The sequence below is a fragment of the Pleurodeles waltl genome, chromosome 9 (genome assembly GCF_031143425.1).
Source record: "Pleurodeles waltl isolate 20211129_DDA chromosome 9, aPleWal1.hap1.20221129, whole genome shotgun sequence".
NCBI lineage: Eukaryota > Metazoa > Chordata > Amphibia > Caudata > Salamandridae > Pleurodeles > Pleurodeles waltl.
In genome coordinates this window covers 981320899-982297402 of record NC_090448.1, presented here as the reverse complement: position 1 = coordinate 982297402, position 976504 = coordinate 981320899, and the positions used below count along the sequence as shown (strand labels likewise).

The 976504-nt window shown below is 45.5% G+C and overlaps 2 protein-coding genes and 1 long non-coding RNA gene across 7 annotated transcripts; 1 reads left to right on the top strand and 2 right to left on the bottom strand.

Annotated features, from left to right (window-relative positions):
- Positions 1-29316: 29316 nt before the first annotated feature.
- On the bottom strand, positions 29317-75367 carry ERG28 (ergosterol biosynthesis 28 homolog). The gene is made up of 5 exons (XM_069208449.1): positions 75176-75367; positions 58017-58185; positions 57213-57303; positions 39999-40117; positions 29317-34873 (listed from the first exon to the last, which is right to left on the bottom strand). The coding sequence occupies exons 2-5, from the start codon at positions 58147-58149 to the stop codon at positions 34785-34787; spliced, it is 432 nt and encodes a 143-aa protein (XP_069064550.1). The 5' UTR covers positions 58150-58185; positions 75176-75367; the 3' UTR covers positions 29317-34784.
- A 985-nt stretch (positions 75368-76352) lies between these two features.
- Positions 76353-975926, top strand: TTLL5 (tubulin tyrosine ligase like 5). Of its 5 annotated transcripts, none has more exons than XM_069208448.1 (36): positions 76353-77752; positions 105037-105076; positions 110105-110283; positions 115337-115443; positions 122766-122848; positions 124752-124858; positions 126715-126845; positions 148686-148768; positions 151714-151783; positions 161587-161671; positions 172429-172530; positions 173231-173322; positions 178177-178284; positions 238006-238087; positions 257114-257175; positions 258269-258351; positions 274508-274549; positions 275449-275559; positions 308312-308403; positions 329952-330014; positions 334086-334124; positions 354000-354157; positions 368454-368730; positions 390863-390983; positions 429301-429447; positions 444108-444211; positions 497241-497374; positions 500568-500675; positions 503153-503338; positions 539926-540116; positions 668809-668957; positions 779776-779971; positions 884566-884780; positions 935978-936054; positions 969414-969537; positions 974177-974312. In XM_069208448.1, exons 3-36 carry the CDS (start codon positions 110207-110209, stop codon positions 974181-974183), a joined length of 3813 nt encoding a protein of 1270 aa, XP_069064549.1. In that variant the 5' UTR covers positions 76353-77752; positions 105037-105076; positions 110105-110206; the 3' UTR covers positions 974184-974312. The 5 variants fall into 5 exon arrangements, with proteins under 5 accessions (XP_069064549.1, XP_069064545.1, XP_069064547.1 ...); XM_069208444.1 differs by having other exon boundaries at positions 503153-503569; XM_069208446.1 differs by lacking the exon at positions 969414-969537 and having other exon boundaries at positions 503153-503569; positions 974177-975926.
- Positions 127589-459040, bottom strand: LOC138260193 (uncharacterized). The gene is made up of 4 exons (XR_011198832.1): positions 458945-459040; positions 392629-392696; positions 277828-277929; positions 127589-127725 (listed from the first exon to the last, which is right to left on the bottom strand). It is a non-coding gene; the product is annotated as an uncharacterized lncRNA (long non-coding RNA).
- Positions 975927-976504: the final 578 nt, after the last annotated feature.

The following is a 976504-nucleotide window of genomic DNA, read 5'->3' as shown; positions in this document are numbered from 1 at the left end:
ATGAATTCAGCAAGGGGCCATTTGTGTAGATCATTCAAGGTTTTCCTACAGAAAGTAACAGCTAAAATAAATAAAAAATTGAAATTGATGTGAAAAAAAGAGCCATTTCTGTCCACGTTTTCTTCTACAACTTTTTCCAGCTGTGGCAGATTTTTGAAAGCAATATACTGTTAAGTCTGCTGGACTCTTTGGGTTGCGGGGATATATAGGGCTTGTAGGTTCATCAAGAACCCTGGGTACCCAGAAAAAATAAATGAGCTGCACCTTGGGTTTTCATTGTATACTGGTTATACAGCAGTTAATTTGGTGAAATATAAAGAGTGAACAATATGCATCAAGGAAACCTTTGTATTTCCAAAATGGGCACAAGTTAAGGTGTTGAGAAGCTGTGGTTATTTGCACATCTCTGAATTCCGGGGTCCCCATACTAGCATGTGAATTACAGGGCATTGCTCAAATAGACTTCTTCTTTTTTCACATTCTTACATTTGGAAGGAAAAAATGTAGAGGAAGACAAGGGACAATAACACTTAATCTTCTATTCTGTGTTCACCCAAGTCTCCCGATAAAAATGGTACCTCACTAGTGTGGGTTGGCCTTGTGCCCACAACAGGAAACGCAAATTGGACACATCACATTTTTACATTGAAATCTGACGTGTTTTTTTGGACAGTGCCTAGCTGTGGATTTTGGCCTCTAGCTCAGCAGGCACCTAGGTAAACCTACCAAACCTGTCAATTTTTTTAAACTAGACACCTAGGGGAATTTATAATGGGGTGACTTGAGGGGCTCTCTCCAGGTTCTGTTACCCAGAATCCTATGCAAACCTCAAAATGTGGCAAAAGAAAACCTCACTTTTTCCCTACATTTCGGTGATAGAAAGTTTTGGAATTTGAGAGTAGCCACAAATGGTTTTCCAGCCAGCATTCCCCTAAGTCTCCTGATTAAAAATGGTACCTCACTTGTGTTGGTAGGCCTAGTGCCCACGACAGGAAATGCCCAAAATGTAACATGGGCACATCAAATTTTTACAGTGAAAACCGATGTGTTTTTTGGAAAGTGTCTAGCTGTGGATTTTGGTCTCTAGCTTAGTCGTCATCTAGGAAAACCTACCAAACCTGTGCATTGTTTAAAACTAAACACCTAGGGGAACCCAGGGTTGGGTAACTTGTGGGGCTCTCACCAGGTTCTAATACCCAGAATCCTTAACAAACCTCAAAATTTGGCAAAAAAAACCCCACACTTTTTCCTCACATTTCGGTGCTGCAAAGTTCTGGAATCTGAGGGGAGCCACAAATGTCCTTCTACCCAGCATTCCCCTACATCTCCCGATTAAAAAATGGAACCAGAATTTTTATCGCTATAGATGTGACAAGGCTGGGTGGTAGGAATTTTGTGGTTTTCTACAGATTCTGCAAGGTTCCATCACAAAAATGTGGATAAAATGTGTGATTTCAAGCAAAGGTGGAGATTTGCATTGCATTATGGGTAAGAAAATGAGGTGGGGTGCATGTGAAGCACACCACCCTGGATGTGTCTAGGTCTTGTAGATTTTTCTACATGGCAGCATCCCAAAGTCCAAAAAGTGCAGCCCTCACCATTCCAAGTGGGGCTATTTTGAGAGTTAGCCAAGCTCTCCTGGCCCGAATGCAAAACCAAAACCTCAAATAATCAAATGTCCTCTTGCTTGATGTTAGGATAAGATATTTTAGTGTGCTGGGGAGCTGAAAGACTGTTACCCCCTTCAGTTGAGGGTGGGGGCATAACCATGCCCATACTGGTTGGTAGCCACCAATGCACTTTTTTTTGTAATTCCCTGGCATCTATGAGGCTTTCTGTCGCTAACCCGCCCCCCCCCCCCCAACCCAAGTGGATCGGGGGTAATTGCCCCCCCATCTGCCCACAGGTGGGCAGAAAAGCTTTGTCCCCATTTATTTAGGGTGGGGGTATGGCCCAGCATCTTTTATTGAAAAATAAATCTTCCCTGGTGTCTAGTAGGCTTTCTGCCTCCCCTTGAGGGCCGATAGGTCTTACAAATTGCCCCTTCCATCCCTGCCCTGGGGGAGGCCCATGGGGGGAGCGCTAGTGCTTCGTCCATGGGCGGGTGCAAGGACGTAATGGTCACGTCCGTGGCACCCCAGCGCTGCGCCCCCGACGTAACCATCACGTCCAAGGCGCCAGAGGGGTTAACAAAATCGTGCGGTACACCCCATTCCATATCAATCCACCTCACTCCAAACCAATCCACTCTAATCCACCACACCAAAAAGCTCAAACCTGCTCCACTTCAATCCACCCCACTCCATCCCAATCCTCCCCACTCTAATCAACCACAAACCCACCCCACACCAATCCAGTCCACCCCAATGCAACTACACCAATCTACCTCACCACAATCCACCCAATAAAAATTCAAAACAATCTGCTCCACTCCAATCTGCACCCTTACCCACCACAAACCTACCCTCCACAAACCTCCCCACCTCACCCCAATCCATCCCACTTCATCCCACCCAAATTGACCACAATCCACCCCCACCATTCCAATCCACTCCACCTCACCCCAATCCACCACATTCCAATTCAAAACAACCTTTCCCACTCCAAAACAATCTGTACCACTCTAATCCAACACAATCTGCCCCATTCCAATCAAAAACAAACTGCCCACTTCACAGTGCCCCACTCTAATCCAAAACAATCCTACCCAAGCCCTTCCACAACATTCTGCCCCACTCCAAACCCGCCTGCCACACTCAAACTCTCTGCCCCTCTCCAATCAGATGCAATCTGCTCCACTCCAATCTGCCCCTGTCCACCTCACCCAAATCCAATCCACTCCTTTCCAATTCACTTCACTCCATTCAACCACACCAATCCAAATCTCTCCACACCAATCAAATCCACCCCAATTCAGCCTAATACAATCTACACCACTCCAATCCAAAACAATTTGCCTGAATCACTTCCACAACAATCTACCACACTCTAATCCAAAACAATCTGCCCAACTCCAATCCGCCCCACTACAATCCACCCCATCCCAATTCCTCCCACTCCAATCAACCACAATCCACATCAATCCAGTCCTCCCCAAACCAGTCTGATCCACTGAAATCCAGCCCAATGCAGCCTACCCCACTCCAGTCCAATTCACCTCACCCCAATCCATTCCACCCCAAAACATTCTGCCCCAATCCAATCCAATCCAAAACGTTCTGCCCCACTCTGAGCCCCACTTCTATCCAAAACAGTCAGCTCCCCTTGTCTGCCCCACTGCTATCCAAAACACTTTGCCCCACTACAATCCAAAATAATCTGCCCCACTCTAGTCTGTCCCACTACAGTCTGACCCACCCCCATCCAAAACAATCTGCCCCATTCCAATCCAACTCACCCCACCTCATCTCATTCAGTCCACTCCAAACCACCTTAATCCAACCCACCGTCACCCAATTCACCCACCCCTTTCCAATCCAGTCCACTCCAATCCAACACACTACAGTCCAATAAACACCACTAAAATCCAATCCACCTCACTCAAATTCACCCACTCCAAAAAAACCTCAATCCAATCTACCCAACTCCAATCCACCTCACCCCAATCCTATCCGCCCCAACCCACCTCAATCCAATCCACACCATCCCACCCCACTCAGTCCAGTTCACCCCACCTCAGTGCAATCCACTACACTCCAATCCACTACTTTTCAACCCAACCTCACTCAGTCCACCCCAATCTACTCCAGTCCATTCTATCCCACTCCAGTCCATCTCAAGCCAGTCCAACCTAACTAAACCACCCTACAAACCACCCCACTCGACCCACCCCAATCTAATCCACTCCATATCAGTCCACACCTAGCCCATCCTCTCCAATCCACCCCTCTCAATTCACTCCAATCCCTCAAGCTACTCCAACTCTCCACCCCATTCCACGACACTGTTTGCGACTGAACCCCTGCTCAACTGTACGACACTCTACTCCCCCTAATCCTATCTACGACACTCTGCTCCAACAAATCCACTGTATGACACTCTACTCCCCCCATTCCATGCCACTAACTTTTAGCTATGTTGAACAGCAGCCACACTGGAGTGCAACAAAAGAAAAACTCATTGTCAAAGCCAATAGCTCTTGTGTAGGCAAAACTTGTTGGCTTTGCCAATGCTTGTTTTACATATTGCACAGTTGAACTGCTGTGCAACATGACAAACAAGAAAACACAAGCTCCATGACGCAGTCAATGCTACCAGTGTCCTAGGGCCAGATGTAGCAAGCTGTTTTGCCCATTCTGTGTCTATGGGAAAATGTGTTCGTACATATGGCCCTTAGTCCTTTTTTTAAAAAACTTTGTTGCAACATGTAAAAACAAGCATTTGCAATGCATTGGGTCCCGCATTTGCTCGAGTTAGAGCTATTAGTGTTGTAAACGCCTAAACGAACTTTTCTTGCCACATAAATTGAAAATGAAAAGTAATACAGTTTCACATAAGTGAGCCAATTCAAAGTGCCACCCCATCAGTGTGAAGCAGCACACAAAAAGAAACAAGACTTTCGCTCGCAATCAAACGTATCTGCAAAAGTGCAATTAGACGTGTAACAGGGGCGATGTCCAAGGCAGCCCGAGGAGGGACAAACATAAAGCATTTACCAACAGAAAAAAGGATTTTTGAAGGACAAGTCCATGAATGAGTGATAATGATGAGCGTGTGGTGGGTGTGGTTAAAAGCCCAGATACATACTGACAAGTCAGAAAAGCAGCACTTGCACCCTGCTACGCTCGACCTAAAAAACATTGACAAAGCCAACAGATTTCGCATAGGTGAAACCAATTAGCTTTCCCAATGCTTGTGTTGGGGAGGAAGAGGAGGTAAAGGAAGAGGAAGGAAATAAGCCAGGGGAAGGAAGGGGATGGACAAATGTGAGAGGAAAGAAAGAAAGAAGGGTGGTGGGACAGTAGAGGGAAGCAAAGAAATGTGTCAGGGAAAAAGAGATAACGTTATGTTCTAAGCATGCAGTTGGACTCCATCTGAGTGGTGCCACCTGCATGCTTTGTCTCCGTAAACGTCAACAATAACAACTGAACTCATCACAATGGAAAATACAAGAAAATATGATAACAAGTGCAGAATCTGTGCTTCAGCCCTCATTATGCCACCTGAATATTTCCAGGATGGGTGCAGTTTTCAGATAGTGCTGGCACTGCACATCCTGCAAGAACTTAAGTCAAAGATGTCGCCAGACATAGTCACCAGTGCCCCAGGATACTGCAGCTGTCATTGCCGCATCGAGTAGATACAAGAAAGTGGAAAGCTATTTATTTAAAAGATCTAACTGCAGCCAGATAAAGTCTGAAGATCCATTTTCCTCACTCTAGTAAGGTGCCATCACTCACAAGAAGGCCATGCGACGATTGAGATCTTACTGTGTGGCCACAAGGTGTGATCTGTGCTGGTATGTTAATCCCAGGATCAGTGTGCTGGCCATAATGTGCTAGGAATGTGGCTTAAAAACACAGCTTTACTATGTTTTTGTATCGATGGAACGATGTGGGAAGAGCACCGGGGAGGAGAGAAAATAGCCTGCAGATGCACTTAAATGGAGGGCTAGATGGCACACAAAGTACCTTCAGAAGTGAGTAGCCAGTGGAAGGACACTGGCCAGTGACTAGAAGCTGTACTTGGGCCATGTTCCATGCCACCGCATGGACAGGCAAAGCAAAGCAGGAAGCTGTGCAAAGTGAAAGCAGACAACATGCTGACCAATCGGAAGCAGGTAAATTAGAGAGACATTGTAATCAATGAATAGTTAGTACTGGATGAGTTTTAAACCCTTTTTAAGATTTTTCTTATTTTTCTTTTGGAATAAAAACGATTTCATAAGTGCTGTGCAGGTGATACCTAAAAATGGGTACTGAGACATTTTCCCTAGATCATGTCTTAGAAAGATGCTGATATGTTATTGCTAAACAACAATGGGAAATGTGGCTTGTGATTGTGCATCATCTTTGAGAGATGCTGATCTGGGATTGCTATATATCTTTAAGAGATGCCACTGTGATCTTTAACCAGGGTGAAGGAGGTGGCCTTGTGATGGCCAACTATATAGCTTTGGTGCATTTTTAACATGAGGTGTTCCTCATTACTACAATCCATGACTGTATGTGAACTCAGGCACAAGAGGGCTACACAGAAGTCTTCTGTTAATCCAGCAAGAGTCACCGCTAAGCACTGCGGTTGCATCTCTATACCTGAAAATAAGTGAGAGATGAGACGAGACCAGTGCAGAAAGGGTGATGCAGACTGTAAGAGCACTATGAGGCCACACAAACAGGAAGGTATGGAAAATAATGACCTGAGCAAGTCTAAGACCGTGTGGCGTGGCTATTATTTCTGATGAGTAGCTTCAAGAAACTGATCTCTTTCCAATTGAAACTACAATGTGTTGTCAAGAAGAACAAGAGTCTGTGTGAATCATGTAGTTGTGGCTGAACTGATAAAGCACATAATAAATCATACAGTGTCTTTCCGTGAGGTGTGTGAAACTGTAAACTCTTCATTCATACTGCCATAGAAAACAAGATTGAGGGAAAGCCCATTGAATCCGGGACAGCTGAAGTAATAACGTTGTGGAGTCTACCAGTGAATGGTGTTCAAAACTGACCCATTCGATCCCATTTGTGGCATAGGACACAGCTGCCATTGGAAACGATGGACTGGAACACAATGAAATTGGGGATTGTCACATGTGACAATCCAAGGGAGCCACAAACCTTGGAGGTCTTGCAGACATGAGACTGCCCTGGTGTTTGGTCTCCTCCCTCCACGAAGGCCAGGGCAAAAGTAGCTTTGACAAAGAAACACACAGGTGAAGAAGACCTGCAGGAACCTGTAACAGAACAAGACTGGAGTTGAGTATGTGCACAAGTATGAGATGTATCTGGCAGTGCTGTTCAAGCTTGTACATTTCTAAATAGTGCCCACAGCTATCTCACTCTCACAAAACTGCACAAAATCTATCCAAGTAGTCTTGATATTTATCCTCAATGTGGGTATAAGGTGGTGGATTTCTCCATGATATCATGTTTTGATCCTCTTGAAGGGAAATAGTTCGACGACTGAGGGAGCCATCGGGCACCAGAATAGAAAAGTCAATCAGGCACTGTTTCTTGGGTGTCATTCCCTTTCTCAAGAACAAGAAAATAAATCATCAACTTGGAGCACTGGTCTTCCAACGGGTGAAAAGGAACATTGCTCTACAGTAGCTGTCCAGTAACGGACCTGCTGTACAGGCGTGGATTAAGGACATGTCAAAAACGGAATCAGCAGAGGAGACACATGCAAGAGGTAAGGACCGATGAAAGGGCTAATGATGGCCGAATGACCTGGTAGAAAATGCTACAAGAGTTGATAAGCCCCACAAGCCTGAGTGCAAACAGGCCAAAAAAGCAGAAATGCTGAACAGCTATGAAGGATCCTGAATTGTGAGGGGATGCATATCCAAACTATAATGTGGTAGAAGAATAGCTTTATATGTTGACCATGAATGTACCCAGATTCAGAGGGAAAGGAAATTGATGTAAGGTTGCTGCAACTACAGACTCAGCTATTTGTATTCTAGCCATAAGCAGAACTGAAATCTCAGTGTATGCACCCTGCTGCTGTTTTTATGTTTTATGGGTAATTCACTACGCCTAGTCTGTACCGGTTATCTAAAAAATGAACTAAAGACTATTTAAAAAATAATAAGAACAACAACCTTGGCGTCTATCAATAATGGTATTCAAGTGGGAACCCTTTATGCCCCCTCTGATGTCAAATACAGGGGGGGGGGGGGGAGAGAGGGAGAGAGAGAGAGAGAGAGAGAGAAAGTATATATATATATATATATAAAACTGGTGTGAAGATATATAAGTCAAGAATGCGGCACTCACAGGATTACAGCAATATGCTTTTATTCCATAACAGGACCCCAAACATACTAACACCAATGCGTTTCGACCTTCCCGGTCTTGGTCACGGTAATTACCCAATCCATTACAAGCACTATTTATACTAATCCTTTAAGCCATGCCCTTAAGTGGCATTCTGGGATATGTAGTCTATACAATGTGTACTATTCCTAAAGCCAAACACAAAGCCTTTTACACCCTAATCAGTGTTCCACATACAAATAATAATAATAATAAAAATGTTAATGCACATATACAATATTGTTAAAACAATGTACAGCGACCATAACAACAGCTACTCTCTTCATCATTCCAGATTGTTAATGTGTACCATTTTTCTCTTTGCTTGCATTCCCACGTCAACAATGTCCAAAGACTATTAACAGTTTTCTCATTCCAAACAATTTTTCTTTCCCCATTACTGTATTGGGATCCAATTCCCAATTGCCTTTTCACTTGTTTCAATTAATGTACTTCATTACATTTTTGCACTGACAGTGGGAATTAATCCATATTATACAATCAAGTTTAGAGATGACAATACAGTTCCTCGTCGTAATTAATCCCAAATGGCATCTTCGTCTTTAACGACATTAACAATGTTGACGTGGGAATGCAAGCAAAGAGAAAAATGGTACACATTAACAATCTGGAATGATGGAGAGTAGCTGTTGTTATGGTCGCTGTACATTGTTTTAACAATATTGTATATGTGCACTAAGTTTTTTCTTTATTTATTTTTTAGTTTTATTTGTATGTGGAACACACTTTAGGGTGTAAAAGGCTTTGTGTTTGGCTTTAGGAATAGTACACATTGTATAGACTACATATCCCAGAATGCCACTTAAGGGCATGGCTTAGAGGATCAGTATAAATAGTGCTTGTAATGGATTGGGTAATTACCGTGACCGGGAAGGTCGAAAAGCGTTGGTGTTAGTTTGTTTGGGGGTCCTGTTATGGAATAAAAGCAAATTGCTGTAATCCTGTGAGTGCCGCATTCTTGAGTTAATTGTCAAACCGGTGTGAAGATTATTGATGGGAATAGGTCCTTCCCACATGCAGGCACCAACATGAGAAGAGCGCACCTCTTTGGAGCTGACACTCAGAGTCTCTCTCTCTCTCTCTCCCTCTTTCTCCCCCCCCCGCGTAGACTATGCAAACAATTTATGGTCCTGAGCAATTGCCACTGACTCTGTGGGGGAACTATACAAGGCAAGAAGCATGTTGACCTATTTTCCAGACCTCTGGAAAAATTAACTCCTTTAAGATTAAGTGTTTTTAATCTTAGCAAAGGTTCTATTATCAAAGAATTCTCTTAGGGGAGCTTTATTTAATTTACATTTCTTTATTCTTCCCTACAGTTTTTGCCAAGCTACTTCGCAGCAATACTGAGTTGAACAAATCCAGCACATTGACTATTTAGAAAATCCAGGAGCCCCCTTAAGGGGCCAGTCGGGCTTTGTAGCACTATCACCCCGACAAGGAGCACAGCGCAGTGATGAAACATGCCATCACTGGGTGAGTGAGGGCTTCTGCTCAGCACTTGAGTTGCCTCTCATTACTGTAATAAGAAAACTACTTTCTCAACAACAACAAAAAAACAACCCTTTTCTGATAGGTTGTTCCCCCCCCCCCTTTTTTTTTTTTAGGAACTGCGCACGGTTATGTTGCTAATGAGATACTCCATCCGCTAAAAGAGACTTAAAGCAGGAACAGACAACACGCAAGCCTGTTGTTCCTCTCGAATGAGAATAATTCCTCTATTTCTGATGGATACTTCTAACCACAGATTATTCACCTTTAGAGTATTCTTAGGCACCAGACTGGATCCAGTGCATTTAAACAGCGCTGCTCCCATGTGCCAGTAGGTGGCACCATGTGCCTCCTCATCCACTTGTCCAACCCTAGAAGTGAGAATGGAGAGGCATAGAAGCGCCACCCCTACGCGTTGACATCAGTTCCTTTCTTTCTGCATCTTCATATGTGGATCCATGACTCGCTTCCAACGTTTTCCTCAATACAGATAAGTATTTTCTTGCAAACTTTTTTCTAGTGTACATGGAAACTATGTCCCCTCCTAAAACTACAGGATTTAAATCTTGTAGGGACTGTTGAAAACAAATGTATGTGATAGACCCCCACAAGGTGTGCTTCTGGTGTCTGGGTTCGGCTCACAACTACAAGGAGTGCACCCTGATGAACCCAAAGGGGATCCAGGAATGCAAAGCTGTACATCAATCAACACCCAGCATCTGATAGGTAGGTCCTGCAGATCATACAACAGGGCTATGCCACACCACCTGCCCACATCCGAGCATCTTTTAGAGGGCCATCTGCCTTTCTCGCTCCAAAAAGTGCAGACTTCTTTGGTTGAAGCAGCTATAAAGAGGGTCCCATTCCAGAAATAGGGACTGGCTGTTACCCCCACTATTTCCCTGTGCCAAGGAAGGACAGAGGCCATTGTCCTATTTAGGTCTCTGCCCGCTAAACACTTTCTTGCAGAAGGACAAGTTAAAGATGCTGACAATGGCCCAGGTTTTGTCTAACCTGGATCCAGGCAACTGAATGGTGGTTTTGGGCCTGCAGGGTTTCTGCTTTCATGTACCCATCTTGGAGTCCCACAGACGCAATTTGCAGTTCAAGGTGATCCAGGAGCATTTGTCATACTCTCCTTTGGCCTCACCAGTGCCACTTGGGTGTTCTCGAAAGTGATGACGGTGGTCACAGCACACCTTCAAAGGTTAGGCATTCCAGGTTTCCCCAGCCTTAAAAACTAGCTGCTGAAGGCAGGCTTGCACCAGCCAGTCGTAGACCACCTCCAGACAATGGCAAACTTCCTATCGCCGTGGCACACTATCGTCACACCAGACTCTTTGGCAGAGGCTCCCTTTCATTGAATCTATCCTGTATATGGTGTAATTTCAGGTCTTCTACCCACGAGTCCAAGACATTTGGGCTATGATCCTGACATTTCAGCCTCAGATCTGGGTCTCAGGGAGGGTGGCTTTGAGGCTTCTGGTCTCTTGGTTTCCTGCTTGTCAACTGTGCCAGGTAGCATGTGGGCTTGACAGTGAAACCTGAATTCACGTGGGGTCAGTACCAGTGGAAACCTATCTGATTACATCCAGGTTGTGGAGACTGTAAAAGACTTGCAGTGGTGGCTAAACCGAAATCAGACTGGCAGCAGGCCCCTCTCCCTCCCCTAGCTGACAGGGGTGATAGACTTGTGACTGCTGGGATGTAGAGGTCATCCATGATAGGGGAAGATCAGAGGACTCGGTCACTGGTGGAGACCTGTCTCCACATCAGTCTAATTGGAGTAACAGGCTATCAGCATGGGGCTAAAAGCCTTCCTAGTGGCCATCAAAAGGAGGCTGGTTCAGGTTCTCACAGACCACACCACTGCCATGTGAGATCTTTCAGCAATGCAGGGTACCCTGGCTGGATTTTTTTTCACCCATTGTAGGAAAGTACCATCTTGCCTGGCATGTTACCCCCATATTTCACTGTATATATGTTGTTTTAGTGTATGTGTCACTGGGACCCTGCCAGCCATTACACGCCTGCACTATACATAGGTCACTACCTATGTATAGCGCCACAATGGTAACTCCGAACATGGCCATGTAACATGTCTAAGATAATGGAATTGTCACCCCAATGACATTCTGGCATTGGGGAGACAATTCCATGATCCCCCGGAGTCTCTAGCACAGACCTGGGTACTGCCAAACTGCCTTTCCCGGGGTTTCACTGCAGCTGCTGCTGCTGCTGCTGCTGCCAACCCCTCACACAGGTTTCTGCCCTCCTGGGGTCCAGCCAGGCTTGGCCCAGGAAGGCAGAACAAAGGACTTCCTCAGAGAGAGGGTGTTAGACCCTCTTCCTTTGGAAAAAGGTGTCAGGGCTGGGGAGGAGTAGCCTCCCCCAGCCTCTGGAAATGCTTTGATGGGCACAGATGGTGCCCATCTCTGCATAAGCCAGTCTACACCGGTTCAGGGATCCCTCAGCCCTGCTCTGGCGCGAAACTGGACAAAGGAAAGGGGAGTGACCACTCCCCTGACCTGCACCTCCCAGGGAAGGTGCCCAGAGCTCCTCCAGTGTGCTCCAGACCTCTGCCATCTTGGAAACAGAGGTGCTGCTGGCACACTGGACTGCTCTGAGTGGCCAGTGCCAGCAGGTGACGTCAGAGACTCCTTCTGATAGGCTCTTACCTGTGTTGCTAGCCTATCCTCCTTCCTAGGTAGCCAAACCTCCTTTTCTGGCTATTTAGGGTCTCTGCTTTGGGGAATTCTTTAGATAACGAATGCAAGAGCTCATCAGAATTCCTCTGCATCTCTCTCTTCACCTTCTGGCAAAGGATCGACCGCTGACTGCTCAGGACGCCTGCAAAACTGCAACAAAGTAGCAAAGACGACTACAGCAACCTTGTATCGCTGATCCTGCCGCCTTCTCGCCTGTTTCCTGGTGGTGCATGCTCTGGGGGTAGCCTGCCTCCTTCTTGCACCAGGAGCTCTGAAGAAATCTCCCGTGGGACAATGGAATCCTCCCCCTGCAACCGCAGGCAACAAAACACTGCATCACCGGTCCTCTGGGTCCCCTCTCAGCACGACAAGCGTGGTCCCTGGAACTCAGCAACTCTGTCCAAGTGACTCCCACAGTCCAGTGACTCTTCAGTCCAAGTTTGGTGGAGGTAAGTCCTTGCCTCCCCACGCTAGACTGCATTGCTGGGTACCGTATGATTTGCAGCTGCTCCGGCTCCTGTGCACTCTTCCAGGATTTCCTTCGTGCACAGCCAAGCCTGGGTCCCCGACACTCTAACCTGCAGTGCACAACCTCCTGAGTTGTCCTCCGGCATTGTGTGACTCCCTTTTGTGTTTTTGGGTGAGCTCCGGTTCACTCCTCTTCCAAGTGCCTGTTCCAGTACTTCTGCGGGTGCTGCCTGCTTCTGTGAGGGCTCCCTGACTTGCTGGGCACCCCCTCTGTCTCCTCATCCAAGCGGCGACATCCTGGTCCCTCCTGGGCCACAGCAGCATCCAAAAACCCTAACCGTGACCCTTGCAGCTAGCAAGGCTTGTTTGCGGTCTTTCTGCGTGGGAACACCTCTGCAAGCTTCTTCACGACGTGGGACATCCATCCTCCAAAGGGGAAGTTCCCAGTCCTCCTCGTTCTTGCAGAATCCACAGCTTCTACCATCCGGTGGCAGCTTCTTTGCACCCTCAGCTGGCCTTTCCTGGGCATCTGCCCAATCTCGACTTTGTCGCGACTCTTGGACTTGGTCCCCTTGTTCCACAGGTACTCTCGTCCGGAAATCCACTTTGGTTGCATTGCTGGTGTTGGTCTTCCTTGCAGAATTCCCCTATCACGACTTCTGTGCTCTCTGGGGAATATAGGTGCACTTTACACCTACTTTTCAGGGTCTTGGTGTGGGCTATTTTTCTAACCCTCACTGTTTTCTTTAAGCCCCAGCGACCCTCTACAAGCTCACATAGGTTTGGGGTCCATTCGTGGTTCGCATTCCACTTTTGGAGTATATGGTTTGTGTTGCCCCTATACCTATGTGCTCCTATTGCAATCTACTGTAATTTTACATTGCTTGCATTACTTCCTTTTGCTATTACTGCATATTTTTGGTATTGTGTACATATATCTTGTGTATATTTGGCATCCTCATACTGAGGGTACTCACTGAGATACTTTTGTCATATTGTCATAAAAATAAAGTACCATTATTTTTAGTATATCTGTGTATTGTGTTTTCTTATGATATTGTGCATATGACACCAGTGGTATAGTAGGAGCTTTGCATGTCTCCTAGTTCAGCCTAAGCTGCTCTGCTATAGCTACCTTCTATCAGCCTAAGCTGCTAGAAACACCTCTTCTACACTAATAAGTGATAACTGGACCTGGTACAGAGTGTAAGTACCCCTTGGTACCCACTACAAGCCAGGCTAGCCTCCTACACCCATGTCAAGGACGTGCAATGTCAAAACGTTTGGGCAGGAGTATTCGCTGGGCAAAGCAGTGCAGAAATGACTGTCACGTGGGTACTCCTCTGCATTCAGATCTGCTATGCACCTGCCAAGCAGCAGCCTCTGTAGGGATTACGGGTCTACCAGGGTCAAGGCTGTTACCACTGCATTGGCATGCAAATTACCTGTCTTTAGCATCTGTCACGCTGCAATGTGTGAATCGGTGCACATGCTCATGAAGCATTGTTGCTTTGGAAGCCTGATTTGAAGGATTTGGCATTTCAGCTGTTCAGTTTTGTAGGACTTAATTATTATTATTATTTTTTTTATAATCTGAGCCATTCCACAGGTTCTCGACTTTGTGAGGTACTGCTTTGGTATTTATTCTACAAATAAGGAATCTGTGATCAGAAATACCTATCAGAAGAACAAGTTACTTACCTTCAGTAATGTGGTCTCTGGTAAAAGATCTTACTGCAGATTCCTCACCAATCACTTTTGCCCCAATTCTGCAGAAGGGTTTCTCTTCCATATAAATGGTCCCAGGTTAGAAATCTTGCACTGGTACCTCTGTTTATTGTTGGCCTTGTGTCCGGGGGTGTGGACACAGTCAAGAAAGACAGTGATGTCAATGCACAAGGGAGATGCCCATATGCAGCTCCATTATCGCAAAGTTGAGGTTCTCCACTTACCAGCACACAGGAACATTGCTGTTTAAAAAAAAATATATATATATATATATCTCTTCTGGCTCTAGTGCATTGCCCAGGGATTTTCAAACGTTGCGAAATCTGCTAATAGAGTATGAACCAGACAGAGCAAGCCACCAGATGTAACTTGTTCATTTGTATCAATCAGAAATTATTTATCCTGCCACCACCCCAGATAGGTAGACATCTCATGGCACATTTCCAATAAATTGTCACAGATATAGGAAAGGGATTGCAGAGAATGGCTGGCAAACTTGTGGCCTCTACTTTTTTAGGTCTGCAGCAGTACATTGCTTAATCAATTCATAATATGTATTGGAATTGTTCAACAGTAAAAAATAAAATAACTGAATTGCTCTTCTTTAGGAGGTAGCTCCTACAACTGGTTATTGGTCATAAGCTGCTGTAGTGTCCAGAGGCCTTGTTTCAATGCTGCTATCGATTTTCATTTTACACCCTTTTAACATCTATTTTGGATAAAGCCATCAGCTTGGGATGCTATCCACGTTTATGGAAAAAGGCCACCACCAAAAAAAAAAAAATATAAACACCCAGTTTAGATCCCAATGACCTAAAAAAAAATGACCACCCTATCTCCTTACTTCCAACTCCGGACAAGATTTTGGAGAACCACTAAAGCCATCATCTCATGGCTTATGCGGAGGAACAGGGATTGTTGGATGTTTCACAATTTGGCTTTAGAAGCAACTATAGGACTTAAACAGCTCTAGTATCAGCAACTGCTAATAATAGATGTCGGGTTTGTGCAGGGGGCAGGCTGCGGCTCTGATCCTTTTGGATCTGTCTGTAGCATTTGATACCTTCTCCCCAACTATGCTCACAGAACCACAGGTACTGGGATTAGAAGATGTAGCACTAAAATTGCTCGCTCCTTTCTCAAGGACAGATCCCAAACAGTGATTGTAGATCACTTTAAATCTGATTTGTTCACCTTGCCATGTTCGGTTCCTCAGGGTTCGTTGCTCAGGCCAACACTATTTAAGTTGTAAGTCTCCCCACTGTCCAAGTTAATACGCTCCTTTGGAGGCCGTCTTATACGCTGACAACACACAAATAATTGTGCTATCACAAAAGACACACAGGCCATTGCAGCTAACTTTTAACAATTGCATGAAGGCAGTGGCCACTTGGATGGGAAAGAACTGTTTGAAGCTTAACAGTGGAAAGACGGAGGTTCTGATCTTTGGGAGCAAGCAACTATATGGAATCACAACTGATGGCTGGAAATGTTGGGTATAGTACCCCCTGCCACTGAATCAGCGAACAAAATCTAGGAGTAATCCTGGATAGTAACCGGTCACTAGACCCTGGGGTCAACAGCACAGTTGTAACCTGTTTCTTGATTATTAAAATGTTGTGGAAAGTTTTTCCTTTTATTCCTCTACCAGTGCACAAACAAACAAACAGGCCTGGCATTAAATTTGTCAAGACTCGATTTTTGCAATGCACTTTATCTTGATATTAACAAGACAGCACACATGAAGCTGCAAATGGTACAAAATACAGTAGCATGATTAACCCTAGAATACCCTAAACACCAGTCAGTCTTGAGATGTTTACTTAAACTTCACTGGCTACTGGTGAAAAAGTATATAGTGCTTAAAGCCCTATACAATGCAGGTCCTGGAGGTATTAAAACCATGTTTCAATGGTACGTCCCCGTCAGAAAACTCCACGCGGCAGACCATAACCAGGTTGTGGTCCCCAGGTTTCGTAAAACAAAATGGGGAGGTAAAGCCTTGTGGGTGGCTGCAGCCAAGCTCTAGAACTCTCTTTCCCATCACCTAACCTGCCTGAAGATGCATACCCTCTTCAGAAACACCTTAAAAACTTGGCTTTGTACCCCCTGAGGAGGCCCAGAATTATTTGCAGAGCATAGAACCAGTTATTTGCAGAGTTTCCTACCAGGACTAACAACTAGTACCTTGACGCCTCTGCACATGTCGGCACTCTTATAAATCCATCTCATTTAATTTCCCAGTTTGCCTTTTCTTTTAGAACTGTGTTTGAATCAATTCCTATAACATATGTCAGACTAAAGGCAGCCAATTTCATACTCAAACGGGGAGATAGATTGTAAAGAAATGGCTCCCTGTTGCAGTTACCCCCCACTTTTTGCCTGATACTGATGCTGACTTGACTGAGAAGTGTGCTGGGACCCTGCTAACCAGGCCCCAGCACCAGTGTTCCTTCACCTAAAATGTACCATTGTATCCACAATTGGCACACCCTGGCATTCAGATAAGTCCCTTGTAACTGGTACTTCTAGTACCAAGGGCCCTGATGCCAAGGAAGGTCTCTAAGGGCTGCAGCATGTCTTATGCCACCCTAGAGACCCCTCACTCAGCACAGACACACTGCTTACAAGCCTGTGTGTGCTGGTGAGAACAAAATGAGTAAGTCGACATGGCACTCCCCTCAGGGTGCCATGCCAGCCTCTCACTGCCTATGCAGTATAGGTAAGACACCCCTCTAGCAGGCCTTACAGCCCTAAGGCAGGGTGCACTATACCATAGGTGAGGGTACCAGTGCATGAGCACTGTGCCCCTACAGTGTCTAAGCAAAACCTTAGACATTGTAAGTGCAGGGTAGCCATAAGAGTATATGGTCTGGGAGTCTGTTTTACACGAACTCCACAGCACCATAATGGCTACACTGAAAGCTGGGAAGTTTGGTATCAAACTTCTCAGCACAATAAATGCACACTGATGCCAGTGTACATTTTATTGCAAAATACACCCCAGAGGGCACCTTAGAGGTGCCCCCTGAAACTTAACCAACTAGCTGTGTAGGCTGACTGGTTCCAGCAGCCTGCCACACTAGAGACATGTTGCTGGCCCCATGGGGAGAGTGCCTTTGTCACTCTGAGGCCAGTAACAAAGCCTGCACTGGGTGGAGATGCTAACACCTCCCCCAGGCAGGAGCTGTGACACCTGGCGGTGAGCCTCAAAGGCTCACCCCTTTGTCACAGCCCAGCAGGGCACTCCAGCTTAGTGGAGTTGCCCGCCCCCTCCGGCCACGGCCCCCACTTTTGGCGGCAAGGCTGGAGGGAACAAAGAAAGCAACAAGGAGGAGTCACTGGCCAGTCAGGACAGCCCCTAAGGTGTCCTGAGCTGAAGTGACTCTAACTTTTAGAAATCCTCCATCTTGCAGATGGAGGATTCCCCCAATAGGGTTAGGATTGTGACCCCCTCCCCTTGGGAGGAGGCACAAAGAGGGTGTACCCACCCTCAGGGCTAGTAGCCATTGGCTACTAACCCCCCAGACCTAAACACGCCCTTAAATTTAGTATTTAAGGGCTACCCCGAACCCTAGAAAATTAGATTCCTGCAACTACAAGAAGAAGGACTGCCCAGCTGAAAACCCCTGCAGCGGAAGACCAGAAGACGACAACTGCCTTGGCTCCAGAAACTCACCGGCCTGTCTCCTGCCTTCCAAAGATCCTGCTCCAGCGACGCCTTCCAAAGGGACCAGCGACCTCGACATCCTCTGAGGACTGCCCCTGCTTCGAAAAGACAAGAAACTCCCGAGGACAGCGGACCTGCTCCAAGAAAAGCTGCAACTTTGTTTCCAGCAGCTTTAAAGAACCCTGCAAGCTCCCCGCAAGAAGCGTGAGACTTGCAACACTGCACCCGGCGACCCCGACTCGGCTGGTGGCGATCCAACACCTCAGGAGGGACCCCAGGACTACTCTGATACTGTGAGTACCAAAACCTGTCCCCCCTGAGCCCCCACAGCGCCGCCTGCAGAGGGAATCCCGAGGCTTCCCCTGACCGCGACTCTTTGAACCTAAAGTCCCGACGCCTGGGAGAGACCCTGCACCCGCAGCCCCCAGGACCTGAAGGACCGGACTTTCACTGGAGAAGTGACCCCCAGGAGTCCCTCTCCCTTGCCCAAGTGGAGGTTTCCCCGAGGAACCCCCCCCTTGCCTGCCTGCAGCGCTGAAGAGATCCCTAGATCTCCCATTGACTTCCATTACAAACCCGACGCTTGTTTCTACACTGCACCCGGCCGCCCCCGCGCTGCTGAGGGTGAAATTTCTGTGTGGGCTTGTGCCCCCCCCCCGGTGCCCTACAAAACCCCCCTGGTCTGCCCTCCGAAGACGCGGGTACTTACCTGCAAGCAGACCGGAACCGGGGCACCCCCTTCTCTCCATTCTAGCCTATGTGTTTTGGGCACCACTTTGAACTCTGCACCTGACCGGCCCTGAGCTGCTGGTGTGGTGACTTTGGGGTTGCTCTGAACCCCCAACGGTGGGCTACCTTGGACCAAGAACTAAGCCCTGTAAGTGTCTTACTTACCTGGTAAAACTAACAAATACTTACCTCCCCCAGGAACTGTGAAAATTGCACTAAGTGTCCACTTTTAAAACAGCTATTTGTCAATAACTTGAAAAGTATACATGCAATTTTGATGATTTGAAGTTCCTAAAGTACTTACCTGCAATACCTTTCGAATGAGATATTACATGTAGAATTTGAACCTGTGGTTCTAAAAATAAACTAAGAAAAGATATTTTTCCATATAAAAACCTATTGGCTGGATTTGTCTCTGAGTGTGTGTACCTCATTTATTGTCTTGTGTATGTACAACAAATGCTTAACACTACTCCTTGGATAAGCCTACTGCTCGACCACACTACCACAAAATAGAGCATTAGTATTATCTATTTTTACCACTATTTTACCTCTAAGGGGAACCCTTGGACTCTGTGCATGCTATTCCTTACTTTGAAATAGCACATACAGAGCCAACTTCCTACATTGGTGGATCAGCGGTGGGGTACAAGACTTTGCATTTGCTGGACTACTCAGCCAATACCTGATCACACGACAAATTCCAAAATTGTCATTAGAAATTGATTTTTGCAATTTGAAAAGTTTTCTAAATTCTTAAAAGACCTGCTAGGGCCTTGTGTTAGATCCTGTTTAGCATTTCTTTTAGAGTTTAAAAGTTTGTAAAAGTTTGAATTAGATTCTAGAACCAGTTGTAGATTCTTAAAAAGTATTCCAACTTTTAGAAGCAAAATGTCTAGCACAGATGTGACTGTGGTGGAACTCGACACCACACCTTACCTCCATCTTAAGATGAGGGAGCTAAGGTCACTCTGTAAAATAAAGAAAATAACAATGGGCCCCAAACCTACCAAAATACAGCTCCAGGAGCTTTTGGCAGAGTTTGAAAAGGCCAACCCCTCTGAGGGTGGCAACTCAGAGGAAGAGGATAGTGACCAGGAGGAAAATTCCCCCCTACCAGTCCTATCTAGGGAGAACAGGGTCCCTCAAACCCTGACTCCAAAAATAATAGTCAGAGATGCTGGTTCCCTCACAGGAGAGACCAACACCTCTGAAATCACTGAGGATAACTCCAGTGAAGATGACCCCCTGTTAGCCAGGATGGTCAAAAGATTGGCTTTGGAAAAGCAGCTCCTAGCCATAGAAAGGGAAAGAAAAGAGATGGGCCTAGGTCCCATCGATGGTGGCAGCAACTTAAATAGGGTCAGAGATTCTCCTGACATCCTAAAAATCCCCAAAGGGATTGTAACAAAATATGAAGATGGTGATGACATCACCAAATGGTTCACAGCTTTTGAGAGGGCTTGTGTAACCAGAAAAGTAAACAGATCTCACTGGGGTGCTCTCCTTTGGGAAATGTTCACTGGAAAGTGTAGGGATAGACTCCTCACACTCTCTGGAAAAGATGCAGAATCTTATGACCTCATGAAGGGTACCCTGATTGAGGGCTTTGGATTCTCCACTGAGGAGTATAGAATTAGATTCAGGGGGGCTCAAAAATCCTCGAGCCAGACCTGGGTTGATTTTGTAGACTACTCAGTAAAAACACTAGATGGTTGGTTAACTGGAAATGAAGTGTGTGACTATGTTGGGCTTTATAATTTGTTTATGAAAGAACACATTTTAAGTAACTGCTTCAATGAAAAGTTGCATCAGTATCTGGTAGACCTAGGTCCAATTTCTCCCCAAGAATTGGGAAAGAAGGCAGACCACTGGGTCAAGACTAGGGTAACCAAAACTTCCACTGGGGGTGACCAAAAGAAAGGGGTTACAAAAACTCCCCAGGAGAAAGTGGGTGACACTAGAAACAAAGAAAAAGAGTTCTCTGTAGGCCCCCAAAAACCAGAACAGGTGGGTGGGCCCCAAGACACAACCCAAAACAAAGGTGGGTACCAGGGTAAGAACTGGGATGCCACTAAGGCATGGTGCCACAACTGTAAACAGTCTGGGCACCACACCAAGGACACTTCTTGTCCCAAAAACAAACCCCAGAACAAAATTCCAGGGGTAGCCAGTGTAGCCATGGGAGATGACTCCTCAGATGAGGAGGTCTTCCTAGCCTTCAACTGGAAACAGGGCCCAACAGGTGAGTTGGAGATTCCAGAGGGAAGTAGACACTTCCACCACCTACTGGTGAATGGAATCCCAACCACTGCCCTGAGAGACACTTGTGCCAGTCACACTATTGTGCATGACAGGCTGGTGCTCTCAAACCAGTACATCCCAGGTGAGACTGCCAGGGTAAGAGTTAGCCTAGACAGGGTCACTAAGAGGCCTGTGGCTTTAGTACCCATAGAAGTGGGTGGCACTCTTAGCTGGAGAAGGGTAGTAGTCAGTACAGACCTCCCCCTTGATTGTCTCCTTGGAAATGACTACCCAGAGGTTAGTCAGAGCCCAAGAGAGGGACTGGTCCAGTGCCAGTCCTCTCCCAAGGATTCTGGAGTGCCTGCCTCTGCAGTAAATGCAAGTAGGCCCCAGAGGAAAAAGAAAAGGAAACAGAGTAGGAAAGGTGGACAACCTTTAGCCAAGGTTCCAGCAAGCCAAGGAGATTCTGCTCCAGTAGGGGAGAACTCCAAAAATGGCTCTGATAAAGTCCAACCTGACCCACAAGAAGTCCTGGCTAGTCAGGCAACTGTTAAGCCTGAGTGGGTGGCTCCTCAGCTAAGAGAAGAAAGAGTGGAAGAAGGGTGTTTACTACAAGATGTGGTAACCCCCCACTCTAATACAGCAGACAGGCACCCTGAACCCAAAGAAGCCTGTAACTTAGCCCCTTCCCTTGTAGGTGAAGAGCTAAAGGTGTGGTTCTGGGCACTGACAGCTGTCAGTGGCCTCTGCTGGGTGTTAGCCTTTATGGCTGCACTATCCTTGGCATGGTGGTCTGACCCCATGCCAAATAACAAGTTAGGCCCCCTGACCCTGTTGGTCATGGTGGGGTTACTCCAGCTCTGGGTAACCTCTTTGGGTAAGCTAGGGGTGACCCTGGCTAAGATAAGATTAGCAGAGGTGGATACCTCTGACCTCAAAACAGAGAGAATGGGTGAAGACATAAAAAGCACAGACAAGGGGCAGTTCAGACTAGGTCCTATCACTGTGGAAGTGGGTCAGTTCCCCAGAGGGAATGACCTGAACAGGAGGATGTAAGGCAGAGTAGGCCCTGCAACAAACCAGCCGTTTCCTCTACTCTTCCTCGCCTGACAGACTAGGAAGACTCTTCCAGCGTTGGCTGAGTCTCCTGGCCTGTGGGCTGGGGGGGGCTTGTGTAAAGAAATGGCTCCCTGTTGCAGTTACCCCCCACTTTTTGCCTGATACTGATGCTGACTTGACTGAGAAGTGTGCTGGGACCCTGCTAACCAGGCCCCAGCACCAGTGTTCCTTCACCTAAAATGTACCATTGTATCCACAATTGGCACACCCTGGCATTCAGATAAGTCCCTTGTAACTGGTACTTCTAGTACCAAGGGCCCTGATGCCAAGGAAGGTCTCTAAGGGCTGCAGCATGTCTTATGCCACCCTAGAGACCCCTCACTCAGCACAGACACACTGCTTACAAGCCTGTGTGTGCTGGTGAGAACAAAATGAGTAAGTCGACATGGCACTCCCCTCAGGGTGCCATGCCAGCCTCTCACTGCCTATGCAGTATAGGTAAGACACCCCTCTAGCAGGCCTTACAGCCCTAAGGCAGGGTGCACTATACCATAGGTGAGGGTACCAGTGCATGAGCACTGTGCCCCTACAATGTCTAAGCAAAACCTTAGACATTGTAAGTGCAGGGTAGCCATAAGAGTATATGGTCTGGGAGTCTGTTTTACACGAACTCCACAGCACCATAATGGCTACACTGAAAGCTGGGAAGTTTGGTATCAAACTTCTCAGCACAATAAATGCACACTGATGCCAGTGTACATTTTATTGCAAAATACACCCCAGAGGGCACCTTAGAGGTGCCCCCTGAAACTTAACCAACTAGCTGTGTAGGCTGACTGGTTCCAGCAGCCTGCCACACTAGAGACATGTTGCTGGCCCCATGGGGAGAGTGCCTTTGTCACTCTGAGGCCAGTAACAAAGCCTGCACTGGGTGGAGATGCTAACACCTCCCCCAGGCAGGAGCTGTGACACCTGGCGGTGAGCCTCAAAGGCTCACCCCTTTGTCACAGCCCAGCACGGCACTCCAGCTTAGTGGAGTTGCCCGCCCCCTCCGGCCACGGCCCCCACTTTTGGCGGCAAGGCTGGAGGGAACAAAGAAAGCAACAAGGAGGAGTCACTGGCCAGTCAGGACAGCCCCTAAGGTGTCCTGAGCTGAAGTGACTCTAACTTTTAGAAATCCTCCATCTTGCAGATGGAGGATTCCCCCAATAGGGTTAGGATTGTGACCCCCTCCCCTTGGGAGGAGGCACAAAGAGGGTGTACCCACCCTCAGGGCTAGTAGCCATTGGCTACTAACCCCCCAGACCTAAACACGCCCTTAAATTTAGTATTTAAGGGCTACCCCGAACCCTAGAAAATTAGATTCCTGCAACTACAAGAAGAAGGACTGCCCAGCTGAAAACCCCTGCAGCGGAAGACCAGAAGACGACAACTGCCTTGGCTCCAGAAACTCACCGGCCTGTCTCCTGCCTTCCAAAGATCCTGCTCCAGCGACGCCTTCCAAAGGGACCAGCGACCTCGACATCCTCTGAGGACTGCCCCTGCTTCGAAAAGACAAGAAACTCCCGAGGACAGCGGACCTGCTCCAAGAAAAGCTGCAACTTTGTTTCCAGCAGCTTTAAAGAACCCTGCAAGCTCCCCGCAAGAAGCGTGAGACTTGCAACACTGCACCCGGCGACCCCGACTCGGCTGGTGGCGATCCAACACCTCAGGAGGGACCCCAGGACTACTCTGATACTGTGAGTACCAAAACCTGTCCCCCCTGAGCCCCCACAGCGCCGCCTGCAGAGGGAATCCCGAGGCTTCCCCTGACCGCGACTCTTTGAACCTAAAGTCCCGACGCCTGGGAGAGACCCTGCACCCGCAGCCCCCAGGACCTGAAGGACCGGACTTTCACTGGAGAAGTGACCCCCAGGAGTCCCTCTCCCTTGCCCAAGTGGAGGTTTCCCCGAGGAACCCCCCCCTTGCCTGCCTGCAGCGCTGAAGAGATCCCTAGATCTCCCATTGACTTCCATTACAAACCCGACGCTTGTTTCTACACTGCACCCGGCCGCCCCCGCGCTGCTGAGGGTGAAATTTCTGTGTGGGCTTGTGCCCCCCCCCGGTGCCCTACAAAACCCCCCTGGTCTGCCCTCCGAAGACGCGGGTACTTACCTGCAAGCAGACCGGAACCGGGGCACCCCCTTCTCTCCATTCTAGCCTATGTGTTTTGGGCACCACTTTGAACTCTGCACCTGACCGGCCCTGAGCTGCTGGTGTGGTGACTTTGGGGTTGCTCTGAACCCCCAACGGTGGGCTACCTTGGACCAAGAACTAAGCCCTGTAAGTGTCTTACTTACCTGGTAAAACTAACAAATACTTACCTCCCCCAGGAACTGTGAAAATTGCACTAAGTGTCCACTTTTAAAACAGCTATTTGTCAATAACTTGAAAAGTATACATGCAATTTTGATGATTTGAAGTTCCTAAAGTACTTACCTGCAATACCTTTCGAATGAGATATTACATGTAGAATTTGAACCTGTGGTTCTAAAAATAAACTAAGAAAAGATATTTTTCCATATAAAAACCTATTGGCTGGATTTGTCTCTGAGTGTGTGTACCTCATTTATTGTCTTGTGTATGTACAACAAATGCTTAACACTACTCCTTGGATAAGCCTACTGCTCGACCACACTACCACAAAATAGAGCATTAGTATTATCTATTTTTACCACTATTTTACCTCTAAGGGGAACCCTTGGACTCTGTGCATGCTATTCCTTACTTTGAAATAGCACATACAGAGCCAACTTCCTACATAGATCCTTTAGGAAAATGCACTCATTTCAACAGAGCTGATCTTCCCTGAAAGATTATAAGCATACTCAAAGGTTAGTATAAGTACAGACAGCTCTGTTCGGATAAATAGTTGCTATAGATATTGAATTCTTAATTATATATATTTCTTTAATCACATCTGTCCAAAAATGGCACCTGGTGCTTCTGTGACAATCAGACATCACTAAACTCACACACAAAAGCATAATTGACTTTATCCATACCTACATTTTGGTGACAGTGATTGTCACAGAGGCCCTTTGAAGGAGTAGCTGCACTTCCAGACTGTGTCCAAGTTGTCTAAACAAGCAAGTGCCACATGAATTTAAAGTGGAATCGAAAGGAGTCACTACCCACATCAGTAAAGGCCTCAATTTGATGATAACCATTGACAGAGCCAGTAGATCTCGCCTTTGAGATACACTGGCTCTGCCAGTGCCTCTTGTTCCTGCTCCATAGCAGCACTTCCCAAACTTTCAGAACAACTGACAGTTTTTGGAATGACAGACTTTTGCAACACACCTAGCTTTAATGGCCATGAGGTGGGAGATTTTTATGAATTTAATTAATTCATTGTGTGGTAGCACACTGTCATTTATGGACAGCACATTTTCCATTGAAATCCTCACTAAATTTGCACAGACCTACAGTTTTTCTGATGAAACTATATAGCACACAAGTGATAATGTGTGAAAATCTGGGTTCAGTGAGTATTTTTTGTGCATCGGCAAGTAAAGTGCCTTGATTCTAATAAAATCTGTTTCTGTCACACTTCAGAATTACAAAAATATGCACTTAATTGTTGCTTTCCCAACTGCTAAATTCTAGTCATATACATTTTGTTACCAAACAATAACACCCTACAGCGTTTCCTTTCACAATCCCTGTACACCAGCAAAATTGTCACACAATTCACTTTTCTTTCTGACTATAAAGTAAGAGGAGTTTGTAAACCCTGAAGGCAATCCCCATAAGAAACAAAAAAAAAAAAAAAAAAATACAGCAATTTGTCAGAAGACATCTGACCTAGGGCTTTGAAGTGCAGCAAATGTGACAAAATAAATACAGAATTTAAAAGGCATCTTTCTTTATTGCTTGGACTTTTGCGATCCCACCCATCACAAATGGGCTGTGACCCAGAGTTTAGGAAATGGTGGTGGATAGCAAAGGCAAAAGTACTGGTGCTGTAAAGCATAAACAAAAGGAAGAGCAAAAGAGGTGCAATACTGCGACCAACTCATTTTGTAGAGATGGATTGGTATATAAAAGGTGTTAATACGTGGAATATACAATTAAAGGAAACTGAAGAGGACCTGCAACAGAGAAAGTCTGCAGGTGCTGGGGAAAAAATTCTGGAAGGACTTTGCGAACTTTGTTTGGGTGGAGGGAACCATCCAACAATTCCAGTTAAGAGGACTGGGTCACTAGGAACCAGGGCCCCAATTTATCAAAGGATTGTGCTGTCCTTATGTCACTCTGGATGACTCACGGACAACGCTGTCTTCAAGTCAGATTTACCAAGCTGCACAAGGCCAACTTGTGAGGCCCTGCGTGGCTTGGTAAATCTGGAGTAACGCAAGTCTCTCTCTCTTGCCTTACTCTGCACCACAAAGGTGTCACATGAGTGGAGAGTGGGCGTTTCCACGCATCCACCCACATATTTTGCCACAATCCCAGATTTACCAAGACAAGTAAACCTAAATATGCATCAAAATTTTGCACCTTTGTGATATAGGCGCAACAAGGAGCAATAGCTTTATTTCTCTTGTCTAAGCATGCTGCAGAATGCAGCACAATAAGAAAAAAAGAAACTTCTAAGGATTGTTTTGGTGTGGTAAGGTGTTCCTTTCTTCACAAAATCAGTCCTGCCTGCATTCGCACTAGGCAGCACTTAGTGTGCCAGCAGAGTGAGAGAGAAGGAATACACCATTAATTAGTAAATATGGTGCTTTCCTGTCCTCTCCATTTTGATACAGCACAGCAAGTTGTCTTGCTGCATTGCACTGAGCCAAATATTGATGAATCTGGCCCCAGACCTCAAGGTCCGAAATCCACACCACTGCAGTGCTAGCTTGCACTTGAAAGTCACCAGTTACTCTGATAACGGACTTCACACTGGCTTCTTTTAGGTTGATTCACTAAAGTAAATAAAATTTGCCCATTGCCCCAACTAGTGGGCATTGCTGCTAACACAATGGAGCTCATTTAGTTTTAAATTGTTTTTCAAAGAAACTGAACATGTATAAAAAAAAAAAAAGAAACTCTACCAAGGCCCAGATTCACTGGATTCAAGCTAGCCTGGCTGATTATGGGTGATACCCTGAAACCAGCCCCAGGATGCTTGCTTCCGGTCCAGGGAGAACCTGGCCTGGCAGTTTGGGCTGGACTGTTCCCATGAGGTACAGGGTCAAGACTGATTTGCATATGGCTGGGTCCAAACTGGGGTGGCATGGTGAGCAAAAGAACGATGGATTACACCCAGATCTGTGACTGGGGGTGAGTGAGTGCATTGTTCAGCACTCTGTCCATCATCCTTTTGTGTGGATATAAAAGGAAGTGCCAAATTGTAACAAAGTTACAAACTGCTTTAATATTCCACTCCATTTGTTTGGTGCTGTAACATTCCAAAACAAATAGAGGCAACAAACTAACCTGTAAGATGGAAAGTTAAAAGCAGCCCAATGGTGTAGCATGGAATTGGAAATGGTGAACAGAATTTTTTTTTTTTTTTAAAAAAAACGTTTCCTGAATCACAGTGTGAGCAACTGAAGGACACTAATCAAATGAAATCAATTAGTACTTGGTATGTGCTCTGGTGAAATAAAAGGAAGTGATGTGAGGCACATGTTCAATTAGGAGGCAGCTAAAAAGTATAACAAGTCAGCAAATGGTAAGTAATGACGGGCTCCAAGCCCTTTACTGTATACAATACCCCTCACAGTGACAGCGCTTGTGCACTTTTAGGCGTGACCTAAATAAGCAACACCTATTTCTTGGAACAATGTCGCCCTTTCAAGGAGGGCTTCCACAATCGTTTTAAATTTAAGGAGAGTTAAAGACTCTCGCCTCTAAAGAATACTACACTACAAAAGTAGTACTAGTCCACAATCCTGTGTCACCCTGTCATACGGTGACACTGTCTTTGAATCTGTACCGTGCTCTGCAGGGTTTGTACTATGAAAGTAGCCTTTCGCAGGTCATAAAAAATACCTCAACAAGCAAGGCTTGGTGAAAGAGGGTTCAAGTCATTACCTCTTGATTTAATAATAAATCAAATCATTGCCATTTCAAAATGCATTTTTTGTTTGTATCTCAAGTTCTTTTAATCTCAGCAGAAGGCAGTGGCTCAAAATGAAGTGTGAAACGCCTTGGGGTTGCTGGACGGCAAATGGTGTGCCTAAAGCCTATTTACAGATGGTGATGAGTTTTTCCATAGGTCAGTTGCCCTTGGTCATTCATGACTGTGCTATGCTGCATGCCCAAAGCCACTGGTCATGGGTTAGCTGGAGGTATGCGGGGTGCCCAGAGGACAACTGTGCCTGGTTAAGGGGGTAACTGAGTTAAATAGCAGCAGAGACTAAGCCCTATCTGTTTAGGAAGCAGCCTGGGAGTCCGAATCCAGAAACTTGCACTTCTCGATGGAGTTCACCGGTACAGCAGTGCCCTCTGGTCCTTGCAGCCCCCCACTTGTACCCTAAACATACATAAGGAAGACCCCGTAAGTGCAGTGGGAACCCGTGCACCAAGGTCCCCTTTACCTCTCAGCCATTTCCCCCTGGTTTGTAGTGCCATGGCCTATAGTCAGATTATGGGAGAGCAGGTTTTCTTGATATACCCCGTGGCTCCTGAGCACAATATAATCAAGGAAGGGTGGAGGGACCCCTGGAATACCTCCAGATGATTCCAAATTTAGAGAGACTGAATGGTTACAGCGAAAGGAAAAGCCCCATTGTTGCATAAACTGTGTGCTTTGGAACATTTTATTTTGAAGTGTTAGCAATTTTAGCTGACTATTTTCTATTCTAATAAAATCGTTTTTACTTTGAAATGGCGTCTCCCACTCGCTCTATGTCCTAAGTGATCCCATCACGCGCCACTAGCACAATCAACAGGGATGGGGGCAGCCTATCGTTTGAATGAGCACTCATTTCCTGGACCCGAAACCTCATTCTATTATCGGCAACCACTTCAATGAGCAGTCAGTTAAAGATAGGCATACCTTCTTAACGAAGATGAAGCAAAAAGCCTAAGACTGGTCATTTATAAAGCCTAAACAACGATATTAAAGAAATGTAGGTGGCTTTTAAGGAGAACGGACAGTAGGTTTCCAAGGACATTTAAATATACAAAGGCTTACAGGTGGTTAGAGCACAGATCCCAGGCGAAAAACACACTACACCGCTAAGCTTTATACATAATTTATTACAAAACACAAATATATTTCCAGCAGAAACAGACATTTTCCTCCCTAGCGCAAAGAAGCGAAGCTGTAACTGTAGTGTCCTTTAATCTATGACACTTTCTTGGTACTCGGGCACAGTCTGAGCTGGGCATTTGTGCATCTTGCGTTAGGGAGCTGCACAATGGACAGCACGGTGAGGTATTTATGTCTATGGCAAGAACTATTTACACTCACAGTTAAAATTGTACCGGCATCAATAAATCAAAACTCACAATGGCACAGTGTGGTCCATAGGTAGAACTTAAGAAGAAAAACAATACCACAGTCCCTGGAATGGTGGAATTGAGGCAGCCAATTGGGTTTCTCAGAATGCAGCCATGGTTGCTGGTAGTGGACAGTTCTGGGATCTCTACCACAACTCACCTGAGGCTCTCACAGTGAATACTGGGGTAACTGTTAAGGAAGGATAGAGGAATGAGGCAACAGTGTAAAAAATCTCCTGTACTAGTGGCATTACTGAACTTGGGATCCTGATTGCATTTCATAGGGGCCCGTGAAGTGAGGACCAATAACTTGTTACTGACCAAGTCTGCAGTCAGTATTGGTTCATTATTAGCCAAATGGTTAAGGTACATTCGTGAAGGTAAAAAAAGGAAGGAGCTCAGCAAGCGTAAACAGCAAGTATGTTGTTATGAGGGACAGAGCTGCACTAGAGAACACAGGAGTATAAGGGGGCTATGTACGAGAATGTAGGATAAGGAAGCTGAACTTTGAGAGGAGGATAAAGGAGCTCTATAAGACGAAAAACAGCTTGGCTGGCTATGCAAAATAAAAAGTGAATGATTCCATTAAAATAGGGGCAGAGTAAATGTGAGCTCTGGGCAGGAACAAAGAGCCAGCCAGACAGACTCACTGATTCTCGGACTGCACCCTTATGTTCTACTGAATGTACTTCCCTGTTAATGGTAACAGAGGCATGTACTGTAGCAACCCCCAACTTAAAAAAATATATATATGTATATGTTCATCACTTGCACCACAGCCTTCCCAGAGCACTGGCCTGTACTCTGCCCGCCCTGCCTTAATAAACATTCTCTAAATGAGCAGACGGACTCAAGTTGTCTGGTCTCCCCAAACAACACTCTAGAGCAGCAGTTATAAGCCTGGGGTCTGGGACGATTTACAAAATAAAGTACTATTAGAAAATCTACATATCTGTACATCTACACACAAAGTAAAATGTACTCTAACCATGAAGGGATTTAAAAATCAGAGGCAGAAATAAAGTTAACTTTAGCTTGATTCAAAGGAGCAGCACAAGTACAGCAAACAGAATCTACAATGGATGATTGGTGGCCTCAATTGAAGCACTGGTAAGCACCAACAAAAAGCATGAATTAGGAGCAAAGGAGAAAGTGATATGCTATGTTACAGCATATCACTTTGTCAATGAGAAATAAAGTTTTGATTTTTATAAATGTGGTTGTTAATTAAATAAAATTTCATAATTTTGTGTATTTCATGTATACTTATTTCAGTATTTGGTGTATTGTTGTGATTCAAATAGTAGAAATTGCTTAGGCCAGTGTTCTCGGCTTCCAGTAGTGAGTCATCTGGGGCCCACCGAAGTCAAGTTTGAGAACCGCTTCTCTAGAGTGCACGCCTTAGATTTTATTTCCTGTAGCAGCCGTTAGCTGCAAAAATTCTGATCTTTCCAATTGAACCTGCATCAGATTAGATCATGTACCATTGAGAAATTTTAATTATGAAAGTCGTAAGTGTTTCCTTTCAAGTACCGACTGTCTTGTAACTAAAACAACTGTTAACACAGTAATATGCCCATCAGAGAAATCTACCCTCTTCTAGGTTCCATGGCCTCTGCTTTTTCATAGAATCGAACACCAGTCTGCAATTTCATCCTTAGACTGCCTGAAAGATGAATGGTCTCAAAAACCAGAAGACAGGGAAAGTACAGATTTTCGTAAATGAAAGGGCTCCTCAATCCCTAGCATGGTGGTGCATGAGTAGAAACTTGATTCAGGCAGGCTGACTGCTGATAGCAATTCGAATTCATACAACTGTGTCAGATTAATCTCTGGAGGGCTAGATAGACAAAAAGTGTAACCTTTTGCAATAGACAAACAGTCTTAAAAAGAAGAAGATCAGAAGTGTCAACCTCAGAGGATTTCTCAATTGACCCTCAATTCCTTCTTCGAGCCATCTGTACACCCCCTTTTTAGGGTCCAGCCTGCGTTGCATGCGCTTGCGCATGCGTATCGCAGCGAGACGCTTTAGTATTTAGAAAAGAGCTCGGAGCCCTGTCAACTTCACGTCAGTGTTTTTTTATTGGTTCGTGGGCTTGCCTAATAAGCTTGCTTTCATTAGTCGAAGGCACGCATAAGTCATGCCTTTTCCGGTGGTTAGCCCTCCTCGAGCGCAGCGACCAAGTACAGAAAACATGCAAGGCTCGCTGTTTTCCCATCAGGCTCGTGGACTTCTTTTTCTCTAATTTACGAGTGCGATCTAGCTTGGCAGAAGTCGAGTGCTTTACATAGTTAATTTCACTTTTTCGGGTTATGTACATAAATGCACTTTTGCCCGATAGGTGAAAAGTATGAGTTTACAACGCGATCAGCTCTAACATGAGCAAACAAGAGACCCGTTGCATTGTAAATGCTTGTTGTTAGTGCAGACAAACATGACCGAGATAAATTACTTCAACAAATGGAGATGCAATCAACAAATCAAACTCCACCGAAGTCCTCTTACAGGCTTTCTGAATTGAGAAGCAGGCCAGCTCACCAGATATCTATTAGAACAGTGGTTCCCAAACTTTTGACTTCTGTGGACCCCCACTTCATTACTGGAACACAGAGACCCCCTCTAAATCATTATTCAAACCTGGAGATCCCCCCCACTGAGTCATCACTAAAAGCTGTGGACCTAATCTGTTAATATCATTTAATTGTCTAAGCAGTCGCCGACCCCAAGGAGTCCTTGAACCAGAAGTTAGGAACCACTGTATTAGAATAGTTGCTTTCTGGTATCTTGAAAGTATAGGGCTTTCCAGATATCGACTTGTTTGCTACCAAGGCAAATACGACATGCCGAGACTACACATTCATTGTCCCACAGCCTGCTTCAGCCTAACTTTCCTCCAGTACTGAAAGTGAATGCCAAACTCAGACAATGCAAACCAAACATGATTTTCACTGTTTAGCATCAACGGTGGTTCTGGATCTCATTCATTTGTTCATCCCACCACAGAGGAAGTTTCTGTGCAGGACTGAACATCTCTCCAGGATGTAAGGAAAACAACCTTCAATCGGTGAGCTAGGTTACATCACTCCCAAGTAAAGTACAGCCACTGAATTTGCAAAGTAACTGCATGAACATCTTTAAGAATGTAACTTCTTATGCTTTCAAGTGGAAGAGATTTTTCATATGGTGACTGGCTATGCAACTGTTTTTTCACGATGCTCCTGATGATTTCTCAGACAAACTTAAGAAAGTCTATCCCTCTCAGACTAGGGCTTTTTCTCCCTGGGAGGCAAACATGGCAAATTCCATGACAGCAGGCAATCCTTTGTACAAGTGAGATCGTCATAATTTGTCATGTAAAGCGGCTTATTGGTAGCAATTACCTCAGCAAGAAGGGAGAAGGGAAGTCAAGCTCTTTGTGCAGGTGACCATTGTGCACTGTTTCACAGAAATAAAGCATTGCTTAGGATTTGCCCTTCTTTTCTACTCAAGGCCATTTCAGTCTTGCATATTAAATCAGAAGATTTTGTTACCATCCTTCTCCCTCAATTCATCTATTCGGAGAGAAAGCTCTCTCTACACTTAAGATAGTAGGAAAGCCCTCAGGCATAGTAGGCAAAGGACATTTATACATCAAAATAGCTTTTTGTAAATTTCAGAGCCGTTTGCCTTCATTCAAAAAAAAATATTTCTCTGCAGACAGCCCATTACATAATCATATAGGTCTTTTAGAGGCAAGCCAGAGGCACATTTTACCAGACAAAAGGCATTATTTGCTTCTCTGAAGAAAAGTCCCCATTTGCTAGTTAGTGAAGTATTACTTTTTGGATTAAGACTCAGATTCCCTAGTGGTTCAGGGTTTCCCCACAGAATTATTTTAAACTTATTTTATCTAGAGTTCAGTAGACTACTGGTTTCCTTCAACAGAGGTTGTGGTTAAGCTTGTAGCTACATTAAAATATGTATAGATATCAAAAAGAATGACATGAAGGAGAAGGAAAAGTTCTCACTGGTAACCTTTCTTATGTTAGATGAAAATCATCCCAAGTCTACTGATATTATTAGTGTTGTAACAGTGATCATGCCTGACAAAATTACATTAGGGGCCACCCCAAGCAAGATTACCAGCTGCGATCACCTCACTGCATCAGGTATGCTTGTCACCAGTGATGTAAAAAAGGGTTTATGAATTTGGAATGTCTATGGGTAATACATGACAGCCAATGCCCCTGGCACCAATGTAATGATATTAGTAGTAAGTCTCCCAAGTGAATCATGATTGAACAATCAAGTATCACCTTTTCATTTTTTGGCTACATACATTAAATAAATCAAGCACATGCTTCTAATTTATTAGGCTAGGCAGCACACCAGAGAACTGCTTACAAGTAGCTTGATAGCTACCAGTAGCCCATGAGCTACTTGTTGGAGAAGCCTGCTCTAAACAAAAGGGCATATCCTTCAGAGGAAAGCGTTGGTGCCTCCTATAGACATGTACTCTGTTTAAATTAGGAAAACCTTTTTTCTTTTTAAACCGCTGGGCTCCAGGATGAAGAACATGTGCAGATATTCTACCCTTTAGAAATTCTGAGAGAATACTAATGATGAAATACGATTAAAGGTAAGTAACAGCTTCTACTACAGTGAATAATTCACATTCACAGAGAAGCTGGACCCAAAATTCCTTTAAGCGCTGTAGACTTTAGCCTGTTTGCTACGTTAGAGGCACACTTGAAGAGCTATCTTAAAGTAACAAAGATAAGCTTTTGAAAGGGCAGGGAGCTCATTAGAAGAATAAAAAAAGAAAATCTATAGAAAATAAGGGTTATGTTGGAGGAATAAAGGCTAGGAGTACAGTGAAAAAGTACATGTGAGAGGAGCATTGTGGACTAAAAACAAGGGTTTAGTTTGAGCTGAAGAACTATCAGTATTTTTTTTTTTATATATATACACAGGAGAGACCAGCTCTGTCAAGAACAGGAGTATATGTATCAGAGGACTGCTATCAGGGGAGATAGAAACAGCCTCACAGAAGATGAGAAGGGATTTGTGTTGAAGAGAAACAAACATTCTATTTCAAATAGAGGAGAGTGGATAACAGGTGCACCATCAGAGGAAAGAAGAGTCCACTCGGATGAAAAAGGTGTTCTGCTAAACACAGCCAACAGGAAGAACATTGGTTTACGGCAAGTGGGAAATTAACAACTTCAGTTTGTCTTCTTGTTGCGAGATACAGCCTGCTCCTGCAGCACCTCCAGATACTGAAAACCAATCAGCATCCCCAAGACTGAAAAACCTGCAGGAAAGAAGGAGTAAAGAATAAGCATTAAGTACACCATCCCCCGGCACACCCATCACCCCCTCCCTCCCGAACACCCAAAGAATGCACTATTAAAAAGCAACAGTGTAGGTTCACAGTCAGGCGGAAGGCTGCAAAATTGAAAATCCTCATGTCCATACTTGGACAGGATTTGGCGACAGGCCTTGGCTGACAGCCAAGTTGAAAGGGCCTAATCCACATTTAAAAAGGCAAGGCAACAGAAGGGCCACATTTACACTACAGAAGACGAAGGATCATAAATTAAGACAGGTGAGCAAGCAGCTCTCATTTAAGGCAGATTAGTTCAGCAGGTGCGGCCCATATTTCAACAGGTTCAGTGACAGGACAAGCTTATCTAGACCTCCACAAACAGGCAAGATGGCAAGGCAGGAAGGAAAAAGTGTGTCCTACAGCTGGGAGTGTTTCCCTGTTGTATAGCAGAGGCCTGCTCTGTGGAGAGTACACTGTGTACTAAAAGGCCAACTCAATCACTTTGCCTCAGATGGTGCTCACATTATGCCTTGATATGCTCCTTCCTTCCAGACAGGCTGGAAAACTGTTCTGAAATATGCTGTACTGTAGAAGGAACTGTCGACTTGCCACTCTTACAGGCACCGCAACGTACCAGGCCACCTGCTCATTCATTTCCACCAACCTATTGGCTCTCGAACTGCAGTGAACTACTTTCTTCTCTTGGAGAAAATTTCACTTTGCCTTGAATTCAGTGCCCACTACCTATTTACTGAGGAACCTTTTTGCTGCGTACTGTAAGCTGTTTCTTTATTCAATTGAGACATACCGTTGCAGTTGGTCTCCAGTAAATCCCTAAGTCCCAGGCTTCAAAGGCTGCCTCTAAACCACAATTATCCTCCGCCTACTTGTACACAACTTATAACACCTGGAAACCTCCATTGTGTTGATCCTGCACTGAATACACCGGCGTTCTGATATTCATCTCGATCATACATTGATGAAAGGAGGAAGTCCAGCAACACATGAATTAATTTCCTGACAGGTCTCACAGTCACAACTCAATTTTAGAATCTTCAGTCACCCATTCTGAAAGGGGTTCCTTCAGGCTTACAAAACTCACAAATTCCATATGAAGAAAAAGCAGTCGGGCAGTTGAGAGTCTTATTGTACATGAGCTCATTTTGACAGTAATGTGGAAGAAATCCTACACCTTTGTACAATGAAATCTTGGTGCAGAGAGCACTGTAGTTGACGGCAAAACGAAATCTACCCAACAGATCGGTGTAGGTTGTGCTTGGTTCACCTCAGGAGTCCCACCGTGTCACTCGTTTCAGTGTTTTATTTTTCCAAAGTTCAATGGATTCCTCTGAACCTATGAAAGTCCAACAGTATCTCTTTCGCAAAAACTTCAAAGTAATGGGTTCTGGTAGTTTCTCATGGTCCAGCACAGAGACCAACGTAGGACAATCTCACTGGCCATCACAAAAAGCATAGAAGGGTACGTGTCAGTAAGAGGTAAAAGTTAAGGCGTTTTCTCGTTCTTGATCTCCAGTACTACCTCTGATACAAAGTCCCTTTGGGCAAGTGCCGCATTTGCCCCAGGTAGCTTTTTTTTTTAGTTTACCCAGCAGTTGAACACAGCTGCACTAGTATTGAACTATTCAAAGCGCATTTCCATTTCTGAGCTGGTTTAAAAGTGACTCCCCCCCCCCCCCAATTCAAAAGCTTTTTATATATATATATATATTATATTTTTTAATTTGCTCACTCAGCAGGAGGATAATAGGATCCTAAAACTTACCACAGCACAAGCGCATCACCCCATACAAGCAGCCTAATCCAAAAACAAAGCTACCTACTTCCTCATCTAGGCACCCAGAACGCTTCTCTCCCTAACAGAGTTTCTCCTCCACTTAACAGAGTTACGAAATGTTGCAGAAATACAACTTTCTATTACATTGCAATATACTGTCATTTATTTTTTAACCAAAAATCCTACATAGTAACGAGGAAGCACATACTTACTTAATAAATATCCTAAACTTTTGTCTAAAACCTTTTTGTTGATGCTGTAGCACCTCCAAGTTTTGAAAGACAGTAATCGGACAAATCACGACTCGATGCTGCTCCCAAGAACAACCCTACTTCATATCAAAGTAAAATTACAGGCCCGGTCTCAATCAGCCATCCTCCTGAGACTATGACAGCATTGGATACTTTTCAATCTACAAAAGGTCTGGTTAATTAGACATGGTTGTTTGGTTAGGTTGTTAGGTACGACTTCTCCACAGAAGAATGCAAACAAAAGACCCTTAACACTGTTCTTAAGCCAAAAAAGTAGTTTCTAGTCTTTTGTACAAGATTCAGTAATTGATTCATACTCTTAATTTCTTCGGATTTAGGCTTCAGTCCATCCACTGGATACAGATACTTGGAATACATGTCACTCTCGCATGGACAGTCCGTTCCATTCAACCTTTGTTGGCAATACGCTTTGCGCTCCACCTACAATGTTCTCTTTATATGCGATACAAGTGTTTTTGTGGACAGGCACGGACTGAAAATGTCTTCCACCACAGGGCTCTTCTAAAAAGAAAGGTTAGCATGTGTTTTGGTGTGGAACAGGGGAGATGGTAGTCCTCTAGTCTGAAGGAGTAAACATCCTTTATAGGGTAAGAAGGTTCCTCTCCTTTTATTCGAGCAGTACTATTACGCAACATCCTTGGGTCTTCATCATCAAAGGCGGCACGGCTTTTCTGTGGGTCTTGAAATACACCAGTCCCGCACACCCGCTCCAGTTTATCAGCGCATTCCAGACTGCCATAGTACACATGTGGTTCCTCCATAAAGGATAGCGTGGATCATTTCCCAAGAAAGAAAACACTAGGGCCTGTGGGGTGGTTCAGAGGCTTCTAGTGTAGGTGACTTCCTGCAATCTGGTAGTTCCATTCACCAGATTACCAATATAGCACCTGTCGCCCCCACCCCCCTCCCCCCCCTTCATGGAATCTATCCACCAACGGACTAATCCCAACCACTCCAGTATTACAGGTTCTGTTTTTCAGACTTTCTTCTGTCAAGAAGAAATTTTTGGGTTCCCCATAATTCCCTCCTCCTATTACAAAAGCAGATACTAATTCTAGATCCTCTCATTCCGATTCAAAACTGGACAGCTTGCTTCAGGAATTTTAGTCAACTAGATATGCAGACAACCAAGGAAATGAAAACAAAAACATGTGCGTTGCCAGAAAAATGGAAACAAACAACTAATATTCTGCAACTAGCTTTCACAGAAAAACACTTAGGCCCTCATTTCAACCTCGTACCGCCGTGCTGAAGACCGCCAGTACAGGCGGTTTTCCGCGCAGCGTATTATGACTGCTGGTAACCCTCTGTCCTTTTTCGGACGGAGAGCCGCCAGAAGCCATACTGGCGGTCGGTGGGGAAGTGGAGGCTGCTCCACCTCCCGTCATCAGAACACCGCCCCCCAAATCACGTCCCCTCCCAGAGGATCAACGGACAAGGTAAGTTGATTGTCCGTTAGGGGAGAGGGGGTGAGGGGGCGTTGTGTGCGTGCGAGTATGTAGAGGTGGTGTGTGAGTGCATGTATGCATGCGGGGGGGGGTGTTGTGTGTATGGGAAATGTGTGCGGGTCGGTCTGTGTGCATGTTGGTTTGTATGTGTGCATGTGCATGTTGGAAGTGGGGGTGGGGAGGGAGGACTCTGGGGTGGGGGAGGGGGATGGGGAAGACCCCTATCAGTGCCAGGGAATTCCCTGGCACTGATAGTGCCTACCACCATGGATTTCATGGTGATTTCAAACCACCCGAAATCCATGGCGGTCTGCAGGGTCCTGATACAGAGGGCGGTCGGGTGACAGCCGCCGGGCTGGAGACCGAAGTCTCCAGCCCAGCGGTCGTCACCGCCCTGGCAGTTGGAGTGGAGAAGTGGGGGATGACCATGGCGGTAACCGCATGGTCATTATTCCATATTTTTCCCCGCCGGCCTGTTGGTGGTTTTACCGCCATTTCTCCCCCGTCCGCCAGGGTCGTAATCCTCTTGAAATATCTATTGAAGAGGTCATGTTTTCCGATTTCATATCTGGCAAGTACATCAAATCCTGAAAATGCTAGATTTCCCATATTTCAGCTTCTCTTAATTGATTGACTCAAAACGTATTGACAAATGTTGTCACAAGACATTGAGAACTTCTCTACACTTCCATCCTCTAAATAACGGTTTTGCAACTCAGTAGGATTTTAGCTTTGTCTTGAGAATGTACAAACTATTTAAACCTAGGACTTCTTGTGATGTTAGCCCTTTCAAAACAGGTTTCCAAGTGGTCCTTGACCTCACCCAGACAGATTAACAAAATGCAAACTGTTTCATGTAACCGTATACCAATTTTAGGGAGGTTTATACCAATACTGTCTTTATTTCTATATGAACATATGGCAGCAGTATTTCTAGATCTATGAACTTTTGCAAAATTCTTAAACTAAAGAGGCTTTGGACACAGTGGTGGCCTTTAAAAGGTATGTCCGAACCTCATTTATTTGCTGAGCAATCAAGTGAGCCTCTCCACATGTCTGTAGCAGACATTCCTCTGATGGCTTCCAACTAATGGAACCTTCAGTCACCCAAAAGATTTCACAAACTATTTTCACTTAGAACCTGGTTCTCAACATACCGCCTCAACCTCCAAAATAATCTAGTCTGTCCCAACCAAGCTTGGAAGAAAAAGATATAAGATGGAAAATACATACCTGAAAGCTAATAAGGTTGTCTTAGTCATTCCTCTCCCTTTCCCAAAACCTTACCTTTAACACTACATATACCTTGTTGCTACCTCTTTTGGCTTTAAGACATTTGGGGACTGGTGCAATGCTTGTTGGTAATAGTTAAGACAAAGGAGCCTAGTTCCTGGCACATGAAAGGAGATGTGCACAAAGAAACCTCAGTTCCCCAATCAAGCTGTAAGGAGGAAGCACAAAGAATCACAATCGCCATAAGAGTATTATTTTTTTCCTTTTGCCAAGCAGCCCATCCTATAATGGATCATTTCATTATGGTATTTCTGAACAGGGGAGGAAAACAAAATACTCATTTTAGTGCTTTAGGTACTTACTTCCAACCATCAAGGGGGCCATGACACCGATTGTCATAGGGGCTGTCTTATAAATGAAGACCTCCGAGAGGAAGTGAGCCACTGCCAAGATGAAGGACCAGAGGGTGATATGGTACAGCCTGCACAGTTGTGGGAAAGACAGAAGCAAGGTGTGTTAAGGCACAGTGTTAACACTTTGTGGACAGAGTATGGAGTTACTTATCTAAATTGCATTTAAGGTCCCTTCTGGGGAAAGTGAATAAGACTACATAACATAGGACATGGAAGTAAGAGAAGTCTGGGTGTCACTTGCTGAAATGTCATTGTATGATTATTCATAGAAGTAAAGGTGGTAGTGCCACCAATGCCACTATAGTTACTTTAACACTATTTTAGCACTCAAATAGTAAACATCTTAGTAATTTGATTGCTTGCAGCAGCAGCATCTTTGCAAAGTACCGCTAACAGCCGGACAAGAAGTAATAAACAATCAGAAAAGCAGTTCCAGTGTTTGTGCCAACAGCATTACCCGTAGCAGTACTATAAATAATAGGGCCTGGTGTGATGTTACCAACAGAAGTACTAACATTTGTGGTCAGAGGGGATGCCAGTACTACTGCTACATCAACTACTTGAATCAGGCTCTGTATGTCTGGTAGTACTATTAACACTGCTAGGCAAAACTGATTATTATCATCACATTGAAAATGCAGTTGTGGTGCTAGTTGCTGAACTAATGTCAGCACTTGCAGAAGGGATTTAAGACTCATTTATGGCAAGAAAATATTCTTGTGGGCTACAAGGCCTATATAGGAGTGATTTACTAATATTTGAAAGGAGGTTTTTACCTCTCAAAAGGTTTTATTTTAAAAGATTGCCTTGCAAGCTTTTCATTGCGACGGTCAGGCTACTATGGTAGACCTAAAGCCATTTTGTTCTTGTCACATTGGTAGAGGGCACAATATGTGCTGCAGTCCACATGTGACATTTAACTTTGCATTCCATGGGTGCAGTTTCTACATCATATATTATGTCCTTATAGGAGTGTTAAACATACCAATAAGCGATTAGTTAATTTCTAGTTTTTAGGGGTCAGAGCACGTACACTGGGCACTGGACAGCAGTGTCCCAGTGTGCATAATTTAAAAATCAGCAATAGATTTATGCATTTGCAATTCCAAAAGTGTGGCAAGCCCTTCTAAAGATTAATTTGTTAGGAGGGTACAAATCAAGATTTAGGCTACAGCTATGTACTGGTGCCAGGACCATCCACTGCTTTAGATAGGTTTGCGTGCAAGGAGGGCTGATATTTCTTTACATTAGATCTCTCAAATAAACATGCTGTAGAAAGAGGACATGGTAGCAGATAATGAATCTGAAAGAAATTACGATTTGGGGGGCAGGGGGGATTATAGGCTGTAGTAGGAGGGGTTCAGAGTCTAACAGCTAGGATCACAGAACCATTACTGCATGTAAAGACGTCCCTGTAACCTTTGTGGTTTTTTTTCACTGAAAAAAATGTATACATTTCTATAGTTCTTTTCCTATAGTTGATAGGGATTTTAAGCCATGCAAAGAATAGAGAAAGAGGCCAAACAGTAAGGAAGGCCAGGTTTGATATTTTTCTCTAGTAAGGGCTTTTTTGAGCGATTCTACCCATATATTGTCCTCCTTTGCTTCAAAACACTTATTTCCTTCATATATAATGCTGAGGACAGTTACATGCTAGCTTTGTTTACGTAAACCCAGAGTCTGATCTGCAAGTGAGTGATGACACTACCACATGCCCTGGCATCAACTGACCACCTACAACATTTGGGAGTAAGCACCTATGACAAGAAACCCATGAGACAGTAACTTAAGGTATCTGTGGTGCCTAACGTTGATCCCATCAGCTAGGATCACAGAACCATTACTGCATGTAAAGACAGGTTAGTTTGTAGGCGCAAGAGCTTCACTTCCGATACGAAGTAGCCCAAAGCCCTCCATGCCTTTTGGGATGCATAACAGCATTTACAAAGGAAAAGGAAACTACAAAAATGGTGCTAGTGTACAGAACTGGTTACATTATTTTACCTGTGTGTCTAAGCTTGTACTAACGTGGGCATGCAAAATAGGGATTGGTAAAAATATTTCCAGGTTCCGAGAGTGTCCTCACATGCTAATGCATGATTATATATAGCAGGTTGAAATGAATAGGGTCGGGCTTCGGGGACAAATGTGCATTGGAGGATTTTATTTTAGGTTTAAAGGGGTCTTCTTTAGGAAGGCTGGCCAGAACCAGGAGAACTAAAAGGCTTGAGGTGGTAATAGTGGTAGAGAAAAAGGCAAGGTTTTCTCTCCAGTTATAAGGCTGGCACAGAAAACATTTCTGCTTTCCGATAAATTTAACAGGAACCTCATTCAGACAAAAGGGGAGGGGGGTCGTCCCAAAACGCCTTTTCCCTAAGCAATTTTCCATAGGGATTCAGACATGACTACAATCCAAATCGCTGAAAGGCACTATACCACATTTGGCAAAAATGTAGATCTTGGTCAAGAAAGATCACTTTTTGTTATTTGGTGTAAATCTGTTCAGCATTTTTGGAGTTATTAAAGAAAAAAGATGTATGTATATCTAGAGATTCGGATCCGACAGATCATATGCGGAGATCTGATTGGCTGACACCACTTCGACTAGAAGGGGTGGCAGCCATCCTTGGTCCGAATCCCAAGAAAAAAGCAAAAATATAGAAACTCAAACCCAAGCCCCCCAAACACAAACAACGGGCAGGGTAGGAGGGCCAATTTCTTTTTTTGGTACATTTTTGCCGCCAATTAAAAATATAAAAATAAACAACACCACACACACACACACACACAAGTGCGGTCTCCTGCAATGTTTTCTTTTTTTTTTAGGCCCCACCTTCCCAAAGCCCAGCCTTCCACATAAATTGTAGGGGGGATTGGGTGAGGGGTGGCACAAGCTAGAACCCATTCCTGTGGCCCAGCCGTATTGGTAATGGGCCCGATTTAAGCCTCAGTAACCCCATTTCCCCCCAGGGTCCGGCTGCAGTTTCAAAAGAAGGAGCAGTGCGGCCTCATTTCCCCAAGCCATTAACCCCTTCTGTGCCCAGGACGTAATGGTTACGTCCTGAGGCACAGTGCTGCTGTGCCCAGGACGTAACCATTACGTCCTGTGCACAGAGCCCAGAGGGAGCGCTCTCGCTCCCTCTGTGGGGTTCCCCCCCAACCCCCCAAGTCAGGGATGGAAGGGGAAGCCCTTCCCCTCCCACCCCCAACCCCCCCTGTGACGTCAGCGCGCGAGCGCGCACTGATTAGTCACAGGGTCTCCCCCATCGCGCTGGAAGCAGAGCTTCCAGCGCGATTGAAAAAGAAATGCTTTTGCATTTCTTTTTCAATCCCATGGGGGAGGCCCCGAGAGGCTTCAAAGGGAAGGAAATGTATTTCCTTCCCTTTGAAGTCTCTCACAGGTTTCAAAAGCCGGATTGCTTGCAATCCGGCTTTTGAAACCCCACTAGACACCAGGGATTTTTTTTTTTCTTGAAATTGCCAAAAGGGAGCGACCCCTAGGGCAAGGGTCGCTCCCAGGGGGGCATTTTTTTAGGAAGGCCTTTTCTGCCCCCCCCTGGGGGCAGATTGGCCTATTATTAGGCCGATCTGCCCCCAGGGGGGGAAGAAACCTCTAGGCGCCAGGGCCAATTTTTTTTTTTGTGTTTTTTTTTTTGTTCCTTTTTTTTTTTTTTTTTTTTAAGAGATGGGGAGCGACCCATCAGGCAAGGGTCGCTCCCCTGGGGGGGCAAATTGTATTTAGACCATTTCTGCCCCCCTGGGGGCAGATTGGCCAATTTTAGGTCAATCTGCCCCCAAGGGGGCAGAAATCACTAGGCACCGGGGATTTGTTTTTTGGCGCCAATGTCACGCAGGGGGAGCGACCCCGTAGGCAAGGGTCGCTCCCGGGGGGGGGGGGGGGGGGCAAATTTATTTTAGGCCATTTCTGCCCCCCCGGGGGACAGATCGGCCTATTATTAGGCCGAACTGCCCCCCGGGGGGGGGGGGGCAGAACACTCTAGGCGCCAGGGCAATTTTTTTTTGTGTTTTTTTTTGTTGTTGTTTCTTTTTTTTTTTAGAGATGGGGAGCGACCCATCAGGCAAGGGTCGCTCCCCTGGGGGGGCAAATTGTATTTAGACCATTTCTGCCCCCCTGGGGGCAGATTGGCCAATTTTAGGTCAATCTGCCCCCAAGGGGGCAGAAACCACTAGGCACTGGGGATTTGTTTTTTGGCACCAATGTCACGCAGGGGGAGCGACCCCGTAGGCAAGGGTCGCTCCCGGGGGGGGGGGGGGGGGGGGGCAAATTTATTTTAGGCCATTTCTGCCCCCCCGGGGGACAGATCGGCCTATTATTAGGCCGAACTGCCCCCCGGGGGGGGGGGGGGGGGGGGCAGAACACTCTAGACGCCAGGGCAATTTTTTTTTGTGTTTTTTTTTGTTGTTGTTTCTTTTTTTAGAGATGGGGAGCGACCCATCAGGCAAGGGTCGCTCCCCTGGGGGGGGCAAATTGTATTTCTGTATGCCCCCCTGAGGGCAGATTGGCCAATTTTAGGTCAATCTGCCCCCAAGGGGGCAGAAACCACTAGGCACCGGGGATTTGTTTTTTGGCGCCAATGTCACGCAGGGGGAGCGACCCCGTAGGCAAGGGTCGCTCCCGGGGGGGGGGGGGGGGGATATGGGGGGCAAATTTATTTTAGGCCATTTTTATCGGGAGACGTGGGGGAACGCTGGGTGGAAGGAAATTTGTGGCTCCTCTCAGATTCCAGAACTTTCTGTCACCGAAATGAGAGGAAAAAGTGTTTTTTGGGCCAAATTTTGATGTTTGCAAAGGATTCTGGGTAACATAACCTGGTCAGAGCCCCGCAAGTCACCCCATCTTGGATTCCCCTGGGTTTCTAGTTTTCAAAAATGCACTGGTTTGCTAGGTTTCCTCAGGTGTCGGCTGAGCTAGAGGCCAAAATCTACAGGTAGTCACTTTGCTAAAAACAGCTCTGTTTTCTGTGATGTGTCCACGTTGTGTTTTGGGGCATATCCTGTCGCGGGCGCTAGGCCTACCCACACAAGTGAGGTATCATTTTTATCGGGAGACGTGGGGGAACGCTGGGTGGAAGGAAATTTGTGGCTCCTCTCAGATTCCAGAACTTTCTGCCACAGAAATGTGAGGAACATGTGTTTTTTTAGCCAAATTTTGAGATTTGCAAAGGATTCTGGGTAACAGAACCTGGTCCGAGCCCCGCAAGTCACCCCTCCTTGGATTCCCCTAGGTCTCTACAGGGAGTGCAGAATTATTAGGTAAATTAGTATTTTGACCACATCATCCTCTTTATGCATGTTGTCTTACTCCAAGCTTTATAGGCTCGAAAGCCTACTACCAATTAAGCATATTAGGTGATGTGCATCTCTGTAATGAGAAGGGGTGTGGTCTAATGACATCAACACCCTATATCAGGTGTGCATAATTATTAGGCAACTTCCTTTCCTTTGGCAAAATGGGTCAAAAGAAGGACTTGACAGGCTCAGAAAAGTCAAAAATAGTGAGATATCTTGCAGAGGGATGCAGCACTCTTAAAATTGCAAAGCTTCTGAAGCGTGATCATCGAACAATCAAGCGTTTCATTCAAAATAGTCAACAGGGTCGCAAGAAGCGTGTGGAAAAACCAAGGCGCAAAATAACTGCCCATGAACTGAGAAAAGTCAAGCGTGCAGCTGCTACGATGCCACTTGCCACCAGTTTGGCCATATTTCAGAGCTGCAACATCACTGGAGTGCCCAAAAGCACAAGGTGTGCAATACTCAGAGACATGGCCAAGGTAAGAAAGGCTGAAAGACGACCACCACTGAACAAGACACACAAGCTGAAACGTCAAGACTGGGCCAAGAAATATCTCAAGACTGATTTTTCTAAGGTTTTATGGACTGATGAAATGAGAGTGAGTCTTGATGGGCCAGATGGATGGGCCCGTGGCTGGATTGGTAAAGGGCAGAGAGCTCCAGTCCGACTCAGACGCCAGCAAGGTGGAGGTGGAGTACTGGTTTGGGCTGGTATCATCAAAGATGAGCTTGTGGGGCCTTTTCGGGTTGAGGATGGAGTGAAGCTCAACTCCCAGTCCTACTGCCAGTTCCTGGAAGACACCTTCTTCAAGCAGTGGTACAGGAAGAAGTCTGCATCCTTCAAGAAAAACATGATTTTCATGCAGGACAATGCTCCATCACACGCGTCCAAGTACTCCACAGCGTGGCTGGCAAAAAAGGGTATAAAAGAAGGAAATCTAATGACATGGCCTCCTTGTTCACCTGATCTGAACCCCATTGAGAACCTGTGGTCCATCATCAAATGTGAGATTTACAAGGAGGGAAAACAGTACACCTCTCTGAACAGTGTCTGGGAGGCTGTGGTTGCTGCTGCACGCAATGTTGATGGTGAACAGATCAAAACACTGACAGAATCCATGGATGGCAGGCTTTTGAGTGTCCTTGCAAAGAAAGGTGGCTATATTGGTCACTGATTTGTTTTTGTTTTGTTTTTGAATGTCAGAAATGTATATTTGTGAATGTTGAGATGTTATATTGGTTTCACTGGTAATAATAAATAATTGAAATGGGTATATATTTTTTTTGGTTAAGTTGCCTAATAATTATGCACAGTAATAGTCACCTGCACACACAGATATCCCCCTAACATAGCTAAAACTAAAAACAAACTAAAAACTACTTCCAAAAATAGTCAGCTTTGATATTAATGAGTTTTTTGGGTTCATTGAGAACATGGTTGTTGTTCAATAATAAAATTAATCCTCAAAAATACAACTTGCCTAATAATTCTGCACTCCCTGTAGTTTTCAGAAATGCACAGGTTTGGTAGGTTTCCCTAGGTGGCGGCTGAGCTAGAGGCCAAAATCTACAGGTAGTCACTTTGCTAAAAACAGCTCTGTTTTCTGTGATATGTCCACGTTGTGTTTTGGGGCATATCCTGTCGCGGGCGCTAGGCCTACCCACACAAGTGAGGTATCATTTTTATCGGGAGACGTGGGGGAACGCTGGGTGGAAGGAAATTTGTGGCTCCTCTCAGATTCCAGAACTTTCTGCCACAGAAATGTGAGGAACATGTGTTTTTTTAGCCAAATTTTGAGGTTTGCAAAGGATTCTGGGTAACAGAACCTGGTCCGAGCCACACAAGTCACCCCTCCTTGGATTCCCCTAGGTCTCTAGTTTTCAGAAATGCACAGGTTTGGTAGGTTTCCCTAGGTGGCGGCTGAGCTAGAGGCCAAAATCTACAGGTAGTCACTTTGCTAAAAACAGCTCTGTTTTCTGTGATGTGTCCACGTTGTGTTTTGGGGCATATCCTGTCGCGGGTGCTAGGCCTACCCACACAAGTGAGGTACCATTTTTATCGGGAGACTTGGGGGAACATAGATTAGCAAAACAAGTACTATTGCCCCTTGTCTTTCTCTACATTTTTTCCTTCCAAATATAGGAGTGTGTGTAAAAAAGACATCTATTTGAGAAATTCCCTGTAATTCACGTGCTACTATGGTCACACCGGAATTCAGAGATGTGCAAATAACCACTGCTCCTCAACACCTTATCTTGTGCCTTTTTTGGAAATGCAAAGGTTTTCTTGATAGCAATTTTTTACTCCTTATATTTCAGCAAATGAATTGCTGTATACCCGGTATAGAATGAAAACGCACTGCAGGGTGCAGCTCATTTATTGGCTCTGGGTTCCTCGGGTTCTTGATGAACCTACAAACCCTATATATCCCCGCAACCAGAGGAGTCCAGCAGACGTAACGGTATATTGCTTTCGATAATCTGACATTGCAGGGAAAAGTTACAGAGTAAAACGTAGAGAAAAATTGATGGTTTTTTCACCTCAAATTTCAATATTTTTCTTTTTCAGCTGTTATTTTCTGTAGGAAACCCTTGTAGGATCTACACAAATGACCCCTTGCTGAATTCAGAATTTTGTCTACTTTTCAGAAATGTTTAGGTTTCTGGGATCCAGCATTGGTTTCATGACCATTCCTGTCACTGACTGGAAGGAGGCTGAAAGCACAAAAAATTGCACAAATGGGGTATGCCCCAGTAAAATGCCAAAATTGTGTTGAAAAATTGGGTTTTCTGATTCAAGTCTGCCTGTTCCTGAAAGCTGGGAAGCTGCTGAGTTTAGCACCGCAAACCCTTTGTTGATGCCATTTTCAGGGGAAAAACCACAAGCCTTCTTCTGCAGCCACTTTTTCCAATTTTTTTGAAAAAAACGAAATTTTCACTGTATTTTGGCCAATTTCTTGGCCTCCTTCAGGGGAACCCACAAAGTCTGGGTACCTCTAGAATCCCTAGGATGTTGGAAAAAAGGACGCAAATTTGGCTTGGTTAGCTTATGTGGACAAAAAGTTATGAGGGCCTAAGCGCGAACTGCCCCAAATAGGCAAAAAAAGGCCTGGCACAGGAGGGGGAAAAGGCCTGGCAGCGAAGGGGTTAATGGTCCTGGCTAGCTGGGCCCAATGGCGGGCTGAAATCAGCCTGTGCTTGGAGCTTTGTGCCCAGGGAGATGGGGTCCCCCAAGGCCGAAAGCAGCCCAGGGAGGGGGGCTGCAAGCCCCCTAATTATTATGTAACACCAGGACCTGTGGGATGGGGTCCCCTGGGGTGGAAATTAGGAAGGGTGGCCACCAGCCCCTTCCCCCTGAAATATGTTGCCAGTCCCCAGGGCCAGAAGCAGCCTGGGAAGGGGGCCTGCAGTTTGGCTGCCTTTAGGAAGTTGGTGACAGGGTCTGGCCGAAGATCGTGCATGGCGTGGGGTTGGCTGCATGTGGGGAGCTGACCGAGGCTGGATTAACATATCACAGTTAAATATTACTTTATGTTATTAAAAAAAAAAAAATATATATATAGAAATGTACTGAAAAAAAATAAAAAAACAAAGGTTACAGGGTCCATACAGTTTAAAAAACCCTAGAAATGCACTGAAAAACCCCAAAGGTTATAGGTACATTAAAGTTAGGTTCAGAATTTACACACACACAAAGCCACAGAAATCCAGCAGTTGAAATCATCTGCAGTAACTATAAAAATTGTGTCCTAGGGTAACTAGAACTTGCGCCCTTGATATCCACTGCTAATTACCCCACATATTACATTACTCATGCCATGTTCTATGACATCATTGACATTATCACTGCAAAATTATTGATGAGGAAACTTCATGGTGGGGGAGTGAGTTATAGTTACCTTAGAGCACGAGTTATAGATACTTGGGATAACTAAAACTGCTGAATTTGTATGGTTTTGTGTGTGTAAAATCTGACCCCAACTACAACACCCAGTAACCTTTTTTGTTTTGTGAATTTCTTAGTTTTTTTTTTCCTGATTTGACGTCCCTGTGACCTTTGTGTTTTTTTTTCACTGAAAAAAATGTATACATTTCTATAGTTCTTTTCCTATAGTTGATAGGGATTTTAAGCCATGCAAAGAATAGAGAAAGAGGCCAAACAGTAAGGAAGGCCAGGTTTGATACTTTTCTCTAGTAAGGACTTTTTTTAGCGATTCTACCCATATATTGTACTCCTTTGCTTCAAAACACTTATTTCCTTCATATATAATGCTGAGGACAGTTACATGCAAGCTTTGTTTACGTAAACCCAGAGTCTGATCTGCAAGTGAGTGATGACACTACCACATGCCCTGGCATCAACTGACCTCCTACAACATTTGGGAGTAAGCACCTATGACAAGAAACCCATGAGACAGTAACTTAAGGTATCTGTGGTGCCTAACGTTGATCCCATGAGATGTCTACTCATACATTTATTTTAGACTCAAATGGTTTCCCTCTTTTAGGACACGAGTTTTTGCAGTCATGCACACTAAGTTTTCCCTGATCAATGTCCAACTGTCGCACAGTTTACGAATACTGTGCCTCATCCTCCAAACAATTCCTTGAATATTTCTAGTGGTGTTGTCTAGCTGAAAATTCACCACTTTTCACAGCATAGTAACAGGCAACTGGATGGCTAGTAGGGGGCTGAATGGCGGGTACCATGCGGCCATGAAATATGATGCACAACGGAGCCAGCATCTACTTTACTCAAACCCTGCTTGGATATGCGATTCTCAGCTTTTCACTGGGATGGGTCCCATAACAGGGGCAAGTGAGCTCTCACAAAGGTAGCAAGGAGTGGGTCAGCAAGGAAGTAACAGGGAATTTCCACAGACCACGATGCCGCTTCTAGCTAAACTTGATTAAAGTTGTCAATGTCACAACAATAAAGCATGTGACCATCCTCTTCCCCATTTCTGCAACCTCAGTGCACTTGCCTGGTACAACACTTTGTTTAGCCCAGTTGGTTTCATGTTATACTGAGGTTCTCAACATCAGAGACATACTGATGCAGATCAATATTTGATGGAGTGGCTTTCTAAAAGTCACTTAAATGTGTGGGCTACAGGCTGAAATAGTCTTGAATTACAATGGACAGACTTTAAAGGGGCAGGATGCATGTGGTGCAGGAGACCGACGACTGAACAGAAATGAGCAGGGTGTGGAGACACAAGACCAGAGCACCACCGTCCACACCACTGTCACCACCAGCATCAAAAACCCCACCTATTTACAGCCAGCTTCAGCGCCTCTAATACAATAACCCATCACCCGCTTTGCCACCCTCCACTGGATACATTTTCACCCTTCACACATGGATAGGTACTCCCTCTGTTGCTTCAGACAGAGCATGTTTTGGAGGTAGAGGACACACCCTATACTCCTCTCTCTCTCTCTCTTTTGGTCTCAAGCCTTTCCACTGTTGCTCAGCACTGCTTGGCCTCACCTTGCTGTACCCCACCAAGCAGGTTGAAAACCACACTGGACTGATGTATTACAGGAGGATTTAGGTGGGTATCAGTGAATCATGCTCCTCTCTTCATCCATCTGTTCCCCTCACCCCCTCCAGGAGACGACAGTTAAGTTTAACATTGACCTTTACACACAACACCAGTGGGACTGCCATGCTACATCTCAGCTGCAACCAACAAGGAACCAATAGGCTGGAGCAAGCAGACACTGCATCACTGGCTGCCTCTGTAACCTGTCCCTTCATGCACTCAGTCGCAAAATGAACATACATCCAAGCAACAGCAGAGTTACAGGATGGGTTAAGACTGCTAATAAACATAGTTATGGCTGCATTATCATTGGGTTAAAAATTCTTGAGGAGCCCCAGTGCCATCATAAGAGAAGTTAAGACTACTATAGTGAATACCAGCTACATTACACAATGGGGTCAGTATTGACTGCACTAGAAGACAGGTCCAAACAGAAAAGGAACATTACTCTTTGTTAACACACGAGTCACAGACAAATATTCATTGCAAACTAAGTGACTACAATCTTAAATAGAGGAGCTGGACAATTTTAAATTGAGCCAGAAATGCAGGGAGACTCAATCTGGATAACAGTGTTTCTTAGAAGAAATAGTTAAAGTTACTTTGTCATGTGCGAACAAGATTACAAAACATTTGAAACAGTTATCCAGACTCCAAAAGGGCTAGTGTATTGGTCAGTTTAAGGTTTATCTACTTAGTATTCAGATTTGAATGACCTCTATTTTTTTTTTTTTTTTTTTTTTAACTTAATAGATCTTTCTTATTGGGAAACAAGGAATGGGCTGATGGGAGTACAGGTAAGGTTCCTATCGTTCGACAAGTAGACTTGTGCCCACTTCCTACTTCTGCAAAAAATTCAGGCATTCTATTAATCGAAAACTGTTCTTTAGCCTCCAAATGCAAAAGATGTGTCTCTACCTTCTTGCAGCTTAAACTTTGAAGAAGACTTTGCTTTTCATTTCACCTGCTAAATATCCTTCTGCTGTCGGCACATTTTCTTTCTCGTCATGACTATTGCAATGCAGTCATTTCAGGCCTGAATACGCCAGATATGGAAAAGAATGTGTCTTCCCATGATAACACCTGTACTTAGTATGCTTCTTAACCGGTTTCATATGTAATTTTCTTAAATTTCCTGGGTGCTGCATATAGGAGGGCGGTCCCAGAGGGCCTCTCATGGTGGGGGTCGGGGTATTTCTTTAAAGGACCTTCAGCCAGCGGGGCTGGCCACGTCACCCGAAGGACTTTGGAGAACATGGTGGTAAGCAGTACACATAGATGGGTGGGGGTGCAACAGGCGCCTCGGGTAGTTAGGGGCGTTAGGTAGTTAGGTGCTGCATCGCGGGTCACTGCAATGGAGACCTGGCGGCAGATGAGAAGTGGGAGAGTGGCACAGGACAAATATAGGCATTGGTGGAGATGGGTTCTTCACACATAGCAGGGGGTGCTTTTTCCCTTAGATTCAGTTCCTGGAACGTGAACAGGCTTGGCAACAAGCTGAAACGGAGTGGTGCAGCGGTACTTGGCGCACAAGGCCCCGGACCTAGCACTATTGCAGTATACACATCTGAAGGGCTCCCAGTGTAGTTTTTTTGGCAACGAGTAGGTTCATGTGGATTAGTCAGCGGGGGCTCGGTATTCTGGTCTGTAGGTCAACACCTTTCCAGGTAATGCACACATGGGCTGATTCTTCAGGTTGCTGGGCAGCAGTGGACGGCTTATGGAGAACGTTTGTTGGTAGCTTTATGGTGTTGGGGTTTGGGTTAGCTCCAGGAAGATTATAGGAGGCATGTTCAGAATGCAACACGGACCCTGTTACCGGTACGACAGAGCAGGCTGTGCTAAGCGGGGAACAAGGTGGGAGAAGATGCCGACATGGTTGGCCAAGATATAGGAGGGCCAGTGATGGGTTACAGTGTTACGTATGCAAACTGGGGCGAGGACAGAGGCTCCCACGGAGATTGCCCAGGCTTTTGCTGGGTATCTTTGTGGACTCTATGCTTCCAGTGTGAAAAGCAAAGGGTTGAAGACCCTGCTCGCCCTGTTCGGTGCAGCCCGGTCAGAGGGGGTGCTGCCAAGGGATCTCCAACAGGCACAGGTCTTACTAATCCACAAACCAGGGAAGCCCCCTGGAGTAATGTGCCTCAAGCCAGCCGATTTTGCTACTGAATGTGGAGACCAAGTTGCTTACTAAGTACTTAGTGAACCGCCCTAGATAGGTTATAGAGGATGTAGTGGCACCGGACCAGTCTGGATTCATGCTGCATAGGTCCATGCGTCATAACCTTTGGCGGCTCTTTGGTTGCCTGGCCCATCAGTTGCACACTAGGGAACCAGCCCTTCTTCTAAAGCTGGGATTCTGTAGAGTGGTCGTACCGGTGGGCTCTTGAGCGTATGGGCTTTGGCCTGGGATTTTGTGCATGGGTGCAACTCCTATACAGAGGGCTAATGGCAGGTGCGAGGCTGAACTGGGTGCTGTCAGAGGAGTTTGAGCTTCACCAAGGTGCAGGCAAGGGTGCCCCCTCTTCTCATTACATTTTGCAGTTGCAATGGAGCTGTTGGCAGCCTGGATCTGCCGGGACACGCAGCTGCAGCACCTCTGAAGGGACGATGATTAGCAGGACAATCTCCCTTTACGCGGATGACGTTCTGCTGTATTTGGCAGATCCAGACAGTTCGTTGCCAAGGGTTATGGAAACACTGCACACTTTTGGTCTTCTCCAGGATCACAGTCAATTTGGGCAAATCCCTTGCATACCCATTGTTCAGCTGGATGCCGCGGGGTGGAAAAGGGCAACGGGGGGGGGGGGGGGTTAGTGGAGGAGAGAAATGGTCCCGACATTTGGTTTGGTCTGACCCAGGTTTATGTATCTAGGATTTTAAGTGATCACAACTGGTTTTATGAGAGGAGCATTGGGCGGTTGTCGTAGAATTTCAGGAGAGACTTGAAGCATTGGCAGCAGCTGACCATGTCCCTACTGGGCAGCGCAGCCCTTTACAAAGGGTTTCTCTCACCAAGTTTCTTTATGTGGTGCAGAACTCAGTGTCTGAGATACCAGACCACTTTTTTTGTGCAGTAGAAGCTGAGGCACTTAGAATTCTATGGGGATGGGGGTGACACGAGGATCGCGCTTGGGATGTTGTTGCAATGCCCGGAGGATGGAGGCATTGCCATCCCAGACCTGCATCTGAATTACTGGGCGACACAGCTGTTGCTGGTTAATGATGGGTCATTTGTGGATTGGGGAAGCTGGCCTTGAAGTCGGACTGGCAGGCATTGGAGCCATTTGGCTTTGAGCCTTGGCTCTAGAGGGTGGGATGGGTGCAGACACTTCCAGAGCCAACTGCCACGGTGGTGCGCACCTGGCGGACAACGATGTGCTAGATGGGCGAGACGTGTGATGTTGGAAACACTGGTGTGGGACTCTGAGCACTGGTGAGGCTCCATAAGGTGGCTGGGTACACGGGCTGGGACTTGATTGGTATATTCATAGTGGGGGACCTCTGGGGTAGTGAGGATTGGCTGGACATTGCAGACGTGCAAGACCAGTATTAGATACTGAGGGGCCAGTTTCTGTGCTATCAGCAGATTAGGGTGATTTTGTGGCAGATGATCCCCTCCCCGCGAGACCTGGTGGAAGAGAGCCCATTGGAAGATCAAGCTTTGGCAGCTCCACTTCGTCAGCACACAGTCTCACAGCTTTATTCTACATTGCTCAGTAACACACAGGCCTTCCTGCAGCAGTTGCATGATTGTTGGGAGGGGGATTTGGGGTGAATGGAGTACGATGACTAGGGAGTGGCGTGCAGGTTCCTAGAAGAGGTAGTCATCCAGACGGGACTGTGTCTTATTCAGATGAAGCTGCTGCACATGATCTAATTTACGCATATGAGGCTCCGGCCAATAGGGTGGTTTGATTCAGATCGCTGCCTGCCGGGGGTGGACAGCAGGGTACTTTGATTCACATTCTATGTGGGTGCCCGTGGTTCTAGTCGTTATGGGATGAGGTTCAGGAAAGGCTTTAGTGGGTTCTGGAGGTGGCCCTAGTGCTCATCCCCACCTTCCCCCAGTTGGTCAACAAGGGCATCTAGGGTGAGGTGACGATGAACAGATACACCCTTCTGTTTTGTAACGTAATGTTAGCAGTGTCTAGAAGGGACGTGGTGTGGTGCTGGGACTGTGCGATCCTGCAGATGGTGCGGGCAAGGGAAGACAATATGGAGTAGTGCAGGGCGTGATGTTTGGCAAGATATGGGACAGAAGGACCACGGAGGAAGATGCCTAATGAGGGATGGTTGCAGTGTGGGGTGGGGGTTGTGTCCAAGGGAACTGTAAGGGCATGTTGAAGACCCTGTTGACTGTGGATTGTGTGTTCCTTTCTGTTGCGCACAGGCTGTTGTGATCAGACACTGTCACACTGAGGATTGCTAGTATATGTGATGAGACACCCAGGGGGCGGGGTGGTTTGGTTGGGGGTATGCGTCATCTTACATATGTTTTAGGATAAAACTTCAATAAAAATATGTTTTTAAAAAAAAGAAAGGGACACAGAGGTGAAGAAGGCCAAACTGGTTTAAAACATTGATGCAACAGACTACCAAAGGTTTGAGGTGTGGCTGGGGGAATGTAGTTCTGGAAGGGATAGCCAGGCGAGGGGCTCATAAGACTTGAACACCAACCATTACTGCTGCAAATAGCTATGGCCATAAAAGCTTTAAAAAAATTTAAAAAATCTGAGCCAAAAAAACCTTTCTACGTCCAGGCTGATTGGTATGACAAAAGCTTTAGGGGTGAAGTACAGGTTGGGAGGATGACACAGGAGTGAGGATTGAGAATCGTAAGCAGTAGACTGGAGACAGTGTGGTTGTTGGATAAAGCGGGAAGCTTAAGACAAAGAAAGAGGCAGGTATACTATGCGTCAGCAACAAAGTGGAGAATGAGTGTAAAATATAGTGTTACCCACCTGCAATTCGACCCACCCCCAACTCAACTTTTAAACCTCCCACCCCACTTGTAATCAGATATTACCAGCCTGCTGAACTATTGAGATTGATGCTATACTTCAGGCTGCTGGGCAATTTGGGCCCATCCGTCTCAAAAAACAAGTTTAAGTTTTAATTATATTGGACTTTATTTAAGCTTTTCAAATATCAAGTAAATAATTTGAGCAAAGAGAAAACATTCAACTTTGAGATGCTGCTTTAACTAAATGTTGTTCCCTGTAAGACAGATTAAACATGGATAAGTGTCTTTTCTTCATTCAACCAGAGATGGCATGGAGGTGTTGAGTGAAAGATCAGGCTATTTCCTCTGGAGGCTGCGGTAATAGGAAACGGAACCAGTGGAATTAGTTCCATGCTTGAATGCCAAATAAAGCATTTCGTACAAATAAACCCAAGTGGGGCAGGTACCTGCAGCGCAATGCTTGAGCAACACATCTCTGCCACCTGAATAAAGCCGTCTAAGTGTAACCTCTTCTCTGTCACAGATTTAGGAAAAGTCTGAAAAAAAATATAGGTCACTGGTAATGTTATCCTATATTTAAAAGGCCTCTGGCATCCGGGATTTAGAATATGAATATGACCTATTTAAACATGGAGCAAAAGAGTAAAAAAGCAGAACTATCACCAGAGGAAATAAAAGGCAAAGAAAGTACTCACATGGACTGTGAATGGATCGAGCTCCTCTCCCATTTACTAAATACTGGTGTCGTATGCGCACTCAACTTGAAAGTTATGGCTCTAGGTGCTACCAGGCATAAAGGAACTCTGCGTTGGTGGGAGGACCACTTGGGCTGGAAAGAGCTTTTTTTTTTTTTTTTTGAGTGGTTTGGGCTTGACTTCAGCTCTGGTACTTACTGACCTTCTCAACTGGCCTGTGTGAATGCATCATCAATAGGGTGAGCTAGCTGGTAACAGTACTTTGCTTCTGGAAGGAGAGGAACCCTCCAGTGTTCTCCTCCGGGTTTAACACTAAGAATTGCATGGACTCGAATACTCAAAATAAAAAAAACTTCTGATGGATTTATTTAACTATTTCCATGTTGGTCCTATTTAGCAAAACCTCTTCCGTTTTACTAAACATGATTTAGGAATTTTACTAACCATTTTTCCTCTTGACTCAAGTGCTGTTTTGTACTTCTGGAATCATGTACTCACATACAGGGGAAACACATAAACCCCTGTACCAGCAGGTGTTCTTTTTGCCCAATTAACACAAGTTCCACCACACAGATGGAAAATTCCAACCATGTCCCAATTATACACCCCACCAAAAATGCCAGTGACAAGCTTCACATACGTCTTGTTTTGGATGTCGATAGCACATGCACAGCGGATGATTGAAGACAGAAGAGTCCAGATCCCAAAGGTGCGAGCTTGGAGGCCATTCACTGTCAGAAAGAAGACATTCTTGTGAGTGAAAATGACCCTCGTAGCATTTGATGCATCAGGAATCAAACTAATGCCCAACAGAAAAGATAGGAACTAGGGAACAATAGAATTTTTCTCTTGCAATATCCAACTACATGCAGTGCTCAATAAATAGGAAGGATTTATTCTGCACAGGAGTGTAGGGTAGCTCTCATACAAGTGGTACAAATACCGATCAAATGTCCATGCTGCAGACCAATTATTAGGACGTCAAATTCCACCCTCTATATTGTCAAAAATTACTTGAGTTCGTCTAGGTAAGATATCCAACCATTATTTCAAAGCATTCTATAAAAGGGAAGCAGACTTGCTCTTCTACACAGAGCTAGTTCAACATAATGAGATTTTAAAAAGTCTAAGAACCACTCCACTGTAGCAGGCTTAAGAGGAGGGACAAAGGGGGCTGGGAGAGCAGGGGGCTTGGATGATGATAGGGAGTTGTTCAAGAGGCACCAGTTGACTTCTGGAAAATGTGTACCCTGCACGTCAACAAATGTTTCATACATTTTGGCTCTAACTCCCACCAGACTCATCCAAGTACCCACAAGCACACCCACATGCCTCTGACCAGTATACCACTCATTCAAAGATCCTAAAACCATATTTGCTTGAATACCCTCCCATAGTGCTTGTCACTGTGTTCTCTACCCACCAACCAATAACCTGTCCTTACCCAGATTTGGTTTGCCAGTATAGAGTTTATCAGAGAGGAAGCTGTGGTCACGGAAGCTCTGCACTGTGTTCCCCACTGCGATGATGGATACCATGAGCAGCCAGCTTCGAAGCACATTCAGGAAGCGACTCATCTTTCTCTGGAGATGGAAGGGAGTGCAAGAAAGGATCTGATAGGAAAGAAAAAGGGATAAGATATCCAAAAGTGTGGCGTGGCAAGTCACAACAAGGGTGCAAGTGTCATGCCGCAAAGCAAATCAAATGTACAAAATTCACTACACTTCTCACAACACCATTGAAGCTGCTATTGCTTAACGTATTCACTTATACCCTGCCCAGATCTTTGTTCAAAGCATGCTACAGTATCTAAAAACTTTACAAATCATTTGCAGGAGAACAACTAACACTCAGATTGTGATGCACCGGGTCCAAACGGATCAGCACAGTCAAACGCAACTGAGTAGACTACTAAAACAGTGGGGGCATGTGAATAAGTAGAAACTAAACTTAAAAAGGTGGGTAAAGGTGGTCTGCACTATAATTAATGAGCACTGGCAAAGCAAATATGTCTTGCTTTATTCAGCTTCAGCCTTTGATAATGATTTTTGATGATGCTCTGTAGCATCAGCAAAACGGTTGGAAAAAAAAATCGGAGGGAAAGGAGGAACGTTGATGTTGCTTTTTTTATCAGCTGCGTCATTCCCTAAGCGTGTGCATGCATGAACACATATACCTTTGCCCAAGGAATGACATGGCTGCCATATTGTTTTTGTTTGTTTACAGATCCAAGATGGCTGGTACCGCTTGGCATGGTGGGTGGGGAGGGTTGTGGGGAGTCTGTGTTAAAACAGTTATTTTAGTGGAATAACCACACTTTAGGATCATGGAGTGTCCAAGCACCAAATGGCAGCTTTAGGGCCCTCCAAATAGCTTTCCTAGTGTTACGTGTAAAAAATATACATATGGACTACAAAGGGTTCGGAAAGCTGGACAGGGTTAAGGAAAGCAATGAATGTGCTTGGGGAGAGTGATGAGCGAGCAACACGGAGCGTGGTGAGCAGTGCTTGGTGGGAGAAGCAGTACACAAGGGAGAGAGCTAGACAACATGTGAACTCTCAAGTGCTGAAAGAAAAAAAGACAAAAAAAATAAGCTCCCTGTATGGAGTGACTGGATGGGTACAAGTCTGTCAACCAAAATAATGGTAAAGAGGCTCTGTTCCAGGGGAAGGACAAAACAAGAATAGGAAGCAAAGCCCTTTAATAAGAAGAGAATGAAAAAAAAAGTCAAACAATAGATGGGCTCCAAGTCTCTCCCCTCCCCCCCATAACGTATTTATTCAGTATAACAGACTAAAGAATATAACACTTAAGCAGTTTGATTAAACGTGGGAACAGCAAGAATTATATACAATTCCCATTGTGCATTGCCAACCATTACATTTCTCCCCAGTCAACGCACAGTTCCGTTATATTGAAGGTCCAGGGAGGCGTAGCTACGAGACCAGCAACAAATTGTACAGAATCATTTGGGATCTACAACATCTAAGTGTCAAAATCTACATCCTCCTCACTTAAGTCTACCCTCTCGGAGGCCATAAACCGTTCACATAGTGTCACCATGTCAACCTTGGAGTTTTTTGTTGGATCTACTACTCTTCATATGTAGCTCCTCCGCCAGTGACCACACTGCCAAATCCTTGTCCCAGTGGTCCACTGACAGTGCCCTTTGCCCCAGCCAAACTATAGCAACTTGCCTTCTAGCCAACACCTGCACTAATTGTAGGCACTCATAAGCCATTTTCTTCCCCATGGGCCTCACTAAGTGCCCCAGCAGGCAATATAAGGGCACCCTGTTGCGCTGCGGTTTATACAAATCTGTCCACACCCAGTATCCAATAAGCATGCACCAGCGGGCTGCCACAAGTGCATGAAGTCAGCCCCCCACAAAACTACGGCGTGGACATGTAGGTGCTCTATCCGGGTATGTACATCCTAATGCCAAGGGCATCATGTACGTGCAATGAATGAAGTGACAATGGACTGGCTTAAAGCACGCATTGCTAAAAACCGTCCTTGGTGAGGTTCACACTTGCGCCCAGTTCTCGCCTGCCATGGGCTACCCCAAGTCTGACTCCCAAGCCTCTCAGACCCCCAAGGGTTCTTAGACTGCATCAGCAGTCATGGCCTTATATAGTAGTGATGCCAAGTACCTCTTCCTTCCACAGGACAACATGACCACCAAGGTGGCCGAAAGAGGAGGGGCCAATGGGAATGTCCCTCGGGACTGTCAGGCTAACTCAGCCAATCCCACATAATGTAAAAAGTGTCTTGGTCCCACTCCAAATGCAATCAGTGCATCCTCAAAGGAGATAAAGGTCTCATCCTGGTATGTCGCCCGAATGTCACAATTGCCCTCCCGCCACCTGGAACAACATGTTGGCCTCCAAGCATCGAAGTGGAGTCAACATCCATATTGGTATTTCCAATGAAAGGGCATCCTCAGAAGCACCACGTGTACCAGCCTCTGCCACAGAGGGGCTGTCTGTTGATCACCCGACCCCTTGATCAGTAGTACAGGTAGCCTCCCCGCAAGATTCTGCCAACAAACGTTTTACCCGATATTTTCCTTCAGCCATCTATCTGACCGCATGCTGCATTATGGCTGCAAAACAATAATACTCCAATCTTGATACCTCCAGTCAGTCTTCATAGCTCCTCGTTAATGTACCCATGGCCACTGTGCTGTGCCTACCCATCCACCCATAGAAGTGTCTAAAAACCCAGTAGGGCAGGGGGCAAAGGGAGTTCTGTATCGTATAAAACCAACGCTGGAGGAGCACCATCTTGGAGACATCTATCCCACCCATAAGCGACAGTGGCAGGATGATACAAAATTTGATCAAGTACTGTATTAAATCCAAGACCCTGTCCATGTTATACTGTGTCTGAGCCTTCTTTGAGTGAGCAACCATAATTCCAAGATAGCGAAAACTATCCAGCTCCCACTTAAGTCCCAAATCCGGAAGGTCACCTGTGGGGTTCCTCACTAACGCTGCCAACGGAAACAGTGATTTCCTTCAATTCAAACGAAGCCCAGATACTGTCCCAAATTCATCCAAAGTATGTAGCAGCTCTCCAAGCGACTCCCTATGCGCCCCTGATGCATACAGCAACACAAGGTGCCACGTCGCGCCCAGCTCTATGCCCCATCAAGACAAGTCCAAGCAAACCTTGATCGCAAAAGGCTCCAAAGCCAGCACAAATAAGGGTGACAATGGACAACACTGCCAAGGACCCTTACTCAGTTCCCAACAATCTGAGCATTGGTTCCCTCACACTAACCTCATGCTGGGGCACGTATACAGCAAACGGATCTAGGCTCGAAATTTCAGGCCAAATCCTAAAACCCTCAAGAACTCCAGCAGGTATACCCAGTCAACCGTATCAAACACTTTTCTATGTCCACTGCGACAAGAGGCATTTCTTCAGCCACCCCTCCACTTCATGCATACCATGTGCGAGTCTCCTCAGGTTCATGCCACTGTTCTGGCCTGGGATGAACCCACACTGGTCTTCATGCACCAATTCGCCCATAAGAAGGCTCAAACATCTTGCTAACATGTTATAAAGCATATTCACATCTGTGTTTAGCATAGTGAGCAGGTGGTACGCCGGTGGGTCTGGCTTTCCTCCAGGTGTACGCAACATACACAATTCCAGCTCTCGCATGGTTAGGGTCAACACCCCAGTGTCTCATGATACACATCCAGCAGACCCTGTGTGACTGTAATTTTAAAAAACAAACAAACAAAAAAAAAACAAAAAAAAAAACTTGGTATAACTCTGCCGGGAACCAGTCTCCTCCAGGAGCTTTATGTCTGGGCAGTAACTTTAGTGCCATCCTGAACTCATCCAGCGTGAGATCCGATTCCAATTCAAGACTCGTCTCTGCCCCCCACCCCCTTTCGGGAGCATGTGGTGCCCAAGGAAGGACTGGATCCTCATCTGGATGATCTCCAGGTTCTTCCAGTAAACCCCCTCTAGGTGCTGCCAAAATGTATCCACAAGCACTGCCCGAAAGGCCTCCAAACCACGTCTGCTGCCCTCAAACGTATAACAGGGCCAACAACCGCCTCGCTGCAGGATAGCCACGCCAAAGACATCCTCTGCTAGTCTCCCTCCCTGTGTAGGCATTGCCGATACTGCTTCAGGGTAAACCTATCCAACCAGTCCCATGCAACCGCAATACAGAGGAGCACGGCTGACCCCCGCTCCTCTCTCTGCCGCCCTTGTGCTACCAAGTCCCTAGCCTGCAGATAACCAAGCTCTGCTTCTCCCTCCTGGAGCAATCGTCTCAGCACCCCTACTCAACATTTCCATACACTGGCCCCACAGCACTGCCTTCATGGCCTCCCACTCAGTGGCCCTGCAGAATGTACTAACCCATCTGTGGTCCATGTATTCCGTCAGTGCCTGAGCCAGCGCCTCCCTACCTTCTGCATCTGAGAGTATGTACTCTGGGGATCTACACAGCATTAGCAGCACCCCAACGCAATTCACAGCAAACAGGGGTATGGTCAGACAAAAACCTAGCGAGGTAGGACGCAGTTACTCTATTGTCCAAGTGGAGTCCAGCCATTAACATTCAATCGAATCTGCTATGTGTGTTATGAGTGGCAAGTATAAACTTGACATTTCTGTAATTGCGAACTCCACACATCACAACCCTCAATGCAGCAGTCATTCGGGGCTTCGCACCCTGTCGGGGGTGGAGAAAGAGGAAGCCTGTTCAAGTCACCGTCTAAGACACAGCTGAAATTACCCATCCACCGCAGAGGCACTTCCATATCCTGACCAAGTCTTGAATGCCATAAAAGAAATCCAGGTCTTCCATATTGGGTGCATAGGTATTTAAGAGGGACATATTCCACCCATCTAATGAGCCTTGTATAAGCATGTATCGGCACCCCACATCCATCTCAGAATATGTCAGCGAGAACGGAGACCCAGGGGCACCACCAATCAGGACTCCCCTAGTATACGGGGAGTAAGAGGTGTGATAAATTTGACACATCCACTCCGTAGCTATTTTTTCGCCTCTGTATCGCTCATATGGGTCTTCTGATCTTATGACATTTCAGGAACCCCAACAATGAATTACACCCCACCCACAGACTAGTATAGTATAGTAAAACATAGTGCGGTCATGCATCCACCCAAATAATGTGCCAAGACAACACTGGTACCAACGCCCTGTCTATTCGGGACAGGGCCCCAATCCACTCACCCAGCATAAAAACAGAAAAAGAAAAGAGAAAAAAAATAATAATAATAATAATAAATAAATAAATAGGGAGGGAGGGAGTGTCGGGAGAAGGATGGGAACACCTGGGCGCCCCCTCAGTGGGGACGGATCATCACCCCAATCAACATGGGCCCTCGGCACCACCCATTGCGCGCACCCCCTAACACTATCAAACCTATTAAGGATGCCCAATAATAGGTGCTGATGCCCCCCCCCCCCCACACACCTAGGAAAGCACTGTAAACATGCACGCTACAGGAGCGCCCAGCTCCCTGCCATGAGCCAAATATTGCATTTGAGCACATTTCACAGCAGGATGATTCTCTGAACTATCCGGAGCAGTCTACAGTGTTGCAGGGGCATTGACAGTCACGGCCCCTATGCTATCATCTGCTGGGCCTGTCAGCAAGGGACAGGGCTCCCGGTCAGACCCCTGTGTGTCCACCACTTCTATCATCTGCATGGTTCCATCCTCCTAAATCGTAATTCTGTTAGCGTCCTGGCACCAAGCTGCTGTCTCGACCAAACACCCATCTGCCAGGTAATCTGCTGAGATGGCTGCCATGGTGTGATATATTGAGTCATAGTGGTGTATGAGTGAGCAGCCTTGCCCTTTCCCATGGTGCTCTGAGCCCAGGAGCTGCAAGCACGCCTCTACAGACCTACGATTCTTGTCCAAAAAGAATAGGTCCCAAAGAATCTCTGGCTTCAGCCAGTTTCGTTAATTTCTAAGAGACACCCGCCATGGCTGTGCTAGGACACACTCCCAATCCAGGAACTCCTCTGGAGCCCCCCAAATGTCAAATCAAACAAAAGGCTCAGAGTTCTGTAATTCTCTGGGCCCTCTCAGCCTACTCATTCACCAGGGACCACCTCAGACCGCCACCTTACCAACTTCAGCTCCTGCACAGCCCCTGTTTCCTGTAGGCACCCCACAGGTTCAGACCAGACCACCCCTTGCAGACCGTGAACCTGGGGCACCTCCGTTCCTATCACCCAAAGGCCTTACCTGCAAGGTGCTAGAAGCGTGCCAGGCCCGGTTGTTTTCCTTTCACTTGAGGGGTGGCTCCTTCATTCAGCAGTCCCCTGCAGCAGATATCTAAGGCTTGCCAAAGTTCACCCAGCCCCTGTGCCCCATAAGTCTGACGCTTCCCCAGGTCACATCAGTGGTGGAAGCATGTTGCATTCATGTAGCACCAGCTCAGAAACACCCCCCCGCCCCTTCAACGGCAGCCGTAAAGTCCTTCACCATGTGTGAGGATGGCGGCGTGGTCCACCCGCACAATATTGTCTTCAAGCCCGCATGGGCAAGTGGCAACACAGAGGGTCCAGTGTCCCAGTCATGGACCGTCCCAGCCAGCAAGAGAAAGGGCCTGCATGCAGCCTCACCGACCCTCCACCAATAGCCTCGCCCCCAATAGGCCCAGCAGCCGCCGACACCGCAGGAGAGTTCTCCCCAGCGGCAGCTCATGGGAGCAAAAGTCTGTTGGCCCCCAGAACCAGCTTGGGGACACAGCACTGCCACAGCAGCCTCATCAGTCCTATGTAAATACATATACATCCCTGTGTTATAATCAGTCTACAAGAGTTACAGAGAGAGAACAAATACATTTTTGACGGGCAGTCAGAGATTGTTTCACCCACTAGTGGCACATAGGCCTGGGCTTTTTTCAATGCTAGAATAGAGAATGTGTATGGCAATGCACACAGAGTAGGTTCCTAGCAAAATTATGGTGAATATTTGATTTAATTTCTTATTTTTACTCACTTCAGAATGTGATCACTCAAGGTGAAGTCCACCATGAGACATACCAAGCATGCAAAAATGCCAAAACTGTGTGAAGGATGGGGACAATCACTACTACCCGCTAGGGTTTGAATACTGTGGTGGTATGTACATAATAAATTGGTTCAATGCCTTGTGGTAATGTTATTATGCGGGGATCTTTAAACTCTGGTCAGAGGAGGTGGCACAAGTAGATATGGTCAGATACTGAGAGTTGGAGTTGGAGTTGGGTTTCATTTGGTAGTTGTTGAAGGAGTCTTCGATACTGCATGCTAATGTCTGTGTGAGAATGAAAGTATAGCCATGTGAAGCACTTGATGTACTATGGAAGCCAGGAAAACGACTGGCGTGTAGTGGTTGAGTATCAGGTGAATGCTTTAGGTTGTATTAACAGAAACTAAGGGTAGTGAATTTCTAATATAGATTGTTGGGGGTTGAACATGGGGCCAAGGCAGCCATTTTAAGTGGAGTATTCAGTAAGGCAAAAAGGCTCTTATTATCAGCTGGTATAGGGTAAACTGATTCCTTAGAGGAGGGGGACTAATCACACATAATGTAAAGGCAGGAGGAATTGAGGGCACATGTGAGGCACCTTGAGGCTAAGGCTTTAGTCATTGCGGATAAAGGTAAGGCCAAGGAATAGGAAGACAATGTAGCACCAGAGCAGTGCCATAAAGAAGTAACATGGTCAAAATCTCTTAAAGTAGGGTCAGAATTAAGGGATATTACTAGAAAGAGATGGGAGACATGACTGCATCAAAAAAGTGATGGGAGTCATGGCCACAAAGGAGGGAAGGTAAAAAATAAAATAAAAAAGCAAGAGGCAAACATACCTTTAGTAAAGCTAAACCGGTCATTGGGAGTTCATTGGGCATAAGTGCCTGTAAATTAGGAGAGAGGGGGTTACTTGAAAGCTACTCTTCCTCCCTGGGGAGGGGGCGGAGTGAGAGAAATAGTGCCTGATTGACTGTAGAGGTAAAGCAGATTAGGATACATACCTGAAAGGGGTGACAGAACCTGTGTCTCAAGTGTGGTCAGGAAAGTTGTCTCTGCGGTCCGCAACGTTGCGGAGGGCTATGCAGCTATAAGCATGTATGGAATGGAAACTTTGGCCACAGATGGCGATGGCGTCATATTTAAAAGGTGCTGCTTAGAACTGGCCCTGAGATACAGTTTGCCCCCGTTAGACAGTCGCCATATTGGATTGGACAAAAGGTGTGGGGAAAAAGCTCATTCTGCAAGTGAAATCTGTAGCTACAAAGGCTAGGACTAGCATTTGTTTGTGTAAGATAGAGTAGATAAGTGCATGGCATTGGCCTGAACAGGATATGTTGCATAGTGGAGGTGCAATAAGGAATTGGATTGTGGTTTGGCTAATGAGTTGGTCGTTAACCCAAGCTATTTATTACAGTGGCTATACAGAGTGGCAGTCATTTTAGAATGGTGTAGCTTTTGTCATAAAGAAATGTATATTTGAAACAAAATGTGATTGATTCACAGAAGGATTTTGATATACAGTATCTTGTAGGGGTGTGACCTATATTTTAGATAGTGAATCAAGTTATTTCCCAGGGTAATTCCAGTATATAGTACCATTAGTAGGTTACCCAAGATATACTTTCAAAAGGCTGTGCAATCTAAAGCCTTATCGCTTTATGTCTTAATAAATATACCACATAGAAAGAATCCCCTGTCCTACTGCTCTCCTCAGACTTCTCTCTTCCCTATTGTGTCTGTTTGTGTTCTCAGTAACTCTTGAATACTGGTTTTAATACAAGAATATATGTTTATTTATGCTGACACTTCCAAACCTTTACAAACAGATAAACAGCGTGCTGCCCTGAAGTTCAAAGATAGGCTGAAGGGGTGGAGAAGATATTACTGTGAATCATATAAGATTAATGCAACAAAAAGAAGACGCCTGACTTGTCTGCATGGACAAAGCGAAGAAGGGCAAGAAGATGAACGAAAACTCAGGAGACAATCTAGCAGAAACTAAAAATGGTGAAAAATCATCAGGAGGTAGTTGAAGCATGCTTAGAAAGAATGGAGATGATAAAGGCAGGGATGGAAGCGATTGTAATATCTGTTGAATCAAAAGCAGAAGTGCTGGCTCCAGGATGTGCCATTTAGCTAAGAATGAGCATAGGCACAGGAATTGTCAGGGCAGGGCAAATGGGGTGTTGTTGCCATTGGACTCTAGTCAACATGTTTGAAAATGTTCAATAAGCAGAAAATAAGAGAGTCTTGGAAACTAAAATGTTCAAAGTCAGACAATATGTTTTGGAAAAACACCTGAAAGTGTTGTTGTATAAGACTTGTAGAGAAGATCATACAAGCTACCAATATTAGCCCTTGCCCAGTGAATGTGTAAAGCAGTGGTGCCATTGTTTTAACTCTCTGCAGCCCAGGCTATCGGGCCCAATTTTGATGAAAGCATAACTTGCAGATTCAGGCCCATCAATCTTTTTTTTCCCGGATCTCTGTGCTGAAACTCTGGTGAGGAAAGAGTCCGAGATTTAAAGGAAGAGTTATTGAACTTGGGTGTCCGGCCCACACAAATTTCCTATAAGAAGATAAAGCTTACATGTTCACCCAGCAGCCAGGTCCTGACTGAGGCACATCAAGTTGGAAGGTGTACATTCATCTGTAGAGGGTTAATATGCTTGAAGCTACTGCCTGATCCTCATGAATGGAATTGTTGGTCTTGTGGGTGTAATGAGAGCTATTCACTTTAATGGACTCCCAGTGTGCCACTGTTTGAGTATATGCATTTCTCACCTTTAGTATTCAGAATTCTTAACCCTTCTTTGCCACGCCACTGATTCTCTGGAGCATGACACCTATCCACTCCCTCTCTCTCATTTTACTGTATGAGATGCTCAATACTGGGGTGTCAGGATTTTGGAGAATAGTGAAGTATTAATGTAAGTGGGAATGCTATGTTATATTGTAATCTAATGTTAGATGAACAGACAATATGTAATGTACAGAATGGCAACAAATGGCAGTTATACTGCAAGGGAATAAAGGCAGGAGGTGATGTATTATAATATATTTTGAGACATTTGTCTCAAAAGGGATTTTTTTTAAAGCTAGGAGCATATTTATTTATTTTAGTTTTTTTAAAATTTTACATACATGGTTTTAAAATGGTGCTCCATTGCCAACTCCCTATGAAACCATGATCCAAACAGTAAGAAGTAAAATATACATAAATTGAAAGTATTACCTGAACTCTGCTCATACCCTTAATGTCCTCCTTTGCATAAGCAACACTGGATTTTGGGAGCCAGGTGATAAATGCCACGGGTGAATTGAAAGCACTGCAGTAGAAGGGTCTGTGGCTTCTCTGAACTACTTATTCACCATGTATTGGATACAAGGTTTTGGATTAAAAACATTTTCAGTATTTATGTTGCAGATTGTTGATTTGCTCTAGCAGCAGACATGGGCGCACCAATTTCACTCACAGTCTCAGACTGGAGGGTATCAAACATTCTTGCCCTTACCAGAAGCCTACACTGTCCCGTGTCAGGTTGTGGGACTGATACCCCAACATTTTAAACTGGAGTGTTATATACATTTTTTTTTTTTTTTTAATTCTCAGACAACCACTTCTGTTAAGGGTTCCTCTAGACCAGTGTTACTCAAAGTACGGCCCGGGGGCCGCATGCGGCCCTTTTGACCTTTACATGCGGCCCCCAGAACACCAGTAGGGCCAGGATGCTGTTTACTCAACTGAGCACTAATGTTAAGAGGATGTTAAATTAACAGGCAATCCTTTAGTTAAACATTATTTGAAGTAAGGAAGTTGCCCTGCACTGCTTAAATGCAGGAACACTTTCATTCTTTAACAAATCTTGCAGCAAATGTCTACAACTATGATAAGGGTTCTTAAAAATTCAAAAAGTGCATTTCATTAACACAGAACCATTTCATCATAGTACATCGGATAATATTAGTGCATGGAGAAGTATTTTTTTTTTAAAGTGATAGATTTCAAACATAAATTCAGCAACATTAATTCTTCCCCCACCTTCATAACAATGCCAATAGCGAAATAAGAGGCAAGTCAGTTGTTATCTGCACTCTTTGATTGGCCTGATTTCCTATTATACATGAACAATTTCATCATTTATTAAAATAAACACAAGAGAAAGGTTTGCTCAGCGCACATCCCAAAGCCATGCATTGTGAGGTCCTCTTGCATACAATAATGAAGAAAATGAAGGGAACATGAAATAAAACTGCCTAGGATCACAAAATTAGGTAAAGAGGGGAAGCTGGTATTAATGCCAGGTTTTCTGGTTTCACATTGTGCGATTCAGCTACTAGATCTATATGCTTTCCTGCCCCCTAAGCCCACCATAAGCCCTCCCCACCCAGAGCCCCCTTCTGCCTTTCATCGCCACTCTGCTAGCATCAATGCGGCCCTCGGTCATACAACAGACCAAACGTTGTGGCCCCTGAGAAAATGTTTGCGAGTACCTATGCTCTAGACGGTGGGAGAGCTCAAGATTTAGGAGCATTTAAGCCAGAGACCAAAGATATCAGACAATGGGTGGCAGTTTCCAAGTTAAAGCCATAGACGAACATACAAGAACATCACTGGAGGCTAAGGTGCATGCAGTGGCCCTGGACTCGAAACAAGCACAAACTGATCTGCAGAATTGTCACAGACCAAGTTATGCGGGTAGAATTGGTAACTAATTTGTCGAGAGAAAAAAAAAAAAAAAAACACATGCACGCACACACACACACTGGATGGTCTTGCACACAGGACCAGTATACTGGAGGAAAGAGGACAAGATGCAGAAACAGACTAAGATTGTATAGCATCGGGCAAGTTAGTCTCCTCAAACAGACAGAGTGAGTGTGCTGTACTGTTCTTTGAAAAAGGTAAAAATTAGCAGACTGACAAAATTAATTTTGATTAAAGGGCACTCTGAGCCCCCAGTGTTGCCGTCAAGGCTCTGCCACAAGCTGCTGTAATTCACCTCTTCAACTTAAGGGGCATAGATGTGCTCTTACAGGCGGCAAGATATAAAGGCAAAGTGCAGATAGATGGTCCATATATAATGCTGTTGCCGGTTTACACAGAGCAAGTTCAAGAGAGACACAGGCATTTTGAGATGATGAAAAGTGGATGCAGACAAGAATGTGAAGCATATGATCTCCTCATGAAACTGAAGATCATAAACAAGGATCAAGCACACTTCTTTAAATGTACAGAGCAAGTGTGTGACTGACCGAAGTCTGGCAAAATAGAAAGGGAAGGGCATAGAACTGATCCCAATTACAAGTAAGAGAAGAAGGGGAACACGAGGAACCACAACTCTCAAAGACCATCTCTAGTTGTGGGTGGCGACATGCACCTGTGAATTGGGTACTAGCTGCGAAGATCCACAGACCTGAGATAGCAATCAAGAAAGCCCAGTGGTATCCAGTTTGCGATTACTGCTAAACAGAAAAGAAAACAACATCAAAAGCAACTGCCTAACCAACCACCCCCTACAACTGCTCTACCCCTGGTCTGTCCCAGTGCAATTGGTTTGGCCTAACACCCTAGATGTACCGTCACTCCTTTAATGGTTCTGGGTCTGTGAAAGCACATTTAAGTGCATCTAGGTATATTTGTTATCAAATATCTAAGTTCAGTTTAATTAATAGATCCACAATCTGATCCAATGTGTGGTAGAATAACCTTCACAGAAGACACCTCATATGACTGCATCAGCCTGATCATTTTGACCCCACTGTTAACACTACATGCAGTGTGTCCCAAACTGTGGGTTTTAGAGCTAGATGGGTCGCGAGAATGTCGTACTAAAAAGTGGGTCATGGTTCTAAGAGGTTTGGGAAGCACTGCTCCACATTGTTATGAACTACTGTGGTCTAGAAAGAGATGGATGGAAGGTACAGAGAAGTGTTTGTGGAAGTCAAAGGTAGGACAATTGGAGAGTACATTTTCCTTCCGGACATGGAAAGACGGAGGATTGATCAACTCTGTTAAGCATAGGTGGATGGGAGGATATATTCAGAAATATAAGATTGAAACCACTGTCAAGAGGAGACCTACCTGCTGCCAGAGGAACCAGGTAAGATAAAAAAATAAATAAATAAAAAAAAAAGGAAATGGATGGCTCACTTTTACCGTGCTGGCTACAGCTTACATTCAAGAGGGGTGGAAATATAGGTGGCCCAGATGTGCCTTTCACAGCCACGAAACACCCACTGAAACAGAAAGTCGGTATGCATTGCCAAGTGGGCTGACAACGGTAGAGAAATAATTGTTGCAACCTTTGCCTCATATACAGGTGTCCTGGCCCAGTTTTAAGCAGTGTCTACGGGTTACCCAATGTTGTGGATGAAACGTTTGAACTGTGTGCTCCAAGGTTACTGGGACAGGAAAGGCTGATGTGTGCAGGGTACAGAATCCATGAATTCAAGAGTACTTATAGCATACAGCGGTACATAACACAAATACTCCAAGCTAAATATTTTGCCGATAGACAGGCATAGTATGCAGTATATCTCTGAAGTCCAGGATTTTGGGCAGAGAACTGTCAATTCATTTGCCGTTTGAATTTGTGCTGTGATATGGTGGTAATTGTCACACCCCGGTCTGCCTGTTATGTATGTTCCCTGTTTTCATAGCTATTTCCCAATTAGGCAGGGTGCATGTATTCTGGTGTGTACTTTATTTTGCTTGCACTGCTGAATGATTTATATACACACACACTTCTATTATTTTTACCTCTTTGGGGAAATTCTTAAAGATTTTTTTTTTGTGAAAAAAATAAACAAAAACCAAAGACTCATGTTTGGCAGTTTTACTGTGTTTGGCAGTTTCATAGTGGAAACTCAAACAGTCTTTACTACTGAAATAGTCTTGTCTAAGATGGATAATTTGACAAAGCTTTATCAGCAACACTCAAGAATGAGTATATTGACATCTATGACATCTTACTACAGCTTGAGCAATATGAACTTAGCATTAATACCTTCTCTTTCCCGGTCTTTAGATCACTGGCTCCTACTGACAGAAGTTTGTCATCCTGTGTTCCTATTGTAGTTGATAACACTGTGAATCTTGCGGCGTTTCTATAGGACACACGGGCGAATTCCTATTTGTGTCAGTTTAAAAATTTGCACTGTTTTGGCAGTCTCTGTTATACATCCAACAAAAAGAAAGTAGCCTTAGTGTCAGTTCATCATTTATTGACCGCTAATGTTAGATACAGACAGGGAGGCTGGAATCCAGTTTTTCTGTGGCTGCTGCGTTACAAAATTATGGATTTGCTACCAAATCCACCATCTCTGGCATAATTTGCAGATGTCAACAAACAAACAAACAGCTTCCAGTCCAAATGGATTACATGTTACTAAAGCACAACCAGTGGTTCAACACATTGGCAACCCTTTGCAAAGGTTAGCTGGTCAACTTTAAGTTGCTAACTGCAGTACTCAGGTTTTAAACCAGTAATGAGGTGCAACTTCTCACAGACAACATTGATGATGGTCAAGGGTAAGTATCTAATGCATCCCCTTGGCTCCTAAGAAATACCAAGTAACTATTTCCAAATACCTAAAAAGGGATCAAAGCGTCTAGGTAACAGAACAACGCCTGGAAGATGAATCAGCACCCAAAAGGCCCCAGAGCCAGTCGTCAACGGGGAATCATTATATACAGGAGTGTCATAAAGGGACCCTATCTCAGCAGCAATACAAAGGTGGCAAAGTACAAGACTCACAACTGCTTGAGGAAAGCACACTTAAAACATGGAGAACCCGCTCTCGAATGAATATAACCCCTTTCAAAATAACAAATGCATTTAAGTACAACATGAAGCATTTAAGAAAAACATGCCTCCCCTCCCCCCCCCCCATACCACGAAAAGATCAGAGCTCAGTTCCTTATAGGAACAGACAACCCTCGGGAGCACCCAACTGATGCACGGCCAGTCTGGAAACTAATAAGCCTAGCAAAAATGCACAAACTAGTGTCCCACCCTTCCGTATGGAGGCTGCAACTAGAATCGGTTCATGGGAGAATGGTGAGGTCACTGTAACCCATCTGAAAAGTATGCAGTGATCTAGCAATCCAGATACAACAGATGTCAAAGTAAATTCCACACTTTCCCGGAACCTCCTGACAACATACAAAGACTGTCTGCTGGTCACCATGGAACCTGGGGGAAGGCGAATAGGAAAAGAGAGAAACAGTGACACTGGATTATCTTCACTATGCCTGACCTTACAGCTAAGCTTAACCTACATTACAGAAGCAGTGGTATCTAAAACAAGAAATAACTCTTATAGTCCTTAATCATTTGAATTCCAAGTAACTATTGCCAATTAGTGATCTATACAATAATACACATTTCCATACAAACAATTGTGTTCAGTGATTCGTAAATTAAGGCTGAGATCTATGATTCTCACTCAGTTTCATCAGCTGTAACATAATAAATACATACAAGTATTGTACTTTTTCTCCTGACTATTGGCAATCACTTCCCCACCCCTCTCAACACCTCAAAACCACATGCATCTAAAAAAAAATATATATATATATATATATATATATATATATATAAATAAAGTCTGTTCAACTTTAAGATCCTCATGCTTTTCATGTGGCACTCTTCTTGTGAAAGAATATGTAAACATTTTGAGTTTATAGTCCTGGGAAAGATGACTTCTGGAATACCTTGTAAACAACAAAGCCTAAATGTTTACTCTTTCGCATTATCTCAAAATACTCCGCTGTACCAAATACATCTATTTGCAACCTCTGCCAATAAGGACCTGGCTGCAGAAAATGTGCATTTTAACTTTTTAGCAAAGAACACTCTGAAACAAGAGTAATCCGTGGATCCACGGCAACTGTAGGGGCCATATGTACAAACACTTTCTCCCATAGACACAGAATGGGGAAAACCCTTTGCTACATCTGGCCCTAAGTGTCCTGCGGCGCTCCAGGACATATAGTCTGCCTTAACTCCACTTGTGCCTTTCACAGAGTGGGAGCATCGTATATTTACTGTCCATGAGAAGGTTTATGCAATGCGCAAACTAAGCCATCGAAAAGGGGTGGCCGGGAGTTGTACAAAATGATGAAAAATTAATCTCGGCACAAGGAACACGCAAAAAATAAAGAGCAATGTATTTTTTTTTTTTTTGGGAGAAGCACAGCTTCGCACTCATTGTAGTAGTAACTGGTTGACAAACGTAAACGTATTCATTTGAGCGACTAACCAGGTATTTGTTACTCATGAAAAAAGTTGAGCGTTCTCTTCCATCAATAACGGCTTCTCATTTGGGGGATCTTATGCTCCTTTTAGGGATCTCTGTTTCTTTAAATATGAGCTTCAACTCACCCTGCAGGGCAACTTTTTCTTTAAGGAAGGGCTGTGTTCTAACACAGTAGACTTTATTTTATTTAGTTGGGGTCTGTTCAAAATACCTGGTTAGGGTCGGTCAGGCCATTCTGCCACTCGGACATGTCATAGATAGGCTGTAGGCTAGGGACTGATTTCAGAGCAGGGTGGTGTGATGATCCATGGCTTGCACTCAGTTGAATATACTGGGCATGCATGAGAATGCTCTCCTCAACACTTTTTAGATACTTCAGTTTCTGTAGTAGAGGTCAGCGGTGCACGCTGAGTGTGGGTGCTGCTTGGTGGGATGATTAGCTTGAAATACGCGTAAAGCTGGTTCCATTCAGTCAGGTGACTGGAATATAAATCATTTCAGGAGTGTGGCTCACAATCCCCAGAATGCCCTGATTCAAACATATTAAAGCATTTTTCTTAATTGAATATGATTAAAAGAGAATGGCGCCTTCCCAATGATAGTGAAGGGCACGATATATGCTTCTACTTTCAAGCAAACAACGCACTTCTCTTGAACCGCATTCCATTTGGGATATATATCTTCGTCATGTAACAAAAGAACCAACTCCGCCCTCATTTCAAAAGAAAAAGACATCAGCTAGCAATACAACGCCCAATCCCAATAGGTTTGTGATAACGGTCTCGCTACTACCACCGTAAATACTCACCTGGCTCTGGTGCCACACGTCTAAACCCCAGGCTGTGTAACGGGAGCACCACCTGAACACGCTCTTACACCCTCATTACACGCCCCGCCCACTATATTGTATTCCGGTAACCATTGGTGCTTTCCGTCGTAAAAAGAGCTCAACCAAGGACACGTGAATCACGGCAGCTCGTTTATTGCTTCAGCAAATGAAGAGTGCCATTTCTTGGCTCCACCCATGGGGCGTTCTACGCGTGACAGCGGGTACCGCCCACCGTTTTTTTTTGTTGCCCTGTTTCGTTTTGCACGAACGTAGTGCGATCGTCGCCAATAGTTGACGAGCTTCTTCAGCGCCATGTTGAATGGAGATTTCTGTCCTTTACCATCCCGCCCAGCCATGTTAAATGCACCCCCCCACCCTATGGCATCCGCTGTATATTGCGAAAGCTTTAGATTGGTGGGCTGCTTCGTACACAGTTTTGACATACAACTAGAGTGCCAAAGTGTGTGTGTGTGTTGACAACAAAAAGGGAGATAGAAACATTCATCACATCTTTCAATTCAGAACATCTTCTTTTGTGTAATGAAGCGCCACTGGCCACAAGTCGTAAAACACAACGAGTCTTTGTTTTTCTACAGACCAACGATAACTTAATTGTTTATTACTAAACTACAGAAATAATAAATATGTATTTATATATTCTTGGACTCATCCTTACTTGTACAGAGGAGAAGGGGCCTAATTGTCACAGCTGCCGACTGAGGAACGAGGCCCGAGTTCTGGCATTGCCACAACATCATATTATAATGGGCAAATCACTCGCTAAAAATGCGCTTATTGTAGCATGTCATGCCACAGACTAGGCGTCGACGTGCCTAAAAAATACATCTGCCCTTGTTTAAATTAACCTGGTGTTTATGTGCTGTGATCCAGTGTCCTCGGCTACATAAAACCGCAAAAAAAAGAAAACAGTAGCACAAGCAAGTATCGTTCCTGCCATCGAAGTCCGCTTCGTCTGTAGTGAAATTAGGTATTCCGCACTAAAGCGGACATACCCACAGCACAGCTGGCGCCCAGTCCCGCTGCGTTAATACTGAGTTGGCGTTCTAGTAGTATTTCAAACTCTATGCCATTTACTGGCCGCAGAGAGGTTCTTTCGACCGGATGTGAAGTTGATAGGTGTTACGCGACCGGAACCGACAGTAAATGGCGCACGCGCACTGAGGTACTGCTTGTTGGTTGCTTTGGTAACTAAAGAAGCGGCGGGACTCAGGTGAACAAGAGTCAATTAGAGCCTGTCAAAAAAAGTTGAGCGCGAACAGCAGAAAATCTGAATCTGCTAACTTCGTCTGACCAAGAACTACTGAAAAAGGACACAAAAACAGAAAACCGGTGCCAGAACCAAACAACTTTGGTAAAGTGCCTGAATCCAAGAACCAAAGCCGGTGCCGCAACTTCAGAATTGGAACATTTTGGATGTGAGAAGGTAAGGATCGATCATGTCATCTGCTTCCATTGTAACCCGGTAACCGTGGCAGGAGCCGCACCTAGAATCAGAGGCAGAAGGAATATAAGGAAAAAGACCTGGACAGCTGGATCCACTACGAAAACATGACCCTTTGACTTCTAACTGAGAACAGAACTGTTGTCGCTTTTCCATGCAGAACCTGACTTAGAAACCGAGTACCGTAATTAGCACTTAAGAATCGGAGAAAAAACTCGTTGAACAACGCAAACAAGAGAGCTGAGCTAGATATTTGAATCTGAGACCTAACGTCAAAACCTCAAAACTCTCCATGGGTTTATATACTCAGAGAAGTTGACGAAGAGCCTACGACTAGGACGTAATGTCCCAGGAATTCATTTCTACCGTGAGGGAAGGGCACTGGTAGATCGCATGAGAACTGGAGCCAACGATTCCAGACGTACCTAGAACTTGACCCAGATCTTTAGACCTAGAAAAACAAGGAACCAAGAACCCGAAAACGGAACTCGGGGACGGCCCAAAACTTCAGCTTTGATATCTTCAAAAGAGTGGATGCAATGGCCTATTTTCCCACTATATAGGCAATACAAGTCAGTAAACTCTGCAACGTAATTTTCTGAGTCTCGAAAAAAGAATACAAAACCCGAATGAACCAAAAGCTCGGCTACGTAATTTGAGGAATAAAATACATACATATTTAAGTATCAGAGTCCCTCTAAGTGTATGTCTAAAACCAGAGATTTGAGTCCGCTGACACTCAAGGGTCAGGGTGAGTCAGGCTCCTAGAAGAGGGATGAAGGCTTAGCATGAGACTTGGGACTCCCGAAGCATGAAACACCTATCGACACCAAACGCACCAGGCCTCTGTGCTCCCTGCATACCGTGCTTGACCCAGGCTGTGATGTACTGCAGGACAGGACTCTCACGGTGTCCCGAGGAAGAGAAAGTATCTGCAGATTGAGGTGAACCCAGTTCTGCAGCAGGAAGTCGACAACCTCTTGTTTCGGCACCTACCTCCTGCCCCTGTGTATTTTGACCCGAAAATCATTTCTGTTGCACCCCCTCCACGAACAATGTCCCGAGACTGAGCCTGGCAACACCCCACTGATAAGGTAAGAATATTGTGTGGTAATGTGGTTAAAAAGTTTATTTGATGGTTGCTGATTTTGCCAGAATATGTAATGGGAGGTTCTTTATCACACGCCATTACTGGGATTAATTTGAGTAGCTCCACTTTCAGGAAGGACACATTGCACCGTAAACTGTTTACATTTTTAGAAATATTACATCAAATAGGATTCAAACACGACTACGCCCGAGTCCCATTTCAATTCGTTCTTTAAATCTCGGTCATAGATCTATACAACCATAATCTCAATTTTCTTGCCCCAAAATTGGGAACTCGTTTGATCAGCCATTTAGCATATTGCGATGATCCCTCCATTTGTTCAGAAACCCTCATAGGCCTCCAAACCCCTCCCATTTGTGCAAGGACTCCCACCCAACCAACGACCAACATGTTTTCCTAGCAAGTTCCCCGAACCTTTTCCACAAATCACTAGTGAGCCATTGTTGGGATTAAATTGGACGCAGTTTATTACACACATTAAAGAGGCAATACATGGTACATTAACATCACTCTAATGGTCGTCCAATGCCCCATGCAACCCCTTTACCATCAAGAACCTCTTGCGCTACTCTGTCTGTTGATCTGATCCTGGTATTGTTCAATCACTGCCTCCTTTCATCAGTGGATGGTACCTTCGACCTTCTGGGCTGCAAGTGGTGTGGCCACCTGCTGCTGACCCCTTGTGGCATCTTTGCCTGCTCTCTCCTGTCCCTGCCGTGAGGCATCCCAAGGACTTTGCCTGCACCCCATGTCCCTGCCATAAGGCGTCCCAAGGATCAGGTTGGGGCAAGCATCTTTTAGGCTTTTGTGCTTCAGACCAATCTGGGTTTATCTCCGCCTCGCTGCCTGTGGTCTCCCGACCAAAGGCAGCTCCACCTATTTGGACTAATTAAAACCATATAGTTCCAGGGCTCCTACTATGTTTAACAGAGACATATCTGTGCCAACAGCAGACAAGTGCACCCTGTCTGGCCCGTAGTAGCCTGCTGTTTTGAGATTAATGAAACTCTGCCTCACCAGACCCCATGAATTTGCCCTGCACTTTTGACATGGATATGTTGAATTTGCGCCTGGACCTTTCCAAGGCTCCGTGGTTGTGAGACGCCTCCACTGCGACCTTGCTTTTATTTCTGACCGCAAAATACCCGCCGGACGAAGCAGGCACAAAATTGCTGTCAATCCTGTTATCAAGGCTGCTAAGTGATCCTTCCGACCAAGGTCCACTAGGTCATTGCATCCCAGGTGGACCACCACCGCGCCCGCCTTTCTCCATGTTTCAGGGCCCGTTCCACCTCTGGGATAAGCTGGGCACATTTCATGCCTGGCCTACCTAGCTGGGTCACGTATGGTTCTTTAACCAGATTACACCAAAGATCTTCTGTGTCGCCCCCCACTGGTGTGCCTGCACGACATATGAGTGTCCAACAAGCCAGACAATGCGCTTGCTGTTGGCCAAGTTATAACGTTCTGCTGTTTTGCCAGCTAGGGCATTGTCCACCAATTTGGTCAAGTCGCATTAACCCCTTCGCTACCAGGCCTTTTCGCCCTCCTGTGCCAGGCCTTTTTTTGCCTATTTGGGGCAGTTCGCGCTTAGGCCCTCATATCTTTTTGTCCACATAACCTAACCAAGCCAAATTTGCGTCCTTTTTTTCCAACATCCTAGGGATTCTAGAGGTACCCAGACTTTGTGGGTTCCCATGAAGGAGGCCAAGAAATTAGCCAAAATACAATGAAAATCTCGTTTTTTTCAAACAATTTGGAAAAAGTGGCTGCAGAAGACTGCTTGTGGTTTTTCCCCTGAAAATGGCATCAACAAAGGGTTTGCGGTGCCAAACTCAGCAGCTTCCCAGCTTTCAGGAACAGGCAGACTTGAATCAGAAAACCCAATTTTTCAACACAATTTTGGCATTTTACTGGGACATACCCCATTTTTGCAATTTTGTGTGCTTTCAGCCTCCTTCCAGTCAGTGACAGAAATGGGCATGAAACCAATGCTGGATCCCAGAAACCTAAACATTTCTGAAAAGTAGACAAAATTCTGAATTCAGCAAGGGGTCATTTGTGTAGATCCTACATGGGTTTCCTACAGAAAATAACAACTGAAAAAGAAAAATATTGAAATTGAGGTGAAATAAACATCAATTTTTCTCTACGTTTTACTCTGTAACTTTTCCCTGCAATGTCAGATTATCGACAGCAATATACCGTTACGTCTGCTGGACTCCTCTGGCTGCGGGGATATATAGGGCTTGTAGGTTCATCAAGAACCCTAGGTACCCAGAGACAATAAATGAGCTGCACCCTGCAGTGCGTTTTCATTCTATACCGGGTATACAGCAATTCATTTGCTGAAATATAAAGAGTAAAAAATAGCTATCAAGAAAACCTTTGTATTTCCAAAAAGGGCACAAGATAAGGCGTTGAGGAGCAGTGGTTATTTGCACATCTCTGAATTCCGGGGTGACCATACTAGCATGTGAATTACAGGGCATTTCTCAAATAGATGTCTTTTTTACACACTCTCCTATATTTGGAAGGAAAAAATGTAGAGAAAGACAAGGCGCAATAACACTTGTTTTGCTAATCTATGTTCCCCCAAGTCTCCCGATAAAAATGATACCTCACTTGTGTGAGTAGGCCTAGCGCCCGCGACAGGAAACGCCCCAAAACGCAACGTGGACACATCCCATTTTTTTGTAAGAAAACAGAGGTGTTTTTTGCAAAGTGCCTACCTGTAGGTTTTGGCCTCTAGCTCAGCCGGCACCTAGGGAAACCTACCAAACCTGTGCATTTCTGAAAACTAGAGACCTAGGGGAATCCAAGATGGGCTGACTTGTGGGGCTCTGACCAGGTTCTGTTACCCAGAATCCTTTGCAAACCTCAAAATTTGGCTAAAAAAACACATGTTCCTCACATTTCTGTGTCAGAAAGTTCTGGAATCTGAGAGGAGCCACAAATTTCCTTCCACCCAGCGTTCCCCCAAGTCTCCCGATAAAAATGATACCTCACTTGTGTGGGTAGGCCTAGCGCCCGCAACAGGAAATGCCCCAAAGCGCAACGTGGACACATCCAATTTTTTTTAAGAAAACAGAGGTGTTTTTTGCAAAGTGCCTACCTGTAGATTTTGGCCTCTAGCTCAGCCGGCACCTGGGGAAACCTAGCAAACCAGCGCATTTTTGAAAACTAGAAACCCAGGGGAATCCAAGATGGGGTGACTTGTGGGGCTCTGACCAGGTTCTGTTACCCAGAATCCTTTGCAAACCTCAAAATTTGGCTAAAAAAACACATGTTCCTCACATTTCTGTGACAGAAAGTTCTGGAATCTGAGAGGATCCACAAATTTCCTTCCACCCAGCGTTCCCCTAAGTCTCTCGATAAAAATGGTACCTCACTTCTGTGGGTAGGCCTAGCGCCCACGAAAGGAAATGGCCCAAAACACAACGTGGACACAACATATTTTTTCACAGAAAACAGGTGTTTTTTGCAAAGTGTCTACCTGTGGAGTTTGGCCTCTAGCTCAGCCGGCCCCAGGGGGGAGGGCAGAAATGCCCTAAAATAAATTTGCCCCCCCACCCCTCCCAAACCCCCCCTGCCCGGGAGCGACCCTTGCCTACGGGGTCGCTCCCCCTACGTGACATTGGCGCCAAAAAACAAATCCCCAGTGCCTAGTGGTTTCCACCCCCTTGGGGGCAGATTGACCTAAAATCGACCAATCTGCCCTCAAGGGGGGCAGAAATGGTCTAAATACAATTTGCCCCCCAGGGGAGCAACCCTTGCCTGATGGGACGCTCCCCATCTCTAAAAAAAAAAAACACCCCCAAAAAATTTGCCCTGGCGCCTAGAGGTTTCTGCCCCCCGGGGGCAGAAATGGCCTAAAATAACCCCCCCCCCCCGGAACGACCCTTGCCTACCGGGTCACTCCCCCTGCGTGACATTGGCGCCAAAAAACAAATCCCCGGTGCCTAGTGGTTTCTGCCCCCTTGGGGGCAGATTGACCTAAAATCGACCAATCTGCCCCCAAGGGGGGCAGAAATGGTCTAAATACAATTTGCCCCCCAGGGGAGCGACCCTTGCCTGATGGGTCGCTCCCCATCTCTAAAAAAACAAACAAACAAAAAAAAAACACACACAAAAAAAAATTGCCCTGGTGCCTAGAGGTTACTGTCCCCGGTGGGGGGGGCAGAAATGGCCTAAAATAAATTTGCCCCCCCCCTTCACCCCCCGGGAGCGACCCTTGCCTACGGGGTCGCTCCCCCTGCGTGACATTGTCGCCAAAAAACAAATCCCCGGTGCCTAGTGGTTCTTGCACCCTTGGGGGCAGATTGACCTAAAATCGACCAATCTTCCCCCAAGGGGGGCAGAAATGGTCTAAATACAATTTGCCCCCCAGGGGAGCGACCCTTGCCTGATGGGTCGCTCCCCATCTCTAAAAAAACAAACAAACAAACAAAAAAAAAACACAAAAAAAAAATTGCCCTGGCGCCTAGAGGTTTCTGCCCCCAGGAGGGGCAGAAATGGCCTAAAATAAATTTGCCACCCCCAACCCTCCCCCCCCCCCCTCCTGGAGCGACCCTTGCCTACGGGGTCGCTCCCCCTGCATGACATTGGCGCCAAAAAACAAATCCCCGGTGCTTAGTGGTTTCTGCCCCCTTGGGGGCAGAGTGACCTAAAATCGACCAATCTGACCCCAAGGGGGGCAGAAATGGTCTAAATAAAATTTGCCCCCAGGGGAGCGACCCTTGCCTGATGGGACGCTCCCCATCTCTAAAAAACAAACACACAAAAAAAAAAAACAAAACAAAACAAAAAAAAAATTGCCCTGGTGCCTAGAGGTTTCTGCCTCCGGGGGGGGGCAGAAATGGCCTAAAATAAATTCCTCCTCCCAACCCCCCCCCCGGGAACGACCCTTGCCTTCGGGGTCGCTCCCCCTGCGTGACATTGGCACCAAAAAACAAATCCCCGGTGCCTAGTGGTTTCTGCCCCCTTGGGGGCAGATTGACCTAAAATCGGCCAATCTGCCCCCAAGGGGGGCAGAAATGGTCTAAATACAATTTGCCCCCCAGGGGAGCGACCCTTGCCTGATGGGACGCTCCCCATGTCAATAAAAAAAAGAAACAAAAAAAAAAAAAACACCCCCAAAAAATTTGCCCTGGCGCCTAGAGGTTTCTGCCCCCCAGGGGCAGAAATGGCCTAAAATAAATTTGCCCCCCCCGGAGCGACCCTTGCCTACGGGGTCACTCCCCCTGCGTGACATTGGCACCAAAAAACAAATCCCCGGTGCCTAGTGGTTTCTGCCCCCTTGGGGGCCGATTGACCTCAAATCGACCAATCTGCCCCCAAGGGGGGCAGAAATGGTCTAAATACAATTTGCCCCCCAGGGGAGCGACCCTTGCCTGATGGGTCGCTCCCCATCTCTAAAAAACCAAACAAACAAAAAAAATTTGCCCTGGCGCCTAGAGGTTTCTGCCCCCCCCCCCCCCCCCCCGGGGCAGATCGGCCTAATAACAGGCCGATCTGCCCCCAGGGGGGGCAGAAATGGCCTAAAATAAATTTGCCCCCCCCAACCTTCCCCCTCTCCTGGAGTGACCCTTGCCTACGGGGTCGCTCCCCCTGCGTGACATTGGCGCCAAAAAACAAATCCCCAGTGCCTAGTGGTTTCTGCCCCCTTGGGGGCAGATTGACCTAAAATCGAACAATCTGCCCCCAAGGGGGGCAGAAATGGTCTAAATACAATTTGCCCCCCAGGGGAGCGACCCTTGCCTGATGGGTCGCTCCCCATCTCTAAAAAACAAACAAACAAAAAAAACACACAAAAAAAAATTGCCCTGGCGCCTAGAGGTTTCTTCCCCCCCAAGGGGGGGCAGATTGGCCTCATCAAAATAGGCCAATCATCCCCCAAGGGGGGCAGAAACGGCCTAATTATAATTTGCCCCCTAGGGGAGCGACCCTTGCCTGATTGGGTCGCTCCCCATCTCTAAAAAAACAAACAAATAAAAAAAAAACACACAAAAAAAATTTGCCCTGGCGCCTAGAGGTTTCTGCCCCCCCTGGGGGCAGATCGGCCTAATAATAGGCCGATCTGCTCCCGGGGGGGCAGAAATGGCCTAAAATAAATTTGCCCCCCCCCCCCCCAGGGAGCGACCCTTGCCTAAGGGGTCGCTCCCCTTGCGTGAAATTCACGCAAAGAAAAAACTCCCTGGTGTCTAGTGGTTTCTGCCCCCCTTGGGGGCAGATTGGCCTCATCAAAATAGGCCAATCATCCCCCAAGGGGGGCAGAAACGGCCTAATTATAATTTGCCCCCTAGGGGAGCGACCCTTGCCTAAGGGGTCGCTCCCCACCTAAAAAAAAAAAAAAAAAAATGATCCCTGGTGCCTAGAGGTTTCTGCCCCCCCCCCCCCTGGGGGCAGAAAAGGCCGTCCTGAAAAATGGCCCCCCCTGGGAGCGACCCTTGCCCAAGGGGTCGCTCCCTTATGTCACTTTGTAAAAAAAAAAAAAAAAAAATCCCTGGTGTCTAGTGGGGTTTCAAAAGCCGGATTGCAAGCAATCCGGCTTTTGAAACCCTGGGAGAGACTTCAAAGGGAAGGAAATACATTTCCTTCCCTTTGAAGCCCCTCCGGGCCTCCCCCAGTGATTGAAAGAGAAATGCTTTGCATTTCTCTTTCAATCGCACTGGAAGCTCTGGCCCTGTGACTAATCAGCGCGCGCTTGCGCGCTGACGTCACAGGGGGGGGGGGTGTCGGGGGTGGAAGGGGAAGGTCTTCCCCTTCCATCCCCGCCTTGGGGGGGAGGGGGGTGCACGGGGGGCGCGCTAGCGCTCCCCCAAGTTCCCCTGTGCCTTGGACGAGGTGACCTCGTCCACGGCACAGGGGAACTGTAGCCTTGGACGAGGTCACCTCGTCCAAGGCACAGAAGCGGTTAACCAGCTCCCACTGTGATTCAGGTATCGCGATCCTGGTGGGGCCTGCATGCGGTGCCAGTTCCTTGAAACGCTGCATCTGAAAACGAGACAGTGTCAGCCACAGCGCTCTCGCATCCCAGTATGTGCCTTCCCCTCACTGCAATGTTGCCCTTGAGTTGACACCCCACAGGGAAACGTAGCAGGCGTACCACCGCTGGGCAACGCACTGTGCCCCTGTTCACCTCCTGCACCACCCCGTAATTGTCCGACCAGAGTGTAATCTGTTTGTTGTTTAGTCTTTCTTCCCATATGGAGAAGGCCACTATAATGGGAAACAGCTCTATGAGGGTCATATTGTTTGTGTATCCATTCTGTACCCATGTTGCCAGCCAGCGGACTGGGCCCATGCAGTGCCCAAGATTGCCCTAAAAACCTCCCCCTCAGGCTACATCAGTAAATAGCTCTAATTGCTCAGCTGTTACCCACGGGTTGCGCCAAAGAACAGTTCAGTTGATGTCGTGAGCCACTGTTTAAGGTCCTGTTACTCCTTGCGTAATCCTCACTCTGTGATGCTTTTCTGTGAGACCCCTGCACAACAAAGCTAACCTCCTAGCAAATGGTCTGCCTACTGGTATGACCCTGCCTGCAAAGTTTAGCCGCCAGATGAGTTGTTGTACCACACCCAGCGTTGCTTTTTTCTTCAGGGACAGCACTTCTATTGCTTCCATCAGCTGATGTACCTTAGTTTGTGGCAATCTGCAAACCACATCCACGGTGTCTAATATCCCTAGGAAGGACAGGTGTGTTTTTGGCCCTCTGTTTTTACCCTGGCCTGTAGCACCCCTAGGTGTCTCGCTGGGGCCTGAAAACATGTGAGAAGCTCCTGGCAATCTGCTGAGCCTTGTGCTCCGATGAACAAGAAGTCGTCTAGGTAATGGGTGACCCAACCCTTCCTGCAAGTTGTGCTCACTGCCCATTCCAAGAACGTACTGAATGTCTCAAAGTAAGCACAATAGATAGCACAACCCATTGGCATACATTTGTCGTAATAGAATTCCCCGTCTATCTGAAAGCCCATCAGGTGGTGGCTGTCTGGTTGTACCGGTAATAAGCAGAAGGCAGATTCTATGACAGGTTTAGCTAACAAGGCTCCTTTTTCTGCTGCCCTGGTGCTATCTAGTGCATCATCCACTGTGGCATAAGACACTGAGCAGCTGTCCAGGCCCAGGCCGTCGTTCACTGACTTGCCTGGTGGGTATGATATGCGATGTATAAGCCTGAATTTGCCCTCCTCCTTTTTGGGGCCCACCCCTAGTGGTGACATGATGAATGTTACCATTTGGGGTTAAGAATAGGGGCCTGCCACTCTGCCCAGCACTAGCTCCTTTGTTATCTTTTGCTGGCAACAGTTGGGTTGTCGTTCATGGACTTCAAATTTTTGCACGGGTGTTTGTCTCACTCGATGACTGTCCAAATCTACATTTTCTCACTGAAGCCCTCGTCATACCACAGCCAAGCATCACCCTGGTATTTTTGCTGGGCAGCGTGTACCTGCTGTTCATGTAGGAACAAAGCTGCTGCGCTATCTGGGAATTTCTCCCCAAACATACTGGCTAGTGTGCGGAAGGCCTTCAGCCACTTTTCTATTGACCTTTCAACTGGAAACTCGATCAGCAGTCCGGTGAAACCGCAGATAGCTATGATTACTTGAGTTTTACTTTAGAAGCAAAGCCGTCTGCATTGCACCACTTGGAAAAATCAAAGTCAAAATCTACCATGGTAACCAATGCCCTGAAATGATTTGCCCTATTATACAACAGCTGTGCTTTCAGCCCAACAATCTATGCTTAAAATGCCAAACATGTTCGAGTCCTGTCTTATTGATCGTAAGCACTCAGTGTGATGAACATAGACAAACTCAACATTATTTTTGTCCAAAATGTAAGATTGCTAGTCAATTGTGATCTGCCCCCAGTTAAATCTTTCATCTAGGTATCTCAAAAAATGAATTATTTTTTGCGAATATGCTTCTTCAAGCCACAACTCAATGAAGGGCTTGATTTATCAAGAGAGAACGGAGAGCCCTTCTACTTCCTCTCCTTTCTTACGGAAAGGCATTGCTGCCTTACTAAAAGAACATAGTTTGCCACCTATTGAAGAGTAACTGAAAATGGTGAAATCTAATCACAAATATGTCATTAGAAAAGCTTTGTAAGAGTTGCTTTATATGAGAGATCCAATTAACGAGATATACATCGGCAGGGTACCTTATGGAACGTTACTTTTTGCCCTGGCAGCTCTACATTGACTCAAACATGGAAGCTGTAATCACACGTACATTTTTAAGATTTCATCTCCTGGATATCCCCGTTATGAGTTTTAGGGTTCTTGGAATATCATCTAGACTGGTCCTGCCTACAGGCTCTGTAATAATGTTCACAAAACCCTAAAGCACATTCAGATGTCTATGACCAGGCCTGATGGACGTTAGAAGGAAATACTTTTTACCAACCTTTAGGAAGCTTTGACTTCGAGCAATAAAATAAGTCACAAGGGTGTGTTTCTCTCTACAAACAAATGGTCATATTGTGAAACTGACTAAGTTTTTGGGCATAGCTCTAACAGATTTAAATATGTGGATGGTCGCACCAGGGAAGCACACTAGCACCTAACCTGATGCCCAGATCTATATGTTGAAGTATTCATACCTAGGGTAGCACGTTTATTTATTTACTTGTAGGCTTTTAGTTTCAGATTAGTGATAGCCATCTCCAGTACAGTTGCTGATCATATGATTTTGTTTACTGTAATTAAGTAAAAAATACACAATAAAGTACTACCATACCGTAAGCAAATAGCTCGGTTCCTCTTCCTGGTGACTCTCCTGTGTGATTACATTTGTAAAGGCATTTTTCAGATGAATTGTGCTCCGGTCAATATCAGATATTTCCAAAGTAGCTTTGTGTCAGATTTTATTAATTAGTATCTTCTTCCTTGCCTTTTCATTACTGAAACATGATTGAGGGATAATTGAGATTTTCCTAGCCTTGGTGTCTGAAAGGATCCCTTTATGATGTGATATTGTAATTTTTTCTTCCCAGGGTTTCTGGGTGTTGTTTTTTTGGCTGCTGTTGAATTAAAGCAGGAAAAGTAAGCACAATAGGAGCCTCCGGTCTTGACCTAAAATTGTATCTGTCATTTGGATGTTTAGCTTCTTGAGTGTTATTCTATAACAGTACTTAACTGGTAAGGATCAAAAAGAGGTGGGGGCACCAACTAAATCATAAATCCAAGCTGGCGTTCATAAATCCAAGCTAACGGTGATGATGGGGATGTTGGTAACAGGCTCAGTCACCAAAGAATCTGAAGAGGCAGATTTCTTGCTCACGTTTACGGTAATGACCCTGCAGCCATTAAGGGATTGCTTTGCTATAGCCCCTTTGTCCTAGTGCTTGTTTTCCTTAATCTGTTTTCAGAGGTGATTTCAGGGTGGACGTGAGACCCAGCTCAATGTCTATTGGAAGGGAGCATAAACATCTGGTGAGATTATCTCTCTGTTCTTCATACTGCTTCCTATAATGTGATCTAAGCACTTGCATCAGATGCTGTCACCTCTGCTGCTTCTTGTCTAGATCTAGTTCTAAGCAAGAACGTGAGTACTCAGTTTTTTCAGCTATGTCCAGTGCCTTGGACCATTTCTCCTGCTTCGCTGATATGCTGTTTTATTCTATGAAGAACATTCCACCCAGGGCTGATAAAATAACACTAGAAGCATCCTTACAATGTTTGCAGTTGATTGATGCTTATATGCTGATCTTTTCAACTAAACTATCCTCACTGTCCGGGGAGGATTGTATAGCATTGCCCGTATTCATTATATGGAACAAAAACATACCTGTAATCTCTGGATCCATGGAGATTGTAATGCACAGTTAAAAATCCTGGCACAGAACAAATTTTGACGATAATGTAGTATCGAAGCTAAGAGAAACATATCTCAGGAGAGATTCCATCAACTGCAGACAAGAACTGAATCTGAGGCCGACACATGTTTCATATCTTAATAATTAATGTTGTCACTTAATCAGGACAAGTAAATCATATTTTTGCCTTAACCAAGCTCCTGCACTTTGCCACTTGATGTTTACCTTTGCCTGGTTTATTCATGCCTCAAGGTAATGGCAACTGCATTTTAATCTTCACATTGTACCTAAAACTAGACAACCTGTGCTTTAACGTCTCACAGAATAACGAGTGACCTCACATTGCATGTCAATTTTATCACATCCTGCTAAGATTGTTTTTATCTTGCCCTGATTAAACAACAGCATTAATTATTAAGTTGCAAAATGTGTTGGCTTCAGGTTCAGTTTTCGCTTTCATTGACTTAAATCACTAAATAGCTCTTTGTGAGCATAGAAGAATTACTATTTACATTAAGTTCTTGGTCTAAGAATCTACTTTACTCAAACTATTTAACAATTTAGTTCCCCTGAATCTGTCACTCCTTGATACTGTTAATGTCTGGGAGGAGCCTTAAACTTTCAGAGATTTTGCAGAAGGTCCAATATCTGGGTTGCTTTTCAGTTACAACCGTTTTAGCCTATTCCCTCCACTATTTAGAGACCCTGCAAGTTATTTCAAGTGTTACAAATTTTCATTTCTCTCCCCTTAGCTAAATGTGACGTTCATGCACCTTTTTTAATCACAGAGGTCAAGAAGGTCCATTCCCGCCTCCCGCAATGACTCTCATTGGCCTCCAGGAGCAGTACTCAGCCTTGTTCCTGGAATTTACATTTCCAGTAGCCTCAACCTCTATTTCCTTAATTGTTTTACATCTAATAAGCAGGCAACCTGCAATCAAGAAGATTCTCCTTCTAGCTTTAACAGGAAAGTTTATGCTGAGACTCTAGGCAGATGGTTCTTTGGCTACTAAATAGCTCTTTAATACCCATGTTATTCTGGTAGATCTGCAGAGGGCTATGATTACATCACTTATTAAGAAGGGTGCTATATAATCAATGGAAGTTATTAGCAAAGTTTTCAAGTTTAAACTTTGATACATACCCATTAATTATCCATGCAAAAAAATTTAATCGCAGTTTAACAGTTTGATTATTTAAGCATGCATTAAAATCTCACAAGTTATTTCATTATTCATCAGCTCAGAGAATATTTTTAAATATTGTCATTTTCTTCTGTGAAATACGTGGTCTCTGCTTCTTGTTATGTAACATAATTTCTAGCACAGTACACATTTGAGGTTTTTTGAACAGTGAGAACACCAGTGATGGACAACAGTTTGTAAAATGTTGGCGTAACAAGAATAGATGACATAGTAACTTGTTACTCCACTTTTGTTTGACATCTTCAGCCCTTCTGGTTACACCCTCCTTCATATGAACAGGTCTGACGAAATGGGAACTAACCTAATATTACTATACAAAACCTCATGGAAATTCAACAAATCAGATTCCCCTTTCAACCCTCCTTTGAACTTATGCCAGTCGCAAATCAGCCTTACAATTATGAAAATGTTGCTTGTACATCATGTACTGTCACTCGGGTTACACCCCTGCTTCTTATAGCTTTTCAATGACCTTTTCACTTCTGTGACATCACACTACTCCACCAGATATCTTAGGATCATTTAACATCCCCGGAACATTCTGAAAAATACTCTATTCTAAATACTCTTTAGGACCTCCTCAGCAAACCTATGTGATTGAATCTCTTAAAAATAGGTAAGGCCATCAAACCTCACTGGACTGACCATCATGCCCTTCCTTTCCATATAACTTCTGCAAAATGAGAAAAGCAAAACCACAGCTCTCTGAAAAACTACAATCTATGGCGAGAGATAACAGCTTTGGACAGGAAACATTGACCATTACTAAAACTAAACAACCATAAAGATCAATTATGTAGCCAGGGCATTGTAGACAAATCATTCAAAGATACAAAATCAGCCCACAAACTGAAATACAGCAAAAGGACCTCCATAAAACTTAGAAGGATCTTGCCTGAACATCAAACCCTGAAATCCTAAAGGCCATGAAATCTCAGAGATAAGACATACTGTTGTAGAAACCAGTTCTGTGAGTAAGCAAATCATCCAAAACTCCTTTCCCAAATTATCAAGCACTGCACTATTTTATCCCAAAGCTAAGCATCTGTTACTCAACCCCACCATCAGCTAATGTTATTGCCAGCCTCTTCCACAACAAGATCGTAAAAATATACACAGGTATCCCTGAAAGAAGTATCACAGAATGGTCCTCATTCGAAAATCTTGACATCAAAGTGAAACTCTTCATTATAGCTTGGACCAATCTCACATCATATGTAGATAAACCAGTCCCAGTGAAGCCTGTAAAATGCTGTGCTAAAAACACTGCCCACTTATTCTTGGAATGGTAACTAGGCCAAGGCTATATAGCACGTCAATACATCTATAAAAATAGCCCACCTAACCGTATTTTAGGTATCCAGCACCTGGTGTCACGTGACAATATTTATCAAGTCTTGCTGATCCCTAATTGTTTTGGTCATATTAGCAAACTGGATAAGCACACCAGGGTGTAAACCAACATACTCGTCTGCGTTTTAGTGGCACTGAGATTTCTTTTGTCGTTTGCACCAGTACACACACATTTCACTTCCTAGATTACATGAAATACCAGTCTGTTTTATGAATATACAGCCATATTGTGGAGTTAAGCACATGCACATCAACAGCAAGCATCCAGCCATTTGTGTGGAGTTGAATATACATAAAAGTAACATTAAGAGTACCGCTGCCACACATTTTACGGATACTCCAATTTCTTCAAAACTGCCTGAGTAATAGAGATAACAAATTGTGCCAAAAAAAGAGAAAACGATAATTATTAGTGAACAACTCTCTAATGAACTCATGTAGAAAAATGAGCAAATAGATACAGGAAATAGAAAAGCATCCTGAATTAAATGGATAAGAGTAATAAAACATTCTTCTGGGAAACGTCATATTTAAATATTTTATAGTCAATTAAAGATGCTAAGTCACTGTGCATTTGATGTAATTCTGGGTAGACCTTTTGCAAAGCAAGAATTGAGACATCTCAGTAAGAATACACACGGGTAACACTGATTTATCTGATATAGTTAAATTGCTTATAACCTAATATAAAACATTTAAAACTATATTGTTCTAGGACCATGTATAGATTTTCAAAAGAACTAACACCCTTGCATGTTTTTATCAGGAAAAAAAACAAGTATTCTGTCAGACTTTGATGGTTAAGACAAATATAATCTAGAGTGAAATGTATCACATAGTCAGTTCCAAGAATTCACTAATATCCTTCTTACGCCCGATATGTAAATCTAGGATTCTTACCTTGTATATGACTCTTAATTAAATCTTAGCTGTAGTCATAATAATGTAAAATAAAGAATACTTTTGGCTTTGTTTCACTTTTATTTTTGAACTGTTTTATGAAAGATTATAAATCTTGCTTAATGCACATAAAGGATGTGTCCATGTAGTCCTCCTCCAGTCTGTGCCATTGTGTGCGCAGAGAAGAACTGGCAGTGAGACGCTTGAGTACTTCTTATTAAATTTGATGGTGTGAGAGAGTATGAACGGCGCCAGAGCTGACATGAGAGGCAAGATGAGAATTGGGCAATCCTTGAAGAGTCCCAAGGCATAACCACAGCTGTCAGAGTAGAACGTCACATGCTCTGGGATGCAGTAACGGGTGTAAAAAAGTGCATAGAAAGACCTTGAACCTTCCCAGGACTGAACTCCATGCAACCAGCCTCATACTGCATATGGCTTGGAGTTGCCTTTATGCAGTGGCCCCATGTGGGGTTTGTAGCTACGCAATTAGTCCTTTCCAGGGATTAACTGAAGCAACACACAAGTTATAAAATAAAATTGGACACCGAGATGGTATTGTTTGAGAATTTTAGGAGAGTTAACCAATTGATTAACTCCCTCTGGTACAGTAAGCCTACGGAAGAAATGTTGCTTGTGATATAGAAGTATGTTTGCATTGAAGGAAAGATTACCAATGAGGTAACTACGAGGAAGAAATTATTTTGGTGATTGCCTGAGTCCTATTTTTCCAATTTTGAGTTTTGAGATCCTAGCATACAACCAGGGAATGGGTGATCTGTTGTCAAGTAATCAGCTGAAATAAAGTGCTTTATATATAAACACCATTCTCTTTGTAGATAATTATGATCTGGTTTTGTGTGCATGAGCTTGGGGTATGTTTATGCTGGGTTTTGTTGGGCTGGATCTAAAACGTATGTTTGTGTGGTAGGTGACTGTGCGGTTGATTTGACAGTACATTGCCAACTATACAGATTTGGTGTTGTGTTGTACTCCTAAGGGTGGAGGATATAAGGGTTCTTTATAGTTTTGCTGTTTAAAATGACTATTTGAAGAGGCGTCTGAAATGATGGTATGTGATTGTGTTGCTGAGTGTAGAGTGCTGTGGGTTATACAGTAAGACAAATTCTGGTATATTGAAAGTGTGTTAGCTTTTTACTATTTGGGGGTTGGTATGGTGTGTATTATGTTTTGGTGATATGTGCACCTTAATAGTAGTTATTCTGTAAAATATAGCAGCTGAATACATATGTGTATTGTTAATTTAGACCCCTTGAAGAGTAAGTAATGAGGTCCGCATTACAGAAACCAGGTAAGCAGATTTATAATCTACACTACCTACCTAGAAGAAGTTAAGCAACCAGTCTGAATGATGCATGTAGAAATTATATTCCTTTGTCTAATGTGTATTGTTCGTGTAACTGAGGTGTTTTTGTCTACTGGAATCTGCCGGTGTCAGGGCTTTCCTTTGTGAGAGAAGTGTAAGCACAGAGAATGGGAACTTTACGTTTGCAGATACATAGATCCAACAGCAGTTGTTAGTTAAGGTCAAGGCTTTATAAAAATTGAATATGTAGACTTCTTGGCATTGTTTGTCCTGCTAAGATGCCTGCATGAGAAACCCTTACTTACCTGCCTATGAGAACTTTGAAGGAAGCAGAATCGGTCTTATTCTCCAAGTGGAGTGCCTTGACACCTTTTGAAGGTTTTTTCTAATAACATTTTTATTGTTTTTTTAAGAATACAGTCAGAATAGCAGAAGTATGTTGACCTAACTTTTGATTGCTTTGTGATGTGTTCAGAGGGTCTTGTAATTTATTCTCCCAATTTCCCTGTACCCGATTTGGTCTCTAACTGTAAGTTCTTCTCTGAATGAGGCAGCCCAATGTGTTGTTTTTTTAAACCTATATTTAACTTTTGGGGCAGTCACGTGAACTTAATCCTGGCACATTTGCCTAAGGACAACTGCTGGTCATTATGAGCAATGTTTTCCAGTTTGTCCTCAAGCTGCAAACCCTCTTTCTGTTTCATTTGTCAGTTAGGTTCTTTAGACTCTGTCCTCTAATGTATGGGTTAGTATTTGAAATAGAAGAGTATGTTTCAGTGATCTGTTTAAACCAAAGACCAGTTTGTCATGGTGTTATTGAAACATTCTTAACGAAAGGTATTTCATAAACATTAAAACAATGTTTCTTGCGGAGAAATGTATATATTTTTAAGTTTTCACCTGGATGTTTTAACTGTGTACAAGCATCAGAAATGTGACCAATAAAGGCAGATTCTCAAATAAGCTACTCAGGCAGAGTGAGGCTATGTGCATCAATTGAGTGATTTTCAAAGGCTTGTGCAATAAGTCAATTAGATAATTCAAAACCAAGGGTCCAAATATTTAAACATATTGGCCGAAAGTTCATTTGGCACATTGTTTGATGCTGAAGTGCTGTGTGATAGTTAGACATATTTATATAGTGGATAAGACATTAGGTTCGGAGTGGGGAAAGATCCATCCACAAAGTAAGGTGGCTAACACGCTTGGTAGCTCTTGTGCGGTTCAATTTTTAGGGCTAGAACAGACAGACAGGCAGATGATTCAGCAATAGTGAGTTCCAGGTGGCCTGTCCACTCCATTGGATGTGGCCCAAGGTAGACCTTGGATATGAGCATGTTGGTACCTCCCATCCCATACATTGACCCAATGGCCCCTCCTCCTCCCTGGTGTCATAGATCAGAAAAGTAGCATGGCTGTAGTGTTGGCCTCTTTTAAACTCAAGATTAACTTGTGAGAGGGAACACAGGGACCTTTAGTGAAGCAGGTCTGTGAGAGGGTCCTTATGCCAGACGTAGCCGTGTTTACTGAGAGAATGGGTGAAGAGCTCCATGAGGTGGAAAGAGAGCCCTCCACACAAAGGTGATGGACTTGCAAATCGAGAAGGATGTGCACTCTTTTGACAGAAGCCTGTATCCTCTATCCTGCTTTCATAACCAGCTTTGATCTGCTAAGAGGGAAAAGGACCCACAGTGCTTTCCACATAACTCCTAAAGAATAAAATATACACATGATTAGAGAGTCTAACTTGTTTTGAGGGGAGCAAGCAGTTAAGGTTCCAGGATTATGGCTTTGAGGTATCCAACCATACATTTTTGATGATTACAGATAAGCCAGGATAGGTAAGGCCAATTTTCTCAGCTGCCACAATAATGAAGTATGTAACTCGCTCTGGCAGTTAATTTCTAAATCTCCAGTCTCTCCCTAGTGCTGTTCCTGTCTACCATTGTTTCTGTGATGAAATAGCTACTTTTTCATCAACAAAGTGAAATGCAAACAGCATCCTCACCTCCCTCGTAGTGTTCTAGTTTAGTGATGCTCCTCTGTTATAGTGCCTAGGGTACAGAAAGACTTAAGTAAATGGCCATCAGGGGAATCATTTACCAAAACAAAGAAATGCTGTAAATAAATATTTATGCATTTAGAAACCTGTAACATACTGAACGAAATTCACAAGAACTATTCAGATATCAGATGTTACAGATTCATACAACAAAAACAAATGAAGAAGCGGCCATACCAGCAATATAATGACAATCGGTTGGTATGTATTTGAACAAGAGGTTTCAAGGGATTCGTATTTTAACAACAAAACAAAATATGCACATCTATTCAGCGTATTGGTTGTACATATTTCATATATATAGTTTCACAGAGATAGAAGTGTGTGAAACACTCCTAATACAAGAGACACTCCTGGAGAGAGTATCCCTGTGGTGAAGGAAATAGCCCAATATTGACAAATCTGTGTGAAAGTAGTGGAATGTACATCGACTTTTAAGTCTCCTATTGTACAAATATTTCAATATTGTCCACAGGACTAATCATAGTAGGTAGGTAATGATGAGGACCCCTGAAAAACAGTTCTTCGAAAATTAGAAAAGGAATAAGCTTAATTATTCTTAAGGAAAGTTCTTCAATTTCTCCAGTTGGAAACCAATGCAAAAGTTTCATTATGTCTCATCACTGGGTCTTCCAGCCTCCCATCTTGCAAGACTGTGTGTACACAATGTAAATTTAGGCACTATCTCTAGAATGAAAATGCTTGATCAATTGCCGCGAAGAAACTTTAAAGTTGCTTCCTGGGTTATTAATCTTTTTATGGACTGAGGTTTTGGGTTTGTGCAGCACATGCAGCAGTATCACACTCAGGGGTATCTTATGTCTCGAAATCTTCATCATGTACACTGTCCGGAAATCAAACAGGTTTACTGTAGTGGTACAGAACGTGATAGCCAGGAACCATTTGGTGCCTGTATGTGATACGTAAGCCTACTGGAATATTTAAAATATTAAGAGGAAACACTTCCCCCACCAAATGGTGGCATGCTTTATCAGTATTGTTTCCTCTCATCCTGGTAGGACATTGCCACCTGTGTGGGCTCAACTGAGCCTGGGAGATCTCAAATATACAATTTCATCTGCAATTAGGGGGATTTCAGTTTAGTGTTATAAAATGGTCATGGGTATGCCCTAAATGTCTTTTTTATGGGGACCCATACCTTGATTAAAACATGTAACTTGGGTGCCAATTGGGAATCTAATGGTCCTAGCATCCTTGTCTTGCCAATATGTGTGAGCCGATTTTAAAATGCTTTAACGGTCACTCGGCTTGAGTCGGGTCTCCTTGGCCTTCCTGCTGACCCTTATCAGCTTCTGAAGGGGAATGTGAAAAAAGGAAGCATACGGCACTCCTACCTGAATGGTGCAAAAGACCTCTTTTAGGTTTTTAAGTATACTTCGTCGGCTCTGAGGGAGTGGACACTTCCTCCAAGGGACTAGGGTCTCTGGTCATTGCCTATATGACTCTCCTCGGCTGTGTGGTCCGAATTTTAGGGCCTAGCCATAATCATGTTTAACTCTAAACTGGACCCCCTGTAATTGGGAAGCAAATTGTATATTTGAGGGTTCCCAATCCTGGTGAGCCTACTCAGTTGGCAATATCCTACTGTGGTAAGAGGAAACACCGGTGATGAAGCATGAATCATTTAGTGGGTGAGGTGTTTCCTCTTAATATTTTAAATATTCCTGTAGGATTAGTGATCACACACAGGCATCAAGTGGTTCCTTGAATTTCACTTTCTGTGGTGAAGTCACTTATGACAAAGGGGAGGATATATGAAAAACATATATAAGCTCTCTCTCTTGACAATAAACTTACTGTAGTGGTGCACCTTCCACTTCCTGGGCTGTGAGTTATGGAACAGCCTCCCAGTAGCATTATGCAAATGAAAAACTTGAATTGGCAATGCCAGTAGACCTGACATTAATGTGCTAAATCGCGACACAGGGAAATAGACAGTGTCCCGGGGGTAGGGCACCACCACTGAGCCGGGCCTGAGAGATGGGGTCCTCAGGGCCATTGTAGGGCTCAGAGAGGGGGTTGGGGTTGTGTGCCCCCAACCCCCTTTATTTAAATCATGGCTCTGGGGTTGCGATTCTCAGGGCCTCTTCTGGGTTGGGCTCTGGGGTTGCGATTCTCAGGGCCTCTTCTGGGTTGGGAAGCGGGCCACACAACCTCCCTCCCCTTTATTTAAATTATTAGCTCCAGGGATGGATTCCCCAGAGCCTCTTGGGAGGGGGCGGGGGGGCACACGCCTCCTACCCCCCAAAAATATATGCCACTCCTTTGCCCTGGGCCCTGGCCCACCCAGGGTTTTTAATCTAAAAACAGGTGGGAGCCCTACCCTACCCCCTTATGCCTTTTTTCTTTTGTGTTTTTTTCGTTGTACTTGGCACTGAGTCCCGAATCATAAGAAGGATGCAATCACTTAATGGTTGATGTGATGGCAGCCAATTAGATTGCAGGATGAAATATGTCGGCTCCCCAGATACTCCTCGGCGTGATATATACAATTCTTTGAACCTTGACTTTTCCAAAGGTACTGAACAGATTAACACCAAAAAGCACTTCTGGACCAAGTTCTAGCTTTCTGCCAAATTTGGTGTAAATTAGTTCAATGGTTTTGGGCTGTAGCTATGTCTGAATTTCAAATGAAAAAATTAATGGAACAACGTGTTTAGGGACCACTGCCCCACCTTATCTTGGCCCTGGCTAGGGTGCATGATGCCCTCGCATTGCACTGCTAATTACTCCAAAAATTAGGGCTTTCATGATATTTTTGATAACATCATCGATAATATCAATGTAACATCTATATTAAAAATGTTGACGAAAAAATCTGTGCATTGCGGGGGCGCGAGCTATAATTATCTTAGGGCACAAGTTATAGGGCCAGATGTACCAAGAAGGCCTTTTACGAGTCGGAAATAGCGATTTTTAAAGAAATTCTGATTCGCAAAATGCAATGTATCACATTTGCGATTCGGTAATAGCGATTTCTTAAAAATCCCAAATGCTATTACCGAATCGCAAATTACGATACTAGCCCATTCGCGCCTATGGGCCTGTAGGCCCATATTTGCAAATTCTTTGCATTTCCAAAATTGCGATTTCTTAACTGGAAATCACAATTTTGGAAATGCAAAACCCCTGGGTGCTGGGGGCCAAAGGCCCCCTCTGCTGCACCCCAAAAAGTTTTTTAGGACATGTAAGGTGCACACATGCCAAAAGGGCATGTGTGCTTTACATGTAAATTTTTAAAATGCATTTTAAATGTATTTTTAAAATTTGCACTTGGTTACCAAATAGCAATTCCTAAATGCCCAATTCGCATATAGGAATTGCTTCTTACATGTGCTTTAGAAATCGCAAATAAGGAATCCTTATTTGCGATTTCTTATTTAGAGAGTCGCAATTTGCGACTGTCTAAACAGGGTCGCAATTTTAAGGAATCGCTATTTTAGCGATTCCTTAAAATTGCTTACAATATGCCTTTGATACATTCTGAAATGGCTTTTTGCTTTCACACCGTTTGCGAATGCAAAAAGCTTTTATAAATCTGTCCCATAGTTACTTGAGAAAACTAACTATAACTGGTGAATTTCTATGTTTTTATACATTTAAAAACTGAGCCTAACTATAACGTTCCTGTAACCTTTGGGATTTTTAAAGTGAATTTCTATGTTTTTTCTAATTCTATTTCCTAACTATAACGTCCCTGTAACCTTTGTTGTTTTCAGTGAAATATAATGTGTGTAACCTACTGGCTACAGTAGGTAGTTATAGTTAGGACCAAATTTTTCAATAGACAGTGCCTTTTTTGTTTTGCCAATAACTGTGGCACTGTTTGACGACTCTTCATGAAATTTTCAACACTATTACGAAAGTCAGTTCAGCTGCTGTGTTGAAATTTTCAGTGTGATTCGTCAAGCAGGGGCAGAGAAAAAGGGGGTTCCCAAAACACTTTTCTCCATTTTATGCCTATGGGATATTTTTAACACGACTACAGCCCGAAATGCTTAATAAAGGTAGATCTTGGTCCAGAAAGCGTGCTTTTTATAACTTGGTGTAAATCTGTTAAGTATTTTTGGAGTTTTTGAAGATTAAAAAATATAGATGCATAACAACGCGGATCCTTTGCAAATCCACCCACTGAGGATTCGCAGATCTGGGGAAAAGCAATGCCCTGATTGGCTAGCTGCAACCTAAAAGGAAAGTTGCATCCACCTTTTTGTTTCTCGCATTGGTCCTGGGGAGGTAAAAGTATCATGTCTAAACATAAGAGGTCAGGATAGAGGTATCCTGACCACATAGGACAGATTTAAAATTTGCCCAATTTCTTTTTTTGTCCATTCTGCGGATCCACCGTGGAGCTCAGGCCAGCCCCTTGTGTAAACACACAAAGGATGTGCAGGACCAGGGTCAAAGGATGGGGAAAAAATACACCCACTGCACCCAGCTCCATGCTGTGCACGGCCAAAGGGTTTGGGTGCATGTAGGAGGGTTGGCCCCTGGGCCTAGCCATAGGCCAGGCCCTGTGGCTAATTCCCACCACAGTGCAAGGCAGAGGTTGTATCAATGCGCGGTAAGTAGATATTACTTCACATTATAGAAAAAATAGACATTTACTGAACAAAATGAAGGCTATATGGACGTTATAGTTAGGTTGATGTTTTACTCGTACAAAACCATAGAAATTCAGCATCACCTTTTCGAAGCTTGCATCTAATTAAATGAGGGGTGTCGGGTGGCAGGACTCCCCTCCCCACCCGCAGCCCCTGTGACCGCCCCCTCCCTGAGGCAGAATATATAATGAAATGCAGGTGGGAGTAACCGCCCCACCCCCCCCCCATCAGCCCCTGTAACCACCACCTCTCGGGCACCCTCACCATGCAATGCTAATTACCCCACAAATTATGGCACTAATGACATATTTGAAAACATCAATGAAAATACAAGTGTAATATTTGCAGTAAAATTCTTGACGAGAAAACTGTGCATGGCGGCGCCTCGAGTTATAGTTACCATAGAGTAAAGTCACAGTTACTTGAGGTAACTCTAACGACACTGTAACTTTTTTTTTTTTTTTGTTTTAAGTGAATTTCTAGGTTTTTAAAATTCCATTTCCAAACTACAACGTCCGTGTAACCTTTGTTTTTTTCCAGTGTGTATGTATTTATGTGTGTGTGTGTGTGTGTGTGTGTGTGTGTGTGTGTGTATATATATATATATATATATATATATATATATATATATATATATTTTTTTTTTTTAATATATTTTTTTAAAAAATCTTTTTTTTTTACCCAGTGACAGTTGCCACTAGGTAGTTATAGTTAGAACCTAGTTTCTATAGAAAAAGCATTTTTTTTACTTGCCTATATCTTTGGCACTGGTTCCTGATTCTTCACAAAATGTTCCCCCCCAAAAAAAAAAAATACTACACTCACGTCAGCTGCTGTCTGGAAAGTTTCATGGTGATCCGTCAAGCGGGGGTCGAGAGAAAGGGAAGGGCCCCAAATGTGTTTTCTCAATGTTAATTTCCATAGGGACTTTGAACAGGAATAGTGGCCAAACCGCTGGAAAGATTTACACCAAGTTTGGCAGAAAGCTAGCTCTGGCGCCAGAAAGAGACCTTTTTGTGATTTGGTGCAAATCCATTCAGTGGTTTTTGAGATAATAAAGAAAAATCAAATGTGCATCTATAGGCATGTGGATCCTCTGCGGATTTGCGAATCCACGCACCAATAGCAAAGTCATGATTGGCTGGCTGCACCCTGAAAGGAAAGTTGCGGCTGACATTTTGTTCATCTGTACTCGGTTCCCAGAAGAGAAAGTAGAGATAAAAAGTGGCAGGAGTTAAAGAAGAGGTACCCTCACCCCATGGGACCTACGGGGGGGGGGGGGAGTCTGTGAGGGACCCCTCATGGGCACTACATTGCCTAAAACCACTTGAGAAGCCGAGGATCCAACCTGGAACCTCACGGATTTGGGTGGATTCAGGTAGGATTCGGGGATCCAGACCCCAATTTAAAATAAAACATACACTCACTCAGAGATCCATACACCTACTCACACACTTATTCACACACCGACCTACACAGCCACTCACACACCCACTCACAGACCCTCAAAACCACTCACACACCCACTCACAGACTTACACAACCAGTCACACACCCACTAAGACACTCATACAACCACACACACCCACTCGCACACACATGCAGCCACTTACACACACACACACACACACACACACTCACACCCTTACAGCTTTCACACACCCACTCACAAATCCTCAAAACCACCCACACACCCACTCAGAGCCACACAGCTTTCACACACCCACTTGCATGCCCACACAGTCACTCACAACGCCACTTACACACCCATACAACTGCTCACACACCCACTCACTTCTAATGTTTCATTGATATTTTTATTGAAGTTATAAAAGTTGTCATGAGTGCTGTAATATCTGGAGTAATTAGCAGTGCATGGTAAGGGCATGAGCTATAATTACCTTAGGCCGCGAGTTATAGTTACTTGAAAAATTATAACTATAATTATTCGTGCCACCTGCCTCGTATTTTCACCTGCTCACAGAATAATGAAGTTCACAGCTGTGGGATATGAAGGTATAAATCCCACAATGCCTCTGTGCACTAGAAAGACAGGTGTTTTAAACCAGCATGGAAAAAGACTTTAAACCATTTGATAAAGACAAGATGTCGAAACGCGTCATGGCGCTTGATTTATGCTGCTTAAGTAACTCTGCCTGTCATTAAATCAACTTGCTAAAGAATTCCCCTGGAGTGGGGTGTTTTTCTCTTGTGTGATTCTATATTAAGGGTTGTGGTCTTGACCCTTACACCAGCAGCGAAAATATATATATATATAATAGCCTTTAAAATTAATGGTTGAAAGGTCTTGGCAAAATGTTTTCAGACGCACTGAGTATTAGAGATAATGTGACCAAAGCAATCATTCACTGTGAGTCAGTGGTGAAGAGGCAGAGTGAAGGAGCTATGAAGCCAGGTTCTAGACACAAATTGCTGTGCATAGCTATTAAATTGAGAGTAGAATACAAACTTGATTTAGAATTACTTAAATACCTAGAGAAATTAATTTAGGGGAGGCTAAAAAATGAGTCACAGTTATGTCAGCACATTATTTATTTGGTCAAAACTTATAAGAAACAGAAAAAATACTGTGTTTTATAATCAAGACGTATGCATCCACAGACCCGACCTCCTTCTGAGTAACTAAGCTTATTGTAGTATCTGCTCTTATTTTCTTAGTATGGATCATACACAACGACAAATAATTGGTTAAAACTCTAAATGCGTCCACAGGGAACATTGCTTGTTTCTGACTCATAACAAAGATGTGAGATTAAGGGCCTGATTTGGATCCTGGCGGCAGGATTATCTATCACAAACATGACAGAAATCCTGTCTGCCGTATTATGATCTTCAGAGGATATTGTGGGTTCGCAAAACATCAGGTGGGATATCCGTCTCGTTTGTGACAGAGAAATCCCCTCTGCCATGATCTGAATCAGGGTTTAGTTCTTGTTTTGAGTTAGCTATATCTAGGCAGCAGCATGCAACAAGGATTTGAAGAGCAACAGACAAAGAGCTGTTGGGAAATGGGCAGTCTGTAGTTCCCAGTGTCTCTCAAGTTGTTTTTATGACTGTGAAATCTTAGCTGACCCAGGTAGGACTGAATACAGACAAGGCCTACATTATAGCAGAGTTCTGTCACATCCTCACTTGAGAGTTGACGTTAAAGTGCAAAAATCAGGCCTGGGGCACTCGACGCCTATAAGCACAAAATGGGCTAGTCCACTGTGGAAAATGTACCTTTGCCGCACTGCTAACACAACCACAAGATCCGTTTGGAAAAGGTCCTCCTCCACCTGCTCCGTCCTCCCCATCCCGCCACCCCACCACACTCCCCCCACATGCAGTTAAAGAGAAAATCAGCATCAAAGGCCACACCCACCACTTGGGTAACAAGTGGAATGGGGACACGCTAAACTATAAAATGTTACTCACTCTGTCTGCCAGGCCTTCCTTAAAGTTAGAAAGAGTCTTCAAGAGACTGGTACTAGAGACGGTCAGAGAAGGCCATGACTGGATGCACAACATCTTGGTTACTTCATATTGTCTTGTAAATCCTTTTTCCCCTCCTACAGGATCCCTGACATCTGTAGACCATGGCCCAAAGCTCCCTTTCCTCCACAGAGTTTCCATGGAGCGTGTGCCCATTACATGCCTATGCCACCCCATGGTCTGCCTCCTCCCAAATGTAGCCTCACTTATCTTTAATAAACATACTAAACTTCAGGATGCTTCTAGGATTGATTCTTTGGAGTTTTACGGTGAGGGGTACTTATGTACGACTGCTGTAGAGGAGCCTGACTTGTTATGACATCACACTAGAAATTGTAATCCAAACATTTAACTAATTTGTAAATCATGTAATCTAAGTTTAATTCTTTCTTTATGAATTAGAACTCTTCTTCCAAAATGCTTTCCAAATTTAGGGATATAGCGAAGTTACATGAATGGAGAGAGTTCTTTTTTCCATTAGTGGTTGTTTCACATACTAAATACACCATCTTACTGTGTTCCGGGTGGTTAAATAGATTTAGTTGCGTTTATGTACCCAATAAAGGTGGTTATCAGAAGTGTGGTATAGAAAAGCAGATTAACATATAAACTAATTTCTGTTCGTGTTCCTTAAGAGATTTTAATTGTGACTGACTCTCAAGATCACCCTAACTTTTTTCCTGAAGTTTTTGTTTTCATCTTTTCACATCCTTTTTTTGTTTAAAAATAGTTCTGGAGGGTTTGTTAATTGCATACTGCTGTTTCTAATCTGTATGTAATAGCAGAAACAAATAATATAATGTTTATTCACCAATGACCATTTGATTTTATATTTCCCTCCCTATTCTAATACTGCATATGAAAAAATATGTTCCTTGTTTGCCATTGACAGTTTGTTGGCATTTTGCTTCTTCTGCCATAATCATAGTTTAACAACCTGAAAGTTTCCATCAAAAGATTATCGAAAGGGCATCTGGCTTCTCTCTTAATCTGAACCCAAATAAGACTGAATTCATAGTTCTCCATTCCCGAAATCCTCTTGCCAGTGCAGATGTGACTGAACGCATTAATTTCCCCAAAGGTCAGCTACTCTGGCCACCAGTAACCAACTCTCTAGGTTTGTCATTTGAGTTCATTAAAATTCAATGTGTATATCAATACTATAACAAAATCAGCAATTTACCAATTGCACCTCCTTAGGAAAATTAAAGATTTCATCCATTTCAAGGACTTAAGATCTTCAGTATTAGTAATCACATATATGGACAGCTGTAAAGCCATCTTGGAAAGTCTCCCTGTAGCGAATTTTCTGGTTAGTAATCACGTAGGAATCGGTTGGTAGGTGTATGTGTTATTTTATTCTATATAAAGTGGAATAGTGGCTCTTGTGGTTAGGGTGTTCTCCTCTTTGTTTCTTCAGGATTGTGTTCTATGGGACTTGCTTCTCACTTTTCTTCTTGTTTCTCTTCGTCTCATAGGTGTCGGGAAGCGAATGCAAAGAGAAATAGAGAGATAACAGTAAGTGTCTTTTGCTACACTTTATCTTTCCCTGTTCTATCGCCTCCTGATTTTTCCTCTTTTGCTTCGTTCTTTTCCTTTCCTTTCTCCCTTTTCTTGGTTTGCAGTGTTGTCCTCTTCTCTTCCCTTATTGTCACTGTATCTGCTTCAATTTCTCCTGTCTTTCCTTTCTCTACTCTCTTTTCCTCCTTCCTTGCTCTGTCTTCTTAGTGTGGGTTTTCCCTATTACCCTTTCGTGACCTGGTCACTACTCCGCTTCCTATCTATCTGCTTTTTTAGGTTTCGGCTGGTTCTTGCTTTTCTAGTATGTGCTCATGTCTGTGCGCGGTGTCTTGCTGATCCTCTTATATACTGTTGTGATTTTTTATACACCCCGTGTTTTCCCAGTGCACAGTTGGTGACCCCGTTAATTTTACTCTCCCTCCTCCTGTCCTCCTGATCCTTGGGCCAGTCACCCCACACACCTGCTAGAAGCGTGGCGAGATCCAGTGTTCCGTCTTCCCGGGCTACTGTGGTGCTGGGCCTCCGTCTGGCACTGGGTCGCTCTCTTCCCGTTGGTTGGGAAGGAACCACGCCTCCTTCCTCCACATCCTTGTCGCCTTCGCGTCTGCTCCTGTCTCTGCTCCTTTTGACCTTCCCACGTCCCGCCACGGACCCGAAGTATGCCACCCATTGGCAGGAACGCCGGGTGGCGTCGGATCAACCCCGGCAGTCCGTCACACTCCCTAACCCCACAATCTCAGTCCTTCAAGCCACAGTACACCCTGCAGTCTGGGTAGACCTTCATACCTTAGTGGCTATATTAACATATTCCACTTTGTTGAAATTCAATGTAGATTCCATTATTATTTTAGATGTCAACTGATTATTTATTTTGCCCTTAAAGCTAAGATAATCCATGCAGTACCTCAATTTGTGAGTGGAAAAACTGCTCTTTCTATCATCCCTTTATATTTATTTAAGGAAATATCAATATCCTGTTTCACTCTTTTATATTTAATAAGTTATTTAATATAGCATAGGAAAAAAAGCACAAAAACAACACTTGGAAGAAAGTAAGAATTTGTGTTACCGTCTTGTCGACTTATGTCACCCTTAAACTGCTTTATGGTGAACTGTGAACAGAAATGAGAAAACATATGAGGGAATAAGAGAGACTTAATGAATAAAAAAAGATGTGTCCAGGGTTGATCCACATAGGGGAAAACAGATGCAATTCACTTAATTAATATCTGAGAAGTTAACAAATTAGTGGAGTAGAATACAGCTTTATAAAGTTAACATCATTAAAAGATTGTTGGGTCTGTTTCTAGAAGCTGGCCTTCAGAACAGTTGAGTCAGGCTCATGAGACTCTTGAAGGCACAGTTGGTGAACCGCAGTTGCATCTATTTTTCCTGCCATTACATCCGACCTCTTGCAGGATGCTAGTTTTTTCTCTACCTTTTATGTATCTGTGAAATCTGATTGTTGAATATTTTCAGCACCTTTTTATGTATCCAAGAAATCTGATAGTTGAACAGTGAATTCCCCTTATCATAAATTTGTGAATGAATGAGGTAGCAAATTCTCTCCACTATTCAGAGCTTCGAAATTAATGGATTGGTTGGTAGGAAATTTGAATTATTCTACTCCGTTTTCTCTGTCAGAGTGCATGAATATTTGTGCATTTGTTTTTTCATGTGTCCCTGGGTGACTGTGGGTATTTTTCAGATGGCTGTTACCTCTTAGTATTTCATCTGGACAGAGATGTCCAAGTAGTATTGTAATTTTATAATAAATTAAGTGTTGCTGCAGACGTGTCTGGCAGTTGCTATTTTGGTAGCAATTGAGCCTGTAACGTACTCAGAACAACTCCTTTTTTTTGTATAAAATTATCAGTGAGAGTAAAAGGGAATACTAATTTAGCTTTATTTGCATTTAGTTACATTTTGACAGGGCTAGAACTGAGTAAGAAAAAAGTGAAAAGACAATGAAAAGTTACACAATAAAAATGATTAGTATTGTTAAGTTAGGCAAAGCAACAAAACAAAAGCATCTTAGTAAGGAAACAAGTGGCTACATATTCCGGAGTTGTACATTTAGCTATGTGTAATAAAGTTAATGTCACTGGGTTATTACGACTAAAGAATATGAATACATAATTAAATCGTGCACATGGAGTTTGTGCGTATTTATAATCCAATACAATGAAGCGGCAGACATTCATCAATTTTATGCTTATACAAGTTGGTTTGAAGAAAGTAATTTTGTGGCCAATTACTGTTAATGGTGAACATACTATGGAAATTGGTGCCCTCATCCTAGGACAGCAGTTTTCTGTTTATATGCCAAGAGTGTGGAATTTAATAAAATAACTACTTGTCCATGGGAAAGGTAGCTTCATAAATCTTTTTCTCCTATAAAAAAAATCGACTTGTCCCTTTAGTGCCATGTAGTGCAGTGATAAATTATGGAAGCAATCTCATTATATAAGAGCTTTGATAATAGTCTCTTTGATTATGCCAGGGCTCATACTATGGTAGGGTTTGAATTCTAGGAATTTCTGAATTTTGCCTCCTTTACACAGATCTACGTACCAAGACTGGAGGTAGAGTTAAGCAGCAGTTCCAGGGTTGGAATGCACCTTGGAGTCTGTGCAAACCTGCTAACTTTCATATTTTAAGGGTTTTCACCAGCTCTTCTGTGATCATTTCCAGTGTTGAGAAAGGTTGGAAATTTACTTCTGACAAGGATCAGAAGTAAAACTTCTTTCAGGGGAAGAAAGTAGCTGGAGGGAAAGTGAACTTGTAAAACACTCAACAGATTTTCCCATGAGCAAATCTACATATGCATATTTTCTCCTACTAAAATGCAGTTCACAAAAACTTTATAGGAGTATGATTTCCTGGCCTATTTCTGTAACTTATTGTGAATTCATGAAAGCTGTAAATCTGCACTAAATCAAGGGTATATATCATAGATGCAGTTTTTTTACTTTAAGAATTGGGCCCCTAATTAGGTTTTGAGTTACCCAAGACATTTTGGGCGTCATTACATGTTTGGGGACAGGAAGGCCTGTCTGTCAAACTTCTGATGGGGAGGTTGCAGCCTTACTGGCGACCTCCCCGCTGGATCTATTATGATTTTCCCGCTGGGCTGAAGGGCGGCACCTTTCAGCCCAGCGGGAAAGTGGCTGCAGCATTGTCTGCAGCTCGTAGTTGAGCCAGCGGCAATGCTTCCGCCCACAGGGGACCCCAGCACCCTTGTAATGGGCACTGTCTGCACAGCAGACTGGGCATTACGAGGGTGCTGGGCAGGGGGGCCCCTGTTCTGGGCAGTGCGGGGCTCCACCTCTACCCACCTGCACCTGTTCTCCGCCAGCCTTTTCATGGTGGTGAAGCTACCATGAAAAGGCTGGCAGTGAACCAGGTCATAATCAGCAGCCACCCTGGCTGATTGTGACCTGCACCGTGGTCAGCCCGTCGGGATCACTGATCCAGGCGGAGACAGCGATACACTGGCGGTCGGACCGCCAATGTCGTAATGTGGCTGTCAGACCGCCACAGCAGTGACGGTCCTGACTGTCTATTGTTATTGAGTCTGGCGGTCTAGTGATCGCCAGACTCGTAATGAGGCTCTTTGTTTTTATTAAAATTCTGTCTGTCTGTCTATAGACTGGCTTCACTGTGAGCAGCAGCATTCTGCTCTTTCTTAAGGGGCATATCAGCATACAAAATTGTTTTGTTCAGTGCCAGAGACTACTCTGACAGTGTGCTTTTTGAGGCCAAAAAATATTATTGCTTGGTGCCAATCTTTGTTACAATGGTGAGGGCCTGGCAGCTCCCACAACATTAGAGTTTTACAAAAACCATGTCAAAACTAGACACGGATTGATAAAACCAAAAGTCTGACCACCAATGTTAGACCTATTGGCTTTGCCAATGATTGTTTATTTTCATGTTTGTCATCATCTTGTTGAGACCGGTTGCACTTATTTTTCCATTATAAATATTTTTTGGGAATGCTAGCTTGTATCAACACATTTTAGTAGCTGATGCTTCAAAGAAGTGGTACCTAAAACTTCACAGCAGTTTAGCAAAACATTTTTTACTTAATTTCATTTATTGTGGACATTTAACCTTAAAGCAAAGACTCATTAATCTTGCTTTCAAGCTTCTGCAAACGTGCATCTTATCAGAGCTTTCTGGGAGCATTATACATAGCCTCATATTGTTAAACTTTTCAAACGTGTGTACACATTTTTATACTGGGACCACTGCATGCAGTGCAGTCCAAGCTTACAATAATTCCTTATAGCACTCCCCCCTAACAATAAAGGCTTTGTATTAATAAACCATAAATACAAGCATCATTAACCCATGGACACAAATATTACTTTAACTGCAGGCGGTGCCCTTCCCTGAATCATACTGTGGTACTCTAAACTGGCAGTCAAATGGTTTGTGCTGTAGTGGTTTGGCTCTTCTTGTCCCATACACAAAATAAGTATGAAAACTTGTTGTCCTTGACGCCAAACAATATGTCCTGGGAATCGGGCTATAAGAATTACACATCCCTGTATGCAGTTGGCATTTACTTGTGCTGTATTCACTGGGCCTTCATTTAGGGTACACTAGTTGCTGGGCAAGACAGTGTTCCTTAGTCTCTCGGCAGGTTAAAATCATTTCTAACCAGGCCTTGTATCTTGATTCCACTATTTTATTGTAGGTGCTTCTGGGCATTGCTTTTTTGTGGGTTATTTGTTGTATTGCATGGGCTTAGTATTGTCAATGTAAGAGTAAGTAACAGTTTCTGTATGAGGTATGTGATGGACGTGCAGGAATTTCAGGGGTATATTTTGGTCTGCAGCATCCCAGGGACTCATCAGATTGTCAGGGTTGCCGTGTGTAGTACCTGTTCATGGTTGAGTGTTCACTTGCTCTCCATACAGCACAAACCAGGGGTTGGGTTTCCACTGAAAGCCTTTAACTTGTTATTGTTTGTCAATTGCTATTTTAAATTTAATGTCTCCTTCGCTGTGCATTAAGGTCTATCCTGGCCGTCTGACTTTTCAAACACCTCTGGTGAAGGGTCTGGACCTGCAGTACTCAGAAAAGTTTCTGCTGACTTTATGAGCCATTCTGCTAACAATGCCTGCAGGCATGACCCGGGAGCTGGAGGACTCTGCACCTGCTTCAAGCGAGGAAGAAGACGAAAAGAATGCAGAGTAAGTAAATGAGATGAAACAATTGGGCTGCCTTTGTTAAAAGGAAAACCATTTTTCAGCTGTTGATAACTTTTATTTCCTAAATGGAGCACTGTGTTGTCGATGAAAGGTTCTTTCACAAATTCACATTCTTCCGGCTGCTTATAAACTCGCCAAATGTTTCAACCTTTTGTTCGAGAAATACAGTAGGTGGTAGGTTACATCCTGTCAGAGAGAAGTGCCTATGCTTATCATAATGTGCTGGTAATAATGTGCATATCCACCAATATATATCATACACTGCCAGTAGGACAGTCACTTTAGTATGATACAGGGTGACTCGATGTCCATAATTGCAGATGTCGGACTCTGGGGCTACTTTCATCGGGTATGTTTCTTGCTATGAATCTTTTCTGAAGCTGTGGACTGCCCATACATTTAGGCCCTCATTATGAACCCGGCAGGAAAACCCTCCGAGTTCGGCTCTAGCGGTCTACAAAAGATGGCCAACCCATTGAAGACCCCGCCGGCCACATTACTAACATTCCGCTGGGCAGCAGCACCCGTCGCGCATATCACTGCCCTGCACTGCCAAGTGCATGGGCAGTGCAGGGGCCCCCAGGGGGGCTCCGAGGCACCCATTCTGCCAGCCTTTCCCTGGTGGGGTAAACCGCCAGGGAAATGCTGGAGGAAAAAAGGTACATTATCCGTCCGACAGCGCTGCCCTGACGGATATGTAACTCCGCCATCGCCAGGCTACCTGGCGCCGGTAGCGGAGTTATGCCTGTGGCGGTTCTGCTATGAACATAATATGGTGGTCCGGACTGCTATGCCGTAGGCGGTAATTACCGCCCTTGCCGGCATGGCAGTCCAGACCGCCATGTTCATAATGACCGCCTAAATCTCTACATAAATTGCAGTATCTCTACGCAAGTAAAACACTATGAAATTAGATTAATAAGTTTAAAGTAATTCGCCTTGGAGTTGTAGAAATTGTCTATTGGGTCTATTTGGAAGCCCCTATTCGTTAGATGGTCCTTTTTTGTACACATATGTAGTCCTGAGGATGGTCTCATGAATGTTTATTGTTTAAAGACCGAAACATCAACAGCTTACACATCACCCCATATAAAGTAGAACTATTTGTATTACAATCCTTTGTATTCCTATTCTGGTTGCGAGGCTGAATTGTATTGTTCACCACATGGGACCTCCTATGAATTCAAATATATCAGAAATGTGTAAGTCTTATTTGGTGGCTTGTTTTATACTTGTGACCTTTTATTTGTTTGTTCTTCCTAGTTTTGTATAGAATGTATCCAAATGTTTTCGTGGCATTATTAAAACTATTGATTTTCATACTTTAACACAGAATACTTGCCTAATGTTTTTTCAATGCCTTCAATAATTCTTTCTATATAAATTATAGTCATCTATTGATTTGGTTTGATTGAACCCTCAATGACGAATTAAAAAAGTGATAGAAATTAATTTAAATAATTCCTTCAGGAGTTTCTTGTTAATCAGATAATTTAGAAAACTGTAGCATCGAGTCACTAATCGGTAGCATGTACAAGTGGTTACAAATAACAGTAGATGAAAGCAGGCTTAGTGGATACCTTTGTAGAACACTCACATAATAGGTGAGAAAATTCAACATCATGTTTTATAAACTAGGTTTGCCAATGTGGTATTAGGAATCCTTGTTGATGGATAAAGACGATGATACATAAGATTGGAGGTCAGTTATTACTTAAAAAAGACCCCCATTAAGACTGAAGCAACTCTGATACACAAATTACTTAGATAGAAGGGTTTCCTGAGGAGAGGCAAATTTGTCACCCAGTAGCTGCCCCCTCATTGCCAGTAGGTGGGAGGATGAGAAATTGTTAATCTGAAGCAGAAACTGGAAGGAATGGATAGCCTACCCAAGCCTGGAAAACTGATATACTACATAAAGACTCCTGCACCCAGATGTAAAGACCAATTGAACAGGATAAGAAATTTCAAATCGGAAATCTGAAACCTTTTGAGGTGAAACTGTATGCAATGTGTTCCATTGTGCTCTTACGCAAAGTGCTTTGGGAGCATGATAGACACTGAAATGGAGGGCTGGAATTCCCTGATAAAACACAAGGGAAGAGTAACTGGTCAGGGGAATAGCATCTGTTTGTTCAGTAATTAAGTAGACCATTACACTTTAATAAACACAGATAGGCCTTACTGGTCAAAATGACAAGAAACTCAGCAGTAATCTTTGTGATGTGCTAAAGATTATACTGAGAGAATACTACTAGGAATGGAAAAATAAGTTTGAAACTCTGGTGCATGAACATAACTGACTGGACCTATAGCTGTATCTGTGAGGATCTGGACCAATTGGAACGAGACTTGGTGCATGAAAAGATGTTGTAGAGCAGATGGGCAAAAAAGTACTGCAGGGAAACTACTGCAAAACAACAAACCTCAGAATGTACTGAAAGATGTGGAAATGGAGTCAGCAGAAACAATATGAAGGAAGGAGTGGGTGCGCTTATAGGTTTTATTTGATCTTGGGAGTAATCAATTTGACATTGATGAGCTCAAAGCGAATAGGCTCATTTCTATCCTGACAGAAGCAAGAGATATTATGGTGAAAATAATCTTGTCTCAAGAAAGAGCCAATCCCAATGAGAGCACATTACCAATGAATGTTTCACTTTCAGAAAAACACAGACATTACTGCACAACGTACCCCCTTGCTGCTGAGAAAGTGAAAGACCCTGACACCAATTGCTTACATCCTGAAAAGCGGGAAAATACACTTTTGTCAAACATTTGCATGTGAACCTAAGTAGGAGAAAAGAGCCACAGCGTACTACAGTGAAGGGGGGAATGTGGATTATTGAAATAACATCTCATATTACTTTGAGGGCCCAGAGATGAAAATGGAAAACATGAGAGAGTAAACCTCCACGAGTGCAGTGTTAAGGATATGGGATTTTCCTAATTGGTACAATATGAGTCTTGGGCTCGTGAATAAGAAATGTGGGTTTCAGCTGGACTGTTTCAAGACTTTGCATTGTACAATATGAACATTGGCCATAGTAGAATGTGAGAAAGAGGGCGCTCAAGAGGTTTGACATGCAAATTCATCACTGCGCTGAAGTGATTGACCATACATTAGGTAGCAAGATCGCAAAAAAAGCCCTTGGCCTACATGCCTCAGGTGGATTCCAAGAATGTAAATCAGAAGAATCAATATTTCAGTATCAGTGAATGGGAGTGTTTCAGAGATGAGGGTTCACCTAGGTTGCTGATGAATGGTGATGATAGATACAGTCCCTTGGGGGAAAAGAAGAGGTAAACCACAATAGAAGATGAGGTAGTGAACTAAGCATGAATTAGTAGGAGAGCTGCAAAGCGAGTTGAGTTTTGTACAGAGTGATCTTATGGTTGGGGAAGATTTCCAGTGCCTAGTTACACCAGTAGAGAATGATGACTGGGAAAGTTTGATGGGATAGTGCAATCTTTTCAAATACTTTAAGTAAATTTGAAATAACTGAGCCTGCCCGCCTAGAGGTGTAGGATTCTGGCCTCCTTGAGAGACAGTTAGGCAGAGAAAATAATCCAGTCACCTTCTTGTACAGGGTTATATATCAGCTCCTACCAGGACTCTATGCCTTATTGCAGTATGACAACCATTTATGGTGGATAACAGAATTTGAGATAAGAGGGAGCTCTATGACTCTCAAATGTTAAAGAGGGAAGAAGTGATGTACCTCCTTGTAAGTCATTCATTTTTGTTATTTTTTTCATGTAGAATGCAGTCTGCAACCTCGATGCCTCCTTCGAGCTATATAAGAATATCAATACTGCTAAAAACAACGATGATCATTTTTAAATCAAAAGTCTCGTGGCACTGCACCAGAGCAGTGTATAAAAAGAAAGAATACAATCTGTAGAAGCTCCAAAGTTAAGGGAGAGGTAGTTCTGCAGTCGGGATGTACAGTTGCTTTTGTATTAGATGGTTAGTAACACAATGATAAGGCACCTTATGTGCAAGGGTTTTTCTCTGAATCTTGTGGCAGTCTGATTTTACTATTCACTACCTGGGTTTGATAGTACATAGCACTGTTGTTACAAGGCCTCAATAACTACTGCATCCAAATTGTAAAGTCAAGTTAACCACTTTGTACACTTGGTCCTTTGCTGGGGAACATCAGAAAAATATGGACCGTTTAAAGAACAACAACAGGTTGTCAAATCCATTGTCCAAATGTGAAGGAAATCATATGCAAAAGCAAGAAGTATCAAGATAGAACATCAACACATACATTACTACCAGGTGCAACAGTACCAAGTTTGAATTGTTCTAATTGCAGCACAGTTATTAAAAGAAACAGCATACAAATTTCACATACTCTTCAAACGTTCAAACCTAACAACACCAACAACTGTATCTACCTTCTGAAATGCCCTTGTAGAGAAATCTATCTGGGGAAACCTGAACACAAAATCCGAAATAGATTATGTGAACAAAGATGCAACATACGGTCCTCCCTGGACCGGAAACGAGCATCCTGGGACCGATTTCGGGGTATTACCCCTCATCAGCCAGTGACACAGTGAGCAAGGAACCCACTTCTGGGCATACCCTGGCCACACAGGGTGAACATCGCAACACAACAAGATGATTAAGTTTTTGATTATGCAGCCAAAATTATAATCTTCATTATGCAGCCAACTCCCTTCATTGTCGTTTTTATGCACTTTAAAATCTACAATGGGTGTGACTGAAATGACAGGTCATCTGGTTCAAGGTTGTATGTAGATGGACCTCAGTCCTGGAATTGGAAGGGGCTTGTGTACTAGATCATTTTAGACGGGGTATTATGAAATATCGATGTGGGCCTCTGTATAAGATTGTTGGTGGATGGCACAGGTGTGTGTGTGTGTGTGTGTGTGTGTGTGTGTGTGTGTGTGTGTGTGTGTGTGTGTGTGTGTCCGTGTCCGTGTCCATACTGAATTGCCAGAGTGTTGGGTAACTTTCAAATTGACTCAGCTAAGCTTTTCAACCTGTTTGTTTCTTCAGTTCTAATGCATGCATCCTCTGGACTGGCGGCTCCAGAAAGATTCCCATCATGGTTTTTCATGCAGAAGCCATTCTTATGAAGGAAAGCTCCACACGGCACACTGGAGGTAGGTAATTCTGGGATTCGACTTGGTTGGTGGTAGCTAATGTTGATTCTACTGCTGCAGGCTTAGGAAGTTGCTTGGAAGAGAGTGATGCTTCTACCGCAGTGGAACGATTAGGATTATGTAGCTGGATGGTGGTGAGGGCAGTGCTAGCCAAAAGGGGTGGATGGAAGTGATGGTTCTGTCCTGGTGGGATGGCTTAAGGTTCTGTTATTTCATTGTAGTGAGTTGATGCTGCTTGCTTGGGTTGCTGTTTGCCAGTGAGCAATTCTGCTATTCCAAAGTGCTAATATGCATGAGTAATGGTGCTAGCCCACTCTACCAGTCCGAGGTGGTTGATGACACTATCGTTTTTGCATGGCTGAATTTGAGTAATGCTGCTATCGTAGCAGAAGATTATGATGATGCACACGTACACTGGTTACGGCCTTCCCCCTATGTTAATTTTTCTTGATGACTGATCTCTAACTCTAAGAAACATCAGTCTGAAGGGACAAAAACACAAACTACTAAGAGCAACATGTACAACATTTAGAAATTTTGATTTCTTATTTGCGGTTCTAACCTAATCACCATTAGGAAACCTAAATTTGTAATGTAAGAAAAGTTACAAGTTTTCAATAGTGATTCCTAATGGGTCGCAAATTGACCTACCTCATGAATATTAATGAGGTCGCAATTTGCGACCCAATAGGAATGATACCCATCGCAGGAATGGTGGCCTTCTGGGGTCAGCAGACCACCATGTCTGAGATTGCTTTTTAATAAAGTTTAAATGCAGCCTGTTTTCCTTAAAGGGAAAGAGGATGCATTTAAAAAAGGAAAATTAAACTTTGAAGTTAATTTTTTTAAGAGTAGGCAGTGGTTCATGGGACCACTGCCTGCTTTTAAAAAAAAAAATTCCATTCTCAAAAGGGAAAGTGCCCCTTGGGGACCCCCTTCCCATTTGCAAATGGATTACCACCTCCTTCAATCACTCGGTAAAATATGAATGTTTTGCGACCGTAATTTGATCCCAAACATTCTAAATTCCATTCAGATTTGGTATTTGGAAGGGATGCCCTAAACATGCCTATTCCAAATACTGAATCAAAACACAAATTGCAATTTGGTAAAGTGTTACTGAATCGCAGTTTGTGTTTTGCACATATGTAAAACTATTTTTGCGGTCGTAAACAGTCCGATCGAGAATCAGTTAGTCAATCAAGAATTAATCAAATAAGAGAAGAAAAGTTAGCAGAAGGGAGCCACCACGTGATCTTGATCCTGAATAAACACTGACATGTCACTGCACAGCAAACTCCCACCATGGATGAGTAGCTTGTGTATTCTGCAGTCGAGTAGAAGCTCAAAGGAGATGGCCTTTTACCTGCCAGGCACGCTACACAATCAAGTTGACTGCACTGCAGCATGCTGGCTTCAATGTAAATAGTGCCCAGTAATCTTGGTTTACAAAACTACTGTATCCCAGCTGACATTGTTACAATGCAAGTAAGTCATGGCCAGAGTTGCCGAAGCATGGCTGTGAACAATGCTGCCAACAGCTGTTACTTTCTCCTGAAAAACCCTCATACAGGAAAACATCAGTGCAGTCCTTGGTAGAATATTTAGCAATCATCCCTGAAACACTCTTGGCCATTCTCTGTTGGGGATATATCATCCCATCTCTCTGACTAAAGCTTTAATACCATCATTATCATTCTATCCTCTGGTGTCACTTCCAAAGGCAATTTTTATAGCATGCTTCTTGAGAGGTGTTTGAAGATGATAATGTTGCTAACCCATGGGCTTGATGGTTTATACTACTGCTAGCGATGTGATGGTCTGGAAGTGAATGTTGCTGCTAGTCAGGTGGGCTAGCTGATGTTTCATCAATATTTATTTTTGAACACTTGTGGTTTATATTAATCTTTAGTGCACAGAAAATTATGACACAATGACAAAATCTGTGGGAAAGGTATCAAGCTTTCAAAGTACAGGTTTTCTTGAAACAAATGCTAGTACCACTTGAACATGTATGCGTATCACATGCAAAAAGCAGACTACAAAAATGTATAGTGAAAATCTAGACAATGTAGAGTATCTTAAGGATTTGGAAGCAAAATCTAAACACATTTTTTTTTCAGTTTCTTCTGTCACACAATCTATTTTGTCACTTTAGCTTTTACTACACGGCCCATTTTTGGTCAGACTTTGTGACTCCATCTTACACTGTGTTTCTAGACACACAAGTGGCAATGGCACTCGGAGGTTGCTTAGACATTGATATTTAAACTATATAGATCAATACAACACAATATACACATAAAAGCAAAACACTTCCTGACGTGCTTTTTGCAATAATCTTCCCCACCCATCACTTTACTCTCATTTTCTGCATCTTTCAACATCTTGTGTGAGGATAGATATTTGTCTTTCATGGCTTGGATTAATGCAGGAGCAAATTGTCTGATTTCATGAACTGTAGTTCGTGACAAACTTATCGTTTGGTTGTGATTTTTATTTAATTGGCTTGTCAGTCCTCCTCTTTGTTTCCAGCTTTCACTCAAATATGTTGCAATGACAGTTGTAAGATCAGAATTATTGTCTGAAAAAATGTATATCAATAGTTACTTGCCCTTGGAGGACCTCATTTTCCTTGGGTCAGATTGTGCTGAGTATTTTTTGTCCATCTTCACCTGAAGTTAAAGTGCTGTCTAGGTTGGTTGAATGTGATGCTTCCAGCTCAGTGAGCTTGTTTCGTACAGGTGGTACTTTTAAGGGTGATTGGATTTATGTGTATTGCTAGCTGGGTGATATGATGCTACTCACTTAGAGAACTGGCTTCTGGTGAGTGTTTCTGAAAACCACCTGATCTAGTTGGAGGGAAATGAGGTGGAACATAAGGAATTGAAGCAACATTGGAATACCTGGAGGTGGGCTTTGCTGCTCACACAGTGGGGTGCTGGGTGGGGCTGCTTGCACGGTTAGTTATTTTGAGATTTGTGATGCTGCCAGCATTGTGGACTGATTGGAGATAGATACTTCTACCTAAGGTATTGATTGGAGGCGGTTGATGCATTTAGTCAGCTGAACTGTTCGATGATGGATTGTGCCAGTCAGACAGGGAACTTGTAGGACTTGGTGATAGCTCAGTATTCCTTTTGAATGTGGGTGGTTCACTTCATCCAGTGAAATGACTGGAAATGAATGGCACTGATCACCCAGTGGGCTTCTTGTTAGTTGATGATGCTTTTAGCCAAGTGTACTGGTTGTTGCATGGCGTGAATGCCCATTTTTAGGTCTTGGTTAGAGAGTGCTTGCTCTCTCTCTCTTCGAGACATGTTGTATATATTTTGTGGGCTTCAGCCCACCTATAGGCTTCCCATTTCCTGGCTCCATCGTCACTCTCCTATTATTTCTCCCCGAGTTGTCCATGGCATGCATTTGTTTTGCCTCTTCCTGTGTTTAGCCGTCCCAGAGAGCAGGGACCAAGTACTATATCAGTCCACTGGTCACCATTTTAGCTTCTGTTATAGGAACTACTTTTTTCTTTGTTGAAAAGCAATTCACACGTTCTTTCCTGTTTTCACTCCCTTTGAGCTCCGGTTCGTTTCTGTAAAGAGGCCTGTAAATCTTGTTCTTATCTCGTCACATTTGCTGTGCATTCAAAGACCAAAATCAAATGTCAGATGCTGTTTTCCGAGGTCACCTGTTCCGTCTCCCAAGCCCCCTCCTGCTTCAATGCTTGTTTTTCTTTGCTTTTGCCCTAACTCACTGCTCGCCATACCTTTTGGATTGTCACAAGCTTCGATCATAATATTGATTCTGTTATTTTAATCAATAGTGTGTCTTTATGCACAGCTTTTCATCTGCATGCGGCGCCATATTTGTAGGGGAAGGCGCACCTGTGGGTATGCACAGGAACGGTGCTCTCTTATTTGTTCTCCCCACCGCTGTTGGTGCAGGCCAGTGATGTGTGACATACTCGGAGTGCACTTTGCGTTCACATCATATACTTGTGGTGCAGGATGCCTGGTGGTTTGTGCACACAGTCTGCGAGCTACGGAATGTGTTCCCATCATAACTAGTGGTGCAGGATGCACCATGGAGGCATGCAAAAAATTCTGTGCACGCTCTGGTGTCTTCACATCACATTTACTAGTGCAGCAAGGGTGTGCAAAAACCGTGTGCAATCTTTCCAGTTTGGGAGCCACAAGACATCAGAGGGTATTTTGTGAAATTATACTTGCTCATGCTTATACTGGCCAAAGACAACAGGTGTATGACAGTGTCACGCATACAAATTCTGCACGTACCAAATGGTAATACATGTACACTGAGCGGAATACACACCTTTCCACTACACTGTTGAGTTCTACATTATAATAAACTTCCAGCCATTATAGTGAGCTGGGCCTGTGTGAAACTTAGTCACCCTGCCTCCACCCGCTTGGGCATGTAATGCCTTACTCAAAGCCCAAGATGACAGGCTCCTTCACCCTTTGTAAAAGCAGAGAAATTTACATCATCCCCATCTTCCTGTTAGAGTACCTGGTACAAAGCTTCAAATGGAGATGCACTCTAGGGTGATAACACATAGCAGATGGGCAGGATCCATCTAGCTGCTCAAGTCACACTTCTGCCTGCCTCCAGGTTTCCCACAGACCCCCAGCCAGCCAGTATCTCCCCACAGGCATCTTTGGGCCATGTGCCCCTGCCCAGATACATCTGTCAGACATGACAGGGTAATTCTCGCAGATAGGCGCATAATCCGTGTTTTCCAGTCAGGCTGGAGACAAGAGTACTCATTTTTAGAAATGTTGTTACGAAGAGCCAGAGATCCGGGGGTATGTATTGCTTAAATTAAACAGATGCATGCCTTCTTTGGCCCAGCCTCAGCAACGTAACTTTCAGGAAGTGCTGCAGATGCTTCCTAAATACAAAAGTCCCTCATATTTTGAGGAGTATGTGGGCTGCTCTGCTATCTGAGAAGCAGCCATGCATACCAGAGGCTTCTTGTAATCCAGGCAGTAGTTATCATGTGTGTTTAATATCTCCACGTTGATGTTGCTGTTATTTTGCTCGTCAATACAAGCCTCCGCTCTGTGTCCCATGGTCTCGGCTCCACTGTGACCAACACACTTCGCACCTCATGCCTGGTTTCCTGCAGGGAGGGGCACGAAGCGGGCACCTGATAATTAAGTTGCCATTTCCAGGAAAGCACCTCTAGGGTAGTCATTGTTGAGTTGCTGCGCATTTGTTTTTGTCCAGCATTCCTTTTTTATTCTTATTGTTATTTTTATTTATTTATTTGTTTTGGAGTTTTTTTAATAGCTCAGACTTAGCCTGAAGGTAATGTTACACTTTATATGAGCTGATGAGCACCTGTTATTATAAAAGGGCGCATTCATTTTTTCTGTTTTGCAGGCACCAGAAGATTAAGTGATTTTCCCTGAATCACAGGATGTTTCTTTTGTGTCAGTAGCTATAAATAACCCACGCAGGAGCCATGCCGCTCTCAGGTCAAAGAAGAACATTGTATGGGAGGCACATAAACTAAACAACTGCACAGTGCTGAGTTTGCCAAAAAATGGATTTGAGAAATATTACAATACTAGTAAACTAGGCAAGCTAATAAAATAAAGGACACAAAACCAATACTTGCCAGTGCTCATCCTTTTTTGCATTTTTTGCAGCGTTTCCTGTCAAGTGTCCTAAACTGTGAATAAATGAGTGTTTTGCTATGATTATCTTCCCTATTTGGGTATTATATATTATTCAGCGACTCAACATGTGCAGTGAGCACACAAGGTGGTCATTCCTGAAATTTGATGGGCTAACCAATGTTTGTGCATGCCTATATTAAATGGCAGACAATCCCACAAACATATCTCCAACACAGGATTACTTGTTTATTGCCATGCACAACTATCTATATATATATATATATATATATATATATATATATATATATATATATATATATATGTCCCAGAAGAAACCGTGTTCCGATAAACAGACACTCACACGTCACACTTCCGTCTTTGTCAAAGCCAATGTGTGACAAAGACAGAAGTCAAAACTTGTCAGCTTTGTGAATAAACTTTCTGGTACTATTGTCCCTGGCCAGGAGTGCGAGCGTCTGTGTTTATGGGAACACAGTTTCTTCTGGGATTTATGAGCGGATCCTGGTCAACGCGGCCAGCACTGTCCGCATTATAGCATTGTTTTTCTTCCGGCATGCTGCATAGAAGCCACTCTGCTGTACAACATGGCTAAAACACATTGAGAAATCAATATCTCTTGCATAGGCAAGACTTATTGACTTTGCCAATGCTTGTTCTTGCAATGCAGTTATGGAGGCTTCAGAAAGTCACTGTGAAAAAAGCTGAAATTCATAGAGGACAATATGTGCTGATGATATTGGTCATTTCAAGGCTGCTGCAATATCTGTCTAGGATCTTGGCTCCACTTCATACTGCATCACATTTGATGCACATCCTTTTAATTGTTTTGTGCGAATCTAAGGTGTCACTTTAATGATATTTCATCTCTTTACTGTAGGAGTGCTAGTGGACAGCTACTATTTGACATGTGGATTTTAGAGCACATAGCACCCCCTAGTCTCCCACGCCTGTTTACAGTTAACTTGTGTTTCTGCCTTTTATAATTGACTTTTTTTTATTTGTTTTTTTTTATGCAAATGTATTTTTTTATTCCAGAAACAATAAGACTTATGTTGTTGTTTTAATTAGGTCTCCCCACTGAGTCAGTATGTGAAAAATAGTTGCTAGAAGGTTGGCTGCTTTAAACCAGCCTCCCTTTGATCTTGATTAATAATCTCCCTCTGCTTTCAGTACTGTCAGATCAGTGATGGATTATAACAGCAATTAATCTATTAGAAAGCTATACTTTAAGCAGCAAGCAAAAGATCAGCATGACTCAGTTCGCACCTAGAAAAATACTGGAACATATCTGCATTTTAACTCACCATTTCTTCGGTGATATAATTTCCACTTTCTTTGCTTTCTTACTTTGTCCAATACCATCACTAATGTCACTGTATTAACTATTTGTTTTCAGTAAGCAGAGGGTAGGAACATTTTTCACTAGTACTTTGAACTTTGGGGCTTCCCGGCAGTGATGGATAAAGCTGATGAGTCTTTTGTGTACTTCATGTTGCCGAAGTATTTACTCAGTTCCGCATTGCCTCATGTGTGTTCCTCTGAAGAAGTGCAGCTGTTAACCAGTCTCATCTCTGAAAAGGACAGGGAGTATAGCCTCTTATCTGATTCTTCTACCTTACTCTAATATTTAATATTTGTATGTTTTGTTCTTTGCAGAGCGCTATCACCTAGGCTATAAGATCGTTCGCACTGATAGTCGGTTGGTCCGCAGCATTTTGGACGCCCATGGTTTTCAAGAGGTATGTAGCTTTGAGGTTTTTTTACTGTGGTGTATGGCATATCAGAAGTCTGTCCACCCAATGATGCTATGCATTCCACTTCCAGTCAAGTGATTCGCTCAAATTTAGTTTGTGGGTCCCCTTCTTCTCAGAGGGTTGTTCAGTCCTAGAGGATTGTTCAGTCCTAAAGTGTGCCACCATTCATCTGGATGTGAAGTGGGAGGCAACTAGACAATTTGTGCAGCATTTAGAGATGCAGCTGGAAGAATAAGAGATCTACTTGAAGAGGGCCCATAGGTTAGTGTTACTGTTTTGTCTTCGCTCCTTGCAATTCTATTTCATGGTTTGATGAGCATATCTAGAGATGACAAGGTTTTCAGTTATGTTCAGATAAGTTGTAGATAAGATAATGAACTGCTGGATGCTTGAAGAACATGTCCCATCAGGTTATACATTACAGGTAAATTACAGATATGAAGGATAAGTTATCTTGCTTTTATCTCAAAGTGGGAAAGACTGTGAGGGGTAGGTTTGAGGGTCGCATACGCAAAATGTATTGCTTGTCTGAGAGTTAGTTGGTCCTGATTTTGGGATAAAACAGGGCTTTATTGTTTGCCTGAAAATTGGCAGTCCTTTTTCTTTAGGAAAGTGTCCCAGACCTTGCATGTACAGGCAAATGGCTTCAGTAATTTTAAAGGGGGGGGATTAACAAGAAAGGAGTCATTGTATTGTTCTCACCGTATAAAAAGCTTCTCTGATCATTTTGTTGACTACGGTTCGGAGTGTGACCTCTGAATCCATGATCATGGCAAGGTGCTTTACCTCCTGTGGATGTGTTTGATTAGCGAAGCAGGAGGGTGCCATCTCATATACCAGTAAGAAGGAAGTCCTTTGAATTGTTCGTCTGAAATTCCTTATTTCTTCTCGGCGATTTGGGTATAGAGTAAATGAGAGCTAAGGACCTCAAATAAACCCAGGTTTCTATTTGACTGCCCCTCAGAAATGCAGCATTTAGTCTGTAGTGTGTGATTGCTACCTGCTTATTTAACCTGTGACTAAATCCTGGATTCTGTTGAAAGAGACACAGTGGTTAAGCTGATAAGAACAAACAGTTTGAGGGAAGGAATACCAGTACTGATTTTAATTTTGTAGTGACTTTGGAGACACATAGCTTACATTGTGGTAAGAACCTATCAATTTGTAATGGCATGTTGACCGCACAGCAGCAATAGGTGATTTCCTGATGGTAAGCTCTTTGTTTGGGATGATATGGGTTTTTCAATTGGTGGTCTTAAGTGTGTCATAGGTGCATACATTAATATTAAGTACAGGATAGCAGATTGCTTTTAGTGCCTCTTTTTAAGATTGAGCTGCTGACATAGGTAATGGACCTAATGGAATCCTATGGCTCAAGGTGCCACTGAGTAATCAACCTGAGTCAGGTGGCACCCAGAATGAACTAAAGCATGCCAACATTGTTGATGGTCATGGTAAATGCTTCATTGGTGGTTATAAAGACTAGCCACGAAGAAGTATGATACCTTCCAATCATAGTAGGTATTGTTCATAGCAGAGGCTACTTGTGGTGGTAATGTTGCTGTTAGTCGAGGGGCTTTGGAATTCCACTGTATGGGACACCCATTGCTTAGTCTTGGGGACACGTCCTTGGCAGATTTGCTCACTTAGTCTTCCCTTACATTATGTGTTTTATTATCACCTTCTACGTAGGATAATTCATCCTATTGCCTCTTTTACGGGGCATATTTAGGCAACAGTGCCATTTTTCTTGCTTGGTGTGGTGTAATCGAACAGCTACCATGCATTCAGAGTAAAATAGTCTCATGTCCCGGAGCAGCATCCAATTTGGAGGAACAGTGCATGCATGGTCAGTCGACTGATTCCTCAACCTCTTATGTTCCATCAGGTACCTCAAAACAGCAATGATTTCAATCTCATGTGGACTGGATCCCACCTTAAGCCCTATCTTATGCGTAGTCTCTTGGAGTTCCAGAAGGTCAACCACTTCCCCAGGTAAGTGCTGTAGTGCCTGAAAAACACATGTACCAATGTTCTTGCATCCCAGGAAAAAAATGGTGAGAGTAGGAAGCAACAGAAAAAGAGAATGAAAACAAATGGAAGTGAAAAGGGAAGAAAACAAGAACAGGGAAACATTGAAAGTGTGTGAAATGAAAGAAAGTGAACAAGAATATGTGTGAAATGAGAGGAGTAAAGAACAAAATGAGCTGAAGGAAAACAAGGTAGTAAAAAGGAACAGAAATGTGATCAGAGTGGGATATGAGAGAAAATAAGGATATAATTTGAAATGCAACATATAAGAATGAATGAGAACAAAAAGCGGCTGAGTCGTGAGCAGAAGAGAATATGGTCAACGGTGTCAAGCTAGAGAAGTAGAACAGGGTAAGAAATGAGAGAATGAGAAAAAAGTGAGATGTGTGAAAAAGAAAAGAACAGACTGGGAAGTGAACGAAAAATAGAATGGTAAGTGGAGGAGGACAGAACAAAGTGTAATGCAAGAAAGGGAGAGAGCAAGTCAATAATGAGAAGTGGGTGAGGAGAAGGACGTAAATTGGATTAGAAATGATGGAAGTATATAACAAAGAAGTAAGAGATGAATGGAATAAGCTCAGAGTAGAAAGGTGAGAAGTAGGGGAACAAAGTGAAAAAGAACAGAGTTGTAAGTGTGGTATGATGAGATTAGGTTAGGAGCATAAAACATGCTGAGACGTCAGAGAGAAAGGAAAAATTTAAATAGGCTTGAAGAAAGAATACGAGAACCTGGTGGCTAGTGTATGATTGTAGGGAAGAAGGGAGAGATTGGGTGTGTATGTGTGTGCATGTGTGTGTTTTTGTTGTTTTTTTCTGTTGCCCTGGTGGGGCTTTACATCAGTGGGAGTGTCCACTTTGTGGAATGTCATCTGGATTTTTTGAATGTCACTATGGAGCTGCATACCTTTGTTCATATTTTTGAACTGTTTCTGTGCATTATGACCAGAAGCTAGTGTTTATCAATACTATTCATGTGCTGTTTTGTGTGCTTTGTAACCATGTGCTTTTCGCGATAGTGTTCTGTGCCTTCTCTGTTATGGGTAATTGTGCCTCTGTATCTGGTAGTTTCATAGCTGTGTATGTTGTATGGGTTCTGTATCATTCACTGGTTCCCGTAACTTTGTTGTGTGGGTTGTTGGGTCTCTTCTATAGTAGCTTTGGATGTGGATTTGGGACTCTGTCTGTTGCTGGGAGCTGTTGTCTAACGGCTTTTTCATGGAATGCTTTTTGTTTGTAGTCTTTGTTCTGTAGCTGACTTTATCTCCATTTTGCTGCCATAAGCATGTGTGGTGTTGGATTTTGTGTTATTAGTGAACAAATGAGTTTTCGTTTTGTGCCTTATACATGTGCTAGTAATGTAGCTCTGTAAGATTTCCACTGGCCGTAGCTTTGTATTTTGCGAGTTTGGTCTGTTGCAAGTGGGTTTAGCTTACTGCATGGTGTGGACCTGTGCCTTTTGCTGATGGCTCTAAATTGTGGGGTTCCATGAGTGTAATGTGGCTCTTTGAGGTGAAGTTGTGGCTCTATGTTGATTGCTTGTAGTGTAGTGTATTTCTGGTGCTCATGGGGTGCTCATCGCTAGTGAGTATGGCTGTTATTTTCAGTGTATTGCAGTATATTGTGTTTTGGTTGTGGGATGTTTTTGCTGAGACCTGCAGCTCATTGTGTGACCTGCTTTTATGATTGGAAGCGCCATGTTTGTTTCTCAGGTTCGTGTGTTGAACGTGCCTTTGTCTGGATTATACACTGTTGTTTGTGTCTTCTTCTCAGTCTGTCAGCAATATTCATCTGCAGCTACATCTGTATTTGTGTACCTGCAGGTCCTACGAGCTGACCCGGAAGGACAGACTGTACAAGAATGTCCATCGGATGCAACAGGCCTATGGGTTCAAGAACTTCAATTTTCTGCCTCAAACATTCATGCTTCCGACAGAGTACCAGGATTTTTGCAGTGAGTGAACAGACAGCAGTAACAAACCCCTCTGCATGATTTTGTTTAGGGAGTGGAGTGTTTCACGTAAAGCCAGATCAATTATGTAAATGTCTGTATTTCAGAGGAAGCTAGGGCTAGAGGAAGGTAATTATAGAGCCTGTAATGTACTTTTGTTTTCATGGCTGTACATTTAAAGCACTAAAATCAAATTGAGGCCTGATGGCATGAAATAATTATTTTGTTCTGACATGTTTGTGAATGTTGAAATGTAAGTGAGTGGGATTATCGCTTCACATCATATTAAGACCGTTTACAACAGACTTATTTTCTTTAACTACTTCCGTGAAGCAATACAAACCTGAAGGTATGGCTTTCTGACTCCTTAAAAATGGGGGCCGTGGCAGTGTGGTGCCTCAGTTCAAATGCTTATTATCATAGGAAAGGCAACAATGGGCCAATGTCATGCACATCCCGTTTGTCTTCCAAAATTTTATTTTTAATTATTGGTGCTCTTACGTTACAACACACCTGTTGCCCTGATGTGAAAAGTCTAACCAGAAAATCTGTTTATATTGCTAATACCAACATAAGGTAATGGAGCACTCCAAAAACAATATATAAATAGTCAAAAATCAAAAGTTTGGAAAAATATTTTGCTGTATTTTAATTTAACATGTTCATTGAATAAGAAGACCACACTCATAGAATCCAGTGAAATGGCATCAATTTACATAGACTCACATTTTTCCTATATCAATTTTACACATAGTATGATTCTTGCGATGAATTATGATTTTATCATAATATGAGTGATGGTTGTGATCTTTATACGTCTTCTTAGTCAAGTTGGAGAATCAGCCGACACGTGTTTCGTCCCAAATAAGACACTTCTTCAGGGCTGATAATAAAAAGGAACAATATATTTGCAAACACAAATGATCACAAGTCAAACAATCTTGTTGTGTCTGACCACTTAGTATTACATACATTGTGATCATTAAATCACCATTAGTAGAATCTACAGCATCAAGAATTATTGACCAGATATTACATATGTTTTAATCACCAAATCACCATTAATGGAATCCATAAAGTTAAGAATCGTTGAACTAGTACTAAAAGTATTATCATACTGAAAAAAGTGCCAAATAAGTGCCGAAAGAAAGGGGAAGAAGGAGACAAAATAAGATACTCTAAAACATGAATCTAGTCCAACCTTCTTAACGGTGAGAAAGTATGTCACATGCTCCCAACTACTGGGTTTGAGCATATCATTAGTGAATTGATAGTCACGCAACCAGAAGGAGGTCCACATCAGAAGATGTAAAAAAGTAAAAGAGTTAAAATAGCCCAAAGCGTCCTAAAGTGACTCAATATGAATAAAAAACAAACCTTACCAATAGCCTGTACACAAATGTGTAACTCAAAAGGTTTAAAAAGTAAATATAAATCCTGATAACCTGTATGATAACATGAAAAGAAAGGGAAAAGTATACATTCTTTCCTAAAAATGCCATAATTAATTTTGCCAATATGTGTAAAAAGGCTAACCTCCAAATTCCGAAATATATAAGTCAAAAAGCCTTCATAGCAAAAAGTGAGACAGACCTTCTTAAAATATTGAAGGTCACCCTTATTCACGTTTCAAATAAGTACTTTTCAGTCAAGTCAAATGCCCACATTTCTGAGTAGCGACCAATGGAGAATCTTGGTAATCCTCCTCTTTAACATTTCTTTGTAAACATGGAAGAAAAAACACAAAGTCTAAATCAGCCAGAAATCTCAGGACCAAATAAATCAAACCCAAGAGCAAACTACTAGAGTGAAAATTAATGGAATGAACAGTTAATCCACTTTCCATAAATTTATTTTAGAGACTTCCATAAATCTATCTTATTAACAATCCAATTCGCTTCTTATATGAGGAGTATTGTGCTACTTGATACGTTCATAGACTGCAAAGAATCATTCAAGCAAGTACACCATATGTATAATGAGGGAGCAACAAGAAAAAAGGAGTGTTTCTCATTCGACCTTTAATACTTTCACTGCTCTCATTTCTAGATTCACAGCTTTTTTAATCATATATAAACAATTCCATTTCAAAAGTGTAACTTACATAAAGAGCCGGCATGTCCCTCGGCCGGAGAACAGTGCCTACTGGGTGTTCTGTCCTCGGAGTGCGCTACAAAATCGTAAGTGGCCTCCCGGTTGTACGTGTGTTGCATACGTTCTGTACGTCATGTGTCACCAAACTCCTAGGCAACGACCCAATGCGTGCTTACGACATTACAAATGCTTCACATTTTGATAAACATACGTTCCTGTTGTTGTGTGTGTTTTGGTGTTGGATTATTTTGACCGCCCAGTAGGAATGAAGCCCTGCTCAGCTGTTAACATAGCAGTCCGAGGTGCACTAATCCCACAACCTCTGAATCCCTTCTTCTCATGTTAGTTGACAAGTCAGCCGTGCACTAGTGTTGGGACAAAAGAGGTTTAGGGTCCTTGCATGTTTTACAGGGATCTGTCCATGAACATCGCATAGAGGTTTAATCGTAAAGTGGCAGCTTTTCTTTTCTTGGCTTTAAAAAGACCCTGAGTAGTCCGATATGATATAGTGACATAGAAGTGTCTCAGCTGCAGTAGAGCACTAAAATAGATGAAGCTGCAGCAGCCAGGCTAAGAAACAGTGTCAACCACCTCCTTATATAGGAGCTCAGACAGACTGAAACCAGTGCTTTCTTTCACAAACCTGTAGGAATGTCGCAGCTGGGGCACTTACCTGTTATAGAAATGCCTACTGGCTGCTACGAACACCCAGAACAATCTTTTACAGAGCGATTTTCACACTCATATATTATACTTACCTGTGGGTAATGAGCATTTGAGGACAAGTGATCTCCTTTTCAGAAATACTTATTTTTTCCCCTTAAGAATTGGAGACCCCTTCCTCAAATTACCATTGCAGGGACTCCACCTGAGAAACGTGAGTGGGTCATGAGCCATGTGCTTGACTGTCTTTTGACAGGGACCCTTCATCCAATATAAATGTTATGCAGGCTTGAAGGCCAGATATATTATTAGCCAAATCTTTCCCTACTATAATCTGAAAGTATTTCTCATAAAGCAAGAAGCCTACTGTAAGCTGATATGCCTATCTCGATTGTAGAATGGGCTACCAATAAGGGTAGTTACAGGACTCTGGTGTTATCTCCCACTCCCATACTTGTCCAGTAAAACATCTGCTCCATATGTGTTACTTGATCACAGATGTTCCATGAACGGGACATTGTGGGATTTCTTGAGAGCTGTCACACCTTGATCTGCAATTGTTTGGCCTGACTGATTGCCTTGCAACTTTTTTACTTGTTTAATCCACTATTGTTGTTGCTTCTCCACCTATTGTGCTTTAAAAGTAAGTTTCTCTCTTTGCAGCTTCTTCTGTTTTTTTGCTTCTGTAGTTCTAATTTCTTGAGCCTGATATTTATCTTTGAATCACAACAGTCTGAACCAGCAAATGTCTGCACAGCTGCCTTTGAGATTCGTTCTACTTCTCAAACTTCCATCGCTTCCTTTGGGGCTTTGTGCCGTCACTGTACTCAGATGTCCCCTTTGTGCTTGTCTGCCTCATGAATCTTGTCCTAAAGGGTATACATTCATACTGACCTTAATACAGGACTATCAATAATCCAGAGCAGTAATAAATTCAACAGTGCAGCCATTTTCTGCCTCTAATCTAGAACAGGAATTATGAGGTTGCCTGGATGATTTCACTTTCAGCAGTAGTACCTCAGGGACCTGGCTCAGATAATACAGAAAAACGTATACAGATCTACCACTTCACTAGAAAGTGGCAAACGTGCTAGCTTATCACCAGGCACCAAATATGAGGAAAATTCTGGAGGAGTGACAAATGTGCACATGGAACAAGAGCACTATAGTTGACTGGCCCTTAAGGGCTAAGAGCTGTAAGAGATAGAAATGCTTTGTAAGAAGAACATGATGGAATTGGCATATGATTGCAGACAGACTTGTGTTTTGCAGTACACAAAAAAGAGTCTTGGGTATGGAATCTGTAAAAAGGAACACACCATCCTGGGAGCATGCAGGAGTAAATCGCCCAAGTCATTCAGTGCAGTTAGGTGAACTTGGCTACCGATACAACATAGGTAACCATCATAGAAAAGATCTACCATAGTTCCTCTCTTGTAGCGGTATTGTCATGTACACTGAAACACACAACTCAACATACTGTCCAGTTCTGATCTGCCGGAGGGTTTGAATTGACAGGTTTCCCTGTCAATATAAAACTAAAGTGCTCAGTACTCTTTAAAAGCTTGTCTTTTTTATATTTTCAAAGGTCCACATGTGCAGTTATGGAACTTCTATACAACCAGTTATGCCCAGAAGTATAGTATAGTATTGTTTTCATGAATGGCAAGTTCAATTTATGGGTTAGTTTGTTGTTCCTAGGGGCTCTACTAAATGAGGAAAAAAATCAGCCTGTAATTGCTGGAAGTATAGTTGCCACTTGTTGCTTTAGAGTTATACAAGAGAGCTCATGGAGGTGCTCGCAGTGCTGTAGTTAGATCAAACTCAAACACATATGGGGGTTGTCAGAGCCCTGTTCAGAGGGCCATGGGACAAGAAGGGGCAACTCGATCCAACCGTGGGGGTTGAGGCCTTTTACTTATGATGTCCCGGGGTCCAACCTACTGTGGATCCTCAGCAAGTGAGACAAGTACCCCTTTAGTACTTGACTCTTAGTGGTAGCATGGGTCGAGCAGGTCAAGGCTTCTTGGGGAGGAGGTAGACACCAGGGTGAACACAGGCTCACCCCTCAAAGTATGCGAAGCAGCAGAAATAAATGATTGTCCAGCCAAGTACTCCCTTTTGTGACAAAAATATATATCTATGACTACAAAATAGAATACAGCATTCACAAACAATTCACAGTCCTCTGAGGTGGGGGCTTTGGTGTTTCACAGGGGGATCGTTGAGTCCCACTTCACTCTAGCTAGGGTAGTGGTTATTCCCCATTCACTATTGGTGACCTTCAGATGACGCCTCACTAAAAGTCAGAGTCTCAGGAGTCCCATTCTGACCCTGTATTAAAGTCAAAAGTGTTCCAGCGTTGGAGTGCTATCTGACAAGCAAGTTCCCCCTGGGCTGATTGGCCCGAAATCAGTCTTACCTTCACCAGCAGGATCAGAGAGATTGGAGTCTCTGAGCACGCCCCCACTACGGTCGCTAGAGCTGCAGCGGCTGTCTACGGTACTTTGCAGCGGACCCAGCCACAATGCAATCGGCGGTCCTCGAGTTCCTCACACACAGATGTACAGCGGCTAGGGGGTTCTTGTTGCTCTTCCAAGCTGGGTAAGTTCTTCAGCTCTACCCGCTGATGATTGAGTGTGCGAAGGTCCTGGCACTGGTCTTTAGTTATGGTGCAGGCCCGCAATGGTCACCACAGCGGCCTCTCTCTTATGATGATCTTGACTAAGTCCCACTTCTTACTTGCTCGGTGTGGGCTCCCCCCTGCATTCGGGTCACTGTCCCTCCTCTGCACACAGGCTCCAACCCGATTGGCTCAACGGGTTTCTTCACAGTGACCTCCAATCAAATGGGGTCACCAGCTTACCACCACACAGGGGCTATGGCCCGCGATGCATGGCAATCTCTTCTCGACTGCCCTACCTGGGATACGGGTCCGTCGGCGTCTCGCACACATGAAGCCGATGGTGACCAGTTCAGTACAGCACGGCTCTCTTCACGGCAGCCCTGGTCTGGCATACAAGGGTTGCTCACTTTCCCTGCACATGGGCTTGGACCTGATCGGTGGAGCAGCCGTCTCTTCACACCTTGCTAAGGGTATCCACTCGCCAGGATTCTCCACCGTACCTTGCTACCTCCAAAGCTCCCCTCTTCCTCACAGTTACACCTGTCTTGAGAAGCTGGCAGATGTTATTGCCCCAGGCTCTAGGGCAGGTGGTCTTAGCTTGCTTGGGTGATGTCCCCTCACCCAGCTCGGAGAGTAGCAGGCCTTGTCCCTTAGTCTCAGGCAGACGTCTTGCAAAGCTTCTCCTACTCGCATAGCCCGACTGGCTGCTTGACAGCTAACAATTGTGGGGGTTTCAAGATCCCCCTTCCTATAGTCCTTTTCCATACACCAAAGGTGATTTAGAGTCTGAGTCTTTAAAGTTTATATTAGGGTCCACACCCATCATATGGCTTATAACATACACACACTGCACCGCACTACATCCTTTATGTATTGTACCATTTGCAAGCTCACATACGCTCGGCTCATGCATATAACATGCACTGCACAGCACTGCATAATCCCTGTGTTGTACCATTCACAGACACACATATACCCAGCACATCATGTACGCCACAAATGCACACCAAACCTATGTAGGCCAAGGGTGAGATAAGCACATAGCAGAAGAACTGTAAATGAGTGAGCCTGAAGGCCTCACTTCAGTGGCACAGATTAAAAGGAGCTGTTCACTCCTACTGATCACTATATGGTATGCTGCCACCGCCATGCTCATGCTGCTTAAATTCTGGTAAAGGCAGGAGCCTTTCACCACTATGAGAGTAAAATGTTAAAGTATACCACTTTTTACTAAAATTACAAAAAATGCCTGGTTACTTAGTAATACTTTTCTAATGAAACCATTTTTTTAATGAAAACACATCATCCTTTCTTTCTCCACGTGTGTGTGTGTGTGTGTGTGTGTATATATGTATGTGTGTGTGTGTGTATGTATATACATATATATATATATATATATATATATATATATATATATATATATATATAATATCTTTCTGATGGATATATCTAGCTGTGGATTCCTCACCTTTTGATTATCCCTAATGTGCCAGCATGCCACAGAAACCTTTCTTTATAGCTCTGCACGTCGATGAGGATGTCATAATGCCTCAGCTGTGCACATGTCTCCTTCTGACGTTATCAGAGCCATAAGAAGCCCTCATCGGCCTGCTGGCGTCATTTCCATGTTTTTCAAGCCTTCGATGCGTAACAATTTTCTTGTAGCTCTCTGATACATTGTAGGTTTTCCTCAATACTTTTTCTCCAGTGTTGCAACTTTGTTACTGGAAGAAAACTGTCTCCTCAGAAGAAGGTGGGATTTAAGCCGTGTAGGGAATGCAAAGGTGAGATGTCCATTACTGGCCCTCACAATGATTGCCTTTGGTGTTTGAGTTTGGATCCTGATATAGAGACCTGTTTGTCGTGTCAAAAAAGAATCCAAAGGCGTTAAATGAACAGGAGGTGAAGCTGTTTACGGCCAAGGCCAAACCAGAAAAAAGAGGCCGGCGGAAGTCTCTGTGTCAGTCGACGTCGCCAACACCCCACTCTTTGAAGTCACCGAAGAGAAAACACAAGAAGAAGCATCATTCCTCTCTACGCCGCTCGTCGAGGGAAGATTCTCCGACATTGGGATCTCCAAAGTAACAGATAGTAGAAAGATGTGGGGTGTCTCCTTCTTCATCTCTGTGGCCCACTCCGGCATCGCCTGCAAGCCCGGCTCAAACTCCTACTTTACCTGGGTGTCCTAATGCGTAGCCTGAGGAAGAGCCTGAGCCTGCTTTGGTGCCTACTCCTCCACACAGGAGCAGGGATAACCACCATTTTCAACTCCAGGGACGGATGAGTAAAGTTTTCTAAATGCTATGTATGGCATTTTTTCAATGCAATGACTCCAATTGGTGCGCCTGTGGGCCCCATGGGTCTCCTGTTATATTCACTGGGTGGATTCCCAACGCTGCACCAGCAAGGTCCCTTTGTGCCTTTTCTACCTATGTTTCAGGTGTTCTGGCCTCATTCAGTGCTGAGGCAGTCAACTTTGCCAATCAAACAAAGGTTGACAACACCTGCACCAGTTAGGCCTTGTCTGGCATTGGTTGAAGTAGCTGTGATATCGTGTCATTCAACTCCAGAATCTTCGGCCTAAGGTTCTAAATCACTGCCGCCATTGTTGGAATTGCAGACACCGTACTGATACCATTACTGACGTCACCTATGCCGATGATGAAATCAAGACAGAGATCTAGAAGAGAGGCCCAGAAACGTCTACAGGAAGAACAGTATGCCTTGGATAGAGGCAATCTTGAAGAGGGGAAGATAATTCACAGGGATCCTGATTTTTGAGAGGTTGGACATAGCAAGTGGACTGGACACTTCATCTGAATGGGAGTTATCTCCAAAGGGTATCCCTCCACCTTAAGTCATGTCGTATAACTCTGTTATAAATAAGGCAGCTGAGCTGTTGGATATGCCTTTATCCTCGACTGCACTTAAGTCAAATTTATTGACAGAGGTGTTACATTCATCCTCTTCTTTGGAACCTTTGTTACCTTTTAATGACGTATTGATGGAGCCAATCCTGGAAATCTGGCTGAAGACGATGACTTGCGGTGCAGTGTCTTGGTCTTGGATGATTGCAAGGAGGTACAAGCCGGCTCCAGGACACCCTTTGTTTTTGACTTCACACCCCACGCCTGAGAGTTTGGTCGTACAGGCATTGTGTTCTTCTAGGTTGTCTCCTGGGTCGTTTGCTACTTACCCTGCTGACAGAGAGTCAAAAAGAATGTAACAGTCAGAAAAGAAGGTTTTTTTCTTCATGTAGGATGGCCTTAAAATCTATTAACGCAACATGTTTGTTAGGTCCTTAACTGCATGCTCTGATGGACTCTGCTAAAGCTGTAGTTCCAAAAGTGCCAGAAAATGTCCAAGGTCAGTTTGCTCAACTTCTGAACGATGGTCAAGCTGCTGCACGACAGGTCATACAGTCAGGTCTGGACCCTGCTGACTCTGTGGCTAGGGCAATGGGGACTTCAGTTGTTTCCCGGAGGCACGCATGGTTAAGGGGGGTCTGGTTTTTCTTCTGACGTACAAACAACCCTGTTAGACCTTCCATTTGCTGGGTCTAATTTGAATGGTGCTAAGGCTGATTCGGCTTTGTAAAGGTTCAAAGAGAGTAAAGCAACTGCAAGATCTTTGGGCTTGCAAATGCAACTGAAGGATTATAGACAGTTTTGGACGTTTCAAGGATTTGGATGATCCTTTTCCTTTCGAGGAAGGCAACAATATCAACAGCAGTAACATCAGCAGTCAAATCCCCTCTATAGAAGCTACAGGGGGCGGAGCCGTGTTAGGCAGCGTGGAGTAGCCCATCAGCATTCCCCCTCCTCCTCCTCCCCCTCCCCAGCCAATGTCTCGAGAAAGCAGTCCTAGTTCTGTCATTTTGGAGCATGCTTTACCCATTAGAGGGCAGTTGATTTATTTTCTACAACAGTGAAGGTCTAAAACATCAGACAATTGGGTGTTGAGTATTGTAGAACATGGATATGCCCTACTCTTCCAGGAGTATCAGGGTTTTGAATTGGTTTCTGAAGCAGGAAATGTTCAAAATGCTGACCCTGGCACAGGTGCTTCTTGCACTAGACAAAGAAGACTAGATGGTTTCAGTCGATTTGCAGGATGCATATTTTTACATCCCCATTCTGCAATCCCACAGGAAGTATCGCAGCTTCACGGTGGGGTCACAACATTACCAGTTTGCAGTCGTGCAGTTTGGTCTTCTTTCTGCACCTCGAGTCTTCATGAAGGTAATGACTTTTGTTGTAGCACATCTCAGAAGGTGGGGAATACCAGTATTCCCTTACCTGGATGATTGGCTGCTCAAAGCCAAGTCTCCAGAGTTGGTGCTGCATCACTTGCAGTTGTCAACTCATTTGTCAACCTGGGCTTTTACATAAACGCACGCAAGTCTCACCTGGAGCCCTCTCAGCGCACCCTGCTCAAATGGACAGAATTGGACACTACAGTGAATCGTGCCTACCCTCCTCGACAGAGGATTCAAGACATTCAGGCTATGATTCTGATGTTTCAGAATGGAGCGATGGTTCCAGTCCTGAAGGTCTCACGCTTGCTCAATCTTATTGCTTCCTTCATTCTGTTGGTTGTTGGTTCATGAGTGCCCTTCAGTAGTGCCTCCGCAGGCAGTGGTTTCAACACAGCGGAGAACTCAGAGAGTCAGTCAGAGTCTCAAGAGATGCAGCAGCGGATCTTCGATGGTGGGAGTATGGACGGCAATCTATCACAAGGGAAGCCATTTGGTCCTCCTCCTCCGGTGGCCACGTGATAACGGATATCCCCACTCTAGGGTGGGAAGCACATCTGGGGGATCTGGAGATCAAGGGACTTTGGTCTCCAGAGGAATCTGTTGGAATTGCAGGCCATATGTTTGGCTCTCAATGTATTCCATCTTTCCATTTGCGGTCAATCAGTGCAGGTCTTGACAGACAATATTACTGCAATGTGGTACATAAACAAACAGTGTTGTATCTTCTCTGCAGAGAGGCTCTACAACTCCTGGGCTGAAGACCATCGGATTTGCATCATAGCAAATCACTTGGCCGGAGTTCTGAATGTACATGCAGACAATCTCAGTCAGCATTTTTCAGCCGATCACAATTGTCATCTCCATCCGGAGCTGGTGCTTCACATCTTCTGGCTATGGGGGACCCCTCAGATAGACACGTTTGCCACTTATAAGAACGCGCACTGCCCGTCATTCTGCAGCCTCCAGTATCCAGTGCAGAGGGCATTGGGGGACGTGTTTCAATTGGACTGGGGTTCCGAGCTGCTTTACGCGTTTTCCCCCATACTCTTGCTTCTTCAGTTTCTGAGGAAGATTCTCCAAAACTGGGTCCAAGTCATGTTAACAGCACAGGATTGGCAACAAAGGGTGTGTTCCCCAGACCTTCTTCACCTCTCTCTGTGCCCTCTGCTCCATCAACCTCACAGGGAAGACCTCCTCTATCAGTTGCAGGGGCAGGTCTACACCCTCACCGCCAGAACCTGCACCTACATGCCTGAAAATTGAACAGGGCAACCTGAGTTCTTTTTCCCTCCCCTTGAAGTGGTGGGTGTTATTTTATCTGCCAGGGGACACTCTACAAGTCAGTGTATGCTGCAGATGGGCTAAATTTGAAAAGTGGTGCAAATAAAATTCTACTGACCCCTTAAAAGCCCATTTATCTGACATTTTATGTTTTGCGCTTTTCCTGGCGCAGCAAGGTTGTGCAGTTGCAACACTCCATTTATTATGCCTTAATGGGATCTTAATTTGGTACTCACTTACCTTATGGGTACGGCATTTGAACCCCTATGTAGTTGTCCTTTAAGATTGCGTACTTTCAAACTGTTTTTCTAGTTGCCATAACGTCAGCTATTAACTGTAAGTGAACTAAGTTGGAAGCCCCCTTTCACGACTTTCTATGCAGATATGTTGGTGTTGAGAACCAGGGCTGCTCTTCTACTGAAGATGGTTACTCCCTTCCACTTGGACCAGTCTATCACCCTTCCTATTTTCTGTCGTCCTCCCCGTCCATCCAAGGAGGAGGAAAGACTTCCTCGCTTGGACCCTAAAAGTGCTGTTAGCTTTGATATAGACAGGACACATGATCTCCGGCTGGATGATCAGCTGTTTGTTGGCTACGTAGGCAAAGGAAAAAATGTGCATAAAAGGACATTGTCTAGATGGATTGTCCTGTGCATAAAGATCTGCTAAGCCATGGCTATCAAAGAACCGCCAGAAGGTATTAGAGCTCATTCCACTAGAGCTAAGTCTACTACTTCTATTTCTGCTTTAGCTAGAGGTGTCCCTGTGGTTGTCATCTGTAAAGCGGTAACCTGGATCTCAGCTCCACACCTTTGTGAACCACTATTGCTTAGACTCCGAAGTGAGGAGGGACGGTTATTTTGCCCATTCTGTTTTGCAAGATTTTTTGGTATAAGCAGACAAGCACCCACCTCCGAGTGCAAACTGGTTTAGGATTCTACTCGAAAGGTGATGAATCCACAGGTAGATTAATCCATCAGAAGAACAAGTTACTTTGCTTCGGTAATTTTTTTTTTCTGGTGGATACAAAAACTGTCTCATCTGCCTCCCAATTGCCAGTCTGTATATACCAAGAAGAAACATATTTGAATGTTATTTATTTATTTTGCATTGCATATATAATGTGTGTATGTGTATGTGTGTGTGTGTATGTATGTATGTATATATATATATATATATATATATGTGTGTGTGTGTGTGTGTGTGTGTGTATATATATATATATATATATATATATATATATATATATATATATAAATGTATGTATGTGTAAATCCTTGATTTAAGTTTGCAACATTATGTTGAACTTCTGATGTTGATTTCACCCATTTGACTCGAAGACATGAAAAAAGTGGGGGGAAACTGACGACAGCACGCTGACAAGGGCTTTTTATGGCTCTGGTGACATCAGACAGAGTTGCATGTACGGAATCCCGAGGCTCAATATGGTGGCGGTCCGAGCTTGGACCCAGCAATACACATATGTATTACAGCAGCTCCTCCACAATAAAAGAACGTGCCTCCACACAGCGCGTTTCAGCCATAGCCTTGATCAAGGCTACGGATGAAACGTGCTGTGTGGAGGCATTGTTTTATTAAACAAATGCAATTGTGTCAAGTGTCCAAGCACGTTCTTTTATTGCGGAGGAGCTGCTGTAATATATATATATATATATATATATATATATATATATATATATATATTTATTTATTTATACACAACATTGCAATATGTGTATAAATATATATTAATAAAAAATGAACCAGTTTATCATCCCCTCCTCGGCGTTGGCACATGTTTGTATCTATGCCTCTCATTAAAAGGAAGTCCCAAGTGTAACATAACTTCACAAAAATGTAGGTACTTGGGAGTTATAGATAGGGGTTATTAGGATCTATATGAACCTTGCAGAAAAACAAGAAAGCAAACTGTTTTCTATGATTATTGTTTCCATTCCTTCAAAAACAAATTTGTGAAAGTCAATTTCGAAAAAAACAGGCTCTCTGTGAATTGGTTGGTATGAAATGGTAAATGACATTCCTCTTGCAAACGTCTATTATTCAGTCTAGGTGACATGGTTTCTCAGTGATAGTATTTCATGCAATTGTTTTTCTGTGAAACTATAATCCTCCTATAGCACATTTCAGAGAGGGGCAGCATATCTGAAAGGACAGTTTAAAAATGCTCCATTTAATTGTACTCTGTGACTTGCCTTTTCACTCCAGGAGAATATAGGTGACTCTTTCAAGGAAAGCTCAATGCATCTGCCCTTAGTTGATTACTCAACAATAGCAGTCACCAATCTTCTACGAGTACACAGCAGAAGCAGTCTCTTTGAGGAATCTCTTGAAGCTGTTCTACAGAGCAAAATCATGAATTGAACAGCCCGTTACCATATATCCTGTTTCAGCAGTACTTCTTCAGTATGCCTATTTTTAATGGCAGAGAACCTAAAATGCTGTACCTAGCGTCCTGATTTAATTTAGTGCAGTTGAAGTGTAGCGCCATGTGGATCAACTGGTCAAAGTTTCTTTACACTTTTTCTTCTATATTATTAACTCTAAAATTCATTATCAAACTGTTGCAATTGAGAATGAGAATCATTTTGGTCACTTCAGACCCTCCTCACAGTTGGTTGTTCTTGGACCTCCTCCCCTTTCTAAGAAGCCACATATCAAACTGTTGGTCATAGCTCTCCATGCTGTAAGTCCGAATACACTGTGATATCCTTGAGTCATTGAGCTTGGTGACCTGACTCCAGAATCCCTTTATTATGACAATCAGATTCAAACTACATGAATCTTCTAAAAGAGGTAAAACTCTCATTTGGTGCATCAAAGAAATAATAAATAAATGCCCCGATGTGTCACAAATAGATGGCACTTACCTATCTTCTTTTTTTGTTCCAGTCTGGTTTGAAAATGTCATCTAAATTGTGCTTAGCTCCATCACAGCTTTCTGGAAAAAGTCCTTTTAAGGTTTCCCTTTTCAGAATCCCTGTGGCAACGATTTCCTACAGGCCTTTAAAAAGTATTTCCTCCAACTGTGTTAAATACCGTACATCATTCTAGTTCCTGAGATCTGTCGTTAAAAATTACTTTATTTTAGGTATATGTTCATCCAGTAGACTCATTCAAATATAGACATATGTTCTCACAAACTGTGGTCATTTTTATAGGAAGACAGTGACACTGAAAGCACGTCTTTCTTTGTTCCTGCTGTAGCATTAAATGTGCTTAATAAAGAGACATACATTTGACCACAGAAGAGCTCAATCTTTTTTTTATTACCTTGACACTGCTTGACACTTGAGAGAACCTATGTTGTTGTTTGTTAGTTACACTGTTATCTGCACAGGCAACATCTAAGATGTCTGTAGTTCTGTGGATAGTTTTAATAACATTTTATTAAAAAGCTGACAAACCCCCCCCTTGGGTAGAGCTAAAACCCATTCTACAAGAAAAAAGGCTATAACGGTCAACCCTGGAAGCATAATGAATGTTCACTTCAACAAAATGTTCCTATTGACTACCTGGAAAATAAGTGTCTATGTTTAGAAGGTACTCGATCTCAGTAGTAAAAATTTAAATTCTACTTTTTATCCAGTATATTTTTTAGCTTTGATTAGTATCTTACTTTGCAAGTAGATGTACTCAGCCTTTTTTTTCATTGTAACTCTTTATTTCCCAGAATTGGATCTTTCGTAGATACACATGCTTGAATTATTTTCCAGCGCCAGGGCAGGAACTCATATTAACAGAGTATATATGGCCTTAACAATGTTAAAAGAGCCATAAGCTACATGTAATCTAGCTACCTCATTTATGACTCTAACTTCTGCCACTCAGGTCACATCAGGTGAATGATGAGACTCCTAATCACTTTCCTCCAGAAGTATTTTATCTGTCAAATTTGAATTTGTGTCTTTAGTTTGCATCATTAGTCAGCCCTTGTGCAGAAGGTGAGTCTCAAGTGTCATTTTGCAGTTGGGAGGCTGGCTTAAGGTAACTCTACTTTCGCCATGTCAGATACTCCTTCAGCAAGGAAAAGCATGTTAAATCCTTGTGACGTCTTTGGGGCAGAAGGATGGTTCCATGTGTTTTAATTCAGGGTAATTACTTTGGGATTCATTTCCCACTTAGGACATCCCTGCAGGAGCTGAGGTGGTCAGAAATGGTAGAAAATTAAAAAAACGGAAAGTTAAAAACCTAATGTAAGTAGGCATAGTCATTGGGTTTATTACAAAAAAAAGCCAGGCTTTAGGCTGCTTCCTATTTGTTATCTGATTAGACAGTTAAGTTAATTCCAAGCCATGGCCATGCATATTTAAAATGCTGTACATCTTGCACAAACTTAAAGTAAATGCTGATTGCAATCTAAGCATACAGAAGGACAGTCTTTCTCATTTTTTGTAGATAAGTCAGCCTTTGATATAATAAGCTTTACATGGTAAATACAAGCATTTAAACCAAATGTGTTTCTGTTGTTGTAACCAGTGAAGGATTGTCAGGTCATGTATGGCCAATAGCTTCACTGGATAAGTGGACAGTCATCATTCTACAGAGATCAGAAGATGATCAACCTTTAGTTGTAATACTTTAACTACTGTAAAGGGCACAACCAGAATAAAAAATGCAAGTGTACAGTCTTGTAACTTGTAGAGGCGGAGAGCTGTAGACAGTTCATATGTTTTACATCTGAAAGACTCAAGTCAAAAGTAGTCTTGATTCTTTACATTTTGTCTCAAAAACTGATAGTTGATCACAAAACTCCTAGACAAACCATTGTACAGTTCACAGGGTAAAAGGGCTAATTATTTTACTGTGCCAGGGATTTCTTTGGTAAGGCAGTGTGTTTGTAAATCTTTGAGGATAGAAATTAGATCTCTTAATTTTACTAGCAGTTTTGTATGTTTTTAAAGCTTTTTTTCTAGAAAACCTTGTCAGAAGTTTGAAGCTCCTTTCCTCCAAGCTCTTTCAGCTTTAGTACAGGCATTTTGTTAACTGAGTGGAACAGTCTGTCAACCATGGTTTATTACGTCTTGTTTATCATAGCTTATTTATTTTCTGTCTGGCAAACCTTTCTAAAGTAGATAGTATGCAGTTATTAAAATTTGCAGTTATTAAAATTTGCAGTTGCTTTATTGATATCACCATTTAACGGGAAAGCATTGTCAGATAAGGCTGTTTTTGAAGTCTGAACTTTGGCCCAGGCTTGACGTACATAGGAAGATCTTGCAGTGACCTTTTTGAGTTAGTGCTGTCAAGTTGAACAGTTGTAATGATCAGAGCATGAAACGTTCGGTCTACAATTACCTGAATGGAAGCACGATTAGATTAAGAGAGTGACTAGCTTTGTGAGTAGGTCTTTTTACCATTTGTTGTAGCCCATGTGCCATGCATGTCTCTACAAATGTTCTTGCTTTAGTTAAATCTTTGTCCTCAATCCATAAATTGTCATATTCTAATAATAAAAATCTAGCCACCGGCAAAGCAAGAAAAGAAATGGGTATGATCATTGAAGGATTAAAAAAAGAAGTTGCCACAGGTTACTGAGTCGGTATTGGAAATATGAAACAGGCATTAAATTGCTATTAACAAGGCTGATAGAGGAGATTTTATATTTATTTTTAATAATATTATCCACCCCACTTCTCATCCTAGGTTCACCATCTACTTGCACTATTTTGTGATCGCTAAGAACCATGATTGCCAAATCCGGTCCTGAGCTATCTTTGAGTCCGGTTTCTGTTTATATTTTAAAAAAAAATTAAAAATCCTGTTCACTGACTAAACCTCTGGCAGCTAGTTTGTTTTCAAACAGGTAGCATATGTTTAACTGCATGGTTTTAATTGAATCCCCTCACCCATTAGGACAATTTATCCATGATGATACAGAGGAGAAAGAAGGTTGTTATCAGCAACAAGACGAAAGGCCATGCTTCAGGGACCAGTCAACTTTCCCTACCTCACTGATGGCCTAGGTTGCTGCGGACATGTTGGGTTTATTGAAGAATATGCTTCAAGACTGGACTTCTATGGCCACAGTTACTGGTTCCTCCTTGACCTCCGCTGCCTCTTGCTATACTGCCTTCAGATGTTCACACAGCTCCTTCTCAACCTTTTGTTCCTCAACAGAATCCTGCCTTTCCTGGGCCATCGCACATATAATAGCAAAACATCAATGATGAGTCAGTCCTCAGATCCTGATGAAAACAGAAGTCATGATCAAGGGTATTTTTCGAACGATGACCAAGGAGAAGACTTACACTATTTGCTCCTTGGATAATCAAACACCTGAATTGTGACCCGAATGAACCTTTTGAGGGACTGGATCAGGACCTGTTCCACAAGATTCTCAACTTGAAGTTCTCTGGAATTTTACAGTCTGATAGATTGTGCCCTTTGTTTGATGGCCTCATTCACCATCATCTCAAATGTTTTGATTGGATACCACTTCTGTGCTTATCCACAGGAGCATTCATTCATCTGAATAAAATGGAGAGCATGTGGGTGCATCAGAATAAATCAGCACTTAGTGGCTCAATAGCGGGACCTTTACTGTTCTAGACAAGCTTATGTCACAAGAGATAACAAGGCAGATGTTTTAGTTCTCTAATTAGACCCCAAGTCACAGATGCTGTCTCCTTCTACAGACTTTAGCCTGCCTTACAAAGCAAGTGGATTAGTTTCCAGCCAGTACAAACATATCTCCCTTCTTGCAAGAAACATTAGGTAGAAAACAAGTCTCTTTTGATGTTCTGCGATGCCTGTATTAAACTCTGCATCCGTACTGAAGATCGGAAAAAAGCTTAGCTTAATTTTTTAAGACATCATTTCTGACTGCATTACCTACGCCCATCCAGAACATTGAGAGTTGAACAGGTTGCAAACATATGGTCAAAGTTGCCATTCTCCATTCCACATCTTTTGCAGCTTGATGCACCATTGGTCAACTTCGCCAGCTTATTCAGGGTCATTTAGATTCTGTGGTGCGTTTATAAGCGGTTTCTTTTTAATGTGGCAGGTGACCATAGCATAAAGAAGAGTTAGTGATACTTGCTACAAATCCGGCTGACCGGGTGAACGCAAATGCCCTTGCCATAGGTTTTCTGGAGGCCTCAGGTCCTTGTCTTCTGCATCAATTAACTCCCAGTACCAAATTGATACCTCATTTGTTAACTGCTATGGATCTTCTACTTAATCTTCACATTTCCACCTCTCCGCCTTACCCATTTCTGTTCTGGCCACCATGATGTTAATTGAAGATACTTGAATTTTAAAATTCTACCGTTGGTGGCCCCAATTAGTTCTTCCCATGAAATTAGATCGGGACCCTGTTGCAGCTCCCCCCAATATTTAAAGCTTGCCTTCATCAATGGGAGACTAAGTTGATTTTCCTGAAATTTGTGGGCACCAAGTGAGTTCCCTTTTAGAGCATTTGCTGCTGTTCGTCAAACTATACCATGCCTCCAGAAAGAGGATTTGAGCACTTTTACTTTTTATCTTTTTAAAGAATTTCGGGGAAGCAAAACATATGAAGAAAATTATCCTGGCCTAAATTGGCAAGCATAACGAAAAATAGTTGTCGTAATACATAAATCAGCGGGTCACACTAGTAACATCCTACAGTTCTTAAACTGAAATACATACCAGAACCTCAGAACATTCAGAAGTACCAGGCCTCCTTTTCCTTGCTTTCTTCGCAGCTTTTTCCATGCAGCTATACTTCCTTTAGAGGCCCTAATAAAACTGCCTATCTTAGATTGCAGTTTTGCAATCAGGTCTTTCGGAAAAGAGAGAGAAATGTTATCCAATAAAAAGGTAAACGTGGAGAGGAGTCACATTTTGATTAAGTTTAACTGTGGCATATATGGTTAGGTGCAGATTCTCCAATTTATAAAAAAAAATATATAAATTTGCTCTTTCATCACCCATATAAAGTTATCTTTAGGTGGATCTACTAATTTTGGCATGCTTGTGATGCACAGGTAGCTTGGCTTGGCTTCTACAGGTAGTGTTTCTCACATATTCTCTGTTTGAGAGAGGGAGAGAGAAGGAGACAGAGAGAGAGAGATATAGAGAAAAAAAGCTGGTGTAGAGGATAAGGCTAGGTGGTTCATCCCAATTCTGAATCATCTTTAGGAGGACGGTCTATTTTGTAGGAAGATCGAAGCCTCTACATCATGGTCTTCTGAGGAGCATATGTATAAGGCTGAGAATACTTTATCTACTTGTCCGGGAATCAAATAAAAACTGACTGTCATCTTTGTGGATGTACAGTGCCTCTCATACAGCCCTACAGTTCCTTCTACTGTACCCATAGTCAGGAAAGTCAACTGGCTGGATATGATGGGCAAACATGTAAGCGTTTTTGCAACATCTTAGGTGAAGGCTGCCAGTCCCTCAGCTGTTCAGCCACACTAAGACAGACAACTGTGATACAAAAACATCTTTAGATAAATTACTGAATGACTGCCATTCGCAAGCAATAGCTAATGTGAAGGAGGGAAAAACTCACATCCTTGGCCCTTATTGATGCCTCGTTGGATGCATTTAACATTGCCTTTCTCCATATGTCAAGAGGAGCACTGCCAAGAGGGTATTGATGGCTCCACAGCACATCTTTTAGATCCAAGGTGCAGTCTAAAGTCTTGGGTGTGCCATTTGGTAGTAAATACCCTTTGCAAACATGTAGATGATACTCTACAAGCCATCAAAACATACACTGTTAATTTCCATTTATTGGGTACTCTCCAGGCGCGAACAAACCCTATCCAGCAATACTACAGGCAAAGAAGTGGTTAATAGCATTCCTCTAATTTTTGTTAATACATGCAAGAACTACTACCAAGAGGCAAGTCTTAGTTCAAATATGGAAAACACTGTCAGTCATCAAACAGACAATGAAAGGGACTAGTGACCGCATCCAGTAGAGGTCAAGACCAACCATACCAAACTTGACTAATGGTCAGTGTCTTTCCCTTCTGATATCCATGGTACTGGGGGAAAAATCTAGCGTTCTTTCCGGCACAACATCTACTAAGATTGTTGGTGTAGGGACATTACTTGGTGTCGACAATCAGTAGAATTCATCTCTAGCCCACTTCCTCTACCTCCTAAAACGTCCTTCTCATCTGGGAACCTTGCACAAAGAAATTCTAGAGCTCTTCCAAAGTATGCAGTAGCCTTTACAGGATGCCCCCAAAAAATGAAGGGATTTATTCAGAGTTCTTCCTCTTCTAGGAAAAATCGGGATAATTCTGTTTTATTTTGAACCTGAGGGCTGTCAACATATTTATCAAAACAAGGCTTCAAAATTGTGAACTAGAACATCACTGGAGGCAATTACTTGTTGTCCATGGGCGTAGATAATGCATGTTTATATTCAGTACCAGAAATACTTGACATTTCTGGTGTTAGACCTAAAATAAATTCCACTCCTATTATTAAACTGCTTAGACTGGAGTTGGGAGAGCATGTTACATCTTTCTTAGGATTCACTTTTCTCCGCCAAGCTTGCCCCAGTCAGTGCTGTTTTGCACTGTATTTGCTCTTAATTCATAGCCACCATTGATGGAAAACATAGTTATGTTACTGACTTATGCATGAAAGGCCTTTCTTCTTCACAGTTGGAGTGCATTTTGGATAGTACACCTGTTTTGTATCATACTTTTAAAGACATATTAAGAAAGACTGCCTCTACAAGCTCTGTTGAGTCTGACTTAAAGTCTCTGACAGCTAAATCATTTTGCAAGTTGTTTTCTGACTTTAGTATTGGGAAGTAATATCTCTATACTTCTGACCTATTTACGTGCCAGTCACAAATTCTCAAATGTATGCAGATAAATGTTGTCTTTCGCCGATCGATGGAACCATAGGGTCTGATCATGATGTCCCTTAGGAGCACGGATAATGCCAACTTCTAAATTTCACCTTTCTAAATTGGTTTTGTTTACCTTCTCACTGTGTGCTGATGTGATTAGGGGAGACTTTCGTTTTCCGGTTGTTTCTATGTCTCTCGAAGTAAGTTCTTACTAGTAATTATTGAGGCGTTTTGTAGTAATTGCTAGAGCTGATGTATTTTGAGATGTTGGGAATAGATTGGATTGGTTATTTTTTTATATGGTTAACTGCAGCTTCGGATAAACTTTTAAATAGATAAATAAACACATGCCAATGAAGAGCGTATAAAAGGGGATCATTTGCGATTCTACTTTTCAATTGTAGGCATTTTGAGGGTGTAGAGGGTTTACAGAGGTTACTGCCTAGCACAGTGGTTTCCAACCTGTGGTCTGGGGACCCCTGAGGGTCCGTGAAGCCTCCTCAGTGGCTCCACAACTGCTTAGAAAATTAAATAATATTAATAGATTAGGTTCCCAGCTTGCAGTAATGACTCAATAGGGGGTCCCCGGATTCCAATAATGATTCAGTGGGGGTGCCTGGGTTCCGGTATTGATGAAGTGGGGGTCCACAGATGTCTAAAGGTTGGGAACCACTGGCCCAGCAGGCCTCTTTTCCTACACTGATTCCCTTTTTTATGAATTATAAGAACTGTCACTGCCATGATTTGCTAAAGTTGTTTTTGTAATGCAACTTTAGTTTAAAAATAAAAACAGATTCTTCTAACATTTCCCTTCCTATAGATAAATCTTTTCGTTTTTTCTTGAAAGAGTATTTTTGGGAAAATGTAATATTCTCTGTAAAATGTGTTAAGGGATTCTTCCCTTACGCAAGCAATTATTTTTTGTGAATTCAATTAAGATAATGTCGAACAGCTGACATTACAGCAAGGACATGTTTTGAGGATTCTCTAACCAGTTCCAAAACTTTCACCACATTGTTTACCTAGTTTATTTTTTTGTATGCAAAACTATTTTTTACTCTCTGCTTAATGCTAACTTTATTTCTTTTTGGTTAGATGCTTTTGCAAAGGACCGGGGTCCCTGGATCGTGAAGCCAGTGGCATCCTCTCGAGGGAGGGGCGTGTACCTGATTAACTCAGTAAGTGTGACATAACATAATAATAATTAGGCACGTTGCAATTTGTGACCCCTTGTGATTGGCTGCAATCACCAGGATTTTGGTCATTAAGGGACGGCAGACCACTATCCCTATGATAGCATTCCAAAACGAAGTACTTTTGTTAGGTGAGCATAGTAGTGCGCAAGCGCTGCTTTTCTGACATGTTAGTCGGTATCTGGACTTTTAACTACGCCCACCGCACGCCCATCACTATCACTCGTTCATGGGCTTGCCGTTCAAAAATGCTTTATTTTTGTTGGTAAATGCTCTACGTTTCTTTCTCCTTGGGGCGGTTTAGATATCGCCTTGGACATCGCCCATTACATGGCTAATTGCACTTTTGCTGATAACTTTGACTGTGAGCGAACTTCTTTTTCCATTTGTGTGCTGCTTCACGCTGATGTCGTGGCGCTTTGAATCTGCTCGCTTATGTGAAACTGTATTACTTTTCATTTTCAATCTATGTGGCAAGAAAAGTCCGGTTAGGAATTTACAACGCCAATAGCTCTAACTCTAGCAAATGCGAGACCCATTGCATTACAAATGCTTGTTTTTTAAAGCAACCAGGAGCGGCTTACGGGGCTTTGTTGGGGCGAGCTAGTGCAGAGTGTGGAGGGGGCACGGGGGGACACAAATTAATTTAAAAAACATTTTCAAAGAATCACTTACCTGCTTTTCTGTCGCGCTGCTTCTCTCCCGTCACTGCAGGCACAGGCTCCCAGCCTGCCCTCCAGCCAATCCTGATGCTGCTCAAAGCAGCGCTAGGATTGGCTGGGAGCACCCAGCCAAGGTGCTCCCAGGCATACTGGGAACCTGTGTCTGCTCTCTAGCCTACTGCACATGTATGTTTGGCCGGCCCGAGTGCACAGTGCACTCCCCTCATCGTCATCATCCCCAGTGCCCCGCCCCTTTAACAAACAAAAATAAATATGGTTTATTATCGTTTCATTTGTTAAAGCATGTGCAGCGGCTGCTGCTGGTGGGGTTGCGACGCTCCTCCGCCCTAATGGAGGAGCCGCGACTGAAAGCAACTTGTTTTTCTTAAAGGAATTGCTTTAAAAAGTCAGTTTTGGAAAACTTCGGAGGTGCAGGTTTTGTTCTTTGAATCACTGCCAGGGCTGACAACACGATTTCCCAAGAGCAAGGGGACCTCTTGCCATTTTCAAATCAATTAAATTACCAACCCGACTTCGAGTTCGGTAACTCATCAATGGTTTGTGATTGCGGCTGTGATCATAAACAATTGATACATTCCTTTCTGAACTAGAAATAGGATGGAGACTCTCCTTTCACGCCCGCTCCTGTTGGTGGTTCGGAAAGGATTGCAGAAGTCTTTCTGTGAGTTGGAAAGAATTTTACAACTAGTGAAATAGCTTTTGCACTTTAAAAAGTCCTTTTGCGGTTGCAGACCATGTCATTCTGTGATTGTAAAAGGGCGTGGTGACGTCAGGTCCCTCTAGTCTTTCTAGGTCTAGCTAAAGGTTGGACTAAGAGTGCACAAGTTTGTTTCCTGTATACGACTGACTCCGCGTTCACTTTTGGGGCCTGACTACAATTGGCTAGTAATATGATCCGTTTGCAAACATGTATTTGTGCAGGCATCATAATTAATATGGGGCGAAAATATCACACTTGGTAATTAACGGGTACGATTGCTTTTGCACCCTCTGTTAATTTTGGCAGGTCGTACTTGCCAGAATCTAAGGGGGGGGGAAAGGGCCAGCATTTACCAGCACATGCCGAATTTGGTGTGTTCACATTAGGTCTGATTCAAAGGTCATGTGTAGTCTCTGTTCTCAGCAGGGCTGTCTCAAAGCTCACCCACCGTTTATGTTCACTATTGGTCTGGCTCAGAACTTATTGTCATTTTATGTACTTATTACTTATATTCTTTGTTGGTCTGCCACTGAGTTCACATATAGTTTGCATTACCTGGGTATCTTCCCCCCTCCCCGCCCCACAGTGCTTAATTTGTGCAGGTGGTGGCCAACAACACCCACTTTTGTAGCTTGAGACTTACTTTTCGTCCTCAGTATTTTGTTTGAGTAGAAAAAAGAGAAAAGCAGGAAGGAGCGAAACGAGGAGGAAGAAAAATATAGGAAAAACAGTGTCAAAGAGAGAAAACAGGAAAAGGACCCTGCAAGAGAGACAGAGATGGGGGGCTGTAGGGTGCTGCAGGAAAGAGGTTTGGGTTGGAATCCGAACTGAACTACAGCTTGCACATTCGGCAGCACCACCAAAGCTTTCAACACTTCTCGTGTGCAGGTCGGGCTCAGAAATCGAACAAATAATATATACAGCCTAATTGTCAGGTTTTACAAAGAGTACGTTCACGCTATGTCTGGTTTACGTAGTTTGTATTCACTGTGTTTTGGACTCGCATGTTTTAACTTCATTGCAGTTCTGGCTCAGACCTGCTGGATCTGAACTGGAAGGGATTATATTGTGTCTCAATATGGCTCAGCAGCCACAGTCCATATCAAGCGTTGTTGTGTTAGCTCTCACTAAGTTTATATTTTAGGTAAATGTCCTTCAGGAATCAGTGTTTGTTCTCCGTTTTGCACAGAGCTCACACATTCTATTCTATTGAGTCTGTCTCAATTAAATTTAACTTGGGGAACTCACACGGCTTCTTTTAAGTATATGTTTCAAAGCTCAAAGTAAGCAAATGGAGTGTTTCCAAACAAGAATGCCCATTATAGAGATTTACAGATAACATGAACTGTTATACCCTTCATTCTGAATTTGTGCTTTCATTTTCAGTGCATAAACTCACTAGGCCAGGCTCGGGGATCACACAGGTCATGTTGTTATCTGTAAAACTGTATAATGGGCATTCTTGTTTCTAAACCTTCCATTTGCTTACTTTCACCATGTTCGAAGTACTTGGAGTTTACTTATATTTCTTACATTTTTTTTCACAGCCAAACCAGATTGCTTCGGAAGATAATATTTTGGTGTCTCGTTATATCAGCCATCCTTTGCTCATCGATGGTAAGCCTATTTTTCTCTCTACTGTTTTCGCCCTACCACCCCTATGATCTGGGTATGTATTTGTCAGGGCCGTGAAAGATCTAGTCACTGAGACCATCACTCCCCCAGTGCGGATTCGCTTCCCTAGTCTTCTTCTGCTTCCCCTACTGTACCATCAGTCCCCTGGTGTACCTTCATTTCCTAGCAGGCGACCACTTCAATCAATCAGGTGGTTCTTGTAGAGCGTGAGCTTGTCACCCTGGGGGTCTCCAGGCACTGGTTTGATGCTGTGAGTCTCACCCTTCTGGCGGAGGTGGGAGTCGAAGAGCCAAGTTTTGAGCTGCTTTCTGAAGTCATTTAGTGATGGTGGTGTGCGCAGATGGCGGGCGGTCGTTCCAGGCCTTGGCAGCGATATGGAAGGAGGAGCGTCCTCCGAGGCATTCACGATACATGCAGGGGATGTGAGCTAGGGTGGCAGAGAGGAGTTCTCTGGTCGGACGGTGAAAGGTGAGGTGGTTGTGGATGTAGGTGGGTCCAGCGTTGTGGAGGGCCTTGTAAGCGTGGGTGAGGAGCTTGAAATGGCACCGTTGGTGGCCACTGGAGAGTTCTGAGGTGAGGAGGGATGCTGCCCCATCTAGGGAGTTCGAGGACGAGTCTCGATGCGGCGTTCTGGATGATCTGGAGACATTTTAGGAGTTGTTTGGAGGTTCTGCCGTAGAGAGTGTTGCAGTAGTGGAGGCGGCTGGCGATGAGGGCCTGAGTGACAGCCTTCCTGGTGGCGATGGATGTTCAACGGAAGATCCTAGGGAGCACGCAGAGGATATTGAAGCAGGCTGAGGAGACCACTTTCCCAACTTACGTTCAACCACCCCCCATGCCATCGCTTCACCAGCATACCTCACCCAACGTACTTTCTCTTGTGCATTGTACCTTCCACTCCCCCTCCCCTTGCATGCCATCACTACCTTAGTATGCCTACACTCACGCCTACACCCTCATGTGATCACTCATCAGCATGCCCTTACTCTCCTTCCACTGTACCTTCACTCCCAAGTTGCACTTTCACCCCCGAAGCATGTTTGCAGTGGCCTAACTCTCCTTGCATCACTCAGCGCGCCCTACTTCAACATCTCATCGTTCAACAGTCACTCTGTCACCCAGTATCCCCATGCACCCCCCACCCACCAAAACGGGGTGTTATTTTGAAAGGTATCGCACACATCACACACCAAAGCTTGTGAAATAAATCCCCAGCAGTGTAAAACGAGCGTTTATGTGCTATAAAATGTGTTGCTGCATTCTAATGGAGGACTTTTTGAGGAACTGAAGCGCTGTATATGTGCTGTGGCTGTAAGTGTGAGTTTGTTGAATCTCCTCTGGCACAAGCAGAGTAATGCTGTTTGTGTCCCAGATCCACATGTGGGAGGTTCTTAAGTTGTGCCGGTGGTTGTAGGTGATGGGTATGATAGCAAGAGAGAGCAAAAAAGGCGGGAGAGAGATAGAAACAGATGTATTAAACAGAGCAAGCAGAGATGAAATCGAACCTGAAAGAGTGAAATCTAGAGACAGGAAGTGTAGGGTGGCCTATGAATGTGGCACGAGGTGGACATAAGCTCGTGCAGGCAGGCATGGCATTCAACATCCCCGGCGTTCGGGGGCTGTTACGAAATACCTTAGGCCCTACTTTTCGCAAATTGGCCACTGACACGCAGAATCCAAAATTCCATTGGGGTTTGAGCTACGTGCTCACCCTTGGGAAGTGTGGTACATTTAGTGCACCCCTGATGACCGATGCTAAAGAGGAAGGAGGGCCCAAATGTCTGTCATCTATAAATGACCCCACGAGGGGTTTCAGTCACTGACTGGGACTGCTGTTTGTATAACCATCTGAGGTAGGTCTCAGGGGGCTCCCAAGGGGGTTGTTACATTTGTCAAACACAGTGTACGGTTTCCATTCTGCACTGCCTTCGGCGCGCTTTCTAGCTCCGTGTCAGCAGCACACACCTACCAAGGAGTACATCTTTTCTTAAACCTACTTCACACGTCCATAGACAAAAGTGAAAACTGTAGTGTAGACATTCACTCAGCAGAGTATGTACTCTGGTGCCAGGACGATAAGTGGTAATTCAGTGACTGAAGGAATGCAGATGTCCACAGCAACCTTTAGAATACACACATTTCAGACTTCACAAGAATGTTAAGCTTTCTGCAACATGCAAAATAATCCTTCCAGTTGACTTAAGATAGTACTAATGAACACATTCTGCGATGTTGAGCAGTGGCGGCTGCCATTGAACGGGGGTGACGGGGCATGGGGGGGAATTAATTAACAAAAAAAACACCTGCTCCGAACGGAGATGGGTTTCTCTCCTCCGTCCTCGTCCAGAAGCACACATGCTCCCAGACTCTCCTCGGCCAATCACGACGCTGCTGTCACCAGCATGACAGCAGCCTCGTGATTGGTGTGAGTGGCCTGCTTCGGCACTCACACAGGGACTTGGACCCTGTGCACTTTCCCGTCCCGGCTGTGCCATACAGCTGGGAGGAGAAATTCAAAGTGCACGTGTCTGTGTGGCCGACCAAACAGACGTGCACTTATGGTGCGCTCGCCACCCCCTCCCACCCTAACCTGCCCCAGCTAAAAATAAAATAATAATAAAGCTCCGTTATTATCATTGTATTTTTCCTTCCGCTGCAAGGAGTGGGACGACACTTCTCCGCCTTAGCGGAGGAGTCACTGCTGATGGTGAAGAAGGCCTGCTTGGACTGCAGACAAGCTTCCAGTGGCACCACGGCCTAGGAATGCGCTGCCACAGTTAAAGTGTACTGCACAGGCGTGAGGTGGGCGGCATCATCGGCGAGTGTTGCCTGTGAAACTACAGTTGCAACACTGCAAACCTAGATACTCTCGCCCTTGCTAAGATCTGGAAAGCAATGCCCTAAAACATATTTCAACGCCTGTAAAGATGGTTCTGTGGAGTCCTACCATAGGTTGTTTTGTGATTCAGCAGGTCACAAGCTTGAAGCCTGGCAGGGTTAACTCGGCTCTCCTATCTTTTCAGAATAAATATTGCAGTCCTATTGTGTCGAGTATCATCTGTTGCTGTAGTTCAGAGTAGCTGAAGAGAATCTTGCATGAAGTGCTGCATTCGGGCAGATGCTTAAACCATTGATTGTACCCTCAGATGTCGTTGAGATTCCTACATGTTCCTCTGGAGCTTCCTCACTTTGGAGGTCCACTGATTGTCCTTTTTTGAGCAAGTCAGATACCCACCATAGAGAAGTATTATTACATGCCGATAATGTTCCCTTTCCAAGAGGCATCTATGAATTCTCTTCGGTCATAGGGTGTATAACGAGGATGAGGCAGAGAGCATGAAACTGCTCATTAAATCTACCCAGATATGATGCAAAAGGAAGGTCAGTGTTAGACTTACCAGGCTGGGTGGCAGTACACAAGGGATAAGAGGAGGTGAAAGCCGCGGTTCAAGTTCACTGCAGGGGTCTGGTCACAGAGACAGTCAGAATCACATCTGTAGGTGAATGGTCATAGACCAACCTTGGGAATCACAGTAGGTCTCCTGGCATGCTCAGGGTGAAAGGCACAGCTAAGACCTAATGCAGCAGAAATTGGTGAGTCAGATGATGAGGTAGAGGGATACAGCAGAATTCAGGGGGTCGCTTTAAGAGGTATTAGGGGACACTGCAGTGGATAGGGATACTCGGGTTAAGGCTACAGTTCACTGCAGGGGTCAGGACGGTCACAACAGAGGTGGGGTGTCCTGGCCATGTACTTATTTATTTCATTTGAAAGTTTCTTATAAGCACAAACAGAGCCTAAAAGGGCAACAGAGCACCTCCCATTTATACAGTTTTATCAACAATATAAATAAGCAATGCAGTATCTCATTTAGTTAAACCATAGTTTAGTACAGTGCATGCTTGCATTGTCAAAACATCAACCAACATAGTAAGCTAACTGACATAAAATGCAGGTAAAAAAATATTGACTCTTTATGAAAGGGAGTACCTTGATTTAGAGTGATTTGCTTCGATAATCACTAGTAAATCAAATTACAAATATTCAGTGTCATCTTTTTAAAAACATTGCTTTAGGACCAGATGTGTTTGCCTAGAAAAGGACATTAAGCAAGTTAGACCATGGGGTAGTAGCAAGTATTGGGGTATCTGTCAAGTAAGTAGCCTAGGGAACACCTAAAATTAATGGGCACTAGAAGGGAGTTCATATATTGGGTGGATGAGAAGAAACGGACTGTTGATGTGTTTTCTTAAAGCAGTGGTTCCCAACCTTTTGACTTCTGTGAACCCCCACTTTATCATTACTGGAGCCCGGGGACCCCCCCCCCCCCCCACACTGAGTCATTACTGAAACCTGGGTCCCTAATCTGTTAATATTATTTAATTTTCTAAGCAGTCGCTTACCCCCTGGGAAGGCTTCGCAGACCCCCCCCCCCCCCCCCCCCCCGGGATCCCCAGACCACAGGTTGGGAACCACTGTCTTAAAGCATTTGCTCTGAAGATGAAGGTCTGTTTAGTTTTTCACCATATGGGAACCCAAAGAGGTGGTCAGTTTCTGCGAGGTACTCGTGGGTATTCTGGGATACTGTCTTGTGGAATAAACAGGCACTTTAGAAAAAAATTGTTTCGTCAATTGGAGATAGGCCTGGCATGCAAGGTCAAGGCTTTTCATTGGTAGCCTAGTGAGGGGAGCATTTCCAAAATCAAGGCAGGAAATGGTGACATGTCTCAAAACAGTTTTTAAGTCATTTTATGGTATGAAAGGTTTGCAGCTTCCGACAAGTCTGACATGGACAAAAGCTACTTTGGCCAGATTTTCGACGCAGACGCCAAGGTTTAGTTTCTTTTTTAATTATAATACCTTTTTCAACAATTTGCTACTAAAGGCCCAAATTCTTTTCAAATGTATCTAAGTTTCATTCAGCTGGTGGTCGGGTATTAAAGAGAGTAACATGGATTGTGTTTTTAGTTTATTCAGGTTTAGGTGTCGATCCTTTAGCCATAGAGGAATGTTGGCTAGGCAGGAAAATAGCACTGTGTGATAAGAATCTGCTCGGAGTCTAAGGTTCTGTGGATCATCAGTGTGGAGATGATACCAAATCCTTATATAAGTGATTATTCATCCAAGGGCGTTCAACATAAATATTGAAAAGTAAGAGTGCTGGTAATGGACCCTGGGTTACACGAGGTCACATGCATTTTCAGAGGGAGACTCACCAGTTTTAACACATTGGGGGTTATTACAACTTTGGAGGAGGTGTTAATCCGTCCCAAAAGTGACGGTAAAGTGACGGATATTCCACCAGCCGTATTACGAGTCCATTATATCCTATGGAACTCGTAATACGGCTGGTGGTATATCCGTCACATTTGGGACAGATTAACACCTCCTCCAAAGTTGTAATAACCCCCATTGTCTGTAAAACAGGATTCAGACCATTTTAGAAGTGTGCCATCTAGTCATTTATTCTGAGCCTTTCTCTTATAGTGCAACAGTGGATCTGTTGTGGTTCACCACATAGAGGCCGAGGACCAGTCCAACACAATCAGTAGGCAGCTGTCTGTTGTCCAAAGTTTTTTCTAATAATACCAATCATTCCACTATTGATTTTTCGGTTATACGCGCCACATGGGAACCTGATTGACAACAGCTGCTGAATTTGTTTCCTTTCAGATAGTTATTGAGCTGGGATGCAGCCCAGTTCCCTGTGATGTTCACAGAAAGGTTAATCCTGTTGTAGGGTGAAAATTCTTAAGGCAGAGTGGGTCAGCAGAACTTTTTTTTCAGTACGTCTAGCACAAAGCTATCTTCTAATAATAAATTGAGAATGTCAAGGCTGTTTAGAAAATGATTTTGACTGATTGATGTATCTGGTCAGATTAGATGGTGTTCTGTCAGCCGCATAGTTTGGGGTATTAGTTTGCTTATAGTTGAGGAGGCTCCCCCATAAATAGGTTGAAATAAGACCATAATGTATTTATATTCTTGGTGACACGTATGTCATTGGTAAATAAGCTGTAACAAGAATCCAATTCTGCCCTGATACAGGTTAATTTTTTTATCGAAGAATTTGTGAAATTCATCAAATTGCACTACCTCGGGTTAAGCCTTGGTTGCTGTGGTGCAAAGTTCTTTTACCATATGAAATAGTTTTCTCAGTCTGTTTTTAGCCCCAGTTAGCTGGTTGCTGAAGTAGGTAGCACTTGTCAGGATGATAATTTGGATTTTAAGGTTTGTCTGTTGAAGGCCGCTGTGATTTTTATCCACTTTCTTTCAATACCTCACAAGTTCCTTCCTTCATTGGTAAGCTTAGCGGTGCACCAGGTTGCACATTTTTGTAATCCTCTTAACTTTTAGAGCTACAGGAGTTGGCTTCTCAAGAGAGGAAGCTGACAGATCATTATACTGAGAGAGGAGTAAAGTGCTGGGAGCAACTTAAGAAAAGTCCCCTTAGATGTAAAGGCAATGATTTCATGTTGTATTCTAATCGTCTCCTTCAGGTTGTCAACAGTTAGGTTTTGCAATTCTCTGATCCAGGTTTGTGCTCTTAAGGGTTGAGATGTAGACTCACATCTCTGGGTGTTAGACAATGTGAAGATGAAAGCCTTTTTGAGTTTGGACACCTATTTGTAGGCTCTGAAAAAGTGGAAACAAAGGGATATTTATTTTTCAGCATTTCATAGAAGACACAAATATTAAGACGGCGACTCTTCCAGCTTTTCCTACTCTGCTAAGCCTTATGATTTCATATCACGGAGAAGTGAGTATGTCCATATGTAGTTTTGAGCAGCCTGAGTACCTTGTCCCAGTAAGAACCATAAAGCCAAGTTTACTTTCCAAGATATAAGTCACTAAATTAGTGTTGTAGGCAATCGCTGATCTACAGTAGTGGAGATAAAAAAAATTCTTTTGGTACGCATACTCACATGACTCACTTGCTTGTTTTTTTATATGAATTAGATTAAATCTTTTAATTTGCATGTTTGCTCCCTACAGTGTCAGTCCACTTTCTAGTGCCCTGAGGCTCTTTAAATTGCCCTTTTCAGAAGCCTTGATTGGCCCTTTTGAAAGTCACAGGCACTCACCCCTGCTGGTGGCTTTCACGATGTTCTTGTTGCCTCCTCAGTGGTGGGCTTCTTGGTGCTCTTTAATCCTCTCTTGCTGTCTCGTCTTAGTCTCTCCCACTTTAGGTGTTGGAGAGGGGTGAGGCACAGACACCATATCATACACTCTTTTAAAAAAACTAAAAAAACTTTATTTAGTACATTTCAGCTTAACATCGTAACATCATTGACCTTCTGGAGAAAGAGAACAGAAAACAAGGTGCATCTATGAGCATCATAATGTTGGTGCGAGTAGGTACAGCGCTTCTTAGTAGAGACACAAACGGGGCATATCAGATTTAGAAATAGATCATAAATGAAGTAAACTGAAGTTACAATACTGTAAGCAGTGCAGATAGATTTTCAAGGGGAGGACGCACTGGGGAGAGAGGAATGGGGGAGTGTTGAGTTTGGGGATTGAGTAGGGCATCCCACCATTAATAGATACCTACAGAGGGGGCTGCCAAATGTTCTTAGGCCGTGAGGTAGGGGGTTGGCGCGTGGCATATAATTCACTAGTGGTATCACAAAAGACCAGGCCTTGGTGGTGGGGGACGTCTGGTGCCCCGGTGCAGAGCAGTTTCTCGTTTAACTAACAATAGCGCAATGCTGGTGGATTAGGGGTGAGAACAAAATCTATCATTTGGGGCAACAGGCCACAAACAGCCTGCCAATAGAGGGCAGTGTGGGTGCATGTCTATGAAAGATGAGGGACGTCCGCCTCTGGGCTGTGACATCTGGGACAGGCAGAAGATTCTGTAGGGTTAAGGCGTGCCAGAAAACTAGGGGTGACATATGCTATGTGCAAACATTTGTAGTGTACTAGTTTGTCAGTGATTGGTTGAGACAAGGCATTTGAGTGCAACAGGTCCACCATACTTTTTCAGCGATTGAGTGTCCCTTATCGGCCTGCCAGGAGCCACGGAGCCTCATCATTTGTGGGAAGTAGGATAGTGCAGGTATGATAGAGTTTCGAGACCAACCGTCACCCACCATCATCTGTATCAAAAAGTCAGTCGGGGTAGGTCGGTATAACGGCCCGAAGCGCACTCCGGATCTGCCGTATAAAAACGCCGTCCATTTGAATGGCCCGGGGATGTGAGCCTCATCAGTTACGTCAACCACGTGGGCTGTGGGAAAGAGATCGCCAAAGGTGTGACGCACATGTTGTGTGAGAGTGCGCTGTGGGAGCATTTCACCAGTAATGGCAGCCAGGGGTTGGACACTAAGTCTAACAATGGTGAATAAAGGAGAGTACCCCCGTAGAGTCGTAAGAGTTTCTTCCATGCCCAGCTGGTGGTGGACATTGGTCGAATCTTTGTGGGGTCCGAGGGGAGGAGGGAAGCAGGTGGGGGTTGGAGCGGCCAAATCAACTTCAGGCTTGGTGTATGAGAGATGGGCATCAGGATGAAACCAGTAGTGGGGGCAAATTGGCATTGTGCCACCAAATATTATAATTGCTTGTGGGGGACACCAAAACCACCCCACTAGCACTGCAATACCAGTGTGGCCCAGCTAATACGAAGACGCCTACCGGCCCAAATGAGTTTCAGGAGAAGGCTCTGCAGTGTGGCAAACAACGAGTTACTCAGCAGAATGAGTATGTTAAGAAATAAGTACAAAAAATGGGGTAGAGTGGCCCTTTTTCTTATAGCGATGTGGCCGGTCATTGAAAAGAGGGCCAAATCCAGGAGTCTGTTTGAGAGGTTATCTTGTCTGGGACTGGGCCATAGTTGAGTCGTGTTACCTGCCCTTTGTCCTGGTGGCGCCTGACGCCAGATATCTGACGGGTCCCGGGCACCAGGTAAAGGGGAGTTCACTGTGGAGTCAGGGAGAGGGAAACAGGGTCGATGTAGACCAATTAATATTGAGGCCGGAGAGCGACCCAAAGTGGGTTATTCGCGAAGAATGGGCAGGAGATTGGCAGAGGGGATGGCGCACAAATAGCAGAATGTCATTGGCATATAATGAGAGCAATAGCGGGCCAGATTTAAATAGCAGTCTGCTGTGCACGTGCTTCTCCTGAAGATGTCGGACCAGGGGGTCCATGATGATGATGGTGATGATGAAGAGAAGAGGGCGTCAGAGGGCAGCGCTGTCTAGTGCCTCTTATCACTGCAAAAGGAGCGTCAGGGCGCCATTGGCTCTAATCCGAGCCATGGGGTGGGAATTTAGCATCAATATTATACAGTCCTGTGCATCATTGGCCACCCTGTGACCTCAGTCAGGTAACCATTTCGGCCCATCATGTCCCCTGATTAGAGCAGGGCGTTGCCAGAATTGGAGGGGGTCACACACCAGATATAGGGGTCACACCAGGCTAAAAGGATTTTCAGCTGCAGGAATCGGGATGACCACAGAACAGAGACAGTGGGCCACAGCTGGGAGCCTGACGCCGAGATTAGGCGATCACTGTAGGAGGCCGGTGGTCACAGGACAGTGCTCAAGGCCGGAGTGCAGGAGGTTACAGCGAGAGGTAAGGGCGATCACAGCAGAAGGCTGGAGGTCAAAGGGGCAGGCAAATGGGTTTGGCAGGATTCGGGGAGGGGTGGCCTGGATTAAAGTGGTTCCAGCAGGATGTGGGCAGATGTTACAGTTTGGGGGTTGAAAAGCGAGGTGGAACTTAGAGAAGACCTCTTTATAGATGGTTCTTAATCATACTTGATGTTTTTCTCTTTCAGACTTCAAGTTTGATGTGCGCCTTTATGTGCTAGTGACCTCCTATGACCCCCTGGTTATCTACCTGTATGAAGAAGGCCTTGCAAGGTAGGAAACTGTCGTTCTGAGGGATCAGGGGGACCAGGGTGGGTCTTAGAAATGGAACAAACAGTCTGCCCTCATCTTGATGAAATGATTCTGACCCAGACTCTTCCCTTCACCATTGTTCTACTCCCGTCTACATCCCCCGCCCTCTCCTACGGGGACACGTGCATCCTCCTCATGCCTCCATCTGCAGTGAGTGCAGTGTCTGCTATGTCCTGCAACACTGTCTCTCTGTGAAGCGTTTAATCACCCCATGCCCGCTTGTGTGCTGGCGGAAAGAATACTGAACTGATGTTTTGTGCACTCTGCTGAACAGTGGCGGCCCGTCCTTTAGGGCGGAGGGGCCACGCCCCCCCCCCCACCCCATGAACAGTGTCTGTCAGGCTGAACAAAGGTCAGCCTGACAGACACTCTTCACGTTCAGGTCAGGCAGCCAGGAGTGAGCCATGCGCGATTTGCGCAGACTCCTGACTGCCTGAGCTGAACTTTGCTGGGCTGAGGAGATCACAGCTCCTATGGGCGTGACCTCCTTGGCCCAGCAAAGGTGCCTCGAGGCCCTCCCCTGGGTGACGAGGAATGCGTCACCCATTGACACTCTCCCGGGGCGCTTCAGGTTTAAGCCCTGAAGTGCCTAGGGCGAGTGTCAATCAGTGACACTTCGTCACAGAGTGGGGTGGGGTCAGCAGTCTCACTGACCCCATCCCACTCTGTGACGAGCCTGGGACTGCTGCCTGCCCTCATTGGCTGACCTAAGGTCAGCCATTGAGGGAAGGCAGCAGTCCCAACCCTCCTGGGACCTGGAGGCTAAAGGTATGTGTGTGTGTGTGTGGATGTATGTGTGTTATGTTTTACATTGAATGTTTGGTGCGCGCGTGCATGTTTGAGTGTTATGAGTGTTATTAATGGATGTGAGTGCGTGCGTGTGTGTGTGTGTGAAAGAATGTGTGTGATCTTGTAAAATGAATGTTTGGTGCGTGCGTGCATGTTTGAATGGAATGAGTGTTGTTAATGGATGAGCGTGCGTGCGTGTCTGTGTGTGAAAGAATGAGTGTGTGTGTGTGTGTGTGCCCCGCCCGCCCCCCTCCCTCCCTCCCAAAGCTGCCGGCCGCCACTGCTGCTGAATGCGCTCCTGAACACACTAAGAAAGGTTCAATGCTGATATGCCTCTTCGTGAATTGTTCATTTGTGTAGTTAAACACTGTTCCCATGTATTTGTAGAAGCCAGGAGCCCGTGGACATTTACCCCACCTGCGTGACGAGTAGAGAGGTGGATGACCTGCCTCCGGCTGCTTCTCAGAGCCAGGCACCTCTCACCCCGAATGCCTTGGGAGCATTGATGTCCTCTCTCCTGCGGGCAGAGGGATTGAAAGGCATTTTATCGGGGGGCCACTAGATGGCAGTATCGGAACAGAATAGTTACCTCTAACGCTTATTTCAGTTTCGAATTTCGAAGTCGTTTATTAGGTCGAAGCCGGTCAGACAGTTTGTTAAATACATCTTGGGACATTCTGAACGCTTCCCCGGGAGCTCTTATCTTGTCACATTTACTGTGCTTTAAAGACAGAGATCAAATGTCAGGCTCTATCTTCCAAGAGAGTTTAGTGTTTACTTTTTCTGACTTCAAAGAGAGAGTATTTATGTGACAGTCTTGCTGAATACTGGGGGGGCAGGAAGTAAGCATTTCAGAATATATTAGAATTACGAAAGCACAAATGAAGAACATTTTTAGTAAATCCTGAAGTGTGGTGGAAACAAATACTTTAACATGATCTAAACAAATCAGTTGCATTTCCCACACATGCATTCCACACATGCATTCTGCAATGCTGCTTTGCACGCACTGAATTCTATGCTGCTGCACTCTACACCGCAAATTCTGCAGCACTCTGTGCCAAAGCACTCTTCACCATTCCAATCTATGCCACTCCACTGTACAAAACTCCACTCTATGCCACTCCAGTACACAACACTCTACTACACTCTTCACCATTTCACTCTACAACACTCCACGCAACTCTCTACAATTCCCCTAACTTTTAGCCATGCTGAACAGCAGCTACTCTGGTGTTCACCATGGCTAAAACACATTGCCAGACCCAATAACTCTTACAGCTGCTAGACCTATTGACTTTGCCAATACTTGTAAAGTGTGGCACCCCTCCTTGGATCTTGATGCTCGATGTTTGACAACTTTGTGTTCCAAAAAAAAAAAAGAAGTATTTTTAAAAACGTGCCAATTTGCAAATACCGGCTTCTCGTTTTATTACATTGAGCTGGCTTTAACGTAACCTTGACATTACAGAAAATGACCTCACAGCACATGTGACCTAAATAAGATCAAAAATATTTGTGGTCCTTGATAGAGAGACATTGCCATAAGATGGAGAAAATGTACTAAACAGGCATAGTTATCTTACTGTGTCACATAGAAACAAGACAACAGATGAAGACTGCCTGCTTCACCCACTTGTGCCATTTATTAACAGTTCTTTATTCACTGTCATGTGCCCTCTAGGTTTAGCCTTGCCTTTTCCTCTCTGGTACCTCAGGGTCATCCAGTGTGTACATTTTTCGCTGACTGCTTGTTCTTTTAAGAGTACACAGGAGTGAGAGAATTTTATTTCGCCCTTCGCGATCTCTGAGCAAAGACCATGTACAGGTAACGTGGGAAGAAATTGAGGGAAGCGAGAGAAGTGGGTGGAAGGCCAGAGTCAGCACGAGGAAGCAGAAGGGTTCAGGGAGAGGATGGAGTAGAAGAAAGGAGGGCACAGAAGAGGAGTGGGAGATGATCAGGGAAGGGAAAGGAGGGGATGGCTCTGGAGAAAGGACGAGAATGCGAAACAAAGGAGGTGTGAGCTAGAAAGATGAAAAGGGGAAAGAAAGAAAGAAAGAAAGGAAGGAAGGCAGAGCGATGGGGGTTTTGAGAATTAACCAAAAAGGTGTAGGCAAGAGCATGTAGCGAAAGGACAAGTAAGGGACAGAAGAGTGATGGGGACTTTGGAAAAACAAAGGCGAAAAGGGTGTGGAGAGAAATGGGTGGGGAGCGAAGGGAGATGGAGATGGAACTAGACGCAACATAAATTGGACGCTCTATATGAGAGTGAATAAGAGGTGGTGGATCGGCGTCAGAAAACAAGGGTGTCAGAGTGAGAGAGATAGGGGCCCGATTCACAAAGGTAAACTTAGACCAAAAGTCCAAGTTTAGACCAGAAGTCCAAACTTGAACCTAAAGTCTAACTTTACTACGAGTAAATTTACACTTTATGGTTTAAGTTTAGGCTTTTGGTCTAAATTTAGACAAAGTCTAACTTTACTACGAGTAAACTTAGACTTTAGGCCTAAACTTAGACTTTTTGTCTAAATTTACCTTTGTGAATCAGGCCCAGGAAGATTAAGGCAGAGGATTAAAAAAGTGAGAAAGGACGAAAGGAAAGATGGACGATCAAAAGGAGTCAACAAACGAGGGCAGTAAATAAGAAATGTATGATCAGATAAAGAAAGAAGTGGTAAAGCGACACAGGAAATGCAGGTGACGTTCACCAGGTCAGCAGGAGATTCTCCTTATGTGTCCTCTGCAATCTGTGCTATTACAGCACCCACTGAGCTGCAATCTCTCCAGCAAGTGGTGTCCGGCCTGTCAGGAGAGGGTTAGTACTGAAATGTTGAATGGAGAGTAAGTTTAAACAGTGGTAACCTCCATGCCACCTCTGCACAGGAGTGGACCACTCTCAGCCTCCACAATGCACCCCCCCCCCCCCCCCCAACACACTTTTTGGCTCCTATGTGTCCAACAGCACTTTTATAGATGTTACACTTTACTTTCCATTATGCTTGTATTTCGGATTGGCTTATAAAGAATGATTCTTTCACTGTAAACTGCTGCAGGGGAGACTGCTGTGGCCCAGAACTGAGAAAAACGTTCACCAGCCAAAAGCGCTAGAACCCTCCCTGGTACTGCAAAATTTGAGCTCAGAACAAATAGCACACAGCCCCACAAACAATACACACGGGGGCCTCAGAAACCGAAGAAACAATCATTTAAAATAAACAGCCTCCTTATTTTATGACAGTATCTGAGACATGCTTGAGGAGGCAGTGTTACATGTGCTCCTTAAAAAACTCTTTCCCCAAAATTTAAAATGATAATTCTAGCCTTGTTTTTTTAATTGCATTTCTTTCTTGATTTTCCGATAACAATGTATTTCCAAAAATATGCAGGCTGTGCAGTGCAGATGCAGGAATCTGATACTCCTAACAAAGAGTGCCCCTGAGGAGCAGAAGATGCATTCAAGAGAGAGAACCCTATCTAAAATAAGAATGATTTAACATGAACATTTGTAGTCACAGTGATTCCATCTAGTTTCTTCCTTAGCCCCAGTTAACAGAGAGTACCACTTCCATTGGAATTGACAATTACAGTAGATTAACCCATCATGGTGTGGACGTTCAAGGATAATGAAGATGTCCTTGCAGTTCCCACTACAACGATCACTGTTATACCAAGCATCTCCGCCCATATGTTAATATTCATCTCTACACTGCAGTTACTTCACTATAAAAATGAAACGGACAATTGGCCACTAACCACTTCCAAACGTCAGTGTGCTGTCGCACCTGTGGTTGCATGGAAGTTCTTTTTTTTTGGGGGGGTCGAGTAGAGAATGTTTACCGGATCGTGCGCCCCTCTGCCTTCCACATTTAGTTGGGAATCTGAAAAGAATGACTTGTTAAGCGAGTTCCAACATTTTGCTGCGGCTGCCGCAAAGGCTTTATCTCCCCATTTTACTTTGTTAGTACAGGGGCCTGAATTCTACAGGCTCCTGATGAACGAAGAGACCGTTTGGGAGTATACCAGCAAAGTTTAGAAACCAGATAATTGGAATTGATTCAGTGAACTAATTTGAGTCAGGCAAAGAGTTTTGAAAATAATACGCTGGGCCACTGGAAGCCAGTGTAGTTGTTTTAAACTGTCACTGGCCGAAGCTGAGCGAGGGAGGTTTAGGATAGCTCTAGCCGCCGTATTCTTGATCAGCTGTATACTAATTCTGACCAGGCAATGGCCTTCATTGAGAGTGATTATGTGTGTTGCACTGTTACTTAGTACCAACATTCACACCTCCTTTCTTGAGTTTGACCTTGATTGTTCACCCACTGCCACCACTTGAGAGTCGCAGGAACTAGAGTTGTGTGTAGCTATTCCAGACGTACTGTTTAGAGTCCTGGGCCTTAAGAAAGAGCGTGCAGTATCACCTTTGGAACAGCTAGGTGCTCCCTACACTAGCTTGTAGCCTCACAAACATTCTCTGCCTTCCCCTCACTCCCCTGCTGTTCTTTACTTGCGCCTTACTTGTAGCTCTGGTTCCGGTGCAGCTGTACTTACACGTGTATTACCGGATGCATATACAAGGGCGTCAGATATGTTCTGTCACCTCTGACTGTCCCATCAAGGAGAGAATCCTGTCCCCTGTTTTATTATGGTTAACAGTGCGTAAGAGGTGTACATACCACACTCTGCCCACACCCCACTCCCCTCTTTAGTATGGACACAGGGGTGTTTTTGTCATTTTAAACATAATTTCCCAAATGATAGATGCACAACAAATATATTGAAGTGTTTATGTTCACACATTGGGCTCTTGTGGGCTGAAATTGAGCACGTGTGATGATGCTTTTAACCTTGATTTTTAATAACATAACCTCTGTCTTCCTAAAAAAAAAAAAAAAAAACACTGAAGAGTGCCAAGGAATCCTAACGAGCACCATGCACATATTAATGGAAAGAGAGGAACCCTGCAGCTTCCTCGGATATGTAACCAGCCCTTATCTCTTGCCAGAGGAGAAGCAGTTTTTGTGCCCCTGGGGCCATGCCCTTACACATGACGTGACACATCACACAAATAGCCATTGATCTCTGAGGAACTGCAGCATGCACTTTTCCTTCCGGTCCCCATGATCCAAGAGTCTGTCTCCAAGGAAAAATTCTCCATCTCCTACTGGTCACAGAGAACGTGGCACAGGAAAAAATCCATGTACCCCAATTATCACAGAGAACCTGGCACAGGAAGAATTCCCCATATTTCAGTGATCACTGCAATCCTGTCACAGGAAGATGTCCCCATCTTCGAGTGATCCCAAAGATTCTGCCACATGCATTGGGGAAATATCAACTAGGGTTATCCCAGGTACTACGCTCGAGGGTTTTCCCACCCCCAGTGATTGTAGCGACTCCCCCCACTTACTGATCCCATATGCACTGGCTGAGGAAATCTTTTGAGTAACCGCTCTGTGACTTCTTTGGGTGGAGACCAGCAGTCAGGTTGCGGATGAATTCCTTGCCGTGTTTTATGATCCAGTAGTAGTTCTCACTGCTGGCTTCCTTGCTGTAGTTATGCTCTGTTTGACAGATTCCTGTGGTTTTAAATAAAATTCTGGTGCTCTTGTGGTGCCAAGGAATGTGGGTTACCTCACTGACTGTATGTCAGCCAGCATCAAACAGGCTGTATGAAAATGCAGACAGAAAACATTAAAATACAAGGCTGTTCCAAACCCTGGACCCCTCTCTCTTATGTCAAAATACAAGCATTTAAATTCCTCTCTTGTGCCACCTTGAACACATTTAGAGTTCTCTCTGTCTCCTGAGACCTCTGTTGGCTTCCAGGCCTCCACTGTTCAAACTTCTCTCACCTTTCATCTCACCAATGTTCATACCTCTCTCTCTCTCTCTCTCTCTCTCTCTCTCTCTCGCTCTCTCTCTCTCTCTCGCTCTCTCTCGCTCTCTCTCGCTCTCTCTCTCGCTCTCTCGCTCTCTCGCTCTCTCGCTCTCTCTCTCTCTCTCTCTCTCTTTATGGCTCTCTCTGGAACCTCATCAGCACATAGTCCTTTTTCTGTTGCTGCCTTACCACTGTTCAAGCCCCTCTGTTCTGCCACCTCACCAGTGTTCAGACCAGACTTCTCTCTTCTGACATTTCAACAGATCGTTCCTTCTCATGCTGCTTTATCATTCTTCATACCCATCTCACTTCCCATCTAACAATCGTTTTGCTCTCTTTCTCCTGACACCATATTTGCCCTTACACCTATTTTTCATGGCACCTATCTACAGCTGAGGCCCCCTTTTTATTTCACCATAACAGTGTCCAGACCTCTCTTCTGCTGTTTCACTGGAAGTCAGACAGCGATTGCCTGCCACTTTACCAGCATTTAGATCACTTTCTGAGGTCATTTTGAGTTTGAGACCTCTCTCTTGCCAACTTATCACGGTTCAAGCCCCTCTCTTCCACCACTGCACCAGCATCCACACCTCTTTGATGCTGCCTCCACAGCCTGCAATCCTGACCAATCTTGCTTCTACTTCACAAGAGGTTAGAACTTTCTCCGCTGCTACATTATCAAAATTCAGATCTTGCTTTCCAGACCCTCTCCAGCGTGCAGGCCTCCCTCTCATTCCATTCCAACATTCAGACCACTATACCCTATCTTCTCTGAACACTCAAAGCCCAATTCTTAATCTCAGACATCTTAGTGCAGTTAGATCCCAGTCTGTCATCTGCCATATTGCCAACTTTCTGACCTGTCTCTTTTTCTGCCACGTCAGCATTTACATTTCTTTCATCCGTATTCAGACCTCTCTCGCTCTTGTGCCACCTCACCATTCGCCTTCTGGTTGTCTCCGACCATCTTACCGCATTTGAGACCATCACTCTACACAGGTCACCAGACTTCAAAACTCTATTCTGCCGCTTTGGCAACATTCAAACCCCTTCCCTGCCACCTCTCCAGCATTCGGATGTCTTGCACTCACAGTACATCTCCTTGCCACTAGATCAACCAAACCATTCTGTCAACACACACGGGCATGTCCTTGACATTCTCAGTTTCCCACATTGCTAGAAGTTGAGTCAGGTGAGGATATCTTCCAGGTCTAGATCCTGGCCGTTACAGACAATACCTTTGTTGCTGTAAAGGTCATGTTGGTGTAGTAGCCGTCAAACTAATGACAGATAACCACATGCTACTCTCTTCCATTCCCGCACTACCAGTCAGTCAGACATATTTGCCTTCTCTAGGGTTAGCCATCTTTTACTTAGCATCTGGATATATTTTTTGCCATCTTAATAATATTCACACCTTTTATTTTCATACCATCTCTCCAGTAGCGGCCCCTTCTTTCCCTCCCACTCTTCAGGCATTGCTGCGTTGTTGCTGGGAACATGGGGCTTGTAAGGGCCACATGATTGGATTCGTTAATGCCTGGAAGCTTTTCAGTCCGCAATATCGATGTTCCCTTGCCACAGCTTAGATAAATATTCTACCTTTTCCATTGCGCAGCTGAAGATGTTGTCCATGACAATCCAGTCGTTGAGCTTGGGCACCAGTCGGCATTCCCATTTGCACATCTTAGGTAACAGTCTTTGGAGATCTGTTCTTGTAAGAGGATGTTCAGGTTTGTGCTTGACATCCTAATGTGAATGAGTGATAGGCATGTCCTTATGTTATATACCGAAGATACATTCAAGTAAAATTGTTATCTGAGGTGTACTAATAAATGAATATTCTGTAGTCGTCAGGAGGGACCTGCATAGGTTCTCTTTACAGATTGGAAATCCCTGGGGGTGAATGAAGCTGTTTTTGGAATATTACCAAGTGATGGGAAAAAGTGAGAAAGGGGGAGGGGTTATTTGGATCAATAGGTGTTGGTTGTCAAGCAATTATGAAAATAAGCTGAAGTGTGATTCAAGTGCCTAGTGGTCAATGGTATGGAAAGTCTGTAAGGCGTCGAGGAGCACTGGAATGTCATGGATTTAGGGTATTACCATCTACCTTTGATGCAGCTCTTTCCTGTGCTTCAGCTTGGCCTGAAGCCTGATAGGACTGCGGGACATTTTATCTGTCAGTGTGACTTTGCAGTTGTAAGGCAACTTCTCTGTCAAGGACTTTCCCAAGTAAGGAAAGCTTTATGATGGCATCATAATTACAGCAATACTTTGGGTTAAGTGCATTTTCTTTGAAGGGGAGAGGTTAGCTGATGATGACTTCCTAGGTGGAAATGATATTTATGATTATCAGGAAATGTGTGAGGGTTTTGTTTATGAGTTTCATCATAGTAACAGATTGGAGTACGGCATCCAAGTTGGTGATTGTTCTCAGTGATTCATGAACGTTGGTGAGGTCAGTGGCTCTTATGTGCTGGAAGGTAATCCGTTTAGATATGGATTAGGGCCAGAGGTTGTTAGGATGTTGAGGTCTCGGATAAGAGAATTCTTATGTGATGTTAAGAGGTGCTCGATTTCACAGAAGGCTTGGTTTCCTAGTGTGGGGATTGTGAGTGAGATGACCAGGTGACTGATCTGCCCATTCAAGGAATACTGGAAGCAGGGTAGAGGATAAGATATTGAATGTTGCCTTTGTAGGACCAGTGGAAAGTGCTAAAAATAAAAACACAACACATTTGAAATCTCAGAGTCTGACTAGCGTTTAATGCAGAGTAGCACGCAGCACAGCCAAATAATTAAGACAATTGTAATTTCAGCTGACCAAGGCTCTTGCTAGAAAAACGTCAGTTGGAGCATAATGCTAAATTATACATAAAATGTATACCAGTACATATATGTTTTCTCTCAGTGCAAGTCTATGGAAGCTAATCACATGATAGAAACGTGTTGCTTGCAGAAAAAACGATCTAATGAGCAGGCGTCAGGATCTTCTCCTCGAGGAAGTGCAAGATGGCAGACGTGAAAGCGAGGTTACACTTCTCAGACATTTGCAAGTGTGCATTCTTGAATAACACGGCTCACGCGCCTGCTTGAAGCATGACAGCAAGTATACTCAAAGCTAATGGATGTTTCAAGCCAATGGGAAACAACATCTAGATTTGCTTATGAAATATTGATACGTTCTTGGGCATATATGTAGGTATCTCTAAATACCGTAATACTGTAATGCATAGGAATATATGAGTATAACACAATAGAATACATGATTACGTTTCCTCCAATATGCGAGCTCTGATCAGTTTTGTGGATCCTCCTCCTTGGTGCTTATGGTTGGACCATACAGGATGCTAACGCCTCTGAGAAAGATATCTTAATATGCATGAGGACAGTGTGGTTGTGAGGCTAGCAATGTCATCAGTGTATGCTTATTGAAGCTTCTGTGTCTGTAGATGTGATGAAAGGCAACAGTCTGTGAGCGCTGGTGCTGGTTACCTCCAGGCTGGTGAAAAGCCATGTCAGTTTCTGAAGGGCGGACAGTCTGCCACCAGCTTTCCGTACAGCTGAGATCTTCTGTATTGTCCTAATTGGGGTTGACTACATCAAGGATGTACGATGATGTGTGTATGTATGTGAGGATAGTACCTTCAAGGTATCCTGCTTCTTTGCTCCAGTAAGGCCTTACTGGTATCAGTCTGTACACTCTTAATGTGCAGCATCAGCTCAATTCATTCCATTTAGGACACCAAACTCTCACACATCTCCCTGTAGAGTGAAAACAGCAGGACTATGTAATTCTGTAAAGACACCCTAAGCCTACATAACATTGGAAAGACACTTCGGCCCAAAGTGTCTCATTCCAGAAGGTCTGGTGCACATGTATCATCATAGGGCTACTGTGGCTTAACATGTCTCCCTGTGAAACTACTGCAGCCCTCCGATCTCATAGTAGGCAACAATCCAGGTCCCCATCGCTCTTAACGGGGACAGTGCCCGCCCACTCATATATGATTGTATGTGCACTGAACTGAACACGTGTTTTTCCCACAGGTTTGCGACTGTCCGATATGATAAAGCTGCGAAAAACATCAAGAATCAGTTCATGCATTTGACCAACTACAGTGTTAACAAGAAGAGTGGCGATTACGTCAGGTATTGTCCATTAGTTGTGCAGTGTACAGCTTTGCCAGGCAGTGTTACTCTAAGTCTGTCCTAGACTTCTCTGCTGTTCTCTGTACCTTTCAACCATATTTATTTGTGACCGTGGAAATTATCTTCTTACTCCCTACCATTTGTTACTCTTTACCCCACTGATAAACCGCGTTTTGGTTATTCCATGATTGCGCAGTACTCTGAGGGTCCCAGGTTGACATAGCATCATATGCCTCACCCGGGCTCCCATGTTAGTCTCTGCAAGGGTGCTAGATTGTCCTGTGATTTTTCAAAGTTGATGTGCATGCCCTGCTCTTGCACCATGCAGTTTTTCCATTATTATTTTGTTGTGTACCAGGTTGTAGTACTCCTCGGTGACAATTCAGCACTACTTTTCTACACTGTCGGGTGGATTTATTGCTCTTTGACTGTGCTATACTCTGCAGGATGCTGTATTTCTTTTTACGTGCTAGACTCCTGCTCTCCGACGGGTAGCCATGTTACACCGTGTTTTTGTTTCGCTGCCATGTTAGTGTGGCGCATTCCTGTGACTCTTAGGTGCTTGGAGAACGGGAGGCTTAGTTATGTGTCCAGCACCTCAAAGATGATATTGTAGGCAAAGTAATAGGAGTGGTTGTTAATGAAACACACTGCACCACCTCAATAAATAAAGTGCGATTCTCGACATCTTTTTTTCTAGTTGTGATGATCCAGAAGTAGAGGATTATGGCAATAAGTGGAGCATGAGTGCTATGCTAAGGTACTTGAAGCAGGAAGGCAAAGATACTGCAGGTAAGGAAGAGCACTGGCCCCCTCACACACTCTACCACACTTCAAGACGCTCTTAACGTGAAATGTATGATGCAAATTTTACTCTGGAAGGTGTAGATTTCCTAGAGCCATGCCGAATTTGAACATTTTAGAAATGTCTTACAAATTATGCGCCAAGAGAGAAAAGTTTACATAGCTTCAAAAACTATGGGGGCAATTAAGTGGGGTTTACACGCAGGACTGCAGGTTCTCTTTAAAGATGATGGGAGCTCAGTTGAGTTGCCGGTTGGGCTTAGCTGTGATCATCTACATCAGTGGTTCCCAACCTTTTGACTTCTGTGGACCCCCATTTTATCTATTCTGGAGCCTGGGGACCCCCACTGAATCATTATTGGAATCCGGGGACCCCCACTGAGTCCTTACTGATAGTTGGAACCTAATATTATTAAATTTTCTAAGCAGTCACGGACCCCCTGAGGAGGCTTCGCGGACCCCCAGGCGTCCCCGGCCCACAGGTTGGGAACCACTGATCTACATAGTAAGGCCTGATTCACAAAGTTACACTTTTGTGTAAGGTTACTTGTTTTGTATTCACAAACTACAAGTTACTGTTAAGATTACAACTGCGGAGACTCTTAGTCGGGGCGAGAGCTTTACACATAAAAATATAGATCAAGACGATATTTGTATGTGTCGAGTTCTCGGCCCCGACTGCGGACTCTCCGCAGTCATAAACTTACAATTAACTCGTAGTTCATGAGTACAAAACAACATAAACTGAGTCAGAAGTGTAAGTTAACATTTGTGAATTAGGCAAGAAGGCTTTAAATCAAAGAACCCTAATCGCTCAGTCATCCAATTGATGGTGTCCCCTATCCTGTAAATTTGAAAGTGTCAAACTCGTGTGTGGCCCAAGGGGGTTGTAAACTCTGTATACATGACAATTAGTGAAGATCCCATAGCGGGGCAATTTTTTTCCAGGGTTGAGTTTACATCTCCACACAATCCCGTAGCTGTGTGAATTTTCTGATCACTTTCCCAGTTTTGGTGGGCGGGTCCTCTTTGGAGAGTTTTCCACCAGCATCCCGTGCTCCGGCTTTGCAGCAAGATTTTACTGCCTAAGCCTTCCTACAATTCATTACAATCTCTCTTTTGCCAGTTTCGCCATATAAGTTTTAATGGTGCCATACCGGCTTCAGTTGCTAGGAAGCGAAGTTGTTTGGGAGAGTATATTTTAGGACCATAATGACCTCTTCACATACCATATATATCCGCTGAATGTTCCCTCAGAAAGGCAGTTAGTGGGAGCTCAGGTGGGAGCTACTGGAGATTTTCAAGCTTGAAGGGTTCCCTGAAAGCGAGAGCTCAACTTCCAGGGATAACAAGTGGGCAATCTATTAGTGTTGAGTGAGCAAAGTTCAGCAAAGCAGAAATGTTCTAGGTGTGGTCTCGATCAAACAGGGCATGGCCCCCAGTGATGGTGATTGCCCAGGCTTTCGCCAGACAGGCTGGATTCCCAGAGCTTCAGCCAGTGCAGTTTCCAGCCTGCCATGGTTTCCCCAGTCTGTTTCAGACATCTCCTCCGTTCTGAAGCGCAAGGTCAACCTCTGGTTCTGGGTCCTTAAAGTCTGGTATTGAGGCCGCTGCAGTTTCAGGTGACTTTCTGAAGATCACCCCTAATGCAAGAAAGCCTCAACGAGACAGACATATGATTTCAAACAGAAAGTGTGGGCGGAATGATTTACATCTCCCTTAACGTTTTACATTTTTTCAGTTCACAAGCATTCCCAGAAGTATATTCTTGGAAAGCTGTGTCAGGAGCAGTTTACCAAGCTTACTTCTGGGAAACTCATGTAACATCTCCCGCGGGCTCCTACTCACCCTGTCCGGAAACCTGCATGTATGTTTCTTTTTTATCCATGGGTAAAACATTCTTCCCTGTAGGCAAAGGCCTTCCCCCACATCCTAACCAAATGTGGGAGTGATCTGTTCCACTGTCCGAGGAGGGACTTACTCGAGCCCTTGGGTAATGTGAGTGACCTTTCGACCGTTTCCGGGATCGGATCTGATTGGTGTTACATGTTTGTGGGAGTCTATAAACTTTCAAAGCAATACACGCCTTGTGGCGCCCACTTCGCTCCCCTTGCTTGGGATTTACTACTAAGGATTTAATTCTCTGCACTCGTAGCAGTGAAACATGCAGTACTAAATAATTACACCTCCCTACCAGGAGTGCTTTTTGGAATTCCCGACGAGGCGTAATTGCAGTATTTTCGGCAGTAAACCCCTTTCGGAATAGGGTCCAATGACTTTCCTGTTGATGTCAGCAGAAATCTGTAGTCTTACGACATAACAAAATCCTGCTACCCTTCTGCTCCCATCGGATTGCTATGTGCTTCTGCAGCTGAGGCCAAGTTCCGTTGCGTTGCTGTGGGTGTACAGTAGTGGGCGCTGTCGTACCATTAGTCCACTGACACAATTTGCCTCAATATCTCGGATATTCAAAGAGCAGCACCTTACCTGTTAGTTACCCGTTCACCTTCATAACGGAAGAAGAGAAACCCTGCAACACGTGCAGAACTGTGACAGATGAAGGCGTAGCGAAATAAACTTTGGCGCAAGTTAATTCACCCCATCACTGACATGGGGTCGCACATCATAATCTAACAAGTTCATGAACGGTGTCTTTGATCCAGTGGACGCAGGTTTATGGCTGCACATTGCCATAGATCTAAGTAGGGTTGTAGCATACTGGCACAAGTTCAAGCACACTGTCATAGCTCCACTGACACGCTCATGCACAATCTCCTAGATCCACTTTAGCATACTGTACTAGATCCACTGACGTGCTCGTGCACATACAGTCATAGATCGACTGACACATGCATGTACACTGCTAGAGATCGGCTGATGCCCTCATTCACTCTGTCATAGATCCACAAAGTCGCTCACACACTGACCTAGATATACTGCTGTGCCTACCCACACACTGTGGTAGATCCATTGTCATACACTCATGCACTGTTAGGTCCTCTGGAACACACTGGCATAGATCAACTGACACACTGCAGCACACACTACCATAGATCTTTGGTAAGTTCTTGCACACTGTCCTAGATCAGCTCCACGGACACCTGCTCATGCATACTATCATAGGTCCACTGACGAGCACATGCGCACACTCATGGATCCATTAACGCACTCACATGCACTGTCATAGATACGCTGACATGCCCTCATGCTGCACATTGTCATAGACCCACTGGCACACTCATGCACACACACTGTCATAGGTGCATTGACATGCACTAATGCACAAGTCATGCACCCTGCCTTAAATGCACACAGTCATAGATCTGCGGATGTGTTTATGCACACAATCCCAGATCAGCTCCTCTGAGGCATGCTCATGTACACTGTCCTAGATCCATTGGCACGCTCATGCAAACACTATCATAGATCCACTGGCACCATCATGCATACTGGTATTGATCAACTGACACAATCATGCACACACACTATCATAGATTCCCTGCCATAATCATGCAATCTACCATAAATCTATAGACGCGCTCATGCACACGGTCCTAAACCAACTGAGCATGCCTTTGCATACTGTTTTAGATCCACTGGCATGAACTCATTCACACTGTCTTAGATCCGCTGACATACTCATGAACACTGTCCTAGATACACTGATGTGCTGAAGAACACACACACTGTCAGATCCAGTGACATACACTTATACACACTCATAGATACACGGGCGTGCGCTCATGCGCAATGCCATAGATAAGTGGTTCCCAACCTTTTGGTTTCTGTGGACCCCCACTTTAACATTAATGGAACCCAGGGACCCCCACGGAATCATCATGGGAATCCGGGGACCCCCGCCTGAGTCATTACTGGAAGCTGGGGACCTAATTTTTCAATATTTGTTAATATTTTTTAATTTTCTAGGCTCTCGCGGACCCCCTGAGAAGGCTTCGCAGACTCCCAGGGGCCCCCGGACCACAGGTTGGGAACCACTGCCATAGATCCACTGATGCACACTTCTGTACACTGACTGGCGTGGTCAGGCACACACGCTGTCAAAGATCCACTAATGCGCTTGTGCACATTGTCCTAGATCTACTGACCTGCTCTCATACACATACACTGCCATAGATCCACTGGCCTGCTCACATACCCTGCCATAGATCCACTGACATGCACTCTTCTATAGATCCATTGTTGTGCTCATGTACACCCAGTCGGGGATCCACCAACGTGCTCATGCATACAGTCGCAGATCAACTGACCTGCTCATGCACTGTCGTAGATTCGCTGATACGCGCTCCTACACACTGCCATAGATCTACTGACACGTGCCTCATGCACACCGTCATAGATCAGCTCCACTGACACACACACAGGTGCACACTGTCTCACACCCACTGTTGCGGTCAGGCACACACACTGCGATTGATCCACTGACCAGCTTGTGCACATTGTCCTCGATCCACTGACATGCTCACATACAATGTCATAAATCTACTGACACGTGCTCATGCACACTGTCATAGGGATCTTATAAGCACTCATACACACTGTCTTAGATCCACTGAGACGCTCCCGTGTCCATTGCAATAGTTCCACTGAAATGCATGCACTGTCTTAGATATGTTGACGCACACGCTGTTATAAATCCACTGACACACTCATGCACACTCTCACAGATACACCGATACACAGCCTTGCACATTGTCGTAGATCCACTGACACATGCACACACACCATTATTTGCAAAGAAGGTTCACGAGCCACACTTGTCCTCGATTGCTGCTGAGTGTCCTCCGTGTAACACCCCTGCCTGACACCTTCTTTGTCTTCCAGCTCTGATGGCTCACGTGGAAGATCTGATCACCAAGGCTGTTATTTCCGGAGAGTCTGCCATTGCTGCTGCCTGTAAAACCTTCGTCCCTCACCGTGGTGTCTGTTTTGGTAAGGATCTTACTAACGTTGTGTTATTGATGACTGGTTCTGAGCTGGCGTGGCACAGTCCTTTCCTGCTCACAAAACCCCTCCCTTCGATGCCAATGCTGAATACGGCTGTGAAATGAGCGGGTTCTGTTTAAGAAAGTGTTTTCAAGGCAAAGGGTCTCTGATATACACTCTTTGTAGCTGATGTCTAGATATGTGCGTCCTCCTTTGAAACGTCTCTTTCATGACCTGCTTTTAGCATCTTTATGATGGTAGTGCTGTGGGCCTTAGAGTCAGTTTCGTGTCCCTAAGTTAGCTGTGTGTCGTCTGGCCTTTGGTCTATTGCCCACGGGCCGTTTGTATCAGTCTTTTGTCCCAGGCCTTGGTGTCAGTATCATGTCCCTTGGTGTCAGTATCATGTCCCTTGGTGTCACCTCATGTCCCTTGGTGTCCGCTTCATGTCTCTTGGTGTCAGCTTCATGTCTCAGTTTCGTGTCCCCAAGTCCTTGGTGTTAGCTGTGTGTCCTCTGGCCTTTGGTCTATTGCCCACAGGCCGTCTGTATCAGTCTTTTGTCCCAGGACTTGGTGTCTTTCTCTTGTCCCTTGGTGTCAGTCTCTTGTCCCTTGGTGTCAGTCTCTTGTCCCTTGGTGTCAGTCTCATGTCTCTTGATGTCAGTCTCTTTTTCTGTGGTATTGGTCTCTTTTTCCTTGGTGTCTGCATCTTGATCTGTGGTGTTGTATCTTGTCCCCAGGCCTCCGGTGTTCCCCTTCTTTCCCTAGGCCCTTGCGGGCAGAAGCATAAGCCACCTTCATCATGTTACTGTATTTCTTTAGGAGGGTCCTTTGGGATACTACACCCCATGTCTCCATCCTCAGTGGGCTATGTATGGGACACACAGGTCCCCTGATCCTGCCTGTGGAGTGTGGCATAGCTGCTGCCGACAGTGTTCTCAAGCTGTTTCCTATGCTCAGTTGAGCATAGAGGGGGTTTGCCTAAAATTCGGTCCCAATTGGATTCTCGCCCCTTTCCTCTGTTAACTGTTTTCCTCTTGGTCTCAGTATTTTACCTCTTGATCTTATTCCATTATCCCTTGTTGAGTGTCTCGTTCCCCCAGAGTATTGGAGTTAGTTTCTGGTCCCTTGCCAACAATCTCTTGTTACTTGGGCAGTCTCGCTACTGCAGGTTATAGGTCTTCGCTTATTGTCCCTTGGTCAAAGCTTCTTGTTCCTTTATCACTGTCTTGCTGCCCCAAGTTCTGGGTGTCTATCTCTTGTTCCCTTGCCCTGGCTGTCTTTTCCTTGACCCTTGGTTTTATCCTGGTGTCAGTAGCCTGTCCTTAGATGTGAGTCTCTTTTTCCATGATCATGATGTCTCTACCGGAAGTTCTGGAGAATTTTTCTTGCCCCTTGGTGTCATTCTCATGTATTTAGATGCAATCTCACTGCCCGAGTTGTGGGGGTCTATCTTTTGCCCCAAGCTCTGACTGTTGATTGTTGATTGTGTGTCCATTGCACGCAGTCTCACTGCCCCAAATTCAGAGTGTCCGTCTCTTCTCCCCATGCTGTGTGTCAGTTACTTGTCCCTTGGTCTCAGTCTTTTGACCCTTGATGCAAGTCACTCGGTCATTGTCTCTTTTTCTCTTGGTCAGAGTCTCACTGCCCCAAGCTTTTGATTTCTGTCGCGTGTCCCCATGTTCTGCTGCTCAGTTTAGTCTCCCGTGGTCTCAGTCTCACAGCCCCAAGCTGTTGGTGTCAGTGTCTTGTCCCTCTGTCACAGTCTTTTGTCCCTTTGCACTTTCCTACTACCTAAGTTCTGGTTGACTGTCTCATCCCCATGCTCGGGTTCTAGTTGATTGTCCCTTGGTTTCAGTCTCATGGCCACAGGCTCTTAAACTCAGTGTCTTGTCCCTTGGTCACAATCTGTTGTCCATTGCTCAGAGCCTCTTTAATTCATGCCTTTGCCCCCACCCCCCCGCCCGCTTGTCCCTTAGTGACAGTGTATGACGAAAATCTTTTGGACAGAGATTGATACCCTGGCTGCATCATCTCTGCATGGTGCAAGTAACTATTGTAGTACATAACCCGTGGCCGTGTATAGCGTGCATTGCCTGCCTCCTGCAGTAGGTTTGATTGTGATCATTGGTACTTCTCACCAGAAGTAGGGTACTTCTGGATGCTGGTGCTTCCCAGAAACCGCTTGGCAGCCCTACGGAGGTGAGCGACGCCTTCTTAAGAAAGGCACCTCATTTGGGGAACATTTAACTAGTGTTACCACTGAACAAACCACAGGAACTAGCTGGATGCCCCTTCCCTTCATGCCCACCTCGACACAATAAGAGAGAAACAAGTCAACACGGATGCAGACTTCTGCCTCGGGGATGCACATCCATTCCTTGCCTCTGTTTATTGTCCTGTCTTAGAATTCTCATCTTTACCTCCCTCCCTAAGCACACTTAACAAAATATTTACGTGGCGAAGAACAGAATTATCAGTTCGGTCACTAAAGTGTGCACTTACCCAGAATGCCCTGGTGATCTGTGTGCGTGGAGTAGCCGCGTCCGCCATTGTTCGGGTGTGGTAATTAGAGGCAGTCGACAGAACAAAATTACAGGGAAATGAAAGCCAAGAGTGTGACTAGGCTCTAAGAGCCCGTACACGAGTCGAGCCCTGAAAATGATTGACTTGTAAATCATGCAAGCTACGTCAGTTAAAATGATTAAAAATTCAAAAGTGTATTTCTTCTACCTGTGGAAATGTACACCTTGGTACAATGGATTATCTCAGTGAATTGAGCGGTAATTATTAAAATTGATAGCTTTTTTAACATGAACCTAAAAAAACATTCGTGCCCTGACGATAATGCCAAAAGTGTATTTACCAATGAGGCAGGGGATTTTTCATCTGTACCCAGGGCCACTTGAAATATGCAATGCCTCGGCGTTTTCTGCATAATTTTGCATTTGCCACATAACCTATCATCTACTGCATAATTTATAGATTTTAACAACAAAAAGTTTCTAGTTCAATTGTACGAAAGTTTATAAAATTAGAGCCGTGGAAAATATTGCCTAGGATCACACAGTTTGGTCAAGTGGGGAAGCCAGGAATGATCCCAGGTTTTCTGGTTTCACATTATGTAATTCAGCCACTCAATAGGTATTTCGTTCTCCCCTTCTCAATATCAAAGTTTTAAACTTTGTCTTCAATTCTTGGCACATGAGTTTACAGTGTTGGTGGCAGATGAAAACTTGGCTTGTTTTGGGGTTGAGGGTGTAGGAGTACCTTGAGCTGAGCCAGAGCCTGGCATTTGGCTTGAACTTTCTGTGACTCACCCACTACTATTAGTAATTGTGCAGCTTAGAATTCCTTCCCAGCAGCATGTGCTCGCCTCACTCCAAGTGGATTCAGAGATCACATGTCTCACTCACACATTTGGAGATCTGGTTGAGCTCTCACTCACACCATGCTAAAAGTCATAATAGTAAGACGGGGCTAGAATGTGAACTCTAAATACAAGTCTTCCTAAAGCTGTTCTGTGTGCAGGGCAGATCATGGGAGATTTAAAGACTTTAGAAAGCAATTCCATCACCATAGAAGCCCTTACAAACTGCTTTAGTTAATATGACAAGTAATTTTGGACACAATGCAAAATGTTGTTCCACTACTTTTGGAATCCTTGTTTCTATTTTAGTAAAGTGTTGCTGTCATATTTATCATTGTATGGATATCCCTTCTTCTGGTATCGCAGAAGTTAAAGTTTGTTTGACATCAATTCCTGTGATGTCATGAAGTATGCTAATTAGTTCTCACACATCAGACTTTTGAAAACTCGAGTGCACTGTACCGTAATGTGCATTACTCATTATCCTGTTCTCGTGTCCATAATTGTGGGATCATCCTGTTCTCCTGTCCAGAAGTGTCGGAGTCCCGTTGTAAAGCAGGCCAACACAGTGACATTTCTTTTAGTTCTTGCATCAAGCTCAGTAGATTTAAGTTTTAAAAGTACCTCAGTGGTAACACCTCCTTCAGTTGTTAACTCACTCTCTCTTCTATTGCCAGCTTTTCTTTGCGGGCTTCTGTTGTCCTCCTTAACTCTTTTTTTGTGTTTCCTCTTTCTACATTATGACCTAGTGACCTCTTTGGCTCCACTAAGGGAAACCTATGTGAGTGGTATCACAAGAAACATACTCTGCGGCAGGAAGAACTAATCGCTTATCCTTGCTTCCCCAATTGAGTGCTTTATTGATCTGCATGCCGGGTAAAGCACCTATTCGGAGTATTGGTGGCCTGTTAATCCAACTATCTTGTTGCAGATTTCTGCTTCTCCATTTTGGAATAGGAGGAGCTGAATTGCCTAACACAGGAATTGTATTCCTTATACTCTTTCCGGGACTGTAGCCTGTTATGCCTCACTAAGGACCATGGGTAGAATTTGCTCTTGTTTGATTCTGCATTGACATGTGTCCCCTTCAGAGGAAGCCTTGGGACAAGAAATGTGAAAGGCACTAGGGAGGAGCTTGACTAAACATGGGGCTGCTGTGCTTTCTATATTTTTTTAAAACACCTTCCTCGGAAAGTCAACGTTTGAGGACCTTTCAAGATGCTACTTTCTTCAATTAGCCAAATGTATGCTTATTGAGTTATGTCATGTTGCGGCCTGCAGACCTCGGACAACTCAGAAGCAGAAATTGCAAAAAAAGTTCCTAGGTTAGGAACGCTAAACGCCACATGGAGCCTTGGCCACTCTGCGGCAAGACCTATCTGTTTTGTACAAATTTTGAAACTCATAGTGTGGGGGAAAGGTAGGAAATATTTGGGTTTGTGACCATCACCAGTGTTAGAATTATGTGGATGTTCACCTGGCCCCTCCAAAACTCCTGCTGGGTAAAAACCTTCTTGATAGATTGATGGCCTTTATCTAGGTTTGTCTATGGATGAAAAGGTGTTTAATAAACATGACTATGGAATTCATTACCTCCAAATATAAGATCCACGGATAACTTTCTTGCCTTCAGAAGACTACTCAAGAGTTGGCTCTTTCCTTCATAACCACCATATTCAAACAGCAATGGACTGCATATGCCTGTGTTGATAAATATTTATAATTTGAGTATGGATATATTCTAGATATGTATGTTCTTTAAGAAATATGTATTGTTACTATTTCATATTAATAAATTATTTAAAAAATAGGCCCTATAGGAAAGTGACACTGTTGGCATGGTTACCCCCACTTTTTTGCCTAGTGTTGATGCCAACCTTAATTGAAAGTAGGCTGGGGCCCTGCTAACCAGGCCCCTGCCCCAGTGTTCTTTCCGTAAAACTGTACCTTTGTTTCCACAATTGGCACAATCCTGGCACACAGTTAAGTCCCTTGTAAAAGGTACCCATGGTACCAAGGGCCCTGTGACCAGGGAAGGTCTCTAAGGGCTGTAGCATGTATAATGCCACCCTAGGGGACCCCTCACCAAGCACATACACACTGTCTTTTTCTCCTCACCAGCACCTCATCAAAGTCGACATGGCACACCTCTCAGGGTGCCATGCCCACAAATCACTACCTGTGGCATAAGTAAGTCACCCCTCTAGCAGGCCTTACAGCCCTAGGGCAGGGTGCACTATACCACAGGTAAGCCTATTTATCAAATGTATATTTATTCATGGTATATTTACTCACAGATATGTGTGTGTGTGTGTGTGTGTGTGTATGTATATATATATATATATATATGTATACATATATATATATATATATACATACATACACACATATATGTGTGTGTATACATATTAACATGTTCATTGCATAGCTCCTAGATCAGTTGTTTTATTAGATTCTTAGGCATCCCTGCTTTCTTTTTTTGTATCACAGTGAGCAATTGTTATCTTAACTATTTAACAGCAAGCATTTTGCTATTGAAAAATTGAGGAAAGATAAAGGAATGTTAGAAAACTACACTTATTAATTAACTTCAAATATTAAAAACTTTGAAAGTCTGTGTTTATACAATACTACTTTTCTTCTCATAATATACCCATTGTTCTATTCCTTGCATATACATTCCCTTACTATGTATTTACATAGCTATTTATTTATCACTCTATTCTTACTATACTAGAGATCAAATAAATCAAATTAAATAAAATTAAATCTATAAATAACATTCAAAATATACATAATAAAAATAAATAAAACAAATTAAATATATATATGTAAAATAATAATATAATCTTTACTCTCTCATATGCTTTACTCTATCTCCATATTACCCTATGTCTCTCTTAATCAATCCTTCATCCCAAACCCATTCTACTACTTTCATCTCCAAAATAACTCTGCCAAAACTCTTTCCTCCTCTACCTCACTCCAAACCTCAGTTTACTACCCTGATCTCCCAAACAACCCTACTAAATTCTCCCTCATTTATCTCACCTTTGACTCATCCAAACCAAACCCCTCCTGCTACTATGATCTTCCTAACCCCTTTCCAAAGACTCTTCCACCCTCAATCTCTCCTTTACTCATCCCAAGCCTCAACCAATTACTATAAAATCCCAACTAACACTTTGGGATTCTTCACTCCTCTATCCCTCCATTATGGTATTCAATCCAACTAACAGTCTTGCATAGCTTCTGTTCAAATTAACTCATAATAATACTAATACTGTACTCTTATTTCTCTGTAGTGATCCACCACTAATTCCTCTCGGGTTCCTGAGTAGCGTGATACTCGCCAAAAAGTTCTCCAACTGTAGCAAGTGCTATACAAATACTAATACAATTAATATTACATGTGCCATTCCCACACTCCAAATGCTTCACTATGTACACCACCCTTTCCTCTGCCAATAATCCATTACTGCTTACCCACAACAGTAGATCAATAACTCGAATCAGAGGGTCATTAAAATAGTTTGACTTAGTATACCGAATGTCTCTGCAGGAGGTGCATTAATCAATTGCAGTATCTAAGAATGTGCTTGATTTCTGTGTCTGGTCGTTGGACTGCGACACTGAGGTACTCTTATAACGTGCTTTATTTTACTACGTTCGTTGCCCCGAGGCACTGATATTCACGTTCTTTGGCTGTGCCCGTGTTATCACTGGCATGAATGATGCACACCATTCCCTGACTTGGTGGTCATCATAATTATGTTTTACCCTAAGCTAGTGATTGAGGCAGTTTTATACTAATGCCCTGTCACTTTGTGACTTCGTCTTGGGCGATCTTACAATGTGTGCACGTTTTTTAAACTGCCTTGTGGCATTTGGCATTCATGTTTAAACACAATACAACATTGTCGGATTTAATTTTACTACAAACAGTTCAACAACCATCGTGTTGCTGTGCTCCCTTCGTGAACACTCATTGAATGAAGGCTCTGTTTACAAAGGGTGTCCCTGTTAATTAGACTGCTCCCTTACTTAGGTAGTTGGTCCACGTCCCCTTACTTACACATCCTAAAACACACCCCAAACAAACACTGAAGGATTAGGGCTAGACACATTGCCCAGCCCGCAACCCTTTCAAAGCTTCCCCTACTTTTGTGGCGCACGCCTCTCCTTCACAGCACATACCCCCCACACACGGCACATCTCCAGTTTGCTACAAAGTAGCACCAAACCTCCCTCTCCCTAAGTCGAGAGAAGGTTATCAAGCATCCGTCCCTCCGAGAGACGTCCAAAGATTAAATTATTCCCCAGTTCACGTTTCTTCTGGGAGGGAGACTAGCCCCCTCTACCCTCCCCCCTCCCCGGACACAGAGGAAGGGGTGACGCGGTCACGCGATTAGATTGAACGTTATGCTCAGCAGCGGAAGGATACAGCAGACACTTGCCCTACAGTGAGGGCTGCGCGCAGCCCCTCGCTGGTTTCGGGCATCTTAACCCCCGCAGAAGCACGTCCTGTGCCTTCACTCAAGTCCACTCAACGTTACACACATGCTAGAACAGGGCGAGGCACGTTATGAGCTTTTAACGCGGAGGGTGTTTAGCGAGCCGCTATCTCTCATTGCTGAGATTCCGTGCTCTTGGTGCCATGTGGAAGGGCTCCCTGTGTTTATTACCGAGACCACCAGCACGGCCCACCTGCTGATAATAACTCGGCTGCTCAGTCGGCTGGCTCCCCTCCAGAGCCCCTGGCGCCGGGAAACCCCCGAGGCACTGCACGACTAGGAGCCGGTGCCTTACGCAGGATTCACGGGCGTCCCCCGGGGACTGCAAGCGTGCCCAGTATGCGGGCCCGCACCTGACCGGGCAGGAGCAGCTCCTCGAGGTCTATATAAAGCGACTGCTCGTTTGCCTCCCTCATACCGGCTGCCTTACCGGCTTATCCGGGCCTCTGGCATGTTGCCACTGCTGCTGCTGTCACTTAGGAAGCCCTCAGAGCTGGAGCTGTGGAGGGGTTAAAAATAGACCCCGGAGTGCTGCACACTCGCGGCCTCTTAAAAACGGCGCCCGTTCTAGCTGCCGCGGAGGAACGGAGCCTTGCAGGCACAGGTGAACGCTTGATTCCCCTTAGCACACGAGAGCCTATGTGAAGCCTGAAGTGAGGTGCCGACCTCCTGAGCAACAGGCGTTTTCTAGCCCTGGTTTCCCCCAACAAGTGGTGCTGAGCGTGGAGTCTTGATGAGCTTCTGTCCTCTTGTCACAAGAGAGCGCCGCTAATCTCCCTTGACGCGAGGACAAGCCTGAAGCGCATTACTGACCCCAGGAGCAGCTGGCCTCCCCTGGTCGCCCTCAATACATGGCTTGGAAGAGGAAGCCTCAAAGTACTACCCTGAACCTGGGGCAACACAGACTTTTCACGATCACTTTTATAAAACACTGAGGGGCTGCAGCATGGCCACATGATTCTTCCTTAGATGACCTTTAACATAACACATGAGTTTGGATGCATCTCTTGGCCGCCGAAGAAACAAGCCAGCCTTTTACTCTCTATGTGCATGGATAAGAGTGTGTATTTTAGCTGTAGAAGTGGAGTGGGTTTTGAGAAGGTTCAGGGATTGTCTTTCTCATTTCCTTCCTTAATCTAATGTTGATAGCCTTAAGTGTGCTTCTGACCTCAGGAGACCAAGGGTGGAAGGAATGGGAGTTATTGATCTTGCTCAGTACATAGTGGGGAAATTGAAGGCCCGAAACAGTAATTTGAATCAATAAATCAATATCTTCACCATTCCTCCCTCTAAAAAGGTCCAGTACTATGAAGTGATTAACCCCTGTTTGCGCAGACCTCTGTACTCTGTTGTCTGTTCTACCAGGCAGGCTCTATAGAACAGGATGGGACTGTTAAGACACCCCCCTCATGACTACTCATCCTTGAGTAACCTATGTGCCTTACTGGTTGAATGATACAATATCAATGTTCCAGGGGAGTTTTGCAGCCCAGTACTAGAAACTGGAACCTGTCCCATTGTGTCATTACAGACTCATACATGCATGCTTTCTAGATGCCAGCTCAGCTAAAGTGTGGACACTGACCCCAGATGCTAAAGAAGTCGCACCTAGTTGTCGCTGTGAGACTTCCAACACCAGGGAATTCTGTACTGCATTTCTGACAGGGGTTTCACAAGCAGAAGCTCTTTCCCAGTCTGTTTTGCGTCATGAACCCAAAAGTCCTAGGAAGGCAAGATTGGTACCTCCAGAGGGATGCTACTGGCCATTTTCCAGATTTAATGGGAGCTTAGCGGCTTAGTGGGCTAGATCCCTTTTTCATACACCATGCATATAGTGACCTATCCCCTCTCAGATTTCCTAAAGTTCACCCTTTATGGAGTTTCAATATGGCAACACTTGGTACAAAGAAGTTCATAAGAATTACTCATTTCATCTTTGTCAAATGATTGTGAGTGAAGTTCTGTCTAGTTGCTGCAGCTTAATGTGGATTGAGGTTTCACATTTCCAAGAATCTCTTATTTCACTTCTGCCACACTGCTGTAATGGAGAATAAGCAGACATCTTTGTTTTTGATGAGTTGCACAGATGGTTGTTAAGTTCAGTGGTGAGAGGGATGAGCCTTGATGTGTCTGTGCATAGTAAGGCCTGCACTTGTATCTGACGACTGAGGGCAAGGAGAAGGTTTAGCATTTGCTCTTTTATAACAAACCCTTTTTGTGCACCCTCCAATTATGAGATCCTTATCTGCTTTAAGGCAGCTGTTTTGTTGTATTTGTTCATTTCCAGTAATCCTCCACTAAAATACCCCAGTCTTAAAATGTGAAACTGAACAAAACAGGTGAAGGGACTACTATGTATATAATTACTTCACAAACCATAGAAATAGATGTGACAGGCCTAACAGCTCGCTGACCAAGAATACGGACCAGAAATAATCCAGGCCATTCTACTTCTCCTATAGCCATGCATAAAAAGATGCAGGCCTGGCTTAATTCCACCTACAAACAGAGACCATATTTCCACATCTTGGGGGGAGAGTGGGGAGAATAATGCATGGAGAGTTGACAAAAACTATCGTTTTCCAAGATTGAGAGGAGAACGCACAGGAAGTTGTCTCCAGCTCACAGTCACACCATAAAGAAATGCAGGAAGGTAAAGATATTATGCCAACCCTTATCATGCTATGTTCTTAGGATCTGGAATACCTTGCCCATCCAGGCACCCTGCCCTCTCCATTTACCCCTTTCTTCAAGAAGTGATTGAAGGCCCTCAAGCAACATCTTAGCCACATGTAAATCTCTGTATGATGCACCCTATCTTTTCATACCATTCGTCTCGCCTGCATCCCTTCCCTCATCCCCCACCTGTGCTCCTGCCTTTTGCTCCCTGCGTTAAATGTTCCATTGCTTTTTAGCTAGATTTACAGTATATAAATCCCTATACATTTATAAATTGCTGCACAAAAAATAAACACCTGGAACCAAATGCCATTGAACCATCCACAATAAATGAGGTTAATATTGTTTTACAGTTTTTTGCATTGGACATACAACATGAGGTTACTCTACCCATCATTAATCTCCTCAGTTAAACCTTCCCAAATTCTCAAAGAGTGAAAAACAGGGGGGCTAATTCTGCCATATAATTTAAGAAGGACAACTTCTATCTGAAAGCTTAGCAAAAGGCCCAGGCGGCTCCATAACGCTACTGCATGTTTATTCTCTGTGCTTTACCAAGGTTCTGGTTGCAAAGCAGGCATTGGTTCACATCTGTTCTAATTACTGGTTATTATGATCATCCTCTCGTCAGCATGCTGGTCTCTGTTGTCACCCTCAGTTGATTATAGTTTCTCCTTTACAGTTTGAGCTTATTATTTGATTAATCTGTAACTTCTCGAACCCCTTCTAATAGCCTCCATTTTCACATGGGGGGGGGGCGAGCTTCACTGCAAGTCAGTATTATGAAATATCGTAGCCCCCCCTCACTATTATTCATGCAAAGAACATACTCCAGATTTTTTGATTTTAGATGACTATGGGCGTAAAGGCTTCTTTGAGGTCTGTTTTGATACTCTTAGAATGAAACTATCCTGCTTCATCAATACCTGCTATAGATTCGTGCTACAACCACACACTTGCTGCATGCTCCTATCTCTCATCTGATTAAAGAAGACCCTGCAAACGAATCATCTAGTGGTGGTTCCTTTTATCTTTCAGGATGTAGAAGTCCTCGTCGCCACACATTTCTCAGACTAGTCAATGTGCACGACCCTGTGAAACTCTGTAACAGGACCTTTAGTCTAATCCCTATAGCACTTGCTTCGGTCTGCTTGAGTAAAAAGTTATATTCTTGTTGCTTAAGGCCTCTGATCTTTTGATTTGAAACAACTGGGCTCCATTTTACATAGTCAATACCCCAGCAATGTTTTACCTCAACAAGAATGATGGTACACTTTTGCCCATGCCAGCTTGCGTTATTGGGTGTTAAAATATGAAAGTGAATATGCTGATAGCATCATCAGACTGTTTCCTCCCTCGAAGGTGAGAACTACATAATACGTGTCTCCTTTTTTCTTCATTCTTAGAGAACTACTATCCTTCAAATTCTTTCCATCAAGTATGAACGTGAAGTGGTACCTAGTTGTGTCTTGGATGGGAAAGGATTCCTCCTCCAAAGAGCTGTGTATCATAATTGGGATAACAATTTTCAGGATTTCTGTGATCCCAGAAGGTTTACTCGATTCGGGTATGCTGACCTTTTCAGTTTAACTAAGGAGCACATGTAGATGTTGTCTGACCTTAAGGGAGCATGTGCTGCTTTAGTAGAACAGCCATGTTGTTCTCCTTGACTTTTCCCCGCCACTGATCTTGATCATCTGGCTTTATGACCTTTGGTAATTTGGGTCTCTCTTGAGAGAACATGACATGGTGAGAACATTTCAGACTGTGTAGAAGTAAATGGCTGACTGCTAGAAAAGAGTAATCCTCATTTGTTATCAGATTTTGTCTTGCATTTCAATGTTATTGATCCCTGGAATTCAGGTCAAATGTTGCAGGTCCTACTTGGGAGTGACTAGTGTTTCTTGAGACTACAAGATGTCAAGACATTTTAATGAGCTACCACATGCTTCAAATCCCGAGTTTGTTCAGATTTTAAATAGGCCAGGCAAAATATAAATTAAGTCAGCGTAATTAATATTATTTTGCATAATGCTTCTTCCACAAAATTCCCCAAATTGCACCATTACGTCACGTTGTGTAACTATGCATTTTCAAAGACACATTTCACATTAAAATATAATGCTAAATGACAGATTTTCTTCTTATGTAATTCCACATAATTGTGCGTGAGTTATCAGAACATTTGCATAATTATGCAAAACCATATTATACAAAGTTCACACTCCTCTAGTTTTAAACTGTTTTATTTGTCTTCTGGCTTATATATATTTTTTGACCTAGGGTGAGGTTAAACTGGTGACGTGGAAAATGTTTTTTTCTGATTACAGTATTGTCAGCAAGAACCAGTACGCTTTAGTCCATCTCCTTTGGGGAGCGTCCCACCTTTATTTTGTGCTCATCCTTCCTTTCCTCTGAACATTTTGCTTGAATTTCACTAAAACCAGGAAATGTTCCTTTTTTCTGCTTCCCTCTTCTGAACAGGAAAGTGCCCTTCTTAAACTAAATGATAGTAGAACAACAAAATATTATTTGGATCACTTACAGGCCTACAGATCACATGAGGGTCCTTTTGTAATGGACCATGATCCTTCCATAATAAAAATACTTACAAGGCCTCGGTTGCTGCTTGAGCTGACTTCAGCATAGCCAATATATCTATGGCAAGCACAATGAGTACTCCAAAACCCTGCTATAAATATTATGCTTTGTTTGCAGTCGTAGACACTACTTCCAGTTTGGCCAGGCCCTGCTCAAGAACTTTTTAAAGTGTTATTCATATTGCACTCCTGAGTTAGTCTTCTAGATCTAGCAAACCCATCTGTCTGGAGATTGGTGGACTGTATAACATACTGAATGTGAGTCGCTAGTTCTTATGCTCAAGGGGTCATTCCAGCTCCAGTGCAAATCCTGGTTCAAGTACAAACCATTTTTTGAGGCACAGTCAAGATTACAGATCTGGCACAAATAGTTCACCCTACAGATGTTTGCCCACATAACTTGTGGCAGGTAAAACCTGGCACAAGTCACGTGAGAGTGAGTGCACACTAATGGAGCGTTAACCTCATCCTGATGCCCGCAACTTGGATTAGTGTAGTAATTGCACACCCTGTTAATACAGCATCTCGGGGTATCAGCACGTCTGTCATATACAGCACACATTTAGTTTAGTTTGAGAAAGTGAACCAAGGTATAGGGAAGGGGAATTGGCATGTTTAGTGTTGGGCGTGATTGGAGAATCATCTTCACTTCCAAGTTACATTTCTGTTTTGTTGTGTACAACGGTCTCTGGTCTTCTCCTTCAATACTGTGAATGTCCCATCAGTCTGTAGGAAAGGAGAGTCGTGTACAAGGGTCACTTGTGTTAATTAGTCTATTCTCTTGCATAGGCTTCATATTTTAATTTGGAAAACATACAATATAATTTTGGTGGAATAAGGGATTTTTATTTTAATAATAAAAGTTATCTCCCTCCTGGATGGAGCTGTTAACAGTATTTAAAAGCAAATGTGAATGAAAGACTGCCCTCAAAGAGACCTTCTCCAGATGGAATTCCAATTCTACTGTTTTTTTGGGCCAAAGATCTGTAAGGGATCCTCTTTCACCAGCACCAAATTAGCAACCATAGTTTCAATCAAGTACTTTGCTTGAATGAACATGTGTAAACTTGCTACAGGGTCCAATGTATACACCAAACAGTACCATCTGTTTCTTACTCTGTGTGTTTTCACTTGTGTGACCTGCGAGCACTCTTTATGTTTACTTGCTCACCTGAGGCCAGCACGAATGTCAGTTTGGAAGAGCGCTTCTGCAGGTCTTATTTTTATTGTGTTTGACATGTATGCCACTTGCACCATTCTTGATGAACATATTGAATGCTTTGGGTCAGTCTCTTTTGCCTTCAAACAATTAAGCATTCTGGAAAAGCGCACTGTGAGCCAGGCTGCCATCATAGATTGTCAGATCACCTTACAATAAGAAATCTGTAGGAGGCTCTGCTTTCTTAGTACAAGCCGGTAAGCTCTGGAACTTATTGCCAGCCAAGATTCAAACCATCCAGGACCATTTAAATTTCAGAAGTGAAAACACAGTCATTCCCTAGATAAATACCTCAGCTGATCACCCTGTGATAGGACCCATTAGGATAACGCTTTTTCCAGTATAAGGAGGGTCCTCAGCTGTTTAACAGTCCCAACCACCCATTGGCTTGTAACATTGTCAGTCACATCATTGAATCAGCCGTTTGCTTCTTTTGCATTGGAACCATCAGCCATTGGTTCGCAAAACTGTCAAATACGTTTTGTGTCAGCCCACAAGTGTATTTATTTTGGTGTCAATGTTTTCCTATTGGCTGTTTAGGGTTTGTCCTTCCACCCCCTTTGGAATGCAGGAAGGAGGGGCTTGTTTCACAGCCTTTGAGAGTCTTAGTAGCAGCACGGACAACAGAGTTGACTAAAGCATCTGAAAAATGGATGTTGCAGAAAAAAGGGTCGCTTTCTTTTCTGTAGCGTCCCTTTTTCGCATGTTTTTGCTACCATTCACTCCGCAAGGCTGCTGCTTCGCTCGTTGACCAATAACGAACATGGTTGTCGTCTTGTCACAGTATTCTTTGTACTTTTTTTTTTTCTTCCATTCCGAGATAATCGCCGTCTATAAAACTGCTCAGCACAGCAGCCCTGGGCCGTGAGCGCCTACCAAAGGCATCGGAAAAATGGATGCTACAATAGATAAAACAACCTTTTTATTTGTAGCTTCTATTTTCAGAGACTTTGGCCAGTACACAAACAAACATGATACAGCTAATAATATGCTGCACAAATGACAAGCCTCCGGGCTTTCCCAGTATATGTATGTGTGTTACACACCCCTGTATGAGTCTTTTGTGCGCATATGTATCTTGGAGAGCTGGGTATCTGTGTAAATGAATGGCAGTAGTAGAGTCATTTGGATGTGGCTAGATACATGTGTTGCAAGGTTAAAAAGTCCCCAAGAAGGATGTGTGGTAAGATAGAACCGTTTTTGTGCGCATGTGACAGTTGCAAAAAGGTGCATATGAGGACTGTGCATGCGTGATTTGGAGAACGTATCTGTAAAAGAACGAGAATAGTTTCTGGTGGTGTTGAGATTGTGTGTGTGTGTGTGCACGTGTTGTGTTTGGCTTATGTGCACTCTGTTTAGGAGAATCCTAAAGAGCCGTATGTGTGGCAGTGTAGACGTCTGTGTATATGCATGCAAGAGGGTGACTGGAAAGATGTGTGTATCAAAGTGTATGCGCATATGAGCTGATACAGAGAGGCGTATGCTGTGTGTGTGTGTGTGTGTGTGTGTGTGTGTGAGCGACTGCAGCGTTTGTAGGGGGTGCCTATGAAGGGGATCTCTGAGCAGGATGAGGAGGAGGTGATGGGAGATTCTGACAGATTCGATATGGTACAAGGCCCCCGTGGTCACACTCCTGGCATACACTACTGCCATGGCTCTAGCTTCCTGCTCTCTACCTTGTTTTTATACCATTCACTCTGGGAGTTCCCAACGATCCATAAGTTTTTAAAGGTCCCTTATGAAAGGAAAGCAACCTGTTGTTAATACCCACCCCTGCCTCACAAAGTTGCCTCTTTGTCACAAAAAATACTGACCATTTTTAGTGTTTTGGGCTTCAGAAATGACCCAGAGCTGGTGCCTGAACAACAGTTTGTAGCTAAAATAGTAAAATCTTCTGTATTCATATTTAAAGGCCGCATTTCTGCCAACATTTTCTTTAAAATTATTTAGGAATAGTCTAAAGCTGATTTGACATGTTTATATTTTGCATGTGTTGCTTTAAGTTCATGCTAAACATGGAGGAAATAGTGGATTGTAATGATTTAGTTATTTTATTTTTGTATACTTGTCTTGCTTGAGTTTGGTAAACTACTGGTCAGGTGGCAACCTTACTCACTAAAAATTGTATTGTATTAGCACAGTTGTATAGCACTTACTAATGCTATGTGGGGTGCTCAGCGCATATTCATTTAGTTAAAATACTACAGGTGGGGTTGGAAGAGTGTTGTCTTTGCTTTCAACCTATGTGGGAAGTGTTACCATATCATGCTCGATAACCACTGAGCTTTGGTGAACGTCTTAGCCTCATGATAGATGAAGAAGTATGTAAAATAGATGCACATTTTTTATAATTTGTAATTATGCTGGCAGCTCTGATTGGTCCCTTCATTGGTAGGTTATCTTTTATTTTCTCAATCCGATTTCCTTTGCTGGTTGTGGCAGGAGCAAAAAGAACAAGGTGATGGATAGAATGCTTGAATTAATCTCAGCCGCTGGCAATCACTTGTGGTCGCATCCTAATCCATAGTTTTTTGCACACCATGCCACCTCAGTTCGGACCCAGCCATATGCAAATCAGTCTTGACCCTGCTCCCCATGGGAACAGCCCAGCCCGATATGCCAGGCTATGTTCTCCCTGAACCAGAACAAAGCAACCCGGATCTGATTTTGCCATAGTTAGGGCTCGTCAGCCAAGTATAGCTTGGGTCTAGTGAGCCTGGGACCCCCATATCTGGGCATACCCGGCGCACCTTGGGCGGCAAATGCAAAAAGAACAAGGTGATGGATGGAATGCTTGAATTAATCTCAGCCTCTGGCAATTGCTCTGGGCCGTATCCCAATCCATATTTTTTTGCCAACCATGCCACCTCAGTTTGGATCCAGTCGTATGCAAATCAGTTTTGATCCTGCTCCTTATGGGAACAATCCAGCCTGAAACGCCAGGATAGGTCCTCCCTGAACCCCAAAACATGTGCAACCTAGGACTGGTTTCACCCTAGTTAGGACTCCTCAGCCAGATATACCTTGGCTCCAGTGGCATAGTGAGCCCAGAGCCCATGCCTGACGCACTTAGGGCGGCAGATGCAAAAAGAACAAGGTGATTGATGAAATGCTTGAATTAATCTCAGCCACTGGCAATCACTCAGACCGCATCCCAATCCATCACTGTTTACCCACCATGCCACATCAGGCGGTCATATTGATACAGCAAAGGTATCAGGTGTAAAGAGTGAGGGGGGGGGGTCAGTGATATGCCTCAGTACATACCTTCTTTATTTATTTATTCATCATTCCTTTACTATGCACAACTCGTACACACAATTTACAATCTTTAAAATATGCCTGATGTACATTTGAAGTCAGGGAAAAAGTTAATCTCAACCCAAGTGATTTGAGTTAGAATTATAAAGTTGAACAAATCCTAAATTTCAATTTGGAAAGCAATTAGATAGACCCAGTCACTTTTTCAACTGCAATATCAATAGAGGAATCGAGCCAATAAATAGACCCATTCAATTTCTAATTTAAATATCAATAGATGAGCCCAGCTAGCCAACCAATTTGCAATTGAAATATCAATAGGTGAGCCGAGCCAACACATGTTTTGTGTGTCCTGTGACTTCATTGGGCTCCGTCCCTTGGTGAAATTTCAAACAAAACAAAAAAAGGGTGTGGAAGAAGTAAAATATAAACAATTAATATTTACATGAATTAATTATATAGTCAACAGAAAAGTTTTATATAATTTTTTTCTTATACTTTTCTATTAGTTTTTAGAAAGTTTTTTGCACAACTATCATATGATAACATAATTTCCAGAATCATGACATATAGAGAGTCTCTTCCTCTGAAAGAAAATGTAGTCATCAGTACCCACGTGCTGGGAGTCAGGTGACATAATACAGAATGACAGCCGAACAAATTAATACTTATCTACAAAAAAGTATCCTATTTGCGAGCCATAATCTTAATTTCAACATTAATCACAATTCACCAGAATATTTCTATTATCTTCTACAATTGTTAAAAAGACCATTCATTCTCAACATTTTTACTTATGTCAAAATTTCATCTACATTGTTAAATTGTTAATTCAGTTCCATTGTGCAAACATACGTCTGCTGGTTCTTTCACAATTTCTGCAAAAGGGAAAGGGGAAAAAATGAAGATACGAAAGAAAAGAAGAAAATAAATCAAGAAAATAACTAAAGACAATCTTCCCTCTAACCCCTAACTACAAAATATGTGCAAAGAATATGCAATTAGCTGCTCTACACTTACCTAGTAATAAATCATTTCTAGTTGAACTCGCAAGTTCTAAATCTTTTTCACATGCAAATCACCTCCACAGTATAATGGTTATAAGACCCCAAATCGAGTCTAGATACAAAAGTATCAGAAAGGGGAGAAACAAAGATCCAAAACAAAAGGAATTGTCATAAACTTCTCTCTCAAAATCATGTTGAACTCATTTATTCATTCACTATTTGTTCTGTGTAATTTAAGTATAATGATATCACTGGCTCAATAATAATGTATTGATAAATCTCATAATACAAATAATAAAATGCCTTATTGCTTAGCTCATCCAACAACACCCTTGTAAAGTTATTCAGTCTGTCACCTAACTTCCCGTTTCTGCAAGGTACTTAATTCGTCCCATGATTTTACCGCTGCTTCGCTTCACCTTCTTCCATCAAATCTCCAAACCTCACCTTTCATGCTTATCACCTTAAATAGCCTCTGTGCTATTTTTGGCATCCAACCTCACTTCCTACTTGTCTCCCGCTGGATTCTAATATTCAAATTTCAACCGCATTGCATCTCTATTAATCAATGTAAAATTGCCATTGTTAACATTTCTCTGTGACCTACACTATATTGCAAACACAAATATTGAGCCTCAACTATCATCCCTTTATGAAGAGTTACCACAATTATCTTCAAAGCCTCACAAAAAAATTATCACAGATCAAACCTTCAATCAATAACTAATACAGTCAGTCTCAAACTCCTAACTCACCTCATCAAAGTTAACTTTTCTAAGCAATTGTGCTTCTCAATAATCCTTTAAAGATCTTGTATCTAGAGATTGCTCTAGCAGAACTATCCACTATCCCCTTTCCCTATTGGGCTAAATATCTATCTTCAAACACTTCCAGAACTACACAATTAATACAGACATGACTGCCCATTCATAAAAATAAAAGAAGAGAAACAAATAATAGAAAAGATGGATTTTTCACATCTCTGAATTAGAACACTTCAGAAATGGATATAAATAGACCATATTTTCTTTTCCTTGTATCACAACATAAATATTGGCGTCATCAATGACTATATTTCTATTCTGACACTCTGCAATGGTTTTGTTTAAACATTGTACATTAATTCACTTTTAATCAATTTACCAACCAAATTAAGAATGTTCTTTAAATACGTTCCCAGGAGTCTTGAACTCATTCCCCATGAAGCACTATGACTCTCCTCATTATGCCCTATCTCCATCTCTTCCTTTTAAAGAAAGAGAGGAAATGACAGTAAAAACGTTCTTCCATACCTATGAATTAGATTATTCATAAAAGGATTTTCACAGGTGGTGATAACCTATTTTAAGTAGATGATACTTTATATAAAGTATTCCCTATCTGTAGTCATGCCTGTTTTTAAAGATTGCTTGTTACCCATCCACTGAGTTTCTGAGCCATATTTTATGTGTTATGGTCTCCTCCTCTTCAACGGTTCTGCACATGTTCAATAATAATCTTTATCAGTTTACTGTGTTTATTCAGCACATTAAATATCTTGCCACTTTCCACACAGTCATTGGTTATGAATCAACCCTGATTCAGCCTTCTACTGTTACAAGTTTGTTTATTATTTACTTCTACTAAGGGATGTTGTCTCTTAAGATATCTAACTTTATCTACAGAACTTTATATTGTTTTCCTAGGATAAACTGAATGTAATAGACGTTTGACCACATTTTGATCTTCCTTGTTATACTTGTCGGTTTCACCACAGTTTCTCTTATGTCAACATTTCCCCATACGGAATGTCTCTTTTCTGTACTACAGGATGCCCAGATCTATAATGAAGAATGCTATTGTTCACAGTTTTCTTCCTAAACGAACAACTCAACAGTTTCCATCTTTAACATACAACTCCAAATGCAAGAACTGTATAGTTTCCTCATGATATTTAATTGTTAATTGTACATTTTTATCATTTTTGTTTAAGAACTGATGGTATTGAATAAGTGCTTCTTCAGATCCATTGCTGTAGGAAAGTGTCCCTTTGCGTATGGTCAACCCCCCACTTTTTGCCCCCAATGCTGATAGTATGACTCTGTTAGTGCACTGGAGCATGCTAACCATGCCCAGTGCACGTGCTCCCTCCTAAAACTGATTTGTCAACTTGGTGATTCTCTAATTGGCGAAGAATTTACCCCCTTGTAAGTCCCCAGTAAAGGGTGCATAGGGTACCCAGGACATAGGTGGTAAAGGGGTCCCCAGGGCAGTAGCACAAGTTTGTGCCACCCTGGACGACCCAAACAAACTACTGATAGTAGCTCTGCCATTGGACTGCTCGAGTTTGACTGTGCCCTCACACCATGGAAGGCCTCTGCAGTCCAAGATGCGGGATGCATTATATTTAAGGTGCAGGCATGTAAGCACATTCTTATGTCATTATAGTGTCCTTCCCATTAAAGTACACTATAAGTGATAACCTGTCCATAGGATAACATGGGACTTGCACCCGGGAGGACCAGAGTTGCTTGCTCCTTGATGGTACTGTCTAGATATGTTCAGTTTGGTGTCAAACAACATGCCTTCTCTTCCCTGACACAAATCTGGTCTCAAGAGGCGGATACCCTGGTGGAACCATGGAGGTTACCCACCTGTTTGCCCCAATGTCTTTGTGCTCTGTCAGGTCAGCCAGCGCTTTCCTGTGCTTGCTGATGCCAAGACAGGTTTCTGACCTCGTGCCAGACAGCATTGAAGCTCTCAGGATTCAGAGACAAAGGTTGAGGCAGGAAGGAGGTCACACTGCCTGCCTCCGAGCCGTGCTAGTGAATAGTCAGTTCAGGGCAGTGAGCTTCAAAGGCTTCACCACCCCAGATAGCCATCTGTGCTGTCCCCCAGTGGAGGAAACAGCCCTCCCCTTGTTCCCAGGCACATGTGCTTGTGGACAGGTGGGAAATTAGATAGGCAGGGCAGGGCACAGCCTCAGCATCCTCACCACACCTCTAGGGTGAGCAGCCTGGTCTGTGCACTAAATTCCGATTCCTGCCATCCTAGAAATGGCAGAATAGAGGGTTCCAGATAGCATCAGATTGATGACCTACCCCACCCGGTATGGTCAACTCAAGGGCTGATTAGCTGTAGGGGCAAGCTGCCCATTGGCCACTAGCCTCCATACCCCATAACACCTGTAAATCCAGAATATAAGGGATACCCCTGACACCAGAATCTCAGATCTAAAGAACTGACTTGGAAGAAGGACCAAGAGGAGCTCTGTGTCACCAACAACTTGACTTTTCCCACCGCATCAAACCAAAGAGGGATAGCAAACTGGGAATTGCATGAGCCACCCTCATCCTTGGCTCAAACTCGACACACCCGATCAGAGGGCCCCTTCTGGACACCAGAAGCACCCTCAGTCTCCCATGGACTAGTGGCACTAGTCCCCTGTAAACTGGAGGTAAAAACACTCACAGGATCCGAAGATTCACCGGCCATCCGGCCCCCCATAGGATCGCCAAAATCCAGGTGGTCCAGTGTCTTCTGGCAGTTGTAGTCTCACCTGCCCTAAAGTTTCAGACCGCGTTGTCACTCCCTCGGACGCCATGAAGTTCCTAAAGCTTTTCGTCTCCTTTACCATTGCTGAGGCTTGTTGGTTGCCAGTCTGGTAACCAACCCCCACGCTTGACGCTGCAACTACAGAGCACATTGTAAAGCCTGCATCTCACATTTTCAACCCAGCCCCAACTAAGTTTGTGTATCTTGTTTGCTGCATCACCATGTAGGCAGTAAAATCAGCCCAGCACGAGTACCATTCAGCACCACGGACAGCCAGGACAACTCTGCACCCAGACGGCACGGACCAGGTTAAACTGAACTGAATGTTGTGGCCTGATCCCAGGACCCGCACAACCTTAACCCTGCAAGGGTTCCCCACAACTCGACCTCCAAGTGGTCTTTTGTCACTGGTGACTTTCCCCCATTGACTTAATGCGAGTTCCCGCTTGTACCACAGACAGCCAGACCTACTCCGCATCCAGCCGCCATTGGGCCAGGTAAAATTGAACTGACTGTAGTGACCTGGTCTTAGGACCTGCACAAACTTAATTCTGCAAGGGTTCCATGTAACTCTACCTCTAAGTGGTCTTTTGTCACTAGTATTTTTTCTCAAATGACTTCAACGTCATGTTTAAATGCCAGTTCTGCTGTGATTTAATTTTACTTGTAAAATCTATAAGTCCAGGTATACTTATTCAATTCTCTTTGTTTTGGTGTCTAAATTAAGATAAAAATAAGCTCTATTTTTATAAATTGGTATTGGATTTCTTTCGAGTCGTGTCAGTTAATTATCGTCCATATTGGTGCTCTGAAATGCTTAGCACGTGTCCCTCTAGTAAAGCCTGACTGTTCTTTGCCACTCTATCAGGCCTGAGCCAAGTATTTATTAGTGTAAATCCAAAGATCATCTCTGGGGTATTGAAAGAGTATTACATGGTGGGGACTAGCCCCCCCAACAACACATAATACTCCACTTTCCTACATTGATGTTACAGCAGTGGGATCCTGAACTTGTGTTTTGAAGTACCACTTGGTCATAAGTATCTTTTGCACAAGAAATCCACTAAATTGACTTTAGCATCAAAAACTATTTTTGTGTTTTAGATGTTTCTAATTGGATTGAAGGGCTGTGTGTAGACACCCATTCCATTAGCCATTTAAAAAGGCTTAGTGAATTAGGAATTTTTGAAAAAAGTTTTTCCAGATTTTTAATAAGGTCCCAGCTCCGAGGTTAAAAAGGACAATGGATGCTGACAAGAGTCTCGACTTGCTCATCCTGCCAGCCCTTAGGATCAGTGAACTAAGAGCTTTGTGCAAAGCTGGAGGCATTGACTATAGAGCTACAGCCAAAAATGAGCCCACTGAGAAGGCCCTCAGCCTCTATGAAAAAGAGAGGGTAGAAAAGGAGGGCACTTTCTCAAAGAGTGACCCTGTAGAGGTCAAGGAAGATGCCCTAGCCCAAGTGCAAGAAGGTGAAGACCATGACTCTCCACACTTCCCCAGACCCCCTTCACCAGTGGGAAGTGACAGATGCCACTCTAGCAGACCCCCATTGGTAAGGCGATAGGACTCATAGAGGAAGAGTTCAATTTAATCTCCCTGGAGGAGAGAAAGCTTGAGGAGAGGAGACTAGCCCTAGACTAGAGTAGGGATAAACTGGGCCTTAGGCCCAAGGATGGTGGCATCAACCAAAATGACAGGGAGGAGGAATCCTTTGACCCTAAAATCCCTAAGGGGATTGTCCCTAAGTATAGCGATGGAGATGATATTGACAAACAGTTTGGAGCCTTTGAGAGGGCTTGCGAAATGAGGGAGGTACCATCCAGACACTGGTGCTTTCTACTTTGGGAGTTACTCTTAGAAAAAGGCAAAGATAGACTTGTGACCCTTAGTGAGGAAGTAGCTGAGGGTTATCAACATATGAAGGATTTGGGCTCACTACAAAAGATTACAGGGTAAAGCTCAGAGACACCAAGAAAGGCCAGAACCAGACCTGGGTGGACTTTGTAGGCTGCTCTGGCAAACCACTAGAAGGCTAGATCAAAGGCAATAAGTTGGACACTTATGATGGGCTGTATAATTTATTTATGAAAGATCACATTTTAACTAATAGTACCACAGAGAAATTGTGTCAGCATCTAGTGGACTCTGAGTTATCTGCTCCTAGAGAGCTGGGGAAGATAACAGACAAATGGGTCAGATCCAGGGTGTTCAAAAAGACCCATAGTGGCGGTGACCAGAAGAAGTGTTTACGGGCTTCCCAGCAGGGGAAAGAGGTGAGCAACAAGGAGGATAAAAAATAGTTCTCTAAAGAGCCCTATAAGGGGCCCCAAAAGACTTCTCAGGAAGAAGGGTACTGAGATATCACACAATCCAAAGGAAAAGGGTCACAGAGTCAGAACTGGGACCCAAAGAAGGTGTCTGGGCTGTGCCATGACTGTCATCAAGCAGTTCATAAGAAAGGAGATGCAGCGTGCTCCAAAAAGTCCCCCAGTGATGGACAATCCCAAGGGTTGGCTAGCATAGGAGTGGGAATGGAGGTGTACTTTGGAGGGGCCAGAGGTTACACAGAAGCTACCTTAATGTCCGTGGGTGGGGTGGATATTGAAACCCTGCCTGTCTTGCCTCCAAGCATGGAGAATTATAGACAATGGCCAAAGATCAGTGGGGCCGAGGTAGAGGCTCTGAGGGATACATGTGCCAGTGTCACTATGGTGGCTGGTAGACTGGTTTCCCCAGACCAAATGTTGCCTGGTTTTAGTCATAAGATCACCAATGATGACAGTGAGACTTAAGCTCCATTCAATGGCCTTGGTAAGTGTAGAATGGAGAGGGGTTACTGGCCGAAAGAAGGTGGTTGTGTCCCTGCCAACCCAGTGTAGTGTCTGTTGGGAAATTATCTTGAGATTTCTGCATGGGCAGAAGCGGAGAGGGAGGCTCATGCAGAAATCCTGGTCTCCCTGAGCGGGGGTGTGCTTCCACAAGAGCACTGATGTGCTATCAGTGAAGACAAGGGGACTTGGATTCCGAAACAGTGGACCAAGTAGCCCCCAACAAGTGAAAGGGCAAGATGTCTGCTAAAGCGGCTTCTAAGAGGTCACAGGACCAGGGGAGACTTCTCCAGAGAGAGCTGCCCTGGTGCCTGAGGAGGGAGGGAACTGCAGCTGAGGGAGCCTGGCCTGACCTTCCAGCTTCTAAGTGCATGGGGGACCCTACAGAGAGGACCTATGCCGAGGGTAAAGGGAATACCCCACTCTTGAAGGCCTTAGGCAGTGGGCTGCAAGGCAAGAAGAGGGAGATGTCAGTGGTACCCACAGGGTCTACTAGGAGGATGGGGCTCTGTGCACTGAGTCCAAGACCCCACACCAGGGGCACCAAGGAGAGTGGTGGTGTTCCCCCCAAACATAACGAAAGTTCATCCTCACTTTGGCCTATGACATCTTCCTAGGTGGACATCTGGGACAGGTTAGTTGCCCATTTTTTGGGCCCCAGATGTCTGAGAAAGTGAATGAGTTTTGTCGCTCCTGTATGATCTGCCAGGCCAGTGGCAAGACGCACACACAGCCAAAGGTTCCCTTAATTCCACTACCCGTGGTTGAGACTCCCTTTGAGAGGGTAGGGATTGACACTGTTGGTCCCCCAGACCCTCAAACTGCTACTGGGAGTAGATGTATCATATGGTAGTGGATCATGCCACTAGATGCCCAGAGACAGTTCCACTCAGAACTGTGACTGCTTCTGCAATAGCAAAGGTCCTCTTTGGCATCCTTACCAGAGTTGGGTTTCCTAAAGAGGTGGTATCAAATAAATTGACTAATTTCATGTCTGCATACTAAAAGCTATGTGGGATGATTGTGGAGTGATCTATAAGTTCACCACCCCCTATCACCCTCAAACAAATGGTTTAGTGGAGAGATTCAACAAAACCATGAAAAGGCATGATATAATGAGCCCCCCTGACACACTCATAAGCAGGTGGGATGTCCTATTATCTTGCCTATTGTTTGTATACAGAGAGGTACCACAAAAGGGGGTTGGGTTCAGCCCCTTTGAACTCTTGTTTGATCATCCTGTAAGGGGTCCATTGAGTCTTGTAAGGGAAAGATGAGAGAGGCCTATCAAAGAGCCCACGCAGGACATAGTGGATTAAGTGCTAGGCCTGGGTTCACACATGGCAGAGTACATGAAAAGGGCAAACAGAAACCTAGAGGCCAGCCAATAGCTTACCAAACTTACCAGGCACCAAAGGTCAGCCTTGGTGGAGTACCAACCAGGTCAACTGGTGTGGGTGTTAGTGCCCTCCAGGACAAGAGGACTGGGCCCTATCCAAGCCTGGAGAAGAACAGGGATGTCACCTGCTTGGTTGGCTTAGGCACCCCAAGGAATCCTCACAGAGTTCCGCATGTAACTCTCCTAAACCCTTACTAGGACAGAGCTGACATAACCATGCTCATGGTCACTGATGAAGGCCATGAGAAGGAAAGTGAACCCCTCCCTGACCTTCTGTCAATCAACCCCCGGGATGGATCAGTAGAAGTGTAGTCTTTTCTGACAGCCTCACTGTCAACAGCAGACTGATTGTAGGCAAGTCCTAGGGCAGTTTGCGCAGCTCTTTTCCTTAACCCTTGGTCAGACAACATGGGTGTACCCATGATGTGAACATCAGTGACCGACCCCCTGTCAAGAACAAAATATGCAGACTTGCAGACCATTTAAGGCTCGTATAAAGACTGAGGTCAGCAATATGTTAGAGCTCGGGTCATTGAGCCTTCTGACAGCCCCTGGGCTAGCCCAGTGGTGGTGGTCTCCCAAACCTCACTCAAAAAGTGGAAAACCTGAGATGAGGTTATATGTGGATTACAGGTGCCTCAATGAAGTTACAAAAACGGATGCTCATCGAATCCCTAGGGCAGATGACCTAATTGACAGATTGACTGTAGCCAAGTTCTTGAGTACCTTTGACTTAACCTCAGGGTACTGGCAGATTGAACTCACCCAAGGAGCAAAGGAGAGATCTGCATTTTCAACTCCAGAGGGCCACTACAAGTTCACTGTGACATTTCTTTGGACTGAAAAATGCAACTACCACCTTCCAAAGGTTAGTGAATAGAGTTCTTTCAGGCCTCAAAGACTTTAGTGCAGCATATCTAGATGATATTTCAGTTTTTAGCTCCACCTGGGAGGGTCACCTGTCCCACCTGTAGGAACTGCTTCAGGCCCTGCAGCAAGCAGGTTTAACTATCAAGGCCATTAAGTGCCAGATATGGCAGAGGTCTGTTGTGTACCTTGGCCGCCATGTAGGTGGAGGTCAAATACAGCCTCTCCAACCAAAGATTCAGACCAATCTGTTCTGGGAGCATCCCAAAACTCAGACTCAAGTCAGGATTTTCCTTGGCTTGACTTGGTACTTTAGGAGGTTTGTAAAGAATTATGGGACCATTGTGTCCCCACTTACTGAACTTATCTCCAAGAAGCAGCCTAAAAAGGTCATCTGGACTACAGGATGCCAAAAGGCTTTGATACCTTAAGAGGCTATGTCCGCACCTGTACTCAAAGCACCTGACTATACCAAAGAGTACATTGTCCAAACAGACACTTCTGAACATGGTATTGCTGCAGTTGTAGCACAAACAAATGATGAGGGTCAGGATCAACCTGTTGCCTATATCAGCAGGCGGCTCCTTCCTAGAGAGCAGCTTTAGGGTACCAGTGAGAGGGAAGCTTTTGCTGTGGCTTGGTCCCTGAAGAAGCTGAGACCATACTTGTTTGGGACTCCCTTCAAAGTTCAGACTGACCACAGGCCTCTCAGATGGCTGATGCAGATGAGAGGAGAAAACCCCAATCTGTTGAGGTGGTCGATTTCCCTATAAGATATGGATTTTACAGTGGAGGCCATGGACTTACCATGCCAATGCAGATGGCCTTTCCAGGTTTTTCCAATTCGACGGTGAGAACTATCAGGGTGTAGGTTAGTTGCTCATCCCCTTTTGTCCTGGGGAGGGGGGGGGGGTCATTTGGGAAAGCACCCCTTTGTGTATGGTCAACTCTACTTTTTGCCTCAATACTGATGGTTATGCCTTTGTTAGTGCACTGGAGCCTGCTAACCAGGTCCCAGGACTCAATCTCCCTCCTAAAACTGATTTGCCGACTTGATAAGTCTCTGATAGGCAAAGACTTTAACCCCCTTATAAGTCCTTAGTAAATGATACCCTGGGTACCCAGGGCATAGGTGGTTAAGAGATCCCCAGGACAGCAACACAAGTTTGTGCCATCCTGGGCGACCAAAACAAATTACTGATAGCAGGCTTGCTATTACAGACTGCAGGAGCAGTGCAAACTCATCAAGATCGACTATGCCACCACCATGTGTGGCACAGCCCCATGTACTACCTAACATATAAGTCAGACACCCCTATGGAAGGCCTCTGCAGCTCAGGAGGCATGGTGCATTATATTTAAGATGCAGGCATGTAAGCACAAGCTTATATGTCTCTATAGTACCCTTTCCATTAAAGTACACTAAAAGTGATAGCCGGTCCATAGAATAAGAGGGGACGTAAACCCAGGCAGACCTGAGTTGCTAGCTCTGTGATAATATCGTCTAGATATGTCGAGTTTGGTGTCAAACAACGTGCCTTCTCTCCCCTGACACAAATCTGGTATCAAGAGATGGCTGGCATGAACCCAGGTGGCATCCTAGAGGTTACCCACCTGTTTACCCCAGCTTCTTTGTGCTCTGATGAGTCAGCCCACGCTTTCCTGTGCTTGCTGCCACCAATAGGCACTTCAGGGCAGTGAGTTTCAAAGGCTCTACTGCTCCTGATAGCCGTCTCTGCTGTCCCCCAGTGGAGGAAATATCCCTCCCCGCTGCAAGGCACATTTGCTCATGGACAGGTGGGAAACTGGATATGCATGGCAGTGCACATCCCCAGCAGGCTGACCAAACCTCTGGGGTAAGCAGCCTGGTCTGTGCACTACATTACGATTTCTGCCATCTTAGCGAGTTCTGTGTAGCAAAATAGAGGGTTCTGTGTAACAAACAGTGCTCTACCCCACCGGATGTGGTCACCTCAGGGGCAGATTAGCTGTAGGAGCTTGCTGCCCATTGGCCACTAGCCTTCACACCCTTAACTCCCTATATCCAGGATTCAAGGGACACCAATGACACCAGAACCTCGTATCTGAAGAACTGGCTTTGAAGACGGACCAAGGGGAGCCCTGTGTCACCGTCAACCGGACTTTGCCCACCACATCAAAGCAAAAGAGGGATACTCTGCCCCTGGGGCAACAGATAGGGAAGTACATGAACAACCCTCGTCCTTGGCTCAAACTCTCCACTCCCGACCACAAGAACCCCTGTGGATTCCAGAAGCACCGTCAGTCTCCCTTAGACTAGTGACACTAGTCCCCAACATAAAAACGCTTGCATGATCTGAAGATTCACGGCCATCAGGCTCTCTATGGGATCATCAAAATCCAGGTGGTCCAGTGTCTTCTGGGAGTTGGTCTCCCCTGCCCCAAAATTTCAGTCTGCTACATCACTCCCTCAGACCCTGTGAAGTTTCTAAAGCTTTTCGTCACCTTTACCACTCCCAAGGCTTGTTGGTTGTCAGTCCTGTAACTGACCCCCACACTCATCGCTGCAACTAAAGGGCACAGCCTGCATCGGACATCATCAACCCAGACCCAGCTGAGTTTTTGCATCTTGTTTGCTGCATCCTCGTGTAAGGGTAAAATCAGCACCAGCGCGAGTCCCATTCAGTACAAAGTAGAACCAGGACCACTGTGCACCCGGACACGGGGGCCAGGTAAAACTGAATTGACTGTTGTGGCCTGGTTCTGGGACCTGCACAGCTTGAACTGTGCGAGGGTTCCCCGCAACTCGATTTCCGAGTGGTCTTTTGTTCCTGGTGGCTTTCCCCCATTGAGTCCCGTTCAGCACCACCACTGGCAGCCAGGACAACTCTGCACCTAAAAGCCATGAGTCAGGTAGAATTCAACTGGCTGTTGTGACCTGCAAGGGTTCCACAAAACTTGTGGACTTTTGTCACTGGTGGTTGTTCTCCATTGACTTCAACATAACGTTTAAATGCTAGTACTACTGTGATTTAATTTTCCTTCTAAAATCTGTGTCTCCAGTTATACTGATTAAATTATTTTTGTGTCTGATTTCTTTCAAGTCGTGTTAGTAACTTATCATCCGTGTTGGTGCTATGAAATGCTTAACACATGTTCCTCTAGTAAAGCCTGACTGCTCTTTGCCACCATACTAGGACAGAGCTAAGGGTTTATTAGTGTGAATCCCAGGATCATATCTGAGGTATTGTGAGAGTATTACAAAGTGAGGACTAACCCCCACATCACATAATACTCCACTTTCCTACAATTCCACTTCATAAATATATCATCTATGAACCTGACCCATAATATCCCCTGACTACAGCCCTTATATCCCACCTGACTCCCAGCACATGGGTAATGTTGACTGCATTCTCTTGGAAGAAGTGATTCTTGAAATGTCATGGTGTTGGAAGTTGTGTTACCATATCATTGTGCAAAAACTCTGAAAAAAATATATATATATATAAAAAAAGATATAAAAGTATAAGATAAGAAAAAAATGATACACATTTCTGTTGACTAGATAATTAATGTAAATATTAATTGTTTGTTTTCCTTCACCCCCCCCCCCTCCTTTTTTGTTTTGTTTTGTTTAAAATTCACCAGAGGACAGAGTCCGAATTTAGCAGCAGAATGCCACGAAACATGTTGGCTGGGCTAGCCTGTTGATATTTCAGTTGTACATTGAGTGGCTAGGCTCACTTTTGGTATTTCAATTGGAAAATTACTAGATCTATTTATTGTCTCGGCTCATTAATTTCAGTTGAGAAAGTGACTGTGTATCTATTTGCATTCCAAAGAGAAATGTAGAATTTGTTCAACTTTATATTTTAACTCGTATCACTTTGGTTGAAATCAGCTTTTTCTCAGATTTCAAATAAACATCAGGCGTATTTTACAGAATTTTCATTGTTTGCATAGTTTGCGTATAATAAAGGAATTATTTCTTTTATTTGAAGAGATGTTCATTTTTTCTTTTCCTTTATTACCTTTCTCTTGGTTTTTTTCTTTTCTTTCAGTAGTCAACATAAATAAGTGGCACATTATATATTTGAAAATTTGCTCCCCTTTTATTATGAATTTTGTTAATATGAAGGTCAGAAAGGTAACTGACCATAAAGGATTTTGAAACTAAGCTTAGGCCCAGAGAATCGATTTATCCTTGAATTATTAAATAGAGCTCCTTATATTATTGACATTATGGGACATCAAATGAAATGATTTGCCAAGATGTGCTCCGTAATCATCATCATCCTCTTGTCATTTTAGGATGTCAGTGCTCAGAGAATTTGACTATTTGGGACCTGCAAGGTGGACTATATTACAGTTATCTGGCTACAAGCTATTTGTGGCAGACCTCTTAGGTCTCGGCAGGGCTGTCTGGTGATCAATTAGTGATTAGTTAAGTGGGCTTGTATCTGTGCCATCCAGTTGCTAGCAACGTTCAACAGGACATTTCATACATTATACATCTGCCCTGTTAACTATAAATCCAGGTGATGACTTGGTATGTGATGTAGTATGGTAACATGGATTGTACCAAACTGATACTTCCGAGGAGAATCATGAAGACTAATATTACTGGCTTCTGTCTTGCGATTAGAAGTAAGAGGGTATGGTAGACCTTGTTTACTATGTCCCTCAAGTGTGGGAGCAACTATGATGGAGCCCTATATAGTATTAGGAAGGTTGTTGGTCTTCAGGTGCAGCATAACACCAGGTATGTCTAGTGCTGATTGAAGTATATCATATAGTTGAGATGGTGTAGTTATTATATGGTAACCGAGTGCAAGGTCATTGTAACATTAATATGGGTGGAGCTTTCCAGTTTAAGGTGAGTTTAGAAGAGTCTGTGATCTTGGCATGGTGTGCTTGTTGGGACTTTTCTATACCTCTGGACCCTGCTCGTACTGCTAAGAGGGGTATGGTTGTGCATTCCATCCCAGCCAAAATGAGCAGTTGATGTAATTATCTTAAAACAACGTTTCCACCTCTCTTCTGAACTTTAAAGGCTACTGGACGCTTTGAATCTTATCTGACAAATAATTCTAGGGTGGCAGCTTGTAGCGAGAAAGCAAAGCCTCCTATGGATTTCTTATTGTAAGGAGGTATGAAGATGTAGCCTGCAGCACAGTGGCCCTTTATTCGAATGTCTATTTGTTTGGAGGTGTCTGGTTGTGGTTGTGACTTATTTTACTAGAAGGCTCCTGTAATTAGATTCCCATCCTGTGACAATCTGGACGTCGGGCAGTAGGTTTCAATATGTGGTGAATTTCGAGTCAATTTTAACATCCATAGTGATTTGCATTTTGCTTAAAAAAGCTGTGCCTACCATTAATGTAGTCCTGAAAGAGTGCCTCAGGTACACTTGCTGGAAAGGTGAAGAGAGAGCTAATTCCTCTTGTCAAAGACCTTTGTCTGACATTCTACTGCCCCTCCACTGGACTCAGCCTCCTCTACAGGGTGTAGCTGTTATGTGAGCAAGGCCATGGCACAAAGAAGTGCCAAAGCCTTACAGCTGGGTGCTCTCCTGGGCACTCAAGAGATGGACTTTTCAAAGCCTTGATGTAAGGTGTTGACATAATGACACAGACATCATAGGCAAGTTCACACTTGCATATTTTATTTGCCCACTCTTTCAGTCAGCACAGAAGGAAAGTGTTGACCACCTCCTGCCATTAGAAGAGCATGAGGCTCACAACTCGTTTTGACAGGGTGGCACCACCTGATATTTTGATGGATGGTAGTTCCCATTGTCGGTTTCCAGCTGAGGTCTTTTCTCAGGATAAGGGTGAAGTGATGGTCTGTAGTATATCAGCACACAAATTATAGAGCCCAATTCGACTGGATAAAACTAACAATTCTCCCGTTGACCTAAGGAGAAAAGAATCATTTTGCTTAAAAGAACTGTCACCCACCATGGGTTCCTCTTGCTTCATCACAGAGTTCCTTCCTGTTCCGTTGCGGAACAGGGTGTGTTACAACCTGTGAGATGCATAGGCTCACTTTGTTGGTAAGGGAATAGGGTAGTAAGTGGGGATAGTGTTACTCTTTAAAAATTCCTGCCTGGTAGCCATAACGTTTTCATCTGGTCGCCCGCCTGTATGATTAAGCTGCAAAGTGCTTCTGTGCATCTCACAGGTTGTAGCATGCCCTGTTGTGTTGGGAAGGAACTCAATGATGAAGCATGACATTAAGGGGTACCCTGGTGAGTGAGACTTCTTTAAAGCAAAATGATTCTCTTCTTTGACGCCTACAGGGAAATTTCCATAATGATATAATAGGTAGCCCGTCCCTGTTGGTTCTCCTTGTTGCTTCTCATAAGAGCATTTGGATATTTTAGCTTGTTTGATAACTCTTTCAAATATTCACCTATATGAACTTTAAAAGTGAGTGCAGTCTTTCAATTCCTGCAAGCATGTTAAATCTTTATTTTATAATGAAGTGTATAATATATAATTTAATTGCAGTAATATGAATAAGAATGTATTGTTTCTTGTTGTGGATTGTAGATGAGCAGAGGGAGAGTCACTGAGCGTAAGTGCAAACCTCACGCACCCCATGCTATCACAGCTACTGCTGCCTAGAATCCATTATCAGAAAAATCAGCTATGTCAATGCCAGTAGGTCTTTAAAACTAGTGCGATAGTTCGTTTATTTTTATTGCAAGCATACATCAGAAAAAGAAAAAGAAGCAAATGGCACGCCCAAATGTGGCATCCATATGCTTCCAATAAAAATCTGAAGTTAAAAAAAAGTAAATATCGTATTGAAATGTAACAAAACAGTACAGTGTTGAATGTGAATAACAGTTGGACAGACCACTGGATGAAAAGGAATGATCCACAGGTCCTCTGTATGTATATTTAATTTATGAATAATTATGAGGCTTCTGAGACAGCTTACGCTATATCTCTAGCTAGGCCAGACCTAATTTACTCTGACTTGACCTTCTTACTGTCCAGAAAGACCATGTCTCAGGTCAGTTAGCTTTGCCTTGGGATCCTTCTGGTTAGTAAGCATGTTTTAGAGGGACTTTGAATGTTCTCTATTCTCAGATGTTTGGCTGGGCAGACTCAGTGTCCAAGGTCACTTGGCTTTGTTTGTGGTTGCTGCTGCTGTCCGGGAAACCTCTATGTGGAGTAAGAATCTTCTTCTTGGAGATCCTGTATCACAGGCACACCATCCATTGTCCAGGGTTCAGAGTTTCCGGCCTTGTGTAAACTGACTGACTGATTGATTGATTGACTGATTGTGCCACCTAGGGTTTTGAGGAGTTTACAAAACAAAGAGCTTATGAGTGGAATGAAAGGGGAGGCTGAGTCCAAAGAATTGTAGTTTGTGCTGAGAATGCATGCCCAATTATACGAGTACTGTAACATTTTGATACAGCATCAAGCGCAGGAGAAGAGTAGTGAAGAGTGTGCAGAGGGTCATAAGGATCAAATTGGGACCTCTTAGAGAGTGGGCCTGATTAATAGACAATCCTTTTTGCTACTTGAAAAGATGAGTAGAAATAAAGCAAAGGCAAGGGAGACCAGAAGTCATGCTATAGAGCTTTGAATAATCTGCAAGCGATAGATAGACTTTGCCACTGGCCTCTCGCACTAATTCCACTAGTCCAAAGAGCTTGTATCTCAGTTAAACACACCTCTGACTGTCTGGTTGCTGCTGGCCAAAGAGTTCTTGCATCAGATGCCTCTGTAAAGACGAGGAGATTACGGTGAGTTTCAATAAAATGTATTATGTATACAAAGTAAAACCCCAAGGACTGCATTCATTCACCAATCCACCGCTGCTTCAACTGTCCGCCCAGTGAATCACTTCAGCTCACCTTATAGAATCACCTTGTAGAATCACATCATAACCTCATGCACAGCAAGCGTGAGTACACAAATCCTCACGCTTAACAAGTGTATAAGTATCTAAATCCCCACGTGCACCAAGCAGAAGTACACAAATCTCCACATGCAACTAGCGTGAGTGCACAATACTCCACATGCAACAAATGCAAATACACTCTTATCCACGAGAAACAAGTACACAAATCCTCACACGCAACAGTTACCAACACTGCAGCCTGTGTCTTAGTTTTCTGCTTCTGTGGAGACTGTCTGAGGTTTCTGCAGCTTCATGTGAATTATTCTATACACCAAATAACCCAAGAAGGGTGTTGCAGAACCTTTCCTCAAAAAGGGAAAAGAGACTTAAGTGTAAGGGTAGGGGAATACACTCTCCTTACTTAAACTGACACAATATAGAAAGTATCCCGCACCCGGCTATATCATGTGAGAAATCTAACGTCTCCTCTAGATATCACCCTGCTGTGAATGGAAATTGGTGTTTTTCTTTGTTAGACTGTTTCCTACTCTTTTAGTGGCATGCTTCATCATCGGGTCTCATCATGGTAGAGTTTTTTAGGGAAACCCTGATGGGCTCAACTGTATTTCAGTGAGCACTTTGGATATTACTTAAGACAGGTTCTTCAGAGTATATTAAAAATAACCTAAACAAGGGGGCGTGGCCAGCGTCCGCACAAGGTGGTGACTACCTTCTGAGCTCTGTGTAGCTTGCTGCTTCGAAAAGAGTTTTTTCCATCCCTGGACAGCGAACTGCCAAATCTACTATGAGCAGAACCCTGATGTGAAAAAGCACACATTTTTTAGGACATCCATCTTTTCGAGGCCCCGACGTGCACCTGACAACCGGTGTGACCGCTAAGTTAGGAGCATATAACATTAGTGGAGAACATAGAGGACCTACCAACATCGTGGGGCCAGCATGGTGAGTCTTTTACTCTCCATTTTATGAGCGTGCACACGGTCCAGCCTCTCAGCCCTCGCCACATGCACCAGAGACCAACCTTGAAGAGGTGGCATGCGAACAGTATTACTACTGAGCGCCACGCCGTTCCCATCATCACCACAATATAGAGGACTATAATAAAGTCAACTGTTACTCTGGAGCCTGGCGGGGGTGATCTCCCCAACACATCTGTCAACCAGCACGACCGCTAAATAGCAACGTCGGCTTCTTGGACGCCTGCAGATGTTTACGATTGATTACTCACAAATGCTCCTTTTATCCACTGAGACCAGTTAACAACATGGAGACCACAGAAAACCAATCAACAACGCAGGACAAATGTGGTAAGCCTTTTACCTTCCATTGCACGCACGCTCAAGTAGATCAGCCTCTGCATCCTTCGCTGCATGTAAAAGGGTCCTGCCTTGAGGAGGTGCCAAGCAACCTGTACCACTCCTGATCTTGAGCCGCTCTCCCCAGCATCAGTACGGCCCAGGTGTAAAATCAGCATCTCCCTCCTATGCACTTTAATGGTGAGTTCAGACAACATCCTCCCATGCGTTGATGCAACACCCAGCCCCCCCTCCCCCATGACAATCATTGCGTAATTTAGCCCTCTGCAGCATCTTAGAGCTCAGTGAACGGATGGTGCACATACAAAGTCTGCCAGCATACACATATCCCATGTAAATCCAGCCAGTACCCTTAATAGAGTCTCTAGTAGAAGACCACCGAGATCCTACTCTCCAACAAATGTATCATAGACCTTCTAGCTACTGTACAACCCTGATGATTAAGTCTTAAGCTCCTCATACACGCCTACAAGGCCCTCCACAGCATCCGACCTGCATACCTCAACCACTGCCTCACCTTCCACAATCCCACCAGACAACTCCATTCCACTCACCAGCCCTGGTCACCATCCCACAGATCTGTAAGACCACAGCCGGAGGAAGATCCTTCTCCTACCTCATCGCTAAGACCTGAAACTCTCTTCCTCTTCATCTCAGGCAATCTCCCTCTCTGCCTTAGTTCAGGACGAACCTCAAGACCTGGCTCTTCGACTGAACCGGCCATCCAGTGCTTCAACTGAGCCGCAGAGACCCAAAACGTGATGAGCAGCGCTCTGTAAGAACCCTGATTGATTGATTGAAGCTTTGTGAGTTCGGTCTCTATTTGCAACCTTCACTCTGCATAATGAACCTGGGATTGGTCTCTCTGCAACCATTGCAGACCCAAGAGACTACAAGTCAACCAAAAAGAAAGAAACCAAAATTGATCTCAAACGCTCAAATCATGGTTCTCTGAATCCTGACTCTCCTATTGAAGAGAAACATGATAATCAATCTACCCTTGAAATGATTCTCAAAACTTCGAACAATGTCCATGACATTGCCCAGAGCAGGATGACCAGCACTAACATGCTAAAACAGAAGTCGCAGCAATCAGTAAAGACCTCAAAGAACTCAATCTTTGAGTTACAAATGCTGGAAGTTGCATACGCTTGTCTGAGGACCGACTACCAGTGCAATCAAAACACTGCTTTAAGACTGATGATATCATCACTAATCTCAAATGTGATCTAACTGAACTACAAGACCGCAGTAGGAGGGGAATCTCATAATCTTTGGTCTCCCAGAAAGATCCGAACACAACGCCTTTTCTACAATCACATTTCTAGAAACATGGATTGCATCAACTCTAGGCATAACTTTTAATAAAGACTTTGAAATTGAGTGTGCACATAGGGTACCATCATTCAAACCAAAAACTCTGTCCACCCCGCGTGCAGTGATATTTTGACCATTGCACTTCCAGCATGCTGAACTCATCCTATCTCACCTGATGAAGACCAAGTAACTTCTCTGGCAAGGCTCAAAGATCGGCATTTCTCAAGACTACGCCAGGGACACAGTCATCAGGTGGAAAAGATTCCTAGCCCTTAAACGACTACTACTAGACAGAGTGATCCAACACTTCCTCAATGGCCCAGCCAAATTCAAGATTGTTTATCAAGGAAAAACTCATGTACTCTCTGATCCCAGTGACCTACGTATGTTCCTTGACAACACTACATAGACCCACATGGAACAATCCCTAAGTAACTGGGCTAAGATGAGGAACTTTACATTTTTCACTTAATCGATCAGTTATGCACCCTGTACTGTTCCTTACAATGTTATATATTCTAATGCTATTACATTGTGTCTGAGTGCACCAGTGCGCTACAATTTGTTTCATCACTTCTAACAAATGGTGTCTTACCCTACAAATCTAATATGCCTACACACACCTAAGCAAGAAGCACACACAACTCGTTTGACACCATCATAATCCTCATATACTCCCACACCAGCACTCTGTAGGAAAGTACCATCTTGCCTGGCATGTTACCCCCATATTTCACTGTATATATGTTGTTTTAGTTGTATGTGTCACTGGGACCCTGCCAGCCAGGGCCCCAGTGCTCATAAGTGTGCCCTGTATGTGTTACCTGTGTTATGACTAACTGTCTCACTGAGGCTCTGCTAATCAGAACCTCAGTGGTTATGCTCTCTCATTTCTTTCAAATTGTCACTAACAGGCTAGTGACCAATTTTACCAATTTACATTGGCATACTGGAACACCCTTATAATTCCCTAGTATATGGTACTGAGGTACCCAGGGTATTGGGGTTCCAGGAGATCCCTATGGGCTGCAGCATTTCTTTTGCCACCTATAGGGAGCTCTGACAATTCTTACACAGGCCTGCCACTGCAGCCTGAGTGAAATAACGTCCACGTTATTTCACAGCCATTTTACACTGCACTTAAGTAACTTATAAGTCACCTATATGTCTAACCTTTACCTGGTAAAGGTTGGGTGCTAAGTTACTTAGTGTGTGGGCACCCTGGCACTAGCCAAGGTGCCCCCACATTGTTCAAGGTCAATTCCCCAGACTTTGTGAGTGCGGGGACACCATTACACGCGTGCACTACATATAGGTCACTACCTATGTGTAGCTTCACAATGGTAACTCCGAATATGGCCATGTAACATGTCTAAGATCATGGAATTGCCCCCTCTATGCCATCCTGGCATTGTTGGTACAATCCCATGATCCCACGGGTCTGTAGCACAGACCCGGGTACTGCCAAACTGCCTTTTCAGGGGTTTCACTGAAGCTGCTGCTGCTGCCAACCCCTCAGACAGGTTTCTGCCCTCCTGGGGTCCAGCCAGGCTTGGCCCAGGAAGGCAGAACAAAGGACTTCCTCAGAGAGAGGGTGTTACACCCTCTCCTTTTGGAAAAAGGTGTTCAGGCAGGGGAGGGGTAGCCTCCCCCAGCCTCTGGAAATGCTTTCATGGGCACAGATGGTGCCCATTTCTGCATAAGCCAGTCTACACCGGTTCAGGGACCCCTCAGCCCTGCTCTGGCGCGAAACTGGACAAAGGAAAGGGGAGTGACCACTCCCCTGACCTGCACCTCCCCTGGGAGGTGCCCAGAGCTCCTCCAGTGTGCTCCAGACCTCTGCCATCTTGGAAACAGAGGTGCTGCTGGCACACTGGACTGCTCTGAGTGGCCAGGGCCAGCAGGTGACGTCAGAGACTCCTTCTGATAGGCTCCTTCAGGTGTTGCTAGCCTATCCTCTCTCCTAAGTAGCCAAACCCTCTTTTCTGGCTATTTAGGGTCTCTGCTTTGGGGAATTCCTTAGATAACGAATGCAAGAGCTCATCAGAGTTCCTCTGCATCTCTCTCTTCACCTTCTGCCAAGGAATCGACTGCTGACCGCGCTGGAAGCCTGCAAAACTGCAACAAAGTAGCGAAGACGACTACTGCAACTCTGTAACGCTGATCCTGCCGCCTTCTCGACTGTTTTCCTGGTGGTGCATGCTGTGGGGGTAGTCTGCCTCCTCTCTGCACTAGAAGCTCCGAAGAAATCTCCTGTGGGTCGACGGAATCTTCCCCCTGCTACCGCAGGCACCAAAGAACTGCATCACCGGTCTCCTGGGTCTCCTCTCAGCACGACGAGCGAGGTCCCTTGAATCCAGCAACTCTGTCCAAGTGACTCCCACAGTCCAGTGACTCTTCAGTCCAAGTTTGGTGGAGGTAAGTCCTTGCCTCCCCACGCCAGCTGCATTGCTGGGAACCGCGTCTTTTGCAGCTACTCCGGCCTCTGTGCACTTCCGGCGGAAATCCTTTGTGCACAGCCAAGCCTGGGTCCACGGCACTCTAACCTGCATTGCACGACCTCCTGAGTTGTCCTCTGGCGCCGTGGGACTCCTTTGTGCAACTTCGGGTGAGCACCGTTTCACTCCTCTTCGTAGTGCCTGTTCCGGCACTTCTGCGGGTGCTGCCTGCTTCTGAGAGGGCTCCTCGTCCTGCTGGGCGCTCCCTCTGTCCCCTGACGCAATTGGCGACATCCTGGTCCCTCCTGGGCCACAGCAGCATCCAAAAACCCTAACCGCACGACTTGCAGCTAGCAAGGATTGTTTGCGGTCTTTCTTCAGGAAAACACTTCTGCACGACTCTCCACGGCGTGGGACATCCATCCTCCAAAGGGGAAGTTTCTAGCCCTTGTCGTTCCTGCAGAATCCTCAGCTTCTACTGTCCAGTAGCAGCTTCTTTGCTCCCACAGCTGGCATTTCCTGGGCATCTGCCCACTCTCGACTTGGTCGTGACTTTTGGACTTGGTCTCCTTGTTCCACAGGTACCCTCGTCTGGAAATCCATCGTTGTTGCATTGCTGGTTTTGGTCTTTCCTGCAGAATTCCCCTATCACGACTTCTGTGGTCTTTGGGGAACTTTAGTGCACTTTGCACTCACTTTTCAGGGTCTTGGGGTGGGCTATTTTTCTAACCCTCACTGTTTTCTTACAGTCCCAGCGACCCTCTACAAGGTCACATAGGTTTGGGGTCCATTCGTGGTTCGCATTCCACTTTTGGAGTATATGGTTTGTGTTGCCCCTATCCCTATGTGTCCCCATTGCATCCTATTGTAACTATACATTGTTTGCACTGTTTTCTAATACTATACTGCATATTTTTGGTATTGTGTACATATATCTTGTGTATATTTGCTATCCTCATACTGAGGGTACTCACTGAGATACTTTGGCATATTGTCATAAAAATAAAGTACCTTTATTTTTAGTATATCTGTGTATTGTGTTTTCTTATGATATTGTGCATATGACACTAGTGGTACTGTAGGAGCTTCACTCGTCTCCTAGTTCAGCCTAAGCTGCTCTGCTAAACTACCATTATCTATCAGCCTAAGCTGCTAGACACCCTATACACTAATAAGGGATACCTGGGCCTGGTGCAAGGTGTAAGTACCCCTTGGTACTCACTACAAACCAGTCCAGCCTCCTACACACTCACAATACACAACTCCACCACGTCATCACCATGCAACCCAGATAGTCATATAACCAATGTTTACCTAACACACGTTAGTCTTTAAGGATCCAAGATACCTTATAACGCTCCAGCTTGTTCTCTCACAATTATGTGAAATTATGCTCTGATATAATCTTGTCTCTGGTACTATTTTAGAATATTGCTGTTATTTCTATGGTAAGTTGCAATAGAACTTTTATATTCCTTGTTCAAATTTATTACCCATCAGGACCAAACTCCCTTACATGCTCCCTTGCAACTACGAATATAAATGTTAGAACGTAGCCAAGTTATTATGGTTGTTCTAAGATATCACCAATGCTTCAGAAAATCACCAATGAAGAGTTGCATTAAGATTTATGTGTTGCTCATGTTCTGCCATGACCTTGCATTAAATGGAATGTTATTTTATACTCGTTGCAGCAGACTAGTGCCCTCCTTTTCTGCTCTCTTAGTTATACTAATCATTTGTGTCTTGCAAGTGACTCACACTGTCCCTCACCTTTAACCTCGTCTTGTTGGACTACTCTCCCACTGGGAGAGCACTTACCCTACCCATGATCCCCACTGCTTTTGTGTCACTAGTGATCTCAGTTCACTAGCTCCCAGCCTAAGTTATGTGACTCAAATGTTCCCTCAATGCTCATACTACAGTCTGTGGCCATCCGTAACAACAACCTCCACCCATCCCCAATACATGACGACGGTTAACTCTAACACCACCATACTCAATGTGATTTCTCTCAATGTCAAAGGACTCAACCACCCCACAAAGCAGAAAAAAATCTATGATTACTGCCTCCCACTCAAGGGTGACGTTTTTTTGTTGTTGCCGGAAACCAAAATTGGCAATAAAGAAGCACTCTCTGCACTCACTGGTTGGGTGTTGGATATTGCCTGCCCTCCCCCCCCAGTCTCCCAAAATAAATGGGGTCCTCTCGCTGATCTCCCAAAATTTCGGCCTGTCAGATATCTCCTCTGAACCAGATAATGATGGTAGGTAATTACATGGCTACATACCCCGTCCACAGACATTTATGCAGTAAATATATGCGCCCCCACCACAGGTGACCCTAGGTTTTGGGATGCCCCTTCTGCCAAAATAGCACTTTTCCCCCAGAGGCCCGAATCATTCTTGGTGGTGATTTTAACCTTCCATTTGATCCTATCCTGGACAGGCAATCAGCCTTCACGTACAGAATACCCAGATCCCTTAAAGCACTTTGCACCTTATGTTCGGCTCACAAACTAGCCAACATATGAAGACTTCACAACCCCACTTGTAGAGATTTCACCTTTTTTCTCATCCCCATACAACACATTCTCCAGAATCGACTACCTCCTAGTGGACTCCTCACTCCTTTCACACATCACATCAACCTCTATCGAACCGATCATCATTTCAGATCATGCAGCCATCTCTATACACCTATAAGACCTTCCAACTATCCAAAAATCCAAAGACCTGGCGTATGAACCTAGCAATCCTGGATGATTTAACTGCAGTCCAAGAACTTCTGAATGAACTAAACCAATATATTCAGACTAACAAACACTCTCTCTGAGATTCCATGAAATGCTTTTGTAGAGGTCAAATCATAAGCCTCATGTCACAGGAAAATAAACTCATTAAATATCCTTTGACTGACTAACGATGGAAATAACAACTAAAGAAAAGAGCTATTGACAAACCAATGACCCTGCTACACTGATGCTGCTAAAGCGACTTGCGTAGGAATTCAATCCTATAATCAGTAAATGCACATATCTTTGGGTCCATGCTCAAAAAGGTAAAAAAACTATTTTACCTTACCAAAGCTGGAAAGTCCCTAGCGGCTTATATAAAATTCAAATGCTACTCCAGTTTGACCCAGTTAATCAAAGATGACTATAACAAAATACAAGCTTCAACTGAAATGATACTTAAGGTCTTCCAATGCTTTTATACCAATCTTTGCCCCCCTCCCTCAGATGACACACCTACTGACTCCTGTTTAACCTTCCTGGAATCTATTCCAATCAATCAAATATTCAAATCTGATAGAACTACTTTAGCCCAACCAATCACCAGTGAGGAACTCTATCAGGCTATCAGAAGTTTCCCATCTGGCGAAGCACCAGGCCCAGACAGTTTTAGCCCCTCATTTATAGCCATGCTAGAGTCGATTTTCTCCCACTTTGCTATCTCTGTCTCGGGATCAGCCTCCGAAGCCCCCATGATAGTTATCCACAAAGATGGGAAGGATCACTTCGACCCCAACAATTTTTGACCTTTTTCTTCTTATTAACACAGAAGCTAAAATGTATGCAGAAATTATTGCCAAGCACCTTACACTGCTAATTCCAAAACTAGTCCACTCTACCCAATCAGGTTTTATCAAGGGACGCTTAGCTAGTGACAATAGCCTCCAGTACGCTTTCTCCCCTGGCAGTGGCTATTGCCGTGGGCGCAGAGAAAGCTTTTGATAAAGTTTCCTGGCCATATCTTGAAGCCATTCTCTCAAGACACCCCTTGGTGACAAAATTCATCAACGTGACCATGGCCTTATAATCCAATCCCACAGCTAGAATCAGAATCAATGGAGCCCTATTGCAAACTTTTATACTCAATCAAGCGACCCGACAAGGGTGCCCACTCTCCCTGTTATTGCTTCTACTCTCCATCGACCCATTGCTCCTGATGCTAAATGAATCTCCAGACATCTCAGGCATTTCCTCTGCAAGCTTCCCATACAAAACAGACACATCCGCGGGCGACATCCTAATATTCACAGAATACCCAGAACGTGCGATTAATTCAGTCTTACTCATAGATTGTTTTTCCAAATTCTCGGGATACTCCCTGAGTAAAGACAAGACTGAAATTCTCCCTCTGAACATCCACTGTCACCCTTCTGTGTGGCTCATCTAATTTCCATTGGAAATCTACTATCAAATACCCGGGTTCTGGTTTTGTAAAGACCTTGCTGAATCTATCTCCATTAACAAAAATAAAATCAAAAATAAAATAAAGGATTTTCTAGCGATATGGTCACCAAAACACGTATCCTGGTGGGATAGATTCAAGACCATCAAAATGATGATTTCACCACTAATAAACTTTGTCTCAAGCATGTTACGTATTCGACTCTCCCTAGATTTCTTTCTTAAGGTTGATAAAATCATTACAGAGTTCCTATGGAAGAACAAAAAAAAACAGAATTAGTATCCAAAAACTACAAAGGCCTGCGAAAGAAGGAGGTTGCAATTTTTCTAACTGGACCATCTACCAAACTGCCTACCTAGCAGATCAGGGTTTATGTTGGTTTGAAATAAGCCCTTTAAAAAACCTGTCTGGATTTACAGCGAACGCATCATGTGCCACCCATTCCCACTTCTACCCACACTGACGATGAAGCAATATCCTTATACCCAATCCACTAGAATCTTTAAAACCACCATATCCTCCATAGTTTCTAGAGACACTAAACTAGAAACTAGAAACTAATATCCATATATCGTTCCTTATGTCATTATGGTACAACAGATATATTCCGATCTCGCCAACCATTAGCCCGATCTGGACAAATAAAGGTATTGCAATGATCTTAGACCTCTACGACTATACTGAACCATTTTCATTAGCTTTCCTACAGCACAAATTTGGTCTGTCTGACATAAACCTCTACAGCTTCCTCCAAATTAAGGCCAAGAACTCTAAGGTAGAGGAATGGGGCCAATCAACCTTGATACAGAAACTCCAGCGAATTTCGAAGAGTGGTCACAGATCTTATTTCTATAACATACTCTCCACTCTTAAAAGCTCTCAACAGTCTCTCTTAGAACAGAAGTGGGCCTCCTACTTCTCCTCAAGAAATGCCACCCCACCTTCTAAGGACACCTGGGAGAAAATTGGATCACACCTACTTCACCATAAACTGATCCCTTCCCTAACTCAAGCAAAACTCTTTGCTACACATCTTGCGTACTGGACCCCTGCGTAACTGTTCCCAGTACACTTCAAGAATGCCAACACATACTGGGCATGTAACTCATCCCCCGGCGATGAAGAACATATGTTCTTCTCCTGCCCTCTCTTACAACTCTTCTGGTGAGACATCTCCTTACAACTACACAAAATATTCAAAAAGATGATTCCACTGTACTTTCCACTTATCCGCCTTGGATCCTACCTGGCAGACCCCCAATTGATCTTTCCGACACAAATCTTTCCCTCCTTGACCTTTTACTTACCATTGCCATCAAAGTAATATTGATTGATTGGAAATCTTATAACAGTATACCTTACCACATATGGTGGGTATGGGTTACCTACTTGAGAAGCACTCGTGTAGCCCAAGCTGGCTACAAAGGTTGCCCAGTCACATTCCAACGCATATGAGACACACTAGATCCCTTCATTCACAATATGCCTTCTTAATGGGAAATCCCTGTCTCTTCTGCCAAGCCAAAGGCTCCCCCTAGGATATCACCACCAAGACATTATCCACCACCTCACATGATTCTATCTATCCGCCGCTTCCTATCCCCTCATCCAATGGGCTTTAAATGGTACATCAAAACACTTAGGCGAAGCACAGTATGTTCTTCTGAATCTCATGTCTCTACCAAACATCTTTTTATGCCTTATCACCTAACACTTATACCTTTTTCATGCATCCATGAACCGCTCTCCCTCTACAACACCTTAGTATACCTGACAACCATGATACTTTATGCAATTAAATAGTACATGCATTGATGTAAAAAGAAATACTTTAACAACCAGCTTAACCCTTTAATCACGATTGTTTAAGTTTGGTTAAAACGTATTCAGGGGTATTGATATCATGATCCTGTTATCCTAATAACTGGTTGACATATTTTAGTCCCAAAATAAAAAGCCTCTTGGGTCCAGGGCTTTCATTAGGACACATACACTGCCCTGGGGTTATTCTCCAGATCAGTCATACGGTTCAGAAAAGACAACATGCAACACCCTCCTGCATCAACAGGATTTACTTGCCTAGGTTGCTGTGAAAAAGTCTGGATTCCTATATTGGAGGCAAAACATCCATCTTACTAATGGTAGCAGCAACAATACCTTTGACAAATAGCACCAAAAACTTGTGGCACAGTGGATCACACTCTGTGTTGAGCAAACAACTCTAGTCAAAACATTCCATGCTCCATGCAAAATCCTTCTCACCACATCATTAAATCTGGGTTCAACACAGCTGTTTCATCACCCGTGCTATAAGGATTTCTATTTCCCTTTGGCGCAGCGCCTGACTATGAATGTTCAACTTCTTCTCTGACATACAGTCCCATCTGATGTACCTTCCCTTTGATGGGGTGCACCTCCTTCGGCGATAAGACAGATTCTGCGTTGGAGAGATTTAAGACATCCAAAGCTATGGCACACTCATTAAGTCTTCAGCTTCCACCACCATTCAAGGACTTCTGATTCTTTTGCTGTTTCTATGGGTTTGGAATAGGTTTCTCCATTCATTCCAGACAGTACCAGCCCCTTCAGGAGCAACCTAATCCCTAAATCTGCCAGTACAGGTGTCATTCCAGAGGACGGGGCTGTGGATCTACATTGCAAACGTATTCCTCCTTCTCTTCCTTCTCCCCCATATGCCTCCAGGAATGCAGGCCTAGTTTGTTTCTCCAACAGCACACAGAGTCTGTAGGAGGGCAGCTGTCCCATTTTCTTCTGGCCTGGAGGGCCATTATTTCGGACCAGTGCGTCCTTCAGATCATAAAAAAGGGCACCCCCTTCCCTGCCGATCACATGTCTGTTTTACAGCAGGAGATAGCAGCACTTCTTCTGAAATGGACAGTGGAGTTGGTGCCAGACAAGGAAATAGGTAAAGATTGCTACACATGTTACTTCCTAGTGCTCAAGATGATGGCAGTGGTAGCAGGCATCTCCGCAAGTCTGGCATCCCTGTTTTCCTGTACCTGCCAACTGGATCATCAAAGACACCTCGCCGGAGTAGGTGTTGCGTCGTTTCTAGTTGATAGCATCTCTGCTCTTCGACCTGTGCTTTTCGATCATTGAGCCCAAATCTCACCTGCGGCCCTCCCTGTAGCTCCAGTTCATAGGGTTGATACTGGACATCACACTCCTCCGCACCTTTCCTTGTCCAGAGAATTGCAGACATCCAGGAGATAATTTTGTTGTTTCAACCAGGCACAAGTGTTTCTTTCCTGAGAGTCTTATGATTCTGGATCTGCTAGCTTCCTGCAGTCTCCTTGTCCCACAAGCACGTTGGCACATGAGGACCCTGCAGTGTGATGCTTCTGTAGGCAGTGGCTCCATTACATGGAAGGCCGATCAGTCTCCATCATGATCATCTCCAGTGCTACAGCAAAAGTGGCTTGGTGGGGAAATGAGGCAAACCTGACATACGGGATGACCTTCACTTCTCCTCCAGCAGTCCCAACAGTAGTGACTGATGCCTCCACTCTTGGGTGGGTAGCTCACCTCGAGAATCTGGAGATCAGAGGCCTCTGGTCTCTGTAGGAGCAGGCTCGTCACAAGAAGCTGTTGGAACTGAGAGTGATTCGGCTGGCGCTCAAGGCCTTCCTCCCCTCCCTGCTATTGTGGGTTGTTCCGTTCAGATTTACACACACAACATGACTGCGATGTGGTACGCGCACAAGCAAGGGGGAGTGGGGTCTCACCTCCTTCGGAAACGTTGAGACTGTGGTCTTGGGCACACCGCCAAGGGATCTGGCTCACCGCCAATCACCTAGCAGGGTCTCTGAATGCCAGAGTCAGCGTTATCTTGCCAATCGCCAGTGGCGTGTTCTACTGGAGGTAGTCCAGGACATCTCACTCAGCAGGGGACTCCACATGGGGACCTTTTTCACCTCCTCTGAAACTGCTTAGTGCCAGCAGCTCTCTGCCCTCCAATATCTGAGTGGAGCCTCTGAGGACATGTTTCAATTGAGGAGGAACTTTCAGCTCCACTACTCTTTCCATACCCTTGATTGCTCAGGTTCTGTGGAAGATTCGCCAGAACTGGGCTGAATTCATTCTCAAAATACCAGATTGGTCGGGAAGGGTGCGGTTTGCAAATCTCCATGGGTCCTCCATTCTGCCTGCCGTTCAGACCGGATCTTCTCTCCCAATTGGGGGGAATGGTTCTGCATACCAATCTCTGGGCCTCCACCTAAATGCTTGGAGATTAAGCAGGGACCACTGACTTCCTTTCAGCTGCTACCAGAGGTGGTAGATGTTATTCTATCTGCACATCGTCCTTTCACTAAGTCGCCCTATTCTGTCAGATGGAAACATTTTTGTGTGGTGTGCAAACAATGGTGTGGATCCTTTGCAGGCCAGATTCTCTCATGTGTTTCAATTTGCTCTTTCACTTGCTCAGACGGGATGTGCCAGTGGCACTGTGAAGAGATATTTAGCTGCCTTGTTTCCTTTCCAGTGTCTGCCAGATTAGCCATCCCTGTTTTAGTCCTCTGTTGTCATGTCTGCCAGATTAGCCATCCCTGTTTTAGTCCTCTGTTGTCATGTGTTTTTACTAAAGGGCCTGACTAGTCCTTTCCCTCTCACTCCCTTTGTGGTGCCTCAGTGGGTTTTGAATTTTGTTCTTATGTTTTTTATGGGGACTCCATTTGAGCACCTGCACAGTTGTACCCTTCATATGTTGATCCTCATAACAGTGTTTCTGGTTGCTATAACATCTGCTAGAAGGATCAGTGAGTTGCAGGCCCTTAGCTGTCGCCCCTGTTCTCTACTTTCTTCCTGCACAAGTTGGTTTTGCAAAGCAGGCCCGCTTTCCTTCCCAAGGTGGCAACTCCCTTCCACCTTGCCAGATTCATTACCCTTCCAACCTTTTACCCTTCACCTCATCCAAAGGAGTAGGTGGAATGGTTGCATCAGTTGAATCCTAGGGGTGGTGGTTAATTAGTACTTGGACTGCACCAAGGAATATCTGTCAAACGATCAGCTCTTCTTGGGCTATGGTGGAGCCAAGAATGGGAAGGCAGTCCAGAACTCTATCCCATTGGATCATCATCTGCATAAAGACCTGCCATGCCCTAGAAAGAAGATGCTGCCTGATGGGATCAGGGCCCATTCCACCAGGGCCAAGTCCACCACCTCTGCTGTAGCTTGTGATATCCCGATTGCAAAGATTTGCAAGGTGGCAACTTGGGCCTCCTTGCATACTTTTGCTAAGCATTATTGTCTTGATGCGGATGTGCACAGGGACGGACACTTCCAGGATTTCTTGGTATACCATTAGCCATAAACCTTCCTGCTGGGCAGGGTATTGCTGTGACATTTGTTCTACAGGTGAGGAATTTGCAGATGGAGGAATCCATTAGAATAAAAAGCCACTTTCCTGCACTAACAATCTTTCTGGTGAATACTTGATCTATTTGCAGATTCCTCACTAATATGCGGGTCTCCCTGTTTGATGGATGATTTATAGGGAAAGTGCAATTTTCCTTGATCGCCTTGATGGCGTAGAAAAAATGAAGGGAAACTGATATTGATGCACCTGGGTTGGTGAATTATGGCCTCTGAGGCATCGCCTGATGTCACTTCTGGTGCCTACTGATTCCAGCGTCCTCTACCTGCGTTATCATGTATTTAAGGTTTTCCTGATCCAGTCTGACCCCTGATAATTGTTCTGTATCTGAAGAATCTACAGGTAGTTAGAGTATCCACCAGAAAGACTGTTACTGCAGGTAAGTAACATTTACTTATTTGCTTCAGCTCAGGTTTGAGTCAACTCAGTGTGCCATACCTCACAGGCAAAAGAAACATCAAGAGGTGAGCTGCAGCACAATGGAGAAAGAGAGAGCTTGAGTGCTGCACTTCACAGTGCAGAATTAAACAGGTACTTTATGCTCCAATCCCGGGCTAAACAGATGGCACACCGTATGTAACAGCACAGAAACTAGCCTCTATGTGTCTGCCTTGACATCGAGGCTAAAAGCATGGAGCGTGACGCTGCACTTAAGCCCACAAGTCAGTACTGAGTCAATATAACACTATTAACAAGAAAACCTATCATTAACAACATTAATGTCATTGTTTAGCTTTGTATTTTATATTTCTAGTAAAAACATTCAAATTTCAGTCTTTGGAGGTGAGCACATAATGAACCAAATCTTTGCAACAGCCACCTGGCCACTTCCGATCATTAGAAAGCTAGATGCCTGGGCTTGTCCCGTGTGCTAGAATTCAATGTTTGTGAAAGTCAAGAGCTGATTAGATCGCACCAGCTTGTTTTTTTATCCTACATTTTTACTTCGCTCTAGGATGCACTTGTACATTAGTTGGTTAATCTCCATCCACTGATAAATATGAGGCGTACAAAATGCTAGGTAGAAAGGTGGCAGGTCTGTGTAAAGAAAAGTATCTGGAGTATATAACCTTTGGTGCGCTTCTTGTATCTTTAAAGGGGAACCAATCAGGATATTGTCAGGAGTATAAATTAAAAAGAAGAGGAGGGTACAACTGAACTCTGGAGAACACCATCATTTATTTTCATAGCAGAAATCGGAAAAGGAGAAAGGGATTGAGAGCTTTGCAAGAGAGGCTAGCTTATAGAGGACACTCTGAGAAATGCACTAGGCTATCTTTGGAGAGCTGATGGTAGACTGTATGAAATACTACAAACACGTTAATCAACATACTGTTGCTGTAGCCATTTACTACCTATAGACCAACAAGACCTGATTCATTGCATCTAAGTGGGCAGAAATCCATCTGAGTGCAGTGAAGGAGATCATAGTTCTCAAGAAAAGATTTGTGTAAAAAAATATTTCCTCAACAAGTATTGCTGCTTGGGTAAGGTTTGAAATTGTTGTCAGTTTGTTACTAAGTAGGTTTCCTCAGCAAAGTAGTTATTCAAATATTTTCAGTTTCTGTGACAAAATTCCAGAAACTGGATGAATTGTGTGCAATAATCAGGATATAGGAGCATGGCTAGGGAAATTTTTTGAGCAGGATAGAGGTTCAAAGATCCACATGTCAGTATATCGTAGAAGAAAGAAAACAGACTAGGAAGCTGTGCATTCCTTACCTTATAATTATTCCCCATGTGTCAGGCTGGTTAAGGAAACTTTTCAGCAGTACCACTGCGTTCCTTTAGGTGGTGTTGTACGACCCTGCACTGACTCCGTTCTCATTGAGAAATGATGTGCGCATCCCAATAATGCGCCACTTCCAATCGCTGAAGCAAGTTTGTTTCTTTCTGTGCTACCAGATGCGGCTCTGTAGGTACTGCTAGATTCAGCTCTGAAGCTACTACTAGTCTCTTTGAAACCCTTACTTTGATCGCATAATATGACCGGCTCCACTCTCTACTCCACCTCTGGCGTCATGGTCTGCGCCATTCCCCAGCACATCAGAGCAGATGCCAACTCAGTCAGTGCCTGAAGACAAGACCTCAATTTTCCTCTCTGATTTCAAGTCAACACTGGGTCGCTCTCTATCGTGGTTGTACCTGGCACAGTTAAGGCTGCCATTCCTCCACTAGATCTGCCTCCACAACAACAAATGCAGCCCCTGCATTCCCATTCAGCACAGATTCAGGTAATGATTACGATGTGGGTGATGAAACTTGGCCAACCTTACCACTAGGAGAATTGGTTTGACAACCTGCAGGAGGCTAGTAGCCTAGATAGTTCCCCTGAGTCCAGTCTTCTCTTGCCCCCTGACCTTTCCACTGACGTGAGTGCTTCTTACGCATGGTTATGCGTACGGCTTCTGAAGTCCTTGACTTCCAGCTCCCCCGTCGAGATCAAGACCAAAGTGCTTACAGACGACTGACATCTACAGATCCCCTCTTAGTATTTAAGGAGGCCCTTATGGATACTTTAGTGGGGGCTTGGGACACACCTTGCTCTGTTATCCCAGTTAGCTGCCAGATTGCACTGCACCACCACTTGGAGGCTGGCGACCATGCATTTTTTTAATCTGTAAGCTTTGTGGTGCAAGCCTCTGCTGCAAGACTAATCCCATTAATTTCCTGACAACTCCCCTTGATAGGGAGTCAAAACAGGTGGAGACCCTCGTCAAGAGGGTTTCCTCATCTACCAGCTGAATGCCAGCTGTCTGCTGGAGCACTATTCTCACGCCATTTTGAACTCTGTGGTTTAAGTCCTCCTAGGTGTCCCTGATGATCTCTGATTGGTTCTCACCCAGGCCATACAGGATGGTCATGACACAGAAAGGTTGTGGCTTGTATGCTACCGATTCCATGGGGTGGGCCATTGGCATCAGTGTCACCATTCGCTGCCACAGTTCACCGAGGTTCATAGTTTTTTCAGGCGAAGTCCATCTGTCCCTCTTCGACATGCCGTTCGATGGGATTTGTCTGCTTGGACACAAGGCAGACTCTGCTCTTGAGCATTTCAAGGAGAGTAGGGCCATAGCACGCTACCTAAGCTTATCTGTCCCAACTTGTTAGCCCTTATGTCCCTTTTGTTTCTTCAACAGAAGTACTCCATACCATCAGCTTATCCATCCCCAGCATGGGACCCAGTATTTTTGTGCCCACAGCCCTCGTGATCAAGGTTAATGGGCCGCCTAGCCCACTTCCGCCCCTGCAGCCCCACCAGCCAAGCACATTTACCTGGAGCGAGGCTCCCACGATTCTTGCCAGGTTGGGAGGCCATTTCATCACACAATTTAGTCCTGCAAACTGTACAGACAGGCTACACCATACCTTTCCTTTCTGCACCTTCCACCTGCCCCATTCCCCCCCCTGCCTCCCTCATGATGGAGGACCATCTTTCTATTTTTCTACAAGAAATTCAAGCCCTTTTGGCCAAAGGAACTATCGAGACAGTTGCAGCTCCAGAAGTAGGAAAAAGGTGCTATTCCCCGTGCTTTCTTGTGTCACAAAATAGGACGAGGATGAAGCCCTTCATCCGATTTTAGACCTGGGCCCTCTCAATGTCTTTGTCCGGAATGAAAAATTCAAAACGTTCCCACTGGCCCAAGTCTTGTCTGCCTTTGGCCCTCGAGACAGGATGGTGGCATTGGACCTGCAGGCTGCCTATTTTCTTATACCCATCTTACGAGCTCATCGGTGCTACCTTCGGTTTATTAATGGTCACAAGCATTTTCAGTTTGCAGTGCTCCCCTTTGGTCTCACCAGTGCGTTACTAGTGTTTATGGACGTGATGGCAGTAGTGGCAGCACACCTTTGGCAATCAGGGATTCCAGTCTTTCTCTACCTCAACAACTGGGTGTTGAAGGTGTATTTGCCTCAGGCAGTCATTATCCACCTTCAGGCCATGGTGAACCCCCATCATCTTTGGAGTTCATTATCAATGTGCCAAAGTCACACCTGACTCCTTCTCAGATGCTCCCTTTCCTCAAAGCAGTTCTTGACACAGCTTGGTTTCATGCATCCATCCACCACCCTCCCCCTCCCACCCCAAATAGGAAAAAGGGTCTAGGACATTCATGCTATGATACCGAAGTTTCACTCTCAGTCCTGGATTTCAGTGAGATTGACTCAGGCTGCTGGTAATAATGGCCTCCTGCATCCTGTTGGCTGAGCACGGGCAGGTGGCATACGTGTGTTCTGCAGTGGGATCTAAAGTCTCAGTTGATCCAACAAACAGCTCTCATACCATGTTCAGATTTCAGAAGAGACTGTGAAAGTTCTGCAGTTGTGGTTACTGGACCGCGATGAGATCAGCAGCAGACTCCTTTCCCTTTCCCAAACAGAGTTGATAGTTGTAACTGATGCATCGCTTCTGTGTTGGGAAGGCCATCCGGGAGATGAGGAGCACAGAGGCCTCTGGTCTCCAGTAGAGTTACGGCTCCATATCAACCTCCTGAAGCTGAGGGCCAGCCTCTAGGTGCTGAAAGCCTTCATATCACAACACTCCTCACGGAATTTCACTGGATCCCAATACACAAACGTGCTAATTTCAAACTCCTCACACACACATTCATGGCATCACACAACTTAAGCCCCCCACCTACCTGATCAGCTGCATCTCCTTCCACCAATCACCCAGACACCTCTGCTCTGCAGGACTCCTACTCGCTCACATCCAATGCATACACAGACCCAGACCAGGAGGACAGGTGTTTGCTTACATCGCTTCAAAGTATGGAACAGCCTCACACTCCACATTAGCTCCTCGTCCTCACTTGAATTCCGCAGAAAGCTGAAGACCTGACTTTTTGATTAATTAGCCTACCGTAGGTAGGGCTTGGCACACACTCCTGCTTAGTGCCAGGATACGTTCACAGGTGATAGTTCGCTTTACAAATATAACATACAATAACCTATAACATACAACACATAACATAACATATACCGCAGGGGTGTGGAATTTATTAAAATATCTACTTGTCCAGGGGACAGGTTGCTTCTCAACTCTACTTGTCCTGTAAAAAGATCTACTTGTCCCTTTGGTGCCATGTAGTGTGGCGCCAAATTATGGCAGCAATCTCATAATGTAAGAGCTCTGATAATAGCCTCTCTGATTATGCCAGGGCTACTACCACAGTAGGGCTTGAATACTTGCAGTTTCAATCCCTGCTGTAGCAATTTCCTTATTTTGCCACCTTTCTGCAGATCTGCATACTGGGGCTGGAGGAAGCAGTAAGCAATAGTTCCAGGGCTGGAATGCCTTTGAGTCTGCAAACCTACTAACCTGCATGTTTTAAAGATTTTCACCAGCTTCTCTCTAATATTTTCCCATAATAAGAAAGGTTGGACATTTACTCCTGACAATAGCAGAATTAGAACTTCTTCCAGGGTTGGGAAGAAAGTGGCTGGAGGGAAAATGAACTTGCAAATGCTCAATAGATTTTCACATGAGCAAATCTACACATGCGTATTTACCCATGCTAAAATTCACAAATATTTTATAGGGGTACGACATATACCATGGGTGCACTTTTGTGACTTTCTTTAAGAATTTGGGGCTGAATGTAGGTAGGTTCAGATTTGCGACCGGCAAATTGCGAGTCAGAGCGACTCGCAAATCTGAATGTAGGATGGTGTCCCTGACACCATCTCTGATTCGCAAGGGCTTCGCAAATGCCCACCTCATGAATAATCATGAGGTGGGTCGCAATTTGCGACCCCCTTGCGAATGGCAGCCCTCACAGGGATGGTGGCCTGCTGGAGACAGCAGACCACCATGTCTGTTACTGCTTTTCAATAAAGCAGTTTTTTTGTTTTTTTTTTGTAATGCAGCCCATTTTCCTAAAAAGAAAACGAGATGCATTACAAAAACGAAAAATGAAACGTTTTCGTTTCATTTTTTCAGAGCAGACAGTGGTCCACAGGACCACTGCCTGCTCTGAATTTTTTTTTACAGTGACATTCACAATGGGGAAGGGGTCCCATTGGGACCCCCTCCCTTTTGCGAAAGTGTTAGCACCCATTTGAAATGGGTGCAAACTGCGATTGGTTTGCCCCCGCGTTCGCAAAACAATCCTACGTTGCACTGCGAGTCGCAATTAGGAAGGGAACATCCCTTCCTAATTGCGAGTCGCAAACCCGTTTTGCGATTCGGTAACCAGGTTACCGAATCGCAAAACTGGGTTTGTGCATCGCAATGTGCTTTTTGCACGTCGCAAACAGCCACGCAAAAAGCTACCTACATGTGGGTCTTGGTCCTTAATTAGGTCTGGTGTTAACAAAGACATTTTGTTTTTATTAAACTTCTATTTCTCTCTCTTTCGGCTGGCTTTACTGTGAGTGATCGAATTCTGCTCTTCAACAAGGAGCATATTGGCACACAAAGTAGTTTTGTTCAGTGTCAGGAACTACAGTGGCAATCAGTGACGTAACGAAACTGGAGGGTGCCCCTTTGCAAAGAACATGGAGGAGCCCCCTCTCCAGACTCACTCAGGGCAGGAGCTGTGCTGAAGGGGCCCCCTGGAGGGCGGCTGCGGGGCCTTTGTTATGCCACTGGTGGCAACGTGTGCTTTTAGAGTTCAAAAACGTTTTGGGGGGGTTTTGCCAGTGTTTGTTACAATGTTGAGGGCCTGGTAGCTCCTACAACAATAAAGTGTTACAAAAGCCATGTCAAAACAAGACACGCATTGATGAAACTAAAAGACTTATAAAAATATGTCAGATCAGTTGGCTTTGTCAGTGTTTGTTTATTTTCATGCTTCCCATAATCGTGTTGAAAATGGTTACACTGATTTTCCATTGGAAATATTTTTGGGAAATACTAGCATGCTTCAAAACATTTTACTAAATGACACTTCATTTGCATCTAATCAGAGAGCATTCTGGGAGCATTATACTTAGCCTCATAGCCTAAACTTTTCAAACATGTGTATACATGTTTTTTTTTTTTGTACTGGAACCAACGTCAGTAGTGAAGTGTGACCTTAAAACATTTATTTACAGCACTCACCCTAATAATGAAGGCTTTCAAATAATGAACCATAAATACAAGTTCGAACAGCATTATCTTTTGGAAACACATTACCTCAACTGCAGAGAGTTCCACTCTCTGTAAACAAGCAGCCAAAGGGTTTGTGCTGAAGAGGGTTGGGCCTACTTGTCCAAAGGACAAAGTAAACATAAAAACTTGTTGCCCTTGACCCCAAACAAGATGTCCCAGGCGTCGACGGACGGTGATGAGTGCCCGGGTGGCGTGCAGTTACACCTGGAGGTGGGGGCAATGTATCTTCCGCGAATGGGGAAAACTTTGGCTCAGTATGTTTACCACTGCCAAGAATGCATAATGTCAGCACTTTTGTGCTTTAGAGTTTCAAAGGTGTATGCATAATGTCAGCACTTTTGTGCTTTAGAGTTTCCAAGGTGTCTCTCTCTCCGAGCGCGTTTCACATAGAGTGGGACTTGGGACTCCTGTTTGCCTTTCCGTTGATGATACTCCTTTCCCGAATTCTCAAAAAGATTACGTCTGACCGGGCCCAAGTCACCCTAGTGGCTCCAGATTGGGCATGACCTTCCTTTTCAGGTGGTTGATGTTATCTTGGCTGCAAGTGTCCCTACACAAAAACTGTATACACCTCTCATTACACCTTTGGGTGATACTCAGCATATATATCCCCTTCAGGCAAGGCTATCAGATGTTTTGGTATTTGTTTTATTTCTAGCTACCAAGGATTTGCTTTGGGCACAGTTAAAGGGTACCTTTTGTCTCTTTAAGCTTTTTTGCGGTTGCCGGATTAGCACTCAGTGTTTTAAGTCTCCAGTTATGCACTTTTTGAAAGGCTTACAACTTTGGTTTCCTCCCTCTCCCTTTGTCCTGCCACAGTGGGGCCTTAACTTGGTCCTTATATTTCTGATATGTGCTATCTTGGAGTTGCTTCACAGCTGCACCTTGCAGCTTCTCACCCTCAAGAAAGTGTTGCTCGTCACCATAACTTCTTTGTAGCATGTGAGTAAGCTTCAAGCTCTTTGTGTCAACCAACCATATAACACCTTCTTTCCAGACACACTGGTTTTGTGGACACAGACAACTTTCTTGCCTATAGTTATGACACCGTTTCACGTCAGTCAGAACATCACCTGGTCGGCATTCGGTTCTCCACCTCACCCTTTTAAGGAGGAGGAGAGACTCCATTCCTTGGACACTAAGAGGACACTGAGCTTTTTTTTATAGATCATACCACAGCACATCAGGTGGACAGTTAGCTCTTTGTGTCACTCTCTGGAGAGAACCATCTTCGGCTTGATCGTGCTCTGCATTAAGATCTGCTAAGCACTGGCTAAAAAGCAACTTCCCAAAGGAATGTATGTTCCTTCTACCAGGTCCAAAGCTGCTAACACTGTGTTACCATGCATAATCCCTGTCCTGTTTATTTGCCAGGTGGCTATGGCTACATGGGCATCCCTCCATACATTCACACAGCACAATTGTCTGAATAGTCAGATTCATCGAGAGTGGCGTTTTACCCGCTGAGTCCTGCAGAACTTTCTGGTTTTAGTCCATCCACAGATCTACCTCCAAATAGATACTGTTTTGGTATCTATTCAGAAGGGGAGGAAACTGTGGCTAGAAGTCTGTATCAGACACACAGGTTGCTTTCTTTTGGTAATGCTCTTTCTGGTAGAAACTGTTTCTAGCCACAGGTTCCTCACGGAACATCCCATCCTCTCCGGTCTGTGATTCCACTCTATCTGTTAATAAGATCCCAAGTCCAGGAATATGTACAGTGGTCACAACCAATTTGCTAATGGGGCTCTGTGCCTGGGGGTGTCGACATCCTCCAAAGTAACTGAGGTCAGTGCGCTGTAGTGGCTCCTACATGGGGTCCGCTTGTCGTTTCTAAAGCGGACCAGCGTTAGTGCGGAGCCGCACGCTGCCACCTACTAGCACACAGAGGTATTGCTGAAAAGGTTCCGGATCCAGTCTGAATATTCAAAGGTGAGAAATCTGTGGCTAGATAGAGTTTCTACCTGAAACAGTATTACCAAAGGTAAGAAACGTGTTCTTTCTGTTCTTTGATCAGCACCCTACCACTGCATCCCCTTAACTGGCCTCCTGCTGCCGCAAGATAAAGATCTTGTATGGCCAAAACACCCACTATTTGAACTATGTTTGATCACTATAAAGGGTTATTCACCCAAAGTGAGCAGTTTTGCGGAGAGACCCACAAGTACGGCTCTACCTAGTGTGTACACCAATGGCAACATTTGTTGAAAAGCACCAGTTACTTCATTCATTGCCCTTCCTCTTCAGCAGTCACACATAGATTTTCCCAGTTCTGCTTCACATTTTTTATTTTCGATTATCTGTGAAGTGTAATGCACCTTACCTCAAAGCATGTCTGTGTTTTATGGCATATCACCCTCCACTGCATCAGTCAGCAGGGTCAACTACAGGTGAAATGAATTCGACCATATCATCAAATGCTCTTATAATTATGTATAAACGCTGGCCACTGTGGCTACTCTGCTGATTTAGTAGGTGCGACTCAACTGGTTGTGGAAATGGACACTCAACACAGATGTCTGCCTAAACTTCTGTGTTCCTCTTGTAGTTAAATACAAATGTACTGTTGGCAAGTCAAGGTCACATCCATCCTGTGTTGAAATGGATGGCAAGGAGGATTCAAAACTGTAATGCTAATAATGCTTTTTGTTCTGTAAACTGCTACTGCAGAAGGTAAAAAGCAATTTTCTGTATTGTAGTTTTATTGTAGTCTTCATGACTGGGTAGAGGAGCAACCATTTTCGGAGCGTTTAAGGTAATTGAAACATCCTAAAAAGTATAAGTCTTTGTACTTTTAAAGTCTCATGTTTTGTACTTGCAGAACTGTATGGTTTTGATGTTCTCATTGATGCTAACCTGAAACCTTGGCTCTTGGAGGTGAACCTTTCTCCATCTCTGGCCTGGTAAGTAAGCTGAGACACTTTTTTTCCATATACATAGAGGGGTCGCATTCATAGCACCGTCCTGAGAGTGAGATTGTAGCTGAACATATCCCTCTCCTTTGTTTCTTTCTTGGTTTCCTCTATAGTTTTAGATGAAATGTCTTTCTGAGGCTTGTACACATAATTATTACTAATATAAGACCCGAAGAAGACCTCTGTTGTAAGGAAGGGATGCAATGAGGACATGAATATATTGCTGTCAGACTGTTTTGGTATATCACTCAAAACTGATAATGTTGACCAAGATCTGCATATATTTCCAGCTGGCTTCCTTGGTACTTTGTGTAGATGCTGCCAGCCTTATCTGGTATAATGAAAAATGTCCTAGCTATTGTAACGGAAAGTTTCAATTCTATTAAGGACATGGGGGGATTATGCGGGTCTTACTTTATTTACCAGCAGTCATTAAAGATCCACAATGTCCATGATAAACAAAACTTAATTTCCAATGAGGCTTATGGAAAGGAAGAAAACACCATCAACAGGGGTCCATCCAATCAGGCTCCAGCATATTCCCTCAAGAACCTGCGTACATGCCATTGAAGGTACACGTCGGTCTTGTTTAGAAGACTCTGTCCGTAGAGCAAAACGTAAACTTGTGACTACCATTGTATCCCGATCTCCAGAGGAGTACACATTGTTTTAAATACAAACTTTCTCAAGAGTAAACAGAGCATGATCAACTACAACAAAAGTTTGTGAAGCTACTTTCATGTAGAGAGTTCGCAATCAAACATGACAATATGAATTGGCAGGGCAGGTAAGGGTGGGATAATCCTCGCCTCCCTGTCCTTAATAGAATTGAAACTTTCCATTGCAATAACTCAGACATTCTATGTCGGGACTGGAGGCAAGCATTATACTAGTTTATAGCTTTTCCACCACAAGCAACACTATATTAGGAATTGGTTTAAAGTAAAACCTTTTAAAGCTGGAATCTGAAGACCAGTCTGCTGCATTAAGAAGGTCTTCAAGGCGTGCTTCTGGGGTAAAAGCTTTGAGGGCCATAGCTCCTCTTGCTGAATGTTCCCCAAACATGCAAGTGTCAATACCTTGGGGCGTTCAGATTCCAGGCAGCGGCTTCAAGCTTTGGCAATAGTTGCTGATTAACTGACAGCACCCGCAGGGAGGATAATGCCTGGCCGCGCTTCTTGCTTGAATGACAGCGATGTGCGCCGGTCACAGGAGGAAACAAGACTCACTGAGCGCAAGGAGCATTAGCATGCCACCCTCATGGGGTCACAAGGCCAATCCACGCAGGAGCCAGAGCGCGCCTCCCTTGGAGGCTAGATTCCTAGCAGAAACGCCAGGATTAAAGAGTTACGGCCACGAAGGAGTGTCTGCGCATTCCCGCGGCTGTGCTAAACGGGAGGAAGAAAAGTTAGGCACAATTGAAACAAGGCAAAATACACACTGCTGTAACCAATGCAATTGCGTTTTAGATACAGGCAACAAAACAATTAACGGCAATTATCCTTTCTCAAAGCCAACAAATTCAGTAGGATAGGCACAGTTATGAATAGAGATCAGAAATACTGAACTGTCAACTGCTGGAGCAGCAAAGAAAGAGGAGGAAAGAAGGTCTACAGAGGTTCTTGAGGGAATATGCTGGACCCTAATTGTATGGGCTGTTTGTTAATGCTGTTTTCTTCCTTTCCGTAGGCCTCATAGGAAATGAAATGTGTTTATTATGGTCATTGTGGTTCTTTAATAGCTGCTGGTAAATAAAGTAAAGAAATATCAGAATAATCCTCGCCTCTGATTCTGACATAGAATTATCATTTTAATTCCCCAGACTAGCTAGAGTATTTCCAGAAATTCACAGAATGTGGGGCATTAGTGCCCATTCTTTGGAAAGAGATGTCTAAGGGTTTCTTTCCCAATAGTGAAGGTAATGTCTATCTCAGATTAGAATATTGACATGTAAAATAAAGCGCCCCCCACAACAAAGTTGTGACAGCGGTGTCTACAATCCCAACAGCATCTTGCGCTCCTGTGTCTTCAGAAGCAAATGATGGGGCCTAAGCAGACTGACCAAACACCACAAAAAGTGGCCAATATAAGGTCAAAAAGCATAGACGAGAGAGACTCACTGATTCAACATGTGTGCTTATGTGGCTTTCCCCATTTATTTCTGCTGTCTGCTTTGCGGGGTGCTGCAGAGACACAGCCAGCTTTAGATTTAGCATTTCTTTCCTTGATGGACTGCAACCTTGGTCTTCATCTCATGGTCACCAGGTAATAATCCTGGGAACACCAAAATCTTTCAAGTGTAAGCGGAGGACAGATTCTTCTTGCTGGCATCTTTTAAAAGTAGTTCATAGCATTGTCAGCTGGTCTGTTCACTACATGCCTGTTTTCCGGGGCCTCTTTCCAGGGGCCTCTTTCACTTTGCTTTTCAGTAATTTATATCATTTATACTACGGTTGTAGGCAAGGAATCAGACAGCATAACCTTCTAAAAACAGTTTGTATTATATGAGGGGGCCTCCTTTGCAGATTTGGCCGGAACCTCCCAGTACATTAACATTGAGAAATGTTCTGGAATCCTCTAGATTCTCAATTTGGAACTATGCATAAACCACCTCAGTACAGCCTTACGGTCTCCACCTTTAAACTCTCAGCCCACTACGGCTGGTACACTCACCTAGCAAAGTTAGGTCTTTTCACTCTACTGTCAATTTAACACCACAGATCTGTTCATTATTTGCACTACGATGGAGACCCCAAACACGCTGCAGTGTGCAGCATGTTAAAATGAGCTTCTTTGTAGTCACACAATCAGTTGCCCGCAGGGTGCATATTGTCAATAACAGCATAATGGATTTCAAAGCTGTTTCTAGATCTATAGGCCTCTCTGCCCTTATCCCAATAGAGAGATTTATTTTCACAGCCTATGCAAAGGTGTTTCAAATCCAGAAGTAAAATCGTTGAAAATCAGAATAACCTCAAACTGAACTCACATTTATAAGAAGCATGCTAAAATCTGTTGGGGATATCTGCCTGCAAGTCAGGACGTTTGTTAGATGGGTGGCTGTTAGTGAGATAGACCCGCTCGGCAGGTAAACCAACAATGCTAGAAGAACTACTTGAAAGGAGTGAGCATCAGACTGTCTATAGATATTTCTGTCATATTCTCAGCAAAGAAACGCTGGCCATGCTTCAAAACTATGATTTACTGAAAATTATCACAGGGGACAATCGAGCAGGTTCCAGGCCTCGTTCTGATGGGGCTTTCTAGCGTACCTGGCTGTGGTCCTCGCTCTCATCAGAGCCTCCCCCAACATTTGGCAAGATCTCCTGGTCCCCAGTGCGAGGGTACTTTTGCACCCTTCCTTTCCGGACTAATATGTACCTGGGGTTTCTAAGCAGCAGACTTGAACTGTTTGGGGGGACCGAATCCATCATCTGTGGAGCACGAAGGCAGCACAGCAGGCACCAGTATAAGAGCATATGGCTTTGGTTTCTGCCATTTACCTCTTTACTTTTAACAAAACTCTCTGTAATGTACCCTGGAAAGAGATGCTGGTCTTTTTAGTTAGTGTACCTGGCGAATGGCAGTGTTGAGATGGACCCTTTCAGTTAATTCGTATCCACTTCTGGTGGCTCCTGAAACTCTGAAAAAGGAGAGATAGACGACCTCTTTCAAGTTTGGGAATATTACCTTTTTTCTGTGCTAACCTGCAAGCCTGTCTGAACTAATGGTGCTAGTGAGAGTAAACTAGTGTCAAGAAAGTCTGGTTTTTGGCAACAATTAGTAAAAATAAAAAAACGTGGCAATAGTATAGAGTTGTTTTGCGCAGTCTGGGTACTAGCAGAGCTAGTTTGTAACACCTGAATGCTTGAGGAATTGAGACTAGCTCTTTGTCATCTATGGTGACTTAACACCAGCATGCTACTTTTACGATACCTATTTTTTGCTGTTTTTTATTTTCCCTCTTTTTTTTAATAGTGCCTAATGCGTGCCATTGCCCATCAAGTACTCCACAGTACCTGTATAGCAGTTTGTCGGTCCTGACCTCTTTAATGTGCGTGCAATGTGTACTCGTACAACATCCTACCTATCAGCCTGACATGTTGACAGCATTTTCTGCAGCCCAAGGCAGGGGCGCCAGAGTTTATGCAATAGGTGGAAGCTGATGTCCAATGGCAATTTTGTCAGGCCATGCTGAAGAATGCATTAGTCTTGTGAGGGATGGAAGAACTTACTTCCTTGTTTATTTTGTGAAGTGTGTAATTCAATGTTGAATTAAAAACATTTCATGAAATTGGCGTACATTGTTTAACGAAAATATGTTGCATTGCAGAAAAAACACATTTACTTTGTGCAGTTGCAGATTTTATAATTAGAGAAAGCAAATGGAAAGGTGTTAGTAGTTTTCACAAATTTTGCTGGTGGAGAACGCAGATAAATAGACTTTTTGCAGGTACATTTTCATGCAGAAACAGAAGAAGTTATCCAAAAATGTAAGTTGCCAAAAGTTCAACATTTTGTAATTTTATTAAATCACAAAATTATTAATTATGCCCATTTGTGATGACACGCCTATGATTTTGCACACCTCTGGCTTTAAGCTAAATGTGCTAGAACAGCAATTGAGTTTGGTAGTAATACCTTGATTTCTATCTCTGCTATTTAAGAAATACATGATACAAGAACACTTTATTTATGAGAGTTTAAACATTGTCCTTGCTTTGGCGTCTTGGCAGAGAACTTGTGGGTTCCTGTACCAAGTGAAAAGAGAATGTCAGCTCTACAAAAAAAAAAAAAACAGCTTAATTTCGAGGCATTGTTTTTATTATTGTGTATTCTCTCTTTAAAAAAAATGAAACATATGAAACCAAGGCACATTTTAACTAATTTCCCAAAATGTGTTGTCTAAAAAGGCTCTGACATCAGGTAAAGTTAGAGGGAACTTAATAATTTTATCCTGCTTTACATTTTCCACTCGAACCAGATTTTTTCCAGTATGTCAGCAGATGCAATTACTACTTTGATTATGAAATATAGTTTTTTTAAGCATGAATGTCGTAAAATGTTTTTTTCCCATGGAACACCCGCTTTTCTCAGAGTTGACCTCGTTTTTCTCTGCCACCTTCTGGTGGTATTTTCGCTCTGCACATTGAGAAGTCTCAAACTGGGTTCTTATTGGATGTCCTGGGTTAAAACGCGAACATCGAGATTGTAGTGCTCCTCAGAGGAGGTGCACAACATTCCTATGTTTTTCACAGAGGAAGTAAAGATGAGCATTACAGACAGAGGTTCAAGAATGATGACTGTTGTAGCACAAAGGTAGAGAGGAAATAACAAAGGAACATTTGGCAAGGGGACTGGGTCAGCACTGCAGTTTAGATTCAAAGGATAATCGCATGAGATGATGGAGGCGATGCAATATATAGTTCAGTCCTATTTTTCTAGGTAGCCTGGGGTCATAGGTGTTCAAACTAGGTGTGGATGATAATGGGAGGATGGAACAAATGTAAATCATGGGGGCATCCCATTTTAACATGTAAATGTGCTGACAAGCCGGACATTCACTTTGCAGAGTTTCAGTCATATGTGTGTACTCTGTAGTAAGTCCAGTGTCTGGGGGTGATTATTAAGAGTAAGAGCATCCCACCCTCACCACATATAGGATTACTATATCTGATGGTGTGGTGATTGATTTTGAGGGACGCCTGCACTCTTTACGTGACACAAATAGGAGCAGGTGAGTGCAGAGGTCCTGAGAATGGGTCACAATGGTGGAGATTGCCGCATGAGGAGGGAGGTCCTTCACTATGGCAAAGATTTCCTAGGCCCGGTTGGTGTTGCTTTCGATGTGGCTGGTGAACTTTTGGTGGCTCTAATTTGCTGATCAAAGCATCTTTGGGCAGATTTGTAGGGTATTCTTATCTGTATCTTTCTGACTTTGAGTCCATTTGCATTCAACATGGATGTGGAATTCCTATGCCCTACTACCGGGACATATTGTTTGGGGTCAAGGGCAACAAGTTTTCATGTTTATTTTGTCCTTGAGACAAGTAGGCCCAACCCCCTGCAGCACAAACCCTTTGACTGCTAGTTTACAGAGAAGGGAACTGTCTGCAACTGAGGTAATGTGTCTCCAAATGTTAATGCTGTTTGAACTCATATTTATGGTTCTATAATGAAAAGCCTTCATTATTAGGATGAGCGCTGTAAATTAACATTTTGAGGTCACACTGCACTACTGACAGTGTGGTTCCAGTAAAAAAAAAAAAGGGAAGAAAAGTGTATACACGTTTGGAAAAGTTTAACAATATGACGTCAAGTATAAGGCTCCCAGAATTCTCTCTGATTAGATGCAAATGTTTGCAGAAGCTTGTAAACAAAAGTGATTCTTCTTTGCCTTCAAAATTAAATTTCAGAAAAAAGTGCAATAGTGAAAACATTGTTTCGCTACTCTGAAAATGTAGGTGCTATTTCTTTGAAGCATCATTTAGTAAAATGTTTTGATGCATGCTAGTATTTCCCAAAAATATTCCTAATGGAAAATCACTGTAACCATTTTCAACAAGTTTATGGGAAACAAGAAAATAAACAAGCACTGGCAAAGACAATCAATACAAATCTTATTTTGTGGGTTTTTGATTTTGTCAATGCCTGTCTTGTTTTGACATGGCTTCTTGTAGAACTTTATTGTTGTGGGAGCTGCCAGACCCTCACCATTGTAACAAACACTGGCAAAAAGGAAAAAAATGTTTTTGGTCTTAAAAAGTTACACTTTGCCACCAGTGGTGTAACAAAGGCCCCATAGCCCCCCTCCAGGGGGCCCCCTTTGCACAGCACATATCCTGAGTGAGTCCGAAGGGTGATGCCCTCCATGTTTTTTGCAGGGGTGCCCCCTCTAGTTTTGTTACGCCATGGATTACGACAACAGTTCCTGGCACAACAAAACTGTGTGCCAATATGCTCCTTGTGGAAGAGCAGAATGTGATCACTCACTGTAAAGCTAGCCGATAGACAGAGAGCAAAATAGAAGTTTAATAAAAACAAAATGTCTTTGTTAATGCCAAACCTAATTAGGGGCCAAATTCTTAAAGAAAGTCACAAAAGTGCATCCATGATAAATGTCTTTGAATTTGTGGCTTTCATGAATTCACAAGAACTTACAGAAATAGACCATGAAATCTCACTCCTAGAAAATATTTGTGAACTGTATTTTAGCACGAACAAATGTATGTGTAGATTGACTCGTGAAAATCTATTGAACGTTTAGAAGTTCACCTTGACTCCAACCACTTTTTTCCCCAACCATGAAAGAACTTCTACTTCTGCTATTGTCAGGAGCAAATTTCCCATCTTTCTCATTTTGGGAAAAGATTAGGGAAGAGCTGGTGAAGATCCTTAAAACATGCAAGTTAGTAGGTTTGCAGATTCAAAGGCATTCCAGCCCTGGAACTACTGCTTACTGCTTCTGTCAGCTCCAGTAGGTAGATCTGCGGAAAAGTGACAAAATAAGGAAATTGCTAAAGTAGGGATTGTAATTGCAAACTTTCAAGCCCTACTGTAGTAGTAGCCCTGGCATAATCAGATAGGCTATTATCTGAGCTCTCACATATTGAGATTGCCGCCATAATTTATCGCCACACTAAAAGGCACCAAAGGGACAAGTAGATTTGTTTTACAGGACAAGTAGATTTAAGAAGCAACATGTCCCATGGACAAGTAGATATTTAATTAAATTCCACACCCCTGATTCAAGTTGCTTGCAGTGGCATTTGGTAAGCCTGGGCTCTTCCGTAGACCAGTTTTTTTGCTGTTGTATTCTTGTGGCTTTGTTGGCTTTGGGGGGCAGCTGAGGTATCTGTGCAGGTGTTGATCCCAGTGTTGAAGTTGGGATGGACTGGGAGAGGTTGTTGGAGTGTCAAGACCAGTGGTGTAGGAGTTTGGAAAACCAGGCTACTTATGAGATCTTGATCCAGTTGCATCTTCAAGATTTGGTGATGGTGTTTCTGCTGTGGTATAGGGTGGGTATGCTGGAGGTGATGAGTTTGTGGGCGGATGAGGCGATCGGTGTGTGACTGCATACAATGTTGCTGAAGCTGATGAAGATGGGGTCCAGTATGTGTCTGACGGCGTGTGTGGGGCCTTTGACTTGCTGGGTGAGTCTGAGGTTGGGCTGGGACTCTAGGATGTTGGTTGTGTTGGGTTTGGTGAGGTCCTCCAGGTGGTAGTTGAGGTCACAGAGGAGAATGAAGGCACTGAATTCGAGGACTGAGGGCAGCAGTCTGTGGTGGTGCTTCCAAAGTTGGAGTGTGATCCAGGAGGATGGTAGATGAGGGTTACACATAAGGTGTAGTGAGCAGTGATGAGGAGCTTAAAGTTTAAGTGTTCCATGTTCCAGGTGATGGAGCATTGGATGAATTCTTTGAAGATGATAGTGTTTCTGCCTCTGGGTCTGTTTAACCTGTGCTGCCTTGCAGTCTTGTATCAGGGGTGGGGGATTGTTATGGCAATGACTGAGGCCTCGGAGGGAATTAGCCAGGTTTTGGTCAGGAAGAGTAGTCCAACGAGCAGTCGTGTAGCAGAGCCCAAATATTTGATAGAGACTTCTAGCTGCAGATTCCTTACCTTAGAATTCCCTGGCGTCAGCTTAGAATCAGGAATTTTTCTACTGAGCAGTACCCTGCGTGAGTCATTCGGATCTGCGTGCGTCATCCGGCTCCGCGTGGCATCGTCAGCGTCGTTGGAGCTGTCTGTGAAGTCACGGTCGTCTATATAGGCACCATCACGGCACACGTACGTCAGTTCTTTTCCTTCCGCACCAGTTAAGCACAGATCCAGAAAGAGCTTCCCTTTTTTTTCGAACGTTTTGTTGAAGCTTTTCGATTGTCGAAACAATGTCTTCGAGGAAGACGGGATTCAAACCATGTGGTGCATGTCATCGCACCAGTGTTGGTTACGGATCCACACCAGGTGTGTCTTTGGTGCCTGGAAAAGGACCATGATTCGAAGTCCTGTTCTGACTGTCGAGCCATAGCTCCGAAGGCCTTGAGAGAGAGATCTTTCAAGCTTCCAGCGGCCCGGCAGCCGTCTTCGGTTAGTGCGACTCCGAGAAGGTCACGGTCCCGCTCTAGGAGGAGGTTGCGGCACCGCTCCAGGAGCCCCAAGTCATCTTCCTCACGTTGGAGGTCTTCGGGGCATTCAGGTAAGAGGCACAAGAAGAAGAATTCTAAGCGGACTTCGACTTTGACACGCCCGTCGGCCGACGAGGTGTCCAGGGAAAGTCGACGTTCCGAGAAGGGATCCGCGGAGCCATTGCCAGGGCCGACTTCGCGTCTTCCCCCTTTTCCGGGGACCGGAGCGACCCCCACTCAAATGAAAGAACTTTACGAGGCTATGCGCCTTGTTTTTGAGCGGGCTGCACCTTTGGGTGGGTCTTTGGGTCCCGCTGGGTCAGCAAGGGCCCCATTGGATTCAACGTCAGCGGCTTCAGCCTTGGTGCTGTTGGGGACCCCGGGATCCGATAGCGGATCTGGACCGGTGCGGTCTCTCACAGTAGTCCTCCTCCGGCACCGGGCCCGACGTCAATGCTCCCTCCACCACCGGCGCCCACTGGTGGTGGTAGCCCCATCCTCATTCCGGATGATCCGGAGCCGGAACAACGTCATACGAATCCGATTCTGACTTCCACGGTGCCGATTAGGCCCAGATCAGTGCCTGAGGCTTTTTCAGAACAGCCAGGCACAGGAGAAGAATGGGAGGGGTCTGATGACCCTTTAGAGTATGGATTTGAGCACGAACAGGACTGATATGAGGATCTAGGAGAAGCCAGTGGACTGGGTACTTCTCCAGATGCTGGCATGCTCTCTCTCCTGCTGTGGCTACGGAGGAAGGTGCATCTTATGCCATGGGGGTGTGTAGGGCAGCTGAGGTTTTGGACCTAGATTTGCCTATGGTGCAGTCAGGACTAATGTCCTGACTGAGGTGCTTCAGCCAGGGGGTTGCTACATCGGAGCCGATGTTATGCTTCAATGAGGCCCTCACAGATGTCCTTCTGGGAACATGGTCCAAACCCAGCACAGGGGCTCCTGTGAATAGGACAATTGGCCGCCGCCATAGACCTGCTCCAAATGACCCTACTTTTCTCACCTAACACCCCACCCCAGAGAGCTTAGTGGTCCACGCCTCCACTTCCAGTGGAGCCTTCCCTTCCGCCCCTCCGGATAGGGAATCCAAGAAGCTGGACCAACTTGGAAGGAAGTTGTTTTCTTCCTCCAGCCTGGCTTTGAGGTCAGTAGATACCTCTTGCCAGTTGGGCCAGTTTTCCCATACTTTATGAGATACGGTGGCCCAGGTGCTGTCCCAGGCCCGCAGGGTGCACAGGACACTCTCACCCAGGCTGTCAAGGATGGGAGAGATGCAGGCAATTCTTCGACAGTGGCCCTCCGTCACCTTGCCTGGCTCCATTCTACTGGCTTTTCAGGGGTGTCCAGTCGAGTTTGATGGATATGCCCTTTGATGGCTCTCGCCTTTTTGGTGAGAAGGCAGACTCTGCGCTTGAGAGGATCAAGGATTCTCGAGCTACGGCCAGATCCTTGGGCCTTTCAGCACCGGCTCGTCAGCAGTCTGTCTTTCGTCCCTTTCGAGGCTTCGGAAGGGGCACAGTACCACGCCAGCCACAAGTTAGCCCCCGTCCTCCGGCTTCCCAGCACCCATAGCGAGGGCGAGGTTGTGGTACCGTCAGACCCAGAGGGTCTAGCCAGAGGTCAGCCACCACATACCCCTCCTCTTCCACAGTGCCCAGGCCCTCCTAGTATGGTTCTGCAGGACCACCTCCCTCCAGTTGGAGGGAGGATTCAATTTCATTTCCCTCACTGGCAGTCCAACACATTGGACAAATGGGTCTTGCAGATCATACAGAAGGGCTATTCCCTCCCCTTCCAATCTTTCCCTCCCTCTATCCCTCCAGTAAAAGAATGGCTGATGGGGGATCATTTGGTTTTGCTTTGCGAGGAAGTTACGACCCTTGGCCAAGGGAGCCATAGAAAGGGTCCCGATGTCAGAAGAATGCAGTGGTTGTTATTCCTTCTACTTTCTGATTCCCAAAAAGAACAAGGCACTTCACCCTATTCTGGATTTAAGGGATGTCAGTCTCTTCCTCAAGAAGAAGAAATTCAAGATGCTCACTCTTGCTCAGGTCTTGCCTGCCCTAGACCAAGAAGACTGGATGTTAACGTTGGACTTACAGGATGCGTATTTTCAAATCCCCACCCTCCCCGCCCGCAGGCGTTACTTGCGGTTCAAGGTGCGCCACGAGCACTTTCAGTTTACCGTGCTCCCTTTCGGTCTCCCCAGTGCCCCTCGGGTGTTCACGAAGGTGATGGCGGTGGTGGCAGTTCATCTGCGCAGGTCAGGGATTTCGGTCTTCCCCTACCTGGACAATTGGCTGTTGAAGGCTCCGACGCCCCAGGCTCTCGTCACCCACCTCCAGACGACGGCAAACCTCTTGCACTCGCTGGGGTTCACCATAAACGTGCGAAAGTCACACTTGACACCCTCTCAGAAGCTCACTTTCATTTGAGCTGTTCTGGACACAGTGCAGTATTAGGCCTATCCTCCCGAGCAGCGAGTCCAGGATATTCAGGTTATGATAACAATGTTTCGGCCTCTATCTTGGATTTCATGAGAGACTCTGAGGCTGTTGGGACTCATGGCTTCCTGCATCCCATTGGTCAAGCATCCAGATGGCATATGAGGGCTCTGCAGTGGGACCTGAAGTTCCAATAGGCACAGCATCAGGGAAATCTTACCGACGTGGTTCACATCTCAGAGGGAACTGCAAAGGATCAGCAGTGGTGGTTAGTGAACTGCGATTGGGTCAAGGGCAGACCCCGCTCCCTTCCCCAACCAGATCTCACAGTATTGACAGATGTGTCACTTCTGGGATGGGGCGGCCATCTGGGAGAGGTGGAGATCAGGGGTCTCTGGTCTCCGGCGGAATCCGGGCTCCATATCAACTTGTTAGCTAGCATTAAAGGCATTTCTTCCTGTTGTGAAAGGGAAGGTAGTGCAGGTGTTCACGGACAACACTACCTCAATGTGATATTGCAACAAGCAGGGCGATGTGGGCTCGTGGACCCTTTGTCAAGAGGCTCTACGTCTCTGGACATGGCTGGAACATCAGGGCATAAGCCTGGTGGTTCAACACCTGGCAGGTTCTCTGAACACCAGAGCAGACTAATTCAGCCGGCGATGCTTAGGGGATCACAAATGGTGTCTCCATTCGGAGGTGGCGCAAGGACTCTTTCAACAGTGGGGAGAGCCTTGGTTAAATCTGTTCGCTTCCAAAGAGAACACGCAATGACAGCAGTATTGCATGTTAGAGTTTCCAAGGTGGCTATCGCTAGGCGCCGCTTTTCGTTGCGAGTGGAGTTCAGGCCTCCTGTACGCCTTTCCGCCCATACCACTTCTGCCCAGAGTTCTCAAGAAAATCACGAACGATTGGGCCCAAGTAATCCTAGTGGCTGTGGATTTGGCACGAAGTCTGTATCCAGAGCTTCTCAAAATGAGCATCAGTCCTCCAATCAGGTTGCCTCTTAGGAGGATCTTCTGTTGCAGCAGCAGGGGAAGTTTCTCCACCCGAACTTGTCAACTCTGCAGCTTCATGTGTGGAGTTTGAGTGGCCCGGGACATCTTGTTTGGGGTCAAGGGCAACAAGTTTTTATGTTTACTTTGTCCTTGGGACAAGTAGGCCCAACCCTCTGCAGCACAAACCCTTTGGCTGCCTGTTTACAGAGAGTAGAAATCTCTGCAGTTAGGTAATGTGTTTATAAAAAATAATGCTGTTCGAACTTGTATTTATGGTTCATTATTTGAAAGCCTCCATTATTAGGGTGAGTGCTGTAAATAATTGTTTTAAGGTCACACTTCACTACTTACATTGGTTCCAGTACAAAAAAAACAAAACGTGTATACACATGTTTGAAAAGTTTAGGCTATGAGGCTAAGTATAATGCTCCCAGAATGCTCTCTGATTAGATGCAAATGAAGTGTTATTTAGTAAAATGTGTTGATGCATGCTAGTATTTCCCAAAAATATTTCTAATGGAAAATCAGTGTAACCATTTTCAACAAAAATATGGGAAGCATGAAAATAAACAAACACTGACAAAGCCAACTGATCTGACATATTTTTATAAGTCTTTTAGTTTCATCAATGCGTGTATTGTTTTGACATGGCTTTTGTAACACTTTATTGTTGTGGGAGCTACCATGCCCTCAACATTGTAACAAACACTGGCAAAATCCCCCCCAAAAGTTTTTGAACTCTAAAAGCACATGTTGCCACCAGTGGCATAACAAAGGCCCCGCAGCCGCCCTCCAGGGGGCCCCTTCAGCAGAGCACCTGTCCTGAATGAGTCTAGAGAGGGGGCTCCTCCATGTTCTTTGCAAAGGGGCACCCTCCAGTTTCGTTACGTCACTGATTGCCACTGTAGTTCCTGACACTGAACAAAACTACTTTGTGTGCCAATATGCTCCTTGTGGAAGAGCAGAATGCGATCACTCACAGTAAAGCCAGCCGAAAGAGAGAGAAATAGAAGTTTAATAAAACAAAATGTCTTTGTTAACACCAGACCTAATTAGGGACCAAGACCCACATGTAGGTAGCTTTTTGCATGTCGCAAACAGCGACTTTCGCTGTTTGTGACGTGCAAAAAGCACATTGCAATGCACAAACCCAGTTTTGCGATTCGCAAATAGGAAGGGGTGTTCCCTTCCTAATTGCGACTCGCAGTGCAATGTAGGATTGTTTTGTGACCGCGAACGCGGGCGCAAACCAATTGCAGTTTGAACCCATTTCAAATGGGTGCTAACACTTTCGCAAAAGCGAAGGGGTCCCCTTGGGACCCCTTCCCCATTGTGAATGACACTGTACACATTTTTTCATTTTTGTAATGCATCTCGTTTTCCTTTAAGGAAAACGGGCTGCATTACAAAGAAAAAAAAATGCTTTATTGAAAAGCAGTCACAGACGTGGTGGTCTGCTGTCTCCAGCAGGCCACCATCCCTGTGAGGGCTGCTATTCGCAAAGGGGTCGCAAATTGTGACCCACCTCATGATTATTCATTAGGTGGGCATTTGCGAAGCCCTTGCGAATCACAGATGGTGTCAGGGACACCGTCCTACATTCGGATTTGCGACTCGCAAATTGCGAGTCGCTCTGACTTGCAATTTGCGGGTCGCAAATCTGAACCTACCTACATGTGGCTATAAATTCTTAAAGAAAGTCACAAAAGTGCACCCATGGTATATGTCGTACCCCTATAAAATATTTGTGAACTGTATTTTAGCATGGGTAAATACGCATGTGCAGATTTGCTCATGTGAAAATCTATTGAGCATTTGCAAGTTCATTTTCCCTCCGCCCACTTTCTTCCCAACCCTGGAAGAACTTCTAATTCTGCCATTGTCAGGAATAAATGTCCAACCTTTCTTATTATGGGAAAATATTAGAGAGAAGCTGGTGAAAATCTTTAAAACATGCAGGTTAGTAGGTTTGCAGGCTCAAAGGCATTCCAGCCCTGGAACTATTGCTTACTGCTTCCTCCAGCCCCAGTATGCAGATCTGCAGAAAGGTGGCAAAATAAGGAAATTGCTACAGTAGGGATTGAAACTGCAAGTATTCAAGACCTACTATGGTAGTAGCCCTGGCATAATCAGAGAGGCTATTATCAGAGCTCTTACATAATGAGTTTGCTGCCATAATTTGTCGCCACACTACATGGCACCAAAGGGACAAGTAGATCTTTTTACAGGACAAGTAGATTTGAGAAGCAACCTGTCCCCTGGACAAGTAGATATTTTAATAAATTCCACACCCCTGTTTATGACCTCCCGCCCGACGTCTGTGATGTCATTTTGGCAGCCAGGCGTCCCTCTACTAAGTCGATTTATGCCTGACATTGGAAACATTTTGTATCATATTGTACAAAGAGGTCTATTGATCCTCTTTCTTCTTCTCTTTTTAATATCCTTCTGTTTATTCTGTCACTAGCCCAACAGGGTTCCTCCTTAGGGACTCCTAAGGGCTATCTTTCTGCCTTTTTCAGCTTTCCTTTGTTTGCCTGATCAACAGTCTTTGTTTAAGTCTCCTATTGTACAGAGATTCTTAAAAGGGCTTGTACATATGTTTCCACCTACGCCTTTTGTAATGCCCCAGTGGAACCTTAATCTAGTGCTTACTTTTCTAATGTGTGCTCCTTTTGAGCCCTTACATAATTGTCCTTTCGGGCTGCTCACTATCAAAACAGCCTTCTTAGTTGCGATCACATCTGCCAGAAGAGTGAGTGAGGTGCAGGTTTTATCATGGAAACTGCCATATCTCACGATATATATCCTGATAAGGTAGTCCTCAGAACTCGTGCCTCTTTCCTCCCCAAGGTGTTGAGCCCTTTCCATCTGGGTCAAAATATCACCCTGCCCACCTTCTTTGCTCCACTGCATCCCTCTAAAGAAGAGAAGCGTCTCCACTGGCTGGACCCAAAAAGAGCGTAATCATTCTACCTTGACCGCACAAAAGAGTTCCGCGTGGACGACCAACTCTTTGTGGGGTACGTTGGTGCAAAGAAGGGGCGGGCAGTCCAGAAACTAAGCATTTTGCGATGGGTCTGCATTAAAATGTGCTATGCTTTGGCTAAGAAGCAGCCTCCTGAGGCCTTGAGAGCTCACTCTACCAGAGGGAAAGCTGCTACCACGGCATTAGCTCAAGACGTGCCGGTGCTGGACATCTGCCAGACGGCAACGTGGGCTTTCCTGCACACTTTTGCAAAACACTACTCCCTGGATAGCCAGGTTAGAAGAGAGGGGCATTTTGCTTGCTCAGTCCTGCAGGACTTCCTTGTGTGAAGTATATCTTTGCAACCCACCACCAGCAGTTATAGCTTGGGTATATATTCTAAGGTAAGGAATCTGCAGTTCGAAGTCTCTGTCAGATGAACAAGTTACTTACCTTCAGTAATTAATTATCTGGTAGAGACTCTATCTAGCTGCAGATTCCTTACACCCACCCAAGCCCCCTCACTCTCCGGATATATATTATTCAGATTTTTACCCTTTCTCCAGGGCATGACTTTTTGTTCAGACAATCAGAAAGGAAAAAAAAAAAAGCTTAACGTTGGTTCTTCAGGACTGCACTTCTGGCGTAGGAAGTTGTGGAAAAGAACTGACGTTTGCACGCGGGGAAGGTGCCTATATAGAAGACCGTGACATCACAGACCGCTCCAAACGACGCTGACAACGCCACGCGGAGCCGGACAGCGCATGCGGATCCGAGCGATGCCACCCGCCGGCACGCGCAGGGTACAGCTCAGCAGAACATTTTTGGTTTTGAAGCTGACGCCAGGGAATTCTAAGGTAAGGAACCTGCAGCTAGATAGAGTCTCTACCAGATAATTTGTTACCGAAGGTAAGTAACTTGTTCTTTAGTGGCAAGTTTAGTGTGGAAGCAAGTGTTGAGTAGCATGCAGAACACGGAGAGGTGTTGTGTAATGGGGTCGGATTTGTCTGGTTGAAGTGCATGGAGAAAGTGAGGTGGGTGCGGGAGAGTGAAGGTGAAGTGGCAGGTGGCGCAGGAGAATGCACCTTCATTGTTGGGTGGCATTGTATGGCAACAGCGCTGGGAAATGAGACTGGGGATGAGGGCTTGAAGGGTCGCAGAGTGCTGATGGTTGGAAAGGCGTGCTAGGGATCCTGGACAGGCACAGATGGGCTTGCTTTGGCATGCTTTGCACGTCCACGCTGCAGCCTCCATTGAGTGAAGACAGTTTTGACAGGACTAGTGAGCCTCATTTAAAAGGACGAAGAGACTGCACCCACTGATTTGCGACACTCTTAATCATAGGCCCCCCTCCTCACATACATTGACAACGTCCAACTTATGCAGGCACAACTCCACCACGGGAAAGCCCTTGCTACTGTCATCATTTTTGCTGATTGGGTGAGTGGGCAAACAGAAAAGGTACAAATTGTTAACCTGCCTTCTGGCTGACACAAGCACTTTATTCCTATTTCTAGATGGTAGTGTTAAAATAACATGGAGGGTAATTAGACCCTTCTGGGATGTCAACATGTTTCAACCTGCTCAAAATACTCTCAACTAAAGGTCCAGGGCTTCCACCCTCTGTATACAGGTTACAGAGGTCAGTATGAGCAAGAAGTATTGTGAAGTCCTCCGAAAAAGAATGTCAGTATACTGAACCAGACAAATTAAGGTCAGGATTTTTGCCATCATTTTGTGGAAGCCTATCCTACTAAGTATTTATCCTTCATGAGGACGAGAAAGAAGGCGGTCTGGCTATACTAAGCAAAGGTTGTACAGATCCACCCTGTGCACATCTGTGTCACCACTCTAACTCCTTGAAGCCACAGGATCCACAATGTGTGTGCTTCTTAAAAGGAAGAACACAGCAATAAATATGAATTTATCAGTCAGCCAGACTACAAATGTACGTGGCATGGTGCTTGAAAGCAAGAGAGTGACTGCAGTAACTTTGGCAAAGGGCTGTGGCAGCCCAGGCCAAGGGCTGTGTGTGTTTCTAAGAGAGGATCAGAGTGAGCTGCCATCATGACGGCCCCCAGAGATTCAAAAATGGTACCTAAAGGACTTATTTTGTGAAGCAGAATAGTTGACCAAGTTGCAACAAATGTTGCCTTCGCCTTTGTGAAGATTCTTTGTTGGAATTTGAAAGTGAGCAATAAAGCAAACTTCCGGTTACTGTGAGCTGGTACCTGGCATTAGAAGTCTCCAGTAGAAAGCGAGGACTCTCCTGTCAGCACCAGAAGCCGGATATGCAAAACTTGCAACGGTGGAGGCACAGCTCACTGGCTTAGAAAGATACAAAGAAAATGGAAATGTTTCTACCTGGTCTGTAGACTGACTTTTGAGACACCCAAAACAAACTGGAGCATTAAGAAACTGTGAATTAGGCCTGCTTGCACAAGGTGACAAGGATATTAGCATTTTCCAGTGTGGGAACCATGTCTGTTGTATCACAGCCTGGTACTAACCTTTGGCAGCAACATTTGTTGGTTAGGTTTTGTATGAAGTTTTAACTCTGGAATAGGTACATTTAGGATCTGTTTTAGCAGTGTATTCATGTTGGTGTTTATGACTTTTCAGTTTGCCAGGTGATTGCAAACAGATTATCTTAATATTTTCTGTAAAAGGACGGATGTCCTACACATATTTGCACAATATGTCATGAAATCCGATGATAAATTCAGTATCTAAACCACAGGGTTAAGGAAAAAATCCATGCTAGCACACTTTGGGCCATATGTACGAACACTTTTTCCCCATAGACAGAATGGGTAAAAACCTTTGATACATCTGGCCCTTAATCTCTCCATACAGTCCTAAGAGATTAAATGATCGTCTTTGTGAACTGAGTTTGGCATCTTCCTTTACTTCCTTTAGAAATGGCCTCGAAGCTCACCTGCTCCTCCAGTATCTACAAATTACCTAATCAACCCTCTCATTTCAGTTATCTCAAAGACAACTCTCCCCTGCTGAATTAATTCCTTAACTGGCCAACATAATATCTGCCTACACTAATACCAGTAGTCACATGTTTCTCTTCCTGTAAAATGTCCAGAGTTTACAAATGCTAACTAAAATAATAAAATATTATTCACTGAAAACCAGCATGGCCCAAACTGTTATTCCAGTGACATATTTGACAAATAAAATAGTGCTCTGCAATCTCAACGTGCTTGTTTTGAAATTGTAATGTTCAGCAGAAGAGCATCAACAATGACTTTAACACTCCATCATACAGACCTCTTGCTTGTTATTTTTTCAAAATGAATCACCGTGTATATCATATCATGTTCTAAACCCTGCTTATATTATGATAGATACTGAACTAGTTCGTGAATTTTGTAAATTCTTTTGTGCTATAGAAAACAATTCAAGCAGATAATAATAAAATCATCCAATTTCTTCTTCTTGCATGTGGACAGTGATGCTCCTTTGGATATGAAGGTGAAAGCTAGTATGCTCTCTGACATGTTTACACTTGTGGGTAAGTTCACATATTGCGGTACGTACTAAGCAGTACAACCTTCTGTTGTGGGGAGTCAAAGTTAAACATGTATGTACAACTATAGTTTGGGAGATTTCTTTCCAGTCTTGAAGCACAGTGTACATTTTAAGCTTGTGTGTATTTTCCCTCAGTATGACTGTTATAAAACTACACAGGAGCTGCTCCTTCATTTAAATTAGCAAAATATCCTTTACTTCACATCTAAATCATTCAAAGCAAGGATCCATCATGAATACCTGAGACATGACCTTGGAGGAGGACGTTTTAGAAGACAATTGTGTTGGCACTGTAGTTTGAAAGCTCATCTAATACTGAGGCCAGATTTGGTTAGGCCCACTTTGAACTTCTTGTTGCTATGAATCTTGTTACCATTCCTTCATGTGTTCCCAGCCCGCACCACTACTGCCCAGCTCCATCATTACCCAGATCCACTGCCAGACCAGCTCCACTCCCATCAGCATCGGCTGTTACACCACTACCCCCTCCTCCACCGCAACTCAGCATCTGCACCTCGACCAGCTGCCACATCACCTCCCAGGTGCTCCACTGGCACACATGGTCACCACAACCACACAGCTCCACCTGGCGCCACTCAACAGTTCACAAAGAGAATTTAGCTTTGGATGTAAAGCATTCGATCATAAGTATATGCTAATTTCTATTTTTCTCCTCACTTTTTCAGTATGGAGACCTAGTCAAAGGCATTCTGATGGATCCAGTTCCTTATTCACTGTCTAATTCTGTTTAGAATTAGTGTTATTGACGCCCAGTAGTTTGTGCAGTTACCAGTGATTACATGTAGCCTACATGCCATTGTATCTCTTTCTTAAATTGCCTAATCTGCAGGCCACAGTATAACAAGGAGTGTAAGGTCGAGTTTGAGAAGAGAGAATTAACCGGGCCCGTAGTATCACTGACAGTGGGATTGGGTTTGATGAATGGTCTCCGCTCCTCCTTGTGACATGAAAGTAAGAGGGGGGCTAACTGTTCTCCTCATTTCGTGTGATCTACCCCTTTCAATTGTGTATTGTGTATTGTGATGGTGACAGTTTTCTTTTCTGTGCCACTCCAGGCGTAGTCTGCCAGGATCCCACACAGCGTCCTGGCCGTAACGCCCCACTTGAGCCTAAGCGGAGCCATCTCCTGAAGCAACAGGTATGCATCCTTAGGGCCCTTCGCCACTAAACGAACACTTGTGCATCTGGCAAGAGGGAAACAGTGGGGGTGAAAGGCACAGCTTGAATAACCTGACAGAGCGAGAAAAAGGGAGAAACAAAAAGACACATTTTCCTTCTGAAGTGCCTCTGTTTTTGGTTTCAGCTTTATTTCAATTATATTGCAGGTACAAGAGGAAGAAGAAGGCAATTGTGTCTGAAAGATGACATTGTACTAATCTTTGGGATTTGTGCTTTGTGAGATCACAAGAAGGAAAGCGGTTTAAATGCTTGCCCATCAGTATGATATTTCTTTGTCATTTGCACATTATTTTAAAGTTGTTGTTTTGGATCATAGCTGGATGAAAGAGTGGTGTATGCTTTTCTTTTCCGATTCAACTTTTCTCCTCAGTTTTGTTACTCTGACTGTTATCTGTCTTTTCACATAAAAAATATATGTAGCTTGTTTTGTTGCTTGAAGTTCTCAAAACAGGGTTAACTTTAGAAGCTTGAAGAGATTCAAAAGAAAAGAGTTAATTCTGATAACTGACTGTCAAGTTGTCCTGAGCAGTGTCACAACCCTCAATGCTGCAAATCGATATATAACAAATAGACTGGATGAGGGCAATTTTTAAAAACGATTTCCCTATAGCAAAGTTTCTATAAATATTGGACTGTTTTATTTAATGTGTTCGGAAAATTGCCAACATGTATTTCACAACTTGAACAACCGAACGTTGCTTCTTCCGGGGGAGTGTATTTTACATTTGATTCCAAAATCTAGCAAAATGACATTGTTTTTGGTTGAGCAATTCTGAAGCATTATTTTGTTTTCTTGAAAACCAAGGTACTTTTCAAACTCCGGTGCTGTTTGGTTCTTGGCCAGTAGTAGTTCCATGCGTAAGATAACTCTCCCAGATAGCATGCACCTCTGCCCAGGTGCATGTTCTGCCTGCTGTTGTTATCCTAATTTTTGTAGCTCCTCTTTCGGCACAGAATGCCTTGTCTTTTGTTTGAGAAATGGCACCAAAACAGATGTTGCCTATCACGCCAGTTCTATTTTCATAATTGACAATAGACAGGGCAGTTTCAGATGCAGTAGAATGCATTTGGATGGCCAACTTTGAACCTTCTATAGACCTTATTAAGGCTTCAGTTAAGAACATTCTGATGGGTACATCTACCTTTGGATCCCTACCTTTTGAATATACCAAAGCACCAGAATTCTACAGAAACTTTTCTTGACAGCCCTCTCATGTCGACGAGGACATTACGATGCCCATGGCTCCACTCATGACTCCGCGTGACATCAGTGGAGCAATAAGAAGCCCTCTTCGGGGTGCTGACGTCAGTGTCCTTTTTTCTGCACCTTTGCCACGGACTCTTGAGACATTTTTTCAAAGAAATTGTAACTTTGTTGCAGAAAAAAAAAAGTCTACTCCAAGGAAGTCTGGGTTCAAGCCCTGCAGGGAATGTGAGGGTCAGATTTCTGATCACTGATCCTCATGAAGATTGTCTTTGGTGTCCTAGTTCGGACCACAACGTCCGTGCCTCTTCATCATGCCAGAAGATGAATCCCAAGGCTTTGATGGAGAGAGAGGCGTAGCTCTTCATTGCCAAGGCAAGAAAGGAGAAAAGAGGACGTCGGAAGTCTTATCCTCGTTTGGAGTCACCATCTCCCCATTCCTTGAACTCATCAAAGAGGAAACATAAGAAGTGGCGTCATAGCTCCCAGCATCAATCTTTGAGATAAGAGTCACTGAGGTTGGTGTCTCCGCATCCGAAGTCACCTGAAGATAGAGGTGAGGTTGCTCCAGCCTCGTCTCCTGTAGCCCTTTCGATGTCACCGTTGAGTCCCAAGCAGCTTCCGACTTCGCCTGGATGTCCTGAGGAAGCTCTGTGAGTGATTTTGTCGTGAAATACCACTGGTGTCGTTCCTGCAGTTTATTCAGGTATCCTGGCCTCCTCCAGCTCCGAGGAAGGAGAGCCCTTTGCCAGTCGAAGTTCAGCAGGAGTCAGTGACGCTGATTGGGACCTCTCTGATGTCAGTTGGATCTGCTCCGGCATCACGCAATTCAACACCAATACAGTTATCCACTTCTACACTGGTATCAAACTCTGTCGCGCTGTTTTCTATGTTGCCGATGCATGTACTGGCTTCTCCGACACCATTGTTGAAGTTGAAACATAGGTCTTGGAGGGAGGCGTAAAGCCTTCTGGAATAGGAGCAGTATTTTTTTGCAGAAAGAGACCCTGATATGGAGGAGGGTGAACTTGTTTCTTTTGATCCAGCGTTTGGAGGTTCAGAGGTAGCGAGTGGATTGGAGCTGGTGTTGCCGAAAGGCATTCATCCTCCTGAGGTGACTTTGTACCACTCAGTTATTAGGAAGGGGGCTGATATGTTGGAATTGCTGCTTCCTTCAACTGAACTCAAGTTTAATGTGCTGACTGAGGTACTGCATTCTCCTGCCTCTTCATCAGAGCCTTTATTACCTTTTAATGAAACGCTGACTGAGCCTATTTTGGAGATATGGCAGAAACCTATGTCTTCCACTGCAGTATGTAGACCCATTGTAAGCAGATATAAGCCTGCTCCGGAGGATCCTCTGTTTTTATCCACTCATCCTGCGCCTGAGAGTTTGGTGGTACCTTCAAAGTTAACTCCTGGGTCTTTTCTGGCAACTTCTGCAGACAGTAAATCAAAGAAAATGGAACAGTCTGCAAAGAAAGTTGTTTCCTTTGGTAGTATGGCTTTAAAGTCAACCAATGCAACTTGTTTGTTAGGACGATACGTTCATGCTCTGATGGAGTGAGCCAAAACAGTTGTTAGAAATTGCCTGAGAATGTTCACAGGCACTTTACAGAACTGTTGAACGACAGTCAGGCAGCTGCACAACACGTCATTCAGTTGAGCCTGGATAGGGCTGATTCGGTGGCTAGAGCGATGGGGACTTCAGTCGTTATAAAGATGCATGCATGGCTGATAGGATCTGGTTTCTCGCCAGATGTGCAGGCTATCCTTGCGGATTTGCAGTTTGATGGGTCAAGACTTTTTGGCACCAAAGCTGATTCCGCCTTGGAGAGATTCAAATGCAAAGATAGATGCGGAGCTGTCCATCAGCCATCATCCTCCTCCTCTTTTTCCACCCTGGTTAATGTCACAGGAAAGCAGCCTTAGTTTTGCCATCTTGGAGCATGCTTTGCTGGTTGGAAGACAGGTGTCCCATTTTCTACCACAATGGAGATCCATTACATCGGATCAGTAGGTTTTGGATGTAGTATGAAATGGGTACTCCCTACCCTTCCAGGAATTTCCCACACCCTTTCCTCCCCAACAAGGTTTTTGTTCTGAAGAACATCTTTTACTCCATCAACAGAAGGTCCAATCCCTACTTCAAAGGGGCGCAGTAGAGTTGTTTCCAGAGCAGGAACAGCGTCAAGGATGCTATTTCTGGTACTTCTTGAGTCCCATAAAGGCCGGTCGTTTACATCCGGTCCTGGACCTCAGGATTTTGAACTGGTTCCTCAAGCAGGAAAAGTTGAAAATGCTTACTCTTGCACAAGTGCTTTTTGTGCTTGAAAAGGAAGACTGGATGATCCGGATCGATCTGCAGGATGCGTATTTGTCCCATTCCCATTTTGCAATCTCACAGGAAGTAGCTTGGCTTTATGGTGGCTTTCAGCATTACCAGTTTGATCTAACTTCCTCACCTCGAGCCTTCACGAAGGTGATGGCAGTGGTCGCAGCCCATCTCAGAAGTTGGGGAATACCAGTATGCTCTTACCCAGACGATTGACTGATCAAAGCTGCTGCATCACTTGTAGTGGACAACTCAGTTGTACAACCTGGGGTTGTCTATCAACGCGCCCAAGTCCCACCTAGAGCCTTCTCAGTACAACCTGTTCATAAAGGCAATACTGAACACTATAGTGAATGAGGCCTAGAGGATTCTGGACGTTCTGGCTATGATTCAGATGTTTCTAAGAAGCTATGGTTCCAGGTCTGAAGGTTCTGTGACATAGGTCTGATAGCCCCTTGCATTCTGTTGGTCACCCATGCACGCTGACACATGAGGGCCCTCCAGTGGTGCCTCCGCTGGCAGTGGTTTTAACACAACTAGGATCACAAGGAGTTGGTCAGTATCTCCAGAGACACTGCAGCGGATCTTCGATGGCGAGGTGTGTTCGACAATCTGTCTCAAGGGAAGCTGTTTTCCCCTCCTATTTGGTGGCCACGGTGATAACAGATGTTTCCACTCTAGGGCATGGAGCTCATCTGGGGGATCTGAAGAGCAAAGGACTTTGGTCTCCAGATGAAAGACTGTTTCATATCAGTCTATTGGATTTGTCGGCAGTATATCTGCCAGTCAAGGACTTTCTCCCATTTGAGGTCAGTCGGTGCAGGTCTACACAGACTTTGTGGTACTGTAGGAAAGTAGCCTCCTTTCTAGCATGGTTACCCCCACATTTTGGCCCGTTTGTCAGTGTGTTTGACTGTATTCACTGGGATACTGCTAACCAGGACCGCAGTGATTATGCTCTCTCCTTCAAACTTGGTTGTTGGAACCTTTTTCGACCCACATTGACATGCTGGTGCCCCCATGTAAGTCCCTAGTATATGGTATCTAGGTATCCAGGGCATTGGGGATACCAGGGGATACCCATGGGCTGCAGCATGTATTATGCCATCCATGGGGAGCCCATGCAAAGTGCTCTCCAGGCCTGCCATTGCAGCCTGCATGAAAGGGTGTGTGCACCCTTTCTCTACCAGGTCACTGCACCAGGTCACTGTAAGTCACCCCTATGGTAGGCCCTCTCAGCCCAGAGGCCAGGGTGTAGGCACTAGCAGAGGTGGCCCCACAAAGTCCAATTCCATTTTCCTGGACTTCGTGAGTGCGGGGACGCCATTTTACACTTGTACTTGACATAGGTCACTACCTGTGTCCGGCTACATAATTGTAACTCCGAACCTGGGCATGTTTGGTATCAAACATGTTGGATTCATACCCCAATACTGTTGCAAGTATTGGAAGTATGATCCCATGCACTCTCGGGGCTCCTTAGAGGACCGCCTGCATTGCTGCCACCAGTCTTACAGGGTTTTCCAGGCAGCCCAAGCTGCTGCCATCCCTCAGAGAGGTTTCTGCCCTCCTGCTGCTTGATCTGATCAAGCTCAGGAAGGCAACAGAAAGGATTTCCTTTGGGAGAGGGAGGTAACACCTGGAAATAGGTGTGACTGGCTTGGGAGGGGTAGCCTCCCCAGGCCACTGGTGTGCTTTGAAGGACACATTTGGTGCCATCCGTGCATAAACCAGTCCACACCGGTTCAGGGACCCCCAGTTCCTCCTCTGGCCCAAAAGTGACACTTCCCTTTCCATCACTTCCTCAGCGGCGGTGCCCAGACCTCCTCCAGAGGGTCCTGGGGTTCTGCCATCTTGTTTCCAAGATTGGCAGGGAACTCTGGGAGCATCTGAGTGGCCAGACCAGGCAGGTGATGTCAGAGCTGCCTCCTGATAGGTGCTTACATGGCTAGGTGACCAGTCCCCCTATTTAGGGTCTCTCTCTTGGGTGAGTCCTCAGATTCGGCTTGCAACATTTGGGCAGTACGCCTCTGCAACCTCCACGTTGACTTCTGGCCTCTGGAACTATGACTGGAACCTCCAGGACCCGACAAGCTGCCTCCAAGAAGAATAACTCTTCTGCAACATTGTTTCCAGGGCTCGTGCCAGCAATTGCAACATTTCCACCAACTGTGCATCCACTGAGGGAGGTGTGTCTTCAGTCTGCACTAGAAGAAAGAAAGAATCTCCCTTGGAGTGAAGAAGTCACTCCCTTGCATCCGCAGGCACCTGCTGCAATGACTACCGGCTGAGTGGATCTCCTCTCATCCTGAGCTGCGTGGATCCTGCATCATGGGTGGTGGTCCACAGTAGTCCTCCTGGTCCTCTCTGCCAGCTGTTCAACGTGGGTGAGGTAAGCCCTTGCCTTCCCACACAGCACAGTAGCCCCATGCACTGCATCCCTTGCAGCTGCCAAGGCTTGTTTGCATCTCCTCCAAGGGATCTTCTAGTAACGTGTAGCTCCAGTCCCCAGCACTCCTTCCTGCATCGCACAGCCATCTGCGTGTTTGTCCTGCGGTGAGGAATCCCCTTTCTGTAGTACTGCGTGGGCTCCTTCTGCAACTTCTGTGTTCCCATCCTTTGGAACGCCTGTGGGTGCTGCATCCGCACACCCACGAGGGCTTCTTATGACTCCATCCATAGCCGCATGCGGAGCCATGGGCGTTGTGACGCCCTCGTCGAAGTGGGAAAGCTGCCAAGAGATGTTTCAGTGGAATGCTGGCGTATTGGAATATGATGGGGAGTCTTCGGGTTCCCACTTAGTAGCCTTACATTCAGATGACACTGTGCATCCCTTGTGTGTGAAGTGGTTGTTAATGTTTTTTTTTCTCTAGTTCATATATTTTTTCCTGGAGAGCTGACAATTGTGCTGGAATCTTTGAGGGTGTGCTGTGGGTGCTTAAGGAAAGGTTCTGTTGGCCCATTGTGTAAACGAAATCAGGAATGGCTGATTCACTCCATATCATAATCTGTACCTGCCTCTGGAGGAGTTCCGTTTTTATAATTCACTGGGCTTCCGTCTGGTGGTTTCGCAGCAGGTTCGTCAGTGTGCCTCCCCACTGTTCTGTTACTGGATTTTTGTGAGAATTTTCCTTTGGGTTTAACTTTGATCTGATTGCATCACTTCTACCTTTCTTCCTTATATGGTGGAGAGGCACTCTTGTTAGAACAGGGCATGTGATTTTACTTAGAGGAATTCAACTGGAAAAAGGGCAACATGTAGATCTATCAGTTTTATATTTGTTTTCGTGCCTTCTACGTCCCATGCTTTGGATCGTCTCTCATTAGGTTCTCCACTCCATACAAACCTTAATACCTAATTGTGTTACTGTGTATAACTGAGCCTAGGTGAAGCCACTTGGTGTTGATATGCTTAACTCCTAACGTGTTGATAGGTGTCTTAGTTGCAGACTTCCCAATTGTCAAGACTGCACGTAATTGTAATGAATTACATATTTTAGGGGGAGGTATTTTTTTCCCCAGGGAAACTACTGTATGTAGTACACTGTGCGTTTTCTTTGATCTGGCTAGCTTGGTGGAGACTTTCCTTGTGGAGCTTGGCTGATGTGTTTTATCTTTGCTGTTTTCAGCTCTCAGGGAGACCTGATTTGGTCATAGTTTCTGATGTATTTGTTGTTTGGGGCATACACAGTTGCATTATTTCTGTTCTATTTTTTATCTATATTTTAGTTTGGTCTGTGTTCTACCTTACTATCATTCTGCCAGACGTAGTAGTGCTGCACTGTAGGCTTTTGCCTCGCTCTCTATCCTTTCATATTTAATTTTTTTCCTTACGAAATAAGAAAGTAGGAGGGCTTCTGTCTGGCTTTGTGTGTTACATTGTTAATTTTGCCAATTTCCTTGCTGTGCAATTCTCGACGGATACTCTGGCCCACAGAAGGCCGAGACGGCACTGTAGCTAAGCTATATATATATCTATAGATATATATATCCTTCCTTCCTAGTGGCAGTTTCTTTAGAAAAATCTTTTGAATTTTTTTTTTTTTTTTTTTTTACTTGCCTACATTTTTGCCTCCGGTTGACAAATAATTTCTAAAATTTTACAAAACAATTTGCCGCTCACGTGAGCTGCTGTCTGGAATGTTTCACATTGATCTGTCAAGTGGGGGCTGACAAAAAGGGGGGGGGGGTGTTCCTAAACTCTTTTCCCCATTCATTTTTCCATAGGGATTTTGAACAGGGAGAGCTCCCGAACAACGGGACGGAATAAAACCAAAATTGGCAGGAAGGTAGCTCTTGGTCCAGAAAGCGACCTTTTTGTTAATTGGTGTTGATCTGTTCAGCAGTTTTTGAGTAATTAAAGAAAATCCAAATGTGTATATATAGGGACACAAAGGCTTTGCAAACCTTGTGCTGAGATCTGATTGGCTGCCCACACTTCAACAAGGAAGAGTTGTCAGCCATCTTGGGACTCAGAAATTCAGGCAGGGAAACAGAGGAAACATTGCTCCCACAGAGAGGAAACCGCCTAGCAGCTCCTTCTCTGTGAGAGCAATGCTGGCTCCCACAGAAGATGGGGAGCCAGCTGGGACCGCTGGTGCCTTCACGCTCCCCCGCTGTACTCAACATTGTCACAGGGTACCGTGTGGGGACACCCAGGTCACATGTCCAGGCCTTGGGGGATGGGGTCACCCCCTCCCCCCAAAAAATTTAAATAATTAGGCTATGCCCAGGAGATTGGGCCCACGGGGTTGAGATCAGCCAACCTCCCCTGCCAAAAATGTAAATGTTTAGGCTGGGCTCCGTGGGGATGGGAACCCTGGGACCGAGATCAGCCTGGGGAGGGGAAGGGCATGAGGGATTGGATGGTATGAGGTTGGCTGCAGGGGCTTGGCCACAGGCCAGGCCCTGCAGCCAACCCGCACAGCCAGGTTTTTATAGGGGTTGACACAGGGCCTGGCCACAGGCCAGGCTCTGCGGCCAGGTGCCACCACTCACCGCTGAAGGCCGTGCGCGGTGGTGGTTGGATTAACGTATAGTAATTAAATTTACTTTACGTTTAAAAAAAAAAAAAAGTAGAAATTCACTAAAACAAAAAAAGGTTACAGGGACATTTTAGTTCGGAAATAGAATTAAAAAAACACAGAAATTCACTTAAAAAAAACAAAAGTTACAGGGACGTTATATTTAGGCTCCCATTTTAAACATACCACACTATAAAAATTCACCTGCTATACTTAGAGGTACCTCAAGTAACTACAACTCGTGCTGTAAGGTAACTATAACTCGTGCCCTCGCCATGCACTGCTAATTACCCCACAAATTACAGCAGTCATGATGTCTTTGATAACATCATTGCTAATGTTGCAGTAACATCTGCAGTAAAATTATTGATAAGATAATTGTGCATGGCGGGGTGCGATTTATAGTTAGCTTAGGGCAAAAATTATAGTTACTTGAGAAAACTGTAACTATAAGAGGTGAATTTCTATGGTTTAGTACGCTTAAAATTTGAGCCTAATTATAACGCCCCTGGAACCTTTGTTTTTTAAGTGAATATATATATATGTATATATATATCTGTCTCGCTCCAAGAGCCATATCTTTTTTGCTCTCCAGGAGTGTCATTAGGCATTATTATATCCACCCTGAGGTTGCATGAAGAGAGGCTTTTGTGGGACCCTTGTTGAGTTTCCTCCTTCAATACATCTCCACAGCAGTAATGCTTTGTATTGATCCATTAAGTGAGGAATTTCAGGTAGACATGTTAATCAGAAGATTTAATTACCATTGGTGACAATATTTCTGCTACATACTCCACCGGCAGGTGGCTCATCTCGTCCACTTTCCTGTTCTGAAGAGTGTTGTATGTCAGTTTTTTGCACTGCATTTGTTTCACCTCCACAAAGCCAGCTCTGATGTTATGTGGTGGGGAGAAGCAATCAAATGTGGACGGTTGTGCTTATTCTCTCATATTATAAAAGGGTTGAATTCCAGAGCACAGAAAACAAAGGCAAACCAGCCTCAATTTTTTTTTTCTGCTGCGTCTTGGGCTTTGTGCATAATGCTACCAAGGACATTTATCTAGGAGTTGGTATGTAGTACTAAGTCTGGTTGTACACCACCTACTTATCTCAAGATCTTCAGTAGATGGTCCTGCACTGCCATTTGGTCACAGAACATTTTTCACTGTATCTGTGGATGAGCAACTCACCAGATGTTAATCCTTGGCCATTACTGCTAAGTCACTGGGTTTCCTCAGCAAATCTGTATCTCAGTCATTTCAAAGACCTGCTTCTGTGAACCCAGGACACATAACCAGGACCCTACAGCAGTTTCCTGGTTTTATTAAATACAGAAACCACCAGGCCTGAATAGAAAGCAGAAGGGATTTCTTCTCCCCTGATTCCCAGACCTGACTCTGTCAGAGATTTTAGAGTATCCACTGGGATGAGGTGAAAGTCTTCATTTCCACCTTTCTATATGGAAATCCGTTATGTGGGACCGGTGGACCCTCATGTCATGTCACTTCAGGATTCCTGTTCAGACCCACCAGCTCTCCATCATTCCCCTCCAGACTCAAAAGATTCTGCCGTAAGTGCAGAGGTTATAAGATTTGCGAGCTGTAGCATTTGTTCCCCATTGGGGTTCTACTCCTGGTTATTTATGGTAGACAAGAGGACTAGGACTCTTCATAAGATCTTGGACTGCCACCTCTCCAGCCCTATCCTTCTCATGTATTCCTTTGAAAAGGGCACAGAGGCACATTTTTTTCAGAGGCACAAATGGGTCATGGCCCTATGTCACAGATGCCAAGAATTACACCTTTTGTGATCCAACGGGGTCTCATGCATTGGGGATTAGAGATTTGTTGTTTGGGGGTGGCAATACTAGTTCCAAATGCAACGCTTTTGGCTAAGGTCAGTCCTACAGGGCTTCCCTATGGTAAGTGCTGTGGTTGCAGCCTTCCATTGCCAGCTGCATTCCATACCTTCCCTTATCCCGATCACTAGTAAATACTCCACCAAAGAAGACGTCCAACTCTCTTGACTTGTTTCCTTTCCTTGCTTTATAGTATTGGTCTTTCAGTCGAAGTGAGGAACTAATCGCAGGTTCTCAGCCAGTTCCATTTTTTTATTTGGGCTGTGCTAGGTAGCAGCTACAATACTGAAGAATGTTAAATAAAATAAAATAAAAATGGGGTGATGTCTCAAAGGAAAGTGCGGGTGATAGCATCCTGTATCGAAGTAGCTTTGTTTTAATAGCCTACAATGTACTGAACGTACTGGAAGCAACTCTGTCTTGGATTCACCTGGAGGCCGAAATTGGACCTGAAAAATCTATATATCAAGAGATCTGATATTACCCACTTCAGCCAAGAATACAATTTGGTACATCAGCATGTTTCTTCTATGGACTTGGCTGGGTAGTCCAAGAATCAAACTAATTAAATTGGCTGTCTCTTTAGTTGTGTCTTTTTGGTTGGTGAGCTGACTTGGATAGTACACTTTTGCATTTGTCCCCTCTGACAACTGCTGTTAAATATTACCCAACTCTGAATGGTACTCATGTTATCGACCTCAGAAGGATGAAAAGCTCAGTGGACCTGAAAGAATATGAACATATGACCTTCTGGCTACACACAAGCCTTTTTAACAAATGCATCAGTCAACTGAGCTGTATTATGGGCTATATTTGTTTGTATCTAGACAAAACTACAACAGCACTCTTGTTGGTTCCTGGATTGGTAGAAATCCCAAATCTATTAGATATCTTCATCTTAGGTTAGAAGGGCCTGTACTTTTATGCATGCCCCTCCCATGGCTCTGCTTTCCAGGGACAGTTTGAAACTCAAGACTCTGTACTGGATGTTCCATGATTTAGATGGGGCCTTTTATGACAGGTACTGATAGTAGGAAGTCATACATCTGGCATCAGACCCCTGCTTTAGGAGAATGGCTGTATTAGCAGCTGCACCTAGATCGTAATTGTTTCTTAAGAATTTTATCTTCAGCAACTTGGGCCTGTCATAGCACTGTCTGAATGTTCTATATTCACCCAGAAGTATGTGCCAAGGGATTAGTAGAAAAGTAGAAGGCTATTTTACCAGTAGGGCATAGTCAAGATTATCCTATCCACTTCTTTCTCCCAGGAATCGTGCGTAGTTTTAGAAGTAGTCTACAAAAAATGGGACAGAACATGTTTCGCCTTCTAAAACTATGTATTCATTCACCACTTCCAGGGTTATTAAATACATTTCCACCACTTCAGTCTCTCAGCTGCACGGAGTTACAGAGTCTCAATTTTGTTCACAAACCTTTTGAACATTTCACCACCAGAGACATTAGACTTAGGTAAATACTGATTTCCTTGTTGCTATAAACTCAGATAAAAAGATCCGCCAGTAGCATTCTCTGTCACGTGCTTGCCTTAATATTCTTTCCACTGGGATAGGGAAGATCTTGTTGCACACAAAATGTGGGGTTAACGAAGAAATGCTGAGCTTCGTTTTCAACAAATTATTTGCCTGAGTCAGTAAGAGCTCTGCAATGTGTAAATCCCCAGAAATGTCTGAGTCCAACTCTAGAGAGTACTGCTCATTTGTTTCCAAGACATTGTATTACTAAAGAGATTTCACACCTGGCAATCAGGATACCACAGCTTCTGTTAATGGTTGGGTGGTCTGTTCAGTGCATACATTTATCTGATTAGTGTCCCCTCCCATCATGGCAGGAATTTTCACACACCTTTTGGCAAGGTTCTCCTTCTATACAGTCAATAAAACATTTGCCTCTCACATTTCCCTTTATGTATTTCTGCTGTTAAACCTTCATATGAACCTGAAAACAATGACACAGAAAATGACACCACTGTCTTTCCCATCATCCATTTTGACAGGAAGTGACACCACTGCCTTTCCCAACATCACTTCCTGCTTTTCCCTATTTCATCAGCTCTTCCGGGCGTCCTGTCACCTAGACGTCCCTACCAAAGTGCAGATGCAGACAAGCCCAGGGTCAGGTATGGCCTTGAGACAGAACCCCTGTTCAAGTGAAACTTACAAGGTAAGATAAAATCACGTGCACCACCCACCACCCCAAACTGTCAGTCCCCACAATCACACCCAGATGTCGACGACCCAGTCATTCATGTATCATTATCACAACATTAAGACCCAACCTTGCACATATTTCACTAACTACCACACATTTCAACCCCTGCTCATTATGCTTGCTCCACAGTACAGCACCCAACATGGCAGACCTCAGCACCTATCGCAAGTTTGACACCCTTTTCATTATAAAAACATGTCTCACGCCCACATCTTTGTACATCCTAGATGTCCCTTTACCCATAGACTACAGCATCCATTGTGTGGCCTGCACATATAAGAGGGGAGGAAGTCTTGCTGTCATTCATAAGTCTTCCTGGCCACACCCCAGACAATACAAGCTAAAAAAAAACAAGAGACACCCTCTTCTACCTCATCATTACACTGTATGTGGTAGAGCATGTCACACAACCAACACATTTTAAAGGCCACATCCTCGATCTTGTCTTCTCAACATCACCAAAAATCTAGTCAAAACCACCCATACCCCTGGACAGTACCAACCACTTTACCATGACTATCTCCCTGCTCACCATCTTTCCAGAAAACCAAGGTCAACACAAAAGAGAATTCCAAACCTTCAGAGCTTTCAAGGACAGCTCCATTGACAACTTAATACCTGAACTACTCTTTTATCCTATCAATTCCACGTCTGATACCAACATACTTCTAAACAACTCCCACAATTTTTGGAAAGCTATGCGAACGTACATGCCCCAATTAGAACATGCAAGTGCAAGGAAAAGCCTTCAGCAATCTTTTATTCCAAACACCTTTGCTCACAGTTAATGATCCATCTGAAGAAAGAAAAGAAAGTGGAAGAAAAACAGATCTCCCGAGGACCTCTTCTTACTGAAGTCCCTCCGTAGAACACGCAGACAGCTCATGACATAAGCTAAACCAGAGCACTATACCAACACCATTAATGAACACATCAAGAGAAACAGAACACTGTTCAGTACCATCAAGCATTGCATCAAACCCCACTGACTTCACCTATCCCTCACTCCCCAGAAAAGTGCTATGCCATCAACTTCTTCTTCAATGAAAAATATAGAAGATTCAACCTCACATTTAAGACACCAAACCTGCTTCCTTTCCTACATCCACCCTTCTTCTAGAAGCCTGCAGTGGTCAGCCTTCAAAGCCCTCTCTCCCATATCTTGGTGACATACTGAACTTTCTCAAAGCTGCTTCTTATGAAGTTGTCAGCCAATATGGAACACCATCCCCGTATCCATCAGTGCCTCCCCAGCACCTGGAACAGCATTCTGATTTCTATAAGGACTGCTCCAACGCTACGTCTGTTTAATAAAGAGTTGAAGACTCGCCTCATTGAAGAACTGTAAATCATAATGTATTACCCATCCACAACCCTGCTTTGTCTCCTAATACTCGTTGACTTTATTCTTGTCTTTTACCATGTACAACGTGCTGTTACCTTTTGGCTACGTTTGTGCTATAGAAGTACTGTATGCCTACGTACATACATACATACATGTGTTGGCGCCTAATAGTTACTCAACATAGTGACTCTTGTCCAAGTTAGGCTTAGTCTTAACTTGCTCGAGACGTTCTTGCCCATCACACCTCAGCTGTTTGTATCAACTGTGAGAAAAGGACTAAGATGTGAGTCATGAGGCAGATCATATTTGTAGAGCTGCATACTGATTTCCACCAACTTAGCAACTGATGATTAAGAGATACGCGGAGCCCTGGCCTGCAATCAGGACATGTCAGGAGGAGGGGACATCTACTTCTCATGTTTGCTATTTGAGTGTACCCACCACTACTCCCTTAGCTATAATTTACATTTTGATTGCACCAGAGCTTTTAATTATTTTTTTCCATTTCTTTTGGTGTGTCTGACCTGATAAAACCTTAAGTCTTTCATTTCCCTTAGCTTTAGTGCCTTGACTGCTGACAGAATCCTCTTGTCTTTTCCGTCTGAGACCAAGACCTTGAACATGAGATTAGCGACTTGCTTCTGGGTTCTTTTCAACTCTATATGTACATTTTAACCCCATAACATCTGTCAATGTATAAGGTACTGTCATCAACCTTAAACATTAAATACTGTTGGGGGAGATATGATTTAATAAACCCCACCTTCCACTGCTGCTCCTGGTGATACCCAAGACGTTTCTTAGGACTATGCTGACTGCCCTCTTAGATGCTCTTTTCGAGTCGATAATATTGATATCTTATAACTGTATCGTTCCCTTCCTTTAATTTTGACATCCTTGGCTTTACTTTGCACTTCTTGTTTTCACTCTCCGTTATTTTACTCAACATGGTATGTGATTTGTGCCTCAGTGTTGAGTTTGTCGATTTTTCTTTTTTTCACCACACACTGCGCAGTTGCTTTTCTCTTTTCATCCAAGCGTATCCATCAGTAGATCTTGCTCTGGCAGTGTCTGATTCGGGAAGCAACGTTTGACTGTCATTTTTTAGTGACAAACAAACCTGTCTTAACCTTTTTCCCTTTTCCATTTACCAATGATCCATTAGCCATCTTGTAAAGGCTCCCCAACAACAACGAGGACTTTTACCACCCCTCCAGAGATGGTAGCACCATCTTAAAAACTGACCACAAACTCTGCTGCTAAACGTATGCAAACTAAACTATACTCCGAGTAGACGAGTTGTATGGAAAACGCATGCACAAAGAAACGGCCACGAATGACAAAACATTCTGAGGTGTAAAACTGTCACTTTGTCGTCTTGAAAAAAACGATTTCAGTTATCTTTTCTTGCGACTTAAACAAAGCTGAAGAAATACCCCAACCTATAGAAAGTGGGGGGAGTATTAGTCTCTTAGAGTAAGCAGTCATTCTGCTGTAGAGGTGCATCTCTTAAATGCTGTGTCTTGAGTTATTTGTGAATTGGTGAACTTTGAAGCTGATGCCTTGGTCTTCATCATTCAGGGTGTTTTATCGTTTTGTGGCAGTGAGTGGCTGTTTGGAGAGATGCACTTTACTCTCAAGAGTGTTGTGTACCGTGGAGAGAGCAATGTTGATTGGCCAATTTAAACACAGCACCAATCACATTCTCAATGGGAAACTGGGAGCTTCTCAAATCCCCACCCATCTTGGCTCTCTGCTGCCTGGCGCCAACCTACCACCGCCCTTCACGTTCTTGACGTTTGTTTTAGATTTTGCTTTTCCTGGCACGTGGTCATATTGCTACAGAGTGTGTGTTTATATAAAAAAAATAAACCATGTAAGCTGCTTTTTTGCTGTTGAACGGAAGGAACTAGCCGCAGGGATTTGTCCCCTATCTGAACCTAACAATACTTGGGAACATCTGACTCACAACAGCTGTTCTAATCTCTTCTAGCCTCTTCCAGTTCAAAAACTTTTTTTTTTACTCTTAGTCTCACCGCTCTTCTTTTATTACCCAGTTATCTGGCTCTTATTCCCTTCTCCCATCTCAGTGCTCCTTTTTATGTTATTTTGTTCCAGCGGCCATCCTCCGCACAGACTCGAACCGTGAGCTCCAGGGTGGTAAGTGATGTTAATTTGTCACCACTCTTGGGTGGCAATTTTTAATCCACTACGTTCAGCTGCTGGGGCTTTTTCATTGAAGAGAAGTGCTTCCAAGAGCCCTAATTCTAAAAGACACCCCTAATCAGCTCTTGCAAGCACCACTTTTTTTAAGGAAGGCCACTGCAGCTGTGAATAAGCACTATGCTCTGTTTAATTTGCACATTCTTATTTCACCCTACAATGGGAAATAGCAATTTCCTTTTTCTCAGAATCATATAAGAATGCTGGTCTACAACAAATGAAGCAATGCTATCTTTCAACAGTATTCTCTTCTGTGGTGTATTGGGACAATCATGTGGGCACTTTGTGGCAAGAGAACACCTCTAAAATAAATACGTAAACACACATTTTGGCACACTTAAATGTCCAGCGGTGCCCACATGCATTCGCTTCACTTTGCTTTTTTTTCTTCAGTCCTCTATTTCTCACCCATCCCTGCTTGTGCTTGGGAATTCTTCTTTGCATGTGGTCAGTTTGGGTATTTTCTGCTCCGTCTTTCTTGGTCTAATGCACAAAAGCTATCTGTGGTAATTTCTGCAGAGCGAAGGAGTGAATCAGTGCATAAATGTCCTTGTGGAAGGATTATAGATTCACATGGCTGGTCTGTGAATTGATACTCTCAAGCTACGGACACTAGATGCCACTACTAGTAACATGTTCGTGAATCCTGACACTAATTTTTAGTGGTGATTATATCCTAGCATTAATACAGAGGGGTGGAGAGTTCAAGTTACCAGCAGAGTATGTTGGGGATGCTGAGGATGTTATCATTGCACTATTTTGGTGCTGACTCTCTGCTAGGTAGAGAAGAGTTCAGATAATTAAGTTAGCCATAATTGTCTGTAATGTTTTTGCAGCGTCAACGCCCTATGTCTGCTAGTGATGCTGATGCCAACACCGTGATAACATCTACAAAGGAGAAGATGGGAAAGCAAGCCAACTCAGTGATAGGCCTGTCAATGGATGAGGTGAGAAACTGACCTTTTTAACTAGTGCTAATAACAGACTAAGTTATCTCTGTTCACTGTGAAGTATCTGTGGGATACTAGGGCTGACAAGTTACAATAACTTTAGTTATATTGTGCTATGTTGTTTTGGATTTGTGGTACCCCTGCCTAGGCTCCAAAGTGCCTTCATGGTGCAGTAGAGAACTGCACCGTTGGAGTTGCGTAATAAACAGTAATTGCTGATTGCTGATTGCTATTTTGTAGACATAGTGTGTGTATACACACATATCCTACTGGTAGACTCCAGAAAGCAGTTATAGTTAGGTCTGCTTTTCCATAAATGGAGCTCTTCTGGGTTTGCTAATAACTTTGGCCCCGTTTAATGAATCTTCACAAAGCTTCCCCCCCCCCCCCCGCCCCCACCCCTCCCCTAAAAAAGTCATCCATTTCAGTTTCTTCCTGTTAAGTTTCAGAGTCATTCCGCAAGTGGGAGCCGTGAAAAAAGGGGGGTGCCAAAACATAAAATACCCATGACTTTTCCATAGACTTACTTAGACATGGCTGCAGCAAAAACTGCTCAACTGATTTACACCAAATTCAGCAGGAATCTAGATCTTGGTCTACAGATTGTGCTTTATGTGAGTTGGTGTAAATTCGTTCAGTAGTTTTTGATAAACTAAGGGTAAAGAATAATTGTATATGAGGACGGTTGGGCTCGCGATAGTCTTGCAGGAGGCCCACAAGAGTAGGAATTTAAAAATGGATGCATGTGATTGGTCAATAGGCCTGTTTTTCCTGTGAGCCTTCACTCACTCTCGGGAGTGGGATACTCTTGTGAGTCTTGCGAGAGCGAGCACTCTGATTGGCTCGCTGTTATGTTGGAAATGAAATGGCTCCCATTACTGCTCACAATGAAAAATTTTAGGTTTTGTGGAAATTAAGTAAAAAATCTATATAAGAGGGCAGTAGAAGGGCATGCTGCCCCCCCCCCCCTAGATTTAGAGAGGCGGTGCCTAAGGGATAACTTCTGTGAAGATTGTAAATGTATATTGTTTTTAACTAATTGTTTACGATACCGCAGGACTCTCTAGCCGGATTCTGAATAGTAATAATGAATAAATGAGTTCCCAACACATTCTGTTAGAACAAATGGATATTGTGGTGCTTGTGTCCGAGAGAAAGTGTGTAAGAGACACGTACGGTGATGAGTAGATGGTTAATTTTTTTTTTTTTTTTTTTTTTTAAATGTTACAATCTTCTGAGACTCTCGTGAGAGCTGTCAGAAATATATGGGCTAGAGCAAGCGTTTAGGTGCTCCCGCTATCTCGAGAGTTTGTAAGATGAAAAAGGGAAACAGTACAAACAACATAGATTATGGGACTACAGCAGAGCTCTGAAAAGAGCTGATATATATATATATATATATATATATATATATATATATATATATATATATATATATATATATTGTGTTGTGAAACATTTTTTAATGTTTTGGGTATTTTAAATTGTCCATTGTCAAGTCATCCAACTTGAGATGTGAAAGAAAAACTACCTGCACTCCTTCAAAACAGGAGAAATATAAACATAAAACTGTTTAAAAAAAATACTGCCTAAGGGGCCACGCTTGCTCTTGGATAAACTTGTCCTGGGCAGACCTGCTTGCAGCAAAGCAGCTCTTTATTCAAAAAGCACGGTTATTGTTTGCCTGTGCACTTAGAATCTGTGCTGGCACAGTATCTCCTGGAGCAAATGATGTTGAAGCCCCGGTAGAGTTTCCTTGCTCCGCAGCACGAGCCAACTCTGCCTGTGCAAGCTTTTGCGGATGCATAGTACTCAGGTGTCTCCACACACCTGTGTACTCATGCTGTATTGTTCATTTCTACACCCCCAGCTAAACTCTTTGCTGCAAAGTTTATAGGTGACATACTTTGCCCAATCCTTCTTGGCAGCTGGCCTCATTTAAAAAAAAATTGCCACAGCAAGGATTCCTTGGGTGGCTGAGTTGGTAATGAAGCCCTGGTTATTGATCTGAATCAGATTAAGCCATCATTCTCTTCAAAGCCAAACAGGAAAGGAGAGCAAGACAAATATATCTGCCCTCACCGAAGTCCAATAGTGAAATAAACCAAAAAGGTTGGAATCTACTTTTTCTAAATAAAGACATCCATATAAACCAGAATCCTTCCCTAGGGTGTGCTTCCTCTCACCGACCTTTCCTGAGAGTGTCTTCTGAGACCGCACACAAATACTTCCTTTATATCTTCTATAGAACAATACTTAACTTACTTGTAAATGTACGATCTCATGAGTGGTCCAGGATATCCGAACAAGAAGTACAGCCCCCTTGGAGTTCATGCAGGGAATTGTGTGTCCGGCTCCCACAAGTGTCTCAGGACCACCATAATTTCAGAAAAACAAAGAAAAAAATAAACAAATAAACATCCATCCACCTCTTATAAACTCTTTTATGGATTAGCATTAAGTAATCACTGAAGACAAAATAAAGAACCATATACAAAAGATGACAATGCTAAATTTCTGTGTTTTTTTTTTTTTAATGTTCAAAATGTTGTCACTGAGAAATTTACCTAACTATAACACTGCTTTAACCATTAGTTTTTTCAGTGAATATATATAGATAGATGTATTTCTGTTGTTAAATCATGGTGCCTTCAATCTGTGCAGCATGGAAGAATACAAATAAAATAAGTGATAAAAAGAGTATTTTTGATATGGTGTATATTTAAATATGTTACTGCTAGAGCTTTACCACTCTTGAAAGGAGTGACACAATTAGGAAATCGAGCATCAAAACATATACTTATATATTTTTTCTAAATACCTTACTTCTTTTCTGGTGCGTAAAAAGGATATTTGATGACTAAGATTAGTGACCCACTCGAAACCACCACACCATCACCAAAACACTCAAGCCCATCAGCAAAGCTCTTGCACATATCCTCAATGTTGTCCCACTGCTGAAGAAGCCCTCTGCAGACCCGTTGATGCTCTCAAGATACAGACCTATTTCCCTGCTATCATACCCAGCCAAAGTATTAGAGAAACTCATCAATATATGCTTCACTGACCACCTCATAGCCACCAACATCTCAGTGCCATGCAGTCTGAATTCAGGTGCAGCCACAGCATAGAAAAAACAGTCATTGCTGCCAGATGATATCTTCATGAATCTGGAAAGAGGAGAAATAGTGGCCATCATCCTCCTATACCTCTCTCTATAGCATCTGACGTGCTCTTCCACCCCATTCTTATCCGACTTCTAAATGAGATTGGCATCCAAGTACCAGTTCTCCGCTGGATCTGCTCCTTCTTGACCAATGTCTGCCACTGGATCTGCTACTTCTTGAAGGATGGAATACAGGCTGTCAGCATGCCCCATACTCCTTGGCAGCCCACATGTTCATCTGTGGAGTGCCACAAGGCTCATCCCTCATCCCAACCTTCTTCAATGTCTGCATGACCTCTCTGGCCAATGTTATCTGAGCACATAAGATCAACATCCTCTCCTGCGCCAACAAATTCACCTCCTGCATGTCCAAAGTGTGCAGTTGGATGAATTCGAAGTGCCTTAAGATCAACACCGACAAAATAAAAGATTTGATTTTTGACAAGAATATCTCTCCATGGTATTCCACCTGGTGGCTGACTGACCTCTTAACCACACCCATCCACAGGAACCAATTTGCTCCCAAACAAAACCAGGGAGATCGTCACTTTCAACACAAGCTGGACTACAGAAAAACATCCTAAACAATGGCATCAGCAAGCTACTCATCAAAAAGTCATCCAGAAGGTTCTCGTCCCAACTTCCCCTGTGACAGTCTCCTGTCCAGCTTGCCCATTGCCACTCTCTGCCCCCTGGTTTCTGCTGGTTTGTCTGCTCCTTTTTTCCCTCTTTTCTGCTCGTTTTCTGCACCATTTTCCCCCTCTTTTCTGTTCATTTTCTGCTCCTTTTCACCTCTTTGCTTCTCGTTTTCAGCACCATTTTCTCTACACCTTTTTCAGCAAATTTTCTGCTCCTTTTCCCCCTCTTTTCTATTCATTTTCTGCTCCGTTTTCACTCTTTTCTGCTTGTTTTTGCCCTGCTTGCCTTTTCTGCTCCTTCTCCTCTCTTTCCTCCCTCCTTCTGCTCTTACCCTCCTCCCGCCTCCCAGCGCCCCACCCTCCCCCAGGACCTACTTACTAGAGGCTCCAGCACGACAGCACCAAAGGCATGCCAAAGGCCAGCCCATCTGAACCCATCCACTCCCCTCTGTGCCTAGACCGTGCCCTGCGCCAGGAACCCTGGCCCTCCAGCCACCCACGACTACTCCACCGAGGAGCTCAGAGCCATGAATCCTAGGACCACAAAAACAACTGCTGCACTACATTCCCTCATGCTACCAAATGACCCTTCACCTGTTGAAACAGCAGCTTTTCCTACAGCACAAAGCTGCTAGCCCACACAGGATCCCATGCCACTCCCACCTGGAAGGCCACTGTCAATCCGGAATCTCTCTGATGTATCCTGCTCAACACCCGATCCATCAGCAAACACACCACAGAAATTTGGGACACCATCTCCTCCCTGTCACCCTTAATCACAAAACTTGGCTAAAACCCTTTCTTGAACCCTGACATTGCCACCGCAACTCCTGATGGCTACAAGATCATACACTGAGGCCGCACCAACAAACACAGCAGGGGCATCACCATCATATTCAAGAACACCATTTGATGCATCGCCACCAATGACTAGACCTCACCCCTCATGGAATACCTCAATTTCCAACTAAAAAAACAATGCCAAAACTACCTTAAGAGGCACCCTCGTCCACCAAGACCCCCACCACGACCATCCTTCTGCGATGATGTTGCAGTGCCGTCCCCAACATCATCGCATCACTAGCCATCGACTCCCACCACTACATTCTACTTGGCAACCTCAGATTTCCACATTGACGACCCCAATGACACCAACTCCATCACCCTCCTCGAGAACTTGAGCAACATAGGCCTCACATAACTGGTCAGTGTACCCACACACAAGGCAGGACACACTTGCGTCCCACTCTTTACCTCTAGCGACCGAGTCAGATTCAGCCACATTACAGAACTCTCCTGCTCCGACCACATCATCGTCCACTTCGCCATCTCCGAAGCCCAACACACCACCACCAAGAACCAAATAGCTGACTACTGCACCTGGAACAGAGTTACTGAATTGCAGTGGATGCAGGCCCTCAGCTCATCCAAACCCACGGCCTCACCCGACCTCGACCAGGCCATCCTGAACTTTTCCTCCTGGATCACGAATGCACAGACTCAGTTGCCTCACTAAAACCAGCCAGAACCAACAAAACCTCTACAAATGCCAGTTGGTACACTCCGTAGCTCAGAGCCACCAAGCGCAGCTGCTACAAATTTGAGTAATAATGGCAATCCACCAGGAATCCCTCTGATAGAGCAGCTGTAGGAGGCTGGCCTGGCTTGTAGTGAGTACCAAGGGGTACTTACACCTTGCACCAGGTCCAGGTATCCCTTATTAGTGTAGAGGGGTGTCTAGCAGCTTAGGCTGATAGAAAAGGTAGCTTACCAGAGCAGCTTAGGCTGAACTAGGAGGCGTGTAAAGCTCCTACTATACCACTGGTGTCATATGCACAATATCATAAGAAAACACAATACACAGATATACTAAAAATAAAGGTACTTTATTTTTATGACAATATGCCAAAGTATCTCAGTGAGTACCCGCAGTATGAGGATAGCAAATATACACAAGATACATGTACACAATACCAAAAATATGCAGTAATAGCAATAGAAAACAGTGCAAGCAATGTATAGTCACAATAGGTTGCAATGAGAGCACATAGGTACAGGGGCAACACAAACCATATACTCTAGAAGTGGAATGCGAACCACGAATGGACCCCAAACCTATGTGACCTTGTGTAGGGTCGCTGGGAATGTAAGGAAACAGTGAGGGTTAGAAAAATAGCCCACCCCAAGACCCTGAAAAGTGGGTGCAAAGTGCACCTAAGTTCCCCAAAGAGCACAGAAGTAGTGATAGGGGAATTCTGCAAGGAAGACCAACACCAGCAATGCAACAACAATGGATTTCCTGACAAGAGTATCTGTGGAACAAGGGGACCAAGTCCAAGAGTCACGATCAAGTCGGGAGTGGGCAGATGCCCAGGAAATGCCAGCTGTGGGTGCAAAGAAGCTGCCACCGGATGATAGAAGCTGTGGATTCTGCAAGAACAACAAGGGCTAGAAACTTCCCCTTTGGAGGATGGATGTCCCACGTCGTGAAGAAGCTTGCAGGGGTGTTTCCGTGCAGAAAGACCGCAAACAAGCCTTGCTAGCTGCAAGGGTCGCAGTTAGGGTTTTTGGATGCTGCTGTGGCCCAGGAGGGACCAGGATGTCGCCAACTGCGTGAGGAGACAGAGGGGGCGTCCAGCAAGAAAAAGAGCCCACTCAGAAGCAAGCAGCACCTGCAGAAGTGCCGGAACAGGCACTACGAAGTGGAGTGAACCAGAGCTCACCCGAAGTCACAAAGGAAGGTCCCACGACGCCGGAGGACAACTCAGGAGGTCGTGCACTGCAGGTTAGAGTGTCGGGGACCCAGGCTTGGCTGTGCACAAAGGAAATCCTGGAAGAGTGCACAGGAGCCGGAGCAGCTGCAAATCACGCGGTACCCAACAATGCAGTCTAGCGTGGGGAGGCAAGGACTTACCTCCACCAAACTTGGACTGAAGTGTCACTGGACTGTGGGAGTCACTTGGACAGAGTTGCTGAGTTCAAGGGACCTCGCTCGTCGTGCTGAGAGGAGACCCAGAGGACCGGTGATGCAGTCTTTTGGTGCCTGCGGTTGCAGGGGGAAGATTCCATCGACCCACAGGAGATTTCTTCGGAGCTTCTAGTGCAGAGAGGAGGCAGACTACCCCCACAGCATGCACCACCAGGAAAACAGTCGAGAAGGCGGCCGGATTAGCGTTACAAGGTCGCAGTAGTCGTCTTTGCTACTTTGTTGCAGTTTTGCAGGCTTCCAGAGCAGTCAGCGGTCGATTCCTTGGCAGAAGGTGAAGAGAGAGATGCAGAGGAACTCTGATGAGCTCTTGCATTCGTTATCTAGAGAATTCCCCAAAGCAGAGACCCTAAATAGCCAGAAAAGGAGGTTTGGCTACTTAGGAGAGAGGATAGGCTAGCAACACCTGGAGGAGCCTATCAGAAGGAGTCTCTGGCGTCACCTGCTGGCACTGGCCACTCAGAGCAGTCCAGTGTGCCAGCAGCACCTCTGTTTCCAAGATGGCAGAGGTCTGGAGCACACTGGAGGAGCTCTGGGCACCTCCCAGGGGAGGTGCAGGTCAGGGCAGTGGTCACCCCCCTTTCCTTTGTCCAGTTTCGCGCCAGAGCAGAGTTGGGGGATCCCTGAACCGGTGTAGACTGGCTTATGCAGAAATGGGCACCATTTGTGCCCATGAAAGCATTTCCAGAGGCTGGGGGAGGCTACTCCTCCCCAGCCCTAACACCTTTTTCCAAAGGGAGAGGGTGTAACACCCTCTCTCTGAGGAAGTCCTTTGTTCTGCCTTCCTGGGCCAAGCCTGGCTGGACCCCAGGAGGGCAGAAACCTGTCTGAGGGGTTGGCAGCAGCAGTAGCTGCAGTGAAACCCCAGGAAAGGCAGTTTGGCAGTACCCGGGTCTGTGCTAGAGACTCGGGGGATCAATGAATTGTCTGGCATTGGGGTGCCAATTCCATGATCATAGACATGTTACATGGCCATGTTCGGAGTTACCATTGTGACGCTATACATATGTTGTGACATATGTATAGTGCACGCGTGTAATGGTGTCCCCGCACTCACATAGTCCGGGGAATTTGCCCTGAACAATGTGGGAGCACCTTGGCTAGTGCCAGGGTGCCCACACACTAAGTAACTTAGCACCCAACCTTTACCAGGTAAAGGTTAGACATATAGGTGACTTATAAGTTACTTAAGTGCAGTGGTAAATGGCTGTGAAATAACGTGGACGTTATTTTACTCAGGCTGCAATGGCAGGCCTGTGTAAGAATTGTCAGAGCTCCCTATGGGTGGCACAAGAAATGCTGCAGCCCATAGGGATTTCCTGGAACCCCAATACCCTGGGTACCTTAGTACCATATACTAGGGAATTATAATGGTGTTCCAGTATGCCAATGTAAATTGGTGAAATTGGTCACTGGCCTGTTAGTGACAATCTGGAAAGAAATGAGAGAGCAATGAGAGAGCATAACCACTGAGGTTCTGGTTAGCAGAGCCTCAGTGAGACAGTTAGTCATAACACAGGTAATACATACAGGGCACACTTATGAGCACTGGGGCCCTGGCTGGCAGGGTCCCAGTGACACATACAACTAAAACAACATATATACAGTGAAATATGGGTGTAACATGCCAGGCAAGATGGTACTTTCCTACAGCAGCGCTCAACACCTACCACTAGCAACTCAAGGAAGCCAAGAGAGCGGCCATCACTGCCCGCATCGACTCAGCATCCAACGCACAAAAGAAGTTTTCAAAACAGTCAAGGAATACTCCAACCCAGCAGCAACATAGAACACCATCCACCCCTCCCAAGAACTCTGCAACACCCTCTCAGACTACTTCCACACCAAGATCACCACCATCAACATCTTTGAATCCCCCCCCCCCCAACCCACGATCTCTAATCTCAGCTCTCTCGCACACCATGAGCACTATCTCTATGTGGGTACTGCTCACCACTCAGTCCACCTCAGCCATCATTTCATCTGTTCTCTCTGGGGCATCCACCGACCCATGCCCCGACCACCTGTTCAACCTCGGATCCAACCTCAACAGCACGGAACTGGCCAGCATCCTCAGCATCTCCTGCACAACAGCAGTTTTTCAGGACAAATGGAAACCTGTAGAAATCAAACCCCTCCTTAAAAAAAAAAACTCCACCGACCCCAACAAACTCAAGAATTACCGACCTATCTCTCTACTCCCTTACTCGGGCAAAGTACTAGAGAAGGCCATTAATCAGCAGCTATCTGGAAGAAAACAACCTACTGGACACCTCCCAATCAGGTTTTCATTCCAACCACAGCACCGAAACTGCACACATTGCTGCCACTGGCGACATCAGAGCACTCCTCTGGGAAAGTGCCACCCTGTTCCTCCTCGACCTATCAGTCACGTTTCACACCTTCTCCCATAAGACCCTCATCAACAGACTCCGCAGCATCGTAATACAAAGCGATTCCCTCAAATAGATCACCTGGTTCCTGACAGGACGCACTCAGAGCGTCAAACTACCCCGTTTCACCACCACACCCAAGAGCCTCATTTGCGGCTTACCCCAAGGTTCATCCCTCAGCCCTATTTTGTTTAATACCTACATGACCCACCTGGCTGTCATCGTTGGATCCCACTGACTCAACATCATCCCATATGCAAACAATACTCATCTGATCCTCTTGCTTACTTGGTGCCTTCACCACCAGAACCAACTTCTGCAACGCCATGACCACCATAGCCGAGTGGATGAAAACTAACTGCCTGAATCTCAACTCTGACAAGACACAAGTCCTGACCTTCGGCAAAAACTCCTCCATATGGGACAATACATGGTGGCCAGCTGAACTTGGACACACTCCCACGCCTACAGACCATGTCCACAACCTTGGCATCATCTTCAACAGTGTGCTGACCGTGAAGCAGCAGATCAACGCACTCGCCTCCTCCTGCTTCCACACCATCCACATGCCCTGCAGAATCTGCAGATAGATCCCAGTCAACACCAGGAAAACTGTCACCCAGGCCCTCATCACCAGCCACTTGGCTACAGTAACTCTCTTTATGCAGCATGTGTTCCAAGCTCCTAAGGAAACTCCAGACAATACAGAACATCGCCACCAGACTCATCCTGGACCTTCCCAGCTGCACCCACATCACTCCCACCTCAGAAACCTCAACTAGCTCCTCGTCCAGAAGAGATGTAATTTCAAACTCCTCATTCATGTCTACAAAGCCCTACATGATTAAAGACCAGACCACATCAATCACCGTCCACACTTCCACCAACCCACCAGACACCTGTGCTATTTCTCTCTGGCCCTCGAACACATACCCAGAAGTCAAAGCAGCAGCAGCTGCTCTTTTTCCTCAATTGCAGCCAAAGCCTGGAACAACATCCCTCTCCCCCTCCGAACTGCACCCTTACTGGCAGACTTCAGGAAGAGACTCAAGACCTGGCTCTAGGACAGAGACATCACACACCAGCGCCCAGATACCCCCAGGGGTGACAGCAATGTTCTCTACAAATGACTGATTAGTTGATTGTTTGAAAATTCTGCAGCCAGATTCGCTCTCTTTCTCCCACATAGAATGCACGTCACTCCTGATCTCAGAGAGGCCCACTGGCTCCTGATACACAGAAGCGCATAGTTCAAACTCCTCACTCATACGTTCAAGGCTCTACTGTCTGAACAATTGCATCTCCTTCCAAAATCCACCGACGCATCACTGGGCCAGACTCTTGCTCGAATGCACCACATCCATACACAAAAACCATTTGGGAGGTTGGGCCTACTCGTACATCGCTCCTAAATTATGGAACCGGCTCCCACTACACATCAGAGCATCCTCCTCCCTTCTTGAGTTCTGCAAGAAGCTGAAGCCCTGGCTCTTCAAATACTCCCCTTCCCCAACAGCCCGAGAGGAGGTAAGCACCCCTAGTTAGTGCCAGAATACTCTCTTGGGTGATACTATGCCTTACAAATACTCCTAACATAACATAAGCTTCTTCTCCTCCATGACCAGAAGAGAGTACTGGAATGCATTCTACTATCTCCTGGGAAGTAACACTGTAAGGGAGTTCTAGTACATGCCATGAATGTGGGTAGGGCTGAGTCCTGAAAAGTAAATACATTTTCTCAGCCCTTTAAAGTCGTGTCTGTACCAAAAATCAAAATGGGGAGCCAGAGCTGTATAAGGCAGGTCAGAAAGGTAAAAAGAAATCAACAAATCAGGAATCTGCCCTAAAAGGAAAGAGGGTGAGAGAGAGAGAACCAAACAGACCTATTGACTAAGCACTAGGTGACTTGTCATCCCAGAAGTCCTTGAAAGGTGCAAGCACTAGTTTTGGTGCCTTTCAGCTAGAATCCTTTTCTGAAAAGAAACAATCTTTCTATTTAATGGTTACCACCAAACACATGCTTAACAATATTACTTAGATCATTCTAGACCAAACATTTGCCTTTGGTTTAGGAAAGGCTCCAAGGTGTAGCTCTTAAACAAAATTAATCTTACAACCAGGCAGTAGACACTTTCTAAAGTCTCTCTGACCCATTCCAAAATGTTAAACCTCTCCCAGGTTAAGATATTACTTCTGATAGAGGATTATATTTCAGAGTCACAAATTGTACTTATTGTTGGCAAGTTGATACTTTCCGTCCTAGTCCTGTCAACTCTGCAGCTTGTCATTGCCATCTAGCTGCCCAGCCTTGGCTGATGTAATGTTTACTCCATTTTTCCACATCCCTAAACTAATTCTAACTACTGTAACCTACCAGGCGAATTCTGCCCCCTGGCGTTCCCTCCTATGTGCCTTTCTCACAGGTCTTATTTGCCATGTGCATTTGCCAGTAATCCTACTATGATAAAGTTTAAGATACATAAATGAACAGTTTGACTGAGCAGTGTACTCCAACCCCTAGCGACATTCTGATGGTTTCTAAATGTAAAGCACAGTTCATTTGTGTAGAATGGATTACTGACAGTTGCACTACTCTACATGACATATTATTGCATTTTATAATATAATATATTTTTCCCTTCAGTACTTCAATATCAATTAATCTTTATTCGATTTCAAAGAAATCATAAAAGGAAGCAGTACAGCACCTACTTAAAATTCAAAAGCTAAAAAATAAATAAAAAATCAATAAAAAGGTATAAACATTTACACTTTTAGCATCGTTAGTATCTCACACCTAAAACTATAAACATCTGGCTGTTCCCCTCCATAGATTTCTGTGAGCTAACTGACGCCTTTAAAAAGTAGCCTACAAGCAAACAGAAATTGGGGTCCTCTAAGAGCAGTAAATAATGAAGGGTGTTCCTATACGTTTGAATTGACAATTTCTTCAGGGTGGGCTTTAACAACAAAAAGTATGGTTTATAGAATATTTAAAGGGGTGGGCCAAAGACGCTCTGACCTTCCTAAAAAAAATAATAATAATAATCGGAGCCTCCATACCAGGCCATTTCTGAACCAAAAGAGAAGTGATCTTTCCCACTGGAACAGATCAGTGTTAATGTCTAGCAGACTGTCTTGGAGCCAGGAGCCTAATATAATCCAGTATAGAGTTTTTGGCATATTCCCAATCTAACCTCTGCAATTTACAAAATTCCTGAAATTGACACTTAACCACCTGTTTATCACTTTTAACCAAAATGGAGGGGGAGTCAAACATGCTGATAGGTCTAGTGCCTTTAAGGTGCTTTGAACAAAACGCAGCCAAGAGATAGACAAACCTTCTCCAGATTAAGACAATCCTATTAAGACTGCATTCCTTATTAGCACCACCTTAACCCACAACAAAAGTGGGGTCAGTCTCACTCACTCTGTGATGCATTATAAACCAAGATCCCCATGAATAACATAATGTGAGCTTGGGGGGAGGTTTAGCGGTGGCAGGGGTGCAGTCTACACATCCGGTTTTCTGCAGTTTCTAATGCATAGATTCATTTGCGGAATAATAGTTGCTTGTAGTTCAAAGGACAGCCCAAATAGCATAACTTCATTACCCACTTTATGCTGTAGTAAGGAAAGTGGGTGTGTCCTAGCCTGGCATCTGTCGAAGTACAGCCCTTGTAGGTCCTCCCACTATACTGAATTCTAGAGATGAGTGTAGATATTTTCCATCCATTTCAGATGGACATTGTAAGTTCTTGCATCTCAGTGCTCACAGAACTCCACAAACATATTAAGTATTGCGTAGTTCAAAGTCTGCTAAATTGTTCCTGGTATGATATGGTTACAGCAATTGTAATGGCTACCCCATCAGCAGCATCTGATAGAGACTTCTAGCTGCAGATTGCTTACCTTTAAATTTTCCAGGCGTCAGGCTGGATCCGGAAACTTGCTTGAGCAGTACCCCTGTGCGTGCCATATGGTGGCTCTGTTCGGTTCCGCCTGGTGTCGTTGGTGCTGGATTTGACATCGAGGTCAACTATTAACACAACACAGTTGGGCGGACTTCACTTCTTTTCTTTCCGTGCCAGTTAGTGGAGATCCAGAGAGAGCTACCCCCCCATCGTTTTTTGACAGGCTTTTTTCTACGTTTTGTCAATGATTTTTTGTGAAGTGTGTTGAGATGACATCTAGAAAGGTAGGGTTTAAGCCATGTGATGCCTGTCACTGTGCCATGTAGGTTACCAACCATAACCTAATCTGCCTATGGTGTCTCAAGCACGACCACGACTCAAAGTAGTGCTCAGACTGCTACGCCATGGCGCCGAAAGCTTTGAGGGAACGTTCCCTAAAGCTGCTTGCAGCCTGGGATTCAATGCCATTCGACGCAACTCTTAGGAAGTCGTTGTCAAGAAGAAGGTCATGGGACTGCTCTAGGAGCCCCATTGTTCCCACTCAAGGTCCTCAGGGCACCCTGGGGAAGAGGCCCAAGAAGAAGAAGTCTAAGCGAACTTCGACTTCAATTCGTCCGTCGGCCGATGCAACGAGATCGGAACATCAGTATTCCAGGCTCGGTTCTGCGGAATCGATGCCAGGTCTGACTCTGCGCAACCCTCCATTTCTGGGAGCAGGAGCGTTCCTCCCCTCAGGTTAAACACTTCTTTGAGGCCATGCACTGCGTATTCTAGTTGATTGACCCCTCCGGACCGCCTTTAGCCCAGTGAGGTCAGAGGAGGCTCCATCAGTTTTCGTGCTGGTGGCTTTGGTTTTGGCTCTGATGGGGTTTCACGGTTCCGATTCCATATCCGCACCAGCACTGGTCGTACCCACACGACCTTCTCCTGCGCCCGTCACTATGCTGATGCTCCCGGCCCTGCCGGTGCCCACCCACCCCATTCTGATTCCAGGCGATCCGAAGCCAGAACTGTATCGCACAAAGCCGATGACGGCACCCACAGGTGTCAGATCATTGCCTAAGCCTTATTTTCAGCAGCCAGACATTGAAGACGATTGGGAGGGGTCACTGGACCTTTTAAAACACGAGTTGCAAAGGTCTGTGGACTGGTATGAGGAATTAGGAGAGGCCGGTGAACTGGACACCTCTCCAGATACTGGCTTACTCTCTCCCCTTACTATGATTATGGAGGAGGGAGCTTCATATGCAATGGTGGTGCATAGGGCAGCGAAGGTCCTACAACTCCCCTCAGTGTGGCTGCCAAGACAAACATCTTAACTGAAGTGCTTCAACCTGGGGCTTCCACTGTCCTTTAATGAGACACTTATTTAAGCCCTGCTGGGAACTTGGTCCAAGCCCAGCACAGGGGCTCCTGTAAATAGGACAATTGCCCTCCAACATTGTCCTGCACCGGGTTACCCTAGATACCTCAGCCAACCCCCCCCCCCCACCCCCGAGATCTTGGTGGTTCAGGCCTCAACTTACCATGGTGCATTCCTTTCTGCTCCCTGGGCAGGGAATCCAAGAGGCTGGACCAGCTTGGGAAGATGTTTTCTTCCACCTGCCAGGCAGTGAGGTTGGTGAACACCTCATGGTTATTGGCCCATTTCTCGCACATCTTTTGGGATACGTTTGTGCAAGTGATGCCACTGGTCCCGGAGCAGGCTCGGGCCGTTCTCTCCCAAGTGATGAAAGACTGGAGGGAAGCAGCGGAGTTCACCATTTGGTGTGGCCTGGATAATACTGACTCGCTGGGCAGAGCTGTTTTGCCGACGGTGGCCTTACGGAAGTCCAAGGACTTGGCCGTAGCCCGAGTGGGCCTGGTTGAGAACATCTGGCTTTTCGGGGGATGTCCAGGCAAACCTTATGGACATGCCCTTAGAGGGTACTTGCTTGTTTGGTGAGAAGACCGACTCGGCGCTGGATCATTTTAAGGACTCTCGGGCTACAGCCATGTCCTTTGGCCTCTCAGTGACCCCTCGTCCACTTTTTTCCTTTTGTGGCCACCGAAGGAGCGCACCACCACGCACCAGCCCTATATCAGCCAACGTCCGGCGCACAATCCCCAAGCTATGGGAGGATGTGGGTGTGGTGTTTTCAGACCTAGAGGGTCTGGATGCCAGAAGTTGTCTGCCACCCAGCCCCCAGCAGCTGCAGCCTCTAAGCCCTTCTAGTTTGGTTCTGCTGCACCATGCTTGCCCAGTTGGAAGGCAAATTCAACATCAGCTGAGGAGCCCATGGCAGTTCATAACACCGGATGCTTGGGTACTGCAGATCATTGGGAAGGACGGTGGCCTGCCTTTCCAATCCTTTCCTCCCCAATAACGCCAACATTTGAACAGCTGGCGGAGGATCATTTGTCTCTGCTCCGAGAGGAAGTTAATGTTCTCATGGCCTAGGGAGCCATAGAAAGGGTTCCAATATCAAAATTAGGCAGTCGATTGAATTCCCGCTACTTTCTAATATCCCAAAAAAATAAGGGTCATCGCCCTATTTTAGACCTATGGACCATCAATCTCTTCCTCAAAAAGGAGAAGTTCAAGATGCTCACGTTGGCTCAAGTCTTGTCTGCCCTAGAGTTGGAAGACTGGTTGGTAGCGCTGGACTTACAGGGTGCATGTTTTCACAATCCCACCCTGCTTGCCCCCAACCGTTACCTGCGGTTCAAGGTAGGCCACGAGTTCTTTCAGTTTACCGTCCTACCATTTGGCCTTATCAGCGCTCCTCTGGTGTTCACCAAGATGATGGCGGCAGTTGCAGCTCACCTGCACAGTTTAGGGTTTTCAGTTTTCCCTTAGCTCAAAGACTGGCTGTTGAATGCGGACTTGCCCCACGCTGTCGTTGCTCACCTCCAGACTACGGTGAGCCTTCTGCATTCACTGGGGTTCTCCATAAATGTGCTGAAGTCACATCTGAGTCTCTCTTTCATAGGAGCTGTTCTAGACAGTGCAGTTTTGGGCTTATTCTCCTTAGCAGCGAGTCCATGATATTGAGGTTATTATACTGATGTTTTGGCCTCTATCCTGGGTTTTGGTGAGGCTGACTATGAGGCTGCTGGGCCTTTTGGCCTCCTGCTGGTAGATCATGCCAGATTGCATATGTGGGCTCTGAGTTGGGACCTGAAGTTCCAGTGGGCGCAGTGTCAAGGAAATCTCTCCACATGGTCCAGATCTGAGAGGGAACTGCAAAAGACCTGCAGCAGTGGATTATGAACTGCAATTGGGTCAAAGGCAGACTCCTCTCCCTTCCCCAACCAGACCTCACACTTGTAACAGATACGTCTCTTCTGGGATGGGGCGGGCACCTGGGAGAGGTGGAGCTCTCAGAGGACTCTGGGCTCCGGCAGAATCCGGACTCTACATTAATGCTGAAGCTTCAAGCAACCCAGCTGGCATTGAAGGCATTTCTTCCCTCTGTCAAGGGGAAGTGAGTGCAGGTGTTCATGGACAACACCACCGCCATGTGGTAGTGCAACAAGCAGGGCGGGCGGAGCTAGGGTTCCTTTGTCAACAGGACCTGCGTCTCTGGACATGGCTGGAATAGCAGGGTATAACCCTGGTGGTTCAACACCTGGTAGGTTTTCCGAATGGTAGGGCAGACAAACTCAGCTGTCGAAGAGTAGCGGAGCACAAGTGGTGTCTCCACTCAGCGGTGGCACAAGGACTCTTTCAGCAGTTGGGAGAGGCTTGGTTAGATCTGTTCACCTCTGAAGAGAAAGCGCAATGTTAGCAGTATTGGGTGTTGGAGTTTCCAAGGCATCAATTGCTTGGCAATGCCTTTCAATGAGAATGGAGCTCAGGCCTGCTGTTCGATTTTCCACCCATACCACTCCTGTCCAGAGTTCTCAAGAAGAGCAAGAACAACCGGGCCCAAGTAATCCTTGTGGCTCTGGACAGGACACAGAGATTCTGGTATGCCGAGCTTCTCAAAATGAGCTTCAATCCTTTGATCAGGCTGCCCCTTTAATATAATCTTCTGTCGCAGCAGGGGAGGGTTCTCCACCCAAACTTGTCAACTCTGAACCTTTGTGCATGGAGATTGAGCGGCAACAGTTGCCAGCCTTCGACCTTCCTCGGAAAGTCTATTATTTTGGCAGCCAGGCGTTTCTCTACGAAAACGGTATACACCTGCTGTTGGCAAAGATTTGCTAGATTTAGTACAGAGAAATCTCTAGATCCTCTTTCTGATTATCCCTCTGATGTTCTTCTTTTCATTCTGTCTCTTACCCAGCAGGGTTCTGCTCAGGACACTCTTAAGGGCTACCTGTCTATTTTATCCTCTTTTCTGCAGCTGCCTGACCAACCCTCATTGTTTAAGTCCCCTATTGTAAATAGTTTTCTAAAAGAGCTTGTACATTTGTTTTCCCTTTCTCCCTTTATTATGCCTCAGTGGGACCTGAACCTGGTTCTCACGTATCTCATGTGTGCTCCGTTTGAGCCACTTCATAACTGTCCCCTCAAGCTGCTCACCATCAAAACAGCCTTTCTTGTGGCCATATCATCTGCCCGGAGGGTGAGTGAGCTGCAGGTCTTGTCATACAAGCCTCCATATCTCACAGTATTTCCTGATTAAGTGGTGCTTTGCACCCATGCCTCTTTTCTGCCAAAGGTGGTGACTCCATTTCATTTGTGACAAACTGTAACCCTGTCCACCTTTTTTGCTCCCTGCATCCCTCTAAGAAAGACGAGTGACTCAACCGGCTGGACCCAAAAAGAGCATTTTCATTCTACCTTGACCGCACAAAAGAGTTCCGGGTGGACAACCAACTCTTTGTGGGATATGTGTGAGCAAAGAAATGTCGTGCAGTACAGAAACAAACAATATCATGCTGGGTCATTCTTTATATTAAGATCTGCTACGCCCTGGCTAAAAGCAGCCTCCTGATGGCTTATGAGCCCATGCTTCCAGAGAGAAAGCTGCAACCATGGTGTTGGCTCATGGAGTCCCAGTCTTGGACATTTGTCAGGCACACGTTTGCCAAGCACTACTGCCTGGACAGTCAGGTCCGCAGGGACGGAAATTTTGTCTGTTTGGTCCTGCAGGACTTTCTAGTTTACAAAATGTGTCCACAGCCCCCCACCAGGAGGATATGGCATGGGTATTTATTAAAAGGTAAGGAATCTGCAGCTAGAAGTCTCTGTCAGATGAAGATGTTACTTACCTTCGGGAACACATTATTCGGTAGAGACTATATCTAGCTGCAGATACTTCACACTCACCATTGCCTACCCTCTCTGTGGACTCATTTGATAGGGTTAAGGATGATCCGTTTCAGGTCCCTAGTTTGGACACACGCATTTGTCAGTTTGATTTGTGGCTCTGTGCTCCTGACATTGAAAGTTGTGAAGAATGTAACTGACATCCCCCTGCCTGGGTGGCACCTATATAGGTGCATGCAACGTTACATCCCGCGCCGACAATGCCACACGGGACCGAACGAGCCACCCAATGGCGCGAGCTGGGGTACTGCTCGAACAACAGTTTCCAGATCCAGCCGGACACCTGGAAAATTGAAAGATAAGGAATCTGCAACTAGAAAAAGTCTCTGCCAGATAACGTGTTACCGAAGGTAAGTAACCTGTTCTTTACATCAAGTTAGTCCTACACATCCACTCCTACCTTGTCAAAGTCCAGTAGCACACTTATGATCTCTGTTTTGTATCCTTGCCTGTCATGCAGTGTGGTCATGAAGAATTACTAACTCATCAAATTCTGCTGTTTCCTTTGTTGTTCTGTCTAGTATATGTAAAACAATTAAATGCATTACCGTCCAGGTATGCTACCTCTTTGTTCGAACGTTCTTTAAACGTGTTGCTTCTCTTTGGTCTGCATAATACTAAGATTTAAACAGCGACTGTGAGTTGGGTTGCATAGTTGCCTGTAGAGAGCGCTTGCAGTTCCAGAAGGGAATGCATGTGTTTGACAAAAGGATTTACTGTTCTGCATCGCTCTGGGCTGCCAGACTTTCTATTATTGCTCCGCAGTAAATCTAAGAAGCCATATTGTAAGTGAAACCTTGCTAAGGGAGGCACCAATGTGGCCAAATCAAGACTCTTAATTATCCATATCCATTCCGCCATGGAAACATCGTACAGGGATTTCCATTAGGTAGCTTATCTCTGTTATTTTTGTGGGAAAATCCGATTGCTTTATGTCTCTTTCTCCTTTTAAAAAATAGAGATTGCAAAGTGTTTGGGAGTGGGGCATTCCTCAGCAAAGGGGCCGATGCGTCGGGGTGTAATAAATCACACGCATTAACTTATGCGCCTGCAAGTGATCCCTCAATGCTTGTTGGAGCGGAAAAGAGAACAATGCGAGTGCGTTCATCATCTATCTTCAAAAAGCGTTAATCGACACATTTAAATTGGATGCCCTAAATTCTTATGGGCAATATGCATGATGCTGTTTAGAAGAACAGGTACGCATCTGACACGGTTATTGCCAGCCTTGCAGACGGCCCTAGGAAAGTACCAGCTGTTTGAACTCACGGTTTCTTAGCTTAAGAGACCGCTTCCTTTGTTGTAACTAGACTAAGAATCCTCCGATAGTTGAAGAGATATTGTCAGCGGTTAAGTGGTCTGCGGTCGACCCAGAACACCCAAGTTCTCATTCCCACTTCCTCACTCACTGTGTGATCACTGGAAAGACACTTGTTTTCTCCGTTGACTCTACTACTGTCCCCACTGTTCCATTAAGGATTAAACCCGAAGAGTGTGTTACTTAAAGATTTTGGTCAGGCTTTTTCAGATTTTGTGAGTGAAGTTAGTTTTTTGTATAGTGCCTAATAGACTTATGTATATGCCAAGAATTAGCAGTGCACTCCATCAAGGGGAAAATAAATCTTGTTTTTATTTCATTTCAAGACTGGAAACAAAAAAGAGCAATGTGTTTCGACCGTATGGTCTTCCTCGAGTTCAAACATCCTGTTACTATTACGGATTCTATTTAGTAACACTAATTACCAATTACAATGCATACTGGGAATTGTAGTTCTGAAATAACAAATCTCACATAACAAAGCAAAATTAAACAATCTAATGAATTTATAATTATAGGCAGCCTCGCTGAGTTTGGCTATTTGCCAATTAGAGAAGCTTCCCACTGGGACTGCAGTTTTTTTCTATCATTCACTTTTTAGGGCAAATAATATTGATTATCTGCGAAGACTGGTCTAGTGCAACACTGCACACCAAGTGGCCTGGATATCCTCCAAGGGCATGCATACCTGTGGGTTATTTCGAAAAAACAGGATCCACATTCTCTTTACTCTCTTATAGGCCCACAACCCCATGAATGGGGTGTTATCCCTGAAGGTAAAGTTGGAGCAGTACACTAGAGAGGGGCGACTACTGTCTCTTCTCCTGTTGGGACCAGGGATTCCAACAATAACGGATAGCTCGAGATAATGCAGTTCCGACAAGGATTTGCTGCATGGGGGATTAGGGCACAGATATAAATATATGTGAGTGATAAACTCCTTTTTACCAAAACCTTCTACAACAGCAACCTGTTGATCATTTCGGAGGTATCTGCATTTTGGCACATCTCTGGCCTGTAGAACAACTGAAGTGAAACTGTTTTGCTGATTCCGCTATACTAGTGGGTGGGCTTGGACATGCACTTTACTTTATTTTTAATAGTTTTGCATAGCATGACTTATTAGTGCATTTTACGGAAAACATAGTTAACGGTTATGTCAGATGCAACACAATGCCATTGCTGAGTGTGGGAATAGGTGAAAAATTTTTTTTGTATTGTTTCCTGACAGAGAGGCAAGAAGCCTAAGGTCTCAAATCCGAAGGTAAAGAGTTCTAGAGTGATATTGCCGAACCTGTGAAGGTTTGATTTTGTGCTTGGAAATATTTTGAATTTGGTCCTTCAGGGTAAAATATTTTTTTGCTTCTCAGTTCTCCTTTTCTGCCCCTAATGGTGAGCAGTTTGTCTGTATGTCTGTTTTTTTTAGTGGCTTTGTACGCTGGGTAACAAATCTTGAATTTGATCTTGGTTTAAATGGGAAGCCAATGAAAATATGTTAATTTTGATAAAATATGATCACTTTTTAGGTCTCAGCTCTTGTCGGCATGCATGCAGTGTCTCGAACCGAGACAAATGCTGTATCTAGATCGTGGGCTTCAGCCTTTCCATAGCCTTCCCATTTGCTGGCATCATAAGTGCTCCATTTTGCAGTATCCCCATTTGACAAGGGCAGGCATACGTCATGCCTTTTCCGCTGTTTAGCCCTCCCCGAGAGCACCAGTGAACTACAGTTTACTTACACAGCAGCCATTTTATTAGCCATTGTTTCTGGACTACTTTTTTATTTACTTTCAATTGGTGACTGGTCCCACCACACATTAGGAGCGCTATTGTTCCTATCACTCGGTTTGTTTCATGTGGCTGCTTTCTTTTCCACTAGGCTTGGATGTTTAACATTGCTGTTTGTGTTGTATGAGCTGTGCCATTGAGTGTGAAATTGGAAACATGTTAAAGCAGCAGTGTCTGCTGAAGGAAAGTTCTACGCTATTGTTCCTGTCGCTCGGTTTGTTTCATATGCTGCTTTTTTTTCCATGTAGGCTTACATGTTTAACATTGCCATTTGTGTTATATGAGCTGTACCATTGAGTCTGCCCTCTGTGTGTGCCTCTATGCCTGTTTTCTGATAATTTCATGCCTTCTGTTGGTGACTTTCTGCTTGTTTCTAACCCCCAGTTTATGCCTCTCTGCCCATTTCTTGCCCATGGTTTTCCTTTCTGTCCATTTTGTGCCTTCAGTTTGTGAATTTCTGCATGTTTGTCGCCCTCTGTTTGTGCCTCTCTGACCGTTTTCTGCTTGTTTCTTGCCCTCTGTTTGTGCCTCTGCCCGTTTCTCATCCTATGTTTGTGCCCCTCTGGCTGTTTCCGCTTGTTTCTTGCCCCTGTTTCTGCCTCTCTGCTTGTTTCTTGTCCTCTGTTTGTGCCTTTTGGCCCGTTTCTTGCCCTCTGTGCCTCCCTGCCCATTTTCTGCTCATTTCTTGCCCTCTAGTTGTGCTTTTCTGCTAGTTTCTTGCCCTCTCTTTGTGCCTTTCTGCCCATTTCTTGTCCTCTGTTTGTGCCTCTGCCCGTTTCTCATCCTATGTTTGTGCCCCTCTGGCTGTTTCCGCTTGTTTTCTTGCCCCTGTTTCTGCCTTTCTGCTTGTTTCTTGTCCTCTGTTTATGCCTCTCTGCCCATTTCTTGCCCTCTGTTTGTGCCTTTCTGCTTGTTTCTTGCACTCTGTTTGTGGGCTGCTGGTTTCTCATACAACCACCTGGCCTCCCTTTGACCCCCACTCCTGTTAACCACCCGCCCCTCCCGTTCACCTCAACACCCCCACCACATTGCCAAAGGCAATAGGTCACCCATTGGCAAGACCTGTTGGCTTTGCCAATGATTATTTAGGTCTGACAGTAGCCAAGGCCATCACATTTTACTAAAATTATAAATATAACATATATTCACTTATAAGGGCTTTCAGTCAGTTATCTTCATTTATTGTTCTGTAACGTCATCCACATTCTATTTATTCACATACAGCACACAACCATGGGCAGAGGGCCAGCCAACTTCACTCACAGGCTAACCTCACAGTGATTGATGGCATTCTTGTTTTGAACCGGGTGCACATCCACATAAAACATTTTCCCAGTCAATGGAATAACTGCTCCGGCTTTTTGATCTTAATAAAAAACAAAACTGGCTTATAGCAAGAGTTTGCTTCGTTTTTGTATTACAAGCCAAAAATGTAAAATGGCTGCCTGTACATGCTCATACATTGAGAAGCATGGGCACCCACCTTTTGATATATTTTACTTTAAAACAAAACCAATCGGAGATTGGTTTCTCTCAGAATGCATGTATGCACATGCATGGGCTACCACCTTTCACTAAGTTTTTAATGATGGCTTTTGCATGTGCACCTGTGCATCCGTGCACACATCTACCTCTAATACAGCTGAGAAATTACATGGGCATGAGCTGCTGTTCTTGGGTTGGCAAGAGTAACTATTAATTGTTTTAAGTATATGAAGCTGATACTTAGTTGGCACGTTGGGATAGGTGATAGGGTGAAATTGAGAATAAAACCTAAACATCGTACTGAGTGAGAGATGGGTGGAAAACAATCACATATATTTAATTAGTAAATTGATGTTCAAGTTTGCTTTTGCCCTAGGTGTGATTGCTACCCAGATAGACTAGGGTTTCTTGAAATCCTAGTTAGGAGAAAGGTAGATGTGATCTACAATATCGGTCACACCTGAGTCCCTACCTGTCTAAGAGAAATGCACAATTATATATGTGCTGGTTCCTCTGGGTCAAGGAGACTGCCTGTGAAATTATTGCTTTGCTAACTAGATTATACTATTAAGGTCACTCACTTGAGTCTGCAGCACTTGACCTTATTAGTACTCAAAATTATGTATTGTATCGTACAGGTTGACTTACCACTATCCTATGAGATAACACATAGGCTGCATACTCCATATCCCTGCATATGGTTTTGTATGCGCCCTATGAGAGGTGTTGACCAGTTCTGATAGAGACTTCTAATTGCAGATTCCTCAACTTTTGAACATTCCTCAGGCGTCATACTGAATCCGGAAATGTTTACAGCTATACCTCTTCGCACCGGTGGGGGTGGATGTTGTTCGGCTTCGCACTGCTGTTCTGCTCAGGAAACGATGTGTGGAGTCTATACAGGTGCCACTACTGCATGCTGATGTCGGTTCCTTTCTTTCTGTGCCACCAGACATGGATCCAGAGCTACCCTTCATCTCTGAGTCCTTTTTTTATCTCACAAATTTGAGCGTGCAAGGGAATACCTCTCAAGACATGAGGTTTTAAACCCTCAAAGGATTGTAGCAAGCTAATGTCTGTGAGAAGTCCTCATCTGGTTTGCATGTAGAACCTTGGGTTGAGCCATAACTTTAAAGCCTGTAATGACCGAACATCAATGAACCCAAAGTACTCTTTTACTCATGAGAACCCAAAGTACGCTTGTACTTGTGAGAAGGAGCAATGGCGCCCCCATTTTTCCCAATCTCTCTCTCAAATATAGTTGATTTTGGAGCCTATCCCTCAAATTGTCCTGACACAACCTGAGTTTCCAGTGCCTTCTGTGACACTGAATCAGTTCTAAGAGTTCTGTAAGGCCATGCTTTGACTTTTCGAAATCCCTCTGACTCACTCTAACCTGCCTGTAAGACCTAAGGACCAGAGAGGGCCTTCATCTGAGCTAGCACAAGCAGGTTCATCCTTGGTGCCAGTTGAACAGTCTGACACCCACACCAGGCCTTTCTCAGCTCCTGTACCGATTCTACCTTCAGCTCCGCAATCCGCGCCAGTTCCCAAAGCATCAACGTTGATGCAGACTCCATCACTGCTGGCATACAAGATGCCCAGTGTGCTCTCCACCTCCCGGTCAGCGCCACTATGATCTCAACTGAGGGCACGTCAGGTTTTCATCAAAGCACAACCTGCATTTGACATTCCACCGCCAGAAGGAAGATCCCACATATTACCTTCTTTGTTTTGGCAAAGATTCTGACAATGATTAGTATACAGGTGATTAATTTGGCCGGCCCTACCATGTACAGAATGGGTATGATGATCTCCGAGAGGCCAGTGGCCTTTACAACTCTCTTGATTCTGGCCTTTTCACACACTCCAGCCCTGTCACAGAAAAGAGTGTGTCCCTAGCAGTGGTAATGTGAGGGTACTCGAAGTTCTTGACCCCCAGCTCCACCATCTTGAAAGTCAAAACCAATGTCTTGACTGAGGTTCTTCAGCTGCGGCAAACCTCTACGTAGTCCCTACTATCTTTTAACAAGACTTTTACTGATACTCTTCTAGGGTCCTGGGCGACACCTTGCTCTGCCCCCCCTGGAAATCGCCAATCGCAAGACGCCATCGACCTTTTCAGGGTGACCCTGCTTTTTTGTGTCTTGGGCTCCCTCTCTGGAGAGCATAATGGTTCAGGCGTTTACTAGCTGGACAAACCAGCACCCCGCAGAAGCACTCTGTAACGTTTGGCCAAAGGGGCTGTTGCGAGACTTGCGCCCTCTCACTGTCTTCCTCTGGAAGGACAAATTCATAATGTTCACCCTCGCCCAAGTTTTGTCTGCCCTCTCCCTTGGAGACTGAATGGTGGCATTGGTTATGCAGGATGCCTATTTACTTATTTCCTTTCTGCAAGCCCATTGCACTACCTGCGGTTCACAGGGGGAAAGGAGCATTTCCATTAAGTAGTTCTCCTCTGTTGCTCACAAAAGTGATGGCATGGTAGCAGCAATCCTTTGGAAGTTGGGGGTTCCAGTCTTCCCCCTACATGGATGACTGGCTGCTGAAGGTGGGCTTGCCCAGGCAGTTGTCAACCCCCTCCAGACTACGGCAAACCTCCTGTCATTTGGGATTCATTATCAGCGTCCCAAAGTCACATCTGACTCTTTCTTCTCACTTTTGTCCCATTCTGGAAACTGTTCAGTTTTGTACCTTTTCCCCAGAAAAGAGAGTTTGGAACATTCAAGCTATGATCCTGATCTTTCAACCTATGTCCTGGATTTCAGTGAAGTCAGCTCTTAAGGTGCCAGGCCCCCTCGTCAAAAACTGTGTACGCCTGTTGCTGGACAAAGTTGTGGCTTGGTGCAGCATGGGCCAGATAGACTGCAACGCATCCAAAACGCCTCGGCCCGCCTCATCCTCGACGTACCCCGCAACAGCCACATCTCCGCACACCTGAGACACCTGCATTGGCTCCCAGTCAGCAAAAGGATCACCTTCCGTCTTCTCACCCACGCACACAAAGCCCTCCACAACAAGGGACCGGAATACCTCAACAGACGCCTCAGCTTCTACGTCCCCACCCGCCCCCTCCGCTCCGCTGGCCTCGCACTTGCTGCCGTCCCTCGCACCCGCCGCTCCACGGCGGGTGGGAGATCTTTCTCCTTCCTGGCGGCCAAGACCTGGAACTCCCTCCCCACCAGCCTCAGGACCACCCAGGACCACTCCGCTTTCCGGAGACTCCTAAAGACTTGGCTGTTCGAGCAGCGATAACCCCCCCTTTCCCCCCTAGCGCCTTGAGACCCGCACGGGTGAGTAGCGCGCTTTATAAATGTTAATGATTTGATTTGATTTGATTTGCTGTAAAGACGGAGACCGGCAGTAACAGGTAATCATTTTATTCTTAGATAATGCGGGTACATTACTGGAGCAATGTCGGAACCGCTCCGTTCATCCTAACTACTTTCATTCCAACCGCCACCTCCCGAACCCCCGTCCCGTAGATCGAATGTCAACCTTCCACATTCGATCTACGCACCACACATCTTCCCCTCTTATCAACAACAACAAAAACAAATAACATACTTAATATCGGAAAATACATATAAGAGAAAATACATAATACATGTACCTCTAAAGAATTTTTTTTTTTTTACATTGAATTGGAAGCATTCCCATTTAGTTAACTTCCCATCACGAATTCATTGAAATGCCTTGGTAATTTCCTTTCTCTCAAACTTTTACGAATAGGTATCACGTCATCCTCCCGATTCCTGGATTCAAGACCACGGGATTCACCACCTCCTTCACCTCTGTCTGACCGCGCATCCTCGTATCCCCACAAATATCCACTCTCTTCATCAAAATCTTCACACACAGATTCCTGGGAAAATTTACTTGCTTTAAACAAACTCACATGCCGCAAATTACGTACTCTTCCATCCTCAAGCTGAACTGCACCATTCAATACCTTCACCACTTTCATAGGACGTGACCATCTCGCATTCCCTTTATTTATTAGCCCAAAATATTTCACACGTACGTACTGTCCAACTGCCAAGTTTGGCATAGTTTTTCCACTATTGATTTTGCTTAAAACTTTGTTTTGATACTCCTGCATCCGATTTCTCACAGAGCTAAAGTCTACCCCACCAAAACTTCCTTGCCTTCTGTTCATCAACCACCAAGGAATTAGTTTAGAAGATGGTTTCCGACCCCTCAATAACTCAAAAGGTGTTTTTCCAGTGACTGAATGTGGCGTAATTCTGTATGATAACAACATATTTTGGATGGCCTCCTTCCAAGACAAATTAGATTCTAAAGCTAATTGTATAGTGTCCTTGATAACCTTGTTGAACCTTTCAACCTGACCATTACCTTCAGGATAGTATAATGACACCCTCACATGATTTTACCCCACAGCTCTTCAAAAAGGAACTCATCTTAACAGAAGTAAGTTGTACACCATTGTCTGAAACAATAGTTTCAGGAATTCCTTCCCTCGCAAATACATCTTTTAAGAATTGGATCACAGTATCAGTAGTTATATTGCCAACCATATGAACCTCTGGCCATTTGGAAAAATAATCAACTAGGACAATCGCATACCCTTCCTTAGCATGTAAGTTAACAAACTGACCTATAAAATCAATTGCAACTTTGCGCCACGGGCCATCTGGCAACTCCACCAACTGTAATGGTACCACTAATGGTTTCACAGACTTGTCACTCAATACACACTTACCACACTCTCTTACCCAACGATCTACCATACCATCTAACCCCGGCCACCAAAAAACTTCTTTGATCTTCCTCCTGGTACTTGCCATGCCACCATGACCTTCATGTCCCAACTTAACAATGGTATCACGCATACCATAGGGAGGCACAATTTTATCACCTCTTAATATAATGTCATTCGGCACAGACAATTCCTCTTTAATCTTCCAAAATGTGCTGCTCTCGCCTCGTAAACTACGTTCTGATGGCCATCCTTTCAAAATAAACTCCTTCACTTTCAACAAAACCTCATCCTTCTGCATTTCTCTCATCCACACACATTCAGATAAATTGTCATGCACATTCCCATTTTGCAGAAACATAACATCCTTATAAGTGAACGCAACATCGCACTCTCCATCATCAATTTCCTCGGCACTACTATGCGATAGTGGTAACCGAGACAACCCATCTGCCACACAATTACTTTTCCCTGGAAGATGCAAAATCTCAAAGTGATACATTTGTAATTTCGAAGCCAACCTTGCCAACCTAGGAGTGAGGTTCCTTCCCCCTCCCAGGCTCAAAATATTAATCAGAGGTTTGTGATCTGTACAAATTTTAAATTTGCGCCCCCATATGTACATCCTAAATCGTTGCACAGCCCACGTAGCGGCCAATAACTCCTTCTCAATTACAGAATAGTTCCTCTCTGCTTGAGACAGAGTACGAGAAGCATATGCGACCACCCATGTGTCTCCTTTCTTCTTCTGAGACAAAACTGCACCAATACCATATGCTGAAGCATCTACTGCTATAGTACATTCAGCAGTTTCATCAAACGATTTGAGACAAGATGCATTGACAATTTCTTCCTTTATAGTCTAAAACTCCTTGGAATGTATCTCTGTCCAGCAGAACGTCGCATTTTTCCTCAGCAAGGCACGGAGGTTCTCCACCTTGGATGCAAAGTTTTCCACAAAGCGAGAATAAAACTCTGCTAGGCCTAAAAATGATAACAATTGTTCCTTGCACCTTGGTTCTGGAGCCTCACTAATAGCTTTGATGTGACTAACCTAAGGTCGAATACCATCCTTAGAAATGAGATGACCTAAATATTCCACGTGGCTCTCTCCAAATTTGCACTTTTGATCCTTAGCAGTTAATCCATAGTCACTCAGTGCTTGCAATACTGCTTTTAAGTTCCGGTCATGCTCAATTCTGTCGCGACCATATACTAAAATGTCATCCTGGAATACCTTTGCCCCCTTAACATTCAAAAGTATTTTGGACAATTCCCTCTGGAAAACTGCAGATGCACTAGCCAATCCAAACGGCATCCTTTTGTACTGGAACATCCATTCCGGTGTAATAAAAGCTGTACAATGTTTAGACTCAGGACTTAAATGTATTTGGTGATACGCACTCGCCAAGTCGATGGTTGAAAATACAGTAGCATCTCCAATAGACGACATCAATTCCTGCAAATTTGGTAACGGAAATGCATCTATCCAAATTGCATCATTGAGTGCCCGCAGGTCAACACACAACCTGAGGTCCCCACTGGATTTTTTTTTTTAAGAACAGAGTCCAGTCACAATAAATTCCGGCACATCCAACAAGTCAAATGTATAGACAAAGGTTCTTTTTGTAATTATAAGCACAAGGTGTGCCTATCACCGTATTCCAAATTAAACGTGCCAAATTCCTTGTAATTGTATTTATTGCACACTAAGCGTGCCTATTTTCTTGTAATTTTAGACAATATTTGCATGCACGAGGTCTACTCCTTAAAGATGGCTGCTAATTTGCTATTTGTAGGCACACAGGTGTGCCTATCACCGTGTTCCTCAATAAAGATTAAAAAAATCTCCAAACCACTTCAAAATGGCTGCCTCAACGGTGTTGTTCACTCTCTAGAGTAATTTGGGCACACGCCAACCCATAATTCCTGGCGTAGTTGCAGATATTTTTCCCGAAACAGGAATCTTGCCAATACAGGACATCAAGAGGTACTTAATGCACCGCCCCTCAAGTTATGGAAACTCCAGCAGCCAGAAAATCGCCATTGGACATCAAAAGGTACTTAATGCGCCGCCCCTCAAGTTATGAAAGCACCAGCAGCCAGAAAATCGCCGAAAATAAAAGCACGATCCTCACCTCCGACATCGCTCCTGCCCGCCTCGTCGCCACTGTAAAGACGGAGACCGGCAGTAACAGGTAATCATTTTATTCTTAGATAATGCGGGTACATTGCAGGAGCAATGTCGGAACCGCTCCATTCATCCCGACTACTTTCATTCCAACCGCCACCTCCGGAACCCCCGTCACGTAGATCGAATGTCAACCTTCCACATTCGATCTACGCACCACAACTGCCTCCAGGCTAAGTTGTCTCACATTTTTTAGGCTTTTTTTTCTGTCTCTCGCCCAGCAAGGTTTTGCTCTGCTAAATGGTATGTTACGGATCTCTCAGCTTTTTGATGGCTGCTGGATCAGCCTTTATTATTTAAAATACCAGCTGTGATACGTTTTTTTCAAATGCCTGCAAAATCTGTTTCCTCAATTTCCCTTTGTCATGCAAGAGTGGCACCTTAACTTGGTTGTCGCATTTTTCATATGTACTCCCTTGGTTCCACTTCCCAGCTGTCCCTTGCAGCATCTCACTCTAACGATGGTGATTCTCGTTGCTATAACATTGGTGCGGTGTGTGTAAGTGAGCATCAGGCTCTCTGTGTCAGCATGCTGTACGTCATCTTCTTCCTGGGCAAACTGGTTCTGCGATCATCCTTCTTGCTGAAAGTTGTGACGGTGTTCCATCGCTGATTACATCACAAACACTGCTGGCTGTGTTGAAGTGTCATAACTCTACTTTGGAATGGATGAGGGAAGCAAAAGGAGGAATCCATCCCGTGAGCAAGTGATGCCAGATGTAAATTATTCCCTGGACCATAAATTTACATCAGTGCTTCATACTCCCTAGTAAAGTCACTAAAAGAATGCCTCTTAACTAAATTGTACACCTGTTGGAATGTATAAATAAGACTTTCTCAACCATGAGGCATTCTGTAAATGTGTCCCCACCGAATGCCAGCAGGATTCATCTACCTCTCCTTATGCTAGCACCCGGTCCTTTCTTTCTAAGACTTTGCCTAAAATAATCTCTGCCACATCGAGGCCCATCGGTAGTTTTTTTAGTGGGCTACATCAACACACCTTTCCTGGAATATTCCAAATTTCTGAGACTAACTATCCTAATTGCCTATGGGAAGTTTTTTCTTTGTCGGATGATCTCTATTGTCCCTTGAATAGCAGAAAGTATGTTTGATATGATTTGCTATAACAGTAACGAAGACGCCTGTTGTGAACAGTGTGAAGCACGCTCATGTGAGGTCAGTATGTTTGTAAAGAATTTACACTAAGAAGTGGGTGTTGGTTACAGTGTGGAACATGCTGATTGATGTCTTGAAACTGTTCTCTTCCCGACCTATGACATTAGATGTAGAAGTGTCAGTGTCCATAGCTTTGGATTGTTGGTTAATGTAACAATGTTTTGAAAGTCACTTACACTTCTTTAAGTGTTAGCCAAAGTGCCATGCCATTCGATATTGATCGGGTCATTCCTGATCTTTTTTTATTGAAAATAACAAAGGCTGAAGATATACATGCATTTAAAAAAGAGTTGCTTCAGGACTTTGCAGGTTTTACATCCAGGGGTAAGGTTGTCTCTGGGAATACCTACAGACAAAACTGCAAAGCAGGACAACTGGTTATGATTAGTCTGTATTCCTCAGCCCGACTCTTTTCACAAAGGGGGTGAATGTGGATTCCCAAAAACCCTCCCAGACCAGATACATGGCTCTGCAATTGGAAGCTACGTGCAGGATACTTTGTGTGCACAAGCAACATGCAGAGAACCTCCATTATCTGTTGCAGGACCTGTGTTCTTAGCAAGGACGCAACCCACACAGAACATATTCTCGAGCATCTAATACAACCTATGCAACCGAATTGTCACATGTCGCTACTCACCACATACATGCATTGTGAAGTTTAGGACCCGAGTAAAGGGGACATTAACTTGATTTAGCATGGAGAGGCTTAGTGGAATCATTTCTAAAGAGTGCAGGTAAAATGCATGTGCCTAGCACTAAAATCACCGACTGTTAGCCTTCCCACCCTGTATCATCAGTCACGCGCATTTTGCCTGCTTCCCCTGGGCAGCAGAACCTTGTGCTTTACAATACAAAAATCCACCTCAAGTTCCCTGTAGGAAAAACACACGGTCAGCTAGAAAGTGAAACCTAAGGGCAGGCACAGCAGCCTGCAATGCGTGAAGACATTCGTCCATACAGCAGATGAGTATGTCTACTAAATCATTTTTCTTTGAAGTCAACCGGCTGGGATGTATAACCCTCCTATATCCTGAAACCCTGTCTGCCCTTTGTGAGTGTGGCCATCTCCAAAGATGGATTGACAACTCTATCAGCCCCGAAGAAGGGCTGCGCATGGCAGTGGGCAGCAGACTGTAAAAAGCGACTATGAGGGCTATCAGTTGGATCAAGGAGAAGACACCGTATCTCCTTCTATCTCTTGTGCATACACAGGTCATCACTTCACTTATGTTTAACATTAAAGGTTGGATACGTGAAGTGTTATGCAGAGAGTCTCTTGATGACTAAAGAAAGCACTCTTGCAAAACCTGCGCTTTAACAGCTTGGTGTTTGTGGAGGGTTCCAGGCTCAAGAGGGGCCACCTTTGGCAAAACGGCTTTGTTATCCTAAATCTGCCCCTTCCCCTCTTTTGTGCAACAGCTTCCTTCAGTCACCGAGTAGTGAACTGGATTACCTGACACTTTGGATAAAATGAAGAATAATTTTGAGTAATTTTGACTGTAGTATCCTGGTTACAGTGTTTCTTTCCTCCTCATTAACACTTTGCGTCCATCCTTAATCCTCTGTAACTGTGTGCTTCATACAGATGTATGTATATTTGGCTAGTCTCTGAGACGTCATAATAGCTGCGCCAGCCTTTGACATGCAGGTGCTGGCTTGGGGTGCTGCTACGTTTTACATCTCATTTCTGTCCTTTTACTTCCAGATAAAAATGTTGCGAAGAGTGAAAGAGGAGTTTGAGCGGAGAGGCGGCTTCATTCGCATCTTCCCCCGGGCTGACACATGGGAACTATATGGGTGAGTCATGTCCTCCTAACAGCATATATTCTTTATAAATTCTACCAAATTGTGCATCTGAATGTGGCAAAAGGGGTTCTGGAACCCACGGTGCCACTGGTTGCAGTGCGCATGCTGAATTTGACTGCTGCCTTGTGATAATTAGATCAAGGGTGTAAGGGTTCTTGGAGCCCAAGAGAAAATATTCGATATATTGCTATTCAGGCGCTCCTTCCTCCCTCACTAAGGACTTTTTAAAGACAATTTGTCTGGCATGCTCATTCGTAGTAGCAGGTACGCCCTTCAGTGACCTTAGTGCAGCATGTGGCATGTTGGATTACGCAGCGGCTGTGTACATAATGCTCACACCCGGATCCATCATTGCCATGGAGGAGGCGGATATCACAAGTTGTGGAACCCAGAGTCTGGAGCTCAGAATGTATTCTGCTGATGTCTAGACTGTAACTCATCCCCTGGATGTTGAAACCTTGCTTGTTCCCTGCAGCTTATGGCATGGACACTGAACTCTGACATTGCCCTGCAGTTTTTTACCTGGATTCTGAATTCCAGACTGTGTTCTGAAGTTCATTTCCTGGAAGCTGTAGACCAGAGAGGATGGCAGCTCTTGCTATGGATGCTTAACCCATACTGTTAAGCAGCTCATATTCTGGACATTGAAGCACATGTTATCCTGCAGCTCTTGCCCTGGATGCCGAAGCCAAGCCTTTGTTCCAATGCTCGTGTCCTGGATCCTTAGTCCCAGGTTGTTCTGCAGCTTATGCCGTGTTCGCTAAAGACATACTTTGTGTAGTATATGTCCTAGTCATTGAAACATAGCTAGTCCTGCATCGAAGGCACTGAATGCCGAAGCCAAAGTGTGTCCTGCAGCTCATCCCTTGATGCCAAAGCCCGGGCTGCTCTGCAACTTGTGCGGAAGCTGAAGATATGGATTTACTGCAGATGATACCCAAATTCTGAGGACAGGACTCAGCTGTACAGTAAATGCCCTCAAATTCCTGGTTGTTCTGCAGATCATGCCAGGTGTGCTGAGGCCAAACTGTGTACTGCTTATGTGTTAGACATTGAAGCAAAGTTGTCCTACAGCTCATGCCTTAGATATCAACACATATTGAGCTCTGCAACTCCTCCTTAAGCACCAAAGCTCAAAATGTTCTGCACCCCATGACTTGATGTTTTCCAAATGACTGACAGTGTTATCCAGATTATGATGGTCCGTGCATTCACTACATCAACAAGCACCTCAGAACACCTTTATTTGCAAATTAAAATATGTTAATTTCTTAATGTCAGTGAACTTCTCTCCAGTCATTCTAATGATCTTGCAGAGTGTTGAAAAGTGCCTGTCCACTGGGGGTCACAGTTTATGTTACATCACAAGACCGGTTGATTTAATTGAGTTTCCTATTTGCTATTTATCACTCATTTCGTAATCTTTCTCGGAGCAGTTTGTGAGTGTGATGTGTTTCCCAACTCATCCAGGGCGAATGCATTTTTTTCATAGAATATCTGATTCACAAACTGCCTTTTGTAGTACTTTAAGTAGTACTACAGTAATACTACCTACTAAAAATGCAATTCAAAAACCTTTGAGTGTAAATCTACACATTCACCTCTCCTGTCTTTTCTATGATGAGATCCTTGCACATGTAAGTTTACTACATAGTAGTAAATGTGGGAGGGACTGGGGGAGTGTCTGCAAAAGGGAGCATACTTACTATTAAGGATCAAATATAGGTTTAGGAAGAAACGTGCACCCATCAACAAAAGAGTAAGTCACTCCTATTTACAAACTGCACTCTAAAGTTAAAAGGAACCAAAACAGTAGTCAATGTACTCCAGCTGAGAGCTGGAATAAGTCCAGCACCACGCATGGCCAACTACTGGTACTGCAACACCCAAAGTAATGAAGATATGGACATAAAATAAAACCAAATAAGCTACAATGTAAAATTATACAAAACAATTTAAACTAGTTAAAAATGTAAACACATTTCATATAATGGTAAGAAAACTTTCTAAAAATACATTTATTATATTATTTTAAAATATCTTAATGTTGGATTTGGAAATTAATGTAACATTATTTTTTGTTTTAAAATAATTGTACTTTTAAATTACTTTTAATTATTTTTATTCAGCACTTTTAATATTTAATTGTGTATATTTGGTTGTTTTTTTTTTTACTTTAGGTGGGATTTTTTTCATTTTAAACTCAGAAAAATACTTTTAATTTTAAAGATTCAAAATAGTTCACATTTAAATGGAGTTATTAGTGCTTAAGAGATTCTGTGTTCTAAATGTATAAGCTTCATTTAGATTAATATTGAACATAAAAATATGTTTACACATGTTTTTAAAGCTGAATAAACATTTTACTTTTCCCTATAATTTACCATAGGGGAACATTTCCCCTGGGGTGAAGCCCCTCTAGGGTAAAGTATAGGGACAGTTTAAAATATTTAAACTTTACAAAAATTAGTAAATATTTTTATGGTAGATATTAATGTAAATTACTTTTATATATTCTAAATATAGAGGAAAATATGAAATACTACTGTATCATTAACTTTATTTTGAATTATTTAAATATTAAATTAACCTCTTTTTCAAAGATATATATAAAAAAAAACTACTTAAAGTAACATCTTTATGTTTATTATAAATGAAAAATTACAAAATGTTAGGTATTCAATTATTGTAATTGTTTTTTAGAAAAATATTATTTTGAATTATTTGCAATCACATGGACAGAGGCCTGCTTTGGTCAGAAGACCACACATTTCTGTGATTGTTTTTTAATAAAGCAAACTTTTTTAAAATGCAGCTCATTTACCTTAAAGGAAAACAGGATGTGTTTAAAAGAAATACGTTTGGAAACTTTTTAGGAGCAGACAGTGGCCCCATGGACCACTGGATACTCCTAAAAATGTTTTTGACTATTCACAAATAAAAAATTGCCTCTTGGGGACCTCAACCTGTTTACAAATGGGTTACTAATACCTTTCATTTGTTGGTTAAATATTAATGTTTCGCAACTGTATTTTATTTGCAAAACATTAATACATAATAGGAATCAGTATGTGACAGGGACACCCTAAACACACTCCTTCCAAATACCAATTTGGCATGGTTTCTTAAAGCCATTTAGCAATTTGATAATTTGTTACCGACTCGCTAAATGGGTTTAGTGCATTCCATATACACATTTACTGTTTGCAAACTTTGCAATTCACCAAATTGCAATGCATGCCACAGTAAATGTGTTCATATATATGCCCCTTAGTTATTAATGTTACACTCATTGCAAGCCTAAAAATCTCTCTGTGCATCATAAGACATCTTTTACATTCATACTAGCTATAGCCTAGTCAGAAGGGTTTTCCACCCTTGGGCATCAATCAATGTTTTCCAACAGCATAAAAGCACTTTTCTCATGTTGTCAACTTTTCTGCTACTTTATTTTTGATCTTCCTCAGTATAAACTTGAACCATAACAAATGTTTCTTTCTTTAATTTCCCTCAGTGAGCTTGATAATCATGGGATTCCCCCTTGGGCTATTCTTGTCTTATGTCTTGAGGTCCCAGAAACGTGCTGTAAAGTCAAGATGGGACCAAAAGTGCACTCGTCTTACAAAGAATAGTTACAACCCCATCTACCTGGGACTTTTGAGTCTGATGGTGGTGGTAGTTTGACTTATAGTGAACAGACAGGTCCTTTGGAGGAAGAAAACTACCAGCTTCCCCCAAGTCTCTTAACTTGAGCCCTTTATCTCCATTAGTGTGAACTACGTATTTAGTTTGAAACTATACTTCTGTGTAAGTTATGGTTGTGTAACATGTCCATGTGCTAGTCTGGCTGAGTGTATGGGGCAGTCTATTTCAGCTGTGGAGCCAAAATGGCCACCACCATGTACATGTATGTGGATCTGTATGGCAACCCTAAATGGTGTAAGACTTTGTGCAAGGTGCCCAGGTCTCTGCCGACCATTGGGCTCTTTTGCATTCCTATCTCTATTCCCCTAGCACTGTTGCTCTTGGAGCTACCAGGATATCAGCCCTATGAAGATGCCACCCTCTCTTCCTGCCTGGATCTATGTCTCGTATTCTACCTGGGTCAGTCAGAACCATCCCAGGAGAGACTCCTGTTGTCCATGGTCTCTGTATCCACTGATCATTCAGAGTCCGTACACCATGTGATTGAAGGAGCCCCTTTGAATTCAACAGTGCAGGGCAGCTGAATGCCTAGCTTTCAATTTAAGCACTGGCAATTTAGACCAATACATTGTTCCACAATATCAAATCACATCAACCAGTGATGAAAGTGCACACCAGTGCAGTTCAGATACACAGTCTTTCCTAACTCCTACCTTCCTATTGTACTCAGTATAAGTCTAACCTGCGACCTGATTGATGTGCTGCTGGCTAGCCCTACAAGAAGCAAGCCATGCCTGCTAAGGAGGAGGAAGCTGGACTGTTACAGAAAAGAGCCTGCGTGCTAGTAAAGAAGCCCGGCTGCTTATGAAGACACTTGTGAGTCAGTTTTAAAACTGCGCTACTCCAGAACATGAAGTCGCCCAGCTGCAGGTCAGAAGGTTACCACAAAATTGTTCATAGTCTGCATCTGCTTAATTGTCACCAACCAATTCTTTTGATGGATCTGCTTCAGCCCTTGCCCCTTTCTGCACTCCAGGAAATCAAGAGCCTCATTACAAGGCTGGCGGTCTTGAGACTGCTGCTGTGGCAGTCCGACTGCCACATTGACACTGGTGGTCAGACCGATAGGGTTCCGCTATCTCTGACAGGTTGATGAGTCCAGAGACTCTGAAGATTACAGCAGCTTGGGCCTTTGGCCTCAGGAGCCAGAGGTAGCTAGAGGAGGGTACCCTGTGTCTGGAATTCTTAACTGGAAATCCTTCAACTGGTTTTGGAGATGTTTGTATACTGATCCCCACTTGCAATTCCCTAAGGCACCTTGGGCCCAACTTTGTCCTTCCATGCTCGGTGCATGTGGTAGGTACCTCCAGGCTTCTGAGCAAACTTAATATTGAAATTTTCCAACTGTGACTGGCCGTTTTCAACATACAAGTGTTTAATTTTTTGTCGCCATCTATAGTAGGCATTTCGGTGTATGGGTACTGGAATAAGCCAGTGCTCCATCTTACTTGCTGGTGCCTAGTAGTACTTTTGCAGATGGCCGCTCATTGTCCCTGCATGCCTCAAAATCGCTGTTGGTGTTCGCTGGGCTTGGGTGGGCACAGTGGGAGAAGAATTTGCACATAATCATTTAGATATGGAGGCGATTTGTGACTGGTGCACTGAAACTTCATTCAAAGTGCAGTGTCCATAACAGGAACCCTCAGATCACTGTAGTTCACATTGACAGACTTTTGAACGTTTGCACAGAACACTGCAATTTGCACTCATGTTTTGAGGTTAGACAATAATTTTAAAATGATCTTGTGCTCACTCACAGTATCAAATCACAAGCATCTTTGGAATAACATTGGCTTTGACCCCCATTGTAAAGCTTCTAGCACTTAGAGCTTAAGCACAATAATAACATTTGGAGTCCTATCTCTGGCTACAAAGGAGCTAGAGGACTTTGTGTCTTTAGTGTCGATCATTATTTAACTGTAAATCTTTTGTGTCGCATGTACTAAAGTACTCTTCGTTTTTAAAAGTAAGGCACTCATTTGACATTTAATAAATATGGGGTAAAATGTGTTCTGAGTGTCCAACTCTCATCACCTCCTTGAGTAAGCCTTGGATTGCTCTTGGTAATCCAGTTTAGGGTCGAATAGCACTGTGGCCCAAGGACACTAGTGATAAACCGCTCCAGCGATCGCATGTGGAAACCAATAACCTCAGACTGACACGGAGTACCTGAAACTTGCTCTTACAAAGGCTGCCACTCCTCTATCACCATTGAACCTAGGCCACCACCAACTCATGGATCCCCTAAGTGGTATTGAACAGTTTTGCTGTATAGTTTCCACAACTCTCCTGGGCACATCTGCCCCATTTGCTTTCTTGGTATCTTTTGCAGGTCTTTAGGCTACAGATTTTTTGTTAAATATGTCATTTTTGGAGTTATGATCATGCCTGATACCAGGAGTCCTGATACATAAGAACACATTTATAATAATCAGACCCTCCCCACCCACCCATCCCTTTCACTCCATTAGTACACACTGGGTACAATAAGCCACTTGCTGCTTGTCTATTGCAGCATCTTCTGCACATCAAGGGGGCCCATGGCTGCTCGAGCAGCCTCACCTACCCGATACAGACCACCTCATTAACTTTCGCAGCTGGTCTGTACCATTAGCCGACAGCTCCTATATTCCCTTCTGGTTCCAGCAATGTATTCAACATTTCTTTCCACGTCTGCAAGTTATCTTCCACTCTTTTGTCAGTGTGCACCTCCGTCATCCCACTTTCTTTCGCTAGCACCCATTTCCCTATTTCAATGCGCCAAGCAGCATGCGTGGGGACTCTAGGTACAAACAGTGTATTGCCAGTCTGTGCCTGCTTAACACTAGACCAAGAGAGAGAAAGTAATACCTAATTTTTTCGTGTTTCATCTGCGAGTTAGCCCCAGCAGACAATGACGTACTGTGGTGTCTATCGAAATGACAGTTGTCGTGACAAGATTTGTGACCACCTTTTTCCAATATTCCTGAACTGTGCCACATACCAATGTCATATGCAAAAACACAACCCTGGAGACACCACACCCAGCACAAGCTGGTGATTTTTGTAGGTATATTGTGTGCATTTACTCTGGTGTGATATATGGGCGAAGTATAAAATGAAAGTGAATCAGCTTAAAGCAAGCATTGCTTACCATATTTGACACCAGGGCGCATGTGTGCTTTCAGTCTTGACTCCACCTAATCCTCCTCCCACTGTTTTCTGGCCACTAGCAGGGCTTACAGCCGATCCACCTTAAGGGCTTTGTATAGATAGGATATCAGATGTCTGGTGTGAGTGCCGCACAAGGGCTTCCAAGTTATTGCTTACCCAAGGTCTTTCCAGGAAATATGGCCACACCTCCCTTGCCATATTGGTCAGCTTAACAAATTGCAAGAATTGGCCCGCTCCTGTACCAGACGTCTCCCTGGCCTCTACAAAGGTGAGGAGTTAGTCCCCATGATACAGGTCCTGCAACTTATTACCTCCCTCCTTCTCCTAACCCCACATGGACATATATTGAGCTAGCCATTAAAACGGCTGTAACCACTTTAAAGGCACCTCCCCAACGAATGGTGCCCATCTCAAGACTTTCTTAACCATTGTCTCCCACGCGTTTGCCATGCTCCTCACAATGTACGGGGTTCCTTAATTTCTGTCACCCCCTTCATCAGACAGGCAGGCAATGAGTTACGCTCTATCAGTTTCCCCTAACAGCTTTGTCTCACAATTTTCAGCATTTCCGTGCCACATCGCTGCATAGTAAAGTTGGGCAGCCAAGTAATAGAACTCGATATTCTGTGAACTCAGTCCACCCCCTCTTTGTCTCTCTTTAGTACCGCAAGCTGTACTCTGCTTCTCTTCCCAGCCCACACTAGGGAGACCAATAAGCTGTCCAGATCCTGAAAAGTAGCCTTCAAGACTGACCCCAGTGAGTTCTTCAAGGTATAGAGACATCGCAGGAGAAACACCATGGTCGCCACCACTACCCTGTCAATCACCGAAAGAAGCAGGATGTTCCAAAATGGACTCTGGACTGAACTACCCAGCTCTTGGACTCCCCTCCCCATATTATACACACAACACCGGTGTTCTGTATTTGCCAACCTGATCCCTAGGTAGGGGAAACAATCCAGCTCCCATCTCAGCTGTAGCTCTGGGAGATTTTCTCACATATGCTGTGCCAGCGAGGCTAGTGGAAACACCATGGACTTCTCCCGGTTGATCAGTAGACCAGACACCCTGCTGAAGCTCTGCATCTCCGCCAGCAACTGGGGAACTGCCGCCTTTGTGTGCGGCAGGCCCACCAGAGTGTCATCGGTGTACATTGACGCCACATGGTTGGGTGTCCCCAGCTGAAAACGTCAAGGTCCCCAACATGTCTCACTGTTGGGCTGCCAGCGGCTCAACTGCCAGCGCGAACAACAGTGGTAACAAAGGACACTCCTGCCTTATACTTCTTTCCACTTCCCAGCTGCTTGAGGTTAGGCTCCCAGATCGTACTCTGGCCACCAGGTCCATATCCCACCTAGCCTCGAAACTGTGGACCAATGTCCATCCTCTCCAGTACTGCCATCATAAAGGCCCAGTCCAAGGTATCAAAGGCCTTTTGATGTCCAAGGCTACTAGCGCCCCCTCCACATCTCTGCCCTCCATTTCATGCAGCACGTGAGTGAGCGGTTGCAGGTTCATGTGTGTACTGCATCCCAGGATAAACTTGCACTGGTCCCCATGAACCAACGTCACCACCACCCAGAACAGCCGGTTCGCAAGAACGTTAGCAAGTATTTATAATGGACAGGGGTCGGTAAGAACCTAAAACTTCTGGGTCCCGGTCCGGCTTTGGCACCATTATGATGGTGGATTTTCTCATAGAGGCAGGCGGTCGGCCGGCCGGCCTTGCCTTGTTGTCAACATCCAGCAGTCGATCCACAAGTCAGCCCCCAAGCAGTGAATAAAAGTCTGCGGGGAACCCATCAATCCCCGGCATCTCACCCTGAGATAAGCCTTTTATAGCCTCTGATAGCTCCTCCTGATAAAGTTCACTAGCCAGGTCCTGTGCTTGGCGCCAAGAGACTCTTGGCATGACCACCTGCTAGATGGCAATATAACACAAGCAGTGACCTCTTTAAAGACTCAAATGTCCTTCTAGAAGACCTCCTGCTCTCTGTAGCGGGCAGGGTCGCACTGATAAAAATGGTCGCATTACTGCTTTACGAATCTCCCAATATATATCCCAGCATCATATTTTTGTTCAATAGAACATATACTTTGGGGATTCCTATGGCATGATTCACATTGCCGAATAGCGCTCTCTAAACTTCACACGTCTACTGACCAGGGTGGTTTGGCGCTTCTTAACTATGACCTTTATTACCATGCGGCACAAATACAGTGTATTTCGCACTAGTTTGCCTGCCGTAAATCTGGTGGACACAGCAACCCTAGCCCGTCATGGACACTTCCTGATTTGCTTCACTTACTCCAACCATGTGCAAAACACCCTACACCAGAGGCCCCTCTCCTGCGGACATTGTATCGCTGTTATCACCGGAGTTTATACCTTACTAAAGGAGTGATCCCCTATACACAGGCGATGGCACTGGTGGGAACACCATGAGGAGTGCACACCATGTCAACATCAGAACTAGCCGAATAGAGTGCAGCTGGAATACAGACACTTGGAGATCTATATGATAACCGTGTTCTCCTCACATATACCGCATTACAAGAAGACACTAATATACCTCCCGGTGGCTTCCTCCTACACTGCTCCCTCACTGGAGCACTGTGACAGGCCTGGGGGGACATAACTCAGGAAACTCCCACACACCTGACATTACAATATTTACATGTACTTGGTGCCTGAACCCACCTGGTGCACTGGCTAGCGGAATCCCTGAGATAGCCCACCTCCCCTCCGCTCACGCGGATACAGAAGTTTTGGGAGGCCCATAAAGGTTCACCATGCACAGATAAACAATGGTCTCAAATACTGGAGAGCCCACTGAAAATATTGCGTAATGCTATGTTCTGCCTCATCCAAATCTATATCATTCACTGAGCTTATCTGACATCACAGCAAATTAATTGCTTTTTTCACAGAACCGATGAGAGCTGTCCACAATGTCACTGGCTGGATGCAGACATTTTACACATGCTATGGTTTTGTTCCACCCTGCAGGGCTATTGGAGAGCAGTGGTGGTCCAGCTGTGGCATCATACAGGCCACGCTATCACTAATACCTGGGAAATATGTATATTAGGGACTTTTCCACTGAATTAAACATAATCGCGCCACCTCCATTGCATTCCAATGGGACACAGTATTAGCAGATCTACACACTCCTCTCAGCGACAATACAAGGGAGGACCAGATGCCTCAATAAACGAAATATTGGGTCTGGGAGAGGCTTCACCTATCCTTGCACAGCTGAACACAAAACGCTAATGTATGTGGTTTCGGTTAATATATGATAGCACTGCATCAACCTGCACACCAGACAATATACTATCCCATCAGAACGGGATTCGTAAGACCTCCCTCTACTCACACTATGGAAGTATCTGAAAATCTATTACCTAATGGTAAAAGTGGTTGTATACCCTCATAACTGATAGAAATTAGTTTAATCCAGAGCGGGCTTTCTACTTTTTTCTTAGTTATTATGTTAAAATGTAAAAGATTGATCTGTTAACTGAAGTTACATGCAACGAGTGGTCGCTAACTAGAGCATTACGACCTGCACCTGCCATATAAACCATTATTCCTGTCGAGGGTGATATAGTATATTTTACTTATGGGGATGTGCATAATGTAAAACAGGTACCATAATGAAAATATCATTAGTCAAAATGCCCCCTTGTGTGCATTCCTTTTTTTTTACTGTAAAGTCAACCACAAACTTCAAAATCAATAAAACGGATTCAAACAAAAAAGAGACTCTTGGCACCATGCAGTCCTCTAATAAGTCTTCTATTGCCTCAGCTGCGGCTCCTGCTGCCCTTTATACACCTGTCCCAGGTAGTCTCCCACAGCAGCATTGATGGCTTGCTGAGTCGATAACCGTGTTCCGTCTGCCCGCCTCAGAGTGAGCGATGTGAACAAAGGTTTTTCCTGCTTCAGCAGCCAGGTAACCATGCGGCCCGATTTGTCCCTCTGTGCATGCAAACGTTGTCTATAATCCATGCTGCCGAATATATCACAACCATTCCAAGTCTTGGCCACTTCCTGTTGGGCTTATAGGAGGTCCGCAGCTGCGGTCACGCTGTTCACCCTTTGTAAGTCAGTCAGCCTTGCCTCCCCTCTCAGTGCATTGTGTTGTAGTTACCTGTGGATCCCATATACTTTTCCCATCCACTCCCCACGCAGGACCACCTTCAGGGCCTCCTACTCCATCCCCCCATGTTCCATCGACTCAAATTTAGTATCCATGTAGAAGTCTATAACCTTCCCTACTTCCTGCAGGGCGGCAGGGTCGCCTTGTTTCTCTGGAGCCAGACGCCATGTGGGAACCCAAGCCCGCCACACCCCCTGAGCGCATGTAAGAACAAAAGGTGAGTGGTTCGAGAGGAATCTGCCCAAATATTGTGCCTCCTGCTCTCGCAGTATCGGGCTGGGAGACAGGAAATCAGTCCAAACAACTAGATGTACCATATACTACTGAGTGATAGGAAAACTCTTTGGTGTGTGGCTTTAGAGCCTACCAAACATCTCTACAGCCTATATCCTCCATAGTCTGTATAAGTGCACCGTCATACCTGGCATTGTACGGTCTCTTGGGGGGGTGTTTATTGTAGGAAAGTCACACTTTTTGGCATGGTTACCCCCACTTTTTGCCTGATATCAGTATGATCAGACTGTTTTCACTGGGATCCTGCTAACCAAGACCCCATTGATTGTGCTCTCTCCCTCTAAATTCGGTTGCCTAAGACTTTGCACACCCCGTAATTGGTATACTGGTGCCCCATTATAAGTCCCTAGTATATTGTATTCAGATACCCAGGGCATTGGGGCTCCAGAGGTTCCCGATGGGCTGCAGCATGCATTGTGCTACCCATGGGAGCCGTGCAAAATGAGTCTGCAGGCCTGCCATTGCAGCCTGCGTGAAGAGGTGCATGCACATTTTCACCACAGGTCACTGCACCAGGTCACTGTAAGTAGGCCCTCCTAGCCCAGAGGGCAGGGTGCAGGTCCTTGTGTGTGAGGGCACCCCCGCATGAGCAGAGGTGCCCCTACGAACTCCAGTCCCATTACACTGGACTTCGTAAGTGCGGGGAAGCCATTTTACCCGTGTTCTGGACACTGTGTCCAGAGACATAATGGTAACTCGGAACCTGGGCATGTTTGGTATCAAACATGTCGGAATCATACCCCAATACTGTTGCCAGTATTGGTTGAATGATTCCATGCCCTCTGGGGGCTCCTTAGAGGACCCCAGTATTACTCCCACTAGTCTTCTGGCGTTTTCTGGGCAGCCTGCGCTGCTGCCACTCCTCAGACTGATTTCTGCCCTACTGCTGCTTGACCAACTCAGGCAGGGGAAGGCAGAACAAAGGATTTCCTGTGGGAGAGGGAGGTAACACCGGTTTGCTTTGAAGGGCTCATTTGGTGCCCTCCTTGCATAAACCAGTTTACGCCAGTCTGGGGACCCCCCAGTCCCTGCACTGGCACAAAACTGGACAGAGGAAAGGGGAACACTCCACTCTGTCCATCATCACCCCAGGGGTAATTCCCAGAGCTCCTCCAGGTGGTGACTTGATTCTGTTATCTTGAAACCAAGATGTGCAGAGGCAACTGGGAGCATCTAAGTGGCCAGGTCAGGCAGGTGACGTCACAGACCCTTCCTAATAGGTGGTCACCTTACTAGGTGACCAAGCCCTCTTTTAGGGCTATTTAGGGACTCCCTTGAGGGTGGGTCCCCAGATTCAACATGCAAGACTCCACAAGGACTCCTCTGCATCGTTTACTTCATCTTCTGGCCACTGGAACCGTAACTGGCCTCTTCAGGAACCGACAATCTGCAACTTCAGTGATGACTCCGCTTTGCAACATTGTTTCTTCGGCTTCATCCAGCAACTGCAACATTTCCCCGGCTGTGCATCCTCTGAGGTCGACGAGACTTAGACCTGCACCAAGAAGCAAGAAGGAATAAGCAAGAAGCAATCTTGCACTTTTAAAGGAGCTATTTATGCACTCGGAAAGAATCTATTACTTACTAGAAAGAAAAAAAGGGTAGAGCGCTCTGTCCCATTCCGGATCCCTATTAGCACATCTGGTTCATTCTCCCTTGGATTCTAAAGAAAATGAAATTAACAGAGGTCTTGGAAGTTAGCAGCTGGATGGTAATCCCAAATATGTGCCTTTATCTTAGTCTCTAACTGTAAGGTGGTGGATCTGTGCACCAAACGCCGTTGTGAGATGTCCTCATCACCTACCGTGGCTTCTGACTTTTCAGAGTTGGTGGGGGACTCACTGGATTGATCTCTTCATCAGTGGTATATCAGATTTGATCTACACCATCAACATGTTGGAGCTGAAAGTGTTATTTTTGGCACAATACACCTTTCCCTAGTGGTCACACCCAGACGGGTGTGAATCCACATGAACACCGCCACCATTTAGTATTGTACAAGGAACGATGAAGAAACATTCCCTATACCTCTGCCGGACTGGTCACCCACAGCATGTTCCTGAGAGTCTCCCACATTGTGTGGTCGACAACCAGCGACTGAACAGCATGGATAGGTGATTTCACTCCCTCAAATGTTGTATCTTCATCAAGAAATTTTCTAGTCCATCTTTTAGGCTTATGTAACCACCCATGTGTGACTCAGAAGAACTCCAGAGGTCTCTTGGTGGCGTTTCCTTTGGTGTTCGGTTTAATGCTAGATGATTTATTTAACTCCTCTGTATTCAAGAGTGCTCCATGAGATTGAGTACATCCCAACTATCTTTTTATGCTGGTAGCTGCAACTTGTATGTGCAGGGTCTGGTATTGAACATTCTGCATCATATAAAGGGGAAACAAATTAGTTTCCACAGAGGAGGCTCCTAGTGTGCATGGAGGAAATTATTCAGCTACTTTGAGGAGCCAAAGTTTTGGCTAGCTTGGCCTCTTCTCAGAGAAGTTGAACAACTTGGCAGTTCCTATGAAGATCTCTACTAGAGCACAATGGCCCTCATTATGACTTTGGCGGTCTCTGGGCGAGACCAGCAAAGCCACAGGCACCAGGAGACCAGCAGTGCTGGCGGTCTCCCGCCCGCCATATTATGGTTACTGCCGCATTTCCGCCACACTTTGGGCGGATATCTTGCAGTAGCCATGCTGGCGCACGGCGGTGCACTGGCATTGCTACCACCTTCACCGCGCTGCCAGAAGGATGCCGCCAGCCGTATTATGACCATAAATATGGCCTGGCGGTGCCCGGCAGTAGCAACATCCCTTCCTGTTCCCTTCCGGACAACCTCCTCACCGGACAAGGTAAGTCGGGCGTCCGACAGGGGAGAGGGGTCGGAGGGTGAGGGGTGTTGTGTGTGTGTGTGTGGTGTCTTGGAGTGTGTATGAATGTGTGTGTGAATGTGTCTGTGAGTGTTGTGGTTATGCATGTGAGTGAATGTGTGTATGAATGTTACAGTGAGTGCATGTCTGCATGTCAGTGTGTATGCTTGTGAGCATGTTAGTGTGTATGCATGCCTGAATGCGTGTGAGTGAAGGCCTGTATGGATGTGTTTGAGTGGATTCGTGTATGGAAGTGGAGGTGAATGGGTGTATGCATGGTGTGTGTTGGTGTGTGCATGTATGGGGGAGGGGGACGCTATGACTGTAGGGGGGTGCTGTGACTGTAGGATAGTGGGGGGTAAGGTAATTGCTGGGGGGGTGGGGGTGCCGTCTACCGGTGACAGGGAAGGAATTCCCTGTCACCAGTAGCCCTACTGCCATGGTTTTCATGGCGGTGCTACTGCTGCGTAAACCATGGCGGTAGGCCAGTTCATTATGCCACCGGCGGTCTTCTGTGGACCACCATACTGACATGGCAGTATGAGTGGAGATGTGGCAGGTTGGCAGCGGCCAACCCGCCACACTCCTAATGTGACGCTATACACCGCCAGCCTGTTGGCAGTGATACCACCATATTAACCCTGGCGGTCAAAAGATTGCCAGGGTCATAATGAGGGACTATATTTGAACAAATAATTATGGTCCTGCTGCTGGGCCTAGAACATGAACCTCTTTTCTTCCTCATTAGACTCTATTTTGTTCTTTAACAAACATTTGCAGGTGTCCTAGTGAATGCTGCAAGATCTACCTGATTGTGGTCACTGGGCCTAGGACACAAGTTAAAGAAATCCTTGACCACCAGTGAGGCCATAAATGATTTATGAAGGGCATATGAAGGGGGCACAGATCTATTGGAATTTAAAACTGGTCCTGCCAAATTGATGAAAAGTTTCGATCCATTAGGCTCCGCGACATCAAGATCCATTCTTGGAAGATTCAATTTCTAGTCGCAATATTATCAGCCAGATGCATGAAGAAGTTTCAAGTACTTTGCCCCTTTGAATCGTATAGTGTCCCAAATGGAAGAAGATGGTTCTGAGGATGTATCTGACTTTCGTTTCCAGGGTTTTTCACTTAAACAATATCTTTCTTCCAAAATTGTTTCTACACCAGCATGTTACCTCTGATCTCTGCCTTGCTGCTGATAGCTACATCCCTTGCTTCAAGATCTGTTTTCCAAGCCTGATCACTGAGGTTTGAAACTCTCCTATAAGGTGTTCCATTCCATCAACAGGGACACTTCATTACAAAGGTTATAGATGCTATTTTAAAGGATTGGAGTGCACATGCATGCAATTTCATTGTGGAGGGTTTATGCCAAGACTTACAGACATTATTTCAGCTTTTGAATGGCAAAACTCCCACATGTGTATTACTTATAATAGCAAAGCAGAATTAACCATAAGTCGTATGCAAGTCCTTATTCTGTACAAATAGGCACCAAAAAAACAGCATTTTCTCAGCCAGAGAACTACAAACACACTGAGCAGGTGCCCTCAGCAGAAGAGGCAAAATGCCCACCAAACAGAACCTTAATGATTATAGGCCTGATTACAACTTTGGAGGAAGGTGTTAATCCGTCCCAAATGTGACGGATATACCATCAGCCATATTACGAGTCCATTATATCCTATGGAACTCGTAATACGGCTGGTGGTATATCCGTCACATTTGGGACGGATTAACACCTCCTCCAAAGTTGTAATCAGGCCCTATGTTCTGAAGAACATGTTCAATTTTCCAATGGATACTTTTAGTGCTGAACCCCCATCTTTTGAAGTCCCATTCACGCATCACAGTGGAATGTGCTGAAAACAGTCTACCTTCATTCTACTCTACAGAAAATAGATAGCTCACTCTTTGGAGCGAACGTGCATACAGAAGTCATCACTGTAGAAGAAAATACAAAATTCTGAAACTTTCCCTAAACACTAGTGTTGGAGTCTATTCAGGAGGTACAGGGTAAGTAGGGGCTACTGAGCCACAACTGTGGTGGTTGGGGGTAAATTCTCTGTAGTGTCCTGGGGGTCATCCTACTTTACCTCTACAAAATGGCTCAAGTTCACCATTTCTGCAGTTGACTGTAAGGGTAGCGAGGGTGAGTAGACAATGGCTTCTTATTGGGGGGTAGAGGTACAGACTCAGAATTTAAAGTGCAATACCTTATTGTCCAGCTCAGGGTCTTTCTTTTAGTGAAAATAGACATACTCCAACCTCACCAAAACAAGATACTACACACAAGACATGTTAATCACCTCATGGGTGCGTTTACAGCTGCCACAAGGTTATCTACATGAAACGCAGGAATTTAGAAAAGCGCAGGTGTGGGCAAACTACAGATGTAGGTGTGTACCTTCCCTGGTTTCTGTGACCTGCAGGTCAGTCCATATTTCCTTTATCACACTGTTCTATTTAAGTGGGTTTGTTGGTAATTCAATTATCCCACGTAAATCTTTAGTAAAGTTCACAATCAATGTTTAGTTCAGATGATGGTTCTACCTGAAATTTCATCTACTTGTGAGGTCTAAGTGTGCAGGCTACAGATGGACAGATGCACTTTTGAGTGAAGTTAATGGCCAGTTGGTCCCACCTCCTTCACTTCATGCAGAGCTTGGTGCAGAGGCAACGGCTTAGTTGGAGTCTTTTTCCAATCTGATAAGTCCCTGCAGTCTCGGTTGTTGGCTTCTTTGCTTTGGTCTGTGGTGCGAGTCCACAGCCTCAGGGCGCAGAATGTAGGGTAAGCACAAGTTCATTATCCTCCTCTGGTGGCAGCTGCTGGAGTGGCCAAAGGGAGACGGTCTCTGAGTTGGTGCGTTTGTGTTGCTTAAAAATTGAAACAGTCAGGAAGTTTGAGAGACTTTCAGGCAGACTCTAGTTACTCTGCCACAAATTTTCTGCACTTCTGGACTGCCTCTCTTCTAAATTTGGCAGCTGGGCATCTCGGGTCACAAGTGGACCCACAGTTCTTCCGGAATTTGTACAGAAATCAGATGATGGTCTCATCTATGGGACACTGGCTGTGAAACGGATATTAGCCCTGGATAATAGCAGTTTTTTGAGTACTCAGTGGGGCATGTCCTTCCTTGGTCTCTAAGAACCTGGAACTAGACCAAATGGAATAGTTTGGGTACCACTTATGTTCCAGGTTCCCAGACAGGGGATGTTGATCCCGCTTACAATAGTTTGGGGTGGTTCTTTTTCAGATTTCATGCTTTCCTTAAGTGCAGGCACAGCCATTGTTAAAAGTGATGGCTTTCACAGCAGATAGTGAAGATGGTGACTTTAGGCATGAGTACTTAACACATGAGCACAATCACATATGAATCCTCTGCATTGGACCGCCATTAGCCTTGCTGCAGTATCCCTCAGGAACAGACAAAAGTCACATGCCCTATCCAGACGTTTTCCTAACTCTAACAGTAGAATGTTATGCCTTACTCTCATTCCCCCACCATTAACCCAAACAGAAGGGCTCAAGAAGGACCAACCAACAATCCCCTTCTAAAAAGATGACCATGGAATTTCTAAAGGCAGCCCTGTCTATCTTCCCATACTCCAGTGTCTAGGGTTACATGCTTCAGCTCAGGGAAGCAGGCAGTACACTTCCAGTATCTGGAGAGGCTGTGTTACAACCTTCATTGTGTGCCATGGAAAACTGGGGCAATCCAAAATGGATGCTTCTAGTTTCAGCATTCTCACATTTGCATTTATGCTGACTCCTTCTACCAACAAACACAGAGAGTGCCAGGATCTGGGTGTCTCATAAAAGCGGAATTTGGGAAGAGCGGGCCCACTATGTGCCACACTCCTTCTGAATCCGAGACAAAAGTCTGTTAAGTGCTAGAATTATAAGACCAGTATTCTGCCACCACCACTTTGTCAATAACCATTGTCATGGACAGTAATATGTCAGCTAGAGGGCCCACTTTATGCCCCTTCAGCATCTCAAAAGCAGGATTTGGACCTCAGAGTAAAAGAGCATGCCAAAGCTTATTAGAGCAGCACATTTGATTAGCCTAGCTGGGCCACAAAAAAGTCAGAGTACCAGATATCGCATGCAGCTATGCAGCTCGTTAATTCAGGGGTACATGCACATTTGCCATGCAGTTGACATTCCTGTCCCGCCAACTTGCTTTTTAAGACCTGATGAGTAGGCTCTGTCTCTAGTTTGGTATAATAAATGTTTTGGTACTTTCCTGTCTTTTGCCCTGAGAGTCGTGGCTAAGTACGTGCTTTCAAAATTAAAAAGGTTTTTCTTTGCACCAACCGAGGCTTGGCAGATTTGGCACCGATTTGTCCCCTTTCATGTATTCACAAATATGCTTACTTGATCTACCTTTTGCTGCAAGAATTGCTGAACGATCCTTTATTGAGAGTAATGTCCCTGGTGTATTGGCTGCATTGCTGACATTTTGTTTTTTTATGAGTTCAGTCTTCCCAGGGACCAATGTACATTTGAATAAAGAATGAGAGTTCTCATGGTCTAGCATAAGAGATCCTGGTCTTGTAATTGTCAGGACCCAGTCACATTGCCAGTACAATTAATTGCTGTTTTACCCTTGCTTCTGGCTGAATCATCGCTTAACTTTTCATTAATTACCATAATCTTGTCATTGATGAAAGGCACGAAAGAAAGCAAGGTTTCTGTTCCTTTTTTTTAAGTGTTAGTCATTAAGTGCTGATTCTTTTTTTTAATCTGTACTGACTTTTGAGTACATCTTTCTTTCTTAAGGTTTGCTTTTTTAATGCTCCAACCTACTCAAAGAAGTTTGGTGAGCTGCAAGCTTTCTGTTTTTACAAAGCTTTGCAATTTTTATTTGATTTGGGTAGGTGTGCAAGCATAACTGACTTCACACATCTTAGTTTCAGTTTTCTTCATGAGATCCGGTCAGGATTTTAGTGCAGATTTTGGGGGTCATTATGACCCCGGCGGTCTGTGATAATGTGGTGGTAGTACCGCCAACAGGCTGGCGGTACATACCACCACATTATGACATTGGCGGGTTGGCTACATTCCGACCACCATGGCGGTAGCAGCCGCCAGGCCGGAGATAAGAATCTCCCGCCCAGCGGGCGCTATCGTATCGCCGGCAGCATCATGACCCTGCCTACCGCCATGGTTTTTGTGGTTTTCGCAACACCACAAAAACCATGGCGGTAGGCCCTACCAGTGACAGGGAATTCCTTCCCTGTCACTGGTAGGAGGCTCTCCTCCCCCCCCCCCCCTAAAACACTCCTCAGACGCCCCCCAACTCCCTCCATCCACACCCCCTCCCTTCCGGTCCCCCCCATTCCTGCACACTCGCAGACACGCACCATGCATACACACACTCGCACTTACACAGGCATACACACATTAATTCACGCATGCATCCATTCATTCTCGCACACATCCGTAAACAAATTCACACTGACACACATTCACATTTCCATTCATACACGCATTCTCACACATGCATAACCCACTCAAACAATACTACACACACATTCACATTCACGCGCACACTCACACATTCCTTCACACAACCCCCCCCCCCACACACACACACACACACCACCCCTCCCCCTGTTGGAAACCCAACTTATCTGCATCCAGGGGGCCTTCCGGCACGGAACGGGATGGGGTGCTGCTACCGCCAGCAGCGCCCACCATCAGAACACCGCCAGGCCGTATTATTTCTCATAATACAGCTGGTGGCGATCTTCTGGCGTGGCACCGCTGGTAGTAGCAGCGCTACCTTAACACCATCCGCCAGTATGGCCACAGCTGGATTTCCTCCCTTCTTGTGGCAGATATCCAGCTGTGGTCATAATTTGGCAGATGGATGTTAGCCGCGGCAACTGTCTTTTAGCGGCCGTTGCCACAGCGGTAGACGGCATTTACCGCCATTGTTTTAAAAAGGGCCTTTGTTTTCTATTTCTCATACACCAACTGATCAAACAGTCCATATTCTGGATGCCAGGGAAAAAAAGGTAAATGTAATGCTGGCAGATCTAAAAATATGATACCTACTGAGTGTATTCCAGCTAACTTCCATTACAGATCACTGTAAACCTGTTTACCCAAGTGGCGTGTCTGCCAAAGTAGAACTGTTCACCAACCTATCTCTGGCAGAGGTTGTGAAGATCAAATACCTTTTCCTACAGGCATTTTTGCCTTTTTTTTCCTCAAACTGCATAGCTTCTTCTCAACTGGCTGAAGTACATTCTAGAAACATTGTTTTAGAGTACAATAGTGTGCAGCATTGGATCCTCAGCACCTTCCTTGGATTTAGATGTAATTTTCTTTTTTCCTACTTACTGTGGTCTAAGCATCATCTTCTCTAAGTCTCCATCAAAAGGGACTGTTAAGATACTTCCAGGAGAATATTTTAGTGTAGTCGAACTCATTGGGATAGTTAAAATTTCAAACATACTGATGTGGAGTTTTACCTTTCAGTAAAAGTGTTTAGAGATTCTCGCTAACTCTCATCAGAATTATTTACATTTAAATCTATGGACAGTGTCAGCAATGATAAAAAGTGTCAGTGATCAATAACGTTTTATTGATTTTCAGCCTTTTTTATGAATGTTGTATTTCAGGATGCATTCTTTCTTGCCTACCCAACATGGACATGTTGCCTGGGGCTCTCCTGTTTAAGAAGAGTACATTGTGCATGTTATCTCACTTTGACTTATGAAAAGGTCATAAGGAGTATTGTCTATCATTTGTCTTTTTTCTCCCTTTGCGTACTACTTCTTCTCTATCTCAGTCCTCTCTCTTGCTTTAGCCCTCCAACCACCATACCAATGTCAATTCCTTCTTCTGTTCTATTATTTCTACCCTAGTCATATTAGATAATTTTCAGTCTTCCAACTGTTTCTCTACTCTATTCCCCTGGTTCCCCATCAGTAATTTGGTGTCTGCATCAGACGTTTTGCGTGCCTGCAATGACAAACTCCCTTACAGCTCTCCCACTATTTAACAGCCTCAATTATATTAAATTTTCAATCCATATCTATCAGTATACATTGGAACTAGTTTTGTGACCCTTCCTGAGATTTCTTACTGAGTCTGTATTGGCTTTATTGGCTATTCCTCAAACTTTTTGCTTTGGCTTTCAGTTTGATATTTTGTTTATTTTGGAGGACTGACCGTGGCTATGGTCCTGCTCCTGCTTGTCTTCTAATTAGCTCTTCTTCAAGATGTCTGGAATGTCTGCTTCTTTCCCCTTTTCATGTGTTTCGTCAGATTAAATGAGTGTATTCAGTGCTACGTCTGGTTCTTCCCCTGATTTTACCTTTGTTTTTCAGGCCCTACCTGGAGTTCAAGACCACCATGAACTATGTGCTGTCGACACACCTCTTCAAAGACGGGTGAGTGCTGTCAGAGCCACAAATATATGCAGATAGAATGAAATGCATGTTTAGAGGAGGGTGTGAATGCTCAGAGGAATTAGTACATGGTCAAAAAAGAAATAATAGGCTCAAAGAAAGTCTTGCAGAGTCAAAGTGGAGTTGAGTGGGGTGGGTCCAAAGAATAATATCCTAAATTGTGAGAATGGCATGCATCATGATTAAAGTGTGATATATGTGGGCAGAAGGTGGAGGGTGTTGTCAATGAAGTAACAGCACTATTAGAGATGGTGGGACATGGTTGATGGAGTGCTTTCATCCACAATAGGGAGTGGATTCTTAACAAAGTGTGTATACTGTCAGACTATGGCATGTCTGTTGAGGTGAGGGATTATGTTGTCAAAGGTAGGACTTAACAATTATAAAAAGCACTGGGCATGCTTCTAGTGCTTGAAAAAGCTTCCAGGTATTGTACAATAGAAGGTGTTAACACAGGGTGAATAGACTGTCAAATAATTACAGGAAGGAGAAGCAAGCTTGTCGAAAGGGATTAGCAAGTGAGAGAAGACACTTAGGGATAGTAGGGTAAGGGAGAATTGATGATGCCGTCCTAGGAATTCGCAGCACAAGTGAGTAAGCCCCTTGGGAGGGGTCTCTTTGTCCTGGAGGAATCTCCAAGAGAGAGTACAGTTTGAGAGAGGAAGGCCTTTGATGGGTTAGAGGGTAAGGAGGTAAGCCTATATTGTAATTTCAAAAGGGGTTACACATATTTTGTATGATACACAATGTGAGACAGGATAAGGAAACCCCAGGAAAAATAACAGGAAGCTCACTTTGGAATTATAATTTCAGTCAGGATTTTTCCTCGCTTCTTAGAGCGGGAGAGACTAAGGGCCTTATTATGACATTGGCGGGTGGCAGAGGTCACCCGCCAATACCATACCGCTATCAGTCCACACTTACAGCCTGAACCCCGCCGGCCCAATTATGGGTTCCCCGCCTGGTCGGCGGGCAGAAACAGTGTTTCTGCCTGCCAGCCCAGCGGGGAACAGGGCCTTAACGTTGCAGCTGGCTCCTGATGGAGCTAGCTGAAATGTGGCGTTGCAGCAGGTGCAGCAGCTCCCGTCGCGCATTCCACTGCCTGTAATTCTGGAAGTGGAATGCGCGATGGGGCTGTGCATGGGGGCCCCTGCACTGCCCAAGCCAAGTGCATGGGCAGTACAGGGGCCCCCCTAGTTCCCCATTCCGGCAGCCTTTCCATTGTGGTGCCTACTGACATGGACAGGCTGGCGGATGGGGCTCGAAATCCCCAGGGCAGCGCTGCTTGCAGATCTGCCCTGGCGGATTTCAGCCGCCAGGCTGCAGGCTGGCGGTGTCGGCGATTGGACCGTGGCCGATCCACCACGGTCATAATGTGGTGATACGACCGCGTTGGTCCGACCGCCACCATGACCGCCAGGGTCAAAATGACCCCCTTAGTCTTTTAGGTATAAAAAACAGGAGTGAGGAATCTTCCTTGGTGCATATAAGTGGACTGGAGAAAGGCATAGATGAATTACAGAGGCATGTATAAGCCATTTTATAGATGAAGAGGATACACCTTTCAGATTTTCTGGGAGAGTGAAGATTATCCTTAAGCATTACTGCGAGAAATGGGGTCTCTAGTTGGCAGTCAGTTTACACCCTGTCCAGGTAGGGACCCTCACTCTAGTCCGGGTAAGGGATACAAAGTTCAGATAAACCTGCTCACTCTCTTGGCAGCTTGGCACAAGCTGTCAGGCTTATCTCGGAGGTAATGGTGTAAAGTATTTGCACAAATACATATAGTAACACAGTGAAAACGCCACAAAAGGACTCCACACCAGTTTAGGAAAATAGCCAATATTTATCTAAATCAAACAAAACCAAAAGGACAAAAATCCAACTTATACAAGCAAAGATATGAATTTTTAAAGTAAAAAGAGTCTTACCCCATAGAAACCAATGGTTGCGTTGTTTTAGCACAAATTACCTGGTATACTTCAAACAAAAATAAAGCTGCAGGGGCAAGTGTGCGTCAGAAAAGCAAGGAATGCATTTACTCCTTGCTCTCAAGTGAAGCTGTGCATCGATTCTTTCTCCGCCGGGTAAGCGATGCATCAATTTCCAGACAAGCAGCCTCGGGTTCATGCAGTGATGGTAAAGATTTTGATTTCCAGGGATGATGCATGGAAAATCCAGGCGCACGGCAGCGATGAATCCGCGCTGAGCTGGCAATGCATTCTTTTTTACTGCCACTGCCTCAGTCCTTCTGCCGCTCAGCTCTGATGTGTGGATTTTCACTCTGGTTCTGCCAGCTTCTCCTTCCAGGGGTCAGGGGACTGGATGTGGCACCACTTGGCAAGCCAGAGGGTCTCAGCAAGAGAGCCCAAGTGTTGGTAGATGAAATTGTTGATGTCCCTGAGACTTCCTAACAGGGGGCAATCTCAATCAAAGCCTTTCGAGAATCTTCACAAGCAAGATATACAGCAAAGTCCAGTCTTTGTCCACTCAGAAGCAGCAACTGCATGCCAACCCAGCACAGCACACACAGCAAAGGGGCAGTATTTCTCCTCACAGTTCTTCTCCTTGGCACAGTTTGCTCTTAGTCTAGAAGTGTTCTAAAGATGTGGGGCCAGGAGTTCAATACTTATACTCATTTCTGACTTTGAAGTAGGCAAGCTTCAAAGGTAAGTCTTTGTAGTGCACAAGACTATGCCTCCTCCTTGCTGTGCCCCAGACACACACCAGGAGGGTGGAGACTGTCTTGTGTGAGGACAGGCACAGCTCTTTCAAGTGCAGGTGACCGCTCCTCCCTCCTACTGTAGCCCAGGAACACTCATCAGGACTTACAGGACACACCTCAGCTCTCTTTGTGTCACTGTCTAGAGTGAATTCACAAGCAGCCCAACTGTCATTCTGACCCAGACATGGATTCAGCAGCCAAGCAGAGGCATAGAATGGTTAAGCAAGAAAATGTCCACTTTCTAAAAGTGGCATTTTGAAACAGACAATTTAAAAACCAACCTCACAAAAAGATGTATTTTTAAATTGTGAGTTCAGAGACTCCAAACTCCACATTCCTTTCTGCTCCCAATGGGAAACTGCACTCAAAAGATATTTAAAGGCAAACCCCCATGTTAACCTATGGGAGAGATAGGCCTTACAATAGTGAAACCGAATTTGGCAGCATTTCACTATCAGGACATGTAAAACACATCAGTACACGTCCTACCTTTTAAATACACTGCCCCTGCCCATGGGGCTACCTAGCGCCTATCTTAGGGGTGACTTGCATGTAGGAAAGGTGAACGTTTGGACCTGGCAAGTTGGTGCACTTGCTGTGTCGAATTGGCAGTGCAAAACTGCACACGCACACACACACACACACACACACACACACATGGGTGGCACAATCAGTGCCGCAGGCCCACTAGTAATATTTGGTTTACAGACTTTGGGCACCTCTAGGGTACTTTACTGGGGACTTACTAGTAAATCAAATATGCCAATCAGGGATAACCAATCATAATCACCATTTACACAGGGAACACTTGTACTTTAGCACTAGTCAGCAGTAGTAAAGTGCTCCGAGTACCAAAAACCAGCAAATACGAAATCCAGCACATAGTCAAAAATACAGGAAGCAGAAGCAAAAAGACAGGGGAAACCACACCAAGGATGCCAGGTCTAACAATTACAGATAAAAGACGTCTCTTTGGGATTACAGCTGGAGAAGGGCATATAAAGGTTTTTAACAGGGAGCATGTATGCCGCCTTTGGCATTACAGAGAAAGCATGAATGCTTGTTTTGGGATCACCATTAGACTGTGGAAGCCTTGTGGTTGTTACAGAGACAGTGGGAAAGCTCATTTATGGATGAAAAGGAGTCAGTAGGTCCCCTGAGAGATCACAGTGTAACTGAGAAGGTCTCCTGGAGGACTTTAATTGTACAATGTAGATCGGGGTATCCCAGGAAAAGCTGTACCTGCTGTAGAGGAGGTCGATTGACTCAATGAATACTTGTAGGGAGGTTTGTACATGGCTTACCATGGTCCCTTTGTTTTTCTACAGGGCAATCAAGGGGGCTACTGTTGGAATCAGCAAAGTTCGGTATGTGGTTCTTCACAGTGATAACATGAAATGTTGATGCTTTTTGAAGTATGGTCTCAGTTTCTCTGGGTCCAACTTTCCCTCTCACAATGGATCAATCTTGTTATGAGGATTGCAGTGATCCAACGGCCTGCTCCCTCATCGTCTGGAAGGAGACAGCTTCCTCTTGGTTGATCATCCTCATGTTTAGAAGGAGTTGGTTCAGTACCTTTTTGTTTTTTGTATCTTTCATTTTTTTCAAGAGATCTCATTTTGTTTTGGGAAATTTGATGCAATACAATTTAAAATTAGTTGTGTAAGTTCTATGAGTTAAAAATCATAGCAATATGCATATATGACTGCATAAACATTAATTATAACAATTTATAGAAGAGTGAAGTTTTATAAATACATCAGCTAGTTACAAATTCACCAAATAAAGTACTATATAAAAATAAATTATTTAAGTATCTAAGAATAAAGGATATTAGAAAATCGTAAATGTATATTACATTGTGCAGAACTGCTGCCCACAGCATCAGCTAAAAATTGCTAGACCCTTCTGTTAAGTGTGTTTTCAATTGAGTAATCTGTGAGTTATTTGTGGGTTTAGTTTGAGCTTAGGGCACCTACTAAATCACTCCAGGGGCTTGAATCTGCCCTGGATTTGGAGGTTGTCAAAATGTGGTGGACTATGAGCACTACAGCCTATACTCCTCCATAGCAGTGCCAGTGTCTCACTCGACCCACCAGTGAAAGAGTTTCAGACATCCAGTCAACATGAACTTCTCACCAAGGCATGCTTCTCAAAATACCCTCCAGCACAAGCTTTTCATGGTGCCTACTGGTGTGTCTTCTACTTACCTGGTGAATGGTCAGGGCAGTAAGCCCACAAGGTAGGTCAATGTGCAGAAACAGGTAGACAGGCAAACTGAAAGAGGCCAAGACCTTTGTAAACGAAACAAAATGGAGTCCCTTATACAGCTGCTCTGAAAAACTCTCAGATGGAACATTTTCTTGTTGGTGTGAGAGATTCTGTTGTAAAGATATGTCCTATGGTGGGGTAGAAGGACCTGCTGGGTGCTCTTTCTTCTACCATTGGAGTATAGTAAAGGAGTGATCCTGTCATGGCAGCCCCCACTGTGCCGGTAGATCATTGTTTTTAAGGGGGTCACAATCTGCTAGTGGTGATCATGTTACCCCACTTGAGTGGAAATGGGATCTTGCACCAGCACCCCTGTATAACAGGAGAGGGTCTGGTGAAGATTAAACCTTTTTCTGTCTTGTTCCTGCTGGCTTTAGTGGTCCCTTCACACTGCATCTCATATTTCCCAGCACAGCACATTTTACCATCTTTCATTCTGAAATGGAAATCTTGCACAAAGGATGTTCTGAAAATGTTCAAATATTTTGCAGATCTCCTCTATTCTGCAGTTGGTATCTCAGAGAGACGGTTTGAAAGCTGTTCTGCAATTATAGACTGACGTTTGGGGGGGGCACTGGTTTTGTCTCCATGGCCGTCTCAGTAGGTGTTAGGCCTTGCTTAGGTACACATACCTGGGCCCTGCTCCCACTTTCTCCATATTTCATTGTAACCCAGTTCCTTTTTCCCACCCACCAAACTCCGGTCATGTCTCGCTGCCCTTCTGATTTGTAATTTGCTGGTAGGCCAGTGTTTTTGGGTCAAGCGTAGCAGCGCGCAAACTCTGCTTTTCCGACCTGTTGAAATCTATTTGTGGGCTTTAACCAGACCCACCTCACGCCCATCACTTTCATTCATTCCTGGGCTTGCCTTTCAAAAATACCTTGATGTCATTGGTAAATGCTTTACGTTTGTCCCCCCTTAAGGCTGGTTTGCTACGGGTTGCAGTCTGACCCTGTTACATGATAATTACACGTTTCCTGATATACTTCAGCGTGGGCAACCTTCTTTTTAGGGTTGAGCACGCAAATGCTCTGGCCTGTTGTAATCTCTCTGTGGGCTTTTAACTGCGCCCAGTAGTGTTATTCATTCTTTGTTGTGCTTGTCTTAAATGCTTCATTTTTAATGGTGCATTTTGTGAACTGTCCCTCCTTTGTGTGCTGAGTTCCCTCCCAGGCGATGTAACTAATTGAGCGTATTTTTTTCACCATCACACTACATCACGCTATCTCCTTCGGTTTCGGTCGCCTTTCATCCCATCCGCGATCCTTTCTAGATATTCACGCAGGGAGCCAGTAACTCTTGCGCTCACACTCATGGTGGCCGTTGTGATTCTAATTGACTTGCTTATGTCAACTGTTTTACTTTTAATTTTCAATTTATGTGGCAAGAAAAGTTCAGTTAGGAATTTACAACGCTAATAGCTCTAACTCGAGCAAACGTGAGACCCACTGCATTACAAATGCTTGCTCCTTTTGTCACTCCCCTTTGCACTCCATGGCAGCCATGGCGCTCACAGCGCAAACTCGATCAGCGGTATTGGAGCACTCATCACATTGTTTTCTTTTGTCTCTCCCCTTTGCGCTCCATGTGCTTTGAGGACCCCAAAGAAATAACCCTTCCTGCCATTCAGTGTCTTTTTAAGCGCTCTCATGGCTGAAACTTTTGTTATACAGCTGGGAGTAGTTTGTGTTTTAAGGGTAATGTTTGTAATATCATTGCAGTAGCTCTGCCAGCCCTACACTTACTCCCACTAGGGGTAAATATATGGTTCTCTTCCAGGGGATCCTCATCAATAGTCATAAACACTGAATATTCCCGCCCACGTGTGGGGACCCCGGAGCACATACAAACACACATGTATATGCATGAAATATCTATGAAAAAATAACATTTACGCCGAGAATTTCAATACAAACATAATATATACATGTGCAACAGTCAATGCAGCCTATTTAGAGAAGCAGGCTAAAAATGCTTTATTTCTTGGAGTTTTTTTAATTTTTTTAAACATATTGAAAACTTCAATTAAAGGTGAAAACTTATTGCAGTCAAAATAGAAGACGTAGAAAATGTAAGCACTCTATTTTAAAAGAGAAAAAACTACATTGGAAATAAAGGAGCATTATTAGCCAAAAGGATGCATGCAGGTTGACACAGCAGAACTAAAAATTTGGCACCGTGCCTTTAAGACCCTGAGCGCCTCCAGTATCCCACCATGGCCCAGGGGTGAGACTGAGGTGACAGTTGGTTCACAGTTAGGTCAGTTCTTTTTTCCGGCTTCTTCTTCTGTGAGGATCCTGGAGCATTGAGCTCTCATTTTTCTGGTTATTTGGCAAGAAAAATTACCTAGACTGTGTTTTTCTCTGATTTACTCGGCGGTTCTTCATAATTCCTGATTGGTAGGACAATTTTTTTCTCACAAATATTCCTTCACTGTTTGTGAAATATCCTTGTTGTGGGAAGAAGGCGGCCCAGTCAGACCCACACTCTGTGTGCGTAGTCTGTTTGCCTCAGAGCCACTGTCCTGACACATGCAGACATTGCAAGAATCTGTCCAAAAGGACTCTCAAGAACAGAGAAAGGATTCGACTACATGGTCTGCATGAGAGGGAGAAGATTTCTAAAGACTCTTCTGCACAACGGCGAGCCAGATTGACGTTGGCCGGTAGGAAGGTTCCTGTCTGTTCACCGTCGACGTCATCCCTTCCATCGTCGCATCACCGGGTGTCGAAGAGCACACAGCCGTCGACGGCGACTCAAGCAACGTCAAAAGAAAAGACGATGAGGCTTCAATTCCCTCATTGGGGTAGTTCTCCGTCGACGATTGCACACCGATCGATGTCGAGCAGGTACATCAGTACTCACACGCCGTCAAAGGCTAATCGTCATCTGACGACGTCAGGGAATCCCCCGTCGAAGTCGACCTCAAAAGCCAGGTCGAGGTCCCCTCATCATGCGACGTCAAGGCACTCGTCTCCGTCTGCACACCGCTCGACGTCAAGACATTCAACGTCGAGGTATATTCCTGCTGCGGACCACCGCTCATCGAAGCATTCGACTTCGAGACCTGATAAGACGGGAAGGTCTCGCTCAACGGCAGGAACTCATGGATCCCCGTCGACGGCAGCACAACGTCGATCGACGTCCAGACAAACTTCACCTGTAACATCTGTCTCGCAAAGTGTTTCTCTGCATACGAGCCCCCATCAAAAATCACCTGCAAATCCTGAGACTGGCCTTATCCACCAAGACCCGGTAGTCACTGTTCAGAGTGAATCTTCAGGGGCATCTAGAGCTTCATCAGTAGGACACGTATCACCTATAAACCTGTCTCCAAGGTAATTGGAAAGCCTGAATAAAACATTGGCTTCTCCAGATTCTCAATACTTGAGACTTTACTCACCATCAGCTTCTTTGCCACGTACGCCCTCGTCAACAACACTCTCTGAACGCGCAAGACCAACTACTGACCAGTCCATCCTAGACGTCATCGCAGCCAGTCAAGGGCATCCACAAGAAGTAGGTCACGATCCAGGAGAAGGTCTAGATCTAGATCATGGCAAAGGCGGCGCAGATCTCCTTCATGGTCTACGGCATCGGAGTCTTCCATCAGAGACTACGCACCTACCTTGACTAACTCCCCTCCAGCAAGAGTATTGCCAATTGACGATATTACAACCTTCAACGAGGTTTTGGTCAGAGGGGCCCAGAAACTTAACATAGAAATTCCAGAGCCGACTACGTCATCGTCTGTGATTTTTGAGACCCTACATCAGTATGCCTCTTCCAGGCAGTTATTGCCTCTGGTTCCTGGTCTTTTACAACCGGCTATGGACACATTTCTCACTCCGGCTAGCACACGCTCAGCCCAGCTCGGATACTAAAGAAATATAAAGCCCCAGACCAGGATCCTTTGTTCCTTAGAGTCAACCCATCTCCGGGCTCTGTGATTTTAGCTGCTGCCCGTAAAACTCATTCTGTGGTGTCATCATCTATGGTCCCTCCAGATAAGGAGAGTAAACATTTGGATTCATTGGGCAGGAAAATGTGTGGAACTTCAGCAGCGTACATGAAGGTCTCCAGTGCTTCTGCACTTTTGGGAAGGTACGACCGTTCTTTGTGGGACTCTCTGAACAGGTTCATTGATAAATTGCCTAGAGAAGATAGGCAAGATTTTCAGGAGATCCTGCAGGAGGGGAGTTTAGTATCCAACCAAGTTATTAGTGCTGCTGCAAACGGAGCAGATTTGGCGGCCCATGGCTACAAACACAGTGTTTGTGCAAGGAGGTCCTCGTGGCTTCGTTTCACAGGGTTGAGGCAGGAGGCACAGCACCGCATCTTGAACCTGCTGTTTAATGGAAACTCATTATTTGGATCTCACACTGACGGTGAGATGGCAAGGATGAAATCGGAGGTAGACACTACGAAAGCGGTGGGCCTAGATATGCAAAGAGAATATAGAAGGAGGTACAGGCCTTATGACAAGCGCCCTTTTCAGCAGAGGATTCAAGCCCCTCATTAGTCCCAGAGGCCTCAACAGAAACAAGGGCGACCTTTCTTTCAATCATGCAAAACTGCGCGAGACCGCTCTCCAAGTAGACCACATCAGTCTACCCCCAAAACAGTGGGAAAACAATGAGGATTCGCTTTCCCTAACCCTGTATACCACTCCAGTGGGGGGAAGTAGTACAAATTACGCTCATGAGTGGCACACTGTTACAAAAGACAAATGGGTGCTAAACATTGTAGAGAATGGTTACTCTCTTCGGTTCAAATATCCTCCACCTCCTCTGCCACTAACGAGGTCAGCGCCTTCTCACTACTCACTACTACAAAAAGAAGTTTGCATCCTGTTGCAGAAAAGAGCGATAGAAAAGGTTCCATCCGCTCAACGAGGAAAAGGAGTGTATTCCTGATATTTTCTGGTAAAAAAGAAAGGCCAAGAAGGGGTCTTCAGACCCATTCTAGACCTGAGGCATCTGAACAGATACATCCGAAAAGAAAAATTCAGAATGCTGGCCCTTCATCAGATTTTCCCTCAGCTACATCGAGGAGACTGGATGTGCTCCATAGATCTACAGGATGCATACTTTCACATTCCAATCGTAACAAAACATCGAAAATTTCTTAGGTTCATAGTGACATCACAACACTACCAGTTCAAGGTGCTGCCATTCGGGTTAAAATCAGCCCCTCGGACATTCTCCAAATGTGTGACGACAATAGCGGCATACTTGAGAACAAGAAATATCTTTATTTATCCATACCGAAACGACTGGCTGCTCAAAGCCACCACCGCAAAGCAGACTGTAAACCATCCCAACCCGGTTCTGAACACTTTCAGCTCTCTGGGTCTGCAGATCAATTTCCAGAAGTCCACTCTCATTCCAACTCAGACTCTCCATTATCTGTGGGCAATACTAGACACAAAGCTAGAAAGAGTTTATCCTTTGGAGGAGCAACTGTCATCAATAACGAAGAAGTGCCACACTCTCCTCCACATTCTGAGGCCTACGGTCCGTCAAGTAGCATCTCTGTTGGGCTCCATGGCCTCCTGCATTTTCATTGTCCCGAACGCCAGGCTGCATATGAGACCTCTTCAGGAAACTCATGAGGATCAGTAGATTCAACACACAGCCAAATGGGAGGACAGAATAACTCAACTGGGGCTCTAGCATCATTGCAGTGGTGGATGCGCAGACATCACCTGTTGGTGGGGGCTCCTTTTCACCTGACCACTCCTTCTGACACCCTGGTATTGGATGCATCACTACAGGGCTGGGGAGCTCATCTGGGTCCCCTCCAAGCTCAGTGCCTATGGTCCAGCAAGGAACAGAGTTACCACATCAATCTACTGGAACTGAGAGCAGTCCATCTTGCTTTTAAGTCGTTTGCCCCATCTCTCAAAGGAAAGTCCCTTCTGGTCCCGACGGACAATACAACCTTGATGAATTATCTGAACAGGCAGGGGGGCACGAGATCTCATTCTCTCGTCTCGAGAGTCTCAAACCATCTGGCACTGGCTAATAGCGAGGGGAATGTCTCTCACGGCGGTCCATCTTTCGGGACAGCAAAACGCAGAAGCAGAATTTCTAAGATGAAGTCAAATAGACTCCCACGACTGGGTCCTTCACGACGATGTAGTAGTAGACATCTTCCAACGGTGGGGTCAGCCTCAATTAGATCTGTTTGCAGACGATGTCAACAAAAAATGCCCAAACTTCACATCCAAGTTCTGCAATCCGGGGACGCAAGGGAATGCCCTGTTGATAGACTGGACAGGGATATTACTCTATGTCTTTCCACCGACTCCCCTGATACCTGCTGTAATCAATAAGTTCTACAGGTCCAAAACCAGGATGATACTCATAGCCCCACAATGGCCTCGACAATACTGGTACACAGATGTCCTCCAGTTGTCAGAGAAACCTCACAAGAGGCTGCCGTGCAGACCGGATCTCCTCCACAGATTGGGGGGGGAAATTCTACACCCCAACCTTCCCTCTCTGAGCTTGACAGCATGGCTCCTGAATTCCTGCAATATGGACATCTAGGACTCTCGCAGGAATATATGAATATTTTAAAGGAGTCTAAAAGACCATCTACACTACGCTCTTATGCGTTCAAGTGGAAAAGGTTTTACATGTGGTGCCGGCAGCACGATTACAATCCTATTTTGGCCCAGGAGGAGGTTATCTTCCCTTACCTGTTACATCTTGCGAAGTTAAGACTGCAGTTTTTCTCTACTAAGGTACATTTATCTGCCATTACAGCTTATCGTACGTCACCCTCTCAAAAATCTTTCTTTACTAGGCCAGTAGTTAAGGATTTCTTAGAGGGCTTGAAAAAAGTCCTTCCACCGATTCGGAAACCCTCACCTCCATGGGAATTGAATGTGGTCTTGTCTAGACTTATGGCCTCTCCTTTTAAGCCCATCCACAAAGCTTCTTTACAACACTTACGTGGAATACAGCTTTTCTGGTAGCCCATACCTCTGCTAGAAGGGTCAGCGAGATTCAGGCTCTATGTTCGAGGGAACTCTTCACGGTTTTCCATGATAACAGGGTGGTTCTGAGAACCTATCCATCATTCTTGCCTAAGGTGGTGTCGGACTTCCACATTAACCAGACGATATCTCTTCCAGCGTTTTTGCCCTAAACCTGTTACTCCAGTGGATAAAGCCTTGCACTCCCTGGACCTTAAGAGAGTGCTCAAATTTTACCTTGATAAAACTAAGTCAATCAGACAATCTGATCGTCTGTTTGTTAACTATGGACAAATGAGGACAGGGGAAGCTGCTTCAAAACAAACTATTTCTAGATGGATAGTTTCATGTATTTTGACTGCTCACCAATTGGCTAACAAGCAATTATCAGCTAAACCTAAGGCTCACTCCACGAGAGGGGAAGCGACGACTGCAGCCCTTCTTAAGAATGTACCCATCTCCGAGATTTGCAAGGCTGCCACATGGAGATCAGTACATACTTTTACCAGGCACTACTGTATAGATTCAGATGCCAAAGCAGACACTCAAGTGGGTCAAGCTTCTCTAAGAAATGTATTTGCATAGCATATAGTTTTTTTCTGCACTTCTATTGTTCCGTCCACAGGAGTTTGGGATGGGCTTGCTAATCTATTCAGTGTTTATGACTATTGATGAGGATCCCCTGGAAGCGAAGGATAAGTTACTTACCTGTAAATCCTAGTTCTCTTCCAGGGGTATCCTCATAAAAGTCATAAACAACCCACCCTCCTCCCCGGATGTGATTTTTAGAAGTGCAAGACTACTTACTGGTCTATTCTATTTCTCCTATCCACCGAAAAAAGTACTGACCTAACTGTGAACCAACTGTCACCTCACTGGTGAAATACTGGAGGTGCTCAGGGTCTTAAAGGCACTGTGCCAAATTTTTAGGTCTGCTGTGTTAACCTGCATACATCCTATTGGCTAATAATGCTCCTTTATTTCCAGTGTAGTTTTTTCTCTTTAAAATAGAGTGCCTCCATGTTCTATATCTTCTATTTTAACTGCAAGAAGTTTTCACCTTTAATTGAAGTTTTCAATATATGTTTTTAAAAAAAACTCCAAGAAATAAAGTATTTTTAGCCTGCTTCTCTAAATAGGCTGCATTGACTGTTGCAAATGTATATATTATGTTTGTATTGACATTCTCGGCGTAAATGTTATTTTTTCATAGATATTTCATACATATACATGTGCGTTTGTATGTGCTCCTGGGTACCCGCACGTGGGCAGGAATATTCAGTGTTTATTACTTTGATGAGGATACCCCTGGAAGAGAACTAGGATTTACAGGTAAGTAACTTATCCTTACACTGCATTACTTTCGGTCATTTTTGTTTCATATAGTTATTACCTCTAGGGGCTAACCCTTATAACCACCCAACCCTGCATGCCCCCCACCCCAGACCGATCTTGGCCCTGGGAACTCCATCCCCCAGGGCCCGGCCTAATTATTTACATTTTTTGGTGAGGGGGGGGGACTGCCTGGCCACCCTGCTCAGGGTAAATCTCAGCGCCATGCACTCCATCCCCTGGGGCCCGGCCATGTGATCTGGTACCCCCAGGGTACCCAGTGACACTGTTGGGGACCACAGGATGCCTGAAGACCCCTGCGGTCTCAGCCTGCTCCCCACCTCCTGTGGGAGCCAGCACTGCTGTCACTGAGGGGGAGCTGCTAAAGCTGCTTCCTTTCTGTGAGAGCAATGTTTCCTCTGTTTCCCTGCCTGCATATCTGCAGGCAGGTAAACAGAGAAAACTTCCCCTCACATTAAGTGAGAGCTGTTTGACAGCTCTCACTTCATCCAAGTGAAGTGTTTGCTGTGACTTGGTGGGAGCAGTCAGTAAACCGCTATATCCCAGGTGATGGGCAATCTGGGACATAGCAGGAGCCGGCCCTAGGGGGTGGCGGTCCCCGGGGCCTTTGTTGGCTCCTTCAGGGAGACCGCAATACCCCTCTAACTAAAATACCCCGAGGGAGGCGGGCGATCCCCCAGGGTGGGTGGGCAGTCCCCTGCTGTAGTTTTCATTAGGTCCCCAGGGAGGTGGCAGTCCCTGGGGCGCGGCCCCTCCACATTAAAATGGCAATGCCCTGAGGACTTGGGCCACAGGGGGCCGCAGCATTATCAAGCGCTGGAGCTCGCACTTTTTCATTATTTTTTTTCACATTTTCGGCAGTTCCACGCATCTGCTGCAACTTCCGATTTTTTTTTTTTTTTTTTCCAAATGCTTTTGTGCCCTGGGTGGGCCCCAGCACCAGAGCGAAGGGGTCAGATTATCCCTACCCTGGCCCCTTATCTGTTTTTTTAATGTTTTTTTCTGGAACTCGGCTGAAGCTGAGTCCCAATACAGCTGCCAACACTTCCTTGTTGAAGTGTTGGCAGCCAATCGGATCTCAGCACGAGATGGGGAGGGTTTGCGATGCCATACATAAACAAACTTGGATTATCTTTAATATCTCAAAAAGTACTGAATGGATTTACACTAAGTAACAAAAATGTCTCTTTCTGGACCAAGAGCTACCTTTCTGCCAAATTTGGTGTAATTTCGTCTAGTGGTTCGGGTGCTATCACTGTTCAAAATCCCATTGGAAAAATGAATGGGGAAAAGCTTTTTGGGGACCCCCCTTTTTTCTCAGCCCTCACTTGACAGATCACCCCAAAACTTTCCAGACAGACACTGAAGTGAGCGTCCTATTTTCTTGGAATATTTTGTGAAGATTCATCAAACAACGCCAAAGTTATTAGGGGGAAAACACGCTTTTTCTACAGAAAGTACGTTCTAACTATAACTATCTACTGGCGACTGCCATTAGTTAACATATATATGTTGGTTGTCACCAGTAATATGAAAAAGGGTTTGTGAATGTGGAATGTCTATCTATGGTTAACACATGACAGCCATAGCTACAATGCCCCTGGCACCAATGTAATAATATTAGTAATAAGTATCCTCAATGACGCATGATTAACAGTCATCACCTTTACAGTTTTGAGATTCATACATTAAATGAACCAAGAAAAAGCTTTTAATTTTCACTTATCAGAAGTTGAACTTTGTAAACATACATAATACTGAGATAGAGTAACATTAAAATTGTTTGTGCAGGATCACACATTTTGGCACCTTGTGGCAGCCACAGTCACTATGAGAGATGACCTTAGTTGTAAATAATAAATAGTATGGTTGTGAGAACTGCTGGGCCTTGTACTCCTTTAATTTCCCATGTATTGGCGAGAGTTACTTCTGCAGTTGTAAACATAGGCAGTGCTTAATTTGTGGCAGTGGTTGCAGGTGGTGGGAACCAGCTCTAGGTTTGAGGTACCAAGACATATTTTTCATCAGACTTTGACTTAGAGCAAGAGAAATGCAGAAGAGGGTAAAAGAAGAAGGAAAAGAAAATGAAAAACTGCGGTAAAGAGAGAAAGTGGGAATAAAAAGAAAACCTGCAGGAGTGAGACAGACAGTAAATGGAAGGTGTTTGAATAGGTACTAGGCAGCCTGGTGGGGGGGGGGGGTGCAATTCGAGCATTAAGGGGCGTCAGTGGGGCTCCTAAGAAACTTGCGGACCGCTGCATTTATTTTACTAATTAAACAAATGCATTAACTCTGCTCAAATCAAGCATCCACCTACGGACTTTTTGGAAAATACGTTGAATACGCGTGCAGGCAGGCGATCCTAGTCTCGCTGTTGCCTCTGATCACATTTTGAGCGCAAACACTTAAAAAAAAAGTTTAAAGCAATAATAACCTAAGGCTCGAAAAAAAATATCATTATTATTTTTACGATAACGTCTTTCTACGTCTGTTAAAACGGCCTTTTTGGAAAATATAAATCGTGTCAGAATTTACAACGTTTGGTCCAATCCTCTCTCCCTCGCTCTTTAAAAAGATCACACGTCCTTCCTTCCTCTCTTCTCGCGCGCAAACCCGCGGCTCGACGCCTCGTTTCCTTCCCCTGGTCTTCTTTGTCCCGTTCACCAGTAGCTACGAGCTGGCCCTGCACAAATTACCAAAGATTGGTACACGTAACGAATCACCCTGTACAATTTGATTCATAGCTACTAAAACACGATAGTTATCGAGTGGAATTTGCGACAGGACACAGCTAGCTACGTCACGTGGATAGAGTAGTTCCCATACGCTGACTTCCAGTCGGGAAGAGTGATTGATTAGCAAAAGTTTCAGCAGTTTAAACGAGGATAGCTGGACAGGAGGAACAGCGGTAAAGGAGTGAAAGGCAACAGCCCACTAGGATTCGCCCTTCCGCGTCTCTATCGGGCCGCTGGAGGCTGGGAGCAGGGAGTCTCGAGCCGGCCGCTGGCCCTGTGGTATTTTCGCCTCTCCGGTGAAGGTCAAGGCCGCGGTGCTCGTTTAACACACTGTCTTGCCGCCTCCCAGGAGGATTTATGTCCCGGCGGGAGGTGAAGTGCCAGGGAGTGGGAGGGGAGTGCCTTTCCCCATTCATCAGTCTCCATATACACATCTTCTGGGTGGCAGCGCTGCAGCAGCTGGGAAAGCTCCAGGCGGCCGCCCATCGCCTTTCATAGGCAGCAGCCTGCCACAGATTCTGGCTAGGGGATGCTCGGATGAGCCAACACACTGGGCCCTCCTCCGTCGAGTGTGGGAAAGTGGAGGAGTGATGGAGACCAAAGCCTCCCACGAAACCTGCCTTTTCCTGCCGCCGTGCGCAGGCATCGTGTGTGAGAAGGGCTATTCATCATTCTTCGCTCTCAGGAAGCCGCTGCCGCGCGGAGGCACCCCCTACCAGCCTGGCACACTTTATCACTTGGGCACGGGCCTTTGTGGACCATTCGTCAGACCTCCCAAATGCCCTTTTATCACGCCCGTTCCCATGACAAGAGAGGGAGTTGCAGGGGCGCTTTTTGCCAGGGCAAGCCTAGTTGACAAAGGCATCGCTACCAGGGTGCAGCGATAGTATCAGATGGATTATCCTCCGCCTTTACTCAAAGATCTGCATAAACATGCCTCCCCTTTTTTAAGTCGCAGCCTAAAGACATCTTGGGGACTTTCAGAAAGTTGACCCGCATTCCGCTCCTTGATTATTACTGTTGACTTTGTGATTTGTAACTCATACTTTCTGGCTTTTCATTTGCTGGCTTTATTTGCTTTAGACTATTCAGGTACAAATCGACTCTCCTGTTCACTAAACCGTGGTTTCTCTCTCCTTCCACAAACTCGCTTTCTGTTAACAGGCCTTTAAATCTTAGTCTTATATTGGCACGTTTGCTATGAATTCAAAGACCAATGTCAAAAACGAGGCACTGTCTTCCAAGAGCGCTTGTTTACTTTTCTTTCTCTATCTTAAAATTGAGAGGATTTATGTGACAATTTTGCTGGATACTGGGGATAGGAAAGAGTTTTTTTCTAACACAAGACAGTGTTTAAATGAACTGTTTAAGTATTTCAGAATGTATCAGAATTATGAACAAACAAATGAAGCACATTTTCTGTGTGAATTGTGTTGGAAATAAATACTTTAATATGATCAAAGCCAATCAATATAGTAGGTGATGCTATTTCTACACATTTTCATCTGTGAATTCTATAGTTTTATTAGTAAAACTGTTTGTGCAAATGTAATGGTCATTTCAATAGAAAATGTGTTGTATGTAATGGCAGTGTGTTACCACACCATGCATACTCAACACCACTCCACTCTACACCATACCATTCTACACCATACCATTCCACACCACTGCACTCTACTTTGCACCGCTCCACTTTACACTACTCCACACCACTGCACTCTGCACCACTCCACTGTACGCCACAACACCGTACGCCACTTCACACTATGCCTCTCTACCCTGCACTACTCTACTCTATGCCAGTGCACTCTTCACCACTCTACTCTACACCATTCCAATCTAGGCTACACTAATCTACTATGCACAAATGCAGTCTATGCCATTGCACTCTATGCCACTCTGCAACACTGCACTCTGTGCCACTGCACTCTACGCCAATCCACTGTACGCCACTCTATAATCTACTCTGCACCACTGCACGCTACATCACTTTGCACCATTACATTCTATGCCACTCTACACAACTGCACTCTGCCCTGCACATTCCACTCTATGGCACTTCGCTCTACTCTAAAACAATCTAGTCTGTGCCACTGCACTGTACGCCACTCTATTCTGTGCCACTCAACTCTATGCCCCTGCACACTACGTCACTCTACTTTTAACAGCTGCACTTTATTCCAGTGCACTCTACCTAGCTGCACTTTGTTACTGCACTCTACTTTGCATCACTGTACTCTACGCCACTCCACTCTACACCACTGCACTCTGACACTCTACTCTGCAACACTGCACTCTATGCCACTGAATTCTGTACCACTCTACTCTGCACTACACCACTCTATTCAACTGCAGTCTATGCCACTGCACTCTGTGGCACTATAATCTACACCACTTTGTGCTATTCTACACCACTCTATGGTATTGCACTATATGCCACTCTGCTCTGCACTCTACACTACTGCACTGTGCCACTCACCTCTACTCTGCACCACTGCCCTTTGCATCAGTCATCTCTACGCCACTCCACGTCACTTCATTCTACTCTGCGCCACTGTACTCTACGCCACTCTACCCTGCGTCAATCTACAACACTACCCCCTGATCTACTACACTACTGTGCACCACTCTAATTTACGTCACTGCATTGTACAGTGCTGCATTGTGCGCTGCTGAGCTCAATGCCACTGCACTCTACAGCACTACAACACTCTACATCTGTGCACTTTACACCAGTTCACGCTACTCTATGGCAGGCCAGTGTAGAACACTCTGCGTGACTCGACACTATGCCACTCTGATACGCGTCACTGTCTGCCACTCCACTCCACAACACTCTACTCCATTCTTCGCCATTCCACTATACGACACTCCACACAACTCTCCTCTATGCCACTCACTTACAGGCAGGCTGAACAACATCCAGGCTGGTGAATAATGGGGCTAAAACACATTGGCAAAGCCAGTAGATCTTGCATAGGTGACACCTTTTGGCTTTGCGAATGCTTGTTGAGCCTTCAGACGTCACAAGACCCAGCATACTAGCTGCTCACCCTGTGTACAGTCATGTTCTCCTTCCTCATATTCTTTCCTTTGCCAAAGAGGAGTCTGTTTTGTACAGCAAACCAACAGAATTATTCCCAGAGCCAAGAAGGTGGAGGCTGCAGTCCCACCAAAAAAGATATCGACCCAATACATTGTGCCATCGACTAGTTGAACAACCACTGCTGGAATGTGTGCACCTTTCACATAGTAGTTTTCAGTATCGGCTAGGATAACTCCAATTTTCATTCTTCTGAAATTGCTAAAATGAGTACCATTTAGTTTGTGAATAATTCCTTTTATGAACATAAAAAGGGTGTGCATGCTGTATACGTAATGGCCATTGTCATCTTCAGGGAGTTCTTCTAATAGTGTCCTGTCTAGTCCTGTCCCTTCCATTCCTCCCTTAGTACAGCACATTCTGCATCAACCCACAACCCAAAGGAACCCCACACTGCGCCCAACCAGGTCAACAAATGCATCCTGATTGTTCGGTCCAGTAGTGCTGGATTGAACTGTCTACTGCGGCACAGCTGTCAGTGGGGTGTTTTTCTGTGGACTCTTCACCCAACTACACCTCGAAACAAGCATTCTGCCCTTGATGTGGTTCCATTGAAGGGGTGAAGTGCAGCTAATGTGGGTGTGCAACAAGATGCCTGGCATGGGCATCCTAGCTGACCTTCCTGGGCAGTAAGGCCCATCCAGAAATTCAAGTGACGTTTCAGCCTAATGAAGGCCACCGTGCAGTAATCAGTTTGTGTGCATGTAAGATCCATTCTGATTTGCTGGTTATTCGAATATGCTGTTTTTTGCATTTAGTGCCAACATGGCTCAAGGGCATAGTAGTGCTTCACATTAGAACCACACTATGTTGCACATTTTTAGAAAGGGGTATATTAAGCGATTTAATTAATAGATCCGTCTGGGCACTCAAAAGTGCAGGTCAGTTTTCTCTGTCTTAGGCTGAGAAGCATGTATATCTTAATTATTTCAAATGTATATTAAACAACATTAGTAAAAGTGAAAGGCTTCTGCGTGGATATACCACTACAATTTGGGGACCACAATTTCGCCCTACCTTTATTTTGTGGGCCCATGATTCTGAAGTTACACTGACCTCGGAGAAGCATCGGAAGTCCAATAAATAAATAAATAAATAAACAAACCGGTAACTACAGTAGGTGAGGGTAATCAGAAAAATAAATTATGGAATCCAAAATATTGATAGAAGAAATAGTGACATACATCCTCCGCATGTCTAATGTTTAAGGTTTAATTGGCTATTTAAAAAAAACCTGCTTTGTATAAATATCGTAGAGGCGTATGCACGCAACTGTAGTTAAGGTTGATACTTGGGTACTTAGGAAATCCCATTTTTGCTTTTTTCACTATATATGAGGGAAATTGCTTGCAGAATTTATACATTCAGTATATCAGATTTGATGCAGCTAGGTCAGTGACTTCTAGGGCTATAACAGGGAAGTGGAGGTGTTCACACAATATACCAGTCTTCCTCTACTTCAAAGACTGGCTGTTGAAGGCAGGCTCGCTTCAGTCAGTTGTGGACCACCTCTTGAGTATTACCTTTCATGTCTCCAGAGGACGGCGGCCTGCATGACATTATTGAAGTTCACTATCAATGTGCTGAAATCACACCTCACTACTTTGCAGGGGCTCCTTTTCAGTGGAGCTACCCTGGGTGTGGTGTGTTATTGTTATTTCCCTATGGAGCAGCAAGCCCAGAACTATAATTTCTATTGTTCAGCTTTGGTCTCAGGTCCCACTGATGGTGGCTTTGAGATCTTCTTCAGAACTTGAGGCAGGGGAGGCAGAGGTGGGGAGGCATTCAGGAGTCCTGTGCTCCACTCTAGATAGATAAAGAGCCTTCGTGGGAACTCCAGTGTGCAAAAATGCTGATATTGCGTGTTCTCCTCAGTGGCAAACAAAAGACCCAAGTCAGCCTAATGCCTAGGACTAGGAGAGTGTGGTACCTGGAACTTCTGGGCATGAGCATTTGTTCTTCGATAAGGCTCCCGCTTCTGTTGATCTTCTGTAGCAGCATCAGAACATGGTCATGCACACTGGTCAGCACATCTACACCATCATGCATGGAGACTGAGCAGTGGCAGTTGACCACATTTGATCTTACTTCTGAAGTAGTGGATGTCATTATTGCAGCTAAGCATCCTTCGGCAAAGTCTATCTAGGCTGGACGTTGGGACAAGTTTGTGGCTTAGTGTGGTACCCTTAATATGGACCCATTACAGACCAAACTGTCATTGTAATTCTGTTTGTTTTATCTTTGGCCCTGTAAGGGCTTGCAGTGGGCACTGCTAAAAGTTATTTGTCTGCCCTTTTGGCATCTTTTCATTTACTGGACCAACTCTCCTTTTTTTAAATCACCAGTTAGCATGTGATTTGTCAAAGGCTTAGTTCATAAGTTTCCTCCTAAACATTTTGTGATGCCTCAGTGGAATCTTAATTTGGTCCTTACTTGTTGTATGTGCAACCCAGGAAACAGCCTTAACAACGTGGCTCAAACCACGCTATGCCTTTAAAGCGAGGCACGAACCACGAGTATGTCTTTACAATGCATTCCTTAACCACGCAAGTCATTACAACGACTTGCCTTAGGGAAAGTGTTGTTGCACTGATGTTGGACTTTAAGTCCAACACTTTCCCTACTGTGGCGCAGACTGGAGTTGGAATAGTAAATTATACTATTCCAAACTCCAGCACTTTCCTCAAGGCAAGTCGTTGTAATGACTTGCGTGGTAAAGAAATGAATTGTAGGTACGCATTCGTGGTTTGGGCCACGTTCTTAAGGCAGGCGTTGTCAATGCCTGTGTTGTCCCGACACACAACTGTGCAACCCGTTTGAGCCAATGTACAGCTGCCTTTTACATCTCCAGACTCTGAAGAAGGTCTTTCTTGTCACAATAACTTCAGCTCTTCCCATGAGTGAGCTTTAGGCTCTTTCATTCAAGCTGCCTTACACCTCCATCTTTCAGGATAAGCTTGTGCTGAGGACTACAGTAGGAAAGTGAGAGACAGCCTTTGATAAAGAGGCTGCTTTAGGCCTCCATTTCAGATAGTCCTTTACACTTGCAACATTCTTTGCTTCACCTCACTTCTTGAAGGAAGAGGAGAGACTCCATTATTTGGACCCCAAAAGAACTCTGAGCTTTTAAATTGATTGTAAGAAAGGTCACCAGGTGGACGATCAGCTGTTTGTGGGGAAAGGCAAGGCATTGCAGAAAAGGACTTGGTCCATATGGAGAGTCCTGAGCGTTAAGATCTGCTACACACTGGCAAGGAAGGGGTTAAGGACAGTGGGCCCATTCCACTCCACTGGCATGCAAAGGTCCCTCCCATAGATATTTGTCAGGCCTCATTTTTAGCATTAGTGCATATGTTCACCAAGTATTACTGCCTTGACAGCCATGTCAGACGGGAAGGGATTTTTGACCATTCAGTTCTGCAGGATGTATTGATCGGAGTCATTCCACAAACACCTCCACCTGGGAATGTACTGCTTTGGTATCTATTCTAAAGGTGAGGAATCTGTTGTTTGAAGTATTCATCAAGATCCCTACGTTTAGTAATGCTCTTTCTGGTGGACACTTTAACCACAGATTCCTTATTGCCCTCCTGCCTCCTCGTTCTGTGGAATGGCCTCCTTTCCATCTAAACACGTCCCAAATAAGAGAGCTGCACTATGGCACAAAGCATTGTTTTTTTGGGCTCCACGTCCAAGGGCTCAGACAGTATCAGAACAAAACTGAGGTCAGTGCCATTGGGTGGCACTTATATGCTGCTGCAGATGTCACTTTGAGGCGGAACGGGGTCAATGTAGAGCCGCACCATGCCACCTACCAGCGCACAGGGACTATGGTGAAAAATCTTGTGGATCAGGTCTGGCACATTGGGATATTCTAAAGATGAGGAAACAACGGATAAAGGTATCCCCCTTAAAGAGGGTTGTCAGATTTTTCCTCAAATTATAGGATTATGTCTTACTGTGCTGCATTATCTTTTACTTTTTGGAAGCAAGGAATTGTGTTACGATTTGTATGGGGCTGTCACTCCTTTTTTAGGATCATTCCTTAGTTTTCTAAATCCTTCAGGTTGTATGATTTTCCCTTACTTTGTACAACTGGTATTCTATACGATTAGCTTTCTGTTTGTAGGACTGCCCCTCGTTTTATAAGATTGACCATCAGTTTGCAGGATCAAGCCCTTGGTTTGTAGAATTTGACCCTTAGTTTGCAGGATGGGGCCTAGGTCTGTAATTGTTCCTCGGTTTCTCAGTTTGTAGGATCTTTCTCCTGTTGTTTTAAATGGTTTCTCAGTTTGTGTGATGCTTCCTCACATTGTAGCACTCCTCCTGCGGGTGTGGGGAGGTCCATAAGTTTGTTAAATACTTCCCTATTTTATAGGATGATGTCATTTGACCGACAGCTCTTTCTAGTTTGTAAGATGGTTTCCCAGTGTGTAAGTTGGTTCCTCAGTTTGTAGGATGAGTCCCTAGGTTGGAAGGTGATTTCTCAGTTTGTAAGATGCACCTCACATGGTGGGACTGTGATTCAATTTGGTATAATCAGGACTCCAATAGGCACGTTTGTGACTTGGTTTACAATAAGCACCGAGTCATTTAAAACAGAATAACTTACTTTATCCAAGGACTGTCAAAATTGAGTGCAAAAGTTATTCAAGGATCTTGAACTCTGCTGGTGATACAGATGTATGTCATATGCTTACAGAGCTATAGAGTAGAGGAAGCAGATGGAGCCGTCTATAGCACCATGAGTACTCACATAATGCAATAAACTTTGACCTTTGCTTTGCATTTCTAGATCTCTGCGAGATGGTGGAATGGAGTTTGGAATCTCTTCATCCTATTCAGAGATCAAATTGCATGCAGCACTTTATGAACGGAAACTCCTATCCCTTGAAGTGCGCAAGCGTCGCCGGCGTCATGGCAAGCCTAGGCCAGGACTGGTGCAACGCAAAGGTGTGAAAAGGCCTCTCAGTGGCATTTTTATTCCATGGAGAAAAGTATTTTAATTGTTTATTTTATTGTTTAAGAGCAGCACCTACCCTGGAACAGAAAGATTCTGGCCCTTGTTCAGATGAATTAGTGTTCATGAACCTGTTGTGCTGGTAGCACTTTACAAATGACGTTTTTCTGTGAGTACAGCTGGGGGGCTGTTTTAGGCTTCAGAGCAGGGTTTTAGGATCAAGAGTATGTTTGGGGGGTTCGGCCAGGATAGGACTGTGAGAGAGGGCGGTTTTTAGGGCTGAGGGCTAGGGAAGGGAGTATTATGGCTCAGGGCTAGGAGAAAGGAGTGTTCTTAGGGCTCAGGGCTGGGAGAGAGAATTGCTCTTAGGTGGGAGGCTACGGAAGTGGTGGGTTGAGTATATATGGTAGGGAAGATGGTTGAGGCCTGGATATCAGTTTGCCATGGTGTGGTTTTAGGACTCGGGACTAGAAGAACGGGGTTTATAGCTCAGGGCCAGACAGGGGGTTGCGGCAGGGGTCAGTTTTAGGGCTCAGGGCTGGGAAAAGAGGGCTGGAGTGGAGTCGATAGGGTTACTATGTCTGATGGGTGTGAGTTGAGAGAGATTTGGGATATGTATGTTTGGATGGGATGTTAAGGTACAGTGTTAGGATTGGTGTGTGTTATAAGGTTGGGATGCTAATTGTTCCTTTTGCTGACATATTAGAATACCAATCCACCAATTTATACGTTCTCGTATGTATGCCGGGCCTCACTCACAAGCAGTCTCATACTCTGAAAACTTCCCATTATTACACCTTGGGGAACTGAGAGTGGTTTGCGTACACCTTAAAGGAAGACTTTTGAAGGAAACGTCATGCTTCCATCCTTGTGTTGGTGCATGATGTATATGCAGGATCTGACATTGGTATGTGATCATATAGAAAAGGTAGCATTAGGGAATTTACGTTGTCATGTTTTTTTTTTTTTAGAATTTGCCTTACATGCTGTTCACTTGGGATTAATATCTACACTGTTTTTTGCCTAAACTCAAACAATAAAATGTTTAAATTAAAGCAATTGTTACCTTTCTAAAGTATTTGATGGGACGACCAATGGCACATTAAGGGACTTAAAAGACGGGACGTATTGCATAGCAAGCCAGACATACTTTTGCCTCGGAATGACGGTGTAGTTTCTTCTATCCGCAGATTCCGTACCTTTGAATTTCCCCAAGCGCGCAGGGGTAGTGCTCATGAAAAATCTTCCAGATCCAGTCGGAAGCCCAGGGAAATTCAAAAGTAGGGTGTAGGATGCTGCTTCTCTATATAGTGCACTAAAATGAAGTACACTGCAGAGAGTCCAGTGGATCCCAAATTGGTATTGCAGAGGCAAAAGTAGATAGGACTAATGCTCTATTTGTGGTAGTGTGGGCTAACAGTTAGGCTTATCAGAGGTTAGTGCTAAGCATTTGCTGTACTCACAGAGGCAATAAATGAGACGCACACTCAAAGAATAAATCCGAGACCAATTTAGAAAAATAAAATTCCTTTTTATATGTATTACAAACCCAAGAACTTCGCAATCAGGTAAGTAGATTTTTAAGCATATATACTTTGCAGTTGCAAAAATCAACACTTAGTGACATTTTTCAGTTCAGCACAGTTAACCTGTGGGAGGAAAACAAGAATGCAGTTCTTCAGGGTTTCAGGTAAACACCAGGCAAGGTTCAAATCAATACCAAGAGTGCACCCACAGTGGTACAGGGGTGGCTGAGTGCAGAGGTCAAATTCGGGGGTGGGTGCCCACTGTTAACCAATGGAGACTGGGGGTGAACGAAGATGCACTGCTCACAGGTGAGTAAAGCGGTGTCAGGGGCCGATCTCCTGGGGTTGAGGTAAACAGAAAGGGGACCACAAGGCAGCACCAGACTTGCATCCTCAGAGGCACAGGAACGGCCGGGTTCAGAGTGCCAACACAGCATTGGGCGCCCAATGTAAATCAATCGGAGAGATCAGTTTTGGAGAAAGGCTGCAGGCTTGGGCCAGGAGGCTGAACGAAGAAAACCCACAGCTGCCCAGATAAGTTCCAATGCTGTGGGACGTAGGGACACCGTTGGTCCAGCTCCCCAAAGCCCAGGAGCTTCGGGTGCAGGGGAGTTCCTTGGCATCGTGAACAGCTTATCAGGCAGGTTGAAGTCAAGGGGGAGTCTTCAGTTTGTGATTCTAGACATTGAGGTAGAGACCAGCAGGGGTCAGCTCATGGTGGACTCTAGCTCAGGATTGCTGGGGAACCTTCACAGGACCGGTGGGACACTTTGACTCGATCCGTGGGCGTCGGGTGCCGATGTGGGCCCAGAGGCGGCGTCACAGTTCCTCAGGGTAGAGTTTGTTTCTTGTTGAACAGGTCTTGATCTTTGTCAAAGGCAAGCAGTCCTCTCAAAGCTTTGGAGGTCGCTGGTCTGCAGTATGGGTCGTCTTTTCATGCAGGATCACCAAGGGCTGCAGGCAGATCGGCAGAGGTGGGGCCAAGTCAGTTGGTGTCTGCAGTCGTCTCTGCTTGTGTGATCTTTTAGTGTCCAGCTCTTCTTAGGTCATCAATCTGATGCCACCTAAATACTCAATTTAGGGGCGGTACAGGGTGTGCCAGGTGATAGCCAATAGCTTCAGGGTGACTACACCCTTTTTATGAACACTGTTTATCGGAGGTGGGCATAGCCCTAACCCTAGTGGCCTAATTCCTTCTAAACCAAGATGGAGGAATTTGCAAGGTAGTGTCCACTTCAGCTCCTCCACCTTATGGGTGGGACTGGCATGAAGTGGGCACACCCCCTAAATTTCCCACCTGTGCTGCCGCCAAAAGTGGGGTCATGACAGGGGGTCGATCATTTCCACATTTGGAGAGGCCTGGGTCGCATTTCAAAGGCAGCAAGGTCTTTGAAGCTCCACGCCCTGGAATGTCCATATTGCCTGGGAGAGGCGGGTAACACTTCTGCCCAGTGCAGGCTTTTGTCTCCTGGCCTCGAGAGCACTGACTCTCACCTGGGGGAGGGTGGAAATGCGTCTGTGGTGGCTGAACTGGTCAGGACCAGACAGTCAACACACCAGTAGCTCGTAGGTTTTCAGGGAGAACCTCTAAGGTGCCCTCTGGGTGCATTTGTAATGTGAATCCATCACTGGGATCAGTGTGGGTTTATTATTCTAGGATGCTTGATCCCAAACATCCTAGGATGCAGTGAAGCCATAATGTTGCTGGGGACAGTGGTAGCTAAACAGTTTGCCAATTGTGCAAAACAACTGTGCCATTTTGGAAGAGAGATCTGGCGCTGAGGGCCTGGTTAGCAGGGACCCAGTGCACTAGCAGTCTAAATTACGTCAGGTACCAGGCAAAAAGTGAGGGCTAACTATGCCAAAAAGGGTGCTTTCCTATATAAGGAATCTGCAGCTAGCTATTGTCTCTACCAGATAAGGCATTACTAAAGGTAAGTAAGTTGTTCGATAAGACATTAAATTATATCCTTTGACAAAAGGAAGAAAACGTACATGGGTAGAAGAGTGTTTGTGTAATGCTTTGTTACATAAAAAATAAATATATTTCTGACTTGATGCAAAGAACAGACTGCCTAAACTTTGTGAAGGCGCTAAGCTAGAGTAATTTTATTATGAGTGGAATTAGAACTTTGACTCAAGTAGTTGTATAGTCCTTTTATCTGGATCTTAGGCAAAAATAATTTCTAGCCCTTTTCTTAAAGCTGGTTCTGTTGTGACTTAATGCAATGTCTAATTTTAATAAAGGAAATGGATAACAGTGGAATCACACTTGTACCATATATGACCACTGGTAACAAAACTCCCTAAAACTTTATACATATTCATATGGATAGAAAACATTTTTAGTATACTGAGCATTTTTGTAGGAGCCTACTTCATTTTCAGTTTGGTGCATTTTAGCCACACTCTCCATCAGCTTTTCTCAAAAGGAGAACGTGTATATGTACTAAAGTACTGTTTTTAAAATAGAAATCAATAATGTTGTGTAGGGAGCTGGCTCTGTATATAGTGGACCAAAATGAGGTACACTATGCAAAGAGTCCACGCAATCCCCAGAGGTATCACAGATGCACAAATTACATCCCAAATGCTCTCTTTGTAGGTAGTGTGGTCGAGCAGGTAGGTATATCAGAGGGTAGTGCTACAAATGTAAGTCACACACTCCGGTAGTAAGTGATAGACACTCAAAAAGAAATCTGACACCAATTTATATAAATAACATGTACTTTTATATAAACTTTGATGCCAAGATCACCAGAACCAGGTGAGTACTTTTCCAGTTATAGATTTTTGGAGTTTTTAAAAGTTGACAGTGCAATTTGTGATTGCCGTAATGTTATCCTATGGGGGAAAACATATACTGCATTCAGATACTTCACAGTAACTTATGGGACTGTTCTCCGAGACTTAAGGTGAGTAAGAGACAAGGTCCAAGTCCACACCACACCACAGGTCACCTCAGGAGGATCTGGGGTGTTCGGGTGCAGAGGTGTGTTACAGCATCGGGTGTCCTATTCACTTCAATGGGAAATGGTCCGGTCACAAAGTTGCTGCACGGATGGACTTGAACAGTCAGTCCACTCCACCTCGGGCTGTCTGGTGCGGGTGCAGCTGTGCCTTTTAGTGTCGGGTCCGTTGCTAGGATTTCTCATGGTTGCAGGGGGGGCCAGCAGAAACAGTCTGCAGGCGTAGACTGGGCATCCATTCTGACCAAGCCAACCAGTGGAGTGAGGTCTCACAAGGCTGGGAGATGTGGGGACACCCTTGGTTCTCTCCTCTACGGTCCAGGGAGGGCGGGTGCAGAGGTGTCCTGAGACATCAGGTCTTTGTCTCCTGTTCACTCGCGATTGAGGGGGTCTGCAGAAACACGTTGCAGATGCTGTCTTGAAGTCCACAGTGGGCAAACTCAGGTTGGGCTTAGTTTCTGGGGGGCCTGGGGACCACGCTGACACCACTGGCCCCTTGAGCTCCGGCTAGGTGGTTCAGGTGCAGTGGTGATGCCTGGCATCGGGTTTTTGACCATCTTTGTCCTCACAGGTTTTGCTTGAGTGCCTGCGGTTGCAGGGGAGCAACTCCTCTACTCCAAGGGAGTTCTTCCTGACAATTTGCAAAGCACTGGCCCCTTTCCCAGTGTCTTGGAGGCTGCAGCGGCAGGACAGGTCAGTTGTTCCTTGAGGGTCAGGTGCAACAGGCAGGCGTGGGGAGTGGACATCACCCTGTCCAGAGTTCCTAAATTCCACCACACACAAGATGGTGGAATTCCCTAAGTCATGTCCACCTCAGGCTGATCACCCTAAAGGTGTTCCTAGTCTGAAAATTTACACGCTCAGAGCTAGTTGGACCCTCTGAGCCTGTCTTCCCTCCAGCACTTGTCCTGACGCAACTTCCGGCACCTTGACCCACGCCGCCATTGGCACATCTATGCAATGCCAACTTCACCAATGCCAGAAGAGGCGGCCCGATTGTTCCATTCAACACCGGTACGACCCCAGTTGAGTTGCCACAGGGAAGACAGCACTCACTGCACTCTTTTTTTGGGTCCAATTCGGATAATGACTCTGGCCTAGATGATGGGTTTGCTCCGCCCTACCAGGATGACAACTGGTACGAGGACTTACAGGAGGTGAGGGGCCTCTATACTTCACCGGAGACCAGTCTCTTTCCTCCCCCTGGACTAGGCACAGAGGAATTCTCTTCCCACACCATGGTGATGCATAGAGCAGCTAAAACTCTTGACCTACAGGGCTCCACTTTGGAGTTTAAGACAGATGTTTTCACTGAGGTCATTCTGCTGGGGCAGACAACCCTGGAGCCCCTTCTTTCTTTCTGCGAGGTACGGATGGATACCTTATTGGTCATTTTTTTGTTATTTTAATCAAATTGTAAATTGCACATAGACAGTTTCAGCCATTGGAGCCACTGCCCATGCTAGCTCTTTAATTGAACATAATCTGCTAACCAGATGCATGTTTTACGCGCGAGCGCTAGTCTGCCGCACCCATTCATGGTGACAAAATGTCTGCTGTTGCTCTATACCCCATATTGTGCGCAGTTTCACTCCAGTCTCTGGTTAAGCATTCCACATACTCCTCTGCTACTACTTGTGCTGGTCTCTGGTGTGAATTTTAGGTGGGTCTCTGTGTCGCCGTTTGCCTTTCTTGAGCACGGCTTAAGTTGCCTATGAGTCTCTGCTACTATTCTTTGATCCTGCACCTTGCACTTTATCTTAGTCAATGAGTTTAGTGAAGTTGCCTGTGCTCGTTAACCCTAAATATGACCCATGTTTAGGGGTAAGCATCAGACTGCTGGTGCCACACCGATTGACAATAGCTGTATGCTGCACTTTGATTCTGTTAGGCACTGGAACAACTGTCTGCACTAAGGCTTTTACAATTGCCACAAACTTCCAGAGCCACCTCTGATGGCAGCCCAAGTTAACTTGTGTGTTTTGTTTGTTTTGGCATTTTACTAATTGTAAAAACGTTTGTACCTTTTTTGATTTAGAAACTTAACACTGTATAAGTTATTGCTGTGGTTTTAATTATTCACACAATAAAATAAATGAGTAAAAACATACCCTGTTGAGAGCTTAGACCAATCTATGCACTGGCCCACTGGTCAGTCGCTATCGCTCTACTCCAGGGGACCTGACTTTTCTTTTCGCAGCACCCCTCACCAAAAAGTGTTGTAGTGCAGGTTTCTTGCCACTGCTCTAATCCCAACACATTTCTTTTCACTTCCCTGATAGGGAATCTGAACAAATGGAAACATTCAGCAAACGTGTCTTTTCCTCTACAAGCTTGGCCCTTCACTTTGTTAATGGCAGGTGTTTTCTGGTTGCTACTCTCATGTCCTTTGGATTGGGGGGCAAAGGCCCCCCAGTATGGCCCAGTCAACTCACCCACCTCCACCCCTGCAGGCCCAACTGCCAAACTTCTTAAGGGTACCTTCCAGGGACAGAGCAACCCAGTGGGAGGCAGAATTCACAATTCTTACTGGGTTGGCAGGCAATCCTGTCAGAAAGGTGGGTACTACAGATTGTTCGCAGGTGATATGACTTAACATTCCTTTCTCTTCCACCCCTGTGACATACTAAACTCCATAACCATGTGGCACACTCATCAACTTTGTAGCACACCACAATAAAGTACCTTGCAGCATGAAGCACTCAAGAATTCTGTGGCACATGATATTTACAAAACCATTGGAGCACAATACTAAAGGATTCTGTGGTGCACCACACTGATGAATCCTTATTCAAGATAAGAGTACTGTGGCACTCCACATTAAATATAGCTATGTGGCACTCAAAAGCCACTTGTCATGCTACAAAGCAAAATCCTAGCACGCCCAACTCCAAAACTCCTAGGCACACCACACAAGAACCCCTTGCAGATCATACTAAAGTAGTGCTCTGGCTAAAATCACCAAAATCTTAACTCCTCCTTATTACACCACACAGAAAACGTCCTTTCTCCAGTATTGGGGTATCTTTCATAGATTCACATGCTTGAATCATTCCCCGTTGTCAAAGTGGGAGTCCCACGGTACATAGAAAGAAGTAGCAAAAATCTCTTTTTTTTTTTTTTTTCCCAATGTAGTCAATGGCAAAAATACATTCACTTTCATAGCTTATTAGCTTTATTAGAAAAGGCCAAAAGTTCAGCCAACTAGGTGAGACCACCCCTTTAGAACCCTCAGCACAGAGGCTCAGTCTCTCAGATTTTCTACCGCACGTCATGTGTAAGGGAGTCTCCCTGAGCTCTGCTCAGTTTACCTTCTCTTCCGGAGATATTATCCAGATATTTTATTCCTAACTTTTAGCTGTACTCATCATGTCCACAGCTAAGAAAGGTTTATTTAGACCAAGTAACACCTTTGGAAAGCTAAGGCTTCATTGTGAGGACCCTCACAAGGACTGTATCTACTGTATTCATCCAGAAAATAAGGTGAAGGACTGCAAGATCTGTAGAACATTTCCCAGCAAGACTCTCAGAGATAGAGAAGCCAGACTCCTCCTTTGGCTCAAAAAATGTAAGCCCAGAGAGACTCTTTCTGATGAGGAAGACAGTGATACTTCAGTTGCCTCAAAGAAGATGAAGAGGTCTGTGGAGAGTTCTTCTCCCGAAACCAGAAAGTCAGCCAAGAGGCTACATGCGTTCAAGGAAAGAGCTGATGAGTATCCCTCAACTTCTAGGGAACATGGTGGGTAAGGTTTGCTCTGAGCCATCTATTCCAGCTACCACCTCAAAGAAGATAAAGAAATCATCAAGCTCCCTGCCACCTTCGGCATCTAAAATCTACACATCGTCAATGGAACCATCAATGAGCTCATCGTCGACGGAAGGCTTTGCTTCATTGATGACTACAGCGACGGCAGCATTTACAGCTCCATCGTCGCCTATGATTATGACTTCATCACCGCTGTCTTCAACAACTATAACGCCGGTGAGTCTAAAGTATGGTCCCTCAGCTGCTCAAACGATAAAGATTTCAGAGAGACCGTAGACTGAGAAAAAAGTGTGGTCTCTATCGTCGACACGCGCACCGTCTACATCAGCGTCTGTGGGTAAGCTGCAAAGAGCATCATCGACGGCAGTTCCACTGACGGCAGTGTAGGCAGCACGAAAATCTACTTCGCTGTCAAAGAGGTTTTCACTGTCGACAGGACCATTGACGAGATCACCGACGACGACCACACACCTTCGACAGCTACGCCATCGACGGCACCACCGTCAACGACAACACCATCGACCACTGCACCGTCGATGGGTCAAATTTCTGAGTCCACTACCAAAGAATCTAGAGAATCTTCTTTTTTGCCTTTCAGGATTCTGACAATAAGACTGAAATCCAGTCACCAAACTCTTTTGCCCTCTCATACGTCACCTAGTAAGGTGTCGCCAGCAGCTCCACAGCATTTGTTTGATGACAACGATGAGGAGGAGGAAGACATTTACTTGGACGATGGTCTGTTCCCGATGGCACGTACCCCTTCAGACTAGTGTATAAAATGTCAGGAGGAAGAAAGATGATGAGGCAGAGACCGAACAGCTGGATCTAGACACTCCTTACAGGAACAGAGGCAACCAGGAGCTCAAGAGGTGCAACAGGAGCAAAGGATCCAAATGCCAATGTCATTGATTGCCAACCTTCAGCACATGATGCAGGAGTATTATGCTAGATTTCCTCCACCTGGCTCAGCCACTCCGGTGCAACCTCCACCCATGCCACTGAGCCCTCCCAATCAACCATCAGAGTCTATAGGGCCTATCCCAGTCCCGTCATCACGTCAGGATAACGATCTGCCTTCGTCGGATGACGAACAAGAAGAGGGCGAGATAAAGGACTCTGAATCGTTTCTCCAGGAATGGGATGATTATCAAACTTGAACGCCATCCCCTTCTACACCACCACCGATTAATTCTCCACTGCAAGACATTGGTGGCTTCCATAGTGTGATGGAGAGAGCAGCAAAGAGATTTCAACTGCCCATAACATCCAACTTGTCGGATTGTTTCCTCCGATTTCAAGGAGGACATTAGAAAATCGGTTAGAGCAATACCGATTGTTGACTTTATTTGGGAAAAGGGTCTTAAGGTCATGCAACCCAGTTTTCAATCACAGCGGTGCTGCCAAGGCAGGAACAGACGTACAAGGCACCAGACAGTTCACCAGCCTGCTTAGTTGGTCATCCTAAACTATACTCTGTGATATCTCAGGCAGCCCAGCGTAGGTCCAGGAATCCGTCTTACCCCCTTACTGCGCCCCCGGATAGAGAAGGGCGGCGGTTAGATTCAACTGGGAAAACGTTTTCAACTATGGCAGCCACCACGGTCAGGGCAGCGAACTCCCTGGCAATCTTGGAAAGATACGACTGTGAGATGTGGTCACACATATCCCAGTTTATCGACCTCCTGCCTGAGGATAGTCGAGCGGAAGCACGTAAGATATTACAGGAAGGTGAGAAGATCTCTGCAGAGATTATAGACTGTGTCATCGATGTCTCATCTACGGGTTTCCGCCAGTTAGCTGGGGCTGCTGTACTAAGACGTCAGCGGTGGCTGAAAGCTACATCTTTTCGCCCAGAGGTGCAACTGAGGATCCTAGACATTCTTTACAATGGAGAACTATTGTTTGGCAAGCACATTGATGACGCCCTGCAGTCCATAAAGGCAGACACGGAAACAGCTAGATCCCTGGGTACACTATAATTTAAAAGGCATACTTCCACATCCCTGTTCATCCCAGTCACAGAAAATTCTTACGGTTCAAGGTTGCAGGCACCCATCATCAGTTCAGAGTGTTATCTTTTGGACTCAGATCTGCCCACAAGTTTTCACCCAGGTCCTGGCATCAGTTGCAGCCTACCTACCTCACGCAGTTGGGAATTCAGGTGTTCCCGTAATTAGACGACTGGCTAATAAAGGCACGAACAGCGGCCAAAGACACAAAGACATGCTGATCCCTCTTCAAGGCATTGGGTCTAACAGTCAACTACCCAAAGTCTCGCCTGGACCCGTCGAACAACATCACCTTTCTGCGGGCTGTTTTGGACACAGAGTGAGCAAGAGCTTTTGCTTCTCACGACAGACAGAAAAAACTTCAAAATCTAGCGAGCCACCTCAGCAGAAGAAGGTCCACTTCTCTCCGGACTTACAAGTCTTTTCTGGGGATGCTCTCTTCGTGCATTCCGTTGATAGCAAACTGTCGCCTCCACATGAGAACACTTCAACAATTGGATTTTAGTGGAAACAAATAAACGGATCTTTCGACGATATTGTCCAAATAACCTTACCAGCGAGTCAAGCCATAAAGTGGTGGAAAAATACCCCTCTTATCTCAAAGGGTCTCTCCTTCCTGAAAGGCAAACCAGTACACATTCTAACAACGGATGCGTCTTTAGAGGGATGGGGCGCACACTTACAGGACCAATCAGTGAGAGGAAGATGGTCCACACAGGAATAAGCTCTCCACATCAACATATTAGAATTAAAGGCAGTTTTCCTTATGCTCAAGGCCTTCCTCGCCAAAATCAGGGGTTCCTCTGTGTTGATAAGACCCGACAACACCACAGTCATGCATTACATCAACAAGCAGGGGGGGTACAAGATCGCAGGCGCTGTCTCTTCAGGCACTGGAACTGTGGTATTGGGTTCTTCACCATCATATAACAATCAGAGCGGAACATCTCCCAGGGGTTTCCAACACTTTGGCAGATGCGCTAAGCAGAACTCGGCCAACCTGTCACAAATGGGAGCTCAACCAGGCAACTCTCGACCGCCTCTTTCGTCGTTGGGGAAAACCCAGTCTAGATCTGTTTGCAACAAGGGAGAACAAAAAATTCCAACACTTCGCAAGCTGGCAACCGCAGAGAGGGTCTAAGGGGAATGCGTTTTTGATCAAACGGTCAGGGATCTATGCCTATGCTTTTCCCCCGCTCCCACTCATCCCGAGACTTCTTCAGAAGACGAAGAGAGAACCGTACCAACTTCTCTTGATCTCTCCCAGGTGGCCGTGCCAGTTTTGGTTCACTGAGCTTCTACTCCTCTCGGAACAGCCTCACATGCGACTGAGACCAACACCAGACTTGCTAACAATGAATCGGGGGCAGTTCCGTCATCCCAACCCGACTTCACTTAGATTATCGGCCTGGCTCCTGAATTCTATGAGTTTGACGATTTAGATATCCCGTCAGACTGTCGAGAGGTGCTTGCGTGTGCCAGAGCCCAGTCTACGAATAAGAGGTACAGACTTGAGAGGAGGAGATTCTGCATATGGTGCAAAACCTTTAATGTTCCCCCTCGAAAGTCTGCTCCAGAGCAGATCCTTCCATATCTTTTACACTTGCCAAAATCAGTTCTCTCCCATTCGTCTATCAAAGTTCACCTAGCAGCCATCTCTCGTTTCTGCCGTACGGCAGTATTACCATCTTTATGGTCATCCAGGATAATAAAGCAATTTCTAAAAGGCTTGTTTATGATGTTTCCTCCGATTCAGCGCCCTCCTCCTTCCTGGCAAATGAATATTGTGCTGTCCCAAATAATGAGGCATCTATTTGAGCCTATTCACAAAGCCGACCTGAAATACATCTCTTGAAAGAAGGAGCTCCTTCTGGCCCTTACTTCCGCAAAGAGGGTTAGTGACATTCAAGCATTCATAGTCTCACCACCTTTTCTGCAGTTTAAATCAGATATGGTCATTCTGAGGACTAACCCAAAATTCATTCCTAAAGTTCCTTCGAACTTTCATTTGAATGAGCCAGTGGTTTTTAAATCTTTCTTCCAGAACCCTCGAACTCCAGAAGAGCGAGCATTACATTACCTAGACCTTAAGAGGTGTCTGAAATTCTACATACAGAGGACTAGCACCTTTCAAAAAGTTGATCAGTTGTTTATTAGCTATGGCCAACTCACTAAGGGGAATGCGGTTTCCAAACAAGCCATAGCACGGTGGATCTCCTCTGCCATACAGTTCTGTCATCAGCTAGCGGGAAGACTGCTATCAACCAATGTCAAGGCACACTCTACTAGAGCGGTGTCTACGTTAGCAGCTCTCTTCGCAGGAGTGCCTCTAAACCAGATCTGCAGAGCGGCAACATGGACTCGCAGCCACACCTTTACTCAACACTACTGCCTGGATGCTGCTGACAGGATGGATGCAGCGGTAGGACAAGCAGTTTTGCATAATTTATTTGCATTAGGTGAGCCAATAATCTTCTTTACCCGCCATCCTCGAATGTTATTTCCACACTGATGTTTATCTTATATATAGATAAAGCATATATACGTTTATAGATATTGATAAGGATATCTAACTATAGCTGTAGGTTACTATGTATGCATATGTATGTATAGATATATATTTATATAAAGATATGTAAAGAATGATGTTTTCTTATAGATACAGATGTTAACATCTTCTTGTACTGCTGACTATTCTGATTCAAGCATGTGAATCCATGAAAGATACCCCAATACTGGAGAAGAGGACAAGTTAGTTACCTGTAACTGTGGTTCTCCAGTATTGGTATCTTTCATAGATTCACATGCGGCCCATCCTCCTCCCTGTGGAGGCTCACCTCTTTCGTCTCTCTCTTGAATTCACTAGTGCTGGAAAATCTGAGAGACTGAGCCTCTGTGCTGAGGGTTCTAAACGGGTGGTCTCGCCTGATTGGCTGAACCTTTGGCCTTTTCTAATTAAGCTAATAAGCTATGAAATTGAATGTATTTTTGCCATTGACTACAATAAAAAAAAAAAAGAGAGAGATTTTTTCTACTGCTTTCTATGTACTGTGGGACTCCCACTTCGACGACGGGGAATGATTCAAGCATGTGAATCTATGAAAGATACCAATACTGGAGAACCACAGTTACAGGTAAGTAACTTATCTTCTTCTTTACCCCTCATTAAAGAACCCTCTCTACAACTCATCATGTAGCTGTGGTGGGAACCACATGCAGAACCTGGTACTCTGACTGCCCTGAAGAATCCACTTTCAGAACACTGGTGAATCCATCCCATACCTTTGAGAAATGCCTGGTGTGCCATATTTAAACACACTTTGCCAAACAATACTCCCAGTCATGCCTTTCTATTTCAAGCTGCACTCCAGCTAAGATGTGTAAGTGAGATTTATACCTCATTCCTAGACCCTGTGGTCATATATACATTTAATACAATTTTAGGTTTTATTAGATTTAAACGGACTCTTGAAATGTTAAACTTTCTCTGAGGCATAGATACTTTGGAGGCAATAGTGCAGGCAATTACTGGTTTAAAGGTTCAAATTATAGTTGTTGGGTAGAGACAACGGTGCAACTAGCCCTGCACCAATGCAGGGGTGACATCAACAGGCATTGATTGTAGATTACACTCTTGCATTGATCGCTTTAAACTGCTCAGAACCCCTATAACTTTTTGCACCATCAGAACTACTGTGTGAACTACTGCGTCTCAGCAGCATCATCTCTCTAGGTATCCATCACCAAGACCTATGGTAAGTAATAGAGGGTGGACGTCTGTTATTTGATAAAAATGCTCAAACAGAGGCAGGTAAACAGCTGTCTTCTTTGAAGACATCCAGCACCACGTTTCTGGTTTCTTTAATTTAATTTCGCAATATAATTTCAAGTGCACACAGTATGAATACTAAGGTAAACAATAGCATTAATTCTCTAAAAGGCGTGTATCATCGCCCAAACTGCTCTGCCTAGGGACAGGTTCCCCCAAATGCTTCATCTGTGCTTTTCCTTTCCAGGCACTTCAAAATCCACTGCTGCCGCCCACAAAGTTGAGCTGCATATGGAGGAAGAAGAGGACATAGCAGAAGATGATAGTGAAGAAACAGAGGTGACTTCTTGCATTCCCAGCATCCCAGGAGAACTTGGAAGGCCAGCACAACATACACAAGAAGCATCTTCACAAGATAAATCCCACAGTTTGCTGACAGAGAAACAAGACCAGAGTGAATGCTTACTGCAAGGCGCATTGCCAGTCAACCTAATAAAGGTCCTACAGGAAAATGGAAATCTAAGGTCAGCTTTGTGCAAATAGGTGCTATGTTTTCTAACGCTTCTTAAAATGACCAGAGCTGGGAGGGTATATTGGAATCAATGTCAATCTTCTACCCCTACGAAAGCTGGTCACTACCTAAAAACACATTTTCCTGTCACTTTTAGAAGAGAACCCAACAAGGGAGAATTTGGTGCTCAAAATAATTACAGCCCTCCTTGTCTTCACAATGAGGAACCAAGCACTGGTTGATTTGTCTTGACAAGCCTTGACGTTTCTATAAATACCATGCCCCTGTATGTCTCCCCAAAGCTGTAGCATCCCAGTTCTTCTTAAGTGTGCATGTAGATTCTGAGCATTAAGGGCGAGTACTTTGATCATACAGTTGTCTTATTACCCTCTCATAGTATATTGTTGGTTGGCACATGACAGTGCTGTCTGAAAATTCTCCTTAACAGCTCTGGTTGACGTATAATCATGGGATGGTCTGTGTACCTTCTAGCTTATGGACCTATTCAGTAAGAATATTTTAACATTGTGAACCTACTTTTGTTCACACAATTTGCGTCATCATATCTATTTTTATTTTTCTCACAGAACATGAGTGTTTTTAGTTTAATCTAGTTCTCTGTAATACGTGATTGTCTTTTCTGAAAACAACTATTGTTTATTAGGCTGGATTTATTGCTTCAGATTGGCATAACTTGCTGGAATCTATTACTCCTGTCTTCAGAATGTGCTCAAAGAAGTACATGATGCATTTTTTTATGTATTCTCTACCATCATTTTCCTTTCCCCATTTTTGTCCATTTAATTTTGATCAAGTAGCACATCATGTTAATTGTGAAACAAGTGGTTTATTTGAGTGTGGCATATTGTATTAACACATGCAAAGAATTCTTAGATTTTTGTCTGATGCTTGTCAGCGCTACTCAGCCATGATGGATTCACCCTTACCTTCTTCTAATTCCAATAGTTTATAAAATCCTAGTGTTCTTTCCTTGTTGGGTCAGTGCATGTTACTGTACCTTCCATAGGTACCATTGCTATTTTATAGTTATTTTATTCATCTCATCAATTGTGTGCACATAACAATAGTAATTAAGGCCATTTCATCTTATGTTAAATTATTATTATTGTTATAAGTAAAGGTCAAACAAATCAGCCCGAGAGGGTCTCTCGGTGCTGTTAAACTATAAACAGGACAGCAGTCATCAACAGGAGTTAGAAGAACCAAGTTTTAAGAAAGTTTTTAAATAGGGCCAAGTCAGGACAGGATTGCCTGCTCCAGTGATGGGATACCAGATATGAAAATTATTTACCCCCGTATCTGACAATACGTATACAGCAGGGGCGAATAATTGATTGCCCAGTGGATTTAAGGTTTCACTTAGGTGTATAGGATTGTAATTTGTTGCGCCGATAAAGTGGACTGTTTCCAAAAAGGGATGTGGGTACTAACTAGACAAAGGAGTTTGAAGAGGGAACGTTTTTTTTATCAGAAGCCAATGCAAAGATTTGATCTTAGGGTCTGATGAGCAGCGGATTGGCAAATTACAAATCGGCTGTGTTTTGTATCACCTGGAGTTTGGCTAATAGATCTTCATTTGCAGAAACCATAAGGGCATTGCCATAATCTATGGATTTTCTGCTCTGCAGAGACAGCCATTGGAAAGCTCTCCTGAGAAGGTGCATAGTTCTGAAACAGGACGGAACAATGGAATTTACCTGTTCTTTCATAGAGAAGGTATAGTCTGTCAGTATGCCCTAATTTTTAACTACTTTTTTAGGGGTAGTAGCTAGCCCCAATTCTGGAGGCAACCAGTCTTCAGACTAAAAAAAGGGGAGCTTTTCCAAAGAGCAGGATCTCAGTCTTTCCGTTGTCAAAATGAAGGCAATTGGACGACATCCAGAGGGCTATTATTTTCATGCATTCCCTGAAACTGATCTTAGTAGATTCGGGATTTTCCCCATGGTTATTGCGTGTTGTCTACATATGAAATAGCTTTGGACCTGCATGATCTCATTACTTAAGCCGGGGAGAACATGTAAAAATTGAAAAGGGTGGGGCTTAAGAATGAACCCTGCAGTACCTGCCTGTCAAGGACAATAGTTTGAGAGTTAAAGAGGTCTAGCTGGACCATTTGGGTCCGATCCCTCTAAACATTTTTAAGCCAACGCAGGACTTTTCTGCTGCCACCAATCTGCCAGTCAGTCTTTGGACTAGAATTGAATGTAAAATATATTAAATGCTGCAAATAGATCTAGTAGTGCCAACATTGCTAGGTGTCCTTCATCCAGGGAGGGTCTGATGGTGACCAGAACATCCACTGATGCTGTTTCTGTAGTGGCAGAGAGTGGCTTTCTAAGAAAGACGTGGGTTGTTTGTTGGCTACAGTCATCATAATTTCTCTGGGAGAAGGGATCAGCGATATTGGTCTATAATTTACAAGTTTTAGCGGATCTGCCATGGGTTTCTTTAATATAGGTCTAACCTGAGCTGCTTTCCATTTTATAAGAATAGTATCAGTATTTAGGGACTGGTTAAACAGAGCCATAATTGTGGGAAGAAGTGCTAGGACCAAGATCGCCAATATATAGAGAGAAGCAGGATCCTCTGGTGAGCCCGATTTGATCTTATTTATCAAGACTACGATTTGCGCAGGGTGACTGCGTCAAAAGATTCCCAAGAGGGTGAGATGGTTAGAGGATGAAGAGATAGGTGAGGCCAGCCCTATCTGTGTGAGATGAGTTGACAGAGTGCTATACATTTTAGAAAGTATTTCTTCAAAATGGTTTGCAAGGTCATCACAAAGAAACTGAGATGCTGGAATAGAAGAGGCACAATTCTTTTGTATTTCCTGCATTGCTGATTCTGTCCACTATATGGGTCTTTCTAGCTATTATGAGGTTTATTTGGTAGATGCCTAATGCTGCTTTATTAGTATTTTTTCTGCAGGAGTTTTAGTGGTTTGCCACAGCGTTCCAACTTTCTGCTGGCTGCTTTTTTTTCCTTTAAGGGACTCTGAAAACCAGGGAGAAGTAACTTTCTTTTTTTTGGGGTGGCTGGAGTTTTCGGAGGCAGTGGTATCTAGTGCCTGGATGAAAGCTTCCACAAAATCTTCCAGAGCAAGATTAATATCTGAGTGGGCGGTAGAGAAGGGAGAGGAAAACTGTGGTGTAAAAAGATTGAAGAGGCACCATAGTCTTACCTTTCTAGGTGCTACTTGTAGGAAAGTACCCTCTTTTTGGTATGGTTACTCCCACTTTTTGCCTGCTATCAGAGTGCTTAGACTGTTTTCACTGGGATTCTGCTAACCAGGACCCCAGTGATTGTGCTTTCTCCCTGTAAATTTGGTTGCCTAGGACCTTTATACACTCCACAATTGGCATACTGACGCCCCTTTATAAGTCCCTAGTATATGGTACTTATGTGTCCAGGGCATTGGGGCACCAGAGGTTCCCTGTGGGCTTCAGCATGCATTGTGCTACCCATGGGAGCCCATGCAAAATGTGTCAGTAGGCCTGCCATTTGCAGCCTGCGTGAAAAGGTGCCAGCACCTTTTCACCACAGGTCACAGCAGCAGGTCACTGTAAGTCACCCCTATGGTAGGCCCTCCAAGCCCAGAGGGCAGGGGACAGGCCCCTGTGTGTGAGGACACCCTTGCTCAAACAGAGGTGTCCCTGGGAACACCAGTTCCGTTGCACAGGACTTTGTAAGTGCAGGGAAGCCATTTTACCCGTGTACTGGACACAGGTCATGACCTGTGTCCAGCGACATAATGGTAACTCTGAACCTGGGCATGTTTGGTATCAAACATGTCGGAATCATACGCCAATACTGTTGCCAGTATTGGTTGTATGATTCCATGCACTCTGGGGGCTCCTTAGAGGACCCCCCAGTATTGCTCTTACCAGTCTTCTAGGGTTTTCCGGGCAGCCCGCGCTGCTGCCAACCCTCTGACAGGTTTCAGCCCTCCTGTTGCTTGATCAACTCAAGCTGGGGAATGCATAACAAAGGATTTCCTGTGGGAGAGGTAGAAAACACCCACTCCCTTGGAAATAGGTGTTACAAGGCTTAGGAGGGGTAGCCTCCCCAAGCCATCAGTTTGTTTTGAAGGGTACATCTGGTGCCCTCCTTGCATTAACCGGTTTGCACCAGTCCAGGGATCCCCGGTCCCTGCTCTGGCACAACACTGGACAAAGGAAAGGGGGATGACCACTCCCTTGTCCATCACCATCCCAGGATTGGTGCCCAGAGCTCCTCCAGGTGGCCACTCAATTCTGCCATCTTAAAACCAAGAGGTGCAGATGCCCCTGGGACCATCTGAGCGACCAGGTCAGGCAGGTGGCATCACAGACCCCGCCTGATAGCTGGTTACCTTGCTGGGTGACCAATCCTTCTTTTAGGGCTAATTAGGGAGTCACTTGTGGGTGGGTCCCCAGATTCAACATGCAAGACTCCACCTGGACTCCTCTGCATCGTTTACTTCCACCTCTGGCCACCGGAACCACAACTGGACTCTTCAGGAACCTACAAGACTGCAACTCCGGCGATGACTTCGCTTTGGAACATTGTTTCTCCGGCTCCTTCCAGCAACTGCAACATTTCCCCAGCTGTGCATCCTCTGAGGTAGACAAGACCTCAGCCTGGACCAAGAAGCAAGAAGGAATGTCCCTTGGAGTGAAGGAGTCACTCAACTGCAACTGCAGACATCTACAGAAAAGACGCCTGTCTGCGTGGATCTGCTCTCCTTTGGAACTGCGTGGTTCCTGCATAACAGGTGGTGGTCTGGAGTGGTCCCCTTGGTTCCCTCTGCCAGCTCTCCAACTTGAGAGGCGGTGAGCCCTTGCCTCTCCTTGCAGGGCAGTACCCCTGTTCACTGTCACTCTTGCAGCTACCAAGGCTTGTTTTCTCCTACTCTAAGGGATCTTCAGGCTCTGAGTAGCACCGGCCCCAGCACTTCTTCCTGCCGAGCACAGTCTCCTCTCTGCTGCTCCAGCAATGTGGGACTCCTCCTCAGGTGTGCTGACTGGGCCTCACTGTGACTTACTAGGCCTGCTGACAGTGAGTTGCCTGTGGGGGCTGTGACTGCTTCTGTTGGCTCTCCCGACTGCTGAGGGTCACCCCAGACTCCCCTCAAAAGGTCGAGTCCCCTGGGCCTTGCGGGTCCTCTACAGACTTGCTTCTCTTCTTTAGTGTCTCTTGCATTTGCCAAGGCTTGTTGGCAGTTCTCCTACACCACTGACCAACTGCAGCCTGACAACCGACATGGGACACCATCTGCACTGCTCCGAGGACTCCCCTTCAGCTCCTGGGCTCCACAGCTAGTCTTCTTCTTCCCCCGTCGCGCTGGTTCTTCATCCACAGAAGGGTGGGTAGTAGCTCCTGCCCCCGTTGGATCCTCCATCGTGGACTACACTCTGTACCCTTCTTTTGCAGGTCCTCTTCTTTGAGAATCCACCATTGGTTTAGTCTAGACTGGTCCTGTTCTTGGACCATCCCTTTCTAAGTACTCCTGTTAGTCCTTGGAAAAACCAGGTACTTAACTATGCTCTCCTGGTCTCTGGGGGTCACTCAGGTACTCACCTCTTGGGGTTCCTAGTTCTTCCAGCTCCCCTCTGATAACTCCATATCCTTGGATGGAGGACTTCACTTCGCATTCAACTGTCTTAGTATATGGTTTGGCCCTCCCCTAGGGCCCTTACTATTTTCACTAATTATTGAATTATTGCCAGTGCTTGTTGTTTCTAGTCTGATTTTTGGTTACTGTTGTGTGTGTTTGTGTGTGTGTGTGTATATATATATATATATATATATATATATATATATATATATATATATATATATATATATATATATATATAGATAGATAGATAGATAGATATATAGTGTGTGTGCGCTCTTACCTCCAGTTGGGGGGGGGGTGGAGAGAAGCCTTTAAGTAATCTAGTGTTGTGTTACTATAGTAAAGTACCTTTATTTTTGTAACACTGTGTGGTTCTTTCAGGTGTGATAAGGTGTGGTGTGACTACCGTGGTATTGCATAAGATTGTATGTCTCCTAGATAGGTCTTGGCTGCTCATCCACAGCTACCTCTAGAGAGCCCTGGCTTCCTCAACACTGCCTACACATCACTAATAGGGGTTGCCTGGACCTGTTATAAGGCGCCAACGGGAAGCATCCTGAATACAACTCCGGTAGAACGAAGTTGTGAACAACGGAAGCAGAACAGCGCTTTCGTTAACTACGACTTTGTTCTTTTGTGCATTATCCACGCATGTGCTGCACAACCCACATGCGTGGTTAAGGCACAGAAGAAGGGAGTCTGCTTCTGAGGAGGACGCATTTGAGTAAGTGGGCTTGGGGCCATTTTAGGGGTGGGTGGGGGTAGGGGTATTTTTTGTTTTTGAGGGGCGGGGGGGGTCGGGTAGTTTAGGCTTTAGGGGAGTCGGGTAGTTTTAGGGGAAAGGTGGGGGGGATCGGGTATTTTTATTTTGAAGGGGCGGTGGGTCGGGGTAGTTTAGGTTTTAGGGGGTTGGGAGTCCGTAGTAGTTTTAGGGGTGGGGATGGGATGGGAGGGTCTGGGGTATTTTTAGTTTTTAGGGGTAGGGGGTCGGGTTATTTTAGGTTTTAAGTGGGTGGGGGTCGCTGTAGTTTTAGGGGTGGGGTGTTTTTAGTGGCAGGGGTGGGGGATCAGGGTATTTTTAGTTTTTAGGGGTGGGGTGGGGGCCCTGGGTAGTTTAGGTTTTGGGGGGTGGGGAATCACTGTAGTTTTAGGGGCAGAGGTGTGGGGGGTCGGTTATTTTTATTTTTTAGGGGTACTTTTAGAGGCGGGGTGGGGGTAGGGGTAGTTTAGGTTTTAGGGTGGTGGGGGGTTGCGGTAGTTTTAGGGTCAGGTGGGGGGGTCGAGTATTTTTAGTTTTTAGGGGTGGGGGTCAGGTAGTTTAGGTTTATGGGGGGCTGGGGGTTACAGTAATTATAGGGGCAAGGGTGGTGGGTTGGGTATTTTTCATTTTTAGAGGTAGATTTTGGGGCGGGGCGGGGTAGTTTAGGTTTTAGGTGTGGTTGGGGTCGCTGTCGTTTTAGGGGTGGGGAAGTTGGGGTGTTTTTAGGGGTGGGGTCAGGGTAGTTTAGGTTTTAGGGGGGGGTTGCAATAGTTTTAGGGGCAGGGTCGGGGTATTTTTAGTTTTTGGGGAGGTGGAGGGTTGCAGTAGTTTTAGGGTCGGGGTAGTGGGGTAGGGGTAGAATTGTTTTTAGGGGCGGAATGGTGGGGTTGGGGTATGATTGTTTTAGGAGTGTGGAGTGTCGCATGCTGGAACCACGCATGCCTTTACCAGGAATGCTTTTACAATGAAAAATCATTAAGGCATTCGTGGTAAAGGCATTCGTGGTAACAACGCGGTCGTTGTTCCGACCACGTTGTTTAGGCATGCGTGGTTCCAGCATTCGTGGTTCCCACTTATATTTGCTGCCAACAACATAGGTATCCACCACACACCAGGCCAGCTTCCTACACAACTGCCTTGAGGCCCAAGAATTCTCCCACGTGGAGATAAAAATGAATAGAAAAATGGTCTATCCAAACCTGTGGTGTGGGTTGATCCACCTGTATGTTAGAAGAGTTTGTGAATATAAGATCCAATGTGTAGTCAGCTATATGTGTTCAGCCTAAGACTTTTTTGATAAAGGCCTAACGATTCCAGGTCAGAAAGCTGATGTGGGAAGTATCGGGATAAAAATCAAATTCTGCATGGTAGTTAAAATTCCCAGCCAACATAAAATGATTGATGCCAGAACGTGTGGTTCCACTTTTTTTTTTAAAGAACCTGGAGGGTGGTAAACCCGGGCACCCCTTCCAGATTGCCTTTGATTATGTTTCCATTTTGAAGACACAGTGGTCCACACAAGGGAGAAGTTAGTCCAAAAGAGTAACTTTTAACGATTTACGAAAGGAAGTGGCTTCTCCACCACAAATTTTGGTCTTTCTATCTTGTCTAATTAGACTGTGTTCAGAGGTGAAAGCTATTGAGATACAGGGAAGCGCCATAGGATCGAGACATGTTTCTGAAATAACGCAGATACCTGCTTTGTCAGTAGCAAGAAGACCCCAATGTTCCAGTGCATGTTTGGGAATAGAGCAGACGTTGCAAAAGCGACTACGTAGCTGGGTTTTTGCCGGGTTCTGCGATATCAGTACTTCTATTTCAGCGACCTCAAGGGAGCTGCTTATTTTATGCTCTAACTGACAGGTGTTCTTGTTAATAGGAGGCCTGTATCTTTCCTGGGGGCGTAGAGAGCGAGCACACAAAATTACAGGTTATTCAGTTGTAAGGACCATTGTGTTCTAAAGAGAGAACTGAAGTACATAGAATACTGGGAGTCCGAGAAAGAATTGACTTTTCCCTAAACCTTTTGAGACTTGTAATGGAATGGAATATTGTCGGCAATGTCTTACTATTTTGTAGAAAAGGAGAGGGGTTTCTGGCAGCTGGTAGCGTTCGGGCGTGGATGAGCGCAGATGGGCTTGCTTTTGTTGCGCCGGCGGTGCAGGTCTGCACCAGGGTGCCTCTTAAGTAGCCCTCAGCAACCAGGGAAACTAGGGACGACTTCGGAAGACTAGACTGCCAATCGCATTATAAAATGGTGGTCGCAGTAGTTTTACCGAGCCTCAAAGTGTATGGACTGTTTCCCTCCGTTCAGTCGCCACACACCATGACGGGCCAGGGAGACCACAAAGTGCAAAATCACAGTAAAAATAAGTGTGGTCAGGGAAACGTGATAGCAGCAATCGACACGATGAGTCAGAAAAAGTGCCTTAGTACTAGTTGAATACAAACATAAATTGTGCAGATCAAAAACAGATTAAACATTTCAGCGGTCAGTAAAGAACAACCTGTATGGTCTTTCTTATCAGTCATTCTGTGTCCCGACAAATAATTATGTACAACAGAACAATTTGGATTCCAAAGCGGCACACTTAACCCACCTTAAAACAAATGTGATGCCAGGGAGAGCCTCATGTGCTTTGATTATAGCTGGAGTAGCACGCGTTTTCATATCCCATACAATGTTTTGACATAGCCTTCTCCTACTTTAAGTAGGGTTTAGTTTATTGACAATGGGGCGGATTTTATCTGGTGTTGGGCCTGAAAGTTGCACATTGTTTTTCGTCAAAGAAGTTAGATTCACAAAACCTGTTATCACTCCTATCTTGTTCCAGAATGTATCATCTGTACGGCTCCATCTTAGATTGTTTTATTCTGTCATCAGGCTGGACACTTCTCCAGAACTGGTTTTAACGCTTTGGTTGCCAAAGCTTTCGGTTGTGGTCATCTTCGGCATCAGCAGCCCCAGACGATGAACAATTATTTGCATTAGATTTACTTTGGTTTTCAAAATAATTTCGACGATCCCTGATTGACTCAAAGTTTACTTTCCAATAACACTCGAGCCAAGACTTGAGAATGCATTGGAAAGCCCTTGTAGCCAAACAGTTCTAAGGGAGTTCCAAACATCTGCTACCTAGCCAGTGCTTTGTAGAGGGACTGCTTTACAATATGGACAGAGCATGTGTATCTACTGCCACACATGCTACCAACGGAAAATTCTACTTATCCTGTAACATCTGTTTATAGTATATAGTGCTGTAGATTGACATGCACCCTCCCTGCGTCCCAGAAGATAGCAACCAACTCACATTTGTTTACACATAATTGTAATGATACCAAATCACCAGAACACGCTTTCTTGATCAAGTTGCTCCTCCCATGCTACGTGCCTTGTCAGCGGAAAAGCAATCTATGGTGGAGCCATTGTGCTGATGCATTCTGGAACAAAGGAGGTGTCACAAGAGGTTTTGTGACTTAAAGTATTTTGGGAAAAAAACGACTTGTAACATCTGGGCCAACCACTAGATGGCACGAGTATGCAGATGGCTTTTAAAGCTTTTTATTGAATATTCAACAATTACATACAGTCTTTGCATGCATAGCCAGGGTAAATGTAGTCATCATAAAAATTATTACAAGATTGTCAGAGGGCATTAGCTGATGGACAACAAAACTGCAACTTAGAAGGTAAGCATTTCCTTCTGAAGGCTCAATCTACAGCAGAGGTAGGATCAGTAAACACAGCATTGGTTATAAGCATCTCAATACAGTCAATATCTATAAGAAATAAAGGTACAGCACGCATCATGGCAGTGACCAAAGAAGGTGACCCTAGTGCCACTCATTTGGATCATATTCTCCCAACATGCCCCTCAAATGTCTATGACATTCAGCTATGACGTAACCGACTTGGCCTTCTCTGCTCTCCCGTTGCCAGGTTCCGTGTTGGTGTGGCTATAGAGATAGGTTCTGTATGATCCCCAAATGTCACATGGCATTCATCAGCTGGGAAGGAACGTCTGAGTGTGTGCTGCAATACCCCATGTCTGCGAACCGTTCCTTTAAGAGTAGCTAGGGGCCACGGGCCCAACGAATGCCAACTCTGCATTTCGCTAGCAGACCCATGACCAACGGCTGTCTGTCTGGTTTAGGGACATCCCTGTCGTATCCCAGCAGGGCCAGCAATGGATCTCTGGATAGGGAAAACCCAGAAATGGCATTGAGGGTCAGAAAGTCCTCCTCCCAGAATTTCTGGACTCCCGTGCTGTACCAAGTGAGGTGCGCAAAGCCTGCGTCATCCACCGTGCATTGCAGACATTGTGCATTGTCTTGCAGGTGGTACATGGCTAATCTAGCCTGGGTGTAGTACACTCTGTTTATGTACTTGATGTGAATAAGTCTATGTCTACTATTTAGGGTGACCGAGCAACAATATTGCCAATGAGTGTATGTTATGGTGAGTTGTGGGTCCCTTTGCCAATCTAATCTAGTTTTGGTCAGGCCAGGCCTGCAAGCCTCCTGTGCATAGATATAGAGTCTAGCAACAAGACAGGCTGGAATAGGTGTTTGTAAAACGGTTGTCAAGGCTAACAGCTCTAGGGGTTCCTGCAAGTCCACACCAAGCACCCCTCGCAGGGCATGTTGTGCTCTGTGATGGTGAAATTGCATTAGTCCGGTGGGTGCCACCACATGGGCTTTGATCTGGTCCCAACTGCACATCACCCCTCTATCGAAGAAATCTCCTATAGTGTCTATACCTAGTAAACTGAAAGCCCACGCCACACCTCTCTCCAAGTCCAAGAAACAAGTGGAGAGTACACTAGCTCCCCAGCTTGTCAGTTCACTAGATTTCACCAGGAGCAAATTGTGACATTTAAGGAGTCAGACTCTATACCGGCTTGCGGAAAAGTACCTGTGGCAGGGATAAAGGAGCTGCCAAGAAGTGCTCCAAGGAAAAATGAGGAAGGTCCTGCAGGCCGTGTCCCGTGGTGTATGTATAGTTTTATAGTTTTTACACGTTTTATTGTCAATCTGTCATATCAAAGAATCAGTTTACACTCATGTGGTTGCAAATCGAATATTCATGAGCTGAACATTATATTCCTGATCATCAAATGCAATATTATTACAGAATACACCAATAATATTGAAACTTTACCATACAATACCCTAAAATTAATATATGTTGCATTCATAAATTCAGTACAATTCAAACACTTGAAATTATGTTCCACAAACAATTGTATTTATCTCCTTTTGCCCATTGTGCTGTTTTCTCTGGACAAATAGCCTACATCTATTTGTTCAGTGTCAAGAGGACGTCTGTATGCCTTTGCCATTTGCCTAGACGCTACGTTTAATATAGTAAACGTTTTATCTATTATCATCTTACCTTTATTCATTACAAACAGCGTACACGTTGAATGCATTGCTGATAACTACTCGAAATAACTTTTTGAACTGCTACACTGATTAGTAATAAGTTGTTTACTGTCTTTATTAAATGAATTTAATTTGATGAATGGTGTGATTTTCTCATCACTAACTCTCTCTGATTTTTATTATACAAAGTAACATTAGCAGTCTACTGATATCTTCTAGAGCTCTTTGGCCTACTTGAGTACTTTCCTCTTCCACTCAGTATCTTAAATAATAATTATCGATAATTTGTCTTGGTTATTGCCAGTTTGAGGTTGATTGGTATGGATGTCTGCAAAGTCTCTGAAACTCATTATCAGTATCTACTCCTTCCTGCTTTTCCGACAAGACCTTTCTTTGGTGGTGGTCCAGTACGAAATTGATCACCAGTCTTCCTGTTACAGCTGACTCGGGAATGTTTCTAAAGACTAATTTTTTTTGCAGAGGCAATTTTGACACATTATTCTTCAGAATATCTTTATTGAATGGCTTTTTCACTTTTTATTGTGGAGATTTTTAATTGTCTCCTAATTTGTTGCAGTGGTTGTTTTATACAACATGAAGTGGGGATACTTGGGAGCATATCATAACTGATGCCTCTTCTAATCACTTATCTTATGTTTTATATGCTGCTGTGCTTTTTGCTATGCAAACTTGCCCCCTTCTAGCACACTTTTTATTAACAATGTCTTGACTCCTTCAGGTTTAACTGTGTTTATTTGATGTTCAAACTACACATACATTTGCCTACAACCAGACTGGCCAGCAAAGGTAACAGAAAAGAACTGGAATTTTCACCACATCATACCTTTTTGTATTTATCTCTAAGGCCTAGACTGAACATTATATTGGTGTGATCTTCGCAATTCCTCATTTCTTCATGTTACCCAGTTGTCATAGGGCTTAAAATATTTTAGTAATTTCTGGTGGTATGATTCGAAGTACCTGTAGGTGCCTGGTGCAAGTCACATCCCTGCACTTAGTAGACTGGTAAGTCTAGGTGTGAGACAAATCCAGATCGAAAGTATTAAGCCTGTGATCTACAGTCCAAGTTATATTTTCCATAGCCAGGCACTCCCATCAGTTTGATAGCCAACCCCTCCAATAAGGTATCTCTATTTTAGCTCTTACAGCTAATGTTAAGTGGAGGGCTGCTCCCAATGCCATGTGCAATTGTTTGCCCCTTTGTATCCTTGTAGAGGTGCCCTCTATAAATTGAATACCCAGGAGAACCCCCTTTGCATCTTTTGATAGTTGTACATCAAACATGCTTTTAGTTGTTCACCTAAAGGAGCCTCTGTGTGATTCTAGTCGACTTTCCCATCCCCCTGACAAACTTGTCAAGACTTTTTTAAAACAGTTTTAGCAGCTTTGAAGGGCAAGTCAGGGGAATGGTTTATGTTTAGGCAGCACAGTAGGTTTAGGTACCACGCTAGATTGTTCAGTTCACACACTAATTTTGTGCCAATGTCTATCCTTGCTTTGTTAAAGGGAGCCGCCACTGCATTACAGTACCTTTATAAGCACCACCAGTAATGTGCCCTATATCACTGCCAACAAGACATTCGTATCATAAAATTCTTTATAGTCTTCTGTATCTCTCCTTTATCGTTTCAGTTATGTAATAAATTGTCAGTAAGTCTTTACAGACTTAGGCCCTCATTTGGACCTCGGCTGTCTTTTTTGAAGAACGCTGAGGTACCGCCGTGCTGAAGACCACCAGCAGCCATACTGGCGGTCGGCGGAGAAGTGGAGGCTCCTCCACCTTCACCGCCACGTCATGAGAACACCGCCCACCGAATCACAACCCATGATTCGGTGTGACGGTGTTCTGGTGACGGGGAGCTGGCGGCAGAGCAGCCCCCATGGATCCCGTTCCCTCCTGAAGGATCACCGGAACAGGTAAGGTGATCGTCCGTTAGGGGTGGGAGGGGTGGTGGGGGGTTTGTTGTGTGTTGTGTTAGTGCTTGGGTCTGTGTGAGTGTGTAGAGGGGGTGTGTGAGTGCGTGTATGCATGCGGGGTGTGTGTTGTGTGTATGGGAAATGTGTGCGCATATGTCTGTGTGTATGTCAGCTTGTTTGTGTAGTTGCTGTGTGAGTGTGTGTGAAGGGGGTGGGGGCTGTGCATGTCAATGTGGGGGGAGTGGGGAGGGGGGGGTCCTGACACCTTTGGGGGCTGATAGGGGAGTCTTGGGTGTGGGGGGGGGGACTCGGGGGAGGAGGGTGGGGGAGACCCCTTTCAGTGCCAGGGAACAAATTCCCTGGCACTGATAGTGCCTACCGCCATGGATTTCATGGGGGTTCCAAACCCAAAGAAATCCATGGCGTTATGCAGGGTCCTGATACCACCGGCGGTCTTGTGATGGCTGCCGGGCTGGAGACCAAAGTCTCCAGCCCAACAGTCGTCACCATCCTGGCGGTCAGAGTGGAGAAGTGGCGGTTGTCCATGCCGGTAACCGCCATGGACATAATTCCATTGTTTTGTCCGCCGGCCTGTTGGAGGTATTACCGCCATTTCTCCACCGACCGCCAGGGTCGTAATGAGGGCCTTAGTTTCTAATCTTGGTCTGATGTGGCCACCATCGGGGATATCAGTGCATGGTCCAGAATAATGATGTGGCCTATTTTAGATGGCACCTTTCTTGTGACTAAGCTTATGCTCCCCATGAAGCAGTGCTTGTTTTATGTGCTGCAGAGTAAAACGTGTATTCTGAATAACGTTTGTGTATGCCCTCCAGAAAGCAGTATAACCCACTGAGTAAAGGCCTCTGTCACTGCTCCTGCCCCCTCAAGCCTTTGTTGCATTCTATCTGTGGTTCTGTCCATCACTGTGTTAAAGTCACCTTCAACAAAGGGTAAACCAGAATATATCTGAAAGAGAATACTTAAGATAGTTTCTTGATGGTCGTTGAGAATATATACTATGGAAATCATATATGGACTTTGGCTTGCTTCGGTATTGCACTGTCTCCGTTGTCTGCGGCTACTTTGTCAGTGCAGCCTAGGTGATCTCAGAATGGCGAGCTTGTTCACTTACATGGGCTGAAAGAGAAATTTGAACTAGGAACTACTTCAGCTGTAGCCTCTGCCAGGCTTAAAGTACCAATTGTATTAAGTGCAGGACACAAATGTCTGTTTAATTACTCTTGATTAATGACCGCAAGTCTCTTAGCCAGGGCATTAAATCATATTATATTACAGTTGATGTTTTTCAGTTTGGCAGTCTGCAAGTGAACCCACTTTGTCAGTTGCATACCTTGTCCTATGACCCAGCTGCACATATTTACAGCACAGAGTCTAGAATAATACCAGTTTTCCTGTGATGAAAGTGAAAACACCACTGTCGTTCCCCAGTCTTTCGTAGAAATAACATTAAATACTGTAACAGGCCCAAATAACCTTCTTTTCTTAAGCACTGCAGCCAGCAAGTCCAGAAACAGGTGTCCTCTGTGGTCACCAAAGCTAGGTACCTCTTTTGTCTGCTATGACCGTGAGGTCTTTCTTTTTGTCAGAAAAGTATATTCAAGCCAGAACGTCCGGTGAATTATCTTTTTGTGGGCTCAAGTTTACAACCATCTGTACTCTACCCATTAAAATGGGTGGAGCGTCCAACTTATTTCTAATTGAAAGGAATAGGTATTGTGTGTAGGCTACAATACCATCTTCGTTTACTCCTGAAAGTTGTAGGTATTGTGTGTAGGCTACAGTGCCATCTTCATTTACTCTCCTTATGGACATATTTTCTAGATTCTCCAGTTTCACCAATAGCTTGTGCCATGTTTTTCAAGCTTGAACAGCCTTTTTCCCATGTGGTGCAGTTCCTCTGAATTGTCATCAGCAGTCCTTTTGAAAATTCCAAATCATCTACTCGATTTCCAAGGGCACATAATTGTTTCTGAGATCTTGAGACATGATTTCAGGTCTGTCTTAATGCTGCAATTCCCGTATTGACCTCAGCCAGACATTGCTGGAAGAAATCCTTTGTGATGACAGGCTGTGTGGACAGGTCTGATTGTCTCTCAGTGGAAAGCTGTGATATGTCTGCAGTTTGTTTTGCTTCTTCCATTTTTAATTCTTTAGACACCAGCAGCTCTTTGATTGAGGCCTCCCTTTTGCCTTTGTTTCCACCGCTATGTTGGCAGCATAATGGGTTGATTTGCTTGGGGGGGGCACCAAGTGCTCAACTCCTGTGGTCTCCCACCTCAAGAGCAGCATGTGGCACTGATGGTATTGAAAATGCCCACGCAGTTGCAGTTTGTCTTGTCACGCATAGAAGCCTTGGTAATACCCTGATGGGACTCGCAGGCTGCTAAGCTAGTCTATCTATGGTCAGTCTAGTCACTCTCTCTTGTGCTGCCTCAAAGTGGTTCTGATGGCTTCAGTTGGTGTTTTGACATTCTGCTCACTACTGCACGCTTCAGTCGCTGTATAGAGGACTCACACCCAGCGAGCTCTGTGAGATTCTGCCCCCATGGTAGAGGGTGGCCTCAAGCACCTGCCCTCCTTCACTCATCTGGGCTCCTTTGCTTCTCTGGCCTACTCACTGCAAGCATGAAGAAACTTGTCATTAATCCAACAGCCGCTGTCCTTTGCCACATGAAAGGCATCATTTGTCGATTCTCTGTCGCTCTCGTTGGTGGGATTCCCTCTCTGCAGTTTGCACAGCCCTGCAACAGTTAGAGCCTCACTTCTCCACCTGTGGTCAACTGTTGCTGAGTACAGATTCTTCTGCTGCATCCAGCGTTGCCGACTCACCAGTCAAGATGGTGCCCAGTGACTGCTCTCACTCTTCTCTTTCAGCAGTGAACCTCTTTAACTATCATCTCAAGTTGCGACTGGTGTCATCCTGTTTTTGCTGTTGCTGCGGCTCTTGACAGTGCGACCAGAATAGGTCTGCTGTCTCTCATTGTAAGGTATTTTGGATAGCTGTGCACTCTTTAGCAGCGCATATACTGAAATTGGAACGATACAAAGAAGATAGCATGGCCTGCGCCTGGATCACTGATGTTAGTGGAGGAAGGATTGTGGTGCTGCCAGAGCATGTCTTCTTCAATCCCCCATCAGGTTACACTTTCTGCTTGCTTTTGTAATGTGGTGTCAGTGTGCTTACTTAAATGGCTTGCTTCTTGATGGTGTTCTTAAGAAGCTTGATAGTTTTTTTGTTTAAATCATTTGGTAACTTGTGGTTGTCTTGCTTCTATTTCTGCTACAGGCTGTGGGGTGTAATTGTTAACGACATCTCCTCGTTTGGATCTTTCTCTTTGTATTTTAGTGACTAAGGTGATGTAACTCTTTTGGGAAAAAAAATGCACAACCTGATTTTGTTTTGTTATGTGCTAGGTTAATTTGGCTACCCTTTCCTACCCCTTGGAGTAATATCAGTGGGATTGTTTTTCTGATGGATTCTCCCAGCCACAGACTCCTCATCTTGTAATTTCCCCATGTGCCAGACTTGTCACAGAAAATTGAACCTGGTGCCATTTAACAAACTCTGTGATGACTCTATCCCTTTCTCTAGATGTGACAACTCAGAACCGCATATAGATGCTTCTCTTGTTCTGCTTTAGTAAATCCCAAGAACACTGGTTGTGGTGCTGTTTTTTTCTGCAGGACACAATGACATCTTGAGGGAGAATACTATTTTTTTTGCACACCCAAATGCCACTGGCATCACACTCCTACTCTCAACAGGGGAGTAGCTTGTATTGGTGCCGCAGGTGTAGTACACCAGTGCCCAGAGGCGTGGGGGGAGGTGATGAACCCTGATATTGCTATATTTTAGAGTTAAAACAGCAGCCATGGAGCCATTTCCTTTGTTGCACTACGGCCCATGAAACTCTGGCTGTGCCACTATCTCTCAATAACACACATGGGCAGTTCCAAATTCTTGCACTCCCTGCAAATTTGCAAGTATTCTTGGCCTGGTTGTAGCATACCACTTTGTCCCTCTTTTCTTGCTTGTCAAACTCTTCAAGGCACCACTCATATAAAAACATATGGGTGGTAACAGAGGACTGCACTGCACCCTCAGCAGTACAGGAGCGGCCAGGTGCAGTGTGCCAACACAGCATTGGGCGCCCAATGCTAACAATGGAGAAATGGGTATCTGCTGCAGCGCTGCTTACAGGTGAGTAGAGCGGGGCCAGGGGTGGATCTCCTGAGGATGAAGCAAAGACAAGGGGGCCACAAGGCAGCCGGATGCAGAGTGCAACACAGCATCAGGCTCCCAGTGTTAGTCAATGCAGGAGATCACTTTCAGAAACGGGCTGCAGACTCTTGCCAGGAGGCTGGGAGAGGTCAACCCACAGCTGCCCAGGTAAGTTAAGATGCCAGGGGTTGTAGGGAAACCAATGGTGTAGCTCCCCAAGGCCCATGGGCTTCGGATGCAGGGGTGTCTTTTAGCATCGGAAACAACTTACCTGGCAGGTAGAGGTCAGAGGGAGCCCTTGGATTTAGGCTGCAGGCATTGCTGTGGCGCCCAGCAGGAGTCTGCCCACAATGGACTCTGGGTCAGAAGCGCAGGGAAACCTTCACTGAACTGGTGGGCCACTTGGGCTCGAGCCGTGGGCGTTAGGTGCAGAGGTGGTTTTGCGGTTCCTCAGGCAGACTTCTTTCTTCTTTGGAGTTGTTTCTTTTGGACAAGTCCACAGGACTTCTTGTTCTTTATTGAAAACAGGCAGTCCTCCCAAGGATTTGGAGGTCGCTGGGCTGTAGGACAGTTGTCTTTTGGGTGCTCTTTTTAGGTTGACAGGAATCTTAATTCTAGGATTCAGGGGTGCCCCTAAAAACGGAATTTAGGGGTGTTACAGGGAGTGCCAGATGGTGGCCAATGGGCTGACCACCTTTAGGGTGACTACACTCTTCCTATGACCACTTCCTTTGGGAAGTGGCATAGCACTAACTCTATTGGCCTAATTCCTTCCATGCAAGATTGAGGAATTTAAAAAATAATGTCCACTTCAGCTCATCTACCCGAGGGGAGGGACTTGCATGAAGTGGGCACTCCTCCTAATTTATTTAATTTTCCCGCCAGTCCTGGCGCCAAAAGTGGGGTCAGGAACTGGGGGTCGACCTCCTCCCCCATTTGGAGAGGCCTGGGTCGCATTTCAAAGGCAGCAAGGCCTTTGAAGCTCCCTACCCTGGAATGTCCATCCTGCCTGGAAGAGGAGGTCACACCTCTGCCCAGAGCCGGCCCTTGTTCTAAGCCCTCAAGAGCATTGGCTCTCACCTCAAGGGGGCCAGAACTCTGTCTGAACTGGCTGCACTGGTTTTGACCAGCCAGTGCCCACTCTAGGAGTTGATAGGTTTCGAGGGGGCAGCTCTAAGGTGCCCTCTGAGTGCATGTATTAATAAATCCATCACTATATTCAGTGAGGGTTTATTAATATGAGATAATTGATACCAAACACCCCTATTGTCAGTGAAGCCATGGTGTAGCAGGGGTACTCGTAATGACCAGTGTCCACTACATGTACTTAAAATGGCTCCACTGTTCACTCACTATGTCTGAGAATTGACAAAGACATATCAGGGGCATATCTGCTCATGCAGGTATGCCCTCACTTGTAATATAATGCACCCTGCCTTTAGGGCTGGAAGGTCTGCCAGAGGGGTGGCTTACATATATTGCATGCAGTGTGCCGGGGATAGGGCACACAGGCTGGGTGCCATGTTGTGTTTTCATTTTAGGTCTGCACCAAGACACAGCTTGTGAAGGCAGGACTGTGTGCACAATCTGTGCTGCAGCCCTCAGGGGCCTTCCTTTAGTACCCCATGCACTAGGTACCAGGGGTACCACGTACTAGGGACTTACAATGGCAACTAAAACAATCGTGCAGTTTTAGGGAAAGAGATCTGGTACTGGGGACTTGCTCAGCAGGGACCCAGTGCACTTTCCATCAAAATTGTACCAGAAACCAGGCAAAAAGTGTGTGTGTGGAGGGGTGTGTGTCCATGTCAAAATAGGCACTTTCCAGCACCTTATTTTTATGCTCTTCACATAGCAATGTACAACGTGGGTTTTGCAAACACACATTGTGACAGGACCATGTTTTGTAACCCATGGGCTTCACTTCCACTGCAGAGCAGAAAGTCTTACCAGATCTAAATGGATTCTCAGGGATCTGGCCTTCCAAAGTTATGTCATCAAGGAAAGATGCTAAAAAAAACCTGTATGTAGACCTCAGTCTTGTCATGTACCCTGTATGTAATCCTCTGATAAGAGGCAGTCGCTGCTATTTAAAGGGGTGGGTGTGGCGCACGGCAGGGGAGGGGGGGACATTTAATTAAAATAAAGAAAGAAAAATGAAAGAAAGGGAAAAAAAAAAGCACCAGGATTGTCTGGGAGCACCCTGGCTGGGTGCTCCCAGGCAGACTGGGAGTCTGTAGAGAGCCTACTGCACACGTGTGTTTGGCCGGCCCAAGATGGCCTGCCAAACACACACGAGCTGTGAGGGGAGTGCTCTGTGCACTCCCCTGCGTGGCTGTCATCCCCAATGCCCCGCTGCTTTCCCCCACAAAGGGATAATAAAGCTAGTTTATTATCCCTTTGTGGTGAATGGGTTGCAGCTTCTGCTGCTGGCAGGGGGAGCAACGCTCCTCCACCCTAATGGAGGAGCCGCCCCGATAAGAGGTGATCTTGTCCATTTCAGTCAACCATTCAATATGTATGGGTGGCTGCTGGAACACCGTTGTCTAAGGATACCTAGTTTGGCTGCCATTAGCACTGTGGACAGGAGTTGTGTTTTAATTGTTTGTTGGGTCTGGGTTGTCAGTGAAGCATTATCAAATGCTATGGAAAAGGAATAGGTAGGTTTAAGGATGTGTTAAGAGTGGCCCCTATTTCATCCCATAATGCGACCACGCCTGGACAATCGTATAGAACATGCACAATGTCACAATGCGATTGATCACATCATTCAAAGTATTGAATGGTGCAGTAAACCCATCCTCCGTGGCTACCCAGTGGTCTAATACCAATCATGAATTGATTTAAAGACACAGAATTTCATTCAGGATTCTCTTAATCCCCGATCAAGGTTCTGAAGTACCCCTTTCCAATCCTGTTACATGTACACTATTTATAGCTGTTCTTGCTACCTATTGCATAGCTTGGCTATTAGGGGTACGGAATGATGTTACTGTAATATTGGATTATATATGCCTGACCTTCCTCCCTTGTGCTATCCCCAACAAGATATGATACTATTGACCAGCGAAGTAATTCCCATGGTGGCACACCTAGCCTACAGTGTAGGCAGTGGCAGAGTATTTCCAGTACTTATGGATGTGTAGATGTTACTGCTATTTGAGCATTTCACATGTCTTAAAGTTCCCCTGTCTAAGATGCCGGTCAATAGTAAGGATACCCACCTGTTCCCACAACTCCCAGTGAAGTGTTTGTCCTCCAAATCTAATGTGTGCATTATGCCATAGGGAGCCCCTTTATGTATGTGGGTGTTCATTTTAAACAGTCTGTGAGCCTGGGCCTAAATCATTTTCATTACTTGAATGGCAATGTTTTGGGTCAAAGTGCCCCCTTAAAATGATTGGGATAGTGCATATATATTTGTAATCACACATCCTCAGTTGTTCAGGATTATTTGTATTCATAAATGTTATGTGTCACCATTTTCTCATATTTTGACATTGCCTATTCTTTGTGAAGCGCATTATTGTTAGTTTACAAATTCCCCATCCCCCCCGTCTCCCCCATCCCCTTCACAATATTTTATGGTATAAATTATTGGATCTTAGATGCAGTATTTGTAAGTGCCACAAATTGTACAGTGAATTATTTTTCCTGTAAACATGATTGCAAGTTGTGATTAAATGAATATAAATGAAAAAGGAAAACATGTTGTGACCCATCGAAAGCTATTAACAAAGTAGGATGTCTCTCCTAAATAGGATGTATGGCTGATTTGAGATACTGCTCTTTCCATGATTCCCATTACCGGCCATTTCTATTCCGACTCGAGTCCCTTTGAATTTGCTTCTAATTGAGACTTGTTGCCTTGTGTCATACAATCGAGGAGAAAAGTTTTGCTTCCCTTGTAAGTCTCTGGCTTTGTACTCGCATCCATACACAATTCAGGCAAAAAAAATAGAGCTTTGCCTGCGTTGTGCAGGCATTGCATATTCTGAATTGTGCAGGCAATCGCTGTTAATTAGTTTGTCTGGGTTCACAGTGGTGCAGCAGGTAGTTTGCCCAGCTTTGGTATTGTACAACTGGTATTAACCAAGTTTTAAACTCATGGGCCTAGTGACATCATGGAGCCCCTTGACCTGCACGTCCTGTGGCAATTTGGAGATGTATAAAGCTTTTCCTTTTTATTTTTGCAGCAAAGTACAGGCCCGGTTAGCATTCTCAGCCTATTTGCAAAGAGTTCGTCAGCGCCTGAACACAGAAAGTGTGGATCAGAGTCAAAACTACACCTGGGCTGCCAAGGAGGATGAGCAGATGGTAAGAGCAGATTTAAACCTAACTATCTCTTTCAGTGTTTTGTCCACACCTGTGAATAGGTCTTGGAGTTTCCCACACTGGTAAACAGTTCCTGGAAGGTTTATTCACAGTTGAGGATTACCTCTATTGTGTTACATTAGATTGCCATTGTGCCCTGGGTAAACTATCCCTAATGTGGGTCTGCCCTGAAGAGTTTGTACATGGTTAGTATTATGCCATGGAAACCTAATTGATATGTAAAAATCTTCTGCAGCTATAATTGTTTGACTTTGTAAGCTGATTTTTCCCAACATTGACTCTTTCATATATTCACATGCTTAAATCATTCCCTGTCGTCAGGCTCAGAATCCCTGGTACCTTTAAATAGCAGTAAACAGTGTTAAAATGGCCACAGTACCGAACAAAGGTGTTTGTTTAGTACCATATCCACGTCATTTGAAGCAACCTGGACTTTAGCCTGTGAGATGGAAGTGTCAGCTCTCCTGCCCCCCGTACTCCTAGAGGCCATCATAGCTCAGGTTTCTACTGGACACCATGTGTGAGGTAGTCCCCAGGTAGAGCTCACTACCAACCTCCCAGTGAACTCAAAATTGTTGCTTTCTTCGTCTACGCTAGAACTGATCCAGCACTGTCTCCAGATTTGACAGTACTGTGAGTTGTGTTAGGAAAATTAACTATATCTGGGTGAGAGGACCCTATGGTATTGTCATCAACTGTCTCCATGGATGACAGAAAAAAACATCTCTCTTCAAATCCTGTTAATCTTGTGGACACAAAAAAGATTTACATAGATGATCTACATTCCCAATGTGTATATTGCCTTTATCCTAGTCATAAAGCTTCTCACTGTGACATATGTATAATCTTTACTATTAAAACTTCCAAGGACAGAGAGAGGAGGATGGCACTATATTTACTGGATAAAGAGAATTTACCCCTGTTCAGGAAAGGGTTCTTTGAAAAGTGCCCTGTAACAGAGTCACTAGAACCCTTGAGACTCCCGCGCGATTGGGGCCGATGGAGAAGTGCCCAGGGGCACTATAGAGAGCATCGCACTGCTACGGCCAAAGGTCAGGACAAAACAGAAAGAGAGAGAACGTCTCGTCGGAAGGAAAGGGGTGGAGAAAAGGACGCAGATGAGTGGAGTGAGGGTAACAAACACCGGTCTCCGGAGGAGGAGATCAACGATCGTAAAGAGATGGAGAAGAGACCTCGGAGAGCCGCAGACCGACAGAAACAAAGGCAGACGGCAGCGGCAGAATTCAATTTTGGAACCCGACAACCTGCCACGTCCCCAGAGGGACGTGGCTGGAGCAGGTACGTGCCCGTATACAGGGCTCCAGTGCCTTTTGGCTGCATAAGGCATACCAAGGCGGGACAGGGAAAGAGGAGAACGGAAATGGGGGGCGGGGAGGGAATAGAATATAAATCTTAGTGAAAAGCCAGGAGAGTATCTTCAGTCAAGCACGTTGGAACACTAACTCTTGAACTGTTTGGTATCATTAGAAGCACTTACTCAAATTCACCGGGAACGAACCACCAATCGACATAAAAAGACCTATCACAGAGAGTGCAAGCTTATTTCACTTCCCCTCACGTACCCTAACCCTAATACGTATAAAAAGAGAATAAAACCCAGACTTACCTCCTGTTTCTGTTTGCTTTATTTCCTCCTCACGCTCCCGGGTGATGCCCAAGGGACCCGAGCGGTATCTAAAGGAAAACAAATCAGAGACCATTAGGAGAGAGAAATAAAAGAGAAAAGAGACAGTGTATTACAGAAGAAGGAATAAAATAACAAAGAAAGAAAAACCGAAAAGGACTGGAAGATCGGAGATACAAAAAGGATTTTTGGACACACGTGACTGAGTAACCAAAGGAGGGAAACCTATAAATAATAATAAAGAAAAAGTGTTATAATATATATCGAACCCAGTACTCTTTATCTTGTGAGACCTTGGGAAGGGACTGAAGTAGAGGGGATGGTTTTCCGTAGACTAGCAAACTACATGCCCTTCGAAGCACTTCCACAAAGGCAACACAGAAAAGGAGACTTTCCAGAATGAGATTTGTTTGGTACAGCACTTGCAGCCACCTCCTCACACACTAAAACTGGAGCTGGTAAACACTCCAGAAAGGAAAGATTCTCAGTCTTTGCAAAAGTCTGTGAAAAAATGTAATTCGATTGATGGCTAACCTTCTACAAAGATTAATAAACGCTCAGAAAGCATTCTGTTTTTGACTACCACAAAAAAGACCTAATTGGCGACTAAACCGTTGACAACACCACCATATAAGTCTTTCTTACAACCGTCTTCTATGCTGGTGGCGTTGATGGAGAAGCCTTCAACATCAAAACCCATCGACAACGCCATTGATGACGACATTGGCCAAAACACTGTCAACGACTTGAACATTGACTACAACACTGTCAATGTCAGTCCCGCGCCGTCAACCCTTAAAGAAGATAATACCATTGGCAACAATGACACTGTCAATGGCACTATATGCTGAACCTGCTTCTTCACTATTAGGGGTGATGACGTCTGCTGTCCCAAGTTTTGTAGTCAGAATAAGAGGAACATGCCAGTGAACTTGCGTCACAAACTGCATACTGCCTAAAAACAACTGAATGTATATAATGTTCCAGATTTTGAGGCTAAGATGAACGAGAACGAACCTTAGTACAGATATGAATATCAGCAGAATTATGTTCCTCATAATTCATGCTCGTATGTTCCTCCGTGGTACACTAGAGAACCATGGCTTGTCCAAATTCCTGTGGCATGTATGTCTACATTTTAACAGATGATGGGAATTGTCCAAGGATTCCTACCATAGCACCAAGCTGGTCAGCATCCACAAATTGCAATTGCTACTGTATCGTCCTACTGCTTCCTCCACTTGCCCTTTTCCATCTCCACTTACTCATTTATCTTCACTTCCATTGCCCCCTTCTCCACCTCGTAGGGAACTATCTTCCCAACTAGTCAGTGGACCTCTTATCCCTCCAAATCATTAGGATATGGAGGATAACGGAGATATGGGTAAGCCTGTATATTTGCACTTAGACATGGAGGAAGGGGAACTTGCACAAGGAGATGATGAAGGAAATTACTACATCTCTCCAAGGAAGAAAATAACCTGTCAGCTGGATTCATCAGAGTATATGTATCCAGCTTTCACAACTTTATGGAAAGGGCTGACAAAAAGTTCAACCTCCCTATAACATCAGTAGGGCAGCAATGTTTCCTTTATGACTTCCAGGAACAACTTTGAAAATCTATAATATCCATACTAATCTTAAAATTTGCCTGGTCCTGAGGGCTAAAACTAATAAAGATACCTGCTAACCTTGTTACCACGTCTGGAGACAAGTACAGGGCCCCAGAATCAGCACCAGTTTGTCTAACTGGTCCTCCGAAACAGTATTCAGTGATAACATCTGCTCTTAGAAGAGGTCTGAGAACCCAATTACTCCATCCTCTGGACAAGCCTAGTAGATGTATTTATAATCTGCCACAAAGAATTAGTTCAGTGGCAGCAACTTCTATTAAGGCACCCACACTTCTGGCAAATTTGGGATGTTACGATGAACATCCCAAATTTTCCAGAAGTTCCAGATGTGGCATGACATTGTTCTATCCCTGAAGATAAAACAAGAGATTGCTACGGCTATACTCAGAGGGAAGAACTTACTTCAGCAGCCATCCTTGATACATCAGTGGACACCTCAAATTCAGGTTGTTGCCAGCTTGCAAGAGAAGCTGTTTTGAGAGGGCAAGGCTGGCTAAGATCTACAGCCTTCCATCTTGAATTGTCAGTCAACAATCTTAAATGTCTTTTGATGGCCTTGCCCTGTTTGCAAAACATGTGGATGAGGCTCTAAAAAGTCTCAAAACAGACGCTGATATACCAAAAGCCCTAGGCCTTTTACTGTACTGTAGATCTTGGTTGTCCATTTTTCATGACTCATGTAGGTCCCAAACGTTTAGAGGAGATTCAGCCAGTTTGGAGATCAAAGCCGACCACACTACCCCCAAAGACAATCTGTATATGACCAGGGATATTCCCCAATGCCAATCTGAGGCATGGATATGGAAGGCCATCAGGCTAAAAAACGTTCCAGTGAAGACCAAAAAAGAGCTTGACTTACTGCCTTTGCTATAGCCCTTCATCTTGAACACAGAAGATATGAGAGAGAATTTTCCTCCCCCCACCCCCCCCCCCCCCCCCCCCCCCCATCATCCCCTCAACAAGGCGATATAGTCTCCAAATCCCAGCGAAACCACAGATTTTACTCCTGGTACTTTTTTTATGAGGAAGAAGATTGGACAATGTAGACCCATACTGGATCTCACATAACTGAAAATGTTTCTAAAGAAACAGTCTTTCTGCATGATCACACTTCCAGAGGTCCTCCTGATGACCCAGGAATGGAATTTCCTATCTTCCCTGGATCTTTAGGATACACACTTCCACATACCTATCTACTGGAAGCATAGACAATTCCCCTGTTTTACAGTAGCAGGACAGCATTATTAGTTCAAGGCACTCCCTTTTGGGCTCAATTCAGAGCTTCAGATTTTACCAAGAGCCTTTCAGCAGTCGTTGCTTTCCTTAGGCATCAGGATCACGAGTTATACCCATACCTAGATGAATTGGCTCGTCAAAGCTCCATCAAAGGAAGAGACAAATTCCTGCATTAGTCTGTTTCATAAATCGGATCTCCCGCTATACAGGGAAAAAGCATTGTTAGAGCCCCACAAGAAGATCCAGGTATTGGGTGCAGTACTCAATACTCAGTTAGGAAAAGCGTTTCCATCTACGGAAAGAGCAATGAAGCACCAAGCCATGGCAAAGAGTCTGTCTGCAAAACATTCAGTCAGGGTTAGACAGAACAAGTCTCTGTTCGGCCTAATGTCATCATGCATAGGCCTACTTCCCTTTTGAGACACTGGATGAGACCCGTTGTAGAAAGCTGGCTCTTTATATGGTATACCAAAATGAGGTTAACTGTGCAAAGAGACCAGGGGTTCCCTTATAAGTGGACATGGACTTGCTCTAGCAATCCCAAGGTGTTCTCTTAGAGGGTAATGTGGTCGAGCAGCCTTAGGCTCATCAGCTGCATGCACACAGTCAATAAATGATAAACACATCTCAATAAGGAGATCCACACCAATTTATAAACATAACACTTATCTTTAAATAATTTTAGGCACCAAGATCATCATGATCAGGTTAGTATATTTTAAGTTATGATTTTTTTCAGGTTTGAAAAATCAAGCAGTAATGTTATCCTATGGAGGAAAGGCATATACTGCATACAGGTACTTTACAACAGTTTAAAGGACCAATCTTCCGGCTTAAGGTGTGTATGGAGCAGGGAGAGAGGCAGCACCAACAGGTCACCTTGGGAGGCACTGGGGCGTCTGGGTGCAGAGGTGCTTTTCACCATTGGGTGTCCTAATGTTATCCTATAAGAAAAGAAAAGTAAAGTATACTGATTTGGGCACTTAGCAGTGACTTACAGGCCTGATCTTCTGGAATTAAAGTAATTATGGGGCAAGGTCCACGGCAGCACTAACAGGTCACTTCGGGAGCCTCTGCTGTGTCTGGATGTAGAGGTGTTTTTCATTATCGGGTGTCTTAATGTTATCCTATGTGGAACAGTCTGGTTATAAAGATGCTGCAAACTGGGACTGGGGGACCAGATTTCCTAAGTTCTGGGGACCAGTCCGGCAGAACCAACAAGGGGGCTCAGGTCTCAAAGTGCTCAGGGACGTAGGGACACCTTTGGTCCTCTTCTGCCCGGGCCAGGGCGGCCGGGTGCATAGGTGTTCTGTTCTTGCACTTGTACCTCTTCATGGTCCGTCTTCTTCTTTACGGTCGGCAGGATCTGATTTTCTGGTGGGCTCCTCTAAATACTGAATTTGGAGGTGTTAGGTGTTAGGGGAGTGTAGGGTAGTAGCCAATGGGAAACCTACCCCTGGATCTCTTCACCTCCTATATCACCACTTCCTGTGGTAAGTGGGCATAACCCTGGACCACAGTTCCTAGCTCTGCCATAACCAAGATGGCAGATATAGACATTTCAGGTAGCTCACTTTAGGGGTGGAACTGGTCTGAATGTGGACACGCCTCTCTGGTTACTCATTTTCCCACCAGTCTAGGCACCAAATGGGCCCTGGGTCATTCCTGCCATTAGTGGAAACTGCTCCAGGACCAAGTTGATTTTTTTTAACCGAAAATGGGACCAATGACTGATCAATCTCTTCACGGCAGTGGAGAAACAAACAACGCCTACACGTTGGAAGCAGATTTTGACAGGCAGAGACCATTGGCAAAGCCCTTTCACTCAGTTGGCCAAAAAATGTTTGCTTCTTCCTTTCCTCTGTTTCCCCTAAACCCCAGGGGGTTGAAGGTTATGAAGATGGATTATTGCACTCTGATCCTCATTACTTCAGTGTGGCCATTCCAGTATTGGCACAGCAAACTCCTGTGGATGTCGGCAAGTTCCGCCATTTCTCTGAAACTGCTCGTCCAAGCTGCTCTCTAGACAGCATGGGGCGATACTTCACCATGACTCCAAGATGCTAAACCTGGAGCATCATCTTTGACCACTTAGAGTCCAGCTACTTGGATATGCAGTAGGACTACAGAAACTCATGTACACCTGCAACAATAAACACCTGCAATGCTAAGAGGAAGCGTTTCAGTGCCTGGTATAAAGAGAAGGGCTTTCATCTGCTCATCAGATATTGCCACACTTATTGGATCTGGCCAGGATTGGTATCACATTTTCATCAGAGGTTGTCCCCCTATCCAAACATAGCATATTAGCACTCAGCCTGCCTTACATTTTACCACTGTAAGGCTTAATATCCACTCCAGGAAAGAGTTAGGGTGCATTCCTGAGGAGCATGCCGACAACTGGTAAACTCTAGGTTGGTGTATGCCTCGCAGCCACCTGGAGGAGCAGGCACACATTCACAAAGCACTGCTGCCTTGGCATGGACGGCATGTATCAGTGGGACACGCAGTGCTCAGTAGTCTGTTTTGGTAAATGTGAGCTTCTTTCTACTTTTGCTATATATTGTACACTACTTACTATTCTGAATTAATCATGCGACTACGTTAAAAATCCAATGTTGTAGAATAAATTAGTTACATACCTATAACCCCAGTTATCCAACATTGTAATTGTTCATATATTCACATAGGGCCTGCCCTCGTCCCCAGTCTGAGGCTCACATATTGTATACTCTTCTCACACTTTGTTATGGAATTGGAGGTATGGTGACCTCTAGTGGGAGTAGCAGAGTAGACTCTTGCACCTCATTGGCTGAAATTTGGGTTGCGTCAAATGAGGTGGATGTGTAACTAAATATACACCGTTGTTCAGGGCTGTGGGCATTTTAACACTGTTTATTGCTATTTAAATGAACCAGGGAATACCAGCCTAATGTCAGGGAATTATTCAAGCATCATTTTGACTCTTCACTGGCTATTTAGCATTTTTACCTTCCCTATCCCTCTTATACCCTAATACAAATGGACACTTTCTCACTTCAATGTCATATACTTGCCGAGAGCAGCTATTGAGCTCTGTAAATCTTGGAATGCAGGCCAACAAGTCATCAATGTCAATTATTTTAACACTACTTCTGATTGGTCAAGCTAATTTCAGCATTGTATAGAGCAGTGACCTTCCAAATGTAGGGCAGCCGTTGCCCAACACTCCACCCCTTTTCCCCATCCCCATTCTAGATAGGCACATTATGTGCTACTTAAGCATGGCTGCACATTGTTAGTACTCAGGAATTATTAATTATTGATATTTTCACAGTTGGGAACTTTTCCAAGTGGTTTGCCTATGGCTAAGGTTCTGCACTAGACAACTTATCTAGAATTCAGAGCTAATAGATAGATACATTACGTAATCATATAGTAAGCCACTGCCTGTGAAATAACACTCTTAGCCATGCTCATAACTAAATTGTTTATCCTTCCAGTATAATCAGTACCATCCAAGCAAAGAAATACAACACTGTCACTTGAATATAAGGTAATTATTTTCCATACAGCATGGTAGCAAAACTCAAGGGTGCATCCTATCCAGGGGGTAGAGTAGCTTCTGCTGGAATCCTTGGCAAACATAAACTGCTGCTCTTTCATCCATCATGTGTCATGCATATTCTCAGCAGTGCCTCGTTCTTAGACATCAATTAGTCAGTTCTTTAGTAAGGAGACTTCTGCACTCATCTTTTTTTATGGAAAATCTCTGTTTGGCTAAAACTAACAGCAGAGCACCGCTGTTTCTCAGTGTCACGTAGTGTGGAAAAGAGGAAAGGCCTAGAATGGTGGCCCTGGGAGAGTTTTGAATGTGTAGACTAATAGTTGTTGCAAACTTGTATGTTATCTGGTTGTAGAATGAGTATTATTAAGGCAATCTTACACCATTTGATAGAAAGTGGCTGCAGGTGCTCAACCTTAGGGCATCTATACCTTCTGTATTTTTTTTATGATTTTGTTTGGCATTCTTCTTTGTCAAAACTGATCATGGACCTCATGCAAGTTACAAGATGTTTTGCATATCTAGGACAACGTGGTTGTATAACAGAGTAATGTACAATACCTTGAACTGTAAAGGCCTAGGGTATGCATAAGGACAATAATCAGAATTTCTCAGAAAACAGTTGTGGGTACCACAGGAAATATATTTGGGTACAGGCAATGACAATCCGTTGCAAATAAGTGCCATATATTAAGACTGCTTACAATTACAATTAACAAAACAAGAAGAAAGAGATCCTGCACTTGCTCAATGTGACGGAGGAATTGGTTTGAGGGTTGCAATCACCAGGGGCCTCACCAGGGATCTACAGTTTGTCTGTATACATTGGTATGGTCTCGACCTCCGTCAGGGGCGTGCCACATCATAGGGGACGGGGATGGCATGGGCGGTGTCTCAGAGGTTTAGTCCACGCTCTAGGCACCATCACAAAGCTTTTCCAGGAGTACATCCCAGGAATCAGAAATTTTGTGGAGACCCTTCACCTCCTCCTTATGCAGCGCCGCACTTTCCGCCTTCTCCCAGGCCATCATAGATAACACCCATAATGAAGTGGTGGGGGGGAGTTTGCTGCCTTCCATTTACGTGTAATCAGTCGCTTCGCCAAGATAAGGGCCAGATCCGAAAATCGTGTTGTCGCCCTGTTTTTCGTAGTGCAATGACTGACACTAGGCAGACATACCTCTAAGATGTAGTCCACTGTGGTACCGCTGCATCGTGCCAGGTGTGTAGTGACACCTTCCTAATATTCTGACTGCAGTGGGCAGGACCACAGCATATGCAGGAGCTCCATGTAAGGGGATAAGTTAGCAAGGACAGACAGCATCTGTACGGTCGAAATATCAGTTAATTTTATAGGGAGTTAAATAGGCTGTATTAAATATATAAAATTGCATAAACTTAAAACGGGCATTGCAAGACACTAGAGCAGGATAAGATAAAATCGCTTACCATTCTTTGTCTGTGCAGTTGTGTTCCAGGTCTGTGTCATTGTCGGCGCAGTGAGGAGGGAAGGTGTCTGCGTGTGCAGAGAGCTAGCCAATCACCGAATCAGGTGTTTATCCCTACCTAGTACGTGCAAGTATTGCATAGTAAGATGCTGCAGGCGCTCCTGCTGTATGTCTCCCCATGACAGACCCAACACTCGAAAAAGGCAGCGTGCAAGATAAACTGACCCAACAGAAGCTCAGAATCAGCCATTATATCCTCGTCGGGTAGGAGGGCCCGTCTCGATATTGCTCTCCTACACAGTGCAGTCCCGCCTCTTGCCAGGGCCCCAGTTCCCGGAGGGAGGTCAATGTGTGTCCCTGCAGCGTACCGAGTAGTAGAAGTGCAGGGGTGTAAGGCATTACTGAACGGGTAAGGAATAAGGTCCTGCGTAAGCATTGACATGCAACCCGAATGAGAAGTGGGCCCGGCAGTGGTACTGTGGTTAGGGGATGAAAATTGTTAAGCAGCTGTTCATAATCCCATTGGGGGAGGAGTGTCGCTATGTCCCCTAAATTACAACCAGCAAACCAGCACGCCACCCACTGCAGCTACAAGGCCAGGTAACATTGTTTGAAGTTAGGTACACTGAGCCCACCTCAGTTTACCGGGAGATAAAGCTGGATAAGTGCTACTATGCAGCGCGTATTTTGCCATATAAGGTCGCCCAAGAAGCATTCTAAGGAGTGAAAGAAGGGCCTATGTGTACATAGGGGAAAATTGGCAAAGTAATACAGTAGTCTTGGTAGTACAACCATTTTTGCTAGGGCAACTCTTCCCGCAACCAATATCGGCAGTGTTTGCCAGAATGATATCTGCGCACATAAGGCAGTGATAGCACTAACTAGGTTGCCACCCAGAAGATCTTCAGGTGCATGATGAATCCTTATCCCCAGATATCGGAATGTGGATTGTCAGGTTAGAGGGACGCCATTCACATAAAACATGTCAGGCACGCTAATGTTAAAGGGGAAGAGGCAAGACTTACTCCAATTTACTCTATGGCCTGACTTAGTGGCAAATTTGGCTAGCAGTTGATCAGTGGTGGGTGGTATGGTCTGGATATTGTTGAGGTAAAGTAACATCATCTGGGTAAAGGGAGACAGAGTGTGTACCATCTCCAAGAAGAATACCCGACTGTTGGCCCTGGGCACGCAGAAGGTGTGCTATGGGCTCCAGTGGCAAAGAAAATAGTAGCGGGGCCAGCAGAAAGCCCTTTTGGGTGCCCCCCTGTATCTTGATAGGGTCTTATTTATGACTTCCTATTTTAACCCTGGCTGTAGGGGTTAGTGTATAACAATTTAATCAATCGGAGGATGTGGGGCCCCAGATGATTATCGTGTGAGGACCTCGAAAAAGAAGGGCCATTCGAAGCAATGAAACGCCTTGTGTAGGTCTAGAACCAGGCAACCAGAGAGTGGTTGCATCTGCAGGGCATGAGCCATTACCCGGAAGAATTGGCATAGGTTTAGAGAGGTGTTTCTAGCAACACAAACACCATTTTGGTTGGGGTGTACCAACTGTAGAACCAATAAGGCCAGTTTGTCTGCTAGAATCTTCACCAAGATTTTGTAGTCCGTATTTAACAAAGCCTAGAAGTCACTAATCTCCGGTGTCACTGCAGTTGTGGATGTGTACATCTGTGTGTAGTGCCGTACGAAGGCAGTGTATATTTCCAATTGTGTAGGCAGGAACAACCCCTCACCTGACCCTACAGGACGTCATGCCGATTCCTGCTCTATCAACCATGCCAGTAATGACCCCGTCTTGTTGACTTCAGCCTCCGACTATTTTAGTATGAGCGGCATAATTAAGGCAGCGCAGTCTTTCCAGCAGCGCTATGCAGTCATGTCTGGCCTTATGTAATAATGCCTGGATGGTGTTTGAGGACCTGGCCAGTTCCCCAAGTCTGAGCAAGTGTCCTTCTAGATGGGAGATTTCTTTGATTAGGTGCCTGTTTAGGGTATTACTCCGACAGTGTCCCCTGATATACGTCCCACTCTTTTAGTGGGGAGGTGGCAGAGTCTGTCTTGATATCGAAGTATTCTGTTATATTGATGCTAATAGAAGCACACAACGGGGGTCCTCTAATGTTGATGCCTGCAACTTCTAAGTGGGTGTTGGGAGGCGGGCACGTTTACAGTGCAGCTGTATTTGGAGTGGTTTGTGATCAGAGTGTGTTCTACCGAGATAGTACAGGTGTGTGACATATGAAAACAAGTTACTTACCTGTAACTACGTTATCCAGTATTGGTATCTTTCATAAATTCACATGCTTGAATCTCTCGTTGAAGTGGGAGTCCCACGGTATACCATAAAACCAGTAAGTAAAAATTTCCATAGGCTATAATGCTAGCAAACTCACACATATAGCCTGTCCCTGTCCTTTTGTAAAAAGAACCAAACTTGACTCATTACCAATCAGGCTGCAGCACCCTCTAGAATATTCCCCAAAGAGGCTCATTCCTTCAGAATTTCCAGCACTAGAGTGAAGAGTATGTAATGGAAAGGAAATGTGAGCCTCAAAGGGGAGGATGGTGGGTCGCATGTGAATTTATGGAAGATACCAATACTGGATAACTGTAGTTACAGGTAAGTAACTTGTTTTCTTATCCAGTATTGGATCTTTCATAAATTCACATGCTTGAATCTGAATAGCCAGTAGTACTCACAATAACCGTTATGCCCGCAGTGGATGGTGGGTGCGAGCATTGTAATCCTTTGTAAATATAGAATTATATAACATATCTATATCAATATATATATATATATATATATATATATATATATATATATATATATATATTTACATATATATATGTACCTATATATATCTACGCATATAAAGTAAAACATGTCAAACAATAATTGCATAGGAATTCTAAACTTATTGCATGTACAATTAGGCATACTCATTTAAGGAAAAAAACTCACCTCAATGAAAAAGATGAGGTAGGATCACTAAAGTATTAGTAATATTATTTTCAAATATGTGATTTGTCCTAACATTACATGAGGTTTTATTGTAAATGTTCAACAATATAAACTAGGCATCGAGTATCAGATATTGTGTAACAACATACAGTTTCTCCGGTGGTTTATTGTGAATTATTATATTTACGTTTATTTATATAAATTCTTATTAATTTATATTTATTTACACTAATTTATTAGAGATTTATATGTATTTTGATTTAAATGTCATCATTTGATTTGATTTGTGTTATTTTTGGTGGAGGGGGTTGCTTTAAGTGAATTTGAGCACAAAAGATATATAAAGCGGGCCAAAATGGCGGCCTGTAGGTTGACAAAGGCGGCATCGCCGAAACGCGTTCCTGTTCTGTTTAATAAATCTTCTGTTTAACCTTCGTGGAGTGCTGGAAACCTTAATGACATTTTAAGGAGTTGTGTTTGATATATAGACGTGGCGGCGCGCGTCCGATTCAAGCACCATTGGCGTTCAGGTGCAGGGAGAGAAACGCCTAAAGAAGTGTTCGTATATATATATATATATATATATATATATATATATATATATATATATATATGTGTATGTGTATATATATATATATATATATATTTACATATATATATGTACCTATATATATATCTACGCATATAAAGTAAAACATGTCAAACAATAATTGCATAGGAATTCTAAACTTATTGCATGTACAATTAGGCATACTCATTTAAGGAAAAAAACTCACCTCAATGAAAAAGATGAGGTAGGATCACCTGTTCAACAAAAGAATCAGCTCTTTGTGTTGATTCCAGACAGTAATGCTGCGAGAAAGAGTGCGTAGTCTTCCACGTTGCAGTCTGACATATCTTGTCAAAGGCGATCCCTTGAAATAGAGCAGCCAATGTGGAAATCGCCCTTGAGGAATGTGCTTTCGGGTGGTTAGTTAATGGTTTTCCCGCCTTTGCGTGGCAAAACTGGATGGCGGATGCAATCCAACGAGCTATCGAGCCTTAGTGACTCCTGTACCCCGACGGCCTTGGGCATATGAGACTAAGAGCTGGTCTGTCTTCCGGAGCTGTTTAGTACTCTGAAGGTAGAACTTCAAGCATCTTTTGATTTCCAGTGTGTGGAGAGTCCTCTCCGTCACCGTTGATGGGTTCGGAAAGAAGGTTCTTAATATCACTGGTTCATTCAAATGAAACGATGAAGGCACCTTAGGGATGTATCTCAGGTTTGTTCGAAGAAGACAAAGTCGTCTGAAAACATAAGATAGGGCTCTTTAATGGTAAAGGCCTGTATATCACTGACTCTTCTCGTGAACGTCAGAGCCAGTAGAATTGCTACCTTCCAGGTCATGTATTTCAGCTCTACTCTGTGAATAGTTTCAAACGGGGCTTTCATTAATTGTGAAAGAACTACGTTTAAATGCCATTGGGGTGGAGGTGGTCGCACCAGAGGGAAAGTGCGAAACAGACCCTTCATAAACTGTTTGATTAATCTGGATGAACCAAGAGCGGGCGTATCCGCAGAGCGTCTATAAGATGATATAGCAGCCAAATGGACTTTAACAGATGCATGACGAAGCCCAGCCTTTGACAGAGTGAGAAGGTATGATATAATTTGCTCTGGCAAGACTTTTAACGGATGCAAATTGTTTTGATGGCACCAGATACAAAACCTTTTCCATTTGAGCCCGTAAGTCCTGTTTGTACTGTCAGCTCGTCCCTAGACAAAATTACTTTGCATTCTTCATCGATGCTCATGCCCTGAAATTCATGAAATTCAGGAGTCAAGCATGCAATTAGAGAGATGCTGGATGGAATATCTGACCTTGACTCTTCGCTAGAAGGTCTGCTTGCTGGGAAGACGTAAGGGATTGGCCACTGATAGGCGAAGGAGTTCCGTGTACCAATACTGTCTGGGACACTTTGGTGCTATGAGTATGAGCTTGCAACCCTCTGATTTCATTTTCTTCAGAAGCCTGGGAATCAATGGGAAGGAGGGAAAAGCGTATGCAAAGATCCCGAACCATCGCATCAAAAGGGCATCCCCCCCCACGACCCTGGGAGCGGGTACAGACTGGCGTAAAATTGGCATTTGGTGTTTTGATTGGTGGCAAAAAGATCTAGGGTTAGCCGTCCTCAGCACAGAAAGATGTTGTCTAGCTCCCTCTGATAGTTCCCATTCGTGGCAGTTGTCATCCATCCTGCTGAGAGAATCTGCAAGGGCGTTGTTGACACCTGGCAGGTGTTCCACTCTCAGACAAATCTTGTGACGCGTGAGCCATTCCCAAAGAGATTGAGCTTCTCTTGAGAGGGAAAGAGATCTTGCTCCTCCCTGTTTATTTACGGAGAACATGCTTGTAGTGTTGTCTGTGCAGACCAACACAGAGGATCCTGCAATCCGTAGAAGGAACGCTTTGAGTATAAGAAAAATTGCTTTTAATTATAACAGATTTATATGCAGTTTTCTCTGCGCAGTCAACCGTTTCCCTTGAATGCACATGTCTTGTAGATGACCGCCACAGCCCTCCAATGAAGCGTCCGTTGTGATAATGAAATCTGTCATTGGAGTCAGAAAGGTCAATCCCTGAGAGAGATGATCGGTCTGGGACCACCACCGCACAGTCTCCACCATTCTTGGTGTCATATTGATTGAATCATCGAAGGATCCTTGAGATTGAGTCCACTGTAGCTGAAATTCCTCCTGTAATGGTCTCATTTTCGACCTTGCTAGGTGGACTAGGGTGATCGATGAGGAAATCATGCCTATGAGTGACTTGAATGTCCGAACTGAAACGGACCTTCTTTTTGAGACCTTGATAGCCATGTTGGCCAGTTTTTGTTGTTGCGCCCTTGAGAGATAAGCCTTGCTCTTGATGGTGTTGAGTTCCGCACCTAAAAAGACTATCTTGCGTGTCGTTGAACGGTTTTTGGAAGTTTACTGTCAGACCTAGATTGTGAAATAGACCTAGGCAGGCAGGTAGCTTTGGACACCAGCTGTGATGTAGGAGCTTTTATTAGCTAGTCGTCCAGATATGGTAAGACTTGAAAACCCTTGTTGCGGAGGAAAGCTGCTATCGGAGCAAGACATTTCCCGAAGATTCTTGGCGCTGACTTTAAGCCGAATGGGACGACTTTGAATTGATAATGGGCACTGGCCATAGTGAAGCAGAGATATTTGCTATGCTTTACATCTATCGGTATGTGGAAATAGGCATCCTGGAGATCTAACGATGTCATGTAATCTCCAGTGTTCAGCAGGTGCAGGATATCCGACAGTGTGATCATACGAATGGATTGTTGCTTTAGAAACTTGTTCAATTTTCTGAGGTCTAGGATTGGTCTCCATTCCCCCGACTTTTTTCTTATTAGAAAGAACCGGGAATAGAATCTGAGTCCCCTGTAGTGCACAGGGCCCTCCTCTATCGCCCCTTTGGAGAGCATTAAGAAAACCTCTTGCTGCAGCAAGTGAAGATGAAGTGGATGCGATTTTCCTGGCGGATCGTGTGGTGCTTTTTGTATAAATTCTAGCGTCTGACCTTGAGCCACTATATCCAGCACCCATCTGTCCGATGTTATGTGTTTCCAATTCTGAAGGTAGTTCGAGATGTTCGCTTCCACCTGATGGAACTGTGGAAAATGTGGAAGCGTAGCCGGTGCCTGACAAGGATCATTGTTTGCGGGGTTGATCCTGGGTTTGAGAGCTCTTTTTTCTTCTCCCACCTTGTTTGGTGTAGGAGGCCGTAGATGGTTGCCTGTAAGTCTGTTGATAGGCCAGTCTATGTTGGGGCTGCTGGTCCTGCCTATGGTAGGAGCCACGAAACGTAGAGAAACCCCTACCCCTGGATCCCCGAAAGGGCTGTTTCCTGTACTGCCAGGTACCCAGAGACCAAGCAGTGTCCTTGCCAGTCTTGATGCCTGTAGGAGCTCATCTATATGCTTGCTGAAGAGAGACTCTCTGTCATAGGGTATATCTAATATCCTAGACTTGACTTTTGGCCTGAAAGATGTTGCTTTCATCCATCCCTGGCGGCACAATACCGCTGCTCCTGCCAGCTGACGAAAGCCTGTGGGGTCTATGTCTAGAGCGCAGTCACTGATCTCTTCTGAGATACGTTCTCCTTCCTACAGAATTTTTCGTGCCTCAGGTTGCTTGTTCTCAGGAATGAGCTCTAAGAAAACGTTCATGTCAGACCACATCTGGCGATCAGAGCAACCCAAAACTGCGAAAGAGTTGGCTGCATGGACAGTTATAGCTGACTTGGCCGAGAATCTCTTGCCCACGTTCTCTAGGCGCCTGCCTTCCTTGCCTGGAGGAGTTGATATAGGCGTTGACGGATTCTTAGAACGCCGTTGGGCGGCTTGGTAAATTACCGAATCTGGTTTAGGATGCCCTGTTAAACACGCTGAAGAGTCCTGTGTAGCCTTGTATTTCTTATACAGCTTTTGTGGAACTGGTGGAGCAGTAGCTGGATTCTCCATAATCTTAATGCCTTCACTCCAAATAAAGTCTATGATTGAAATTGCTCTCACCGACTTTCTTGCCTGTTCTTTGAAGTCATGGAGGAAGCATTCCGACTGCGAGACAGAGTTTGGTAAATGAAACCATGTGGCCACCCTATCCATTAAGTTATGAAAACCTCCTATATCCTACGGTGGAGAATCTGATGGACGAGGAAGTGGTGGCGATGGAGTAGGAGCTAAGTAATCACCCCTTTCATCATTAGGATGCTGGGGTGTTGCTATCTCTCCTTCTCTTTCATCCTCCAACGAGGAGATGTCATCTCTATGAGGGGCAGCTATTGTATACTGTTGTGTAAGCCTGTGAGTTGCGGGAGGGGGAGATATACTTTTTGGTGTAGCAGGAGAGGAAGGGAGAGGCGGCTGTGTCTCAGTTGCGGTTGGGAACCTCCTCTCATAGTCCTGCAACATAGACTGCAAATCTTGAATCAGAGAAGCAGGCATTTGGACAGTGTCTCTCAGCTGCTGTAAAGGCTCATAATATAATCTCTGATGAGAATAATAAGATTGGTACTGTTGCTCGTACTCATCCTCATCTTCCTCTTCCTGATACTTGACATGCAACTGGGATGGACTATGCGCATCACCAAAAGGCCCTTCATCTGACTCTTCCCAGTCTAGCAGATGACTAGGAAGTACGGTTGTTACCTTACTAGGTGATGTAAACAGTAGATTTAGACATCGTGGTCATTTTCACTGAGGCCTGAAGGGTGGGAGATCCAGAGGAAATCGGGATCACGCTGCCCTGACTCATAGGAACAAGTGGCATCGTTGATGATGTCGACGATGATGGTCCTGTCGGAATTGGCTTTGTCGACGATTTTTCCATCAGCAACGATCTAGTCGGTGGTGTTGTTGACGGTGATGTCGTTGACGGTACTCTCGTCTACAATGGCGTCGACGACGATGCTCTTGTCGATGATGGTGTTGATGACGGTGCCTTTGCCGTCGATGTTCTCGTAGATGTACCTTTCAACGAGGAGGTCTTTTCTAGAGCCGCTTTCGTCGACGGCTCCAACAACGGATGCAACTTATCCGTGACTCTAACAGAAGGAATCAGAGCCTTTATTACAGACATCGATGTGGTCACAGTCAACGACGGTGTAGATGGTAGCTGTGGCAGCCGTTGTCGTCGACGGTAGTGTCATCGTCGCTGTCGTCGACAGTATTGTTGTCGTCAGCTTGAATTTAAGAGAAACCTTTCTAGAAGTGGAAGGTTCTGATGAAGGAGAACGGTGACAGGACTCCTTTTTGCGACAAGGAGGGGATTGTTCAGATGAAATTGAGCTTTGAATGTCTTTGCAAGCCTCCTTATGGTGTTTCTTGTGGTATTTTCTGGATCTTTCAGCCTGCTCCAGGTCTGCAGATCTGGACCTTTTATGAGGACTTTTTGATTTACTCTCTTTACCAGAAGTACAGGATTTAGCCTGTAACCAGATTAACAGTCTTCCCTCTCAGTCTCTAAGGGTCTTAGCAGAGAAGGTGTGGCATATCTTACAATCTTTTACCTGATACACAGGATGTAAGCAATATAAATAGTCCTTATGTGGATCATCCACATGCAGCGTTTTCTTGCCACAGGTCTTACAAGGGCGGAAAAGGCCTTTTCTGGAAGAATCAGACATATTTCTGAAGAAAAATCTTTCTTGAGAGGAAAAAACTCAGCAGACCTCAGGGAGACTCCCTTCACATGACGTGCAGTAGAAAATCTGAGGGAATGAGCCTCTTTGGGGAATATTCTATAGGGTGCTGGAGCCTGATTGGTCATGAGTCAAGTTTGGTTCTTTTTACAAAAGGACATGGATAGGCTATATGTGTGAGTTTGCTAGCATTATATAGCCTATGGAAATTTTTACTTAATGCTTTTATGGTATACTGTGGGACTCCCACTTCAACGACGAGAGATTCAAGCATGTGAATTTATGAAAGATCCAATACTGGATAAAGAACAATACTGTGGTTGCAGACAAATCTACCTGTAAGGACATGGGGTCCGTGCGCATAAGAGTAAAACGTGTTTCTCTTCCAGGGGATCCTCATCAATTCAATTTGGAAAACCTCAGAAAACCTTCTTATTTGTCAGTATTGTTTCGATTGCGTTTCCCATCTAGCATCGAACCGGTAGTACCGTTGGAACCTTAATTTTTGCACGTGCGCCCTGTTCGGGCCTACCACGTGGGAAGCCTGATGGGTCAGACTCCAATACGATTCTGCACTCAGTGCCACACGAAGTATCCCTATACAGACCAACACTTGGTTTGTAATTTGTGCCTTTCTCCAGACCATTGGGAGGAAGATTGTGAGGCCTGTCGATCATTTTGATCAAAGAAGACCCTCAGAGATCGCAGAGCCCGAAGACTCCAAATGGCGTTGAAAAGCAGCGAACATCTCGACGTCATGGAGGAAGAGCAGGTGCAGACAGCAGTCTCCATCCGAGACACAGACTCCGAACAGGAATCTGAAGACAACAGACCCATCACAGCTGGCCAGCATCTGAGTACGTCTGCCCTACACCCCTGCACAAAAAACATTCAAAGGCCCCGGGTACACCACTGCCGGAAGGCCATGGTTCGGCCCGAAAAAAGACTGCTGGCGACCTTACTTCGGGATCGGCGCTGAAAAAGGCCACTCCTCCGTCCACTTCGGAGTCGAGCAAATCTGTTAAAAGCACAGTTTCAGACTCCAGTAAAATACCCCATTCCTCGGAGTTGAAAATTCAGCTATCGGCTTGGAGCTGAGACCTCCGACTACTTTTTCGGGACCGAAAAAACTACACACCTCGAAGCCGAAAAATACCTCATATACAGAGGAACAAGGACTTTCCAAAAAATTAAGACAAATTACAAGGCCAATCATGGAATCTCATAAGACTTCTGAGGAAGAGCCTGAGATTGAACCAATATTACAGGTTATGGATGAGAGACAATCCAGAATCCGTATTCATAAGGAGACGGGAATAATCATCACTGCACCTCTTTTAAAAACCAAAAGAAAGCTGGCTTTCCAGGAGGAGCTAGACTCTGTGCAACCACCAGCGAAGGTGCAAAAACAAAAGGAGAAGCCACTTCTTCTCAGTACTTCTCCTCCTCAATCTCCACAGCTCTTTCTCACCTCAGAATAGCCCACCACCACTGCCTTCTCCTTCATGTTCTTTATACTCACATGGAGATACAGCAGACCCATTGGACCTCTAGGACCCTGCTCCCATCCCAGACAATGATCTAGACATTTATCCATCAAAACCTTCTCCTCCAGAAGACACCACTGCATACACCCAAGTAATATCTAGGGCAGCAGCTTATCATGGAGTAACCATGCATTCTGAGGCATTATAAGAAGGATTTTTATTTAACACACTGTCTTCTCCTCATTCCAGGTACCAGTGTCTCCCAATGTTACCAGGAATGGTTAAACATGCAGACCAAATTTGTAATGAACCGGTAAAAGCTAGGATTATCACCCCTAGAATTGATAAGAAGTATAAGCCTGCCTCTACTGACCCAGATTATATAACTCATTAGGTCCCTCCAGACTCAGTAGTTGTCAGTGCGGCAAAAAAGAGGGCAAACAGCCAGTCATCAGGAGACGCACCGCCTCCTGATAAGGAGGGTAGAAAATTTGATGCAGATGGGAAAAGGGTTGCTACACAAGAAGCAAATCAGTGGAGAATTGCAAATTCTCAGTTACTTCTAGCCAGGTATGACAGGGCCCATTGGGACGAAATGCAAGATATTATACAGCATCTCCCAAAGAAGCATAAAAAAAGAGCACAATAAGTGGTGGAGGAGGGACAAGCTATCAGCAGTAATCAAATAAGATCTGCCCTTGATGCTGCCAATACAGCTGCAAGGAGTGTAAATACTGCCATCACAATTAGAAGACATGAATGGCTGCAATCCTCTGGTTTTAAACCAGAAATTCAACAGGCAGTACTTAATATGTCTTTCGACAAAAAGCACCTCTTTGGCCCAGAAGTAGACACCACTATTGAGAAACTGAGGAAGGACTAAGATACTGCGAAAGCAATGGGCGCTTTATATAACACCCCATATAGAGGATCCTTTCGGAGACCACAGTTTAGAGGAGGCTTCAAGCCACAATCCTCAGATGCTTCCACCTCCCAAACAAAGCAGGGACAACAAACCCAATATCAACGAGGTGGGTTTAGAGGATACTATAGAGGTCAATATTTCAGGAATAGAGGTAAATTCCAAACCTCTATACAGACAGCAACACAACCTAAACAGTGACTTCCTTTCCTCCCTTCCACTCCACACATCTCCTGTGGGGGGAAGGCTACAGCAATAGCGATTCCACCCTTATTGGCAAAATATCACCACAGACAATTGGGTATTATCAATTATCCGCAATTGCTGTTGCCTATAATTAATCTCCACCCCTCCAAACATTGCACCACAATATCACAATTTGTCCCCAGAACATACTGTTCTGTTACAACAAGAGGTACAATCTCTACTATTAAAACAAGCCATAGAATTAGTTCCACATTCTCAACAAGGAACAGGAATATACTCACTATACTTCCTGATTTACCAAAAAGACGGCACCCTCAAGCCCATCTTGGACCTCAGGCCCCTCAATCTACAGATCCTGTCAGAGCATTTCCACATGGTAACTCTGCAAGATGTTATTCCACTAATACAAAAACAAGATTACATGACTGCTCTAGATCTCAAGGATGCGTATTTCCACATACCCATCCATCCAGCTCACAGAAAATACCTCAGGCTTGTCATAGCAGGAAAACACTACCAGTTCAAGGTGTTGCCATTTGGCATAAAAACAGCTCCAAGAGTGTTCACAAAGTGTCTAGCAGTAGTAGCAGCCTACTTAAGAAGATAACACATCCATGTCTTTCCATATCTAGACGATTGGCTAATAAAATCAAGCAATCTTACACAATGCCAACAACACACTCGTTACGTGATAGAAACCTTGCACACCCACTATAAACTACCAAAGGTCACACCTTCAACCAGTACAAGTACAACCTTACCTAGGTGCTCTCCTAAATACTCAACTAGCCCTAGCTTGTCCAAATATACAAAGGATACAAGCTTTCCAAAATCTCATACCACTCATACAGCCACATCAACAATACTCTGTGAGATTTATCATGAAGATTCTACGAATGATGGCATCTTGTATAGCGATAGTCCCACATGCAAGACTAAACATGAGGCCCTTACAACAGTGCCTTTCACAATAATGGTCACAAGCACAAGGTCAAGTTCAAGATCTAGTGTTGATGGACCACCAAACATATATGTCCCTTCAATGGTGGAATCGCAGCAATCTAATGAAGGAGCGGTCATTTCAAGACCCTGTGCCTCAGACCATAATCATAACAAATGCATCAATGATCGGTTGGGGAGCTCAACTCAACAATCAGACCATTCAAGGGCAATGGTATGTCAAACAGAAACAGATACACATAAACCAATTAGAATTACTAGCTGTGTTTCTTGCCCTAAAAGCGTTTCAACCTCTTCTCAAACAGACATTTTTTCTCATAAAAACAGACAACATGACAACCATGTATTACCTCAACCAACAGGGCGGGACACATTCATCTCAGCTGTGCCTTCTAGACCAAACAATTTGGAAATTGGCAATTCACAATCAAATTCATTTACTAGCACAATATATTCCAGGGATAGACAATCAGCTGGCAGATGTCCTAAGCAGAAAGCACCAACAAACACACGAACAGGAGATTCACTCCCAAGTACTTCAAAAGTACTTTCAAAGGTGGGGAACACCAGACATAGATCTATTTGCAACAAGCAAAAACGCAAAATACCAAAACTTTGCATCCAGATACCCACATCCCCTATCCGAGGTCAATGCTCTATGGATCAATTGGTCAGGGATATTTGCTTACGATTTTCCCCCTCTCCTTCCCTTTCTAGTCAGCAAACTACGTCAAACGTCACTCACCATGATACTCATAGCACCAACATGGGCACCACAGCATTGGTACACAATACTCCTAGATCTGTCTGTAGTACCTCATTCCAAACTCCCAAACAGACCAGATTTGTTAACACAAAACAAAGGCCAAATAAGGCATCCAAACCCAATGGTCTCAATCTAGCGATTTGGCTCCTGAAGTCATAGAATTTGGTTACCTAAAACTTCCACCAGAATGTATGGAAGTAATTAAACAAGCATGTAATCCTACTACTAGACAATGCTATGCAAACAAGTGGAAAATATTTGTCTACTACTGTCAGTCTAAAAACACTGATCCACTTACAGCATCTATACAAGATTTTGTATGCTATTTACTTCATCTGCAAAAATCAAATTTGGCTTTCTCATCCATCAAGAAACACCTTTTGCAATATCTGCATACTTTCAGACTATTCAACATACTTCTCTAGTTCTTGGTATTAAAGCCTTCATGGAAGGATTAAAACGCACTATTCCACCTAGAACACCACCTGTTCCATCGTGGAATTTAAATATTGTACTTACCAGACTCATGGGACTACCTTTGGAACCCATGCACTCTTGTCAAATTAAATTTTTAACATGGAAGGTCGCCTTCCTTGTAGCTATTACTTCTTTAAGAAGAGTTAGTGAAATACAAGCACTCACTCTTGAAGAACCTTTTTTCCAAGTGCACAAACATAAAGTTGTACAGTAACAAAGTAACAAATCCAAAATTTCTACCAAAAGTAGTATCTCCATTTCACATCAACCAAACAGTGGAATTGCCAGTCTTCTTTCCACAGCCAGACTCTGTGGCAGAAAGAGCTTTTCATACACTAGATCTCAAAGAGCTCTTAGGTACTACATAGACAGAACTAAAGATTTTAGGAAAACAAAGCAACTTTTCGTTGCTTTCCAACAATCACATACAGGCAATCCTATATCAAAACAAGGTTTAGCAAGATGGATTGTTAGATGCATACAGACATGCTATATCAAAGCAAAAAGACAACTTTTGGTCACTCCTAAAGCACATTCTACATGAAAGAAAGGTGCGTTAATGCCATTTTTAGGAAACATACCAATGGTTGATATATGTAAAGCAGCCACATGGTCAACTCCCCATCCATTTACAAAACACTGCTATGTTGATGTTTTCTCACAGCAACAAGCCACTGTAGGCGAGGCTGTCTTAAGAACATTATTTCAAACAACTTCAACTCCTACAGGCTAGTCACCGCTTTTTGGAAGGACTAACTGCTTTTTAGTCTATGCATAGCATGTGTATCTGCAGCTACACATGCCATTGAACGGAAAATGTCACTTACCCAGTGTACATCTGTTCGCGGCATATAGTGCTGCAGATTCACATGCACCCTCCCTCCTCCCCGGAAGCCTGTAGTCGTTTAAGTTTTACATTTGTACATATGTATATACATTTGCATGGACATCTCTTTGTATTTCTATTATCTATCATTCCTTCAATCACCCTCTACTGGAAAACAATGGAGTCGATGCCCATGCGCACTGGAACCGAGAGGAGGAGTCACTCAATCCCGCAACTCTGAAAAGACTTCTTCGAAGAAAAACAACATGTAACACTCCGAGCCCAACACTAGATGTCGGAAGAGCTATGCGTAGCATGTGCATCTGCAGCACTACATGCCACAAACAGATGTACACTGGGTAAGTGACACTTTATATATATATATATATATATATATATATATATATATATATATATATAAAATATATGAATGTGTGTGTGTGTTTACAAACATGTACACAGCCTATATTAAAGGCTAAAAATGCCCAATTTACATTGAGTCTTTCTTTAATAAACATCTCACCAGACTCAAGCATATCTGTACATCAGAAAAGAGAGAGCATAAAATGCAAACACAGTCTTTATTGAAGAGAAAACGACAAGGAAATGCACAGACATTGTTAGCCAACAGGCTAAATTAAAAACATAACAAGAGAATACTGGTATCGTGCCTTTAAGAACCCCAGGACCTCCTGTATGCCATCAAGCCCCAAAGGTGACAGTTAGGTCAGTTCTTTTTTCCGTCTCTTTCAGTGAAGATCCTGGAGTACTGAGCTCTACAGTTTAACAACTTTTTCAAAAATTCTCTTCAGAAGTAAAACATTTTCACTTAATACATTTTTAAGTGCTTTACGAACTTAAAAACAAAGTATTTTTATCAGTCACATTATGCCAACTCTCTTCATCAAATGCCCTTCATATGGCAAAAAGATGGTGCTATCCGATCCACACTCAGTATGCATTGTTTGTCTTCCGTCTTCTCATTGTCCAGAAACATGTTACCACTGTTGGAGGTTTTCTAAAAGTACTTTGAAGGACAGGGGGAAGATTAAGCTGCATGCCCTTCAGGAGAGAGGGAAGGTAGGACCCTCAAGTGGCCTTTAGAAGTCGCAGGCTTCCTCCAAAGAGCTCTCCTCTTGAGAAAAATCATCACACAGAGAAAAAATAGAGAAACTACAAGAAAAACGATGTTCCCCATCGCCGTTGGCAGGTAAGTAATCGACTTCAAGGGAAATACCTGTGTGTTCTCCGTCAGCAGCAGTATCCCTGTTGATATCGAACCACACAGCGTAGGAAAGATCACCGTTGAGACACACGCCAACAGCCCCATCAAGATCAAAGTCAAGACATTTGCCGTCCACTCATTTGGCGTCGCGCAGATTGTCGACGTTGAGACACCAACCTTCGCTGTCCGGCAGATCAACGTTGGACCAAAGATAGATGTCAAAGCACACATCAAAGTCTCTGCATTCAAAGTCAAGGCATTCACCGAAACCTGGGGCGATGTCAACACAACATGCGCCTCCAGTAGAACTACCACGAACGTTGCTGTTGAGACATTCGTCAACAGTGTGGAATATAGAGCATGCTGCCTGTCAAACAGAAAGATCTAGATTGACGTTGAAAGATAGAAGATCAACTTTGAGAAGTCACTCTCACTCCGCAGAACTTACTTTCAATTTTGCAGCTTTAAGGCAGTCATGACTCCCCAGTTGGGGGACAGACTACAGTCACTAACCTATCTCCATGTGGGCTTGGATCCCTCAGAAAAAGTGGCGAACCTCAACAGAGTCCATGTTTGGACTATTCACCAACATAATCAATATCTAGGGTCTCTCATCGTACACCGACACCAAAACGTACTCCTCCGGCTACACTATCTCCAAATACTCTTCCTCAGACACAGGCAAGATCTTCAAGAAGATCTAAGAGTCCGCAGAGATATAGATCACAGTCTCGGACTCCTCAGAGACGAAGGTTGAGATCTAGAACACCTAACAGAAGCACATCTTCCAGATCTCGTAGGTCTCATCGGTCCAGGTCTGACAAAGAGCTTAGAACACCTTCTTGTTCAACTACATCTCAGTCATCGGTGAGAGACTACTCTCCAGCATTGTCAGTCTCATCTCCTGCAGGGTTTCCCTGGTGGACGACCTCATTACTTTCAATGATGTTCTCATTAAAGGAGCTGCATAGCTGAACATTGACATACCTGCACATGTCTCGTCAGCATCTGTCATATTTGAGACGCTTCATCACAGAACTGCAGTGAGACCTAGCCTTCCTCTGGTCCCAGGTCTATTGGAGTCTGGGATGCAAATGTTTCTGACTCCAGCTTCTCTACGAGCTGTGCCATCATGTGTACTTAAAAAATACAAGGCTACTGACCAAGACCCACTTTTCTTGAAATCTGAACCTCCACTAGATTCTGTAATCATCGCCGCCGCAAGAAAAGCACATCTGGTAGCATCATCGTCAACAGTTCCTCCGGACAAGGATGGCAAACAAATGAACTCTTTAGGCAAAAAGATGTGTGGTGTATCTGCATCCTTTATTAAGGTGGCCAATGCATCCGTAGTATTAGTAAGACATGAAAGATCACTTTGGGACTCTGTCGAGGTTTATGGCAAAGTTGCCGAAAGAGGATAGACAAGATTTTGAGGAAATCCTACATGAAGATGGTCTGGTTGCAAACCAGGTGATTAGTGCAGCTGTGGACACTTCTGACCTTGCGGGTCATATTACTCGATTTGTTCCCGGCGCGCCTCATGGCTTTGACTTACAGGCCTAAAACCTGAGGCCCAACAAGGAATACTGAACCTGCCATTCACAGGTAATTCGCTGTTCGGCACACATGCAGATGACGAAATGGCCAGGCTGAAATCTGAGCTGGATACGCTTAAGGTGGTTGGGCGAGACAAAAGAAAGGAATTCCATTGCAAGTTCAGGCTTTACGATCAGTGACCTTACTATCAGAGGGTTCAAACCCCTCACTGGCTACCACAACAACAGCAAGCTAGATCACATTACCATCCATGCTTGAGGAAAAGGATCTTCTTGTCCATCAACATCCTCTTCCAAAACACCTGCAATGCAATCGATTCTCACTTCCCCTTTCTCCGTTCCCCAGTCTGGTGGGGGGGGGGGGAAGTATTGTCAAACACCTGAACGAGTGGCGAAAGATAACAGACAAAAAGTGGGTCTTGAATATTGTTCAAAATGATTACTCAAATCCAAGTCCCCTCCCCCTGTCGTACCACTGGAGAAAACATCATATAGTCAACAAGCCTTGTTGCAAAACAAAGTAACCATTCTACTCCAAAAGGAAGCCATAGAAGAAGGGCTAGGAATATACTATTGTTATTTACTGGTAATGAAAAAAGGCTCAAATTGAGAATACAGGCCCATCTTTGACTTAAGACTTCTCAACAAGTTTATACGCAAAGAGAAGTTCAGGATGTTAGTGCTTAACCAGATCTACCCCCAACTTCATCAGGGGGACTGGATGTGTACCAGCGATCTCCAAGATGCCTACTTCCACATTTCGATAATCAGGAAACAATGGAAATTTCTCCGCCTCAAAGTAGCATCTAAGCACTTCAGGCTCAAGTCAGCACCTTGCACATTCCTGCAGTGCATGGCAGTAGTTGCAGCATTCCATCTTATGAAGAAAATATTTGTCTACCCATACTAAGACGACTGGCTGATCAAAAGCTCCTACTCAGCGCTTGCACAAGAGCATTATCAGATCTGCCACAAAATCTTGCAAAACCTAGACTTACAAATCAAAAAAGTCCACAAAAATACTGACTCAAAAACTACACCACCTGGTAGTGATTCTGGACACAAAACACGCAAGAGTGTATCCTTCGGAGGAGACGTTATCCTCAATCAACACGAAATGTTGCACTCTCCTCCACACTCCTTGTCTATTGGCCAGGCAAGCAGTGTCACTGCTGGGGTCGATGACCTCTTGCATATTCATTGTCCCCAATACCACATTACACATGAGGCCGCTGCAACAAGCGCTAGAAGATCAATGGTCTCAGTATTTGAACCTGTGGGACGACACATTGGTCATACCAAAAGATGCCAGACAGTTGCTCAAGTAGTGGATGAACAATCAATACCTTCTGCTAGGAGTCCCATTTCACCTGGAACTTCTCACACATATTCTTCTCATGGATGCTTCCCTCCAGGGTTGGGAAGCTCATTCGAGATTTCTCCCAATTCAGGGCCTATGGTCAGACAAGGAGCAGCTGTATCACATAAAAATGCTGGAACTCACAACATTCCATCCAGCTCTGAAGTCCTTTTATCCATCCATAAAAACAAATTCTCTCCTCATACAAAGATACTATAAAAACCACAATGCATTATCTAAATAAACATGGAGGAACTCACTCCAGTCCTCTATCACTGGAAGCACAAGACTTCTGGAAGTGGCTACTGGCCAAGGGCCTAACAATATCTGCCATTCACCTGTGAGGTGCACAAAACACCCAAGTCGGAACTTTGCAGAAACTAACAACTGGATTCCAAACAAGGACGTTGCTCAAGACATCTTTCGGGAATGGGGGCAACACAAAATGCCCAGACTTCGCATCCAGATTCTACTGACCAGGAACAAAGGGGAATGCCCTTTTGATAGACCAATCCAGGCCGTTTCTTTATGCCTTTCCACCCATTCCATTGATCCCAGCAGACATCAACAAACTGTACAGAGCAGGACCAGAATGATCCGAATAGCCCCAAATGGCTCTGTCAGTTGTGGTACCCAGATTTCCTCCAACTGTCGGAAACACCACACAGGAGGTTGTCGTGCAGACCAGATCTCCTCTACAAATTCGTAGAGAAGATTCTCCATCCCAATTTTCCCTCGCTGAGTTCCTCCAGTATAGACATTAAGATCTCTCGCAGGTGTGCATGAATATTCTTAGAGAGTCCAGAAGACCATCATCCAGGCATTCTTACGCTTTTAAATGGAAAAGGTTTCATGTGGGGTGTTCAGGATGGTTTCCATCCCATCCTAGGTGAGGAAAAAGCAATATTACCTTATCTCCTCCATTTAGCGAAATCTGGGCTATGATTTACCTCAATTAGGGTACACCTAGCAGCGATGACTGCTTACAGAAAGTCCCTTACACAGAGATCATTCTTCCAGATACCTATAGTAAAGGATTTTTATAGGGTCTGAAAAAAGGTGTTTCCACCCATCTGCAACCCTTCTCCTTGGGAATTGAATTATGGTGCTTTCAGAACTTGTGGATCCACCTTTCGAACCAATACACAAAGCATTCTTGCAACACCTTATCTGGGAAACTGCTTCCCTGGCAGCTATCATTTTGGCACGAAGAGTGAACGAGATTCAAGTTCTCTGTTCCAAAGAGCCTTACACCGTGTTCATGCCAACAGGGTGGTGATGAGAACTCATCTGAGTTTTCTTCCCATGGTGGTGCTGATTTCCACATTAACCAGACAATTTCACTTCCTACACTTTTTTCATATTCCTCCACAGCAGCAGGAAAGAGTGTTCCCCAAACTTTTGGCCTTTCTCCTCCTATTTTCTTCGGACCCTTTTTGTTGACTTTATGTCTCTGGGTACTTTACCACTGCTGATCAGTGCTAAAGCGCATGAGCGCTCCCTTCTAAACTTGGTATGATTGGCTTACACCTGATTGACACATTTAATTTACCTGTAGGTCCCTTGTAGAATGGTATCTCTATACCCAGGGCCTGTAAATTAAATGCTACTAGTGGGCCTGCAGCGCAGCTTGCGCTACCCACAGAAGTAGCCTTTCAAATCTGTCTCAGGCCTGCTACCGCAGAGCCTGAGTGGGCAGTTTACTGCCACAGGGGCTGGTATCTAAATTCACTTGCCAGGCCTGGAACTTCCCTTTTACTAAATGTCGGTCACCCCTAAGGTAGGCTTAAGCTAGCCCTATGAGCAAGGTGCTGTGTATGTAAAAGGTAGGGCATGTGTCTTTATGTACTACATGTCCTAGTAGTGACAAATAGCCTATTTGATTTCTCACTACTGCGAGTGCTGCCTCTCTCTTAGCACTGCATTTGAAATGCCCTAACATATGTCTAAGTGGTATTGTCCGATCTATGAGGGGTGGCATAAGCGTGCTTGGTATGGTTGTAACAGTAGTGAGAAATGATGCTTACTGGTGTAGGTGGATTGTTTATTACCATTATAGTATTACCACTTTTAGAAAGTGAGCATTTCTCTGTGCTTATGAATCTGGTATTTTGCAACTTGACTCCAATCCACATCTGGGGCAGAGTGACAGCTGGGCTTTGTGCAGACTTCTCAGGCAGCCTATACTCAGGGAGGGTAGAGGTGTCATAAGAGTGCATCTGCATAGTGAAAGGTCTTTCCGAGTTGGGAGAGGGAGAGTCGGGCACACCTGCATCTGTAAAGGCTGTGCCCTGGCCTCACGCAAAGGGCTTGTTTACACCGCGCTGATGTCTGGAGCCGGTGCTGGAGGAGAAAGGGGACATCCCTGGAACCGGCTAGTTGGAACACCTTCTCCCTCTTAATGAAGGCTGCGCAAAATGAGTATAATTACAGGGGATTGTCCCCCACATGGGTAGAGCACTTTTGGACTTGGGACCGAACCTCTGCCAGAGGGACTGCCTGACTGCACAAAAGACTCCTCTGCACTGTTCTTCTGTTTGTTGCCCTGCTGCCTGGTGTCTGCTGGGTGGCCCAAAATGACTCATCAGGATTGCTTTTCTGCATGTTGCCCTGCTGCCAGACTGTTCCCTGACTCTGGACTCCCAAGGCACTGTGGCCCTACAAGGAGGGACCACCACCAGACCTTGTCTTGTGTGCTGGCTTTTCTTTTAGGCCTTGTTTGCCCCCACCCCAACACAAGCCCAACCCACAAGTGTTCTCCCAGGAGCCAGTGTGAGACTATTGGTGTGCCCTTGCTGCCCCCTGGTCCAGCCAAAAATACATACAGCGCCTGGGGAGGGCTATACAGTCATAGCACGTGGAAAGCGTTGTACGCTGCCTTTAGGGTCTCCCCTCGTATATGAGGAATGCTGCATGAGGCCCCATATATATATATATATTTTTTTTTTAATGAAAAGAGCGCAGTGAGCGTGTTGTGGGCTACAGAGTCTGGCACTTGGTGGGCACTTCTCTGAGCTCCTCTCTGTGAAATACACCCACTGCGTGATCAGCATGTAGAAGGGCACGTTGTTAGTGTCCATGAGCCAGGGTGGGTGCGGTGACCCTGTGTGACTCCAGCCCCGCTGCAAATGAGCACGGGGGAGCCTGTGATTGCCCCCGGAGCCATCTGATGCACACAGACGAGGCGCTTGCTAACTAGTGCCCCCAGGGCACAAGCTGGCACCAACGCTGGTGCATTCCCACTGTGACCCAGCTCAGCCAGGGCAGGAGGAGGTACACAGAGGCCTTCCAGCACGTGCTGGGGAGACTGCCTGTTACCGCCAAAAGGAGCTACGCGGAATCGTCCCCTGGGTCAGGCTGCACCAAAGGAGGAGAGCAGGGATTGGGGGAAGGCCAGGATTGCCCCAGTGGCTCTATATTTAAACACGGATGGCTGCCGTGTGGATCACTGTTGTGCCTTGAGCGAGAGAGAGTCAGCAGGTGCCTCCTGTCCCCGGGCAGTTGAGCCGCATCTCTGCTGCCAGTGGATCCCCTTTAGATCTTTGTACGGGGAAGTCCACGAAGGGCTTCCCCCGTCACTGCCTTGCTAGGGACAGCCCCAGCCAATGAGGCCACCTCCCTCTGAAGACCGCCGTATTTACTCTAGGAGGAGCATGGGAGCTCCTTGGGTGACTTGGTGAGGTTTGCTCACCACCCGATATCTCGTACAGGACGTGCAGATGTGGTGTGGCTGACCTGAAAAAGGGAGGGGAATGTGTGCTTTACCTGAGTGACGGGGGAAGGGATCTCAACGGAGGTCCCAATCACTTGGCAAGCCCCTCAGTCCTCACGAAGGTGCTGCAGGAAATTACCGTGTAATAGGCAGGCTGGTGTTCCTGTGGCCAAGCTGCAGTCGGATTACCATATTACATGTTATCTAACGCGCACTGTGATGTCACCGTAAGGAACATATGTGATGTGCCTTGTTTAGGAACACTTGTATGGCATGCCCAGCTGATGATGATATATACTGTTTTGTTTTGGTGCCTGACACAGGCTCTCTTGGGAATGTTTCATTTCAGGTGCATTCATGATGATGTCTTGGCATTTCTGATTATAGGTTTATTCTGACGTGTGCTCTTGGTGATAATGACAAACTGACTACTGTTTGTGTTGCAGAGTATTACTAGTAACCTATGTGTTTACCTGACTACTGCTTATTTTCGCAGAATACCAGTAACCTGTGTAATGTTCTGACAACTGCTCGTGCAGCAGGGTATTATCGATACATGTCATCTTTTGTGTAATGATGCTTTATGCAATACAGTCTATTTTTATGTATCTTGTTGTTTTGTTTCCTTTGTGGTGTATGTATTGTGTCACGTGTGTTGTGTTTGTTGTGCATACGCTTAAGTACTGACCTAATGGTCAACTCTGAGGCATGATGGGATATAGGAGGTCCTCGAGTTCTTAAAGGCACAGTGTCAGTTTTCTCTTGTTATACTTTTAATGCAACCTATTGGCTAACAATGCCTGTGCATTTCCTTGCAGTGTTCTCTTCGATAAAAGCTGTGTTTGCATTTTATGCTCTCTCTCTTTTCTGATTTCCAGAATTGCTTGAGTCTGGTAAGATGTTTATCAAAGAAAAACTCTATGTAAATTGGGCATTTTTAGCCTTCAATATAGGCTGTGTAGATAAGTGTAAATAAATGGGTATATATATATATATTTATATATATATAAAATGTAGGTACAATTTTTATGCAATACTTATATATATATAATAATATATATTTAATATGTACTCCGGGGTCCTTGCATGCTGTCTGGAATATTCAGTGCTTATGACTTTGATGAGGATTCCCCTGGAAGAGAACTAGGATTACAGCCAAGTAACTTATCCATACCCAGGCACTGATATTACGCTGACCCCATTTGTCTAACAGCTCCCAGTGTTGTAGCCATGTGCTCAAGGGTTGCGAATTAGAGGTGGCTGATGCGAGGCAAGAGCGGGAAGGAGCGGCCCAACTCTACACTTTTAAAATCCCTGCTCAGTAACCAGGGTATTCCACTCTACTGTGGTAGTGTTGTAGACAAAGCGTTAAGGAACGGAACCTGCTCCACGTTGGGGATGTAAATTGCTTCAAGGTACACACTGCAGCCATCTAGCCGGCCCAGCACCAGGACGTAGCGTCCTACTGGCTCTATGATCCTGCTAGTGGTAACGAAAGGGACCCCTACCCTGATCCATATCAATACTCCCCCCTCCCTTGCACCCCCCCAGGCATAGGTGGAATTGGTGGAAAATGCTTGCCCCCTCCATCTCCTCTGCAGTCTGGATTCCTCCAGCTCAGTAATATGGGATTCTTGCAAGTATGCTATGTGTGCCTGACTCCAGCATAGCATATGAATACACCCCATATTTGCTGGGAGTGGTTGTGAATACCTAGAACATTCTATGCGACGATATTATTGGCAGTCATAATGCAAGGTCCTAAGTTGGGGGATCCCAGCCTGACCATAGTGAGCTGCTGTGTAGTTTGGGTAAACACCTCAGAGTGTACATTAAAATTGGAAACTGAAACAGTGATATTATGTGTGTAGATCAAATCAACAGCCAAATTAGATGATGTCACTTGATGTTTGAGGAATCACTGTGGGCATCACATCAGAGCCCGGGGTTAAAGTTCCAATGTGGTAAAGTCCTTATCCCCCGAAGTTTTGGATTTGTCACCATCTGCATTGAAATGCAGAACGGGGTCCCGAAAATCTGCTGCTGCCTGCAGTGCCCTTTGTCACTCCTGGGTGAGCTCCTGGCGATTCAGGAAGCCAAGCATATGAGATGGGCACCACTGATGGTCGCTTCACACTTCACCATTGGGTCGGGTGGGACACCCAAAGGGGGCCGCTGCATCGGAACTCTGTGGGCCTGTTCCATCGAGAAAAAAGCTGACAGTGCTTCCGCAGATACAAAGCCAGGTATCCACTTTTCGCGGTATGCCCCTGCATCAAAGCCCTCTATATTTTCATCGTCTCTACATTTTGTATCAAGCGAATGTTGTTCCACCGTGATCTGCCTTCGGCACCATCTGCATGGTCTTCAAGCATGTGGATCTTTTCCTGTTTTAAGTGGAGGTGGGATTTCACCTCTGTTACCTGTGGTTGGATAATTGCCAGCAATTGTTCAGTTAAATGTAAATGTACCCTGCCCGATAATTTCTAATGGTCATCTCAGTAATGAAAGATCTGTAGCAACTGCATCTGTCTTTGATTCTAATGATACTCTGGATCGTAATGTAGCTGCTAGCACCACATTCAGTTTATCTGTGACTGGGTCTGATTCAGAAGAACAACCAGTAGGTTTCCACAGTCTGCTGGGAGCCAAGCGGCAGTGTTATCTGGCATGGGTGTGTAGGGTTGGTACCAGATCATAGGTGCCCCATTATAAAGACCGTTGGAGTGCATCATCCAGCAGGGGCAGAGGTGTACCTAGAGTGTGGGCTCGCTTGTGTCAGGTCAACCCGTGACACCTCACAGTACGAGCAGGCCAATGCAGAAACCCACCATTATGTAGCAGCAGATGATCAGGTATTAGTGGGCTGTTGTGGAAATCTGGTCATGTGTTGTAAGTGCAAGGATCAGTGCTGACCCGTGCTTCTCTGTTACTGTGCATACAGTTTCCGTGCAGTGGCTAAGTAGGGCCCAAGAGAGGCCTAACCACATAACACATATATTACTTAATGTGTCTCCATGACCTTCCACAAGGGTGTTGGGCCAGGAGGGGACTTTTAAACATGGAGATCAAGCCAAAGGGTGTTAGGCCCGCAGGCAGTGTATATGCAAAGAAAGTCACTTGGGAAGAATGATGCACCTTGAGTGCAGGCGGTTGGGAGTGTCAGATTGAACTGCAACACCTCACTGCATGTGCAGTCCAACACAGAAATCCACTTTTTTGTAGTAGTGACTGAGTAGGCTTCAGCTGGCTGTTGTATCAGTCTGGTCAGTCATTGTGCATGCAGGTTACAGTTGTAACTGCCTCTGTCCTGTCTCCTCCCCATCGTCTTCCCCCTACCTCTTGTCCCCCCAGTCACTGAGCACAGTGTCTGCACAATGGCTTACGAAGGGCCCAAGAGAGGCCTAATTACACAGGACTTATGTTCCTCAATATGTCCCAAGCACGCTCCCTCAGAGGAGTTAGACCAGGAGCCCCTAGACGTAGGGGACAAGTCGGCAGGGAATAGGCGTGGCTGCCACTTAACATGCGGGGGGAAAGCCACTTGGTTCGGTAATTCTCCTTTCCCCACTGGGCGCACAATATTAGAATTCCATTGCTTTTGGTTGTAGGACCTACGTGCCTCCATTCCTGGTGCCAGTGCATTTGCAAGTCAGGCACAGGGAAATACAGTATTTTGCAGGCACTCACCTGGAGCCACAAAAAGAGAGCTGCAAGTCGGAATATTTGCCCCTGCTCTACCCGTGATCAGGAGGTGCATCGCGGCCTCAATGGGCAGAAGGCCCCGCCACCAATCGGGCACAACGCGGCAGACCACTGCAGTCGATCATCCAGTGATCACTGATCCTGAGACAGGATCGACAGCAGGAATACAACTGAGCAAAGGCGTATATTCGCAGGAGCAGCAAGCAGAGCCTGAGGCACCTCCCTCTGGGCGGCGTGCTCTTCCATGCGGGTAATGGGCAGTGTGGCCCGAAACAGTTCGCCATCAAAAGTTCTCTCCCATGGGCCCGAAACGGTCCATAAAAGTGGCCCAGTCGACTCCCCAGTGTCAACTACGATGAGCAACTGAGGAATCAGATGGCCGCCCAGTTAAGGATAATCATCCAGGGATCACTGCGCAGAGCTCCCTCAAACCGCATCTGCCATCTTGGCCTCCTTAGCCATGCCCCTCTGCATCTATAACTTCTGTTATGGTCTATATTGTGCTGCATCACAAGAGTACCTTACATGTGATGCAATACATTAAATTGGGCCAATTAACCTGGCATTACTAAATATCTTCAAGACGTGTTTACAGGGCCTAGATCATTCCACATATTTTATATTAGCTCCATAATCAACCTCCTATTGTGCCTTACCAGTCAACAGAGTCTAGGGCAGGTCACACCAAATTGCCTGATTTGAGAAATCAGCCTTCCTAATACTCCAAACCTTTTAACTGCAGATAATGAAACATAAAGTACACATGCTTCAGGGAAACTGTCTAAATAAAATCAAGTTACTTTATTTTGACAAATCTCTTGGATCCTAATTTCAAAAATTATAAAGCAATAAGCCTAAAAGAAATGTCTGGAGTTTGCCATAATTTAATATACTACAGGGTTCCTAACTACCTTTGACATCGATGCCTTTAAGGTCCTCACCCTGATCCACAGAATTCCCGGTGGGATTACCCAAATATGCATCACAGAGAAATATCGAGCTGTTAGACAATGGCTAGTGTGGAGAATTTCAGACACCAATGGAGCAGTGCCCTCACCTACATGAAGGGCATACTAGCAAAACCGAATGAAGAATTGTCAACGTCAATGCTTAAAGCTTCAAATGTATTTGCTTTATGTTCTGTGTTTTGAAAGTGCAGGATTAGGAAGCACAGTTAGTGCAAGTGCTCATTCAGCAGCCCGGACTAGGGAAGAACCATGGTGAAGTAGTAAAGTAGTGAATCATGGAGGACCCTTATTGAATGGAACGCAGGGATTGAATGTGGGAAGGGGGTACATTCATTGAACTAACACGTTTGTGGACGAGTGGAAAGGAGCAATCTCATTGAAGTTAGCGCAGCTGTGGAGTGTGGAAATGAGGATCATTCATCGAAGGACCCGAGCTAGTAAGTGCTGGGAATGGGGAATTCTTAGTGAAAGGAGGACAGCTATGAAGTGTGGAAAAGGTGAGTCACTCAATGAAGAGTGTTTTGCAGAATTTTAAAGGGGGAGCACATCAGAAGAGGAGAGCACAAGTTATGATGGGCATACCCATTAAACAGGAGAAGAGGAGTACTCGGTGAAAGAGCACACATATGAAGCAAGTGCAGTAAGTGAATGTCCCCACCTTTGGAATGCTGGAAGACTTGTAGTAAGTATAGAAGACAGCCATGAAATATGGGAAAGGGTAGTACATCAATTGAATGAAGGAGTGCCACCATGAAATAATGGCTGTTTGGGCATACTAAATTGAATACATGACATGTATTAGCAGAATTGCTCTGTGAAGTATAACAGCCATAATATTGGAAAGGGCAAATGTTGATTGTGAAAGATAGGGCCTTAAAATGTGGTACATGAGATCTATCAGAATGGAGCAGAGCCATTGAATATTAATGAAAGTGTTCACAGGGAAAGGCGTTTTCAACCGAAGGAGATTAGTGGATGTGACAGTGAATTAAGGAACATAGCCATTAAACATAACAAGATGGAAGGTGGGAAGGATAACATATTAGGCAAAGTAGCACAGCCAATTCATACACTATAAACTGAATTGAGGAAGAGAAGCAATGATCCACGTCTTAGAAAGATCTGAATCCATGCTTTTCAAAAACGCCTTTACTCTACAAATCTCACAAAGACTGTGTGGGGACTTACCAAAATGGCAAAATATCACACATTCTCAACAATAAACCAGCATGTTCAAAAGCCTGGTCTAGAGCACTGAACTGGGTGCAAAGCAATATGAACCTCTCAAAAAGCAGCCCCGATAAATGAATACACATGTATCCAAGACCACAAAGTACATTAACATTGATCTTGTCACTTTGCTCCAATGAGAATGGTATTTGCTAATTAGTATGCTTATTTGTTTGGGCCCTATAATCAGTTCCTGGTGACAGTGCCTCTACATTACTTGCAGGAGCTGGTTGTGCGTTTTCTGAAAAGAGCTGCTGCTAATCTCCAGCAGTCCCTGAGAATGGTTCTTCCGGGTCGGCGTCTCCCACTTATGGACCGGCGGCGAATTCTAGCCTATCAACTTGGCGAGTTTCTTCACTACTATAACCAGGTGAGTCTGGTGCAGTGGTGCCTTTTGCATATGATGGACCAGAAAACACATCAGCCTGTGAACCCCAAAGAATATTAGATCCCGTTTTATGGAAATCTGTGGGTTTATTAAACTTTATTTGAAAATAGACAGTGACTTTGCAGTGCTTAATTTGAGCCAGTGGGTGCACTCATTTTAGGGGATAAGTACTTATTGTTCTGCATGAGGCTTATTTTTCTGCATGAGACATTTACTGAGAGCAAGAGAGGGGAAAAACAAACAAAAGGCAAAGACGGGTGAAGAGAAAGATGGAAAAACCACCATAAATAGAGAAAGCAGCAACCTGCAACAGAGAGATAAATGGGCAGAGAGCATCTGGTAGTGGATGGAAGAGAGAAGTAAATTCAGGACTACGCTGTCTCGTTGTTGGGCGAACCATCATTTTATTGCAGCAGCTGTTGGCTTCTGAGCAGAGCTTTGGTCATCAGCTCTTATTCTTTCACAAATTAAGCACTGCTCATGACTCCTTATTGTGATCCTTTTGTCTAATGGTTCACCATCAGAACATTGCATTTAGGAAACGCTGATTATCTATGCATAACATTGCATTTAGGAAAATCCTATCTATTCATGAGTAGGCTCCCCAAATAAATTGTTGTGCAGATTGTTTAAGAGATCTGATGCTTCTTTCTTTTCAGATTTTGTGAAGCTCTATGTTCTGAAGTGGGTCTTTCCTTATCTCTGAGTTTTGTCAGTGGGTACTGTAATTGCATCCTGTAAACACTATGTATTGGCTGTTAATCTATGGATTCATTTGAACAGAACTTGATAAAAAGTATTTGTAGAGATGAAATGTTGACCAGTTTGCTGTTATCTCCACCACTGAAAATTATGTTTGGAAATCTACCTTTAAGAAGAACTGAAGAGACTAAAACATGAGAGGAAGTGAGTATTCCTCTGTATTGGATCTTATATAAATTAACATCTGTTTATAAGATTTCCAGAAGTCAGGCTGTCAGTCTTACTTAAACAAAAGTTAATATGTGCATATTAATGCATATCGGGAAACCCCCTCAGCAAATAGTTTGCTCTAAGTAACAAATGTATCTTTAGATATGATCCTTTCACATGTAAGAATTCAGGGTTTCTTGCAAACCTTGTGCTGGGAATGATGCATTTTTGACAAACATATACAATATTGCTATGTAAAATAAAAGGTCTTTCCAAATCCTGGAAGCCATGTAGGTAGAGAATTATCACTGAACAAGATACCCATGTTGACAGCGTTTATTACCGGTGCCCAGAGCAAGAAAGAAAAGGGCATTGTGACTGGCTTTGGGAAATGGGACAAGAATGTGTTGGTAATGCCAGCAAAAAAAATCAAAACCTTTGGTTCTGAAGAAGTTGAAATCAAAAGCCATTCTGAAACCGTTTCTTTAGCTCCAGATCCCAAGCAGTGCACTGGAAAGGATTCTGTTGAAACTTCATAATTGGAGTGTAGGAAAATGCTGTCTTTCTGCCATAGTTACCCCCACTTTTTTGCCTGATGTCGGTGTGCTTGGATTGTAGTTCACTGGGGGTCCTGGGTGACCGTGCTCTCTCCCCTAAATTTAGTTGTCTGTTACGTTTCACATTCACAGTAGGCATACTGGGGCACCCATGTAACTCCCTTTTATATGGTACCGAGCTCCCCAGGGCATTGGTACACCAGGGGTCCCATATGGCCCCTGCAAACTGTTACTGCAGGTCTGTCATTGCAGCCTGCGTGAAAGGGTGCATGCACCCTTTCACTGCCAAACCTAACCACTGTACTTAGACATTATAAGTCCCCCCTCTGGTAGGCCCTTCAGCCCACAAGCAAGGTGCATGTCTCTAAATGTGAGGGTACCCCTACAGACCCCAGGCCAATTCCTGGGCTCTCTAAGTGTGGAGAAGCCATCTTAAGGTATGCAGAGGACACTGGTTCGCACAAGTGGTCCAACTACATAATGTCTACTCCGAGCCTAGGTATGTTTGGTTTCAAACATGCTGGAATCCTGCAACTACACGATTCCAGTGTTAGTTACATGATACCATGTACTCTGGGGTTTCCCTAGGGTATCCCCCAGTTCTGCCTGTGCAGCCTTACGGGGTCTAGCTGCCACCCCACACCGCTGCTGACCCCAACACTGTTCTGCCTTCCTGCTGGTGAACCAGACTCAGGCTGAAGGAGCAGAACAAAAGATTTCCTGCAAGGGAGAGGTGTGACCACCATTCCCTGTGTATTAGGTGTCTAAGGACTGGGGTTGGGTGGTGTGGCGTCTAAGTGCCACCTGACTGCTTTAAAGGGCACATTTGGTGCCCTTGCATAATCCGGTTTGCACCAATTCAGGAACCCCCAGTTCCTGCTCTGGCGTGAAACTACACAAAGGACAGGGGATTGACAACCCCCCCCGTCCAGCTTCCAGGTGCACAGAGCTCTGCCAGGTGGCCACTTCACTCTGCCATCTTAAAAGATGTGCAGAGGACCCTGGGAGCATCTGACTGATTAGGCCAGGTAGATGACATCCCTGACCCCTCTGATAGGTGGGTCACTGCAGAGAGTGACCAACCCCCTTTTAGAGGTATTTAAGGGGCTCCCTTGGGGATGGGTCCTCGGATTCGTCAACCAAGACACTTCAAGGAACTCTCTGCAAAACATCTTCTGCTCCTGGCCTCTAGAATCTCTGCTGGTCTTCGCTGGAACCGAACACGTTGCCTCTGGTGGGAAGGCTCCCATCGCAACATTGTTTCTCCAGATCCTGCAAGAATTCTGCAACATCCAAGGCTGTGTATCCTCCAGGGTCACAAGGACTCTGCACCAGGAAGCACAAAGGAATCTTCCTTGGCGTGAAGGAGTCACTCCCTGCATCCGTAAGCACCTCAAGACAATGTCGACAGACTGGTGGGGTCTGCTGTCAATGGGCATCTGAAGATCCTGCTACACAGGTAGTGAGTCTGTGACCTCCTCTAGGTCCTGCTATTTTTCTATCCAAGCTGAGAGAATGCAGGCCCTTGCTCCTGCCACTGGACTGGCACCCCTGTGCACTGAGACTGTTGCACTTGCCAAGGCCTATTGACTCTTCCTCTGGGAGATTTTCTTCTCCAAGAAGCCCATGCCTTCAGCGTTCTGCAAACCGAAGATCGGCTCCTGCCCTGCAACTCCTGTGACATGGGAGTTCTGTTTTGCTGGGCTGGTAAGGCCTTCTTGTGACTCCCTGTGTCTGGCACCTGTGAGTCACTTGTGGGGCCTCCACCAACTTCTGTTGGCCTTCCTGTGTGCAGAGGGCCAGCTCTGACTCCCCCTCCTGGGTAGAGTCTCCTGGATCTTGCTGGTCCCCAAAACTTTGCAAACTCTTCTTCAACTCCTATTTGCACTTGCCAGTGCTTGTTGGAGACCTGGCTGGTCACTAACCCTCCTGTAATCCGGCGACTGTGGAGGAACAGCCTGTATGTGACTCCTGGGATCTTCTACAGCTCCTGGGCCCCGCAGCTGGACTTCTTCTTCCACAAACTTGCAGGAACTTCATCTTCAGGAAGGTGGGGATTGCCACCTCCACCACCTGGGCACCTCCAAGTGTGCTGGACTCTGTCCCCGACCTTTGCAGATCCTCCACATCTGGAATCCATTCCTGGGTTCTACTGACCTGGTCCGTGGGCCTTGACAACAGCTGGCCAATCCGAGGCCTTCACAGTCTTCAGAGAAAGTCCCTTCTCCCCTCTATATCCAGGTCCCTTTTGTAGGTACTCCTGTCTTCTAGGTATCTGGGATAGAGGTACTCTCCATCCACTCTCTTGCCTGCTGGTTTCCTCGGGGTCCACTGGGAAGGGTTTTGAATTCCACAAACTCCAACCACTACTCTCTGTGTTAGCCTATGGGACAACTGGGTGGGTAACTACCTTACTCCTGGTTGCTGCGGTCACTTACTGTACTTACTTCTGGTGTTCCTAACTGTCCCAAGCCCCTAGCTAACTACCTCACTTATCTTGGCTGGAGTCACTATTTCACATTCCACTTTTTTTAGTATATGGTTTGGCCCTCCCCTAGGACCCCCTATATGTCTATGCTATTTCTGATGGTTGTTCTGTGTACATATTGTGTATAATATCTCCAAAGGAATATATACCAGTGCCAGTTTAGTAGTAGTGCTGTGTTAAAGTATCCTTTATTTTTGCAACATTGTATGGTTCTTTCTTGTGACTACGTTTTTGTCTGACTACTATGGTATTGCAAGTGCTTTACATTCCTCTTGGATAAGGTTTAGCTGCTCACCTCAGATACCCCTAGAAAGCTTCTGCTATCTGGACACCTATTTATTATCACTAAGGGTTGCCGGACTCAGTATAGGGTGCCACACCATAGATGTACACCATAAACTGAGCCAGCCTCCTACATGGAGTGTCATCATTGCTTCCCCTTCCCAGGAACATCAGGCTCTGAATGCCCACTGTCTAAGTGACATCTTCAGCACCAACTACCATAGCTGCATCTCAGATGCCAGTGCATATTATGTGTGCATTGACAGAGTCCCTACCAGTACTCCCAGGGTGAAAAACCATGCCCCAGTCCTAGACAGCCTTGGGAGTAATGCTTAATAACAGCAGTTAGCTGCTTCAGAGTTTATGAAATGTAAGTTGTTAAATATGGCTGTAGTGTTGACATTTTGTTCTTGTGAAGATAACCTCTTGGACCATCTTCTGGTTTATAACGCATTCAGAACAGAAGAAAAATAAATTACCTACCTGCAAATGTAGTTTGTCTGCCTTGTTAACTCTCATAGATTTGTACACTAGCTAACCCACCTACCTTAAATGCTGATAACTATTGCATGTACATGCTCAAATTCTCATTGAAAATATGTTTAGGAGTGTACTACTTCAAAGAACTGGCTATCATGTGACAATCACAGTCCTTGTTCCTTAATTGGGTGAACACATCACCTCACACCATTTAAAGTGTCTTGTTTGCTTTTACTTTAATTTATAGCCTAGTAAAGACCTGATTCTGTATCAGGACCGGAGGAAAGGATTAAATGATGCTCTACTTTCTTCCTTTATTTATATTCCAGCAGGCTTCAACTGATGTATCAAACTGCCTTTCCCATCAAGCAATGGGAAAGGACACTACAAAATGTTCAACCAGTGAACAGTCTCTCTCGTCCCTCTTAACAAGCGTCCCCTTGTATAGCTTCATCTTTCTGTCTTTCTCCAGCAGGCAGATGAGTGCTTTTCTTTTTTCTCACATTGTGTGTACAACATGTATTTTTGTTGTTTAGGGTGATTAATACGTTTTTTTCCCATAGCGATCTGCCACTGCTGGAGCCCATGGCTGCGCTCCTTTTGCAGCCGGCTTCATTTTCTGTAATACAGGGACCACGTGAGTAAGGTGCTGGTGGAACCGATCAGATGTATATCTTCTCTATGCTTTTCGGTGAGGAGGCTCCTTATCGGGAAACTTATGACGAGCCATCTGCCCCGCGGAGCCATGCCTTGTATTATTCCCTGGGACGCCTGGAAGCCAGCATGCCCTGTGAGATCTGTATTTTTCATAGTTGTATTGCAGCTCTGTAATGCCTGTGTACCTGGGTTATTATTCTATTGCAGCTGAGGCTGAAATATAGCTGCTAGGGGCAGGATCTTGGTGGATCAGTTAACCCTTCCGATACCAAACGATGAAATGCCCCAGGGGTCGACCCATTGCACGTTATTTACTGCACCCATAGTCTCTGGCCTTGCCCAGAACCACAACATAGCCTGGTCTGGCACCTCAGCACGGTGGTTGGGGAGTACGATGTGGGAGTTCCTTCACAGAATGAAAATGGTCCACAGCCGAACAGCGACTCCACATAAATTGTTTGGAACTCATGGCAGGATCCTTCGTCATCCAATGTTGGACCACAGAGAAGGCGAGTTGCTGTATCCTCTTAAAATTGGATGTCGGGGTTTGATACATCAGTCACCTGGGGGGCCCCAGGCCGAAACTCCTGGTGGACTTGGCCAAGGAATTGTGGATGTTCTACCGATCCATCAATGCATCAGTCACGGCTGAGTACCTACCCGGAGGGTCCAACAAAGTGGTAGATTGATGCTTGATGGAATGGTCTGATATGAGCTTGTAGTAATTGAACCCACAGATCTCTGGCAACAGCAACGGATGCCTTTCGTCAGGATTGGTCGAAGGAAAATGGGTGCGGTTTTCCCCCTTTCCCATGCAATTGGCAGGTGTGGCGACAGTAGCCTTCATCACACCTTTTTGGAGGTCGTAAGTGTGGTTTCCAGTTCTTCTGAAACTTTTTGGAGATTTTCCAATCCTTCTACCCCATGCTCCACATCTCCTTCAGGATCCACTAGGAAATTCTCACCTGCTCCTACTTTAAGGACGACTGCCTCTCGTGGCATTGGAGGATTACACGGAACATTGGCGGGTACTTAGGCTTTCACAAGAAGCTGAGTGATTGCTGACCACAGCATGAGCTGATGGTACCACCAAACAATGTAAATCAGCAAGGTCTAGATTGGTTTGTTGGTGTGTACAAAAAAGTGATGATCCCTTAGGGTTCGACATTGTCCAGGTCATTAATTTTTGGGCTTCGCTGGCATCGCAGGGCCTAGCATATAGGGTGGTGAACACCTTTAGGTCGGCTTTTTCCCTTGGGCGTGTCCTAATACAAGGTTACCAAGTAGGTGAGCATGCACTGGTAAGTAAGCTGATGAGGGGTGTATGTCTGGTGTTACCCCCAGAACCCAGATATTCATCCTCATGGGATGTTAATAAAATTCAGCATCTTTTTTGGTCTTGTCAAAGGAATTACATTTTATCTCGCAAGGAGATTTCGGGTAAACTTGCCATGTGTCTATGCCTGGTCTCCTGAAGCAGAGTCTTGGATGTCTGGGCTCTTGATGGTACGAGCAGGGTTTCTACCTCTAAAGGTGTGACCTTCCACATTTCCCGTAGAACGAAATCCAATTCACGGGTGGTCTTTTACCTGGTGTTTGATAAATACCCAAAATTGAGTATGGTAGGATCTCTTAAGGCATTTGAGAATATGATGGCCCCCAGGTGGGAGACAGTTACTGATATCCCTTCAGAAGCTTTTGAAAGCTATTTCTCCTTCAACCATTGCTCGATGGGTCCAATGGGCCATGCAAGAAGCTGGCATTGATGGGCAACACTTTGGCGCTCACTTGGGGAGAGGAGACATGGCCTTTAAAGCCCTCAAGCTGGGTGGCCAGTTGGAAGACATCTTGAATGCTGTAGACTGGTCTTTGAACTCCATGTTTAAGAGGTTTTACTTTAAGCCTGTCTTGGATGTGGCATGTTTGGTGGCCAACAAGCTTTGAAGGAGCATAATCATTGCCTCCAGTCCTGACACAGAATGAAGTTTCCTAGCATTTGTAATGAAAATGTTCAATTCTATTAAGGTAATAGCGGGCCTCAATCAACAGAATTATGTCTTGGTCCAAGTTGAGCAACTTTCTGATAACAAAGGTGCCAGTCTCACATCAGTATGGAGTTGAAGAAGCAAACAGTGCTTCTCAACAAGTTAGAGGTTATTTCATTCTCTAATAAGTTGAGGTATAAAGCTACTCTTCAGGTTACATAAATTCAAACTTCTTTATTTTCCATTTTTCCTCGGGTCAGTGGGAGAAAGTTCCACTCAGTCATTTCCATTTCATTTTTCTTCATGATTTTATTGATGGTCTAATACTCTGAACCGTGCAAGATGACCAAGGCACACAAAGGTGCAAAGTCCAGCAAAGTTTGTAGGAAAAGGTATCCCTGGTAGTGTGAATCCGGAAGCGGAGAAATAAGCGCTGATTCCAAGTTGGTGTTGAACAGTGTCGTTTATTCACAGACAGAGTTTGTCGTAGGTAAGATTCGTCTTGCAGAAAAACAGCCAACGCGTGTTTCGTCACACAAGTGACTTTATCAAGGCTGGGCCCGTCCGGCCAAGGAAAATGTAACAGTAACCGGTATGCAGGTAAGTAGTAGTTTCTTCGGACGGACCGGTGTGCCTCGTTGCTCTAACCAGGACCAATTTTGGAGGCTTATCAGGGCCTTCCCGTCTCTACCTTTGACCACTGGACCATTAATTACTGTCCTTGCCAAACTCAGTACACAACTACTACTTACCTGCATACCGGTTACTGTTACATTTTCCTTGGCCGGACGGGCCCAGCCTTGATAAAGTCACTTGTGTGACGAAACACGTGTTGACTGTTTTTCTGCAAGACTAATCTTACCTACGACAAACTCTGTCTGTGAATAAACGACACTGTTCAACACCAACTTGGAATCAGCGCTTATTTCTCCGCTTCCGGATTCACACTACCAGGGATACCTTTTCCTACAAACTTTGCTGGACTTTGCACCTTTGTGTGCCTTGGTCATCTTGCACTATTTGCTATTGTGTATCTCGGTACACAATTCTTAGTGCCCACAGGGTAGTTGGGCACTCGACCATCTTGGCACCAGTTTCTTAAACTCCTTGACTTTGTTGCTGAATACGAATTGTTACATTACGGAGGTGCAGCACCTTCACCGCCACTACCCTTGTACGCTTTGTTAATACTCTGAACCCTTCTAGTCATATAGGTGATGTAATAGTACGTTTACAAAGATAAATGTTTTCTAAAAAAACATTTAAATATATGCCTGTCTATTGGCACAAAACTAAATGAATACATTTTTCTTTAATATTGGATCTTTGATAGATTCACATGCTTGAATCATCCCTTTTCTGGAGCTGGAAGTCCTATGGTACTCCTAGTGAGCAGAGTAATGTTAATCATAGCCTGAAGGGTTTAACATGGTCATGTTGGTAGCTTGTTCACATCAATTCAAAACACTCGAACTTAAACCACAACATTCATCCCTCTCCACACAGGCCACCATAGCTCATATTTGTATGTTTCGTTGTGTGTGAAGGGAGTGTCGTTGACGTTGTGTTGTGCTGTCAACGATGCTGCTGCCTTCATTGTGACCAGACGACGCCACATGGAGCCGTGCCCCATCTCCCACCACACCTCTGGTCTCACCAAAGCTGCCACCTGAAGTTGTCTGCAAGCTGCTGCATGCACCTTGACCTGTGGGCCCTGCACTCCACATCGCCTTGCTCACACCACAGCCTTGGCATCCCTGATGCCGATTCTCCATGCTGACACTGGTGCCGCTGCCTGCACCGTGGCCTGTGGACACCGCTTGTGAGGTACACAAAGCACCGTCCCATCCCGCACTGCAGCCCCAGTCCACCAACGCCAGCACCATCGACTCTAGTGTTGTCAACAGACTCCCCAGTCTGCACTACAACCAGAGGCGCCGCACAGAGCTCGCCCCACACCGCACCACCACCTTGGGCCTACCGACAACAGCGCTTCAACAGTGACGATGCTGCTGCCTGCACCGTGACCTGGAGACACCGCACGTCACACCGCACCACAGCCCTGGTCTCACTGACGCCGCAGGGTGCCGTCACTGAGCCGCTGCCTGCACCGTGACCTGTGGGCACCGCATGTCACATCGCAATCCCAACACCATCCACACCCGCGCTCCTGACTTCATCATCAGCCTGGAGTTCGATCTGCAATGTGTGTGACTTCAAGGTCCATACGACCCCCCCCACGACCTCCAGAACAGACGCCTGCAATGCCAGTGACGCCGCACTCCGGATCTCATCGCAAGGATCACAAAGCCCTCCATTTCCAAGGTACTGTTTGGGGGTCTTCCCGACACAGTAGCTGGACCGCGATGCAGCGGCAGGCCTGAACTGTTGGATTTGTTGTTAACAACGCAGTGATAGCCCCAGACGGAGCTATCAACTTCAAGGGACTGTATTTTTAAGTGAATTCTTTCAAAATTCATATCTTTATTATTGTATGTTGGATTTTTCTCATTTTGGTCTTGTTTTGCACAGATACATATTGGCCATTTGTCTAAAACTGGTGTGGTGTCTTTTTGTAGTGTTTTCACTGTATTACTGTGTGTAATGTGCAAATGCTTTACACATTGCTTCTGAGATAAGCCCGACTGCTCGTGCCAAGGGGGTGAGCAGGGTTTATCTGAGCTGAGTATCTCTCTTATCCTGACTAGCGTGAGGGTCCCTACTTGGACTGGGTGCAACCGACCGCCAACTAGAAACCCCATTTCTAACACTTCCTATATGATTTCAAACAGCCAACATGAAAAAACATTACATTCATACCTTTTACACACCATATGTGGTCAGAGGGCCTGAAAGTAATGAAGAACCCAGCCACTGTAGCAGCAGTGATTCTCAGGCTTGATTAAAAACAATGGGGGTCATTACAACCCTGGCGGATGGCAGAGAACCGGCGGTAAGACCGCCAACAGGCTGGCGGTCTTACCATGGTGAATTATGACCATGGCGGTTACCGCCATGGTCATCCGTCGGTTCTCCGTCCCGTCCGCCAGGGCGGAGACCTGGGTCTCCAGCCCGGCAGCCGTCAGTATACCGCCGGCGGTATTTGGACCCGGCTTACCGCCGTGGATTTTCCAACGGTTTCAACCGCCATGAAATCCATGGCGGTAAGCACTACCAGTGCCAGGGAATTCCTTCCCTGGCACTGATAGGGGTCTCCCCCACCCTCCACCCCACCCCGACTCCCTCCCCTCCACACCCCACCACCCCCCAAAGGTGGCAGGGCCCCCTCTCCACCCGACCCCCAACATAACATTACTCAAACACACCCGACACGCATGCAGGCACCACCAACACACACACACACACACGCACCCCGACATACATGCCTACATCCACACACACAGTCAGACACGCACACCCACATTCAAACATGCACGCACACATCCATACACGCACTCATTCCCATACACACAACACCCCCGCAAGCATACACGCACCCACACACCCCCTCTACATACGCACACAACACCTCCCCCCCCCCCCCCCCACCCTCCTCCCCTAACAGACGATCGACTTACCTGGTCCGTCGATCCTCCGGGAGGGGACGGGAGCCATGGGGGCAGCTCCGCCAACAGAACACCGCCACGGCGAATCACAGGAAGTGATTCGCTGGGCGGTGTTCTGTTGGTGTGGCGGTGGAGGTGGAGCAACCTCCACTTCCCCGCCGCCCGCAAGTATGGCTGTTGGCGGCTCTCTGTTGGAATAACGACGGAGAGCAGCCAACAGTCATAATACGCCGAGCGGCAAACCGCCTGCACAGGCGGTCTTCCACATGGCGGACTTGCAAAAAGACCACTGAGGTCGTAATGACCCCCAATATGTCTCTTGACAATACCCCTACTTGGCTGATTGGACACCCCCTTGCAGATTCGGTGGTTATGCCGACGGCCCAGGGGCGTTCTAGAAATCTGACATAGACATGTACTGTACCACCTGACAGAGAGGGTAGAAGGCTGTATAATATTGGAAAATGATTTTCAGAAACAGTTGCTTTAGCTGTTGGGGCGTCCAATGCACTGGCAATTTTTGCCCAATATGACAGGCAGATGTGGTCAGATATTGACTCATATTTAAATCTGCTGCTAGACAAGAGAGCTGAGGCGAAGGATTATCTTTGTGAAAGCGAACATAAATCTTCTGCACTAACCATGGACATTGCCTCTATTAGTCTCAGACAGCTTGTGGGGGCAGCTGATTTTTCACAGGCAAATTTGACTATGGTTAGCTTTAGACTGAAGGTACAACTAGGAGTTTTGAAATGCCATGTGACTATGAATCCTTATTTGTTGGCATGTGAATGAGGCTCTTTGGTCCATAGTCCGATACAAACAGGGCAAGATCTTTGAGAGTTCTCCAGCACAGAAATCACTAGCCCTTTCTGGGAGGCTGAAGAGAGAGGCAATATGCATGCAGGTGTGTCTATCAAACCTACATGTACCAACTGTATCAAATACAGCAACAATCCTACCACCGGATTTATACACAATATAATGCATTTCCTCCAGTATCCTAGGACAGATGGGTCCCTTGCAAGAAAATTGCAAAACAAATCCCATTACCAGAAATATTCAAAACAGTGATGACACATGCAATAGTCACATTGAATCCCTGTATTGACTTACTATATTTAGTGGGCCAAAATAATATTGGGCTGTTGGATTTGGATCTAGTACAGTTTGGCCACATGTTGTAGTTCATCCAGAAACCCCCACCTCCACCCAAAAGTCATTTTCCTCTGTTACAAACTGGGACCCTCACAGTGTTGAGGAAAGATGTGTTAGAGCACAATCCCAGCAAGACGGATGTTTTTACTCATGTTTTTCTAATGCTGCAAAAAAAAGTGGGTGAGTGGAGACCAATTTTAGATCTATGGAACTTAATAAAGTTTCTCAAAAAACAAACATTTTGCTTGATAACTTCACAGGACGTCCTTCAATTTATACAGAAAGAGGATAACGTGACATCCGTAAACCAAAAGGATGCATATTTTTATGTTCAGATTCATCACAGGCTTCGAAAATACCTGAGATTTGAAGTGGCCAATCACTATTATCAATTCAAAGGCATCCCATTTGGCCTCATATTTGCCTCAACCTTGTTCACAAACTGGTCCAAGCTTCTGCACAAATTAGAAAACAAGGTCATCATATTGTTTCCTATTCATACGACTGGCTGGCCAAAGGAAGTACCTTCAAAACCACATCTGCCTCCACGACAGCTGTCTGCAGCTCTTCGATGAGCTGGACCTTACACCAAATTAGCGGTCCTTAACCTGTAGTCTAGGGTCCCTTGGGGTCCGCAAACCCTACTCAGGGTGTCCACAACTACTTAGGAAAATAATATTAGCAGATTAATAAAGTGTATGTAAATAAAAAATAAAAATATGAACTTTTAAATTAATCTGTAAATGTAAAGAAATTTGAAATTGAAAGCTGCACATTAATTTGGCAGCCTAAGATTGTTTTGTGGGAGGAGTGCAAATGCAACAAACAGAATGTAGTAGGAACGATGAGTGGCCCCAGTTGAATTTAGAAAAGCCCCATCCTTCCTTTTGAAATTTTATTTTTTTATGTTTGTTTGTGAATTAAATGAAATACTTCATCATGTGTCTTTTTATGTATTTGTTTGATGAATGCTTCTTTCTGTATTTTTGTGTATTATTTTGAAGTTCAAGTCATCGAAATGTTTTAAGCCGCGGTGCATGGCTTCTTCTTATGACCCAATAGGTGTCCCAGGATTCCAATAATGATTTAGTGGGGACCCTGGTACCAGTAATGATTAAGTGGGGCCCACAGAAATCAAAAGATTAACCGTTTCGCTGCTAGGACTTTTTGCCCTAGAATGCTAAGCACTTTTTGACTATTTGGGCTAGTTAGCGCATAGGCCTCCTTAACGTTTTTTTTCCACATGAGATATCCATGCCAAATTTGCGTCCCTTCTTTCCAACATCCTTAGGATTCTAAAGGGTACCCATTGTTTATGGACTACGCTGGAGGGGACTGAGAAAATAGCCAGAATATAACCAAATTTTGGGTTTTTGGGAAAAATAGGAAAGAACGACTTTACATAAAAGTGTCTATTTTTTTTTTCCTGAACATTATATAAGCTAAAAGTTTGCTGTTAGTCACCATCTTCCCAGTTTTCAGGAAAATGCAGAGCTGAATTAAAAAAAAAAAGCTTTTTTTTAACCACAGTTTTTTGATTTTTCAAAGCAGTAGCCTGTTTTCTAATTTTTGTGCTTTCAACCTATTCACACAAAAAGAACGCACTTGCAACTAGTGAGGGTTCCTCACACAAGGATGAGGACTTGGTTCCTCCCACGTCACCTACTAAGGAGGGGTCCAAAAAGTCACCTTCTAAGTGCACAGAAAAACTTAAACACACTAATGTAAGACCCACTAAATTGGTGATATCTCATATTTTGGACACAGACGATGACTTGGCAAACAATGACATGGACGATGATCAGGATTCTCCTGATATTTCAGAATTTTTCCCTCCGGTTAAAATATCAAAGATAGATATCCAAGATTCTCCTGCTGAAAATATTATTTTCGATTCTATGGGTCTATGTTTGACCCCACTTTATTACATCGTCCATATTCCAAAAAAAATTCCCCTTTGGACCATGTAGCGGGGTACATTGCTACCAGGTTAAGGTCTCCTATAGACAAGCAGACCAGGGCAACACTGAAATCCGAATGCCCTAGACCCCTTATCCCTTCTAATGTCACTGCCATTTCCAACATTGACCCTACATTACTTACCTTTTTCACAAAGTTTGGTTTGGACCCTAGGAAAGGGGTAGATAAAGCCTGGTCCACAAGTCGGGATAAATTACTAGACATTGTTATTGCCCTTGCCAGTATTTTTGACATGGTTGAATCAGCTAAATCTGAGAACGAGGCATTGAATTCAGATGAACTTTCACTCCGGATTCAGAGAACTTTTTGTCTCCTTGGAAATGCAAATGCTGCATTAACCCGCGAACGCAGGAAAGGTCTTCTTTTAAAACTTGACCCAAAACTAGCAAGTTTGTGTCTGATGATTAAACTTCACTAACAGTATGTTTTGTTGTAATTATGTGGCCAGCACCTGATGTGGCTGAAGACCCACATCCATGTGTGGGGTAGTAGCATGAATGGAGGGTTTGGCTCAAGAGAGTACCTGGCTGTTCTGAAATACTGGCCATGCAATGATTTTCTTAAACTTTCCACCTAGGAAACCGATGAAATGATTCAGAAGAAGCATGATATGGCAACAAATGAAGTCTTAGAAGAGGAAGTGAATCCACAGCATTTCCAAGCATTTGTCAAGTTGGCCAGGTAAGAATGGCAGAGCAGTCATAGATATTTCCTAATGATCCCACCTCAAGTGGAAAATGTGGGTCACTTCCCTCTCTACCGGATGGGCACTGACACAATAGAGAGTGTTATCAGTCTTCTCCATATCCTATAATTGCCTGTACTCATAACTGCTGCACATGTAGCTGATGCTTGTGCATTCGTTTGTCAAGCATCAACTTGTTTTGTAAACATAAGCACCTGCGCTCCTCTGTTGTTTCTCAGTCATGATCACTTTGAAGCTGCCATTGGTAGTCTATACCAAATCACTTTTTCCCTTTACATACCTGATCAGGATTGCATCGCCCTCTGCTGTGAGCCCATTCGTAGAGATCTCTGCTGAGCCATTATTCCTTCTGCTTTGACCCTACGCTGCTCAACTGCATTTGCATGGACTCAATTCTTTTTTTACTGACACCCTAAGTTATATAGCAGCCTGCAACAGGCTTTTTGTAAACCTGAGAGCAGCTTTGGGGATAGAAGTTATTACAGCATTCTATGACAATTGCATTTTTTTTCTTATGGCATATGCATGGCTAAATTAAGCATATTTACAGCAGTGTGAATAGAGGGGTGCTAGCTACTCTAATCTTTCAAATTGTGATGTATAAAATGTCAGTGCTTTGTTGAACCCTTGGAGATTGAGACCTATTTGAGTTTCTGTTGATAGGGAGTTCCAGTGCAGGTGGCTTTGTAGGTAGAACAGACAGAGCTTGGAGAGGACACAGGACAGCTAAGGTGTTTGTTAGAAGGTTTTGGTTAATGGATCTGAGGTTCTTAGTTGGTGTGTATCAAGATAAAGGATCAGAAAGTTAGTTTGCTGCTAAGCCTCTTACTGATTTGAATATGTGTTGGTATTTTATGTATGACCCTATTTTGGGTGTATAGCCAGACAGTTTGATAAACATATGCTGAGATAGAAGTATGCCTAGGTGGACTAGACTACGTAAAGTTACTGTAGCAAAGTGTTGATAGGTGTGAAGAAGTAAAAAGGGGAATTCCACCAATAAACTGTTACAGTAGTCCAGTGTACTAAGTGCTACTGAATTCATGAGCATTTTGGCTATATGAATGGCATGTGTGGGGGTTTGTTGAGGAATTGCTTTTGTACTACTGCAGCTGTGTTGGTTATAGAGGATCATGTTTTCATGAATGGCCTAAAAACAAAACCAAGGTTCTGCATTGTTGGATTCTAAAACCTTAAAGTTCCACAGCCTAGTGATACCCTCTTGATTAGCATGATAGGGTAGTGTTTACTGTATTTTTCATATGTAAGAAACTTCTTCCTGTGTAGCAGAAATCCCACTTTGCAGCATCCAGCTGAAACAAATGTGCTACATTATCCAAAATAACCTGTTAACATCAGGTGTGAGTCAAGTCAGAAGTGCACTAGCTGCAAATAACATACACTTCCTTTCAAACGCCATCAGTTTCCCTCTCCTAGCATGCATTGTATTGGCGGTTTACCTCAGAGCCTCAATTCTCTCTCCGCCTCAATTCTCTTTCCGGTTCATGCTGAGAAAGCCCTGCAAAACTGTGTGGGCATTTTCCTCAGAGGAAAGCAGGGAACCTCAAGTTACAGGAAGAAAGAAGAAAGCAGAGGAAACAAACCACAGGGGAATGTGGGGGGGGGGGGGGGGGGTGTCCATCTACTCAGCCTGTGCACTCTCCCCCACAGAAGGAGATCTAGAGAGAGGTAATGCAGAAGACACATCATCTTAATTCTAGACAATCCCAACCTGCCATTGAACACCAGTTGACATTGAGACCGGGATTGGTTCTGACCTGTTCACTATTGAGGAGGTCAGTAGCACCACTGATGTCAACAACAACACTGCAGGTACCAAACACTATAATTTTGGCTCCACTCCAACCAACATCAACTCCTGCGACATAGAGGCCTTCAACGACCTGTCAACCTTTGGCATCAAGGCACTAGTCAGCAGAACTCTTGATGCCTAGAAGACACCATTGATCACCATGGAGAAGGCCAATTTCAATGTTGGTGGTGTCCAGATTGCCGTCAAGAAGGTATTCCTCGCCCTCTGTTTCACAAAATTGGAAGGTGATATCATTGTAATTTTCCAAGGTGTTCTCATAAGGGGTGCAGCAAAGTTGAACATCCAGATGGAAGCCCTCTGTACAACAGTCTCAGTCATAATGGAGAGTTTGCAGCCAGGAGACTACCCCAGACCAGTTTTACCAATGGTTTTGGAATTCGCAAAGTTTGCTTAGGAGAAGTTCCTAGCACCAGCCCACCATAAATTTGGCTTGCCAAAGGCTTGTTAAAAAAATATAACTCTTCTACTTGAGACAATACGTTTGACGAAATTCCATGATAATTTCAGCTTAAAGAAAGAGACATGCAAAGAATGTGTGCTGTGGAAATGAAGGTGTGTGAATCTGCAGTCTAAGCTTTTAAAATTGCAAACTGTACAGCGTTGTTAGGTCAGTTTGATACAGCATAATGGGAGTTACTCACTTCCTTTCCCGATGACCTGCGGCAAGGCAGAACGCAAGATTTTTTGGAGATGGTGCAAGAAGGCTGAATAGTCTCCAGCTTTATCCAGATTCTCAACATAAAATAGTGAATTTGTCATTTACTGGAATATTCCTCTATGGACCCCATTCTGATGAAGAAATGTAGAGGATGAAACAGGAAGTAGAAGTTCAGAAGTCAATAGGGTTAAAGAAGAGAAAGATGTTATATCACTCCTACTGCTGTTGCAGAAACACAAGGTACCATTAAAAGCAGATGAGTCTGTCCCCTCAATTGTCCTTCTACTCGCAATCACAAGGAGAGCAACAGACCCAGTACGATCTTGCTAGGGAAAAGGGTAATAACAACAGCACCAACAGCAGAGGTCTTTTTCATCACGAAAATCCCAAATCGAAACCTTGAAAGCTTCCCTGCTTCTGTTTTATTCTATTATCTACTGGGAGATAGTATAACAAACCACTTGGCTGAGTGGAGATCAATAACTACAGACAAGCAGAGAAAAGAGTGTGTGCAGATCGTTCTAAGGAGCCACGCCCTTCAGTTCAGATCTTCTCCCCTCAAAATCAGCACCAAAACTTCTACTGCATCTCATAAGAAAGGAGGTAAAATCTCTGCTTCTAAAACAAGCAATAGAACCACTTCCTCTATTTTAAAAAGGAAAATTAATCTATTCTAGATATTTTTGATTCCCAAGAAAAGCCCCAAAGGGGAGTACATATTTCTGATGTTTAAGTAGGCAGACTCAAGCTCGATAAATTGGTACCTCAAGAACACAACATCTGTCGCTACCTTGTCTCCATTTCACCAGCCTCCAGGGAAGCAGAAGTCACTTTCCTGCAATTTTCAGTGTACGTGTCAACCCCAGTGTTCAAAGTGTATTTTCAGCACTCTTAAAGCCTGAATCTTCCAGTATATTTAGGAATGCCACCTTTGAAAATCTGTATGGAGATATGCCTGCGAACTCAAGGGATGTTCCCTGTATAGAGATCCTTATTATCAGGTAAACTTGCAAACTGTATTCTCAGAGAGTGTCATACAAACCTATTTCCCCCTTTAAATATGTCATTATATCTAGATGTGGTATCCCTGCAAGTAAGCCAATGAGGAAGTTTACTTGTCTTGTCTTCCTGTTTATTGAGTTTACTTGTGCTGCCATCCACGTTTTGTAAGCAGTATCTTCGCTAGCCTGCTAAAGATGTTTTTTTGTAGTTTTTTTTTTTTTTTTTTGCAATAGTAAGCCTGTGTAGGGTGTTTGACACGGTGGCTCTATATGTTCTCACAGCATCTATGGCCACATTCAACAATTGATAATGCTTGTCCTGTCTTTCTTTCTTTTGATGAAACACTAAACGAATAGTCCTATCTCGTATGACTGCCTTATAGGCCTCCCTCGCCACCAGAGGACATTCTATTGAATTCTGGTTAGTCTCAAAGTAATGCAATGTATCTTCTATGAAAGAGTCTAGGATTTCCTGATTTTTGAGCCACCAAGGGTTCAAGTTCCATGTATGTAGTTTCATTGGGAGAATACCCTGGAACAGAAGCTCGATCCTAATATAAGAAAGCCCTCTCACATGGAGGGGCACTGATTTAATTAAATTCAGATCTGATCTAAGTGTAAGGAAGTAGTCAACGCGTGAGAATCATCAGTGAGCTCCAGAGAAGATACAACCTCACTCCATTGAATTATACAGTCTCGATTTATATATTGCCATGGGTTCAAGGAAGCCTGCTAATGGAGATGACCGAGAGGGTCATCACCAAATAGGGCCCTAACATATTTCCCACCTAATTGACCAGTCCATTGAAATCCAAACACATCAAAGTGAATCAATCAGGTGCCTCTAGGATGATGAACCAATGTGAGACAAGAAGCTTTTGAATATATGGGTGGAGTTGGAGGTGGGGGGTACATAAACTGAGAAGATCTTGATAGTTCGTCCATCGAGCTTACCAGAGATTATAACATATTGTCCCCCTACGCCCCTCCAAGTCCCGGATACAACCATGGGGTGCTGTTATGTACCAATATGGCAACTCCATAGGATCCCCTCCCACATAATCAACTTGACCTTTGTAGCCCCCACTTATTCTAGTGAATCCATCAGGTGGCTCAAGGATAATGGAACCAATTTGAGCCAGGAAACTTTTGGATATTGGGGGTGGGCTACACAAACCGAACACATTGTGATAGTTTGCTCAACAGTTGGGGAGTTGGTACATGCCATTAGGGCAATAAAAAAATCCCCCAGGAGGAACAGTATATCAGCCCCATGAGGTTCAGCAGTGCTTAACACTATCTTGAGCTAATTGAGAAGCCCATTCACATTGGAAGAGATGCATCTTACCTGGATCTGTGGTCTTGATCCCTTCAGATTATCAGCCATAAAGTGTGGATGTCTGAGCATATAGAACCAAATGGGCTTATGTTAACCTTGAAAATGTAAACACTAAAACTTACTAACTCTGGCTAGAACTGCCCTCCCCTCAATTGGCACCCTCAGCCCATGATGTTATATGTTGTCCCTGGGGGATTCCCAGGTTAGCCATGAGGACTCCTCAGCCCAACACTCTGTCTCCAGGCAGGGCACCCCTTTTTTCTCTGCAGTCACTGTGCAGTCCATTGAAAGCTGTGAAAGGGTGAAACCCCCACATGGCTACCCCTAGGAGAGTCACATTCTAGGAGACAACGCCTCTCAGTATTCAATCCTGGCAAGGGGACCTGTGGTTCAGGTAATGAACCCCCCTTCACCTGCTACAATAGGTACAGACCTCACCCAGGGCGTAACTGTGAAGACAAACAGAAACCACCTCTCTCTTTCTCACGCTCTCTCTCTCTGGTGATAAAGGCCCCTCCAGCCAGAGCCTCCATTGACCCGGATCCCTGCCGAGGCACCACTCTCTATTTCCTCCCTGATATCAGCACCTTCCCCTAAGTTGCCTTTGTTAGGTAGTTGCGCCATCAGTTGAACAGGATGAAACAGATATTCTACAACTCCATAATGAGTTATTAAAACTTACAACCGCCCTCTTGTCCTGCTTGGCTACACACCTGATGAACCATCACTGATAGAATACAGTTTTCTCTCATAATTTTTCATGGGACCTATGGTTTGTGCTCCTTAAACTACAATAAAGGCACAGGTTGATAAATTCAAACAGCTTCCTTGTCCTTGTGCCAAAAGCTGTCTGACCAGCTGAATACAATATGTGTTTCCAACAGCAACAACCCGTCAGTTGATTTCCCAGTGTTCTTCACCACAAACGTTTAATTAAGAACTACAGTGGTAACATTCTATGTTTACGACAAAAGTGAAACGCTCTTGAACGCCATGTTGCAGGTTTAATAACTGTAGAATTTTAACCATTTTCTACGGCAGAGCCTGCAGAAAATGTGCAAAATTATGGACTTTTGTCATAGGAATTATAATTTGTGATCCAAAAAGGTAGCAGATACAGGCCCTTAACATTTTCAAACAGCTTCATCACTCTTGTCAGATAAAAGTAAAACGTACTTCAAAAGCAGTCTAATCTACCTTTACCACAGAGTTCTAAAGAATAGCTTGAGCGTTAAAATTCTATTCCTTACTACTGTGCATTGTTGCTGGAATAAGAATTGCTAAATTTAAAATCTTCACTATGGAGCATGTTTAAGTAAATGGGCATTGTGGAGTTTTTTCACCGTCTTTTGTAGTGTGAACTTGGCCCAATTGCATTAGAGTGTTTTATGACAGAATCAGACTATGTTACACATTTTTGTCGCCTTTTTAGACACAGGAACATTAAGGACCCGATGTACTGTTTGCCGGAGAGGGTAGTCTCTGCCAAACTCTTGGCTACCCGCTGGGTTTTGAGTTGGGGAGACCACCAGGTTTATGCCGATGGAGTAAAGTTTACTTCGTCAGTGCAAACCTTAGCTTTTTTTTTAAAACAAACTGGCTTTGGAAGCTTGTTTTTGGGAAATAAAAACCTTCGGAAACACTGGAAGGTCAGCTTCATGTTGAACGGTGCCTTCGATTAGGATTTTAAAATTTTTCCAACATTGACAGGAACCACCATGACTGTAGTTCCTGCAATGAATATAATGTGTAGAGATGTCCTCTGGCCCAGGAGACATCTATCAGTTTGGCAGGCGTAGCGTAGGCGTAGCAAAGGCAGGGTAGTGGATTTATAAACTGTCTGCCTTTACCCCAATATCTACACTGTAAATAGGGCCCTAAGTGACTTGCCCAAAATCACAGAATGTTGAGCTGAGGCTGGGATTGGGATCTGGATTCCCATGGTTCCGCATGTTCCAGAGCTGGCAACACAAACCTTTTGGCCACGTCGCAACCCCAGGAGTTAATATGGAACCAGCTGAGAGGAGTTGTCATTTGTGGTAAATGTATTTTGACAGAGCAAAAAGTATTTAATGAGAAAGTTCCCAGTCTATTCCAGCATCCCCTTTTCACCTTAAGTGCCTCGGATTAATAATTTAATACTGCGTTAATTTTAAAATAATATTTTAAAAAATAACATTTTTATGGACTCTGGGCCTGATTCACAAAAGTTAACTTACACTTTTATGTAAGTTTATGACTGTTTGCAAAGGAATTTTACAAGTAGTACCTTTACAACTGCAGAATCTCCGCACATAAAAAGATAGGAGAGACCTATCTTGTTATGTACCCTAAGTTTACAATGAAAGTGGAAGTGATTAAACAATCTTAATGTGGCGGATATTTGGTTTGCTTTACTATGGTTACTTTAAACTAGGGATCACCTATCTACTCCTCCTAGGGCAGAGTGCAAGCCAGATTATCTGCATAGCTATACAAGATAAATTAACATGCAATTAATTTAAATTCAATGTATTTGCTAATCATTAGTTTTACCCTGAAACCTGACATGGGAACCATCCTCTAGAATTTGTTTTGGACACCCATAATATAAATTCATGCACAAATATTTTAGCTAATGTGACTTTTATATAGCGCTCCATTACAAATTTGCATGGTTTCATAGTGCAGTTCAATGTCAAAGCGAGCCAGTTGACTGATTATGTCACTGGAATGTGCTACAGTTGAGAGGACAGTATCTCGGCTTTCCTTTACACTTACTATAAGTGTGTTCCTACCCTTGGTCTCTTGGTGCTCAGAGACTGTAAGACAATGCTGATGCTTTGGCTAAACTTATTTCAGATACTTTAAGGCTGGAAACATCACATAATAGGAGTATGGTATATAGAAGTGTGGAACTGTGGAAGTGCATAAGAGATTAATTACAAGGTCTAGTGATTTGCCTTAAAAACAAAAATCTTAATTTTACTACAGAATAATTTAAAACAGATGCAGACAGCAGCCATTTTGTATATGTGCACATTTTCCATCTATCACAAACAATCAAGAACTGCAAGTAGAAGAATGTCTAAATTAGCAGGCGTATGTAACTCTCCATCACTTCAACTTCATTGATTGTCTTTCAGTAGTTGGGCTACTATGCTGGATATTGGAACAATAAAATGAAAGGCCTGATGTACATATAGGCAGGTCGCAAGCAGTGGGAGCAAGTGGCGCACAATATTTTACGATCTGCTTGCTATTTTGCGGTGTAGCCTGTGTACATTTGAGTAATTCCTATTCACAGACGGTGGCAAAATGACCTGTGTATTGAATATTGATTAGAGAGGGTGCAGTTTACGACCCATTGTAATTAGCTGCAAAGGCCAGAATAGAGGGCTGCAAGGGACAGCAGACCTCTATCTCTTCATTTGCATTTCCCAAGGGAAAACATTTTTTTTTTATTATAAACATCGTGTGTACGTTAAAGGGTATACACTGCTTAACAAGCATTTTCAATGCAACGGGTCTCGCATTTGTTCGAGTTAGAGCTATTAGCGTTGTAAAGCAAAAAAAAACGCAGCGCCATCGCGCTATGTAAAATGCAGCTCGATCGCGCTGCGTGTCAAATAAACAGATAAAGTAGGCCGGACTCCAGGCTAAAAACATCGAGCTTCGTATGTTTTTGGTACTTTACCGATGATGTGTAGGTGGGCTAAACACCGGAAAAGGCATGACGTATGCATGCCTTTCACAAATGAAAGCAAGCGGATTTTAAAAGGCAAGCCCACAAACCAATGTGAGTGACTGACGTAGCATGGGCGTGGTTTCAAGCCTAAAGAGAGATTACAGAATGGACGGAGCACATTCTGCTCGCCCATAAAAAAGATGTTAACCATTTTAGAGCATATACTCCCAACAAGGGCCCTGACATGATTCCCAAAGGGGTTGTGAATCAGTTGCTACCCCTACTCAGCGGTCGCTATCTGATCAGTGATTTACAACCACAGTTGCAGTCACTAACCACTGTTTTATACCTTTCTAGCTAATAAATAGGAGCAAGGTGTGCATTTCACACCAACCCCCTCTGTTTGCATTTGTAAGGGGACATTTGAGCCTTGTAAAAAGACCGTTTGAGAGTACCAATATCATAGAGTTTGCGACATCTGAGTTAAAACACAAAAGGGCTTTGCGCATCAGGCTCAAAATCTCCTGAAAACAAAAAAAATAATAAGTTGTAAGCGCTCATCTGCAGGCTACAATAATAGAACTGTACTTCTATGCAGCAGTACTTTTCAGTTTTGTAATGCTAGTGTCTATTTAGCCACAATTATTTCGATTTCTGTAATGGTTTCTATTTTTAAGAAAAAAGTTCTAACTGTTGGATCAGCACACTGATACCAATTCATAAAAAAACATTGCTTTTCATTGTACCTTGCTTCTTTTAAAACAATACAATAAATTATAACAATAAACAATTCTGTTAATGTAGCCTGTTGGCAGGCACTTTAATGTGTGTCTGTGTTTGAGAAGAGTTACAAATTGGACACTGGAAACAGCAACCAGAAAACTTCAAATACATTCAGTTCCATTTTAAATTGAAACTTGAACTTTATGGGATTAGCATGCGGAATTAAGGTATTCAGTAACAAATAAGCGTTCACATTGTCAAATAATTAAAACCATTTCTCTGACATGGGAATGGAAACAGCAAGTTTTTTTTACAGAAAGGAGCTCATTGTGTAAATGCCTCCAGTATGGCGGTTTCCAAAGGAATGGGTCAATTTCAGGATGTTATGTCTTGATTGAGAATATGTGTCTGTGTAACTATTTATGCATGATTCATATATACTGTAATAGAAGGTATTATTTGGATTTCCTTTTACTTTTTATATGATTTTAAGATGTATTTTGATTTCTTGGATTTCAACTCACTATTGATGGTCTTGATTTATTTTTATTTGTTTAATGATTTTGAACCACAACAAGAGGTATTGAAAGATAAATCGTGAGAACAGAATTTACTTTGAATGTCTTTAGTAAGAGAAACCATGAACTAAGAGTCTGAATATACAGCTTCACCACTAAGCTGGTTTTAATTTTCTTAAGATTCCTAATGGGATTGAGGAGAGCGCACTCTGCAGATGATTTTAAAATATTGGGTTATAAAAGTCTGTTTGAAAGAGAGAAATTTGATACACCACAAATAATTGGATATTTTAAAAATATTTAAAAAAAATATATTTTAATTAATGAATGTTCCATCAATCTCAACCTTACATAACTGCAAGAGAGAACATACAGGAACTTGAATTTGGTATTTCGCTGAGTGTCATCATGGCCATAGATGTAATCTGTATGCTGCACTGTCATTGATTTCAGTTGCCAGACCCATTGCCCCATTAACAAGTTATTTCTGTTGAATAACAGTTGCAAACCAGCCTCCATTTGCATCAGACAGTTTCAAACATAATCCGACTCCTTTTACAAAAGGCTGCTCTTGTCTGTTCTTCAATGACCGACAGTGGGTGTCTGCTTTGTCCTCATCTTATTTGCCATGTCTCACTTCACTTCCAAAAAACCTAATACTAAAACAAATTTGTCATAACCTACCACCACCACATCTGATCAGATTCCTAAAAATTTCAAAATTGGGTATGAATCTACTGTCACTTTATCACTACTTAAATAGCTCCCGGTATCTTTTCAGAATATTCTCTCATTCTAGAACAGGTCCAGGCCATGTGGCCAAAATCATTTGTGTCTGTGTTACATTGTGGGCAAAGTGTCTGTGCCTTTTCATTTAATGCAGCTGAACCTTTTGGTAGTATACCCTCTGCAGGTAATTCAGCTGAATGACTCTGAAAAAGGCACTCCCTCCGTAAAGCTTTTTTCCAGACCTTCTCATCCAGCATCTTTGGACCCGTCTCATCTATCTCTCAGATACTCCAGGGGCGTTATAGTGAATGTAGCAATTTCTTTTTATAAGGGAAATGTGGATTTGCCTTGGATGTAAGTTTTGAGTACCTTTACCTTCTATGACAAGTATTTTCACACGAGAATTGCCAGCTACCTCAACTATGAAAGCAATCTTCAGATACAAAAGCCATGAATATATCTTGCTTATTCATATGAAAATCCAAATTTGAGGCTGCTCCCCACCCATCCAAAGTTTCTCCTCACACTCTGATCCTGTTCTCCTCCCATTCCTTGAAGCTGATCAACCTTTTAACACTTGGCATACAGGTGCCTACTCGCTTCGGTTCAAAAACGTTATTTCGGCAAGGTTATAAACTGCCATAAAAATGCAAGCAATAAAATACTTACAAAAATATATACATAATATATACAAAGAATCAGACATCACATAGAGGCAAAAATCATCCCTTGTAACCATCCCCTAGCACGTAATACTTTTCCTTTGACACACAACCTTCAGTATGTAAAGGGCTACATTAAAACACACTCGGTGATCCCCAAGTTCATACAGAAATTCCAGTGCTGTATTATACTCCCTGATATTGTGCTTCAGAAAAAGGGTCTTCAGAGGAAAAACACCTAAGGCTTTTATAAAAGCCACAAAAGAGCACAAAGTGCATAGTGCACTGTTTAGGTCCCGCCACAAGGGCATGACAACATGCCAGGAGGGCAGCTCTTCTTTTTTGGGAATGCAACCAAATGGTGATCCGAGCCTAACCTAAATCTTGACAACACATAGCGATGCTGAAAATTGTTGACATAAGTTGAATAATACTGGCAACCCTCCATAGAATAACAGGACACATAAAAGGCAACCGTTGATTTATTCACCTCATTACTCAATCTATGATCGGACCTAAATTTAAGAAAGGTTTCTTTGACATGGCTCTTGGTCAGGGATGTAACCTTTAGCTGGCTCATGCCATATAGTCATGTTAAAAATAGAGCTAAAAGTTGTATTTACATACAAGAACCAGGGAATAGAAGAGGCATGATCCAGTGTTAAACAGTCTAGAATAATCAATTTTGTAAAATGTCTCTTCTTTCGACCATATGAAATGCCAAAGTAACAGGCTTTAAAAATAGCAAATCCTCCCTGTACCGCATACCAAGATCCTTATGGACTGTCTTAGATGATGCTGAGGTGGGTAAACATAAAATGTGCTTTAACATATTTTTGGAGAGGGTTACATTGATTATTGCCCCACAAACCAGCCCCAAATGTGGTGGTGGACACTCCTTTAGCCTCACAGATCGAAACCATTTCCTTAAAAGGGCATGTACTGAGTTTATCTGAGAACCTAAACACCTCATGGCAGCATCTGCTCATGTTAGATTTAGCGTTAAACATCTGATGTTCCCATACATCATTGCCAGCAAATAAAATTCCTAGATAGCATAAGGAATTTATATTAGAGATAGGGGAATTTCAGAAATGATACACAGTTTTTAGGTTTAGCACCACAGAATCAGTTTTAGATGTATTAGTAATTACCATTTTTTTTGGGTTGCCATGAACTCTCCAAATGCATTAATCAACTTCTAGAGGCCGATTGGGGTCCTAGACAACAGCACAGCGTTGTCAGCATGTAATAATACCGGTATAGCACGGCTGACGACGCTAGAGGCATCAGCTGACAGGGCCTGTAAAGTGTCATCCACTCCATTAATAAAGCGCGAAAACAAAAATGGAGCTAATACACAGCCCTGTCAAATACCTTTACTGACCCTAAAAAGGGTGACCATTCACCTTGAGGGCCAAAACATACACAAGAAGATTAATTCTCATATGAGCGTGACAGAAAACAAACAATCTCCCTCTGAGCACCGAGGGTGATCAGAGTTGACCAAAGAATGGAGTGATTGACCAAGTCAAATGCACTTCCTAAATCAACAAAACAAAGATATAAGGAACCCGGCTTAGCCCTGGTACATTTCCCAATCAGTAAATCCAGGTTAACACATTGTTCAACTGTAGCTAGGCCCTTCCTGAAACCAGACTGGGCATCTGATAAAATCGAATTGTCCTGTGCTCATTTCTCTAGCCTCATTAAAAGAATCCTGCTCATCAGCTTTATGGAGGAGTCCAGGAGGGAAATAGGTACCAGAGGGCTCCCATGGGCTGCAGCATGTATTGTGCCACCCATAGGAGCCCATGCAAACTGTGTCTGCAGGCCCACCCTTGCAGCCTGTGTGAAATGCTGCATGCACTATTTCACCACCGAAAATGGTCACTACACTTAGACATTATAAGTCACCCCTCTGGTAGGCCCTTCAGCCCAAGGGCAGTGTTCATGTCTTTAATTGTGAGGGTACTACTGCATGAACACACCTCTCCCTTGCAGGAAGTCCTTTGTTCTGCTTCTCTGGCCTGAGTCTGGCTCACCAGCAGGAGGGCAGAACAGTGTCTGGGATCAGCAGCAGCGTGAGCAGACAGCTAGACCCCGCAAGGCTGCACGGGCAGAACTGGAGGATTCTCTAAGGAACCCCCAGAGTACATGGTATCATGCAACTAGCACTGAAAGCGGTGTAGTTGCATGATTCCAACATGTTTGATGCCAAACATTCCTAGGTTCGGAGAAACCATTATGTATTTGGACCATTTGTGTTGACCAGTCTCCACTACATACCTTAAGGTGACTTCCCCACTTACAGAGTCCAGGAATGGGCCTAGGGACTTTAGGGGGGTGCCTTGCACATGCAGGGGTACCCTCACACTTAAAAAAAGCAATTGGGGGCTCCCCTACCCTTTCTCCATCGCTTATGAGGAGAAACCCCCCACTTTGTGCTGATCAATTGTTATCCTGCAAAGAACTCAATGCCTGAAACCTATTCAACATAGTTAAGGGTAAAGCACACAAGATTTTACATTGTGGTTGTGATCGGTTACCAATCACACTATGGCTGACAGTTAGTTTCTTTGTAAATGGCGATAACTGAAGTCCATGGGAAGTAATACTCTATCCCTTGCTGTTGGAATAGTTACCTTTGATCTTGCTAGGGCTTCACCAGCCAATCTGGGATACTTAGTTAATAATAAAACAATCCGCAGAAACGTTTTTCGTTAGAGGGCGAATCCGTCCAACTCTTCTCACCATCAGTATTTGGGTGGGTCTATAAGTAGGGATGACAGAATCCGCACTAAGTCAGTGAACCACTTTGTTCTTTAACGCCAATGAACTGAATCCAAGGATTCAGGGAAGGGACATTGGCCAAAATTGCAACATAGGGGCAACAGGATGAATGCAAATAGACGATCACAGAATCCCCCACTACCTCAACATTATCAACCCCTGGGCACATCGGTGGAGAAATAATTGGATGCTGACCAGGCTCAGAATGTTGACGATGTAGCCCCAAATGTTCTTTACCCGTGGTCGTAGACAAACGCAGCAGCAGTGCACCATCAGCAGAATTTACATACGAAGCATACAGAACAGCTGATTGTACAAGAGCTGCTCCACGAATATGTGGTTTAGCTATAAGAGGCCCAGTTCAAGTTTCCGGTATGTGAGGACCCACCAGGGTCTGACAATTTTGACTCTTTACAGGTAAAACCTGAGGTAAAGGAACCTTCCCAGCCCCCAACCCAGCTGGCCAATTACTATGCGAGACATCCTCGATGTCAGCCATTATCGGACTCAACAGCTCATGCATTAACCCACTGAGTTTACCGAGCAAATAATTTTGAAAGACAGTCAAAGACTCTGGAGAAAAGAGAATGCTACAAATGGCACTGGGTGCTAGGGAATGTATTCAGGCGTGCCACCCGACCCCACAAACAGTCTCACGCAGCGGGTCGCCTCTCAGGTATTTGTGCGCCTCCTGGCTCATTCAGGGCAGCGTGGGCGACTCCTACCAGACTGGGTGCTGGGGAATGTGGTCAGGCGGGCCACAGTCTATCGCACTTCAGGTTACCTCTCTAGCATTTGTGCGCCTCCTGGCGTGTTCACGACAGCATGGGTGGCTCCTGCTGCACTGGGTGTTGGGAAATGTAGTCAGGCATGCCCCTGGCCCACAAACACCCTCCCGTGCAGCTGGTCACCTCTCCAGTATTTGTGCACCTCCTGGCGCGTTCAGGGCTGCATGAGTGTCTCCTATCACACTGGGAGCTGGGAAATGTAGTCGGTTATGCCCCCCGGCCCCACAAACAGTCTCAGGTGCAGCGGATCGCCTGTCCGATATTTGTGCGCCTGCTGGCGCGTGCAGGGCAGCGTGGGCGGCTTCTACTGCACTGGGTGCTGGGGATATGTAGTCAGGCGTGCACACCGGCCCCACAAACAGTCTCCCCTATTCAGAATTGGGTCTTAAATGTGAACGTGTGCTTTTTAGGTACACTACACAGTACATCCTGTTGAACATGCTAAATGTGCCAAAAAATGTAATCTTGTAATAGATATACACAACAATTTAGTGGACAGACCCACCCAGTACTTAAAACACAGCAGTACTATTTCCATGTTAAGCCTGAGGAATTTCTCTCTCAAATTGGCGTGATGACTCACTCATAAATGTCACCCTAATCCGGGTTGGTATTGATTTATTACTTGTTCACAGCCTGTTGTGATTTCCATATTTTATATCTTATTTCTTGTACTTCATTGTACAAACTTCATTGGGCATAATAAATAATAGAGCAGTTCAGGGGGTATCTGAAGACTTTTTGTATTAGATATTTATTTTGGGGAAAACTGCATTTGTAAATACTAATAAAAACTGTAATGTATTGTGGGCTAAAAAAATAGAAGGAATGAACACAGATAGACAGCAGTAATGGTAATCTGAAATGTCACACTTCTTCATTAAGTAGCCAGCTGCCTCCTTCATGCTTTGGACTGGCAGTTGTTTATGATAGGGGACTAAGGGACCCCCATCTGGTACAACTTTTATTTACCATCCTACAGGTATTGCCAGAGAGGAGTGTGGGTTGTGTATGACTTCGGTAAAGGTTCTACCATCGACTACTAAGCTTACAGTCAAGTAAATTATCATTTTTCATTGCTTTTCTTATAGTCATACGTACCAGAATAGAATTACAAGCCTATCCCCGCAGATTGTGGCAAAATATAGAGAATTAACAAAAACATTCAGTGACAGTGAGAAAGTCCTACTCAAATCATTTTTCATTTTGGCTGGGCCCACTTGGGAAGCAGCTTTGGATAGTGCCTAGCGAAGGTATGCAGGACGTCTACATAGCCGCTCAGCAGATTTCAGAGACACTAGCATTTCTCTGTACATCTGCAGGTGTTGTGTTCCATCTTGGTGAATAAGCTTTTGGCTTGCGTTTCAGTGAGTTTCTTACTATTATACGAGACAAACAAAAACATCTGGAGGTGGAAGTTTTGGAAACTGGACTATAATAAATAAAGCGTTGTTGACTCGCTAACATGTTTTCTTTTGTCCAGCTAGGCTCCGACAATTTTCCTGACATCCAGAGTATGCATGGCATATCTGATGGAGAGACAGGGCTGTTCCAAAAGATGAGCAAATAAATAGTCGGGGTCACATGGAGTTCCAAGTCTACTTTTGGTAGGAAAGTGGATGAGTTCTCATGGCTACTTAAGAGGAAACTGTGTATGGTTCTAGGAAACATAGGGCTTGGGTCTCACTTACTATACAGATTGAAGTTATTACCATTATAATCTGTCTTCTAGGTGAGATGCTCTAGCATTGATTTGTGAATCTGTTCAGTAGATTGATATATTAGTTTCATTAAGACCACATTACACATCAAGCGGGAATTGAAAATGTTCTTAGCCTTGCTGATGCAAAGGCCACTTTAGCCTTTGGCTTGGTGTGATATTGGTTCTCTGACCTGGCAGGCTGCCATTTGTGGTCGAAAGAAATTTGATCTTTTCAGGCTCTTTCCTGAACAGAGACATATTTAGTCTTCACCAAGGACAAGGTTGACCTTTGAACAGTTTGTTTATTCATTCCAAAAGTCTCGACGGGATAACACCTAAATCACTGAATACATATTCTTGTTCTCCAACCAATTCTCAATCTTCTTTTGCTGAAAAAACATACATTTTCACATTTTCAGTGGTTCAAGGTTATGCTTGGAAAGAACAGATCTTTTTAAAAATTCAGATCATCTGTTCGTAACGTTCGACGGCCATTTTTGCACTGTCCATTTTGGGTTTTTTTAATCTCAAAATCACATGACAGAGGATTTCCGATTTTTCAGAGGTCTCATGATCATTCTGCTAAAGAACAAACACCGTTTGTGCCTTTTAGAGAAATTATATTTGTGACAGACTTTTGGAAGATAGTATTGAAAGCACTCTAAAGACACCACTTCAAAAAGTTGTGATATCTGGTGCCACGCTCAACGTCCTTCCAGGTACCCCGGGTTAACCATTCCAAAAGTCCATAATTTATGAAACAGAATACACAAAAAATGAGAGAGGCATCTCCTAAAGTGTAGTGTACACTCAAATTGTCTAAATAAACGTATGTCTGTATAGTTTTATCTCATGTGTTCAAAAGATGCATAATTGGCGTCCATGGATGGAATGACAAACTCTATTTCATTCTTTTGATGAAAGAAAGACTGACTGCCAATGCATTTCTTCATAGGAAAAACTAGACTTCTCCAGTATTGAATCTTTCATAGATTCACATGCTTGAATCATTTCCCGTCGTCGAGATTGGAGTGTCCGGCACCATAATAAGTAGCGTACAATATGATAACAGGCTTAAAAGGAATGTACAATTCAATTTTACAGCCTACCCATATTTTTTCTTAAGAAAAGAACCAAAGTTATGCATTGACCAATCAGGCGACAGCACCCTCTAGAACCCTCACCACAGTGGCTCCAGTTCCTCAGATTTTCTCCTGCATGTCAGGTGATAGGAATGTCCCTAAGCTCTGCTAATTTTTTCTCTTCAGAATACAACTTCTACTGGATACTTGTCAGGTCAGCTTTAAGATTTATTCTTATTACTACTTGGAACACTCTGACCATGTCAGGATCTCTAAAAAAAAAAAAAAGGTCTTTTTAAGCAATGTAACTAAAACCTTCCCAAAAGGTTGTGGACTGCAAAATCTTTAGAACTTTCTCACAAAAAACACTTAAAGACAGAAAAGGAAGACTCTCCTTGTGGCTACAAAAACGTAAATCTAAGGATGCATTCTCTGATGAAGAGAGTGATGACTCTTCAAAAACTGAAAAATCCCACAAGAGAGGAAGATAGTTGGAAGTGGAGCCTTCAGAGTCCCATAAAAAAGCACTTAAAAAATCTAATGGAAAAGAGGTGGTGCCACATAAGAAATCCTCCTCAAAAGTCTTTTCTGAGCCTTCAACACCGGCTACCAGAGAAAGTTCTGTCAAGAGAATTTCAAAATCGCTTACTTCTACATCAAAAATGGTTTTGGAGGAAAAAAATCAAATATTTCAAAAATCTCCTCACCATCAACGACGATATCGTTGATGACATCTACCATGACTCCAACTTTCACAACGGCAGCGTCGCCTATGATAATGTCCTTGTCTCCATTATCGTAGACGACCATTGTTTCCTGCAGGATCACAACGAAGCCTTTGTTACAAGAAAACTAAGGCGGTACCATCGACGAACTCACCAACGAGACCTATAGATACAGGGATATCCTTACCGTTGATGGTTTTACCGTTGACAAAGGTTCTAAAAAAAGACATCTTCGTCGGCGACGCTACCATAGACAACGTCATCGTCGACAAGACCACCGTCAACGACACCATAGTTGACGAGACCACCGTCGATGACACCATCGTCGACGAGACCAGCGTTGACGACAACACTATTGCCTACACCATCTCAACAATCTTTGAAACCTGTTACTGGCATGTCTCCTACAGACCAGCTGCTCCTTCCAGAGCACACCTCACCGAGTAAAGTCACACCATTTCCACCTCAACATCTGTTAGACAACGGATCGCAGGAGGAGGGACTTTTTGGAGTAGCACATAGCCCCCCGAATTGCACGTTAAATGCCAGGATGACAACCAATATTACCACTCCAGCATTTATGAACCAGAAAACGTGCAGCACAACTACCAGCCCAGTCCATCACATAATATTCAGGATCAGACAATCCAAATGTCGCAAGATTTTATTTTTAGCTTGCAAGCAATGCTGCAGGACTACTATAAACGCTTTCCAGAACCTGCTCAATCAGCACCTTCATCACAGCCCCAAACACCGGCGAGATCACCTCACCAAATTCCTTCTACTCGTCCCACTTCACTATCCTTTTCAGGGGTTCCGCTAGCTACACTACCATTAGCAGATCCACCATCAGATGACCAACATACATTGCAAGATGAACAGGAGGAAGAAGGAGAATTAAGAGACCAGGCCTCCACATCTTCAGAGTGGGACAATTATGTCATACAACCGCCATCACCACCAGATGACATTGGTGGTTTTCATAGTATAATGGAGCGTGCAGCAAAAAGGTTTCAATTACCTCTTACCTCTAAGCAGACAGACTGTTTCCTATATGATTTTAAGGAACCCAGAGAGAAATCGATGAAAGCAATGCCCATAATAGATTTCATCTGGAAGGAGGGTATTCGTACCATTAAAAATCCAGCCACCATTTCCGCAATTATGCCAAGACTGGATAAAAAGTATATAGTACCAGACAATGCACCAGCTTGTTTGATCGGAGAGCCGAGGCCAGACTCTGTTATAAGTGAAGCTGCGCAGATGCATTCCAAGAACCCATCAGCACCCATCACAACACCTCATGTTAGAGATGGGTGTCGTCTTGATTCCATTGGGAAAAGATTCTCAAGTATGGCAGGGCTTATAGTTCGTGCAGCAAATTCTCTTGTGATTCTAGCAAGGGTTGACAGACAACTGTGGTCGGAGTTGTCGTAATTTATAGATCTTCTTCCAGACGATTTGAGAGACAAAGCATAAAAGATTCTCCTAGAAGGTCAGAAAGCTTCCTCAGAAATAATAGATTGTGTAATTGACATCTCCACAACTGGGTTTCAGCAGCTAGCAGGAGCAGCTGTACTCAGAAGACAGGCCTGGCTAAGCTGTACTCAGAAGACAGGCCTGGCTAAAGGCCACGTCCTTTAGGCCTGAGGTGTAGAGTAAGATTTTGAACATGCCTTATGATGGCAAATCATTATTTGGTAAGCATATAGATTACACCTTAAAGGCTATCAAGACTGATACCGACACAGCCAGATCTCTGGGTACATTACAAACAAAACAACCACCTTTTTGAGGAGCCAGAGGTAGGGGTACCTTTTCCTTTCGGAGAGGGTTTCAGACTTATAGGCAACAATATCTACCCTATCCTTGGACAGTTCCATCCTCAATACTCTCAGCAGTATAGACAACCACCTGCTGCACCCTACAATCAACCGGCTAGGGGGATACACCCCACCAGAGGTAGAGATTCTTCCAGGAAGCACGACCTAACACCAGCGCAGGCTTAACCACAGACCAAATTACCACATACATTGGGAGGTCGAATCTCCCAATTTGTAGACCAATGGGCTACTCTAACACCGGACATATGGTACTAAATGTCATATCTCAAGGGCCCACCCTCGAATTTATCAACAAGCCGCTAAATCGCCCACCCAAGTGTCCACCCCCTCCACGGCTAAAACAACTACTAAAACAAATCTCCCTCATGTTATCAAAAGGACCAATAGAAAGAGTACTGTATACTCAGAAGGGACTGGGGTTTTACTCCTATTTCTTTTTAATAATGAAGAAATCAGGAGATTGGCGTCCGATATTGGACCTGCGCAAACTAAACAAATATCTGAAAAAACACTCTTTTTGGGTGCTTACTTTACAAGACATTTTGCTACTCCTTTACCATGCAGACTATATGACATCAATCGACCTCAAAGATGCATATTTCCATATACCCATTCTTCCAAATCATCAAAAATATTTAAGATTCCAGGTAGCCGGCGCTCACTTTCAATTCAAAGTGCTCCCCTTTGGTTTAAAAACAGCCCCTCGCATTTTTACAAAGATTCTAGCCCCAGTGGCGGCACATCTCAGGAAAAAGGAGTTCAGGTATTCCCAGACTTAGACGACTGGCTGATCAAAGCACCATCACCACAGTCAAACACAGAGCACACAAAAGTATGCCTCAAATTGTTCAACAAGTTGGGTCTCACTACAAACCTTCAGAAGTCTTCCCTCATTCCGAAAATGGAGATCACTTTTCTGGGAGAAGTTATCAACACCAGCACAGACAAGGCAACTGTCTCGTTAGACGGACAGATGAAGATGCAGCAATTCGCCCACAAACTAATCAAAAGACAGTCTGTTTCAGTTCGAACATACAAATCATTCCTAGGAATGCTCTCTTCTTCCATCCCTCTGATTCCAAACTGCAGACTTCACATGAGACCGTTGCAAGAGGAGTTAGACAAGCAGTGGGAACAATCTCTGGGCTCCATCGACGACATCATACAAATAACAGACATGAAGTCCTCCATACATTAGTGGGCACAAAGGAAGAACTTGGCAGAAGGTCTAACTAATCTGTCCCCAATAACAGACTACGTAGTAACAACAGATGCATCCCTACAGGGTTAGGGTGCGCACTTAAAGGACCTTTCCATCAGCAGAAAATGGGACAATCCCGACTAAGAAAAAGCCCATCAATTACCTTGAGTTCAAAGCCATAGCTCTAGCACTATGTTTGCTCCTTCCCAGAATTGCAAACTCTTCCGTGCTCATCAGAACAGACAGCACTACGTGCATGCACTACTTAAACAAACAAGGGAGAACGAGATCACCAGCATTGTCGCATCAAGCACAAGAGATTTGGCAGTGGGCAATTCTCAACAAGATATCTCTCAGAGCGGAACATCTACCAGGAGCATCAAATGTGATAACGGACACACTGAGCAGATTGTCCTCAACCTGCCACGAATGGGAAATCGACCATCAGTTACGGCAGAACATATTCAGCCAATGGGGCACGCCGAAATTAGACCTCTTTGCTACCAGGAACGACCGCAAATACCAGTAATACGCAAGTTAGCGTCACCAAAAAGATTTGTGGGGAGATGCATTTTCGATCAGATGGTCGAAGATATTTGCCTATGCTTTTCCCCCAATTTTCTTTAATCCCATGAGTAATTTGCAAACTCAAAAGGGAACCATGCAGGATCATTCTCATAGCCCCCAACTGGCCCAGACAGTTCTGGTACACAGAACTTCTCCTCCTATCGGAACGTCCACACATATAGCTGAGGCCCAGTCATACATTACTAACAATGCACAGCGGCCAGATCCTACATCCCAATCCAGCGCATCTACATTTGACAGCTTGGCTCCTGAATACCATGAGTTTCGAAACCTAGACATCCCATCTGATTGTTGAGACATTTTGGCTAAAGCAAGGGCAGATTCCACAAATAAATCATATAATTAAAATGAAAACGTTTTTGCTATTGGTGCCATCAAAATAGCTTGAATCCAATTTCTTCAAATCCGAACAGATTTTACCGTAGCTTTTACAACTAGCAAGGTCTGGACTCTCGCACTCATCCCTAAGAGTTCATCTAGCAGCAATATGCTGATTTAGAAGAGAGGACAGCATACCATCTCTCTGGTCCTCAAGGATTATTAAACAGTTTATGAAAGGGCTTTTTAGAGTTTTTCCCCCAGTAAAGACACCACCAACTAAAGTGGCATCTTAACATAGTCTTGACCCAGCTCATGAAAGCACCTTTTGAGCATATTCATAAAGCAGAACTAAAATACCTTACAGGAAAAACTGCACTATTACTAACTCTTACATCGGCCAGAAGACTGAGTGAGATACAAGCTATTACTGTAAAGGAAACCTTCATGCAGTTCAAAAAGGACAGTGTTCTCCTTAGAACAAATCCTAAATTCATACCTAAAATCCCATCGGATTTTCATTTAAACAAACCCATTATTCTAAGAACATTTTTTCCAAATTCTCAATCACCTGCTGAACAGGGACTTCATACCTTAGATGTTAGAAGGTGTTTACGATTCTACTTGCGTAGAACGCAGCAATTTCATAAATCAACCCAGTTATTTGTCACTTACAGGAACCTTCGAAAATGCTTTCCAGCAACCAAAGCCACTATAGGAAGATGGATCGCAAAGACCATTCAGTTATGCCATGCGAAAGGAGGAACACCATTTACAGATAGGGTAAAACCGCACTCTATGAATGCTGTATCCACATCAACAGCTCTATTTGTGGGTGGGTCGATACAACAGATCTGCAGAGTAGCAACACGGTCTAACAGACACACCTTCACACAGCACTACTGCCTGGAAGAAGCTGAAAACTCCGATGCAGCGGTAGGGCAAGCAGTTTTACTCCATCTATTCCAATAAGTTGAGCCATCCTATATTTTATTTACCCGCCTTCCACTGTAAATATATAAGCATGGATTTGGTATTGTAACTGGTAACTACTCTGATTCAAGCATGTGAATCTATGAAAGATTCAATACTGGAGAAGAAAATAAGTTACTTACCTGTAACTGTAGTTCTTCAGTATTGTAATCTTTCATAGATTCACATGAGACCCATCCTCCTCCCAATAGAGGCTCCCCCTTATTGTTGAAAAGGCAGTGCTAAGAGATCTCTTTGGTATCTTTGTGTGCTGAACCACCCATCTCTCTAGGGAGGCCTATTCCGTGGGTATATATGTTTACCTTTAAGCTATACCTTTCACAAACCTATACATCAAAGAGTTGAAAATGAAGAAGAGGCTGCTCCTTTTGGAGCTTTTTATCTATGGCCACAAATATGAAAATGTTTATGTAAAGTCTGGGGACCTTTAAAGTATCCCAATGTATTAATCATGCTAGTGTGTTAGACCTAGGTAGAGGAAAATAATTTTTCTCACACTGTACCTAAATCCAGAATTAGTCATCCTTGATGTCCAGTGAGCCGGGGGGTATGGGGGTGTGATTAACAAATTAAAAAATAAAAACACATACCTTTCTTATGGAGACACGTGTCCTCCTCCCGGCAGCACAGAGCAATCACGATGCTGCTGTCACCAGCATGACAGAAGTGTTGTGATTAATGTGAGTACACGGCCGGGCAAACAGACATGCGCACTTATTGTGCACTCCACTCCTCCCGCCAACACTGCTCCGGCCCCCTCCAGCCCAGCACCGCCCCTCCCTAATCCATCTCCCAGGAAAAATAAAATGATAATAACACTTTATTACCATTTTATTTTTCCTTCCCCTTCTGCTTAAAAGCATCAGGGAATGCTCCTCTGTTTTAACTGAGAAAGCTGTCCCTGCTGATGTCACATCAAACCTAGAGCTTAAATCCATACTCGGTGAAAGGAGCATCATGACACTAATTAGTATGTTTCCTACTCAGACCCCTACCAGTGTGAGCTGGCCTCCAAAACCTGCTGTGTGTGAGATTCTCACCAAAATGTATCTTCAATGTTCCTGCCACCCAAACTCAACATTTGTGAGCATGCCAGCCTGATTCTACATTTGGTAACTTAGCACACAGAAACTGCATCGGTGAGCCTGACGCCAAAAACTGCTACCTGAAAACAGACATCATAACCTGGCTGAGCGCATGACCCAAAACCAGCATCAGAAAGTCTGAGATCCTAATTCTGCTTTGCTGAGTCCAGCACCCAAACAAGCATCAGTGGGCTTTCCATATAAAAATTATATTACTGAGGCTTTCACCCAAAACTAACAGCAGGTGAATTTGCACACAAAGCTAGCATTAGGAAGTCTCCCACCCAAAAATCTATCATAGGTGATCTATGCTCTCAACCAGACATCAGCATGTGCAGTAGACCTACAAAGCACTGGTGACCTTTTCTATTTAAATGTTACTCCTAAATATTCAATTTTAAAATAAGGCAGGAAGCCCAGGGTGAGGAAAACTGCTTGGTTCCAAAAGGAAAGAATCACTTTATAATGGACACCCCTCTGACATCACTTGTTGTACTGTAATTCTGGAGCTGGCAGCTGTTCTCTTCTTTCTGCCCTGGGCACTAGTAGGTCTTGAGCAGAGCTATGGATGAGTTCACTTCTCATCAGTGACTCCCTATTGAAAATGTCAGATCGGGATTACGTCTCCGGATGTCGTGAAAATAGCTTGGCAGAATGGATAGGCGGAAAGTTCCCTCCTGCGGGACACTCAATACCCATGGGGAAACTGAGAATCGTTCTTGGTGGGCTCCTGACGGCTCCCTTTAAGTTGTGTGACATTTCATATTTGTCTGAGGAAATAACGTTAAGTGGGGCACTTCTGTCAGGAGAGCTGGTGCCATTAGCTCAAGACATTTATTTGTCAGGCAAACTATCACCCAGACTCCCAGTGAAAAATACTTTATTTAATTACGCCACTTTACACATCCTAAAATACTTTCAAGCCTTTGTTTAAAAATGGATTTAGCAAAGTAGACTGGGAGCCAGAAATGTCTCCTTTTCCTCTTCTCCTAATGCTTTACATAAATAAAGCGCCGTTGAATATACAATCCTCTAATCCACTGACCTCCATAATATTTCACTTGCAAATCGTCCAACCAGGATGGGCTTGTCATATTTACACGTGTAGAATATTTTCCTCTAACAGCAGGCAGTGGTCCTAGATTCGTAAATTCTGAAAAAGATACACACATAGGAGAAATGAGCACCTTAAAGTCTTTGTTAATTAGGCTGGTTAATCTTGATACAACATGAAACTATTGCTCATAGGTGACCATTTCGAATATGCAGTGGCAGATACTCGATGCTTCTTCTGCCACATCCCCACAAAACAGCTATAGATAGACGAGGGCCTTTGGGGCACCGCAGTTTTTTCTTTTTTTTTTTAATAACCAATTTTATTTCTTTTGTGAGTAAGACAAGACAGTGAGCCCATAACAGTAGAAACAGATCAATATAGTTGATGACCACTCCCTTCCCCCACATAAACAGTAATTCCACTCAGAGGGGCAACCCATGATGAGTCCGCCATTTCCCCCCCATTTTCTCATATTTCTAAGGGAAACCACGTGCTTCATATATCAGATTTTCTAATTGAGAGCACCAGTCAATTCCCGCCCGCCATTTAGACACAGATGGTGCCACCGGGCTTCTCCATAGTTCTGCAATGTCTCTTTTGGCCACCAGGCATGCAACCCCTACAAAGGTTCGATCAGCCCCCCACAACAACTCCAGAAGCCCCAGCAGCGCCACCTTATCAGTCAGCTCAATTGGTCGCCCCAGAACCTCAGAAATCTCCTGCTCCACCATTTCCCAGAAGGGACACACCTCCCAGCATTCCCATGCTATGTGCAGAGGGTGTGGCTCCAGATGACCACATCTCAAACAGCCAGGAGGTGTAACCAGACGTATCCGTTGCAGGCGCAATGGGGACAAATGTGTCATGTGGAAGTAACTGATCTGTATTATCCGTAGGCGCGCAGTGGCCAGTTCTCTGAGTGCAAGGTACACCTCTCTTAAGTCGTCCTCACCCAGCTCCCCCACCGAGGTCGTTCACCTGTCTCGCAGTCTGGCAAGACTTTCAGGGGCATTGGTAAGCGCTGAACGGTAAATTTGAGTAATGGCTCCATTCCCTATGTGGCCCGTAATAAGTTTTGCCTCAAGAGGGCTATGATCCAGAAGGGACATATCGGATGGCAGGTGGGCCCGTAGGGCGTGGCACAGCCGGAGGAAGCGAAAGAACTGGGTATTGGCCAGGGCATAGTGGGCCTTCAGCTGATGGAAAGATATCAGTGGTCACTGCAGGAAACTGGCTTTGTATATACTATATCAAAATGAGATATAGTGTGCACAGAGTCCAGGGGTTCCCTAGAGGCTTAACACAGTCTAACATAGCTAATACTAAAGCTCTCTTTTGTGGTAATGTGTGCGAGCAGTTAGGCCAGTGGTTTTCAACCTTTTGGCTTCTGTGGACCCCCAATTCATCAGTACTGGAACCCAGGGACCCCCACTGAATCATTATTGTAATCCAGGGATCCCCCAATGAGTCATTACTAAAAAGCTGGGGACCTAAACTGTTAACATTATTACATTTTCTAAGCAGTCATGGACCCTTTGAGGAGGCGTCGCTGACCCCCAGGGGTCCTCGGACCACCGGTTGGGATCCACTGAGTTAGGCTCATCAGAGGGTAGTGGAAAGCATTTGTTGTACACACACAGGCAATAAAGTGAAGCACACACTTAAGTACTAACTCCAGGTCAATGTTTTTTAAATAGCAAAAATATGTTTTGTTATTTTATTTCTAGAACCACAAGATTCAAGTTTCAGGTAAGTACATCTGCAAGTAAGTATACAATATATGTATAAATACCACTTTGTTTAGAATTGGCAAGTTATACGTTTCTTAAATAAAGCACAGGTCAGCACCAAACAGAGACCCTCAGCGGCAGGGGGTGGCTGGGGGCAGGGTGAAAACACAGCATCAGGCTCTCAATGTTTTCCTATAGAGGGACCCCAGGGGCCACAAAGATGCTGCAGGTGAAGTCCAGGCAGTTGGTTACAGGAAACCAAAGGCTGGACACGGAGAAGGGCCGCCTACTGGACGTTGCTGCACGGAAGGGCAGATTCCCCCAGGCCAGGGGGCTGCGGGTGCAGGGGTACCTTTTGGTGTCAGGAATCTTCATCTGGTTCTGTCGCGGTCAGGGGGGTCCTCCGTATTCAGGCTGCAGGTGTCATTGTGGTGGTCAGGAGGGGTCTCATGCTCAGAATCACCTGGGGACCAGCTCTAGTTGGTTGGGCCACCTGGACATGGGCCATGGGCGTTGGATGCAGAGTGGACAGGACTCGCGGATGCGGGGAGGCTCAGGAGTCCTTGGATGGAGTTTCTTCCTAGACAGGGTTGCTATCCACAGGAGTTCTTGGTCCTCTGGGGTGCAGGCAGTCCTCTGGAGGCTTTTCAGAGGTTGCTGGTCCTGCAGGATGCGTCGCCTTCTTTTTACAGGGCTTTTGAAGCTGGAGACAGGCCAGGCTGGGGCCAAGTCAGTTTGCGTGTTCAGTCTTCTGGGGGTCAGCTTAGCAGTCCTTCTTTCTGAGGGCGCCAGGAATCTGACCCCTGTAATGCCCTTAAATCCAGGATTTAAGGGCTCCCCTGAACCTAGCTCATCAAAGGGCAGAAGCCAATGGCTACTGTCCCTGAGGGTGGCTACACCCTTCCTGTGTCCACTCTCTTTGGGAGGGGGACATAGACATAACCCTATTGGTCCCTGTCCTCCAAGCTAAGATAGACGATTTTGCAAGGAGGGGGTTACCTCAGCTCTGGACACCTTAGGGGTGGTCCCAGCTGAATTTGTCACTCCTCCTTGTTTTCCCTCATTTTCCCACTGGACTTGCCGCCAAAAGTGAGGCTTTGTCCACGGGGCGGTTATCTCCACTAGCTGGAATGCCCTGGGGGAATTGTAACAAGAGGCCTGAGCCTTTGAGGCTCACCGCCAGGTGTTACAGTTCGTGCAGGGGGGAGATGTGAAGCACCTCCACCCAGTGGAGGCTTTGTTTATGGCCACAAAGAGCACAAAGGCTCTCACCACATGGGGCCAGAAACTCATCTGGAAGTGGCAGGCTGGCACAGACCAGTCAGTCCTGCACTAGCAGATTGGCTAACATACCGGGGACATCTCTAAGATGCCCTCTGGGTGCATTTTTCAGTAAATCCATCACTGGCATCAGTGTGGGTTTATTGTGCTGAGAAGTTTGATACCAAGCTTCCCAGTATTCAAAGCAGCTATTATGGAGCTGTGGAGTTCGTAATGACAAACTCTCAGCCCATATATCCAATATGGCCACACTGCACTTACAATGTCTAAGAATGGACTGTAGGGGCATATTGCTCATGCAGCTGTGGCCTCACCTGTGTTATAGTGCACCCTTCCTTAGGGCTGTAATGTCTGCTAGAGAGGTGACTGACCTATGCCACTGGCAGTGGTTGGTGGGCATGGCACCCTGACAGGGGTGCCATGTCGACTTTGATTTATTTTCTCCCCACCAGCATACACAAGCTGCAAAGGCAGTGTGCATCTGCTTGGTGGTGGATCCGGCAGGGTGGAATAATATATGCAGCAGCCCTTGTGGTTCTTCCCTGGCCACAGGGCTCTTGGTACCATGGGTACCTTTTACAAGGGACTTAACTGTGTGCCAGGGGTATGCCAATTGTGGGAACAATGGTACAGTTTTTGGGAAAGAACACTGGTGCTGGGTCCTGGTTTGCAGGATCCCAGCACACTCTCAGTCAAGTTGGCGTCAGTATCAGGCAAAAAGTGTATGTGTGTGGGGGGGGTAAACATGCCAACAAGGGCACAGTCACCATCATACACATGCCTCAGGTATCCCAGTGTTGTTCCACTGCCTAAAGCCCCTCAAGTGGGACACCTGTCTAAACCATGTGCCCTGCCATAGGGGTGTCAGCTTAGTAAAGCACCGGTCCCACCCCATTAGTCGTGGGGCCACCTTCCAACACCACACCCCCACCCGCATGGAGTTAGGGGTGGCCTGCGGGACCGGACCACTGTACAAGAACCCAGTAGGCCATCGAATCTCATGTGGTAGAGCTCCATACGATAAGTTGGATGATCCTACCCACTGGTGAACCATTCATTGATCGGTACCGATTGAGAAGCCAGATAATATATATAGATGTTTGGTATCCATAGTCCACCCTCATAGGGAGATTTCCTTGCAGAGCAAAAAGCCACTCTACGTCGCCCTCCCGCCCATATGAAGGAGGTAAGTTTGAAGGTGAGGGACTGGAACCAGGTATGAGGCACTGAATATGGGAACTTTGTCAGGACATACAGATAGCTAGGGAGACTGATCATCTTGAAGAGGGCATTGCAGCCTAATGGGTTCAGCGGCAGGCAATGTCAGTGGGTCAGGTACCCATCTAAAGCCCGGGATAGGGGATGAAAGTTTAGTTGCCAAGCTAGTTCTGGAAGCAGGGATAGATGAATTCCCAAGTATTTAAATGCATTCTGCCTTTCTGGAATATCGGGACACCAGACACTGCCCCCGCACTTCCTCGTACTTACACCAGTAGGGACTTCCTTTGATTCAGCCGTAGCCACTAGGCCTCGCGGTATAGCGTAAAGAGCTCTAAACAATGGGTTCCAGAGCTCTGGGGCTCCACCAGGAACACCAGGATGTCGTCAGCGTATAGGAACAAACGATCTTGATGACTGATCCCTCATCTCCAGCCGCTGATAAGCAGGTCACATCGTAGGCAAGTGAGTGGCTCAGTGGCCAGGGCAAATAGAAGGGAGAGGGGCATACCTGACGCGTCTCACGTCAAATCGGAAGGAGGTCTGACATAATGCCACTAACCTGCGCCAATGGGTCGTGGTTGTGGAGGTGGACCATTTTTTAAAATATCAGGCCAAAGCCCATTCGCACCAGGACACCTTCAAGGAAGTTCCAGGCCAGGGTATCAAAAGCCTTGTAGAAGTCTACCAGGAGTGCCAACCCGCCCTCCAGTCTCTCCTTATGCGAAAGTGCCACCTGGAACCGTCGTATACAATGACGCATGCTCCTGGCAGGCATAAACCCTCACTGATCGGAAAGGATCAAATAGGGCAACGTGCGGGCCATTTGGGTCACCAGAATCTTCGCATATATTTTTTAATCTGCATTGTTCAATGAAACAGGGCGATCAGATGAACATTGAGCATTGGGTATTACCACGATTGTGGTGCAGTCGAAATCTGGGGAGAAGGAACCACATTGAAGCACCTCCTCATACGCATTCAGCATATGGGGCACCAGGTGTGAGCGAAACCTCTTCTAGTATTTAATGGGGTACCCATCAGGGTCTGAGGTTTTCCCGGACTGAGGGCCTGAAATGAGACTTCCACCTCCTCGCTGTCGGAGGTAAATCTAGTTATTTAGCTTGTGAAGCTGGAACAGACGGCTGTGGAGTATTCCCCAGAATGGGGTTTTCTTGTTCCTTTGGGGGTTGAGGGACCTGCGCATAGATATCCTTGTAATAGGAGGCAAAAGTGTGGGCGATCACCTGCTGCTCCTCCTGTACAGAGTCCCTGATGAGCGCTACCACCTGGGCCTCGACTTTGTGGGTTGCAAACCAGTATAGCAGCTTCCCGGTCTTGTCACTTAGCTCATATACCCTCTGCGTCGAGCGCCAGCTGTCTCTCCATCTCTCCCCCTTCTGACCGCAGATCCTGATGCTCCAGGTCCGCTATCTTGCTCTCTAACTCAGTTATCAGCTGGGCTTGCTGGGCTTCTCGCCACTTGACATATCCTTTACTGATTACCCTCAGGAAGTGTTTGCTGGCCGCCCAGAGAGTCCTTGCAACGCCACTGACCCAGAGTTTTCCCCGAAATAATACCTTAGCTCTTGGTCTATGAAGTCAACACACAGGGTCTTTCAGGTACCATGTGCTGAAGCGACACATTGGGTGCTGTGTTTGTCAGGGGCACCCAACCCATTAGAATAGGAGTGTGATCAGAGATACAGGGGGAGAGAATCTGGACCGAAGTCAAGGCCAGGATATCCACTGCTGGGAGCCATATCAGGTTTGTTCATGCCTCTGCGTGGTGGGCCGTGTATTGATGGGTGAACACTCGTAGTTGCGGGTGCCAGAATCGCCATGCATTGCATAGGCCCAGGGAGTTCGCCCCATCGACAAGTATGTCGATCTAGACCACCGACCTGGGCAAGGATCAGCGGAAGTGTCTTGGATGGGATCTGGAACCATGTTGAAGTCGCCTCCTACGATCATAGTACCCTGTGGAACGGTCAGCAGGAGGCTCTGCAACTCAGTCAGATTGGGGCATAGCAACTGTGGAGGGACATAACAGGAAACCAGGTTAACCTGTTTGCCAGCCAACCGTCTCTCTATGCCAGCATACCTCCTATGAGGGTCAGCGTGGCTCTTGGCCACCGACATGGGCAATGACTTATGGGGCATGAGGTTTACCCCCCCCCCAGAGCCTCTGGAGAATCCAGCATAGTACACCTGGTCATAGACAAAATGACCTAGAAATGCACACTGGGTACTCACCAGGTGGGTCTCCTGTAGGAGAACAACCAAAGGCAATACCTTTTGATATATCGCAAAACAGCTGATCTCTTAATGCGGTCTAGCAGACCGTTAACATTCCAAGAGAGTATCATGAGCATGGCATTAGAATGTATGTTTGTGGTGTGCTCCGCCAAACTTCCTCATAAGACCAAAGCCGCAGAGTGCGTGGGCTGCCACAGGCAGAGAGAGTCAACATGTTGTGAAATAGGACTCTCACTGAGTACACAGCTAACCTAGAGAACAAGCAATTAACAAAAACATAGCAACACAACTCCCTGTGAACCTCCCCAACAACACCACCCCTAATACTGAAGCATCTGTTGCCCCTTCCCAATACATCCTGCAAACCAGCAAGCTAAACAACTCAGTTTTGGGGGTCCTAGCGGCTAAACAATGCCTCAGATACAGATGTGTCAACTGATAACAGCAGATTAAGCAATAAGAAGCAGTTCCTGTCACGAGGCTGTGACAGCTCCTCCCCACCTCCCCTTCCCAGATCCATCAGTTCCCGCGGCTGCCGTATAGTCCAGGCCAGTTCACTGGGACATTCACCCCTGGCCCAGCCCACAGCACCCGCAGTCAATCCGAAGGAATTGTCATCTCCTCCCCCCAAGCCAGAAAGGCCAGGAGTGGCCACCAGGGCAGCATCCAGGCTAGTCTCCGTCCGCACCTCACACAGCGGCAAGGCCTCTGGGCCTCCATTCTGCTCCCCGCCCCCATCTTGCGACTTCTGCGAACTGGAGCACTTCTTCCTTGATCAGGCCAGCAAAGAGGCCCCCCCAGGATCTCCAGAACCTCTTACCTCTTACCAGCCCCTCTTTCAACTCTAGGGCCCGCATGGTGCGCTTCTCTGCCGCCCATTTCCAGGCCTGATCCAGAGTCTAAAAAAAAAGACATATTGGATTGAAAAATTACTTTCAGGCGGGCTGGGAAGAGCAGCATGTATCAGAGATACAGGGCTCACAGTTTCTGTTTAACGGCCTCAAAGGAGCTGAACTTTTGCTACACTGCCCTAGAGTAATCTGGAAAGATCAAGATTTTAGAGTTCTAGTAGCGGAGATCCGGTTGGGCTCTGGCCTCTCGTAAGATCGCATACCGGTCCCTAAAGTTCAGGATTCTAAGGATTACTGGGCAGGACGGAGCGCCTACAGGCGGCCGAAGTGCCAGGAAGCGGTGCGCCCATTCTATAATGAATGTGGAGGATAGTGTCTCTGCAGTCACCCAGGTATGGAAACATCTCTCAAGGGCCACGGCTAGATCAGGGTCGTCCAAGTTCTCTGGTAGTCCCACTATCTGCAGATTATTGCGCTGCTCCCAGTTCTCCATATCTTCCGCTTGATCTTGGAGTACTGTCACCAAAGACATAAGTTTTTAGACCTGGTTTTTGAGTGTGGCCAGCTTGTCCGTTGTGGAAATGTGCTTTTCAGCCTCGGTGACCCTTCCAGCCACCCTTCGCAAGTCCTGCCGGATCAGTAAGAGGTGTATACAGAGTGCATTAACTTTGTGTTCCACAGCTTCCCTTGAGTTGCAGATTGCCTTAAGGATGGCATTGAGGTCCAGCTGTGGCACGGAGGGCCCCAGGGAGGAACCAGACGCTCCAGCAGTATTATCTGCAGCAGGGTTGGGAATCATGTATTGATCCATCTTAGTCTGTGCCTATGCGGGCAGCGATGGCCTGGTCTGGCCCATGGCGAGGCGGCCCCGTCTCCCCAGATCACAGGGCAGAGGAAAAAGGCCCAAACAGCGCCAGTCAAACACCAGCAGCAACCAGCACCAGTCCGAAGCCAGCCCAGGGGACCTCCACCAGCCGGCCTGTCTTCACCTCAGGTGTCCTCCCGGCAGCCCGCCCCAACACCACAGTCCCAACCAGTGGTGGACGGCCATCAGGACACACACCCCAATGTTCTCCAGGCCTTCAGCACTCTTCAGTCCCTTCAGGCTGCCTAGAGAGTTCGCCTCCCCGTAGCAGGTCCCAGGCAGTAGAGGGACTGGCTGGCCACCACCCAGCAGGCACTTCAAGTATAAGGTGGGGGAGCACGACTTCTGTCCCTCCGGGGGCTCAGTGCCACTGGAACAGAGTCTTGGCCTGGGGCCACCCAGCCCAAGGCCCCAGGAGAAGGGCTCATTGCCGTGGGCTCAGGTCAGTTTCAAGCGGGGCCCGCCATCTTAGAGTCAGGTAGGCACTGCGAATGGCCGCACTGTGCCGGTCCAGCAACTCTTCGGCCCAATGCAGCCGTGCCCGTTCCTTCCCCCCAGTCACCACAGGCAGATTAGCAGCCCCAGGGGCCACTTCGTCAGGCAGGATATTGGTGGATTTTCGGTGGGCTACAGAGCTTGCCCAAAACCCAACCGTCCTGTTGGCCTACGTGGCCACGCCCTCGGGCACTGCAGTCTTATAGGTTGACCAGCATAGACCTAGCTGCTTTAGTTTTGCAAGGTATCTGTGGATATATTGGAGTCACTGGGTCTTCCTGTACTGACTGGCAGTATGCTGAAGGGCAGTTTGGTTATTCACCATTCTTTACCCATCAAGCTAAAAATAACATGGCACCTTCAACTTCCCCCTCAACTGAGTGTGAAAAGAGTAATTTTCATACATCTTCCACTTTAAATGCTGCACTTGTTTAATTACAGATACATTTTGCCACTCTCTTGTGTTCTTACCTCACAAAAAGCACTCAGAGGCTGCCACTGGGTGGTTTTATGGTCACTATTCCAAAAGGCAAATTAATACAAAAAGGGTAATCGCATGTGGTACCTCTGTATAACAGTTTATTGGATTTCACTTTTTCCCATTCAAAATAACATGTATTTGAAAAGCACCCATCCTGCCTCGAGGGTACATCTTAGGGACTTGTTACACAGCTGATGGTGCCCATCAATCATTTATCAATATCAGAGGGATAGAAGTCTGAATGGACCAGTCAGATAAACATTAGTCCACTGAGCTGCCAGAAATACCTATAAGGAATGGACCACTTTGCATAATTGTTTGACATAGAAACCATATCCTGCTTAGTATATCGACCTCAATGGCCATTTTCACAACTCCAACCTTTTTTTAGTCCCTGTAATTTGAGATTGTTCATCGACCACAGCCCTGCCAATTTCTTAACATCTCTGAATGCATTCGCCCCAGAAGTGTGATTACTGTGTTTATCAGCTAGGAGAAATATATTTGAAAATTCACTATTTTGACACAATTTGTTCATATTCTCGTGGGGAGAACTCCCTGAAGTCACCCTCTCACCCAACTCACTTCCAAAGATCACTGCTGGGAATCAAACCTCTGTAAACCTTTTGCTAACATCAAGGCTCTGTGGTTCCATTAAAAAAGTCTTGTTATGTAAGTTGTATACAAACGTAGTTCAACTCATTTACTTGCTTAGTCCCCCATTACAAGTGGAGCATACTAGGTAAGAAATGAAACACACATGGTAAATACCATTACCACAGGGTGATGCATTTAATTTACCACCTGTGGTAAATACTTCCCACTCCTAGTTTTTAACTACTAAATTAGTTTTAACGTGCAGAATCGGTTTTAAGCACAATTCTGCATAGTTCACCTTTTTACAGGCCTTTTCCTCCCAACAAATTTTGGCAAGTTTAACTTACCTGGATCTATCAGTGGAAAACTGGGAAGGTGTGACAATTATTACCCAGCTCTTAATTCGGAATTAAGCCTGTAGCTTATGATGAGGGGCTGTGTCTATTTATATTATTTATATATGTGTGTACTTTTTAAAATATATATATATGTATATGTGTATATATATATATATATATATATATATATATATACAAAAAACAAAGGAGAACTCTGGGAAGTTCCCAATTTTAGGTGGAGAGCTGCTCAAGTAGGGAGCACTCTGCAACACCAGCGACACTCTAGATTTGCTCACCTCAAATGTCTGCTTATCTAGCAAAGGTTTTAAGCATAGGATCAGCACAGTGCTATCCTCGCCGAGCTAGATAGTGACAAAGTCTTTTGCCATTTGTACAACAAAATCTTTAAGCATAGGATTGACATAGTGTCATCATCGCCGAGCTGTAAAATGACAAAAGCCATTTACCACTCCAGGCACAGTATTACAGCTTTGAACTGGTCAAATACCGTTCAAGCCAACCTGGAATGAGTAAATCAACCCCTGACACGTGTTTCGCTCTCATTAGAGCTCTTCAGAGGGGTATACCTTTGTCCAGACACAAGGGAGTACCCAGTATAAGTCAAACCAAGGCCCTTTCAGGGTTACAGTGATGCATAAATTATGCAAAAAACAAAGGAGAACTCTGGGAAGTTCCCAATTTTAGGTGGAGAGCTGCTCTAGTAAGGAGCACCCTGCAACACCAGCAACACTCTGGAGTTGCTCACCTCAAATGTCTGCTTATCTAGCAAAGTTTTTAAGCATAGGATCAGCACAGTGCTATCCTCGCCGAGCTAGATAGTGACAAAGTCTTTTGCCATTTGTACAGCAAAATCTTTAAGCATTGGATTGACATAGTGGCATCCTCGCTGAGCTGTAAAATGACAAAAGCCATTTACCACTCCAGGCACAGTATTACAGCATTGGACTGGTCAAATACCGTCCAAGCCAACCTGGAATGAGTTGCTCTCGTGGATGCCATTCTCTATCGACGTCAGGAGGTAGGTTTTGATGCAAGCGTGTAGTCACGAAAGGTACCGACTTCTCTGCATACGGCCTCCCATGAAATGATGTCGGAGTCTACCCCATGTCTCCCTCACTTTTCATGGGATGGGGTGACTCTTGACCATTTGTGTGAATAATACACTTCCTTTCACACTGTCTTTGGTGAATCACCTCTCTCTGGAGCACCTGTGTGTCTCAAGGAGGTACCAAGTGCTTTGTCTGTGTTCACGCCAGCGGGTTCTTCCCTTGGATAAAATTAGGCCTTCAGGGTCTGATTCTAAAGTAAGGAATCTGTGCCTAGATGTCAGATGAACAAGTTACTTACCTTTGGTAGCGCCTTCTCTGGTAGAGACAGGATCTAGCCACAGATTCCTTAACAATCATCCCATCCTCCCTGCTCTGCAAATTGGTCTCAGAAGATTTTGCTATGGAAATCAAGACCTTGAATTAAGAATGTAGTGATTATTCGACAAAGGGGTGTCTTTTGTGCTAGCACACTTTTTCAATAGGCAGTTTCTATATGTGGCTCCACGATTTGAGACTGGAAAATGGTCACGGAAGATACTGATGTCGGAGCTGTAGGAAAGTACCCTCTTTTTATCCCCACTTTTTGTCTGCTGTCAGTGTGGTTTGACTGCTAACAAGGACCTCCGTGATTGTGCTGTCTCCCTCTAAATTTGGTTACTTAGGACTTTGCACACACCACAATTGGCATACTGGTGCCCCCATATGAGTCCCTAGTATATAGTAAATAGGTACCCGGGGCACAGGGGTTCCCCATGGGCTGCAGCATGTATTGTGCCACCAATGGGAGCCCTTGCAAAATATGTCTGCAGGCCGTTCATTGCAGCCTGCATGAAAAGGTGCACGCACCCTTTCACTACAGGTCACTGCACCAGGTCACTGTACGTCACCCTTATGGTAGGCCCTCCTAGCCCAAAGGGCAGGGTGCAGGTACCTGTGTGTGAGGGCACCCCTGCATGAGCAGAGGTGCCCCTATGAACTCTAGCTCCATTACACTGGACTTCGTAAGTGAGGGGAAGCCATTTAAACCGTGTACTGGACACACTACTTGTGGTCCAGCCACATAATGGTAACTCCGAACCTGGGCATGTTTGGTATCAAAGATGTCGGAATCATACCCCAATACTGTTGTCAGTATTGTTTGTATGATTCCATGCACTTTGGGGGCTCCTTAGAGAACCGCCAGCATTGCTCCTACTAGTCTTCTGGGGTTTTCCGGGCAGCCCAATCTGCTGCCACCCCTCAGACAGATTTCTGCCCTGCTGCTTGACCAGCTCAGGCAGAGGAAGGCAGAAAAAAAGATTTCCTGTGGGAGAGGGAGATAACACCCTCTCCCTTGGAGAAGGGTGTTACAGGACTTCTGAGTGGTTAGCCTCCCCAAGCCACCGGTATGCTTTGAAGAGTACATTTAGTGCCCTCCTTCCATGAATCGGTTTGTAGCAGTCCAGGGACCCCCGGTCCTTGCTCTGGCACAAAGTTGGACCAAGGAAAGGGGAGTGACCAATCCCCTGTCCATCACCACCCCAGGGGTGGTGCCCACAGCTCCTCCAGTTGGCCATTTAATTGTGCCATCTTGAATCCAAGGTGGGCAGAGGCCCCTGAAAGCATCTGAGTGGTCAAGTCAGGTTGGTGATGTCACAGCCCCCTTCCTGATAGGTGGTCACCCTGCTAGGTGACAAATCCCCCTTCCAAGGCTATTTAGGGTTTCCTTTTCAGGTGGGTCCTCAGATTTGATGTACAAGATTCCAAAAGGACTCCTCTGTATCGTTTACTTCATCTTCTGGCCTCTGTGACTGCAACTCAACACTCCAGGAACCGACAGTCTGCAACTTCAGTGGCGACTCCGCTCTGTAACATTGTTTCGCCGGCTCCTTCCAGCAACCGCAAGATTTCCCCATCTGTACATCTTCTGAGGGCGACAAATCGTTAGCCTGCACTAGAAGTAAGAAAGAATCTCCCTTGGAGTGAAGGAGTCACTCCCCTGCATCTGCAGGCACCAACTGCAATGACGACCGGCTGTGTGGATATTCTCTCATCCGGAGCTGTGTGGACCCTGCATCACAGGTGTTGGTCTGGAGTGGTCTCCTTGATCCTCTCTACCGGCTGTCCAACTTCGGAGACGGTAGCCCTTGTCTCTCCTTGCAGGACAGTACCCCTGTGTAACATGCCTCTTGCAGCTACCAAGGCTTGTTTGTTCCTCCTCCAAGGGATCTTCAGGCTCTGTGTAGCCCCGGTCTCCAGCACTCCTTCCTGCAAAGCACAGTTGTAGGAAAATGGCTCCTTGTTGCAGTTATAACCTCCCCCCCCCCCCCCCACGCTTTTTGCCTGATATTGATGCTGACTTGACTGAGAAGTGTGCTGGGATCCTGCTAGCCAGGCCCCAGCACCAGTGTTCTTTCACTCAAAAATGTACCATTGTTTCCACAATTGGCACACCCCTGGCACACAGATAAGTCTCTTGTAAAAGGTACCAGTGGTGCCAAGGGCCCTATGACCAGGGAAGGTCCCTAAGGGCTGCAGCATGTATTGTGCAACCCTAAGGGATCCCTCACCTAACACATGCACACTGCCATTGCAGATTGTGTGTGTTGGTGGGGAGAAAAAGGCAAAGTCGACATGGCATCCCCTTCAGGGTGCCATGCACACAAAATACTGCCTGTGGCATAGATAAGTCACTCCTCTAGCAGGCCTTGAAGCATTGAGGCAGGGTGCACTATACCACAGGTGAGGGCATAGCTGAATGAGCAATATGCCACTACAGGCTCTAAGTCCATTCTTTGACATTGTAAGTACAGTGTGGCCATATTAAGTATATGGTCTGGGAGTTTGTCAAAACAAACTCCACAGTTCCATAATGGCTACTCTGAATACTGGGAAGTTCAGTATCAAACTTCTCAGAATAATAAACCCACACTGATTCCAGTGATGGGTTTACTAAAAAAGAAAATGCACACAGAGGGCATCTTAGAGATTCCCCCTGTAGTTTACCCAATCCTTCAGTACAGGACTGACTGGTCTGTGCCAGCCTGCCACTGAAGAGACGAGTTTCTGGCCCCCTGGGGTTAGAGTCTTTGTGCTCTCTGAGGCCAGAAACAAAGCATGCACTGGGTGGAGGTGCTCCACACCTCCCCCTGCAGGAACTGTAACACCTAGCAGTAAGCCTCAAAGGCAAAGGCTTTGTGTTACAATGCCCCAGGGCATTCAAGCTGGTGGAGATGCCCGCCCCCTGGACACAGCCCCCACTTTTGGCGGCAAGTCCGGAGAGATAATGGGAAAAAACAAGGAGACCAGAGCTGAAGTGACCCCCTCCTTGGAAAATCCTCCATCTTGTTTTGGAGGATTTAGCCCAATAGGGATAGGGATGTGCTCACCTCCCCAGAGGGAGTGGGCACAAGGATGGTGTAGCCACCCTGAGGGACAGTAGCCATTGGCTACTACCCTCTAACCCTAAAAACACCCCTAAACGTTGAATTTAAGGGCTTCCTGAACCAAGAGATTTAGATTCCTGACGACCTGAAACAAGAAGAAGGACTGCTGACCTGAAAGTCCTGTATAGACGACGGAGACAACAACTGACTTGGCCCCAGCCCTACCGGCCTGTCTCCAGACTCAAAGAACCTGCAACAGCGACGCATCCAGCGGGACCAGCGACCTCTGCCGACTCAGAGGACTGCCCTGCAACCCACAGGACCAAGAAACTCCAGAGGACAGCAGCTCTGTCCAAACAACAAAGAAGAAACCAATTTTAAAGGGACTCTAGCCTCACTCCGGAAGTGTGAGTCCCCAACACTCTGCACCCGACACCCCAAGCTCATGTCCAGAAAAAACAATGCAGAGAGGACCCCCAGGCGACTCCAACAACGTGGACACCCTGAGACGACCTCCCTGCACCCCCACGGCGATTCCTGCAGAGAGAATCCAGAGGCTCTCCCTGATCATGACTGCCCTGTAACAAAGAACCCGACTCCTGGAAGAAGCACTGCACCCGCAGTCCCCAGGCCTGAGAGGAACCAACTACCGGTGCAGGAGTGACCAGCAGGCGTCTCATCTTTGCCCAGTCAGTGGCTGGCCCGAGAAGCCCCCCCTGTGCCCTGCCTGCATCGTCAGAGTGACCCCTGGGTCCCTCCATTGATTTCAACACAAAACCCGCTGCCTTGTTCACACACTGCACCCGGCTGCCCCTGTGCCGCTGAGGGTGTATTTTGTGTGCCTGTTTGGGACCCCCTCTCTCCCCCATTGCTCTACAAAACCCCCCTGATCTGCTCCACGAAGACGCAGGTACTTACCTGCTAGCAGACCGGAACCGGAGGACCCCTAGCCTCCATAGGCGCCTATGTTATTTGGGCCCCTCTTTGACCTCTGCACCTGACCGGCCCTGTGTTGCTGGTGCTGGGTGTTTGGGGTTGACTTGAACCCCCAGCGGTGGGCTGCCTATGCCCCGGAGACTGAACATGTACGTGCTTACTTACCTGCTAAACTAACTTGTACTTACCTCCCCCAGGAACTGTTGGATTTTTCAGTGTCCACTTTTAAAATAGCATATTGCCATTTTCTGCTAAACTGTGTACATTACTGTTTTGATTCAAAGTTCTATATTTACCTATGCCAAGTACCTTACAATTTATATATTTACTTGAAATCTGAATCTTGTGGTTCTACAATAAATTAAGAAAATAATATTTTTCTATATAAAAACCTATTGGCCTGGAGTTAAGTCTTTGAGTGTGTGTTCCCATGTATTGTCTGTGTGTGTACAACAAATTCTTAACATTACCCTCCAATAAGCCTACTGCTCGACCACACTACCACAAATAGAGCAATAGTATTATCTATTATTGCCACTATCAACCTCTAAGGGGAACCCTTGGACTCTGTGCACAATATCTCTCACTTTGAGATAGTATATACAGAGCCAGCTTCCTACAACAGTGTCCTTACTATTGCTCCAGTGACATGGGACTCCTCCTCAAGTGTGCTGAGTGGGCCTCACGGCGACTCCTGTGCCTGCTGCCAGTGGGTTGCCTGTGGGGGCTGCCTCCTCTTCTTGTGACCCCTCCAGCTGCTGAGGGTCGCCCCGGACTCCTCTCATTGGGTTGAGTCCCCTGGACCGCAGTGGTTCTCTTGAGCCTTGCAAAACCTTCTTCTCTGACTCTTGCATTTGCCAAGCTTGTTGGTGGATTTCCAGCACCTCTGACTGACTGCATTACGACTGCCGATGTGGGACATCAGGTGCATCACTTCTGTGACTCCTCTTCAGCTCCCGTGCTTTACTGCTGACCTTCTTCGTCCACCTTTGACCTGGTCCTGCATCCACAGAAGGGTGGGTAGTGGCTCCTGCACTCTGGTACTCACCTCTTGGGGTTCCTAGTCCCTCCATCTCCCCTCCACTGATTCCACTTCCTTGGATGGGAGACTGCCTTGCACATTCCACTTTTTAGTATATGGTTCGACCCTCCCCTAGGGCACTCACTATTTAGTATTTTTTACCAATGCTTATTGCTTTCTATGATATTTACTGATTGCTAATGTTTATGTAATAATGTGTTTACTTACCTCCAGTTGGGGGACTGCCTATTCAGTATTCTAGTATTTGTGTTACTATAATAAAGTACCTTTATTCTTGTAACACTGTGTGGTTCTTTCATGTGTGTAAGTGCTGTGTGAAAATAGTGGTATTGGATAAGATTTGCATGTCTCCTAGATAAGTCTTGGCTCCTCATCCACAGCTACCTCTAGAGACCCCTGACTTCCTAGACAGTGCCTACACTTCACTAATGAGGGATACCTTGACCTGGTATAGGTGATAACACCATAGGTGCTCAGCACACACCAGGCCAACTTCCTACAGCACGTCGGCAAGGGTTTATATCGACGATGACGACGATATGGAGTCACACATCGCCCTCTTCCAGAGGTGCTAGGGAATCTGGATCCAGGCTCGCACCTCGGGTATATCCTAAACTAAGGAAGCTGTAACTAGATCCTGTCTCTACCAGATAATGCGTTACCAAAGGTAAGTAAGGTGTGTGTGTGTGTGTGTAAGTGTGTGTGAGTAGTTCAATATATTCCTGTGTTTCTTTTCAAGTTGTTAGGATTTACTATTTATAATAAGTTTTGACATGTCATTTGTTGTTTCCATTGGCTTTGGCCAATTAATGTAATTTGGTAACTTTTGCAAGAAATAAGGCATGCACACTACTGCATACACCAGGGGAGAAATATTGAGAAGAGATAAATCTCGTCTTCTTTTTGCCATATCTAACACAAGAATGCAAGATGGCAAAACAGGCTATCTCTTTTTTAGCCCCAGACTTTGTACCCAGATACCTGAAATCAGTAGACTGAATCCAAATTGCTCAAAGAGCGAAGTTTATGTGGCCTACTTCTCTCTTCCTATAGAATGCCCATTTGTATTCCATACTGGGGGTTGTCAAAAGGGGTTGTGGGCCAGTTTGCCCCAAAACAAAACACATGCGATAATAAAAAGGTTGAAAACCCACTTTCCTATAGGATTTCAAACTTGCAAAGAAAATTTGGAAAGTTTCAATTCTATTAAGGACACGTAGGCGAGTATTAGGCTTTTCTTTCTTCACTTTATTCAGAACAGCAGCGTTAACCAAGTGTTTACTTCATGATTAAAACTATGTTTCCCAGCCAACTTCGGGAAAGAACAGTGACAAAGGACTTCCATTTGCATTCAATCAACAGCCATCCAGCGTCTAAAGAGCCTGATTCCATAGCTTCCCCTTCCCTTTCTTCCTGCGACCTCCATTTAGTATGAGTCTTGTTATTCTTGCTTCGAGACATCCGTTCCTACTAAGGTATAGAGTGAATGACTCCAAGCCTCTTAATAAAATATGGCCCAAACATGCCAAACAAGATTTCACCAAGGTTTCAAGATTGATGAATTCGTACAGAAGAACCATGCGGTAATATAAGACTACAAATCTTTTCAAGTTTCCCATCAGATCTGGAAATTGAAAATACATTTCAGATTACCCACCTGTTAGACAGGGTGGGATCCCGGATCTAAATAAGTGTGTGTGTGGGGGGGGGGGAGGAGTAATCCTCGCCTATGTGTCCTTAATAGAATTGAAACTTTCCATTACGACAGCTAGGACATTTTTCATTCTATGTCAGGACCAGAGGCGAGGAGTAGGCTATTTTAAAGCTGTTCGGCCACTAGCGAGGCCATGGTTTGGATGGATCTAAAATAGAAGGTTTTGCACGTGGAAACAGAGGACCAGTCGGCTGCATTAAGAATAACCACCAAGCGAGTCCCCAAGGCGAAAGCCTTGGATGCCATCGTGCCTCTCTCGGAATGGGCCAAAAAATAGAAATGTCTATTCCTACCTCACTCATAGCCCACTTAAACCCATCTGGCAATTCTAGGAGATGAAACAGCTTTATGGGGGTTTTGTTAGAATGATAAGGAGTTAATCTTCCCCATGTGGTCTGAGGTTACTAGTCATGGCTTTGTAGACCTTAATCACTCACACTACGCACAATTTAGGAATGTGTGGGAGTTGGGGATAAGAAATTGTACGAGAGTTAGATTTTGTACACCAGTGAATGTGAAATAAGACACCCTCCGGAGTAAACACTCAGGCCCTCATTACAACCTTGGCGGTTGGACGAGGCCGACCGCCAAGGTTGTACCGCCAGTCGGCCGGCCCAGCAGGGATGTCGGCTGTAACATTGCAGCCGGCTCCTAATGAGCCGGCGGCAATGTGGCGGTTCGGCGGATGCAGCAGCACCCGTCGCGCTTTTCACTGTCTGCCAGGCAGACAGTGAAAATCACGACAGGGCTGTGCCTGGGGGGCTGTGCCTGGGGGCCTGTGCACTGCCCATGCCAAGTGCATGGGCAGTGCAGGGGCCCCTAAGGGCCCCGCAACTCCCCTTCCTGCCAGCCTTTCCATGGCGGTGTCTACCGCCATGGACAGGCTGGCGGGAAGGTGAGTCAAAATCCCCAGGGCAGCACTGCAAGCAACGCTGCCCTGGCGGATTCTGACCGCTGGGGTAACCATGGCGGAAAACCGCCGGTCCCAGCGGTGTGACCACAACGCTACCGCCGCAGTCAAAATATGTCGATTTGTACTGCCAGCCTGTTGGCGGCACGATCGCCACTTCATCCCTGGCAGTCGTTGACCCCCAGCTTTGTAATGAGGGCCTCTATCTGTTAAATCCAAGGCTCTGACATCTGAAACCCTGCAACAGGATATAAGGCATAGAAGGGTTGCTAACTTGGCTAACATATGTTTTCTGGAGAGATATTTATGAGACAGACAATTCTGGAAGGGAGTCAAAACCTTAGTGACGTCCCAAAGGGAAAAATAGCAGGGTTGGGGAGGCAGAGACAGTCTAATGCCTCTTAAAAGTTTGCATACAATAGAATGCTGTCCTGCGGGAGAACTTTCAATCGGACAGTGACCTGCGGAAATAGCAGAGCTGAAGGTATTAACTGATCTATATGCCATCCGAAGGGAGAGATGCCCAAAAATTAATTATACGGACAACTCCTGCCCCCATGGGATCCAGATACCTTTGAAAGCACCAACCCATACAGCGTTTCCATGCAGAATTTTACCTTCTGTTAGTACTCTGACCAGGCTCTGGCAAGGAGGGCAGCACCCTCTTGCGAAATTCCTGGGATCTTCCAACATTCCCGGTAATCCTCCACACCATCAGATTGAGACTCCCCTTCTCTATAAGGGGTTGAGGGCGACCTGAAGGATTGTGCAGAAGATCTGGGAGAGGGGGGTAGACGGATTGGAAAATCCCAAGAAAGTTCCATTAGAACCAGAAACCAGGCTTGAGATTTCCAGGTCAGTGTGATCAGCACCAGATCCGCCTTCTGAGATAGAATGACATCCTCCTTATCATCGTGAATGGGGGAAACGCATATCCCTGTTCCTGGGACCAGTCCTGGAGGAAAGCATCTGTGCCGATCGCTCTGCGATCCGATCTCCAGCTGTAGTACCTGTCGAGTTGGTGATCCAGGTGTGAGGCAAAAGGGTCTATGGAAAAGAGACCCCAACTGGCTTTGATTGCTTGAAAGACTGTTGTGTGGAGCTTCCATAAGCTTGCGTCGTGCCAGTCTGCCACCTGATTGGAGGTTCCCGGCAGATGTTCTGCCACCACCGATATCTGATTGTCGAGGCAGTATTCCCAGAAGGATTTCGCTAGATCGCAAAGAGCCTTTGAACGCGTGCCCCACCATGTGGTTGATATAACGCCCTGCCGCCGCATTGTCCATTTTCAACAGGACGCAGCATTGAGGTTTGTCCCTCATCCAGCAACGCAGTGCAAAAGAGCCCGCCATGAGCTCTAGGCGATTGATACGGAGGAAACGGTCTTCGAAAGACCACACTCCACCTGTGGTAAATTCCCCACATCGCACTCCCCAGCCGGAAGCGCTGGCATCGGATTCGATGACCTGATACGGTTGTGAACCGAAGATGGCGCAGCTGTTCCATGCTTCCATGTGAGCGATCCACCATTGGATTTCCTTCTTGGCCTCGTCTGAGAGGGGAGCCATTTGAGGGTAAGTGAGGCCCCTTCGTACATGGGAAATTTTCAGCCGTTGGAGTCCTCATAGTGGAGGGGGCCCGGAAAGATCGCTTGAATGGAAGATGAGAGGAGGCCCACAATACAAGCAAGATGGTGAAGGGAAATCGTACCCTTGACAAGGGTACGTCTGAGTTTGTGGCGAATTTTGAATAATTTGCAGGATGGGAGGCTGAGGGTGGCTTTGACGGACTCCACCACGAAACCCAAGAATTGGAGGGACTGGGTTGGAATTAGAATTGACTTCACCTCGTTGATGATGAAGCCTAGAGATTCCAGAAGATGAATGGAAAATTGAAGATGGAGAGAGAGACGATGGGGACATTGATCCATCAGAAGAAGGTTGTCCAGATAAATTATGAGCCTGATGCCTCTGGAACATGAGAACTCTACCACGGGACATAAGAGCTTAGTGAAGCACCAAGGAGTGGAAGAAAGGCCGAAAGGTAGAGAGGTAAACTCAAACGTCTGTCCCCTCCATTGAAACTGGAGGAAATTACGATGAGGCGGAAAGATGGGTACTGTTAGATAAGCATCCTTCAGGTCGAGACACACTAGCTAGTTGTTTGCCTGGAGAATATTTTGTAGGATGTGGATGCCCTCCATTTTGAAGTGTCCGAATATCACCCATTTGTTGAATTTTCTCAGATTGATCACTGGGCGGTGACCCCCGTCTCTTTTCTCCACCAGAAAGAGGTTGCTGACAAAGCCTGAGGGGTGGGGGAAAGGTTGGAGTGATAGCCTGATTCTCCAATAGATCAGAGATCTCTGTGTCTATGAGAACCATCTGGGATGGTGAGAAACTCAGCGGTCGGTGTCTCGTTATCTTTATAGGGGAGCCATAAAACTCTATGTGAATCCCTTTGACAGTCTGCAGAACCCAGGCATCTGCGGTGATATCTCCCCAATTGTGAGAGAACTGTGCCAACCTGCCCCCCAGAGCACACCCCATAGTGTGAGAAATAATCACCTTGTTGGGTATTGGAGGTATTGAAGGTGCCTCTGAAATCGACGGGTCGGATAAAAGGATCCAAAGCAAGACGTTTCCTGCCACTGTCTTCTTTCCCTGGAGGCGTTTTGAGGTGGACGGCCAGTTGAGCGTCCCCTTCCTCGATTGGCCAAGGCAAAAACCCGGGAGGAGAAGACCTGTTTGATGGATGTCTGGGCCTTATCTAGTGACGTGAAGGTGGAAACGAACTTGCTGAGCTCACGGATGCGTGGCTTTCCAAAAAGGCCACCCTAGGCAACTGGACCTGCCTCCGACGTCGCCAACTCCCTCAATTTGGGGTCTTCCTTGAACAGAAGAGACCTGTGCCTTTCCATGGAAAGTGAGCAATTGGCATTGCCCAGAAGGATAATTGCCAGTTGCGCCCATCATGACAATACGTCCGGGGATATGAGGGATCCGGAGGCCTTCGCGTCTTCCGCCATGTCCAGGATCTTGGTGCGCGGGCCAACAACGTCCAGGAGTTTTTCCTAGCAGGCCCGCCAGGACCGGTCGATCCCCTTCTTGGGGTCTTTAATGAATTTACCCAGGAATGTCACCATATTGGTTTCAGTCTTGGGGGTGAATGCCACTTTGTCCTGGAGGGAGGGGCAACGGCATTCCACTTTGAGGTGATTCCAGACCTCCTTATCCAGTGGTTTGCGAAGGCGCCCGGCCACGTAGTTGGCTACTTTGGGTGATGGCAGCCATGCCGTCGAGCGAGGACGAACTAGGTCATCAGGATTGAGCATATCGTCCGGAGGGACGTCCCCTGTTCCTTGGGCAGTGAGTGAGAGGGGCACAGGCCCTTCTGGGTCAATGGCCGCATCTGAAGAGCACGGGGACTCATCAGGTTTGTCAGGCATAGGATCAGCATCCTGGGGGTGATCCATAAAGGCTTTTTTTGAGCCGTGTAAAGGTCTCTAGGGCGTCATCTTCCCCTGCGTGTTTCCGTGTAGGGTCCGGACTTTTCGCCTGACCTACAGCTGAGAGTCCAGAGCGTCCAGCTTGATCATCCTTTGAAAGAGGTAGGGGGCATTGGGATGCCATCAGATCTGTTTTCTTCTCTAGGGGAGCCATGAGCTGGGTGACGACCTTATATATGGAGGCGTCCATAATGTGGCAGAAATTTCTATCAATGGAGTGGTAGGAGATCTGCTCCTCCTCCATATAGACCCCAGAGGTATCTTCAGTATGGAGCTTCTCAGTCATATTATCACACTGTGGCCTGTGACCAACACTCTGCACAGCACTTGCTGCTCTGAGGGCAATATAGTTGCTGGCAAGCTTAGTAGTGCCGTGAAGTATGTTTAATTCTGCCACTAGGGCAAAGCGGGACGCTAATTCTCCCCTGTAGTATTACGTGGGGAGTGGGGGCGGCTGGTAGCCCCGATGTTATAGACCTGGGCCGCATCCATGATATGTAATTGAGCCTTACCCTGCAGGTGTCAGGCACCAGGCCTGCTACGTAATCAAACTGGACAGCTCCCATCAAGCGTGGGGAATTAAAAACTTCCTGGAGACTGCAAGCTGTGGGTGCATGTCAGTTATCGCTGTTCAGTCTAATGATACTGATGCGCGTCTGCCCCCCGGGTAAGAGGCGCAAAGCATGGAATGCCAGGAATGCACGGGGCCCTGTGGTGGTCGGAAGACCGCACTGCGCTCGGAGCCTTGCTGTGAATGCCGCAAAGGAGATGGGAAGCGTTCCCGCGGCCGTAGGGAGTATTCTGTAACTCGTAGCAACAAGGGCAGGAGTCAATCACTGCAAGAGAGTATATAAGACATGCCACATATATCGCTACACAGGAAAAAGGATCAACAGTACTTAGCTCACTGCGGGAGCAGTGAAGAAAGAGGAGGGGAAGCTGTGGAATCAGGTTCTTCGGACGTTGGATGGCTGTTGATTGAATGCAAATGGAAGTCCTTCGTCGCTGTTGTTCTTTCCCAATGTTGGCTGGGAAATGTTGTTTTAATGATCACGTAACCACTTGATTAACGCTGCTGCTCTGAATAAAGTGAAGAAAGAAAAGCCTAATGCTTGCCTCCAGTCCTGACATAGTATTTTGTTACGATGTGTCATTAATACTCCGAGTCAAATTGATAAATCCTAGTGTGTTGGATATCTAGGACACTTGTTGGTGTCTTTTTTGGATGAAGACTTATAGGCTTTTGACCAGACAGCCGACACGTGTTTTGCCCGCTAGTGGTGGATTCACCTCAGTCTTTTTAAAGGCTAGCAGTATTTATCAATAGGAGTCCATTATTTGGGTCAGTCAAAGTGATCAAATGTGTGGCTGCTAAGTGTAACGGGCTAAATCCCTTGTTGCTGTGCACATACCTGGATTCATCAATTTGACTCGGAGTATTAATCTCACTTCATAACGAAATTTGCAAGTTCTAAATCCTATATGAAAGTAGGTTCTCAACCTTTTTGTTATCGCATGAATCCAAATTGCCTCTCCTTCAGGAAAAAATGTAAGACCCACTTGTCTAACTTCATCGACCAGACTTCTAACTGACACCTTTTTCTCTCACTACTAAGTTTTATTGTTCCCATGTTATTTTCTTTGTAAAAGCCTGCACTGCCACTGAAGCTAAGTCTGTGTTCTTTAACCACTATACTATTATAGTAGGCACTTTGATCAAAACTAGGACCTATTAATGACACTTTCTTTCAAGTTACAATTTCTAAATGAAACCACAAGTGATGGTTACTGTTAGTTGAAACTGTGGTGCTATGTCCAAATGCCCAATAGGTTATCAAGTCTAGCTGTCTCTTTGTCAATTCCTTTGTAGGGTCATCATACTCCAAGCTGAATTCCAATAGCCTTTTTATGTAAAATAAGTGACATTTTTTCCTTATAAATAATATAGGTCCCCATCACTACCCTCACCAATCATTTTTATGTTTAAGCTGTTGTTATCATGCTCCTTCTGATGGAGCAGATCTCCTGTCTGCAGATAATGTAGAATAATTGTGGACTGTGCTGTGAAAGTTATTGTCAGCGTGCAGAGTCTAATATTTTGCAAATACTTAAGTTAAGCAGCTTTTATAAGTCACTATCAAAGCTAGTTTGGGGCTTTAGAATGCATGGTAAAGTGAAAATAGATGCCTTCTCTCCTGCACTCAACGGGAGCAGTGAACCAAAAAACATTAACCTTACCAGTGATTGACTGAGCTTTCAGGAAAAAAGCTGACCAGATAATCTTCACTAAAGTTGTTTTTATGTGTTAGTATTTGACCTAGTCTTTGCTTTACACTCAACTATAATGAATGATTAGAGTAGTGATGCCATTTCATATTACATGTGACAAATGGAATCAGAAGAAGACGGTAATAAGGAAATTAGACAGGTTTTTAATAGAGGAATTGCAGGTGTCTATGCAATCATATAATATATGGATGCCTGTAAACCCTTACAGTTGCCTCTAAATATTTAATTACAGTCTAGTTTGGCATTGCTAGTCACCCTGCTCTCAGACAAGACAGCAGTTCTCTTCCATCATGGTATTGCTGCCAGCTATCTAATCATATCAACAGGGCTATGTATCTCCTGGTGTTCTTTCATAATTGTTCTGTTTTGGCAGTCTCACCCAAAATACCATTGGTGCTCACCTGCTCTTTGTATGCTCTTTAGTTAGGACCAGGAGGAACGTCGCCCTGCTGAAACAATGCCCCAGAGCAGCAGAAAAATGAATTGGGAGTAAAGTTTTTTTATTACCAATTTATTTTTCAGCAACCCATCCTGAACCAAGTGTCAGGGCCGGGCAATTGCTTCTGAGTGCCAGCAGGCCAGATATGCACATTTTAAACTTCTGTAACCTGTAGAGGAAGCACAGGCCTCCAGTGCTCTTAAGAGCGCTGAGAGAAGCCCTCCCTCCAAACCTGATGCTTTTCTTATGCTGTTTAACAAGATGAGAGCAGCTCCAGGATTGGGTAGTGCAGTTTCCTGGGTCCGGAGCTTCAAGGAGAGAAGACATTGGAGCGAAGAGGACATTGACAAGTCTACCACTCTAAATAAATGGCAGCCGCTACTGCATGTAACTCTTTGTGACTTGAAAGAGTTATTCAGAAAGCTGCCATCAAACCAGTTGTCTCAAGTTGGATATTATGTGCATTAGAATGCTATTTTATAACACTGCTTGCCCCCTACCAGCAGGACCAATACTCATTGCAAGATTTGAAAGGAGTCTGACTGATCCTCTGCCATAAGCAGTGATAGTCCAACAGCGAATTCCACTAAGGACGAGTCTTCCTCTTGAAATTAAGGATAATTTAGATTTGTATAAAAGAACAAATTGTTCATTCAGGACACATGAGGCAGTTATTCAGAGTGTAAAGTGTTTTGCCTCCATCTCTGATAAAGCAGAGGCAAAATTTCACCAGTCTGCTACTGATATCAAAGGGCATTAGATGGAGACTCCGGTGTGACCTTCTGTTAGCAGAACTGACGGACATCGGCATCTCTTGCACAGTTATCTTTGACAAAGCTTTCAACAAATAATGGACCAATGCAGGTGACAATGCAAGAGTTTCCATTGTAGAGAAGTTTATGTATGTGGTTTGATGCAAATGACAAGACATAATACAACTCTGCACCATATTCACAGTTCAGTATAAACCCGCTCTGGAGCCGACGAAGCAGTACCGGGAGGAGGTGGACGACTCCGAAGAAGATGACAGTTCCGAGGAAGAGGACGTAGATTCAGACGAAGAAATAAACGAGGAAGTAAATGTTGAGTTTGAAGCACATGAAATTACTGACAGTGACCACAGTGGGATAAAGAAACTGCTACAGCAGAAAAGGATTATTACAATTTGCTACTAATACATGTCTGCCTCATTTCGCGAGCCTAGAGAAAGCCCCGGTCTATATATAGCCAGAGGGGGCGAAACACGTGTTGGCTGATCTTCTATTCATCCTATGTTTATCATATTTGGATTTTGGACTTTGTTCTCTGTCCTACTAACCAGTGACTGACTGTGAAACTGGAACTTTAATGTTTGCACAACAATAAAATCAAGAACTCTCTGAGTGGGACTTCACCCTTTTTGTTTACTGTCTTGCCTTAGAGGACGTGGGTCCCTGTCCTCTGGTCAAGTCCCCCAATCTATAAAACAGGCATTCATACAGGAGTCTAGTGGTTCTTGGGCCCTTCCGTTTTTGGATCTGTTTGTTTACAGTTCAGTATCAAGCTTTTGAGCAAAGAAAATGTTACAAAATATGCCAGATTTGAAGTGGACATCATCAATGGTATCACCATTGCAGAAGTTAAATTAGTTATTTACTGGTTATTTTATGAAGAAGCTGGACAGGCAGTAATACAATGTCAGACTTAAATGTGCTGCTTATACTCTCTGTATAGAATACTGGTGAGCTTTCACTCCAGTATTTTCTGGAAATGGAGATTCTTCATGGCCAAGATGAGTTCCAAGAAAGAAGAATAGAATGGTGCTGTCTCTTTTCTCATAACTTGTTGAGGACCTTAAATCTTGAGCAAGATGATAGATGCTTTCCTACATCATAAATAAGGACCATTCAGCATTCAGTGGCTGTATTGCCATGGTGTTATGAAGATGACTCACCCTTTGAAAGTCTTTCCTTCATACCTCTACATAGTAGTCTGAGAAATCACCTCTGTTATACAATGATACTTTGCATTTACAAAGTGATAGTAGGCTGGCCTCAAGAGCGATCTCACCTTTGGTGTTCACATGTCATTTGATGTAGAAAAGACTTTGGCTGGTAAATCCTAAGTTGCTTCATACTGAATTTATATTGCCATGCACTGTGGCACCAAGCTTGAAAGGCAAGGTGGTGCATAACAATTATAACTCTTAATCTTACATTCTCATGAAGTTTTGTAATAATGTTCTTAAGGATTTATGTAGAACTGGTCCTGATTTGACTATGGCACTTCTATTACTCTTACTTTATCATTTGCTTCTCTTTGGAATTTAGTGAGAGTGAACTGGAAGAAGTTCTGACATTCTACACACAAAAAAACAAATCTGCCAGTGTCTTCTTGGGAACAAACTCCAGAATCTCTAAGACGGGCAAGATCAGTGATGATAATAGCAGTAAAGCTCATGATGGTAAGTAGAGGTCAAGGGGAAAGTATATCAAGATAGAAAAGACCAAAAATATTTGCGGGCCTATTCTCCTACTATATTTTGTAATACGTTTTCTGGTTTCACATTAGTACTACTCGCACACTACAAAATTCTGTTCACAAAGCTATATGTGGAGGTCTATGCCTCACCTCTGCTACCTTTTATGTGCAGAAATCTCCATTCAGTGCAGAGATATATGTTCATTGATTCCTATGTTTTTAATAGTAAATGTTGATGGAACGAGTGTCTGGCTGTTAAATGGGAAATGCTTACTGCCAGATGGGGGAAATTAGAGAGGAGTAAGGAAGGGTTTAGGGATGGATGCACTCCTACAAACACCCACCCAGCCACAAAAGGGTAAGCCCACTGCTAGTCACAAACTGCACTTCTAAAGCTACTGTAGCCAAAAAGGTTCCAAATCAGTTGCACACGTATTACAGCTCAACCTTGGAGGAAGTTCATCACCACATGTGGCCAACCACTGGAACTGCAGCAACCTCCCATAGAAAATAATGGAGTCAGAGACCTAAAATATAACCCCAAAGAAAGTAGTATTAAGTTATATTAACTCAATTAGACATTTTAAATATATATATATATAATATATTTTAATGTTAATAAGATATATTTATAAATGATAATTAGTAATTTATTATAACAGTTTTAATTACGTAAGTTTAAAAATATATATAACTTTGGAAATACATTAATTTAACAAAATTCTAAACCTTTTAGTAGATAATAAATATGAACTTAATACTGTAGGTTGAAATTTATTTAATATAGCTTCAAAATAATTTTATTTTAATATATTGGAATTATTTAATTGAAAAATAAAAGTGCAGTAGCTTTTTTTTTTTTTTTTACATGTTCTACATATTGAAAATAATTTTCAAAAGCTACAAAAAAATTTTATTTGGTGTTCACATGTCATTTGATGTAGAAAAGACTTTGGCTGGTAAATCCTAAATTGCTTCATACTGAATTTATATTGCCATGCACTGTGGCACCAAGCTTGAAAGGCAATGTGGTGCATAACAATTATAACTCTTAATCTTACATTCTCATGAAGTTTTGTAAAAATGTTCTCAGGGATTTATGTAGAACTGGTCCTGATTTGACTATGGCACTTTTATTACTCTTTACTTTTTTTTTTTTTTTTTTTTTTTTTTTTTACATGTTCTACATATTGAAAATAATTTTAAAAAGCTACAATTTTTTTTTTTTTTTTTACATCCTCGATAAACTGTTTATGTTTAACTTTTCCCTGTACTTTTCCATAGGGAAATCTCAGACTCTATTGTGGTCATCTCTGCATATGAAAAGTTACAAGTAGCTCATTTATACTAATAAATTTACTCTTAGATTTCTTTTCCCACTAGTTTTGGGGTGGATGTGCGTAAGTCCACACTTTTGGGTAAAACTCGGAAATGGGGACTTGCTAAAAGTTGTAAAGTTACTCAGAATTGTAAGATTACATTTCCTTGTAGTAAAGTAGTAAATCTACACGTGTACATTTGCCTCAGCAAATAGACCAGCCCCCTTTTTCCATTAATGGTTAAAAGACAGCGCTAATTATGCCCCATATCCATATCAAGCAAACAAGAGTGAGGCAGTAAATCATGTGGCCCCAACACTAATCCGAATGTGGCAAACCAAGATAAGTGTGTAAATGACTTAATACATATTGCTATTTACTGCCTGTGCTCTGTAGGTCTATAAGCTTATTGTGCTTGTTGCTTATTCTCTCACAAAACAAAGCAAGTAAACCAACACAGAAGATTGAGCAACTTTTATTGTCAAAATACTATTTTAACCTACGTGTGCAGAGTATTTGTTTTCTTAATAGTCGCACCATTTATCTGTCCACTACAAAGTAAACACTATGTTGCCAATGAATTGGCAGATGCCAACTCAACATTTAAGTCCTATGTTAGGTTGTGCCACTAGCAGCCAAGCCCCATATCATGGACTGTCAGCACAAATGGAAGTCAAGACCACTCAGAGCTTAAAGGAAGTACCACCAACAGTGGAGCAGTCAGAAGCTGAACTACCCACACTGAAAGGAGTCTGTGAAAACGATACCTCATACTCCAGTGGACAAATGAAGTCAAACACTACACTGTATACAGTACCAAACAAGTGCCACATTACTAGTTTCCAGTAGCAACTGAGCAGCATTTTACTTGGACTAACTTGAAATAAGCAGCACAAGACATGGAACATAAACGGTTTATGAAAACAACATTAAATAATATCTGGAAGCAATAGCAATCTCATACTGCACTGCATGCTTGCTACTTGCAATTAAACCATTCTGCATGTTGCACCTGCAGTCAGATACAGCACATTACTTTGCCCTGGGTAGACAGCCAGCACTATTCATGGACGCAGCGGCAATAAAAAATTAAACAACATGTCACTAACTATCCCTGATCACCAGTGCTTCATGTAACAGTAACCAAACCCCAGTGTGCAGAGAACCAACAGCCACCAAACGTTTCCTGTGTGAAACATAATGCTAAGCTACTGACTTTCTGCTTGAACCCAATATCAAGCAAATGCCAAATTTCACAGAACCAGCAATACACTTCATGCAGGTAAAAGCAGCAAAGCTAAGCAAATACCACACTGCACGCTATCAACAGTAATCAAACACCACTGTACATAGAACCAATAACAACCATGGCCCACCAGCAGTTAATCAACATACACTATGGAAAATGTAACCAAATTTGTATATTCATATGTAAACACGGATAGCCATTTGTGACATTGTAAAAATGAAAATGAAACCGAAGGCCCAGCATTTCCAGCTGCAACTCTTATGAAGTAAATGAAAAAGTAATTGTTGGAAATACATCACTTAACATGTTATAATGAAAGCCTCTGTCACTCTTGGTAATTTAGGCTGCATAAATATTTTAATGTTATACAGAACAGTAGTTGGGCCTTCTTCTGAAATTTGGGTTAGGAGCTCTCTTTTTCAGAGCTAGGTTATATGAAATCTGGGTTTGTATTCCTTGCATTACAGATTTCCTCTTAAGCATCCTTCTTTGACCAAGAGCAAGAAGGAAGTCACACAGTTTTTCCTTCTCTGGCAGTGTCTTCCTAAATGTATCTACACTAAGATTTGAGATTGACCTAGTGATGTGTACCTATGATATGATTTTAGATCATCGAGACAAATTGGAAACAATCAAAGAAGTTCAAGTGCGAGACCTACCACAGGCTCCAGCAAACAGCCTTTATGCAGAACTACTCAAGCCTGCCAAATCCAACAGTAAGTAGTACTTGGCTGGAATATGTATAATATTATAGTAATTGTCTCTTTTGAATTACTCTTCATGTTATTCGAATGCGGATTATTAAAAGTTCAAAAGCTTCACACTGCCAAAAAGCAGTCTATTCACATTGCTAACCTATAGAATTGCTGCTCTCGCGTGCCCCTGACATTTGTCATGGACCCAAAGAATGCCCGTATTTACTACTTCCATCATGTCTAGCTCCCGCTTACTGAATTTTTGTATCATTGTGACACCTTGATTTGGGGCCTAAAACTCCTGGAGCTTTTATAGACATTAAAGTATGAAGGTTTGTTGATACAGTGTCGCTCCTGTGTCCTGCTAGTTTGACCCTTTATTCTTCACTTTTACCTCTAACTTTCATGTTCCTAAAACTCTGACAAACAGCAGGGTCTTCATTTGTCTTTGTGGGTTGCCATGCTTTGTTTTACTAATTGGTGACAGGAAATGCAGTGTTTTTCTTTTCCTCCACTTCAAGTTGCTGCTTTTGCTGTAGACGTTGGCCTTCAAGGATTAAGTATTTATCAGAACAAGATGTCAGTGTCTGATTCTCCATGGGCTAGTGTCTGCTTTCTAGGATTTTGGTAGCTGCTCTTCAGTTACTGCCACTTTCTTTTGCAGATACAGGAATTATTTTTTAAGGGTTTCCCGTTGATGAGAAACAGCTTTAGAAAGGATTATTGGAAGGCTTTCTTGAGGATATTAGGTAGTAGATTTTAATTAATGAAGGCAGGAGTGTAGGTGCCCCACTCTGAGAGCATAGCATTGAGGGAAGGGCAGGAAAGCATCTGGGGCTAAATGTACTAAGATATTTGTGCAAAAAGTGGTTGCAAATTATGACTAAATTTTTTGCGACTAGTATCTAATTTAGCAGACCAACCTATATATAAGGTATCAAAGAGGGTTGCAGAATTACCTGCCTAATGTATATTAAAAAGGCAGTCTACAATCTCAGGGTCCAGTAGCTTTAAAGGAACAGCAGACCACCATTCCTGTGACTGCATTTCAAAATGGTTTTGGTGGTTTTTTTGGGGGGTTTTTGTTAAAAGCTGCCCGATTTTGTTAAGGGAAACAGGACTGTTTTAAAACAAAGCAGTTTAAAAAAAACTTAAGCGAGAGTTGTCATTAGTCTCCTGGGCCGTTGCCTACTTCACCCAAAGGTGCCCCTGGCGCTAATTCCCAAAGAGGAAGGAGACCAGTGGGGATTCAATATGGATTTAATACCCCAACTTTGGAGTCAGTAACTGTTCTTGGTTTGCGACCACAATTACAGTTGTAAACCATTGATACACATGGTACAATTCACAGTTTGAAAGAAACATCCCTTCCTGATTGTAAACTGGTAACCATTTCTACTGACGTGTAAAATTGGTTTAATAAATGAGAAAAGGGTATTTTGGAGTCTGAAACCCTATGAGTTTGTGAATCATACGGTTTGCGACTGCAAAACCTTCTAGTAGTTCTGGCCCCTAGTTCACAATATGAGTTAAGGTGTCATACTCTGAGTTAGGCATAGAAGGGCTATAAAAGAATGAGACTTTTAACAGAATCAGACTTAGGAGGATCAGAGAGAGAAAGCACCCCACTTCCATTGTTGAGTGTGGAAGGGTGTGAGGGAAAAGACTGTGCTGCTTGACTTATCCATGAAAGACTGAAAGAGAAATTGATCTGCTTGCTGATGGAATTGAGGTGTGGGAGACATGAACCAACCTCTGCTCTGAGTCTGGCAGGAAATGTGCATGGGAAAGATGCCTGACGCAGTCAGATGGACTTAAGCAACTGTGAGTTAAGATGCTTTGCTGTTGGAGTTTGTTACGAAAAATAGTGAAGAAAAGGAAACTATGAAGACTTTGGAGGGTGTGAGCAATGAAGTACAGCTGCCAGTGTTGGGCTAGAGAGTGTATGAGGGAAGGTGTGCAGTTCTCAGAATTAGACATGATCCGAGGATGAGGGAGAAAACCCTACACACCTAAACATTGGTGTGAGAAGGATGAAAGTGAAGGTTCTTTGCTCTCAGAGTGAAACATTAGAAGGATGTGAGGGGAGGTCTTCTCATCTAAGAGTTGGGAACAGAAGGAGTAAGGGAAATGACCCTGCTTGAGAATTGGCACTATCAGTGCAGGTATCTGGAAACTGTGAAGTGATGATTGGAAAGTGTGGATGAAGGTGTGTGTCCCAATCCCAGAGTTTGGCACTAAAATAGTGTGAAGGAAGGCATTAGGGGAAGGTATGGTGCAAAGGCCTGGCCCATGCTCTTAAGACTGAGTGAAATAAGGATTGTGGTATTAGTGTGTCTGAACGGAGATATCTGGGTTGATTGGGTGATGGTAACAAAAGCTCCCTGTAACACTTACAACACCTCCCAAGCTTCTGCTTCCCTCGGATGCAAAATGTCCTTAATACTTGTGCCTCAGTTTGTGTTTCCTGAATCCACCTACCATTTTCTCCCTTGCAGAAACAGCTGCAGTGGATGAAGAGCCACGAATATCCCACTCTCGCCCATCTTCTTCTGGTATCACAGTCCAAAGAGCGGGAAGCTCTCCACCTTTTTCCCACTCATCCATCAAAGACTCCTCAGTGCCTACAGGGCAGCCGTTCCCTCTGGCCTCAGACCTTCCACCAGGATCAGGCCCTCACACAGGTAACCCCCTGGTTCGGATGTCTACTTCGACCTCCTCCTCATCCCCAGGCCAGACTGCTGCTACTGAAAACTGGGCCTACCCCACGTCCATTTCATCCTCACAGACATCCCACCCCGAGCGGCTTCAACGTTCCCGGTCTGGCATCATGACAGCTACATCTGTGTCCTCTTTGCAAACTGCTGCGCAGATCTACAGTCAGAGGCTCTCCCGTCCTTCCTCTGCCAAAGCTGGTGAGTGTGGCATAATATACCAGAGGGCAAGGTCTGGGAGATGATCCCAGGCAGAATTCAAAGCATGAAGCTCTGATCAAGCACAGTGTAGAGATACACTAGTGAACTCTGTTTCTAGAATAAGTTTTAGCTGATCAGTTTTGGATTACAGACACAGCATTTTGACAGGTAAATCGAACTTCATTCATATTTTCCTTCCAGAAGCTTCTTTCAGCAGTCCACATACATGAGCTCTCTCTGTCTCCACATTTCTGATTGCATCTGTTCCAGTTCACTGCTAATAGGTCTGCTTATTGAAGATTTTTCTTTCTATGGCCAGCTAACAATAGCACTGACTCAGTGAGAGTAATGGGCCTGATAAACATGCTAAATATGGAACCCTAGCCTGCCTTTAAAATGTAAGAGAGGGAAGTGAGCTTCTCCAGTATTGGATCTTTTATAGATTCACATGCTTGACTCCCTGTCGTCGAAGGGGGAGTCCCACGGTATCATAGAAAGCAGTAGTCAATGACATTCAGGCCAGTTAATGTTAAAACACATTCACTTTCATAGCTTATCCCCATCATTTAATAAGAACCAAAGTCAAGCCAATCAGGCGATAGCACCCTATAGAACATTCACCACAAAAGCTTCATTCTCTCAAATGTTCTACTACACCTCATATGATGGAAGTCTACCTGAGCTCTACTCAGTTTAATACAGTTTTTTCTCCAGATTTGAAGAATACTTCACTTCAGGACAAGACTAAAATCTGCTTATTCTTATTCTGACCGAACAACCACATCAGACCCAGCTAAGAAAGGTCTGTTAAGACCATGTGGGGCTTGTGGAAAAAAGAGGCTGCACTCAAAGGATCCACACAGGGAGTGCATCTACTGTCTACACCCTGAACACATGGTAAAAGGCTGTAAGATATGCCACACTTTTTCCCAAAAGGCTTTGAAGGACAGAGAGAAAGATTTTTAATTTGGCTCCAAAAATTAAAATCCAAACGAAACCCTTTGTCCGAGGAGGACAGTGATGATTCCGCAAACCCTGCAAAAGAATAGGTGTAGTGAGGTAAGAAGATATTCACGAAGACCCACCATGGCTCATCAGGGCCCTTAAGGAGATCTGAGGAACTTCCACATACATCAAAAAAGGAAATAATCTCCTCAGAAAAGGTTTCAACTGAACCTCCTACTCCTTCTCTAAAGGAGGCACACTGGAAGATACCCTCCAAGTCTCTGCTGGCGACAACAAAACCTTTTAAAATGGTTTTACATCAAAATTTGAGTTCTTGTCGACGTTAATACCATTGACAGTTACCACTACTACACACACATCGACATTTTACTCTGTGGCATCGCATATGATTCTCTCATCATCTGAGATAGCTTTCACGATGGTAATAACCACAAAAGCCCTCTAAACCAAAAAGACAGCGAAGACACAGTCTTCGTCGATGACACTGTCGATGAGAACAACGCCAACGAGAGTCCTGTTGACGATGGTTACACTGACGAAAGCCCCGTTGAAGACAACACCTCCAATGAAGACCTGGTCGATGACGGTTCCAAGTAAAGCATCATCAACTAAAGTACTTTTCATGATGTTGTCCTTATTTCCAGTGGGGCCAAAATACCCACAGTGGCACTACTACCTGCTCATATACACCTAGCATGGTTTTACCTTTTCCACCAGCGAATCTACTAGATGATGATGAATCAGAGGACAAAGGTCCTTTTTGGGCAACACACAGTACTTCTAAACCACATGTGAAATGCTGGGAGGATGATGAAGAAGAAGGACAGTATTATGGGAAACAGAATTATGCCTCACAGGAGCAACCCTATACATATGAAGAGGAATATTCTGGCTATGGTCGACATGAACCACAGGGTGAGTCAATACAAATGCCGTTGACTTTAGTCAATAATCTTCAGCATATGTTCCAAAACTAGTACAGTTCCAGAGCCTGCAACTGCGGATCACATGCCGAAACCACAACCAATGCGATCGCATCCAATACAAACCCCATGACCAATGAGGTCGCCTCAGGTCCACACACCTGTTATGCGCCCACCACGTATTTCAGCTGTTCCGCAAGTCTCATTACCCACACTGACCAGTACTTTAGTTGAGCCACCACCAGATGGCACACCTCGCACAGACGAGGAGGGGGAGATCAGAGACACTAATGCAGTTCTCAATACGTTGGATAGCTACCTGATACCAACACCATCCCTAGTAGTACTACCACCAGGGGATTGCCCACCAGATGACATCAGTGGCTTGCACATCCTTATGGAAAGGTCAGCAAAAAGGTTCCAACTGCCCCTTGCATCTAAACAATTAGCTTATTTCCTATATGATTTCAAGGAGCCAATGACAAAATCAATCCAAGCTATTGCCACTGTTGATTTTATCTGGGAAGAAAGTATCAAGACTATGAACAATCCAGCCACAGCCTCTGCAGTGCAGCCTAGACTGGATAGAAAATACAAAGCATCGGACGATTCACTGGCTTGTTTAATTGGACTCTGTAATATCACAAGAGGCCCAGTGATGCTCAAACAATCAAAATGCCCCTATTACCACACCACGGGATAGAGACGGGTGTAGGCTGGATAATATTGGAAAACAGTTCTCGTCCATGGCATCCACTACTGTCAGATAAGCTAATTCTCTACAGATATTGGGTTGCTACAACAGGCAGATGTTGTCTGACATCACTCCATACATGTGATCTCTTGCCAGAAGAGGCAAAGGGTGAAGCCAGAAAACAATCTGCAAGAAGGGGTGAGAATCTCAGCTGAAGGCATAGATTGTGGGATTGACATGTCGTCAACTGCTTTTAAACAGCAGGCAGTGGAAGCTGTTCTTAGAGGGCAAGTCCACATCATTCAGGCAAGAAATACAGAGCAGGATCCTCAATATGACATATGATGGCGAAGCACTTTTCGGCAAACATTTAAGCTATAAAGGCCGATACTGACATGGCCAAGTCCTTGGGAATATTACACTTCAGAAAACAACCCTTTCAAGAAGCCACGGGTTGAGGATCTTATCCCTGCAGAGGAGTTTATCAGCCGTACAAGCAATAATACCAGTCCTTTCAAAGCCAATATCGACCTCAATATTAACAGCAGCGGTATAGAAAGCCGCCAACACTGACATGCAGAGAAGCTCACAGGCATAAGCAACCTCCCCAAAGGAGAGAGACTGCTAGAAAGCAGTAACCCCTTTACGGTGTTGGCTATCTCCCGCAACTCATAGAAGCAACATGGGGGTCAAATCTCAAACGATATTCCACAGTGGTCCCTCATAAAAACAGATGGGTCCTGGAAGTAATATCTCACACCCTAGACTTCATGAATAAACCACCAAATACTCCTCCAAAAGGAGTGCCTCATTTGCACCTAAAGCTGCTTTTGCAGGAGATGTCCACCATGCTAAAGAAAGGAGCAATAGAAGAAGTTCTGAAGACTCCGGGAGGAATCGGTTTTTACTTTTTTTCTTTCTGGTAAGGAAAAAATCAGGAGATTGGCACCCCATCTTAGACCTTTGGAAACTCAACACTTTTTCAAGAAAACAATACTTTTGCATGGTCACCCTTCAAGATATCCCGCACCTCCTCAATCATGGGGACAATATCACAGAACTAGATTTCCAGGATGGATACTTCCATTGCCCAATCCACCCAAAGCATCACAAATTCCTATGATTTGACATATCTGGCACCCACTACCAATTCAGAGTTCTCCCATTTGGGCTAAAATCAGTGCCCGTATCTGACTCAGTTGACAGCTCAATTGAGGTAAAAAGGAGTGCAGGTATTCCCATACCTGGACAATTGGTTGGTAAAGGCACCACGTCCCAACAAGAGATACAAGATATGACAACCTGTCTAAGACTCTTTGACAATCTGGGCCTCACTATAAACAAGCAAAAATCCTCTCTCACACAGTCCACAATGTTAACCTTTTTTTTTTTTTTTTTTTTTGGTATACCATTGAGGACAAGGCGTTCATCTCACAAGAAGACAATTGAGAATTCAGCAGTTAGCAAGGAATCTATCCCGAAAAAAGTCTGTTTCAGTTCAAGTATACAAATCATTCCTTGGGATCATATCATCTTGCATTCCCCTAATTTCAAATTGCCACCTTCTCATGCAACCATTACAGGAAGAGTTAGACAAGCAAGAGGTACAAACCCAAATGTCATTCAATGGCATCATTCGCATTACGTAAACCATGATAACATCAATGGAGTGGTGGGCTCAGACTGTAAACCTATCCAATAGGCTACCATTCCTTCCCCAGATCCCCTACTTTGTAATAACTACAGATGCGTCCTTGGAGGGATGGGGTGCTCATCTACAGGATTGAACATTCTACAGGAAGTGGAACATTCTCCAGAAGAAAATTTGCATAATCTTGTGGAACTCAGAGCTATAGCACTAGACCTAATCTCTTTTCTCCCCAGGATAGCAAAGTCACCAGTGCTGATTCGCATGGACAACACCACCAGCATGCATGATATAAAAAAACAGGGAGGCACAAGATCATGAGCTCTGGCTCAACAAGAGCAGGAATTTTGACAATGGTCTCTACAACCCCAAATTACACTCAAGGTGGAGCATGTGCCCGGAGCAACCAATATCCTAGCAGAAAACTTGAGCAGGACAAACACCAGTTGTCTCAAATGGGAGCTCAACCAACAAATGCGGGAAGATATTTTCGATCACTGGGGCACACCAAACCTAGACCTGTTTACAACAAGGGACAATCGGAAATACTAGTTCTTCGCAAACTGGCAGCCACAGGAGGGATTGTAAGGGAAGGCATTTTTGATCAGATAGTCAGGGATATTTGAAAACGCTTTTCCTGGATCCCGTTAATCTCGAAGTTCCTCAAGAAACTGAAAAGGGAACCCTGACAGGTAATCCTAATTGATCCCAGGTGGCCCAGACAATTCTGGTTCATGGAAATCCTACTGCTTTCGGAACAGACTCACATTCAATTGAAACCCATGCCAGCGTTGCTAACAATGAATAACAGCCAGGTATTTTATCTGAATCCAACATCACTACATTTATTGGCCTGGCTCCTGAATTCAGCAAATTTGCAGCACTAAATATTCCTACAGACTGTAGAGAAATTCTTGCAAATGCCAGGGCTGAAACCATGAACAAATCCTACAAGCTTAGATGGAAGCATTTCTGCTTGTGATGTGCGGAAGCTGGTGTTCATCCTCTCATCATCACCTATAGCTCACTCTTCTATTAAGGTTAACCTAGCAGCGATTTCAAAGTTTAGGAGATCTAGTACATCACCTTCACTGTGGTCTAGCAAAATATTCAAACAGTTCCTCAGTGGCCTTTTCAGAGCACTTCCTCTTGTCAAAACACCTCCTCCGTTTAGGTGCCTTAATATAATGCTCGGAGAATTTGTGAAGGCCTCGTTTGGGCCGATTCACAAAGCAGACCTAAAATACCTGACTTGGAAGGCAGCTCTTCTTATAGCTCTCACGTCAGCAAGAAGGGTCAGTTATATTCAAGCATTCACAATTAAAGAGCCATTCCTACAATTCAAGCAAGACATAGTGCTGAGGACCAATCCTAAGTTTATTCCAAATGTTTTTTAGGATTTACATTTGAATTAACCCATAGTACCTAGGACTTTTTTTGCCAATCCCAAAAAATTGCAGAAAGAGCCTGACATACATTGGACATCAAGAGATGTACCAAATTCTACTTTACACAGAACACAACTGTAGAAGCCTAATTATTCAGCACCCATCCAGGATACAAACGACCGTTAGCCAGCTCTTCTAGGTAAACATAAAGAATTTATTAGAGATAGAAAGACATGTACATGGAGGATGCTCGGTACTAGTGGTACACAAACAGCCTGATTAAAGGAAGTAATACACAATATTTTATAGCATTAAACCACAAACATAATTTGACGTTCTATTGGTTCTTAAAAATTGACGTATGATTATTTCTACATTATGGCGGAAGGTGGTTCTTCCTACCACACCATATATAGCAATGTAAAGCATAGACAAGGATTTTACACAAGGTGGCCTACGTGCCTAATATCACATGGTCCATCTTGTGACAGAACTTGAGAACATCACGTACTCAGACTGGTACTTTCCAGAAGGGAGATTGCTTCAGTTAGCATGCAATGACGATGATATTTCATGGTGGCTGTTCAGAGAGCAAGCCTTGCAACATAATGCGTTCCTAGCAGAAGCAAATTACATTTGTAGGCCTCTTTCCTTAATGAAAGGCCTGTGCAGAGATTGTCATTGTGTATCACAGGGGCCACTAGGCATAGCATACCTAAGAACTGTAAAATGCGTTTTCACACAACAATTCTGCAAGACAGATCAGTTATTCATTGCTTATGGAAACCTCTGTTAGGGTTTCCCAGTTTTCAAACAAAGCATTGCTATACGGAATGCAACAGCTATCCAGTTCTGCCACAGTCAAGCCGGAAGGCCATTGACAAGCAAGGTCAATGCTCATTCAACCAGGGCTGTATGCACTACCACAGCTCTCATCACATGTGTACCTATCCAACAAATATTTTGTCATGGGACATAGACGAGCAGACACACTTTCACACAACATTATTGCCTGGATTCCTCTGACAAGAGTGATGTGGCTGTGGAACAAGCAGTGTTGCGCCATAGATTTCAATAAGGTGAGATGTGTATAAATGTATTTTCCACCATCTGCAATATTCTGATTATATTACTAATTGTAAGTGATGTAACTGGTAACTACTCTAATTAAAGCATGTGAATCTATGAAAGATCCAATACTGGAGAAGAAAATAAGTTACTTACCTGTAACTGTATTTCTCCAGTATTGGTAGCTTTCATAGATTCACAAGTGACTCCCCTTCCCCGCATAGAGGCTCTCCTTTTGATCTGGGTTCTAATCCATTTGTGCTAGAATATCTGAGGGAATGAAGCGTCTGGTGAGTGTTCTAGAGGGTGCTGCCCTCTGATTGGCTGGACTTTGGTTCTTGTTAAATAATGAGGATAAGTTATGAAAGTGAAAGTTTTTTAACAGTAACTATTCTGAATGTCATTGACTACTGCTTTCTATTCTTCCATGGGACTCCCACTTCGACTACGGGGAATGAAGCATGTGAATCTATGAAATATACCAATACTGGAGAGCTACAGTTACAGATAAGCAACTTATTTCCCTATCCAGTGAGATGAGATCAATAATCTGCTTTGTAAGTTTGCGCCAACTTCTGTATTTCCTCCTGTGCACTGTAGCCTTCCTTTGTTGTGTGGGCTAGCACACATCTGTATGCTGGGTAACTTCATCCATGCCTTCCTCTTTTAAGTAGTTCAACAAATTGTTTTTTTGGTTTGCCCTATTGTGCACCTGTTTTCACCAGCTGTTGGGTTAAGAAGAAAGCAGAAAAAGCAAGCAGGCAGTATTTGTTGCTACGGTTAAATCCTTGATGACACGATAAGTAAAATGCACCACTGTTAATCTCTGTTGGCTGAAGTGTGGACCCAAACAAGAAATAAGACTGGTCAAATCTAAACACAATGTATTTGAAACAATAGACAAAGGCCTCTCCTAAAAGATAAATGCTGAACATACATCTGAGTCCTGCATTTAGAAAATGTGACAGGACCTAGAACATGCTTTGGATTTCAGCTGCAGGCAGCTGCAAGAGAAAGCATTATGGTCGCCTAAGTACTATCCCAAACGCAAATTTACTTGGCGGATCCAGTCCACTTTAAAACATGAACATATGACAGCTTTTCTCAGTTAGTCACATTTAGTTTTGTTGCACTAGACTATAATAAAGGAAGCATTCTGATTCTCATCAAGTTGAAGAAATGTATAACCTGGAAACTTGTGTTCAGATTTAAAATCATGATATGAGCCAAAGCCTAATCAACTTTTGGTTTATGATTGCTGTGCTACACAGACTTTGTGAGACTTGAAGCTGTTCAATTTGTGTGGGGTTGTGTGATAAGCTGACTGTATTGAAGCCCCGGCCCCTGTTGGCATTATTAGCTCACCTTATGGGATAACAAACATTGGGAAAGGCTGATGGTGGACGAAGTGGCATACAGTGTCCTAAAGTCATTTTGGCCTTTACCTGAATTTGTCAGGAATCCACTCAACACATTTTCTCTCTCACACATTCAAGATGGCGTACAAGTGCTCCATTCCCATTGGAATTAGTATACCAGAGTTTCTGCAGTAGAGCTCTAAAAGTGAGTCAATATATTTCAGATTCCCTGTATGGCACAGGTCTGCAAAGGAAAGCCATAGATGTTTGCCCACATGCTGCAGATTTGTATAGAACACTGTCCAAGCATTGCAACTAAGCGGGCTCCCTAAAGAGACCTCTTAGTAGTTTATATAGTTTTTCCTTGTGGCTGATTCCTCAATCTTATTCTTGTTCCTCTGTTGTTTATAGGATACAGACATTTTTAACAACATCAGTTCACTGATGCCAGTTAACATTGGGTCTGATTTAGATCTTGGTGGAGGGGTTACTCCATCGTAATGGTGACAGATATCCCATTCACCAAAATCTAAATACTATTGTTTTCTATGGTATCTGAATTTCAGTGGCTGGGATATCCATCACAGTTGCAACTTAGTAACCCCTCTGCCGAGATCTAAATCACGCCCATATTGTTTTCTTATAGCTGATTCCTCAATATTATTCTTGTTCCTTGACTGTTTACTGGATCCTGAACTATTCAACAATATCAGTTTACTGGTACCAGTTGACGCTTTTGTGGCTAATTCCTCATTATAATTATTTTTCCATGGTTGGCTACCGGATCCAGAACTTTTCAACAATATCAGCTCACTGTGCCAGTTGGCCAGCTCATGCTGTTGCAGTAATAACTTGCAGAAGACTGGATACTGAGAAGGTCTCAAAATTGCTCAAGGAAAGGGCGACTCAGCCAAGGACACCCTTGTACAGATTAGTATATGCGAAAGGTGGCAAGTGTCTCCTTAAGAGAGACCCACTTAAGAGGCAAAAAGGATTGCAGGTATTTCCATACCGGGACGACTGGTTCGTAAAGGCAGCCACGTCCCAACAAGCGATCCAAGATATGACAACCTGTCTCAGACTCTTCGACAATCTGGGTCTCACAGTAAACAAGCAGTTAGACAGAGGGTAAAACAAAATCTCCTTGGCAACCTTGTTTGAAGATGATGATTAATACTGGTCCATAATAATTTCAACAATATTAGCTTATTGGCAGCCAGTCAAGATCTAGATATTGAGAAGGTCTGTTGTGTCCCCTTCTTGATTATCTCAGGGAAAGGCAAGCTTTCCAAGTAGCCAGGGAGCTGCCTTGTACAAAATAGTAAATGTATAAGGTGACAAGTGTTTCCTTAGCAGGGTCCCACTTAGAAGTCAAAGAAAATCCCACAAAAGGAAAATAAAACCTTTATGGTGAGCCTGTAAATCTTTACTGAAGATTAAGAGTAATACTGTAGGGATTAGCACGGCACCTAGATGAAAGTTCTAGCTGCAAGGAGCAAAAGTCTGGAACAAAATGGTAGCAAAGGAGCGATGAATGAAACGAAAAATATTGGAACATTTGTGTTCCAGGCCACCCTTCGCTTTGAAATGCATCCTTATAGATGGCACTAACAGGAACTGACATCATTGTAAAAGACTGGCTCTTCTTAGATTTGCAACCTCTGTTAAAATGCTATGAGAAAATCAACATCTTGGAGCTGGCAGGTTCTGCCTTGTAGGGTCTTCTTTGATAGCGTTACGGAGATTTACGCACTCAGCAGAGGTATTATTGTAGAATTATAACTCTGCTGCGTGCCTGGACCCCAGAACACTTTTTACCAATTTAAATGTCCTAATATCATCTAAATGCAACATGTCCAGATTTGTGGACCACCCTCCAACAGACTATAACAAACAATATTTTCTGAACTTAACACAGTTAGTTAGAAACCTTTTCTCAAAGCTACATTGCAGAACATGTAATATCTGCCCTCTACATTTCTAAGTTATGAGGAAAAATGCAGCCTGATATGCTTACATTATAAGAGTTATAACATACTCAGTCCCTTTAAGACAAGAGCTTCCGCTATCTATGAAGCCTTGTAATGACAGTTGCCTTGGGGAGTCAGTTCTTTTTGAATCAGAATAGTGTAGATTAGGATTAAGTTTCAGATTTTTTGTACTACATACCTAAGAGAAGATGCAGGGCCTATGGCTTCAATGAGAAGGCAAAGAACGTAAATCCATGACCACAGTAAGATTGTTCTTCTGCCAGATGCCCAAGAGAAGATACAGGTTCTATGACTTCAATGAATAGGTAATGAATGCAAAACCAGGACTACAGTAAGTAAGTAGGATCCTCATTAATAGTAAAAATATTAGAATGGAATAGCAGCACAAAAAATGTCCTTACTCCAGTATTGGAACTTTCATAGATTCACATGATTGAATCATTCCCCGTCGTCAAGATGGGAGTCCCCGGTACCTTAAAAAAGACCATGTCCACAGGAATAACCTACAGCTCTAATCTTTAGTAAACTATCCAAGTCCTTATGTTAAAAAAAATGACCAAACTGCAGCATTAACCAATCAGATAACTCCACCCTCTAGAACCCTCCTGAGAGAAGCTCCAGTACCTCAGACACAGATTTTCTACCACACGTCGTGCTAGGGAGTCTCCTCTGAGTTACTGTTGAAGTAGATTTTACCACTATATATGGATTTCTTCTTTATTATTGAGTGTTTCTTGTTCACACTCAGAATTTCTGGAGCCTGACATTATCAGCATAATGTCTGACAGAGAGAGGAAAAGTCTCTTCAGAGCCTGCAGTACACGTGGAAAGAAAAGGCTCTACTCTGAGGATCCACATAGAGATTGTATATATTGCCTCTATCCTGAAAATTCTGCTGCTGAATGCAAGGTATGTTGTACCTTTTCCTCAAAAACTTTAAAGGATAGCGAGGGAAGACTGCTTGTATGGCTCCAAAAGCTTAAAGCAAGGAAGAACCCTGGCAGTGAGGAATCTTCCTGGTCTTCTAAGAAGTCCCAAAAGAGACAAAGATCGCCTCACTCTGGAAAGGGTTCAGGACAACCGTCAAAAACTTTTAAAAAGACCCGACATGGGTCTGGGGAAGGCCGCAGTCTATCAACATAACCTCATGCAAGGAAATCTACCTCAAAGTCTAAACACCAGCCTTCAACTTCAAAGGAGGTGTCTAAACCTTCTTCAGAGCCTTCCACAGCTCCACCAAAAGTTCTTACAACTTTCAGAAAGCCTTCTTCAGCCCCAGATGACAGGCCGTTGTCGACAACTCTACCGTCGACGAAGTCATCGTCGTCGACACTGTCATCGTCGAACATATACGGCGGCGGCATCAGCGACTACGGTTACCAGCCTCTCGACTGTTGCTTCCTGCTCATCGACGACGTCTACGGTAACTAAATCCAGACCATCGACGATGAAGATAAGGATGTCATTGATGTCATCAATGATTCCGACGACGACACCGAAGAGTCCGATGACGACAGCATTGTTGGCAACACCGTCGACGGAGACCAGAGGCGGACCCTCGCAGATGGATACGACTTCATCGACGACCTCGTCGACGGCACTGTCATTGAAACCGTCAACAAGGAGAAAAATTCAGGCCTTGACTGGAAAAGGGGATATAACTCCCCATGCCACATCTCCAAGTAGTGTCACACCTTTACTTCCGGCCCGTCTACTGGATGCGGATTCTGATGATGATGGGCCATTTGAGGCAGCCCATAGTCTTTCCCAGCTCCACGTTAAGTGTCAGGAAAATGAAGAGGTATATTACCAGCAGTATTATTCTCCTTAAAGAGACCAACCAGGTGTGCCAGAGGATATGGTCTGTATCCCAAGTTCCCTTATCTCTGATCTGCAGCTTAAGTTGTCAGACTACAAGAAAAGGTTTCCGTCTGCACCACAGTCAGAGAAAATCCCAGTGGAACCTCCACGTCGGTACCTGCCACCCCAGTACCACAACCTATGTTGTTGCTTAGATCGGCAAGGAGTAACCCGCAGACAACCTTCATGCAGATTACAGACTCCTTGGACGAGGAGAGAGAGGAAGGGGAGCTTCACTGCGCGTATTCTGATTGAGACAACTGTATATTGCCAACCCCTTCATCTACATTGCCTACTCCGGTGGACTCACCCCCAGGAGACATTGGGGGTTTCCATAATCTGCTTGAAAGAGCAGCAAAGAGATTTGCACTGCCTATGCCATCTAAGCAGATGGACTACTTTCTATACGATTTCAAGGAGCCCTTTCAAAAGAGTATATGCTCCATACCCATAGTAGGTAACACCTGGGAGTAAGTTCTAAAAGTAATCAAAAGCCCAGCTACTGTGACAGCGTGACGGGTTAGACAAAAAGTATAAGGCTCCAGAAGACGCTCCAACTTGTCTCATTGGTCACCCGAAGACAGATTCGGTCATAACCCAGGCAGCGCAGAGGCGTTCAAAAAATCCATCAATGCCAATTACAGCGCCCCCAGACAAGGAAGGTAGAAGGATGGACAACATTGGGAAGTATTTCTCCTCTATGTCAGGGCTTATAGTGAGAGCAGTGAACTCTTTGGCAATTTTGGGCAGATTCAACAGGCAACCATGGGCTGATATTGCTCTGTATCTGGACCACCTCACCGAAGATTAAAAATTGAAGAAAATCCTTTTGGAAGGGGAGCACACCTCTGCTGAGGTTATCGATTGCGCAATGGATATTGGTACCACTGCTTTTCGTCAGTTAGCAAGTGGGGCGGCGCTCCGATGGAAAGGCTGGCTTTAGGCAACTTCCTTTCGACCAGAAGTACAAAATAAAGTATTGGACCTCCTGTTTGATGGGGAGGCTATTTTCGGCGAACACGTGGATGAAGCCTTGCAAGCGATAAAAACTAATACAGACACCGCCAGATCATTGGGGACCCTACAATTCATAATGTTGCCTTTTCGAGCTTCCATGGGTCGAGGAATCCCATCATATAGAGGGAGTTTACAAAGCGTTTGTATCCCTCCTATGTGACTTAGCAGTTCCGATCGCAATATTCACAGACAGCCACCCTAGGCTTCCTATTCTAAGCTTCCTCCTAGGGGTAGAGCGCGTCAGAGCAAGGACGCTGTTCGACACCATTGACAGCTTTTAGGCTCCGGCTGCATCCCCACCACCAATTAACAGAATAGGGGAAAGAGTATCCCACTTTTTTCGGAAATGGCAAGAAATAACGTCGGACCAGTAGGTATTAAAGATAGTTTAATTTGGCCACACTTTGGAATTCATCCAAATCCCACCTTCACGCCGTCCACATAACTTCCTTCAAAAGCATCTAAAACAACTCCGGCTGGAGGTCGTGACCATGCTAAAGAAGGGGGCTATAGAGAGAGTCCCTTCTTCAGAAAAGAGCAGAGGTTTTTACTCCTGTTTCTTTCTAGTAAGCAAAAATTGGGAGAGATGGCATCCCATTCTCGATCTCAGGGACTTAAATACCTCAAACATCAAACCTTTTGCATGGTCACGTTGCAGGACATTTTCCTCTGCATGAATCACAGAAAATTTATGGCAACCTTGGATCTGCAGGAAGGTATACATTCATATCCCGATTTCACCTGCTCACAGAACATTTCTGCATTTCACAGTAGTTGCCAGCCATTTGCAGTTCAGAGTTCTTCCATTTGGCTTAAAATCTGACCCAGAATATTTACAAAGTGTCTAGCTCCGGTAGCAGCTTGGCTGAGAAGGAAAAAATATCAGATTTTTCCATAGTTAGACGATTGGCTAATAAAAGCACAGTTGTATCAAGAGTCTCACGGCTCAACGAAGGTTTGCATGGAATTATTTGACGAATTGGGTCTCACTCTGAATTGGAACAAGTCAAAGATCTTACCAACAAGAGTAACGACCTTTTTAGGGGCAATAATAGACACGATCAGGGAAAAGGCCTTCCCTTCAGTGGGGAGACAAAGCAAGCTCATATCTCTTACAGAGTTCAAAGAAGAAAGTCTTTCAGTACGCAACTACAAATTGCTTCTGGGGATGATGTCATCTTGCATTCAGCTAGTTCCTTTTTGTCGCCTGAGAATGCGCCCCTGCAAGAGGAGCTTGATCTCCAATGGATTCAAAAACAGGGCTCATTCAACTATTCCATCACAGTGACTCCTCGTATGATTGAAGCGCTCCACTGTTCAGATCAATTGAACATCGCAGTAGGTCTTTCTTTTCTGCCTCATCGACCCCTGTTGGTAATTACCACGGATGGCACGCTGGAAGGTTGGTGGGTGTACCTTCAAGATCTACAGGTCAGCGGAAGGTGGAGCAGCCCTTTTCAGAAATACCACATCAATTTCCTAGAGTTGAGAGCAGGTTTTCTGGCCCTGCAGGCTTTCCTCCCCAGAACAAAACACTCTGCGGTTCTCATAAGAATGGAAAATACGACAACGATGCATTACCTGAACAAGCAGGGAGGAACAAAGGGGGTTATTCTAACTTTGGAGGAGTGTTAATCCGTCCCAAAAGTGACGGTAAAGTGACGGATATACCACCAGCCGTATTACGAGTTCCATAGGATATAATGGACTCGTAATACGGCTGGTGGTAAATCCGTCACTTTTCCGTCATTTTTGGGACGGATTAACACCTCCTCCAAAGTTAGAATAACCCCCAAAGTCTCTTCTCCTATCTCGAGAATCTCAAAATATTTGGAATCGGGCTATTCGAAACGGGATCAGTTTACGAGAAGAACACCTGCCAGGAAGGCAGAACGAGACGGCAGACACCCTCAGCAGACTAACATCCTCCTGTCACGAATGGGAGCTGAACCAGGAGGTGCTCGACCAAATCTTCAAGAGGTGGGGAAAGCCCAACCTAGATCTCTTGGCAACTCCACAGAACACCAAATGCCGCTTTTATGCAAGTTGGGTGCACTATCCGGGCTCGTGGGGGGAATGCCTTTTCAATGGCATGGTACGGAATATTTGCCTACGCTTTTCCACCCATTCCCCTGATTTCAAGAGTGCTCACAAAAATCAAGACTGATCCTGATAGCTCCGTATTGGCCTCGCCAACATTGGTTTTCAGAGTTGCTCCTGTTCTCAGAGACAGACCGCAGTCCACTGACAGTCTCACCGCAGCTCCTGACAAGGAACGAGGTTCAAGTTTTGCCTCCGGACCCCAAATCACTAAAGTTATCAGCTTGGCTCTTGAACACAATGAGTTTGCCCATTTAAACATTCACCCCGAATGTAGGAAAATACTTTCAAAGGCCAGAGCGGATAGCACAAATAAATCATACTCTCTGAAATGGAAAATGTTTTGTTTATGGTGTCAGAAAGAACAGATTAATCCACTATTGTCGCCTGCAGAGCAGATATTGCCCTATCTCCTCCATCTAGCATCAACGGGGTTGGCTCATGCGTCCATCAGAGTGCACTTGGCGGCCATATCTCGTTTCAGACGTTCATCGACATCTTTATGGTCCTCTAGGTTGGTAGAACAGTTTCTAAAAGGACTCTTTCGAGTTTTTCCGCTAGTAAAACCTCCTCCACTCTCCTGGCAGCTCAACACGGTTCTATCTCAGCTTATGAGACATCCCTTTGAACCCATTCACAGAGCGGAATTGAAGTACTTATCATGGAAAGTAGCTCTTCTGGTGGCCCTTACGTCTACCAGACGCATCAGCGAAATCCAGGCTCTAACCATTCAAGAGCCTTTCCTTCAATTTAGGTATGATAGAGGGAAGCTCACCTTTTTGCTTTCTGGATCAACTTTTAGGGTACTAACTAGGGCTTCGAAAATCTGAGGTACTGGAGCTTCTCTCGGGAGGGTTCAGGAGGGTGGAGTTATCTGATTGGTTAATGCTGCAGTTTGGTCCTTTTTTACATAAGGACTTGGATACGATACTTAAGATTAGAGCTGTAGGTTATTGCTGTTATGTCTTTGGGAGCATGGTCTTTTTTAAGGTAGCGGGGACTCCCATCTCGACGACGGGGAATGATTTAAGCATTTGAATCTATGAAAGATTCCAATACTGGAGAACTATAGTTACAGGTAAGTAACTTATTTTCTTCCTCTTCTTCAGCCTGTTTAGGGCCTTCAGTGAGCTCTTGGTTAAATCCCTAGTACAGACAAGACACAACCTTGGATATATGTTAGGTTTTTCATGAACGTGGCAAAATGTGTCCATGAAAAAACTATCCGTGCTACTAATACATACATACATACTTTGCTCATGCTCAGTGCACCAATACCCTTAATCCTTCTTGGGATTCGTTTGATCTCATACTTTTTTTTTTTTGCTCAATCCTTGAGCTTGTGTTACATAGGGCACAAGGCTGAGGCTTTGCTCAGTGCACATTGTGCCATGCATCATTTGCATATGCTGATCCCCATAAACATTGCTTGTCATACGGCATACACTCAACATGTGCTGTATTGGTAGACTGATCCTCTGAAAATCTCCACCTACATCCATTGTGGGGTTGCACCGATCCCGCTGGAGATGTTGGATTTAATGTATAGAAGAAGAGTCAGTGGGTAACTAAAGGATTACACAAGTGGTGAAAGTAACACTTGAAACTACTAGGATATAAGCTGTATGCTGTAAGGTATGTACATGAGCACCATCGTAGTATTCCTTCTTATATTGCACATAGGGAGAATTGGGAGCACATACAAGCATATACACACCAGCAAAGTATATCAGGCAAGCGCTGCTGGGCTTCAGCTGAAATTACTCTGTTGTCTGACTGCTGGTTCCAAGTGTCACCAGTATAAAGAAAACAGTGTATTTTTGAGAAAAAGGATAGCCTACCACTGATAGCACCTCACAGCTGTCTGTTTTTGCTCCCCTCCTATGACAATCAAATACTTACTGACAATGTCCTCTTCTTCCAGAGCTCCCTTGCACTGAAGTCCCTCTTTTGTCACGTTATTGCCTCTTGTTACCAGCTCCCATCCTCCAGCAGCTTGTTTGCTTGTTCATTAGCAGTTCTGCATATATAAATCGTGCAGTCATGCCACTCCATGACAGTCTTGGAGTACTCAGTTAACAAACTGAGACTATACCTCTTTATAGCAGAGTAACAAGGGTCATAGTTTCATAAAATAGCATTAGGACTTTTGTGTCCTGATGGGGGTTGGGCTGCTTTATAATTCTTTTTCTTGTTGCCCTAAATGGTTAGCCTCCCAAGGGCCATGTGGTACAAGAAATGCCTCCTTTGTTTGCCATTAGGCGCTGCTTACCTTTTGCTAGTCGCTAGTGTGACCATCTCTGACAATTAAAGAGGAAATAAAGTGGGATAAAAAGGTGTTCATTCTGATATAGACTTCTAGCCACTGATTTCCCAACTTTTGAATACTTCTTAGACATCAGACTGGATCTGGAAACTTTTCAGCAGTACCTCTGCATGCTGGAAGGTGGCACCTTGTGGCACTGCACCGACTCCGTTCCTGCTCTGGAAATGACATGTGGGGCCTATATTGACGTGACTCCTACACTCTGATGTTAGGTCCTTTCTTTCCACTCCACCAGACGCTGATCCTGAGCTCCCTCTCATTTCTCTGAGACTCTTAAATGTCAAAATCTCACAAATATTCTACACTGTGCAAGGAGTGCCACCCCTTAAAATCACTGGTTTCAAGCCTATAAGGACTGTTGCAAACTCATGTCTGTCTCCGGTCAGTGCTACTTTGGAGGTCGACATAAATGCAGCAGACCATGTCCAAGGACTTGAGGTGTAGGAATCTGTAATCTTTCATTAGAATCAACAGACTAGAGAGCAAATGTGCACTATTTAGATCATCTTGCGACGGTGGCAAAAACAAAATTTTGCATGAAGTTGATCCGACTAAACCTCCATCAGGAGAACCTTGTACAGTGAAAGACAGCTTTCTGATCAACCTTTTTTATGTTCTATTTTGAGTGGCTGGTTAATTTGTGTTGTTACAAGTTCTAATTGGGTTGCTGGATTGGATTAAGATCTACAAGTTGTGATTAATGGGAAAAAAAGAATTTGGATTCTGGCCCACTTTTGATAGACATCTGCAACTAATGAAAGATAGGAGCCATCATTTTTGGTAGGGGAAGGCAGTAATAAGGGTTACAGGTTCTATGTTGTGGATGCCTCCTCTCTTTAGATGCTCCAGTGCTTCCTATGGAGGAGTCAGGTGCCACCCGAGTGTGTGAAAATATTCCCATTAAACTGGATGCTGCATCTGAGTATTAAGAGTAAGATTTTGCGCTCTACAGTGATCAATGAGCATGCACATTTAGTCAGAGAACATCTTACTTTATTTCAGATCTTGTAATATTCCATTACACATGGCTGATGGAGAAACCTATATTTAAAGGTCTTTCCATGAACATCCATCCTGTTCCCACTGCCTCCCCTTCTATATACCCTCACGTCACCTCTAGGAATTCTACAGAAGATGCAAAAGCTTCTTCTTCTGGGAGTCAGTGAGTTGATGCTAGATTAAGGGAACTACCTGGACTCTACTGCATGCACTTCATTGTGCCCCAATTAACCTGGGGCATAAAGATTATCCTAAACCTGTGCCTTCAAAACATGTTTCACAGTGTAACTCAGGCACATATTCTGGAGGTGTTGCTCTGGAGGAATTGACTGGCATCTATGGTTCTCCAAGATGCATAATTTTGCAATCTTCTCTGTAAAAAAAACATTGGACGTACCTCAGATTTGCCTTTAGATATCATCATTGTGAGAGTGTATGGTAAATTGTTAATATCACACATGCCTTGCCCCAGCCTGTGAGTGATTGTACATAGACAGCGCTCACCCAGTCACTAGGTGTCAATAGAGGTGGATATTGCTCCAGAGTCCCTTACTTGAGTTGTTTTCAAGCTATGAACTCCATCTGGCAGAATGTGCTCTATGAAGATTTCATCTGCAGGATCTAGGTTGAACTCTCACTGGACTTCAGACATTGACAGAAAGGGTCACTCAGGTTTAACCTGTGATTCTCACTGGCACAGCCTGAGCACCTTGACTCTACATTGACCAGAAGCGTTGTAGTGATAATAGGCTTCTGTGTCTAAGAAATTTTTATTCATATCTCTTAAAACAAGAACTAATAGCAGCACAAGCAAACTGCTGGTTCTCGATCCAGGGTTGCTGAGTGTTGGCTCAGAAAGGTTCTCAAAGGGGGGCATTTTTTTGAAGCCTTGTTGGTCTTCCTCTGCAGTTAAAAGGGAAAGACTTGTGCAGTGTGTGAAATGAGTGATCCTCTGAGATTTGGAGATTATAGCATGGATCCTGGACTTTTATGGATCGGTTGGTTCCTACAGCTGGTGCAAATCCGCCTCTGGAACACAAATTTGAATTTTTCCTAACTGGATCATTCATCTGTGGAAGGAGGGGGCGGAAGTTATACTCTGAAAGATGCCCTCAATGCCATGCATTGTAATTTCTGGTTCAAAACTCATGCCTTTTTTCTAGTGAAAGGTTTCTTGACGGAAGAATGCAATTCTAAGAATAATGTTACCTCTCAAAACTAACAGAACAAATGCTAAAGCAAGGGTATTTGCAGAAATTAGTTTGTTACTTTTGAGGAGTGCAGGTACACATGTTGGTCTGTACTACAGTTTAATCTTTCTTGCCAGAGGGAACAATGTTTTTTTGTGAGGCAGTAAGCTCAAGGAGAATGAATTATATCTGCTGCACATCACAGAGGGCCAGTGTAGCTGGTGCACAATGAAACGCAACTATTAGGTTCTTGGCGGAACAGTAGCTGTGGACTGCACTCTTCATGGGAGTTAGTTTTTCTAGACTCCGCTGAGATCATCATTTGATCCTCCTATCCAAACAGTGAACTGTTGGGAGGGTGTGAGATTACAGTCATCCCGGTAAGTGGCAAACACAGACTTGCACTCTTATGCCACTGGCTTCTCAAGATGCAGCTGTTTGCCAAATAAGGGAGATAAATGGATAAGAATAAGCTTTAAAAAGCTAGACTGCCACTTGTCAAAATAACCAGTTTGTGTCCTTGAAAACATTACACTGAAACATTGCAGGAGCCTGGCCATCTTTTTAATATGTCTGAGCATATTGTGGTTTGAAGTATTCAGCAGAAAAGGTGGAAAGCCAAGTAAACGATTGATTAATTTATTTGTGTTTTTATTGAACAAGGGCCAAACCAAATCCGGTTTGACACACTGTACATTCATTTTGACTAAAGAGGGCTGCTTGTATGCAGTACTTGGTAATTTACTTTATTACATTAAGGCCCTCATTACAACCCTGGCGGTCGGTGATAAAGTGGCGGTAATACCGCCAACAGGCCGGCGGTAAAAATTTTGTAATCATGACCACAGTGGAAACCCGGCAACACAGACAGCCACCTTAACGCTCCGACCACCACAGCAGTAGCAACAAACACCGTGGCGGTAACCGCCAACAGCCAGGCGGAAGACAATGTACCGTCCACTGCATTACAACATGCCTATCCGCCAGCTTTTCCGGGGTGGTACCAAAGCCATCAAAAGCACGGCGGAAACACTACTCTGAAGGGAAACGACTAACCTCTCGACTCTCAAGGAAGAACCAGGACGCCATGGAGCCCGAACTGCAGATCTTCCCCATGCTGGTGTACCTTATCATACACTAGGAACATGAACGCCGACAAAGGCGACCACGGTGAGTACTGCACCTAGCACACAGGGGAGGGGGGAGGAAAAAGAGAGCCCCACTGGGGCTGCTGCTGCTGGCAGTGGTGCTGCTGGCGGCGGTGCAGGTGGCGGTGCAGGCAGTGGTGGTGTTATCCTCCAGGCCTTCATCTGCAGTCTCGGACAGCTGAAGTGACAAAGCAAAAACAACAAGTGATGGACGGAATGCTGAACATTGTCAAACACTCACCCCCAGTCACAGATCTGGGTTTAATCCATCGTTCTTTTGCTCACCATGCCACCCCAGTTTGGACCCAGCCATATGCAAATCAGTCTTGACCCTGTTCCTCATGGGAACAGTCCAGCCCGAACTGCCAAGCCAGGTCCTCACTGGACCGGAAACAAGCATCCTGGGACCGGTTTCGGGGTTTCACCCCTCATCAGCCAGGCTAGCTTGAATCCAGTGGCATGGGAAGCACGGGACCCACGTCTGGGCATACCCTTCCCACTTAGGGCGACAAAGCAAAAACAACAAGTGATGGACGGAATGCTGAACATTGTCAAACACTCACCCCCAGTCACAGATCTGGGTTTAATCCATCGTTCTTTTGCTCACCATGCCACCCCAGTTTGGACCCAGCCATATGCAAATCAGTCTTGACCCTGTTCCTCATGGGAACAGTCCAGCCCGAACTGCCAAGCCAGGTCCTCACTGGACCGGAAACAAGCATCCTGGGACCGGTTTCGGGGTTTCACCCCTCATCAGCCAGGCTAGCTTGAATCCAGTGGCATGGGAAGCACGGGACCCACGTCTGGGCATACCCTTCCCACTTAGGGCGACAAAGCAAAAACAACAAGTGATGGACGGAATGCTGAACATTGTCAAACACTCACCCCCAGTCACAGATCTGGGTTTAATCCATCGTTCTTTTGCTCACCATGCCACCCCAGTTTGGACCCAGCCATATGCAAATCAGTCTTGACCCTGTTCCTCATGGGAACAGTCCAGCCCGAACTGCCAAGCCAGGTCCTCACTGGACCGGAAACAAGCATCCTGGGACCGGTTTCGGGGTTTCACCCCTCATCAGCCAGGCTAGCTTGAATCCAGTGGCATGGGAAGCACGGGACCCACGTCTGGGCATACCCTTCCCACTTAGGGCGACAAAGCAAAAACAACAAGTGATGGACGGAATGCTGAACATTGTCAAACACTCACCCCCAGTCACAGATCTGGGTTTAATCCATCGTTCTTTTGCTCACCATGCCACCCCAGTTTGGACCCAGCCATATGCAAATCAGTCTTGACCCTGTTCCTCATGGGAACAGTCCAGCCCGAACTGCCAAGCCAGGTCCTCACTGGACCGGAAACAAGCATCCTGGGACCGGTTTCGGGGTTTCACCCCTCATCAGTCAGGCTAGCTTGAATCCAGTGGCATGGGAAGCATGAAGTGCCATGACTGGTGTACTGTGCCCTTCCTGCCCTTGGCAGACGGTGGTGCCTCCTTGCTTCTGCCAGCTGGAGTCTTTGACTTGCCCTTGCTGGCTGGTTCTACCTCCTTCCCCTTGCTGGCTGCTGTCCCCTTCTTGCCCTTGCCAGGTGGCGGACCCTTCTTGGCCTTGGCAGGTGTTGCTGGCACAGTGGCTGGGCAGATGGGTGCCTAAAAAGTTTTTTAGGGACACTGGGGCGGGAAGAGGGTGAAGGTTTGGGAGTGGAGGAAGAGGGAGTGGTTGTAGGAGGTGTCAGTCTGCTGTGCTTAGGTGCAGGTGCATGGGCTGGATGCTGTTGTGAGGTGGATGGCTGTTGGGGGTGTGTGTGTGTGTGTGTGTGCGTTTGTGTACTTTGGGAGGAGGGGGTCACAGACACAATGGGAGAGGACATAGGGGATGTGTGCATGGATGTGGGGGTGGTGACTGCCAGTGAGGGGCGTGTAGTGATAGGCGTGCTGGTGATGGAGGCAGTGGATGAGAATGTAGTGCATGCAGGTGTGAGTGGAGACGCTACTGGGAAGGGGGTGGATGACTAGGAGGAGGGGGGACGCAGTGGATGTTGGTGTGTCTGCATGGGGATGTGCATGTGTGTTTGCCTGTGAGATGAAGTGTGGTGCTTGTGTTTGCCTGAACCACTTCTGTGTGTTGATTTGGGTGATTGCTGGTCTGAAGGTGTGCTTGGGATAGGCTGGGGTTGAGGGGATTGGGACTGAGTAGAGGAAGTTGGAGGGGGGAGGCTGGAGACGGGGACAATGGCTGCCATCAGTGCGGAAGCCAGAGCCTGGAATGCTCTCTGTTGGGCCACCATGCCAGAGTGAATGCCGTCCAGGGATGCATTTGTTTGTTGCAAATGCCCTGCTACAACCTGGATGGCATTCAGTATGGTTGACTGACCAACAGAGAGGGATCTCAGGAGGTCAATAGCCTCTTCACTGAGGGCAGCAGGGCTGACTGGGGCAGGGCCTGAGGTGTCTGGGGCAAAGGAGATGCCCACACTCCTGGGTGAGCGGGCACGGGAAACACGCTGAAGGGCTGCTGGGAGGGTGGTGCTGGTGTGGCGGCTGTACCTGTTGTTGGGGTGGGCACAGAGGTGTCTGCCACTGCCAGGGAGCTTCCATCGGAGGAGGAGTCGCTGTCGGTAGTATCACCTCCTGTCTCCGTCGTGGTGCTCCCCTCGCCCTCCGGCCCACTGGTGCCCTCACCGTTGGTGGATTCAGCCTCCAGGCCCATGTGGGATGCAGCTCCCTCCGTCGCCGGTGCCTCTGCTCCTCTGTCAGATGATGCTAATGCACACAAGGACAGGGTGACAAAAAGGGGGGGGAGAGACAGAGGATAAACTTGGTCAATGCCAGCAACAACACTACCGTTGGCGTACACAACACACAGGGAACAGCCCTATGCACTGGGCCATGCACTACCAGTTACAATGCTAGTCACCAGCCCATGGGATACAATGCCTAATGCCATTAGCTGCACACCTGAAACCCACAGGACCCTGCCCAGTAGTAGATGCCCACTAATACTATTGTGGTTAGAGTGCATCTGATCTTGCCCATCATTGAACATATCCTGCCATGTTCGCCCTGGCCTAGGGGCACCCACAGCCAACATCCCCCACCCAGGTAAAACCTTACCGCTTGCAAAGTCATGATTCTTAATCTGTACTCACCCCCTTGTGGCTGCTGCGATGCCTTCAAGCGCTCATCCAACTCCGGATAGGCCACCACCAGGATGTGGAACATCAGGGGGGGTCAGGGTACGACTGGCACCCCTTCCTCGTTGGGAGGCCAGCCCCAGCTGGGCCTCTGCCGTCTTCCTTGCCCAGCGGTGAAGGTCCTGTCACCGTTTGCAGCAGTGGGTGCTCTGCCTGTCAAAGACCCCCAGGGTCCGTACCCCCTTGGCGATGGCACGCCAAATACCCTTTTTCTGGTGGGTGCTGACCTGCTGGAAAAATACAGCAGAAAAGGGATTAGTCATACCGTCCGGACTGTCATACTCCTGGCCCACTATTTCTCTCCCATCCCCTTACGCACATACATTCCCCACCATATATGCAGCACTCTGCCCAGGACCCCTCAGCCCCCCCCTACACAGGGCTTACACACACACAGCAATCCATACATTCATGGCCCAAGCATCATGCTCACAGTGTACTCACCCGTTTGTCTGGAAGACCATAGAGTAAAGTGTACTGGGGTAGGACCCCATCCACCAGTCCCTCCAACTCCCCTAAAGTGATGGCAAGGTCCTTTACCCAGACACTCGAGCTATTGTCGCTTCCAGACAGAGGTCACAGCAGTACTTGCAGTGTAGGTCCTCTCCTGTTGAAGGTCAGGTAGCAAGTGAGTAAACAGATAGACAATGGCGGTCACGTCCGCGGCGATTCATACCGTCACCGCCTGTGTACATCGCCATTGGCTCCTGGAACCCATAGGGCCCAATGATAACCAATGCGATGTTGCGCGGCGGTCATTGACTGCCGACCGCAACAGCACACAACGCCAGCGGAATTACCTAATTTCCACTTGTCTCTCCTCACAGGTCAGGCAGCCGCCATTTCAGGTGGGCACAGGCCAGGGCACCTAACTGCGTCACAGCAGACATTGGCACATCAACTGACTCTCTAGTTCACATACTGTTTCTGTAAAGGAAGAAATGCATATTTATTTTAACATATGTGTGAATCTGAACCTCTGCTCACTGTTTTTCACCCTAGAGTTCAACCGCTGAGGATGAATAGGAGATGGAGACATCCCCCTGTGTACTGACCCCTGGTGGACCTGGCGACAATGGAGGACAGGCACATTATCCTGACCTACAGACTTAATAGGGCCACAATCCAAGAACTGTGTGTCCAATTGGAGCCAGGCCTGATTTCAGCTATCCGCCACCCCACAGGTATCCCCCATCTAGTGCAGGTCCTGTCAGTGCTCCATTTCCTGGCAAGTGGTTCCTTCCAAGCGACAGTGGCCATGACATCAGGGATGTCTCAGCCAATGTTCTCAAACATGCTGACCAAAGTGTTGTCTGCCCTGCTGAAACACATGCGCATCTACATCGTATTCCCCCAGGTGGAGGATTTGGCCACAGTGAAGGCTGACTTTTATGCCCTGGGACATATCCCTAACATCATTGGTGCCATTGATGGTACACATATTGCATGATGGCTTTATCTGGAGGAATAGCAGCATTCCATATGTGATGTCTCAACTCCAGAGGCACCGGGTGTGGCTAATAGGTGAGCCCATGGTCCCCACCCAGTTGATGTAGGTATATGGGTGTGGGTTTGGCCCTAAGGGTGAGTATGTGGCTAACAGGTATCCCTCGAATATTTGCAGGTAACTCTGGTTAGCCCAACCTCTCGTGGCTACTGACCCCAGTGAGGAATGCCAGGACAAGGGCAGAGGAATGTTACAAAGAGGCACATGGGTGAACAAGGAGGATAATTGAGAGAACCTTTGGCCTCCTGAAAGCCAGATTCCGGTGCCTCTATCTGACAGGTGGATCCCTGTACTACTCACCCAAGAAGGTGTGCCAGATCATTATTGCATGTTGCACAACCTGGCCTTGAGAGGCCAGGTGTCTTTTCTGCAGGCGGATGAACCTGGAGATGGTCGTGTGGCAGCGGTGGAGCCTGTGGACAGTGACGAAGAGGAGGCAGAGGAAGAAGATGTGGACAACAGAAGTACACTCATTCAACAGTACTTCCAGTGACACACAGGTAAGACACTGTAACTTCACCTTCCATTGCAGTATTGTGTTTGACATTGAACATGACAGCCTGATTTCCCTATTTCTATGGCCACTTACTGTACCCTTTGGCATCTCTATTTTCAGATCTCTGTGCCCCACTCTGGCTCTTGGTCTGTTTACTGCTGCCCACTACAGGTCATACCTATGTTAATATTACAGTACATTTGAATTGCAATGTTTACAGTTTGTGAAACTAATACATTTGTCATAGAATTCACAGACTCCATACTTGAATTTGTTCAAAGGGTGTTTATTTATGTGCTAATAGGTGGTCGGGGTATTGCAATGGGCTGGGTTGCTGATGGAGGAAAGTCCAGGGTAGAGTCCATTCTATTTGTATCACAGGTGCATTGTCCGAAGGGGCATAGGAAGTGGAGCAATGGCAGTTCAAGGTGGACACGGTGACAGAGTGAGACAGAAGGGTGACAATCAGGAGAGTCCTATTTCCTGGCGGGGGTCTTGGCAATGTTCTCTGGCTTCTGCCTGGATTGCAGGGACCTTTTGCGGGGTGGGTCTCCTTCTGCAGGGGGTTGGGTGCTGGTGGCCTTTTGGTCTTGTGGCGGGACCTCCTGTCCATTAGCGCCGGCAGAGGTGGAGGGCTGTTCTTCGGTTTGGCTAATGTCAGGGGGCTGTTGGTGTGCCACTGCCTCCCTCATGGTGACCAGGGTGGTGTGGATGTCTTTCAGGTCCTCCCTGATCCCCAGGTACTGTCCCTCCCGCAGCCGCTGGGTCTCCTACAACTTGGACAGTATCTGGCCCATGGTGTCCTGGGAATGATGGTATGCTCCCAGGATGTTGGTGAGTGCCTCCTGGAGAGTCAGTTCCCTGGGCCTGTCCTCCCCATGTCGCACAGCAGTCCTTCCAGCTTCCCTGTTGTCCTGTGCCTCTGTCCCCTGAACCGTGTGCCCGCTGCCACTGACCCCAGGTCCCTAATCGTCCTGTGTTTGTGGGGTTGCCTGGGTTCCCTGTAGTGGTGGACACACTACTGATTGACGTGTCCTAGGGACAGAGGTATGGGCCCGCTGGGTGGGTGCTGTGGTAGTGTTTCCTGAAGGGGGAGGCTCTGTGGTGGTTTGGGACTGTGGCTGTGTCACTGACTGTCCAGAGGTCCCTGGTGGGCCAGGTTGGTCATCGTGATCCAGGCGTGCAGAGCTGCTGTCATCACTGTGGGCCTCTTCAGGGGGGGACTGGATGTGGCTGGCACCTCCTCTCCGGTGACGTTGAGTGGTGGTCCTGTGGGGATGTAAATGCAATGTTATTGTATCTGCGTGTGCCATCTTATGCATGGATATGTTTACCTCTATGGTTGTTAGTAGCAAGGCAGCTGTGGCTTGTGTGAGTTGTGCTTAGTTTGGCAAAGTGATTGCCACTAGTGTGCATGCTGTGGTGATGGGTGTCCATGCAGGTCTGTGATGGGGGTCCATGCATGTGTGTTGCATGCATGGCATGGTATTGGGATGGGTGGGTTGTGATGGTGGGGTATATGTGAGGTGGTGGGGTGATGGGGATGAGGGTAGGGGTTGTTGTTTGTGCTGGCATGCAGGTAGGGTGGGGGATAAAGTAGTAAAGATTTGAATTACCAGAGTCCAGTCCTCCTGCTACTCCTGCAAGGCCCTCAGGATGCATAATCGACAAGATTTGCTCCTCCCATGTTGTTAGTTGTGGGGCAGGAGGTGGGGGCCCACCACCAGTCCTCTGTACAGCTACCTGGTGTCTTGCTACCAGGGAGCGCACCTTTCCCCGTAGGTCGTCCCACCTCTTCCTGATGTCATCCCTTATTCTTAGGTGCTGTCCCACTGAGTTGACCCTGTCCACGACTCTCCGCCATAGCTCCATCTTCCTAGCAATGGACATCTGCTGCACCTGTGATCCGAATAGCTGTGGCTCTACCCGGATGATTTCCTCCATCATGACCCTTAGCTCCTCCTCTGAGAACCTGGGGTGTCTTTGTGGTGCCATGGGTGTAGTGTGAGTGGTATATGTTGAGGTGTGTGCTGTGAGGTGTGTGGATGGTGTATGGGTGATGGTGTTATGTGGCTCGGATTCAGTGGGTGCTCCTGGCTTGTCTCTCTCTCTCTCTGTTGGCAATATTTTTTTTCGTTGTAAGGAGTTGTGGGTAATGTGTGTGTGTGTGTTTTATATTGGATTGGGTGTGTGGGTGTGGTGTGTGTATGTGTGTCAGATGTGTTTAAGTTGAATTGTCCATTGTGGTTTAGTTTTGTTAGTGTGTGTGTATTTTTAGTGCGGCAGTCTGTACCGCCCGCCAATGGTTTACCGCGGTTGAATGTCCACCGCAGTGATTTGTGGGTCATGATGCTGTGGGCGTATTTCTGTTGGCGTAACGGTATGGGTTTTGCTACTGCCAGTTTATCACTGACCGTTGGTCTAGCTGACTTGTGTGGATGTTTGTATAGTGGCGGATTTCTCTGTGTGGGTCATAATACCCGTAGCAGTATACCGCTGCGGTCACGGCACGTTGGCGCCCGTCAGCACAGCGGTAAGCGGCATTTACCACCAATGTTGTAATGAGGGCCTAAGTGTCAGTCCCTCAGGGTCTGTGAGTGGAAGTCCTCTGATAGAACACCACTCAGAAATCAGGTGTACTTTTACTGACAATATCCAGGAAAATGTGCTGCTAGAACATTCAAAAAGTGCAGTTCCAACCTCGTTCCCAGGCTCTGTACTTTGTTACGCAGGGCTGTGATTTGAAGTTGGTGGAATTTTGCAGTAGGTTTATCATTTGTTTCTCCCACTCTCCTTTTTCATAAGGATCAATACAGGTACAGGATTTAAATTAAAGCCTTTTATTAGATATAACTCTGTAGGCACCCTCCATAGTTTTTAGGTCTTTAGGGATTATTTTTCCAGTTTAATCTGGGCTTTTGATACCAGCTTTCGTCACATGAACCTTATCATGGCCCAATGTATTCTTTGCCTCCCCTTTTCTGAGAGTGTGGTTACTTTACCTTCACTCTTTGATTATGGTACTGGTGGAAACATAAACGTTTTTACGCCCTTTCAGTATCCATATTGAATGGCTGTATCTGCCTCCACCTAAAATTGTAAGGCAAAAAGGTAGCATTATCACAGCATTCTACTCATAGTCTATTCACTACCGTTCTGATATTAATTCCTCTTTTGTAGCAGATGAGACTCCTGTCCCTCCTTGCTTCTTTTTCCTTATGGCATTGGTGGAATATCTTTGAGATCTGGAGCTTCTTCTCTACTTGTCTTTTGGACTGCACAGTCTACCCATTATCTGCTCTCCGCCATTGCATTAAAGTCACTCCAGCTTATTTCCAAAGACTTCTGAGTGGCTTAACTTCAGAAATTGACTATTCATTTTCCCCGTGACCGCTGACTCCTTTTATCTTCACCTATCAATGAGAGCAGAAACCAATGAACTGTTTCTCTATTTGGTCCCTGCAACTTTAGTCCAGTTGGTCTCCTTCAACACCGACTCCATTCCCTCACAAAGTGAGATGAGGAACTGGTGGTTGAGCCAGCAACATTCTTAGAAAATATTTTGATGGTAGATTATTTTTTTAAAAGCAGACACCAAGCTTAAGGTCCAAGTAGTCTTCTAAGGAGGCGTGTCACGATTCACCCTGGGCTTACCGTCGGTACTGGAGAGGGATGGTGAGCGGCCCCGGTTCCTGCAAGTCCTGCTCTGACCGAGGTAGGGGTGACCCCTTCCGGTAGCCACGGTGCTGTTGACAATAATAAGCCACCACAGTCCGTCCCCTCCAGAAAGAGTCCCAGAGGAAAAACCCCAAGGGGGAAAAAACCTCCAACAGGAACTCCCTGAAACAGAAGGAGGACACGAGGATTAGAACTCAAGATCCTGGAAATCTGGAAGACTGAAGACTTAAGACAGAACAAGAACGACTGGCGTCCCAAACGAAGACCAGCCGGAGCGTGACCACCACCGTTGAAGTGTTGCAACGCAATGAGAAGAAGAAATGATTCCCCTTATATACCCCTAGACAGGAAGTGATAAACAGGAAGTAGTAACACCACCATCTTGGCTTGGGAAGGAGCTATAGCTAGAGATAGAAATATACCCTTGTACAAGAGGAACAGATGCATGCAGGGAAGAAGGGAAGTGCCTGGCATGCTGGGAAGGAGAAGGCATGCCTTAAAACCATGCATGAGGAAGAAGAAGGCCCTGAAGGCGTGTGGCAGGTAAGTAAATGCTAGGGGGGAGGGCCCAAACACCCCACAACAATGTCCGCGTTGCGCGCCGTTCGCGGCGAGGACTGTGACCCAATTCTGGGCCTCCGCCCTCGCTGCGTCCTCACAACAGCGCGCGGCCGGATAAAAGGGCCGCCGCGGGCGCCGCTACCCTTGTCACGGGCCGCGGCTTTCCCCGCGGCCAGGCCGGGAGACATCGTGGCTCCTCCCACGGTTCGGCCGGGAGGTGCCGCAGTGCCCGCAGCGAATAGTAGGTACCCCCCCCCGAGACCCCAGGTTTGTGAGGGAAAAGACGGAAAAAACTACGGATCAAAAGAGGGGCATGCACCGAAGGTGCGTCTTCCCAGGAGCATTCACTCACAGGGTAGCCCTTCCAATGAATGAGGTATTGGAGACGACCACGGAAGACCCGAGAGTCACAGACTTCCTGGAACTCGTATTCAGGCACATTATCAATCAATTGAGGAGGAGGACAGGTGAATTGTCTGCGAAAAGGATCAGGGATGTAGGGTTTGAGTTGTGATACATGGAATACAGGATGTATTTTCCAAGTCAGCGGCAAGCGAAGACGAACAGACACAGGATTGACTTCTGAAGAATCAGGAATGGGCCATAATATTGAGGTTTAAATTTATTTTGGGTTAGTCGGAGTGGTAAGAATTTAGAGGAAAGCGAGACCTTATTGTGTATCTGATAACGCGGGGCCTCACAACGTTTCTTATCAGCCATTCTTTTCATGAGTGTTTTAGTGGCTAAAAGATTTGAATGTATGACACGTTGGATACCCCGTAGTTGCCGGACATATGAGGTAATGGCAGGAAGATTAGAGGTTTCTTTCAGAGGAATAGGAAAGGCCTTTGGATGGAATCCATAAGAACAATAGAAAGGGGAGACTTTTGAAGCACTGTGTACTGAATTGTTGTATGAGAATTCTGCAAGTGGTAGGTACGTAGACCAATTGCTCTGCGTAGCATTACAAAAACTACGTAAATATTGTTCAAGGCCTTGATTCAGCCGTTCTGTCTGTCCATTCGTTTGGGGATGGAAACCTGATGATAAGGCCACCTCTATTCTTGGTGTCTAACAAAATTGTCTCCAAAATCGGGGGATGTATTGGGGACCCCGATCTGAGATAATGACTTGTGGCAGGCCATGAAGCTGAAAGATCTCCTGAATAAAGATTTGACTTAGTTCCTTAGCCGTAGGTAGTTTCTTTAATGCCGTGAAATGTGCCATTTTTGTGAAGGAATCAATTGTTACCATTATTACCCGATTTCCAACCGAAGGGGGCAAAGAGCACATAAAATCAGTGGAGATAGTGTGCCATGGACCTGGTGGAACAGGTAACGGACGGAGTACTCCTACTGGTATATTGCGAGGTGTCTTGGCTTGTGCACAGATGAGACAAGAAGTCACATAGTCCTCAGTATCTGCTTCGATTGTGGGCCACCAAAAAGGGCAAAGCAGGAGCTCTTGGTAGCCTTCATTCCGCGATGACCTGCGATGGGAGAATCGTGGCACATACGTAGGTCTTCTGTTTGGACTATCTTAGTAGGTAGAAACAAGGCCTTTTTGTAATAATAGTATTCCTGGTCTTTATGAAGCTGCGGTCGTAATTTGTTCATTTCAGTTATTTCAAGGTTGGAATATTCAGTCTTAACCTTGTCTAAGAATGTCTGTACTAGGACAATGATCTTATGATTTTCAAATAGGTTTTGTACAGGAGAATCGCTACACTCAGGGTAGCGACAGGATAGGGCATCTGCCAAAATATTCTGAGAACCAGGGATATACGTGATGTAAAAATCATATTGACTAAATAAAAAAGCCCATCGAGCCTGCCGACTATTTTGGCACTGAAAGTTTCTCAAACACTGTAAATTCCGGTGATCTGTCCGTGCCTCAAAAGGTTATTTCGATCCCATAAGAAAGTGTCTCCATTCCGTGCAAGCTGTCTTCAAGGCGAGTAGTTCTCGTTCTAACACCGGAAAGTTACTTTCGGAGTCGGATAGTATGTGTGAGAGATAGAATACAGGGTGCTGTAGCCCATCATCATCTTGTTTTTGTAGCAAGGCAGCCCCGATTGCTCTTTCTGAGGCGTCCGTGACGACGATGAACTATTTGGTGGTGTCTGGATGCCGTAGAATGGGAGCTTGAATGAAGGCCTTCTTTAACTCTTGAAAGGCGAATTCGGCGTCTTGGGTCCAACAAAAACCCTTCCTTAGATTGTCTTTCTTAAGGGTTTGTGTAATATAACTGGTTCTCTGGGCAAAGTCAGCTATAAACTGTCGATAAAAATTGGCTAATCCCAAAAAACACTGAGTTTCCTTGATGGAAGAGGGGGATGGCCAATCCAGAATGGCTTGAATCTTGTCTGAATCCATGGCAACACCTACTTGGTTAATGCAATACCCCAAGTATTTTACCTCAGTTTGGTCGAATTCGCATTTTTCAGGTTTGCAAAATAGATGATGTTGTCTAAGCCTTTCCAATACTTGGAGTACATGTTTAGTGTGTTGTTCTGGGTGAACAGAGAATATTAGAATGTCATCCAGATAGACGACCACTGTCTGGTGTAGATGATCAGAAAAAATAGCGTCCATGAATCTTTGAAAGATTGAGGGAGCATTGGTAAGTCCAAAAGGCATCACCCGATATTCAAAATGGCCGAAAGGTGTTCTGAAGGCGGTCTTCCATTCATCACCTTCCTTTATCCTTAAAAGATGGTATGCTCCTCTAAGATCTAACTTGGTGAATTTCTTAGCCCCTCTGACGGCTTCTAAGATGTCTTTAATAAGAGGCAGAGGGTAACGATCCTTAGTAGTAATCTTATTTAATCCTCGAAAGTCTATGCAAGGACGTAAGTCTTTTGTCTTTTTTGGCACGAAAAAGAGAGGAGCCCCTGCAGGTGAAGAGGAAGGGGCAATCAAACCACTTTGTACATTTTCCTCTAGATATTCCTTGAGGATCTTTTTCTCAGGCTCGGTTAGAGAATACATTCGCCCAAAAGGAACCACGGCATCTGATTACAAGGGAATGGCGCAATCGTATTCTCTATGGGGTGACAGTTCTGGCCTTTCTGGTTTCTGGAATACATCGGCATATTCTAGATAATGTCTGGGTACTCCTTGTAGGACACTGATGGAACATCCCACCTTAGGTGGTGTTAGTAAGACACTCTTCGGGGACCAATAGGTTCCTGCTAAATAACAATGCTGTTGGCAAAAGTGGGAGGAAAGAGAAATGGTCTGGTTTCCCAATTAATGTAGGGATTATGCTGAGTTAGCCATGGAATCCCCAGAATCATTACGTGATGCGGTGAGGATATTAAGTCGAAGGAAATATTTTCTTGAGGTTTCCCGAACTGCAGACATAAGGTAGGAGTAGTATGCCGGACAGGTCCCGAGGCTAGGAGTGAACCATCCACCATGTGGACTTGCTCTGGTACTTCCTTGGGTATTTGCAGAATCTGTTTTTCCATGGCCCAGGTTTCTTCTAAATAGATACCACTGGCTCCACAATCCAGCAAGGCCAGTGCTCTTTCTTCACGGCCATCTGTTAAGTGTAATGTGACGGGTAAGAGGAAAAGAGCAGTTATTTCTTCCCTAGAGGAACATATGGCAGGTATCTCGGAATATCCCGTCCTCACCCTTCTCACGGAGGATGGGAGCTGGCGTTTCCCAAGGGCTTGGCTGGATGGACGGGACAGGTACGAAGTAGATGACCAGCAGCACCACAGTAAAGGCAAAATCCCTTTCTTCGCCTGTTTTCCTGCTCACTAGTTGATAATGGCCCTCGTGCCATGTCAATTTGCATAGGCTCTTCATCCGTAGTACCTTTAGGTTCAGAGCGAGTCTCCTCGGAGCGATGAGGAAGGACTCGGGAGGTCATCGAGTGTGATGGTATACGACTCTTTTTCTTCTCCACCCTTCGCTCATTTAGACGGTATTCTATCGCAAGGGTCAGATCCATTAAACCCTTGAGGTTATCCACTCTGGCGGAGTGCACTAGTTCATATTTGATGTCATCCCTAAGACCCCTGCGAAACAGGGTCACCAAAGTACGCTCCACCCAAGAAGTTTCAGCTGCCAACTGTCTGAATCGTGTGATGTATTGTAGAACGTCCTGACTTCCTTGTTGAATATCGCATAGAGCTTCTTCTGCTGAAGACTCAAGTCCAGGACGTTCAAACATTTGTTTAAAGGCAGCAACAAAGTTTGAATAATTAGACAGGCTGGGATCATTGCCTGTCACCAAAGGGGTTGCCCAGACCAAGGCTGGGCCAGATAGAGCGCTGATCAAATATCCAACCTTAGTCTTGTCTTGCATGAACTGTGAAGGACGGAATGCGAAATAGACTGTCAAGGCATCTAGAAACTCTCGCAATTTGTTAGGATCCCCAGAGAAGCGAGGTGTGGTTGCAGAGACAGTAGGAACATCAGTGGCTCCAGAGGCTAAGGCTTGTCGGAAAGCCGTATTTTCGGTTCGTAGCTGTTGGAGTTCTTGGGCCTGTTGTTGGATAGTCAGGAGCAAGGTTTGACTTGTTGGTTCCATACTCATCACGGGATTCTCCATGGTTCCGGTCAGTGACTGAAGTTTTGGTCGTTGCAATCTGACACGATTCACCCTGGGCTTACTGTCGGTACTGGAGAGGAATGGTGAGCGGCCCCGGTTCCTGCAAGTCCTGCTCTGACCGAGGTAGGGGCGACCCCTTCCGGTAGCCACGGTGCTGTTGACAATAATAAGCCACCGCAGTCCGTGCCCTCCAGAAGGAGTCCCAGAGGAAAAACCCAAAGGGGGAAAAAAAACCTCCAACAGGAACTCCCTGAAACAGAAGGAGGACACGAGGATTAGAACTCAGGATCCTGGAAATCTGGAAGACTGAAGACAGAACAAGAACGACTGGCGTCCCAAACGAAGACCAGCCGGAGCGTGACCAACACTGTTGAAGTGTTGCAACGCAATGAGAAGAAGAAATGATTCCCCTTATATACCCCTAGACAGGAAGTGATAAACAGGAAGTAGTAACACCACCATCTTGGCTTGGGAAGGAGCTATAGCTAGAGATAGAAAATATACCCTTGTACAAGAGGAACAGATGCATGCAGGGAAGAAGGGAAGTGCACGGCATGCTGGGAAGGAGAAGGCATGCCTTAAAACCATGCATGAGGAAGAAGAAGGCCCTGAAGGCGTGTGGCAGGTAAGTAAATGCTAGGGGGGAGGGCCCAAACACACCACAACAATGTCTGCGTCGCGTGCCGAGGACTGTGACCCAATTCTGGGCCTCCGGCCTCGCCGCATCCTCACAACAGCGCGTGGCCGGAGAAAAGGGCCGCCGCGACCCTTGACACGGGCCGCGGCTTCCGCCGCGACCCGGCCGGGAGACGCCGCGGCTCCTCCTGCGGTTCGGCCGGGAGGTGCGCAGCGGCCTGCGGCGCAACAAGGCGTGCCCTGTTGTATCAATCCTACTAATGACCTTAAACAAGACTGTTTTAGCAACATTTTCATTTAAAAGCCTTTTCTAATTTTAACATCTGTTATTTCAACATTTCATGTATTCCCATCTATGTTGCCCTAAATGTCCTGGGGCTCATGAGTTCCTGTAGGAATGTTTTCCAACCCATTTACCCTAATCCTATTGACTCATAGGTCCCATGGGTCCCTGCCCATTTGGTTCCTGGTGATTTGGATTCCAGTACGTTGCTGATCCTATCTTCGATATACTCCACTAACTGCAGCCATGGGACACAGAAACTGTGAGCCGTGTGCGCAGCCCACTGACTGTAACTATGCATGCAGGAGATCCAAGTAATGTACAGCTTTCAGTTTTCAGGTGTGTAGATATAAGACATGAGCAATTTGTAGCTTAGGGTCAGCAGCCTTGGAATGGCTGCGATTGGCACTGTGCAGCCCACTCATTTTAGCCACGGTGACAAATTGCATCAGTAGCCAGTCACACATCATCTACAGCTACAATGAGGTATAAAAAGTTGCACACACTAGCCACGGTAACAGATGTTATGAGAAGCATATTACACACTGACTGTAGCCTTGGAGCACAAGTTGATAAGTTGTAAGTTCGCCAATGACCGCTGCTGTGGAGTGGAGCAGCTGCAGTAATCATGGATGTACTGGGAAACATGCAACACCCTTATTACAGCTGTCTGTGTATAGTGCAGCTCCCTGACCATTGTCATGGGGCATAACTCCTACGTAGTATACAACTCATTAATTAAGTTTCTTTTTATTCACAGTCAGTTGCCAGCAGAGTCCCAGTCGCCATCGCTCAGCGGCAGTAGGGGGATTGAAGGATCAAGAGGACAGCATCACTCAGAGTAGTGCATCCAACCATCATGCTATGGCCACAGCCTTGCAACGACTGGTGGAGAAGCAAGCAAACCGGCAATACTCCACCTCCAGCCACCTGGGGCTTCTCACTCAGCAGGTTTGTATTTCCAGTAACTCATGGAGTATTTGGGGAACTAGCCTGGTCTGCATGGCAGTAGTCATCTAGAAAGAGACAGGATTTTGTGTTAGCAAAGGGCATCAGGCGGTAGTGCTATTTTGGCAGACCCTGTATCAAGAGAGCTGGAGCCTCTCGTGAGTGGAGTATCGTTAGAGAAGTTTGTGTGAGCAGAGCATGGGTGGTCTCTTGTGGGCAGAATGAATGTGGCAGAGAATATATTGGAGAGCTCCCGTGGACATAAAGCAGGGAGATGAAGTGTGTGAAAAGAGCAGGATGGCTTTTGTGGGTAGAACACGGTGGGTGGGGACTCTGTTAAAGTAGATGTTGAATTACTACTCTTTTAACAGAATATTGGAGGAGGAGAATATGTGAATGGAGCTCAGAGGAGAGCTAAGGAATTCTTTATTTTTACATTTTAGGGACAACCAAAAAAGCACTTCAATTACTCTTTGTGCTCAATACTAGTTTTAATTGATAATAACACTGCATAGAATGAGTGTGAAACAGGTGATGATTACAGTTAGGTAGTGAGATATAGTTAGTATAGTACAAAAAGTCAATCGTACTGAATAAAACGTTTTATATGCTCTGCTATGTAAAGATTGTTCTCACAGCTGTACTCCGACTACTCACCAATGCACAAACAGAGGATATAATACTAACATAGAGTACGCTGATCTCCTCACTTACCATCTATGATCCTGTCTCTGACCATACCATATTTTCCATATTCTGGTCTATATTTCTTCTGCTATTTTCTCCATCAATGCTACCACTCTAATTAAAGGGAAGTACTTGCTTGATTCACTCCAACCATTTTGTAACCAAATCCTCAAAGACTGCCTACCTTTCAGCAAACTACATAATTGAGCTGGTACAATGACACCCTAAAACATGTTTTTATTCACACTGGTCCCCTTCATGGTTTGTCCACTTGTTGCCCATAGCAACAGCCCTGTATTTTGTCTGATGTTTGAGTTTTGAAAACCAATGTGCAAGAACGCCTTCAGCAAAGGATTCAAAAATGAGATTATCAAAAATGTGTAGCCATACATACAAGCCATGGTTGTATTATCATCAGCACTAGATAACATCAAATCCTCACACTTTCCAAAGCTTAAGACTTCAATTTTTCCTAACCCACAAAGACTGCACATAGGATTAATCTACTCTTTCCACCTTGCACATCTGCCACATGCACTTTACTGTCAGCTAATGGCTCAAAATGCTATTTCAAATCTAAAACTGCTACCCAAAAAGATACTTACATCACTACTAACAAAGCTTATACAAGTAATCAAATCTGCAAACCCATCCTGTACTCTGATCCATTCAGTCTACAGACAATTCTACATGCTTTCTCCCATGAAGTTCTTCTTGGTCTAATATATCAATGTAATGCCTGTTTTTGTCCAGCTCCTACTAGACATGCTTTATATTCTCCAGTATTGGATCTTTCATAGATTCACATGCTTGAATCATTCCCCGTCGTCAAAATGGGAGTCCCCGGTAATTTAATAAATCAGTATATATATCACTATCACAGGCTATAATGGCAATGAAAAAGTCAGTTTAATAGCCTATCCACGTCCTTTTTCAGAAAAGGACCAAACTTTAACTATAACCAATCCGGCGACAGCACCCTCTAGAACACGCCCAACAGAGGCTGAGTCCCTCAGATTTTCTACTGCATGTCGTGTGAAGAGAGTCTCCCTGAGCTCTGCTCAGTTCTTCAGGTTTTACTTCAGCTTTTAGCTTTTTCCAAGATTATAATTCCTATTTCCTTTCTCTAAGTAAATAAGGTAAAAGACTACATAAATATGTCTAACCTTTTCCTCAAAAACTCTCACATTCTGAGAGATGAGGCTATTACTGGCTGGGATTAAATTTTTTTAGATCTGTCACTAATATTGAGGACAGTGAGGATTCCTTCACCTCACAGGAGAAGTCAGAGGGGGACGTTGAGCCAGGCTCTCCAGAAGGCACACAGAAAAGCCATAAAAAGGCTTACCATTAGTCTTCATCAGGCACTTCTAACAGAGATAAAGAAAAAGAAAAAATGGAAAAAGACCCTCAACTCTCTCTTCAACTCTGACAATACATCTGAGAGACCATCATTACCTTACAATGACGCATCTGAAAACCTTCTGTAAAATCATCATTCACGGAATTACTTTGAGGTGGTTGATGACAATGTTGACTGTTATTACCTCTTCTACGAAGAGCCTCGTCTATGAAGGGGCTCGTCTATGATGGCCTCATCTACGAATGGCCTCATCTACGCTGGTCATCTATGACTGCCTCATCTAGAACGGTCATCTACGACAGTCATCTACAGTGATCGTCTATGACAGTCATCTACAGTCGTCTATGATGGCCTCATCTATGAAGGGCCTCATCTACGATCGGCATGTACTAAGGCCTCATCTATGACGGTCTTCTACGACGGTCATCTACAGTAGTCGTCTATGACGGTCATCTACAGTCATCGTCTACGACGGTCATCAACATTCGTCGTCTACAACTGTCATCTACAGTCGTCGTCTACGGCAGTCATCTACAGTCGTCGTCTACCACAGTCATCTACAGTGGTCTATGATGGCCTCATCTACGGAGGGCCACATCTACGGTGGCCTCATCTACGATGGTCATCTACTGTGGCCTCATCTGTGACGGTCGTCTACAACAGTCATCTACAGTGGTCATCTACGATGGTCATCTACAATGGTCGTCAGCGATGCTCGTCTACTGTGGTCGCGGTCGACGCTTATCTACGGTCGACGACGCTCGTCGACGATGGTTGTCTGCAGTGGTCATCTACAGTGGTCGTCAAAGACTGTTGTCTACGGTGGTTGTCGACAAAGGCCACATCTACGATGGTCGCCTATGACGGCCTCCTCTACGATGCTCATCTATGACGGCCTCATCTATGACAGTCATCCGCGACAGCCTAATCTTTGAAGGTTGTCTATGACATCCTCATCTATGTCTATGACATCCTCATCTATGTCTATGACATCCTCATCTATGACGGTTGTCTACGACATCCTCATCTATGACGGTTGTCTACGACATCCTCATCTATGATGGTTGTCTATGACAGCCTCCTCTATTACGGTTGTCTATGACAGCCTCATCTATGATGGCAGTATCATCTACGACGATCATCTATGACGGTCATATACGACGGCCTCTTCTATGATAGTCATCCGTGACAGTCTCATCTACGAAATTCATCTGCAACACCCTCTTCTGATGGTTGTCTACTACTCCGGGCATGCCTACATTGACCTAGTCTATGGAACCACATCTTTGATGGCCTTGTCTCTGTATGCTTTGTCTACGTTGGCCTGGTCTATAACTGCATCCTCTACAAAGGCCTTGACTGCGGCGAAGGCCTCGTCAACAACAAACATTGTCTATATGAACCTAGTCGTTTACATCCGCTTCATTGAACTTGATCACAATACAAATTAAGACAAAAACACGTAATTGTCAACAAGAGCAAAACACATATAATGCAGAATAATTTAGTGTCAAGCATTGAGGTACCAATATGAGCATGTCTTCAACAGTCAATATATTGAGGGGCAATATATGGAGCAATTACACCACTCCGCCTCCAACTGCAGAGCATGGGTCAGGTCCATGTATCTCATACTAGAGATTCAGAGCATATTACAGCCGCAAATGGTGGATTTCCCCGCCAGATTTATTTTGGGGGTTTCCATACCCTTTGGAGCAAGCGACCAAACACTTCCAGTTTCCTATAGCAAACAACAAATTAGTTTTTTTTTTTTTCTTTATGAATTTAAATAGGAAAGCTGTAAAACCTATTCCAATTGTTCATATATCCAGGAGGAATTACAATCATGGAAAACCCTATCATTCATAATTCCGCCTAACCAGCAAGGACACATTCTCATCTAGGTCCAGACTACTGTACGGCCTGCCAATTCACTGGTAGTACGGGGCAGGTATAGCCACCAGATGTGGTCAGACATGGCCACATAAATAAAATGTTTGCCGGAAGATGGAAAAAAATGCTGCTGTAGTGGAGTGAGATGTCATCATAGTCTGTGCTATAGATAAAGCTTCAATAGTATTCTGACAACTGGCAGGGTCAATGGTCCTTGGATATTATGGATCAAGGCCACAGCATTTAAAAGTTTGAGGTACAAATATATATAGAATATTTTATAGTACCATGCCGATGCTCTGCATGCATGCTGACGACTACTTGGAAGCAGTCAACCGAGACTCTTCAAACTGCATGATCTTTTGGAGCATTATAATTTCAAATTAAACAATCTTTAGAGGGACCCAAAAAAGACAATTATCCATTGAAAAGTATCTGACTTAGCAACCTTCTCAGTAGCACTTAGGCTAGCTTACCTACAGTGACAACGTTCTGGCGCTGATTACACCATCCAGTGGGGAAAAAACATTCCAAAAATGTCCTCTATGGCAGAAAATAGTATCAGACAAATAAGTCCTGGATCTCGTCACATATACATATATGTTGCAGTTCACCTAGATTCCGCCATCTACCTTCGGAAGGAAGTGCTAGCTACTCTGACCAAAGGGTCTATAGAGAAAAACCCACATTCTCAGCAAGAAAGAGGCTTCTATTCTTGGTTTTGCCTCATAAACCAGAAAACAGCATAGTGTCCATCCAGCGTACACCTCCAGAAATTAACAAGTATTTCCGGAAACAATTCTTTTATATGTATTCCATCAGCAACAAGATATATATTTTTGTTTTTGCATTGCCAGTCATCAGAGTTCTTCCATTTCGTTTCAGATCAGCTTTTCCAGGAAGGGTTTCTTCAACTTCAACAACTCGTTGATAAAAGCACCAATGGCATTTCAAGCATCCAAGGCCACAGAGGCTTGCCTAAAGTTGTTCCACAGGCTGTCTCCTTGTGAATTATCAGAGATAATCAACTCCTCCATCAAAAAATATACTTTCTGTTCAATTAGCTTTTGGGCGTCAGGTCCTCTGCGATCAATAGAATCCCTCTTGTATGCCTGAAAATAAATGCCTTAAAGGAGCAGCTACAAAAACAATAGATTCAAACAAATCATTTCAGGGCCTGATGAACTTTCACATAGGTGATGGAAGCTCTAGTCTGGTAGTCTCAGACTACAAATACTTCTCTGGAACGCTGAGGCAGTCATTTACAGAACCTCTAATTCGGGGAAAGTGATCTCTGCTCCAGAGCATACATATCACTCACCTAGATTTCAAAGTCAGCTGTTCGGTCTCCAAGTTTTCCGGCCAATGTAGCAGAGTCTTTGGTGTTAGTTCGCAAGGACAGTACAACCAGCATGCAATACGTGAATAAATGAAGCGGCACAAGATCCTTGGCGCTGGCCAAGAAAGACCAAGAAATTTGGTGTTAGCTAGTGACGCACAGGAGAACTCTTCGGGCTGAACATAGTCCCTGGACTAGAAATCTCATAGCAGACATGCTAAAGAAAACTGGAAACAGCCTCCAAGAATGAGCGTTTGATCATTCGGCTCTAAGCATGATCTTCTTGTTCTGGGGAAACTGGCTCTACATCCCTTTGCAACATACAAAACTGGCAAATGCCAGTTCAATGCAAGTTGGCATCCACAGCCAGGATTTTGGTAGAATGCCTTTCAACAGATACTCCGGGATCTATATCTACCTTTTTCCCCAATACCTTTAATACCAAAGATTCTCACCAAGAGGAAACAAAGCAGTGTTCTCTTGTCCTGATAGCCCCCAGGTGGCTAGTTCAGCATTGGTTCACTGAGCGTCTCCTGCTATCAGAATACAACCACAATCACCTACCAACATTCAGTAAACCTTTGATAATAAATTAAGGCCACGCCCTTCATCCTGACCTGACTTCTCTCCTAAATTCCATCAACCCAAAGATCCCAATATTCCTCAGAACTGCACGTGTATTCTCTCCAAGTCAAGGAGGAGGCCACGATAAGGACACGTAAACATTAATGGGAAAGTTTCTGCCTGTGGCACCAGAAAATCAAACCTGCATCCTCTACTAGCATAATCGGGCAAATTACTATCCTATCTCTTATCACTAGCTCAGTCACAGTTGGTACATGCGTCCGTTAAGGTACAGCTTACAGCATTATCAAGATATGGCTGTTCATCCCATTTTTACTGTCTACTCTTGCAGAATCATCAATCAAGTCATAAAAAATGTATTCAGTGTTTTCCTACAGAAAGGGCTGCGTCCTCAGACTGGCACCTGAACATACTTCTATTTCAACTCATGATGAGTTAATATGAACCCATTCTCAGAGCACACCTCATATTTCCTGCATGGAAGGTTGTCTTGTTACTGGCGCTCACCTCAAAGTAGGGCGGAAAGGATGCAGGTTTTCTCAACACAAGAGCCTTTTTGCGTCTCACAGGCAATTTAGTTCTTCTCTGAACCAATCCACAGATTTATTCCCAAGGTTCCTTCAGATTTTGCCTCAATGAGCCTATAATATTTCAGACTTTTCTCCTGAATTCAACATCACCAGCTGAGAGGTCTATTCATACTCTAGGCATCAAGTGATATCTAAAATTTCTACTTACATCACACTAAACAATTCATGTGAACTGACCAACTGTTGGGCTCAGATCTTCACACTCCTAAGGATGCTCCAGTCACAATGGCAACCACTGCAGAATGAATTTCAGCTACAATCCAGTTCTACCACTCAGACTAGCAATCCCCTCACACAGAAAAGTAGGGTGCATTCAACTGGGGCAATTCCACTTCAACTACTTTGTTTCCGTAAGTACCTCTGGAGATGTGTTGTGTATTATATTCCATAGGAATGTTATATATCTATTTTCTACCCACCATCCACTATTTGCACTAATACTATAAGATATACAAATACAGTAACTGCTTGCTATTCTGATTCAAGCATGTGAATCCATGAAAGATCCAATACTGGAGAAGAAAATAAGTTGCTTACATGTAACTGCAGTTCTCCAGTATTGGTATCTTTCATAGATTCACATGCGACCCACCCTCCTCCCCAGAGAAGCTCCCCTTATAGTTCCCACTTGTGCTTGAAAATCTGAGGGACTCAGCCTCTGTTGGGAGTGTTCTAGACAGTGCTGTCGCCTGATTGGTTATAGTTCAAGTTTAGTCTTTTTTTTTTTTTTTTGTAAAGGACATGGATAGGCTATTAAACGGCCCTTTTCATTGCCATTACAGCCTATAATGGTTATTAAATTACCAGGGACTCCCATCTCGACGACTGGGAATGATTCAAGCATGTGAATCTATGAAAGATACCAATACTGGAGAACTGCAGCTACAGGTAAGTAACTTATTTTCTTCTCAGTGGTCATGCCTCTACAAGCAAAGCAACCGTCTACTACACTGTATCTCAGTTCCATTTTGTTCTCCAAAATACTGGAACATCTTTTCTTCTACCACCTTCCCTTATATCTTTCTCCTGATTACCTGATGAATTTCCTTCCAGTCAGCAGACACCACTCTTTTTCTTTTAGCCATTACATTAACTTCTGTCTTTTCTCATACTTCTTGATTTATCTGTCAAACTTGAGTCTCTTGAGTGTCCTACTGTCCTTTCCTTCCTTAATAAACTTTGTGCTACCAGTTTGTATTAAACTATTTTTCCTTTTAAATATGATCTCTTTCTCAATAGTTTGGAATACCAAGCTATTCTCACCTACTTTGCTACCCGTTTGTTTCCCTCAGAGTGGGTCTTTAACTCTCCTTTTTTCTCTCTTTACCGTCTCACTCACCAACACTATGTCCTCATTAGGGTTTCTTTGTCATCTAGACACCCACATGTCCTTCTCATTTCCTTACATCTTTTCCTTTCCCTAATAATGCTTAACTGCGTAGCTGCTGTTCTTCATTGGATCGCTTTGTGGTACCTCATTTTGAACTCATCTAGGATGCGGAGTCCTGTGTTTTTCTCTTTTGACTACATGTATTCCTTAACCAAAATCCTCTCCTAATGCCTTCACCTTTTGTCCTCTAGTAGACGCCTTAGTGTTGTGTTAAGTTCCTCTGCAACATGCAACATGATAGCAGATGCTAAATATAAAACAATCTGACCATAGCACTGGCCAAAGCACTTGTTAACTCTATGGTTCTTGGCAATATCACCAGAGTATTTTACTAGTGATCCTGGATTAGTATTAATTCTCCCCGTTAGTCTATGGGTATTACCTGTAGTTCACACTTCTATTAGGACTGATAACTGCTTCACATGTCTTTACTAAAGTGATGGCATCAATGCAAGTCAGGAGTCCATGTATTGCCATAGTTGGGCGACTTGCTGGTGAAAGTGAGTCCCCAGCACTGGTCGAAGTACACCTTCAGCACACAATGACTCTCCTCCACAACTTGGTTTCACAGTCAATGCCCAGAAATCTCACTTCTCACATGTAGAAGCTAACCTTCATTGGAGTCATGCTGGTCATGGCCTGTATGAAGTCGTTCTCTTTCACAGAAGCTTGCTGATTTTCAAGAGGTAATTCCACTGACCCTGACTCAGATCCAAGTTCTGCATTTTTGTATGTCTACTTAGCCTCATGGCCTAATGTATACTGTCAGTGCCACACACCAAATGGCGGATGAAAGTCCTTCAGTGGTGCCTGGCTCCAGCATAAGGAAACTCTAAGAAGATCTTAGAGTCTGCCTATTTGGATATCCACTGGTCGATGGATCCATCTAAACTCCTGGTGTGTCACCCCTTCAGCCCTCTGCATGCACAGTGTTACCTTGGTCACACCTCATCTAAGCCACCTGATGGCGTAAGGTCTTTGGTCAGCTTCTCAGCCCTCTCTACACATGAACCTTGCGGAGGTGTGGGCAGTCTGCCTTGCCCACTGACAGCTGTTCTGGTGTACAATTCCAAGGTAATATGCATCTCACTGTTACCACAGAGTGGAATCCATGGACAGTGTGCAATTTGTTACCTGCAACCATATGGTGGAAGCAGCAGGTAACTACAGTCTCTGTCTGTGGCATATTAAAAGTGATGGATAATATGAGATGCATGTTGCTGCCTGAATGCAGTGCAGTAATCATGGATGCAATGGGATGCATCTTTGGGAGCACCATTCATTATGTCTGACAACCAACACTACCTCTGTCCATTGTATCAGCAGAGAGGGTGGTGTGGGCCATGGACCCTTTAGTAAGTGGGGATATGCCTGTGGCATTGAGCACGGTAATGAGGATTTCTTTTATTGTTGTAGCCCACCTTGCAGGTTCCCTTAATTTGAGAGGTGATGCTCTGAGTCGACTCTCCCTAGAAGACCAGGAGCAAGTACTACCTCCCAAAGTGACCGAGTTGATCTCCAGATTGAAGTGTGGTGTCCATACATGGAACTCATGGCCATGGAAAAGAGTAGGAAGCATATTCAGTTGTGTGCCATACATTTGCCTTTGAATGTTTCCCTAGGGACTGCATCAGAATTCGTTTGGTCTCAGGGTTTCTTGTACATATTTCAACTGAATATGCTCCAGACAAAAGTCCTGTGGAATATAAGTTAGTAGTGAGCACAGCTGATCCTCGCTGCTCTACCAGGCTAAGAGGAACTCGTACGCCCGTCTATTGGCATTCACCATTTTGCCACCTTTTATTCCCCCGCTCTGGATGAATCAACTGTTGTAGCTGGATCTTCAGGTACTCAGGTCCTGAATCCTTTGCCTTGTCTTTCCATCATTGTGCTATTCACACTAAGTCCCAATAAGTCTACCAGTGGCTACAGTTATAAACTATTTGGCTGATCTGTCTGCCTTCATGTGTCTTCCTGAACAGTCATCCTAGATTAGATTTCTGCTAGAGATGTGTTTCCTAATAGGCTTTATTTATTCCATTCATGGTTGTTCAGTCAGATTGAAATATTATGATGACTTTCGTCGTGGCCTCCCCATTTGAGCTGATGCACAGTTGTCCGACTTCACTTCTCACACTGAAGACAGTACTATTGGTGGCATAACCTCAGCCCATATTGTGGAAGAACTTCAGGCCCTCTCAGTTCCTCTGTCTTTCACCATTTTCTACCCAGATTAGCCTTTCTTTCATACCTGTCCATCTTCCCTACCCAAGCTGATATTTACGTTTCTTTGGGGCCGTCCTGTTACTTTTTAATATTTCTTTCCTCCACACTCCACCAAAGAGCACCTGCATAGACTCAACCCTAAGGTTGTGATTTCCTACTAAGTCGACAGCACCCAATAGGATATGTGATGATCTGCTTTTGGTTGGCTTTGCCATAGTTAAGCGGGACAACAAAGTTACCAACCACACCATTTATCATTAGAATCAACCTCTGTATCAAGACTCTCAGGAGGGTGTTTATGGTCACTCCACTGGGGTCAGTGCTGTTTCAACAGCTCACTCCAGAGTTGTGCCTGTGGCTGACATTTGCTGGGTGGCATATGGTCATCTTTGCATATATTTGCTAAAGATTACTGCCTTAAAGTTCAGGCACACATTGACGGATACTTTGCCAGAGCTATGCTGCATGACTTCCTTGGTTAATGGGGACTGTTAATCACCAGGTCCCAGGAGGTTATTCCTTTAGGACTCATTCTTAAGGTGATTTAAAGTGAGGAATCAGCAGAAGATGTATCTATCGGAAGTAAAAGTTACTTAACTTTGGTAACAATATTTCTGGTAAATATATAGGCCCTTATTATGATATTGGTGCCAGATGCCGCCTACCGCCATGGTGACAGCCACCAATATACCGTCACTGTGGCTACCGACCGTCCACGGCATTATGCCCGTAGACGGAATTCCGCCAGAAGACTGGTGGAATTCCGCCTACGGTCATGGCGGCAGACGACAGTAAGGTGGTGCTGCTGCCAGTAGCAGCGCCACACCAACAAAACACCGCCTACTGTATCATGTTCCATAATACCGTAGGCGGTGTTTTGCTGGCAGATGTTGCTGCTGGCAGCAGCTCTGCGTCCCGTCTCCTGCCGGAGGACCCCCTTTATTATTGTCATCCAGTCCCTCTCTTTTGGAGAAAGTGATTTGGTATGGAAGCATATGGATGAAGGAGAAGAGTTTGCGAACCTCTGGTGTATATCTTTGTGCAAAATCTCATGTACATTTCTCTGTATGCTTCATTGTCCATTGTACGGTGTATTGACTGTCTCCTTGGTTGCTATGCCCTTCATGTTTTGTGTCGTTCCTGGGTGACACCTGGATACTTTAAAAAAGTAAGTACAAACATAGGAGGTTTCTGTAGACATGGCTGAATCATCATGCCAATGTCTCTAGTGAAATGAAACACATGAGGATTGAGTAAGCAGAGTTTCAAAAAAATGCTTAATAATAAATAGTCTGGAGGTACAGATAAAGAGCAGATAGGTCCCCCGGGTAGGTTGCAAGATGATGCCATGTGCTAATCATAATGATGATGACATTTGATTTATTAGTTAATTAAAACCATAAACATACACAGATCAATAATCTCAAAATCATATGTCTAGTAAAAGACTAAAAATCTTGCATGATTAGGCTTAAGTGTTCAGCAATCATATCTTGTTGTTCTCGTTTAGGGCCATATGTACCAACGCATTTTTCCCATAGCGCAGAATGGGGTTAAAACCCTTTGATACATCTGGCCCTTAATGACTAAAGGAAAGGAGACAGTGAGGTTTAACAGAACTTTTGAGCCCTGACATAATGATTCAACGATAGATTCATACGATCTTTTAAGTATTTCAACTGGTTGACTGAACCATCGTCCATCCTGCTCTTGCCTATTCACTTGTGCAACAGGAGCTATTTAAAGTGCAAAAATAAGTGAGCCAAGCCTCTCACGGCCTGTCTGAACACACAACCCAAATAGAAAGTGCATTGTGCAAACTTTATTCTTTGCACGCTTAGCTGTGCTCTGCTTTGCCCTTACATTATGTAAACATGAAGGCTGGACTACTTTACTGCAAGAACCTGTATCTTCCATGAGCTTGTGGGCCATAGAACAGGTTCTATTGCACAGGGCTAGCAGCCAGACTATAAATATAGTTCAGAATAAAGTAGGTGACTATGCAAAACTACACATTCCGGCTAGTGGGGAATTTCGTTTGGTGACAATAGGGAGGGGAAAGGTCTTTCTAATTCGTCTCATAACAGCCCTTAATGAAGGTAAAAAAGAACACTTCGATTTCTAGTACCCTGTTCTGGCGCCCGATATTAATTTTAATGATTGTTAAAAATTGCTGAAAACTGCTTCAGCCGAACGTTCAACATAAGGTTTTGTGGATTTAGGGCCTCTATCGCCGCCGGCCTTCAGGTTCTTACTCCAAAGGCTAGGAATTCTTCATGCAGCAGGGCCCTTCGAACTGCTAATACCTTTGGGCATAGACATAGTGTATGCGTTAATGTTTCATTCAACTGATGGCATAGGCTGCACAGTTTGTCCTCCAATTGCCTCTTAGTCTGCCATTTAAGTATAAAGTTTAGTGTTGGGAGGAGGCCGAATTGCATTTTCATGAATTCCCTTTTGATGGTTAAAGAAAGGGCTGAGTCAAAGTACGGTTGTTCATTGCAATTTTCATATGAATTTATCTCCAACCACCCTTGGGCTCTTCTTTCCAATAGCGCTTTGTGTTCCAAACGTTTTTTCTGCAGGATACATTTATTCAAAGTTTTCTTAAAAATGGAGTTGCTTACATTCAGTTGTCACAAGTCTGAAAGACCAAGTTTCTCTATACTATTCTGTAGTTATGTGGCAAAGTGTCTTTTTCTCCCGTTTGAGATCGATTTAATCTCAGGCAAGGAGTGTCTTCCGGGGGCATTTTTCAAACAATGACACTATCCCACAAAAGCCCCTTGCCTTGCCAATATATTTTTTTGACAGAGAGAACTCGAATCTTACTTGGGCGGGAGAAACAGACCTTGGCAGCTGTAACACCAGTCTTTACGTTTGTATTATGAGCTTCTCCAGAACGACAGCATCCCCCTCGGGCATTATTTCTCCTTCATACGATAGGGTGGGGATCAGCTTAGATTTTATCACCATGATTAATTCATTTAGAATGTGTCCCCACAAGTTTTTCCTTTAGTTGGAAAAGGCAAAGTTTAGCATATCCGCTTTGTCTGTAACAACCTTTTTTGTGCTGCAGAAGACCCCCTTGAGTCCTGTTTGAAACCTAGGTTAGTGTATGTTGATGTTTCCTTGATCATTGACCCATTGAGGTACCATTTCCCATGTTTTTAAATTTGGCGGTTTAAAGGTATGACTGGTCTTTTTCAGATTGATTTCCAGCTGGTTTTCAGCTGAATACTCTGTTAGCCTGTTGATTAGACTTTTGCAATCCTACTCTGGTGTTGCTTAGCAATAGCAGGCCATTGACATAGGATATTGCACAGCTCTTGGCCACCAAGGCTTGGTGCATGCAACACCACTTCAGCAAGGATTAGAGATAGAGCTGAGATAAACAGATTAAACAGCAGTGAGGCTAAAACGCATCCTTGCTTTAACCCTAGAGATGTTCTTACGTCTTTGGGACAAATACTGGCCATCCCCTACCTCGATCCTTACCCAAATTCCTGAGTATAGCAGCTGGATTGCTCTTAAAAGTTTTGGCAGAATGTCCCAGCTTTGTAACTCTTCCCAGAGCAGCCCCCAGAGGACGCAATTAAACCCCGCCTTGACGTCAACGGAGCACATGAACAGTGGGGTGCAGGTCCCACCCGCTGTTTTCAGTATAAGGCCTACCACCATTAAATCAGAAAGTGTCCCCTGTTTTTTAGAGAACTTGCAAAAGTAGACTTGAAAAGTATTTGAGGTCCACATCTAGCAGAGCTACCAAACAATAGTTGTTTGTGATGCAACTCTCCTGCCTTTAAAAATGGGATATATGACAGACCCTCTCCAATTTTTAGGGATGTTTCCAGCCAACAATACATGGTTGAGCATTGAGATCCAGTGGCATGCCCAGATCATGATATTTTCCCTCAGGAGGGCTGGTGGTATTCCACTGGGGCCTGGTGCGCAGTTGGCACATGAGTTCTCTGTGATTTTTTCCAACATCACAGTAGTGTATTCTAAGGTGTCTGGGGCTCTATCACTATTGTTGTCAGTATACGCCATGCCAAGGGGGCTGGGACAAGGTCCCGGGGCAGAGATGGGATCCATGCTTTCTTGTAGTGGTCTCTTAGGAAGTTCACCCATTCTTTCTCGCTTATGTTAGCTTTGCTTGCTGCCCTGGGACCCTTGTCGAGGTCTTTTATTAGCTTCCAAAATTTCCTATGGTCGTTTTGCTTTGAAGAATAGAGGAGAATGGCCCATAACACTTCAGGTCTCCCCTTATTATACAGTCTGACCTCTCTGTTCAATCTTCTGCAATCATGTTGAAGGAACTTTAACAATGCATGGTTCTGCAGTGCTCGGCGCAGCTGTCAGAGAGTTTTGTTGATCCGTAATCTAATACGGCAGATTGGTTTCGGGCAAATAACGTTCCTTTTTTGCATGATCCTTGTGCCTTTTAGCAAGGAGGTTTCCGGTCCCTTGCCACTAAACGTTGTGAGAGGTGTTCTCAGGCCTCTACTGGATCTTGCTGGTTGGTTGAGGCTTCTTTCAGTATATCCACTGCATCAATTGCCAGGTCTTGAGTTTCTTTTTAACTCCATTTGAGGTGTTTTAAGTTTTTAGTATAAGCTTCCGCCTGCACGGTCCTGGTGCTGCCCAAAGCTGTTGTGTTGGCACAGAGCCCAATGTTTTGTGGCTGGTGATCATTCTCTGCTCAATCTTGCATTTGGCTATCCTACTGAACAGACTGGCGCTTACTATGGCGTAGTCAAGATAGAAGGTCGTATCAGAGCACCTTGTCCAGGGTGGTGGGGTATACCCCGGGAGGCGGCCATTTAACATTATCAGCTAGGGTGGTTCACAGACCATTGCAAGTTTTTTTCCCATGTTTTTCTTGCCTTCTGTTTTGGGGGGGGTGGCTTAAGTTAGACAAGACATGTAAAATGTCTTTGTCGTTCCTGTTTGTATTTTGGAAGAGGTTATAGTTAAAGTCATTGGTGCATACCAGCTTTGCCATCCGAGGGTCTCCTTTCCACTCCAAGAGCAGATTGATCAGTTTATCGACTGTTGCTGTTATTTCCTTGGCATTAATATAGATGTTGCCTAAAACCAGCAGGCTTGTCTGCTGCTTGTCCCATTCTTCCAAACGAATTGCCAGCAAACTTGGTTCGTTAATATCTAGCACCGTGACTTTTGCAGTGAGTTTGGAATTTGCATAGGTAATAAACCCCCCTTTAGCTCTTCCATGAGTACTGCTCTTGCTGCCAACCAGTTGTATTCAATAAACCCAATTAGGGGGGCTACTGGATAGTGCCCATGTCTCTTGTACAGCTATGATGTCGAATTTATTAAGGTATTCCGACAATGAGGGTTATTCAGTTTTCTGTGCAAGGCCCCCAAGTTCCAGGCACACATACTCAGGGTGCCTCGCTTTGCCATGTGATAACCCAAGGATTCCTCGTTTCAATCCACGTGGTGGTCAGGTTGGTGTGCGGCTGATAGAGCAAAGGGTAGCCAGCTCCAGAAGTCTGTTTTGTCTGTTTTGGTTCCTATTCTTGTTATTGAGCCTTCTGCCGACAGGGCCTTAGTTGTTTGGATCATCAGCCCAGAATTTCCACTTGTTGGATGATCAACCCACTGCACTTTTCAAAACTGAAAATGGCTGTTGCCCTACTTTTTGCTTTGAGGTGACTGAGGAGTTGTGACCACTGTCGCCAGCACTCTTGCCCACTGGTTGCTTTTGGACAGTGAATAATGGTCTTCCTGAAAGTGAGCTATTTGCTTAACCCCAACATTTCAGCAGCTTCTTACAAGAAAATATTTTAGCTGGGATGTTAGATGAGTTGAACGTGACCAGAGTAGGCTCTGATACTTGCTTGCATCCCGGTGCAAGGAATTTAATGGAGTAAATATCCTGAGACTACTCCCACAAGGCCTGGAGGCCCTTAATTAACTTTAAAATGTTTGTGCGGTTTAAGATATTGAGGCTTCCCCTAGATCGGAACTCTGGCATCCACAATACGCTTACCTTTGGGGCACCATGATCGGAGGGGGCATTGGTATTTCCCACTGGCTTTCCTAGGGGGCACTCTACATTGAGGATTCTTTCTCTTACTTCAGTAGAAGGGAAGGCTTTGTTTGCTGCACCGACTTCTTCTGTGTGTGGATACTGCACAGGCTTCTGCACACCAAAGCAGTACCCAGTTAGGGTTTTACACTCTCCTCCCTTGGCTCCTAGCACTATTGTTTGCTTGGCACTAGATGACATTAAATTGCACTCCATTGTTTCATCTTCATTAATTTCTCTCTATCCACCAGCTGTCCAGGCATCTTGACAGGTCAATGATGGAATATTTCCTCCACGTAACTGCCCCCCCCAACCCTTCGAGCTGTACAGGGGGATGCCCTGGCTGGGCCAGCTGTCCAGGCATCTTGACAGGTCAATGATGGAATATTTCCTCCACCTAACTGCCCCCCTCCCTTCGAGCTGTATAGGGGGGCGCCCTAGCTGGGCCCTGCAGACAGATGGCATCCCCGAGGCTTGCTCCTACTTGTACCTGTGAGGGAGGGATCTTTACCCTGGTCTCTTCCCTGCTTACTTGTTGTTTTGTGAGGCTTCCCATGGTGCTGGGTCCACCACACCTCCGATTATGGGTGTAGGTTGCGGAATTGATGGCAGATCCTTGTGCAGTGGTGGTAGCAACTGTATCAGCGTTAGTGTTGCTGAATGCTTCATCCTTATTCCCGGGCTGGCCTACTCCCCCCCCCCGCCCCCCCCCCCCCCATTCCGAACAGTGAGTCCTGTTCATTGTCCTGGGTCTCGCCGGGGCCGTGGTGCTCCAAATCCTCTTTGGTTTGCATAGTGCCTGTCGAAGTGGGGCTTTTGCCCCCTTTGTGGGCTAGCACTTTGGGCATTCTCACCAGATTGATATGGTTTCTGCCTTTTCTTACACATTTTCCTTCCCACTTTGTCATATGTGGGGGGAGGGGTGCTGGAACATTAGATAATAGGTGCAGTGGGGCTGTAGGGTCTTGCCTGAGCTTTTGGCAAGTCAGGCCCATGGTGATCTGGGTATCCCCTTACGTACCTCCCTCTGCTTGAGGTGTCATTCTATTTACCTCATGTGTAGATGATCTAGTCAGTGCCTCCTCCTCCAGTGCCCTCCCTACATAATATGCAGCCTTCACTTTCACAGCTGACCCTTCTTGGGCTCTCAACCCCTGCCTTGGGTGATTGGTCCTTGCTAGTTTTTAGTTTGTGTGTCAGATTCCTTATTTCCCCAACCAGTTCCTCTAGAAGTGCAGGTAGTCGCACCAAATTATCAATCACCTCCTTGCATGAACACACTGTAAAGTCACTGTCGTCGTCATTGCTAGCTTGAACTCTTTTGATTAAGGCATTTACCTTCTCCAGCTTTCCATCACTTCCTGACATGAAGATGTCAAGTGTATTGAGCAAGTCGACTTGAATATTCATATGCTTAGCGTGATGATTTAATGCTTCCACTTTGGCTTCCATTGTGTTTAGTACGGCACTCTAGAACCCTACGGGGGCCTTTAAAGGTCTTTCATAACTTTTGCTCTCCAAGCTTGGATTTTCTGCTTTTGGGGAGCCCAATGGGGGTGATTCTTTCAGGTAGGCACGCCCCCATCAGAGTTGTATGCTTCAGGCTGTCAGTCAGACAACCACCCTAAAAGGCAGTTGATTGGGCGGGTAAGGTGCAGGAGCATCTGTGTAACCTGGAAACCGATTAGATTAAATATTGAGTTAACGTTTGAGCAGCAGCTTACATCATCAACTTTGGTCATGATCTCAGTTGGGGGAGGTGGGGGTCGATCCCATGTGTTGTAGCACAACATTTAGCAGATTGGAAACTGTGACCACTTGGGGCAATGGTAGAAGTGATATTTGTGGGAATGACTGTGAGGGTGGTAGTTGCAGCAATGGCTTCTGCTCCCCACCCATGACCTTATCAGCCCCCCGCATCTGTCAAATTGTATGCGTAATGCGATATGAGAAGACAGGTGTAATGGTTTTTGAGATGACAGATGTAATGACCTGCAAGGTGATCAGTATAATGGTGTCACAGATGATGGATGTAATGAAACGTGACATGACCTCTGTAATGAATTTCAAAGCATCAGGCGTAATGGGAGGTGTGAAGAAAAGTGTAATCCAATACAAAATGACATGCGTAGTGAGGTGTGAGACAATCACTATAATTAGGTGTGATAATATCACAGATAGAGAGAGATTGGAAATGTATGCAGTTGTTTAATGTCAGTTACGGCTAGATAGCTGCTCTAAACTAATGCAAAATGATTGTTGTAATCAGCTGTGAGATTACACTTTTCATTAGATATGAAAACTGAACTCTAATATGATGCAAAATGACAACTAATGAGATGAGAGATGAACTACTTTAGCAGAAACTGATTCAGTCAAATGAGAGATGCATGTCTCATGACATGAGATTATTGGAGTGAGGTGTAAGGTATTGTAAAATGAGAGATGATGGATTTATTAACATGATCCTATTAGTTACTTGTGAGAGATTACTTGATTTATATAGAGACACACCATTAAAGATGCAATAAGGTGTGAGATGAGAGATACTATTAAATGTAAGATCACATATTTAATGAGACAAAATGTTTAGCAAGATAGAAGATAATGAATGGCATATATCAGGATAATCGGTGTAATAAGATAAAAGATGTCAGATGTAACAAAATGTGTGATGAAAGTAAGTTGAGAAAAACATAAAAAGACGTTTGTGATAATTGGTGTAAAAACAGGTTCTCCATTAAGGCTTAGAATGTGTCTGCCTGTTTATGGTATCCCAGAACAAATTTTGATGAAGAGATAGAGACTTTCTAAATATAAAAAATGCCTTTCTAAAGACAAAATTTATTTTCATTTTTTGTAGTTTAATAAAAACATATGTGAAAATTAAATATTATTTTTAAAAGTACGCGGAGCAAAATTGTTGGCCTAAACGTTTTCATGTTTTTCTTTTTTGAAGGAAGCATGTAAGAAAAGTCCGTTGGTGGAAAAGCTGCACAGTCCCTTTAAATCAGCCACCAAACTCTATAGTCCCAGAACAGAGCACAGTAGAAGTGGGCAAACAGTCAATTTTTACTGTGTTTTAAAGATGGATCTCTAACCACAGAACTCTGCCTTAGTCTGTTGTTTTCAATACTTTTGTAAGCAATTATTCTCATTGATAATCATAATCACTGACTAATCCCTCACACCTGCTGGATTCTGGAGCACTTTTAACATACACAGAGATATAATATGTAAAACACATTCTTTAGAGAGGAAAAAAAACAACTAAAAAATAAGAAGCATATTCTGAGGCTGTATTGGGCGACACTTGCTTATTTTCATTCAAAAATAGCCGCCAACCCTTAACAAAAATGTTATTACTTATGGAGTAGAGGCCACAAAAACTTTCAGAAATCTTAAAAAACGAAATAAAGAAAAGAGAGAGTGTAGATTGCATCCTCTAAAGGCTTGAAAACTGACATGAGTCCTTATATGAAGCACATTCTTCCACTATACAATCATGCTTCTCAACTGCAGGTAGGTCAGTTCAAATTTCAGAGATACTTGGGATCCTGGGTAGAAATAATCACTTTCTCATTATTTTGCCCTGGGTAAGAGAGTAGATTGCTTATAAGTTAAATAAAGATTCCACTGGTTGTGAACTAGGACTGTTAGTAAGTCTGTTTCCTTCTCCTTCATGTGGTCTTGTTTAATAGTCATGTGTATTGAATAAAATTGCAAGCTTACCCCTAAGACCTCAGGAGAAAAATCAAGTGAAATTGCCCTCTACCAAAATAATTTCTCAAGGAACCCTTCCCTACCCAGGTATCCCCTCTGGAGCCCCACTTAAGACAATAGTGTCTCTCAAGTGAGAGCTTACTTTCTGCTGGTTGCTTGCATGTCTCCATAATGTTCTTAAGCAGAGCAGAAGTAGCAATTTTACTCCTTGTAGAATTAGCCTTGGGCCTATCCAAAAACATGTTTTGTTAGCTTTCATGTAATGACAAATAAAATAAATAATCCATCTTGAAATGGTTTGTTTTCTCATAGCTCAACCTTTATCAGGTGAATAGTTGACAAAGGTTTTTAATTGTCTACGTGTCTTCAGTGTTGCCTCGGAAAAATCTTAACACTCTTCTAATATCCAAAGTGTAGCAAGATCACTCTGCAAGAGCCAAAACATTTTAAAAGAAAGTAGGTAAAGGAATGGTCTGATTTGTATGAAAGTCTGTCACCACCCTGGGAGGAAAAAACATGCCATCTTTGCTCTTGTGAATAGCTGCATAAAGGTTATGACAGAAGAAAGATTTGATTTTGCTAATCCTATGTGGAGAAGTAAACACTTTCAGAAAAGCTTTTTCCTAAGTTAAATACTGGAAAGGGGCTTTATGAATACGCTCAAAGAGAGGTGCTTAGGACTTTTGTGAAGATTCCCTTGGAGGATAATCAGTATTACAAGTAGGAAACTTTCCTTTTGATGCTTCATCTTTTGTACCTTTTGCTTTATAGTAATGCAGTTTCACTCTGTGTTGCCTATTTTTGTTCTCCTAGCATTGAAGGTCCTATATTTCTGACAGGAATATGGCATGATGTTTATATTTTCTCAAGGGTTCTTTTCACTTCTTTGGTTTGAAAACAGGTGTTTTCTTTATAAGGATCAGCACCTTGAATGGACATTGTATCAGTTGGTAAGCAATAGTCCAAATATCTGTCAGAGTAGGACTGATTTTGCACCAGCAGCAACGGGGTAATTGAGGAGCTGCTATCTGATCTATATCGTACTAGTCTCTCCTTGGAAATTTCAAAGAAGCCATGCAGAGGCATTCTGCCAATGTATGGATCCCTTGATTTGGAGAAAACAATGTGACATCAAGCGTGCTAATTGGCTTAATTCTCATTTATAGAGAATTACTTTCTGTCAGGCAGGTTACGTTCAATGTTGAGCCATGGTATTGCCTTTAAGGTTCCACATTGTGACGCACAACAGTACCCCTCAACAATTAAGAAGGCACATGATGTTGGGTAGGCCATCCATGGGGTTTGGAGACAATATTGATGTGGTAGTTATTATTGAAGAAGTTAGCAGAAAATGTCACTGTTCCTGGAGGCCAGAATCAGCAGGCACTGTGACAAAGATGATGCCAGAGCGTCCAAGAACAAAGACCATAATGCAAGAAAGTATCATTCTTCCAGAGGGACTTCATCCCAGAGGGCGATACTGACAGATGCTGGCCAGTGCCACAATCATGCAACTGGAGGCTCATAATGCCAGAATCACAGGCTTTCAAATACCTGTGATGCTACATAACCATGATGCCAAAGTAGATTGTGTTACCTTAGAGCCCATGGCATCACAGGGACCCATGAGGTCAAGCTTGCCTGTGGAGTCCGGTGTTCCCTAAAGGGAAGAGTGCCCTCCTATGTTACTGTCAAAAAGGCTTGCAAAGTCCTGGGAGATCTTAAAGTGACAAAGTCCTGTAACAGCCTGGGCTTAAGGGCCTGATTTAGATATTGGCAGATGGGTTACTTCGTCACAATGATGATGTGTATCCCATCTGCTGAAATCTAAATCCCATAGGAAATACTTGGATTTAGATTTTGGCGGATAGGGCATCTGTCACCGTTGTGACCGAGTAATTAATCCTCAGATATCTAAATAAGGCCCGAAGTGTTTGAGGTGAGCCTCCAAAAGATGTTATGGAATCGGATCCAATTACATGTCAGTTGACGGGGCCAGGTTGTTGGCAGACCTCATAATTATGAAATTGTCCACTGAAATAGAGTCCGTTTCGTGAAGAGCCACCAAGCAAGAGAATATATTAGTAAGATACTTCTTGGTATCAGGAAAACGATGGTGTTGAGGGCACCGATTATATCATGAAAGCCAAGACACAACGTTATTGCAATAAATCCTCCTCCAGAAACACGTTCCAGTTTGAGCAGTGCTCAAGATCCTATAACGTTTACCCCACACCTTGGCAGAAAGTAATTCATAGAAATTTAATCAGACATAATCATCAGGTCTCTTACAGTCCCAGATGCTTTTCAAATGCTATTCGCTAAGTTTACACTTTTAAGTAAATTTACTACTTTTCGGTATTCACAAACTGCCTTTTGTAGAAACTTACACTTTTGTAACAAGTCCAGCATTACCTATGGCAAACCACTGGTACTGTAACTCTCTCTCATAGAAAATAATAAAAGTAGGGACTTAAATCCTATAGGAAATAATATAAAATTACATCATTTCAAATAGTTAACAATATAAATATAAATTAATGGAAAAAATGCATAAAAATAATACATATTTATTAATAAAATATTTAATTACCTCTTTCATAGCGTGTTCTGAATTTAAAAATAATGTTACTAGAACTGTTATTAAAACATTAATACATTCTTTGTTCTGACTCCAGTGTGTTAGCCTTGGCTGTTAAATATATGGAAGCTGATGAATCTGAGGCTGACATTCTCCTACCACATTTTTCCTCTGATAGTGGACTTTATCTTGGACTTTATCTTGGCCTACATAATGTAAGAGGTCTAGATACTGCTTTAAATGGAACACCATTTACCCCTATTGTCACCCAACAGAAAACGTATCTTCTTTTCCCACATTGATACATAAAGCTGCAGATACTCTGCAGCTGACCTTGCCCTCTAAAGAATTAAAGTCATAACATTTTGACTGCAATCTTGCAAATTCTTCAATTGCAGAGCACTGCCTCCCATTTCAGAGGTGCTATTGAACCCTGTCATGGCTGCGTGGGACAAGCCCTTGTTGAGCCTAGCAGTGCACCGACAAATTGTCAGAAACCATAGGCCAGCTCCAGGTGACTCAAAAATATTTTCCTCACATTTGTTGCTGGAGTGCTTGGTGGGTCAAGCTTCATCTTCTAAACTAAATCCTAATGCTTTGCCAAAAGCCCTTCGGTACAGGGTTTCTAAGTGACTGCTCAAAATGGGCCAAAATGTTTTTGTGTCTGGCAGATTAATTCTCCAAATGATGAATCCAAATGCTTACTGGGCTGATATGCCCATACTTTGTGGGGATGTCCAAACTAGTAGTTGCACACCTATTGGACACATGAGGAAGCCATTTTTTTATTTAGTTATTGATAGCTTGGACACTTCAAAGCAGATCCTGAAGTTTGGTCTGGTTTATGCGAATTCATAGGCCAGGTCCACGGACACCTCGCTACTATGCTTGAATGTGTTCCCATGGCTTCTCTGTAGATGTCTAGGCCACTCTAATGCACATGCCCTTCAACGGTTTTTAAAAGGAAGAAGGCAGACTATTCCCTGGAACATTTCAAGAATAGCAGAGCCAAGGTTCATCTGCTGGACCTGTTCTAACGAGTAAGACAGTTCCATCAGCAGTAGAGGATATTTGTGCTATGGTCTAGCCCTGCAGTCCTGGCAGAGGCCACCCTCTCACCAAGTCCAGATGCTTTTGTAAATGCACTGCTCATTTCAGGGCACATATAGATCTAAGGGATGTCATCACCAGCAGAAGATCCAGTCCCCTCTATCTGCTGAAGGTTCTACAGTATTAAAACCTCTCTTCACCCCATCCACCCACTTAGACCACCACCACCATCTTCTGATGAGGGCAGTACTTCCCATTTTTAAATGTACTGGGTGTAATTTTTAACGGTTCCCTGGGTCATATAGTGAATCCACAATGGATATGCCCTTTGTTTCCAGTCCCTCCCTCTGGATCACCCACTTCTACCTGGGCATACTCTGTGACACACGCCTCTACTGTGGAGGCAGAGGTTTTTGCCCTCCTGAACTACAAGGCCATGTCAGTGGTGAATCTAGAAGAAAGGGACACGTGGTTATGTTCTCATTATTTCTTAGTCCCTGAGAATAAAAACATCTGAGACAGGATCTCCACCTTCTGGACAACTTCAACAGCCTGTCCGTGAGCCTAGTTTTATTGGCTCTGAATACGGGGAATTGACTGAATCGTCAGGATGCCTACAACTGTCCTTGTATGCAGGCATTACCTGGGTGTCGCAGTGGGGTCCCAGCGCTTTCAGTTCACGGTCTTGATGTTTTGGGATGACAGTTCGTGCCCCATGGTTGCCTGACTGGTGGAGGCAGAGTCCAGTGCGCAGGTCAAGGAACTGCTTCGAAGCACAATAACTTTTGTGCACGACATGGGCTGTACCATCAATGCCCAGAAGTCCCTGCTTACTCCAAAGCAGAGGTTGACCCTTCATAGGTGCAGTGATGGTCCTAACCCATATAAGGGCCTTCTTCCTTTCCTGAGGATCATGGATATTATGTATATGTTTTTGACATTTCTCACTGTTATTCATCTTTCAGTCCAACACGTTTTATGTCTTCTTGGTCTCATTGCCTTTTGCATTCTGCTGGTTCTGCATACCAGATGCAGATACCAGATGCAGATAAAGGCTCCCCAGTAATGCCTCTCAACTGAGGTGCAGATATTCCAGTCAGTCCACATGAACGGGCAATTGTCAATGGACCTCTTCTATCTGGATATTTGTTGTCTATTTAGTACTTTACTGGTGAAGGTTAGCATGTTCACGAATGTCTTGTCACTGGGCTGAGGCACCTGTCTGGGATAAATGATTGGGTGGCTGGTTTGGTCTGTGTCGGAACTGAGTTTGCATGGTGCTGGAGCTGAGCTGCCAGCAGTCTGCCTTCCCAAGAAGACATTTCTCCCATCTATTTCAGGGAGCGCCATTCAGATCCTGTCGGACAACACCACCACTGACCATTACATTGTTAGGCAGGGTGGTGTGGGGTCATGAACACATGTTGGAATGTGAGTGGACACTGCAATTGTGGGATTTTCTTGTTGGCTGCCATCTGGCATGTTACCTCAACATGAGAGAGGGCACGTTCAGTCTCATCTCATTTGAGGACAATTGGGGAAACTACTCCTCAAGGTGGCTGAGGTGATCTTCTGCAGATTGGGTTATCCAACCATGGACCTCTTCACCACGGTCCAGTACAGGAAGTGTTTTAAATTTTGAGCCACACACTTCCCTCTGGGTGATTTACTGGGATGCGCCTTCAGGTTCAGCTGGCTCAGAGCCTGCAGTACAAATTCACGCTGATGCCCCTTCTGCCAAAGACCTGTAGGAGGATCAGCTGGAGCACATTGGGCAGAAAGGACCTGGAATGTAAATGTGTTAGTCTACAGCATTCAGTAGCTTATCGCCTGTTCAGGCTGCCTCTGCACTGGTGGCGATTGAGGTGTCACCAGCATCTCCCAAGTGTTCACACAAGTGATACTGGGGTTTATAGCTCGACTTTGGAGGTCGGATTACAGCCTTACACTACCTCAGTACATGGCTGATAAAAGCAGGCTCACCTGAGTCAGTCATAACCTACCTCCAGACTACTGCGAACCTCCTGACATTGTTGAGGGTCGCTATAAAAGTGCCAAATTCACACATTACTCCTTTGCAAACGGTCCCTCTCTCATTTCAGCCATTCCGGACACAATGCAGTTTCACACACCCTTCCCCCCTCCCTCCGGTCTGGATTTCAGTGAGGCTGACACTGAGGCTGCTGACTATGATTGCCTGTTGGTCAAGCACACAAGGTAATATATGCTGGCTTTGTAGAGAGATCGAAGTCCCAGTGGGCACATTACCAGGAGTAGACATCTTGATCAAATGCATGCTTCAAGGAGACTGTGAAACATCTGCAGTGGTGGCTACTGGACTGCACTTGGGTCAGTGGCTGACCCCTCTCCCTACCCCACCTACAACTGACAGTGGTGACCGATGCATCACTTTGGAAAGGTGGAGATCATAGGCTTCTGGTCTCTGGTGGAGGCCTGTTTCCACATCAACCTGCTGGAGCTCCGAGCCATCTCTTGGTGTTAACACTCTTTCTGCTATCCAACAAGGGAAGGTTGGTTCATATGATTACAGACAACATCACTGCAGTGTGGTACTACAACAAGGTGGGCTAGGTGGGGTCGTGGACACTGTGCCAGGAAGCCATTCGCCTCTGGATGTGGCTGGAACCCCAGGGAATTTTCCTGGTGTTGCAGCACTTGGTGTGATCTTTGAGCACCAGGGCAGATGAGCTCAGCCGCTAACGCATTGTGATTCACAAATGAGGTTTACACCTGGAGGTGGTGCAAGGTCTCTTCCATGAATGGAGATAACCTTGGGTCAGTCTGTTCAACACCGCCAAGAACACTCAATGTCAACATTTCTGCACATTGGAGTTTTCAAAGCGTCTCTTGGGACTCCTATATGCCTTTCCGCTGATATCTCTTCTGCCCCAGGTTTTGAAGAAGATCCGAGCTGAATAGGCCCAAGTGATCCTAGTGGCTTTGAATAGAGCATGGAGAGTTTGGTTTCCTAAACTCCTGGACATGAGCATCTGTGCACCGATCAAGCTGCTCCTTCGGGAGGATCTCCTATTGCAGCAGGAGTGCAGTGCCCTGCTCCTGAACCTGCACAACCTTTACCTCCATACTTGGAGATTTAACAGTGGCAGTTGAGCGCTTTTGACCCTCCTAATGAATGTTAACTTGATAGTCAGGAGTCCCTCCACCAAGTTACTGTACACCTGCCATAGGAACAGGTTTTTGGCCCGGTACCAAATAGGCTGGCCCACTTCACACCACATTGTCTGAGGTTTTGCTATTTGTTCTGTCCATAGCCCAGCATAAGCCATAGCCTGGCAAGATCTTGTTTGGGTACTATTAAAAGGTACCTGTCAGCTGTCTCAGCCTTTTTATGGTTGCAGAATCAGCCTTTGTTGTTTACTCACCAGTTGTGATGCACTTTCTCAAAAGTGTACAGCATTAGTTTCCTCCTTCTCCTTTCCCCAGTGGGACCTAAATCTAGTTTTGACTTCTCTTGTGTGTTCTCTCCTTGAACCTCTGCAAAGCTGTCCTGTTAGGTTGCTTACCTTTAAGACAGTCTTTTTGTTAGCTATAACCTCAGCAGAGAAGGTGACCAAGCTACAAACCCTCTCTATTAACCTTCCTTACACCACATTCTACAGAAACAAGCTGGTCCTTAGGACACATACCTCCTTTTTACCAAAGGTGGTAACTCCTTTTCACTTTGGGCAAACTTTCACCTTCCCAGCGTTATTTGCTCCACCTCATCCCTCCAAGGAGGAGGAGAGATTACATAACCTGGCTGTTAAAAGAGCCCTGAACTTTGACATAGATTGTACCAGACAACATCCGGTGGACATTAAGCTCTTTATTGCATTCATGAGAGTGAAGAAGGGCAAGGCAGTGCAGGAAAAAAAAACATTTGCCGCTGGATCATCCCGTGTATTAAGATCTGTTACAGTGGCTAAAAATAATCCTTCTTTGGGTTCATTCCAGCAGAACGAAGGCTGCTACCACTGCATTGGCACGTGGAGTACCTGTTCTGGACATTTGACTGGCTGGTACATGGGCATCTTTAGATACACTCACAAAGCACTAATGTGTGGACAGCCAGGTCCATTGAGAAGGGCATTTTGCCCGCTCTGTACTGCAGGACTTTGTTTGACCCAGTTCAGACCCAGTTCACACACCCATCACCTGAGAGGTATTGCTGCCGTATCTATTCTTAAGATGAGCAATTTGTTGTTAGAAGTCTCTATCGGAACAACAAGTTTGATTTCTGAAAATTGGTCTGTGGGCGTGAACAAGTCAGAAATCAGGTGTCAGCGCAAATGGGTGGCTCCCATAAAGGCCCACGCAGGTCACTTCTGGCACGGAACCACGTTGACACAAGTACTGGTGCCACATGTAAGTGCCAAGTGGTACTGCGTAAGAATTCGACAGATCGAGTCTGACGCCTGCGAGAATATTCAAAACTTGAGGAGTTTGTGGTTAGGTAGATTCTGTACCAGAAGGAGCATTATCGAAGGTAAATAACTTGTTCTACAGTTCATTGTTAAAAATATGTACAAGATAACAAAAGAATATGTTGGACCAGGTGGTACAACAATAGTAAATGCAGTCAGTCCTCTGCGAAATACAAACAAGGTAGAGGTTTGAATCTACATGCTTGTTGATTGCAATGGTATATCCCTTGCCCATCTCCAGATTAGGTAATATTGTTTATCATTTGTATTTGACTGAGAAGCATTCCAACATGCTATAAAAATCCAAGGGGTGAATGATTTTTTTTTATTTTTTATTAACTCTCTCTAACAACCCCCTGTAGTTCCCCCCACCCCAATCTTCCCCCAGTATTCCTGCAGTACCGGGCAATCCTATATGGTATGGAACAAAGTGCCTATCTGCCCCTGACATCGTACACAGTTCAGGTGTTGCGCCTGCCCCATAGTATGTAGACACTGCCTATCATAATAGATTCTATGAAGGATCTTAAACTGGATAAGTTGCAGCCTCGACCTGATGGCAACTTCTAGGGGGAAACATCAGCACGGCCTCCCAATCAATATCCTCCATGTCCCCTAAGTCAGCCTCCCATTGGTGGCATAGTTCACTAAGGGCCTGATTCTAACTTTGGAGGACGGTGTTAAACCGTCCCAAAAGTGGCGGATATACCACCTACCGTATTACGAGTCCATTATATCCTATGGAACTCGTAATACGGTAGGTGGTATATCCGCCACTTTTGGGACGGTTTAACACCGTCCTCCAAAGTTAGAATCAGGCCCTAAGTGTGTCCGCCATGTTATTGTTAATTGTCCTATAAACCATAGAGACAGCTTTCACCGTTAACTGTTCAGTCAACAGTCTACCCTCCAGCGGGGCATATTCTGGTATTTCCATCTCGGGGAGGCCCTACGCTCTCCATGCATGCCTCAGTCGAGCACAGTAGAGGAACTGCATCTCGCTGAGCTCATAAGCGTGCCTCAGTGCAGCTAAGGGGATAAAATTCGCCCCTTCCAGCTCATCTCCCAGATTAGAAATTCCAATGTGATCCACGTCTCAAATCCTGACAATTTTCCGATTTCTGACAACCAGCCACCCTCCCACAGTGGGACATCCTAGTGGGTCTGCGCATCCAACCCAGCACCTTGGTTGCTCTAGTCCAGGCTCTGAGAGCCACCTGCATAGCGGGCAGTAGCCATCACTCTCTCCTTCCACCATATAAATAACGGAAACAAGACCCCCCTTCTCACTGCAATCTCTCCAGCCTACATCCTGTAATTAATGTTGATCAGGTGCGCAGCCCAATAATATGCTTCCACGTCCGGCAGGGACAGGCCCCAACTGTACTGATTACGTTGCATGGTTTTGAGCACAAGGCACAGGTGTTTATTTTACCATAAAAAGGCCCACACATCCCGCTCCAGGACAGGAAAAAACCCCGGTAGGATCCGGTGTTTTGTAGGACATTTAATAACTTTGGAAGGGAGATCATTTTAAACAGGGCCACCCTACCCATCAGGGTGAGTGGGAGGCCCCCCCAATGCTCCATATCAGCCTTGCACATTTCAGTCACCCTCCCTAGATTTCAGACATGACAAAGATCCGCCATGTGCGTCATGCAGATGCCAAGGTATTTGAAACCCTCATTGAAATATTTGAGTTGACTCGGAAGGGAGTGGGGGGGCCCTCCTGTGGTGCATATAGCACTGACTTATCCCAGTTAATCTGATACCCAGAATAACTCCTGTACTCCACAAAAATCTGGAAGAGGCGTGGCAGAGAATCTAGGGGTTTTGCTACGTAGAGGAGGATATTGGCGTATAAAGAGATACGTTCTTCCTTTCTTCCCCCTTCCGTCAGCCTGAACCCAAATATCTGCGAGTCAGTACGGATCTTGCATGCTTGGGATTCTATGGTGAGTGCGAATAGCAAGGGGGACAAGGGACAGCCCTGTCTGGTGCCTCTTGCAATAGGGAATTCGGACGAGAGAGTCCTGTTCACCCTGACCGCCACCACCGGGTTACCATAAAGCAGCTGCACCCATTCCCGGTATCTGGGGCCCACCCGAAACCTCTCCAGAGTGCCTACAAGGACGGGCCAGTGAACCGTATCAAATGCTTTTTCAGCATCCAGGGATAAAAATATGTGGAAGTCCGAGCAGCACAAGAAGGTCTGTATCCAGTTATGTGTACGCCTCCGGTTATATCTTGTGAACTGTCCCGGCATGAAGCCGGATTGGTCGCTGTGAACTAAAGGGGTAATAACTCCTTGAAGGTGTGTGGCTAGTACCATGGCCAGCACTTTCACCTCTATATAGAGGAAAGAAATCGGCCTATATGATGTACAGGATGTTCCAGGTCGGCCCTCTTTATGAATAACCACTGTTTCCGCAGTCCTCAAATCCTGGGGGAATGTGCCCTGGTTTCTTGCTTCCAACAACATCTCCAGGAGATGGGGGGCTACTAGATCGCTCAGCTTTTTAAAATGCTCCGCTGGGAACCCATTAGGGCCTAGAGTTTTCCCTTCACGCAGCCCTGGCATGACCTTTTTGACCTCTTCTAGGTTAATATCTCCTTCTAAGGCTTCCCGATCCTCAGCGTCCAAGGTGGGGACCACAATTCTTTGCAGGTACTCCCTTATATGATGTGGCTCTTGCAGCTGGCAGGCCCGGTACAAAGACCGATAGTATTCGGCAAAGGCTCCCGCAGTTTCTATAGTCATGGAAACCTGCACCCCCCCTTGGGTATTCATCTCATCCACCCACCCCTCCTCCATTTCTTTCCTACTGAGCCGGGCCAGGAGCATCCCTGCCTTGTCACCCGTTTCATAGAGCCTATACTGGACATTGCAAAGTTGAGCTCTGCTTTCTGACTCTGCCACTGATCTATATTCTTCTCTTGTTAGCTCCAGGCGACGAAGGACGGGAGGAGCCGGCACCTGTGCCAGGGCCCTTTCCATCTCTAGAAGTTGCTGCTCATATTTTTCCAGCTTTTCCGACGCCTTCTTCCTCTTCCGCGCCACTACTTTCTAAGCAGTGTCCCTTATCACTGTCTTATACGCCTCCCAAAGTATCACTGAGGACTCAACTGACCCCTGATTTTCCCAGAAGTATAGTTCTGTGTCTGCACGGAACCCATGCGCTACCTCACAGTCTTCTAGGTCCCAAGCCCTGCGCTTCCATTTTTGGGGTCTCCCTTCTGACTTCCCAATCCGTAGCTTAAGGGGGAATGGTCCAATAAACCCCAGGCCAGATAGTCCACCTGGACCACCACCTCCACGTCCCCACGGGGGTAAAAATGTAATCCAACCTAGAAAATACTTTATGTGCCCCCGAAAAATAGGAGTATTTTCTCTCCGTGGAGTGGGCGCGTCTCCAAAGACCCGACAGGCCTTACGTTGCTGCAAATTGGTACAATGGTGTATGTGAGCCCCTACCCGCAGACACCCCTGAGCCATCTAGCTTCATGTCCATTACAGCATTAAAATCACCTCCCAACACATGGATCGAGGCGTCCCCTGCCAATAAAATCTCTGCAAGTTTATCCAGGACAGGAGCCTGAAGTCTAGGCGGGGCATATACACTTAGGAACAGTACTTTCTGTCTACCCCAGAGTCTCTGTACCCCCACATACCTTCCGGCTGGGTCCACCCACTGTCTCGAGATATGAAAGGGCAGGGATTTACGGATTAAAATCGTCACCCCCCTAGAGCCAGATGTGTAACCTGCGTGTGCCAGAGTGACATAGGGTCTTCTCCCCAAAACCCCCAAAATTTACTCCTGGTGCCCTTGAGATGTGTCTCCTGTAGAAGCACAATGTCTGGGTGTATTTCCCCAGACCTCATTTAACGCTATCTCCAAGTCTATTTACATTCCAAGATAGCACAGAAAAGGCCCTCATATTGACTCGGTGGGGGGGCATATCACTTGTTGGAGCCGTTATACTTGAGGAGGGATCTCGATGTGAGAGGGTTCCTTATCGCATACTCCCAGGCCTGTGGGCGGGCAACCAATTGCCAGCTGTGCGTACTGCGGGACCTAGTATCCTTACATGTCTGTGGTGTATCCGACGTCTACAAAAACAGGCAAAATATAACCCCCAACAAGACCTGCGTCCCGCCCATCCCATCTCCTGTGTGCCCCTGAAAGTAAGAAACTCCATGCTACCACCCACCAGGAGTCGAGAGGTCTGTAGCCCCTCTACCCCCACCCTACCTCTTCAACACAAAACTACAACTCACAGGTTGCCTCCACACGGGAAGACTACCTGCCACATCCCTCAACACGTGGGAACTTGCCCAATGTCTAGATTACGGTCCAGCACCAGCTACTGCTCCACTTCGTTCTTTCACAGGTTGGTGCAATCGCGTTCAGCTCCTACTCCTTTGGCCCCACCTTATTGCGTTGTCTCCGCAGTCTGGACCCCTACTTCCGCCCCGAAAACCACCACCTCCTTTTCTAGTCGGGTGATGGCCGCCACCAACGGATGCAAAGACCCTGCTGTTGACCCTGTGGTCGCACTCGGGCCATCACTCCCATGTCCGGCACCAAGTCCACCCCCGCCTCTCCTCCGGATCACCAGGACCCGACTGTCCTCCGATTCGGATGATGCTGCTCTGCTCTTTGGTGATCGACTCACTCGCCAATGCGTGTCTCCATCTCCCCTCTGCCCCTTCTCCTGGGTCGTGACAGATCACGCCACCCCATGGGCCGAGAAGGCTCGGGTCATCCGCTTGACTCATTGCCACCTCTCCCAGACAGTTGAGGGCGCTCCCCCAGCCACTCCTATGCGTCCTCCAGGCAGTGAAAGAAGAGCGCCCTCCCCTGGAAGATGACTTTTAGTTTCACAGGGAAGAGGAGCATGTATTGTAGCTGGAGGCTGCGGAGTTTAGCCTTCACTGAGTCAAAACTGCGCCGCTGCCTGTGAACCTCCCTTGTGTAATCAGGAAAGATGAGGATTTTAGAGTTTTCGTGCCACACCTCACCCATCTTATGGACCTCTGTGAGGATCATGTCTCTGTCCTTGTAATTTAGGAAACAGGCGATCATAGGCATTGGGGGCGCCCCAGAGACAGGCGGCCCCTAGCGCACGGTGGGCACGTTCAATCACGAAGCAAGATGAGAATTTCTCTGTCGGCAAGACACTTTTCAGCCATGTTTCCAGGAACTGGCCCACGTTTTTCCCTTCCATTCCTTCTGGGAAACCCATGAATCTCAGATTGTTCCTGCGGGCTCAGTTTTCCGCATCCTCCAGCCGACACATGATATCTTTGTTGAGGACCCCAGTTTTGGCCATAATCTTAATGAGATTCTGGACTGCGTCTTCCAAATCCAACATCCGCACTCACAGTATTATTGTCCTTAACGTGGCAGCATTGGACCCTGCTGCCCCAGTTGATCTCACCTCCTTCTTTCTAGTCGGGGGGGGGAGAGAGGGCCGCCGGGGCAGACGGAGACAAAAGCTGAGGGCCGAGCAGCACCTGGGGACCCGCCCGGTGACTCCCGGGCTGAGTGGGGCGCCCCCGGACCAGCCCCGTCATCAGGGCAGATCAGACTTCACCAGCTGGCTGCCGGCAGGATGGCCGATGGGGCCTCTTCAAATCCAGTGCCCCACGGACACCAGGGCAGATGGGGAGGAAGGCGGGGGCTGATCAGAGACCCCGCCGCCTGGGAGGCCCACTCTGCAACTCCCGGGCCGATCTGGGCTCTCTCTCGCACTGGCGCAGGCCTCGTCAGCGGCTGCGCCGGGAGCGAATCAGGAGGCCGCCACACCGTCTCCCCAGACGTACAGATTTCTATCTGTCTCAAAGCCTTTCAAATTAGATTGTGTTGATTTGCCTTGCCTGATTTCCTGAATCTGACTTTCTCATTAAGGTGCTTTTGATTTCAAGAACAGTAGAGTTAAAGTAAACCTTCATTTTTTTATTGATTTGTTAGGTGATAGCCGACTGTGCTTTTTTAATAAAATAAAAAAGCTGTTATTACTGAAACAACTTGACGCTCTACTGTTGCTACTCTTCACTGATGGTTGTTTACAACATACATGTGTCTAATCTGTATGAGTAGTCCTGTGGGGTATTGTAGTTGCTAGACTTTCCTTTGGTGAGTAGAAGTTCGGACATTTTATAAAGTTCATGCTCCATTAGTCAGGAATTAAATCAGGATTGTGCATGGCCCTTTCTCCTTTGCTATTCTGTAGCTCTACCTTATCTTGAAATGCGTTATTTTTTTGTTCTTTTTTCTTTGTCCGTTATTCCACATCGGAACTTGTTTTCTGTCATGTACAATGGGAAAGTAAGCTTGACTTTTGAGTGAGGTAAAGTATAAACCTGCAGAAACAACTGGTAATGAGTTATACACGTGCTTAGCAGCCGCCTTAGATGATTACTGTTAGCCTACCTGTACTGGGTCCCATGTGCAAGAAAACCCTTGGCCAGGGCATCCTACCCAGTTACCTCTGAATTCTTTGACATATTTCTGGTGTTGATGTCACGTAGATCTATTCATCGTATTTGTATTTACAGTGCTGGTCGTCTGTTCTTCATGCTTCCATTTCTTCTGCCTTTCTTGCCTTCTTGGGAAAGAAATGAGCTTGCTGTTCTATTCAATGTTTATGAACTGTGATGGAGAAGTAAACGTGATTTGTATGAAGAAGCAGTGCTTTATCATGGCATCTTGTAAATTTATAAAAATCCGTCCCTAGGCCCAGATAATCTCAATGGGATGTAAGTAAAGTTCTTAGTGTAAATATCCTAATTTCTTAGGTAGATGGTCAGAATTGACTGAGATTGATATTTTGGAGGGTGGGGCTTTTGGGTTCTCTTAAAGTGGCAATGCTTTTAACCTCTGTGTGGCTGTTTTTCTATAGAAACAATGTCCCATCATTCTTTCTCTTTTCAAAAGGTGAAAATGTTTTCGTCTGTGGGTGTCGGTTTTAAGCCCATTTTTAGTTTTTCAGTCGGTTTTTGATATGTATATATGCAGGAATTCATCCCCTCATCTCTCTCTCCGCTCCTCACTGTGCCCTTTTTTCTTTTGTCTTCTTTGATTTCTCTCTCTAACCCTTTTCTCTTCTGAGCTCTTCCCCTTCCATTATTTTGTTCTTTCTATGTGCCCTCTCGTTGCTTTACTTTTCCTTTGCCCTCTGTGTTCTCCCACCCCTCTATTTAATCTCTTTTTTATTGCCTTCCTCCTGCCTTTCTGCTCTCTTTCCTTTTGTCCTTTTCATCCTTTTCGTCTTTGCATTCCTGCTTCGTCCCCGCACTTTTTGCTGTTACTCTGTCCCATCTCTGTTTGCTGTTTCTCTCTCTTCTACCTATCGTATTCTCATAATCTGTTCTTCCTCAGCATTTCCACCAGGTCTCGATCATTATTGTAACCCAATCCTTGTTTTGAATGCAACACAAAGTAGACCATAGAGTGTTTTGGTTGGAAGAAACTGTCACAAGTTGGTTAATCTTAGTGACATACAGGTAGGGTTAACTAATGGGCGAGGTGAGTGTTCAGCGCAGTGTTAAAATCAAATTACTGAAACCCCATCCTAAAAACCAAGCCAGCGCAACTGGGAATGCAATACTTCCCATAGTACATCAACATCCGGTGCTCACTTTTTCAAGTGGGGCTGCGGCCTCTTTTCAATTCAGAGTTGCTGCACATGTGAGACACGGAGCAGTTAAATGCAAACCCACAACTGTCTGGACACCTACTGTCCTTTAATAGATAAAGAGGTTGCTGTCCGTTTCTCCTCATTCCCACCTACGCCCTCAGGACATCAAGTTTGCAGGCCCATCTCCTTTTTTGGGGGTGTTTTGTTCTTCTTGCATTAGGATTGCACTCTATCTCTGCTTACAATACTGAAAAATAGAAACTTTACTTAATAACTTATTGCTGTCAAAAGTGGGCGGAGGGTGGTTTTTACTGTTTCTGTACAGGAGCAAAGAGGGTGAACAGCAGCTGAGAGCCCTAAAAAAAAAAAAAAAAATAACATTCCAGATCTCTTAGAGCCACCAAGGTGTGATTGGCGCACTGTTCCTGTGGGCAGCTGTTTCCGCACCAGCAGAGATTGCTTTTTGGTGTCCACAGAAGACCTACTTCGACTGATGGCAGACACTAAGAGGCTGTCCACGCTATTGTCATCCTGCGAATGGAGAAGCCACTGCCGCATGATGATTACTTTACCCCTAACCATTTCTCGCCTCCCATTGCCGGTTCTAGGATTTGTGAGGCCTCGGGCAGAATAGGTACATGCAAGGACCCTATAATTTGCACATGATGTAACCTCACAAGAAGTGACATCATAGGAAAGGACATTAATTGACTATATTTTCTCTGGCATTGCTGAAGCCACTTTGCAAGTGACCACTTACATAGTTTTGATATCCGTAAAATGGCTAAAAAAATATAGTTAATTATCTTAATAAAATAAGTAAACATCTTTTACATTTCTATTAAGTGAAAATATATTAAATTAGTGAAAGTAGGTGGAAAGGATAGGCCTTTATCTCTTCAAAACTCATATAATTATTTTCCAGAATAGTGCATGATTTGGGACAGTGTAACTAGTAGTTAGAACCCTTTGTGAAGGAAGACACTCAAATCTCAAAACTAAGCCAAAAAATAATTTTCAATGTTTTACATGGAAAATAATGAGATGCGGAATTGCAACCTTTGGCAGGAGTATCAAAGGACTTAGTTGCACAGGCGGTTCAAATACATTTTTTAAGTCTCCTCCGGGCTCTTACATTTTTGCTATTTCTGCCCACTTACATTCACCTTTCCCGTCCTTGCTCTACTTTCCACCTCATCTATTGACCCGCCTATTACCTACTCTTGTTGGTTCAGCCTCCCCTTACATTTACCTCACCCCTGCATGCTCTCCACTTATCATCTCATCCACCTTCTTACCTTCTCTATCTGGATCTGCCCCTTTTGCATCCATCTTTCCCCTACTTGTTCTACTCTTTACTTCTCTTCTTTCCACTCAGCCTCTCACCTTCTCTTGCTGGTCCCTCCCTTCTTACATCGACCTCTGCCTCTCTGATCGACTCATCTATCACTTAGCCTTTAACTTTCTCTTGCTGGTTTTGCTCATTTAACTTCCACCTCTCCCCTGCCGTCTCTCTCCCCCAACCTCTTACCATCTTTTGGCAGTTCCTCCGTCTTCTATCCACCTCCCACTACTGCTTCTTTCCTCACTCTGTTTATGTTCTTTTGCACGTTGTGCCTCTCTTATATTCACGCCTTTTATCTATACACTACCCTTTACCATGCATCTCTTCCCTAGACTCATAACTTCTTTCTTGGTGCCTCTCAATGTACATCCACCTCTCCCTGTCCATCCTCACGAAACAGCTTATCTGCCTCTTTTTTAAATCCACCTCTCCTCTGCAGGCTCTGCTCTTCTCATCTTTACCCCAGACTCTTACCTTATCTTTGTATTCTGCCCCTCTTACCACTCTCTCCCCTCACCTCCAGCTTTGTCCCTTCTCTTACTAGTTCTGTCCCTTTTATATCCACCGCTCTACTCCAAATTCTACACTTCACTTCATCTCTCTGCTCGACTCTTACAGATATCATGAATTCTTCCCCTTTCACTTACATGCTATGCCCTTCACTCCATTTCTCTCCCAACATCTTCCCACTGATTCTGCCCATAACATCCACCTATCCTCCTGCCCCACCTCCCTTTCCCCCTGCCAGTTAACTCTTTTCTTGCTGGTTCTACTCATCTGTGTGCTCCTCTTGTCTCACTGCCCTACTCTCAGCTATCTGCTTTCTCCTCTCCCTGCCATTTCCTGTCTTTCTCCTTTTTCCTTAAACCTAGGCGATCAGCGGCCATTGTGATTCGACATGATTAAATTCATATTTCTTGTAAGCCCTATAGGACAGCCTGCTTTTCATGCAGACGGGAGGTGGGGGGTGGGGGTGTTTCAGGGCTCACTGGACACCTAAAAGCACTTTAAGTAGCCGTCTAATCGCCGTTATCATGCAGATGCAGCCGTTAAGCCCAGTGAGAGGGGCCAGCAGGAAAAGCTGATAAAAATTAAAAATACAAACTTGAAGCCTGTAATGTCGCTGGCCAGTGACGTAACTGGCCAGCACAATTGGTGTACCGATGTAGGGGTGGTCAGCTAAGTGGGTGAAATACCCGGATGTGTTCGGGGCATTTCCCCTGGTTATTATTGTTGTTTGGTTTGCTCCTCGGCCGGCGGCCGGGAGCTACATAATAAAGAAGGGCGTGGCTGGGTGCGGCAGATGCGCACAGAGACACGCCAGTGAAGCAAGCCCCGTGCGGACGGGCTCGAAACAAAACGCGCACGCACTCGGCCGCGCCTCTGCAAAACGAAGGCCGGTTTTGTTTGTTTTATTACCGCGCTTCGCGCGCCGAACGTCCCAGCCCTTATAAGGGCGGAGGACATAACAATTGGCGACGAGGGGAGAAGCACCCCGCCTCGAGGGTCGAACCCTGCTGCGGCCGCGTGTCTACTGCGGTGCTCGTGCAGCAGGGCAGGCACCCAGGAAGGATGTTGGACACTCGTGGTCAGAAACAAGAAAGAGAAAAGTGCCTGCAGGAAGCTTCTAATGCACGAAGGCAATTCTGAAATAGTGCATCATTGCCAAGACGTGGAAGAAAGAGAAATAGCAGGACACAGTGAGTGGAAAAACAATATATACTCTCAGTGCGAGCATAAGAGCAAGTACCCGGCTCATTACCACCCCAACCACAATGTCAGCAATACCCCCAGTAGAGCCTTTTGTGGTGGAAGGGGCTCCCTCGACACAAGTGCCCAAGTGGAGAGAATGGGTGGAAAGAGTGTTGGTGTTCTTTGAAGCCACAAAAGTAGCGAATGACCAGAAACGTGCCCTACTCATTCATATAGGAGGCAAGGACATATACAAGATTGTGAAAAATATCGTGGAAAATACACCCAAGACACATAAGACACTCATAGCTGCCCTCAACCGCCATTTTGAGCCAATGGTCAATACTGATTATGAAAGGTTCATATTTAGACAGGCGAGACAACGGACGGATGAGTCGCTGGATGCTTTTCACCTACGATTAAGAGAGCTAGCGAGCACGTGTAGATTTAATGATGAAACTGAGGAAGTCCGAGGACAATTAATACAAGGGTGTGCTTCCCTTCCCCTCAGGGAACGCATCCTAGAAGAATCAGGGAAATTACTACCGGACATTCTACAATTAGGTCGAACGAAGGAGCTCTCGAAAGCCAGGGCTTCCCACATGGAGGCAGCTCTACAACTCCCTATAAAAGAAGAGGTCATCAATGCAGTGGTGACACCCCGGAAGAAAACTCCACAAAAAGTGAGTAGTCCGCGACCCAGACAATGTGGGTACTGTGGGGGATTGCCACACCGAGCCTCTGAGTGCCCAGCGAGGGGAAAGATTTGTGCGAGCTGCGGAAAGATGAATCATTTCGCAAAGGTGTGCAGGTCCAAAGACGCCCGAAAGGCGACTGTGAATGTGGCGCTTGAAGACGCCCCTCGTGAAAAATCAGAGCGAGGGAGTGACATGGATGATGATGATGATGAGACAGTCATTCATGTCATTCACTCCTTATTTGCGACCACACCTACCAATTATCGCCAAGCACAACTTCCGAAGTGTCAGATACAGATGGGTCATCATGAGGTGGTAGCTGTCGTGGATACGGGAGCATCCATAAATTTACTAGCGGCTGATGAACATCGCCAGATGTCCCCGACCCCACCTTTAACCACGACAAATGTTAGGGTATATGCCTATGGACAAAACACCCCCCTCTCCCTAAGGGGTATGTTCCACACTACGATTACTCATGGACAAAACTCGATATCAGCAAAGGTCTATGTGACCGAAGGAGGGACTGGCATGCTGTTAGGTTGTCAGGCGGCGGAGGAGTTACAAATAGTGACATTCGCGCTCAGCATTCATCAGGAATCGGTGACGGAATTGGTTGCCAGGTATGAGGGAGTCTTTAATGGCATAGGTTGTCTACGGGGACATATTGATCCATATTGATCACACCATCCAACCGATAGCTCTCCGCCATAGGCGAGTGGCGTTCCATCTCAGGCCCCAGGTGGAGAAAAAGTTAGACAATCTGGAAAAAGCTGGGATCATTGAGAAGGTGTCTGGGCCCACTCCCTGGGTGTCGCCCATTGTGGTAGCTCGGAAGCCTAAACAACCAGGCGAGGTGAGAATCTGTGTGGACATGCGTCTCCCAAATGCGGCTATCAAAAGAGAAAGACATTTGACGCCTACGATAGATGACATTCTGGGAGAGCTCAGTGATTCGAGGTGGTTCTCGAAGCTGGACCTCCGGTCGGGGTACCACCAGCTGGTATTGGCACAGGAGTCCCGCTACATAACAACGTTCTCGACTCATGTTGGACTCCGGAGGTACAAGCGTCTATGTTTTGGGATATCGATTGCGGCGGAAGTATTCCAAAACGTGATTCAGGAGCTTTTGGTGGGTTTGCCAGGAACCATAAACGTCAGTGATGATATCCTGGTACATGCTCCCACCGTGGCGGAACACAACGCCAGGTTACAAAAGGTCCTACAACGCATCCAGGATTCTGGACTAACCTTGCACCGACAAAAGTGTGAGTTTCTGAGAGACCGGATACAGTTTTTTGGGTACATGTTCTCAGCGAAAGGAGTGGCCCCTGATCCTGCGAAAGTCAATGATATTAAGGAGGCCTCACCGCCCACAATTGTCACGGAAGTCAGAAGCTTCTTAGGAATGGTTAATTACTGTGGTCGATTCATAAAAGATCTATCTATTCTGATGGATACAACTACCTGTGGATTCCTCACCTCATGAATACTCCCATGGCGCCAGCATTCGACGGAAATCTTCTTACTAGTCTCTGCACGTCGACGAGGACGTCACTCTAGCCCACGCGACGCCGTCTGACGTCATACAGGCAATAAGAGGTCCTCGACGACGTGCGGACGTCAGTTCCCTTTTTTCCGTGCATTCGAAACTGTTATCTTCGAGGGAGCAACTGTTACTCTTGCGGTTACAGTGTATATCTTGCTGCGTAGTCTTTCGCTGTGGAAATAATGTCGCAGAGGAAGTCTGGATTTAAGCCTTGTCGTGAGTGTGGAGGCAAGATGTCGGTGACGGATCCTCATTCCGATTGCCTTTGGTGTTTGAGCTCCGACCACGACGTCTCGACTTGTGATTCATGTCAGCACATGAATCCAAAGGCCCTCAAGGAACGTGAGGCGAAGCTGTTTATGGCCAAGTCAAAGGGGAAACATCACAAGAAGTCTTCTTCCCCAAGACATCGGCGTCATCGAGACTCCCGGCGCCGTAGAGAATCTCGGCGTCATTCAAAGGAGACTCGTTCCAGGTCTCCGGATCGGCGCCGAAGGACATGGGAGGTCAGTCCCACGGTTACGCCGCATCCTTCGACGCCGTTGCCCTCTCCGGCGTCTCCAGCTTCACCTGGACAGGCGTCGGGGATTGAGGTATTGGAGCCTCAAGTGTTTTCTCCGGCGCAGACGCCGAGGCCGGCGTCGGGGTCGCCTCCGAGACAGGCACCCCAGTATCCGGCTTTTCCCACCCCTGGAGCCGATAGTTCCGCATTCTTGAATGCGATGTATGCCATCTTCCAACAGATGGCTCCAGGGGGTGCTCCGGCTGGGCCTTTGGCCTTTTCTTTGGGTGATCCTGCGCCTCTTCGGCCGGCACCCTTTATGCCCTTTCTCCCGTTTGGGAACGTGGGCTCGGCGCCACTGTCGGCGCCGGTGGCCGCTCCGGTGGCTTCAGAAGGATTGGCCCCGGGGATTTCCATCCCGTCGACGTCGGGATTTCGGCCTGTGACTCCGGTGGGTCCATCTGCGGCAGTTGCTCTTCCGTCGGTGCCGAAGTTACCTGTGGCGCCGGATGCGGCGTCGGTAGCTTCTGAAGATCGGCGCCGATCTTCGACTTCGGCGGAGGCATTGTCGACTCCGCGTATTGAGCAACGACTTCATTCAAGGAGACGTGCTCTCCGTGTATTGGAAGAGCAGGAGTACCAACGAGCCCTAGAGGAAGGAGAGCTAGAGGACTCGGGTGATGGGCTGCGTGGACTGGAGTCGGCCAGTGGGCTGGACACTTCCCCTGAGTGGGACCTTTCGTCCCTGGGGGAATATACTGAGGAGGCTGCTTCCTTTCATGCAGTGGTACGGAAGGCAGCTAGTTTTTTGGACCTGCCTTTGCCGGTGGTGGAGGCAAAACAAAACCTTTTGACAGAGGTGTTACATCCGGCCTCAGCCGCGGCGGAGCCTCTGTTACCATTTAATGACGCTCTGCTGGATCCGGTGTTAGAGGTGTGGAAGAGGCCGGCATCTTCCCCAGCAGTTCACAGAGCCGTGGCCAGGAGGTATCGGACGGCTCCGACTGACCCTGGTTTCCTATCTAGGCACCCTACGCCGGAGAGCTTGGTGGTGCAGGCCTCCTGTTCGTCCAAGTCAGCGCCTGGTTCTTTTCCGACGGTGCCTGGGGACAGAGATTCAAAGAAGCTAGAGGCGCAGTCGAAGAAGATTTTTTCATCCTGCAGTCTGGCGTTAAAAGCCACCAATGCAACCTGTATCCTGGGGAGGTATATTCATGCTCTGATGGATGACATTTCCTCTTCGTTTACAGAGCTTCCCCAGGGTCTTTTGGATCTTGTCTCAAATGCCCAGGCTGCTGCGACCCAAATTATCCAGACGGGACTGGATACCACCGACTCGGTAGCCAGGGCAATGGGCACAACTGTGGTGGCAAGGAGACAGGCCTGGCTCCGTAACTCGGGCTTTTCGGCAGATGTACAGTCCACATTGTTGGATCTCCCGTTTGATGGGGACAAACTGTTTGGGGCTAAGGCTGATTCGGCCTTGGAACGTTTTAAAGAAAGCAGGGCCACGGCTAAGTCGTTAGGGCTCCAAGCTCCTTCTTCCACGGCCTCTTCCAGATTCTTCAGGAGGTTTCGTGGATTTGGGCGTGGCTCTTCCTCATCTTCCTTTCGGGGGAGATATCAGCAACCTGCTTCTTCCCATCCCTATAGATCTTTCAGGGGGAGAGGTAGGGTCCGCACCAGAGGAGCCTCTCAGCAGCACTCTGCCTCTTCCTCATCCTCTGGCGGGGTGCAGCAGGGGAAGCAGCCTTAGGCTTCCACCATTTCCCACTCACTCCTCTCCTGTAGGGGGAAGATTACAGCATTTTCTCACCAAATGGAAGACTGTTACATCGGACACTTGGGTTCTCAGTGTTGTGGGAAAAGGCTACACCCTTCCCTTTCGGGAGTTCCCGCCCCTCATCCCGCCCCGCCCTTCGTATTGTTCAGAAGAACACCTCCTGTTGCTAGAACAGGAGGTGCAAGTCCTCCTTTCAAAGGGCGCGGTGGAGTTGGTCCCGGAGCAGGAAAGGGGTCGAGGAGTTTACTCAAGGTATTTCCTGATTCCCAAGAAGGATGGTCGTTTGAGACCAATTCTGGACCTGAGGATCTTGAATTGGTTCCTCAAGCAGGAAAAGTTCAAGATGCTGACCCTAGCACAGGTGCTTTTGGCGTTGAACATGGAAGACTGGATGGTGTCTGTCGACTTGCAGGATGCTTACTTTCATATCCCGATACTCAAGTCACACAGGAAGTATCTCCGGTTTGTGGTGGGATCGCAACACTATCAGTTTGCGGTCCTTCCGTTTGGTCTTACTTCAGCACCTCGAGTCTTCACGAAGGTGATGTCGGTGGTTGCGGCAGAACTCAGAAGGAAGGGGATAGCAGTATTCCCTTACTTGGACGACTGGTTGATCAAAGCCAAGTCCCCGGAGCTTGTGTCGCATCATCTGCAGTCAACAACCCAGTTGTTGTTCGACCTGGGTTTTTCGGTGAACGAGCCCAAATCTCACCTAGAGCCCTCTCAGCGCCTCCTGTTCATAGGGGCAGTACTGGATACAACATTGGGTCGGGCCTTTCCTCCGCCTCAGCGGATTCAAGATATTCAGGATTTGGTTCCAATGTTTCGAAATGGAGCGGTAGTTCCAGTCCTCAAGGTCCTTCGTCTGCTCGGTCTTTTTGCCTCCTGCATTCTGTTGGTCACGCATGCTCGCTGGCACATGAGGGCTCTTCAGTGGTGCCTCCGAAGGCAGTGGTCTCAACACAGAGGGGATCTAGAGGGTACTGTCAAGATCTCCAGAGATGCTGCTGTGGATTTGAAGTGGTGGATTGCAAGCAACAATCTTTCACAAGGAAAGCCGTTCCAGCAGTCGCCACCAGTGACCACAGTCATAACGGATGCTTCCACTCTAGGGTGGGGAGCTCATCTGGGGGATCTGGAGATCAAAGGTCTTTGGTCTCCAGAGGAACAGATGTTTCACATCAATCTGTTAGAGTTACGGGCTGTACGTCTGGCTCTCAAGGCCTTCCTCCCTTCCCTTCGTGGTCAGTCGGTACAGGTCCTAACGGACAATACTACCACGATGTGGTACATAAACAAGCAGGGAGGAGTGGGGTCGTACCTTCTCTGCAGAGAAGCTCTTCGACTATGGTCCTGGGCAAAGGACCATCGGATTTGCTTGATAGCAAACCATCTGGCCGGAGTTTTGAACGTGCGTGCGGACAGTCTCAGTCGCCACTTCTCGGCAGACCACGAGTGGCGTCTCCATCCAGATCAAGTCCGTTTAATCTTCCAGAGGTGGGGGTTTCCTCGGGTAGATCTGTTCGCCACTCGAGAGAACGCGCATTGTCCGTTGTTCTGCAGCCTTCAGTATCCGATGCAGGGAGCGTTGGGGGACGCGTTTCAAATAACCTGGTGCGGCCAGTTGCTTTACGCGTTTCCTCCCATACCCTTGATTCCTCGAGTATTGAGGAAGATTCGCCAAGACCGGGCTCTAGTAATCTTAATAGCTCCGGATTGGCCAAGGAGGGTGTGGTACTCCGACCTTCTCCAACTCTCAATGTGCCCGCCGCTCCGTCTCCCTTTCAGGGCAGACCTCCTCTCGCAGTCGCAGGGGCAGGTTCTACTCCCCAACCTCCAGAGTCTGCACCTACATGCCTGGAGATTGAACGGGGCAACCTGAGTTCCTTCTCTCTCCCGCCTGAGGTAGTGGATGTTATATTAGCGGCCAGGCGACACTCCACTAAATCTATCTACGCTAATAGGTGGTCTAAATTTGTTGCGTGGTGTGGAGAGAGGCAGATTGATCCTTTGCATGCTCATCTATCGGACGTTTTGTCTTTTGCTCTATCTCTGGCGCAGAAAGGTTGTGCAGTGGCTACCATTAAGGGTTATTTATCGGCCTTGTCAGCCTTCATATGTCTTCCAGACCAACCATCTTTATTTAAATCCCCTATTGTTATCAGATTCTTGAAAGGTCTTCTAAATCAATATCCTCCAAAGCCATTCGTTATGCCGCAATGGGATTTGTCTTTGGTCCTGACTTTCCTTATGGGGTCCCCTTTTGAACCTATGCATTCTTGCCCCTTGAGGTATTTGGTTTTAAAAACAGTCTTCCTGATAGCTATAACATCAGCAAGGAGAGTGAGTGAGTTGCAGGCCTTATCAGTAAAGCCCCCTTATACAACTTTTTATGGGGATAAGGTGGTGTTGAGGACCAAGGCTGCTTTCCTCCCGAAGGTTGTTTCACCCTTCCATTTGGCTCAGGCAATTACTTTGTCCACGTTCTATCCTCCGCCTCATCCTTCCAAAGAGGAAGAAAGACTGCACCGTCTGGATCCAAAGAGAGCGTTGAGCTTCTTTATTGATAGAACAAAGGATTTCAGGCTGGAGGATCAGCTGTTTATTGGATACGTGGGCAAGAGGAGAGGAAAGGCAGTCCACAAGAGAACACTATCCAGGTGGGTTGTTCTTTTCATTAAAATATGTTACTCTTTGGCAAAGAAGGATCCTCCTGAGGGCATTAGAGCTCATTCCACCAGAGCTAAGTCGGCCACTTCGGCCTTGGCCAGGGGTGTTCCTGTGGTCGACATCTGCAAGGCCGCAACTTGGTCGTCCCTTCACACTTTTGCAAAACATTACTGTTTGGATTCTGAGGTTAGAAGGGACGGCCATTTTGCACGGTCAGTGCTGCAGGATTTCTTGGTTTGACCATTTAGGCACCCACCGCCGGGCGTGGTACTGCTTTGGGACTCTATTCATGAGGTGAGGAATCCACAGGTAGTTGTATCCATCAGAAGAACGAGTTACTTACCTTCGGTAACGACTTTTCTGGTGGATACATTAGCTACCTGTGGATTCCTCACGGTCCCACCCGCCTCCCCGTTGCCTTTCTGGTCTTGCCAAGTAATCCTTGAGTGCGCTCCTCTTGGTCTTTGAGGGTGCAATGGATGTGTATATAATATATATTTATATATATGTATATATGTATATATCTTTGTGTATATACTTGGTGTGTGTATATATTTTAAAAGAGAAAGTTTTATATATATATTTATATAAAAAGATTTACAGTTATTCATACAATGTTGTGTGTTTTTGCAATATAATGGGATGTTGCCTTGCTCTTTCATTGCATTGCCTGGTTGTTCTCATGCACGTAAAAAATGATTGGTACTGACGTCCGCACGTCGTCGAGGACCTCTTATTGCCTGTATGACGTCAGACGGCGTCGCGTGGGCTAGAGTGACGTCCCCGTCGACGTGCAGAGACTAGTAAGAAGATTTCCGTCGAATGCTGGCGCCATGGGAGTATTCATGAGGTGAGGAATCCACAGGTAGCTAATGTATCCACCAGAAAAGTCGTTACCGAAGGTAAGTAACTCGTTCATCTGACCCAACCCCTGAGGAATCTTCTCAAAACGTCTGAATCGTGGCAGTGGGGGTCTGCTGAACAGACAGCGTTTGAAAAAATCAAAGAGGCATTATCCAGTGACACTGTACTGAAATACTTTGACCCGAGAAGAAGCACCAAAATTGCCGTTGATACGGGACCCAAAGGTCTAGGAGCTGTACTGTTGCAGGAACAACGCGAAGGAATGTGGGCTCCTGTCGCATATGCCAGCAGGTCGCTGACTGACACTGAACAGCGTTACTCGCAGATTTAGAAGGAAGCCATTGCGGTCCATTGGGGGTGCAAGCATTTCCACATTTATGTATATGGCCGCCCGTTTGTGGTTACTACTGACCACAAGCCTCTGCTTCCATTGTTCAACAGAACTGCTTCTAAACCCCCACCAAGAATAGAGAAGTGGATGCTACAATTGCAAGATTATAGATGCCAGTTGGAGTATCGCCCGGGATCCGAGAATCCGGCTGACTATCTATCTAGGCATCCCAGGAGTGCCTCAGAAGTAGAAGTCGAAGAAGCCAGAGAGACTGAAGAATATGTCCGATACGTGGCTGATCGTTCCCGACCCTTACCTATGACCATGGGGGAAATCCTACAAGCGACCAAATCGGATGAGTGTCTGCAGAAAGTTATGGAGGCTGTCCAGACCGGTCAGTGGTACCAAATTAAGAGTCAGTTATCATTGTTGAACTCTGAAGCTCAACGCATTATTGAAAGCCTTTCTGGCGTAAAGGGTGAGCTGACCATTGACTCTCAAGGCTGTTTGTTAAGGGGAAGTCGTCTGGTCATCCCTTCCTCTCTTACCAACAAAGCGGTGGAATTGGCACACAATGGCCATCAGGATATGGTCAAGACCAAGAGCCGACTAAGATCCAAGGTGTGGTTTCCTCTCATGGATGAAAAGGTTGAGCAGGTGGTCAGGTCATGCCGTTGGTGTCAGGCAACTGGTGAATCAGCGAGGCCCGTTCCTATTGAAACTGAACCAACCCCTACCGGTCCATGGGCATCGGCGAGTATGGATTTTGGTAGTCTACCCGATGGTCGCCACACCATGGTGGTAATCGATGACTTTTCAAAGTATCCTGAGGTTGAAATCATTCCGTCCCTCACCGCTGCTGTGGTAATCGCTAGATTGGAAAAGATGATGGCTACTCATGGTCTTATTGCTGAGATAAAAACTGACAATGGACCACCGTTTCAGAGCAGTGAATTTGCGGAGTACCTGAAGATTACTGGCACCCGTCATCGCCGAATCACTCCGCGCTGGCCTCAGGCCAATGGTGAGGTGGAACGTTTCATGCGGACTTTAAATAAGGTAATCAAAATTGCGGTGGCTGGTGGCCAGTCTGTAGAGTATGCGATTTTTTCATTTTTACGGAATTATCGCCAAACACCTCACTCCACCACTAGTTTGGCTCCAGGTCATGTTGCGTTTGGAAGGGCGTCTGTTGACGCGATTCCCCATCATCATTCATGGTGTCCTCCTGAAATGGCTCGGAGCGTGGTCCAAGAGAAGAGGCGGATGTCAAATCAAAGGGTCAGCCGTGCAAGGAAAGCCGCGAATTCTGATTTGAAGGTTGGTGATCAGGTATTACTCAAGCAGACTCTGCCTGGTAGCAAGTTTCGTACACCTTTTTCGACAGTCCCGTGGAGAGTTGTTCAACGACATGGATCCGCTGTGCTTGCGCAGCGTGGAAATGACACCGTGACACGAAATGTGTCATTGTTTAAAAAATTTCATGGTGAGAGTGACATTCGAGAGGAAGTTGGAAAAGATGCTGAGGCCTGTAGTCCTGTGTGTGAGGGGCCCGAGGCTGGCATCCCAATAAGAGGATCGCTGGTTGGTGTTGGAGATGGTCAAATGTCGATCCCTTTTGAATCCGAGACTGATGGTTCCTCCACCGAACTAGTTTCTCAGCGAGATGGGTGTGCCAGATATGGTTTTTTGGGGGTCAATCCTTGTCCTTCATCCCGTCTCCGGGATTATGTGTGTGATTATTGATTTACGTTTCATGATGGTAACTTGCCGGTGTGTGGTTGTTTTTGCATTTTGGGGAGGAATGTAATGTCGCTGGCCAGTGACGTAACTGGCCAGCACAATTGGTGTACCGATGTAGGGGTGGTCAGCTAAGTGGGTGAAATACCCAGATGTGTTCGGGGCATTTCCCCTGGTTATTATTGTTGTTTGGTTTGCTCCTCGGCCGGCGGCCGGGAGCTACATAATAAAGAAGGGTGTGGCTGGGTGCGGCAGATGCGCACAGACACACGCCAGTGAAGCAAGCCCCGTGCGGACGGGCTTGAAAGAAAACGCGCACGCACTCGGCCGCGCCTCTGCAAAACGAAGGCCGGTTTTGTTTGTTTTATTACCGCGCTTCGCGCGCTACGCTCGCCGAACGTCCCAGCCCTTATAAGGGCTGAGGACATAACAAAGCCAACCCACACCCCTCAAGTGTTTCAAAAGGTGATGCACTGGTGCGAGGCCCCATTGATGTGAGCTGCTCATGCCTCGCGTCTGCCGTGCCTCTTCCCGCCCTTTTCTGTCACTTTTCTCATTTTCTCTCAGCCTTCTTGACACTCTTTCTTTGCTCTCTATCCTGCCCGTGCACTTCGTCCTCTTTGTTGTTCTCTCCTTGTAGTGTACTGGAATTGTATTTATATATCGATTATTAACCGCAGACGACGAGGCGGTGAAGCACTTCGGGAGCCCCTCTGGAGCCTGTGCAATCTTGTTTTTTCTCTCAGCCGGTCCAGTGCGCCCTCTCTGCTCTCTCAGCTGCCTGGCTCCCGCCCTTCCTTGGCATGGATCCCCTTTACCGAGCGTGTCTGCGTGCGGTCCCCGATGGTGGGAGCGAGGGCGGAGGCCCGCTTGATAACTCACAGGCCGCAGCAGTGACTGATAATGGATGATAGTGAAGTGAGGAATGCGCTGGACTGGCTCTGCTTTGTGGTGGTTTATATTGGCGTGGTGGGTCAGGTCTGAGGCGCAGACGTGGTCCGGCCACGGACATGCAGCTTCAGGCGGTGTCTGAGAAGTCCGAGCTGTCTTTGCTTCGGGGGAGTCGACCACCCAGGCGGGGGCCTCGGCCTCGCGCCGCAGCCATCAATCCGTGGTGCTGCCTTTCACACACTGACTGGGTAAGCTACATAATGGAAGAGCGACATCCATCTTTCATCTGTCTCACTGAATTACGTGATGCCCTCCATCATTCAACAGCGAACGCTCTTGGACGCTTTTGCCACTCTCTGTGGTGGGGAGGGGTATTTCCGTGGATGCCCTTCACTTTGTGTCTGCAGCCCACACCCTGTGATGAAGTTCAACCAGTGCATTAATTATTTAAAAAAGGGGAAGTCCTGGTGCTTCAATCTATAGTACCTGTCCTCTCCTGAAAAATGACATTACTCTCAAGTTAACATATTGCAGAAGTGATAAGAAGTGGATGTACTCTACTTTTCAAATTAGAAAAGTCCAGGTACTCAGTACCAGACTGTACCTTCTGATTTGAAGCACCGAGTTTAACGAGAGTGGCACTCATCATAGCCCATAAAAGTGCCGCGGAGCTGGCACCCACTCTCTTGCCGTCTAGAGCCAGCCAAGCCTCGGCCGGCTCCGACTCTGGCAGTGCTGTCGATCGGGCACCGACACTCTAGGGTACCCAGAAGGCCGGGTTTCTGCTGGAGCACAGACCCATCCCTGACTGGCGTGCTTCTGATATTATACATATGCAGCCAGGCACGGCTCACAGCTGATATTTTTAGCTCGGGCAAGTTGCCAAAGAAGATAAGGAGCAGTCAGTGATTAAAAACCACGTGGTGCACTTCTCCTCGTGATATGCCTTCAGCACTAGCGTAAATATTCTTCCTTCCCCCAGCGAGTGTTTATTATCTAGGATGTAGTTGGTGCCCAAGCTCAAGAGCTTTATGGAAAGGCGCAAGCTCGTCTCTAGTGGGTGTACCAGGCCCTCTCAAAGAAGACCTATGCTGCCTCCCCCCATAGTCCTTCACAACTGGGCAGTCACCCATTGTTCTCGTTTGTAATGCTTCACGTGAAGCCTGCAGTCAGCTTCCTCTGTATAATTACTTAACTTTCATGCTAGCTAGCAGTGACTGAGCCTTGTTGAAGGTGGGAATTCACGGCGATGGAAGCTGCTGATTTTATGCACAAATGGACATCAGTGGTAGACAGCAGGATGTTCTCACAAGGTACTTCAAGGTAAAAACCATGAAAGACTATATAGGTCTTTGTAATAGCGCTAGCTCCGAGCTTTTGGCCTTTGAGAACTCTGAGGCGTTTGATGCAAGTACAGCACTCGCTACTCCGCTGTGCATCAGAATGGAAATGGTAACCCAACCCTCCGAAGGACATGTAGCCCACCATCATCCCCACAATGTGTGTTGCTTAGAACTGCTACCCTCTCCCACAACAGCTATCTGTACCCTCCCTACACCAGACACTATGTTTGACAAAGTCCACGGGGAACAGGGCCTGCTCTCAAAACAATAATGGGGAATTGAGTGCAAGGCCTAGCTCTCCTCCTCTATCAGAACACGAAAAGAGTCACAGAGGTGCACAGAAGCCGGTGGCCACTAGTAAGAACGGTGAAGACTGATGAAACTGGGCCAATATGAAGATCATGAGAGCTCCATGTGGAGTGTATGGCCAAAGAAAGAAGCAAACTTTATAAACAGAACATGACACACACAGCAGTGGGATACAAAGGCTGACCTGATTGTAGGAAGCTGGTTCTCCATATAGTGCACTAAAATGAAGTACACCGTGCAGAGAGTCCAATAGATCCCCGATTGGTTTTCCAGAGGCAAAAGTAGATAGGACTAATGCTCTATTTTGTGGTAGTGTGGGTGTGCAGTTAGGTTTATCAGAGGGTAGGGCTGAGCATTTGTTGTCCTCACAGAGGCAATAAATGAGGCACACACTCAAAGAATAAATCCGACACCAATTTAGAAAAATAACAATTCTTTTTATATATGTTTCAAACCCAAGAACTTCGTGATCACGTAAGTAGACTTTTAAGCAAAAATACTTTGAAATTTCAGAAATCAACACTTAGTGCAATTTTCTGAGTTCTCTCAATGTTATCCAATGGACAAAAACAATGTTCAGCAAACACAGGGTTAACAACGACTTACGAGGTCGAGCTCAGGGAGCAAAGGTAAGTACTGGGCACTGATTATAACCACACCAATAGGTCACACCGGACAGCACTGGGGCGGTCAGGTGCAGGGGTACAGTAAGGCATCGGGTGTGCAATGGTTCTCTATGGGAGTTGGACCTCGTGACAAACAGGCTGCAGGCTCTGGCTAAGAAGCCAATCAGGGACAAGCAGGTAGGTAGTAGACCTGGGGTGCTCAGCGACGTAGGTACACCTTTAGTTCTCTTCTCCAGTGTCCAGGGGTGATGGATAAACGGGAGTGTCTTTAGACAATGGATTTTCTTGTCTGGGGGCATTCGCAGTCAGGGGGTCCTGTGTGTTGAGGCTGCATGTGTCGTTGGAGAGTTCGGCAGGGGTGGACCAATGGTGGACTCAAGTTCAGAGGAGCCAGAGGACGTTGTGCCACCACTGATCCACCTAAGATGGGGTCAGGATCGACGGGTACAGTGGTTGCTGGAGGGCCTCCCTCCTCAGAAGGCTGCAGGAGGGACGACCTGCATGCAGAGGCTGCAGGCAACTTGGGGGGAGTCCAATGGGGGTGAAACCTGAGTGGACTCTGACTCTACAGGGAGTGCAGAATTATTAGGCAAGTTGTATTTTTGAGGATTCATTTTATTATTGAACAACAATCATGTTCTCAATGAACCCAAAAAACTCATTAATATCAAAACTGAATATTTTTGGAAGTAGTTTTTAGTTTGTTTTTAGTTTTAGCTATGTTAGGGGGATAGCTGTGTGTGCAGGTGACTATCACTGTGCATAATTATTAGGCAACTTAACAAAAAAAAATATATACCCATTTCAATTATTTATTACCAGTGAAACCAATATAACATCTCAACATTCACAAATATACATTTCTGACATTCAAAAACAAAACAAAAACAAATCAGTGACCAATATAGCCACCTTTCTTTGCAAGGACACTCAAAAGCCTGCCATCCATGGATTCTGTCAGTGTTTTGATCTGTTCACCATCAACATTGCGTGCAGCAGCAACCACAGCCTCCCAGACACTGTTCAGAGAGGTGTACTGTTTTCCCTCCTTGTAAATCTCACATTTGATGATGGACCACAGGTTCTCAATGGGGTTCAGATCAGGTGAACAAGGAGGCCATGTCATTAGATTTCCTTCTTTTATACCCTTTCTTGCCAGCCACGCTGTGGAGTACTTGGACGCGTGTGATGGAGCATTGTCCTGCATGAAAATCATGTTTTTCTTGAAGGATGCAGACTTCTTCCTGTACCACTGCTTGAAGAAAGTGTCTTCCAGGAACTGGCAGTAGGACTGGGAGTTGAGCTTGACTCCATCCTCAACCCGAAAAGGCCCCACAAGCTCATCTTTAATGATACCAGCCCAAACCAGTACTCCACCTCCACCTTGCTGGCGTCTGAGTCGGACTGGAGCTCTCTGCCCTTTACCAATCCAGCCACGGGCCCATCCATCTGGCCCATCAAGACTCACTCTCATTTCATCAGTCCATAAAACCTTAGAAAAATCAGTCTTGAGATATTTCTTGGCCCAGTCTTGACGTTTCAGCTTGTGTGTCTTGTTCAGTGGTGGTCGTCTTTCAGCCTTTCTTACCTTGGCCATGTCTCTGAGTATTGCACACCTTGTGCTTTTGGGCACTCCAGTGATGTTGCAGCTCTGAAATATGGCCAAACTGGTGGCAAGTGGCATCGTGGCAGCTGCACGCTTGACTTTTCTCAGTTCATGGGCAGTTATTTTGCGCCTTGGTTTTTCCACACGCTTCTTGCGACCCTGTTGACTATTTTGAATGAAACGCTTGATTGTTCGATGATCACGCTTCAGAAGCTTTGCAATTTTAAGAGTGCTGCATCCCTCTGCAAGATATCTCACTATTTTTGACTTTTCTGAGCCTGTCAAGTCCTTCTTTTGACCCATTTTGCCAAAGGAAAGGAAGTTGCCTAATAATTATGCACACCTGATATAGGGTGTTGATGTCATTAGACCACACCCCTTCTCATTACAGAGATGCACATCACCTAATATGCTTAATTGGTAGTAGGCTTTCGAGCCTATACAGCTTGGAGTAAGACAACATGCATAAAGAGGATGATGTGGTCAAAATACTCATTTGCCTAATAATTCTGCACTCCCTGTAGACAGCTGGGGAACTGGGCTGGCACTTTTGGTTGGCTTCATCTCTGCTCGTGGTCGTTGGGTGCATAGGTCACTTCGGGTGTCAGGTCCTTGCTGTTCCAGGGGCTGCAGAGTCTTCTCTTGAAACTTTGTTGCAGAGCAGTTCCGCTGCTTACGGGACTCTGAGTCTTTGTAAAAGGTAGGTTGTCCACCTGGTTTTTTTGGAGGCTCAGCTACAGGATGAATTGTCTTTTGTGCAGAGTTCGTTGAGGTAAGGAGGCAGGCCGGAGGGGCTGGTTCCAAGTCAGCTGCTGCTTCTTTTCCTCTTTTGCAGGTGTGACTCTACTTTGTTCTTTATTTCGTAAGTAGTCAGGATCTGAGTTCTAGGGTTCACGGGTCCCACCTAAATACTCAATTTAGGAGCTTTTCTGGGAGTGCCAGGTGGTAGCCAATGGGTTGTCCACCTGTAAGGTGACTACACACTTCTTATGACCACTTGCGTTGGGAGCAAGCAAAATAGAGGAATTTGAGAAGTGGTGTCCACTTCAGCTCATCCACCTTAGGGGTGGGACTAGCATAAAGTGGGCACACCTCCTCATCTGCCTAATAAATGGGGTCCTGACAGGGGGGTTGGTTATCTTCCATTTGGAGAAACCTAGGTCGCATTACAAAGGTGGCAAGGCCTTTGGAGCTTCCCAACCCTGGATTGTCCATCCCGCCTGGGTGAGGTGGTAACACCTCTACCCAGTACAGGCTTTTGTCTCTGGTCCTCGAAAGTGCTCGCTCTCACCTTGTGGTGGGGGGTCTGTGGTGGCTGAACCAGTCAGGCAGCACACGAGTAGCTGGTAGGTTTTAAGGGGGCACCTCTAAGCTGCTTCCTGCATGCTTTATTAAAAAATCCATCACTGGGGTCAGTGAAGGTTTATTATTCTGAAATGTTTGATACCAAACACCCCAAGATTCAGAGAAGCCATCATGTAGTGGGGGGGGGGGGTGGCTGAACCAGTCAGTCAGCACACTAGTAGCTGGTAGGTTTTCAGGGGACACCTCTAAGGTGCTCCCTGTGTGCTTTTAATAATAAATCCATAAGTGGGGGTCAGTGCAGGTTTATTATTCTGAGATGTTTGATACCAAACACCCCAGGATTCAGAGAAGCCATCATGTCGCGGGGCTGATGGACATGCCTTTAGATGTCTTTTTTATTGAGAAGGCAGACTCTGTGCTTGAGAGATTCAAGGTTTCTCGAGCTACGGACAGATCCTTGGGCCTCTCAGCGCCGGCTTGCCAGCAGTCTGCCTATCGCCCCTTTCGAGGCTTCGGAAGGGGCGCAGTACCATGCCAACCACAGGTAAGCCACCTTCCTCCGGCTTCACAGCATCCCGTGCGAGGACGAGGTCGTGGTACCGTCAGACCCAGAGGGTCTGGCCAGAGGTCGGCCACCACCCAGCCCCCTCTTCCGCAGCGCCCAAGCCCTCCTAATAGGGTTCTGCAAAACCATGTCCGTCCATTTGAAGGGAGGATTCAATTTCATCTCCCTCACTGGCGGTCCATAACATCGGACAAAAGGGTCTTGCAGATCATAGAGAAGGGCTATTCCCTCCCCTTCCAGTCTTTCCCTTCCTCTATCCCTCTGGTAAAAGAACGGCTGATGGAGGATCATTTGATCTTTCTCCGTGAGGAAGTTACTGCTCCCTTGGCAAAGGGAGCATTAGAAAGGGTCCTGATGTCAGGAGTAGGCAGTGGTTGTTATTCCTGCTACTTTCTGATTCCCAAAAAGAACAAGTGCCTTTGCCCTATCTTGGATTTAAGGGATGTCAATCTCTTCCTTAAAAAGGAGAAATTCAAGATGCTCACTCTTGCTCAGGTCTTGTCTGCTCTAGACCAAGGAGACTGGATGGTATCGTTGGACTTGCAGGATGCATATTTTCACATCCCCATTCTGCCCGCCTACAGGCATTACTTGCGGTTCAAGGTTGGCCATGAGCACCTTCAGTTTACCGTGCTCCCCTTCGGCCTCACCAGTGACCATCGGGTGTTCACCAAAGTGATGGCGGTGGTGGCAGCTCATCTGCGCAGGCTAGGGATTTCAGTCTTCCCCTGCCTAGACAACTGGCTGTTGACGGCTCTGATGCCCCAGGCTCTCGTCACCCATCTTCAGACTACGGTGGACCCTCTGCATTCGCTGGGAATCACTATAAACGTGCCGAAGTCACACCTGACTCCCTCTCAGAAGCTCCGTTTCATCTGAGCTGTTCTGGACACATTGCAGTTTCAGGCCAGTCCTTCCGAGCAGCCAGTCAATGGATATTCAGGTTATGACACCGATGTTTGGGCCTCTATCCTGGATTTCGGTGAGACATACGTGGAGGCTGTTGGGACTCATGGGTTCCTGCATCCTATTAGTCAAACATGCCAGATGGCATATGAGGGCTCTGCAGTGGAACCTGAAGTTCCAATGGGCACAGCATCAGGGAAATCTTACCGACATGGTCCAGATCTCGGAGGGAACTGCAAAGGATCTGCAGTGGTGGTTAGTGAACTCTGATTGGTTCAAGGGCAGACTCCTCTCCCTTCCCCAACCAGATCTTACAGTAGTGACAGGTGCGTCACTTCTGGGAGGGGGCGGCCATCTGGGAGAGGTGGAGATCAGGGGCGTCTGGTCTCCGGCAGAATCCGGGCTCCATATCAACTTATTGGAGCTCTGGTTGATCCGGCTAGCATTAAAGGCATTTCTTCTTGTTGTGAAAGGAAAGATAGTGCAGGTGTTCACGGACAACACTACTGCGATGTGGTATTGCAACAAGTAGGGCGGTGTGGGGTTGTGGACCCTTTTTCAAAAGGCTCTACGTCTCTGGGCGTGGCTGGAACACCAGGGCATAATCCTGGTGGTTCAATACCTGGCAGGTTCTCTGAACACCAGAGCGGACAAACTCAGCCGGTGATGCTTAGGGGATCACGAATTGTGTGTCCATTCGGAGGTGGCGCAAGGACTCTTTCAGCAGGTGGGAGAGCCTTGGTTAGATCTGTTTGCCTCCGAAGAGAACGCGCAATGTCAGCATTATTGCGCATTGGAGTTTCCAAGGCGGCTATAGCTAAGTGACGATTTTCGTCATGAGTGGAGTTCAGGCCTTCTGTACGCTTTTCCACCCACACCACTTCTGCCCAGAGTTCTCAAGAAAATCAAGAATGACTGGGCCCAAGTAATCCTAGTGGCTCAGAATTGGGCACGAAGAGTCTGGTATCTAGAGCTTTTTAAAATGAGCACCAATTCTTCAATTAGGTTGCCTCTTCGGGAGGATCTTCCGTCGTAGCAGCAGGGGAAGGTTCTCCACCCGAACCTGTCAACTCTGCGGCTACATGCATGGAGATTGAGCGGCGGCAGTTGATGGTTTAAGACCTCCCTCCCGAAGTCTGTAATGTCATTCTGGCAGGCAGGCGTCCCTCTACTAAGACGGTTTACGCCCGTCGTTGGAAACATTTTGTATTATATTGTACAGCGAGGTCTATTGATCCCCTTTCTTCTTCTCTTTCTAATATCCTTCTTTTCATTCTGACACTCGCCCAACAGGGTTCCACCTTAGGGACTCCTAAAGGCTATCTTTCTGCCTTATCGGCTTTTCTTTGATTGCTTGATCAGCAGTCTTTGTTTAAGTCCCGTATTTTACAGAGATTCTTAAAAGGGCTTGTAAATATGTTTCCACCTACACCTTTTGTTATGCCCCAGTGGGACCTTAATCTGGTGCTCACTTTTCTTATGTGTGCTCCTTTTGAGCCTTTACATAATTGTCCTCTCCGGCTGCTCACTATCAAAACAGCCTTCTTAGTGGTTATCACATCTGCCAGGAGAGTAAGTGAGATGCAGGCTTTATCATCGAAACCGCTGAATCTCTCGATATATCCTGATAAGGTAGTTCTCCGAACTTGTGCCTCTTTTCTCCCCAAGGTGGTCACCTCTTTCCTTCTGGGTGAAAACATCACCCTGCCCACCTTCTTTGCTCCACGGTACCACTCTAAAGAAGAGGAGCATCTCCACCGTCTGGACCCAAAAAGAGCGTTGTCGTTCTACCTTGACCGCACAGAAGAGTTGCGGGTGGATGACCAACTCTTTGTGGGGTACCTTGGTGCAAAGAAGGGTCGGGCAGTCCAGAAATGAACCATTTCACACAGTGTCATTCTCTTTATTAAAATCTGCTATGCATTGGCTAAGAAGCAGCCTCCTGAGGGCTTGAGAGTTCACTCTACAAGGGGGAAAGCTGCTACCATGGCGTTAGCTCGATGCATGCCAGTTCTAAACATTTGCCAGGCGGCAACATGGGCTTCCTTGCACACGTTTGCAAGACACTACTGCCTGGATAGCCAGGTGAGAAGAGAGGCACATTTTGCTCGCTTGGTCCTACAGGACTTCCTTGTATAAAGTATGTCTACAGTCCACCGCCAGGAGGTTATGGCTTGGGTATCTATTCTAAGGTAAGGAATCTGCAGCTAGAAGTCCCTATCAGATGAACAAGTTACTTACCTTCGGTAATGAATTATCTGGTAGAGACTCAACATATGCAGATCCCTTACACCCACCCACGCCTCCCCGCTCTGTGGATATATACTAGGTATTTTCAGATTTTTAGCCTTTTTCCAGGGAATGTCATTTTGCACAGACAATCAGAAAAAAGTTGGTTCTTCCATGACTCTGCGCTTCTGGGGTGGGAGGTTGTGGAAAAGAACTGACGTACGCGCGTCGGGGTGGTACCAATATAGAAGATCTTGACTTCACAGATGGCTCCAACGACGCCAGGCGGAGCCGGGCGACGTACACAGATCTGAACGACGCCACCCAACGGCGCGCGCAGGTTACTGATCAGCAGAAAAATTCCGGAATTGAAGCTGACGGCAGGGAATTCTAAGGTAAGGGATCTGCAGCTAGAGTCTCTACCAGATAATTCGTTATTGAAGGAAAGTAACTTGTTCTTTTTTTGGAGAGCTTTGAAGTCTTTAATTAAAAACTGACATATCGACTGTAGCGTCATTAGCCATACAAGCTAGTTTGAAACTATCTAACTCATCCATTCCTGAGGAAACTCCAACTATATTATCTAGGAGGGCTGCCGGATGATAAGTCTGAAAATGAGGCAGGGCGATTTGTTGTTGAGATTTGTCTAGTTGAAGGACTGCAAACCTGACCCTTGGATGTTTATTTCCCCATATGAACTTTTTACAAAGGATATCTAGTTCTTTACAATATGATGAACTGATCTTGATGGGGAGATTCACAAAAAGAAATAAAACTAATGGGTAATCATCATTTTGCTTAATGCCACCCTTCCAATCAGAGATAAAGGAAGAATAGTCCACATGCCCAAAAATGCTTTAAACTTAAATATATTTTTATACTTGTGAGTCATTGTTAGTCACATAAATGCCTAAATAATGAATAGGGCATTGTGGTGCAAACTGATGTAGCACTGGAGGGAGATCCACGGAGGAGGAGTTAAACAAAATTTCCGTTTTGTTTGGATTTACTTTGTAGCCTCCCATCCCAATATACTCTGAAATCTTGTTCAATGCCCCTTGAATATTATCCCTATCAGCTTTTAACTAAAGTATAATATCATCCGCAAAGAGTTTAATTTTGGATCCCTTCTACCGGTGGAACTATTGATTCATTGTTACGGAGTCTCGCCACTTAGAGCTCTATAAAGTATTAAAAAGAACTGGAGACATCGGGAACCTTGATGGGTACCCCTGTTGATTGTCACCACGTCTGATTCCTTAGAATTGGTTATGAGTATTGCTTCCGCATTTCGGTTAAGATTCTTTAACATGCTAAGAAGTTGCTCCAGAAGGGCAAATTTGCTAAGAATAAAAAACAGGGCCTCCCAGTTCATCACATCGAAGATCTTCTCAGCGTACAGCATTAAAATAGATGCTTTTTCTTGGCTGCTAGAGAAATAGTCAATAACATGAATCAGGAAACATGTTTTTGAGGTAATTTGCATATTAGTCAAAAAAGCCACTCTGGTTCCTTTGTGCCATGGTTTGAGCTATAGGAATAATTAGTGAAACCCTGTTTTGATAATCAATTTGTAGTCAGAATTTGGGAGACTGACAGGCCTGTAAGAATTGACATTTGTAGGTGATTTGTCTTTTTAGAGAAAGCTGACTATGATTGACTCTTTAGATGATTTGGGAATATGTGTACCCTTCCAAATATGATTGAACAAATCGGCTAGAAAAGGGAGCAGCACTTTTGCAAAATACTCGTACACCTCCGTGGGAATACCAGCATTACCACAAGCTTTCACACTAGGCATATTTTTAAGAGCCTCTGCTACCTAAAGTAGAGAGGTATGGCCTGCAGCGTGGAAGACGGAGCAAGGTTGCACAGCAGCTAGCACCGGCCTCCCGGCATTACTTCCGGCCCACTGTACGCATCTGCTTTGTCAAATGTGACACCTCTTTCCAGCGCCTCTCTCTGAGCATCTGGCAGAATGAGTAGAGGAGGCACTCCCCTGCTCTTCAGCACTCCGTGGAGGCGGAGTACATCTGAGGGGGAGTGAGTCGCTATGGCTCTCGAGACAGCAATTCTGCAGAACGCTTACTCCTCCCCACCCCCCGCTCTTCGCTCCTACTCTGTATTTCGATGTAAACAATAGCTGAGTGTATGCAGTACTAAGATACCATCCCTCCTACCCCCCTTCTTCTTCACCGCTCTTAGCAGTACCCCTGTGTGTTAGTCCCTTTTTTTAGCACGGTGTATGCAGGAAGTGGCTTAACCCACTTCGGCGACATACTGCAAGGCGAGAGGAGCCTTAAACTGGATAAATAGGTTTATTTACTTTTCTTTATGCATTCAGCTGTATTCCGGAAGGTTTCAGAGGACTATACATTGGCCAGAAGGGTTGCCACTCCTCAAATTCACAGAACACAAAATAAAAGCCTGGGGGGGTCGCACAAAGAGGATGGTGGTTAAATCTAGACAGGAGCCAGTGCCCCTAAGGGTCTGAAGGGGGGGGGGGGGGGGAGACAAGAGTAGGGCCAGCAACCTAAGCAGGATCAATTTTTAGAGGAAGATGGAGAGGGGAGCTGGACCCATCTACTATGAGGCTGATGAGCCGGAACTCCGTCTCCCCTTAACTAACAGTTTGGAAAGGGGGCTCAACCTCATAGTCAGACCCCTTTGGACAAGGAGAAAATGGCTGTTAAAACCATATGTATTGTGTCTAGAGAGACCAGGGAAATTACCTGGATAACCTGATGCGGCAGCACTATGGAGAACCCCCCTCACCCGAGACCCCTGGACCTGTCATAGGGTTGGTAGATGAGTCTATAGCTCATAAGCAAGGAGGTTGAGGGAGAAGGAAACCAACATAGGACTTCGCAAGAAAGGAGAACCTGCAGGTCGGCAGGCTCAGATCTGTTGACAGCAGGCAAACACGCTCTTCCCAACTTCTAGGTTAGGGAGGGCGACATAATGGCCCAAACAATATCAGTCATTCAAAAGAATAAGGAAAATGGGTCAAACCCAGCTAGGAGAAGCAGCTGGAGTATGTGCAGTACACTTTGAAGATCTGCAAGGGAGGTGGCCTTAATTAAAAACCAATTCTGCTTCCCAATAGATATGCTGCTTTGATTGAGCTCAGAGTAGACAGTAGAGGCGTGGGTCAGGGCCCAAAGGAGCCAGCTGGCCGAGCAAGAGAGAGGCTGGGTATCCTTGAGAGGACTCCTGCGGCCACAGGCATCGGGAGCCTGGACTCAGCTGATTTAGATAGTTCAATCACCTTGCTGTCCTCAGGCCGGTCCTCTAGACTATAAGGGTATCCTGTTGGGAATTTGGACAGTAAGGAAGATACAAATAGAGCAAGCCCCTCACCTGGTGAAATTAAAAGAAGGTGGAAGTCCTTGATGAAAATATAACATCTTTTCTGACGAAGCAGCAAGAGATTGAAAAACGTATACTGACTCTGGTAGAATACGCACAGTCTAGTATTACTAACACTACCAGTATAACCCAACAAATTAGACCGTTGGTGAGAAGGTGTGAGGACTTGGAGAATCGGTTTAGACGGTCCAGTATACGAGTAGTAGTGGACCCAGAGGGCTCCAATTAGTTGCAGCCAGGCATGGAAAGATGGTTGACACCGTTATTAATGAAATCATTAGGTAGGGAGATAGCTAAGTTGCCCACCTGAGATCTGTCAATAGCAAGGGCCCATTGGCTCCCAGCCAGCACCCCAGCGCCGAGCACAATGGAGAATTACTGCCTACTTTGAGCAAGAAAACACACCTCCTCAGACAGAAGTTTCACTTTTTAAATTTTTCCATACTTAGCCTGGGAGACACCTAGGAGGCCCCATTTCCTGAATGTAAGGTCTTAGCCTCCCTACTTCTATCTGAGGAGCATCCCAAAGGGTCAGTTGTAGAGGAAATTTCCAAGACATTCTGGACTCAAATGAAGCTCGAGCCTTTCTCTCCACCTGTAAAGCTTCTCTGGCATGGAAGTGGGGCCTTGAAACGCGGGGAGAAGGGCAGAGGTTTCGGTTACTGTGCTCGGGGAATATTTAATATACATTTGTGGAGGCAGGGTGCAGGCCTAATAGTGAATAGTCATATTGATATTGAGGTGTCTTAGATAACTGGATACTGCTACAAAATAATTATTTTTTCTTTTTTTTACCCTTTTTTTCTTTCACACCATTGCTGGTTGGGTATGAGGAGGAGGGAGGGCTCCACCTGTGGTTGGATAAAGTTGCTTTATTGCACATCCATGAGGTTACGGTGGGGATGGTCTTACTCGCAAACATGTGAGCTCAAGAGGGTGGTGGATGGAGGGAGGGAGATATGTGGCAGGGTTGTGCTGTGAAGGGGCCTGAAAGAGGGTTACGAGCAAGGAAAAAAAGCAGATTTGATGTGCCATTAGTTTTATGCAGTCAAAGGGTAGGAATCAAAGTCGAGACGAGTTGTGGGACTGAGCTATTAAGATAAAAGGACTGTGAGCCTACTGCCTCAAAATATTAAAATAATTAGTTATAATGCTAACAAATTGATAAGTAGGTGTAAATACTGGTGCCATGATGAATTGGTTATCGTCTTTTAAGCCAGAAGTGATTTTTTCAGGAAACTAATTTTAAGGCTAATGAACCAAAACTATTTTTTCCTAGAAGGTATTCATGCATATTTCGCATCGGCGGGAGCTTCCGTGATGGGGGGTCGGAATCATGAGCTTCCGTGATGGGGGGTCGGAATCCATTTGGCAAATACTGTAAATTGGCATGTGAAGGACGTCATTAAAGACGTTAAAGGGAGGTGGCTGTGGGTTAAGGTCTGTTTTAAATTTGATAAATTATTGTCCGATTACTGATTATGTGGTCCACTGAAGCAATTGCACAATCTAGGCATGGCTACAGAAGGACATTTACTATGTGGAGGCGATTTCAGTTTTATTCAGGATTTTAAACTGGATACCTCCAGTATAGCTAAAAAAACATAAAACAGCTCAAGCCCCAATCATCAAATGCCTCACAGCTATTAAACAGGACCTCTCTTTGATCGAACCCTGGCGCATACATCTTTTAGATCTTTCTACCTGTTTTTTGCAACAATGTCATGCCGTTTTATGTTTAAACTTTTTGTTGCTCACATGTACTATTAAGTGGGGCTCAGTCGACATCTGGGCAAAAGTTTTCTCTGACCTTTCGCTTGTCACACTTCAGTTCGAGTTGGATATTCCGCAGAATGAAAGGACTGAGATAGCAATTCGATAACAGCTTAGTGACCGTCCAAATCTGGTTAGATAATACAAGGGTATTCTTAAAACATTTTATGAGATTAATTGTAATATTGCCCCTGATTTTTTTATGTAGGAGACCTTTAAGGCCATTTTTCACTTTCATCTTAAAGCGTATCAGGCCAATAAGAACAAGGAACGAAGTAGTAAAATTTGTGTACCTGCATCGGAGGTGGACCGTGTTATGACTGCATAGGCATTATCAGAGAGTAGGTGCTCTCAAAACTCTCAGTTCAGTAGGTCAAAACATGAGGTGCAAGATTTTGTTCTTCAAGAGATTAGTAGTCACCATGCCTATCAGCAGAAAATGTATGCAGGAAGTCAGCATATAGGAACATTTCTGTCATAGTCCACCAACTCAGGCGATAAAAGCAGGGAATCAGTGTGATTGAGAACCCCCGACACTCGTGTGGTTACTGAAGAGAATAACGAGATCGTGAAGGTCTTCTTGCATCACTACAGGAACCTGTCTGAGAAAACTGACTCAGTCCAGGGATCCAGGCTGGACCAGTATTTTAGCTTACTTTCTTTACCGCTGGTGTCAAAGGAGCAAAAAGACAAAGTCCTGGTTAAATCAAGGTAGCGGAGGTAACCAGTGTTACTATTGCCCAATTTATGCCATTCCATTTACCCACTTTAGATGGATGAATAGACAATGAAAAAATAAATTATGGTTCTGACATGAAGTACTAGTCAACATTATAATGAGAATGCTGCTTAAATCACATAGGCCCTCATTACAACCCTCGCAGTTGGTGTAAAAGTGGCGGTAATACCGCCAAAAGGCTGGCGGTAATTACTGCCAAATTATGATCATGGTGGATAGATCTCAGATAGACAGCCACTTTACCACACCAACTGCAAGGGCGGAAACAACAGCCACCATGGCGGTAGACGCCTACAGCCAGGCAGAAGTCAATGTTCCGCCCACCATATTAAGACACAGGAAACCGCCACCTTTTCTGGGGCGGTACCAATGACATCAAAAGCCCGGCGGAAACACTGCATAGAAGTGAAAGGACTCACCATTGGAGACACAGGGAACAACCATGTCGCCATGGAGCCCGAGCTGCATGTCTTCCCCATGCTCTTCTATGTGCTGCTTCACCACGAACACCAACGACGATGACGGTGAGTACAGATGCCTAGCACACAAAGGAGAGACGAGGAAAAAGAGAGTGACACACACACACGCACAACCCCCTCCCCTACCCTCCCCCCACAATACATACACCTTATAACTGCATTACTAAAACATATTTACCCTGTAACTCAGATGAATAATGCACGGACACAATCCATTTACTAAAGTGAGTGTAATAAGCACAACACAGTATAAATAAAGTTTAGCCAATGTAACAGATAATTACAATTGTACAGTTCAAGGGGCACTGCCCAGTCCTCAGTTTGTGTGGGCCACATGGCCACAGGCCAAAGTCCAAGGCCCCACTCGTCACCTGCATCAACAGGGGTATCAGTTGGTAAATAGACAGGCACCTCAGGGGGACGGTGGACGGGGGGGCACCTCAGCCAGGAGATGAAACAAGACCACTGGTTCTGGAGGGGGCATCATGCCCTGTGCTTGGTCCTGGGGAGTGCAAGGCCACAGTCTCTCAAGTGGGTGACTTGCCCACATGCTCTGGACAGGGCAACATGCCCTGTGCTTGGTCCTGGGGAGTGCAAGGCCACAGTCTCTCAAGTGGGTGACTTGCCCACATGCTCTGGAGAGGGCAACATGCCCTGTGCTTGGTCCTGGGGAGTGCAAGGCAACAGTCTCTCAAGTGGGTGACTTGGCCACATGCTCTGGAGGGAGCAATATGCCCTGTGCTTGGTCCTGGGGAGTGCAAGGCCACAGTCTCAAGTCGGTGACTTGGCCACATGCTCTGGAGGGAGCAACATGCCCTGTGCTTGGTCCTGGGGAGGGCAAGGCCACAGTCTCTCGAGTGGGTGACTTTCCCACTGGTTCTGGAGGGGGCATCGTGCCCTGTGCTCTTGATCCTTGGGAGGCTGGGGTTGGTGGGTGTCTTACCCACTGGTTCTGAAGGGGCATTGTGCCCTGTACTCTTGTTCCTCGGGAGGCTGGGGTTGGTGGGTGTCTTACCCACTGGTTCTGGAGGGGGCACGTGCCCTGTGCTCTCGATCCTGGGGAGGCTGGGGTCGGTGGGTGCCTTACACACTGGTTCTGGAGGGGGCATCGTGCCCTGTGCTCTCGATCCTGGGGAGGCTGGGGTCTGGTGGGTGTCTTACACACTGGTTCTGTCGGAGGCATCGTGCCCTGTGCTCTCGATCCTGGAGAGTGCAAGGTCACAGTCTCTCAGATGGGTGTCATACCCACCAGATTTGCAGGGGGCAGCCCGAACAGCAGCCAATGGAGGCAGGACTACATACCGTCCACCTGCTGTGACGGCTACTCTGTGGTGGTAGTGGTGCTCCTGCTGCAGCCGCTGGTGGGGGGAAGCTTCAGCCCATCCCCTGCAGCCTCGGATGGCCGCCCACTGGTGGTGGTGGTGGTGCTGCTGCTGGGGGGAAGCTCCAGCCCATCCCTTGCATCCTCGGATGGCTGCCCACTAGTGGTGGTGGGGGTGCTGCTGCTGGTGGGAAGAAGCTCCAGCCCATCCCCTGCAGCCTCGGATGGCCGCACAACCATGGTTGGTGATGGGGACTTCGTCTGAGTTCCTGCCCCAGGCCCCTTGCCCTTCCTACCTGCTGGTGCTGGCACCTTGGTCTTCTTGGCAGCAGCTGGGGCAGGATCATTGGTCTTCTTGGCAGCAGCTGGGGTAGGCCCCTTGGGCTTCCTGGCAGCAGCTGGTTCAGGCTTTTTACCCTTGAGGCTGCCTGTTGTAGGCCCCTTCACCCTCAGGACACGTGCCCTGGATCCTTTTACACCACAAGTGGGTGTGATGACTACTGGGCCCGTGGACTGGGTGGCTGAAATGCTTGGCTGGGTTTTTGCCACCCTGGCCAGACGTGCAGGATGGGGGGGTAGGGGTAGGGAGGAGGTAAATGGTGGATAGGAAAAGCTTTTTAGGGACTTTGGAGCGGGAAGAGGGAGAAGGTTTGGGAGTGGAGGAAGAGGGAGTGGTTGTAGGAGGTGTCTGTCTGCTGATTTTGGGTGCAGGTCCATGGGCTGGATGCTGTTGTGAGGTGGATGGCTGTTGGGTGTCTGAATGCTTGCGTTTGTGTACTTGAGGAGGGGGGGACAGAAACAGTGGGAGAGGCCACAGGGGATGTGTACATGGCTGTTGTGGAGGTGTCTGCCAATGAGGTGTGTGTTCTGCTAGGTGTTGTGGTGATGCTGGTAGTGGATGATGGTGTAGTGCATGCAGGTGTGAGTGTTCACGGAACTGAGTGGGAGGCAGAGGAGGAGGAGGAGGAGGAGGGGGGCACAGTGGAAATTGTGGATGTTGGTATGTCTGCATCTGGATGGTGTTTGTGTGAGTGCCTGTGGGATGAAGTGTGGTGCTTGTGTTTGCCTGTGCCACTCTTGTTTGTTGTCTTGTGTGCATGCTTGTCTGCATGTGTGTTTGGGATAGGTTGAGGTCGAGGGGAATAGGTTTGTGAAGAGGAAGTTGGAGGGGGAAGGGTGGAAACAGGGACAATGGCTGCCATCAGAGAGGAGGCCAGAGCCTGGATTGATCTCTGTTGGGCCGCCAATCCAGTGTGAATGCCCTCCAGGAATGCAATAGTCTGTTGCATCTGGGCTGCCAGCCCCTGGATGGCATTCACAATGGTTGACTGCTCTACAGAGATGGAACTCAGGAGGTCAATAGCCTCCTCACTCAGGGCAGCTGGGCTAACTGGGGCAGGGCCTGAGGTGCCTCAGGCGAAGGAGATGCCCATCCTCCTGGGTGAGCGAGCACGGGCAACTCACTGAGGGGCTGCTAGGAGGGCGGTGCTGGTACGGGGGTGGCGGCTGTACCTGTAGCTGGGGTGGTCACAGAGGGGTCCGGCACCACCAGGGAGCTTCCATCGGAGGAGGTATCTGTGTTTGAACTGTCCTCTCCAGTCTCCGCCGTGGTGCTCCTCTAGCCCTCCATCCAAATGGTGCCCTCAGCGTTGGTGGACTCCGCCTCCTGGGTCCTGTGGGATGCAGCTCCCTCCGTTGCTGGTGCCTTTGCTTCTCCACCGGATGATGCTATTGCACATAAGGTCAGGGTGACAAAACAAAAAGGGGGTGAAATAGACAAAGTATACACTTGGTCAATGGCTGCACCAACACCACCGTTGGCGTACACAGCACACTCACACACAGGGTACAGGCCTACACACTATGCATTGCACTACCAGTGATATTGCTAGCCCCCAAGGCATGGGGAGGAGAACACACCGGCAAATCCAGCACACCTGGGACCCATGCAGCCTTGACAAGTAGTGGATGCCTACAAGCTAGGTAGCAGGATTATCCTTTCTGGACCCTTGCCACCAGGGGACCTATACTGCAATGTCAGGCCTGGCCTAGGGGCACCTACTGACACACATCCCCCACCCGGATACCACCCTACTATGAGTAAGGTGTAATGATGGGCACTGTACTCATCCCCTTGTGGCTGCTGTGATGCCCTCAAGCGCCCATCCATCTCAGGATAGGCCACTGCCAGTATACGGGCCATCAGGGGGGTTAGGGTTCGACGGGCACCCCTTCCTCGTTGGGAGGCCATACCCAGCTGGGCCTCCGTGGTTTTTTGTGCCCAGCGTCTCGGGTCCTCCTACCATTTCCGTCAGTGGGTGCTCCGCCTGCCGTAGACGCCCTGGGTCTGCACGTCCTTGGCGATGGCACACCATATACCCTTCTTTTGATGGGCGCTGACCTGCAGAGGCAATACACACAGGAAAATGGAAAACAGTCCTGCTTCTTACACTTATGTCCCACCATACCCCTTCACATCACCATTTACACACACATGGCCCAGCACACAACCTGTACGCCGCCCAGGGGACATCCACCCACCCACCTTACACAAGGCCTTCACACACCACTCCATGAATTGATGCCACATGCATCGTGCCGACAGTGTACTCACCTGTTGGTCTGGAGGCCCATACAGCAGTTCATACTGGGGTAGGACCCCATCCACCAGTTTCTCCAACTCCATCAAAGTGAAGCAGGGGCCCTTTTCCCAGTCACACGGGCCATGGTAGGTTCCAGACACAGGTCACAGCAGCTCATGCTGTGTAGGTCCTCTCCTGTTGAAGGTCGAGTAGCAAGTGAGGAATCAGATAGAAAATGGTGGTCACGTCCATGGGGATGCATACCGTCACCCCTGGCGTAGATCACCATTGGCCACTGTACCCCATAGGGCCCAATGTTAACCAATGAGGAGTTGCACAGCGGTTCCTGACACACAACGTCAGCGAAATTACCTCACTTCCACTGTCCCTCCACACAGGACAGGCGGATGCCGTGTTGGTGGATGGGGGTGCAGGCCCTGTTTAAATTTAGATATACAGGACAATTTTCACTGACCCATTACAATTTGTCAGCTTGCATTGTACTGCCCCATTGTTCAGTTTGTGACCGGCTCCTCACTCTTTTGCCCCTTAGATTGCTACCGCTGCGGATGAATAGGAGATGGAGATGGAGACATACCCCCGTGTACAGACCCCTAGTGGAATTGGTTACACTGGAGGACAGGCACATCATCCTCACCTATAGACTTGACAGGGCCACAATCAAAGAGCTGTGTGCCCAATTGGAGCCTGACCTAATATCTGCTATCCGTCTCTCCACTGAGATCCCCCCTCTTGTGCAAATTCTATCAGTGCTCCATTTCCTGGCAACTGGTTCTTTTCAAGTGACAGTGGGCTTGGCAGCAGGAAAGCAGGAATGTCACAGCCAATGTTCTCAATAGTGCTGACCAGAGTGTTGTCTGCCCTGATTAAACACGTGCAGCTACATTGTATTTCCCCAGGTGGAAGATTTGGCCACAGTGAAAGCTGACTTCTATGCAATGGGACATATCCCCAACATTATTAGGGCGATTGATGGAACACATTTTGCTTTTGTCCCCCCACGTCAAAATAAACAGGTGTACAGAAATCGAAAGAGTTTCCACTCAATGAATGTACAGATGGTGTGCTTGGCGGACCAGTACATCTCCCATGTCAATGCTAAGTATCCTGGGTCAGTGCATGATGCCTTTCTCCTGAGGAATACCATCATCCCAAATGTGATGGGCCAACTACAGAGGCTCAGGGTGTGGCTAATAGGTGAGCCCTGGTCCCCACCCAGTATATGATGGTGTATGGGTATGGTGTGGGCCATATGGGATAGTGTGTGGCTAAATGTTGTCCCTCAGTATTTGCAGGTGACTCTGGTTACCCGAACCTATCATGGCTACTGACCCCTGTGAGGAATGCCAGGACAAGGGCAGAAGAACGTTACAATGAGGCACATGAGCAAACCAGAAGGATCATAGAAATAACCTTTGGCCTCCTGAAAGCCAGGTTTAGGTGCCTCCAGTTAACAGGTGGATCCCTGTGCTACTCACCCAGGAAGGTCTGCCAGATAATAGTGGCATGCTGCATGTTGAACAACCTTATCCTGAGATGCCATGTCCCTTTTCTGCAGGCTGGAGATGGCCGGGTGGCAGCAGTGGACCCTGTGGACAGTGAGGATGAGGAGGCAGAGGATGAGGATCAGGACAACAGAACAGCAGTGATGAGACAATATTTCCTTTGACACACAGGTAAGACAGTGTTACTTCACATTTCATTGTCATTATTTTGTAATTCTTTGGCACTGGCATGCTGTTATTTCCCAATTCTATGCCCACTTATTGTACCCTTTGGCAATTCATTTTTCAGGTGTTGGTGCCTCACAATAGCTCCTGGTGTGATCACTGCAGCCTACTACAGGTCTTTCATATGTGCTTATTTTTTGTATAGTTGATTTGCAATGTTTGTACCTGTTACAATGAATACATATTTGATATGCATGACATACTCCAAAATGTTTTTTTTCAAAGGGTGTTTATTGAAGTGCTAATATATGGAGGGGCAAGTGAAATGGGATGGGGTGATAATGGAGGAAATTCCAGGGTATAGTTCCAGCATGTAGCACAGGTGCATTGTCCATGGGGACATAGGAAGGGGAGCAATGGCAGTTCAAGGTGGACAGGGTGACAGAGTGGGACACAAGGGTGACATTCAGGAGAGTCTCATTTCCTTGCGGGGTCTTGGCAATAGTCTCTGGCTCCTGCCTGGATCACAGGGAACGTTTGCGGGGTGGTTCTTCTTCTGCAGGGGGAGGGGTGCTGGTCGTCTGTGAGTCCTGTGGCGGGGCCTCCTGTCCACTAGCAGCAGCGGAGGTGGAAGGTAGTTCAGATGTCTGGCTAGTGGCAGGGGCCCGCTGTTGTGAGACTGCCTCCCTCATTATATTGGTCATGTCTGCCAGCACCCCTGCTATGGAGACCAGGGTGGTGTTGATGGCCTGCAAGTCCTCCCTGATCCCCTGGTACTGGCCGTCCTGCAGCAGCCTGTTCTCCCGCACATTGTCCAGGATCTGGCCCATCGTGTCCTGGGAATGTTGGTATGCTCCCAGGATCTCTGCAAGTGCCTCCTAGAGAGTCTGTTCTCTGGGCCTGTCCTCCCCCTGGTGCACAGCACTCCTCCCAGTTTCCCTGTTGTCCTGTGCCTCTGTCCCCTGAACCGTGTGCCCACTGCTGCTGACTCCAGGTCCCTGATTGTCATGGGTATGAGGTGTGGCCTGCGGTGCCTGTAGAGGTGGACACACTGCTGATTGACATGTCCTGGGGACAGAGGTGTGGATATGCTGGGTGGGTGCTGTAGTGGTATTTCCAGATGGGGGAGGCTCTGTGGTTGTCTATGACTTGGCGTGGGTAACCGACTGTCCAGAGGTCCCTGATGGGCCAGGTTGGTCATCCAGATCCAGGCGACCAGAGTTGCTGTCATCACTGTGGGCCTCTTCCGTCGGGGGTCTGGATATTGCTGGCACCTCCTTTACAGTGACATTGGCTGGGATACCTGTGGGGATGTAAATGATGTGTTATTTCTTCTGTGTGTGACATATTGTGCATCGGTGGCTTGCCCTCTTTGGTTGTATTTGCCCTGGCAGCTTCCACTTGTGTAAGCTGGTATGTGGTGGGCTAGCTGATTCTCTCAAGTGTGCATGCTTTACTGATATGTGTCCATGCAGGGCTGTGAGTGGTGTCCATGCATTGGTATGGCATGCAGGGCTTGGCATTGGGATGAGTGAGATGTGATGGTGGGGGTGTGGGACGTGGTGGAGTGATTGGAGTGGGGGTATGTGATGGCATGCAGGTAGGGGGGTGATGGTAGTAAAGTGTTGACTTACCAGAGTCCAGTCCTCCTCCTATTCCGGCCAGGCCCTCAGGATGCATGATTGCCAAGACTTGCTACTTCCATGCTGTTAGTTGTGGGGAGGAGGTGAGGGTCCACCGCCTGTCCTCTGTACAGCGAGTTAGTGTCTTGCTGCAATGGAACGTACCTTACCCCGTAGGTCGTTCCACCTCTTCCTAATGTCATCCCTAGTTCTTGGGTGCTGTCCCATGGCGTTGGCCCTGTCCACGATCCTCCGCCATAGCTCCATCTTCCTTGCAATGGATATCTGCTACACCTGTGCTCCAAATAGCTGAGGCTTTACCCTGATGATTTCCTCCACGATGACCCTTAGCTCCTCCTCTGAGAATCAGGGGTGTCTTTGCGATGCCATGGGTGTTGTGTGTAGGTGAGGATGTGTAGGGTAATGTGCTGGGGTGTGTGATGTGGGGTACGTGAGTGGTGCATAGGTGTGAGTGGTGTGTGGCTCTGGTTGTGTCAGTTGTCTTGCTGTCTCTCTCTGGTGGCAATTGTTTGTAATCGTAAAGGGTTATGGGTAATGTGGGTAGGGTGTTTTATAGTGGTGTGGGTGTGGTGTGTGTATCAGTGTCAGATGTGTGTTGTTTGAATTGTCCTATGTGGTGGTGTTTCGTTTGTGTATGTGTATTTTGAGCAAGGCGGTACCGCCAATGGTTTACCACCATTGAATGTCCATGTGGTGATTTGTTGGTCATAATGTGGTGGGCGTTGTTCTGTTGGTGTAACGGTGTGGGTTTTGATACCGCCAGTTTATTACAGACATTTGGCCTGGCGGATTTGTGTCTGTGGCAGTATTCTGTGTGTCACAATATGGTGAACGGGTATCTGCCGTGACGGCGGTATGCTGGCGGCAGTCAGCGTGGTGGTAAGTGGGATTTACCGCCAATGTCATAATGAGGGCCATAATCTCTCTGTTTGTACATGGGTATATGTACATGCTTGCAATTGCCAACCTTGTGCTGGCTACTGTGATATGTAACTTGCAGGACTCTAGTTCTAATCCCAGCAGTGGTATTTCAGAATTTCATCCTTTTGTGCTCAATAAGATAGGATTCACTGGACTGGATGGGCAGTAGCTTCCTAAAGATTAATGCCAAAACGACCGAAATAGTCATCTTGAATAACAAAATTAACGCATGGCATCCCACTCCCAGGCCTTCTGAAATGGGGGGACCCCTTACTCCTAAAACAGCAGCAAAAAGTTTGGGACTCATCAATGACAGTGACCTTAAACCTCGGGTTAGTTCTGTGATTCCAGACTATTTCCTGACTCTTAAAAAAATCAAAAGTATTTCTAATTATACCGCTCATGATGCCTTCATGTTGGTGTTCATGGCATTAATTCAAATCCAAATTGCAGACTCCCGTAATAAACCAGTAAAATTGTTTTAAAAATCTACCCACCCTGATGCTTTGCATCAGCCACTAGTTGCTTCCCCTAAGTTGTGTACTCAGCTACCGGACTTCTTCGATGCACAAATCAAAGGCTTTGTGGTCTCATTGTGGACTCATTGCGCTCTAGCATCTTGGGCCCTCCAGCTGGTAGTAGGGGGGGGGGAGGTTCTCTTAATGTTATCCTATGGAGGAAAACAATGTTTAGGAAACACAGGGTTAACAACAACTTACAAAGTCAATCTCAGGCAGGTAAGTACAGGGCACTGATTAGAACAACACCACCAGGTCGCTACGGGCAACACTGGAGTGGCCGGGTGCAGAGGTGCAGTAAGTCATCTGGTACCTAATGGTTTCCTATGGAAGTTTGGTCGTTGTGAAGAAGAGGCTGCAGACTCTGGCTAGGAAGTCAGTCAGAGACAACAAACAGGTCGGTAGTAGACTTGAGGTGCTTGGGGATGTAGGGGCACCTTTGATCCTCTTCTCCTGGGCCCAGGGGCAACAGATACAGGAGTGTCCTTAGATGTCCGGTTTGTACGCCCCGGACCACTTGAGATCAGGTAGTCTTCTATGTTGAGTCTGCAGGTGTTGTGGGGCAGTCTGGCAAGGGAGGACCCAGAGTAGACTCGAGCTCCTAGGAACCGGGGAATGTCATTGGCACTGTTGACCGACCTCAGCTGGGGTCAGGGGTCACAGGTGCAGTGGTTTCTGTAGCTGTCAGATTTTCTCTCTCTCCACAAGACTGTGGGAGAGGGGGCCTACGTGCAGAGGCGGAAGGTGTCTTGGGGGAGTCCGAGACGGGTGAGACCCCACTAGTCTCAGTCTGTGGGCATCTGTGGACCCTCATTGGCACTGTTGGTTGGCTTCACTTCGGGTCATAAATGTCATGTGCAGTGATCACTTCTGGGGTAGGGTTTCCGGGATCCAGCAGCTGCAGAGACATTTCTTTGGACTATTCTCTTTGCAGGACAAGTCCGCTGCCTACGGGAGACTGGAGCCTTTAGTAAAGGCTGGACGAGTTGGCATTTTTGTTTGCAGGATTCTTCAAGTTCAGCAGGCAGGCTGGAGGGGCTGGGTCCAAGTCAGCTGCTTCCTCTTTTCCTCTTTTATGGGTGCAACTCTACTTTGTCAGGGTCTTCTTAGGTTGTCGAAATCTGAGTTCTAGGGTTCAGGGGTGCCACCTAAATACTCATTTTAGGGGTGTTACAGGGAGTTCCAGGAGGTAGCCAACGGGCTGACCACCTATAGGGTGACTACACCCTTCTTATGAACACGTTCGCCGGGAAGAGGGCATAATCCTAACCCTAAACCTAGTGGCCTAATTCCTTCCAAGCAAGATGGAGAAATTTGAAAAGTATTGTCCATTTCGCTCGACCACCCTAGGTGTGGGAATGGCACGCAGTAGGCACTCCTCCTACGTTAACTTATTTTCCCACCTGTGCTGCCACCAAAAGTAGTGGGGTTGATCATCTCTGCCATCTGGAGAGACCTAGGTTGCATTACAAAGGCGACAAGGCCAAACATCTTGGGATTCAGAGTAGCCATCATGTAGCTGAAAACTCGTAATGGCCAGTGTCTAGCACATGCATTTAAAATGGCTTCCCTGTTCACTTACTATCCCTGAGAATCGACAAGACATAGCAGGGGCATATGTGCTCATGAAGATATGACTCACATGTAATATAATCCACCCTGCCTTAGCGCTGTAAGGCCTGCTAGAGGGGTGACTTACAAATGTTGCATGAGGTACTAGGGACTTACTGGGGGCTGAAGGGGATCAAGTGACCAGGTGTCTTGTTTTAGGAAAGGAACACTGACACTGGGGAGATGGTTTGCAGGAACCAAGTGCACTTCAGTCAAAGTTGCCCCTAAAAACCAGGCAAAACGTGGGGTGGGGGTACTGCAACCAGAGCCCAGCTCCCTACCAATGTACACTTGTTTATCCAAATTAACATTCATTAAAGCAATTGTTCATTGCTTAAGGTCATGTGCTCCAGACAGTTATTGAAGGTCATTTTATTTTGTTCCGATATTTAAGGTAGGATTTGCCATTGTTTCTCTCTAGCAATTTCCCAGTGGGCTACAGGCTTTGGGGCAAGAGTCTGCTTTTAGGCAGATATCGAAGTCCCATGGCCTCCTTCCAGTGGTTGTCTCCTGAAATGTGGGGCTCATTGGATCATTTCTGCCAGGGATGATTTTAGTGTCCGATTCAGCCCTGGGATTGCAAGTGAACTTGCAGAATTTGAATTAGTAATGGGCAGTGCTTTAAATGGGCCGGTACTGTCCGGTACAGTGTACCGGCACATTTTTATTTTTAGAGGGAGAGTACCTGCACTTCAAGAAAAACGTATTACTTTTAATTGAAGAGTACTGGAACTTCTCAGAAATAAGCAGGTGCACTGACACAGAGTACCTGCCTTTCTATTTTTCCATTTCAAGCACTGGTAATAGGGCTGTAGAATAATGGTCACATAGCGTTTTATAACAGAACAGAATAGACAACCACCTAACGAAGGTCATCTGAAATGCGGAACATTCGGATATGCCTAATAGCAGACCTAAGAGTAAATGGTGGTATAAGAGAAAATTCTTCTGAAGATCCTTTGGACTAGCTACATAGATGGATTTGCAAATAATTCATAAATTACAAAATAGATTATTCTAACTAGGAGCCAATGCTTCTTTGCAAAAGGGGCTGATGTTGATTCAGTAATTTTCAGGCCCAATAATAGTTGGTTAGTGCTGTTTTTAGACTAAATAAAGTTTATTGTGAGGATATTTATGTACCAACTAACAGACCGGACTCAAAGAAGACCGTTGTGGTGCTTCACACTTCAGGAAAGTAAAGTACAACTGCTGTGGTATCTACAAAGAAACCCATGTAAGAATAGTGCTCCCACAAATCTGTGTGAGATAGTGCTCTAAAGGAACCTATGTAAGAATAGTGATTTAAAGAAAGACATGCAAGAATAATGCTTTCAAATGGGCTTAAAAAATCCTCTTTCAAATTATGAACTATTTTCTCCACATTCACCAAATGTAAAATGTGTTGCCATACTTGCATCCAAGAAGGCTACCCATTTTTTTAACTGTAGTCAAAGAATGTAAAAGTTCAACAAAAATGGATTTTAATTACCCTAGGAAAGGCTAACTTAATATTAAGTATAGTGTCACTACTGCACCATTCTCCAACTTCCATATCTACATGTCTGTTGTGTATAAGATAAGAAAAATGGGCAATTCTGTATTAAGTTTTAATATAGTGGAGTGTGAAGTTGTAAAACCTGGTACTTTGCATATTTTTGTAATCTTTAATCTTCAGATTGTAAAGGTTTAAACAAATGTCAGGAACAAAAAAGGGTGCACCTGCAGAAGTGGTAACATTTTCCACTGCTGTGCAGAGTCAGAAGCATGAGATGTGCAAGCCTTTCCTTTTCAGATGTGAGTAGCAGTGTACCTCCTATTTTTCATATGCTGATAGCCACAGGGCAGGACTTTTGGAAGTTGCAAATTGCAACTCTTATATTGCCTTGTAGTGACTATTTTGTATCCCTTCTGACACTCATCCTTGAATGTGAGCAAAGTATAGTTTTCAACAGCTGAATGTGCAGTGGGATACTACACAAGCAAAGTTTATAATTTGCACACCACTAGTTATAAAATGCCAATGTGGGGTTCTTGTGACATGACTATCAACCATGAGGCAGAATGGTTTGCTGTTGTCCGCAGAACTCAAGAACACTGTATCTGGTATGTTTTTTTTATATTAAATTGTATAAAATACGAAAATGGCCATTTAAAACACTACTACAGCCTATTGGTCTATGTTGGAGTATACTGTTCTTGCTGTATCATTGACTGAAATCTGTAATTGACAGGGCTAGTGTAATTTCCACAATTTATTGAAAATACATAACTCACAGGTTTGGCATAACTCTTGTGTAATGGGTGTTTTGAAACCATTGCAGTGGCGATATGATTAAAATTGGAAAACAACACTGACTTTCAACATTTATGGTTCAGCTTGGTATGATGGCACTCCACAATCACATCTCATACCTTGTGATAATAGCGGGACATACCTATCCCACATGTAGTAACCTTCACCCAACCTGTGCTCAGTACCCTGCTTCAGAACCCTTTAGGCATGGCCTGCAACGGAGTCCTGGGCATGATTTGCACCAATGGCCTGTGGCAAATATCCCTCCTGGCAGTGCAAATTAAGCACTGGGCACAGAACGTGGTTAAGGGCCATATACATAAAACTACTATGATATGTAACCTAGACACTTCAAAGTTTGACAGATGTCTATGCCTAAAACAGCAGATGTATACCCCCCTCTTCTCTTTTTGCCCATTCCCTCTTGCAGCTTCATTGCCAACAAGGTCCTTCATGGCCCTCCCAGATTGAGAAGTCAGGAGTCCCGCCTGGACTGGCGCAACACTGCGTAAATAACATGATTAATTAAGGGTAAGTGCCAAGCTGGGGTGTGCGGCCTAGCTGGCGAGTCCTCAGTCTTGTGCCCCCACATTATCATGAAGTATCCTTCTCAAATCTAGCCCAGGGGCACCTGAGGCTGAGTGAGTGAGCCTTGGCAGAGGGACGTTGTTGTGGGGAGGTGTCTGACGATCTCTGTAGCCATCTACTTCCATCACACATGAGCAGCAGCCTTTGATCCCGGACTGCGACGACAGCTAAGCTGCCCCCTTCCCTACAGGAGCACACTGCGTGGGGCCCGAGTGTAAGAGGCTGCTGCTGGATCGCCCTTGCCAGATTACCAGCACAAGGGCTCTCATCCCGCTGCCTGTTGCCTCCTGCCTGCCTGCTGTGAGTTGTTGCAGGCGAGGCCTGGGCTGCAGCGGCACATGAGACAACAGACTCACAGGGAACCACCTGCATCGTTGCTTGTGAGTGCCGGCCTCCCTCGCGGTCCCCATTGTGATCTGCTAAGGAGGCTTGATTTTGCTGCTGGGCACCCGCATTACTGGGGAGTGGGGGAAAGGTACATCTCTGCTGCCTCCCACCACTGCACACCTCGTCCCCTGCACCTCCTGAGGCCGTCTACACAGGGCTTCCATGTTCGTTAGCCTGCAGGCGGCGGCCCGTGGAGGGAACCGTTACTGCAAAAGCCTGATTTGGTCATGGGGTGGCCGAATGGTGCATGAGGAGGACACCCCTGCTAACTCTCACTGCCACCAACCTCATGTCCTGCATGTTCTGCAGCCAGCTACGAGCGTGTCCCTTGTGGGCTTCCTTCTCTGGAGGCCTACATGTGGGGTCCCTGGAGGGAGCGACCACCATGATGGGGACAGAACTCCCCTACTGATTGCCTGTGTAAGGCCACATTGCTGAAGGAGCTGTGACAGCCCTCTGTGCTACTCTGCTGCTGAGACCCCTCTCCACGTATACTTATTCTGGATTTGCTCTGCCGCTGTCGACCTGCTGGGTGGAGTGCCAGCAGGATCGCATTAGGGGAGACTACTGTGACCTGCGGGCCGGGACTGGGCATGATTTGCACCAGTGGCCTGTGGCAACTATCCCTCCTTGCAGTGCAGATGAAGCACTGGGCACAGGATGTGGTAAAGGGCCATATACATAAAACTACTTTGACATGTAACTTTCTAGACATGTCAAAATTCGACAGATGTCCATGACTAAATCAGCAGATGTAACATAATCCCCACTTCTCTTTTTGCCCATTCCCTCTTGCATCTTCAGCCCAACAAGGTTCTTTATGGCCCTCCCAGATCGAGAAGTCTGGAGCCTAGCCTGGACGTGCGCAACGCTGCATAAAAGACACGATTAAGTAAGGGTAGGTGCCAAGCTGGGGGGGCGTGGCCTTGATGGTGAGTCTTCCGACTTGGGCCTGCACATTATCCTGAAGTATTGCGTGCTAATTTGGCCCAGGGGCACCAAAGACTGAGTGGGTGAGTCTCGGCAAAGGGGTGCTGTTACGGGGATGTGTCTGATGATCGCTTCTCTGTCGCCATCAACCATAAACAGCGGCCTGTGAACCTGGACTTCGCCGACAGCCAAGCAGCCCCCTTCCCTATGGCAGTGCACTGCCTGGGGCCTGGGTGTGAGGCTGCTGGTGGATCACCCTGGACAGATTACTGGCACAAGAGCTCTCGTCTTCCTGCCTGTTACCTCCTGCCTCCCTGAAGTGAGTTGCTACGGGCGAGACCTGGGCCTCTGTGGCCCATGAGACAACAGACTTCCAAGGAACCACCCGCATTGTTGCTGGTGAGTGCCGACCTCACCCTCCTGGGCTCCATTGTGATCTGCTAAGGAGGGCTGACTGCAGGGCAGCTGCATTGGTAGTGGGAGACATCTCTGCTGCCTTCCACCGCTGCACACCTCACCCCCCACCCCCTGCTCCTCCTTCATCCCTCTACACTGGCATTACATTTTTGGGAGCCTGCAGGCAAACGCCCATGGAGGTAACGGTCATCGTGAAAGCCTGATTTGGTCATGGCGTGGCAATACATTACATGAGGAAGCTCCTTGCTGACTCTCACTACCTCCAGCCTCATTTCCCGCATTTCCTTCAGCCAACTACGAGCGGGTCCCTAGTGGGCCTCCATCTCTGGGCTGCCTGGAGGGAGCTGTTGGAAGCTGGCCTGGTGTGTGGTGAGTACCAATGGTGTTATCACCTTATACCAGGTCCAGATATCCCTTAATAGTGAAGTGTAGTTAGTGTCTAGGAAGCCAGGGCTCTCTAGAGGTAGCTGTGGATGAGCAGCCAAGACCTATTTAGGAGACATGCAAAGTTTATGCAATAACACTGTAGTCACACAGCACTTAGACACATGAAAAAAACACACAGTGTTACAAAAATAAAGGTACTTTATTACGGTAGCACTGATACTAAAATACTGTATAGGCAATACCCCAACTGAGGTAAGTAAACACACTATTATGTACACATTAGGAGTCAGTGATTGGCATAAAAGGCAATAGAAAACTGAAAACATTAGTAAGTACTTAAGGACCTGGGGGGACCAAACCATATACTAAGTAAGTGGAATGCGAAAGTCGGGCCTCCACCCAAGGAAGTGGAATCGGTAGAGGGGAGCTGGAGAAACTAGGAACCTCAATAGGTAAGTACCAGAGTGACCCTCAGCAACCAGGAGAAAAGAGGTAAGTACCTGGTTCTCCCCAAACCCACCAAAAGGACTTCAAAAGAGGGTTTTGCAAGACCGCAAGAAACAAAAGGTGGATCCTGGGAGAGGAAAACGTCTAAAGGAAGGGAACCAAGTCCACTTCACGTTGAAATGTCCAATTGTGGCATGTCCTTTCTGTGGATGCAGGACCAGGTCGATGATGGACGACGGCGGTCAGCAGGGCAGCACTGGAGCAGCTGAAGAGTACCTGAAGTGATGCAGTTGACGTCCCATGCCAGAAGAAGGATTGCAGTCGGTCAGTGGTGTGGAAAAACCACCAACAAGCCTTGGCAAAGGCAAATGTCCTGAAAGAAGAAATGCAGAGCTGCCGGAGACCCACAAGGTCCAGGGGGACTCAACCCACAGAGGGGAGTCCCAGGTGACCCTCAGCATTGAGGAGAGTCATAGGAAGAGGCATCCCCTACAGGCAACCCACAGGCAGCAAGCACAGGAGTTGTGGTGAGGCCCACGCAGCACACCCAGAAAGGAATCCTGTGTTGCTGGAGAGGCACCCAGAGGGCTGTGTGTCACAGGGAAGAGTGCTGGGGGCTGGGGCTACACGGACCCTGAAGATCCCATGGAGGAGATGCTAACAAGCTTTGGTAGCTGTAAGAGATGCAGTGCACAGGGTACTGTCCTGTGTGGAGAGGCAAGGGCTTATCGTCTCCCAAGTTGGACAGCTGGTAGAGAGGACCAAGAGGACCACTCCAGGACACCCCTCATGATGCAGGATCCACGCAGCTCTGGAGAAGAGGAGATCCACACAGCCGGTCATGATTGCAGTTACTGCCTGCGGATCCAGGGGAGTGACTCCTTCAATCCAAGGGAGATTCTTGCTTCTTGTGCAGACTGAAGACTCATCGCTCATGGAGGATGCACAGCTGGGGAAATGTTGCAGTTGCTGGAAGGTGCCAGATAAACAATGTTGCAGAGCAGAGTCGTCGCTATAGTTTCAGATTGTTGGTTCCTGGAGGGTCCAGTTGCAGTTCCAGTGGCCAGAAGATGAAGTAAATGATACAGAGGAGCCCTGCTGGAATCTTGCACGTCGAATAGCCCAGGAAGGGGGATTGGTCACCTAGCAGGGCGACCACCTATCAGGAGTGGCTGTGATTTCACCTACCTGACCTGGCCACTTGGATGCTCCCAGAAGCCTCTGCACAACTTGGTTCAAGATGACAGAATCAGGTGGCCACCTGGAGGAGCTCTGGGCACCACCCCTGGGGTGGTGATGGGCAGGGATTGGGTACTCCCCTTTCTATTGTCCAGTTTCGTGCCAGAGCAGGAGCTGGGGGTCCCCGGACTGGTGCAAACCAGTTTATGCAAGGAGGGCACCAAATGTGCCCTTCAAAGCATACCAGTGGCTTTGGGAGGCTTCCCCTACCAAGCCATGTAACACCTATTTCGAAAGGGAGAGTGTGTTGCCTCCCTCTCCCAAAGGAACATTTTTGTTCTGCCTTCCTGGGCTTGAGCTGGTCAAACAGCAGGAGGGCAGAAACCTGTCTGTAGGATGACAACAGCGGGAGAAAACCCTGCAAACTGGTAGGAGCAAAGCTGGGGCCCTCTAAGGAGCCCCCAGAGTGCATGGAATCATGCAACCAATACTGGCAACAGTATTGGAGTGTGATTTCGACATGTTTAATAACAAACATGTCCAGGTTTGGGGTTACCATTATGTAGCTGGACACAGATAGTGCACGGGTAAAATGGCTTCCTTGCACTTACGAAGTCCAGGAAAATGGAGCTGGAGTTTGTAGGGGCACCTCTGCTCATGCAGGAGTGCTTTCACATAGGTGCCTGCACCCTGCCCTCTGGGCTAGCTGGGCCTACCATAGGGGTGACTTACAGTGACCTGGTGCAATGACCTGAAGTGAAAGGGTGCATGCACCTTTTCATGCATTATGCAATACCAGGCCTGCAGACACATTTTACATGGGCTCCCATGGGTGGCATAATACATGCTGCAGCCCATGGGGAACCCTTAGTGCCCCAATACACTGGGTACCTGGATACCTTTTGACTTTCCAGGCGTCAGGCTGGATCCAGAAACTTTTTCTGAGCAATACCTATTGCACACACTGTTGGGTCGTTCCGCCCTCTGCGTGGCGTCGTTGGCTCCTGAAGGTGCCACGCAGGCGAGCGGGCATCAGTTATTTTCTTTCTGCACCAGTTTGCGCAGATCCAGAGAGGGCTACCTCTCTAGATCTGCGCAAACTGGTGCAGAAAGAAAAGACAGGCCTTTTTTCAACCTTTTGTTGAGTTTTTTGTTTGTGTTTTGAGATGTCTTTGAGGAAGGCTGGGTTTAAACCGTGTGCGCCTGTCACCTTGCCATGTCAATCACTGACCCCCCCCCCCATCTTGTTTGGCTCTGGTGCCTCAAGTACGATCATGACTCCAAGTCATGCTTGGACTGTCAGACCATGGTACCAAAGGCTTTGAGGGAGCAGTCCCTAAAGCTGTTTGCAGCCCAGCAGTCGGCAACACCTGCGACTTAGAGGAGGTCTCGGTCCCGGTCGAGAAGGAGGCCGCTGGACTGGTTTTAGAGCCCCCAAGTCCTCTTCTTCTTGTTCAAGGTCTTCGGGACAGTAGGGAATGAGGCATAGGAAGAAAAAGTCCAAGAGGACTTTGAGCTCACCTCATTCGTCGACCGACGAGCTGGGCGGGGAGCATTGGCATTCCCAGCACGGTTCTGTAGAGCCATTAGTCCATTCAACTCCGTGCCTCCCACCGTTTCCGGGAGACGGATCAACACCCCCTCAAATAAAGGAGTGCTCCTAGTCATGCACTGAATATTCGAGTGGGCCCACCCCTCTGGTGCACCTTTGGGCCCCTTGGGGTCAGATGAGACTTCAACCGGATCCACGCTGGTGGCTTCGGCCTTGGTAAAGTCTCATGGATCTGGGTCTGGATCCGGACCAGCACCTGTCGTAGCAGGAGACCTTCTCCAGCGCCAGTCACAACGGCGATGGTCCCGCTGGCGCCAGTCCCATTCTTATAACACATAATCCGGAGCTGAAATGGTGTTTCACTATGCCGAATCCGGGGCCGACAGTACTGACAGGTGCCAGATCATTGCCTGAGCCTTATTTTTTCAGCCATGCGTAACATGCATGGATGAAGAGTGGGAGGGGTCACTAGACCCTTTAGAACACCAGTTGGATCTCTGGACTGTTATGAGGACCTAGGAATGGACAGTGATCTGGATACCTGTCCAGATACTGGCATGCCCTCTCCCCACACTGTGGCTACAGAGGAGGGAGCCTCCTATGCAATGGTGGTGCATATGGTAGCGGAGATCCTTGACTTTGAAGTGCCCCCAGGGGTTGGCAAGACAAACATTTTGACTGGAATGCTTTAGTCTGGGCCTTCTACATCTGAACCTCTTTTGCCCTTCAATGAAGAACTTACAGATGTCTTGCTGGGAACTTGGTCCAAGCTGAGCTCCGGGGCTCCTGTAAATAGGACGACTGCTTGCTGCCATTGCCCCCGGTGACCCTAGGTTTCTCAGCCCACACCCCATCCCTGAGAGCTTGGTAGTCCAAGCCTCCACATTCCATGGTGCATGCCCTTCCTCTCCCTCCTATAGGGAATCCAAGAGGCTGGACCGTCTTTGGAAGAAGATGTTGTCTTCTACCAGTCTGGCACTGAGGTCTGTGAACACCTTGTGCTTAATAGGCTGTTTCTCACATACCATTTGGGACACGGTTGCGCAAGTGCTACTTCAGACTGGAGGGCTTTAAGGCAGTGGTTCCTAACCTTTTGATTTCTGTGGATCCCCACTTTAACATTAATGGAACCCAGGGACCCCCACAGAATCATCATTGGAATCCGGGGACCCCCGCCTGAGTCATTACTGGAAGCTGGGGACCCAATTTGTAAATATTTGTTAATATATTTTAATTTTCTAAGCTCTCGCGGACCCCCTGAGAAGGCTTTGTGGACCCCCAGGGGTCCCTGGACCACAGGTTGGGAACCACTGCTTTAAGGAATCTAAGGCTCCGGCCAAGTCCTTGGGCATGTCAGCGACCCCTTGTCCACCGTCTGCATTTTGCCTCTTTCGTGGTTACGGAACGGGTGTAGTACTGCGCTAGCTCTATGTCAGCTACCACCCTACGCAACCAACCAAGGGAATGCAAGGACATGGGCGCTTTGTCTTCAGACCTATAGGGTCTCCAGGCCAAGAGTCATCTGCCACACAGCCCTCCGCAGCTGCAGCCTCAAAGCCCTCCTGGTTTGGGTCTGCAGGACCATGCTTGCCCAGTTGCAGGGTAAATACATCATCATCTTCTCCACTGGAAGTCTGTACCATCAGATGCATGAGTACTGCAAATCATCAGGAAGGGCTATGCACTGCCTTTTCAATCCTTTCCTTCTCCTATTCCACCAACATTCAGACAGCTGACGGAGTATCATTTGTCACTACTGCCATGGAAAGGGTCTCAATATCAGAAGAAGCGACTGGTTGTTATTTCCTCTACTTTCTGTTACCCAGAAAAAACAAGGATGTTGACCCTATTTTAGACCTACGGACCGTAAATCTCTTCCTCATAAAGGAGCAGTTCAAGATGCTCACATTGGCTCAGGTCTTGTTTGCCCTAGACCTAGAAGACTGGTTGGGAGCGCTGGACTTGAAGGATAAATATTTTCATATCCTCATCCTGCCAGCCCATAGGCATTAACTGCGGTTTAAGGTAGGCCACAAACACTTTCAGTTCACTGTACTGCCATTTGGCCTTACCTTAAGGTGTTGCCCGTGGTTGCAGCTCATCTGCGCAGGTCATGGGTTTCAGTCTTCCCCCACCTTGATGACTGGCTGTTGAAAGGGGGCTTGCCCCAGGCTGTCGTCTCCCATCTCCAGACTACGGCGAACCTCCTGCATTTGCTGGGGTTCACTGTAAATGTGATGAGTCACACCTGACCCCCTCTGAGGTGCTTTCTTTCATATGAGCTATTCTGGACACAGTGCAGTTTCTGGCTCATCCTCCTGAGCAGCGAGTGCAGGATATTCAGGCTATGATACTGATGTTTCAGCCTCTGTCTTGGATTTCGGTCAGAATGACTCTGAGCCTGCTGGGCCTCATGGCTTTCTGCATCCTGCTGATAAAAATACCAGATGGCATATGCAGGTTCTGCAGTGGGACCTGAAATTCTAGTGGGCGCAACATTAGGGAAATCTCTACTACATGGTCCAGATCTCAGAGGGAACTGTGAAGTACTTGCAGTGGTAGTTAACGAATTGGGATTGGGTCAGCGGCAGACTCCTCCCCCTTCCAAACTCAGTCAAAGATGCCTAGCAGATCACGAGTGGTGTCTCCATTCGGAGGTGGTTTAAGGTCTCTTTCGGCAGTGAGGAGACCTTTGGTTAGATCTATTTGCCTCCAAAGAGAACTGGCAATGTCAGCTGTATTGTGCGTTTGAGTTCCAAAGGCGGCACTCGCTCTGCAAAGCTTTTCGTAGCAAGTGGAGCTCAGGCCTCCTGTACGCCTTTCTGCCCATACCACTCCTGCCCAGAGTTCTCAAGAATATCAAGAACGACCAGGCCCGAGTAACCTTTGTGGCTCTGGACTGGGCACAGAGAGTCTGGTAGCCCGAGCTTCTGAAAATGAGCATCATTCCTCCAATCAGGTTGCCCTTTCGGGAGGATCTTCTGTCGCAGCAGCAGTGAAGGGTCCTCCACCCAACCTGTCAAGTCTGTGCCTTGATGCGTGAAGATTAAGCGGCGGCAGTTGACATCCTTCAACCTTCCTCCCGAAGTCCATAATGTTATTTTAGCAGCTAGGCGTTCCCCCAAAAAACAGTATATGCCTGGCATTGTCAAAGATTTGTAAGATGTCGTACAGAGAAGTCTATCGATCCTCTCTCTGCTTCTTTATCTGATATTCTTCTTTTCATTCTTTTTCTTGCCCAACAGTGTTCCTCTCTGGGGACACTGAAGGGCTGTCTCTCTGTTATGTCAACCCTTCTGCCGCTGCCTGATCAACCCTCTCTTTTCAATTCCCCTATTGTTAACAGGTTTCTGAAAGGGCTTGTAAATATGTTCCCCCCTACACCCTTTGTCATGCCTCGGTGGGATCTCAGTCTAGTTCACATACCTCATGTGCGCTCCTTTCGAGCCATTGCACAATTGTCCCCTCTGGCTGCTCACCATCAAGGCAGCCTTCTTGGTGGCAATAACATCTGCCCAGAGGGTGAGTGAGATACACGCATTATTACCTCAGCCGCCACATCTCACAGTGTTCCCAGAAAAGGTTGTGCTGTGCACCCATGCATCTTTCCTTCCTAAGGTGGTGACCCCATTCCATCTGAGTCAAACTGTCATCTTTCCCACCTTCTTTGCTCCCCCACATCTCTCCAAGGAAGAGGAGCAACTCCACCGGGTGGACCTAAAAAGAACGTTGTCGTTCTACCTTGACCACACAAAAGAGTTCTGTGTGGATGACCAACTCCTTGTGAGGAAAATGCCACTGTTGGCATGGTTACCCCCTAACCTTTTGCCTTTCGTTGATGCCAGCTTTGATTGAAAGTGTGCTGGGTCACTGCTAACCAAGCCCCAGCACCAGTGTTCTTTCCCCAACACTGTACCTTTGTCTCCACAATTGGCACAGCCCTGGCACACAGATAAGTCCCTTGTAAATGGTACCCCTGGTACCAAGGGCCCTGTGGTCAGGGTAGGTCTCTAAGGGCTGCAGCATGTATTATGGCACCCTGGGGACCCCTCACTCAGCACATGCACACTGCCTCACAACTTGTGTGTGCTGATGGGGATAAAAAGACTAAGTCAACTTGGCACTCCCCTCAGGGTGCCATGCCTACAACCCATTGCCTGTGGCATAGGTATGTCACCCCACTAGCAGGCCTTACAACCCTATTCATGGTGCAGTGTCTAAGCCAATTCTTAGACATTGTAAGTGCAGGGTAGCCATAAAGAGTATATGGTCTGGGAGTTTGTCAAACACGAACGCCACAGTTCCATAATGGCTACACTGAATACTGGGAAGTTTAGTATCAAACTTCTCAGCACAATAACTCCACACTGATGCCAGTGTGAGATTTATTGAGAAATGCACTCAGAGGGCAACTTAGAGATGCCCCCTGCATGTCAACCCAACTGCTAGTGCTAGGCTGGCCGGTCTCTGCCAGCCTGCCACTTCCAGACTAGTTTCTGGCCACATGGGGTGAGTGCCTTTGTGCACCCTGTGAGCAGGAACAAAGCCTGTCCGGGGTGGAGGTGCTTCACACCTCTCCCCTGCAGGTACTGTAATACCTGGCAGTGAGCCTCAAAGGCTCAAGCTTGGTGTAAAAACACCCCAGGGCACTCCAGCTAGTGGAGATAAAGACACAGTCCCCACTTTTGGTGGCAAGTCCGGAGGAGTTAATAAGAAAAACAAATGAGTCACCCTCCAGCCAGGACAGCTCCTAAGGTGTCCAGAGCTGAAGTGACCCCTTCCTTAGAAAATCCTCCATCTTGGCATGGAGGATTTAGCCCAATAGGATTAGGGATGTGCCCCCCTCCCCAAAAGGAGGAGGCACAAGGAGGATGTAGCCACCCTCAGGGACAGTAGCCATTGGTTACTGCCCTCCAACCCTAAACACCCCCCTAAATCTAGTATTTAGTGGCGACCCTGAACCCAGGAAATCAGATTCCTGATGACCTAACAAGAAGAAGGACTGCTGACCTGAAAACCCCGCAGAGAAGGAGACGACAACTGCTTTGGCCCCAGCCCTACTGGCCTGTCTCCAGATTCAAAGAACCCGCAACACCGAAGCGTCCTGTGGACCCAGCGACCTATGTTGACTCAGAGGACTGCCCTGTAATTTCAAAGTATCAAGAAATTCCTGTGGACAGCGGCTCTGTCCAAAGCAACAAGGAAGAAACCATCTTTAAAAGGACTCCCACCTCACTCCTGAAGCGTGAGTCCCCAACACTCTGCACCCGACGCCCCCGGCCCGTGTCCAGAGAAACCAACACTGCAGAGAGGACCCCGAGGCGCCTCTAGTGACGTGTCCAGCCTGAGACGACCTCCCTGCACCCCCACAACGACACCTGCTGAGAGAATCCTGAGGACCCCCCTGACCGCGACTGCCCAGTAACAAAGAACCCGACACCTGGAAGAAGCACTGCACCTGCAGCCCCCAGGCCTGAGAGGAACCAACTACTGGTGCAGGAGTGACCAGCAGGCGGCCCTCATCTTTACCCAGTCGGTGGCTGTCCCGAGAAGCCTCCCTGTGCCCTGCCTGCATTGTCAGAGTGACCCCCGGGTCCCTCCATTGATTCCAATACAAAACCCAATTCCTTGTTTGCACACTACACCGCTGAGGGTGTATTTTTTGTGCCTGTTTCTGACCCCCCCCCTCAGTGCTCTACAAAACCCCCCTGGTCTGCTCCCCAAGGACGCCGGTACTACTTTCCTGCTAGCAGACTGTAACCGCAGGACCCCTAGTCTCCATAGGCACCTATGTTACTTGGGCCCCTCTTTGACCTCTGCACCTGACCGGCCCTGTGTTGCTGGTGCTGGGTGTTTGGGGTTAACTTGAACCACCAACGGTGGGCTGCCTATGCCCCGGAGACTGAACTTGTAAGTGCCTTAATTACCTGATAAACTAACCCTTACTTACCTCCCCCAGAAACTGTTGAATTTTGCAGTGTCCACTTTTAAAATTGTCATTTTGTGCTAAACTGTGTACATTACTGTTTTGATTCAAAGTTCTATATTTACCTATGCCAAGTACCTTACAATTTATGTACTTACATGCAATTTAAATCCTGTGGTTCTAAAATAAATTAAGAAAATAATATTTTTCTATATAAAAACCTATTGGCCTGGAGTTAAGTCTTTGAGTGTGTGTTCCCATTTATTGTCTGTGTGTGTGTACAACAAATGCTTAACACTACCCACTGATAAGCCTAACTGCTCAACCACCCTACCACAAGTGGAGCATTAGTATTATCTATTATTGCCACTATCAACCTCTAAGGGGAACCCCTGGACTCTGTGCACACTATATCTCATTTTGATATAGTATATAAAGAGCCAGCTTCCTACATGGGGTATGTGGGGGCAAAAAAGGGACTGGCAGTACAGAAACCGACCATTTCGTGCTGGGTTGTTCTCTGTATCATGATCTGCTATGATGCCCTGCCTAAGAAGGAGCCTCCTGAAGGCCTAAGAGCCCATTCTACGAGGGTAAAAGCTGTGACCCAGGTGCTAGCACGTGGAGTCCCAGTCTTGGACATCTGCCAGGCAGCAATGTGGGCATCACTGCCCACGTTTGTCAAACACTATAGCCTGGACAGTCAGGTCCAAGGGGATGGGCATTTTGCCCGTTCAGTCCTACAGGACTCTTTAATCTGAAACATTGTCCGCAGCTCCCCGCCAAAAGGGTATGGCTTAGGTATCTAATCAGAGGTAAAAAATCTGCAGTTAGAAGTCTTTATCAGATGAACAAGTTACTTACCTTCAGTAACGTATTATCTGGTAGAGACTCTTATCTAATTGCAGATTCCTTACACCCACCCATGCATCCCCACTCTGCAGACTTGTTGCTAGGGTTAGAGTGATCCCTTTTTCAGGGCCCTAGTTTTAACACACACTGCAGCAGTTCTCGTCATGGTTCTTCACTTCTGGTGTGGAAAGTTATGACAAAAGTAGCTGACGCCTGTGTGCTTGGTTTGTGCGTATATAGGTGGCCATGACATCACTTCCGGCGCCAACAACCCCATGCGGAGCCGAATGGAGTCCCCCAATGGAGCGCACAAGTGGTATTGCTCAGGAAAAGTTTCTGGATCCAGCCTGATGCCTGGGAAAGTAAAAGGTCAGGAATCTGCAGCTAGATAGTCTTTACCCGATACTGGGTTACCGAAGGTAATTAACTTGTTCACCGGCGTCCTTCAATGGCAGCAAAGGGGGAGTATAAGGAAGTGGCTCCCTGTTGCAGTTACTCCCCCCACTTTTTGCTTGATACTGATGCTGACTTGACTGAGAAGTGTGCTGGGACCCTGCTAACCAGGCCCCAGCACCAGTGTTCTTTTACCTAAAATGTACCATTGTCCCCACAATTGGCACACCCCTGGCACACAGATAAGTCCCTTGTAAAAGGTACCAGTGGTACCAAGGGACCTTGGGAAGGTCCCTAAAGGCTGCAGCATATGTTGTGCCACCCTAAGGGACCCCTCACCTAACACATGCACACTGCCATTGTAGATTGTGTGTGTTGGTGGGGAGAAAAAGGCAAAGTCGACATGGCATCCCCCTCAGTATGCCATGCCCACAAAATACTGCCTGTGGCATAGGTAAGTCACCCCTCTAGCAGGCCTTACAGCCCTAAGGCAGGGTGCACTATACCACAGGTGAGGGCATAGCTGCATGAGCAATATCCCCCTACAGTGTATAAGTCTATTCTTAGACATTGTAAGTACAGTGTGGCCATATTAAGTATATGGTCTGGGAGTTTGTCAAAAACAAACTCCACAGCTCCATAATGGCTACATTGAATACTGGGACGTTTGGTATCAAACTTCTCAGAATAATAAACCCACAATGATGCCAGTGTTGGATTTATTTAAAAAATGCACACACAGAGCATCTTAGAGATGCCCCCTGTATTTTACCCAATCCTTCAGTGCAGGACTTACTGGTCTGTGCCAGCCTGCTACTGAGAGACAAGTTTCTGACCCCCTGGGGTGAGAGCCTTTGTGCTCCCTGAGGACAGAAACAAAGCCTGCTTCACACCTCCCCCCTGCAGGAACTGTAACACCTAGCAGTGAGCCTCAAAGGCTCAAGCTTTGTGTTACAATGCCCCAGGGCACTCCAGCTAGTGGAGATGCCCGGCCCCTGGACACAGCCCCCACCTTTGGCAGCACGTCCAGGGGAGATAATGAGAAAAACAAGGAGGAGTCACTCACCAGTCCGGACAGCCCCTAAGGTGCCCTGAGCTGAGGTGACCCCTGCCTTTAGAAATCCTCCATCTTGATTTTAGGAGGATTCCCCCAATAGGATTAGGGATGTGCCCCATCCCCACAGGGAGGAGGCACAAAGAGGGTGTAGCCACCCTCAAGGACAGTAGCCATTAGCTACTGCTCTCCCAGACCTAAACACACCCCTAAATTCAGTATTTAGGGGCACCCCAGAACCCAAGAAATCAGATTCCTGCAACCTGAAGAAACAAGAAGGACTGCTGACCTACAAGCCTACAGAGAAGGAGGAAGACGACAACTGCTTTGGCCCCAGCCCTACCGGCCTGTCTCTAACTTCGAAAACCTGCTCCAGTGACGCATCAGACAGGGACCAGCGACCTCTGATGCCTCAGAGGACTGCCCTAGACTAAAGGACTAAGAAACTCCCGTGAACATCGGCCCTGTCCAAAGACTTCCCACTCTGCACCCGACGCCCCCGGCTCGAGATCCAGAGAACAAACACCTCAGAGAGGACTCTCCGGCGACTGCGAGCCCGTGAGTAACCAGAGACGACCCCCTTGAGCCCCCACAGCGACGCCTGCAGAGAGAATCCAGAGGTTCCCCCGACCGCTTCTGCCTGTAGCAAGGGACCCGACGCCTTGAACCAACATTGCACCCGCAGCCCCCAGGACCTGAAGGAACCGAACTTCAATGCAGGAGTGACCCCCAGGCGACCCTCTGCCTTGCCCAGGTGGTGGCTGTCCCGAGAAGCCCCCCCTGTGCCTGCCTGCACCGCTAGAGTAACCCCCGGGTCCCTCCACTGTTTCTACCTGAAACCTGACGCCTGCTTTGCACACTGCACCCGGCCGCCCCGTGTCGCTGAGGGTATGTTTTGTGTGCCTACTTGTGCCCCCCCAGTGCTCTACAAACCCCCGCTGGTCTGCCCCCCCGAGGACGCAGGTACTTACCTGCTGGCAGACTGGAACTGGAGCACCCCTGTTCTCCATAGGCGCCTATGTGTTTTGGGCACCTCTTTGACCTCTGCACCTGACCGGCCCTGAGCTGCTGGTGTGGTAACTTTGGGGTTGCCTTGAACCCCCAACGGTGGGCTGCCTATGCCCCAGAACTGAGACTTGTAAGTGTTTTACTTACCTCCTAATCCAAGCTTTACAGACCTCCCCCAGGAACTGTTGATTTTTGCAGTGTCCACTTTGAAAATAACTTATTGCCGTTTTTACAAAGACTGTATATGATATTGCTTTTATTCAAAGTTCCTAAAGTATCTAAGTGAAGTATCTTACATTTAAAGTCTTAACTGTAAATCTTGAACCTGTGGTTCCTAAAATAAACTAAGAAAATATATTTTTCAATATAAAAACCTATTGGCCTGGAGTAAGTCTTTGAGTGTGTGTTCCTCATTTCTTGCCTGTATGTGTACAACAAATGCTTATCACTACCCTCTGATAAGCCTACTGCTCAACCACACTACCACAAAATAGAGCATTAGAATTATCTACTTTTGCCACTATCTTACCTCTAAGGGGAACCCTTGGACCCTGTGTAAACTATTTCTTACTTTGAAATAGTATATACAGAGCCAACTTCCTACAGGGAGTGTGTGCTTATTGTACAGATCCCACTTTACCAGCAGTGAAACCACAAACCACTACATTGCTCACTTGCAATGCCTAGTTCAAGGGCCCACTTGTGGGGACATGGTGGTGAAACCTGTCTGCCAGGAACTGGACCCCGGGCCCCAACAGGGATGCTGCTCCTCCTGCCTCACCTGATTGCACCCTGGGCGCCTTGAATTATTTGGAGGCCACCCTACATGGGCATTCCGTGGAATTTGAGATGGTGATCCCTGCTATACTGGACACCAAAACATAGCTGGAAGTCAAGATCGACGCAGTAACGCTGGATGTGAATCTCCACACAGCTGATGGACCAAGTGGAATCTGCGCTGACTACACTGTAGCCAACGCTACAAAATCTCCAGGTCCAACTGACAGCCATGAAGGACGACATGGCTTCTCTGCACCGCAGAGCTGAAGACAATGAAGGGCGCTCAGGGCTCAATAATGTCAATTTTCTGGGCTTCCCAAAACCGGCGGAGGGTCCGAGTATTGAACTGTTTGTCAAGAACTGGTCCATGTCCACAGTGTTGGAGAACAGAGTCCTGAAATTCTTTTCTGTGAAACATGCAAATCGCATATCTGGCAGACTGCCACTTCCTAGGGCCCCAGTTTGTCCTTTCTTTGCGTGCTTCCTAAACTACCGAGACTGTGATGTGATTCGGCAATTTCTTTTAATGAAGGGTCACTGGTGATTTGAGGTCGAGGTGATCACGGCCCACCATGGCTTTACAGCAGAGGTACAACGTCTTTGTAACTGTTATGCAAAGGTCAAACAACGCCTCTGGGAGTTGCCATTCAAGTATGCCCTTTTATATACTGTTAACTTAAAGTAGTGGATGGTGAAAATTCCCACTTCTCCTCTCCTTAGGACGTGTGGACCTGGCTCTGATGGATGGATGGATGGGCAACTGACTCTGGGTAGAACCAATGGGCTGAAGAATGGCTGGTACCCAGACACCACAAAAGAAGGCCCAGAGGTGTCAAGAACTGCCCCACTCAGGACCAGGTGGCCAGGGAGCAGGCACAGACAATGGCAGACGCCTTGCAGCACAGCACAAACCCTTTGGAGGCCTTCAGATCACATCATACTTCAGATGCTAGTTCAGACACTGGTGACTCTGGGACTTCGATAATGGATACAATTCTCTGCTCTACTCTCACACCTTGAATGGCTGTCGAGCTGTTTTCAGCTATTGATGTCGCTCACCATTCCTCCCCTCCCCTCTGTACCTTGATGGTTGATGTTCGCTTTCAACTACTTAACATTCCAATGGAATTGGGGCAGATGCACCGGCATTCCGAGGAAGGCCTGCTCACAGGAGCACACAAACAACTGAGGAGCCACGTCCCATGGGGGGCCCGAACTGGCCATGTTTGATCTTACTTTGAGGTTTTCTTTTGTTATTTCCTAGGTGTTGTTGGCTGAGGGCACAAGTTCTATCTAGCTCAGGAGGGTAAGGGTTATTGGGGTTTCTTCAATGTAATATTGTTTTTCTTTTGGAATCTTAAAAGTGTGCCTGGGGATTATAGTATAGGTTTGTGGGCAAGGGGTAGGAGAATGAAAATTGTACTTGCCATGCACAGATGACCCCTTTTGTTATACTTATAGGGTTCTGGGATAGTGGCATGCCACACGACGCACACTGCTGGCATTCTTCATGGACACTCCCGCAGCTAATTCCAGCCTTTGATACAACTTTCTGACATGGAACGTAAGGGGCATGGCCACCCCTGCAAAACGCTACTGCATACATGCTTGCCTTAAGCGCCGTCACACACTTATGGGTTTGTCACAGGAGACACACTTGATGCTTCAGGAAGTCTGCAAGGTGCAAGCAAAATGGAGGGGACAAGTGTATGGTGCGTGAGCTCCAGCCTATGCACGTGGAGTTCTGATATGAATTGCCCCATGGTTCCAGTATTTAGCAGATATGCATAGTGTTGATGCATGGGGTTGATATGTGATTATAGAGGGGATCTGGGTGGGTCCCTGTAGGAAGCTGGCTCTGTATATACTTTATCAAAAAGAGATAAAGTGTGCATTGATTCCAGAGGTTCCTCAGAGACCTAATAGAGGCTAAAGTTGATAACACTAATGCTTTCTTTTATGGAAGTGTGGTCGAGCAGTTAGGCTTATCCGAGCGTAGTGCAAATAATTTGTTGTACACACACAGTCAATAAAGGAAGCACACACTCAGTGACTATCTGTAGACCAATTGATTTAAATGGCAAATATATAGTTTGGTACTTTATTTCTAGAACCACAAGATTAAAGTTGCAGGTAGGTACATTTGCAAGTAAGTATCCAGCATATGTATCAATACCACTTTGTTTCAAACTGACTAGTTATAAGGTTTTTGAATAAATAGAAATAATCTATTTTAAAAGTTGACATTACAATTTTCAGAAACAGTTCTGGGGGGAAGAAAAGTTAGTACAGTTTTGAGGTAAGTACACGACTTACAGTTCCAGTCTCGGGGGGTTAGGAAGTCCACTGGTGGGGGTTCGTGTTAACACCAAACACCCACCACCAGCAATACGGGGCCGGCTGGGTGCAGAGATCAAAGATGAGGTTGATTTAACCTGGGCTCCTATGGAGACTGGGGGCACTCGGAATCCAGCCTGCTTGCAGGTAAGCACCCGCGTCTTTTGAGGGCAGACCGGTGGGGGGAGGGGGTGGTTAGAGTAGTGCCGGGGGCCACGGGTCAGCACCAAACATACACCCTCAGCGGCGTAGGGGCGGCCAGGTGCAGGGTGAAAACACAGAGACTGGCTCCCAGTGCTTTCCTGTTGGGGGACTCCGGGGTCACGTAGGTGCTGCAAGCTGGGTACAGGGTGTCAGTGCTGGAAAACCAAGAGCTAGGCAAGGAGGACCACCTGCTGGACGTTGCTGCACCGGGGATCGGATTCCCCAAGGTCAGGGTGCTGCGGTTGCAGAGTACCTTTTTGGCGACAGATATCTTTGTCTAGTTCTGTCGCTGACAGGGGGTCCTCTGGACTCAGGCTCCAGGAGTCGTATTGAACAGGAGGGGTCAACCCAGGGTGGGCACTTGCTCGGAATCGCCTGGCGACCAGCTCTAGACAGTTGGGCCACCTGGACTTGGGCCATGGGCATCGGGTGCAGATTGGGCAAGACTCGCAGATCCAGAGTGGTTCTGGAGTCCCTGGATGGAGTTTCTTCTTGGACAGGGCCGCTGTCCACCGGAGTTCTTGGTCCTCTGTGATGCAGGCAGTCGTCTGGAGGCTTTTCAGAGGTTGCTGGTCCTGCAGGATCCATCACTTTCTTTTAGCAGGGCTGTAGAAGCTGGAGACAGGCCAGTAGGGCTGGGGCCAAGTCAGTTTCTGCCTTCAGTCTTCTCTGCTGGGGGCCAGCTTAGCAGTCCTACTTCTTTCTTCTTGTGAGGTCACCAGGATCTGACAAGCTAGGTTCAGGGGAGCCCTTAAATCCTGGATTAAGGGGTGTTACAGGAGTCAGAGGGCAGTAGCCAATGCCTACAGACTCTGAGTGTGGCTACACCCTTCCTGTGTCCACTCCCTTTGGGGAGGGGACCCAGACCTAACCCTATTGGTCCCTGTCCTCCAAATCAAGATGGAGGATTTTGCAAGGAGCGAGGTCACCTCAGGTCTGGTCACCTTAGGGGTGGTCCCAGCTGAGGTGGGCACTCCTCCCTTGTTTTCCCTAATTTTTCCACTAAAAGTGGGGCTTTGTCAGGGGGGAGGGGAGGCAGGCATCTCCGCCAGTTGGAGTGCCCTGGGGCACTGTAACAGGAGACCTCTGAGGCTTTGAGGCTCACCACCAGGTGTTACAGTGCCTGTAGGTGGGAGGTGTGAAGCACCTCCACCCAGGACAGAATTCTTTTTGGGCCTCAGAGAGCACAAAGGCTCTCAGCCCATGTGGTCAGAAATTCATCTGAAAGTGGCAGGCTGGCACACACTGGTAAGTCCCGCACTATCAGCTTGGCTAAAATACAGGGGGCATCTCCAAGATGCCCTCAGGGTGCATTTCTCAATAAATCCATCACTGGCATCAGTGTGGGTTTATTGTGCTGGGAGGTTTGATACCAAACTTCCCAGTATTCAGTGAAGCCATTATGGATCTGTGAAGTTTGTAATGACAAACTCCCAGCCCATATATTCAGTATGGCCACACTGCACTTACAATGTCTAAGAATGGACTTCAACACTGTAGGGGCATGTTGCTCATGCAGCTATGCCCTCACTTGTGGTATGCTGCACCTGCCTTAGGGCTGTAAGACCTGCTAGAAGGGTGACTTACCTATGCCACAGGCAGTGGTTGATGGGCATGGCACCCTGGAAGGAGTGCCACAACGCCTTTGTCTTTTTCTCCCCACCAGCACACACAAGCAGCAATGACTGTGCATGTGATTGGTGAAGGGTCCCCCAGGGTGGCATAATACATGCTGCAGCCCTTGGGGACCTTCCCTGGCCACAGGGCCCCCAGTACCATGGGTGCCTTTACAAGAGACAAAACTGTGGGCCAGGGGTGTGCCAATTGTTGATACAGTTTTTGGGAAAGAACACAGGTGCTGGCGTCTGGTTATCAGGATCCCAGCACTCTGTCAAGTTGGCATCAATATGAGGCAGAAAGTGGGGGGTAACCATGCAAGCAAGGGCACCTTCCTACTGTCCTGCTCACGATTGTGGGCATCTATGTACCCAACAATAAACAACGCTCCTTTTTTGACGGTGTCACCCCTTCACTCTCTTGAGACCCACATAAACAGAGTATATGGAGGCGACTTTAATTGTGCCAGACCTAGCCTGTGACCGCTGTACACCCCCATTGCACTTCCCTACGTGCGTTTGGGTGGCAAACTTTCGAGACTAGATGACACAAAGGAGACTTCATGATGCCTGTTGATTAGGCCACCCAAATGAGAGCAGATTTTCATTCTATTCCCTAATTCATGACAGATATACCAGCTTGGATCTTGTCTTGTGCACAGATTGCCTGGGTGGGCAGATCCCTTATACGGAGCACTCTGTCGGGTTATTATCCACTACTGTTGACCCTATCCTGGGGGAAGATCACACCCTAGGATACCGACTTGGCGCTTGCAAACAAAAGCTCTATCAGATATCCCATTCAGGGAAGCCCTTGCGACCAACATCACCCAGTACTTTGAACTTAACAAAGGCACTACCCCATCCAGGGTACAAGAGTGGGACACACATAAGGTAGTTATGAAGAGCCACTGCATGTCTACTGCATGAGGGAGTTTGCTGAGGCCTGACTGAAGAGATGGGGTCCCACGAACTTGATCTGCGCTGCCTTGAGATCACGGTGGCTGACAATACAGGGTGTCGGAGATGCGCCTCAGGTGTCAAGACTATAAGAAGAAGCTTTCTCTCCTGCATGCTGAGGGGGGCTTCTCGAGAAGCATGATGGCTGGTATGGCTAGTGAGGGAGGATCAGCAGCGTTCACTGATAGGAGCCATCCATTTGAGAGATGGAACACTGGGCACCTCACAGGTGGCTATTAATGTGGCCTTCTATGATTACTAGACCCTATATGACATAGAGGGTACACTCCCACCTGACCAGATCTGTGAGTACTTACGCGAATGTCTTCTACCCACTCTGTCCCGGATCCAATGAGCTGATCTGGAGGCACTGATCCCAAGAGAGGAATTACGAACTGCCGTGCTCATATTGCTCGTAACATAGACACCAGTTACAGACAGGCTGCCTGTTAAGTACTAAGGCAAATTCACCGTTCATCTTATTTAACACCTTCTGGGTGTGCTCAGTGAAACTGGGATGGTGAGTAAACTACCAGACTCTCTTCATGCGTCACTGACTGTGGTCCTTCCCAAGCCGAGCTGTGACCCGGTGGATGTTCGTTCTTACCGTCCACCCTCCCTTTTGAATCTTGGTTGCAAGATAAGTGGAAAAGTGCTAGCTAATCATCTAAAGCCTGTGATCCACACGATGGTCAATACGGATCAATCAGGGTTTATACCTGGACACAATACCTTCCTTAGTATTCATCATTTGTTGTGTCTCATACAGGCTGCCTCAACTGAGTCTCCTGGACAGACTGCGGTGTCACTCGACATAGAAGGCATTCGCCACCCTCAGGTGTAATTACTTATGGATGACTTTGGAGAACATGGTCTTTGGCCTGGGTTACATTGGCTGGATTTGTACCCTATATGATTGCCCCAGGGCGGGAGTCCGTATAGAGCAAATGATTTCGGACAGTTTTGTGATACGGAAAGGGGTACCAGGCAGGCCTGTTGATATTTGCTATAGAGCTAGACATGGATGTCTTGGCAAAAAAAATGTTTTTGAAAACACTTACCTGACTTCAATTTATAAAAGTTTAGCAGCGCTGCTGGCAGTTGTTAACGTTCTCAGACATTGTATGAATTCTTAATTGGCTTCCATAGTTGTCCACTGTTCTTTAAAAAAAGACTTTGTTACACCTTTGAAAAAATATGGCTGACTTATCCAAACTCTCTAATTATAGTCCTTTTTAAACCTTGCTGTATCTGGCAGTTCCTAAATATATTTAGTGAGCAATTGAAGCTATTGATGGAGGACAGTGAGATTCTGCACATTTTAGACTGCCTAGAAGTTAGCGGTCTGTCTCTACATTTGAACGTAATGACCTGTGATTCGATATAGATGTAATTTGTTGTGAGCACCATGAGCCATGCAATCTAAATTGACAGGCCTCGTATAGTGGGGAATGAGGACAAGGATTTTAAATGTATTTGCTCCTTCTTGCCCACAAGGAAACAAATAATCAGCATTATATCGTTGTGCCTGAGAAGGGCTTTAAGTTCCTTTTTGAAGGTAGCCAGGCAAGGGGTTCTGCATAGATTTGAAGGGAGAGAATTCCAGATCCTTCTAGCACTGCCAGAGAAGGATTGCTTCATATAACTCCTGTTTGACGAACAGGGCTTGAATAGAGATTTAGAGGCTCTTATTGCGTTGTGTTTTTGGGATCCACTCGGGATCAGCAGCACCCCCTGTCCTTTGTCTTCTACTCATTTTGTCGCGTGGGCTCTCATTATTCTAAATGAGACTACTGGATTTCTAGGTAGCAGGATCGATAACGGTGTGGGGGACTGAGTCTGACCCACGTGTAAAGAACTCTGTCACCCTAAATCCGGTTTTTGCTCCGGCTAACTAGCAGTGCCTCATTTCTCCCATGTGGAAGGAATGATTTGGCAGCCGAGCGCATGACATCTTTGGAACTTCTCAGGGAAGTCGTGGTTACTCAGATCCAAACCAACTCTCTTATTTCCAATATGATCTCATATACAAATGACAAAGACAGTATAAGTTTTATATAATGTTTTAATAAAACAACTGTATTTTAGATATTAAGGCGTGAGCCGCAATAACCAGAACGATACAACACAGTAGGATTGTGATAGTTACCAGGAGAGTAAAACATAAAAACAAAGCTATCATATTGTCAAACAGTTTCTACTCTCCCTTTGCTTGTTCTATCTAGAGCACAGCATGTTAAGCATCTAGCTTGCCTATTAGAATCACTATGGGGATATCAGCCCTCATACCTGAGTAAAGACCTGTGATCTTGGTTCAGCATCTGCAACGAGGCAGTCAGCGTCAAGTTGTGGTTCCCTGGTCGGAATCTCCCTCTTGCGTGTATTGGAACAAGGAAGTGATTTTATAACTATCATGTCATCGTGATCACAAAATGTTCCTACGCAGGAATGCCAAGTCTAAACTCTTACCACGTCTATCGGCAATGTACCAGACTGTATCCTTAACTGAAGCACAGAGTAAATATGTTATGGAGAACTCCAGTGCTGAAGTAGGCAAAACAGTGTGATATGAATAAAAAACAACACCGTAGAACTGGCTATTTGAAAAATAACAGTACGAAGCCTAATAAAAAGCATGTAGAGCAGAGTGCACAGAGGCTCTAAGCTGTCAGCAAATGAATAAAACATATTCAGGGCAAAATGCACAAAGGCCTAAAGCCTGAAGCTAAAGCGCAAAGAATACGTAAAACTAACCACACTACACCCTCCCCTTGTCGGTAGCAAGTGGTTCCAAAAATATAAAAGGATGCCCTAAATATAAACAATACCTAAAACAAGTATTTCGACAAGGTGAGAAGACAACAAAGTCATAAATTTAGGTAACACGTGGCCATAAAACCAAATTCAATATAGTGTCAATTTTGTAAAACTCCAATCGTCAGATAGAAGCAATAGAACGCAGGAGTTCCTCCACTTCGATATATGTCAATATTGGAAGATCCACGCCACAAAGTACCATGGAGCAGGTGTGATCCAAAGCCCCAAAACCATTCAGGGCGGCACCCCGTGCAGGGCCTATGAAAGAGACAATACCATCTTCCTCCAGGAAGGGAATCTCATAAACTGCCTCACGAAGCAAGCGCATCCGTAGTGCACAAGTCTGGGAATGAGCCCTAATCGGGAACATCAACAGATCAGTATTGACCATTGGAGGGCGCTGCAATGAGAGACAGAGAGCCAGTGCATGTTCAAACGAGCACCAAAGGCATCGAAACACGGGTTGCACACAATCCAAAACCGGTCTGAATGACAGAGACCAGTCGCACTCCAAATGTCCCAGGAGTGTCGCTCCAAAATGCTGCATCATGCGTTCACGACACAGCTGCGCTGATGGGAGCAGCAGTACAGGATCTCGTCGTGACGGGACAGCCATTGCGAAAAAATAGCAATAACAGCAAGACTCCAGCCAATAAAGCCAAAGTAATTGGGAAACCCCCAAAAATGCTTCCGAAAATAGAATGTATAGCCGAAGGTATCAAACCGAATATGGAAGAGAAGGTATGAGCAAAACCAACACCAACGACTTTGAAAAAATGTGCAATACCAGCAGTGCTGGATGCATTAAATATACGTCCCACAAGTTCACCGAAGTGATTCGGAAAGTTAGTATTCAAAAGGGACTGTATCTCCGCCGATGACCTTGCCACCTGAAGTGCGTAGGTCTCGCTAGCAGATGTAAGGGCCACATGCTTTTGAAACAATAAAGCTTTTAGCCGACTCAACTTGTCGAAATCAACCTTGGAAGTAGCAATATGAGGCCAGATGTCTGCTACCTCCCTAAATTGAGTGGGGGGAAACAACACATTCCCGCAGCATGTAACGGCCTTGTTGACAACGACGATGTAAACTATTCCGGCACGCATGCCACAGCAGCGTTCGCTGTTAAGAACAATGTAACTGCCGTTAGAAAGCACCTGGAAAGTGTTTTTAATAACCGGGACTGGAACTCCCTTCAGATAACAAGCTAAGTAGGCAATCGAAGCGTTACACGCCCCGTGCAAGGACAGCTGTTTACAAACCATTGAATGGCTGACAGAAGCTTCGCATTCGCTGCCACTAAGAAAAACCTCCTTCAAACCATTAACACATCTGTACTGAAAGGGAAGGTCCCACACCTCGTGTATGTAACTGTCTCCCAATAGTTCATATCTACCCACCGGAATGTGCTTCAAACACGAAGTAAATTGCAAAGTAGAGATAGGTAAATTAATAACCCCATGGATCAACCATTCAGCTGACGGAATCTCAGCTACCGTGAAAGGCAGTTTCTCTAATTTTTCAATATTTAACATAACATATGTCGCTTCCTTTTTAGCCATCAGTTGTTGCTGACGAGTCAAATTAAAAGAGATAAAGATCTCTCTGGCACGAACGTGCTGCCATGGAACGCGACCCGCCTTCAAGGTCTGAAGAGTCCAACCCAGCTGCATGATGGACCGCGTCTGACTCTGCCCATGATATAAAGAAGACATGTCCGATTTAATAATGTCTATAGCAGAGGACACAATGCTGTTAATCGTGTAAACACGTTCAGAAAGGGTATGCATGCCATTATCAACAACAGACAAAGTCTGCATCAGATTTGCTTGATCAATCTGCCTCAACCGGGCTGCAGCCTCTTGTTGTGAAAGCTTCCAAATCTCATTATAAACCTCGTATAAGAACCTTTTCTTCCGTGGTACTCTGGGACCTGACAAAAAATCTTGTAAATCAGTATTATTAGACAGTAACATGAGATGTGACTTAACTGCATCCAGCGTGGATGACTTCAACCATTGCTGACAAAGCTTCCCCACACTGTATGTAGTTATAATATCAGCATGTTCTGGTGAAACGTAACGAGGGTCTGCCCTACTAGTCCTGAACCCCCCTGAAGAGGTGACAAAACGTCGATGACACATATTAGTGTCTACAGGCCATAATAACCACCCGCCTGGATGTAACGATGAAGTGTTAAGCGTACCATTCTGGACCCACTGTGTAAAGTCACTGAAAGTAGCATTCACATAGTGCTGCCAATTTTTTAATTTAGAAGGGACAGGTATACTAGGCAAAGTCAACTCCCTAATCGTCGCTAAGCCCAAACAGCTAGTCTGTTGTACTGTGTCTTTGAGGAAAATCATCTGCACAGGGATAATACATGCTCTAAATAACGTGTCCCTGCCTTGCATTTGCCAATTTTTCGTACCCCAAACACTTTTCAAGTCAACAGTTTTGAACCAGTATTCATATCCCTCGACCGACAGTTTAGATACAAACAAATTGGAATTTAGTATCGGTCAATAACATTTACTTATTAGAATACGGTGTAACTTTAAAATAGTAGGACTTAGCATTACGTGGATCATGCCCAGCAAAATATGCAAATTTTTCATAATACGTTTTTGAACTCCCTTGTGGAGGAGTCGAGCAATGTTCCCATTGCACATAATTAAACATGGGCTTAGGGCTACTAGCTTTATGAATAAAGTGGTGTCCATAATAGTTGTAACAAAACATGTCACCATGATTATCTCTAAACTGGTAAGCATCTTCATCGTCATAGACAGTATAATATTGCAAATCCGTTAGCATAGAATCTACTGTCTTCACATCCCAATCATCAGAAACAATGCCAGGTATAACAATATCATTCATTGATAATTTGAGGACATACGGTATTTGAATCAATTCAGTGGGACCATATATATCAAACATTACTTTATCCCACACAATTCCATCCGGAACTGGTATAGCAGAAATGTTCACTGTGGACAAGTCTCTTCGAACCATATGAGACGAAAAATGTGGTTTCAACACAGTCTCCACGTGCTCAATGTCAGAACGATCAGGAAGAAAATGACCATGTATTATCAGAAAAAAAGTAACCACAAATCTCAACCATAATAATATAGTCATCACGGCCAAAAATAGCCAAAAATAGTTCCAAGGAAAAACAAAATATGTTCGTTTAAGCCATCCCAGCAGCCGTCGTGGACCGTGGACAGAAGACATCGAAGACGAGGAGCCGGACCCATCATTATCAGCGTCGTTGAAGCAGCCAGAAGCAGTCCTAGCAAAAGGTGCAACTCTGAACGAAGAAGCAGACGGAGGCTCCCGCCGTGGCACGCTATAAACCACATGTTCAGAAACATCAGTAGAACGTACAGCAATTTGATCACAAGATTCTATATTAATCGCCGACGGTGGAACGATCATCATCATCCACCCTCCCCAAGCTCGGAGAGGAAACAGTGTCGGTGAAAATCACCTGCAGCGGGACCTCATCCCCAGTAGTGAGAGGGATTCCGGAACTACTGGGTGTCCCTCTTGGTCTGCTGTGCATAATCGGCCACATGTTGTAACTTGACATTATCAATGGAAACAAAGCGATTTCCTTTGGCCCCTCGCAGCGGCGGTAAAATCACAGTTCTCGTGCCGCTTACCCCTAACACAGGGACAGGTTCTCGATAAGAAGGACCAAATTCTTTTTTAACTGCGACCTTTTCACACACCAGATCCCCAATCCTGGGCATCCAACCAGTAGGTGTTACTGGCTCATCCTTAATTCCTGAGGAGGCAGCATTGGCAGAAGAGTTATCTTCACAGAATTGTTGTAAATCCTGCAAAACAGTGACACGATCATTTATGTCAAAGGGCGTATCTGCCGCCTCCACACCAGGACCATCTAGATCAGGAACATACATTCGTGTTCCAAACAGGCACTCATATGAAGTACGACCCCCCAGTGACCTTCTAGGCAAGTTATTAAGTGCTCTCTGTACTCCATATAGGTGGGCTAGCCAACCACGACCCGTACCTATAACTCTGGCCGTTAAGGACTGCTTTAAATCACGATTTAAACGCTCCACGACAGAATTTCCCTCGGGATGAAATGGAGACGAGAATTGGAGTTGGACCCCCAACGAAGCCATGGTGTCCCTGAATGCCTTAGAGGCAAAAGCAGGGCCCTGGTCCGAATGAAAAGCCGCAACTGCAAATATATCGACAAAGATGCGCAAATCTTTAATAACAGTGCGAGCGTCAGCCGAGCGTTGTGGCCATACCCATACAAATCTGGAGCACAAATCTACAGCAACCAATATATATTTGTATGCACTATCTGGTGTCAGCGGACCACAATGATCCAAGTACAAACACTGTAATGGTTTGTTTGAAATCAGAAGGGGCGTCTGCTGCGGGCGTCTAGCCGACGATGTCTTATTTTGTTGACAAATGTCACAACAAAGGGCATACTATTTTGTCTCTTTATAGAGACCAGGCCACCAATAACGAGCCTGTAAAAGGGAAATTGTGGCAGCCACCCCAGCATGTGCAGAAGCCACCCCCTCATGTGCTGCAGAAATCAATCGAGGTCTCTCAATTTTATTGGGAATTTCACGTACACCAATGCCTGGAATTGTAACAGTAGCATGTAGCGCACCATTCAAGCAGTAACTATATTTTGAAGGAAATCCTTTAGGAAAATGCGTGCCATCAGCCGTAGCCTTTATGGCAGCTGAAATTTCTGTGTCTGGTTTTGAACTCGAACGAGTCACTGCGGCTACAGTGGCGACAGCCACTGCCGATTTCGCGGCTTCATCAGCCAAAGTATTCCCAGCAACGTGTATTCCAACGCGCTGGTGTCCAAGTGTATGCACAACATGGACCTTAGGAAGCGTCTCCTTCAGATCCGCAACCTTACCCCACAACATTTTATGCTTAATGGTGTTGCCTTTAGAATCTCTGAACCCATTCATCTTCCAATAGTGTAAATATTCGTTGAAAGACTGCACACAGTAGTAGGAGTCACAGACCAGCAAGGTTAAAAGTGCCGGATCCACATGCTCCAACGCTAACGAAAGAGCTTTGAGCTCAGCCAGCTGTGCCGTGCAATCTCCCAAGGTTTTAGTATAAGTATGTCGGGGGCAGAACACTTCCCCCTCCATAGTGCCGCTCACCACCGCACATGCAGCAGAATACTGTTGTTTAGTCCCAACCGCCGGTTGAGCAGAGCCATCGGTATACATGACCACTTCATATTGGTCAATAGGCAATGTACCAGCAGGAACAGGGTATTCTATTTCGTATTGAAGAAATTCTTGAGTCTGCAGTTTAGGGTCAAATACATAATCTACATCAGTGGCTGTCAAAGACGTAGCCCATTGAATCCATCGCGGGTGTAGAGCCTTCGAATTAGGAACACTTGCTTTAGTAACAGCCTCTAAGGCCGGAACCGGGGAAACGACAACAATGCGTTGACCCTGGGCCAGCGGTCTTTCTTTAATAACAGCCATCTGTACTGCAGTGAGAACTTTCTCAGTTTGTGCAAAACGTTGCTCTGCAGCAGAATACAAGTGAGATTTGTATGCAATCGGGACAGTCTCCCCTTCATTAAAGGTGACCTAAGTAAACCCAACAGCCCCAGGTATTACCCTGATCACTAAATGTGTCTTATTGTCCCGAGTGTGTAAGTGTTTAACTGCTAAAAGATCACTCTGTAATTCTCGCAGTATGTGTGTATGTTTAATCGTCCAAAGTTTACTCGAAAAATTCGGGCGAATCAACTCGTATAATGGTTTTATACGCGTTGCATATTCAGGAATGTAAGTTCTGCCAAAATTCAGAAACCCCAACAATGACTGGAGCTTCCGAACCGTATTAGGAGGCTGCAATAATGCACATTTCTCCAAAAAATGTGGCGCTAAGCTCTTGCCCTCACTCGACAACTCATATCCCAGGAAAATGACGCTGAGGAAAGCAATCTTTGATTTCTTAAAATTGAACTTATAGCCAATATCAGCAAATCCCACAACAATGCGCGATACACGCCTTAGATGTTGCAGAATCTCATTATCTGTCAGATATATGTCATCAACATATGATAATGCTTCAGGGTCAAACTTATGCAGCATTTCAGTTACACGAGCCGAAAACAGTCCTGGGCTATTCTTATACCCCTGAGGCAAACGACAAAAAATTTTCTGAGAGCCAAACGCACTGAAACAGGTATAGTCCCGACTCTCGGGCGCTATATTCTGGCAGAAAAATCCATTCGAGATATCCAATGTTGTTTTGTATTTTTTACGCACTATATTATTCATAAGCGCTGCGCTATGTGAATTCTGTATTGCATATGTGCGTGTATGACTATTCAAATGTCGGTAATCCACCACTATCCTATATGAATGGTCCGGTTTAGCAACCGGAAACAAGGGATTATTCATCGGCGAGACACAGGGCTCAATAACACCCTGATACTCCAATTCTGTAAGAATTTTCCTAACCGATGCCCTTGCTTCAAATTTGATAGGATACTGCGGTTGTGGCTGAGGTTCGCCCTTTATCGGAATTACATGATAAGGTGATTGTCTGTCCCACCCCACGTTATTTCTATACAAGGCGGGAGCCTGTGCTAGAGCCCATGATTTACTATAGGACTCCGCGAGTTCTCTCGGAACAAGTGGTGAGAAGGAAGGTGTAATAACCTCCTCCCCAACTGGACAGTCACGAACAAAGTCAGGTGGCCAATCTTGTTCGGCCAACAGAACATCATATGATCTTACCACATGGTCCCAAAAAATTGCGTTTATAACACGGTCAATGTCCCCTTCCAATCGCAGAGTCACTATATATACTCTATCAGGATCAGAGACTCGCATATCCGCTGTCTCGACTTGTATGAAGTCATCAGTTGCTTTCACCTCCAGATGCTCTAGAAGACTCCGGCGAACTATTGTGACCTCTGCCGCGCTGTCTAACAGAGCTAAGGCCCATGTCTTGTTCGTCAAGAGAACTCTCTTCTTGAGCGGCATGTCTAACTGAGACAGCTGCCACTTTCTTCTTTTTGAATTGCTGTTTCTGTTGCAGCGGTTTCTCTTCTTGTTTAATAGAAACCTCCACTGAGCGTTGTGAATCCTGTCTCGGTTTCACGTACTCCGTCCTCCGCTCTGACCGCCCACCTCTCTCACTTCTCTTTTCCGATGAGTCCTGAAAGGAACGAGATTGGCGTGTATCAGTATATTGATATCTATCAGGCGTCTTCAAAGTATCCCTATTCCTGAGATTATACTTATTCTGTGGGGTCTCCGTTTGCGGAGACTGCCCATTATCTTTCTTAGGTGTTTGCTGCTTCTTTTCCCAGCGCTTTTTCGAACCCTCAGGTCGTTGCTGTTTAGCATTATCTTTATTATTTGTACCCTGTAACTGGGGTTTTTGTGGTCTAGCCCCTAGGCTATCACGACCAATACTAGAATATGTTTCCGCTATTATTCTCGGAAGCTCCCGCTCCTGTTGAAGCAGCGGAACATCCCGAAGACGCATACGCACTGCTAGTGCTACTGCCTCTCCTTTGAGATTACTCAAAATAATAGAAGAAACTGTGGCAAAATTGCCCAGCAACTGCATGCCCAAATCTAAGGCAGGGGCAGCCCCATATTCATCCTGAATCTGTTTAAGCACGTCCGGTAAATTAGCTAATGTCGGTGTACCGTGTGCCGTAGTGTAGAGCGCGGCAAACACCGTGCCCCATGTATTACAAAGGTCCACCGGAGGAACCATCCCGTACGGCAAACACATCGTCAAAATTCTATCTTTATCCTGAGGTCCCGTATGGGGAAATACTGCTTCCAGCGTATTAGTTTTTTGCGCCAGCCAAAACGGAGTCTCCTCTCGTTTAGCCGGTGCTTTACCCATAACCGAGTGTACAGTGGCCGGATTAAGACCCGGAACCACCGCCTGTGGGTGCGCTGGAGCAGCACGCGCTGCATTCGTGTTTAATGTCTGCATCACAAACTGAACTAATCGTCTATATGTAGCCGTTAATTCTGTATATAAACGACGAACTTCAACCACTGCCAATTGAGCAACCGCAGGATGTGGTGTATATGTAGCCAATAAAGGCCAGGTAGGACCATCATTACTCAGTGGACCTAACCTTACTTGTGCTATTGTGTGTGGGAGGGCGCCATCAAGCCAATTATGGTGTTCTTGATAAGATAGAGGTATTTCTAAATAAGCGTAAGCCCTGTATTGTCCAGGGGCATTCGCAACTGTGTATTCGTGAAAAGTATTTGTTCCCCCATCCACTGCTGGAAAAGCGACCCAAGAATAAAAAAGTTCCGTTCTATAGGCTGCATGGGCGTCCACCACAAAAGTGACTGGACCCCCCTGGACTGTCAGTCCATGTGTCAACAGATGTCCCGTGAGCGGATGTCGCATATTAATTGCTATGTTCACTACATTAGGATTCGCCATTTTATAAAAAACAGCCGCAGGGCAGAGAAGGCACACCAATATCGGGGTTTTTCCTTTCAAAGTTCAAGCTTGAACAACCAACCACTAAGCAACAGGAAGCACCTATGCCGTGGCGGCGGAAACCCTCAGCCCCACGGACGTCTCCGTATACGGAACCAAGGAGTCAAAATATATATGAGACCAAGAGAGTCAGTCGGACCTAATCATTAGAGCCAGACCAAACGTTGGCGGCGCCATGTCGCGTGGGCTCTCATTATTCTAAATGAGACTACTGGATTTCTAGGTAGCAGGATCGATAACGGTGTGGGGGACTGAGTCTGACCCACGTGTAAAGAACTCTGTCACCCTAAATCCGGTTTTTGCTCCGGCTAACTAGCAGTGCCTCATTTCTCCCATGTGGAAGGAATGATTTGGCAGCCGAGCGCATGACATCTTTGGAACTTCTCAGGAAAGTCGTGGTTACTCAGATCCAAACCAACTCTCTTATTTCCAATATGATCTCATATACAAATGACAAAGACAGTATAAGTTTTATATAATGTTTTAATAAAACGACTGTATTTTAGATATTAAGGCGTGAGCCGCAATAACCAGAACGATACAACACAGTAGGATTGTGATAGTTACCAGGAGAGTAAAACATAAAAACAAAGCTATCATATTGTCAAACAGTTTCTACTCTCCCTTTGTTTGTTCTATCTAGAGCACAGCATGTTAAGCTTCTAGCTTGCCTATTAGAATCACTATGGGGATATCAGCCCTCATACCTGAGCAAAGACCTGTGATCTTGGTTCAGCATCTGCAACGAGGCAGTCCGCGTCAAGTTGTGGTTCCCTGGTCGGAATCTCCCTCTTGCGTGTATTGGAACAAGGAAGTGATTTTATAACTATCATGTCATCGTGATCACAAAATGTTCCTTCGCAGGAATGCCAAGTCTAAACTCTTACCACGTCTATCGGCAATGTACCAGACTGTATCCTTGACTGAAGCACAGAGTAAATATGTTATGGAGAACTCCAGTGCTGAAGTAGGCAAAACAGTGTGATATGAATAAAAAACAACACCGTAGAACTGGCTATTTGAAAAATAACAGTACGAAGCCTAATAAAAAGCATGTAGAGCAGAGTGCACAGAGGCTCTAAGCTGTCAGCAAATGAATAAAACATATTCAGGGCAAAATGCACAAAGGCCTAAAGCCTGAAGCTAAAGCGCAAAGAATACGTAAAACTAACCACACTACAATTTAATCTTCCACGTCTAACTTCCCATTAAACAATTTGATCAATCTCTTTGGAATCAAGTTGTTCAAGTATGTGAACCGTATATAGCTTTTTTCAAGCTTTCTCCCACAGACCAGCTTTGATACTTTTCATTGTGCCTTTTACAATAATGATGGGGTGGGTTTAAACTTTTTTTTAATTAATTTGGGCAAGAATGAAGCCTTCTCTATCACATTGCCTAATAACATCTAGCCTTGGCATTGTCGGAGCCTGTCCCATTTTGGTCACTCAGGTAAAGCACCTTGCTGTCATTCTGAATGCAGTGTTAGCAAGATCCCCTTAAATCGTGACCTTCTTTACCTTTCCAGCCCGTCCCCAGAGAACCTCGAATATTTTTTTTCTATCTTCAAGTATTTCTAAGACTTGAACATCAGAAACAGGCTCCCTGCACTGGCTTCCATATGAAGACAGCGTCACCTTCAAAGCTTTTCTCCTTGAGTGACGAAGGAACTCACGCACCGTGAACCCACTTTCTTCATATTGGCCTATTCTGAGCCCTATGATAAATGCACCTCTTCTGTTCGTGGGACCCAAATTCTGCAGGATGGTCTTCTTATTTCTGACTGAAAAGGCCTGGGATGTTACCCATCACCTTTTGGAAATATTAAAAACCGCTTTACCTACTTGATATTTGCTTTTCAATCCATCTGCTTCTATCCTGCCTCAAAAGGCCACCTACAGGGGATTCCAGTGCTTTGTAACTACCTCATGTAAGCCTGCTGCCTAAGGAAAATTTGGTAAGATCTGTGTATCCTGTTCATTAGCACTAGTGTCAAAAGCCAACTTCTGCAGTTGTGTCATTGAAGTGAAACCTTTAGGTGAGGCCTCCACTTGAAAGTTTGCTAAGCTTTGACATAGCTTTGCAGTCTAAATGCTGATGCTTGTAAGGGCGGCATAACCTGGGGGATAAGCCTGCTGTCTAAATCAAATGCTTTTAAGTTGTGTTTGACCTAAAGGATAGATCTACTCTGCTGTTCCGGAGTCTGCATCTTCATTTCATCTTTGCCAATAGCTCTTCTCTATAAATCCTCTGAATTGTGCATCCTTTTGTACAGTTCTGCCTGAGCTTATGTGTTCCTTGTCAAGATATCCATCAGTTAATTGAGCTTTTTATGAATGTGGTAGATTTATATACTTGTTGCCTTCCCAGTGTGGCCTCTGCAAATACTTACATTACATAACCCATCCCTTTAAAATCCTGGTTTGCCAATGTGCTAAGGCACTGTGTGGACCAAAATGTTAAAATATATGCTTGTGGAAGAACGTAAAACTCCCAATGAAACGTTTCATTCCTACCAAGGCGTGGCCAGTGTTATTGGCCAACATTGCTTACTATGGTATCATTTGCGATTACATTTGCTCCTAACTCTTCTTGTCCGTGTATGCCAAACACCTGCCCCACCGCTTCATTACTTTAAATATCCCTAATGACTGTTTTATGAATAAACCACCAAGAATTGCTACAGGTAGTCCTAGAGTTTAAAGCATGGAAGCTGTGACAAATGGCATATTTTTAGAGGGACAGGAAATATTCTCCTTTACAGCTGTTTAGACTTCACAATTGTGAGACCATCGTTTGTTTGTGTAAGTTATGTTTCAATAGAAATGATTGGTTAAAAACAGATTGAAAGGGGCTGAAGTTTTAACTGCGGTGTTTTCACAATGTATTTGTTTTCTGGTATCAGAAGAAAGGAACAACGTTTGTGCACGATTTAAGAGTTTGGGTCCTGGGAGCAATTTGGAAAGAGCTTCTCGGGTTACTTCATGAGAAAGGCTAGCTCCCTACGGGGGTCTCTGAGCTGCAGAGGATGCTCGCAGTAGCTCCGGCCCCAGTGCCTTGACTCATCAGTGACGTATGGGAGATTGGCATAGAAGATGGGCGCTGGCGTCCGGACATCGGGGCAGTCTGGGGAGAAGTGTGCGAGTCCAATAAGAGTATGCTCCCCCTTAAGGAGTATGGGACCCTAGGCTCAGGACACACAAAGAGGCTCTAAGCCGAGATGAGCAGGAGGCGACAAGAAGCCCTTCAGATGTGAAAGAATTCTCACTTTAAACATTCAGGGGATGGCTAAATAAACAGAGGAGCAGCTTAATACAGTTTATCGCTATTTTTTCCATGAAGTTACAGCCGGCCTCTGGTTCTTATATCTGCGACTCTTTGCCCTCTTCACACTCATCGCTCAGTAAGCCCCGAACACCCATCCCCTCTGTGTGCATAAATCTGTCCCCTGTCTGTATTGCTGTGTAATTTAAACACCTGTCCGGTAGGAATGTGCGAAATGTTCCTGCCTCACGAGTTGGGATATTTGCTCACCTGCTCATCTCGGAGAAGGCGGGCATTTGGAGTAAACACAGCTCGTGTCCGGCGGCGAATTATAAACATCAGCCAGGCACAGAGGAAGTGCACGGTGGAGGGTAGAGAAAATGCCTGCTAATTCTGGTGATTGCGAGAAAGGGCGTATTTAAAGTGAAGACCTTGCCTCAACTAGTCAGTTGCAAGGATCCTGGAACTTAGGGAACCATTTCTCAAAGAAACTCAAAAATCCACACTCATAGATTTACAACTGCGTTTGAATGTAGATTTTCAGATTTCTGATAGAGACTTCTAGCCGCAGATTCCTTTCCTTTTGAATATTGCCTAGGCCAGTGGTTCCCAGCCTGTGGTCCGAGGAACCCTGGGGGTCCGCAAAGCCTCCTCAGGGGTCCACGACTGCTTACAAAATTAAATAATATTAACAGATTAGGTCCCCAGCTTTCAGTACTGACTCAGTGGGGGGGTCCCCGGATTCCAATAATGATTCAGTGGGTGTCCCTGGGATCCAGTAATGATAAAGTGGGGGTCCACAGAAGTCAAAAGGTTGGGAACCACTGGCCTAGGCGTCAGACTGGAGCTGGAATCTTTTCAGCCGTATCTCTGCATGCCAGAATGTGGCACCGTATGGCTGTGCACTGATGCATTCCACCTTGGAAATGAAGTGCAGGGTCTATAAAGGCGCATGTCAGCCTGCTACTGTCAGTTCCTTTCTTTTCATGCGACCAGACTCAGATCCTGAGTTCCCACTTGTCTCTGTTACTTACCACACAATGTCTTACAGTGTGCAAGCAACAGGTTTCAAGCCCTGTAGGGACTGTTGCAAACATATGTCTTTGACAGATCCCCATCGGGTGTACCTGTGATACCTTGAGTCGAGCCAAAACTCAAAGGACTGCGGCGCCTGCAGTTGATGAACCCAAAGCTTAAGAAGACACCAGTGGCGGAATGAAGTCTGGCTTTGAATCCAAGGCCCTCTCTTGGTCCCGTTCCTGTTTGTGTATTCAACATAGCCTTTCTAGAGGTTGGTATTCATTGCACTCCAAATCCTGAGGTAAGTGTAAGAAACATAAGCGCGATTCTGCTCCTTCGCATTTGCCTTAGCAAACAAGGTGGCAGCACTACCCCTCTTGATCTCGCTGTGGAAGTCAGCCTACTTCGGAGATAATCCTACAGCTGATCATGGCACAACTGAGTTTCCCGGCCTTCAGCCTCTCCGCATCAGATTGAAGAGTTCACTGCATCCATGCTTCAACTCTTTGGATCCCTGCCAACTCCCTTTAGCATGCCTTCGAGCCCCAAGGAGCTGTAAGGCCTTACACCTGGGCTACCACTAGTAGGCTCTCGCTTGTTGCCAACTGGACCCTCCACAGTTATCTTGCCTCCGACTCTGCGGCCAGCGCCATGACCGAAGCTGGCCCTGAGCACGTCGATGCCCATGCTGACTTCCCCTCCTGAAAAAAGTAGCTACGTGTCCTACGTTGTGCATGAATCACCCAAAGTGATGCTTGCCCCACTTGAATTACCACAGCCTCTACAACACTTTGCATTCCCTTTTGGGACTGATTCAGATAATGACTGTGACATGGGTGATTAGTTCGCTCATCCATACCAAGATGACAACTGGTACAAGGACCTACATGAGGCTAGGAGCCTTGATACCTCCCTTTAGACCGGTCTTTTTCTTCTCTCTCTGGACCATGTCGGAAGAATTGGCGTCTTGTGCCATGTTGATTTGTAGGGCAACCAAAGAAGCCTCCAGCTTCCCACCTTGGAGGTTAAAATTAAAGTCTTGACAAAAGTCCTTCAACTGGGGCAAACATCTGATGAACCCCTTCTTCTCTTTAACAAAGCACTAATGAATGCCTTATTTGGGTCTTGGGCCAAACCTTGCTCTGGCCTCCCTAGTCAATAGACAAATTGCCAAGCACCATCGTCCTGCTTCTGGTGACCCAGCCTTGATTTCACAGCACCCCGCACCAGAAAGCTTAGTGATGCAAGCTGCAGAAATCTGTCTAATCCCAAAACATTTCCCACCATTCCCTATGATAGGAAATCTAAGCGAGTGGAAACATTTGGCAAATGCGTCTGCTTTTCTACCAACTTGGCCTTCTGATCTGTAGTCCCCAGCTGTTTAAGATGACACTCACATGCCTTTTGGGATTTGCTGGTACAAGTCCTCCCTGATGTGCCTGTTGATATTTGTCTTGCACTCTATCAGGCGACTCAAGATGGTTGTGGTGCTGTCAAGTTCATGATTTATTGTGGACACCACTGATTTCATTTGACAGGCCATAGGAACCAGGGTTGCCACTCACCTCCATACATGGCTGCAGTCGACTGGGTTCACAAGTGATGTTCAGCCCTCCTTGATGGACATGCGTCCTTGATGGGACTCGCCTGTTCAGGTACAAGGCTGATTCCATTCTTGAGCGCTTTCTCTGGGCCTTTCAGTCCTGTCTTACTAACCCAACTGTTTCACCAATTCTTTTGCAGCTTTGGCATCCCTTTACTGCCAACCCATCCAACCCCAATGGGAACCCAGCAGTTTCACAGTAGAGGCCATATTATCCACCCTATCTGCGGCAAAAGTCAGCACGCCATCCAGCCTAGCATCCACCACCTCCGCGGCCCCACCTGCCAAGCTTCTTTAGCGTGCCCTTGTTGGGACAGAAATTATTATACACTACACCCACCCCTTATGCCCAAAATTGGAACCAGGGTATAATATGTTAATAAACAACACTTGTTCTGTAGGACTCTTTTTATACATATAATCAGTCAAACTCTCTGTATGAAATATTCACTCTGTTTATAATATCCTGATTACAATCATCAGCAGATGCAGTGCTTTCTGCAATGCAGAAATGTGACCTGAATTGGCATGCACACACATGGGATTATAAACAGTATGAACCAGAAGTCTAATATTGGGACAGAACCCCAGCACAAGGAATAATCATATTGGTTTGAGGTTGAGTGCCAGATGTTACTGTTTGTCCTGTAGAGACCCTTAGAATTGGTATATGGGTCGAAACGTTGACAAATCAATGGGGAATGTCTATTGCATAATGAAATTATAGACCGGAATCAATGGGTATTTGTCAGACTGTTATTCTGAAAGGCACATTCTAAGACATCCCACTGTATGTATGAATCATTGTAAATACTGTAGGAAAATACCCTATTTTTGGGATGGTTACACCCACTTTTTGCCTGATGTTAGTATGTTTTGACAATGCTCACTGGGATCCTCCTAACCAGGACCCCGGTGACTGTGCTCTGTCCCTCTAAATTTGGTTGCTGGGACTTCACACACCTGACATTTGGCAAACTGGTACCCGCATATAAGTCCCTAGTATATGGTACCCAGATACCCAGGGCATTGGGGCACCAGGGGTTCTCCATGGGCTACAGCATGAATTATGCCACCCATGGGAGCCCATGTAAAATGTGTTTGTAGGCCTGCGATTGCAGCCTACCTGAAAAGGTGCATGCCCCCTTTCACTACAGGTCACCGCACCAGGTCACTGCAAGTCACCCCTATGGCAGGCATTCCTAGTCCAGAGGGCAGGGTGCAAGTACCTGTTTGTTAGGGCACCCCTGCACTAGCAGAGGTGCCCCATAAACTCCAATTCCATTTTCCTGGACTTCGTGAATGCCGGGACGCCATTTTATGCGTGTACTGGACATAGGTCCCTACCTATGTCCATCTACATAATGGTAACTCCGAACCTAGGCGTGTTTGGTATCAAACATATCTGAAGCATACCCCAATACTGTTGCCAGTATTGGAAGTATGATTCCATGCACACTGGGGACTCCTTAGAAGACCCCCAGAATTGCGCCTACCAGCCTTCCTGGGGTTTTCCGGGCAGCCCAACCTGCTGCCACCCTACAGACAGTTTTCTGCCCTCCTGCTGCTTGAACAGCTCAAGCCTAGGAAGGCACAACAAATGATTTCCTTTGGAAGAGGGGGTAACACCCTCTATCTTTGGAAATAGGTATTACATGGCTTGGGATGGGTATTCTCCCCAAGCCACTGGTATGCTTTGAAGGGCACATTTGGTGCCCTCCTTGCATAAACTAGCCTACCCCAGTTAAGGGACCTCCAGTCCCTGCTCTGGCATGAAACTGGACAATGGAAAGGGGAGTGGCCACTCCCCTGTCCGTCACCACCCCAAGCCCTTGGTTTTGCTTTTTGAGGAAGTTACAGCTTTCTTGGTCAAGGCAGCCATAGAAAGGGACCTGATGTCAGAAGTAGGCAGTGGTTGTTATTCCATCTACTTTCTGATACCCAAAATAAACAAGGGACTTCGCCCGATTCTGGATTTGCGGGCGGCAATCTCTTCCTCAAAAAGGAGAAATTCAAAATGCTCACTCTGGCTAAGGTCTTGTCTGCCGTAGACCGAGGAGACTGGATGGTAGCGTTGGACTTGCAGGATGCGTATTTTCACACCCCCATCCTGCCTGCCCACAGGTGCTACTTGCAGTTCAAGGTAGGCCATGAGTACTTTCAGTTTACTGTGCTACCATTACCAGTGCCCCTCAGGTGATCACTAAGGGATGGCAGTGGTCGCAGCTCATCTGCGCAGGCTAGGAGTTTCAGTTTTCTCCTACCTCAGTGACTGGCTGTTGAAGGCTCCTTCACCCCAGACTGTTGTCACCCACCTTTAGACTACAGTGAACCTCCTGCATTTGCTGGGTTTCACTATAAACGTGCCAAAGTCACACCTGACTCCCTCTCAGACGCTCCCTTTCATCGGAGCTGTTCTGAACACAGTGCAGTTTCGGTCCTATCCTCCCGAGCAGCGAGTCCAGGATATTCAGGTTATGATTCTGATGTTTCGGCCTCTATCCCGGATCGAGGTGAGACAGAATCTGAGGCTGTTGGGCCTCATGGCCTCCTGCATCCTGTTAGTAAAACTTGCCAGATGGCATATGAGGGCTCTGCATTGGGACCTGAAGTTCCAATGGGCACAGCATTTGGGAAATCTCACCGACACAGTTCAGATATCAGAGGGAACTGCAAAAGATCTGCAGTGGTTGTTCGTGAACTGCGATTGGGTCAGAGGCAAACTCCTCTCCCTTCCCCAACCAGAGTTTACAGTAATAACAGATGTGTCACTTCTGGGATGGGGTGACCATCTGGGAGAGGTGGTGATCAGAGACCTCTGGTCTCAACTTACTGGAGCTCCGGGTGGTCCGACTAGCATTGAAGGCATTCCTGTTGTCAAAGGGTAGATCATGCAAGGGTTCACGGACAACTCCACCGCCATGTGGTACTGCAACAAGCAGGGCGGTGTGGGGTCATGCACCCTTTGTCAAGAGGCCCTGCATCTGTGGACATGGCTGGAACAGCAGGGCATAACCCTGGTGGTTCAACATCTGGCATGTTCTTTGAACACCAGGGCCGACAAATTCAGCCATTGATGCCTAGTGGATCACGAGTGGCATCTCCATCTGGAGGTGGGACAAGGACTCTTTCATCAGTGGGGAGAGCCTTGGTTAGATCTGTTCACCTCCAAAGTGAACGCACAATATCAGCAGTATTGCACATTGGCATGTCCAAGGCAGCAATCGCTCGGCTATGCTTTTCGTCACAATTGGAGTTCAGGCCTCCTGTATGGATTTCCGCCCATACCACTTCTTCCCAGAGTTCTCAAGAAGATCCAGAATGACGGCCCAGGTAATCCTGGTAGCTCCGTACTGGGCACGAAGAGTTTGGTATTCCGAGATTCTGAAAATGAGCATTGATCCTCCAGTCAGACTACCCCTTTGGGGAGATCTTCTGTCGCAACAACAGGAGAAGATACACCACCGAACCTTTCAACTCTGCGTCTTCAAGCGTGGAGATTGAGCAGCTGTAGTTGACAGCGTTCGACCTCCCCCACGAAGTCTGTAAGGAAATTCTGACAGCCAGGCATCCCACCACCAAGAAGGTAAACGCTTGCCGTTGGTATTGCTTTGTATATTACCATATAGACAAATCTATTGATCCTCTTTCTGCTTTTCTCACTGACATTCTTCTAGTTGTTTTGTCCCTAGCCCAGTAGGTATCTGCATTGGGCACTCTCAAAGGGTATTTTTCTGCCTTATTTGGGTTCCTTTGGCTGCCAGATCAGCCTTCATTATTCAAATCACCTATTGTTCATAGATTTCTCAGAGGGCTTGTACATATATATCCTCCTATGCCCTATGTTATGCCCCAATGGGACTTAAATCTGGTCCTCACATTTCTCATGTGTGCTCCCTTTGAGCCCTTATACAACTGTCCCTTCCGGGTGCTCACTATCAAGACAGCCTTCTTGGTGGCAATAACATCTGCCAGGAGGGTGAGTGAGATGCAGGCTCTCTCATCTAAGCCTCCTATCTCACCATGTTTCCAGACAAGGTGGTACTTCTAACTCGTGCTTCTTTTCTCCCAAGGTGGTGACCTCATTTCACATGTGTCAGAACATCACCCTGCCCACCTTCTTTGCTCCACCGCATCGCTCTAAAGAAGAGGACCAACCCCACCAGCTGGACCCAAAAAGAGCGTTGTCGTTCTACCTTGACCATACAAAAGAGTTCTGGGTGGATGACCAACTCTTTGTGGGGTACTTGGGAACAAATAAACGTCAGCAGTGCAGAAGCAAACCATTTTGCACTGGGTCATTTTCTGCATTAAGATCTGCTACACGCTGGCCAAGAAGCAGCCTCCTGAGGGCTTGAGAGCTCATTCCACCAGGGACAAGGCTGCTACCACTGCGTTACCACGGGGTGTTCAGTCCTGGACATCTGTCAGGCAGCACCGTGGGCATCCTTGCACACATTTGCGCAACTTTACTGCCTGGACAATCAGGTCGGAAGAGACGGGCACCTTGCCTGTTAGGTTCTGCAGGACATTTTAGTGTGAGAAGATTTGTCCACAGCCCACCACCAGGAGGTTATGGCTTGGGAATCTATTCTAAAGGTAAGGAATCTGCAGCTAAAAGACTTTTTGTCAGATGAACAAGTTACTTACCTTCGGTAACGCATTATCTGGTAGAGACTCTATCTAGCTGCAGGTTCCTTACACTCACCCTTGCCTCCCCGCTCTGTGGACACGTCTGCTAGGGCCAGGGATTGTCCCTTTGAGGACCCTAGTTTTTTGGCACAGACAACCTGTTAGTTTTTTTCCATGGCTCTGCGCTTCTGGCGTAGACGTTTGTGGAAAAAGAACTGACGTACGTGGGCCTGGGTGGTGCCTTTATAGGCGACTGTGACGTCACAGAAGGCTCCAACGATGCCACGCGGTCCGAACGACAGCGTGTGCAAAGGTATTGCTCTGCAAAAGTTCCAGATTGCAAGCTAACGTCAGGAAATTCTAAAAGTAAGGAATCTGCCGCTAGATAGAGTCTCTATCAGGTACCGAAGGTAAGTACCTTGTTTGCAGACTGCCCCTGTTAGATGGATTATTGCAAGAGTGCCGATATACTTGAGCATGGGTGAAGGTTTTTTTTTCGTTTGTCTCTCCCCTTCTTGCTGTATGGCGACCATGGCACTCACAGCGTGAACAGGCACAACAGCGTGAACTTGATAGGCGGTATTGGAGTCCTGGTCACATCATTCACAACTACCTAATCTGAGCAATTTTTTGTGGTTCTCCCCATAAAACACTTGAAATTGGTAAATGCTTCATGTAAAACAGAAATCCTCAAAGCGAAAGAGCAATTCCGGCACAGCAGGAGAACAGATACTACAGTATTCACTGCAGTTGGGAAAACTCAACCCATAATGCTTTGCATGCATTCTTTTTCACATTTTTGCCCATAACTCACTTGTGATGGTCCTACGACAATGGGACCACCAAAACGTTCAGCACGACTCACTCTTTCTGTTTAGGCCACCTCTGTGTCCTCACACGAAGTTAGTGGGGACCCCAAAATAATAACCTCTCCAACCAGTCAGTGTTTTTTTAAAGTTGTTTCATGATAAATGCTTTACGTAAAACAGAAATCCTCAAAGCGAAAGCGGCTCTCCCGGCACCACGGGAGATCAGACTCTGCAATATTCACTGCACTCGGAAACTCACCCCATAATGCTTTGCAGGGCATTACTTTTACAAAATATTTTTGCCCATAACTTAGCCTGTGGTAGTCCTACTAGAATGGGACTACCACCAAACCGTTCAGCACAACACAATCTTTCTGTCTGTCATCTCTGGGTCCCCACACTAGGTTAGTGGGAACCCCAAAATAATAACCCCTCCCGCCAGTCAGTGTCTTTTTAAGTTCTTTCATGGCTGGAACTTTTCTTTTACAGCTGGGAGTGGTTTGCGTTTTAAGGGTCTTGATTGTAATATAATTGCTATAGGCCTGTTACCCCTGAAGAGGTGTAATGCACTACGCCCTCCAGGGGCTAAATATGTAGTTATACTGCATTACTTTCTCCCATTTTCATTTTGTGTGGTTATGCCCTCTAGGGGTCTAACTATATAGTTACTATACCATGTTTCTTACAAATGCTATTTACATTGTGGTGTCCTCTAGGGGTGTTCTAAGCATTACAGTCATATCAACATACTACAATATTCGTGGCACGGAAACTTGCCCCATAATGCTTTGCAGGGCATTACTTTTACAAAACATGTTTGCTCATAACTCAGCCTGTGGTGGTCTTAGGACAATGGGACTGCCTTCAAAACATTGACCACAATGTGCTCTTTCTGTCTACATCATCTCTGGGTCCCCACATTAGATTAGTGGGGTGGGGACCCCAAAATAATAACCCCTCCCACCATTCAATGTCTTTCTCGTGGCTAGAACATTTGTTTTACAGCTGGGAGAAGTTTTGTTTTAAAGATCTTGTTTGTAATATCATTGCAGTAGGCCTGCTAGCCCTAACATACCCTCTAGGGGATATGTATCTGGTTATACTGCCTTACTTTCTCCTGTTTTTTTCATGGGGTTATGCTGTCTAGGGTCTAATAATATGGTTATATGACCATGTTTATTACAAATCATATTTTTGTTATGGTGTCCTTTAGGTCCTGTTTTGAGCATTACAGTCCAATGCCAAAAGTTTATTTCTGATAATGGTTTATATGATAATTGTATATGTTCGAATAATCTCTCCTTATTACAATTTTGACCATGATCCAAGCCAACTTAACATCGTTATTACACCATGACTGTTTGAACACTCTTCATATGTTTGGGGGACGCTTCTAGTTTTATTTGTCCATTGTGTACTTCCAAAGAGCTTCTTGGTCATATGAAATGACTGGGAATCTTCTTGTATGAGGCAAGCTGGAAAAATCAAAGTAAGTAAAATGTATAAGCGAAGGAAAGTTCTATAAAATGATAGGACACATGAACTGCATTTTTTTAACAGTCTGCATGACGTATGCTTTTTAGGTATTTTTGAGAGATGTTATCATGACAATTCATCATTTTGTCATCAGTTTCTGATCCCTCCTCGAATAGGTAGTTTTGCTTGGGCCACCACCAAAGTATTGGTACAGTTCATGAGTGCACCATCAGAATATATCGCTTTTTAGAACATTCTTGCATGTGGTGAAAATCTGTTTTTTTTTTTTTCAAAATTGCCTTTGTGGTACATACTTTCCTCACCCAACTGATCAGCAGGCCTGCTTGCTACTCTCACTCTGAGATTCAAGACTAGTATACAAGCCCCACTTCTTTCAAATGTAACCAGTTGCTGCCCGTTGTTTCAACACAGCTTGTCTCAATTCTAAGAGATATTAATTTTCAGCTATTTATAAAAGGCCTAGGGCTCGATTTAGAGTCTGGTGGATAGGTACTCTGCCACAAATGTGATGGATATCCAGTGTGCCCTTTTACAAGTTCCACAGAAGATAATAGACTCATTTAAAAAAAATATATATTTATTGGCATTTTCAGGTGTGAAACATCATACAGTCGGTAAAAGATCAGGTGACATTGCAGTTCACCTATTGCAGACATACATACCAACAGAAGTCAATAGAGATATCGTCTTTATGTGCAACATAGCTTAGCTTAAAGTTAAAGTCAAACTGAAAAGCAATATTGAATCTTTAGGAAATAGATAACAACTTGTGCCCCCCTCTCACATCCACTCAACTGTGTCATCTCGTAACGACAGTGATGTCGAGATCCCAGCTGTATAGTACAATTTTCAGAAGTACAGCATTAAATCTTATCAATAGTAGTAGAGCACGCCTAAAATCTCTGTATGTCCCTTCCCCGTACAGTGTTTCAGGGCCCTCCAATGTGCAGTCGCCTTTTACCCATGTCATCCCTGCAACTATGGAGGACAATCCTCCCCCAATGGTATCAATTCCTGCACCATCATATGCTATGAGAGAAGGTCTTCAGCCACCCTATCCTTGCTCTTGTCCTCCTCATGTGTGCTTCTTCCCTCACAGCCCAGTACAAGAGGTCAGTCCTCCAAGCCTGCAACTCAGGAGGTCGGACACTTAACCAGTGAATTGCTATGCGTCGCTTGGCCACCACTAGGGCCAGTTGTGCAAACTTTCTACTTAACTTCTTTTTAGACGTACTGGGCAACAGAGCCAACAAAGCGTTATTTCAAGGTTTGTTTAATCTCCCACTCCGTAAGAATTTGAATATGTGCCAGGACTGCAGTCCAGTATGTTTAAATAATTGAACAATTCCACACAACATGAAAAAAATCTGCACTGGGCAGTGCACACTGGACGCATTCGGAGGATCTAGTAGAGTATATGTGGTGCAATCACTCCGGCGATAGATATGTCACGTGTACATAGTTATATTGAACTAGTTTAAAGATAAGGGACTCATGCTATAGTGAACGGGATATCTGTCCCATTTGTGATGAGTAACCCATCAGCCAGATGCTAAATCAGGCCCTTCGACTCCCAGACCTTAAAATCACAAGAACCACTAATACCTGGAAACTCTCAACATAATTAAGCCCTCACCTTGTTAGTTTGTACATTACTTAAACAGGCCATAGTCCATTTACAGGAAGATCTAAATGATCATAAGAACAGGTTACTTATCTAAGGGAATGCTCTTTCTGGTGAAAACTCGATCTAACTGCAGTTTGTTCACATTGTAAATATTCTCCTGGTGTCAGACTGGATTTGGAAAAACTCCAAAGCAGTACTCCTGCACGCTGGTATGTGGTGCCATGCAGCGCCATTCCGACTTCTTTATACTCCAGAAATTACAAACAGCTGCATATAAGTGCCACCCATGCACATTCAAGTCAGTTTCTTTTGCAGGCTATTCCGTACTCTATGATGCATAACCCATAAGCAATTTAGTATGGCCAGCGTGCAGATCTCTAGATTTTGACCTCTTTAGATAGAATGAGAGTCATCCATTTCACAGAACAGGGAGGTGGGAAGACAGTGAGGAATCTGCGACTAGATATAGTATCCACCAGAAAGACCATTACAGAAGATAAGTAACTTGTTTTTCTGATGGATACTTCCAACCAAAGATTCCTCGCCTTGTGAACAAATGCCACAGCAGTGCCTCTCAAAATGTGGACCTGTGAAATGGCTCAGACCAAAGGCTCCTGCAGGACTGAACAGGTAGGTCTGGATGCAAGACCGGGCCGTGCTGCTGCACAGAAGATCCTCTTAAAGCAGCAGTTTGATCAGAGAATAGATGCTCATACCTAGGATTTCTAGATAATACATTCTCCTTGCCCAATCCAGAGACACTAAGATAAGTTGGGCCTGGTTGTTCCTGATCTTTTTTTCAGAAATCCAGCTTGAAGAGGCAGGGGCAGGAAAGCATATAGGAATCCAAAGGTCCACTCAAGGAAGAATGAGTGTCTGAGAATAAGAGCTCTCTAGGGAACTCAAGCACACAATAGTGTTGACACTTCATGCTGTCAGCAGTGACAAACAAATTGAGCTAGTGTTCTGGTGTAATTGCCATGCATAATGCGCAAAAAGATCTGTGATTCCGTTTTTCAACCCAGTGATTAAAGATCCTTGACAATGCAGGCAATTCCAGAAGTGTAGAGCCTCCTGGCACAGGACCCAAGTCTTCACCCCACTCTGCCGCCTGCAGTACCACATGGTGGTGTTGTCTGTGAGATCCTGTACTGGCCTCCCTTTTATGGTTGGCAGGAAGCCCTTCAACACTATGCAGATCACCTTCAATTCCAACAGATTCATGCGGGGTCTGATTACCATCTGAGACCAGAGTCTGCTGATTTCTACCTTTACCAGGTGGGGCCACCCCAACCCAACAGTCATGAATCCATCACCATTGTCAGCTCTGGGTATGGTATGGAGACGGGCACAGCACTGGCCCAATCGCAGTCGAGCAGTCATCACTGCAGATCTTTTGCAGTCTCCTCTGACACCTGAAAGCAATCAGACAGGTGCTGCACCCACTTGTATTTCAGATCCTATTACAGAGCAAGAATGTGCAATCAGGCATGTTTCACCACCAGGATGTAAAAGGGACACAGTCCCAGTAGCCTCAGTCATCCTCACTGAAATCCAGGGCAGAGGCTGAAACATCAAGATCAAAGCCCAAATGTGCTGGACTCTGTACCAGGAAAAATGCACAAAACTGCACAGTATCCAGGATAGCTCAGATGAACTGGAATGTGAAAGCATTGTTTGACTCAGGCACGCTGACAGTGAACCATAGCGAGGGTTCAAGGTTGTCTGTCATCGGGAGGTGGTCAAAAGGCCTGACTTCCTACTGTAAAATAGACATGTGGTACTCCTTCAGCCACCCTGATGGGGGCAGAAAGTGCAGCGGGGTCAAAGGAACTGGAAGGGCATAGCCCCGTTGTACAATTTGGAGGACCCATTTGTAGGAAATAATGTCTTGCAGCCTGTGGAGGAAAGGTGGATCCTGCCTTTTACAGGGTGGGTATGTGCTGGCACAATATAGCGGATTTAAAGTTGTATTTGCGGAGGGGCGGGACACCGACCTCCATGATGTCCTGTGCTGTGTCTCAGGGAGCTGGGGCCTCGACCTCAAAATGGCTGAGGAGCCTGCAGTGCTGGCAGCGAATTCTGGTGTTGTCAATATGCTGAACCACAGGCATAACCCCAAAATGAGCGGAATTGCTAGAGAAACTTTCTTTGAATTATTAATGAATGAATAAGCCTTGCCACCAAAGAGGTGAAAGCCATCTAATGGCATATCCATGAAGAACACCAGGACATCCCCTAAGAAGCCCGTAGATCTCATTCAAGCGTTGTGCCAAAGCACCACACTTGTACCAAATGCCAGAATAAAACAATCAGTAACATCCAGGCCAGACAGGATAACAAATGTTGCTACATTCCAGACATCCTAAATAGTGTGGGTTAAAGATGTCAGTAAGTCATCTGGGACTGCCTGAACGACCATGTCTCAAAGTACATGGGTGGAGCAACCCAGGAGCCAGCTGGCACTTACTAAACATAGGGCAAGGCTGGCAGAAGAAAACATGCATTTACCAAACGCATCCTTACTTTGGGATTTGTAGTGCAGAGGGTCAGGGGGAAGGCATTAGAGCTTACTTTACTGATGGACACCAGAACCACAAAGTCGCCTTGAATTTTGAATGAGAAATTCTGGATCATCAGAACATGGTTTTGTACAAGAGCGTATATGTAAGAGCCTCATTAAAGGAGCAGGGGAGGTTTGATAAGCACCTGGCCAGGCTGAAGCACCTCCATAAGGATGTTGGTTTTAATTTCCATTATCGGGAGCTGCAGGCCAAGGACATCTGGAACCCTTCTGATTACTACAGAAGAAGATACACCCTCCTCCATGACTGACAGGACTAGAGGAGAGTATCTGGTGAAGTGTCCAGACCACTGGCATCCTGAAGCTGTTTATACCAATTGTCCTAATTATATTGTGGGGGCAAATTAATCCTAATCATTCCTGAAATTCCGTCTTTGTTCTGAATCCAAGCAAAATATTTGCTCGGGAGAGCCGCTTTCGCTTTGAGAATTCCTGTTTTTCATAAAGCATTTACCAATTTCAAGTATTTTAAGGGGAGAGCCTCAAGTAATGACTCTGATTAGGTAACTGTGAACACTGTGACCAGTGCTCCAATAGAGTTCATGCTGTTGTGCCTGTTTGCTCTGTGAGCGCCATGGCAGCCATGCAGCCCGAAGGGGAGAGACAAAAGAAAACAATAGTTTGCCCACTCTGAAGTATATTGGCAATTGTGCAATAATCCTTTAAACAGGGGAAGTCTGCAAGGTGGGACAAACCTGAAGCATTTACCAATGACATTAAGTGATTTATGAAAGGCAAGCCCAGGAACGAATGAAAGTGAGAGGCGTGAGATGGGCATGGTTAAAAGCCCACAATACTTACAACATGTGAAAGCGCTTGTGCGCACAACCTAAAAATACACAAGTCTCGCAAGCTCAGGAAGCAAACAGCAGAGATACAGATTTTATATTGTGGTATGGGTGCCCGCAGGATAAAAAAAATATTACCACCTTCATACACAGCATTTATGCCAGGGGCCGTGACACATTGGGCCACAGGTGTGCAAATATTCCAAAGAGAGAGAGAGAGAGAGAGAGACACACACACACACACACACACACACACACACACACACACACACACATGAAGGCAAACACACACACACAAACACACACACGTGCATGAAGGCAAACACACACACAAATCTGCACATACCACAGGCAAAAAACACCATTAAACACTTTTGTTTTAATCAGCACACATTGCTTAACCGGCTTACCGATTGGTGGTTTTCTTCAGAGCTTCGTGCTCGCTGTGTGGCATGCTCTGTGTCAAATATAGTGTGTGTTTGACACTGCAGGATCCATCAAAGGCCCTCTGCCATCATTCATATCGCATGTGTGACACTGAGCCAGAGTTTGGTATCACAGCACTGGCATGTAGGACTCCGCGAAGTGTTGGCCACCATTTTAGGCCTAATTTTTCTACTAAAGCACAGTGCATCAGAGGTGTGAACAACACAACCTGTGCAAGTCCGACATGTCACTGAGAATTTGGGGCTCTACTGCAGAGGTGATGCTGTAACTTTGAGCCATCAAAGCGACAGAAAAACAGGTGAGGAGACCTCTCCTGGACTAAGAGCCCTCAAGTGATACTATCTTAAGTCAAACTGGAGTAGGAAAGTGGGGAAGGGAAGTGTATGCATTGATATAGATATTCATAGAACAGAAATGTGCAGTATGTTACCAGTGAGGTTAGTCGTAGTTTCTGGGAAAGAATCACTTTGCGTGTGTTACAGTTGACAAGGCAACTTACTTGACAATAGAATTGTTTCCTCACACATACTTAGGGGATGTTCGCCCTCAATGTCCTGATCTGTTGGCTTTCTCTTTTAATTTAGCTGACAAACATGAACCTTGTGAGTGGAGCCTTAAGCAGGATTGGTGGATCATACATCACAGCTCATCGACCTTCAGGCAGCTCAGCAGGCCCCGTACGGATCCTGCAACCAGATTCTCAGGAAAACAGTGTGCACAACCCAAGAATCCGGTAAGAGGTTGCCATATGTGGTGAATTCATTGCTCTCAAGAAACAGAGGTGGGAAATATGCTTGTATAAATAAGGAGGAGATGTATGGTGCCACCGAACGTCTGTCTTGGCCTTCCATACATTCTTTCAGGACCTGTGCATTCTCAACAGCCCCGTCTCTAGTCTGATCAGCAGTCTCCTTTTACTGTCTTTTGACAACTGCATCAGGATTGCATCAGGATTGCAGGATCAGAGGTTGTTGCAGTTGTCACCATGGTCTTCCATCTGTATGTGTGACAATAGGAGCAATAGGAACTCCTCTCTGACTAACAGAGCCCACTCATCAATTTAAAAACACACACACACACACACAAGTAGCAGTTACAAGCTGTAGGTTGTTTGTGGTCCACAAGTTTTCTTTACTTTTCTGTTTTTTCAATCCCTATTTGTCTCAATCAAGCTTGTTATTTACTTATCTTGTGTGACAAACAAAGCAAGGCCTATTTTCAAAGTGTTATGTTTCCTCATTCACTGTTTCAGAAACTTAGCATTAAGTGAAATGAAAAGATGTGAAGTAATCAAATAAAACTAAGCTGATTTCTTAGCATCCCCAAACTATAATGTATTAGTGGATAAATGAAATCACATATACTTATGCAACAAATCTAGTGGAATAAATGCAGTAGTAATGTTTATATTTTCATACTCTCTGATGTTTCTTTAAAATGACCTGGTATACTAAGGGGGCACTGTTGAAGTAGTCAAAATGAATATTCTGGAAGTTGGTTACGTAAAGAATCCCATTTTATCCCATTTTCTCTGTTTCTTCTATTTTTTGGTAGACTCTGAATGTTTTTTTGACCATACTTGAAAACGGATCCTAAAGGTATGAATGAAAACTTTCCTAGCGGAACCTATTTTTATACTGCCAAAAGTGATTCTTTAAAAGACCCTTAATTCATGAAGGTTGGGATAATCCTCATTGATGATTTGGGTGGGAATAATCCTCGTCTCCGTGTCCTTAATAGAATTGAAATTTTCCATTACGTTAGCTAGGAAACTTTTCATTCTATGTCACGACAGTAGGCGAGGATTATGTTAGTTTGAAGCTCATTAACCTCCAACAAATGATCCGAACAAAGAGCTACCCCTCAGCCATTTTTTGACTGGTCTTTTTTTACTTTTGTCTAAGCTTTTTTGAGTGTTTCTACTCCTGGTGCGCCGTTGGATGTCTTTGAGTAAGACCAAGTTGAAGCCCTGCAGATCCTGCAATGTCCATGACAGATCCACACCTTGAGTGCCTTTGGTGTTGGGAGCGCGATTATGACCCAAAGTCGAGTTCCGAGTGCCATGCATTGAATCCAAAGGGTTTCAGAGAGTGGTCCCTGCTGGTGACCCGGCATTTGGCTCCTTGTAAGTCCCAATCTAGGTTGAGAGGAAGGTCTCTGGATTGGTCGCGGAGCCCCACCAACCCCCCCTCTTCTTCATCCCACTCCCAAGTCTTGGGTAAGTTGAGGCATAAGAAGAAGTCGAACAAGGTGAATTGTCCTTCAACTTCACCTTGTCCGTCAGTCGATGAGATAAGGGAGCGGGAGTATCGTCGATCAAGGCCTCCGTCTGCAGAGCCTGCATCTGCGCCGACTTCACACTTTCCTGAGTTTACGTGAGCCGAAGCGACCCTGTCCAGCTTAAAGAGTTTTATGAGGCCATGTGCCTCATTTTTGGGCAGTCCGACTCCGTTGATGCAACTTCAGGCCCTGCAGAGTTGGAAGGGGCCCCTTCGGGTTCCGCAACAGCAGCTTCGACCTCGGCTCCGAAGGGCACCCATGGATCCATTTGTGGATCCGAATCGGTGCCAGTCATATCACTTTGACCTTTCCCGATGCCAGTTCCTATGCCGCCATCCCCAACCCCATTGCTGACTCCGACACAGAGCCAGATGGGCGTTGTACGACACAGACTCCAGCAGGAGCCTTACCCCCTTTATCAGATCCTGAGCCTTATTCCTATGGGTTAGTTTACGGTGAGGAAGGAGAAGGGTCACTGGACCCTTTAAAGAATACAGCTCCAAGACCCCATGGACTGACGTGTGGACCTGGGTGAAGCTAGTGAACTGGATACCTCCCCAGATACTAACATGCTGTCTCCCCTACCGTGGCTATGGACGAGGGAGCTTCATATTCAGTGGTGGTGCGGGGATCAGCTGAGATGCTGGACCTTGAGCTGCCTTCGATGGCAGTCAGGACTAAACTCCCGACAGAGGTGCTTCAGCCTGGGGCTTCATCCTCTGAACCTCTGTTCCCCTTTATGAACCCTTACGGATGCCCTTCTGGGTACTTGGTCCAAATCCAGCTCAGGGGCTCCTGTGAACTGGGCTATTTCTTGCCGCCATCGCCCTGCACTGGATGACCTAGGTCTCCTGACGTACTTGGGTATCCAGGCCTCCACCTCCGTGGCTTGTGTTTCTTTCTACACACCTGGATAGGGAATCCAAGAGGCTTGACACACTTGGGAAGAAAATGTTTTCTTCCGCGAGCCTGGCATTGCGTTGCGTGAATACTGTATGCCTTTTGGACAAGATGTGGGATACAGTTGTGCAAGTGCTCACACAGGTCCCAGAGGAGGCCCGGGCTGTACTTTCCCAAGCAGTTGCTGATGGGAGAGATGCAGCAAAGTTCACGATCCGATGTGGACTGAACATGACAGACTCACTGGGCAGAGTAGTTGCTACGACAGTGGCCTAAAGTGCCACGCCTCATTGAGGCCCTTTGGCTTTTCGGGGGGGATGTCCAAGCTAATCTTTTATACATGTCCTTTGATATGGTAGCTGCAGGAAGCTGGCTCTCCGTATAGTGCACTAAAATAAAGTACACAGTGCAGAGAGTCCAGTGGATCCCCAATTGGTATTGCAGAGGCAAACAGACAGGACTAATGCTCTATTTTGTAGTACTGTGGATGAGCAGTTAGGCTTATCAGAGGGTAGTGCTAAGCATTTGTTGTCCTCACAGAGGCAATAAATGAGACACACACTCAAAGAATAAATCCAAGACCAATTTAGAAAAATAACAATTCTTTTTATATATTTTTCAAACCCAAGAACTTCATAATCAAGTAAGTAGACTGTTAAGCATAAATACTTTGCAGTTTCAGAAATCAAGACTTGAGTTCTCTCAATGTTAACCTATGGAGGGAAAACAAAATTCAGCAAACACAGGGGTAACAACGGCTTACAAGGTCGAGCTCAGGGAGCAAAGGCAAGTACTGGGCACTGATCAGAACTACACCAGCAGGTCACACGGGACACAACTGGGACGGTCGGTTGCAGAGGTGCAGTAAGGAGTGGGGGGTCCAATGGTTCTCAATGAGAGTTGCTGCAGCATGTGGCTAAGAAGCCAGTCAAGGACAACAAACAGATAAGTAGTAGACTTGGGGTGCTCGGGACATGGGTACACCTTTGACTCTCTTCTCCTGTGCCCAGGGGCGACAGATGCAGGGGTGTCTTTAGGCATTGGGTTTTCACATCCAGGAGCACTCCAGGTCAGGGGGTCCTCTGTGTTGAGGCTGCAGGCGTCATCGGGGAGTCCGGCAGGGGTGGATCTAGGGTGGACTCAAGCTCTTCGGAGCCGGGGGACATCATTGGCACTGATGACCTACCTCAGCTAGGGTCAGGGTCCACGGGTGCAGTGGTAGCTGGAGGTGTCGGGTTTTCCCTCACCACAAGCCTGTGGGAGATGGGGCCTGCGTTTGCTGAGTCTGCAGGCATCTCGGGAGAGTCCAAGATGTGTGAGACCACACTGGACTCAATCTCTGGGCAGCTGGGGACCCGTGTTGGCACCGTTGGTTGGGTTCACTTCAGGCTGTGGACTTTGGGTGTAGTGGTCACTTCCGGTGTCGGGTTTCCGGGTTCCAGCAGCTGCAGAGTCTTTTCTTTGGAGTTTCTGCTTGCATGGCAGGCCCGCTGCCCATGGGAGAATTGAATCGTTACTGAGGGCTGGATGAGTTTCAAGAGAGATAGCAGACTCGGCGCTCAAGTGCTTCAAGGATTCTTGTGCTATGGGCAAGTCCTTGGGCTTTGCAGCGGCCCCCCCATCTCCTTATGTCTGCTCTTCTCCTTTTTTTGTGGCTACAGAAGGGGTGCCCAACTGCTTCTGTTATCCTCTAGCCACCATGCAGCGCATGCTGCCCAGCCTCTGAGTGGCCGGGGACATGGGATCCAATGTCCTCATGGATCAGGGAGACAACGGTCTGACCAGCTCACCGCCCCTGCTGCAGTTGCCTCCAATCCTTCCTAATCTGACACTTTCCCACCAGGGACCAGTCGGACGCAGGATCCACTTGCACGTGGTCCGCTGACAGTCCATCATGTCAGACAGGTGGGTTTTGCATATAGTCTGAAAGGGCTCAAAATGCTCACTCTGCCTCAGGTTCTATCTGCACTGGACCCAGGAGACTGGATGGTAGCATTGATTTTGCAGGACACTTATTTTCATATTCCTGTCCTGCTTACCCACAGACGTTACTTGCAGCGATAGTAGGCCACAAGCATTTTCAGTTCACCGTGCTCCCTTGTGTTCTTACAGCATCCCTCAGGTGTTCACCAAAGTGATGGCGGTGGTTGCAGCTCATCTGCGCAGATCAGTGGTTTCAGTCATCCCCTACCTTGACGAATGGCTTCTGAAGGCGGGCTTGCCCAAGGCTGTTGTCTCCCACCTCTAGGCTATGGCAAACCTCCTGCATTCACTGGGGTTCACTATAAACGTGCCAAAGTCACACCTGACTCCCTCTCAGGTGCTCCCTTTCATTGGAGCTGTTCCGGACACAGTGCAGTTTCATGCATTTCCTCCAGAGTGGCAAGTCCAAGATATTCAGGCTATGATACCGATTTTTTAGCCTCTATCCTGGATTTCAGTGAGAATGACTCTGAGGCTGCTTGGCCTCATGGTCTCCTGCATCCTGTTGGTGACACATCCCAGATGGCATATGTGGTCTCTGTAGTGGGACCTGAAGTTTCACTGGGCACAGCATCAGGGGTATCTCTCCGACATGGTCCAGATCTTGGAGGGAACTGCGTAAGATCTGTAGTGGTAGCTAACAAACCGTGATTGGGCCAGAGGCAGATCCCTCTCCCTTCTCCAATCAGATCTGAAAGATATGGCACTCCTGGGATGCGACTGCCTTCTAGGAGAGGGGGAGATCAGTGGCATCCAGTCTCTGGCAGAGTCCGAACTCCACATCCACCAGCGCTCTGGGCGCTCAGACTAGCATTAAAAGCATTTCTTCCCTTAAACGGAATGTAGTGTAGGTGTTCATGGACAACACCACCGCCATGTGGTACTGAAACAAGCAGGGCTGGGTGGTGTCATGGACCCTTTGTCAAGAGGCTCTTCACCTCTGGATGTGGCTGGAACAACAAGGCATTTCCCAGGTAGTTCAACAAATCTGGCAGGCTCTCTGAATGTCAGAACGGATAAACTCAGCCGACAATACTTAGTTAATCACAAATGACGTCTCCATCCAGAGGTGGAGCAAGGTCTCTTTCAGCAATGGAGAGAGCCTGGGTTAGATCAGTTTGCCTCCGCAGAGAACGCGCAATGGCAGCAGTATTGTGCGTTGGAGTTACCAAGGTGGCAATCATGTGGAACTCGGGCCTCCTGTATGCCTTTCTGCCCAAACCACTTCTACTGAAAGTTCTCAAGAAGACCAACAATGACCAGGCCCAAGTAATCTTGTGGCTCCAGACTAGACATAAAGAATCTGGGATCCAGAGCTATTGGACATGACCATCAATCCGTCCATCAGGCTGACCCTTCGGAAGGATCTTCTTTTGCAGCAGCAGGGGAGGTGTAGCAGGGTTATCAGCCTCGCCAGGCACACGAGGAATTGGAGCCGATAGGAGCGTGCCCCGGGGGTACGGTAGAAGGAATTTCATACCTGCGAGAGCACGTCCTCGGACGGAACCAGGAAGAGGAGACGCGTGCGGAGGAGGAGGGGAAAGAGGAACAAGACGCAGCGGAAAGGAAGGAGGGGTGCGAATGACAGGAAGAGGAGAAGACCCATGCAACCGCAACAGGAGTGAAAACCAAGCCGATGAAAACGCGGAGGAGAGCTTGAAGGAGGGCGCTCAGGGAAAACCAAACGCCGATGAAATCGACAAGCCCCAATTTCAGAACTCAGCAGCCCGCCATGTAGCCGGAAAGGATGTGGCTAACTCAGGTATGTGCCCTTTATCCAGGGCTCTGCTTGCGCCCTGCTAAAGAGGAAGTGAGAAAATAACGATAAGGGAGGGGGTGGAGGGGTCCTACAAGAAGAACATGTAAAAAGGGGCAATTACGCAAAGAACTAGACTCCTAAGGGAAAATGCATGGTGTTTTTTTCCATTTTGAAGAAACACTTCACAGTTTCACTATAAGGAGCACAGAATCTAAGTGAATCGTCACAGAGTGATCACATTTGACACTAGCCCTTCACTTACCCCCCAATAAGCACTATAAAATATACATGTCCCCAGGATAAAACACTTACCTTCTGCCGCACTGTCTTCTGTTTCCTCTCATGCTCTTGTATGGCGGCAATGGGACCTTGAGGTACATCTGAAAGAGACAAGTTGGAGAATAATGTACACAGACCACCAAAGAAGAAAAAGAAGAGCTAGAAGAAAAAAGAAAGAAAGAGACTAAAAGAAGAACACAAGAAATAAATACACAAACAAGAATAAAAAAAATTACTGATTTGGTACAGACTACCGCAAGTTATCTGATTCTATAAGGCCTTCTGAGTGGTGATTAAGGTCCTTCTCGAGTAACCCACAACAAATATTGGTGTCAGATATGGGATCATTCCCTACACGAAAAAGGGATAATGGAGGAGAAACTCTCCCTGGAGGATATGATCAGTCAACACGCTGAGAGTCAAAGATATTTACAGTTAGTATGGGAAGAGCAGTTGCGAGAAGCCCGAAGCGATAGGGAGACGTTGCAGACTGCCCTCAAAAGTCAGGCTACCATTAAAGTGAACAATCAATTGGTCCACGAGACAGCGATACAAAAATTTACTGATACCACACAGGTTCATCCGAATGTACCCTGTTCAGTATTACAGAAGTTTCAGGAAGGAGAAGACCCGGATGCCTTCTTCACTAACTTCAAGAGGGTGGCTGCATCGGCAAATTGGCCACAAGATAGATGGGGACAGTATGTGGCACCCCGATTGACTGGTACAGTACAAGCCGCATAGCATTTGGTAAATCCAGGGGGAACAAGTCTGTATGGGGATATCAAGAAGGCTAATTTGGAGTAGGGTTTGACACCGAATATTACCGTATAAAATTTTGAAAAACCAAATGGACACCGATGGAAAATCCCAGAGCCCTTTACTATAGGGTACAAGATTTAGGCCTGAAATGGTTGAGTCCCATCGGTACTAACAGGGAAGAAGTGATACAAATAATATTATTGGAACAGTTTTTAGAAGCCTTACCGGTCCAAACACAGAATTGGATTAAACAACACCCGAATATCACAACAACATCCACCAAAGAGCTGGCATGTGCTTTTCATCAAGCTCCCGATTTTAGAGTAACCCGACTTAAAGGACAAGCTATAGTAGGCAAACATGTTAGTCCTTTCGCAAAACCTCGATTGTCGAAGAGTCTGGAAGTTATCCCCAGCTTACGCTTTACAGAAAAGGAACCCAATCAAACCCCACAGTGTTATCACTGTGCGGAGTGGGGTCACATTGCACGCAACTGTCCCCATAAGTCCCCAAAACCCGACCTAATGGAGATAGGAGTAACTAGAGGCAGGGTTTTATGTACAGGCCGGAACACACCACAATACACCAAAGAGTTGTTAGTGAATAATAAACCCATTAAGGTATTGATTGACTCCGGATGTAGTCAATCGGTGATTAAGGCTGAATTACTGGCAAAGGACCAATGGCGGAAGGGAGAATCAGTATCCATTTGTTGTATACATGGTGACAGTAAACAATACCCAATAGCGGAGGTCAATATAAAATGGAGAGGATGGGAAGAAAACTTGAGAGTAGGTATAATACTCCATCTAGTGAGGAAATGATCATAGGAACCGACTATTACGATTTCCATAAACTACTGGAAAGAATAAACGGAAACCATGGAAGAGACCCTTGGCTCGAGGAAGTCCCTTTTTCCCATATTACAATTAACAAGGATAAGGAGAAACCGAAATTAAGCAGGCAAGAGAAAAGAGAACAGAAAAGGAAATATCAAACACATGTTAAAAACAATCCTCTTTCTTTGTTCCCCACAGAAAAGACTGTCTTATCGATTCCACTGCCCTTCAGAGTCTGTCAAAGAGAAGCCCCCATGTTAAAACACGCCTGGGCTTCTGCCGTCACAGAATCAGGGGGACAGGTGGGTCCTTATTTACTTATACAAAACGGACTACTGAATAGGACTGTCCATAATAATAACGCACAAAAAAAATCAATTGGTAGTACCCACCCCTTATCGAATACAAGGGCAGAAACCTGTCTGAGGGGTGGCACAGCTAGGCTGCCAGAAAACCCTGTAAGATTGGTGGTAGCAATGCTGGGGGTCCTCTAAGGAGCTCCCAGAGTGCATGGAATCATGCTTCCAATACTTGCAACAGGGCATGATTCCGACATGTTTGATACCAAACATGTCCAGGTTCGGAGTTACCATTACGTAGCTGGACAAAGGTAGTGACCTATGTCCAATACATATACAAAATGGCATCCCCACACTCACAAAGTCCAGTAAAATGGGGCTGGAGTTCGTGGGGGCACCTCTTCTAGCGCAGGGGTGCACAGACACACAGGTACCTGCACCCTGGGCTGTAAGGGCCTACCATAGGTGTGACTTACAGTGACCTGGTGCAGTGACCTGTAGTGAAATCGGGTGCATGCACCCAGTTCACATAGACTGCAATGGCAGGCCTGCAGAACATTTTGCATGGGCTCCCTATGGGTGACAGAATAACTGCTGCAGCCCAACTGCTGCAGCCCACAGGGATCCCCTGGAACCCCAATGCCCTGGGTACCTAGATACCATATATTAGGGACTTATATGGGGGGTCCAGTATGCCAATTGTGGGGGGAAAAGGTTAGTAGCAACCAAATGTAGAGGAAAGAGCATAATCAGTGGAGTCCTGGTTAACAGGATCCCAGTGAACACAGTCAAACACACTGACAACAGTAGAAAATGGGGGTAACCATGTCAAGAACGAGGGCACTTTCCTACAAATATGTTCTACATTATGATCTGCCACATAGTGGTAAAGAAGCAGCCTCCAGAAGGACTGTGCATCTATTCCACCAGGGCCAAAGATGTTACCACTGGGTTGGCACACAGTATCCCTGTCCTAGACATCTACCAGGGAGCCCACTTGGTCCTGCAGGACTTTTTGGTTTGAGTCCATCCACAGCCCCCCTTCCATTAGGTACTGCTTTGGTATCATTTAAGAAGGTGAAGAATCTGCAGCTAGAAGTCTCTTTCAAAAGAACAAGTTACCTAATTTGGTAACGCTATTTCTGGTAGCAGCTCAATCTAGCTGCAGATTCCTCACCAATCCTCCCCATTTTGTGATTAAATTCTACCCCTTAAAAAGATCCCAAGTTAGGAATCTGCACACTCTGGTCTTTCAGTTTGCTTTTGGGACCCCACCCTCTAGGGGGCAAACAGCCTCCAAAGCAACTGGCGTCCGTGTGCAGGCGTGGCACCTTTATAGGCCCGGCACATCACTTCCAGAGTGGAATGTGACTGCAGAGCATGGCACCATCTTCCTGCCCACAGAGATGCTATGGAAAAGTTTCCGGATCCCCTCTGATGCCTGGGAAACATGCAAAAGGTGAGGAATCAGCAGCTACGTAGAGTTTCTACCAGAAAGAGCATTACGAAGATAATGCTTCCGTTCATTAATGACCACGCACATAGTAGAAAATATAACAGTTGTTTTTAGAACTTAATAAATGTTTATACTACCATCTTACTTAATAGCCCTTGTATTATCAACCATTGAAGAAAGAAAGATTGAGTGAAAACCACCAAGAAATCAAATGAATGCCTTGTGCATAATCGCCTGAGGTTTTCACAAGAACTGGAACTTGTGACCAGCATCGTACACAAGAATCCTTTCAAGAAATGTATTAACCGTCTGAGCTATCTTAAATAGAACACAGACATGTATTCATAATAATTTACAGCAGGGGCATTCATCCTTCAAGCGATTCTATCGTGATTCGAACCTGTGACTAGGAATTACACACTGATCTATGTTGCAAGTTTTTAATTTACCTGTATTGTTCCCTGGGACTTACTCCATAAAAAGCGAAATGTACAGCAGATGCCATAGTCTCCTACAGTAGTTTGAAATTTAATCTTTCAGTGACTAATAAAGCAAGACGGGAAGCCTGACAATCGCATTTTCCTTGCAGTCTATTGCTTGGCTGACAGTCCTTGTAAAAAAAAAAAAAAATGTAAATGCTTATGTACTGGCGTACGATATGTATCGACTCTACTGCTCATGATTCCGCCCTTCGTGACTCTACTCTTCTTGGCTGCACCGCTTTCTGCCCTCCAAATGTCTGGGTTCTCTGGGTAAATATTTAATATTTCTGCTCTGGCTAGTCTATGTAAGAAAGCTCAGTGGGTCACTGTATTTGTTACAGGGATCCATCCTTATGTAACATGCAGTCTCAAGTTCCAATCCCGGTAAAGTAGCTCAAAAGGGTTAAGCACCCCGTGGAAACAGGTGAACATAATTTTCAATCTGCAGGTTTTAACTCTGTCTTTCTGCAGAAAGTAGATTGTTGTTTTGGGCTAAATCTTTGCGAGTTGTTGGAGTGACTGCTCCGTCTACGTTTAGTTCCCCTGATGGACTGCTGAATCTGACGGCCGGCACGAGGGTCCAGCTGGGCTTCCTTTCACTTTCTGCACCAGCTCTCAGCCAAGACAGGGTCTGACTCAGGACGGTGCTCCCTGTGCTTTAAATACGTGTTTCTGAGCAGGAACCTGGTGTTGAAAAGAGCCTCGAGTCCCTCGTCCCTACGGTAGGCTACTGCTGCAGCTGACACACTTGCTGTGCACGGTGCTGATGCTTGTATCTCAGAGGTGAACGTGGCACAGCCACACAATTTTCATGAGTTTTTGTGGTCGGCTTGGAACCTGGTATCGGAACAGTACAGTGAACACGGAAGAAACCCACTTCACCTATATTTCCTGTACATTACTTCCTAGTTTGTACTTTCTATAGTCCAACAAGCAATTACTTTTTTTTTATTCGACAAATTCAATTTATACATAAACTACATATATTTAATTACAGAAATTTAACAATATTTACATTCACTAAAATATAATATTTTCAAAACAAACACAATGTGATAAATCATTTGAATATGAAAATAACAAACTATATATTTCCATACTTCACACATTCTAACAAACACGCTATCAGACTTGTACATCTCAACACCATAAAAACAATATGACCTCGTTTTATGCACATCCCAGTCTCTTAGCGCCTATATGTTTCATCTGTTATTTAATTCTTTACTTTTGGCTGGCTTCCCGTGGGTCTAAAAGACCAGTAATGTAGAAGAAATATAGGTTGTGGGGAGGGTTCTTTCGTGTTGGCAGTATTATAATTTACCCAGTCCTCCAATCCTAAATTACACAGGCCTTTCTTCCTAAGGCTTTGTGTTTGCTCTGGCATCAGAACAGCCACTAGAATCTGACAGACTTTACCTTTGTCTCAGCCCTGATCCTGGACTAGATCATGATCTGGGTTTGCCCCTGAGCAAATGTGCATTTTCCATGTGCCTCATTACTCGCTTATATCAATACTGAGGGTGCACAGAGGAAGTTTCTTTTCCTCTATATTGGATTCAGTAATTAAAAACTGAAAGGCTTTCTGCACGATACTGCTAGATCACATGAACAATCTTGCATTAGCTGTATTTGAATTTGTCAACAATATACCTTAATTTGTGCAGGTGGTTGCTGGTGCTCGGACCGGCACTCCTTTTATTAGGGGACTGGGACATAGGGCCTGAGCCTATATACAAGGCATTACCATCATCTAAGCGCAAAATAATAAGGTCCTGGACAGTAAGTCTTTTGGCGATAAATGGTAAGATTTTAAACACCTTCCTCAAAAGTCTGAGCAGACCAAAAGAGGTAGATGAAACCTTATTAGCTTGAAATGCCATGGTGAGCTGGAGATCCAACTAAACTCCCAGACTTTTGATAGGTTCCTTAGGATGAGGAAGATTTCCCAAGCCCTTCAAAATGGAAGGATTAGTTCTCAGATGTGGGTGATAACCTAATATCATTACCTCGGTCTTATCGTCATTAAGCTTAAGCCTACTTTAAGACATCCATCCTGCCGCTGCTTGAAGGCAGGATGCAAGAGATGAGCAGTTGGTACTAGTATTTGTAGATAATGAGACTACCAATTGCGTGTCATCAGCATATGACACCAAAGAAAGCCCAAACGGCTTAACAATCTCTGCCAAAGCTAGCATATAAATATTGAATAAGGTGGGTCTAAGTGAGGACCCCTGTGGCACTCCACACCTGCTTTTAAGAAGGTCAGAGAAGAAAGACCGGTCAGGGACCTGAAACGATCTGTCCTCCAAGAATGATGAAAGCCATCCCAGGGCAACACCTGAAATACCAATCTCTCTTATGTCAAAAAGCCACACTATGATCTAGCAAAATGATTGCCGTCACAATACCCTGTTCAAGGTACTTTCTGGCCTCTTCTGTGACCGCAGTCAGAGCTGACTCTGTGCTGTGAAGGGGTATGAAGCCCACCTGAGTGGAATGGAGGATATTATTATCTTCCAAGAAGCAAGACAGTTGAGCACTGACATGCCTTTTGAATAATTTTGGGTAAGACAGGCAGCAACAAAATGGACCTGTAATTACTAAGCAGGGTGGCGTCTAAGTTGGGCTTTTTCAACAGAGGTTTGACAATGGCATGCTTCCACTGCTCCGGAACTATGCCCATGGACAATGAGGAATTCAAGAGATTTGTGATAGCAGGGGCAATGACCGGGGCACCTAGTGCCAGTACATGCGGAGGAGCAGGATACATGGGAGATCCTGACTTTAGAGAGACCAGCAATTTGAAGACCAAGTCTTCGGATATTGGAGAGAATTCCGGGAAGGAAATGGAGCATGAAGTATGCTTACCTGTCAACTCAGAAGACTTAGCGGCAGCTGCCGGAAAGGTTGAATATATACGAATTGTTGTTGGAAAAACCTTGCAAGGTTATTACTGTGTTCTTGAGAGACCCCCACAAGATCAGGATAATGGTGTGACTGAATGATTTCCTTGAGTGCCTGAAAAATCTCTTTAGGGGAGTGTGATGCTTGCTCAGTTCTAGAGGAAAAATCGCTGTATTGGGCTGATTTAATTTTCAAATTGAAAGCCCAGATAGCTTTCCAATATTCCTGTTTTAAGGAATTGTCATACGATTTTCGCCATCTTCTTTGCAGTCTCCTACATTCTCTTTTGATGCATAATTTGAATTTACTTGCCACATAATTTGTTAAACTCTGCCACATAATTTGGTCCTCCTTTCCCATATAATTCCAATGGCCCTGTGTGTACTGAATTGATATTCATTTTTTGTCATGCTTATGTTTAAATTAGGCAAGGAATGCCAACATGAGGCCTGCAGTCTTAAGTGCCGATATTGACAATTAAGTGCCATGCCTAACACTAAAACCACTGGCTCAAATTAAGCACTGATGTAGGGTCGTTGAGATTTGAATTTGGCAGTGTGGGATAGATCATGCAAACAGTTTTGTTTTGCTGATATTCAAATTTGTTATATGTATTTGTAAGCGCACTGTCACCCGCGATGGGTATCCTGGCGCTGTGCGAAAATCATTAAATATCATTGGCAACAACAATAAATCCAAATATTGACAGCGTTTACCACCAACAAAAGGACACACAGTCCAGAGACGTTTTAAGGCATTGGCAAAGTGGGCTGTGGCCCAGGACCCCAAGCCTTCTGGGGACACCCTGATAGAGCCAGCTCTGTTCTGCAGAGAGTCTCGCCCTTATGACCTCGAATAATTCTTAAACATAATTTTTAAATACCATTTTCCTTGAATTTATTTTTTATGTGGGTGGTGTGTGAGAGTCTATTACAGATATTTTTCGAGAAACTTGTGTGTTTCATGCAGCATCCATAAAAACGTTTCTTTTAGTTCAAAACAGAACATCCCGTAAGAAATGAGAGGGTGTAATTGAGATCATTTGCAGTAATATTAGTGAGCTGCTGCAGCCAGACATGCTGAAATGGTTTTAAAGCGCGCGCTCGCGCGTTCCCTGGGCAACCTATGGTAAAGAAGCAGGTGGGGGTCGGGGTCGGGTGTTCAAAGGACGCCTGCAGGCTTTGAAGTCTCCTTTCAGCTTCTGCCAGGTATGCAGCCTCCGCGGTTTGGATGCTAACCGGGCCATAGGAGCCCTGCCTGCGCATTCGTCTGCTCTGCTTTGTATGAGGGAATGATGAAGGAGGGAGATTGTCGCGATAAGGATTAGCAACTACAATAGGAGCGCACCGCAGTTCTCCTCACCTTTTCCTGCCCCAGAACCACCCGCGTGGTGTCATAGGTCATGGGCCCAGTATATTTGCACTAGATTTGGAACCTTTTGCTGCCCACTCTTTATTGTTCTCTCATTTACAGAACGTTTCGTGCCAGAACCACAAGTTCATGTCACCAGAACGAGGGTCTCAGGCGCCCTGCTTCCACCCAGCGGTGATATTTCTACTAACACATCTTGTCTGAGAGGAAGATATACTGACCTGGGGCCTGCTTGCTCGCCACAAATCGCTTTTTGTCGCAGGACCTGGGCAGTCTCTGAGTGCCCAGGGAAGTGCTTAGTGTAAATTTCCTTATTTATGTTCTCAGATAATAACACCTGGCTACAAAGCACCGACTATCTCCACTTGTTTTCTGTACTTAATTTGTGGATTACAGTTCGGCATATTTTTTCAGTTATTTTGTCACAGGGTTTGGCTTGATGACGGCGGGTCTGTGGGTCCTCCTCGCTTACCCAATCCACGCTCTCCCACGTGGCATAGGTTGAGGGTTGAAAGGACATTGCAGATTCATGCAGGGCGGTCTTCCAACACAGCAGCACTAGGCCTTTATTAGACACAGGACAAGCCTCGCCCGTCATTCTGGTATATTTAGTTTGCATTATTTCCATTGCAATTCTGCAAGAGCATGGAAGGGCTTTGGGGCTTGGTGCACCACCCTTATTGTGAAATCCTTAACATTTTTTTTTTTGTTTTTAAGGTCCTGGTACTACTCAATCATTGCTGGGATTTTTCTTATTGACACTAAGGGCATATTAGCAACTATTAGAAAACGTTCACAACCAATGTTTAAATATAATCGGTCCTCTGACTCCCTGTGCACCTTGTTTCCTGGACGGTATTGAACCAGAACACAGTAAATGAACGAACCACCAGCACAGTCACTCTGAAAAGGTTGGCCAGGCATAATCTGTGTGATAACCTTGCTGCTTATGGTACCAGGATGCTCTCAGACAATAATGACTGGCCTAGGATGACTGTTAGGAAACTATTCTTCAACCCTCCTCAGAGTGACGCAAAGAAAACACAAACACCAGGCAAGGCTCCGGAACAGATGAAATGCTTTTATGAGGTACCAAGGTTTATTGGCAGGCCAAGGCAGAAGGCAGACGCACATCCCAGTGTAACGTCTTACAAGCTGGCATCTTCTGCCCTGAAGCATATAAGTCAGGCATTTATATATGTTGATAAGTGCTGTCACTGCACAACCCAAAAAGGGGACACAGTCCAAACATGGGCACGCACATACAAAAGAAATGCTGCACATACAAAACTAGAAGTCCATAGTGTAAAAATATACAGAATGCAGTGTGAGCATGAGCACGTGAACAGACAACAGGTGGTCCCTAAAGAAATGGGGGCTGGGTTGCTGGCTGAACTTAAAGTGTGAGACTGAGCTAAACTTAACAACGTGGCCTGGAGAGGTTTGTTTGTACAACTGGCATAGGTGTCAGAGAGGTCAGTAGGGAAGTCTTACTGGGATTCAGATAAGGGTAAAGAGAGTTGGAACTAAAGTATAATATCTATAGGTACATACATGTGAATATATATTTTTCCCAACAATATCTCCTTTTTGATAGTAATATCATACTGGATTGCAAAAATATATATATACATTGCAGAAATATAGTAATAACATATCAAAAATACATATCTTTGGATGGCATTACACATTTTGTTCAGATGAAACACATATATTGTCATCTAGATATACATCTATGAGGTATTCATTATTTAAACATAGACTAAATGATATGCTAGTATTTAATCTAAAGCATTCATGTGTTACGGGTCTATAGCCATTAAATCAAACATTTCTTTGTGTGCTTCCTCTACAGCTTGTTGTATTGTAAGATATCTGAGGGCTATCTCCTGCTCTGTAGGATGTAGGACTTTAACAGCAGAAAATGAATAGATGTTCTTACTACAGAACTGCTGGAGCATGGAGCAACAGCACTGGAGGCAACACAAAAGTACCACTATTGTTATAAAGATACCTAATAGCGCTAGAACTAAGCTCTTCAGCCATCCTGTTGGTAACCATGACCAAAGCCAGGACCAATTATCAGAATCAGACATTTTCTCTGCTCCATGAAATATTCTAACTGCTTTTTTAATTTGGGTGACATCCCTTGCTATGTTTCCACTTTTATTTAAAAAATAACAGCAAGAGGAATTCAACAAAACGCACAGTCCTCCTTGTTGTAGTGTCAGGAGGTCAAGGGCAATTATATGTTGGATAGTCATGGCAGCCACTGAATTAATTTCCACCTGCAACTCTTGAAGTGCATCTCTTGTTGCATTGAATGCTATGGCTAGCTCAGCAGACATGTTAACAAGGGCCAATTCCAAATCATATACGCCATATCCAGGGATTAATATACGCATTAGCTCAAAAAATAGACCTTGTCTAGCCTCCAGAATAGGTGTATGTATATCTCTTTGATACCTATGAGCAAAACTCCCCAAGTTTAATGGCTCATGCGCTGCAATATGCGGTACAACTGAAATGTTTGGTGTTAGATAAGAAATAGCACACATGCCTTCCCAATGCCGCGGAAGCACCTTGTAAGCCTTAGTTCCACAAATGAAATACATACTGCCCTGTAACTGTGTGTCCAATGTGTGATATTTACTGAGAGGAAGGCCTACCCCCTCAGGGAAAGTGTTCTGAAATTGGTCACACCATTTATAATCAATCCATGCAGAGTTATAAAAGTAACATTTGCCCACGGCGCCATGTAAGAGCAGCGAGCTGACCATAAAGGATATTCTAATATTTTAGAAATCACACTTGGTGCCCTAGTATAATAATTTTCTTGTTCAATTAGTGGATCATATAGAAGACCATCAGGTGTTATCAACAGTGTTTCTCCAAGAATAGTGATGTTCCAGTAATGTAAAGTGTAGGTAACTTTCTTTCCTTGCCTCTTAGTTGTCCAGATCCTACTTATTAACTGTCTGTCCTTTAAATTCCAATTACCCGTGGTATCATCAAATTCTAATATGTTATGACACTTGCTACTTGCGAGGTATCCTAAGTATGGGGAATCTGGGTTACATCCTGAAACTTGATGCTTTATACATACAGGAAAAGCACTGTCCTCTGCATTGTTCTCTCTCATAGGTGACACTGGGTATTCAGCTTGAATATTGGGCAGTATGGTACAACGTGGGTACCATCCAATCCTTCCTTCTCCACAGTCCCAAGTTACATTTGGTATAAGGCATCCTTTTCCTTGTGCATAATTCTGTATAGGCACAGGTGTCCCATGTAAGCCAATTGGTCATTGGGGTTTCTGGATAATTCTCTACACATCCAGCAGTTTTCAAGACCTAAGACTTGGGCTACTTTCTCATGTACCGCAATGAGGGGATGGTCAGCTGTTTGTCTAAATACTGTTAGTACATACAAAATTAAGGTACTAAAAAATATTATTTGTACTATGCAATGCATTTTTTTTTTTTTTTTTTTCAAAAGTTATAGAAATAGATATGAAGTCTGTTCAGTAAGGCAATGGCATGCAGTGTGCTGTCCTCGTCTTCCCCTACTAGTCTGCAGTAGTCTTGTTCAAGGGCGGTTTCACGGACCTGCCCTGCAGTGTCCTCTTCAGTCTATTTTTCTGCAGGTGTGACTATCACCTTTCTTCGAGACTACGTTGTGTGCTTCACTCAACTGCTTCAGTTGGTGTCACCTGACACTTGATGACGGACCCTCAGCGTGGCTCTTGGGAATGGTCTGGTCTGTCATCCCTTTTTCTGGTAAGCTGTGCTGCTCCACGGGTTGCATGTGCTCATCCGTTGTAGGCACGTCGGTCTTTGTTGTTGATGGTGCGAATCTGCACCTAGTGCCGTGAATCCACTCAGGACGTCCCTGTACCTTCACCGCCGTCCGCGTCACCAGTAGCACAAGGTGTGGTCCAGTCCACCTAGAACTAAGAGAAACATCTTCTATTTTTCTCACCATGACTATGTCTCCAGCTTTAAAAGGATGTGTGGGCTCTGAGGACGGATGGGGCAAGGCTTCCTTCACCTGGAGATGGTGATGCCTCAAGACTGATGACAATTTTATAGCATAATCAAAAATGTTTTCATCTGTCCACAGCAGTGCTTCTTGAGATGCTTGTAGAGGCAACCTCAACCCCACAGACATAGGCCGCCCCATCAGTACCTCATGGGGGGACAAAAGGGTTGTCCTAGAGGGAGTTGCCCTTATGGCATGCAGCACTAACGGTAGAGCATCAGGCCATTTCAGGCCTGTTGCATCAGTTGTTTTTGCTAATCTATTTTTTATAGTGGAGTTCATCCTCTCCACCTGTCCTGAACTTTGGGGGTGGTAAGGGGCATGCAGTTTCCACTCTATTCCTAAACATTCACACATCTTTTGCACCACTGCAGCCACAAATTCACCCCCTCTGTCGCTATTAATGCCTTGGGGGACCCCAAATCGGGGTATGATATCTTTCATCAAGCATCGCACCACAGTTGCCGCATCATTCTTCCTTGTGGGAAACGCCTCCACCCATTTTGAAAATTGATCCACACACACCAGCAAATATTTGAATCCATTCACTGGGGGCATATAGGCAAAGTCTATTTGGACATTGGTAAACGGCCCCTGTGGTACTGGTAAGTGATCATGTGTAGCAGGGGACCGGCCTTTAGTATGCTGGGCACAGACAAGACATTGGGAGCAGAATTGTGCAGTGAAGGCTGTTATCCCTGGTGCAAACCATTCCTGTCTAATTAGCTCATTCATCCCCCCTTGTGCCATGTGAGTGGGTCCATGAGCAAGCCTTGCAAGGGGAAGGAACATACTACGTGGAGCCACAGGTCTCCCATCCTGGTGGACCCACAATCCCTCATCATTTTGCAAACACCCAGCATCAGTCCACACTCTTTCCTCAGCTAGTGCTGCAGACCATTGTGCTTCCTTTACATCAGCTAGTAACAACTGTCTCTGAATAAGCTGAATTTTAGGAATGCTTTTTGCCATTAGGGGCACCATATTGGGGCACCAATTGTATTGGCTGTAACATGCTTTCTCTTGCTGCTGTGTCAGCCTTGGCGTTTCCTCTGGCTATCAAGGTGTTAGCCCCTGTATGTGCCTCGCATTTTATTACTGCTATGCTGTTGGGTAGTAGTATTGCTTTTAACAAGTTCTTTACTAAAAGGCCATTTTGGATGGGGCGCCCTGCTGCTGTTATGAAACCACGATACTGCCACAGCTGGCCAAAATCGTGGACAACTCCAAAGGCATAACGTGAGTCAGTATAAATGTTAACACTTTTCCCATCGGCTAGGATGCATGCTCTTGTTACAGCATACAGCTCAGCTTGCTGGGCAGATGTGCCAGGGGGCAGAGCTGCACTTTCAATTATGGTGTCTACTGTTGTTATCGCATACCCTGCTCTGTAATCGGTGTCTGTTAGTCTACTGGAGGAACCATCAGTGTACCACTCATAGTATACCTTTTCTAAAGGTGTCTGTTGTAAATCTGGTCTGGGTGTGGTGCATGTTTCTACAACCTCAACACAATCATGGTCAGGGGTCTCATCAGAATCACCTATGGCAGGTAATAATGTTGCCAAATTAACAGGGGGGCATTTTTTAAGGGTAATATTAGTGTTAGACAACAATGTGACCTCATAACCCGTGCGCCTGGCTGCCGAAAAATGCTGTGTTGCTGCTGATGACAACAACAACTGTACCGAATGTGGCACATAAACAATACAAGGGTAGTCCATCACAATGGGAGCCGACCTCTCTACCATCACAGCGGCTGCCGCCACTGCTCTCAAACAGGCTGGATGCCCAGTCACTGCCGAAGGCAAAGTCACAGAGTAATACGCCACAGGTCTTTTTCCAGAGCCATGCTGCTGTGTCAGTACACCATTTGCAATGCCGTCTTGCTCTGACACATAGAGATGGAAGGGTAGTTTGTAATCAGGGAGCCCCAATGCTGGCGCAGTACACAATGTCCCTTTCAGTTTCTTGAAACATTCTGCAAGTTCATTAGTCCATACAATGTTGTTGGGTGCATCCTGTAGTGTGCATTTCCTCAAGAATGCATCATAGGATCTGTACTCAGGGATCCACTGGCGGCAGTAGTTCATTATCCCCAGGAAGGACATCATTCCTTTCTTGGTGGACGGTGGCTGCATGCTTTGAATCATTTTTATTCTGTCAGGTGATATGCAGCGCGTACCTTTGGATACCACATAACCAAGGTAAGTCACCTCTTTTTGGCAGCACTGAAATTTTGACAATGAGGCTTTGTGTCCTCCCTCCTGGAGGTGGTTCAGCAGAGCTACAGTGTCTTTTTCACAAGCCTCTAGTGATGGGGATGCCACAAGCAGATCATCAGCGTACTGCAAGATGACACTGTTGCCTTCCAGGTGTAGGCTGTCCAGGTCTCTCTTTACTGCCTGTGCATAGACCGTGGGACTCTCTGTGAAGCCTTGGGCCAGTCTTGTAAAAGTGTACTGGGTATCTTTTATTGTGAAGGCAAAGAGGTACTCACTCTCTGGATGGACTCTAATACTAAAAAACGCACTTGAGAGATCTATAACTTAGAAGAACTCTGCTTCAGCAGGTATAGAAGATAATATAGTATTGGTGTCAGGCACAACAGGTGCTAAGGGAACCACAATGTTGTTTATCTGGCGTAAATCCTGTATGAATCTATACTGCCCAGTGTTGCCCTTGGGCAACGGCATTATTGGACTGTTACAGGGGCTAGTGGTCTTTTTAATGATACCCTGTTGTAAAAGGGACTCAATCACAGGTTTTATTCCCTCCTCTGCCTGAGGTGACAGTCTGTACTGACGCACATAAGGTAGTTCTGCATTCTCCTTAAGCTTCACTTTATGGGGAGGGCATGTTTTTAACAATCCTGCCTCATTTTTGTGTTTTGCCCAAACCTCTGAGTTCACTTGTTCTAGGACCTTGTTTTTTGTCAGCTGTAAAGCCATATTCCCTTCAATCTTGTCAAAAACTGCAGTCCTGTCATTTCTGAGCATACACAACGTCCAACACCATCCTTCTCCATCTCCCAACACAGACACAACTCCCAAAGGAAATGTAAAGTCCTTAGTTCTTGGTAAGACCCGGAGACGTTGGACCATGGGGCCCAAATCTTTAGGGTAAAATCCTGGTGCTACAGCTATGGACACATGTGGTTCTGAAGCTGGTACTTGAAATAACCTCTCTTCCTGTGATCCTAGCTTAATGCTGGCAGCACAACCCTCTTTTCCTACATACAATGTGTCTTCATGCAACTCCGTTGTCCAGTACAAATATTTGTCTGCCATGTAGGCGTACCATTCAGGCACTGGGCCTGTAAAAAATGCTGCAGTACAGTGTCTTGGCCCAGGTACTAATGCCAACTGTACTAACTTGGTCATCAAGTCAATCTCAATGTCAGTGCTGTATTTAAACAATTCTTGAAACATGTCATTGTAGAAATCTCCCTGTAACGGGGTCCATTGGTATCGTGTTGGAGAGAGAGACAAAACTGGGTTTGGACATAGCATAGAGTCCTCACTCAATTTGCAAGTAGTAAGTGCTCTATTAGCCAATTCTAATCTGTCCTCAGGCACTTGTAAGTAAATCCCATTTTGTGAAAAATATAAGGTTGCATGCAATTTACAGAGGAGGTCTCTTCCCAGCAAATTGATGGGTGCATCTGGTGACAGGAGAAACTGATGGGTCGTTGTGAAATCCTCAACAGAAACTGGAAGGGGTTCTGATAACTCTTCATGCATCAGCATTCCATTTACAGCTACAGTAGTTACTGTTTTACCACTACTGGGACCCAATTTGTTTCTTACTGCAGAGATAGTTGCACCACTGTCTATTAGGAAATCAATTTCCTTACCTCCTACCTTAATTGGGAACATGGGATTCTCCTCAGGCGTGTCAGATACCTTCATCATAAAGCACTGTGTTCGCCGGTTTTCTGTTGTTTGGGTCATCTCTCTCTCCACGTGGTCCTATGCTGATCCATGTCGCTCCTGAAAGGGATTCCTCAGGGAGTGCTGTGTTTGGTTGATGTCTCTAGGCATGGGTGGTGCTGATGGCTGGACCTTGTCCCTGTCAAACCTGTCATACCTGTTGTTTCTGTCTTTTCTCTCATACCGGTCATTTCTGTCATTTCTGTCTCTTCTACCTCTATAATTTTTACAGTTTCGGCCCCAGTGCCCATACCTCAGGCAAACATAGCACTGATCCCTAGCCAAGTCTCTTCTCTGGTATCCTTGTCCTTCATCCTGTCTATTATGCGCCCCCTGATAGTACATTCCCTCTGGCTCCTCCTCTTGCTGTACTTGTTGCAACATCATCCCTTTGTCAGTTTTAGCTGAGTCCTTCTTTACTTTAAAAATGCCATCCCTTTCCATAGTTGCCAGAAGTGTGCACAACTCTTGATATCCCTTAGCAGACCAGTCAGGGTGGCGTAGTTTACAACTATGGGCCACAGATGCTAATAATCCATTCATAAGGGTCTGAGTTGCTAATACTTTATATGCCTCTGTCGTGCGTGGTACACCTGCACTATTATCCCATGCTTCATTGAACCTTAGGATGTAATCAGCCACTGATTCCCCTGATTTCTGCAATGTGGCTGTTACTTGAGAAAAATCACCATGTTTTGCTGCTAAGCCATTTATTGTGTCCCTGACAGACTCTAACCAATTCATCAATCTATTTTCTGTGACATCTATATTATTAGTCAGTATTGTCCAGTCCCTCTCCTGTGGAATTTGGAACGCACTCTTTACTAAAGACCATCTGCTACCATATCCTAGTTTTAGTAACATTTCTACGTCTCTGGGAAGGGGGGTATAAGCAATGCATATTTTATGGAGCCATTCATAATATTTCACACTGGCTGTGAATGGGTCTGGGGCATCCTTAGCCATTTGAGCTGCTTCCAAGGGGGTCCATGGTTTTAACATTGCTGTCCCTCCTAACACTATTTTTGGTGCAGTCATTCTAGCGTTTAATAGTGCATCATCAGTATAGGAGTTCTCACCCTTTCCTTTTAGCGCCCGCGTGCAAGACTGTGTAAGTATCAGCCGCTCTCTGCTATCTATCTTATCCTGGAGATTATGAATGGAGCGTTGTCTTTTCTCCCTTTCTGTGTTCACTTCTTCCTGGAACCTGTCTGTCTCCCGCCTTCGTTGAGCTAACTGCCTGTGTTCCTCCTCATTGTTTTTTCCTTGTGCACTCATCCCTAAATCCTCCCTTAGACCAAAAGTGGAAGTTGGTACAGGGGTTTCAAAAGCAAGCGGTATGTCCCCCCCAAAGGACAGGTGTCTATTCAGGATTGGTGTTGTGGCACCACCTTCTCTGGCACTAGTTGGCATGTCAGATACCCTAGTTAAATCACCCTCCAGGGAAATATGGAAATAAGGTACACAGGGCACGCCTTGTTTTGGACCCAGAGTCTGCTTGTGTGTATTATTTCTTTCACAATGTACATAGGGGCCTGAAAGTGATGGGTAAATTGAAGTTGTTGGAGGAGGTGGAACTGGCCCTGCAGAATGGATGCATTGATCCAATCTTAGGGGGCTGCTCTCACTGTTATTTCTACCTGTGTTCCAGGAATTGAACTCACTATTCACATCCAATCTCTGTCTTTTCCTTTCTTCCTCTGTAAATAACAGTATCTCTTCCTCAGTTATTGTACTACTCATTATTTGCTCATTATTCCCTCCTTCCCCCAATTTTACATAAAGGCCATGAGGCTTGGAGGTCATAAACATTTTCTTCAATTTATTTATATCAATATACACCTGGCGGTGACTCCAAATACACAGCAGAGCAGCAGCCCTTCTCGAAGTAGTGGCATTTGGTATTGTTTTAACTCTGTCTATGTCAGCTGTTGTCAAACCACAGTGGTTACATAGTGACAGAAAATGCTGCTCTGTTTGCACATAGTTACTTAATTCCAATAAACATTGGCTATATGTTGTGGGCCAATCCTTTGCTAATTCTAGCTCCTTTTTATTATGTTTTTCGCATTCCCTGTTCACCACTGCCACTGTAGAACAGTCTCTGGACTCTGTGGAGACTATTTCCTGGCCTTTTCTTTTTGAAAGGAGAGCTTTCTTCTTAGCAATGGAAAGCCACTGCTGCAAGCAATCGCTTATGTAGTGTGAATCCCATGATGGGTCACCCCGTAATTCTATAGTTTCTGTCAATAGTTCAATATCCTCTACCTCAAGAGAACCAAATCTAGGCCACTTCCCGTTATTCCCTTTCCAAGTCCAAACTAGCGCGCAGAAAGGTGTCACATATTCCAGACAATTTATATCTTCTAGGACCTGGGCTGCAGGGCTATCTGGAGGTAATTTGAAACCTTTCTCTCCTGTCAACTGTTTAAACAACTTTTTAGTCTTTTTCAGCATTCTAGGGCTTACCACCATTACATTTCCTTTAGACTTTCCGCTGCCCATTGTGCCCTTCCCTCACAATTTTATAATCTGAAAAAATAAACACAATGGTTGTATCCTGCAAAAAAATTGTTAAACAGGGGAGAAAAATGTTATGCGGTGGTGGATAGAGAGATAGAGAAACCAAGAGCTGTTGACAATTTAGAGGCACAACATAAAACATTTTTTCTTGTCTATTGCAGTGCTGCACTACTTTACAAATAATTCAAAATCATTGCAATGAAACATAGTGACGCATTTACACTTAATCAACACATAATTCAAATACAGCCATTGATCAATGACAGACTATTTGTTTGCGCGCGTTTCAAAATCATTTCCTGTGTTCCGGCGCCAACCGATCAAATGCTTCCCAAGCTACACTCCAGGAGGGTTTTAAATAATTAATTAATTTATTTTCTCTCTGGGATTCCCATTAAACAAAAACAAAATTCTCTTCTTTCTGTTCAGGATCTCCTGCGTGGAATTACAATTCGCCATACGAATTTGCCACTATCATTTAACGCAATGATACGGATAACTTTGTTACTCCTCAGTCACCTATTTAAGAAAAAAATGATCTTCAGTCTGGCCAGGTTCTCCTGCGTAGAATTACAATTCGCCGCACGAATTTGCCACTATCATTTAATGTAATGATACGGATAACTTAGTTACTCCTCAGTCACCTATTAAATAGCCAGCTATATTTTTATTTAAATCAATCCCCAGTTTTAACTCTTAGCTAAGCGTTGAAAGGCCACAACAACAGGCATTCAATTAACTTACCCGTGGTGGCATATCACACATCCCACTTCTGACACCATTTGTTAGGAAACTATTCTTCAACCCTCCTCAGAGTGACGCAAAGAAAACACAAACACCAGGCAAGGCTCCAGAACAGATGAAATGCTTTTATGAGGTACCAAGGTTTATTGGCAGGCCAAGGCAGAAGGCAGACGCACATCCCAGTGTAACGTCTTACAAGCTGGCATCTTCTGCCCTGAAGCATATAAGTCAGGCATTTATATATGTTGATAAGTGCTGTCACTGCACAACCCAAAAAGGGGAAACAGTCCAAACATAGGCACGCACATACAAAAGAAATGCTGCACATACAAAACTAGAAGTCCATAGTGTAAAAATATACAGAATGCAGTGTGAGCATGAGCACGTGAACAGACAACAGGTGGTCCCTAAAGAAATGGGGGCTGGGTTGCTGGCTGAACTTAAAGTGTGAGACTGAGCTAAACTTAACAACGTGGCCTGGAGAGGTTTGTTTGTACAACTGGCATAGGTGTCAGAGAGGTCAGTAGGGAAGTCTTACTGGGATTCAGATAAGGGTAAAGAGAGTTGGAACTAAAGTATAATATCTATAGGTACATGCATGTGAATATATATTTTTCCCAACAATGACCCACTACTTTCCAAAGCCCACGCCATAGTGTCTGTCCTGTCTTTGGAAAGGCCAGTCTCTCAAACTTGGAAGCAATATTGTTTGCCAGTTCTCCTCCCAGAGTGGACTGCCTGCCAAACAGCTGCCATCCGCACTGTGGGCTCTCAAGGCTAAATGCTTCATCATAGTCATGTAAAGTGCGGAATGACTTCCCAACTGACTTCTAGTGGGATTTGGGCCTGCTGCCAAAAGACTGGATATAAACCGACCTTTGTAGCTTATCCATTGCTCTCCTTTCACTTCAAGAAGTGCACACCTTTGTAGATGAAGGCAAGGACAAGAGGTAGGATATTTGGCTGTCTCTCTTTGAAAGGGCTACACGCTCAAGCCTAGGACTGACGAGATCAGTGATTCCTCAAACAGCACTTCATCAAGATGCTGGAGCAAATGAACTAACAAGGCAGATAAACGACACTGACTAATGCACATAAGGGTACAGAAACCATAGCTAGGACATCCAAAAGCAAAAACTACTGTGCATTCATTCCCAAGCTAAACTCCCAACCAAGGAAACATAAAAGATCATCTCAGAATTCCATATCCCTTGCAACATCAATAGATCCCACGAAGAGTTAACATTTTCTGGTGCTGTGTCCACCTTACAATTCAATTTTAACATTTTTGCAGACCCTATATGTTTTCTTGAACAGTAGACCAATGGTACCAGTTTCCTGATAAATGCTTTACATCATTGGTTCCTAACTTGTGATATGGGACCCTTGGGGGTTTGCAACTGTTTATAAAAATCAAATGATTTTATCAACATAATTAACGTATATGTAACGTAAAATGCAAAAGGTAAAATTGAATACTTTAAAACTCTCTATAAACAAATTTTAAATGTGAGGCTAAAATGTAAGTAAATATCCTTAACTTGATCATATGATCAGCAAAAGTACAGGAAACAGGATATAGTTTCGAACATCAGTGGCCAGCGATGAAGCACTAGTATTGAACACATCAGATAAATAGCATTCTGTGTTGGTATTTGAATTTGCCTGCTGTATGGGCTGCCACAAGTAAACAGTTTAGCGCAGTGCTTAATTTTTGTAAAAAAAATAAAAAATAAAGGAAGTGCCAGGGCCCTCCTCAGGCAAGGGCAAGAGGTTGAATGGCTAGACTAGTATGTGCTGTCAAAAAGAAAGCATGCATTAGGAGGAAAAAAGACATAGTGATAGGTTAGAGTCCAGCATCTCACTTCATATTTTAGAAATAAAACCACATTTTGTACAACTCTGTTTGCACTAAAATGTAAAAATTGAAATATATTTAATTTGTGAATTAATTAATATATTCCATACCTTGTGTATTTGTTTAATGCATACTTTTTCTGTAACTTTATGTACTGTTGTGAGTTTCAAACAATACAGTTTGCTTCAGTAGTGACTCAGTGGCGGGTCCATAGAAGTTAAAATGGTAAGAACTTCTGCTTTACATGATTTAACTATGCTGCTCCCCAGCAGGGTACTAGACTCAGTGGCTTGATTGTGGTCCACCCAAGCTAGTACTCCTTTTGACTTGGGTATCCCATGCTACCATTATAGAGCCTTAATACTACTAATGGTTGGTTGCAGCTGATCATAGAGGTGGAATGCAGGCCTTTTTACTTGAAGCCTAGTTGGTTGACTGCCTACTGGTGGTCTGTTTCATTAGCCTGTATGGTAAGTCTTGACTACATTCTCACTAACTGTATGTGAAGGGTACATGAGAGGTGGTGTACCCATGTTGGACTCTCCTAAATATATGTTAGCCTTTAAAGTTGTAGGGGTGTCTGTTGGGTTTGGTAGTAGGAAGGGCTGCCAGCTCCCCCTCTCACTGAATGTTCCCCTGCCCCCCTCGTTCCTATGCTCTCGCTAATCCATAGTAAAGCCAAATGTAATTATCTTGCTTGAATCACCATCCTAGACTGAGGACCAGGATAGACTTCACAAGGACCTCCTCATGCCAGCCTGAAGAGAGCAATACCTAAACACCCAAAGGGACCAAAGGCCAGGGCCATGGCTGCACACCTTGTAGAAAGGATATGGGCTACCTGCCCAACCACAACATCCAGTTATTTCTGTTGCTGGAGAGAAAGTGGACGCAATACACAACCTGAGAGTGCCAGCTGCCCTATGGCTTGTTGCTAAGGAGTGGAAATTCGCCTATAGAGAAAATTACCTTTACATGGATTGGTTGGTCTCTAGAGTGTGGGGTGAGCTTTACGTCTGACTTACATTTGGATTTGGGCCTTCTACCACAGGACTGGAAATAAGCTGATCCTTGTAACTTATCTGTTGCTCTCCTTTCATTCGAAGAAGTGCACACCAGTGTACATGAAGGCAAGGACAAAAGGTAGACTATTTGGTTGATTCTCTTAGAATATTTGGCTTATTCTCTTTGAAGGGCTAGGACCACGTCTAGGACTAAGGAGAAGATCAATTGTTCTTAACCCTGCTGAGGAGGAGGTAGACTGTCAGGAGCCCCAATAATCTGTCATGCACAGCTAGAACCTCAAATCCAGCTGTGTCATGTGTTGAAGTATTTAGTGGTGCGAAGTCAGATTAAGAATGGAGTCCATCAATAAATCAAAAATAGCACTTGTAAAGATGCCGCACTATCACCCCCAAGGGTGTCTGGGCGCTGAGGGTGCCATATCTCTGTCAAAACGCCTCGCCTTGAGTCTCTTTCTGAAGTCCGCCAGGGAGGGAGCTGTTCAGAGGTGGAGGGGCAGGCTGTTCCAGGACTTGGCTGCTGTGTAGGAGAAGGAGCGGCCTTCCTTGCGACTGTGATGGATGCGGGATGTGTGTGCGAGGTTTCGTGAGGTGAAGCATAGTTGTCCTGCTCGGATGTAGAACCTCAGTCGATGGTTGATGTATGACGACCCTAGGTTATGGAGAGCCTTGTATGGGAGTGTGAGGATTTTGAATTGCCATCTCTTCTGGACGAGGAGCCTGTGAAGGTTCCTGCGGTGTGGGGTGATGCTTGAGCCCTTGGGGAGGTTAAGGATTAGTCTGGCTGCAGTGTTCTGCAGTGTTCTGTAGAGTCTGGAGTCTTTTAAGTAGCTGGTAGGACACTCCGCGTAGAGAGTGTTGCCACTGTTGAGGCGGCTGGTGACCAGGGCGTGCATGATTGTCTTTCTCGTGTCGGTCGGGATCCATTTGAAGATTCAACAAAGTATACGGAGGATGTGGAAGTAGGAGGAGGCGACTGAGTTTACTTGCCGATTCATGGATAGTTGGCAGTTGAGGATGATGCCAAGGTTTCTTGCGTGGTCTCATGCAGAGGGCGTTGGCCGAGCTCTGCTGGCCACCAGCTGTGGTCCCATACAGAGGTGTTTTTTCTGATGATCAGGACTTCAGTTTTTGTCGGTATTTAGTTTGAGGCAGCTTTTTTTTCATCCATGTTGCTATGGCCGTCTTGGCGTTGCGGACGTTAGTGCTGGCCTTGTAGGGGTCTTTGGTGAGTGGGAGTATTAGTTGAGTGTCATATGTGTATGAGACTATATTGAGTCTGTAGGATCTGACAATGTTGTGAAGGGGGTCATGTAGATGTTGAACAGGGTTGGACTGACGGAAGATCCCTGGGGTACACCGCAGGTGATATTTCTTGGGTGTAGAAGTGAAGGGAGGAAGGTGGATGCTCTGCATGCAGTCTGAAGAGAAAGAGGCGACCCACTTAAGGGTGTTTTGTTGAATCCCTATGTTGTGGAGTCTGTCGTAGAGAGTGTGGTGGGAGTCTGTATCAAATGCTAGTCTCTGCACCATTGCCCAGCCTAATGCTATGAAGCTGATTGTCATGAATGTATAGTCATGAGAAATAACTTTTGTAAATGTGAGGCTACTTTATGTAATGTAGTTGTGGCACTTCTCCTATGGTGGTACATCACTGCTATGAGTCCCTACTGGAGACGGACCATCACATCAGCGAAGCATGTCTGATAAAGGCGTACAAAAGGACTGAAACTGGCAAAGAGTTTTCCAGAACTTCTCACTGACAAGTGTGAACGACCCTCCACTGGGTGTTGTAGAAACATTCTGCTATTCAGGAGCTGGTGCCCTTGACATCCAGTTTCCCTGCGGTGAAGTAGAATAATGGGAAGGAGTCAGCGACAGCCTGTGGGTGGAGCTGAGGTTCTGCTTGGAAAATGGTTTTGCCGGGCCTGCTGACAGGAATTCTGTACCTATACCTGAAGGAAAGTATGTGCCTATAGACACAACCGTAGCTACCTGCAGTTAAGCTGTCCATAGGAACGGGTCTCTATGAATCATCTTGATGACATCGCACCTAGCATGACAGCAGAGCTGTCTAGAGTCTTTTGTGGTTTGCTCTACCTCCCCTGTGTACAGGTCTCTGGCCTGGCGCGGTCTCTAGCAGCATTGCTCTTCAGAAAATGAGGATATCTGGTGCCAGTATGTGTAGATTTCAATCAGGAAGCTCCACTCTCTCTAGCACCTTTATAAATAGGATTCCAGCAGTGACACAAGTAAGCTGGCGGTGCAGGGGGACACTTAAGACACAGAGGCATGGGGGGTTTCAGAGGAGTCACATGCCAGAGAAGGCACCTCTCCAGTTTGTTGCTCATCCTCCTTTATTGCCCTAGTGGCAGCACTGTGCCTGTAAATGGAGGGTCAGTCTCACTTTTAAAAAATGTTACAATTTGCAGGGACGTCTGTAACAATCACAAGAATTATACAAAAGTGTTGATTGTGGGATTTGTTGGTTTTTTTGGGCAAAATCACTATAGGAAAGTGCCTCTTTTGACATTGTCCCCACCCACTTTTTTGCCTAGCTTCTGGTGTAATTTGCACTGAAAGTGCACTGGGTCCCTGCTAAACAGGTCCCCAGTGCCAGATCTCTTTCCCTAAAACTGCACAGTCGTTTTTCCCTATTGGCAAACCTTTAGTTGCCACTGTAAATTCCTAGTAAATAGTACCCCTGATACCTAGGGCATGGGGTACTAAAGGAAGGCCCTTGAGGGCTACAGGACAGATTGTGTTACTCTCCAGAACCTTCTCGCCTAAGTGCACCCAGTACTACCTTTGCAGAATGCATGTCTTAGTGCAGACCCAAAATGAAAACACGACATGGCACACATTCTGTTTGCCCTGCCCCCTTACCCTGCATGCAATATATGTAAGTCACACCTCTGGCAGGCCTTCCAGCCCTAAAGGAAGGGTGCATTATATTACATGTGAGGGCATACCTGCATGAGAAGATATGCCCCTGCTATGTCTTTGTTGATTCTCTGTCATAGTCAGTGAACAGTGAAGCCATTTTAAGTACATGTGCTGGACACTGGTCATTACACGCTCCCTAGCTAAATGAGGACTTTACTGAAGATAGGGATGTTTGATATCAAACATCTCATATTAATAAGCCTTCACTGAATCCAGTGATGGATTTATTAATATATGCACTCAGACCTACCAAGACCTACCCCATAACCTACCAACTCCTAGCGTGCGCACTGACTGGTCAAAACTAATACAGCCACCTTAGACAAAGTTCTGGCCCCCTGAGGTGAGAGCTAGTGCTCTCGAGGGCTCAGAACAAAGGCCTGCTCTGGGCAGAGGTGTGACCTCCTCTCCCAAGGAGGATGGACATTCAAGGGTAGGGAGCTTCAAAGGCCTTGCTTCCTTTGAAATACGACTCGGGCCTCTCCAAACGGTGGAAGAGATCAATCGCCAGTTCCAGACCCCACATTTGGCAGCAGGACTGACAGGAAAATTAAGTAAAGGAGTGCCCACTTCATGCCAGCCCCACCCCTAAGGTGGACGAGCTGAAGTGGACACTACTTTTTAAATTCCTCCCTCGTGCAGGGAAGGAATTAGCCCAATAGAGTTAGGGCTATGACACTTCCCAAAGGAAGTGGTCATAGAAAGGGTGTAGTCAACCTAAAGGTGAGTAACCCATTGGCTACCTCATGGCACTCCCTGTAATGCCCCTAAATTCAGTATTTAGGTGGCATCAATGAACCAGAGAATCAGATTCGTGCAACCTAAGAAAAACCGGAACCGTCACCAGCAGAGAAGACTGAAGACACCCACTGACTTGGCCCCAGCCTTACCGACCTGTCTACAGCCTTCAAAGAAACCTGCACCCAGAAGACGATCATCCTGCAGCCCAGCTATCTCGAAAGCTTTGGAAGGACTGCCTGCCTTCGAAAAAGACCACTAGCTACTGTGGACAGCAGACCTGTCCGGAAAAACCCTCTTAAAAGAAGAGGAAGCCTGCCTGAGGAACTGCAAAACCCGACACCAGAAGTGACCACTGCACCCGACGCCCCTGGCCCGAGTCAAAGTGGCCCATCCGTCCAGTGAAGGTTCCCCGGCGCTTCCAACCAAGAGTCCACTGCTGGCTGACCCCTGCCGGGCTCCCCAGCAACGGAGACCAACCTCTACCCCCCCCCCCCCATATCCCCCCACCTCCAGCCCCATTGACTAACATTGGGCACCGACCTCAACTTTAATCTCAGCACCTTGCCACCTCCATGCCGCTGCGGGTGCACCTTGGATACCAACCTGAACCTTGACCGGTGCTAGTCTAAATCCCTGAAGACTGGGACCGTAATTTCCTGTGAAACTGCATCTTAGTTTCGCTCCACAGGTAAACATTGAAGACTCTGAAAATTGCACTGTGTCGATTTTTGAAACAGCAAGTAATTTTAACTTGAAAAGCTTACCTTATAATGAAGTTCTTTGCTTCAAAGCATATATAAAAGCAACTGTTATTTTTTTAAATTGGTCTTAGATTTATTCTTTTTGTGTGTGTCTCATTTATTGCCTCTATGAGTACAGCAAATGCTTAACACGACTCCTTGATAAGTCTAGCCCCTTGCGCACACTACCACAAATAGAGCTCTAGACCTATCTATTTCTGCCTCTGCACATCTTTGGAGGTCCACTGGATTCTCTGCATAGTGTACTTAATTTTAGTACACAATATGGAGAGCCAGCGCCCTACAAGCGCAAAGTCTTGGTGGTCTGTATGGCGATTATTTCCTTTTGTCGTAGATAATGGCATATTAGTAGTATCCTTTCATTCCATGTTCCCAATATTTTTGTAGTCTTAGCTAATGGTATACTAAAGTACTTCTTATCAAGTAAAAGCACTGGTTCATCATTGCATTATTGGGCAGCATTCATTGCATAAATAACTTCTGAATCTCTAAGGCGCCAAACCCTCCCTGAGTAAACCTTGGACTGGGTGCTTTGTTACCATGATTGTCAAGTGCCAATGTTGTGTACTTGGTGTTCATTTATCAATGGCTGTTAGACCTGACAGTCTTCGGATGGTCTTTGCCCCAACTTTTTGCCTGCCTTCTCCATATTTCTGATCTCGTTTTTGCTGGTATTAGGACTCTGTCCCCCTTACCACTGCTAATCAGTGCTAAAGTGCTTGTTGTCTCTCTCCTAAACATGGTAATATTGGATTATCCCCAACTGGCATATTTAATTTACTTACACATCCTAGTAAAGTGCACTGCATGTGTCTAGGGCCTGTAAATTAAATGCTACTTGTGGGCCTGCAGCACTGGTTGTGCCATCCACTAAAGTAACCCTTTAGCCATGTCTCAGGCCTGCCACTGCAGAGCCTGTTTGCAATTTTACACTGCCTTGTCAACCTGGCAAACTACCCCTTTTGCTAGGCTCAAACCTTCCCTTTGAATACATATGTCACTCCTAAGGTAGGTCCTGGACAACCCAGAAGGGCTGGGTGCAATGTATTTAAAAGGCAGGACATACTTTTAAGTTTTACATGTGCTGGTAGTGAAAAACTCCCAAAGTCATTTTACACTACAGCAAGGCCTATCTCTCCCTTGGGATAACATTGGGATTACTTTATTACATCTTATAAATGTAATTCACAATCTGGAAGTGATAAACTTTTCGATTTTGGTGTCTCTGGAATCCCAATTTAAAAATACAACTTGAGGTGAAGGCACATTTTAAATTGCAGTTCTGAAAATGCTACTTTTAGAAAGCTGGCATTTTCTGACTTTAGCCATTTGGTGCCTGCTGCCTGTCTCTGATCACTTGTCTGGGGTTGGTGACAGCTAGGCGTTATGTATTAACCCTAGACAGCCACACAATGGGAGCTTAGGAGTGACTTGATGGGCCATTCTGGGAGGATGGGAGGGAGGAGTTGGACATAGCTTCACTTACACCTGAATATGCTGTGTCCTGTCCCCACACAAAGGGCTGCATAGCCCTCTGTAGTGAGTCTGAAACCAGGGCAGGACCTCTGTGTGCTTCAAAGGCCTGTCTTTGAAGTCTCCCCCACTTCAAAGACTAAACTGGATATAAGTACTGGACCTCTGACACCACCACTTCAGTACACTTCTGGACCTGTGAATACTCTGCCAGAAAGAAGGACTGGCACTCTGCTTGACTGGTGCTTTGCTGGACCCCTGCCTTGCTGTGCTGCACTGCTGCCTGCTGTTTCACTGCCTGGGTGAGAAGAACTGGACCTGAATCACTAGAACTCAGAGTGATTCCAAGGGCTAGCTAGCTGGCTGGCCTCCTGATCTGAAGTCTCAGGGACATAAAAGACTTCCAACCACCCTTCTTTTGCACCTGGACTCTGGCGTCTGTGAGTCTGCTCTGCCAAGTGGTGCCACCCCTGCCCTCGACCCTTTGGATGTGGACCCTAGGTGTTTGCTCCAGCAGAAACAAGGTATCCTCTGCTGAACTGATGTATCGTCGCTGCTGCATGGATTGGACCCGATGCATTGCCATCGAAATTGCCACTGCATGACGCATCTCCCGATGCAAGGTCCTCGCATCACCTTCGACGGCAGCTGCAACAATGATAACAAATCTCTGTATTGCAGCTTCACCGCTCATTGGAGCCGATGCATTGCCTCAACTGCGCAATGCATCCTCGACACCGGTCTTCACTTTGCAAACCACGTGGACAGGATCCTTGATGTCGTATGAAAGTATGGTGAGGAGGTATAAGAAGTCCTTTTGGAGGTCATGGTGCACACTGAGGTTACTCCTCACCATACTTTTTACAACAGCCTCAGTTACTTTGCTTCCATTCACCATACATGGTAGCCACAGCCACCCTCTACCCCCACTCTCATACGTTCTAGTCAGTGCTTAACTTGATCTGGCGGTTGCCAGTGGAGCTCGCGTGCCCTTATTGTTCCCGATCATACATTTAAGGAGAGCAAGAGCGGGGCAAACACACAAGGGGGAAAGAAGGAGAAATAAAAAGAGGGAAAAACCTTTCACAAAAGATAAAAGTATCAATCAGCTAGAGTGAGATAGAGACAGACGAGTGTGATAGTGGTTAAAGAGGTGAATTCAAGACTATGCGCCTTCCTATTCAGTACGCATTTAATGGCACCAGCCACAGTCTCCAGAGCACAGCTTCGAGCACCGGCACTCATTCTTTTACAAATTAAGCACTAGTCGTACTGAACCTTTCATACTACTGTAATAACTTCAGTTTCATGAACTCACTTTTACACACCCTGATTGTCACCCTCCCGTCCCCCGGATAAGGACAGCCACCTGGGCAGAAGAGATCTCACTCATGGCATTCATGACAGCGACTACTCTCTGGCACTCTGTACTCCTGCACTTTCACATCAGATGTTATGGCAGTGATCTGTTATTAACTAGCAGTTAACCGGCGCTGAGGCCCTGGTTAGAGATGGGTTATTGTTTCCAACCTCGGCGCAAACTTCATTTTTGCGCAGTTGGAGTTACGAGTTGGTGTTACTTAATGCACCTGGTGATCACCGAGTGTGGTAAATATCTCACCCTGCCTTAAATGTGTGAAGTCAAACATGTAGGAAGGTAACAGTATCATAAGTGTTACTTTTCGCACAACGAACCCTGCGGTATATTTATTATTTATCTGGTGCGATAAATAGCACCTTCATTTCGACAAATTCTAAATCAGGGCTTTATTTTTGCCTTCTGTGCGTTTTTTCACTACTCTTAGCTTTGCTACTTTTCCCTTCAAATAGTTTCCCTTCTATGCCTAGTCTGTACTTTAAACATCCTGGATAGCATTTCTAGAGTTATTACACCAAATGCTGGCAGTGCGCTTTTGTTTCAGACGCTACATACACCACTGTGAAGTCGTCCCACTAATTGCTTCCCGTTATCCCGTTGTATTTTGAAAATGTTTCTCCATGTTATTCATTAATATGTGTTATACTTGTACAGCGCTGTGAAACCTGAAAGGGTGTCGCCTGCGCTATAATTAAACAATGAAATAAATAAATAACGGCATAGCCTTCTTGGTAGGCTCTGTGTCCAGAGAGAACTCCCCTTTACCAGACAAGCTGTGTGGTATGGCTAGTGTGCGGACAAAGGTCCCTTTAACAGCAGGGATCATGGGGGTGACTGGCTCCCTAAATGAAGCAGCTGCCCCCCAGGGTCCTCTTGGCGGCTGGCGTGTGCGGGGGGGTCTGCTGCGGTCACCGTGGTGGGCTTGTGCAGATGTGTGAGTGAGACTTGCGCCGTGGCTGTGTGCGGACAGAGGCAGGCTTAGTTCAGGGGGGTGTTAAGGGGCGGGGGCCTGCAGCTATTGGTTTATTGTTAGTGCGGTGGCAGGGCCTCGCAGGCTGCTGGCATGTCGGGTTTTGGCAGGGCCCCGGAGGCAGGCTGATCACATGTTTTTGCAGGTGCGCCCTGCGGTTAATGCACATGTGTTTCAAGGTGTGTGTGACGCCTGCGTTGCAGCCCGTTCCAGGGGTTCGCTCTTCTAGACCGCTGACTTGGCAAAGCTTTCAGTGTGGTTGCAGATTCTGACCCGCTCTGCTGGGCCTGTCAGCTCAAATGGTAATTCGATGTCTTTCGTGTAAGACTCACGAGAGCTCAAAGATAATGATGGGGATGTTTCTAAAAGGCTCATTATGTTCGCGAGCTCAACGATTACTCCACTCGGAATTCTATAGTCTCCTTGAAGGATAGCGGTCTCTAATCTGCTTGATGCGCTCTTCGTGTGCTGTCTCCGAAAGACTGGCTCTACGATCTGCCATTATCTTTTTTTTTTTAAAACAACTTTATTTTACGTTTTCAAATAACAACATATATCGGTCGAAGAGATGTACACGGTACAGATTCAAATATGGGGATACGGGGTTGTTTCCGGTGTGTACCGGAGGCGGTCTTGTCCAGTACTTCTACTCTGAACTATGACCCCCAGGTGGCGGTCTTCTCCAGTACTTCTACTCTGAACTATGACCCCCAGGTGGCGGTCTTCTCCAGTACTTCTACTCTGAACTATGACCCCCAGGTGGCGGTCTTCTCCAGTACTTCTACTCTGAACTATGACCCCCAGCTATGCCTGTGTCATTGTCTTCGCTTGAGTTTGAATCGTCTTTGTTCACGGATTCTCCATCCGAAGCTGGGTCTAAAAGTGTGTCACAGATCTCCCCCATGCCTGTAGATGTAACCGTCTGCCCGCCTCATGTGGACCTCCTCCACCAGTGCCTATTCTTGGACATCCCTGTGCCAGAGTTCTACTGTTGGAGGCCTGTGTCCCATCCAAGTGATAGCCATGCAGTGTCGAGCCATCACCAAGGCTAGCTGCAGGAATTTATAAGCCATTGTGTGGTTCTTGGGTTTCTTGAGTTGAGCCAGTAGGCATTGTAACGGAGTGCAGTCAATGTGTTGCTCTATTTAATTCTGTCACCACCTGTTTCCAGTAGGCCTGAATCGCCTGACAATGCCATGCTAAATGCATGAAGTCCACTCCGCGGCATTACAGCCTGGGTACCTATCTTGCTGTGTGGGTGTTATGTGTTCCATTTTCTTGGGTGTTAAGTATGTTCAATTGATCTGCCATTATTAGCACGCACTAAGATCAATGCTGTGCTCCAAGCCACCCAAAGTTCTGTGCCACCTTTCCCCGGGCTTTAGTCAGCCCTCAATACTTCTTATAGTACTGAAGCATCCAGAAGTGTGTGCTGTATCTGAAGCATCCAGAAGTGTGTGCTGTATCTGAAGCATGGAGAAGTGTGTGCTCTGGCTGAAGCTTCCAAGCGTTTGTGCTCTGGCTAAAGCATCCAGGCGTTTGTGCTCTGTCTGGAGCATCCAGAAGTCTGTGCTCTGCCTGAAGCATTCAGAAGTGTGTACTCTGTCTGAAGCATCCAGCTGTTTGTACTCTGTCTGAAACATCTAGAAGTGTGTGCTCTGTCTTAAGCATCTATAAGTTTGTGTTCTGTCTGAAGCATCTAGAACAGTGGTTCCCAAGCTTTTGACTTCTGTGGACCCCCACTTTATCATTACTGGATCCCGGGGACCCCCACTGAATAATTATTGGAATCCGGGGACCCCCCACTGAGTCATTACTGAAAGCTGTGGACCTAATCTGTTAATATTATTTCATTTTTTAAGTAGTCGGGGACCCCCTGATGAGGCTTCGCGGACCCCCAGGGTTCCCCGGACCACAGGTTGGAAACCACTGATCTAGAAGTTTGTGCTCTGTCTGAAGCATCCAGACATTTGTGCTCTGTCGGAAGCATCCAGAAGTTTGTGCTCTCTCTGAAGCATCCAGAAGTTTGTGCTCTCTCTGAAGCATCCAGGAAGTTTGTGCTCTCTCTGAAGCATCCAGGAAGTTTGTGCTCTGTCTGAAGCATCCAGACATCTGTGCTCTGTCTGAAGCATCCAGACATCTGTGCTCTGTCTGAAGCATCCAGAAGTTTGTGCTCTGTCTGAAACATCCAGAAATGTGTGCTCTCTCTGTAGTGTCCAGACTTTGGTGCTCTGTCTGAGGCAGCACCACCCACATGTCTCCTCTTCCTTAATCACTTGATAGACCACTTGTCTGTCAGAATCCTTTCGAGGTTTCTGTTATGCCAGAAATACACCAAGAGGTCTGTGCTGTGCCTAAAATACCGTCCATATGTCTGTGCTCTTCCTGAAACACACACGAGGTCTATTCTCTGTCTGAGCATCACTTGGAAGACTGTATTTTGCTTGTAGCTCTCTGAGGGGTGTATGCTCTGCCTGAAGCACACCAAGAGGTCTATGCTCTGCCTGAAGCACCACCCAGACGTCGCTGCTCTTCCTGAAGCGTCTATTGGAAGTCTCATCTCTGCCTCTAGAGGTCTTTTCTCTGCTCTTGCACCCACCTGAGTTCCTTTCTCTGCCAGGGCACCCATCAAGGTCCCTTCTCTGCCTGAAGCAGAGATGAGGAAGCAAATTGCTTCCTAAATCATACCCAGAAGCCCTGTGTCTGCCAGTAGTAAACCCATAGATCATGACTTAAGGTGTAGTATATATATTCTGGCTGTATTTTAGTGGTTCTAGGATGCATATTGGTGTGGATCATGGCATCGATGTTCCTTTGCCAGTGCTTTCACAAATATATGACTTTGGGGCTTTTGTGCACTTTAAGACTTAAAGGTTCTGACTAAAATTAAGTTTCTGGAAATGACCATTTTTAGGTGTGTCTAAAACGATAGTGTGTGTAGGACGATATTGCAATATTGGAAGTGTTTTGGGGTGTGTGGCGTGCACTGTCAAAAATGTTTTGATTTCGAAGATATTTGGTGCTTTTAGATTTGGTTGGGATTTGCCTCCAAAATGTTAGCTATTCTTTAAACTAGAGTTGTGTCTTCATGTATGTTGTTAGGCATAACTTTCTGAAAGGCATGTAGTCGACCCTTTAGGGGAGAAGCTCGCTAAATTTGTCAGGCAAACAGGTTCAGCACTGCAGTTTTAGAACCATCACAAACTTGCTATAAGTGTGCAAGGTATCTTTTTGAATAGGGTATGATTTGGAGATGAAATTGTATTCGTTGTATGTTGAGTAATCTTGATCTGATGTGGATGCTCTGGTTACTAAGGTATATTGGGAGCCGTCTACCTTGTGGAAGGAGAGCACAATGAGAGACAATGAAAGCTCTACAGCTAAACATAAACATATTAAACAGCAGCTGTTGGTTAAACTGAAGATATTAACCAATCTCAGACAACTTATCCTCTCCTGACTAGCACATTTTCAGGACTATCCTGCGCTTCCCGAACCACAGCTGGTCTGTAGTTCACCCTCTCAGTTATTTCTAGTATGGCTTGTGTGAATGACTAAGAAGGCTGGCTCCTGAGGGTCTGACACAAAATTATATTTTCATGGATTCAGGAGATTTAGTGTTTGGGTCATCCAGAATCCCATGGAGCCACAAAGGAGTTGCAAAATAATGCATCCCCGGCCTGGGTTCAGTTCAGAAGGGCCAACCAGGATGCATCAAGGGGCCGTGGGTGCTGCTGTAGAACAGGCTAAAAGGAAGGAGCAGAAAGGAGATGACATAATTATGAGGCAGGCATATTAAGCCATCTAGGGCCTTGAGAAGATAAGTGTAGAAAATAGCAGCCGTAGGCCCTGAAAAAATGGATGATAATAGTTTGGTACCAGTCATGCCACCTAGCAACATTCCCAGAGTCTCTGCACATTCCCGACTCAATACAGAACTCAGAAGCACCTCATTGCAGGCAGAAAAATTATTGATTCACAAGAGGCACCCTGCCAGACTGACCAGACCCATCCATTTCTCCCCAAGCAAGCCCAGCAAGCCCTTCACTCCCCACATGATTTGCAAGCAGAAGGTGCAGTTGCACAGATTCTTAACCCCGAACTGCCATCATACGCCCATGCACAGTCCATGGAACACTTAGCCAACCCACAAACTAAATAGCATAGACATTCACTTGACAAGCAGTCTGTATCCACTTTCAAAATACAACTTCAACATAGCCAACCCACCCACTACCACGTCAGTGCCACTCGGCCCACTGCCTGCCCTCTCAGTATTAGGGGTCGACCATGGAGCGAGGAACCTGCACATTACTGTCCAAGATCACTACTAGAGAGACCTTCAGTTGCATGCAGCAGTCTTCCTGGTTACAACCCTTTCTCAATGTGCGCAGCTCTCCTTTTCCCATGCCCTCCACCCTTTATCCCCTCCTAAGCTCATGTTCTGCTCTCCCCGGTCTCCCCTCAGGCCATGGCTTGCACATTATAGCATGCTCAGTGTAAAGACTCACCTGTGGATGGCGAGGACACAAAGGAGATAGCGGTGACTGCTGCCACACATTTGCATGGCAGGAGCTGTGCTGGCTGAAGCAGGTGCTGCTGCAACTTGGGGCACTTGGTGCCATCTGAGGAACGAAGAGCACTCGGGACTCTGGCAGGTTGGGAATGGAGACAAGAAGAGAAAGACTGGTCCGTAAGGAATCTGCTACGAAGGCTTCGGTGGTAAAATGGAAAGGGGAGGAGTCGATAATTGGGTGGAGGAGCCTATGGAGAAAATAGGCCAATGCTTTGGAGGAGCTCAGAAAAGGTCTGTATTCAATAAAGAGGGAAAACCATTAGGAGGGGGGCTTTTTGGAAAGTTGCGCAAAATATACTGAGCACTGGGTGATAATTTGCCCTAAAGAGTGGACCTGAACCTCTGGTTCTTCTAATAGATAAGAGTTAATAGAAGGAGAAAAAAGATGTCTGAGCGGGAAAACACTTTTGGGACAAATTGTGAAGGACTGAAGATTTCTGAACTTTTTCATGACTTATTGTGATATGAAGAGAGTATATGAAGAAATATCCCTAGATCAGAGTGTGTATAAATTGTGAGCATTCCAAGGATGAACCATTGTGTTTACTACAATAATTCCCTCACTTAACCAGGACACTGCCCTCTCATCTTAGTCTATGCCCTGCACACTTTCTCTCAACTCATGCCCTATGGACTACCTTCTTGCTTGTGACTCATTTGTGAGCACAGTTTCCTCCAGCCAGCTCTACTCTGAGGGGTGTTAAAATACAATAGCTGTTTAATAGATCTTTTGGGCCCTGGCAGTCAGCATATTGCCATCTCTTCTTTTCTGAGCTTCTTGCACATTACTTATCCACTGCCCTTACGAGCTGAGCGAGCACTACCCCCATCACACATTGTCTTTAGTCCATGCAGCTATAAAATGATAAAGCCCCCATTCTGTACACCAGAGTACCTAATGCATTGCTGGCAGTACTGGCTGAGTGATGCAGACAGTCACACACTGTGGACGCATGGCAATGCCTCTGTAGTTCATTTCTCATGAATACCTGAAACTTCTAACCCCGAATACCTCATCTTTAAAATGCCTCCAGGGACCAGACTGGATCTTAGAGATTTTTCAGCAAAGTTGTGTGGCTCTGCTTCAACTCGATTTCATTTAAAAAGTGACGACTGGAGCTGCATAAAAGCACAACCAATGCGAGCTGACATCAGTTCCTTTCTTTGTGCACTTTCATATGTTGATCCGGAGGTAGCACCTAACTTTTTCTCGTCAGGTTACACGTTTTTCTTGAAATTCTTTTACAGTGAGGAAGGAATCGCCACATCCTAAGACTACCGGGTTTAAGGTTTGTAGGGACTATTGCAATCAGATGTCTGTGACAGATCCCCATGAGGTGTCTCTCTGGTGTTTGGGTTTGAGCCACAACTCCAGATCTTGTAAGGAGTGTGCCCTTACGCATCCTTTAAGAAATTGGATTATTAATTGGGCTGGGTGGCTACCCACCTCAAGGAATAATCACAACCCTTGTCCGGGTGAACCCTTAAAGTCACTAAATTATCCTAAAATTAATCTGGAGCAAACAGGCTTAATTTAAGCCAGTATAAATATACTATTTATGCAGTACCAAAATAGTAATAAAGTCAAATGCAAAACTATAAAATTCCAGACCAGATTAGAAAAATATAGTAAAATTTAATAAACCAAATGTCTCCACAATGACAAAAATCCTATAAGGAGATCCGGAGTCATTAATTTAAACAAGTTTTAAGTAGGAATAGAGCCAAGAAGCACAAAGAGTCAGTGCTAGTCAGTGGTCGCCATAGAGCGGGACCTACGCTCAGTTTGGAGCTTAGATCAGGTACACCATCCAGATTCATCCTGGTCAAAGATTTGACCTTTTGATTTAATCCTTTTAGTCACATCCACCACATGAGTACATCTCTGAGGCACACCACAAATACCTCAGGGGAGACACTTAGAGAGTCACAGGGTGTCAGGCAAAAGTCAACAGCTGGGTCTAGTCCAGGTCAGTTACCACTGGTCAGGTGGTCAGTTGCAGGATAGCCGTCTTATAGATTGTTGTGTTCCTGTAGCTTGAACAGGAGGTCAGTATTATGACCCTTGGATGCACTTCTTTGTCCTGGGTAAGGAGGGAGCAGGTTCAGTCCTTCAGAGTTCCTCTCAGGTCACAAACCAGGGGCATAATGTAGGCCCCTGCAGCCGCTGCAGTGCAGGCGGCCCAAACCCTTCAGGGGCTACCTATTCAGTCCAAGGAACATTTATGAGATATGGGAGGCCCAAGGGCCCCTCTTCACAGACAGCAGGTCCAGTCCTCGTCTGATCTTCCACAGATCCAGAAAGTGTTCTGAAGTGGGTGCTTGGATATGCCACATTTATGCCTGGCACGAGCTAATGGGTGGAATTACTCCTGGGCACCCCCTAACCAATGGGGTAGTATTTCCTGGGGCAAAACCTACCCACTTTGGGCAATTTCAAGATGGTGAATGTCTTCGGCCACACTCAACTTGGACTTTGAGGGCTGCTGGTGTGTGAGGAGTGTACTATGGTGATTGTAATGTGCTCTCATATCTAACACGAAAATCTAGTTTGATGCATTCAGTGTACCCCAGTAAACCCAGATACAGAAGTCTTGTAGAACAAAAGTAAGTTTTTCCAGCAACCAGACAGTGGATACACAAGAATTGTTTTGCCATCCTGTTTCCCTTCCTTTCGAGTGCACCTCCAGTGTTATATGTAAACTCCAGAGTCAGAAGTTTGGTGAGTCAATGCAGGTCCTTCAGAAACCAAACAGTTAATACACAAGAATTACCTTGGCATCCTATTCTCTGCCTTTCAAGTGCACCGAAAGTGTTATATGTAACCCAAGCAGACTTGTCAACACTGTAAGGACATGTTAACATTAAGGGCCTGATTTATATTCACAGCTAATCACAGGGCATTCTACTGTCCATGCCAGAGAGGCTGGTTCTGGTCTTCACAGACAACACCACTGCCATGCGGTATTGCAATAAACAGGGGAAAGTGGGATCCTGGGCCCTGTGCCAGGAGGCTCTGCGCCTCTGGAACTAGCTGACCCGACAGGGCATTTCACTGGTCATGCTCCACCTGGCAGCATTTTTAAATGCAGGGCCAGAAAAGGAAACAAAAACAGCCTTTGCAACAAAGCTCAAACCAGTCCTTTCGCCATTTCAGGCAATCACTCTGTTTCCATCTATCCATTCTCTATCTGTCCTTCTCTCCCTATTCTAATCACTTTTTCTCTACATTCTCCTTTCTTCTGTTCCTTTTCACTTGAAGTTTCCCTGAGACTACTGCAATTAACTTTGGGTAGCTGGGGAAAGTGGCAGCAGCACCAAGAGCGGCCCTGGGATTTCAAAACCTGTGTTCAAAGGCTGCAGCCCACCAGATAAATGTCTGGTGGCAAAAAGGCCTATCCAGTCCTGTTTAAATGCCAGGATGAATTAACTCAGTCAGCTCAGCTACGTCTAGTGGATCATGAATGGCTGTTACACCAGGGCATGGTGTTTTCCCACAGTGGGCGAGAACCCTGGCTCAATCTCTCTGCCATTGTTGAGAACAAACAATGTCAGCACTTTCACATGCTGGAGCTCCCAGGAAGGCTGTCTCTCAGAGAGAGATTCCATGTAGATTTGATCACAGGACTCCTGTATGCCTTCACTCTGCTACCTATCCTACCCTGAGTTTTATTCTGAAGCACATCATGAATGACCGGGCCTAAGGCATGCTAGTGGCACTGGATTGGGCCAGGGGTGTATGGTGCTCAGATCTTCTGAGAATGGACATCTGTCTTCTCATCAGACTGCCACTTTGGAAGGATCTGTTGCAGTAGCAGGTTAGGAACTTGCACATTCTACATCTCCATGCGTGAAGCTTAAGAGGTGGCAGTTGATTGTATTTGACTTCTCACCAAGTGTAGTGGGCATCGTCCTTGTTGCCAGGTGTCCTTTGACAAAATCTGTTTACGCCGGATGCCGGGGCAAGTTTGAGGCTTGGAATGGCATCCTTCAGACGGTCCAGCAAGGACTTGCAACAGGTACTGGTATAGGTTATTTTCCTGCCCTTCTGACCTTTTTGCATTTACTAGAACAGCTGTCATTGTTCACCTGTGATAAATTTCTTAAAGGTCTACTTCATATGTTTTCTCCTAAACCCTTCATGATGATCTTAACTTGGTATTTACTTTTCTTAAGTACACCCCTTTTGAGCTAATGCACAGCTGCCCTATAAGCTTCCTGACCCTGATAACGTTTTCTTATTGCAATAACTTCAGCTCCTTGCGTGAGTGAGCTTCAGTCTTGTGCTGTCCAGATCAACTTCCCTATCTTCTTTCATGGCAAACTGGTGCTGAGGGCAAGATAATTTTTTTCCCAAAGGTTGGGACTCCCTTTCTTGTAAAACTGTTCATCACTATTCCGACTTTCTGAGCCCCACCTCACCTCTCAAAGGAGGAGGAGAGACTCATAATTTGGACTACAAAGGCGCATTGAGTTTTTACATTGATCCACCAAAGACTATTAAGTGGGCCATCAGCTCTCTGTGGGGTTCTCTGGGGTAAAGAAAGGCAAATCAAGGACTTTCTTAAGGTAGATAAGCCTCTTCATTGAGGTTTGTATGTCAATAGCTCCAGGGCCAAGGCTGCTACCATTCCATTGGCACTTGGAATGCCCGTCCTGGATATTTGTTAGCCTGCAATGAGTTCTTCACTGTACATGTTCAAGAAGCACTAGTGCCTTCGCAGTCTGGTTCAAATGGAAGGGAATTTTGTTTGTTCAGTCCTGCAGGACTTTTTGGTCTGAGCCACTGCACAGACCCGCCATCTGGGGAGAGTACTGTTTTGGTGTCTGTTCTAAAGGTGAAGAATCTGCAGTTAAAAGTATCCATCAAAAGAACAAGTTAATTAAGTTCAGTAACGCTCATTCTTGTGGATATTCTGTCTAACCGCAGATTCTTCATCTCCTTCCCACCTCCCTGTTCTGTGAAATGGCCTCTTTTTCATCTAAAAAGATTGCAAGTTAGCGCTCTTAAAACTGACACAGTTAATTGCTGTATTGAGTCCACGTCCAATGGCGTGGACAGGAATGTCAGCATGCTTGGGTGGTGCTTGTATTCAGTTCTAGCTAACATTTCCAGGGAGAAACAGAGTTGATGATGCATGACGCCACCTACTGGGGCACAAGGGCTATGCTGAAAAAATTTCTGGATCCAATGTGGCACATGAGGATAACAGTAAAGGCGAGGAGACAGCGGTTAAAGTATCCACAAGAAAGAGTGTCTCCGAAGGCAAGTAACATATTCATTGATACTTTACTCCATAGAAAAGCCCATTTTTACACTCTTAGTGCCAGATGTATCAAACTATTTTGTATTTGCAAACGGTGTGAATCGCAAAATTCCACCGTTTGCAAAAGCAAAAAAGCCTTTCGCAATTTATGAAAGGCATTCACAGTGCAATTTTAAGGAATCGCTAAAATAGTGATTCCCTAAAATTGCGACTCAAATTTGCAAATCGCGATTCCCTAAATAGGAAATCGCAAATAGGGAATTCCTATTTGCAATTACCTATGCACATGTATCATGCATTTCCTAAAAGCAAACTGGGCATTTAGGAAATGCAATTACCAACAACTTCAAGTTGGTGGTGACCATGTGCAATTTTTAAAAATGCATTAAAAATGCATTTTTTAAGTGCCATGTAGCGCACACACACTTTACCTATGCACATTTTTTGGGGGGTGCATCAAACAGGGCCTTAAGCCCCCAGCACCCTTGGATTTGCATTACCTAAGCTGCAAACTCCTAAAAGGTTTTCACAGATTAGGATATGCAAAACCATTCGCACCTAATGGCTTTCAGGCCGATAAGGATGAATAGAGTCCCATTCCCTAATATTGATTCCCTAATAGTGATTGCGAATTTTAAGAAATCGCTATGAGGGACTCGCTATTTTCATACATACAATTTTGCATTACTCAAATAGCCATTTCTTAAAATTCGTTATTTAGGAAATGCAAAACGGTACTTTGATACTTCTGGCCCTTAGTAACTTTGTCTCGAAAACACAGGATTACCCATTAGTGATCCTCTTTGTGAGCAACTGAAAAACTGCCAAATGAAAGTCCATCGAAGTCTGCAGCCATAACAGCATTTGCATTGTTCATATATCTCTGTACATACGCAATAGATATTTAGCCAGGCCTAGCTCAAAGGCAGTGCCGTTTCATTGATGGATTTCCATCCAGCTGCTTTTGAGTTATTAAGCAAAAAGAAGTGCCCAGTATGCATGTGTGAGTGCTGAATACATGTAGGGTTGATTGACTGGGTTATTACTAGAGCACACTGTTACTGGGGAACCAAGTGTCTGGACGCTGGATTCACTTAAAGGAGAAGGTGGTTATGGTAAATTAATGAAATTGGTTTTAGTTATTTCCTAAATTGCAAAATAGAGTTAATAGAACATAGCATCAAAGGCAGTGGAGCCCACGCCTTAGCTGAAATGTACATCTGTCCAGCATCTTAAACCCACCTAACTTGTCAAACATTAGGGACATGTAGGGGTGTGACCGGGATGAGGGCACACAAAGATGCTTCCTGTCTAGGTTTTCCATCCGGGTGCTCGCCAGCCCCAGCTGAACCATTCAAAGGGAGTGAAAATGATCACTAACACAGAGCTGAGGCAGTGGAGAAATTGGAGGGGGGGGTCAGAGAATCTGAAAAATCTTGCAAAACCAAATGAAACTCAACTTTAAACAGCCCAGCTCGCAGCGTGACATAACCAGTATGGCTGCCGTGCTGGGGAAGTAACCGAGCACGGGAAGCTGAGGAGGGAGCAGTGGCAATCGAATTAGGCTATTTTGATGAATCCCCCCAGTATGTAGTCAAGTGGTGTGAAACGGCAGAGTACGCAAGTATGGGAGGCAAAGAAACTGACCTGCAACCCAGCACTGAAGTGAGAACGGTGATGATCTTTAGGAGGATCTTTAGAAGAAGTATGAGTATTTTTTCATACAAGGTATCTACTTGGCAAGGTATTGTATGAGAACTGGTGAGAGAGAGATCTAAAAATCCAAGCCTGAAGGCACTTAGAAGCCGTATGGGGTTGGGTGGGAACCTCCTACACTCAGAGACCTTCATAAAGGTGAAATTGCAAATGCAGCCATACACAAATAACAATGCAGGCTCCATATACCAGGATCCACATATGGATGGACCACAACTGAGACTAGAGACCCTCTAATCTAATTTTGAGATGCCCAGAGGTGACCTCTAGTTGGAGATGACTCCAATCAGAGCAGGTGAGTGGGGACCACTTCTGGATCCACTGGCCTCATAGTGCGATCCAAGCACCTTAACCAACAAATATGGCAGTGAGCAAAGCCAAAGTACGAAAATCAGTGATACAAGAGACCTGATTGGTGCCCAGAAGGTGGATATCCCCTTTATGCTCCTACTGACATTGATCAGGCATCAGAACCTTCCACTCAGTCAGAAATCCTGTGCGTCCATGCCCCAGACTCCAAGAAAGTTATCTGTGACAAAATGGGTTCTGCCTGGATTTTTCACTTTTGGATCCCCTGGTTTTGGATTTTTTACTGTTGGTGAGCCTTACATTTGGTCTCTCTCCTACTGTAATGACATGATAAAACAGACTAGGTGTGTTTACTGCCAGTGTTTGCCTTTTAAGACAAGGCCCCTGCATCGCAGCAAGTTTAAAGTTTCACTTGCTGGTTACTCATGTACACATGCGTCTGCACGTGTGAGGGCTGCATGAATGAGACTAACGTTAGCCATGTAACCATGCACAGGGAGCCTGGCGCAGATGGACTCTGCACTGTTAGGTATTTACCTTAGGTAGGCCTTATAATATTAGTGGGCACTCGTAGGTAAAGTCATTAGGGTTAACAGTTTTATCACTTTATTATTCCCAATAGGGGGAAATCTGCCTCAGAGTGTAGTTTGGCTTCCTGTTGGCCTACAAAGTCCAGCAAGATATCAAACTGTTGTGAAGAGTGTGTGCCCAGTTTAAATATGCAAGTCCTAAGCAGATATATGTACACCTTATGGGTCATCCAGACTTTTCATATTGCTGTGGCTCAGCGCAGGGTCAGAGCACAGATCTTTTGTCACCATGCTGGGCTAAATTAAATATATTACTCTCCAGCGGAAGAAAGAAAGGCCTCACCACACAAAGGGAGCAATTATCAGTGTTTCACTCAGCTCCTGAGGAGGAAGTCGTGGGAAAAAAATCTGCATCCATTAATTAGCTGTCACACTGTACGAGTTAGGACAGCCCAGTCCCACTGAACAAAGGTGGGAGCCCAGATCTCTGAAGCCAACATAGGAAGGGGCTCCTCTTTGACATTTTGGTGGGAAAGGTCCTGGCAGTGATGTCAGTGAGGGGCGGAGCTGAGGCCATCAGAGGAGATGTGACCAGTGACTTCCAGATGGCACCATCTTCAATTGTCCCATCATGCTGTGCAGGAGGGTTCGGACAGTGGTGGAGAGGTGATGTGGTATGTAGGATTGGCCAGGGATGTCTGGCTCCTAGAACTTTCCACCCCCATTTAAAAACTCTTTCACAAGGGAGAGAGTGTGCTTTTTGTTGGAGCTGGACACTCGGACAGGACGGTGAAAGCGCCATGGGTACCTGGAAGGACAAACCTCCTGATACCTTAATGCATTAAGGAGTGTGCCTACAGTTAACCGCAGTACCAGTTGGTCTCTCTCTAGGACTAGGGAAGGTGGTTCCCCTAAGCCCTATAAGGACCAGTTGGGGGAAGAGCTGAATTTCTGCAAGGAGGAGAGAAGTACCAGAGGTCAGGAGAAAGGCACAGGCAGTCTGTGGAACTAGATCCCTTCAGAGTGTGTCACTTTAGGGGCCAGGAATACTTAGGAAAATGCTCCAGGTGGCTAAGGCTTACCAACAGGAGCCCAATAAGCCCAATATTGTGCAGAATGGCCCAACAGAGTCTGAGCTATCACAGGAGAAGGATTTGACAGAGTACGTGGAAGTCAACTGCCAAAGTCTTCAAAACCCCCAAAGTGGGCCAGGGCACGTGGGTCAACGCAAGTTTCATTAAAAATGTCTGATCTCAGGAGGGGGTTAGCATGGGGTCACCTCCCCAGTGATCTTGAGGCCCAGGTGTCTCAACCCTCTGGACAGTTTTTGCACAAGAGAGCCAGGAACCTCATCTCCTACTGACACCACACCTCTGCCCCCAACCCTCAACCCCTACCTCCAACCGCCTGTGGAAAGGAAACAGAGGAGCGACATCGCCTCCCCTTCAGGAGGGGCAAGGGGGCCTGGGACTCAATCTCAGGGCACCACCATGAAAAGGGAAACGGGGAAACACTGTTGCGGCCCTTCCCCCCAAGAAAGAGACAGTGTGCATGGGACCCAGTCTCCTGGCCCCGTGTTAGACCTGGCAGCTCTTCGCGTGGTTTCCCTGTACTTTTTGCTACTGGCCGCCTGTGTTTGGACCCTGTGCTGTAATTCGTTTTGGCTGGTTTTGATATTCTGGGCACTTTTCCACTGCTAATCAGTGCTAAAGTGCAAGTGCTCTCTGTTTAAATTATATTAGTGATTGATTATCCCTGATTGCCATATTTGATTTACTAGTAAGTCCCTAGTAAATTGCACTAGAGATGCCCAGGGCCTGTAAACCAAATGCTACTAGTGGGCCTACAGCACAATTATGCCATTCACATGATTAGCCCTGTAAACATGTCTCAGACCTGCAACTGCCAATTCGACTTGGCAAGTATACCCACTTGCCAGGCTAAACCTTCCCTTTTACTACATGTAAGGCACCCCTGAGGTAGACCCTAGGTAGCCCCATGGTCAGGGTGCAGTGTGTTTAAAAGGTGGGGCATGTACTGGTGTGTTTTGCATGTCCTGATAGTGAAATACTGCCAAATGTGTGTTTCACTATTGCAAGGCCTATCTCTCTAATAGGGAAACATGGGGATTGCCTTTAAATATCTTTTAAGTGCAGTTTCCCATTGGGAGCAGATAGAGATGTGGAGTTTGGGGTCTTTGAACTCACAATTTAAAAATACATCATTTGGTAACATTCGTTTTTTGTCAGTTTGAAAATGCCACTTTTAGAAAGTGGGCATTTTCTTGTTTAACCATTCTGTGCCTCTCCCTGCTTGTGGAATCCACATCCGGGTCAGACTGACTGTTGGGCTGTTTGTGAATTCCCACTAGACAGTGACACAAAGGGAGCTGGGGGTGTCCTGCATATCCCGATGAGTCTCCTGGGCTAGATTGGGAAGGGAAGAGCTGACACCTGCACCTGAAAAGCCTGTGTCTGTCCTCCCACAAAGCAGTCTCCGACCCCCTGGTGTGTGTCTGGGGCCAGGCCTGGGCAAAGCAGGATCTTGCCAACAACAGAGACTTTCCTTTGAAGGAAAGTCTCTGTTGTTGACAAGATCCTTGTTGTTTTGCCTATGTCAAAGACAGAAATTGGTATAAGTAGTGGACCTAAAACCCCAGACTTTTAGATTACTTCTGGATCAAGAGGAACCTCTGTCAAGGAGAAGAGCTTGATCAGATCAAATTAGTGTTTATAAATTGCAGCTACTGACCTGTAAGGGTCTCAAGGCTCTGAGGGAGTTTGTCCTCTGAGTTTCAGTTGAAGAGCCAGGTGTTAAGGTCCTTCCTGAACTGATGCAGCGCTGATGACTTCCAGAGGTGCAGGGGCAGGGTGTTCCAGCTCTTTGCTGCGAGAAAGGCGAAGGATCTTCCACCAGCTGAGGTCTTCCGTCTGCTTGAGGAGAACCTGCCACTCTGCCTGTTGCTTTGCTGTGCTGGCCTGCTGCTGCTGCTTTTGCCTAATAGGGAAAGAATTGGACTCTGCTTTCTGCAATTCTGCTTGTGAAGTGTCTCCAAGGGCTTGGATTGAGCTTGCCTCCTGTTGAGAAGTCTCAGGGGCAGCAAAGACTTCACCTACCAGCCTCTGGATCTACTTGCTGTGGATCCTAGCTTGCCAGGTGGTGCCTACCCCAGTCTCTGGGCCCCTAGGAGTGAAAGCTGGTTGAAATATAAGAAAAAACAGTTGCCCCAACTCCGGACGCTGCCCAGACCGACACCGCTGCTTGACACCACCAGCAACCGAAGCTGTCATCCCCACTGGAGTGTGACCCTGCTCGAAATCGCAGGCCTGATGCCGCTGCAGCCCCACTGACGTCCCGTAACTTTGTGAGTCCCAAGTGCTGTGTCACCGACGTCTGTGACACCCAACTCCGCTGTGGTGCCTGCAGCCCTGTGGCGTGACTGCGACCCCGTGTGGTCACCCCACCGCTTCTTGACCCACGGGACATCGACCCTGCTGAAGCGTAAGCAACTGACTCCGCATCACCTCCCATGGTCCGCAGTAAGGAACCAACGCTGCACTGGATCCAGCCACGCCTCTCCTCCCCAACTCTGTGCAGCGGTTTGTTTCTTCATTACCAAAGGTTCTATACCTGGGGGTCGCCTTGTGACTCCGTGACTGGTGCCATTGGAATCGGATTGTTATGAACGACTCCGTCACGATGCCTTGATAACACCAAATTGAAACATTTGTGTTTCTAAGCGCTATATTGAAGTTTAATCTTTAAAAATTCATAACTTTGCTTGTGTATGTTGGATGTTTGTCGCTTTGGTCTTGTTTTAATCCAATAAATATTGGCTATTTTTCTAAATCGGAGTTGAGTGATTTTGTGGTGTTTTCACTGTGTTACTGTGTGTGGTTGTACAAATACTTTACACATTGCCTCTGAGATAGGCCTGACTGCTTGAGCCAAGCTACCAACGGGTTGAGCAGGGGTTATCGGAGCTGTGTATCTCCCTTACCTTGACTAGGGGGAGGGTCCTTGTTTGGACAGAGTGCAAACTCACTGCCAACCAGAGACCCCATTTCTTACACCCCAATAACAGATGTATCAGTGGGAGTGCTGCCACACTCTCCTCAACTGTGGTGGGCTCACTCTGCTCCTCATGCCAGTGTCTGGCGGACAGGAGCAGCCACCACGAAGAAGATACCTAGCCTGCATTGAGTGTGCATGGGAGAAGCTCGCTGCTGGCTCCTGCACCAGCAGAGGAGGATACCGGCCCGGTGGGGAGCTCCCGGAGCAGCCACCAGGTAGGAGGGATGCAGCGTAAAATGAAACTAAAAGAAGCTGCGCAAAGGAATGTGGCCGGGGTAGCTCATTAGGCATTCATTCTCCCAGGGTATGGAAATTTACTTTGTTTTTGGCTGTTAGTGGTGGCCCCCGGGCACTACCAACTTTAAAAAGAGAGTGTGGGGGGACTGAAAGAATGCAGCAGCTACCCCAACCAAAGTGAAAGAAGTGTTCACCATAAGTCTTAAAGGACAAGAAAATGATGATCCGCCTCTGGCAATATAGCCATACATTAAGCACTTCTCAGACTGGAACTTTGGTTTTAGAACCTGAGTATAGCGACCTCTATTGATTGGTTGTGTGGCCTGAAGTGGTTATTAGAAGGACACAAACACATGTATGGTTGTTTTATTGAGAGGTGATGTTTTGTAACTGTTTATTCAAATGTGTGCGGACAATAATACATTTTGATGAAAGTTTGCAATGTATTATTATAGTGATTGCAGATGGGTCATGGTTACTGAAGTCAGTGATGGAGCGATGTATTACTACATGTGATTCTGGTCTTTAAACGTGCTAAGATTGATAAAGCCTTCTTTAGTTAGAGTGGCAATGCCCTATATAGTGATGTACTATTTTGCATGAGAGAGGGGGTGCTGCGTTTCTGGGGTCATGACCTTTTAGGGGTCAAATGTAATGTCATCCTAGATATTTCCACCAGCCTTATATATATTTGTAAATTACTGCATAATATTAAGTAATGTGTGTACAATAAATGTACTTTTCCTCTCTAAAGAAAAAGCACATGCTGGACTATCATTTACAGAATGATATTATAGCATGCCAGTCAGTGATGATTACTAGCCCATACCACCTCCCCTGAGTAGGCCTTAGACTGCCTGCTTCGCTACAATGCGGTGCTTGGTTCCCAGTGAGAGGGTGATTGTGAGTCTATTGCTTGTGCAGGCCTCACAGATAATGGTACAATACCTTGCAATATCCATACACTCTTGCTCAAACTTCGTCAAGATATTGTGGCTTTATGTCAAGACTTTAAAAAAAAAATCACTCTCTGATCTTGATTACTCACAAAAAACAAGCACCGCTTAGATCACGTGGAAACTGATATGCCAGACTGCGTGCATGAAAAAGATGAGCAGGATCAGTGCATAGTGAACAATGAATAACAGGTTTGCGTCTTATAAGACAAGATAAATGACTTGGAGAACAGATCCAGGTGAAATAATATTCACATCAGAAACATCAGCAAGGATGTCCTGAACAGCCAACTAGAAGCTCATGTCCAGGCATTATTATCCCTCCTACTTCACTCTCCAGACAACATTGTATAAGCTTAGATCATACACATAGACTCTACTCATCATTTCAGCAGGTATGCAATCTTCCTACGGGCATCCTCATTCAAGTCTACTTTTATTCAAAGAAAGAACAGCTCCTTGTAGAGTCTAGGAAACAAGACTTTATGCTCTCATAAGTGATACTGTCCATTTTTCCAAGATGTTTCTTCGCTTACATTGGCTCACCATAAAGAGTGCTGGGATATCTCCAAACCACGGCAGAAGCAAGTTATCCCCTATTGCTGGGACTATCCTTTCCACATTCACTTTACACTGAACGAATGTCACCATGTTGTCAAAGAGCTCTATGAGGCACAAATGGTGCTGGGCCTGCAAGTCGTACCTCATGCATCCCATGCTGACCAGAATCCTCTGCTGACAAAAGTTCAGAAAGGTGAATGGCATACTGAACGAACTCACAAAGCCCATCAGGAGAATCACTGACAACAACAAGACAAAGAAGCTTGACCCAGTCGTCCGACGATTTTTTTATTCCAGCCCGTCTCCTTTTGAAGTTTGAAGGCAGCAACTCCAAGATGACTCCACCAATCTGTATGGAAAATTTGCCACAAGACTCCTTTAGCAGCTGTCAAGAAATGTGGGGGAGAGGGTGTCCACATTCCCGTGGGAGCCCCCCCTTCCCCCCCCCCACTCATTCTTCTACTTTTTCCAGTTTCTCCAATCTTTTTAATCTTTCCCAGTTCTATTTGCCTTAGGCCGATTCAGGATGACTCTGGCGACATCAAGGGCTCAAGTAATATGGTGCTCCGAGCTATGTTATGGATGCATCATTTCACTGTCTTTTTGATTTTGTTCAACTGATGTTATTTGTTGTTCATTGCATAGATTTGTGGGTATGTATATCGCAATTGATGTAGTTGACGATGGATGGTGCAAGAGGGACTCCCGTATTGGGGCAAACATGTCGTCCAGCCATCAGAGAGGATCCAAAAATAGCAAACTGATTGGCGATGAGAAAGAACCCTTATCTTGATCATCTCTCTTTATGTGTAGGGTAGCAACTTGCCTGTAAAGCTTGGAGTGTCACTGCATTGGCTTGAATACAAAGAAGCATATCTAGTCCACTTTCAGTAGCTAAAGACATGTCCAGTACCGTCCCTATTGGTTCCCTTCTGAATTTCGTGCAACGAATACCACCAAAACAAAGGGCAGAGTAATCTTATTTCACAGAGGGCTTATATTTTACCTTGAGGCAAGGTTGCCTGACAAAGAGGGGAGGCTAGTTGTGGTGAGTGGCAAACCCAGTGATGCTGAGCTGTCATTTATTGGGCTGTGTGCCCAAAATGACAAAAAAAGAGACATTCTATGCTGATACGTTCCTCAAAATGGACCTATTTACATGGGGCAATTTGAAATTAATTAATTAAATTAATTGAATGCTGTCCTCTCCCCAGCAATCGATAGGTCCACTGCCAGGCAATCCAGCACTGACAACGGGGCCTTTGTAATCAATCTCCTATATATCTGGCATTTCTCAGTACATAGCGGGGGTGTTATTTCACATTCTTTTTCAAGATGCATAAGTCCCACTCCTGGATTGGCTTCTTTCTTATTGCAAGATACCTATCCCCTAGAATAGTAAGCTTAGACACAGGAACAATAGTGTTATTCAAGCATGCTCCCATATGGCTTCAGTTAGACCCTCAACCCCCATCCAGTTTTGTAGACGACCCTGGAGGGGTGAGCTAATTGGCGCTATGTGATCCTGTTGTGTGGGAAAGCATTAAAGGAGTGATTGACTGTTACTTTATTGAGAACAGCACTGGTGAGGTGAACCAGGGAACAGTCTGTGACCCTGCTAAAGGAGTCATTAGTTAATTGTCAATTTACAAAAAACAAAGCCTATGATTTCACCCTGGCTGGCCCACCAGCAAAACACTTCAATTACTCCTTTATATCCAAAATAATGACAGAATTATGCTTTCATCCCATCTGACATTGCTTCTTAAACCAAATTTAAAAAACCAGACCCGAAGCTACTATACTCCGATTGCCCTATTAAACTACAACATTAAGATATTTACTTCAATCCTGGTAGCGAGGCTCTACAACATATGGGCAAAATTATTTTTAGCACAACTAATGGGGTTTATTCAGAATAGGCAAGCCAGCGACAATGCAAGGATAGCAGTGGCACTAATGAAGGTGGTAAAGCAACAATTCTAACTAATGGTCCATCTCTCACTAGATGCAGAGAAGGCTGTAGTAATGATGTAATGATCCTTGGGTTTAGATTTAGAATCTATGGAGAGTGGGGATTCTGGAATGATGGGGGAGAAGGAGTTGGAAACTGGAGGATGAGGAGTTTATGCTGGAGGTCTTATCGTGTTACTACTTATTCCTGAATAATACTATAAATAAAGGATTATTTCTACCTACGTGCCGTGGGATTTGTACATATTTTGGCGACGAGGAACTCTGGGCAGGGGACAGAGTGTGAGAGGAATCAAGTACCTTCAACCCCTGGGAGCTACCGGATTTACAGAGGCTTCATTTCTACAGCTTGGGAAAAACGTCGAGGATATCACTGAAGTATACAACATAATTGTGAGTTTTATTGTTTCCCATTTGCATCAAGGAAGGATCTCCTTGTATTGTTAATACAATAACTTATAGAGAGAATGAGTTAATTTCCATTTTGACATTTCCGTCTCTGATTGAAGTCGGGAGTCGGTTGGGAATGCAAGCGCGTGCCGCTTCTCGCGCATGATTGAACAAAAACACAATGTGGAGCATATACAGCGCGTGCCTTCCCTCGCGCTACATTTCAAAAGAAACAGAGATATTGTAAGGAGGTGCAGGCGTGTGCCGCTTCGCGCGCACATTTGAAGATAAACTCAAGTGAAATGAACACAGCGCGCACCACTCCTCGCGCTAGTTTTCAAAATAAACAGACGTGTGCAAGGAAGTGAATGCGCGTCTTTGATCAAATGTTAAAAATTATTCGCTGGATAGCGCGAGGACAGCGCGAGGAGAGCAATTAAATACATTTAAAACGTTAAAGCGTTTTCACTCTACCTTATGTTGCTTTTCTTCTGATTCTTCGATTCCTGACCTGGCACATGACATAAAAATAAAGGAAGGACTATTAAATCTGATTTAGGAAGAAGAGAAAAGAGACTACAGGGAAAGATTTAGTCACAGAGACTAAAGGAAAGACTAAAAAAAAAAGAAAAAAAAATGGAAAAGGAGGAGGAAATGAACATCGGCAATTAGTTATTTTAGATTGTTATTTTATTTATTTATTCTAAATTATTATTTTAGTAAATTTTGGTAGTGTGTTGTTTTCTATTTTTGCAGGTATGGCTGAACAAAGTATTTCTGCTCCACCCTGTTTTTTACCAGTACCAGGAGAACCATCCATTCCATGGAAGAGATGGAAAAACATTTTTACCACTTACTAATTGGCAATTGGAAACCTCTTAGGTTTGAAAACCTCTTATTGAAAGCCTCTTAGGAAACAAGCAATCTTACTGCATCATTTGGGAACTGAAGGCAGAAGAATTTACGACGATTTGCCAGAAGTATCCTTGGGTATTGGTGAGGGACAACCTATAAATCTTTACGATATGTCCTTACAGATGTTGGAAAAACATTTTACACCAAAAATTAGTGTCGTATTTGAACGTCATAAATTCTTTTCACGTGTTCAAGGGTTGGATGAAGATGTAATGACCTATGTGGCTGCATTAAGAGGTTTAGCAGTAACATGCAACTTTCAGGATTTAACTGATTCTCTCATCCGCAAACAAATTGTTAGATGCACTAATAACAAAAAGGTGAACGAGAGACTGTTATCTATTGATCCTTCATTGGAGGAGTCAGTACAAATAGCGAGGAGTATGGAGCATACCGAAACTTGGATGAAAGGTATTGAATCTAAAACACATATGAGAGAATCAGCTAAAGAAAGTGCAATAGAGGTGGAACAACTTAAAACGATAAAACATGAAAAAAGTACTACTGGTAATGTGGGAGAGAAGAAAAGTTTTCACATACTATGTTATAGGTGTGGTTGTCCAGGACACATTGCTTCTAATCCTATATGTTCTGCACGTACCATGACGTGTAGAGCATGTGGTAGGCGCGGTCATTTGGCCAAAGTATGTAGAGCGAAAGGTAAGGTGTGGAACAAAAGTGTTAAATCAATAGATAATGTACGAAGTGAACATGAAGAAGAAATTGTTTTAACTGTTAACAGCACATTGGTGAATAACTTTTGTGATGTTAGATCTGAAGACGGTGTATATCTAAAATGTGAGAGCCAAGGTGAGCTATTGAAGCCCCATTGTGATGTAATACTTAAGACTGAGGTTGTGAAAATGCTGGTTGATTCTGGGAGTTTATATACCTTGATATCTAAAGATGTTTATGAAGGAATTCTGTTGGAAAAAATTGAAGATCTACAAACCACGGATGTGGAAGCTGTGGGGTATGGTGGTAAAAGAATTGACATTCTAGGAATGAGATGGATGGACATCATATTTAAAGGGAATGGTGTGCATGGAAAAGTATATGTGACTCATCAAGGATCAAACTTATTAGGATGGAGACATCAGAAAGACTTAAATATTGTTCTCAATCCCAATGCAACTAATCCAGTCATAGTTATGGAGGACTCAAAGGTAGAATATATGAGAATTCAATGTACTACTGAGGAATGGAAGGAGAAGTTATTGAAGAGGTTTTCAAGAGTTTTCACTGAGAAACTTGGGAAGTTGAAGAAATTCACACATCGAATAATTTTAAAGAAGAATGCCATTCCAATTGTTCACAAAGTAAGATCTATACCGTATTTGATTAGGGAACCCCTTCAAAAAGAAATTGATAAATTGTTGCAAGAGAAAATAATTGAACCTATCGAGTCATCAGAGTGGTTGGCACCGATTGTTGTTGCGCCCAAGGAGGGAAACAAAATTAGTTTGTGCATAGACTTGAGAGATCTGAATAAGAATATTTGGGTCGACAGGCAGCCTTTACCAAACATCACGGAGATGCTAAGCATGATGGGAGGAGGCAAAATATTTAGTGTTCTGGACATGTCGGCAGCCTACCATCAAGTTAACCTACATCCAGACTCGCGTCCGTTGACTTCTTTTGTAACACCTTTAGGTGCTTATCGTTACTGTAGAATGCCATTTGGATTAGCATCAGCATCTGCTGTTTTTCAGCGTATTATGCATAATATTCTTGATGGTTTGAAGAATGTATCGTGCTTCCAGGACGATATTATAATAGTTGGGAGGTCTGTGGAAGAGCATGATGATTTGATTGTGAAAGTGTTGCAGAGGATTGAGAATCATGGGCTGACAGTAAAGATGGAGAAATGCCAATTGAGAAAGAACTGTGTGAACTATTTAGGGCATGAGGTATCTGAGGATGGTATTAAACCAAAAAAAAGTATTGTAAAGGCGATTAATGAAGCTCCAAAACCATCTAACAAAGATCAGCTCAAATCATTTTTGGGGTTAGCAGAGTACTGTTCGAAGTTTGTGCATGATTTTACTGGAGTGGTAGAGCCCATGAGATTGTTGTTAAAAAAAGGAGCAATGTTTGTGTGGACAACAGAATGTGAGTTGAGCTTTGAGAAAATTAAAAATTCTATTGCGTGTGCGCCTACACTCGGACATTTTGTTGTGAAAAAGAAGACTATCTTAATGACTGATGCCAGCAACGTAGGGTTAGGTGCAGTTCTCATACAAGAGGTGGATAAGGAAGAAAGAGTAAATGGGGTTTGCGTCTCATAGGCTGCGTGGGGCAGAATGTTCGTATTCTGCAATTGAGAAGGAGGCGTTAGCTTGCTATTGGGGTATTAACCATTATAGATATTATTTATGGGGTCTACCCATTGTACTTCGTAAAGATCATAAACCACTACTTCAAATTTTCAAAAGTGGTCGGGGTTTGGAAGGTAGTATGACGCCCAGAATTTCGAGGTGGTTGGTTAATATCATTGATTTTAACTTTGTAGTGGAACACGTGAGAGGTAAAAAAAAATGTTGTAGCGATCTGTTTGTCACGCATGCCAATCGATGAACATCCTGATGAAACTTCAGTGTTAGATAAGACGGAGGCAGAAATATTTTTGATACATAATGAACTTACATTGAACAAAGAAGAGTGGGAAAACGCTGTACTTGATGATAGAGAGTATAATGAACTAAAGAAATTTATAAGCGGTTCTGGTAATGTTGGTGATGGTTTGCAAGATTTGAAGCAATATTTAATGGTAAAAGATGAACTGAGTGTACATGATCAAAGGATATTTAGACGTGGAAGAGTGGTACCACCAATGAAACTTAGGATGAAGTTAATAAAAATTGTACATGAGGGTCATTTAGGAAGAAGTATGACAAAGAGGAGGTTAAGACAATCGTACTGGTGGCCTGGAATGGATAGGGATGTGGAACAAGTTGTAAGTGAATGTGTAGCGTGTGCTAATAGTGACAAATCTAGGATAGTTAGACAGCCACCTATGGAGTGTGTACAATTCCCTTCAAGACCATGGGAGAAATTAGCTCATATTTCATTGGCCCGGTAGATAAACTTGGAAGGAGAAATAGGTTCTTAGTAGTTTTGGTGGATTACCACAGCAAATGGTTTGTAGTCGGGAGCATGGAACACATAACAACTGGGAATGTTATTGAATTTCTTAAGTATACATTTTTGGAGGAAGGCACACCCAAGGTCTTAGTTACTGACAATGGGGTGCAGTTAGTTTCAGAGAAAATGTCGGAGTTTCTTACGGGATTGGGAATCAGACATGAAAAGATTGCCTTATTTAGACCACAGGCTAATGGCCTAGTAGAAAGGATTAATCGAATTGTCATGGATAATATTCAATTGTCCTTGGCTAATGGACTAGAATGGAGGGAAGAGCTAAATAAGATGGTGTGGGCGCATAGGGTGACACCGCATTCTGTGACTGGAGTAGCACCATTTGTTGCTCTCAAAGGGAGAGAGCCGGCGACGAAGGAATCTCCTTGGTGGTTGCATGAAAAGAAACAGGTGTGGGTGGATCGTGAAGGAATGAGAATGAGAGTGAAGGATCATCAAGAACGCAATAAGTTCAATTATGATATGAGAAAAAATGTGAAGGACGTTGGAATTGAGGTAGGTGATTGGGTAAGAGTAAAGAAGTATGGTATAATAAAGAAAGGGGAGAGTAAGTTTGGTGGACCGCAAAAAGTTGTGAAAATATTTAAATCTGTAGCTAGGTTGGATGACGGAAGAGAATGGAGTATGGGAAATTTGTGCAAAATTGAATGAGCTTTTCACGTGTGCAACTGGAGTTTTCCTATGTTAGTGGAAGTAGGGAAAATAAATTTAGAAGATAGGAAAATTTTATCTGTCATAGTACATGTTTAGAAATTGGAATTTCATTTTGTTGAATTTACTTATGTTTATAGTCATTGTGATGTATGGGGGGAAGATGGTGTAGTAATGATGTAATGATCCTTGGGTTTAGATTTAGAATCTATGGAGAGTGGGGATTCTGGAATGATGGGGGAGAAGGAGTTGGAAGCTGGAGGATGAGGAGCTTATGCTGGAGGTCTTATCGTGTTACTACTTATTCCTGAAAAATACTATAAATAAAGGATTATTTCTACCTACGTGCCGTGGGATTTGTACAAAGGCCTTAGACAAGGTACACCGGCAATATTTACATGGAGAGCTAGATAAAATTGATCTAGGCCCAATGAGAACATTTGTAAGGTCAAACTTCTGAAGTCCTTCCACCATGTTTGAGATTAATGGGGAATATTCAGCAGATTATCAGATTATGAGGGAGACGAGGCAAGGTTGCCCTCTTTCACACTTCATTTTTGCACCTCCAATGGAGCCTTTGGTTCATTGTACCTCAGTCAATCCTGCTTTCAAGCGCATCACAGTGGAGAATAAGGAGTATAAATTGGCTTTATTCAAAGATAACGTACTCTGCTTCACAACCTCCTAGAAGTCTCATTACCCCTCCTGAAAGAGCTGGCCCAATTCGAAGTATATTGGGGTACAAAGTAAAGTATTTTAAATTAAAACAGCTGGCAATTGCAGACCCTCAAGGTGTAACTCATGGACCAGTCCTACAGGCTGGTTTCACTTGAGCTACTACTTCCATCCAATAATGAAGGGTCTAATTCCCACCCTTAATGGTGTCATTATGCGATTGCAATATCCCACCCCTCCTTCTGACATTGTACAAAGATGTCTGGTGATAGGGCAAATTAGAAATATCATAGCTGGGCAGGAGTACCAGTTTAAAAATTAGTTTCTTATTGAAACTATTATATATAAACAAGACACATCCACTTCGTTTTCAAAAAATAACCTTGCAGCAAATCCAAAAAAAATACAACAGTATGTATGGTGCTATAGTGCGTCACATATATCAAAAGCTACACAGTATTGGACAACCAGTCCAGGTCCGCCTGGTGCCTAATTAGAGCTTTAATTGTGAAAACAATCCATGGATTCAGGCAGAACAGTTCTATGCAAAAACTCCTCTGTACCATGTACTCTGGTTCCCACATACAGTGCGCCCAAAGGTTCTTGCCATACTTCAATGGGCATCCGTTTTATTGGACTACTGGCAGCAGATAACAAGGGGAAAAAAAGGCTCCACTTCCCACCCATCCCCTCTAGTGCTACTACTTCATAACCCGGATTTCCTCCTGGCCAGTCGCCTCCAGGCTGTTGTACTAGGAGTCACTGTCGTTCACCTATTTTAAGAGATTGATATCCTCTTATCAAGAGATGATATCAAAGAACACCTGGCGTTGGTTTAAAGTGAGGATTTCCAGCTTACCCAGGAACACCACTGTATTGTCAGCAGAAGCATGCAATCGTTTGCTGGGAGATAAAAAAACACTCATAGAAACCTGTTTATGGACAGTATCTGGCTGAAAGACCTAAGCTGGCTCTACCAACACATACAATCACTTCAACCACAAACCAAACATAAATACGAGTTAACCTGGGAAAGAGACCTGGGTATTGAAATAATGGATAATACTTGGGCCACAATGTGGGAAAAAGTGGCAAAAGCGTCTGTCTGTTTGCAACTTAAATAAAATGCTGATAAGCTGCTCACTCAATGGTGCCTCTCCCCAACATGGATAAAATCATATTTGGCAACCCATATGACTGTTAGAAAGAAGAACATTGCCCTACATGTAGTGGTTGTGCATACATATCAAAACGTTCTGTGAGAAATATTATTCCACATTAGATTGATAACAGGAGTATTAGTGCATCTACACCCAGTGGGGATCTTACTTGGAGACCCAGGTGAAGTTAGCATATACCCTCTGACCACCTCTGTGCGGAAACTGATCACACACTTTCTCCTAGCTGCAGGGTTAGTATTGGCTCAGATGTGAAAGAGGCCAGTAGCCCCCTCAGTACATCAATGGTGGGGTAAAATATGGTCTGTACATGCAATGGAAAAGCTGTTGGCGATTATTTCAGATAGGGAATACAAATTGGAAAGGTCTGGCTTCTATTCACCACATGTGAGAAAAGAACTCCGGTGCTAGGTTGGGACCCAGGTACAACATCTGATATTCTTTGCTGACCACACCTGCAATATCTCCCCTACCCAAGAGGGCGAGGACTGTGGAGTAACCTGAGGGGGGTCCTAATGAAACATCTTGAAGGGTGTGGTCATCATTTGGGACCTGGGTTATGCTGTTGTTTGGAATACCTCAATTTTATTCATCTCTTTCTTTATATATTTTTTCCATGGCGTTGTGCTTTCTCCAGTGATCAACCAATTGTCATATTACAATATCATGTGTCATATCTGTGCTGATATTCCCCCCCAAAAAAGGTTGTTTAGAAATTGAGGGATAAGCAAAAGATGAGCAGAAGTCAGTGATAAAGTTCATGATGGCAGGTCCGGGAAAAAAGAAAATGGATATAAGATTAGCCAAGGTGATGAATAGCACGATTAGAAAGATAGAGGGCCTGATTTAGATATAGGCGGATGGGTTACTCCGTCACAACGGATTCAAATATTCCATCTGCCGGAATCTAAATCCTATAGGAAATAATGGGATTTAGATTTCAGCAGGCAGGATATCTGTCACCCTTGCGACAGAGTAACCCGTCCACCAATATCTAAATCAGGCCCAGAATGATGTTAACAGACTGTGTTTCAGAACAGCTATAAAGAAGTATACGACTTGCTCAGCTCCAAGATGAGGTTAGCTCTGAATTCTAGATCAGTTGAAGTTGTTTGGGAAGCTCAAGAAAAAGGAGTTTCAGTAATTAAACTGAGATAGTTAGGCCCTCATTTCGAGTCTGGTGGTTGCATGACCGTCAGTCCTAGAATAATTAAAATTAGGGGAACTGGCATCCATTCAAAGTGCTGTTGAGTGTTAAAAAAAAAAACCTCTGAATAGACTTTGAAACATAACTGTCGCCATCCAGTTGCGGTACACTTCGACTGTTATAGACTATTACAGAGGATGGAGAGGGACACCGTATCAAAGAACACAGAAAGACTGAGTAAAATTAAGGCTGCTTCTTCCTCACCAACACGACACACACAAGGACTTCATTGGTCACTTTCACCAGTTCTCCATTCCTTCCAAAAGCGGGCCAAAAATCAGATTGTTGAGTATCAAAACGAGCATTAGAGTCAAGAAAAGCAGATAGCTGAAAATTGACAAAGGTTCTCCTAATCTTAGCAGGAAAAATATATAAATAGGACTTAAGTTGGCAAGAGCCAAGGTTATGCTCACCCTTACAGCAGTCTCTCCTCAGCTTTCAAGTTCTGCACCATCTGTTCTCATGGTCTGGCTCTCTTCTTAATGTGTTCAGTCTTTCAGCTCTGTTCTGTTTTTTGAGAGCATACACAAGTCTAGGCTTTCTTAGTGACATACCTCGCACAACCTCCGACTACCTCATTCTGATTGATGTCTGTGCCCAGTACGTTAATTGCAAATGGCAGGATAGCTTCTTCACTGAATGAAGCCAGTAGTATAAATCCAGAAATCTGAGCTCAACACCATCAGATATAGCAGACCTAACAAAAGTGAGGAGATGTCCCTTCTTGGACTGTCCACCCCTAGCTACTCCCTAGTTTCCCACAGTTTTCTCACTTACAAATAAATCTCTGCAAGTGAGATGTCGGTTCGAAGCTTTTCAAAATATCACAACTGTGGGAACTTTTACAGAAGTTCCAGGGCAGTCATGGGTTACTGGGCTCAGATTTTGTAAATCAAAGCCTTTTACTACCGGAATCCAGAGGCTTAACCTTACTATTGAAACCAAATCCTAGCCCCAAGTACAACCCCTTAGCACTTGAGCTTCAGGATTGTGAAACTGAGTAGCTCAAAGCTTACACATGGAGCTGGTATAGGGTTGGAGACGCAGAACTCAATAAACAACAAATGCCAATTAATAGTTCTATGCCAGGCAGTGCATGGCCCTTTAAAAAAATAAGTCTTTCAATCAAATTGCACACAACAAAATACAGTACATAATGATCTAGAATTACTCATTCCATTGGGTGGTTTATCAGTAATGATAGGAGAGAGTCATTGCAGCTCCTATGACAGCCTCATAAGGAAATTTGTGTGAAGTAAGTCTGAATAGCTGTTCCCCCTGTTGGTGGAGATCCCTATTCTTCCCTTGTGGATTTCCCCCATGTGCACTATACCTTTTCTGTTGTCTCAGTCCATTGGCAGTGCAAGCCATGCCTGGGATCAGTTGGCAGGGCACATTTGATTGATGTAGTGTGCATGGGTAACAGTGATCCTGCCCCAGCTGTACTGGCTGGTGCAGGAGTCATATCTTAGCCGATAGCACAAGATGAGCAAAGCGAGCACAGGAATAATTCTGGAAGCAGTAGAGTTGCAGTGCCTGTAGCTCAATGGACCTTACTGCTTGCGTTCTTCCTTGGACTCAAATACAAAACCCACTTCCGTAAACAAGCTAGGTGCCTAAACCTCATGGTTTTGATGAGTACTTGATTCTGATACAAGCCTCTCTGTCAAAGTGATTTTCCTCATGAACTCTTGGTTCTTGTTTTCTTTGTTGGGTCTGCGGTCTATTCATTTGTACTGTGTTGGTTATTATTACTTAGTTCTGCAATGGGTTGCATATTCCTCTTTGACCTCTGACATCCCTGATCTGTGGAGTGGTCTCCTTTACTATCTAAGAAGATACACCCAAATTAGAAATCTACACATTTGTTCCTTCATTTGTTTTGTGGCCAACATCAGAGGTCACTATGAGTCAAGCAAGAAACAGATGTTGATACACAGGGGTGATGTTAATAAGCGGCTCCGCACCATGACTTCCAGGAAAGAATTAATGTGGAGCCTTGCAGTGCCACCTGGTAGCGTGCCGGAGCACTGCTATGAAAACTTGCATATCCAGTCATGTGCTTGGATTATATTCTAAGGGTGAAGAATCTGCAGTTTGAGTATTCACCAGAAATAGTTTTACCAAAAGTAAGTAACTTGTTCTTCTCGTCTATCGCAGCCATCTAAAGTGTAATCGTTAGAGAAAAGAAATAGTTTTGGATGTCATCCCCCCTTGCATTTAGATACTAAAGCCCTCATTATGAACACGGCGGTAAACACCACACCGCTGGCGGCAGCGGTAAAAACCGCCAACAGAGGTGCGGTCCGGACCACCAAATAATGAACCAACTGAAACACAGGCATCCTGAAAACCACCCACCGCCAGCAGAGGAGTGCCGACAACAATGGCAGAGCCCACCCACAGGCCGATGGAAAGGCCCTACCGGCCCATCTTATAATGAACCACTAGACCACCGTCAGTTCTGGGGCGGGAACCACCACCACGCAAAACCAGGCGGAAACAAACCAAATATAAGGAAACACTCACCGGAGGCTAGCACAAAACGCCAAAGCAGACATGAATAGAGAGCTGCAGATCATGCCATCCCTTCTCCTTGCCATATACCTCCACGACCGAGACCGACGACGACGGTAAGTACTGCAACCTACGAAACAAGGCAAGAAAGGGCACAGTTACAGATCCACCCACTCCATCCTCCCTGCAACGCTCCCACAACCCTTCACAGCAGCAATAGCCTTACACCCCACCTCAAGAGGGACTTACCCGAACATAAGGTAAATCCAACCTGTCCAAAGTACATACATGTGCCCCACACCCACAAAGAATGAAACAAGGGATCCAGAGTGTGCTGCCAAAAACACAGGCCACACATTAACTTTTAATTCTGCTCTCTGAGCAAACAAATTGGATATAAGGCCAATGGCCAGTCCATAGTGCAAGAAGTCCCATGGGCCACAGTGGCCCCAACCTGACTCCCACAAGTGCTACAGTACTCCACCTTATAGGGGCAACAGTGGGGCATCCAGGCACCTCAGGGAACAGGGGCAGAGGGTGGTGGGAATTTACGACGAGGGTGGGGCTTAGATTTTCGTTCGGAAGGTGGACGGGGTTTGGGTTTGTCCTTGGAAGGTGGGGGAGTGTGCTTGGACCAGGTGGAGCCAGGTGGAATAGGCTCAGAACGGGGCTTCTTTCTCTCTGGGGAAGGGGCACAGGGCTGTGAAGGGCGGACAGGGGCGGGCTGTGACGTGGAAGGAGTGGATAGGGCAAGGAGGTGTGCACGTTTAGGGACGAGACAGGATGGGCCAGTGGGTTGGAATAGGTCAGCACGGGAGAGGAAAAGTTTCTCTGGTGCAAATGGGTTGGGCCTGGAGGAAGGCGTGGGAGTGGAGGTAGAGGGAGTGGTCGTAAGTGGTGTAGGTGTGCGTGTTGTGGGTGCAGGTGACTGGACAGTATGCTGAGGTGTGGTGGATGTGTGATGGGTGGGTGTTTTGGTGCGTTTCAGTGTTTTGGGAGGAGGGGGGTGGACACAGTGGGACAAGACAGGCTTCCAGTGTGAATTTATGTTGTCTGGGTGTCTGCAAGTCTGGTGAGCGTGCTGCATGTGTCAACCAAAGTAGTTCTAGTGAGTGCAGGTGTGGTGTCTGGGGTGCATGAATGGATGTGTGCTATTGTGGTGACTGCAGGAATATGGTCAGAAACAGTGAATGAAGTTGCAGTGCCTGGGGATGTGTATGTAGAGGGTACAGACAGGGAGGCGGAAGAGGTGGGCACACTGGGGGAAGTGGATGTTGCTGTGTGTGCATGTGTATGTTGGCTGTGTGAATGCTTGTGTTGGGAGGTGTGGTGCTTGTGTTTTGAAGTGTGCTTCTTGTGTGTTGAGGTGTGTGCCTGCGTGTCAGAATGTGTGCTTTGGACAGGTGAAGGGAGTGGGGTGCTGGAAAGGGTAGAGGAGGTTGGAGGGGGGACGGAATGACCAGGGACACTGGCTGCCATCAAAGAGGAGGCCAGAGCCTGAAAAGATCTCTGTAGGCCAGACACAGCACCGTGAATGCCATCCAGATAGGCATTGGTCTGCTGCATCTCTGATGCTAGCCGCTGGAGGGCAGCAGGGCTGACTGGTGCAGGGTAAGAGGTGCCTGGGGCAAAGGAGACGCCCACCCTTCTGGGTGAGCGGGCACGGGCAACTCGGTGGGGAGAAAATGGGAGGGCGGTGATGGTATGGGCGGTGGCGGAAGATGACACAGTAGGTGTGGGCCCACTAGGGTCCGCCACCACCAGGGAGCCCCCATCGGTGGAGGTATCGGAGTCACTACCTCCAGTGGTAGTTGCCTCCCCCGTGGTACTCCCCTCGCCCTCCAACCCACTGGTCCCCTTGGCGTCGGACGACTCTGCCTCTGAGGATCTGTGGGCCGCTGCATCCACACTCACCAGTGCCTCAGCTCCCTCACCAGATGATGCTGATGTACACAGACAACACAAGGGAACAGGGATGGGGAAACAAAAAAGCAGAGAGATTTTTAAATAGCTGAATGGAGTTAACACAGTGGTTCATACATACACCCACCCAGAAGACCCTCCAACAGGCAGCACTTACTGCTATACCCATGGCTATGCCCCTGACTAGTGCCCAGAACCCTGCTCTACTGCCATTCCCCAAATAACTTAAGGACCCGACGTGTAGGAGACCCGACCAAAACATCCCTACTCCCCACGGGGCCATAATGTAGATGGACATCAGTCAGAGTCCCTGCAACTAAGCAGCATAAACACAAATGCACACACACACATCCATCAAGGGTCAAAAATATGGTATGTGTACTCACCCCCTTGTGACTGCTGTGGAGCCTTCAAGCGCCCATCCAGGTCTGGGTACGCCACTGCCAGGATACGTAGCATAAGGGGGGGGTCAGTACCCAATGGGCACCCCTTTCCCGTTGGGAGGACTTCCCCAGCTGGGCCTTGCAGATTTTTCGCACCCAGCACCGCAGGTCCTCCCACCTCTTCCTGCAGTGGGTGCTCTGCCGGTTGTAGACCCCCATGGTCCGCACCTCCTTGGCGATGGCATGCCAAAGTGCCCTCTTCTGGTGGGTGCTTACCTAAAAGGGACACACAGAAATGTAACAGAGGTCAGCCACTGTCCAATCATATACGGCTGGCTGTACGTCCACTATGAGACGGACAGTATAAACGGACTACCAGCACATACACACACAACATGTCAGGAACCCTGGCCCATCCAGTGTCAGAGGTGCACACACGTATGCTGCCAACACCAACTATCACACACATCCATGGCCCCCCATCCTCCTACTCACCTGTACCTCTGGCCGTCCGTAGAGTTTGGCATACAGGGGCAGGACCCCGTCCACGAGCCTCTCCAATTCCTCTTGGGTGAAGGCCGGGGCCCTTTCCTCTGCAACACGTGTCACTTCCATGACCAAAGGCAGGACACAGCAGTACATTCAGTGGAGTACCTGCTTGCACGAGATCAGGGAGTCAAGTGAAGTTGGGGTGACGAGTTGGCGTACGCTCATGATACGCTAGGATTCCTCATTGACATCCATGTTAACCAGTGAATTTGTGCACGGCAGTAAACACCGCTTTACGCTGTTGCGTCAACTGCTAGCGGTGTGAGGTCACTTCCACAACAACAGTTCTGGATTACATTGGGCAGACATTTTGGCAAAAACTACGCATTTATAAAACTCCATCTGCACAATGCAGGCCCTACTGTTCCCCAGACACCCATAGGCATGTGACAATTAGCATTACCTCACCTGACAAGCCCTGATCTATCATTGTGGTCAAATTGCTGTTATGTCATACACACTATGCATTTGTGTCGACGACAATCAAGCCAGCAGTGCTCAATGACTGACACTGTGTGCCGATGTATGTGTGTTCCTCACACGTGTTTCAAACTCCTCCTAGGTACAGACCCTTGTGGCGAGTAAGGGCCCTGGCGGTGTACAGACCACTTGCGGATTTGCGGACCATGGTGGAGCGTAACATCATTATCAATTACAAACTCACCCGTTCAACTATTCTTGAACTTTGTGCATTACTGGATCCTGCACTGACTCCGGCAAATCGTAATCAGCATGCCATCCCTACTGAACTGCAGGTGCTTTCTGCACTCCATTTCCTGGCCACGGGCTCATTTCAAGTGACAGTGGGAATGGGTGCTGGTTTTTCACAGCCAATGTTTAGCATTATACTGACAAGATTCCTGAATGCATTTGTATGACACCTGCAGTCCTATGTGAGGTTTCCACAAAGTACTGACCTCCCTGCCATCAAGTTGAACTTCTATGCCTTTGCCAACATATCCCATGTGATAGGTGCCATCGATGGCACCCACACAGCTATCATCCCCCAAGAGTCAGTGAACAGGTGTACAGAGACTGGAAGAACTTTCACTCCATGAACATTCAGTTGGTGTGTACTGCAGACCAGTACATCACACATGTGAATGCCATGTTCCCTGGTTCAGTCCATGATTCATTTGTGCTGAGGAACAGTAGTGTGCCACAGAAGATGGAACAACTACAAGAGGACAGAGTTTGTATAATAGGTAGGTGTTTCTGTCAATTCTTGCCACCTTGAAGACAGCCAGGCTGTCTGCCTCTGAGGCTTGTCATTTTAATTTGTATATGTACCCTTTTCTAGGTGATTCTGGCTATCCCAACTTGAGTTGGCTCCTGACACCAGTGAAGAATCCTAGAACAGATGCAGAGAGGAATTACAATGAGGCCCATGGACGTACTAGGAGGGTGATAGAGCGTGCAATAGGTCTCCTGAAGGCGAGATTTCGTTGTCTACATATCTCTGGCGGTTCCCTGGCCTATGGGTCTGAAAAGGTGTGTAGAATAGTGGTGGCCTGCTGCATGCTGCCTGCTGCACAAGTGGCTGTGAGAAATTCTATCCCCCTCTTGGAGGAGGAGGGCGCTCTATATCCAGACCAGCTTGCTCAGAGAGGGGTCGAGAGTGATGGTGATGATGAGGAAGGGGAAGATGTAAATTCCAGGACCCAACTGATACAACTCTACTGCCAGTAACTATATGGGACAAATGGATGAGATTGTTGTCTGTGCATCATACTGTCAGTGTGCCTTGTCATCTGGGGGGGGGTGGGGTGGAAGGGGGTGTTGGATTAATACTAATTGCCACTGTGTGCAGGCCTGCATAGGACAGATTACAATTTAGTGTATTTTTTCTAACCATATTTGGGCACAACAACATGTAAGGCAAGTGGTGCTTTTCATGCTACGCAGGTACAAATAAAGGAGTTATCAACCAGTTGCATTCATACTTCACTTTGTTCACACATAATGGCAGGGGACATTGTAACAGGTGTAATATGTGTTTTATTTGGTGCAGGGATAAAATTGTGCACATTACAGTGATGGTAGTGGGTCAATGGTGGTTATCCAAAATGGCAACATGGTGGCAGCATTGTTATCAGTATTTTGTAGGTCCATCCATGCTTACATGAGTTTTTAATTATTGGTAGCACTGTTTGGTGGTTGATTGAGTGGGATAGTTGGTGGACAGTTTTTAGCAGAGTCACTTCTTAGAGGGGGCCTTGTTCTTGGCAGGTGTTCCTGTCTCCATATCTTGGCCTGAGGGTTCATTTGGGCGCCTGTTATTGGCCTGTAGGGGATGAGATGGATGTCCCCTGGATTTCCTCAGAGGGTAGTACATGTGAAGTTGCTGCTGATGCTCTGGTTGTCCGGTCTGTCTCCTGTGCTGCAGTGAGGGCTTCCTGTTCTGTGTGGGCCTCAGGCTGTGTTTGGACAAGCTACAGCAGTGCACCTGCTATGCTGGCCATTGTGGCATGGTGCAGTTTCCACTGCTCCATGGCCTCTTGGTGGTGTGCTTGCTGCATCCTCTGACTCTGCTCCAGAGTGGATGCTATCCGGGCCAATCGGTCCTGGGTATGGTGGTAGGCTCCCAGGACCTGAGATCACATCCTGGGCTGCAGCATCCATCCTGTGGCCTCCCCCCGGGCCACTGATGCCCTCCCACTGGGCCTAGTCCCCCCCTGTGCCTGTGCCTGTGACAGGTCTGGCGGTACCACTTGTACTGGGGCCATCGTGTTCCTGCCTGTTGGTAGGGGGGGGACTGTGGCCTCTGTACTTGTGTTCCACCAGTCTGTGGCCTGGATACACAGGTGTGGGGACGGTTGCCCTGGGCTGGGTGGTAGGGCTGTCAGTGGTATCCTGGGTGGGGCTGCTGGATGGTGACAGTCCAGGACTGTGTGAGGGGTCAGCCTGATCATCAGTGTCCAGGGTTCCATCCCCAGTGTCCTGTGAGGTGCCTCTGTCTCCCTGGGGGATACTACCATTCCTTGTCCTGTCCGTCAGGGTGGCATGGGTGGTGATGCCTGTTGGGGGAAATGGACATGTCTGTTACATAATCACGGTCAGATGGGGGGCAGGGGCCTGGGCGGGTTAGTGCAGCTTACACACTTTGGGACCATGCAGGATGCTTTAGTGGGGTTAGCATTGCTTTTAGCTTAGGATGTGGAGGTACATTGTGGGTGTTATAGGCCATTGTGTTTCCTTGCCGGGGTGGGTTGCTGTGCACAGGGGCAGGGATGTGGGCCTGTTAGTGGATTTGTGGGCATGCAGGGGGAGTGGATTCAGTGCCTGTGGGCTGGGTGGGGTAGTGGTCCTGGTGGGTGTTTGTGGGGTAGGGTGGTGCATGCATTACAGGTGTGATGGATATGGGGTAAATGTAGACGACTTGCCAGAGTCCATTCCTCCAGTGAGTCCCGTGAGTCCCTCAGGGTGCAGGATGGCCAGTACCTTTTCCTCCCAGTCAGTGTAGTTGGGTGGTGTTGGTGGAGGTCCTCCCCCAGTCTTCTGGACTGCAATGTGGTGCCTAGATGCCATGGCCCTGACCTTCCCCGCAGGTCATTCCTTCTCTTGCGGATATCGTCCCTGGTGCGTGGATGGTGTCCCATTGCATTGACCCTGTTGCTGTTGTCTGCCATAGCTCCATCTTCCTGGCGATGGGTGTGTGCTGCACCTGAGCCCCGAAAAGTTGTGGCTCGACCACCATGGTCCTTAGCTCCCTTTCTGTGAAGCGTGGGTGTTTGGGGGGGTGCTATGGTGAGTGTCGTGGATGGTGTCTGGTGTGGATCTCGGGGAGGGTGCTCTTCTGTGGTTGGGTGTAAGTATCGTGGATTGTGGCATTCGGTGTCTGCTTCTGGTGATCTCTGTCTTCGTTGGTCTTCTTTTGTTGCAAAGGATTGTGGGGTTTGTCTGTGAGTGTTTTATGGTGTTGTGGATGTGTGTCAGGTGTGTGGGTTTCTAACTTATCCAATGTGTGCACTTCTTACTGTTGGGTCCACTTGCCACCCGTGGCGGTCTGCACCGCCAATGGTCATTCATCTTCCACTGACAGCCAAGGTGATTTGTGCATCATTTTTTTGAGGGCGGGGTGTTGGTGTGCTCGGTGGTGGCGGGGTGGGAGGTCCAGCATTTCCGCCGACAAGGTCCTGGTGGAGACTGGTGGACTGGTGATTTTTATCAGAATCAGATTTTTGTTCCATTATATGGCGGGTGTCTGTTCACCGTCGCCATGGCGGTCGGCGGTGTTTACCGCCGTGTTCATAATGAGGGCCTAAATCTTGAGGTAAATTGGGTTGGGATTTTCCCACATTCTATTCCAGTCATTACTTCATTGCTGCCGCACATGTCCCTGGCCCCAACAGCTGGTTGAGGCTCCAAGTCCTTCTATGTGATGCTAGCTGCATGCACTCAGAGCCTTCTGTTTTTCAAGAGCAAGGGCTGCTTCATGCAAACTCCAACACAACAGTGGCCATTATCGTTTCAAGCTTCACAGCTAGACTCTTCTCTTCAAGTGCTTATTTTTATTTCCTCAAATTCTGTGTGGCGCATCTCCAGTTCCACATGAGTCAAACTATAAGCTGGCACACTGCTCCCCGCTTGGAGTGATGTTGGCAAGGTTCTCACTTTTGCATCCCTGTCACCATTTGTTCATCCTGATCTGCACTGGTGGTTGGACCACTCCAGCCTTTTGAAGAGTCATCCTTTCAGCCCTCTGCAGGATGAGGCTACCTTGGTCTCCGGCACCTCCTCACTGGGCTGGAGTACGCATCTTGGTGCCATGACGGCACAGTGCCTTTGGTTCATTTTGGAACAATGCCTGCCCATGAATGTGCTCAAGCTGCTTGCCCCCATGTGCACTTTGGCCCTAATGCTCAATACATCTAGGTACAAGTGTGGAAATTGCAAGCTACTTTTTATTACACGAGGTCCTTATTTCAAAACACTTTTAAATTATATACTGATAATTATAAGGAAGTCTAGCAGGTTAGCTTTTCCACGTTGAAATGTTCTGTGCGATACCTTCAGTCAGTCTTTGCTCGTTCTAACAGCCGTATTTTGCATTCTGTGGCTTGTAGTTTTGAGTTTTAAAGTTAGTTTGGACATGCAAGTAATAGATTGCAGCCTCGCAGAGTGCTCGTGGCAAAGGGACAGGTGAAGCTGTCACACGTCATATGTGAAGCGGAGGACCAAAGTCCTAAAATGGCTGCACCCTCACTGACCCCCTTGTTGGCCGAGGTCCCTGATAGATCTGAGATGAACTTGGGGTGAACCCTGCCCGCCACTTTTACGGAAACTTCTTGAATTGTAGCCAAGTTTGTCCCAGCCCAGTCGGCTCATTAACCTTAAAAGCTTTTCTTTGGCTTCCCCTCTCTAGATTCTGATTATGAGCCAGGTGCTTGGTGTTACTATTGCCTGGATCCCCATGTGGCCCGGCTTCCAGCACAGCGCCTCAGTCCGCAGCCCGATCCTCTGGAACAGTGGCTGAAGTGAGTTAATAAATGTATTGATGTATTTATTGACGTATGGACTAATACCAAAGCCCTTTAAATTAAGAAAGTATAACTATTGAGAACAGCAGGATATGGTAGGAAACTACTAGGAATGAAATAAAGTCGAGAAGAAGGCATATATCTTTAGACAGTGATTCATTTGAGCCGACTAGGTGTAGGTGGGCACCACCGGCACTTTTTTTCCAGTGCCTCGGGTTTATCGGGGAAAGAAAGGTGACTGGAAAGACGAAAAAGACAGTGTCATAGGAAGAAAGCAGGGATGAAAAGGAACTTGCGTTAGATAGAGTCAGGGAGAGTATTGGTGGATGAAGGAGGCATGTGAGGAAGTAAAGACCAGACATCCTTGGGATGTCAACTCAACATTTGGCGGTGTCGCCATAGAAATGTGGGCCCTGGCACTTCTTCTATCACAAATTAAGCATTGAATAACAGGTAACACAAAACAAAATGAAAGAGGCTTCTAAAATGAGAGACTTCAGGATGAAGGGTTGCACTTCCTATTAGCTCAAATATGGCTAATACAAATTGTTCCTCAATGCATTAAATACTTTGTGGCCAATCAGCTGCTAGTTTAAGGTCGGTCTCTGCTGGTCCTTGGAGAATTGCTCTTCTTTAGGCCTGCACATTATTTCAAGTTAGCATTTCTAAAACATAAAAACACGTTTCTAAAGGCGCAGTTTTTTAGCTCGACACCTGTTGGGCAGCCGGTCTTTCCCCCATTTACCATGTAAATAGAAGCTGGCACCACTTCTCAACCTAGTTTTAGTTTGCAGTGCCCGTGAAGACATTCTGCTGGGCTAGTCAATGCTTCTCATTCTACCTCTGGTGGTAATGACCAATCAGAGAGGTAAGAGGGGCGGAGATAGAGGGAAGAAGCCGTGCTTTCGGAAGGGGCAAGCTGGACACAAACTCAGGGCACCAGCGTTCAGAGGGTTGCACAGAGTGAATGTTCAACGTTTACCCTGCAATCTTTAACTGCTGGATATTAATACCCATACCTTTACCAGGCAGGTAAGTACCATGCAGGCCTTTTTTGGTACTTTACCACACTTATGTCATTTAAAAAAAGAGTGATTTAAAGGTTATAGGATGGGCAGTGCTCAGGGTGAGAACAAATTTGTAGGGTTTTTTTGTGTTCAGGGATGGGCAAGGATATGGGACAGAAAGGGTTTCACAAGGGGTTTTAGGGCTCAAGGATGGGTGGGAGTGTGGGGTACTATGGGTTTTCATTATTTAGAAATGGGTGAGCCTAAGGAGTAGTGGGGGTAAATGTAAAAGGGAAACGTATAAAGAAAATGAATGTGTGTGTGTGTGTGTGTATATATATATATATATATATATATATCTTTCAGATGTCAATTCCTGTCCTGTCTCGATGGTAGTGATGGACCTTCAGGACGCTTAGTTCTGTCCCATCCTGCCAGCCCTCAGATACTATCTGTGTTTCACAGTGGGGCAAGATCATTCTCAGTTTGCAGTCTTCCCCTTTGGCCTCACCAGTGGCCCTTGGGTGTTAATGAAAGTGATGGCGGTGGTCGCAGCGCATCTCCGGAGGTCGAGTCCCAGTCTTACCCCACCTTGATGACTTGCTGGTGAAGGCGTGTTCACCCCAAGCAGCCGTCACCCACCCCCATATTACAGCAAACCTCTGAACATCGTTGGGGTTCATTATCAATGTGCTAAAGTCATACCTAATTCCTTCGCAGACATTCCTATTCAACTGAGAAGTTCTGGACACTGTACAGTTGTGTGCCTTCCACCAGAACTGAGAGCCTGCAACATTCAGGCTATGATCCCATTGTTTCAGCCACTGTCCTGGATCTCAGGTGATTCTGAGCTGCTGGGACTACTGACTGACTGCATCTGCTGGTGAAGCATGCCAGATGCCATATGCAGGATCTGCAGTGAAATCTGAAATCCCAATGGGCACAGCACCATAGGGCATCTATTCAATCAGAACTAGATTGTGGTGTAAAATGCAACAGACCTGCAGTGGTGGCTGCTGGATCACGATTAGGTCAAAGGCAGACTGCTTTCCTGACCCCACCCAGAGCTGACAGTAGTGCAGGTGCATCACTTCTGGGCCAGGGTGGCCTTGTGGGACAGGTGGAGATCAGAGGCATCTGATTTCTGTCGAGGCCCAACTTCACATTAACCTGCTGGCATTGTGGGCCATTCACTTGTCATTTAAATAATTTTGTTACGCTATCCAATTGAGGCTCACAGACAACACCACCATGTGGTATTGCAGCAAGCAGGGCGGGTGGGTTTGTGGGCTCTGTTAGGAGCTGCCACACTGGAAGTGGCAGGGTTGGCAGGGGATTCTCATGGTGGCACATCCTCTGGTGGGATTTTTAACCACCTGGTCAGATTAACTCAGTTTCTGACATCTAGCAGCTCACAAATGACAGTTAAATCCAGAGATGGCAAAGGGTATCTTCCGAGAATGGGTAGCCCTCTGGCCCCAACTCATTGCCACCACTGGCAACGTGCAATGTCTGCAGTTTTGCTCACTCGAGTTCCCATGACAGCTAGAGCTCAAGACTCCTGTATGTCTTTCCGTCATTACCTCTGCTGTTGTGAGTTCTGAAAAAGACGAGTAACGTCCAGGGCTGGACTGGGAACCAAAAGCACACCTGGCAAATTTTGCCAGATGAACCCGCATGTTGCACGTAAGTACAGTGTTTTCCTGGCGGACTTGAAGGATGGGTACTGGTTTCACTGCTGATGAGGGACAGTTTTTTTGCTGAACCAGCATGGAGGAACCAGATCCCGAACCTTGACCCTAGAAGCTTAAACAATACAGATATGGCTGGTATCCAGAAAACTCAGGATTACAACAGTTCATCTGCCAGGTATGCATTATGTTCAAGTGAGCACAACCATCCAAGAGAACCACAAATGGGTCATAAACAACACTGTTTTGTGAGATTTCTTTTGCAATAGGTTTTGCCATCTAAAAGACATTTTTGCAAAAGAAAAAAACAATAAATGCTCAAACTTTGCCTCGAGGTTTTACCTATCAGGCACTTTGGGGAATGCCATAAGGATCAACTGGTCAGGCAGATTTCTCTATGCTTTTCCCCCCATTCCTCAATTGTCAGCAGTAATCTTCAAGATTACCCAAAGTCCAGAATGATTTTTATTGCTTCAGAGTGGCCTCCTCAGTTGTGGTTCACAGATCTTTTCCATTTATCAGAATGGTCATAATGGAGGCTGCCGTGCAGACACAAACTTCTCTACAAGTTCAAAGGTCAGATACTGCACGCCAACCTTCAATCCTTAAACTTGGTCCAGTTTGATCAGATCTTTCGGCATCTCATTCTTTTCGTACACTGACGATACCCAGATAATCATCACAATCTCCTATAATGTCCATCTTGCTGCAGCAAACTTTCACAACTATATGCATGAAGGTGTCATCTGGATGAGAAACAACTAGCTTAAACCTAACCCAGAAAAGGCACAAGTCCTACCTTTTGCCAAAGAGTCATCTAATTGGTTAACAGCCTGGTGGCCAATGAGCTTGGCACTCTACCGGCCCAGTCAAATCTGTCATGAATCTAAGAATCATATTTGATGACACTTTGATTTTTGACAAAACAGTCAAGTTACATCATCCTGTTTTAAGGTTCTCGGGACCTCGAGGTAATTGTTCCTCTTTGTTTCTTTGTCTAGATGTATATCAGTTGTCCTAGCCCTCATTTCTTCCTAACTTGATTATTGTAATGCCCTCTGTCTGAACATCAGTCAGCTGTCCCTAAGAAAGCATCAAACTATATAAAAATCCTGCCGCTAGACTTGCGCTAAATATTCCTAAAACATCAGTTAATCATCCAGTTAGGAAGCAGATTATGTGTAAAATGTTTTGCACTATATAACACTGGTCCTTGATATTTAGGATCCATATTTCAGTGATGCATGCCTAAATGTCCCCTTCGGTTGGCTGGTAGCAAGGCAATTACATGTACTAAAAGTGGTGGCAGACCTCTTTTTTACACTACTGCCAAACTTTGGAATTCAATGCCCCTTCCTATCAAAACCGTAAATGATCACAACTTTCAGAAAAACATTGAAAAGATGGATTTTTACTCTCCGGTTTCGTTGTATCTGTAGATAGAATCCCTCTTTGCTCTCTTTCTTTGGGCTTGGCAGCTGATAGTGCCAAGACACCTTCAGGTAGATGTGTGCTTTATAAGTTATTTTTCATTTAATTGGCAGTCTTGTCCCTGACCTCATGCAGTATGTTCACTTTGAATCTTCCTCAGGAGTACATGAACCTGTTAAAGAAAGCCAGAAGACCATCTACAAGAGCTTCGTACTCGTTTATTAGGAAATGATTCTGCATCTGGTATGCACAGAACGATTTTGACCCCACCACCTGCCAAGAAGAAGCAGTGTTTCTATATCTACCTCATTTGGCCAAGTCAAAGCTGCAGTTGTCCTCTAATTTCACTTTGCAGCAGTCCCTGCCTACAGAAAATTTAGTTCACAAATTTCCATTTTTAAAAGTCCTGTTGTTAAGCATTTCATGGAAAGCATTAAAAAGATTATCCCCCATCCAATTGCATTCTCCTTCATGGAAATTGAATATTGTCTTTTAACCTCACAAGTGCTTTCCTTTTTAGCCTTTACATAGAGGTGGGTTAGCGTCTATGTTCCCACTAATTTTACACCGTTTTTCATAGTAATCTGGTAGCAATGAATACTCACCCCAAATTCCGCAATGAGTACTCACCCCAAATTCCTCCCTATGGTGGTTTCTAATTTTCATGTTAGTCAAATTGTTAGTTTACCAACATTTTTTTCAGACTCCCTCGCTATACACTTGACATGAGATTAGAAGACTGTTAATGTTTAATCTAGACAAGACTAAAGATTTAGCAAAGTCTAAACAGCTGTTTGTGATCTGTGGTCCATTACGCAAAGAGGTTGACCCACTACAGCTGTCTCTGTCTAGGGAGATAGTTCCTTGAATTATCTTGTGCTATCAAAAAGCTAACAAAGCTTTACCCAATATACCAAAAGCCCATTGAACTAGAGGAAAGCAGCTATTGCTGCTTTACATAGAAATGTCGCAGTTTCTAAGATCTGCAAGGAAGCAACCTGGAGATCTATTTACCTGTTTACAAGACACTGTTGTCTTGAATCGCATTCAAGAGCAAATGTCCAGGTAGGTCAAGCCTCCTTTAGAAATCTCTTCAAGATCCAGATTACGCCAAGATCTCGACATCGCTCCCCATATACTTCCTCCACTTCCACTGGAAGATACTCACTGACACTGTCAGACTCACCACCACCTTGCATATCTCCGGAGGATGACATTACTACCTTCCAGAAGATGCTAGCAAGGGAAGCTGCAAAGGTCGATCTACAGATGTCGTGTCTACTCCTTCTTCTCAGTTATATTTGAGATGCTTCATAACCGGTAAGCATCAAGACCACTCCTTAATTTGGTGCCAGACCTCTTAGAGCCGGCAATGGAATTGTTCTTGACTCCGCCTCAGCTAAAACTGCTCAATCAAGGCTACAGTAAAAATATAGACCTCCCGAGCAGGATGCCCTCTTCCTCCGTTCTGACCCACCTCTGGACTCAGTGGTCATATTAGCAGCCAAAAAACACCATGCTTTACAGAGAAATGTCTCAATGTCTAAGATCTGCAAGGAAGCAATTGGAGATCTGTTCACCTGTTTTCAGGACACTTTAGAAATCTCTTTGCTTAGGTCTGTTCTTTTTCTCTTTTCCTTTGTGATTTACAGGATAAGCCAGACATTTTATTCAGAGATTATGTTTGTTAATGGAGATACCCTGAAAGAGAAGGAATGATTTCCTACTTGTAATTCTAGTTCTTTTTCAGGGGAATCACCATTGAAATTATATGCAACCCCCCACCTCCTTGAAGAAAGAGATAAAAATCGATCTATACAGGTCTTACGCACAGGGTTAAACGAACAGAGTTAACTGCTACCTGCAGGGTATAATGGAGCACCGAAGGTCTAAGTCCCCTTAAGGCACAGTGTCTATTTTCACTCTAACTTAGCTGCAGCCTACAGAGCTACACTGCCATCCCCTTCCCATTCATTCACTTAAAAAGAAAATATAAAGGGTTTGTGAAGGATGTTTTTAAATTGTCACTTTGCTTCCTTTCTAGTGACATTTCAAGACTTAGGTCATTTTCCCAGGTTTCAAGGTAAATTGATGGAATTGGAAATACAGCATGTACTTCCTGGATGTCTGTACATGGGCAGGTCAGTTTAATGCTTATGAGCTCAGGGGAGATTCCTTGAAGGAGAACTAGGATTATAGGTAAGAAACCATACTTGTCCTTTTTATGCTCACCAGGTGTGTTTTTACAGACGTAGGCAGTATCTCTCCTTTAAAAAACTACATGGCTCCTGCTCATGTCACCAACGTTCATCCCGGTCCATTTGCCACCATTGTATTCATTCAGCAGCTTCTCATATGTTGCCTCGTGAATTACTGAGCCTTCTCTGTTTACTTCTCCCCCTTTTTTGTGTAGAGGCACACCGTGACCCTACTGCCCTCTGGCTATGTTGGAGCTACATAGCTGCATGTATGTTTTGTCCCTCTCCCCTTCATATGTCAACTAGACTAACACAAACGATCCAGGTAGAGCTCTGCCCTTCCCCCTTTGCTCATCCATTTGCCTGTTCTCTTCCCAGACTGCCAACATTTTACACAGTGGTTGCCACAGCTTCTGCACTCATTATGGAATATGAACTAAAAGCATAAAAGTAACCATGAAATGTGACATGTGAATCTTCAGATTAAATTATAACCCCAGCTATTTATAATATGCACACCTGTTGCGCACACCTTCTTCTCTATCACACTGCTAGATGATGCGGCCCAAGCTAAAATAAGATCACCTCTTTGGTCAGCTATGCACAGCGTGAAAACACTTCCCACATAGGATCACAACAGAACGACCTGCCTCATGAATATTAAATAGGCAGGCCGCTATTTGTAACAACTCTGTGATTGCCAAAGAGCACCGGGATGGGCGCCTTTAAAGAGCAGCAGACCACCATGGGGCATGGTTAACAGGGGGGGGCAGCCAGTACATTGCCCCCAAGTTCTAGATAGGACGGAGGCCCAGCCTCCCCTGGATACTTGATCCGATACTATTTGTGAGTGACTGCCTGGGGTCTGGTTCGGTGTTTGCTCTTCCTGAAGAGAAGATGGGGCTCAAAGTGAGCTACACGAGCCACAGCAGTGGTAAGCTTGTTCTGTATAGATAGGACACTATGTTGCTCGTCATAAGCCAAGCCACCCTTTAACTAGATGACCACAGCTTCAGGCATCCTGTTATAAAGTGGCCTGAGCTCTAGCCAGTCCAAGCACTAAGGTACAAGAGGGAGTACTGCCAACAGGTATGTCAATGCTGTGTGTTGATGTTGCTAGATGCTGGTCGGATCGTGCAATGTCCTGAGCGAATATTTATGGAGCCTCTGACAGCTATGCCCCTTTGGGTGAGGCACTGTTTAACAGCTGAGGCAACAAGCAAATCTCACTCCTGGCGTGTGTGCCCACGCATCCTGATAAATGTGAAACTTCGCACAGGCCGCGGTACTGAAAGTAACACACTCCGGAGACCTGTGCCCCCCCCCCCCCCCTCCCACCCGCCCCACGCCCACCCCCCCTTACTTACTGCAGCCAAAAGGCTTTGCAGGTTAGAAATAACTAGATAAGGATTACCTAGGTAAATGGAGCTGGTGCCCTATGAAGCCTTATCATAACGTGACAGTCAGAACTAAGATTTATATAACGTGAAATATAATGTGAAACAATTAATAATCTGAAAGTGTTCCCAAATGTGAAACACTCATTTTAAAATATTCCCTGCTTTTGGAAGAAGAACAGAAGCACTTGGTCAGTGACAGAGTATCCTTGTAATGTTCCCGCCTAGGGCCTCTTTCCCACACTCGTATCAGTCTCGGGAAGGCAGCTTTACCAAACCCCCAATGTGTAACCCTCGGTGTGTGCGAAAACTCCTTTTACCACACATGTCGGGAAGAGTGAGCTCTGCAGTCATTATTGTGACCTCTTCGCTTTATTCGCCAGGCTGATATTGATAGACGTGGGGTTTGTTGCGCAAAGCACCAATTAAGCTTGTAATTCCCTATTTTTCCTCAAGCAGCATGAAATAGGAGCCATTTCACAGGCGGAGCTCACCTTGCGGTGTGAGTCCTCACTAGGTCCAGGGAATGACGTAACCCTCTGGGACATACGTAGTCGGAGTCATTTTTGTGATGTCATCAGCTTTTGATTTGTGCTGCAATGTGTTAATGATATCAAAGATCTAATTAATAGTTAAAAAAAGCAATCGCACAAAACCATTTAGAAACTTAAATGTTGAGCCTCCATTTCCTCTCCTGTCAAACAAGAGATGCTGTGCTGTAAATCCAGTTTCATAAACAACAAACCCTGTGGCAAAAAAGGATCTGTTTGCACATCCCCAGCAGTGTGAGGATCCAGGATGAAACACAAGAATCCCCGTTCAGTGGTTTACTATGCTATATAATGAAAAGACGTAATATGCACACTATAATTGTCAAACCCATAACAGCGAAACAATTGAAAACCAGTCACTGATTCCTGTTAACTTTCTTCTTGCACATGAATCCCTAATAAACTGTTTATTTAGGAATTGTCATACAGAACACATGCAGCAAAACTTAATCACACATAGGTGTTCACAATAAGGTCAACAAAATGATTTGTTCAGGATTAAGTTTAAGTGGTGACAGAGTTCTACTGGTCTGTTGTAGACACCAGTTTTGTAGTACAGAATTGGGAGGTTTTATTCACATGTGGGGCTGTGCATACCGTGACAGTGCATGCTCCACCCTAGCTACCTTCCATAGACACCCCTCTGTTAAAGATTTCAGTAAGTCCTGTGCCATCCAGAGGGCGGTGTGTGACGGGCTCTGCCTTAGCCTCTCAGAGGAACCAACATGTTGTGACATTTTCCAGTAGACTAGTACACACCTCTGCACGACACAATGGCGTGTCTGCAGGGCAGGCAACAAACAGTCTGACGGTTCCTAGAGTAGCTCCTATTAAGTAGAACTGAACAGGTGCATAGATTACTTTTCTATGGTTGGTGCCTTTGTGATGGAAAAATACCCGCCACGCTACAGCATCCAGTTTTTATCGATCTTGCAGTGACTTGTAGGCAGCCCACGTATCTACATTGCTGCGGTCGTGTCGTCACCAAACGTTAGGAAAACAGTAGCAATTCCTGCTGTGACGAGCATCGTGTTTTCTCTCGCCCTCTATAGCCTATCTCCTATGATCTTTTTCTTCTCGTATCTCCTTTTCTATTTCTCTTCACATCATTTTTCACCGTTCGTTTTATGCTCTCGTGTTCCTTCTCCATTCCCTCAGCACCTAGCATTCGCAATCTTTCCCTACAACCATCTCTACATTGCTTCCTGCTCTTATACATTAGCAGGCTCTCTCCCTCTACAACATGCTTCTGGTTTTGATGGTGGTAGGGCGTCTCACACTCCGAAAGAAACACATTTATGGTTCCGTGCTGTTAATTAACCCGGACGTCTCGAAGGCCTTCAGCGGGGCTCGTGGCGCAGCACCTGTCAGGCTCAGCTTCTTAGCCTGCCCTCGGGCGGCAGTCCTGCGACCTGAGCGCGTGCTTAGGGCGGGCTCTCTGGAATAACTGTCCAATGGAAAGGGAAATATACGCTGGGCGGACCAGAGAGCTTGTACATTGTATTTTATTACACGCACCTCGCTCTGAGCCCAACCAGGAACAGACGGGGTTTTATGCGCACGGTGCAGTCCTAGAAATACCGGCTACACCATTGTCGGGGTTTATTAATTATCGTCACTGGCTCATGCCATTCAGTTACCGGTGGTACCGATAAAATACTACTGGCGTCTGGCCTCAAGAAGAAAGTATTTATTTCTCAATATGTAAGCATGGTTTATTTAAATACTTGTGTAGCTAGTGCTTAATTTGTGGCAGTGGTTGACGGTGGAAGCCACCGGCACTTATTTTTCCTCATCATACATTTCCCAAGTGCAAGAGAGAGAAGAACAAACAATGCGCAAAGACGGAAACAGCTCACCAAGGGAGCAAACAGGAACCTGCAAGAGTGAAATGAAGGGGCAGGGAGTGTCTGGTAGTAGAGTAAGGAGGCCTGGGGTGGATTCAGGACTACATAGCTTTTCAGTTCACGCAGACATTTAGTTTCGGCGACTGCAGGCTTTTGAGTAGCGTTTTGGGCACTCGCTCATTTTTTTACAAATCAAGCTCTATCTGCAGGTATTTCTTTGGAATGTAAGACGTCAATACCTGTTGTCTGTTCTGCTCTGTAAAGTTGTGTTTTTTCTTACAAGCGCTTCACCGTCCCACCTGGGGGTAGTAAGCACTATATAAATGCTGGAATAAAATATTATGGAGTAATGGTGTGGCTATTGTTACTTCATTAGGTGTATTGTCACCAGGGTCAAGGGGCGCAGCAGGCTCATATCACCCTATTCATGTTTCAGCTTTATTACTCAACTGGACATGGCAGAGCCCCTATTTTCGTTGCTTGCTTCAGGGTCATGCTACCATTGCTATGCCACTGACCACAAACTTTGCTTTCACATTACCAGACATAAAACTTTTTTTTTTTTTTAAATGGACCATGTACCTCAAAGGAACCATTGCTGCTTTAAGAGTATATAGATTTCTTGTTTGGGAAGAGTTCAGGGTAGTATGTGGTGGCCTACTGCACCAAGGCCACCTGACACTATTCCAAAATGAGAAGTTGGCCAACAGGAACCACATCCTTTTTTGGGAACTAATTACCACCTCCTTGGAGGTGCTGGTACCTGTTCAGTGGTTTGCAACTGCAATTGAGATTAAAAACCATTGATAAGTCTAATTGTGAATTACATCTTGGACCGAGTACCCCTTTCACACACATCATAGTTGTAATTCCGAATGAGACACAAAACCACTTTTGTGATTCAGGAAGACCTGAGTTGCAAAAAAGTGGTTCATACATTTCCAAAAAGCAGTTTGTGGTCTTCAACCCTGTGATTTTGCAAATTTTAAAGGTCTGCAGGTGCAAAATGTTTTTGTACTTCAGACCTATTGTCCGGTCCCAGGCTTAATTCAAATCCAAATCTGCTAGGAATTTCGCAAGTAGATGGCCCAGGCGTTGTTAATGTGCATTCCACTGAGAGGTCCCATCTTCCTCTCGAGTGGGGACCTCAGGGTATTTGTCTCAGAATGTGTGACCCTAAAACAGTATTTCATAAGCTATGATTTGGATGCAAACAAGAGCTTTAAAAGTGAAAAGCCTAACCTAATTTGCACTTGTACCTGTTGGAAACAGGTTATGAAAATACATGCCTGAAAAGGATTCAGAAAGCCAACTTCAATCACTTGGAAAGCCTCCGGGAAAGATGTAATGTTAGTAAATTAAGACAAGAATACATTTAGGGACAGATTTACGAAAAGACTGGTGACAAAAATTGCTCGCAAATTGTGCACCCATTTTTTGTGATCAGTCTTTAATTTTCAATGTGACCTATGTAGTAATAGGTTGCATCACAAAAAGTGAAGTTGTAGGAGGTTGATGAATATTAGGCTGGTCCCTATTTATGACCCCCTTCTGATTGGCTACATTCAGATAGGCCGGATTGTGGCCGGCAAGGAACAGTAGACCACCATGCACTTGTTTGCTTTGCCAAATGGGAAACTTTCTTAAAAGCACCCCCTGTTCTTCAAGGAACCGGTGCTGCTTTAAAAACAAGTACATATTTCCTGGGCTCCCAGGACTACTGTCTGCTGCCCCAAAGTTCCCAAAGCGGAAGCTATCCAAAGAGGATTAATCCCTATTGGTGAATCTGTTACCACCTCCTTTGAAAAAAAGAGTAACTTTTCAATAGTTTCCGACAAACCATTGATACATAGCATCCAAAATCGCAATTAGGAGGGACTACCCCTTCCTAATTGTGATTTGTAATAGCTTTTCCAACTTGCAAAATGGGTTCAATACATAGGAAAAACCCATTTGCAGTTGTAAATCCAGTGATTTTGAAAATCAAAGGGTTTGCAACTGAAAAAATGGCTTTGCACACTTAGACCTTATTTTTTTTTTATTATTGATAAATCTGATTGGGCTATTAGACTTTGAAGTTTTACATAAACCCTCCTCAAAGTGGCGAGGAGGCTTCGTCCCTATTTGGAATTGACCAGGGACAGTTCCTGCAATATGCAAGCCTATCACGGATGGCGGGGAGCTCTGGACCTCCTTCCCTGAGGGGCAACTGAATCTCACCTCGTGAAGGCTCTTGTAGACCCGGGCTGCGACCATGGTCTACTCTCCCGAATATACGTGGCCTGTGGTAAACATACACGGGACGAGAGCTATATGGGATGCGGACCTGGGAACTCCGCTTGAAGACGGAGAATTGAATAGGGCCTGCTCACTAGTGCAGGAAGGGACTAGATATGCTAGATTTAAGCTGACACAATTTTAATATCTGCACAGAGCATATTTGACGCCACAACGCCTTCACAGATTATTCCCAACACAACCCGACAGGTGTGCTCGCTGCAGCACGCCCCCAGCCACTTTTGGGCACGTCGCATGAACATGTAGCTCCATATTACCCATAAAAATAATGAGTGCACAGTTCCAAAAAGTGGAGGGTATTCGAACCTCTCAACACAGGCACACACTCCTTCAGAAGCAATAGCGCTCATGCATCATCATCGGGCTTTGCTCCACGCTAGACTAGTGTTGCAATGTCTGGCGGGATCCTATATTGGACCATTAGGCCATAAAACATTATTTTTCTTAGTACCAACAATCTTAGGTTACTAAGAACCAACAGGAGAGATGAAAAATGAAAAAATAAAAGTAAAATTGGCTTGGGTACCTCCTCAAAATAAGAACATTTAATAAATGAGCAAGGACCCGGTCAAGATTAAAAATATTAGGAAAAGTGAAGGGGAATTGATTATCCCACACTTTATATCCTCTAGAAGTCAAGTACAGTAACTTTGACCTCTACAAAAAGTCAACATGTTTCGCGCCTAACTCATTGTCCAAAAAGGATCCACTGGCACTTTATCAGGACTACAACAATCTTTCTCCAGAACAACAAAGGTACAAATACAATATATTTGTTCAAAAACGAGAGTAAAAAGACTTTTTTTTACTCACTCCAGGTCTGTGTCGACTAGCACAAAACTACTGGTAACCTGTAAAAACAAAGATATGTGTGCCAAAAATAAATGTGAATCATATCAAAACATGAAATTATCAGAAGTAAAAAATTACAGGGATATAATGGGAAGTGCAATACTACAACAACACTCATCTCAATGTAAATGGCTCAATAAAATAAGTGCTTACCGGCCATTGTAAGAAGAAGAACTACTTCCACATGGAGGCATGACCCAAAAACAATCAGGATATCTGCAAGAGCTTATCCAAATAAATTATGCATGATACAGAGCAGTAAGAAAAAGTATATTAACGTAGGTATTTATGTGGATGTTAATATTCTCATTGTCTAATAACGAATAATCATTAAATAGGACCATTTAAATCTCTGTCTGTACAATAGTCACAAAATACAGAGGAACTAGTGACATATTCTAATAGATCCCCATGACAGGCCACGATGAATCAATAGTCTCGATTAAATATAGACCTCGTTGTCATTATAAAAAACTTATCAAGAAAAAAGTACCCAACCTATTTGTTAAAGATAAAATGCAGGATAGGACAAAAGAGTGTGTGCCTCCTGTGTTGAGAGGTTTGTATACCCTCCACTTTTTGGAACTGTGCACTCATTATTTTTTATATCATATATTGGGAGCATGTGCACTGGACCAGTTAAACTCCCAGTCCCTCTTTTTTTAAAAATCTTTTTCACAAGCTGCAAATTACCCTTCTGACGCCAGATAGTAGAGATGCTAAAGACTGAAGGCTGTGAGAGTGAAGGTAACAATGAGACACTGCTTGCTGGGACTACTCCCCATCCCCATCCCCCAAAAAAGGGTGTAAAATGGCATACAGATTCGTGCAGCTGGAGCTTGTACTGGCCAAGAGGCGCATTGCGATCCAGTAGGCGAACCCGACCACCACGACGCATGATAAATGGCTGTCTGGTCTCCTTGAATGGGCGACTGCTGAGGAATATTGTCTCCGTAAGATACGTATGGATGAGCATACTGAGCGGGATTTGGAGGACTGGTGTGTTATGATTGAGGGGCTACACGGAGAGGCCGAGGTGGTAGATTGGGGCACCTCGGCGGACGAATCCCAATAGCTGAGTGCTGAGGAAGACTTTCTCCATGGGGTGGTAAATCGGCAGCTGCGGACACAAGACTGAATGCGGCTGGCTGGCGACATGTCCTTTCCCTCTTGCTCTGTCCACCCTCTGGGACTTCCCTCTCCTCCTCCCTAGATTTAGCTGTATAACTGCCTGCTGGGTTCTACTATCCCCTCTAAGGGCCTGCACCACCCGAATACTGTGGTCTAGTCCACTAGACCGCAATAGCTGTTCTCTCTCCATGCTTGAACCAGGTAACATGCACTGCACTATCACCATCTAATTGTTAATGTTTAGTGTTCCATACAATTCGATTGGTATTGACCGACCTACTTACCTCTGCTACATGAGAATATTACACATTTAGTGATGGACTATTATGCAGTTACTTCTGTCCAGTTTAAACATACGCACTGTACTATAACACATTTGTAAAAAGGAACAGTCCAAAGCACTGGTACGGACTAGATGCTATACTTGGAAGAGCGAGGTGAGCTATATTGTTAATGATACGCTTCTGGTGTATGATGCGATTATGTATGTTGTTTTTCTTCGCATAAATAAAACTGGGGGGGGGAAACCCTCTCCTCATAGTGACTCAATTCCATCTGAAGCCCAGTGCTTGATGTTAGCATTCTTCCAGCCAAACATGCTAGCCTTCAATTAATCTGCATTCATTGCCAATTTTCGTCATCAATAAATCGGTGTAAAACAGTCCGTGCCCTTGAAAGAGCTAGGGATGTCTGATTAAAGGTTAATGTATCGCCGGCATACAGCAAGCATGGCAAAGAATAGTACCAAAGCTTAGGGACAAGTATTGGCTTGATAACCATATTCTCCATGACTGGCACTTTGGGGACGTAAAATCAGGAGTTCAAAACGCATCCACTCTTTCTGCATCTGATTGGTTTGATTTTTTCGAAACTGCTGGCCCACTTCCTCACTCAAAATGTACCCTTTTGTTAGAGTACACACCCTGTATTGCCTGGGGAAGTCCCACACTGAAATACTTGCTCCTAGACAGGGTCCCTATCCAGTGGAACCGGAAATGGCGAAATCCAAGCTGGGAGAATGCCAGGATATTATCCTGCATGTAGAAGCCAAGTAACGCATCATTATTTTGTTAGTTTTCGCATCGCTCCCAAAACAGCTGACCGTATGCTATAGCATCTGAATCTTGAAATTTTATTAACCAGTAATTGGCTACACAGGCCAAATAGGCTCTTTGTGTATGGGGTGCAGGATTTTGCCTCTCCGGGGCTCTGAAATAAATACTATGTCGTGTTTTAACTTTTTTATAGTGGAGTATTTGGTGTTAAACTACTGTAGTGACCAGTGACATCTCTAAAGAGACAGACACAGACACAAATACCCCCCACACACACGCAGACTGTTTAGATCTGACTTTGCATATATGTGTGCATAAATATTTGTTTATGCATAGTTAGATAGTGGCACCCATGCATACAAAGTCAGATTTGAACATTAAGCAAAAAGCACTGCAATGGAGGGTGCTTGGGCAAATTAATTTGGCCGAGTGCATTGTCTGTTATTTCTTTTTCGCCTCCTAGCAAGTTCGGCAACAATGGTAGTGGTGTGGAATTTGGGGGGAGCAGGACAAATAAAGCTAAGGCACAGACCCCTCACTGCCCGGCCCCCTCTAGAGACACCACTGGTGATGACTTTGTTTTAGCCCATGAACACTTACACATCCATGCCAGGGTCGCTGAGTACATTAGCTATCAACCAGTCAATGCTGTGAGAATTTCGTTTACGAAACGCTGATCCTACTCGATTTTGCATTCAAACAAATGCGTTGATATGACTGGGTAAACATTTACCAAAGCAAATGGTTAAAGTGCTGTAGCATAAAGGATGATGGTCATTTAAAATCGATCACAGCATGGCTCCTATTCAATCAAAGTTAAACTTGCCCACTGCCATGCAAAGGCATTATTTTCAGTTTTTGGAACACTGTAGTGTAGGACATTTTGAGAAGTCACTTGCAGTATGCAATCCTCCCCGCGGTGCAGTTAACAAGGGACGCTAGCAGACAGCATGGCAGTGGCCAGCCAGCACAGGGCCATCACAAGGAGGAAGCAGACAGGACTGTTTGCTCCAGTCCCTGCTGTTTGAGTTGCCCGACCCGTCACTGCTAAGTTTATCGCAAAAGCCCAGCCTCCTTTTGTGCTTTATTCATTACGACAGACAACGTAGGTCTTCGCTAGATGGTGCCATATAATGGAGCTTCCTCGAAGCGTGTTCCACGGCATTCTTTTCAGTGACTTGCTTATGCAGCAGAGGGGGGGCGATTTCCCATCACTCATCTGAACAGGTAGGGAGATCACTGCATTTCCCTTCATTCATCTTCAAAAGACTTCCCATCACTGTTTACTACTTAAACCATCTTTAAACGAAGAAGCCAGTCATTTGTTATCACCTGTCTGCACAGAAAGTGACATCACTACATTTGCCTTCATTTATCTGCACAAACAATGACAACACTTCCTGTGTTCTCCTTACCCCAGTAAACTCCTCAGGGCATCCCCAGCTGAATGTAGTAGACAAAGACAAGCAAGGGCCTTGTCTATTCAGGGCTGTTCGGGCCAGGAAGGGCCTTAGGCCACAAACCCTGTTCCAGTGAAGCTAAAGAGGTAAGATATAATCATGTACCTTACCCAGTACTCTGTATTGCCAGTCACCACAATCACTTCCAGACCATGATAACACAAACACTGATGTAGCATCCTCACAATATATAGACCAAACCTTGTACATATCCCACCAACTGCCACACACTCTCAAATTATAGAATACCAATTCCTACTCGTGTTCAGTAAAGCATGCTTTGCAGTACTCCACGCCCCATATATTGTAGACCACCTCACAATTGTGACCCCCTCTTCATCACAGAAGCATGGGTCACCCCACATCCTCACACATCCTAGTCGTCCTTCTGACAGGCTCAGCATTTATTGTATGTACCACACACATAAGAAGGGAAGATGTCCTGCTGTTGTCCATAAGTCCTGCACCCTCGGCAGGTGAGTGACCCTCACCTCTTTGGAGTTTCTGGAATAATATTTCCCCCTCTCTGCAACTTAGACCACCCCCTTACAATTCATGTGCTGGCCTCCTGGGCAGAACAAGGACTTCATTGATGTATTCTCTGCTGTCCTTGTCACCTCATTGATCTAACACACCCACAACACCCTCGTTGTTATCTTCAACCTCCCAGACAACACATGCTAAAAAAAATACAGCAAGAGACATCCTCGTCATCCTCATTGAGACACTCAACATGGTGTAACACAGCCAATGCACTCCTAAGGCCACAGGCTCTACATCTTATTTTCAACAACACCAGCAATCCAATCTAATGCAAACTACCTATACTCCTGGACAGGACCAGCCACCTTGCCATTCCTTTCTCCATGCTCAGCATTCTACCAACAAACCGAAGTCGACCCAGACTAGAAGACCAAAACCTTTAGATCCTTAAAAAACTTCTCCATCAACAGCCTAATGCATGAACCAATTTCACACCCAGCCAACTCCATGTTTGATGCCAACACCCTTCTTAATGTCTTCAGGCTTTTCTCGGAAAACCACGTGAACATCCACACTCCAATGAAAACAATTGGGTGCAAGTCAAACCCTTCAGTACCCTGGTATTCTAAAGACCTCACTGACAAACACTCCATTTGCAGACTAGAAAGAAAATGTAAGAAAACAGAAATCCTGATGACTTCACAATACTGAAGTCCCCTTGTGCAACATGGACACAGCTCATCACATCAGCCAAAGCAAAGTACTATACCAACACCATTGATGAAGCCACAAACAGAAGCAGAACACTTTTCAAGGCAATTAAGAATTGCCTCAATCCACTGCCTCACCCTCCAGTCCCACTCTCCACAAACAAGTGCAATGCTAACAAACTCTTCTTTCCTGAAAAAATAAGGAAAATCAGCACTGCAACACCACCAACTTTATTTCTGTTCTAACACCTTCCCTTTCTCATAGAATCCCACAGTGGTCATCCTTCAAAGCTCTGTCTCTCATTAACTCTCACTGACGTCTTCAGCTCGCTCAAAGCCACTTCCAATGAAGTCTGTGCTTCCCACACTTACGACATCTTCACAGAAACTCTCAAGACCGGCGAGTCCACACACTTCTATAAACTTACCTTAGACCCTGGGGGCCTTGCCGGCTAGAGACCTATCATTCACCTATCATTCATTGGCACGGTCACTGAAAAAGGAGTCTATGTTCAACTCCAACATCACATCAATGCTTAGCATCTCATACATGACTACCAGTCTTTTTTCAGATCACCCACCAGCACAGAGACCATTACATTGCACATTGTAGATGATTCCCTCTTGTCAACAGATGGAGATGGCCTCTGCCTTCTGATCATGCTGGACCTCTCAGCTACCTTTGACACAGTTAACCATCCAACCCTCATTCACACCCTGGGTTCTTGATTGGTATTCATTGACAAAGACCTTCAGTGGTGCTTCTCCTATCTTTTTAAGCAACCCCAGCTTGTTCACATGGACACCAGGTCCCAAAAGATTCCTATATGATAGCGACTGCTAGCTGCAGATTCCTTACCTTAGAATTAACCCCAAGTGTCAGACTGAACCTGGAAGTTTTTTATGAGCAGTACCCCTGCAAGGCAGTTGGTGGTGGTGTTTGGCTCCACGTGGTGTAATCGGCGGCATCTGCACCAGAAGTGACATGTGTGGTGCCTATATGTGCCACCCCAGCACGCTAACTTCAGTTCTTTTCTTTCCATGCCAGTCAGCTTAGATCCAGAGAAAGCTACCCCCCCAGTGATTTTTTGACTGCCTTTTTTTTTGTCAAAGGTTTTTGACACTTTTCTCCTGGTTTGGCAGGGATGTCAAAGAAGAAGGCTGGTTTCAAGCGCTGCAGTGCCTGTCACCTGCAGATGACGGTGACTGACCTGTACCACATTTGTCTTTGGTGCCTTGAGTGCAACTATGAGGCCAAGATCTGCATTGATTGTTGCGTCATGCGCCCTAAAGCCTGAGGGAGCGATCCCTCAAGCTCCTTGCACTCGATGTACAACGCTTCGACAGCCTTGATCCCGGTTGAGAGGAAGATCCTAGGATCGGTTGCAGAGCCACAGATCTTCGTCCCAGTCCAAGCCATCCCACTTCGGTAAGTCCTACAAGAAGAAGATGAGCAAGAAATCAAAGAGGTCTTTGACTTCACCCCTCCATTGAAGTAATTAGTTGAGACACAGGAGCTTTGTCACTAGAGGCCTGGCCCTGCTGTTAGTCCTGCGCTTGGGCTGTCTCAACACCTCCGTGAGTTTCCGGGAGCTGGAGCAACCTCCACCAAACTCTGCGAGTTCTGTGAGGCTAGGCACCTCATATTTATGGAGCCCGTCCCTGCTGGAGTGCCTTTGGGCCTGAGGGTTCGGGACTGACTGGCTGACAGTCTGTACTTGGTGCCAGTCAGGCCCCTTGGATCCACAAATGGACCTGGATTGGCACAGGTCATGCGACTATGATTTTCTCTGACACCGGCCCCTCTGTCAGAGCCCTCCGGCGGTGTCATCCCCATTCTTATCCCCAACTCCGACATGTAACCTGGAGGGCATCACCTAACACCGACCCTGCTGCTGACCAGAGGCATTTTTTCCAGGCCAGAGCCTGAGCCCTAGTGCTACGGGGTAGGACTTGGGAAAGATTAGCAGGGTCCGCTGGACCCTGAAAAATACCGACCTTTTAGAAACTGCTATGGACTGGTGTGAGGAAGTGGCGGATACCAATAGAATGGACATCTCCCTAGATAATGGCTTTGTCTCTCCTACTGTGGCTATGGAGGAGGGAGTTACATTTGATATTGTGGTGAGGTGGGTGGCCGAGGTCCTGGACCTTCAGTTTCCCTCCGTGGCTAACAAGACTATCGTCTTGACTGATGTGCTTCAACCCATCTAATGAAGCCCTCATGGATGTCTTGCTCTGGCCTGGTCCAAGCCCTGTGCAGGGTCTCTAGTGAACAGGACAACTGCCCGCCACCCTCTTCCCCCCCCCCAGGGGGCCCCTTTTTTCTCATGCAAAATCCCACCAGAGAGAGCTTGGTGGTCCAAGCCTCCACTTCAAGAGTAAATCCTGGCGCGTTGACTACTACCCCACCGGTTAGGGAATCTAAAACACTGTACTCCTTGGGTAAAGAAATGTTTCATTACACCAACCTGGCATTGCCATGTGTGAACACTGCATGCTCTTTGGACCATTACTCCCATTCCCAGGTTCTGCCTATAATCCCAGAGGGGGCACGCTATGGCTAATTGAAGGGACACAGCTAAGTTCACATTTCAATGTGGGCTAAACACAACCAAATCAACAGGCAGAGTGGTTTCTTCGTGGTATGTTTTATGGTGTCATGCCTGACTGAGGACAACTAGCTTTCCAAGGAATGTTCTAGCTTTGCTTTTGGACTCTCCGTTTGATGATTCCTGTCTCTTCGTAGACAAGGTGGGTTAAGCGCTGGAGCACTTCAAGAACAGCAGAGCTTGGACCAGGTCCTTGGGCATATCCATGGCCCACTGTCAACCTCATTCCAACGTTCACTTTATTCGTGGCCAGAGAGGGCTTCCAGCCATGTCTCTACGCACCCAGCCACCATGGCCCGCAAGCTTCGCAGCCCCTGTGTGGCTGAGTATGCGGCACCCACAGAACTCGTGGGTCAGGCAGCCAGAGGTCGGCCCAATACACCACCCCCGGAAGCCACAGCCTCCAAGCTCCTTTAGTTTGCCCTTCAACCATCATGGGCAACCAGTGGTCAGCAGGATGCACCATCACCTGTACCACTGGAGGTCAATAACATCAGACTTCAGGTTGTCCAAAGGGGCTACTCTCTCCCTTTTGGGACTTCCCCTCCTTCCATTCCTCCCTCTTAAGACAGGCTGGTGGAGGACCATCTCTCCTTACTCTGCCAGGAAGTGGCATCTCTCTTGACCAAGGGAGCCTTAGAGAGAGTGCTGGCATCATAAATGGGTTGTGGCTGCTACTTCCGCTACTTTCTGGTGCCCAAGAAGGACAGCGTGCTTCGTCCTACTCCAGACCTGTGGCCTCTCAATTTCTTTCTGAAAAATGTAGAAATTCAGAATGCTCAAGCTCATACAAGTCCTGTCTGCCTTTGGCACTGGGAGCCTGGATGGTAGCGTTGGACTTGCAGGATGCATACTTCTGCATCCTGCCTGCCCACACACATTATATGCAGTTCACAGTAGGTCACGAGCAATTTCAGTTTACTGTGCTCCCTTTGGCCTTACCAGCACCCTTCAGGTGTTCACCAAGGTGATGGCGGTGGTTGCAGCTCCTCTGCAGAGATCAGCCTTCCCCTATCTTGATGACTGGCTGTTGAAGGTGGGCTTATCGCAGGCAGTAGTCTCCCACCTCCAGACTACGGCAGAACTCCTGCACTTGCTGGTGTTCACTATCAACGTGCAGAAGTCACACCTGACCCCTTCTCAGACGCTCCCTTTCATCAGAGCTGTTCTAATGGCTACATCTGCCTGTGGATTCCTTACTTTTTGAATATCCCAATGCGCCAGCATTCCACAGAAACTTTTCTTCTTAGCTCTCCCTTGTCGACGAGGACGTCACAATGTCTTTGGCTCCGCATATGGCTCCGCATTATGTCATTGGAGCCATAAGAGGCACTTGTCAGCCTGCTTACTTCGGTTCCGTAGTTACCTGTTGGCAACATTGTCTCATGAAGAATTGCGCTACGCTGTCCTAGGAAGCAATGTGTCTCTGCCTAGGAATTCTGGTTTCAAGCCCTGCAGAGAGTGTGAGGGTCTGATGTCAATCACTCATCCCCACGAGGACTGTCATTGGTGTCTCAGCTCAGACCACTATGTCGACACCTGTTCTTCATGCCAGAAGATTAATTTGAAAGGAAAGGGAGGGGAAGCTATTCATTGCCAAGGCTAGAAAGGAGAAGAAAGGTTGTTGAAAATCTCAACCTCGTTCAGAATTGCCATTTCCTCACTCCTCGAAGTCATCCGAGAGGAAACATAAGAAGGAGCGGCGTCATAGTTCCTGATTCCATTCTTCGAAAGTTACGTGTGCATTGTCAGTGTCTCCACGTCTGAGGTTGCATAACAGGTCTCTGGCACAATCCCCAGCCTGGGTTTGCCTTCGAGTCCTGCGGTGCCTCCGACTTCGCCTGGGCATCCTGATCTGAAGCCAGAAGTGGTTCCTCCTCCTGCTCTTCCTCCACCTCTGTGTCAGGAGCAGGAGTATCCCGATTTCCCTGCAACTAGGACCGATCCTACCACTTCTTTAAATGTGATATACAGCATTTTCAGAAGGGCGGTGACTCCATCTGGTGCCCCTGCAGGCCCCAGGGTCCCGATGTTGTATTCGCTGGGAGGCTTCCTGGTGCAGTATCAGCAAGTGCTGTTCCTGCCATTTATGCTGATGGCCCCGGTACCCGGCCCTCCTCCAGCACCCAGGATAGTGACTCTTTTGCCTGTTGAGGCTTGGCAGGAGTCACCGGCGCTGGTTGCGCTCTCTCTGACGTAGGACGGCTCAGTTTTGGCATCACATTGAGCGGCTCTTGTTCCCGTTGGCTTTCCTGCACTGGTGTTGGAGTCACCGGGACCGTTATTGATGGGCCGTTATTGATGGCGCCAGTACAGTCTTCTCCAGTGACATTGCTGAAGACGAGGCACAGATCTCAAAGGGAAGCAAAGTGGCTTCTGGAGAAGGAGCAATATTTTTTTGCGCAACAAAATTCTGCTGCGGAGAAAGGGGAAATAGTGTCTCTAGATCCAGAGTTTGAGGGTCTGGAAGTCGCAAGTAGCTTAGACACTTCTCCTGAATGGCAGTTGATGTCACCAAAAGGCATTCCTCCACCTGAGGACACATCTTAACATGGATGATAAGGAGGGCGGCAGAGATGCTGGAGTTGTCCCTTCCTTCAACTGAACTTAAGTCCAATTGTAGGAAGTTATTTCTCTGTATAGTGCATTAAAATGAAGTATACTGTGTAGAGAGTCCAGTGGATCCCCAATTAGTATTGCAGAGGCAAAAGTAGATAGGACTAATGCTCTATTTGTGGTAGTCTGGGTGAGCAGTTAGGCTTATCAGAGGGTAGTGCTAGGCATTTGTTGTATTCACAGAGGTAATAAATGAGATACACACTCAGAGTAAATCTGAAACCAATTCAGAAAAATGACAGTTCATTTTGTATATGTTTCAAACCTAAGAATTTCGTAATCAGGTAAGTAGACTTTTAAGCATAAATACTATGCAGTTTCTCTCAGTGTTATCCTATGGAGGAAAACAATGTTCAGCAAACACAGGGTTAACAACGACTTACAAAGACAATCTCGGGGAGTTAAGGTAAGTACTGGGAACTGATCAGAACCACACCAACAGGTCACACTGGGCGGCACTAGGGAGGCCAGGTGCAGAGGTGCAGTAAGACGTTGGGTGACGAATGGTTTCCTATGGGAGTTTGGTCCTCGTGAAGGCAGGCTCTGGCTAGGAAGCCAGTCAGGGACAACAAGCAAATAAGTAGTAGATTTGGGGTGCTCGGGGGCATAGGTGCTCCTTTGGTCCTCTTCTCCTTTTCCCATCCAGGAGCACTCGCAGTCAGGAGTCCTATGTATTGAGGCTGCAGGCATTGTTAGGGAGTACAGCACGGGTGGACCCATTGTGGACTCGTGCTCTTAGGAGCAGGGGAATGTCTTTGGCACTGATGACCCACCTCAGCAGGGGTCATGGGCGCAGTAGTTGTTGGAGATGTCGGATTTTCTCTCTTCACAAGCCTGAGGGAGAGGGGGCCTGCGTGCAGTACTGCAGACATCTCGCAAGTCTCTGGGCAGCTGGGGACCCACATTGGCACATCTGGTTGGCTTTACCTCGGTTTGTGGACGTCGGGTGATGTGGTCACTTTTGGTGTTGAGTTTCTGGGATTCCAGCAGCTGCAGAGTCTTTTCTTTGTAGTTTCTTATTGCTGGGCAAATCCGCTGGTCCCGGGAGACTTGAGTCTTTATTGAAGGCTGTACGAGTTCACTTTGTGTTCAATATCCTTTTGAGGTCAGCAGGTGGGCCGGAGGGGCTGGTTCCTGGTCAGCGGCTGCTTCTTTTCCTCTTCTGCTGGTGCAACTCTTCTTTGCCCGGGTCTTCTTAGGTTGTCACAATCTGAGTTCTAAAGGTCAGGGGTGCTACCTAAATACTCAATTTAGGGGTGTTACACGGAGTGCCAGGCGGTAGCCAGTGGGTTGATCACCTTTACGGTGACTAAACCCTTCCTATGACCACTTCCGCTGGGAAGTGGGCATAACCCTAATGCTCTAATTCCTTCCAAGCAAAATGGAGGAATTTGAAAAGTAATATTCACTTCAGCTCATCCACCTTAGGGGAGGGACTGGCATGAAGTGGGCACTCCTCCTAATTTAACTAATTTTCCCACCTGTGCTGCTGCCAAAAGTGGGGTCAGGACTGGGGTTGTGTGTGGGGGGGGGGGGGGTGTTGGTCATCTCCACCAACTCGTAATGACTAATTTCCAGCAGTGCATTTAAAATGGCTTTCCTGTGCACTTACTATGTCTCAGAATCTACAGAGACATAGCAGGGGCATATCTGCTATCTGCTCATGCATATATGCCCTCACATGTGCCTGGATGCACCCGGACTTAGGGGTGACCTACACCTGCCACATACAGTGTTAGGGGACCTGGCACACAGAGGTGTGTGACAGGTCGTGCTTTCAATTTTGGAAGCACCTTGTCATGCAGCCTGCAGTGCAGTCTGCATAAGGTTGGTGTTGGGTGCCTCAGAGTGGCACAAGTTCTGCTGCAGCTCTGAGGGCCCTCTTCAGGACCCACGCCAGGGGTACCATTTACTACAGACTTACAGGGGGCTGAAGGGCCTGGTCACTTGGAGATCAAGTGACCAGGTGTCCTGTTTTAGGGAAGGGACACTGGCACTGGGGACCTGGTTAGCAGGAACCCAGTGCACTTCAGTCGAAGTTGCATCTGAAAACCAGGAAAAAAGTGTTTGGGGGGTTACCAGAACCCAGCTTCGTACACCAATTTACTTACGAAAGGATATGTATATGTAAAGACTACTTTTATTGTAGGAATAATTAGCATCTTTACAGTATTTGCTGAAGTATTGCGTTCTTCTTCCTTGGGTTCGAAGCCTTTACCGTCTTTTAATGAGGCTTGTCTGAGCTTGTTGTGGCCGTCTGGCAAAAGCCTATGTTAGCAACTTTAGTATCTAGATCCATAGCAAGAAGGTACAAGCCTGCTCCGGTTGATCCCTTGTTCTTAACCACTCATCCTTCACCTGAGAGTTTATTGGTACAGGTTTCTTATTCATCCAAGTTGACTTCTGGGTCTTTTCCCACTTCCCAAGTGGACAGGGAGTCAAAGAAAATGAAGCAGTCTACAAAAAAAGTTTTTTCTTCTGGAAGTCAACTAACGAAACCTTTTTGTTGGGACGATATATACATGCTTTGATGGAGTCAGCCAAGACAGTAACCCCAAAGCTGCTGGAGGATGTTCAAGGGAATTTTCGAGACTACTGAACAGTAGTCCGGCTCCTGCATGATAGGTCATTTATTCGGGCCTGGATTTGGTTGATTCCATGGCTAGAGCAATGGGGACTTCTGTCGCTACTAGGAGGCACATATGGTTAGGAGGTACTGGATTCTCACCAGACATGCAAGCCACCCAGATGGATTTGCTTTTTGATGGGTCACGATTGTTTAGTGCAAAAGCTGATTCTGCCTTGGAGAGATTCGAGGACAGTAATGCGACAGCACGGACTTTGGGCCTACAATCGTAGACTAGAGAATACAGGCAGTTTCAGAGGTTCCGGGGGTTTGGCTGGAACTACTCCTTTCCTGGCAGACAGCAGTACCAACAGCAGCAGCCATCCAATCCACTCTAAAGGAGTTATAGAGAGCGAGACAATGGTAGACAACGTGGAGCCACCCATCAGTCATCCTTCTCCTCTTCCTCCCCAGCCAGCATCACAGGAAAGCAGCCCTAGTTTCAACATCTTGGAGCATGCTTTGCCGGTAGGAGGACAGTTGTCCCATTTTATACCACAATGGAGGTCCATAACATCGGACCTGTGGGTTTTGAGTATAGTAGAAAATGGGTACGCCCTACCCTTTTAGATACCTCTCGCAACATTTCCTCCTCAACAAAGGCTTTGTTCCGAGGAGCATTGTCTGCTCCTGCAGCACAAAGTTCAAACCATACTTCAAAAGAGTGCAGTAAAGTTGGCTCCAGAGCAGGAGAGGGGTCAAGGACGCTAACCCCAGTACTTCCTGATTCCCCAAAAAGAAAGGCTGTTTGCATCCGAACCTAGACCTCAGCTTTCTTAATTTTTTCCTCAAGCAGGAAAAATGCATAATGCTGACCCTGCCACAGGTGCTTTTTATGCTTGACAAGGAAGACTGAATGGTATCAATTGATTTGCAAGATATGTATTTTCACATCACCATTCACACAGGAAGTATCTCTAATCCTGCAGCAGAAAGTTCAAACCCTACTTCAAAAAAGCACAGTAAAGTTGGCTCCAGAGCAGGAGAGGGGTCAGGGATGCTAACCCCAGTACTTCCTGATTCCCAAAAAGGAAGGCCGTTTGTGTCCGAACCTAGACCTCAGGTTTCTGAATTGTTTCCTCAAGGGGAAAAAATACAAAATGCTGACCCTGCCACAGGTGCTTTTTACGCTTGACAAGGAAGACTGGATGGTATCAATCGATTTGCAAGATATGTATTGTCACATCACCATTCGCACAGGAAGTATCTCTGCTTCACAGTGGAATCTCAACATTAGCAGTTTGCAGTTCTTCCATTTGGTCTTACTTACGTACCTTGAGTCTTCACAAAGGTGATGGCAGTGGTCACAGCACATCTCAGAAGGTGGGGAATATTGGTATTCCTTTTCCTGGACAATTTGCGGCCCAAAGCCAAATCTCCAGAGTTGGTGCTGTGTCACTGGCATTTGACAACTCAGTTGTACAACCTGGGCTTTTCCATCATCGGGCCTAAATCTCACTTAGAGCCCTCTCAGCGCACCCTGTTCATAGGGGCAGTACTGGACACTGCGGTTAATCATGTCTACCCTCCTCCTCAGAGGATTTTGGACATTTAGGCTATGATTCTGATGTTTCAGAATGGAGCAAAATGTTTGCAGTCCTGAAGGGCTTGCTCCTGCAAGGTCTGATAGCCTTCTGCATTCTGTTGGTCACCCATGCATGCTGGCCCATGAGGGCCCTCCAGTGGTGCCTCAGCAGGCAGTGATTTCAATACAATAGGGTTTGCAAGGAGTCGGTCAGTATCTCCAGATAAAATGCAGCGGATCTTCAATGGTGGGGTGTGTCCTGCAATCTGTCTCAAGGTAAGCTGTTTTGCCCTCCACCTCCGGTGGCCACAGTGATCACAGATGCCTCCCCTTTTGGGTCTGCAGCTCATCTGGTGGATCTGGAGATCAAAGGACTCTAGCCTCCAGAAGAAAGGTTGTTTCATAGCAATCTGCTGTAATTGCGAGCAACACATCTGGCTCTCAAGGCCTTCATCCCTTCTATTTGGGGTCAGTGTGCAGATATTAACAGGCAATACTACTTCAATGTTGATATACCAACAAACAGGGAGGAGAGAGGGGTTGTATCTTCTCTGCAGAGAAGCTCTACTACTCTAGCCCTAGGCTCAGGGTCATCAGATTTGTAGCATCGCAAAACACTTGGAGGAGTCCTGAACATGCGTGCAGACAGTCTGTCGACATTTTTCAGCCGATCACGAGTGGAGTCTCCATCCAGAAGTGGTACTTCACATCTTCTGGCTATGAGGGATGCCTTAGATAGACCTTTTTGCCACTCAGGAGAACACACACTGCCCGTCATTCTGCAGCCGCCAGTATCCGATGCAGGGGCGTGTTTCAGTTGGACTGGGGCTCCAAGCTGCTTTATCCATTTCCTTTCACACCCTTGATCATAGGGAAGATCTCCTCTCGCAGTCACAGGTTCTACACCCCCAACTACACCTACATGCTCAGAGATTAAATGGGGTAACCTGAGTTCTTTTTCTCTTCCAGCTGATGTGGTGGATGTTATTTTATTTGACCAGGCGACACTCCACCAAGTCCATTTATGCCAAAAGATGGGCTTGGTTTGTAAAGTGGTGTGAGAAAAATTCTTTAGATCCTTTAAGGGCCTATTTGTTTGATATTTTGTTTTTTGTGCTTTCCTTGGCACAGCAGGGCTTTGCGGTTGCAACAGTTAAGTGCTACTTGTCTCCCCTTTTGGCACCTCTTTGTTTGCCCGATCAACCGTCTCTGTTTAAGTCCTCTATAATGTTAAGGTTTATTATGGGACTTACTAACAAGTATCGCCCCACTGATTTCATTATGCCTTAGAGGGATCTTAATTTCATTCTTACTTATCTTATGTATTCTCCATTTGAACCGTTGCATAGATGTCCTTTAAGATTGCTCACTTTTAAGACAGTTTTCATGGTTGGTATAATGTCTGCTAAAAGCGTTAGTGAGTTGAAGGCCCTTAGTATTAAGCCTCCCTTCACGGCTTGCTACGCAGACAAGTTGGTGTTAAGAACCAGGGCTGCTTTCCTGCAGAAGGTGGTTATCCCCCTTCCACTTGGGCCAGTTTGTCACCCTTCCTACTTTCTACCCTCCTCCACATCCATCTAAAGTAGAGGAAAGGCTTAATTGTTTGGACCTGAAAATGGCTGCCAGCTGTTCAAGCTTTTTGTTGGCTAGGTTGACAAGATCAGAGGAAAGGTGATCCTCAAAAGTACTTTGTCAAGATGGTTCATTCTTTGCATTAAAATCTGCTACGCCATGGCTCACAAAGAACCCCCAGAAGGTATTCATGCTCATTCCACTAGAGCTAAGTCTTCTACTTCTGGTTTAGCTAGAGGTGTCCTTGTAGTTGACATCTGTAAAGCGGCAAATTGGGCCTACCTCCACACTTATGTGAAGCACTATTGCTTAGACTCTGAGGTGAGGAGGGACAGTCATTTTGCCTGTTCTGTTTTACAAGATTTTGTAGTATGTGCAGATAAGCACCCACCTCCGAGTGTGGGACTGCTTTTGGATTCTGTTCAAAAGGTGAGGAATCCAAAGATAGATGTATCCATTAGAAGAACAAGTTACTTACCTTCTGTAATGCTTTTTCTGGTGGATACAGTATCTAGTTGTGTATTGCTCACTGACTCATCCACCTCCTCATTGTTTGTCTGAATAAGTCAGAAAGAAATCTGTTTGTATATTATGTATGTATTTTTTATTTAATGTGCACATTATTGGTGTATATATGTAGCTTGCGATATGTTGTTGCATTTGTGATGTTGGTTTCACCCATTCGCCTCAAAGGCATGAAAAAAGTGGGTAGAAACTGACATCAGAACACTGACAAGGGCCTGTTATGCCTCTGATGACCTCATGTGAAGTCACGTGCAGAACCATGTAAATTGTGACACCATTGTTAACGTGGTAGAGCTATGAATAAAAGTTTCCATGGAATGCTGACGCTTTGGGATATTCAAAAGGTGAGGAATCCACAGGTAGATACTGTATCCACCAGAAAAAGCATTACTGAAGGTAAGTAACTTGTTCTTCTAGACACAGTGTATTTTCAGACTTATACTCCCAAACAGCGAGTCCAGGATATTTAGTCTATGATACATATGTTTAAGCCTCTATCCGGGGTTTCGGTGAGCCTGACTCTGAGGCTCCTGGGCCTCGTGGCCTCCTGCATTCTGCTTGTGACAAATGCCCCCTGGCATATGTGGGCTTTGTAGTTGGATCCGAAGTTTCAGTGGGCGCAGCATCAGTGGACTCTCTCCAACGTGATCCAGACCTCGAAGGGTACTGCAAAAGATCTGCAGTGGTGGTTAACAAATCACAACAAGGGTCAGCGGCAGACCCCTCTCACTTCCCCAACCAGATCTGCCCGTAGTGACAGATGCATCACTCCTGGACTAGAGTGGCCATCTGAGAGAGGTGGAGATCAGAGGCCTCTGGTCTCCGGCTGAATGTGGGCTCCACATCAACTTGTCTTTCTACCTTCCATCAAGGGAAGGCTAGTGCAGGTGTTCATTGACAACACCACCGCAGTGTGGTACTGCAAGGCGGGGTGTGTTCGTGGACCTTTTGTCTAGAGGTCTTGCATCTCCGGACATGGCTGGAACATCTTAGCTTTTTCTTGGTGGTTCAATATCTGGCAGGCCTTCTGAACGCCAGGATGGACAAACTCAGCCAAAGTTGCCTTGCAGATCACAAATTGCGTCTCCATCCAGATATCTTCTTCAACAGTTGAGAGAGCCTTGGTTAGATATCTTTGCCACTGGTGGGAACGTGCAATATCACCACTTATGCACGATGGAATTTCCAAGGCGGCTATCGCCCGGAGAAGTTTTCATCTCGAGTGGAACTCTGGCCTCCTGTACGACTTTCTGCCAATCGTACTCTTGCCCAGAGTTCTCATGAAGATCAGGAAACACCGAGTCCATGTCATCTTTGTGGCTCCAGACTGGGCCCAAAGAGTTTGGTGTCTCAAGCTTTTGAGCATGGCCATTGGTCCTCCAATCATGCTGTCACTTCAGGAGGATCTTTTATTACTGCCTCAGGGGAGTACTCTCTACCCAAACCTGTCAACTCTTTGTCTTCTTGTGAGGAGAGCAGCGACATTTGATAACTTTTGACCTTCCGCCCGAAGTCTGTAATGTCATCTTGGTAGCCAGGCATCCCTGCACTTAACCCTCTTTCTCAGGTCATTCTCTTTATTTTCCTGCTTGCACAGCAGGACTCTGCTTTGAGCACCTTAAAAGGTTATTTTTCTGCCATCTCAGCATTCGGCTGTTGCTTTATCAGCCATCCCTTTTCAAGTCCCCTATTCTACGTAGGTTTTTGAAAGGCCTTCAACATTTGTTCCCTCCTTCATTATGCCTCAGTGGGACCTAAAGTTAGTTCTGACTTTCCTGATGTGGGCTCCTTTTGAGCTGCTTCACAACTGTTCTCTCAGGCTTCTAACTATCAAGGCGGCCTTTCTGATGGCCATAACATCTGCCTGAAGGGTCAATGAGCACCAGACTTTATCATCTAAGCCCCCATACCTCAACATCTTCCCAGGCAAGCTGGTCCTTCACAGTAGAGCTTTCTTCCTACCAAAGGTGGTCAATTTCTTTCATGTAGGCCAGTCCATCACTGCCTTCCTTTGATGCTCTGCCTTATCCCTGTAAAGAAGAGGTACGACTCCACCTACTTGACCCAAAAAGAGCTCTGTTGTTGTTGTACCTTGACCACACTAAAGAGCTGTGGCTGGGTAAACAACTCTTCTTGGGGTGTGTTGGAGCCCATAAATGGAAGGCAGGACAGAAACACACTATCTCCCAGTGGAATGTATTCTGTATCAGAATCTGCTATTCATTGGCCAAGCAGCAACCCCCTGAGGGTTTAAGTGCTCGGAGCCAAGAGCCATGGCAGTGACCACTGCGTTAGCACGCAGAGTTATGGCTCGGGACATCTGCCAGGCAGCAACGTGGGCATCTCCGCACACTTTTACCAAGCACTATTGCCTGGACAGTCGGATCTGTAGAGATGGGCACTTTGCCAGTTTGGTGTTGCAGGACATTTTAGTGTGACCCACCTACAGGGAGTTATTGCTTGGGTATCTAGTCTAAGGCAAGGAATCTGTAGCTTGAAGTCTCTATCAGATAAACAAATTGCGTCCCTTCGGTAACGCCTTATTTGGTAGAAGCTCTATCTAGTTGCAGATTCCTTAACGACCCACCCATCCTCCATGCTTTCCAAACAGATTTCTAGGGATAGGGTGGTTTCCCTTTCAGGGCCCTACTTTTCCACATCAGTGGTCAGTCTTCTTCGTGTGTTCTGTGCTCCTGGCATGGAAAGTCATGGAGAGAAACCAACATCAGCGTGCTGGTTTGGCGTCTATATAGGCACCGCACACGTCACTTCTGGTGCAGACGACATCACGCAGGCCCACATTATACCACCTACAGACATGCAAGAGTACTGTTCATAAAAAAAAATTAGGATCCAGACTGATGCCTGGGGATAATACTAGATAAGAGCTTCTTACAGATAAGGCATTACCAAAGGCAAGTAACTTTTTCATCACCTGCGAGGAACCCCGGGTTCCATACCGTTTGCTATCAACTTCACCCCTTACACGGAGACCCTGGGACTTCTACTCACAGATAACCACATCAAGGTTCACCAGTATGATGACGATACACAAATTTATCTGAAAGTCTCCTCTACTGCAGCCATCCCATAGCTCAAACTCTAAATGCGCCTCATTCAAATCTGGATGTCCGCCGCCTAACTGAAGCTCAGTTCAACCATGACAGAATTCCTGCTTTTTGCCAAAAACAACAAGCAAGAAATAGTGCAAACTTGGCTCAATGACATAAACCTTGATCAAATGCCAAGTCACTTGGATTTACCTTGGACAGAAACTGCACGGTCAAGGAACACATTGCCAAAAAACACACAGACAGCTTGGGAGCATTTTTCCTTTCTAAGAAAAGTAAAACGTTTTCTTCTAGAAAGAGACTTCAGAATTGCTGTTCAGGCCCCTCATACACTTGCACCTGGGTGGTGTTAACGCCATTCTGTGGTCTTCTGGACTCCACATTTATACCCCATAAGGGCATCCTACACACCGTATACTACGTATCATTTAGGCTCGGCAGAAAAATGATCACATCGTCCTCATCGTAATGGACCTGCGTTGGCTCCCCTTCCTGTGCTACATCATCTTCATAACCAGCTACGTCATGTACAGAGCCATCGTGACTAGCATCCTGGCTTATCTTGCGAACCTGCTTACCATCTCTATTGGCTTTGGATTGCCTGCAGCCAAGCCATAATCAGACTGGAGACTAAGAACTGAAAAAAACAAGACAGTAGACCTTTTCCATCTTTGCACTTGGGATCTAGAGCAAAATTCTGGTATCCATGAGGACCACCCCAGCGCTACTCCAATTTGGGAAATAGTTGAAGTCACTTCTCTTTAAACAACACTGCATCACATTGTAGTAACAATCCAATAACCATCTACCACTAGTATCACTCATTCACTTTATGCTTGCCTTTGACCCTGTACAGCTCCCCGCTGCCCTTTGGCCCAGTGTGTAGACCTAGTTCTTCTACAAGTACAACATACAAATATGCATGCATACATACTAACATTAGTGAATGGGACCCACAAACGCATCTACCAGGCAGTGGACCAGTGCACAGGGAACTGCTCTGGTGCTAGGTGGTGTTTTTTGTGTACTATAATACGAGTATGCGGGGCGGAGGAGTGGCAGAGAAACCTTGAAAAGAACGTGTGTTTGCCTCACAGGGAACTGTCCCGGTAGCTAAATCTCAAGGTATTCCTAAAAGGGGGCAGTATGTGGAAGGGCTCCGAAACTACCCTGTTGTTGCTAGGTGTCTGACTTTACACACCCCTACTCTTAAGTTCATAAGTTGAGAATCAGATGCAATATTCCTGAATATATTTAAAAAGTGTTTCCTTCGGACCTCAAACAGGACTTCTGCCATGTCACTAGGAACATTCAGCAGAGCAGATACAGGACTGCCTTTCTAATTTCTAAATAAAGCAGAGCTTCCACTTTTATTATTGTTGAGGCAACAGGCAGAGGGGAAGCTCTTACCTCTACCCAGCTGGAGGCATTCAAAGGAATTTGCTTGCATCGTGGACGAAGTAAATAAAGGCTCTTGCTTCTTTTGGTGCAGTTAAGACACACTGTGGAAGTACTGAATGGGGCACTACTTGTCCACATACATCTTCTGCCCATTCCAAACTAAAAGTCATCTGTAGAGTTGGAACCCCCATCTTAGTCTGGCAATTCATCGCCTCCTTTAAAGTAGTTTAAAAAAAAAATCAGGCCAATAGCCCACTTATCTTCCACTCAACTGAGAACTTTTGAGTTACTCATTCTAAATGTAAAAACTACAGTCGTAGATTCTTTAAAATGAGAAGTTAGGCTGAGCCCTTCATGTTCCTTCTCCATTTCCCTCTGCTCAGTGTCCCTCCACCTCTTTGCATTCACTCTCCCTCTTACACCCTCTTTGTTCTATTTTGTGCTTCCTTTTCCTTACTTTCTTGCTTTATTTTGAGCAGTTATTGGTAGATCTGTCGATTTTTCTTCTTTGCCATGATCTAGAGAGATCACTTTATCACTTTTCTTATTCATCTGTACAGGGGTGCGGACAATGAGCTATGGCCAGGAGATGGAGATATGGGGATGAGCGCATACAGTATGGTGACAGGAGTCAATCCACAGCACAAGTATCAACCTACACCGAGTAGCTATCAGCTCCAGTACGCCGTGCAACAGCTCGAGCTGCAGCGGCTTCAGGCGCGGCAATTCTCGGAGCAAAGCCGAACCCGGCATCAGGTAAGCTGATGTTCAAGACTGCTAGCACCAAGGGAACTAACAAGGGCTTAACCACCCGTGTAGCCTTCAACAGGCCTTATTTTGTGTTCATTGTATCACTTTATTACAAGACTGTGTATTTTATGCCCTCATTAGGTGCCACCAAAAACAGCCACCAACCGGTTAGCCACACTCTGAAAAAAAATCACTGTGATAGTGACATGAGTGACGTATGTCAAACGAGGGAAAAGGGAATTATCCAGCTACTATAACTAGCTTTCTCTGTCTCTCTGTCTGTCTATCTATCTATCTTTCTATCTAACCACGTACCTGCCTGCCTACATGTGGTACGTAAGGAGTAACTGCGATATGGTCCAATATTGCCATCAAGGATTCCAAAGTTCGAGTTGTTTGAAAATGTCGCTAGAACCCAGAGATGGCAAAATAAACCATATTACATGTTACCCTATTGTATTTTAATGCCCATGGGAGAGGGGAGGCATAGGAGGGGATGGACGTGGCATTACAACCAGAGAAGCTGACTTTAGGTTCTAGTCTGTGATTTAAAAAAAAAAAGTGACCTTGATAATGTAACTAGTGCTCATGTAAGGTGCTCCAATACGGTCAACTTTGTGATACACAAAGCCGGAAAAAATATTCAAGGTGGAGCAAGACGAACAAAACAAAAGGCAGTGGGGAGGAAGGGTGCCTGTGGGGGGACAGGTAGCAAGATAGAGAGCTGGGTGCAGCCTGTCAGCGCAGGAGAAGGGTCCTATGCATGTTCAAGGGATTAACAGGTAGGCTACTGAGGAACTAAACACATCTGCCGCCAGCTAGCCTGTTGCTCACCCTCCTTGTATTGTTTCAGCGCAGATGCAATAAAAGTGGGATCAGCCTCACTTTGCGATAGAATGACAATTTGTGCAGGCACTTTTGTGAAAATGTTGATATCCTTGAGGGGTCTGCTTTGTGGTAGTTAGCTTAAAAAAGCTGTTTTCTTGAGAGCGCTGCTAATAATGAGCAGTAATTGGAATTAGAATGTTTCAGTTTTATTTACTTGTCTTGAATAAATTTGTAATGAAACAATGGACAGTAGTGAGGGGCAGTGGTACTGTGAGCTTTCCTGACAAGAGCGTTTACTACCTAATTATAATTCTCCGTTGGGGGAACTCCATTAGGTAAGCATAAACATTTAATAGTACCACCCTCATGCGGGATCACAGAGCACTTTTAAAAATAAAAATAAACACTTTTCTCTAGAATAGCCAATTTGTTAATTTTACAGATAGAACACTTTTATCAGTTAATTAAAGCATGTATTGGTCAACTTTAGATTAATTTTCTTTAAAAAAAAAAAATAGTGGCCAATTCACATTTTGAAAGGACACGGAATAATGTGGCAATAAATTCTTTCACAAACCTTTTTTTAAAGAAAAGTGAGAGCAGAGGATGGCATTGTAGGGTGATAGGCTGAAGCCTAAAGACACTGGAAAAAGTCACCCCTCCTTTTAGGGAGCACATACCTCCAGTATCCCACTATGCCCGGTCAGTGACAGTTTATAGGAAGATGGCTCTTTATATAGTGGACCAAATTGAGGTACACTGTGCAAAGAGTCCAAGCAATCCCCAGAGGTATCACAGAGGCACAAATTACATCCCAAGTGCTCTCTTTTTGGGTGGTGTGGTCGAGCAGTTAGGCATATCAGAGGGTAGTGCTAAGCATGTAAGGCACACTCGTGCAGTAAGTGAGACACACATTAAATAAGGAAATCCGATACCAATTGATAAAAATAACACATATTGTTATATAAATTTAGGTACCAAGTTCACCGGAATCACGTGAGTACTTTCTGAGTGATGAATTTCTATAGTTTTCAAAAGTCGACACTTAATGCATTTCCAGGAAGCTGCAATACAATCCTATGGAGGAAAACAAAGACAGCAATCCAGGTAGAGTACAACGACTTACGGGACCAATCTCCTGGACGTAAGGGGGTTTTGGGGCATGGTCCAAGACAACATCAATAGGTCACCTCGGGGAACTCTGGTGCGTCCAGGTGCAGAGATGTGTTACAGTGTTAGGTGTCTTATTCAAGTCTATGGGGATCGGCAGGGATGGAATGGAAGGACATTCCAGGGGAACCCACAGGGGCTTGACTCTTGAAGTCCTCGGGCACATGGGGAAACCGTCAGCCCCCTTCTCCCGGGCTGTAGGGTGCGGGTGCAGGGGTGTTTTCTGGCGTCAGGTCCAGCACTGAAGTCCCTCGCGTTACAGATGGGCCCACAGAAACACACTGCAGGTGTGGACTGGGGATCCAGTCCAACCCAGCCTGCAAGTGGGCCTAGGTCTCACGAGGTAGGGAGATGTGGGGACACCCTTTAATCTCCTCTTCTGGGTCCGGGGCGGACAGTTGCAGAGGTGTGCTAGGGCATCAGGTTTTGCCTCTTGGCCACTCGCAGTTGCAGGGGGGGCTGCAGATATAGTCTGCAGACGTCATTGTGAAGTCCACAGTGGCTGAGCACAGTGTGGGCTTCTCTTCTGGAGGGCCTGGGGACCACGCTGACACCCTTGGCCCACTTCAACATGGGCTAGGCGGCTCGGTGTAGTGGTGATGTCCAGTGTTGGGTCTTTGGCAGCCCCAGTCCTCCCAGTTCTTTCTTCGGAGCCTGAAGATGCAGGGGAGCAGCTCCTCTACTCTACTACCTGATTGACAAAGCACTGTCAGCTTTCTCCTTTTATTGGCGGCTGCAGTGCAGGGACAGGTCAATTGCTCCTTGAGGGTCGGGTGCGGCAGGCAGGCTGGCAAGTGTAGCGCCAAGTCAGTCGTGCTTCTCGGTTCTTGGCTTCAGCAGGCTTCTCGTCCACTTCTCCTTCTGTGTCCAGCGAAGATCTGAGGATCTGGTATTAGGTGGTCCCCTATATACTCAATTTAGGGGGCATTAAGGGGAGTGAAGGGTAGTAGCCAATGTGCTACTGGGGTCACTGCACCCTAGATGACCACTTTCTGTGGGGAGTGTGAGATTTCATTTCAGGCTGGCCACCTTAGGGGTGTTCCCAGTTTGGAAGTGTGACACGCCTCATGCATAGCTAATTTTCCCACATGTCCAGGTGCCAGATGGGCCCTTGGGCGGGGGTGGCATCTTCCTCTGAGATCTGCATACCAGAGGCAGTGAGCTTCTTTGAAGCTCCTGCCTTGGAATGCAGGTCATCCTGTGGGAAGAAGGTGGGTAACACCCCAGTCTGGACAGGCTTTTGCTTCTGACCTCTCGAGAGTGGAGACTCTCCCCCTGGGAGGTCAGATTCTTGTCTGTTGGTGGGAGACTGGTCATAACCGGTCAGTGAGCTCACCAGCAGTTGGTGGGTTTTTCAGAGGACACCTCTAAGGTGCCCTCAGAGTGCACGTATTAATGAATCCATCACTGGATTCAGTGAGGGTTGATTAATACAAGATGTTTGATACCAAACATCCCTAGGTTCAGAGAAGCCATTATTTAGTCGGGGGACTCGTAGTGACCAGTGTCCAGCACATGTATTTAAAATGGCTTCCCTGTACACTTACTATGTTTATGAATCGACAAAGACATAGTAGGGGCATATTTGCTCATTCATATATGCTCTCACTTGTAATATGATGCACCCTGCCTTAGGACTGAAGGCCTGCTGTAGGTGTGACCTACAGATATTACAGGCAGTGTTTCAGGGGACATGGCACTCAAGTGTGTGCCATGTCGTGTTTTCAATTTTGAAGCACCTTGTCACGCAGCCTGCAATGGCAGTCTGCATAAGGTTGGTGCTGGGTCTCTCAGGGATGGTAAGAGTTGAGCTGCAGCTCTATGAGGCCATCTTCACTACCCATGCCCTATGTACCAGGGGTACCATTTACTAGAGACTTACAGTTGGATGAAGGGCCTGGTCACTTGGGGATCAAGTGACCAGGTGTCTTGTTTTAGGGAAGGAACACTGGCACAGGGGATCTGTTTAGGAAGAACCCAGTGCATTCCAGTCGAAGTTGCATCTAAAAAACGGGCAAAAAGTGTGAGTGTGTTGGGGGGTATTGCAACTAGAACCCAGCTCCCTACACAGTTACTCCAGTTTTTACCAGCTCATGGCAATAGCATCTTGGAACATTGATCTGTCTTTTTCTGCTTTTTGAAAAACAAAAAAAGCTTTCCAAAGCTTTGTTTAAAGTGTTTATCTCAACTTCTTTGGAAGTCAGCAGTTTTTATTTCCTGTTTCCTGACACATTTGTTCTAATGGAAAATGTCATCTTTATTTGTAAACAGCATTTCTTGTGGTAGGAAAAAGACACAGACTGAGCTTGTACACTTCTGAGCAATCCATTTGAAAATTGATTCTCTCTTGGATTGTTGTCTGCTACCAGAAAGTTAATATATCCTTGCCCGGGAAAACCAAGTCTCATTCTACTAGAGTTAAAGCTGCAACTAACTTTAAGGTATATCCCTAAAACAGAGATTTGTAAGGTGGCTACTTGGCACTCAGTCTGTACATTGAAAAGACACTGTAGGTATAGGGTGTGGCGTAACAGCCTGAGCTGCATACTACAGAGCTAGGAAAACCAGGTTTGAGTCTCTGTGTCTGCCCAACATCCTGTGATTCTTGGCAAATTGCCTAATCTTCTCATGCCTGCAATTCAGTGCCTTGAGTCCCACACGGTTAAATTGCTGCACTTTACAAATCTTGGATTTGTGTATTTATTTATTTATTTGATTCAAATTCCAGAGCTGATGCCCAAGAAACGCAAGCTTCTTTGAGGGCTCATTTTGCGTCTATCGAAATATGTTTTATTCCTTCCATTTCCTGATGCGGGATGAGCTTGCCATCTATTCAGTTCATATAATTATCAGTGGACAACCCCTAAAAGAGAAGGAAAAGTTGCTCACCAGTAATCCTAGTTCTCCTTCAAGGGAATGTCCATTGAAGTAAGAAGCAACCATTCCTCCTCCACTGTGGAAGAATAGAAACTATGAATACATAGTCTGTAGATTCCAAAGTCTCCGATGAAAAAGACTCCAAGCAACTGTCACGGACAGGGCAAGATTGGCACTGGACGTATGTGCTCCCTAAAATGAGCAATGTTGTTTACAAGTCCTTTTTGACGGCAGACTATGCAGGTACATTGCCATCCTTTTTCATTTAAAAAAGGGTTTGAGAAAGAGGTTTTCTTCTCTCTACTCTTCAATCTGATAGAGACTTCTAGCTGCAGGTTCCTTACCTTAGAATAATCTTCAGGCATCAGGCAGTTTCTGGACTTTTTAAGCTGTACCCCTGTGTGTAGGTAGTGTCAGCGTTCTCCATGTCGGAAGTAACGTGCACGGAACCTATAGAGGCACCGCCCCGGCATGCTAACATTAGTTCTCTTCCAGGGGATCCTCATCAATAGTCATAAACACTGAATTTTCCCACCCATGTGCGGGGACCCCGGAGCATAGATAAACACACATACCTCCGCTTCCTTTATGAAGGTCTCTAGTGTATCAGCACTTTTAGGAAGGTACGACCAATCTCTGTGGGACTCTCTCAACAGGTTTGTCGATAAACTGCCTAGGGAAGACAGGCAGGATTTTCAAGAGATCCTGCAAGAAGGAGGCCTAGTAGCCAATCAGGTAATCAGCGCAGTGACGGATGGTTCAGATCTGGCTGCTCACAGATATGCGCATGGTAAATGTGTAAGACACTCATCTTCGCATCGCCTAACAGGTCTCTAACAAGAGGCGCAACATTTAATTTTGAACCTCCCATTCAATGGAAATTCATTATTTGGGGCTCACACAGATGAGGAAATGGCCAAGGTGAAATCAGAACTAGATACACTTAAGGCCATGGGACAGAAAGGTGCAAGGAATACCGTAGAAGGAATAGTCCCTATGATAGACGTCCCTACCAGCAGAGGGTTCAGACCCCTCAATGGACAAAAAGGCAACAGCAAAGACAAGGAAGACCTTTCGACCAGTCCTGAAAAACAACAGGGGAATGTGGTTCCAGCAGGCAAAATCAGTCTGCAATAAAAACATCAGGGAAACAATGAGGACTTGCTCCCCCTAATCCTGTCACCCACTCCAGTGGGGGGAAGTATTATAGATTACATAAACGAGTGGTGATCCATAACAAAAGACAAATGGGTGCCAAATATTGTCACAAATGGGTATTCTTTACTTTTCAAGTCACCTCCTCCACCGGTGCAACCAACAAAAACAGTTTGTCATCACCAGCCTCTCCTGCAGGAAGAGGTTTTCATTCTGCTACAAAAAAGAGCTATCGAGAAAGTTCCACCTTCCCAAAGAGGAAAAGGGGTGTACTCCGGCTATTTCCTGGTATAGAAGAAAGGTCCAGACAAAGCTTTCAGACCCATTTTGGATCTGAGACATCTCAACAAGCACATTTGAAAAGAAAAATTCAGGATGCTTGTCCTTCACCAAATCTTTCCCCAACTATGTCAAGGGGCCTGGATGTGTTCCATAGATATACCGGATGCATATTTTCACATCCTAGTGGCAGTGAAACACCGCAAGTTCCTTTGCTTTGTAGTTGCATCCCAACACTACCAATACAGGGTACCACCCTTTGGGCTAAAATCAGCCCCTCGAACATTTTCCAAATGTGTAGCAACAATAGCAGCACACTTGAGAAAGAAAAAGATCTTTATTTACCCATACCTCGACGATTGGTTACGGAAAGGCAGCACTTCAGTCCAAACCTTGCAACACCTAAAAATCACTCTGTATATCTTCAAATCCCTAGGTCTTCGAGTAAATCTACAGAAGTCCATATGGACTCCAACCCAGAGGCTCCACTACTTGGGAGCAAGACTGGACACAAACCTTGAAAAAGTGTATCCTTCGGAGGAGAGACTATTATCAATCGCACAGAAATGTCAAAGTGTACTCCACGCACTACGGCCAACGGCCAGACAAATAGCGTCGCTCCAAGGTTCCATTGCCTCCTGCCAGTTTGCGGACAAATGGGAAGACAAATAACTCTTTCACCGATAGCAAAGAACACACTACAATGGTGGACTCACCGACATCTGTTGGTAGGGGTTCCTTTTCAACAGAGCATTCCTACCCAGACGCTGGTAACGGATGCATCGCTTCAAGGCTGGGAGGCCCACATGGGCTCTCTACAAGCACAAGGACTGCAGTCAGACAAAGAACAGCAATATCACATCAATCTGCTGGAACTCAAAGTGGTGCATCTAGCCCTCAAGTCTTTTCACCCTTCCATCAAGGGTAACTCCATCTTAGTCCAAACAGACAACACTACCACGATGTACTATTTGAACAAACAGGGGGGCACTCGATCTCGCCCTCTATCTCGAGGGTCACAAACCATTTGGCATTGGCTATTAGTAAGAAGGCTGACAATCACAGCGGTTCACCTTCCAGGGGAACAGAACACAAGCAGATGCCCTCAGCCGCGGTTTTTCAGACTTGCACAACTACGTTGTAACAGACATTTTCCAACTGTGGGGATATCCCTAGTTAGACCTGTTTGCTGAGGAAAAGAACAAAAAATGCTGAGACTTTGCATCCAGGTTTTACCAACCAGGGACGAGGGGGAATGCCTGTTGATAGACTTGTCAGAGACATTTCTCTATGCCTTTCCTCCCATTCCCCTAATTCCCACAGTGATCAACAAATTCTACAGGGCCAAAACCAGGATGATAATAATAGCCCCAAAATGGCCCTGTCAATGGTGGTACATGGATCTCCTCCAGTTATCAGAAAAGCCTCACTGGAGTCTGTCGTGCAGTCCGGATCTTCTCCACAAATTAGAGGGGAAAGTTTTGCATCCCAACCAGCTTGACGGCATGGCTCCTGAATTCCTGCAGTATGGTCATTGAATATTCTAAAGGAGTCCAAAAGACCCTCAACACAGTGCTCTTAGGCATTCAAGTGGAAGAGGTTCTACATGTGGCGTGTACAGAACGGCTTCAATCCTATTCTGGCTCAAGAGGAGGTTATTCTACCCTATCTCCTCCATCTTGCAAAGTCAGGATTGCAGTTTTCTTCCATTAAGGTACATTTGTCTGCCATTACTGCTTATCGTAAATCGCCCTCACAAATGTCATTCTTTACTATGCCAGTGGTTAAGGATTTCCTAGAGGGCTTGAGAAAAGTGTTTTCACCGGTTCATACATCTTCCCCTCTGTGGGAATCGAACGTGGTCTTGTCTAGACTCATGGGCCCTCCATTTGAGCCCATACACAAAGCCTCTTTGCAACATCTTACATGGAAGACAGCTTTTCTTGTTGCGATTCATCCAGCCAAAAGAGTCAGCGAAATTCAGGCTCTTTGTTCAGAAGAACCCTATACAGTGTTTCATGGTAACAGGATGGTTTTACGGACCCATCTTGGGTTCTTACCTAAGGTGGTTTCTGACTTTCATATCAATCAGACCATATCTCTTCCAAAATCCTTCCCCAAACCTTCTACACCAGCAGAGAGAACTTTGCACTCCCTAGACTTGAAAAGAGTGTTGAAGTTTTATCTCAATAAGACTAAAGAGATCAGAAAATCTGATCAATTATTCATAAACTATGGCCACATGAGAACGGACAGGGCGGCCTCAAAACAGACTATTTGTAGGTGGATGGTCTCATGTATTCTGATTGCGTACCAATTGGCTAACAAACAATTGACTGCCAGGCCTAAAGCTCATTCCACAAGGGGAAAGGCATCAACGGCAGCCCTTCTCAGGAACGTGCCCATCTCCGAAATTTGCAAGGCTGCAACGTGGAGATCGGTACATACTTTTACAAGACATTACTGTCTAGATTCAGATGCTAAGACAGACACTCTAGTGGGTCAGGCTTCATTAAGAAATGTATTTAACTAAGACAAGTAAACTGCTTGTGCTTCTAGCTCTCCATCCACAGGGGTATGGGATGGGCTTGCTAATCTATTCAGTGGTCATGACTATTGATAAGGATCCCCTGGAAGAGAATGATAAGTTACTTACCTGTAAATCCTAGTTCTCTTCCAGGGGTATCCTCATCAAAGTCATAAACAACCCACCCTCCTCCCAGGACGTTATTCTAGAGGTACAGCAGTTTTACTTTCTCTAACCTACTCATATTATCACCGTAAAAAAGTACTGACTTAACTGTAACCCAACTGTTACCTCACTCTCACCTCTGAGGCATGGTGGGATACTGGAGGTGCTCAGGGCCTTAAAGGCACAGTACCAGTTTTTGGGTTCTGGTATGTGAATTTGGATGCAGCCTATTGGGTAATAATGCCCCTGTATTTTCACTGCATTTCTTCTCTTTACATGGAATAGTGTATACTTTCTATGCTCTCTCCTTTGATTGCAGAAAGGTTTTTACCTCTAATTGAGGAGTTTAATTAACCCCTTCGCTGCCAGACCTTTTCCCCCTCCTGTGCCAGGCCTTTATTTGCCTATTTGGAATAGTTCTCGCTTAGGCCCACATAACTTTTTGTGCACATAAGCTCCCCACGCCAAATTTGCGTCCTTTTTTTCCAACATCCTAGGGATTCTAGAGGTACCCAGACTTTGTGGGTTTCCCTGAAGGAGGCCAAGAAATTAGCCAAAATACAGTGAAAATTTCGTTTTTTAAAAAACATATGGGAAAAAGGGCTGCAGAAGAAGGCTTGTGTTTTTTTCCCCTGAAAATGGCATCAACAAATGGTTTGCGGTGCTAAAATCACCAGCTTTCAAGCTTTCAGGAACAGGCAGACTTGAATCAGAAAACCCAATTTCTCAACACAATTTTGGCATTTTACTGGGACATACCCCATTTTAACGATTTTGTGTGCTTTCAGCCTCCTTCCTGTCAGTGACCGGAATGGGCGTGAAACCAATGCTGGATCCCAGAAACCTAAACATTTCTGAAAAGTAGACAAAAATCTGAATTCAGCAAGGGGTCATTTGTGTAGATTCTACAAGGGTTTCCTGCAGAAACTAACAACTCAAATAAAAAAATATTGAAATTGAGGTGAAAAAAACAGCCATTTTTCTCTATGTTTTACTCTGTAACTTTTTCCTGCAATGTCAGATTTGTGAAAGCAATATACTGTTAGGTCCGCTGGACTCTTCTGGTTGCGGGGATATATAGGGCTTGTAGGTTCATCAAGAACCCTAGGTACCCAGAGCCAATAAATGAGCTGCACCCTGCAGTGGGTTTTCAATCTATACCGGGTATACAGCAATTCATTTGCTGAAATATAAAGAGTGAAAAATAGCTATCAAGAAAGCCTTTGTATTTCCAAAATGGGCACAAGATAAGGTGTTGAGGAGCAGTGGTTATTTGCACATCTCTGAATTCTGGGGTGCCCATACTAGTATGTGAATTACAGGGTATTTCTCAAATAGACGTCTTTTTTTACACACACTCTCATATTTGGAAGGAAAAAATGTAGAGAAAGACAAGGGGCAATAACACTTGTTTTACTATTCTATTTTCCCCCAAGTCTCCCGATAAAAATGGTACCTCACTTGTGTGGGTAGGCCTAGTTCCCGCGACAGGAAATGCCCCAAAACACAATGTGGACACATCACATTTTTCTACAGAAAACAGAGGTGTTTTTTGCAAAGTGCCTACCTGTAGATTTTGGCCTCTAGCTCAGCCGGCACCTAGGGAAACCTACCAAACCTGTGCATTTTTTTAAACTAGAGACCTAGGGGAATCCAATATGGGGTGACTTGTGGGGCTCTGACCAATTTCTGTTACCCAGAATCCTTTGCAAACCTCAAAATTTGGCTAAAAACACACTTTTTCCCCACATTTCGGTGACAGAAAGTTCTGGAATCTGAGAGGAGCCACAAATTTCCTTCCACCCAGCGTTCCCCCAAGTCTCCCGATAAAAATGATAGCTCACTTGTGTGGATAGGCCTAGCGCCCATGACAAGAAATGCCCCCAAAACACAACGTGGACACATCACATTTTTCTACAGAAAACAGAGGTGTTTTTTGCAAAGTGCCTACCTGTAGATTTTGGCCTCTAGCTCAGCCGGCACATAGGGAAACCTACCAAACCTGTGCTTTTTATAAAACTAGAGACCTAGGGGAATCCAATATGGGGTGACTTGTGGGGCTCTGACCAGTTTCTGTTACCCAGAATCCTTTGCAAACCTCCGAATTTGTAAAAAAAAACACGTTTTCCTCACATTTCGGTGGCAGAAAGTTCTGGAATCTGAGAGGAGCCACAAATTTCCTTCCACCCAGCGTTCCCCCAAGTCTCCCGATAAAAATGATAGGTCACTTGTGTGGGTGGGCCAGGTGCCCGCAACAGAAAAAGGCCACAAACTTGTAGAGATTATGGGGATAGCACAGCGAGTTGATAAGCACATATTCTTCTTTTATACATCTTTAGGCTGACTCTGCTTTGGGGACCCACACAAGTGAGGTGTCATTTTACTTGGGAGACTGAGGGGAACGCTGGGGAGTAGGAATTGTGTGCTGGAGCGGTGATCGTACAAAGAAAAGTCAGGAAAATATGCTTTTTTAAGCAAATTTTGAGGTTTGCAGAGGAGTCTGGGTAAGAAAATGTTGGGGGATCCACGCAAGCCACACCTCCCTGGACTCCTTGGGGTGACTAGTTTTAAAAAATGTCTGGGTTTCCCTAGATGAAGGCCGCACCCAGGAACAAAAACATAGGTGCCCCCTTCCCCCCCCCCCCCAAACACAGGTAGTTTTGTAATAAATCATTTTGATGTGTCTACATATGTCTGTGATGTGCCAAACACTAAAATTGTGAAAAGAAACGCACTTAGGTTATGTGAAAAAGACCCCTCACCCACCAACCAAGTTGGTGGCATGCTTCATTATCGGGGCCCACCTGAGACACCTAGCGTGTCACAAGTGTGCTGCGACGCCTGATTACAGCGGAGCAGGTTTTTTAATATTTACCACACATACTGGTTGGATTTGGCACGAGGGTGAGTGATGGTTCAGTAGACCAAATTTTATTAACTAGAGATTTCACAAAAGTGAAATGCACTGTTAATAACTGAAAGGCCAAAAAACTGAACCAATGACTCACAGCTCGTGAGCTGTAAAGCCACGGCAAGGCACCAACCGCTTTACAGTCCATTCACACACCTTTCATACATGACATGCACAAGACCATTCACGCCGCCAGCCACGGGCCCAGCACATTACAACACTCGCATCAACAGACAGCGCCAGTCAAGGGCCCATCACTTTCATACGCCCACATGCCTGATACAGCAATCACACCAGCTGATGAGTGTGTGGACTGGCGTTTGACTGGCACCGCTAGCCAAGCGCCACCCCACTCATACCGCCAGCCAAGCGCCACCCCACTCATACCGCCAGCCAAGCGCCACCCCGCGCACACCGCCAGCCAAGCGCCACCCCACGCACACCGCCAGCCAAGCGGCACCCCACGCACACCGTCAGCCAAGCGGCACCCCACGCACACCGCCAGCCAAGCGGCACCCCACGCACACCGCCAGCCAAGCGGCACCCCACGCACACCGCCAGCCAAGTGCCTCCCCACGCACACCGCCAGCCAAGTGCCTCCCCACGCACACCGCCAGCCAAGCGCCTCCCCACGCACACCGCCAGCCATGCGCCACCCCACGCACACCGCCAGCCAAGCACCACCCCACGCACACCGCCATCACTTTTTAAAATTTTTATAAAGAACAAAGAAACCACTAACTAATTATAAAATAAGTACAAAACTACAAACAAAAAAGCTCTAAATAAATACATGACAGTAATGCCAACTGTGAAACTGAACATATGAAAATATAAAATAGGCAGTTTACGCTCACGGTATTTCCCAAAGGTTTTTCGTGGTGTGGTAACTTCTAAAACAGCCGAGCACACACAGCCCAGGCTTTGAAGGGCAATCGGGGCAGTACATCCGGCTCTCCCTCGGGATTGCTCTCCGGGCACATACTCTACATTTCTTCGTGGGCAAGTCTTTTTTGGGAGTGGGAGGAATGTGATCTGGAAAGTACTGATCTTTCAATCTAGCCACATCCTCCATCACTTCTACTCTAGGAACTCTTGCCTGTTTCACCACAATAAGGCTTTCTATCACTGACTACTGAAATTTAACAAATGTCATCATTGACTCAGGTGAACAATCCTTGAACACAATAAAAGCATTAAAAGTTGCCAAATGAAATAAATGTAGGGCCAACTTTTTATACCACACGTAAGACTTACGAAGAGCAGTGTAACGTTCCAACCTCTTATCTACTCTATCAACACCACCCATGTGCCTATTGTAGTCCAAAATGCAAGCAGGTTTGCGCACTTCCGCAACCTGACCCCAAACAGTCACAGGGGAAGTACACTCTTCATGGATGGTAGATAGCATGTACACATCCCTCCTGTCTGAAAATGTCAGAGCTAGCAGCTCATTATTCCGCAAAGCACTGCACTGTCCCCTCTCAAGGTTTTTACAGACAAGCTCCCTTGGATAGCCTTTCCAGTTAGAACGGATTGTGCCACAAGCAACAGTGTACACTCTAAACAACTCCTTGAACAACTGCACTCCAGTGTAGAAATTATCTACGTACAAATGGTGACCTTTGTTAAACAGTCGTCTACCAAGTTCCACACAATTATTTCGCTAACTCCAAACGGACAACCAGGAGGGTCAATACTGGAATCCCTACCAGTGTAGACCCGGAAATTATACACATATCCTGTACTGCTTTCTGACAGCATATACAATTTAATCCCATACCGTGCCCTCTTACTAGGAATGTACTGCTTAAAAACTAAACGCCCCTTGAAAAGGACCAAAGACTCGTCCACACTTAACTCTTTGCCTGGAACATAGACCTCTGAAAACCGATCTACAAAATGATCAAGGACAGGCCTAATCTTAAAAAGACAGTCACAATCAGGGTGATCTCGTGGCAAGGCTAAAGCATTGTCTACAAAATTCAGCATACGAAGAAGAAGCAAATAGCGATTACGTGTCATAGTTGCAGGAAATATAGCCGTTACCATCAAGGGACTAGTAGACCAATAAGAAGCCAGTGACGGCTTCCTGATCAACCCCATCAAAAAAGTCAAACCTAAAAACTTTTTCATCTCTTCCAGATAAGTGGGAACCCACTGAGTAGCTCGAGACTGAGGCCTAAGTCTGGCAGCGTTGTCCCTCAAATATTGCTCTGCATACAAATTAGTCTGCTCCACAATCTCTTCCCAAAATACATTGTACATAAACAAGTGAAAGAAATGGAGAGGCAAAATGTTTTCCGTATTGACTCTACACCCTGGGAGACCAGTAAATGCAGGTAACTGTGGCTGCTCCATGTTTGGGGCAATCCAGGTGTCAGGTCTTCTAATGGGAAACCCTTCAGCCCCAGGCTGCTGCACTCTTGGCACATCAATGTCCTCCTCTAACACAGGCCCTTCATCTGCACTGAGAGTAGCTTCCTCATCAGAAGAACACTCTCGGACAGAAAACTCACTGCCAGAATCGCTCACTTCCTCCTCTGCTTCAGACGCAGAGTCAGTCTCATAATCATGGTCTGAAGACGACTCAAAGAGCATGCCAACAACCTGCTGAGCGGTCACTCTGCGGCTAGCCATGATCCTCACTAACAACAAATGGATTGCCAACAACAATTAGCACTAAAATAAGTAATAAACAAAGTGTAGCTTTATCACAAAGAGTTATGTACTAAAAAAACTATACCACTCACTTGCCTGAAAAAGCTACTCACCAGCAACTACTCTGCACAGACACAGCAATCACCAATGATATCCCACTAAAAAGAAAAAAGCAAATAAAGACATATGACAACACAAATATCATTGTGCTCAAATCTAAGGACAATTTCACACACAATACTGCATTTAGTACACCACATACAAACATGTCATTCATGCTTGTCAACAATACTCCTTTGGAGTAAATTGCTTTCACTTACCTAAAACATGCAACTACGCAAACCGCAGGACAACTACTGCCAAAACCGCAAGGATCCACAGCAAAGGAAGCAAAAGCTTTGAACTAGAACAAAAAGAAGAAATAAACTGTTATAATCACAAATACAAGTACTTCGCCAGTTGACAAACAACTTAGAAATTGTCCCTGGTGCTTAAGTGGCTTCTGCCCCACTAGGAGGCAGATGGGCCTAAAAGAAAAAATAGGCTGATCTGCCCCGAAGTGGGGCAGAAATGGCCAACAGCTCTGTACCCTGTTTGGGGGGCGGCCCTTGCCAAGGGGGACGAATGGGGGTGCCTCCTGCACACAAAAAAACAAAGAGAACCACAAAAAAAAAATCTCTGACATCTTGGTGCCTTCTGGGCCTAAACAAAATATCTGATCTGCCTCCAAGGTGGGCAGAAATGGCCATCACTAATGTGCCCCCTTTGGGGGGCGACCCTTGCCAAAGGTGCCATCCCCCTCCCCACACAAAACACACACACACAGGATCCCTGGTGCCTAAGTGGATTCTGCCCCCCTTGGGGGCAGATGGGCATAAAAAAATTGCCCGATCTGCCCCCAAGGGGGGCAGAAATGGCCAACAGCTCTGTGCCCCCTTTAGGGGGCAACCCTTGCCAAAGGGGGCAAAAAGGGGCACCCCCAGCCCAAAACAAAAAAAGGGGGAAAAAAATAATTCCTGGCGTATTGGTGGTTTCTGCCCTCCTTGGGGGCAGATGGGCCTACAGAAATAGGCCCCTCTGCCCCCAAGGGTGACAGAGATGGCCAATACGAAATTTCCCCCCTTTGGGGGGGCGACCCTTGCCCAAGGGGTGCCCCCAAACACACAAAACACACACACCACACAATCCCTGGCGCATAGTGGGTTTCAACCCCCCCGGGGGCCATATCGGCCAAAAACATGGCTGATCTAGCCCCAGGGGGTCCAAAACATATAAAAAATTATTCCCCCCGGGAAATTATTCCCCTTGCCTAAGGGGTCGCTGCCCAAAAACATAAAGAAAATAAATTCCCTGGTGTCTAATGGTTTTTGGACCCCCCCCTGGGTTGCAGATCCCCGGGGGAGCTGAAATAGGATTAAAAAAATAGCCCCCAATGGGAGCGACCCTTGCCCAGAGGGTCGCGCCCAAAAAACATAACAAATATAAATTCCCTGGTGTCTAGTGGTTTTCGGCCCCCCCTGGGGGCAGATCGGCCGAAAAATCGGCCGATCCGTCCTCAGGGGGGGCCGAAATAGGGAAAAAAAATAGCCCCCAATGGGAGCGAACCTTGCCCAAGGGCTCGCTCCCAAAAAACATAACCAAAATAAAGTCCCTGGTGTCTAGTGGTTTTCGGTCCCCCCGGGGGCAGATCGGCCGGAAAATCGGCCAATCTGCCCCCAGGGGGGGCCGAAATAGGAAAAAAATAGCCCCCAATGGGAGCGACCCTTGCCCAAGGGGTCCTCCCAAAACTAAGCCTAAAAACAAATCCCTGGTGCCTAGTGGGGATTCCAGCTCCACGATCGCGGGCCCCGCCCGCAATCGTGGAGCAGGAATCCACTGAAAACAGGCACAGGGAGAAAGGAAAAACCCTTTCCTTTCCCCTTGTGTCTGTTCCCCCCAACACCCCCCAAAACCCTCCAAAAAGGGAAGGACTCACCTACTTTGTGTCTTCTCCCTCGACCTGCTGGAAGCAAATGGCTTCCAGCGCGTCCTCAGCAATACTTGATGACGTCGGTGCGCTGTGAGCGCTCTGATGTCATCAGATTGCCGAGTGAGGAGTTGGGGTGGAAGGGGAAAAGATTCCCCTTCCATCCACGACCGGGGGGTGTGGGTGGGGGGCCGACGGGGGGAGTGCTAGCGCTCCCCCGTGGGTCGGGTGCAGGACGAGGTGATCTCTTGGACGAGATCACCTCGTCCGCGGCACAGTACCGGTTAAAGAAAAATAAGACATTTTTAGCCTGTTTGTCAACATAGACTACATTTTTTTTTTTACATATGTATATGATATATATGTACTAAAATTCTCTTCAAGATTATTACTCATATATATATATATATATATATATATATATATATATATATATATACACATACATTTAATGCATATACATATGTGTTTATCTATGTTCCGGGGTCCCCGCATGTGGGCTGGAATATTCAGTGTTTATGACTTTGATAAGGGTACCCCTGGAAGAGAACTAGGATTTACAGGTAAGTAACATATCCTTTTTTCCTTTCCACTGCAAATAGCGCTGACACAGTCCGAGCTACCGTCTGTTGTTTTTTGACTGGCTTTTTTCTGGACTTTTTGTCAACACTTTTTTGAGATTTTTCTCTCCTGGTGTGACAGAATGTCCCTTAACAAAGCATCTGGTTTGAAACCATGTGGTGCCTGTTACAGGCAAATGTTTGTGATAGACACAAACTTGGTGTCTTTCTGGTTCTTGGAGAGGGACCATGGCCAGGACATGCGAGGAATGCCACACCATACATCCGAAGGCACGATCCCTCAAGCTCCTCTCTGCTCAACGTTGGCCGACCCCGCAGCGCCATTCCCATCGTCATTCCCTACAGCAACACGGAGTGGGCTAGTGGTCACCCAATGCTGGTTCCATGGCTCTCCGGGTCACAGCCAATTCCTTTTACATTTGACAGGGCTGGAGAGGGAGAAGAATGGGAGGGGTCTGAGGACCCTTGTGGATACAAAAATTCCCTAGATGAGAATGAAGTCAACTGGTATGAGAAACTGTCAGAGGCCAGTGGGTTAGACATCTCAGCTGACATGGGCCTGATCTCTCTTGCTACAGTCGCTATGGAGGATGGAGCCTCTTTCGCTATGGTGGTGTGTAGAGCGGCTGAGGTCTATGACCTTCACCTACCCACAGTGGCAGTCAAGACGAATGTCTTTACGAGTTGCTTCAACCAGGAGTCACCCCTTCTGAACTTTTACTCCCCTTTAACAAGCCCTTACTGAAGTCCTGCTCAGGCCTGGTCCAAACCCTGCGCATTGACTCCTGTGCATATGAAAATTACTTGCTGCCATCGCCCTGATTCTGGGGACCCCAGCATACTTACCCAGCGCCCCACCCCAGACAGCTTGGTCCTCCAAGCCTCTGCCTCTGGGATCAATCCCTGTGCATTCCATACCACTCTATCAGATAGGGAATCCAAAAGGCTGGATACATTTGGCAAGAGAATGTTCTCTTCTGTCAGCCTAGCACTGCGGTCATTGAACACATATTTCAATCAAACAGGGATTTGGCTGTATAAGTGCTGCCAATGATCTCGGAGGAGGCCCACACCATACTCTCCGAAGCTATTGCTGACGGGAGAGACACAACAAAATTCACCATACAATGTGGACTAGACAAGACAGACTTGCTGGGTAGAGCGATTCCATCGCAGGTGGCCTAGTGGTGCCACACCTAGCTGAGAACCACTGCCCTTTTCAAGAGGATTTCCAAGCCTTATTTATGGACTTACCCTTTGATGGCTCTTGTCTTTTTGAAGAGAAGGCGGATTGAGTGGTGGAGCCCTTTAAGGACAGTAGAGCTACAGCCAGGTCCTTGGGCTTGTCTAATCCTCTCGTCATCCACAGTCTGCCTTCTGCCCTTTTTGTGGCCACAGAAATAGTCTCCAACTGCGTCCATGGCCGCCACTGCCAACAGGCATCCCAGCCTTTTTGTGGCAGAGGACGTGGGTCCCATGGAGCATGTGGGACAGGTAGCCAGACGTCTGGCCAGCCCACCAACCCCTTAAGTTTTCCCTCCGACCTTCATGGACTTCCAGTAGATTCCAGGATACGCCATCACCTGCACCACTGGCAGTACCTAACCTCGGACCGTTGTCATTTGCAAATAGTCCAAAGGAACTAGTTCCTCCCCTTTATGACTGTCCCTTGACCCATGCCACCCAGTTTACAACCAGCTGACGGTGGGTCACCTCTCCTTGCTCTGTCTGGAAAAGCTGGCTGTCTTGGCCAAGGGAGCCAATGAGAGGGGTGCCTGCATCGGAAGTAGGTCATAATCCCACAACTTTCTGGTGCCCAAGAAGGACAGAGGTCTTCGCCCTATCTGAAATCTGCACCTACTCAGTCTCAAGTCTCACGCCTGCGCAAGTTTTGTCTGTCCTAGACCCAGGAGACTGGATGGTAGCGTTGGACTTGCAGGACCCATATTTTCGACATCCCCGTCCCGCCTGCCCACTGACATTACCTGCGGTTCACAGAAGGCCAAAAGCACTTTTGGTTTGCTGTGCTCCCCTTCTTCCTTGCAGCACCCCTCGTGTGTTCACGAAAGTGAATCTCGTGGTTGCAGCTCCTCTGTGGAGATCAGGGGTTCCACTCTACCTAAATTGACAATTGGCTGTTGAAGTGGGGCTCACCCCAGGTAGTTGTCTCCCCCTTCCAGACTACGGTGAGACTTCTGCACTTGCAGGGGTTCACAATCTGCGTGCCAAAGTCACACCTGGCTCCCTCTCAGACTCTCTCTTTCACTGGAGCTATTCTGGAAACAGTGCAGTTTTGGGCCTATCCTCCCAAGTGGTGAGTCCAGAATATTCAGGCTATGATACCGATGTTTCAGCCTCTATCTTGGATTTCAGTGAGAATGAACCAGAGATTGTAGGGCCTCATGGCCTCCTGCATCTTGCTTGTAACTCGTACCAGTTGGCATATGCAGGCTCTGCAGTGGGACCTGATATCTCAGTAGACACTACATCACTGCCATGTGATATTGCAACAAACAAAGTGGGGTGGGGTGGGGTCGTGAATCCTTTCTCAAGAGGCTCTACTTCCCTGGAAATAGCTGGAAAGCCATGGCATTTCCTTGTGGTTCAACACCTGGTGGGGCCCTCTGAACGCCAGCAGTTCACAAATGGTATCTCCACCCAGAGGTGGTACAAGGGCCTCTTTTAGAAGTGGGGAGAGTCTTTGTTAGATCTCTTTGCTACCGTTGACAACACAAAATGTCTGCAGTTTTGAGCACTAAAGAGTCAAAGGTGGCTCTTGCTCAGAGATTTTCATCACAAGAGGCGCTCTGGCCTCTTGTTCACCTTTCCCCCAATACTACTCCTGCCCAGAATTCTCAAGAATATCAAGAACAACTGGGCTCAAGTTATTCTTGTGGCTCTGGATTTGGCCTGGAGAGTCTGAAATCCCGAGCTGTTGAGCATGATCATCGGTCCTCTGATAAGGTTTCGTCTTCAAGAGGATCTTCTGTTGCAGCAACAGGGGAGGGTTCTGCACCCGAACGTGCACATCCTTCACTTTACGACTTTCCTTCTGAAGTCGGTGATGTTATTCTGGCAGCCAGGTGTGCCTCATCCACCCCTGCTGTTGGGATTTGTTTGTGACATGGTGTGATTCCCACAACATCAACCCTCTTTCTGCACCTCTTTGTAGGTTCCTTCTCCATGCTCTATTGTAGGCCCCACAGGGCTCTGCTCTGGGCACATTTAAAGGTTATCTATCAGCCATTATGACATTTTTGCCAGTGCCGGACCAACTTTCCATATTTAAGTCATCTGTTGTGGCTAGGTCTCTTAAAGGTTCACATCACATTTCCCTTCTGGCCATTTATTATGCCTCAGTGGCATCTAAATCTTGTTCTCAGGGACCTGCAGCTAGTTATAGTCTCTACCACATAAGGGGTTATTGAAGGTAAGTAACTTGTTCTTTAGTGACACATTTGAAATTTGAAGTATCTACTTTTTTTAAAAGACAGTAAATGAAAAGTGGCAACTTTAGTCTTTAGTAGGCTGTCAGACCTTTTGTTTTAAAGAAAAAAAATATATATATATATGTATATATATATATATTTACAGAAGAGGGTAGTTTTTATTTTGTAACGTGCTTCTGAAACCCACACATGGGTGGAACTATTCAGTGTTTTTTATTTTTTTCAGATTCTAGTGAAGAAAATTGGCATTAAATGTAAGCAACTTTTTCATTTACCAGATCTGCCCCATAATTTGCAGATTTTACTAACGATGTTGTTTCTAGCTCAAATGGATAATAGTACTTCGAGGCAACATTGCCACTTAATATGGTCCTACATAATGCATAATCCTTGTAGCCCTGCCAATGATGAAGCTCTGCAGAGTGCTTTTTTGGCTGTAGTAGGTAGCCTGGTGCTCCTCCGCATTGACTTTATTCCACCCAGTAAATTACCATAGAGCCAAATATAGGTGCCGCTGCTCATGCCTTCATGCATGGATCGTTGTTACTGACAAGTTTGTTTTTGCAAGATTATTTTTCCCAGTTTGCAAAGGAACTACTATGTTCCCTCCTAAAATTACAAGGTTTAAACCTTGTGGAGACTCAAAGTTCTGCGAGGGGTGTGCCCCTTATGAACCTGAAGGTGATTCAGAAATGCAGTGAAGCTGTTTGTCACTGAACACCAAAAGAAGTTGTGGAAGTCCTGCTCCCACTCAAAGTCAAGAGTGTAGACAAGCTACCACCCCTAAGGCTGTTCCTGCGACATGTCCTTGTGGTGGTCCAAGTGTTCAGAAATGTCGAAGTGGAAGCACAGGAAGGCTAATTGGGATTCGTCCCAGTCCCACCACTCAACCTGAGTAGTCACAAGGAGATCAATGTTCTTCACAGTCTTGTTCCTGGTTCCCTGCTGAGGAGTTGATGCTGTGGCTAATCCTGATGTACCCCTAGTTTCCAGGCCCATCGGTGACATTGCAACAGGTTGAGGCTTTATTGGAGGCCATTTGCAAAATGTTGGTGTTCTTCCTGCTCCCTTGCTGCACCTTCAGGCCCCAAGGATTCCTGGAGGCCTTCAGTTGGGTTACCTCTGGCGGGTCAACTCTCAGCATTATCAGTGCTTTCTGAAATTGCCTCTGATCCTGCTCCAACTTACACTCTGGCACGAAATTCCACACTGATCCCTTTGCATCAACAATGGCAACAACACCTCTGGTGCCAGAGAAAGACCCACTCCTGTGTCAGAGCCACTCAGCCTTTGCAGATGGCAATGGTGATGAGGGGGTTATTTTTCCAACATTATGATGATGGCAATTTCTACATGGACTTGCAGGAGACCTGTGTGTTGGACACTTCCCCAGAAAATAGGTTGTGCTCTCCCCCTGGACCACCAATGGCCGGTCCAGTACTTTGCCGTAGTAGGGAGATGTGCAGTGAAGGTATTGGATTTACATCTGTCAACTATAGAAAACAGAGCTAACATACTGACAAAGGTATCTGATAGAGACTTCTAGTTGCAGATTCCTTACCTTAGAATTTCCCCCAGGTGTCAGGCTGGATCCGGTGATTTTTTCTTCGAGCAATACCCTTGCATGCAGGTAGGTGGGGTCGGTCAACTCCGCGGGCATCGTTGGCATCATAATCACTGTGATGACATTGGGAGTAGAACATAGACGCTGCTTTAGCACAGTGACGTTGTAGGAAAATGGCTCCTTGTGGCAGTTACCCCCCCCCCCCCCCCACACTTTTTGCCTGATATTGATGCTGACTTGACTGAGAGTGTGCTGGGACCCTGCTAACCAGGCCCCAGCACCAGTGTTCTTTCACTAAAAATGTACCATTGTTTCCACAATTGGCACACCCTGGCACACAGATAAGTCCCTTGTCAAAGGTACCAGTGGTACCAAGGGCCCTGTGACCAGGGAAGGTCCCTAAGGGCTGCAGCATGTGTTGTGCCCTCCCTAAGGGACCCCTCGCCTAACACATGCGCACTCCCATTGCAGATTGTGCGTGATGGTGGGGAGAAAAAAGCAAAGTCAACATGGCATCCCCCTCAGGATGCCATGCACACAAAATACTGCCTGTGGCATAGGTAAGTCACCCCTCTAGCAGGCCTTAAAGCCCTAAGGCAGGGTGCACCATACCACAGGCGAGGGCATAGCTGCATGAGCAGTATGCCCCTACAGTGTCTAAGTCCATTCTTAGACATTGTAAGTACAATGTGGCCATATTAAGTATATGGTCTGGGAGTCTGTCAAAACGTACTTCACAGTTCCATAATGGCTACACTGAACACTGGGATGTTTGGTATCAAACTCCTCAGAATAATAAACCCACACTGATGCCAGTGCTGGATTTAATAAAAAATGCACACAAAGGGCATCTTAGAGATAGCCCCTGTATTTTACCCAATCCTTCAGTGCAGGACTGACTGGTCTGTGCCAGCCTGCCACTGAGAGACGAGTTTCGGCCCCCCTGGGGTGACAGCCTTTGTCCTCTCTTGGGCCAGAAACAAAGCCTGCACTGGGTGGCTAGTGGAGATGCTCACCCCTGGACACCGCCCCCACTTTTGGCGGCAAGTCTGGGGAAATAATGAGAAAAACAAGGAAGAGTCACCCTCTCAGCCAGGTCCACCCCTAAGGTGACCCGAGCTGAAGTGACCCCCCCCCCCCCCTTGAAAAATCCTCCATCTTATTTTGGAGGATTTAGCTCAATAGGAATAGGGATGTGGGCCCCTCTCCAAGGGGAGGAGGCACAAGGGGGGTGTAGCCACCCTGAGGGACAGTAGCTATTGGCTACTACCCTCCAGCCCAAACACCTAAATTTAGAACCCAGGACATCAGATCCCTGACGACCTAACAAGAAGAAGGACTGCTGACCTGAAAACCCCACGGAGAAGAAGGAGGCGACAACTGCTTTGGCCACAGCCCTAACAGCCTGTCTCTAGATTCAAAGAACCTACAACAGCGACGCATCCAGCAGGCCCACCGACCTCTGCTGACTCAGAGGATTGCCCTGAAACCCAAAGGACCAAGAAATCCCTGTGGACAGCGGCTTTGTCCAAAACAACCAAGAAGAAACCATCTTTAAAGGAACTCACTCCTGAAGTGAGAGTCCCGAACACTCTGCACCCGATGCCCCTGGCCCGTGTCCAGAAACACCAAAACTGCAGCAAGGACCCCCAGGCGACTCCCAAGATGTGTCCACCCTGAGACGACCTCCCTGCACCCCCACGACGACGCCTGCAGAGAGAATCCAGAGGATCCCCCTAACCGCAACTACCTGGTAACACAGAACCCTACGCCTCTAAGAAGCACTCCACCAACAGCCCTCAGGCCCGAGAGGAACCAGCTACCGGTGCAGGAGTGACCAGCATGCGTCCCTCATCCTTGCCCAGTTGGTGGCTGGCCCGAGAAGACTCCCTGTGCCCTGCCTGCATTGCCAGACTGACCCCCGGGTCCCTCCATTGAATCCAGTACAAAACCTGATGCCTTGTTTGCACGCTGCACCTGGCCGCCCCTGTGCCCCCCCCCCCCCCCAGTGCTGTACAAAACCCCCCGATCTGCTCCCCAAGGACGCAGGTACTTACCTGCTAGCAGACTGGAACCGGAGCACCCCTAGTCTCCATAGGTGCCTATGCTATTTGGCCCCTCCTTGACCTCTGCACCTGACGGGCCCTGTGTTACTGGTGCTGGGTGTTTGGGATTGACTTGAACCTCCAACGGTGGGCTGCCTATGCCCCAGAGACTGAACTTGTAAGTGCTTTATTTACCTTACAAACTAACCGTTACTTACCTCCCCCAGGAACTGCTGAATTTTGCACTTTTAAAATAGCTTATTGCCATTTTATGCTACACTGTGTACATTACTATTTTCATTCAAAGTTCTATATTTACCTAAGCTAAGTACCTTACAATTTATGTACTTACTTGATATCTGAATCTTGTGGTTCTAAAATAAATTAAGAAAATAATATTTTTCTATATAAAAACCTACTGGCCTGGAATTAAGTCTTTGAGTGTGTGTTTCCATTTATTGCCTGTGTGTGTACAACAGATGCTTAACACTACCTTCTGATAAGCCTAACTGCTCGACCACACTACCACAAATAGAGCATTAGTATTATCTATTATTGCCACTATCTACCTCTAAGGGGAACCCCTGGACTCTGTACACACTATATCTCACTTTGAGATAGTATATACAGAGCCAGCTTCCTGCATACATCAGTTCTTCTCTTTGCGCTCCATGTGCTGATCCTGAGAGAGCTACCCTGGTCTCTTTTTGACCCATTTCGACCCCTTTGAGTTTTTTGTTGAGTTTTTGGTTCGTTGAGATGTCCCCGAAGACCGGTTTCAAGCCGTGCGAGGACTGTCACATGATGTTGGTGACAGATCTGTATCGGATCTGTTTGTGGTGCCTGGAGTGCGACCACAACCCAAAGTCGTGCTCCGAATGCCGGGCCATGCACCGGAATGCCTTGAGGGAGCGGTCCCTCAAGCTCATGGCGGCCCAGCGCTCAACCCCGCGTAGGTCCCGGTCTCGCTCGAGGTGAAGGTCTCCAGACCGCTCACAGAGCCACCACCATTCTTCTTCCTCCAAGTCTTCGGGCCCGGGTAAGAGGAAGAAGTCGAAGCGGTCCTGTCATCTTTTGACTTCACCCCGTTGCTCGGCTGATGCGACGCGGGAGGAGCGTCAACGCTCGAGGCCTCCATCTTCAGAGCCTGCTTCTGGGTCTGCTCCGTGATTCCCTGAACTTCCGGGAGCTACCCCTGCCCAATTGAAAGCGTTTTATGAGGCCATGCACCTAATTTTTGGGCAGGCCGACCCCGATACGGTGCCTTTGGGCCCAAGGGGTTTTGTTTGGGGGGCCTTCGGGTTCTGCGCCGGTGGCTTTGGCTCTGGCCACCGAGGTCCCCTCCAGATCCGCACTGACGCCGGTCGTACTACTGAGACCTTCCCAAGCGCTGGTTCGATTGTCGACGCTCCCAACGTCTGTGGTGCCCACCATTGATGTCGACCTGATCCTTATCCCAGACGACTCGGAATCGGCTGACGCCGTCTCTGTCTTCGATGGGGCCTACTCACCCCAGGTCAGATTTGGACCCTTTTTCTTATGGATACAAATTCGGGGACGGATTGGAGGGGTCCTGGGACCCTTTTGAATACCAGGATGACCCTAATTTGGACTGGGCACAGGAGTTCGCCGAGGCCAGTAGCCTGAATACTTCTCCAGACGCTGGCATGCTGTCTCCTCCTACCGAGGCTATGGCGGAGGCATCGACTTATTGTATGGTGGTCAGTAGGGCGGCTGATGTCCTTAGCCTTGAGCTGCCTACTGTACAGGTCAGGTCAAATCTCCTGATGGCGGTGCTTCAGCCAGGGGCTTCCACATCTGAGCCCCTTCTACCATTCAATGAAGACTCAACCAATGTCCTCTTGGGCGCTTGATCCAAGCCCAACATGGGCTCCTGTGAACAGGACTATCGCACACCGCCATCAGCCTGCCCCGAACGACCCTAAATTCCTAGCCCAACACCCCACGTCTGAGAGTCTTGTCATCCAGGATTCCTCTTCCTCAGGCACATTCCCTTCCGCACCCCTGGATAGGGAATCAAAAAGGCTGGAACAATTTGGTTAAAAGATGTTTTCTTCCTCCAGTCTCGCGCTGCGGTCCGTGAGCACCACATGCCTTTTGGGCCACTATGCCCACTCTCTGTGGGATACAGTTGCGCAAGTTCTGCTGTAGATACCGGAGGAGGCCCGTGCTATCGTGACTCAAGCTGTCACCGATGGGAGAGATGCGGCGAAGTTCACGATCCGATGTGGCCTGGACACGACCAAATCTAGGCAGATCGGTTGCGATGACGGTGGCCTTGAAGCACCACGCCTGGTTGCATACTTCTGGTTTTTCAGGGGATGTCCAACAGTCTCTTATGGACATGCCCTTTGATGGCTTCCGTCTCTCTGCAGACAAAGCGGACTCGGCCTTGGAGAGGATCAAGGATTCCCGGGCTAAGTCTCGGTCCCTTGGCCTTTCCACTGCCCCTCAACCCCAACAGTTCGCCTTTGGCACCCTTTTGTGGCCACAGAAGGGGCTATCTGTCGTGTCCCTTACCCAGCCATCGTGCCACCCATGCTGTTCAGCAGCTGCGTGGCCGTGGGCGTGAAACAGGGACCTAGAGGTCTGCCCAATCCACCCATGTCCCCGCTGCAGCCTCCAAACCCTCCTAGTCGGTCCCCTCACTCCGATCCAGTTGGCGGCAGGATTCGCCATCACCTGCCCCACTGGGAATCCATCACTACGGACAGGTGGGTTTTGCAGATAGTTTGAAAGGGCTACTCCCTCCCCTTCGAATCTGCCCCACCAGCCATGCCTCCACCAGTCAGCCATCTTCCGGAGGATCATTTGGCACTTCTCCGCCTGGAAGTCGCAGCTCTCTTGGTCAAGGAAGCCATAGAGAAGGTCCCTGTGCCAGAAGTAGGTTGTGGTTGTTATTCTCGCTACTTTCTGGTTCTGAAAAAGGTCAAGGGCTTATGTCCTATCCTAGACCTTCAGGACCTCAATTACTTCCTCAAGAAGGAGAAATTAAAAATGCTCACCCTTGCTCAGGTCCTGTCTGCCTTACACCCAGGAAACTGTATGGTAACGTTGAACTTGCAGGATGCTTATTTCCACATTCCCATCCTGCCTGCCTACAGATGTCACCTGCGATTCGTGGTAGGTCATGAGCACTATCAGTTTACCGTGCTCCCCTTTGGCTTTACCATCGCCCCTCTGGTATTCACGAAAGTGAGTTGCAGCTCATCTGCGCAGGTTAGGGGTTTCAGTCTTCTCCTACCTCGATGACTGGCTTTTGAAGGCAGACTCGCCCCAGAAAGTCATCTCCCACCTTCAGACTACAGTGAGCCTCCTGCACACGTTGGGGTTCACTATCAATGTGCCAAAGTCACACTTGACTCCCTCTCAAACGCTCCCTTTCATCGGAGCTGCTCTGGACACAGTGGAGTTTCGGGCTTATCCTCCAAAAAGCGGGTCCAAGATATTCGGGCTATGAATCCGATCTTTCAGCCTCTGTCTTGGGTTTTGGTGAGACTGACTCTGAGGCTGCTGGGCCTCAGGTCCTCCTGCATGCTGCTAGTAATACATGCCAGATGGCATATGTGGGCTGTGCAGTGTGACTTGAAGTTCCAGTGGGTGCAGCATCAGGGAAACCTCTCTGACATGGTCCAGATCTCGTAGGGGCTGCAAAAGACCTGCAGTGGTGGCTTTCAAATCCGCATTGGGTCCGCGGCAGATCCCTCTCCCTTCCCCAGCCAGATCTATCCATAGTGACAGATGCGTCACTTCTGGGTTGTGGCGGCCACATGGGAGAGGCAGAGATCAAAGGCCTGTGGTCTCCGGCGGAGTCTGGGTACTATATCAAACTTCTGGAGCTCCAGGCAATCAGGCTTGCGTTGAAAGCATTTCTTCCCTCTCTCAAAGGGAAAGTAGTGCAAGTGTTCACAGACAACACTACCACCATATGGTACTGCCACAAACAGGGCAGAGTAGGGTCCTGGACCCTTTGTCAGGAGGCACTGTGCCTCTGGACATGACTGGAACATCAAGACATTACCCTGGTGGTTCAACATCTGGCAGGCTCTCTGAACCCCAGAGCAGACGAACTCAGCTGTCGATGCATAGCCGATCACGAATAGTTTCTCCATCGGATGTGGCGCAAGGTCTCTTTTAGCAGTGGGGAGAGCCTTGGTTAGATCTGTTCGCCTTCGCATAGAATGCACTATGTCAGCTGTTTTGCGCGTTGGAGTTTCCAAGGCGGCACTCGCTCGGAGACGCTTTTCGTCTGGAATGGAACTCCGGCCCCCTTTAAGTCTTTCCGCCTATACAACTTCTACCCAGGGTTCTCAAGAAGGTCAGGAACGACTGGGCCCAAGTTATCTTGGTGGCTCCGTACTGGGCATGGCCACTGATACTCCACTCAGACTGCCTCCTCAGGAGGATCTTCTGTCGCAGCAGCAGGGGACGGTTCTCCACCCAAACCTGTCGAGTCTCTGCTTTCATGCGTGGAGATTGAGCGGTGGCAGTTGACAGCTTTTGACCTTCCACCCGAAGTCCGTGACGTTATCTTGGCAGCCAGGCGTCCCTCCACCAAAACAGTATACACCTGTCATTGGCATAAATTTGTGGCATGGTGTACCAACAAATCTGTTGATCTCTTCTCTGCTCCTCTCTCTGAGGTTCTTTTGTTCATTCTTTCTTTAGCCCAGCAGGGCTCTGCTTTGGGCACCCTTAAAAGGTATTTATCTGCTATTTTGCTCTTATGTTACCTAATCAGCTCTCACTCTTTAAGTCTCCTATTGTCATCTGATTAGTTAAAGGTCTCACCCATTTATTTTCTCCCACTCCATTTATCATGTCTCAGTGGGACCTGTCTTGTCCTTAGTTACTTAATGTGTACTCCCTTTGAGCCGATGCACATTGCCCTCAACGGCTCCTCACTTTCAAGACTGTCTTTCTTGTTGCCATCACTTCTGCTCACAGAGTAAGTAAGCTTCAAGCTCTTTCTTCAAAGTCCCCATACTTGTCTGTGCACCCTGAAAAAGTGGTGTTGTGCACTAAGGCTTCCTTCCCAAGGTGGTTATGCATTTTCATGTGGGCCAGTCCATCACCTTCCCTACTTTTTCCGCGTCGTCCCCCCCATCCTTCTCATGAGGAGGAGAGACTCCACGTCTGGACCCAAAAAGAGTGTTGGTGTTCTATCTCAATCGTACTAAAGATTTCCGGGTGGAAGATCAACTCTTTGTTGGATATGTGGGTGCAAAAATAGAGAAAGGGGTGCAAAAACGTACCAGCTCTCGATGTGTACTTCTTTGCATCAAGATGTGCTACGCTTTGGCCAAGAAGCAACCCCCTGAGGGCTTACGTGCTCATTCCACCAGAGCAACTGCTGCTTCCATTGCGTTAGCATGTGGAGTTCCTGTTCTAGATATCTGCCAGGCAGCTAGGTGGGCATCCCTGCACACGTTTGCTAAACATTACTGCTTGGACAGGCAGGTACGTCGGGATGGCTACTTTGGTCGTTTGGTCCTGCAGGACTTTCTAATATGATCTTGGTTCGCAGCCCACCTACAAGGATGGCAGTGCTTGGGTATCTATTCTAAAGTAGGGAATCTGCAACTAGAAGTCTCTATCTGATGTACAAGTTACGTACCTTCGGTAACAAAATATCTGGTAGAAACATATTCTAGTTACAGTTTCCTTACAGGCCCACCCATCCTCTCCGCTTGCGAACTGATTTCTAGGGACAGGGATTCCCCATTCAGGTACTTAGCTCTGGCGTACCAATCTCAGTGTTCTTAGCGGCTCTGCCCTTTGACGTGGAAAGTCGTTAAAAGAAACTGACGTCACTATGCTGAGGCGGCGTCTATGTGCTACTCCCAACGTCATCACGGCGACTGCAATGCCAACGACGCTCACGGAGTCGACTGACGCCACCTACCAACGCTCAAGGGTATTGCTCGGAGAAAAAAATCTCCAGATCCAGTCTTACTCTTGGGGAAAAATTCTAGTAAAAGGAATCTGCAACTAGAATATGTCTCTACCAGATATTTTGTTACCGAAGGTAAGTAACTTGTACTTTACAACCAGGACTAACGTAATCAGAACCTTTACTTTCATTTAATGAAGCCCTGATTGGCACAGTTATACTCATGTGGTTTAAGCTCTGTTTCTTACCACCAATGAACAGCCAAGTTGCCAGATGCCACAGACTGGCACCAGGCAACCCTGATGTTCTTGATGCAGTGTCCTAAATCAGAACGTTTGGTGATTAAGGCTTCCACCAGTAGAGGGAACCCTGGTTCTTTCCTTGCGACCCCTGCTGACAGAGTCAAAATGAATTTAGGGACTCGAGAAATGGATGATTTCCTCAGCCAGCCTAACCCTGTGGTCAGTCAACGTCAGCTATTTGCTGGGCAGAAACAGCCATGCTTTATGAGACATGATTGCCAAGATTTTGCCGGCATTCCATTCCATGAATTTAGGGTTTACCTGGCTCAAACCATTTAGGATGGTCAGGATGCTGCAAAGTACATCATCTGCACTGAGCTGGCCACTACTGACTGCTTGGGCAGACCCGTGGGCACTAAAGTGGTGTTTTGGCAGCATGCTTGGATGCAATCCACAGGCTTCTAAGGGGACCACTGTTTGATACGTATGCCGTTTCAGAATTGGAAAATAGCAGAGCTTCATCTCAGTCCTTAGGCCTTTCCAACCCTGCAAGAGAGTACCATGAACAGTTTTGCCTGTTTTGCGGCTACTTCAGAGGGTTAACATATTAGCTATACGAAGGCCCACCATTCCCACAACAGGCATCCAAGTCCTTTAGGGGGCAGAGATCAAGGAGAAAATGTCCACGTCATCAGTGGTCACATACTTACCAGTTCCATGCTGCAGCAACAGCCTTTAAGCTACTTCAGTGTGCCCGTAGTGGCACACAGCCATCCTGCGGGAGGCAAAATCGGACATTTTCTTCACTGGTGCAAAGGGTAACTTTCAACAGGTGGTTCCTGCAGATCGTTCAAACTGGCTACGCCCTGCCATTCATGTTGGACCCACCACACCTCCTGCCAACATCAGAGCATCCTTCGGAGGAACACACGTCAGTCTTGCCCCAAGAAGTGCAGACTCTTTTGGCCAAAGGAGCCATAGGGAGGGACCCAGCCCCAGATAGAGGGTCTGGCTATAACTTCTGCTATAGCAGCTGCAGCCCAAGGTTTCTGGACCATTCCTGCCAGTGATTTGCTTGGGTGTTCACCTTCTCCGTATCTCATAGCTGTACTGTCTTTATTCATATATTTTGTATCTCTGTCTGCTTCGTCTGCATGCTCCATGAGTTTGTTCAGTAATGGGCCCTGTTGCATCCCTGGGTTTGCTGACGTGGGCCGCTACCCTGTGGAGTTCTCTCTCTGACTGTCTCGTCATTGCTCTGATTGATTTTAATATACCTGCGTCCTTTGATCCCTCTGATGTACGTTTTAAACGCTTCCCAGAGTGTGACTGGTCTTTCTGCTGTTTCAACATTATTAAAATAGCGGTTAATTGCTTCTCTTGGTTTCCTTTCGAAAGGGGGCGTCCACTAATGAGTCTGATGGGGATCTCCGAATCGTATGTAATTATCTACTGAGTGGTACCAATAGTGTCAGCAGGATCGGTGCATTATATGAGAATGTTTAGTGCTGAGGTCCTTAAATGCAAACCAGTATTCCAACCTGGTGTACTTGTTATGGGCTCTAGTGTATTGTATGTAATTGCATGCTTTGGTGCTCTGTATTCGTCATACACCTACATAGCTTATGTGAAATAGTATCTGTTGTAGTTCTTTGGTTGCTGCCGTTGAGGGGAGGGAAATGTGTGTCTTTCTAAATCTGGTTCTTACACAATGTTAGTCTCCTCTCCATGTCTTTGCTCTCCCTGAAATTTTCAATGACTTCGCATGGACCCACTGGTAAAAGCTCAATGTAGACACACTGACGCCATGGGTATTTAACAATATATCTTTCAGTAGACCAAGTATCCATTGAAATCTGCCCACCTTATCTGCATATGATGCCTTGAACATGAAGGGAGTTTCCTTTCTAGTAACTATTGCTAAGCCTCTAGGGTAGTTCACAAATTAGGTAAAGTGCCTGGTGGAGCCCCAGTTTGACGCAAATTTAGTTTCCTGGCTTTTTTGCGAGATGCATTTCCTGGAGAAACGCTTTTTGTATGTCATGATTATTTAAATATGCTAGCTCCTGTCTGGCTTTACATGCATTATTCCGCCCTTTTGTATTCCACGTTACACAGTTCTCCTGCATTGACACCCTATACGTTTTCGAGCTTCCTGAACTTTCCAGCTTAGTCATTGGTAATGCTACTTCAGTATGCTGTTCTTAAGGAAATGCAAATCATGATCTATCACAAACACAAAACATTGCTCTTCCTTTAGTCTTGCATCTGTCAAACTTAAAGCACTTCTCCCTTTTCCTCCCTCCACTCATGCCAGTCCCCAAACCACTAACTCGGTCCCCCAATCATAACTGTAACTGTTCCCAACAGTGCATATATTAGTACAAACTGTCATGCGGGTATTGCCACTAAGCCAGAGCCCCGTCACCTTATGTTCTCAGCAGTGGCCATGATTGTTACAGTTCCTCTCTTATCCCACGTCTCATTTAGCACACTCTATGCGGTATATGAGGCACAGTTGTTCCTCTGTATCGCGGTTTTGTGTCTCTAGCGGTCTCAGATTGCTCTGGGTAGACGGTGCATACTATGTCCTATGCTCATAGATCAGCGTCTTGCTCACATCACATTGCAACAGTTGCAGCTTCATGTTTTTCTCCTCATATCTTGTCTCCATTAATCAGTGTTTCCATTTTCCTGTGTTGTGCTGTCATTGCAGTTTTTCTCTGGGCTTGAATGCTCTTTAATATTAATTCTCATGATGAATTTGTTGGCTTTCCTCACTTCTGTGAAGTAATGCACTTCCTCAAAGAGCATTAATCGTAGTTTGGCTAGATAGAGCAATGTGCATGGTACTGATAATTGCAGTTTTTTCTTGGCTGCCAAACTCGCCTTGCCTCCTGTCCTGCGAGCATGAAGTCTGGATACCGTGAGCTCATCAGTCCCTAGTAGTCTACTTTTTTAGGGCTGAGTTTCGCTTGCAAGACGCTTTAGTAGTTAGAAAAGGGCTCAGAGCCCCGTCCATGTTACGTCAATGTCTTTCATTGGTTTGTGGGCTTGCCTTTTAAAATCTGCTTGCTTTCATTAGTGGAAGGCATGCATACGTCATGCCTTTTCCGGTGGTTAGCCCTCCTCGAGCGCAGCGACCAGGTACTGAAAACATGGGAGGCTTGCTGTTTTCTGTTCGGTTTGTGGACCACTTTTTATCTTTTTGCGCAGCGTGATCTCGCTTGGCAGAACTCGAGTGCTTTCCATGACATCGACCCTGTTGCATAGTTAATTGCACTTTTGCTGGTTACGTAGATAATTGCACTTTTGCGGATAGGTTTCACTACCAGTGAACTGTAGTAGCGCGATCGCGCTCTTTTTTTCCATTTAATGTGGCAAGAAAAGTCCGGTGGGAGTTTACAACTGCTAATAGCTCTAACTCGGAGAAAGGCGAGACCCGTTGCTAGTCGTAAAGCTATATCTCGGTGTCTGTAGTTTAGTATCCTTGTGATTATTGGCCGCGCCGGGGCTCTTGATAGGTGACCTTAGTGCCATGGTTCTATGCAATCTTTCTATAATGAAGAGGTGTGAAACAATTGCACATCCAAGTATATCTGCAAGGAGTTGCTCCGCAACCTTCCCATTCTTCCTGTACTGATGGTCTCCAGGAACCTAAGTATGTGTATGTTATTTCTTCTAGATCATGCCTCTCTATCTTAATCTTTTGTCTAGAGATTTTCCCACCTTCCACACTTTCTCAATATGCACCACTAAGGAGTCTCCCGCATCCGAGATTCGGACGTCAACTGTGTCCATCCTTGAGGCATGTTTGTCCATTCTCTCTTTTTACTGGTCTACACTCGTGTTTAGAGAGTATTGTATGCTATCAATGGCTGTCAGGCTATTTAGCATGGTGCGAAGCAGCGATTTAATATTATTGCTCCTTACCTGCGGATAGTTCAGATGTTCCAGTCATTGCACTACAATTAGTGCAGCGCCCTGTTTTTTTGTTCTCGAATGGTAATTTAGAATGCTGCTAATCATTCTTTCCCATCTCTGCTCACAGCGTTCTTTGCAGGGTTCCGAGTTATACGGATCAGTGCCTTTGTTTTACTTGCGGTGGTTGTGGGCCACACTCCGTAGCAGTTTCTTTATTGCTTGTCACACGCCTGTGTGCGGCACTGCGTGATTATACCAGTTATTGGGTAGGGTGTCTCTGCACGTCTGCGATTCTACCACCACAACAACCGCGAGGTGTTCAGTATACATGTGCTCTGTGCTACCTTTGCCCCCTCAGCCCTCTAATTCTTTGCCTCACAGTGTCTTTACCAGTTTCTATGGTGTGGCTGCCCGCGCTTTTATTGGGGCTGCCATGAGCGAGTATGAACATAAGGAGTTTCCAGGTTACGTCATTAAATTGTAGGCCTCTTTACTCCCACGTCGACATCTGCATGCCCAGGCCGCAGCCTCAAAGTGTCCTGCTGGGCCTGCCCGACTGCCTCCGGGGCCGCCCTTGCCGCTCACCCCTACGCTCGCTGCTGTTTTCAGGCCCTAGCTGCAGCCCCTTCTAATCTCAAGGCCTACGCGTAGTTCACTGTCTGTACCTTCGGCTGCACTCAGCCCGCCTTTGGCGTGACTTTCGACAGGCCTGCCGCTCTCACTGCTTGTGTGGTCAATTTTCAGGTGATGTCTTTGTCAGTACCTCTCCAAATGAACATGCGCCAGACTCCTTTTGAGACAGAGGGAATACAGGGCAGATGGGGGCTACTGGGCACCAAATGTTGTGGTTGAGGGAGTTCACCCCGATGACCTGTGGTCCGTAGTACTGCGGCTGTGCAGACTAGGCAAGCGTCACCCTTCCTGCACATGGAGGCATTCAAAGGCTTCTCAGAGAGGTCACATTAACGCTAAAGCACAGAACCCAACGGTCAAACACCAGCATAATAATATATTTTCCAGAACAGCGCTTTTCTTTAGTTAATAGAAAGTGTTTTACTCACAAAGCTAAATAAAACACTGCAAAGCACAATTAGGGTTTGCAATGTTCACTAAGACCTTACACCCCTTCCGTAGCCCCAACACCCCTGCTATTAGAGTTTCCAAGTGTTAACAACCCTAGGTGTACAAAATGGACCTAGGCATGGATTAGGCAAAGGTGCAATTCACTCAAAAATACACCAGTGTTTGGATGCATACAACAGTCCTGTTCACTTTCAGCAATTCAGGTTCACACGTTAAAAGTTTTAATTTCGTTGGCAGAATTCTTCTGCTTTCTTCAGTCTCCCATTCTACTCACAGTTAATCACCACAGTTACTTCCATTACGGTAGATGCAACTCTCGTTCTGCATGGTGGGCATGTGTACCTGTCCTGCGCCTGAATTATTACTGGGGCCACAGTGATGCTCACACTTAGAAATTGACCACTGGGCAGGATCAGTGGCACTTGTCTTTGACTGTAGCAACTTCAAAGGCAGGTGCAAATAGGGCTCTTGCTTGGACAGGTAAGGCCCCTGCAGAGGCAGCCTCTGAGCCGATCAGGGCTTCTATCTCTGACCCTTGCGTTGGCAATGTCGACATTGGCCTTTTGTGTACACAGCAGGATACTGATGACACAACAATGCTTGGCCTTCAAAGTCTTGGTCCTCTTCACAAGAAGTACCATTCGAGGAGACCGATGAAATCCCTTCACGCATGGGACCTCCTGGCTTCATTCCCTTTGAATCCTCTGCTTCCTCTGGATGGTCCTCATGGTGGGTGCATGCTGGGCTTCTCCTCCTGGAGGTCCAGGCATGCTCCTTCCCTCTAACAGTAGGCATGCTTCTAGTCTTTAGGCAGATCCTCAGCTCTTTCAGCAAAAATTGCAAACTTCACACGATGTTCCCTCACCTCTGGGAGACTGTCTGTCATGCAGACATCAGTCCTCTTGACACAGCAGTACTTTGTGTCCTGTGGCGAGCACTCCCTTTCGCGATAATGAAGAACTTGGTACAGCAACAAATTTGCCACCTTTGGTTGTCACTTTTATACTCATTCATTCTCTCTTTATTTCGGTGAGAAAGACCACAAAAATGCATACAGATACAATCACGAACACAATACATTTTGCCTTGTACAAAACAATTATTATTTAAAACCACCTTTCACAAGTAAAAACAAAAAGTAATATCAGAGAAACATAAAATAGTGGAAGTTACATTATTAAAAATAATATTAAAACTACATTGAGTTATGAAATCTAATAGCAGATTTTAAAAATAGGCACACTGTAAAACATATTTCCTGCATGCCTCATGAGTTACCAGGGCACACCAGAGCAGTCCGTTAAGCTAAATCAAAACATGCAGTATAGTAATAAGAGTCTTGATCACGTCTTGAAAGTGTAGTAGATTTATTATTTCCAAAGTGTGATATATCCAAAGACAAAAGTGTGTCGGTGCCCAAAGCACTGCTGAGAAGCCAGCGGTTGGCGCTATTAAATGTCGACGCGACAATAACCAAAGGGTGACCCCTGCTAACCTTACAAGTTTACAAAGTTCATCTTCCAGTTCAGGTCAAATTCTATTACGACATATTCTCAATTACGTTGGACTTCATTTTCAATAGTATAATCCTTGAAAAAGTCTAGATGACGAAATACGTGTCGGCTGTTTTCTTTGCATATATCACAATTTGGAAAGAATAAATCTACTAGACTTTCAAGACGTGATCAAGGCTCTTATTACTATACCACATGTTTTGATTTGGCTTAACGGACTTCTCTGGTGTGCCCTGGTAACTCATGACATTTACCGTGGTTGATTGGTTCCCAGTCAACATAACGTACACCCTTGGTGGTTGGGTGTAATCTACCAGTAGGGCACCCTTGGAACATTTCTTATGGCACACAGGACTTTCTCATCCCGGGATACTCTATTGACACATCGGATGTGCAAACATGAGAGCATAAACACCTCTCTGTATTTTGTACAATATTTCCTGCATATGTAGGGATTGCAAATAAATTAGAGCGTCTCTACAACCTTTAATCTGTACCTTTTGGATCGCTGGTATAAACAGGCCTTTCGACAATTCTCTATAAAATCTACAATAGAATAATAAGTGCAACAGGGTTTGTATATTGACCAAGACCTAACTGAGCCCAGGAGGAATCTAGTAAGAAGCAATCTCTCCCAGTTGTGATCAATCCCAGGGCACATTTTTATCTTCACATAACTTCTGAGGGTATCTGAGGCAGATATTTTATATTCGTTTTCCAGACGGGATGTGGATCCACTAAGGTTTTAGAACCAGTTTGGGTTGATTCTCTTGCAGATACCATTTCTGTGCTGTTTATCAGTTGCAGCATTAGTGCAAAGTGATGGCTCTCACAGCAGGTACAAAGAGGTTGGCTCCAACCACAGGTATCAAAAACAGGGGCACAATGAAGAGAAGTCTGAACCTGGTTATCATCACACTTCCCGACGCAGTATTTATCTTGGAGAAAATAAATTGCTGCCCCAATTCACACCACTACCATCTACCAAATGGCAAAGCCCAGGAAAATCTAATTAGCAATCCCTTGCTCACACTGCCCTCATTGAACTTCTATGGACAACCTGTCTCCATTCTCTTTCACTTCAGTGTTTGTATCACCACCTTCCAGCCACAGGAATGAAGTCTGTGCACTTGCACTTCCTGGGGAAGTTTTATCCACCCTCCATCTTGTGCCATGTTAAACATGGGGCCATTCAATAATGGATCACACTGGGCCCAGTACTCACACTTTCACCACACACAGTGTTCTACTATCATATATATGTTACACACTCACTGCACATACATGCACACAGAATGCCAACGCAAAAATCTGGGGCTGTTATATCAGCAGAACTTTACACAATAGAGATGTTGGTAAACCACATTGCTTTTCACAGAGAAACGGTCTGGTTGAACTAATGATCCACATAAACTCTTTACACTAGCAACACCGCTTCATGTGACTAACACGGGCATGGATGGTAAGCGTATTCCTCCCATTGTGAGGGTGTACTTTGTCCGCACCTGTGGGTCTCAGAGCAGGGTCTGGACCGTGTGTTACCAGGGACTGACCTATGCACACATACTAGATTAGTTTGGTACCTGGACCAACAAAAAGTCAGAATACCCATTTCACAAGCAGTTGGGCACACAGAGCAGAATTACACACCTGTTTACCATGCAGGGGTCTTCTTGTACCAACCACATAATTAAACAAATTGATTGTAATTAATTTAAATAAGACTATAGCACCAGCTGAAATAGGCTTGAAAAAAGTGTTTAGGGCTGCTGGAAGGTTGAGCTTTTATTTGTAATGTATTCTGTGCTGTAGGCATCTCCAGAGACTCATCTCGTATATCCTCTCAAGGTAATTGTAACAATGATCTCTGCCACTCATTCATGTTTACAGTGCCCTCTGGGCATTCAGAAAGGATTGGATTGTTTCGAGACACTTGTGTGAATTTATTGCACATTTAAGGAGCCAGAATAATACAACTCTGCTGTCTTCCTCCCACTAAACAACAGCTTGTCCATCTGACCTCTTGTGTACATGGTGTGTCTGCCAGGAACTGTGTCCACACTGCTCTCAAGCACATGCACCTTTTATTTTGTAGCAATTTGTTGGTGCATTGGCCCTTTAAGGAGTATGTCTCAGCCCCACCTCTTCCCCCTCCCAAACGCACATACCCACCCACACGGCTCAAATGATCTCCTTTATTACACCTTGCAGGGCCTGCTATTCATAAATTGTCCAAAACACTCCCTAATACTGCCCCCTCATGGTTATTTCTCATAAAAACTGAACATGCATTTCCTACAATTGGTGAACCAAGACTGAGTTTTTCCTTGTCCCATACGCAATGCATAACAGTGGGGAATCCCTGGCCCCCGTCCATAGTGGGCTCAAAGAACTTGCAAACATAAAACGAAATCTGGACCCAGCTGACACATCCCGCGTGAAGCCAGTCTGTTTCTCCAGAATATCCTGTCACTGAGTCATTGACACCAGCTGTCAATGGTGTAAGCCACTCATACGAATCGATTTTTACATGTGTGTCAAGTCAGAGACAATGTAAAAAACAAAACTGTCACTTTGCAAGCCCAGTTCTTCATGTTGTCTTATGCCCCGTACCACCATGTTACTGGAACACCATCTCTTTCATTTGTAACTAAACGGACATCAGGGCATTCACTTAAATAAGGCGCCGCTGTTTACAAGCTGCTCCTTGTTTTATAGTTCAGGCGGCATGCTGACTGCACTTTAAAGAGGGGAGAGAGATCCCAGGCAGGTGCAGCTAATGACTGCACCGGACAGTAGGGGGATGTCTGGGGTGTCTCTGCAACAATCTGTCACCCCACCAGAGGGCTGGCGTTAAGAGCACAAATCGTGCACCACCTTTTTGCAGCTCAATGTGAGTGCACCTTCTAAGAGTGTGTTTCCCTCTGTACCTACAACCGCAATATGGTGCAGGCATAGAGGCAAAGTGCTTCACTCGTTAGCATGGGGCCATGCCCCCATGCAAATGAGGTAATACCCTCTTAAGATAGTGCTGGTGCTACATGTGCATCAGCGCTCTGAGTATTACAGAAGGGGTTGCAAAAGCGTCTGTGGCCTCTTTTGTTATACCATAGTGACCGGGGGGGGGGGACACAAAAAGCAGAAGCATATGTCTGTTGTGTCACAGGGGCGCTTGATCGCTGAAGCCAGCCTGGTGAGATCTTTGAAGCTTCGTGATTCAGTCTGATGCCTTGGGTTCTTCTCCAGGTGAGGAATCTGCACGTAGAAGCATCCATCAGAAGAAAACAAACTGCCTCGGTTGTGTCAACAATAGTTTTCAGCCTTTTGATTAAAACTGTATTCATTCATAAGCTATACCTCGATTAGGAAATTTTGAGATGCGAGGAGCGCCCAGTCGAGGGGAATGGTCCTCCATCTCATTCTCCAAGGCCTCCACCTCCATGCTTGAAGATTGAGCTGGGACGTCTGAGTTCCTTTCAGGTGGCGCCAGATGCGGTAGGCATCATTTTATCAGAGCATCACCCCTTCATCAACATTGCTTATTTGGGCAGATGGGAAAACTTTGGTTATTTGTGTGGGGGCAATAATGTCAACCCCTTGCAGGTACAAGCTGTCTCAGGTCCCTCAGTATTCACTTTTTCTTGCTCAGAGGGGTCAATAGGCACTGTCATGGTCTGTGGTGGCCTTGTCTGCATTTCTCTGTCTACTGGACCAGTCCTCCCTTTTTAAGTTTGCCCATTGTCATGCATTTCTCAGGTTGACAAATGTGTCCTCCAACTCCCATTGTTGTGCCTCAGTGGGACCTTAATTTAGTCTAAACTTTACTTATAGTGACTCCGTTTGAACCCCTACATAGTTGTCCCTTGAGGATGTTGACCCTCAAAAACTGTTTTTGATGACTATCGCCTCTGCCAAATGGGTGAGTGAGTTGCAAACTCCCAGTTCCTGACCTCCTTTAATCTGTTTTTCTCCTGACAAGTTGGTATTGAGAGCCAGGGCTGCTTTCCTGCCAAACGTGGTGACTCCTTTTCATCTGGGTCAAACCATCACCCTCCCAACTTTTACTCCCCCTACCACCCATCCCATGAAGGAGGAGGAGCGGTTGCATAGGTTGGTAGTCAACTTCCACGTCTGTATGACCACCTCTTCGTGGGCTACTGCGTGCTAGGAATGGTAAAGCAGTATAGAAAAAGATTCTCTCAAGGTGGAGCATCCATTGCAAAAACCTGATATTCTTAGGTCAAGAAAGATCCTCCAGATGCCATAGTGCTCATTCCACCAGAGCCACATCTGTGATTTCCACCCCTGCCAGAGTTGTCTGTCTTTACTTGCTGATTCCTCCTAGACCCACATGCCTCCTCGTTTGATGGCTGAGTTAGAAGTAAACCTAATAGGATCCCAATTTATTTTTTAATACTGCACTATTCAGTCAATGTCAATATGCCCACTTGCCTCGAAGGCTTGGAAAAAATGGATGGAAATTGCCTTCATTGTACCAGAGCAGCGTGCTATATGGCTTCAGGGTCGTGATCTGAAATCACTTCAGTGTTGACCAAAGCCAGCACCGCCTACTGGTTCTCGAGTTCCAGTGGGAGAGGGGGGTGCTCAATACACCACCTGGCCTGAGTGAGGCCGGAGGGGGTCCCTCTTTATGTTCTGTTGAGGGGGCACCTTCCAGTTTCGTGGCGCCACAGCGTGCAAGATACTTCATAGGCATTGGATACAGTTCGTGCTGCTTTCTTGCAGTCTTTGCGCTGTCGGACCGATTAACACTTTGATTTATGCATTTCATGCATCCAGAAAGGGACACATTGTCGGCATAAATTGGAGAGGGGTGGAGCATGGTATAGTTTGCTTTGTGAGTTGGTAAACGCCCATAAACTCATGCGTTTGTCGCATTTACGGACTCCTTATTGCCTCTCTCTGACCCTGGAAATATGTGGACGTTTGGTTCAGTAAAGGGCTGAGGCCAGTGCTTAATTTGTGCTGGTGGTTACATATGGTGGGGCTCTGGACGCATTTATAGGGACTGGGGCTTGTTTTTCATCATCAGAGTTTGACAGAGAGCGAAAGAGTAAAAAGTAAACACGGGGAAAGAGTGAGGGAAAATAGGAAGACATTACCAAAGGGAGAACACAGTGGTGGAATAGAAACAGTGGGAGAGAATAAAGAGCAAGAAAGTGTCGGCTGTGGAAGGCATGAGGTGAGATCAAACTAGGTTACCTTGGTACTGAAAATCCGTAGCATTTGATAGCACCAGCGCGTCCTCCTAAGAAATCTTTGAACCCCCTGCACTTTCTTTAATTTTGCAAAGTAAACAGCAGCTAAAGTAAATCCACTTTCCTCCCTCAGAGAGGAATGGAAGACCCCTAGATCATCTTGGGTAGTTTTCTCCACGTGGGGGAAATGTTTTCATCCCCGCGGAGGAAAAAGAAAATTCATGTGCAATTACATAGTGGAGGCTGCTTTGATCTGCAGTGGTGCTTTTCGTATACTGCCACCTTGGGTAGGTAGTAACGTGTAAAAATGTCACGCCTGGGCACCAACTGGCCTTTTTTCCAGGTGTACCAGAGCCCAGGTGTTAGAATTTCAAAAAGTAGCAAATCCGCACCGCTCATAGGAGTAGTTCTACGAATGGAAATCTAGTATTTTGTTCGCTCCTTCCACGTATCTTGTTCTGATGCAGAATCTACAAGGTGTGACTTCTGGAGGCGCCCTGAAGGCCATTCCTTCTCAGAGCAGTGAGCGCCCCGTGTGAGGGGCCCACTGAGACTCCTCTGGACCGCGGCCCTGCAGTGCTGTTATTGTTGGCTTGGACCAGGAGGATTACTCAACAGGCTCTGCTGAAGTAATCTTCTGTTACACTGGGGCCCGGGTAGTAAACACACGCCCCCTGACTCTTGCAGCAACTCTGTCTCGGGAAGGATACAGTCCTGCCTTCAGAAGCCTGGAAGGGAGGGGCTCGCTCCGGTCTGGGCTCCCCCCTCCCTTGGCCTCTTTTTACAGCCATCTCCAGCTGCCCTGTTTACGATTCTAAATAGGTGTTGCCATCGGTGCGCCATTCCTTGCTACTGTAGTACTCGAGCGTCTTTCAACTGGTACCCCCTGTGAATGACCTCTGCCCTGGAATATTTAGAGGCTGGCAACCGGAGCCAAACCCGACCCAAACGTCTGGCTTTGCACCCCAGCGGATATATAACATTGAACTGAAAGTAGATTATGTAAATTAATGTTTTTTCAGTGCTTAGCTGCTCTTGTGTCACACGAAGACCTATAATCAAGGCTCTCTCTGTTAAATCTTCAAGTCCCTTTATTTTGTTGATTTATGCAGCTGCTATAATTGAGGTGCTCATTCTTAAAAGAATAAGCCTGCTGATGGGTTACTGTAGGACAATGCCACTGTTGGCATGGTTACCCCCTAACGTTTTACCTTTTTGTTGATGCCAGCTTTGATTAAAAGTGTGCTGGGACCCTGCTAACCAGGCCCCAATACCAGCGTTCTTTCCCTAAAACTGTACCTTTGTCTCCACAATTGGCACAGCCCTGGAACACAGTTAAGCCCCTTGTAAAAGGTACCCCTGGTACCAGGGGCCCTGTGGCCAGGGACGGTCTCTAAGGGCTACAGCATGTATTATGCCACCCTGGGGACTCCTCACTCAGCACATGCACACTGCCTCACAGCTTGTGTGTGCTGGTGGGGAGAAAAATACTAAGTCGACATGGCACTCCCCTCAGAGTGCCATGCCCACAACCCACCACCTGTGACATAGCTAAGTCACCCCTCTAGCAGGCCTTACAGCCCTAAGCCAGGGTGCACTATACCACAGGTGAGGGCATAGCCGCATGAACTCTATGGCCCTACAGTGTCTAAGTCAATTCTTAGGCATTGTAAGTGCAGGGTAGCCATACTGACTATATGGTCTGGGAGTTTGTAAAAAACAAACTCCACAGTTCCATAATGGGTACACTGTATACTGAGAAGTTTGGTATCAAACTTCTCAGCACATTATACCCAAACTGATGCCAGTGGGGGATTTATTGAGAAATGCACACAGAGGGCATCTTACCCTGTATGCCAGCTCTACTGTTAGTGTGTGACTGACCGATCTGTTCCAGCCTGCCACTTCCAGATGAGTTTCTGACCACATGGGATGAGTGCCTTTGTGCACTTTGTGGTCAGAAACAAAGCCTGTCCTGGGGGGAGGTGGTTCACACCTCCCCCTGCAGTAAATGTAACACCTGGCGGTGAGCCTCAAAGGCTCAAGCCTGGTGTTACAGTGCCCCAGGGCATTCCAGCTAGTGGAGATGCTCCCCCCTCCCGGGACACAGCCCCCATTTTTGGTGGCAAGTCTAGGGAGATACTGAGAAAAACAAAGAGGAGTCACTCCCTCAGCCAGGTCCACCCCTAAGGTGTAGCTATTGGCTACTGCCCTGTAACTCCCTAACACACCCCTAAATTTAGTATTTAGGGGCGACCCTGAACCCAGGATTTCAGATTCCTGACAACCTACAAAGAAGAAGGACTAACTAGCTGAAAAACCCCTCAGAGAAGAAGGAAGACAACTGCTTTGGCTCCAGCCCTACCGGCCTGTTTCCAACTTCAGGGAACCTGCACCAGTGATGCATCCTGCGGGCCCAGCAACCTCTGCCAATTCAGAGGACTGCCCTGCAAATACAAAGGATCAAGAACTCCTGTGGAGAGCGAACCTGTCCAACCAGAGAAAGAAGAAACCATCTTTAATGGGACTCTCACCTGCACCCGGCCGCCCCTGTGCCGCTGAGGGTGTGTTTTGTGTGCGTACTTGCCCCCCCTCCCCTCCCAGTGCTCTACTAAACCCCCCTGGTCTGCTCCCTGAGGACGCGGGTACTTAGCTGCCAGAAGACCAGAACCAGAGCCCCCCCCTGTCTCTCTAGTCGCCCATGTTATTTTGGCTCCTCTTTTACCTCTGCACCTGACCAGCCCTGTGTTTCTGGGTGTTTGGGGTTGATTTGAACCCCCAACGGTGGGCTACCTATGCCCCCGGAGACTGAACTTGTAAGTGCTCTACTTACTGTATTAATCAAACAGTACTTACCTCCCCCAGGAACCGTTGAATTTTGCACTGTATCCACTTTTAAAATAGCTTATTGCCATTTTATGAAAAAAATTGTACATTACTGTTTTGGTTCAAATTGCTAACTATACTTATGCAAAGAACCTTACATTTAATGTACGTACCTGCAATTTGAATCTTGTGGTTCTAAAATAAATTAAAGAAAATAATATTTTTCTATATAGAAACCTATTGGTCTGGAGTTAAGTCATTGAGTGTGTGTTCTCATTTATTGCTTGACTGTGTACAACAAATGCTTAACGCTACCCTCTGATGAGCCTAACTGCTCGTCCACACTACCACAAATAGAGCATTAGTATTATCTACTATTGCCTCTCTCAAGCCTCTTGGGGAATCCCTGGACTCTGTGCATACTATATCTCATGTTGATATAGTATATACAGAGCCAGCTTCCTACAGTTCCGAATACCAAGGCTGTCTAGTCATAACTCTACCTTTCCCCCTTTCATCCACCACCTTACACTCACTGGCCCTTTATCACACTCTTGCAGTTTCTTTTTCATCCCTAGTTTCTTGCTCTGTTATTGTTATTCTGTCTTTCTCTTGCTTTCCTCCTTTTATCTCTCTTTTTCTTGGTCATAGTCTGACCATGATAAATTAGTCCCATCTTAAAAGACAAACATTTGATAGAGATTTCTAGCTGCAGATTCCTTACCTTTGAATTCCCTGGCCTCAGCTTCGAATCTGGAATTTTTTGCTGAGCAATACCCTGCACGTGCCTTCGGGTGGCTTTGTTCGGATCCGTGTGCTTTGTTCGACTCCCCGTGGCGTTGTCAACGTTGTTGGAGCTGTCTGTGAGACCTCACGGTCACCTATAAAGGCACCATCCCGGCGCGCGTAAGTCAGTTCTTTTACTTCTGTACCAGTTTGGCAGTGGTCTGGGATCGAGCTACCCTCTGCCTTTTTTGGCAGGCCTTTCTTTGACCTTTTATCGAAGATTTTTCAAAGTCTGTGCGAAGATGTCATCAAGAAATACTGGGTTCAAGCCGTGTGGTGCATGCCATTGCGCCAAGTCGGTGATGAACACCCACCAGGTGGGTCTCTGGTGCCTCAACAGAGATCACGACTGGAAGTCGTGCCCCGAATGCCGGGCCATGGCCCCGAAAGCTTTAAGAAAGCGGTCTCTGAAGCTCATGGTGGCCCGGCAGTCGACGTCGGTCACGCCTCCTAGGAGATCACCGTCCCATTCAAGGAGGAGATTGCAGGTCTGCTCCAGGAGCCCCAAGTCCTCTTCTCATTCGAGATCCTCCAGGCACACGGGCAAGAGGCACAAAAAGAAGTCCAAGCGGACTTGCCACGCGAGTCGGCCGAGGAGGCATCACAGGAATGTTGACGTTCTGAGCACGGATCCGCGGAGCCGATGCCTGGGCCGACTTCACGTCTCCCACCTATCTGGGAGCCAGAGCGACCCCTGCTCAAATGTAAAGATTTTTATGAAGCCATGTGCCTCGTATTTGAGCCGGCTGCCCCCGTGGGTGGGTCGTTGGACACCGCAGGGTGACCAGGTGCCCTGTCGGGTTTGACGCCGGCGGCTTCAGCCTCAGCGCCGTTGGGGACCCCGGGATCCGATATTGGATGTGGACTGACGCCGGTTCCACACTGTCGGCATCCTCTGGCGCTGGTCCGAAGTAGACGCTCCCCCCAATGCCTGGGCCCACCAGCGGTGAGAGCCCCATCCTCATTCCAGATGGTCCGGAGCCAAAGTAACGTCGTACAATGCCGATTCCGACGGCACCAACATGGCCCAGATCAGTGCCTGAGGCTTATTTTAAACAGCCAGGCACAGATGAGGAATGGGAGGGGTCTGAGGACCCTTTAGATTATGAATTGGAGCTGGAGCAGGACTTGTATGAGGATCTAGGGGAAGCAGTGGACTAGATACTTCTCCAGATGCTGGTATGCTCTTACCTCCTTCTGTGGCTCTGGCGGAGGGAGCGTCGTATGCCATGGTGGTGCGTAGAGCAGCTGAGGTCTTGGACCTAGAGTTGCCTACGGTTCCAGTCAGGACTAACATCCTGACAGAGGTGCTTCAGCCGGGATTGCTACATCGGAGCCGATGTTACCCTTCAACAAAGCCCTTACAGATGTCCTGCTGGGGACGAGGTCCAAACCCAGCACAGGGGCTCCTGTAAATAAGACAATTGGCCACTGTGGCCATTAACCAGCTCCTACCGACCCTAGTTTCCTCACCCAACACCCTATCCCAAAGAGCTTGGTGGTCCAAGCCTCCAATTCCCATGGTGCCTTCCCTTCCGCTCCCCCGGATAGGGAATCCAAGAGGCTGGACCAACTTGGGAAGAAGATTTTTTTCTTCCTCCAGTGCGGCATCATGCCTATTGGGCCATTTTTCCCATACTTTATGGGATACGGTGGCACAGGTGGACACTTTCACCCAAGCTGTCAAGGATAGGAGAGATGCAGCCAAGTTTACCATTCGGTGTGGTTTGGACACGACCAACTCGCTGGGCAGGGCAATTTAATCGACAGTGGCCCTTTGTTGCCTCGCCTGACTTCGTACGACTGGCTTTTCAGGGGATGTTCAGGCAAACCTGATGGACATGCCCTTTGATGGCTCACAGCTTTTTGGAGAAAAGGCATACTCTGCGCCTGAGCGGTTCAAAGACACTCAAGCTACGGCCAGAACCTTGGGCCTCTTGGCGCCTGCTCACTAGCAGTCTGCCTTTCGCCCCTTTCGAGACTTCAGAAGGGGTGGGGGTACAACTCCACCCACAGGTCAGCAACCGTCCTCCATCATCACACCATTGAGTGCGAGGACGAAGTTGTGCTACCTTCAGACTCAGAGGGTCTAGCCAGAGGTCTGCTACCACCCAGCCCCCCTCTTCCACAACGCCCAAGCCCTTCTAGTATAGTTCTGTAAGACCATGTTCATCCAGTTGGAGATAGGATTTAATTTTATCTCCCTCACTGGCAGTCCATAACATCGGACAAGTGGGTCTTGCAGATCATACAGAAGGGCTATTCCCTCCCCTTCTAGTCTTTCCCTCCCTGTATACCTCCATTGAAAGAACAGCTGATGGAGGATCATTTAATCTTGCTCCGTGAGGAAGTTACGGCTCTCTTGGCCAAGGGAGACATAGAAAGGGGCCCGATATCAGAAGTAGGCAGTGGTTGTCATTCCAGCTACTTTCTGATTCCAAAAAAGAACAAGGGTCTTCGCCCTATCTTGGATGTAAGGGACATCAATCTCTTCCTCAAAATGGAGAAATTCAAGATACTCACTCTTGCTCAGGTCTTGTCTGCCCCAGACCAAGGAGACTGGATGGTGGCGTTGAACTTCCAGATTCGTATTCTCACATCCCCATCCTGCCCACCCACAGGCGTTACTTGCGGTTCAAGGTGGGTGGGCCAGGAGCACTTTCAGTTTATTATGCTCCCTTTTGGTCTCACCAGTGCAACTCGCGTGTTCACCAAGGTGATGGCTGTGGTAGCAGCTCATCTGCGCAGGTTAGGGATTTCAGTCTTCCCCTACCTTGACGGTTGGCTGTTGAAAGCTCCTGCGCCCCATGCTCTCGTCACCCACCTTCAGACTACGCGGACCGCCTGCATTTGCTTGAGTTCACAATAATCATGCTGAAGTCACACCTGACTCCCTTTGAAAAGCTCCCTTTCATTGGAGCTGTTCTGGACACAGTGCACTTTCAGGTTTATCCTCCCTAGCAGCGAGTCCAGGATATTCAGGTTATGATACCGATGTTTCGGCAGCTATCCTGGATTTTGGTGAGACAGACTCTGAGGCTGTTGAGGATCGTGGTTTCCTGCATCCTGTTAGTCAAACATGCCAGATGGCCTATGAGGCCTCTGCAGTGGGACCTGAAGTTCCAGTGGGCGCAGCATCAGGGAAATCCTACCAACACGGTTCAGATATCAGAGGGAACAGCAAAAGACCTGCAGTGGTGGTTAGTGAACTGCGATTGGATCAGAGGCAGACTCTTCTCCCTTTCCCAGCCAGATCACACAGTAGTGACAGATGCATCACTTCTGGGATGAGGTGGCCATCTGGGAGAGGCGGAGATCAGAGGCCTCTCAGGTGGAATCCGGACTCCTTAGCAATTTGCTGGAGCTCAAGGCGATCCAACTTGCATTAAAATAATTTCTTCCTATTGTGAAAGGGAAGATAGTGCAGGTGTTCACGGACAACACCACCGCAATGTGGTACTGCAACAAGCAGGGTGGTGTGGGGTCGTGGACCCTTTGTCAAGAGCCTCTGTGTCTCTGGACATGGCTGGAACAGCAGGGCATAACCCTGGTGGTTCAACACCTGGCAAGTTCTCTGAACGCCAGGGTGGCCGAACTCAGCCGTCGAAGCCAAGTGGATCACGAATGGTATCTATATCCGGAGGTGGCGCAAGGACTCTTTCACAGTGGGGAGAGCCTTGGTTAGATCTGTTCGCCTCCGCAGAGAACACGCAATGTCAGCAGTATTGCGCGTTGGAGTTTCCAAGGTGGCAATCGCTAGGTGACGCTTTTTGTCATGAGTTGAGTTCAGGCCTCCTGTATGCTTTTCCACCCACAATACTTCTGCCCAGAGTGCTCAAGAAGATCAAGAATGACCGGGCCCAAGTGATCCTAGTGGCTCCGGACTGGGCACAGAGAGTCTGGTATTCCAAGCTTCTCAAAATGAGCATCAGTCTTCCAAATCAGGCTGCCCCTTCGGGAGGATCTTCTGTCACAGCAGCAGGGGAGGGTTCTCCACCTGAACCTGTTAACTCTGTGCCTTCATGTGTGGAGATTGAGCAGTGGCAGTTGATGGCTTTCGACCTTCCTACAGAAGTCTGTAAGTTATTTTGGCAGCCATGCATCCCTCCATTAAAACGGTATATGCCTGCCGTTGGAAACACTTTGTATATTATTGTACAGAAAGATCTATTGATCCTCTTTCTGCTTCTCTTTCTGATATCCTTCTCTTTATACTTTCCCTTGCCCAGCAGGTTTCTGCCTTACGTACTCTCAAGGGCTATATTTCTGCCTTATCGGCATTCCTTCGGCTGCCTGATCAACCTTCACTTTTCAAAACCCCTATTCTAAATAGATTCCTCAAAGGGCTTGTACATATGTTTCCCCCTACGGTCCTTTGCTATGCCCCAATGGGACTTAAATCTGGTCCTCACATTTCTGATGTGTCTTCCCTTTGAGCCTTTACACAACTGTCCCCTCCGGCTGCTCACTATCACAACAGACTTCTTAGTGGCAATAACATCTGCCAGGAGGGTGAGTGAGATGCAAGCTCTGTCATCAAAGCCACCGTATCTCACTGTCTATTCAGACAAGGTGGTACTCAAAACTCGTGCCTCTTTTCTCCCCTAGGTGGTGACCCCATTTTATCTGGGTCTCTATCAGATAATGCGTTACCGAAGGTTAGTAACTTGCTCATCTGCGATGCAATGGGTCTCTCATTTGCTTGAGTTACAGCTATTAGCGAGCGTTCTAAACTGCTAACCGGACTTTTCTTGCCACATAATCTGAAAACAAAAAGTAACACAATTTCACATGCCGATTTAAAGCGCCACTCCATGAGCGTGAGGGAGACTAATCAGAACAAAAAGAGCGGTCCGGTTTCGCCTTTGCTGGCCGCCCATCATTAGCGGCAGCTATAATTGGGGCACCACCATGAATAGATTGTCACGCGCATAATAATAAAAAAACGAGCACGATCACACTGTAAAACCTTGAATTCACAAAGGCGTTCTAGGATAAACCGTAGAATTAAACAGATAGTCATGAAAAGTGCTCAATTACTGCCCAGAGATATTGTTCAGCCTACGAAATAAAAATAAAAAGTAGTCCAGAAACCATATGGAAAACATGGGACCTCTAATGTTTTCAGTGCTGTCGAGGAGGGCTAAACACCGGAAAAGGCATGATGTATGCATGCCTTTCACTAATGAAATCAAGCAAATTTTAAAAGGCAAGCCCACGAACCAATGAAAGTGATGGGTGTGACGGGCATGGTTAAAAGCCTACAGAGAGATTACAACAGGGGCCAGAACGATTGCGCGCTTGACCCTAATGAGTGCCAATGGAGCCCCACTAGTAACCACAGGCTCAAATTCAGCACTGGCCAAATCTCAAATCAGTCTATTTTTTAAAAAGTGCAGGCTGCCAACATTTACTTAAGAAGAAAGTTTCCTGTCTTCCCTTTCGCTTAACATTGTAATTTAGTTGTATATATGTGTGTGTGTGTCTATATATATATATAGTCACTTAAAAACAAAGGTTACAGGGACATTATAGTTAGGTTCTGAATTTACTTGCGCCAAACCAGAGAAATTCAGCAGTTATAGCGTTATTTCAAGTAAGTGTAACTCCCAGCCTAAGGTAACTATACCTAGTGTCTCGACCATGCACAGTTTTGTTTTCAATATTTTGACTTTTGATGTTTCATTGATATTTTTATTGACATTATAAAAGTTGTCATGATTGCTGTAATATCTCGGAAAATTAGCAGTGCATGGCAAAGGCGCAAGTTATAATTACCTTAGGCCGCAAATTATAGTTACTTGAAATAAGATAGGGATGTTTGGTACCAAACATCTCGTATTGGTGAACCCACACTGATGTCAGTGTTGGATTCACTGATACGTGCACCTAGAGGGCAACTTATAGGTGCCCCCTGAAAACCTACCAACTGCTAGTGTGTTAGCTGACTGGTCCTGACCAGTTAGCTACCTAAGCAACGTTTCTGACCCCCTAAGGTGAGAGCCAGTGCTCTTCTGGTACAGAAACAAAAACCTGCAACGGGCGGGGGTGTTGACACCTCATTCAGGCATGATGGACTTTCCAGGGCAGTAAGCGACAAAGGCCTAGCCTCCTTTGTAATGCGACCCAGGTTTCTCCAAATGACAGCTATGACAAACTCTCCTGTCCTGACCCCACTTTTGGTGGTGAGACAGGCAGGAAGATTTGACAGATTAGGAGGTGGTGGACGAGCTGAAGTGGACACCACTTTTCAAATTCCTCCATCTTGGCTTGGAAGGAATTGGGCCACAAGGGTAAGGGTTATGCCCATTTCCCAACGGATGTGGTTATAGAAAGGGTGTAATCATTCTAAAGGTGGGAAACTCATTGGCTGCCACCTGACACTCCCTGTTATGCCCCTAAATTGAATATTTAGGTGGCAGCTCTGAACCCCAGAACTCCGATTCTGATAACCGAAGAAGAAAAGGACAAAGAAGAGACACACCCGAAAAAGATTAGAAGTAGAAGCAGCTGACCTGGTACCAACCCTGCTGGCCCGTCTACACTCCTCGATGAACTCTGCACCAGAAGACGCCTCGTCCTGCAGCTGAACGTCCAAAAACCTGGGAGGACTGCATGCCTTCGAAAAAGGCTCAAGTCTGCCTTGAGCAGTGGACCTGCTCTCCAGCAAACTCTTGCAAAGACACTACACCTGAAGTTACCACTGCACCCACGTCACCGACCCGAGTGAGAGTGGACCTCCGGTGCCAGCAAGGTCCGCCAGCTGTCCAGAGTCTGAGTCCATCGTGGTTTCACCCCTCCTGGACTTCCTGAAGTAGTCTGCAGCCTCAGCACGCAGGCCTCCTCTCCTGCAGCCTCTGAGGTCAGAGAAACCAACACCTAAAGCAACCACTGCACCCGTCGCCACCAGACCTAGTTGAAGTGGACCCCTGGTGTCAACTGCGTCCCTCAGCTCTCCTGAGCTCGATTCCACTGTGGTTTCACCTCTCCTGGACTCTACGACAACCCCTGCTGCCTCAGGCCACAGGGCCCCCAACCACAAGTGCTCCCGGACAAGGAAACCTAATGCCAAAGGACACCCCTATCGCCCCTGGTGAAGAGGACAAAAGGTGCACCCAGTCCCTGAGCTCCCCATGTTTGTGACATACCTGTTTGTTGGCCCTGACTGCCCCCTGCCCCCTTCCAGCCAGAGCCTGCAACTTAAATTCACAGAGACCAATCCCCATTGAAATGCATAGGGCACCCAACGCCGTACTACACTTCTGCACCTGGATGCCCCAGTACTGCCTGGAGTGACCTGTTCATGTGATCCCAACCCTTGTACAGTACTCACCTTAAGTCTACAAGATTGGTCTTGTGAGCCGTCATAACGTGCTTGCTTGCTGAATGTGTTTTCCTTCCAGAGGCTAACATTGAAGAATTGCATTGTGTCGATTTTTGCAAGTGGAAAGCATTTATGCTTCAAAAACTCACTTGTATGACTTACCTCTGTAATGATTTGGTATGTAATTTTAACTGCTGGCTTCCGGCCCGATGGGATGTAATGTTCTGTTTGAGTAAAATACAAAGAAAAAGATTTAAAATAAAAACGTATTTACCTTATAACAAAGTTCTTGAGTTTAAAGTATATATAAAAAGAAGTGTTATTTTTCTAAATTTGTCTCTGATTTATTCTTTGAGTGTGTGTCTCATTGCTTGCCTCTGTAAGAACAACAAATGCTTAGCACTACCCTCCGATAAGCCTAAATGCTCGTCCACACTACCACAAAATAGAGCATTAGTCCTACCTACTTTTCTCTCAGCAAACCAATTGGGGATCCACTGGACTCTGTGCACGGTGTACTTCTTTTGAATACAGCATAGAGAGAGTTCAGTGTCCTACTTGTGTGTTCTACATTTATTCCCGATACGTACATTAAATTTAAGTGATAGACAACATTGCTTATGATTAGTAGTAAAAGTTTTCTACTTTTCCTAGATTTAGTACATTATAAACCAGTAAGTTATCATCCTGTGGGCCTTAGGACTTTATTTGTTTTTGTCTTTTAAAGTTTTGTCTTATAGCCATTACAGTTTGGTTGACTATTCTACACCTTCGTGTAGACATTTGTTGGTAGAGACAAGTTCTTTGAACATTATTACATTATTCTTTCATTTTCCTGGGATTATGTCACACTCTCATAGGTCTCCATTGAGACATAGCGTGTCTGTAGATTCTATTCACTCTATTGTACAGAGTACTTAATATTCTTTACTCTTTAGGGGTTTTTCCAATGCTTTTGCATTATTAATTAAGATTTCCTTCTTTTTTGAAGGAATTTACCCTCGGATGGTGTACTTTTTCTTTTTCTTTTAAATGAAGCTGTTCATTACAGTTATACAGGAGGGGGTAGGTATTTGTTTCAGTTTGTGTTCACACTTTGCGGAGTGTTGTCCCTAGATATAATATACAAATCGATGTTTATTTTATAGATCATTCAGTTTTTTGTTTATTATAGAATCTTTAAAAAAAGTTTCTGGTTTCAGTATGGAAGACCTTTTCTAGTTCATCTGTAGATGGGTCTATAATCATTTAGTAGGGAATGTGCTAACCTTGGTTTTCGCTAGGCTATCGAGGTTTCTTTTTCTTACTTACTATCTTATTCATCTTTATACTACTATGGCTTGATGGTGGTTTCTCAGGCAATTTGTGTCACTCTAAGGATTTGGATGGATGTTGCTTTCCTAAGAGATATGATGCCCACTATAGTTTCGATAATCATAACATTATTGTCTGTGTGATTGCTCTAATTTATTTTTATATCGATATGTAATAATTTTTCTATTGTTAGTACATAAACGTTTATTTATTTTACTCCAATGACAGTGTAGGAAGCTGACTCTGTATATAGTGCACTAAAGTAAAGTACACTGTGCAGAGAGTCCAGTGGATCCCCAAATGGTATTGCAGAGGTTAAAGTAGATAGGACTTCTGATCTATTTTGTAGTAGCGTGGGTGAGCAGTTAGACTTATCAGAGATTAGTGCAAAGCATTGTTGTACTCACAGAGGCAATAAATGGAACACAGACTCAAAGAATAAATCTGAGACCAATTTCGAAAAATAATTATCTTTATATGTTTCAAACCCAAGAACTTCATAATTGGGGAAGTAGACATTTAAGCATAAATACTTTGAAGCTTCAAAAGTAGACACAGTGCAATTTTCAGAGTTCTCTTAGTGTTACCCTATGGTGGAAAGATAATGTTCAGCAAACACAGTGTTAACAACAACCTATGAAGCCAGTCTCATGAAGTTAAGGTAAGTATTGGACACTGATCAGAACCACACCACCAGGTCACACCGGGCGGCACTGGGGCGGCTGGGTGCAGAGGTGCAGTGAGGCATTGGGTGCCCAATGGCTTCCTATGGGAGTTTGACCCCGTGACAAATAGGCTGCAGGCTCTGGCTGGGAAGCCAGTTTGGGACAACAAATAGGTAGGTAGTAGACTTTGGGTGCTTGGGGCGTCGGGTTTCCATGTCCGCAAACAGTAGTTGTCAGGGGGTCTTGTGTGCTGAGGCTGCAGGCGTCGTGGGGGAGTCCAGCAGGGATGGATCCAGGGTGGACTTGAGCTTTTAGGAGCTGGGGACCCACCTCAGCTGGGGTCAGTGTTCAAGGGTGCAGTGGTTGCTGCAGCTGTCAGATTTTCTGTCTCCACAATCATGTGGGAGAGGGGGCCTGCGTGTGGAGGCTGCAGGTGTCTTGTGAGAGTCCAAGGTGGGCGAGACCACACTGGACTCTGTCTCTGGGCAGCTGGGGACCCTCATTGGCTCTATTGGTTGGCTTCATCTCGGGTCGTGGACGTCGGGTGCAGTGGTCACTTCTGGTGTCGGGTTTCCAGGGTTCCAGCAGCTGCAGAGTCTTTTCCTTGGAGTTGCTTGAGGCTTCATTGAAGGCTGGACGAGTTGGCTTCTTGTCCTGAAAAAGAAGGTTTCCCCCCCCTTCTTCTATAATTATAGGTCTTGGGGCAAGGGGGAAAGTATCCAGCTAATAAAGTGCAAAGTCCCACTTCACGTGTTTTTCTTCCTATGTGGTTAAACAAATGCTGTTGGTTCTGTTCCCCAATAAATCATAATTTCATGAGCAAATTCATTTGTGAAACTTGATTTTGTTGCTTATTTTTTTGACATCATTTCATCCATAGACACAAATAACACAAATCCTCAGATATCTTGCATGATTTCACTAACATGTTCCATAAATTACTCCAATAAAACACTTTACAAGCAGAATATTGAACATATTACATACTGAAAAATCCACTCACTCTTGCTCACATCCAGAATCGTTCCCTATCATATTCACTACTCTTATCTCAATCCAGCCATCTATACATACAAAACCAAGTACAACGGAAAAACAGTTTGGATTTTTGGCCCTTGTGATGTTGTGAGCTAGAACCCCTCCAAAAAGCAGTCAATGCGCGTTTCAGTGTGGGAATAATTTAATCCGACCACCTTCTTCAGGACCACTCTATATTGGGGTTTGTTCAAAACGTTGGATAGTGGGTGGAATCTACAAAACATATACAAGGACATGACAGATCAGAACCAATATATTTAAATAGCAAGTCCATTTGTAAAACCCTGAAATATCCAGAAAAAACCTGAAATATCAGGTTCCTTAAAAAAATTACCATTACCATGGTTCCAGATAAACTAAGTGTAAGACAAAATGTGAAAATAGGGTGAAAAGATAATAATGCTGCATCCCTGTGTGGTCAGGAAACTTCAGGGCCTAAACCTTAAAGTGCTCTATATTGGAGTCCATATTACTACCCCAAGGAAAACAGAGTGAAAATAACCCTCTCCCATGAGCGAGATGGACAAACAAGTTGTCAATATCATGTTAGCATGCCCATGCACACTTGAGTGCTTATCTTCCCCCCCTTACGATGTCCTTCCCCCACTTACACTAATATGTCACTTCAGGGATGGGTCACTTTTGACCCTCCTCTGTACTCCTTCTATGTTGACAGCTGCAACTCCAAGAAATCAGGGGAAAAGGGTGGGCAATTAAATGGCATCTTGTAAATGAGGGCAAACACAATTCTAATGGAAAATTCTTCCAAGTCCTTTAAATATAGATAACTCAGTGAATAATAAATAAGACATGATTACCTCATATTGGATCCTATTTGGAAAGGTCTCCTCACTACACACTGATGTTCAATGTGTACTTCTGTACAGTCCCCTTTAATTAGTAGGACACCCTGCTGTTGTAAAAACGGGGGGGGGGGGGGGGAGGAAGAGCTCTTAGGAGCCGAGGGACCCACCTCAGCTGGGGTCAGGGGTCACAGATGCAGTGGTTGCTGGAGGTGTTGGATTTACTCTCTCCACAAGCCTGTGGGAGAGGGGGCCTGCGTGCAGAGGCTGCAGGCGTCTCAGGAGACTCCAAGATGGGCAAGACCACACTGGACTCGGTCTCTGGACAGCTGGGGACCCGCGTTGCCACTGTCTGTTGGCCTCACCTCGGGCCATGGACATTGGGTGCAGTGGTCACTTCTGGTGTCGGGTTTCCGGGGATCCAGCAGCTGCAGAGTCTTTTCCATGGAGTTTCTTGTTGCAGGTGCCCACTGGAGACTTGAGTTTTTGTTGAAGGCTGAATGAGTTGGCTTCTTGTTGAGGATTCTTCGAGGTCAGCATGCAGGCCGGAGGGGTTGGTTTCAGGTCAGCTGCTTCTTCTTTTCCTCTTCTGTGGGTGCAACTCTTTTTTGTCCAGGCCCTCTTAGGTTGTCAAAATCTGAGTTCTAGGATTCAGGGGTGCCACCTAAATACTCAACTTAGGGGAGTTACAGAGGGTGCCAGGCGGTAGCCAATGAGCTGACCATTTTTAGGGTGATTACACCCTTCTTATGACCACTTCAGCTGAGAAGTGGTCATAACCCTAACCTTAGTGGCCTAATTCCTTCAAAACAAGATGGAGGAATTTGAAAAGTAGTGTCCACTTCAGCTCGTCCATCTTAGGGATGGGACTGCCATGAAGTGGGCACTACTCCTAATTTAACTAATTATTCTGCCTGTGCTGCCACCAAAAGTGGGGTCAGGACTGGGGAGTTGGGCATCTCCACCGTCTGGAGAGACCTGTCTCACATAACAAAGGCTGCAAGGCCTTTGAAGCTCCCCACTCAGGAATGTCCATCCTGCTTGGGGGAGGAGGTCACACCTCTGACCAGAGCAGGCCGTTGCCTCAGGCCCTTGAGAGCAATGGCACTCATCTTGAGGGGGGGAGGTGGTGGAGGTTCACAGAAACGTGTCTGTGGTGGCTGAGCTGGTCAGGACCAGTCAGTCAGCACATTAGTATCTGGTAGGTTTTGAGGGGGCACCTCTAAGGTGCCCTCTGTGTGCATTTTTAATAAATCCATCACTGGAGTCAGTGAGGGCTTATTATTCTGAGTTGTTTGATACCAAACATCCCAGGATTCAGAGAAGCCATCATGTAGCTGAGGAACCCATAATGACAATTTTCGAGCACATGCATTTGAAATGGCTTCCCTGTGCACCTACTATGTCTCAGAATCGACAGAGACACTGCAGGGGCGTATCTGCCCGTGCATTTATGCCCTCACATGTTCCTTGATGCACCCTGCCTTAGGGTTGACTTATACCTGGCACATGCAGTGATAGGGGACCTGGCACAAAGGGGTGTGTTACAGGTCGTGTTTTCAATTTAGCCTGCGCCTACACATGCAGGCTGCGATGGCAGCACTGTGTGATCAGGTGAGGTGTCCCTGAAGGTTGCACAATTGGTGCTGCAGCCCTCAGTGGCCTTCCTTAGAACCCCAGGCTCTAGGTGCCAGGGGTACCATTTACTTGGAACTTACAGTAGTAACTGCAATTTTGGGGAAAGAGATATGGCACTAGGGACATGATTAGAAGGTATTCAGTACACTAACAGTCAAAGCCACATCAGAAATCAGGCAAAAAGTGGGGGCTAACCATGTCAAAAAGGGTGCTTTCCTATATTCAGCATAAATAGTACGGATATCCTAGAGGTACTTATATTTTCCCTAGTTAATCTCCCTAGGGAAGAGATTGCTTCTATGCATTAGTTGCTATTGTTGTCTGTGACTTCTTTTTAAATAGAACATTTTTTATACTTTCTCCACAGTTCTTATGGGGTGAGCATGCACGGGTTAGGTCCATTAAGTTTTATATTCATATAGTTGGGTGGTGTCTGACTCAGATTGGTCATACAAACATCGATAATTGTGTTCCAATGTTTTTAATGTCTTAAGACTTTCCTTAACTGTGGTTCCTTCAACAGGTTTTTACGTTGTAGAGTATGTTATTGCTCACCTGAATTATAATAAATGTCTGTTTTTTTAAATATCTTGTTCTATACCGGTTTTGTTCTAGTGAGAGACGTTTAATGTTCTTGGTTCACAGACCCTCCTCTGGGATGGTATGACATTGGTTTCTGATTCTAAAGTAAGGAATCCGCAGCTAGATATCTCTATCAGATGGACAAGTTACTTACCTTCGGTAACACATTATCTGGTCAAGACAGGATCTAGCCGCAGATTCCTCAACGACCCTCCCTTCCTCCCTGCTCTGCAAACTGAGTCCTTGTTTTCCTCAAAGGTTTTGTTGTGGAAATTCATATCTTGAATTAAGAATTCAGTGATTGTTTGATACAAGGGTGTCTTTTATTTTAGCAGACTGTTTCGATAGGCAGTTTCTGTATATGGCGTCACATATTGGGCGCGGAAGAAGCTGACTTCGGAGAGGAGGTTATATGGACTCCGTCGACGTCGCATCCGATGGACGACGTCATTATGGAGTCGCTCGTCACCCTCTTCCTACACGCAGACGTGCTGTGGGAAAAAAATTCTGGGATCTAGTCTCGCGGCTGGGGAGGATTCTAAAGTTAGAAGTCTGTGGCTAGATCCTGTCTCTACCATATAATGTGTTACTGAAGGTAAGTAACTTGTTTGACAGGTGCAAAGTTTTAAAAATAATCATTCTGTGTGGCATGAAGTTACATTACTGATTTGCCTTTAAGGGAAAACAAGAGGAATATTGAGTTTTCTGGTTGAAACTTGAGTTTGCTCTGCCAATTATTTTCCTTTGTTATGAAGAGCTGATGGAGCGTCTGGTTGTTTCTTTTTATGAGACTACATTGTTTGTTATGTTATATGATATATAGCAGTATTGGTATGTAGATCTCTGAATTATCCGTCATTAATTATTGGTGGTGTGGTTAGAAATTTACCTGACTTAATACATTTTCATATCTTATATACATTAATGTATGTAGTGCAGCAGGTTAACTTTTTTGTCATTTAAGAACACTTTAGGACTTTGGTGAAACAGCATGAAAAGTGGGGGGTGGAAGTATATAAGCAGATCATGGGAATTGAAAAGAAGATGGTCTCAAAGCACAGCATGGCCCTTGTACAGACTCTTGATTTGCTCACTCGAATTATCTGGATTGTGAGAATGTCAGTGTGTTTTTCTACTATATAGTTTGGACAGCCAGTGTCATCTGGCCAAGTGAAGGAGAAATGTTCACATTCGGGTCATGAGTTCTTGACCCTCTTTCAAATAATGTGCATTGTTCTATAATTAAATATAAATTTAAATACTAACTCAACAACAGTATTGAAAAAAATATCACATTTCAAAGCATTTGATTTTTGGCCTCCTGACTTTACAGTCCCTATTGCAAAAGTACTGCAATATAGAAAAAAGATATGGTGTCAGGCATAAAAGATGTACAAGTCATGCAAGTATGGCCATTTTGCTAAAAGGGATAGCTCTCCTCTAGTTGCTATTCTCCAGAAGTAGGGAAATTTCTGGAGGCATGCCACAACCAATGGGAGAAAAAGACATTGGGCCTGATTTAGAGTTTAGCGAGGGGTTACTCCATCCTAAACGTGATGGATATCCCGTCCGCCATTTTACAAGTTCCATAGGCTATAATGGAATTGTAATACAGAGGATGGGATATCAGTCATGTTTCTGACGGCATAACCCCCTCTGCAGAACTCTAAATCAGCTGAATTGTGTTTTCTTCCTAACAGTAAGATTCTTGGGAAATTATTTTGGAAGCACACATAAATAAGCCCAATGTAATTGAGGATAAGACGTATTGAATTCAATTGTTGCGAGGTTCTTTTAGCTTTACATTCATTCTTCGTTGAATGGTACTCTGCAAAAACAAATTCCATTGTATTGATACCTTTGTTTGAATGAAGTCTCATGCCTTTGTCACTTGTGCGTGTCAGCAATTGCTTTGGACTTTTGTACAATTAATTCTGCTTGTAATGAGAAGACACCTCATTCAGATATGACAAAATATAATGACAGTCTTATTGGCTGCAGTGTAAGAAATAGAAATGATCACTTTGAAGTTGATTGAGATGACAGGTTCATTGTTCCTAAATGGAATTTTTTTAAATTATTTTTATTAGTTTGGGGCTGGTAGCAGTCGCGGCTCGATGCCCTCTGAAGGGGCGGGGGAAGGGGACATTTAATTATAAAAACATACCTCCTGTGTTGCTGCTGTGCCACTCCTCTGTCCCTTGTCGCTCCAGGCTGCAGGCACAGGCTGCCAGCCTGCTCTGCGTCCAATCCTGATGCTGCTCAAAGCAGCATTAGGATTGGCTGGGAGCACCCATCCAGGGTGCTTCCAGGCAAACTGGGAGACCGTGCAGGCTCTCTCCAGCCCGGCAAATGTGTTGCTGGGCTGGAGTAGGCCTACTATGCACGTGTGTTTGGCAAGCTCGAGACAGCCGGCCAAACATACATGCGCACTGAGGGGAGTGCTCTGTGCATTCCCCTCAGTGCCTGTCACCCCCATTGCCCTGCCGCTTTACAAGAAAACGATATTAAACTCAGTTTATTATTTTTTTGTAAAGGTTTTGCAGCTGCTGCTGGCGGGGTTGGATGGGGCAACACTCCTCCACCCTAACGAAGGAGCCGCCCCTGACTGGTAGAAAATGCATGGTCTACATCAATGCTATTTTGATGGATACATCTAGCTGTGGGTTCCTCACCTTTTGAATATCCCGATGCGCCAGCATTCCATGGAAACATTTCTTCACAGCTCTCCCACGTCGATCAGGACGTCATAATGCTCATGGCTCCTCACACTCCGCCTGTCGTCATTGGAGCCATAAGAGGTGCTCGGCGGCGAGCTGATGCCAGTTTCCACCCATTTTTTTTTGTGCCTTAGAGGGGTTGTAAACTTAAATCAAAGATCTACGTCTGTACACAAATATGTATATAAATTGAGAAATGCATACATAATATACAAGTAAATTTATTTTTGGCATATGCAGACAAGCAACAGGGGGGCGGGTGGGTCAGTGAGGAATCCACAGATAGACAGAAAAAACATTACAGAAGATAAGTAATTTGTTCTTCTGATGGGTACATCTACCTGGCTACCTGTTGATTCCTCACATTTTAAATATAAAATTCCTAAGCAACCCGCAACCGGAGGACATGTTTGGATTAACTAGTGGTAAACAAGAAGACTGTGTAAAAGCTCTCCCCTTTACTTTAGATACTGGTCTTGTTGGAGCAGAAAGAGGCAATTATTTACACATATGCTGGATCTACAAGGACCCTGTCTCATGGGTCACGTAGGGGAATAGACAACCGTGTTTTGTACCACATTCTGACTTATGAAAGGTTGTCTTGGAATTCCTGGATGTCTTTTTATGATGGTGTACACTGATGATTTCATAAGCTCAAAGACACCAATCCTTGTCTTCCAAGTATTGAAGTTAATGACAAAAATTAATTTATGCTAAGCTTGAGAAATGTTTTTCTCTTGTGTCCAGGGGAGAGTTCTTGGAATTGATTTGGTCACCGGACCATGTACAATTAGAAGACAAAAAAGAGAAACGATACTGGTTTGGTCCACTCCAACATCTGTGAAATGAGGGAGAGATGATTTGGGAGGTGACAATTTCTGAAAACTTTGCATTCACAAATTCTCAAGGATTATTGTTTATTAGTTATTGTTGTAAGGCAAATAACTTCTAATTTCTCCCAAAGCCAGCCTTTTCAAACTTAGAAAGACAGGTCACAATCGCATCCATCCTTTTACAGATAAATCTGGCTTAATCTATCTTTCTGGAACCTCACACCTTAACCCATGCCTTGACACCCAATACAGCACAATTGCTGCCAATAGCCTATTACTCTCTTAATTTGAGTCCAGGGGAAAAAGTCACTCAAATTGGCCAAGGAAATATTGGCTGTGAAGAATGCTTTCAAGGATTGGGACATTTTCTTCTTGAACCTCATCACACCGTGAAAGCTAACACCTATCATCGGAACTTCCAATTTTTATAGGTCTGCCAGGGTTCTAAGTGCAGAGCAATTGAGATGTTATTTTTGCAAATTAGAAAATTATGGAACAAGGTATTTACCTTTGGTAACGCATTATCTGGTATAGACTTTTTTTAGCTGCAGATTCAGGAGGGGTTTGGATGTAGAAGCCCCAGGCTGAAGCACTTCCATCAAGATGTTCGTCTTGACAGCCACTGAGGGCAGTTCGAGGTTGAGGACCTCCACTGCCCTACGCCCACCAATGCATAGGAAGCTCCCTTCTCCAGAACCACAGTTGGGGAGAGAGAGCAAGACAGTATCTGGAGATGTGTCCAGACCACTGGCCTCTCATACCAGTTTAGAGATCCTTCCAATTGGTGTTCTAAAGGGTCCAGTGGCCCCTCCCAATCTTCTCCCATGCCTGGCTGTGTGAAATAAGGCTCAGGCAACAATCTGGCACCTGTGGTCGCCGTAGGCACCTGAATCAGCATTGTGCGATGCTGTTCTGGCTCCAGATCGTTGGGAATCAGAATGGGGCTAATGCCGCTGGGTCCTTGGGAGCATCGGTGTCAGGACAGGCACAGGAGAAGGTCACCTGTATGCGACTGACGCTGATCAGAAATTGGATTTATGAGACCTCATCGGAGCCGAGGACAAAGCCTACGGCGTGGAACCGGATAGGGCCTTCTCAGACCCTGTGGGGCCCGAAGGCACGCCAGAGGAGTCAGCCCGCTCGACTACGCAGCGCAATGGCCTGGTAAAATTCCTTAACCTGAGTGGATGTCAATCCGGCTTCCAGAAACGGGTGGAGATGCGGAGTCACACTGGGCAACGGCTCTGCAGAATCGTGCCAAGAACACCGATGTTCCCCCCTCTTCTCGTCAGCCGATGGACAAGGTGAAGTCGAAGTCCTCTTCTTTTTGAGCCTCTTTCTCGAGTGGGACGAATAGGACTTGGGGCTCGAGTACTTGGGGCTCCCGAAGCAGTCCCATGACCTCCTTCTTAACTGGGACCAAGATCTCCGAGGAGCTACGTGTGCCACTGTTGCCGACTGCCAGGCCGCAAGCAGCTTTAGGGACCGCCCCCTGAAAGCCTTTGGTGCCGTGGCCCGGCAGTCAAAGCACGACATAGAGTCGTGGTCACGCCCAAGGCACCAGAGGCAAACAAGATGGGAGTCTGTAACTGACATGGCATGGTGACAGGTGTAGGAAAGTAGCATCTTTCTGACATAGCTACCACCACTTTCTGCCTGGTGTCAGTGTGTTTAAACTGTATTACACTGGGATCCTGCTAACCAGGACCCCAGTGTCTGTGCCCTTTCCTATAAATTTGGTTGCTGGTAAACATTTTCACACTACAATTGGCATACTGGGGCACCCATGTATGTCCCTTATGGTACTTAGGTACCCAGGACATTGGTACACCAAGGGGACTCCCATGGGATGCAGCATGTATTGTGCCACCCATGGGAGCCCATGCAAACTGTGTCTGCAGGCCTGACATTGCAGCCTGTGTGAAATGGTGCTTGCCTTACATCCTGGTCACTGCATTTAGACACTGTAAGTCACCCCTCTGATAGGCCCTTCAGCCCAAGGGCAGGTTGCATGTCCCTAAGTGTGAGGGTACATCTGCATGAGCGCAGGGCACTCCTACAAACCCCAGACTCCATTCCCTAGGCTTTGTATGTGCGGGGAAGCAGGCTTAAGTTATGTAGTGGACACTGGTCAACATGAGTGGTCTAACTACATAATGGGCTTCTCCGAACCTAGGTATGTTTGGTATCAAGCATGTTGGAATCATGCAACTACACCGATTCCAGTGCCAGTTACATGATCCCATGTACTCTGGGGATAACTTTTAGGATCCCCCAGTTCTGCCTGTGCAGCCTTATGGGTCTGTCTGCCAACCCACCCTGCTGCCAACCCCAGGCACTGTGCTGCCCTCCTGCTGGTGAGCCTAACTCAGGCACAGGAAGGCAGAACAATGGATTTCCTGCAGGGGAGAGGTGTGACCACCTCTCACTTTGAAATAGGTGTCTATGGGCTGGGCTGTCTATGGGCTGGGGTGGGGTACGCTCTGAGCACCACCAGACTGCCTTCTTGCATAATCTGGTTTGCACCTCTGGCTAAAAACCACACAGGGGAGTGACCACCCGCCTGTCCAGCTCCTCCCCTAGTGAGATGCACAGAGCTCTGCCAGGTGGCTGTTGATTCTGCCATCTTGGAAACAAGGTAGGCAGAGGCCCCTGGGAGCATCTGGCTGGTTAGGCCAGGTAGATAACGTCTCTGACTCCCTCTGATAGGTGCGTCCGCGCCAAGAGTGACCAACCCCATTTTAGGATTATGTAAGGGCTTCCTCAAAAGTAGTGTCCTTAGATTCGTCGAGCAAGACTCTACACCCGGAACTCTCTGCAAGGCTCTTCTGCTCCGGGCCTCCGGAACCACTACTGGTCTGCTTCGGAACTGAAACAAGACTGTATCCAGTTGAGAGGGCTCCCACTGCAACATTGTTTCTCCAGCTCCTGCAGGATTTCTGCAACATCCATGGCTGTGTTTCCTTGAGGGTCACAAGGACTCTGTTTGCATCCAAGAAGCAAGAAGGAAACTTCCTTGGAGTGAAGGAGACACTCCCCTGCATCTGCAGGCACCTCAAGACAACGACAACCGGCTGGTGTATCCTGCTGTACCACGGACATCAAAAGTCTCTGCAACACAGGTGGTGGGTCTGTGGTCCTCTTTGGGTCCCTCTTGTCTCCTGATCCACTTGGTAGACTGTTGGCCCCTACTGCAGCCACTGGAATGGAACCCCTGTGCACTGCGACTGTTACTTTTGCCAAGGCTTGTTTGCTCTTCCTCCAGAGAGATCTCCAGGCACCAAGAAGCCCCAGCCTCCAGCACTCTGCAACTTCAAGATCAGCTTCCACTGCAGCTCCTGCAACGTGGGACTACTGTTTTGTTGTGCTGTTGAGGCCTTTCTTCAACTGCCTGTGCCTGCTGCCAGTGTGCCACTCGTGAGGGCTCCATCGACTCCGGCTGGCTTTCCTTCCTGCTGAAGGCTGCCCTGACCCTCTTCCAAGGGTCAAGTCACTAGGACCTTGCTGCTCCTCTAAAACCTACAACTTACCTTGTAACTTCTATATGCATTTGCCAAGGCTTGTTGATGGCCATGCTGGTCACTGACCCGCCTGCAATCTGGCGACCAATGTGGGACAGATCAAGGGCTACTCCAAGGATTCCCTGCATCCCCCTGGACTCCGCAGCTGGACTTCTCCTTCACCTCCAAGAGGGTGGGCATTGACTACCTGCAATGCCTGGGCATCTTCGAGAGGTCTGGACACCGCCCCCTTCTTTTTCAAGGTTCCTCTCATCCAGGATCGACCTTTGAGTTCCACCAACCTGGTCCTCGGGTCCCGACAGCAGCTGAACAACTGAGGCTTCCATAGACTCCAACAAGGGTTTCCGACATCACTTCACTCCTATGTACCTGGGCTCCCTGGTGTAGGTACTCTGGTCTTCTGGGTATCCACGGGTGGAGGCTCTCTCCAACCTTCTTTGTGCCAACTGGTTTCCTCAGGGTCCACTGTGAAGGGTCCTGAATCCATAAAAATCCAACCACGACGGTCCTTAGTATATGGTGGTGTCCCCCATAGGGCCCCATGTATTTCTATGCTATTTCTGATTGTATCCAAGTGTATGTTTTGTGTGTAGATATCTCCAAGTGGAGATGTACCAACATTTGTATAGTCTTTAGTGTTGTAATAAATAAACCTTTATTTTTGCAGCACCTAGTGTGGTTCTTTCTTGTGTACAGTTACTGGCTGACTTTTCCGATATTGCAAGTACTTTACATTCCTCCGAGATAAGCTTTAGATGCTCACCACAGCTACCCCTAGAGAGCTCTTGCTGTCTGGACACCTAAACACTATCACTAAGGGTTGCCTGGATTCAGTATAGGGTACCACAACATAGGTGTACACCAAAAAACTCAACAATCCCCCTACAACAGGCACCACACAGTTTGAACCCGGCCTGCTTCGATGACATTCTCAACACACTTGAAGAAAAAAATCTCAACAAAACGTTGAAAAAAGGCCTGTCAAAAAGGCTCTCTCCGGATGTGCTCTAACTGGCGCGGAAAGAAAAACAGTGACACTGGCGCCTATATAGGTGACTGTGACGTCACTTCTAGCGTCAATGATGCCACATGGAGCCGAATGGAGCCACTCAATGGCCCGCGCAGGAGTATTGCTAGAGCAAAATTTTCCAGATCCAGTCTGACTTCTGGGTAAATTCAAAGGTAACGAATCTGCAGCTAGAAGCCTTTATCAGATAAATTAATTGTAGGTTTTTGTGATACACTGCTAACCATGAGGAGTCCTATCCACACACTAGCAAGCGCGGGAGACATCTGAAGGCTAATTCATGAAATCCAGAGTATAGCAACAATTAGTTGAGTAGAGTAAAATTCGAAGATTGAGAGAAAAGAAATGTTATGGGGAGGAATAGCTCTGAGGGAAAGGTCTACAAATTCATGCAATCTTGGCCAACTGATTAAAGAATGGGTGCGCTATAGATAAATAGGTGGAATAAAAGATAAGATTTTCTAATTACAAAATATGGACATTTTTTACTACAAATTACACAAGACATCACAATGGCCTCTCCACGTTGTAAAGAGAGATATATCTGAGGAAAGCAAACCCATGAAACCTGTTTCTGCTGACTGGTCCTAGGCACTTGTCATGTGTCATGGTACCAAGCTTGTGAGACTTACGGCATTGCCAACTTTGGCCCGTGCACATAAAACAAGAGTTTAACAACTAATTCAGAGAAATTATTTTAAATGCTACCTATTCCCAGTAAGCCCAGGGAAATAGTTTATCAGGTGGCACAGCTACTATACCAATGTGCTTGTGATGGATAGTTTTAGCAAAAGGGGGTATTTTGTATTCCTTAAAGGCCCCTTGATGTTCAAACATCATCCAGCATGTCTGGTTCCATGTTATACATCAAGATACCCCAATGCCTTGCATGGGGTAGGGAAAACATTGTATAACTACCAGTTTAGTACAGTGCAATTCCAGGATCATGATTTTGGATAAGGAATCTATTACAACCCACAAAGAGATAGAAAGATGGAACTGCTAAATTAGTGTTTCAAAAGAGCAGGAAGCAGATTTGGCGGTAATTATCTGGCTAACCATGTTTACCTAAACAACACCTAACACATCTTTTCCATGCACCACCTTCACATGCTACCTGTGGAAGCAACTGAATCCTTTACTGTACCATAAATAAACGAACTAAATGACCAGATAAGATATCCTGTAAAGAGCACCCTGGGTCAAATTGGGCACATTATGAAGGCTTATAAACATCCACGAGCTATGAAAAAGCACATTGTGTCTCATTGTCTGCCTCATTAAAAACTCCACCTTTCAACAAAACAGCCTGCATCAGAAAGTGCTAAGAACATTTGAACTTCGGGCTTAGTATCCTTGAATGTGGGGATGCAGGAAAGATAATTACTCATGCAGCAACCATCTTTGTCTTCTGCAACAAATCAGCAATGACCCTGTACTCAACATCTCACCAATAAAACTGGCCGACTAAGGCTGGCCATTGCATAATCCACCTCCTACTGTAATAATTGACAGAAGCCCAAGGCTTCAGGGATGCTTAAGATCTGAAAATATTTTATTTTTTTACTTTTTATTAGATTCAAACAAATGCTCAGTACAGTATATTTGTCACAGTTAAGGTGCGGAGTTCGATCTGCATCCAGAGGATAGTAGATACCTAATATAAGTTTGTCACATAAACAAAACCCAACATACCTGATTCTCATTACCCCCGAACGCTGTTCATACTCCCAGCATACCCTCCATAAATGCCACTGCCTGGGTTCTCTCTGTTCCCTGGCCTCCGTTTGTGTGAAATTTCAAAAGTCTCTGTATTTACGCCATTGGGACCAAATTTTCTCATATTTCCTGGGGCATCCCGGCCCTGATAGATTACTTGCTCTGCCTGCTGACACCAATCTATATTGTTTTTCCAGTCCAGTATCGTCGGGGGTCTGCTCGCTCCCCATACTTTAGCTATATCTTTTTTGCCCTGTTTTTACCATGTCTGTTGATGTCTAGGCCAGGTTTCTTCCTGCCATCTAGCATGCAGTGGAGGTGAGGCCTGTTACCTGGAACATCACTTGCATCACCTGTGTCCAAAAATGTTGGATTACTGGACAGCTCCAAAGAATATAGAAGAATGACCCCACCTGACCACAACCTCTGCTGCAAAGATTGGAGTTGATATGCCAAAGAAGTCAGATGGGACCTTGTATGGGGTATTCTGGAGGGCGTACAATAGATGGGGAAGTTCCGTCATTTTAAAAAGGACAGCCCGACCCATCAGGGAGATCGGAAGCCTTCGCCAGTGTGTTACGACGTCTCAGAGGTGTCCAGATGAGGAAGGAGGTTCCTGCTGAAGAACTCCTCCGGACGTCTCATAACATAAATGCCCAGGTATGTGAATCCATTTGTGACCAATGGGAGAGTGGATTGTGATGGTAGGTTTGGTTCTCCCTCAGATAGCGGGAAGGCTCTGGACTTGTCCCGATTTATTTGATACCCAGAGTAGCTCCCAAAGATATGTAGAATATGTACTATTCTGGCGACTGAGCTGTGGGGCTTTGTGACCTATAAAAGAATATTGTCTGCATCGAGGGAGATTGGCTCTTCCCAACTCTCTCCTTCTCGGATCCCCCACAGAAGGGGGTCCTGGCGTACCCATATAGCTAGAGGTTCCAACACCAGAGCAAACAACAAAGGAGACAAAAGGCAGCCCTCCCCTCATGCCTCTATGTGGCGTAAGACCGTCACATTGACTCTGACTCTCGCCTGTGGGTCGTGATACAGTAGTTGGATCCAGGCACAACCAATCTGGTCAGTGCAGCGAAAAGGTATGGCCATTCAATACTTTCAAAGGCCATTCTCGCATTTAGTGAGAGCAGCATGGCCTCCTCCGTTTCTGGGACTCCGTCATGTGTAAAACCCCATATAGGCATCTTAAATTAAGTTTGGCACTCTTCTGCGGCATAAAACCAGACTGGTCAGAGTGGACCACACTGGCCATCATTTGGTTGCAGCCTTTTATTTGGGATCTTTGCCAGCACCTTAACTTCCAGGTTGAGAAGGGATATAGGTCGATAAGAGCCACAAGCAGTTTGTGGCTTGCCTTTTTGTGTATCACCACAATGGTGGCCAACCTTTTATCTGGTGGAAGTATCCCCTCCTCTCTGGCCGCCTGGAACATGGCCAGCATGTGTGGCGCTACTATCTTGGACACACATTTATACAGTTCCACGGGTAGGCCGTTGGGGCATGCCTTTTTATCCGATTGAAGCCCCCAGATTGCCCTACATACTTCCTCCACTGTTAATTCCTGGTCCAGTGTTGCCCTGTCGTCGCTAGAGAGTACCTGGAGCGGGAGGTCTCAGAGTAATTCTACACAGTCCTCTGTGGAGTGGTCTATCCAGGAGGAGTATATTTTTTCATAAGTGGCAAATGCTTCCATATCGATTTTCCTGTTGTGTATGATACTCCCTCCTCGTCTTGTATTTCGGCCACCCAGTTCTGCCCTCTGTCCCTCCTGTCTAACCATGCTATCAGTTTGCCAGCCTTATCCCCTATGTCATATAGGCGCCTTTGTATGGCTAGTGCGTGTGCTCTAGCCGCATTGTCTGCTAGATCCTTCATGTCGTGTTCTTTAAGACAGAGCTTGTGATACTGGTCGGGGTCAACATACCCTCTGTTATCAACTTCTGCTCTAAGTCTGCAAGCTCCTCTTCTAGCTTCTCATAATTAAGGCATCGCTCTTTGTTCATCCCCCATCAATGCTTGCATGTGTCCTCTAAGGACAGCCTTGAAAGCTTCCCAGAGGGTGCTGGCGGAGTCCACCCTTCCTAAGTTTACTTGGAAATAACGTTCCACCCCCCTCTCTTATTTTCTCCTGCACTTTACTATCTTTAAGATTCCATGTAGCTATTCTGGGGGTTAGAGTTGTGTCTTTGGTGGGTCCTGCCAGTGTAACTATGACTGATAAGTAAACAGATACTGCGTGCCAGGTGCGTTGCACTGTGAAATCTTCTGGCTTCTGTAGGATGTGTAAACAAGTAATCTAGGCGAGAGAAGCTGCAGCGAGACCTTAATAAGTATGTGAACTGTCTCGCAGTCAGGTTATGTTCCCTCCATAGATCTATCCGGCCCACTGAGTCCGGGAGGCTCATAATGTACTAGTGGGTGAGCTCCCCTTGGTGTTGGCCAGCCTGTCTCGATCCTGGGCCATAATGTCATTCATGTCCGCCCCAGTAGCAACATGCCAGGTGGCAGTTTTAACAGTAGTGTCCCCAGAGCAGGGAGAGTATCTGAGTGTAGCTTTGGTGGTACATAGACCGCGTAGATATTTAGGCGGTCATTCCAACCGCGGCCGGCCCAGCGGGAAAGACCCAGCAACGATGAAGCCGGCTCCGAATGGAGCCGGCGGAGTTGCTGGGGTGCGACGGGTGCAGTGGCACCCGTCGCAATTTTCAGTGTCTGCAAAGCAGACACTGAAAATCATTATGGGGCCCTGTTAGGGGGCCCCTGCACTGCCCATGCCAGTGGCATGGGCAGTGCAGGGGCCCCCAGGGGCCCCACAACACCCGTTCCCGCCATCCTGTTCCTGGCGGTAAAAAACGCCAGGAACAGGATGGCGGGAAGGGGGTCGGAATCCCCATGGCGGCGCTCCCTGGGCCAGGGGTAAACTGGCGGGAAACCGCCGGTTCCCCTTTTCTGACCCTGGGCCAGGGGTAAACTGGCGGGAAACCGCCGGTTCCCCTTTTCTGACCGCGGCTTTACCGCCGCGGTCAGAATGGCCCAGGAAGCACCGCCAGCCTGTTGGCGGTGCTTCCGCGGTCGTTGGCCGCCAGGGTCAGAATGACCCCCTTAGTGTCTGGCCATTCCACATTCTGGTGTGCGCCAAAATCAACCGAAGGGGTCAGTCCACGCTCAGTCGGGGATAAGATCTCAAAATATTGGGAAAATACTGACCAATCTAAAAAGAAAAATCTGAGAAAAACTATAGGTGCTACGGATTCCTTTTCTGTAGAGATGCGGGATAAAGGAGAAATAATGTCACCAACTTTATTACGACATTTACAGACCTCTGCCCTCCTATACTCTGGTACTGTTGTTGTCAGTAGCGCCTCCTGGTGCCAGTGAAGGAGTACTGCTTAAATGATTTATATCTGGCACCTGGGGTTTAAGTTCATACAAGCAATCTGCAGAGGTGAATATCAATTAGAAACAGTCATTTAGTCCTGATTTCATTCCCTGGTGTTGCAATGATTGCAAATTCTGCATCACATTAAAGACGATAAAGATATTCGCCCCTAAGAACTTGTGGTAATACTAGTATTTCTTCTCAACCCATGCAGTGACCAGCAGAAATCCTTATGCTTCCTGTCAAATGCTGCACATATATGATATATGTTATGTGCATTTGCTGGGTTTTGGATTTTAATACTTAAGCTAAACCTGTGGATACAATTTGAGAACGTGTTTTTGGAAATCCAGCGTCTTGGAATGCAGCCAGGATCCAGGTCTGGTTTTGGTTCTATTAAGGTATTCTGCAGAAGTGGTTCAAGGTATCGTCTCGGGTGGTATCTATTAATTTTGATGAAAATAAATTTATTCATGGAACTAGCAACCTGAAAGTCAAATGCGTGAAGGTTTCTCTGACCCAGGAACACTCTAGGTCACAGACTTTTTTCGCATGACAGTGTCTATGAGGTGTGTGTGTGCCATAAGCAGAACAGCAGGCAAGTTAAAATGGCAAGCTAGCCTAAACTGTAAGTAGAAAGAGAGGTTACAGTTGACAATGTTGTGGTAAATGTCGGCTCTGCGTAACCGAGCGAAATGTAATAAAGGCAAACGGAGTTTGGAAGAAGGGAAGATTCTGGATTCTTTTCATTCTGCCCCCAGGCACTAGACTGAATCTATATATATTTTCATTGCCACTCTTCTTCACCGGCTTTATGTGCTGCTGTTCTGCAGCTCCTTCTGAAATTGTGTCGTAGGCATACAAGTCCCATGTGCATCAGTGACGTCAGTTCTATCAATTTTCCATTTGTTACTAAACATAAGGACGTACGAATATGCTTTTCATCAGATAGGAAGAACAGGAAATTGTAAGGAATCGGTGGGGGTTAACTTCCTTCTACAGGATGTTAACTCTGAAGACTTCAAAACGAATACCAAACCTAGAAGAGGGTGAGGATATCATATCATCCCTTTTCAAACCCGAAAAAACTGCAACAGCGCCGTATTTAATGGAGACTGAGTAAGGCTTCCCGTTTCCAGGCAATAATGCTTTGAAAAGGAGCAGTGGCAAGTGACAGCATTACAAATCAACCTCATAGAATACCTCTCACCAGCGCCACAGTCACAGCCCAATCCTCAGGAAGAAACCTCCCAGCTAATTCACAGCAGTATTTCAGTGTCAAAGAAGGCGACAGTGCTGCACACCGACTGGAGTTCAATCTCCTCTCCAGTCCGGCAGCTCCCTCTCTCCTCTAGCTCCAGCAAAAACTAAAACAGCATGTTGTCCTGGCGTAACCTGTCCCGAAAATTGGACGGCTACTGCCCTTCTCTACGTGGACCTCCTGTATCCTGCATGAAATATCATCCAAGTTGTGATCCCGCACTAGAATCACTTTATTGGTACCTCTTCAGTTGTACCTTACTTCATAACCATAAACATTCCTAGAATTTGATAATGATGAATACAGTGATGCGTTGTAGGAAGGATGGCATCCAGTAGAGTCATTCATTTGTTGGCAGATTGCAGTAATAGTAGTAGAAACGATAGGAAGATGAGTGAGCAAAGACACACACAGTGCATCCCCTTAGTCACATCTGTGGTGCACCCACCGCACCCGCCGGGGGTTTGAGGATCTAAATCTTGCTCAGACACAGGAACAATTCAGGATGATCAAACTGATTGGCAGCTTTTGAGCTTGGAGTCTAGATGACAGCCTTTACAGCTCACTGGTCTCACAGCGGCCTATTTCGTTGTGGGACAGAGGGTAGCGGGGATGATTCTGACTGTTCTGACTCAGTGCACTGCTTGCAAACGTCAGTCCTTGGATATGATCCATGTAGAGCCTTTGTAAGCCCAGACCAAAACACCTGGGAAGGGGGAGAGATTCTCAGCGTGGTTCTTGGATTCAGCTAGAGAACTTTTCACGGCTGTAAAGCCGACAAAGGAGAGATGTAAGTAAAGCCTGTAATGAGAAAAGACAAGTCAGGACCACACGAGAAGGGAAAACATTCTGCAAAATGGGTGGAAATGTATGTCAGCCTTTCAGCTACCAAAATGCCCCACTCGGTTCCCGGTTCTCTACTAGTGATCCTATGTACTCCTTGAAATCACAGTATTTTGGTAACCTTCCTGTCCCTATCAACATCAAAAGCCCTTTTAGGTCTCACTTGAGACAGCGATTGCAAGACTTTTTTGTTAGTTTACAGTGGGCTTAGAGCCAGCCCCTTGCATACTATTGGTTGGCTTCATCATCACTCCCATTTCCTTGCTTCTCTTGTTCATCCCATGGAGCATGACCCAAGTACTGCTTCCATGCTCATTGAGTGCCCTTCCTCTGCTTGCGCTGTTAGGCAAGGGTTACTTTTTTCATTTTGTGGAGCCACACCATAAGAGTGCATGTGTCTGAAGGCCGTAACTCCCCGTCCCGCTTTCCCTCCACATCCTCGAGTGATGTGTTGCTTGCCCAACTCCTTCCTCCTCCTCATGTGTTGTTATGCTTGCCCTATTGTTCCTGCCCACAGTATTGTGTTTCTTGCTTTGTCCTTTTCACCCCCTCCAGCGTTGTTGCTTACCCCTTCTTGCCCCTCCCACCAGAAAAGAAGGCACTGTGATGCGGTCATTGATGGCCGCATCATAACATTATTTTTTCCAATGCTTGTGTTTTATTGTTGTCCCCAGGCTGTTGCCTGCTGACCTCCCTCCCCCCTCCACCCTCTCCCCCCAGCTTCTTACAATGGATGTGCTCTCCGACTTGGATCTCCCGACTTGATAGAAAGTTTTACAGTAGGTGTCCACTTTCTTATTCTTGCTTCTGTTTACATCAACCCCCTAAAAAATGGCATTTAAGCCCCTGTTCGGACGTGCAGCATAGCTGAAAGTAAAAAAAAAAAAAAAAATCGCTATGACATGGTCATCAGAGAGTTTTGTTTTTACGGTCAGTCCTGCTACACAGCAGTTGAACTGTTTTGCAACATGGCTAACAAACATTGGAAAAAAGCCAATCACTCTCTCATGGGCAAGACCTATTGGCTTTGCCAGTGGTTGTTGTGTGCACCAAGAAGCCAAGCCAGAATAAATGGTTCCTCTCCTTTGGTCACCAGCATTATGTTCAGGTCACCTTTACTGTTGGTTGAGAGCATCCACAATCAAGTAGCCAAACCATGCACCACTTCAAAAAGGCATACTTCAACCACCTTGTCCCTGAAAGAGATGCACACATTGTTTTGCAGTAGATGTCAGGCTGTAACTTATAACAAGATCACTATACAATTACAGTTGGAAATAACAAGCACAAAGTTATTCTACCTAAATTCAAGGGCAAGAATACAAGGCAAATCCATCAGAGTACTGTATTCTTGATTCTAAAAAGCTATGACCCACACCAACGAAACTACCTAAACCGCCATCCTTTGAGATAGCCCTCAAAAGGAGCTATTGAAAGAAGCGTACAATATCCACAAATACACAACTGATTGAAACAAACACGGTGCACATTCTTAAATTGGGGCAGTTTTAAATGGAGAAGGAGATCATTGCACAGAACGGGGAGTTGGGAAGGTGGTGAGGCATCTGGAGTTGAATAGAGCATCTATCAGGTAGAATGTTACTGAAAGTAAGTAACTTGTTCTTTTAATGGATACTTCTAACCGCAGATTCCTCACTTTGTGAATACATACTAAAGTAGTACATGCGAACGTGGTGGATCTGAGAAAATGGCATAGATCAAAAAGTCCTCAAATGTGTCTCCGTTCATCACTTCTGGAGTGGAACAAATTCGACTCACAGCTGCACATACCACCTAATGGTGTGCAGGAGCAATGCTTTTTGAGTTTCTCAATCCGGTCTGGTGAGTGGGGATTTTCACAAGTTGAAGAATCTACTGCTAGATAGAGTATCCACCAGAAAGAGCTTTACCAACGTTAAGTACATTGTTCAATCAGCCAGAAGGGGTGTCTTCACATCTGCTCTGCAACAAGGCAATATAATTGCGGGTGTTGACCATTGTCAGAGAAGCTGGTCGGTCAATACTTCATCTAGCATAATACCTCAGCAATCTTTTTCAGTAGACAGCCATCGACAGATCATGAGTGGAAACTTCATCAGATATAGAAAAGATGACATTTCTCAATTGGAGTCGTCCTCAGATAGACCTTTTTGTTGCACAGACCATTAGGAAATATTTAGCTCATTGTTCAGTAGGGTTACGAAGGGAAGTAGAAGTCTAGATATGCTGTCAGAATTGTGGACATATTATTTTCTTATGTGTTTCCCTCCAAAGCCACTAATACAGAAGTTGATTCATAAAATACAGCAGCAAAGGAGCACAAGCCGTTCTGATAGTTTTGGATTGGGATAGACACTCTTGTTATGCAGATACTCTGGATTTCAGTTGTGATCCTCTTTATTTAGCTTCAAAAACATTGAATGCAGAGATAGACCACAAGGTCAAACCAATGCCATGGAGGGGTTAAGAGGAAATAAATACAATACGTCCTCCGTCTATACAAACTGTACAACAAAAAGTATCCTATGTAGTTATTGGGAAGACACACCTAAATCACTTCTGACAAGTATATAGCTTGACCCTAACAAGTCAACATGATTTCTATTTTATTTGTTAGACCCTCCCACATCCTATCGGTGTTATGCTTCATTGCTGGGTCTTATCCTCGACCATATTCAAGGGGGCACTTTGGACATTCTCCTGAAGGGGTGTAAGAATAAAAATACCTCAAAACACTGAGTCCAACATTACCCAGGCCATTGCACAAACAGACCACTAGGACACTCTAAATGAATTAAACAGGAACCTAGTAAAAACTATTTTACAGGGAGTGGTGTTGACTGAACATTGGAAAATGCAGCCCTAATTGGGCTCATTGTTACAAATAAACCCAAAATGTTCTTAGAAGATCAGACTGGTCATTGATTGCGTGGTGCTGTACGCTGTAAAAAATTAGCAAAATAATGATCTAATGAATTATTAACCAAGATCAAAATCAGTGAAACTTCACTTCACAAACACGATTAGTGTCTTTAAAAATAAATTAAAGAAGCCAATAAAAAGTAAATGACTATAAAGATTTTATCACTCAAAGTAAGATTTTACAACTATAGAAAGCTGTACAAAAAAATCCCACAAGAGAGTTTACCCTTACATTGGGGATGACTGTGTGGTCAAACAACAACCACTCAGATCACAGATAGACATGCAAAAAGGTGAGAATTGGCAGTCGGGTGTTGGTGCAGGAATTCCAACAAAAAGCTGTGGTAAAGGCAAATGTCGTGGTTAGTGGAAAGTGGAGCTGCTGAGGACCAGCAAGGCCCAGGAGGACTCTACCCAGGAGGAGGAGTCAGAGGGGACCCTCAGCGACCCAGAGAGCTCACAGGAGCAGAGGCAGCACCCACAGGAGTCCCACTGGATAGGGACACAGGAGTCGCAGAAGAGCCCACACAGCACAACTGGAGAAGGGTCCCACGCCACTGGAGAACCACGCAGAGGGCTGTGCATCGTAGGGAGGAGTGCTGGGGGCTGGAGCTACACATAGATCCTTGTAGGAGATGCAAACAAGTCTTGACAGCTGCAAGAGACGTGGTGCGTGGGGGTACTGTCCTGCGTGGGAAGACAAGGGCTTACCTCCACAAAAGTTGGACAGCTGGCAGAGAGGACCAAGAGGACTACTCCGGACCACCACCTGTGATGAAGGATCCACACAGCTCCGGTTGAAAGGAGATCCACGCAGCCGGTCGTCGTTGCAGTAGGTGCCTGCGGATGCAGGGGAGTGACTCCTTCACTCCAAGGGAGATTCCTTCTTCCTTCTTGTGCTGACTGAAGACTTGCTGCACTCAGAGGATGCACTGCCGGTAAAATGTTGCAGAAGCTGGAAGGAACCGTGGAAACAATGTTGTAAGTAGAGTCTTCTTTGTGGATGCAGATTATCGGTTCCTGGAGGGTCCAGCCGCGGTTCCGGTGGCTAGGAGTCAAAGTAAGGTTGCAGAGGAGTCCTGCTGGAATCTTGCAAGCTGAATCTCAGGATCCACCCAAAAGAGAGACCCTAAATAGCCCTGAAAGGAGGATTGGTTTCCTAGCCAGGTAACCACCTATCAGGAGGGGACTCTGGCGTCACCTGCTTGGCCTGGCCACTCAGATGCTCCCTGAGGTCCCTGCCAACCTTGGATTCAAGATGGTAGAACTCAGGGACCCTCTGGAGGAGCTTGGGCACCACTCCTGTGGTGGTGATGGACAGGGTAGTGGTCCCTCCCCTTTCCATTGTCCAGTTTCGCACCAGTACAGGGACTGGAGTCCCTGAGCCGGTGTTGGCTGGTTTATGCACAGAGGGCCCCAAATGTGCCCTTCAAAGTGTACCAGTGGCTCTGGGAGCCTACCCTTCCCAAGCCATGTAACACCTATTTCCAAAAGGAGAGGGTGTTGTCCCCCTCTCCCTAAGGAAATCCTTTGTTCTGCCTTCCTGGACTTGAGCTGTTCAAGCAGCAGGAGGGTAGAAACCTGTCTGAGGGGTGGCAACAGCTTGTGCTGCCCGTAAAACCCCAGAAGGTTTAGTAGGAGCAATGTTGGGCTTCCTCTAAGGAGCCCCCAGAGTGCATGGAATCATACTTCCAATACTGGCAACAGTATCAGGGTATGATTCTGACATGTTTGTTTCCAAACATGCCTAGGTTCGGAGTTACCATTATGTAGCTGGACAGAGGTAGTTACCTATGTCCAGTACACACGTAAAATGGTGTCCCCGCACTCATGAAGTCCATGAAAATGGCACTGGATTTCGTGGGGGCACCTGCTAGTGCAGGAGTGCCCTCACACTGGTTCTTGCATACTGCCCTCCAAGCTAGAAGGGCCTGCCATAGGAGTGACTTATAGTGACCTGGTGCAGTGGCCTATGGTGAAAAAAGGTGTATGCACCCTTTCATGCAGGCTGCAATGGCAGGCCTGCAGAACACTTTGCATGGGCTCCCCATGGGTGGCATAATACATGCTGCAGGCCATGGGGATCCCCTGGTACTCCCATGCCTTGCTTACCTGTGTACCATATATTAGGGACTTACATGGGGGTGAAAATAGTACAAGATACCAAGTTAGAAGGGAGATAGCATAATCACAGGGGTCCTGGTTAGCAGGATCCCAGTGAACCCAATCAAACACACTGACAAACAGGCAAAAAGTGGTGGGAACCTGCTAAAAATAAGCTACTTTCCTATACTGTACTTGTGGTTTTATGGCTTTTTGACTTCATTTCTGCATTAGTGGTGTTTTCTCCATTAGTACAATAATATGTCACTCCACCCCCCTGCCAGAGGTGAGCCTGGGGTGAAAAAATAAAATGGCAGTAAATTATTTCATTATTGCCATTTTATTTTCTTCCCAATGTGTGCGCCACAGCGAGTGCCCCCAAGCCAAGAGACATGCAGGACGTGTCCTTTGCTGCCAATTAGCAGCATGGAGGACTGGAACAGTGGCTGGCTGGATGCTCCAAAGGGTTCCTGTCAGTTTGGCCTGCTGTCCTACGACGGCCAGCCCGACATGCACACTTTGAAGCTCTCCAACCCGAGCTGATTTAGACAGCTGGGTGGAGAGAAAGCACAAGCCTCCAGGGTCTGAAGGAGTGTCCAGCCAATCCACACCATCCAATCCTGGTGCTTCTCTTATGCTTCTTAATTGCATGAAAACAGCATCTGGATGGGTTAGGGTAGCTCTACAGGAAACTGCTGTCTCAGAACACCGAGGAGGACATACAGCAGTAAGTACCTTTTATTTTATTTATTTTTATTGTTAGTGTAGTTCTATTTTGGGCTTTTGGAGTGAGTTGCGGTTTTATTTTGGGATTTTGGAGGTAGTGGGTGTTTTTGGAGGGAGTGGGTGTTTTATTAAGATGTTTTGGAGGGAGGGGTGTTTATTTCGTTTTTTGGGAAGCGGAAGGGCACTTCTCTACCCCCACAACTTCCTTAAATTACCAGCCACCCCTGTTTTGCATTTTAATTTGTGGACTGATGAAGAATTTGGCTGATTTTTTTTTTTTTTTTAAGCAGATGAAACCACTCTATGTCAACTCTAATTTATGCAGATGTGTCTATAGTTTATTTGCAAGAATAATAAAACAACTTCAACATTTGCTAGCCAAACTAAATTCTACCAAATACCTCCATCAAAATAAACAAAGTAATGGCTTTGGTCTTGATGAACGCAACAGCCAAAAATGAAAAAAGTTGGAGGGTAATACAAAGGTGAATACATTTGTCTATTTAGGAAGAACGTTTTCATTGTCCCTCTGGGAGAATGCCAATATAAACACTTTGCGCATCCAGCAGAAAGGATGGAAAAGCTTTGCACTGAATAGCGAGATTGTTAAAGCAGTATGGATCAAACACTATAGTTTACATTCCTGAGGTATCTCAAGCCAAAACCTAGAGCACAGATGCATAAACCAATGAACACGGGGGACTTCAGAAAGATGCTTCGAACGTCGAGCGTAACACAAGCCAAACTATAGAATAACACCCGAAGTTCCCTCGTGTGAGTCCATTATCCCTGCTCGAAGTGGACTGTGGAAAGCAACGAGCCAAGATAATATGGTGGGAATGCTGCATAAGATACGCAGGAATGAGAAGTGGTTCAAAATGAAAAATATCTCACTGACAAAAGCTGGCAGTGTTAGTTATGTTATGTCTTCATAGCATACAACCAGGAAATTAGACTTAAAAATATTAAATGATGCTTGCACCATGTTTGATGATTTATGGCTTAATACACCCATCCTGCTGGTGGAATGTCATGTATACTGCAAAACAATTAATTAGTTATATTTTGGGATAGCTGGCACAGAGGATAAGCAAAACCTGCTGCTGCCTGTTCCTGCTCACACTTCTATTTCTGATCTGACAGTAGTGTTTTTGTACCGATTGTTAAAATATATTGCAGGGGAATGTCCTTAGCCACGAAACTCCCTTTATTCTTTCTAGAATTGATATGCTAGAGAGGGCAAGTAAATGTGCATTAGCACTGACCTGCTTGAATGATTCTATTGCACAACCATTTACTCTCAAATGACATATTTATGAACTTAGCTTTAGTCACCTAAAAAGCAATAGCACTCAAAAAAGGCTCAGAAACTCTTGTTTGTGAAAAAAGCAAGACACTGTTAAATGGCCCGAGATGGAATCAGTGACCTAAATCATTCCTTTTGTGAAAAGCCATTGAAAGGTTTCCTCCTTCTAACAAGTGGCCTTCAGATGTATGAGGAAGCATAGGTCAGAAGACACTGCATCTTGATCTGGACCCGACATAACATACACAATTAATGTATTTCAGACACCGGTGTAGGAAGCTGGCTATCTATGTAGTGTACCAATGTAAGGGGACTGTGTCAGCACAGAAATCAACGGGGGTCGGGCCCATCTCTGAGTCCCCCAGGGGGACTCACAAGAATTTATTTTTGGTAAGCACGACGGAATGTGCTGACACCGTCGAGAATCCCGGGGACGAATAGAAAAAAGATGGAAGAAGGAAGACGCGTGGCTGGAAAAGGGAGTCAGAGGAGCACCAGCAAAAGGAGAGGCACGGATGGAAGACGGGAGGACTGGAGGACAACGAAATGAAGAAGAAGACGAGCGGTGACTGGAGGAGCAGCCTCAGAGAAGGGAGAGAGCAGAAGAGCCAGCCACATCCCCGGAGGGACATGGCTTTTGCATGTACGGAACCGCTTATGCGGTCCATTCACAACATTGGTGGGAAGACCGGGAGGGAGCGGGGAGGAGAATTGGGCACCCCGGAGCCTCACATCTAACGAGTGAAACAGGGCAAAGTCCTCGAAGAAAACACAAAGTTAAGAACAAGTTTACTTCTAAACCACTGGGGATTTTGTTTCGGCGTGTTTATTTTTTTGTTGTTCTTTCATATAAAACAAGCCATAACATGGAGAAAAGAAAAGAAATAATCATTTAAATAAAAAAAAAAAACATAAAGTATTTGAGACGAGAGACAGAGGGACTATTTTTCCTGCAGTGGCGCACAAATGAAGTGTCTTTCTACCCCCCTCTTAACTATAATCACACCTAATCTTGTACAAATGGCATAGTATTAAAATAGAAGGTGATACAAAAGAAAAGGAACACTTAGCTGATAGAGGCTTCTTGTTTTGTTTTCTCCCCTTCTCTCACTGGCTATGTAGGAGAGGACCAACTGCAAAGCCTTGATTACCAGTGGAAACAAACAGAGAGAAGATTACCAGGGGGACGGAAAACCAAGACGTGGAAAACAAAACCTATCCTCACAACAGACTGGGAAATAACTAAAACACTTTTGGGAAATAAAAAAATCAGCCTGTTCAAACACTTCCTAGTGTAAATGCCTGTTTGTATACCGAATAAAGGTACTAAAGACCTCCCTAGATTGGTACCTTTCCTGTGACAGGGACACTAGGCACATAGTCCTGGGCAACCCTTATTAACTGACGGTTTAAATAATAACTCTAAAAGCTCTCTTTTGTGGTAGTGTGGGCGAGCAGTTAGGCTTATTAGAGGACAGTGTTAAGCATTGTTTGCACACACAGAGCCAAAGTGCGAGACTCAAACTCAATAAAGAAACACAACACCAGTTTATAAAAAAAAAATAGCACGTACTTTTATATGAAGTTAGACGCCAAGATCTTCAGAAATGGGTGAGTACTTTTTGAGAAATCAATTTTTAGTTTTCAAACGTTGACAGTGCAATTTTTGGGTGCCTTAATGTTATCCTTCTGGGGAAAAACATGTACTGCATTTAGGCACTTAACAGCGAATTACGGGACTGCTCCCAAGGATTTAAGGTGAGTATGGGGCAAGGTCCAGGGCCATACCAACATGTCATCTTGGGAGGCTTTGGGGTGCCCAGGTGCAGAGTTGTGTTATGGCGTTGGGTGTCCCATTCACTTCAATAGGGAATGGTCGAGTCACAAAGAAGTTGCAAACTGGGACTGGGAGGCTAGTCCAGGCAAACCCACGGGGGGTGCTCAGTTCATGAGATGCACTAGAACATAGGGACAACTTTGGCCCCATTTTCCTCGGGCTGGGGCAGCCGGGTGCAAAGGTGTATGGGCATCAGGTTTCTGTCACCCGAGACACTCGCGGTCAAGGGGGCCTGCAGAAAGAGGGTGCAGGCGGCGACTGGGAGTCCAGTCTTGCCAAACTCAAGGGTGAGCTCCGCTCCAGAGGGTCTCAGTCCTCCATGGGCATGGTCAACTCTTTCGGACTCAGGCTGTAGGTCTCGGATGCAGGGGTGCTTTAAGGTGTCTGGTCAAAGTGATCAGAGACTGGATCTGTTTCTTGGTAACATGGTGAAGAGGGGAAACAGGGCAGTGAGACCACTCTTCTAAATGGCCTTGTGGATGCTGGCTTCCCTCGATGGTAGGTCTACTTTGGGGCTGCAGGAGTCCTGATTGTACCACCGACAGGCCTTGGTTGCTGCAAGTGGTCCAGTATCCCAGTTATAGGTGCTGGGAGGGGTCAGCATCTCTGGACTTCTTTAAAGTGGAGGGGCTGCCCTCCTGGGCTCCAAACAGGCTCATTGATCCCTTGGAGGGCCTGATGGCCAACGGGGCAGAGTACCGGACTTTGCAACCAGTGCTTGCAGATGCAGGGAAGCAGCTCCTATTCTCCAGGAGGAATCTTTCCCGGTTGTTGAGGTGCTGAGCAGTCCTCCAAGGGTTTTGGGAAGGGTGTCCAGCGCTTGGTGAAGTTGGTCCAGCTATGGTCAAATCATAAGCTGCCTTGCGGGGTTTTGTGCCAATTGTTGGTGCAGGTCTTCAGTTATCACTCTCTTTGGTCCGTCTTCAGTCTTCCTTGCTTCCCAGTAGTCGAGTATTGACTTGGACTTGATCTCAGACTTGACCTGCTTTCGTGGGTTCAGGGAGTCCCCTCTATTCTCAAAGGGAAGTGAAGGGTAGTAATCAATAGACTACTTACCCTTGGGGTCACCACACCCCCTAGATGACACTTCCAGTGGGGAGTCGGCAGCACCCTGTCTAAGAATTCCTAATTCCGCCCCACACAAGATTTTCGAATTCCTAATTTTGTGTTCACTTCAGACTGCCTCCCTCTAGGGGGGTGTCCAGTCTGCAAGTGCAACATGCCTCTTGACTATCTAATTTCCCGCCTGTCTTGGTGCCAGATGAACCTCAGGGCAGGGAGGTCACCTCTCACCGGCCTGGGGAGGCAGAGGGCTGCATACAAAAGGAGGCAGCGCCTTCGAAGTTCCAGGTTATGATACGCAGATCTGCTAACCATCCTGTTGACGGAGGTGATAACACCTCCTGCCAGAGCAGACGTTGTTTCTGACCTCTGAAAACAGAGGCTTTCACCGAAACTCATCTGTGGTAGCAGGCTGGTTGAAACCAGTCAGCCAGTACACCAGAGGACTAGTAGGTTTCAGGGAGTACCTAAAAGGGGCCCTCATGATGCATGTCATAATTAATCCAATACATTAGTATGGATTTATTAAGATGAGGTGTTTTATTCCAAACACCACTATTTTCCGTGCAGCCATCATGTGGCTGGGTCAGTTGTGCTGACCAGTGTCCAGTACGATTTAAGATGGCTGCCCGGTCACTTGCAATGTCTAGGAACAGAACTAGACATCACAGGGGCATATCTGCCCATGCATCTACTGCCTCAAATGTATTATAATACACCCTGCCTTAGGGCTCTTAAGGCCTGCTGTCGTGGTGACTTACATATAATGCTTGCAGTGACTTTGGCATGTCACACAGTGTGCCATGCTGTGTTTTCACTCAGGGTTTGCACCCTGACACGCAATCTGCAATGGCAGGCTGTGTGTAATTTGTGTGTGGGTCCCTTAGGGTGCCATAAGTTATGCTGCAGCCCTTAGGGGACCCTCTTTGGAGCCCATGCTCCAAGTACCAGTGGTACCCTTTACTAGGGAATTATAGGGGTGCTAAAGTCCTGTGCCAATACTACACATTTAGACATACCTTGTTTTTAAAGAAAGAGCACTGGCACTGAGGTCTGGTTAGCAGGCCTAGGTGCACTGTCAGAGTTAAAAACCAGCATCCAGTAGTTCTAAAAGGGGGCTAAAAGTTGGGGGAATCTGCAAAGAAGCCCAATTTCGTACAACCGGCATCTGCATTCTTCATTTGGGTCAAGGCTTAAAACCTGAGGGTTTAGGTAGAAGGGTCATGAATATCAAATATTTTTTTTAAAAGCTAACAAAAGTAGGGAAAAAGTGAGAAACTGAGCGAGCAGCTAGCTCTCTGTTGTCTGGGTGCTGTATTGTGTGATATTGATACAAACAAGAACTAGTGACACCAGTATAGTTGAGCAACGTCACTTTTTTGCTGTAATATCTGACCAATCAGTGGCTGGTGCATCAATGGTCCCACCTACAAGCAGTAGGGGAAATGCAACAAAAATACTATGGAGCCACTTTGATGACTGGAGATACTTCTAGATTACGCATCTAAAGGAAGAAGTATCATCGGAAGGTATTATATATATTTTTATAATTCCAGTTGGGTTAGCACTTTTGCACTTGACACTTTAGATAATATGGCCATCTTTTGATACATAATATTGTGATAATTATCTACATATTCTATCACCATGTATGTCCAAATGCCTGTAATATGGTGATCCATTGAGCACTATTTTACAGTTTGAGCAACTGTTTTTTCAAATATATTGTTGATATTTAACATTGTGCTTTTACAATAATTGCGCAGATGACTGATGCACTAAGCACTTTAGAGATCTGATTATTCATGATCAGACCAATGTTTTTAGGTTTTAAGTCATTTATATTATCTATAATGTATACATTAATATATGTGGTTTGACCTAAACATTACTCAATATGCAGCATTATGCTAAAAAATGATCGCTAAGTGATTATAGTGCGTTTTTGTTTAAACATATGTTGTTTCTGTTACAGTCCTGCAATCCAGTATTATTGATTGTAGGTTGTGTTTGTAACAACGTACATGCTTTAAGATGGCCGCCATATAATTTTTCACTAGTGTGTCACTGAAACAAGTGAAGGACAGTGATTGTATTTACAGATGTGTTCAAGATGGCTGTCAATGTCCAGTAGAAGGCGGTAGCCGAAACGCGTAGACATTTCTGTGGAGACAGTGTTGTTTTGATTTTTAATCTACAGTAAAGCGGATGAATTATCATTGAAGAAATTGGCATTTTTCAAGAGAGAGCGAGAGAGAGAAAAAGAGAGAGAAAAAAAAGTGTGTGCTTGTGTGGCCAGGTACTTTTTTAATGGGAAGGATGACAGAGAGAGAGAAGTAATTGGTAAATGAAGGGAGAAGCAGGAAAGCTTAAGGTATTGAGGGTGTGGAGTAGGGAGGATCGGATATTGATGGATAAGAGGAGGACCATGAGAAACCACTTATTTATGAATGGAAGGTGGGCAGGAGGTCCAGATATTTTGAATGGGGTGAAGAAGAGACCAGGTATTGTGGAAATCCCTGGCAAGAAGAGCAGCAGAGACCAGATGTTCATGGATACAGTAGAAGTGCCAAGGATTCCCAAGGCTGAGGATGACAGGAGGATCTAGAGAAACCAGATATTGATAGATGTGAGACCTTTTCTTTTGATAAGGGGAAGTTACCTCATTCACTACAGCACTCCTGCTACATATTCAAGCTACTTACTTTTTGCATTTGACTCTCAAATGCACTTTAGTCTAGCAGCTAGGGTTTATTTCATGTGACGATTGTGTAGGAAAGTAGCACCCTTCTGGTATAGTTACCCCCACATTGTGCCTGGTGTCAGTGTGTTTTGACTGTAGTACACTGGGATCCTGCTAATCAGGATCCTAGTGTCAGTTATCTCTCCCCTAAATTGAGTTGGTAGATACCTTTACACCCCACAGTTGGCATACTGGTGTACCCCTGTAAGTCCCTAGTACATGGTACTTAGGTACCAAGGGCATTGATACACCAGGGGCCTCCCAGGGGCTGCAGCATGTATTACGCCGCCCATGGGAGCTAATGCAAACTGTTTCTGCAGGCCTGCCATTGCTGCCTGCATGAAATGGTGCATGCACCTTTCACCCCAGATATAAGGTTTACCTTATATCCCCGTCACTGCACTTATAACCTACAAGTCACCCCTAAGGTAGGCCCTTCAGCCTATGGGCAGCATGCATGGTTTTTATGTGTGAGGGTACCCCTGCATGAGCAGAGGAACCCCTACAAACCCCAGACTCAATTTCCCGACCTTCGTAAGGGCGGGGAAGCCATCTTAAGGTTTGTAGCAGACACTGATGATCACGAGATGTCCAGCTACATAATGGTTTCCCTGAACCAAGGCATGTTTGGTATCAAACATGTTGGAATCATGCAACTACACCGATTTCAGTGCTAGTTGCATGATACCATGTACATTGGGGGTTCCTTAGAGGATCCCCCATATCTGCCTATTCAGCCTTGAAAAGTCTGCATGCAAGCCAGTGCTGCTGCCGACCCAGACACTGTTCTGCCCCCCTGCTGCTGAGTCTAACTCGAGCAGAGGAAGGCAGAACAGTGCTTTTCCTTTGGGAGAGAGGTGCGACCCCCACTTTAAAAATAGGTGTTACTGGGCAAGGGTGGGGGTGCTCCTGAGCGCCAGAAGACTCCTTTGAAAGGCACATTTGGTGCCCTCCTTGCATAATCCTGTTCTTACCAGTGCAGGAGCAACCAACTCTTGCTCTGGAGTGAAACCACACAAAGGACAGGGGAGTGTCCACTCCCCTGTCTAGTCCCTCCCCTAGGGAGATGCCCAGATCTCTGCCAAGTGGTTAGTTGTTTCTGCCATCTTGGAAATAGGATGAACAGGGACCCCTGGGAGTAGCCTACTGGTCAATCCAGCTAAGTAGCGTTGTCCCCCCTCCTCAATAAGGGGTCACTTCAGAGGCATTCCAACTCCCTTCCTGGGTTACTTAAGGGCTTGCCTGGGGGTGTGACCCTAGATTCCTCTTGAGCATCATCTGAAGACTCTTCTGTGACCCAGGACACAGGATTCAGCTGCTGGTCTTCGTCTGGAACAGAGACAATACTGTAACCAGTAAGAGGGCTCCTGTTGCAACTTTGTTTCCAAGTTCTGCAAGAATTCTGCAACTTCCATGGCTGTGCATCCCCAGAGTTACAAGTACAAATCCTGCATTAAGGACATTGTAGGAAGCTGGTTCTGTATATACTATATCATAATTAGATATAGGGGGTCATTCCAACCCTGGCGGTCAATGACCGCCGGGTTCGAGGACCGCGGGAGCACCGCCGACAGGCCGGCGGTGCTCCCAAGGGCATTCCGACTGCGGCGGTAAAGCCGCGGTCGGACCGGCAACACTGGCGGTCTCCCGCCAGTGTACCGCCGCCCTTTGGAATCCTCCAAGGCGGCCCAGCTAGCTGCGCCGCAGAGGGGATTCCGACCCGCCCTACCGCCATCCAGTTCCCGCCGGTCCGCCCGCCGGGAACCGGATGGCGGTAGGGGGGGTCGCGGGGCCCCTGGGGGCCCCTGCAGTGCCCATGCCACTGGCATGGGCACTGCAGGGGCCCCCGTAAGAGGGCCCCTACAAGTATTTCACTGTCTGCTTGGCAGACAGTGAAATACGCGACGGGTGCAAGAGCACCCGTCGCACCTTCCCACTCCGCCGGCTCGATTACGAGCCGGCATCCTCGTGGGAAGGGAGTTTTTCCCTGGGCTGGCGGGCGGTCTTTTGGCGACCGCCCGCCAGCCCAGGGAAAAACTTAGAATACCCTCCGCGGTCTTTCGACCGCGGAGCGGTATTTCGGAGGGGGGAAGTCTGGCGGGCGGCCTCTGCCGCCCGCCAGACTTGGAATGACCCCCATAGTGTGCACAGAGTCCAGGGTTCCCCAGAGGCTAAAGCAGGTAATACAAATGCTCTCTTTTGTGGTAGTGTGGTCGAGCAGTTAGGCTTATCAGGGGCTAGTGCAAAGCATTTGTTGTACACACAGGCAATAAATGACGCACATATTCAATGACTAACTCCAGGCCAACTGTTTTTATATAGCAAAAATAAATTTTGTTTACTTTATTTCTAGAACCACAAGATTCAAGTAGCAGGTAAGTAGATTTGCAAGTAAGTATCCATTATATGTTTCAATACCACTTTGTTTCAATTTGGCAAGTTAAACGGTTTTTGAATAAATAGCAATAAACTGTTTTAAAAGTTGACACTGCAATTTTCAGAAACTGTTCTAGGAAGGAAGAAAAGTTAGCACAGTTTCAAGGTAAGTACAAGACTTACAGTTCCAGTCTCCGGGGGTTAGGTTGTCCACAGGTTTGGATTCAAGTTAACCCCAAACATCCACCACCAGCAACACGGGGCCAGCCGGGTGCAGAGGTCAAAGTTGAGGTAGATTTAACATGGGCTTCTTTGGAGACTGGGGACACTCGGAATCAGGTCTGCTTGCAGGTAAGTACCTGCTTCTTCAGATAGCAGACCTGGGGGGTTAAGAGGAGCACCGGGGGCACATGTCAGCACCAAACACACACCCTCAGTGGCACAGAGGCGACCAGGTGCATGGTGCAAACACAGCATCGGGCTCCCAGTGCTTTACAATATGGGGAACCTGGGGCCACAAAGATGCTGCAGGCTAAGTCCATGGGGTCTGTTCCAGAAAACCAAATGCTGGACAAGGAGGAGGGCTGCCTGCTGGATATTGCTGGACGGGTGGTCGGATTCCTCAAGGTCAGAGGGCTGTGGGTGCAGAAATACCTTTGGGCGTCTGGTATCTTTGGCCAGTTCCCTCACGGTCAGGGAAATCCTCCTAATTTAGGCTGCAGACGTCGTCGTGTTGGACAGGTGGGGTCAATCCAGGATGGACACTAGTTCAGAATTGCCTGGGAACCAGCTCTAGTCGGTTGGGCCACCTGGACATGGGCGTTGGGTGCAGAGTGGGCAGGATTCGTGGATCCGGGGTGGTTCTGGAGTCCTTTGCTGGTGTTTCTTTCTCGACAGGGCCGCTGTCCACTAGAGATCTTGGTCCTCTGGGGTGCAGGCAGTCCTCTCAAGGCTTTTAAGAGGTTGCTGGTCTTGCAGGATGCGTCACCTTTTTGTAGCAGGGCTTCTGAAGCTGGAGACAGGCCTGTAGGGTTGGGGACAAGTCAGTTGGTGTCTTCAGTCTTCTCTGGTGGAAGTCAGCTTAGCAGTGGGCATCTCCACTAGCTGGAGTACCCAGGAGCACTGTAACAAGAGGCCTGAGCCTTTGAGGCTCACCGCTAGGTGTTACAGTTCCCGAATGGGGAAGGTGTGAAGCACCTCCACCCAGTGCAGGCTTTGTTTCTGGCCACTGAGAGCATAAAGGCTATCACCCCATGTGGTCAAACTCGTCTGGAAGTGGCAGACTGGCACAGACAAGTCAGATCTGCACTAGATGTTTGGCTAAAATACAGGAGGCATCTTTAAGATGCCCTCTGGGTGCATTTTTCAATAAATCCAGCACTGGCATCAGTGTGGGTTTATTGTGCTGTGCTGAGAAGATTGATATCAAACTCCCCAGACTTCAGTGAAGCCATTAAGGAGCTGTGGAGTTCGTAATGATAAACTACCAGCCCATATACTCAGTATGGCCACACTGCACTAACAATGTCTAAGAATGGACTTAGACACTGTAGGGGCATATTGCTCATGCAACTATGCCCCCGCCTGTGGTTTAGTGCACCCTACCTTAGGACTGGAAGGCCTGCTAGTGAGGTGACCTACCTATGTCACAGGCAGTGGTTTGTAGGCATGGCACCCTAACAGGGGTGCCATGTCGACTTTGTCTTTTTCTCCCCACAAGCACACACAAGTTGCAATGGCAGTGTGTGTGTGTTTGATGGGGGGTCCCCCAGGGTCGCACAATACATGCTGCAGCCCTTGGGGACCTTCCCTGGTTACAGGGCCCTTTTACAAGGGACTTAACTGTGTGCCAGGGGTGTGCCAATTGTGGGAACAATGGCACAGTTTTTGGGAAAGAACACTGGTGCTGGGGCCTGGTTAGCAGGATCCCAGCTCACTGTCACGTCAGCATCAATATCAGGCAAAAAGTGTGTGCATGGGGGGGGGGAGTGTTTACCATGCCAAAAGGGGAACTTTCGTACAGACATCCAGAAGGAATATCTCTTGGAGTGAAGGAGTCACTCCCCTTCATCCTCAGGCACCTCTACAACAACGATCAGCTTGCATATCCTGCTTCCGAAATGGCTCTGCAACACAGGTGATGGTTCTGCAGCTCACTCCAGGTCCTACTTGTCTTCTGTGCAAATGTGGAGACTGTGGACCCTCGCTGTAGCTGCTTGAACAATACCCCTGTGTACCTTGTCTGTTGCTGTTACCAAGGCTTGTTGACTCTCCACTCCGGAGGCCTCCTAGCTCCAAGAAGCCCCAGTCTCCAGCATCACACAGCTCCAAGAACGACATCCTTTCTGCAACCTCTGCCACGTGGACATCCAAATTTGCTGTGCTTCTGAAGCCTCCCTGCGAATCTCTGTGCCTGCTGTCAGTGTGTCCTTGTGGGGGATCCTATGATTCCTGGTGGCTCTCCTCTGTGCTGAGGGCCGAACCCGATTCATCTGGAAAGGTTGCGTCCCTTGGACCTTGTTGGCTCTTACCACTGCAACTTTCTTTGCAGCTACAAATCTTGCATTTGCCAAGGCTTGTTGGTGGTCCTGCTGGCCACTTACCCTTCTTCTGTTGACGACTGGCGTGGGACAGCTTGTGGACGACTCCTGTGATCCAACTTCTTTGTCTGGACGTCGCTGCTGCCTTCTTGCACCAACCGTCCTTCAGGAAAGCATCTTGGTAAAGGGTGGGCATTGCCTACCTGCACGCCCTGGACTTTTCCAGGTGGTTTGGACTCTCCTTTCTCTTTCCACTGGTACTCTTCTTCAAGAATCCACTCTTGGGTTCCACCAACCTGGTCCACCGGGTCACCACCGGTCACCACAGCAGCTGGACACACTGAGGCCCCCATTGACTTCTACAGGAGGGGCTGAAACCACTTCACCCCTATGTACTTGGGCTTCCTGGTGTAGGTACTCCTCTTCTCTGGGTATCCATGGGTGGGGTGGCCCCTAACCTCCCTGGTTCCAATGGGTTTCCTCTGGTCCATCAGGAAGAGTCCTGAATCCACAAAACTCTAACTGCGACTTGCCTGTGTTATCCTTTGGGGCACACGTCTAGGTAACACCTCTGCACACGGGTGCCTGGGGGTCCTCTGGTACTTACCTTTGGTCTCTTAGTACTCCCCCAGCACTTGGGAACCTTACATCTCCGTGCTGGCCAAATGTGATTTTCGCATTACATTTATTTTAGTTTGTGGTTTGACCCCCTATAAGGGGCTCCTGTATTTTATGCTGTACCTACCTGTCACCGAGTATCCTTTTGTGTGTTCTTGCCAAGGTTAGTTTAGTTCTTTTGTGTGAATAAATAATACTTATTTTTCTAACACTTGGTGTGGTTCTTCGTGGTATATAACTTACTAGCTGACTTTGTGACTATTGCAAGTGCTTTACACTCCTCTCTGATAAGCCTTAGCTGCTCTCCACAGCTACTACTTCCGAAACCTTAGGTTATTGGAAGCCTCTAACTATCACTAGGGGTTGCCTGGACTCAGTACAAGCTGCCTTACTAATAGGTGTACACCATATACCGAGCCTGCTTCCCACAGGTAGCAGGTCTGGAATTCTGATATAGTAAGAAATAAATTCACACACAATTAAAATTCAAAATCCAGTCAGAGCTATAATGTTTAAAAAGAAGAGCACTTACATATAGGAAATGCACACCAATCAAAATACCTGCAAAACAAACTAGACAGATTTAGCGCTTTTTGGATGTGTTATACACGATCAAGCAGTTTAATAGAGCACACCCCCACGAAGGTGCTACTTGTCAAACATCATGAATGTCTACAAAGAATGTCATCCACTGGAGGCAAATTCTTAAGTGCTGCTGTCCACAGAAATCTTTGGATCTTACAAGTCATTCTGTTGCTTTGTTTATGCTCCAAAGTCAGTGGAACGTATCAAAGAGTTTGTTAAATGCCTTAACTTTTTCCAAATTACTTAGTGCCCCTCAATGCCATGGAAGACAATTAAGTCTAAAACCTCCCCCAAAAAGTAAACTGATCTTCCCACACAAAGGCAAATTATGCTTTTAGACTGAAAAAGTACTTGTTACCAGACTTGTAGTCCACTGTCCATGACATCACTGCCACTGGAGCTTTGATGGTCGATAACGGAAGCATTTTACAGAGATCAAGGAAATACCATTTACACCTTGAATGTCAGTTGTTTCAACAGGTGAATGGCTGGTGCTACGCACAGGCAATTAGCAAAGATACATCCCCAGGGTGTACCAATCATTTTAAGCTCATCTGTAACAAACGGCTAGTTGCAGTGACATTTTTTAAGTGGTGAGTGCGACCAATGCGCTTGGGGAAAGCCACTGGATGCACCAGTTCCTACTATGATGAGTTTAGAGGTAAGGTCAGTGTCCTCTTTAAACTGTAACCTTTCAAGAAGGGATGGAGAGATAGTTCACATAGTTCCAGAATCCAGGGTTACAGCCCCAATCTGCAGCACAATACTTTAAGGCCATGGCTGAAAGCAAAAAATCCTAGTGCCTCCCATTGTGCCAGAAAGAGGGTGATACTATCTCTCATAGTGTCAGGAGCTGGTGAACCTGTTTCGGGCTTCGAACACTTGCAGTTCCGGAGTGCCTCCTGCAGGTGCTCTATCCTCTTGTGAAACAGATGTCTTCAGTTTTGGTCTAATCGGCTGATATTTAAGGTTCTTATGGTTTAGGGCAGCGTATTTTCACAGAGGATCACTTGACTGTGGTCTTGTCATCGTGGTCAGGAGGCAGCTCCTATCCACACATTGGCAGTATAGTGTTCTCTTCTTTTAAGGCAGGGGACAGAAGCAAGTCTTCACCCAGAGTCAGAGGTTTGCCTTTATCCTTTTGGGGAAAACGCAACTTTCAAAGTCATATTTTGGTCCCAGTGAGACAGTGCAGGACCCCCTAAAGTATCATGAGTATTTTTCTAGACCAACCTTAATAGAGCACCGAGGGAGGGCATAAATGACCAAAGGGCATGGATTCAGTAGAAAGCAAAATTGACACTCTCTAAACTGGGGATGCTGACAGCAGGCACATCCTACACCATATCTGCCCAGTCAGTCAAACTGGTTTAAGTCTGTTTTTTGTGTTCAGGCAGTACTGAGGGCTAAATTTATAATTGAGTCAGAATCCTGCCATGTGTGATACTGTGATAGAGTTTTTGAGAAGCAGCTCAAATGCCTACTACAACAGGTTTTACCAGAATTATCTTACCCTGTGCTTGCCCATGTCCTCTGGGGACACCTTGTTCCCTATCCTTGGCTTCATTTAACCCCCTAATGTGTCCTCGTGTTTGTAGTGTTTGTTGCCTCCTCTGTAGACCGAGAAGATTGACAAATATTGAGTCCCTCCTCAATCTTTGTGCACCATCCATTAGGATAAATTTGTAGCTTGGTGCGCTACACGACAAACTGATCTCTTACATTCAAAATTGTCTGAAGTTTTGTTGTTTTTTTGTCCTTCGCTCAGTAAGTGCTTGTTTTGGTCACTGTTAAAGGCTTCTTATCGGCTCTTTTGGCCTTCTGCAATTGTTGGATGAGCCATGGTTATTTAAATCACACGTTGAGGTTTTTGAAAGGTGTGACACTCTTGTTTCCACCAAAACACTTTGTGATGCCCCACTGTGACAAACATTTGTGATGGGCACCCGTTTTGAACTGCTGCACAATTATCCCTTAAGACTTTTAACCTTGATGATAGTCTTTATCAGCACCATAACACTGGGTATACGTGTGAGTGAGCTTCAGACATTCTGTGTAAATCCACTTTACATCACCTTCTTCCCTGATAAGTTGGTTTTGAGGACCCAAGCTTCCGTCCACCGAAAGTGGTCACTCTTTTTGACGTCGGTCAGGCTATCGCCTTTCCGGTATTCTTTCCTACACTTCATCCATTCTAAGGAAACAGAGAAACTCCATCATTTGAACCCTAAAAGAGCTTTGAGTTTTTGTATTGATCGTACCGGGTAACTCTGAGTAGACAATCAGCTGTTAGCTGGGTTTTCTGAAGCAAAAAAGGGTATTGCATTGCAGAAATGGATCATATCCAGATGGATTTGTCTCTGCATAAAGATGTGTAATCTGCTCTGTTAAAACAGCCCTCAGATGTCATAAGGGCTCATTCCACTAGGGCCCATGCTGCCACCACTGTGCTAGCAAGCGGAGTGCCTGTCGTGGACATCTGTCAGGCAGCCACGTGGGCTTTGGTGCACTAAGTACTACTGCCTTCACAGTCAAGTCAGTCAAAAGGGGCATTTTGCATCCTCGGTCCTTCAGGACATCTTGGCTCGAGCAAGTTTATAGACCCACTACCTTGGGAGGTACTGCTATGGTATCTAGTCACAAGGCAAGGAATTTGCAGTTAAAAGTATCCACCAGAAGAACAAATTACTTACCTTTGGTAATGATCTTTCTGGTAGAAAATTTGTAGATGGCCCTCCCACTTCCCCGTCCTGTAAACTAGACTCTTTCCATCTATAGAGGTCACAGTCTAGTCATCTGCACACTGGTCAAACAAATGTGCAGATGGGCTCTGCATCTGAGGGCATGGACAGACTATAAAGCAACTAACATCAGCACACAAGGGTGATGCTTATATGCAGCTCCACTTGTCACGTCCGGAGTGAAACCATGTTGGCGCACAGCCTCATGACGCCACCTACTGGTGCACAGAACAGCTTTAAATGTTTACGGATCCAGTGTGACAAAGATTTTCACAAGGTGCAGAATCTGTGGTTAGAAAGAGTATCCACCAGAAAGATTGTTACCTAAGGTAAATAACTTGTTCTACTTGCACCTTGTCATCCAAAGCAATAGAATATTCTGTTATTAGGATTCCAGGTTGTTTTCCTGGCAGGATTATGCAGGGTTTTAACCAAGCCTGGTGGAGCCCTTTCAAAATGCAGCCATCTTGGAGCCTTTCATTCTGATGCTAGAAAGGCATTTTCTCTAGCACCAGTTAAGCTTGAAAGTTGGAAGCCTGCCCTGAAAAGCATATGACAAAGTGACTAAGCCATCAGGGTGCAGTGTGAGTGGGGGCTTGCCATAAAGTTAATCAAATCAGATCCTCAGTGAGGACACTGGCTTTTTGCTCTCCCTTATAAATCTTTTAGTCTGTAATGACTCGGCCCTTTGGTCCCCCTACGTGTGAGTGGTGTATATGTGAAGTGGACTTAGGGACATTTGCAGACACTGGTTCTAGGCTAGCCCCAAAAAACCTCAGTCATGGCATCTCATCTAATGGTTAGTGCAAATACCCAGGCAGATAAATGGAGCTCCTGCATATAGGTCTCTCACAAATGTGTGATTCCTTTAAAAAATCTTTATTTACTTTTCTCAAAATGTAAGACTCATTGGGTGGATCTTCTTGTCACCCAAGAAAACAGAAAATAGTTTGTGATCTATTTTAAGGAGTTTCCATAAAAAGAAGACCATGAAAATCGCTTTGCTAGTTGGGTAAGCTTTCCCTCCAGAATGCGCCTTTTCAGCTAATCACTTGATAAATTCAGTTGTTTGGAGAGTGCATTTCTCCAAATCCACAATGATGGAATAGAAGGGACGCTTGTAAATACAGGTACAGTGTAAATTAATGGGCTAGCCAGCTTTGTATATGGGGCTGATCCAACAGAGAGAGAGAGGCAATGGTGAGGCATCTTAATAGACTGAGAGAGAAAGAAAAAGGTTCTTCCCTCAGTTCAGATGAATAGGTGATGTGTGAGCTCTTTCCAAAAAATTTAATGAAATTCATTTCAAGCCTGTGCTGCATGAGCGCAGACTCCAAATCAAGAGCCCCACAACTATGAAATATTGTGTTCCCCAACATGTCAAGACGAAATTAATTTGAGGACACTGGTCTTTTCCCACATGAACAAAAGACACTTCCTGGGATTGAAGATATTTTTAGGTAGCAGGGATCTACTATTTACAAGCCATGATTGGCAAAGAATCATTTATGATTAAGTTTGGCTTACTCTTTGTAGTGCTGCTTGCTTGGTAATGAATTTCAGAAATGAGTCCTCTTGGCTTACTCCTGGAATTCAGGAGCACCATAGGACTAAGGGCCTGATCTGACAGAGACTGCTAGTTACAGATTCCTTACCTTAGAATGTCGCCCAGACATCTGACTGGAGCCAGATATTTTCCTTCGAGCAGTACCCTTGCGCATCATTAGGTGGCGTTGGTCAACTCCGCAGGCATCGTTGGCGTCGTGGTCGCCGTAATCACGTCAGGAGTCGTATATACTGGCCGCCTCAGTGCGGTGACGTCAGTTATTTTCTTTCTGTGCCATGCGCTGATCCGGAAATAGCTACCCTAGGTCAATTTTTTACTGACTTTGACACTTTTGTTGAATTGTTTGGTGAAGTTTTTGTTATGTCGAGGATGTCCCCAAAGATCGGTTTCAAGCCTTGCGAGGCCTGTCACCGCATGATGTTTGTGGCTGATCTGCACTGGGTCTGTTTGTTGTGCCTGGAGCGTGACCATGACCCGAAGTCGTGCTCCGAGTGACGGGCCATACACCCAAAGACCTCGAGGGAGTGCTCTCTCAAGCTTATGGCGCCCGGGTGCTCAACTCTGCATCATTCCCGGTCTCGCTCGAGACTGCTTGCGAGGTGACTACAACTCGTTGTCCTCCACGTCGGGTCACTCAGGTAAGAAGAAGTCAAAGAAGGCTAGGCATCTCTCGACTTCACCCTGTCACTCGGCTGATTTCAACGCAGGAGGAGCGTCGATGCTCTAGGCGGCCATCCTCAGAGCCTACTTCTGGGTCCCCGACATTCCGGGAGCCGGAGCAACCCCTGCCAAATTAAAAGAATTCTGTGAGGTAATGTGTCTCATTTTTGGGCAGTCCGACCCCTCTTTGGCACCTTTGGGCCCTGGGGGTTCTGCTGGGGGCCCTTCACGTTCTGCTCCGGCGGCTCAGGCCCTGGCCACCGAGGTCCCCTCCAGATCCACTACCGGACCCGTATCAACAGCAGATGTACCTTCAGGACCTTCCCCGGCACTGGTTCGACCGTCGACGCTCCCGACATCGGTTGTGCCCACGATCGATGTTGACCCGATCCTAATCCCCGACGACTCTTCTTCGATGGGGTCTCCTCACCCCAGGTTAGATTGAGACGCTTATTCTTATGGGTATGAATACAGGGAAGGATTGGAGGGGTCCCTGGATTCTTATGATTATAAGGAACACCCAAATATGGACTGGGCACAGGAATTGGGTGAGGCCAGTGGTCTGGATACTTCTCCAGACGTTTGCATGCTTTCTGATTCTGCCGTGGCTACGGCAGAGGGAGCCACTTATTCTATGGTGGTCAGTAGGGTGGCTGAAGTCCTTGGACTAGAGCTGCCTACTGTTGAAGTCAGGTCTAATCTCCTGACGGAGGTGCTTCAACCCGGGGTTTCCACATCTGAGCCTCTCCTTCCTTTCAATGAAGCCCTTGCTGATGTCCTTCTAGATACTTGGTCCAGACCCAGCACAGGGGCTCCTGTGAACAGGATGATCACTCGCCACCATCGGCCCGCTCCGAATGACCCTAAATCCCTGTCCCAACACCCCACACCTGAGAGCCTTGTTATCCAGGCATCCTTGTCATCCGGTACATTCCCTTTTGCACTTCCAAATCGATAATCAAAGAGTTTGGACCAACTTGGGAAGAAGATGTTTTCTTCCTCCAGTGTAGCGTTGCGGTTAGTGAGCACCGCATGTCTTATGGGCCGTTATACTCACTCCTTGTGGGATACGGTTGTGTATCTATTGCCACAGATACCAGAGGAGGCCCGGACTATCATCTCCTAAGCAGTTGCTGAAGGGAGAGACCTGGCGAAGTTCACTATTCAATGTGCGCTGGACACGACTAACTCTCTGGGTAGATTGGTAGCGTTGATGGTGGCCATGAGGCACCACACCTGGTTGAGGACATCTGGTTTCTCAGGGGATGTCCAACAGACCCTTATGGACATGCCCTTTGATGGCACTCTTCTCTTTAGTGACAAGGTGGACTCGGCGCTCGAGAGGTTCAAGGACCCTTGAGCTACGACTCAGTCCCTCTGCCTTTCGACTGCCCCTCATCCCCAACAGTCTGCCTTTCACCCTTTTAGTGGCCATGGAAGGGGTTCCCTGTCGCGTCCCTTTCCCAGACACTGTGACACTCATGCTGTTCAGCCGCTGCGTGGCCCAGGACGTGGAATCCCACAGGCTTGTGGGACAGGGAACCAGAGGTCTGCCTAGTCCACCCCCACCCCTGCTGCAGCTTCCAAGCCTTCCTCGTCCGTTCCCCCATTCCAGACCAGTTGGTGGCAGGATCCGTCATCACCTGCTCCACTAGGAATTCATCACTACAGACAGGTGGGTTTTGCAGATCGTCCGAAGGGGCTACTCCATCCCCTTCAAGACTGCCCATCTGACCATGCCTCCATCCTACGGCTGACTACAGGAGGATCATCTGGCACTTCTGAGTGAGGATGTTGTGGTTCTCTTGGCCAAGAGAGCAGTAGAGAGGGTTCCTGTGCCAAAAGTAGGTTGTGGTTGTTATTCCCTCTACTTTACGGTGCCAAAAAAGGATAAGGGCTTACGTCCTATCCTAGACCTTTGGGCTCTCAATCTCTTCCTCAAAAAGGAGAAGTTCAAAATGCTAACCTGGCTCCGGTCCTGTTTGCGTTGGACCCAGGAGACTGGATGGTAGCGTTGGACTTGCAGGATGCTTATTTCCATAACCCCGTCTTGCCTGCCCACAGACGTTACCTTACAATTCTTGGTAGGTGATGAGTACTTTCAATTTACTGTACTTCCCTCTGGCCTTACCAGCGCCCCTTGGGTGTCCACGAAAGTGATGGCGGTGGTTGCAGCTCATCTGCGCAGGTTGGGGGTTTCAGTCTTCCCCTACCTCGATGACTGGCTGTTGAATGGGATCACGCCCCAGAAAGTTGTCTCCCACCTTCAGACTACAACGAACCTCCTGCACACGCTAGGGTTCACTATCAATGTGCTGAAGTCACACTGGACTCCCTCTGACTCTCCCTTTCATCGGAACTGTTCTGGAGACAGTGCAGTTTCGGGCCTATCCTCCCGAAAAGTGAGTCCAGGATATTCAGGCTATGATTCCAGTCTTTCAGCCTCTATCCTGGGTTTTGGTGAGAATGACTCTGAGGCTGTTGGGCCTCATGGCCTCCTGCATCCTGCTAGTGACGCATGCCAGATGGCATATGCAGGCTCGGCAGTGGGACCTGATGTTCCAGTGGGCGCAGCATCAGGGAAATCTCTCTGACATGGTCCAGATTCTCGGAGGGGACTGCAAAAGACCTGCATTGGTGGCTTTCGAATCAGGATTAGGTCAACAGCATATCCCTCTCTCTTCCACAACCTGATCTGTCAGTACTGACAGACGCGTCACACCAGGGATGGGGCGGCCACATGGGAAAGGCAGAGATCAGAGGTCTCTGGTCTCCTGCGGAGTCTGGACTCCACATCAGTCTTTTGGAGTTCCAGGCGATCAGGCTTTCATTGAAAGCATTCCTTCCCTCTCTCAAAGGGAAAGTGATGCTGGTGTTCACGGACAACACTACCGCCATGTGGCACTACTACAAACATGGCGGAGTGGGGTCCTGGACCCTTTGTCAGGAGGCTCTGCGCCTCTGGAAATGGCTAACACATTTCCCTGGTGGTTCAACATCTGGTGGGCTCTCTAAACGCCACAGCAGATGAACTCCGCCGTCGATGCATAGCTGATCATGAATGCCGTCTCCTTCTGGAGGTGGCACAAGGTCTCTTTCAGCAGTGGGGTGAGCCTTGGTTAGGTCTGTTTGCCTCCATAGAGAACGTGCAATGTCAGCTGTTTTGCACGTTTGAGTTTCCAATGAGACACTCGCTCGGCGACACTTTTCATCTTGAGTGGGACTCTGGCCTCCTTTCAGCCTATACCACTTCTGTCCAGAGTTCTGAAGAAGATCAAGAACGATCCGGCCCGAGTAATCTTGGTGACTCCGGACTGAGAACAGAGAGTATGGTATCCAGAGCTACTGAGCATGGCCTCTGATCCTCCACTCAGACTGGCCCTTCAGGAGGATCTTCTGTCGCAGCAGAACCTGTCTCCACCTGAATCTGTCCAATCTTCGCCTTCATGTGTGGAGATTGAGCGGCAGCAGTTGATGACTTCTGACCTTCCACTCGATGTCTGTGATGTTATCTTGGCAGCCAGGCGTCCTTCCACCAAAACGGTATACGCCTGTCGTTGGCATACATTTGTGGCATGGTGTACCAACAAGTCTGTTGATCCCTTCTCTGCTCCTCTATCTGAGGTTCTTTTGTTCATTCTTTCTTTGGCCCAGCAGGGCTTTGCTTTGGGCACCCTTAAAGGTTGCTTATCGGCTATCTCAGCCTTTCTTAGATTGCCTGATCAGCCTTCCCTTTTTAAGTTTCCTATTGTTGGTAGATTCCTTAAGGGTCTCACCCATTTGTTTCCTCCCACTGTTTATCATGCCTCAGTAGCACCTCAATCTTGTCCTTACTTACTTAATGTGTGCTTCTTTTGAGCAGTTACACAATTCTCCCCTACCACTTCTTACTTTCAAAACTATTTTTCTTGTTGCCATCACCTCTGCTCGCAGAGTGAGTGAGCTTCAGACTCTTTCTTCAGAGCCCCCATTTTTGGCTCTGTACCCTGACAAAGTGGTGTTACGCACTAGGGCCTCATTCCTTCCTAAAGTAGTTACATCTTTTCGTGTAGGCCAGTCCATCACGTTGCCTACTTTTAACACACCTCCACATCCTTCTCATGAAGAGGAGAGACTCCACGGCCTGATCCATGAAGAGCGTTGGCGTTCTATCTCCATCATACTAAAGATTTCCAGGTGGATGATCAACTCTTTGCTGGGTATATTGGTGCAAAGAAAGGGAAGGCAGAGCAAAAGCATTCCATCTCACAATGGGTACTACTTTGCATCAAAATGTGCTACGCTTTGGCAAAGAAGCAACCCCTTGAGGGCTTGCACGCTCATTCCGCCAGAGCAACTGCTGCTACCAGAGCATTGGCAAGTGGAGTTCCTGTCCTGGCTATTGGCCAGGCAGCAACGTGGGCATCCCTGCGCACGTTTACTAAACATTACTTCCTGGACAGTCGGGTCCGTAGGGACATCTACTTCGGTCGTTCAGTCCGGCTGGACTTTCCAGTATGATCTTGGTTCGCAGCTCACCACCGAGAATGGCATTTCGTCGGTATCTATTCTAAGGTAAGGAATCTGCAACTATAAGTCTCTATCAGATGAACAGGTTACTTACCTTCAATAACGATTTATTTGGTAGAGACATAGGGCCTGATTACAACTTTGGAGGACGGTGTTAATCCGTCCCAAATGTGACGGATATACCGCCTATCGTATTACAAGTCCATTATATCCTATGGAACTCGTAATACGGTAGGTGGTATATCCGTCACATTTGGGACGGATTAACACCATCCTCCAAAGTTGTAATCAGGCCCATAGTCTAGTTGCAGATTCCTTACCGACCCACCCATTCTCCCCGCTTGCGAACAGATTTCTAGGGATAGGGATTCCCCATTCAGGGACTTAGCTCTGGCACACCATTTTCAGTGTTCTTCATGGTTCTGCACTTTGGCGTGTAAAGTTGTGAAAATAAATTGACATCACCAGCTGAGGCAGCATGTATATAGGACTCCCGACATCATCACGGCGACAACGACGCCTGTGGAGTCGACCAACGCCACCAAACGACTCACAAGGGTACTGCTTGACAAAAAAACTCCGTATCTAGTCTGACGCCTGGGGGAAATTCTAAGCTAAGGAATGTAAGTAACTTGTTCATCTAGATCTTGGCGGACGGGGTTCCTCTGTCACAAATGTGACTGATATCCTGTCTGCCGTATTACGATTCCAATTGTAATACAGCGGACGGAATGGAACACGCTACCTCTCAAACTGCATCACTAAAGCAGTTCAGGAAGAATCTCAAGACCTGGCTCTTTGACTGAGCAGCATGCTCGCAATCAACACCTTGAGACCCGACGGTGATTAGCCGCCCATTAAAAATCAATTGATTGATTGATTGATTGACGAAATATGTGTCATGTTTGTGACAGAGTAACCCATCCACCAAGATCTAAATCAGGCCAGAGTCACAGCGAAATCTTTGTAAATCAGCTCCACAGAATTTTGTGCACTAATGAGAATATCATCATTGGAATACTGGCCTTTATGGGCAAATGTAGCAGCCATGGGCCTCTGGAGGCATGATCAATCTAGATGCCCCCTTCGTAATGCTCTCCCCTGTATTTTGGCATACATGAAGTTTATGGGTGCATTTTTTCAGAATTTATTGAAAGATTTTATTACAGTAGGCATTTTTTTATTGACTAAGGCGTCAGTTACCAATGATTTATTATCAGAGTGACATATAGGAACCACAGTTTAAATTAATCTTCTATGACTACAGCGTAACTGTCTGATAAATATAAAAAAATCCGTATGTCATTGATCTCTAGCCATTCACAAACCAGGAGGGAGTTGGTTCACATAGGGCTTGCTCCTGACCTTTTTTGATTGAAAAAAGGCTTCTGTCTTTGAAGTGTTCAGTTATTTCCAGTCATTACCCCTTGATTGTGGCTAAACAGTGGCATACTATTCTGTGCTCCTATCAAATGATGTTTCGATTTAAAATCCTGATGGGTAACACTAGACATCTGTAGGCTGAGTTATGGCCTGTAGAGTATGATGCCAGTCATCTCATTCTCTTTCAAGCTTAGCTGTTGAAGTTGCTGACAAATATATGACTGGAAATGCAGATTATATAATTCCATTCGGATTGAATCATCCTTGAAAGTGAGTGCATAATAAATTAGAATGATGATTTAAATATTGGAGGGATTTTAGGAGAGCTGTGCCAATGATAGATGCAACCCATTCTGTTGCTCTGATATTTCTTCTGGAATATATCTTCTTCACATGTACCTGTGTATTCCCTCTCTTGATTTCACTGCAAATTTTAACACTTGTTATTTGCTATTTCACAAATTAAAAAACGGTGGCAACAATCGAGAAGTAAAAAATAAGATGTTGATATTGTGTCATATTTGGTGTTTTTCTCTTTTTGTGCATTCTAGAGTGTACTTTCTAGCCATCAGTTGCCAAGTTCCACCCAGGGTTCTGTGCCAGAGAGCTCCGGAGTCCACTGGATGGGGCCGTTGCCACCAAACAGCCAAAAGATGGGATCCCAAAAGCCAAATTCAATGCAGATCTCTTCCCAGCACATCCCAAAACCACCTGTCAATCATAAGCAGGTCTTGCTTCGGAAAACAGCCTTGCAGCGTCCAGGAAGGTAAGTTTCTGCTACGGATTTCCAGCACAAGTCTATGAATCCAAAGGCCTAGTGGAGAGGAACTTTATCAATAACTATTTCATCGAGGCATAAGCATGTGAGCGAGACTGGCACCATTGCCTATTAATTTTGTCAGCATGAATCAGCACTTAAGGCCTGATTATGAGTACGATGGTTGGACTGCCAGCCCTCAGTGGGGGCAGTCCGGAGAACTCCACCAAGCCGGAGGCACCCCGACCGCCACTTCACGACATTTCCGCGGGGCTGGTGGTTTGTTGGCTGCGTAATCAGTGTGGCAGCATGCTTCGGCACTAAGAAAGAGCCTGAAGTCCATGCCGGCTGCACTTCTGCACATCCAGCAAGTCAGGTGCACTGTTTCCATGCACCATGTTGTGCGTGGCAAACAGTGCGCGCACTGACATTGCTGGCATGGGGGGGCACAACATGGGTCCCGGCAATACACATATTCGTTCTGGAGCCCTTCTTGTAGCCGTTTACTTGACTTTCCACCGACTTTTTCATGGCAGTCTCCCCGTCATGAAAAGGTCGACAGAAAGGCAGGTTAGAATTCATACAGTGGTGCCAATGCCTGCACCTCCACCATGGACGCCTGCTGTCCCTACCCCTGCTGTAGCTCAGAAGTCGGCAGTGGTGGCTGTCTTGTGGTGGTCTGGCTGCCAGTATTCTAATTGTACTGTTGGACCGACAAGAACGCGGCGGTCGGACTGCCAACGATGGTACAGCGGTCCCAAGACTGCCATACTCATAATCTTGCTTTAAGGGTTAGAGTCACAACTACATATTAAAACTCAGACAAATGTGATAACAGTTGCACACAACCTCCCTTCCTTGGAGGCACTTTTATTGATCAGTTTATAAATTCTGTTTCATATGTTTCTCAGCCAACACGTGATTTGTTCAGACTTTGATAATGTCTTAGCCAATTCCATTTGCAAGTGCTTCATGCAAAGGACATTCTGGTTTCCTCTTTGTTGTGAATAAAGAGTTATAGGAAGGGAACTGCATGACCTATCCAGTTCATGGTACTTGTCTGTTTGACCACAGATCACCTGCCTTCATCTAGTCAGCTCTACGCCTAGCCCTGTGGATGCAGTAACAGAACCAGTCTGCGTTAGCCAAGCACTTAACACTAGCTGAACAGGATTTTGATGCAGTAACCAAAAAATAATAACGATATTAGGTACACTTAGCTTACTTGTAATCATTCTGTTGCCTTTTAACTATGTTTTTGCAAACTACATGCAAACCCAAAAGGGAACTTGTAAAGAGTGGATTCATGATCATGTGTCTCTTGGCTCCAGGCAAAGTGACCCGTTCCAAGGCATTCAATGGGCACCATTATCCCTAGACTCCCAGGGCCCACTGGCAGGATTTTTTAATACAACTCGAAAATACAAGTCCCCTGGTCTCAAGATCAATCTCATTAGCACACCCACATTTTGATCCTAAGCTTAGGCAATTGTCACCTCGACCTTTCCCACATGGTAACAGAATGCTGAGTTATAGAAAGGCCTGGGCAGTTAAAAGTGTGTGCTGAAAAATGACAGTTCAATACATGGTAATATAATTTAGTTTCGTCATGTTATTCATATTAACTCCTTGAGCCTGGTAGCTACTATAGAGGAACTGGGTTTTGAACAAAAACTTACTCACAACCACACATAATAAAGGCCACATTTTAGATTGTGTTTATACTGTGGGGCTGGACCTTATTTCACTTAAAGCTAAGTTGTGCCATTCAACTATCTTCTCATCTTCACATAGATTTCTAAGAAACATCTAGCATGGCCTTACACTATTAATAATCACTTACTGGTACGCTGGTACGCTCAAACACCAGCACACTCACTGCCTTTGATAAAAGCAGGATGAAATGGGATGAATACATCCCAACCATTGAATCAAATTACACAACCAGTTTTAATTCGAAAACCATTAGTAGAACATATAAAAACGCTACTTCAAGTGCTACCATAGACTTCTTTACTAAGCAGATCATGTATGCATAAAATAAATAATCAGTCTCAATCCACTTATCATGACTCCTGGATTTCCAGTTAACTGGTGCACTACAGTCCAAGAACATTTTCAGGACAAGAAAAGCCAGATTAGTGCTTTATTCCTGGTGCTTGTCAGACCATCATTATGGAGATTTCTGTGAAGCGAGCCATTGCAGTTATTAAATTAATAAATCCTCCCTCCTAAAAAAGAGAGCCCTGTCCACCACATGGATCAAAGAGGAACCTAAGGAGCTAGCCTCATTTATCTAATAAAGGCTTCTACCTGCAGATTCCTTACCTTAGAGTAATCCCCAGGTGTCAGACTGGATCTGGAAACTTTTTGAGCAGTACCTCTTTGTGCTAGTAGATGTGTTGTTCAGCTCAGTGTTGGCATCCACCATGGAAGGGACGTGCTCAGTGCCTCCATAGGCGCCATCACAGCGTGCTTACTTCAGTTCTTTTCTATCTGATAGAGACATCTAGCCTCGGATTCCTTACCTTAGAATTCTTTCCCAGGTGCCAGACTGGATCTGGAAAAAAATTTCCCAGCATCACCTCTGTGCATCGGAAGAGGGCATTGTGCAACTCTGTCGCGACATCCCCCACCGGATGTGACATCAATGGAGTCCACATAATCCCCTCACTGATTTTCTGTGCTTACAATGCCAATAGGGAGGTTTTTTTTTGTTTGTTTGTTTTTTGTCGAAGGAACAGTGTGTCCCTTTTTTTCCCCAATCCTTGAGTTTCAAACCTTATGGGTCCAGTGGCAGGCGGATGTCGGCCACAGACCCTCAAACTGTTTGTATGTGGTGCCTCGGGGAACACAACGACTCAGGATTGCTGCTTCTGCTGTCACCTTTGCCTGAAGGCGTTGTGGGAATGGTGTATGAAGATCCTTGCAGTGTGTCTGGTGGACGCCCGTCGTCGTCTTCGGTCTCGTTCTAGATCCCGGGAGAGATCAAGAGTCCGATCCGGGAGCCGTTCCCGTAAGCATAAGTTGCTCTCCACATCTAAAGACAAGATTTCGAAATGCAGGAGGTCTAAGTTGCGGCATCCACCAACGTCAACAAAGTCCTGTGTTTCCACCAGCCTCCAGCTGAGTAGTCAGTGCATGACTCCACCCCGTGTCTCAGTTCTTTTCCCTGGAGCTGGCGCAACTCTGACCCAGATGCACAATTACTGCTATTCCCTCCATGCCATCTTTGGGCCCTTACATTCCTTTGATGCACTTTGGAGCCCAAAGGAGGTGAGATGTATCCTGCATGAATCCATGCAGGCAGGTTCGCCCTCGGCATCAGTTAGGCCCTCTAGATCTGTACTTGGATCCATGCCGGCACCGCTGCACAGCCCTTCAGGGTTCCCACCTGCAATGCCTGAGTTCGATCAGCCGACATCGGCCGTGTCAGTCGACGCTGAGTTGTTCAACCCTGTCCGATGCCAAGACGATGATGCACCGACTCCAGATGGCATCGGGTGCGGCAACAGTGGTGCCCTCCATCTCAGACACCTTCCCCCCTCCTTCTAAACACTTCCTTGCTGCTTTTCCTACAGAGGAACAGGCCTTTGGAGGTGAAGGAGAGAAGCTGGGGTTTAGGCACTCCTTGGGCGAAACTGTCCAGCCTCCTCTAGAGGGTAGGTGGTTGACAGAGTTGGGTGAGGCTTGTGGCCTTGAGTCCTTGCTGGCTTCAGACATTCTTCTCCGCCCCAGTCTTGCTGCTGAGGTAAGCTCCTCCTTTGCTGAGATGCTGAAGAGGACAGCTGCGGTTCTAGATTTGCAGCTCCCATCTTTGGAGGTGACCACTGCCCCTTGTTAACAGTAGTTCACCAGGAACAAACAGGAGTAGAGCCTGTACTCCCCTATAGTGAAGCCCTGTATGACCTTTTATTAGGGGTTTGGGCTGGGCCAGCCACAGGGGCTTCTGTGGACCGGTCCATAGCCCATAGATACCGGCCTGCTGTCCGGGTCCTGACTTGTCTCCTGGCACCCAACTCCAAGAAGTTTTGTGGTGCAGGCTGCTTCAGCCTCCTCTGATCCCCGACGTCCTCCCTAACATTCCTCTGTATAGGGAGTCCAGTTGGCTGCAAACTTGTGTATGAAACATTTTCTCCTCAGCACGCTCAGCCTTGCGGTCAGTAAACACTGCATTCGTTCTGGGCCTATTTTCCCATATGTTGTGGGATTTGGAGGTGCGCCTGCCGCCTTCGCTTCCGGGGGAGACCCACAGCGAACTTCGCCCAGACACCCCAGGATGGGCAAAAAGCAGCTAAGTTTGTAGTAAAATGTGTGTGTGGATACTACGGACTCAGTAGGTCTAACCATGGCTCATTTGGTAGCACTGCGAAGTCATGCCTGGCTAAGCCACTCTGGCTTTTTTGGAGACTATCCAAACCACCGTGGAGGACATGCCCTTCTATGGCGCTTGCCTGTTCAGCACACATGCTGAATCTGCATTGTAACGCTTTAGGGACAGCCAGGGTGGAAAAGATTATTACATTGTCTACTTCCATACTTACAGATGAACCCATTCCAGAGTGAACTCCTATATTTCCTTTTGAGAGCAAGTTTCAGCTCCCCTTTTGTCGCATTTGTCTGAACACATTTTACCCTCTGGTGGCACCCAGTGCAGTGTTCCTGCCTTGTGCAAGTATTACTTTTATTTACTAAGGCTGTTGATGACAGCTTTTCATTGTTGCTATCTGTGAAGTATATTCTTTGTGGCCTTAAGTGAGTTTTTTCTTTTTCTCTGTAGACTGGCTTCATGACCAAGAGATAGTTACCAGTATGGTATGTTCCTTGCTCTGTGTAGAGCATCTTCTGTATGCCTTTAGGGTGTTGTTAGGTACATTTATGGTACTTTTAGTATTCCTAATAGGGAGCTTATTATTATAACTCCCTGTGAGCTTTTGTACATGACTCACCACTTGCACAAGTGCCTATTAATGGTGAATGTATTGATTTTCCTTACTTTAATCTTGGAGCATTACTTATGCTTCTCTTCAAAATGTTGTTCATCTCCTAAGAGACTTTTAATTTCCCATGTGGGGCAGGTGGCACCACCAGTCCACATCTGTGCGTCCTTGTATTTCTTTAGTGAGCTGTTCTTGCTATACCTCAGCAGCATGGGTTCTTGCCGCTGGTATCTCAGGTACACGTGTTAAAATTTCTTCTTGTGTCTGTACAGATCATGCTCACGGCACTCCTCTCTTGTGCTGCTGGTCTTATCCTTACACTGCCTCTTCACCACAAGAAGATGTGTGATACTTACTTATGGCTCCTTACTTCATAAGGGAATTTCTCCCTCTTTCTACATACCTTATGTCCTTCGAAAGATGCCCATATACGTTAGTATAATGAAGGCGGTAGGAGTGCTTTGTCTTATACCTTCCGGTGATTTTAATGTCCCCTATTTTCTGTAGGAACATTATTTCCTATATTCAACAATTATTGTTCTTCTATAGGTCCGCTTTGTGAGGTTTGGTACATAGAGGACTATGGCGGTCATTCTGACTCTGGCGGGCGGCGGTTGCCGCCCGCCAGGCGGGAACCGCCATTTGGCCGCTACGCAGTCAAAAGACCGCTGCCGGCATTCCAACCTTCCCGCTGGGCCGGCCGGCGCTACCCATGGTAGCGCCGGCCGGCCCAGCGGGAAGGAGGCCTGCAACACAGAAGCCGGCTCCGAATGGAGCCGGCGGTGTTGCGGGCGTGCGACGGGTGCAGTTGCACCCGTCGCGCTTTTCACTGTCTGCTAGGCAGACAGTGAAAAGCTTCATGGGGTCCTGTTAGGGGGCCCCTGCACTGCCCATGCCAGTGGAATGGGCAGTGCAGGGGCCCCCAGGGGCCCCAAGACACCCGTTCCCGCCAGCCTCTTCCTGGCAGTGACAACCGCAAGAAACAGGCTGGCGGGAAGGGGGTCAGAATCCCCATGGCAGCGCTGCTTGCAGCGCTGCCCTGGCGGATTCGCCCAGCCGGGGGAAAACTGGCGGGAAACCGCCGGTCCCGGTTTTCTGACCGCGGCTTTACCGCCGCGGTCAGAATGGGCTTGGAAGACCGCCAGCCTGTTGGCGGTGCTTCCGTCATTCGCGACCCTGGCGGTCAAAGACCGCCAGGGTCAGAATGACCCCCTATGTATTTTGCTGTTGGTTCCGTACTTAGCCAGGTTTTTCACACCAGCGGTCTTCTTTTAAACTTTTGATATCAGAGACTTAATTGTGGGCTACTCAGTCTGTTGGAATTGGTTTAAATACTTCTGCAGCCTTTTGTTTATAAGGGTGTGTGATGTCAAGTGGCTTTATTCAGTTCCGCCTGCATTGTCGGATGTGAAGTCTCGGTCACCTATATAGGCCCCACACCCAGGCAGAGGATCGATGCTCATTTTCAGAAGCTCGGGATACCAGACTCTTCTTGCCCAGTGCAGAGCCACAAGGATTACTTGAGCCTGGTCATTCTTGATTTTCATGAGAACTCTGGGCAGATGTGGTATGGGTGGAAAGGCGTACAGGAGGCCTGAACTCCAGTCATGAAGAAAAAGCATTGCTGAATGATTTCCGCTTTGTAAACTCCAACGCACAATATTGCTGACATGGCACGTTCTTTTCGGAGGCAAACAGACCTAACCAAGGCTCTCCCCACTGCTGAAAGAGTCCGTGCGCCACCCCTGAATGGAGACACCACTTGTGAACCGCTAGGCATTGACGGCTGAGCTTGTCTGCCCTGGCGTTTAGAGAACCTGCCAGGTGTTGAACCACAAGGGTTATGCCCTGCTGGTCCAGCCATATCCAGAGACGCAGGGCTTCTTGACGAAGTGTCCATGACCCCATTCCCACGCCTGCTTGTTGCAGTACCACTGACTTCCCCTTTCCAGAGTGAAGAAATGCTTTCGATGCTAGCTGGATTGCCTGGAGCTCTAGCAGGTTGATGTGGAGTCCTGATTCAGCAGTAGACCAGAGTCCTCTGATCTCCAACCCTCTTAGATGGCTGTCCTATCCCAGGAGTGACACATCAGGCACTACTGTGAGGTCTGGTTGGGGAAGGGGAGAGGAGTCTGCCTTTGACCCAATCATAGTTCGTAATCTATGACTACAGGTCTTTTGCAGTTCCCTCCGAGATCTGGACCATGTTAGAGAAACTTCCCTTACGCTGCACCCACTGAAACTGCAGGTCATACTGCAGAGCCCACATATGCCATCTGGCTTGATTCACCAGCAGGATGCAGGAGGCCCAGGAGCCTCAGAGTCAGTCTCACCAAAACCCAGGATAGAGGCCAAAACATAGGTATCATAAACTGAATATCCTGGACTTGCTGCTCGGGAGGATAAACCCAAAACGGCACTGTCAGGAACAGCTCAGATGAAAGGGATCCTCTGAGAGGAGGTCAGGTGTAACTTCAGCATGTTTATAGTGAACCCCAGCGAATGCAGGAGGTTCGCCAAAGTCTGGAAGTGAGAGCCTTCAACAGCCATTCGTCAAGGTAGGGGAAGATTGAAACCCCCAACCTGTGCAGATGAGCTGCGACCACCCGCATCACTTTGGTGAACACCCGAGAGCCATTGGTAAGGCCATAGGGGAGCACAATGAACTGAAAGTGCTTGTGGCCTAACTTGAACCACAGGTAATGCCTGTGGTTAGGCAAGATGGGTATGTGGAAATACGCATCTTGCAAGTCATGCGCTACTAGCCAGTCTCCTTGGTCTAGGGCAGACAAGACCTGACCAAAAGTGAGCATCTTCAGTTTCTCCATCTTGAGGAAGAGATTGACGGTCCGTAGGTCTAGAATAGAGCGAAGGCCCTTGTCCTTTTTGGGTATCAGAAGGTAGTGGGAAGAACAACCACTGCCTGCTTCTGACAACGGACCCCTTTCTATGGCCCCTTGGTCAAGAGAGCCGTAACTTCCTCTCGGAGCAAAGTCATGTGATCCTCTGCCAGTCATCTGTAAGTGGGCGGAACTGGGGGAGGAAAGGATTGGAAAGGCAAGGTGCAGCCCTTTCTGAATGATCTTCAGAACCAATGCATCTGATGTAACGGACTGCCAGTGGAGGAGATGATGTTGCATTCTCCCTCAAACTGGACAATCATGGTCCTGCAGAATGAAACTAGGAGGGTGGGGAGGTTGCATCTGCTGAGGGTTGGGTGGCAGACAACTTCTGGCTTCCAGACCCTCTAGGTCTGAAGACACCACACCCATGTCCTCGCATAGCTTGGGGAGCTTGCGCAAGACGGTGGCTGGCATTGGGCTGGTACTGTGGTATGCCCCTTCTGTGGCCACAAAAGGCAGACAGTGGGCGGGGGTCATCGAGAGGCCCAAGGACTTAGCTGTAGCCCAAGAGTACCAGATAATGTGTTACCGAAAGTAAGTAACTTGTTCAACTTGCTGATAACTCAGCTTGGTTTTTGTGTATATTTGTGTCATCATCGTAGTGACGGATTCTGTCTGTGGCCAATATTGATCCTTTTGTTGTTACATAGGCAGTCATGTTTCTTTTCCTCCTATGTGCATTATACGTTATAGATGGTCCCAGAGGTGTTAACATTTTCTCTGGCAGTTTTTTCTTAGGTCAGGTGTTGTTTCGATACCTGTAGTGGCTCTTGTTGTCTTTGCCATGTTTCTATTAAAGCGTTATTCAATGCTCTGTCCTTCACAATGGGTTCTTGGGTTCCACCCCTTTATCTGTGCTTTACAGAATAGGTTTGGCTGAAATAATGGCTTTCCATGGCAAAGAGCTATAGCTCAGTCACATTGCCTGTTGACTTTGGGCCCCCATGTACTGTCCAAACATGGGTTCAATCCCACGTTGTGAGAAAGTAGTTTTTATATTCATATTGTCTGTCGTTTGTCCCAATGCCATGGTAACGCTCTGACATGCTTTTCAGTGCATTTATGACTTCACTTGCCTGTGTTCCTTCCCACAGTTGTTAGGATGTGGCTTATGTCCTAACTCTCCTACATTCCTAAGAGTATCTGTTTTTTAGACCGGCTTGTTCTAGTCAGTGACTTTTAGTAGGGTCAATTGTGACCTGGATTAAAATCTGCTGTGCATTGGCGAAGGCGTAGGCCCCTGTGGCTTGCATGCTCAGTCTACCAGAGCCAGATCTGTGACCACTCCATTAGAATGCAGAGTTCTGGTGCTGGATATCAACCTCACCATCTGGACAGTCAGGTCCATTGTGACGGGCATTTTGCCCATTCGGTCCAGCAGGGCTTCCTTCTCTAAACTTGGTCCGTGGGCCGTCTTCCGGAGATGGTATTGCTTTGCTGTCAAATTCTAAGATGAGGAATCTGCGGCTAGATGTCTCTATCAGATGAACAAGTTACTTACCTTTGGTAACACCTTATCTGGTAGAGACATGATCTAGCTGCAGATTTCTTGCTGAGCCTCCCATCCTCCCTGCTCTGAGGACAGATTTCTAGGGCTACTGATACTCCCTTTCAGGACCATAGTTTGGACACCTGGCATTGAATGTCATGATACAGTAATTGAGGTCCATGCACCAAGGTTGCTCCTTCGAAAGGTGACTGCAACGTCACTTGTGGCACGGATTATGCCAATAGCGTCACAAAGCTCCCTTTCTTGGCATTAAGATACCTCCATTGAGAGTTCATAATTGACACAGATATCTCTCTTTTTTGGCACACTGTTTCCATAGGCAGTTTCTATAAATGGCTCTGCGTTTTTGGCGTGGAAAACAGTCATGGAAGAAACTGACAACAGAGAGGGTATTATGAGGACTCTGTCGGCGTCACATCCAGTGGACAACTTTGCTACAGAGTGGCTCAACACCCTCTTCCGACACGCAGAGGTACTGCTGGAAAAAAAAAATCCAGATCCAGTATGGCGGCTGGGGAAGAATTCTAAGGTAAGGAATCTGCAGCTAGATTCTGCCCCTACCAGATAAGGGGTTACCAAGGGTAAGTAACTTGTCCTTCCATGCCAATAAGTGCAGATCCAGTCTATCTCCACTCATTTTTTGACTGAACTTTTTTTTACATTTTTTCTAGCCATTTTATGAGACCTAGTCTCGCAGTGTGCTACGGATGTCCCCAGAAAAAACAGTGGGGTTTAGATCCTGTGGTTCCTGTCACAGACATATGTTTATGACAGACCCCCAAAAGTCAAAGAAGTTGAAGTGCACTTCATCTTTTCCAGTCTGGTCCAAGTCATTGGACGAGGCACGGAAATTATGGCACTTCAGGCCCGCTTCCACCTGGCCCCTGCCTGTGGGTCTGCTTTGTACCTCCCTGAGTCTCCTGGAGCCAGAGGAACCCTGCCCAACTCTGTTAGTTTTATGAGATCATGCCCATCATATTTGGGTGGGCCGACCCCTGTAGAGTGCCTTCAGGCTCCATTGGTTGGGCGGCTGTCCCCACTAGATTTCCACTGCAGGTTTGCCCTTGTCACCACTCAGGACCCCTGGATACAGTGTTGGATCTGAAATGGCTCCATCCATGAGACCACAATCTTCCCTAGAGCCTGTTCTAGCAGTGTCTTTCTGGTGCTGCGGGTGCCCCCACAGTGTTGCTGATCCCATCCTCATATCAGACGGAACCAGATTGGCATCACCCAACTCCAATTCCAGCGCCTGCCAGAACCAGACTCTGAGTCAGAGCCATTACCTCCTTTCTTTGAGGATTCCTATGACTGCAACCCCCTTGAGGAGACTGAAGACAACTGGAATGATTATTATTATTAATTATTATTCATTTGGTTTGATAATGCACACAAATCACTCCAAATGGGGTAGTATGTCGGCATGCAGTCAACCTAAGGTAGATGAACGCAAGTTCTAGAACAATGCTGTTGTTGAAAATTGGATTATTGGTAGTGCTAAGTATGAACCTACCCCTGGCAATAAGGCCACTAACCAAATATAGGTTCAGTAAAGGTATAGCTTTAACTGAGTACGCAGGACTAAGTTAGGAAACAAGAGTGTAAAGCATTAAAAAACACCAAAGTGAGACACAGCACACAATAAAAATTCCACTCCAATGTCTAAAAGAAGGGTTTTATTATTATGAGTAAATAGACACCAAAAAGACAAAAATCCAATGTAGGGAACCGGAGACATGAATTTTTAAAAAATAAACATTTCCTAGTACTTAGAAACACAAAGTGCCAACTTTACCACAATTCTCCAAACTTCTCCGAACTTCAGGAGGTGTTTCCTGAAATCCTCCTTGCAGGTTCAAGGGGTCCAAAACACAAATCCAAGGGTCTGGAATCTCCTAGCTGGTCCTTTGAAAGTCGGGCCACAATTCCCACAATGCGTCTGGCCAAATCCTTAAAAGTCCACTGAATGCACTCCAGGCTGGACATAATGCAGGTAAAGTTCTGTTAACCTGTAGCTGCAGGGAGTCCACTCCTGAGTCCTTCTTAAAGCAAGGCCCCAGGCCTATAATACCAGATCGTGAAGCAGGCGCAGTTCACTCAGAAGTGCAGGCCAAGGGTGCAGATCCAGATTCCAGCAGGGCTGTCCTTCTTCCACTTGTAGTTTCAGGCAGCAGCTATGCACCTCTCACATATTTATTCCCAGCTCCTGAGCATCAGGAAGGGGGCACCCATGGCCAATAGAATGCAGGTGCATGACCACCTCCTCTAAAATATGGCATATTCCTGTCCCAGAAACCACCATTCTTTCGAAATCCATGATGGCTGAAATTTCAGTTGAGCAGTCAGAGCTGACCAGATCTGGCATTCAGTGCCTGTCCTCCTCTCCTTTGAAGCTGTATGTGTGATTATACACCCTTCCCCCCCCACTCCCCCACCTCACCACTCCCTGCTCTGGTATTCCTGTGTAGCCCCAGAGCTGCCCTTCACCAGATAGCCTCTCCCCTGGGCAGCCACTCATCACTCAGTTAATTACCTCTACTAATCCTGTTAGCACTGACCAATCAGAGGGGACCTTCAGAACACTGGATTTTGGCTTACAGTAAGAATGGCCTTATAACTTCTTTTCTGTACAAGTTATGATAAATTCACCAATGGCAAATTGCTGGATCTATCAAAACAAATCTTTTAAGTCCTTAAATGACTTGTCTACGATTTTCCCTCCTATATTTATAATAAAATATAATATTGCAATATTAGCCTATGAAGCCCAAGTATCTTCAATTGGGGAAACATGCATTGAGAAATTTTTCCCCTCAACAGGGTTTATAAAACATCTTTTATAGAGACCCTGCTTAGAGTTACGTGACCCTCTACCCATGGGACAACTAGGGGAGATCCTGGGAATACTTAATATGTGCAAATAAGGTAGATTATCACTTTTAAAGTGCCCATAGCACCAAAGTCGAATTGGGACACCACTTTTATTTAAATGCAGTCTGCAGAGTCAGGCTGCATTTACAAATGACATAAAACCCCCAGCAGTGCCCACATGCAAAAGGCAGCAATTCTGCTGGGCCTCTACTTCCATGCCCTATTATGTACTAGGGTCTTATAGGTAGTTGGCATCCTTTGCCCCATTATCTACTAGGGGCTTATAGGGCTGTCATGCAAGTGGTAAGAATTTAACTTTTAAAGACAGGCTGCAAGGCACGCCTGCATTTAAAAGAACAGAAAGCACACAGCAGTGCACAGATTCAAGTGCAGAAATTCTGCTCTGCATCTAATCTCCATGCCCTAATGTATACTAGGTAGTTATTGGCAGATTGTACCCCTTGCCCTTTTTTATATACTAGGAACTTACAGGGTCTGTCATGCCAACTAGAATGGTACTGTAATACCTTTTACTACATGTGTGGTTTAACATAGCAGAGTGAGTTACCATCAGCACCAGTCAGCAACAAAAATTTAAGTGAACAGGGCAAAAAGATCACTTTCCGACAGTCGTTTTTAATAATTTCCTACATTTGCTGCAGTCCGAGCAGGTTCGAAAAGAAAATGGCAATTTGTTCCAGAGAGTAGGGGCCAAGTAGGAGAAGGCTCTTCCACCACATCTAGTTTGTTGCATGTGTTGGACCGACAGTAACTACTTGTCACTGGAACGCAAATTTCTAGTGAGATAATAGTGCTTAAGCCTCTGATAAAGGTACTTAGGATCTTCCCCTGCATAGCTTTTTAGGTTAGACAGCACATTTTGAATACTTTTCTTTTCTTTACTGTCAGCCAATGTAAAGATCTTAGAAGAGGAGTGGAGGCCGTTCTAGGGGGATGATTACAAGTCAGCCATGCAGCCGTGTTTTGCACTACCTGCACTACCTGTAATTTAGACAATAATGACTCATTGACAGAAGCCAATAATGGATTTCCATAATCAGGCTGACTCCCAGCAAAACCCTGTACCAAGGGCTTCTGACCAACCAAGGGAAGTAAATGTAACATGTAAAAACAGGTACCTGTTGTGACTAGAACTTGTTCTTTCATAATAAGTTCCTGGTCTACCCCAACTCCAAGGTATTTACTACCTTGCTGCCAGTAGAGCCCTTGCTTAACTCTGACGGCCACCAATCCGTAGTCCACAGTTGTTGGGCTTTCCCAAACAGAATAATCTCTGTTTTCCCTGGACTCAGAGGAAGAAAGTTATGCGACATCCACCCTGCAATAGCTTTCATTCCAGTCGAAAAGCATGCATTCCTTCACTTTGTGAGACTCGTCATCAAAGGAATTGACCAACTGTGTGTCATCCGCATCCAACAGGATTTCAAACTCATCTGCTTTGATAACTTTGCCCAGGGGTGCCACATAAATGTTAAATAGTGTTGGGCTCAGGCATGAACCTTGAGGGGTACACCTTTATCGACCAGCTTGAAAGCTCCCAGTGAGATGCCCTACACTCTGTCTTTCAGAAAGACCTGGAACCAGGCCAAGGCAGGCCCAGCAATCCCAATCTCCTGTACTCTTAGAAGTCACTTAGCATAGGACACTGTATCGAATGCTGCGGATAGGTCTAGAAGCATGAGCATAGCTGGGATGTTCACATCCAGGGAGCACCTGATGATGTCAGTCACGGCAACCAAGGCCGACTAGGTGGTGGATGCCAGTAGTTTGGACACCTCAACAGACAGTGGCCTGGTCTCTCCTAGTGTGGCTATGGAGGAAGGGGCCACTTTTGCTATGTTGGTGTGTAGGGCTGTTGGATGTCCTGGACCTTCAGCTGCCCTTTGTAGAAGGCAAAACCAATGTTTTGACAGAGGTGCTTGAACAGGGAGTCACTCCCTCAGAGCCCCTCCTCTCCTTTAATGAAGCACTCATTATGTCAGGGTCTGGGCCAAGCCCTGCACAGGGGCGCCTGTGCACAGGACTATTGCCTGCTGCCATCACCCTGCTCTCGGGGACCCAGCTTTCCTTACCCAGCACCCCACCCTGGAGAGCCTGGTTGTCCATGCCTCCACCGCCAAGGTTAATCATGGTGCTTTCCCTACCACACCATCGGATAGAGAATCCAAGAGGCTGGACACCTTTTGCAATAGGATGTTCTCTTTCGCCAGCCTAGCACTGCATTCAGTGAATGTTGCATGGCTTTTGGGCTGATGTACCCACATAGTTTGGGATTCGGTTGCTCAAGTGCTGCCCATGGTCTTGGAGGAGGCCCAGCCCATCTTGTCACAAGCTATTGCAGATGTCAGAGACTCAGCAAAGTCCACTTTTCGCTGTGTACTGGAAGCAACTGACTTGCTAGGCAGAGCAATTGCATTGTCAGTGGCACTCAGATGCCACACCTGGCTGAGGTCCACTGGCCTTTTGGGGAATGTCCAGGCATCAGTTATGGACAAGCCCTTTGATGGCTCCCTCCTCTTGGCAGTAAGGCATACTCTGAAATGGAGCATAAAGCACTTGCACACTTCTTTAGTTTGCCCTCATACCATCACCATCACCCGTTTGGCAGCAGGATCCACCATCATCTGCCCCATTGGCAGTCCCTGACATCAGACAAGTAGGTATTTCCGATGATTCAGCGAGGTTACTCCATTCAATTTTTAGAAACCCCACTGCCCATGCCACTGTCTTTTGATAGCTGAAGGCGGACCACCTCTCCCTGGTCCGTCTGGAAGTACATGCTTTATTGCTCTGATTGGAGGAGGGATGGCTTTTGTTACCCTTGTGCATGCAGATTGAAATATGGAGAAGGGCCCTGGTGGCTGCCTTTATGCCAGATCTTGATTCAGGGCAAACATCTTTCAGTCAGTCATGCATCCATGTACTCTCACTCTACATAACTGATGCAGAACTGCTAGAGTTTATTATGGCCCAATCTTAGGATACAAAATCTTTTTCTCTTTCGAAATGTTTCCAACCCCTACAAATATCCACAATTTGAAGGTATTGAGCCTTGTCTTCCACGATAACTAGATTGATCATTGTCTCACTTTCCACCAGAACAACACCTCTCAAAATAAAAAAAACATAGTAATTACATAATTTCAAATGAACCCAAAAGCTTATGCCAACCTCTTTAATTATAGACTGACGTCCTTTCTTCATTAAAAGCATTGAAAAGTGTGGTAATCATTCAACTTTCCACATAGTTGTAGTCCAGATATTTATTGAGTGACTTTCAGCATAGGTTCTTATCAAAGACTTGCCTAAAAACACCCTTCTGGACATCAGAAAATAAGAGAAAATCTAAGTATGAACTTGAATATCAGTGATACGGATGATTAAAGAACAGTGCTGCTTAGTCACCTAGCAACAGCAGTAGGTGCATGTTATGCAGTTTTTGTATAATCCACATTGCCAACTCTTTAGCCTCTTATCGCTTTAGGTTCTTCTGCCTCCAAGTGACCTAAGGGGCGATGTTTCCTGCCTGGAGTGCATTCTTTCTGATCTAGAATCTGTCACCTTATCACCCTCCTTCTGTGGTCCTCTAACCTGTTGTCCCAGTGTCCTTTTGTGTGGTCTTTCCAGAGCAAAGAAATTCAGAATAAAAGTCGATGTGGTTGCAAGGACCATATCTTCCTCTTGCCTTATTCTCTTTGTCTAATAAAAGTAACTGTTTCTGAATCTCTCTTTTCCCAATGTTCTCTCCTTCCTTGTTCATTGTCCACGGGCTTAACAGATGTATGGAATTGGACAGGGCAGAACAGACAATTAGACAGATTGACGAGCAACCATACCTACAGGTGCACTCCTTTTCTAGGATAATCACCAGGGAGGGACATAGATTTGCTCTATGTAAAGAGAAAGCTAGTGCTGCAATATGTATTCAGCAAGGGGCCAGTCATCTGTGCAGTGGCTATCTCTGCTGTCTGTTCTGGGTGAGTGATAGTTCTGATGTATGTAACAAATTAGATTAGCTCTAGGGGTTGTTGCAAGTGTGAGGTAGCTCTTCAGTCCAACAAAGGAGAGGTAGCGCTGATTTCTTCCCCTAACATGGGGTCAGTCAGTTGACCAAGGATATCTCTGCTGTCTATCAAGTAATTGTTTGTTCTTTTGTTGTCTTCAACTTCATGGCAGCCTTTCCCATGTCCTTCAGATTATGCTCTCCCAAACTTCTGCTCTACAGCAGGAACGTGTGGGGCCTTTTTGCCCCATTTTAATAATAGATATGGTTAGTTAAAGGTATATGCACACCTTCCTGCTATCTTGCTAAGCAGTACATTTACTTGTAACGCCTAAAATTGAAAAAGAGCTGACCAGAGAAAGAACTAGGGGTATGCTTGTTGCTTATTTTCCTAAAAACAATGGGCTAGTAGAGGGGTCAGAGACATTAGCATTTAAAAGGTAGGCTCTTTGCAGGTGTGAGTTGAAAGGCCATGGCTATCTCTGATACAGATTCAGCATGACCTGGCTGTCTGCTGTCTAGCTCTGACACCAAGCAGCTTTTAGAATTAACAGTTGTCTAGGCCTCATGAGAGCCAAGGCCAGTGAGAGCTATGACTGCTTTTAGGAGATGCAATGGCGGGCGCTGGTCACTGAACCGGGATCCCTTAGGCTGGTGGAATTCACCAGTTAGACACTGTAGATTAAAGTGGGTACTTTTGTGCCTGAAAACCTGCTCATCAGCTGCAGAAACCCAGACGATCATTCCTTATGCTGAACCTCTTCAACAGCTACATGATCCCAGATCTTACTCAAGCTAGTTGCAGGATCTGGGGTCCGAAACCGAATGTCAAACTCTCTGAAAGATTTTCTGTCTTCGATGCAGAAGAATTGGCTTTACCTCAACATCTGCAAAACCAAAATCCTGCTTGTGGGCCCTGGAGAACCATCACCTCTCACTTTTTCATTGACCATATCAATGAGGAATCCCCCAATTCTAATGATTAGGTTGTGCTCTTCAAGAGCTACCTCATCTTCTCCTTAAAAGAACGTAGCAACTAAAACTGAATTACACCACTAATGCTAACTGCGAGGGGTCCTTTTTTTCGGGCAGCTCCCCCCAAAAATTGAAAAGGGCCTGGAGATGCTGTATCTCAGTGGCTCACCGTTAATACTTTTATACCTATCCTAAGAAACCCTATGTGATGTGCCTTTACTGGAGTACTGGTGAACAAACTGGCCGAAGGATTAAATACTCCTCATTTCTTACTGTTGTGCACAATATAGTGGATCTCTGTTACATTTATAATTGTTGCCAAACTTAGCTGTTTAATTCTTTTAAAATATTTTGAAGATTGACTGCTCTGAGTTCTGGCATGTTGATAGTCAGCATGAATGTCACACATGACTACAGTACTCTGAAAGGTCTCTCTAAAGGGTATGCCTGCAGTAGATGCATGTGTCCCGAGAAGTGGCTGTTGGTTGCAGTACAAGGGATCCTTCCTTGACAGCAGTGGCTTCTCAAAGTGTGAAGCCACCTCTTGTGGTTTTGTCATAGATTGTTACATCTAAGAGCACCTTCCTCCTCTTTCCCAAGGGTAAAGTTTGCTAGTGTGACGCTGTATGGCCTAACAAGGGAAATATAGGGCCTGATTTAGATCTTGATGGATGGAAACTTTATGGATATCCCATCTGCCATATTATGTTCTCCATAGGATGTAATGGGATCATAATACGGTGAAGGGGATATCAGTCACATTTGTGAGAAAGTATTACTCCAGTATTGGAACTTTCCTAGATTGACATGGTTGAATCATTCACTGTCGTTGAGATGTGCGTCCAAGGTACCTTATAATAGCAATGTAATATAAAATATAATGTATTAGTGCGCTTAGGCCTTCATTTTTGTAACATATCGAAGTCTGTTTAAAAAAAAAAAAAAAGGAGACCAAAGATAGACCCCAGCCAATCAGGCTGTACCGCCCTTTAGAACACTTCTGTGAGAAACTCCAGTCCCTCAGATTTTCTACTGCATGTCATAATCGGGAGTCGTCACACCTTTTCAGAGTCATTTCTGATTATATTTTTCCACAAATTCTATTTCTAATAGTTAATATCTCCTACACCACACTATTGTTAGGTGTATATCTGATTTTTACTTCATCAACTATGTCAGATAAGGAGAAAAAGAGTCTTTTCAGAGCCTGCAAGACCTCTGGCAAGAAAAGACTGCATTTTGAAAACCCACCCAAGGACTGTATATATTGCCTTTACTCAGACCATTCAGTGAGGGACTGCAAGGTATGCCAAACATTTTCTAACAAAACTCTCAAAGACAGAGGGCAGTCTGCTCATTTGGCTCCAGAATTTAAAATCAAGAAAGGAGCCTGTTTCTGAGTCTGACAGTGAGGAATCATCTAAGTCCTCAAGGAAGGCACACAAAAGGGACAGATCACCTCACTCATGTGCCTCCAGTGAGCAGCCCAAGAAGGCCTAAAAAAAAGACCATTCAAAGGTCTAATAAAGGTTGCAGTCCTTTGGGTTATCCTTTCAGGATGTATTTATCTTCTTCTGAACCCTCCTTCCATTTCTTTTGGACAAGAAAGAAATGGGAGTAGAATCCTCTCTTCCTGAGCATTGTAAAAACCTTTTTGAGGAGAGAAATCGAAGAAAAAACAGGGGAAAAAACAAGACTTTGGCACCATCCCACACCTCCCCTATTAAAGTGTCACCCTTAATTACAGCATATCTCCTGGAAGAAAACAATTCATATGAGGAAGGGCCATTTTTGTTGCCCGCAGCCCATCAGAGTTACATTTAAAATGCCAGGAAGTCTAAAGGGTATTATCCACAAACCTTTTATACCCCTCGAGAGCAATACTTATACCATGAAGAGATGGTTCCTGTACCTGGGACCCTCATATCGGACTTGCAGTTAATGCTGACCTACATCTCCTCAAAAAGGAAGTTTTTACAATGCTCAGGAAGGGAGCAATAGAAAAAGTTCCTGTTTCAGACAGAAAGAGAGGATTCTACTCCCATTTCTTTCTTGTCCAAAAGAAATGGAAGGAGTGGCATCAAATTCTGGACCTCAGAGAGCTGAACATATATCTCAAGAAGCAGTCATTCCCTATGGTTACTCTACACAATATCCTCTTGCTTCTAAATCCAGGGGATTATATATCCACTCCCGATCTCCAGGATGCATACTTTCACATCCCAATCCATCCATCCCACAAAAATGTTCCTTAAATTTACTGTAGCTGGAAATCACTTCCAATTCAAAGTTCTCTCATTCGGCCTAAAATCAGTCCCCAGGATATCCACCAAAGGTTTGGCTCCAGTCGCAGCATTCCTGAGAAAACAAAAGATTCTGGTTTTCCCATATTTGGATGACTGGCTAATCAGAGCCTCGTCCAAGGCACAGGGGCAGAGGTCAGCAGCAGCCTGTATACAACTATTCAGAAAATTGGTTCTCACAATCAAAAATAAGAGGTCAAACTTTCAATTCTCAAAACATATCACCTTTCTGGGTGCAGTTCTAGACACGCCAATCAACAAAGCTGCTCCTGCAAAGGAAAGACTGCTAAACCCTTGGCTAAGCTAAAACCTTGGTAGAAGGAAAAAAGTCTCTTTTACCTGTTCACCTCTTTAAGTCTTTGCTAGGGACGATGTCCTCCTGTATACTTCCCATTCCATTTTGCCTTCATAAAATGGTACTCCTTCAAGAACGACAGGATAGTCAGTGGACGCCGTCCACGGGGTCCTTCTATGATACAATCAGTATAACAAAGACTATGATCACAGCACTGTCCTGGTGGACCAAGAGCTCCCATTTGTCAGTCTGTCTCTTATTCTTCACTCCATCATCTCCGTGGGTAATCACAACTGATGCTTCCCTGGAAGGGGGGAGCCTACCTTCTTGCAGGTCAGTGGTAAGTGGAAAATGCATCACTAAAGTTTCCAAGCTTCCAAAGCATCCAAGCTTAAAGCGGTTTGCCTAGTCCTTCAAGCTTTTCTGCCAAAGATAAACAATTCTCCAGTCTTGATATGCATCGACAACACTACAATGATGCACTTTTTCAACAAACAGGGAGGAACCACATCTCTGCTCTTACCTCAAGAATCGCAGCATATCTGGCATTGGTCCTTCCTCCACAAGGGCATCTACAAGCAGAGCACATGCCAGTAAAGCAAAATGTGCTTGCAGACTGTCTCAGCAGGTTGATAACATCCAACCACAGATGGGAATTAGATCTGAAGGTGCTCAACCATGTCTTCTCTCAGTGGGACAACCCGAACATGGACCTGTTTACCACTCCCCAGAATGCAAAATGCCATTTCTTTGCAAGTCGGGATCACCATCTGGGTACATAGGGGAATCCATTTTTAATGGCATGGTCAGGAATATATGCTTACCCCTTTCTTCCCAGTCCCCTGATTCCGAGAGTCCTAGCCAGGATCAAGGCCAAACGTTGCTAAAAAAAACTCCTGATAGCCCGTGCATGGCCTCAGCAGCATTGGTATACAGAACTGCTTCTCCTATCAGAGAGTCCCAGTATCCCTCTGCCTATATCACCATGGCTGCTTATAATGAGTAAGGGTCAAGTGCTGCACCCGGATCCAGCATCTCTTCATTTGACAGCCTGGCTCCTGAGCACAATGAGTTCTCTCACTTAGACATCTCTCCTGACTATAGAGACATTCTTGCCAGTGCAACCAGCGCAAACAAGACTTACCATCTTAAATGGAAAAGATTTTGCATGTGGTGCAAACAAGCTCATATACATCCATTCTCATCATCACCTCAACAAGTTCTTCCATACCTACTCTATTTGGCAAGAACTGGTTTGGGTCATGCTTCAATTAAAGTTCACCCAGCTGCAATATTCTGTTACAGGCGGTCAGTAAACGTACCGACCTTGTGGTCTACTAGGATCGTTAAACAGTTCATCAAAGGACTGTTCCGAACTTTTCTGCCAGTCAGACCACCTCCTCCATCTTGGCGGCTCAACTTTGCATTATCCCAATTGATGAAACATTCATTCGAACCTCTACACGGAGTGGAGTTGAAATTCCTTTCATGGAGGGATGTGTTTCTTCTGGCCATCACCTCAGCAAGAATTGTTAGCGAAATCCAAGGCTGCAAGATCCTTTCTTGCAGTTTAAAGAAGACAAGGTAATACTACGAACAAATCCAAAGTTCATACTCAAAGTCCCTTCGGAGTTTCACAATAATCAGTCAGTGGTCTTCAAATCATTCTTTCCAAATCCTACGACACCTAAATTCTTTGTACATTAAATGGTGTTTCAAATTTTATCTGGAAAAACCAAAGGCTTTAGAAGGTCCAGTCTACCATTTGTGCCGTTCAGTGCCCCTAGGAAAGGTCAGCCACTCTCCAAGAAAGGGATTGGTAGGTGGATATCTCACACAATCCATTTCTGCCAGCGAGCTGCAGGGAAGCCTCTGCAGAGAACAGCACATGCCCATGCAACAAGAGCTGTAGCGGCATCCACAGCACTATTTGCTGGTGTGCCCATCCATTTCAGAGCAGCTACCTGCAAGAACGCGCACATTTCTACAAAGCATTACTGCTTAGGAGCAACACCTCCTCCCCTGAGAAGCTCAACGTCATCCCTATATTTTTTTCCTTTCTTTCTCACTGTTCCTCCAGCACTTGTGCCTAGGAAAATCTGAGGGGCTGGAGCTTCTCACAGGAGTGTTCTAAAGGGATGTTCAGCCTGGTTGGCTGAGGTCTATCTTTGGTCTCTTTTTTGAAACATACTTTGATATGCTACAAAAGTGAATGCCTAAGGGTTTTGAGGCATTATATTTTAAATTACATTTCTATTATAAGGTACTGGGGATTCCCATCTCGACGACGGGGAATGGGAATCGATAGAAGATTCCAATACTGGAGAACTACAGTTAAGTAACTTATTTTCTTCCCCTCCTCCAAGACCTAAATCAGGCCTGTAGCCTTCTGGCACATACTCCTTTATAGTCTGAACTCTGGAATGAAATTTAATCTCCTGATTGAAAGCAATCCTTTGAAAAGTGTTTGTTATATTATTTTATATTTGCTTGGAAGACAAGGAAGGAAAGCAGTTATGTTATTTGTACTTTATATAGTGAACACCTGCCAATGACTTGGCCACTGGCAATTTTAGATGCTACATGCATGTCTGCAGTTTAAGTTTTCCCACTGTAGGTTGTCCAGAGACCGACATTATGCAGTGTAAAGCAACTGCTGGTTGTTGGAGTTTCTCTGTGGTTGTGCTGTGCTGTGAGGTGAGGTGAGGTGGGGTGTGGGTGAGAACGTTATGCAATCTGTTGTACAAACCTCTATGAGGGTGAAGTCTAAGGTGTGTCTCTTCTTGGTGCATAACAGTGGAATGCTGGTCTTTGACCCTTTGCTTAACCTAATGTTTTGGAATCCTTTTGGACTGTGTATTGTATGTGGTATTACTGCTAATTGCTATGTATTTGTGGGATTGTTGGATTAGTGGTCATGTGCAGTTTGTGGTTAGTTGTCTTGGTGGATGTGGTTCAGTTAATCCTTGATTAGGGCAACTGTTGTTGACTCTTCTGTTCATTGTGCATGAATCCAAATATGTTAACTAAGTGGCTTTTGATTGAGCAGTTCCTTGCAGGTATTATATATTGCTAATATACCTCCCCGTGTGACCTCAGTTCCCTTATTCTTCTGTTTCTGTGTTTCGTCTTTTCTTTGTTTGGTAAACAGATTTTATTGACAGTTTTGGGTAATACATTACAGCATAGGTTGGCATGTAGGCCTTCACAAATCCTCCCTTACAGGTAGTAAATGCCATTCTAATGTAAAAAAAACAGTAATTTATTTTCAAACACAATACCAGTTCCCACATAACTCGCCCCTCTCTCCCTCAATTCAGAGTCCGATTCATAATTTTGCTGTAGTGAACCTTTCACTGGGCTATTGCTATGTTTATGCTAATAATCTTTTAGTGGAGTGTAGCATGCGTGGAGGAGTAGCGAGAGTCCGTGTCCAGGGAAGAGCACAAACCGGACTATTTAGTCCGACCTCGGATGGTGCGCAACAGTGCTTCTAAGTGGGGCTAGGGTTGATGTACTGGTGACCCTGCTTGTGAAGCTCCGCTGGATTGTTCCTCCTGCTCTTTAGGCAGTCCACCAGGACCTCCCAAGCTCGGGCGATCTCTAACTGTGGCAGCCCCTTTCTAGCTTCTCTGAGGAGCACCTCCCCTTCATAAGTCACCACCTCTCAAGTTCTCTGCGCCAAGCATTGATACAGGTTCCCCACGGTGCTTTCCAATGTTGTGTTATTTCCCTCTTTGCCAAGATGAAGGCTAAGTCCTGAAACCTGCGAGTTGCCTTTGTCTTAGCAGTTTGCAGGAACCTGCCCAGTATGCAATGCTCCATCGATTCTGGGACCTCTTTATCAATGACCTCTGCCACTTCTCTGGTAACCGCCCCTCAATATTCTCTCAGATGAGGGCAGTCCCATAACATGTGCTTAAGTTTAGCACCGATCTCCCCACAGCGTGGGCACGCCGCCGTCCCCATGTGAAAGGATCTATTAATATGGCCCGTAGTAAGGTAGGCCCTCAGGTAGGCCATGAGGATGAAATAATTAATCAGTTTAAATTGGACATTGCGGAATGTTTCTGCGATTATCTCCACTATGGTTGCCGTCTGTATTGGGAATGGAGGTTCCCAGGTCCTCTTCCCATTTAATCTGTAGGGCCTCTAAAGGTTGAAGCATATCCCTGTGCAGTGCTCTATATAAACGTGACCGCCTTTACTGTCCCCGACAAAAGAACCAGATGATAGCTAGCGGTGTGTGGTTGCTGTTCTGTCTGCCCGGTGTTCCAATGATTACAAACGCCGTGGTGACTGCCCTGCTCTATGAAGCAAAAAGTGATGAAGCAAAAAGTGACCATATGGGATATCAAATTCTGAACGGACATCCTCAAGTGGGAGAAGTTCCATCCTAACTACCGTCGTGGAGTAGTATCTTCAGCATAGATATGGGCATGTCTGGAGAGTACGGGAACTGCATCCTTGTTTTCTGTGGACAGCAGTGACAGTATCCACGCATTACCCTGAATTCATGCAAGTCATCCTCTGTGGGTCTTCCCACCCTCAGCAATGTTCCAGTCAGGGCTTGTAATATAGGGATGAGGGGTCCCACTGTCCTCTCTGGGGTCTGGCGAATCGCCAACCATCGTACGTACCATTGAAGTTGTGCGGCCAGATAGTAGGACTCAAATTCTGGGACAGCCATACCTCCTTCAGTCAACTGTCTTTCCAATTTCATGAGAATCACTCTTCTCAGCCCCGCTTCATATAAAAACCATGTCACAAGGGTGAATCCACAGTGGTAATACTGTAAAACAATATAGTAACCTGGGGAGAACAATTATCTTGAGTAGGGCCACTCGGCCCGCCAGCGAGAGGGGGAGTGTGCACCAAAACTCAATGCAGGCCCTGATTGATCTAATGGTTTGGCCCACATTGCCGTCCAACAGATCTTGTGCATCATCGTATCTTTTTGTCCCCAGGTAGGATAGGCATTGGGATTCCAATTGTAGCTCTCCCAGACTTTCTGGTGGGTTACTGTCGGCTCTCATGGGGAACAGGCGTGACTTCTGCCAGTAGATCCTCAGACCTGATAGGTCACCAAATATCTTCAGCAGACTTCTGGCTCCTTCTAGATCTGTGGTCTTATTTCGGCAAAAGATCACCAGGTCATGGGCTTACAGGGCTATGCGATGATGATGCGTATCCAGTTGTAGGCCTCAGTATCTGCTTCCCTCTTTGGCCACATAGTTCCATGGGCAGGACAAATAGCAGAGGCGACAAGGAGCAGCCCTGTCTAGTCCCTCACTCTACATGGTAGCTCTCCGAGATCGTTTGTCCCGTACGGACCCTGGCTGTGGGATTTGCATATAATAATTGCACCCATGCTGTAACCTCCCCCTCCCCCCACCGCCCTATCTTGGCCATGACTGCATATAGGAACTCACATTCAAGGCTATTGAAAGCCTTCTCTATGTCGACAGTAAAGGCTGCGGCCTCCTCGCTGTCGTAAGTAGTACCCTCCCTAACCACCAGGAGTCTGTTGACATTAATATTTGTGTTGCGATGTGGGATAAACCCCACTTGATCAGGGTGCACTAGTCTGGGCACAAGGGGAAGGAGTTTGGTGGCCAAGATCATACAGAGAATCTTATAGTCTAAGTTGAGCAAGGAGAGAGGTCTATACGCTTTACAATCCTGCACCAGCTTTCCTGGCTTTAATAAAGGCACTATCTGATAGAGACTTCTAGCTGCAGATTCCTTATTTAGAATTCCCTGGCGTCAGCTTCGAATCCATCGGGTGGCGTCGTCCGGCTCTGCGTGGTGTCGTCAGAGCCATCTGTGACGTCATGGTCTTCAACATAGGCACCACACCAGCGAGCGTATGTCAGTTCTTTTCCCTCTGGCCCAGTTAAGTGCAGATCCGAGTAGAGCTACCCTTTTTCTTTGACGTATGTCGAGGTTTTTTCAGCTCCCTTCCCCAACCAGAATTCACAGTAGTGACAGATGCATCACTTCTGGGATGGGGTGGCCATCTGGGAGAGGTGGAGATCAGAGGTCCCTGGTCTCCAGTGGAATCCGGGATCCATACCAACTTGTTGGAGCTTCAGGCGATCCGGCTAGCATTGTAAGCATTTCTTCCTGTTGTGAAAGGGAAGGTAGTGCAGGTTTTCACGGACAACACTACTGCACTGTGGTACTGCAACAAGCAGGGCAGTGTGGGGTCGTGGACCCATTGTCAAGAGGCTCTGTGTCTCTGGATATGGCTGGAACAGCAGGGCATATCCCTGGTGGTTAAACACCTGGCAGGTTCTCTGAACGTCAGGGTGGATGAACTCAGACGACAATGCTTAGCGGATCACAAATGGTAACTCTGTCCGGAGGTGGCGCAAGGAGTCTTTCAGTAGTGGGGAGAGCCTTAGTTAGATCTGTTCGCCTCCATAGAGAACGCGCAAAATTCAGCAGTATTGCGCATTGGAGTTTCCAAGGTGGCTATCGCTAGATGACGCTTTTCGTTGCGAGTGGAGTTCAGGCCTCCTATACGCCATACCGCCCATACCACTTCTGCCCAGAGTTCTCAAGAAAATCAAGAACGACCGGGCCCAAGTAATCCTAGTGGCTCCGGATTGGGCACGGAGAGTCTGGTATCCAGAGCTTCTCAAAATGAGCATCAGTCCTCCAATCAGGTTGCCTCTTCCGGAGGATCTTCTGTCGCAGCAGCAGGGGTAATTTCTCCACCCAAACCTGTCAACTTTGCGATTTCATGCATGGAGGTTGAGCGGCGACAGTTGATGGTTTATGACCTCCCTTCCGAAGTTTGTGATGTCATTCTGGCCGCCAGGCATGTCTCTACTAAGACGATTTACACCTGCTAGTGGAAACGTTTTGTTTCATATTGTACAGAGAGGTCTATTGATCCTCTTTCTTCTTCTTCTCTGTCTAATATCCTTTTGTTTGTTTTATCTCTCGCCCAACAGGGTTCCTCCTTAGGGACCCTCAAGGGCTATCTTGCTGCCTTATCGGCTTTTCTATGCTTGCCTGATCAACCATCTTTGTTTAAGTCTCTCATCGTACAAAGATTTTTAAAAGGGCTTCTGCATATGTTTCCACCTGTGCCTTTTGTCATTCCCCAGTGGGATCTTAATCTTGTTCTTAGTTTCCTAATGTGTGCTCCTTTTGAGCCCTTACATAACTGTCCTCTCCCGCTGCTCACTATCAAAACAGCCTTTTTGTTGGCAATTACATCTACCAGGAGAGTGAGTGAGCTGCAGGCTTTATCATCTAAACCACCGTATTTCACGATATATCCTGATAAAGTAGTCCTCAGAACATGTGCCTCTTTCCTCCCCAAGGTGGTGAACCCTTTTCATCTAGGTCAAAATATCACCCTGCCCACCTTCTTTGCGCCACCGCACCCCTCTAAGGAAGAGGAGTGTCTCCATCGTCTGGACCCAAAAAGAGTGTTATTGGTCTACCTTGACCGCACAAAAGAGTTCCGGGTGGATGGACAACTTTTTGTGGGATACGTTGGCGCAAAGAAGGGTCGGGCAGTACAGAAACAGTCCATTTCGCGCTGGGTTGTTCTCTGTATAAAGATTTGCTACGCTTTGGCCAAGAAGCAGCCTCCGGAGGGCTTGAGGGCTCACTCCACCAGGGGAAAAGCTGCTACCACTGCGTTAGTACGAGGTGTGCCAGAACTTGACATGTGCCCAGTTGCAACGTGGGCTTCGTTGCACACGTTTGCAAGACACTACTGCCTGAATAGCCAGGTGAGGAGAGAGGGGCATTTTGCCCGCTCGGTCCTGCAGGACTTCCTGGTATGAAATATACCCTCAAGACCCACCACCAGGAGTTATATCTTGGGTATCTATTCTAAGGTCAGGAATCTGCAGCTAGAAGTCTCTATCAGATGAGCAAGTTACTTACCTGCGGTAACAAATTATCTGGTAGAGACTCTATCTAGCTGCAGCTTCCTTACACCCTCACATGCCTCCCCGCTCTGCATATATGTGTATATATATATATATATATATATATATATACACATATATATATATATATTTCTTTATTTTAGTATTTTTGCCTTTCTTAAGAGCATGTCTTTTTCTTCAAACAATCAAGTGAAAAAAAACTAAATGCTGTTGGTTCTTCCATGACTGCGCTTCTGGCATGGAAAGTTGTGGAAAAAGAACTGACGAACACGTGCCACGATGGCGTCTATATAGACAACCGTGATGTTACAAACGGCTCCAACAGCGCCACGCGGAGCCGAACGACCCCACCTGACGGCGCGCACAGGGTACTGCTCAGCAGAAAAATTCCGGATTCGAAGCTGACGCCAGGGAATTCTAAGGTAAGGAATCTGCAGCTAGATAGTCTCTACCAGATAATTTGTTACCAAAGGTAAGTAACTTGCTTTTAATGTCTCCTTGTCAGTAGAGGCGGCAACCTTCTTCTGTGTGCATTTCCATGATTACTGAGCCTCTGTTGGCTGGATGAGCTAGCCAATCAAGCAGGGAGCCAGTTCTCTCCAGCTCTGTGTGTGCCTGTATCATGTACAGTTTGTAATCGAAACAGCTGTGTCACTCTGTGACTCGATACTGCCTCTTTTGCTTTCAGCAGTGTTCATTTTAATTCTGGGTGGCCTGGCCTGCATTTCTTCTCCTCCCTCAGATTCTGCTCTCTCTGTACAACCTCTCCCAATAGGGTATGCCTGACTCCCATGGATTCCGCTATGTACTTCCCCCTTAATATTGCCTTAAAGGCATCCCATTCCACTAACAGCATTGAGGCTGTACCCTCATTTTCTGTAAAATACTGGCTATTATGATTTCTAATCACCTCCTAGTAGGTTGGGTCCTCAAGTGATTCAGTCTTTAGCCACCATGTAGGATGCACACCAGCATAGGTGGAGAAGCACCACGTTGTGATCCAAGACAGTGCGGGTCAGGTATTACACCTCATGTACCAAGCCGTGGGCTTCTGGCGTACAGAGGCAGGTGTCTAATCTTTTGTGGAGGTTGTGTAAAGTCGAGAAGAAGGAATAGTCTCTTGTGGGTGCATGCTGCTCCATGAATCTATGAGGCCCCATTGTTTCTGCTAGTCAGTGAAGTGCTGTGCGGCTCTTATCATTGGGGAATCTCTAAGTGAAGGATGTGACCATCTAGGAGAAGGTCTGCAGCACAGTTGAAATCCCACCCAATGACAGAGGTGTGGACTAAGTATGGTGCCAGTATAGTCGAGAGGTATGCCAGAAAGGGGCCCAGATCTATATTTGGAGCATATATCTTTATCAGAGCTACATCCTGGCACTCTAGGTGGCCAGTTACCACTATGCATTGGCCTTCAGGGCCTATGAGGTCCCCAGTATGTTGGAAGGATACCCCTGCCCTAACCCAGATCAAGGTGCCTCTGGCATAGGCAGAGTAAGGTGGTATAATAGGTCGGTCCCCTCCAGAATCTATGTAGCGCCAACCCCTCCTTGACCGTGAGATGAGTTTTTTGCAAGAATGCCACATGTATCCCCACTCCTTTTCAGAAAGGAGAACACTTTATAGCGCTTTGTCATTGCGTGCATCCCCCTTATGTTCCGGGACAACAATTTGTAAGGCATAGTAGAAACCATCATGGCAGTATATAACTCTCCCACAGTCCCTTCCCCACCTCCCTTCCCGCCCTCTTCCCCCCCGATCTTCCCCTCTCCTTCCCATCGCCAGTAGCAATGCAATGTCCAGCGGCTGTAAACAACTAAATGGAACATGACTCTTAAAAACCCATATAAACATCCAACAACTTACAACCCGACTCCCACTCCCCAGGACAACCAGATATACAACCCCCATCCAAACAGGCAAACAATTCTCAATGCTCACAGGAGGACCTTCTTAAAAATGTAGACGCCATCCCCACCTAGCTGGATTAATTGGTTTTATGTATGTGGCATATGGCGAGCCCCAGCCACTGCCTGCCCCCCTACAGGAACCCCCTTTTACAGACTTTTTTGTGGGGTGCCTTGTTACCTTAGTAAGGAAGCACTATCAAATAATGTCATCCTATCTCCCTGGGGTCACCAAAGGCAAGGCACTGCCCAAGTCTTGAAGTTGCTTGTGCTGTGATCAGAGTCAGAAGCTTGTGTATCGTCCTCCATCAGTGGTAGGGGTAACGCTACTCATGGATGCCACAGCTTCCATCACTTTCTGGCGCTCATGTTGCACCTCTTCTCAGGATGGGGCATCTGTGGTGGTCGCCAGGAGTCATCTCCGGAATCGGGGTCTATGTCGGCGGGTCCCGCCGCCTGAGTTGATCGGTTGTTTGAGCTCTATCCAACTCCACCCCTCATCTGGGGTCTGGAAGAACTGCATCCCCTCTGCTATTTCCACCCTAAGGCAGGCAGGGAATAACATTGTGTAAGGTATGCCCAACTGTCGAAGTTTAGATTTGGTCTCCCGGAATGAGGAACATTGTTCCAGATTCTGCTATTCTCTATAATGAGTTCTCCTTTCTGTGGTCCTGGTGCAGGATGTGGTCACGGTCTTTATAATGGAGTACTCTTGCCACCACTCGGTCCGGTGAGAGCCCCCAGGGGCGTAGGTCACTCCAGCACTCTGTTCACTCTGTCCAACACGAGGAATGAAGAGAGGCCTTCTCCCACCACCTCCTCGCAGAACCAATGATCTAGATAGCCCACCTTGTCTCTTTCTTCCAGTCGTTCTGGCAGCCCAATCACTCTCATGGTATTGCAGTGCAGCCTGCTTTCTGCATCTTCTGCTCTTCTCTCCAAGATATGGATCTTCGTTTCCATAGTAGTCAGTCTATAAGTGACATCGGCCACAGCCAGGGGAAATGCTTTTTCAGGTCCTTCTCAGTTGTGGTGACTCACTCAGCCAGCCAGCTATGATTGTCATGCAGTATTCCCATATCTGTCAACAATGAGTCAATTTTTGCCTCTCATACCTCTCTGGAGGCAGTGATCGCTTGCAATATGTCCTTTAGTGAAGGGTTTTCAGAGGTCTCAGGGCCAGTCGCTTGGCACCTTCCTCCTGAGATAATGCAGTGGATTCCTCTATTTGGTCACTCTTTGCTCCTAAGTTTTTCTTCCTAGTGGGTTTCCCCATGATTTTTTTGGGGGAGGGGGTGAAAGCACCCCTCTAGTTCAGGAGGTGACGTGAATCTCAGGCCACGATCACCATGGGGGATTGTCTCAGAGATTGAAGGTAACGAAATAAGGGTGGACTGGACTCCCTCGATGATGGTCTCACCAAAAGGAAGAATAGGTAATCACAGTGAAGGCCTGTCCGAGCTCTTCAGCCGAATGCTGCCTCTGGCCCTCCACCTCTCCTCCCCCTATCTGCTCCATCAGTTATATGCAGTGACCAGGTTTACTGCATGAGTCTTCCTCACTTCATACCAGGAGGATTACCCCACCTCCCTCCACTCCCCAGTCGCAGTAGTTGGGGGTCTCCTGGGGCTTCATCTGGTTCAGTTCAGAAGCTCATACAGTCGGATATGGCAGATCATTGTGTACCTCGCCCTTGCCAGGGCATAGTCTCTGAGCTAGTCCTCCATCAGCATCAGAGGCAGCCCTCTTATCACTTGCACGGCCTAGTGCAGAGTCACTTTGGGTGGTCCACTGAAGCACAGTGGCTCATAGATAGCTCCAGCAGGCCTCCGTTCATTCGGGACCTACCCCCTGTTAGTCTGTACTCGGCCCCCAACTTCGTCGGGCGTGGGTATAGCCCTCGCACCTCTTTGTATGGGCTTGTGGGCACCCTCTTCAGTGTTATATGTGAACATGGGGAGGAATTTAGCATGCATCCCCCATTGCAGGATCGGCTCTAGGTCTCTGGGGGGTCGCTGTCAACAACACTTCAAAGAGAGGTGAAAGGGCTTTCTAGCAAACAGTCAGCCCCCAGTGTGGTTATGTGACAATGCCTCTAGCACCCATGGGTGTCGGGTAGGTACCCTTGACTTTTAGGGGGTCTGCAGCCTCTTATTTTGTCAGGATTCTGCCAGGTGGGGTTCTGTGATGGGAGCCTACTCATGGAGAGTCTTGCTCCATCAGTGTCGGGGCACGTCCGTTTCTATATTTCGTCTTCGTTTCCCAATCCTAAGAAATTGTGGATTTCCTAAGGCATGTGTCACTGTTATCACTTATTCTTTAGGCCTTTGCCAAGTCAAAGGAGCAAGTGTGTCCGGTTAATGTAAAAGAGTGTGTTATTTTCTAGGGTTGTTGTTTTTTCTGGGGAGGGTTGATCAAAGGAACCGTTTAGGGTTGTTTTCAGGGTGGAACTACCTAAGGAAGTTAAAGTGAGGCTGCACCTGAGGAGGGTCAAAAGTTGGTTAGAAGTTTTAATCAGAATGTAAGTATCTTCTGAGGCACAGATGAGGAAACCCTTCTTCTGATAAATCCACTAATGTCTATCCTGATTCGCCTTTTGGGTTCCATGCATGTGGTTGCTTCTGGCTCTTGGTAGACTAGCACCTTGAATAGCTGACACTCTGACCTGGATAACTGCACATCTTCCACCTATACTCCTGAGATGTGCAGCATCTACTGCTATGCCACTTTTGAAAATTCCCCAAATTGTACTCAGGCCAAAAGTTGGCACCTTGAACTGATGTGGAAGAAGTCCACATAAGACCTCTGATGTTTCCCATGTGTGAGTCTTAAGAGGTGAAAGTAGCCATCTTTTAAGGTCGGAAAATGTTGACATCTCATCCTAATCTTTCTCCAACAATCTGGACATGGCCCCTTCATCCCAGTGGAGAAGAAATTACTTTGCCTTTTCGGAATCAGAGAATGATGAGTATGCCTGATCCATTTGTAGTTATGGAGAGGTATTAGGAGGAACGATGGGGCAAGGGCAGAATTGGTCCTCTGCTGCTGTGGCACTTATGCCAGTGCCTGTGGTTTTTGTGACAAATTAGTACGGTGAGACTATGAATTTAGCTGGCTCAGGGATCAGTTGTTTAGGCTGAGTCCTCCAGCCTTCACTGGCTGTGGTAACCGTTTAAACCCTGCAATACATACTTTGCTTTATTGTGTGTGTGTGTTTTTTTTTTTTTGGGTGGTACTGTCGTGGTGGGATAGAGTGTGGGAAAACCGGAAACCAAACATGCAACGAATGGAAATTAAAAGGCTAGCGGGTGGTGGGGGTATCCGTTCTATTCCAGCTGAAGAAATCCAATCCTAGGATCAAACGCCACGTGGCTGCAGACCGTTCCAGAAAATAGTTTCCTCATCCCCTTCCAAGGCAGAGGTTCTCAGCGGCGTAATCTTCCCTGATTTTACTAATCTTAAAGGCAGTTGATTTTAGGGTGCCTTGAAGTTGAGCCAATCGCCTTGCTGCAAATTTCTTCCTGGCGCGCTGCGGGAGTCCTATTGCCTTAACTGGTCTGCTGGTGAGAAGAGTGTGTGTGCGCGCGCACTTACACGCGCTCCCGCTCTACGCACACGTCCATACATATACACCTTTCTTGCATTTAAACTGAAACCACATACCACAGACATTTCGGGTGAGGGACGCTCATTGCCACTGCTGTGTCCTTTCAACTCGGGTGCTTGGAAACCTTATTATCACGGGAAAAACACTGCCTCTGAGTTGTGCCCGCCGTCTGCACTAGTCCCCGGTCCTTGGATCGGGGAGGGAAGCTCTTTCACTACACTTCCCTTGCCGTGTGGACACAGGCTGCTTTCAGCTCTAGCCTCTAATGCTTTGCGTGGATGGTTAATTAGGGTGACCACCCGTCCGTAAATTTCACGGACTGTCCGTAATTTCGCCCTGCTGTCCGTTGTCCGTGATGAAAGCTTCAACGGACGGCATTTGTCCGTAATTTTAGCCTTTCACCTAAAGGGCAACGGAGGCAGGGCGAAATTACTGGCAGAGGAGTTTCCCCAGCTGGGCTGGAAGGCAGGGGGTCTCCTGTGCTCTGGGGGAGGGAGGGGCAGACAGATAAGAAAAGGCCTTCTTGCCAGGGGGTCTCCTTCCCTAAAGACATGCAAATGTGGGCAACTGGTAAATCTGCAAATACAAAGGGGCTTGAAAACCTGCATTGACTTTACTAAAAGGAGTCACTTGAAGTTTTCTGGTGGCAAAGATATTTCTTTTAGAGAGGTATTGTAATGGTGTTCCAAGGTGAGATGTTGAGTGTGTGGTTTTAATGGAGTGTTATAATTTTTTTTATCACTAGGTATAAACCGTATATTATTCAAATCTGTGTTTGAGAAGCACTTTTTTTTTATTTAACCGAAATGTATTTGCGCATTTTGTAGCAGCCTTTATTATGATGTAATTTTATTTTTCACAGTTCTTTCAGGTACCTCATAGTACTAACAAACATTGGCAAAGCCAATAGGTCTCGTCTACGAATGAGTTATTGGCTTTGCTAATGTGTTTTAGCCATTTGCCATGTTATACACCAGAGTAGCTGCTGTTCAGCATGGCTTAAAGCGAGTGGCATAGTGGTGTGGAGTGGAGTAGAGTAGCATAGGAGCAGTGGCGTAGAGCCCAGTGGTGCAAAGTACAGTGTAGTGGGGTACAGTGCAGTTGTTTAGAGTGCGTTAGCGTAGAGTGCAGTGGTTTAGAGTGCAGTGGCATGGGACAGAGTAGAGTGGCATAGAGTGCAGTGGAGTAGAGTGGCATACAATAGAGTAGCAGAGAGAGCAGTAGTGTAGAGTGGTGCAGTGGCATAGATTGCAGAGTAGACTCACATTGCAGAGAGTGCAGTGGTGTAGTGTAGAGTGGTGCAGAGTAGGGCAAAGTGCTGTAGAGTGGAGTGATGCAGAGTAGAGTGGCATAGAGTGCAGTGGCATAGAATGCAGTAGTACATTGGTGTACACTACGGTGGTGGAGAGTGCAACACTGCAGAGTAGAGTGTCAGTGCAGTGATGTAGAGTGGAGTAGAGTGGTACAGGGCAGTGGCGTAGAGTACAGTGGTACAGAGTAGAGGGCAGTGGCGTACAGTGCAGTTGTTTAGAGTGCATTGGAGCAGAGTGCAGTGGCATAGAGTGGCATGGGGTAGAGTTACATAGAGTGCAGTGGAGTAGAGTGGCATACAATAGAGTAGCAGAGTGCAGTAATGCAGAGTGGTGCAGTGTCAGAGTGCAGAGTAGACTCATGTGGCATAGAGTGTAGTGGTGTAGAGTGGTGCAGAGTGGAGTATTGTAGAGTGGTGTAGAGTAGAGTATAGTGCCTAGAGTGCAGTGGCATAGAGTGGTTTCCATGTTGCAGGATAGGTCTGTGCACCCATTCTATCAGTTTGCCACCATTTCCTATGGCACAGAGCTCCTGGCACACCTCTTGTAGGGTTAGTGCTAGGTGGCAGACATGAAATAGGGCATTTAATGATTATTTAAGGTGGTTGTAAGTAAGGAGTTGACCGGGGTGAAGATGGTAGTCTGCCAAAAGGGTTTGGAAATTTAGTAGCTCACCGTTCAGAAACAAATTCCCCAATTTTAAGACACCTGCAACAGGCCACTGATGGAGTTGCTCTGAGCACAGCCATCCTGTGCGAGTGGGAAGGCTTAGCAAAGGTAGTGCAGGAGCATAGGGTTTCTTCGTGTCAGTGAGTTTACAGGTTCTGGCAAGGCAAGAGAAAGCCATGCATGATAACCCCGGATGGTGATCCATAGAATGGTCAGTAGGAAACGATGAGCAGTGCATTAAGCCTTCCTTAAAAGTCTTTACTGGTAAACCCCATCTCATGCAGGGAGGTGGGCAGAAAGCCAGTGAGCCACCCATTGGACATCTGCAGCTGAATAAAAGCATTCTAAGTCCAGAAGATCTAATCCACCCGCAGCCACAGTTAGCTTTAGAGTGGAAAGAGCTCCTGATGGCGCTGCAGCGAGCAAATCAGATGTGTGGCCTGTCTGAAGAAGGAATGAAGGACGAGCAGGGGAAGGTTTGCAAAATAATACTATCATTGGGGTAGCACACCATCTTCGCTAGTGCCACATGGCCTCTACAGAAAGCAGAAGAGAAGACCAAAAAGCAAACTGGGCTTGGAGGGACCGTTCGCTCTGCCGAGATTTTCATCCTGGAAATCAATGTAAGAATGGTAGATATTAATCACTAGGTATCAAAAGGTAACTGGTTCCCAGTTCAATATGAGATCTAATTGTGTATGAAGGCGAAAACAGTGCCATATGTTAAAGAAACACTAATTAAATTTTAAAATTTGTAAATTTTGTTTGTGCAATTTACATCCCAAATATTTTGAAGATTCTATGTGTACTTGACACTTAGAGATAACCCAGATCTCTAGTTTGGCTTTTGCTCAATTTCAAAACCATATAAAGACATAGACAAAGCGGGCAATGGTCTTGCACAACCTTGCAAGGCGTCTGGCCCCTGCTCACCCTTCACAAGCACTAACAGCGGACCATTGCACCAGAAGAGTTTGCCAAGGTGGATGGGTGTTGATTGTTCAACCACTTGACAGTGCCTCTTCTGTTTCGCTCCTGTGTGCAGACAACCCCCCAGGTACCCAATACCTTCAAATAGTCTTGGTGGACCCATCTTGTCTGATTTTAGGAATTGTGCCACCTTGTTCTTCTCTTCTTTATTTATCCAGTTGTTAGCAACAACCCTTTGAATTACTTGCCGTGGATCTCCCATTTGATCTCGATTTCATCCTACTCTTTTTCTATCTTTGATTGGTAGTCCGGGCTCCCATTTCTGAGATAAATGTAGAGTCCCAAACATACACTCTAGTGCAGTGAGACTACAGACAAGTTATGGGTACATCACATCCTGTCATTAGGTGTGAGACTGTCACCCACACCATCTGCCCTGCCTCTTTAAAAAAAATTAGGTTGAAAGTCCATGGGCGGTTGAGGTAAGCCAGATGTTTTTGTTCAATTTGTTTAAACTAGCATAAGGTTAATTACCTTAATGTTTCCCAAATTGTTTGCCAGGGGTTTTGAAATGTTCAGAAACATAATCAAAATTTTGCTGTTACTTTCTCTTCAGGAAAGATCGGGTAGATTTGGGTAGGGGTGATGGCCTTGCCGCGAAAGGGAATTAATTTACTACTGAACAAGGACGTAATGTGACACCTGAATGTAGCACACCAGGAGGCAATCACAAAAGGTCCACAGTGAATAAATAGTGCTATGTTAAAAAAGAGTACATAAATGCACTGACAACATAGTTGAGGCATGGCCTCTCTTGCGTGTGTCTGTAAAACTGACTTGAATTTTTGTCCTGAATTTTGACCCTTTGTCCTGAATTTTGTCCTGAATTTTGACCCTTTGTCCTGAATTTTTTACAGTCCTGTCCAGAATTTGCCTCAATGCCAGTTGGTCACCCTATGGTTAATGCGCAAACTTCACAGCCCAGGAGGTGCTTAACAAGCTCCCCGCCTCACGTTTTGCTATTTTAAAGAATACCAGACTTGTGAAGTCCATCTGCGCATGCCCTCAGCTTGGCTGCTTCAAGGTACTTAGAGTCGTCCCGCGTTAAGAGCAGCTTCTCAGGCACGCATTGGATGCGCGAAGACTATGTTAAATAGAACTCGGTTCGAAGTGATGCTGTTGTCTTCATATACCTTATCTTTGGCCCTGGAATGTTTTTTCCAAGCTCATATTGGCACGGAGTGCCCGGGAGATGGCACAGGCTCTCCTTACCTCTTCAGTTCCTTTCCACTCACCCAGGCATTCCCAGTTTCTGGGACCTAAGCTCAGAGGTGCCATTGCTCACGCAAATTTAATAGACTTTGGCTTGTATCTTTGTTTTTCTTGTTTACCTTTTGTTTCTCTCTGTGAGCAATTGGGATCAGGTTTTAAGGGGTGGCTCTAAAATGCAAGAAGTTGATGTCAGAGAGTTGTAGCTGTGACCTTTGTCTACCGTGTTGACAGTGTGTGACAGTGGCAAAAGTGATGCTTACCTTGGAATATCTTCAAATGTTCCATTACCGTGAGGAAAGAAAACAGTGGCTTGGTTAAATGTAACCACTGAGAGCCAACACACCCCTGAGAATGAGGAAGGATTGCTACTCTCGAAAATTGAATGCCCCTCTAAGTATTTTGGAGGACAAGCAGTGAGGAAACATAAAAGAAATAGGTTGAAGCCTTGGTGAGAAATCAGGTCTTTCAGACATAAGCATTCTTCAGAAAAAGAGGAAGAGAAGAACTCCCTTTTTGGACAGTGAGGATGACGAAAGACCGTGTTTTTTGGTAGTTTGGTAAAATGCTCCAAGAACTGGTTTTAAATGAGTCCTCTCAGGGAACATTGCACCAGCTCCAAATCCAGCAATATCCTTGATGACAAGATGCATGTCATTGAAAGGAGATTTTGTTATTTAATGAGCCTATTAAAAGAGCATGTCCATTTGCAGGTCCCACCATAACAGTTCCAAAGTGGCTACCCTGGCAAGGGTACAATAGACGTGGTAGATTTCAGTCACCTTACATAGGCTTGACATTGATGAAGTGATGGAACATCTGCCTTACAATACAGCTTTATGGGAGAGACTGCTCCTGGGAGGCAAGGAGGTGCCCTATGGTGTTGTGTATACCCTCAACAGTTCTGCAACATCATCTGGTGGTTCCGATAATGCCACTAAAACAACCATGATGATATCTTCAGCACACATATCAGAATCAGGTCCAGAGACTGCGGTGCCTACTTATAAGACTGAGTGGTTCACCCCAGTCAGAGGAACAGTATGATATAGATGAGTGCATTTTGTACTTTTTCCGAACCACCTATGGGAAGCAAAGCCACCAAGAATTTGCAGTATTTGCTGAAAAGAATGAAAGCGGTCTGAAAACCACTTGGTAGAGTGAAGCATGAGGTTGAGCAAACCACATCTTAACATTACTGTTGTACTTCTTTTTTTAGAAGAGCTTGTTCCACTTGCATATAAAATCACCATTTACCATGAGGTGGGTGTTCGTGACAAGGCGGTTGTCCTTTTACACCATGGAGTAGTATAGGCAAATGGTTGTGAAAACACTTTTACCTTATAAATCATCATGTTAGAAATTCATTGGTGGTTCATGCAGCCATGGCCAGGGGGATGCTAAATGCTCTGAGTTCTGCCTCAGTATAAAAATCTTAAGAGTACTACTACAAAGCATAAAGCCATTTTTTGCTTTGGAAATTGTGGTACTGAGTTTGGCAAGAAATGTTTACTCATTGTAGTAGTTGCTTGATAAGGCTGTGGATCGTTTGTCTAATGGCTCGACAAAAGCTTTGAAGCAGGCAATAACCAATGGGATTAATTCATCCAAAAACGCTATAGAGACTGGGCTTAACTCTGTGGATTCTATTGCTGTGGAGTGGCTGCCTCTTCAGCAATGAAATATCTTTCTTGGCTTAAACTATCCAGTGTTTTTCTGGATAGCTAGTTTAGGATTTTGGAAATGCCCTCTTGTTTAAAAGAAGTTATCCTCCTGGTTTATTAGTCTGGCAGTGTGTGGATTTCTAGTACCAGCTTTTGGAATGCTTCATTGATTGGAAGGAATTATTTTGTGACACAGTTAGCCATGCATTGTAGAATGTTGACAAGTATGCACAGACTGCTAGCTTCTTTGGAGCTATGGCTGAGCCATTTTGTACTGCACATTGGCCTATAGAGAGGTCTTCCTTTGGTCAGGGTCATTCCTTAGAGTTGCAACTCAGTTTGTGAAATGTTATGGGGCAGATAGCAAACCAGTGAGGTGCTGGTAACTCGGGATTAGGCAACACTTGCATCAGTCTCTTAGTGAAAGCTAATTTGATAACCCTTTACAGCATGCTCACAATAGAAGGAATTTTAAAGGATTTTTTCTTGGGAGATGATAACCTCCGACCTGATGATGGTAATGTACGTGTACAGTCTTTTATTCAAAGAATTTGTTCTCATTGCTGTCCAGTTCAAACCTGTGGTCTGAATAATACAGAGAAAAAATATTTTCTGATAGAGACTTCTAGTTGGAGAGTGCTTACATTTGAATTCTCCGCAGGACTTGGAAGATGGACCTGGAAGATTTTCGTGAGCAGTAACCCTGCGCATCCATAGGTGGCGTTGATCGACTCTGCATCTGTCGTTGCCGTCGTCCGCAACAGATATGACTTCTCGGGTGCTATATAGGCACAGTTCTTTTCTTTCCACCCCAGCAAAGCGCTGATTCAAAGAGAGCTACCCCTCAGACAGTTTGTTGACTGACATTTTTTGACTTTTTGTCGAGTCTTTTTCGAGTTTAAGTCCTGGTGTGTCAAGGATGTCTTCTAGGATGACAGGATTCAAGTTCTGCAGATCCTGTCATCGGATGATGTCTGCGACAGATCCACACCTCTTGTGTCTTTGGTGTCTGGAGCGCTGCCCTAATGCGAAGTCGTGCTCCAAGTGCCTGGCCATGCATCCGAAGGCTTGAAGGGAGCGATCCCTAAAGCTGATGGTGGACCGGTGCTCGACTCCATGCAAGTCGAGGTCCCGGTCAAGAGGAAGGTCCCGGGACCGGTCACAGAGTCCAAAGTCATCATTGTTCCACTCCAAGTCCTCAGGGCTATCAGGTAAGTCAAGGCATAAGAAAAAGTCCAAGAAGTAGAAACGCTCAACCGATGAGATCACACCTGAGGACCCAGGTTTCGTGACGCAGCACCCCACCCTTTAGAGCTTGGAGGTCCAAGCCTCTACCTCCCATGGTGCGCTGCCTTCCGCTCCCCCAGTCATGGAATCCGAAAGATTGGACTCACTAGGAAAGAAGATGTTTTCTTCCACCAGCTTTTTATTGCAGGCCGTGAACACTGCATGCCTTTTGAGCTGTTATTCCCACACACTGTGGGATACAGTTGCGCAAGTGCTGCCACAGGTCCCTGAGGTGGCCCGGGCTGTACTCTCTGACTGGTGCCGATGGGAGAGACACAGCAGAGTACACAGTTCTTTGCAGATTTGACACAACCGACTCACTAGGCAGAGCGGTTTCTTTGAATGTGGCCCTGAGGCGCCATCCCTGGCTGAGGTCGTCTGGATTTTCGGGGATGTCCGGGCTTCTTTGTTGGACATGCCCTTTGATGGCTCATCTGCACAGATTAGGGGTTTCAGTCTTCCCCTATCTCGATGACTGGCTGTTGAAGGCAAGTTTGCCCCAGGTTGTCGTCTCCCACCTCCAGGCTGCGGTGGACCTCCTGCATTTGCTGGGGTTCACCATAAAAGTGCTGAAGTCACACCTGACTCCCTCTCAGATGCTACCTTTCATCGGAGGTATTTCTGGACACAGCGCAGTTTCGGGCTTATCCTCTGGAGCAGCGAGTCTGGGATGTTCAGACTACGATATCGATGTTTCAACCTCTATCCTGGATTTTGGTGAGAATGACTCTGGGGCTGCTGGGCCACATGCATCCTGCTGGTGACACATACCAGATAGCATATGCAGGCTCTGCAGTGTGACCTGAAGTTCCGGTGGGCGCAGCATCAGTGGAATCTCTCAGACAGGGTTCAGATCTCAGAGGAAGCTGCAAAAGATTTGCAGTGGTGGTTAACAAACCGTGATTGGGTCAGAGGCAGATCCCTCTTCCTTCCCACAACCAGATCTTACAGTAATGACATGCGTCACTCCTGGGATGGGCCGGCCGTCTAGGAGAGGTGGGGAACAGAGGCAGTTGGTCTCTGAAAGAAAAGTGACTCCATATCAACATGCTAGAGCTCCATGCGATCCGGCTGTCATTGAAAGCCTTTCTTCCCTCCATCAGGGTAAAGGTGGTGCAGGTGTTCACAGGCAATAATACCGCCAGGTGGCACTGCAACAAGCAGTGTGGGGTGGGGTTTTGGAATCTTTGTCAAGAGGCTCTTAGCCTCTGGACGTGGTTGTAACAGCAGGGCATATCTGTGGTGGTTCAACATCTGGAGGGCTCACTGAATGCTAGAGCAGACAAACTCAGCCAAAATTGCCTAGCAGATCACGGATGGTGACGCCTTCCGGAGGTGGCACATGGTCTCTTTTAGCTGTGGGGATAGACTTGGTTCGATCTGCTCACCTCCGCAGAGAACGCGCAATATCATTCGTTTCGATCGTGGCAATTTCCAAGGCGGCTCTCGCACCTAGAGGCTTTTTGTCTTGAGTGGAGTTCAGGCCTCCTCTATGCCTTTCTGCCAATACCACTCCTGCCCAGAGTTCTCAAGAAGATAAAGAACAACCAGGCCCAAGTAATCCCTGTGGCTCTGGACTGGGCACGGAGAGTCTGGTATACTGAGCTGTGAGGTGAGCATGTCCATTGATCCTCCAATTAGACTGCTCCTTCGGGAGGATTTTCTGTCGCAGCAGCAGGGGAGGGTTCTGCACCAGAACCTGTCCACTCTCCACCTTCTTGCGTGGAGATTGAGCGGCCGCAGTTGACAGCTTTTGACCTCCCAAAGTCTGTAATGTAATCTTGGCAGCCAGGCGTCCCTCCACCAAAACAGTAGTGTTGTATGAAATTTGTGGCATTGTGCACAGACAAATCTGTTGACCCCCTTTCCTCCCCTCTCTCTGAGGCAATATTGTTCATTCTGTCCCTTGCCCAGCATGGCTCTGCTCTGGGCACTCTAAAGGGATAATTGTCTGCTATTTCTCCTTTTTTACGGTTGCCTGATTAGCCTACCTTGTTTAAGTCTCCTTTTTTTTTAAAAACACTTATGTTTATTGGCAGTTCATTAATCGCAACGTATTTCAGACATGGATTTGGTACATTGGTGATTGTTTGCTAGTCCTATGTTTGAAAGACAGATTTAGATATATGCAATAGGAGCAGGTCTTATTTTGGCTCACATTGTAAGCTGAAACAAACATTCTCTCTCACAGGGATTAGGGAGTAAAATATTTTATAACACTTATAAACCATAATTGTGTTCAAGTAAGCCTTAGTCTCGTTGTGGAGTGCGTAATCAGTATCAGTTGTGAAATATATGTGCAGGTCAGGACCCTAGGGCGGGGAGCTAGGCGCATTGGGTGGGTGGGGTAGTAAACAGATCAGGACCGAGGGTGGGGGCAACAAGGCAGTTTGCTGTGGCCAAGATACATCATTCTGCTCTCTGCATCAGGTCCACTAGGTTCGTCAGTCACTCGTTTCCATCCGGGTCAGGTTCTGTATTGCATGCAGGTCCTGCCTCCTCAGCCAACCCGACATTTTCATCCCCCGTCAGGTCATCCACCGTCCCAGGGGACTCCAATTCATCAACTACCTCTGTCCTTAGTGGTGCAATGGATCGGCGTTGGACACCTTGTGCTTCCTCCCGCTGCATTTCTCTTTCCTTTGCTCGCGCCCAACGAGTAACATCGTTCACACAGGTCTCCAAGCAAGGGCCCTCAAGCGACTTTCAAGGAATGGCTACTCATCAGTTACACAAATCTGTTCCTTATCCTCTTGGTGGCTGGCCTGCAGAAGAGGCCCAGTAGGCAAACTGCTGAAGTATGGTCAAGTGACGTATTTGGTGTCTGCTTTATTCTCATGATAACCTCAACCCAAAACCCAGTGAGCTCGGGGCATCTCCAGGTTATGTGTCCAAAGTCAAAGTCCAGTGTTGCTCAACAAGGGCATCGCCTAGGGTCCCCTCTGTAGAAAGTCCTAATCCTGTGTGTGTGGGTCGGGGGAATAGGTCCTGTGAGTGTAGCTATACTGTGTGTACTTAAGACGTGAGTTGCAAGAGACCTTCTATAGGTAGGTGAGCACCCTCCTCCAGTCAGCATCCGACCCAAGTCATTTGTCCAGCGGGCCTGGGTGGTGGTTTCTTAACCAGCCCATTCAGTGCCCCATAGAACCGCCTAACCAGGTGAGTGCCCATTCCCATCATCAAGAGGAGTTGAAGAAACCTGTGGGTGGGTGGCTTCGATTCAGCAGTTCCTCACAGTCCTTGCAGAGCTTGGGTAAGTGCTTAGTCGCCCAGAGTTACCAGTCCCACATCTGTCCAGGAGCCCAACTGACCTGTTGTAAAGAAGGTGAGAGGGTTGCTGTTTGGAAGGCCGACTAACGGGGGCCAGGGGCATAGGAGGTTGTCCTACCAGTACGCTGAAGCCCACATCACAAGCAGGACAGGGCATTGGATAGTAAAATACCCAGGCGGGGGATTCACAGCACCGGTCATATTCATTTTGCCAGTAACATCCCCGGTTGGGTTGATGCACCTGTTAGGCCGAGCTCGTATAGGGCCGTTCCATCAAGCCACTTTGTAATCCACTGAAGCTGGGCTGCTAAAAAACAGAATTCAAAATCTGGTACTCCCAATCCACACTTGAGGGGAGGGCGGAGGTGAGGGGGGCTAGCTAGAGCAACCTTTTAGCGTACACCATCTCAAATCAGCTCTCGAAGCGGCACGTCCAGCCTCTTGAACCAGGCCACCGGAACTCTCACCAGGAGGTTCGCAAGAAATGAAGTCTCAGAAGCATGCCTATTTTAGAGAGCCATATATACATGCCGTGATGGGTAATCAGAGGGAGCACCAGAAGGAGGCAAGAACCTCAGGTACCGAAGGGAATTCCACAGGTTCCGCTCTGAGAGATCCTCTAAGTCATGGAAGACCTCGATGTCTAGATATCTGAATGTACTCTGAGTCCAGGTTATATTGGTTGGACAGGAAGTGGGGCGGCACAAGCCTTCAACTACCTGAAACACGTAAATCTTGCTCCGGTTCAGCTGGAGACCAGAGCCCTGTCCGAATTCTTGAAGGAGCTGAAGCGCCCAGGAATATCCTCGCACCATCCCAGAGGTAGATAAGCAAATTGTGCACATAAAGAGATATAATGTGGACTGATATGCCCATTACAATGCCCCAGTCGATTCCCTCGCTGCAAAATCTCTCCACCAGTGGCTCAAAAAGCCATGGCAAATAAGAGAGGGGACGGGGCAACCCTGTCTGGTGTCCCTGGATATTTCACAGGTTCAGAAATTGTTTGCCTAACTTAACCCTCGCCATTGGGTGGATGTAGAGTAGTCTGACCATCTCGTCCATCCAGCACCCAGCCCCATTCGGAGTATGTTGCTTCAAAGAAGTTCCGCTGCACTATATCAAAGGTCTTCTCCAGGTCTACTGATGTGATCACTGCAGTGGGGTCAGGCAGTGGTCGCAGGTGTAAAATATAGAATAAAATCTACGAAGGTTGTGGGATGTATTACGGGTTGGTATGAACCCGTTCTGGTCACCATGAATCAGGTCCCGCATGCGGGATAACAGTTTGGAAGGGAATACTTTAATAAGTATTTTAAAGTCAGAGTTCAACATGTAGAGGGATCTGAAACCTGAGACTGTTACCTCTTACGAGGAGGACTTAGGTAGGGGTTTCACCAGAGCCTCCCTAGTTGTAGCTGGGAGGATACTCTTCTTGTAGGCCTCACTGTACATCTCAGCCAGCCTCAGCACCAGTTCCTTTGCAAACATCTTGTAGAACTCCAGTGGGAGTCAACCCGTTCTGGTGAATTTCCCGTTGCCAAGGTCCTAATGGCATTTTTTACTTCTACTTACGACACTTGGGTGCCTAGCAGCTCTTGTACCTCAACTGGTAGGGCCCGTAGTGGTAGGCTTCCCAAAAAGCTGCACTATATCAAAGGTCTTCTCCAGGTCTACTGATGTGATCACTGCAGTGGGGTCAGGCAGCGGTCGCAGGTGTAAAATATAGAATAAAATCTACGAAGGTTGTGGGATGTATTACGGGTTGGTATGAACCCGTTCTGGTCACCATGAATCAGGTCCCGCATGCGGGATAATAGTTTGGAAGGGAATACTTTAATAAGTATTTTAAAGTCAGAGTTCAACATGTAGAGGGATCTGAAACCTGAGACTGTTACCTCTTACGAGGAGGACTTAGGTAGGGGTTTCACCAGAGCCTCCCTAGTTGTAGCTGGGAGGATACTCTTCTTGTAGGCCTCACTGTACATCTCAGCCAGCCTCAGCACCAGTTCCTTTGCAAACATCTTGTAGAACTCCAGTGGGAGTCAACCCGTTCTGGTGAATTTCCCGTTGCCAAGGTCCTAATGGCATTTTTTACTTCTACTTACGACACTTGGGTGCCTAGCAGCTCTTGTACCTCAACTGGTAGGGCCCGTAGTGGTAGGCTTCCCAAAAAGCGGCCCAGGGACGTTGAGAGGTCTAGTATCAGTGGGCGATAAAGGGAGACATAGTAAGTCCTGAATGCCTCATTAATGCGTGTTGGTGAAAAAATAACTGTCCCCTCTGCTGTCAACAATCAAGTGAAAGGGGTGCCCCTATTCTCTGGAATGGTCAGCCAAGCCAGGAGTCTTCCTGAGTACCCATCCTCTTCATGAACCTGATTCACGTAGTTTTTATAATCATAGCATCTGAGACATTCCAGGGTCACATTATACCGTTCCCGCTTTTCCAGCAGTTGCAGGAGAGCCCCAGGGCTCCTACTTTGTTCACTGTCCAGTGCATGTTATTCATCTTCCAGTTTTTGGTGGTCTTGTTACAGGTTGTTTTGCATACCCACTGGCTGCCCCAACCAGTGCCCCCTCATCACGACTTTAAAGGTTTCCTAAGCAATTCTACCTTCCTATCTATCCTGACAAAATGGTGCTTCAAACTAGGGCCTCTTTTCTGCAAAAAGTGGTCACGCCCTTTCATGTAGGACAATCCATCACCTTGCCTGCACACCGCCCCATCCTTCTAAGGAAGAGGAGAGGCTCCACTTCCTGGACCTAAAAAGAGCATTGGTGTTCTAACTTGATCCTACAAAAGAGTTCTGGGTGGATGACCAACTCTTTGTCAGATATGTGGGTGCAAAGAAAGGTCAGGCAGTGCAGAAGCAGACCCTCTCTAATTGGGTCATACTCTGCATTAGGAACAGCTACACACTGGCCAAAAAGCAACCCCAAGGGTTTGCGTGCTCATCCTACCCGAGCTAAAGCTGCAACCACTGCTTTAGCAAGCAAAGTCCCAGTCTTGGACATCTATCAGGTATCAACATGGGCATCTCTGCAAACATTTATCAAGCACTACTGCCTGGGCAGTCAGGTCGGTAGGGATAGACACTTTGCCTTTTCGGTCCTGCAGGACTTTCTAGTTTGAACTTGGTGCGCAGACCCACTCCGGGGATGGTATTGCTTTGGTATCTATTCAAAGTTCAGGAATCTGCAGCTAGAAGTCTCTATCAGATGGACAAGTTACTTACCTTTGGTAAAGCCCTATCTGGTAGAGATTATATCTAGCTTGAGGTTCCTTACCGACCCGCTCATTCTGCCCGCTCTGCGAACTGATTTCTAGGGGCAGGGACTCCCCTTCCAGGGCCTTAGTTTTGACACACCAGTAGCCATTGTTGCGCTGCGGTTCTGCCCTGGAAAGTTGTGAAAAGAAACTGACGTTGGCATGCCTGGGTGACACCTAGAACCCATGAAGTCATACACGGCGTGGACTACGCCGACAACAGGCGCGGAGCCGATCAACACCACCTACCAGCGCGCAGAGGTACTGCTCACGAAAATCTTCCAGATCCAGTCTGAAGCCTGGGGAGAATTCAAAGGTATAGAGTCTGCAGGTAGATATGGTCTCTACCAGATAAGGTGTTACCGAAGGTAAGCAACTTGTCCCACAATGCATGTAGAAATGCTGCAGAATAATGCAACAGAAGAGAATCCAATGGACGAAGAACATTGAAGTGAGTCAAAACCTCTTCAAATTTCTCAAGCTGCCAGTTGTCCCTTTGTTATTAATTAAAGAAGGCTTTGATGATGTGCTGATGGAAGAGGCGGATATACTAACAGAGGTGTATTCACAATGCTTGGAACCTTCTAAGATTAACATTCAATCATGTTTGACAGCCGGGGATTCATTTGTGAGAAGCTTAGCTATGTCTTAAACAATGATCAGACGTACATTGCTGATCATTCTGGCTCTTTACTGGATCCGTAAACAAACACCTAGTTAAGCCCTTCCGTGTTGATATGCTGTTTGTGGATGAAGTTGACTTTTTCTTTGAGCCATTTAAGGAATAGAGGCATAATGCAAGATCTTTGAAGTAGCAAGCAACTTTTAAGCCGTTCTTTATGACTCATCAGTACAAGTTCATGCCATGTTCCTTAGAGGATTCTCAGTTTTACTCAGACCTGAAACTGATCAAAGGCAAGCTCAGTATAAGAGGCTTGCAAGACGCAAGAGACCGGCAAAATAAGAGATGGCCACACAGACCCCCTTTACAGGCCAGGTGGAGTGGTATCCTCGGGGGGGATTTCGCACCACCTGATCACAAGGACCCCAGTGTTCCTCCACTCATAATTACGGAGTGTAGGAACAGCAGGCCTGATCTTACTTACCATCCTGTAAAATAGAGTGTAGTACTGAAAGGTGCTGCAGCCACAAGAGCAGCCCAGCCACTGCATGATAACACCCCCCACACAGAAAAGAGTGTGCATGAAAAGCCCCCAACCAAGTAGCCGCCCCGTTAAAGCAGAAGGGAAAAGGCAGTGGAAAAGGGCCTGTTATTTGCCTATTATTTTGTGCCACATGTTATTTCCCATTCCAGGTAGAGTAACCACTAATTACATCCTACAATGAATAATAACAGGCAACAATCGGTAATACAAGACTTGGTAATTTTATTGTACTCCTGTACAATGCAACTTGTGATCAGGCTCTTAGCCTTTACTACAACTAAACAAACAAATATATCTATATGCTGTCCTAGGAGTACAGTGCTCCCAAGGGGTTGGGGATCTGTGTGGAATTTGTTTTCTGTGAGTATGTGAATGTGACCTGTGAGAAGGTCGTCTTTATGCAGAATGATGTGATGTGACCTATGCCTATGAGTAGAACAAGGTATTGGCTGAGTAGTACCTGCTGTAATAGTATTTACTGGTGATCGAGTAACTACAAGACCACTTGGAGGAGTAGCTTTAATACCTGAAACCATTCGATCAGCTACAATCAATAGCATTATATCCCTGTTCCCCAGTGAAAGAGGCACAGGTGCGCTTTTGCCCGTCTATTAGTTGCCCCGGCTATTGAACCCTTAGCAGCACGGATTGCGAATGATTACCTTGTACAGGGCATGGAAGGGGTACAAACAATTGTTTGTCATAGTAGGCAGATGGCCTACTCCTACAGGTCAGATACTCTAGATGGTTGAGTCAAAGACTCATGGAAGTACTAGAAAAATTGGGGATGTTATCCAGCCTAAAAGTTAAAAGGGATAAGTCTTTCAGCCACCCATTGCAAGCAATTAATTAGGAGTCCCAGTTTATGGTAGCGCAGGAAAGCTTTAAATACTTGGGAACGTATGTTACTGGAGACCCTCAATTGCCTGGGAGCTAAATCTTTTCCCACTACTCAGAGCAACCAGAGCTGTCCTACTAAGCTGGAACTCATTGGCAGTATCAATTGCTGACAGAGTGGCCCTATGTAAAATGATTTTACTACCTAGACTACTGTATGTTCTTGAGAACTATCACTAAGATCTCTTTAAGCTTTTCTCCAGATTATAAGAAAATGTTTCTGCACAGTCCAGTAGGAGCATAAGATGCCTAGGGTGACATTTGACAATTTTGTTTAATCGTATTATGAGATTAGACTTGGAATGGCAGGTACACAATTATACTCCTGGGCAGCACAGCTGATCGTTCCCAATGACTGTTTTTTCGGTATCATGACCCAGCGACGTGGATCTTACTGTCAGAATGCACAAAGCCATTGGTGATAAGGGCATTAAATGGGTGTCCAATCACCCAGGCTTCAGATGTGGTACTAAACTGCCTGTTTAAATTGGACGGATGGAATGGATGTGTGTTCCAAGAGACCCCCTTTGGCCTGGTATATGGCTAAACAAGTTAATAAATTAGTCAAGTTCCCTTGCTGGTGCAACTTTAGTATTTTGAGAATAAGGGGTGTCAGGAAATTAACCACTTTAAAACCATTTTAGATATATCCAAGACATTCAGGCTGCATAGAATCAAAATCTAGTAACAACGGACCACTCATTTTGGCCCTGATTTAAAATTCATTCGGGACAAAATTGGCAACATGCTTTGTGTGTTCACTGCTGTAAACCTAGTTGTGTTGTTGATGGTAAACCGTTGGCACACACTGTCACTGTTGACGTGTTATTATAATGAAATGCAAACGAAAAGTTTTAAAAAATAGTATAGATCTGTTTATTTGTGATAGTAACCTTTTTCCAAACGTTTTAGTGAAAGGCCTTTGCTACATGAAGAGCAAAGAAGACCAACAGCCTTTGTTGACATCTAAATAGATGTCAGAACGTGGCATACTAGACATATTTTGTAAACCAAAAGAACATCTTGAGAAAACCTGCTTATTTGCGATAGATACTTGACTGTATAATCCACTGGAATATGTTAGCCAAGATTCTAACATACTGTTTCCAGTATCGAGTCAAGCAGAATTATGGTTTTAGTGATAAAAAGGTTTTGCTGCCTGATTGTTAACAGTGTACACTTACTTTATTTGCGCTCATTTAAAGTTAGGCTCTGCACTTTCATCTTCAATTTACACGTATATTCATTGTTATTGAAGCTGATGGCCCAACGCATTGCCCTTAGGGCGTACTGTCCTTTAAGTTTTGCAGTTTAAACTGGTACTACGGGCATATTACCAGAGGGCAGGACTCTATATTAGAAAAGGCTTGGACCCCTTTGATTGCACTACGCACATACACACCGCTGTGGTTCTATTTGAAGAAACCAAAGCAAGTCATGTCTGGGGCCCATCCAACAGTTTTGAAGGATTTAGCTTTGGGTTCCAAATCTTTCTAGTCCACTCGTTTTTGCATATTCGGGACAATCACCCCTTTCGCAATGAGAAAATATGCACACCATTGCTTCCTCTACGTGAAGCCCATTTTGTAAACTGTCTCTCACCTTCTCTCACCAAGGCATTGTATTGTATTGTAATAGTATTTATATAGCGCTTACTACCCCTGACGAGGCATCTAAGCGCTTTTTGGCAAGTAGCACGCTACTCCGGAACCCAACAAGAATTAGTGATGGATTAGTATAGGGAAATATGAGTACAGTTTTAGTATTATTATGAGTTAATTTGAGCCGCGGATATGAGAGTTTGTTAGTTGGATTGACTGGAGGGATGGAGGAGGAAAGAATCCAGAAGTGTTAATTGGGAGTATATGGTAATAGGATTTAGGCTTGGGATGAGTAAAGGAGGACGGAGGAGGGAAGAGTCTGTGGAAGGGGTTAGGGAGATCATAATAGCAGGGTGAGATAAATGAGGGCGAATTTAGTAGGGTTGTTTGGGAGGTCATGGTAGTAAAGTGAGGTTTGGTGAGTTAGATGTGGAAGCGGAGGGAAGAGCCTAGGCAGAGTTATTTAGGAGATTAAAGTAGTAGATGCACAACATGCTTGTACTGAACCTTTCCTTTAATACAAAGGTGGGGAAAGTGGAGATGTGTTACTTTGCCAGCTTCATGCTGTGTGGTTATGTGATTACTGTGACATATCTGTGTAATTGAACATTGTCTTTCTTAGGGTCTGCACCGGAGACAGTCGGACTGATCTATTTCCGAACAGCCTCAGAAGCGCAGAGACCATCTACAACAACTCGGGTAAGTGTACAGTGTACACTGAACACACAATTGCTCTGGATGGCGGTGGCCACAAAGGCAGCTCAAACCAAGACAATCCTGCCTACTAAACCAGAGGTCATATTGAGCTCAGTGGAAGCTCGGTAAGAAGGAATGTATGGAACTTCATGTCCAGTAGCCTTTGTATGCTTCAGGAATGATCGTCAACTGCTACACTCACTGTCCTTCTGAGAGCTTAGGAAACCTACAATGTATCTTTGAATCATCATTTCCAACCCAATAGCTGGTGTTGTTACTTATCTTGCAGGCCTGGAATTTTAATTTTCTGATAAGCTGAGCTGGGCAGCATATACGAACTATGGTCTTCAGTATATTTCATATACATCACTGTTTGACATTTTGTCATGCTGCTCATCCTGCAGTAGTCTGGTTGAATATAACAACTTTTTCCACAGCTAACATGCGCCATTCTGTTAGAGTAACTATGGGAAAGATAGATATATTTTATAACTGTCTTAATGACTCGAAATTTACTGTGATAGGTATACATAGGTGCCTGGTCAGCAATGTTGAGAACAATGTTTTATGTTCTGCTTTCCATAGTGATGTGAATAATTGCGGCATTCGACAGGACCTTTTCAGTTTACTCCAACTATTTTCTTTACTTCTAGGCCTGAGAATACTAAGAAAAAATAATGTATTGCAGAATGTTTATAATTATGTAGAGCAACACGTTCTCAGCGATGTGCTCTAGAGTAATACCTAGATTTTCTTGAAGCTACTTACGTAGGTTTACTGAGTATTATGCTTCTGATAATACCCTGGTTCATTATGTGCCTTGCGGTTAATAATTTGCACTCTTACTCTTGTTATCAAGCTACACTCTGGACACAGCTCCTGATAAAATCCAGGTGAACTCGGTGGACTACTCCAGATCATACCCAAACTTGCTGCAAGCTCTCTTCCTGATCAGACCTCTGCTTAAGAAATGTACAGGCCAAGTCAGAGCATGTCTGATAAGATCCAGAATCACTTGTTGAGTTTTTCTCTCAAAACTCATTTCTTCTGCGGGGGGATCTCTATTGATGGATTAAGTATTGAGTATTCCTGCCCACACACAGGATACCACAGTGCTTTTTAAAAAATATATAAAAAAGTATGTTTCTTTAGAAATTTACATTTTTAAAGATTAAAAATATAGTTTGGCAGCCAACTTGAAAACTGTGTTGACTAAATGTCATTTCTTTTTTTTCAAACAAACTCATTTTAATTGAAAAAAGTCTCTAATAATCCGAGTGACAAGAAAAAAATCTTCGACAAACCCTTTAAAATGGAAAAAAAGAAAAGAAAGCAGGGCCAACATAGCTAGATATATTCCGGCCTTCATGGTCTAGAAAAGACCGCTCTTTTAAGAAGCACACACTAACAGTATCCCATCATGCCTTGTGGGTGTCAATTGCTCCAGTTCCTTTGATGAAATCCTATTTAGAATGGAATCACATTCATATTATTTTCACTGGGTAAAAGCATGGTGGCTTGAAGACCTCAATGGAGATTCTTGTGTAACCAAACTCCATTTAAGTGTAAGTACATTTCGGATAGAGACTTATAACTGCAAACTCCTCACCTTAAAATATCCCTGATGTGTCAGACTGAACCCAGAAAATGTTGAGCACTACTTCTGGATGCTGGGTACAGGCGTTGGTTGGCTCAGTGTCATCCGCGTTGAAGTGACGTGCAAGGTACCCACATAGGTGCCAACTTGACAAGTTGTTCCTTTCCTTCTGCGCCAACAATGCAGATCCGGGGTGCAACTGTGGTGAAATTTTTTACCACTTTTTTCAACTTTTGTCAAACTGTTTTTTCTGAGTTTTTATTCCCAGTGTGCTAGGAACATGGGCCCTACCAAGCCTACTGGATTAAAACCATGCTGGGAATATCACAAACAGATGTCTGTGCCTGATCTCCACTTGTTCTGTATTTGGTGTACGGGGGTGAGCCACAACCCCAAAGCCTGCACCAAGTGTAAGTCGATGCACCCTACGGTGATTCGCAAGTGGGCAATTCGGTTCCTGGTGGTGTGGCAAAACAAGACCCTGCATTGTTCCCAGTCCCCCTCCAGCTCCCGAAGAAGGTCTTGTGGCCCGTCTCTGAGCCATTCCCATAGGTCGATCATACACCTGCTTTAAGACTTTCCCCACCAAGTCAAGTAAGTGCATGAAGCACAAGAAGAAGTCAAAGTGGTCTTTGGCTTCACCGTCCAAATGATGTGCTTCTAGTCGCTGCTCCCCTACTCCACCTTTGGAGCCGCCATCTGGGCCTGCTCCATGCTACCCTGGGTTCCTGAGAGCCAGAGTGATTCTTGCCCAGTTAAAGGAATTTTGTGATGCCATGCACGCCATCTTTTAGCCACTCTGTGGCTCTGAAATGCCTTCAGGCCCCATGGAGCCATGAGGTGGTTTACTGCCATTGGGTCCGCTCCTGATGCCAGCTGGGCCCTCTGGATCTGCATCATGATCTGTCCTGATGCCACCACAACTGTCTATACTTAAGCCGGCCCTAATCCCTCCAGCACTGACCTCCTACGCCGGTGGATGACAAACCCATCCATATTTCTGACTCTGTCTGTGCTGCCCCGACGCTGCTCAGCATCTACAATGGCTATATTCATACTTTGATTTGCAACCTTTTGACAAGTCCTTCCTTACTGAGGGGGATGATGAGGAAGAAAGATATGGCCATTTAGGGATAACCTCAAGGAGGAACAGAACTGGTACAAGGAGCTTCGTAGCACAAGCTGTCTGGACACCTCCACATGCTCTGGCATGCTTTCCCCTCTGGGCCCTGGTTTGGAGGAAGGCACATAGGTCTCAACTGTGGTGAGCTGGGCAATGGAGGTCCTTGACCCACAACTGGCTGCAGTCAAAGTAAAGAGCAACATCTTGATGGAGATGCTTCACTCAGGGTGAGATCTGACAAGCCTTTGGTCCCTTTCAGTGAGGCCCTCACTGACAGGTGGGTGCTCCAAATTGGGCAGAGTGGTTACACCTTTCCATTTGTGGAAACCCCTCACCCCCTTTGCCACCATCCCCAGAACAGTTGACAGAGGACCATCTCTACTTGCTCTGTCAAGAAGTGCAGACTCTGTTGGCCAAATGATTCATCGAGAAGGTGCTAGCTTCAGAAGCAGGACATGGTTGCCGTTCCCACTACTTTCTAGTGCTGAAAAGGACGGAAGAGACTTCGTCCTATAGTAGATCTGCCTGTCTATCAGTGTGTTTAGGCTGTTTTCACTGGGATCCTGCTAACCAGGACCCCAGTGATTGTGCTCTCTCCTCTAAATGTGGTTGCTCTGGTACACTTTACACCCCACAATTGTCATACTGGGGTACCCCTGTAAGACCCTAGTATATGGTACTTAGGTACCCAGGGCATTGGTACACCAGGGGTCCCCGATGGGCTGCAGCATGTATTATGGCACCTATGGGAGCCCATGCAAACTTTATCTGTAGGCTTGCCATTGCAGCCAGAGTGAAAAGGTGCATGCAACCTTTCACTGCTGGCCACTGCACCAGGTCACTGTAAGTCACCCCTATGGTAGGCCGTTCTAACCCAGAGGGCAGGCTGCGGGTCCCCATGTGTGAGGGCACCCCTGCATAAGCAGAGGTGCCCCTATGAACTCCAGTTCCAATGCACTGGACTTCGTAAGTGCAGAGAAGCCATTTTACCCGTGTACTGACCACAGGGCACTATGGTAGCACCGAAACTAGGCATGTTTGGAATCAGACATGTCAGAATCATACCGAAATACTAATGCCAGTATTGGTGCCATGATTCCATGCACTCTGGGGGCTACTTAGAGGACCACCCAGTATAGCGCCTACTAGTCTCCCAGGGTTTGTGGGCAGCTCACACTGCTGCAGCTCCTCAAACAGGTTTCTGCCCTCCTGCTGCTTGACCAGCTAAACAGGGGAAGGCAGGCTGTGGGATTTCCTGTGGGAGAGGGTATGCAACACCCTCTCCCACAGGAAATAGGTGTTACAAGTCTGGGGAGGGGTAGCCTCCCCATGCCACCAGCTTACTTTGAAAGGCACATTTTGTGCCCTCCTTGAATAATCCAGTTTGCACCAGTCCAGGGACCCCTGGCCCCAGGTCTGGTGCGCAACCACACACAGGAAAGGGGAGTGACCTGTTATATATTTTATTCAGCTTTGTTTTTATTATTTTAACAATCGCCACATTTGCAGTCTTGTTTTAATTTCTCTGTCTAGCTGTTCTTTGTCTAGGCCAGCACTGCGTTCTTAAACAAGACATTTATTTCACTCTGTGCTTTTCTCAAGGCTGCAGTAAGATAGGTTGCCGGCAAAAGTGGTACACTTTGTCTCTAATTTTCACAGAAACATACACACTCTTACATGGGGATCCTTTCTTGGAACATCAGCTGTTTTATTATAGAAATACTACTTTGACCCATGTACATTAGAGGGAGATTCCAGCCAGATGATCACGACAGAATGCTGATTGCTGAGTGCTTCGCTGCAGCTGGTTATGTAGACTACAGGCCTCTTGTTTAGGTATGAGGGATGATGTCTTCCCAGGGAACCTGAAGGGCAGAATTAGAGCTTAACATTCTGTGCTCTAACGTAGCCTAGGTAGGAGCTATTTTTAACAAACTTAGTGACAATATTATAGCATAATTTTTTAGGTTTAATCTCCATGTCACAATTTTAATCCTGTCATGCTTCATCGTCCTAGTTATTGCAATTCATGCTTTATTATCTAAGATGCAGCTACTTCAATAAAACCTTATTGAACTACACTCTGCCTCTGATTGTGCTTGCATACATGAGACTAAAGTAACTGAGAGAAACGGATGAGATCGAGTGACCACGATTTCCCTGAGGAGTCAATGGTGTCATGCGCTCGGTTGCCCAATCATCCCTGCTCTTGGGTGGAAATGAGGCACTGCTAGTTAGCCAGAGCAAAACCCGGATTAGGCCGACAGGTGTCACCTGTAGTGGGTTCCCCACAATGCAAGTGAATCTGCTTCCCCAAGCCAATACTCTCATTAGGATTATGAGAGCCTATGCGACACTCCTGTCCATCAAAGGAAGATTGGTTCAGGTATTCACAGACAACACCACCGCCATGTGGTATTGCAATAAACTAGGCAGAGTGGGTTGTGGACCTTGTGCCAGGAGGCCCTGCGCCTTTGGACCTGCCTAGAGCAGCTGGTCATCTTCCTGGTCATGCAGCACCTGGCAGCATCTCTGAATGCAAGGGCAGACAATCTCAGCCGCTGATGCATTGCGCATCACAAATGGTGTCTAAATCTGGAGGCAGTGCAGGGTCTCTTCCGAGAATGGGGAGAGCCTTGGCCCAATGTCTTCTCCACAACCGAGAATGCGCAATATCATCACTTCTGTGTGTTAGAATTTCCGAAGTGATTCTTTCTCTGAGAAGTGTTCTGTTTAGACTGGAACCCGGGACTCCTGTACAGCTTTCTGTCAATACCATTCCTGCACCTCATTCTCAAGAAGATCATGACTGGCCAAGCCCAAGTCATCTTGGTGGCTCTGAACTGGGCAAGGAGAGTTTGGTATCCTGAACTCCTGAGCATGAGCTCCTGCCTTCCAGTCCGACTGCCCCATCAGGAGGAACTTCTATCGCAGCAGCAGGACAGGGTTCTACACCCTAACCTACACACACTCCCCCTTCATGCATGGAGATTGATTAGTGGAAGTGAAATGCTTTTTATCTTCCAGCCGAGATCCACTGCCGGACTGGCAGTACTGGGCATCAGGCTATTTCCCGGCAGGCTGGAAGGGTGGGGGTCGGTTTTGTTTCTTGAGGACCCTTTCATTACTAGGGGCTGTGTTTGCAGCAGTGTTGCAAGATCAGCCCCCAAAATTAAAATCAGCAGGCCACCGCTTACTGAGTCACCTTCCAGCCTCCAGGGGCTGGCTTTTGTGGAAGGATACCAATCCTGAGTCAAAGGAACTAAATTTAACGCTGTTGTCCATCTTTTATTTCCACAATGTCAGGCTGACAACTGGGCTGCGCGGATGTGCCGCTTGTTTTTTGTTTCCAATTCAGGCATGCTGGAATTGTTTAGGAACTCCTTTATACTTTATTAATTGATATTAAAAACAAATGTGTGCAGGGGCCTCTCTTTTCATGTGGGCAATGTGCAAGCTCTGTATTGCAAGTTATTTCATAAGGTCTTGCAAAGGCCTGCTTGTGACTCGTTCAGCAGCTCATTTCTGTGAATTTTGTGAGCAGTGCAGGTTCTTGCTTTGGAATGTATTTAACAGTGGGGTTTTATTTTTCTCGTCTTCCTTCATGTGCGCAGGTCTACTTGGCAACACCCCTGATAGGTATTTGTTTTACTTGATGTGGTTGCAGTGCAGTTGCTCGCTATTTGTCCTGACCTCCATAAAAGTCGATGGACTTGCTGTTCTGGCTTTCTAGGGAAGTCAGCAAAATTGTCTCCCCTTCTTTGTGAAGTAGCCCACTTGGGGTTAATGGGTGCTTCTTTGTTTTATGTGTAGTGCTTATTTGATCTATGGCGACCATTAGAATGGGTGGTGGGGTGTTGCAGATATATTAGAAGTCAGGAACATGGCAGACACAGTGTTTTTGCACTTCCAGCCTTAATTCAATTAACCACACATGTTTCTTCGGCTTTACTTTTAGAACGGGTCTGGCGAACACATCAGATAAAATTACCTCAAGTATGGGAAACACCTCTCCTACCCTTCCCCATGGCCGTCCTATGGTATCATCCCTCATGGGACGAAACTACATTCGCCCTTTGCCATGGGATTGAAAAAGAAATATATTAAAACAACAGCTAATGCATGAACAGTCAACTTGGGTGAACAACCCGTGAGCAGTGGGTGAGCCGGGTCTTCCAGGCAACCACATGACTAGCCCCTCTTGGTAGTTCACGTTCAGTCAATCAGGGAGTCAGCATAACGCCAGAATGGGTTAGGGTTGAATCTGAGACGGTACTGCCCTTGTTAACTCCTCGCTGAAGACTCAGCAGCAGACCTTTCTGTTCCTGGGGCCCCCGTTTCTGTTAGGCTGGATTCTTCAGACATGGACATAGAGCTAGGTAGCAGGGTTTCCGGGTTGAGTGGAGGTCTCACTTCAGACTCTGGTACACCTTGTGTGATCTGACTTTGTGGTTCTTCATCATCCAGTGAACTGCTCCAGTTCTTGTCATCCTGTAGGTCACCCGCTGCTGGGTTGACAGATGGTAGACCTGGCACTCTTTTGAATTTGGATACATACCTGGTGATGACTTCTGTTCCTTTCTCCACAGTCACCATTGTGCCTTTGATTGTAGTGAGTGTCTGGCTTCAAAAGGCAGACAAAACTTCCCACCTGGGTGGGGATCTTTAACCAGCACTGTCGCCTATTCATACAGTGCTTTGGTTTGCATTCCATCGTCGCGAGGCATACTCATTGTTGTGTGCTCTGTTTGACTCTGAATGATTTGGGGGAGTTCAGCTGGTCAGCCGAGAGTCGATGGTGTGGGATGGAGTCAGTCACAACTCTTCCAAAACATAAGTGACTTGGTCAGTGCCACTGGTGGCATGAGTCGATTTCACAGAGGAAGTTTTAGATGGCCCTTTCGACGCTGCATGCTTCTGCCACTGCAATGAGGATGACTTTTGTCCGAGTTCTTACAAAACGCTCAATCTGTCCATTGGCTTGGGGTCACCGGGGTGTGATGCAATGATGTTTCATGTTTTGGGATTGGAGGTATTCGGCCCACTTGTGGCTGTTAAAATGGGGTTTGTTGTCCTAACGACTTTCCTCAAACAGGCTGTAGGTGGCTATCATTTTTTCCATCTTTGTAATAACATCTGAAGCTGAGGTCGGGATGACCTCCATCTCTGGATATCGAGACAAATGGTTGATCACGATGAGCATATGAGAGCTGTCAGGAAGACTTCCAAATTCGGCATTGACTCATTGCCAAGGGGCTGTGGCGCTGTCTTCTGTGATGACTGGTGGCAGCAGACCCGGTTGGCCGCTAGCCTGGCAGGCAGGGCAGCTTCTGACAGCTTCCTCCACTTGCTGATTGAGGCCCGGAACCACACCTTACTTCTTAATCTGATCTTAGACTTGACCACGATGTGGTGAGCGCCGTGTGCTAGTAGAACAGCTCTCTGCCTCAGGCTGTCAGGTAGGACCAGGCTTGGGCCACGCCTGAGACAGCCTTATTCGATAACGGACAGCTTGTGTCGGATATGGTGGAATGATTACAAAGTCATCCTGGCCCCTCCAGTGCAGTGCAGTGCACCACTGGACACTGGAGGGGTTGCCAGGACACCTGACATGGTGGCCTGGATGGCAAGCTGTAGGCAGTTGTCCTCTTTGGTTGCTTCTACTACATCAGAGAGTGACATGGGGATGGGCCTTTCTCTGTCTCGCACAAGTTGGACATATTCCTCCCTGTCCTGGGCATCTGATGGGGGGACTGGGTGTGCATGCTGAGGTAAAAATTCTGCAGGGATGCACGTGCCAGCCTGGTACTCCGCTGTGAAGTTGAATTCCTGCAGCTGCAGGATTCGTTTTTCAATTTGTGGGGGTGGTTTAGATGACCAACCTCTAAACAATGCTATCAGCAGCTTGTGGTACGTGAGGATGGTAAACTGCTGATCATACATGTTAGAAATGGGGCCTTTGGTTAGCAGTCAGGTTACCCCCTGCCCAAGCAAGGACGACCCTCGCTCTAGTAAGGGTAAGTCACACACAATCCAAATTATCCTGTGCCCACCTTCTGGTAGCTTGGCACTGAGCAGTCAGGCTTAACTTAGAAGGCAATGTGTACAGTATTTGTGCAATAAATCATACAATAACACAATATAGCACCACAAAAATACACCATACAGTGTTTAGAAAAATATATAATATTTATCCGGATATTTGCAGGTCAAAACAATCAAAGATGCAATAAGTAAATGTAGAGCTATAACTGAAAAGTGATATAAAGTGTCTTAAGTCTTTTAAAAGCAAACAAAGGGGGTCATTCTAAGTCTGGCGGGCGGCGGAGGCCGCCCGCCAGACTTCCCCCACCAAAATACCGCTCCGCGGTCGAAAGACCGCTGAGGGTATTTTGGGATTTGCCCTGGGCTGGCGGGCGACCGCCAAAAGGCCGCCCGCCAGCCCAGGGCAAATCATCCTTCCCACGAGGACGCCGGCTCAGAATTGAGCCGGCGGAGTGGGAAGGTGCGACGGGTGCAGTGGCACCCGTCGCGTATTTCAGTGTCTGCATAGCAGACACTGAAATACAAAGTGGGGCCCTCTTACGGGGGCCCCGCGGCACCCCCTACCGCCATCCTGTTCCTGGCGGGAGACCCGCCAGGAACAGGATGGCGGTAGGGGGTGTCAGAATCCCCATGGCGGCGGAGCGCGCTCCGCCGCCATGGAGGATTCACATGGGCAGCGGAAAACCAGCGGGAGACCGCCGGTTTTCCGCATCTGACCGCGGCCGAACCGCCGCGGTCAGAATGCCCTGCGGGGCACCGCCGGCCTGTCGGCGGTACTCCCGCCGACTCTGGCCGCAGGGGTCAGAATCACCCCCAAAGTCTCTTTTTAGCACAAAGCATTTTGTTCGCGTGAAAAATCTCTGCAATGGGGCGCGGAGGAGGAGAAGCGTGGAAACAAAGGGGGTGTGCGTCGATTTCTCGGGCCACACGCGGTGATGCGTAGTTTAGTTTTCACGCAGGGACGGCTGTGCGTCGATTTCCGCCGCTCTGTCGTGGATCCTCTTCGGTGTGCCTTTGAAGTGGGGGAGACTTCAAAGAGTGGCTTAGAAGTGCACCAGGTCCCCTTTCAGTTCAATCCTGTCTGCCAGGGTCCCAGTAGGGGGTGTGGCAGTCCTTGGTGTGAGAGCAGACCCTCCACCCTCCCAGCCCAGGAAGACCCATTCAAAATGCAGATGTATGCAAGTAAGGCTGAGTATCCTGTGTTTGGGGTGTGTCTGAGTGAATGCACAAGGATCTGTCAACTAAACCCAGCCATACGTGGATTGTAAGGCACAGAAAGATTTAAGTGCAGAGACATGCTTACTTTCTAAAAGTGACATTTCTAAAATTGTAATATTAAATCCAACTTCACCAGTCAGTAGGATTTTTTATCATCATTCTGGGCAAACTAAATATGACCTTCCTACTCCTTTCAGATCAGCAGCTACCACTCAGACAATATATGAGGACAGCCCCAATGTTAGCCCATGAAGGGAGCAGGCCTCACAGCAGTGTAAAAGCGAATTTGGGAGTTTCACACTACCAGGACATGTAAACTACATAGGTACATGTCCTGCCTTTTGCCTACACAGCACCCTGCCCAATGGGTTACCTAGGGTGTACATTAGGGGTGTCTTATATGTAGAAAAAGGGGAGTTATAGGCTTGGCAAGTACTTTTAAATGCCAAGTCGAATTGGCAGTCAAAATGCACACACAGGCCTTGCAATGGCAGGCCTGAGACAAGGTTAAGGAGCTTCTTAAGTGGGTGGCACAAGCAGTGCTGCAGGCCCACTAGTAGCATTTAATCTACAGGCCCTGGGCACATATAGTGCCCAGTACTAGGGACTTATAAGTAAATTAAATAGTCACATTTGGTATGATCCAATGTTACCATGTTTAAAGGGAGAAAGCATATGCACTTTAGCACTGGTTAGCAGTGGTAAAGTGTGCAGAGTCTAAAAACCAGCAAAAACTGTATCCAAAAAGTGGAGGGAGGCAGGCAAAACGTTAGGGGTGACCACCCCAAGGCTGTCAGATCTAACAATACATGTATATGTAGAAGAGTCTGCGTCCCCAGAGGATAGTAATATCTTCTTGTTCGATTTGGGATTTCCTTCATTCTATGAGTGTGAGAGTTTTACAGACATAAGTGACTAACGCCCACTCACTACAATCTTGTCATTGGGCCAGCATGGCTCCTAGATTGGTTGGGCTGGTGCCTACTGCTAGCTTTGACTCTCGCTTGGGATCGAAATATACGAGCATTGTGTTTACTGACAGGGCCTCCTTGGTCTTCTTGAATGACTCTATTTGTTCTTCGTGCCAAAACCAGGGAATGGTGGTCTTCCTCAGCTCGCGAAGAGGTCCACTGAGGTCTGATAAGTTCTTCATGAAGCGCCCACAGTATGTCACCATGCCTAGGAAGCTGCAAACACCTGACATTGATGATGGGGCATGAGCATCCTAAATATCCTTGACTTTTGTTTGGTTGGAGCCTATCCGTTGGTCTGAGAATTGGTAGCTGAAGAAACAGATGTACTTTCTCAGGAACTCACACTTATGCAGTATTGGATCTTTCATAAATTCACATGCTTGAATCATCCCCGTCGTCGAAGTGGGAGTCCCACGGTACATAAAATAGCAATAAATAATAAATATTTTTTTTTGCCATAGGCTATAATGGAGTCAGAGCTTGCTCATATAGCCTATCCATGTCCTTTTGTGAAAGGACCCAAACCTGCCTGCTGTTCAATCAGGCACCAGCACCCTCTAGAACCTTCTCCAGAGAAGCTCCCTTCCTCAGATTTTCTACCGCACGTCGTGTGAAGGGAGTCTCCCTGAGCTCTGCTCAGTTTTTTCTTCTACTTCAGAGATTTTCTCTCAAGAATACTTCAAATATGTCAGATTCTTCTAGAAAAGGCCTTTTCCGCCCTTGCAAGACCTGTGGGAAGAAAAGGCTCCATGTGGATGACCCACATAAGGAATGCTTGTACTGTCTCTACCCACAACATCAGGTTAAGGACTGCAAGATATGTCGCACCTTCTCCACAAAGACCCTCAGAGACCGGGAGGGCAGACTCCTGACGTGGTTACAGGCCAAATCCTGTACTTCAGGTGAGGAGAGTGGGTCAGAGAGGCCACATAAAAGGTCCAGATCTGAGGACCTAGGCCACACTGAAAAATCCAGAAAGAGGCAGAAATCTCATCATGGGAAGGCCTTACAAACTTCGGTTTGCTCTGAGCCTTCTTCTCCTGTTCAAAAGAAGGAGTCTTACCATCTATCTCCTTCTTCAGAGCCTTCTACTTCTGCAAAGATGACTCTGAAAATTAGAACATCGACGACGACGGTATCTACATCTACCGTCTCTACTTCATCGTCGACGAGACCATCGTCAGCGTCGACGACCTTAACATCGACGGTAAGGGGTTCGATCCCTTCTATCCAGATTCCATCGAAACCGTCAACGACTGCCCCGTCGACTATAGCGTCATTCTCATCGGCGCTATCGCCATCGACGGGGTCAAAGAAGCTACCGTCGACGACACTACCGTCGACGAGACCATCGTCGGCGAGACCATCGTCGGCGAGATCGTCGTCGGCGAAACCATCGTCGGCAACACCATCGTCGGCGACTCCACTGTCGACGAGACCACCGTCGACGAGACCACCGTCGACGGAAAAATCTGCAACGGCTGCATCAACTTTAACGCCATCGACAGCAGTGATGGCTAGTGGACACGTTGAGGCCATTCCTACCTCTTCCAGGTCTCCAGCTCTCCGAGCTATGGTCAGCATCAGGAATCTGCCTGCACAGGACGTATATCCTATCGACACATCTCCAAACAAGGTGACGGCTTTACTACCCAGTCATCTTCTCGACTGGGAGGAATCGGACGAAAGTCCTTTTGGAGATGCGCATAGCCCTTCGCAGCTCCATGTCAAGTATCAAGATGACGATGAGGAGAATGAGTACGAACAGTATCAGCCATACTACTCTCATCAGGACCAATATTATGAAACACGGGAGCCTCAACACAGAGACACCGTAGAAATGCCTTCCTCCTTAATTCAGGATTTACAATCCATGCTTCAGGATTATAGGAGAAGGTTTCCAGCGGAAGGCCAACCACAGGTACCGGCCTCTACGGTGACGCCAGGAAATGTTCCTCCTCCTCCAGCTACTCCAAGATCAGCATCTCACTCAGTGTTAGCTGCACCCCCCAGAGATGAAGGGTCCACTTCAGGGGAGGAAGAAGAAGGAGAAATTTCTACTCCACAACATCCTACAGAGGAATGGGATGATTACTTGGCTCCCACTCCTTCTCCACCACCTCCTCGCCCCTCTGATTCCCCACCCGAGGACATAGGTGGTTTCCATAATCTTATGGACAGAGCCGCAGTACGTTTTCATCTACCAACATCTGTCTCCCAGTCGGAATGCTTCCTACATGACTTCAAAGAACAATCACGGAAGTCGGTACGGTCCATTCCGATTATTGATTACATTTGGAGCGAGGGCACAAAGATTATGCGGAATCCGGCTACTGTTCCTCCAGTTCCACAAAAACTGGATAAAAAATATAAGGCGACCCAAGATTCTCCGGCATGCCTTACTGGCCATCCAAAGCCTGATTCGGTCATCTCACAGGCTGCTCAAAGGCGCTCCAAAAATCCATCAACGCCTATATCCACCCCTCCAGACTAGGAAGGTCGCAGACTAGATAATATTGGCAAGAGATTCTCCTCAATGTCTGCAATCACTGTCAGGGCAGCGAATTCATTAGCAATTTTGGGCCGATATGATCGACAAATGTGGTCCGACATGCAACCTTTCCTGGACCTCATCTCAGAAAATAAACAGGAAGAGGCACATAAAATCTTACAGGAAGGTGAGCGGGCATCGGAAGAGATTATTGACTGCACACTGGACATAGCCTCTACGGGTTTCCGCCAACTAGCGGGCTCCGCTGTCTTACGACGACAAGGGTGGCTCAAGGCCACATCCTTCAGACCAGAAGTGCAGTCCCGAATTCTAGACATGCCTTACGATGGGGAATCTTTGTTTGGCAAACATGTGGATGACGCACTGCAAACCATTAAGACGGACACAGACACGGCCAAGTCCCTGGGTACCCTGCAGTACAGAAAGCAGCCCTTTCGAGGGGCTAGAGGGAGAGGTTTCACCTCATTTCGAGGTTCCTTTCATAGACAGTACCAGCAATCGCAGTACAGGCCTTCCTACAATCAGCAGTACAGACAATCATCGACTGCCTCCTATACCAGACAGGGAGGTAAACGCAGACAAGGGTCACAATCCAGAGATCAGCCCAGAAAACAATGATCTTTCACAGGCACCGGCTATGCTCCCTCAATGCCCACAACATCAACGAATAGGAGCAAACATTTCCAACTTCATCCAAGATTGGAAGAAGATAACATCGGACAAGTGGGTGCTAGATATAGTGACAAGAGGTCATACCCTGGAGTTCACAGAAAAGCCACTGCTTCACCCACCAACAGCAGGCAGCTCTCTCCATCTTCGTCTGCTTCAAGCGGAAATCATCAGCCTTCTAGAAAAAGGGGCTATAGAGGCAGTTCCCCTGCAGCAACGAGGTCTGGGATTCTACTCCTGTTTTTTCCTCATAAGAAAGAAGTCGGGAGAGTGGCGTCCTATTTTAGACCTCAGGAAGCTCAACAAGTTCCTTCGGAAACAATCCTTCAGGATGATCACACTGTCAGATATCTTGCACCTCTTGAACCCTGGAGATTTGATGACAACCCTAGATCTTCAGGACGCCTACTTCCACGTTCCAATACACCAAAAACATCGCAAATATCTCCGTTTCACAGTAGCCGGTGCCCATTATCAATTCTGAGTCCTGCCATTTGGCCTCAGATCAGCTCCGAGAATCTTCACGAAATGCTTTGCCCCAGTCGCAGCCTCCCTCAGAAGCAAGGGTTTCCAAGTGTTCCCTTACCTGGACGACTGGCTAATAAAAGCTCCGTCATCCCTACTAGCCTCAAAAGCCACAGATGCCTGCCTAAAACTATTCAACAGTTTGGGTCTAACGGTGAAACTACAAAAGTCAGTCGTGCTCCCCGCATGCAGGAGAGTTTTCCTGGGAGCAGAATTGGACACTATCCAAAACAAGGCATATCTTACCCTAGCAAGGCAGCAGAAGCTGACTCAATTAGCGGTCACAATCTCCACAAGAAAGTTCGTTTCAGTACGACTATTCAAATCGCTTCTGGGCATGATTTCCTCAGCCATAGTCCTAGTACCGCTGGCAAGACTCAAGATGAGACCTCTACAAGAAGAACTACAACTCCAATGGACCCAGTCACAAGGATCCTTCGACGATTTGATAACCATCACACCAAGGATTCGGCAGGCGTTGGAATGGTGGTCCCACATCAACCACCTCTCCCACGGTCTAACCTTTCTGGCACCAGTAGCAGATTTCGTTATCACCACGGACGCCTCCCTGGAAGGATGGGGAGGCCACTTACAGGACATGCGCATTCAAGGCAAATGGTCCAAGCTCCAAAAAGAGATGCACATAAATCTTTTAGAACTGAAAGCGATTCACCTTACGCTCAAAGCTTTTCTGCCACGCATCGCAGGATCATCCGTGTTAGTCAGAACAGACAACACAACAAGCATGTTCTACATCAACAAGCAGGGAGGAACAAGATCCCTCTCCCTCTCAAGGGAAGCTCAATCTCTCTGGAACTGGCTCACACAGAACAACGTCCGCCTCAGGGCAGAGCACCTGGCGGGGGTCAACAATGCTCTAGCGGATTCTCTCAGCAGGACAGACGACAACTGTCACGAGTGGGAACTCAACCAGATCATACTCGAGAGCATTTTTCGACAATGGGGTCGGCCGATCCTAGACCTGTTCGCCACCAACCTGAACGCCAAATGCCAGTTTTACGCCAGTCGATACCCACTCCCGGGGTCGTGGGGAAATGCTCTTTTGATAAGATGGTCCGGGATCTTTGCTTACGCTTTTCCCCCCATTCCATTAATTCCCAGACTCCTCAGGAAAATGAAGACCGAAGGCTGCAAGATCATTCTCATAGCCCCCATGTGGCCGAGACAGTACTGGTATACGGAGCTTCTCCTCCGGTCAATAGCCAATCCAGTCCGTCTTCCTTGCAACCACAATCTTCTCTCGAAGAATCAGGGCCTCATCTTACACCCCGACCCAACTTCACTGCACTTGCATGCTTGGCTCCTGAGTTCAGAGAGTTCCAAGATATGAACATCAACCAAGAATGTAGGCTCATATTATCTAAAGCGCGAGCGGAGAGCACGAATAAGACATACAAATTAAAATGGAAGAGGTTCTGTGTTTGGTGTTCTCAGAACAATTTTCACCCTTTTCAAATCAATCCTGAGCAAATTCTTCCTTATCTGCTCTCTCTTTCCAAGGCTGGTCTTTCATATGCATCAGTCAAGATTCACCTCGCAGCTATAGCCTCTTACAGACGATCGGCTGACACGCCGTCTATTGGTTCAACCAGAGTCATCAAACAGTTTATGAAAGGACTGTTCCGCACCTTTCCTCCAGTTCGCTTACCTCCGCCAGAGTGGCACCTTAATATTGTTCTCTCCCAGCTCATGAAAGCCCCTTTTGAACCCATCCATAGAGCTGAACTCAAGTACTTAACCTGGAAAGTATCAACCTTGCTCGCTCTCACTTCTACCAGAAGAGTCAGTGATATACAAGCGTTCACTACTAAAGAGCCCTTTCTAGTTTTTTCTGAGGATTTTGTTATGCTCTGAACCAATCCTAGATATATTCCCAAAGTTCCATCTTCATTCCATCTCAACGAACCAGTTATTCTACGAACCTTTTTTTCCAAACCCTACTACGATAGCAGAGAGAACTCTCCATTCTTTGGACATTAAGCGATGCCTAAAATTTTACCTGCAAAGTACCAAGAACATCAGAAAATCAGACCAACTTCTAGTATCTTATTCTCTGGGACGTCAAGGAACAGGAGTAACCAAGGCCACTGTAGCCCGATGGATTTCTTCCACAATCCAATTTTGTCACACCAAGGCAGGAAAACCCTTGACTAGGCGCCCGAGAGCCCACTCTACAAGAGCAGTCTCCACATCGGCTGCTTTGTTTCAAGGTATTGCCCTTGAAAAAATTTGCCAGGCTGCGACATGGAAAACCACACACTCCTTTACGCAGCACTATTGTTTGGAGTCATCACAAAGAACAGACTCTCTAGTAGGACAAGCTGTGCTACGCCATCTCTTTCATTAAGGTGAGATCTTTCCTTAGTTATAGTCATATGGTTTAAGATGCAGATAACCATGTTTCTATTGTGTTTCCTGGTGAATTATCTAAAGTGTACGTATGTATGTACTTATTAATGTGTATGCAGATAGATGAATTTTTATCTATATTTATATATCTATATATGCACGTACTTACAGTATCTGTATTCCTTCGTAACTCACGCTCAGAAATGATGAGTTTTCTATAAAGGTATTATTATTATTATTATTATTATTATTATTATTATTAACTTTAATTGAGATAGAGGGTCCTCATGCTCGCACCCTCCACCCACGCTGGATACAATGTTTATCAACCATACTGCTGTCTATTCAGATTCAAGCATGTGAATTTATGAAAGATCCAATACTGGATAAGAAAACAAGTTACTTACCTGTAACTACAGTTATCCAGTATTGGTATCTTTCATAAATTCACATGCGACCCACCCGCCTCCCCTTTGATGCTCGCATTCCTCTCAGGTTTTTTAATTTTTCACTCCCGTGCTGGAAAATCTGAGGAAGGGAGCTTCTCTGGAGAAGGTTCTAGAGGGTGCTGGTGCCTGATTGGACAGCAGGCAGGTTTGGGTCCTTTCACAAAAGGACATGGATAGGCTATATGAGCAAGCTCTGACTCCATTATAGCCTATGGCAAAAAAATGTATTTATTATTTATTGCTATTTTATGTACCGTGGGACTCCCACTTCGACGACGGGGATGATTCAAGCATGTGAATTTATGAAAGATACCAATACTGGATAACTGTAGTTACAGGTAAGTAACTTGTTTTCTTCTGTATGTGGAGAGTCAGGCCACACTCCTTCAGCCTGATTAATACAGCTCAGAGGCGAGCGAGGTGGCTCTGCACCATTGAGGTGTGAACTAGAATATCATCGCTCACGTTCAGTATGCCTGGAAGACCGTTCAGGACCTCTTTAATTATATTCTAGAACACTTTGGAGGTACTGGAGATGCTGAAGTTCAGCCAAGTGTATCTCCAGAGGCTAGTGTTAGTAGAGAAAGTTGTAATAGGGTGAGTCTCAGGATGTAGTGGTATCTGGTGGAAGCCAGACCAAAGGACCATCTTCAAAAACCACTTTAAGCTGGAAAGTTTGCCAGTGATGTTATCTATTGTTGGGGTCAGATGCCGCTCTAGCTTGATCACTAGGTTTTGTTGCCTCATGTCTATGCAAATGCGCACAGCATGTGGTTGCCTAGGCTTCTTGGCGACCACTATTGGGGAGAACCAGAGAGTAGGGCCAGTCCCCCTCTCAGTGATGTCAGATTGTTCTAGGAGCTGTAGTTCACATTCGACTTTGGGGTGTAGGTGGAAAGCGATGCATGTCGGAGTGCCACCAAAGGCAACAGAGTCATCAATGTACAGGCGGACAGATTGGCCTCCCAAACACCCTATGCCATCAAAGAGTGGTGCAGATTCTCAGAGTAGCCTGTTTTGATTAAAGGCATGTATGCTGATGGCGTGAATTGTACCAAGTTGAGTTCGTGGGCGGTTTGGGAGCCAGTGAGGAAACTGAGCCCTTCCTGGGAGATGTGCACTTTGGAGTTTAGTTTTGTGGAGTCATGGGTGAGGTTTGCAGTAAACATACCTGCCAGTTGTAGGTACGAGTGGGTGACTTAAACTTGTGTGACGTTTAGAGCTGGCGGGTTTGACAGACAGTGGTACATTTTGGTGGCCATGATGTTTTATGGAGGCTCCAGTGTCTGTTAGGGCCAAGATGGTTTGTCCTTGTACTGCTTCCAGGCATGTGGGAAGCCTGCTGTGGGTGTTGCCGTGGGGGTCAGTCGCTCGGACTACGTGGACCACCTCTTGGTCATCATCATCCATGTCACTGTCTGTCGACATTGTTGGGAGGGTGGTGACAGCTTTGACCAATTTCTTGGAACTCGTTGACGATGGTCTTGGTGTGGAGCGGCACACTTTGGAAAAGTAATTTAGTTTGCTGCACGTGCTGCAGGTCTTCCCTCGTGCAGGGTGGTCACCAGTGTAGGGCCACCACACTGTCTACACAGCCGGTTCCGAGTTTTCGGTCTGGGGTGTTCATTCTTAAATTGGTTAGTGTCCTTGCGGATGACGTTGACTGGTTCGACTTTGACAGGAGATATCTGCCTCGGGTCCATGTGTGCAGCACGCACTTTATACAGTTCTTTGGACTATACAAGGGTAAGGATATCCCTTGTGGCCATGTTTGTTTCTGGGAGCATGCATTCGTAGAGTTTAGAGGACGTGCACTGCACCCTTATTTCATCTTCATTTGGGATTGTGCAGGTGCTCAGTAGTTCCTTCAAGTAGCTGTAGAAGACGTCAGCTGACTCTTCCGACTGCAGCAGAAAACTTTCATAATCAGGGTTGGCATTAGGTGCAAAATGTGCAGTTATTTTTAGCATTGTATATGTGCGTGGTGGCCCTGTGTCAATGACCATCTTGGAGGTTTTATGGATGTCTGCCCCTTCGAAATGTGAAAGCAGGGGGCTTTTTCTTTCAGCAACGATGTCTATGGCATCAAAGTTGGTCTCCAAGTGCTCTACCCATGCCTTCCAGGGGGCGACATGAGTAGATGGGACCCCAGTGACCGTGAAGAGTTCAAAAGTAGGATCAGTAGACAGGCACTTGAAAAGTTCAAAGGTAGGAACAGCAATCGCCCAGGACATTCTATACAGTGGAGCCGTGACAATTGCAGGCTTGGGGTGAGGCCTACCTTAAAGACTGTTGAAAATGCCTTGGAGCAACCTCTTGGCCTGGTGGAGAAGTCCTTTGGTAATGAGCTTGGGGCCAAAAATGAAGGCTGAGCATGCAAGAGATGGGGGGGGGACTTCAATCAGGTGTAGCCGGCAGTTGTAGGCCCTGTACATGCAAAGGTGAAGCTTCTTGCAGGCAGGAATGAGGCAGGGCTCCTGCAGCCCTGGAAAATTGTGCAGCCAGACAGGCGTAGCTGTCAGAGATGTGCAGCACATTGTGCCTTCAAGTGACAGTCGAGGGCCGTCTCGGGAGCTTTAAGCAGGTCAGGAGACGTCCCGGGGCCATGCAGGCAGGCTGCTGCAGATCGCAGACTGTGCTGGACCTTGCTTATTTGTGCCAGCAGCTGGAGGTGGGTGGAGGCTGTGGCCCTGGCAATGTGCCCAAACTTAGGGGCACAGGCAGAGCTGCTAAACACAGGTGGGGGCCACTACGGGCGGTACACATTAGTAGGCACTCTTGGGCCAGCTAACGAGGTGCTGGTGTTGGGATCTGACTGCCATGCAGTGATGGTCGGTGCACTGCAGGACCAAGCTATGAGGTTAATGCGGAAGCATGTGTGGAAGGCTGCCTGGCCTCCTCATCGCCAGTGTGGTGGTGGAGGTATAGGAGTAGCCAGGAATACAGCATAGACAGCGTTTTTGCTCTTGCAGCCTTTATTCAATTAACTACACCTGTTTTCCAGGCTTTACTTTTATAACGGGTCTCATGCACGCATCAGGCAAACCAAGTTGCCTCAAGTACGTGGGGGGAAACACCTCTCTTCACCCTCCCTAGGGTCACCCTGTGGAATCATCCCTCATGGGGCAGCACTACGGGTGGTTATGGGCCCACCTGATGATAAGCTGGAAGTCGTTGCCAGGTGAGAGATCCTTATTTACATTTTTTGTATTTAGATATATCTATATATTTTTTATAAAATGATCTTATAACTAAGGAGCCATTGCCTGTGGGTCAGTGGACTAATATATCCATTTGAGGGTGAGTTTATGGCGCCTGATTTTTATTCCTTAAGGTCCACTTAAGCCTTTCTTTCTTGCAAAGTCGATAAAGTGAATACCATTGAGAGGTGCAGCAGTAGACATCTGTTGTTTCATCTCCAAGAGGCTGTTGGGTGGGGGGTTGAATCTACTTTGCAAATACACGTTATGTTACCTCTCTCTTTATTAAATAATTAATTGAGAAGGGAGTGTAACAACCTTTTATTAATGGACCTTTTACAATCCCCGAATAGGGATCTTTGCATACAGCAATCAAGGCGCATGCATGATGTTTCAGATCGCTGTAAGGCACTCTTGAGCCTTGTTAACTGTTATAAGTAGCCTAATCTTTTTTTCTTGGAGAAAACGGGGTTTCCTGTGTTACGCTCAAAAATACAAGACACCAGATGTCACAATACTTTCTCCCTTTTGAGAGAAGAGATAGCTTTCGTTCGGTAGTCGAATTTGGAACTCCTTGACGTGTAGCTGGGGTGGCACATGCCCTTGTGTTTCACTGCCAGACGAACAGTATCGGGCATCGGGTGTTTCCCCACAAGGCTGGAGGGTGGAGCCAGTTTCGTTACTGGGGGGGCCGATTCTGCAGCAGTGTTGCAAAATTGGACTCCAGCAACGAATTCAGCAGGTCGCCACTCACGGAGACACTTTCCAGCACATTTGTCTGTCTTTTATTTCCACAAGTACTGTTGTCTTGGACATAAAAGACGGCCAGTGGTGCACGCAGTCCCAGATGGTTAAGCATGGTGGCAGAGAAAACAATCACTGCACAGGCAGCCCTGGTCCAGGGACCAGCGGAAACCACTGTAAGTGTATGCATAGCTTCCTTCTGAAAGTGTAGAAATTGTACCGTTATGTGAACTAACAAGTTGACATTACCAAGTTATCAGCTCACACGAGTGACATTTCTATAATCTATTCCTGGGCATGACATTTCTAGTCTTATATGTCATGCCTGAAGCGGAGTGTTCATAATCAAGAAATGCAATCCATGTGCATTTCTCTAGTCTCAGTCATTTAACTGGTAGTGGAACCAATTACTCCTGGGTTCTCATTACGATGGCTGTGAGGTGGAATTGCTTCAAACCCACATTTGTGTACCTCGTCTACAGTATCTTGAGTATCGAACGGGTCACAATGGCCAGCCTTAAATGCACCTTGGTGTGCCATGTTGCATGTGATAAGGGTTCCCTTCCTGCGCACATGATCCTGTTTGTGATGTTTCTACCTTATGATAATGTCCCTGAAACTCCCATATACTTCACACTCTCAGCGCTGTTTCATCATGGCTCCCTTTTAGCTTCTGCATCTAACAACTTTAATAGTAGTGAAGCTTCTTTGCATCCTAATTGATGCTCAGTACTATTGCGTGTAGGTAGCTGAGGACATTTCACCACCACATGATAGACACAACTCTGCAACCAGAGGAAAAAAAATACTATTTTAAATTGAGTCTCTTCCTTTAGCTCAAATACTACTCAAAGTTTGGTTTTCTTAAAAATAACTTTACACTAAAGAGAACCCGAATGTAAGAAGACTTGCCTGAGTACATTTCTTTTCCTTGTTTATGCATAATAGATGACAAGAGGGTTTATCAGGGAGACGTGTCAGTACAGCTTTGTGCAGTATCTAGATATGCAGTTCCAAATGTTTTAAAAATAGAAAGCATAAACAAACACATTCTAATAGATTAAATAAAGCAGAGTTCAGGGGGTATCCTGGTGCACTGAAAGGTCATCATTTACTATTCTTTAAAAGTCAATGTCTTTGAATATATTATGAATACTGCGTTGTAGAATACATAATTTTTGCAATTTTTTTCCCAAAACTTTCTTGGGGGAGAGCCCTTCTTGCAATCCTCTGGATCACTCACTGTGCTTCGTATTGGGACTAGTAAAAATATCTGTAGGTATGACTGAATATCTCCGCTCATTGCAAGGTCATTATTTACTATGCTCTCAAAATTAATTTAAATATATAATATATAATGGAAACATATTGTAGAATGCACCATTTTTAGGTTGAGCATAGCTTCGTGCGAGCGCTGCTTTTCCGACGTGTTATCTATCTGGGGCTTTAGTAACGCCCATCTCACACCCATCACTTTCACTCTTTGGTGGACTTGCCTTTTCAAATCCCTTGATGTCGTTGGTGAATACTTTACGTTTGTCCCGCCTTGAGGCTGCTTTGTTACCGCCTTGGGGACCGACCCTGTTACAAGTATTCCTGCACAATCGGCCATAAACTTTGGTGTGTGTGCACTCCTTTTTTCATTTCTCTATCCAATTCATGGCGGCTGCATTAAAGGCACCCCCTCTTGTTTCTTTTGTCTCTCCCCCTCAATGGCGGCGCTTATTGCTATTTATAGCGCGCATTCATTTTTATTCATGGGGGCTGCATTAAAGACACTGCCTCTTGATTCTTTTGTCTCTCCCCCTTCCATGGCGGCAATTATTGCTACATACATCGAACATTCATTTTAATTCATGGCAGCTAACTTAAAGGCGCCACCTCACGATTCTTGGTATTTACATCACACATTCGCTTTACTCTAGGTGGCTACATTAAAGTTGGCGCCTTTTGGTTTTTGCTATGGGCACCCCAACATTAATTTGAATTAAAGGCACACTTTGAGACAACCCATGATATTGCACCCTTCCCCTGCTTCGTGTCATCACAGCAGTAAATGTTGCAGGCTTTTTGCTCAATGCCCCTTTCATGTTTTACACAGCACGAACTCAGTCGGCAGCATTGGAGCACTTTGCATAACTACCAGTTTTTGTGGTATATTGTGTGTTGGAGAACGCATTACGTGAGCTCTATAGTGGCTGGAATGGAGGGCCCGCTTTCCTTATAAGCTCAGCTGAGCAGCTGCCTTCCAGAACTCTGCGAGGCATTGGTTGGGGAAGGAGAAGGGAGCAACGCATCCGTATTCACATCCCAGGACCCCTTGCCAGCTAGTGGCGCCCCTGCACTTTTACATGCGTCCTCCAGTCCATTGCCCTGTGTTTTGAGCAAACACCCACACCTCTGAAGGGCTCTTCCTCTTCGCTACCAGGAGACACCTTCCATTCTTCCTTGTCCTGCAGCCGCAATGCTCAAAGAGCGCACACCGCAGTCGTAGGACGCAATAGAAGCCCTCGAAGCCAGGGTCTGGTCTGACCCGACCTGCTCCGGGTCAGGGCCGAGCCTAGGCCGGAGGCTCTGCGGTAAACGAGAGTTTGAGACCCTACCCTCTGTGTAAGTTCATAGTGTGCTGTTGTGACTGCTTCTAGGAGCGTCACGCCGTGTTCTGTTGACAGTTTGCGTGCGCACGTAACGTATAGCTTCACGCAGTGATCTGCAGACTAAAAGCTACATGCATGGTTTTAAACTTCTTGCTGACTGCATTCATCTGTGAACTGCAAGCTGAACGCCGTGTTTTGTCGTCGGCATGTATTCAGCTTGTGATTTCGTGCACTGTGTTGATGACTGCATGTGTTTACTTTTTTTGTTTCATGAAATACTTCGCCTGCCCACCTGCAAGTTTCACAACCTTGCAGTACTCTGCCGCCTCCCACATTTGTAGCCTGTAAATCTGCATTGACTGTGCTCGTTACCTGTTGCACTGTTAACCCTCTTAGCAGGGACCACAGTATGACTGAACTTCACCCCAGTGAGCATGTTTGATACTCACTGAGGTCTTTGTACAGCTCATGTTGCTGTGGAGGACTGTGCCCCCAGGGCTTTCGTTCAGAGACCCTGCATGCGCCCCAAGCCTAGACACCATAACAGAGGGGGCACTTGAGTTTGCATCACGCACGGGGGAATAAGATGACTCCATGTCACAGGGAAAACACATTGTCTTTCCCGGACTTTGTTATCAGTGCGTTCTGATTTATAGTTTTAGTTTATTTTAATTGAGCCAGTTGGGCCAACACACCTGAAAACAATAGTAAAAGCAAAATAGAACAACAGAAAGCTGTCCTGGTGAGATGGAGCCATTTGGTCACCATGAACACGTGCACCATTTACATACTAAGGTGAAACAGGTCACTTTCAGCCACTCCTGTCTTTTTAAGCGGAAAACATTTTTTACTCTGAGACTTGCAGTTTTGGCTAAAAATCCAGGATTGGCTTAAGGCATCCCGCATTCGACGGTACCACTTACAAGCTATGAACTTTAAATAATCTTTTTTTTTTTTTTACTTTCTATTTGTGCTCTCATAACTTGTGGCACGGTTCTAATAGCTACTTTCTTCGCTGCTGTGTTTTTATTTGAAATGTTTGCAGTTTAGCGCTAGCGCTTCACAGCAGTGTGCAAAGTAGGAAAATTATCAAAATATTTCACTTTATTCAGCAAGGCCCAGGCTGGTAGGTTCCGACCAGACAAGAACGTGTGAATGTTTGTAAATATTCCCAAGCTCATGGTCATGGGACTTCGGAAAGAATCAAACACTTGGTAGTAGAGCAGTGGGCATTATTAGCTTTGGTGTTAGCCAAGACATTTTTATTTTCCCAAAGGTTTACATATAATGTACTTAGTTATTGGTGCTTTGAGCCAGACCTCTTCATCCATTGGTCTGTTTTTGTGTCGTTCACATTTTTCTTCCTCCCACTACATAATGTAGCATGGGGCATTGGATCACTCCACTTCAGCCATTGGCTAACTTCACAGTAAGTAAAAATATTCTGCTGTTTCCCAATGAGCACACCCTGTTAGTGTCAGGGACTACTATGGCGTTTTGTGCTTTTTGAGACCAAACAGTATTTTTGTGCTTAGACAATGTTTTCAATGTTTCTGATGGTTTGCAACTCACCCAGCATTAACGTTTGCGTTCTGACCTTGCATAAGGATACAATTCAAATATAAAGTAGTTCCCTTTTGATTTTATATATTTTTACATTGACTAGGACCTGGCAGCTTCCCCCACAATAAAGTTGTGCAAAAACCATGACAAAACAATCATTTGCACAGCCAAATGGCTGGTTGCCAATACCAGACGTATTGACTTTGCCAATTGTTTTTTAGACGTGACTGAATAATTTAACCTAAGATTGAGCCCTCTTGAACGATTACATTCCTGTACTTGCTGATGGCACCATGACCCAGGATGCATGTGAATGCCTCTAAGCTCTGCAGGTGTGGTTTATAGAGCATGAAGGGAAATGTATTTTGGAGAATATTTAATGAAAGTATAGTCTCTATTCCTCCCCCCAACACCAATCCCGAGTTATGTACGTTTAGGAGCGCCAAGTGATTTTGTGCCCCATTCCCCTCATTGTTACATTATATCCTGCTATAGGGTTATTACTGTGTTTGGATTTGTTAGAAGTGCTCTGTCACCTCAGCTCCTTCATGGCAACATTTACATTTTTTGCTGCAGGTAGAGGAAGAATGTAAATGGAAGTGCTTTAGTTAAATGCAGGGCCACTGCAAATATGTGGCAGGAAAAGACCAAATTATGAGGCAGGGTTGACCAATTTATGTGGCAAGAAAAGTCGATTTATGAGTTTACAACTCAACAGCTCTAACTCAAGCAAACGTGAGACCTATTGCATTGCAAATGCATGTTTTCTATTTATTTCCACATTTTTTGGGGGGAGAACCTCCCTAAAACCTTTTTTTGAAGTGATCAGGCTCGCTACGCACCATATGGAGGGTGATCTGACTAAATTTGCCAGGACTGGTTTGGCTTTTCAGTCCAGCCTTGCTGAAATCTGTGATGTCATTTTGGCAGTCAGGCGTCCAAGACAAAGACTGTATACAACTGCAATTGGACAGATTTTTGGCTTGGTGCTCCTCTTGCCATGTTCACTCACTTTCAGCCCCTTAGTAGAACGTTTTACTGTTTGTGTTGTCTTTAGCCCCGTAGGGTCTCACCCTGTGCGCCATTAAAGGTTACCTTTTGGCCATATCAGCTTTTTTGCAGTTGCTGGGTAAGTCCTCACTATTTAAGTTGCCAGTTGTGACTCCCTTTCTTAAGGGCTTCTGACATTTCTTTCCTCCTTCCCCTTTCATCGTGCCCCAATCAGACCTACCTTTGGTCGCAACGCTCCTCATGGGTTCACAATTTTAGCATCTGCATAGTTGTCCGGTCAGGCTACACTCTCAAGGCTGCCTTTCTGGTGGCCATTACATTGGCCAGGAGGGTCAATGAGCTTAGTGCTTTGTCAGTTAACAGTCCATAAACCAGCTTTTACCCAAACAAACTGGTTCTTCTGACACATGCCTCTTATATGCCAAAGGTGGTCAGTCCCTTTTATGTCTGCAAGAGCATCCGCTGCCACATTTTTTACTCAACCTTATCCTTCTAAGGAGAAGGAGAGACTCCGCCTCCTGGACTCCAAGAGAGCTGTTTCTTTCTACAATGATCATACCAAAGCTCATCGGGTGGACGGTCAGCTCTTTATTGAGTTTCCTGGAGTAAAAAGGGGCAAGGCAGTGCATAAACTGACCATACCGTGATGGCTTGTACTCTGTATCAAGATTTGCTACATATTATCCAAGAAGGAACCTCCTGAGTGGTTGAGGGCCCATTCCACCAAGGACAAGGCTACTACTACTGTGGTAGCATGCAGAGTACCTGTCCTGGACAACTGCCAAGCTGCTAAATGGACATCTCACCACACAAAGCACTACTGCTTGGACAGTCAGTTATGTGGAGATAGGCATTTTGCCTGTTCAGTGCTCTAGGACTTCCTGATTTGAGCCATTTGCAGACCTACCTCCTGCTTGAGTAACTATTCTAAGATGAGGAGTCTATGGTTAGTAGTCTCTATCAGAAGAACAAGTTACCTACCTGCAGTAATGCTTTTTCTGATAGAGACTCTAACCGCAGACTCCCCACCGACCCTCCCATCCTCCCTGCTGTGCGAAATGGGTTCCTTCACCCTAACATCCTGTAGATTCTGCACACTGGTCGAACACTCAGACTAACGTGGTTCTGTGTTTTTGGCACAGAAATAGTCCCGAAAGAAACTGATGTCAGTACGCTGGAGTATTGCCTATATGGGCACCACGCATGTCACTTGTGACGCATACCATACTAAAGATGATTGTCAAAATGAAAGACAAGTCCACATCAATTAGTTGGAGCTCAGGATGATCAAATAGGCATTGACAGTGTGTCTCACTCAAAAGACGTGGGACAGTTATCACCTTGGATTTGTTCAAGGAAGTAAGATGCTATGGCTTTGGACAATATTGGGAGGCACATGTGCTCACACTGTTCATGTGACAGAAGAGAGCAGTATTCCACTGATTACTCTTAGGAGGCTTCCAACATAATCTCAGGAGTGGAGGCTTCAAGCGAATGTGATCTTAAATCTTTTCAGCATATGTTGAAATTCACCAGTGAATCTTTTTGTGACACCGGAGAAGAGTATTTTGCTCTCATGAGTGCCAGCCAGAAGCTTTGTTTAGAAAATCATTAGTTTCATATACTTTTGGGGAGCTTCTTGACTCAATTGTTTGAATGCCCCTAACTCCCCCTCCTGTAAATCTCAGTGGTCAGATTTTACTGGGATACCTTGTAGGGCATATAATATTAATGTCCATAAAAAATGTCCATTAAAAATGTTATGGAACCTCACATGGAGCCTTGATCAAACAGAAACAGAGCTGCTCATGATAGGCGTAGGAAACTGGCACTTATTGCAGTTACCACCCCCCCCCCCCACACACACACACACACACACAAACACACACACCTTTTTGCCTGATATTGATACGGACTTTCCTGAGATTGTGCTGGGATCCTGCTAACTAGCCACAGCAAAGTGTTCTTTCCCTACAAATGTACCATGGTTTCCAAAATCAATATTAAGTATATGGTCTGGGAGTTTGTCATTACGAACTCCACAGTTCCGTAATGGCTTCACTGAAGACTGGGAAGTTTGATTTCAAACTTCTCAGCACAATAAACCCACACTCATGACAGTGTTGGATGTATTCTAAAAAGCACACAGAGGGCATCTTAGAGATGCCCTCGTATTTTACCCAATCCTCTAGTGTAGGACTGACTGGTCTATGCCAGCTGGCACTAGCAGACAAGTTTCTGAACCCATGGGGTGAGGACCTTTGTGCTCCCTGAGGCCAGAAACAAAGCCTGCTCTGGGTGGAGGTGCTTCACACCTCCTCCCTACAGGAACTGTAACACCAAGCGGTGAGCCTCAAAGGCTCAAGCCTCGTGTTACAGTGACCCAGGGCACTCCTGCTAGTGGAGATGCCTGCCCCCCCCCGGACAAAGCCCCACTTTTGGCAGCCAGTTCGGTGGGAAACCTAAGAAAAACAAGGAGGAGTGACAACTTCAGCTGGGACCACCCTTAGGGTGTCCAGAGCTGAAGTGACACGCTCCCTGCAGAATCCTCCGTCTTGGTTTGGAGGACAGGGACCAATAGAGTTAGGAATGTGCCCTCACACACCTAGTTAGGTGTCATGCTTCATCATTGGACCAGCTCCTCGCCAGACTGGCGCTGCAATGTCTGGCGGGCACCACCCTTTCGGGGGGCTCTTTGCGGGAGATCTTTTTGATGATGCGAGCCTTTCCCACAAATCGGTGAAGGGGAAAGGAGAAAGAGAGAGCAAAAACTAAGATGGAAAAATTAAAATTGGCTCAAGAACCCTACTCAAAGTTACCTTTTATTAATGTGGGGTCTTGGACAAGATTAAAACGGTAAACAGGAGGGTAGAGTCGATATAATGCTCGACTACTCTCAAACTGTATTATACATAACGAGGAAGTCAAGGTATTACAAGACCCACCTCAACAATGGGTCGACATGTTTCGCGTCTATGAGGTCCCACAGGATCCAGCGACGCTTCTTCAGGACCTAGTTACAAGACATGATGCTTCTCTACAAATAAACGAGAGTGACTCTTGCCTCTGTCAACTGATAATCAGAAAGGGGAGGAGTATAATTATCACCAGTCACTTACATGAGTCCATTATGACCCAGTCTTTCGTTCCTATTCGTCGCCCCTCCTACACTGAGACAGGGCTTCATGGGATAACGCGGACCATATACCTGGTCTCCAAGGCTTTGTTTGGACCATGTAGACGGCAGTACCACCTACCCTTCCTTCGCGCTCCCGAAAAACCCGGATAATTATACTCCTCCCCTTTCTGATTATCAGTTGACAGAGGCAAGAGTCACTCTAGTTTATTTGTAGAGAAGCATCATGTCTTGTAACTAGGTCCTGCAGAAGCGTCGCTGGATCCTGTGGGACCTCATAGACGCAAAACATGTCGACCCATTGTTGAGGTGGGTCTTGTAATACCTTGACTTCCTCGTTATGTATAATACAGTCTGAGAGTAGTCGAGCATTATATCGACTCTACCCTCCTGTTTACCGTTTTAATCTTGTCCAAGACCCCACATTAATAAAAGGTAACTTTGAGTAGGGTTCTTGAGCCAATTTTAATTTTTCCATCTTAGTTTTTGCTCTCCCTTTCTCCTTTCCCCTTCACCGATTTGTGGGAAAGGCTGGCATCATCAAAAAGATCTCCGGCAAAGAGCCCCCCGAAAGGGTGGTGCCCGCCAGACATTGCAGCGCCAGTCTGGCGAGGAGCTGGTCCAATGATGAAGCATGACACCTAACTAGGTGTGTGAGGACTCTTGCTCCTACTTAATGGGATCCTTTTTGATTCTCCCTGTCGTTTCCTTGCTTTCTAGGAACAGTGTATCACATTATAAATAACCGTTATTGGAGGACATACACTGGACCTCATAACCCTCCGAATCCCCTTATTTTTTGATTTAGGAATGTGCCCTCCTACCCAAAGGGAGTGGGCACAGGAAGGGTGTAGCCATGCTCAAAGACAGTAGCCATTTGCTGCTGACCACTAAAACTCCCCTAAATCTAGTATTTAAGTGGCCTCCCTGAACCCAGCTCACCAGATTCCTGGCGACCTAACAAGAAGAAGGATTGCTAAGCTGAAACCCCCAGCACAGAAGATGGAAGACAACAACAGATTAGGCCCCAGCCCTACTGACCTAGCTCCTGCATCAAAGACCCTGCAAAAGAACAGCGACGCATCCAGCGTGACCAGCGACCTCTGCCAAGCTCCAGAGAACTGCCCTGCACCCAAAAGGAGCAAGCACTCTTGTGCACAGCAGCCCTGTCCAAGAAGAAACCAGCTGCTAAAGACTCCCATCTCACTCTGAATGCGCGAGTCCTAACCATTCTGCACCCAACGCCCACAGCCTGTGTCATGATGGTCCAATCCACTAGAGAGGATCCCCAGGCGATTCCGAGCAAGTGCCCAGCCTGGGTAGACCACTCCACCCCTCCATCGACTATGCCTGCAGAGGGAATCCCGAGGACCTCCCGACCGCAAAAGCTCCGGAAGAAGGTATCCGACGCCAAAGGACTCACTGCACCCGCAGCCCTCACGACTTGGAGAAACCGACACCCGGTGCATCAATGTTCAGCAGGCAGCCTTCCACCCTGTCCAACCGGTGGTGTGCCCGAGATGCCCCTCTGAACCTCTCCTGCAGCCTCTGAGTGACCTCTGGGATCCACTCATAGACCAGCATTGGAAACCTGAAGTCCTGTTTGTACCCTGCACCCGGCCGCCCCTGTGCCACTGAGGGTGTGTGTTTGGTGCCTACTTATGGCCCCTCCAGTGCTCCTTTAACACCACCCCCCCTGGACTGCCCTCCGAGCCGCGGGTACTTACCTGTAGGCAGACCGGATTCGGAGCTCCCCCTTCCTCCATAGGAGACCACGTTAAATGTGCTCACCTTTGACCTCTGCACCCGGCCTGCCCCGTGTTGCTGGTGGTGGGTGTTTGGGGTTAACTTGAACCCCAACCGGTGGACTTCCTTAAATCCGGGGACTGAAGCTGTATGTGTTGTACTTGCCTGCAAATCAAACTAACATTTCTTTCCTCCCTCCTCCCCCCAAGGAACTGTTCCTGAAAATTGCAGGGTTCATTTGTAAAATAGATTATTACCAACAATTTAAAAACTGTCTAACTTACTGATTTCAAACAAAGTACTGTTGATACATGTATGAAAAACGAATCTATTGAAGTACTTACCTGCAATTTGAATCTTGTGGCTCTAAAAAGAAATTAAGAAATTATATTTTTGCTATATAAAAAGCATTGGTGTGGAGTTAAGTCATTGAGTGTGTGCTTCTTCTTTTGTCTGTGTGCGTACAACAAATGCTTTGCACTACCCTCTGATAAGCCTAACTGCTCAACCACATTACCACAAAAGAGAGCATTAGTATTATCTACTTAGCCTCTGTTAAGCCTCTGGGGAACCCCTGGACTCTGTGCACACTATATCTCATTTGATATAGTATATACAAAGCCAGCGTCCTACAATAGGCTCACATAATAATAAAGTTCTGTACATAACATATCCAGAAGATGGTTGGCAACAATGTTATCTATATTACAAAAGGTAATAAATCTTGGTGACTTCTTTGACCATTTTTTAGAATCTTGCCTAAGAAACCTCAACTAGCCACTCAACAAAGAACTGTGGTTTCTGTCAGCAAATTCTTGTCAATCTGCACCCTTTTCAGAGGATAAACTTAAGGCATCCATTGTGAGAGCCATTACTGCCTCTCATTTAGTCACTGTAACTCACTTTTTCTGAGGGCTTCAAATGAGAGTGTAGTGAGAAGGCAGAGTATACAAACATATTCAAGAGAATGAAATGATGGTGTGAGAGCCGTGCGATTCTCATGTTAACCCATTCTTTCAAAAGCTCATTTTTCTACTTGTTGCCTCAATAGTTGTGTTTAGAGTTCTGACAATGTTATACAGCACTATTCTTCAATACTGCCCAGTAGTTTTCTCAGAACCCCTGGATGTCTCACTGGTTGCGGTGCTTTATAACTAATAGCCTGGACTGCTCTGGGCTAACATTGGTTTTCATGGAAACTGGCTTTCTCCTGTACATTCTTTGTCCCTCAATCTCTCTTTGCAGAAATCTCCATTTCCCCTAACAGCCCTCGAGATGCCCAGCACAGGTCCTGGATTGCCACGTCCCTGCCCACATATGCAGGATACCAATTAACTATGTAAATGACTTCCATCTACATGTGTTGTATTTATATTTATCTTATGTGGGTATCCTGAAAAGCTGGCATGCACTGAGCAACTTAACCTACACTTAATACCCCATAATAGGTGTTATCACGTTGGTCAATGCTGAACAAATCAAGTGCCCATCCTGGGGCATAATTACTGTTCTGGTGCAGTGGAAACAATTACAATCATTTTAGACACCAGACTGGGGCTAGGATCTTTCAAGTATAAAGATTCTGCATTTGTCACACAGTATTCATCAGAATCAGTTTTAACCAAGTAACACAGTCGCAGGGCTTTCTGGTGTCCAGCAGCTTAGAATACTGCTAGTTCTCGAGCTCTTCACAATAATGTCTTCTGCACAGGAGTTTCTCAGTAATTTCTAGTTTCTGTTGAGATAACAGACCTGTTGCCCCTTATTTTCACAAAACTGTCCAGTACCTTTAATTCACACTTTATTGTTTGTCGCTCATGAAGATGTTCTATAAGAAGTCCACATCTGACGTGGTTACAAGCTAGTCATTTTCATTCTTTCAGGTGCATTAAACGCTCACGAAGTTATCTTTGCCAGATCCAAAGCTGACGTTCTCTCTTTCACAGCTACTAAGAGAGATATAGCACAGAAACGGAGAAATACAGTGCAGGCAGGGGTCGAAGCAAGGTAACAGCAGCACGTGTGTGTGTGTCTGTGTGCCTGTGTGTCTGTGTGTGTATGTCTGTGTAAGTAAGTTAGTGCAGGGATGCTTTACCTGCTGCTGTCTTTGTGGTTCCTGATCTTATGTCTGAGCAAACCTTGCATTACTGGTGCCTGTGTTGAACTTTTTCCTTCTATGTGAGGATAACATGTACTCCTGCTGTTCACCTGCCCGTACTATACCTGCCTTCATGTTATACACGTTTTTACTCTTGTTGATTGTTCTGCTCTGAATTCAAAATGCAGTTATGTTACTTTGTCCTGAATGCTGATGTGTAAGGGATATGCCTGGAGCTTTCCATGCATGCACATACACATTGAGCCATTGTTGGCACTACCCGTAGTGCCAGTAGGATTTTCTTTATTTTTTTTAGGTGCCGCGGACCAGCCTTGTTAGAAGTGCATAACACAACTTCTTAAAATATTTTGAAGGGAAACATTCTGCAAGTGGCATAACATTGGTCCATCAAAACATGATAGTGGCAGAATTTAGCTCTCAGTAATAAAGATGCATTTTGATGCTTTTCTTTCTTTGCTGGCTTTTTCCAGGACTTTACTTCCTTATCTAGAATTGAGGAAGCTGACAGTGCCATTCTTTTTGCATAGCCAAAAGCTGCTGGGATAACAGAAGACTATTTTGAAAGGTTCTCCATCACCATAAAGTATAAAAGCCCACTCTTTTTGTTTGCAGTATTTGACACCTGGCTCTTTGGAGACAAACCAGACTATGCACTCGAGTGCTTCAAGGAAATCAGCGCCACAATGTGCTCTCTCTGCCTTACTGTACGCGTGCAGCAGTGTCCCCAGCAATTTCCCCTCTTTCCATGCTTCAGAAGGGGTTTGACACAAACACAATGCCAGGGCTGTCCGCCCCAGCAAAGACCCTCCTCCCCAGACCTTTTGAGGCAGGAGTCGGGGATCCAGCCGACAACATCCAGGTCCCCAGGCGCAGCATAAAGCCCAGTGCCCTGCCCACCAGGCCCCTTCTTCAGCGTCCAAGCCACTTTAGCTTGCCTTTGACAGTGCTTGACCATCCAATTGGGGACAGAAGAAATTCTCATCTCCATGAATAACAGAACATTACATGCGAACAATGGGTTTTCCAAATAGTTCAGCAAGGATGCCCCCTATCATTCCTGTGTAACCCACTGCATATCCCACCCACATCAGAACGAAGACCATTTTTCCATTCTGCAGGAAGACGCCCAGGCTCTTTTGGCCAAAGGAATCATAGAGAGGGTTCTGGCATCAGAAATAGAGATTGCAGGTTACTCCTGTTATTTCTTGGTGCTGAAGAAGTATCAATGAGGCCTTTGTCTTATGTTAGATTGTCGCCCTCTCAACTTCTTACTGAAAAAAAAGCAAATTCATGACGCTCACGTTGGCCAGGGTTCCATTTGCCCCTAATCGAGGAGACTGGAGGGTAGCGCTGGACCTGTAGGTTGCATATTTTCATGTCTCCACCCTGCAGTCCCACAGGCTTCACCTGCTGGTCAAGGTAGGCAGTCCCACAAGCGTTACCATGGATCAGGTTTGTGCTCTTCCCTTCAGTCCTACCAGCACCCCTTAGGTGTTCACAAAGTGATGGCAGTGGTACCTTCGGAGGTTTGGGATAGCAGTCTTACCCTACCTTGACGACTCACTGTTGAAGGCGGGCTCTGTACAGTCAGTTGTGAACCACCTCAGGTGATGGCGGACCTCATAGATTCTTTGAGATTCTCGATCACAGTGCAGAAGTCACACCTTACTCCTTCACAGAGGCTCTTGTTCATCTGAGCTTTTCTGGATACAATGGTGTTTTGAGCCTTCACTCCAGCTCAGCGATCCCAGAACATTCGGGCTATGTTCCTGAGATTCCAGCCTTGCATCTCAGTGAGAGCGGCTTTGAGGCTTCTTGTACTCCTGAAGCTGGCTGCAATGTCAGGGTATTTCCTTGTTCATGAACCACCTAGCAGGATCTTTGAACTCCAAGATGGGCAAACTAAACCGGCGATGCCTAGTGAATTCCCAAAGACACTTGCAACCCAAGGTGGAGCGGGGTGTCTTCAAGTAATGGGGAGAACCCTGGCTCGATCTCTTCACTGCTGAGAGCATGCAGTGTCAACACTTTTCTGAGCTGGATTTCCCAAGACTGCTCACTCAGAAATGCTTCCCTCCTAGACTGGAGCTCAGGACTTCTTTATGTCTTCCTGTCTGTACCTCTCCTGCCAGAAGTTCTGAAGAAGATCACGGAAGCTCAGGCTAAAGTTATCTTGGTTGCTTCGGACTGTAAGACCACTTGTATCCGTTTGAGCAAAGGTCTTTGTCTTGACTGTTTGAGTTAATAGGTTTCCTGGCTGGGAATTAATAATCTCTCCCTCTAATCATAGTCTTTTATTTTTCCATGGGTGTCCCACCAGCTTTAATCCCCAAACTGAATAGCACTATATGTGAACACAGACTCCTTCTCATCTATCCACCCACCATCTCCACTTACTGTGCCATCTAAACTGCGTTTTGCTGTTTTTAGTTCTCACCTTCAGCTAGCTCCAGCATTCTGTTATCAAACAGACTTATTTGTACCCAATATAAACTTAGATATATTCCACTCTATTTTTTGAGTTTATCATGCGATGTAGCATTTCATTCTCACTGAAGTTTGATTGAGTTGTATCGTTCCACTGCGGGTATAACCTTGTGTTAACTTGTATGAGGGCCTGTATTTTGACTCTCTTGTGCCTCTCTCTGTGCTCCCCCTCCTCCTCAGGAACCTCACTCTCTTTATTATTATCCCTCAAGCACCAGATTACTTTTCCAGGGCAGTTGAGCTCTCGCTGTTGCCTGCTGCTGTACCATTGAAGTATAGAAAATAGTGATGTTTGGATTACTTGACTTAATCTCAGCTACTAGTAATTACTCTGGGCCGCATCCCAGACCATTGTTCTTTTACACTCCAAGATACCTCAGTTTGGACTGTGACAGTCTTGGGGTGCTTGTATTCCAGTTCAGAGAGGACCTGGAGTTTGGGCTGGGCTATTCCTGTTGGAGCAAGGATTTCATATGGATGGTTCCAAACTGAGGTGGCATGGTGGGCAAAAGGACGATGGGTTGGAATGGTACTTTGAGTTATTGCCAGTGGTTAGACTTCTTGCTAGCATTCCTCCCACCAACCCGTGTGTGTTTGATGTAGTGTCCTGAGTGCCAAGGGTATGCCTAGACATGAGTCTTGTGCTTACTGTGCCACTGAAGCCTAGCTACAGCCGACTGACAAACCCCAATCAGAGCCACACTGGTCTTAGGTTGCTTGTGCTTTGTTTCAGGGAGGACCTGGCCTGGTAGTTCGGGCTAGACTTTTCCTATTGGAGAAGGGTAAAGACTGATTTGTATATGGCTCGGTTCACACTGAGGTAGCATAGTGGGCAAAAGAATCAGGCGTTAGGCTTATTGCAAGCATTTCTCCCATCACCTTTTGTGTGAAGCTGTATCACTGGGAAGCTAACTTTAAATGGATTTTACCCCTTCCAAGTTGTCTTCCCTTGTTTCAATTTATATGGAGGCCATCTTGCAATGTGTTTTTGTTTATAGAAAAACATTCAAAGATGGCCACCACACATGTACATACATATGCTGCATCCTGGCTATCTATTAGTGATTTTTTCTTTTAAAAAAAAAGGGGGGGGGGGAATCCAAGATGGCTGCCTCATATGCATGGTCGTATGGGGGGAAAACAAACATTGGAACAGCCAATAAGTGTCTCGGATGAGATCTGTTGGCTTGCTTGTTTGTGTCAAGAGCACATCCCAGCAACTAGATGCACTTCTGTTGATGCCATGCAACCATGTATCTTTGCTCCCTTCTGATCTAAATACTATAGCATGAAATTATTGTAATGAGATGTAGCACTATTTACATTGTGTAATCCAGGCAGCTTTACATTTCATGCCCTTAAGAAAAATGTGGAGGGGGCGTCTGTATGTTTTACAGCATATAAACATTATTGCCCCCGTCCCTCCCCCCCAAACCCCTTGTCTCCCACATTCCCATCTCCTGCGCAGGACTTAAAGGTGAGTGAGAGGTACTGCGTTTGGAGGTAAGCACTCTCACCAAAGCCAACACCAGTGTTGTTGTACAGGCAAAATTGGATTTCTGCACAATTTGCTTAAATGTTGAAGATCAGTTTATCAAGTGGTTAGCAATTTTACAACTAAGCCACCACTCCCATGGGCCAAACTTTGAAGAAATTATCCCAAAGTCAACCTTTGTTCTGCTGTACCAGACCCAATGATTTGACTCTCGATATATGTCCCATTCATTGTTAAGCCTTCACAGTGCCCAGACTTTGTACAACTACGTCTTAGCTCATGCGGGGTAGAGTTGTCGTGTAATACAGTAAATGCTTTATTGACCTGGAATGTAGTCAGTTGGGATTCGAGTTGTGTAGTGATTCAGACTTTTTATCACAATCCGGTGCCAATGCTTTGTGTGGGCATCGTCACACAAACCCAGGCATAAAGAGAATCTTTTGGTCTGTGTTTTCTGGAAAGAGACTAATAACTGTTTGGTTGTGTGAGTTTTTTTTTATCCTTGCTCAGGGATAACCCTCCTGTCTTTGTTTTTTGTTTTTCAGCTACTAACGGGCGTAAAGAAAAAGTCACCACCCAAAATTGCTGAGGGACATCACCAGCAGTCCAGGTGGAGGAACCTTAGATCTACAAAGTGGATTCTTGAGAGACAAATTACTTCACCACACAGATGATAAGTGCATGATATTGCTGCAATCAGCATGCAGCTAATACAGCAGCACTCTATTTCATTGTCTGATGAGTCCTCATACTCATAGGATACTTCTGCATTCATCTTGCTCCTGAACACCACCATATTCTACCAGATTCAGTATTGTCATCAGGCATGTAATACCTACAGGCCTTTACTGCAGTCGCCTGCAGGACATTACTCCATCACACAGCTGATGCAACGGGACTTTTCTGCTGTGTCTGGACAGATACATTGATGCCACAGCTGCAGTTACGTCAGAACTGATGATCACGGGGTTTAACCATCAATGCCACTTAGATATACCTCTCAGATAAGACAGCAGAAGTCATGCAATTGATACCAACAATTACCCACCATGCAACAGATATCAGTGAACGCTACTGCAGTCATAAAACCCTTACTAGTTGTCCCTCCTGCAACTAATACTCACTGGGCTATTTTCAGGCACCAATTCCGTGAGGCTGCTTCTGTCTATAGGATTAACTACCTCAGTCCCAATATTTCGATAAGCACAGCACACCTACAGCTGTAACTAGTGGGGATAACTACAAAACTAACATTAAAAGCCGTTGTTGCTCGTTGATACTGAATGGCAGTTTGAGTACAAAGATGACGGAATTGCTCCATGAATTCCATGGCCAGTCTTGAGAATTGACGTTATGTAGATTACCTTTCCAAAATTAAATAAACTGACAAAGTGGCCAACATTGATGAAAAGGCATTCACATGCAAAGGAAAATGGGACGATAGCAGCATTCGACATGCTGCCATCTTCCCACTTCATCACCAACTCTCCCTTTTCTTTTTGTAAAGAAAAGGGAGAGTTGGTGATGAAGTGGATGGCAGAATTAGCAGAGCCTGGTCAGTATCCCTCCATGAGACACTTATGGAGCATTGTAGATTATCAAAAGTCTGGTGTTCTTTCAATACTTGTCACCTATCTCTGAGGAAAGCAGCACAGCTCTTCCTGGATATCCTGACCCCCTTGTTATCCAAAGGAGGATGATTAGGGTACCAGTAACCCACGTTAAAAAGATAATGTTATGTGTGTCAGGAATCAATTTCCGTGCTTTCCACTCTTCCCCAGAGTTCAAGGCTATTTTAGACCTTGCTTAACTCCAAAGAGACAAATCTGTGTATGAGGGTACAGGAATAGTCCTAGGCACGAGTGACTCTACACATGCCTAGAACTGGTCACAGCTGGAAACAGCTTCCCTTTGATTGCAAAGGTATGTGTCTAAGTCCACAGTGCCAGTTTGATCAAATAGGTGTCACTAGACATCACTGTACTCCTGCATCTGTTCTGCTTTTCTTGCCCGTCCAGCACGGGAATAGATCTTTGGCAAGACACACCAAGATTGCTAGTCACCCTTACCCGTTTGCTATCCCGAATGCTGCGTTTCCCTCCTAGAAAGATGGTACTTTGGCACATACCTGATGGCAGCTTTTCTTTATGAGGTTTCTGGAAGTAGTAGTTGGGTAATTCGCTGACCTTCCGGTTCGGTGTTTGTTGTGCAGGCACCATAGCCTTGACATCGGCTCCCTTTTTACTGCTTGAAAATACATGTACAGCTTAATTAAAGAGTTTTTAAGAAAACCCATCGTTGGCGTGCTATAGAATATATCTTTGTAACACAGTCCGATCTTTCCTTCTGTCTGAGGAACGTGGGCAGTTTTTCTGTGAACCGTTGCTGCTTCAAATGCAAAGTTCTTCCTCTCGTGGTTTTACCAGATTATAATGCACACCCCAAGTAACCTTCACACGGGTTGCTTGTGTGCGTGTGTGTCTGCGTGCACCCCCCTTCGCACCTGTATGTCTGCATCTACCTGGTTGTAATCGTTATGGCGTTTTGAAAGGGGTGGGGGGAGTTCTGTTGTTAGGAGATTTACACTGAAAGACGAACTAGATGAAAGAGCACTTTAGTACCGAATGCCTCATGTAAAATTCAAACGTTCAATGTTCTTCATAATGATGTTTAATGCATGCTACTTTAGTGGTATTTGTATATTAATCCTTACACCCACAAGTACCTTGTTTTTGTGTGCAAGAGCAGAGTGAAAACCCAACAACGTGTGGTAGGTAGCCTTCAGATCCGGTGTGGGAAGCAATATTCCTGCTCTTAAAAGACATGTATAAGTTTCAAACAGACCCCTTGTTTATTCCGAATACATTTCTACA

Coding starts and splice junctions, on each gene's coding strand:
- ERG28 (XM_069208449.1), bottom strand. CDS start 58,149: ATGAGTCGCTTCCTGAATGTGCTTCGAAGCTGGCTGCTCATGGTATCC. Junction 40,118..57,212: donor ATCGACATCCAAAACAAGAC/GTATGTGAAGCT, acceptor ACAACTGTGCAG/GCTGTACCATATCACCCTCT. Junction 34,874..39,998: donor GGCCCCCTTGATGGTTGGAA/GTAAGTACCTAA, acceptor TCTTTCCTGCAG/GTTTTTCAGTCTTGGGGATG.
- TTLL5 (XM_069208444.1), top strand. CDS start 110,207: ATGCCTGCAGGCATGACCCGGGAGCTGGAGGACTCTGCACCTGCTTCA. Junction 124,859..126,714: donor AAGGTCAACCACTTCCCCAG/GTAAGTGCTGTA, acceptor GTGTACCTGCAG/GTCCTACGAGCTGACCCGGA. Junction 354,158..368,453: donor AGGACTGGTGCAACGCAAAG/GTGTGAAAAGGC, acceptor TTTCCTTTCCAG/GCACTTCAAAATCCACTGCT.